General features: G+C 37.1%; 2 protein-coding genes and 1 long non-coding RNA gene across 3 annotated transcripts; 2 read left to right on the forward strand and 1 right to left on the reverse strand.

Annotated features, from left to right (window-relative positions):
- Nucleotides 1-8,848: 8,848 nt before the first annotated feature.
- On the reverse strand, nucleotides 8,849-951,477 carry CNTN4 (contactin 4). Its single transcript, XM_054504629.2, has 24 exons — nucleotides 951,314-951,477; nucleotides 701,772-701,827; nucleotides 479,343-479,484; nucleotides 318,829-318,955; nucleotides 310,175-310,350; nucleotides 243,474-243,569; nucleotides 195,696-195,893; nucleotides 179,960-180,062; nucleotides 177,221-177,405; nucleotides 164,793-164,929; nucleotides 161,400-161,529; nucleotides 146,496-146,646; nucleotides 88,158-88,285; nucleotides 42,689-42,864; nucleotides 38,198-38,318; nucleotides 28,087-28,245; nucleotides 25,238-25,387; nucleotides 23,420-23,490; nucleotides 22,130-22,364; nucleotides 21,533-21,645; nucleotides 20,785-20,971; nucleotides 20,241-20,353; nucleotides 14,892-15,060; nucleotides 8,849-11,438 (listed from the first exon to the last, which is right to left on the reverse strand). The coding sequence occupies exons 3-24, from the start codon at nucleotides 479,395-479,397 to the stop codon at nucleotides 11,338-11,340; spliced, it is 3,081 nt and encodes a 1,026-aa protein (XP_054360604.1). The 5' UTR covers nucleotides 479,398-479,484; nucleotides 701,772-701,827; nucleotides 951,314-951,477; the 3' UTR covers nucleotides 8,849-11,337.
- Nucleotides 835,158-836,771, forward strand: LOC135364570 (small ribosomal subunit protein uS10-like). Its single transcript, XM_064592980.1, has 2 exons — nucleotides 835,158-835,206; nucleotides 836,312-836,771. Exons 1-2 carry the CDS (start codon nucleotides 835,158-835,160, stop codon nucleotides 836,755-836,757), a joined length of 495 nt encoding a protein of 164 aa, XP_064449050.1. The 3' UTR covers nucleotides 836,758-836,771.
- A 160-nt stretch (nucleotides 951,478-951,637) lies between the features above and the next one.
- LOC123834747 (uncharacterized) lies at nucleotides 951,638-957,593 on the forward strand. Its single transcript, XR_006788496.3, has 3 exons — nucleotides 951,638-951,881; nucleotides 952,288-952,375; nucleotides 953,741-957,593. It is a non-coding gene; the product is annotated as an uncharacterized LOC123834747 (long non-coding RNA).
- The last annotated feature ends 195,840 nt before the right edge of the window (nucleotides 957,594-1,153,433 follow it).

The following is a 1,153,433-nucleotide window of genomic DNA, read 5'->3' on the forward strand; positions in this document are numbered from 1 at the left end:
ATGATGAAGGGTTGACTACCAGGCTCAAGTGAGCCCGGTAATGTAGAGAGGACTGCTGGAAAAAAGTTGAAGCCTGCTTAGGGGTGGGACCAGGAGGGCATGGCCTATGGAGGTGCTGCAATCCCTGGCAAAATGTTTGATTATCTGACTGATCCAGAATCTCTGTGACTGGCATTCAAGGACCTGTATTTTTAGTGAACATTCTTAGACATTCTGAAACTTGCCAGCACAGTAGAATCACCTGGAGGCATCATTAAAACAGATTGTAGGGCCCCAACATCAGTTTCAGATTGAGTAGGTCTGGGGTGGGGTCTGAGATTCTGCATTTCTAGTAAGTTCCCAGGTGATGCCGATACTTGTTTCCCAGTCACACTTCATGAACAGTAGCCCTGGGTGTTTCTGACGAACAGCAAAATTTGAAAACCAACTGTTGAAGGAGTAAGTGACGGAAAAGTCCTGCCCCAAATTGCCACTTTTGGGGCTTATCGCTCCTTGTCTGATGTCTTTCATAACCAGAACCTGGAAACCTAGGTTTATGGCCACTGCCTCTGCTAGGAGGCTGCAAGAGAAAGAGGCTGCCCCCAGTTTGGCTGCGTCTTCACTGTTGGGTGTGGTGTTCCACATCAGAGATGCCTCCCTCAACCTCAGCGGCCAGCTGTCACCGTACTGAACCAGTGCCACCATCTGGATCTTTGTCTATGTGTTTCAGGAGCAACACAGTGTAGACCATGTGGTCTCGCCAGTGCATCATGACCTTCCTCTTCCTCACTGCTCAGCTCCTACCGATTTTTCGGAAACCTAAATCCCATGTCTCCTCTGCGAAGCCTTCAAAAACAGTTTGGTTGATCCTGCCTCTGGGTTTTCATTCTGGGCTTTGCGCCTCTCCCGGAGCTATTGCATTGTAGGATATACCATCCACAGTTTGGATGTCTCCCCAAACTGTGTGCTCCAGGAGGATGGGGCTCATGTGAAATTCGTCCTTTTATCTATGGTGTCTAGGACCACTGCACCCTTTAAACCCTCTTTCAACCCTGGCCCAGGTCCTTGCATGTAGTTGGAACCGAGGGATATTTGGCAGAGATCACCAAGGCCTATAATAATATCATGGAAAGAAAGACGGGTGTCTAATGAGAACATGATTGGAAATAACCAGGACACACATGTGCGCCCGACCATCTGGCTAGTGTACCCCAGTCCTTTTTTGCTGATGATGTGGCTAGGTGGTGACGTATAAACGCTGTATAAAAGGAGTTAGGCTTTGGGTGTGGCATGCTTTGAGTGGTCTGTCCAGTTTTCACTAGCCTTGTCATGACAAATCAGAGTGTGAACATTCTCTTAACAGTAAATACCCTCGTCAACAGGTTGATTAGACATTGGCACCCACCTCTTTCCATCTCCCACCAGGACAGGAGAGAGGGCCAGCTGTCTCCCAAACAGCCTTCAGTCGCACGCTCAGAACAAACTGTGCTTCTCTAAGACATCCTTTCCAATAAGGATTTTAGTCCAATGTCTTTCTTTGGCAGATGGAATTCTCTGAGCGCAGCATAGGGAAAGTGCTGGGGAGCCTGGAGGGGAAGTTCAGTGTGCCAACAGCCATCTGAGCCTTACTGAAACGCCTCAAGGCCTCAAGCTATTTATGCAGGCTGGGCAAGAATTCCACTTGGGCAAAGAACATCCTGATTAAAAAATCCAAACGTTTTCATGGTGAGACTTGTATGTGTCAGGACCATCTGTTGGTGGAATTAATAAACCTTAGGTGCTAATTTGTTAAAGAAAAAGTAGGTGTCTAGAAGCAAGAACAGAGAACTGAAAACAATCTTTGGTGGCACGAGGCAAGGTGAAAAACCTAATTAGAACAGGACTTGGTGTTAGCCCAAGGATCTTTGTGACAATGACCGTGTAGCTATTCCTGCCTCCACACCCTGCAAATCAAGTTCCAGGACACGAACTTTTTGAAAGCCATTTTTCAAAGATTATATTGAACCAGAAGACAATCTTATCTTTTTGCCAGTAGCCCTCTGTTTTAGGTAATACATGTGAATGTAAATTCACTTCAGAGCAAGAACTGTTTCACACAGATGACGGTGGATTGTCTAAGTCCGCAAATCGAAGAGGAGTACACTTCTCATTCCCCGCCCCCATCATCGTCTTTATCATCTCTCAGCCGGGACCATTACAACTCAACTAAAATCCTGGCCTCCAGTATTGTCTTTCTTGGAAGGATCTCCATAAAAGGCACATCTGCCTCCATCACCCCTGTCCAAGGCCCTCAGATAACTCTATCACCTTCAAGTTAAAGCTCCTGTCAACGCTAAGGCCCCTGGGACACGGCTCCTCAGTAGCTCCCCAGCCACAGTCCCAAGGAGCACCCCTCCAAAACCAACACCACACTCTCTCAACCCTCCATGCCTCTGCGTAAGCTTTCTCCTGTGGAAAAAGCCTTTTCAATCTTTTTCTTCATCGGTTGACTGTTACCTTCTAAATTTTAGTCCTTTGCCACCAGGAAAACTCTGTATTCCCCAGGTAACTTCTTTTTGATTCTATTTTATCACTTACTGTATTATTTAAAATTTTTTGGTCTCATTTAAAGTTGAGACATGTTGAAGTCAAGAACAATGTACTTAACCACTGAGTTGGAACTGGCTGAATTTAGCTGGACAATGAAAAACAAAGTGAATTTCTCAAAAGTGTACCAGAAAAAGCTACATATATTCAATTTAGCTCTAAAGAACGAAGCTCGAATGGGTAGATTCATCTATTAAAGCTGTACAGCGACAGCCAGAAATTAGACCATCACCAAAGCTTAAAAATGAAGTAATAAGAACTCACAGTTGGTGTGGCTCTCCTTCCGAAATGCCTCTCTCTACCTCACCAGCCGCCCAGCCCTTGGGTTCCGTGGAGCTCCCGCTGAACTTCGGGAGCCGGTGCGACCCATTTGGCTCTCGATAAATGAGTGGCAGGTGGAACAAAATTAGCCCAAGTGGCCCGTGAGCGTTATTTTTAAGTTCTGGTGGACCCTCTTCACCATGAAGGTGTGTTATCAGGTTAGTTTCATTCATTAAAACTAAAAGCAAAGCGGCTGTCCCTGCCAGGTGAGAAAATGAAAGAAGACGTAAACCTGAGAAGGGGCGGGGGGAATGGCAGGAAAGAAGCCAACAATGAAGTACTGGTGTCATAGTTTAGAAGTCAGCAGATTTCTTCTTAAAGAGCTAGATAGAAAATATCTTCAGCTGTGAGAGCCATCTGTTCCCCGCTGCAACCGCTCAGTTCTGCCACGATAGCGCAAAAGCAGCCACAGACTATATAAAGGAGAGTGGCCGTGTTCCAATAAATCTTTATTTACAAAAACCAGGCAATGAGCCAGGTTTGGCCTGTGGGCCAATATTTATCTGTACGTAGCTTAATGGATCCAAAATGTTACATTTGAGTGTGCTGTTTCTTTCTCTCTTTTTTTTTTAAGCAAAGCAACCAACTTGAGAAATATGTTTAATCAATAAAAACCATTTTATGGTGGAGGGGGGCACCTATGTGGTGCAGTCGGTTGAGGATCCAGCTCTTGGTTTTGGTTCAGGTCGTGATCTCAGGGTTGTGAGATCAAGCCCCTGCGTTAGGCTCTGCGCTCAGCATGGAAGATTCTCTATCTCTCTCCCCCTGCCCCTCCCTGCCACGCTCTCTCTCTCTCAATCAGTCTTTTAAAAAAAATCTTTCTATGGGGGAAGGTGGTGGTGAAAAAATATGTTGTGTTTGACTGAACTTAAGCTTGTTATGAGTTGGTTTTGCAAGAAACAAGGGTACAGAATTCTCTTCATACTTTTATCTGTTCACATGTTTTATACCATTTGCAAGTGTTTCTGTCACCTCCAGTGAACCCTGAAGAGGGAAGCCTTAATCTGATTTCTGTGGTTTTCCAGTGCCCAGCACAGTGCTCAACACATAGAAAGCAGTCAACATCTTAACTGTTGACAAACAAAAGAGGAATGACTGGGCCAATTCAAACTCTGTTATTTGATCTCAGATATTTGGTTCTAAAGAATGATAAACGGTACACCAACCACATAAATTTCTTTTTCAACTAGTTCTGTTATAGTTATGTTCTGAGCAACAAGCCCATTTTTATAACCCTTCAAAACATTTCTGGAATCCCCCTCCACACCTCAGAGCCATGGACCTTTAGAGATTTGATAACACATCAGCAAGGTCCTGGAATTTCTCCCCCCCTTTTTTATTATGTTATGTTAATCACCATACATCATTATTTTTTGATGTAGTGTTCCATGATACACCCAGTGCTCCATGCAGAACGTGCCCTCTTTAATACCCATCAGCAGGCTAACCCATCCCCCCACCCCCCTCCCCTCTAGAACCCTCAGTTTGTTTTTCAGAGTCCATAGTCTCCCATGGTTCATCTTTTTGCATTAGAAATTAATTACCTCAAAGAGGAGGAATCCTCCCTGCATGAGGTTGCCAGACTTAGTAAATAAAAAATAGATGAAGCCCAGTTAAATTTGAATTTCAGATAAATTTTGCATGGGACATACACTATAAAATTATTGATTTTTTAAAAATCTGAAATCCAAGTTTAACTTGGATTTCCGTATTTTATCTGGTAACTCGGATCTTGCAGGATAGCCTGTTTGAAAAATAGCTCTGAGAATGCTTGAAGTCCAGTATAACAAACAAGCAAAAAACACCATTTGCAGTAAAAAAAAAAAAAATAGCCAAACTGGGCTGCTTTGGAGCAGAGAAGTAACCACACCTGAGGTTTATGAGGTTTTTCTGCAGGAATCCTATACCTGGGATCTTGGCTTAAACCCCTGGTCACTTTTTAACAACCCACATTCAACTTCCTGGGAGGCTCACCACCTTATTTCCTTTTTGTTGCCGTATGGCAACCAAATCTGTTTGTCTGTGTTCCTACCTACCTACCTAGATATCTAATGTTTTGGACTGGACTTGCCTGGAGTCAATCTACCAGCATCTCAACTCCTGGTTTCCCCTTTCAGTGGCGTGACCTGGGACATACTGCTAAACCTCTTAGTCTTGGCTCCCCACGTGTCAAATATGAATAATGAATAGTAACTCAACCACCAGGTTCATTTGCACAGAATCGATGTCAGCTAGTATTCTCATTACATTTTTCCATATTGTGACAAAGTGCCAGGACTGGTCCCTTGGCTTCCCCCCCTACCATGGGACTCCAAGGCAGGTGACTTCATACTGGCCTCGGGGGAAGGGGGGGGTTTCCATCTCCTTCATTCTGTGGCCCTCGTGGAGTCTCTCTGCCACAGCACTCCCCTGTGCTAGAACAGTGCCTGGTACACAGAGGGTGGTCACTAGTCCCTTCCTGAATAACCGACTGGAACCCACTTCAGGGACCTGATACTCCAAACGGCTGTGCTGAGTCTGCTCATCCTTCATAACTTCTTCACCTCCCACATCTCAGCCTCCGATGTGCTCTGCTTGGACCTCACCATTTCCCTCTTGCCCACTCTGTGTTCTGACTGCTTTCCGCATGCACTTAAGACACGATCTCCTTATTCCCTCTTATTCTTTCTCTCAGGAAAGACTTATTTCTAGGTGTTGAAATGCACTGAATTAAGAGTTCTAATTTCTAGTCCTGACTTTCTAATCATCTGTGTTACTTTGGGCTTGTAGTACCATCTCCTTACCTCTATTTCCTAAATGAAAAAGGAATAAAACTGGCGTCTCCTGCTTCTTGGTGTGAAGAGCACTTTGAAAACGATAAAAACAAATTAAGCTATTACTGTTTGTTAGTTAATATCCAAGACATACATATTTCCTGGTAGAGTTTGTGCTGTTCATTACAAGTGGTAAGAAGATGTAGCGAAAGACCCATGTACAGCTACTGGGACTACCTCATTAAGTTACCCAAGCCTTGCAGACTCAGACATTCAGATCTCTTATATGGTTGATCTTTAAAAAAAAAAAAAAAAACTTTCTCTCAGTATGGTCTTTATTACTAGAGCTCTGCTAATCTACAATGACCATAACTGTTGGTGATAAAGGACAGAGGACGAGTTTGTTTAAATTGTGAGCTCTCTTGAGTATTGCAGTTTACACTTGAGTTGTGGGATTGGAACATTTAATCTTCATGGGCCATTTAGCATGAGGGGTAAAGGAAAGGGGCTTCCTTTTGGACTGGCATATGGTAATCACATCCTGCCAGGAGGGCAGGGGCTGAGCAAATCAGTCCCCGTGGTGCCAGAGACTCTTCCCCCTGTAGCTTTGTTCGTGTCAGAGGAGGGGGTGGAATACAGCCCTGGTGCTTGGGAAGTACAGTCAAGAATCACAAGCAGACTCTAACCCTAAGATGTTCTCTGTGTACTGGGAAGAAGACATGAATACAAATGATTTAAATACCAGCTAATGGGGGTCCCTGGGTGGCTCAGTCGGTTAAGCGGCTGCCTTCAGCTCGGGTCATGATCTCAGGGTCCTGGGATTGAGCCCCGCATTGGGCTCCCTGCTCAGTGGGGAGTCTGCTTCTCCCTCTCCCTCTGCTGCGCCCCCTGCTTGTGCTCTCTTGCTCCTGCACACACTCTCTCTCTCTCAAATAAATAAGTAAATAAATAAATAAATACCAGCTAATGGGATGATAGACACGTGTGGGTCCTGATGAGGTGCCCTGGAAGTCAAATGAGAGGTCAGTACCAGATGGAGAAACTGAGGAAGCCTTTGTAGAAAAGCTGGCATCTGCATGAGGACCCAACTACTTAAATTCTTTTATAAATATTAATATTATTAAATATTTTTATTTTATTGTGTTATTTACATAACTATATTAAGACATGAAAATATTTAAATAAAAGGTGATAATGGACGTGTGTGTTGAGTTCAACTCATTTTGGCTTTGGGAAGCATCAACATTCTTCATCTGGTTTTTGTGACTATCTCAGTCACTTGGGAAAAAGAACAGTGACTGATCTATAAAATAGTTGCTAATGTTTAGAGAGCTATGCATTTAGACTTTACAAGCCTTACCCTATATAATAAGTACCAATTGTCACAATGCATTCCAGGCGGTCAGACTCCAGAATCCATATTCTTAGACACTGTATTAAGCTGCCTGTGTAAGGTCCAGGGTCTCTCATTTTTGATGGAGTAATTTTGGGTGTGCCTAGAAATGGAACAAGTCTTTCATTGTAAAAGGCTTGCTCCTCAATGTGGTTGGCCAGAGAATTGTTTTAATTGTAACAACAGGAAAATACAGTCAATTCTTTTATCTATGTTAATGGAGGAGAAGAGTGGCGTGGATAATCCAATACAGTGTATAGAAATCACCTGATGGTGATTACATTACACCAAATTACTTTAAAAATTACATGACATTTTAGTAGCTAATTATGTACTATTTATGTACTTTTTATAATTCATCACTCAGCATATATTTTGCAGAAAGGTAAGGGTGGTGGGAGAGACTGGGAAAAGGTTAATCAGGATTGAACATTGCTTCCCGGACGTAAATAACCAAAAATCTGATGGTAGGAATAACTTAGTCATTCTATCTTCAGATAAAAAGCTATGGAAGCGCCCATCCCACAGGCTGGAAGAATTCTGAGCTCACCTGAGAATTGAAATTTATCATTCATGTCTTCTGCCTCCATGCAAAGATGCTGTTTTGTACATAGAGTGTTTGAGCTCTGTAAAAACTCAGGACCACTGAGAGAATCCAATTATCTGGCAAAATAGAATTTCCTTTTAAACAGTTAAATCACAGGTGGATCAGGTGGATTACACACACAAAAAGAAGGTAAGAGTAAGCACTTCAAACAGTTAAATGACCAAAGCAAATAGGCCCCTTCCTAGTGCTCTTGCTTCAGAGTCACTGTCCCAAGTACGAAATATTCCATCAAGTGTAGTATTTGGGACCAGGGCCTGGGGAAGTCCCTTGGATAGCTAAGCATAGAATGTGTGTTGCTTAGATCTTCCTAGTATCTATTATCTCATCTCATGGAAATATCATATCAATTTTCCTTTAACAAGCTATCCTTTTTTTTTTTTTTTAAAGATTTTATTTATTTATTTGACAGAGAGAGACACAGAGAGAGAGGAAACACAAGCAGGGGGAGTGGGAGAGGGAGAAGCAGGCTTCTTGCCGAGCAGGGAGCCCGATGTGGGACTTGATCCCAGGACCCTGGGATCATGACCTGAGCCGAAGGCAGACGCTTAACGACTGAGCCACCCAGGCGCCCAACAAGCTATCCTTTTGCTATGAGTGCAGGTTTGTCGTGATCAAGGATATGGAGCAGAGTAGCATCAAAATTATAAACAAAGCCAATTCATTTCCAGAAAAGCACTTGGAATAGAGTTTCCAAAGTTCCTGCAGTCTGGATTCTTAGAGTATCCTCATTCTTATTCTCACCAACACGTGGCCATTCAGCGTTTCCTCAGCTCCTGTGACCTAATCTGTGTCATTCCTTTTCGTTTGCTCAGTTTAGCTCAATTTTGTTTCCTGTTGCTTGCAACCAGTGATCCCAACCTGCAACCACCACGGAAGCTAACAAATCAGACGCGTGTGGGTGAAGGTGCCTACCATGCACTTTCTAAAATACCTTCAGCTCAATTAGACTCAGCTAATCCAGGTCTTCATTTATCAGATGATGGAACAGAGAGATACAAAGGACTTTTTCAAAGCATAAAGTTTGAAGCCAGGTCTTCTAATGCTTTCCAGCACCTAACAAAAACAGTGACACAGTCTTCTCTGGTTGGGTCCACTGTGGCACACAGGCAGGCAACTGATGCAAAATGCTACTTCAAAGACCCCTTCAATGAATTAATCAATGATTATTTATTGCAAGGCACTGTGCTAGGCACTATGGAGAGTACATGGAAGATAAGACCAAAGTCCCTGCCCTCAAGGAGCTTACAATCTAGTTGGGAAGACAAGGCATAAGTACAAGGAAAATTAAGTAACAATACAGGAGTTAAGTTAAAATGCAAGATAACAGTACAAGAGATTTCCAAAAGTAGTACCTGATTAATTACTAAATGAGTGGTATTGACAGGGCTTGCAGCTAATTCAGAGGAAGGACATCCTAAAGGGCTGAAGTGTGGGAAGACTTCACAGAGAGCTGGAGCTGGAGCTGGGTCGGGAATTGGGTGAGAAAGAAGAGTGGGGAGGGCATGTCAGGAAGGGTCAGCTTTATGATCAAAAGGCACAGAGGTGAGACCAAAAGCAAGCAATGTTTAGGGGCCAGTGAGGGCTCAGTGTAGCTGGGTACAAAGTTACGTTATTAGATTAAGAAGGGCCTTAAACGATCAAGTTTAGATTTTATCCTTTTAGCAACGGGGTGGAGGAAACCCTAAAACAACAGATATCCCTAGGTTAAACATACAAAAGACTTAGCTAATCAAGAGGAAATATTAAAGTTTGATCTTCAGGATATTTATTTGTGGATTTCGACCCTCTGTGCTTCCAAAGAGGATTTGAAATGGTGTTTCCAGGGTTGTCAACTGCAAAGGAATGGCTCTGGGTCATCTAGGTTTTGATCATGGCCAGAGACTTTTGAGTCCCTCTATCGTCTCAAATTATAACGAGCACAAGGGTGAGCTAACAAATTCCCTGACAGGCAGGCAGGAAAAATGCTCCCAAAAGACAAGTATCTTTACAAATGACAGAATATTTATTAACAATACCTTTAAAAAAAGATTACATATGCTAGATCACTGGTAAATATCATTTACACTGGGGTTGGGAACTACCTGGGGTGTCATTTTTTTTCATTCATTTTATTGTTTTGTTGATTTTTTTGCGTGTGTGATTTTAAGTTCTGTTTTATTTTAACAAAGAAGTAACCATATCAAACTAAGAGAGGAACACAGCTTGAAATACTGACAATATTTTTTCTGGTCACCGCCCTAGTTTTTACACAAGTGGAATCCTGATTATGACTTTATTGGATAAATATGGCTAGAAGGTTGAAAAGTTAACTTATGTTATTTGTAAGCAAAAATAATGAATTACAGGCAAATTTGATCTGTCTGAGAAAGAAGAAAAGGTGGCAGAGTGTTTACATGTGAAAATCTTTATAGAAAATTTCATTGCCTTTTATATGCACTGTTCCACAAGTGTCAGCTTACAAAACCTCCCCCATTATAACAAATAGTTCTTTTCAAAAGAATATTTTTTTGATATTGTCATTTTCCAATGTGTGATTTTAAGATTTAGAAGGTAAAGCTTATAAAGCAACTAAGCTACCTACTGCAAAACAGGATAATCATCAAGATAACATACAGTTATACTAAAGATCTTTTATCGTGTCATGAAAAAATTCTTTGCAGCAACTATTTGCTGAAATAGGAGAAATTTCCCAAATTCCATACATGATTTTAATTCAAAAGAAGGGTTCTATTATTAAAGACATACACATATATAAAGAAATAATGACTCCATCAACAGAGAATTACCTTTTTAAAAAACGTACATTCAAGACAGATACATTTAAAGATAGTAAAATTATCTTTTATCCTTTGAAAGACTTGGTTGACTATAGTCACTTTTGGCCTATGTTACTACTGGATATGTAACTTCAAATTTAATGTCTAAGAAAATGCTACTACAAAGACAATGCTAACTTAGTTGAGTGAAAAGAAAGTCTTACTGTACAATGCTAAATTCAGGGATGGGAATATTGCACAAGGTACCTCTTGGGCAGTTAGTTTAGGTTTTGAATTTGCAGCCATTCCTGAAACCATCTTGAGTTGTATTGAACAACAAAATTCACAACAGGGTGGGAAAATATATTGTACATGTCAAAAGGACTTGATTCAGTGCATTAACCATCCAAAGAGTCATTTACATACAGTAGCCTTGAGTTACAGACCAAATCTTCAGCTCTTCTGTCACTGAATCCTTGTAAAACTGTACAAGTAATGTGTAATTTATTTACCAAGATGAGTTTCAAACTCTTTCTCTAAAGGAAATATTCTGAAATAATAATTGTATGATTGTGTTGCCCATAGCATTTTACAGCAGAGGAAAAAAATTAATATCTACATTTCATGTTAACTTTAAAAAATTCTATAAAACACTAAATATATAATAAAAAATATGCATATAAGGACATATGTAAACTGCTTTGGTAACATCATATTACAGATGTCTTCAGTGCATTGCAGAGTTTCCAAGGAAACTTCAGACAAAGCTAGATTTGCTTTGAGGAAGTACTGTATAATGCCATTCCTAAAGAAGCAAAAAACATTTTTTTTCCAGTAATAAGATGTACTTGAACAACAATATTACTTAGTACTGGGTGTCTTCAAAACAACTAGTTAAATGTTGCTTATATTATAAACAGCAAGTCCTTTAGATAACTTTTGTCATAAACTGGACCTAGCTGTGAGGGAAATCATGATTGTGCTGATGGCTGACAGCGTACATGCATTTGAAGTGGAAGGTCCAGCTCCTCTTGCATAGGCATCTGAAAAGAGAGAATAAATTCGCTCAGTATCGCTTCAGCCTGGCTACAGAGGAAAGCAAGGCCACGGGTTTTTAGGCAACAGCAGAACCAGCCAGATCCCACCGGAAAGAGCAATTTCCTAATGCCTTTTTTTTTTAAGATTTTATTTATTTATTTGAGAGAGAGAGAGAATGAGAGACAGAGAGTACGAGAGGGAAGAGGGCAGAGGGAGAAGCAGACCCCCTGCTGAGCAGGGAGCCTGATGCGGGACTCGATCCCGGGACTCCAGGATCATGACCTGAGCCGAAGGCAGTCGCTTAACCAACTGAGCGACCCAGGCGCCCCCCCTTTTTTTTTTTTTTTAAGATTTTATTTATTTATTTGAGAGAGAGAATGAGAGAGAGAGAGAGCATGAGAGGGGGGAGGGTCAGAGGGAGAAGCAGACCCCCTGCTGAGCAGGGAGCCTGATGTGGGACTCGATCCCTGGACTCCAGGATCGTGACCTGAGCTGAAGGCAGTCGCTTAACCAACTGAGCCACCCAGGTGCCCTTTTTTTTTTAAGATTTTATTTATTTATTTGAGAGAGAGAGAATGAGAGAGAGCACATGAGAGGGAGGAGGGTCAGAGGGAGAAGCAGACGCCCTGCCGAGCAGGGAGCCTGATGTGGGACTCGACCCTGGGACTCCAGGATCATGACCTGAGCCGAAGGCAGTCGCCCAACCAACTGAGCCACCCAGGTGCCCTTTTTTTTTTTTTTAAGATTTTATTTATTTATTTGAGAGAGAGAATGAGAGAGAGCACATGAGAGGGGGGAGGGTCAGAGGGAGAAGCAGACTCTCTGCCGAGCAGGGAGCCCGATGCGGGACTCCCTCCCGGGACTCCAGGATCATGACCTGAGCCGAAGGCAGTCGCTTAACCAACTGAGCCACCCAGGCGCCCCCTAATGACTTTTTAATATCAGTTCTATGACTACCGAGCCAGGAACCTAAGAGTAGGTTATGGGACGTCTCTGGACCTCCGTTGATGCATCTGCAAAATGAGGATTCTACATCTAATTTGAGAAGAAACTTCAATATTACTAATAGCTACTAATAAGTATTATATCAATGATGCAGCAAAATATAAGTTGCTGTTCCCTTTTTAACTCTACCTTTGTGTTGGGCATAGAGCCACGGGACACTTGATTCTTACAAAAACTGTAAGCATATCTGGTATTGTTATTACATTATTAAACAGATGAGGAAATTAGGGCCCAGAGAAGTAAGATAACTTGTCTAAGATCAACCAGTTAGTAAATAGCTGAATTGGGATTCAAACCCATGTCTGCCTAAATATGTCCCTTTTCCCCCAACAAAATAATCTCAATATTTTTAAATAAAACCTTTTCTTAGAGGTCTTACATTTTTCATAGTAACAGACTACCAACTGTCGTTTGAGGTTTCTCCAAGATCTTAAGATCTCTGACCAACAAAATGGGCAATCTTTTGAGGGAGAGAACATGTTTTTTTTTTTTCACAATTACATGCTTATCATTTAATATCAATTAATTATACCAATATAATTGCTTAAGATTTGTTTTTATAATGAATTAAACCAAGAATCACCAATCTAAAAAAAAAACAAACAATCCTTACAATGACAAGAAAGTATGAAGTCAGATTTCAACAGAGTGAGATAAATTAACCCCCAAACAAACCCCAATCTTGTGTTTTTGTGGCTTGGTGATTACTTCCACATCTCTGGTTTATTTCAACAGAATTTAGAGCCCTTGCCTTAGTGAAGTATAGAGTCCAATTCTCCCCAGTTTTTTTAAAAGACAAAAACTCTGGGGCACCTGGTAGGCTCAGTCAGTTAAGCAACGGACTCTTGATTTCAGCTCAGATCATGATCTCAGGGTTGTGAGATCGAGCCCTGAGCCCTGTGTTAAGTTCTGCAGTGGGCATGGAGCCTGCTTAAGATTCTCTCTCCACCACATCAAAAACTAATGATGTAATGTATGGTGATTAAAATAACAATAAAAAATAAAAAAAAAGATTCTCTCTACTTCTGCTTCTGCCCTCCCCTACCTCTAAAAAAAAAAAATAAATAAAAGACAAAAATGCCTTCAGTGTTTGTGTGAAAAAAAAGGTGCCGTAAATGTAAACTCCATCTGGAAATTGGCAAATCACCCCTGAGCTGGGAGCATGGCTTGCTGCAGCCTCTGTCCCCAGGAGGTCTTGTTCTATTTGTTAATGTTAGCAAATTCTTACTCAGGGAGAGGGTGAAATGACCAATGAACATTTCCTTTTCTGGTCAGAAGCATCCACATTTTACAGATGCAGTTTAAAATTGCTTAGTGGATGCTTTACTATAACTTGATATCAGCAAGACATACTAGACCCTTTCCTCATCTGAAAAATAATGTGATGGACACTAAACAGAGTGTCTGAAACTCAGGATGGTGTGCCCATGATTTAAAATATCATGTCTTCACTGATGGCTTGAAAATTTCTATCTCCAGCCCCTTATCTTGAGACAGTTAAACGCAAAGGCCAATGAAAATCTACACTTAAGTATCTGGCTGCAATCTTTTTTTTAATTTTTTTTTTATTTTTTATTGTGGTAAAATACATGTAACATAAAAGTTACCATTTTAACTACTTGAAAGTGTACGATTCAGTGGCATGAGGTATACTCCAACGTTGTTCAACCAGCACCACTATCTAGTCCAGAATTTTTTCATCACCCGAAATGGAAACCCAGTACCCATTATGCTGCAATTCATACCACTGGCCAGACACTACCAGTCACTAATCTGATTTCTGTCTCTATGGATTTGCCTTTTCTGTTTGTTTTTTTTTTTTAAATAAATGAAACCATGTAATAAAAAATAATACTCTGCTGAGATAGTTGCAAACATAGTATTTCAAAAAGAAGATTGAATATATTTGCTCAAAAAAGAATATTCTCACACTGTTGTCTTTGTAAATAAAGATCATCTTGACTATATATAGACATATGTATTTAATAACATGTTACATACACACATTCAAAATTAATAGTGTCAAGTTCAAAATATTTTCAGCCACAGACATAGAGTTACATTGTTTTGCTAAAGACAAATTGCTATAGCATTTTAAAGAACGCTTTGTTTTCTTCTGACTTGAGTCATGCTTTTAACTTTCTGAGCTATAATTTTACAGTTACTGTAGATGCCCACACATGTCCACATGGGAAAACCTGTGTGACAGATCTGGGGCTGCTTTAATCTGATTTTTGATTGGCAACTGATTAAATCAGTCAAAACTAGTCAAATTGTTTTTTATTGAAGCTGCCTGTGATGAGCGAACATCAGTTGTCTGATGAAAGGGAACAGTACTGCCCATTTTTGTAGAAGCCTTTCCTTGTGGGCTTCACTTTGTCTAAACCTGGACTCACTGGGAAGACTTAGGAGATCCAGCAGGCAGGGGGAGGGGAGGAAAAAGACACTCTTACTTGATATCTTTGGAATTCGAATTTGTTCACTGCTGCTGCCGTCTCCTCCATCACTGAATGGCTTAATTTCTATTATATAATCTTCATCAAAAGGCAAAGAAAGCTCCACTGATGTTTTATTTGTCTCAATGACAGATGTGCTGCTTTGTCTGTTCCATCTGTACAAGACCTGCCAATACAGAAAGAACAGGTGTCACCTGCTGTCCTCATAAAGACCCCAAAGATGGAGCATTCATCTGGGCACCAGCAAAATGTGGGGACGCTGAGGCTGTCAGGCTGCCCACACACACTGGGGAGACTCATTTATAGTAAGGGGCACATCTGCACCCACTGTTTCCTTATGAGGACACTGCAGCATGGGGACAGGGGTAACAGCAGTCAACCAACGCGCCATGTGGCCTCACATAACCTCTGGAAGGCGCAGGTAACACACCTGGAAGACAAATTCCTCTTGGAGGGCATACAGAGCTCAGTTACACATGAGGGGCTTTGGCATCAGAATCAACTTGGCCACTGTGGGACTATAGTCCTCTTTACAACCTGAGCTTCATTTTCCTCATCTGTGGATGAGGAAACGATGACACCCACCTTTCTGGGGTGCTTTCAAGAGTGCATAAGGATTGTGTATAAGTGAAGGACTTGGCTCAAAGGAAGCATGTTTACGACAGCTTAAAGGGAATGAGAGATAAACAAACATCGTTGGCAAAGGTGAGAAGCACAAGGCAGGCATCATACATTATTATTATTGTATGAATAATCTGGAGATTATTCATACAATATGAATGAATCCTCTGGAGAAAGCACATTTCAGCCCAGGGAGATGATCTCCGAAAGGCAAGGCAAGGGCAGAAACCCCCTTTTCCTCCCCCTGGTGACCCCTTTCTGAGCTACGTAGAAAATAGGAGATATTCTGTGGTGATCACTGTCACTCCAGAATTGTCTATAGCTTCAATAGTCCCACTCGTGTTTCCCTTCTTGGCCTCCCCTGGATGGGAGTCTGGGTTGGTGGCTCATTTGATGAGGTTCCCAACTAGGTCTCCTGAAAACACATCCCCCTGCCAGGAATTGCCTACTCTGATTGCCACCAACTCCAACCAGAAACAAAATCTAAAAGCCTGGACAAGCGCATCTTCCCTTTTGGATATAACAACTGTGATGATAACTGTCCCACAAACACTTTCTGATGTTGACTGTGACCTAGGCACCTTAACAATATCGTCATGTTGAACTGTCACAACAATTGGTCAACACAGGCATTATTATTCCTTGCCACAGATCAGAAAACAGAGGCTGGATGAGGTCACAGAGCTGGTAAGTGGCAAGGTGAGAACTCCTAAACCCCTACTCCTAAATCATGATCCTCCAATACTGCCAGTTTCTCCTGGTAGTGAGAAACAGAGGGGTAGGTGATCAGTGTTCTCTGTCCTGGCTGTGTGGCAGGAGAACATGGGGAACGTGTAAAAAAATATTGACACCCTAGCCCAGTGCTTCTCAAGGTGGGTGGAGAGTTGGGGGAGCTGGAGGGGCAATTTTGCTCCTCTCCCGGGGCGGGGGGGGCATTTGGCAATGTCTGCAAACATTTTTGGTTGTCACAACAGGTGCTACTGTTTACGGGTGGGGGGCCAGGGATGCTGCAAAACATCCTACAATGCAGAGGACATTCCCTTCACTGAGAGTTCTCCAGCCCAAACTGGCCAAAGTGAAGAGGCTCAGAAAGCCTGCTATGGCCCCACTCCAGAGTTAGACTCCACGGAGGTGAGGCTGAGGCTGCGATACTTAAAAAAAGAGTTGACGTGATATTAATGTGGCTGGAAATCCTGGATTAGATCAAGGATCTAACCTGTGTATCAGAATTGCCTGAAAGGCTTGTTCAAACACAGATCACTGGACCCCACCCTGGAGTTTCTGACTTAGTGGGTCTGAGGTTGCACCTGAAAATCTCCATTTTTAACAAGTTCTCAGATAATGCCATGGCCTCTGGTCCAGGAACAGCACTTTGAGACCCTTAAGATTAGCTCACATTTCAAAATTCTGATCTGCTGAAGTTAGAGACATAAGGCCACTCCACTATTGCAATAAAAACCAAACACACATAAAATTCAAAAAATTCCCTTAAAATGGTATAGATCCCATTTGTTCCCTGGCATTTCATCACCTTAATTTATATCTCTCTAATACAAGGTGGAAAACGCAATTTCCTTAAGGTGGAAAGATTCATAAGCGCCCCCCTTCCTTCTCCGCAGCATCAGTTGTATCCAGCTCGGCGTCCCCTTGTTAATGATCAGGCTCAAATAAATCCTCAGGCACATTCAGGAGTGTCAAAGCGTCTCATCACGGCCCTTCAGGAACATGGGCTGGCTGATGGGATGCAAGGGCACATCTGGCTTTGAGGAATAAATTGCTTCTTTGATTTACCTCTGGTCCTTGCCAAAGCACAGAGAATTTAACCAGTTTCAAATATAAATCCAAAAGAAACATTTCCAGGAAAAAACAGCCCTGTTATCAGCACGGCTTATCAGTCTTGTAATATTAGGGACTGCATTGGAACCTAAATAAAAGCCTGTAAAACCTTTATTTACACCAAACACTCGGTTCAGCTGACTGATCTGAAGGCTGTGCTTGCATTTCATATAATCCAGGGTGGAAGACAGGGGGGAAAGAGTGGATTCATGGGAGTAATGATAACAGTAGCAAACATGATTCAATGCTTACTTTGTGTTTGAACATCGTATGTTCTTTTTTTTTTTAATGAAAAGTAAGAGAAGTTTAATTTTTGTTCTTATCACATTAGACAGTGTCAGCAACCTGAAATTACTTCAGTTGTAGTCCATTTTTCAATGTCTGGGTGAAACATCAAAGTGGAGATTTGTCCTAAGTTATCAAAGATGACAAGTTTTGCCTTGGGAATCAGTAAGAGTTGCTGAAATGGAGCCATTGGATCTCTGATTTTCTCACCAGATGTAGATCAATATATGAAGTGTCCAGACCATCAGTACCCAAAAAGAAAGAGAAGTCACAGCCTCCCAAAGGTGTGATTTCCTTGGACTTCAGTGACCCTTTGGGGATGGTCCTTAGTGCACAGTTCTGTGCTTCTGTTCTTACAGAACAGCTACGGTCCCTGGATATTTTAAATCACTGAGACATTCCCGTCATCAAGGTTAACAATAGGGCTCTCAGCTACTTTCCCTCAAACTGCACTTTCTCTGCTCCTTGTCCTTCATTGGATGTCCTTGTATACTACAACAAACAACATTTAAGTGAGTATGTTCTATGGCTGTTCCCACTCTTTGGCTACAACCATCACAGTGATCTGGCTTTCGAGACCACCACACCAGGGAGAAAGATGAGGCAGTGATTGGTAGCAGAGCACCTAATTTGTGTTATTTTGACCTGTGTTTCGATTCAAAACACTATCTATAGAACCTGGCAGGGAACCTCTCCCCACTTCACCGACACAGACATAGACTCGGCTCCTGGAGATGTCCTCCTCACAAGCAACGAGCGCTCTGTCACCACCTTCTACCATGTTATGGGATGCCTGGGCTCTTTGACCCTGGGGAGCTGCATTGTGGCTTTGGAGGAATCTGCCTGACATCTTCAATGAGGCCAGTGAACACTATTTGTTCTAAGTACTAAGACCATCACCTCTTGAGTTAGGCACTCTTACCATTCTGATTTCAAAGATGAGGACGCTGAGACGTGAAGATATTATGCAATTTGCCCAGAGTACCATGAACAGTAAAGGGTATATTTAACATTCAAACCCAGGCAGTCTGGGTCAACAGCCTATATTCTTAACTCAGCCTAGTTTGGCCACCATCTGTGTGGGAAAATTGTTTCCCCTCTCCGGTGTCTGTCTTCATGAATGCAAAACAAGGAGGTTAGATGGTAGAAAACAGATAGCCCATGGGTCACATCTGGCCTGCATATTTTAACTGTTTGGCTCTTGTAGTGTTTATTTTATTTTGAGTTAGAAGTCAACACTTAAAACTGTCCAAAAAGTTATACATGAAAAGAATGTTGGGTTTTGCTGAAAAAACTGGAAGATATGTCCACACTGTTGGGCAACAATATGCAAGAGCTCAGAAGCCATGGCTCCTTCTGGACAATGAGAAAATCTCTAATTCATCACAGTCTCCTATGCTTCCTGTTGTTTCACATTGGCATGTGCCCACCTCAGGACCTTTGCACATGCCATTCACTGTGCTTGGAACATCTTTTTCCCAGAAAGCTGTCTATCTTTCTTCCTTTTTCATGGCCCAACTGATATGTCTGAGCAAAAGTTCAGAGAACTATGAAGATACTAGAAAATTTCTCCTTTAATAAAAGAGAAAATGCAGTCCCAAGAGGTTAAGTGATTTACTTAGTCAGTCACATAGTCAATAGAGGACCAATATGTGGGTCTCCTATTTCTTTATGCTATATGCCAGAAGACCCTGGGCTCTTAAAAAAGGGCCCAGTAAAAGATCTGGAGATTAGTTTTTCAGGAATGTTTCTCTGTTGGTCCAATACAAACCACCGTGCCATGTAAATGAAAGAAAAGGAATCCATGACAGGGAGTGTTTTCCCGAATCTCTCTCTAATCATAATACCCAAGGTTCTACCACCAACTACACCAACTCCTAATTCCAGCTCTGGTTTTATCAACTACTTTCCCATGCTCTTTAACTAGTTCCTGACCAGTTAAACTAGTTAAACCACCTATCTATTAAGCTCAACATCTGTGTGCAAAAATGCCACAAAACAGAGCCTACAGACTGCTTTTGTTTGGCCTGCATTGCACTGTCTCGAATGTTGCTTAAAAGTAAAACAAAAGCAAGATAATACCAACTGCTTTTAATTGTGGCACCAAGGCTGTTCACATTTTCTTTTCTAGCTCTTTAAAGTCAGGTTAACACTCTGGGAATAGGCCAGTGAATCTTCTACAAATTCCTTGCTTCCTTTTCTCTATATAAATCTTTCTAACTCTAGGAACATGAACAAAAATGTTTAACCATTCATGATAGTGTTGATTAAAAAAAAAGACAATCAGGAAAAGCACAAAACAAAGCTGACAGGAGAGATGTTACAAGTGTGGGTCTTCATGAGTTTCTGAAGACACAACCACAGGGTCTTCAACCATTTCTGATTGACTGTCTGATTCTAAAGTTTAGGCAATTTTCTACAGTTGGCTTGTTGCCATGGACCATTTATAAAACTCAGAGCAAATCACTCTGGGGACAGAGATGCCTAGAGGGGCTGTGGGACATCATCAGGGAAAGTGAGAACATAGTTCATATGATTTCCTGAGAAGAGACTGTTCTTATTAACATCAGGATTAGGGGCCTCTGCAAAAAAGAAATTACCCACTTTGTATCCTTTTACTTCCGACTCATTATCTAGGGCCTTCACTTGATCCCAATTCAGGATAATTTTGGAGTCCGATGAATTCCATATGATGTTTCCGGGGGGTTGACTTGGTGCTATAAAAAAATTAAGATATACGAAGTCACAGATTATTAAGTCTCAATGGATTCTGAGGAATATCTCCTTACTAGAATTCAAGAGTGGAGGCAATTTAATGGGCTATTGCACTAATATGTGTCTTCAAGGTCACTAAAATCTGACGAGATACAGCATTGCAAATGGAAAAAGATTCAGTTGGTCGCCTAACATTTATAACTAAAAGAAGTAGCCCTTCTCAGTGAGGAAAAAAACATTTATCTTTCTGTCCTCTGGAGCAATGAATTTTGCATGGTATTCGGAAAGGTTTAGTTAAAATGCTAAGGTAAATTTGAATCCACATAATGATACCAATTAGTATGCAAATGATCATTGGGAGGTGGGGATGGGGAATGAACTGGGGATATATCTGATGAATCCCTAAAATATTTCTGAGCAAAGATGTTCTTACGTGGCTTTCTGGTTGTCACATTGACCGTTGCACTGGACGGGCCTGTCCCCGCAGTATTATATGCCTTGACAGCTAAATGATACAGCGCACTGCCTTTCAAATTGGTGATTTTTGTTGATGTCTGATTTCCAGTTGTTCGTATTTTTCTAGCATTTTCTTCCTTGTCATCATGTCTCCAGTATTTAACCTGAAAAAATAAAGGGAAGACCTTGGAAATCATACCTTTTGGGGATATTTCCAATGCCATCAGCTGATTTTTTAAAAAAATGCAGATTCTTATGATGGAATTAATTTTTTATACCAACTCATAAGCAGAACTTTCAGAGCCAAGGGCTTGGTATGCTCTGAGAATTTATCTGCAATAGGAAGGGCCCCCGTTTTTGTTCTTAGCTTCATAGCGAGATGGAAAATGGGCACAACCATTGTTGGCTATTTCTCACTTGTTCCCCGTATTTATTTTGAGCCCAAGTGATACTGCGTGTGTCAAAAGTCAAAGCTCATTTCGCCAACCCTCTTATAAATGCTTAGACCCACAAGTATTTTGGAAAAGATTTCTCAAGTATACCAGAGAAAGGGTGATCTCATAGCGGAATGTTAATGCTTCAACTAATGTCTACTAGAAGACATCGTTCTCTGAAACAAATTCCTCTAAATGGGAATCTGAGTCTTTTTCTCAATAGAAAGTGTCTTGAAGGTGTCAGTGAAGGGTAGATCTTTCCCAGACCCAATGTGCATATCTCTTGCTTACCTCATAGCCTTGTATCCGTCCTCTATTCTTCTCCATGGGGGAGGCCCAGAAAACTTCAATGTCTGTGGCAGACAGACTTCTGGCAAAGATGCTGGCTGGTGGTTTGGTGGGTTCTACAGATAAGTGTGGAAAAAGTAATTACTCTGTCAGCCTCATCAGGATAGGTTTCTAGATACTGGCATTATAAAGAATAAATAACTCATGGCTGTATAACAGCCCTTAGTGATTATGACCCTAACCATCATTTTACAGAGGAGCCATGATTAATAGCTGGAAGGGAGTGGTGCTTTAGATGGTAAAGACAAAGCCTTTGGCTTCTAAATTTGGGGGTAGACGGAAGGGAAGTAACCCAGGACTGCTTAAATTTAAGCATCAAGTTTTCATAGCTAGCAGTTCCTTTAACACATATCCTTCTTAATTAGCATTTGCCACAGGTGAGAGTCCTTGTCATTGGATTATGAAAACAAGAGCATGAGAACGAAGGAAAGCCAACTGACTTGACTAAGATCCAGCAGAGCTGGCGGACAGCTCAGTCCTAAAATCAACACCATCTCAGAAGTGAACAAATATCACACATAGAGGCAGCATAAATCATACCTTCTTCTGCAGAATATACTACTGTGGTGGGACTGAAAGGGCCTTCTCCCTTATTGTTGAAGACGCCCACTTTAACCTCAAAGGGAGAGAAGGGGCGCACGCTCTCGTTCTTGAACACGTATCTGGAGGCATCGGCTGATGCCAGCACTGTCAACATCCAGATCATTTTGCCATAGGGCCGGAAGGCCACCACGTAGCCAAAGCCTCTGCCATTCTGCAATTCCTCGGGGACAGTCTGGGAAAGAAGGGAGGTAGTCTTCAGAAAGCACAGCAGTTCGATTCAAACGCTAAAGTTGTTTTATTTCACCCTACCTTCCAACATTCTTATATACCTTCTTGCCCACCTATCTTACTTTGGATTTTGTCAAGAGACTTAGGTGTGGGGCTTGCCATCAGCCTACCTTAGCTGTGGATGAGGTGTTGAAGTAGGGTTAAACCAAAAAACAAACCCCAATGAGAACCTGCAGAGGAGAGCCGAGCTTCTTGATGGGGGACACCTAGCTCTGAAGTTCTTAGAAATGACTAGGAAATTCAGTGGCTAGTTGATCTAGGATCCAACAATGCAACATGTTCCGTCCAATATGAATCTTCCTCCAGTGCCAAACAGACAAAAGATCTCATTGAAGATCTCATCTTGGCTCAGGCAAGATCTTCCCCCTCAGAACTGAGGAGTTGAGCTGGAGGGGGTGAGTAATTTCTTTTACTGCTGGGGCTTTAGTCAAATGAAAGATTTTAACTTTGGGGACTATTGTCTAGAATCTTTCAAAAACATTAAGAACCCTTTATAAAACTCCAATCTCCTCTCTCAAAATCAATTTTTAATAAATTGGTAACTAACCTGCCTCCAAGTTGTTTTAAAAATACCTCATAGAAGAGGGCTCGCTCCAGAAGCAAAGCCAATTGCCAGGAAATTGTGCTGGTACACCAAATCTTTTGCTGGCAGAGGTTTTAAATCAAGTGGCTATGCATCAATTCAGGAAGGAAGGAAAACTGGTTTTCTTTGAACCAGCCTTCACAGATATATATACATATATATTTTTTCTTGTGTTGTCTTCCATTTCATGATTGTTTTTTCTGTGATGAATCCAATTAAAACTTAATTCAACAATTGATGGGCAAGCACCATCTTTTCCTGCTGCCCATCAGCTAGGTGAGAGGGAGTGTTTGCACGCCACTGAATTTTAGCTCTTAAAAACACAGGAGATGACTTCTCAGAGTTGTTTAACATAGAGGAAAAAAATAAAATAGCCTAGACTACCATACGTTCCTTTTGTTCCATGATTCATTTACCTCCCAGGTTATAACCAGTTCAGATTTGCTGCCTCCACCACCACTGACGTTAGCTGGGGTGACTTCGGGGACTGTGCAGGAAACAAAAAACAAGTCATGTCAGGTGGTAAAAGCAAATGAGGGGCAGCAAGGTCGCCTGGCTGAAGTGACTCACTTTATTTTTTTTTAAATTTTTTATTTTTTAAAGATTTTATTTATTTATTTGAGAGAGAGCACATGAGAGGGGGGAGGGTGAGAGGGAGAAGCAGACTCCCTGCCGAGCAGGGAGCCCGATGCGGGACTTGATCCAGGGACTCCAGGATCATGACCTGAGCCAAAGGCAGTCGCTTAACCAACTGAGCCACCCAGGCGCCCATGAAGTGACTCACTTTAAACAAATATGCTGATAAACATATCTTTGTCTTTTGAGATCAGAAGCAGTGTGGCCAAGTGGCCCAAAGCATCAGTTTAAAGAAGTGAAACGTACCAAGGAAACTGCTATTAGTTACCTGTTTCCCATTCAACAAGGTACACAAGGTATGTGACAAGTCTGACCAAATGAGTTCAGCTCCATCCCTAGAGGCCGAGCTTCAGTGGTTTGAAAGGACTGAGGTTCTGGTTCTAATGCTTGGAGAGATGTTTATTAACTATGCGGTAGTACATAAAAGACAGACAATACACACTCAGCCCATGCAGAACTTACAATCTCTTTAGAGGTAGAGAGCACATGCAGAACAATTACAGAGGCATGTTGACAATAAACAACAATACGGTGCAGACAGATTGAAGTGCAGTGGTGATCTGAAGTAGCAGGCTGCTCAGGGTAGGGTTGGGCTAATGGCTTCTCAGAGGAAGGGGAGTTTTGAGATGGGTGCTGAAGGAGGTGGTGGACATAGGTTGACCCCTGGCTCACTGTGCTTAACCTCTTTCATCCCCAGTTTTCTCTGTAAAAGAGGGGAAATTATGCTCTGTAAAAGAGGGGAAATTATGCAGTCTCAGGACTGCTGAGAGTAATCAATTCAAGGACAGTTTTGGAGGGGGAAAAGAGAGCATGGGGATTGGCTAGTTATCATCATATAAACAAAAGACTCCAGACAGAATTTAAAAATTGGTGACTGGGTGTGTTCCCTCGGTGAAAGCCAATGAAATACATCTAGATGGATTTCTGTCCAAAGAGTAGGATCAGAATTCCCATTTGCTTAGAAACCTTTAACAAACATTTGGCCTTATCACAGTTGGGGACTCGCAAAGACCCACACGCAGGCCTCCTACTTCTCAAGAGAGAAGGAAATGTACAACTGAGGCAGATGCACATTATTCTCACCCTGTGCTCATTCAGGCTGTGAACACAGAGGGTCATACTAAATTGCTGACTGGGCTTGTAAGAATTGGCAGGATGTTCTGAATCTTAGCTTCTGGGAATGGTTGATACTCTTGAGAAAATTTTACTGAATATTTCTGAAGAACTTATTCTTTGCAACTAGTGATTTCTGTGTGTTAATTTCATTTGAAATGTGGGTGTGTATTAAAAAAATAATTCCTCGTTGAAGAATCTTGGTGACAAGTGAGCCAATGAAGAAAGAGTTGGCGTTCCAAAGAACTAAGCATGGGGTGTCTCTCCCTGTACAAGGAGACCCAGTGAAAAGTGAGAACTTAACTCTTGACTGAAACTCAGTAAGCTGAGCATCTACTGGCTTGATTTCTGATCATTATAATCATTCAAGAGAAGGGGGTGCTAAAACAGAGCCTCATTAGGGCTGAAGAGCAGGAAGAATTCAAAGCCTTTCCCTAAGAGATCATAGCCACTGGCACCGACTTTGTGTCCTGGCTGCTACTCACGAGCCTCTTCTGTCCTGCGCTTCTCCGAGGGCCGGCTGGGCTCCCCGATCCCAATCACATTGGCGGCAACGGTGCGGAATTCATACTCGACCCAAGGGTTCAAACCCACGACAGTCGCTGTGAATGTCTTCCCATCAATAAGTTCTGGGACTGAAAGACATCGAAAGGTGGGGATGTTTTACAGGATTCCACGTTAAGCAGATAGGAGCTTCCATCCATCATCATCACCATTACTGTGTGCAGGGCATTGTAGTTGGTCTGAGACAAGTTGTACAACAGCTGTTACAGGGAAGTAATCCCAGAATTCTCTTTTGCTAAACTAACAAGTTCAAATCAGATGCCAGCAGATGACATTACGGTCTTTAAGGCCCCAAAGCACTTGACTGTAATCATTATTACTATCACCTAATACATTTTTCAGCATTTACTGCACAGTATTGGGCACACTGTTTACTTTTTACAACTGTTCTATGAGTAAAGTAAAATTACTGTCTTCATTTTTATAGATGAGGAAAATGTGCCTTATAAAGATTAAGTTACTGACACAAGATTGCACTGGATTTGCACCTTCGACTGCGTGGTCCAAGCTCTATAACTTACTATAATAATGAAATTAACAATATTACAAACCTATAATACCACTGACAGGAACTGTGCTAACATGTCTCAAGAAAGAATCTGTAAACATAAAAGAAAAGGCCATGAAAAACACAAAAAAGGGAGTCAGAGAGGTAGAATTTGACAGTATTCACCCAGCAGTATTTGGAGAAGGGCTCCTTCCCAAGAGGACATGGCCCACTGTTTGATGCCATAAACCAACAAGCTATGGACATTGTCTCCATGCTCAAGGCCCCAAAGCGCTTGAGTAATCATTATTACTATCACCTAATACGTTTTTCAGCATTTACTGCACAGTATTGGACACACTGTTTACTTTTTACAACTATTCTATGAGTAAAGTAAAATTACTGTCTTCATTTTATAGATTTTTGAGTTCTAAATGGGTTGTCATAAGGATTTCCCATGTAAGGGGTGCCCAGCTGGCTCAGTCAGTACAGCATGCAACTCTTGATCTTGGGGTTGTGAGTGCAAGCCCCACATTGGGTGTAGAGCTTACTAAAAAATAAAATAAAATAAAATAAAATAATAAAATAATTAGATTTCCCATGTGGCCCAGAAGACTCAAAGGAAGGTCTCCTGTGACAAAACTGAGGTCATCATACTGGTGACTAGGATTCAGTGGCTGCCAGCCTCCTTAGGCCACACTAACACAGTCCTAGCCTCCAAAGGTAAGGAGTGTGGGCTTTGGAGTTAGACCATCTGGATTCTAAACTTGAACCCACACTTAGTAGCCCAATGACCTTGCGTAAGTCTCTTAACCTTTCCATGCCTTGGTTTCCCTACCATACAATGAGGCTAATAACAATATCTATTCACAACACTGTTGAGAAAATCCAAAAAAAAAGCACCTAGCAGAGCATATAGCACATTGCAAGGGCTCAGTAATTTCTAGTGTTGTTTTTTTTTTTTAACCATTATTATTATCAGCGGTAGCATCTTCATCCTCTTCCTTTTCTTCATTATATTTCTGTAGTACTTCCTGTTCTTAAAAATGTTTCACAATTGTTTCTCTTTTGGGTCATAAACAATTCTTATCATGCCCATATCATTATCATGCCCAGAAGAGGAAGATGCAGTCGTATAGAGATCTGCTGAGTAGCTGAGTCAGGGCTAGCACGATCCCCTAACTTCCAGATTTTTTCTATCTTTCCTTCCTAAGCACTCCTCTGACTCAGAAGAAAGTCAGAGATTGAGCTGGAAACACAGAAACCCATTTCTGAGGTTGGATAAGCTGATGTGAAAAAAAATGAGGTTGTTAAAATCAATATGATTCATCTGAATTGCACAAAACTAGGCCTATCACTCCATGCATTTCTACCTCAAAACATCAAGACCACACAGCCAACCCTTGGGGACTAGAGGAGTGTGTACCTTGCTTGCAATAACTACTTGTTTGTCCATTATTCCTCAAATGAAACCTAGATAAAATAACAAGCGTCAATTTGGAGGGGCAGGGATGGTATGGCCAACTCACATAGTTTTTTTTTTTTTAAGATTTTATTTATTTATTTGACAGAAAGAGAGATAGCAAGAGCAGGAACACAAGCAGGGGGAGTGGGAGAGGGAGAAGCAGGCTTCCTGCCGAGCAGGGAGCCCGATGTGGGACTCGATCCCAGGACCCTGGGATCATGACCTGAGCCGAAGGCAGACGCTTAACGACTGAGCCACCCAGGCGCCCCTCACATAGTTTTTAATATAAGAAAATATCATGCCTCTTCATGTCCAAATTTAGCCATCTAAAAAAAAAAATAGATAGCAAGTCAAGAGGCTCTAGGCAGTCCTTAGTTACTGGTTTCTTGAGAGCTGTATATAAACTTTAGAGAGACTATGTAGACTGGCATAATCCACTGCTTCTCAAAGTGTATTATCAGTAGTACACAGATAATTTTAGGTAATATGCAGATTGATGCATTTTATTTTTACAACTAATATATTTTAATATGTATGTTAAGAAAAAATATAACCAACATACAGACCTAGCATTTCATAGACATTATTGCTTAGGACAAGTTCAAAAGCAAACAAACGTGAGTTGATATAAAGAAAAATATTAAATAAATGATAGTACCATTGACTGAGGTTTAGGAAATACTGCCATAATGTCTCATTCATAGCTGTGTCTGAATAAGAACCTAGATGGCCCTTGGCTTCTGCCACGGTGCTTTGTCCATTATGCTGAGTTTTAGAAGCCTCTGTGAGACACCAGCACCAGGCATCCAATATGGTACCTGTATTGACTGCTTGCCAGCCCACGGAGAACGGAGTCCTGGCTTGAATGACATACATGGTGATGGGGCTGTGGTTGTCAGGTCCAGATCTCCAGGAGAGCTGAGCGGTGGTATCTGTAATTTCATCTATGGTCACAGCCTCTGGGGGTCCCGGGGGACCTGTGAAAGAGCAAGACCCTCAGAAGTGGAGCAGTGCATTCCACATGTCCAAGCAAGTGATTGTATAAAATTGAATGCAATGCTGATCTATTCAACCATTTATTCACCCGCTTACAGATTCATCACTTGTCAATTCCTTTTTGAATGCCTATTGGGTGCCCAACATTCTTCTAGGTTCTGAAACTGCAGAGATGAACAAGACACAGACCCTTCTTTCTAGGGGCTCACTATATAATCAGAAAAAAAAAATAGGTAAACAAAGAATCAAAATAGAATACTGGTTTCAAATGCTAGGAGAAAATAGTGGGATGCCACAAAAGCTCAAATTCATTAATTCATCTATCATATATTTACAGGTTTCTGGTATGGGTCGGGCAGTGTTATCTGTGGATAGAGTAGTGATAAATGAAGATGACAGTCTTTTGGAAATGGTCATTTCTAGCACTGAGAATGTGGATTTGAGCAGAACTGGCTTTGGAACTTTGATGGTCACAATGCTGCTCCATACATTCCCACTGCACTGTAATTAGTGACCCCACCCTTGCCCCACGTCATATGCAAACACACACTTCTATGCAAGGGAACCCCTGTGAAAATGGCCAGTGCTCAAGAGTCACAAGATTGTGGCTTCCTCAGTACAACTTCAGAACCGGGCTGGAGTCTAAAGACCCTCATTTGCAGTTTCTGAAAGTCATACCTGTATTTTTCCATTTATCTTCCTGATGTTCACTGTTTCTGCCCATGTATTTAAACCACAGAAATGAGAGGAAATCAGTTTTAAATGAAGGCTTGGAAATCATAAATAAACAGAGGATGGAAAGCAGTAGGCAAACAAACACAAAGTATCAACCCAAGCAAAGCTCCAGAAGTGTCTTAGATTCCAACAGGAAAATCTCTTACCAGGCAGTTAAATGCATTTGTAGCAAGATACAACTGACCACCTCAGGAGGGAAGGTGATTGTGAGGGAGACATGATAATCCTCATGTCCCAGAGAGAGGAATAAGGAGATATTCCGGGAGGGCTTTGCTCAACCCCATATAGCGGTCAAGTGAAGTGCCATGCACTGCTGGGCCATGTCACCGGGCAGGGAAGAAAGACATCTAGCAGAGTGGTGAAAAGTTAAATGTAATTTCCTGAAGTAAGACTTTGTTCTGAGATTCACTCCTGTACCCTTCATAGGATGCCCTAAATTTCTCTTTCCTTTTTTAAAAATCATTTTTATAGACCCACAGGTGAAACTAAATTTATCTTCTCCCTCCTACTCCTGAATGAAAGGTCTGGAAATCTGTACACTGAAACTGATTAATTTTCCATGGTGACATTTCAGCATGCCAATCTAATGCCACCTGGATAGAGCTGTGGCAAACTTTGGTCTTTGCAACCCTGATTAACCAGATAAAGTCCAGAAGACTGCATCAACGTCTTTTTTCTTACTAGCTTTCTCATCCTAGATTCCCACCCCCAATCCCCATTTTAATGGATGCTCTTTTTTGATGGCCTTTAAAATCAAAGTACTATAAGTAGAAAAGTGTTCCCCTCTAAACTCCTCAAGGAACTAAATTGATAGAAATTATCTGAGCCCGCTGTGGGCAGCCGAGTAAAGGAAAATGAAGGGGTGGTATGAATTTGGCCACTGGCGGTAAAATGGTACTTTCATAACTTTGTTTGCTCTGTATGCTCCTGCCAATGACCACAGCAGTGTGTAGATAGGACCTCACAGAGCGTTTGCCAACTTTGTGTTGGGGAAGTTGGGTCCCTCTTTCAAAATGAGAAAATGAGCCAATGTTTATCCTCTGAACAAAATGTTCACATGGTTAGGGGCTCACAGATGTTTTGGTCAAGGCAACAGAAGAGGGAATGTTGGTGTGAGACCAGTGCCTCAGCTTCTCTGCTAGTGAAGAAGGGCCTTTCTACCTGCCCATAGCAGGCTATACACTAAATAAAGTAGGAATCAGAGAATCAAGGGGGCTGGAGCCAAGACTCAAAGCTTTACCAGTTTCAGATACAAAAATCTCTTACAGGGCAGTGAAATGCATTTCTGCATCCTCTCTGTAATATGCAGAAAAAGCTGCAAGGGCAGAGCTAGAGGAAATAAAACGAAATATTATGGTTTAAAATGGCATATTAATTTATTGGCTTTATTAACTGATTAGACCAGATTTTCTTTTAGACTGAGTTTGCAAATTCCTCTTGGTATTTAATGTTATTTTCTGTGAAATGAAGTATACAATATCATTTAAGAACTTCAGGTATTACTGATTTAAATATTTATTAGTCTAATTTATTGGTGTTTAAACTGCTGATCTGAACATTATCCTAATTAAATAGAGGATAAATTTTCGGCAACAGAGTTCTTTTGTCCCCAGGGAGAGAGCAGACCAGCACTCATGTATTTTAAAATGGAAATAGGGGGGAGGGGAAAGATGGCAGAGGAGTAGGGGACCCTATTTCAACTGGTCCCCGGAATTGAGCTGGATAACTACAAGACCACTCTGAGCACCCATGAAACCAGCCTAAGATGTAAGAAGATCTGGAGCTCTACAAACAGAATATCGCAGGCAGTTGGTTTTGAGGTATGAAACGGAGAGCGGTGATCCTGAGGGCAGATACTGGAGGATAAACGGCGGCGGGAGGGTGCCTGGCTGTGAGGATCCTACACCACCGGTGAGTGACAGCCTCGCGGGCTGCGGACGGGGCACAGACTCGCAGACCAGTAGCGTCAGGAAAGGACTTTAGGGCAGCCCCCGGGGTGGAAAACCAGACCAGCGGGGTCGCGCGCACGCGAACCGCAGCCCCCCCAACCCCCCCGACAGAAACCAAAGAGATGGTCGCGTGCACGCAAACTGCAGCCTCCGAGACCGAGACCGAAACCGGTGCGCCAGGGTCCCGCCAGTGAACTGCAACCCCCGGGGTGGAAACCCCGAGCAGCAAAATCACGCGCACGCGAACTGCAGTCCCCGGGACAGAACCCCAAGTGGCGGAGTTGTGTGCGTGTGTGAACAGGGAGTGGCTGGCGGTTTTAGAAGCACAAAGGGCAGAGACGTGCCCCGACCTGGAGGCAGGACTGGGAGCGCTGTGGAGGGGCGCACAACCCAGGATGCTGCAGTTTATAGCAGCATAGACAGAAACGGAGACAGTGTGGCCTGGAGAGCTCACTGAAGAACAGACTGAGGTCTCTCTGCTCTGAGGCAGAGGGTTGGAAATGGTCTCTTCTGCTCTGACTCGCGGAAGAGACGTGGAAAGCTGCCAGGGAAAGGCACCAGAGAACAAAAGCCCCAAAGACTGATTCCCACTGAGCCCATCCCCTGCCACAGGGGCGCAGGGCAACTCCACCCAAACAGGGTTGCCTGAGTAACAGCCCGCAGGCCCCTCCTGCAGAAGACAGGCTGGGAAAACAAGAGGCCAGCAACCCTAAGGTCCCAAGAAAACAGGTGCATCTTGCTTGGGTTCTGGTCAATAATTTGGACTCTATACATTCCCTCAAACACCCATCAACAGAATGACTAGGAGGAGGAGCCCCCAAAACAGAAAAGACTCAGAGATTATGACTTATGCTGCAGATTTACAAATGGATGCAGATATAACCAAGATGTCGGAGCTGGAATTCAGGCTAGCAATTGTGAAGACAATGGCTAGAATGGAGAAATCAATTAATGGCAACATAGAGTCTCTAAGGGCAGAAATAAAAGGTGAATTGGCAGAACTTAAAAATGCTATCAATGAGATCCAATCCAATCTAGATAATCTAACAGCTAGGGTAACTGAGACAGAAGAGAGAATAAGCGATCTGGAAGACAGTATAATAGATAAAAAGGGAAAAGAGAAGGCCAGGGAAAAACAACTCAGAATCCATGAAAATAGAATCAGAGAAATAAGTGACACCATGAGGCGTTCCAATGTCAGAATCATTGGAATCCCGGAGGGAATGGAGAGAGAGAGAGGGCTAGAAGATGTATTTGAGCAAATCGTAGCTGAGAACTTCCCTAATCTGGGGAATGAAACAAACATTCGAGTCCTAGAGGCAGAAAGGACCCCTCCTAAGATCAAGGAAAACAGGCCAACACCCCGGCATGTAATAGTAAAACTTGCAAATCTTAGAACCAAGGAAACCATCTTAAGGGCAGTTAGGGGGAAGAGATTCCTTACGTACAGAGGGAGGAACATCAGAATAACGTCAGACCTATCCACAGAGACCTGGCAAGCCAGAAAGGCCTGGCAAGACATATTCAGAGTACTAAATGAGAAGAACATGCAGCCAAGAATACTTTATCTGGCAAGGCTGTCATTTAGAATGGATGGAGAGATGCAGAGCTTCCACGACCGGCAGAAGTTGAAAGAATATGTGACCACTAAGCCGGCCCTGCAAGAAATATTAAGGGGGGTTCTGTAAAAGGAGAAAGACCCCAAGAGTGATCTACAACAGAAATCTACAGGGACAATCTATAAAAACAACGTCTTCACAGGCAACATGATGACAATTCATATCTTTCAATAATCACTCTCAACGTGAATGGCCTAAACGCTCCCATAAAACGGCACAGGGTTGCAGATTGGATAAAAAGACAGGACCCATCCATATGCTGTCTACAAGAGACTCATTTTGAACCTAAAGATACATCCAGACTGAAAGTGAAGGGATGGAGATCCATCTTCCATGCCAGCGGACCTCAAAAGAAAGCTGGGGTAGCAATTCTTATATCAGACAAATTAGATTTTAAACTAAAGTCTGTAATAAGAGACACAGAAGGACACTATATCATTCTTAAAGGGTCTATCCAACAAGGAGATCTAACAATTGTAAATATCTATGCCCCCAACATGGGAGCAGCAAACTACATAAGCCAACTGTTAACCAAAATAAAGAGTCATATTGATAACAATACGTTAATTGTAGGAGACCTCAATACTCCACTCTCAACAATGCACAGATCATCTAAGCAGAAAATCAACAAGGAAACAAGAGCTTTGAATGATACATTGGGCCAGATGGACCTCATAGATATATATAGAACATTCCACCCGAAAACAACAGAATACTCATTCTTCTCGAGCGCACATGGAACTTTCTCCAAAATAGACCATATACTGGGTCACAAATCAGGTCTCAACTGATACCAAAAGACTGAGATTATTCCCTGAATATTCTCAGACCATAATGCTCTAAAACTGGAACTCAAACACAAGAAAAAATTTGGCAGAAATTCAAACACTTGGAAGCTAAAGACCACTCTGCTCAAGAATGTTTGGGTCAATCAAGAAATCAAAGAAGAACTTAAACAATTCATGGAAATCAATGAGAACAAAAACACATTGGTCCAAAACCTATGGGATACTGCAAAGGCGGTCCTAAGGGGGAAATACATAGCCATCCAAGCCTCACTCAAAAAAACGGAAAAATCCCGAATTCACCAACTAACTCTACACCTTAAAGAACTAGAGAAAAAGCAACAAATGACGCCTAAGCCACGCATTAGAAGAGAAATAATTAAAATTAGAGCAGAAATCAATGAATTAGAAACCAGAAACACAGTAGATCAGATCAACGAAACTAGAAGTTGGTTCTTTGAAAGAATTAATAAGATTGATAAACCACTGGCCAGACTTATCCAAAAGAAGAAAGGACCCAAATTAATAAAATTATGAATGAAAGGGGAGAGATCACGACTAACACCAAGGAAATAGAAGCAATTATTAGAAATTATTATCAACAACTATACACCAATAAACTGAGCAATCTGGATGAAATGGAGGCCTTCCTGGAAACCTATAAGCTGCCAAGACTGAAACAGGAAGAAATTGACAACCTGAATAGGCCAATAACCAGTAACGAGATTGAAGCAGTGATAAAAACTTCCCAAAAAACAAGAGTCCAGGGCCTGATGGATCCCCTGGGGAATTCTACCAAACATTCAAAGAAGAAATAATACCTATTTTACTGAAGCTGTTTCAAAAAATAGAAACAGAAGGAAAACTTCCAAATTCATTCTATGAGGCCAGCATTACCTTAATCCCCAAACCAGGCAAAGACCCCATCAAAAAGGAGAATTTCAGACCAATATCCCTGATGAATATGGATTCCAAAATTCTCAACAAAATCCTAGCTAATAGGATCCAACAATACATTAAAAGGATCATCCACCACGACCAAGTGGGATTTATCCCTGGGATGCAAGGGTGGTTCAACATTCGCAAATCAATCAATGTGATAGAACACATTAATAAGAGGAGGGAGAAGAACCATATGGTCCTCTCAATAGATGCAGAAAAAGAACTTGACAAAATACAACATCCTTTCCTGATTAAAACTCTCCAGAGTATAGGGATAGAGGGAACATTCCTCAAGTTCATAAAATCCATCTATGAAAAACCCACAGCGAATATCATCCTCAATGGGGAAAAACTGAGAGCCTTTCCCTTAAGACCAGGAACACGTCAAGGGTGCCTGCTCTCACCACTGTTGTTCAACATAGCACTAGAAGTCCTAGCAACAGCAATCAGACAACAAAAAGAAATGAAAGTATTCAAATTGGCAAAGAAGAAGTCAAACTCTCTCTTTTCGCAGATGACATGATACTTTATGTGGAAAACCCAAAAGACTCCACCCCCAAATTACTAGAACTCATCCAGCAATTCAGTAATGTGGCAGGATACAAAATCAATGCACAGAAATCAGTTGCTTTCTTATACACTCACAACGCAACTGTAGAAAGAGAAATTAAACGATTCCATTTACAATGGCACCAAAAACCATAAGATACCTCGGAATAAACCTAACCAAAGAGGTAAAGGATCTATACTCTAGGACTACAAAACACTCATGAAAGAAATTGAAGAAGACACAATGCTCCATGGATCGGAAGAATAAACATTGTTAAAATGTCTATGCTACCCAGAGCAATCTATACCTTCAATGCCATCCCGATCAAAATTCCAATGACATTTTTCAAAGTTCTGGAACAAACAATCCTAAAATTTGTATGGAATCAGAAAAGACCCAGAATAGCCAAGGAGATGTTGAAAAAGAAAAAGCTGGGGGCATCACGTTGCCCGATTTCAAGCTATATTACCAATCAGTGATCACCAAGACAGCATGGTACTGGCACAAAAACAGACATACAGACTAATGGAACAGAATAGAGAACCCAGATATGGACCCTCAACTCTATGGTCAAATAATCTTTGACAAAGCAGGAAAAAACATGCAATGGAAAAAAGACAGTCTTTTCAATAAATGGTGCTAGGAAAATTGGACAGCCACATGCAGAAGAATGAAACTTGACCATTCTCTAACACCATTCACAAAGATAAACTCAAAGTGGATGAAAGACCTCAATGTGAGACAGGAATCCATCAAAATCCTAGAGGAGAACATAGGCAGTAACCTCTTTGACATTGGCCACAGCAACTTCTTTCAAGATACATCTCCAAAAGCTAGTGAAACAAAAGCAAAAATGAACTTTTGGGACTTCATCAAGATAAAAAGCTTCTGCACAGCAAAGGAAACAGTCAACAAAACAAAGAGGCAACCCACAGAATGGGAGAAGATATTTGCAAATGACACTACAGATAAAGGGCTGGTATCCAAAATCTATAAAGAACTTCTCAAACTCAACATCCAAAAAACAAATAATCAAGTCAAAAAGTGGGCAGAAGAGATGAACAGACACTTCTCTGAAGAAGACATACAAATGGCTAACAAACACATGAAAAAATGTTCATCATCATTAGCCATCAGGGAAATCCAAATCAAAACCACACTGAGATACCACCTTACACCAGTTAGAATGGCCAAAATGGACAGGGAAAGAAACAACAAATGTTGGAGAGGTTGTGGAGAAAGGGGAACCCTCTTACACTGTTGGTGGGAATGCAAGTTGGTACAGCCACTTTGGAAAACAGTGTGGAGGTTCCTCAAAAATTTAAATGACCCAGCAATTGCACTACTGCATATTTACCCCAAAGACACAGATGTAGTGAAAAGAAGGGCCATATGCACCCCAATGTTCATAGCAGCAATGTCCGCATAGCCAAACCGTGGAAAGAGCCGCAATGCCCTTCAACAGATGAATGGATAAAGAAGATGTGGTCCATATATACAATGGAATATTACTCAGCCATCAGAAAAGATGAATACCCAACTTTTACATCAACATGGACGGGACTGGAGGAGATTATGCTAAGCGAAATAAGTCAAGCAGAGAAAGTCAATTATCATATGGTTTCACTTATTTGTGGAACATAAGGAATAACATGGAGGACATATGGAGAAGGAAGGGAAAAATGGGGGGGGGGGAATTGGAGGAGAGATGAACCATGAGAGACTATGGACCTGAGAAACAAACAGGGTTCTAGAGGGGAGGGGGGAGGGGGGATTGGTTAGCCCAGTGATGGGTGTTAAGGAGGGCACGTACTGCATGGAGCACTGGGTGTTATACGAAAACAATGGATCATGGATCACTACATCAAAAACTAATGATGTATTGTATGGTGACTAACATAATATAATAAAATTAAAAACTACAAAAAAAAAGAAAGAGAAAAAAATTAATTTTATCATTGGTTCAGTAATATGGAATTATTTGATACTAAGTAAAGATAAAATACACAAGTTTGTAATTACAAATGTACTTAGTAAAGCAAAAACACAGCATTCTTAATTAGTAAAAGAAAAATCAATGGAACAATAAAAACAGAACTATTACCAAAAAAATAAAAAATAAAAAAAATAAAATGGAAATAAACACGTTTCCATAAGTTACTCAATGGGTAGCTCAACCCAGGTTGAAAGTTTTTTTCTCTTATCTGGCTCTTATCTGTAGTGTTATCTGTACTGTAGTGTTACTGAAAGGTTTTTGTAGGCAATTTATAGAGGAATGAAGACAGGGATGGAAAAGCTATTTTTCTTTAACCTCTCTTGACAATGAGTTTAAGTTGCTAACTCCCACACATCTCCCCCCTCAGGTTCTGCCTAGAGGTTACGGCAACACGTCTGTTGCTTCCAATAATACCTTATTCTCCCTGAACTCAGATTTACCCTGCCTCCACACCTGATTTCCGCTGGAGTTTTGTATTCTTGCACTCAAGGTTCTGCTGGCCGAAGATTCCGAACCACCAATGGTTAGGGTTCAGAGGAAGGAGGTGCTAGCCAAGAGATTATTTGGATGTTCTGATTTGGCTTCACTTTCAACACTTTAGAAAAGTCCTGAGCATGAGTCCGTTTGATTCTGGTACGTCCACTGGTTCCCCCAAATTTTAATTTCAATATAAAAATATTTGTTAAAACTCCATTTACTGTTGCTTTATAAACTGGTTCCATGGGACTCAGCCAGGGCCTTTGGGGCCATTAGGCTGAAGCTAGGCCACGTGGGTAGGACTCAAGAAAACCTCACAAATGTCAGTTTGTAGGCTGATTTACTACATCCCAGGCAGGCAGGAAGTGGTTTCCCTCTAAAGCCATATTTTAAGAACTGGAGAGAACTATTAACTTTAGGGGAAAAAAGGGAACTGGGAAAAACTGGTGATTTTTCTGAAGCCACGGTTCTGTCAGTGCCCTAAGTCACTAATTTGGCTTAGCCCAGATAAAACATCAAAAAGTGCAGTCTGATCCTTCTGTAAACTATTTGCTTTTGTTAATCCAAAATTATTCTAGAAGGTCCTATCAACCCCAACAGCCATACATCGGGGCACTCGGGGCACTCACAGGAGTTATTTTCAGTACGGAGTAACCGGATTTGCTCTGCACTTTCTGGTGATCCCCACCGCCCCCCCGCCCCACCCCCCCCCATGAGAAAGAGATACACACAGAACTTCTGTGGGCTGTTAACCACTGTTTACAATGTTTAGCTTTTATCTGACTTTCCCCGTAATTCTAAGCCGTAGAGGTTTTTAGAAATCTGTGCAGGAGTAGATATCACAAAAGTATTCCAAGAACAGAACCCAACACTCCCATACCTCTTACAATCAGGTCTGCAGCAGCAGAGAGCTTGTCTACACTTGTTTGGACCATGCAGACGTATTTCCCAGCATGCTTCAGCTGGATGTTTCGGATCATCAAATCACCAGCTGAATCCTGCTGATAAAGTAGGGGAAAGTGGTTACAATTACTTTTTAATGAGCTCTAAATATCATTATCACATGAAGGACACTGTGACTAATGGATTTATTTTACACTGGCTGATGAAAACATTAGTGATGCAAGCCATGGCCTATTAAAAATATGTGAACCTGCCTAGGAGATAAGAACACCAACACTTTCAGAACACACCTTGGACAAGACCTTGGGTGTCTGGCTTCTCTGGGTCTCCAGAGCAGGTTGCCACCCAGGTCGGAAGCACTTAAACTTACTTAAGGTGATTCTTGATCTAGTCCTGGGGGTTTTTTCAGATATGCCCTCAACCTGCAGCCTTCACTGGCATTCCAATACTTTGGAACTCTATATTTGGAAAGGGGAGGCAGGCCCACATTTGGAGGCATCTGCATTTTCCTGCGCAACTCTGTCTTACAGCCAGCATTTTGATTGCTCCCAGGTTTGAATTAATAGAGTATGAGGACCACACTCTCCAAGGAAATCTAGCATCACCTAGTGTGGAATGCTGCTAATTTGTTTTTGAAATGCCAAATGCAAGTTTGATTAGCAGATGCATGGGACTGATTACATCCCAGTATGGACTTCTATGTGCCCTAGAAATATTCCTACATGTTCACCAGCATGGTACTTTTAATAAATATGAGACGATGCCTCTACAGTTTATCACAACTAAAGAACATGGCTACACCTTGGAGTTTCATTGTTTCAGGCTCTGTTCATCAAAAGCTTGGATAACAGGTGGCTTGCGTATAAGTGCTCCCTAGAGGTCAGATTCAGGAAGCTATGCTTACTTCAAACCCCACAACAGATGATAAGATAACATAGGTTATGTTGGCCCTGTTGCTATTCTTCCAAATGACAATAATGTTGGATAATGCTTAACAGTATTTAAATATGGGAGCCATATATTAAAGCTAAATACTCACATGTTCTATAAGGTAGGTGCTCCTGTTATCCTTACTTTACAGGTGAAGAAACTCAAGCACAAAGAGGTTGTATGACTTGCCTAAAAATCACTTAGCTAATAAATGGCAGAGCCAGGATGTGAATCCACAAAGTCAGGCCATTCTACCATCTGGAAAGACCTTATTCTCAATCTAATTTAATGTGTACTTAATTCCCTTTGTTTTAGAGCAATATATCACAAATCCATCCGGGACAATGGAAAACCTGGAACTGCCAATAGTTGTAAATAAGTTTAGAAGAGAGCCTCAAGCATTCAGTGAAGGGAGAGCTGATGTTTAGGTACTCAGTTGTCTTGGGCTGATCCCTGCTGTGAGATTTCATGTAAGTCTCTGGGTCTTAGTTAACTGACCTGTGAAAGAAGGATGCATTGTCCACTGCGTGAGGTTGTGAGAATCAAATGAGACTGTATGTATACGTGAAATCCTGAAAACTGGGAAGCACAGAGTTAATTTAAATTGGTATTATTGATGACCACAAGTATCAGGTCAAAAATATTAAATCTAACTCAAGGAGAGCTGTGATTTTTATTTATTTATTTATTTTTACCAGGAAGCTGTTTTATTTATAACACTTGGGTTCTCATTCAGATTCTATTTACTAATCAAGTCTTATAATTGCTCAGTAAAATAGGATAATAATTGCTACCCTATTCTGCAGGCTTTCTGTGAGGATTAAAGAGCTGATAGACATGAAAGTGCTTGATAAATGATTAGGCGCTTTGCAAATATAAAGGATCATCACCATCATAATTAATACTTCTTTACCTAAGACATTCATGTGGTTAGGACTCTTGAGTATAGGTTTAAACAAAAAAATATGCCTCACAAGGAGGTATGTGCAGGGAAGGTGGAAAGCCGTGTTTGTTTTAAAGAAATGGGTATACTATGTCGATTATCCATTTCATTCACCAAGGGATTAAAGTCAGAATAAACCAGTTGTAGCCTGGAAATTTCAGAGTACAACAATGTATTAACAGAATGTGCTGTCTTTATTTACAGATTTGGATCACAGTTGTGTTTTTAAAGTGAAACTGAAACAAAGAAAAAAATAAAGTCAGGATTGAAGTAAGAGTCTCACAGAAGGAGACCACAATCAACTTTCTTTTTTCCTTTGAAGTCATCCAGATGAAACAGTTTACTGAGATCTACATTCGTGTTCCTACCAAAGTGAACAAAACAGTACCAGCTTATTTTTTCTTGTTGTGGTCTGTTCTGTTCCTGACAGAGCACTTGGAGGCCATCAAAGGACAAGGGAATAACAGCTTTTCTGAAAATTGCAACAGGTTGGTTCTACCAAGCATCCCTTCCACCATGCTGACCCAGGAAGCAGAAACTGAAATGGCTTGCAGCATTGCTTCCTTCCCTCTTCTGCTGTCAAGTTCTACCGCCATAGACATTAAAGATCCTGGGGGCTAATACACCGATTTCTCACAATTTGTAGTGCTGTCCTGAATTTTGCACTTCTTAGCAATAACTGATGGGTATTAGCAAGAGTTTCACAGAAGAGACGAGCTTTTCCCATATGAGATGCTAATGGCTGTGATTCCACAGACAGAGCTCTCTACAAAAGGTGGTCATTAGTGCTTGACTCCATTAGGGGTGTCCCCACCTGTGCCTCAGCCAGTCCAGCATAAAATCCACATCTGACTGATAGGGCATCTATTTTGATCGGTCAGGCAACTGTTCTAATTGGTTGGTGACTGTGCCATTCTGGGAGATAATATTTTTAATATCTCTCCTGGCCAAGACATTGGTCTTAGCATGAAAACTAATATTCTGCTTAATCTATGAAGGTTTTCTCAATTTATACTTTCCTGTTATTAAAATCCATGTTATTCTTCCTTCAATTAGCAAAACTATTAAAATTTATCAAGTACTACTTTTGTGGAAGGCATTAGGTTATGCACTTTTCTAGACCTGAAGGTATTTAATATCTTCAATGCCCTTGTGAAATTAATATCTCTCCCACTTGGTGATTAAGCTGAATCATATCAAAGAAGTCCAGAATGCTTAATATTGGCAATTTCATCCAGGCTTTCTCAACCAGGATTCCAAGAGTGAATCCCTCGTGACCCAAGGCATCCACTGATGTAATAAACTAACTTCTCTCCTATGTATCTAAAATATTACCAGTTATATATGATCTTTGGAAAAATTGAGAAAATGTTCAGATTATTCTTGGTGTTCCGTGAGAGACATCATTTGAGAAAGGCAGCAAGAATGTAATTAACAGAATAGTATTATAGTTGAGTGGAAAACAGGCCCTCAACATATCATACAGATAATTTTATAAGCTTTAGCCCACTTATTCTCAACATAAGGGGGAGGGGAGGCAAAATGAAGAGGACAAATTAGATTCCTATGGCAGAGGAATTGGGAGGGCTTTTTTCAAGTCATAGCCTCATTTTTATTTTCTTCTGTCTTTGGTTGGACCCTTCCATGAGCATGGCAGCCAGAGTGAATCTTTATTACTAATGGGAATGTACGGCAGTATTAGGGTAAAAAAATTTTTTTTGAGAACAATTGTGATAGATACAGATTGTTTCCAGATTTAACCTCATCTTGGTGTGTATTCAATGGTAATATGTATTTTTATGGAAAGGAAGGCATTATGAAAATTCAAACATTTGAATTCAAAATTACCTGGAGATATTAAATACCCTGATCAGACTTTCAGATTCAAGAAAGAGAGCCCTAATGTCACAATGAGACTTCTATAAGAGCCAAGCAGAGTTTAATCAGCAGCCTAAAACCACATGAGTAAACTGTCCTTAAGATATTTTCTTAATCATGTGCTATGATATATGGTATTGCGTGGAGCACAGAGCCAGGGATTTGAAGTTTTTTTTTTTTTTTTTTAAGATTTTATTTATTTATTTGACAGACAGAGACACAGTGAGAAAGGGAACACAAGCAGGCCTCCCGCTGAGCCGGGAGCCCAATGTGGGGCTCGATGCGGGGCTCCATCCCAGGGTCCTGGGATCATGTCCTGGGCCCAAGGCAGATGCTTAACGACTGAGCCACCTAGGCGCCCCCAGGGATTTGAAGTTTAAAGCTGAGTTCCACAGTTTAGGGCTTTGAGGCCAAGGTAGACCATACATTTCCCCCCGAGCTCTAGTTTCCTGATTCATACATAGTTCGGAATAACTAGCCTATAGCATTGTTGTGGGGATGCAGAGGACTGTCATCTAGGGTTACTCAGTAAGTGGGGCCGCACTGATCAGGCAAAAAGGAGCAGGAATTAACCAAGAATTTCTTAAAATCAGGTGTTGGAACAAGATCAAGAATAACCTTATATTTCGTTTCAAGTTAGTCTAAACAAGTTGAGTCACTTTGCAGAAGTTCAGTGCATACTCAATTTCCTATAGACAGTTTGATATTAATACTTACCCCTCCAACTCTTTCAAAGTGGTCCCCATCTTTGTCAAAATCTATCAGGTGTCCATTAAATGACCAAGTAAACACGATGTCTAGCGAGTGATCATGTGTTACCTGGCAAGGCAGAACAATACTTTCTCCAACAGTGACATCCATGCTGGAAGGGGGTACCATCACCCTTGTTGGATCTGTGGGTGAAAACAAAGGCAAATCATTAACAAAGCCTGTGAGCTTGTGTGGAAGTAAAACATAGAATCCAAGAGCAGGATGAAATACTAAGTAGTTTTGCTTTATTTTTTCTTAGGCTGTGACCAGTAAACCTCAGTCATCTGGGAAGCTGAGCTTCAGGCCAGGAGGTCATTTTTAATATGAAAAGATGAAAACATTCATTATGTGAATCTTCACAGAGCAACAAAACTCAGCTGGGGAGCACTGAGGTTAGATCTCTGAAGACACTAATGGAAGGGCCTACTTCTGACAGCCTGCTTGGAAACTGCCTCTTTAAAAAGGTTTTCATATCTCCCCAGTGTCACTAGAAAGCAGTAATTCAGCTGAATACTAACAGGAGAAATCCATGTTAATTTGAAGTTTGTTTGGCTCCCCCCTACCTTATTATAAAAGTGATAAATGTTTAGCATGGGAAGTTTAGGAAATTTAAGAAAGTTAAAAGAAGAGACCAAAAAACAAACAAAACAAAACAAAACAAATCCTACTTACTCTCCTTACTGTCCAGATAAAACGTCTTTTTTCATTTTGATGTAATTTCCCTCTGTCTTTTTGGTTTATAGTTTTTCAAGTTGTTTTGTTTTGCATTCTTATAACATGATACACATGATTTTCCTTTTTTCTCTAGTTAATATAATACAGGTTTATATCTTTATCTACATATTTTTATAATCTGCATAATGTACTATTAAGTTTATAGTCTCAACCATTTTGAAACTAAGACATTTTAGCAAATTTTTATAAATATAATATAAAAATGCTGTAATGAACTCATTGACAAAATTATATATATTTGCATATTACATCTTTAAAATAAGTACTAATTCGCTTTTAAATTCACCCTTTACATTATGATTTTAATTGAAAAGGAAATGGGCTTGTTTAGCTGAGACAGTTTATAAACCCTAATCCTACACTGACGTGCCGATGATCTTTTATTTTTTCACTGCAATATGATTTCATAAAATGTTGTCAGAATACAACGGTGAAAAGAAATTTGAGTTAAATATAAAGGTCATATAAATACCTAAAGAATGAAATTCTGAATTCAGCCATATTCCAGAAATTTCTCTGCACTAAACCAAATCAAACAAAACCAACTAAACAAACCATAACAAAGAAGACAAATCAAAAGCAAACAAAACAATGAAAGAACATTGATTAATACCCTTCTATACTCACAGGATTATATTTCAGGCTGTGGGGTATATAAATATTTATTAAGTGTATCTCCTCGATTAAAATCTCAGTTGGAAATTTTGAAATGATGTCTCATAGGACATGTTTGATGGGTCTTACTTTCCAGCAATGCATACAAAAACCTCCTCTTTAAAGAGAGTATTTAAAAGAGTTTTTCTGCCCTTTTAACCAACTATGGAAAGCACACATTTCAAGTCATTAGAAAAGGAAAGTCTGTGTCCATAAACAGATTATCAGCTTGGAGTGAAATATACTTTTGCTGTTTTCCAAAACTAGGAAAAGATCATAAATGGACTGCTTGTGCTTTCACTCATTGCCGTATGAGTGAAGTTCATGAAAAGAGAAGGTAAAAACAGGTATTTTCAGCTAAGAGATGATGGGAGGGAAAATCCTTTATTTTAAAACCTGAGGCTTTTACAAGTCACATAATCAAAATTTGCTCTAGTGATTCACTGATCTGCAGGTATAGATACAGATTGAGATTTTTTTTTTTTAAATGAGGGAAGGAATTGAGAACAAAGCACTTTAGAATAATTTTTGCTTTTAAAATTTAAATTTTCCTCATCTATAGAATGAAGACTGGAACGAATTATTCCTGGCCAAAATCATATGTGTGTATGGTTTTTACTCAGTGAGATGTTGCCTAATTCTCCTTTAACTACCTGTGTACTGATTTCACAATTTAGATTCTTATCTTAAAGAACATTCATTTGTTGATTTATCCACCAAGCGTGTAGTGTGTGTTGCATGGATCACAGTGCCTTGGTAGCCAAAGAGATATAAAAGAGAATGAGGGAATGAAAACATTCATAATAACTAGCTGAGCCCCTTACATTCCAGACACTGTGTTAAAACTTTACATTTATTCTTAACAAATAGGTATTATTATCATCTCTACCTAATGGATGAGGGAAACTGATGCCTAAGAGTGTTTAAAAGGAACTATCTGCTGTGCTGAGCTGCATCCTTTCATTTAGCTGAAAACATGATATCCATTCACAAATCATCCAGAGACCAAGTCTAAGGGCATAATATAGCAATTTGTACTCTTGCTTATATACAGTCCACTTAAGATATTTAAATGCAGAAGAAATTCAGAGAAGGCCGTGGGGTGAAGACAGTTTCAGAGGGTTTCACTGCAAGAGTAATGAAGTTACTGCCTTAAAAAGGTAAAAAGTAGCGATGACTTCATGCATAAAATGCTGGCTCTAGCTCTAAGCCTACACATCAAACTCCTGAGAGCAGAGTCAAATGTCCAGGCTCAAGTCCTTAAAAATGTCTTGGCTTCCTATCTCCTGACAACTTTTGGGTGAGCAGCAAGGAGTTGGCACATATTCCAAAGCCTGGAGTCATTTGCAATTCTGGCTCACATTTTTTTTTTGTTTGTTTGTTTGTTTTAAAGATTTTATTTACTTGAGAGAGAGAGAATGAGAGAGAGAGAACACATGAGAGGGGATAGGGTCAGAGGACGAAGCAGACTCCCCGCCGAGCAGGGAGCCCGATGCGGGCATCCATCCCGGGACTCCAGGATCATGACCTGAGCCGAAGGCAGTCGCTTAACCAACTGAGCCACCCAGGCACCCCTGGCTCACATTTTTAATTGACATTTGTTTCCTGAAGAAATGTTCATTCCTTTATGCACATGTAGGGAGTGGGGACAGATCTTATTATTAGTGAACTCAGTTGCCTGTTAACCAAGAACTGGAGAAGTTCCCTAAATCAAGGATTATGCTGGTCCGGTCTGTGCTGACAGCTGCTAATTCATGAATTTAGCACTTATCACCGATTCCTGTTCTGAGCTCCGAGGGAGCAAGAATCAAGGCAAGGCAAGTCATGCAGGATACACACACCAGAGAGGTCTCCTTGGGACTAGAGAAGATTAAACTAAAGAGGTTGAAACCTCATTATCTACTTGGTTTTCTCAAATTGCATGCCTGTTCAGTACTCCTGTTTTCTGTGTTGTGAATTCTGATGCTTTTTATTTGATTAATTTCCTTAAATTTGAATACAAACGCTGTACACAAATAAACAGATGGCTTCTTCAAAACAAAACTGTCTCCCCTCCTTGGGTTTTAATTCATCAAGATCAGGAAGAACCTATATTTACGACTTCTGTTCTGAAGAGTCACTCCAGCTATTGTTCTGTGCATAGAACTCTCAAAGGCAATTAGGACTCGAGATGTGAATTGATGTCTGGATTTGGATGTAATTAAATACCAACAATAAATATGATCAACGACATCCCTAAACTTTTCTGCTTGTGGTTGGTTCATCCTGCAGAGAATGATAAAATCAGAACTCCAGAGGACTGATGTTTAAAATGTATATATTTGGGGCGCCTGGGTGGCTCAGTCGGTTGGGCGACTGCCTTCGGCTCCGGTCGTGATCCTGGAGTCCCGGGATCGAGTCCCGCATCGGGCTCCCTGCTTGGCGGGGAGTCTGCTTCTCCTTCTGATCCTCTTCCCTCTCGTGCTCTCTGTCTCTCATTCTCTCTCTCAAATGAATAAATAAAATCTTTAAAAAAAAATAAAATAAAATGTATATATTTACCAAGTGTTTAACCCTCCTAGAATAAAATAAAAAAAATACTCATGTTCTACATTGTTTCCTATAATAGATAGAGGACAGAAAGTACACTAAGTGCTTTGTTCTCGAGAGCAGGACAACCATGAGAGAGAGAGAGAGAGAAAATTATTAACAACTCTGTTAACGATTAGGTCAACAATTTGATGCATAAATTACAATACTTATTATCCAAGTTATATTATCTTCTGACTTTCCCTATTGGTGGAAAAGCTTTCTGATCTAGGGCTTTTATTATCTATAAAAACAAGTACCTGTGGGTTCACAGGACAAGAATTCTATTTTGATTTTGCTTTCCCTATACAATACCAACCCTTCCTTTTAGTTGGTAAATACTTTCACTCACAGTGCCAAGGTATTCACTCGGTAACTATCAGGAAAGTACTTAATGTGTGTCTCATTGCTCTTCGTTTACAGAAAGTATGCATCTCCTTTTGTTAGTGACTTTCTTTACTGTAATGGTTTTGATGATGCCTTTGAGTCAGGTTGTGTCTTCTTTTTTATATTAATTTTTATAGATGGAACTTTAAAAATGGGATTCTTCAAAAACAGGAGCTAGTCAAAGAGCTGACAGCTCACCTGAAATGGCGCAAGGGGGAGTGGTCAGAGAACTATTTTTAATAGTAGTTAAATGCCACAACAAAGATGGTGGTTTAATTTTCATAAAAACCTGGAGGTAGCATCCTAGAGATGAATTTCCACTCTCTGCATTGGTCCCATTTTTTGAATAAAAATAAAACCTGTGTTGGATGAACTATATCTACCAATTTTGCATAAAACACACATAAAAGGAATACCCTAAATATGAGATGAAATTCAACTTCCACAGTGATTTCAAGCTGGACCAATTCTTTCATTTAGTATGAAATGTAATAGGGATAAAGGTAAAAGACTACACTTAAAAAAAACAGCTACGAAGGTACAGGCTAGAAGAAGACTGTATTGGCAGCTCACGTGGAAAAGACTTGAACATCTCAGTGTCAGCAGGGTTTGTGAAGTTGCCCCAAAAGCTAATGCAATCTTAAGTTGAACAGATAGCGTGTGGTATTTCGTCTTAGGTAAAAATCCCATTGTATTTTGCATTAATGAGACCACAGCTTGGCTAGGAACATCTTTTGGATTCACTGGCAAATTAGTGCACCTAGGTTAGTGAAGCACATAACAAATCTGTAATGGCTAAAATAACTGAAAATGTTTGACATAAGAAAGAGAAATTATAGGAGACACAAGAGTGGTCTTCAAATATGTGAAGGGTTTATAGGCAGAAGATTAATTAAACTTACTTCGTGTCACCCAAAGTACAAGGTACAAAGAAGTGTATTTTGGCTCTGTATAAGAGAGAACTTTCCAATAATTTGACCTTTTCAACAGGGAAATGCGCTGCCTCAGGAGAATGTGAATCACCTATTCAAAAAGTATTCAAGCAGAGGTGGGCACCATCAGAGAAGGTAAGTCAGGTTACACTGAAGGCCAGCCAGGCTGGATAAAGCCTATTATCCCTCTGAAGACTGATGCTTCCCTGACCACCCTCCTCACTGGTAATCTTTTCCTTTAGTGAAGCTTGTTCTCTTTCCTCAACATTAAGCCTGAGCATTGTCACGGACTATCATTTACATATATCCAGTTTCTCCCCTATGACCAGGTTCCTGGGAGTCAGTGACCAGATCTTACACTTTTATAATCCCTGGTGCCTAGCTCTGTACCTACTCATGAGAGGTGGTTAAGGATAAGTTGATGACAATCTGTGAATGGTGGTATTGGTTAATGCTAGAAATAAGACCCTGAACCTTAAAAGTGTTGTAGATTGGGAAGGTATTGTGTTATATTTCTTATTATTTACCCAGTAGAACATAACAAAGGAGCCACCTAAGGGTTCACTCACTGTGTAAATTCTGGTTCTTCTTCTGTGTTCATTACTGACACATTAAGGATTTATTTTTTTCTTGCTTTAAAAGAGCAACTTATTTTATTTTTTTATTTTTTAAAGATTTTATTTATTCATTTGAGACACAGAGATACAGAGAGAGAGAGAGTGAGAGAGAGCACAAGCAAGGAGAGAAGCAGAGGGAGAGGGGGAAGCAGACCTCCCGCCGAGCCAAGAGCCTGATGCGGGGCTCAATCCCAGGACCCCAGGATCATGACCCCAGACGAAGGCAGATGCCCAACCATCTGAGCCACCCAGGCGCCCCAAGAGCAATTTATTTTAAAAATAATTTCAAACTTACAGAAAAGTTGCCAGGAATGTACAAAGAATTCTTTCACCTTCACACAGACCCCTCCATTGTTAATATTTTACTGCATTTGCTTCTTTCGTTCTTGCATATAATGAAGATATGTAATAAATAAACATATTATCTATGTATTATGTATTTATCTATAATATATATTATCTATATATTATATATTTATCTATAATAAATAAACAAACATGATATTATCTATAATATATAATATCTACTCATTATCATTAGACTTTTTCTGAACCTTTTGAGAGCAACTGTAGACACGAGGTCTCATCACCCTTAAACATTCCAGCATGTATTTACGCAAACAAGGTCACTTTCCTAACAACCAGCACATGACCCTCCAAATAAAGAAATCAACCCTGGTATATCATCACTTGGCAATTCAGATCCCAATCAAAATTTGCTAACTTTCTCAGTCATGTCTCTTTATATTTTAGTCCAGGACCTTATCCAGGAAAACATGTTGAATTTATTTGTCATGCTGCTTCAGGATCCATCAAGTTAGACGATTTCTTTAGTCTTCCCCTACCTTTCAAATCCTTGACAGTTTTAAAGAGAATAGGCCTTACATTCTATAGGTTGACTCTCAACCTGGATTTGTCTGTCGTGCATTCTCAGCAGGAACAACACTGAAATGTTGTGGTGTATCTTCTAAGTGCATTGGATCAGGAGCTATGTGATGTGATGTGAACTCATCTTCACACTGACCCTGGTTAAAAACCATGGTTAAAAACCCTGATCACCTGGCCATGTTGGTGTCTGCATTGTTTCTTTACCTCATATTTAACATTTTCCCCCTTGTAAGTGATTAGAATTTTGTGAGGAGGTATTCTGAAATTACACCAATATTCTGACACTCATCACACCTCTACCCATCAGACTTAGGATCCATTCAATACTCCTGCCTGAAGCAACCACCCCTGTGATGACTGCTGAATGACAAGTCTGTTTCCATCATTCCTCTACATGTACTGGATGACATTTTCTTTTAAGGAAGAACTTTCCTCTCTCATTCATTCATTCATTCATTCATTCATTCATTCATTCATTCCTCTATATACTCTTGGCCCAATGGGTTTTAATACATTACTATTGTTATTTATTTTGATGCTCAAATAGTCCCCATTTTGGCCAGTGGCAAACCTCTTAAACTGGCTCCTGTGTCCTTGTGACATTTTGCTCATTTGTTGAGTGTTCCTTACTGTCTGGCCCAGTAAGATGTTCAAGGCTCATCTTACACTTCACTGTAGTCCTAGAATCAGCAATTTCTGCAGGGAGGACTGGTTATTTTTAGTGGATGATGGTTTTGAGAAATCAAGATGTGGACACCATGTGCTTATGATTCTAGGTCCCCTTAGCCAAAGAGCTAAGTGCATGCATATATATGCACACACATATGTATAATACACATAAATATACCTCTATAATTATCTCTAGATCTTGTCTTCAAAACATTTACTCATTTCAACTCAACACCCAAAAAACAAAAATCCAATTAAGAAATGGGCAGAAGAGATGAACAGGCATTTCTTTAAAGAAGGCATCGAGATGGCCAGTAGACACATGACAAGATGTTCAACATCACTCATCATCAGGGAAATGCAAATCAAAACTACAATAGGATATCACCCACACCTGTCAGAATGCTCAAATAAAAACACAAAAAACAAGTATTGGCGACCAAATTAAATCCAATAATATATTTTTAAAAAAATCATTCACCACGATCAAGTGGGATTTATTCGAGGGATGCAAGGGTGGTTTAATATTCACAAATCAATCAATGTGATACATCACATCAATAAGAGAAAGGAGGATAAAGGCCATATGATCATTTCAATAGATGCAGAAAAAGCATTTGACAAAGCACTATATCCATTCATGATAAAAACCCTCAACAAAGTAGGTTTAGAGGAAACATACCTCAACATAATTAAGGCCCCACTGCTAACATCATACTCAATGGTGAAAACCTGAATGCTTTCCCCCTGAGATCAGGAATAAGACAAGAATGTCCACTCTCACCACTTTTATTCAACATAGTACTGGAAGTCCTAGCCACAGTGATCAGACAATCAAAAAGAATAAAAGGCATCCAACTTGGTAAGGAAAAAGTAAAACTCTGACTATTTGCAGATGACATGATACTATATATAGAAAACCCTAAAGACTCTACCAAAAAACTACTGGAACTGATAAATGAATTCAATAAAGTCGCCGGACACAAAATCAATGTACAGAAGTCCATTGCATTTCTATACATTAATAAGGAAGCAATAGAAGGAAAAACTAAAAAAGCAATCTCATTTACAACTGCACCAAAAATAATAAAATACCTAGGAATAAGCCAACCAGGGAGGTAAAGACCTGTACTCTGAAAACTATAAAACACTGATGAAAGAAATTGAAGATGACACAAACAAATGGAAGGATATTCCATGGTCATGGATGGGAAGAACAAATACTGTTAAAATGTCCATATTACCCAAAGAAATCTACAGATTTAATGCAATCCTTATCAAAATACCCACAGTATTTTTCACAGAACTACAACAAACAGTCCCAATTTGTATGAAACCACCAAAGACCGCAAAGAGCCAAAACAATCTTGAAAAAGAAAAGCAAAGCTGGAGGTATGACAATTCCAGATTTCAAGTTATATTACAAAGCTGTAATAATCATAACAGTATAATATTGGCACAAAAATAGACACACTGATCAACAGAACAGGATAGAAAGCCCAGAAACAAACCCTTGATTATATGGTCAATTAATCTTTGACAAAAGAGTCAAGAATACACAATGGGAAAAGGTCTCTAAAAAATGGTGCTGGGAAAACTAAACAGCTACATGCAAAAGAACAAAACTGGACCAGTCTCTTACACCATATACAAAAATAATCTCAAAGTGAATTAAAGATATCAATGTAAGACCTGAAACCATAAAAATCCTAGAAGAGAGCATAGGCAGTCATTTCTTTCACATCTGCTGTAACAACATTTTTCTAGATACGTCTCCTGAGGCAAGGGAAATAAAAGCAACACTAAGCTATGGGGACTACATCAAAATAAAAAAGCTTCTGCACAGTGAAGGAAACAATCAATAAAACTGAAAGGCAACCTACTGAATGGGAGAAGGTATTTGCAAATGACATATCTGATAAAGGGTTAGGATTCAAAATATATAAAGAACTTATCAAACTCAGCACCCAAAAAACAACCCAGCTAAGAAATGAGCAGAAGACATGAACATACACCTCTCCGAAGAAGACATCCAGATGGCCAACAGACACATTAAAAGATGCTCGACATCACTCATCATCAAGGAAATGCAAATCAAAACTACAATGAGATATCACCTCACACCTGTCAAAATGACTAAAATCAAAACAAGAAACAACATGTGTTGGTGAGGATGTGGAAAAAAGGAACCCTAGTGCACTGATGGTGGGAATGCAAACTGGTGCAGCCACTATGGAAAACAGTATGGAGTTTCCTCAAAAAGTTAAAAATAGAGCTACCCTATGATTCAGCAATGGCACTATTGGGTATTTACTAAAAAAATACAAAAACACTAAATCAAAGGGATACATGCACCCCTATGTTTACTGCAGCATTATTTACTGTAGCCAAATTATGGAAGCAGCCCAAATCTCCACTGATAGATGAATGGATAAAGAAAATGTGGTAAACACACACACACACACACACACACACACACACACACACACACTGGAATATTATTCAGCCATAAAAAAGAATGAAATCTTGCCATTTGCAACAACATGGATGGAGCTAGAGAGAGATTTCACTTAATGCTAAGTGAAATAAGTCAGTCAGAGGAAGACAAATACCATAAGATTTCACTCATATGTGGAATTTAAGAAACAAAACAAATGGGGGCGCCTGGGTGGCTCAGTTGGTCGAGCATCTGACTCTTGATTCCGGCTCAGGTCATGATCTCAGTCGTGAGATCGAGCCCCACATTGGTTCCTCGTTCAGTGGGGCATCTGCTTGGGATTCTTCTCTGCCTTTCCCCTGCCTCGCACACGCTCTCTCCCTCAAATAAATAAATACATGAATCTTTAAAAAAAAAATAGAAACAAAACAAATGAACAAAGGAGAAAGAAAAAGAGAAAGACACAAACCAAGAAACAGACTGTTAACTATAGAGAACAAGCTGATGGAGTTTGTTCCAGAGGAGCAGTGCATGGGAGGATGGGTGAAATAGGTGAAAGGGTTTAAGAGTACACTTATCCTGATAAGCACTGAGTAATGTATAGGGTTGCTGAATCACTCTATTGTACACCTGAAACTAATATAAAACTGTATGTTAACTATACGGGATTCGAAATTAAAAAAATAAAAACAAAACAAAAAAATTTACTTATTTGCTTAATCAACTTATTTTTTGCTTAGTCTAACCAATCAACAACCTTGTCAACTGACGCCTCTGCCCACCACCTCTGCACCCACACTCAACTATCCCATGTCCTAGGATTCTGGGCCCATAGACCCATGCCTCACGACAGCTCTCCAACCCACCTTACTATCCTGTATCCTCAGCTACCTATGCAGACTCCAACATGCTGGGAAGGGAAGGGATGTAGGAAAGTAAGAGAATGGAATGGAAGGGAAGATGGGACTTAGATTGTTTTAATATTGAAAATGTAAAATCTAAAAACGAGTACACTGCAGAAAAACAAAATAAAAAAGATGTCCAACTCAAATTCCAGAGCATATGTTACTTAAAAATTAAAGGTTTATGCTACTACTTAGAAGATGAATAGATACAGGGAATGTATTACTTTACAAAAACTGAAACACCGAGCTTCCTCCTTTCACACCAGGGTGAAACTTTGAGTCAACACATTCATAAAATACCTAATATCAGGAACACAGCATTACTCCAATTATATTAAGCTTTTAGAGAATAATTTGTCATTAAATAGAAGAGATTAATATTCCAATTATTCTTTTCAGCTAGGTCATTAGGGTCTGCCTTTTAAAACAGCTACCAAGGGGCCCTGGGTGGCTCAGTCGTTAAGCGGCTGCCTTTGGCTCAGGTCGTGATCCTGGGGTCCTGGGATTGAGCCCCCATGTCGGGCTCCCTGCTCAGCAGGGAGCCTGCTTCTCCCTCTCTCACTCCCACTGCTTGTGTCCCTCTCTGGCTGTATCTCTCTGTCAAATAAACAAATAAAATCCTTAAATAAATAAATAAATAAAACAGCTACCAAAACAAACAACCAACATAGTTTCCAGTTTGTCCACCCACCCCCCCCAGTTGCTTTTCAGCCATGAATCCCTTCTGTCAGGGAGTTAGGTGGGAAGTGGGGAGTGAGTGATGGAGTAGGTGAGGTTACCCTTGAGAAATCTATACTACTTAGCTACAAGTCTCTTCCAGATTGTTCTATTATTGCTACTTTTGAGGGTTTGAAATTCTTCTGTTTGTTGTACTTGCTGATTTTCTTTTAAGGTGACACTGTCTTTGTAATTTTGGTTTGGAAATTATATCTCACAAGGGAGTTTTTTTTCCTTCTCATGAGCAGTCTTCTCTGTTGTGTGGTTGTAAAGTCTTAAACCAGGTTACATGAGGAATTTGGGATTTACATCCCATAGGGTAGCAAAATATAGGGCAGCAAAATATAGGGCATTCCGCTGTATACTGTAGAGGCTTGGCCTTTGTTTCCTTGGGTGGCCTTGCTGCCCACTCTGGCCATAGTTAAATTCCTTTTAAAGTTCTTAAATCTGGATAGAGGTTTTTTTTTCCCCCCCAAGTTTCCTGGCAAGGAGCTGAGATCCAGGCCCTGACTGTAGGCATGGACAGCTTTCACTGCCCAAATATGCTGATGAAATAATATACATTCAGTGTATCATCATCTAGATAGCATCAGGCATCTACACATTTGGTATTTGTTTCTGAGTCTCCATTTTGGTTATAAATTATTACTCCCTTGGAAATTCTTTAGATGTGTGATTTCTTTCAGACACTTATTTCCATTAAAATTTGTTTTCTCGTGAGCAGCTATGTCTGCAAAGGGAAAATTTTAAAAATCTTAAAACAAGAAGATGTGGTATATATATATATATATATATATATATATATATATACACAATGGAATATTATGCAGCCATCAAAAGGAATGAGATCTTGCCATTTGCAACAACGTGGATGGAACTGGAGGGTATTATGTTGAGCGAAATAAGTCAAACAGAGAAAGACATGTATCATATGATCTCACTGATACGAGGAATTCTTAATCGCAGGAAACAAACTGAGGGTTGCTGGAGTGGGGGGTGGGGTGGGAGGGATGCGGTGCCTGGGTGATAGACACTGGGGAGGGTATGTGCTCTGGTAAGCGCTGTGAATTGTGCAAGACTGTTGAATCTCAGATCTGTACCTCTGAAACAAATAATGCAATATATGTTAAGAAAAAAAAAAAGAAGAAGAAGAAGAAGGTAGCGGGAGGGGAAGAATGAAGCGGGGGAAATCGGAGGGGTAGTCGAACCATGAGAGACGATGGACTCTGAAAAACAAACTGAGCGTTCTAGAGGGGAGGGGGGTGGGAGGATGGGTTAGTCTGGTGGTGGGTATTGAGGAGGGCACATTCTGCATGGAGCACTGGGTGTTATGCACAGACAATGAATCATAGAACACTACATCTAAAACTAATGATGTAATGTATGGGGATTAACATAAGAATAAAAAAAATCTTAAAACAAACATAGGCTATTTTTATCTTACCTCTCTGATAACACAATTAGAATACGAGTTTGTATATGTAGAAGGGAAAAGGAACCATTTAAAAACAACAACAACAACAATGATTTTATCTTGGCTGAAGACAAGGAAATCTGCCCTTTTTAGATGGTGGAAAAAACACACCAATGGCGCAGGGCACTTTCATGCGTCAAGGTTCTTAACTGATTCATGCCAAGAAATACTGCCACATGGTACTATGACCTGGTTCTTTGAACACGTTTGCGACTTGACAAATGACATCAGAAGAAAACACAAGGCAAATTCTGACCCCAGTCAGGCTGAGCACAAATGGGAGCCTTCTGTAAAGCAATTCACAAATCACCCCTGAGCAGAATGCTTACCGATCTATTTTCAAGGACTAGGGAAAAAACACAAAGCAGAGCTGTTTAATGAGCTTGACTGTCACAAATGGAAACTGCTATGCACAAGACAAACGGGGTGGCCAAGTATAGGTATTTGGGAGGTGAGCAGCCAAATGATAATCAAGGCTATGAGATGCATCACAGAGAGCACCAACTTAATTATGAAGACCGTTCTAATGACACCAGATGCTCTGGGTTGCGTTTCAGGTCTCCAAATCAGTTGCAACCATTAATAATAAGTTTGTTTTGTCTTGTTTTGTTTTTCAATGAGGCAGTTACAGTATGTCTTAAAATCATTCATGGTCAATCTATGTGCTCTTATTTTCACCTGCCACCAGGGAAAGCAAATCTCTGGGTTTGGGATTTGTGCCATGGTTTAGTAGCTGGGTTTCTCAGCTGGGATGTCTTCCCAAATGGGAAGAATTTTCTGCAGTTGTCTGGGCTTCCTCTACGAATAAGGATACTCCTCAAGCAAAGCAGCAAGCCATAACAAAGGGGGGGGGGGTATGCTAAATTTACCCTGTCACATTTTCTTTGTGAATCTTTCTTTAGGATTGAAAAGAAATGATCTAAACAGACTCTTGGAAAAGATTTTCATTGACAAATAAACTATATGTTCAAGCTAAGGTATAATTAAAATTACACTATGCCTTTTTTGTTTTTCTGTAACAGCAGTTAAAAAAGGAATGATAAATTGGAACCACAGGTTATCTTTTAACCATGGAGAAACATTCTCATCAAATAATAATTAGAATTCTTTCTGTTTGAGAAGGAGGGATTACAGGCCTGTTTCCTTCAGCTACTGTACATGAGTAACTCTCCCTTATGAGTCACTGGGCAAAAGGGTCCCAAAGAAATCCCATTAGTGTCAGTGAAATAAAGTAAATTGTATCATTGAAATGCATAAGAATGGCATAATAAGGTCTTTGCTGATTAAAGGTATACATTATTGCACCTGATGGACATCTGGCTATATCTAATGATACAAGGTAAGAGAATATTTATCTAAACTACAAAAGAAATGAAATGTACACCTTGAGGCAAGGACAATGAATTCCACGGATAGTGCCTCCCATTGTCACTACATGCAAAGTAACAACCAAGTGTCATTCATGCAGCTTGCTAGGCGGAGAAGGATTAGTTAGTATCTGGTCAGTAGGTGGTGCTGAATCCTCAGCAGAAGGAGGAGGCATCCCTCCTTTCTGTTTATCCTGCTCCTGTCAGCAATTTTCTACATGTTTTCAAATTCCTCAGTTTAAGAACTCTGCATCTTGGGAAAGAGGCAGTAATTCTCATATTTTAAAACCGTGTTTCTTTGTTTGCTTATAGATTTGAGAAAAGGTCACTGAGGAGCATATGAAGCTTAAAACGGAGAGTATTACTATCTTTGTAGACATTATTAGTGAGCCTCCCTTTATTCGATGCAGGAGGGATTGATTTATAAAGCTTTCTGCAAAACAAAAGCAAACAACTCCACCTACCCGAGTAGTCTGGGTCACTACTGACTAGCTTGTTTGGGGGCTTGTCTATAGTTCTAACTGAATTTTTTTCCTGAAACCCTTCAGGATGGATAACTATTAATAGCTACTAGGCCCCTTCAGTTGTTGAAATGGCCTGCACATGGCAGGTAAGACATCATTCATTTAGCTAATAAAGATTCTCTTTCTGTTGCAGTGCATGCTTCATTCAGAGTGTGATCTGTATACACATTCAATGAAACTTAAAGAAAGAACAATGAAAACTAGGAGAGTCTTCAATCAGATTTTGTTAGTACACTTCATTTTGAGGAGAAGGAGGCAAATAGCTGGAAAACACACTCTTCTGGGAAGAACTACTTTCTGAGAGTGGATTTGAGGGTCACTGCACATTTGGTCCAATCTTCCACACCAGAGATAGGGAAACTTTTTTTTCTATTGAGAGTTGCTGACCCAAAGAGAAAAAAAAAATCAATTGAGGGTCAGAGAAGTATAAAGCTACTTGTTTTATTTTTAGAGAGGTGTTTAGAACTTTTCATGCCTTTTAAATTAGGTACAGGGAACATACACATCTAAACATGTATCCACTAATTTAAAACTTAGATATAATCTATGTAAAAATAGTGGGGGGGGTGAGAATGGGAAAGCAGAGAGATGGCAAAGAGGAGATGGAAATACAGAGAAACGAAGCAAGAAAGACACAGGCAGAGAGCCGCAGAGTCCTGTGCTCCATAAACACACACAAAAAAGAGATCACACGCTAAATAAAGGACACTCACACCAAAAGGAAGGCACACAGTCACAAAAGAATTCTGGAAAAGTGAAAAGGCATCCTTTTGTGGAGCAACATTCCATCCTATTTTAGGATTTTAAAATAGAAAACCTTTGCTGGAAGAGCTGCATCAGTGTAAATACAGTCATTTTCAGGTAAGTTGCATCTTGCTACTTCCACCTAAAGTCAGAGTGCTAGTCTGACCCTTAGTCCTACATTTTCTTCATCTTTACTGACTCTCCTCTACAATAACAGCTGGACTTTGCCATGATTAGTGAAGCGATGTGGTGCTAATATTGTCTAAAAATAATGAGTGAAGATTACCATTTAAAAATTGGTCAGATGCTTTATTTTTTTTATTTTTTAAAAAGATTTTATTTATTTATTTGACAGAGAGAGAGACAGCGAGAGAGGGAACACAAGCAGGGGGAGTGGGAGAGGGAGAAGCAGGCTTCCCACGGAGCAGGGAGCCCGATGCAGGGCTCAATCCCAGGACCCTGGGATCATGATCTGAGCCGAAGGCAGATGCTAACGACTGAGCCACCCAGGCACCCCTGGTCAGATGCTTTAGAAAGGGATTTATTAAAGGCAAAAAGAAAAACAATTTTCTGGCTAGGCCTTGGTTAACTGAAAAAAGGAAAAAAACAAAAAACACTACTTCTTTTTTTTTTTTTTTAAAGATTTTATTTATTTATTTGACAGAGAGAGAGATAGCGAGAGCAGGAACACAAGCAGGGGGAGTGGGAGAGGGAGAAGCAGGCTTCCCGCCGAGCAGGGAGCCCGATGTGGGGACTCGATCCCAGGACCCTGGGATCATGACCTGAGCCGAAGGCAGACACTTAACGACTGAGCCACCCAGGCGCCCAAAACACTACTTCTTCATTCCAGAAACATGTTACTTGAAGTAAACACACAAAAACCCCTAGGGGTGTATGTGTGTACGTATCCAAATGTCTGTTCTTCAATAAATCTTTTCAAACTTTACAGGGAATGTACTCACATCCTACATTATCCATTAGAATCTAACAGCTCACAATTGTTAGGGAAAATAGTGAGACAAGACTCCAGCCTAGGTTATAACAAGTATGTATACATTGCTTGCATGGCTCATGCCAAGGTCCTAGGGTGTCTCTCTGAGCTGTGGTGCAAGAGTGAACAGAGTTTTGCAAATGCTGCAGCATCACACAGACCGATGCTCATGGAGAGAGATGTAAGAAAAGTCAATTCATTTATTTGAGCAAGCAGGCGAGATATACAAGGCACATGGCCCTTTGCAATTGTAGATCATTCCTCAGTTTCTCATTCGTTTCTACAACTCTCTTCTAACTTAAGATAGGCCCCCAGTGGGAGTTGTTTCTGCATTAGGTAGGGAAGCAAATAGGCTCAAAGAGATCATCTTGCATTTGGCTACCATATTAGGACCAGCTCTTATTGTACAAGTCTAGAGACTACCATTCACAGTGAATGGTGTTCACTTGGACAACACAGCAGCCAGGAGAACACTGCCATTTTCAACCAGGGTAAAGGCTTCCAAACAATGCTGCAGGACCAGAAATAAGCTGGGTACTCAGTTCACCGGAAATAAGCCCAGACCCAGAGCTCATCTCAAAAACGGTGGCTGGGATTTATTTCTCACTGAGTAAATGACATTTCTTTTAGTGATGCATTGATATTAGACAGAGGTTTTGCTAAAAATGTCATCATGATGAAATGTATAAAATAATCTATGTACTGTCTTAAAAACCGAGTTTCCCAGTTTGGCCAGATAGCACTGACTGGGTTTGTAACCACCAAGATGTCATTTGACGTCTCTCAGCTGTAGGTCTCTCATCTGTACTTTGGAAGTGATGGTATTTGGCATCTGAGGAAGATTATGAAATTCAAACTGGGTCAATGGATTTTAACATGCTTCATAAACCATAAAATGCTACCCAAGTGTGAGATGCTATTATTACCATCACTAGTTACTATTGATGCCAAAGATTTGCTTGGGAAAAAAAGGAAAAGGAGAGACTTACTTTGAGGATAAGAAGAGGGTGACATTCTAAGGGAAAAAGCTCACTGTAGTAAGTCATAGCTCCAAGACAGCTGTTGGCTGCTTAATAAAAAAAAGCCAGTGAAGATGACAAAGTAATTTCTGGTTCAAGCATGAATGCTCAAGTACAGGAGTTTATGTCCGATTGCCAGATGCTTCAAACTAGCAGCTAAATCCAAAGACACCAAATCACTTCATGCACCAACAGTATCCTGTCTTCTCGAGTCAGAGGACTGCATAGATGTGCATTCCAAAAGGAAAGGATGTCACTGGAAAATTACCCAGGAGGAGGAGTAATTGTGAAACTGATCAGAAAGGTGGGAAACACAAAAAGAATCATTAAACCACCAGCTATAAAAGAAGGTAAAACATGAATAGAGAAAATATAGCCTCTGTAGGGTTGGGTGATAAAAAGAGACAACACTAGGGCACCTGGGTGGCTCAGTCGTTAGGCGCCTGCCTTTGGCTCGGGTCGTAGTCCCAAGGTCCTGGGATCAAGCCCCTAATCGGGCTCCCTGCTCAGTGGGAAGCCTGCTTCTCCCTCTCCCTCTCCCTCTCCCTCTACTTGTGTTCCCTCTCTCGCTGTCTCTCTCTCTATCAAAAAATAAATAAAAAATCTTAAAAAAAAAACAAAACAGACAACACTGCTGTTTGCTAATGACGAAGATGACCATTCCTCTTGGTGCTGGAAGAGGTTACACTCATTTATAATTTTTGGAGATCTGTCAATGGAGTACTTAATGTAGGTGATTTAAAAGAAAGTGTTAAAAATGTTTACCTTTATTACGCTAACCAAGGGTTAAGGTTGCTGTACATTTATCATGGTGGTTAAGTAGTCTGCTTATTAAGCATTTTCCCTTTTGTTTTGTGGTTACCTAATAGATGATTTATATGAGGAGAAAAAACAGAGAACAAGGAGATTTCCTCTGAATGCCTAGTTCTGTTAGATTATAATTATCATTTCAAGTTCTTGGTGAAATGGTGCTGATACCATGATGGCCAGGCATCACTAAACTCTATCATTATTATCATCATTGCAGCTTACAGAAGTTATGTATTCGCCATGTGCCAGGATCTTTGCTAAATACCTGTGTTTATGACCTCACTGAAATGTAAGCACTGTGAGGGCAGAGAACATGTCTTTCTTGTTCAGCATAGATACCTTATATATAGTGTAGTTACTGATGCAATAGATGCTCAATAAATATCTGTAGGATGGATAAGTCACCAGCAGTGAAACTTTACCACCCTATGATATAGGTATCATTATTATCACCATCTAATAAAAGATGTAGCCAATGCTCCCTTAAGGAGCCTAAATATATTCGCCAAGGTCACAGACTTCATTGGAGGGAGAAAATAAATATTCAACCCCAAGTCTGGTTGATTGTAAAGTACTATAAGTTACTGATTTCTATTCCAATATGACTGACTCCAGCTCACTGCTTGCTTTAATTCATTGTGAAAGAGGTGTTTGGGTGGCTGCCAATGTTTAGGTATAAATGAGCTTTGCCTAATTTTATTATGATAGAATGTGACATGATGTGTTGGAACCAGAGGTACTTGTAGGACTCAAGACTTAAGAAGAGGGAGAAAAGAAAAAAAAAAAAAAAGGGAATCCAATGGAGCCCAGCTTGATAAAGTAAGAAAAGAATTCAAGAGAAGAATGACAAGCAGCAGATCTGGGAAAGCCATAAAGGAATCATCAGACTTTATTACCAAAGGCTCCCAAAGGTAGTAATGTGTTGGTTATTTTTGGAACATAGCTCCATAAATGAAGGCTCAGCCCTGCTGAAGAAGAATCCAAAATACAAGTAAAAATTCCAAGTAAAAAAAAAAAAAATCTTTTCAAAGTATTATATACTGGAAAATTGGACCCCTTGAATGAGAGGCAGTTTTGTTTAGGGAGATTAACTATGTACAATAGAACCGGACTTCCTGAGTTTTTTTTTTTTTTTAAGATTTTATTTATTTTTTTGTCAGAGAGAGAGAGAGTGCAAGCAGGCAGAGGCAGAGGGAGAGGGAGAAGCAGACTCCCCACTGAGCAGGGAGCCTGATATGGGGCTCGATCCCAGGACCCTGGGATCATGACCTGAGCCAAAGGCAGACGCTTAACAACTGAGCCACCCAGGCACCCCAGACTTCCTGAATTTTAATTCTAATTCAACCACTTACTGTGTTGATCTGAGGGAAGTTACTTCATTTCTCAGTGCCTCAGTTTCCCTAGATTTAGTGGGAATAATAGCCTGTACCTCATACTTTGAGAATTAAATGAGTGAAATAATAAAGTTTGAAAACAGAGTTTGCCAAATAATAAATGTTACTTGTTACTAAAAATCTAGCAGAAACAAAGCTGCCTCCATATATCATTTAGTGTAAATGTCCAAATCCTTATAGTGGTTGACAATACCCAACCTGGTCTCAGGTGATATTTCTGTTGACAGAAATCCTAAGTAAAGGAAGCTCTTTCAGGTATACAGATAGATACCTGCACCATGCAAATGAAAACTGAAAACTGCTGTCTAGACTCTGGTAGCAAGAGGGTGCAGATTTGATATAGGAAACTGCTCTTACAGACTAAAAAACAGATTTTTACAGGTTAAGAAACTGAGCTGTGGAGTTAGAAATAGGGATGCAAATTTTAGCTCTACCACTTACTAGCTGACTAATTATGGGGTAGGTCACTTAACTTGTAAGTCACTTAATTTGTTTCTTAACTTGTAACAGTCCTATTCTGCATGTTATACTACTAGAACATTGTAAGCATTTGATACAAGTTAGCCCCATCATCATCATCATCTTCATGATCACATCATCATAATTGAGCGCAATTGTGCCTGGGTTCATGCGACGTAACCGCAGGAACTTTCAAAGAGAAACAGCTTCCCCAAACATGCAAAGACTGGGGAAGGGGGGAGCAAAATTTAGTTAGAGAAAAATGTCCGTATAAATCTTCAAAGAAATATTGTGGGTCTCTAAGCAATGACAAATCTGCCTCAACTTTATAAGGAAGCCAAAGAAGAAACAAAATTGACAGCTAGTAAAAATGATAGCAGATGCTCCAAACAATTCGCTGCTAGTGAAAGTATCGTTAAGGAAATTATCATTATACATAGCCATTTATTTGCCAGAAGAGTGTACAAATTACCCAGATAAACAGCACATGTACTTTCTTGCTCACATGCCAGGGCAACACACCAAGTTTGAAGATGATCACCAGAATGACATCAAGTCAAGAGATTATCATGCTTGTTGTATCCACATTCCAGGACCTCCATTAACTCTCTGGACATCATCAGACACTGTGAAAAATGCTGAAGACAGGACAATATGACCCTGAGATGAGAAGATTAATAACCGGTGAATAACTAAACTAGCTCACTGATAGTTTGCTATGCTGATTTCTACAGCTATCTTAATGGATTATTTGAGTAGTTTATGGGGCATAGCCAAAAATATACTTCATTGAGGGACATGAAAGGCCTGAGCATAGCTTAGGTTAGTGGAATCTTTGGCTTTAAAACATGAAATCTTTTTAAACTGTTGTTTTCCCCTATTGCTTTTTATCTTATAATTCTCCAGAGGCCAGAAATCACACAAGGCTAAGAACTGCTTTTGGGAATATCAGCACAAATTCCCACAGATACTATAGGATCACTTACCTAACAGGGTCACCCCGAGGCATACTGCTTAACTTTGTACAAGTAATACATGTGGAGAGGAGGGGTGCCAAGCTTCTGAGGGGCAATTCATTCTTCAAAAGGAGTCAGTAGAATTTGCCAGTAATTAAGAGATATGGATTCCAATACAGAAGTGTACTTACATAATGATAACCATGGATCTGGAATCCCCATCATGTTAGTGGCTGGGTGTCATGCACATTCATACCCTGTTTCTTTTATAAGCTCAGTTTAAATGATCAGGGTTATGTAGATAACAATGGTGGCAAGTGGGACCTTAATAAATCATATAAATTACACAGGTTTTGATTTCACAGGGCCTTCCTTTTTTATGCTATTTAGGTATACAGAGATGTGCACAAATAATTCACATGCAGGGATAATTTTACAAGACTAAAATAGTAAAAACACAACAAAAATAATCATTATGATTATGTGTCAGACATTGTCCTTGCTTCTTTCCATAAATTATCCCATTTACTCTTCATAATAACTCTATTAGGATGCTGGGAACTCTCTAAAACGTCTTTAAACAGAAGTACAGGATTTTTTTTTTTAAAGGCTTAAGCCCATAAGAGAATCGTTGGGAGGCATAACCATTAAAACTGGGGATGTTGGGAAGAAAGTATGTGGTTAACAGACAAGAAGCACTGAATCCCGAGCCAGCAGTAGGAGAACACAAGAAGCAGATGGCCTTACTCTTTAGAATATTCCTCAAAGATTCAGGAATTGGTTGCATGAGGTACCACAGGAAGTACAGGACACAGAGCACTGGATGAATGTCTAGAATCAATTAAGTCTCCAGATCTTCTTTATTCTATGCAGCCAGGTGACTAACCTTCCTTACCCCAGAAGTATACTGGGATTTTTCTCTCCAAGAAGATAACAGAGAAAGGTCTCTGGGCCAGAGGATACAGGTTCAAGTGAGGGTAGCAGGGATTTTGTAAGTATTTATATAGGGAAGGATGCGATTCCCAACTCACTTGTCAATGTGGCTTCTAGAACACTGGCAGTGAGACCTTTGCTCTCAAGAAGGAGATTAATACTCTTTCTCTGGGGACTGTGATCAACCCCAAAAGAAAAACCTAAAAATACTGACATTGTGTGTGTGTGTGTGTGTGTGTGTTGGGGGGATTCCCAAAGGAAATGCCTTAGTCATATTGATTGCATAGTCAATAAACTTTACCCACAGGTTTATAGTTCTTCAAGTTAGCTTTTTAGTGCCTCTTTCTTCAATATGAGCCAACAACCTAGAATCACTAGACATCTGAGGACAGCTTCTAACATAAAAGATCAAGTCCAAAGCAAGTAAAGAAAATCTATCATTAATATTTTCAGAGAAATAAGAGACATTGAATTCATGCATTGACAAGAAAACAATACTACAAGTAAGGAGCATTCAGAGACTAAAAGAGAGTTCTTAGAAATTGGAGGCATGATAATTGAGAGGTAGAGATTAACTTGTGTAAGACTAATCACCTAGAGGCTGGCCTCTAGAAAAGGAGGAAGCTTTATGCACTGTCCCATGGGAAACTAGCCATGGCCCAGTGTTTAAGGCAATCAACTCTATTCAACCCTAACACTTGGCCCCCAGCCCCCGATCATGCCAGGGAAAGGTGTAGTACTTCCCCAACTGTGGACTCCGACATGGTGTTCCTGCCACTTGCTCACAGGCCAGCAGCCACAGATTTGGTTTCTAGCTTGCAGGTCATGTCAAGAGAGAGGCTGTGCTGCCATAATCCTTCAGCTTGAAACCCTACAGCCCAAGGCTCAGCACCACCTTTTGTAATCTGATAGTTGCCTTTTAGATCTCTATGGGTTACCCCAGAATATGTCATGGACAATGGGGGGCTTATATTCCTACTACTGCTTTGTTGTCTCCATGAATTTCTTCTTGGAAATGCTGCTTCAGCAGGTATGGTGTGTATACAGCCTGGCCATTTGCCTTTGTTTAACTGCAAGAGCTGAGATGAAAAGTAATTGGAAAAGAAAGTTTAGGAAAATGTTAGAGTATAGAGCAAAAACATGAAGAGATAAAACAGGAAGGATAGGGGCGTCTGGGGGGCAACATTGGGTTAGGAGTCCAACTCTTGGTTTGGCTCAGGTCATGATCTGGGAGTCGTGAGATGGAGCTCTGCGTGGAGCACCACGCTGTACCCCGAGTTGGGCTCTGCGCTCAGTGGGGAGTCTGCTTGGGACTCTCTCTCCCTCTGCTGCTCCACCTTGTGCTTGCACTCTCTCTCTTTCTAAAATCAATCAATGAATCTTAAAAACAAACAAACAAACAAACATAGGACAGATAAAAGATAAAATTACAGAACCACTCTCTATAAAAAGAACAGGTAAACAAGAGGAAAGAAATAAATTCTCAACAAATACAACCCCAATTTCCCAGAACAGAAAGACGTATGTTTCCAAATTAAATAGGCCTACTCAGTATCAATCAGAAGATAGAAAATTAGATTAGACATAATTAAACATAATTAGACATAATCACAATATTATGACATTTTAGAACAATGCAGATGAATATCAATCATGTCTAGAGAGAGACAGAGAAAAACAAAAACAAAAATAGGTCATATACAAAGGAATAGAAATTAGAATTATTTCAGACTTCTTAATAGAAATGTTGGAATTTGTAAGACAATGGATGGATACCCTCAAAATTCAGAAGAAAAATTATTTCTACCCTAAAATTCTATTCCCAGCCAAACGATCTTTTTTTTTTTTTTAAGATTTTATTTATTTATTTGACAGAGAGAAAGACAGTGAGAAGGAACACAAGCAGGGGGAGTGGGAGAGGGAGAAGGAGGCTTCCCGCTGAGCAGGAAGCCCAATGTGGGGCTCGATCCCAGGACCCTGGGATCATGACCTGGGCCAAAGGCAGACGCTTAATGACTGAGCCACCCAGGCACCCCCCAGCCAAACTATTATTAAGTGTGACAGTAAAAGAAAGAAACTTGGAGAAAAGCAAAGCACTTTTCAGGAAACCACTGCAGGATAAGCTTCAAAAAATGAATGAATAAACAAGTCCCAGGCAATAGAGAATCCAAAATAGGGAAAATTTGAGAGGAATTCCCAAGAAAATGGTGAAGAAACATCCTAGATGGATATTTTATAGTATGTGTTTAATAATACTTCTAAAAATTTGCAAATGGGTCAAAAGTTTGGAGTTTGAATTAGTGATATGTATATAGCAACTAAATAAACAAACAGAAAGATAGAAGGGAAATAAAAAAGATGTACTAAAAAGAAAAGAGAAGTAATAATTGTTTCATTGCTTACTCAGGAATAGCACTGCATAGTCATAATTATGTAATTATGGATTAAAATCTAATCAGAATTATGATTTATTTATATTAAGAGGATGAGCATGTGTGGAAGAGTTAAAAACTCATTTTCTATAAGAAGTCGAAAGACAATCCCTAAGACAGAAGAATCAAGAGAGATAAACATATTATTTAAAGATAAGACAATCAATACAAAACCAAGGGGGAAAAAAAACGCAAAGAGTCGAAAGTGGTTGCCCCTGAGAAAGGGAAAAAGGGGGCAGGACGGTTTATGTTTCTCATACTAAGTCCTTTAGAATGATTTCCTTCTTCATTCTTTGTCTGTATATAACTATGGAGAAAAGTTAAAACGGAGAAAACAAACTAATGTCAGGTGGACACTGGTATCCCTATTTCAAAGATAAAGACACTGAGGCTCAGAAAGTTTACACAAAGAATAAGCAGCAGAAAGGAAATTTTAATCTGGATCTGTGGGTATTCTTAACTGTGACAGTATAATGAGTTGCCTCTAGAAGGGGAAAGGCCTATCATTTTGCAAAGTGTCTCTATGTGTCAGGTTGTAAGCTTAGTACTCTGCATAATGCCACCTCGCTGAAGACTCATAGCAACTCCTAAAAGTGGGCACCATTCTCATTTTACAAAGGCAGAGTCAGAAGCTTAGAGAGGAAGTGATGAAATCAGGATTTGAAGCGAGGTTTCAAAGCCCAAGCTAAGGAGCCCACAGATCTACCTATTTGAATCCTCCCCATCATACTGAAGGAGTTGGGGGTATTGTCAACTTTTATACAAGATTCCTAAAGTTTTCACCATGTAAAGCCTGCTTCTTTGGCCAGTTGTTATGAGTGTCCAAAAATGCAACTCTGATTTGTTTGTTTCCTTTGGAGGATCTGTGCAGGTAAACTCCTGCCTGACAGATTTCTCCTTCTGACACCCGGTGTTCATTTGAGAGAATGGCAGTTTTCTGTTTGACTCGCTGCATCTCCAAATCGAGATTTCAGTATGAGGCAGTGGCATTTGCCCTAAACTGACAAAGAAAAAGCATCTTAGTGCAGACAGAAAACTGTCTGTACTTGATTTAGATGATCCGTCCCAAGAATTAACAGCTCTCTTCTCCTAGGAGGAACTGTTACCTCAACTACGGATCTATCTATCCTATACATGGCTGAGTAAGAACCGATGGTTAGTTTATACCCTACAGGGCTTTTGGACCCAGAGGAGAAGTACACCACAGAAACATCATCAAATTCAAATGTCCCAGTTCCTCAACATTAGGACAGTATGACTTCGGGTGGCCATGTATCCTTGCTTCCTTGGGACAGTCCTGGTTTATTTGTTGTCCCAGTCTATCAATAGCTAGTTTGGACGAAAAATTCCATGACAGCCTAGTGATACTTCATCATTTGGGGATGCTGGCACAGAATCTGTTGTATCCCCTACTCCTCTCCTGCTCCCATGAGAACATATTTGTTACCAAGCCAGTCCTATGTAATGGAGATGGATAAGGGAGGCTCTTACTTCCTCGGCATTCTCTCTTTCTAACAGGGTATCATCCAGAACACAAGCATGCAGTTTACTAACCTAATGTCTTGTTCTGCATACTGTTTTAAAATAAAGGCAACTTTACTTCCTAGGGGCTTTAAATTAAACCAGGTTATTTGACAAATGACAGCACCTTTCAGTCAGACATTATAGATAACCACAGGCAGAGCCAGGTGACACCTTTTGTAGGCTATTGATTAAAAGGAGCTGATATCCATCTTTCTGAGCACAGAATAATCCACTGGCATTACAGAAATGATGGCAATCTTACAGAGAAGGTTAATCAGATACATGGGAAATCATATCTGCTCCTTGATAAAGTACAAGTCACTCAGAGATCAATCACAGACCCCAGCTGCCCAAATCACCGTCGCTCAGAAAACAGAATTCAGGGCAGGCAGATACTGGTTTGTCAAAACCTAGTACAAAACAAGACATTCTGCAGGTTTGAACAGTTTCGCCTGCTGAGAGCATTGATTTGTGGGTTTTATAATACATGCACAATGGTAAACAACATAAATATAAGAAGTAGATATAAAGTAATGACTTACTTTGAAAAGAGAGTGACTAATCTCTCAGACCTCAGGGCTGCTACAGAAGCACTGCTGGAGTTTTGGTACATTTTTAGGGAACCATAGTAGGATACAAAGTTAAGCAGTTTGAGGCACTCCTCTTGGATAAATGGGAGGCACTGGGGGGCAAGCAGTGAAAGGAATAGAAACACAATGATATTGACTATCATTTAAAGGTACCTACTAAATGCCAGGGGCATTTACAGAGAAAATTCCAATTCTTGCAACACATAGGGCTTCCCATTTTATAGAGGAAGAAACTCAAACTGCTAAATATTAATTTGTCCCAGATCACAGAGCTGCTCAGAAGGGCTAGAGTTGCTATACAAATCCAAGCTGTAGGACACAAAAGCCCACACACCTTTCACTGTGCCCCACTGAGAACCCTATTTTCCCCTGGTCTATTCACTTATTAATTTTCTCAGCTGTTCCTTTAACAACAAGAATTTGCTATGCTCCTTTGGGAGGCAACATGTTAGAGTAGAAGGAGGCACAGCCTACTGGGCCTTAGCTTGGATATGAAATTTCCCCTTTTGAGGTTTCTCTGCAAAAAGGGGCTTGAAGAGATAAGATACTCTCTTCCAAAATCTTAAAGGGTTTTTCCAGTTGGGCCAATTTATGAATCAACTGTGAGAATAGGATGATTCTTACATGATGCAAAAGGAGACCTGGATAGGCAGTTTGTTCATTCGTTCATTCATTCATTCAGAGATAGTTACAGAGCACCTAATATGTACAAGGGATGTGCTAAAGACTGTGGGTACAGGTCAGCAGTTCTGATGCCCATAAAGGTTACATTCTACTTAGGCTGACAGGTAATGGATGCATATGAATGCAAAACCAAAAAAAAAAAAAAAAAAGTTATGTTTAGATTTTGAAAGTGTTATAGAAGAAATATATAGGGTACTATAATAGAAATCCAGAGATTTCTGAAGGACCCTGGGGGGATCTGGTATCTGAAGGATGAGGATGAGAAGGAGAGGGAGGAGATTTTTAAGGTATAGAGAAAAATTATCCAAATATCTCATACTATTAAAATAGTATGAATATAATATGAAAGATAAAAATACATTTGCATGCACATATACACACACACAGAGAAACAAACCCTAATTCTGGAGGTACATACATTATCAAAGCCCACTGGCCAAAACACAAAAACAACAGAAAACAAATAGATACATAAATAAATAAAGCCAATGTGCCTTATTTTCTAAATTAGAAAACTGAGGCTCAGAGACATTATGGATTTTGGTCAAGGTCACCCAGGCTAAGAAATGACACAGCCTAAAGTGAAGGCTATTTAAGTCCAGCTGGAGCAGCACGGCAGCACTAAGCCTTGCCTTGGTCAATGTAACCGGTGGGATTTCTATTATCCAGAAGCCAACACCTCACTTCTATTCCTCCTGTCTCACAAAGATGGCCTCCAGGTAATCAATTCAACCTAGTGACACAGCCAGAAATCCTTGCTACTGCTTAGGCTGGCTTAGAGCATTTCACAGATGACTTTCTAGAGGTTTCAAACCTTGAATCACCCATCTATACAATAATGATAATAATAATGATACCTAACATTTATAATATGCTTACCACATGGACAAATACTATACCAAGTACTTCAAAGCATTATCTTAATTTTCTGACTGAGATGAAAAGATAGAACCAGCACGGCAGAAAGACTTTATTTCTGAAGCCAAGTATGCAATGGCATAAGCAAAGTATTTATAGAATGTGGCAGTCTGTAGAATATGGAGCTCTCAACTGGTAGGCTGTGAAGAGTAATCAGACAAAGAGAAGGGAATAACAGTTTGAGTGCTGATATGTGCTAATTAATGTAAATACATTCTCTAATTTAGTCTTCCCCCAAAGCCTATATGATAGGTTCTGTTATACCCATTTTACAAGTTCACTTTGAACAGTTTGTGGGTGACAATGGGATCTGAACCTGATTTGTCTACCTGCAAAGCCAATAGTCTTCCCTCTACAATGTATTAGTAGAGAAGGGAACAAATAGATTATATTGGACATACCAGAAAACTTCTCTATCCAAATACCCTGCTCTGAATGTCTGGCATGGTGTGACAGGAATTGAGAGGAAGGGTGCCCAAGATTCTATGAGGCTATAGTGAATGGAAGACTTATGGTGGCACTATTGCCCAACGATGTCTTCAGCAGTAGATGGAGGGCTGTTATCACAGTAGAATTGGGATTGGGAGAAGCACTTAAGTGTCATAAAGATGATGATCCCCAAGAATATGTCAGTCTCTAGAAATCATGATTCCTGAATCACAGCTGGTAAATTTACTTTCTTCCTTCCTTTTTTTTCTTTCTTCCTTCTTTTTAGCGTGGAAAAGAGATCACTACTTTTTTTTTTTTTTTTAAGATTTTATTTACTTATTTGACAGAGATAGACACAGTGAGAGAGAGAACACAAGCAGGGAGAGTGGGGGAGGGAAAAGCAGGCTTCCCGCTGAGCAGGGAGCCCGATGCGGGGCTTAATCCCAGGACTCTGGGATCATGACCTGAGCCGAAGGCAGACGCTTAACGACTGAGCCACCCAGGCACCCCTATTTTTTTTCTTTTTAAGTTGAGATATAATTCACGTAACAAAAAATTCACCCTTTTAAAGTATCCACTTTTCTGGGTTTTGTATATTTACTATTTGCACAACCATCACCACTAAGTCCATAATGTGCCATGACCTCAAAAAGAAACTTGGTACTAATTAGAAGTCAGTCCCAATTCTCCTTTCTGCTCATCCTCTGACAATAGCTGATCTACTTTGTATATCTATGAAGTAGCCTGTTGTAGACATTTCATATAAATGGAATCATATAATATGTAGCCTTTTGTGTCTGGCTTCTTTCATTTAGCATCATGTTTTCAAGGTTCATGCATGTATCATTAGGATTTATCAGTATTTTCTCTCTTTTTAGTGATAAATAATAGTTCATTGTAGGGATAGACCACATTTGGTTTTTCCATTCATCAGCTGATGGACATTTGGGTTGATTTCACTTTTGGCTATTAACAGTAATGCGGCTATGAACATTCATGTACAAGTTTTAAATGCTTTCTGGTAGATCTACATGGGACTCAGTTTTAAAGTCAGTATTTAAAACAAAGTTTTATATACTGAAAATTGCCCTTAAAAATCCCACAAAAAGTTACCACTTTGGATTCAATATGTTATCCAAATGAGACAGTTTTATCTCCAGGTCTTTCTTTGGCTATCAGCCCGTAGAAGTGGCTGGCTTGTGTTTGGTAACCATACCATAAAATCAACATGTCATCAAACACTGGAATCCCATGCAATGTGGCGAGATGATCATATTTTAAGAGGTACATGAAGAATGAGGTACACTGAGCCCAGTGTCCTTTTAGATCCTTATCTCATAAGTACTTATTGATGCACTGGTTGGTAAAATTGCCTATACCACTTAAATTGTAATTTTTCTTTTTCTTTCAGGGATCATAAACTGAATTCATGTAAAATAAATGTTCATACAATTCAAATCTCTTGCACATGGAAAATTTCATCTCATTTTCTTTGGGAGCCTGAGTTACAGTACCTTTGTATTTCTTTGTTGTTGTTGAGTAAAAAAAAAAAAGAAATTGGAATTAAAAGGGCTTCATGCTTTAATCCAACTAAGTATTTCTTCATCAAATCATAGAACTTTAGAACTGGGAGTTGTCTTAACTCCCTCTGTCCAAGGTTCTTCATTCTATAGGTGAGAAAAGGAGTCTGGAGTGATAAGATCGACTTTGTGTCACACAGTTGGCTGGTAACAGAGATGGGGCCAAAACCCAGGATGGCAGAACCTCAGTTCACTGTTCTTTCCATTAAACAGCAAGCATTCCCATATTCACAAAATTCAGAAAAAGTAGGTCATATCTTCTCAAGTTCTATATTATTCACAACCTTTATAACCCAGCATGTTGTTACTGTTTTATTACTTCTCTCTCTCTCTCTCTCTCTTTTTTTTTTTTTTTGTGCTACAATCTATTCCCCCTCCACCAGGCTGGCAGGGAGTCCATGAAGACAAGTTAGCTAAGGGAAAGAGCTATTTTGTATATAATTTATGGGTTTTCCTTTATTCACAGAACTTTCCCAAACAGACTAGTACACTAATGATTCTGGCTGAAAGACGGCACCCTGATCTTCTGGAGCTGAAGCTTAGCACAAATTTTGTCATTCAAACACACTAGTCAAATCAATTAGAAATATTCATGAAAATGAGAAAGTGAGTTTACGGGTATTTCATGACCACTATTTTAGTACCATTAATCCCCATCCTCCCTATTTCTTTGTCAGTTGACAGGAATCCCCAGTCAGCAGCTGGAGAAAGCAGAGTCTTTTTAAAGACAGGACTAATTTGTTTCCTGGTGAGAGGTGACAACCTGCCTCAATTTGCTTCAGATTTCTCAAAGATAATGACTTGTGTTTTCTTGTCCCAATTAACCACTGGCCTCTCCTGAGAAGACTGTGTCCATTCAGATAACCGAGTTTCTCTTCCCACTGATAACCTCCTGGTATATATGTGGGAGTAAAATGCAGATTTAGAAGAGAAACAAGTACAGAATTATAAATAGAACCATCTGAAACACTGCCTTTTCATCTTTTCTCATATCCCCATCATATTCAATTTATATCTACTTAATAATTTAATAATTGAAAATAATCAAAAGGCCAGCCTTTTCCACAGAGTGATGAGACCCACTTAATACTGTATGTCAAATGCTTACAGAGGGCCTGATAATATCATGTGTGATACAGAGATATAAGACAATAAGGAATAATGAGGCCTGGGGCCAGTTTAGAGAATATGTGACTCCCCCCTCTAAGGGTACCCTGATTCAGGAGTTTTAAACATACTCACAGACAAACAAAACAAACCTGTCGTTTCAAGTCAAATTAGCCACTTTGCAACCTGTGGTTTACAGCTGACGTGTGAACGCTGTTGATCCTTCCTGACACTCCTCTCGCCTCCTTCCCTCCCTCCCTCCACCTTATCCAAAGGTGAATCTGGGACTGGGGGGAGAATTCTTGGCTCTATGCTATTCTTTCTCCTGGAAGTGTGAAATAAGCACATATAGTGGGGTTGATTCTCCCATTCTATATAAGTTTTGTAAGGACAGAGACCTTGAGGTCGTACCATGATGTAAGTCTACCAAACCTGGAGTTCAGCATTAGGGAATCCGCTATTGCTATGTACCTCGCCACGTTCTCTTCTATCAGCTCGATCATGATAAAGCTGACATTCACTTGCCATCTGCCTGACCACTTTGACTTACGTCTCAATGGGTTTAAAACTCAGTCAATGGACAAAGGTATTGTTTATTGAACTCCTCAAATTTTAACATAAAGAGATTCCTTTATTGGACTGTGTTTTAAGAATATTCTATCCATAATTAGCAGAATAAACTTTCCAACCCATACTGCATTGCTGATTATGAATAAATTCAGACTGGGAGAAAAAAAAATCAGGGTCTGCAATAAGAAAATTAAGTCAACATGATAGAATTCCACCTCGGGGCATGCTTTCGCTCAGGGGTAGAAAAACACATAAGGCAGAAATAAGTCTTTAAAAACACAAAATTGCAGAATGAGAACATTTCAGAGCTGGGAGGTTCATACGGGTCAACGTTTTCAAAGTCACCCAACTTGGCTGTGAGAATGTGAAAATGACTAGAAAACACTCCTTACAGGCAGGCCACTCATTCTTTCTGCAGTGTTTCCCCAGAGTACAGGTTCAGTCTGGAACTAATCATTATCAATAATGGAAAAATTACTACTTTCATCTTTTGCATGGTTTAATTATTAGAAACTTTTCCTTTTTATTGAACACACAACAATATCCTCTGCTTTAATGTTTACCACCCATCTATTCTGGTACTGCCCTCTGATATCACCTAGAGTTTACTGTTCTTTAAATGTTTGAAAACACCGCCCATCCCTCTCATCCACCCTCCACGAGTCCTGTTCTTTGGCCTCACCAGCTTCAGTTTCCTTAGCTGTGTCTCCTGCTATCAGCCCACCTGTCTTCTTCTAGGCTGATTTCAAATTTTGTCAGTCTTAAAATAAAAACATGGTCCTTTCCCAGTATTTTCATCAGTGCTATTGTAGTTTTTTCCCTCTCGTATTTTGGATACTCTATTACATTATAGATTTAATTTGCCTCAAAAAAAAAAAAAAAGTATAGACTATTGCTGACTCAGCAACAATCTTATAATCAACTAAAACCTTTTTTTTTAAAAGATTTATTTATTTGAGAGAAAGAGAGAGAGCGCACTCAGTGAGCAGGGGGAGGAGCAGAGGGAGAGGGAGGGGGAAAGAATCTCAAGCGGATTCTGCTTTGAGCTTGGAGCCCAATGCCCTGGCTCTATCTCGAGACCCTGAGATCATGACCTGAGCTGAAACCAAGAGTCAGACGCTCAACTGACTGAGCCACCCAGGGGCCCCAGTCAACTAAAACTTTTAACACACGGCCTAACCCTAAAATTTGACTCTCTCATCCTGATTTTGTGGACCAAGTACAAATCTTTACATTTGCCACTATTAAATTAGGCTTGTTATACTAGGTTCATATGATTATCTTTTTATGGTAATTCTGAATATTGATTCTATCATTTCATCTATTCCCTAATAATACATGTGATCAGAATATGATTAGTAACATCATGTGTCACTGATAAGAAATTTCAGTAGGAAAAGGGTGAGTAAAGAGGACAGAGGGATGGCTGGTGATCTCCCTTCCAGGCTGACATGAATCCCCTAATCACCACTGTGGGGGTGAGACATGGTAACCAATCCTCTAAACACTCCCTCAGCCTTCTCCTTCCCCACAAAGGTATCACAAGAGATTTTCCTTTTTAAAGGAGTATTGCTGATGTTATTTTGACTAGCAGGAGAAAGGAACATATTTATAAGAAAATAAGGCTAGACCTTATTTTTGATCAAAACTCTATGTTGGTGGAAAGATATTAATAAAAAAAGAAGTTACAAAACAGTGTGTCCAGTAGGATTTTTTTGTGATGAGGATATCTATTTACAGATTTGAAGACAGATATACAACTGACCCTTGAATAACATGAGTGAACTGTGTGGGTTCACTTACAGAATTTTTTGGATAAATACAGTGCAGTACTATGTATACTATAAATGTATTTCCTCTTCCTTATGATTTTCTTAATAAATATTTTCTTTTCTCTAGCTTATGTTATTGTAAGAATACAATATATAGTACATATAACATACAAAATGTGTGTTAATTGACTTTGTTACCAGTAAGGCTTTTGGTCAGCTATGGGCTATTAAGTTTTGGGGGAGTCAAAATTATATGTGGATTTTTGACTGCACAGAGGTTGGTGGCCCTAATCCCTGCATTGTTCAAGGGTCAAATGTAGATTTAAATACACACGGGCATGCATGTGCGCACACGCACACACACACATACACATATATATACACACTTACATGTATGTATATATATACATGCATGCCTAGATGTAATTCTGGAAAAAAATGTAAAAAATATTTAAGCGCTCTCTCTGAATATCTTTTTTTCTAATATTTCTATAAATAACATGGATTATCACATACTTAAAAAAGAATTTAAAAAATCCTATGCTGTGATAACTACTTTTCTTTCTAAATCCTTAGAAGATGTAAAATTTCCCTTGATGTTGGTGTCAAGATCATGTAGGTATAATTGATAGAACATGTTTTCTTTCCATTAAAAAGAAAACCAAAATATTTGCCTTTCCTTTGTCCATAGTTCCTAAAATATGGTCAAGAGTGTTTCAGGGACCTCTTTTCAGGATGTGTTCTCATTTCACCTTTCTGCTCAGTTTTCCCTAAACATGCTGGGATCTTTTATGTCTTTTGGCCATTAGATAAATTTCTTTGGTCTGATATTACCTTTACATTTTTTAACCTGGTGAGCTCTTTTTCATTTCTTAGTTCCCAGTTCAATTATCACTTTTATCCTCCCAGTGAATTCCCTCTTCATTCCTTCCTTTTTGTTCCTTCTATACTTTCAACAAAGCTCTAGCTCTGCCCATCAGTATCCACTCTTAGGCTGTGAGCACTTAGGTTTGCAACCAGGCATTCCCCAGAGGACTTACTAAAAAAGGAAATTCCTGGGTTGCACCTTTGGAGATTTTTGTTCATCAGAGCAGGGGAGAGTTCAAGAATGTGCATTTATTAAAAAACCCGTGGGCAATTCTGATGCTTGTGGTCCATGGCCCATGGTGCCACACAGGGAGGGTGACAACTATGTCATTTGTATCTTTTGACTATTCTCTCAAATTTGGACTGCATCAGAATGTCTTCTCATCAACTATACTGGTCTTTAAAATTATTCTTAATTTTCTTTGCCTTACCCATCAAGAGGTGTTAAGTGCAAATAGCATGGTGACCAGCTACTTTACTTATATTGTAGACAAAGCCAACAGAGACATATACATGTTATATCAGAAGGCATGTGGGCTAGCCTTATGAAAGTAGATATGGAAGAGAAGGCACTTCTGATTAGAAGGATCTTCTTTGGATCCCACTTTTCTGGGAAAAATCCAAGCTGGATTTATATTTATAAGGAGCTCTACTTCTGAAGAGGGATGATGGGGGGGCAGTTAATATGACAATAGGTGACATGTTTTCCAGTATGGGAAACTTTCAAAGTGGATATTGCTAATAGTCATTTAATAACATGTCTTGCACTTTTGCACAGTGATTATAGAACTGTTAGAAGGCCATGTAAAAAGCCACTATTGCTCTAAATGTTCTGCTTATATTTCTTTTCCCATAACCAGTAACCTACTTTTGGCTCTTCAAATGGCTGCATAAAAGAGACAACCATTTTAACCTTTTAGAAATGAATCTTGCTAGAGTAAATCAGAAAGAAATGATGGAAATGTTAATTAACTTGCCTTCATCTTGGTCAGATTCTGTATTTAACCTAAAGGCCTACAGTCTTTTGGGAGGTTTTCTTAGATTTGATTGCCTATGACAGCCAGAGAAATTCAATTATGGTTTGGTGGCGTTAGTCCTCTGGGAGAGCAAAACCCCCCTCCTGCCTCTGGCATAGAAAACAAATGCCAAGAAAGGAAGGTGAAATCACTCGTGAATTTTCCTGACATATCTCTATTCTGGTTCAGGATTGGTAATAGATGAAACTTTCCTTTTTGGAGCTGGGACCAAGCATTGGCTTCCCCCATGGGACAACCTCTAAAATACAAGGAGATGAAGGATTTAAAACACAGACACAGATACACACACACACACACACACAACACACACACACACACATCCTGCTGCTCTTGAGAGAGACTGTCCATATAACACCAGTCTGCATGACAAAACATCATTCTCAAACCACAGGAAGTTCTGATATTTAGGAACAGAAGATAAAAGTACTTAATTTTACTTTCCTTTTACTTTATTACACAATTAGCCATTTAAAATCCATTTCAGCTTTGGAAATTATAAAAAAGAAAACACTCCATAGCTGAAAACAAACCACATTGATCTTTAAACATTTTATGAACTGAAAAGCTCAACATAAACCATTTCTTTCCTTCAGTGGGAAATAGCTCTATGGCAAGACATAAGATGACAGATGTAACCTAAAAAGATATGCACAAGAAAGAGACGGATTTTTATTTATGTATTTGAAAAATATATAACTTTAATAATGCTGGGGATGTGTTCAGTAGTGGTAGCAGAGGTAGGCCAGAGATCTATGCTTTTTAATATCAACTTCCTCTCGAGTAAGAATTTTATCACGTTAATAGCTAAATCATACTGATTGTAAAAGAGCGAAAATGAGGCAATTAGTACGGCCAATGACAGCCGTGAAGAATGAAACGTGAGGTTTTCAGTGCAAGCCAGATGGATATCTTCAATATACTTCTTATTATCTGCTTGTGGTAATAAGTTCAATTAAACTGAATCAGTACAACACAAGTCTTTTTGAATTGCTGGAAAAGAAATTAATTATGTGCTTCACATCTAATGAAGCCAGAGTCATATTCTGTTTGCCTCTATTGTTTGTTTGTTTTATTTATTTTGATTGGTAAGTATTCATTAACTAAACCATTTATTTCATTCTATCATAGAGTTTTTTCTTTAAAAGACAATTTTGGGTTCAAAATGTTAAATATCACAAATAACAAGGTTTTATCTATTCTATAATATCTGGGAGAGAGGTAGAAAATCAGATCCACTGTCTAGATGATTTTGACTACAGTATCTTACTATATTGAAGAATTCTGACCTGGTGTTTTTAATTTGAGATATTATACGTGTAAGACTAACAAAGACAATTCAGCAGTACTCATATTCCCACTTCTAGAATCAGCAGTCTCTAACATTTTTTACAGGCTTTTCCCCTCTGAATATATATTAAAATTTTACCCAAGGAAAATACTACTAACACAAGTTAGGTCCTTTCATATAACCTCTCTCTAGATTCCCTCCCCTCACAAATACTATTATGAGTTAATGTTTATACTGAGCATGCATGTATTTTTATGTTTAAACATTATATGGTAGTATTTTCTATTACTAATTTTATGTTAAATCATATTACACGCATTAAATGAAATAGTACCTTTTGTATTATTCTTTATTTTGCTTGTGTATTTTTTTGTCATTACAAACAACAACATAATGAACATCTTTGCAAATCCACCTCAGAACACATAATTTCCTCTAGAGTAGACACCCAGACATGGAATGGATGGGCCAAGGAGATTGCCCTTTTTCAATGTTATTTTCTCTCTACAGTGTCTACTCCAGTTTGTATTCCTACTTACAGTGAGTGTATGAGTAAGTTCGCTTCATACTCTCATCAACAAAAGGTTTTGTTGATGTTTATCTTTTGCCAATTTCATATGTAAGCAATCCTATCACACTGGTGCTTACATTTGCATTTCTCTGATTACTAGTGAGAGTGAGATTTTTTTCAAAATCTTGTTGGCCAACAGTGTGTCTTTTATACAAAAATCAAGCATGTGAAGCCTGCCTCAGTATAGATGCTTTCCTATGAAAGGGCAGAGTTGGCACAGAAATACAAGAGTTAAGGGAATACTTCCTCCCTCTAGACCAAGGATGAAGAAATGATGGCAGGATGGAGTCAGAGTAGACTGTCATGGTATGCAAACTTTTTTTTTTGTTTTGGTTTTTGATATAATGTTCAATGACAATCTTGATAAACTTAAATCTTAACATTATAAAAGGTGAGAAACTATTTTACAAAAAGAATTGGACAAAAGGGGGAGTCCTTCTACCCATGACTGATGTTACTAAAGGCACACTATTTGCTAAGTCTATGTGGCTCTCACTAGGGCTCAAAGAAATGTCAGGGGAAATAATTATGCTCTGTTTCATCAAGATCTTGGCTTCATGTCTTGGTAAAAAGAGTTCCAGGTTATGTCATGCTCTGTGAATACAGGAAAAACAAGAGGTACACTTATCCACCAGTTCTTTAGGATTCTCCTTAGTTAACTGTTGCCAACTCCATTGTGGCAGGTCTCAGATCTAACAGGATCCAGTATTGAAATATTCTGGCCATTGTCCTCCTACCAGGGGACCTAACATAATTAGCATTTAGCAATTTAAAAACAAACTTTTCCTACTCTAGGTGCCTTGGGTCAGAATTTGCGTTAATCCTATTAGAAAGACCCTTAATTATTGCCTAGAAATAATTGGTTCCAGTGGAAGACACCTAATTAGGTTGAAATGTATTCTGTTATAAGGGCCCAATGTTAAAAGCTTTTGTTGTGGGTTAGCAGCCAAATGTCATTGCTGGTTACTGATTTCTGATTGATCCCCAGTCAAATATGGATAAAGCCTTGAATAATTTTACATAGAAGATGTGGGCTATTTCAAACTCATTTTCAAAAAAGGTTCCATTTGAAAAGACTCTACGTTATTGTGTCGGTCATGCTATGCATGGATAGGTTGATATTTCTCAGTGTCCTACAGTTAAAATGGAAGTATTTTACAGGGCACACTACAGATATGCTGTAAAACTTTTTGGTGTTTGTAAGAATTTCCTTTCTGTCTGTTATATGTATGTATTTGATGGCGTCTCTTCTTCTAAATGTAAATAAACTCTTGATGGGATGGACAATGAGCATTCTGATAATGAAGGGATCAATTAAATGCTCAGTAAAGCCACAGGAGCATCTTCACTTTGCAGGATGGAAAATGAGAATACAAAAGAATTTTTTGTTACAAATACATGACGTCTTAGTTAAATTCTACTGAGAATCTTTTTTCTATCAAGATAAAATACAATGTTTTTCTTATTATAAAAGTAATTCTATGTACTAAATAGAAAATATTTAATCCAAAAACCAATGTCTTTTTATTTTTTAATTAAAAAATGATTTTATTTACTGATTTATTATGACATCTTTTAAAATCCAAATGAAAACAGGGTAAAATGTGCATCTAGGGCAACTTAAAATGAAAAAAAAAAACATTAGTGAAAGAACAACGTGCGGTCAGAGAGATGTGTAAACTAAATGTGAAACAGTTCAACTGATTTAGGCTGGTGACAGTGAAAAGTTCAGGAAGAGATAAATATCTTGATAAACTCCAGTTGATACGTTTTGTGCTTTAGGATTCTCCCTGGCCTAATAGTCTGGTTCCAGCAGTGTGCGGCTTCCTCATTCCTACAGAGGCAGACTGAATACACTGTTCTAGTGTCTGCCAAGTATTTTTTCTCCTCTCTCCTAGTCAACGATCCGATTGCCTCTCTGGATTTTTGACTTATACCCAAGTACTAGGACAACCTTTATGATACTGGGGTGAGGCTAAGGTCTTGTGAAAGAAATATCCCCACCAATTTCAGCTTGTAATCAGACTCAAGGAGATGTCAAAATTCCCTGTTCTGTATAATCTGGCTAAGCTACACCTTGGACCAAATTTTGAAGATCTGTCTGGGAAAGGAAAAAAGTCATAAAGGGATCAGTAAGTTTTCATTCCTGTTTTTGTTTCTCTGGAAAGGGCTAAATAACAAATATTTTAGGTTTTGCTGGTTAAGAGGCAACATTGAGGATATTATGTAGGTTGTTGCATATTAGATGGTCTTTGTCATAATTATTTGATTCTGCTATTGGGCAAAAATAACCACAGTCAGTAGGTAAACAAATGACATGACTGTGTTCCACTGAGACCTTGTTTATGGACTCTGAAATATAAATGTCATAACATTTTCACATGTCTGAAACTATTATTATTCTTTTTGTTTTTCATCCAGTTAAACATGTGGAAACCATTCGTACCTCCTGGGCTATAAAAAAGTAGGGTGCTAGCTGGCTTTGGCCTATGGGCCATAGTTGGCCAACTCCTGAAAATATAGTGTGTATCAGGATCAAGTAGGATATTTATTTAAAAATATTTATTTTTCAGGGCACCTGGGTGGCACAGTTGGTCAAGCATCCGACTCTTGATTTCAGCTCAGGTCATGATCTCAGGGTCGTGAGATCAGGCCCTGTGTGGGGCTCCTGGGACTCCACACTGGGCGTGGAGTCTGCTTGAGATTCTCTCCCTCTGCCCCTCCCCCCATTTGTATATACACACTCTCTCCCTCTCTCTCTGTCTCTGGAATAAATAAGTCTTAAAAAACTTTATTTTTTAGGCCTCATCCTTAAAGATTTAGATTTATTAAGCTAGGGCCCTGGAAATCTGTATTTCTGTTAAGCATTCTATTGAACTTCCACTTGCTATGTGGCATGTTCAAAGTTCTCTGATGTAGGACAGGGTTTCTCAAAGTATAGTCTGGAACTACCAGCCACAGACTTACCCAAGGTTATTTTGGTTGTGGTTCAACAAGATAACTATGATAATAACATCCACAGCTTAAAGCCCTGCATTTCATTTTCAGCCCTGGAGGGGATCAATAGAAGCTAGGGGTGCTATTACCACAGTTATCTTGCTGAACTACACTTAAGACAAATACTCTAAGCTGCTCTTCTTTAGGAGTGCTACTTAAAAATACCTGTCATATGAAACCTGTACAGCAAAGATGCTATGTCATGCGAAATGGCATGCCTTTTACTCTGCCATAGAAATAAAAATGAATTAGTAAGTACAGTATTGCATGTAAATACAGCCTGCCCTCCATATGGTTCTTAATGATGTTGACAATTGCTAAAGCTCATCTTTGTTGAAAGGTCAAATATTATGCTTTCTGGTAGGATTCAGGGGTCTGACATGAGAACTGTACTTGCTTAAATTAAACAGTAAACCAAATCCCAAATATACTATAACTAGTTTAAAAAATAAAATCAGTGAAATTTAGAAATTCAGATGATGGGATGATAATCAAGAGTCCCCTAGGCACCTGTCAGAATTCTGCAGTTTGGAAGCCTGCTCATGCATAATCTGAGTATTTATCCATTTTATGGTTGCCTGCCAGAGATTTATTTTAAACCTCCTGTACCTGCTATAGTGGATTTATCCCTTCCTTCTCCTCCCCCACACTTACTGACCCTGTGTTTGACACTGTCTTCAGCCTCCCTTCAAAACATGGTGGTGGGGGCGAGGACGAAGAGAATTGGATTTTAGAAGCGTTGTTAATGATAGAATTGTTATAAAAAGGTTAGAGAAGACGTGTTCTGATGTCTGACCTTCACGGTGTTTTAATCCTATGTATGAGGAGATCAAAATGAATACAAGCACATTTTAAGGTTAGAGAACACCTTCTCTGATAAATTAGTCCCTTTGTAGATCTCAAAATTGAATTAAAATACAGTGCTCAGTCATATTTCAGGCTAAACTGTTACATTTACATTAAAGGTACAGGGCTGAAGCATTATGATGTGCAATTCAGTACTTGGCACAGTTCACGTGGAGTTCAGAATGGTTTTCTCTGCCTTTATCGTGCTTTATGGGGCAGATTTCTAAATTGCATTTCTCAGTTTATGTTAATGTCCTTCACAGAGACCTGGTGGTCTGGATGCCCCTATGCACACACGTGTTCTTCCCATTAATGTTAATGGGAGTCAGAACCAAGCAACGGGAGATAAATGTTCTCTTAAATACCTTCTGACCTTCCCTAAAGTAACAGGATTGCTAACTTCTGTGAACATATGGACCAGATAAAACTCGTATTTCTTCGCTCTACCCCCATCTCATTTATAAGAATAATATAAGAATCAGAGAGCCTCTGCAGAAAAAAAAACAACTGCAGTAGAGTACCATCAGCCAAGCCCAGCAAGAGCTCTACTTCTAAATAAATGAACTCCCCCGGCAGGGACCATGGTACTGTGACCTCAGGGCTCATTCCTACAGGTCTCTGCCTTCCTCTTTCTCTTCCTGCCCTGGTCTTTTTCTTTCCCCACCTATTAGGAAATTTCAGTTTTAAAGTATTACATGTGTCTCAGCAAAAACAGGTGGCCATATATTGATCCTGTCATATGTCCCTGTTTTTTTTTTTTAAGATTCTATTTATTTATTTGACAGAGAGAGATAGTGAGAGCAGGAACCACAAGCAGTGGGGAGTGGGAGAGGGAGAAGCAGGCTTCCCGCGGAGCAGGGAGCCCGATGAGAGGCTCGATCCCAGGACCCTGGGATCATGAACTGAGCCGAAGGCAGACGCTTAACGGCTGAGCCACCCAGGCGCCCCTGTCATATGTCCCTCTAAGTCCTGTCCATAAGTCCACTAAAACTCTCCTGAAAAATGCCATTACATTATGTTTCCCAATCTTCATACCCCATCTTTATGATTTTGCATATCCTCTCATAATAATAATACACACTTAATATTTTTCTTTATATTGACTCACTTCTTTACTTAAATATATATATAATTTTATTTTATTTTATTTTTTTAAAGATTTTGTTTGTTTATTTGACAGAGAGAGACACAGTGAGAGAGGGAACACCAGCAGGGGGAGTGGGAGAGGGAGAAGCAGGCTTCCTGCAGAGCAGGGAGCCTGATGCGGGGCTCGATCCCAGGACCCTGAGATCACGACCTGAGCCGAAGGCAGACGCTTAACGACTGAGCCACCCAGGCACCCCATACTTAAATATATTTTAAAAGGAGATTTTTTAAATCATTGCCATGAATGGAAAAGTAGACTTGTTCTAATACACATTGTAAGAAGCAAATAAATTACTAAAATTAAAAAAAAGATAGTAAAACAACAGTAAAACTACCTCTTACACTATACTTGGATAATCAACATTTACATTTTACTAGAAATCTAGAAATAAAGTATTTAATCTCTTAAAATAGGTAGAAGTTGCTACCTCAGTGACTTTTATATCCACCTAAAACATGGGGTGACCATGGCATATTTCATTATTGGTGTACAGCAAGTTTTATGCCATCATTCAAGACAAGCAGTGGAGAATCATCTGGATAGTTGGTCCCGGGACTGCTCATATTGCTGGGATATGAACTCTGATGGGAATTAGAGGACATTCCTTTCTGTCCACTACCTTTTCAAAGAATTTATTTATTTATTTATTTATTTATTTATTTATTTATTTATTTATTTAGAGTGCACACAGGAATGGGGGGAGGGGCAGAGGGAGAGGAGAAAGAGAATCCCAGGCAGGCTCCATGCTCAGCTCAGCACACACAGAGCCCTATGTGGGGCTTGATCCCACATCCCTGAGATCATGACCTGAGCTGAAATCAACAGTCAGCTGCTTAACTGACTCAGCCATCCAGGAGGCCCTCTGCCCACTATCTTGAGAGCTAAGGAAATCAAGACTTATGAGAAGGATGCTGATCAAACACAGGATATAACTTGTAACTACATGCAAAAATACCTCACTGTCAGCAATACAGAAGAGCAAAAAATGGTTTTTAGGCTTAGGTGTTTATAATCTTTCACACTCTCGGGCATTTTTTATTTTTTTATTTTTTTGTGGCAGGCTCACTCCTTTTTGCTAATTGCTCTAATAGGTTGGTGATGGCAACTTCATAAATGTTCATTTCAATAAGATTTAGAATGTATGTTTAGCCATTTATTAAAATGCAAGCAACAGCAAAAGGCACTATGTTAAGCACTTAACATAGGTGGATTATCGCAGTCATCAAAACAACCCTAAGCAGTTGGCATACTATTATCCCTGCACAGGTTAACTGTGTAGTCCAAGGTCACAGAGCTAGTAAGTGATAGAAATGAGATTCAAAGCCAGATCTTTCTGCCTCAAGCTCAGTTTCTTAATCATTAGTTAAGACTGCTGCCTAGTATTCTATCTCCATAACTAGCAAATAATCTATAATTAGGTATCAGCTCTGCCATCAACCAGCTCTGAAACCTTGGGATTTCTCCTGGTCTTAGCTGATCACTGTTTCCTTTTGCAGCTGAGAAAGCCATACATTAGCAAAGACCTCTAGCTGGAATTTTGATTTACAAATATTATCTAACCTCTTTTTCCTTCTGCCCTGGGAAATAGAGTGAACACATAGTCCTATGCCCATGCTACTGCTCTGAGTGATTCATTAACAGACTGAAATAGTGGAGTTAATCTAAATACAGATTTACTTCTAACTCTTGGCCTTCCAGTTTTTTTTTTATATGCATAGACATTTATAATAAAAAGGCTTACCCAAATGGTAGTATTTTTCCACCTTCCAATGACCCCAAAATATGCAATTAGATAATTTTTGGCTTTCTTCTTTAAAATAAAATTGGGATAGATAAAATAGATAGATAGATATTTTTATTTTTCTTAGGCTATCTTACTTCACAGAGGGAGCTACAAATAAATGGGCAAGAAGGAAATAATACAGTGTGACCCATCTATATCGGTTATAGAAAAATATCTATTTTATAAAAATCTATTATAGAAAAAAAAAGCTGAATTAACAAGATTTCCTGGTGCAGTAAACAGAACCAAGCAGAATGAACAATCAGGATTCCTGGGTTAACATCCGTCTTCCACTACTGGTGACCTTGAGAAAGTCACCAACCTGAGTCTTATCTTCCTCAGTCAGATCATCCATTGCCAAGATCCCTTCAACTAAAAAATTCTATGACTCGACAAGACAGAAAGTAATAGAAATGCAAATAAAATGTAAATTAAAATCTCATCCTTTGCAATTTAGTGCTTTCAGCCCATCCCATCAACCTGGTGTTAGAACAGACTCACATCATGTGCTGTGCTAAGAGCAATAAAGGACTTTCTGTCATATACTATAAAGCACCCAGACTAACGTATGTGGAAAATTTTATTTCCTTAAAACTGAGAGGGTTGGCAGGGTGACTAAAGCAAGGCATAGAGGTGATCAAATCCCTTTATTGATGTAATAATCCATATCCATAGCTCTGAATAACCAGGGCAGCTCTTTTAAAAATAGCCAATGTCATTGTTCAAACAATGTTTGCTAAAAATAGTATTCGAGTCATGGGTTTTTAATTTGTTAGCACAGTGTTCCTAGACATGAATTTCAAATCTACAGAGACTTGAAAGAAATTTAATTAAAGGACTGAAGATAACATTAGTTGCAATAGTATAATAGATACAATGGCTGTAATTCTCAAAACTGTACTGGATGATTCTGAAATAAGATAGCCTTTCAATCATATTCATTACCAACAGTTCTCTAAGAATTGTTAATCATATCATGCTTGGCATGATGTATTAATTTAGCAACACCGTGATAGCTGTGCATATTAATATGAATGATGCCACTTCTATAGATTGCTTTATTAGAAATGAGGACATGTGTATCAATGTCTGTGTTCTCTGGGTTAGTCATTACCTTTTACTATCAAGTTTCCAGTACTGCTAGCAGTTCCAAAATGGTTAGTGGCTATACAGGTATAACTTCCAGCATCTGACTTCATCACACTGACAATTTTGAGGCTTCCATCTTCAGAAATGGTAATTCTGAAATTAAAACAAATAAACCAAAACGGTAAGTTTAGATCATGTGACTAACTGAAAATGATGTCTGTCATTCTGTCATCTTTCAAACTATAAATCATGGCTGTATCACTTGACAGTCTCCTCTTTGTTCAGGGTATTTGTCTATATACACATAAATATAATTAGGACATATGACTTATTTAGGACTTTTAACACTTTCCTCGCCGAAACGGTCTCAACATTCTGTTGGCATAAATACTGGAAACACTAGACAGGTTGTAACCATTCTCTGTCTTTGGTGGCTCTAACCACATTATTCATAGGGAAGGCTCATTGTTGGTCACCATTAGTCTTAAAACTGCTGAGGTATAAGGAAAAAAAAATCTCTTGATTGGCCACTGACACATTTCATTTCTTTGGGGCGCCTGGGTGGCTCAGTCAGTTAAGCGTTCGCCTTCGGCTCCGGTCATGATCCCAGGCTCCCGGGGTTGAGCCCCACATTTGGCTCCCTGCTCAGTGGGGACCCTGCTTCTCCCTCTGCCTGTGCTCTCTCTCTTTCTCCCTCTCTCTCTCTCTCTCTGTCAAATAAATAAATACAAATCTTAAAAAAAAAAGAAAATGCTTTCTTCTAGATGGGTGGCTTAAATGAAATGAGTTATTAAGTATGTTTATTTCTGACATACGTCAGACAATACATTTTTAATGAGATGCAAGAAGTGAATTAAAAAAAAAATATCCCACAACATGGTATGACTTTGGCAGAACAGCAAATGTGGCTGGCACATCTCAGGGCCCACAATGAGGGACAAATATCTATTACCTGGGAAGGAGACACTTATACTGACAGACACAAAATTGGAACAGGGGGGATTCTAGAGAATGCCGATTTCAACATGACTATAGCAGAAGAGGAAGGTGCAGAGATGAGTAGGACAAGTAGCCTGGCTTGGACACCAGCGAGAGAAATAAAAAAATGGACACAGATGGCTCATTTAAGATTACTGTCTGCCGAATCTCTACTCTATCCTTCAAATTTACCCACTACTTTCTCTCTCTTCTGCTCTCCCCTTCTCACCTGGCCTATCACCGGCCTCTTAAATGATCTGCCTATTTTTACTCTTGTGCCTCAAATACATTCTTTGGTCAGCGGGTGAGATGATCTTTTAAAATATAGATCAGATTACATCACTGCTCAGGCTTAAAGATCCTTCTTTGCACCCCACTGCCCTCAATAGATTCTGTTCTAGAACCTACAAGGCCTGATGGATCTGGCCTTCGCCTTTCTCTTGCCTACTTGATTTCATGCTCATCTTTTTACCTTTCAACGAACTATCGTTACGCTGGCCTTCTGCAAGTCCCTACAGTGTTTGGGACCCTTTCCCACCTCAGGGCCTTTCTATCTGCCGTTCTGCCTGCCCTGCCATCAGGACATAGCTACCATCTTCTCACCCTCTCAGGACCTCACCTTATAGGTGGCGCTTTTCTTATGACTCCTATTTCTGAAGTGGATGTTTTATTTTGTTACTCTCTTTTCTTGCAGCCAGTCTATTTTTTTCCCCATCAAACACAACCTAAAAGTTTTGCTTACTTGTTAGCTATCTTACTTACCACCTGGCATGTGAGTTTTTCTGAGGGCATAGACCATGTTCATCTTATGACTTAGTCTCCAGGAACTAGTACCTAGGATGACATGCAGTACTAGATGCCTTGTACGTATCTGCTAAGTGACTGAGTGAATAAGTAAATAAATAAATATCCTAAGAGAAAAATCAATAATATGTTTCAGGAATTCAGAGTGGTTAAACCACTGAGCACTAGTGATGTCCTTAACAGAGTCTTTGACAAATATTTGAAACAAGGGGTCTAGGCTGGTCACAGCTTCACTGTGACATGAGTCTTCACGTGAGAACTCAGTAAGGAAGGTAACATTTGTGTTTTGTATATGGAGTCATTTTCCATGAGATAACATAGGTTTGGGCACATTAAACACTGAGAGGTGAGCTGATTCTTTCAAAGCACAAAGGTCTATTAATAGTTTGTACCATTTAAAGTGGTATTGTATTTTCCAAAACCTAAAGTCATTGCCTGTATCATATTGTTTAATGCCAACGGGATATGAATAAGGAAACAAGTAAAGGGTTTGTCATCAGATGACCTGGTATTAGCCTTGACTCTGATACTTGCTAAGTATATGACCTGGCCTCATTACTTATGCCCTAAGGCAGGGCTTCTCAGCCTCGGCACTACTGACTTTTCGGACCATATAATTCTTTGTCCTGTGAGGGTACTTAGCAGCATCTCTGTCCCCTATGCACTGGACTCCATTCGCTCTGCCTCTCTTCCCAAGTTGTGACAATCAAAAATATCTCCAAATATGGCCAAATGTTCCCCAGGGACAAAATCATCCCCAGCAGAGAGCTACTGGTCTACATCAGTTTTTATTCTTTTAATCTCACTGGTTACTGTGATGATTATCTTCTACAATGAGGTAAGATACCTGAAAGGTTCTCTTAATTGTAAAGCGCTGTATAAATGCTTTTCTCATTTCTCACTGTCATTCCCATCCCTGCATCCTTAATGATGGTATATGCATTGCACAAAAGGCACCCAACATATTGTTGCTATCCAGCTGTGGGATCCAGCTAGCTCTACACAATCTCTCTCAAGGCACTCTTTGCCCCTTACCCTCAAAGCTTCCTTATCCAATTTCCTTTAAGCTTTGTGAAATGACAAGGTAATTTTACAAACTGCTGTACTACTGATTTTTAAGATTTCCGTGACTGCCATTGGTTTTAATCTTCCCATTTTTTTTTTTTTTAACAAAGAGATAAGAGCTAGGCCTCCAAGGCTTAAATTCCAGACATTGGAAAAGGTGAGCGAGGGAGATACTCTGTAGAAGGGGTCAATTTTAGAGCTGTCATTAAATTACATTATATTGCTCTAATTGTTTATTTTTCCTAGGTATAATCCAAATGTGGGTATAATATGGAGTTTTGTGAAATTCAACCAATTTCTTATCCAAGCAATATAACGTACTGATTAAGAACATAAACTCTGGGGGTGCCTGGGTGGCTCACTTGGTTGGGTGTCCAACTCTTGGTTTCAGCTCAGGTCATGATCTCAGGGTCGTGAAATTAAGTCCCATGTTGGGCTCCGCCCTGGACGTGAAGTCTGCTTAAGACTCTCCCTCTCTGTCTGCCCCTCTCCCTGCTTGCGTGCTCTCTCTCTAAAATAAATAAATGAATCTTAAAAAACAAACAAACCATAAACTCTAGAACTATACTATCGAGGCACAAATCAGACTCATGCCGCTTATGAGCTGTGCGACTAAAATCTCTGTATGTAAATTTCCTTATTTGAGATAATGGAATAATAAAAGTAACTATATCTCACAAGGTGTTGTAAAGATGTGCACTGCTGAGACCAGTGCCTGGCACATGAAATGCATGATATAAGTGCATTAGTCAAATATTCTATTAACTAAAGTTCTGTACCCTCCTAAATATATTATTTCATATATTAATAAAAGACTCTGTTAAGGTTAAGACTACTACCAAGTAGTTCTGCCCTTCTGAAATCCTATAACACATTATTATGCTTAATGAAGCATATGGGTAACATCAAGTAGTTACAGAAGGGGGATGAAAAGTTGGACTCATTTATTCATAAATATCTACTAAACACCTCTTGTACACTAAGCCTATATAAACCAGGAGGACCTTAGATAATTACATACCTAGAAATGATGTCAGTGTGTTATATACCATAATGCATACATTTCTATAAATGCATACTAGAAAGGGCATTACTTTTGCCAGTGGGGTATCTGTTTACCATGCTATTCGTAGACTAAAGAAAGGCAAGGACCAAGGCCTGGCCAATCAGGAGATCCTACTCCCCTGTCTGAAGTGATTGATTTAGGGATAGGCATGCTATCAAAACCAGGAGCTATTTGAGGAAACAATCTCTTTCTATTTATTATTACATTTGGAGATGGAAATCTAGAACTATTAGCAGTCATCTTACCTGCCATAGAAAGCATGCCTTAAAGAAACCAACCAAAGACAAGCAGAGCCCAGGAGACAGAGAGAGAGGAGAGAACTTAAGATCTCTTTGAGATCTTGTTTCTGTCCATGGCTAAGCCAACAGCTTCCTTTGGATGTCCCAGTTATATAAGGCAATAATTTAAGACATTAGAAATTTGTTTTTAATCCCTTGTAATTGGAAGAGCCCAATATCTTAGGGAAATTACTGAACTTGTTCAGGAGATAGTGGTAGTGAAAGTGGAGAGGAGAGATGAGTTCTCCAGATCATTCTTTTTTTTTTTTTTTTTTAAGATTTCTTATTTATTTTTTTGACAGCGAGACAGCGAGAGAGGGAACACAAGCAGGGAGAGTGGGAGAGGGAGAAGCAGTCTTCCCGCCGAGCAGAGAGCCCTACTGAGCCACGCAGGTGCCCCTCCAGATCGTTCTTTGATGGCTACCTCTACAGAACTTGTTGCCAAAAGACTGATTAACTCAATTATAGAAGAATGACCATGAATTTCTGAGTCTGAAAAAAATTGACCTGATCTTCCTTTACACACAGCTGTGCCATATACTTTTGGCTATCTATTTCTATAGATAAAGGGCTAAGTTACAATGACTTGTTGGTTTGAATTTATGGGATTTTTATAAATGGGGAATTAGTATAAAGTTAGCATTTATCCTTGGGGTGCTAATTTCCACTAACTCAAGAAACTTTTGAAACGTAACTCAACACTAGTATTTAGATATTTGCTTCCTTTCAGTTGGATTCTATCCCAACTTAGAAAAAGGTTTTCAATTAATATTTCTTTTTTTTTAAAAGATTTTTTTTTTAACTTATTTATTTGACAGAGAGCGCAATTAGGCAGAGCGGCAGGCAGAGGGAAAGGGAGAAGCAGGCTCTCTGCTGAGCAGGGAGCCCAATGTGGGGCTTGATTCCAGGACCCTGGGATCATGACTTGAGCCAAAGGCAGCCGCTTAACTGACTGAGCCACCCAGGTGCCCCTCAATGAATATTTCTACATTCATTTTTTCCCATGAAAATAGTGACTGAATCCAATCCAAGGATAGTTGTATTTTCACATTTGTTTCTTGAGGAGACTTCAAAGTTTCCACTTCATTGTAGTTTTCCCATTTCAGACTACTGACTGACCCGTAGCTATTAGCTTGATATTGAACTTTGAGCTCCTTCTAATACTCATGAATAGTGATCAAGTTAGATAAAAGGAATTGAAAATGTAAATCTGTTCCTGGCTTAGAATAGGTTAGCCCTGACCTACCTGTAGGCTCTTTTTAAATCACTGATAGTATCAGAGAAAAGTAATAAATGATAAAGCAGCAAGTAGTAAAAATAAAGGTGTGACATAGGACTTAATTTTCTCTACATGAAAAAAAGGTCATCTAATTCACAACATAGTAAATTGCCCATTGCATAGAGAACAGTCATTCCTCCACTTCATTTAGAGATTTCAGATCCACAGAGGATAGGAACCTATCTGGAATTATGAGATAAATTGAATCTTTCTTTCTTAATATGAGGCTCTGGGTTATAGCCATTGAAGAGCTGACCTAGTCAGTCCTATTAATCAAAACCAGTCTGGGGACACTGGACCTTTAAAAATGCTGATCTTTCCTTTTTGGGGGCTTCAGTAACAGATCACAAAAGCTGCCAAGTCCAGAATATTACATCACCCTAAAGACAGGGGTTATCCCCAAATGGTGACCTATGATTCTGTGAGCAGTTTTGCATGGAAGCTCAACTAGTGGTGACAGAAGTAGTGGATCCTCACCTGTCTGGAAATGCTTTCCTTATAAGTGAAACCCTTGAAAGTGTAACTTAGAAGATTAGTTCTCCCCTTCTGCAAAGGGGAGTACTATGGATTAATAATTTCTTTTCAACAAAGAAACAATGGAAGTTTCAAACTGTTAACTTTTAAATCATCTTTAATAGTGTTAGATGAGGGACATCATAAATCACTTAAAATCATGCATAATTAAAAAAATCCTGAAGGGTCATAACAGGCTTCTCCTTTCTCTTATACATGAGGAGTTCCAGAAAACATGTCTGCCATTTAAAAAAAATTTTTTTTAAAGATTTTATTTATTTATCAGAGAGAGAGAGAGAGAAAGCACACAAGCAGGGGGAGTGGCAGGCAGAGGGAGAAGCAGACTCCCTGCTGAGCAGGGAGCCCGATGTGGGACTCGATCCCAGGACCCTGGGATCATGACCTGAGCCGAAGGCAGACACTTAACCTACTGAACCACCCAGGCATCCCATGTTTGCCATTTAAAAGCCTGAACATGGGAGCAGAGACTTACACATTACAAAAGAGTTTAACACCCTGGAGGGCTAAAATATATTCTAAAACTTCAGACATGGTTAATATGAGTACTGCTACTTCTCAACTTGAGCAAACTAGCAGCATGGTAGAGGTGTCATAGGACCCCTGACCCCAGGGGCCACCCAGCCCTGATTATAAAATCAGAGGAAGGACTGCCTAGCTACAGATGTGTATGCTTCACTCTGCACTGAGTTGCCTTTTAATCCAAATAATTGGGAGATTTCATGTAAAAACCCATTCCTGGCTAGTTGTGACAAATGGGACAACAGGATAGTACCATAACACATCCCTGTAGGACACCAATGAGCTGGAGGGGAGAAGTATTAGCTCCTTAAGGCAGCCAGTAGACCCTCTAGTGCCTACCCTGGCTTCAAGAGCTCATCAATGTCTCTACCCTATTCCTGTGGGCTTTTGAGATCATTTTCGATTGCTTTAAACCATTACTCTGGGCTGAGTAAATGGAACAGGGCTTTTGGGTAGCCTTTAGTCTGTAGGCCACATTTTCCTCCTTCTTGGATTCTCCCCATCCCAGAAATACCTCACCAAGAGACCAAAGCAATGGAGTAGGAGGGGGAATAGGGCATTATAGTAGTTTTCTAGGGCTCCCATAGCAAGGTGCGACAAACTGGGGGGCTTAAAACAGCAAGAACATATGATCCAGTAGTTCTGGAGACTAGAAGTCTGAAATTGAGGTGCTAGAAGAATTGGTTCCTTAAGAGTCTCAGAGGGAGAATCCTTCTTTGCCTTTCTCCTACCTGCAGGTAACAGTCATTGGTCCTTGGCATTCCTTGGTTTAGATATGCATCTCTTGCATTTTTGTCTCTATCATCACATGGTGTTCTTTTTTTTTTTTTTTAAAGATTTTTATTTATTTATTTGAGAGAGAGAGACTGAGAGAGAGAGCACATGAGAGGGGGGAGGATCGGGAGGGTCAGAGGGAGAAGCAGACTCCCTGCCGAGCAGGGAGCCCGATGCGGGACTCGATCCAGGGACTCCAGGATCATGACCTGAGCTGAAGGCAGTCGCTTAACCAACTGAGCCATCCAGGCGCCCCACATGGTGTTCTTCCTATGTGTCTCTCCACATCTTCTTCCCTCTGTGCACGTGTCTTTATCCAAATTTCCCTCTCCTTACAAGGACACCAGGAACTGGATTAGGACCTGGTTGAATCTAGTTTGACTTCATCTTAACTCAATTACATCTGCAAGGCCTTATTTATTTCCAAATAAGGCCACATTCTGAGGTTCCTGGTAGACATGAACTTTAGGGGGACACTAACCTGTAAGATGTCAAGAGAGGAAATCCACCATGACTGTTGTTCTGGGTTGAGCTAGCAGTTTCAAAGCCTACTTTTCAGTCCTTAGAGGATGGGGAAGGGGCATAATGCAGAGGAGTGTGTCTGATTCCATGGGCCTATCACCAGTGATCATGCTCATCCATCAATAACCTTTCCTTCTGCATGGGGCCTGGTCCTGCATTCCAAAAATAGCTACATTTCAAAAGACTGGAAATTATTGCTCTTTAGGTGGCATATTAACAATCAAATGTAGAGTATGAAGGAATGTTTTGGTATAGTAATAGATAATGTATTAAAGTATAAAAAATCCAACAGGAAACAAAAATTAGGGCCTACCTGCAATTTCAATTTCTTTTTTAATTGACTCAATTTTCTAATCTGTTGGACTCACGTAGATCTTCCATTCAGTCCTTTTTTGGTTGTTGTTACTGTGGCCAATTAATACTTATTTTGATATTAATATTGTGGCCAAAATTAGATAGAGGAGGCCTCTACCAAAATGGCAACATGGTTTTCTAAGCTGAACTGTTTGTGAGAGACGTAGTGTCTTTACTTGTCCTTCAGGGAGCAGCAATACAACACAGTTTTAGAATACATCACCCATGAAATAGTAAGAACTTTGAAGGAGTAGAGAAGTGGCAATGAAGAGACAGAGATAAAGATTTGTATATTCAACCTATCAACTGGAGAATTAGCCTGTGACCAACAGAGGTGAAGACATTTAGACTTGGTAGAGCTATTCCTGGCTTTGTTCCCACTGAGAACTAAGAAAAGCCTGGAAGATGAACTGGCATTGGTGTGTTGTAGACAATAGCAAAAAAAAAAAAAAAAAAAAGAACCCCCCAAAACAAAAACAAAATAAGACAAAACCACCAAAACCACCAAAACTTTGCTCTTAAGGGAAAACAAAACAAAACAAACCCAAACCACTTGTTTTGGTTTGAATTAGGCTATCTATTTTAATAAAATTCAAAGGCATTTTCGCTTAATTGTTAATTTTATGTGTCAGCTTGACGGGGCTAAGGTATGATCAAATAGCTGGTAAAACATTATTTCTCTGAGTCTTAAAGGTGTTGCTGAAAGAGCTTAGCACTGGAGTTGGTAGACTAAAGAAGACTGGCCTCGCCAATGCAGACAAGTATCATCTGGTCCTTTGAGGGCTTGAAGAGAATTAAAAGGAGGAGGAAGGTGAATTTGCTTTCTCTGTTTGAGCTAGAATACCCATATTCTCCAGCTTTGGACATCAGTGCTCCTGGTTCTTGGACCTTTGGACTCATCTGCACCCCTGGTTCATAGGCCTTGGGAATCACTCTAAATCATACCACTGGCTTTTCTGGATCTTCAGCTTGCAGACAGCAGGTCATGGGACTTTTTGGCCTCCAGAGTTGTGTGAGCCAATTCCTATAATAAATATTTTCTAATATATCCTATTGGTTCTGTTTCTCAAGAGAACCCTGACCAATACAGCTTTTAACTGGGATTTGCCTGAGTTTACCTACTGAATTTTAAAAGAGACATGGAAATTCTCAGCCTCATTGGAGAGAGGGCTTTATCCTGACTTATAGAAAGAAAGATTATTTTGTGGCAATGTGCAGTTTATAAAGAGTCAATTGAGGGCCCCTGAAGATGGCTTTTCTGCCCATCTTGAGAAAAGACGATGTTTCAGATTACGAATTTAAATGAAGGTCAGTGGGAAGATACTTACTTCAAGGGCAATTTCAGGCCAACCTGTCATTGATCTTTCTGTGTAGTCTCTGTGGCAGCAATAGACATTGCTATTGAACAGACACCTTGGTGACAAAGTTCCCTTAGAGATAATTTGCTTTCTGTCGTAAGATTTGAGTTTAATAAACCACTGAACAACCTGTGTATTTCAGTCTACTTGAAGAACAACCAGCAGTTCAGAGCCTATTGCCCTTGCCTCCAGCACTGCTCAAAAGAGAAAATAAACTTGTGTTTGCTTAACCTGGTTTGATCCAAGTCTAACTTACTCTGAACAACAGTTTTAAAAGCTCTGTAAAAATAACCTGGAACGGACTATCTTCCCAGGTACAGATGAGTATTTAGATCGCAGAGTTAATCCTGGAGTTAATTTTAATTACTCTTTGGGACACAGCACATGGATAGATGTGGGAAATAGTTTTTTTGGACAGATACAACTTTGAGGTTTTATTTATTGACATTGTAAGCAAACAACACCCAAAACACCATGTTTGGGGAAGAAAGAAATAAAGGACATATTTTTGTCTAAAATTTGTTTCTTAAGTTGCTACCTTTAATTTATGCAGGATCTCTTGGTGTCTCCATTAATACAAGATTTAGGATTCCTTTCTTCCAGAAATTTATGACCTGAGCTAATTTCAGTATAAATCTGTAGGGCATTGTGAAGATGAATGGGGTAGGGACAGGAAAGCAATACCATATTTTACTCTCTACACCTCTATGTGTTTTTATCAAAGCATCATAATAAGGAATATTACTTGTATAATGAGAAAAAAATCTTATTATTAAACTCCAAGGTACTCAAAACGTTTTATATAGCAATCTCTTAGGACACTAGGATAGCTAGTAAAAGAATAATTTAATAGCAAAGCAAAGCTGTCTTTAGAAATAACTGGAAACAAAGAAGCAGACATGGACAGAAGCTGACTGAAAGAGGGAGGGATGGCTGTAAATACTCTAAGTGTTGGAAATGGCAAGGTACTGAGGAAGTTTATCAAGCACCTAGAATATACTATTGGGTGCTCCTGGATGCTTGCACTTAGTACCACAGTTAAACTGCACAGCAATCCTGAGAAACATTATTATCCCAATTTTTCAGATGAGAAAAATGTAATCAGGAAAGTCAGTTAAAATGTTCAAGGTCAATGTCGTCAGTAAAGAATGTAGTTTCAAACTCAGATCTCACCACAAAGCCGTACACTCCTTCTACCATGCCATCCTGTGGTGTTGAAGGGTGTAAGAAAGAAAGAAAACAAGAAACAAAAAACATTATAATTCCATCTAAGAGATTTTCCTTAAATTTGCCATTAGATCTTTGGTTATAATATATATATTTTTTTGCTTTCTAATTAAGCTTGTCAAAATAGCTTTTTCTAATATTGAGAAACACGTGTTCACACTAACGTCTGAAACCAGAAGCAAAAGTAAAGAATGTGTAAAAATGTGAGTTGAAATTGTAATCATCAAAGGTTCATTTACCCCAAAGTAACTAAAATGCCTGGAAGATAATATTAATTATTAATTAGAAAGGGAGGTGGGGCGCCTGGGTGGCTCAGTCGTTAAGCGTCTGCCTTCGGCTCAGGTCATGATCCCAGGATCCTGGGATCGAGCCCTGCATTGGGCTCCCTGCTCAGTGGGAAGCCTGCTTCTCCCTCTCCCACTCCCCCTGCTTGTGTTCCCTCTCTCGCTGTGTCTCTCTCTGTCAAATAAATAAATAAAATTAAAAAAAAAAAAAAAGAAAGGGAGGCCCACTATATAGATGATGTAATTTAGTAAGAAGAGGAGGTTTCTACAACACAAGTAGCAATATTAGCCATGCTAGAAAAACATGTAATTTTATTATGTACCCAACTCTCAACCCTTTAGGAATTGCAAGATCATGGTTTGTTTGCTTCAACCCCTCATCCCAGAATTTTATAACTTTCTAAGTGAGGAAATCAAAGTGGAATTGCCTACCCTCCTGCACATCAGTGGAAGCACACTATTGTCAGGGTCCAGCTAAAATTCTCAAAGACCCTCCCTGCCTTGAACAGCAACTGCACTTAGTATTTTTGCCTTTGCCAGAAGAACAGAACTCAGGATCACTTCGGTGGTCATTTAATACAAGCTTTTCCAAACTCCCTGGTATACTCCTAATTTCTGCCCTACTCATATAGTACTAGACAGCTTGCATTCTTGCCCAATATTTGTTAAACGTGTGACTTGGGAAAGTCTCTTAACCTCTCCGGACTCCAGTTTGCCATCTCTAAAATGAGGGTCATTAAAATAACACATCTGTTTCGTAGGTTTTTCTGAGAAGGTTACATGTGAAAATACCTGTGAAGCATTTATAACTGTGGTGGCAAATAGTAAGCACATTATAAATATTGGCCACACTGATCATTTTTATTATTATTTACTTCATCATTATCATAATTAATAGTCACAATATTTTCTTTAAGTGGCTCAAAGTTTACAATTAAAGTAACTCAGTTGGTTAAGCATCTGTCTTTGGCTCAGGTCATGATCTCCGGGTCCTGGGATGGAGCCCCACATCGGGCTCCCTGTTCACTGGGGAGCCTGCTTCTCCCTTTCCCTCTGCCCTCCCCCCTCCACTCGTGCTCTCTCTCTCTCAAATAAATAAAATATTTTAAAAAATCTTTTAAAAAATAAAGAAAACATCATATTGCTACCATAGATAGAAACCCATATCCCTTGCCATAGATGCCAGCCATAGAAATAAATATGATAAAAACATACCTAACATAATACATTCTAGTTGGGTGTATTATCTGCCAGGATATTGAGCCAATAGCTTGCTTTTTCTTTAGTAAAGAGATATTACCCAGGGTTTCAAAAGTGTTCAGACATATTAGGACCAAACTGACTTTCCCTTGATGTACTCAGAAGCAGTAAAAAAGAACTATGTGATTCACTACCATTTAATGTCTGTATACGGTGTGCTGCCTAAGATCATCTGCGTATTTACAGAGATGCAAGTCTTCTACTTCATGAAACACATACCTATTTCAACCATGTTCCCAAGATAAAGTTCCTTTACAACATTATGTCTAAGCTGGCCATCAAACTGTGTTGGGCAGGTCCTATTACTGCAAATTCATGACATTTTAAAGTTGTCAGATCTACTCACATGTCATTTATCATATACTGCCAATATCCCATCACCCCAAATATCCAAAGAATTTCCAAACATCAGGCCCCAAGTCTTATACTTTTTTCTTTTGCCTTATCATTTCATATAGTCTTTTATATATAAAGAGGCACACAGTACTGGATGAAAATTCATTTAGTCTTGACAATTTTATTTTTTTAAATTTTATTTATTTATTTTTAAAGATTTTATTTATTTATTTGACACAGAGAGAATGAGAGAGAGAGAGCACATGAGAGGGGGGAGCGTCAGAGGGAGAAGCAGGCACCCTGCCGAGCAGGGAGCCCGATGCGGGACTCGATCCAGGGACTCCAGGATCATGACCTGAGCCGAAGGCAGTCGCTTAACCAACTGAGCCACCCAGGCGCCCTAGTCTTGACAATTTTAGAGACACTGGTGGATACCTCTTGGGGTAGCGACCCTGATTTCTAACCTTTTCTGGTGGGTGGGTGGAAGTCAGAGATATCTTTAAGAATCAGAAACAAATTATAACATTATCCCCCCCAAATGCAAACTATACACATTGTTTTCAAAAGTTTACAGTTGTCTGAAAGCCCCTCTATATCACAAAACTGTAAAGAGAAATCACTGTCCTGGAGTAAACACAGATGTCACCAAAAGTCTGATTTATGAAGGTGTGTAAGCTATATTTATTGTTTTCTATAAAGCTCGGGAAAAGGACTCTATGTGCTTAAGTTAATACTTGGGTTTTTTTTTTTTTCCCCCCTCATGGGGATTATTTGTATGTGCTTTGTACCTTCAGGTCTATTTTATGCAGGAGAGAATTTTCATGATGAAGCCGAGTCCTTGTAGCAATCCTCTCTTTTCTCAACAAATACGCAAACAAGTGCCATGTGAAAAATGTAGACAGGGACCTGGTTGTTGTACTATTTTTTTTTTCCCCTAGATGAAAAAGAAAGCTATTTCTTCTCAAGGAAGAGTCTTTTTTCTTTTCAGACAAACCATCTAAAAAGAACTATAAAGTCACACAGGTAATGGGTTTCAATAAATAATTCTCATGATGACAGAACATTTAAGGAATTGATATATGTGTCCTCTCCTATTTAATAGCCCAAATCTGCAAGGACCTTTTCCTAAATCCAAGGGGAAGTTGATGACAGAAAAAGTGAAGAGCTTAAGAAAGGAGCAGGAAGCTCTTATAATTAAAGGTGTCTTGGTCGAGGGGCAGAACATAGTAATTTAGATATGCCAGTGATAAGGGGAGTTTAATAAGGATATGGGGGGGTTGAAGAGAAAAGAGGGCTGTGAATATGACCTACTTAGAGTAAAAAAAAAAAGGACAGGATAATATCTGAGCATATTTGTCTTGTACATATATAAAATAGTTTCTGGCAAATCCTAAGGTCCTAATAATCAGTGTACCACATTTCTTGGAAAATCTAGTAAAAGAAGCTTTTGTATAAATGTTAAACTCAAAGGAATGAGGAAAAGAATATAGTAATCCTGAAAATACTGATAATTTCAAGCAACAAACTAAATGTGCCACAATTATTTTCAAAAATTCACAGTAGTGAATTATTCAAATTGGAGATCTCTCATCACTTAAAGAATTATACTGGCTAATATTATCCCCAACAAAGCACACTTTGTTGCTTTGTCAATGTGTCCAATATCTCAGGCCAAGTGATGCAGAATTGTTAGGCATGTCTGCATTGGGTTAGACTCTTAAAGTCAGACAAGGAACTTATTAGAAGCTTTCTTTTAAGTGTCGTGCCTGGGGGTGAGTGAACTTGTGTGTGTGTGTGTGTGTGTGTGTGTGAGTTAGGTCCAAAAATAAGAAACAAAGAGATTATGAACACTTACAAGTTTCAGTGATGTATGAGAAAACGATGCTAATAGAAAATTCACTTTTTTAAAAAATGAAGTTACCTTAGTAATAAGTGATTTAGGGATATTCTCTTTGTAGCGGCCAAAGAGCAGAAAGAGAAAAAGTTGAAAAGAATATAAAACATCAGGAGGTCTGTATAATTAATCAGCAATCCTACAAAGTATGCCATAAATTGGAGCTACAATTATACCACTGTGCTTGGAAAATAGGAAACTGGACTTTTCATATAAGCATTCAGGTTTATTTTTTAGTATCTATCTCTAGCATCATGTAAAGTGCACTTTAGGAAATGTGGCTAAGAGAGTTAATGCTTTCATCGCTGCTATTTACAACCTAATTTGCAAGTTTTTACAGCATCTTAATAGTCACATTGCAGTCAAGAAAGAAGTATCTTGCCATTCTTGAAGTTCCTTGTCAAGAAAGAAAACTTTAAAAGTCCCTGGAAAATAAAGTTTCGATGGATGCTAAAATTTGCTATGAACCATTTTCTGTTTATGAAATTAAGTCTAAAATTTACTTTTAAAATGTAAGTTGGTTCTTTTGCAATTTTCAATTCTGTTTCTTTCTAAAGGCAGTATACTCCAAGGTATACATTGCTACTGAATTATTTATTCCAAAGGTTCTGGAATTCCTCATTGTTTTTATGTTATATGTAAAGATTTATATAGTTTGGAAAAAAATGTTTGGTGAATATAAATTACAACATGTTACCAGATTCCACTGAATTATATACCACTTATTATATACCACTGAATTAATTCCAGGTCATTCACTCGGGTCATTCTTCTGAGAAAAAGGCATTAAAAAAGGCCAATTTTCTATATGTATGAAAGACCATATACAGGAGACGAGTCTGGTTGCAACCTGTTTTTAAGTTCCTATACCCATCCAACCTTTCCTGATCATCAGGTGCCCATGTAGCTTCTCAGAATAAGCCCCAAATTATCACCTTTTAGGTATATTAGTCATCTTCCTAATTTTTGTAGCCTTCCCAAACAATGAAATAAGAGAACACAGATTACTTCATTTTGGTCTGTTCTGTTTTAGCACAAACATAATCAGGCCACAGATATTTCCTGAGCACTTGCTATATAAAAGGCACTGTGATAACCAATATAGGGAAATCAAAAGGAAAGAAGCAAGATTGCTCTGATCAGCTCTCCTGTGGAGTGGACATCTACTGTTTTGCCTCTCTAGCACCCATTCCTAATAACCCTGATTTTTCTTTGGGACCCCCACTCTCAGAGCACATAGTTTGGGTGGTAATGACACCATCATCTAGATACTGGGGAATTCATGTGATGCAGGTGTGGCCAATGAGAGTATCACATAATCTTGATTAAAGTGATTCGTTCAAGGGGTATGCATGTCACTTATTCTAGGTCAATCAGAGTAAATTATCACCTGAAAAGGTGATAATTTGGGGCTTATCATCTTAAGACCTTTGCTAAAAAAACTGGAAAAGAGGTAAACATTTTCTGCTAGTTACTAAAATGGTAGATCATCCGCCAGGGGTCACCTGTCATTCATAGCAGAGAACAGCTTGTCCGAGAAAGAAACCAAGGGAAATCAAGTCTTGGTGATATTTCCCATAGACCACGGACCAAACTCTGAAATCTTCAGATACATGAGCCAGTAAATTCCCCTTGAAGGGTGATGAAAATGCTCTAAAACCAGATTACGGTTATAGTTGAGAAACTAAGTAAATTTACTAAAACCCATTGAGCTGTACACTTAAATTGGATGAATTTTATGGTATATAAATTATACTGCAATGAAGTTCTTTAAAAAATCCCTTGTAAGCCAGTTTAAGTTGGGTTTCTATCATCTGCAACCTGAAAAGTTGTGACAAATACAGTCTTACTGGTGAGAGGGTGTACAGAGAGAAAACAATATCTGCATGCCAATAGATGATACATCAAATGAGTGACATGCCAAACGGAGGGGGTCAATATGGGCAGTTATGCTGATTCTTCCTGCCCACTCCCTATCTACCTCCTCACCAGACCATAAGCTCCTGAAATAGAGTTCTCTTCCTCTTTGTGTTCAAAACCGGGTGCAGTAATGACTCAGAGAGGTTGCACTAAAACACTTTCGTTCTATGGCGGTTGTGGCAGAACTCCTGCGGAGCTGTTCTGAGAAGTGGCTAGTATTAAGATAGTTGACTGGATGAGACAGACAAGTGTTTGGCTTCCCTTTTACTGACTTCTCACTGAAAGCCTTTTGTGCCTTATAACAGAATTATACAGAGTTCAAACTTTGTTGTTGGTGCTATTTCAGTTTTTCAGAAAAATCAGGCACAAATTATTTGGAAAGAGGACATCTGAACTATCAAGCTCATGACCCAAACCAGACAAATTCCTGGGTAACTGCTCAGTTCTTCACCTCACTTTGTCTACATGCGACAGAGTTCTTCGGAGGGATTATATCCTCTATACATTTAGCTTGGTCCTTCCACATTTTTCTCAGTGCTGATGCACTTCTTTATCTGTTTAGGAATACATTCCAAGGTACAAAATGATAGATTCTGATACTTATCTTACTTTTGAGGAGGGGGAGAAAAAAGCATATTGTAATCAACTTCCAAGAAACTTAAAAAGTGATTTTCTTGTGAGGAGAAATATGTACATGCCTACAGATTCTGCACTCAGTTCGGCTGCTGACAAACCATTTTTGGAACTGTTCTTGAGATTAGTGCAGAAAAACAGCAAATGCAATCTCAGCTTATTTGTTCCAGCTGATACCATCTGAACAGAAGCCCAAAGGCATGGGCTTTTGAGATAAGGCAGACTTCCCTAACATTCAAATGAAAATGGTCATGGTTCAAAGACAGATGACCCACCCCACTTTAACTTACACACGTGAAGTACAGAAGGTGGCACAACTTTGTAACTTTTGTTTTAAGCTCAATCTCATCAAAATCATTGTTTTTTTATATAAATTCTTCTGAAGTAGGTATTTGTAAAATAAAATATCTTTCTTCCCAGACTTTGACTTATTTCAGAATGAGTCCCTATACATAAAAGTTTTGACTTAATTCACCACTCATTTATTGACTTATCCTTAGCAAGTTGTACAGTTTCCTTCTCCAAAACGTGATAGAGTTGGACTGTTTTCTGGTTTTAAAAGGTCATGATTGTAGGGGCACCTGGGTGGCTCAGCCATTTAAGTGTCTGCCTTTGGCTCAGGTCATGATCTCAGGGTCGCAGGATCGAGCCCTGCATTGGGCTCTCTGCTCAGCGGGGAGTCTGCTTCTCCCTCTCCCTCTGCCTGCTGCTCCTCCTGCTTGTGCTCTCTCTCTCAAATAAATAAATAAAATCTTTTTTAAAAAGTCCATAATTGTATCACCAGTTCATATAGTCAGATTCAGACATTGTATCAAAAGGAAAAACAATTTGGCTTATTGTAACAATCAGGCTATGTTGAGAAGACATAATGTCTTTTATTTTGTACAGTTGAAACTAAATACAAAATATCAGTTGTTTATAGGAAAGCCATCCAAAAAACATGTCCAACTAGCTGTCAATAGTAGATAAAGTTAACTGGAAAACTGAAATTCCTAAACAGCGAAAAGCCAAGATTAAAAAGAAAATGTTTAGAGGTGCCTGGGTGGCTCAGTCATTAAGTGTCTGCCTTTGGCTCAGGTCATGATCCGGGGGTCCTGGAATTGAGCCCCACATCGGGCTCTTGGCTCGGCGAGAAGCCAGCTTCTCCCTCTCCCACTCCCCCTGCTTGTGTTCCCTTGTGTCAAATAAATAAATAAATAAAATCTTTTAAAAAAATAAAAAATAAGAAGAAAATGTTTATATTAACTGGTTTAATTCCTCCTTTCTTTTTTTACTCTCTCCTTCTTTCCATCTCCCCTTTATTCAGTGCCTATGAGTCCTTACCAATCATGGTAGGTTCTTAGGCAATGAAGATGAATATAAATAGTCCCTGGCCTTCAAGAAACACACAATCTGGTTAAAATTGAAAATCCCACCACCATCACTAAAAAACAGACAGACTAGATAATGTGGTTAACTGAGAGGATCTATGTATTTGTAGGGTATTCTGAAAACATAGCAGAAATCCTCAGTGGGGGTGACTCAAGAAAGGTTTTCTTCTCTTTTTTAAGATTTTATTTATTTGTTTGAGAGAGAGAGAGAGCACCAACAGGGGGAGCAGCAGAGGAAGAGGGAGAAGCAGACTCCCCGCTGAGCAGGGAGCCCCATGTGGGGCTCAATTTCAGAACCCTGGGATCATGACCTGAGCTGAAGGCAGACACTTAACTGACTGAGCCACCCAGGCACCCCAAGAAAGGTTTTCATGGACACACACTGATTCTTCAAGGATATGTAGGAGTTGGATACATATTTGGAAAGGAGAGTATACAGAAAGGCAATACCTCCTGGTTAGGCATTCACTCTGAGTCAGAAGGGTGCTAGAGGATTCACCAAGGGCCTAGGTCACAAAGAGCCCTGTAAGTCTTGTTAGAAGGCAAAGATTTTAGGGGCACCTCGGTGGCTTACTTATGTTGAGCATCGGACTCCTGGTTTCAGCTCAGGTCATGATCTCAGGGTCGTGAGACTGAGCTCCACTTTGGGCCCCATACTCAGCATGGAGTCTGCTTGGGATTCTTTCCCTTTCCCTCTGCCCCTCCCCCCACTCACATGCATGCACTCTCTCTTATAAATAAATAAATAAATAAATAAATAAATAAATAAATAAATAAATAAATAAAATCTTTAAAAAAAAGACTTTATGCTAGGGAAAGGGACTTAAAGCATGGAAGGTATACCATCGGATTTGCATTTTAGAAAGATCACACTGATGAATGAGTGAGGAAATGAATTTGAGTCTATGATGGAAGGCAGTGAAACCTCATAGGAAACTCCCACAAGCGTGCAGATGAATGCTGTCCAAGAGATGGCTACTAGGCATATGTGACTACTTAAATTCAGATTAATTAAAATATAATGAAATTTAAATTTGTTTTTTATTTGCCTTAGCTACCTTTCAAATGCTCGTTAGCTGCATGTGGCAAGAGGGTACCATATCAGACAGAGCACATACGGATTATTTCTATCCTTACAGAAACTGCTATTGGATGCTGTTAGACTAGACAAGAGATGCAAAGAACATGAACTAAGGCAACTATGGCCAGGATGACCACAAAAAAAAAAAAAAAAAAAGCACAGGAAGAAAATTCAGAAGGAGAATTAAGTACTGATTAGACGGATGTGAGTGGGGAACGAATGAAGGCTCAGACATGCGTGATTGCAATCAAAGAATGTGGGAAGAAGTTTTCTATGGAGGTGATAATCAGCTAAATTTAAGTTTATTAATTTTGAGGCCATGTAGGTAGAATATGATGCCTAAGACAATGTCTTCATTCTATAATTATATTTTGTAAATATGGAACACTTTTATATAATTATAGAACATTGTTGTTAGGAGGGGACATTCAATTTTCAAGTTAGAAACCATAGTAAGACCTTTGCCTCATTCACTGCTGTATCCTCAGCCCCCTATTATAGTGCTGGATGTATAGAGAAGCATAAATAAATTCATTTTGAATGAATGAATGAATGAAGCCCAAAGAGGTGATGTGAAGCACTTGGTAAGGTGGAACAATCACTGTTCTTGGAGAAACATGGTTAAATTTTGAGTTGTGCTATTAACTAGCTATTGAATTATAGATCAATTACAAGTTTTCCAAACCTCAGTTTCTTTATCTATAAATGAAGCTTTGGGTCACTGTAGTGATTTTTAAAAAACTGATTTACAAACAAGTGTTTTGAAGACTGCCAAGTGCTACACTTAGATAAGTTTGTTGTTTATTTTTTTATTATTTTAGATTTTTTAATTAATTTTTTATTATTTATTTTATTTTATTATGTTAGTCACCATACAGTACATCATTAGTTTTTGATGTAGTGATTCATGATTTTAGATTTTACTAAAATTCAAGCTCGTTAACATACAGTGTATCATTAGTTTCTGGAGTAGTAGTGATTCATCAGTTGCATATAACACCCAGTGCTCATTACATCATGTGCCCTCCTTAATGCCCATCACCCATTTACCCCATCCCCCCATGCACCTCTCCTCCAGCAACCCTTAGTTTTTTCCCTAGAGTTAAGAGTCTCTTGTGGTTTCCCTCCCTCTCTGATTTTATCTTATTTTCTTTTTCCTTCCCTTATGATTTCACTAATATGTGGAATTTAAGAAACAAATCTGATGAACAAAGGGGAAGGGATGGTGTTTATTATTATTAGCCAGGATTACCTATTTCCTTACTCAAAGTCTGGCCCATGGATCAGCAGCACTGTAATATCTGGGTGTTTGTAAGAATTACAGAATATCAGACTTCAGCCCAGAACTTCTGATTCAAAGTCTTTTATTTTAATAAGATTTCTAAATATTTGCATGCTCCTTAAAATCAGAGAAAAACTAAGCTACTTATTAGCAGACTTGGAATTTCAACTGGAGTCTCCCAACTCTTAGAAGACAATGAATGAAAGAGTCAACACAATTACTAAGTCAATTTGGTGGGAAACATGAGTCTGATTTATTCACACTAGACATTCATAACTAATTGCTGGGACTAGAAAACTGCTAGTTCCTGGTCTAAATTTCTTATGTAGATCCAGTCTTGGTAGTGGCCAAATTTCTCCAATAAGATTGTTCATACTTGGATGAGGGCAGGGGTAACATACTAGTTGCTTTCCAGATGACACAAAGTTGAGAGGGATAGATGACATATTATGTATCAGTCAGTCCTATCATGAGGAAGAAACCACATTTTGGATGGCAGGATTAAATTCCTAAATGATCTCTATCATCTGGAATGTTAGGCTGAATATAATAATAAATGATAGTTAATAGGGATAAATATAAATGTCTCTATGAAGGCCCAAAAGCATTAATAGTGTAAATATAATATTCTTTCATTTGTTAAACAGATGTGTAATAAGAACTTACCTTATGTCAGGCAATGCACTAGAAAGGCAATGGTGAGCCAAGCTGATGAAGTTCTGACCTCACGGAACTTATACTCTTTGGGGGAAGATCATTTATACTATGGGTAACTACCCTTACATTCATTAATTCAACAAATAGTTCTTGAGTGTCCACTGTGGGTCCTGAAGTCTTCTGGGTATTGAGTATGTAGCAGTAAATAAGACAAATAATGTCACTGCTCTCCAGGAGCTTAAATTTTAGTGGAAGGAGGGAGGTAATAAACAATAAAGCAAATATATGAATGTGATAATTCAGTTGAGCAATATGTGCTTAGAATAAAATACAGACACTAATATGATAGATTTGTATGCTCCAGGAACAGAAAGAAGGCTTGTTGGTAAGACATAAGTTTGGTTGCTGAAGCTTGGCTAGGCCATCTAGTAAGAAATCTAGATTTTTATTTCTACAAAATGTGAAGACAAACAATCATATGCATAAATGTAAAATTACATCATAACAGCTGCTATAAAGGAGAAGTACATGGTATTTATTATAAGAGTTTATAATAAGGGGGATGGGGTCTAACTGAGTGATGATGGCACTGAGATCTGAAGCATAAGGGTTAACCAGGCAAGAGAAAGTAGGAGGTAATAGAAAGCAAGAGAGCGCATCCTGGCAGAGGAAGAGATATGATCATGATGGAAGAAGACATGGCACAGACTAGAGGAACAGTGAGAAGAGTAATTACTAAATTTCAGGTGACTTATGCTCAGCGTGTGTCAATGGAATGATGAGATTGCCAAGAACGTGAACATAACTGTAGGTTGCATTAATAGATACACAGCATCCAGAATGAGGGAGAGGATAGCCCTGCTCCACTCTATGCTGATCATACTAAACACCATCCAAGAAGAAGGCAGCCCAGGATGTTAGAGGACACGTGGGAAGAAGAGAGATGGGACCTAACGCTGCTTCACATGAAAATGAAAGAATGGTGCTCAACATCTGTGTTTGTTGTTGCTGGTTTTTGCCTACCTAGCATCCACTGTCGCCTTTGATTAGCATGCACGTTTTCTTTTTTTTTTCTTTTTTTAAGATTTTATTTATTTATTTGACAGGGATAGACACAGCGAGAGAGGGAACACAAGCAGGAGGAGCGGGAGAGGGAGAAGCAGGCCTCCCGCAGAGCAGGGAGCCCGATGCGGGGCTCGATCCCAGGGCCCTGGGATCATGACCTGAGCCGAAAGCAGACGCTTAACGACTGAGCCGCCCAGGCGCCCCACGCACGTTTTCTTTTAAGGACATCTTTTCCCACTGGATTCAATCTGGTGGGGCTGTAGTCAGGGGCTCCTTTTTCCCCTGTGCCCTGGGACCAATCCCAAATTTTTATAACCATGTTCCTCTAGAATAGCAGGACAAAGAACCTGAACACAATTGGAGTTTAAGTCAGCAGTGACAGCCTGATCAAACTATTCCTATGAAGAAACAGCTTCTGCATTTCCTATTTCCTAGTCCCAGAGAGCTACCTTGGGCCCATTTAGTTTTAAACCTGCTTCTTCCATGGATTTTCTAAGTCCCTCATATCCTTCCAATAAAATTCTTGTTTGCTTGAGTTAGCTAGAATTATTTCTGTTAATTGCAACCAAAGAACGCTGACACATTTAGCATGGCAAACAAAGGACTTGGGTGAACCTGGGGATAGGACAGCTGCTATCTTCAAACATTTGGAAGAGTGTTATAGAACAGAAAGTTTGGATTTCTCCTGTGCCACACCAGGGATCTGGCTTAAAACTAAATGATAAAAACTCTATTTATGGATAAACATTTTAATAAATAAAAATTCTCTAAGGGGTACTATTCTCCATGAAAAGCCATGAGTTTCTATTACTGGCAGTATTTTTAGCAGAAGAGAGCTAGACAAGTTAGGCTTTTATTGGAGGGAATTCAAGAATCAGAGGAGGGATGGCCTAAATGATTTTTAAGGTTCAGAGGTTCAATAATTCTTGGGATTCAAATGACATCTTTTGTATAACTTAAATTTTCAAATTAATTGTTTTTGGCATTTTTTTCCAGCTAAAATAGACTTTGATGAAGAAAAAGACAATGGATTTTTATGAGAAGTGCCACTGAAAGTAGAAATGCAAAATTTTCAAGTACCAACGGGATTGAAAAAGTTAGGACAGGCTTTCTAGACTAATTTACCTTTATAAAATGTTTCCCAAAGGTTATTTTGTGCAGATGGCTTTGTTTTCACCCTCGGAGCAGGAACCATGGCTAAACCACCATCTGATAATTTCAACCTCTCCAGGCCTCACTTACAGCTTTGGAGAGAGTAAGAATAGCCTTTGCTTCCCATCCATTAAATACATTTGCTGTGCATGACTGAAAGAATGGCTGTTTTCGAATGACAAGGTGGTTTGGTTCAGAGGTGAGTATGTTATCTCCAGCAGGAATTCAATAACATTTTAAATAGTGGCCACTGAGGCAAATAAAAATATGTTTATTTTTATTTTTATGTAAGATATGCTTTCAAGGGTTGTCATTTGTTTTATTGAAGACATTTCTGTAGTTGCTGAAAAACTACTGTGCAAGACACTGTCCACTGCATTATTAAGTATCCCTTGTATGGCAATCTGTATCAGTTAGCTATCACTGCATAACAAATAATTCCCAAGCTTAGCTGCTTAAAACAAAAAGTATTTTTATTGCTCATGAGTCTACAGATCAGTTAAATGTTGCCTGGGATGACAGGGGTGACTGGGCCATGTGTCTCTTCCTCATCCAGCAGGCTTCCCTTATTTTATTTGCATGGCAGTGACAGAAAAGCTCCAATGTACAAGCGTGTTTTAAGCATCTGCTTGCATCAATATTACTAACACTGCACAGGCCAAAGCAAGTCACATGGCCAAGCCCAGAGTCAAAGTGGGAAGGCATTGCCAAAGGGCATGGATATAGGCAAATGTAAAACACTGGGGACATTACTTCAATCAATCTGCTACTGGATTCAAGTAACAAATTTAATACCAAGAGAAAGTTGTCTCTTTTCAAGAATATTCTTCAGATAATGAACTTTATAGTAACTCACTGTTCTTTCTTTTGGCTTAGAACACTAGAAAGCTCAAAATATTAATATTTACATAGCTAAGTCATTATTAATGTATGCATTTCCTTTCTTCTACATGGTCTAAATGTTCTATTTTAAAAGTCTTATTGTGTATAGCTTGCAATGTAAGCTGCCTCAATTATTTTTGTTTATTTTTGCGAGAGACAGTATATTACCAAAAAGGAATACATTTATTTAAGTCATAGGCATTGTTCATAAAGTACCTACAGACATTTAAAATATCTGTGAACAAGAGAAGACAGAGAAGCTCTGTCTTTTAAAGGGGCATTAGTCATTATTACCTATTACATCCTCCTGGTTCTATGTGAACCAAAGTACTGTACACCTCAACAAAAGTTTTTCAGGGAATTTTCTCAAACCAATTTTCACTAGGGATGTAGCCTTCTACCATCTCCACAGGCTCAAAAAGAGAAATATTTTAAAATTCAGAACTCACACCTAAGAAGGTGACAGATGTAGAGAAAATTCAGCTGAAAATGAAGTTCTTCATTTCATTTTGGAATATTTTCTTCTAAAGATATCATGAGACAGATTTTCAAAGGACTTTGAAGATAGAGCTGCAGTGTTTCATGCCCATATGATTGAGTCCAGGAAATATTACCTGAGCCTTAGCAGTTGAATTTGAAATGCTGACTTGAAATATTTTCATTGAAGTTGTACCAAAGTTAAATAGAACTAAAAAGTTATTTAAGCCAGTTTTAACATTTTCTTATACATTTCCTCTGAACTGACAGCATGCTCTCAAACTAGTGAGACAAAGAATTAATAGGTGTTAAAAGTCTTTGGGGAAATTTACCTCTGGAAGAAACCAGAGGATTTTTATAGATCCCAAATTATTTCTGATGAGGTGAAGATTTCTTTTTGACAAATCAGTCACTCACAAATTAATATGGGTCCCAAAATAAAGGATCAGTTCTCCCAATTAAATGTGGCATGGGCTAGGTATTCAATCTAATGATAAGAAAATGATTTATTTAAAAATAATAATTAGACTGTATATACCAATTCTAAACCAAGAGATAGCTCCTCAATGATTTTTACACAATAAGTTGAGAGGAATAAATGTGAAAAGAGCTATCAAAATTATAACCACTCTGAAGAATTCACAAACACCTTGTATAGACTTGAGAACCTTCTAGTCCCATCATATTGAAACATGATTAGGTATTTATAATTTTAAAGAGCTTTTCACAGGTACTCTATAGATATCATGGACATAACTGAAAATATACTGCCTTCTGAAAATTTGCTCTGAAAATATTACCCAACTCCTTGTTTTTAATATATTTCCCCCTAGAAGCTAATTTCCTTGACCTAAATGGACTTCAAAGCATTATATTCTTTTCTTGATGTCAAGATATTGCTGTAGTTTCCTGTAATGATATTTATTCCTGTGCACAAAGGAATAGTTTGCAGCTAACTATAAATGCTTATATATTTTAGGCACTGTGATCCAGGGAAAGGCTCTGGCAAAGACACTGAGAACTCTGATTTCAAATTAATGCCTCACTTGCTCTCATTGCATGTGTGTCTTTGTAGGTATATGGATACCCAAATGACTGCTGACCATTCCATTCCCTAGGGACACAATTTTTGTCAAACAACTTGTTTGAGCAAAATAACTAATCAATGAAATGGCTTTTTCATCTTTATGCCAGTTGCTCTGAAGTTATGTAAGAATCTGGAAGTTCATAAAATCTAGATTCCCTAGCTCTACCTTTAGTTGCCCCACTTTACTCATGGGAATGCATGGAAAACCTCACCATACCCTCCTACACAAATGTGTCACGTAAGGCACCTCATAGGTGTTCTTTCTTTTATGAAGACTGCTCTGATTTTCCTAGCTTGAATTTCTTTCTGCTTCCCCTGAATTCTTGCTGCCCTTGATTTCAGTGTTTCTTAAGAGAGTTCTTGATTTGGGGGTGCCTGGGTGGCTCAGTCTGTTGAGCATCTGACTCTTGGTTTTGGCTCAGGTCACAGTCTCAGGGTTGTGAGATCAAGCCCCACCCTGGGCTTTCTTGAGATTCTCTTCTTATCCCTCTGCTTTTTTCTTCCTCTCTCAAAAATAAATACATAAATCTTTATTTATTTCTCTCTTGAGATTTTTTTTTTTAAAGATTTTATTTATTTTTTTGACAGAGAGAAACACAGCGAGAGAGGGAACACAAGCAGAGGGAGGGGGAGAGGGAGAAGCAGGCTTCCCGTCGAGCAGAGAGCCCGATGCGGGGCTCGATCCCAGGACCCTGGGATCATGACCTGAGCCGAAGGCAGACGCTTAACGACTGAGCCACCCAGGTGCCCCTCTCTTGAGATTCTTGAGATTCTCTTCTCCCTTGAGATTCCCTTGAGTTGAGATTCCCTTGAGATTCCTCTCCCTTGAGATTCCTTACCTCTCCTTCTGCCTCTCTCTCAAATAAATAAATAAATAAATAAATAAATAAATAAATAAATAAATAATCTTTTAAAAAAAGGGAGTTCTTGCTTTCTATATTGTATTATAATGCTTATGTTTTATATGTTTCTTGAGAAAGACTCAATATCTGTCCTCCTTTTATCACTCAACAGTTGTACTGGGGGAAGTAATGACAGGGATAATTTAGAAAATGCAGATTGCTTACAGTAAAGTTTAAAGGAGCACATTGCCAAGGTAGCAAGAAAGATGCTAGGCTGGCTGCTATGAGAATTCAACAGTCTGAGTTACGCTGGTGAATTTCCATGGTCTGACACCCCGGTAACCAATGATCTTTTTCCTGTCTCCATAGTTTTGCCTTTTCCACAATGTCATATAGTTGGAATCACACAATGTGTAGCTATTCATATTGCTTCTTTGACTTAGCAATACACATTTAATTAATGTTCCTCTATGTTTTTTCATGGCTTGATACCTCATTTCTTTTTAGCAATAAATAATATCCCATTGTCTGGATGTACCACAGTTTATCCATTTGCCTACTGAAGGATATTTTGGTTGCTTCCATGTTTTGGCAATTATGAATAAAGGTGTTGTAAATATTTGTGTGCAGGGTTTGTGTGGGTGTAAGTTTTCTGCTCCTCTGGGTAAATCCCAAAGAGTAAAATTACTTGATCATATGTTAAGAGTACATTTAGTTTTGTAAGAAACCACTAACCATCTTTCAGAGTGGTTGCACAATTTTGCATTCACTCCAGTAATGAATGTGAGTTACTATTGCTCCAAATCCTCACCAGTGTTTGGATTTGTCATATTCTGGATTTTGGCCATTGTAGTGTATTACTGTCTCATTATTGTTTTAATTTGCATTTTTCTGATGACATATGATGTGGAGCATCTTTTTTTTTTTTAAAGATTTTATTTATTTATTTGAGAGAGAGAATGAGAGAGAGCATGAGAGGGAAGAGGGTCAGAGGGAGAAGCAGACTCCCCGCTGAGCAGGGAGCCTGAGGCGGGACTTGATCCAGGGACTCCAGGATCATGACCTGAGCCGAAGACAGTCGCTCAACCAACTGAGCCACCCAGGCGCCCTGTGGAGCATCTTTTCATATGATTATTTGCCATTTGTATATCTTCTTCTTGTATGTTAAGGTCTTTGGCTCATTTTTAAAATTGGGTTGTTTGTTTTCTTCTGGTTGAGTTTTAAGAGTTCTTTGTATATTTTGGATAACATTTTTCAGTTTTGATATTAGAGATTTGTGTCCTCTCTCTTTTTTCTTAGTTAACTTGTTTGAGTCCCTGTTTCAATTCTTGTGAGGATATATCTATTAGTGGAATTGCTGGATCATGTGGTATTTTATTTTAAAATTTTTTGAGAAATCTCCATACTTTTTTCCATTGTGGTTGCACCATTTTATGTTCTCACCACCATGCACATGGGTTCGAACTTCACCCTATCTTCCATTTTTGACCATACCTAGCACCCACTAGTTCTAAATCTAATAATAGTCATTTGAAAATGCATTCCTCTTCCAATCTCAGCCATATGATTTTGTTAGGTTTCACTACTAAACCTTGGAGTGAAACATGGGACCCAGCCTTATAATGATCATAGAATTTAATTTCTTGTGGTCACGGTGTCTTGTTAGCAATGATCACATGACCCAATCTGAGTCAATGATCTGCAGTGAGACTTTTTCTGGGACTTTGTGGAAAATAATTCTTACTCTTTCCTTCTATAATTTAATATCTATAGTTTTAAGGTCTGGAGCTGCTGCAGCCATTTTTTGGCCATGAGGAGAAAGAGTCAACATGGTGGAAAGAATAGCTGAGCCTGTGTTTATTTTGTCACTTGCAGTGAGAAGGGGTCTAATATGCTCCACTTGACTAATCCACGCAGGAATCATTTATTGTGGCGATAGCCGAGTCATGCTAGTAAATAAGATTTATATGTGTTTTAGACTTGAGTCTTGAGGAATATTTTATCTTTAAGGCTGATTTTGCATCTAGTCTGCTCATTATGTGTGACTTTTAAAGCTCAACTATTAGATTTTGGTGAGCACCTGACTGTCTCTCCTCTGCCTACCATTTTTTTTTTAATTTTTTATTCTTATGTTAATCCCCATACATTACATCATTAGTTTTAGATTAAGTGTTCCATGATTCATTGTTTGTGCACAACACCCAGTGCTCCATGCAGAATGTGCCCTCCTCAATACCCACCACCAGGCTAACCCATCCTCCCACCCCCCTCCCCTCTAGAACCCTGTTTTTCAGAGTCCATCGTCTCTCATGGTTTGTCTACCCCTCCGATTTCCCCCGCTTCATTCTTCCCCTCCCGCTACCTTCTTCTTCTTCTTCTTTTTTTTTTTTTCTTAACATATATTGCATTATTTGTTTCAGAGGTACAGATCTGAGATTCAATAGTCTTGCACAATTCACAGCGCTTACCAGAGCACTCTGCCTACCATTTTTTAATGGTCCATTTAACTTTGGAATGTTTTATAAGACTTTTCATGGCAGATTTGCCTTCTTGATTAGTTCTGCTTTAGCCAATATTAAAATGAGGTTGCACTGCTGGAAAACCTACCTGCTGTTATCTGTCACGCATTCCCTCAAAATATTCCAGGTGATGGGGGAGGGAGAGGGACTATGGTTAAACATTAGTTTTACAACCTACGGAATTCTGACAGTAGGGATTCTTATGGTGAGAAAAAATAATTGGAGAACAAAAGCCAAGATTTTAAAATCTAAACAAAACCATCCAGAGACAGAAGCTCAAAATTAGTACAGGCACAGAGGATGAAAACACTAGAAAACTCCATATGGTATTGTTGTAATTACTTACTAGACCTAGACTACATGACTATAAAGTTATTACATTACAAGATAAATGCAATGAAGCCGCAGGTCTTTGCTATTCATTCTAGGCATAAAAAGTTCTGATTCTAATACATGAACGGCCCTCCCTCTCAGTGAAAAGAGGAAGGAGTCAGGCGTTGTTGGCCCTATTGATTTGGATGACACATGTTCTTTGAACCACCTAGAGGGATTCTCTGTAGACTGAATGGAATCCAAAGGTCAGACAAAAAAACCTGATAAATATAATTGCAATTTCCTTGCAGCACCATATTTGATGACAAGACATTTGACACAGTGACAATTTAATATGTGGAAAGGGGGAGAAAGATCAGACATACTGTCCATCTGTAGTAACTGATCTTCTGCAATTTCCCAATGGGCACTGGGGGACAACTCTCATAAATAGCTTCTTCATGTAACCCAAAGGGAGAAGGTGAAAGACCTTGTTCATTTCAGTAAAGTTTCCTCTTTCTCTCTAGAAGACAAGCTGACATAATGACATCAAGCAGAGGGACCAGAGTATGCTGGGTGATGTGTACGCAATCAAGATAAGGTTTCTGAATAAAAACTCAATCTCCCTAAGGTCAGGTTTATAAAGCTGCAATTATCTTTTATGACATCCAAATAAATCACCATTTAGGAAAGGAATATGCATATTTTAGAAAAGTGAATTTGGGAATGAGTGATTCAAAAGTCTTCCTTTTGCTGTGTATTATGGAAACTAAAGCCAATTCCAAAGTTATCAATTTAATTTGGAATTACTTATTGCTTAGATAAGTGGTCCTAAAATTTTTATCTAGAGTCTTAGTGTAGTACTTGGCACATGATGTTGTTACTAAATATTTGAAGGAATAAACTGATGAAGTAATGACTGCATTAATCAATGAATTCCTCAAGGTCATTTGGAGAAGATGTCATTCAAATCAATAGGCCCAACAAAGCCTGACAGCTTTTTCCCAGCTTTCATTGAGGGGAAAAACAGTTTATGTATTGGAGTCAGAACTTTTGTGACTAGGATGGATAACAAAAACCTAGGCAGATGCTGAATAGACTATTGAATATACCATTCTGGAATTTTTGGAAGAAGTCTGGGCTGATGATCTAAATATGGATTTGCCCAGCATTTAGATAGACTGAATGAAGATAAGACACCTAGGAAGAAGAGATAGACAGAGAAGAGGTTCCAACACTGGGCACTGGGTCAGTTTAGAGGTTGTGGAGATGAGAATAAAATAGATAACTGAGAAGGACAGGCCAGGGTGTAGAAGGAAAACCAACATCTTGGATTACAAGTAAAGCAAGAATTTCATAATGGGAGGAGTGGTCCACTATGTGTCAAATGCTGCTGAAAGGCCAAGCTAAAGAATGAACACTGACCATGAGATTTGATGATCACAGGTCATTAACCTTAACAAGAGTGTTTTCAGAGCAGTGGAGGGAAAGGTTTCTCCTTAGGGTAGTCTGCTAGATGGTGGTACCTCTCATAGAAATGGGGTGCACAGCTGGGAAGCATTTGAGGGAAGGGTGAGGTGATGAGGTCAGATCTGGGCATGTTGAGTTTGAGATCACATGGGATATTGATATGATGGAGGCTGTGTTGTTTTGAAGTCAAATAAATCTACAGATGAATTCTGGTTTTGCCACTTACCCTGTAAGGCTATCAGTAAATTAGTTAATGCTGATGAGCTTTAGTTCTTCAAGCGTAAAGTGAGCATAATAATAATGAGCTGGAATGCTTTGGAGAGATGTAGATACAGTGTAGGCAGAACACCTAGCGCATATTAGATACTTGATAATGCTAGTGGTTATTCTGATCATGTTGGTGGATGCGCCCAAAATATGACTATTTGGAAATTCCCTTAGTTACTATTGCAATTCTCAGTTAGAATCCTAGATTCTTGTTGTGGTTGATATAAACTTCATGTAGTAAGTTAAACAGCATTTCTCAAGAAGATACTGAGACACTGAAAACTAAAATTTGTAGTGAATTGACAAAATCATGTTTTGCCAGGTGACTGAGCCATTAAAAATGAAAATGAAAAATGAAAATATGTTCTATACTTACATTATGGAATGATATCTACTATATATTTTAAATTAAAAAGTCAAGTTGTAAAACAGGTATGCTGTAACTTCATTTTTGTAAAAATATGTATAGATTTAAAATCTAGAAAATGTATAGAATAAAACCTCCACAGTGCTTTACCATTTATAAAGAACTTTTCCATCTAATGAAGTCTCACCAGAACATCACAGATGTTTATTATTAAGTCAACTTTAAAGACAAGGATTAAGTGACTTGCTCAAGGCTAAACAGATGGCAAAACTGGGCCTCCGACCCCATTCCCCACATCTAGTCCTTTTCATGGCACTGCAGTTTTGTCAGGTTACAAGAGAACCTGGGACTAAGAGTTCAAAATACCCTGGGAAGCTATGAGCCCAGCCAGGCTCCATCTCCATCCATGATGCCGTCTGACTAAGGCTTTGGCTAGTTTGGAAAAAAGTAGTTCTTATGCTCTTTCCTCTTTCCTTCTTTGTGTGGACTTCTACCTCTGCAAGGGCAGTAGGACTCCTCTCCAGGATGTGGGGCTTCAGGCCAGGGTTAACAACCTGGCCTCTCTGGGTGACTTCCGGAACCTGCCAGGCATGTGCATATAGAGTTGGGAACCTCTTGGGTCTTGCCATAGTTGATGTTAAGTCTGTAAAGTTTCCTTTAGTTCACCCATTTGCTCTAAGGTCCCCAGCATAGGGACCCATGTGGCTAGTTTGGGGGTCAAAATCCTGGCATTCCAAAACAAAACTCCATTTTAAAATAGCATTTTGAAGGTAAAGTTCCTAAAGGCATACATTCATATATATTATAATTGTGACATTTGCAATAAAGGATTTGTAATGAAAGTAATACACAGAGCTGTTGTAGAGAGACGGGCTGCCTTTGTTGTTCTAATATACACATATGAAGGATTAAAACTTTCCTGGTGAGAAGTTATAAATAAATATTTATATTTAGTATCTATTAAGTGCCAAATACTGGGTTAAGTGCTTGAGATACAATGACCAAGACAGGTAAGCTTGTTCTCTCCAGGAGGCAGACCGGAAACCAGTAACTGCAACTTCAAATGCTATAAAAGAAAAGTGCATAGGCTATGAAAATAAAGATTAGGTCATCTAGGGATTCCAGAAGGCCTGCATGTAGAGTTGAAACCAATTCATCCCAGAATAGTGGGGCCTCTTTTCTTCCTCCACAGCCACAAGGAACTGTCAGGGGATCTCAAATGAGAGCCCCAGTGGGGGTCACATGTTGCCTTTGATATTCTGCCCCAATACCATCCCAGTGCTGTCAGGGCGCCAGGCACACTCATTTTGCTGAAGAAGGTCTATTTCAGCATCTCTGAGCTCCAATGCCATGCATAGATGTGGGCAAAGGACCCCATCTGGCTGTCACTGGGATGGGAATGTACTCATCACAGACAGTGGCAGGCCTAACTGCTGAGCACAAGATGCTTATATAACAAGCTACTGGTGTGTTAGGGACTTCCTAAACTCATTTGGCAGGTTCAAGCCCATTGTCCAAATCTCCCTCAGTGGGGATCAATGAAGCAGAGAAGTACAATGACTCATTCTGGGAGGATACAAATGCCAGACAACCTGAGTGTGCACAAAGGCAGCCAAAAGATTTCATCCAAAGGACTTCACAAATTCCAGTGTCATAACCAGAACACAAACTATATGTCTATGAGAGTGGGCAGCGTTATACTCTAGTGTGTGTTCTCCTTTTAGAGAAAAGGACTCTCTGGAGGAGATGTATTTGTTTTAATTCCAGGGAGTCCTGCAACTCCACATGCTCAACAACCCCATTCTTCTGGATGAGGTATTTAATCAGGTGGGTAATTGGTTAAGTTAAATGCAAATGCTTTTGGGGAACAAAACATTTCAAACTGCCCCCAGAAGGTTATAGATATTCAAGTTAGCAAGTTGTCTACTTCAAATGTGATAGGATGTAATCATTTTTAAGAACTAAGATAAATACCCAAATTCCATTAAAGAGTTGCTTCTTATTTTTTTCTAAGGTGGATTTAAACAACAACAAAATCTTGTTACAGATTATCCATCTGTTGGCCTGTATCAGTGAGGGTTTTTAGGTTATACGTAATTGAAATAGACTTTGGTTAACTTACTGAAAGGCTATGTGGTAGTTCACACACTGGAGATGATGGACAGGGCTTAGGAAGGAGGACAATCAGTAGTAGCTCCGGGGATCTAGAGTAGAATCTAAAGGGCCAGTATCCCCAGGGAGCTGCCATCAGAATGACTCTGCTCTAGCCATGTTCTGCCCATAGGAAAGTTCTGATTCCTGAAGAGGGAGAGAATCTGGTTGGCTCATCTTGTGCTGCCTAGCCCCCAGCACAGGAAGGAAACAGCACTTGAACTGAGACACCCAGGAAGATTGCAAGTAATGGGAGAAGGCACTTCCTGAGAAGATGACTGAGATGCTTTTATCAGAAAAAGAAAAACTAGATGCTATGCAGATAAAATAAATTTCATAATATCCAAACTCTTTCTGATATCATCATTTTGGGTTTGCATGACAGGAGCAAGGTCTTTTTGAATGAAGTGGCATTGCAGTTGAGATGCGGGACAAGAAGGAGCTGGCCACTGAAGATCAGTGAGAAGGGTGTTTCAGTCTGAGGGGAAAAACAAGTGCAAAGGCCCTGAGGCAGAAAAAAAAGCTTGATGTCTTTGATTAGTTATAAATCCTGTGTAATTATAGCTACATGAGAGAGCTGGCAAATGGCAGATATTGTTAGAGAGACAAGCAGAGGCTTGGCTATGTATGACACTCCAGCGTGTGGCAAGAAGAAACTGTGTTTAAAGTAAAGAGGAAACAACTAGAGGAGCTTATTAGCTGTCTACCCATAAGCGAGATACTTAATATCACAGAGTTTCAGTTTATCTTCTTTAAAATGGTCTAATGCGTAACCACTTATCAAAAACCCTCAAGGAAAGTTGTGTTCTAGAATTCAGGATTTCTTATATTAGAAACATACTATGGTGATGGACACTGAGGCTATGTGCTATGGTAAGCGCTGTGAATTGTGTAAGATGGATGAATCACAGACCTATACCCCTGAAACAAATAATACATTATATGTAAAAAAAAAAAAAAAAAAGAAAGAAACATACTATGGTATTAGTTTATTTTACATAACATCTTCCCCAAAAGTCTGATGTGTTACCTCACAATCCAATACATGATTATTTCTCCCACCAAGTGAGTTAGCTGCAAAAGTGCCCAAAGTAAATAAATAAATTAGTAAGAAGAAGAAAAAAGAAAAAAAAAAAACCCTTGGTTTTTAGACCTTACTGGATTTCAGGGACAGATACAGGACTGTAGCCAGCACCTGCAGATAAGGGTCTTCCTTGATGCCTGGCAAGTAATGGGGAGTCAATGTATATTTGCTCACTTTCCCTTCTCCATCACTTGCCCCTCCCCCCTACGCCATTCCTGCAAGTCATAATACCCAAGTAGGCCAGCATGCATATAAAGCATTTTCACTCAGGGTTTTTCCTATTTTATCTCCTCTACTTTGCATCATGAACTTTAGTTCCATCCTTCCCCCAGGCTCTGTGGGCTTGAACATATGTGTATGTTTGCAGATCACAAATTTGTCAGGTCTAAAACATAATGGGACCAACTGGGAACACCACCAACAACCAAATCCCACAAAGAGAACAAACCTTCTTTGAGCTTCTAGGTCAGAACCTGCTCTAACAAAGTGAGCCATGAAAGCGCCTTTATATAGTAACTTGTTTAATTAAGATAACAGATGTTACTATTATACGAGTCCTAGTGAGCCACTATTTAATTGGACACTCATTCACATGGCTGGTGACTGGTAAAAACCAGTTCAAACAACCATTTCCCTTGCATGAGGCTTTTTTCTCCCCTAAATTAAATTGAATAAACAATGCGCCCAGTGCATATCCATTTAAAAGACAGCTTTAATGGCACAGGAGTTTAATATGAACAGTAATGTTAGAATAAAATAATTTCCTAGTTTAAAAGGCAAGTTTATCTCTCTGTTTTATCTATCAAGTGCTAAGTTAGGCTGACAATCACCTGCTCAGGAAAAACAGAGAAAACCTTCACTTGGGCATTGTTAGATGCCTGGTATTTACAATGGAAGAGGGATCTGGATAGAGCTTTTATGCTCAGATTTTAATATAATCTGGAAAGAGGGATAATTGACAACCTGTCATGCATGTCAGTGTGGCAGATGAAACAAAGACAAAAAGAGGGGGAAAAACACCAGTGGATTAGCAAATCTCCAGGGAAGACAAAATACAGTAACTCTAGTATTTAACCGTTCATGGGAAAATGAACAGAACACTGTGCTGCGTGTCAGAAAATAGGTCCTTGGCTCGACTGCCACAGCAAGTCTGAGGTTTTCCAAACCACCTTTTTCTTCCAAATTGTCGCTGGTAACATAAAGGTAGAGAACTAGCTCTAGCTCTACAAATGTCTTTGCCTACAGGGGCTAGGTGGGTAACATAAATGAATGAAACAGGTAAGAATATGCTTTCATGACTCACTTTGCTTATATATGAAACAAAGAATATTCATTGTGAGCATAAGAAAACATGCTCTTTTTCTATATTTTCCTGCAATGTGTGGCCCTTTGGTCAAGCTTTCTTATTTTCACTTTTTGATAGAGAAAGAGATACCAGAAATATGTTGCTTTTATTTTAACTCGACTGTAAGAAAAACAGTAACACAAGAGCCATGATAAATGGAAACTGACACTACATCTTCATATAGGGTACAAAGTTGTGTGGCTAACAGGAGATTTAATGCCCTGATAAAAAGATAACTTGTTTCTCAGCTGTGGCCAGTTATTGCCTTTTGAAATTCAGGCTGACTGTTACTGATAATCCAGTTTTTAAAAATAAGTCAGAAATCTGGATTACATGACATATTCCAAATTTTAATGGTTAGAACCTAAATTTAAGAAAATTAAACATGATGCTGGCTAATATACAGTGCCTGCTAAAGAAAACCATTTTGCAAGCTGGATTCAGTGAACCCTTGGCTGGATGACTTTTGGGACCTTCAAATGGTACCTTTCTAGGATTCTAAATACTACTCTTGATATAAAGCTTTATTGCCAAAGCAAGAATGGGAAGAGGTTTCTTTAGTTTGCACATATTGTTATATGAGAATGTATATGCCAACACTTGGTTGTGAGAGCTGCTATGAGTCATCTAGCCCCAGTTTTCTCCTCAATGTATAATAAAAGTGCTGGGGAGAACTAGTCATTCCCATAGGTTGAAAAGCCATGCATGAAAGAATGTTTGGGAGGCATTTTTCAAATCATACTCTGCCTGAATTTATTTTCTTTAAGATTTTATCTATTTGAGTGGGGTGGAGAGAGAGAGAGAGAGAGAGAGAAGGAGGGAGAGAGAGAACAGGAGGGAGAGGGAGAGAGAATCTGAAGCAGGGTTCAATCCCACGACCTCGAGATCATGACCTGAGCTGAAACCAAGAGTCAGACGTTTAACTGACAGAGCCACCTAGGCACCCTCTGTCTGAGATTCTTTTTTTAATTAGTATTATGTTATGTTAGTCACCATACAGTACATCATTAGTTTTTGATGTAGTGTTCCATGATTCATTGTTTGCATATAACACCCAGTGCCCTCCTTAATACCCACCACTGGGCTAACCCATCCCCCATCCCCTCTAAAATCCTCAGTTTGTTTCTTAGAATCCATAGTCTCTCATGGTTTGTCTCCCCCTCCAGTTCCCCCCCCCCTCCATTTTTCCCTTCCTTCTCTTAATGTCCTCCATGCTATTCCTCATATTCCACAATTAAGTGAAACCATATGATAATTGACTTTCTCTGCTTGACTTATTTCACTTAGCATACTCTCCTCCAGTCCATCCACATTGATATAAAAGTTGGGTATTCATCCTTTCTGATGGCTGAGTAATATTCCATTGTATATATGGACCATATCTTTATCCATTCGTCTGTTGAAGGGCATCTTGGCTCTTTCCACAGTTTGGTTATTGTGGACATTGCTGCTATGAACATTGGGGTGCATATGGCCCTTCTTTTCACTACATCTGTATCTTTGGGGTAAATACCCAGGAGTGCAATTGCTGGGTAATAGGGTAGCTCTATTTTTAATTTTTTGAGGCACCTCCACAATGTTTTCCAAAGTGGCTGTACCAACTTGCATTCCTACCAACAGTGTAAGAGGGTTCCCCTTTCTCCACAACCTCTCTAACATTTGTTGTTTCTTGCCTTGTCAATTTTTGCCATTCGAACTGGTGTAAGGTGGTATCTCAATGTGGTTTTGATTTGAATTTCCCTGATTCTGCCTGAGATTCTTATACATCAGATGTTCCTAGGCTCCCTCCCTCCATCACTTTACCATACTTCCTCCTACCATTAGTGCATAATGAACCATTTCAAGCAATAGAAATGTGTTGCAGCCCTTAGATATGCTAAGGGAGTAGAAATAGGTTGAAAACCACTGGCCTGCTGATCTCTTGTGCTTCATCTGATCCTAAAATTCCCAGATGACATTAGTCCCATGGAAAAATATATTTCCTTCAAGGAAGATGGGAAGATCTGGATCCTACACATCCTGTACTTACTAGGACTTACATATATGAGTAGTAGAGAACATTTTCCAGCATTCAAATCTTCTACCTCACTTTTGAAAACTCCCAAGTGAGTGTGGATACATGCAGTCATGTTTGTATAACAGATTCTTCTTCCTTTTCTTTTAGCTTTCTTTTTCAGACTTGATATATACCCACTTTCTTGGCAAGGGGCATATACCCAGTTAGGCTAACTAAAGGGGATTTTTTTTTTTGTGCAATTCAAATCAGAGAAAAGAAACTCATTATTTGCATAAAAAAATCACAGGGACTAGGCTAAGAGGTGGTCTTACTGTAAAAGTCTGATTGTCTTACAATTTCCTCCCTCCTTTTGTTACTCCTTTCCTCCTTCCTTCCTCCTCTTTTCTGCTTTCTGTAGGGATCAGAAATCTTTTATGCCTTCCTCTAGGAGGGAAAAAATGAAATGAAATGACTGACAACTTCAGACAAAGTTCAAGAAGAGAGGCAGAGATTGGGAGGTGGAGATGCACAGAGGGCGTAAGAAACAGAGGTCTTGTGGGAAAGAAGGAGGAAGGAGAGAATTCAGAGGAGAGAGAGTCCCCAAGGGTACCAAAAAAGGGTAGTGTGTAGGTGACTCCCTGAGTCTGTCCTAAGAGGAAAGGGTTGGAAAAATCAAATCAGGCAGAGTAATCATATTTGGTTTCTCATCCAAGAAAGACTCTCAGTCAGTTTCAACTTATGCTTTGACCATGAAGTAAAAGGCAGAGCAGATTCCTCTGGGCATCCTATGTAAGACTTAGGCTAACACAGACATTTTTTTTGTTTTGTTTTTATGATGAAGCCGAATAGTTCTAAACTTTCCTCTCATGATAAGTGCCACATGGTCAGTTCTTACAATTACATTAAAGAATATTCAACCAGGATCCTCTCCTCGGGGTCAATGCATTGCCCTCCCCAACTCTGCCCAAGAGTCTCGGTTGTTGACAGCTTCACAGCCATGTCCCTCAGTGGAGAGCCCTCTGCAATGGGGAAACTGCCTGTACAAGGGTAACTCATCTCCCTTCCAGGTAGCAGGCTGAGGGAGACTGGCTGATCTAGGGTTTCAAAGACCAGTCCCCCACCTCAAGATGGAACCACTCTGAAGGGCAATCCAGTTCCAGAACTACCAATGGGATTGGCTGAAGCCTCAAATGCAACTGCATTGATAGGTAGCTTCTCCTCTCAGTTCTGTTTCCTCATTTCCTCACACATGTAGCCCCAGGGAATACTCCAGCAACTGTTCTGCATGCAACTTTCCACCTCAGAGTCAATTTCCAGGATATGCAATCTAAGATAGTAGCCTCATACAGGCTTCCAACAAGCTTCAAGGGAGTGTTCATAGTATTGTTATTTATTTATTTTTTTTACTTCAATTCAGTTGCCTCAAATATTTGTTAAATAAGGATACAGACCATTTGAAATTTAAAACTATTTGTTTATACACAGTTTTCTTATGCTTTGTTTTGGTTTTGGTAGGTGTTTAATAGAGTTCAGTATTCAGTGAAATAAAAATCACATTATAAATTCACAACTAAATACTAAGTGGCTTTATAGAGAAGCAGAAATGATAAATGCTCCATCATCAACATCATGGATATTGGCTTTGAATTATTCGGAAGCAAATGAATGTGCTCTTATAGGGGAGGAGCTAGCTTATAGAGATCTAGGCTGGACAGTATTCTGAGCTTTAAAATTCTATTACTTGGATTCAATTTTTTTCACTGTTATAGTGCTTCCAATAATAAAATGGAAAGTATAATTTCTACTCTAGTTATCTCAAAATGTTATTATTAATATAAATTTAATACAGCAAGTGTGATGTTTGAGGGTGTACAACAAAAAGACAAAGCAAAACAAAACACAATTCATTTTTCCTTAGGCTATGTTCTTACCTTGTGATTATGGTTGTTTGAATAAAGGTAAAGGTGATTAGGAATGAAATACTAAGAAATCTTAGGAACAGCTCATCAATGGTATTTTGTTTTGTTTTGTTTTACAATAGAACCACAATCCCATTATTATACAAGCACATATACAAATGCATATATCCATAGGCAAAGTATACGCTATGTGCCTTACTTCAAGACAAAGCAAACACTTCCAAGCCACTTGGTAGAGAACTGTTTGTGAGCATTATTAATATCATCTAGTAGTCTAAAAATGTATAATGTAATGATTTGAATATCACCGATGCCTTTATAGACAAGTATTTACCAATCAACATAAATTGCTGGGTGCCATATTAAAGAGGAAGATGAAACTGCTGAGAAATTGCTGAGTGTTCCTACTTAACTGTGTTCAAACTTTCAGCCTCGTCATACCTGAAGAAACCAGGAGTAAAGCTTTGTTCTTCCTTAGCTAATTGTAGGCTTGCATCATTCATGCTATTATTACAAAAAGAAAGAGCTAGTCTGCTTTCAGTTCTGTTATTCAAGTATAATACCTAACATTCTTGTGGAAAAATATGTCTGGAAAAACTTGAGACTATTTGTAACTTTTACCCAGCATTCCCCATGTTTGACTCTGTGGACAGGAAATCAGGTGTGGGCTAAAGCTTCAAAAGCCTGTGCACTGATTCTCACATGGAAATCATGTATTTGTACCCTCCTGTCTTAATGATTCTCTTTGGCCTGTTTTATACTTACAGACCTAGTCTAAACTGGTATTGCAAAACTGGTAACAGAACAGCTGAATCTCATATTCTTGCTGGTAATTACAATACTGAAATTTCTTCTAGCCAACCCTTAGTACAATTCTGGCCATGACAATTAGTGATGGAATTTCTAAAGTAAACGAACACATATATTCACTTAGATCAGAGTTTTCCAAAGATTTTTTCCTCCTGAAACTCGTATTCTTTGAGGTATTCTGTGCAATAAAATTCATTTCCAAGTAAATTTGGGAATTCTTGGAAATTCTCAATGCAAATAACATCCTAAAGGCTCTGAGAAGGGCTGAAATATAGACCCTACACTTACTACTTACCTGATCGCAGAGTATTGCATTACACAAAATGTATCATCCCTGTCCCTGCTCCCCCCCCCCCCAATTCCACCCCAAGAACTAGAAAATACTATTGTAAACAGTTAAAACTTTACCATTGGGTCAAGTCTCTACATGAAAAAAAGACAAACCCAACTATATAGTTGGTCCTACCTCACAGAAATGAATTCACTAACTTGTCCTTCATCAATATATAATTTGCCAACTATATGAAAATTTTGTCACATCTATGAAATCCTTTTTGTATCCACTACAGTAACTGTATCTCACGAGAAGAGTATTTTTTTAAGATTCTCCTATGAGGCAAAACAATTGCTTTTAATCTTATAAACACTATAGCTCTTTTAATTATGTTTCTCTCTGCTTAGGTACTAAGACAAGTACATCCAAATCTGTGAATTATACAGTGTATTTCCATGTACTAATTTTGTTTCTGACATCTTTGTTTTCTTTTTTTACTGATAATTTCCCATTATTCCCACTCCCTAAATTATTTACTTGTATCTTTTCTATTGCTTGTATTGTTTTCATAGGCAACCTCAAATCCTTTGTGAAATGAGGCATACTGTCAGTTCATTGATTTCTTTCTCCATTTATTCTACAACTATCGAATAAATCCCTCAGAGGTATTCCTGTGCTAGCAGTGGATAAAAAGCAGTGACTAAAACCAGGTCCTGTTCTCATCCAGCTTACACCCCAGATGGGAAAGATACATAACAGTCAAATAAAACAAGACATAGATTTGTAATTACAAACTATGAAGAAGGAATTGAAGAGGAAAGTAGGCACTGGTGATCTAATGAGAAAGAAGATACACTTGACCTTCCTTAGACATCTTGTCACTTAAGATCTGTGAGGGAAGGTTACTGAAACCAAACCCAGAAATAATACAATAAAGAGTCAGATCATTGTGGTCAATAGCTTAGTTTCTATTTTAAGGGTTAGTGATGAGACTTGATTTATATTTTTAAAAGACCATTCTGGCTGTGGTGCAGAGAACAGGTTGGAAAGGAGTGAGTGTAGAAGCAGGGCAGCCAGTTAGGGGGTGTTATGGACTGAATGTTTATGCCCCCTCAAAATTCTTATGTTGTAATCCTACCCCCCAGTGTGAAAGTATTAGGAAGTGGGGCTTTGGGAGGTGATCAGGTGATGAGGTGCAGCCCCCATGAATAGGATTAGTGCTCTTATAAAAGAGACATCAGAGAGCTCCCTCCCTCGTTCCATCATGTGAGGACAAAATGAGAAGACAACCGTCTATGAACCAGGAAGCTGGCTCTCATCAGACACCGAATCTGCCGGCACCTTGACCTTGGACTTCCAGCCTCCAGCACTGTGAGAAATAAATGTGTGTTGTCTAAGCCACCCAGTCTATGGTATTTCTGTTATAGTAGGCTTCATAGACTAAGATGGGGTTGCTGCAATAGTCCCACAAGAGAGGAGAGTGACTGGGCCAGGGCACTGGCAGTGCAGATGGAAAGAAGGAGACAGATCCCATATATTCTACAGAAGTAGAATTTACTAAGTTTACTAATGCACTGGATATACGGGCTGTTGAAAGAGAGAAATCAAAGGATTTCTAGGTTTCCAGCTTAAGTAACAAGAGGGAGAATGATGTAACTGGGAGAAGAACAGGTTTTAGGGTGGAGGTTGGTGGCAGCAATGACTTGTTTTGGGCATTTTAAGCCCAAACTGCTCAGGGGAGATAATGAACTGAAGATGTACATTTGGGAGTAGTTAGTGTAGACGGTGTTTAAAGCCATGGGAGGAGATGGGATCGCCTAGAGACAGAGTGGAGGTAGAAACCAAGGAGGCAAAGTGGATGTGGAAGATGATCTGCTGACCAGAATGATCCAACAGATGAAAGAGGAGGGAGAATTTGATGGTCTAGGAAAGAGCAGGGATGACTGAAGGAGTGAATCCTTGGGAAAATGAGAAAGGGTTAATGTAAATTTAAAGTAATTTTTTTTTTCCTGAGTCAGAACATATTGAATTCACCCGAAAAACATTTTTCTTGGTGTTATCAGCATTCAAGCCTCATTTTTTCTTAAATAACTTTATGCATCCACCTCTTTTGGAATAAAACTCTTTAGAGCAAATCAGTATGTGGGAAAGTCAATGTGTGAAAGCAGCTGAAAATATAAAAAGCACAATCTAAATCTTACCTAATTTCTATCACATTGACCACAGAAGACAATCCAGATGTCCCTTTCTCTCAAGCACACAATCGCCCCCCACCCACATCCACACTTTCAAAAGACGACATTAACTCTCATTTTATCAAGATCATGGTCAAGGCCACATTATATGAAATTCCTCAACTTTCTCTTTCCACTTACTTCTCTGTGTCCTTGCCCACCCTCTCTTCTTCCCCACAGTCAGAGAAAAAGACATCTTCATCCCTCTTTCCTGTAACAATTTATTTCAGATCCAACTTCCTCCTGTCTCCTTGAGAATCATCTCCCCGCCCTTACATCTTTGACTTCTTCTTTACCAGTGTGAGTTCCTCAGACTATAAATATGTTCCAGTATGCTCCTTCCAAGTAAGATCCTTGTCACAAATATGTCACTCCCCTCCAGTAATCCAATCTTTTTCGTTTGATTACATAACATCTGCAAAAACTAGTTTTACACCCAGCTGCTTATCATCCAGCCAGTAGAGCTTTTGCTCTTATTGAAAGTGTTTATTTCAAGGTTACTTTTGACTTCATTACCACCATGCCAAATATATATAATTTGTCGTCCTCATTCTTTATGACCTCTCAGTGACAGTTGACAATGCCTATGTATGACACTCTCTTATCTAGAATTTCACAACACTTCAATTTCCTGGTTCTCCTTTTAGTTTTCTGATGAATTTTTTGGTTTCTTTCTGTCATGCACTTGACACAATTCAGAACACTTTAGTTCTTCCCATCTTCTCTCAGTGAACCTTATTCACCCTCATCACTTCAAAGAAGATGAGTTGGAAAGCTATGTTTCTAGTCTTGATCTGTCTCATGAACTCCAAACTGGCTGCACAATGTCCCACAGGTAATGATGTGCTGGCTAATGTTTAACCACTCTTTCTCGGTGGAAAAAAATGGGCCAGTTTCCATGGTGTTAATATTCCCATTTTGGTCAATGTCAAGCTACCAATGTGACATCACTGAACATGGACCTGGGAAGAAAAGTGTCCAGTCAGCTCTTTCAAGCCTGTGCAGGTGGTCTCCAAAATACCATCACATTATAAGCCCTTCAAATGCAATATATCCAAACTGAATTCATCATCTATCCAAACTGGTAGATACAGAATCTAGATTCTACTCTAAGTAGACTCTACTTTCAGAGATGATAAATAAGCATTAAGAAACCCTTCTTTCTTTCTTTTTTTTTAAATTTATTTATTCATGAGAGTCAGAGAGAGAGATAGAGAGAGGCAGCGGCAGAGGGAGAAGCAGGCTCCCCGCCTAGCAGGGAGCCCGATGCGGGACTCGATCCCAGGACCCTGGGATCGTGACCTGAGCCGAAGGCAGATGCTTAACCATCTGAGCCACCCAGGCGTCCCAAGAAACCCTTCTTTCTTATTGGCCGAGGGATTCAGTCCCATTTGTGTTACATATTTAGCAGCCATTTAGGTAAGTGAGCTTGCTCGAAGGGAGGAACATGTCCCGTCAAATAATTCATTTACACAGAGCTGCTGCCAGCATGGGCTAACTTACTATACATGATAATTTTTAGAGGTGTGGAGGGTTAAATAATTTATGCTAATATTGCCAATTATTTGTTTTCCTTTAAATTTTAAAACCCTTATTTTATGATAGAATTATGTTGTTTCATGTGGGGAAGACAGTTGAATTACACAATATTTCTTATTCTGGGGAGAGTAGGAAGAACTGTATACATTAAAACACATATGCACACACGCATACCGACTTTGTTTAATAGAGTCTTTTACCCACCACCTGGATTTCTCATCAGGAAACCTATAATTCCACTATATGTACCCTCCAGGTGCCATATGTTGTAATTATATAGAGAGGCAAGTGTTGCTCTAATTAGATCATTTGGCAAAAGGGATTTAGAAACACCATGATGGATATTTACTAGTAGAGATCTAATTAACTCTGGCGTATCTGTGACTGAAATACGAGGATAAAACTAGACAACAGAAATATAGGGTTAACCACAGTGTATGATCCTAGACCTTCAATATTTACATAGCATCTACACTTCTGAGCAGTCTAGCAGATTTTATTTCTAGAGATGACAAAGTTAGGAGGAGCCCAAATTATCTGCCTTGTGTCTACTGAGAAGGCACAAACACTGCATGTCTGGTTTTAATATCCAGTCACATCACTTCAGTTCTAATTGCTCTTAATTACATGCCACTTTGGTTTGAATATTTTCATGATCACTTAAATCCATTTGACGCTACAGAGCTATTTTCTCTGAACAAAGGCACTGCTGAGGTAGTTCAAGGACTTAATTTACCTCTTCTCCAAGGGACTTAGATGGTTCTAACCCAGTCCTGAAATCAGACCATGCCTCCTTTCTCCCAGGAAACTATAAAGCCATGGATCTGAAGGCTGCCAATTTATTATTAAAATATGAAACAAGAGTGAAAGCTTCTTCTGGCCAGTCACCTTATCCATATTAAAGGCACCAGCAATATTCCAATTTTAAAAGAGAGGTAGTGAAAGCAGTGCTTTAGTTTTACTAATAATTTATTAACTTATCACCAGATTTCATGTACTCTTTGCAGTAGAGAGAAGCATCTAATGCTTGTTCCTTCTTTTAGCAAAGCTGGTAAAGACATGACCTCTGGCATAAGTGATACTTGGATTTGAATCCCAGCTCTAAAACTACCACTGAGCTTTGCAACCAATAAATACCCTCTTTGAGCCTAGGTTTTCTTATCTAAAATCTAGGATTAACAAAAGCATTGATCTCATGATATTTTTCTGAGGATTAAAAGAGAACATATATGAAGTGTTTAGCAGAGGGTATCATAAACACTGAAAAAAAACTAGGTATTGTTGTTGCTAGTACTATTATTAACAAATGGGATAAAAACGATGGCCACAAGATAACCAAAAAATACATGAAAAGAGCCAAAATAATAATTATCCCGAATACCCAAGGATTTCCAAAGCCCAAGATTTATTAATGAATGTACTAGTGACACAAAGGGAGATCAAAGTCTCATTTTGACTTACTAGCTACAGATTTCTGAGCTTCTTCAGAGCTAAGCTGAATCACAGTGTTTCTGTCACTATTATTTTATATTCAACAACATTATTTTGTAGTGTTAATCATCTCTTGTTAAGAATCTGAAGCATCTCCCTATTGATTCTTCTTTCATTTCTTCCATCTCAACTCTACGGATACCAGGTCTTCCACCTGGCTGGATCCCTCTTAACTCATTTCTTTACAAGTCTATCACTTCATCTTGCTTAAACTCACTTCCTGTTCGAAGCCAATTCTGCCAGAGTCTGCCTGACTCTGAGAGTCTCTTCCCTGTGTGTTCCCTACGCACTGCTCTGTACTTTTGGTTGGGTTCTGTTATGTTAACTTAAACTTGACTGATGGTTTCCAAATTGTTTCATGTGTGTATATATTGTCACAATAGCTGAATTTTATAAAACTCTAGGAAGCAAGTCATGATTGCTATCTTCTCTCCTCCTTCAACTGCACTAGACTTTTATAATTTTTATAATCATGAAATTAAAATGAAAACGCTTATGTAAAACAGTCTATGTAAAGCACAGATTCTCAACCGGCAATGAAGACTGCCTATCACTTAATTCTTTTACTAGTTTTCCAGAAATTTGGGGAAAAAGTTCAGGTTCATACTTTAATCTCCATTCCAACATCCTTCACCCCTTTAAACCTACCCCTACTCTGGGGGCGCCTGGGTGGCTCAGATGGTTAAGCGTCTGCCTTTGGCTCGGGTCGTGATCCCAGGGTCCTGGGATCGAGCCCCACGTCGGGCTTCCCGCTCGGCGGGGAGCCTGCTTCTCCCTCTCCCGCTCCCCCTGCTTGTGTTCCCTCTCTCGCTGTGTCTCTCTCTGTCAAATAAACAAAATCTTAAAAAAAAAAAAACAAAAACAGGGGCGCCCGGGTGGCTCAGTTGGTTAAGCGACTGCCTTCGGCTCAGGTCATGATTCTGGAGTCCCGGGATCGAGTCCTGCGTCGGGCTCCCTGCTCGGCAGGGAGTCTGCTTCTCCCTCTCCCGCTCCCTCCTCTCATGTGCTTGCTCTCTCTCATTCTCTCTCTCTCAAATAAATAAATAAAATCTTAAAAAAAAAAAAAACAAAAAAAGCAAAAACAAAAACAAAAACCTACCCCTACTCTGATATGTCCAGGGAGTTCAAGGTTTTGGGGTCATGAAAAGAAGTTCTCCCAGCATAAGTTGGGACCCACTGCTCTAGAGAAAGAAGGGAGAGCACTCAGGCCTCCTACCAAATTTATTTCCATATTATTTTGCATTAGAAGGGCCCAGTGGAAATCACAATTTAATCAAAAGATTAAATATGATCTCACTCATATGTGGAATTTAAGAAAAAAAATAGATGAACATATGGGAAGGGGGAGAAGAAAAAATGGAGAGGGGGAAACGAACCCTAAGAGATTCTTAATGATAGAGAACAAACTGAGGGTTGATGGAGGGAGGTGGTTGGGGAAGGGCTAGATGAGTGATGGGTATTAAAGAGGGCACTTGTGATGAGCACTGGGTATTGTAAGTGACGAATCATTGAATTCTACTCCAGAAACCAATATTGCACTTTTTGTTCACTAACTAAAATTAAAAAAAAAAAAAAAAAGTTAAGTCACAAAGGATGAGTAAAAGGCATGGCAAACCAAAATAAAAATAATAAAAATAACCAAGCCAAAGGAAGGTCTTAGGTCCTATTGCTAGGAAGATGTTTTTTATTTCTTTTAAAGATTTATTTATTTCAGGGTGGGAGGAGGAGCAGAGGGAGAGGGAGAGAGAAACTCAAGCAGACTCTGCGCTGAGTGCAGAGCCCCTCATGGGGCTCAATCTCATGACCCATGAGATCACAATCTGAGCCAAAACCAAGACTCAGGTGCTTCGCCGATTGTGCCACCCAGGCGTCCCTAGGAAAATGTCTTAATACCCAGCACTGTTAGCAATCTGCCATGAGTTGGCTTGGGGTTGGTATACTTTTCTGTAACAGGCCAGAAAGTAAATATTTTCAGCTTTGTAGGCCAGGCAGTCTCTGTTGCAAGTGTTCAACCCTGACCTAATAGTACAAAAACAGCCTAGACAATTTGTAAATGAATGAGTATGGCCGTGTCCAATGGAACTTTATATGTGGACACTGAAATTTGAATTTCATCTAATTTTCATGTGTCACAAAATGCTATTTTTCTTTTGATTTATTTCCTAGCATTTAAAAATGGAAAGCCATTCTCAGCTTGTGGGCTGTGCAAAACACAGGTAGCAGGCTGGATTTTGGCCTGTGGGCTATAGTTTGTCAAGTCCTGGATAAGAACATTTCAGGCAGAGAGAACAGCATGTTTGAAGGCTTTGCTGTAGGAGGAGTAAGGCCATTTGAAGAGGTAAGAGGGGGTCCACGTGGCTCAAGAGGTAAGACAGAGGGCAAGTAAGTGAGAAAGCAGGAAGAAGAGTAAGCCTGGGCCAGACCAGTGGATGGGGTCTCGCTGGTCACGCGATGGGCTGTCTCTACTGAGGTCGATGGGAAGCTACTGATACAGCATCACACCTAGCTGTGCATTAGAATCACCTGGGAAATGTAAAGACAAATTCATGTTCCTGGGTCTCATCTCAGAATTCCTTAGAAAGAATGTTTGGGAAGAAGAGTGGGATTCTCATTTTTAAATGTACCTCTGTTGGTTCTGCAGCAGTCAGCTTAGCCCTGGTCTGCAGATCTGAATTTGGAAATTACCTCTGGATCTCCACTTTAGGGATGTAGAAACACTGCCCTAAGAAGGTCAAGTGATTTCCCAGATGGGTGCACAGTAAATCACAACACGTGCTATCTGAATACACACACTGAACTCAACTGATCAAGGACAGGCCAACAATAGGAAGCGTGGAGACCCATGCCAAAATAATTCCCTAACTCTGTGTGCTCCTCAGTGAAGTGCAAACTCCTCAGATTGCCATGCAATACCTTTTGAAGCCTGATTCCAAGAAAATTTCCAGCCTTATCTCCCTCTGCTCATTCACCTCTATCTTCCTTTTGAATATGTTTCATTCTTGCTGCTCCTTCCACTTAAATAGCCCACCACCACCTTCTCCACCAGTCTCCCCCAAACACTGGGAGGATTTTGGATGGTTTATACATAAACATTGAGTATTTAGAGTATTTTAGGTACACTACCAGAAGCTGGGGGTACTCAAACACGTATGTGCTCAAACACACATGGATGGCACCTTTCCTCATAGCCCCTTCAGCCTGTTACGGGAAATGAACATTAATGAAATAATCATACTCATAAATATAAAATTTATAACTTTAAAAGAAAAAAGAAAAAAAGGAAGGAGGGAAGATTAAAGAAGGAAGAAAGTCCATAGTCCCAACTCCCAGGGAAACCACTGTTGACATTTTGGTAAAATTCCTTCCAGGCTTTTTCCTATGCATATACATAAAACTACCTATATGTGTATGTGTGTTGAAGACTATAGAATGATATTTTATACACTGTTAAAAAATAAAATTTATAACTGTAATAAGATGAAAAGTCTCTATCCTTCAAACTACTGTAGAAATTGCATCCCTTTTTTTATGACACCTGTAGAACCCAAATTTAAATTAGGTTATGTTCATAATCTCAAATATATCTTGTACAGAGGAACTGTGTGATGAATGTTTATTGGATTGAATTTATCAGAGATGTGATAAGGGAAGTCGCATCTTGTGGAAGATATGAGTGAGGGCTGATTCCAAATAAACCAGTTAAGGGGTTAGTTTAATAGTTGCAAAGTTCATACAAGAGATAATAAGGATAGAAATGAGTACAGGGACAGAGGATTGACTAACAAAAAGAGGATTAATGTGAGAGACACCTGGAAAAAAATTTTTTTTATCAAGTGTTGCCTTTACATTGGGGACCTTATTTCAGATACTTCCAAATAAAAAGTCAGTTCTCTTCTAGGCATGTCTTGAGGCATAACCAATACCATGACCACATGAATCGAACACTTAATAGTAGTCCCTTTCCTAGAGGAAAGTTCTAGGTCTGAATTTGGAGAGCAGAATAAGCTCTGTCTATTTCCATAACAGCACATGCAAAATTAAAATGATATAGTACTACCAATAAGCAAGGCAACAGTTTCTATCTAGAGCAATGATTCTCATGTTGCTTTGATGTTGTTTTGCCTCCAAGGCAGGATTTCCATTATTATAGAGATGAACTGCCTCTAATTATTGCAATAACATAATTGTTCCCCAGGGCAGAATTCCTAATATCAGAGCTATATAGCTCTGCAGCAACTGTAAGAGATATCCTGAGTGCAGGTTTCTCATTAAAAGCACATATATAGACACTGTGCTTCCAGAAGAGAAACAGAATGCCTGAAGCAATAAACTCTCCTTTCCACACTAGGATTCGATCGGCCTTTTGGGCAAATACCTGCCATCACATTTGCTCTGCATCCCAGACTGCCAGAGTCTTCAGACCAGGCTTTCACACTTTATATACAGCATGGAGTTTTGCAGCCCTGTGCTGGGATTTGCCTCCATGTATTACATGAATTTCAACTCTTCCAAAGGCCTTTGGGAGAAGAGACATATTAGGGCCATGATCTAATTTCACCTCAGAGGCAGACTTCAGTGTCTCTAGGCAAGAAACATGAATATGAATTTTATTCCTATTTGGGTTGAATATTCTCATGGAATGCTAGACTTGATCTGATTAGACTGTGGGGATCAGGCAAACCTAAACATGTATTACAATCTGTGAAGAAATGCCTAAGAATATAGATGTTTATACTGTCTTCAAAAGAGGTCCACAGTGGCCTGAAAGTGTTCTGCCCAAGGTGATGTCAAGGCTCCTAAACCCAGTGGTCGTCTCTGAGCTGTTATTGGGTTGGATATCTTGAAGGCACAAAATGCATGTTCCTTGAACCTTTTTGTTTCCTTGGTTTCTGTTTGTTACATTCCCCTATTTGTTTTTCTCACCTTTGGGTCTGTTTTCTTAATCCTTCCATCAGGCTCTGCTTCCACCATTCTGTGTATGTGGCTGCCTGATTCACAGATGCTCTTATTTGACAAAACTCTGTCTGGAGGAATTTACCAACTCCATGACTTCTTATCTCATTGTTTTCCTGAATTCAGACCTATATTTCAACTTCCTATTGGATGCATTTACTGAGCACTTACTCTATACTGGGCATTGTCCTAGATGTTACTATTATAGAAGGGAACAAAATATACTCAAAGGGCCCAATGTCACCACAGGAAGAAGAGAGAGGCCCAAGAGGAGGTCAGAGTTATGTGATGTAGGAAGGCTCAACTTGATTCATCTTTGTTGGCTTTGAGGATGGAGGAAGGGGGCCATGAGCCGAGAAACATAGGTCGCCTCCGGAAAGCTGGAAATAGATTCCTATCTAGAGTCTCCAGAAGGAACACATGATTTTAGCCTAATGAGACCCATTTCAGGCTTTTGATCTCTGGGCCTGTAAGATACTGTATTGTTTAAGTCAAATGCAACAAAAATACACATGTGCAAGCACACACACACACACACACACGTATGTGCGCACCTGCACAAATTTTTGTTCTTGGAATTTACATTCTGATTGGGTGGAGGGTGGGGAATTCATGAATATGTAGTATGTTAGATGGTGATAAGAACTATGGAGAATATAAAGCAGGTAAAGAGGATGGGAATTTGACAATTTTAGACAGGTTAGTGGGAAAAATCCTTGCTGAGTAGGTGATACTTAAATGGGAATTCCTATTTGAATGTGACACCTCCACTTGCAGGCACTTCAAATTCAACATGTTAGTATTAATCTCTTTATTTTCTCCTCTCAAACTTGTGCTCTCTTTAGTCACTACTGTGGCAATTGGCATTACCGGGCGCAGCTGCTTACGTTAGAATCCTAGGAGTCATTTTTACCCGCCCCCCTTTCTTTATACAATATTTCTACTTACTACGTCATTAAGTCTTTTTAAATTTTACACTCTAAAAGCCCGTTGGTCTTCCTTCCTTTACTCTCAAGAGACTGAAATCATCATCCTTTTCATTTCCATCCCAGACTATTGCCTGCAATTGGTCTCTCTGCCTCTCCAATCTCGCTCCTCTCTGATTCTTTTCCATGTTGCAGGCAGAGCAATCCCTTCAGAGAACTTGTATGACAGTGCACTCCTTGCATAAAATCCTTCAATTCTCTCCAGGGTCTTCTAGTTCAAGTCTAAACTCTGCAGACATAAAACTCAAGGTCTCCACAATCTACTGTTGGCCTACATTTTTTCAGTTTTCCTTCTCAGTCTATCACCTTTATGACATATGCCCTAGGATTACTGAAAAACATATTGTTATTTTGCTATCGGGCCCCTGCACTAGTCTATGAGCATCTTGAGGGCTGGGTTTATGTCTCCTCTTTCTCTCTATCCCTAGCACCAAGCAGAGGACCTAGCATATAGCAAGTACCTGATGCATTCTTTGTTCATTGAACAAAATTGGAGTTGGCTAGTTTGACAGATGAGTCAGGCCACTGTTCTGAAACCATGCCTGTGACATGCAGGCTGTAAGTTTGAGATTCTTTCCAGCCACATTAAGTGGCATATCTATATTGGTGATTGTCAATTAGCTTGACATAAGCTATTAGCCTAATGTCTAAAAGGGGGGAGAAAAAATCTCAAGCATGAGTAAGACTAAGAAGTCCTTATTTACACAATGTTAACTAGAGTAACATTTCACTCATTTCTTCAGCTTCAGTGAGAAGTAAAATTATTTCCTCTAAGTGAATTTTCCAGTCAACTAGACTTACTCCTTTAAGCACTAAGATAATTTTTAAAAATAACTTTTGGGAGTGAGTGGTCTTTCTATGATGTATTATATACACTTGCCTGCCTTACTAATCTAAGCTCACTGAAGATAATTTTTCCTCTTCAGAGACATCATATAACAGTAATTATCATACTTTGCTACAGAGATAATATAAAGCTATTTGTTCCCTTTATTAATACCACTTTTAATTCTAGGTGGCATACTTTTAGAAAGACAATGAAATAAATGATCAGGATAGTGAGACGATGTGAAAATAATGTCATATGAACAATATCAGGGACATTTAGGCTTGGAAAAGAACTGAAAGAGGGCATGACCATAGGCTGCCAGTCTATATAAAGGGAAGGTTTGGGGGGTGGAGAAAAATCAGATTTGTCAGCATAACTTCAGAAAGTGAAACAAAACACAATGACTGAAAGTTACAAGGATATAGGTTATGAAGAAAAAAAATCGTCTAACAGTTAGTTAGGTCTCCATCATTAGATGTAGCCAGGGAAGGATAAGGGTCTAGCCATTGTTGGGAACTCCTGTCCTGGAATGGAAGGTGGGCTTGGGCTCTGTGACTACAGTAGGAATTTGGCATTGCTGTCTGTCGAGCATTCATTTACTCTTGTTCTGGTAGTAAGACCTTAAATTTCTTTGGGGAAACCCTTCTCAGTCCATGTGGTTTGAAGTAAAGCTTCCCCATGTGCCCTCTAAGGATCGGTGACTCACGTTCTCCTACACAGGGCATCACAACATACTTGGTTCAGGGGAGAACACTGACCAATGCAGGATTATTCAATTATTGGAAAATCTATTCTGGAGTTGTTATGAGAAGCTAGAAAAAAAGGCAGCATGGGCCTGCCAATAGCTATCCCAGCGCCAGGAAAGGAGAGCCCATTGGAAGATGGAGTCAACACAGAAGGCAGGGCTGGTGAAAGACGAAGAGAGTGCGACAGAGTCCTGATGTCACTGAGTGAGCTCCCGAGCCTTGCCGCACCTTTCGTCAGTCCATCCCTGCCCTTCTCAAACATGTGAGCCAAAGTACTGAAGCCAGTCTTGAGTTAGGTTTCTGTCACTTAACACCAAAAGAGCCCATCCTGGTTGAAACATGGTTTTAGGCTCCTTATAATTCTAGGATCCTAGGTTTTATCAATGGTTCTGCTACTTTTGTACTTTGATGTTTTGTTTCTAATAGATCAACTTCAATCTCATCTGCTTCAAATGCCTTCTATCTAGAAACTAAAAGTAAACAAAATTATTATTCTTATTCAGTTAGTACCCTTAATTGCTCACTTAATCCACATAATTTTGCTGCTTTGATGGTGACAATAGGTGTTTCCTGACAACTCAAGTACTTGGGCTTTGTGACAGGTCATACCTATTTTAAATATCTGTTATTGCCTACACTCTGGTAGCTGGAAACATGCACAAGAGAAAAATAAATGTTTTATGTACACAATTACAAAGCTATAAAAGTTAAAAATTAAATCTTTCATTTAGATGCTTTGTATAGAGAAGGCTACCGTGAATATGCTTTAAATTTCTAAAGGCATGACAAACCATATTTTTAAATAGTTTACATGTTAACATTAAACCAGTCTTTCTCAGTCTATATCCACCTGGATAACTACAATATCACCATATGATTAAATAAGATAAAAACTTGCTTCATATACTTCTATTGTAAATTCGTTTGTAGGCAGTTGTTTAGTTAAAAAAGAAGTTAAAGATCATGTACTAAGTTGTGTTTGGCAAAGTAGGTCAGAACATAGACTCTAGGGAGAACATTACTTAAAAGGGGTGTTTGATCATAAAATTTTGTTTCACCAAAACACTGTTTATACCAGTATTAAGATATTAATAACATTTTACTCAAAGGTTAAAGGTTTGCTCTTTGATTCTTAAGATTCCACATCTCAGAAGATAAATAGGGCTAATAAGTCAGTATATTAGAAACTATAACTCAGCACTGGGCACAAAGAAGTTTGTCTTTTGTGTTGGTCTAAAAATGTCAGTCTTTTCCTAAAATAGGAGTTCTAAAATTTTTCACTCATGAATTGTTTTGCTCACTTATCCACTTAATTGTCTTTCTCCTTTACCAGAAAAAAAGGGAGAAAAATGGCAAAATTTCTTCTCTGCCAGTGAGAAAATATTAAAATCTTTCCTATTTTTCACACTTTTCAGAAATTATGATATGTACAACTGAGTTTATATCTTTCTCAGAAGTTAAAATCCAGTGACTCACAGAGTAAACTTGGTCTATGGGTGTATGACCCATGTTGTAATAACATTAGAATTAAAACAAAAATGAGTTGCTGACATTTAAAAATTAAAAGAGTTCAAATAAAAGCCCAGATTTCTAGCTTCTCTTGAAGAATGAAAAGATAGGAGGCACCATATGGATAGGACAGGAATAATGCTAGAATTGAGAGGCAGGTGTCTCTCTTGGAAGGGGCACACCATCATTCCCCTTTATATTACACCTGGCCAGCTTTGGGACTCATTTAAATTACCCAGATCAGTCTGCTTAATACAGTGTAAGTGAGGTAGAAAGAAGGAGCAGAGCTGCGAGAACACAGCATCCAAATGGAGAAGGAAGAGCTAATACTGATAGTTTGGGTCATGCCTGGTAACTCTGGTGGTGGAGGTGATAAATAGCAAGACCTGGATAATGATGGGAGCTTCCTCAGTTTGCATACATCTTTAGTGCCGTATGAATGCTGAAGCAATATGTGAACACTATTAATCAAATCAGTAGGAGAAAGAATGAAAACTGGAGAGAGACAAGTTTTGTGGTAAGTCAAGTGGTAGAAACAATCAATGAAATTCACTTACTAGATAGAGTTCTTGATATTGATATACCACTTTCCCAAAGGTAATTTAATCAGTATGTCACAATGGTTAAGTTATAGCCGTGGTAAGTAGTCATTAATACTGTTCAAAATATTAGGTTATCTTTTTTCTTTTCTTTTTTTCTAGACACATACTAAGATCGTATTTCCTTGCGGGAGTGAACTTTTGAAGAAACATGTGACTTGTTTTGGCCAATGAAACATGAGTGAAAATGAAATGTTTCATTTGTGGGCAAAAGCTTTAAGTGGCATGTTTGGCCACTCTCTTTCGCTTCTGCAGTCCTGATGTTCTGGAAGGTGCTACTCTACCAGCCTTGGCTGTTGAGGGTAGCAAAGCAACCTGCAGACCTCTGAGGGCCATGCAGTGTGAATTACAAATAGACTTGTTGTTTTAAATCACTGCAGGTTGTTCGTTACAGTAATGTTACTCTAACTTCATTCATTCATGGATTTTGACATGTCTGTTACCTATATTATTTTAAAGTACTTTTTGTTATATCATTGTTAAATTAAAAATTTATAGTGTACCATTAGTCTAAGCATTACATGTGGTACATACTAGTTATATTTCAATTGTGTTTTAATAAACAAAGTAAATACATAATTATTAAAAGTAATCTTAGGGCGCCTGGGTGGCTCAGTTGTTAAGCGACTGCCTTCAGCTCAGGTCATGATCCCAGGGTCCTGGAATCGAGCCCCGCATCAGGCTCCCTGCTCGGTGGGAAGCCTGCTTCTCCCTCTCCCGCTCCCCCTGCTTGTGTTCCCTCTCTCGCTGTGTCTCTCTCTGTCAAATAAATAAATAAATAAAATCTTAAAAAAAAAAATAAAAGTAATCTTACATACCACCTTCTGGGAAACACTGAGGTAAAATAGGAAATAAACCCTGAGGCTACAAAACAAGAACCTATGCTCTCAAGCTCCAAGTATGGTTCCAAATGTGAACACCATCCCAATATTCAGTGAAATATGCTGCTTCCTTAATATAACAGAGATCAGGAAGGGACATATATTATGAATTTAATATGTGTATAAATACACCATCTATAAACCGCATCAAGTTTGTTTGCAAAAATCATTAGGAAGGACTTCATCAGTGCAAGGATCTAATTTGCATATGCAAATCCAAAGGTGTACAGGTGTAAAGGGTAGATACGGATACATTTTTACAGGCTTCCACATTGCATCTTTGAGTACTTGACCTTTAGCATCAATTAAAATCATTATGTATACAGCTAGTAAATGCTGTGACATAGACTCATGCATAATTACCATTTTCCAACAGATTGAGTAGATTACAGAAAGGGATGGGGGATATTTTATAGGGGTGACAGCCAAGAAAAGGTCTTATAGATACCTGCCATTTGGTGCAATTTGACCTAAAACCCCAAACAACCCATATATATATTTACACTGTATAAACAGCATGCATTCTAAATGTAATTCACATATAAAAGGAAATAAACAAGTAAAGAGTTTATATGTCAGAAAGAAAAAAACTGTTGTTTCAAAAGGATGTCACTAAAATAATCAAAACTATGTTATATGCAGAATGAGTTTTGGAATTAGCAATATTTAGCCTCAAAAAAAAAAAAAAAGGAGAAACTATTGAGACATAATAGCCATTGCCAAATATTTGAGAAGTTGTCCTAGTAAAGACACACTGGATTTCTTTGTTTAAGCAAAAAGAAGTACTGTGGAGAAAAGTGGGTGAATCAGCAAATAAATTTTAGGCTAAAATTAAGGAAGGTTTTTCTAGCTGCTCACCTTTGAGCATCTCTGACAGTCAACTGGATCATGCAATCTCTCTCTGCAGGGAGGGTTTTGGAGAATCTTAATAACAAGAAGGATTATAGAGACTAGCTAATTTACCACCCTCTTCCAAAACTTCAGGTCTTTGATTAACATGTAGTCCACCAACAGCAGATAGTAAATTCCTCCCTCTGGAACTATTAGTAACAGACAAATTATTATAGATTAATCAACTATTAAAAATATCTCAAGATAGTACCTTTCATTTTCTCTTAATATGTCCCTTCCTTTCTTCCAGATGTAGACAGGTTTAGGAGAAGCTTTTGGCTTACACTCAATGACAACTTCACCTCCCACTTTGACAAGAGTTACTCTTTTTAAGAGGGTTCTTGAAAAATCCGGACCCACAGCTGCAAGAGAATACAGAAAATAAAATAATTATTATGGAAGAAAAACCCCGACCTTTTTCTTTCTATAATGCATTTATTGTTGCCTTGGGCATCAAAGGGAAGAAGTTAAATTTTTTCTAAAGTAAAAAGAGTAGCACTGTATGTTTTGATGGGTTTATGAAAAATTGAGGTATAATTTATATATGGTAAAATGCACCAGTTTCAAGTGTACAGCTGATGAACTGGACATACCACACTATGAAGATCAAGGTATAGAACATTCCATCACTCTACTGAGGGACTCTTAAAAATTATTTCACATTCAAATGAATCAAAAATTTTAAAATTTCAGGGAAGCATAAGAAGACAAACAAGAAAATCCACAAGGCATTTTTCTGATTATGTAGGTTAAAGCATTTCCTCTTTGGTAACAGTTTCTGCCTCTGCTCTGTCCCTTAGCACTCTGTGCATGTCTCCATGAGAGAACATGCTGAAATGTCTATATCATCACCCTCTGAGCTTCTCCTTAAAAACAAGGGCTTTGTCCAGCTTTCTGTTACTGTTGCCTAATGCAGTGCTTGGCTCAAGCAGGATAAACTGGGGCTTACTCTTAGAAAACTCAATTCCATGCTCACTATGAGTGCTCTAAAATTCATTTTATAACTCAGGCGGTTATATGAAAATAATGTTAAAGAATTATTGCTTTCCTAAAACAACAGATACATATATGTATCCTCTTGGAAGGAATTTAAAAGACGCCTTTCTGAAAAAAATCTTCATTTTCTTCTGAGTTAATTAAATTAATGTGATCTAGGATCTCTTTTGAGTAGGGATTTATCTCTTAGAATCTCAATTTCACTATATTTAAAATCCCTGACTCCCAGTTTGACCTAATAGAATTTAAGATTTTAGATCATGTTGAATGTGAAATTTAAATACCACAAATTACTTAAAGGAGGACAGAAAGTGAGTGTGTATGTATGTGGGTAGGGAGAATGGGAGTCAATTTCTTAATTGCCACCAAACCAGGTACTAGTGATATAAAAAAATAAAACAAAAATAAGCTTCAGTGAAAGCAGGTTAAATTTTTATTAAGTACTTTTGTTGTGGAAATATTTTCAGTAATTGTCTAGAAAGAAATAAAAGTGGGAAGGTTACTTTTTAAAGGGGTGATGCAATGTATGACTGGAGCTGGTTTTACTATGCAAAGGTGAAATTAAGTAGTTTAGTAGGCAATTGATATCTTGATCTGTGTGCCTTGGATTCGTGAGGGGAGTCTACAGTTCAGAGCATAATTCTATAATGATAAGTGCAATTAATAAGTAACATGCAAGTTGTTACAGATGTTTCTGCTGTAATGAGATAAATGTATTCTTAGTATGATCTGCAAAATCACGTAATAAAAATTATAGGATTATGAGAAAGATAGGGTCAGGACAGACCTACTCAATATTTATGTAACACCACACTAAAAAAAAAAGCACCCGATCACCCCTTGAATAAATATATTAGCATGATTAAAAAGACAAGTGAAATTCCTAATAAATACTACAAAAAATACAGGACGTGTGTGTGTGAGTTGTATGTGTGTGTGTGTGTGAAGACAGCTTGACGAAAGACAGAAGGAAGAGTTGAGATTGCTAAACTCAAGCAAACAAGTAAAACAGGGAAGACTTTGAAACAAAGTAAAATCTGCAGAAAGACTCAAGAGAACCATGCCATCACCACTGCCATGTTACATGGTCAAACTAAGCCAAGAGGAAGAATGTAGGTGAGGGGAATGGTGGGCAACATAGTTTTGCCTCAGATACTGTGGTGATCTGAGTTAGTGGGCTCTGTGTTTGATTGCTGCCATGTGTGAAATACATGAACAAAGCCAGCATTTATGTTCTATTGGTGTCATTCCCCCGTTTACCACTCCCATACGTGTTAATATGCAAAACAGAAAGGTTTCTGTAGCACAACAGACTCATTCTCATCTTAAGTAAACACCTGAAAATTGGCATATTAATGTAAAAAAAATCAAATTTCTGTAAGTTTTTAAAAGAGTATTTTGTGAAATAGTTAGAAATCTGTATCATATAAAAATCCCTTCTTAAAACTGTATCTTTCTACACACACATTTTTATCACTTTAGGCAGACATTTTTCATCTGTTCAGGAGGAATTCGGCAATTGCATTTGAAACGAGTTTACATAAATCAAACTGTGCACAACACATGGGTGTATTTGTCAAAAAACTATATATTGCTTTTACGAGATTTGAAATAGCATGATATCAGCCACAGAGAAGACAGAAAACACACCTTCCAGTTTCAGAAGCATTTTTACTATACTGTTTATGTGTATATCATCTTGTGGGTATCCTAGCGATGAGTGGTTTTGAATATCTTTCACTAATAAAAATGGAATTATAAATTCAAATCTTTTCCCTTTGTTTACTTAATTTGCTGAATTTACTTCTTTTGTTATTTAACCCTGCAAATCTATCAGCTTCCACATTAAGCTGCAGTGCTTTCTAGGACAAAATTGTCAAACCTTGATCAGTTTGTGAATACTTGACCCATTAATGGTTTTCTTAACATTCTGCCATTTTGTAACCATCTGTTGTACCTAAGATGCCCTTAAGTGTATGGAATGGAGTTTTTTTCTGGTCTGTACTTTGTATTTAAGTGAAAGGAGCCTGTTAAATTTGACATTCACAGAGAAAGTAGGTTTTAAAAGTTATTGGTAAGGTCCCCAGGAGAGCACTATTAGAACCCAACCTTTGCTGGCACTTAAAAATTTAGTACACACTGAAGGTGAAACTTCAGTAGGTTCTTAATAGCTCAGAAAAGGTAAAACCAATTGTCAAATTACCCACTTGAGTCTGAGAGTCGCTCAGATACTGGGGGATCCTCATTTGCTAAATCTAATGCACTTAGAGGATAATATTTCTTACATCAACTACTAGAGGGCACTGCTCTCTCAGTGTTAGAATGAGTCATGTTATAAGACCTCTTCCATTTGGAAAATGCAACTTTTTATTACATATCAATGATCTTTAATCCATTAACATTACATGATCTATGAGAAGCATCCAGCTAAAAGAAGCTCTCTCTGTAATTCTCAACTGTTTGGTTTTACTGAATTAAATGACTCTTGGTCACATGTCAAGGGTATTTAAAGTGGCTAACAGAACCCTTAAAAACAAAAGTTTTGTGACTTAGTGTCATTTCTCGAGAGAGAGCAAGGATGATAACTCCTTGACTAGATGTGCAGAGGGAGTCACATTTGGGAAATGTACGAGTGTGATTTTTATTATTGAAGAGGAAAGGATAATTCTGCATGCAGTTCGATTGCACTTGGTCTGTAGAAACATCACTGGCAACATTGCCAGTGGATGGAGACTATTCAGTTTGGCCCTTTTAGAAGTACAGAAGTCAGGTGCCTGGGTGATAGACACTGGGGAGGGTATGTGCTCTGGTAAGCGCTGTGAATTGTGCAAGACTGTTGAATCTCAGATCTGTACCTCTGAAACAAATAATGCAATATATGTTAAGGAAAAAAAAGAAGAAGAAGGTGGCAGGAGGGGAAGAATGAAGCAGGGGAAATCGGAGGGGTAGACGAACCATGTGAGACGATGGACTCTGAAAAACAAACTGAGGGTTCTAGAGGAGAGGGGGGTGGGAGGATGGGTTAGCCTGGTAATTGGTATTGAGGAGGGCACATTCTGCATGGAGCACTGGGTGTTATGCACAAAAAATGAATCATGGAACACTACATCTAAAACTAATGATGTAATGTATGGGGATTAACATAAGAATAAAAAATAAAATAAAATTAAAAAAAAAAAGAAGTTCAGAAGTCCAGATTATTTTAAACTTTATCTATTATCTTTAACTATTAGCTCATCATTCTATAAAAATAAACCTAGAGTTAATGCGTTCATTCACATTTTCACCACTGCAGAGATAATGCTGGTATCTGAGTTTTAAAACTCCGAGGTTTTTCTGGCTTGCTGGGTAGATAACTAGAAGGCTGGTTACAGTGGGAATCTTCTTTCTAGGTCCATCATTTCAGAATGGTGGATTCAAAATCAGCCCTCTCTAACAAGGGATGATATTCACAACAAAACTCTGAAGTAAGATTTTTCTATTCTCCTACCAGCACAATGTGTCCCTTCTAAGTTCCTCATACCTGTGCCCTGCTTGTTTGATCCAATTCATTGAATGCCCTGCTTACCCGGGTCTCCTTCTACCACGATAGTTCCCGCTCCTTTGGGAAGGTTATTGTAAAACAAAAGTAATAATATTTATAGTCACAAGGTTGTTTCAAAGAACAGACGAAATAATACATGTATTGTATATTAAGTACTTAGCCCAATATTTGCTTCATACCTACTCCTCCTCTCTGCTATCTCCACTACCGCCACCACCATTATTAGGGGACTTTATGCTGAAATATAAGAGGGCTTTTTAGAGCCAAATCAATTCATCTTGGTTTAAAAAATTTTTTTTTTATTTTGAAATAATTATAGATGTACGGTTACAGAGATAGAGAGGTCCTGTATATTTATTTCACTTAGTTTCTCCCAGTGATTATACCCTCCCTGAGCATGATACAATATCAAAATAAGGAAAGTGATCATTGGTACAATGTGTGTCTTTAGTTCTATGTTATTTTATCACATATACAGACTTGAATAACTACTGCTGAAATCAAGAACGGAAGTATTCCATCATCACAAAGATTTCTCTTTTGCAACCCTTTTAAAGCCACATCCAGCTCCTTCCTGCCAAATTCTCCCTAATGCCTAGAAACCACTAATATATTCTCCATCTCTATAGTTTTGTCATTTTGGGAGAACATTTTATATACAGAATTGCTTAGTATGTGACCTTTTGAGATATTTTTTTACTCAGCTTAAGGCTCTTGAGATCCACCCAAGTTTTGTGTGTCAACAGTTAGTTCTTTTTTTTTTTTTTTTTTTTTTTTTTGCTGAATAGTGGTATCTCATCCATTCAGATATAGATGAAAATAGTTCCTTAATGTTGGCATTTCAGGCACTATGGTAACTGACAAATACTTTTGAGCACAGGAACCATTTCAAGATCTCTCAACACTTTCTCTGCCAACAAGTACGACCAGGCTTAGCCTTTTTCTTTTTAAAAAAGGTTTGAAAAGCCAAAAATTAATTGTGGAGACTTGGGTGGAAAATTTTTTTCTTATTCCAAGAAAAACATTTTAAAGCCATTTTAGAACAATATATCTTATCTAGTAATTAACATGTTGACTAAAAATCATTCTTACATGTTTTAAGAGCTTCAGCTGCTAAACCCTTGTTAACCACCTTTGAGCTACCCTATTTAAGACAGTATGCATTTTTAAATATCTGTAATCACTTTGACCTCCTTGTATGAGTTCAAATTAGTAATATTTTATTACATTTGGCACAATGTCCTAGACTCTCATACAGATCCATGTCTTTGGTTAGACAAGTAGTGTATAGTATTGTAATGCCTTATTTGATTGTAACTTTGTTAAGAGGTAGAAATGTTTGTTGAATGAACAAAAGAGAGTCATTAGAATGTGGTAGAGAGAATCCTAGAATTTCAGTGGTTAAGACATGGTAGCATTTGTTATTAGCGATCATTATATCATCAGTGCCTTGAAGGCAGAAGCTATGTATTATGGATCTATATATCCCTTACTGAGCCCAGTGTTTGGCACAAAGTAGATGTTTAATCAGTATTTGTTGAATAAACATATGTTGTAGAAGAGAACTCAGAATTCATTTCAAAACAGAAAATTCTCTTCTCCTGATGCTTTGCCTGGATACCACATCCCTTTCTTCCCTCCAAGTGGGGTTGTAGATGGCTTCTGGGACTTCCTGGCCTGTATACAGGATACTCCATTTTTTCTGGAGTTGGGCCTTAGTATAATGAAGTAGAATTACTCAAGAAAAACAATCTGGGCTGTTTATACTCTTAAACTACTCTGAAACCATCTGGTGTGATGGCAGATTAAGGAATGACTCTCAAAACAAAACATCAAAGAACTTAACTTTTAGTGCTCCCCAATTTCTATGGTGTAAATATTTCCATCATGGCCAATTTCAAGTTACCAACAAGAAGTCAATGAATACTGAGCTGAGAAGGATACATAGACTCAGCTACTATAAGTAGGAGGTAGCTCCAGCAAATAACTTCCTTTCCTCACTTCCCCCAAACACACTCTTAAGGGATGGTAACAGGTCAAGTGGGCCCTGGGAGGTCAGCTTTCTCCAGTTTTGAGCCTTTCTATGAAGCAGTACCATGGTCTCCTCTTTCCTACCCCAGACACTCTCAAACAACCAACCCAGGGCTGGGAAGATAAGAATTTTGACACCCTTGCATTTCCTTTGATTGTTTTATTTTGTTCCCTAAGACTCTGTGAGTCAAGATATCACAGTAGTCTTAAGAGCTTCAGTCATACATGACCTGCCCTAGACATGCAGGCTCAAGAGAAAACTTCAGTGTGGATAAGCAATGTTTATGTTATCCAGCAGTGACTGATTTCTTGCTTATCATGTTCCCTCCAAAACTCCTTACTGAAGGGGTTTTAGCATGGAAAGAGAACACAGATTTTGCCTTTGTGCAATGCTCACTTTCAACCACATTCAAAAGGCTTCACTAAAAGCAACCTGCCTTACATTAGGTATAAAATTAATTCCTTCAGGAACCTAGAAGAACCACTGTCTGCTGATGTTGAAAAAAAAAAAAAAGCTGGAATGTTGCTTGTGCAAATGTTTTATTTCTGGTAGAAATCATCTCACATGATTGACAGAGCTTCTGTCCATACTGGGTTCAACAACGGAAACATGGATTAACTGTATGTACAGTGGTGATAAAAAGAGAACAGCCTAGTCATTATTCTGCTTTCCAACTACCACCAGATTTTGTAAGTTAGAAAGCTACTCTGCTCTGATAGCTTAAGATTGGGTACCAAAGGGATTTACAAAGCAGATTCCAGACCTGTGGCACCTAAAGTGAACTGATCGTAGGAATCACCTAGACGAGCTTATTAAGTGTATATATACATCCTAAACTCTACCCACCAGGAGAGGGACCTGAAAATTTACAATTTTTTAATTTTTGCCACTGAAAATGTGATTCCCAGAGCAGAAGCATTGGTGATCACCTGGGAGCTTGTTAGAAATGCAAAATTTCAGGCTCTATCCAGGACTTGAAATCAGAATCTAAATTTAACAAGGTCCCTAAGTAATTTATACATGCATAAAAGTTTGAAAATCACTGTTAAATCCTCTTGAACACCAATTCTAATATGTTCTGAACTACCAAAATAGAATCTATTTGTTGCTAGAAGGTGGTAGAGGGGAAAAAATAATTATTTCATTTATTTATTGATTCACTAATTCAGAAAGACCTGTGTAGATAATGGTAAAAGATAAAAAGTAACAAATGCATTTATAATACGGCTAAAGTCAAATATGGAAGGGTAAGAAACAATCTTACTAGATTTGGTACAATAGAGTGAACTTTTGGAAGCCAAAGCAGACATGTCAATATGGTAGGCAGAAGGAAGAAGAAGAGCATTATTTCTCACTGGTGGGTAAAAGGAAAATGTAATTTTGCTAAAAGATTCAAACTTTCTTCCTGGTTCTACAATGTAAGAGAATTTATTGGATATCTATTTAGGTAAAGAACTGTGGACTTCTGGGGGTGCCTGGGTGGCTCAGTAGGTTAAGAGACCAACTCGTTTTTTTTTGTTTTTTGTTTTTTTAAGATTTTTTTATTTATTTGAGAGAGAGAGTGAGAGAGCCTGAGAGAGCGTACAAGTGGCAGAAGGGGCAATGCGAGAGGGAGAGAGAAAAGAAAAGCAGACTCCTCACTGAGCAGGGAGCCCAATGCGGGACTCAATGTGGGGCTCGATCCCAGAACCCTGGGATCATGACCTGAGCTGAAGGCAGACACTTGACTGACTGAGCCACCCAGGTGCGCCTCAACCAACTCTTGATTTCAGCTCAAGTCATGATCTCAGGCCTCACATCAGGCTCCACATTGGGTGTGGAGCCTGCATAAGATCCTCCCTCTCCCTCTGCCCCTCCTCTCTGCCCCCTAAAAAAACCCCAAAAGACAAAGAACTGTGGACTTGTGAATGAATAATGCTTCACAGCAGTTTTACAGAAGACTGAGAGATTTTAGTATTAGGATAATATATGATATCACTGCTCAGTTATACCTTAGGCTGCATTCCTGAGTTACATTTTAAATTCTAGCTCAGTGAAGACATTTTCTTGGGTGAACTCATAATAATGAATTGTCATAGTATTTACCCCTCAGATTTCAAAGTCTCCCTTCAGTTGGCTTTTTAAAGTAAACTCTATGCCCAACAAAGGGCCTGAGCTTACAACCCTGAGATCAAGAGTCGCATGCTCTACTGACTGACTTCAGATTCAGAGTCTTGATCCAAATTAGAAGATTTGCTAGGTAGATTGTATTCAACTTTTTTTTTCCTGTTTTTTTTTATTCTTATGTTAATCCCCATACATTACATCATTAGTTTTAGATGTAGTGTTCCATGATTGTTTGTGCATAACACCCAGTGCTCCATGCAGAACGTGCCCTCTTTAATACCCACCACCAGGCTAACCCATCCTCCCACCCCCCTCCCCTCTAGAACCCTCAGTTTGTTTCTCAGAGTCCATCGTCTCTCATGGTTCCTATACCCCTCCAATTTCCCCCCCTTCATTCTTCCCCTCCTGCTACCTTCTTATTCTTCTTTTTTTTTTTTCTTAACATATATTGCATTATTCGTTTCAGAGGTACAGATCTGAGATTCAACAGTCTTGCACAATTCACAGCACTTACCAGAGCACATACCCTCCCCAGTGTCTATCACCCAGTCACCCCATCCCTCCCACCCCACCCCCCACTCCAGCAACCCTCAGTTTGTTTCCTGAGATTAAGAATTCCTCATATCAGTGAGATCATATGATAGATTGTATTCAACGTAAATACACACAGACACACTCACATGCAACCTGGATAAATTTCCTATTTTAGGATAGTGATTCTCAAAACTATGACCAGTAGCATCAGCATCACCCAGGAACTTGTTTGAAATGCAGCTTCCCAGGCCCCACCCCAGGTACTATATCAGAAATTCTGGGGGTAGGACTCAGCACTCTGTGTTTGAACAAATCCGTCAGGTGATTCTGGTGTGTGGTAAAGTCTGAGGATACCTCTGAAAAAGTAATGGCCTTCTGATCTGATCAATTAGAGCAGTAGTACCCAAACTGCTGTTCATTGGAATCACACTTGGGTCCCATGTCCAGAGATTGAATTAGTTGATATGGAGGATGGTGGAGCATCAGGATATTAAAAACCTCCCCAGATGATTGTAATCAGCAAAATTTGAGAATCACAGAAATGGGGTTTGCTGGTAATATGGAGGCTCTCTACAAGATTTCGGTATGGATACTAGTTAACAACAACAAAACACTTCTGATATTGCTACCGATACTTCCAGGCTTTAAAAAAGCTTTCACATGGGATCTCTTAGTTTTGGCAGTAAGCTGAAAAATAGCATACTCATTTTACCAATAAAGAAAGGCTTAGTGACTTGTTAAAAATACCAAATTGTAATTTGAGATCCAAGCATGCAGCTTTCCTGTTTCAGGTCAATTTTAGTAAAGCTGCTGCCTAGATGACTACATTTGGGTAAGAAAGGCCCTTGTCCTCTCACTGGATGCTGATCACACTTAGCACGTTTGATTATTTTGTAACCTGGCTCAACGAGGCAGCTGAGAAATCAGACTCAGATGCAGATGAGCACTTGTGAAAACCCCTGTGAAATAACTTTTAGCTTAGCCTGAATGTTTTCCTCATTTGAGAGCCGATCATCTGGATAAATGCCAAATTAACCAAATAATTGCTCAAGCCTGCACCTCACTTTAATTGGACTATCAGCTCCTTAATGGTATTTGAGCGTCCTTCCAGGGTCAGATGTCCTCTACCACACAGGCCAGGAGAATCCTCACAATACAGAAGCATCAGACAGAAACTCCTGAGGGCAGAAACTATTTCTGTTCCATGATACAGTCCTGGTAAAGTCAGGTCATAGTCAAAAGACCCACTTGCTCTTTAAGATAGTTCATCCCATTTCAAAATCAAAGATACTCTAGTAAACTAGTCACGCTCCCCATTATGATCTGGGTAAATTGGACAAAATAACAAAGTACCTTGCTTGGTCTGGTATAATTACTTGTCCTCTGAATCACACAGATTCTTTTTTCTGGCCCTACCTGCTCTGAGTGTTGGCTGCTTACTGCCTCCAGCTGCCCCCTTCCCTGGGAAATTGGGAGGTTTTGCTCCATCTGTACCCGCATCACCACCCCAACCCCTATTGCCACTGCCACTGCCACCTAAGGGGCAGCCCAACGATGGACTGATAAACAGAGACTATAGAAAAGGCTATGCTCCTTGCTTCAGGTGGAAACAACCCTGGGATGCAGTTTATGATCCAGATATCCCTCTCTAGGATGAGATACAGGCTAGACCATGACCTTGCTCCGCTCCCCACCTGCCCCTTCCCTATCTTGCTTTCTTTTATAGGCTTTTCCCTAGAGAACACTCCTATAGCAGCTCAGAGGTACCTCAATCCCTGCTTCTGCTTTTGGGACCTTAGTTGTGCTCTGTCCTTACCCCATGATTACATATACAGACACACTCACATGCAATAAGCATTCTAATTGGAGCATCACAGAAAAATCTCAAGGTTGGTGATTCAACCAGCAGTCCCCGTCACCAATATGATCATCTAAGTGGACACCAATACTAAACATGAGTAGAAATGTTGCAGTAGAAAATTTAAATTTTTACCAACAAGATACTTAACTTAGTTTTTTTTTTAAGTTAGGTTTTTATAGAGGATCCAAGTTCCCCATGATTATCAGACTTTATTCACCCTAAATCCAACACACCTTCATGAGTGGGAAAGAAGGATGGAATGATGGTATCACCCAGGGAATGGTATAGCACTCTAGGGATGTCCATAGGAGTACATCACACACTCAACCTCTTCCACGACGTGGGTTAATACAGGAGAAAAAGTATGGGAACAGATGCCTTGAGGCATCTATCAGTGGTGATAGGTCAGTCACAAACAAGGATATTTCTATTTGATATACTCAAAACCTGGCCTACTCTAATAGACTGACCTCAAGGTAAAAGTATGTTATTCTCCCATCCAGTGAGTAAATCAACCAGCGCCTATGTTAATTATTTAGCAGTTTCAATCCATTAAATATAGATATGTTACATACACATTAAATACTCAGAACACATAAAACAAGACCAAGGGAAAAACCTCTTAAATATATGCTTCCTAACCATCTCTTATTCATGACTCTAGGGTTATTACCTAGCATGAAAGGGAATCTCCTCTCTAGCATTGGGGGATCCTGGTATTTGATCAATAGTTGGAAGCAACATTATTTTTTCCTTCCTGATAATAAAGTATCGTGTTTTCATTGTGTTTCTTTATTCAATTCAAATTCACCACGATTCTAAGAAAGGTAAAAACAAATCAATTATTTGACCCCAAAGAGTCAAACTATTACTATTCTTCAAGAAACAAAGTGACTTGCAGAATACAATCATAGCTTACCCAAGTGAACCAATATTAATTTATATGTATTTTTAAATAGTGAAATGTCTTCTCCCTCATTCACTTAAAATGAACTCCAGGGATTTACTCGTTCAACACTTAACTGTCCTTCAATTCACTTAGAGTATATTAATATGATTTTTTTGGAAGTGAAATGGGACATTAAAGAAGGAACTTCTAAGCCTGTTATTTAAGATTCTCTAAAATTGGTTCTCAATTAATTTTTTCCAATCTATTTTAAACTTTGCCAATACACTTTATATATTTGAATTAAAAATTTTAAAACATTCAGGATTCTCTACATGCAAGAAACTGTCCAAATGTTTTATAACTTTGAGCCTTTGTTAAGGCCATTTCACTCTGATCTGGAATATTCCTGGTCCTTTTTTCCGTCTGTCCAAATATAAATCACTGTTCAAGGCTCAGCTGACCAGCCCAGTCCATTAGCCAAACTCTCTTTCCTGAATTCCTGGAAGCCTTACTATTTTTACCACTGTTTGTCCTGTATCATTTACTGACATGCCATATTGTTCTCATATTCAAAGTGGTTGAAATCAGAATGGTTAAATAATTTCTCAGGCATTTTCCTCTTATCTTCATTGCTCTGGCTTGCTGACCTCAGGGCACTTAAGAAAGGACTCAGATCAAGAATTCATTTGGAATTAGTTCCAGTCAGAAATGATTTGAAATAAAACTCTGTAAAAGATGGAGCAATGATTCCCTCACAGGTCTTGAACCCCAGGGAGGGGGAGGGGACAGGGTCCGGAAAAGGGTCCCTTTCCTGGAGGGGTGGGAGGAGTTGTTTTAGGCTGTTACATTTTATCCGCAAGTATGAGTATATACATACATCTACACACATCTCATATACACTCTGTTATTTTCAGCTGTGGGTAGATGCCCTAGATAAAAATCATTTGATAGCCTTTCTCACCTCTAGCTCTCCTTTTGGGACTTTAGATATTCTCTCTCGTTACCCCATAATCATATCCATGATTTACAGTTATTTGTTACTATCAAATTTTCTTATTTTAACAAAGGGACCTACTGAATCTTTTTTTCTTTTTTTCTTTTTTTAAGAATGTTTTAAAATTATAATGGGGTTCCCAGAGCTGTAAATTGGCAAGCACTCACCTAGAGGGTTTTAGGACAATGTGATCCATTCATTAGGCTATTCATCCTCAGTCTTAGCTCTTCTTACAACTAGTTGACATACTGTTTAATAGAGAACACACTCCTTTTTGCAGAAAATCTTAAGTAATCTACCAAGCTGAACTGTACTCCAAGAGTCAGTTACAATAACCAATGATCAGATCCAACCTGGACAGGGTGAAACCATTGTACCCATCCCAGAGAAAGCTGGAATTATTGTTCCCAACACTTACAGTGTGAGAGGTATGTGCTTAGGCTTTCAAAAAGGTCATGCTTACGGTAGGGCCAAGCCAGGGTGATGATTATTCTAGGAGCACAGAATGTTCTTCTGCCTCTTTGAAATAGGCTGTAGGGCCATAAACTCTCACATAGTCTTGTCTTTTTTGGGATGTTGGTTCAAGCTAAAGAACTTGGTGAGAAGAACAGTCATAGAAGCTTCCCCTTCCTTTTTTAATGTGCACAGGGAAGAAGCTCTACATGCTAGGCATCAAAAAGTGCCTTGCAGAAGAAAAAGCCAAGACTGTAAACTGGAAAATCATTGGATTTATGGAATCAGCTCCCTTTGTGTGCTGCTTTTCTCTTATTCATAATCTTTTTATCATGTTCTCCCTAAGAACTACTGCTTAGGTACTTTAGATAAATTCTGAATTCAGAGTGAAGATTTTTTTATATGACACAAGCAAATTGATAGCCTAGACTTTTTTTTTTATGACCGTAGGTTTGCCAATTCACTTAAATTATACTTTCAATTATTTATTTACTTAACTCATAATTTGTTTTTTATTTTGAAAAAATATTTATTTATTTTAGAGAGACAGAGAGCGCAAGAGCGGGGAGAGGGGCAGAGGGAGAGCAAGACAGAGAATCTCAAGCAGACTCCCTGCTGAACACAGAGCCGGACTTGGGGCTCCATCCCACGACTCCAAGATCACGACCTAAGCCGAAATCAAGAGTTGGATGCTTAACCCACTGACCCACGTAGGCGCTGCAAATAATTCGTTTTTAAAAAGTCTCTTAACTCTTCCATCACTTAACACATTCACTCATTCCTACACTCATTCAATATTTATTGAGTCCGTATTATGTGTTTCACTTTTGTATTAAGTCCTGAGACTAAAATGATGAGTTAAAGCAAATATGGTCCTTGACATCATGGGAAGTTAAGGTGCAATGGGAGAAAAAAAAGAACAGAAAAATCACATCAACAAATGTAAAACACAACTCTGGCATCTGTTATAAAGGATAATTAAAAGGTAATATAAAAATCTTTAAGAGGTGAAGTTGATCGAGGCATGGGGCCAGGTGTGACTTCCTGAGGAAGCAGCAATGGAACCTGGAGATGGAGAAAGAGAAGGAGCTGATGAAATGAAGAAGGGAAGGAAAAGCATTCCAAGAAGAAGGAACAGTATGTTCTAGTGGCTCCTGGAGGAAGAGAGGATGGTGAATGGTGAATATGCAGAACAAAAAGGTCAATAGAGCTGAAGAGCAGGGGAAAAAGGGCCATAGGGTGAAAGAGGAAGCTGGAGAGGCAGACCACTTCTGTGTACTCTGGAAAGTTCAGATGCGGAAGAACAAGATGCACAAGAACAAGATGCACTCTGCCAGATGTTCAGAGGAACCTCTCCAAATCAAGTCAACTCGTCTTCCTTCCAAGCTGAAGTTTGTACCAAATCAGCATGATAGCAAGACTCCACAGCATTTCAGAAACTGCTCAATTTAGAAGAGTGGTCGACAGAGGAATAAAAATGGGTGCCCAGGGAACTGTGTTACCCACTGTAAGCATCAGTAGGGGCTGATTTATAAAGTGGTTTCCTTGTATTACTTGTAGAATGCATTATTTTCTTCTTGAGCAGTATCTTTGGTCTAAAGATTTCTTTACCCCTTCTTGGGGGTGGGATTGAACAACATGCTTAGCAAAACACATGTTAGTTTAGTGACTTAAAAATTTTTTTTCTTTTCACTACAAAGACTCACCTATAACACTAAGCTCTGCGCTGGAAAAGATAACTCCGTGTTTATTCTCTGCCACACACTGATACATGCCAGCATCTGAGAGGTTCACTATTGTTATGTTGAGAGTTCCTTGCTCAATTTGAATTCTATCCTGTGAAAGAAAAGAGGAACACAAAACAGTGACCTTCTACAACGGGGACCTTACGGCAATTTTGCTACATGCTATATCAAAGGGGCTTAATGAGAAGAAAATAGCCATCATATAAGCAATTTACATAACATGATCTATTCATTTGTCAACTAAATTTGTGGCAGGTTAGATGCTAAATGGAACAACCTTGTACATCAGTTGGTAAATGGAATTTAAATTGTAGGACTCTCTGGAGTTCTCATTGATTCAATAGTGAAACCATACAGATTAATATCCCCTCTAAATAGATGAACTTGAAATTTAAAAGGCTTTTTTTCCTCTGAGGCTTTGTGCGAACTGGGGGAGCGGGGTGGGGAATATAACCAAATTTACTGTCTAGGGTTTTAAACACTCAGATTATAAGCAGGCAACACTTTGGAGGTTAATAGAATTATAATCTTCTTGGAGAAGCTGAAACAAATATTTCATATTGGTTGCGGTTTACTAAAAAAAAAGGGTAGGTATTAATAATTTAAGGTTCCCTTACTCTGTTGCTGTCAGTGGCATCATCTAAGCTTAGGACCATCTTCTGGTGGCCAATTGGAAGAAAGAAAAGTTAGTGTATTAAGCAAAAGATCATTCTCATTTGTCAGCCTGAGGATATGTAACTTGCATTATCAATTTTCCTAAATCCCAAAAAGGATCTCCTCCTCCCCAGGAACGTGCCATTTAAAAGAAACAAAATAAAGACGTACTGGTTTTCTATTTGCCTTAGGGTTGTGATTTAGCTGGGCGGGCACCTTATTAGGCTTGATCAAATCTAGGTATCCATGTTCCCTCACATTAAATAATAGGGAGGAAATGCCTGTTATCTACCCTACACTGTAGTGGTTTGAGTTTGGCTTTTATAATTGGGAGAATCATGGAGCCAGCAGGAGCACTTCCAGGGACAGGAGAGGAGTATGTGACAGGGTGACAGTCCCCTTTTGGCTTTGTGTGCACTGATGACCCACCATTGCTCACAGCAGGCACTTTTCACTGGGCTGCCTGCAGTAAAGGAAATCTGAGTATGAAAAACTGGCTCTCAACTTGGGGCCTGAGGAAAATGTCAAATTTCAGTGAACATTTGAGTTCAGTAGGAAAAAAAAAAAAAAAAAAAAAGTTAAATTGGACACAATTGTTCCTCATTCTAAGGTCCTCCTCATCCTCCCCCTTGCTTCAGTCCAAGCTCTTTGTCAGGGTCTGCTCCCTTAGAGGGGCATTACTGTATTATGTCAATGTCCCCTCTCTCATAGCAGATTTTATAGTACCTTCTAGATGCTCTTTCAGAACCAAGGTACTTATTCTCTCAGCTGCTAAGTTTGATAAGTGCTCACAGCTGGGTCTCTCTCTCTGTCTCTCTGGGAACTTCTCTTGGCTGGAAGAACTTCCCCAATTCAATGACTGGTCAGTGTAGGGGTACAAAGGCAGGCCTCCCTTTGCCTCAATTTGGGAATGGCTGAAGGACTTTCTGCTCCAGAGCGCCCCCTTGAAGGACTCTGCTGGAACTGCATCACTGTTTAATCTCCGTCTGCCCAGTCTGTCTTCTCTGACTGCTTCACAGGTTAGGCTCTGAGAGCTTTCCCAGCATACCTTCTGAACGCAAAGCTCTGCTTCAGAGTCTGTTTTTAGAAAACACTCTCAAAGATGGAGAGTGACTACTGAAGTATTTTCAAAGAGCATTTGAGCTTTTCTTCCCTTTATGCCATATCCCCTCCCCCACATCCCTTTTCCATAAGATCTTATTTTCCATATAACCAATTCTGAAAACCTTTTTCAGTCAAACTTTGATATTTCTGAATCAGGCAGACATTTAATATTTGGATCCTGGCTCCATTACTTACTAAGGATGGATGTGACCTTAGGCAAACTGCTCTGTTTTGCCCATTTTACAAACAAGTCAGTTTCCTTGTCTGTAAATTGTGCTTAGCAATAACGCTTACCTGTAAGTTTACTTGTGAATGTCAGATGAGGCAATAGGCTTGAAGTGGCAAGATAGGTTAGCACTTGCTAAATGTTTGAGAAGCACACCTTCCAAATCCTTTAAAAATATTATTATAACCTATCATTTCCCCTTAATAGTCTGCATAGAGTTTTTATTTCCGTGGTTATATATTTCTAAAATTTCCATTTTATTCTTTTAAAAAGTCTATCTGCTTATCTCTTCAAAATATATTCTGTATTTTCATGGACATGATTTCTTCATGTAACTCTTTCAGCACCCTAAACAGACTCATCCCTATTGCTTTGTTAGACTATCCTATAGGTTGGTCACCTTTCTAAAAAATAAATTTTTGCATATATTTTGGAAAATTGGTTTGCAGGCTTATTAGTGAAAAGGAGTTATTTTTCTTTGTCTTTATTCCCGTTCACAGTTTTGTGGCTCCTCAACCTGATTCCCTGGGCCAACAGTCCAGAAACAGATCTACTCATGGATTTTCGGAGGTCCTGATCTGTGAGGATACTCCAATTACTGCAGCTCTCATCCCAGAGCCAGTGGGAGTCAGAGTCCAGGACTTTCCACCTCTCTTGCACCACAGTGTCCTATTACGCCAGGCAGGTAATAGGTTCGGCTACTTCTTTCACTGGATGGTAGCAGGTGGGGAAGATCCACACCCCAAGCCTTTACTGCAAGGATATTATATCCTGTCTCCAGAGATGATGTATTTTTTTTTAAACCTGAGCTCTCAGGCCTACAGTCTGGTGCCTCCAGTCCCAGGGATCATTTTTGTTTTTGTTCTATTTCTGTTGCATTAGAGATGTGAATCTTACAATTGGATATGTCATTACTACATGTTTGGAGGCAGAGCGGGTGTTTTGAGGGTGATCATATTGGACATCACTTGTCCAGAAGTCTCCACAGACAGAAGAGAATAACAAAACCACATTGAGATAAGAATTTGTATGCTGAGAGGTCTTATTCTCTCTTATCTAGAACATATACAAATTTGTATCTTAGCACAATTACATGTTCCAGACTCTCTGCATAACTTTCCAATTGTACAACCAAAGATGTTAATTTGTGAAAACCAAAGATTCTGTACAGAAGAACAAGGCTGAAGAACTGGATTTATGTACAGTTTCTATGCATCAATTGCATTCACTTCCATTTTTTCCACTATTAATAACATTTGGTTGCATATTATTTTGGAAATAAAACTCATCATTTTCCTCCTTCCATAACAATGAGGCCACATTAAAGATTACAGTCAATAGTATGACACAATTATCATCAGTTGGCTTACCCGAGTTAATAGAGGTTCACCATTTTTTAGCCACCTGTATGTAGGTTTGGGCCTTCCATTTGCTTTACATTCCCAAAAGACATTTTCTTCTATGGCCACATGTATATCATTTATTTTTTGAATCCAATTAGGTTGAGCTATAGCAGTTCAGAAAGCAAAGAAAAGATATATATTCAGTATATGTTCAATCTATTTTTATCACATGCAATCAAGGGACAAAAGTAGGCTTAAAATAAAATTACTTTTCCAGATGTTTTGCAGATTACAAGACTGGGTAAGAGTTCAGGGGGTACTTTTAAAAGACAACCCACTCTATGTCCAACTTGGAATGTCCTGTTTTTGCAGCCCATGTGGCTGGTCTTTTAATTGTGAAAGGCAGAAAATAAAACTAGCATTGTCATATGGCCAAATTAACTGTCCCTCTCTGAATCATCTATTCTTTTTTTTTGTTTTTTCCTTTTTGTAGGAGAAATATCCCCACATTGCCCCACCATTTTTGGCTCGGCTCATTCTTAGATATACACTACATTTCCCAGATTTCTTTGCAGTTAGAGGTAACTATGTGACTAATTTCAAGCGAAAGGTACCAGTGTGAAAGTAGTGAGAGCAACTTCCAGGTAGTTTACTGAAAGATACTTGTCCTGGACTCTCATTGTCCCGTACCACTGATTGGGAAAAAAGTGACAACTGTAACAGCCTTGGGCTCAGAGAGAAAAGCTATGTAGGATAAAAATGCTGACTTACCAGTCTTGGACTTTGAATGACCTTGTAGAGCAAAGCTGCCCCACACCCATCAGCTGATTTTGGGGGAAATATGTGGGAGAAAAACTTTTTTAAGCCACTGTATTTTTGGGTCTCTCTGTTATAGCAGCTCAGTTTGTCCCTAATACACTTCACTCCTACACATTATATAGATAATTGTGTGACTTCGTTCTCCTTCTAGACTATATCATTGTTTATTATTGACTTATTTCCTATTGATAGCATGTTATACCCAAGAGTATGACTCCAAAATCTCAAATCTCTGAATGAGTCCGGATTTTTGCCAAAACTTTCTTAGGAAATCAAGTCTTGCCCACAGTCTAACAGGAATTCAAGACAGCACTTAACTCCCACATTGCCCACTGCCCTATACCATTCCCACCAACCTTTCTCATGCTTCGGTTGAAGTCACACTTTTTTCTCCTTGTTCTCAATAGAGATAAAGACACTCTTAGCTCCACATTCCATGTCTTCATACATATCAAGCCTTGCCTAAAGCATTATTCATGCTATTGTTAACTGTAATGGCAAATGTATTTAAGTAGAAGACCTTCAGCCCAAAGTTCATGCAGAAGAGAACCGTGGCTATCATTATGTAATGTTTTCTTCTCAAAGGGCATTTCCATAGGGTAATGCCTACCAATATAAACCTAATAGTTAGAATTGTTATCAGTGTTTAATTAGAAGATGCTACTCAATATTCTTAACATGTCTCTTAGCTGACTTGACCTCAGTATCTTCATTTAGTGAGGATTCAAATCATCTATAATTTAATTCAAAAGGAAAATACTAGTGTTGAGGCTAAGCTGTCTATTTTACCTACTTACTAATAAACAAAACTAGAAAAACACTCAACAAGTCACTTAACCAGCAGAGGTCTCTAAGTCGCTGAATAAATGTTGCTTTCTCCTTTTTCCATCTTCAAGCAATTGCATGTTTTTCAAGGAGCAAAACACAATTTTACAAATTCTCTACTGATGGGGATGATGCATTGCTGCATATGAGGGGAGGCTGAAAGGGTTGATTTTCAAAAAAAAGTCATAACATCAACAAGCACTAACTTGAATGGAAGGTTATAACCTTCATCCTTGAAAGAGCTGCAAGTCTGCCATTGTTCTATATCTTCCTGCTGCTAATGCAAAGGGAGCTCAAAAGGTAGATACCTTTTCTGTTCTCTGCTTGGAGAATTTGATGTGTAACCCTGATAGGGCTAATGGCAGTTGTGTGCCTGATTTCACATTCAACCTGCTGAATATTTACCCCCCACAGAGTCCACGAAAACAAAGCAAACAAGAAAAGCTACAGAAATCTATGTGGAATATTAACAACTAAGCCAAACTTTTCAAAGAGACTGAGGGAAAAATAAATGGAAGGGCAAATGTAACTTATGAAGCAATGTCAAATTGAAGCTCAAAAAGGAAACATCAAAATCACTTGTAGAGACTGAGATTTCAATGTCATAGATTTCCTGTAACACTTGGGCTTATTCATTGCTTTCTCTCAAAAATGTAGAAAGCTGGAAGCAAAAACTTGCCATCACAAAAAAAGGAGATGGGGCAGGGAAGGGAGGGTCTTGAGAGGATTATGAAAAGACCTTGCAAAGTTCTAACTAATTACTTTCATGGGTTCATTTTGTCTCTTCCAGCAGGGTTATGGAGGTTAAGGTACTTGACAAGAATGTTCAGTGGTAGTTATTTGTGCTGGCCAAGGTGAAATCACAAACTAATTCAGGAGTTGTGAGACATCATCAGGTGCTTTCTTTGTTTTTAAAGTAAAATTAATTCATAGAAGCCAAAACTGAAATGATAAAAACATATTCCTTTTGAAGTGAATACCTGGACAAGGACCCAGGATTAGGAAAAGAATATCATATTATATAAATGACAAAGAATGAGATCATCTTTCTTTTTAACATGCCCGTTGCAGATCTATAGGGCAAAAGCCCACACAGTGAAGACTTCTGCTGCCACTCACTTAGACTGGATGAATCAGATCTAAGTGGGTGAGTTTCTTATATCAAGTCCTGTGCCGAGTTTCTTGTATGAAGTCTGTGTCTGATGGAAATTGTTTTATCTCTCCTTATCTTTTTGGGTCACCTAGTTCAAAGACCTTGGATAACAAATGATCCATTTTAGTGCATGACAGAAAACATGGTTTCCCTGGGCAGGTGGGATGGGTGGTGGCTAATGCATATGGGCCCATGGTATTTACTCCTTAGTATCTAGATTCAACTACATTTTATAACAGCATGTCTAAATAATAACTCTAAACAAGGCCTGAACAGGTTGGTATAGAACTATTATTTCAGAAAGAATGTTTAAATGCCTTTTTGGGTAATATATGTAGATCCCACATATTGAACAGAATTAATCACATCCACTTATTAAATCATCTATTTTGGTGATTCATGTTCTTTCAAGGTTTGAAATGGAGTAATCCCCTCTAAAACATAACAAGTCTTGTTCTCAAGCTACAAATTCAAATGTAAGGTTAAATGATTGCTTTGGATTTGACCTGTGACACTGTTAGTCTCTTGGATAGATGAACAATTTTTTCATTTCAGTCTTTTGTGCAATAACTGCCAGAAATGACCTAAATCATTGTGTATTTCAGCCACTGGAATCATGCAAGCATCATATCTGATAAGAATTTATATTGCAGATGGATAGAATTTCAACTTAGTGGCCAAAAAATTCTCAAAGGTAACCAGATCTCTGATTCTCCAAAACCAGAAATTTCTAATAGGAAGGAATGCCATCCTGAGCCTTAGAACTTAGAAATTTAAAAATGTAAAAGAAAGGATATGCTGGAGAAAAGGATTTAAATTGCTACTGCAAAGATGACCCAGTAGTCATTTGAAATTATTTCTGGTTTCTTACACAGTCTTGTAGAAGATGAATCACCTCCAGGGAATGCAGAGGTTTAGCTAACAATGCTTCAGAAGTTTGTTGGTAGTGGGTTTTATGAACCTTAAAATAATTACTTGGCTTCAATTTACCACCCATGTACACAGTTGCTTCCCAAATCTTTATCTCCAGCCTGGAAATTTGGATTGTTGACAGAATCACTGAGATATTCTCATAATCTTCGCCTTGAATCCATTGCTCCCAGAACTGGTACTTGAACTATTAATTTTGAAACTTTACTGTAGAGAGTCTTCCAACTTATCCTTACAGTCTCCTTTTAAACCCTGACTTCCCATTTGCACAAGTCATTGAATGGAAAGACCAGCTTTACTAGAAATACTTGCATTGTGTTCTGAGGTAGGGTCCATATTTGATCTTCCTTCAGCCCTCATAATCTCCCATCCTCTGACTTCAGACTCTCATCCAATCTACACACAACAGCAGGCAAGCAGCCTAATATGGCGGTTTTCAAATTCAAGTCTAAGCTCTGAGGGTTCTGGGGAGGTACTGTCTTCAACTAGAAAAGCTTTGCTTTGTTTTAAATATTGAGAATTTCATGTAAAAAAAAAAAGGAACTTGATGATTAAACAACACATGCACTTTGAAAAATGCTATGCTGAAGCCATCTAAATCTTGTTTTGTAAGAAGCAGCTTGGATTCGGAGCCTGCAGATTGAAAGCTTGTTTTCTTATTTAAATTGAGGCAAGGTTGGACTTGACAGTCTCTGAAGTCTCTTCTAACTTTAATATGCTAAGTCTTTAGATTGCATCTTGAACCAACTGAATTCTTGGATCTCCTGGGTTCACAGTTAATTTGTGGTTCACTCAGACACTCCTATTTAGGGTCTCTTTACCTCTATACTGAACTTTTGCCTCTAGCAATGGCAATACTATCAGGCCAACTCTCTCACAGGTAACAATGATAAACTCTGCACAAAAGATAAAAGCTGACTACTGGGAATATTAATAGGCATTCACTAATAAATACAACAGATATGACTGTAGGAAATAATCTGTGTGTGAGATAATGGACAGGATTTGTGAATGTGCTTTGCATGCTGTAAATGTTATACATACTAAAAGAACATTACCATCATTTTATATTTTTAGGCTAATATTTACAGTACTCTGTCATCTGGTTCTACCAAGTTCTCTTACTTTCCCTCCAATTATGCCCAGTGAACGCACAGCCCCTGTCAAATAAGGGTCTTCTTTGTCCTCAAGTCCAATAAGCCAGTTCCTCCTCAAACTTTTGTTCTTACCACTTTGTGTTTTTGGAATATTCTCTTCCACTTCATTCCTGACCTGTTTTTAGTCTGAGGAAATACCTCCTCCACGAAGCCTTCCTGATCTTCCAATTGTAGACCTACTGAACACATACTGTTCATTTGGCACAAACAGCCCATTTTGTGCAATCACTTGTATTGTTTTTTTAAGGCCTCACATTGGTTCACCAAGCCCACTTCTACCCAAGAAAACCAAGCTATTACTCTAGCCTAACATGGATTAATTTCCTTTTAATTTTCAACTTAATCACTACCTAGTAACTCTCAGAATCTGCTCTTATTGAATTTCGCCCTTTGTCCTTCCCCTATCTACCTTCTGAGGAAAATACTACCAGGCATTGACACTATGTAATTATGGAGTATCTCATCAGTATGTTTATACATGTTATTTCTCAACCTCATAATAACCTGTAGGCTAAATAGAATTATCCTCATTTTATAGATGAGACCCAGGAATATTAAGGTCTCAATTCAGAAAGTGGTTGAGTTAGGATGGGCACACAGGTCTGCTTGCCTCCAACATCCATGCACTATCTATAGGCTCTCAAAATATGTTCAACCCTACCATCAGTGATGATGGGAGCATTCTTTTGGACCTGTATCTCTCAAAGTGTGGTCTCAGAACCAGTAGGGCTCCCCAGGTCTCTTTCAGAGAGCCCATGAGGTCTTTTCTTCCAACTACCTATCTGTATGAGACCAGATTTTCTTCATATACTTCAACCAAAACAATACATCATGATAGATTGACTAGAGAAGCACATATAAGAGTCCAGCTTTCTCCTGTTAAGTCAGACATTAAAGAGATTTGCAAAAACACATAAGCAATGTCCCTTTTCTCATCAACTTTTTTGGGAAAAATACAGTCAGTTTCTTAAAATATGTTAATTATGTTAACATGTGGTCATTTTAAAATCAAGAAATTACTAAATTAAATTCTCAGTTTTAGTTTCTAATATGGTATATATTGGTAGATATAACCCACATAAGCAAAAATTCTTTGGAGTATTTAATAATTTTTAAAGGTGAAAAGGGGTCGAAACCAAAAGTGTGAGAACTCCTACGTTAGACAAGCACAGAAATTTGCAGATAAATGAATCCATTTATGTAAAACTTGCCACAAGTATATTTAAACAGTATTCCTTGCTGGATAAAATTTGTAATAGCACCTCTGCTTTCCGTGGCAATACAGAGTGAGGGAATTGAATTGTATTTCAATATGTTGTCCTTGATATGACTTTTTCTTCCCTCATCTGAAGCTTCTTTTAGGGTAAGGATCTTATGACCCTACTTCTGTATCATTTCCCACTGGCCATCATTTACACTATGTTCTCTTGAAAAATTGCAGCAAGCCATTTTATTAGAACTACCAGACAAAGAGAAGGAAACAAAAATTGTTGACTTTATTTTAAGTGACACTGAGGGAAATTGAGGGTCTCCGTATCATTTCTGTCCAGGACAATTAAGCAGACTATTGCTCTACTACAAAATTACCTTATCTGCTGTGTTCATTTTTGGTCACTATGTCTTTTGAGCCACTTTGTAGGGCTGAATATTATCTAGTGATCACATATACGTAGCATATCCAGGGGGAAATTAGTATGCTGTGAGGCATGATGCTTCTGTATTCACTCATTGATGACCTTAGAGATACTCAAACATCATTTGCAGAGTCATCAAGCCTACAGTTTTGCCATTTGAGGCAAAGGACTATAGCATACAAGGTCTAGACATACAACCGAATATGTAATTTGGAAAGGAAAATAAAAAGAGCTCTTTTGGTCTCAATAATCAGGTTATTATCTTAGAAAATAGGAAGTGAGAAAGTCAACTGTTCATCTGGATGTTGTCATTTTATGATGCTGGTTGTGGAAATACGAAGAAAAAGTATCTGGATGATTAATGGATATCTCCCTTACCTATTATATTAAAATGTCTTCTTGGCAGGAAAAGTAACGTGAAGTATAACAGAAAGAGCAGTTCTGGTTATAGCTCTGATTCTCACTCACTGTATGATCTTGGGTAAGTTATTTTATGTCTCTGAGCTTTATTTTCTTTGCTTATAAAAATCAAAGGGTTGGACCCAATAGTTCCTTCCAGTTCAAACATGATAGGAGTCTATGAATTATAGCCTGCTCAAATATTATACCCTCTATTTATGGAAATATGATGATTGTACTCTTTTTTTAAATTTTTAAAAAATTTTATTATGTTATGTTAATCACCATACATTACATCATTAGTTTTTGATGTAGTGTTCCATGATTCATTGTTTGCGTATAACACCCAGTGCTCCATGCAGAACATGCCCTCTTTAATACCCATCACCAGGCTAATCCATCCCCCCACCCCCTCCCCTCTAGAACCCTCAGTTTGTTTCTCAGAGTCCATAGTCTCTCATGGTTCGTCTCCCCCTCCGATTCCCCCCCTTCATTTTTCCCTTCCTGTTATCTTCTTCTTCTTCTTTTTTTTTTAACATAGAATGTATTATTTGTTTCAGAGGTACAGGTCTGTGATTCAACAGTCTTACACAATTCACAGCGCTCACCATAGCACATACCCTCCCCAATGTCTATCACCCAACCACCCCATCCCTGCCACCCCCTACCCCTCCGGCAACCCTCAGTTTGTTTCCGAGATTAAGAATTCCTCATATCAGTGAGATCATATGATACATGTCTTTCTTGATTGTACTCTCTTAACACCTGTTACCTATAGGAGAAATACAAAAGGTATTAAATATCAGGTTCTTTCAGTTCACACTTCATTCTTCTAAATGATGACTATATAATGCTATAGGTCTATTTGTGAAAGAAAGGAAGTGACTATACAGACACAATGAGGTGGAAAAATGAGTAATTATCAAGTGAATTAAATCCATTTTATACTTTCCTTTCCCTTCCTCAAAGATAATTACTTTAGCACTCTCATTCTACTGTCTATGTAGACTGGCTACAATACCTGATGGGACAGCAAGCTGTGAGCTTTGTGGAGAACCAGGAACACCTTAGCTTGCATGACCTTTAATCTCTGCTTCACTCTGCCACTTGCAAACAGCTTAGCACAGAGCAATGGTTTTCAGAGTATGGGCTCTAGTCAAGCTGCGACAGCATTACTAAAGCATAACTTTTAAAAAATGCAAATTCTCAGGTCCCACCCCAGCCCTACAGAATCAGGACCGCTGCTTAGGGCCCAATATTCAGTATTTTAATAAGTTTTCCACGTTATTCTAATGCACACTGAAATTCAAGAACCTCTAACATGGAGGAACAAGCCTGGCATTTGGAATCTAGCTCTGCTTCTTACTATGTAAACTGAAGTCGGCTATAGAATCTCTTTGGGAAGCAGTTCCATCTACAAACTGAGTTTATAAGAATAAGTCTTATTGGCTCTAACTTCAAAATATATGTTAAGTCTCTCCATTTATTTTCCTTCCTTAAGTCCTAGCCACCAACATCTCACCTAGATGGCTCCCTGACTGGTTGTCCTGCTTTTGCTCTTGGTTCCCCATAATCTATTCACCACAAAGCAACCGGAGTGGTCTCTAAAGACATGAATCATATTGAGTCATTTCCCTGCTTAAAATCCTCCATTATACTCAAAATAAAACCCAAACTCTGTGCCTGGCTTGTAAGGTATCAGTCGCCCTCCAATTTTTCAAAACTTTTTGCCTTTTCTCACCATGATTTAGTTATACTGGCTTTCCTGATGCAGCTCAAACATGTCAAGTGATTTCCTGTCTCGGGGCCTTTGCAATTCCTTACCTTCTGACTGGGATGTACTCCCCTTGAAAGTCTGGCTCTTTCTCACCCTTTAGTTTTCAGCTCAGAGTTCAATTCTCTGACTAGTCTTCCCTGACTATCTTATCTTAGGAAGCCTCTCCCCTCCTCCTTATTTTCTGTCATATCATCCTAATTATTTTCTTCATAATTCTTATCACAATATGAAATTTTCTAGTTCATTTGTTTTCTTAATAGTATATTGTCTTCAACTTCTAGTAGAATACAAGCTCCTTGAGGGCAGGGATTTGTACAGCAACCCTACAGCCTAACACTGCCTGCCACAGTTACAGAGACCTCTTTAGGCAATAGGCTTGAGCAATGCAAACTTGAGCAACGTGAAAGGGTCCAGAGTGACCACCGAGCTGAATGCAAACAGGATTGTTAAGCTACCCACCTTGAAATAGTCAAAGGCCCTAACTGACCAATTACAACAGGGCAAAGTTCCTAAGGTTACCAAAAAAGGGAAAATTCCTTATGTTCCCATACTCCCTCACTCCACCCTATAACTATAGCCCTTCACCACCGCCTCATGGCAGACATTATCTCTTTTGCTGTCCTGCTCACTGTTCCCTGGCAGTGTTCAATAAACTTCTATCTCCTTTGTTATAAATTGGGTGAATTTTTTCACTGCCTGTGCCGCCGGCCCTTACCCGATCAGTATGTTTCACAATACAACAGGCAATGAAAAAAATAGTTGTTGAACAAATTAATAATATATTAAAATCCTTGGAAAATGTCTACCTTGAACAATAAAGATTTATTGTATTTTACTCTTTAAAATTACAGATCTGTATTGTAGAAAGTTTTTTATGCTGAAAAATGTCTGAAAGAGCAGATTAAAACTAGACCACACTGTATAATGTATAAACTTCTCCAGCCACTATATCCCATACCTGAAACTAATGTAACATTGTGTGTCAACTATACTCAAAATAACAACGACAACAAAACAACAAAACAGAAACTAGACCACGCTGGTCAAGTATAAGTCACGGCAAAAATAAATTGGAAAGACAGGGTAGGGTAAAATGTTTTATTTTAGAACGAGTTTTAATTCTTCACGCATCTCAAACATGAGTAGCACATGCTAACCGAAAGGTACAGCTATAGTGGGAGCGCTCCTACCAGAAATAGGGGCTCCCATCATTCTGATACAGGGATGATGGGAACAACAGAATCATGTCCAGCAGGCCCCTGGAGGAAGGTTAAATGGCTCCAGTGTAAGATGAGAAAAATGGCCATTTTGCTAAGCCAGATGAGAAGTTAGCACACCTGTGGTTGTTGAAGTGGAGACTTGATGAACAGAATAAACAATTGGAACCATAAAAAGAGAAGCAAGTTTCTAAAGTCAAACCCATGGTTTATAATCCCTGAGTATAGCACATCTTAATGTTGTAAGAAATTCTCTTGTCAACAAAGACAGAATGTTCACGGATATGTGACTGGGGCTATTTTCTCCCCTTTTGTGATATACACAGTGATTTTAATTATAGTAACTCATTTAAATTGGAGATCTAGACAGCTGGATATTAGGAACTCCCAGCATTGGGAAAACCCAATAGAGACCAAAAAAATGAAAGAAAAAAAATGACAGCCAAGCACTTTTGTATAATTAATCTCTCCTGTGACAATGAAAACAGTTCGATGATTTCTGTGTCACTGATATGCTAGTTGAGGAAAAACAAAAGAATAAACATAGATGCAACAGCCAAGCACTATTAAAGTCAACTGATCTGACAAGCTTTCTAATACCAAGGGTGGTTGACAACTGAGAAAAAAGCTGAGTTATCTTCAGAAAGCAGGCAAATTTCATTCCGCTTTTCCCCCCATGCATGGATGCAGATAACTTCATTTAAAAGGGAAACACTGTTAGAACCTGATTTTCATCTCCAGGGCAGGATCCCTGAAGAAAAAAATCCATTTTACTGCACAAGGCTGAAGGCCAGTGACAAGTTTGATTCTCTAGAACAGTGACTCTGGAGTATTCTTTTTCCAGTGCAGGAAAACTTTGACCCACTAGAAAGCACTACACCAACTCTTGGTTATAAAACGTTTCATACTTTCATAACAAAAACAGATACTTCACTTAAAAGAAAACCACGAAAGTGAAAATGACTTTATTCAATTAGTTGAGCAACTGAAATAACACTTAGGAACAATCACAACTAAATTGAAAAGTCTATTCGGCTAATAAAAAAGAGAAAAAATTGGCCATTTACCCGAATAATTTCAGGTTGTCCTTACCTGACATATAAGAAATCATTATTACGCTCGTGAGAAAAATGTACCCTAAACACTTGAAAAATACATCAGTTTTATTTCACTAAACAAATATGTCACTTTTGGTTCTATGTTTTTTCAGTCAATGAACTATGGAGTCCTTTGCTTTTCAACCAATCAAATATGGTATCAACTACCACAGTTTAAGAAAGAGCCAAGATCAAATATCAAGTCCATCATTTGACTTGAGTAGAATTAGTTCTTTATAATTGTTGAAGAAAGATGAATGATTAAAGAAGTGTGTACGTTTATTCAAAAAACTGTTGTCCAGGTAGGTCATCATGTGAAATAGTTTCTAGATCCATGTGTGCTTGCCTGCCACCCTGGATATGCCAGGTATGTGAGTTCTAAATCCTGAGGGTCATGTGGGGGAGCTCCCTGCAAGCTAGCTGATACTCCAAATCTCCACTCAGTTTCCAATCATGTTTCTAAAGAAGATTTTATGACTAATGAACAAAATCTTTGGCTATGTCTTAAAACCGAAATGCTTTGGGAGAAGAATTGGTGAAATAAATAGACCTTGTGGTATCTGTTATTGCAAAAAAAAAGAACATTTAAAACTTCTGCTACAACTTGCCTCTAAAGAGCTACTCTCAGCATTTTAGTATTCACTGTTGTATATTTAAACTATTTTTGAATAATTATCAATCTACAATAGTTATTTCCAATACCCCAGAAAGATGGGATTCAGACAAGTTCCAATTTGGCAGAGCTCAATTTGCTTTCTCAATGCCTATCCAATGAAATCCCTTTTTGGATTTCAAATCGATACCCTAACAGGGGTTTCCAAGATTGGCTAAATTGATGACCACGTGCTACCAGTTTTACATTTATATTATGTTTGGATCAATGCCGATGATTTGATTGGAATAGGAGCAGCTGCACATAAAAAGTCTTTGGGGTGAGAGAGATTTGTCACGCTCCACTCTGATAAGAACTAAATTTGGGGAGTGTGCATTTTTAAATGTTCATGGTACCACATTAAATTGCTATCAAATGGAAGCAATTACAAAGAATTAACAAGAGCTCCAAATCAAAATTCAAAAGAAGAAAAGCACACAGTTTAAAAAGAAATACATCAGGAGAAGGAATCACAAAAGCTCTCTGGTGTCAGGTTTACAGCTTGATGGAAAGAGGAAAAACATTTCCTTTGCAAGTGCATTCCCACTAATACCCATCTCCCAAACACCTCAGCCTGATTTCTTCCTCTCTGCTCTGTCAACGTCTTTGCCCCCCACCCTCACTCTCCACACCCAGAATCACCCCAGGAACGCTAATTAGCAGCAAACCAAGGGTTTTACACAGTCCTATTTGACACAGTCTTTCCTGAAAAGCCTGAATGCAAACTTCCCAGTTTATGCTTTTAATACCAAGGTCTGTAGCATGACAAATGATAAATCGCAAATGCAAACTTACCATAAAAAGTCAACTGTCCTCTTGCTACATTTTTCCCTCTTGAATTTTCAGCCACACATTCATATAAACCAGCATCTTCCTGCTGAAAATTGGGGATTTCAAGAATTCCATTTGACTTGTGTCTTCTGGCTTTCCTTGCTATAGGCTTTCCATCAGCTCTTCTCCAGATAATAGTTGGTACCGGACTGATAGCGAGAATAAAAAGAAGTGCATCAAATTCGAGAAAACTGTATCTTTTATTTGAACCTATACTTCCCATAACCCTTTCCTTTTTGGTTCTGAACAGATAAGCTTGCCTTAGACAGTATTTCCCAAACTTCATTCATTCATATATCACTATTATGATTTTAGCCATATCCACATTTCTAGTATTACTATTCTATATATTGTGTTTTTCTTAGAATCAAATAACCTTTCTTAACCTTGAATAAAAACATGTGATATTATCACTAAAATAAAATCAGATTTTTATATGTTTGTTATATTTTTTAGTGTAACTGTTTTTTCCTAAATCATAAATATGAAAATAAAAATGTTCATGCACAAATGTGTCAGACTGAAGATGACGGCAATTCTTTCATTCTTCCCATACGACGTCCAGGTCCTCCTCCGCCTTAAACCTGCTGGGTTGTTTGACTACTTTCATTATTGAAATAAGACAGAAGTGATGTTGTGTCACGTCAAGGGTTAGGCAAGAAGAAACTGGCAGCTTCCATTTTCTGTCCCTTGGAACATTCTCTATAGAACCTTACCAGCTTGTAGCAGCAGTTCACTAGGAGAGTGGTTTGAGGAAATTTCACTTAAAATAGTAAGATAAGGGAAGAAGCCATCTGTGGAGTCTTTATGTACTCTCAAGGCATCTATCATCCTACAGCCGTAACAGTGAGAACACATCTTAAATTGCAAGGAGGGCATCACTGAGTCTGCAAATCAATGGTTTAGCAAGCTAACCACAGCTTTTAAGATTGCAACTTCCTACCAGGGGATACAATTATTTACTTATTTATTTTTCACAAAACACACACAGAGAAGTAATTAGGCTAAAGACTTGCTAATCTTCTCTGGAAAACCTGAGATGGTATTTAAAAAATTAAAGCCATCAATTCTACTATACTTGTTTTAGAACAATTTAAGTTAATTCAACAGACACTAACTCAAAATGCAGAAAGGGCTCTATCAAAAGTACATTACGGGTGCCTTTACATTTGATGAGATATACACTTAATATGTGCCTTTACAAATAACTGTACTTAGATATAGTCTTCCTGCTCGTAAGTGGGCAATGATGATGTGTTTTGGCAGCTGGATATGCATACCCAAACATTTCTGTGTAGACTGGAGGAGCCCAATTTTGGTCTTTTGTTTTTATTCCAGTGCCATTCAAGCACTGTGAATAGAGTTTAATTCATACCCCCTTTGAAGTATGAACGATGTAAATTTTGCTCTTTTTCCAAAAAAGATTTTTCAAGGTGTCACCTTGCATGGTTTACCAAATTTATACCTGGCCTATCCAGCTACCTGCTTTCACCTTTTCCCTGGATTGTGTTTCCCAATGTATATATTTAAAATAAAAAATGGGGCCATGTTATACTGTTTAGCAATCTGCTTTTAGTCTCTTAGCAATAAATCATGGGTATTTTCTCTGTCTCATATGTTGCTTTACAACTTGACTTTTAATGTCTGTACAGTGCTCAGTTCTATAGATATGTCATAGCTTATTTAATGTGGTAAGTTTTCAGGATACAAAAATTTATCATTGTATTGTAGCTTAACACCGCCCTGACTTAAAAACATGGAAACCAAAAGAATCCTTTTATTAGAGCTGAAAATCCAATGATAAAAAGGAACATCTTTCTTCTATGGTTGCTGTGAAATGCAAAAAATTTACAGAAACAGATTAGATGCTAATATGGGGGTCGAGCACAAGTTAGTGTTGTTGCCTTAGTCAACATTTGGGCACAGGGAGAGGATGAGGAATTAGCAATGGGCTAGCCGGAGAGAGGGGGTTGGGTGTAGAGAATAACACCAATCATTAAAATCCACAGATGATCTAAAAATTCTCATTTCAGATGATAGTATCATTTGTGCCAAACCTTTTTTTCAGGGTTACTGGGAAAATCTTAACTGATCTGTGTTTCATTTTCTTTAGGCCCTCTGAGAGATACCCTACGGAAATGTTAAGGGGATCTCAAGTAGGCTTATCACTCCACAGACTTAATAATAAAGTTGTGAATAATTTTCAGATATAAGATCTTACGTATCTTTAGCCAGAAGAGAAGGAAATCCAAAGTAAAGAGAAGAGACTGGTCATTTAAAAATAAATTCAAGAAAAGTTTGATGCATCCTCTGTAAACTAGGGCCAGAAGGAAAGTCCATATTTTCCCAAATAGTCAGCTTGAGTGTACCTCAAATGAAGGCCATTGTTTTCCTGTCATTCTGGGTTAGACAGCGTGCACATTACAGGTCACAATAATAGAACAAAGTACTTTTTCAGAATTGCCCATTCTCTTCTCTTTTGTGGCCACATCAATTGTGGCAGCCTAATCCCCCTTGCACCATTACATGTCCCCTCTCCATGGTGAGAGGGCAGAATCAAAGATGCATACATAGAATTACAAAAAGAAAGGCCTGTTTTGCTTTTCAGTCACCTCAGAAACCATCGCTATAAACAGTGCAAATAAAATTCTCTACCTGCCCCAGCTGAAGGGAGGACAAGATGGAAGAGAAACCAGAACTTACTTTCCTAAGGCAAAGCATTCCAGCTTCACTGTTGTTCCTTTGGCAGTCGGCACTGTTTCTGGGAAATGTACTTCTATTTTTGGCTCATATTCACCCATCACCCCTGTGAATAAACAAAGGAACTAAGTCTTTGAGGTTCTTTTAAAATGTACATAAGTGTTTTTCTGTTAATGTAGGATGCTCTCATACATCATTATGTGCACAATTAATTTCTTCGTTTAAAGCTGGTTCTATCTCTAACCAGCCTTGAATTGTGGCTCTTCTCCCAGTTACTGCTAGGGGAAATTTTGTATCACAGTGCCCTACCATCTGCCTAGGATAAAATTCTCCGTGCATACAACTTCACTTATCAAAAAACCTTTTTTTTTTTTTTTTTAAGGCAGTCACCAACCAAAAAAGGAGGGGAGAGATAAAGTCCTAATCACCAGGAAAATCAAATAAATTATCTTTTTGAAAACATACTGCAGAAAAATTTTAAATATTCAGAAAAATACTTCCATGGTCTATTATGTCTAGATAAGAAAAAAATCTGAATAATCAATTTGTGAACACAAATTACTTTATCATTCACTTTCAACACCAATCCGAATTAATCATAAATTCGTGCACAGAAGGTAACATCAAATGTCAGTATTATTGTATTCTGAACCAATGTAAAAAGGACAGTAGCAAGCAACTACAGAAAATAATCTTAAAATTATACCCACCTTCCTAACGGCATGTTTACTTTGAAGGTCATATTCTCCCACTTTCCCATATCCTACAAAATGCACAACTGTGGCCATGGTAACACAACCTAACAATCTAAGTCCATACTTTATAACTAAAGACTTATCAATTATTTCTTATCAACACATTCTTGATCCCATCTCCCACTATTCTAATTGATCGAATACATTTATTTCTATTCAATTTCTATTCCTTTTCCATGGTCTCTGATTCAGCTGTGCCAGTATAAAGTTTGGAATTATCTAACTTACTAAGAAATGATAAGATCCTCCATTTCACCTCTCTTTTAGGTTTCCCATAGTTACAGAAAAAAAGACTGAGGGATTCAGAAGAAAAGGTAAAAGCAAGGAACAGATGAGGACAGGTAAAATGACAGAGAGAAATAATTCCACTCATTTTGCAGAGGTGATCCTTTTCATCTGCAGCTTTAATGTTTGGGAAGAATCAAGGGGATTTCCTTAATGTGTAAAAGGAAAAATCAAGACTGTCAGATGGCATAACTGTCTAGCTAGGTTTTCTATGAGGTATGTCATCAACAGTGCAAAGTTGAACGTAAGTGTTTGGTTTTTTCCTTTCCTACAATGACAGGGAAGATTGGATTTGGAAGGGACCCTTGAAATAATTTAGTTGAGCATTTTTAATCTTGGCATCCATGGATGCACACTTTACCACAGACAGGATCTATAGTTAGCAACCTATTCTCAGAAGGACTCTGAATAGGGGCACCTGGGTGATACAGTCGGTTAAGTGCTCGACACTTGGTTTCTGCTCAGGTCGTGATCTCAGGATCAGCCCCTTGTCAGGCTCCCCACTCAGTGTGCAGCCTGCTAAAGTTTCTCTTTCCTTCTCCCCTTGCCCCTCCCTGCTATGTGAGTGCCTGCACTCTTTCTCTCTAAAATAAATACATCTTAAAAAAAAAAAAAAGGACTCAAAACCACTTTCCCCCCCATTATAATCAGTCCTAATCTGTCTTTTCCTTTTGTGAGCAAGGTTGTAATCTCAAAGGGGTCAAGCAGTTTATCTTCAGTTTTACAACAAACTAGTTAGTGTTTCAGGCTGCATCTCTCATCCACGATTCCTCTTTTATTATGGTGTCTCACCACTGCAATGAGTAACACTACAAAACTAGATTCAAATACACGAATTCCATGCTTGCCACAAAAAGATACAAAACCATTCCTTCCTTTTTGGCCGGTCTGAGTTCTCTTGCACTTAAATTTGGGTTTGCCTTTCTTTGAGCCTTTGCCACAAAGTTGGGCCAGTAAAGAAGTGGTGCTTGCTTATGATGGCATTTGCACACAGCTGCTGAACTTGCTAACCAACAGCGTGCGGTTAACTCATCGTCCCATAAATATCAGTAGTATGACTATGAGTGCAGGAACAACTTAACACCTTTTAGTGCTGTGTGTGTGGTTATGTACTCCAAGAGCAGTGCTAATTAAAAAAAGAATTGCTTCGAGAAAAAGAGGTCTTTCGTGCTCCCAGGAAATCAAAACAATCTGCATTGCAGTGTATCCTGTGTGGGAGGGAGAGGAGACAATAATGTTAAAATACAAGGGGCAAGGCTGTTTCAGCAGCCATCGGGTTTTCCCCCTGCCTCCTCTTTCTATAAACATTCATATACACTAGGTTTCTTTAACTCAGCTCTAAAAGATATACCAAGGAGAGTAGATATATCTCACAGGACCTTTTCCAGAGAAACTGAAATATCACTGCAATAAAGAGACGGAGTGGAAGATACCCTGGCCTCTTCTCTCCTCATCCTAAACTCCTACATACCAGGGCTCAGACTCAAAGTCCACGCCTCCAGGATCCTTTTCCTCCTCTGTCTGGCCTGTTCTCTAGTTCACAGTGGCCTTTAAATGACCAGAGAGCAACAAAACTTCTTTGCCTCAGTTCTCATTGTTTCCCCTGATTTCTTTAAAAAAACAAACAAACAAACAAACACACACACACATTTATGGAGGTATAATTTACATACAAAAACCTGACCAATTTTAAGTGCAATTCAAAGATGTTTGGTAAATTGACCAAGTTGTGAAGCCATCACCATCATCTAGTTTTAGAGCATTTCCATCACCCATGATCCTTCCTACCTGCTCATAGTCAATCCTCAGAACCTGTTTCAGCCCCAGGCAATACCTCTAATCTGCTTTCTGTCTCTGAGAATTGCCTTTTCTGGACATTTCATATACGTGGAATTAGACACTCTGTGTTCTTTTGCATCTGGACCCTTTCATTTGGCAGAATGTTATCAAGGGCGGCGCCTGGGTGGCTCAGTCGTTAAGCATCTGCCTTCAGCTCAGGTCATGATCCCAGGGTCCTGGGATCGAGCCCTGCATTGGGCTCCCTGTTCGGCGGGAAGCCTGCTTCTCCCTCTCCCACTCCCCCTGCTTGTGTTCCTGCTCTCGTTATCTCTCTCTCTATCAAATAAATAAAGAAAATATTAAAAAAAAAAAGAATGTTATCAAGGTTCATCCATGTTGCAGCATGTATCAGCAGTCTGTTCCTTTTTATTGCTGAATAGCAGTAGTCAACTGTATGGAGATACCACATGTTATTTATTTGTTCCCTGGTCATATTAGCAACAAGGTAACACAAAGTGAGTGGCTTAAAGAAAAAGAAATTTATTCTCTTATAGTTCTGGAGGCTAGAAGTCATAAATGAGGGCCATGACAGGGCTCCACACCCTCTGACACTCTGGGTAGAATCGTTCCTTGCCTCTTGCTGCCTTCTGCTGGTGGCCATCGATCTTTGGTGGTCCGTGCCTTGCAGCTCCATCACTCCAGTTTCTACCTCTGTCATCACACAATATTCTGTGTGTCTTATTGTATTTTTACAAGGACAACAGTCATATTGGATTAAGGACCCACTGTCATCCATAATGAATTCATTGAACTAATTACACCTAAAAGACCCTATTTTCAGATAAGGTCATATTCTGAGGTACTTGGGGGGTTACATCTTCAACATAGCTTTTTGGGGGGACACCATTCAACCCATAATACCAGTTAATGGGCATTTATTTAGGTTGCTTCCTCTTTTGGCTATAAGGAGTAATGCTTCTAAGAACATTTGCATGCAAGTCTTTGTGTGGAAATGTCTTTCATTTCTCATTTCCCCATGATTTTTACATGGATGACTTTTCTCTTGCTACATGTCTCAGCTCAAATGGTGCCCCCTTCAGAGAAGTTTTTTCTGAACACACTATCTAAAATAAGTCCCTATGTTATTCTTTACTAACACCTTATTTCTTCTATGTTAATTATCACAATTCATAATCATCTTGTTTATTCATGAATCTAGTATCTTTCATTTCATCTAGATTGTAAAATGCATGACATCAAGTAATGTGCCTGCCTTTTTCATATGTACCTCTAGCTTCTATCATTGTTTCTTCACTTAGTAGGTAATGAAAAGCTACTGCCATATAAATAACGTCATTTTACACATAAATTCTGGGCCCCTCTCAAACAGCATTACTGTTTTCTATCATCTTTATAGCTATTTATATACATGTTATCTCTTTGTGCTTTCACTTCCTGGAGGAATGGGAATTCTTCTGATTTTTTTCTGTAGCCCTCACAAATCCTAGTTCAGTACCAGGCATATGGAAAAAAAAAAAAAAGTGATCAGTAGGAGTTTGTGGAAGGGAGGAAAAGATGGAGGAATATGGGTCTTATACTATGACACATAGTAGCCATTAAGGCAAACATGTACTTCTTTCCAGGCATGGAAGTCATTTCTAAAGTATCTCATCACGGCTTCTTGTATGAGTTTACTCATTTATACCAGGTGTTTTTCTAAAATGAGCTCTAGGTTGTTTAGGTGGTCATATGGGTGATTTCTGGGTTGATACATACTGATCTATATTTATAGCTATAGAAATTAAAGTAACAGAGTTAGCAATAATACAGATTGATCTGGATTTATAGCAGTAGTTATAGGACATAAAGATATGGATCAGAGATGGGATGGCATGGTTTTCATGATGTTTAAAGAATTTTCATTATATATAAAGATTGTCATAGTATTAAAGTCATAAAAAATGAAGGAAGCAATTTTCTCCAACTATATTATCAACATTTTGGGGGGGTGGGCACCTGTGAACTGTTTCATTTAATTTGGTTACATCTGGCCGAAGCTGTATTTTTATTTGACTGTTTATTTCATTTTAACTATTTTGGCCTTTACTTTCTACATTAAATTTAAAAAGCTATTGCTGTTTCTATTTTTTATGAAACAAAAGGTCCCTTAAAACAAGAGTACATTTTTCAAGTCATTCCTCTGACCACCTGTACACTTTCGAACTTAATTGTTCTACAGCTGCTCTGCTGATTTACGGAATGATTCGGCAGAAAGAGGCTACTGATGGAATTGCTCCAGACCCTTTTTCAATCTTCAGACTATTTAAAAGGTGGGAAGATATAAAGGCCTAGCTATGTCCATACAACCAAAGTAAGTAGAAATAACGAGTGCATATCATATAGTCAGAATCAACCAGGATATATAATCTCTGTAATATTCCCTTTCTCTTGCATGATTTCATTCATTCATGATACAATTTGCCTACAGAGACAACCTTTGCTTTCAATTTTAGAGACATTTATACCTACAATTTTAAACATAAAGAAAAATAGAAGTCTCAATTCATTAAAATGCATATCAACGTTTTCCATTCTGGAGTAAGAGACCCACCATAACCATAGTGAAAGTTCAGTACTTGAAATTCTACACATTAGAGTCCTCAGGAGTCAAAGGCTTAGCTATATTTATATTCCAATGGAGTAATTCAGTAAATATTCATGTAACACCAACCATAAGACATGCACTATGCTCAGCAATGGGAGCACAATGTGGACAACACACACCTGATTGTTATCTTTATGACACCTGCAGGCTACTCTTTTTCAGTGCCTTTCATGGTGACATATGTAGGCAATGACTGTTTACTGAATAACTGAAAGAGCTGATTTTCTGTGGAAGACATGGCTAGAAATTCCTTGGTTTTTTTTTCTAAACCAGTGGTTCTCAAACTTAAAATCACCTGAAGGGCGTAAGTTTCTGATTTAGGAAGTTGAGATAGAGCCCAAGAATGTGCATTTCTAACAATTTCCCAGGTGATGTTGAAGGTTCTGGTCCAGAGAGTATACTTTAAGAATTTCTGTAGTAACCATGACATGTTAAGTCAAAGCAAAAAGTACAACACAATAATACTAGACTCTCCTGTGGGCTAGTCATTGGGAGAGTATTAGTAATGGAACCCTATTGGGGACAATGCCCATCAAGAGCCTGGACCCTGGATATGACCTTGTGGCAATGACTGTTCCCCTTTTGAAACCCAAAAAATCATTAAGGCTGATGTCTATAAGAACATAGAATTTAACAAAATAACTGGCAAATTACAGACTATGAAAGAGAAATCAGTCACACACCATAATTGTTTAACTACAATTTGCAGAGTTCTGTGTTGGCAGAAAGAGGCCACTTTGCAGGGTTGAGTGCCATAACATTTTGCCAACACCTGCCTTAGCTGGAATCTGTGCTTGCTAAATTAAACCACAGAAGGGACTTTTACCCACTTCCACAGAGTGGGATTTTCTGCTAGAAAAAATTGCAAAAATCATCTTATGAAAAGTTCCCACATTGACTTTCTTATGGACTAAGTCATAAGATGTGTAGTTCATTAAGCTAAAAATATTTGGAAATACCTCATTAGTCCTATAAATCCCTTTGGCTGAGTTTACACTTTGCTCTTTTAAAAAATACTTGTTTTGCTCTGGGTTGAAGGAGACATTGTGAGGTCTAGGGGACCATCCAAGGAATCCCTTCTACCACTATCCACCCTCCAATAGATGGTTTGAGACCACAACTATCTAAACAATGACTCCCCCAATGCTGTAGAGGAGGAGTAAGGAAGCTGAAGGTTGTACATCATCTCTTAAATTTAGGGTTTTAGGTATCCTCAGAAAACCGTAGTACATCATCTCTTAAATTTAGGTTTTAGGTATCCTCAGAAATCTGTAGGATGTGAAAATAAGCATGTTTTAACTTTAAATCTGAATTCTTTCCTTCCTTCTCAAGAATTAAAGTGTAGAGATAACTTGAATTATTCCAGAATGCTATCTCCTATAAAGGTAGAGTGAATGTATCCATGCTTGACTATAACAGTCCTGGTTTACCTGACATGCTGAAGTAATTGGCTAAGTTTCCAGTTTGGGCAGTTAATTATAAGGTCATCTTCTTTAAGGTGAAAGAAAACCAGCTTTCATCTTCCTTTGAGTAAGTACTTTTATGTTCAGCCTACTAAAAACTTCTTCATATTGCCTTGAATAATATACTCTCTCTCTCCATCTAATTTGTACATGTTGGTCCTACTTCAAGTCTGTGGAGCCACAAAAAACGAGTCTTTTGATGGACAGTCTTCATATATTTAAAGATATTATCATGTTGTCATTTTGACAAAGTTTGATTGTAAAGTGACAGAGAACAAGGATTTTATTTAGGTTTTGTGAGCTATACAGTCTCTGTTAACTCTGCCATTATAGCTGGAAAGCATCCACAGAGAATATGTAAACAAAAGGACATGGCTAGGGTCCAATAAAATTTTATTTACAAAAACAGTGGTGGGCTGTATGGCCCACGAGCCCTTGTTGGCTGACCCGTGGTTAGAGGAAATGAGAAAAACAGCCAAGTTTGAGAGAGCTGATAGAATCGACAAACTATTAGAGCTAACAAGAAATTTCAGCAAGCTTGCCAAATGTAGACTCACACAAAAAAATAGCATTTCTGTACATCAGCAGTAACTAACTAGAGAATGTGATTAAAAATAAGAAACCATTTGCAATAGCAACAAAAATTATAGAGAATTTAGGAATTAACTAAGAATACCCAACATTTCTATGGAGAAAATGTTAAACTTTTTTTTTTTTAACAAAAACAGGCCACAGGCTGAACTGGCCTATAGGAGGGAGTCTGCTGATTCCTGCTTTAAACAGATACTGTACCCACTGTCTGGAATTCTTTTCCTTCCTTAACTCTTGATGGAAGATTAGGCTGATCCCCAACACCAGGCCAGATTTCCTCCCATCCAAGGCACGATTATATGCATAATCTCACTGCACCCTTCACTGCTCCTTGTTGGCTCTTATTACAAAAGAAACTTAAATGAACCAGCTTTACTTCTTCACTCTCCCCCAATATGGCCCCACTCCTGCCTTAGGCTGCAGTTAGGTTTCTCAGCTGGAGTATAATTTGTGATACACAGACTTCTGCATTCCTGGTGACAGGTGTCCAACAGGTACTCAATGAATATTTGTTGGTTAAATGCGTAATCAAATGAATGCACCAAGTCATCTCTATTCTAGGCTACACACCCCTACTCCCCTTATTCATTTCAAAATCCCTCTGTCTGTACATGTGTTTTCTGGAACTCAATTCAGTGATTCTAATAAGAATGAAACTTTAGACCCTTCATTAATTTGGAATTCTTTAAGACTACAGGATTCCAGGGAATGGGATCACATCTTTTTATTTCATAGTGTACCACACACAACAGATACTTAACAGATGCTTCCTAACTGACTAGCTAAATGACCATCCAAGACCTTTGGCCCCCTGGACCTGAAATGGAATGACTGTGCTAGAGGTCTAAAGCTGACTGCCAAGTCTCTAAACTTGTCAAGCCTTCAAAATATCCAGAGCCATTAAGACACTATTAAATCAGATTAGCAATGGCAGTTTAGCAAAATATCTCACATCCTCTAGTCATTTAGATATTCTCCTCATAAAACACATTTTACGCCCACAGATCCTCAACTGCGATGTTGTTAGAGAATTAAAAACAAGACATGATTGCTGTAACAAAGCCACACAAAAGCTGAAATTAGAAGTGAGAGTAAAATAAAGCAAAGTGTTTTGCTATAAACTCTAGATCTTAAGTAACATAAAAATATGTCTAAGTGAAGAATGTATTTCTACCCATTGCCAGGCAGAAGTGTCATCCTTGCTAGTCTAAATGCTAGGTCATCAATAAAATGTTGTAGGTCAAGTTTACAATCAAAAAAGATCTTCTTAATGAATGAGTTTTTGATCTGATCCCACAAGGTTAATTAAGTGGCCAAAAAATCAAGCTGCTTTGTTTATGAAGACACACAGTGGTTGTTAATGCTCACTTGAGGTTCTAATCCAGCTTGGGGCAGTATTAAAAAGTTTACTATGAACAGATGACATATCATAATGGAGGATACATTATACTGCATCTATATTATAGGATATCGTACAATATTCTAGTTTTATCCTTTCCATTTTTTAGCCTTTGGTCTTAAATTTGGAACTTTAAGGGGAATGTAGTCTTCTGAGCCACTAATTGTCAACAGAGGCGAAGGCTCACAAATGACCATTTTGGTCAGAAAGAGTGCACGCACCTACTTTTGTGCTAGGACACAAATGTGCTAGCATTGGGAGGAAATTGAGCCAAGGAAGAGCATCTGTTGGTTAGCATCAGATATTACCTGGCCTGTGTGAATATTGGGATTGGAGTAAGGTAGCGTAGAAGAGTTGTGACTAGAATCCTAGAGGATAACTAAATTTAAACTTAGATATGACTTGTTACAAATCACACATTTTAATAGCTAAGAAAACTGAGGACCAAAGAAATGGCATGATTTTTGTCATGTGAATTAGTGGTAGATCTGAGACTGCAGCCCAGATTTCATGACTTCTTTTCTTCTTGACTTTTAGTCCTGTCCCCCTTTCACTGCATCCCAGGTGAGGCTACAGCAAAAAAGGACAAAGCTGGCTGGCACCAATCAGGGACATCCTCAACCCTATGTTCAGCACATCTATTTCTGTCCTCCCTCCTTGCTCTGAAACTGCAGGAAGCTGAGGTTATCAGCTAGTCTCTTATCCACTGGGTTAAAGCTAATTTCAGGTGAGAATGCTAAATGTTTCAGTGCTCACCATGCTCAGCATTTTCATGGCTATATAAAATTAGGCTGAGAAAAATGAGTGAGAACTTAGAAAAATATCTCCAGTTATTTTGGTTATATATGAGAACATAAATTTTAAATAAGTTTACATTTTAATTTCCAAAGACAATATATCTAGTGTATATAAACATATACACATTTATACAACATAACCCACATCTATGTTTATAAATGTATATCCAAGAGAAGGGGAGAAAGAGAGAGAGAGAGATTTTGAAACACAGAGAGGATAAATACCATCCCCCCCTGTTCCTTAGTATTTCTTGTAATTAGAGTTCTAACTGGGGATAATATTCAAAAATATTTAACATCCACTATACAAAACATGGACCCATCAGACAGACACTGGCTGTAAACTACTTAAAATTTGTCTTGGTTCTAATAAGCAAGACGAAGAACTGCCAAACTAATCCCCAGCCAGCCTCAGGGAAAACAGAGAAAAAAGGCAAAGGTCATATAATAACTCCTGTTCAGTTATATACCTGTGTATGTAATGTACATAAACATCCTCATGGACATGACCTCATTTTCCCAAGATTGTACTAATCTCTGCTAATTCTTCTCTTCGTTAGCCATTTTAGAGGAAGTCAGGGATAGTGATTAAAGACAGAAGAAATAGCCATTATAACTATCACCTAAATCTATGATTTCTCTTGTACTTAATGCTCTATATGTAATCTATTACCTCTGTTTATAGAAATTTAGGGACAATTCTTTGAAATCTGTGTAAGAAGCTCATAATAGAGCAAACTCATCATCATTAATAACCAGCAGTTGGCTAATATTGATCCAGAGACTACTTTAGTACCTGTCATAAAAATAATTATGATATACTTTTCTCAATTAAGTCTTTTTTCTTCATGGTACCTAAGCAACAGGTGCACTTTCCCACATAACAAGTTATATTATTTTTCCAAAGCAGATTTCAAAATACCTAGATAAACTCTGATATAAAATTCTCTCACATTTGCCTAATAACTCAGTTTTATACTTCCTACTCACTACATAGCAACACACAGTTATTTAGGAGAACTACCAATACAAAAAAATTTAAAAATCATAGCAGAAAAGAAACAAGGCAGATCTGTTAATCTACAGCCCCACACAGCGTTGATGAAACTCAGTTAAGTAGCATGGAGACGGAGCACTGGGAATTTGACCCTGAGGCTTCCTCACCTTACTCCCCTGGCCTTCAATTCTCTTCTTTCCCAAAGAATAAAGATACAAAGTTGGATAATCTCTAAGGCGTTGTAGGGCCAACCATCTGGAAATAACCCTTTTACAAAATGTTTTCCTAAAAACTCAAAATATCTCTAATCATTGTAGAAAAAATGAGAAAATACAACAAAGCAAATAGGAAAAAAAAAGAATTGAACATTTTACCACTGAAAGTTAAACACTTCAAAGTTTAACACTGTGAGCATTTTGGAGAGTAGTATTTCCAGCTTTCTCTGTCATCATCCACATACACTTTACAAAACAAGGATAATACTATCTATTGACTATGTAATCTTTTTTTTTTTTAAATATAATTTGTTGAGTATATCTAGGTAAGGAGGTTACTGGTGTTGCATTTTATTTTGTCACTGATCAAAGCACTCTATTTGTAATTTAACCCAGAAGATAAGCCTCCGAGCTAGGTTCCATCATCCTCACTTGACTGATGAGAAAACAGAATGAAATGAGGTTAAACTGACGTCCGAAGTCAGACAGCTAGTAAGTGGTACAACCGAATTCCACCCTGGGGACCTGGTTCCAGAGCCCTCAGGGCTTACCTCAAACCATCCTGCCCCACATTTCAGTAACGATCTGAGCCACAGGAAGGGGTAAGCATGTGAAGAGTGTGGGGGTGGGAAGGGAACATAAACAGCAAAGTCTTGCTGAACTGTGGTGAGCTGGGGGCAAGGGGTCAATAGGGTCAGTGGGATAAACATGGGACACATCACATTTGATGTCTATCAGGACTTGAGTCAACCTTCACTGTTCACTCTCTATGACTCACTGTAACCTTTCAGGCTGGAAACAATGAATCACAGTCCGGAACTGCTTAGCTGGAACTTCAAGGGAATAAGCTGAATATTGAGGACATCCAGTTCTTTAAACTACATCTGCACTTTGCAGGGAAAATGACCAGCCATGGTAATTAGTTCACTTCAGGCAATAGACTCTGTTGCCTTGCTTATTCACATTTTGGAGGCAGAAGGAGGATGCAAAATTTTGAGAGAGCTTCAATTAACAAAATGATTGTACAAATTCTATACAACCTAGTATTTATCAGTTTAATATATTGTCGCTAAATACAAGATAATGCAGAATGATAATTTATTGATTTTATTTTCATAGAATAGACTTTAACAAGAATGTCATCTTTATTTTGCAATCTCTTCTTGATTTCTCTTTCCCCTTTTCTCTTATTTCCAGACAAGAGCCAATTAAATAACCTATTTTGTCCTTAGTAATATAGTTCAAGTATCCATTTTATATACTCCAGCCTAAATGGGAAAGATATATTATGAATTTTCACCATGCAACTCTCATGGAAATTAAGAATGAATGGGCATTAATTGCTGAAGAATGAGATCCTTATTCTGCTAATTTTGTGATAAAATATTCTAGTAAAAAACATTTCTCATCTTGATGAAGATATAGTAGACAAGTCAAGCTCTATCTAAAAGCTAAGCAAAAGACAAAGTTGCTGGCAACTTAAGGTGTCCGTGATGATTCTGGAGTTCTTGTGTTCCTGAATTTTTGTTCCTTCTAGCAACTCTGTGCAATGTGTCTCCTGGGCTGTGTCTTAGCGCTTCATCAATATTTCATTACATTTGTGATTTGACACACCTGAATGGATAATAACACCACTGAACAGATATTTTGGCATAAGTGCATTATAAGCAGAGGTCACAGGGATTTATTTTTAAATAATTCTGTACACAATGCCAGTGGAGCCCATCTTTTGAAAAAGGTTCTTCATCCTTAGGTCTGGAGAGATAGCATCAATAGCTTTTGGAAAAAAACAAAAAACAAAAAATGGTCCTTTGCCTACTTTTCTCTTTAAACTGATAAAATTAAAAAAAAATAAACTGATAAAATTTTCAGTTTTATTTAATATAATTCAGCTTATTCCAACATATTAATTTAACACATGTCATCTTGCAAGCACTGTGCTCCCTAGAACAAAGCTGGATGAACTGATGATCTGTGCTTGATCATAATTTCAGCAAGGTGGGGGAAGAAGGCAAGCTGATAAGCATGTGAGTATATCCGATGAGTATTATGATAGAGAGATGGGACAAGAAGCACAAAACAAATAATTTTTTCTGTTGCCAAGAGAGAAGTCATGCTTTTGGCTTTACAAATAATGACTAAAATAATACTTTGGATTTTCCCTTATAAACCTGCTCAGTAAAACCATTTCAGTAAATGGCATTCCCACAAACCCAGTTGTGACACCAGAAACCTATGTGTCATCCCTGACATTCTCTTCCAACGCCTCCCACATCCAGTGCCTCAGCCAGTCCTGGCAGCTTTATCTGCAGACTGTATCCTCAATCCATCCACTTCTCTATTATCCGCTGCTACTCCCTAGTTCAAGTTGCGATCCGTTTCCCAACTGAATTATTGCAACAGTCTTTCAGGTGGACAGCCAGTGTCCACCCTCACTTGTTTGAAGTCCATTTTGCACAGTAGCTAAGCCAACTTTTTAAAAAAACATACATCACTCTCTTGAATAAAATCCTCTTAGGGCTTCTCGTTGCACTGGAGATAAAATCCGGTCTCTTCTCCCTGTTCGACATGATCTGGCTGCTGATTCCTTTCCAACCTCAACTCAAAACACCCTCACCCTGCTCATTGTGCTCCAATCATGCTCACATGCTCTTTTCTTCCTGAGCATGCCAACTGTTCTTTTGTTTTTGTTTATGTTTGTTTTTACCAGTGTTCTCCTGGAGAATATAAGTGCAATGTGACAGGTCCCTATCGTTCTTGTCCACCGGCATCAGAGTAGTGTCTGTCACATAGTAAGTATGAAATAAATACATGTGAAATGCAGGAATAAATAAAGGAATGATTGAAATCTACATTATCTGCTAAAAAATTGCATAGTATGGTGCATGTTGTAAGGATGCTCAGACCCTCTTTGCACAGCTGGTTTGTCCGCAAATGTCCTGTTCTGGGAGGTTCAGATTCACAGCCCCACGTGGGTACAAAGTCCCTTCAGTACAGGAGGGAAGGGGGACATATTTGGAGAGAAATCTGAGTTCCAGGCTTGAATTTGCCAACTTGTCAAGTTTTTCTTGTATAAATTCAGATAAGAGGTGGCATCGTGTAATGAAATGAAATGTAGTGAGTGAGGAGTTAAGATACTAGACTCTGGAATCAAAAGGACATGGGAGCCAAGTGTGAATCTTGGAGCCATTAGTTTTTAGCTAGCTGTGTGGCTTTGGGATTTGTTATTTAACATGTCTGAGCCCCAGTTCATTCATCTATACAAAATACAAGAGGATATTCCTCATACAGTTGCTTGAGGTTTGAATGAAATAATTCTGGTGAAATTCTGAGCCCCCAGCAAACAGCAAGCTCCTAGTAAATGCTTGTTATCAATGTTCTTGTCTGACAGTTTCCTCACCTGTGTAATGAGTCTAGTAATTCCTGCTCATAATGGAAGGTTCCAATGTGCACTTGATGGGAAAGAAATTTATAAAGAACAGAAACATGTAACCCATGACACTTAAATCATGTCAGCCATTCTTAAAAGACTTAATTATGCCTTTGTTTTCTTTTACTCAATAAATATTTATTAAGAAGCATCTATGTTCCAGTCATTGCTTTAAGTGCTGGAGATATACTAGTGATCAAGGCACTGCATGTGTTTCTAAACAGCAAGTTTACAGTTAGGGAGACAGGTTTCACACTGGTAACTGTGATACAGAATGAAGAGTTCTTGGGGGATAGTAATAGGCTTTATTGGACTTTATAGAGAAGGCATCTGATGCAGAATAGTGGAGAGGGGGGTCAGGCAGAGATGACTTCCTGGAGAAAGTGATATACTTGAAGAAAAGGAAGGGACCAGTATAAGTCAGTCAAATGAAAGGCTGAGACTCAGAGAAGGAAAAGCATTTCAAGAAGACGGAAGAGAATACATATAAATACTCAGAGTGGGGAAAAGGTATAGTGGTACTAGATTTTGGTATACAACTCAGTAGGATTATCTTTGAAAAGCACATGGTGAATTACCATACACTGTTATGTCATCTATCTTAGATAATTAAGGTGAAATTCATATATTTTCTTGAAATATTTTTTTACAAAATTGTTGGAAATTAAAACTTATTTCTCAAGTAAGCATTGATATTCCTGTGTTTCACTGTGGTGTGAACTAGGTCATTAGTATCATTAATCCAGAAGTTATTTGAATAATTTAAAACTTCTTTCTGGACACTGAATACTAAATTCCATAGAATTGATTAATGAACCAGGTGTTCAACCTTCCACTTCATTCTGACTGTGTACACATTTTTTTTTTTTTTTTAAAGATTTTATTTATTTGACAGAGAGAGACAGAGCGAGAGAGGGAACACAAGCAGGGGGAGCGGGAGAGGAAGAAACAGGCTTCCCGCGGAGCAGGAAGCCCGATGCGGGGCTCGATCCCAGGACCCTGGGATCATGACCTGAGCCGAAGGCAGATGCTTAATGACTGAGCCACCCAGGCGCCCCCTGTGTACACATTTTAAGTGAAAAAGAACAAGAAATATATTCCTTTGTTATTTATACTTACCTAAATCCACATTCCATTCCTGTTGAGATTAGCAATTAAACTTCTAATTAGTTTTCCAAAATGGATTCATGGGTTTATTTCTTACACAAATGGAGAAAACACAGGTACCAAATGTAAAAAGTACTAAACTTTTCTTACATTTAATTTAGACTATCAGGGTTTGTGTGACAATAATGTAACAATTTTTCATATGCAATACGGGACCACAAAAAACAGAACTAACAAAATCCCTTAGGAAACTCACCATCATTTCTCAGTATTAGTGGTGTGGGTGGCCCCAGGACCTTGTGATTTGTCACTGTATTTGTAACCACGCAGGTATAATTCCCAACATCAGACTTTTCTACTTTGGCAATATATAGATTCCCAGTCTCTTGAGAAACGAAGCGGCGGTTATCCTGATAGGAAGGGTATTCATTGAAGATCCAGGCATAGCTCAGCTCTGAAAGCAAAGGAATCACCATTACAAATATGTCTTCTGGCATTGGAACGCTACTGTATTCATGAAAGAATTGGTCAAGTTAGAAATTCATACTGTTGCCCAATGATCCTTTTTCAGCCTGCTATTAAATATAAATAGGAAGTAATCATAATCTCTTAAGCATTTTACCAGTACTCCTACTGTCAGTCAAGAAGATTTTTATTTCAAGAGAACTAAAAGGTACACTGATAGTTGATTAAAAGAAGTCCAACCTCTTTAAGTCAAGGGAATAAGCATTTATAGTTTACTAAGCATGTGCCAAGCACTATGCAATACTTACTGAGCTAATGCTCAAATTACAGACCCAGAGAGTCTATAATTTTGATATAGTAAGGCTGGAAGCCCCCTGAAAAACTATTTAGATCACTTCTTTCATTTTATAGATAATAATCATTATAGTGCATCACAGTGCCACATACTTGCATAGTACTTTGTGGTTTTCAATGCATTTTACAGTTTTCCATTAACTGAGAAACTTTGGCACAGAGCAACAAAGTAACTAATTCAAACTCTTAGCCCTACTGAGGGACAGAATAATTCCCGAGTCTCAATTTATTCTTCTCCCAAAGCCTCTCACTATCAATGCTAATTCTGACTCTTCTTACTTGTGAGGTTGAACTATTTTTTCCATTATTTGAGTGAGATGGTGGTTTAATATCGCAGCAAATACTTGCTAAACACACACTGACTGACTGGTTGACTGGTCCCAAATGTAAATGTGTATTTAAAAACATTGGCTGAAAAATTCATCAAAAGGAATGAGATCTTGCCATTTGCAACGGGGACGTGGATGGAACTGGAGGGTATTATGTTGAGCGAAATAAGTCAAACAGAGAAAGACATGTATCATATGACCTCACTGATATGAGGAATTCTTAATCGCAGGAAACAAACTGAGGGTTGCTGGAGTGGTGGGGGGGTGGGAGGGAGGGGGTGACTGGGTAATAGACACTGGGGAGGGTATGTGCTCTGGTAAGTGCTGTGAATTGTGCAAGACTGTTGAATCTCAGATCTGTACCTCTGAAACAAATAATGCAATATATGTTAAGGAAAAAAAAGAAGAAGAAGGTAGCGGGAGGGGAAGAATGAAGCGGGGGAAATCGAGGGGTAGACGAACCATGAGAGACGATGGACTCTGAGAAACAAACTGAGGGTTCTAGAGGGGAGGGGGATGGGAAGATGGGTTAGCCTGGTGATGGATATTGAGGAGGGCACATTCTGCATGGAGCACTGGGTGTTATGCACAAACAATGAATCATGGAACACTACATCTAAAACTAATGATGTAATGTATGGGGATTAACATAACAATAAAAAACTAAAAAATAAATAAAAAAATAAAAACATTGGCTGAAAAATTTACCATGTTCATAAGAGAGTATGAAATAGCAGTCTAAGAACAACTTTTTCGCAAATACTTATTCATCCCAGGGTGCCAGTGGGACAAGTGCGAGTGGCAGCCATACCCGAACACGTATGTTTCCAAGTTCTAATTTTTCTGAAGAATTAGGTAAATGCTTTGTGAATGAACATGGGATCCCATGCTTTCAATTTCAGAGAAGAGTCCTAAACACAGTGAGCTTAAATGTTTTGCTGCAGTGAACTACGATGCCCCAAGGAAATCAAACTTCTTCAGCTCCAGGCATTCCATGATTCCTCTCTTTAAATTGTGACCTCCAGATTTGTCCAAAGCTGGAGAAGTGATAGACTAGCCACTGGCACTGATTAGTTAATGTGCCCCATTTTATCTTCAAAATTTACTTTGGTGGACGAGGGGGAGCAACTAGATGAAAAAGAAGACTCTTGTTTCAGAACCAGTTAGCTGAATTCTTACACGTCTCTCTTTAATAGAATCCTGGGCAAAAGTTCAAATGTATGCAATGTCCTTGGAAAATGGCATAAAGACATCAGCTTTTTATTGAGAACACTAATTGTTGTAAAAGGCACTTTTGTTGTTTAATACTTAGATGAGTCCTAAGTGTAATTGACCTCAATAACCAAACATGCAACAGGAAACATATTCTGCCTTAATAATCCACTGTTTACATACATAGGAGGGGTCATGCAGATTGTTTTCCCTTTATCCCTGGATTATAGCATTTCCACATGTATTATTTTAGAGAGATATAATTATGTTTATATGAGAATAGTTAATCATTTTATTTATACATGTGCCTGTAATTACAAGTAACCCCATGCTGATGTCAAGAGGATACTCAGTATAAATAAGCAAGTGCTTCCCAGCAAGCTAGTCACTTCCTCAAGAAACTAAAATCTGGGGGAGGAAAGCCCCTATAACAGGTTGTGGGGAAGTTCGATTGGCATGGTAGTTTTTCCATAAAAAAACAGGAGATTTTAACAAACAACAGGGCAAACAGCACAGTACAGTGTACTATTTACTCAATATGGTGTGTGAGTTTTGGGCAAAGCAAGTAATCTCTGAGCATCTCAATTTTCTCATATGAACAATGAGGAGAACACTGCCTATCCCCTAGTTAGCTATAGGAGAGTTTTAAGTATAAATTAGCATCTCCAAAATCACAAGGTAGAAGCTAGAAAGTAATTTACCAGCACAATATTAATCAACCCACACCTCTCCAAGGAGAGTTGTAATCAAATACATGAAAATGTATTTTCTTTTTCTAAAGACATTTTTCAAGATTGTTGCTAGTGGCCAGTGATAGCAACCTCTGAATCCTATGGGACAAGGCATCTAGAAAGTTGTATGGACCATGGATAACAGAAAAAAAAAAAAAAGACATCTACTTTGTTATTTTTCTAATTGGAGTTAAAAAAAAAGACCAAAATTCAAACCCGTATTACATAAGTGAAACCATTTAAACATTCTCACTTTCAACTTTTAACCCACCAAGTGGAGATAATAATAAATGTGATGCAGGTATGTAGTGAGGATTCTGTTTTTAAAATTTAATTTTATTTAAATTCAATTAATTAACATATAGTGTATTATTAGTTTCAGAGGTAGTTCAGTGATTCATCAGTCTTATATAATATCCAGTGCTCATTACATCATGTGCCCTCCTTAATGCCCATCACCCAGGTACCCCATCCCCCCACCCACTTCCCTTCCAGCAACCCTGTTTATTTCCTATAGTTAAGAGTCTCCATAGTGAGGACTCTCTTATGTGAAAGCACACTGAATCATTATAAGTCAATCATTTTAAAAGTAAAAGTAAAAAAACATACCCAATTAACATGCTGTTTGGCTATTTAAAAATAAGTTAATTATTTTGGTTACACTGCTTTTGTGACATAAGTGACTTAGTGCTTTAGCAAAAGATACAAACAACCTTAAGCATACACTGCAGCATTTCCTAAACTGTGGTCTTTGGAATATTAATTTTTTTGTTAAAGAAGTTGTCTCCCTCCCACCTATCTCAAATTTAAAAGGGTTACATGATCAAATGACTTTGAGAAGCCCTAGATTAAACAAAGTGTAACAGATTTTTAAATTTATCCTTTCAGGACTTGCAAGAGATTTTTAACATCCCAAGATTCCTCAAATTCTTTAGAATTTTATGTTTTAAGCACACAAACTTACTTGATTATAAAATCTTCCCCCTCCCCACAATCCCCTCTACACACAGAATTTTTCTAAAACATCTATTAATAGGTCACAAAACCTAGGTTGGGAAACCCTGGACAAATGGCAATGACTTCCATTCCAGAAACATTAAGTATAATATGAAGATTATCAACTCTATTGCTTCAGTGTGGGGAGGATCATTAAGTGACTGTAAACAATAGAAAGCAACAAAATGCTTCCCAAAAAGCTTCCCAAATATATAATAATAACATTATAACCATTTTCCATGGTGTAGAAAAAGAAACAAGCCACAACTGCCAAAAACAGTCTCAAATGGATTATGCTAAGGATCATAACTAATATCAGTTGAACATGTGAACTTTGTAAATACTGTTGAATCCTAAAGTGCAAAGGTCATTCAAAAAGTCTTGACTGGTACACTGGTGAGATCATATTGAGCTAAACGCTGAGTCCCCTAAAAGGGGGACATCTCTATAAAAGATACAATTTATTTTTCTGCATAGCAAATGTCACTACCTATAAATACCGTATTTTTATTTGTCCAGGACAATGAGGAAGGAGCATGAGAAAGATAATGTAATGGAAATGGAGACATCAATGCAGGTAAAATGGGTAGTAAAGCTAAAAATTATCCAATAGATCACTCGTCCTTTATTTTAAAGATATGACAAATCTGAAGCCTAGAAAGGATAAGGTTGGAGAGTCAAAAAAGTGGCAAAGTAGACTACAGATGGTCCCAACTTTTGATGTTTTACCTTTATGATGGTATGAAAGTATGCATTCAGGAAAAATTATACTTCAAAATGTGAATTTGGATCTTTTCCTGGGCTGGCGAGATTCCGTTTAAGGTAGGCTAGACTGAGTGACGATGGCTGGTGGGTTAGGTGCATGAAACTCACTGTCTACTTACGATGGATTAACTGGGATGTGACCTCATCCTAAGTCAAGGAAGATCTCTATGTAATAGTCCTTCTAGCTATACTTCCATTCCAGTGCTCCCTCCAGGAAGCAAATAAGAGCTCTTAAAATGTGAAAGAAAGGAGCCAGTATTGTTTTATTACTCAACAGATAGTCTAGTTTTCCCCTTAGAACCAAAGTCTATTTTTATCAGAGCAAAGGATTAATCCACTGGGTTACATGAAATGCTGTCAATAGTCTGAAACATAGAGCCAAGTAAATAAAACAAAATAAATTCTCATGTGCTGCAATGAGCAAGAACGTATCCCACTCAGTTTGATTTCCTTAGGGACTTCCATGCAATATTTATTCTTATTCAAACTTGACAGATTTCTTTTGATAAGTTTTCACACACTAATTGCTCTGGAAGTGACAGACAGTTCCTGTCCCATTGGCAATTTGTAACAACTCAGTAAACAGATACTTGGAATACAATATTTAATAGATTGTGAAGCTTCTGATGCTCAACTGAAAAATACTGAGACTAGTTCTAATGTGATACTTGTTAAGGAAGAAGGACCTAGTAATGGTTTTCTGACTTGTAGCATCCAAATCTGTAGGAAATTAACTACAAAACTTCACTCTTACTTGGTTCTTTTTTCCGTATCTTTGGGCCAAGAGCAAAGAATGGCAGGTTTTTAGTTTTCAAATAAGACATCAATCAAACAATTTTCAAATTTAAGTATTCATTGAGCAAATTCACCCTGTGATCAGAGTCCTTTGGATGGATGCTCTTAACGTGTTCCTGTTGCTAATCTCTTTCTAGAGTTATGTTATGCTTCATGACATTCTGAGTCCTGTCCCAGGGGTAGACAAATGTCAGTTTTCAAAGATGCCTTTCTTAATCCTCAAAGTTTCAAATGTGAAAGGAACCTTAGTTTGACCCTGTCAATTTTACAGAGGAGGAAACTTAAATCTGGAGAAACTACATGCGTGGATCACAATCACACATTTGGTAAGTGGGTAGTCACAGTATTCAGAAGAGCTGATTCTGTTAGGAACCCATATGTTCCCCTATGAATTTATTTTGGAGCTAGAAAATATCAATTTTCCTTATCTGTAAATTTCTTCATCTGTAAGTGAGGGAGTACAACTAGATGATCTCTAAGTATCTTTCAGCATTAAAATTCCACAATTCTCTATCTATAACATCAAGTCCAACATCCTAATTTGACAAATGAGGAAAGTAGGATCCAAAGATACCCAGTAACTTGCTAAGAATCACTTATTGACAAAATCAGAACTAGAACTTTTTTTAATTAAAAAAAAATTTTTAAGTAGTCTCTACCCCCAATGTGGGGTTCAAACTCACAACCCTGAGACCAAGAATCACACATTCCACCAACTGAGCCAGCCAGGCACCCCCAGAACTAGAACTTTACACACACACACACACACACACACACACCACACTACAGTTATTTGTATTAAGCTCTGTTGTGTTGTGTAGAAGAAAGATAGTAGAATTAAGTCAGGATATCTGAATTCTAGTCCTTATGTTGTAACCAATTTTTACTTTGATAAATTATTTTTTTTATTTTGAGACATGAGAGTCTCCTTATTTTTAAATAATTTTATCAATACCTATTCTACTTTTTGTACAGTGTTATGAAGTAGAATTTAAACTGAGATAGGATTCTAAGCAGGTAAATGTGAAAAATGTACCTTAAGTGATTCTGTAGATAAAATGGGTTAGATGAGTACATTCACTGGTTTGCTTTTTGGCCAAATATTTACTAAACACCAGCCTTGCACAAAAGCACTGAGCTCAGCTCAGCAATGGGAGTGACCACAGGGATTAGAACCTGTTGGGAGTTTGCCTGGGCAAAGGGAGAGAAGGCATAACCCAGTTCAAAGATCCTTGGATTTGTTGTCAAAATACATGGATTGAGTCTTGGCTTTAGTGCTTATCAGCTAGAAAGTAATTTCTATTCCTTAGTTTTCTTATCTGAAAAATAGGAATAATAAAAAGAATACTTGCCCTGCCCTGTCACACTGAACATCAAACATGTTGATGTCAACTTTTATGACTGTGTTTTTGTTTTTTATTTTTTGGGTTTTTTTTTTTTTTTTTGCTTATAAACGGATTGGTAAGTATTTTGCCTTTCTATGAACTTAGGGAAAGGGAGATGTGATAAATTGTGAGAAATCTAATTAATTTCAGAGCAAGTAAGAATGGTACCAGAAACCTTAAGCACTAAACAGGCACTAGTGATTGTGCATTATTAAACAGGTGGCAGGAGAGCCTAGGAGAAGAGTGTGTTGTCATATAAAAGATTTGTGAGTTATTCCAAGAGGAAGTGGCCGACAGACTGGCTTCTGAGTGACAATGCCTCTGGATAAGACCTCTAATTATATTAAGACACCAAATGATCCATATAAAGTCATATTTGAACTGTCATACAAGCAACAGCATTTTGTGAAACAGAAGGAGAGGGGAGGTGTCTGGGAAAAGCTGAAATCTGAAGGGCTGGAATAGGACAGATACTGTACCTCAGTTAAATATGACATAGACCAATGGGCATTGAATACTTACAATGATGACCATGGTCCTTTACAAGGTAGGTTGCTGAAATCATGCCTGTGGCTGAAAGGACCCCCAAAAGGGAGGCTTTGTAGCTCAGAGAACTTGGTTTACACCAGTCTGCAGCATCAAGCAGGACTTCCCAGTGCTCAGAAATTGTTTTTCATGAGTAATTGGTGCTGGGTGGGGCAGGGATGGCATGCATCTGTCAGTTGGACCGCCAGCAGCCACGCCTACACCCACAGCTGACACAGATAATTGACTACGCCCCACCTCGATTCACGATTATTGTCAATACAGTGCTTCAAGCAGTCACCTCCAAGCAATTGGTGTTGGCATGTAACGTCAAAACTCTACCATCTTTGTAGAAGTGATTTAGGAGAAATGAAATGGTGATCATATGAGGCAAGGATTAGAAAAGCCCTACGGCTAATTCCCATGCAAACTTGTGGCAAGCATTTCTAAAAATAAGCCTCCGGACTATTCACTCAGTGTGGTCAATGATTATTTAGTACATGCTCTTCGGTCACTCAGATGGAGCAGTGGAGGGATGGGAAGTAAGATGGAAAAAGGGACATTTTCTACTCAAGTACACAGACCATGCATATTGCTCTTGTGTATAGCTTACAATCTCCTCCCTTTTATGGGTTACTTCTTGTTTTCTTGCCTCCATTTTATTTGGTACATTAGGCATTTTTCTGGGGCGAAGATTTTCTTTAAAATTTTGTAGGTAGAAGTTAAGGAGTTTAACTTGAGGGCAATTTAACACATTGTCTTGATCATAAGCCAAACAGGAATATATGATGGAATATACATAAAACTCATACAAATCTTAAATATATAAGGAAAGGCTTCAACAAAATCATGTACTTGTAGCTGATTGCTTCAGGATATGCTCCCAGATTCCCAGGGGGACACGCTGACTCTCCTTTGCTCTCAGAAATATATCAGAAAAAAAGTTTGGGAAATATTGTCTAGGTCTGAATCAGCAAACTTTCATACACTAAGGGAAGAATCCATATATTTTTTCCAACAGAACAGCATCTTTTTTGTTAGCACTTTCAGACTCTTGAGTAGAGGCTGGGAAGTGATGGCACACAGAATGGATTTAGTTTGCATAAGCGTGTGAGTCTTTTATGGTTTTGCATGCTTTTAAAACAGTAAAAATCAAATAAACATCTCCATATTGGGATTTTCTTGAAAGTCAAACACAACTCTCAGTTATCAGTCCTAAAGAGGAATTAGAGAGGTACAGCACAGCGTCCACTACACTAATGATTCTCTAACTTGAGTGAGCTCGGAATCACCAGGACGCCTTTGTTACCACACAGGATGCTGCGTCCCACACCAGGTTTCTGATTCAGAAGGTCAGGGTGGGTACCAAGAATCTAAATTTGAAACCAGTTTTCAGGTGCTGCTGCTGCTGCTTGTCTGGAGATCACACTTGAAGAAACACTGCTTTAAAAGACTGAAACACAGTGATCTCATTCCATCAGGGAAACAACTGGCAGAACTGAGTAGCGGCTTCCCATTTAGGAAAGGGCAGGTGGTCTCCATTTTGCCACAGTCTCTACCAATCCCTGCTTGCTCGATAGGCAATTTAGCTTGTGACCTGTTTTGGAATACAGAAGAAAGCACAAAGAAATGGAATCGACACTTAGTTGCATGCTTTTGTTAGCATGAAAATAGTACTGGAGAATATAAACACGAGCTAAGGGAATAAAGGTGGGGGTGATACTGAAACTACGCACAATCAACATTAGAGCTTTGTATGATTGTGATCAGCAGTGGTCCAGCCCACTCAGTGCAGTCAAACCGGTAAGGCTAAACCAGAGAGATGCAGCTTGAATGGACTATGATGGGCAGATAAAAAATACTGCTCATTGGGATTAAAGGGTATTTCTTTCAGTTATTTGTTAAAAATTTGGCATTTAAAGAAATCAAAGGTGTCACCATATTTTAGACCTCAAATACAATATCCACAGCTCATTTGGTATTAATTCCTTGAAGCATAGATACCGTTGACGGTCAAGTACAAAATACTTCAGACAATGTGAAAACTGCCTAACAGAGAGCTATCAAAGTTGAATGCTCCATTCCAGAGAGAATGCCACTTTCCCTTGGGTGGGAAGTGAACAGAAGAAAATGAGCTATAACTCTTTCAGCTTAATACATACGTCCCCTTCAAACAAAGTCTTCTGCCTGATCTCAGATTTCCTCTAGGAATGTTGGGGGAAGGTACTGCTGGGGAAAAGCATATCCAATCAGTTATCCAAATCCTGTGGATTAGAATTTCACGGGATTTTTTGCTTCTGTGCCCATCTCACCATTACCTGTCATTGGCCTAAGAACATCCTGCCATTTTGCCAACTTTCCAGGCCAACCCACATACCACTGCCAGATTAATTTGTTCAAAGAGCAGTTTTGGATCACGTTCCTCCTTCCCACACAAATCCTCTGTGATATCCACTGCAACTTGGATCAAATAAAATACATCAAGCTAGTAGTCAGGTCCTTCCAAAGCAGGACTTCAAATTATCTAGTTTTAGCTTTCTACTCCTCTCTCCACATAAATCCATATTCTGGGGAAGTACTTTTCAAGCTAGGCTCTGCAAAACATCAGAGAGGCTGATTACTTTGATTACTTTGTCATACAATACATATCTATTCCCTCTGAAGTTCACCTTTAAATGCAAAGATAAGGCATTGTGGGAAGGCTCTGCCCACCTGTCTCCGCTATAAGCAGGGAGCTCTTTTTTTTTTCACTTTTTTGTGATTTGCCCTTCCCAACAAAACTATATTTTAAGAAATGTTTGTCCTGCTAAGTAGGGTTGCTTAAGGTAGAGTGGAAAAACAGTCACCGATCCCCTGATGTGCTCTATGCTTTTCAATTCTCCCTGCCTAGGCTTAGGCACTCTCTCTCAGGACGCCCTTCCAACTTCTGCTTATCTCAACCACTACCTTTTGCAAAGAACCATTTTCCCTCCTGGAAAATATATACAGTCTCTCCTCAACAGCCAAATGAGCATGTGTTTCTTTTCTGCCTCATGGCAACTACATAGTATTTCACATATTAAAATTTTGTTTTTCCTATATTAGAATGGTTCAATTACTTGTCTCTTCTCCAGATAACAGATTTGAGTATTACTTGTGGACAAGAATAGATATGGCAGGGGAACATATGCTTTGTCCCTCACATTCTGTAATCAACTTAGTGAATATTAGTTGAATTGAATTGGAATTCCAAACGTTACAGGTTTCCTAGAGCAACAATTCATTACTGAACTCCAGGCCAAAAGTCTTAGTGAGAAAGAAGTTACCTGTAAAGAAGAGAATACAAAACTTCCCGAATCAGAATCACTGAAATTAGAGGAGGACAGAAAATCTGTAACATCAGAACCCACATTTTTCAAATCAAAATGCCTAAGCCTTTTCTCTAAAAAAAAATTTCCTTTTTTTCCCTGACTCTCTGATGGAGTTTTACTGAGTTTACAAAATGGCAGTAAAAAAAAAAAAAAAAAAAAAAAAAAAAGATGACTAATTCATAGTCTTCCAAATACCTAAGAGAAAGAAAGACTCAGTAAAAGCAGAGAGGTAGGCATGCAGAGATGGCCGGCCCACACAATACAACAGGCTAAATGACATGTGTCAATGGAACCAAATGACACCTGTGTGGCCTGGACAGACTGTGGTTATTCAAAGGGGCAGTAATCCCTGGACTACAATATTTACTTGTAGGAGGAAGTAAACTTGGATTTGGTGAGCTAGATTTTCATATCTACCTTTAAGTAAGGCTTTGTCTTATAAGTACATGAGCAGAACCACAACTTGTTTAATTCTTGACACTTCAAAACACTCTAGTATTCATGATCTCCTTTGTTGCCTCTACCAGTTTTTGGAAATAAGTAGAATAAAGATTAGTTCCATTGGAGGGACAGGGAAAGTGAGACATAGGAAAACCTGTGATCTATTCTAGGACCACAGAGAAAACCAGTGGAATTAGATTTAGGATTGAAACAAGCATATCGGCAAAGATTCCTCTTCTTACGCTAGAAGCCATTGCAATGGCCACTTTCAGCTTAACTGAGCCAGTAACAAGGTGGGTGCAGGGGTTATCATGACCGACATTGCCAGGCCCTTTGCTGAAATAACTACAGTGGGGAATGTGGCAGGAATCCCCATCATCTTGTTTGCTTTTGTATGCTACAGTACCTAATTCTGCATGGCACTCAAGAGATGCTCAGAATTTCAGGGAACTAGGTAACCAGTTAAATCTTGAAATATCAGGAAATACAGGTCACTAGTACATCAATATTTAAAGATATTTTCTAAGAAAGGGCAACACAAATCATCATTAATAGAATTTGTGTTTTTTGTCACAGCATAATCAAAATCTGTCCTATTACTTTGAGCTTAGCAATTTCTGGGGAGAAAGGAAAAAAAATAATGTCGGAACTGAAACGCATTCTCAGGGATGATTAAAAATTTTGAGTAAATGGTAGAAAATGTCAGTTAAACTATAATTATTTACATTTTTAAAAGGATTCAAGCAGTAATATGACTAACAGAACAAGTTTTCAAGCAATGTCACCAACTTCCACACAAGTCACTGATACACAGCCTTTTCATCAGATTATTAAACAATTCTACACCCTCCTCAATTAAAGATGTGATCAAAATTCAAACAACTGACATTTAAATTCTGAGCCTAAATTAACCCTTAATCAAATTTGCCAAGCAAATACTAGTCTTCATTGTAATCCAAGATGCTTTTTCCCACCTCTTCTCTGCATTTTGCCAATGTTGAACTAAAACCAATAACAAAAGCATTTGGCCTGGTGGTCTATTAAAAATAGATCTGTCCTTCCCTAAACACATTTATTTTTATTTGTACCTTTAAAAACAAAGAGATAATGGTCAAGTTCTGCCTTGAGATGTGGTAGACAGAACCAGAGGAAAATTAATCATCCTTGAGTTTTTCTTCACTATTTGTTTCGCCATAAAAGACAGGTTTCTCTTCTTGGTAATACTTCTTCAATTGGTTCTCATAGTACCAAATCATCATTCCTTAAGGGCTGGCCATAGGAATCGGGATGAGTCTTGAGGTAGACCAATCCTATTACCTCATTCTCTAAGGCACAGTGATTGGTTCAAGAAGAGTCATATGACACACACCAGCCAGTCAGAATCTTCTAAAATTCAAATCCCTGCAAAAAGGGGCCTTTTCCCCTCAGTTTTGGAGATTCAGGGGCTGTAAAGCAAAGTGCCTTCTGCCCATGTGCAATGTGCTACTGACAAGCTGGTCTGAGAAGATAAAGCTAAGACTCAGAGCTGACAGGCAGAGCAAGTGAGTGCAGGTGATATCTGAGTTACTTGAGAGAATCAACTTGGAGGGGGCACTCTTGTCTTTCATGTAATCTGCTTTTTAAAAAATCAATAAATCTGTTCATTAAAAAAAATTCCCTAGTGGATACTGAGTTTCTGTCCTCTATGATCAAGTGTCTTGACTAATATAAACCCTTGTCATTTCTTTTTCTACTTAGAGGCTTATCCTACCTCCCCTCTTCCATTTAGTAATGTCCTCTTCTTACCATCATTTGTAAGTCCCCTCCGAATGTCCTTTGAAAAATAATTGTATACTAATCTCCCAACCCACTCACTACCGTTTAAAACTGACTCTTAGAAATAGTGGATTCTTACCAATGACTCTTGTATCTCTTTTATGGCAATACAGCAAAGATGGGGGTGGGGGGGGCAGCTTTAAGAAAAACTTTCAGAGGAAAATAACATTTGCTCATCACAGTTCTTTATCTAGATGTCTAAGTCTGTGTGTGTGTGTTTAAATTAAATATCCTCACCTAAGGTATTTTTTAAAAATTTTTATTGTTATGTTAATCACCATACATTACATCATTAGTTTTTGATGCAGTGTTCCATGATTCATTGTTTGTGCATAACACTCAGTGCTCCATGCAGAACGTGCCTTTTTTTTTTTTTTTTTAAAGATTTTATTTATTTGACAGAGAGACACAGCGAGAGAGGGAACACAAGCAGGGGGAGTGGGGGAGGGAGAAGCAGGCTTCCCACTGAGCAGGGAGCCCGATGCGGGGCTCGATCCCAGGACCCTGGGACCATGACCTGAGCTGAAGGCAGGTGCTTAATGACTGAGCCACCCAGGTGCCCCCAGAACGTGCCCTCTTTAATACCCATCACCAGGCTAACCCATCCTCCCATCCCCTTCCCCTCTAGAACCCTCATTTTGCAGGAGGGGAAGAATGAAGCAGGGGAAATCGGAGGGGGAGATGAATCACCTAAGGTTTTTTAAGAGTATTTTCTATAACTGGTCAAGTATGTTCCCTAGTATTTGGAGTTAGACATACCTCTCTGGTCCTGAAGTCTTGCTTTGCCACTTCTGTAAGACCCAGAAAGTTACTTAAATTATCTAAGAGTCAATTTTCTCATTCCAAAATTGGGGATAATACTACAATTTATAGGTGGTTGAGAGGATCAAGGGCAATGCTTTAAGCAAAGAGCCTAATTACAATTAGCACAGTATTTAGCACATACAAGCACTCAATATTTGTTGTTACTATTGATAAAGCAAAAATTGTAAAAAGAATTGTTTGATGATCTATATATTCATTCAACTTCACTGCAAAGATCCACTCTAAATCATCCACTTATATTAACAGACCAGATCAGGGTTTGTGATTAATAAAGCTACAATAACATCTTATCTTAGTATAGTACTAATTTTTCCGAAATTATTTTCATTTATGTTAATCATATGATTCATCTCTAGGAGGAAATATCTATTTTCCAGGAAAGGAAAGTGAGGAACACAAAGAATAATGACTTATTAAAACTTAACATTAAACAAAACTAACCCAGAAAATTAAATCTTCTGACCATTTGTATAGTGCTAGTATACTTATGCTAATAAGTTGAAGTAGCAAAATCATAACTTAAAACTAATTTGTTCTCTTACTTTCTAGAAATTGAGGAAGGGGGCAATGATAAACAGAGGTATGATAGATAATAAGCAAATGCTGTACTTGGGAAACCTAGCAGTAAAGTTGTATTTAGGGGCACCTGGGTGGTGGCTCAGTCATTAAGTGTCTGCCTTCGGCTCAGATCATGATCCCAGGGTCCTGGGATCGAGCCCTGCATCGGGCTCCCTGCTCGGCGGAAAGCCTGCCTCTCCCTCTCCCACTCCCCCTGCTTGTGTTCCCTCCCTCGCTGTCTCTCTCTCTGTCAAATAAATAAATAAAATCTTAAAAAAAAAACTAAAGTTGTATTTAGAACTCATATATTACAGATTATAGCTGGAAAGTATCCTAGAAATAATCTATCACTCTCCTTTTAGGAACAGGGAGAGGTACCTAGGGAGGCATTAACCTTTCTTGGTTTTGTTTGGTTTGGTTTGGTTTGGTTTGTAGTTAGCGAGTGATTAGGGCAGCACTTGGAATCCACGATCTTAGTTTTTATACCTACTGCTCTTTTCTCATATAGTGTAGTAGAAAGGCAGTAGGGGAGGAGGTGTCCTCCATCTCCTTTTGTGATCTTGGCCAAATCACTTAATCTCTCTAAGCCTCAATTTTCTCACATGTAAAGAAAGGATAACCCTCACCTCAGAAGCCTGATGACCAAATAAGACCGTATATGTGAAAACGATTTGTAAACAAGAAAACACCAAGCGATGGTGAGTAATCATTATCAGACAGGGATTGCAAATAGATTTCAACTTGACTGGGGAGCTCTACCTAATTGGTATTGGCTCTCCCAAATGATATGTTAGGGTTTTGAGGATGCAGTGAGACTCGAGGGAAAAGGAGATATAACTGATCTGGGATGACCGCCGTGGGCACCAGAGTGGGTGCTGGACACACATGTGACAGATATGTAGGGTGCTGCCTCTGCATAAATGAGTAGTGGCTATGATGGGGAGAGGAGAGCCCTGAATGAAGAGGCAGATGTTCTAAAACATAGTTTTTCACCTCTCTGTTCCCATAAAATATAGCATCCTATAAAATGGATATACTTTACCAAATCTGTGCATTACCATGAGACTAAATTAAATAATGTATGCAAAAAAGACCTCAAGATGCCTTAAAGCAACATCCAGTAGAGACGGATTAATATTACCATAGAGTCAAAAATCACACATACAAACATATCTTACTCACAGAAAACACCTCCTTTACATGGATGAAAATAAGAGTTAATTACCCCTCTGTAATAGTGGCAAAACAATACAAAACTGATGTTCTTAAATGAATGTTAGTAAAAATACATTTTACCCACCTTCGATTTCGAGCATTTTGCCTGTCACTTTAAATTGGCTATATGTTTGACAGATGTTCAATAATTGACACAGCTTATCTTCCTCTCTCAGGCTCTTTTCCTACTCAATCGCCAGCATTTCTAGTTGCCATAGCAACTGTAAACATTAATGATTATTCCGACATGCCAAGGGAATTTAAACACATGCTTAAGTTAAAAGTTCCCTCAGGAAAAAAAAAAAGAGTCTATCCATCTCTGGAAAGATGGAAAATATTATATGATTTAAATTCCCTGGTCACTGCATTTATTAGAGCTAAATATACAAATCTGCTTCTATAGTTTCACATAGGTGATGATTTTTTTTTCTCCCCCCTGACCAACACAAGGAGGTGTGGGGAATTGAGAAACTCAGCTTTCTCTGATGAAAGGGAAAAATAATTTATCTAGATAAATGATAAATAATAGAAGCTGGTGAGGAGTTTTTTGGTTTTTTTTAAAATTCTTTTTTTTTTTTTTTTAAGATTTTATTTATTTATTTGACAGAGCGAGCGAGAGCAGGAACACAAACGGGGAGTGGGAGAGGGAGAAGCAGGCTTCCCGCCGAGCAGGGAGCCCGATGTGGGACTTGATCCCAGGACCCTGGGATCATGACCTGAGCTGAAGGCAGACGCTTAACGACTGAGCCACCCAGGCGCCCGAAGCTGGTGAGGAGTTTTGAAAGAAGGAAACCACCTGAAGTTTCGTGATACAACACATTATTTCACAAGGATCTGGGTGCAAGTTTAAGGACCTCCACTTAAAGCCTCAGTGGGGCTTCAAGAGTAAAACTGGAATGACGATATCTGTCCTAAGCACACATGTTCCCCTAAACCGTAAAATGCACAAAACACACGGGGTCATTACTGTGTTTTGTGAGAAAGTAAACAATAGTCTGTCCTTTGGAAGAAACTGAAAATAAACAGAAAGATAGGAACGTTTATAACATTTATGTCAAGCTGAAGGCCCATGAGCCAGATGTTCTCTTTCCCATGCTTATTATATAAAATTTTTTTCAATGACTGCCAACATTCAAAACTTGAAAGATTTCACATAGAATTCCACATTTAAGTCTTCTCATGAAAAACCACAAGACCAAGCAATGCTGACCCTGTATTTCTTCAAGGCCATTACTGGCCTGAGATGCGCAGTGCTGGTCTGTTTGAAGGGGTCATGTGGATCTCCACCTTACATACCTTATCTTAATCATTTACATTCTTACCTGCTTGGCCCTTGGAGAAGATAGAGTTTTCAAACTGACTGAACCCCTTTCATACATGCATTTTAAAGCAAATCTTCCAGATTTTCATCAGTCCCTACCATTCTGTACCCCTTGCTCTTCTTGTATGAAGCAGGGGGCAGCCGGCATCTGTGCCTTCACTTTGTGGAGGAGCTGGGGATAAATGCATCTGTCCCCACTGGTCACTGCATAACTCCTGAGGTCCAGTGACTGACTAGGGCAAGCTTTAATGGAAAACCAGTGGCCAAAAGAAGTCATCAAAATCTTGTCTTTCTTAATGTGTAGGATTTCTCCCCCTTTAAAAAAGTTTTATTGTGGCAAGATATACGTAAAATTTACCATTTGGATGTGTACAGCTCAGTGGCATTTGTACAAACTGTGGTACAACTGTCACCCAGGACTTTGCATCATCCCAAACCAAGACTTTGTATCTATCATGTCTGGATTTGAAACATGCACTCAACAAATATTTCTGTGTGCCTATTATGTGCCAGGCATTCTCCTAGAAACTATGGAGCAGAATATAGACAGCAGGTATATAGTTCTAGGGGAATCAGGTTTCCTGAATCCTGCTCATGTTTCTAGGACAGTGTCTCTAATGATTCATGGTATATACTTCTCCTTTCCTGAAATAACTCTTTGGGGGATGCGATCCTGGACTGCAAGCATCCCTTAGTATGTAGAAGATAACAACTGGATATTACTTGTTTTTAGCACTTAGCTTCCCCACACCTGGTAAATTCATCCCCATTTTTCAGCAGGAATCATTTCTCCTCCACTCTCTTTAGATGCTATTATATGAGTTGGGCTCACCTCATTCTGGCTCCAGGAATGAGCACATGTTCTATGTCTACCCGATTAAAATATTCTGTCCAGCACTACCCCATAACCTCCAGTCACCATAATTAGTTTAGGGGCGGGCATATGACTCAAGCTGCCACATGAAGTCAATTTTGAAGCTTGTGCTAAAATTCTTGTGAATGAGCCATTCTCTTTTTGCTAGGGTTACCATATAGCAAGAGCCACCCTGAGGAAAGTAGAGCCAAAAGATGGATAGACAGATTCCTAAAACTATCATTTGAGAACTAAAACCTAGCTGCATCAAATGGGAATTTTATGCCAATAAATTCTCATTTTGGTTTAAGCTCGTTTGAATTGAATTTTGACACTTGCAACCAAAAGGATCTTGATTAAGAGAACAATTAGACAATAGAAATAATATTGAAGAGTGTTATATCATCTTAACAAGTATCCAATGGCCAATTGTATGATGATTCCTGGAAATCTGTTCTTAAACTCTACCTTCTTAATTCTGCTTGAAACAAAAATTATTCCCCTTGCCCCTGACTAATTCTGCTAGTACAGGACTGCTCTAACACATTCTTGGCTTCTCTGCTTTCATTCTTCTTCCTCTGATGTCTATTTGGCTTCATTCTAACTGAAAAACATGTCAACTAAAAGCTTATGCTAAATTTTAGATATAATGTTGCATTTGCCAATTGTTAGCAGGGTGATCTTGAGCAAGTCAGTTCAACTCTGAGTTGTTCTAGTAGTCAAGTAGGCCCTATAAAAGTACGGAGATGGGGAAGTCAGGCACATTGGTATTTTCTAGGAGTATCTCTGTAGCTGATCTCTTCTGACGGATGATGGTGAAGATTCAGGACAGAGGGTAAGGATGGAGTGAAGGAAAGTCCTTCTCAAAGAAGGCTTTGAGCACAAGCATTCAATGTTCATCTGGTTATTTACTAGGTGGCCAGGTGCTGGCACACTCTAAGTTTGCACAGGGCAGACACAAATGACAGAAAAACACACATGGCTTTGTTATCCTGCAAAGGAGGACATGTGGCACAAAATTATTTTCAGCCAGCTTCACAAACAGAGACATGCCAACATTAGCTAGAAGGGAGAGGTGCATATAACTTTAGCATTCCTGCCACCCTTCAGGTCACAAATTGCTAGGTCAGCATTGATTAGCTGACCCTAGATGTACTTGTTCAGCCTGTGGCAGGAGTTTGATTTTTTTGCTCTCCATGAGCTTCTTAACTAAGACTGGTTGAGCAAGGGGTGATCTCAGTCTTCAGTGGATCTCTACTTGTGGATAATTTCAGGTAGGCCTTAGTGACCTCTAAGGTAATAGGTGCCAAGATCACAGTTCAGCTCTCAGGGTAACTGCCAAGTCTAGCCCTTGAAACATTTGCCCTTTCCCTCCTGAATATGATAAAAAGATGAGAATAATAAGCGTGTAGTAAGAGGATTCAGACCAGAGAACTATGGTCAACAAGCTGAGAGTATATAAAAACAGGACTGATCATAAGAAAAAAACATGAGCACCCACTCTATATAGCAACACTTAAGACACATATGCATGAAATACTGGTTTAACTGAATTTAAAAAGGCATTCCATGATAAAACCAGGTGGACAAGTATGTTGGGGAAATAACAGGTTGAAAAACAATTGGGTACATTTCTTCACTACAGGACTTCTCCAAATCCTTGAGCTATAAAGTCTACAAGAGGAGAATTTCATATACAGTATTTCCCAAATCAAGGAACTGCTCCACACACCCTTAAAGTATGAGAGTTGGTTACTGGAAATGTAAAATTGGCATTTCTATTATCATAATGTCACAACGATCCAAAGCCATTAATTAAAATACATAATTAGCTCAGCAGTCTTTAGTTGGTATTTATTTTGAAAAATCTATGTTATAAAAGATCTAAATGAGAAGCTAGGAGGAGACGTTTGAAGTGACATTCAAGTAGAAGAACTCAGAGCAGATACCATGAGGAAGGCAGATTTTAATTCTTAACAGGTCAGCTCTAAGTCATTTACCCTCCTTAAGCTTCATGTATAAAATGGGATGAATAATTTACTTTTCTCAAAGGACTGTTCTTGATATTTCACCTCCTTTGGTATTCTCAACATGCATGTAATGGGAATGTAATTCCTAGTTTTGAAAGGTGTTCTCAAGAAATGTAAAAACTCTCTTGTCCTACACTGTTTAAACCTAGAGTTAGTTGACTAGTTTAAAAAGTTACTAAAAGTGGGAAGCCATGAAAAAATGCCATATTTACATCATAAACATTTTATGCAATGACATTATTAGATATTATTTATGTATTTATATAGTTTAAATATTTCTATATATTTATTTTCATTAATTCTTATTTAGAATATTAAATGTATTATTTGTCAATCTTTTGATAGAGGAACAACGTACCCTTTGCCTTCTTGTTTCTTACCTTTTTTTTTTTGAGATGTTACGACCATTTTTAAAAATTTTATTATGTTATGTTAATCACCATACATTACATCATTAGTTTTTGATGTAGTGTTCCATGATTCATTCTTTGCTGAATAACACCCAGTCAGTGCTCCATTCCATATGTGCCCTCTTTAATACCCATCACCAGGCTAACCCATTCCCCCACCCACCTCCCCTCTAGAACCCTCAGTTTGTTTCTCAGAGTCCACAGTCTCTCATGGTTCATCTCCCCCTCCGACTTCCCCCCCTTCATTTTTCCCTTCCTACTATCTTCTTCTCTTTTTTAAACATATAATGTATTATTTGTTTCAGAGGTACAGGTCTGTGATTCAACAGTCTTACACAATTCACAGTGCTCACCATAGCACATACCCTTCCCAATATCTATCACCCAATCACCCCATTCCTCCCACACCCCAGCACTCCAGCAACACTCAGTTTGTTTCCTGAGATTAAGAATCCCTCATATCAGTGAGATCATATGATACATGTCTTTCTCTGATTGACTTATTTTGCTCAGCATAATACCCTCCAGTTCCATCCACATCGTTGCAAATGGCAAGATTTCATTCCTTTTGATGGCTGCATAATATTCCATTATATATATATATTCCATATATATATATATTACATCTTCTTTATCCATTCATCTGTTGATGGACATCTTGGCTCTTTCCATAGTTTGGCTATCGTGGACATTGCTGCTATAAACATCGGGGTGCATGTACTCCTCTGGATCACTACATTTGTATCTTTGGGGTAAATACCCAGTAGTGCAGTTGCCGGGTCATATGGTAGCTTTATTTTCAATTTTTTGAAGAACCTCTATACTGTTTACCAGAGTGGCTGCACCAGCTTGCATTCCCACCAACAGTGTAGGAGGGTTCCCCTTTCTCCACATCCACACTAACATCTGTCGTTTCCTGACGTGTTAATTTTAGCCATTCTGACTGGTGTGAGGTGATATCTCATTGAAGTTTTGATTTGGATTTCCCTGATGTCGAGCGATGTTGAGCACTTTTTCATGTGTCTGTTGGACATTTGGATGTCTTCTTTGCAAAAATGTCTGTTCATGTCTTCTGCCCATTTCTTGATTGGATTATCTGTTCTTTGGGTGTTGAGTTTGATAAGTTCTTTATAGATTCTGGATACTAGCCCTTTCTCTGATATGTCATTTGCAAATATCTTCTCCCATTCTATCGGTTGTCTTTTGGTTTTGTTGACTGTTTCTTTTGCTGTGCAAAAGCTTTTTATCTTGATGAGGTCCCAATAGTTCATTTTTGCCCTTGCTTCCTTTGCTTTTGGTGATGTTTCTAGGAAGAAGTTGCTTCGGCTGAGGTCGAAGAGGTTGCTGCCTGTGTTCTCCTTTAGGATTTTGATGGACTCCTGTCTCACATTGAGGTCTTTCAACCATTTGGAGTCTATTTTTGTGTGTGGTGTAAGGAAATGGTCCAGTTTCATTCTTCTGCATGTGGCTGTCCAATTTTTCCAACACCATTTGTTGAAGAGACTGTCTTTTTTCCATTGGACATTCTTTCCTGCTTTGTCGAAGATTAGTTGACCATAGAGTTGAGGGTCCATTTCTGGGCCCTCTATTCTGTTCCATTGATCTATGTGTCTGTTTTTGTGCCAGTACCATACTGTCTTGATGATGACAGCTTTGTAATAGAGCTGGAAGTCCGGAATTGTGATGCCGCCAGCTTTGCTTTTCTTTTTCAACATTCCTCTGGCTATGCGGGGTCTTTTCTGGTTCCATACAAATTTTAGGATTATTTGTTCCCTTTCTTTGAAAAAAGTGGATGGTATTTTGATAGGGATTGCATTAAATGTGTAGATTGTTCTAGGTAGCATTGACACCTTCACAATATTTGTTCTTCCAATCCATGAGCATGTAACATTTTTCCATTTCTTTGTATCTTCCTCAATTTCTTTCATGAGTATTTTATAATTTTCTGAGTACAGATTCTTTGCCTCTTTTTTTTTTTTAGATTTTATTTATTTATTTATTTGACAGAGAGAGACACAGCGAGAGAGGGAACACAAGCAGGGGGAGTGGGAGAGGGAGAAGCAGGCTCCCCACAGAGCAGGGAGCCCGATGCGGGACTCGATCCCAGTACCCTGGGATCATGACCCGAGATGAAGGCAGTCGCTTAACCAACTGAGCCACCCAGGCGCCCTCTTTGCCTCTTTGGTTAGATTTATTCCTAGGTATCTTATGGTTTTGGGTGCAATTGTAAATGGGATCGACTCCTTAATTTCTCTTTCTTCTGTCTTGTTTTTGGCGTATAGGAATGCCACCGATTTCTGTGCATTGATTTTATATCCTGCCACTTTACTGAATTCCTGTATGAGTTCTAGCAGTTTTGGGGTGGAGTTGTTTGGGTTTTCCACATAAAGTATCATATCATCTGCAAAGAGTGAGAGTTTGACTTCTTCTTTGCCAATTTGGATGCCTTTAATTTCTTTTTGTTTTCTGATTGCTGTGGCTAGGACTTCTAGTACTATGTTGAATAGCAGTGGTGATAGTGGACATCCCTGCCGTGTTCCTGACCTTAAGGGGAAAGCTCTCAGTCTTTCCCCATTGAGAATGATATTTGCTGTGGGTTTTTCATAGATGGCTTTTAGGATATTGAGGTATGTACCCTCGATCCCTATACTCTGAAGAGTTTTGATCAAGAAAGGATGCTGTACTTTGTCAAATGATTTTTCTGCATCTATTGGGAGGATCATATGGTTCTTGTTCTTTCTTTTATTAATGTATTGTATCACATTGATTGATTTGTGGATGTTGAACCGACCTTGCAGTCCAGGAATAAATCCCACTGGGTCGTGGTGAATAATCCTTTTAATGTACTGTTGGCTCCTATTGGCTAGTATTTTGGTGAGAATTTTTACATCGATGTTCATCAGGGATATTGGTCTGTAATTCTCCTTTTTGATGGGGTCTTTTCCTGGTTTTGGTATCAAGGTAATGCTGGCCTCATAAAACGAGTTTGGAAGTTTTCCTTTCATTTCTATTTTTTGGAACAGTTTCAGAAGAATAGGTATTAATTCTTCTTTAAATGCTTGGTAAATTCCCCTGGGAAGCCATCTGGCCCTGGGCTCTTGTTTGTTGGGAGATTTTTGATGACTGCTTCAATTTCCTTAGTGGTTATAATCTGTTCAGGTTTTCTATTTCTTCCTGGTTCAGTTTTGGTAGTTGATACATCTCTAGGAATGCATCCATTTCTTCCAGATTATCTAATTTGCTGGCATAGAGTTGCTCATAATATGTTCTTATAATTGTTTGTATTTCTTTGGGGTTGGTTGTGATCTTTCCTCTTTCATTCATGATTTTATTTATTTGGGTCATTTCTCTTTTCTTTCTGTTAAGTCTGGCCAGGGGTTTATCAATCTTAATAATTCTTTCAAAGAACCAGGACCTAGTTTCGTTGATCTGTTCTACTATTCTTTTAGTTTCTATTTCATTGATTTCTGCTCTGATCTTTATTATTTATCTTCTCCTGCTGGGTTTAGGCTTTATTTGCTGTTCTCTCTCCAGCTCCTTTAGGTGTAGGGTTAGGTTGTATATTTGAGACCTTTCTTGTTTCTTGAAAAAGGCTTGTACTGCTATATACTTTCCTCTTAGGACCGCCTTTGCTGCATCCCAAAGATTTTGAACAGTTGTGTTTTCATTTTCATTTGTTTCCATGAATTTTTTTAATTCTTCTTTAATTTCCTGGTTAACCCATTCATTCTTTAGTAGGATACTCTTTAGCCTCCATGTATTTACGAGTTCTTTCTGACTTTCCTCTTGTGATTGAGTTCTAGTTTCAAAGCATTGTGGTCCGAAAATAGGCAGGAAAGTTCCCAATCTTTTGGTACCAGTTGAGACCTGACTGTAACCTAGGATTTGATCTATTGTAGAGAATGTTCCATGGGCATTAGGAAAGAATATGTATTCTGTTGCTTTGGGACGGAATGTTCTGAATATATCTGTGACGTCCATGTGGTCCAGTGGGTCATTTAAAGTCTTTATTTCCTTGTTGATATTTTGCTTAGATGATCTGTCCATTTCAGTGAGGGGGGGTGTTAAAGTCCCCTACTATTAGGTTGTCAATGTGTTTCTTTGCTTTTGTTATTAATTGGCTTATAATTGGCTGCTCCCATGTTAGGGACATAGATATTTACAATTGTTATTATTCATTCATAAATTCTTATTTAGAAAATTAAATGTATATTATTTGTCAATCTTTTGATATAGGAACAATGTACCCCTTTGCCTTCTTGTTTCTTATCTTTTTTTTTAAGTTGACTGTTGACTGGGGTTGATGTTATCATTTTTACCTAAACTACACTCATCATGCCTGGGACTTAGTTTTGTTAAAATAAGACATGTGAAACTACAGGAGTACAGAATCCTACTAGAGTTTAATGACCCTCCTCCCCCAAACTTTTATAATTATCTTGCCCACAGCATCTTTATTTTTCACTGACTTGCCTTTATTGAGTCTTTCCCAAAGGATTCCAAGTTATTTTTGTAGAAATGACAGTTCTTTCCTTTTTATTACATTTCATCAGTTTATGTAATATTTAAACTAAATAAGTACAAGTGGTCTAAACAGGTTTAGGAACAAAAACAACTGATTCTTGGCAAGTATACAACTTCATAGGGAGGAACAAAAGGATACAGGTTCACTTGCCTGTAGCCTACCAAGCCATACCTACAGCTTGCCACAGGCAATTGGCATGGTTCATTACAGAAGGAATGGAGAGAATCTCTTTATTCACAAAGTCAGGTAAGGGGAGGTGGGTTGACAGAGCCCCTATAGTGCTTTAAAAGAAGTCATATTCTGTTTTATTGCCTTGTAAGCAGACTCTGGCTTATTAGACCATGTAATTGTATCTAAAATCTCTGCATAGGCTTCCTATAGAAGCACTGTAGGTTGACTTCTAATGGGCTGATTCCAGTAGGGGAGACCGATGGTGGGACCTGACAGGTGGATGGCAGACCAATGACAAATGAATATGGAGCAGATAGTTTTCTAGGTATCTCTCAGTTGCATAATATAGATGATTGTCCATTCCCAATTCAACAGTGCATTACAACCTTTTCACTGATGTAACCCTACCTGAAGAGTGGGATATAACACACACTCTGAAGAGCCAGGAGGCAGATCCTGAAGCAGTCTACTGCAAGTCAGGGGTTTATAATACATATTTATTCTACTTCCAAATTCCACTGGATAATACATCTATGGTGGTTTTAATATAAACTGTTTTAAAATACAACCATGAAATTCCTCAAATCTGTTAAGAAATACAGTTCTTGGTGCCAAACACGGTTAAGGGAAAAAAAAAAACAACAAAAGAGATGGTACTATTTTTAGAAATATCAGGGAAGGAGTGAAAATGACCAGAGCTTTAACAGGAAAGGGTACAAGCCATGCAGGTATCTGAGAAATGGGAATTTAAAGGCAAGGGAACAACAATCACAAAGGCCCCACTGTAGGCAGGGACATGTTTAATGTCTTTGAGAGCACAGAAATTGGGTAGTGGGGCTCAAGGGACTTTCTAATTTATTTAACACAGAAGATGTTGCTGCATGCTTGAATGCAGATGGGAGTAATGTAGAAGGGAAGAAGAATTTAATGCAGGGAAAAGGAGAAAAGCAATGGCTAGAGCCAAGTCTTCGAGTGGGTGAGAGGGGATAGAATCCAGTGCACCAGTGGGTGAGGTTGACCTTAAAGGCCCAGAGAGATTTTGTATTTGTGTTAAGGGAGGGAGCAGAAAGCATCCATTGCTACAGCCACTACCCAAGACCAAAATACCAACATCTCTTGGTCAGATTATTTCAACTACCACGTTCTTGGTCTCTCTTCATACATGCTTGCCCTGCTGCAAGCCATTTCCCATACTCTTCAAAAGAGTTATATTTTCAAACTACAAATGTAATTACCCAAAACCTAATGGCTTTCCCTTATCCTTGTGTCAAAGAACATAATCCTTAAGATAGCTTCAACAATGCTCAGTGAGAATATTTTAAATGTTGAATGAAGGTTCAATATTTTCTCTTAACTAATGTGTTCTTGAAAACAATGGGGGGGTTGGTTTCTGTATTTTTTATAAGCTTCAACTGAAGCTTATAAGAAAATGTTCTTCTGTTTTTACAAGTTTCAACTGAAGCTTATAAGAAAATGTTCTTCTGTTTTTACATCATATATTTCAATGTGACCTAGTTAATCCTTTAATAGCTAGCTTTCAACACTTTTGATCAGCTTCTTACTGTGATATAAAAGATTAGATCCTATTCCTAAGAGTAAATCTCCTGTGGAACATTTCCTTGATGAAATGTTTAATATTGTGGTCAATGGAGGAAAATGAAATTCCTACAAATGCCTGTGTTATCATGAATGAAAACATTTCTAATAACTGTGCTTTCAACCTATTCCCTTCTGTTCCTCATGGATATACCTTTCCCACATAACAAAGAGCCTCTGACCCACAAAAAATGAAAAGATTTCTTTAAAAAGGATTGAGCAAATAACCAAATCCTTAGGCTATTGGCCAAATGTAGATTTGATGTTGGAGCCAGTTTGGGAATTGATAAATTCCTGTATTCATTGCTGTTTTTTTTTTTTTTTTAAAGATTTTATTTATTTATTTGAGAGAGAGAGAATGAGACAGAGAGCATGAGAGAGGGGAGGGTCAGAGGGAGAAGCAGACTCCCCGCTGAGCGGGGAGCCCGATGCGGGACTCAATCCCAGGACTCCAGGATCATGACCTGAGCCGAAGGCAGCCGCTTAACCAACTGAGCCACCCAGGCGCCCCTTCATTGCTGGTTACAGAATGGAATCCTTGACTTGGCCCCCATAAGACTGATGAAATTGTAGCAGAAAAATAAAAATAATCCTAATTCTCTTCATTTGTAAATGAATTCTCTACCACAGTATATTTTCTTGGTGATGATGGCAGAATTGGCAAAATAAAGATATCTGAATGAATGCAGGGTAGAACAACATTGTCATAACATGAAGCAAATTTAACTAGGATTGTAGCAGCTGTGATGACACTGTAATCTCTGCACTATATTAACACATCAGGCATCTGAAAAACCAGTCTAAAAGCCAAAATCCACCCAGGTATTACTTTTTTTGACCCAATTTCTCTGGGCAATGCAAACAAAAGCAGATATGTTGGTCTAAACTCTATGAGAGTTAGCATCATTCTTCTTAGCATCTTTATTGGAAAATTTTGTCCAACAATGGGCATTTAGGCTTGAAAGACCTCTGAGTGTTTTATTCTGTTTGGATTTTCACATGATAAAGCAGAGTAGAAAGGTAAGTGAAGAGGAACAGGTTCCCTGGCATTGAGCACATGAACAGGAAGTATCACCTTTTATCAATTAGAAAATAGTAACAGCATCATAGAATCAGCTTTTCACTGACTTTAGGCAAGGTTTTTCCTATTTTACTTTAGCTGTGATATAGATCACACAGTCCATTGCTAGAATCCCAGGACCCAGGTCTTCTGTTTCCTGGTCTAGTACCCTTACTCTCACTTAAGTATTCTCACTTAAAAATTGGGAGACTTAACATTTAAAAAATCTGGACTTCTAGCTTTTCTAAAACAAGAAAAAGGATGAGAAGGAGGTGGGGGAGAGAAGGAGGAAGGAAAATGATGAGAAGAAGGAAGAGAAAATGAAAAGAAAAAGATCTGAGTTCACACTCCCACATGGTAACAGTATGTAAAGTGTTAAAAACCTATTATGTCTATAAACAAATTATCTTAGGTTAACTTTCTGGCTTTGTTTCCCCAGAAATCTTATAAAGGTAAAATGTCAGCCAGGTGACCAGGCAACAGTGTTATAGTAAAAATAACCCAGGACTGGCACCCTGTATCTGGCTGAGAGGAATGCAAATGAACAATACATATCTGCTGGACAGTCATTGTGCTAGGTTTCCCTGAATGTGGTGACTCTCATCACTGGGCCCCCTCATGGGGACTTTGGAAGCTATGCCTCTAGAAATGTTGCAAGAGATCTTTGCTCCTATTTAAGACATCAACCTTCTGGGTCGCCTGGTGGCTCAGTCAGTTAAGCATCCCACTCTTGATTTCAGCTTAGGCCATGATCTCAGGGTCCTGGGATCAAGCCCCAAGTCAGGCTCCATGCTCAGGGGGGAGTCTGCTTGAGATTCTCTCTCCCTCTGCCCCTCCTCACCCCTGCGAATACGTGCGTGCACTTTCTCTCTCTCAAATAAATCAATAAATCTAAAATTAAAAAAAAAAAGAAAAGATATGGACCTTCTAAGTCAGAAGGCTCCAGGCCTGCTACATGAGTCTCAATTCTTTGCTCTTAAAACATGACTGTGGGGACAAGAAAAAGTCCCTGAATTGCTGTTTGGACTTCTCCCAGACTCCATCGAAGAGAAGGTCCTGGCCCTGGTCTTTTGGCATGTACTCTGTCCTGTCCTTATGTGAGCCAGAGGCCAAGTGTGCTGCATGGTGATCAGGTCCATTTGACTAGCTAGTTGACCCTAAGAACACTCACCTGGATGCACTGTAGTAACAGTGACCTGCCCCTTTTTGATGAGATACATGGTCTCTAGTTCACCAGAGCCTTCACCATTCCTTATTATCTCACACCTGGCTTTTTCAGCATACTCTCCGAAAGTTTTAGAGTGCTATTGCAGATTCTGGATAAGGTAATTTATTGTTACAGTAACTTGACGAATAACCTGTCATGCAAGGGAAGTGTTGAACATCTAAATATTTATGAGCTTCAGAGAAATGAATATCATTCACCTACAGGGGTCTAATATGTTTCTGTTTTGGTCACCTCTTTGTTCTTTCTTCTGTATTTTGGACAAAAGCAAAAACCTGCCATCCTGGCCCAGTGGGCTTCCAATTTTCTCTTTTCTGCCCCCAGTTTTTATCTGCATCTGAGGTAAATTAGGAACAATCCAGCCAAAATCTTCAAGGCCATTTTGATTTACTTCAGAGAATTCTTTTTTAATAATTAATTGGAAAATAGGTCTTAACATACTTAGTTGTCACATCTTAGGACAATTCCTTTGCAGATGTGGAAAGAAATAGTTTTCAAAATAATTGGGCTCTATCTCTAAGGATTCAACATCAGAAATCAGAAATGTATCTCTTAAAAAAAAACTTAGGACATGTGTGTCAGTGTGGATGTGATTAAAAAAACAAAAACAACAACAACTGGTTACAGGCTGTCACCAAGCGAGAGGAAGGAGGCCATTAGCATGATATTCATCATTCCGTAGTTCCAGGAACTTCATTTGAGAGAACAATCTACCTGCTTTAGTTTTTATGAACCCCCTATGAGTTACAGATACCAGATGTCTTTTCTCTGGCTATCTCTCTGATGACAGACATAGTGGCACATAAAAGGAAAAACAGTCCGTGTTGGGGAGGAAGCTCACAGCTTACGGCGGGACAGTCCATTATTAATGGACAAAGTCACAGGGTAGTTAATGTACGGATGTCAGACTTCCCAACTTTCATAGAGTCCCCTTGGGGAGTGGTGCTGACAGATGAGTTGAAGGCAGAACCGCAAGCAGAGCTGATAGTCAGCAGGGGATCATTAGTCTGCTTGAAGAGCAGGGGCTCCTGAGTGATTAAGAGGTAACAGCTTACAAGAGCTATGCATAAATTACACATTCCAGGGTCAACACCCCAAATTCTTCATAGTTTTTTTTTTTTTACAAGGCATAGGATATGAATGGCAAATATATTCTATCAGTCTGTCAATAGAAACTCTGAAAACTTTGTTATTTCTTATACTCAGTATATATAAAAGCAAATGGACTCTTCAATTAACCCTGGATTGTTTCCCAGCTTCTATTGGAAAAGGGATATGGTGGTGCTGAATGTAAAAGGGCATCCAAGAGGAGCCTGTTCGAGTACTTGTAACTCATTTTAAAGATGCCTGTACACAGGGCGCATGGGTGGCTCAGTCGTTAAGCATCTGCCTTCGGCTCAGGTCATGATCCCAGGGTCCTGGGATCGAGTCCCACGTCGGGCTCCCTGCTCAGCAGGAAGCCTGCTTCTCCCTCTCCCACTTCCCCTGCTTGTGTTCCTGCTCTCACTGTGTCTCTCTCTGTCAAATAAATAAATAAAATCTAAAAAAAAAAAAAAAAAGATACCTGTAGACAACAGAGATGAGCGTTTTTAAAGCTAGGATTATGGAGGATTAATTTCAATTTTCCCAGTTCTATCTTTTAATTGAGCCCATTCATTCTCATTCTGAAAACTTCAGTGTGGCCACATGAAAGCTTCTGTACTTTAAGCTTTATGGATCTACCCTGACATTAAAACAGAAATCACGTGTGGCTTAACAGGGAAGCCCCTTATATGTGGTTTGTTGAACGAAGCTGCTCATTGTCAGGAAACTGACATACTCTGCATTACTCTAACATACCTAGCCCTGAACCTGTGAGTTTAATTCAGACTTGCTTCTTAATTGTTTATGAGCTGTCTGGAATGCTGGTCTATCATGAGGTAACTTGCATTTTTGCTCTTAGATTGTTGCTGGGCATGTGGGATTTTGTTGAAAATAAAAGGTGTACCAGTAGAAAGCAAATTTGGTATGGTATTTGCTACCAAATAAAACATGACCTGTTTTAGATCGCAGCCACTTTCAGTCTTTGGACCACTCACTGATTTTCCCCATCCCTTCTCTGTATTTCGCTGGTTGATTTTTAGTGACAAATGCCACATTTCCCCAGCTGAGATAAGTATGGAAATGAAAACAGAAGCTATGTCAACTTGAATTTAAAGTTTTCTAACCTGAAAATGAACTAGTCCCCTTAGCATAATGTACTCCCCCGCAAGCAATTCTCTTAACTAGGCTACGGTGCCATTTGGGAATGGGATGTTTATATGTATATTTTCTTCATTCCCTGCAGAAAGTCATCATCTGAGCATTGCTGAGTGCAGATTTAATGCACATCACTGCACACTTGCCCCAGTAACACGGCGAGGGCCTGCCACTGGAGATTCAGAACAGCTCTAGGCAGGAGCAAAGAGGATTATTGCCAATCCAGGCATTTTTAGTGATACGCATCTCTAAAGGCAGGGTAGTATGGGTAGCTATTTTAACTTGAATATCTAGATTGATTTTCAAATGGAGAATAAGTAACAAAATAGCTATATGATTGGCAAGATACCCATATGTTCATGCATCGTAGAAACTCCTCCAGATGATGCAAACATCTTACTCCCACAAAGACTGGTAGAAAAATGTATTTTTTTGGGAGAAAGATAATTAACAATGGAGAACAATATAAAATCTAAGCTAGAAGCAACCTTGGAGTTCACTAAAGCCAACATATATTTGAATTTTAAATGTTTTGTTACAGAAATTTTCAAACATACACCAATTACAAAAGTAGAGACAGTGGTATAATGAACCCTCATGTATCATTCAGCTTTAATAGTTACCAACACTGTTTCATTCTTATATGTCTCTTACCCTCTTTGGGTATTGGTTGTCCTTTAGCTGGTCACAGGAGTATCTTTCTACTTTTCATTATGTTTATATTTGATAACTGTGTTTTTGTATTTTTAGTCCAGAATATGGGAAAGATTGAAACAAATACTCTTTGTGGAGTTATCTGTATTTTCAAGACTTTCCCTCGTATTGTAGACATACCCAAAAATGGTTGTTCATAAATTATTGAAGAATGTCATATTTACTTTAACAGTGTCTCAGGGGTTTTGTCATCTATAAAATGGGAATATATAGCACTTATATCATATGGTTCTTGTAAGAATTAAATGTTAATATATGTAAAGAATTTAAAATCATGCCTGACATATATTATTCACTATAGAAGTATTACTAACGTTCATATGTGAGGTTGCTTCTTCTTTTATTGTCTTTGTCGGGTTCTGGTACCAGGATTATACTCATTTCATTAAATGAACTGGTAGCTTTTCATCCTGTCTTTGCTCTGACACAATTGTTTGGTAAGGGAATTACCTTAAAAATTTGAAAAAACATTTCTTATAAAATTTATGGCTCAGAGCACTTGGAAGAAAGTGATTCTTGACAACTTTCAATTCTTTCCATGATAAATGGTCTATTCAGATTTTCTATATTTTCTTTATTCAGTTTTGTTATCTATATAATCTCAGTAGATTTTTCATTTCATCTAGATGTTCAAATGATCACAGGATTGTGGATAGTCTGCTTTTATGATTTTAAATCTTGTATACAAAATTGTATGCTCCTTTTAGTTTCTAATTTTGTGTATTTGTATTTCTCTGGTTTCTTTTTGATTAGATTTGGGGAGAAATACACTTGTATTTTTTTTTCTTCTCAAAACTTCTCTCAGTTGTCTCATGTGTACTGTTTCTATTTTCCAATTTATTAATTTTGACCTTCATCTTCTTTCCTTCTCTTTCCCTTAGGTTTGTTTTGTGTTCTTTTTAACATTCATGAGGTGAATACTTAGTTTATTGATTTTGATTTCCAGAATTTCTTAATAATAAATTTAAAGTTATTAACTTGCCTCTGAGTGCACTTTTTGTAAATTTTATTAGTGTGGATGCATTTGTCCTCATTTCTTCAAATTTGGAAACATCCATAAATTATGGTTTTTCTTTGTGCTTTGACTCAGTAGATATTAGAAAAATGACTTGAAATTTGCATGGGTTGATTTTTTTTAATGTGGTTATTGTCATTGTATAAAATTACCTATAGCTAGTTTCTAGTTTAACTATATAATGGCAGAAAATAAGACCTGATGTGTACAATTTTAACTTCTTAAATTTTTTTTCTTGGCTTATTATGTAGCCAATTATAATAAGCATTACATGGGCACTTGAAAGGAAAGTATATAAATATACAGTAGCTCTCTCTTATGGGCGATTTCGCTTTCCATGGTTTCAGTTACATGTGGTCAACTGTGGTCCAAAGGAGATGACCCTCCTTCTGACATATGGTCAGAAGATTAAGAGTAGACTAATGCTATGTCCCAATGCCTATGTCATTCACATCACTTCATCTCATCACAGGCATTTTATCATTTCACATCATCACAAGAAGGGTTAGTACAGTACCATAAGATATTTTGAGAGAAACTATATTCACTTAACATTTACTACAGTATATTGTTATAATTGTACTATTTCATTGTTAGTTGTTGTTGTTAATCTCTTACTATGCTTAAATGATAAATTAAACTTTATCATAGGTATATATGTATAGGAAAAAAATAGTATATATAGGGTTCAGTCTTATCCGCAATTTTAGGCATCTACTGGGGGGCTTGGAACATATTCCCTGTGGATAATAGAAGATAAGTACATATGTTTTATTATTACATTATTCAATTTTTTGTATCCTTATTTCTATTTACTTGGTCTGTCAAATTAAGTAAAAAAATATGCTTTAGTAATTCCTTGTGTTTCCAAATATTTAGCATTATAAATTTTGATACTATGTTTTATGGTGTTTAAAATACTATAACTGGAATGTCTTCATTAGGGTTTGTGTATCTTAATAATAAAAAGGCTCTTTTCCCAATTTGATGTTTTTGCATACAGATAATACTCGGTCCTAAACTAGTAAGTTTATCATCTATTCTTTTTAAAATCTATTTTGTTAGAATATTTTATTTTAAATAAATGCCATCAAATTCTGGTTAGATCAAACAAAATTTTAACTGAATCTGATGCTCTTATGTTCATATGAAAGTTTTATCTCTGTATATTCTGTCATATACTATATACTCTTGTATTTGTCATCTTTTTGTGAGTTTTTTATTCATGCTGTTTCGCTCATCTTTACCTTTGGTCTTTGGTTGAACAGATTACAATTTATTTGATTTAACTGTCTCCAGCAACTTGGAAGACACATATTCTGTTTTTATATCTACCTTAATCTATATTTCCTCTAATTATTAGAATAAAGAATAACATAAAAACTTTTGATTCCCTCTCAAAGAGGGGAAAATACAACATGTTTTTACTATTAAAAGGATGATGTGTTGGTATGAAATGTTAAGTATGCCATGATATTAAATAAAATAATACGTCTGCACTGATAAAATATCTTTATTAATTACATTGATTATGTATAGATTGGATCTTTATTCCTGAATTTCCATATTTATGAAGCTTTCTGATCATTATACGTTCCTTTGGCATTCTTTAAAAAAGCTTATCTAGTTAGTCATGCTTATCACTAATGCAATTTTCTACAATGTTCATTTGGCTTTTTATTGCATCTGCACTGCAGGTTTTAATTCTTTCATTTCTCATCTTTGTTAGCTCTTTTTAAATGCCAGTCTGTATCAGAGTCAGATCCCTTTTCCCATTAGCATCTCTGTTTCATAGAATCCACGCTTTCTTTGTCTTGACTGAAAGCACAACAGAGACACATCTTTGTTATGTTTTGTTTTACATCCTCAGACAATGGCTGACTCTTCCCTCCTCTTGCCCCCGCTCTTTATCACGGAGTATTTTCTTAGGTCACCGTGATGGAGCGGATTTTTTATTTAACTCTATTTATTAACATTGGTTATGATTTTACCCAGGTCTTAGATTCACCAACCAAAAATGGGTTTATCCCTTTATTCACTCAAACTGACCACAGGGGCTCCCAGAATCGCCATCTCATATCTTAAGTTTAAAGCAATTTGATAGCCATATTTCCTTTCCAAATTACTGGTGTCTGGCTATCATTAATTTAGTAAGATTCTGAGGAACTAAGATAGAGCTTTCTATTGCTTCAGTTATCACTGTCTCAGTGAACTGGTATAACCTCTTTCCTGTGTCCACACAATATGCCATGGTAGCCTCTTTCTCTATAGAGCATTAGTTAGAACTGTTGATTGCTAGTGATTCTGGGGAGAGGGAGATGGTGTATTGTGTGTGTGTGTGTGTTAATAAGTATGGTAGGTTACTTCCTCTGGATACCTTAGAAAAAAATGTTTTCTCATAATAAGGAGACAGACATCAGATTTTTTAATTAGATATCCAGACTGAAATATATTTAATATAGAGGTATAACATAGCTCTTGTTGGAAGCCTTTAAAGATATCCTTCCCATATTCCTTGTTGTTAATTTAGTTGTTTAGTCATGAGTCTCTGCTCTAGTCTTAATATTGTGTCTCCCCAAAATTCGTATTTTGAAATCTTATCCCTAAAGGTAAAGGCATTAGTAGGTGGGGCCTTTGGGAAGTGATGAGGTCATGAAGGTGGAGCCCTCATGAATGGGATGAGTGCTCTTATAAAAGAGACCCCACAGAGCTCCCTAGGCTTTTTTGCCATGTGAGGATACCGCAGAATATTACCTCTAATGAACTGGGAAGAAAACCCTCACCTGACCATGCCGGCACCCTTATTTCAGACTTCCAGTCTCCAGTATTGGGAGAAATAAATTTCTGTTATTTACAAGCTACCCAGTCTGTAGTATTTTGTTATAGCAGCCTGAATGTATTAAGACAGTCTTCTATGGTTATATCTCCATTTGGCCTATTTGTGCTATAATTATAGGTAATTCCTCAAGTAAATTTTTGATGACTACCCACTGTTTTTAGTCTGATGAGAACTTTGCTTCTTTCTTTGTTTTTTACAAAAAGCTAGGTAATAATAAATCAGCCTTAGCTGCCAAGAGCCCATTTTTCAACACTGCCCTCCACTCTAACTCACCCCCTATTTCACTTAAAAATAATCTTTCACAATATTTAACTTACTTTCAGAAAAACACCCAAATCTTCAATGCTACTCCAGAGCCTAGTCTCTGCTGATATCCTAGACTTAGACTTGAACTACCCTCCCCAGCACGCATGGGCACTACCATGTCACTTTTCCTCATGGCCAGACAACCTTCCCACTCCTGACATATGTACTGCTGCTTGGTCTGTAATACTATTCCTTCATTCTATTCTTTCATTCTTCCAAATCTGAGCTCCAGAGAGATTTACTTCTTCAAGGAAGTTTCCTCCCAGTCTAGATCATGTCCTTCCAACAGACATACCTGATTTTACTGTGCTTGGCAGATACTGCTTTTTTAGAGATTGAAGGTTTGTGGCCACCCTGTGTTAAGCAAGTCTGTCAGTGCCATTTTTTCCAACAGCATTTGCTCACTTCATGTCTCTGTCACATTCTGGTCATTCTTGCAATACTTTAAACTTTTTCATTATTATTACCTTTGTTGTGGTGATCTGTGAGCACTGATTTTTGATGTTACTATTGTAATTGTTTGGGGGCACCAGGAACCGTGCCCATGTAAGATGGTGAACCGAATTCATAAATGTGTGTGTTCTGACTGCTCCACCAGCTGGCATCAGCCCATCTCTCTCCCTCTCCCAGGGCCTCCCTATCTCCTGAGACACAACAATATTGAAGTTAGGCCAATTAATAACCCAATAATGGCTTCTTTTTTCTTTTTTTTAAAGATTTTATTTATTTATTTGACAGAGAGAGACACAGTGAGAGAGGGAACACAAGCAGGGGGGAGTGGGAGAGGGAGAAGCAGGGTTCCCGCTGAGCAGGGAGCCCAATGCGGGGCTCGATCCCAGGACCCTGGGATCATGACCCGAGCTGAAGGCAGACGCTTAACAACTGAGCCACCCAGGAGCCCCCCTATAATGGCTTCTAAGTGTGTTCAAGTGAAACAAAGAGTCAATTGGTGCAGAAAACTTCACTATCTTATTTTAAGAAATTGCCACAGCCACCCCAACCTTTAGCAACCATCACCATAATTAATTAGCGACCATCAATATCAAAGCAAGACCCCCCAGCCAAAAGATTATGACTCGCTGAAATCTCAGATAACGGTTAGCATTTTTTAGCAATAAAGTATTTTAAATTAAGGTATGTGCAGTTTTTTAGACATAATGCTATTGCACACTTAATAGACTACAGTATAGTGTACATACAACTTTTATATGCACTGAGAAACAAAAAAATTCACTTGACTCATGTTATTACAATATTTGCTTTATTGCACTGGTCTGTAACCAAACCCACAATATCTCCGAGGTATGCTTGTATTTTACACGATCAGATCACTGAACCCTGTTCCTCTCCCAGCCCACAACCAAAAGCACACATTCCAGTGTGACTGAGTACCCCCTTACTTCCCAACAGGCCCGTAAGTCTTATGGTAGCGGGACCATTCTGTTTTTGCTCACTGTTATATCCGCTACATCTATGCCAATGCCTGGGAACTGAGAGGCTCTGCCGGAGTTAGATATTTTTACTTTTTAAAAGCAATCTATTCTCTTCAATCTTGAAATCCTAATTTACGTACTCCATTAAGACCCAATTATAAATCTCATTTATCACAACCATTTCTACTGAAATAACCTGGAACCATATGTTGATAAGGAATGCTGGCTTGCAGATAGAGTGAACAAATTCAAAGAGTAGCAAGACTCAGAAAAGAAGGTGTAGGAATGTCTTTCTTATATTTAGGTGTTCATTTCAGAGCTGTGTTATACTTATTTTACAGTAAGTCAGAACAACAAATGGAAGAAATATGATACTTAAGTCAGCTACATTTTATTTTTAAAATCTTGTTTATCTTTTCAAAAGGCAAAAGTTTGCATAAAGTGATAAGAACTTGACCTCAAATACCTACAACCAAACTATTCTGGAGTTTCCCAGGTGTTCTCTAGTCTATGTTTTGCTTAAGAGAATGAGGAAGTGTACAAATTCCAAATTACTTCACAAAGTAGAGATTCTTCGGATATTTCTGAAATGCTACATTATCAACTGCAACTATCTCTCCAGCTGTGCCCGCCATATGGATTTATCAATTCCTGTGGAGTGTTGTTGTAACACAACTCCTAACCAGGGGTTAATTTTGACAGTGAAGATTATGATAATGTGTTAACCTGCAACTATCTGATGATAAAAAAAAATTGGGTATGTTACACGTGGAGACGTGAAGAGCTTTCTTGGCTCGGTACAGAAAGCTATCAGTTGTTTTGTTAGTAGCCAGTATCTATGTAAGAGATCATGAACATTCTCCCAATCAGCTGCTGGATTAAAGATCTGACATATCTTCTGGTTCATTATGTAGATAGGGTTGGTCTCCCTGCAGAACTCTTACTGTTCCATTTGGAATTTTTAATTTATTCTACATGTCTCAAATGACAAGATCACTAGTGAGTATAGTTAGGACAAATCAGCATGATTGGTTAAAAAAAGTTTTTCATCCATATTCTTCATCCTTGATGAATGTACAGCCACTTAATTAAATCATTTTCTTTTAAATCAGTATTTGGATACTACACAGCATCAGAAGCTATAGCCCCATCTTTAGACAAAATGCTACAATTTATTTTTTTGGATGCGAACTTTACTTGGCCAAATGTGTAGTTTTCTCTGGTCTTTGATTTGGCCCTACTTAAGTTACTGTCTTCCTAAATGTCTGAAAAGTAACTGAATGAGTTACAAAGTACATACAGCAGAAAAATGGCTGACTTCCTATTTGTTCTTTAATACTCACAGGATCAAGATCCCTGATAGTACTGAACATTTTGGAGCCTTCACTTTCTGATCTCCCAACCAGAGTCTATTTCCAAATTTCCAGGACTCAGGCAGTATTTCCGCATTCTATATACTGCACCATTATCCTGCTTAATTCAATGTAACATCATGATGCACTGACCTGACAAAACACCAATTCCTTGCTAAAAATGTATCCAAAGAGCTGCTTGTTTCTTCCTCAGCTGAAAAGATGAGATTCATAGGACATATTTCCAGTGGGCATTAAAACAAGAATGGTTCCCATACATCCTGCAGTGATTGTCCACTGGATTATTTATGAAATGCTCAGCCAGGTTCATGTTGTTGAAAGATCGGTGTTGATCATTTGTTCTGTTCTGGCTGGTACATCCCTGGTAGTACTCTACTGGATATGTAATGTGCTTTTCACGTCTCCAGACTCTTCACATCCCAACTAGCACCTGTGCTCCAACACAATATCATCCTTCACTGCTTTCTGGGACAGGACGACTCCAAAAGAGAAAGCTCAACATGAAATTGAGCTTTGTTGAATGATCACAGTTTGCAGATCATTCAGCTTTATGGATCAAATCTCAGTTCCCAAATGCCATTTCTTTTGGTGCTAATGCATTTGGCCCCGACTTTGACTGATCAATGGGCCTCCGGTTCTAAGGATCAAACCTGGAGATAATCTCTTTGATTTTTTTTTATGTTAAAAAAAAAAAAATTTCCAACTTGAATTTAAATCTATCCACAAATACTCTTATATAGTGCCTATCATTAAATTACATTAAATACAGAGTAACTGTCAGGAGAGATGTTGGGTAATTAAGGTCATCATTAATTAACTAAAATGCTTTGGTTTCTGCCAAATAATGAGCATAGAAACATTTACACAGAAGCAAAGAAGGAAAAGAAGAGAAAGAAAAAGAATTTCTTGAAATTTATTTCTGGAATAACTTTTTTTTTTTAACTAAATGTTTCTCTTTAGGTAACTGAACACAAATTTAATTAACTGCTATTTATTCAGTAGTTGAATTTATTTCTAAGTGCTATGGATTTGCTATAGCTGCAAAACGGCTTCAACATCTCTCTAACTAGGACTAAAAGGAGAACTAGGTAGAAAGTATATGGCTATCATTCCTGGGGAACTCTTCTTAGAACCCAGACCAGCAATTCTCTATACAGTTTAATTTAAGAAATTGGCGGCTTGGCTGCATAAAGTTTAGAATTATTCTATGGCTAGGGAATGTTTGCTACTTATGTACTCATTTTTTTCTATTCATAAGTATATAGTTATTGACATCAAGGCACAAAAATGTGGTCATAAAACATTCAAGTTGTTTTAAAGAGCTGGTAGGAAAATCAAAGGCAAAAAGTATGTCAGCAGTATCATAGAATAAGCTTAACTAATTGTGGAGATGACTGACATCAGAAATATTGACCCTCATTCCTGTAGTCCTATCCAGTGGGGGAGAAGCATGTCATTCCTTGAGACATGCAAGGCCTAATTCCCTCCTTTTGCTTCCTTTGCTGATTCTTTCTTTGGACTAAATGATCTCATGGCTGTGAGAAATGGAGCCTGTATTTGGTATAATAAAGACAAATAATCCTAGTGGCCTATCCTCCCAAACATGAAACACTCCACCATGCCATTTGTGTGGGACAGTTTATAACAAATAGTCCCTGCTCAAAGTGGCTCTTTATTCTGCTCAATCAGTGAAAAAAGGGAGGCTTAATGAATGAAGAAAAGCATCACCTTCCAAACTGTTTCACATTACTTTATGCTGACTAAATCACTAATGTCTAAAATCTCCTTTGATTGGCAAAATAAGAAGGAAAAGAAAAAGGGAGGAATTGGACCATTACATTTCAGATGAAGGAGTTCAGGTTCACAGATTTCAAAGGAATATGGTAGAGTCAAACAGCACAAACAAGACTGCCTTAAAAATGTTTAATGCTTGGGGCACCTGGGTAGCTCAGTCGATTAGCGTCTGACTTTTGGTTTTGGCTCAGGTTATGATCTCAGGGTCTTGATATAGAGCCCCACATTGGGCTCCGTGCTCAGAACAGAGTCTGCTTGAGACTCTCTCTCCCTCTCCCTCTGGCCCTCCCCCTGCCCTACTCTCTTGCTCTCTCTCAAATAAAGAAATAAATCTTAAAAAAAAAGAAGAATGTTTAACACCAAAAACAAAACAAAATAGAAAACACCACCCCCCTGGGGCGCTTGGGTGGCTCAGTTGGTTAAGCCACTGCCTTCGGCTCAGGTCATGATCCTGGAGTCCCTGGATCGAGTCCCGCATCGGGCTCCCTGCTCGGCAGGGAGTCTGCTTCTCCCTCTGACCCTCCCCCCTCTCATGTGCTCTCTCTCATTCTCTCTCTCTCAAATAAATAAATAAAATCTTTAAAAAAAAAAAAAAGAAAACACCGCCCCCCAAAAATACCTAGTAGTCTGTGGTACTGATTAACCTATTATTAAAGGTTACCTTTTCCTCATTGAATTGCAATAGATGTCCATTTAAGTAAATATATGAAGTTTCTTAGGTAGACATAAAACTCAGAATGCATTTTCCATAAAAATATTTAAAAAGGTGGCTTATCCAAGTTTGACTGACCCCTAATATATGTTTTTTTTTACTGAAGTGTAGTTGACCTACAATGTTAAATTAGTTTCAGGTGTACAACATAGTGATTTGACATTTCTATACATTATGCAATGCTCCCCATGATAATCTTAGTTACTGTCACCACACAAAGTTATTACATTATTGACTATATTCCCTATGCTGTTCTTTTCATTCCTATGACTTATTCCTTTTATAACTGGAAGTTTGTACTTTTTTTTTAGATTGCGAGTTGGGAGGGGCAGAGGAAGAGAGAAAGATTCTTAAGCAGGTTCCATACCCAGCATGCAACCCAACGCAGGGCTTGATCTCACAACCCCGAGATCATGACCTGAGCCAAAATCAAGAGTCAGATACTTAACTGACTGAGCCTCCCAGGCACCCCAATGCAAAAGCTTTTCAGTTTGATGTAGTCCCAATAGTTTATTTTTGCTTTTGTTTCCCTTGCTTGAGGAGACGTATTCAGAAAAACGTTGCTAAGGCCAATGTCGAAGAGATTACTGCCTGTGCTTTCTTCTAGAAGATTTATGGTTTCACATCTTACATTTAAGTCTTTAATCCATTGAGTTTATTTTTGTGTGTGGTTTAAGAAAGTGGTCTGGTTTCATTCTTTTGCACGTAGCTGTTCAGTTTTCCAACATTTATTGAAGAGACTGTCTTTTCCCCCATTGTATATTCTTGCCTCCTTTACCATAGATTAACTGACCATATAAGCATGGGTTTATTTCTGGGGTCTTTACTCTGATCCATTGATCTATGTGTCTATTTTTGTGCCAGTACCATCTTGTTTTGATTACTACAGCTTTGTAGTTTATCTTGAAATCGGGGATTGTGGTACCTCTAGCTTTGTTATTCTTTCTTAAGATTACTTTGGCTCTTCAGGGTCTTTTGGGGTTCCATATAAATTTTAGGATTATTTGTTCTAGCTTTGTGAAAAATGCTACTTGTATTTTGATAGGAAATGCGCCAAATCTGTAGATTGCTTTGTAGAGTATGGGTATTTTAACAATATTAATTCTTCCAATCTATGAGAATATCTTGCCATTTGTTTGTGCTTCAATTTCTTTCATCAATGTCTTAATAGTTTCCAGAGTACAGGTCTTTCACCTCCTTGGTTAAATTTATTCCTACATATTTTAGGAAGCCTTTAACTGTGCAGATCGTTGCCACATTTATTACATTTTCTTATTCTAACAACATATTTGAGGGGTTTACAAAATATAAATTTCATTTGGGTAGAATACTGTATAAGGATTTGAGAGTTATGCTGGAAACAAAGATATAGGGAAAGAGTAGGAGCCTAAAATGTGGATGAGAGAAAGTAGAGGGAATAAACTGGAAGTGGAGGAACTGCTTCTTGAGGAAAGTGGCCAGTTGTCCAAATCACATGGTGATAAAACTAGAATCCATCCATTCTGATGTCAATTTTCCAGGGAGTATGATATGATGGATGGGGCCCAATAAGTAAACCTCTTAAATGTCAGCAATACTTAAAATCCAAAGGACATTGTGTTATGGTCCCAGGTTTGGCTCTGAGTGCATCTTTGGGTGAGACATGAGGGCAAGAACTAAACTTAGTGTCTATACTACAGTAAAATGAATTGATGTTTGGAGCAAATAAAGATGCACCTGAAAGTCTGAAGGTACATTGAACTGGTAAACATAGGAACCAAGTATGGGGCAAGGGTTAGGAATAAGGCATGGAGTGGGGTTAGGCAGAGCTGTCAGCTTGACAAAATGTGGTTGTCTTGAAGATTATTCTGGGCATAGAGGGAAACATTTTAGCATAGCAACATCAGTCCAGGTCTAAGACCTGTCAGCATGGTTTGAACTCATTAAGAAACTGGGTGAGCCCGATCCTGAAGTTGACATCTGGATGCTAGAAACAGTATGTGTGGGATGACAGAAACCAAATAGGGCCCAGAGAAGTTACATAAGTGGCCCAAGACCACATAGTAAGGTAGTAGGAGATGTGAGTCTGGAATGTAGGTGTCCCAGTTTCATGATTTTTCCTTTGTCCCACAGTAAATACAAAATGACCCAGCTGAAATAACTACACTAGGGTTATTATATTTGTGGATAAGTACAGATCAAATCAAAGTCCCTGGACCCTGGAAATGTTTGCAAACAGAGAGGTTCTGCTGAGACAAGATCTACTTGATTTTGTAATGCAGGGGCACACATTTTCCACCCCGGCTGCATATTAGAATCATGTACAGTGCTTTTATAAATATAAATGATGCCAGAGGACCTCTCTCAAGAAAGGCACACTTAATTGATCTGGAATGGGGCCCAAAGAACCCCTGGCATAGAGAATCCAGTACCTGTTTCTACTGTTGTCTCCTGAACTGGAAAAAAAAAGGGTCGCGTTCTAGGCAAAGATAACTCTTGACCCTGCCATTGATTAGTGTGTGACCCCACATAATCTCTTTGCTTCGATTTCCTTATCTATGAAATACATGCCCTTACTTCTTAAAGGATTACTGTGAGGATCAGAGATAATATAATGGAAACTAAAACATTATAAACACCATGAAGAACTCTACAGATGCTCTGTTATAAGGTCCCTGCATCTCATGCTATGTGAACAGAATCCAACTTTAATGGGAATGTGTTCTGTGTAAAAGCATCTAATGATGACAATTATAGCTGGTTTCTGTAAAACCCATAACAATGAAAATCATCTTAGAATCAGAATCATGTGGTTTCTTTTTAGTACTCTAGGAAACCATACTTTCACTAATAATAATGTAGTAAAAGCTGGACAGATACAAAATGCTATTTTTGAAGATAAATACTTAAGAAAAAGCCAGTTTTTCTTGGTTGTTCATCTCCCTTATCAACAACCACAAAAATACACGAAGTAAAGGTAAATCCTGAGGTGATTATATTTTATTTTAAATTCTTTTAAAACAAAAGTGCTCAACCCTTCTGCTTGGGTGATGTGGAAATCAAAGTCCTCTATCTCAGCAGTGTGAATCTGGACTGGGTTTGTAGAAGGTGATCAAAGTGGGTGCATCTTAAATCTGGTGCTGCCTTAGAGTCTCTAAAACAATAGATTTGTGGAATCAGAATATCCTTGGGAAGTGGTGGGACACCTATGGTTTTAACATGTTGCCCTGGTTATACCTCAGCTTCCTGCCCATCACTGGCCAGAAGTGAGGGGTGTGTGTGTGAGAGAATCAGATATAGCTCAGGGCTTCTCAAACTGTAATGTGCATATGAATCACTTGGAGATCTTATTAAAATGTGAATTCTTATTCACTAGGCTCTGGGTGGAACCTGAAACTGTCTTTTTAACGAGCTGCCAGGTGAGGCAGATGCTGCTGGCCCAGGGACCACATTTTGAGTAGCAAGGATCTTGGTGACATATAAAAGGAAGGTGAGAACAAAAACCTCCCTTGAACAGTTCATGAGGAATTCACTGGTGAATAATACAATTTCAGCATAGTGGCAGGAAGAATCTCAAAGTACCTTGGTTCTATTGCTATTTAATGAGAGCTTGGTTAAGCATCATAAATTCCTGGTGCCAAATGACCTTGGAGTTGATGGAAAGCAAGGAGAAAATTCTGGATCTCAATAAACTCTATTTCTAATATGAAGGGACACCATGGACAACCAGAGCCCATCACAGTGATTTCTATTGTTTGGTGTTTGTGTTAAGATTTAATAGTAAAATCTATGCAATGACATCACAAATGAATTCGTATCTATTAACCAAAAGATGACAAAGATGCTACATGTAGTGATTGGTAAAGTACTGGATATACCTGCTGACTGAAATGCTTTTCAAAATAGATTAATTGTTGCTCATTTCTATGTTACCCTGAGAAGGTCTGACTGCACAGCTTTTGAAAGAGGACATGCAGCATCCTTTACAATGGATTTCATGCCATTACTCAGTATTCCACTGACACAGTAAAAGGCTGACTCATTTCCTTCCCTCTGCATGATCTGTTACAATTGAAACTGGGATACCATATGCTGGGTCTAAAACGCTCAGTATGTCCAGTGGCTCATGGTGATTCTGCCAGCTTTCAGGTGATACACAGCCTGGAGAAGCAACGAGAGAATCACTGCGGTGCAGTTTGCACTGAAAGGTTTTGAGTAATTGGGGGGATTTTATCAGATAATCATTGACTCCACTGCCTCAAACTGATGGCTGTCTGAGATGCTATCTCACACCCTTCAAGATCCTCTCGGTTTTCTTGCACATTTCCTTGCCTTGCCTGCCTTGCCCACAGTGTTACTGAGCATGCAAGTTCTGATAAAGCCCATAATGAGAATATTTATTTCCTTGTCTTTCACCATCAGGACTGTCAGGAATGTCAGCACAGCTCAAGAAACTGGATTTCAGAGCTGCCGACTGCTGCCAGCAAAGACGAGCACATTGCAGGGGATGTCTGTGAAAATGTTTAATATATTTCTCTGTGGGAAGGGGAAAGTCTTCGGGTGTCTCACCGCATAGCGGCACAGCAACACTCCAGGTGCTTTGCCTTTCCCAAAGATACTAGCATACCAGGGAGAGGTGGGGCACTTTGTTTCTTAATATGCCTACAAGATTAATTTTTAGAGTTGCTGCCATGTTATGAAAGTTTAATGCTGTGAGGTAGACTGCAGAAGAAATCAGCAAAACCTTTAATTCTTATTTTGATCCAATTTCATCATAGGAAGAGAAAAGTTAGTCTGAGTGAGCTTGACTTTAACCTAAGTATATGTCCAGTTAATTGCCTTCTTCATATAAATGACAGAGCTTCAATAATGCAAACCTACTGGATGAATATGTTTAGTCTTTATTGAGTTATTACCATGTAATGATACAACTAAATGGGATCTGAGAGATTTCCTTTCATCTCCTCATTTTATAGATAGGAAGAGTGAAAATATTTGCTCAATATCAAATAATGATTTGAAACAGAGTCAGGACTGGAACTCATGTCCTGGACTCCAAATTTAATGCTTCTGATACTAACTTGAAGGGAAAATGGGAGCCCTAAGGAGTAAACCCATCTCTCAGAACACAAACTACCGAAATCTAATCTGGATTCTCTGCCCGTCTTAAAAAACCAGAACCTTGAATAATTCCATGTCTTCAATCTAGCCTCTTCCATCTGCTTTTATACTTGTCATGTCAGAGTACAAGTCTTTTTAGCTATTTTGCTAATTGTTATTTCCTGCTGGAAAGGTTAGCTAGAGTATTAGATGAGCAAGGAAAAGTTACAACTTTAGAATACAGGGCAAAAATAAAAGGGTGTTTTCAAATTCTCAGTTAAAAAAATTTTTTTTTCTTTTCATCATGTGTTAAACCAAACAGAAAATTAAGGTAACAAGGATAGCAGATAGCAAATTCAACTTTAGCCAGAATTCCCAAGAATAGAGTTTATCAATCTTGTTACCTCAAGCTTTAGAGGAATCCTAATAAATGCCATTATCTATTCAACCTCCACACTACTGAGCCCTTTATGGAAGTTAGATTTGCCTTTCAGTCATCGTTAGTCTTTTTAGCAGACATTGTAAGTTGTCTATACAGCATGTCTCTATAGTCTCCCTTATTACAAAATTATGATTTTTTTTCAGGGCTATCAAATTGATCTGTATAAAATACTTGATTTTTCAGTCTCTTTTGCCACTGGGGGTGATCAGTGACATGTAGGTATAAGTCCTCGGGCAAAGCAAACCTTTCATAATACAAAGGCAAACTCAGATGGAGACTTTTGACTTTGGTCCTTGACTGTTTCTATTTCTTCCTGTTTGGACTGGATCTAGGTACCCTAGCCATATCACATGTTAAGGACTACAGAAAAGGATGCAAGAAACAGCTTGCATCCTGGAAAACATCTTCAAGAAGTGGTATCAGCTTTAGATTACATACCTCTGGAAATGTGTGTGAGAACAACACAAACTCCAGTGTTGAAGCCTGTGTTAGCTGGGTTCTCAGTTATTTATTTATTTATTTATTTATTTATTTATTTATTATTTTTTTAATTTAGTATTAAGGAGGGCACTTGTGATGAACACTGGGTGTTGTATGTAAGTGACGAATCACTAAATTTTACACCTGAAACTTATGTTACACTATGTTAGTTAACAGGAATTTAAATAAAAACTTGGAAAAATAAACAAAAATAATTCAAATGGATTCCTAACTGATCCAGTTATTATGAGTCTTTACAAAGTGATCCTGGATTGGATCTTATCCTTTTCTAGACCAGACACAAGATGAAATAAAGCAACGTCACCTTTGAAACCAGTCAAGTTGGAGAAAGTACTGGTAACTTTACCTACATTGCCTTACCAAGCAACAGAATTCTGATCTCAATGGACTCAGGTGTCTTTCCCCTTGTGCCAGGTAGATAGCAGTCAGGTAGAACATTTGTAGAATCTGATTTTTTCCTATCCTAATTATGGGAGGCATTGACAACGATTCTTCCTTGACACGGAGGGACTTTGGGAATCTCTGCAAATGACACTTTTCCTTTAGCTAGTGCCGGGGGGTGGGGGTGGGGCGGAAAATCAGCAAGAAAAATAGCAGCGAATGAAGTGTAGACATTTCAGTGCATTTATAGTTTACCTCCTGAATGAGCTGGTGGGCCACACAGTAGTACCATCCCCTGACCTTGACGGACAGACACAGTGCTTCTTGTTCTTGTTTTAAAGTTTTCAAGATCTGTTAAGGGAAATAAAGGAAAAGGGTTTAAATTAAGAAGGCCCAAGATCCTATGGGATAGTATAGTTGTTTCAAAAGAGGATAGTTTTCTGCTGAAAATCAGCCTTCGTATCACCCATACCAAGGAAATTCAGCATAGCCTCTTTTCACATGATATTGTCCTGTCATCCTTGATTCTATATCTATATTGTAATGGAGCTACTTGCCACATGTGTCTAGTTAGATTTAAAACACATAAAATTAAATAAAATGTACACCAGTTCCTCAGCTATACTAGTTACATTTTGTGTTCAACAGCCATGTGTAGCTAGTGGTTACCATATTGGATAGCAGAGAAATAGAACATTCACATCACTGAAGAAAGTTCTACTGGACAGTGCATATCTAAATGAAGAAACCAAGGTTTAATTATGTTAAGTGACTTCACCAACATCTTTTTTGTATTTAAATATCATTATCAGGATGTAAATTCATGTTATCTGATGCTCAATTCTATTCACTTCCCAAACCATTTATTATATGCAATTATATGTGTCACTCTATAAGTACCTAGAATATGACTCTCCCTATATATGCACACACACATTATATACAATATATAAACAGACATAAGCACACATACATAATTGTTTCAAAGTTCTTGTATATTTTTAAAAAATTTATAAGGTACTGTCCAAGGTTCTGTTTGGAAAAAAAAAAGTTCCCTTCTGTCAAGGAGGTCAAGTCTGGTTAGAAAGATAAGACATTACAAACCCAAAGATCACAGTTTGAGTCAGCGAATAAGCAGTTGCCAATAAAAATGAGTTAATGTAAAAAATATGTCTAATAAAGTGACATATTACTGTTGAAAAAAATGGTTTTTCTTCTGTCCTCCCAAATGTAAATCCTCTCAACAAGAAGTATTTTAAGTACCATTTCATTTTTTTGTTATCTAAAACATTTGATTTAATAACCTCTTATCGGATTTGAGGATTATTCCAAGCCAAGTATATTCTGCAGGGTTGCAAGGCCATCTCGATATGCACACTAGAGTACATGGACATTTATTGACTATTTCCTCCATGTTGGCCATTTTGGTAAATATTTTATGACAATTATCTGAAGTGATCCTAACAATAATTATATGAGCTAATTACCATTAATATCTCCATTTTACAGGCTAGAAAGAAGAGGCACCATGAGGTTTGTTAAAGGCTACGTTAATGAGTGATGAAGCCAGGGGGAGAAAGAGGACAGCTTCCTGCAGCTACAAAATGGGATGTTTCTACAGTCAGGCTTGACTTTAAGGAGAGGTCAGGATATTAAAAAATTTAGACACATACATATCTTCATTACCAACTTCTGGAATTATGCAAATTTTAAGATCATACATTATTATTTTCATCAATGGAGTACTTATAAAAATTTCATTAAACATGATTTGGTTGTCAGCTCAGGATACAAACACTGTATCCTCTATAGCTTCTGCCCTGTAGGGACCCAAGAGTGTAGTGGGCACGACTGACAGGTAACACTTAATCAGAGAAAGCCAAACATATGTCAGAGTTAAGGTGTGAAACAGGGTGCCTGGAGGACATGTACATATTTAGCACAATACAGAAAAGTACTATAAGTTGAATTACATTTCTGCTGTAATACAATTATTTTAATCCAAGGAGTATCGGGTGAGACTAAAACAGGATATTTTCTTTCAAGGAAATGGCTCTTCAAAAGAGATTAACAGAGATTTAAAAAACTTTATTATGGAAAATGGTTTAATATTGTAAACCGTTATCCCTAAAAGTGACAGTGAATCACTCTGAATTGTCACTTCTCCACATAGGTTCTTAGAATACATCATCTAAGTTTTTGCACAAACATCCCATCCAATCTTCAGAGTTGCATGAAAAATTAAGGGCTGATAGATAATAGAGATCAAGTCTTACCTAGGCAAAATGCACCATGGTTATGACTAGAGAAGGGGCATTAAGAAATGGGAAAGAAAATGAGAAACACATGCAATGACTTTTAACTGACCTTACTTAGTTTAAAAAACTAGATTTCTTTTTCTTCCTTTTTGGTTTATGAATTCATGCAGTTCTACAAGGATTGGGTAGTCAGAATAAATCACATTAATCTGCTATTTGAGAAAATATTAGGCATATTTCTTAGTAGTTAGTTGAAATAAATTCCACATGGGAAACCCTACTTACATAGGGAATAAAAAGACTGCATTTAGACAGATTTGACTTTGAAATCAACTCTGCCATATATTAGCCATGTTGCTGTCCTTGGGCAAGTCTTCAGTTTCTCATAAATAAATGTGAATAAATGTGCTTTGTTTTCAAGTAAGAGTCATGGGCAACAATTAAATAAGGTAATACTTGAAAAGCACAAGACCAAACACAATGCCTGTCATGCTACAAGTTTAGTGTTCAGTATATGTTTGTTCTGTCCACTGAAAAATGCTGTAATACAGTGGCAAATCATAACCCAATCATTTTATTTATGAGAGTGTTCCAAATAGTAAATGAATTCTAGAGAGAATTCTAGAGAGCTATAGAAGCTAAACAAAGGACACTGCATTTAAGCACATTTAAAGAAAAATTTCATGTCCAAAACAGGCCTTTTTAGATATAACTACTCATCTAGATCATAATTACTAGCAGCATGATAATTGTAGGAATCAAAGAACTATGTGTGTGAATGGTATTTTTTGAAGCTTATATACTCATGGCTCAGGCCTTTCTCAACAAATTCCCACATATATTATTTTTCTAAGAGTCATTTTATTTCTAAAGCCTTGGTACTAGGTAATGATGGTTAGCAACAGACGTTACAAGACAGTTAGAATATATTATGGATAACGCTCTTTTACCATCACCATTGCTCTAATAGCAATAATAGCATCTACCTGCAGAATGTATTGAGGTCATACCATGTGCCAAGCACTTTTCATATAGATCTCATTTAATTCCATCATAGTTTAAATTCCCAACTTAAAGGCGACAGAAGTGAAGCTCAGAGATGTTTAGTATTATCTTCACCCACCTAGGAAGTGGTCAGAAAAATACAAATTCGTATCTGTCTCCCTCTAAAGCTACTGTTCTCAAACACCAGAATCTATGGCTTCCCCACTGATTTAGCGAAGCCAGTGAAAAAGAGCATTCAAACTAGCTATCTTAGAGACAAAATAAATAAATAAATAACTGACTGAATGAATATTAAGCTCTTTAGTGAACATGTAAGAAAATCCACACTTGAATGCACAAAGCATTGAGTAGGTACATTTGATTCCAAATCTTATATTCCTTTGCTTTTCCTTGTGGGTGAGTACTCAATGTAGGGATTTTTAAACATTAGGTGAAAAGGATGAAATTGAACAAAGAGAAAACAATCAGAAATAACTTCATTGAGACTGCTGAATCACAGACCTGTACCTCTGAAACAAATAATACATTATATGTTTAAAAAAAAAAAAAAAAGAAGAAGAAGATAGCAGGAGGGGAAGAATGAAGGGGGGGAAACGGAGGGGGAGACGAACCATGGGAGAAACAAACTGAGGGTTCTAGAGGGGAGGGGGGTGGGGGGATGGGTTGGCCTGGTGATGGGTATTAAAGAGGGCATGTTCTGCATGGAGCACTGGGTGTTATACGCAAACAATGAATCATGGAACACTACATCAAAAACTAATGACGTAATGTATGGTGATTAACATAACAATAAAAAGAAAAAAGAAATAACTTCATTAAGAAGCATGATTGTTGCATTGTCAGGAAGGTAGCTGAACAATGCAGTCAGTTACTAAAGATATGGATGAATAAATGATGTATATGTGTGACAAGGAATTAATATCCATGTATTGTGGCTTTTCAAAACAGCTTGTTTTTCCAGCTCTGTATATGGTTCACTGACACGTGGTTCGTAGACTTAAAAAATAAATGGCTATACTTTTTGGTGTTGACTTCATTCATCAGTGTTTTACATAATTTTTTCCAGAAATCATATGCTAAGGGATGCACAATTTTGTGGCAGATGTGTTTTCATATCATATTTTTCTATGGAAACAATTGTCCTTTATTCTGCTATGGAATGTAATATCAGCATTTCATTTTTAAATGAGATTAGAAAATATGCTATAGTACTTGGAATGTGTATTGAGTGCATGGAGGAAATGATTTACCAGTTAAATTCCCGAGGGAGTAAAAGTATACAAAGGTCTTAAAGCTGCAATATGTGATAAATAATAAAAGGCCTTAATATATGAGAATACTTAGAATTCAGACTGTGAATAAATCAGAGAGTGAGAGGGAAAAATCTCCACATATTTCCTGTCTGTAAAGTTATCAAATGTTTAGAGGAAAGGAAGAGATACCTTACAATAAAAACCTGGAGGTACTCTAGAGAAAACAAAATCAGGAGAGCCCAAGATATTTTTTTGAGAAATAACAGTAAATAGGAAAGAGTAACATATTCGGGCCATCATTAAGGGACTACCCATTGAACATGGAAGAGCTAAAGCCATTCATAAGGTGGGACAAGCCAGAGTATAAGAAGTTTAGGTTTGGGGCACCTGGGTGGCTCAGTCATTAAGCATCTGCCTTTGGCTCGGGTCATGATCTCAGGGTCCTGGGATCGAGCCCCACATCGGGCTCCCTGCTCCGGCAGGAAGCCTGCTTCTCCCTCTCCCACTCCCCCTGCTTATATTCCCTCTCTCGCTGTGTCTCTCTCTGTCAAATAAATAAAATCTTAAAAAAAAAAAAGTTTAGTTTTAAAATGGCCAGAGAGGTTAATGAGATCATAACACACATCATGTTTGTTAAGAATCTACAAAGAAGCAGGAGAAAAGGAAAGAGGAAGAATGAAACAGTAAACTATGCAAGCAATGCATGTATTTTTAGTATATTTTTAGTCACTACAAGTTAAAAAGGGACAACAACAATTCACTTTTTTTCCTGATTTGGGTAGGCATGGATCCTAACAATTCTTATAGTGTCCTTAGAACAAGAAATTTCCATCACCAGTTTCCTTTGTTACTGCTTCCTCCAATTTTGAAAGTAGCAATCAATAAGGAAATCAATATCAGCTTGGAAAAATGGTCAAGCAATACATTTGTTATAATACGATTTCCATAATGATGATTGCACCATTTATTTTTTTTTTAAAGAGCTATTTTTGGAGCATAATTTTAAAAGCTGATTATCATGCAGCATATTTAAAATTATGTCTTGGGCGCCTGGGTGGCTCAGTTGGTTAAGCGACTGCCTTCGGTTCAGGTCATGATCCTGGAGTCCCTGGATTGAGTCCCGCATCGGGCTCCCTGCTTGGCGGGGAGTCTGCTTCTCCCTCTGACCCTCCCCCCTCTCATGTGCTCTCTCTCATTCTCTCTCAAATAAATAAATAAAATCTTTAAAAAAAAATAAAATTATGTCTTTACTCTTTGCCATTTGTTCCCTGAGTGTATGCATTTGTGGATGCACATTTGCATGGTTTCTTGAATTCTAGAGACTCCTACTGAAAACAAGTCTAAATTTATAAAACCTTAGGCATTGCAAAGCTGTATCTTTTACATCCTTTCCACTCAGGAAGAAAGAAGAAACCATTAGTGAAACTGGCATGGTTGATTGGGTTTCCCAATGAGAATATACAGCAAGAGAATGAATTGCATAATGGTTTAACACACTGGCTTTGTAGTCAGAAGGACCTGAGTACAAATCTGGTACTCTTACTTTCTTTCTGTATGATGGTGGTAGGTGAGTTATTTAATTTCCTAGAACTTCAGTTTCTTCATCTCTAATATTAGGATAATAATCCTTATCTCATAGAGCTCTTTAAAGATAAAGATCATGCATATGAAGTATTCACATACTGTCTGATGCAAAGTCAGTAGCCTATAGATGTTAACAATACCATTATCATTTCTTGCCATCAAAGGAAACTGTACAAAAAGTGACTTACTGGGGGAAAGCCCGTGAGTCCGAACTTCCACCAGATAAGGTAACACTAGAGTGGTCAAGTCAATCGTGCCATGGCAAAAAATGCTAATAGGGCTTAAAACAGATCTTTTTTTGTTAATCTTAATTGTGTTTTTAAGTCTAGACAGGAGCTGAAGTAAGCAGGCTACCTTATCCTTTCCAGAGAATGGACTGTATTCTTTATATGACTTACAATTAAGATACACTCACATATAATGGATTCAGACTATTTTCTTTAAGAACTTTTTCTTATGATGATATGATCTGAGAAAGTCTGTGTTACTTTTTAATGTAAAGGTGGAAAATATTTTCATAAAACAGCAAAAACCTGATGTTTATTTATCTTCTACAATGGATGCAGACATATGATGTTTGAAACAGAAATAAATTATGAAACATTATATTATTTACTGATTATATAAACTTACTCATTGAACTTAAAGTTTTGGAAGTTCACACTGTATACCAGATGGGAATAGAATGGCTATAAATGGAAATTGAAATATATGTATATATTATAAAATATTGATAGATACGCTTGTCATTATCTTGCTTTTCCTTATGTCGTTAACTTTCCCATTTCTTTATCCAATCTTCAGCAAATATTTTTTGAGTTCCTCTTTTATTCCAAGTATTGATGTCAGGTATCTTATTTCTCTAACAACTAAGTAAAACAAAACAAAAGAAAAACGTATGTCTATGCTAAATATCTGATATTAAATATCCTAATTTGTTGGCAGTCTAAAGTAAGGGACCAAAATCTGATTCAAGGTGGCGATCTGACATTGAAAAGGAAAGCAACTCTCTTTCCTGGAGATCTTTGTATAGATAAAAAGGGCTTTATTAATATTTCTAAGTTAACATACACTCAATTTACAAATGACTCATTCATAGAACTGGCTTATGACCTTGTTCTTTCATAGTCCTAATGCTGCTACTATGGACATCCTTATGAAAATTCTCAGAGCACTTATTTCCAAGTACAAAGGAAGAGCCTGTGGGAGCTCTCCCAGGTACTGAATATGACAACACAATGTTCTCCCACCAAATATCTGAATTTTTTTCTTACCCTCTTTAGTCATGCCAGATGAAAACTCTATAATTTAGGGATTACTTCGGAATTACAGAAATTACACTTTAAAACCATAAATAGCTATAAATGCATTACCTTGCAAGTAGTCATTTACAGTGAAGAGTGAATTAATGCAATCAGATTGCTTCCTCTTAATAAGTAAATAAGAGCAGTAGGGATTCTTCGAATGGGAGTTTTGATTAACCAAAGAAGAAACAAAAGAAAATGTTATCTATGAAGTAATGGGGAGGGTAAAATAGGGCTGAGAAAGCTCAAAAAGAAATTAATGACCTAAAAAACAGGATGAGGAAAGGTGTGTAGAGATTGTCAAAGACAAATTTGCCTGGGGTCAGCAATCTTGCATTTTGCAAAAGAGGAGGTTATGCTCCTCTTTCCCTTTCACCACATTACTACATCATTTTTTGTTTCCAGCAACAAAACCTAGGCAAGAACTTAAAATGTGTGTATGTGTTAAGGAGGCTTCTGTGGACTGCTTGGGAAATTAATCACTTTTGTAAATTCTAACTCATTAGTAAACAACAACAACAACAACAACACAGTGGAATGCCAGTTTTAACTAGCTTCCATAAAGAACTCAATTTCTCACTTTTCATGTGTTCATTCATTTAATCCTTGCAACAACTCTATAAAGTATTATTATTAATCCATTTTATACAAAGAAACACCCAGGTTAACACCGAAGATCAAAGATATAGTATAAGGAAGAGAATGAATTATAATTCAGGTTTACCTAATCCAGAAGTACTTAGCCTCTTTCTACACAGAATTAAATTTAAAAAATGAAACCATACTTGTTGTCTGGTTGACTATTTGAGACTTTCGCTTTTTCATCCCTCTACTATTATTTTCTTGACTTTTCGAGAAAATAAAGGTTGCTTTGCTGCCCTTTGCTCTGTTAAGTGTATGACTCTCTCCTAGTAGCTCTTTTTATTTCTCATATTAGTTTTTTTCTCTTTCTACACTTTTTTGGCATATTCTATTTTATCTAGACCTTTGTGTTACTTAATAAGTCAAAGAACAACTCAATTTAAAATGTTTGAGTTTCTCCATGTGTTCCATAAAAACCTGAACCTATCTAACTCACAAGGTTACTGTGATTAGTGTGATATGGCAACATAAATAATGTTGTTCTCCTTTGGAGACAGGTGCTCTAAAATACAAGCTATTATTACCAGCATTTTTCTCCATAGGAGCTCATCTCTTTTCGCATATCATCCTGACTCAGGAGTGTCAATGGTTAGGCAGCTGCATTCCATATCTTTGGTTTCATGTTTACAGAACACAAACAGAAACAAAGGTTTCAGAAAAGCATTTGGCCTAGTAAATTTTAAATAAAATATGAAATCTTCACTGTATTCACTATAAAGGCCCTTTGAAATCTGGTCCCCGTCTACGTACCCAGTCCCATTTCCTGTTATTTTCTACCTTCCTTATTTAAACCATAATAAACATGTTTTGCTTTCTGTTCTTCAAACATTTTAAGACTAATCCTTTTTTTAAGACCTTTGAACTTGCTGTTCCCTTTGTTTGAAATGCACTTGACTCATCTTTTGGCTCATTATTCCCATCCCTCAGGACTCAATTCAAATGTCACCTCCTCAGAGTAGCCTTTCTGAGGGTTTATCTCAAGTAGACCACCACCTGGCTCCAGACACTTTCCATCACATCACCTCTTTATGATGTCTTACACAGCAATCATCGCCACCATCTGCAAATGACTTTGTTTGCTTATATGCTACTTTGTTTATTATCTCCCCAACACCCCCCCCCCCCCCACCCAAGATAAAGGCTCACCGTGGCAGGAATCTTTTCAGTCTTTATCAGTCTGTAGCACAGTGCCCCAAGCAGTGTTTGATATATAGTAGGTACTTAATTTGTATTTGTTGAGCACTGCTCTCCCTCCTGTTTCACACACTAAGTCAGCAAGACTTGGCCTAGAGTGAACTTTCTTGTATTTGTGCACATGACAGACCATTTCCCAACATCTTGGCTGTAGGGGTCGAGCCACCTACCACACCTAAATATGAAAGCTTAGAGATACACTCACTAAGACTGAAATACAATCAGGGTATGAAATAAATTCACTGCTTGGTACAAGAAATACCCTCCCACCCGCTGACCCCTGAGGCTCAGGAAATGCCCAAGATGATTAAAGTATCAAACAACATTATGCAAATTGCATGGGTCTGTTATTTGTGATCAGGGCTATCAGTTAGTCAGTGATATATCATACAATTATCTGTTTTTCATCTAGTGTAAGAATTCTGTATTTTGATAGACTTACGATCATTACAGTTTTGACAGAAAGAAACATGATTCTTCATTTTGTACTTTTACTGCATAGCCTTTTCTTCTCCCCTCTGAAAATTAAAATTAGCAAGTTGTAATTCATTGTACCAGTCTTCTTAAAAAATGGGCAACCCTAGAGGGCAAATCAAATACATTCAACTAATACTAGAATAAATATCCTCTGAAGAAATGCTGAAAAGGAATGTATCAGGAGGCCATTGTAAAGTCAGTAATCTCTAGGAAAAACCTTGGGAAGATATTACTAAATGGAGATATATGGGCCACAGATCATGATCAAACTCTAGAGACCACAAATCTACCAGCCATACAATTGGTTGTGAAAACACTGTGCTTTAAAGTAAAAGAAATCTTTTCATCTCAAACTTTTTCATTCCATTTCTTTTGTTTTGTTAACCTTTTAGGGATACAAGCCTGAGCAATGGATTCACCTTCAAGTATGCCTAGCACTGAGTGGCAGTGGGTACAATCTCTAAGAAAGAGGGGCAGTTTCTCACTTCCTGCTCATAAATGAAACTAGGTAGGTGCTCAGATATTTAAATGTTCTCTTATTTCTACCCGAAAAAGTAGGCATATTTCCCAAGGAGCTTGGGAAGAAATTACACTGACTGTTAACTTTAAAGGGAGAGGCATACTTCATCAGTTTTTCCCAACACTCTATGCTCTGAAATAAAGTTTTGCTTTAAAAGCAAATCGAAGAGTCCTCACTACATACTTAGTTTAGGATTTTTGACACAATAAAACAGGGAATGGTGACTCATAAAGAAAAATGCCAGTCTTCATATAGTCACTGCTTCTAAAAATTGGACATGCTTTGCCATATAGTTACTTTGGGGAAATCAAAGCTATTGGAACTAACAGGTTTGTTTAATCACTGGCTCAAAAAGTGTACTTCTCTGCCCTTTTTCTCTTCTTTGAGTATAAAACATATCTTGGGATACTGGATGCTGAATTAGTTGTATCTAGTATACTCCTTAAAAAAAGTTAAGGGCATAAAATAAAAGTTCTGTATATAAATGAAATTCCCAGATGAAGAGCAGCTGTTATTTATGTTGAATTTAAGTTGCTTTGGCAACTTCAACCATATATTTTTATCTCATTACAGTTTTGAAAATAAAACCATCATCAAATATACATGTAAGCTATGTGTTTGTTCATCATCTATTTAGAATTTGCTATAGATGCTGATTTCACAGAGAGAAATCAGAGATAAGGCTGCAGTGGTAAACCTGCTGATTTTTGGAAATGCCATCACTCAAGCCTCTTTTAAATGCACTGTTAAGGGAGATGCAAACTAATACAGAGTCAATCAATACTTACAATATGTTTAAGGTGAGCACTTATTATATGTCGGCTACTATTATAGGCACAGGGACTAGAATATTGAACAAAAAAAAAATTCTCCTCTCAAAGAGGCTAAAGTGGACAAAATGACCATAAGCAAATTAAGTAAATCACACTTAGTGTCTGGTGATAGGGGCTAAAGGAACCTAAGTTAGGAAAACATAGGAAAAAATAGGATAAGTAATGTTGGTATGAACTTTTAAAAGAGGAAGATCATGTAAAAGTAGAATCTTTTTACTTCCCTTCCTACTTCCAAATGTGAAGGAATAAATCACTCTCCTTCTGCCAACTCAGCTCTTGGCCCCCACAGAGGATGCCAAGAAGGGTGCAAAGTAGTGCCAAGTGGCACAGCAGTCTCGATTTAGTTCCGTACGTTCTTATTTATAACTGAAGTTGAAGTCACCTAATACAAGTAACATCTGAGAAGCCTAATAAATATTCTTATTTTGTATCTAAAAGTTGAACACAGTTCCCCAGCAAAAACAAACATAAAACTAGAAATAACTAAATAACTGAAGAAATGGCAGGAACAAATGAGCAGGCATACTAAATATATCCTGATTTCCTAAAGGAAGACAATCACCAAACCAGTACTATGATAATTTATGTGCTGCTTTAGACAATGCTACTGTTTTCTGTCTCAGAAATCCTACAGAGCCAGAGAATTTCAGAGCTGGGATGATCTTAATGCCTTAGTGTGTTTGGGCTGCTATAACAACTACACACAGACTGGGTGGCTCAAACAACAAACATTGATTTCTCACAGTTTGGGAGACTGAGAAGTCCAAGATTAAGGTGCTGGCAGAGCTGGTGTCTGCTGAAGGTCTGCTTCCTGATTTGCAAATGGCCATCTCCTCATTGTATCCTCCCATGGTGGAGAATGGAGAGAGAGGAAGCTCTCTCTGTCTCTTCTTATAAGGGTATTAATCTCATTCATGGGGGCTCGACCCTCATGACCTAATCACGTCCCAAAGACTCCACCTCTTATTGCTATCACATTAGGGGTTAGGATTTCAACATATGAATTTTAGAGAGACACAAACATTTATTCCATAACACCATCCTTTTTTCAGTCTGAGCTCCTTTCCTCATCCTTCCTCCTCCCCATAAATATTATTATGTCATATGTGGTAGATGGTGCAGAGAATATGAAGGCAAATCAAACATGGTCCCTGACCTCAAGAAGTTTACAATCTACATTAGACAGACATATAAATAATTCCATTGCAAGGTATAAAGGAGGTAATCAATGCTGCGGAGCTGTAGAGAGGAAGTGCTATGGGAGATGAAAGGAAGTACTTTTTGTTGGGGGTAAATCATCCAGTCAACATTCCATCTGCACAGATGATGAATCAAAGTGTATGAGTACCAAGAGAATTGGATCTTGGGTTTAATTTATGTCAGCACACATGACTTGGCTCCTCTCCTTCCCTGTTGCAGGACTGTTCATTCTCCCCACTTTTTTTAATGCAGGTCAATGCACACAGGCAGCCTCATTCTACTGCAAGGTGACACTGGGTTCTTTAGCATCAAGCACATTCAGTTACTCAAATCAACTGTGACAACCATTGAAATTCCTGGTACTCTTGTTTTAAAAAAATATGACACAAGCTCATCTCCAGCTACAGCCTCATCTTGCATGTCAGCACTTGCCTCTCATCTTTCCATCTTTGCAGTGTTACTCCTGGGGTCATTTTCCATTCTGATGTCTCTGCCTCATTACTTATCTGCTGGAGTTTCCAGAATAATCCAACGTGACCCTTGTTGCTCTTCTGAACCAAGAAATTCCACACATCAAACCTCATTGTGGTGCTCAAATTTCCACAGACTTCTTTAAACACTGTATATGAAGCCACCATTATCAGGATGCTACAGAACAGGGCAAAGGACAGAGACATTTTTAAATGTCCCTAAAATGTGTGTGTGTGTAGTTGGGTAAGTTAATGAAGGTATTTTGGACCTTTACTATATATAACCTTGATTCATTAACACTAACTCATACCCAAGAGCACTCTAACTCATGCCTGAATGAAGCTTATCTATCACACATACTTTTTTCCCATAAGGCACATCACAGGCTTCTAGCACTTAGGAACACTAGACTGAAATCCAGCATTACACTTTGGGCTATTTTAAACAATGAAATTACCAATAAAGAACACAAAAATGCAAAAAAAAAACCATGGCAATAAGGAGATTGCCAAAAGGACATTTGTTTATAGTATGAGAGCTGAAACAAGAAGGCAGAACATCACTTCGTTCGACTTCATCAGAGAAAGTATAAAGGCTCAAATATTTTGCCATTCAGCACATGTTCATGGAGGACAATAAAGGTGCTAAGAATACTGATTTGGGGGTTATCGATACATTTCAGAGATCCTCAATCTACACCCAGCATCTAGCTCCAGACTGGGCACTTTGCTGGCATTCAGTAAATGTCATAGTTAAATATTCGGTATTGTACACAGAATTTAAATTTGGATGATATAAAAAATTTATTCCCTAGACCATGCGTCAGGTAATATATGATTATGAAGAAGATGATGATGATGATAATGACAGTAATAACAGTAAGAGTTTAGCAATAACAATGACAATAAAACTATTAGACATAGTAGTAATAATAGTAGCAACTAGATCAGTGATATGTTTCCTTATATTTTTATAGTACTTTAAAAAACTGCTTTATTTCTGTTGAGTTTTCATGAATTTTGGGACCACCTTTTTTTTTTTTTTAAGATTTTATTTATTTATTTGAGAGAGAGAGAGAATGAGAGAGAGAGAACACATGAGAAGGGGGAGGGTCAGAGGACGAAGCAGACTCCCTGCCGAGCAGGGAGCCTGATGCAGGACTCGATCCAGGGACTCCAGGATCATGACCTGAGCCGAAGGCAGTCGCTTAACCAACTGAGCCACCCAGGCGCCCGAATTTTGGAACCATCTTAATTATCAAAGCCACCTGAACTACATACACAAATGAATGTAGTTCTTCAAAATGGACTCCTTGGGGTGTGCATTTTTTTCCAGTTTTTTATTATGGTAAAACACACATGACATAATATTTCCCATTTTAAATATTTTTAAGTGTATAGTTCAGTGGTATTTAATAAATTATTAATGTTGTGCTAATATCATCACCATCTATTTCCATAACTCTTTTCATCTGGTAAAACTGAAATTGTACCTATTAAACAATAACCTCCCATTCTCCACTCCTCCTGCCCCTAGCCTCTGGCAACCACCATTCTACTTTCTGTCTCTATAAATTTGTATACTCCTTATTTTTAAAAATTAAAAGAGAAATTACTCATAATAATGCATCTGATTATGAAAGCATCTCTGTAAAGTAGACAGTGATGGCATTAAGTACTCACTGCTGTATATATAAGGGCAACATTTGAAATTCAGAAAAGTTAAGAGATTTGTTCAAAGTTAAACCTTCAATAAGTAAATTATATGGTTGGTTCCGTATCTTGACTATTGTGAATAATGCTCCAATAAACATGGGAGTACAGATATCAACTGGAGATTCTATTTTCATATCCTAAGTGTCTGTCAACAGATGAATGAAGAAGATGTGATACATATATGTATGTATATATATATACAATGGAATATTTTTTATTCATGAGAAAGAAGGAAATCCTGCCATGTATGACAACATGGATGAACCTTGGAGCATTATGCTAAATGAAATAAGTAAGAGAAAGACAAATACTATTTGATATCACACATATGTGGAATGTAGAAAGGCCAAACTCATACAAACCAAATAGGATGGTGGTTATCAGGGGCTGGAAGGTGGGTGAAATAGGGAGATGTTGGTTAAAGGGTATAAACTTCCAGTTTTAAGACAAGCAAGTTCTGGGGATCTAATATACAGCATGGTGATTATAGTTAGCAATAATGTTATTAGATTGTTGAAAGTTGCTAAGAGAGTAGATCTTAAATGTTTTCATTGCAAAAAAAGAAATGGTAATCATGTGATCGGATGGAGGTGTTAGCTAAAGCTATGGTAGTCATCATTTTGCTATATATAAAGGTATCAAATCAACACATTGACACCTTAAACTTACACAATGTTATATCATTTATATCTCAATAAAGCTGAAAATAATAAGTAAATGATCTGAGCCTAGACTCTAAAACACTTTTGGTGGAGATTGCAAATTCCTTGAGGGCAAGAATGCCATTTCACACTTCTTAGGCTCCCAAAATCTATCCCAATGTTCTGATGAGTGGACATGCCATGAAATGTTATTCTTAACCATGATGATGATGAAAGCAATGTTATTTTGGATTGAAGAGCAGAACCAGAGCATTTTAAAATAGAGACCCACTTTTTTTTAATGCTTTCTCTTTCTCCTCTAAAGGTCTTTATTATTTTACCAAAATTCATGAAAGGGAACAAAAATTACCTTTTGAAATTGACATGCTGTGCCTGGAGTGATATGTGAGGCTATGAAATTTCAACAACCCAGTTCAGCTGTGTTATTAATATTGCTCTTCCTGATTAGTGTTAATTGGAATATTTTAATTGATGCAATGTTTTACTGCCTTCATAGCTTGAATGAGTTGAAGTGCAGAGAACAATTTTTCAATAAGAAAAGCTAATAAGAACTACCCCAATCTTACTAAATTCTGTATGAATATATTGTGACAAGCAGACATCACAAATTCATTGTAGTAGAAAATGGGATGAATATCATACTTATTTATTCAATTCTTTTAACATATTTATGAAATGCCTAATATTCATCAGACCCTGTTTTAGGGGTTTGGGACACAACAATAAACAAATCAGACAAGTATCCCTGCCATTGCAGAATTTACATCTGGCCAGGTGAGGTAGGAAAATAAAAAACATGATAAATTTTAATTGCTAAGTATGTTAGAAGGTAGTGAAGCTGTGGGAGATGCAAAAAATAGAGCATAGTAAGAGAGACTGGGAGAGCTGGAAGGACAGCTGCAATTTTAGATAACGGGTTCAGGGTAAGTCTGAGGAGTTTGGTGACATTAGAGCAAAGACTTGAAAGAGGTAAAAGATTTGACCCGGTGAGTGCTTAGGGGGAACCATCCTATGAGGAACACTAGGAGCCCATTTTAACTGGAGTGGAACGGACGAGGAAGAGAGCAGTTAAGAGATGGAGTCAAGGAGGTCTTAGGGCAGGGAGAATGAGTAACTGTTTGGGGCTTTGTGGACACCTGTAAAGTCTTTGGCTCCTATTCTGAGTATAAATGGAGACACTACAGGTTTTTGAGCAGAAGAGTGACATAGTTTGATTTAAGGTTTTGTGGTTAGTCAACTCAGTTCTGTTCGACCAGAATGACTGCCCATTACATGCCTGGTGGAGTGTTAAGAATCAAAAGATTTGTAAAGGTAAATTAAAACAAGCCACTGCTTTGAAGAGTTCCCCATCTTGTAGAGAGATGTGGACAATTACCTGATTCAAAACAGACAATGGCAAGAGCTTTAGCACATGTATAAACAAAGTACTTACGGGAATACCAAGGAGAAAGCAAAACAGTTTTCCTGCAGGAAAAAAATATAATAGTATATAATATGCGGATCTGGTGTCAAAAAAATAAGATTTCAAGAAGAGAAAAAAGAGAGGAAAGAATGTCAGGATGAGAGTGTGAAAATGAATAAAGGAAACCTCATTCCAAATGGAGTCAAGAAGCAATGAACAGGGAGCTCTCATGCACTCTTACTGTTGCACCTTGCATAGTTCAGCAGGAAGAAGTAAGATTTCCTTTCTGCCCAGCAACAGCAAGATGCTCTCTCTCACCTGCAGCCAATGAGAAACAGCTACCACTTTGACTGCATTCCACCAATGACAAGCTGCCAACGCTCTGAACTCCGATATGTCTCCAGTGAACTTTTTTTCAAAACAACCCCTCCCAACTTTCTCCTTTCCTTCATAAAAGGATGTTCTCCCCCTTTGTTCTCTGGACTTGCCTATGGTTCACTGCAGTTTGCACCCTGATTGTGATTCCTCTTCTATTCCTGAATAAACTCATTTGCTGCTTGATAACCTCTCTTGCTTATTTTTTAAGGCTGACAAGGGACAGCACACACAATGATCAAGAGGCATTAAAAATATGTAGCGTGGTCACCAAATGGCCGACAGGTGTCTGCACAAAAATAAGAGACATGAAACTAGAAAGGTAGATAAGGGTCATCCTGTAGAGATTGCTAACAGCCTAGACCTGCATTTGGTTTTCCACACAGTAATCTTACTAAATAGAACTGCTTGTAAAATATTTTGCGATTTATTTGCAAAAGTTAAAAAAAAAAACCCAACATAATGACCTCTTAGAGATTCACATTCGTACTGCAGAAAAAATCCAACAGTAAAGAAACTTGTTTAACTTTGTTTAACCCATCATTTCCTAAACTTATGTGAGTTCTGTACACTGTAGAGGTACCTTTAATAATAGCCTGTAGAACCAGAGTTCACCAATTTGGGGAACAATAATATAAGCAAGGGCTATAGTAAGAATTTAGGTATGGAGTGGGTATGATGTGTTGAACAACATAATAGTATCTAGATTTGGGAAAGTTAACTCTTACAGAGTAGTATGAAGTCAGAACAAATACTTTGGGGGTATAGCAACAGAATAGGATGAGGCCAAAATTAAATGCAAAGTAATTTGTACCCTTCATTTAATCTTTCTTCCAGAAAACTTTAAAGAACACTCAATATTATGTAAGGACTTAAGCAATTAACATTTCTTCTGATAAGTCTTAAAGAAAGAAGCTGAAACACAATGTGAACTGGTAATACTTAATTCATCTTTATTCAGAACAGTGGTACTAGCCTAAATTAGATTTCATTGAATTAATGTAGCAATGAGAAAACTTGGGGGTATATTTAGCTTGTGTATTAAGTATGGATTTTATTTTTAGATTTCAGCTCTTCATTTCCATTTTTTTCTCAGAGAAATAAGGGTGTATTAAAGACCATAATATGGAATTAAAAGGGATATTGAAAAGTGAATTTAATCAAGTGGTATTTTTAGATTAGGGAAGGCCAAAAGATTCTACTTGACTGGCTTTAAGAATCCTCAAATTCATGTCAGCCTTACTGATGAATTCCTCAAGTTTCCACGTGTGGTTTCTAGAGTATCTCCAAATATAATCCTATAAAAGACATCTCTCAATAATTCCATTTTACTAAGAACTGCAATAAGGAAAGAGGATGAAAGTTACCAAATTCAGATGTTCAAGTTATAGTGTAGTTTAGGTCCCTTTTTTGGGGTCAAAAACCAAGTATGTAACCTAACTGAAATGTGCTTGGATTTAATTTAAAAGAATAAAACAAACACAAACTTAATTTCTTAAGACTTTAAATATCTTAATTGTCAAGAAGATATTAACCAACAATTCTATAGTGAGAACAAAACATCCTATTCTTTTCTCCAGCTATTTCTGTGATTAATGAAAGGATAAGAAAAGTAATTTTCAAAAGTCTGAGAAGGCATTGTCTAGATTTTCTGCAGTAATGAACACATAAAAATTAGGTGCAATAAAAAGATTACCCAGAATCATTTTATAAAAAATCTGATTAGTTTTTGAATTGATCATACATACTTTTTTTTTGATACGAAACAAATTTGAACAAAAAGATACCCTTCTGTTACTCTAAAATAAGACTGCTGTTAATAAGACAAGATGCTTCTTACCTATTTAACAAAATATATTATGGAAAGTCCCCTCTGCTTTCCTTTGGGAATGTCATCTGAGTTGTGGGGAGAAAAAAGGCTCTGGGATCCCACCAAAACCCAATTACACACATTTCTCTCCATATTCTCTGGAGAGAAGGAAGGAGAACACAAATGAGAATGGGGCGGGGGGAGTACATATATGAGACCACTTGGCACCAGACCTTGGAGGGAAGGAGATGGATGTATGAGCTAACACCCTAAGGAAAAGCCCTTCACTGTCTCAACTACTCACTTTCCCAAAAACATTGTCTATGCCAAAATCTTGTCCAGTTCTTTCTTTGGGTATAGATCAAAGTGTCAGCCTGCCAGTTTCAATTCTGATAGTTGACCTAATTTGGATTATTTGTCCATGACTATGATACTTTGAAAATATTAACCCTCTCCAGATTATTTAATCATTTAAATATTCCAGGGGGGTTGATGATTCTTACTGAAACCGGCAGAACCAACATAATCAAACTTGTAGAATGAAATGTGGATATTATACAAGAACCTTGTTACCCACAGGCAGAGAATTATAGCAATGCAAGTTTTCAAAGGACTCAAAACATCATTTATTTGCACTCCCAAAGGAAACTGAAGCCTGGAGCCGTCAAGTGATTTGCTTGAAGTGCCCCATTTGTGGCAGAGCCAGAATAAGGACCCAAGCTGACATTTTACAACATTATATTGTACTATGATAACAGTTATTGCAAAGTTTGTTCTGAGAACATTGCTTTTCTATGAACAAAAAGGAGATTTATCATGAAATGAGTTTGGGAGTTACTATTTACTGTATCTCCTTCTTGGGATATACAATGCACATCACAGCATCAAAGATTCCCAGAAGTCCTCAGACACAAGGCTGTGAACTGTTCATTGCTAATCTCCCCTAGAATCAGTGTCCTCCTGAGCCTACACTGAGAACTGCTACAGTGGAACATCATGCTAGTATTTTTCTAACCAAATATTATTTACAGAAGGTGAATTATTTCTCTGATGGTTTTAAAAAAAAATTTTTATTATGTTATGTTAATCACCATGCATTGCATCATTAGTTTTTGATGTAGTGTTCCATGATTCATTGTTTGCGTATAACACCCAGTGCTCCATTCAGTACGTGCCCTCTTTAATACCCATCACCAGGCTAACCCATCCTCCCACCCCCCTCCCCTCTAGAACCCTCAGTTTGTTTTTCAGAGTCCACAGTCTCTCATGGTTCATCTCCCCCTCTGATTCCCCCCTTCATTCTTCCCCTCCTGCTATCTTCTTCTTCTTCTTTTTTTTTAACATATAATGTATTATTTGTTTCAGAGGTACAGGCCTGTGATTCAACAGTCTTATACAATCTCTGATGGTTTAATCAACTTTGAGGACTAGAATCTAAAACACAGCAAATGGTTTTCATTATTTGTTCCAAACTGTCAAAATTGGTGAATGGACAGGAAAATATACCTGAAAGAGATGGTAGATTTGAAACACAGATTTCCTTATGCTGTAAACCTTATGCCCTAAACAACAACATGAATGGCACTGCAAGTTTGTCTTTGGTATTCCCAACTATTCATAATCTACCAGAAAAATGGTAGGCAAAATTTGTCACTTTTCTCAGATATGAATGTGAGCTACTCAGTCTCCAAGACTTGTTCATAGGAAAGGGTAACCTGAATGTTACATGAGTCCTTTCAACTTTCCATGACATGAAGCTCCATGTGACTTTGCTGTTCTCTCCTTGCTGGGTACTTAGTAACTGTGATCAAGGCAAAAAATGGTTACCTTTTCTCCCTACTATTTCTTACTACATACCATGAATAAGATAATTCCATGCTGGTAGCCACAAATAAGGTGATCACAGAAGTCTGGAAATTTGGCGGTGGAAACGAGTAAGTCATTCTTAGGAAATGTAAAGAAGAAATAATACTAAAAAGGGTCCCCCAAATAGTAGTGAACCAGAACGTAAAAGTAAAATCATTTAGGCTCTTGATAGCTGCAACTATCTTTGATTAAAGCAGCACCATACCATATTTCATAAAGGTAATACCATCAATAATTAAGGGCCCACAATCCTAAAATAAAAGATTCAGAAAAGCATTTGAAAAAATTAAATATCTATTCTTGATAAAAACTCTCAACAAAGTAGGTTTAGAGGGAACACCTCAATATAATAAAGCCCATATATAACAAACCCATTGCTAGCATCATACTCTGTGGTGAATAACTGAGAGCTTTTCCTCTATGATCAGGAACAAAAAAGGATGTCCACACTCACCACATTTGTTCAACAGTAGGAGGGATACTAGCCAGAGCAGACAAGAAAAATAAATAAAAGACATTCAAATTGGTAAGGAAGAAGTAGAAACATGGCACCTGAGGATGACATATACTCTACAAAGAAAACCCTAAGGACTCCACCAAAAAACTATTAGAGGTAGTAAATGAATTTTGTAAAGTTGCAAGATATAAAATTAAAATACAGATACCTGTTATATTTCTATACATTAATTATGAAGTAGCAGAAAGAGAAATTAAGAAAACAATTCCATTTACCATTGCACCAAAAAGAATAAAATACCTAGGAATAAACTTAATTAAGAAGGTGAAAAACCTGTATCCTGAAAAGTATAAGATATTAGTGAAAGAATAAAGACAACAGAAATGGAAAGATATTCTGTGCTCACAAATTATAAGAATTAGAATTTTTAAAATGTCCATACTGTCCAATATGCAGATTCAATGCAATCCTTATCAAGATTCAAAGAACATTTTTTCACAGAATTAGAACAAATAATACTAAAATTTCTATGGAATCACAAAAGGCCCTGAATAGCCAAAGCAATCTTGACAAAGAAGAACAAAGCTGGAGATATCACAATCCCAGATCTTAAATTGTATTACAATGTTATAATAATCAAAACAGTACGGTACTCGCACAAAAATAGACAGATAGATCAATGGAATAGAATAGAGAGCCTAGAAATAAACCCACACTTACACAGTCAATTAATCTACAGCAAAGGAGGCAAGAATATACAGTGGAGGAAAAGACAGTCTCTTCAACAAATGGTGTTTGGAAAACTGGACAGCTATATGAAAAGGAATGAAACTGGACCACTTTCTTACAATGGGCACAATAATAAATTCAAAATGGATGAAAGACTTAAATGTAAGATGTAAAACCATAAAACTTCTAGAAGAAAACAGTAATATAGGGCAGTAATATCTTCGACACTGACCTTAGCAACATTTTTCTGAATATGTCTCCTCAGGCAAGGGAAACAAAAGCAAGAATAAACTCTGGGGACCTCCATCAAACTAAAAAGCTATTCCACAGCAAAGGAAACCATCAACAAAATGAAAAAGCAACCTACTGAATGGGAGAAAACATTTGCAAATGATATATCTAATAAGGAGTTAATAGAGAACTTATATAAAGAACTTATATAACCCAATACCAAAAAACAAATAATCCAATTAAAAGATGGGCAGAGGGCGTGAATAGATATTTTTCCAAGGAAGACATTCAAATGGCCAACAGATACATGAAAAGATGTTCAACATCACTCATCATCAGAGAAATGTAAATCAAAAACCTGATACCTGCCCAAATGGCTAGTATCAAAAAGACAAGAAACAAATGTTGGCAAGGATGTGAAGAAAAAGGAACCCTTGTACACTGTTGGTGGGAATGTAAGCTGTGGCAGCCAGTATGGAAAACGGTATGGAGGTTCCTCAAAATAGAAATATCATATGATCCAGTAATTCCACTGCTGGGTATTTACACAAAGAAAATGAAAACACTAATTCAAAAAGATATATGCACACCTATGTTTATTGCAGTATTATTTACAATAGCCAAGATATGGAAGCAATGTAAGTGTTCACCAATAGATAAATGGATAAAGAAGATGTGGTATATATTACAATAGAATATTAGTTATCGAAAAGGATGAGATCTTGACATTGATGAGAATATGGATAGACTTAGAGGGTTCTATGCTAAGTGAAATAAGTCAGACAGAGAAGGACAAATACCACATGATTTCACTAATATATGGAATTTAAAAACAAAACAAACAAAAGCAGAAACAGAACCATAAATATAGAGCACAAACTGGGTGAGCACAGCATTATGTATAGAGTTGCCAAATCACTATGTTATACATCTGAAACTAATGTAACATTGGTTAGTTGAGCGAGGAGCCAAGCACAGGGCTCCTTCTAACAACCCTGAGATTGTGACTCGAGCTGAAACCATGAGTGGGACACTTAACTGAGTGCTCCATCCAGGCACCCCATTGAATGATATGTTTTTAAAGCATCCAAAACGAATTGATCTATGCATCTTTTAGTTTGCTGCTGAATATGTACTAATTCAGACTGTGAACTTTCTAAGCAAAAGTGAATTAACAAATGCACTTGAATTCTCGTAGCATTATTGTGCTAAATGTGGAAGTCCTTCACAGAGAATCAGCTACAGAAGTCGTCTTGCTATGAGACACCTGTCACAACCAATTCCATTTACTTAGCAATCACTTCTAATATTAAAGTGTATTTTGTTTTAACTCTGGATCCTCCCTTCCCTGAGAGAGAAAGAGAGAGAAAGATCGTTAGTTTAATTTTTAGTTTTAAAATGAGTATAAGACCCATAAAATTAATATAGGGGTATATGTGTACTTTGTATTTTTAAAACACAGTTTCTGAAATGCCAGTATTCATGGGAACATTCCCCTAGTGCATAAAGATTTGTAAAGCAGAGCTTAGCTTTTGTAAAAGATAGGGACATCTCTGTCACACCACCAATGACCTGAGACATGTAACCTCCTTGGGGAAGTATTATTGTTTTCATTATGGTTGCTGGGGAGCAGCAAGTTCAGTTGCTGAATTATTTCCACATTACAGGCAATTAAATGAAGAAAGCTAACCTTGTATAAAACGCTGTAAACAGGATGCCAGAGTTCAAATGAAAAAAACTTCACAATTAGTTTCATCCTAAACGGAAACAGGTTTACTTGCTAGAAACAGAGATCACACATTTCACTCCTGATTCCTATCACACTTACGTTTTTTTTTTTTTCCCATGGCTATAAGAAGGCTAGTTAATCATCTTATCTATTCAGCAAGACTATTAATCTCTGCGATTAACCTACAAGACCTTGGCAGATGAGGTCCAAAAGCAAGTTTTAAAACCTTACTAGTACTATTAGTGATATGATAATGTTTCTCCAACTCTTGCTTTTACCTATAAACATTTGGCTTTATTTCCATCTATAATGGAAAAAGAGAGTTTGGTTTTATTTTACGATTTTTTAAATTGAAATTTAGTTGACCTGCCCATCCCTGAAATAAAGATTATATACAGTCATTATCAACAAAGTTATGTACTAGAAATCTCTTTTGTTTGATTCAAGTAGTCCATGAGTGCTCACTGCAAAAATGTCCAATTGAGATCCATGCTGGGAGAGCATAGGGAGCATCTAAATATATGGAGACCAGGTATAGTGGGCTGAATAGTGGCTCCCAAAAAAGGTATATCTGTGTCCTAAGCCCCAGAAACTATGAGTGTAAATCTACCTAGAAAAAGGTCTTTGCAGATGTAATTAAGTTAAGGGTCTTCAGAGGAGAGGATCATCTTGGATTATCTGGGTAGGACCTAAATCCAATCCTGAGTGTCTTTTTAATAAGAGTGGTGCAGCGGAAGATGAGACATTCACACAGGAGAGGTCATGTAAAGATGGAGGCAGAGATGAGAATGATGTGCAGGAATGGCGGGGCTGCCACCAGGAGCTGGCCGGAAGAAGCAAGGAAGAGATTCTTCTTACACCTACTAAAGGGAGTGCATGCCTACCAAGTTTTGGACTTTGAGCTCCCAAACTGTGAGAGAACACCTTTCTGTTGCTTTAAGTCATCAAATTTGTGATAATTTGTTAGGGCAGCTTCAGGAAGCTAATGCACCAGGTTTTCATTCTCCTGCTATGTGAACTTGGGGGAAGAGTATTTGTGTAAGCCTCAGTTCCCTTATCTTTTGAAAAGTATTTTTCTGAACTACATAATGAAAATAATAATAATAATAAATAACATTACACTTCATCTAAAACTAATGATGTAATGTATGGGGATTAACATAATAAAAAAATAATAATAATAAATAACATTAATACCACCACCATTTGCTTAACTCCTAGCAATAATCCTGTGAGTTGTGTTATAAAACTCTTATTAAGTAATAATCTCAGAGAAATAGAATGGCTCATCCTTGTTGAAACTGGGAGTTTGTAGAGACTCAACCCTTGATCTTCTTCTTCTCCTTTTGTCATTGAATACATAATATGTTTAGGACACCGTGATAGCTCTGGTGATGTGAAGTTTGCAGTCTAGCAGGGAGGACAAATGTTCAATAAACAACTAAATCCAATTTCATTTGAATTTTATAAGTAAACCAAAGTAATAATACCTGTCATTAGTGCAAATTAGTGGTGGCAGATGCTGATTATCATCAAGTATTTATCTTTTTCATGTATAGAATTTGCACCAAAGGTAAGATTTTCCATGGAACAGAAAAAAGTCAAGAAAATGTACAAGTTATAGATGGCAGGAAGAGACAACTCACTGGTCATTGTTTGAACTGCTTTTGTGGAAGGTAAATCATTTTATGATAAATATCAAACTCACTCCGGTATAACAAAAAGCTGTTGGATAAATCCATACAATAATCACAGAAAGCAAAGCGATCTTCCTACACTTACGACCTGGAGACTGGTTTGCATAGCACGTTAAACAGAACGTTCTCAAGCAGGACATCTCACAGTAAGTTTGTCAGCTGGGGGCCTGAGTCACATAGAACACATCTGCCCACTTAGGCCCTTACTTTGCATGCTTGACCAGGTCTGTTCCTCTGCCTTCTGAGGAGGTTGTGAAGTGACTATCCTTGAAGGTCTTTTGGAAAAAAAAAAAAAAAAAAAAAAAAAAAGCAAGCATCTGTCCTAGATGGCTGAGTCATTCACCTGATGGAAAGAAGCAAGCTGGCCTAGCTGATCTCCCAAAATCTATGATGGCTCGATGTCTCTTTCATTTTAGTTCACTTAGCCACAGTGAGTCCTTTCAAATGGCTACAAATACTAAAGGGGGAACCTGGCCCAGGAGAGGCAGGAGCATTGAGAACAGAAGAATCTGATAAACTGAGTTTTGGATTCTAACTTCACCACATACTGTGTGACTCCAGATAAATGACTTCATTTAGTTTACCATCGGCTTTCTCATTTTTAAAAGAGAAAATGATTTCCGCACCGCCCCCCCCCCCCCCCCCCCCCCCCGCCTAAATATGGAGTGAGATTATGCTGGTAAATTGTGAAACCTGGCATCTGGTAAATGCTAAGCACTAGATGGCAACTGTTCCTATTATCATAATCATCATCGTTATTAATTCCACCTTCTCAAAGAAAAAGCTACCTCACTTAATAAACCCTACCAAATGGCTGAAAATCATAAACATTTCCCTCGTCTGATGTAGCCAGAATCACAGGTTGGGTTCAAAATGAAAAATCCATTCTTCATCTTGCAACTAGACATGTACGTTTCCAAGTCTTGTTTAGTTTAGTTTCTTTTTCCCTTTGCCTCTCTACATTGTTTTTTGGACTCCCTCTGTTTTCTATCAGAAGGAAACTTGTAAGTTGCATCCACTTGGGCAACCATGTCAGAGCTAAGACCTCTCAGGCATGGCAACTTAATAATGAGGATGGTACAACAATAATAACACTATTTGATACTTTACATGGGTCACATCTTTAATCCTTGCAACTGCCCCATGGATTAGGTTTTGTTGTTACCACTACTATTGTTATTATTGTTTCACAGATGAGGAAACAGATTCAGAGTAAAGGATATGCCCAGAGTCATACAGCTATAAAGGGGAGCCAAAATTTGATCCTATACAATCTGGTTCTAGAGACTTCCTTCAAAAGGTCAGGCAAATTCCTAGGGATCCTGAGTCAATATCATTAAGACTAAAAGGATACAACATCACACAGAGTGAAGATCTACCTGATAGATTGGGAAAAATTTTAAAGCATAAAGAGAAAAAGAAATACATGTGCAAGTACAGAAAGAATCAACTTTTTTTTCTTCTTGGTTGTCATGTCTCTCAGCAAACTGATAAGCTGAATTTTGTAGACCTAAAGGGTGGGAGAATCAGCCCAATATGCATTGGGCCTGCCAAATATAATAATTAAAATGCTTTCAAAACATTGAGTACTATAAAAAGAGAGCACGCTTGCTCTGGTCTAGCACAGTTTTTGCCCCTCTTTTGGGCTTATATCCATCCCCATCCTCCACCCATTCATGCTACCTGTCTGGACTATACATGGGTTTGGGTTGCTAACTTCTGAGAGAGCAATAAATAGTGTTGGTTGTTATTAACCCTATTTCCTAAATGTCTGCAAGTAAATATTTTAGCAGGCAATGACATGAATATAACCAATCTATATAACCTAAAATTTAAAATCATGGTACAATAGCCTATTCTCTGACAAATATATATCCAGAAAACCAGAAAGGGTTATGGTTAATCAAAGACTATACTGACCTTTCCAAAGGAATTATGTATGGCACCTTTATTATAAATATTGTAAGATGAAAAAGAAGCAAGAAAATTACAGGTTCAACCAACTAGAGAATGGATTCATCATGAACATTCATTAAATGTCAACCAACCCTAAATGCTGTCTCATAACATGGGACACATGAGATTGGTTTGAATTTTTCTAAGCATTAGAAACCTTTCAGCACTAAAATATTGGTATTTTTAAGTAATCCAGAGAAAAGTTTTAAAAAGTTTAAAAGCCTGGAGTGCCTGGGTGGCTCAGTTAAGCATCTGCCTTTGGCTCAGGTCATGATCCTGGGGTCCTGGGATCGAGCTCCGCGTCAGGCTCCCTACTTAAGGGGGAGCCTACTTCTTCCTCTCCTCACCACTTGTGCTCTCTCTTGCTACCTCTCTCTCTCTCTCTAATAAATAAGATCTTTAAAAAAAAGTTTAAAAGCCTGAATCCTACACAGAAAAATCACAATTACTTTCTATCTATTCCTTTTGGCTCCTACTTCCTCCTCTCATTCCTTCTAATCCTTAGGTCCCCATGAAAACCTCAGTGACATACCTCTGGAGATAAGGTGTGTGTGTTGGGGGGGCAATGTGAACACCATAGGCATAATGGGGGAAAGGGAGAATAGGAAACCCTAATAACGGCATTGGGACTCCAGCTAACAACTGTGACCTTCAAGATGCATTGCCTCTAGAGCCTCAATTGCCTTTGCCTTTATAATTAGGAAACCGGATCAGTGTTCTAAGGGATCTCTTACATAGCCAAGTAAAGTCATGGATCAGGCCAGGACATTTAAGAGAAACACAAAACTGATTCCAGGTCACTCTTTTACCCTAAGATTATGATCTCCCTTGAAATCACTTCATAAACATCAAGTTGCTTTTCCTCACCACAGGGCTCTAGGATACATGTCTTCTTTTTCTTTTCTTTATTATGCATTAAAGAGCAGAAAGATAAAGTCGTAGCTTATCCTGGAAACCACGGGAAATGAGCACTGAAATGGTTTTCAAAGTAAAATGGTACTGACTTTGGTCCCTGAACTGAATCATGACACCTGTCTGCACACTGTCTGCAAAGTGGTGTATCATAACTTCTTAGAGAAACAGCCAGAATTTTCTGGAACTTAGGCTAATTATTTGTTAGTAAGGGAGGCAGGACCTGTTATGAACTGTATATATTCCTCCCCATAAATAAAATTTTAAAACCCATACAATCAGAAGGTAGGAATCGGTTATGGATATATATTCTTTGAACTCTTTATTGTTACTAGGAAACCATTTAATGCAAAGGTGCTCCATGGAAGGAAGCCTAAGAGGGTTAATACAGTGTTCTCAGCTATCTTGCTCACTTCATGCATATATCCAGGATATAGCTTAGACCTGATTCACAATACAGTATTATTGCTTGGTCTTTTTTCCATTTTTTTTAACTTTGTGGAGTGTTTTATATTCGTTTTGTTAATGATGATAAACTTAAAAGATGGCAGAGTATTTTCCCTATAGTTTTAAAAGGAGGTTTCAAATGAAAGTTATAGAAGAATAAAGAATATAAATGATATTTACTGAATTCAGCAAGTTAGAACTCACTGGAATTAAGATTAAAAGTACATTTATTCTTTGTTTAGGTTTCTGGCAGATACTCTATTTCGACTGATCTTATGGCATACTGGTTTCTTTCTTCCTTATTTGAGGCAAAGCACTCCATGTTTCTTTCTTTTTACTTCTCCTTTTCCTATTCATTTGAAATTTTGGCAGGATCATATCTAATTTTCCTCTTGCTTTTCAGAGTTCAAAATATCCATAGGGTTTTTTGATCATAGATCAAAATATCCTACTTAACCTGGGTTTGTAATTGTGAAAGACAATTAAAATCGGCAAAGAATTCACACTGACTAAATTTTATAATGCAGGAACTCTAAAGAAGATTAATTCTGTATGATAAACAGCATCACAACTTTCCCTCTCAGGAAATGAAAATGTATTATTACAGATGTGAAAGTGGTACATTTTCCACCCATGCAAGGATGGAATTTTAAGAGCATGAGTATGCGTAGGGCTATAGCAAGGACTAGAAATATACTTGCCTACAGGAGTAAAAAACAAACATTAAATGAGTGAAGTAGGCTGGGTTTAACTCCATATTACATAAAAGACCAAAGTGGTTAGAAGAATACACCCCATCTAGAGGAGCTCAGTGGCAGCCATGGTTGCTAGAAATTCTTTATCTTTAAGAGAAGCTTGAAATCCAGATTATCTTCTGGAGAAACTACTTTTAAAAAATCCTTATTTTTAGGCAGAACCTCAAATATAAAACATAAAAAAATTAAAACTAGCTCATACTGAAATCAAGGAGTGTGGGAGGGTCCAGAACTCTTTGGAAGTCATAAAGGTGTTTATTGGAGGAACACACTGGGGATGAGGAATTAGTTTCACAGAGCCTAACAGCCATAAATGATCTCTTACACTGAAAAGGTGCATGTATTCAGGCACTAAATGTATAATACAAGAAAAGACATTAGTAGTACTTACTAGAGCTTGAATTGAAAATATTTAGAATCATTCTGTTTCAACTTGGCCCTGACAATGTGGATTTATAGGCAATTAGTTTTATCTTATTCTCATATACAATACTCTCATATATAATACTCAGAGTATAAGTCAGAAAAACACACTGCAACTAGCATCATGATCAATGATGAAAGACTGTAAGGTTTTCCTCTAAGAACAGGAGTAATACAAGGACACCCACGCTCACCACTCCTATTCACCATAGTACTAGAATAGAAGTCTTAGCTAGATAAATCAGGTAAGAAAAAAAGATAAAGGCATTAGAATTAGAAAGGAGAAAGTAAAATTGTTTCTATTTGCAGATGACATGATTTTATATACAGAAAGTCCTAAAGACTCAGCCAAAAAAAGCCTGTTAGAACCAACAAATTCAGTAAAGTTGTAAGATACAAAAATAACATACAAAAATCTGTAGTATTTCTATACATCAACAATTAATTTTCTTTTTTTTATTATGTTATGTTAATCACCATACATTACACATCATTAGTTTTTGATGTAGTGTTCCATGATTCATTGTTTGCGTATAACACCCAGTACTCCATTCAGTACGTACCCTCTTTAATACCCAACACCAGGCCTTCCCCCCACCCCCTTCCCCTCTAGAACCCTCAGTTTGTTTCTCAGAATCCATAGTCTTTCATGGTTTGTCTCCCCCTCCGATTCCCCCCTTCATTTTTCCCTCCTACTATCTTCTTCTTCTTTTAAACATATAATGTATTATTTGTTTCAGAGGTACAGGTCTGTGATTCAACAGTCTTACACAATTCACAGTGCTCACCATAGCACATACCCTCCCCAATGTCTGTCACCCAGCCACCCCATCTTTTCTGGCAAAAGGAATAACGAGATTGATCTCATTTATAATAGCATTAAAAATAATAAAATACTTAGGAAGAAATTTAACCAAGGAGATGAAAGATCTCTACTCTGAAAACTGTAAGACACTGATGAAAAGGATCAGAGAAGATACAAATAAACAGAAAAGTATCTCATGTTCACGGATCTGAAGAATTAATATTAATTAATTAATACTGTTAAAAAATTTCAGTACTACTGGGCGCCTGGGTGGCTCAGTTGGTTAAGCGACTGCCTTCGTCTCAGGTCATGATCCTGGAGTCCCTGGATCAAGTCCCGCATCAGGCTCCCTGCTCGGCGGGGAGTCTGCTTCTCCCTCTGACCCTCCCCCCTCTCATGTGCTTGCTCTCTCTCATTCTCTCTTTCTCAAATAAATAAATAAAATCTTAAAAAAAAAATTTCAATACTACTAAAAGTCATCTATGGATTCAAACTGGATACTCAGATGTCTAAGAATAAAATTTGGCCCCTATCTTACATCCCTTAGAAAAATTAACTCAAAAAAAAATTAAAGACTTAAATGTAAGAACTGAAACCATGATACTCTTAGAAAAAAACGTAGGAAAAAAGCTCCTTGACATGAGCCTTGGTAATGATTTTTTGGAAACACACCTAAAGCATAAGCAACAAAATAAAAAAAAAAATAGCGATGCTAAATCAAACTAAAAACTTCCACAAATCAAAAGAAATTATCAACAATATGAAAAGACAACTGGTGAAATGGGAAAAAAATATTTGCAAACCATGTATCTGATAAGGAGTTAACATCCAAATACATAAAAAACTCATATAACTCAATAGCCAAAAAAAGCAAATAATCCAATTAAAAAATGGGCAAAGGACTTGAATAGCTATTTCTCCAAAGAAGATAAATGAATGGCCAATGGGCATATGAAAAGATGCTCAACATCACTAGCCATAAGAGAAATGCAAATCAAAGCCACAATGAGATATTACCTCATGCCTGCTAGAATGGCCATTATAAAAAAGACAGAGAGATAACAAATGCCGGCATGGATATAAGAAAAGCGAATTCTTGTACACTGTTGGTGGGAATATAAATTGATGCAGCCACTATGGAAAACAGTATGGAGGTTCCTCAGAAAATTAAAAATAGAACTACTATATGATCCAGCAATCCCACTTCTGGAAATATATCCAAAAGTAACAAAAATACTAACTCAAAAAGATATCTCTGCACTCTCATGTTCATACCAGCATTATTTATAATAGCCAAGACATGGAAACAACCTAAGTATCCAATGATGGATGAATGGATAAAGAAGTTGTGATACACACACACACACACACACACGGAAATTATTTAGCTGTAAAAACAAGGAAATCCTACCATTTGCAACACCGTGGGTGGACCTTGAGGGTATTATATTAAGTGAAATAAGTCAGACAGAAAAAGACAAATACTGTAAAATCTAAGTTACATGCAGAATATAGTAAGTAAAACCTCACTAAAGTCATAGAAAAAAAATCAGGTTTATGGTTACCAAAGATGGGAGGGGAAAATTGTAGGAAGGTGGTAAAAAGGTACAAATTTGCAGTTATAAGATAAATAAGTACTAGGATGTAATGTACATGATGATTGTAGTTAACAGTGCTATAGTATATTTAGGAAAGTTGTTAAGAGAGTAATTCCTGGAAGCAGTTCAAAATGTCAGGGTAAGAAGATCCTGAACTCACCTCCTCCACCAACACAATAAATCCACAGCTACATATAAAATAATTCACTCAAAACTACCTGAACAGTTCCTCCATAACACAGTATAATATGGTCAGATCTAGACCATAGGAGAGACAGAAAGGGGTCCTGCCACCCTGGTGTAGTGACCCACAGTAGTGAGGGAATCTAACAATTATGGAGTTTCTCCCCTGGGGAGTAGAGGGGTTTATGCCCAAATCAGGGACTTCAATGATTGGCACGTGCAACAGAGAGATGAGTCTCCAAAACATCCGGCTTCAAAAACCAAAGGGGCTTATGTCCAGGAGAACCACAGGGCTCCAGGGAACAGAATCTGCTCTTAAAAAGCTTAGGATCATACTCACTCCCCCTAGAACTCAGCACAAAAGCAGCTGTTTGAAAAGTCCCGGGAGCATACAGGAAACTCATCTGCTGTTCTTAAAGCATTTGTCAGAAAGGCAGGAGCCTGTTAAGACTCTCTTTGGGGATGGAGCTGCTGGTGGGTGACATGTTCTCCCTCTACCTTGCTAGTCTGCCATTGGTAGGTCCCATTTTTGTACTCTCCCTCTAACTTGCTGTGGTGGTGGGTGTGTACTACCCCTGTGGAAATGCAAATTAAAACCACAGTGAGATACCACCTCATACCTGTCAAAATGGCTCTTATCGAAGGACGATAGATATCATGTTGGCGAGGATGTGGAGAAAAGGGAACCCTCCTGCACTGCTAGTGGGAATGTAAATTGGTGCAGACACTTAGGAGAACAGTATGGAGGTTCCTCAAAAAATTAAAAATATAAGGGGCGCCTGGCTGGCTCAGTTGGTAGAGCATGGGACTCTTGATCTCAGGGTTGTGAATTCAAGCCCCATACTTTAAAAAAATTTTTAAAATATAACTACCATATGATCCAGCAATTCCATTTCTGGGTATTTATCCAAAGAAAACCAAAACACTAATTAAAAAATATATGTGCATCCCTATGTTCACTGAAGCACTATTTATAATAGCCAAGATATGGAAACAACCTAAATGATGATCCACAGAAGAATGAATAAAGAAAATGTGGGATATACGCACACACACACACACACACACACACACCCACACACGCACACATACACAGTGGAAATACTACTCAGCCATAAAAAGAATGAAATCTTGCCTTTGCAACAACATGGATGGACTTTGAGGCTATTATGCTAAGTAAAAGAAGTCAGACAGAAAAAGACAAATACCATATGATTTCACCTTTATGTGGAATCTAAAATTAACAAATAAACAATACAAAACAAGGGAAAACTCATAGATATGGGAACAGAACAGTGATGGCTAGAGGGGGTGGGAGGTGGAGGGTGGGTGAAATGGGTGAAGTGATCAAGAGGTACAAACTTCCAGTTATAAAATAAGCCATGGAGATGTAAAGTATAACATGGTGACTATGGTCAATAATATTGTATTGCAAACTTAAAGTATGCTAAGAAAGTAAAGCTTAAAAGTTCCCATCAGAAGAAAAACAAAATATGTAACTTTGTATGGTGACAGATGGCAACAAGATTTACTGTGTTGATTACTTTGCAATGTATACAAAAGTCAAATCATTATGCTGTACACCTGAAACCAATATAATGTTTTATGTCAATTACAAAAGAAAAAAAGAGAGTAGATCCTGAGAACTCTCCTCACAAGGAGAAATTTTTCTTTCATTTTCATTGTATTTATATGAAATGAAGGATATTAACTAAAGCTACTCTGGTAATCATTTCACAATATATGTAAATCAAATCATCATGCTGTATACCTTAAACTTATATAGTGATGTATGTCAATTATTTCTCAATAAAACTAGAAAAAATATAATCCTGTTTATTTCTCTTTGCAGGTATGTATTATTATACCCATTCATGTGAAGGGAACAGTGAGGTTTTGAGAAAATTAAAAGACTTACCCAAAGTTAGCCACATCGACTAAATGAAAGAGCCACCATGTGATGACAGGCCTCACTCCAAAGTTTCTCCTCCTAATGTCCCTTTTCCTCTGACATAATTGTTTAAAAAAAGTAAAATTGACTTCTAATTAATAACCAACTGCCAGAAAAGAAAGCCACAGAATTTTTTCAAAGTCTCAATCATTTCAACCTGTTGATGTCAATGAAATTATTACTCTAACTCCCTGCCCCCCAAATAAAAATCACACAAACATGGCCTGCTTTCTGAAAATGCTTTCATTGTCAATTATATTTAAAACAATAACTTTGTTGATCATTTAATCATCTGAAGTAAAGAAATGCCACCATGGGGCATTAAGAGGCTAACATAGCAAAGAATCTGAGCTGCAATTATAATTTGTTTCTTAGCAACTAATAGTGAAAGTTATAAAGTTGATTCTACCACATCTATAAAAGGGAGTATTACAGCCTTGGGAATATTGCGACGGTCCTTAACAGTATAATGTTGTGAGTAATTTGCTTTTGCTACTATCATAGATAAATTATTTTGGATCTGCTTGGTCAAAGCTCTAAAGAATTCTCATTAAAAGTCAGCTATTATTGTGTGTGTTGTTTTCTTCTCCTCTCTCCCACATTATATTGAACCCAACTGTATTGGTTATTCCGTGCATTATAATACATTGAAAAGAATCAGCATGATAAAAACAGATTCGCTTAATAACTGGGGGAAAGGAGTTCATCACTGTAATAGTTCCATTTCCTGTCTGAAACAGCACTTATTAAATGTAGTCATAGTTGGAGTAAATTAAAAATTTTATAATGGATATGAGGGAGAGCAAGAGAGATTGTAAAGGGTTCTATCTGCAATAAACAGGGAAAAACAGTAGTGAACTTTGAGTGGTCTTAAGTCTGAGAGCTTACAAGATTTTCAGGCACAAATTTGCTTTTAAAAGATCGTATTGGTGGCTCATGTTTTGGGAACAGGAATTGTTTGGCCTAGAGGAATACTATTTAAGTAATCAAATTTAAAATCTTTACAAAAATTGTATCATGGTTTTCTCTTACACACACTTGGAATACAGATGATATGAAGAATTTCTGGAATAGATTTTTCTTAAAGCTAGAAGATAGGTACTATTGGGAAAAAATATTACATTAAAATACAAAGTAATAGGTTAAGTCACTGACTGAGAAACATTTTAGGAGCATTTATGTGCTTAGGAACATTTCGAAATTATGTTGGTCATTTTGGAAAGAATTTGTATTGTGTAAGAGAACACACATTAGAACTGTCTGCTTGAGGAAGTCTTGGGCAAGCCCTTTTGACATGCTGTGTATTAGAAATCCTGCACTGCAGATCAGCAGAGCCGACTTGGCTTCTTACTTTTTTTTTTTTTTTTAAAGATTTTATTTATTTATTTGACAGAGAGACACAGCGAGAACGGGAACACAAGCAGGGGGAGTAAGAGAGGGAGAAGCAGGCCTCCCGCCAAGCAGGGAGCCTGATGTGGGGCTCGATACCCAGGCCCTGGGATCATGACCTGAGCCAAAGGCAGATGCTTAACGACTGTGCCATCCAGGCGCCCTCGGTTGCTTACTTTTGAGGAGACTCGGTTTATAGGAAGGAAGCTGAGAGTAATCGGAGTAACCTGAATTGAGGCATCAATTGGTCTTCCTGCCCTTTGATACTGCCAGAGAGGGTGAGGTATACCTGGCCTGGCCTCAGATGGGTAATCGATGCCAGGCACATTAACTAAAGCAAACCTTTATTCAGCCAAAGACCGATGAACAGCTGTACTTCCTGGTAGAGACTCCAAACACAGTATTGGAAATATTAGTTGAAGATGTTTCCAACAGTAACCATGACTCTTACTATTTTTAATCCCTCTTCACTAAATTTAGGGGAAAAAAGCACACCTAATTTGAGATAGCTATAGGGTGCTGAGTAGTCTTATTTTTTCCCCTTATATCAGAAGTAATCATGAATGAAATAATTTCTATTTAAGTATTATATAAAAATTTTTATTTTCTTGAAAACATAAAGGATCTTTAAATCAGATTTATCATGTCTCTCTTGGAATAAAAATTAGGGTTTCCCAATACATCACATATTTTTTTGTTTTCTACGTCATTTGCCTAAGAGATCAAATGACGAAGCTAAGTCTATTTCCAGTTAGCAAACAGGGATAACCTAGGTCTTTGCACCCAATGGGCTCAGCAAAACTCATGAAATAAAATTAATGCAGTGAACACCTACATTATCATCATATATTTATTGAGCTCTGGCTGTCTAGTACAAAGCCTGGGTACTAGGAAATCAAAGATGAGGAAGACATAATCCCTTTCCCTCAAAGAATTCATAGTCTATCAAATCTACTGAGGGCAGAGGGCAAATTTGCACAATAAAGATGTTATGATACAAGTTTGTACAAAATGTAAGGCAGAAAGTGGTTAGTTCTACCCGTAGAACACTATCTCGATTAACAAATATCTGCTAAGTGCCTGTATGAGTCAGGTCCAATGCTAGGCATTGCTATCACTGAAGTGGTGAATATAAAAGAAAAGGTTCTTACTCTCACGGAGCTTACATTACAGTGAAGGAGACGGACAATAACTTAGTAAACAAGAACAAAATGAAATGATCAGAGAGTATGATAATTATTGCTCTGTTGGAAAAATTTTTAGAGTTCTAGAGATGAAATGGTGGGACATGGCTTTTTAGAGGGTGGTTAGAAATAGTGTGCTACCACAGGTACGCTACATACAGAAGAGGGGGGGGAGAGGGTAAGGATGGGAACAAAAGAGGAGCAGAAGGAATATGGCTTGAAACAGATCTGCAAAAAAGAACTGGCTGGCAGTAGGGGCGCCTGGGTGGCTCAGTCGTTAAGCGTCTGCCTTCGGCTCAGGTCATGATCCCGGGGTCCTGGGATCAAGCCCCACATTGGTCTCCCTGCTCGGCGGGAAGCCTGCTTCTCCCTCTCGCACTCCCCCTGCTTGTGTTCCCTCTCTCTCTGTCTCTGTCAAATAAATAAATAAAAAATCTTAAAAAAAAAAAAAAGAACTGGCTGGAAATAAAAACACTAAGCAGTATTTGAATTCTGAAATGAGCTAAAGCAGTGCCCTAAAGGAATCCATGTGAACATTTAATTGTTACAGTCACTGTACAGAGCATATGGGTCATATCATATAAGATTAATGCTTTTAAGATGGCAAAAGCAAACCATCACTTATGCCTGCTGGAAAGTCATTACTGTCCCACAGAGCATATGATGAATAAAGAGCACCAGCAGGTGGCTGGGTGAACTTTACAAGCATAGCCAGTTTCTCGCAAAGCTGAAACAGCCATCTCTACTTCCAAAGAGAGCTGTTCAGTCTATGGTTGAAGGAGAATTGACTTAAGAATCCTGGGAATCTTGCAAGAACAACAGGCTGTTTTGTAAATCTTTCCAAAAACACTGGTTTCATGTTTTAGCTGGTTAATGAAAATAAGAAAATAGTATTAAATAAACACCTTTAAACCAAGTGATATTGCCTCATACTCTATGGTCACACACTGGTTCCAAAACTCCGCTAACATTCATCTCTTCTCTCATCTTCCCAAATGAAAGCAAAGGGGAAAATTTGCTAGTATGAAAAAGCATCATATGTTCTATTTTGCTGCCTTCCTCCCTCCCCTTTTATGTCTGGCTCACAGGACAAAGTTTGATGATTCCTGAAGGCTTTCTAAAACTCAAAATATATAAAATATCAGTTGGTGTCTAGATCTGACAAGAGCTACCAGAGTGAAGGGTAACAATTATTTGTCAGTCAGTTTGTAGAGGAAAGGAGTCCTTTCTTCACTTTGGTGTGCAAAAGCAGAAAATGAGTGACTGGTTACTTTGAAGGTAGAGAAGAGAAGGGAGATTCAACATCAAAGTGATGGGAAAGAGAGAAGGAGGAATTGCTGTGGAAATGGTAGGTTGATCAGAAAGCAACAAGCTTGGCACATAAAATGCAGACAGAGGAGCTGCACCGACATTTCTCTTCTGGATTAGCACTTGTCTCAGTCAAAACCCGACTGAGTTGAGATGAAAGCTTCATTATTACCCAACACCAGAATTTCGGTAACCACCCTAGCTCTCAATGTCTGCCGGTTGTTCAGTCTCATCTTTATGCAGAATCACACATGCATCACCTTTCTGAGGTCTTCCTCCACTTTCCAGGTGTTCTTAAATAATTCTGCAGCACCGTGTCATGGATAATACCCAATAAGAATGGTCAATTCCCTTCCCTACCTACTTACAAGAGCAGTATATAAAACAGAACTCAAATGAGTTAATACCATCATAAAATAAAGAGAGTACCATCTTTAAACTTGAACAAAACTTAAGTCAGTACTACTAATGAATGAAAATTGTATCTTTTAACCTATGGTTTTGGCCTATTAAAATATGCAAATTTCTTTCAACTTGAAGAAAAAGTAAAACTTCCTTTGACTCTATACACTTTTTAGCTATGCCTGTCTTTCTCTTTCCTTCTTTTGGTGTGCCCTTGCTTTCTCGACTTCCTCACTTCCCCTCTACTCTTCAGTCCATGCATACTTCACCTTCATCTGAATACTGTCCTCAGTTCTACCTGAAATCACTCTGGCAAAAGTCAACTCTGTGTTGCCAGATCCAGTAGGCATTTTTCATTTCTTTTTTCTGATTTCTCATTCCTTTGCTGCATTGCACATTTTCAACGACTCTCTGAAAATGTTAGCTCTCTGCCCTCCTATAATTCCTACCTCCTCTGTGTCTACCCTCTAGTCTCCTTTGTGGGTTCTCTCAACTTTGCCTACCCTTTAAACTCTAGCGTTCTCCATGGTAGCCTTGGCTTCTGCTCTTTTCCCTTTCTGATAGACTCTCATGGGTAATCTGATACTCTTCATGATTTTAATTCTAATCTTTATGCTTGTGTCTACTTACTGCAAATCTTCAATCCTGCAGATGTATTATACTCATATGTTCAACAGTCTGATTAGCAAAGACGTACATACTTGAATCCTACTTTTCCTGAGATAGTTGTGGTTTACATTCATTGTCCTGGCAAAATTATTTATAATGGCCTTTTTCACACTCATAAGTACCCAACTTTGCATGATAAATCATAAAACCTGGTATATCTTAAATTCGCCACCCACTGATCTCCAACCCTAACTTGCCTCCAAGCTCACTCAGTGGTAAGCCACCATGCAAGACCGCAACTTGAGAGTCATTCTATATTCTTCACTCCCTCTCCCCACCCTCAACTATACCATCCACCAAACCCTGATGATTTTACCTCATAAATACTTTCCAAATATGCCTTCTCTAGGCATTTGTCTTAGGATAGACTCTTATCATTTCTTAGCTGGAATATTAAAAAAAGTCACCTTAAGTATGTTCCTAAGCTCTGGCATTCCAGTTCCTTAAATGTACCCTCCAAAATGAAGCTGTAGTAATCAATCTCTGAAATATAAACTTGGTTATGTCACTCTTGGTTATATCACTGCTTAAAACCTTAAAACCATCACTCACTGAAAGGCTAAGTCAAGCTCATTAGTACGTCAAGCAGGCCCTCCTTGACCCGATCCTTACTTCTCTCCAGCCCCAGGGCCTTTCACTCCCCACTTCATATTTGACAACCTTGAGATACGGAGTGTTTGTGCATGACCTGAATATCTCTGAAGTCGAGCTTTTTTGCCTGTTTGGCCCCTGCCCTGCATGAGACACCCGGCCAACTTTCCTGGCCCCTTCAACTATCTGTTAAGATTAGGCTCAGTCATCATCTCTTTGGGGAGCCTCCTGGGCACTTCAGGGTATGTTACATGTTTCTCCTTTATGCTTCCGTGACATAATGTGCACATTTGCTGTCTTTCCATTTATCACACTGTATCCCAGAATAAATAATTTATTAATACCTTTTGCCTTTCTCCCCCACTAGTGTGCAAGATCCCTCTTAGTTATGTTTACTTTTTAACTATTTTGCTTTAGATCTTTTCCTATTTTCTTTTTCCAACAATGCACATCTTACTTTTAGAATTGGAAGAGAATATTCTCACATACTTTGTTTTGGTGGATCCTTAAAAGAGTCATTGATATTGATATCACCCCCATTATACACAGAATAAAACTGGGGCTTAGAGACATAAAATGGCTTGTCAGATGGCTCACAGTGGGGTGGCATAAGTGAGACAGAAGAGCTAGCCACATAAATAATGTGGGTAATTCTACCCACCATGCCACTTGCTGGTCAATTTTCCATACAGCATTAAAGATAGGAAACCCAAATCTACCTTATTACTTAGGTTCATTAATTACATAGAGGGAGTACCTTGCTATGTCTTCTAGTATTTAAAGATATCTGTTTCTCATACAACATGGTTCTAAACTTAAGCTAACTTATTCATTTGATACTGAACCAAGGAAACAGTTACTTGTACATTCTAATCCAGGTGGGAAAAAAATGATATACTTGTCTCCAACGTGGGCACCTATACCCATAATTTAAGGGACTTTTTACAGAAATTTCAGCTATATGCATTTTGCTTTAAGTGCTGACTTTGGAAACATATCTCTGGAAGACATGTGAGACTCTATCATGCTCTTTCTATTCCAGAACACTCAGTGCTTCTAGGCACTACAGTGAAGGAGAAGCAGTATTTTATGAGCACATTTGCTTCTCACTCTGAAATTTTAATAGAAAAGCAAACCCCCCAAATAAGGAAAACACAATAAAATATACTCTCGATCCCACCACCAGGGTATATATTGCCTGTGTTTCCGGGGATAATCTATGGCGTTTGGTAGAAGAATCCCTCAGCCTGTGCCTCATATGGTACCAGAATCCCCCTGACCACTTACTGACTGATGAGTGCTGCTTTTAAACTCTTGCTATTCCCACTGCATCAGCTTTTCTTTTCTTTTTTTTTTTTTAAAGATTTTATTTATTTATTTGACAGAGCGAGACACAGTGAGAGAGGGAACACAAGCAGGGGAAGAGGGAGAGGGAGAAGCAGGCTTCCCGCAGAGCAGGGAGCCCGATGCGGGGCTCCATCCCAGGACCCTGGGATCATGACCCGAGCCGAAGGCAGATGCTTAACGACTGAGCCACCCAGGCGCCCCCCACTGCATCAGCTTTTCAAATAGCAACTCTTAGTCATAAGACACTTGAATTTTATATCCCTTTGCTGAGTCCAGTTCATTGATTATCTCTAACTCTGGATACTTTGCCTTTGTTTATTTTGCTTAATCCTTATGGGTAAGTGCTGGGAGCCATATGTAGTAGTTGTGCATGAAACACATGGGAAAAAGGAGCTAATGTTCCACAAAAATCTGTAGCTTTTATGATTCCTTGTCTTTAGGGGAGTCAGATTTATAAGGGATTGTACAAGTGCTTCCTCTCTCAGGAAGAAGGGAAAAGATTAGCCTAGTTCAAGGATGGGGACATATGTGGATGCAAAAGGCAAAGTTACCTTATCCTAAATGGTTGTAAAGCTTTAATAGCTGCCTCCAAAACTAAATGAAAAGAGATGGAAGATAAGCCACTCTTGTCTTCTTCAGTAACAGGATACAATTAATCTAACCTTGAAAATATGATAGGTGCTAAGGTCCAAGAGATGGCCTCCAGGGAACACCATAATGCCAGGCATTGATGCCTAGACAAAGTTTGCTTGCTGGGCTGGTACCTTTGGTCACTTATTGTGAACCTTTGACTCTGCTGTTGATTTCTAAGGACTTAAGCTAGAGGAGAGAAACACTTTTACCTGCTACCTGTTCTATCAGCTGCATGCTGTTTTTAAAACCATGGCGTATAGACTTGGGATTTAATGGAGCAAAAGAATTTTAAGGAAAAAAAGGAGGTATATTAGACCAACAAAGATATTTCTTTTCTTTTTTTATTTTTTAAAAGATTTTATTTATTCATTTGAGAGAGAGAATGAGAGACAGAGAGCACGAGAGGGAGGAGGGTCAGAGGGAGAAGCAGACTCCCCGCTGAGCAGGGAACCCAATGCGGGACTCGATCCCGGGACTCCAGGATCATGACCTGAGCCGAAGGCAGCCGCTCAATCAACTGAGCCACCCAGGCGCCCCCAACAAAGATATTTCTAAGTGTTGACTATTAAAGCTACTGTCACTGCCACTACCATCTTCTACCATCATTAATTCATAAAAGAAAATAACTTTCCAACATTAAAAAAATTATGGGAAGGGTATAATTTCAGGAGAAAAACTGCTCTTTATTTTCTTTAAAGATTTTATATTTATTTATTTGATAGAGAGAGAGAGACAGGCAGACGGAGAGGGAGAAGCAGAGTCCCTGCTGAGCAGGGAGCCCAACGCAGGGCTCCATGCCAGTACCCAAGGATCATGACCTGAGTTGAAGGCAGATGCTTAAGCGACTAAGCCAGCCAGGCACCCCAAAAACTGTTCTTTATATCATCTAAACTATGTCTTCTTAGAAATACTTAGTACAGTTTCTTAGAGACTAGTTTTGAGAACCAGTATACTCAAAAATATCTTCTTCACACAATATTGACAGGTGTCAGATACCCAGCTAGGAAAGGTCCATTTTTTGGTTTAAGAAAGGAGCTTATTTCAAATGAAAACAGCAGTGTGGTGAGGGTGCTGGGTGGCCAAGTCGGTTAAGTGTCTGACTCCTGATTTTGGCTCAGGTCATGATCTCAGGGTTGTGAGATCCAGCCCCGCATCGGGATCCGTGTTGGGATTCTGTCTCTCCCTCTCACTTTGCCCCTTGCCCTGCCTCTCTCTCTCTCAATAAATAAATAAAATCTTAAAAAAAAGAAAGAAAATAGCAATGTGAACAGTAGTGAACAGACTTCAGGACTTGAAGTCAGAAGTCCGAATTTTGACTCCTGAGTTTGATACTGTTAGTATCACAGACCTGAGGAAGCTGCTTCTCCTCTCTGAGCACATTCCACATGGAGTAAAATGAGGATGATGATGATAAGTCATACCTCATGGGGCTTGTATAATGATTGAAAGAAACAGATTTGAAAGTGCCTTCTAAATAGTAAAACTGTATAGACAATTTAGCTATTGTTATTTTTCCAAGGTGTAACAGTGGTATCTTGGATTATCAAGGAGAAAGTGAAGCAGTGAACAGAAAGGGGCAACATACATTCTGCAAACATGGTAAACATTTCCTTAGTTTTAAAGTCTTTGGTACCATGTGTGACAAAGCAGTTAGGGAAAATCACAAGGACTGTTCTGGAGGCAAGAGGAGGACAAGTTCCTATGGCTTCCACATTTAAATCATGAGCTCTCTAGAGCCGGCGTAACAAGACATGCTACAAATCCAGTAAATACCTCACTGATTTCCATTTTTCTACAAACAAAATTCAGCTACAAGACAATTTATAGTTAACAAATTTAATATTGAGCCAATTAGCTAGAGTACCTACCTGCTAACTGTAGCAACATTGATTTTTATTGAAATATTAATCATCCAAGACAAGATTTTCTGCTTAACCTTCAAAAGAAGCTAAAAGTGTACTATTTTACTTCAATGCTAAAGGTAAGAGGAAAATGTTTATGATGCGATTATAATTTATATTCCTGGTTTCACCATTCGTTTTAGAGGCATCAAGGCCACCTGGTCAAATGAAGGATACATTTGTGATGCTTAATTTTCAGCAGGAAATGGCAATGACACTCAGAGTAATAAATATGAAGGCTCCACAGATGTAATACGTTTGTTCATCTCTAAGTGCCACTCTTTGACCATTTTACCTACATTTCAGTATTTGAAAACCTCAACTCAATTTAACATTTATATGCAAATGTTTTCCAGCTTCATCATTTGGTTGGCAAACAGGGGCAACACATATGCACTGCTATGTGACAATATTTTTAATTCTTCCTCCCTCTAGCCAATTAAAGAAAAAAAACATAAATACTAAGATGGCAAACTAGTTAAGAGCTTTTATTGAGCACCTGTTGTCTATGGAGGTATTCCATGTTGGGCTATCAGGATAGGTTGCTACCACCAATGAACTCACATTGAAGACTTTTCTTCTTATCCTTATTAAGATGTGGATCACAGAGCAAATCAGAAACAGTAAGGGGATCAGAACCTCTGTCTGGAACTCCCAGTTTGGTATTATCACACACAAACTTTTCTCCAACCAGCCCTGAAGTATTCCAAGAACTAATTATTATCTCTATTTTCTGTTGGTGGGACAACTAAATGAAAAAATTTTAAAGATAATAAAGAACATTTTTTAAAGATTTATGTATTTGTGAGAGAGAGAGAGGAGGGTCATGGGGGGGGGAGAGAATCTCAAGTAAACTCCCCCATGAGAGCAGAGCCTGAGCCTGATGTGGGGTTCGATCTCAGGACCTTGAGATCATGACCTGAACCAAAATCAAGAGTTGGATCCTCAATTGACTGAGCCACCCAAGTGCCCCAAGAAGACTTTTATAAATTTCCTTTTTCAAGATATATACTAACTATGTCCTGATTAGCTGAGGCAAATGATGGGTCTATTTTAAAAATCAATTATAAGACAGCAGCCCCATAAGAGTAGAAGAACTGTCAATCTAGTGCTACATCCTACCTATGATCAAAAAGTCACATTCACGATAATCACCTGATAACAAAGGAAATAAAGTCTTTGAGAGATCTCCTTTTCCATCTTCCCCGAGATCCCATCTCTCCCAAAAGGAAAACACTCACTTTTGTCTCTGAGTTTATTTTGCACGTTGAGCTCTAAAGTGTTAAAAATCTCATAGCTGCCGTTCCTACTACCTTCTCTTTGGGATCCTGGCTTCCATGTAGAATGACTCACTAGCTTGCTAATGCAACAAAAATTTATTGAACAAAGCAATAAATGGTGGAGTTTCTAGTAGGTATGAGAAACAAAAGAGACTGATGGATAAGGTTATAAACTATCACAGTGATACATAATGAAAATCAACAAGGTATAAAAAAGACAGGACTGGGCCAGCGTGGTAAAAGCAGGTGATGTGAGAAAACTTGGCATTGCCCCCATGCTCCATGCATCTTATTGTGACTTTGGACTTGAACTGATTTGGAAGAAGTGGTGATAATAGATGTCCTCCCATGGGAGAAAACAAAAATAGGATTCAATTGGAAAAGCCACAGACAGGATATAAAATTCTGAGAGGTCCCTACTCTTCCATTGCCCAAATCCCTAAGCTCATTAAAAGTGTTCTCTCTCCTTAAAGCTGGTGGTTTGTCCTTTCTGGCACCCAATAATGTTAGTTTCTATGTATGTGGTACAGTACCATTACTGAAGAACTAGTCACTAAATATTTGTTTTTGAATTATTTTCAAATTTAACAAATGCCTGTGTACTTCTTGGCCAATGAAGGTGATTTACTAAAGAAGGAAGTAGGTTTGTCCAAGTGGCACTTGCCTTATAAATCTATGGTCTGATCACCGAGAACACCTGTTTTAAAACTAGAGCCCAAGAAAGAAGGACAAAGGATCTTATGTGCAGCTATTCACAGATATAAAATCTTTGTGTAATATAACACTATTTAATTATATCTAATCATATTTCATTGATGATTAATAAAAATTGCTAAACAAAACTAAAAACACAAATGGGGCTATTAGAGTAATATCTGATTAGCTGTCTAACTATATGGAAACAAATAGTTCCCCATTTCAACTATACATCAGATATTTTGTAGATACTCTCTTAATTCTACAACAACCAGTTGAGGCAAATACTCTAGGAAGGGGGACCAGGAGAAATAGCTCCTTAATTGGGACAGAAAGAACACCAATAGCATCATGTGAGCTCCATGCTCCAAGCACTGCTAAGTGGTTCTTTCTGACTTCTTAGCATCCTCAATCTTATCCTCTTATTTTTGTGTAGAAACTTGGTGATGACAAATAATATTAGTGGAATTGAAATCCTATTGTATGTCTCTCTGCACTGCACTCAGGACTGCTGATTACCAGCTAATGAACAAACTACAGCCTTGTCTTTTCACACATGAATGCAAGTGTAGGTTAGTTAACAATATGGCATTTAGAAATAGAGCCTGGCTATTTCCTTAGCATCACATTCCAAACTCAGTTTTGAGTTTCTTGGCCCAACCGGTGCCTCTGATGAAGATGCATTTTCACTGTGGTAGAAATAACAGAGAGCCAGTAGAGTGTAGTGATTAATACTACAAATACTGACATCAAATAACCTGGAATCAGCCCCTGGCTCTTCAACTTCCTCCCTGTTTCAACTTTGTCAGGTCATACAACCTTTCATGTCTCAGTTCCCTCTTTTGTGAAATGGGACTATCAAGAATACACGAGTCTGGAGCTGAGGTTAAGGACTGTAAGAGAGAATTTTTATTTTAATGCCTGGCATATGCAAAGCAAGTATGAACTGTTAGCTCTGTTGTTATTACAGGTGGTTGGTTGGAGATGTGTGAACTAATGACTGCATTTATAGAAAGCCTCGTGTATTGAACACCATGTAGAATTCAAAACACTGAGCAGTTTTTATGGGAGTATATGAGAATTTTCCTAATCCTCAGTCAGTAAAGTAACATACTAAGTATAGTGACCCCGGGAAATCTTGAAGTAAAAACACAGAACAAATAAATAATCTCTTTTCTCATTCCCTACCACCATCTTCTATTCTGCTGCATTCACTTCACTGCTCTGTGCACTCCAGCCACCCTGGCAGGTCTGCTTTGATTTCCCTATATGTGCCATGCACTATTCTACCACAGTGCCTTTGCATACACTGTGTTTGCTGTCTGAGAAATGCTTCCCCTTTAATCCTTACTTATCCTTCAGATCTCAATTATAGTCTTTTCCTCAGGGAAGTTTTTCTCAATACCCTTTGTCTATGTTTCTCAATACCCTTTGTTACAAATGTCATAGTACCACCACCATTTTCTCAGCATTTATCTCAGTTGGTTATTGTGTATTTCTTGCAATATTACTTGATGAACATCTTCCTCCCCCATTAGAAAGCAAACTCTGTAAGATGAGGGATTAGGTCTTGTTTTCTTCACCTGCCCAATACAGAGTGGCCACTCAGAAAAAAAAAAAACAAAAAAAACCAAAAAACCAGAATGAATGAATGCTATATGCAGTTTGTGTTTTCCTCTCCTGAACTGCCTTGCTTTTTACTCTATGCCCTTCCACTTTCTATCTCTCCTTGAACATCTGCCCAATCAACTACCTTACAAAAAAACACTACTTTCAGACCATCTCTCATTCCCTCTGCTGCTGCTGTCATTTGTTCCTTAGAATTCAAGACCTTCGGCACCTGGGTGGCTCAGTTGGTTAAGCGACTGCCTTCAGCTCAGGTCATGATCCTGGAGTCCCGGGACCGAGTCCCGCATCGGGCTCCCTGCTCAGCAGGGAGTCTGCTTCTCCCTCTGACCCTCCCCCCTCTCATGTGTTCTCTCTCTCTCTCTCTCAAAAAATAAATAAATAAAATCTTTAAAAAAAAAAAAAGAATTCAAGACCTTCAATCTTCTGAACGCTCACCACACTTGAGGTTACTTGCTCAATATCTGTCTTCCCTGCTGGATATAAACTTCATATTTGTCTAGTTCGCTGATATACCCGCTTCATCTAACACAGTTTTTTCTACTTAGTTGGTATACATTAACTATTTATGGGGAAAAGGAAAAACAAGCCTACAAAGGAAATCTCCACACTGAGTATTGATAATTCAATTTTTCACAACACATTTACTTGGACGATGTGGTGCTGTTTTCCAAAAGTCCTTAATTTTTCAAATATGTAGGAGAATTAACAATTCTTGACAGTAGAGGTAATTAGTCAGTAGAAATCTCAGGCTGTGATTACTGATATTGAATTATATGTAGGATAAAATGGCTGGTTAGAGTAAAATGAAGCTTAGGATCTTAGAGCAATTGGTAACTGTGTTTGAAATCTTGGAACATCTGCTAGGTACAAAGAACCATGTTTAATGTTGAGCAAAATATAGACATATGGATCCAGTTCTCTGGTTATATATGGACTAGTCAGAGAGCCAGACAAAACCATATGCTCAATTCTAGTACCTCATAATAAATATTGGAGCACTCATAGGCAAAAGAGATAAGAAAGCATAGCATTCACATATTAATGTACAGTCTATGCATGAGCAGGTAAAGGCATGTTCATAAACATACATGTGACATTTCCCCGACACAGTAAATCCTCATAATTTTAGAATTACCGTCATTATGCCCAATTCCATAAATGAGGATACTAGGATTGAGTGGAACGTAGAACTTTTTCAAGGTCATACAGAGTTTAGGTGGTACATACCAGAGAACAGCAGACACAAAGCCAAGGAGCAGATTGAAAGGGCTAAGCAAATTGAGAAGAAATGACTTATTATAAAGTACTCTGGAGGAGATAGGAAAATTAACATTTTAAAATAAACCCTGGGTCAAGAGTATTCTTTGTTCTGAGAAAACCCACTAAGGGATGTTTAGTTTTGCAAATGTACAATTACCTCTCTAAGGTTCTTGGAAGAGTTAGAAAAGATGTGATGGCCAGTGTTAAGTGGTCTGGTTGCTAATTGAATAGTTCTCATAGAACTTCATCACCTTAAAGAAAAATATTTCTCCTCTACGGATTTAGACTGTGCCTGGCTGGTAAAATAGTGACTGCTCTTAAGAAATCACAAGCATTCATTGGGGCACTTGGGTGGCTCAGCTGATTAAGCATCTGACTCTTGCTTTAGGCTCAGGTCCTGATCTCATGGCTCCTGGGATTGAGCCCTGTGTCAGGCTCTGTGCTCAGCAGGGGTCTTGGATATTCTCCCCCTCTGCCCCTTCCCCTACTTGTGCTTGCTCTCTCTCTCTCAAATAAATGAATAAAACTTAAAAAAAAAAGGGAAATCACAAGCCTTCTTGAGTGGTTGTTTGAGGAAAAGAGAACTGAGATCCTGCTAAGAGGAATAAGGATAAATGAGTTCCAACTCAAATGTGAGGAAAACAGTGGATTAGATTGTCAAGGCTCAAAGTGTGATGTCATTTAAGATTAGACAACTCAGAATTTGATACTGAATTGTTTATTACATGCTCAAAGGCAATATGCTTAATTGTAGTGAAAGCAGAATGGAGTCTAGAGTTTATGTGCTATATGCATTATATTTTTATGATTAAGATGCTATTAATAGACACTTTCTGATTTCAAAACTTACTACAAAGCTACATTAATTAACACAGTGTGGTATAAGGCAGATATACTGATCAACAGAATAAAATTGTGAGCCCCGAAATACACCTTATATTTACGGTTAATTGATTTTTCACAAGAGTGCAAAATCATTCAATGGGGAAAGAACTACCTTTTCAACAAATTGTGTTGGAACAACTGAATATCCACATACAAAAAGAATTTGTCTCTGATTTCAAACTATATTACCAAGCTATCATTATCAAAACAGTATGGTATTGAAATAAAAACAGACCCATAGAACAATGAAACACAATATTGAGCCCAGAAATAAACCCACCAATTTATGGTCAATTAATTTCTGACAAGGTAGCCAAGAATATACAGTGAGGAAAGGACAGCCTTTTCAATAAATGGTGTTGGGAAAACTGGACAGCCACATGCAAAAGAATGAAACTGGGCTACTATCTTATACCATACACAAAAATTAACTCAAACTGGAATAAAAACTTGAATGTATGACCTGAAACCACAAAAATCCTAGAAGAAAACATAGGAAATATGCTCCTTGACATGGGTCTTGGTGATGATTCTTTGGATTTGACAACAAAAGATAACAAAAGCAAAAATAAACAAGTAGGACCTCCATCAAACTATAAAGCTGCTGTACAGCAAAGGAAAACATCAACAAAATAAAAAGGCAACCTTTTGAATGAGAAAAAATATTTGCAAATTGTACATCTGATAAGGGGTTAGTATCTAAAATATATAAAGAACAATTCAATAGCCAAAGGATGGACAATCTGATATTAAAAATTGGCAGAAGATCTGAATAGACATTTTTCCAAAGAAGAAATACAGAGGTCAACAGGTACATGAAAAGATGCTCATCATCACTCACCATCAGGAAAATGCAAATCAAAACCACAACGAGATACCACCTTACACCTGTTAGAATGACTATACTAAAAAAGATAAGAAATAGGGGCACCTGGGTGGCTCAGTCATTAAGCATCTGCCTTCAGCTCAGGTTGTGATCCCAGGGTTTTGGGATCGAGCTCCTCATTGGGCTCCTTGGTCTGCAGGAAGCCTGCTTCTCCCTTTCCCACTCCCCCTGCTTGTGTTCCCTCTTTCACTGTGTCTCTCTCTATCAAATAAATAAATAAAATCTTAAAAAAAAAAAGACAAGAAATAACAAGTGTTGACAAAGATGTAGAGAGAAGGGAAAATAAATTGGTGGAAATGTAGAGTGGTGCAGCCACTTTAGGAAACAGTATGGAGATTCTTCAAAAAATTTAAAAACAGAACTACCACATGATCCAAAAATTCCACTTCTGGGCATTTATCTGAAGGAAACAAAAACACTAACTCAAAAAGACATATGTACTCTATGTTCATTGCAGCAATATTCCCATATATGGAAATAACCTACATGTCCATTGACAAATGAGTGGACTAAGAAAATGTGGCATATACAAGGAAGTATTTTTCAGCCATAAAAAAAAAAATGAAATCTTCTTTGGAAAAATGTCTGTTCATGTCTTCTGCCCATTTCTTGATTGGATCATTTGTTCTTTGGGTGTTGAGTTTGATAAGTTCTTTATAGATTTTGGATACTAGACCTTTATCTGATATGTCATTTGCAAATATCTTCTCCCATTCTGTTGGTTGTCTTTTGGTTTTGTTGACTGATTGTTTTGCCATGCAAAAGCTTTTTATCCTGATGAAGTCCCAACAGTTCATTTTTGCCCTTGCTTCCCTTGTCTTTGGTGATGTTTCTAGTAAGAAGTTGTTGTGGCTTAGGTCAAAGAGGTTGCTGCCTTTAAGATTTTGATGGACTCCTGTCTCACATTGAGGTCTTTCAACCATTTGGAGTCTATTTTTGTGTGTGGTGTAAGGAAATGGTCCAGTTTCATTCTTCTGCATGTGGTTGTCCAATTTTCCCAACACCATTTGTTGAAGAGACTATCTTTTTTCCATTGGACATTCATTCCTGCTTTGTCAAAGATTAGTTGATCATAGAGTTGAGGGTCCATTTCTGGGCTCTCTATTCTGTTCCCATTGATCTATGTGTCTGTTTTTGTGCCAGTACCATACTGTCTTGATAATTACTGCTTTGTAATAGAGCTTGATGTCCGGAATTGTGATGCTGCCAGCTTTGCTTTTCTTTTTCAACATTCCTCTGGCTTTTCGGGGTCTTTTCTGGTTCCATACAAATTTTACGATTGTTCCATTTCTTTGAAAAAAGTGGATGGTATTTTTTTTAATTAAATATTTTTTTATTCTTATGTTAATCCCCATACATTACATCATTAGTTTTAGATGAAGTGTTCCATGATTCATTGTTTGTGCATAACACCCAGTGCTCCATGCCAAATGTGCCCTCCTCAATACCCACCACCAGGCTAACCCATCCTCCCACCTCCCTCCCCTCTAGAACCCTGTTTGTTTTTCAGAGTCCATCGTCTCTCATGGTTCATCTATCCCTCCGATTTCCCCCGCTTCATTCTTCCCCTCCCGCTACCTTCTTCTTCTTCTTTTTTTTTTCTTAACATATATTGCATTATTTGTTTCAGAGGTACAGATCTGAGATTCAACAGTCTTGCACAATTCACAGCGCTTACCAGAGCACATACCCAGTCACCACCTCCCTCCCACCCCACCCCCCACTCCAACAACACTCAGTTTGTTTCCTGCGATTAAGAATTCCTCATATCAGTGAGATCATATGATACATGTCTTTCTCTGTTTGACTTATTTCACTCAACATAATACCCTCCAGTTCCATCCACGTCATTGCAAATGGCAAGATCTCATTCCTTTTGATGGCTGCATAATATTCCATTGTATATATATATACCACATCTTCTTTAAGTGGATGGTATTTTGATAGGGATTGCATTGAATGTGTAGATTGCTCTAGGTAGCATTAACACCTTCATAATATTTGTTCTTCCAATCCATGAGCATGGAATGTTTTTCCATTTCTTTGTGTCTTCCTCAATTTCTTTCATGAGTATTTTATAGTTTTCTGAGTACAGATTCTTTGCCTCTTTGGTTAGATTTATTCCTAGGTATCTTATGGTTTTGGGTGCAATTGTAAATGGGATCGACTCCTTAATTTCTCTTTCTTCTGTCTTGTTGTTGGTGTATAGGAATGCCACTGATTTCTGTGCATTGATTTTATATCCTGCCACTTGACTGAATTCCTGTATGAGTTCTAGCAGTTTTGGGGTGGGTTCGTTTGGGTTTTCCACATAAAGTATCATATGATCTGCAAAGATTGAGAGTTTGACTTCTTTGCCGATTTGGATGCCTTTTATTTCTTTTTGTTGTCTGATTGCTGTGGCTAGGACTTCTAGTACTATGTTGAATAGCAGTGGTGATAGTGGACATCCCTGCCGTGTTCCTGACCTTAGGGGGAAAGCTCTCAGTCTTTCCCCATTGAGAATGATATTTGTTGTGGGTTTTTCATAGATGGCTTTTATGATACTGAGGTATGTACCCTCTATGCCTATACTCTGAAGAGTTTTGATCAAGAAAGGATGCTGTACTTTGTCAAATGCTTTTTCTGCATCTATTGAGAGGATCATATGACACATGAAAAAGTGCTCAACATCATTCAGCATCAGGGAAATCCAAATCAAAACCTCAATGAGATACCACCTCACACCAGTCAGAATGGCTAAAATTAACAAGTCAGGAAATGACAGATGTTGGCGGGGATGCGGAGAAAGGGAAACCCTCCTACACTGTTAGTGGGAATGCAAGCTGGTGCAGCCACTCTGGAAAACAGTATGGAGGTTCCTCAAAAAGTTGAAAATAGAGCTACCATATGATCCAGCAATTGCACTACTGGGTATTTACCGCAAAGATACAAATGTAGGGATCTGACGGGGTACGTGCATCCTGATGTTTATAGCAGCAGTGTCCACAATAGCCAAACTGTGGAATGAGCCAAGATGTGCATCGACAGATGACTGGATAAAGAAGCTGTGGTATATATATACAATGGAATATTATGCAGCCATCAAAAGGAATAAGATCTTGCCATTTGCAACGACGTGGATGGAACTGGAGGGTATTATGCTGAGCGAAATAAGTCAATCAGAGAAAGACATGTATCATATGACCTCACTGATGTGAGGAATTCTTAATCTCAGGAAACAAACTGAGGGTTGCTGGAGTGGTGGGGGTGGGAGGGAAGGGAGGGCTGGGTGATAGACACTGAGGAGGGTATGTGCTATGGTGAGCGCTGTGAATTGTGTAAGACTGTTGAATCACAGACCTGTACCTCTCAAACAAATAATACATTTTATGTTAAAAAAAAAAAAGATAGCAGGAAGGGAAAAATGAAGGGGGGGAAATCGGAGGGGGAGATCAACCATGAGAGACTATGGACTCTGAGAAACAAACTAAGGGTTCTAGAGGGGAGGTGGGTGGGGTGGTGGGTTAGCCTGGTGATGGATATTAAAGAGGGCACATATTGCATGGAGCACTGGATGTTATATGGAAACCATGAATCATGGAACACTACATCAAAAACTAATGATGTAATGTATGGTGATTAACATAATAATAAAAAAGAAGAAAAAAAAAGAATGAAATATTGCCATTTGTGATAACATGCATGGACCTTGAGGGAGTTATGCTAAGTGAAATAAGTTAGACAGTGAAAGGTAAATATCATATGATTTCACTTTTATGTGGAATCTAAAAAAAAAAAAACAAACAAACAAATAAACAAGCTTATAGATACAGAGAAGTGATGGGTAGTTGCCAGAGGCAGTGCTAGGGGAGGATAGAGTGGGTAGGCAAATGGAGTGAAGGGCATCAAAGGGAACAAACTTTCAGTTCAAAATTAAAAATTCACAGGGTGTAATGGACAGCATGGCAACTACAGTTAATAATACTGTATTGCTTATATGAAAGTTGTTAAGCATATCTTAAAAGTTCTCATCCTAAGAAAAAATTTTCTACAACTATGGGTGGTGATGGATGTTAACTTGACTTATTGTAGTGATCATTTTGCAATATATAGAAATAGTGAATCATTATGTTGTGCACATGAAACTAATACAGTGTTGTATGTCAATTATACCTCAATTTAAAAAAAAGGAAGAAAGGGAAAAGAAAAATAATGATTTGTAAAAAATAGAAAAAGAATGAAGTTGGACCCCTATATCAACATATACAATGGCATACCATTTGGCCATAAAGAAAAATAAAATACTGATACATGTTGCAATATAGATCAACCTTGATAATATTATGCTAAGTGAAAGAAACAGTTACAAAAGGCCACATAATGTATGATGCCATTTCCATGAAATATCCAGAATGGGCAAATTCATAGAGACAAAAGATAGGTTAGTGGTTGTCAGGGAATGAGAGAACTGGGGAGTAACTGTTAATGAGTACAGGGTTCCTTTTTTTTTCTAAATAAAGATTTTATTTATTTTTGGGTGAGAGAGAGCAAGTGTGCATGCGCATGAGTGGGGGAGGGGCAGAAGGAGAGGGAAGAGAGAATCCCAAGCAGACTCCCTGCTGAGTGCAGAGCCTGACTCTAGGTGGATCTAAGGACCCTAAGATCATGACCCAAGCCATAACCAAGAGTCTAACACTCAACTGACTGAGCCACCCAGGCACCCCCAGGGCTCCTTTTTTAAAGTGATGACAATGTTCTGAAATTAGACAGTGCTGATGGTATCAAAAGAAAACGTGGTATGAGAAGTAAGAGACAATACTTCTTTAATGATTTTTTTTAAAGAAATGAGAAACACCATATTTAATATCCAACTTTATGGAGGGCACCTCCCAGTTTTAGAAATTTAAAAACATACTTCCCAGTTCAAGGAATAGAATATTTAGGAGGAAGAATTATCTCATAAACTGGTAAAAGCCAAGGCATTTATGTTTCTCTTGTATTCTTTCATTGGTTGGTTCCTATATTCATTCAGCCTCACTGATTCCATAAGTATTTATTCAGCACCTGTCCATATATACCTGCCCTCATCTTATGGTGATAACATTTGAAAAAAATAGAACAAGGTAATCACTGAGGCTAAAAAGAAGGAAATCCATTTGTTGACTCTCTCACACTGCCCCATCACTGCCTTTTAACATAATTGTGGGCTACTTAAAGAAGGGTTTTTAATGTATAATTAATCTATATTTTATGAGGCCAAGTTAAGAGATTGCTTACAGCACAACAAAGGCACTGAATTTGGTGGAAGGGGTTGGCAGACGATAAATGCTATGAAAAAAATGAACACATCTGAAATGCTAATGATAAACAACAATTCAAATGTTTGACAGCAAATTAATACTCTGATCATAACTGGTATATAGCTTAGATACATATATCAGGGATAAATTACTGATGATCTTCAGTACCATCCAGTGAGTGTTTAGTGCTTAGTACAGAATTTAATCTCCAGTAGAATATCTAACAGCATAATTTAGTTCTTGGAAAACACACACACACACCCTTTCATGATGCTCCTAAATTGAGATTTAACCTCTGAACCCTAAAGCAAGCTTTGTTCTGTAAAAGGATCACTATTATAGCTGTGAAGTAAAAAAACTAGATAGTGTGGTGCATAAAATACATTCAGCTAGGAGGTAAATGGCTTGTGTAGATTAGAGCCTACTCAGTGCAAGGTGCTGCCTGAGTGGACAATGGAATCTGGCCCTCGCTAGCACAGGGGATTTCTGCAGATAGAAATGTCATAACACAAAAGGTAACAATGCATGAGAGACCACGGTCAAACTGTTACAGCCACAGGTAGGTCAGACACTCTAAATGTGATAATTGCTAGTTTCTAGGGCTTTAGTGTACCAGACAAAGGGGTCAAATTCAGGGAAAATGACCTAGAAAAAAGAAGTCCAGAGAGAGGGATTTGGGGCCAACAAACTACCCTGAATCACTTCACATCACTGCCCTATGAAGAAAGGGCCAATCCTGCGTATTTTAGAGAAGGCCTAGAGAGGGCTATTTCAAGTGAGAGGTAGGAAGTGCTGAAGAAAAGAAAAGGTGACTTTTTGAATTTCTGCAGCTACCTTTTTCCATTATTTCATCAAATCATACTACGTAATGTTCAAAACTCTATTATGCTTACCAGAGGCAAAAGCATGGCAGGACACAAAACTTGCACAGATAATCCCAACTTTAATCAAGGCCATTACTCTCAATACTTCGGTCCCTAATACAGTAAAGTTACAAAAACACCTGATTTCGGCCTGATTCCCTAGATGGTTGTATTTTTCCTTGAAGAAAGTGGTCAGCAAAGAATAGGAAAGGAACTGCACATATGCTGGTCTACTAGTTTCTTAGGGTGGCTGTAGACAAGTTACTACAAATTTGGTGGCTTAAAACGACACAAATTTATTCTCTCACATTCAGAAGGCTATAAGTCTAAAATCAAGGTATCAGCAAGGTTGCACTCACTGTGAAGGCTCTAGGGGAGAATCCTTCCCTGCCTTTTCCAGCTTTTGAGAGCTGTTGGCAATCCTTGGCATTCCTTGGCTACATCACTACAATCTCTCCCCCTATGGTCACATTGCTTTCTCCTCTTTGTGTCTTCTCCTCTAACTCTTATAAGGACCCTTGTCATCGGATTAAGGGTCCAACCGTATACTCCGGATGATCTCACCTTGAGATACTTAATTTACATTAAAAAAGACCCTTTTCCCAAATAAGGTCACATTTACAGGTTCTAGGTGGATGTTACCATTCAATCCACTACAGGTAGTCTATTAGATTTTGAATTCTGAACCATAACTGAGTATGTATCTGCTCTGTGACATCATAACCTCTCAAACAAAAACTCTTGAGAAAGAACGGATAGTGACATGATTAGAGTGATTCCCTGCAGTTGACATTTTCTGCCAGTCAGAAACTGCTCCCTCTTTCAACTAAATGGCGACACCTAAACTTTTGTTCACCAAAACTACAGTCAAACATAAAGCACAGTTAAGACTGTGGAAAGAGGTAAGACTGGATCCTTGTTCTTTTAAAATTAAACTGGAAAAACAGTCAAAATTATTTTAATATTTGTTGACCGAATTACAACAATGAAACAAAAAGAGATGATATTTTAGTAACTTGTTTTTTAGTTAAAACACAAAGTGTTTATTTTTAACTTTACTGACTTTTTTAAAGTACTGTCTGATTAAGCTTCTTTGGACACCCATCTGGTCTTGGTTGCCAATTTTCAGGTGAACTGTATTCTTAGAATGTTCTTGGTTTTTTAAAAATCTGCACACTTCATTCAGTCATAAACTTTTTGTCAGTCATGTAGAACCCAAATTGGACTGTGGGATGAGTGGACGGAGAAATAACTAATAAAATAATAGTCACAATTAACTAGTATTTGTACAATAATAGGTTTCATAGAAAACACAGAAAAAATACAAGTGACGATTATGTTGTATACCTGTGAATTTCAATTATTAATTACACTACAACTCACAACTACCCACATCACTAAGAACCAATATATAACATGGCCATATCTGGCTACTTCTTAAGGTTTACATTATAAGATCTTCTAGGGACACTGATTATCACCAGTAATGTATTTCTAGTACTATAGTAAGTGACAGAGAGTATCTACTAAAAGCATTATTTCAGGAACTTAGCCAGTTTTGGTTTAAATGCTTCTAACTATTCAAATGAGAAAAATGTACTCCTTTACTGAGAATCAAAGCCCTGCCTTGATAAATGTTTTCAGTTTTACTGTCCAAATATTTCTTAGTTGATTAAGTTTTAATTGATCTAAATATTCACAAATTATTTGTCCAAACAATCATCCATCAACATTTTATTGCTCAGAAACAAAAGTTTGCCTATTTAAGCACACTTCCTAATTAAAAATAAGTCAAGCCAGTCATTGGTTTGGCCATCTATCAACCCCCCAGCTATTGTTCTGGCTGACTGCACATTTCATTCTTTGGCTATGAAAGATACACTAATTATTGAATATTAAAAGCAATGAACATTTGAAATTTACTGTGAATAGAAGCAATAATCAAGGCTAAAAAAACCAGGTTGCCAAAAGCCCCAGTTTGAACATGGTACAACATTCTAAATTTAATACACTTTTCTGGTTTTTATTACCATCAGCACTGCAGTCATCAGAGGGTGTCCAAGTTAAGGAGAACTCAGACAAAGCTCACTGTGGCAGCAATAAGAAAGATCTATTTCAACGAGACCATCTAATCAGCTGCTGTTCATCAATGAAATATTTTCACCATAAAAAATGTTGGCTGCCACATAATTGCTAAAGTTAAATGAAATTAACCTTAGAATGGATTGGTTTATTGAGTTACTTTACCCTTATAGATACATTGCTTGAGGTCATAGGAAGGCCAAAACGGAGTGGCTTCTGCACCTAAGCAACCCCTTAACTTATCATCTCCATCCTTCTTCCTCTTTTATCATCTTTTCCCTCTTTTGTCTCCTTCTCCTTAATGCAAGCTCAGGAGGTAGATATGCAGGGTAGTGTATGAGTCTAGTTTCTTTTCCTGCCTCAGTCAAGGTACCAACAGAGATCAGCATAGGTAACACTCAACCGTTTCCTTCAAAGACCACCACCTCGCCCATGGCCAAGACAGCTCCAGTTTCCCTACAGCAGGCAGGTGACTGGATTTTGTTACATGATTTAATTTTACCATGAGCAATTTGGAGATACTTATGTATGAATTATCGTCATCCATGACCTGAGATGATGAAGAGTGTTAAGTCTTTTGTTTTGAAGATCTGAACTGTTATAAAACAGCTGAACTTCCAGGATGAAGGCCCCAAACAATATTTATGAAGCAATCAAGTTTGATGGGCTAAAATCTGGAGTTACTGTATTATTCTCTTGGAAGCTCTTCATAATAATCTATATTTAAAGTGCATCTTTTTCACATGTAGGGGAGGAATGATATGGGAGTAAGAAAGCTTATAATAATATGTCATTTACTGCTTGGGGATATACAGCTTACCAACCCAGGGTTATTTACCATAAAATGTCACTATTCAGAATGTTTTATAACCTACTTATAATAAATGGAAAATTTGCATATTAACTTTTAGAGCAGAAATATTGTTATTAATTATTCTCATTATGGAACCTGAAACCAATTATATTAAAATTAGAGTCACAAATGTATGCATAATTGCAGTATACAACATTATGCTTTTAGATGTTAACAGTAAATCAACATCATGATGACATCAAGGAAGCTTATAACTAAAAAATTAAAAACAAAAAAATTAATGATGGAGATAATATATTAAAGGTTATAAAACACATTAAAAAATTCCAAGTTTGATGGAACACTACATCAAAAACTAATGATGTAATATATGGTGATTAACATAATAAAATTAAAAAACAAATTCCAAGTTTGTGTCTCTAAAGGAAGTATGTTATCATCCACCCAAATCTATGGTTTGAACATGAATTCCACTAGGAAATTTTAGTTTTAGGTGTCATGGGGGAACCATACACAGCAAATGCCATGTAATGGGTATCTGCTCAGGAATTAGGTGATCAGGTCCCTATGGGTTCCCTTCCTCCCACTGCATCCTCGGTGAAAGTTATCTCATTTCACTAATTCTCAGATTCTTCACCTATAAAATAAAAATACCCAGCCTCAGTTCCTAGTTCAGTGCGCCCTTGCTCGCCTCTGCTTTAGACTCACCTTGATTTATAAGAAAACACCCCTTCATCTTTATCTAACACTTCGTAGCTTCAAGTCTATTTTTATACTTTGTATAAATTCATCTATAGGACAATCTTGGCTTATATTAAGAACTAAATGGAACAATGTTTCCAAAGTCCTTAGCAGTAATAAAATTATAATAAACATTATAATAATAGCTAACATTTATTAAACCCTTAATGTGTGCTAGACAATGATATAGGAATTTTAATAGGATTAATTCATTTGATCCTTACAACAAAGGAGGTATGGTTATTAACCCCATTTTATGGAGAAAGAAACTGAGGCAGAGAGAAGTATCTTGTCCAAGGTCACAGGATTATAGAAGGGGCTGAATTTCAAAGAAGCGAAATTTAACTCCAGAGCTTGTGATCTTATCCATTAGGCCTAAGCTCTTAATAAATGTTAGTTATAACCTGATGGTCACCACAGGGGGAGATAGGCAAGGGCATGGGTGAAATAGGAATTCAGATTTAAAAAATTTCTCTCTCTCTCTCTATATGTACATATATAAAAATACATATATATGGTTTGTGCATTATATATTACTTTAGAAATATAAAAAATTAAACTTTACAATGTAAACTAAATGTCTAATTATATTTTCTAAAAGTTGAAAGAATGCAGAAAAATAAACAAACGTTGATTATTATTTTTATTTTACAAAGATGGGAAAGAGAAGGACAGGGAAGAGAAGAGAGAAAAGTAGAGAAACAGTTATTACATAGCTTTCTCAAGCAAGGAAATATTCTGGGACTTTGCATATGCTGCATAATTTAATCTTCATAACAACCCTAAGAGGTAATTATGGTTATCCTCACAATGTTGATGATAAGTCTGAATTTTAGAAACCTTATGGACACCTAAAGTGAAATGGAACCATGAACAGCATTCCATTCCATCTAAACTTAGGCAATATAGTATCTCAGCTTCTCAAACCCACATAATCAATTTAAAAAAAAATAGTTATTTGACTATATTCTAAGTATCTAAGTGTGTATTGTAATTTACTTTGAAAAATATGTCCATATATTTCTCAGACATATGCCCATATGTCTGAGAAAAAATTGTCCTGCTGAATTACCATGCACGATGATTCTCAAACAGATTTAACTTGGGATACTTGTCTGGGGAAGTGGGCGGCTGGGCTGATGAGGCTGTAGCACTTCATTCTGCATAGACAAAGCATCTTGAAATATCCCCACCATTAAGCGGTGGAAATAATGAACTCAAAGTCTCTCCACTCCTGGACTTATCATCTGATTCAGCAGCCTATGTAAGAATTAAAGATCATTCAACCTGCTTTTCCCCTTGGATGAATGGGAGATTAAGGCAAGGCTATTTCTAAAACATTTTACTGAAGCTAAGTATATACTAAGGCCAAGTTTTCAGGAGTTGGATGGCATGTTTGATGCATTCCCTACATGAATTATTTTTTATTAGGCTAAGGCCTCCTGCCCCAACATATACCCTTATCTGGAATAAGATGTCAACTGTCTTCCACATAACTTCAGGATGGAAATGCTTGCACCCTCTTCCAAAGCACTCCCAAAGGATCATCAGAAAGTATTTGAACTCAGTGGTTCAAATCATGACTTAAATATGGCCTGATGAATTTAACATCCACTCTTATTATTTATTCACTTATTTAACAACTATTATTGCAAGTTCACTAAGGGGTGGGTACTGGGTAGACTCTGGTTAAAAAAAAAAACAACAACAAAACTTTTTTTTAAAAGATCTTATTTATTTGAGAGTGAGATAGAGTGCAGGGGCACATGAGTGGGGGAAGGGACAGAGGGGGAGGGAGAGGGAGAGAGAGGATTCCAAGCAGACACCTGATGCGGGGCTTGACCCCACAACCCTGACATTATGACCTGGGCCAAAATCAAGAGTCTGACGCTTAACTGACTGAGCCACACAAGTGCCCCAACCCTGGTAAATTAATCAATGAGGTTTTGTGGTCCTAGATATAACAGAAGGAGTAAACAGTAGAAGGGGTATGGGTAGTCTTGTGACAGCAAGAAAAATGAATGCTAATGGCTTAATATTGCAGGGGGACTGAAAAAACGTGATCCAAATTGCATTACAACAATGTATGCTCATGAAAATGTCCACATCTCATCAAGAGGGACTTAAATTATGCTATGGCTTTTTAATAAGAAAGGATTTCTATCCTAACGATATTGAATGAAAAAAATAGTGGGGAGGAGTAGGTTCTCAAAGGCATCATCCCCATTAATGAGATATTTTGCTTATGTAAATTAATTCATTCTTAAAAAATGCTAAATACAAGAGATTATCAAATTCTGTCTGCAAAGCAGCATTAAAAGATTTAAAAATCATCCATAAACAATGTCTACCTTATAAGACTGCCCTATAGATAAATTTATATAAAGTATAAAGTGAGACTTGAAGGTATGACATGTTAGATAAAGATGAAGGGATGTTTTCTTATCAATCAAGGCGAGTCTAAAGCAGAGGCGAGCAAAGGTGCACTGAACTAGGAGCAGAGGTTGGTTTTCCTTGGCTGTCACTTATTCACTGTGTAAATAACCATGAGTAATTCACTTACTCTAATTTTAATTTTCATTTTTAAAATGATACAGGCCAGGAATCTTTTAAGGTCTGTTTCAGCCATAAAATCATATGATTAAAAATGAAGAAGTATTTTCACTTGCATATTATGGTGCAGTAAGTATGGTCAAAAGACAACATTTTTTCCCCTCACTGATTATGAAAATGTTTGGGGTGAAAGCAATTAGTCAGTAACATTCAGGAGATGACACTGTCATTGTTGACTTATATCACTGAAGAAAAGTATTTTATTCTAAACAATTAAAATTGGTTTTTGAATAAAGGCAACATCTTTTTAAAAAATTTATTTAGGGCACCTGAGTGGCTCAGTCATTAAGCGTCTGCCTTTGGCTCAGGTCATGATCCCAGGGTCCTGGGATCGAGCCCCACATCGGGCTCCCTGCTCAGCGGGAAGCCTGCTTCTCCTTCTCCCACTTCCCCTGCTTGTGTTCCCTCTCTCACTGTCTCTCTCTCTGTCAAATAAATAAATAAAATCTTAAAAAAATTTTATTTAAAAAGGATAGGAAAAAAAGTCTAGAAACTGCAGAGTGAAGACCGACAGGCTGGATTCTAGAAAATGACTAGAATATAAAGGTATGGGTTTATAAAAATACATCATTCCCAAAATAATTTTATTTCACTAAAGATGAAATGAATTAAAGAATTCATTTATTCATACATATAAAGTGTTCTAGACTTTGCAGATATAAGGATGGACAAAATAATCTCAGTTCTCTTAGAACTTAGATTCTATCATAGCGATTAAATAATGAGAGAAAATAAATATATAAAATCATGCTAGGTTGTATTAAGTCCTAATGAATGAAAGAGAGGATGCTGTTATATACAAGTAGAGGGCTGGAAGAAGGTAAGCAGAAAAGAACAGAAATGATAGGAATTACTTCTTAGGTTAGACGGGGTGAAGTGAAAACCTTCTCTTAGGAGCTCATACCTAAATTGAGAAGGAAGGATCATGAAAAGTGAGTATGTAAAGGATCATGAGAAAAGCATGTAAAGCAGAGGGAATTAAAGTATCAAGGCTCTAGTGCAAAAGATAGATTCTCATTTTCAAGAAATTAAAATGAGACCATGGTAATGAATTTGAGATTTATTCTAAGTGCAGTAGAATGCATAAAACAGAAAGTGGAATGATCTCATTTACATGTTTAAAAGATTAATCTGCCTGCTTTATGATAAATGGTTAAAGAAGATGTAGAGAAGATGCATAGAAACCAGGTAGGAGGGGTGCTGAAGAAAAAATACATCTTGATTTTACCAAGGCATTTGACAAAGATATTCACTACTTTAAGAGTACATAGGAGAAACTGGGGTTCAATTACAGTATATTTGGGAAAATTTGTAGCTAACTGAACAAGAATATGCAAAGAATATCGATTTAAAAGTTCAATCTCATCTTGTTTCAGTGGAAGTTCTGACTGGCATGCTGCCCTGTCCTGGTCAACCTGTTGTATCAATTATTTGAATGTACACATGCTTATCAAATTTTCTGCTGACATTAAAGAAGGAGGACAATCAATATGTCAGATTAAAAAAAAGATTTAAAACAAGTTCAACTGTGAGGGAACAAAGGGCCATCAGTCAGAAGGTGAATTTAATAGGGGTAAATATGATATTCTCAATTTAGGTTAACAAGATAACATGGTTGGGTAGCTTGGGATTAATAGACATCCATAAAAATCAATCCTCAGATTTTACAGGACCGTATGTTCAAAATAAGGTTATGATGTGAGACTGGGGCTTTAAAAAAAGATGAATATCAATGTCAGCTGCATTCACTGAAAAATAAGTTCACATTGTAAGCTACTACTGTTCCCACTGTCCTCTGCAAAGGTCAAGGCACATGCATAGAATTGGGTACATTTCGATAAGGTCACAATTTAATAGATAAATTTACATAAATGGTGTGTCATGAAGAAGATAGTTGTAGATTAAATACTTGGAAAAGATGACAATTATAAATCAAGGGACATGATCATGTTTTCACATATTTGAAGCCTAACCAGAATCGTACAGTTAGAATGATGGAAATTTAGATATTTAGCCCAATTTTAAGAAAGAGATACTGGGTCTGTTTTTGTACTTTTGAAAAACTAGAGCAGTCTACCATGGGTCAGGATGCTTTGTGATGAATAGGTGAGATCTCTGTTTTTAGAACTTCTTGAACAACTATCAGCCATGGATTCTTGAAGTGGCAGGATGCCTACATTACCCATTAAATGGGATAAGCAAAGTGAACTCCAAACATTGGTCCTCAGGCCAGCTCAGCCACAAAATGAACGACAGAGCTTTTCCGTAGGCTAAAATAATGTAATTAAATGACCACCCTCAAATATGATATTCTGTCTTTTGGATAGTTTTGGTAGTAGAAATGCCTGGACTCTTACAAAAGGATAGTCTTAAGAGTTGGTAATTTGTTTGTTTTTTTTTTCAATGTAATAAATTAGAAAGATAGGGTTAGTAATGCTATATCAACCTTTATTTTTTGTTGTTACTATTGCTATCTTAAAAATTTTCTTATACTATGAAATCCAAAAATCAAAGAAGTAATCTCACTGAGTGCAGAGATCTCCCTACTCTGAGAATCAAAGATTCCATGATTATTTTTCAAAATGAATCCAACAAAATTCACTTGTCATTCCTAAAAAATAAGTATAGGTATTAGACTTGCATTAAACCAAGAGAAATAGTTCGGTTCTATAGCACTCAATTGGACATATTATCCTTCTATTATTCTGCACATCTAAGAATATTTGGCAGATTCTATCAGGAAATATCCACAAACAAAATAATCTTGGAATCCTATATATGCCTAATACTCAGAAACTTCATTTCTCAACTAGTAAAAATGCCACCTGATGGCAATAATAGATTAAGCACTGGATATTAGATATATTTGATGTTGAGTTCCCAGAGAGGATTTTGTTAATGAGAATATTCTACAGTGTTACTGCCAACAGACTTTGTAATTATGAAACCTTTGACATTAATGCACTGCTGTATGAGTTGGGATTTTACACAAGGAAATATATAATCATATGCAAATACATAAACCCTTAAAAATGTAGCTGAACATCAGTTCTCAAAGGCATCTATACTCAAATGTGTACTCACTGCTCTTGCCTGTGGATTTTATTTTCAACTTGCTATTTCTAAATTCCACTTTCTTTGATTGCTCATGAACTTTTATTAGATGATGGTCTTAAGAGATGGCAATTTATTTTTTAAATGTTCTAAACTGGAAATATAAAAGATATGTTGTAGAAGTTAACACTTTGTCTCTACTTTTTGTTGTTATTATAGTGGTTTTAAAAATTTTCCTAATCTATAAAATAAGAAAAAAACCGGAGAATTATAGGATTAATAGACTACCAACCTTCTTTGCAACTCTGAGCTTTATGGTTAAATACTTCTCAAATTGACTATTACAGGCAGTTCAATTGCTTGCTTATACACACTCTATAATGTGTGTATGTCTATGTGTATAATTTCTTGGTATGTAAATTTGTTTGTGTATAAATTTGAGTGTGTGTGAATTTATATATGTATAGAGAGTCCCATAACAGACTATCATATAATCAAACTGTCTTCAACTTTATAAAAGCAGAATACATCTTTCCACTTAGATTTACAATTTATCCTGTAAGCAAGATATTACCCAAATATGAAAAAAAAAGGTAAAGATCATATAACAAATTAAAATCTATTTAGTTTTTAAAAGTAAACTGTTTGCAGGAGGAGAAGAATGAAGGGGGAAGTCAGAGGGGGAGACGAACCATGAGAGACTATGGACTCTGAGAAACAAACTGAGGGTTCTAGAGGGGAAGGGGGTGGGGGGATGGGTTAGCCTGGTGATGGGTATTAAAGAGGGCACGTACTGCATGGAGCACTGGGTGTTATACACAAACAATGAATCATGGAACACTACATCAAAAACTAATGATGTAATGTATGGTGATTAACATAACATAATAATTTAAAAAATAAATAAATAAATATGCAAAAAAAAAAAAAAGAAACTGTTTTAAAGGCTTAATGGCACAAAAACTCGAAGTAACATTTGCAGCATGATGTAATTGCTACTTACAGGCAAACTGAAGCTTTGCTTCTCTGCTAACAATTGTTCCAAATGAGTTTGTTGCTATGCACTGGTACGTTCCAGCATCTTGGGTTTTATTGGGGTTATTGATCAACAAGCTGCCTTCAACAACACGGTAGCGGAAATCCACACCAATGTCAACATCTGTTCCATTTAATTTCCACCTATAGTATAGAAATGCCAGTAGATAAAGCCTTGTAATATTAATCAATATTTCTGAATCATCTAAATTATATAAAAACTATAAATAGCAGGAAGTACCATCTGTGACTTTTTTAACCGTGGCAAAAAAAAAAAAAAGAAGAAATGCTCTACCCAGCAATGGTGACAACTTAAGTGCTATGGAAAGAGCATGTCTTTTACAGTAAACAATGATATTAAAATTTTAACACCTCCTTTTCTGGTTAATCTGATACTACACAAGCTTCACTTTTTTTTTTTTTTTAATCCCCATAGCATCTTGTACAACTTTCTTCAAAGAGGGCTCCTCAGCAAAAGTCCTTTTTCTAGTTTGAAGCTAATCTTTTTTTTTTCCCCTCCTAGTTTATAGTTATTCTTTAAATGGGTCTATACAGATGACAGAATACACCACTTTCAGGTAGATTGCTGAGTATTTGATGGAATTGCAGCAGAGTTGCTTTGATTTGGTCCTTAGTATGACTGAAATGGCTGACTGCAAAGCAGAGGAACTCTATTGATCTAAAGCTGTCTTAGGGACCAAACTAGTCTTAACCATGGATCACTTTGAAGATCTTAGCCAATGGCACTGAAACATCAATCAACCATCCAGTAAACTGCAGATCAGGCCAAGGTAACAGAGGCAAAGAGTTTTGTTGTTCTGTTTGTTTACTTGAATCATCTATTGTATCTGACTCTAGTGTTTGGCCCTATAAATAAATTTTACTGGGACTCACACATTTAAACAGTAAAGCTTTACTAACAAGATCTACTTCTTTTTCTTTTTTCTTTTTTTTTCTCTTTTTTTTGCAGTCAATAACATTCCAAAAAGAGCTTATTTTAACCAAATTGTCTTCCTTTGAATACTTAGGAACTTTTGAGCTAATACAATTCAATGGCTATGTGTCTTATTTTTTTCTCCCCTTCCCTCCCGAATTCTACACAAATATCATAGTTGAAACTTCTGAAATATCAACAGTCTCACAGTAGCATTCATCACATTGGGAGACCAAAAAATAAGGAAACACTGAAGCACAAAGGAAATTGATAAGAAACAATAACAGGACTGAGAATGAGAGACTTTCATTTTTATCTCCTTCAATCAGTAAAAAACAAAAGCCATTTAAAATGTATTTGTGTACATACACGCGCATTGTGCATCCTCTCATAAATTCTGGAGTACTACGGCTGTAATGTACAGTGTAAAAGGATTTAAATGAAAAAATGCAATACAGTTTGTTTCAAGATTTTGGATATTTGGTATCCACAAAAGCAGAAGTTTAAGGATGATCCTTTTCTGTCAAGATCTCTCTCACACTTCAAGGTCAATTTTAAGTCATACTTCTTCCAATGAAGTATTTTTCAATATTCCTAGTCAAAAAAAAATTTTTTTTAAAGATTTTATTTATTTATTTGACACAGAGAGACACAGCGAGAGAGGGAACACAAGCAGGGGGAGTGGGAGAGGGAGAAGCAGGTTTCCTGCTGAGCAGGGAGCCCAATGCGGGGCTTGATCGCAGGACCCTGGGATCATGACCTGAGCCAAAGGCAGATGCTTAATGACTGAGCCACCCAGGCACCCCATTCCTAGTCAAAATTAATCGAAGTTTTCCACAGACTCCTATAGGATTCTCTCTGCTCTATTATGTAGGAATTGTGCCTTCACTGTAGATAATTTGCCTAGATCACTTTTGTATTGTCCCTACAGCAGTCTAGACCTTGACACTTTCTTGAGCTCAATAAATGCCTGTGGAACCTGACTAAATATTCTACTTCTCTGCTGTATAGTTTAGCTTTGAGCATAAACAGTTTATGAAGCATTCTAGCCCACTACAGCATGGTGGTGTATGTTTGTTCACATCTATGTCTTTGAAATGCAAAAATGTAGAGACATGAGGGGCAGGAAAGGTAGGTCAAAATCACAAAATGGGACATAGCTCTTTATGTGTTCGTTTATAAGAAGATGGGTATTAGAAACGGACATTGTTTTTAAGCTTGACAGTAATTCTGTGTTCTGACACAGACATGAAAGTAATAAGTAATAAAAGGAGAAAGCCAGGTTCTTTTTTAGCAGGTCTATATGAACATGAATCTCTAGAAATGACTGCCTGCCCTGGACATTTTTTTTTTTTTTTTTGAGTGAGCTGATCACGTCTTGGCTTTAACTCTCACTTCAAATGATAGTGGAGCAATTTAATATGACAAATCTAAGAACTCAAAGAGGAAATTGCAATATAATGTGAGCTGCAAGCAGAATGTGGAATTTAGAAATGGACCATGTGAGCCTTTTTAGAAAAGTGGTTGTGGGGATAATGAGAACACCTCTGTAGGTTTGTCTGCACTAGTCATCTCAACTAAATGCTCTGCAGAAAGTCCTTTAATCTATTTTATTGCCTGCTTTTACATACAAATAGCAAAGGAAAAGGGATTTTTTAGAAAATAAAGTGCTTGCTGTGAAATGCAGTTGAGACTAGATTACAAAGCACTATACCCAGTTTTATTGCAATGCAGTCAGTGTTCATTCCCACTGAATGTGGATTGCACTGAATTCCTTATCCTATCCCATACTGGAACACTCTTGAAAAATCACAGTTTATTTTCAATGTTTGAATCATCTTTTAACTACTGGTAATAGAGACAATGCCCATGTGGAGCAAAGAGAGATTTTCCCTGGGGTCAGGACAAATTAGTTAGTCTCATAAACTGATTTCTGAATCACTTGGGGAACCATAACTCAACTCTTTCCAGAGAGTCAGGTTGTGCCCAACTAAATACTGACACTATGAAGTTCTGGGAGGTACAATTTTCCAGACTTTGCTGGGAAGCTATCTATAGAATTTGTTGTAATAAACCCCTCTTTCTTTGTTCACAGTCTCAACTTTGGAATGGAAGAATGGGCAAGACCTTTGTGACTTGGAATTTGTTGTTTATAAACTAAGTTGAACACAAACCTCACAGCAAAAGTACTCCAGCCAAGCACTTGAACGTCCATTCTGTCTGGAAAGGGAAGCTGAGTGCAATAAGTAATGTCACAAGTCTTTAAGAAACTCTAATACAAGGAAAGTTGGCAAAAGTCAACACTTTTTAAATTTTTCTGGGTCTAGGTCAATCCTTTCAAAGTTGAGGGGCAGGAAACAATGAAAAGAGAAGGCTCAGTTGAAGGAATAAACACAAAGAAGAGAGGTCAGTTGTGGTGTTTGAGGAAAAACCTAATGCTGAAAATCCCCATGGAGAGTTCACCTTGAATTTCTCCTACTTGTTTGTCCTCCTCAAAGTCAGCCTGAGCACTGAAAAAGTGTAGCCAGACAGATGTTTGAAAATACCTATCCCTCCATTCTATCCCTTACTCTTTCCTTCAACAAGAGGGAGTTTTTAGCTCCTAGGTAGCAACTGGCTATTATGTTATAGAGAAACTGCCAAAGGTATAAAGGAAAACACAGTACCCTGCAACCAACTGCTGGTGCATTTGATTAAAAGTTTTCTTCTCAGCTTTTCCAGGCAATCTTTAAAAACATAATAGGTTTCTGTTCCACTGCTTATTTTAAATAACAAAGCAGGCCCCTGTATCTTGAAACACAATGTTATAAAAGCAATGTTAATTAAAGGTCACAGTTTCGGGGGGGGGCGGGGGAGGGGCGGGGAAAACGAAGCAGCAACTTGCCAAATTCTGCCGCAGAATTTGTTTTCATTTATGGCTAACATCTGAACTTACACTTGGCTCTGTACTAAAAAATAGGCCCATTTAACTCATCATTTATGTATGTAGGAACCTTTGCCTCTTGTATTTATCTTTTACTATATAACACATCTTAAAATATCTGATTTAACCTTGAATTCAACATATTCTAGGGAGAATAAGTGCACATTCTGGTTTGTCCAGGACAGTGGTAGTTTTACACCTGCTCTCCTAGAATAATTATTAACAGTGGCCTTTTACTCTCAGAACTGTCCTGGTTTGAATGATAAATTATATATCCATTAGAGAGGGTTTTCCTTTCTTTCCTTTCCTTCCTTTCTTTCTTTTTCTTCCTTCCTTCCCTCCTTTTTCTTTCTTTCTTTCTTTCTTTCTTTCTTTCTTTCTTTCTTTCTTTCTTTCTTTCTTTCTTTCTCTTTTTCTTCCTTCCTTTCTTCCTTTCTTTCTTTCTTTTTCTTTTTCTTTCTTTCTCTTTCTTTCTTTCTTTCTTTTTCTTCCTTTCCTCCTCCCTTTCCTTTCTTTTTCTTTCTTTCTTTCTCTTTCTTTCTTTCTTTCTTTCTTTCTTTCTTTCTTTCTTTCTTTCTTTCTTTCTTTCTTTCTTTTCTTTCTTTCTTTCTTTCCCTTCCTTCCTTCCTTCCTTCCTTCCTTCCTTCCTTCCTTCCTTCCTTCCTTCCTTCCTTCCTCTCTCTCTCTCTCTCTTTCTTTCTTTTCAGTAATGCACTTCCTTTGGAAAATATCCATATAGCAAAACGTCATTTGCCCTCCAGATTCAGTTAAGTATCTCCTTTTCTGTGAAACTTTCCCTGTTATTGTCCCCTTGCATCCTGAAGTAGACTTTCCTCCAGGATGCCCTAGGACTTGGACATCCTTTCCAGCACTGATAGCACAATTCTTACAGAAGAGTACTGCAGCTACCGTCACCACTTCTCAGCAGTGCTCCCAAGCACACTACTTGAACATGCAGTTTATTAATCTTTGAGTACCTAAAACCTAGGGTGGTGTCCGGTAATAGAGTGATTTAATACAGTGGCTTAATATAGTGCTTCGAATACCTTTCGTGGACCACATGTTTTTCAGAATCCTAATCCATACCCCAATTCAAAGGAGAGCTGCTATGGTGGACTCTTGGGTAGAAACTCTACAATTACTCACTGTGGGTAATTGCTGAGCCAGTTCCATGCACCTAGAATTCATAGTTTGAAAAACACTGGGTGGTGTAATGAATGACGATATAGTGGTGAATGAATGAATGGGCACAAAAGTTAAATTCTAAAATAATTTCTACTACACTAATACTACCATCCTTTAACTTGTATCAGATGTCCTTTGCCTTCTGCCAATTTACAAACTAAATATCTCAGGTCATATTCCACTTCTGTGGATCCTTAATGATCCAATCTCTTCCTCCCCTAAGCTATGACATATGTTATCTATTATTTTGGTTTTTACACCCTATTATATATTATTAGCTTAAAGTCTTATCATTAAATGTGAATAGAGGCAAAATCATATTTATAAGATACATGGAGTCACTTCTCTGTGTGGCCCAACAAAACATTCACCATTTACTTTTTTATCTTTCTGTGAATTTCACACTTTCCCTTTGAAGTCCCAAGACCCCTACCCCGCCCTTCTCCTTAGTTCAGAATGACATATATACCATATTTTTGCCTGTCTTTGGAATTTCATGTCTGTGTAGATTCCTCATACATATCAATTTAAATTTGATTTTCTTTTGTTACTCTGCCTCGTGTAAATTTAATTCTTAGTCCAGCTAGAAGGATCTTAGACAGAAGAAAATTTCATCCTCCCTAACGTTATAAAGAATCACAAGACAATAAAGATCTGTGTCTAAGAAAAGTAATGTTACTTTTAAAGTCTCCATTTCTGCTTTGATTCTAGTGACTCCCTTCTCAATGGTTAATTATAATCTCTAACTTTGCTTTTTTCTTTCCCTTGATTTTATGATTTTATCAAGTATGTTGGTATCCTTAAACAACTGTTCCATCTTACCTGCTCTTGAACTTTATAAATAGGGAATTATACTAGTCTTTTGTGACTTGCTTTGTTTGCTGAAAATTATGTTCCTGTGATCCATCATGTTGCAGCTGTAATTCATCATTTTCACTACTGCATGGGGTTACCTTGTATGAACATACCAGGTTATATTTATTTATATTATATTGAATTTAGTTTTCTAAATTTCTGCTAATCTGCTAGGTTTGCAAGAATGTGCCATTTTAGTTTTAATTTGCATATTTCTGCTCACTAATGGCACTGACAATCTTTCTACCTATTAAATGGATATGTGATATTCCTTTTCTTAGAAGTACCTAATCAAGTCTTTTGGTAATGTTTCTACTAGGATACTAAAAGAAAGTTTTTTACTTTTTGATTTGTGAGGATTTAAAAAATATTTTTGGATATTATTTCTTTGCCAATGACATGTATTAAAAATATCTTCTCCCAGTTGGAAGCTTGAAATTTTACTCATCTCAGTATTTCTGTTGAACAGAAGTTCTTAACGTTAATGAAGTTAAATATTTTCTTTTCTGATTTGTGCTTTTTCTGTCATATTTGAGAAATATTTCCTTCTCTCCAAAGTCATAGATATGTATGCCTATCTTCTTTTAAAACTGTGTATGTCCCATGTAGACCTTCTAGTCACCTGAAATTGGTCTTTGTGTATGTGGTCAGGGAGGGGTCAAATTCTATTTCACTTTTTTTAACCACGTGTATGAATCCATTGTGCAGTATATCTTTTTAAAATTTATTTCTATTATTGTCATTACTTCTAATTTTTCTTTATCTCCACAAGACAGTCTATATTGTTATTATTGTTTAGTATAATTGCAATTGATTTTAATGTGGAAATATTAACCTTCACCATTTGCTTTACTATCATTTGTTCTTGTATCTCAGATACTTTACCTGGGATCATTTTTATTTTGTTTCAATTATATCTTTTTAAAATTTTCTTTAGTAAGTGTGTCTGCTGGAGTCAAATTTTATTTTTTTTAAAAAGACTTTATTTATTTGAGAGAGTGAGAGAGAGAGGAGCGGGGGGGCGGGGAGAAGCAGGCTCCCCTCTGAGGAGGGAACCCCACACAGGGCTTGATCTCAGGACCTTGGCAAGGAGCCCGATATGGGACTCCATCCCTGGACCCTGGGATCACAACCAGAGCCAAAGGCAGACGTTAAACCGACTGAGCCACCCAGGCACCCTTGTTCGAGTCAAACCTTAGTTTCTGAATGCCTGAGAACACACTTATTTTGTTCTCCTAAAAAATATTTCTGCTATATTGAAATTTGACAGTTAAATCTCTCTCAGCATATCGAAGATTCTGTCTGCCATCTGATTTTTTGTTACTATTGAGAAGTCAGTTGCTGGCCTGCCATCTATTTGAAGGTTACCTATATTACAAGCTTGACTATTTTTATGATTGTGTCTTCAACTTGGGTGTTCTGCTGTTTCACTATAATAATTCTAGATGAGGCTTTATTTTTATTTGTACTCCTTGAAATTCATTTGGCTACCTAAATATATAGCTTGGAATTTATTTTATTTTTTAACTTTTTTTTTTAAAGATCTTATTTTTAGGTAATCTGTACGTGGACCCAACATGGGGCTGGAACTCACGACCCCGAAATAAAGTGTTGCATGTTCCACTGACTGAGCCCTCCAGGCACTCTTATAGCATGGAATTTTTATTTAGCTTTGGAAAATTCTTAACCTCCTCTTAAAATATTACCTCTGCCTCATTCTCCCTTGCCTTTCCTTATGGAACTTTGATTAAACACATATAAACATTTTCTATTAATCTCTTTTTTTTGGCTTTCTCTTTCTCTCCCTCTCTCTCTCCCTCCTCCTTCTCTCTCACTCTCCCTTTACTTCTCTTTATTTCTGCTGCCTTTGAATGGTTTCTTCAGATATACCTGGCAATTTACTAATTCTTTCAGCTGTGTCTCATCTTCTATTAAAACCACTTAGCACCAAAGTTTGAAATAGGCAAATACTTTTGTTTTACAATTCTTTGGGGAGGCAAGCTTATTTCTTGTTACAGGCACTCTAAGTACATAGCCTTTAGGTCCCAGGTCTATTCTAGGAGGTATTCTCATGTTAGACTCTCCTCTTGGTTGACTCTAGGCTACAAAACCCAAGGCTCTAGTTCACATAGTTCATCAAGGTGAAAACTGCTTTTAGGGGGTCAGTTTTCTTCTCTGGGTTCCCAACCCACTTATTTTTTGACTTCCAAGTACTTCTTACTATGATACCAGTTTGTTGATGCATCTGTTAAAAGTGATTTAAAAATATGTTAAGAAATAGTTAGGCTTTCAGTGAGGGGGTCAAATAGGATATTTAATGCCTAGGACAGCCAGCAACAGAAGTTGGGCACTAAACATTTCATGAACACAATGATCTCTTTAGTGTCTCAGGGTATCCTATGATGCCTGTCTGAAAGATCTTTATGTAATTAGTACTCTGTAAGGACTTGTCAGTTTTAATAACAGAACTTGTATGCACGGAAACATATGATTTAAGTTTTTTTTTATTTATTTATTCATTCGAGATACAGAGATACAGAGAGAGAGAGAGAATATGAGCAGGGGGAGAAGCAGAGGGAAGGGGAGAAGCAGGCCCCCCGCCGAGCAGGGAGCCCGATGTGGGGCTCGATCCCAGGACCCCGGGATCATGACCCGAGCCGAAGGCAGACGCCCAACCATCTGAGCCACCCAGGTGCCCCGAAACATATGATTTAAATTAACGAACCTGATATGCGGTTTTGGATTCCCTTTAACTTCACAGTTGAGCTTCACCTTTTTCTCCTCAGAATTCAAAGGGAACATCACATGACTTGGTTCTTGAATAAAAACAGGGCCATGCAGTGTGTAGTCATCTGAAATGAGGGGAGATAATGCCCAAAAATGAAGAACATCTTCCAAATACGAACAATAACAGGAAACAACTAACAAAATGAAAATAAGAGTGGTAAAATAACAACAACAAAAAAAACAAACAAAAAAATAACAACAGATTTAGTTTCAGCCTTTAGGTGAAATTTCCCACTGAAGACTAATCCTTCATAGATTATAATGAAGTGGAGACACAGACTCTCCTATTTCATATTGACAACTTATTTTTATTAACAATTTCCAGAATGCCTGACATTCCCTTTCCTTTCCTCTTACTTATTGTTCCATCTGCCTTTTGCTCACCCTTTTACTTTGTTTACATTTTGTGCCTTCTACAGCTCTTGTGCTGCTGTCGTCCTGGGAGACCGTCTAATGTCACAAAGTTAAAAATTTCTCTGCTCTGTAATGGGATAATATAATTGGAAACAAGCAATGATGATTTCATAAATACATTAATAATGGGAAACATCTCTGTACTGCTAAAATATGTATAAAAGTTTCTTAAATTGTCTATGTAAGTAAAGAACAACCTAGAGTCATGATTCTCAAATTACCTGGTAAATGACCAGCTTGTTTTTTTTCCCAGCCTATTAGGGATCCATATGAGGGTATGTTCGTGTAAATAGCATACAGCTGGAACCATGTGACTCAGCACACAAATTCAATAACACCCAAACTAGTCTATAGCTAGTTCAATGATACTTGAGTATACAATGATGTATGAGTTTCTAAATGCTTTCTCTCAATTAACAGTGACTAGATGTATGAAACTTACTTTATCACAAAACAGCAATAAAGTTTAAAGACTGGAATAATCCACAAACCAAACTTGAAGTAGGAGTATAGAGTACATGTTTCTAGAGTATACAACATAATAAAGATTAGTCAAAATGCATCTCACCACCTATGCCCATGAAAGTGATTTTCATTCTTCAAAATCCAGTTCAAGTTCTTTTTCTTTTTTTATCTTAGAAAGCTTTTCTCGACCTTTATCTTTGTTGTTTAGCCACATGATTCTTCAATTATATTTCCCTCTAGCCACTTAACTTTTTCTATCAAGTGTATCTGTACCTTGCTTTTTCCTGCTTTGGACAGTAAGCTCCTTGAGAGCATGATGTATCGTACACATTTTGGTATGTTCTGATACCAATACCAAGTACAGCAGCTTATACATAGAAGATCATTATAAGGATTTGTTCTATTTGTGTGTAATTTTTAATGTATTCAATCAGCTGACGTAGGCATTGCCTGATGAATTTCCAGAGAGAAGGGCCAGTGGCTTTGATATAAAATAATACTGAATATCACCCTGGAGCTGACAATCCACTCCCTGCTTAGGTGTGATTATTTTGAAGAGTGTGAAATGCAACTGCTATCCTGGAAAACCTTTATAACCAGCCTTTGTTGATAGGTGGTAAGATGAGAGTAAATTCATGCAGATGTATCAGGACTGAGGAAAAAGAATAAAGCTGGTTTGGGAATCTTGGTGAAGGACAGGAAGTAAGGTAATTTCTTTTGAGGCTTATAACCCAGGCTTAAAAACATCCATATGTTGAGGCTGGGATAGAAGAAAATGTAAGGAGACAAGATGACAAAACAGAATTCTATTTTATTATAGAGGAGTAAGGACAGCCAATGACCTCGTGGTAAGAAAAACAGGATGTGAATTCAGAAAAACCATGAACTGAGATTCAATGCCTTGGGTCAACTACTAAATCCATGACCTAGCTCTCCATCACTTAGTCTCTCTAGCCCTCAATTTTCTCATCTCTAAACTAATAGGATTGGACTAGGTCAGTGGTCCTATACTGGTTAAGAATGGGAAAGAATCCCTGAATATTTGCCCATGAACTTACATGCACATACATGTGAAATTTGCATTCAAAGATGACATGAATTATATTACCAACACCATCCTCTCTCCTTACTCGATGTATAAAATCTCACATTAATGAGACTTAAACAAAGAAAACAGGATCTGCCAAAGAACTCAAAAGCATAGAATGAAAGTACATAAACATCTATTTTTTTTAACACTCATAGTTTAAAGCCAGATACTTTAAAATCCGGATATTTACATTTCAGATTTTCAACAATTATATAGATAGTTTCAAAACAAATTTAAACAGTGGTCAAGGATTAGCTCAATTCAAATGTGAAGAATTATGTGAATTTTTGGCATATCTATTTAAGTAACAAATGTTACTCATCAAGATCACTAACATAGCAGCACACTTGGTGGATTTTTCTCTAAGAGAGAAATATTTCTATTGTTGTCCCAATTCCACAATTATGTGTGTATATATATATATATATAATATCAATCATCTCAATTCATTGGTGTTCCCTGATTTGAATTTCATACAGAAATACACAGTCTATTACTAGTAATTCCAAATAAGAATAAAACATAATAATGATTATCCAGGATGCAGCTGAGAGGCTGTGGATTAACATCTGTACTATTTCTCAATGTATCCATGCCATATTTAAATAACAAAAATGGTATTTTTTTTGTGTATTTTGTAACAAGAATTGATAATAACGATGCTTCGCATTCACTATAAATAACACATTTCATCCAAAGTTTTTATTTTATCTTGGTTAACCAAGCTTGCTGCCTATAAATTAACATTAGCATAAAGGGAATGGTATTTCAGTTTTCATCTAAGGAAATCCACAGCCTTTCAAACATGAGCTGTTTGGTTTCAAAAAGATGGAGGGAGAGATTTTAGAAAGTTTAGCAATGCAGGTGTAGAAAACAGATAACCTAACTTTAAAAACTTTAGCCTAGAGTTACTACACTAACATTTTTGACAAAAAAAAAAAAAGAGTTAAAGGGTTGCTTTGTTTCTCTCAAACCTTGAGGAAGCTGGGTGAAACAGAGTCCTCAGAATGAATTCTTAGATGAAACATGGAGGGAGGCATCAAGTAAGTTTGTTCTATCTTTGTGTAGTTGTGACAAAGTGACTTTCAAGTGTCTTGAAGGCTTGAAGGTACATATAAAACACTTTGCATTTGCCATTTGTAAAGCCTAGAAGATAAAGTTCACCCTTTTCTCTGTCATGGTAACTTGTTCTATGTAATCAGAGTAGCCATGATTTTCAGCCTACAGAAGTAAAGGAGCATCTCAGAAAATGACAAAGGACAAGGTTTTAATAAGCCAGTATGTTTCAAAGTTAGACCGTTGACCACCTGCATTGTAATCATATCATGCAAGGATTGAGCAAGTACAGAGCTTGTTTTTCTAAATCCCAGTCCAGACTGACTGCACCAGAAAAATCCAGGGTCCATGAATTTGTCTTTAACCTAATTGAATCTGGGTGATTCTTTTGCACACTAAAATTTTGAAACTACTAACACAGATCCTTTTGTTCCTAGCTCTCCATTTCCTAAGAGCAGATCATCAACCAACACCGGCTTTAGACACATTCCTAAACTTTCTCTGTTGGGCAAAGTCAAACCAATTTATCTTTGCTTGATAACATTTAGAGAAGGACTTTTTAGCACATGTTTGGACTAACAGCTGAGAGGCAAGCAGATAGGAACAGAAAACGATAAAACTAACTCACACAAAGAAAATGGATGAATTTGGGTGGGAGGATGGGTTAGCCTGGTGATGGGTATTAAAGAGGGCATGTTCTGCATGGAGCATTGGGTGTTACACGCAAATAATGAATCATGGAACACTACATCAAAAACTAATGATGTAATGTTTGGTGATTAACATAATAATAAAAAAAGAAAATGGATTTGTCAAGGTACAGGACTTACGCTGAAACCAAGCCAATATTTCCTTAGAATACTCACAGTTGAATGCCAGCAGCTAAATGTGAGAACCCCCCAAGCGTTCTATGTGACAAAGAAGAGGCACTGATGTGACAGAGCAAAGGCATCCCCAGGGTGACACAATAATCCACTGACCTATAGCGATAACTTACCCTCACTTGATATACATTACATTCTTGTTGTAACCACTACCCTTTGTTTATAAGAAATGAACCTCATTTAAGCGACAGGATGTTCGGATTGATGTTTTAACTTGTGGATTCCCAAAAGGGTGAAAAATCATCCCAATGACTCACTTAGCTTGGAGAAGTTAGGGCAATGGACTCACATTATTATCAGGGATCTCTCAGGGGAGCAGCAAGCAATTATTTTTCATCCTCCTGGAAATTCTTGAAAATCATGGTTAAGAGAAAAAGAGAGGAGCCAGGTTGCCAATAGCCCAGATACAGTCTTTCAAATTCCAGATCATTGATCCTAGCCCCAGCCTAGGGGATTTAGTGCAGAAGCTAATACTGGCACATCATGATTTCCTGGGTTCCCCTCTGCTTGGAAACTATCTGCCAGTTGGTCACTAGCCTACTTCTATAATACTACCTGCATTCCCTCAAGTTCCATATCACAGAAATTCTCATGGACTAGTTTCTGAGTAAACCACATATTTGTAAAAAGAAGAGAGAAAACCTAAACTTAGGAAAGCTCCCTCTCATGTTTCAACAAAGCCTGGGAAACCTTTGGGTTTTCAGAAAAGAGTAGAAATTTCATGACCAGAAATTTATTTAGGTTAACGGTCAGACTACCCTTAAACTTTCTCCCCCTTTGTTCATCAAATACTTAAAGTTATTGGAAAACACTGTTCTTAAATGATTCTCAAACTCCTTTCCCCATTTGATTCTTTTCTTTTTAAAATCTATTTTTGGGGGGAGACGAAAATCAATGTTTGTCAGCCAATTTCTTCTTGCTTTCTCCTGTAAATGTTCCAGAAACAAAATGTAGTGTCAAGGCTACTCTTAAAATGTTTGGAGTACTGAAAGAGATGCATAGAATTGTAGAACTTTAGATTTAAAGAGATTATTTAATCTTGAATGTATTTTCCCAGGTCACAGACTAAAAATGTACTGTATCTGTAATGGAAACAAAAATGACTTTTACCTAAAAATAAAATTACCCTCTAAGAAATACAGTAATAAAACACCTTTCCACAGTTAGGTGTCAGTTATTTCATCTGCAGCTTTGGAAAATCAATGATATTACTGTGTTTTTTTTTTTTTTTAATTAATTGGGCCCATTTTGACATCTCCCCAAATTTCTCCCCTAGGCAAGCAAAATGCTGCTCAGTTAGGCTACCAGAAGCCAGATTAGGAAAAGAAATGGGAATGGATGGGGGTGGCCTGAGTTTTTCTGAGACCGAGAAGAGAAAACTATGACTGAATCTCAGGGGATCGTGTACTCAAGGAAGCAAAGCAGAGGCCCATGTATCAAGTACAGTGGAGCAAGTGTAGAGTGTAATCTCCATTCCAAATGAAAGGTCAGGAAAAGACAACATGCATAAAGAAACAAGCTAGTGGGTAGGATGGCTTGGAAAAGTCCACTAATGCTAAATGTAGATCTTTTTTTAATAGGGCATCTGTAAACAATCCTAAAAGGTAGCCAGTAAAGGAAGGAAAGGCATTAAAGGCCTGAGCCATATCAGACAGCTGGTAGAATCTCAAGATAAATATTTCATAGAAAGCAACTTAGCCAAAAAAAAAAAAAAATCAAGCTATGCCTAAACTTATTTCTCCAAGTGTGGTCTAGAAACCTCCTGCATCAATGTCACCTTACCTGGTGGTGCTTGATGAAAGGTAGATGTTTGAGCTCCTGCCAGACCTACTAGATTTTAACTACCAGAGCTCAGCACCGCTGTTCATTATTGTGCATTCTACAGTTTGAAAAGTAGTACCTTAAGTTATGAATCGAGCACAGATGACTTTCAGCCCTAAACCAATTAAGGATACAGATGAAGAAAAACAACCCTGCAGAGTTTTGTTCTATGTGCTAGATCACTCTGTAGCTACCATGTGGGATGGGGTAAAAGGCCACATGTCTCTAGCAAAGCCCTTAGGTCAATGCACTTCACTTCTGCTGGAAATATTTTTCATCTCTTGCAAACTCAGTGACTCAACTCTGCTGGGAAAGGACAAAAATGCAATACTCTGATTTCATCTTAGAAAACTAAAAATACCAGATTCGATTCTAGTTGTAATTGCTGTGGAGTTCCCAGGTGTTGCACCTGAGGGTTGTTTAGGCCCTTAATCCTAATGGCAGGTATGAAGTGCTGCCACAACAGTCAAGAATCTAGGACTGTGATATATAGTCAGTCTTCCTACGACATCAAATAGGCTTTTGATTAAACACCTGGTCTTAGGCAGAAACACTTAAATGGCAACAATCTCAATTCAGGAAGTAGACTCTAGGACACCTAATGGGGAACACAAGGGTTTGAGTGTGAGCTCAGAACATGGGCTTGTGGGTTTAGATGGGAGTTACATCTGGGTCACATCTGGAAGCTAGATAGTTTGTTACATTATACATGCACAGAAGCATCCTGATGCAAACAAAAGTGGCTTTGTCATGCTGTATTTTTTACTCTGCATCCTGTGAAGCCCTTGACCATTCAAGAGCATCAATGCTATGTTTGTAATCAGTGTGAACATGTTGCCTTATTGGATTGCAGACCAAAGCCACTTCGCCAGGGACAAGGAAGGGGTAGTTCTTCTGCTAAACTGGTTTGTTGGGTGTGCTCCCAGAGTCACATTCGTATTTTACTTCCTCCCTCTCAGCACTTGCATCAGTGGGGAAGCCCAGTGGGAAGAAACATTATTAATTCTGCCACCAGAGTGTTCTAAGAAAGACATACACAGGGTCCACTCTATCGTGCTGGCTGGGAGTCTTCTCCTCCAGCCTTTCTCGCAATCATGGAGATTCATTTTGGCTAAGAAACTGTAAGGTCAGCAGCATCTAAGTGGATGAAAATTACTCACAAAATGTATGGACAGTCACCTATGGTAATTCAAAAACAAATGAAATACTCTTAACTGGTTTTCTAGAATATGAATATTTTTTCCTCCAAAATCGTATCATTGATTGTAGAAATGATGACTCGACAGCTGTCAAACTATCATTACAAACACAATTTAGTGTTGTTAGTCTTTCAACATAAATAGCAAGGGATGTTCAAAGGCCCCACACAAGTGCCTGTGTGTGACCCTAGCCCACACACAGCATTTTTATTGAATAAGGATCTGCTTTGTTCCATTTGCTTGTTCAGTTGAATAGAGCAGAGGCAAAACAAACACGAGAGGAGACAGACATGCCCGCTTAAAGGACAAGATAGTCCTTTCATCTGTCCTTGCTTCCACCTTCCTTCTTTTAACCCCCTTTCATGAGCATTTTAAACAGGAAGGAACAGAGAAGTCTGCAGACAGCCGGTATATGTTTGAAGGCAGAAAGTGAAAGAAAGTCCAGATGAGAAGTGAACCCTTCTCCTACTCTTTGTTTCCTGCTGAACAGAATAGTGCTGTTGTCATCATACATTGTGTCACACATAATGAGGACCTAATTGTATGTAATGCCAGATATTAGAAATGGTGGTGAGGTGTGGGAAGTGTGAGGAGATAGAAGTTGTCTCTGTTGGGGAAAAAAAGAATCTGCATTGCTGAAGGAAACATTCATAGGGGTGGCAAAGAACAACAAGGGGGAATGGGTCAGCAGATCCTACTCTGAACCCTGACTCCAAATCCTGACACATTTCAGGAACAATGGATTCATTGCTCCTTTAAATATAAGTACATGGGTGATTCTGACGTCAAGTTCCAGTTATGAAAATAAAGGTAGATTTCAACAGATGCAAATATTCCGCAACTCATTTTGAGGCAAAAACTGACCTAAAGGGATGTGAGGCTATATACAGCCTTAGTGTGAATATTGCTAGAGAATTATAAATGTGTTTGATTATGGAGTACTGACCCAGACTCAGCTGGGGATGCTATGTAACACTGGGTATATTTTATGGACCACATTCTGTTTCTAAGCTCAGAAAAATTCTTAATTCTCAAGCATTTCTGACCCAAACAGTTTCTGATCAGAGTGTATTAGCCCACATGATGTGCCAATATGGATAGTGTAGGTAGAGCACTTAGAGTATGCAAAGTAGACACCATCCTGCCCTCATGGGGTGTGTTTTCTAGGGGGACTGCCAGATGATAATCAGGTAAGTTTATCTTTTACTTAATAAACTTTATTCTTTAGAGCAATTTTAGGTTTACAGAAAAATTGAACAGAAAGCACATAAAGTTCCCCTATATCCCTTCTCTCCTGCTCACAGTGACCTAGTGTGCAGTTAGCTAGGTATGAGCAGGGAAACCTATAACCACCCCAAGAACACAAACAGCTGGAAGAGTCCCCAGGGAGCATGCATGCACCCTGACCCATAATTGCTATCCTAAAGTAACTCACAGCTTCATTATAATATATTTACATTGCAGATTTTACTCCTCCCTCTGCCCTGAGCCCACCCAGGGGAAGGCTGCTATGACAGTTCCAACAAGGACCATATAAGTCCAATCTCCCCCTTCCCCAGACACCACCCAGGACCCGTAGGAGGAGTTCCTTAGGTGATTGATTGGAGGCAATCTCAGTCAGACCTTCCTAGCTTTGCCCCATAAACCACGCAAGCATAAAAAGAAAAGACACCCCTAACCTCTAACCCTGGGGGCAGTTGCCACCTCTGGGCCTGCTTGAGTGTGTATTTTCTCTTTAACTGCTATAAATTCTTCCTTACATAAGAGTTTGGCTCGGGTGCCTGGGTGGCTCAGTTGGTTAAGCGACTGCCTTCGGCTCAGGTCATGATCCTGGAGTCCCAGGATCGAGTCCCACATCGGGCTAGCTGCTCAGCAGGGAGTCTGCTTCTCCCTCTCCCGCTCCCCCCTCTTGTGCTCTCTCTCTCTCTCTCACTCTCTCTCTCAAATAAATAAATAAAATCTTTAAAAAAAAAAAAAGAGTTTGGCTCCACCAAGATGTCCATTGACAGATGAATGGATAAAGAAGATGTGGTATATATATACAATGGAATATTATGCAGCCATCAAAAGGAATGAGATCTTGCCATTTGCAACGACGTGGATGGAACTGGAGGGTATTATGCTGAGCGAAATAAGTCAATCAGAGAAAGACATGTATCATATGACCTCACTGATATGAGGAATTCTTAATCTCAGGAAACAAACTGAGGGTTGCTGGAGTGGGGGATGGGGTGGGAGGGATGGGATGGCTGGGTGATAGACACTGGGGAGGTGAGTGCTATGGTGAGCGCTGTGAATTGTACAAGACTGTTGAATCACAGATCTGTACCTCTGAAACAAATAATGCAATATATGTTAAGAAAAAAAAAAAAGAAGAAGATAGCAGGAGGGGGAAGAATGAAGGGGGGGGAATCGGAGGGGGACACAAACCATGAGAGATGATGGACTCTGAAAAACAAACTGAGGGTTCTAGAGGGGACGGGGGTGGGAGGATGGGTTAGCTTGGTGATGGGTATTGAAGAGGGCACGTTCTGCATGGAGCACTGGGTGTTGTGTACAAACAATGAATCATGGAACACTACATCAAAAACTAATGATGTAATGTATGGTGATTAACATAACAATAAAAAATTAAAAAAAAAAAAGAGTTTGGCTCCGAATTCTTTCTTGGCCAAACTCAAGAAACAAGGTCTGCATGGAGACAAGGAAGGGACCTGATGTTGACCACAATTTCTCCTATTACTAACATCTTGCATTAGTTGAGGTACATTTGTTATAACTGATGAGCCTGTTGATACATTATTTCTGAAGTCCATAGTTTACATTAGGGTTCACTCTTTGTGTTGCATAATTCTATGGGTCTCAGTAAATGCTTTATACCATGTATTCACTATCACAGTACCCGTTGAATAGTTTACTGGCTCCAGTATAGTTAACTCTTTAATTATTATTCAAATATATCACTATTTACTTCTGATAGCTACTTACTATATTCATAAATAAGAATATAGAAAAGCATATGTATGAGAAGTTGGAATGAAATATTTGGGACACTAATTCACTAAATATTATTTCCCTAGTGACATGAGTATATAGTAGATATCTATGGTTTTTGCCTGCCCAGAATCTAACACCTCTCCTTAAGGTAAGAGCATTCCACTTTTTCTTTGGTGAACCAAGTGCCCTAGTTTCTTAACCTAAGTGGTTTGGATAGACTAAAAACCTCTATCTTAATCAGGAGAAGTAGGTAACTCAGGCTTGGCCAATTAATATTTCATTTTCCTGGAAAATTGATTCTCAAACATATGTAATGCACGTTTGGATAAGATTCTATTTCAGGGCTTTTCATAAAACTACTAGAAAAAAATTCCCTTTTATAGTCTAGGATTGCTTGGAGGGAGAAAGCCTGGAGCTTCCAAATGCCTCCACATAGAGAATCTAAAAAAAGAGAATGAACTAACACACCGAAGGAAGCCACTAGGAAACTAAAGAATGGAGGCTGAGTTTTGATGACATCATTTGAGCTTTGGAATCAGGTCTGTTCCAAGCAAGGTTTATCCCTAAGATTCCCAGATTCGTGAACTAGTGATTGCTTTCATTTAGGCAAATCTGAATTAACTTATATCAGCTGTAGCTAAGTGACTCCTAACTGAAACTATATGCATAGAAAATATACATCCATTTATTCCATGTCTTAATTCACATCAGTGATCTTCCTTCTCTTCTTTCAATTTCCTTTTCACAATTCTCCAAATGTACCTATGTGTATAAATGCACACAAATAGGCCCTCAGCAAAATGGCAGGCAAAGATCTTCCCTCTGGAGCTACCGTTCATTTTTATGCTTCTACCTCAACCTGGTCACTCCTATGATCAAATGCTCCCTAAAAGTCTGCTCCTTTTAACTGTTCCACTTCGTCTGATTTCTGGATGCTTATGACAAGCCCCATAAAACATGTCTTCCCCATGCCCTTCCCCACCACAGGACACTATTTCCTGTTGGAAAAAAATACAGATAACTGTATGTTAGTCCATTCCCCAGACTCTTAGCTTCTAGCTGAAATCCATACACTTTAATGGTGGCCTTATGAAGAGATAATTAACCCACAACAGTGGTAATGCTCATAATGTGCTTTTATATATTCTTTGTGTGCAAACAGACTCTCTTAGGGAGCCAGTTAAAAATGAATACAGGCGGGGTGCCTGGGTGGCTCAGATGGTTAAGCGTCTGCCTTCGGCTCAGGTCACGATCCCAGAGTCCTGGGATCGAGTCCCACATCGGGCTCCCGGCTCAGCGGGGAGCCTGCTTCTCCCTCTGACCCTCTCCCCTCTCATGCTGTTTCTCTCTCGCTCGCTCTCTAAAAAATAAATAAAATCTTTGAAAAAAAAATGAATACAGGACTAAATTGCCCCTTCCCCTCAAAATTCTGATTAGATAGATAGATTTGGAGGAAGGGCACAGACATATGCATTTGAATTGTGCATCCCAGCTTATTTAGATGCAGGTGATCCACAGTCATGAGCTACCATTTAAGAAAGAAAAATTGAGAGAATGTCAGCAACCACAGTAGGCTGTTTCAGGCACATTGTGGCTACCAGAACTTTTAACCAGGGAAAGAAAGCATGTTTTTAGCTCTTCAATCAAAAATACTGGAAATTCCTCTCTTTTATGCCTTGGCTGAGTAGGGTGTTCACAGGGATAAATTCTTCTTTGCAATAGGAGGTATAAGTGATTGTAACAGATCTGCTTTGGCTCCTGATGTTTTGCTTATTATGTCTTAAGAATATTATAATACAGGGGCGCCTGGGTGGTTCAGATGGTTAAGCATCTGCCTTCGGCTCAGGTCATGATCCCAGGGTCCTGGGATCGAGCCCCACATCGGGCTCCTGGCTCAGTGAGGAGCCTGCTTCTCCCTCTCCCTCTGCCTCTCTCCCTGCTCATGCTTTCTCTCTCTCTCTCTCTCTCTCTCTCTCTCTCTGTATCCCTGTGTCTCAAATGAATAAATAAAATCTTAAAAAAAAAAGAATATTATAATACAGATTTGTCCAAGTTTCTGTGTGACTGGGAAAAACAACGAACTCTTTCCCAGGCTATGACTCTGAGCCTCCCAGAACCAAAGTACCTTCATTCTCAACTAAACAAAAGTATGACCAAGGTTGCCTCTTCTGTACTAAGTGATAATTTCACACTTCCTTGGAGACCCTCTGTTTTAAGGCCTTCTGGGGTTAATAGCTGGTGTTCTTATCTCCTCAATGACACCCTATGTTCCCCATTGCCTTCCCTGACATTAAATTGCCTGAACATGGAACACCTGCAGGGGGCACTTTCACATTACATGCACTATGGCTCCTCAAGTAACATTCATGAACCTTTGCACCTGTCTCTTTGGTAGCTGAAATACCCCTTGTCTGTCTTCCATTAAATGTTTCACGTTTTCAACCTGGCACATAGTGAATGCATCTATATCTATATCTATATCTATATCTATATCTATATCTATATCTATACACACACACACACACATACATATATATATACTAGGAAGCGTGTAAGGGAGTAATCTGGGAGCTGTTCAAGCAAAACTCACAGGAAAGATCCACCAAATTTGAATCTAGTATGCTTCTCTTTCTGGTGTGTAATTACTTTGGTTATTTACATATGTTGCTTAGGATACATGGCTGTCATGATGTCCCTGATGAAGTTGGGGAGGAGATAAAATTGAGATGCAGTTCATGGCAGGCAGTTGGCTTTAGGGTAGGAGACTCCTTGGTGGGACACTGGCATTTTAATTGAAATTTGGTAAGGAAACCCAAGCCAGACCATGTCCTACATCATTCTCTGACCAAATCCAGAAGTCCTGCTAGAATGGACAAACAACCACATCACTAGGCAGTGATGTGTTCAGCTGTGAAAAAAAAAAAAAAAGATGCTTAGGAGACTACAAATCTACTTTTCCTTTCTCTAAACATAATCCCTGTGTCTTCTATTTAGAGACATGTAGAACAATGGCAATAAAAACTACCCATTACTGAGCATAAGAAGGCCACGGTGTGTGTAAAGTAAAAACACTTGCCAAGCCTTATCTCACCCCACCAACAACCTTACTGACTGGTCCTATATTCCTTTTACTTGATGATGGATAAAGAGAAGATTACAGACAATTCACTTATAAGAGATTGCAAATAGCTGGCATATTCTAAGATTAGAGCCAAGTATTTAGTGGCACCATGATATGCAGTGGCAATAGCTATCTATGCGTTATCACCAAAAAGTAACAAACAAGATTCTGATATTTTAAGAATGGTACCATCAAGGGTTGCCTGGGTGGCTTGGTTGGTTAAGCCTCTGACTCTTGGTTTCAGCTCAGGTTGTGATCTCAAGGTCTTGAGATGGAACCCCACTCCAGGCTCTGCACTCTGCGCTCAGGGTAGAGTCTCCTTAAGATTCTTTCTCCCTCTCCCTTCGCCTCCTGCTTGTGCTCTCTCTCTTTGTCTCTCTCAAATAAATAAATAAATAAATAAAGAATTTTATTATCAAACGTAAGTTCAGATTTTTAAAAAGTTTTTATTTATTCATTTTAGAGAGAGAGAGTATGTGAGTGAGGGAGGGGCAGAAGGGGAGGGAGAGAACCTCTAGCAGACTCCATGCTGAGCATGGAGCCCAACACAGGACTCAATCTCATGACTCTGAGGTCATGACCTGAGCTGAAATCCAGAGTCAGATGCTTAACCAACTGAACCACCCATGCCCCCTTCTTAACTTCAGATTTTTAATCCAATCTCATTTTGAAATGAGAAACTAAAGATTTTCAGAGGTTAAATGGTTTACAAAAAGTCACACAGATCAGTGATGGAGCTCTAACCTGAATCCAGATTTTCTGATTACCAGTTGAATTCATAGTACCATCAGTTCCTTCTAGTTTACTTTTTGGATAACAGTAGAATTGGTCCACTTTTACCTAGAAATATACTGGAGGAGAATAATGGGGTCATCCCTTAGGAAGGGAGAGAAATCTATTTTGTCAATATTTATGTCTTGAAACTTTGGTTCAGGAGACAATAAGTGAAAACCTATTTCCTTTCAATAGAGAGCAGAAGGAATAAGTGTATTCATTATATGCTGTACTTTTTACTAATTCTTTCAAATTACAAAGTTGTTCTTTTTCAGAATTACCAGCATATTGATGTACAGAAAGGATATTGTGTCCTAAAGTATCCTCTATAGAAAACTTTATAAAAGGGGGATTCATAACCTTTCAAAATGACAAGCATAAAATTTGCATCTAATTATTGGGCATTCTGCCTTTTCTATGTTATTCTGTCATAAGGCAAAGTGGCATGCACACTGATTTGGGCAAACACAAAGCGAAAACTCTTTCTGTGAAGGGATAAATGGCAGCAGAAAATGCCATTGACTTGAATTCACAGGCTTATCAAAAGAGGAGGAAAAAACGTTTTCTTGGCTTTCCTAAGACAAGGTAAAAAGCATGTCCATTAAGTTGTTGAGCCCCTTGAATAAGTCATCCACCTGTCCTCCTCATTTCACTAGCAAATGAAACTCAGATCCCTTACCACAGACCTCCAGAGTGGAGATGGATGACCATGAGCATCTACCTTTATAACAAAAATATCTATTTATCTGAGCAAAACACCAACTAAGCAGTATGTAACTGACCGGGGATACTGGGTTAACATCTTTCATTCATTCAACAAGTTTTTATGGAGCTCCCACTATATGTCAGATCATATTCAACACATGGAGGGTAGATATAAAAGTAACTAAACACTCTGCCCTAAGAGTGATCACATCTTAGGTCAGGGGAGGCAGACTAGAAGCAATTTATATAGTGTGTTGAAAGGTGATGGATGCCGTGAAGTAAAAAGAAAGGGCACGGGAGTCCAGGGAGGACAGTGCAATTTTAAATAGGGTTGCCAGTGACGTCTTTGTGAGAAGGTGACATTCTATCCAAGACTTGAAAGAGGTGAGGGTACAAACCGTGAAGATATCTGGGAGGTAATCATTGCAGGCAAAGGCAAAGATGACCGCAAAAGCCCCGAGCAGTGGGAAATTGCTTAGTTTATTTAAAACAAATGTTTTTCTGCTTTACCTCTTCCTTTCTTCCCCTCCCACGCCCCCTCACACTCTCTCTCTCTCTCACACACACACACACACACACATACACACACGCACACACACCCTGTGGCAGCCAGTGTGCCTGGATCCTAGTGTGCAGGGGGAACATTCAGAGGAGTTAAGTAGTTAGTGGTAGCATCTATACCACTTATCCGTGCTTATTCGCACTGCCACATTCATGGTGGAGTTCTTCAACCCATACTCATATAAGCAAAAGCAGGTATTATTGCTGTATTTTTATTTTACAGACAAAGTGAGGCACAAAAAAAATCCACTTGAGGGGGTCTGCGATGCCCTGGCACTACTGTGATGTTTTTTTTTTTTTTTTCTTTTTCTCTCTCAAAGGATGCAAATAGAATTAGGAAACTATAATTCTTGCCCGGTTTTCTTATAGAATTTTTTTCTGTAGAATATGTCAAGATCCTTAAGTTGTTTATAGTACAGGAATGAAAAGGAAAGACTCTTTTGACAATAGTGCCTGGGTTCAAATCTCTACCTCTGGGTGACCCTGAACAAGTTGCTTAGACTTTGTACCCCAGCTTCCCCGTTTGTGAAATGAAGCTTAGAGCAGCACCAATCTTACAGTGTTATCTTGAGTGTTAAACATCTTAATTTCTTTTAAAATATACTCTGTGCCCAACACGGGGCTTGAACCCATGATTGTGAGATTGAGTCACATGCTATACCAACTGAGCCAGCCAGGTGCCCCAAACATCTTAATATTTTTAAAGTGCTAAGAACAGTTCCTGGTACCCAATAAGTCCTACACCAGGAAGAAAACACAAAATGTCTACAAATTCCCTCTTTAAAGTCTCTGATTTGGGGAGTGTGGGCATTGGGGATAGGGAAGAGAATAGGCCCTTGTTACTTTTTAATGTTTCTGTAGTAGGTAGGAAGACACACCTGTCCCTCAGTGACCAAGGTGCAATAAAATTTGAATGTAAATCACCATGGTCACAAAATTTTTGCCTCAAGGAAAGTAACAAATTGGGTCTGCACATCATTGTCCCCTTACCTCCACCCTCCATAGTTAGTAGCCTAATTAGTTGGGTCTTATACACAAGTATAAGTTGCACACAACCTATCATCAGTCTTCCTCCAGGTCTCTGAAAGAGTGATGCCAAGATACAGGCTCAGAATACTTGTCTAAATGAAAGAAAGTAACCTTGAGACACAAATGAATCTGGTAATGTCTGCATTTAAAATGGAATAAAGGGAATAGAAATCCCTTTGATTGGTTTCTGTCTATTGATGTCAGGACATTTCTATCTCCATGACATCAAAAAAAGCAAAGTGTGAATCAGAACAAAAACAGGAGGTATCTCTATTTTGGCAGGCAATAAAACATCCTCTTCTATAAAATGTCCTTTGGGGTGCCTGGGTGGCTCACTCAGATGATCACCCGACTCTTGATTTTGGCTCAGGTTATGATCTCTCAGAGTCATGAGATGGAGCACCATGTCAGGCTCTGCACTCAATGGGGAGTCTGCTTGATATTCTCTCTCTTTTTCCCTCTCCCTCTGCCCTTCCCCACCCCACATGCATGCTCTCTCTCTCTCTCAAATAATAAATAAATACATCTTGAAAAATAAATAATTAAAAAAATAAAATGGCCTTCCCTTCTGCTCCCAAAACATTTTGTACACTATGATACTTACCTACCCAGACTATGATAATACTTTATTTACTTGTCTATAGCTTGTAAGTTCTTTAAAGATAGGAACCTGAGTCAATGTGGTCTTATTCTCCAGTCTTTATCATTCTTTCTGCCACACTGTCAACGTCTGATCCATCTTTAATGAATGTATTAATGAATGAAGGAAACAACTTGCCAACAAATATAACTTGGTATATAGCAAAAACAGGGCAAAAATTTAAGTATCCTAAATGCTTGTCAAGTAATTTATAAGAGAATTTGGTACTTCTGGAAGATCTGAGAGAACTACCTGGGTTTTATGTCATCAAGGAAATCAATTTTGGGGGGTGCCTGGGTGGCTCAGTCAGTTGAGCATCTGACTCTTGATTTTGGCTCTAGTCATGATCTCAGGGTCGTGGGACTGAGCCCCGCGTTGGGCTCTGTGCTCAGTGGGGAGACTCTTTTAGAGTCTCTATCTTCCTTTGCCTCTGCCCCTCCTCTGACTTGTATTCTCTCTCTCTCTAGAATGAATAGATAAATGTTTAAAAAGAAAAGAAAATCAATTTTTGAATTTTTTATGAAAGTTAACATTTCATTCTGTTTTACAATGGACTATTGCTTTTATGAAGTCTGTTTCTAATGTTAGGTTACTCTGTAGAAGAATTCTTTCTCATTCATTCATTTATTCATCCATACAGTAAGTGTTTTCTGAGCACCTGCTCTGTTCCACATGCTTAAGATATGAAAACAAACAAAGACAGACAATGCTTCCTTCATTGAGCATCTATTCACTGACAAGTTGATGCTTAGTAACTGAATTCAAAGAAAAAAACACATTATCTCAACCAGTTTAAGACATCATTTAGTCTTGTGAGTAGTTTTTATCATTTATTTTAGTTAGAGACACATTGAGAGGAAGTTGGAGACGAATTAATATACACATAAAATTTTACATAAAATTTCAGGGGTTTCACAGACCACCCTGAAGATGATTCACAGATTTCAGGTTAAAAATTTCCAATCAAATCTGGAGCTATCATTTTGTGTGTGTGTGTGTGTGTGTACATTTACTTTAAAACATAAGTTAAAAAAAAAGACTGAAAACATTTAACAAAAGGGCAATAAATACATAACTATAATAATTACTTTAAATATAAGTGGACTAAATGCTCCAATAGAAAGACAAACGGCAGCTGAGTGGATTAAAAAAAAACAAAACAAAACCCAAGATCCACTTATACACTGCCTAAAAGAGATTCACTTCAGACTTAAGGACACAAACAGACAGAAAGTGAAGGGATGGAGAAAAGTATTCCATGTAAATGGAAATGAAAAGAAGCTAGTATATGAAGATTCCTATCAGAAAAAAAAAATGGACTAAAACAAAGATTGTTAACAAGAGACAGAGAAGAACATTATCTCACAATAAAGAGGTCAATCCAAGAAGAGGATATAACATTCATAAATATATATGCAACCAACATAGGAGCACCTAAATATAAAGCAAATATTAACAGACAAAAGGGAGAAATTTAAAGTAATACAATAATAGCAAGGGATTTTAATTCCTCTATACACCAATGCATAGATAATATAGACAGATAATCAATAAGGAAACACTAGCCTAAAATGACATATTAGACAAGCTGGACTTAACGGATATATACAGAAAATTCCCTCCCAAAGCAACAGAAAACTCATTCTTCTCAAGTGCACATGAAAAATTCTCCAGGGTAGATCATGTTAGCCCACAAAATAAGTCTCAATAAATTCATTAAGACTGAAACCATATCAAGCATCTTTTCTGACCACAATGGTATGAAACTAGAAAACAATTATAAAAAGAAAACTGCCCAAACACATGGTTACTAAAAAACCAATGTGTCAACAAAGACATCAAAGAGGGAATTTAAAAAATACCCTGAGACAAATGAGAATGGATATACAACTTACCAAAATTCATGGGATGCAGCAAAAGCAGTTCTAAGAGGAAAGCTCAGAGTTATATAGACTAACTTCAAGAAACAAGAAAAATACCAAATAAATCTTACTTTATACCTAAAGACTAGAAAAAGGAGAACATAGCCTCACGTTACAAGGAAGGAAATAATAAAGATCAGAATGGAAAAAAATAAAACAGACACTAAAAAGAAATAGGAAAGATCAGTGAAACTAAAAGATAGTTCTTTGAAAAGATAAATAAAATTGATAAACCTCTAGCCAAACTCATCAAGAAAAAAAGGGAGAGGACTCAAAGAAATAAAATCAGAAATGGAAGAAGAGAAGTTACAACGGACACCACAGAAATATGAAGAATTATAAGAGATTACTACAAACAATTTTAGGCATGCAAATTCGAAAACTAAGAGGAAATGTAGTATTTCTTGAAACACACAACCTTCCAAGACTGACCCATGAAGAAATAGAAAATATGAATAGACCAATTACAAACAATGAAGTTAAGTAAGTAATTCTAAAAACTCCCCCAAAACAAAAGTCCACCCAGACAGCTTCACACGGAAATTCTACTGAACATTTAAAGAATTTAGTACCTATCCTTTTTGGATAATTCCAGAAATTTAAAGAAGTAATGCTTCCAAACTCATTTTATGAGGCTAGCATTACCCTAATATCAAAACCATAGATGCCACAAAAAAGAAAATTGTGGGCCAATATCCTTGATGAACATAGATTAAAAAATCCTTAAAACAAAATTTTAGCAAACTCAATTACAGAATACATGAAAAGGATCATATACTGCAGTCAAGTGTAACTTATTCCAGGGATGCAAGGATGGTTCAACATCCACTAATCAATCTCTGTGATATACCACATTAACAAAACAAAGGATAAATGTCATATGATGATCACAAAAGACATAGAAAAAATATTTGATCAAATTCAACATCCACTTATGATAAATGTCTCAACAAAGAAGAGTTATAGAAGGAACATACCTCCACATAATAACAGCCACATATGACAAACTCACAGTTAACAAAGTACTCAAGGGTGAAAAGCTGAAAGCTTGTCCTCTAAGATCAAAAACAGGTCAAGGATGCCCACTCTTACCACTTTTATTCAATATTCATTGACTTTATATCTAAGCATTGGAAATCTAGCCAGAGCAATTAGAAAAGAAAAATAAATAAAAGGCAACCTAATTGGAAAGGAAGAAGTAAAACTGTCATTATTTGCAGATGACATGATAGAAAAACCTCAAGATTTCACCAAAACACTATTATTAGAATCAATCAATAAATTAAGTCACAGGATACAAATTAACATAGAGAAATTGGTTGAGTTTCTATACACTAATAACAAACTACCAAAAAAATTAAGAAAAAAAATCCCATTTATAATTTCATCAGAAAGAATAAAGCACCTAGTAATAAATTTAACCAAGGAGGTAGAAGATCTATACTTCGACAATTATAAGACACTGATGAAAGAAACTGAAGATAACACAAATAAATGGAAATATATTCTATGTTCATGGGTTGGGAAGAATTAATATTTTTAAAATGTCCATACTACCCAGAGAATCTACAGATACAATGCAATCCCTATCAAAATTCCAATGGCATCTTTCACAGAAGTAGAAGAATTCCAAATTTTTTATGAAACCACAAAAGACCCTAAATAGCTAAAAGTAATCTTGAGAAAGAACAAGCTAGAGGTATCATGCTGCCTGATTTCAAACTGTACTATGAAGTTATAGTAATCAAAGCAGTATGGTACTGGCAAGAAAACAGACACATATATCAATGGAACAGAATAGAGAGCCCAGATATAAACTACTTATATGTGGTCAATTAATCTATGACAAAGGAGGAAAGAATATATAATGGGGAAAAGACAGTCTCTTCAATAAATAATACTGGAAAACAGGACAGCTAAAGAATGAAACTAGATCACTTTTTTACACTATTTACAAAAATAAATTCTAAATGGATTAAAGCTTTGAATACAAGAACTGAAATCATGAAACTCCTAGAAGAAAACATAGACAAGCTCTTTTACATCAGTCTTAGCAATATTTTTTTTGGACTAGCTGCTCAGATAAGGGTTACAAAAGCTAAAATAAACAAATGAGATTACACCAAACTCAAAAGCTTTTGCATGGTGAAGACCATCCACAAAACAAAAAGGCAACCTACTGAATGAGAGAAGGTATTTGCCAATCATGTATCCAACAAGGGGTTAACATCCAAAATATATAAAGTACACAAATTAACATTTAAAAAAACAAATAAGCTAATTAAAAATGGGCAGATAACACGAGTGACGTTTTTCCAAAGAAGACACACAGACGGCCAACAAGCACATGGAAAGATACTCAACATCACCCATCATCAGGAAGATACAAATCAAAACTACAATTAGATATTACCTTGTACCAGTCAGATTGCTATCATCAAAAAGATAAAAAAAAATTACAAGTGTTGGCAAGGATGTGGAGAAAAGGGAACTCTTATACACTGTTGGTAGGAATGTAAATAGGTGCAGCCAGTGTGGAAAACAATATGGATCCTCAAAAAATTAAAAACAGAACAACCATATGATGCAGCAATTTCACTTCTGGGTATTTATCCAAAGAAAACAAAACCACTAAATTCGGAAAGATGTCTGCACCCCCATGTTCACTACAGCATTATTTACAATAGCCAAGATATGGAAGCAACCTAAGTGTCCATCGATACGTTAATGGATAAATGTGATTATGTATGTATGTATGTGTGCATGTATTTATACATATGAACACACACACACAATTGAATATTACTCAGCCATAAAAAAGAATAAAATCTTGCCATTTGTGACAACATGGTGGACCTAGAGGATAATATGCCAAGTAAAATAAGTTAGAGAAAGACAAATACCACTGATTTCATTTATATGTGGAATCTAAAAAACCAAAAATATGAACAAAACGAAACAGAAACAGACTCATAGATACAAGAAACAGACTCATGGTTATCAGAAGGGAAGGGGATGACGAGGGGCAACAACATAGGTGGGGGCAATTAAGAGAGGCAAACTTCCAGGTATAAAGTAAGTAAGTCATGGGGATATAATGTACAGCATAGGCAATATAGTCAATGATACTGTAATAACTTTGTATGGTGACAGATGGTAACTAGACTTACCATGTGGATCATTTCATAATGTATAAGAATGTTGAATCACTATGACATATACCTGAATCTAATAGGATATTTATGTCAATTATGCTTCAATAAAAAAACACAAAGTAATGTTTGGCTTATATTTGAAACTTCAGAAGATTACCTATAGCAGCAAAGTTAATCAAAAGATTAACTATAGTTGTTTGTGGGTATTTCAGGAGCTTGAGAAGTTGCAAAAGTGAAAGTAAAATGTTTAAAGTGACCAAGGAAAAACTGGTAATTAGGGAGAATTTGTTCTTTTTAGTAGCAAAGTTATAAGAAAATATATTTTGAATGCCACAAATATTCTTAACTCTTATGTACCCTCAAAAAATCTAGAGAAAAGTATTGGTTACAGTGTGAGAAGCCAATCTCTGTACAAAGATTAAGTGAAATAAAACTATTTTGCCTGTGTAATGACTACCCTCAAGTGAGAAGGAACTATTTGTTACCAAACTTTCAGGATCTTGCCCAAAAGGCATTTTGAAGTAGGATTTGAACAACTGTTAACATTTTCTCAAAGGGAATTCAGGAGTTAGCATTTGACAGTTGATATGCTTCTACTCTAGGCAAAATTTCCAGCATGTAACTGAGGTATTTACAATCTTTCCATAGATAATTACTGAGATACGTAAAATATTTGGTCAACATACATGGGAATTCAATATGCTATCAACATAGCAAAAGTCAGAGTTAGAAAAAAAAAAGTCAGAGTTAGAAAAAATAACCATGAAAATATATGCATATGGAAATAATATAAATGAGGCCATTTTTGTCAACTGAGAAAAGGCTAGTGGATGATTTGAAAATATGATGATTCAAACATAATAATTATAGGCAATCTTTACAAAGAACTTAAAATATCATGGGCCACAGAATGGAGAAAACATTTGTAAATCATATATCTAGTAAGGGTCGAGTATCCAGAATATGTAAAGAATTCTTACAACTCAACAATGATAAGACGACACAATTTTAAAAATTTGGCAAAGGATTTGAATAGGCACTTCTCAAAAAAACCATATATAAATGCAGATAAGCACACTACAATATGTTCCACATCATTAGACACTAGGGAAATACAAATCAAATAAGATACCATTTCATAGCCACCAGACAGACTACATATAAACAAACAAAACCAGAAAATAGCCAGTGTTGACAAGAATGTGGAGAAAGTGGAACCCTAAAATACTGCTGGTGGTTATGTAAAATGGTACAGCTGCTGTGGGAAACAGTTTGCAGATGCACAAAATGTTAAGTGATCCACAAGTTCCACTCCTAGGCTTATATATACATGTCAGGAGTCTCCAAAACCGCCCCAGTTTCAATAATTTGCTAGGAGGACTCACAGGACTCAGCATACAGTAGTACTCACAGATATGATTCATTGCATCACAATGTACAAGGATACAGAGCAAAATCAGCAAATGGAAAAGGTGCACGTGGAGTAAAGACCTGAGGAAGCCAGGGACAAGTTTCCAAATTCTTTCCCAGTGGACTCACACAAAAGCATGATATTTTAAAAGCACCTGTGAAATGCTGTCTACCAGGAAAATTCACTATAGATTCAGCACCCAGGGTTTTTACTGGGCACTGGTCACTCAGGCAGCCTCTGCTTGGCACACACCAAATTTCCAGATTCCCAGAAGGAAAGCAGGTATTCTAAACCATATTGTTTACATAAGCAGTTTAGGAACAGTGAGCTATGCTTCTTAGTTAGAGTAATGGGAAACACACAGAAATCTAAGTTTCCAGATGCTAGACAACAGCCAACCTTTCAAGTAGTCTTTTCAAATACAGCAGCCAGTTAAATTACCTATTTTCTGAACAATACCCAAGAGAATGGTGGTGACAGCTGCACAACCTTGTGAATACACTAAAAACCAGTGAAGTGTATACTTCAAAATCATTAAAATGGTGAATATGATCTCAATTAAAAAACATCTTTGGGGATGTTAACAGAAGATATATCTTTGAGTTAAATTTAAACACGTATATATTTGGTATATTAAATTTAATGGTATATTTAAAAATGTTACGGGCACTGCTATGGACTGAATTGTAAACCCCCGCAACTCCTACATTGTAGCCCTTATTCCCAGTGTGGATGTATTTGGAGTAAAAAAGTAAATGAAGATTAAATGAGGTCATAAGGATGGAGCCCTGATCTGATAGTATCAGTGTCCTTCTAAGAGGTGACACCAGAAAGCTCATGCTCTCTCTCTTCCATGTGAGGACAGAGCACGCTATCTGCAAGCCAGAAAAGACAGCCCTTACCAGAAAATCAATCAGCCAGCACCTTGATTTTGGAATTCTCAGCACCCAGAATTGAGAGGACATAAATTTGTGTTATTTAAACCACTCACTTTATGGCATTTTGTTAAACAGTCCTAGCTAAGACAGGGAGTGTGCAATATGCTTTACATAAAGTATCTCATTTAATCCTTAAAATAATCTTGTGAGATATATTCTATTGATGTTTCCTTTTTACATAAAGCCTTAAGAAAATTAACTTACTAAGATACAAAATAGGATTTAAACTAAGGTTGTCTGATATTAAAAATCCAAGTTCAACCACATTCTATACTGCCTTAAGCGATGATACTGTGATGAAATTTCCAAATTATAAAACTATATAATACAAAATAGGCTTGCTTCAGAAATTTCTTTTGTATACATATATTGCCCCTTTGTGCATTTATTTTCACAATTCCTTTTCTTTATTATGTTGCTTCTCAATAATTGTTTCCTTTAGAAGGTCTTCAGAAACACCCAGTTTTAAGTTGATACATAAAAGCAGCGCTTCCTTCTTTTCTTGTTGGAAATCACCACAAAGCAATAATGTGAAAAGGAAGTTCAAGGTATATCATAGACAAAAACAGGAGATATATATGGAAATCTCTGAAACACAATATATGAAGAAAGCTGCTAAAGGCTGTCAGAGTCAAACAGGAGTTCATAAAGATCCGGAAAAAAACCTGGATGATTTTAGACAAAGCTATAGAGGATAGCTTTCCAAAGCAAGTTGTCCAACCAATAATATCCCGTTTGAAATAAAAAGAATGGTTTTTATGAACTGAAACTAAGGACACTATGAAATTGGTTTTATAGAAAATCTCGAGAAACAGGAAATGTAAGTAAGAATGAACACGGAATCATACAGAAGATGTATATATGGCAAAAGTTATGTTTTAGCATCAAGAATGTTGTCATATTGTGAGCATCACTATAATTATGGATCTCTGTTGGCTGGAGATAAGTAAAGCCTAAATAACATGATTTATAAAACCTCAAGTCAAAAGGAGAACCCTTGATAGTTTGGGATACAGTATTGGCTTTTTATAGTACTGAGTGGTCCAGAAAGAACTCACCTGATTCAGAGATGTGTAATAAAAATCATAATCATAAATACAGAATATTTTGAATAAATTAAAGCAAAAAATGATATGTGGAAGAACAAAAGTGAATGGCAGAAAAAAGAACATGCACCAAAAATATGTTCCCAGAGAACAGATGAAATGTGATCAAATATATTAACACATAATAAATATTTTAATAAAGAAATAAACCTATACATTATAAGCTGAAAGCAGAGATACAAAAGCTCAGGAAAATATGTTGTGATATCTGAAGAAGAATATAAGCTGGGAAAGAACAAAGTAGTAGAAATAATTAAAGTAATCATGGACATACACAAGAATTAGAAACTCTATAAAAGAGAAAATATATTGGTAAGAATACTGTAATAGATAAAAACAGTTAAAAAAATTAGGAAATGAAATAAATGATTAAGAATTGATAAGGACAAGAAATATTCACCAACTGATGAATGGATAAAGATGTGGGAGATAGATAGATAGATAGATAGATAGATAGATAGATAGATAGATAGATATACCACATACACACATACAATGGAATATTACTCAGCCATAGAAAATGGGTGATGAACATTGGGGAGGGTATGTACTATGGTGAGTGCTGTGAATTGTGTAAGACTGATGAATCACAGACCTGTACCCCTGAAACAAATGATACATTATATGTTAATAAAATAAATAAGTAAAAATAAATACAAAATTAAAATTAAAAAAATTTAAAAACAGAAAAGAACGAAATCTTACCATTTGAAATGATGTGGATGGAGCTAGAGTATATTATGCTAAGCAAAATAAGTCAGTCAAAGAAGACGAATACCATATGATTTCACTCATATGTGGAATTTAAGAAAGAAAACATACAGATAAAGGAGGAAAAAAAAGAGAGAGAGAGAGAGGTAAACCATAAAATAGATTCTTAACTACAGAGAACAAAACAAACATTTGTCACAAAAAAGTGAAAAGGACTAGTAAGAAAAAGACAGGATTTATAGTTATTGAAGTACAGCAGTCTCAACATGTGTTCAGTTGATATCCTTATTGAAGAGAATTACACCAATGAAACAAACCCAACAATTCAAAGATTTAAGATATATTTATATTTATAATTTATATTTATAATTTAAGATAGAATTTAAAAAATACTGCATATCTCAGAAACAACTGGTCCAGAAGAGTGAACAGAGATAAAACCTAGTTACAAGATTACATAAAGAACAAAGATCTTTTAAACATCTAAAGAAATCATTTAGAAAGAAAAAAATACAGACCTGCCTCAGATTTCTCTAAAGCCAAATTTAATGCTAGACACTAGAGCAATTTATAAACACTTTAAAGAAAAAAGTGTGAACAAAGAATTTTATACTCAAACTGTCCTCTAAAAAAGACAACACAGAGGCATTTTAAAACTTGCATAACTTAGGGAATCTATTTCTTATAAACCATTCCTGAAGAAACCATAAGAGTGGCCAAATGACAGAGAAACAGAAAATATCACAAAAGGACTAGAGGTGATACCAAAATAAATGAGAAATTATACACAACAGAACAAAATGCCCCAAACCTGACAATGTGAATTTTATAACTACCAAATTTGGCACCGGGAAAAAAAAAATTGGGAGGTAGTATATATGCACAGATTTCTTCATCTTTATTTTTTTTAAGTAGGCTCTACGTCCAGCATGGAGCCAAACATGGGGTTTGAACTCAAAACCCTGAGATCAAGAGCTGAGCTGAGATCAGCAGTTGGACACTTAATAGACTGAGCCACCCAGGCACCCCTGGAATTCTTCATATTTTATGTTCCAAAGATATTATTCAAAGCTAATACGATGTTAACATTAAAATATATAATGAAAGAAAAAAGAAAAAATATATAAAGAAAAACACTATATAAAATATATAACATATTAAAATGAGATATTGGAAGGGACAGTAAGAAGGAATCAAGTGGTAGAAATATATTAATTTCTATTGTTCAAAGTAAGGAGTCAAAAAACACCATGTTAAGAAATGAATGATTAATAACATTAGATAGCACTGTCATCATAAAGATAATTAGTAGAACCAAAAGTGGAAGTTTCTAAATTATCAAAAAAAATTACATCTACCAACAGAATAACTCCAATCTACATGTGGAAACATTTTTAAAAACAATAAAAATGGACACTGTATCCAAATATGATAAAAACAATTACTTTATGTTAATGAAATACAGAACTATTAAAAGAAATATACTCCCAGTTTTAATACAAAGCCTAATTAATTCCTAAATAAGAGTCACAACTTTTTAAAAATAAAGGGATGGATAAATGTATACACAATAAAAGCAAATATAAAGAAATCAGGAGTCACCATATTAGTATTAGATAAGGGAAAAGCAAATGAAAGAAAGGAAAAATCTTTATAATGTTAAGGGGTCTAACCCGTAAAGAAGGTATGTTATTAATAAGTGTGAAAACAACACAGCAGTGACACTTACAATGCAAATACTAAAGGAGATATGAGAAGACATATGCCAAAAATATTAGGAAACACTGGTATTAGAAAACATTGATTTGTCTCTTTTATTGGATGACAGTTCAAACAGGGAAAAAATAATTGCATAAGATTCTTAAATAACATAATTCTAAGCAGTATCTACTTGATATATATATATATAAATAGATATCTACAAATATAGATTTATATCTATATGTAACACTGCGCTCAACAGAGAAATGAACTTTTCTTCATATGCCTGTGTAACAGTCACAACTGACCATATTAGTCACATAAAATAAATTTACAAATAAAAGAATAAACTAATTACAAACTAGGAATGAAAAAAAAAACACTTGGCAATTAAAAGCAAGTTAAAGATCAAGAAGAAAACAAAAATGAAAACTAAAGAATACTTTCAGAATGACACAGTAAAAACATCACATAAAACCTTTATGAGCCGGGCGCCTGGGTGGCTCAGTTGGTTAAGCGACTGCCTTTGGCTCAGGTCATGATCCTGGAGTCCCTGGATCGAGTCCCACATCGGGCTCCCTGCTCGGCAGGGAGTCTGCTTCTCCCTCTGACCCTCCTCCCTCTCATGTGCTCTCTCTCATTCTCTCTCTCAAATAAATAAATAAAATCTTAAAACAAACAAACAAACCCTATATGAGCCAAAAAAAAAAAATGCTTCAAGGAACATCCATATTCTTTAATATAATGAAATAAATATGTAAGCAAAGAACAAAAGAAAAGCACACCAACCAAAAATGAAGGGAAGGAAATAAACATAGAAGAAAAAAATCCAATTAGTAAACAGACTTATGATTTAATACACCTAATTTAAACAATAAAAATGTTAAAGGGTTCAGCAATCTTACATAAAAAAAGGAATAAAAAGCTGTACATACAAAATAAAAAATGAATAGCCACAAACACTAAGGAAATTAAAAGAATCCAAAGAGATTATTTGTCTCAATTCTATGCAAATGGATGATCACTAGTAAAATATTAATGTCCTAAACTAACCCAGAGGAAATAGAAAACCTAATTAGGTCAGTTAGCAGACTAGAGAGAAAGTTGTCTAAGAACTACCAAAGAATCAGATCACAGATGGATCCATAAATTCTAGAAACATTTAAAGAATCCCATGCTATTTGACAGTTCTCAAGCTAAGAAAATGAAAAAAAGTTTCCAGATTATTTTTCTAAATATTGAGAAACATATATACCATAATTCAACAAAAACAGCTCTCTCTCTGTGTCAGCCCATCTCCTCCCACTTTCCCTGTCCCTCCCCACACCAATCTCTTTTTGACAATCTACTAAAATCCAGGTAAATAAAAAATTTGCAGATAAGAAAAATATGTAATCCAGTTTCATTAGTTTCAAGTTTACTTTTGAACTAGTTTAAAAATAAATTAATTGAAATTGTATTTGGAATGCTTAAGTTTTACATATACATGTATAAAGTACTCCATAAAATCCAGAATACAGAGCAGACTAATATCAACATTTAGCAACAAATTGGGGTCTAAAATGCTATTTCTCTCAAGCTGAATTTTGTCTAAGCAAAACCATTGGGTCTCCAACCCAAACCTCCATGAAATCTGATACATGGAAGAGGTCTAAGAAATGTTTACTTGAATTTGATTCTTAATGTAACCAATCCTTTTATTCTAAGGTCACAACTGTGCAATTTAAGAGCCACATGTCCTCTGTAAGGGGCCTCATAATTATTTTGTTTATATCATTTCATTGTGTGGTACTAATTTCATTTAATTGACCAGTCACAAATTGAATAGATCAAAACTCCGCAGAACTATTGCTAGCAATTTTCTTCCTGACTAAGCAATTTACCATCGATAAAGAAAAGAAAATTATGAGGTAAATTCACAGTGTTATTTCTGCAATTAGATCTCTGCTTTCTTCTACATAGAAACAAGCAGCTGATTCTGTCACTGAGATGTGGATACAAGGAAGAGGTACAGCTCCGGAGAGGAACAGCTCCAGAGAATGTATGTATAGCGTGATGAAGTTCAGGTGAATATTTCGATGTGAGTTCATATCCTATGATAATGTTGTTGATTTGAATACATTATCTTTGTCTATATGTACCAGAAACCTTTATGAAGATCTGTGAAGATTTTTTTGTAGAGTTTATGAGGACTCAGAATCTTTGTGTTGAAGGATGAATGTTAGAGATTTTGATTTTTGTGAACGATCCCAAAGTTCCACTTGATATCTTGTGATTTTGCTGAGGCACCATTTTAAACTGAAACCTGAGAGGCTGGGGTAAAGAGGTCAGTAAGTAGTACCAACATCAACTCAGCATCGCCATGTAGCTTTGCTCCTACCTATTCCTCATCATGGACAGAATGAATATGGTGTTGAGATTAAACTTCACCTCTCTGTGGAAAAAAAAAAAATGCCACCCCCAATAAAGTCATGCTACAAGGTATTTGTGAATTTAGATATTTCCATGTCAAAATCTCCTAAAACTTGATAATATATTCTAATATTTTAGTTTAAGGAGCATATTTTATAAAAGGCCACAGTTTCCCCAATAATCTGATTATTATTCCCTTTCTTTCCATGCCTTTGAACTATTTAACTTCTCTACGCAATCCCCAACCTTAACATTGAAACTGAGCACAAGGCCAAGCATGCTTTCATGCTCCTCTCTGTAATTAGCCTGGCCTGATCTGTCACTGCATATAGATTCCTAGAATACCTTTGTCTTAAGGAGCGAATGCTTGTTCAACTTCACTTTGTCTTTGGACTGCATGTCTCGTGGCTCTGGCAACCTGGCCTTATTCCAGAGCTGCAGCTTAAAAGATGTTATCTTTCTCATAAACGCTCACGTTCCTTTTTGGCATAGCATCTAATTCCCTGGTAGTCCAACTAGTGAAAAGATCTCTCTAGTCTCAATACTTCCCCACTTGGCCATTCACTATGTAGAGCCATGCCATTTTCTAAGGCTACACATAGATTTGCCTGTAGAACAGAGGGAACAACTCAGTTTTAGAATCATAAATGTCTGGGTTTAAATCCTAACTCCATGATTTTTAGTTATAAGTTGTTGGAACAGTTACTTAAACTCTGTAAGTCTCACTTTCTTTATGGTAGTATTATTAAAGTACTATATTATGTAATATATAACAACATTATAATACCACATTATTTTTTTTTACTATTCTATATCTTTATAATACCATTAGCATAATACTTTTTTTCTAATGGACTGTATGAAATTTAGGAAGTCATCAAGTAGAAGTCCTAGCACTCTACCTGGTATTTAGTGGGCACTCATTTGAGTAATGAGTGATCACTACTAGAATCATTAGAGTCCTGGTGCTATTATTATTACTAGTTCTATAATGAGGGTAAGGTCCATATGAATGGTGATAATAGCTAACATTTGTAGAACATGTCTCCCTGACAGGCTCCTTGCTAAGTGCTTTACATGCACGATCTCATTCCAACCATGAGAAAGGCATTATTATCCTTTGGATTTTACAGATGATAAACCTGAGACTTTGAGAAAGGTTAAGTTCCTTTCCCAAGGCAACATGATGAAATGACAGAGCTGAGAGTAAAATCCATGTCTGGTGAAATCCAACACACACTTTTTCTATATTTATGCCATATTTCTTTCAATATTTATCTCATTATTTCTCAGGATTCCTAGTTTATAGATGAGGCTAACTAATAAAATTTTATCTCCCTATAACAAACTAGCACATTGCTGGATTTTCAGTAGATATTAAAATAATTTATTCTGATGTCTGTACATTTATTTTTTATTAAAAGTATATATAGAGATAACAATTCAGAAAAAAATAATTTTAAATGATATGTAATTTCATCTCCTTAACAGCTATTTTCGGTATATTTCCTTCCCATTTTTTGTAATTCAACTATAATAACAGTAGTAATCAAAATGTATGTACAATTTTATATCAAGCTTTTGCACTAATGATAAGGACTTGCAACACTTCTACAGAGCCTCCACCAACTACATTTTTAATGGTTGTATAATTCAGTAAATGCTACATGATTCATCTGTCATTAACAGAGCAGATCAACCATGAAGCTTTCTGATTAAATATATCATGAATAACATTTTTTAAAGTTGTAATACATTGAAAGAGAGTGAAAAAAAACTGGTTGAGCACTCATATGCTTGAAAACATTTGTACCAAATACCACTGGGAGATAGGCTCTGTCACTAACTAGTGATGGGATCTGGGCAAGTTCTTTGTTATCCTTGGTAGTCTTTGGACCCTCATCATAGAATGAGTTGGAATTTATATTCTCTTAAAGATTCCTAGCAGTTTTATAATTTTTTTTGTGATCATTGCCTAATATTAATTCTGACACTCAGAAGTTGGGTGACTGGAGCAGTTCCCTTAATCCTCTTGGTGGTTAGCATTTCTTTTTCTTTTTCTTTTTTTTATTATGTTATGTTAATCCCCATACATTACATCATTAGTTTTTGAGGTAGTATTCCATGATTCATTGTTTGCATATAACACCCAGTGCTCCATGCAGGATGTGTCCTCTTCAATACCCATCACCAGGTTAACCCATCCTCTCACACCCCTCCCCTCTAGAACCCTCAGTTTGTTTTTCAGAGTCCATAGTCTCTCATGGTTCATCTCCCCCTCTGATTCCCACCCCATTCATTCTTCGCCTCCTGCTATCTTCTTCTTCTTCCTCTCCTTCTCCTTCTTTCTCCTTCTCCTTCTCCTTCTCCTTCTCATTCTTCTTAACATAAAATGTATTATTTGCTTCAGAGGTACAGATCTGTGATTCAACAGTCTTGCACACTTCACAGCGCTCACCATAGCACATACCCTCCCCATTGTCTATCACCCAGCCACCCCATCCCTCCCATCCCCCACCACTCCAGCAACCCTCAGTTTGTTTCCTGAGATTAAGAATTCCTCATACCAGTGAGGTCATATGATACATGTCTTTCTCTGTTTGACTTATTTCGCTCAGCATAATACCCTCCAGTTCCATCCACGTCGTTGCAAATGGCACGATTTCATTCTTTTTGATGGCTGCATAATATTCCATTGCATATATATACCACCTCTTCTTTATCCATTCATCTGTTGATGGGCATCTTGGCTCTTTCCACAGTTTGGCTATTGTGGACATTGCTGCTATAAACATCAGGGTGCATGTACCCCTTCGGATCACTACATTTGTATCTTTGGGGTAAATACCCAGTAGTGCAATTGCTGGATCATAGGGTAGCTCTATTTTCAACTTTTTGAAGAACCTCCATACTGTTTTCCAGAGTGGCTGCACCAGCTTGCATTCCCACCAACAGTGTAGGAGGGTTCCCCTTTCTCTGCATCCCAGCCACATCTGTCGTTTCCTGACTTGTTAATTTTAGCCATTCTGACTGGTGTGAGGTGGTATCTCATTGAGGTTTTGATTTGGATTTCCCTGATGCCGAGCAATGTTGAGCACTTTTTCATGTGTCTGTTGGCCGTTTGGATATCTTCTTTGGAAAAATGTCTGTTCTTGTCTTCTGTCCATTTCTTGATTGGATCATTTGTTCTTTGGGTGTTGAGTTTAAGAATTTCTTTATAGATTTTGGATACTAGCCCTTTATCTGTCATTTGCAAATATTTTCTCCCATTCTGTTGGTTGTCTTTTGGTTTTGTTGACTGTTTCTTTTGCTGTGCAAAAGCTTTTTATCTTGATGAGGTCCCAATAGTTCATTTTTGCCCTTGCTTCCCTTGCCTTTGGCGATGTTTCTAGAAAGAAGTTGCCGTGGCTGAGGTCAAAGAGGTTGCTGCCTGTGTTCTCCTTTAGGATTTGGATGGACTCCTGTCTCACATTGAGGTCTTTCAACCATTTGGAGTCTATTTTTGTGTGTGGTGTAAGGAAATGGTCCAGTTTCATTCTTCAGCATGTGGCTGTCCAATTTTCCCAACACTTTGTGGAAGAGACTGTCTTTTTTCCACTGGACATTCTTTTCTGCTTCGTCAAAGATTAGTTGACCACAGAGTTGAGGGTCCATTTCTGGGCTCTCTATTCTGTTCCATTGATCTATGTGTCTGTTTTTGTGCCAGTACCATGCTGTCTTGATGATGACAGCTTTGTAATAGAGCTTCTAGTCCAGAATTGTGATGCCGCCAGCTTTGCTTTTCTTTTTCAACATTCCTCTGGCTATGCGAGGTCTTTTCTGGTTCCATACAAATTTTAGGATGATTTGTTCCATTTCTTTGAGAAAAGTTGATGGTATTTTTATAGGGATTACATTGAATGTGTAGATTGCTCTAGATAGCATTGACATCTTCACAATATTTGTTCTTCCAATCCATGAGCATGGGACATTTTTCCATTTCTTTGTGTCTTCCTCAATTTCTTTCATGAGTATTTTATAGTTTTCTGAGTACAGATTCTTTGCCTCTTTGGTTAGATTTATTCCTAGGTATCTTATGGTTTTGGGTGCAATTGTAAATGGGATCGACTCCTTAATTTCTCTTTCTTCTCTTTCTTCTCTTTCTCTTTCGTCTTGTTGTTGGTGTATAGGAATGCCATTGATTTCTGTGCATTCATTTTATATCCTGTGGAAAACCCAAAAGACTCCACCCCAAAACTGCTAAAACTCATACAGGAATTCAGTAAGGTGGTTAGCATTTCTAATCTGGAGGGTAGTGTTGATGGGAACTCCCTTCCCATAACTTCAGGGCCTTTGCCATCATCCTAAACTTCCTCCAGTTCTAGATGTTTGTTTTTTCTTTTTCTTTTTCTTTCTTTCTTTCTTTCTTTCTTTCTTTCTTTCTTTCTTTCTTTCTTTCTTTCTTTCTTCTTTCTTTCTCTCTCTCTCTCTCTCTCTCTTCCTTCCTTTTAAAATTTATTTATTTATTTGAGAAAGGAGGGGAGGGGCAAAAGGAGAGGGAGAGAGAGAGACTCCTCAAGCAGATTCCCAGCTGAGCACGAGTCTAATGCAGGGCTCAATCCCAGGACCCTGAGATCATGCCCTGAGCCAAAATCAGGAGTCAGCCACTTAACCGACTGAGCTATCCAGGTGCCCCCTAGATCTTCTTTCTCCTTCTTCCTTCTTATAGAAAAGTTAAGGGATCTTGAATATATCAAGCCTATAGTCCCTTGCTAAATCTGGGCCAAATATATCTATTATGTTGCTGATATGGTGTTTTAATCCCTTTTAGGTTAGTTTCCAACATTTAAAATAAAAATCCAGACTTACAGCTCCTCTGAAAAAATCGAAACCTCTTCTAACACATTACCAGCATGTCTCTGAAGCAGAAACTGGATGGTACCAGCAAATGCCTACTGCCTTACATGAGCCACACATTTGACAAAGTCCAGGCCACAGCCTCTATGACCACCTATTATCACCTACCCGAGGAATTTCACTTCATTTCCTTACCTCACCTCTGTAGGTATCTGGATTAGTGACCCCATGTTCTGTATGATACTTCTCTGGCTGAGGGAATCATCAAACACCAAGGATGACTTTGAAGGCCAGCACTTCCAATAGTTCATTCAGAAAATATCAGATCTCTTTGGGCTGACTGACCCTCACTAGAATCCAATTCGAAATTTCACTGGTTTCATACTCTGCCATTTTATTGATTTAATACACAGTGTACCTGCTAAGTAAAGCTGGCTCCTCTGCTTTGAAGCTTGGGGTCAAGTACATTTTCATACTGTAAGTAAAAAAACAAAGAGATTGACCTTCATCAAAAGGGAATGCCTCCCAGTGGAGGGTCTAGAAGGCCTCTCTCACAAGCAAAAGGTGAAATAGAGCTGTTCTGTGTGTTTATTCTGCATAAACAGTCACTCACAAAGCATTTTCCTTTGTAACAAACTTTATGAAATTATTCCTCAGAGGTGGAAATGGCCTCAATTAGATAAAAGAAATGGAGCATTTAATTAATTTGTGACAAAGCCACGGGTGGCCAGAAAAATAAAATCCTATCTAAAATTAGTTAAAGACAGACCACAAGATTGGACGCTGCCTCCATATTAAAAAACGAATGTAACTGACACCTTTTAACATTTGTCTTTTATCCATCTAGTAACAACAAAAAAAATTAATTTCCTTAGTCAAAGCAGGCAAACAAAAGACCAGGTTACAACTACACAGAGCTTTCAGGAAAAGGAAATTGCACTAGTTATGAAAACAAGAAATTCTGGGTGCAGCTGTCCCTATTAAAATACAACAAAAGCCGGAATAAAATTGCCACAACAATGCACAATTAAAATTGTTCTTCACTGTTTTTTCTTCTCCCTCTCCAATCACTATTTGTGTCTGGCTAAGAGAAACAATCTTTAAACGGTTTTACATATACCCCATACAAGACGGATGTCACTAAATAAAGCATTATTTAGAGTTTTCTGAGGTCTGCACAACAATGAAAAGTGTCATGTAATGAAAGTCGCCAAACCAAAGTCACTCTTATATGGTACATAACTAAGAACCCAAACCCCTCATATGAAAAAATACGTGACTGTGATGCATTAAAACACAGGCATTTTTACTAGTGTATTACTAATTGTGGTTCTAATTATAACATGGGCCAAATATTACAGCTAGTGCTAGTAATGGAATTTTTATCAATGACTTTTCCAGAGGAATGGTAACAATATTTAAAGAGTGATGACTGAATGTGTTAACAAAGAGGGTGATGAGCTATAAGTAATAACTGGAGAAACATGCCTTTTTGAATTTTGGTAATTAGGTAACTATTGAAAACAATTTTTTAATATGTGAATTAGTTCATCTTATAGAACTGGGAAGGGGGCTGGTCTGGAAGTCTAGTCTAAGTCTTTCTTTGGCCTTAGGCTAACTAGGTTTACTTATAATTCTGGGGATTGGGTCCCAGCTGTTCCCATCCTCAACAGCACATTGCAGTAACTGAAGTAACTGAAGAGAGCTTTAAAAATCCCTGGTGCACAGGTTGCACTTAACCAAACAAATCCTAATTTGGAAATGGGGCACAAGCATCAGGGTTTTTCAAAGCCCCATAGAAGATTCTAGTCTGCAGCCAAGGTTGAGAAGCACACTACACTGATTATAAATACCTTTCAAGATTAAAAGAAAAAAAAAAACTATGAATACATTCCATATTCTAAAAGGCATGGTTGTCTCTACCAAGAAAATTAGGTTTGTCTGCATGAGAGACTATGGACTCTGGGGAACAATCTAAGGGTTTTAGAGGGAAGGGGGGTGGAGGGTTGGGTGAGACCGGTGATGGGTATTAAAGAGGGCACGTATTGCATGGAGCACTGGGTGTTATACACAAACAATGAATCATGGAACACTACATCAAAAACTAATGATGTACTGTATGGTGACTAACATAACATAATAAAACAAAAAAAATTAGGTTTGTCTGTTATAAATGCAATATACAGTTTTGCTGGATTGTCATCAATTGTTAAGTCTATATTTGTGATGTTCTGGTATAAAACACACCCTCTGAGGTCTAAGCAGAGCAAAACTCACTGGGTGGAGGAATGTTATGCAGGACATCTAAAAGAGATATCCTTGCCTTTTATTCTGAAGATGTGAATAGTAACAGCCATTAAAATGTATACATGCATTTCTTCAATGCGGTATCAAACATGAGAGTTTATACTTAAAGTTCTCCTAGTAGAACATTTTACACGAGGAATGCAGAGGTTCTTTATATATACGTTTCCAACAAAAAGACTTAGTTTGTTTACTCATTAAAAAGTAGTAATGTTTTTGCACTAGGAAAAAAAGTCTATCCTTTTCTTCTGGAGTGTGTGTGTGTGTGTGTGCCTGCGTGGAGTGACTGGGAATGAGGGAATGGACTGCCTTTCCAGGAGGTACATGAAGGTCTCCAGATTTCAGGTTTTGAATATTCATGGAGTGGGACAACAAGCCACAGTGCTAGAGCCTCAGGCCCATACCAGTAGGCTCCTTTATTAAAACTTCACAGTTTTGTCACTGAAGGTGATTGCTCATCTCCCAGAGCTTCAGCACAACAGATGAAGATAACCTAATTCTCAAAAACCTGGACGGTGTATCTCCTCCAACAATGGACAGAATCTCTTAAGAAATCCCTTATTATCACCCCTCTCAATAATTACTATTTCTTGCAAATAATAGGGGTTATTTTTTATGTAGTATTTGAAGACAAATGATTATTTTCTATTGGATGCTCCCTTTCCTTCTTAAAAATGCCACTGTATTATTAACAAATGAAGACATTTTGTCATCATTACTGTTGGTTTTAGGATATGTAATAAAGACCAGAATTATTATATATTTGATTTTTTGCCACTAACTTTCATTTTTAAGTGAAGGGTAACTATGGGTCCATTCAAATTTGAAATATAAAATAATATGGGATGGTCTTAAGGATAATGTACTAAACAGCTTTCTAGCCTGAAGCCAATTTGTTAAATTCTCACTTTGTTTTCTCAGCACCCAAAAGAATTAAGAGAAAAATGGACTGGCATTATATAAAACAAGCAATCTTTTTTTTTTTTTTTTTTAAATTCTGCTGTATCTCAATATAACAGTGTAGTAAATAAAATAAAAATATTATAATTTGTTGGATTATTCCCACACTTGTTAGTTTAAATTACAGCTCAGGTAGAAATATTTGAGTACACGAAATACAGTTAGATTTGTGAAAATTCAAACATACTTCAATTTACTTCAAAGCATCAAACAATATTAAATTAAACGAAAAAGGATATAATCACAAAAAATGTTCATTTTTCTTCTCTGCCACTGCCAAAGGAGAAATTGTGGTATGCTACCAATACTATGGGTCTCACAGTTGGAAAACTTGATTTATAGACCTGACTGCTGTTAACTAGCCAAGAATTCTCACACACTAATTTGTGTTACCCTTTTGGAATTCAGAGGGCTGAATTAAATTATTCCTAAAGTTTTTTTTATTGTAAAGATTTTTATTTATTTATTTAACAGAGGGAGAGAGAGGGGGAGGGAGAGGGAGTGCACAAGCAGGGGTATCTGCAGAAGGAGTGGGAGAAGCAGGCTCCCCACTGAGCAGGGAGCCCAGTGCAGGGCTCAGGGCTCAGGGCTCGATCCCAGGATCCTGGGATCATGACCTGAGCTGAACGCAGATGCTTAACTGACTGAGCCACCCAGACACCCCCTTAAAGTTTTTTTTAATTTAACTTCCTATGATTTAAGTAAAAACACACATACATACACACAATCTTATGTTTCCTTGGGCCAATTACACTTCTAAGCACTTTGGAAATACTGACTCACTTAAATTTTATCACAACCCAGTAAGCTATGTTTTACAGTTGAGGAAACTAAGGCACCAAGAGGTAAAGGGATTTGCCCAAGGTCATACCAAGAAAGCTGGGATTTGAGTCTAGTTTGGCTCTGGAGACTCTGGAGATCTTTTATTTCCTCTTCTAACATTTTGTGAAAAATTTCAAACATGCAGAAAAATGGAAAGAATTGTACATGAACAGCTATCTACCTACTCACTTGGGCTATACAAGTACTATTTTGCTATGGTGGGTGAAATTAAATGACCGCAAGTAGATCACCTAACAAACGGCTACAATTTCATGTACAATGAAATTTTCCACCCTGCCTCCTTGTTCCCATGTAAAGTGGGAGAGGCACAGGGTCTGATGTGATAACCCAGGAGACCTCCTCAGCTGTGAAAAGTGAATTACAAACAAGACTTCAGAGTCAAACATAATAATACTAAAAATCAACACAACCACTTCCACTATGCTGATTCATATTTTATAGCACCTTATAATTAATGAAACATCCGTAGGTGTCATTCCTTCCCATGAAATCACACTACTATTTTTTCAAAAATGACAATGGAGTATCAAGCAGGTTTCATGGATCTCAGTGGTGGGTATAAGCCAGAGATTGTATTAGCACAAAAGTGATACACATACATTATGCATTATGTCAGTGGGTTTTTCCTATTATATAAAGCATATTTTAAAAATGGACTTCTATAGTCATATATTATTTTACTATTCTACTAGATTAATAGATGCCTCACCTCCAATAGGGTAGATGGGAACTTTACACTCAATGCTTTATAAAGCCATATAATATCTGAAATCAGAACACTTTCTTTAGAACTCTGATTTAATATATGCCTAATATAGTGCTCCAGTGATCTTTGATCCTATCATCACTCACACAGTCTTTAGGATACAACTTGAGATAGTTAAGGAAAATGTACATTAATGTTCCTTAAGGAACATAGTCTTCTTAAGACTTAAATTTCAATGATCATTATCTATAGCCAACTTTAATAAAATATGACACATTAAAGTCTTTTATTCAACATCTCTCATTTCATTTTTTCTAAACGTTCCTGCCTTGTAAAAATATGAACCCATTAATGCATTTTTAAAGTCAACCTGATAGTTCATATCTAAATCTATATTTTAGTAATCTGGACACACACACACACACACACACACAATGTAAAGTCCAAACAGCTAGCCATTCATGCTTTTTCTAAGTGTATATAATGCTCATCTCTAGAATAAAGACTAAACCCCAGACATCACTGGAATAGCCTTCTTCCCATGAGTCATTGATGGGGAGCTCCCAGTATTCTGGCACAATACTTCTGAATATTGTTTCACACTGGCAGCAGCATCTGGAAACCCAGAAATGCAAAATTTTAGGCCCCACCCCACAGGCACTAAACAGAAGCTGTGAGAATGGGGATAGTAATCTGTGATTTAACAAGCCCTCCAGGTAATTCTGATGTCTGCTAAAGAGAACCACTCTTCTTGCCTGTACCATATAATGTTCTTCCAACAAAGAATGGTATTTTTGTCACTGCACTGGTTAGCCAAATTTATCCATGCACCCCTCTTTTTTTAAGCCATTAGAGATCATTTTGTCTATATATATATATATTTTTAAACAGTTTATTTATTTATTTGACAGAGAGAGAGCACAAGTAGGCAGAGAGGCAAGCAGAGGGAGAGGGAGAAGCAGGCTCCCTGCAGAGCAGGGAGCCGATGCGGGACTCGATCCCAGGACCCCAGGATCATGACCTGAGCCGAAGGCAGCCGATTAACCAACTGAGCCACCCAGGTGCCCCACTTTGTCTATATTTTTAAAATTGATATTAATTTTAGAGTTGACCCTATTTTCTATCTCTATGATTTTATCTTTCAAATCATCATTTACCTTAAAGAGAGATGAAGTAGCAGTGTGTACGAGAGGAAATGTGTTAGATCAAATTGGAGAGAATGGTTAGTTTATTCTCTCCCACCTCTTCTCCTCTTACACAGTATTTACAGGTATACTTTAGGGACATTGCAGGTTTAATTCCAATAAAGTGAGTATCACAATAGAGTCAAATGATTTGTTTCACTTCCCATTGTATATAAAAGTTATGTTTACATTATAATGTTGTCTCTTAAGTTTGCAATAGCATTATGTCTAAAAACCAATGTACACACCTTAACTAAAAAATAGTTTATTATAGAGGCACCTGGGTGGCTCAGTCAGTGAAGTGCCGGACTCTTAATTTCAGCTCAGGTCATGATCTCAGGATTGTGAGATTGAGCCCCACGTTGGGCTCCATGCTGGGTGTGGAGTCTGCTTAAGATTCTCTCTCTACCTCTCCCTCTGCCCACCCCCACTCACTCTCTTCAAAAAAAAAAAAAGAGTTTATTACTAAAAAGTGCTAACTATCATCTAAGCTTTAAACAAGTTATAATCTTTTTGGTGGTAGAGGGTCTTGCCCTGATGTTCATGGCTGCTGACTGATCAGGGTGGTGATTGCTGAAGGTCAGGTGATTGTAGCAATTTCTTTCTTTTTAAAAAAATATTTATTTATTTATTTGAGAGAGAAAGAGGGAGAGGGAGCATCAGGGTGGGGGGCACAGAGAGAGGGAGAGAGAGAATCTCAAGCACACTCACCGCTGAGCATGGAGCCCAAAGTAGGGCTCAATCTCAAGACCCTGAGATCATGACCTGAAATGAAATCAAGAGTTGGACATTTAACCAACCGAGCCACCCAGGTGCCCCACTGTGGCAATTTCTCAAAATAAAACAATGGTGAAGATCACCATATCAGTCAACTCGTCCTTTCATGAACAATTCCTCTTGTAGCATGTGATGCTGTTTGATACCATTCTACACACAGTAGAAATTATTTCAGAATTAGAGTCAAGCCTCTTAAATGCTGCTGCTGCTTTATCAACTAAGTTTATGTATTATTCTAAATCCTTTGTTGTCATTTCAATAATCTTCACAGCATCTTCACCAGTAGATTCTATCTCAAGAAACCACTTTCTTTGCTCATCCATAAGAAGCAACTCCTCATCCATTCAAGTTTTATCATGAGATTCCAGCAACTCAGTCACTTCTAGTTCTAATTCTCTTGCTATTTCCACCACATCTGCCGTTAGTTCCTCCACTGAAGTCTTGACCCCTCATAGTCATCCATGAGGGTTGTGATCAACTTCTTTCAAACTCCTGTTAGTGTAGACATTTTGACCCTTTCCCATGCATCACAAATGTTCTTAATGGTATCTAGGATCGTGAATCCTTTCCAGAAGGTTTTCAATGGACTTTGCCTAGATCCATTACAGGAATCACTATCTTTGGCAGCTATGGCCTTATGAAATGTATTTCTTAAATAATAAGACCTGAAAGTAGAAATTGTTCTTTCATCTGTAGACTACAGAATGGATGCTGTGTTAGCAGGCATAAAAACAACATTAATCTCATTGCCTATCTCCATTAGAGCTCTTTGGTGACCAGATGTGTCATTGATCAGTAATATTTGAAAAGAAATGGAAAGAGAATCTTTTTCTCTGAATTGTAGTTCTCAACCATGGACTTAAAATATTCAGTAAACCATGTTGTAAACAAATGTGCTGCCATCCAGGCTGTGTTGTTCCACTTACAGAACACAGTAGAGTAGATTTAACATAAGTCTTAAGGACCCTAAGATTTTGGGAATGGTAAATAAGCACTGGCTTCAACTTCATGTCACCAGCTACATTAACCCCTAACGAGAAAATCAGCCTGTCCTTCAAAGCTTTGAAGCCAAGACTGACTTCTCTCCAGTATGAAAGTCCTAGATGGCATCTTCTTTTAATAGAAAGCTGCTTTGTCTACATTAAAAATCTGTTGTTTAGTGTAGCTAGCTTCATTAATTACCTAAGCTAGATCCTCTTGATAATGTTGCAGCTTCTACAGCAGCACTTGCTGCTTTACCTTGCACTTTTATATTATGGAGATGGCTTCTTTCCGTAAACTTCATGAACCAACCCCTGCTACCTTCCAACTTCAGCTTCCTTACCTCTCTCAGCCCTCAAAGAATTGAAGAGAGTTAGGACCTTGCTCTGGATTAGGCTTTGGCTTAAGGGAATATTGTGGCTGGTTTCATCTTCTATTCAGACCACTCAAACTTTCTCCATCGGCAATAAGGCTATTTCCCTTTCTTATCATGTGTGTAGCATAGCACTGGAATAGCACTTTTAATTTCCTATAAGAACTTTTCCTTAGCATTCACAACTTGGCTGTTTGTTTTAAGAGGTCTAGCTTTTGGCTCATCTTTGCTTTCAACATGCCTTCCCCACTAAGCCTGATCATTTCTGCACCTTTGATTTAAAGTGAGAGTCAAAAAACAAACAAACAAACAAACAAACAAAAGTAGAGACATGTGACTCTTCCTTTCACCTGCTTGAACACTTAGAGGTCACTGTACGGTTATTAATTGATCTAATTTCAATATTGTTGCATTTCGGGAATAGGGAAGTCCAAGAAGAAAGACAGGGAAGGAACCAGTAGCTGGAGCAGTGCAAACATGTACAACATTTATCGATTAAGTTTGCCATCTTATATGGGTATGGTTCATGGTGCCCCAAAACAATTATAATAATAACATCAAAAGATTACCAATCACAGATCATAATATAATAATAATGAAAAGGTCTGAAATATTGCAAGAATTACCAAAATGTGACAAAGACACATGAAGAGAGTAAATGCTATTGGAAAATGGTGATGATTTTGCTCGATACAGGGTTGCCACAAACCTTCAATTTGTAAAAAGCACAATAAAGTGAAAAACAATAAAACTAAGTGTGCTGGTATATGAAGATTGTTTAAATTCAAGTTTCCTTCTTCCTGCTCTTTTTGTTATCATCCTTTAAAAAAATTACTTGTAGTGGTGCCAGGGTGGCTCAGTTGGTTGAGCATCCAACTCTTGATTTCAGCTCGGGTCATGATCTCAGGGTCCTGAGATCAAGCCCCCATGTCAAGGCTCCATGCTGAGTGTGGAGCCTGCTTAAGATTCTCTCTCTCCCTCTGCCCCTCCCCCACCCTTTAGCACACAAGCACACATGCTCTCTCTCGTTCTAAAAATTAAAAAATTAAAAAAAAAAAGAAAAAAAATCTAAGTTAATTTAAAAAAATTAAAAAGTTAATCATAGTGAAATAGCTACCTTTAATTTTTATTTTATTCTGTTTATTTAAATTTTTCATATTTGGTCTAATAAACACAGGCAAATTTATAATTTTTTCCTCTCAGAATGACTGTCACAGTGGTGTATAAATCAAGATGCTCAGCCTTCTCCTAGCAAAATGGTGGGCACTGGCATGTCATTCAAACTAAGTCAATCGGACATGTTCTCCAACATTTTGAATTGTGAGCCATAATTAATACAGAGATAGAAAAGATAGCAACAAAGCTTTGAGCCCATTCATTCCAATAGCTATTGAGAAAACTGTCCATACTGTTGTTACTTGCCTCTTTCACTCTACTCTGGCTCCTGTCCTCTGCATCTGGCTTTCTGAGATCTTTATAGTTTCTGGGAACTCCTGCTAACTTTTCAATACATTCCTTTTCTGTGTATATTATCTATTGTCAGCTTCTGTTACTTGTATCCTAAGAATCCTAATCAAGGAATACTCAAAAAGGGAGTTTTATTTCAGAACAAGGAAAACAACTGTGAAAGAGGAATCACAAGATCAGCAGTGAAATCTCAGTTTTTATAACTCACTGGGTAAGCTGCTAACCTTGCTAAGCCCCAGTTGTCTCATCCATAAAAAGTGAGGTTGGACTAAGGATGCTATTATTCATGTCTAGCTCTATGAGACATTTGTCAGAATGCTCTGGGTGGTCTCTCCCCACCCCCACCTCCCTATATAGCTCCAAGGGGCAAACCATTCACAGAGATAGCAGAACAAAAGGTGGATAAAGTAGGTCTCCAGGACATTTTGAATTGTAGCTCAAAAGCTCTTTCATCCAGGGTTTTTTCAGGCGAGGGCAATGAACTTCACTGTATTTTCATTAGCAATACTCATGACTTTTTGCCATATTTCCTTACTTATGTCCTCCCTCATTTATGTATTATTTCCTACATTAGACCACAAGTTACACTGAAGTACCATCCATATCTGATTTTTCTCTCATTTCCAGAATCTAGATCAGTGCCAAGAATCACTCCCTACTCAATAAATACCATATGAGTTTTCAGAGTAGGATATTTCTACCTACATCTACTCCATGGATTCTGAGTAAGTATATGTAACTACAAGAAGGGCCCTAAAAGAAGGTTATGAGAAATGTATATGATTTAGTGAGAAGGAGAGAATGGGTATCAAACATGACTTGTCTTTTTTTTTTTTTAAGATTTTATTTATTTATTTGAGACAGAGAGAATGAGAGAGAGAGAACACATGAGAGGGGGGAGGGTCAGAGGGAGAAGCAGGCTCCCTGCCAAGCAGGGAGCCCGATGCGGGACTCAATCCAGGGACTCCAGGATCATGACCTGAGCCGAAAGCAGTCGCGTAACCAACTGAGCCACCCAGGCGCCCCAAACATGACTTGTCTTATAGTAGTTCTCCTTAACAGAGAATGATGCAGGTACAGTATAAGATTTTATCCAAGACCCACCAAATCAGTGGTGAAAACTGTTGTAAAGTATTCTTTTGTGTTTTAAACAATTCTACCTGATCTCACCTTCCAAAACACTTTGGGCATGCTACACTGAATAGGGGTAGAGGGGAGGATCAAAGAAACAAAAACCCTAAAGCAAAAACAAAGGAAAAAAATAACCAAACCAAACAAAAACCAGACCAAACACTCTCATTCAGGTGCACAGGTGAAAATCATTCTTATTGCATCCCATTATTAGATTCTTTGACAGAAATTGTTTGCTAAATGGAACTTCTTTCATTTTCATCGAAATTTATGGCCAATTTGAGACAAGGTTTAATTGAATATCTCATACTGTAGGGAAAACTAATAACTAAACTGAAGCATACTCTGGAATTGATCCATATAGATGATAAAATCCTTTTTCCCTGTTTTTTGTTTCCTTTTTTTGCCAAGGGAATTCATTTTAACTCTATCTCAGTCAATCAGATGACAGGCTAATTTCAAACCAACTTATAAATGAATATTTCTACAAGTTAGAAATCTATCAAGAGTCCCTCTTTCCAGGAATAAAAAGAGAAGTAGAATAAATCCAGAAAGAGTTCAAAAAGCATCTAAGAGTCAACATTTTTATATTGTTGGAAAGGATGAAAATCGCATTTCACATTCCCTTGCAATCTAAATAATGCATTCATTGGTCACTCTCTATTATAAGGATAACACTGTGACTCAAAAGGACCTATAACTCTTGCCACATCTCTGCCACCCATGTAACCACAGGTAAGGGGCTTAACCCTTCCATATCTCAGTTTTATTATCTTTATGATGAGAAAATTAGGTATGCTGATTTTATAGCTATTTCATCTTTAATTTTATCTTTGACAATAAAATCTCACAAGGGCTTTGTAACTATGATGAATTTCACATAGACACTAAATATCTAGTTCAAGTGTTGCACTGGCTTAAGGCACCACATATATTTCCAGTGTTACCCTTCTATGGCTTAGTAGCATACCTCATAGAGGAGGAATGGCTGGGGTAGGCAGAAGGACAGGTTCATACTTAGAGATACTCAGAGGCACAGAAAGCTTGCCATCCCATCTGTTTGGTACAACATTATGAAAGTAGGCATCATCTGCTTCATCCACTCACCCAGTGGCAGAAGCCTGTGTGGATGCTCTGAATTTGTGCACAGTTTCAGCTGTGTTACCCCAACAATCTCTAAAAAGCCAATAATCTACATTTACTGGTAAAGAATCCAGCCCATTAGGCCAAGCCATATAATCATTAACATCTTTAGGCAACAAATGTGATTCAGAGTCCAAATCTAACCCAAGAAGCCACATTGGTGAAATTACTGAATGCACATATTGCTGAATTCCATGACAAATTGGCCCCAACTCAGTAAGTAAGAGTGCCTGAAATTCACCTGAAGCATTCTGTACTAGCCATTTGGACACTTGCCCCCATCTCCCTCACATTTTGGAATGAGGAGGGGACCAATTCCAAGGGCAACTGAGTTATTCTCCAAATGTCAGTTGCAAATAAATACCATAATCAACCAAAAAGGCTTAGGTGTAAATCCATTCTCAATTTATACCTGACTTTTACGAGTTCAAGTGAGTTGCACTTGAAAATGTCAGGTAGAATTCTTTTATGAAGTTGCATATGACTTTTGGGGACACAGATCTAGTCTGAAGTGGCATTTGACAATCCCAGTGCAACATTTGGAGAGGAGCTGAGTGAAGAACAGTCAAGCGTATAGGAGACAGAGCACAACGTGTGAAACCATTGCAAAACACACCAGAGATGTCTTCCTGCAAATTAACAGTGATGGAAATCTCCATTCCAAAGCCCTCTCAAAAAGTCTTAGACCCTGGTAACTTGAATTTATAACCCAAAAAGGTTTATTTTAGGATCATGTAATTAGATTTGGTGAGATTTAAAAGGATCATCTTTAGATTCGCCTAAGCATTAAGCCATTCCCTTAACTGCAATTTAAACAATTTGGCCAAGTATGCTAATATTCCAGACTCTTAAAACTATATAGAAATGGCTATGTTTATATATTTTTGCTTTTTTATGTCTTAAATGAATGCTAAAATACCATGATAAATAGATATGAGACCATGAGTAAGTAACATCAACTTTGTTAATATTATTTAGAAACATATGTTCTAGCTGTGCTGACTTAAAAATATATGTAGACATCTGACTGACTAAGCTCATGGCCATCAAATCTCATTATTTAAAAAAAAGTTATCACTACAGAGAACAGCTTCCTATGTTTAAAATGAGTGGAAGGCTAAATACTCTCTCAGTGATCACTTCTAGCTCTAGTCTCTTGGAATGCTGCATGGTCCATAAGAAACCAGCTAATCTCTGAAAGAGAAACTCTCAATATAAAGTGTTTTTCAAAATTCCAGATTCAGTTACAGCAACAGGCTTATTCTGAACTGCAAGTAAGAAGTAGAAGGAAAAAAAGATAATTGAACATTTAGGTGTCTCTATGTCCTGGCCTTCTATGTTAGCATATTCAGTTCTCCCAAATCCATGAAAGACATTCCCACCTTATAAATACAAAATAGTAGAGTATGAATTTTCTAACTTAACACGAAGTAGTACACCCCTTAACAGACCCTCCTGTCTTCATCCATGATAGATCCTGACACATCTGAGCTTTTATATCAGTTACTGTGTGGATTAGCTATGGCTTTTTTATTTACAAGTGTGATGGTTAATTTTATGTGTCAACTTGGCTAAGCTTTGGTGTCTAGTCATTTAGTCACACATCAATCTAGATAGATGTTAACGTGAAGTAGTTTTTAGATGTGATTAACATTTAAATCAGTAGACTCCGACTAAAGCAGATTACCCCACATAAAGTGGATGGGTTCATCCAATCATTTGAAGGCTTTAAAAGGAAAAAGACTGCAATCCCCTGAGAAGGAAGGAATTCTTCCTTCAGACTGTCTTTGGACTCAAGACTGCCATATCAACTCTTCTCTGTGAATCTAACCTGGTGGCCTGCCCTGCAGAACTCAGACTAGCCTGTCCCCATAATTGCGTATGCCAATACCTTAACATAAATATCTTTCTCCCTGTATATACATGCAACTTTCTAGTTCTGTACTTCTGGAGAATCCTGACTAATGCAACAAATGACAAAGAACTCAACTCAAACTGGCTTAAGAAAAAAAAAAATCTGTTGTCTGACAGAACTACCAAGTCTAAGCTCTACTTTGTTGTCTGTATTTTTAGATGGGCTCACTTTGTAGTCACAAAGATGGTCATTGGCAACATGGGCTTACATTATAATGAGTAGACACTTTTTCCATAGAGATTCAGCAAAAATTTGAGGAAGGACTTTGAGAGTCAGACCTGGGTCTCTAAGTGTTTGGGGTAGATGGGGATGCTCAGAGGAACACCAATGGATTGAAAATAGGAGAGGCATAAGTCTCCAAAAGAAAAATAAAATGCTATCACAAAAGCAGAGGAAATGGACACTGGGCAGGCATACTACAGATGTCCCCTACATAGTACAGAACACTTAGCTATTACTTAATATTGTAGGCTACCTTTTTATGAGCATTATATATTATCTCCTTAAACTATGAAATTATTGAAAAGACAAGTTCTTAATAGCTTGTTGTATTTCCTGTGGTAAGTAGTACTGTGAGTTCTACATTTCCCACCACTCTTCCTAACACAAATCTCAAAGCATGAACTCAAACATCATTCATAGACTGAATACAGTGAGCTTTGAGGTGAGTGATATATAAAATTGAGTGTATAGTAGAGGAACTTCTATCTTAACTCACAAAACTCCCTTGCTAAGTATTCACAGAGATTATACAATATTGCTCAGTCCACTTATAGCAATTATTTAACTAAAGAGCTATCTTAAGTTGGAAAGCATCAAATAAAATTTGGTTTCTTGAATGCAAATAATCCATGGGATACAACTCTTCTGAAATAAAATGATAACCTTCCCTTCTAATATCAACAGTATAACAAGAATCAAATGTTACTTTATTCAGGTACAAGTAATGAAGCATCCCGAAATGACAAACCTCCATACTCAGGTATCTGAAATAACTTGCCACTGATTTATAACTATATCTTTTACAACATGCAGTACCTAAAACTCTGCTTTGCAGAAATTATTTATTATAATATTTCAGGTCATTATGATCAGGTCATTACAACCATAAGTGCAGATTCTTTATTACCCCTTGAAAAGCTAATACATTAGCTAAAGTCCTTGACCATAGAGAAAGAATTCTAATTTCCAACAAGAAAGCCATGGCAAAAATTATTAAAACATCAGAATATAGCTTCATGCACATATACATATTTATAAAACATACATACATACATCACAAGCCCTATTTTCTGCCACATTTCATTCTTCAAAAATAACTATAATGTCTCAACATTTTAATGTTCCACCTGCTATACTCATCTTACTTCAATGCTTTAACTCCTGTAGTCTTGCTTCCTATCTTTCTTCTCCTGGCTAATATTTGAATCATTTCAGATTCAATTCTGGTGACATTTTCTCTAAAAATGTTTCCCTAAAACTCAGATTGGACTAAACTGTCCTCCTGAGTGCTTCCAAAGTACAACTTCCCTTACCTCTGACATAATTTGCAATATCATATTGAAATAATCTGACAAAATGATGGTCTCCACTCCACCATACATACACTTTTGGACAGGGTTATGCCCTGTTCATTTTCTCTGCAACACTCTCCCACCATTATCTCCCCATCATATGCCTATCACCAGACTTGTACAAAATAAACTGAGGGAGGAAATTTCATGGGATTGACAACAAATGTTTAAAAAGAAGAAAACAGCAAGTTGGAAACCAATTCCTTCAGAAAAACAATTTTGAATTTTGTATACTTGCTCTGAAAAAGATAAGACTTAGAAGGTGGAGAGCGTGGCGCGAATCCTCAATACTGAAAAAGGTACAGTGCATAAGAGTAGTTTATTTGATTCTGGAGTCTCCAAAGGGAGAAATAGGGCTGAATGGAAGAAGGTGGAGAGAGGTAGAATAAAACTTACTATATAGAAGGACTTTCCAATAACTGGGGCTGTCTATAGATAGAAGGCCTTGATTCACTGAAGAGTAAGTTTCTCATATTTAAGGGTTAAGACAGAAAATGACTAAGTCTTTCTCTGGGGTCTACTCTAATATATTCCAGAAGTGGACAAATTTCTACACCAGGACAGCACTGCTGCTGCCTTGTGTCTGTCACAGAGTAAGTAGCTGATAGATGAACAAATGACACAGATATCTCCAAAACTAAACATTTATTCCTATTTCCTTTCCTTACATCACTTAGAGGAATTTCTTTTATAATTTAACAAATGATCCACCTAGAAGCCATTATGAGTAGTAAGGAAGAAGTTGAAATATAATGATACAAAACTGAACACTTTTGTGGGGTCCAATGCTGAAACAACACCTTGCCTGGATTTGTATTATGTATAAATAGAATAACTGCAAAACTATAGCTCTAATAGAATACATGGTAGGTTCATTTGGATGCTTGTTCAAGCCCTTTATGACTTCTGGGAATACAAAAATTCACAGAACGTAGACCCCACCTTAGAGAAACTCTAGGTCTAGAAGTACACACTGACATGAGGTAGAAATCATTACCTTATTCAACAAATACTTAGTAATTTCCTACTTTGTGCCAAAAGCTGTGCTAGATTTAGCTATGGCAGAACAAAAGTTCAGAGTTTGACTTTAAAAGGAGCAAAGAGCTATGGGAATTTTTTTCAAAAGATGGCTTCTCATGGGGAAAGGGAGAAAAAAATGGACAGACAGATGGAATTTTGAAATGTAGATCTTGAGAGAGAATTCCAGGGATGGGGGAAAGCTTGAGCAAAGGCGTATTGGCAGCAAAGTGTGAAAATTGGAGAGTTACAGAGTTGGGTACAATATGAATATAGATGTGAGTGAAAGAGTAAGGATTAGAAAGTTAGATCAGGACTATATTATGGAAGGTCCTTGATGAAAGGCACCCAAAAATCCTAAGATAAGTAGAATGTATTTATTATCAGAGGCAATAGGGAGCCACTGAAGTAAGGTTTGAGAGGTGTCCCTTTGATAAGTTGGGGCTCAGCAACTTAGCAAGTGGAGGGGAAACTGAGCATTGCAGAAGGACACTGAGCTTCTCAGAGAATTCCCTGTGAATTGCTTCCTAGAGTTCTTGAGAGGATGATGTATAGTCTTCTGGGTCTCTGATTCACAGATGCTCCCTAACACTAGAATAGCAGATATTGTTTCAAAATAAATCTTCCATTTCTTGGAGCAATTTCTCTTACCATTCTTTTCTCATGGCTAACATTTATTCATTTTTCCAAATTTCTGCTGATTTCTCCTCCAAAGTCTTTGCCTAAGAGCCCAGATGGATTAATAGACACTCCTAGTCACTCTTAGAGCACCCACCACATGTTACTATTTAAAACACACTGAAAATTGAAATTTTCTATTTGGGTGTTTTTGGCCACCATACACCTGCTTTTAGAGGGTAAGGATTGGGTTTTATTCACCTTTTTGTATCCTATCTGCCTCTAACACAGATCTGGCAATAACTGATGGAAGAAAGAAAGAAAAGAAAGAAAAGAAAGGAAGGAAGAAAGAAAGAAAGAAAGAAAGAAAGAAAGAAAGAAAGAAAGAAAGAAAGAAAGGAGTATTTATTTTTTAAAAAGAATTAGACAGGTATTTAGAACACTCGCCTTCGAAGTTTAGCTGTGATACTTCTGAGATGTGCAGTCTTGGGAAAACCACTTGCCTGTTTGGGATTTTTGGTTCTTCGAAATAAATTCAGAAGATAGGATCAGTAATCTCTTCCATAGAGTAATTATAGTGGTAGGCACACATTATTAACAGCAGATCACCTACTAATTAGATTTAAGGATCCATTAGCATCAAAAAACTTCTAGCCAGAAGTCAGGAAACTGGAAAAATATAACTAGGACATATCCATTAGATGGTCATGAAAACAAAGATAATAATCCACCGGCACAAGCCTAAGAGCAAAGATCATAATTCCCATCATAGGTAAGCAGGTTCTGCCTAATGTCACTAAAATATTCAAAAGAGAAAACCAAGGCAAGGATATTCATAAAGTCATGTTAAAGGCAAATCTACTGTGGATTAATCTGCAAATTTAATTGATGCTTTCTCTTGGCTCTAAAGAGGTTTAAAGAAAATCTTATAAAATCAATCTTTTGATATTTGATTTAAAATTAAACCCGGAAGGGACAAGAAGGAGCTTTCTCTCTATCTTGATAGGGGTTTGGTTTACACAAGTGTATGCATGTCAAATCTCAAGAAAAGGTCACTGAAGATCTGTATATTTCAATATATTCACCTTTTAGCTGAAAGGAAAAAAAAAAAAAACACCTAAACAAATGTTTAACACTAATTAATGATATGCTGGCTAGGTATTTAGGAAGAAGTGTATGGAGGTCTGTAGTTTACTTTGAGATTACATAAGAAAGAAAAATGAACAGATGGATGAATGGGGGATGGATAAATAGATGGATGGATATAATAAATGTTAAAGGTAAAAATCTAGCTGTTGGGCATACCAGTGCTCACTGTGGTATTACTTCAAATTTAATGTACATTTGAGAAGTTTCATAAGATTATGAAAATATTTTTAATTAAAAAAAATCAGAAGGGGTGCCTGGGTGACTCGGTTGGTTCAGCATCTGCCTTCAGCTCAGGTCATGCTCTCAGGGTCCTAGGATGGAGCCCCACGTCAGGCTCCCTGCTCAGTGGGGGGTCTGCTTCTCTCTCTCCTTCTGCTCCTCCCCTGCTTGTTCTCTCTCTCTCTCTCTCAAATAAATAAATGAATCTTTAAAAACAATTCAGGAACAGACATGCACTGAAGAGGTACCAAGTTAGTCTTTTGAAACTACTATATTTTTAACTATTCTAATCTACAGTAAAGAAATGCAAGGTGGTTAAAATTGGAGTATCTTTTTACTAATGGTTTTTACACATTTGAATTCAGAATTTTCTATAAGGATATTTCCCTTTCTTGACAGAGTCATCACAAGATTAAATAAAGTTGCATTTGTATGTGTCAATGTGTGTATGACAAAAATTATTTACAAAAGAGTATTAAAAAAGAAATCTTCTCAGGATTTATGGTTGCAGGATGTTTTTAGTCAAAGAAATAGACAGCAATAAACTTCAGAGAGATAAATTTAATCTTAAATTTTCTGCTATATTAAGAAAGAGAGAAGAGGAAAAAGAGAAAATATCCAAGTATTCCAAAACAGCTGATGGAACCAGCGTTCCATCCCTTCAGCCCTAATCCTCAAGGCATAGCTATTCACTGAATGACACAGAGGAGAAAGGAGGCAGGAGGAAAAGAGAAATTAATGGAACCGTCTACAGGGAGGGCACAGGTAGTGGAGGGAAAGCACTGGGCACTGTAGGTTTTCATCCTTTTTTCCAAAAGAGGAACATCAAACTCTCTTAGAAGCAAAGCTGTTTCTTGCCAACTTATCCTCCTACTATTTGCAGAAATACTTAGTCAAGGGATTGTATCTTCAAATATTTGTGAATAAGCAGAAGGAATTGCCAGTTGCCCACTGAGAAACCTAATACTTCTCATAGGTCCAAGTGTGCCACTTAACTTATTTAAGAATCTGAGATGTAATTTATGCAACACACTAAATGAAAATCAACTTGATTGCATTATGCTCCCTAACAGTAACAAGGGTGCAGGACATTGGCTCTCATCACACCTGGATTCTCTGCAAAGCAGTAAGAACAAATGTCATCCTCTAGCAGGTAGGTATGCACTTGTCTAATATGTTGACACATATTGGTGTGCTAACAAAGGCCATAAATATATGTTTGTGATGGGAAACACATGGGTGTTAGCTTAGCTTACTTATAAACAACAGGAAAAAAAATAGCTCTAATAATTGTTTATTCTAATTTGCACATTTTTCACAGCACTAAGTAAGTACATCTAACCCTCTTTGGTTACTGTGACAATTTGTTAGTCAAAATACATATGTTTTAATTTATGCATATGCACTACTGTTGTTGATAGCTATGCTAATTAGTGTATTCCCCTGAGGCAATGGCTTCAGTTAAAGAGCATGATGACATATTACCATGGAAAAACTAGACCCTGCAATTAATAGTTACTACTACTTTCTGGTGAGTTCCTCATTCTTAGGACCCTGGTGGGGAGAGGTCCTACCTTGATTACCCCCAGCTTGGCACTGTGATCATGTGATTCCTAAGCCTGTCACTGACAACGGTCCTGTCGCCATCAGCCATTACTCCATGAACAGGAGGAACATTGAATCTTTGTTTTGTTTTCTCTTCTTCTCCCCTATCAAAACCACCACCATCACATATTATAAATAAAATTATGCTTCTGTCTCTTTGTTACTATATTATTCTGAAAACTGTTGGGTAGATTTTTCAACCACTTTGAGGGCAGTCTGTGGGTCACATGACTTCAAATACGGTAAATGAGGCATATAAGGAATAAACTTTGAGAAGTTCTTGAGGAATGTCTCGAAGAAATTGTCACATATTCTCTCAAAGAGCCAAAACTTATATAATATGATAGGTCAGATTAACTGCCAACAGAGAGAGAAAAGCCGAATGCACGCCGACATGGCATGGATAAAAATAAAGCCTGATTGTGGGGGCACCTGGGTGGCTCAGTCGTTAAGCGTCTGCCTTCGGCTCAGGTCAGGATCCCAGGGTCCTGGGATCGAGCCCCACATTGGGCTCTCTGCTCAGCGGGAAGCCTGCTTCTCCCTCTCCACTCCCCCTGCTTGTGTTCCCTCTCTCTCTGTGTCTCTCTCTGTCAAGTAAATAAAATCTTTAAAAAAAAAAAATAAATAAAGCCTGATTGTGAAAGCAAGGCCCACATCAAAGATAACAAGGGTCAAGGTGATTATTTTTGATGGAGCTATTTCTCACATGGTTTCCTCTGTAAACTATTCTCTAGGGCTGGGGTTGGCAAATATTTTCTGTAAAGGACCAGACAGTAAATATTTTAAGTCCTGTGAGCAAGGGTGTTTGTTATCACTTTGCCGCTACCTGGGGAAAGCAGTCATAGGCAGTACGTAAAGGAATGAGGCTAGCTGTGTTTTAATCAAATTGTATTGAGGGACATTGGAATTTGAATTTCATATAATTCTCATGTGTTATGAAATATTAATATTATTCCTCACTTATTTTTTCAACAATTAAAAAAATGTAAAACCATTCTTAGCATATGGACTGTACGAAACAGGCAACTGTGAAGACTGCCCCATAGGTTATAGCCTGCTGACCTCTGCACTAGGGAGAGTAGCAGTAGGGATTTATTACTTAATGATGGCTAATATCTTTTCCCCGAAGATGATGAGGATATTTTTAAGAATGAGAAAAGCAACAACAATATCTCTCTTGGATTGAATACTGATTAATTGCCTAAATTATAATGCTGACAGTATTACCCCACTTGTGGATTGGAAAATAAGGCCTGGAGAGTTAAAAACCTATCCCAACCCTCATAGTTAGTACAGGAGTACGTGTCTGGACTCTCTCAAATATCAGGCTCAGTCCATTTGGCTGAATGGCTTTTCTGAGAAATTGAAACATAGTTGGGACTTTGCCCCAGACTACTTTGTCTCATGGTGAGCATATTCATTAGAGAAGGATGCATGTAACTAAAAGTAGAGCAATTTTGTTTCTCATTACCTCTGCCAGAGAACAAATTTTTTTTTTTAAAGATTTTATTTATTTATTTGACAGAGAGAGACACAACACAGCGAGAGAGGGAACACAAGCAGGGGGAGCGGGAGAGGGAGAAGCAGGCTCCTGGCTGAGCAGGGAGCCCGATGCGGGGCTCGATCCCAGGACCCTGGGATCATGACCTGAGCTGAAGGCAGATGCTTAACGACTGAGCCACCCAGGCGCCCCCAGAGAACAAAATTTAACTGAAGTGGTATGTGCCGCAAAATATTCATAAACTATAGGACAGATTACCTGCTAATGGAATAGAAACTTTATTTTGGGGGGCACCTGGGTGGCTCAGTCGTTAAGCATCTGCCTTCAGCTCAGGTCATGATCCCAGGGTCCTGGGATCAAGCCCCGCATCGGGCTCCCTGCTCAGCCAGGAGCCTGCTTCTCCCTCTCCCGCTCCCCCTGCTTGTGTTCCCTCTCTCGCTGTGTTGTGTCTCTCTCTGTCAAATAAATAAATAAAATCTTAAAAAAAAAAAAAGAAACTTTATTTTGGAAACCTATCACTTTAGGAGCTCACCAAAGGAACTACAGATTATAAGGAAAAAAAATTGGAAGGATTAATAGCTTGTATGAACATCATAGGCTGGTATGACTGCTTTTCTAAGTTTAAATGTTCAGTTCGTTCCTGAGCAACAGAAATATAAAGGAATGAGAAGACATATAATATAATCTTAGCTCTTCGGCATAATGGCAACACACACACACACACACTCACACACACCCCTACCTACCTCACAGGGCATGCCTGGCTTTTCATAAAGAATACATATGAAATAAGTGAGCTGATAAGGACTTTCATGTATGTGCTGGAGGTAGAAAGGGAAGTATGGATTGCTCAGTGTCTCTGTAAAAACAACTGAATTCACATAGTGAAGAGGTAGACGGAATAGGGCCCAGAGCATTACATTAAACATGTAGACTTCGTACATCAGCCTCTCCACTGCTAATTCCAGAGAGGATTTCAGAGAGTTCACTCCATCCTGGCTCTCTGAATAACCACTCTCCCACAAATTTATTCCTCTCTACTATCATCCCTTCCCCTCCCCCCTCATTTTTTCCTCTTATAATCAGTTCCAAATATCTCTAACCTGATCCTATTAAATAAAGCAGAGAGCCATGTTTCTCAACCTCAGCACTACTGACATTTAGGGGCGTGCAATTCTTTGTTGTATGGAACAGCCCTATATATTGTAAAATATTTGGCCATTGCCAAATGTCTCCTGAGGAGACACTTTCTGCTCCCCCCTTTCTGTCTTTCTCTCCTGAAAGGAGGAGCAAAGAGCTTGGGAAAGCAGATAGACAAATGGGCTGGGGCATGAGTCATAAACAGAAGAACAGCAAGATCCCTTTGGACTGAGGACAGGATACTGTGGGAGTGGGGCATCCCTGCCTAGCCAGTGCTCCCCCACCACTGGGTTACTCCATGATGTACCTAGGGAGGGGCTATCTAAGGTATTGATGTTATAACCTTAGTAGAGATTTCCTTCCTAGAGGCAAAAAAGCTGAGAGCTGACATATTTCAAGGAACTACTTGGGCTTTGACAATGAGAATGTCAGTGGCAACTTTCAGAGACCAGAATTTGGTATCCTTCCCCATCTCCTGTGTACAACTTCAGGGACTGGGTTTGTTCCAGGAAGAATGGAAATGTGATTTTCTCACCAACCTGGCAAAGACTGGACGGAGCTTTGGAGTCAGAAATAATTTGCTTTAAAGGAAATAAAGAAATGAAGTTTTACACAACCATTTCTTGTTTAGGTCTATAAGTTCCAGAACTCTGTTGTGTTAAACTTCCAGTCTCCATTGTGGAAGATTTAGTAGAGTTCTCAGGTATTACGATGGACTCAATAAGAACTTTTATCTCCTCATCTCGGCAGTTCCCAGACTGCCAGATTTTACAATGTTCTCAAAGCTTAATTGACTCAGGGCTGGGTCATGGAAATGCTTAACTCACTACCCTAGGCTCAGATAAAGGCTCCAGGTCCTCCTGATGGGGGTTACAAAGACCCATGGCAAGGAAGTCTGATAAACACAAGGTGAAAGTGTGTTTTCTGAAAAGCTTTCAGCTGCTGGTGGGATGAGACTATTCACGCCTATAACATTGTTGAAGCGTTAACCTTGTTGAAGAGTTAACCTTGCTGGATGGCTCCTCATTATTAAGCAGGCATCTGCTGTTTTAATAAATGCAGGCTCAAGTTAAGCGCCTTCTTCAATAACAGGAATCACATACCACTCCACAGCAAATATCCCTGGTCCTCCCACCAATAGAGAGCTGTGTGCATATGATATATTTCTCTCCATGTGTATATACACATTTGCAATTATTTTAATTCCATGTATTCGGGATGATAAAATACAGCTTGGGTAATCAGTAATTGGCTGGTGCTGTGCCTGGCACGACTCATACCTTTCACACCAAATGATTCCTTTGATTCTTGGGTGGAAGGTGGTATCTGTGGGCCTTTTAATTTGGCTGCACTACGAAATGTGTTGGGAAAAAACCCGATGTGGTCCAAAGTAAAACACTGAGGAAAAAGCTATTTCTCCCTCAATGGGTAGAAATAAGGAGATTATTTTTTAAAAGACACTGTTTAAAGCACAACTACAATAAGTAAATTTACAATCCCCTCAAAATCTGTATAATATTTTCATATTTTAGTAAGCTATCATATTAGTTACAGGTTTTAAATTAATTTTTGGTGTCTCTTTATTCCCATCCAGATACAACTACTAAACTTTTCTGTTCAATTAAGAGCAAACATGTTAGTATATGTAATAGCTAAAGATTCCAAGCTTTAAGAAGAACCATGTGGCCTGAGTTCTATCATTTGTTATGATGTGAACTTATGGAAACTCTGAGCAAGTCACTGCCCTGGACTCTTTGGGTTTTTTATTCTCTACCTGCAGAATAAACTGCTGACTAAATAATTGCTGAGATTTCTTCCTACTTGAACAGTTGATGGGTCCATCTCTCTAATGACACAAACAACCCTACCAAAAAAGCCACACTTTTAACCCCCATTCAATTTGTAAAAAATTGCCCATCCAACTAACAAGAGAATGAAATCAAAGGCAGAGATATGGATTTACTATTGTCTATCAGAAATAGCAAATTCAAATGTCCACAGGTGACAGGCTTGAATGTAAATGGATGAAATCAATCAAGAGTAAGTGGTGGGAAATTCTGAGAACCAAAGAGCTCATGTTCTGTCTACAGAAGGCAATGTCTCAGGTCCAATCTAATGCTGTTATATAGGAATGCAAGTCTCCATATCATTAAAAGAAGTCAGATATCCAGACATTTCTGTTAGATCTCCTGATATTCAAATGATTGAAACTCTGTAGGCTGAAGAAAAATCACGGTTCTCTATTGAAAGCATATCCTCTTCCCCAGTGAGGTCATACCTACAATGGCATCAATTAACACCCCTAAGGTAAGGACTCCCAGTCTTAAATCTCTAGCTTGGCTCTTGTTCTTAAGCCTTGGTCATATGTTTAATGGACTCCCAGGCATCTCCACTTGGACACCATGAAATTTTTTAGTGGCACAATGTTTTTTCTCCCCAGCATTCAAGAATTCAATTGTGGACACAGTTAAAGCAGACCAAAAAGTAGAAGTTAAGAGGAGGTACAGTTGGATTGATATAAAGGTTAAAACCTGCTACAAAGTTGTTTCATTATCAGGCTGCATGTATCATGCATGTGGCTAGCTTCCCCTACAGCACTCATCTTCTATTTTAAAAAATGTGTTCTCAAGTTAAGGGTCTTGTTCAATAACAGCAATCACATACCACTCCAGAGCAAGTGCCTTTGTCCTCCAACAAACAACTGGGGAGCTAGTTTTCTCTACAGAGTTTAGTTCTCTTTGTGTGTATTCCCATTTGCAATTATTTTAATTCCATGCACTTTGGGATTAAAATACAGTCAGGGTTATCAGGACTTGGCTGGTTCATTTCCTCCAAACAAAAATCAGGCTAGTCTATAGTTTGGGTTTTCTACTGCTGTGAATCACAGAGTATAATACTGCTAACTGAGGTTCGAATTTGGAATAGAACACCATTGTGAAGTGTCTACTAAACCAAAACCACCATCATCCACTTTAAGACTCTTTAATTCCTTTAATTCTCTTTAAATTCCAATTTAAAAAACAAAGGGCTCAAACAGAGGGAAAACAAGGCTTTAATCTATTAAGGAAAACACAGATACATTTCATGCTTTAACCAAATAAACAAAAAGCAGTTAGCTTTCCTACTTTGAATCACTACTATGGCCCATGAAGCTTACCTCTTGAGTTCTAAACCTTAAAACTCTTTGCATAATTGTCAAAGGAGCCAAGTTTTTGGAAGGACCCTTTCATAGGTCTTGTCTCAATACAAAACTAAATGCTACTGAATTGTATGGGATAATGCTACCTCCTGAAATAAAAGTAGATGAAAAAAATGTAGTGGGGGAAAATTATAGCATTTCCATTGGTTTCTTCAGGAGTTTATACAAATTCTTATATTTCAGGATAATTTTTTTTAAATTTTTTTATTCTTATGTTAATCCCCATACATTACATCATTAGTTTTAGATGTAGTGTTCCATGATTCATTGTTTGTGCATAACACCCAGTGCTCCATGCAGAATGTGCCCTCCTCAATACCCACCACCAGGCTAACCCATCCTCCCACCCCTCTTCCCTCTAGAACCCTCAGTTTGTTTCTCAGAGTCCATCGTCTCTCATGGTTCCTATACCCCTCCAATTTCCCCCCCTTCATTCTTCCCCTCCTGCTACATTCTTGTTCTTCTTTTATTTTTTTTTCTTAACATATATTGCATTATTTGTTTCAGAGGTACAGATCTGAGATTCAACAGTCTTGCACAATTCACAGCGCTTACCAGAGCACATACCCTCCCCAGTGTCTATCACCCATTCACCCCATCCCTCCCACCCCACCCCCCACTCTAGCAACCCTCAGTTTGTTTCCTGAGATTAAGAAATCCTCATATCAGTGAGGTCATATGATACATGTCTTTCTCTGTTTGACTTATTTCGCTCAGCATAATACCCTCCAGTTCCATCCACGTCGTTGCAAATGGCAAGATCTCATTCCTTTTGATGGCTGCATAATATTCCATTGTATGTATATATATATATATATATATATATATATATATATATATATACCACCTCTTCTTTATCCATTCATCTATCGATGGGCATCTTGGCTCTTTCCACAGTTTGGCTATTGTGGACATTGCTGCTTTAAACATCGGGGTGCACGTACCCTTTCAGATCCCTACTTCTGTATCTTTGGGGTAAATACCCAGTAGTGCAATTGCTGGATCATAGGGTAGCTCTATTTTCAACTTTTTGAGGAACCTCCATACTGTTTTCCAGAGTGGCTGCACCAGCTTGCATTCCCACCAACAGTGTAGGAGGGTTCCCCTTTCTCCACATCCCTGCCAACATCTGTCATTTCCTGACTTGTTAATTTTAGCCATTCTGACTAGTGTGAGGTGGTATCTCATTGAGGTTTTGATTTGGATTTCCCTGATGCCGAGCAATATTGAGCACTTTTTCATGTGTCTGTTGGCCATTTGGATGTCTTCTTTGGAAAAATGTCTGTTCATGTCTTCTGCCCATTTCTTGATTGGATTCTTTGTTCTTTGGGTGTTGAGTTTGATGAGTTCTTTATAGATTTTGGATACTAGCCCTTTATCTGATACGTCATTTGCAAATATCTTCTTCCATTCTGTCGGTTGTCTTTTGGTTTTGTTGACTGTTTCCTTTGCTTTGCAAAAGCTTTTTATCTTGATGAAGTCCTAATAGTTCATTTTTGCCCTTGCTTCCCTTGCCTTTGGTGATGTTTCTAGGAAGAAGTTGCTTCGGCTGAGGTCGAAGAGGTTGCTGCCTGTGTTCTCCTTTAGGATTTGGATGGACTCCTGTCTCACATTGAGGTCTTTCAACCATTCGGAGTCTATTTTTGTGTGGTGTAAGGAAATGGTCCAGTTTCATTCTTCTGCATGTGGCTGTCCAATTTTCCCAACACCATTTGTGGAAGAGACTGTCTTTTTTCCATTGGACATTCTTTTCTGCTTTGTCAAAGATTAGTTGACCATAGAGTTGAGGGTCCATTTCTGGGCTCTCTATTCTGTTCCATTGATCTATGTGCCTGTTTTTGTGCCAGTACCATACTGTCTTGATGATGACAGCTTTGTAATAGAGCTGGAAGTCCGGAATTGTGATGCTACTAACTTTGCTTTGCTTTTTCAACATTCCTCTGGCTATGTGGGGTCTTTTCTGGTTCCATACAAATTTTAGGATTATTTGTTCCATTTCTTTGAAAAAAGTGGATGGTATTTTTGATGGGGATTGCATTGAATGTGTAGATTGCTCTAGGTAGCATTGACATCTTCACAATATTTGTTCTTCCAATCCATGAGCATGGAACGTTTTTCCATTTCTTTGTGTCTTCCTCAATTTCTTTCATGAGTATTTTATAGTTTTCTGAGTACAGATCCTTTGCCTCTTTGGTTAGATTTATTCCTAGGTATCTTATGGTTTTGGGTGCAATTATAAATGGGATCGACTCCTTAATTTCTCTTTCTTCTGTCTTGTTGTTGGTGTATAGGAATGCCACTGATTTCTGTGCATTGATTTTATATCCTGCCACTTTACTGAATTCCTGTATGAGTTCTAGCAGTTTTGGGGTGGAGTCGTTTGGGTTTTCCACATGAAGTATCATATCATCTACAAAGAGTGAGAGTTTGACTTCTTCTTTGCCAATTTGGATGCCTTTTATTTCTTTTTGTTGTCTGATTGCTGTGGCTAGGACTTCCAATACTATGTCGAATAGCAGTGGTGATAGTGGACATCCCTGCCTCATTCCTGACCTTAGGGGGAAAGCTCTCAGTTTTTCCCCATTGAGAATGATATTCGCTGTAGGTTTTTCATAGATGGCTTTTATGATATTGAGGTATGTACCCTCTATGCCTATACTCTGAAGAGTTTTGATCAAGAAAGGATGCTGTACTTTGTCAAATGCTTTTTCTGCATCTATCGAGAGGATCATATGATTCTTGGACTTTCTTTTGTTAATGTATTGTATCACATTGATTGATTTGCGGATGTTGAATCAACCTTGCAGCTCAGGGATAAATCCCACTTGGTCGTGGTGAATAATCCTTTTAATGTACTGTTGGATCCTATTGGCTAGTATTTTGGTGAGAATTTTTGCATCCATATTCATCAGGGATATTGGTCTGTAATTCTCCTTTTTGATGGGTTCTTTGTCTGGTTTTGGGATCAAGGTAATGCTGGCCTCATAAAATGAGTTTGGAAGTTTTCCTTCCATTTCTGTTTTTTGGAACAGTTTCAGAAGAATAGGTATTAATTCTTCTTGAAATGTTGGTAGAATTCCCCTGGGAAGCCATCTGGCCCTGGGCTTTTGTTTTTTGGGACTGCTTCAATTTCCTTAGTGGTTATAGGTCTGTTCAGGTTTTCTATTTCTTCCTGGTTCAGTTTTGGTAGTTGATACATCTCTAGGAATGCATCCATTTCTTCCAGGTTATCTAGTTTGCTGGCATAGAGTTGCTCATAATATGTTCTTATAATTGTTTGTATTTCTTTGGGGTTGGTTCCGATTTTGTGCTCCGCGGCTCTATCACTTGCCAGAAGCGGTCGACGGAGGCCCCTCCCCTGTGGTCTATCCTCCCAAATATCGCCTCCGCACGTCCTACCTTCCAGAAAGTGGTCGCTTTTCTGTTCAGAGAGTTGTTGCTATTCTTTTCTTCAATCTCCTGTTGAGTTTGTAGGTGTTCAGAATGGTTTGATCCCTATCCAGCTGAATTCCTGAGAGGAGACGAAATCCAGGTCTCCTACCCCTCCACCATCTTGCTCCGCCCCCCCATTTCAGGACAATTTTTAACATTTTTGTCCTAAGTTAAAGGAATGCGAAGGATGTTGGGACACCTAAAATATTCACTGTCTCACTACTTCCCAGATTGTGATGCCTAAGTTACTTCTCTTCAGATGTCCTCCTTCAGTTCTTTTATAAGTCACCATGAATTTTTATTTCCTTCACCCTGACAAAGATAATTCATGGTGTGGACATTTTAAGATCAGAGACCAGATGGAAGATAATGTAAATACAACAGGAAACTATGGATATTAATAACAGTGATGTTTATATATATTTCAATGACCAAAGCTAACGGCTATGTAAAGAACTCATCACTAAATGAATGTAGTTTCCATTTCCCAAGAATGTATGCCTAATCTTTCTTTTCCACAAGTTCAGACAAGTACAAATTATTATACCGATCCTTGAACAAGGCAGTGCCCTGGCTAATTACATTTCTAAATGTATTCTCTTCTCTGCTCCTCCCAATTCATCTTGCCTGAGCTTCCCTGACCCTTCTTTTATCACTTTAATCTGTACAATGATGTGTTCATACAGATAATGAGAAAGTCACGTGGATATAAACTTGTTAAATTATATTTTTTATGACCATTGGAAAAAAGTTGAAAATTTTTAAAGAAATTAAAAAAATAACTTAGGGAAAGATTATTCATAACTGAAAGCTTTTACTGACAAAACAAAATTAACCGATTACTATTATTTGGATAAATCTAGCTTTAACGTTTGTTTGACTTGTTCAGGGACCATGCTTATTAGTCCCATGATTTATGCTAGGATGTCAGCACTTGGCATTAGACCTTTAAATACATGGGTCAGGCATCAGATTCTATCATAGGCCATGCTGGGAGGGAAACGGAGAATTGGCCCGTGGGGTCCACCCTTACTAACAATATATCTTAAACCTGTTTACGTAACTTTCTACAATTTGCCCTTTTTGCTTACCAGCAGCTGGCTATAAGATCCATTGTTTTCATATTCTTGTGGCTGTCCAGAATTCTCAGCTGCAATACTTCAGTTAGGTTGATCTATTCTGCTCCTTGCCTTTCTCTTCATTGTCCTCAATGGGATTCATTCATCTTCCTCTCCCCTTGAAGCCTTGCTAAATGATTGACTTTCAAATCCCTAAATCACACAGAGTGCTAATGGATGTTAATGGCTTCCCCAAGTATTTAAATTTTAAATGGGAACTCCTATAGGTACACTGGGAACTAAAAGAATAAATATTTAATATTATGAATTGCAGGAAAGATGGTAAAAGACATTTTAGAGCTGGTGTTCTCCATCAGTTCTCATCAAATGAAAGCCTTCCTTCAAGGCAGAACCTATATATGATAGGTAATTGTGAGTTATTTCCAAGTTTGGATAGAACAATGGTTCTTAAATTTAAGTGTGCTTAAGAATCATGTTGGGGAGTTGCTTAAAAATGCAGGCTTGGGGACCTATCCCCAGAGACCCTGTTTTAGGAGGTTTAAGGAAGAGCCCAGGAATCTGTGTTTAAGCAAATAACACAAGCAATTCTAAGGCAAGGGGTCCTCAAATAAATCTAAGAAATACCTGTCACCCAAAAGGTCATTGGAATATTCCCAGTCAAGAATCAGAATACAACACCTAGACTTGGCACTTAGGTATGTCTCTCAATTTATCTTTGCTCAAGTACCAGGAGGGTCAAAAAGAATAACCTTGCTTAGTGCTAAGGAATAAAAATGTTAATATTATACCATCATCAGCCATCATCATCATCATCATTATTAACCTCAATAATAACAGAAAATCACTTGAAAGTTTGTTCACATGTGCCAGCATTGGTCCTAGTGTTTACAGGTATTAACCCATTTAATCACCAGGTGGACATATGCTCAATGGGACTTAATGAAACATAATCAATAATGACTATGTAATTATACTTTTATCATTGAAAATATTAGGAAGATCACATCATCAAAACTCTGTAGAAGTCACTGACTGAGACCGTCCGTGTGTGTGTGTGTGTGTGTGTGTGTACATGAGAAAGATATGTGTGTTTGTACAGGGCCTATCAATCTTGCTTTGACTATTTTTTCAAGTCAGCAGTCTTATCTTTACTTTTACTCCACTCAATCTCTTCTTGTCATTTTCTCTTTCTGTTTGAAAGTAGCTATACCCAAGTCTGCAAAACGTTGTCTTTCTATTCCATTTCTTGTTGTAAAGAGTTTCTGATATTCTGGGAGATGGACATTCTATAACAATAATGGTGCTGCATTGTTTTGACTTATAGGGAATCTAAGGAGAGAAAATGTCCTTACACAGGAAAGTGATAAGACAGAACTCAATGGTTCTGAATGATAGGGTCAGTGATTGGTACAGTCTGTCCCCAGTCTCTCCTGTGGTTTCACAGAATGTAAAACACACACCTGGATGCTGGCACCAGAAGGAAAACCATCTTATGAAAGATAAGAACAAAATTTGATGTTTTGTAAAAGCGTGACTCTGAAATGAAACTGGGAAAACTGGGCACTTGTGTTGAACTAAGTGAAGATTAACAACTGCTTAATTGTTCTTGAAAATGGACTCAAGATATGATCCAGGGTGCAATTCTTAGTAACTAGGGATGTGATCTCCTTGCCTATCAACCCAGATCCTCCATTATCCATTTCCACATATTCAAATGTAGCTATTCTCCATTTTCTATAACATACTTCACTTACTTTGCCTTGACTTCCCTTTGCCTGCTTCTAGCCTAGTACATGTTCAAATTCTAACTACTCATTAAAGTAGGGGGTTTGTAAACTAAATGCAGAGAGACTGACTTAGGGAGAATCCATAAATTTGTTTAACTGAATTACAATTTGCTTGTGAATTTTAGATGTGAGAAATAATCATTTTCATTAGATTTGTTATCTTTGAGAGAAGTCTGACTTTACCTACTGCAAAAAACGTAAGAACTACAGCAATCTGGAGCATAAATCATGGGCCACCTTTTTCAAAAAGATGTCCCTGATCAAAAGCCCATAGGTCAGGTCAATAGCTAGAATTGTCTTGAGGGCAAAATTAACACCTTTAATTTCCTAACTCCTCCAAGAAAACAATGAATGTTTCACAGTCAAGGAGTACATTTTATTTATTCTAAAATTCTCAGTTATCTGTAGACTGTCAGTATTCTTGTTCCTTCATTTGTACTTTATTTTCCTGTAACACTTATCAGTGGCTTTACACCTATTAGTGTATTTATAAATATCTGTGAATGAATGAAAATTCATATTGAAAGAACAAACAAAAAATATTAAACAAACATCTAAGAACTATCTCATTCTCCTAATATTTTTAATTTGGTATGATACTCTCAAAAGAGAATTTGTTTGTTCTCTTAGGTCTCTAAAAAAATATTCTTCTTGTTCTTTTCCAAAATATTAGGCATTTTCTTTTGCAACAATGTACACTTTTTTGACCATACAAGTAATTCAACAATAATTGAGAATGAAGCAAATTGGTATCAACAAGGAATAAAAATTGTAATTCCACTTAAGTACATTTATATAATTACCTGCCAATGAAATTGAGTGATTCCTAAAACATACACACACACATACACACACACAAATATATGCCATGTATATATATAGAATATACACACATATGTATACACATATAGGTTTATGTGTGTAATTAATGTTTATCATGTATGGGATAAAATATAACCTATATAATTTAGATAGTTAGGGTGGGGTCCTTTGGAAAGATGCATAATTGAGGAAGGAAAGCCAATGAATAGCATCTACCTATTTCTGGACCCCTAGTCATGTAAGGTCTGGTATCTCTTTACCCTCCTCCTCCTCATCTTCTCAGTCAGCCTATATATGTTTAGATACCACTCCCTGACTCTTCTGCCATGATAGATAATTGCAGAGCCCATGTGTCCTTGCACAGCTGGTAAGACCACTTGTATCCCAAGGAAACATGGCTGGTGGGATGACAAAAAGCACTATAAATTCTATGTAATTATTCAATAAGCCAATCTCTCACTGAACGTCTAGCCCATAACTTGTATACCACACTTTTGGCAATTTATAGAATCCTGCCCCATGATATGTCTACGACTGTTATCTAACATTGTTATTAAATTACATGTCTTCTTTTCCAGAATTTTCCCAAAGATTATAAAATCTTTGAGTTGAGAGCCATATCATACACTTTTTCCAATTACACTGAATACCTAATACCAGGCTTTACCCCTATCAGGTTCTAAATAATCTGTAAAACTCTAGCTTCATTTTCTAAAACTATTCTCAGTTCATTTTATCACTTAGCCATTAGTTATCCTATCCAATTTCCTTTACAACATATACAACTTCAAATATACTTGTTTTCCTTGTTATAAAAGCAATATATCCAGTGTAGAAACTTTAGAAAACTATATATATATACATATATATATATATACAGAAGAAAATGAAAAGCCTCTGTAAACCTACCACCCAAAGGTAATTAATGTTAGTAAATTAGCATATTGTTATTTCCCTTTTTCCTCCAGACATATTTTTACTTTTATAAAACTGGTATCCAGCTTTATAGTCCGATTTTCATTATATTATATACATATTGCATTCCAGGCACCTTCCCATGTCATTAAATGTTGTTTAAAAACATGATTTTTTGATGGATGCATAGTTCTTCATCCCACAGATATTTTATAGTTTATTTAAGCATTGACCTACAACTGTTTGTTTATGCTGTCAATGATATTATTAATTATGCTGTGATAAAAATTTTGAACATAAAGAACTATACATATCTCTGATCATTAAAAGATTCCTAGAAGAAGAAATATTGAGGCTTCTGATATGTATACCCAAATTGCTTTCCAGAAAGTATATACCCATTGCAGTCCTGCCAGCAGTGCAGAGAATACTTGTCTCACTGGATCCCTGCCAGGATTGAGTGCCATTACATCTTCTAATCTTTGACAATTTGCTAACATCATATTCATTTTATGCACCTGACCTTTGTTCATCTTGTTACCTCTTCCCAGCATGCCCTTTCCTTAATTCTCCATTTATTCAAAACTACCTTCAAGGCAGATTTCAAATAATCTCTGTATTTTTAAAGCTTTGCTCATCTTGGAAGTTCTGCTTTCTATATGTTCTCATAGAGATATGTTTCTGTACCTTTTAGAGTTTGTATTATAGCCTGTCTTACATGATATTTAATTGCATGAGCTTCTCCTCTAGTATAAATATTTGAAGGCAGGGATTAGCTTTTACTCATCCATCCTTTGTTCCTGGAATCTAATAATAGAGAGGCACCAAACATAATGGACATTTATTACTTAAAAAAGGTCAAATAATGTAGTTTCTAGAAAAGATATTTTAAAATTTATTCATTCATTCATTAAAATTTTTATTTAGTGTCTACTTTGTGTCAATTACTAAACATGACAAATAAATGATGAGCAAAGTTAGAAATTATCTCTGCTCTTGAAGAGACTTCATTTACTGCATGAGGCAGACAGTCAAGTAATCAACTAAATACATTTAAATTATAATAAGGATGAGTGGTGTCAAGGAAAAGTATATAATTTAGTTGTGGAAGGTTTCTCTGAGAAAGTGACACTGGAGATAAAATATGAGAATGTGGGAGGGGAAAAGATGGGAAGGAGGAACTAAGATCCAATGCATCCCTTTCCTCATCTGCTCACTGGATCTTTCCTTCCTCCAACCAGATGACCTGCTCAGGGTGATCTCAGTATAATCCCACACATACAAACATTGGAAAATCCATTCTAACAAGTATCCATGGACCCTTACAGAATAGCTTCACTCTGGCTATTCTTTTTAAGATTGGATTTTATCCATAATCATCACACTTCCTTGCCCCTCAGAGACTCCACATAATTCACTGAATTACCAGAGTGCATTTGTTCACTGTTCTTTATCAGTTGAGAAAAAAATGTTTCCTACTTCTTTGTCTGGTCGATGGCCTGAGGTCTCTGTCCTATTCAGTATGAGCAGCCACATACCAGACACAAAACAAATCAATACTCTCTACTCCTCTCAGTCAAGGGATTCAAGGTATTCCAATAATTAAGCAACCATGTGTGTGCTGAAAAAGCAATATCCCCAACCATTAGTGTTAAATTTAATTAATTACCTCTAAAATAAAATGACACATAAACTTTGTAATTAAGAATAATTCTTAATTAAGGAACATTTGACAGATAGGCAGGAAGGAGGAAAGGGATGGAAAATGGCTGATTAAGATGGGGAATTAAGCACCTCATTGAAGATATTAGCAAGCCCTGCTGTGTGTTTGTTTAATTTTCAGGGCATTCAATGAACTGAAATTCAAAACAGATATAGAGGGCATTTCAATAAAACATGTGTGCACTTTTTTTCAGGTTAATGTAGAACTGTACCTTTGCAGCTAAAACAGCAGCTATATTTTTGCTCCCTTGATCACCCAACTAAGGAAAGGAAACCAGTTGGTTGGGGAGTTATCACATCTGTTGACTTTCTAAGGCATGAGAAAAGCCATATAGTCTAATGTGTGTCTGTTTCATAAGACATACAGTTATTTTCCTATTATTGGCATTTGATGAAGTTTGTTAGCTAGCTCATGTGCCTGACATTTGAAGGGGCTGTGTTGTATCTTGAGCTATTCCATTTCATGCTGATAAACCAACCGTGCAAAAATGGCCCGGGGAATCTTGGATACAGAAGATACAGCAGAGTAAATAAAAACAGAAAGGTTATCTGCAAACATGGTCTCTCTGTGCTAAGAATAATTCTGGTGGTTCTGGTCACTTACTTCAAATATACCCTTACACCCCTAAATCCCCCACCACAACCACCACTTCTACTACCAGAGACCAGAAATCAGACAAAAAGACAAAGGGGAAAAGTGACATATAACCTTGGTTTAGTTTTTATTAAGCAGCTACCTAGTAATATAAAGGTGAACAATCTATAAAGTTTCTATTGATACAAGAAGTTATACTCAATAATTTTAAAGGCAAGGCAAGCATAAGCATGACCAAAGATAAGACTTTAACCAGGGTTGAACAAGAATTTCTTCACAAATAAAATTTTATCCTCTGAAGCACTTAGAAATCTATAGAAAGTAGTTTAATGATTAATAAAAAGAATAATTTATTTTCCCAAAATTGTATAAAAGCATAGTCACTAGTAACAGGAATAGTAAGTATAGTAGATAATCATCACTATACTAGGGAATGAGACTAAGAGAAAATATACCACAATTTTTTTCCCCACTTTAAATCATTAACAGAAAAACCACAATCTTTTAGAAAACACCTCTGGTAAGTTGTGTTGGAAAAAAAAAAAAAACACATTGGTCCGCATTTCTTAAGTTATTATTTACTAAAAAGATTTAGTGACAGCTAATATTCAAGTTCTCTCCTAAAAGACTGATTAAATGCTTTACATTTCCATAATGTAAAATACACATTCTTGTGTTTACTGCAAATTCCACAGTTTCTCAATTTTTTGATTTGCACATAATAAGATGCATCATAGAAAACCTGTTATTTTTTTTCTAACATTCACTCCTTTTTGTTCCAAGTTTAGAATCAGCTCTTTTAAAAGTTCACTTTGATTTCTCATTGACTAGAGTGCCTGCCTACTGCCACCACCATCTGCTGGGAATTTGAAGTCAACTGCTTAAAATGCTTAAAAGAAAAATTCACAATAAACCATGCTGTTTGATGATGTTCAACCCATCTTCATAAAGACTATATTACTTCCCAGACATCCTAAGGATCTTGTTAAGATAAACCAGTCATAAGTGTTATATATATATTAATATCACTAAACTCAAATTAAATGTGTGGGATACTATGACTTGCTTTTCTCGCATAATATCTGTTCAACCAACAAGGTATTTAAGCCTCACAATTGAATCTGGTGTGTTAATCCCTAAACAGTCATCACCTGTTACTGGATTCAAATTATTTGAAGTGCACGTATTCCTCAGACAGAAATTTAGTCTAAAAAATCCAGAGTGCTGCAGACTCTGAAGAGTTTATCTGCTAGTGACTGAAAAGTCTATTTAGATTCCTTTGGTCCACAAACATCTTTCAGTTAAGGACAAACATCATATACTATTTAAGAATGTTGTCCACTTAGGGTGTATGCATCATACGGGATAAGCACTTCAATTATCTATTGCTGTGTCACAAACTACTCCAAAACCATTACTGTGGTTAGAACAATAATGATTTATTATTTCTCATCATTCTTTCAACTGGGCTTACTTATTCTACATTCAGGTGTAGAGTCAGCTGGGTTGTAAGGCCTGAGATGACTTCATTCAAATGTCTGGCACTTGATGCAGGCAGTTGGCTGGTTTACCTCATTTCTCTTCCACATGGTGTCTCATCCTCCAGTAAGCTAGACTGGATTCTTTCCATGATGATCACAAGGCAACGTTTCAAGAGGGCAAAAGCGGAAGCTACAAGGTCTCTTAAAGCCTAACCTCATGGTGTCATTTCTGCTACATTCTACTGGTCAAAGCAGGTTACAAGTACAGCTCAGAAAAATGGGAAAGAGAATAGTATATTTCTTTCTGTGAAACAAAGTTCACATTGCAAACAACTGTGCACATCTGGATGAGAAGAATTTGTGGTGATATTCTGCAGTCTATCTCAGCAAAAGGGGTCCAGGCAAGGGGTGAAGGCGGGTAGAGCTGGGTGTGATATGGCAGCAAACATACAAACAGTGTACTTAACTATCTGAGAGCGCTTTATTTTATGCCTATTTTACTGTCTCTGGAATAAAGGTTGTACGGATTAAATGACTTCCCAGTGTTACCTACTTCCCAGAAGCCAAACATTTAAACCCAGGTCATCTGACCACAGACTGTAGATTTGTAATTAAAATACAGTAGTCTCTCCTTATCTAGGGGTGATATGTTCCAAGACCTCCACCCTAGGGATGCCTCAAACTGTGCAGAGTATTGAACCCAAGATAAGACAATAATCAATAACAATTATATAACAATATACTGGAATTAGAGTTTATGAATATGGTCTCTCTTTCTCTCTCTCATAATATCTTATTGTACTGTCCTCACCCTTCTTCTTGTGATGATGTGAGATGATAAAATGCCAATGTGATGACATGAAGTGAAGTGAATGACGGAGGCACTAATGACGTACCCTTAAGCTACTACTGACCTTCTGAGCATACATCAGAAGGAGGATCATCTGCTCTAGCCTGCAGCTGACACACATGAAACAAGTAACTAAAACTGCAAAAATCAAAACTGTGGATAAAGGGGGACTACTGTATCCTACCATTTCCTACCATAATGTATTGACAGGCAAGAAAAACAAATCTTGGAAAGATAGCGTGATACTTACCATAACCTAAATACAAAACTACTTTGGAAACCAGTTAAGTTTATATTCTCACTATACTTTCATATGTACAATTGCAGTCATCAAATTGCACTGTGGTTAGCTATTTATGTGTTTCTATAGGCCACTAGAATGAAAGTTTCTATAGGGCAAGGACCAGGTCTTAAACATTTATGAAACCCCAGGGTCTATAACAGTGGCTGGCTGGTTCATAGTAGACTTCTTATAACTATTATTGAATTAATTAATGGATTTTAAGTGTTATGAAGCTAAGTAAGGGTATTTTCTGACACAAACAGTAGGAAGTTATATATTTTAAAAATTTTATTCCTTGTAATAAAATTGCCTCAAGGAATATTTTTAAAGAAGAAAATGGAAACATAGATAAAATTAATCAGAAATGACTTACTTTGGAAAAATCAATAATGATCAGAAAAGGGACACTTATTGTACTATGATCTAGCAAGGAAAGCAGTTACACCTAAAAACATAGTTTCGTTTTGTTTTGATGTACATTTTCTTAATGCCAGTTCAAAAATCAAGTCTTACCAGGACCTACTTGTAGAATCATAAACAATGGCTATGAAGATCCCAGCTATTCTACAAATACTAGACTCTGAAAGTAAATTAAAACCCCAAGGACATGAGGGCAGTTACTCAAATACCAAAAATAGCCTGTAAACGGAACAGAGAAATCTAAAGAGGAAGAATATTAATTGGCCTGAATAACAAGATAAATCGTCTTTAGTCCTCTTCTAGGAAGTCATGAAAAAGTCCTGTACATTTGTTCTGTTGTTAGCCATAGTGCATGACCAGTGCAGGTTAGAGCAGATACTGTGTAGACACCTCTAGGCGTCTGAACTTCAAGAGGGTCAGTTATCTTTGCTTTTTCATAATTACAGGCTATATTCTAACTCCAAAGTGCATCTACCTAAATGGAGAAAAAAATCTTTGCAGAATCAAAGCAACGCCACAAATGACCTTCATGAAAAGGCAGATGAAGGTATTCATTCTACTGATGCCTCATGTCCTTTGTGTAAGCATAGGACAGTGTTATAATTTTAGGATGTGGACAGATACATGTCCTCCACATCCTATACACACATCCAGCTAGAGAAGCATGTGAGAGATTGCTCCATTTTGTTCCACAGGGATTGACTGAAAACCCAGCTTGAGTGTGTACCACCATATCTACCCTTACATTCTTTCCTGAAAGGGCTAATAGTGGTCACCAAATCAGGCTGAGGCTCCTATCACTGGAATTTCTTGTATCAGAAACAAAAACTGAGACTTTCAATGTTTTCACCTAGGTTCTCCCAAGTGACCAGGAAATAAAAATCACCAACTTACATGAAAGAGGTTCAAGCTTTCCTGCAGAGATGCCAAGCTCAATTTTTCTATGTCAATCTCCAGAGATATTAATTCTCAGTTCCTATTTGTAGCTTTATTGCTATATACGATCATACTGAAAATTCAAAGAAGGTTGTGTATAATTTTATTCCCTATTCTGATGTATTTTATCATGAGTTTGAAAATGCTTTTAAATGCTTAAAACACATCAACAGTTAAGACATTGTTCCCTAAACTACTAAAGCTCATGAAAACATCTTGAAAAAATCAAATAGCACAACTTTCAAGACCTGAATACCATGCTTAAAAAAAAAAAAAAAAAAAAAAAAGTAGAACTTATACATAACTTGGTTAAGAACAAGCAATTCACCAGAATGATGCAAGATCATCTGAATTAATATTTGCAACACTAACAAATCAGATTATTCTTTTGAAATAATACAAAGCCCTGCAAGAAGAGTGTCCTACATCATCAGACCCTTGAGGAACTGTGGATAAACACAAAATAATTATATCCCTAGAGATGAAATACAACTGTATGTCCCCCTGAGAGAGCTCTTGTTTTGATGTTAGAGTAAAGGATGGGTGTCATTGGTATTTCAAAGGAAAACCTCCCCAGGAGCAGGATGCAATAAAAACTGACATACAGATTAAAAAGATGATTAAATATTAATGAGGCCAAACCCACTTACAAATCAAATGCTGAAGAAAGGAGACATCTTTCTTCTGGAGAAAGCTGGTTTCACTCATCACATTCTATTACTTTAAAACAATAAATCTGTTTGTGTTATTGCATACCAAGCATCACATTTTGGATAACATGGACTTGACCTTTGCGAAGCAAGCCAGTTACTAAATAATGTATAACTATGATATTTGTGTTGTTCCAAGAAAACCTGGAGAATATCGTGAATAAGAATTTTAATGTAGAAAGACAAATGTTTTCCTCTGATAAGTGTTGGCTAGGTTCACTCTGGGTCCAGGCATTGCTGAAGGTATGGTTTTTGACTGTCTAACCCCGGATAGTAGGAGGTTACATGTTTATAGCTAACTGCAATATTTTCTAAGATAATTTTGCTATTCATTTTGCTATTAAAATCTTTTGTTATAAATAAAATGTCCCCAACCTACTTATCATAAATCCCAATGCTAATTCACGGTATCTAGACTTATTTAAGAAGGAAAAGGTGGGATTCCTGGGTGGCTCAGTTGGTTAAGCATCTGCCTTCAGCTCAGGTCATGATCCCAGGGACCTGGGATCGAGTCCCGCATCAGGCTCCCTGCTCAGTGGGGAGTCTGCTTCTCCCTCTGCTGCTCCCCCTGCTTGTGCTCTCTGGCGCTCTCTCTCTCTGACAAATAAATAAAAAAAATATTTTTAAAAAAAGAAGGAAAAGGCAGAGGTAGTGATCTCAGTGCCTTAAGAATATGCCCAATTTTAAATAAAACGAACATCTTTTCCACAGAGAAATTTAAATATATTTTTGGAACAAAAAAATACATGGTGGGTTTAGAAATCATAGAATTTTACCTCTTGCTTAGAAGACATATGGCATTTATTATATTCAAGACTTTGCTGGTCCCCTCCCCTTTACTTTAAATGACAGCTATATTGAGATGTAATTTATATACCATATGATTCACCTAATTTAAGTCTAAAATCCAATCATTTTTAATATAGTCACAAAGTTGTGCAAGTATCACCACAATCAGTTTTAGAACATTTTCATCATTTTCCCCCAAAAGCTCATGAAGAGTCATATCTCTTCTCCTCCCACTATCCAACTTCCCTACCCTGCCTCCCACCTTGGGAACAACTAGTCTAATTTCTAACTCTGGATTTGCTATTCTGGACATTTCATACAAACAGAATCAATATCAATACTCCTATCAATAAAAGGAGTCTTTTACTTAATGTAGTGTTTTCAAGGTTCATCCACGATGTACCATGAATAAGTACTTTGTTCCTATTTTTTTTTTTAAGGAGGCTCCATGCCCAACATGGGGCTTGAACTCAAGACCACGAGATCGAGAGTCATATGCTCTACTGACTGAGCCAGCCAGGCGCCCCTCTATTCCTTTTTTATTGCTGAATGTTATTTTTGTATAGATAGATACACTACATTTTATTAATGCATTTACCAGCTGGTGAGACATTTGTATTGTTTCCTACCTTCCTTTCACAAATTCTTTCTTCTCTTGGTTCTCTGTTATCATTTTAGTTTTTCTGTGGACAAATTTCTTCCACTCCTTTAAATTCTGGCTTGCAGATTTGTCATATGCCCTCTGTATGCCTTTACTTTCTCTTTGTGATTGCATTCATTCTATACACCTCAATGAATCCTACATGCTGACAAGCCTCAAATCTCAATGTCTGAAGACCTCCTTGCTATAGGTCAGATGCCATATAGTTTCCTCCCTACCTATTACCTTTGCTTGCTACTTACTATCTTTCCAAATATCTAACTACTTCAGCAGACATCATTAAAGATCTTGACTCTTGCTTTTTCTTCCTCACTTTTTGCATTAAGTGGATCCTTATGTCATATATATTTACCTATAGCTATTTCTTGAATCCATCCCTATTCCATGCCATTAATTACTTGTTAGGACTCACCATTTATCTTCATTCTACAGACTTCACCTCTTAACTCATTTATTTGGATTCTAGTATAATACTTCTTGGATTCTTCAATAACTCACCACCATTAATGAAATAAAATCTAAGTTCCTTAGCATAGGATAAGAAGCCTGCATGGTCTTACCTCTGTTTATCTAATCGATCTTGCTCCGCTCTTCCACAGGTGACCTTGACTCCAGTCTTATCAGATATTTGGTGTTTATGAACAGTGCCATGACTGGCTTCCCTTTATGTCACTGGATAGTTTATTTTCTCTGCCTAGAATTCAATTCCTCTTCTTCTATTGCCTAATTTCATTTTGTCCATTGAGCTAGAGACTAGTCAGCTGCTTACTAAACACTTTTTTCTTTTTTCTTGGGTCCAGTACTAGACCATGCCTCTCTGCAATTAAGTGTAGACTGGGAGTGAATTGCAGCCATTAGCTCATGGATGGAAGTGAAGTATCTGTTCAGGTTTAGATCATAAAAGCCTCTTGTACAATGACTCTTTCTCTTTTCCCATCAAGTTGCTCAATGTTGACGTCCAAAGACATCTTGAAAGTCCTATGTTGAAGATTAGCCTGGGTCCCTAAATGACTACACAGGGCCACAGCTGTTCCTGCCACTTTCCTTCACGGAATCTTACATGAGTGAGAACTACATTTCTAGGATATTACACCTCCGATTTTAGGGATAATCCAATACAGCAGTCATCACCACTCTTCAACAACCAAGTGACTAGAAAGGTCTTAATTTCTACTTCCACATGCTTCCTTTTGTGCATCACACTACTTGCCAAACTGTATAGTAACAGCGGTTGGGAAGCCTATCTCCTCCACTACATCGTGCACTCCATGAAGTCATGGACAGGACCTTTGATCTTTATAACCAGCATCAACTGTAATAGCCACTATATATGTACTTGTTAAGTATTTGTTGAATAAATTAAAGTTCCCTTCACATATCTTTCCCCATATCTGTAGGAATAATAGGAATTTTATAACAAAAATTCGTGTGTGTGTGTGTGTGTATGTGTGTGTGTGTTGGGGGAGTATTTATTTCTGTGTTTATCTAAATTTGGGAAATGATAGGTTAAACAAAAACATGTTTCTTTATTGCAGGCATTCTCAAAACTTCTGTATAGTAATGAGCAACATCAAGATGGTAGTTTTTTTCCAAAAATTATTTGATCACAGGCTTTTTTTCTTCTATAACATCTTGAGAGGCAAGTAATCCACAAAGCATATTTTGGAAAAAAAGCTGACCTTGACTAATATAAATACTGCAAAATCTTACATAGAAACTCTGAAATGTTTATTTCAGTCCTAGATGCATAAATCACACAGTCAACTTAAATATTCAGGGGCTGATGAGTTTCTGGAATATTCATGCCAGAGGCTCTCTTCATTTGGGGTTGCCTAGCTTTGGGATATTTCTCTGCCATGAGTACACATTCAGAACAAGAACTAGGGATGTGAGGATGAAATAAATCATGCTTAGTGCATTTCTTTTGTTGTCTTAGTCTGCCTAAGAATGAGCTGAAAAGAATATAGCTATTGGCCTGTCTAAAGAGAAATAGTTTTGTAGTCCGTATGACAGAGTAAGAAACTTATTTAACTGGCCCTGCATCTCAGTGCCTTCAACTATAAAAATCAAAATATGTAAAGAACTCGGTAGAGTGCTCAGCACAGGTAAATGTTCAGTAAATGTTCCTTACTGTAATTATTAACAGAAAGAGCACTGGTAGCAAGCCTCCTTGTGGTGATCTTGGGCAGTAACCTGACCGCTCAGGGCTTCAGTTCCCTTGTCTTTCAAAAACGAAGGGTAGGATTAAATTGCCTCTGACTTCTACTTCTGCTCTGACATGCTGGGCTTCAGTCTTGTTTAACTTCAGTCTTATATCGGTTGTTCTGGACTTAAGCAAGTCATGCTCCTGTGTTTTCTCCTTTTGAAGACGTTCAAAGGAGGCAATGAAGTCTAGATTGTCATCACTAGTGATGACAAAACAGAAGCAGGAATAATCCCCTAAAGAAGATAATTCAATGTCATTTCAATTTGACCTTGGAATTTCCAATGACTTTGGGTTTTGAAATTCACCTTCCTAATTTGCTCAATACTACAGTTTTAATTGCCTGGGCATACACCAATTATTGACATGGTTAAAACAGGCCTAAAGCAGACCAAATATAGAACTTGTCTAACAGACAATATAGCCTTGGATTCTTAAAAGCAGTGTGCTCATTGGCAGGAAGCAAATGTATTCAAAGTAAAATGCCCCGGCTATCTAAAGTGAACACATGCTGTTTATTTTATACAGTTTGTGGCTTTAGCTCCTCACACATGAAATACCTGTTTGATGTAACAGTGTGGCTGAATCCAACACCCCTGACATTAGTACATCTTCTTAAATAAGCCCTTGCAGACTTATAACTTTATTTCTTTTTTAAAAGTGGTCGAGTACACTACTGTAGTTTCATCATCATTTATAAAGCATCTCTTAGACCTTGGAAAATCAGTAAGTGCTATGGCTGTAAAGCTTTCAGGATGTTGGATGCTTTCAACTGAACTGAGGTCACTCCTTAGATAGATTGTTCACAGTCAGAGTAGCTTGGGAAGAAATGTAAATTTCTCTGGCCAGGAGGAAATAGAGATTCACCAAAGTCCAGTGATTTTGTAGCAAACTGCCATGCTATTTTAAAAGCCAATAAAATAAAAACACAAATAGGATTTCCTGTACAAGGTAGAGCCGAGAAAATGAAGCTGTTCAAACAATTCTTGATGAGGTTTCCAGTTCTACACATAGGAAAAAAAGCAACATTTTGAGAAACTTACACATTGTCATGTTTAATATAATATCTCTCAAATAGATTATGTATATTGAGGATGACTTCAAGCTATTGCCACATCAAAGGAAAAACAATCCCATAAATACTTGTGCATGTCAAATATATACCAGATATTATGAAAAGTCTTAAAAGATAAAGGAGAAAGAATAAACCCTTGGTCTCAGGCTGACTGTCTTATATTTGGGAAGCCAAATCAAATGAGTGAGAAGGTAAATAATAATAATTAAGGGACATTAATTTGAACATTAATGTAAGAGGTATTCCAATTCACTAATCATTATGGCAGAGAAGAGAAGAGAAACCTCATGGCAGACTAGGGTTTTGTCTGCAAGATGCTACAGATTTACTCTGTTCCTACTCCCAAAAAAGTTTTTATGGTATTTTATCCTGCGATAAAGTGTTATTTTCTAATAAAGACATTCTCTCTGTTATCACTGAACAGTTCAGCCTTGAACAACCACATGAGTTTGAACTGTGCGGTTCTACTTATACAGAGATCTTCAAGAAATACAGTACAGTGCTGTAAATGTATTTTCTCTCCCCTATGATTTTCTTAATATTTTCAGTTCTCTAACTTACTTTATACAGTATACAGTATATATAATATATGTGTCAATCAACTATGTACATTATCAGTAAAAGTTATGGTCAACAGTTGCCTAAAAGTAGTTAAGTTTGGGGGGAATCAAAAATTTGCACAATTGACTGTGTAGGGGGTTGGCACCCCTAACTCCTGTTTGTTCAAGGGCCAACTGTATTTTAAAATCAAATGCAATTCATGAAAACTGAAGTATTGGCTGTGTATGTGTGTCTACATAATTTAAAAAAATGACCAAGTTTGTATTTAAAATCATGGATTCATGACTTGCAGCTGATCCTCTTCTGGGTTCAAATCTTACAAACTTCAACATGCTCTTTTAGAGAACATATGGGCTTTTTTATTTAAAAAAAATGAAATTAAGAAAAGTTACCTACTCTCAGCAACTCACTCCATCTTTTTTAGTCTCAAATCCCTCAGATGAAATAAATACAACACCACTCACTTCTTAGATTATGAGTTAAGATTGAATGAATAGATATTTTACTGGAAATGTCTATAAGAAATAAAGGATAGTGCAAATCCTCATGGCTCCAGGGATTTAAGAAAATGGAAGGATGCTACTTTTCAAATAGGAAGATAACAAAATGACCCTATAACATAGATAGGTAGAACCGACTTAATTCATTTGTGTGAACTTCAGTAAGTTGTTTTACTTCTCCGAGCTTTAATTTTCCTCCTCTGTAAAATGAGAGTACCAGTAGTACCTGCTTTCATAATCACCTGATACAAATATTAAATCACCTGAATTAAATATTAAATAGTATTAAATGCAGTAATGCAGGTCACTTAGCACCGTATCTGGCCACTAGTATATAAATAAGAGATACTTACTACTAGGATCATTTCTCTGGCAAGTCATTCTTGTGGCTTGCGTTATACCTCATAGACTCTACTTGAGTATTGGGACAGGTTGGAATAATATCCATTTTATGGAAAGTATAGTGTAGCCAGATAACCCATGAGGGTTTTATTTATTCACATACTCCCCTGAAATTAATAGAGTCTCTGGTTAAAAAGAGGTTAAGAATTTCCCTTGTAGGGGCACCTGGGTGGTTCAGTTGGTTAAGCAACTGCCTTCAGCTCAGGTCCTGATCCCTGGGTCCTGAGATGGAGCCCCACATCAGGCTCCTTGCTCAGTGGGGAGCCTGCTTCTCCCTCTCCCTCTGCCTGCTGCTCCCCCTGCTTGTGCTCTCTCTCTCTCAAATAAATAAATAAATAATCTTAAAAAAAAAGAATTTCCCTTGTAAAAATACTTTATTATTATTATTATTATTATTATTATTATTATTATTTTATATCTTTTTTCACCCTAGAACTCTTTGTATCAGAAAACAGTGGCTACAACATATTATTTTGAATGTCTCTCTCTATCCAAACCACAGAGCCATAAACATACACATCCGATGCATGACTCACCCATCTGAGAAACCACACATATGCATCCCATACTAACTAAATACTTAGGTTTACAGAATGCATATTTACAAAAAACTAATTTACTCCCTGTGCTCCCTGCAGTCGCATCTTGTTTCCATGCAGCTGATCCAACTTCCCATTCACAAAAGCAAAACCTCCTTAGAACCAAAATAAATACTAATCTTAAATTCAATGTACCCTGACAGCAAATAAGTTTGCTGTGCTTACTTCAGCATGAATAAAACGCCCGCAAGGAGACTCCTACATAAGAGTATATTTACAAGTTCCATTACCCACTGGAGAGATTGATGTAATAAACCTATAATAAAAAGCCTCATGTTATAGATTTCTCTAATGTTTCTTATCAAACAACCTGTATTATCTTGGCTTGTGCATTCAATTTAAAATAGGTTCTCAACAAGCTAGAAGTCATTTTCACTTGGTTTTTTGACATGCAGGAATGTGTACAGACACTTTCTGCCCCCAGAATTGGAAAAATATGCCTGTCTGGTCAAGTACTTCTTGGCATTAACCTATATAGTTATTTTTAGTCTTTAACAGTTTTCCAAGCTGTAACAGTTGGCTGTCCCATTACATAATTTATTTTTATTGCCAAGTAGGAGTAGGTGAACTGTTCCAGATCACATCAGACGACCACTGTAATCTTAAATTATTTTGCATTATGTATAGATTTTTCAGAGAGCTTGCTTATTTGAATTTGAGAGTACTGACCAGAACTCCCAATGAGCCATTCTCCTGAACTGTGAGGAAAACCACTTACTTAAAACTGGCAGTCCTTCTACCCCAGAAAAAGGAAGATAGCTGGTACGGCATGAGTAGAATACTTGAATTCCTATTCACATTTGTGTCTCTATATTCCCACTGAGTTCCGGTTACTGCTCCTCTAGCCACATCTTCCAAATTGAAATGAAGAAACTGATAGAATTTTTCAAATATCTGTAGGCTGTTTGAAAGGATCACAGGATAGAGGCATTCCAAAATAGTGTAAATGATATTAAAATAACTTGCAGATGATGGTTCCAAAGGCAAAGTAGTATTTTGACAGAAAAAAAAATCTATAGAGCATTTGCAATCTAGAGTTGTTATATATGTACTCAGTGATGACTGGGAAGTATATAAATCAAAAATACTAACTAGTTAGACTTCCCTTTTGAGACCTGTTTTCCCAATAAATTATTGTCACATTAAAATTGTCAAAATGTATCCATTCATTTATTCATCCAACAAAGATTTACTCAGTCCTTATTATGTTCCAGGCACTGTACTAGAGTTTGGGATTCAAAAGGGGAACAGACATAGCTGCTGTCTTCATGGAATTAGGGGGCTTGGAAGAAAGTGAATTTTAATCAGTCATAATAACAAACCCTTGCTTGATTACAATTAGTGAAACATGCTCTTAAGACAGAAGCACACAAGGAATCTGATGACACTTCTGGGCAATTCAATCCGAGATTAGGTCACACTGCTTTTTGCATGGGAAAAATAGTATTACCCTAGGTTACCTTTTACATCCATTCGTAATTATCTTCAATTTCTTGGACATTTTTCTGTCTTGAGATATTTGTGTATCCTCATCTACTATCACCAAGTGAAATGAGAGCCTATCTGCCCTTTTCTTATAACTTAAATCATAATCTGCTTTTAAAATTCCACAGGATGCTTGCTCACACTCTTCAACATTCTTGCCAGATAATTCAGACAATTCCTGCCACAATCCTAACAATTTCACCACAATAAAACACTCTTCTCTTCTTCATTCCAGAAAGTCCATTCTATTTTTTAGATATCTCAAATTATGAGAAAGCAAATCCTAAATCTGAGGTAGAATGTGCCTTCAGTTTTCACCACGTGTCCAACGTCTCGGGCTACTGAAACAAGTCAGTTTCCTCCTCCATGTGACAGTCCCTCAAATATTTGAAAGTTAACAACCCAGATGGAATTGCCCTGAAAGCAGGAGTCAAAAGAAACTTGGTAACACCGTGATGATTTGTATATTCATTTCGTTAGCATCCTCTGGCAAAGAGGTACTAGGCTATTACATGTCAATATATTCATGTCCCATCACTTCAAATTGCTCTGGCAGCGTGCAATCCTCTGTTTCCATTCTTCAGACTTCTCTTCCTGTCTGTAGGATAGAGAAGTCAGGCATCTCAATAGGGTGGTGTCCTTTTACTGAACTGCCCTACGTGTCAGAATACAGAAGGAATAGGAAACAGAAACAGAGGGGAGACCACCACATGAATATGAGGTAATGCTGCAGTGCTTTCAAGCAAATTCAAGACCCTTAATTCAACTTTTATGAGAACAGTAGAAAAATTTTCACTATCAATCTCATTCTGAGAAAGATGAAGGCCAGACAGAACCAAAGAGACAGCTTGTCATTAAAAAATGTTAAAATTAGAAAGCCAGGCACACACACACACACTGGGTGAGACACCATAGTGCACACACATCCTTTAGTAGACAAGATTTCTCTTTGCAGGTACAGCTGTGACTCTCCCAAGCCTTACATCCCTGACTTCTCTTCAGAGTTAATGATTCAAAAGGCAGGGTGAGTGCCCCATTAAGACTCTGTATCACACTGGAGGGAGGAGGAATGAAACAAAAATTTTCTAAATTTTTTGAAATTTCAGGATTTCTGTCAATTAGAGGTTGTGACATTTTAGAGAGAAAGTGACCATGTGTGACTTTACACCTTGGGGACACTACAGATTTCATCAAAATAATTATGTAGGTAAAAGGTTTTTTTTTTTTGTTTTTTGTTTTTTGTTTTTTTTAGCCATCTGAGTTTTACAGTGAGCTGCTATCCTGATTCACAAAATTCTATATGTTCCAGAATGTAGGTTGCATGTAAGATGTGAATAGGTCAAATTCTTCCCCAGTGTTAACTGGGGCATACTATCTGGCTCCATGAAGTAGATAATAGGAGAAGTAAAGAGTTATGACCCAGACCCTCCAGAAAGGGCTGTAGATTTTTATTTATTTATTTATTTAATTATTTTTTAAAAATTTAATTTAATTTTTTTTTAAAGATTTTATTTACTTATTTGACAGAGAGAGACACAGCGAGAGAGGGAACACAAGCAGGGGTGGTAGGAGAGGGAGAAGCAGGCTTCTCGCGGAGCAAGGAGCCCGATGCGGGGCTTGATCCCAGGACCCTGGGATCATGACCTGAGCTGAAGGCAGACACTTAACGACTGAGCCACCCAGGCGCCCCTATTTATTTTTATAAAGTTAAATCCAGGTCTCTTAACTGGGATTAGAAAGGATTTTTTTGGGGGGGGTGGCAAATAAAACAGCATATAATAAAACCTCAACACTCTTCCCAAACATTTCTTCTCTTTCCTAAACAAAAAACCATTTGCCAAATACATTTAGCAAGGAAGGGCTGAATGCTTTAACTGACTAGGCTCTGAGAAAGAATAACACCATTTTTGCTCATTCTCAGGATTAATACCCTTGGGCCAGACTCATTATGTCTTTTGGAAAAAGGAGATGCAAGGTAGGAACACACATGGGGGAGAAAGGAATATATCCTGTGATTCTAAACCACATAATTTTTTAATATTCAAAATTTCAAATTTTATACAAGTATAAAATAAGACACAAATAGCAAGATCCCTAAGAATCCATTTGTATATGCTTCATAAAAGTTGGTGGGAATTATTGCAACAATAGGCTGAAGAAGTATATTCAAGCTATGTTTGAAATTAGACAATAAGATTCCATTATTCTTAACAGAAGTTGTGCACCTAATTCCCCATGCACAGCAGCTATCTTAACTCATGATAACTGATTGTAAATACAATATGACACTAGCTAGAACCTTATTTACACCTGCCAATTTGCTACCCTGTGGTACTAAAAACAAAAACAAAATTGTAGCAAAAGAACTAAAAAGCAAAAAACACCCTGCCCATCATGTACACACTCCTTTCTATTTCCACAAACAGAACCTTTTGCTTCGTGTCATGTTTTCTATCAACAAATTCAACTTTGGGATTTAAAATAAATGAAGGAAAAAGATCTGCGTGACACGACAAAATGAAAATAATTGTTAAGGTGGCCGTCTCCTGCAAACATGTGTCCCCTTAACACAGTGTAAGTCCTGTAGTGGTTCATGGCATGTTTAATGGAAAAGTAATGTATGACGTATAAAGCATACACTTAAACCCACAATTCTATGCTCTTTCCACATCATGATTACAAACAATATAACATTGAAAGTAGCACAAAAATTAAAATTTCCTTCTGGAGCCTTGCAATCTGTGTACTTTTAAGAGGCTTCCAACTTTGAGGGGTTTTCTTAGACAATATTCTCTATAAATAACAAAGAGTTTGGCAATGGCAACCAAACCGATTGCCATGGCAGTGAAGAACTCCTTTTCAATGGCCTTTCCAGGTCCCTCTTGAACTCCTGTAGCTCCGCTTTGGGGCAAAGGGAGTATGTAAAGCTCAACCCCTGAGTAGAAATTCAGCAATTAATTGCTTTCAGGAAGGAAAGCAAAGCCTTGGGGAAATTAGCAAACTTAAGTCTGAGGATCAGGTTAGTTTTATCTACTGAGGACAACAAAACAAAAAGAAACAAAGCAAAACAACATAAACAACAATAAAATGACAACAACCAAACTCCGCTTTTCTATAGTATCTATACTGTCAATCTTGTTTTGCAACTGCTATTGGACCTACATAGCCACTCATAATTCAATCAAAAACACACCCTGGGTTTGGCACAGAGAACTGGTCAGCTGATTCTTACACAAGAGAAAACTGGGCGCCTGGGTGGCTCAGATGGTTAAGCGTCTGCCTTCGGCTCATGTCATGATCCCAGGGTCCTGGGATCGAGTTCCGCATCGGGCTCTCTGCTCCTTGGGAGCCTGCTTCTCCCTCTGCCTCTCTCTCTCTCTCTCTGTCTCTCATGAATAGATAAATAAAATCTTTAAATAAATAAAGAGAAAACTGCTAACATTTAGAAGTTCATTTATCTAGTGCCCATTATGGGCATCATTTTAAACTAGTAAATGAAGGAATATAAAGGAAATGAATAGGCAAGAAGACCATCTTCTTGTTACTCAAACCCTAAAACAGATGGAAGAAATACAAGCAAAAAAGGGGCATCAGTCTGGTGTAGGCTAATGGAGGTTGAAGGAAGAGGTTTAGGAGAGAAAATAAGAGAGAACGGAATATTTTAGGCTAAATCATTTGACCTACATGAATAGAAAGAACAAAAATTCGTAGACTTAGGGTCAAGAAATTTGAATTATATTCTCTGGCCCATCAGTTATTACCCTTGTGACCTGACATAAGTTACTTATTTCTCTTTCCTAAGCCTCATTTTCCCCACTTGACAATACTCTTTTTTAAAATTTCTTTTTATTTTTAAATTTTTATTATTTTTTAAAGATTCTATTTATTTATTTATTTATTTATTTATTTATTTATTTATTTATTTAGCAGAGAGAGAGAGCACAAGCAGGGGGAGCGGCAGGCAGAGGGAGAAGCAGGCTCCCCACTGAGCCAGGAGCCCAATGTGGGGCTCGATCCCAGGACCCTGGGATCATGAACTGAGCCGAAGGCAGACGCTTAACCGACTGAGCCACCCAGACATCCCAGTGATACTCTTTTTTTAAAAAGATTTATTTATTTATTTGAGAGAGAGAGACTGAGAGAAGCAAAGGGAGAGAATCCTCAAGCAGACTTCCCGCTGAGCTCAGCCTGCAGCACAGGCTCAATCCCATGTCCCTAAGATCATGACCTGAGCCAAAATCAAGAGTGGATGCACAACCAACTGAGCCACCCAGGCGCCCCTCATTTGACAACACTCTTTAACATATTTCCTATAAATTCAAGATACGAAATTGAAATGAGCTCAATATACAGATTAAGTGGTAGAAACCACCAAATGAACAATTTTTAAAGAAACTAATTTAGTAGTTAAGGTGTTAATCTAAAACATTTATTAAATTTTAAAGCAGTGTGTTGAAATATAATTTAATAATTAATACAAATAAAATAAGGCCTTATTTTTATAGAGTGATTTACAATTAAAAAAGGCTTTCACATATATTATCTCATGTGAGTTTTCACAGTCTTCTTTTAAACTGTACAGAGAACTGATTTTAAGCCATGTAAGAAAATTAACCTTACTAATTTACAGTCACAATTCATTTTCCGACCAAGAACGGTGTTACCCAGCTTGATCACTGACGTTCACTGTGACTTGCTCTGAATAAGTTTCTAAAAACAGAAAGCTAGCTCTTGCCAAAAATGAAATACAACTCCAAAGAACAAGGATTTACCAATAGTTTAAATATTCAGAGGAATAAAACACAAACCATAAAGAAAATTCCCTAAGAGAAGATCCATAATAAATGTTTTTAACCATAACCAGAGTGTGATAATAACAGTGTAGTTTGGGAAGCATACTTTGACGTACAACACATTCACACATAAGAAATCCATCTACACTATAAACAACTACCTACCATACCGAAGTGTGGGTTCCCTTGGAACCAAGTACAACTACTTCCTTGCTTCACAGTTGTTGGGCATGTCCCTCAACCCTTTGGGCCCTTGCCCAGGTTTCTCTGTTAAGGCTCCTGTGTCTAGAAATAGTAGCATGTCCTCTGGGAAATCCATCCTTTCACTCCATTTCACACCCTACCATAGCCCCAGTAGGGCTGGATTTGGGTTAGATGCTGTGCTTCATTGTAGCTACATTGCAGTCCAGGCCCATTTTCTGTCCAGCACTTACCGTATTTCAGTGTGGGAGGCAGGGTGGGTAGCATCTGTTTAGCTTAGCAGATCCCCAAGGAAAGAACTGCCTTTTTAAACAGAGTTCTTGGTAATTAGTACAGGAACATACAAAATATTTGTTTTGTGAATATATGTATGATTAGGTGAAGTTTTTCTCTCTTCTGCTCTCATTTTTCTTGGTGGTTCTGACAACATTACCCAACCAGAGGAAGAGAGTTCTTCTTTCAGCATAACATCCACGATATAGGAGAGTAGGAGGTCTTTCTTGGAAAAGTAAAAAGGGTAGGTCTACATGGATCTGAGAGAATGGGATGACTGACAAATACACAGGTGGCCTAGGAGAAGAAGTAGTATTTTAGAGAGGAGGGAGGAGTAATGGCATGAAAGACTGGGTGATGGACATTAAGGAGGGCAGTGATTTGGCACTGGGTATTATAGAAGACTGATGAACCACTGACCTCTACCTCTGATGCTAATAATACATTATATGTTAATTAATTGAATTTAAATTTTAAAAAAATAAAAAAAACAAAGACATTAAAGAAACCCATGGATTAAAGATACAAAGGGATCACAGAGAAAAGAAAGGAATTAGAATCCTAAGAAATTATTTTCCCTCTGCCTATACCCTCACTGTAAGAGAAGAGGCTCTAAGATGGGATAAAGAAGGGGAGGTGTCAAAGTGTGGACCAGTTGTAAAGGCTACAGTGGCCACTCTTGAATCCTTTTCCTGGCAAATGGGAAACTATGACAAAGAAAAAGACCGAAACAGTTTTGTTGATTTTGTATACTTGGCCAGTCAATCTGTTAATAAAAGGTTCTGGCACCCTTCTTTTCCGATGTACAGTGTCTAGTAACAGGATCACAAATGAATTAGATGTTGTTTAAGATCACTCCAACTTATAGAATTCTAAGCCTTTCTAGTCTTTTTTTTTTTTTAAAGATTTTTTATTTATTTATTTGAGAGAGAGAATGAAATAGAGAGAGCATGAGAGGGAGGAGGGTCAGAGGGAGAAGCAGACTCCCCGCTGAGCAGGGAGCCCGACGTGGGACTCGATCCCAGGACTCCAGGATCATGACCTGAGCCGAAGGCAGTCGCTTAACCAACTGAGCCACCCAGGCGCCCTAAGCCTTTCTAGTCTTACTTATTAAAAAGTTGCTCATCTTCCAAACTGAAATGAAGAAACTGGTATAGTTTTTCAAATATCTGTAGGTTATTTGGAAGTTACACACAGGGTCACAGGACACAGGCATTCCAAATAGTATAAATGACATTAAAATAACATGTAGATGGTGGTTCAAAGGGAAAGTGGTATTTTGACCAAAAAAAAATATATATATATATATATTTAGAGCATTTGATTTGTAGTTGTTATATATACACAGTGATGACTGGGGAAGATTTGTATTTTAAAATGGGTATACAACAGAACACAGCAATTTGCTTCAGTGTCAACTGCAAATTATAGTTTTCTTAAAATCCAAAAAGAAGCCTGCATTTAATTGTAGACTTAGTGCTTTAGCAATGAAGTAAATGTCTTTTCTAAAATGACCATTAAAGCCATTTAATATCAGCAGCTGTAAACTAACAACTATTGTAAAAGAGACAATGGAATTAATATTGCCATCTCAGTAAGCAGACAGCTGGTGCCTCTATGGCAATTTAGAAGTTGCAAAGTTCTTTTCTCAACCCGGTCTTAGTTTACATCTTTTTGTGAGGTTATGTGTCCCCTTCTGCAGATAAGTAAAAGAAAGTCTCATAGAGGTGAAATGACTTGCCTGAGTTTACATAATCCCTGTATATATATTTGTATAGTATGTTTATTTGTATAATAAATAGCAAATCTCCATGTGAATCTAGGTCTCTGGACCATAAATATAATGATCTTTCTACTACATGAGTTTTACACACAAGCTAAGGATCAGAGGAGAGAAAATAAACATGTGGCTTTGAAAGAATGACTAACCACAGAAACAAGGCAGAGTTGTTTTTTTTTGTTTTTTTGGTTTTTTTTTTTAGATTAGACATAGATTACATAGGCTTTTTAAATACCTTACAAAAATAGGCATGCTTTCATTCTGGTGTGCGTTCTGAAGGCAGAGCTTCAGGATATCTCCTACACATGAAGTTCAGCCTTGGTATTATGAACTGAATTACGTTCCCTTAAATTCAAAGGATTGGAGCTATCCCCCTCATAAACTCAGACTGTTGAGTGATTTGGAGACAGGGCCTTAAAAGTGGTGATTAAATGAAAATATTGATCCTAATCCAATTTCACTGATGTCCTTTTAAGGAGAAGAAATTTGGACAAACACAGAAGTGGTGCCTGGAGGCACAGCAAGAAGGCAGCTCTTTGCAAGCCAAGGAGAGAGGCCTCAGCAGAAACCACCCTGATCCTGGACTTTTATTCTCCATAACTGAGACAATAAATTTCTGTTGTTTAAGCTATCAAGTATGTAGTACTTTGTTATGGCAGCCTTGGTAAATTAATATACTTGGTAATAGATAAGGATAAAAAAACCCCAACAACTCTGATATGGGTGCTTATTCTTTCAAGATGATAACAATGATGGCAATGGGTAACATTTATTGACTGCTTAGCCCGCGCTAGGAAGTCTTCCAAGAGTTTAACGTGTACCAACACCTTAGTTATGATCACAAGTCTATGAGTAGGTACTTTTATTATTCCTAATTTACAAATGAAGAAACTGAGGCATATAGACTAAGTAACTCACACAAAATGCTCAGCCAACATTTGACTTTAAATGTCTGGCCATAAGAATGATCATTAATAAATGTTCACTGAGCTTAAGAAAAATATTATTGAGTCTTAGAAAGTGAACACATCTTTAGTACAGACCAGATAGAACTACATACTGAGGATCTTCTATTGCCATACTAGTAGATGCTTTCTTATGTTACACCATATTCTAAAAGGCACGTTATATATGACTCCCTTTTCTACAGATATGGACACTAACTCTCAGATAAAGTCAGTTGCCCAGTATCAGTCAACAAAAGCAAAAACACGTATTAAGCCCATGTATCTGAATCCCAATGCCATATATTTTCTATTTTAGTAATAAGCCATAATAGTTGAAGTGATACAATTGAAGAATAAGTATAAATCAGTTAGGAAGAGACATCATTTTTGTATGTGTGTGTTTGTGTGTTTAAACATACTCTGAAATGTAAAAATAGGTCAGAGGATAAAAACCTCGAACCTGCCTTTCCCTTGTGTTGAAAAATATTGTGTAATGAGGCAGCAAGGGGCTTTATACCATCCATTTCCCTGTACATCATGAACAAAGGGCAAGCCTCAAGTTTGTGATTTTTGGCTAAGGGCATTTTTAAGTGAAGTTTTTCATATTCCCCATAGATTTTGAAAAGAATACTCAGGACCAATTTTTTAAATGGAACATCTTGAACAAATTACAGCAAAGGAAAATTTGAGTCCTTGATAATTTAAGTGTTATTTTTACTACTAATGTGAATTCAACCCTAGCAAATTAAAATAGGAAGAATTAATTGGATATGCAAATGAGATTATTCAGTATATAAATCTAATTACATACCAATTTGCTTTAACAGCATGAAAAAAGAATAAATTGTTCTATGTAAATTGATTGTCTTAAATAACCACCTGTAGCCCAACAAAAATTGTCTTGAAAAAGCTATGTTGGTAAGTGCAGACGTCTAAGTTAATAACATAATGTTCTTCATAGATCTTGTCACAAGAACCTCTTTACAATGAAACCTGCTTATACTCCTACGTACAATAAGGTATTATCAGGTTTCTAGAACATAAGGAAATAATGTCACAAGTTGGCTTTTCCCCCCCTGAGCACAATAGATTGATAAGAACATGTTGATTTCTGAAACACTTAATGCTTTCACACAGACTAGACTTGAAGTCTGAGAAATTTTCATGTCTGAAAAATAAGAAAGGTGGGTGAGGTGTGCCAGTTTTTATTAATTTAGCTGTAGCTCTCAAATCTGTTTAATCAAATGCTTTCAATATAACTCAGCAACCCCCTTCCACCACCCATCTTTAAAATTATTTTCTTTGCCACTTAGTTTAAGCAAATGAGTTTTGAATATTTAACCGTCAAAGGAGGCATTAATTCATGAAGCTTGTGCCTTGAGAGCAAGTAGAGTAATACTAGATGTTTGCAAAATACAAGATGAGGGATTAGTTGCTTTTCTCACAAGAAGAGTCACTGTCCGCCTCCTTAGACAGCACTGACATATGGCCCAAACAGAAATATCAAGCCATTGTTCTCAGAGTTAGCCACACTAAGACTGGATCCATTTTCAGTGACTCGAGTTCAGGCAGCCCAAATGTTTCTGTGACTTTCCTATAGACAGACCATAGAGGCAATGTTGAGTCAAATCCATGGCTTCATCTAAGAAATCCAATTCCACCTTAGCCTTTTTTTTTTTTTTAGATTTTTATTTATTTATTTGAGAGAGAGAGAATGAGAGACAGAGAGCATGAGAGGGAGGAGGGTCAGAGGGAGAAGCAGGCTCCCTGACGAGCAGGGAGCCCGATGCGGGACTCAATCCAGGGACTCCAGGATCATGACCTGAGCCGAAGGCAGTCGCTTAACCAACTGAGCCACCCAGGCGCCCCCACCTTAGCCTTCTTTATCTTCTAAGGTTTAGACACAAGTATCTTCCAGAAAAGTGGATGGATAAAAAACATACCTTGAGAGATAGAGACAGACAGACAGATGGACAGATGAACTGACAATGGACAGGTGGACAGATAGAATGAGCATGTTAAGACATCTTTAATCTCCCTTCGTCATCAGCATTCATCCTTGGCTCTGAGAAACCAAGCTCTATGCAGCTTATGATAAAGAAGGCTGTGGAACGATTTATCCAAAGGAAAGTTTTCTTCTACTTTATTGTAAGGACAAGTGTTGTGAACCCCTTTTCAATCTCTAAAGTAAAAATCAGCAATGACAGCTGGTCTTGTTGTTCAGTCTCTCTGCCCAAGTTCTTTTCTTTGGGGAGATAATTAGAACTTACCCTTAGGGGATTCCTTATCTGCTTTTCAGGCCCTGGCAAGGAGGAACGCTGAGTGTGGAGACAGGGCACAGAACAGATGTCCTGGCTCTGTGCTCTTGCTGTCCAGCTATAGTACCTGGCGTCATAAAGAGGGATCTAAGCTGGTGATACTGTCTTGGGATAAACTCAAAATCAAGGCCAGACAGAAGCCTCAATCAGAATAGAATGGAAGAGACAATGAGTGATCAGATATAAGTAGAAGATGGGTTTAAATCTGATAAGAGCAAATGAATTTGAATGAGAGGGAGGAAGCAGCTCCCCTAGAAGTTCCCTAAGCTAGAAAGCATAGTTGCAGCAGCTTCTTATAGGATGCCTATGATCTCAGACAGGGACAGTTAGTGTGGTCTCACTCTACTCTTAGTAGTGTAGCTCCACACATACAAACAAAACATTAACTATCATATCACCTCTTTTATTTCTTTCCTAGCCCTTACCACCCTCTCAAATTATGCCACTTATCTATTAACTTTTTCATTATCTGTCTTCTCCAGGTGGAAGGTAAGCAGGAACACCATGCCTATATTTTTACTACCTCTTCCTGAGCATCTAACACAGTGTCTGTGTTGTAGGAGCTCTGCAATTGCTCAGTGACACAGAAGCCAGGCATGTGTGCAAGTCACTGGACTAGAGAACACAATTCAATAAGAGCTTTCTAATAGCAAAGCCCTATGAGGTCACTTGAGGGAAGAGATTAACACGTGAGGATAGAAAGTGCTCCATGGAGAGGATACAGCTCAGCTTCCATTGTTTAAGCACTTCCTATGTGACAGGTATTGTGTGCAGCACTATACATAATCACATCAACCCTAGGAGGTATGTACTATTGCCATCACTCTTTTCCAGAAGAGGACACAGGTTGAGCCTGGTTAGGTCACTTGCCCCAAATCACAGAGCAGTCTGTTAATGCATTTTGAATAGGGATCCAAGCAATCAGAACACAGAGTGCCTCTTGGGCAGAGCTTTAACAAACAGGTGAGGAAAAAAGAGCAGAAACAAAGACAGAAGGATGGGAAAATACAAAGTTGTTTTTTTTTTTTTTTTTTTTTTTTAAAGATTTTATTTACTTATTTGACAGAGAGATACACAGTGAGAGAGGGAACACAAGCAGGAGGAGAGGGAGAGGGAGAAGCAAGCTTCCCGCCGAGCAGGGAGCCCGATGCGGGGCTCGATCCCAGGACCCTGGGATCATGACCTGAGCCGATGGCAGATGCTTAACCATCTGAGCCACCCAGGTGCCCCGAAAATACAAAGTTTTTATCTTCTAATTGCAGAAATAAATATATGTGTGCTCACTGAGCAAGAGGAGAGACACTGGGGAGAAAGTTAGTGAGAGACAGGAAATTAAATATTTTAGATTTGGTCATAATATAAATATGCACAGAAAATGCACATGCATTTTTTTCTAAGTATACACACCTATATAAAATATGGTCAGGATGGAAGCTATTGGCACTGAAGAGAGGCAATATACTTTATATAATCTATGTAGTTTATCTGAGGAATGAGAATGTCTTCTTCCCCAAGTTTTCAGGAAATATTTTGGGATCCACCGAAGTTAAGGTGTGAAAGAAGTACTGATAAAGTACTGATATAATTAAATATATTATTTAACATAATACAAATATGGCTTGCAATCTGACTGGCTTTTAAAGTCCCATCTGTTGATACAGGCTGTGATATAATCCTAGCTTCTAAACAATTTTCCTTGCTGGCATCAAATAAACTCTGGCAAACCAACAAAGAAAAAAATATTTTAAAATTCACCTCCAGGGTATCAAATTGCATTGTAACTCATTATGCTACAAACTTTGCCACATTCTGAGGGACTGAGGGACTATGTAGAGTAATAATATGTAATCAAGAATGTTAACTAGGGGCATCCTGAAGATGAAGTGTAAAAATATCGACTGGAAGGACAACGTGGACTGACCTTAACATTAAGACTGAAATATTGGGGATGCGTGAGGTGGGTGGGACTAAAGTTGATGAATTTAACATTCTCCATGGGAGAATTTATTGATTTGACTTATATCAAGATTATTTTAATCTGGTATTTCCTGCAGTCATGAGGAATAAAATAACCTAGATTTTTTAAAGCAAAGGCTGATTTCTGGATAATCTAAGTGTTTCCTCCTTTCATGTCTCTGTGAAATATGTGAATAATATGTACTCCTTGGGAAATACCTACAAAATATACACGAATCATTTCCAATCTATAGATAAATTCAGTAGGGATTTTAATACTCACATGCTACAGTGGAACTACCTATCAAAATTAATGGAATGATTTGGCAGTGGCCAAGCACACAAAAACACTTAAAATTTGTTGTTTGTTGCATTTTCTTTTAAACATGTACTTGGAGTAATTTATCACATTTATTTGGGGTAAGGTGTAATGAACAATCTGGAAGAACTCTTCTTAGTGCTGTGACAATGCAGAATTGAGAAATCAAGAAAAGTCTGCATGACCACATTCTAATTTTTCTTTCTTCCTGTTAATCACTCTTATTCTCTTCCTGTCTTACACCCTGCCCAGCACCCTAATGCTGCCTGCAGTCAGTGAGAAAAGCGACCTAACAAACCTGACACATTTAAAAACAGGTCTTGATAGGACATAGAATCCTATGAATAGTTCTGTCATTAGAAGGGCCTCTTGGCTTCCAAAATTCAGCAATAAAGGAATTACTCATCAGTAATGGAAAATCTGAAATCAAGAGCTAAAGGGTGATACTAATATTTTTGATCAAGGATCTTCCTAGTGTTTCCCATACACACACACACACACAAACACACACTGTGTGTGTTATAAGCATATGTGTGCATGTGTATTTTATATATATATATACATTTATACTCACATATAAGCTGCCCTTGGACATTCAAGAGCTGTTCTTGAATCTAGCTTTTTATATGGCAGTTCCTGTTTTGCTTTGCAAGTGTTTTCAAGTAATATTTGCCATCACCTGATCTGCCTTTCCCTAAGAACCCTGTAAGGTAATCTCTGATTCTTTACATTTTTTTCCTCTTTCACATCCTATTCTTTCCACAAACCTACCACTTCCTGATTATATAATCCATGCTAGACATATTTCTGTATAAAAATTGCTTATCTCTTTTAGGCGGAAGATCTTATTCTTTCTGGGCTAACCTATAAATGACCTTACAAAATCTTTGAAAATAGAGAATGCAGTTTCCTAAAAAGTACAGCAATTTTACAGAGTTCATCTTTTGCTCTGTTGTTTCTATAGTAGTTCTCATGTATGATATGTTAGTATTTGCTTCTTTTACTCAATTTAAACTCTTCAACTTTGCACACTTTGCCATCAGGTAATGAATTTCCAAATACTGTCATTTCAGAGTTTAGAAAGCTTGCATGAAAACAAAACAAAACAAAAAAAACTGTGTCAGATTATTCTCTTACTTGTTTGTAATCCTTTAGCCCCCAGCTACATCCTCTTTAAGTCAGACAAAAACAGATTTTGTTTTACATATAAATGTTTATGATTTTCACTGTATTTTTTGTTCAATGAATTCAATTAACTAAGTTCTTTAAAAATCAAGTGTGTATTATGTGCCATTTTGACAATTCTAGCTCTAGTAAGAGGAAAGGGGGTGGAAGTCAAATAGCTTAGTTTTTCCTTAAACTATTATAAAAAAAATGTCTAAACCACCAGTCAACTCATTCAAGCATTCAATCATTTGGCTTTATCTGTGCAAAGGCAGATAACTGGTGAGATTTTATTTTCCCTTCTGTATCTCAATTTTACATAGAAATGGCAGTAGTAACAAACCTCCCACCCAACAAAACCTTAATGTATTAAACTTTTAAAAATGAATTTTTTTGACATAAAGTCTCATTTATTCATTCATGTTTTCATTCACTAAGTATTTACTGAGTGCCTGCTCTGTGCTAAGCATTAATTTTGCTGCTTGGGATATATCCCTGAATAAAATAAAGATGCCTGTTTTGAAGAGTTTATATTTTAGGAGGAAAAAGAGATACAAGAAACAAATATGATACGTAAAATAGATAGTATGTGATAGGTCTATAAATGTTATAGAAAAAAGAGAACATGGAAGAGGATAAAGGACCCATCAGTGTGGAGGGAACTGGGTAGGAAACAGTATAATATGCAGTGTTTAGGATAGGTTTCATAGAGAAGGTGAGACCTGAACAAAGCTTGAAGGAAGAGATGAAGTCAGCCAACAATTCATCTAAGGGAAGAGTAGATCATGCAGAAGATAGGAAGAGCCAAGGTATGAAGGCAGATACAAGCCTGGCATGTTTCCAGGTGGGACAGTATAGAATCAGGAGGAGAGGAGTAAGTTAGTTATGGGAGGGAAGGTGGAACAGGTGCTGGTGCAGATTACACAGTGCAGGCTATCAGGTGGACTATGACATTGCTTTGAGTAAAACAGGGAGTCAATGCAAGTTTTGGAATAGAGGAATGACATGTTCTGGTGTGTGCGTGTGTGTTTTTTTAAAGATTTTATTTATTTATTTGAGAGAGAGGGAGAGCAAGAGATCACAACTGGGGTAAGGAGCAGAGGGAGAAGCAGACTCTCCGCTGAGCAGGGAGCCTAATGCGGGGCTTAATCCCAGGACTCTGGGATCAAGACCCAAGCTGAAGGCAGATACCCAACCGACTGAGCCACCCAGGCTCCCCTGCTTTGCATTTTAAAATAACTACTCAGTTAGCTGCATTGAGAATGAACTGTATAGAGTAGACACTAGAAGCAGGAAAACCAGACCGTAGAAGAGAATGTAGAAAGCAGAATAATCTGACCAGTTAGGAAAGTATTTTAGTATTGGAGGAGAGAGATGCTTGCTCATACCTCAGATCAGGATGGTAGCATGGAAGGTGGGAAGAAACAGCTGGATTCAAATATATTTTAAGTTAAAGCCACAGATTGACCAAAAAATATGGCAGAAAGCAAGTAACCCAAGAAGGATCTCAGTTCTTTGGTCTGCCCAGTGGAAAAGATAAAGTTACCATCATGTGAGAAGGGGAAAGCTGTAGGTAAAACAGTTTTAGGGGAGAACATGAGGAGATCAGGTCAACATACTGGGTGTGAAATGCCTACTAAGACATCAAACTCTGTATGTCTAGCTAAACAACCACATCAATTACATTTGTTTTCATATACAGAAATTCACTCTGCTATGGTTTTGGAGTTGTATATACAGTTAAAAATAATGAATAAGTATCAAAGTTTATTGATTTTGCAGGTTTTTTAATATAATGACATGTGTGAATGCATGTCTTAAAGTGAAAAAAGAAACAAATATTTATTCCCTCCAGAAATCTTCAATTTGTACACCTTGCTCTTATTTAATACATACAAAATTCCATTATAAATTTGAAGGGCTTAAAAATATTCAAGGCATATCTAGATTTTACAGTAATGACAATTTTTTCTTGCAATAGCTGTGTTGGGGGACAGAGGCACAATACTGAACCGTGAAACCAAAAGTATGAAGGTGAGCTCAGGAACAAAGACAAAGGCCTTTACTGAAGGTGTACCCAGTTCTAATGTGTGTGGGGTTTCTCTTACACTACTAAGCAGTTAACTCAGTTCTCCATGGACACTGACCAAGGGTCCTACAATTCAATTCAATTCTGATACCATCTAACTGGAGATAGTTTCAGATTCTACAGGTTAAGGGCTCAGTCCCGCAGGGGTGTCCCCTTTCAGTTGCCAAAGTGGTTGTCACTTGTGTTTCTTACTGCCCAGCTATAGATCATAGGCTCCAATGACCCCCTCCTCAGGTTTCACTGATTTGTTAGAGTGGCCCACAGAACTCAGGAAGACATTTTACTTACTAGATTTCCAGTTCAGTATAAAAGGATATAACCCAAGAACAGCTAGGTGAAAGAGATGCACAGGTATGGAGAAAGGGCACAGAGTGCACCACTCTTGGCCTGTCAATCATCCATAGGCAACCAATTCAATCTCCAGCCCCTCTCAGCTCCCTAGAGGTCAGGAGGGTGGGACTGACTCCCAATCCTCCAATCATATGGCTGGATCCCCTGGCAATCAGTCCCATCCTTAGGTGCTTTTCAAAAGTCACCTCATTAATGTAAACTCAGGTGTGGTTAAAAGGGGTTTGTTACGAATATTAAAACACCATTATCACTCTTATCACTTAGACAATTCCTAGGGTTTTTGGAGCTCTGTGTCTGAAACAAGGATGAAGACCTTCTGCAAGATCCATGTATTTCTTATTATAGATTGCTGAATCATACTACGATCAAGGGACCCAAAGAGAGCTGAAAGATTTCAAGAATCTACAGAGTCACGAATTGGAAGCCAAATGAGATGGACACTATAGGGCAAAAGCAAATGGAGAAATTTATCCAGTGAACTGGAATTTAATTCAGATCAGGTGTTAGATAAAGAGTCATTAAGGACAACTTCTGTAACTGGGGACTAAAAGTTTAGGAAATGTATTTAGGCAAGAGTAGGCATGGCATTAAATGACAGGTCTAGAAGGACATCAGAGGTCAGGTAGAGAGCCCTTTTATCACATGCCTAGGGACAACTGTAGTTAAGATTCCAAGAAAATGGCTAAGAACCAGGGATTTATAGGAGTTGAGTGAGCAGGATGGCAATAGGCAGGACGATGAATGTAAATCCCAAGAGAGCTTGACGGCTGAGGCATCTTCAAATGTCAGTGATGTCTCCCATTGAGGTAGGGACCAAACCTGAGATGATACTCTAGGGCCTTAGGGTGTTGTACAATCTGAATAATAACAATAACCAAAATGTGTATATTCTGCTTGTCTTAGAAATAGGGCGAATGAGGCACTGGTGTATGAACTGCTTTTTTAAAAAAATCCTGTGTACGTAAAGAAGATGGAAATTATACCCTGCATTTAAATAATTAAAATAATTTAAAACCGATGTAGAGATACATATGGGGAAGCATTATTAATTCTAAAGCAAATGCCCTTGAGAGAGTAAACACTGTTTTGTCCTTCACTAGCAAATGCATTTGAATGAAACAGAAAATGGTCTTCATAAAATTTGATGCTTAAAAACCTAGTACTTGTGATTCTGTTAGGATTTTATAAGCTTATTTGGATTTCATTGTTGATAAGAGGAGTAGGGGGCAGCTATAAAATAATAAACAGGTATGAGTTTAGGCTTGGGAGTTTGGAAATTGCCCAATAACAAAATGCTTTACGAAAGACTTTTCTTTGTATTGTAAAACACTTCATTTCCTGGTTAACTCAGAATAATTTAAGGCATAAAGATAAGCAAATCCTGGTTTTTCTTCTCTTTTGAGGTTAGCAGATATCTATCAGGTTGTGGGTCTCAGACTTCTGGAAAATGACTGTGTAATCTCTAACAGGCTACCAATATCCTACTTTCTATGTCTAATTTAAATAGACCTTTCAATGTTGTTCAGCCGGAACAGAGGAGACAAAGCAGAAGGGATTTGCAAGCTCTAAATATGGCCAGAAGCCAGAGAAGGAAAAGACTAGGGGAGATGCTGGGTGGCCCTCCAGCTAGCAAGTCCTTTCTGGGCACCTTCCAGCCACAAATGGAGAACAAAAGGACAGAGATTTGGGATCCAGTTATTCCACAGTGAAGGTGCTATTACACACATGGGATGAAAGTTATGTGTGAATGCATAAATGTGTACGTAAATATACACAGCACCCCTTTCTTGCTCTTAAATTCTTCATTTCCAAGCTATAGTTTAGTGGGAGGTAAATCATGACTAAAATGTTAATGGGGAAAAATAAAAGTGTGGGAATTAGAAAAATTAAAAGAACATACATTGATTCCAAATTACATTTTGTTACCTCACACTTTCTTTTTTTTTTTTTTTTTAAAGATTTTATTTATTTATTTGAGACAGAGAGAATGAGAGACAGAGAGCATGAGAGGGAGGAGGGTCAGAGGGAGAAGCAGATTCCCTGCCGAGCAGGGAGCCCGATGCGGGACTCTATCCCGGGACTCCAGGATCATGACCTGAGCTGAAGGCAGTCACTTAACCAACTGAGCCACCCAGGCGCCCTACCTCACACTTTCTTTTGTAACTTTACTTTATGTTTCATTGGAGATTATCAGATCAACCCATCAAATATAACAGGCTACTTTTCAAGGAGATGTGGAGGGGAAGGCATTTTAAAAGTTATCCATAGTACTGGCACTGAATAGTTAGGTAGGAAGTGTTCCATTTAAACTTAGTACAGCAACATGGTTTAAAAAAAAAAGATAAAATTCATGAAAATTAAAAAAAAATTCTCCAGATAATGCAGAGTGATGTATCTTGCTGACGTATATATTTAGTTACTACATAAAGTGAATCACTTCAATAACTGAGTGGCTCATGGCATGTCTTTCCACTAAAGAGAGTATCTTCATCTCCCAATTCCAGATTTAAAAAAAATCAAATGATTAAAGTATGTAATCATTTATAGATTTTTAAAAATAATATCCTTCTTTTGCATCTTACACAAAACAAGCAGTGAATATGTTCTGAAAGAGCATTTTCTTAGGAAGGAATGCTTATTTTCCATAATAAACAAATACCACTGTAGACACAAATATTTTTTGCTACTTAAGAGTTTTTTTTTAGTGCAATTCTCCAGCATTGAGACTTTAAGCAGTGTTTGTTTTACAGACTAGTTCAAGTGCAGTAATGTCTGAGAGAAAAATGCCACAGAGTGAATGTTAATATATTTATATGTAGAGCTAATACATTTTTCATTTAACTAGAGTGGAAGCTAATACATTTGTGTAGTGAAACTAATACATTTTTCATTACTTAAATGCATAGTAGATGGTTCCAGAGGTACTAATGAATTTACATGAGGTCTTCCAAAGAACTTGAAAACAATTTAAGTAATTTTCCAACAACTATGTCCACCTCCTCATGATGAGCAAGATTGTGGGATAGGATATCATTTGTAGAGAGTAGGTAAGCATTTCTTTATCTACAATATCAACAATGTCTAAAGGTAATGGCCCTTTAGGAAAAAAGTTTGTGTTTTCACTTTATTACTTTACTCTGAGTATATCCCATGTCTTCCTTTCATTTCCTGACAAGTGACAGAGCAGATGCTTTTTTCCTTCTTCTTCTCCTTCCTTATAGGGAGGTAGATTTTGAGGTCAAGAGCTAAAGATCAAATGACTCTCTGAATTAACCTCACACCAGCAAGTTTAGAAACATGGTGCTTCTGTTTTCACAAAGACTTTTATAGGCAGCAGACTACTGTGATTACTTGGACAACATTTGGAATTAGCCGTTTTTATGATTACATTATTAACACTATAAAATAGAGACAATAGAAATGTTTGGAGAAATCCCCACCTAATTAAAAAAGATATACTGAATTTTCACAAGGGATTTGATCCTGAACTCAAGCTTGGATTTCTGCATAAACACGAGAAACAAACATATTTATGGGCATAAAATTCACCAAGCTGAAATCCTCATGCATAAGTTGGACATAACAAATGTGTCAAAACATTTATTGACATCTCTGTGTATTTAAATATGTACAAGGAGCGGAATTTAGAGGTAGAGCACTGAATGTAACTAGTGTGTTAAAGACACAACATTTTTGTTTGATAAAGACAGATTTTTGATAAATCCAATGACTAGCAAGCAGGCCAGGGCACTGATAGCTCTGCATAGCTCTGGAATGGGAGCACCACTCACATGGTGTTCTATGTGAGCAGCACCCCTGGATTAATGTAATACAGCAGCTGGCTACAGCTAAGGTTTGTATGACTAGACTCCTATGTACAAATGACTGATGATTTCACTTTCTCGAATTGTTCTTTGGACTATGGAAACAATAAATGTAAAGATTAGTAATTTTAAAAAAGCAACCTGAAACAAAAGCTAGATGCTATAGAATGTTAAAGTAAATTTAGTTCTTATTACTTGTAAGTTTCCAGTCACCAACACATACTGATTATGAGAATTTTTACTCAGTAAGTGCATGCAGCCTGTTTGGTCCAGAGAAAACTTGAGAAGTTACTCTTATCACCACCTGGTATAATGGTTTGTGATCACAGGTGAATTTAATTTACAGGAATTAAATTCCACCCCAATCGCTCACAGGGTGATCTTGCTTAGAAGGTTCTCAATGACTTTGTATGCTATTTAGAAGGTTCTCAATGACTTTGTACGCTATGGTGAATATAAGAATGGCATAGACCTGAAGTTCTTTGAGTAAGACTTGAGCTCTCCATGCCATTCAATACCATGTGATTCTGGTATGTGAAGGGGCATATTTTTCAAAAAAGATTTTATTTATTTATTTGAGAGAGAGAGAGAGAGCATGAGCAGAGGGGAGGGGCAGAGGGAAAAGCAGACTCCCCACTAAGCAGGGAGCCCAACTCCATCCCAGGACACTGGGATTATGACTTGAGCTGAAGGCAGACACTTAACCAACTGAGCCACCCAGGCGCCCCCTAATAGGGCATATTTTACATAAAACATGGTCCCTGAGGATAAGAAAAATACTTCATTTAATGTTCAATAGCAATTTTTTTCCAGTGTTACTGGGAAATTCAGAAGTGCTGGTTTTAGTTAGAGGTAATACATCAGCCTCCAACATGGCCCTTTCCTAAAAGGTTCTGAAAAGTAATTTTGTCTCTGTATTGTTTTTTTTTAATTTTATTATGTTATGTAAATCACCATACATTACATCATTAGTTTTTGATGTAGTGTTCCATGATTCATTGTTTGTGCATAACACCCAGTGCTCCATGTAGAACGTGCCCTCTTTAATACCCATCACCAGGCTAACCCATCCTCCCACACCCTCCCTCTAGAACGCTCAGTTTGTTTCTCAGAGTCCATAGTCTCTCATGGTTCGTCTCCCCCTCCGATTCCTGCCCCCTTCATTTTTCCCTTCCTACTATCTTCTTTTTTTTTTTTTTTAACATATCTCTGTACTGCTTTTAAAAATGAAACTGAATGAGATCATAACTGCACTGTGTAGGAAATGTACCTGATAACTACTAGGGGAATTAAACAATTAATGAAACAGTCTCTGTCTTTTATGAGATTACAGATTATGAGAGAAGGTAAACGTAATGCAGTTGAACAAGAATGAAATGATTTTTAAATACGGCACAAAGTTTTGATTCTTGTACATTTGGCTTGAATTGTATTTTCTCTAATGCATCTTAGTTAAGTTTCCTTAGATTAAAAAATACAAAAACTGAATTATTTATATGTGAATCCCTTAATATAGTGCCTGTAACATTATCAAAACTATGATTAAGTCACCAAAACCAGTATAAGAACCAGGTGGTGAAGATGAGTGACCAACCTCAGGCTCTGGAAGAGTAACGGATCTTCTATTGTACAAGGTAACTCTTTTTTTTTTTTTTTTAAAGATTTTATTTATTTATTTGACAGAGAGAGACACAGCGAGAGAGGGAACACAAGCAGGGGGCGTGGGAGAGGGAGAAGCAGGCTTCCCGTCGAGAAGGGAGCCCTATGCGGGGCTCGATCCCAGCACCCTAGGATCATGACCTGAGCCGAAGACAGACGCTTAACGACTGAGCCACCCAGGCGCCCCCGTACAAGGTAACTCTTAGAGTATTTTGTTTTTACTGGAATATATATTGTTTTTAGTGTCAAATTTGCTCCCTTCTTACAGTGCATAGGAACATCTAGCTAATCTCAGGAGGTTACTACTTTGTAAGGTTCACTGACAGAAGCATTCTTCTAACTGCATTTTGCTATTACATAATAAATGAAGTCTTTCAAAACTAAGTATTCATCACAATAACCCATCACACTGTATGGATTTTAAACTTAGAGTAGCTGCTTGCCTTTTTTTCCTTTCCCCTAAGCTAATTTCCTGACCTAGTAACATTGTCTTCCTAACAGTCAGTAATAACAAATGTAGAAATAAAGCATCAAACACTGCATGAGAGCCATTACTCTCAGAAAACAATGTCAATACTTAATTTCTAGAGAAGAAATTAAAAACTTTACCTGGTAATACTACTACTCCCACATCAGCCAATATGAATGAGATCTGATGGGAATGCAAAAGAAAAGAAAAATACAGGGGAAAATCTCATATTGAATATTTTACGGGAATGGAGGTTGTCCATAAATAATTATGAATTTGTAGCATAATTTGATCCCAATGTACTATGGGTCTGTGTAACAATCCATAAGTTCACTCTTTAGGAAAACAAAACAAAGAAATAAACAAACAAACAAACAAAAACACAGCATCAGCTCAAGCAGGTATCAAATATTATAGGGTTAACTGGTTTGGAGGATGACAAAAATCTACAGGCCTGTTTCAGGTCTTAAAGGAAGTATGAAGTGTATCAGACCAAGGAGGCTGATGTAATAATCTGGACCTTCTGCTTTCTTATTAAACTTACGAAGTCTTGTGACCAGCCTTCCAGGCTGGAGTACCTACAGTGAGGACCAGAAGACAATCTGTGAATCTGGGATGGAAAGAACTAGGGTTAAAGGTCTTTATTAGAAGAAAGAGAATCTAATCCAGAGGTTAAACAGTGATACCCTGTCCTGAGAAAATGGAGTACTTAAAAGCTGTTTGTTTTCAAATTAGATATTAGTCTTCTAGAACTGCCATTACAAAAATATCACAGACTGTGTGGCTTAAACAACAGAAATTTATTTTCTCATGGTTTGGGAGGCTGGAAATTCAAGATAAAGGTGTGTTACAGGGTTGCTTTCTGGTGAAAGCTTTCTCTTTGGGTTGTCAATAGCCACCTCCCCACCTTCTATGTGTTCACCCCTGATGTCTCTTCCTCTTCTTATAAGGAAAACAGACTTATTGGATTAGGGCTTTACCCTATGACCTCACTGAACCTCAACCACTTTCCTAAAGACCCTATCTCCAAACACAGTCACATTAGAAGTTGAGACTTCAATGTGAAGGTGGGGGGCACAATTCAGTCTATAAGAGATACCTATTTCAGTTACATTTTTTTCTTTTTTTAAAAAAACCTTATTGGGGCACCTGGGTGGCTCAGTCATTAAATGTCTGCCTTTGGCTCAGGTCATGATCCCAGGGTCCTGGGATCGAGCCCCATATCGGGCTCCCTGCTTGGCGGGAAGCCTGCTTCTCCCTCTCCTATTCCCCCTGTGTTCCCTCTCTCGCTGTGCCTCTCTCTGTCAAATAAATAAGTAAAATCTTTAAAAAAAAATCATCTGAACAAGTAATTCACAGAAGAGAACTGGATGGTCAATAAAGACTTGAAAATAAAAATTGCAAAATAAAATCACATTGAGATAGCATTTCAAATTTGATAGACTGTCAACATGCAAAAGTCTGACAATACCAAGTGTTGACATGATTGTGAAGGAACTGATACAATTAGACACTGCTGGTAGGAATGTAAGTTAGAATAGTCCTTTGAAAAATAATTTTGAATTATCTGGTAAAGCTGAGGATACTCACAACTCAATGATTCTTTTTCTTAGAGTCAGGGAACATGTATAACAATAGTCATAGCAGTATTATTGATAATAGCAAAAAGAGGCAATCAGTAGTAAACGAATAATAAATTGTGGTATATACATTCAGTGAAAAATGGTAGAAAGGGGAAAATAAAATAAAATTAATGATAGCCAGTTGTAATGGCATGGATGAATCTCAGGAACCTAAACTAGGTGAAAAAAGCGAGTCCTAAGTTTCAGTAGAACTTCATTCATATAAGGTTTATATTTATTAGGAGATATATGGGATAAAACTACAAAAGCAAGCAATGAAATAATGAACAAAATTCAGGATAGTGGTTACATCTGAGGGGAGGACAGCTTCTGGTCACAGAGCATTCTGAGAATTTCAAAGTTAATGTAATGATGTCATTAGTATATGTTATATTGTTATTCTCTATACCTTATATATAGCTTATACGTATTCCTCTATGTTGACCCCAAATTTACTGAAACTAATTTTAAAATAGAATGTAGTCTCATTTTATATATATATATATATAAATGACATGGTACTATACCCTGGGACCATACCCTGGTACTCTGAATCCTAGAAGTTTTGTTCTTATGGCATCCATCTATGCAGTTGAGGTGCATGGGTTTTCAAGGCTCTGCTACATCTTTGGAGACTGAAGATGGTGGTGGGCCATAATTCTTATTAAACACAGAATTACAGTACTGAAAATAATACTGGTGATTATGTATTAAGTACTTATACTATATTTATAACTGTTTTAATGCTCTAAGTGCATTCTTTAATTTAGCCCTCTCTGGAACTCTATAAAGTAGGTACTGTTATTATTCTCATTGTTATAGATGAGAACACTGAGGCTCAGAAAGGTAAAATGATATACCCAGCATCACATATCTAATGAAGTCACATAGCTCAAATTGGTCCAAAAATTCCAATTCTAGAGCCAGGACTCTTAATTACAATGCAAACTGTTTCTGTACAATAAAGGTAAAGGTTAGTAGGGGGACGAATGAGCATGGTTAGTCTGACAGTCATGCTATGTTCCTGGGTTGGCATCCAGGTTGCAAAGTTTGACAAGTTAAAGGTAAGGCATTACTCCACAAATTAATTTTTATTCATGGTAGATGCTGACTTGTGGCAACATGTACATAGTGAATATATCAAAGTACAACTTTTGTTTCCTCAAATAATTTTTAAGAAGTTAAATCCTTAAGAATCCAGACCTCATCTAACATTAGCAACAACATCTACTGCAAGAGTTCCTAACTTTTTTGTGCCATGACCCTTTTGATACCCTGGTGAAAGCTATAATTGCTTTCTCAGAATAATACATTTTAGGCATAAAATAGCATGCACAGAATTACAAATACTGAAACAGGATTATAAAAACATTTTAGGGACACCTGGGTGGCTAGTCAGTTAAATGTCCGACTCTTGGTTTTGGCTCAGGTAATGATTTCAGAGTCATGAGAGAGAGCCCTGTGTGTTAGGCTCCGTGCTCAGCACAGAATCTGCTTGAGATTCTCTCCCTCTCCCTCTGTCCCTCCCCCCGCACGTGCAAGCACTCTCTCTCTCTCTAAAATAAAGTAAATGAATAAAATCTCTTAAAAACATATTTTAAACTTTAATGATAAAATAATATGTATTTCTAGTAGCGAGTATAATAACTATTGAAATTTCAAAGCAGTAAACACATAAACAATGTTTTGAGATATTTGTAATTACTGTCAATACAATATAAATAAGTCACTATTTCTACTAGTTGTAAAACCACAGTAAGAGATCATAATTCCATTATTATCATCTACCTTCATAATTAAATGAATTGCTAAATTTCAGTTAAAGGTTAATGAACAAAGAATTGAGTGTTTATCTTATTTTTTAAAAACTTGTGGGTCCTGAGTAAGAACCCTGGATGTACTATTTATGTTAGTTTGCTGATCCACGCTCACCTCCCTTTGACTGATCTGGTTTTCCCAGGCAGGGACACTGCTCTCCTCTCTGTGCTGTTTCATTCAGGCTGATACAGATACCATTGTTTTTCATTCTGTATTCCCAAGCCCTATGATGTATCCAAGCTACCGTGTTACTGCAGTAGTTTCTAGGCTTGCTTTTTCGCCAGGGAGCAGTTTTATGATTCATCATTCACACCACACAGCCCTCTCTCCTAATATATAAGTTTGACAAAAGGCAGAGCACTTTGGGAACTAGCATTCATCATGCTTGTTTGCACAAACCTGATTTATGTTTACCTATCCCCTGACCTCTCCCACCCCCATTCTGTCTAGATTCCAGTAGGAAGCTCCACAGTAACAGCTAAATATCATCCCAAAGCCTTGGTAAAACGGCTGTATGGTCGGAGAAAGATTAATAGCACACCACCGGAATATCTGTGCAGTGATCCATAAAACTCAGAAATGATTGCAGAGCTTCAGGACGAAGAGTTAAAATGACAAAAATATATGGACCTTAAATGGGCAAAACCAGGGGGTAGAAAATCAGAAAAGAAAACACAAGAATAAAAATGAAAATAAAAGAATTAATCACAAAAAATAATCCTTCACGAAGCTAATATTCAGTATTTACAAGCCCACCAGAATAACATCCTTGACTAAGGTGAAGATGAAGGTATATTGTCATATTTGGGCAAGCAGAGAAGTAGCTTTCTACAATGCTTTGCACCATTTTTCAAGGTGAACGAAAATTTGCCCTCCAAAACACAGCATGGATCTTTAATTTCACTCATTCCTTTGCAGGGAACTCTTTGATCGCTACAAAACTATTACTATGTAGAAATGTAGAAATCATACTGGGGAATTAAAGAAAAAGCAGGTACAATAATATGGATGGAGCAGTGGGTATTATGCTAAGTGAAATAAATTAGACTGATGAAGACAAATTTCATATGATTTCACTCATATATGGAATCTAAAAAAACAAATTAATTAACAAACAAAAAGCAGAATCAGACCTAGAGGTGAGGGGTTTGGGGGATGGGCAAAATAGGTGAAGGGAAGTGGGAGGTACAGGCTTCCAGTTAGGGAATGAATAAGTCATCGGAATAAAAGGTACATCACAGAGAACATAGTCAATGACAACTGTAATAGCGTTTTATTTTGCAGATGGTAGCTACACTTGTGGTGAGCATAGCATAATATAGAGAAGTTGAATTACTATGTTGTTGATATTAATTTAACATTATGCATCAACTATACTCAAATAAAAATAAAAATAAAAATAAACAAATACACATCCCCCTTATCCTCAGCTGACCTACTTTTCACACTAGGAAATCCAGTCCTAAAGAGCTCTGGTTTTGGAGTCAGAATGCACTGGGTTCAAAATTCTAGCTTTTCCATTGCACCTATGTGATCTTGGGTGAGATACTCAGCTTCTGTTAGTTCATCCGTAAATGGATATATTAACATTTCCTCCTTTATGTTTGCTTTGGAATGGACTATCTTAAGATAATGTATAAAAGGGATTTCACATAGGGCCTGGCATACATGAAAATGTTCAGTAAACAGTAATAATTATATTATTTGTCCATAATTGCTTACATGTTCTAGGCTTATCTCCTTTACTTCCAAATGTATTTGTCCTATATCTATACTATGTCTATACTCTCAGAATTAGAACTAATAGGGGCACCTGGGTGGCTCAGTTGGTTAAGTGTCTGACTCTTGGTTCTGGCTCAGGTTGTGATCTCAGGTTTGTGGGATTGAGCCCTGCATCAAGTCCCCCCATCGGGCTCCAGGCTCAGCGTAGAGTCTGCTTGAGATTCTCTCTCTCCCTTCCCCTCTGCCCCTCCCCTCACTCGTGCACTCTCTCTCTCTAAAATAAATAAATAAAATCTTAAAAAAAAAGAATTAGAATAAAAGACTTTCCTAACATAGTAAGTCATACTAACTGAATGTCTTTCAAAAGAAAGATACATTTTTGAGATTATCACCTTTCTGTGACACACATGACAGGTCATTGAACATCTGCATAAAGACTCTTAGTTATGTGAAACTAATATCAACAGATCTTTATTGATCAGCAACTTTATTCACTGTCAGTCCCGTAACTGCAGTGGTATTGTTATAATAGGAACATTATGTTTATTACAGCTAAGTGTCTCATTGTGCCACGCTGGCTGCATGACGTCCTTATCTTCTGTCCAATGACTCCCATCTGGAAATTACTCTTTTCTACCAAAAGGTAATAAGCATAAAATCCTGTCAGCCACAGTGAATACAGAACAGAGTAAAAAGCAGAACCTTGAAACAGCAAAGCAAAAGATAAATACGCAGAGCAAGAGCGGACTTAGGGAAGGGATATTTTCTAATAATTAGGGCACAGATGAAACCCAAAGTGTCTCATTACGCTCTCTCACAAAGTATCCCTGAATGGGGACTTTATGCATTTAAACACACAGCAGTGTTGTGATTTTGCAAAGTACAACAAGATTATGGATATCTAGAAGGAACAAGGCAGCACATGATGGTCTGGATCAAATCTCAATGCAGCACACATAAAGGGTGCCCGAGAAGACACTGACCTTCTGAGAAGTCATGTCTGAACAGGAATCATTCCCTTGGCCACATCTGCTTCAGGTTTTCACAAGTTCTTTTATGAAAGGAGAGTTTGTCACAACTTAGTGAAAAATGTTGCTTATAACTGTGCAAGTTAAGTGGATATAAACTGTATTTGGTTCTCACTCCATGAGGTTCATTAAGTCATTCTCCACTTAAAATTTGCGTGTTTTTAATAAAATGTAAGTTAAGAACTCCCCAGGTGTTTTTACAGTTACTGGAATAGGGTGAAACACATCTGACAACTGCAATAAAAATTCTGGTGAGGAGGATAGGCAGAATAGAATGTTCTCTTCCAGAATGTACTGAGGCAGACTCAGTCCAGTTCCCATTCCTCATGTTATACTTTAATATATGTTGGCTATGAGGAGGAGGAAGAGTGGAGGAGAATAGGGGATTGCTGACATTTACTAAGAACATTCTATGTGTCCAACAACATGCCAAAATTTTGCAGTTTTCTCATTTAATCCTCTAAACAACCTTATACATCAGATATCATCTTTATTATTTCATTTTATAAATGTTAAAATTATGATTCAGTAAGGTCCAGTATGGACCCAAGTTGAAATTTACACTTCCTAGATTTCAAGTCATTCTTACTTCATGTTTAGATTTGTTTTCTTAAAACATAGTCTCTTTTTGTTAAAAATCCAGGAAAGGGGCCCAAAAAAGATAAAAACATGTCTAACCAATCTTAATTTTTAAGAGAGGTGTTTTGGAGTTGATGTGCCTTCTTTCAAAGAAGGGATAATGATGTGGGGCTATTATGGAAGCTAGTGATGTGTGTATTTCTCGGTCGGTGAGGGTCTCAGGTTTCCTAAATCCTAGTTATCCTATGCACAAGGGCGTTCTTGTTTAAACAGATTTTTTCATTTAGATACAAGCAATTATAAATGATTATATTTAATCTATAGCAATATTATTTTATATAGGTAAATATTTTATCAGTAGCATAAAAGGATAAGCTTATTATTTTAGCCCACCTGTTCTGTAGCTCAGATTTCTAGGGATCCTCAATAAATCAATAGCTATCTTAAATTCAAAACTACTTTCTGCATCACAGAGGAGTTCAGCTAAAGTTGTATTAAGTAAAAAGTAAAATTTGATTTCATATAGTACAGTGTTGCCCTGCTTTGAATTATTCAATGTTAATACAACCAAATGAGTGACTGACTTACCTCCAATTTTCAAAGCTCTTCAGGGACTGGGACAGACAACATATTACTATTTGAGTACACATTTGGAAGAATACTTACGTGAGGGGGAAATAAAAGCACCAGGTATAGAAACAGGAGCATAGTCTCTATCACAGGAAAAACAGATTCCAAAATTTAAAGGGTTAAAGTCATAAGCTCTGAGTACCACTGAGAAAATGAATGTCTTGTGGACAGAGAAGATGTAAGCAGTTGCATCCCTGGTAAACTGTCTATGTCTGATCAATACGAAAAAACATTTCAAGGAAAAAGTGTGGGCTGTCTCATATTCTTCACCAGGAAAATAAAAAGACTTCTTTATAAGGATGTGAAAAAAAAAAAAAAGAAAACTGAAATGTGCTGTGTGATACCCTAAAAATAGATTCAACAGGTCTTGCCCCTTCTTTCATTACTTAACCAAATAGTCCAACGGATGTCAATCTTTTTACAACTGTGACCCATAATTTTGAAAGATTTTAAGAGAGAATAGAAACAGAAAATAAAGGTATACATGGATGATGCAAATGTTTTCCCCATAAGTGAATGGTGAAATGTTCCCTATCAATTCCTCAAGCTATTTATTTGAAAATATTTACTCCCAATGTTGTTTCTATGTTGCATCTGTGCATATGAATCAATATACATTGCTTTGGTGTTTTTAATCCCCTATGACTGATACCAAGAGCCCAATGGAAGGTTACTCATCATATTTGATCTTGATGACAACTCTTTACTTTTGTACATATTTAATGTGTACTTTTGAGTTGACAGCAAGTATCTTAAATGATACTGAAGATACAAAACAAAAGATGTGGTCTCTGTCATTAAGGAGCTTACAGTCTATGTGGGAGATTCAGATGACAGAAACTTCCAGGCACTGTGATAAGGGCTACCATCTTGTTATCGTGAAGACATAAAAAAGATGCCAGGTCAGCCAAGAAAGGCCTTCCCTATTTTATAGGTAACAGGTTCAGTAAGCCTAAATAATTTGCCAAGGTACTACAATTATGTCAGAAGAGTTATCATTTCTAACCCAAGTCTTCAGATTCCAAATACATTATCCTTCACACAACACTACATTGTCAATGTGTGTGAAATCTCATACTTTTTTTTTTTTTTTACTTTTTTAAAGATTTTATTTATTTATTTGAGAGACAAAGAGACAGCATGAGCGGAGAGAGGGGCCAAAGGAGAGGGAGAAGCAGACTCCCAGCCAAGCAGGGAGCCCGACACAAGGCTCAATCCCAGGGTCCTAGGATCATGACCTAAGCTGAAGGCAGATGCTTAACCGAATGAGCCACCCAGGCGCCTCTATCTCCTACTTTTAAAAGAAATATTTCAGAACATATTCTGATTTTTTATCAGATTGGGACTACTGCATGAAACTTCGTTAGGTCTTACGGGTGTCAAACAATTGAAGCTATATGATATGAGCAATGTTAATAATCAAAGTTTCTAGTAGGAGATACTAAATAAGAGCAAGAATTCCAATCTGACTGCCTATATTCATCATTCCAGCTCTGCCCTTACTATATGGAGTATCTTGAGAAAACTACTTAATTTCGCTGTGCCTTACTTTCTAAGTTTGTGGAATGGGAGCAATATAAATGCCTATTCCATAGGTTGTTGTAAAAATTAAAGGAAAAAATATATATAGCTATGAAAAGTTCCTGGAACACGAAGTGATGAGTGAGGGTATCATAATTATTAGTACTTGATACTTTGATTCAGCAAACCACTACCTGTCTCTTTAAAATAAAAAATAATTTCATATAATGTGTTCAATAGGACACATATTTTTGATAGGCACACTTATCAAATCTCAAATATAAATATTTGCCCATTTCCTAAGCAACTCTGAAAATGACGCTATCTCAACAAAGAGATTATAACTAAGAAATGAGAACATTATCATTACAAAAGAATATTTGTATTTCTTGTAATAACCATGAGAGAATGATCTGTAGAAAGAAAAAAAGGCACCCTAAAGAACTAGGGTTCCTAATTTTTGCCAAACAGTGTAATACAGAAAAACTTGTAGTATTTAAATATTATGTAAAAAATAATTAATTAATCCTAATGCTTGAGTCATCCTGCCTAGATTCCTGTTTTTGATGTTGGCTTTAGCTGACTCATGGAAACATTTCAGAACTAGAAGCAAAGGCATACCTATTCTTTTATAGGCCATTCCTAAAGGTTAGAAATATCTCAGCTTCCCTGCAAGCTAATTTTGATAGCATTATAGATAAATCTGCCAAACTTTAAAATTTCAGTTATTTTGATTATATTTTGGTGATGATTGTACAACTCCATAAATTTACTAAAAATTAATAAATTTCCACACTTAAAAATAAGTGAATTTGCGGTGTATAAATTATGCTTCAATTAAAGTGCTTTAAAAATTCACTTATTCTTTCAGCAGGTTTAAAAAATTTTGTAGATGGAATTTAGTCAGCCCTCTAAGTTTATTATTTTTTGGGTAAAATGGTTCATGAACTTCATTCCACTATCTTTATCTAAGAGAAATCTCAACAATTTAGATGAGAGGGCTTTTAAAAATGCCAAGTGTTTTTAAGACACTGAAATCCTTTGGGGCCCCTGGAAGGGTCAGTCAGTTAAGCCTCTGCCTTCAGCTCGGGTCAAGATCCCAGGGTCCTGCTCAGCAGGGAGTCTGCTTCTTCCTCTCCCTCTGCCCTTCCACCTGCTGGTGCTCTCACTCACTCTCTCTCAAATAAGTAAAATCTTAAAAAAAAATACACTGAAATCCCTCTACCTATCTTAAAATAGCTAGGGGCTTTAAACATGTGCAGACCTGAAAATGATCTAGGGGAATTTAGACACAAACAGATTAAAGATTCTTTCATATGATCACTGACACCTGCAAGGTTTAATTAAGCTGAAAGTCACCAACTTCTGCTCAAAATGCTGACTAGTGGCTTGTTAATTAGTTGCCTTTTTCATTGATTAGCAAGTTATACAATACTCTGTTATAAATGGCTGTAATGCTTACCTTGTTTCAGAGCTTAATTAATATGATATAGACTATTTAACAACTGTGTCCTTGTTTGATTTATGAAGCAAAAGCAGATAATTTTATTGCTAACCCAAAACAGGGATGTACAAAAACACATTTTCAAAGCAAGCTAAAGCTGATCATATAAAACTTTCTTTGTCTTTTAGGGAAACTTTGATGAAATGAGCCATCACTGCTTGTCATGAGCAATCAATTTCTCAGAAATCATGTTGTCAACAAATTTTCAAGACAGATGTTTCAATATATAAGTACCCATCAATTTTCAGTTATCCAAATTATACTTTAGAATGCTCTGTGGAATTAATTAAAATAATTGTGTGGGCACTGCTCTGCTTTTTTACGTGCAGAAGAGTCCCAAATCTATTATCTCCAGACCCTGTCTCTTCTTAGAACTTAAGGCTGATTTATCCAACTGCTTATCTGACATTTCTACGAGGATGCCCAGCACCCATCTCTAACTTAATAGGGCTAAAACAGAACTCTTGTGCTTCTGCCTGCCTCCTTTCCCCAACAATCCTGCTTCCTACCCATCTCGGATAATTCCTCCATCTATTCTGTAGCCTAGGCCAAATGTCTAGAAGTTATACTTTTTCTCTCATTTTCCCATTTCTCACATCTTCTCTTCAAAATATTTTGGATTTGTACATATTTTGTACATTTCACCATTACCACCTTGTTTTTACCACCATTTGTCACCTAAGCAACAGTCTCCTAATTGTACTTCAGCTGCTTCCCTACAGTGCTGTCCCCACACCACATCTGGTATGTATCTTGTCACTTCTCCTATGGAGCTTTCCATTGGCTTCCAATTATGTTTGAAATAAATACCAATCTTTCTATGTCTGATTGCACAATTCCACATGATCTGGCCCCTGTAGACCTCTGACCTCATCCCCCTACCTCCCCTTTGCTTACTTGTTAACATATCTGGTTATTTTCTCTTTCCATAATAGAATGTAAACTCTTTAAGAACAGGTACCATATCAGGGCACCTGGGAGGTTCAGTCAGCATCTGACTCTTGGTTTTGACTCAGGTCATGATCTCAAGGTAGTGGGATTGAGCCTCGTGTGCGCTTTGCTTTCAGTGCAGAGTCTACTTCAGATTCTTTCTCCTTCTCCCTCTGCCCCTCCCTACTTGTGCTCTCTCTCTCTCAAATAAATTAAATCTTTAAAAGAAAAAAAAAAACAGGTACCTTATCTATCCCATTCTTTGATCTATCCAAAATGGTTAGAACAGTGGCAAGCACATAGGAGGTCCTCAGTATTTTTTTGTTGAATGTCTGGATTTCTGGATAGATTTGGAGAGGTTTCTTCAATGTAGAGTTACCCTATATTGGTTTTCTTTAAAAACAAAAAACAAAAACAAAAACAAAAACCTCCAAAACATGTAAGTTGTTGATTAAACTTTTATAACAGCAAACCAGATTCTCTGTTTGCCTTTAAGAAAACTAAGGTGAATATTGGTGCTATAGTTGAGTCTCACCTTACATGCTAGAATTACATTCTAGCACGAATCCTACTACCAAAGTATGAGTTTAAAATTACCCCTACAAAAAGCCTTTCTATTGCCCATTAAGTATAATGCACATGGTCTTTTGTATATAAAATAATGTGAAATAGAAATAGTGTTTTTCACTCTATTAATGAATATACTGCACACCCTATTTGCCTACCTGATCATTATTCACTCTGTTTTCTCTTTTCTAACAGAATCCAATATTTGCCTGTGGTTGGCCCTATGCATCAGAGAATATGGGCCCATTCCCAAGCCAATGGTTGAATTATGGCTGATCTAACCAAATCATTTTCCTTGCCAGGGACTGGTTTGGGTATGTGATGTAATTATGGCCAAAAAGAAGTGAGGAGAAATAGGCTGGGGAGAGACATCATCACTAATAAAATATATAAGAAATACAACTTTTTCCACTGGACCTGGAATCTCCATGTGAGCTTAAAACTTTGGCAGTCGTCTTTCTTTCTTTTCATTATTATTATTATTTTTTGAGTATAGGTGACACACAATGTTATATTAGTTTCAGGTATACAACATAGTGATTCAACATCTCTCTATGTTATGCTGTGCTCACCAATGTTATTATAATATCATTGGCTATACTCCCAATGCTGTGCCTTTTGTTCCCATGACTTACACATTCATTAACTGGCAACTGTCCCTCCCATTCCCCTTCACCAATTTTGCCCATCCCCCTCACCTCTCCCCTCTGGAAACCATCAGTTTGTTCTCTGTTTTTATATGACTGATTCTATGGCAGCTATCTTTCTTTTTTTTTTTTTTAAAGATTTTATTTATTTATTTGAGAGAGAGAATGAGAGAGCACGAGAGGGAAGAGGGTCAGAGGGAGAAGCAGACCCCCCACTGAGCCGGGAGCCCAATGTGGGACTCGATCCCGGGACTCCGGGATCACGACCTGAGAGCCAAGGCAGTCGCTTAACCGACTGAGCCACCCAGGCACCCCTATGGCAGCTATCTTAAGGGAAACTAAGTTGACACTCTCAGAATGACAAAGCAAATTGATGGAGGAAAAGAAAAAAACTTATGTCATTGATGACATCATTGCACTACTGATCTGTAGCCTTCAGTTACAATATGCAAAATACACTTTTACAATATTTTATCTTTAAACACAATGCTCATGTGCAGCACCCTAAGATTTTTCCTCTAGTCAGGCATGAAATGAAATGAGATTTACTGAGTGACCAGCTGATTCACTTATATCTTAAGGTCACTCAGATTAGCACTCTTTGGGAGAAATAGTGTGAGAAATTGCTCATGGTACTTAAATTGGTATTTCTCTCATCTTTTCCTTTTAAGTTTGCATAGGTGAGTATGACTAAATTAAATGCTTATATGTTGGCATGCTACTCTATTTTCATCTTTAATAAAGACATCATAAACTACAAGTTGATTAAAGAATAAAGAAATGTAGCTTATCACATGAAATCTCTAATTCAAATAAGTTGATTAAAGAATAAAGAAATGTAGCTTATCACATGAAATCTCTAATTCAAATGATCTAAAATATATCACTTTATCTGGCTTGAATGCACTATCTTCCTCACTGAATTCCCTTACCAATAATAATGCTCTTTATTTTGTGAAACTAATATTAGTATATGTCATATCTCTACTTCAAAACTTTTGCAAAAGCAACCATGTGTGCTCCAATTCTAAAAAAAAAAAAGTAGTAACAAAATTTTGGTTACATTACATTGAACAGTAAATTCCAATGAAAAAACATTACAGTATTTTTAGCCATTAAAATGTTATCATCTGGGCATATTTATTTATTTATTTTATTTATTTATTTATTTATTTATTTTTAAAGATTTTATTTATTTATTCATGAGAGATAGAGAGAGAGAGGCAGAGGCAGAGGGAGAAGCAGACTCCCCGTGGAGCGGGGAGCCCAATGCGGGACTCGATCCCAGGACCCTGGGATCATGACCTGAGCTGAAGGCAGATGCTTAACTGACTGAGCTACCCAGGCGTCCCATCATCTGGGCATATTTAATAAGAATCCTCATGGATGCAACTTTATAATACTCCATCCACTATGTAGCCTGAGTAAGACCAGGTCACCTCATAGTTCATCATACCATAGGTTTGTTGCACTGAAAAGGAAAACTCTTCTGACACTAAAAAATGTGATTAAAAATTTCACAGCCATCTGTAAAAATGCAACAGAGCCTGTCTACTACACAAAAGAGAGCCAAAACATCTTAGTCAGTCTCTATACCAACCTGTATTTCCTAAATGTTCAGACAGCTTGTTAAAAATTTGTTGTTCTTGGGCGCCTGGGTGGCTCAGTTGGTTAAGCGACTGCCTTCGGCTCAGGTCATGATCCTGGAATCCCAGGATTGAGTCCCACATCGGGTTCTCTGCTCGGCAGGGAGTCTGCTTCTCCCTCTGACCCTAACCCCTCTCATGTGCTCTCTCTCTCAAATAAATAAATAAAATCTTTAAAAAAAATAAAAAAAGAGTTCGTTGTTCTTTTCCTGACTTCACCCCTACTCGCCCTTCCCTTCTGCCTCTAGATTCCTTTTTTCATGAGTACCTTCCTGTCTCTTAAAAATATAAATCAATTTAACTTTTCCAGGATCCTTCTCATGCTGTATTCTACCCATTAATTGGGTATTAACAACAAAGTCCAAGGTAGGTGGGCACTAGGTAGCCCAAGAAAGAAGAAACAAAAAGGGCATGAAAGTATCCAAGTCACATTTCTCTTTAGAGTTCACAAAGTAGATTCATGCAACAGTTGTCCCAAGTAGGAATTATTACCCATTCTGGAGCTGAGGAAATACAAACTCAGAGAAATACATGGACTTTTCCAGGACCACATACTGCTAGTGACATTCATAGTTATGTTTGCATTCATTTCATTACATTCAAATCAACAGATATTGAAAATCTGTTATGAACAAGGACTGTGATAGCCTACCGGACACAGAATAATAGAATGTAATCTGGTTCTCTCTATTGTGGTTGTGGGATCTTCTCACTACTAGAGATGGGCAGGGTCAGGTCCATCCTTGCCTGTAAGAGTAGCAACACAGTTTCTTGCAAAGCCAACAACCAAGGTACAGAGGCCACCTGGCTCTTCTCTACACTTCTGGAACTCAAACTAGGGTGGTGCTGTCAGTCTCACTACTGATCTCCTTTATCTTTTTTTTTTTTTTTTAACCTCTGTCCCATGGCTATCAGTGTTCTTGAAAGAGTAGAGGAATTTTTAACAGGTCCCACTCTTTGTCCCAAGTGCTGTGAGGACTTGTGTTTCGAAACCTTCTCTTCTGCATGAGTTGAAATGCATATGATTATTTAATAAGTGTTGAACCTAACAGACGTTAAGCATATAAGCTCTGCTACCTTCCATCATTACCTGTCTACACACTGCTAAGTTTTGCTTGCAATATCTTAAATGGGAGATAATAACAATATCTATCTGAAAAGATTATGATATGGAATAAATAAGATAATACATATAAGGCATATAATTATTATAAGATTTAGATGAAAACAACTATTAGAGAAAAAACAAAACAATTATCACTTTAGTTATCCTTACACCATCAACACAAATTTAAGCACCCATTTCACGTCAAGTAACTTCTTGCATCATATACTTGAAAATGTGTTTTCCTCAAGTTAGTAACTTGACTGTGTCAATTACTTTTCGGTTATGGGAAATAACGCCATATTCTCAAATAAAACACACTAAAATGTTCATACTGGCTGTTCTCCCACTTGGCTGCATATTTATAATTTTTAAACATTCTGGTATTAGTCTTCTGAGATATCATTATGTTTCTCAGAAAAGCAAACTAATAAAAAAGCAAAAGAAAATACAACAAAACATTTTCATGTTTTCCTCTCCACCTAAGATTTGCTGTTACATCACAGATTTATACACTTACAGCACTTCAATCCACACCCATAATGGCAAAATGCACAAAACATAAGGTTTTACTAGATGACAATTTGTTATGAGTTTCCACAAGTGCTGAAACATGACTCAGGGAAAATAGCTGTGAAGAAGGTGAGGATAGCAAACACGCACACATGAAAAGCAGTTCCACCACAGAGGAATGTTAGGACTGATTACTCGAATCATCTCAAAAGGCCAGAGACTTAGTCTTTATCATGTACAGCAAGAGCAATTTAAAAATAGTCAGAGGCTTCTAAAGACTTAGAAAATGTGCTTGCAGGATGGCAACCCAAGAAATAAAATTAACTCATTATGCAAATAAGAACTAACCTTTAACATTTTGGGTTTTTTTTTCTTTAGTAAGAGAATATTATAAGCACAAGAGTGTTTAAGTAATAAGACTTCCCTAGACCACAGACCACTATGCAAAAAGTAGTCGATTTCTTCAAGGTCCAAGCAATCAAACTAATCACCTCTACATTTGGAAATGTCACCCTTGATAGGAACAGAGGCAGTGAATCCAAAATATTTTTATAGGAAATACTCAAAATACTCAATTCCATACTAAAATTTTGGGGGAAGAAAATGAAAGGTTTCCTATTCCTTGCATTTGACAATCTGCTTTGCACCTACTGGAAACCAATATTTATTCATTGATTCAAAAACTGTAATATGCATATTACATAACAATGTTCTAGGCAGGTAAAGCAGTAGAGACAATGAAATCCCAGTCTTCTTGGAATGTACATTTTATGGAAGGAGAAAGACAAAAGACAAACAGGTAAAGGCAGAGTATAAACATACTAGCACCAATGGAGAAAAACAAAGTAGGATGGGGCTGGGAGACAATAAGGGGGGCATACTACGCAAAACTTGATATTCAATATTTGTTTGTAATACAGATGCTTCTTTAACCAGTCAACAGACACTTAAGTACCTATCATGTGCCAGGCACTGTACTAGGTTGAGGGCTCGAGAAATCAGTAAGACATTGTTTCTAACCTCAAAAGCACAAAGAGAAACAGATTTTTTATTTGGGTGAACATATTCAAAATTAAGGTAAAGAAAATAAAATGCTGTGAGTAGGAAATCAGTGATGGCATTTGTTTAATAAAATAGAATAATGTCATATGTAAGGCTATACAAATCTAAAAATACCTTTCACTGATAGCAAAGGGGAAAATGTATTTGAAAACTGAAAAACAGATTTTTAAAAGGGAAAATACATGATTATTTATATATATGCATATAGTAGAGAAATATATACATATCTGACATATCTTTAACAATTTTTCAAGTCCCAAAGATCGAAGAGTACAAACTAAAACTCATTTGTAATCCTTCATTTAAATTATTTAGAGATAAGTTGGAGAGCTATCCTAGTGAACATACTACTTTTGAGAACTACCTATATTTTATAAATGCAAGTAGCTGTTTCACTGTTTGGAATTCAGTATTGTGTCTGTCAGTACATGAAGCATACAAATTTATTTTCTAAGAAAACCTACTAGAAAAAAACATTGTTTCCACACAATGGCTTCAGTAACATGGCTGAAGCATTAGAAGGTTTCTTAAAGTTCCATTGTTGATTATTTTATGGAGGAGATGTTGAAAGGTATAGAGCAGATGCATCACCAGGCATTCCCATCTCTAGAGAGATTATCTGCCTGTGAAATCTCTCAAAGGAGGAACAATAGGGAAATTGGACAGTTCATGGCACAACTTCTTTTTCTATCCATTGTTCTCAAACTAATTGGTATTTTTAAGAGTCTAATACTAACCATGCTCATATCAAATAGTTTATGTGAGTAGGCTAGGTTAAACTGTTTAATTTTTTCTCTGCCTTGAATTCCTCCAGCTCACTCGGAATACAAATATTCATCTGATACTGACTTCAAAACTGCATCATTATCTCATGTGGTCATTAAAGTGACTGAAACAACACCTCAAATTTCACTATAGTCAAGTTATTTTAATCCCTTGGTTAGATCTTACAATAAAACTGTGATTTTATTGAGGACTCAACTTTAACATTAAAAGTGAAGCATCACATCTAAAAATGATTTAGTCACTCACTGGAGAAAAAGATTCTATTATGTGCCTAGGTGGTACGAAGCACAGAAAAAAACCACAGGAATGATCAAGATATGACCTGTGGGAAAAAATAACTGTAAAAAGACTTAAGGTATTTTTATTATTTAATATCTTCAATTATTAAATACTTCTATCACAGAAACGTTCATAAATTACTATTATACCCATGTACTCAAAAGCCGTATTTAACAGATGATCATATTTTACAGATTGCTTAAGATATATTTCTTTTTCAACATAGCATTTAAAAATGACAGTTCATCTAAGGCCTTCTCTACCTCTGTTACCTGCTTTTATTCCCAAAAGTTTTCTGAAATTTGTACATATCACTATCATGCCTATTTTTATACTTTTATTAACCATGTGTTACTGTGTGTATGCATGCACACACAGTTTTGTATTTTTACATAGTTTTGTATATACCTATGTATTTATATAGTTTTTGTATTGCTAAAATGTATATTATCAGCACTACATTTCTATGTTACTTTCAAATTCTCTATTTTCACTCAATATTACATTTTTGCAGGTATTGTCAGTGATACATGCAGCTCTAATTATTTTATTATGCAGTATTCCATGATATGCATGAACAGATTATCTATCCATTACCCTTCTAACGGACAGTTAGGTTGCTTCTGTCTCTTTGCTATTACCAATAGTGCTTTGGTGAATATCTATGCACAGGTGTTCTTGCATATATGCACATGTTTCTCTAGGGCATATATATATCTAGAATGATCATTGCTGGACTGTAGGTATGCACATATTTAACTCCATGGAACGCTCAAATTGCTCTACAAAATGAGTGTAACAATTTGTACTCTGTTCCTCACTCATATAATAGTTTTCGGAAAATAGAGGTAAGTATGAACCAGGTGCCAAAAGAAAAAGGCCTTGGAAGAACAGGACCGTCACAAAGTCCATATAATTTACCCAAAAAGAGAGGCAGCAGTGCAATAGGAAAGGAGCTTTTAAAATTATTTAGAAAAGCTTGTGATGGGAGCTTGTCTGAGGGCTGATGTGAGTCAGGCACAGACGTCATTACCAGGAGCCAAAGGAAAAATCACAGAGCCAGCATCTGTAAAACTCACAGGTCTGGAAATGTGAAGTCTCTGAGGTCATCACTTTTAATCAACACTAGCAACAGGAATGAGGCAGAGGAAAGGATTCAGTACGTTTATTATCCTTCATTTAAATTATTTAATACTCAGAAAAACTTTCATTTAAATGGAACACTCTTTTTCCTTTTCTTTTTCTTTTTCTTTTCTTTTCTTTTTTTTTTAAGACACAGAGCTTAAAAGGGAAACCCATAGCTATTTAGGAATTCTGTGGATCACTGCATTCACTAAGAATGTTGAGTGACAGGGGCATAAAGGGGCAAATATTCCACTTTAAAAACTAAGCTAACAGCAACTGGCTGCATAAAGATAAGGAAAGAATGTGGAATTAGCCAGTAAACAATAGCTTCCAAAATGGTTTCACTGACAAAGTCCCTTTAAAGTCCATTCTCCAGCAGCAAGGATCATTTTTCTAAAAAAAGTAAATCAGTTCATGTTCCTTCTCTGTTTGAAACCTTACTATGACTTCTTATTGCTACAGAATCATGATCATCTAAAATTCTCATCCCAGCCTATAAAGCCCAGTGTGAGCTGGCCCATGCCTACTTCCCTATCAATGCCGAAGGACCTTCCCCCTTCCTGCTATGCTTAAAGTACAGTGGCCATAAGATCACTACTGACTAAGCCTACGGATCCTTGCACTATCCTGTGTCTGCTTGAATACGACCCCTCCAACCCACCAGTCTCATCAGGTCTGACTCCTCCTTGCTTCGGCCTCAGCTCCCCAGGGCTTGCCTCATTACCTTGTCCTCATTAACTGCCACTTACGTCACTCATACCCCCATGTTTAAATTTTCTTTCTAGCATTAGTTAATGTCTATTTTCTTATTAATCATTTTTTTTCAAATTATTTACTATTTGCCTCCCTTGATTAGAATTAAACCCCATGAAGATTTAACTGCTGTAACCCCAATTCTGAAACAGCACTAGTACTTGACAGATTATTGGTTCATTGTATGGCACAGATGAGTGGCATCTATACAGTCATAATTACAACGGTAAGCTCTTATCTCCCATCCGATCTATTAGCAAATCTGATGGCTGCATGTTCAAAATGCATCCAGAATCCAACTCTTTCCCAACTTTTGCCACCACTGTTCTGGTCCAAGCCAACATTATCTTTTATGCATGAATTACTGCAATAGCTGCCCAACTGTGCTCCTTGCTTCCATTATCGCTGCTCTACAGATTACTCCCTACAGAGAAGCCAGAGAAAATTCAAATCATATCATGGCACCTTTTTGCTCAAAGTCCTGTAATCCTTCCACCTCATTCAGAATAAAGCTCAAATTCCTTACTGTGCCTACAGGGCCCTTCATGATCTGACACCTTGCTGTCTCTGATCATGTCTCTATATCCTACCACAGTCCTTCATACTCACTGCACTCCAGGTACCCTGGATTCCCTCTGTTCTTCAAATATGCCTAGAAGCATCCTGCCTTAGGGTTCTGAATTTGCTCTTCCATTTTTCAGAAGTCTTCTTCTATTGATAATCACATATTTCACTCTCTCCTTTCTTTCAGGTGTCCAAACAATTATTCTTAGAGAAGCTTTCCTCGAAAAATCCACTCTGCTTTATTCTTCTTAGAACTTTTGACCACCTCAAATATTATATAGTTATTTGTCTATTTTTTTTTTTATTGTTAATGCTGTTAGAATATAAGATCCACACGATTGGGCATTTTGCCTGGTTTTGCTTTCTGCAGTGTTTCCAAAGCTCAGCCTGTGTCTGACACATAGAAGCTCAAAAAATATTTATTGAATGAATGGAAAAAAATGACTTTACTCTGGCATACAGGATACACAGTGTCAGAGAGGGGCCATGGAAAGAGGGGTCAAGTCAAGGAAATCCTCTAAATTTCTTTAACAGATTAGAAAAATGAAGCTCAGATATACTACAAGAGTTACAGAAATTCACACAGTGTGGTAGTCATTAGTAAATTCTTGCTAGGCACATGATATAGGATCCTACTTTCATTCCTTTTAACCACATGATTAGCTCTGGCAGAAATTATGTTACTTCTGGGTAGAAATGTAAACAGTCTTTATGATTTTCCACCTTTCCCTTCCTGGTCTTGACGGCATTTAAAGGAAGCCTCCATCAGCCCAGGTCCCCTGAAAGACCCACCAGCAGAGACCCCCCCATGCCAAATCACCTTGGAAGATATCATGTGAGTGAGATGGACACCTTTGCAGTGTTATGACACTGAAATCTTGCAAGTTTTTTTTTTTAATTGTATCATAGCTAGACTATGTTGTGTATCCCAACTGATTTACTGATAGCTATTAAGTGGAAGTATTGGGACAAAAATTTATGTCTCTTTTCAGTCATTCTAAGCTGCTCTGTGTCAGTAGACAGCTTTGTTACAGAAGGAAAATACAAGCCCACAATGGGCTGTTTTTATTCAGTTGGAAGTCTCATATGCACCTCATTTCATTTTCAAGGATAGGAAATAAAGAAATCTTTAAGTCATATGACATGAAATATAAGTCATTAATCAAAAGTTTCTGAATTCAATATTTAGAAACTACTATCTCTACTACTTACATGTTCATTCTTTCTATGTACCTAATCCATTTTATTTAGACACTTAAATCAGCAGAGCGCCAGAATTATTTTCCGTAGGATTTTGTTTCTGTAAAGATTTGATTATCTTCTCCTCTCACCACAGAAAAATCTCTATAAAGCGGCACTTGCCTAATGTTACAAGAGACTGACAATTTCTAATGAGTTTTCCACACTAGGAGATCTAAAGTACCTTCTGAATCAAAGATACAATTTCATGTTGTAAATTTTCAATATTAGGGAATACACTGTTTTTCAAATTTTATTAGTCTTCTATGTTTGGCATTTGGGGAAAAATCAGGTACTGTTTAATTAACCTTAAATATCATTCCCTAATCAAATAGAACACCAACAAATTTGTTCCATCCTAACTGAAAAAAAAAGTCCCTGACAATTATAATTTGGCAGAGAAATGAGAAACACAGAAAAATGGGAAGGGACTCAAAAATTCGAGAATGCATCCTATCAGCAAATTATAGTCAATTAAGTGAAGAGAAAATTCCCCCACCCCCATATTCATATTGATTAAGCTGCTTAAATCATGCTGCAGTGTTAACTATCAAACAGTTCACTAAGTTGCCTTGACATTATAGTATGTATTTCTTTATAGCTCACTGAAACCCTATTTACTGAAACCCTCCTTTTCCCTCAGCCAAAATGTAGGCTTGCATGTTCAGTGGGCAAATGTTGTGCTTCAGGAAGAAAGTAACTGGTACATTATTCTTCTCTGTCGCTTCTGCTATATTATCACCATATAATACTTGTAATCTGTGGGTTATCTATGTTATCTATTAATAAGAATCCCATAAACTAAAATAGAGATGGGGTAGAATTCCAAAATCAAGGTTCTGAATTTTTGTCACTTGAGGAACAGATAGCTCCAAATCTCAATAAAGAAGGTATATTAGACTCTTGCTAATAACTTACTTAGGCCTCAGGCAATGCAGAACCTCATCCAATTCATACCCAATGCTTCTTTCTCCATTTAATTCCCTCAGGAGTTTGATCTCTGCCAGAGAATTGACAAAAATACACTCCCTAATGCAATAATGAATAATGCTGATGTAATCTCCTCTAAGGAATGATTTTCTTTGACTTACCAGCTGAGGATTCTCTAGCATTACTAACTTTTAACTGAGATAAGTTTGATAAATGCTACAAACCATTCTATAAAAGATGGTCATAACACAGAAACTGCTGTAAGCAAAGCTCTGAATGACTAGCAGGCTTTCTGGGTGTCTTCGGACTCTGTGCAATAATACTACACATTGAACTCATAACTGTCCATCATCTTTGTAGTTCAAGAAAGGATTTCATTTAAACTAACCAAAATGAGGAAGAAAATGGCATCAGGATAAATTTGGCCCCAATGAAAACAGATTGCCAAAGGATTGGAGGTGGCAATGCTGTATGGTAGTTAACAGCTCACAGATTGTGTGTTCAGATGGACTAGCTCTGAATTCTTTCTCCACCATATACCAGCTGTATGACCTTGGAAAATCATTTACACTCTAAAAAGCCTTTATTTCATCATTTGTAAAAATGGGATAAAATGGAACCAACAATTAGTGACAGTGGCAAGGCAGTGACAGAGAAAGGCTTTAGCCAAACCTCCAACCACAAGTTCATTGACAGCCACATGTAGATACCCTCCCTAATCTCTGACACAAATATGTTCCAGGTCTTATGTACAGTGTGAATGAGGTATCTTTAGGAAACATTGCTATTGATATTTACCTATAATATATAAACCAGGTTAACACTAATGTGCTTAAAATGAATATTCAGCTTCAAGACAAGCTCCTTAATCTACTTTAAAACCAGGTTTGTGAGTGTGTAGAATATCTGGAACTGCTGCTGTCTAACCCATTTGGAAAATTAAAATAGGATACTGCATGCAAAACACTTAGCACATAACACTTGTCTGGGTACATAGTAAATAATAAACGTTAATTGTTATTATTAATAATGTATTCTATTTTATTAAGTGCATTTTCCTTAGACTAGAAATTACTTTTAAAGCCAGGAAAGAAAAAAAAAACAACCTTGTTGTTGCATTTGAAAATGCTCTTTACATAGGAAAAGTTGTTACCACTAATAATAGCTTAGGGAAATTTGTTCAACTACAAAACCAAGAGAGTAGACCTTTATCTTCCCATCCACGTATGTATTTTGGGACAACACTTATACACGTGTCATGGCTCTACACACACAAATACAACTAACTGAAAGGGGTTGGAGGGCCTTAGCTGCTGGAAGCTATTTATATTTATTTTCCTTTAGTACCTAACTTCACTGAATTTTTATTAAAGCTACATAGGTTTCCTGATATTTTGAAGTATGCAATAAAAAAACACATAAAATCAAGGAAGGAGTGCTGGCCTCACTGCAGTTCAAATACCATATTTTAAAAAATGTATATGCGAGTGTGTACACACACGTGAGTGTGCACGCACACACGCATGTGCGCACACACACACACTCTAAATTCAATTTAAGCTGGAAGCACTGAATTGAAATTGGTTCCTGAAAATTCCAATCTTTGGTGATTAGAATGTTGAGAAGCAAACAGAGTTTGCTTTGATTATTTTTCTTTTCTCTCCAAAGCATTTCCTCCCTTAAAATAAGCCAGAACACTTCCTGTATAATAAGGGTAGGATGATTCTGAGTGTGCAATTGTACTTGTTAATACCACTGCAGTATCCAGAGTGGGTATCTACTCAGAGCTCCTAACATTGCCGACTGGGCTCAGTGACAGGACTAAAAAGGTTGTTAGGTGACACAGCAAGTAAAAATTAAAATCGGAGGAGCAATCATGTTTGATACTGGGAGTCACTAAAGGGAGCCGGGAGAGAAGCAATAAGAAGCTGCCAGGCTTGAAGCACCTGCTGAATTCAGAGTATGTCGCAACCTCAAAATAGCCTGGTAAGGGAAGGCCGTAAAAGAGAATTACAAAAATCAATTCTTGAGGCAACCAAAGCATGAATAAAAATTTCAGCAGCTGCCTGATTAGAACTGATGGATGCAAAAAAGTTCATTAGGTAGGGGAAGGGGAGAAAAAAGTGACAAACTGTAATGCTTTCCTCCCTCCTACATGTAGGTAGTTCAAGTATGTTTTACTTTCCACAGTATTTCTCAAGTCATAGGTTTAGATGGGGACAAATACTGGCTGTTTTAAGGGACTGGTGAACACTGGCAAGTCATTCTCTGACCCCTCAGGCTTTATAAAGTCCGATTTTCTCATTTGTGATCCCTTGATATATGTGCATCTTTACAATGGGGAATGGTTCAGAGTAAGTCCGTACTCTGTTTTGACACCTTCCTAGGTACTCAGTGCCACTTCTCAGATGTTGTCTTTCATGTCTTCAGGCTGCTGATTCTTTCTTTTACATCTTTCCAGGGAAACAGCTGGGGTGCAGTCACCAGATGCACACATTGTTGAGCTCTATGCTAAAGTTTCACAAAATTATGACTCATGAGCCCTGTGTCAGTCAGGACAGAAATGCCTTGGTATTTTTATGACCTTTTGGGATGGCTCTCTCACTCAAATATAAGGTGCTCCCTGCCAAAGACTCTTTAAACCTCCTAAGACTTCATTCAAAGTGTTAATGCTGAACTTAGAAGGCATATTACGGATTCAAAAGAGGCCCTGTCCCTTCCTTTGCAACACAGTACTGTGGTCTTTTCTAAGTTTATAACAAAGCACTGATACACTGTAATTTTTATGACCATCTCTGAAATGTTAGCTATGGAACTGGTAAGAAAGCAGATTAGTAAAGTACTATTAGCTGCAAAAAATGTGGATTGCCTTGTAAATGCCTTGGAAATGACAGTAGCTGCCAAAAATAGCTGCCAAAGCATTTGCAAACTAAGCTCGGGGGTGATCTGGTCTTTTCTCTCTTTAACACTACAGAGTTCAAGATATTTTGTTCAGTGAATTCCCTAAACAAACAATTTTTGAGTTCATATTTGCTATGTGTGCAAGTCAGATAACCTCAAGTAAGAAGATATTATCAGAAATGTTTTCACTTAACATTTAACTGTGTCCTGTACACAGTACAAAGGAAGGTATGATTGGAATTCAGATACATAGGCAATTCACTGTAGATTCACCACCCAAACTTTTTAAAAACCTTAGTACATAACATTTATGAATTAAAATTATATCTACAAGATTATCTTTCAACTGTTGGAGGAGGAAGTATTGAAATAGTGATAAAAAGCATGAACTTTAGAGTCAAAATGCATCCATTCAAATCCTGCTTCCAGTAGCAGAATAATGCAGTGTAAATTACTGAACTTCCTTAAGTTTCCTTGCCTGGACATAATAAAAGAATCTACCTCCCTAGGTCGGCTTGCAGACTGAATGAATATATATATACATGTATGTGTATGAATACGTACATATATATCTATAGATATCTATAGATATCTATATATACATCTATCTATATATCTAATCTATATATCTCTCTCTATAGATATATATATCTCTATATAGATATATTTACTAATCTATATATATATATCTATATAGATATAGGTATGTATATGGCTTGTTTCTTTATCACCACCAAAGAAAACACAGCATAAATGATTGCTCTTGCTATTATTACAATAATTAGGATTATTTATCTTCATGAAAATACAAAGAATTTGGAGGACAATGAATGTCCATTTTATGAATCTATTAAAATTAAATAAATAAGCTCAATGTATAAACTGTAATTTCTCTAGTAAATTAATTTGTATGTAAATTAATGTAGGAATTATAATTTAATATGCTTCTCTCCAAGGAAATATGTAAATCAGGATGGTTATAAGGTCTATTTTAAACATTTAATCCTATCTATAGCCAAACTGCAGGATCCTTAAAATAGTATCACCAAGTTTAAGGTGTCTGCATATGTGTTCATTTATTGCCTTTAATTATACCTTCACATGAAGGTATATACTATAGTACTATTTTTTATTTAAAAAAGTAGACTCTGAGAATGATGTCATCTCATAAACTAGAAAACCATGACAGCTTCATTTTTTTTAATCCAGTATTATTTCAATGCCACCCACCTAGAATAGATGATGATAAATAATTCTTATGGTTTTTACAGTCAGCCTTCCCTAAATGATGAGACGCTGTGTAAAAGGGTATCAGCTTTGAGAAAATGTTGTATCCGACTGCTTGAAAACCATGTAAATCTACTGTTGTAGTTTAAAAGACTGGAACTGCCTGAAAATAGCCATGGAAGCTCACTTTGTGTCCATGGACCACATGCCAACTAGGATGGGAGTTACCCTACTTTTTCCCAGTAGGAGAGGCTGCAGCTAAGATCATCTTATTACCCAACCATGGGCTTCATACTCCATGCAAAGGACAGTATCACATCTCATGGGGCCTGAAGGACTCTACATGCTGGAGCCAGTAGGAGTTCTAGAACTCCTACAAATAGCTTGCCTAAGGTCAAGCAGTTAGCTTATCCTTTCCTGACAAAGCAGACTATTGGAGAGAAAGAAACCTTGACAGGAACACAGAACCACATTGTAGGCTCAGTACAGTCAGGCTATGACATATATTTTGGTGGGATGTAGAGGATTAAGGGACCCTTGCCTTCTCTTTACTTTGTTGCTCTTGACCCATGTAAGTTTTCCAATAAATCCTGTTCTGTAGTCCATGATGTGTGACACTGTGGAATTTATCCTGAAGTCCATAGGATAGATGTAGTTCAGATGGAACCTGCCATAGGAACTATGAACAATACAATCTTTAAAATGCCAAAACCAAATTATTTTACTATAAAATGTATTGGCATTTGATATTAATAGAAAGAATGCATTAGGTTTATAGCAGCAATGTCCACAATAGCCAAACTGTGGAAAGAGCCAAGATGTCCATCGACAGATGAATGGATAAAGAAGATGTGGTATATATATACAATGGAATATTATGCAGCCATCAAAAGGAATGAGATCTTGCCATTTGCAACGACGTGGATGGAACTGGAGGGTATTATGTTAAGTGAAATAAGTCAAACAGAGAAAGACATGTATCATATGATCTCACTGATATGAGGAATTCTTAATCGCAGGAAACAAACTGAGTGTTGTTGGAGTGGGGGGTGGGGTGGGAGGGTTGGGGTGACTGGGTGATGGACACTGGGGAGGGTATGTGCTCTGGTAAGCGCTGTGAATTATGCAAGACTGTTGAATCTCAGATCTGTACCTCTGAAACAAATAATGCAATATATGTTAAGAAAAAAAAAAAAGAAGAAGAAGAAGAAGAAGGTAGCGGGAGGGGAAGAATGAAGTGGGGGAAATCGGAGGGGTAGACGAACCATGAGAGACGATGGACTCTGAAAAACAAACTGAGGGTTCTCGAGGGGAGGGGGGTGGGAGGATGGGTTAGCCTGATGGTGGGTATTGAGGAGGGCACATTCTGCATGGAGCACTGGGTGTTGTGCACAAACAATGAATCATGGAACACTTCATCTAAAACTAATGATGTAATGTATGGGGATTAACATAAGAATAAAAAAAAAAAGAAAGAATGCATCAGAAGTACTTAGAAAATTGTGTACTATTGGCAGCTATTTTGAAGGAGTTAATTAAAATATGCCAATGAAATCCCAAGGCAAGCAAAGAAAGTATAGGCTCCCCATGAAGGGATGTACTATTCTATGAAAATTTAACTTAGATCACACCTCAGATTCTATATTTCACCTGGTTCAAGGCTGGTCACATACTTAACATGATTATGAATGTGACTAAGCGATAAGTATTATTTCTTTAAAAATCCTGTAATTCTGGGATGCCCAGGTGGCTCAGTCAGCTAAGCATCCGACTCTTGGTTTCCACTCAGGTCCAGATCTCATGGCTCATGGGATCCAGCCCCGCATCAGGCTCTGCACTCACTGGGAGTCTGCTTGGATATTCTCTCCCTCTGCCCCTTCCCCTCTTCTCTCTTTTGCTCTCTCCTTCTTGCTCTCTCTCCCTCAAATAAATGAATCTTTAAAAAAATAAATGAAAAATAAAAATCCTGTAATTTCTTCAAATTTCACCACATCTCAATTGTTTACACTAACAGACTGAGATCAGAGGCAAAAATATGCAAAATTTATCACATTTATCTTTAAAAATGAAGAAGAAAAACTACTCTAAACACACAAGTGTACATTTATATGATTACACAGAAATACACACAGAGACATTCTTCATCTAATTTAATAATAAAGAATTCTGAAAGCTGCATCCTATTACATCCTGATCCAGCAGATAGTCTAAGGCAAATAATCCTCAACCAGATTATCTATTTATGAGGAGCAAATAATTTACATATTTTCATGGAATCAGTGGGTATGTATGAACCTGGTGCACAGTATTGGCCTAAGGGATATTGATCAGTAATGCTTCCAATTAAAAAAAAAAAAGGCAGTTTCTCAGGAACTCTGTTCAACATTACTCCAATGAAGTATAGCTCTCCAATAAAATGCCAGATTAAGAACCATTAACTATGTAAACAATGTGATGTATTATGCTTTCCAAATAATCTCCCACTTATGAAAATTTATCTTGAATATGTGCCAGTAGATTTTCAGGCATCCTGTTCCCAAGTAAGTCAAAGTCTTCAAGGTACTATATTCTTGAAGTACACAAATAACAAGACTATCTGAAAACATCTATTTATGTAAAAATAATGTACTTCTTGCCAGGTTGCAATATTTATTGAAATACGTGACTTTTTTTTTAAATACAAATATAACTGTTTGAACTAAGGCATCAGATGAAATCAATATATGGGATTACTTCAGATGATAATGATATTAATGACAGTTTTTATTTCTCTTCCTTATACCAAATGGTTAAGGTTTATCAGATACTGTTACCTGTAAGTCAAAACTGGCTCAAATTACTCAATCCAGAAGCAGATGAAAAAAATACAAAAGCCCACATATTCTACTCCCTAAAATATTTTCAGGATATCTGTCTGCAGTGAGGTAGAACATTCTTATGGGATATTCGCCTGCCCATCTAAAATATGTCATGTTCCTTTCTATCAAAAATACCTAATCCAGACTAAGATCAAATAAAAATGTATCATCACATGAACTTTAAAGTCAATAACCATTGCCTGATCATTTCATGGGCCACAAACTCAAATTTCAATTCAATTCTGAAACTTATAACTAAGGGTGAATTCTACCTAAACCTCAGTATTCTCATCTGTTAAATAAGGATGATCTCAATATATCTACCCATCAGGATAACTGTGAAGATTAATGGAGGCAGATTCATTAAGGAGAGGTTGTGACATATAGTAGGTACTGAGTGAACAAATGGTAGAGTTTACTGAGAGTTTCATAGTCAAGAAATACTTGAATGCATATGGCATTCACCTATCATGCCACTTACTTATTTTTTTTTTTATTAAAATATTTTATTTATTCATTTGAGACACAGAGATACAGAGAGAGAGAGAGAGAGAAAGCACACGCAGGGAGAGAGGCAGAGGGAGAGGGAGAAGCAGGCTCCTCGCTGAGCCAGGAGCCCGATGTGGGGCTCGATCCCAGGACCCTGGGATCATGACCTTGAGCCGAAGGCAGACGCTTAACCATCTGAGCCACCCAGGCGCCCCCATGCCATTTACTTATTAGCCACCATTCTCCATGCTATTAGTCAGTCAACAACCACCAAAATATAAAATTAAATCAAACAAAGTTGTGGATTCTACTGTGCTTGGTACATCAAATGGATGTTTCCAAACATTTAGAAAGTGTATAGACCGAACATCTATTATTCTTATTGTATATAATTGTGCAGTTACGTCCAACATGTGACCTCAGAGAGTACTGAATGGGTACCACATCTGCTCAAATTAGGACCTGTAAAGAAATCTGCTTAAATAGATATCCAAATTCAAATTTAGACTCCCCATTCCGACACTGATGCTCTCCTCAATACCCAGTTCCCCTAATTCCAACTACTCAATGCAATTTAATAAATACTAAAATAAATGTGGACAAATCATCTATTTTGGTGCTCCAACTATATTTCCTAACATCTGTGTGAACATTTCTAAGGCTATGAAAATCTTAAAAACAAATAACTGATTTGCTACTGATTCATGAATGGACTACTCCAGAGAATGATTAAACCAATTATTTCCTTAGTTTCTTTCAGAGAAGTTCAAACACATATTTGGAATGATATTTGTATGCTCCTAACTTTTCTTCTTTATTAGGAATGATATAAATCATAAAGACATGTAAAACAAAGATTTGGAAGATAATCAATCACCTATGTTTTCTGATCTGCTGGTACCATATTAATTGTTCTGAGGCAAAGCCCGGTTGACTAAAAGGCAAAGCCAGGCTAAAAACATGCAATCACTGCCTCTCATTCCCCACAGAAATAAAAAACTGGACTACTACACCAGGCATTCAATGCTTACTTTTCTTCACCTACCCTACATAACAGTCCAAATGGGATCTTGTTTTTCTTTGTTTACCCTTTAGAAATCTGTACCTTATTCTCTTTGTTCAGTCTCAGAAGGCTTTTACTTGTTTTGTTAAAATTCACAAATCTATTCATATTCAAAGGGCAGCTAGAATGCAATCAACTCCATATACTCCTATGTGAATCCTCATCTACCTGACACTTCTAAATGCCTCTCTACACTGTAGCCCTTGACCTATATCTCTTTAAGGGCCCTCCTCAGCTAATAATATACTTAATTGCTCACTTATTCAAAAAAATTATCAAACATCTGCAAAGTTCCAGGCAACATGATCATGGAATACAGCCATGAACTCTACAGGTATTTTTTCTTTTTATGTGGCACTAAGAGTTTAACTGGGGAAACACACAAGTAAATTATAAACTGAAATAAGAGCATTGTAACTAATTATAAATTGTGTTAAGCACTGTAATGATTAAACAGCTTTAGAAAACAATAGAGCATGCTCTTTATAAAAAGCCATGAGTCAACTTTTGAGGTGATATATCCATTATTTTCTTACCGTGATGGCTTCACAATTTTACACATATGTCAAATGTACCATATTATACAATTTTAAAATGTGGAATTTGGTTTTTTTTTTGAAGATGGATTTGTTACATATCAATTATACTTTGATGATTTTTTTTTAAGATTTTATTTATTTATTTGACAGAGAGAGAGACAGTGAGAGAGGGAACACAAGCAGAGGAGGAGTAGGAGAGGGAGAAGCAGGCTTCCCACCAAGCTGGGAGCCTGATGCGGGGCTCGATCCCAGGACCCTGAGATCATGATCTGAGCTGAAGGCAGACATTTAACGACTGAGCCACCCAGGCGCCCCTGATTTTTTTTTTTTTTTAATTAAAAGAAAAGAGAAGATAGTGGGAAGGTGCTACTGTAGTTTCCTTGGGAAAGTTTCTCTGATGGAGAGGTATTTAAATGGAAATCCAAAGGATACGCCAATCATAGAAAAACAATAGAAAAGACCATTCAAGATAGAGTGAATATGGGGCAGGTGGTGAAGGCCCTGAGGCAGGAAGAGATTAAAAGGTATTAGCAATGAAGAGAAGATTAGAACTTCTAATGAATTAGGGAGAGAGTTGCAAGAGATTGGGTTGGAGAAGAAGGCAGGGACCTTTATATAGGACATTATGAGTTGTGAAAAGTCCTTTAAATTTTATTCCATGTGCAATAGTAAGCCACTCAAAGTTAAGAAGTATGATAGGATAGATTCGTGTTTTTATTTATTTTTAGTTTTTAAAGATTTTATTTATTCATGAGAGACAGAGAGACAGAGAGGCAAAGGCAGAGAGAGAAACAGGCTCCCCAACGAGCAGGGAGCCCGATGTGGGACTCGATCCTAGGACCCTGGGATCATGACATGAGATGAAGGCAGACACTTAACCCACTGAGCCACCCAGGTGCCCCAGATTCATGTTTTTAAATGATTACTTTGGCTGGTATATCAAGAATGGAATCAAAAAGGAGAAGAGGGAAAGAAGAGTGAAGACAAGGAAAAGGCCTGATAGAACTGTTCCACGTCATCTCAGTAAGAAATGATGATAGTTCCTCCTACAATGGAAGCATAAGAAATGAAGGACAGTAGATTGTGGCGGTATTAAATTATGTCCACAAATTCTTTGACACTTCTTCCAAAATATGGAGCTTAATTCCCTTCCCTCAAGTGGGGTCAGGTCATAGTGGCTCGCTTTAACAAACAGAATATGGGAGAAATGACATTCTACCACACTGGCCTGCAACAAGGCACTGTGGCTTCCTTTCGCTTCCTCTCTGAGCCCGTTGCTCTTGGAGGAAGCCAGGGCCCATGCCAAGAGGATACACAAGCAGCCCTATAGGAGCTCTATGTTGTGAGCAACAGAGGCCTCCCATTATCTGCTAGCAGCCATACTTGCCAGCCATATCTGTGATTGAGCCAACTTGAAAGTACATCCTCTAGCCCCAGTAAACCCCCAAACACTGCAGCCCCAGGTAACATGTGACTGCAACTTCCTGACGGATGTTGAGTCAGGAACACCCAGCTAAGCTGTTCTCAAATTCCTGAGGACAAAACACAACACAGCCACACGAAACAAAAAACCTACATGAGACAATAAATGTTTACTACTGCTTTATGGAAGGGGGGGGGAGTTAAGTATGACCCTAGTATTCTTCTAATGATCCATAATCCGGATATTATCTTTGTGGAGGGAAGGGATGGCTTACATAGTTCTGCCTAGGGAGAAACTATACTCAAACACGCACACACATTTAAAACACTGGGATTATTGGGGAGCCTGGGTGGCTCAGGCGTTAAGCATCTGCCTTCAGCTCAGGTCATGATCCCAGGGTCCTGGGATCGAGCCCCGCATCGGGCTCCCTGCTCAGCAGGAAGCCTGCTTCTCCCTCTCCCACTCCTCCTGCTTGTGTTCTCTCGCTCGCTGTGTCTCTCTCTGTCAAATAAATAAAAAAATAAAAAATAAAAAAAATAAAACACTGGGATTATTATGATAATAGCACTGGATGGCTAAAAACAGAAACAAGATTGCATTTTAACAGATCAGTGAACAAAAAGGCACTGCAAAAAATGTTAAAGATAAGGTGCTGAAACCAAGGAAACTCACAAGTCATGTTTGTAAGAGCCAACTGGGCTCCCTCAGACTTTAAGAATGGTTTCTACGTTAAATCTCACACAACTACTCAGCACTCTGTCGAAATATGATGTGCTTAGAGGACCTCAGGTCATAACAACATTCTGTGCCAGGCTGTCTCTGTTCCAGGCTCCATTGAGAGGTTAGTCTGGCTCCTTCATGTCACTCACTGTGTGATATTCTGCATAGGGACGGACAGGTAAGTAAGAAGACAGGTGATCTTACAAAGCCTTTGAACAGGGGTGCCTGGGTGGCTCAGTCGTTAATTGTCTGCCTTCGGCTCAGGTCATGATCCCAGGATCCTAGGATCGAGCCCCACATCGGGCTTCCTGCTCAGCGGGAAGCCTGCTTCTCCCTCTCCCACTCCCCCTGCTTGCGTTCCCTCTCTCGCTGTGTCTCTCTCTGTCAAATAAATAAAATCTTAAAAATAAAATGTTAAAAAAAAAAAAACAAAGCCTTTGAACATCATTAAATTGAATCATAAAGGTAGTAGTGCTGTTACATGCCTTAGCCCACAAATGATTTATACAAACTTTTACTTAGTACATGAGGTAAAAAATTCCAGTAAGTATTTCCATATATGAAAAACAATGCATGAAGAAAACCTGATCACACAATAAATATGATTTGTCTGAATCAATATGGCTAGGATACATCAGATATATCATGTGGGGGAATTATAACATCTGTTTTGGGGGAGCTGGAAGATTTCATCTTTCTACATTAGCATTTCCCAAAATGAGGGATGCATAACCCTGGTATGAGAGGTAATTTTTAGATTGTACAGAGATAAGGCATTTAATAATATTGACTCACTTAAGAATAAATTCACTCCTCTTTCAATTAATTCTCTTTGAATTTTTCTGATTAAAGAAGAAAGTCTCAGTTGATGCCAGCATATCTTAAAAACTTGTCAAATATTTGACAGTTGTATTTTTGTGGGAAAATATCAGGACTCAGAATTAGAGTATTCTGAGGACAATTCAGGCTTTAAAACATTGGGTTCCATAATATTGATTTCTATTTTTTCACTTATAACAAGTGATATTCCTGTGATAAAGTTTTTTTAAGTATCAAATTTAGTTAATAAATATTGAAATAAATAATAACACAATCAGTATACAGATTGGACAAAAACAGATGATCAAATTTTGGAAAGCACGGGCTTAGAAAGCATATTTGGGCTCCAGTCATATTTTACTTAATGCAGAATCTCGGGTGCAAAGTGAGACAGACTTACTTAAAGTTATAAAACTATAAAGGGGCAAATATGATTCTAGAATCTTGAGTTTCTATTACATTAACATAAAAAAAGGAAAGACCAAAATTTAAGAGCAATTTCTTTTTGTGTGTGAGGGTTTTTTTTTTTATGTTTTCAAGAGTGTTTTTTTTCTAAATATTGAGATATAATTGACATATAACATTGTATTTGTTTAAGGTGTCCAACATAATGATTTTATACATGTATATATTGTAAAATGGTTACTACAGTAAGTGGTAACTACCTATCATTCATTATCGTACAGGGACTTTTTTTTTTTTTCAAAGGTGATTTCAAATTACTGAACAAAACATATCTTTATTTACTTTTTAAAAATATTTTACTGAACTGGGGATCAATTTATATAATATGAAATCATAAACAATTATGAAGTACAATTGACTGACAATCCCCTTTTCTCTCTCCTTATCTTTAATGGAATGGAATAGAGCAAGTAGATAAAATCATAAAGGAGATGAAAGAAATCTAGAGTATCCACTTCAAATTTGGCTATGTTTCTAATTAGGTAAACATTACATTAAAACCAAGTTTTTGGGCACCTGGGTAGCTCAGTTGGTTAAGTGATTGCCTTCAGCTCAGGTCATGATCCTGGAGTCCTGGGATCGAGTCCCACATCAGGCTCCCTGCTCAGCAGGGAGTCTGCTTCTCCCTCTGACCCTCTTCCCTCTCATGCTGTCTCTCATTCTCTCTCTCGCAAATAAATAAAATCTTAAAAAAAAAAAAGGTTTTGTACAAATATCATACCACTGGGGAGAAAAGATTTCCCAAACAGGATGTCCAAGAATTCTTTTGAAGAGTAAAAAGAGGAGAGGAGAGAATTCGTTTTCACTTGACAATTTTTATATTGCATAGATCACTTGTGTGCAACTCATATTTGGCAGCCTTATCAGTAGTTCATAACTTCTCAGTAATTTTCTATAAAGGATATCACATCAAGTTCTGGCAAAAACTGTTGACCCATGCAAATGCTGCTGCATTTTTGTTATTTACTCTTTTGCTCTGAGAAGTGGATTTATTTTGGTTTGGTTTTGTTCTTTGAATTATTATAATTCCCAGGAGGAAGGTGGTATTTTATTCCAAGAACAAGATTGTTGAGTGAATTTCATTCTCTCCTTTAAAAGAAGCACAGAGGCACCTAGGTGGCTAGGTGGGTTGAGCTTTGCCTTAGGCTCAGGTCCTGATCCTGGGGTCCTGGGTTCAAGCCCCTGCATGGGGCTCCCTGCTCAGCGGGGAGCCGGCTTCTCCCTCTCCCTCTGCCCACCCTGACCCCACTCCTGCTCTGTCTCTCTCAAATAAATAAAATCTTTAAAAAAAGCACAAATACAAAGCATGTACTGTATTTGAGTATATGAATGCATTAACTTAGTTTTAAACAAGTAAATTAAAACTTTACTCATTTCAAATCAGAGGGAGGTGAACAGTTGGGAGTTTAAAAGCGTGCTTAAAGACAATTTCATTAGTTTTACAGCTGTATTCTTTTTTTTTTAATTCTTATGTTAATCCCCATACATTACATCATTAGTTTTAGATGAAGTGTTCCATGATTCATTGTTTGTGCATAACACCCAGTGCTCCATGCAGAATGTGCCCTCCTCAATACCCACCACCAGGCTAACCCATCCTCCCACCCCCCTCCCCTCTAGAACCCTGTTTGTTTTTCAGAGTCCATCGTCTCTCATGGTTCGTCTACCCCTCCGATTTCCCCCGCTTCATTCTTCCCCTCCCGCTACCTTCTTCTTCTTCTTCTTTTTTTTTCTTAACATATATTGCATTATTTGTTTCAGAGGTACAAATCTGAGATTCAACAGTCTTGCACAATTCACAGCGCTTACCAGAGCACATACCCTCCCCAGTGTCTATCACCCAGTCACCCCATCCCTCCCACCCCACCCCCCACTCCAACATCACTCAGTTTGTTTCCTGCGATTAAGAATTCCTCATATCAGTGAGATCATATGATACATGTCTTTCTCTGTTTGACTTATTTCACTCAACATAATACCCTCCAGTTCCATCCACGTCATTGCAAATGGCAAGATCTCATTCCTTTTGATGGCTGCATAATATTCCATTGTATATATATACCACCTCTTCTTTATCCATTCATCTGTTGATGGGCATCTTGGCTCTTTCCACAGTTTGGCTATTGTGGACATTGCTGCTATAAACATTGGGGTGCACGTACCCCTTCGGATCCCTACTTTTGTATCTTTGGGGTAAATACCCAGTAGTGCAATTGCTGGATCATAGGGTAGCTCTATTTTCAACTTTTTGAGGAACCTCCATACAGTTTTCCAGAGTGGCTGCCCCAGCTTGCATTCCCACCAACAGTGTAGGAGGGTTCCCCTTTCTCTTCATCCCCGCCAACATCTGTCGTTTCCTGACTTGTTAATTTTAGCCATTCTGACTGGTGTGAGGTGGTATCTCATTGAGGTTTTGATTTGGATTTCCCTGATGCCGAGCGATATTTAGCACTTTTTCATGTGTCTGTTGGCCATTTGGATGTCTTCTTTGGAAAAATGTCTGTTCATGTCTTCTGCCCATTTCTTGATTGGATTCTTTGTTCTTTGGGTGTTGAGTTTGATGAGTTCTTTATAGATTTTGGATACTAGCCCTTTATCTGGTATGTCATTTGCAAATATCTTCTCCCATTCTGTCGGTTGTCTTTTGGTTTTGTTGACTGTTTCCTTTGCTTTGCAAAAGCTTTTTATCTTGAGGAAGTCCCAATAGTTCATTTTTGCCCTTGCTTCCCTTGCCTTTGGCGATGTTTCTAGGAAGAAGTTGCTTCGGCTGAGGTCAAAGAGGTTGCTGCCTGTGTTCTCCTTTAGGATTTGGATGGACTCCTGTCTCACATTGAGGTCTTTCAACCATTTGGAGTCTATTTTTGTGTGTGGTGTAAGGAAATGGTCCAGTTTCATTCTTCTGCATGTGGCTATCCAATTTTCCCAACACCATTTGTTGAGGAGACTATCTTTGTTCCATTGGACATTCTTTCCTGCTTTGTCGAAGATTAGTTGACCGTAGAGTTGAGGGTCCATTTCTGGGCTCTCTATTCTGTTCCATTGATCTATGTGTCTGTTTTTATGCCAGTACCATGCTGTCTTGATGATGACAGCTTTGTAATAGAGCTTGAAGTCCGGAATTGTGATGCCGCCGGCTTTGCTTTTCTTTTTCAACATTCCTCTGGCTATGCGGGGTCTTTTCTGGTTCCATACAAATTTTAGGATTATTTGTTCCATTTCTTTGAAAAAAGTGGATGGTATTTTGATGGGGATTGCATTGCATGTGTAGATTGCTCTAGGTAGCATTGACATCTTCACAATATTTGTTCTTCCAATCCATGAGCATGGAACGTTTTTCCATTTCTTTGTGTCTTCCTCAATTTCTTTCATGAGTATTTTATAGTTTTCTGAGTACAGATCCTTTGCCTCTTTGGTTAGATTTATTCCTAGGTATCTTATGGTTTTGGGTGCAATGGTAAATGGGATCGACTCCTTAATTTCTCTTTCTTCTGTCTTGTTGTTGGTGTATAGGAATGCCACTGACTTCTGTGCATTGATTTTATATCCTGCCACTTTACTGAATTCCTGTATGACTTCTAGCAGTTTTGGGGTGGAGTCTTTTGGGTTTTCCACATAAAGTATCATATCATCTGCAAAGAGTGAGAGTTTGACTTCTTCTTTGCCAATTTGGATGCCTTTTATTTCTTTTTGTTGTCTGATTGCTGTGGCTAGGACTTCCAATACTAGGTTGAATAGCAGTGGTGATAGTGGACATCCCTGCCGCGTTCCTGACCTTAGGGGGAAAGCTCTCAGTTTTTCCCCATTGAGAATGATATTTGCTGTAGGTTTTTCATAGATGGCTTTTATGATATTGAGGTATGTACCCTCTATGCCTATACTCTGAAGAGTTTTGATCAAGAAAGGATGCTGTACTTTGTCAAAAGCTTTTTCTGCATCTATTGAGAGGATCATATGATTCTTGTTCTTTCTTTTGTTAATGTATTGTATCACATTGATTGATTTGCGGATGTTGAACCAACCTTGCAGCCCAGGGATAAATCCCACTTGGTCGTGGTGAATAATCCTTTTAATGTACTGTTGGATCCTATTGGCTAGTATTTTGGTGAGAATTTTTGCATCCATGTTCATCAGGGATATTGGTCTTACAGCTGTATTCTAAGCTAAGATATAATCTGAGAAAGCAAAGGAAGATAGGAGGAAGAAAGCACAAACCCAGAGTAGGTCAGAGGGGGAGACAAGGAACAGTACCATAAGGAGTGGAGGAAAAAACAAGGTGACAACTCAAAAGGAAAGAAAATGGGGGAACTATACCTCCTTGGAAAGAAAGCAGAGATCATGATTCTTTGGCTACATACCAGAAATAAAGCAACTTCAGGAAGTAACATCTGCAGAGTTTAATTTAGTCTTCTCCATCATAATGCAGCTAGCGTGTCAGTAACTAAGGAGGAAGCTGATGAAGGGCTAAGTGGCACATGGGTTGGGGGGACAGACAGGTGTTTATGGACAGGAGACTATAAAACCAAGAGTGTTGCTCCAGATGGAACCTGGTAAAGACTGAGGCTGATGTTGACCAGAACAGAGTAGGAGGAAATATCTGGTATTAGTGAAGCCATACCTTGTGATCTTCTACCACTTCCTTAATCTGATTTAGTTGTCCCTTCTTTTTTTTTTAAGATATTTATTTATTTATTTATTTATTTATTTATTTATTTATTTAACAGAGAGATAGAGAGGGAGAGTAAGAGAGAAAGAGAGAGAACATAATCACAAGCAGGGGGAACAACAGAGGGAGAGGGAGAAGCAGACTCCCTGCTGAGCGGGGAGCCCTGACACTGGGCTCGATCCCAGGACTCTGGAATCATGAACTGAGCTGAAAGCAGACAGTTAACTGACTGACCACCCAGGTGCCCCATGATTTAGTTGTCCCTTCTATAATGCAGAGGTGATATTAGCCACATTAGGGCTACTCTGAGCCCAATGTTATTTATATAATATTCAAAGCATTTAGATGAGAGGGAAGAGGATAGTAATTATTACTGTTATTATTACTATTATAATCATCATTATCATCAGTAATGAAAAAGCAACCTAGGACTCTAAGTCATGTTTCAGTGGTAAGAAACGTGAAAAATCAGGTAAAGTAACAATGATTAACAGTTAATGATAAAGTATTACATGTATGATATAGCATGCTCTTCCATTTCTAAAATTCTCTGATTCAAATATTAGCAGATTGACCAATAGGGTAAAGATACAGTAAAAAAAATGCTTATATATATTTGTGTCCACATGGCTATATAAAGAACAAGATACAAGTTTATCCTTAAAATAATATAATCACATAAGAGAGATAGTTATCAATCCTGTTTTCCTCCACCTTCCCTACCTATGAATGAGGCTGTGACCTGCCCCTTTTTTAGTCAACTGTAGAACGAAACTAAACAACAACACTTTGACCTTCCTTACTTAGTTTTATTCATGACAGGCCAAAGGCATGCCTGACTTCAGCATTCTCTCATTCCCTTTCATGTCACTGTTTTCTTTCTTCTTTATTTATACTATGTAATTCAGAATCCACTGAGGGTAAAGTAAATTTAAGTGTTTTGCGTGCATTAGGGCTCAGTGAGAAAAAGGAAGAAGGTCATGCCCCTTTATTATTAATAAATGATTGTGACATTATTATCATATCCTGATTATAGGCCAGACACTGTACTAAATATTTTAAGTCTCCTTTGTCAGAGAATTAGGTATTTCCTCAAGTAACTTGTTAACCACACTCGGAGAAAGATTTGAACACAGATTTATCTCGGATCCAGGTCCATGATCTTATCCACTATAGGCTTGTACCAAGGAAGTGTCTTATGAAATTTAACAATATGGTTCATTGAGAACACTGTATTTTGCCTGGAATTCTCACTTAAATCTGTCAGGACATATTCATTTGAAATAAATTGTTTCAGCACACAAGATTATAAACTCTTTAAATCCAACATAGATGGATACATACATAGATAGATGTATGCCCAACACGTGTCAGTACACGGAAGATAGTAGATGTTTAGTGAATTGTTATTACATAGGTGAATAAATTAATAAATAAAACATGTGTAAATATTTTCAAAAGAATCAGAAGTTCTAACGTTAAGAACCTAATCCCTTTTCCAAATTTATTTGCCACTATATTAAAAGACGACACGGTATTGTCTGTCAGCCAAGTTACCTAAAACCACTCTCAGGTGGGAAAACAGCTGAGAAAGCCAATCATAAACTTTTATCCAAAACATCCTTAATAATAAAATTCCATGGCCATTTACATAGAATTTAGACATGTTAGGAATGTGATGGAAACACAGTTATCAAGTCCAAGTCCAATCAGGAAAAATTTTGATAAAAGTCAATCAAACATTCCCAAAATTTGATCCTTGCTCTGAAAGCAATGAGCCATGTGAATGTGGGGAAATGAGTTAATCTTTTTGCTCTTTTGTTTTCTCATCTGCCCAAAGAGAAAGGGACTAGATAACAGCACAACTTTGGCAATTTGTGAATCTCTGATTCCTAAAGTAACATATTTGCTGCAAGGGATTGTCAGGTCAACTACTAGACTCATCTTCAAAGTTCCTTAGAAAAGAGTTATGCTTTCTTCTGTACCTCATGTTTATCCTGACTTATTTTGACATTTGTTTCCACATCAACAAGCAGGATGCATTTCTAGGTGTGTTAATTCCTTTCCGGTATAGATGTCAATTAAGTGGAAGCAATATAGCTGACACCAGGGAGTTTACATTGATTTTTGATTCTTCTTACTTAAGTAGTTCAAACAACATGCATGTTGCTGCATTCATACTTTTTAAATAATCTATTTGACATCATACATTTATCATATACTTTGTCAGTGAAATGGCCTTTCCCCTTTTTGCCATACCCAATTTGTATATGTCGCATAAATACACTCATTTGGATGTATGAATAAAATTTTATTGTAACACAACAACACTCATTTCTATGATTGTATAAATATACCTTTTTTATGTATGTATAAAGTTTTATTGAAACACAGCCACACATACTTGTATTATGTTTGGTTACTTTAGTACTGCAAGGGCAGACTTGAGTAGTTACAACAAAGATTATATGGTCCCCAAACCTAAAATATTTACTTTTGGGAGAAAGGTAAAAAGGTTTGCTGACACCTGACCTAAAAGAAACCTGAGACATCTTCCAGAGTAGTGTATCCAGTAAAAAGAGAATGCAAATTATATAGGTAATCTTAAATTTGCTAGTAGCCATATTTAATTATTTTTATTATTTTTTTAAAGATTTATTTATTTATTTGAGAGAGAGAGTACATAAGCAAGCAAGCAGGGGAGGGGCAGGGGGAAAGAGAATCCCAAGCAGACTCCATGTTGAGTGCAGAGCCCAAATCAGGGTTAGATCTCATGACTCCGAGATCACGACCTGAGCTGAAACCAAGAGTAGGACACTTAACTGACTGAGATACCCAGTGTCCCTGGTAGCCACATTTAAAAAATGCAATTTATGAACCATGAGAGACGATGGACTCTGAAAAACAAACTGAGGGTTCTAGAGGGGAGGAGGGTGGGAGGATGGGTTAGCCTGGTGGTGGGTATTGAGGAGGGCACATTCTGCATGGAGCACTGGGTGTTGTGCACAAACAATGAATCATGGAACACTACATCAAAAACTAGTGATGTAATGTATGGTGATTAACATAATAATAAAAAAATAAAAAAATAAAAAATAAAAAATGCAATTTATTTAAATAAAAAAAGGAAACAAAACAAAAAAAATAGTTCACCCATTTCTCCTCTTTCTGCCTTCCCTTTTTGAATCAAAACTATTTACAAAGCTTTGGCTTGGGATATAATCCTCAGGTAGGGGGAAGTTTAATCACAAACTCAGTATGGATTCTTAATTTTAGCCACCAGGGGGTTTGGCACAGACAGGCAGGAAACAAGGAAACGTTCTGCTTCCTAGAGATGCCAATATGGGACAAAATTGATAGCAATGCTCATCCTGCTTCCTCAAGATCACCCTTATACACAGATGGTCTCCTTCCCTCTCCATTAGTACCCCCCTCTCTTGTTTTCATAGAGGAATCCAGTATCACACCTCAGGTGAATAAAAGTCACAGAGTTCACTCTCACAAGGAGGTTTATGCTTTTCTTTTTCCTCTTATTATAGGATCTGCATTTTGGGTGTGGGCTAGAGAGAGATGAAACCCCCTATGTCCATAAAACACACTGCCTTAATGGAGCAGTGGAAGACAGATTGAGATTAGAGTTTGGAAACTTGGATTCTGATTATGCTACTAATTATCTGGGTGTCTTTGGCCAAACCAGTTAACTTGTCTAAAATACGGGAGTTAGGATAGGTCTACATTCCTGTTATCCTGTCAATTATGTATAAGGGAAGTTGGCACTGAATAATTCTGAGTTCCTGACAAGATAGGCTCTCTCAGTAAAATGTAATATTTAATAAGATTTCAAAAAGGTTTAGTTTTTTTCCTAAGGAGTTTTTAAAAAATTTTACTGAGATATAATTCACATGCAATATAATCCACCCTTTTAGAACGTACAATTAAATCATACTATGGTCTGCATATTTGTTTTCCCCCCAAATTCCTATGTTGACATCCTAGCCCTGTGATGATAGGTATACAGAGAGAAGTTGGCAATCTGCCATCTGGAAGAAGGCCTTTTCCACCAGAACCTAACTGAGCCAGCAGCTTGATTTTGGACTTCTAGCACATGAAAACTGTGAGCAACAAATTTCTGTTGTTTATGAGCCACCAAGTTTGTGGGTATAGCAGCCTTACTCGACTAAGACAAGTGGTTTATAGTATATTCATAAGGTTGTGCAGGCATCACTACATAATTCCAGAGTATTTTTTCTTTTTTTTAAGATTTTACTTATTTATTTGAAAAAGAGAGAGAGGGCATGAGAGAGAGAGAGAGATCACAAGCAGGGAGGAGGGGTAGAGGGAGAAGCAGACTCTCTGCTGAGCAGGGAGCCCCATGTGGGACTCCATCCCAGGACCCTGGGATCACGACCTGAGCCAAAGGCAGATGCTTAACTAACTGAGCCACCCAGGCGCCTAAATCCAGAGTATTTTCATCATCCTACAGAAACCCTACCCCCAATAGCAGTCACTCTGTGTCTTCTCCTACACCCCATTCTGGGCAACCCTAATCCACTTGCTGTCTCTTTGGATTTTTGTGTTTTGTATACCTCATATAAATGAATTAATATAACATATGGCCTTTTGTGTCTGGCTTCTTTCACTTAGAAATTTCAAGAGTTTATCCATGTTGTGGTATCAGTATGTCATTCCTTTTTATGACTGAATAATACTCCACTATATGGAGTGGAACACATTTTTGTTCATCTATTCATCAACTAATGGACATTTGGGTTATTCCCTCTTTTTGACTATTCTGACTGCTGTGAACATTTTTGTACAAATTACTTCTGGTCAATGTGATTTGCAGGTTTCTGTAAAAAAGCTTTTCAAAAAATCTTCTAGTCTTCAATGTTTCACTGTTTTTGCCAGATGTAAGAAGACTCCGATATTCTTTCTTCTATAAAAGCACCTTGGAGGGACTGTGATAAATAAAACATTTACCCTATTCTTTGAGTCAAAAGTTTAAAAAATTTACATTTTATACCTCTCCTCTCTACACCCGTTCCCCTAATCAACTTCCCTTCAGCCTCAGGGCTACCAGCTTGAGTTTCTACTTCTACAAAGACAAGAAAAAGAAGGGAATTATTCTCAACTATAGTTATAAACTAAGGAATAATTGGTTCCTACATCTTCTATGGTATTGCTATACAATAGAACCATAATGTGAGGCACATACATAATTAACATTTTTGTAGTACCTACATAAAAAGAAAAAATAAACAAACTGGCAATATTCATGTTTTGTTTAGCCCCATGTATTCATTTCAACATGTAACTGGTATAAAAATTACTAGAGGTATTTTATAAGTTTTCTTTGTACTAGGTTCCAACATCCCAGGGCAGACACAAAAAGAAGGTGATGTGAAGGTAGAGGCAGAGATTGAAGTGATGCATCTACAAGGCAAGGAATGCCAAGGATTGCTGCCATAAGAGGAAGCTAGGAAGAGGCAAGGAGGGATTCTTCCCTAGCACCTTCAGAGTGAGCACAGCCCTGCCAACATCTTGATTTCAGACTTCCAGCCTCAAGACCTGTGAGAGAGTAAATTTCTGTTGTTCTTAGCCACTTACTTTGCAGTAATTTGTTACAGCTGCCCTAGGAAACTACTACAGATTCTGGGGAGTGTTTCGACTAGCCACATTTCAAGTGCTCATAGCTAACTGTGGCTACTTTCAGCACGAATTTAAGCTTTAGAGGGGTCTTCTGTGGCCTTTTGCCAAACATCGCTATAGAAAAAGGGAACGTTAGACATAAATCTCAATTCAGATCTGAAGGGGTGAGCCATCTCCCCTGGAATTCTTTCTTTCCAAAACAAAACAATCTGTTATCTACCTTAAGGGAAAAGATTCTTGATTACTCTAAGAAGACAAAACAACCTGACAATCCACTAGAGGTTGTGCAAAATATCCAAACTTTTTTTTCTTTTATTTCTCTAAGCACAGAACTCAGACCTAATGATAATATGTACATTATTGTTTGCCAAAAAGATCATTAATTATACTGTATTTGTAGGCTTAAGGGACATTTTTCTTTCTATTTTCCACTTTCTCAAGATTCTACCACATAGCTCCATTTCCCTTTAAAATTAAAGAAAAACATCTTTTCTGCATTCATTACATCACAAAACAGATCAAGAGCACAGGCCAGTATCACACCTGTTAGTGGTTCACAGGCAGTGAAACAAGGCTTAGCAGAAAAAGTAAATTATTTCAGTACTCAGGACACCTCTTCAACATAAAAAGCCCTTACTTTATATTATCAGGTATTCAGTAAGGTGCTCTAAAAGTTACACAAGTAAAAATGAATGTAGCATATATACCGGGGGGAAAGGTAAATCACTAGATCATGAATCACAAAACTTAGATTCCAGCTTTGACATTAATGCCAGACATATAACCTTGAGAAGGTCACTTACCACTCAGATTCCCATATGTAAAATTGGGATAATGACAACTCCTGCCTTACCTGCCTCTCAAGAGCATTTAGTACAGTTCTCAAGCATTCAAAAGCATCAGAATCTTACAGATGGCTTATTAAAACACACACTGAGGGATGCATTTCCACAAATTCTGATTCCGTAGGTTTGGGCTGGGCCCCAGGAATCTGCATTTCTGATACGTTACCAGGTGATTCTGTTGCTGCTGGTCCATGGACTACTTTTGGGGAACTACAGGTTTATAGTATTTTACAAGATGGTGAGCTCTCTGAGGACAGGTACCAGGTGTCATTAGATATCATACCATCACAGTTAAAGGCTCAGGCTTTGGAGCTGTATAGACTCATTCAAATACTGCTTTGATTCCTTAGTCAGATCATAACCCCTGATTTAGGAAATGGGTTCTTGTCAGGTTGAATGGGATAACTGCACTCAAGAATGTGATGCTGTATCCGGCACAGATATGCTCAATAAATTTTCACTCATTATTACTGTAGTTGCCTCTAGCCCCTAACAGCCTTGCTAAACAGACTGTTCAGCAAATATTTCATAGTTAACAAGTGCTAAGCAAATTAAGGGTGTTATTACAGTAGTGTGGGGCAACATCCTCATCAAACCCTGTTTATCATATAGATGAAGTATCTGGTTGACATCACCAGTGGGAGTTTAGGGGGAGAGAGGAATAGAAGAATGTGGCTCACCACGGTCTTTGCTCTAGTACATTCCATCACAGTTCATTAGGGGCTGTTATGTGCACCTTTCTTTATCTGAGTTGTTTGTCTTGTTGTTGTTGTTGTTTGTAAAATGTATTTTGGAAATCTTTCATCACTTTGAACCACCAGATCCTTCTATCTTTAGAAACCTTATCTCTTTGCAACTTGATAAGTTTCTGGAAGTCCCATCACAGAAACCTTCCCAGCTCCTTCCCAGTGCCAGTTCCCCAGACAGATGGCTCGAGTTGGCAACTGTCCTCGATAGGAGGCAGACCCTAAATGTTGTGGCTGCTGTACAAGTAAACAGATGCCCACTTGTTTGTTGCTGCTGGTGATGATGGTAATCACGGCACTAAGCCAGACACCTTCCTGAGCACTCTACACATAGAAGTTTAATCAAATTGGGTATTTATTTTTCATCGGTATTCTTCATTATTATTATATCACTATCTTAAAGATGAGGTCAATTGCAAACAAGGTGAGGGAAGGGCAACAATGTGCTATAAAGTCTGCTATACAATCTTCAGCCACTGAAGAAGGGCAGACACCAGGGTGCTAAGAAGTGGATACTGGCGGCACCATCATCATCACCCCCACCAGTGCTAAGAGGACAGGGACTATGTTTCACTTAGAACCAAACTGCATTCTGAGAATGAGCACAGTGCAATGCTTAGCACTGGCAGATCCTCAGATGTATGTTGAATGACTCAAGGAAAAACAGCTCACGTGAAATGGTGCTGGCTAAGTATCAGACACTGTGGTGAGTATGAAGAACATATACATGATTTCAATCCTCATAAACACCCAAATGAAGTAAATACACTTATTCTGTCCATTTTATAGATGGTGGGAAAAGCCACCTAAGACAGGGAGATAAAATAGCTGGATCACACAGCCTTTAAGTGGTTGACCTATCTATGTCATTTCAAAGCCCCTGCTCTTAACTACCAGCACTGCGGGGTCTCCAGGTCACATTACTGACAATGTCTGAGATGCCACAGGCTATTCTTCCACCTACCATCCTCAAGCTCTGGGGTTAATCCCATATTTCAACAGGCAACTATTACCAAGTGGATATGAAATGCATGGTAATGTTTAGATTTTCACCTGTTTTTCTCCCTTCTTCCTACTATGTTTCATTCAACAGAATTCATTTTTTTTTTTTTTTTGTAGATAACATGTCCTAGACTCTATCAGTAAGGGAATTTTATTTATAGTTAAGACATCCAGCTTGGCTGAGCATATCTAATGAAGCCATTAATGCTTTTACTTCAGGAGAGGTCTTAAATTGAATATTTCTAATAACTCTTGGGTTGTAGGACTGTTACTATATGTCCATGCCTATAGGGATATAAAACTGCTGCCAGTTTCTCTGTTTACCTCAACATCATCTTCATTACTGATGATTATTTTCCCACCATGAAATGTCCTTAAGTACTTAAATTGATATTCAAAAGGAGTTTTCCAGTTGCCGTTTATTTTCTGGGCATACTTCTTCCCATTCTTTTCCTGAATTTTCATCACTGGAGTCACTGCTTTTTAATCTAGTTATTAGCTCTCTTCTTGCTAAATCTTTCTACTGCTTTGGCTTCATTTCATGGCCATGGTTAGAAGACAGCACAGAGGAAATAGAAAACCCATTCATTGGCTTCAGTCAGCATGACTACAAATGCACTGCAAGCCAGTTTCTTAGAAAGAGAAACCATAAAATAAGAGGTCACTACAGGACTATGCTTTGAAATAACCATATGAAAACTGACATTTATTCAAACCTTCTTTGAACTTAATTTTATACTTGTAACTTTTGCAAGAGCAGAGTCAGTACTAGGCTTAATATCTGTCTAGAACTGTTAATTATGTGAATGTTGCCCATTCTTCTGTTTATTCTGGAAAAAAATATGAGAATGTTGAGAACTGAAATACTGTACTGACTGTACTGTAAGGACAAGCTCTGAAACTAACTTCAGTGTGCTTTCCATTCTTGGGGAGCTATAGGAGCATCATGAAGAAGGGAAGATGTTCTTGGGATGATCCTGAACTTTGCTGGAATATTCTGATTAAGTGGAAAGATTAGGCTCATTGAGTTCTATTAGCACTATCAATAACTACTGGAAGTTGTTAGTGTGTATTTGTGTTCTCCAACCCTGGAATAAGCTAAAACCATAGACAGCCTAGTTTAGTCTTAGTGATAAGAGATTTCCTGAGCGTAAAAATCCCTTCTGAAGACCACTGAATATTCTCTCCAAGTACTCTGATTGCAGGTATTGGCCTTTGGCTTGTATTTTTTTTTACTGTCATAGATTCAAGCTATATCCCTGTGATTAACTGTTTAACCCGGGGCCCTTCCTTGCTCCACATTTTGTGCACACTCACCAATCCTAGAATATGTCTCTCTTGAATTATACAGGACCTTTACTCCTCTGTCTACCCCCAGATGCAGCTGTAACAATGGCATGTATTTTGTGAACAAGTCAACAAAATGCTTGCATTTGGAAAGGATGCACTTTCTCAAAAAGAGATAATTGCTGAAGTTGGTAAACTGCACCACAGAGATGGGAATAAATTTAGCCTCCCTGAAAACCAAGATCAACTGAGAATACAGCAAAACATACACTTTTTTCACTCATTCACAGAGGGTATTCAAATGTCTTCACGCCTCTTGCTGCATATGAACATATGGACCAGCCACTTTACTCTTTCTTTCAAATTCTGCCAATGTGAACAGAATCAGTAACACATGGTAAGGCATAGGATCTACGTAAAACTTCATATTAGTTGAACAAAATTTTAAGCTTAGCTCAACATTCTCAGAAAAAAAAAAAAAAATATATATATATATATATCTCAAACCATGTGTATAGCTAAAGCCAAAAATTTCTGAGTTGAAAAAGGACTTTAGGAACAATCTGTTTAATAGCTTCATTGTACAGAGGTGTAAAGTGAATCCCAGAGGGGTAATTATGACTTGCCCAGTATCTGGCTAATCATGCAATTAGTAAACAGTAAAAACAATGAAAGAGTTGGTTAATAGTAAAATATTATCTGGTTGCAGGACCTAGATAACACTCAACATGTACCCATATAAAGGCACGTGTACATGCACTCATATAAGTAACTGCATACATATACCTATATGGATATACATCATAGCACGTCAATCATCTCTGTCAAAACTATGTTTTCTGTCTGGCTTCTTCCTAATTACTGACATGACTAATACTAGGTGGCTGCTCTACTATTAATTGGTGTGTATATATTTTTGATTTGGATTCCCCCAAAAGCAGAGTGTGAGGGAAGGATTTGGAAACAGCTAGTTTATTTGGGAGATGATCCTAGGAAGCAGGGGTGAACTACTCTGGGCAACTGAGATTCATCTTTTCTGGGGATCTGTAAGGAACTGTGTAGAATGTGCCTAATAACTGTCCTCCTAAATGACAGGAGGCTGTGGTATTTACTACTTCTCCTCATACCTCACTGGTCAAGGAATGTAGCAGAGGAGAGTGACCTTCTCATAGCTCCCCTTGCTTGTAACTTTAGACAAATACTGGAGGCAGAAAAACACACAGGGGGCACAACGCACCCAGCAGTAGCTGAAGTAAGAAAGGGGCAAAGTGGTGTTATACCAAGAACCTCTCATACAGAGTTTAAGGCACATAAACCAATCCTCATACTTTACCTATTTAAACCTAATATATGTATATATTTTCATTATACTTTATATATTATACTTCATTATACTTTATACATATACATTATATACACATATGTATATATATTCATATATACATATATTAGGTTTAAATATATATACCTATTTTATATGTTTAAATATAAATATATACCTATTTACATATATATGTTTAAATATATACTTATTTACCTATATATATGTATGTATGTGTGTGTGTAAAATAAAAATTTGTATGGATTAGCTTCAGAGGTGGCTACTTCCCTCCCTTAACACAAAGGTGACTATAGTCGGCCTTGGGTTCATAATCCACCTTAAAATTGAAGACTGTTCTCTCTCTCTCTCTCTCCTATCTGGCCAGTATGCAGCATGCACTCATTTGAAATATATTTATTTAATTATTGTATGGCATTGTTCACTAGGCATTTTGAAGATGCTGGGGATATAGCAGTGATCTAAAAAATACCTGCCTGAATAAAGCTTCAATTTAATGGGTAAAGGCATTTAGTATAAAGACAAATAAAATATATAGTTATTCATATTTGATAAGAAACCTAGAGAAAAATAAAATAAGAGGGGTACAGAATGTTGGTGAAAGAAAATATTGCTATTTTCACTAATATTAATTTGTTTATTATTGTCAAGAAAAACCAATTAAGTGGCATTTAAGCACTGATCCAAATAAGGTTAGAGGGTAAGTGACAGGGACATTTAGTGGAAGAAAATTCTTGGCAAAAGGAAGACTTAGTACAGAGACCCCCCAACATTTAGTGTATTGGCGATGTGTATAATAACAAAGAAAAACCAAGCACTTGAAATAAACTTTGTAAACCAGCAGACCAGGAACTGCATCTCTAGCCTGAAGACCATTTTGGTCTGTTTTGTGCAGCCTTTTTATTTTCATTTTTAAAATTAATTTGAATTGGTTGGCAATGTTAAAAAAAAATTAGGAGGTTTATGCATAAAAGTGTTGAAGAACTGGAAGACCTAGCACAAAGGACTAGAGCTGGGCACTGGTTGCTAATTTAGTGGGACGTGTTTTCTCCAGTTTTCCACAATCACCAGCATCCTATATTGTATGGAGGAGTCACTATTCCTTGAAGAATGTTTCACTCATTTGTTAGCTTCCTTGTTCGTTCAGGTAGCAGAGTTTTGTGATCCCTGGTTTAAATTCACTAAGAGGCAGGATAATAAAACCAATTTTGTAGAGACTGGATTTTCAGACTACTCCTTTTTTTTTTTTTTTTTTTTGTCAGAGATTAAGTCTAGTATTTGGCAAAAGAAAAGAATATTTCCATTGTACCATAAATTACTAACCAATACCCTTAAATAATTAGCAGATCTTTCAAGATCTATATCTTGCAGGAGCAGTCTGCTTATACATTTGGATCTTCTATCTTATTTAGGAAAAGGCCCATTTGAGATCCACTGATTATGGTAAACATAAGGGACACAAATATTTTCCTTGCCAAAAATTTACCATGAAATCTACGACTAAGAAAGTATATGAAAGGAAAAAAAATGAGAAGCTAAAGCAGTTAAAGAAATCTGTTCAAAATTCAGAGTGCTGAGTGCTATATAAATTAATGAAATCAAGACAAACAGCAAGAAAACAAAAACATTAATTAAAGCTCGACTTTACCTACACTGAAGGAGGCATATGGTAAGGGAATATTAATGCCATGTGAAACACTTCACAAAAAAGGCTCACCAAAGCAATCAATATACTGACTGATTCCCTACAAAAAGCTAACAATAAAAAAAGATACAGTACTCATCTTCACTGAGAATTCCAAGTTTTTCAAAATACAACTGAGAAGATTAATGTCTTCCTTGATTTTCAACTCTTTAATTTCTTGACATTTAGCACACTGGGTTAAATAAATAAGCACATTGCTGTAGTCAAATACTGAGAAATCAATTCACTGCTTCAAGCTTTAAAGAATATGTTCATCCCAGAATATGAGAAGGTAGAACCAGACTGACTCAGTTGATGCCTTTTTAGGAGGGTCAAGGTACATGTAAAGACTGGAGAAAGCAACTGAGGCACAAAGCCTAATGTACATTTCTGGGGGCAGGGTGGGTAATGACAAGATTTAGGCTCTGACCAGATGAAGGAGAAAAGTGATAAAGCTAAAACAGGTGTCTAGATGCCAAAATGTCCATAATCAGGGAATGGTGAGGATGTTCATGAAGGCAAGAGGTTCAGAATTTAAAGGTAGGGCATTATAAAGCTTATGAGTGGATGACGGTTTGCATTTAGAAGAACAGAGTAAGAATGAAAACCAAAATTTCAAGAATAAATTTGTAAGCATGAACTGGACAAATCAACAATATAGCTAAAGGACCCTATTATAATGGTCAAAACTATGGATTCTGGAGTTAGTCTGCTTGAGTCTAAAACTTAACAGTTTCATCACTTACTGGTTTGGTGACTGTGGGTAAGTTTCTTAACTTCTTGATGCTTCAGTAATGACATTAATAATAATAATGTTGCAAATAAAAATAAATAGTTAATACCGACTTCTTAGTGGTCATGATATAAGTAAATGAGCTAAAGTACAAGAGCTTAACATAGTGCCTGGCATGGAATAAGTGACCTGTATATGTTAGGATTACCACTGCTACCTTTAATTGCATAACAATTAGAAATAATCTGTTCTATCAAGCTTTCAATTTATATAGCTATAGAACTCAGCAAATAGAGCTTTAAGGGAGCAGTAATTTTGTCTGTCCTGCTCAGGATCATATTCCCAGATACTAGCACAAACCTGGTTCTTTGCAAGGTACTCAGTAACATTATTTGAATGAAGTCATGAATCAAAGTAATGGTGACCTGAAAGTCATTTTTATTTTATTTTATAAAAATGCAAATATATTCCAGGTGTCCCTCTTGGACTCAATACTCTGAATAACAAAGCAGGTCAACTAGACTTACTTCAAAAAGGCCTGGAAAGATGCCCACCATCCCAACCTGAAAACCAACTCTCAGCACATGTTGGCTTAAGTTGCATCAACATTTGCATTATGTACGTCAACTGCTAGGCTCATATCTTCCAGAAAACTGAGAAAGTAATAAACAGCGTGTCTGAACTTTTCAAAGCCCTTGTCTACTAGTTGACCATTGGTATATGGTAAAAAAACTCTTGTCTTTTTAGTTACTGTCTTCTGCTAACTATAGGTGTATCAAAATGTAAAAGAAAGAGACTTACTATCAAAAGATGGAGCAATATTAACAAAGATATTGAAAGAGCTACCCAAATAAACTTCCATCCGCTGACATCAAAGTAGGTGATACTCAAGACTATATTATCGGTTTTATTGCCCAATATCTTTGTGCAATTGAGCAGTGGGATGAGCAAAAAAAACAACTTTCAAACTAAATAATGGCTCAAAGAACTCTAAAAGGACTGGTTAGGCAGGTGAAACATCAATGTCTAGCTTTGGATACAGTACCATGAAAAGAGCCACTAAAAGACCATCAGGAAAGTATATTTAACAGTGTCAGCAAATGCTAGTCGTAGTAATGTGCACTCTTTCGATTTTATCATTGCCATCTAAAGTGAAGGCCCACTTTTGAATTAGTGTGAAATACAGTGGCATTTTTAAATCAAAAAGTTTTTAAATGACACTCTACCTGCAAGGCACAACATGAATGACTGCAGTACCAGCAGTTCCCATGGCAACCTCATCTTCAGTTTCCGAGGTCAAAGGAGTTTCAAGTCCAAGAACAAGTGAATAGAACTGCTGCTTCTTTTAAGTTTTGTTCAACCTTTAATCTGTGGGAAAGAAGAGACATTACAATGAGATTTGCAGATACTTCTCCTTGTGGCCTCTGCAAATTTGTTTTTACCTGAATACAAATAAAACTCACTTGTGGAAAAGTGCTATTAAAGAAGAGAAAAGTATGTTAAATTATGAATATGAAGCAAAGAAGCTGCCTTTCCTTTCCTTCCAAATAATACTTGGGCAGGGAATGGAACTGATGTGTCCCTGTGGCTACTGAGTGAAAGAAAGAACAGCTCTGATTAGATATAAACCAAAGGCAGGGGAATAGATTTTTTTTTTTAATAAGGTCCTACCCAATCCTTTAGTCTCCAGTCCCTGTTCTTATTTATTTTCCAATTAATAATACACCCAAAACGTCAACATGGAAAAAATCCCAAGTTTTAGAATGAAGTTACATGTGGTAAAATTATAACTACTCTATCAATTTAAACATTTTTTCCTTACTCTGTGTTTCATCTCTAGAATCCAATAAAATGTGCAGCTCCAGTGCCTACTGGGAGAAATCTTACTATCTATGAGTAGCTGACTACTAGGTTCTTTTGGACAAATACAGAACATGATTAAAAACAGTAATTTTTCGGGCGCCTGGGTGGCTCAGTCGTTAAGTGTCTGCCTTCGGCTCAGGTCATGATCCCAGGGTCCTGGGATCGAGCCCCACATCGGGCTCCCTGCTCCGCGGGAAGCCTGCTTCTCCCTCTCCCACTCCCCCTGCTTGTGTTCCCGCTTCTCGCTGTCTCTCTCTCTCTCTCTGTCAAATAAATAAATAAAATTAAAAACAAACAAACAAACAAACAGTAATTCTTCCATTATCCAGAAATCTTTAAAATAGGAGAACTTTGGGCGCCTGGGTGGCTCAGTTGGTTAAGCCACTGCCTTCAGCTCAGGTCATGATCCTGGAGTCCCGGGATCGAGTCCCGCATTGGGCTCCCCGCTTGCTCAGCGGGGAGCCTGCTTCGCCCTCTGACCCTCCCCCCTCTCATGCTCTCTCTATCTCATTCTCTCTCTCAAATAAATAAATAAAATCTTTAAAAAAAATAAATAAAATAGGAGATCTTTGTAGTAAAGAAAGGGTCTGTATTCCAAAGGCTACAAAGCAAGTGAATGAGTGAAGTAGGCGGACAAACGGGTCACTCTGGAGAACACAATCAATGTCCTGTCTGAAGCGGGTGGGTGCTCCTTAGCTCAAGCTGATGGCTAACATAGGGGGCACAGACCCAGGGTTGCAAGACAACCTACAACTTTTCAAAGAAAGTTTTTAAATATTATTGTATTTTTGAAAACCTACCAAGTTTTAAATATTGGAAATCAGTTCAAAATATTTTCTTAAACAATATATGAACCAAACAATGTCAAATTAACGTCAGGTGCCAAAGGTCTGCACCATGACGTTAGTAAAACAGAACTAGGACTGCACTTGCTTTCATCTACCCACCCCTTCTCCCTCCATACTGCCAGCAAGCCATGTATTCATGCATAGATGGGGCACCTTTTGCTTTCCAGACACTAGGTGAGGCACTGGACCTGCCAAAACGCAGACAACCAGGTCTAGCCTAAAGGATCTCCTACTCCTATAGGGGCAGTTACCCACACTTCATAAAACTGCAATACAATATGCCATTGTGAAGGAAGGAAGAGACTTTCTGGCCTGGGAGATGTCATAAAGGAGAAGAGTTCCCACTGCATTTGAAAGATGAGCAGGATGCCACCTATTTATCACTTAGTCAAAGGAGAAAGCTAGGAAACTGGGAGACTTAAAGCTAGGAAACTGGGAGACTCAAATTCTCTTTACAATTCTGGCTATAACTAGTTGCAGGGTACTGGGTATTTACCTGATCCTCCCTCCTTCTTAAGATTGTTTCAAGGATACCTTCTTGTTAAGTAAATGAAACCTCTTTTAAAACTATACAGTGCCATGGGGCGCCTGGGTGGCTCAGTCGTTAAGCGTCTGCTTTTGGCTCAGGTCATGATCCCAGGGTCCTGGGATCAAGCCCCGCATCAGGCTCCCTGCTCCCGCGGAAAGCCTGCTTCTCCCTCTCCCACTCCCGCTGCTTGTGTTCCCTCTCTCGCTGTGTCTCTCTGTCAAATAAATAAAATCTTTTAAAAAAAACAAAACAACAACAAAAAAAACTATACAGTGCCATACAAATGCTAGATATTATTACTGTACATCCAATATTTTTATCCTGATAATAACCTGGGGTTTCTCATCTCACTCCTACTTATAAGGAAAACACTGTGACGGAACACAGGCTCACATGAAAACATGGAATAACACAAGCTCATTAATCAAGGGCTCTTAGCATTAATTTATACTGTGTGGTCACTGAGAAGCCTTTACGCCTACCAGGAAGCTAATAAAGGTGAAGAACCATCATTAGAGAACTCATCTTTCTTTTGTGCTATTAAATAGCTCAGTTTCTGATAAAGCTAGACTAATATGTTGTGAAGACAAAAGGGACTCTTAACTTCTGATCTGCTGATGTGGCTGAAAGTAGGCAGCATTTCTAATTGGATATGTTCAGATACTTTTCTGACATGCATGGTGATTAGGCCATTTTAGATAAACAGGATGTGCTGATCAATGAAAACTATTAATGTCTTAAGCAAATGATCAGGGTATTAATAATTAATTCTGTGAGGGAAATGTCATCTCAGACCTGGGGATTGATCTACAATGTTAAGCAATTTCTTGAAGCAATTAAAATTAGCTTAGGAAATGTATCCAATTTCATGATAAAGATTTAATTCATGATATGATGCTATTTACAGTGTGTGTTAAGAGCTGTAGATTTTTAAGGATGAAGGAATTCAAGAACCTTACTGGCATTTATTTACATTCAGGTAAGGTGAGGTTCACCTTTACTAATCAGAAATAATGGGGTCGTTGATAGTAATTTGTCTAGTGGGCAGTTGTAGTCAGAGAACCAGGTTTTCTGTATGGAGCTGAAGATTCATGAATCTCATGTGGGATCATGGTGCAAGATACAAAGTTTCATAATTTCAGTTTTTCTACTAAAGCCAGAAAGAAAGCTGCAGGATGAGCCAAGAGTTATGGTGGTAATAGATCTCCCCTGCAGCTCAGAGTTCTCCCTGGTTTATCCTAAGGTGGCTATAGTAAAAGATAGTGTACTCAGCACTAACTTTGAGACCTTGTCCAAGAATTAGACTCGTAAATCCTAGAGAGGAGGCCACACAAAGAAAGAGGACTTGGTTGCTTTCTCTGGCTGAGCCAGAAGAAGATTAACTGAGAACTCTCAGAATATTTTTACACAATGCTAAACAGAGCAAAACTCCTCTAGCCTCTAACCCTTCGAACAATTTTGATATTCTGATATTAATAGTAATACTAAAGACCTCCCTATAAAGTACTTAAGAAAAAGCAGGATTCATGGGACGCCTGGGTGGCTCAGTCAGTTAAGCTTCTGCCTTCAGCTCAGGTCATGATCCAGAGTCCTGGGATCAAGTCCTGCATCGGGCTCCTTGCTCAGCAGGGAGTCTGCTTCTCCCTCTGCCTGCCACTCCCCCTGCTTGTGCTCTCTCTCTGACAAATAAATAAATAAATAAAATCTTTAAAAAAAAAAAAAGAAAAGAAAGGAAAAAGCAGGATTCAGTTCTCCCTTAAGAGTCCTGATTTCCAAGAACCTACATGCAGGATCTGATCATATCATTATTTGATTTAGAACTCTGCTAAATTAAAATGCTGTTGGTATCCAAGTAGCTCTAATTCAGCTTAACAAATAAGTAGATTTGCTTATTGTGCAACAGGAACAAACAGTATATGGTGCTGGGTGTGCAGAGGTAATAGGGTTAAGGGCCCTGTCCTCAAGGAGCTCACTGTTGGCTTGACAAGCAAGGGGACTAAAGCAGTCATTATAATTCAGTTCAAGGAGTGTAAAAAAGTCTAGAGTACAAGGTGTTGAGGATGTAAAAGAACATCATCTAACTGAATTGGGGATGGGGCAGTGGGGCAGGGGCTTCAAGAAAGCTCTCCAATGGCCCTAAACAGTTGATCTGAGTTTAAAGGATAAATAAGAGGGGGGAAGGAAATTCTAAGCCAAGGGGATAAGGAAAACACAGACACGAAGCTGAGAACTTAAGAGTGTTCAAGTTACAGCAGCACTAGACAACGAAAGCAGCAAAGTCTGAAGAGTCAGACTTGTGCTCTAATCCTGGACCTCCAATTCCTTAGCTACATGGCTCATTTGTAAAATAATGGCAATAATACCTGTCTTCCAGGCTTAGTGAAAGAATTAGTGAGAAATTATGGAACGCACTGAGGACAGGTCTTTGATACTTAGTTGCCATCCTTGTTAAAAATAGCACAGCACAGCCTAAGTCAAGGGGCCTGGTATCCAAACTGCCTTGAATGTATATTAAAAAATTTGGACTTGAATCTGAAGGCTAAGATGACAAGGAGAAGGACTCTGAACAGGGAAAGGACCTAAAAAAAACTGACTTACGTATATGGGGATCTACTTTAAATGCAATCCCAGAAGTACAGGATATCTGTTTTCCTTTCTTGCTTTTCTCCTCTGGTCAACAACTTAACTACACTTCTAATTACGAAGTATACTTCCAACATACAGCAAAATTTTCAAGGCCTCAAGGCAGCTTGGAAAAACACTGGATTTGGAATCAAGAATAGTGAGTTCTTTCTTCCTGGTTTTGCCAAAGTTATCAGACTTGGGAAAACCATTTAGTCTCTGTAAACATATTTGCCTATAGATTGGGGATCATGGCATGAGCCCTATCTTCCTCACAAATGTGCTGTAAAGGTCAATTGACATTTTTTTGAAAGTGAATATTAGTCATTATTACTGTTTAGATGGAGATTAAAATCTTCTTCCCAAATGGAATTTAAACCTTATGACGGTAAGTAATCATTGATTTATTCACTGATATTTAAGGGGCTTGGCACAGTGCATGACACAGACTAGGCAGTCAATAGTTGGTTTGTAAATGAAAGAACAAAAGTAACTAACATCTTTTGTGGACATACCATGTGCTTTTACATTCCTTTCTTATTTAGCCTTCATAAGGACCCTGAAGGTCAGGCATCACTACCCTCTATAAAATTATAGCCTTGGCAATTAGATTGTGAGAGGCTGTGGAAGTTGTTCAAGGTCAAATGTCTAGAAATCAATAGAACCAGTACTCAAAATCTATGTCTTCATACTTCAAGTCCTGTGCTCTTTTCTACCACAGTGACAGAAATGTAAATAAACCTATGTGTCTTTCAAAGCATGACATAAAGTTCTGATGGTAATTATTTTCTAACTCTGCTTTTCACGTTGTCCTTCTGCAGAAATGAAGCCAGATGCCAGCAAGTAATAGTGCAGAATCTGCATCATATTTATAATGCAAAGTTTCTGAGCTGAGATCTAATCAGAAAGCTACCTATCACTAGTGTTAATTCACAAATCTTGTGACAGTACAAATGTGAATAAGTTCCTTTCCCTCCAAGTGTAAGAGCAACATGAACATTTGTTTTCTTACTAATTATTATTTAGAGTGCAGCCATTCTTTTTTGTTGTTGTTGTTAAGATTTTATTTATTTATTTGACACAGAGAGACACAGTGAGAGAGGGAACACAAGCAGGGGGAGTGAGAGAGGGAGAAGCAGGCTTCCCACTGAGCAGAGAGCCCAATGTGGGGCTTGATCCCAGAACCCTGGGATCATGACCCGAGCCCAAGGCAGACGCTTAACGACTGAGCCAGCCAGGTGCCCTTGGAGTGCAGCCATTCTTAAGGCAGGAATTTTAAAAAGGATCATCCACATTTCCCAGTTGTATAGTTGAGCATTTTTTAACTCTACAATTAGCTAATGAGGTGTGCAGTCAATCACAATGGTGGGGAAGCAGTGAACAAAACTGAAAGCAAGAGAGAAATGTGGCTTCCTTAGAAAGCAATTTGCCAATCATTTCAAGGGAAAATGGCATAAAGTCAAATCTTAAATTTCAATCAGTCAACAGATATTTACTGAGTGCCCATTATACAAATGGTAATATGAAGAATGAAAAGAGTCAAGGTCAAGGTCTCTGGCCACAGGGGCACAGCAACTCCCAGCAGGTAGAAAAGATCAGACTATACAAGTTAGTTTATATGTCAAATGAGTAGTATATATAATGTATACTTCCTATGGTTATGGTAGCTGGCCTACAGGTTCTTTCTGAAGAGTGAAAATTCTTACCATATCAGTCAATCAAATTAGCTTACTAGATTTTCTCCTGTACTTTTTACTCTATGTACTAGAAGAGACACATTTCTATTTCTATTTCCCTGATGTCTTCCCTGTTTCTGTGGAGACTGCAAAAAGTCTTCTTTAGGAATGGTGAGAAAATGTGTTTTGCTTGGTTTCTCTCACTGGATTGCTTGTCCCAACCATTTCAAAGAACAAGGAGAACAGTGTAAAGAATAAAAGAGGGGCACCTGGGTGGCTCAGTTGGTTAAAAGTCTGCCTTCAGCTCAGGTCATGATCCCAGGGTCCTGGGATGGAGCCCCGCATAGAGCCCCCAACCCCGATCTCATTGGACTCCCTGCTGAGCAGGGAGCCTGCTTCTCTCTCTTCCACTCCTGCTGCTTGTGCTCTCTCTCTGTCAAATAAATAAATAAAATCTTTTAAAAAAAGAAGAAGAAAAGTTATAAAGAATGTGGATAATATATTTGGAAAATACCACCTATTTACCAAGAGGTAGATATGCATAAGATGGAATCTCTTATTTAAACTGTACTTGCCTACCCAAGAGCTAATTTGGACTCTATTTCCATCATAAGACCTCATTAGAGAAGACATTGAAGAATTACAGAGGGTGGGTTAAAGTGGACAATTTTCCCCATTTTTAAAGGCTTTTCTGGACAAAACAGTGTCTACCACTTGTGGCAATTCTAACCAGAAATACAACAATTATATTTGGCAGATATCCTGAGGGATTAAAAACCAAGCAAGCCAATATCTCATCATTTCAGTCACTAAAGGATATATTTATATATATTTATATTTATACATTCTGAGAGCCAAGAAAGTTCTTTCTATACACTAATTTTCAAAAATTTTTAATTAGCTTCTTAGAATATATATCCACTATCACTTTCCCAGTATACGTTCTCCTTATAAAACCTTAATCTGCTTTGGTGTTGGACCTTTGCACTTTGCTACTGGGGAGACATTTTTCAAAAAACTGAAGTAATCCCAATAATTACACTGTGGTATTTCAAAAGATTCCTGAATCGAGATTCAGCATAACTGGGTTACTGGCTCAGTGTTGTTATTTAATTGCTGGCCAAGTTTCTCCACCAGTAAAAGAGGAGAGTGAAGTAGACTGCTTCTCAGGATGCATGAAGGCGTGACTTGCATCATCATATCAGAGAACAGTTGTGTATTTGGAAGATAATTAGTCAAATGAACGGTAGTCACCATGGCTTTGTCATCACCAAAGCTATTTGAGACATCTATTTCTCAGATTACACCATGTTCTCATCCAGCAAAGTTGTATGAGATGTACTGCTTTTAAATTCTATGTATGCTGCTCAAAAATATTAAGATACTAAGGAATAAAACTATCTAAATAGGTAAAAGACCTGCACTCTGAAAACCTCAAAATGTTGATGGAAGAAATTGAAGACAACACAAAGAAATGGAAAGATATTCCATGCTCAAGGATTTAAAGAACAAATATTGTTAAAATGTCTATACCATCCAAAGCAGTCTACACGTTTAATGCAATCCTTATCAAAATACTAACAGAGCTAGAACAAACAATTCTAAAATTTGTATGGAATCACAAAAGACCAAAATAGCCAATGCAATCTTGAAAAAGAAAAGCTGGAGGCATCACAATTCTGGACTTAAAGTTATATTACAAAACTGTAATAATCAATACAGTATGGTACTGGCACAAAAACAGACACATAGATCAAGAGAACAGAATGGAAAACCCAGAAATAAACCCACCACTATATGGTCAATCAATCTTCAACAAAGCAGGAAAGAATAACCAATGGGATAAGGACAGTCTCTTCAACAAATGGTGCTGGGAAAACTGGATATGCAAAATAATGAAACTGGACACTCTCTTATGCCATACAAAAAAAAATAAATTCAAAATGGATTAAAGACCTAAATGTGAGACCTGAAACCATAAAAATTTTAGAAAAGAGCACAGTCAGTAACCTCCTTGACATCAGCCATAGCAACTTTTTTCTAGATATGTCTCCTGAGGCAAGGGAAACAAAAGTGAAAAAAACAAACAAACTATTGGGACTACATCAAAATAAAAAGCTTCTGCACAGCGAAGGAAACAATCAACAAAAGTAAAAGGCAACCTACAGAATGGTAGAAGATATTTCCAAATGACTTATCTGATAAAGGGTTAGTATCCAAAATATGTAAAACAACATGTACAAATAAACACCCAAAAAACAACGGGCAGGAGACCTGAAGAGAGATTTCTCCAAAGAAGACATCCAGATGGCCAACAGACACAAGAGAAGATGCTCAACATCACTTACCATCAGGGAAGTGCACATTAAAACTACAATGAGTTATCACCTCACACCTGTCAGGATGGCTAAAATCAACAAGACAAGAAACAACAAGTATTGGCAAGAATTTGGAGAAAAAGGTACACATGTACAGTGTTGGTGGGAATGCAAAGGGGTACAGCAACTGTAGAAAACAGTATAGAGGCTCCTCAAAAGTTAAAAATAGAACAACCCTATAATCCAGCAAAGAATATGAAAACACTAATTCAATGGGATACATGCAGGCCTATGTTTATTGCAGCATTTTTTTTACAATAGCCAAGATATGGAAGCAGCCCAAGTGTCCATCAGTAGTTTATTTCTGAGCTTATTTCTGGGTTTTCTATTCTATAGATCTATGTGTCCATGTTTGTGACACTACGATACTGTATTGACTACTACAGCTTTGTAATATAACTTGAAGTTCAGAACAGATAAACAGATAAAGATGTGGTACACACACACACAGTGGAATATTATTCAGCCATAAAGACTGAAATCTTGCCATTTGCAACAACATGGATGGAGCAAGAGAGTATAATGTTAAGCAAAATAAATCAGTCAGAGAAAGACTAATACCATATGATTTCACCCATACATGGAATTTAAGAAACAAAACAAATGGGCAAAAGGAAAAAAGAGAGAAAGAGAGAGACAAATCAAGAAACAGACTCTTAATTATGAAGAACAAACTGATGGTTACCAGAGGGGAAGGAGATGGGGGTTTGGGTTAAATAGGTGATAGGGATTAAGGAGGGCACTTGCGATGAACCCCAGGAGATGTATGGAAGTGCTGAATCACTATTATTGTGCACCTGAAACTAATATAAAACTGAAAAAATAAAATAAAGTTACGCTTATACCAAAACCTAACAAACAAAAATTAAATTCTATGGGGCGCCTGGGTGGCTCAGTTGGTTAAGCGACTGCCTTCAGCTCAGGTCATGATCCTGGAGTCCCGGATCGAGTCCCGCATCGGGCTCCCTGCTCAGCGGGGAGTCTGCTTCTCCCTCTGACCCTCCCCCCGTCTCATGTGCTCTCTCTCATTCTCTCTCTCAAATAAATAAATAAAATCTTTAAAAAAAATTAAATTCTATGTATAATGCTATTACTGGAAATTTAATCCCGTGCCACAAATGTTCACTGTTCATTGCCTCCACTAAATAATCACTTATTGTGCTACTGTTCAAGTTTTATTTAATCTTTACTTTTATTAAAGTAATACATAAACATAGCTTAAATACTTATTCCTACTCCCTGGAGGTAACTACTTTCCCAGGGAAAACAAGTTATTTTTCTGGTATGTATCTTAATTTTGATTAAATATAAATGCTTAAACTAGTATTTCTTGATTTGGGGGTTTAATGTATTATTAGTTTTTGATGATGAGAATTCAGCCCTTTACACAAGCAGTCCCGATGATAGACACACATGAACAAACACATGCACACATACCTGGTTCCACTGTTGTCTGAATTTAGTTATATCACTTAATTCGGTTGATAATTTTTCAACTAAGTCCCAGAGTATACTGCTTTTATTTCCTTTTTGTATTAGTTGGGATTTGTTTAGAGTTAATAATTTCCTCTTTGTTTGCTTAGGTTTCCAAGTGTCTATCACAAATTCATCCTAAACATTCTACCATATCTTAATACTTTTGATATGTTTAAACATATCTTATAATCCATCAATTTTAATAAGTTTTTATTGACAACATTCAGATACTGAACACTTTTACAATTCAGTTGAAAAACAAATGGAAATGATGCCTATCTTCTATTATGAAAGCCATGTATTTGAAACTGTAATTATATATATATTATGTATATTATGTAATTATCCATATATATATACAGTTTTTATGTTTGTGAGTTTTTAGTACATGTGTAGTTAATGCAACATGTTGCTTGTTAACTACAACATGTGTAGTCAAAGCAACATGTATGTAGCTTAACATAAAAGTATATGTGATTAGGGGCTCCTGAATGGCTCAGTCTGTTAAGCACTGGACTCTTGATTTCAGCTCAGGTCATGATCTCAGGGTCATAAGATCAAGCCCCACCTTGGGCTCCATGCTGAGTGTGGAGCCTGTTTAAGATTCTCTCTCTCTCCCTCTGCCTCTGCCCTTCCACCAACCCTTCTGCGCATGTGTGCTCACACATACACACACTCTTCCTCTCTCTTAAAAAAAAAAGGCATATGTGATTAAGCTATTAATGTTGGTGGCAATGTAATTGTAGAATATAATACAAAATAACTGAGGAAATGATAAACAACTACAGAGTACTTACTATGTAATAGTCTCTTAGAAACATTAACTCATATCATCTTTAAAAGAACCCTTTTAGGGGCACCTACGTGGCTCAGTCACTTGAGTGGCCAAATCTTGATTTCGGCTCAGGTCACGATCTCAGGATTGTGAGATCGAACCCCGAGTTGGGCTCTGCACTGGGCATGGAGCCTGCTTAAGATCTCTGTCTCCCTCTACCTCTGCCCCCTGCCCCACCCTGCCTGTGCGCATGGCACACACGTTTTTCTCTCTCATAAATAAATAAATAAATACACACATAAATAAATCAATACATAAATAAAGTATCTCTTAAAAAAAGGAACCCTTTGAGATGGACAATACTATTTTCATTTTAAGGGTTAAATAAATTGTCCTTTGTTACAGCTGTTAAGTAATAGGGACCGGGCATGAACTCTAAATGCCACCCCCCCAAGTTTATCAAAGTATATTTTGCATACACTCATGTACAGTATTTTCAGTGTAAAGTTTGAGGAGATTTCAAAAACTCATGCAGTCATACAACCACCACTACCATCAAGATGTAGAATATTTACATCACCCTTGAAATGCATTCGACTTCAGAGTGTAGATATTTAAGCGCTATGTGGAAATTCTCCCAAATAGTTACAATGCAGACTTATTAGAAGAACAGGTAATTGTAGCATGTAAAAAATTACAGTGGTGTTACCCCTTATTTAGACTGCTTCTCAGATACTTCATCCTTCCTTTAGAATGTCATTCCCAGGGGTACCTGGGTGGCTCAGTCGGTTAAGCGTCTGCCTTCGGCTCAGGTCATGGTCCCAGGGTCCTGGGATCGAGCCCCACATCAGGCTCCCTGCTCAGCAGGAAGCCTGCTTCTCCCTCTCCCACTCCCCCTGCTTGTGTTCCCTCTCTCTCTGTCTCTCTCTGTCAAATAAATAAATAAAATCTTAAAAAAAAAATTTAAAAAAAGAATGTCATTCCCATATTAGTACACTCTCATTACAATAAAAACAAAAACAAAAGTAGATCACAGCTGAAGATAGGAAAATACACAGCACCTTCACTCCTCCTTCCCATTCCTATGGAAAGCAAAACTAGTTGAGTATGGCACTCTTTCTTGCTTAGCCCAAGGGCAGTCCCAGACTCTTTTCAACATAACATTTCAAGTACACACAACAAAATCAATATAGCTTGCAAGTAAAATTAAAAATTTCTTTGCCTTCCCTATGGTAGTTGCAAACACTGGCTTTAGAATTACGAATGCCAAGTTCAAATCCCAGTTCTACCATTTAGCTGTTGACCTTGGGCAAGTCATTTAACCTCCACTGGCCTCACTTTCTCTTTGGTAAAGTGACAGGGATGATACAAGGTTGTTGAAAGGAATATAAGAGAAAATATTTATAAGGGGATTCTGCTAGAAAAAGGTGAGCATGGCTTTTGAGTAGGTAAACTTGTTGGGAAAAGATGAGCAAGGAATGAAACATCTGGCTTCAGAAGACAATGGATGCAGGAAAGCACACTGTACTGATGGGGAAAACCCATATTACACTGGATTCCTTCCTGAGCATTAGAGGAGAGTGTATGGAAGCGGTTTGGGGGAAATGAATCTTCCCAGAGACTCCAGTCTCAGTCTTGCTTTCTGGGTATTGGGAAGTCAACTTTGCAAACTTTTTAAAGGCTCCTACAATCCCAGCAGGATGGGTTTCTTAGCAGCCATCTCAAGTTTGTTTTCCTTCTGCCCACTGGTGTGCTGCAGAGTGCCAATTCGGCTAAACTCCCAAATAAATCACTGTTAATGAAGCATGCTGCATATATAGACAGCAACAGGCATTTTTAAATCACCTAAACTAAAGAAGAGTTAAAGGTAAGCACAAAACACTTGAATACCTAATATATTAGGTGTCAGATTTAAAGTGGCAAGAACCATATGACTTTCAGAGCTTTTACTTGGATGCACTTAGTGGGAAAGTAAAGCTTACTAGTATATTCATCATTATGCACAGCTTGCCGATTGCTTGGACAGCCAAATCAGATATCCAGTAGCTTAAAAGTGAGTCTGTATCTACTTAATCAGAAGCAGAAATAAGATTGCAAACATAAATGTACAAATAATGGTAGGCTATAAAAATAAAGGGACTAAAATCTTTTACACTCTCTCCATTATTCACAAATTATTAATTACACTTCAAGTAAATGACATGCCATATGATACAGCAATGAATAAGACAGACACAATTTGCCCTCATGAAGTTTATTTTATTCTACGGGGAAGTAAGTAACACAGTACTTTAAGGGTGTTAGAATAGTAGACAAACAAGAAAGTGTACTAGTATAAGACAAGAGTATATATGGTCTTTGGAAACAGACCTAAGTTCAAATCTCAGTTTTTTATATCAAATATCTGAATTGTTTTGTAAAAGTTATTTCTTTTTTTAAAAAAGATATTATTTATTTATTCATGAGAGACAGAGAGGCAGAGAGGCAGAGGGGGAAGCAGGCTCAATGTGGGATTTGATCCCAGGACCCTTGGATCATGACCTGAGCTGAAGGCAGACACTTAACCCACTGAGCCACCCAGGAGCCCTATAAGTTATTTCTGACCCTTCAGTTTTTCATCTATATAATGGAGACATTGCCACCTACTTTAGAAGTTCACAGAGGAGTGCGTAGGTGGCTCAGTCAGTTAAACCCCTGCCTTCCGCTCAGGTCATGACTTCGGGGTCCTGGAATCCAAGCTGGAGTTGGGCTCCCTCTTCAATGAGGATCCTGCTTCTCCCTCTCCCTTGGCCCCTACTCTCACTTGTGCACTCTCTCTCTCTCAAGTAAATAAATAAAATCTTTAAAAAAAAAAAAAAAGAAGTTCATGGATAAATATATGACCTTATGCATGTAAAATTGTTATCACCATAACAACAATCTTAATAAGGGCTTTGTCTTATCTAGGGGAAACTTAGAAATCTCTCTATAGTAAGTCGAGTGTGGGGACATGAAACTACCCTCCTCTTTGGTGTAGTGATGATATAGCATCTATATTCATAGTTTTCCATCTCATGCAATGGTAAATTGTGCATTCCAGATCTTGTGCTATCCTTTACAGAAATAAATACTATATTAGAACATTTATCTAAAAAAAATATTTGTTGAGTAACCGCAGTATGTCTGGCACGGTGCTAGGTAGTGGATATCATAATAAAGTTGACAAAATCTTATCATCATAGAGCTTTTCTAGTGCATTTTCCTGTTTATTTTCCCATGGACTCATTTTCTTGAAGAACAGATTAATTTCCTGCGAAGCACACCTCAGTGTCATTGTCTTTTATTCTGGGACAGCATGCAGATTATAGGATGTTACTATATCATTTGACAAGCTCTTCTGAATTCTTATTTGGTATAGAATAGTTTACCAGAAGTCCCTGCATATTAAACAGAACTATTTAAGCAAGCAATCACCTGCATTCTCTTGTCTTTTGCACTGAAATCTGTACCTCAGGCATGAAAAAAGGTAGAGTGCTAAAATTACAAGCTGTTTTTTTCCTTGAGTACTCACTATGTGTCAGTTACTATCCAAGATTTTATATAGATGATCTAATCCTCACAATAACTTGAGGAGGTAGGTTTATAATAATTGCCATTTGTCAAAGAGGAAATTGAAGCTTGGAGAGGGATGTGAGAGACTTATTTCTTTGGTGTTCCTTCTCCTGCTTTCTCTGGACCTATAAGTGGCCAATTTCCTCTCAGCATATTATGTCAGGGCAGATAGCACTGACATTCAAACGGAAAAATAAAGTATAAAGTTGGTAAACCTCCTTGCAAAGGTTGTCTCTCTGCGTTGGTGGGGATACCTAAGCATCAGATGCACACTAATGACTGAATTATAGCTTATGGATGCAGAATCATTAGCATGGTAGGGGATTTTTTTCCCTCTTGTATTAGCAGAAGAAATTGTGAATGTGACTGTTTAAAAATTTTTTTTGTTGTCTTTATCAAAGGGTGGTTATTCATCCAGTTAGTTTCATAGCCAAAATAGGTAGCAAGTGATCGATGTGTTGTTTAATTAGGCTAACTTAGGTCAAACTGGGCAAACACTATTTGGTTCTGGGAAAACAAGATTTCAGGTCTGGCCGGTCACATATATAACAGATGTCCTGTAGTTCTGGGTGTGAAATGAGCACATGCTGCCCATTTATTTTTAGCCATTCTATTTATGTTCTTATTTAGAATGCAATAGAGTGATCATTTCCAGCTATAAAATGGCTTTTATCTGAGAATCTCCAAAGGACAGTGCATTAATTCTTAGTACACTGGTAAGGATGAAATTTAGGTTCCTGCATAATGGTTTTTAGGAAGGGAAACTGGAGAATAAAAGAGTATGGTGACTATATAATATTTAATACATTAAGAAGAAATATATATGTCTGTGCCTGAAGTTAATGCTGGGGGGAAATACTAATTTTACAGTGGAGAAACTCAGCTGACTTACTCTTAACCAACGATCAAGGCTAACATCACCAGTGAGAAGTCATACTGGCCTCATGCAGCCTCTGAAAGTGCCAAAAGTACTAAAAGGGTCACAGTATTCTTCTGTGGTTTCTTAGCCAACAATGCCTAACCTCACTGTAATCATGAGAAAACATGAGACAACTGAGTAGGATTCTGTAACATAACTGAGCAATCATCTTCAAAACTGTCAAAATCACAAAAGGCAAGCAAAGACTAAGGAATTGTCATGGAACTGAAGGACGATAAAGAGAAGTGAATATTATAAAAGATGTGGGATTCTGGGTCAGATCCTGTAATAGAAACAGGACATTATTAGAAAAACTAGTGAATATCAAATAAGGCCTGTTGTTTACTTAACTGTTTTGTACCCATGTCAATTTCCTGGTTTTGGTTGCTATATTATGGTATGTAAGGTAATTAGGAGAACCAGAGAGAAAGCCAAACAAGAACTGTGTACCACTTTTTGGTAACTTTTCTGTAAGTTTATAATTATTTCAACATAAAACCAACACTCTACCAATCATTTCTTAGCTGGAGAATCAGACTTCAGAAAAAAAAAAAATCTTTTTTTGTCTTTACAACAGTGGATCTATCCTCCTAGAAAGAAATGTGCATATATCATACCAGTGTAGATGTTATATTTATGGTTTGCTACCTCATCTCTGGATGAAGTTCGAAGATCATAAAAGTTTGCTCATAAGACACAATGGTCAGAGAAAAATTGTGTGAAAAAAACTATGTATGCCCAGGCTGCAAGCTATATTGTGAATGTTGTTACTTTGTGGCAATTTAATTGCTATTTGACTGCTGAATAAATTAAGATGTGGAAAGAACCAGGCTTACCTTATGTTTCTTAATGATAAATAAATAAATAAATAATGCCACAATTCTATACTTCTTATATGCTAAAAAACAGCATGCAGGTTTTTCCTATATTTCCTGTTTACTATCACTGTGAGCTCTTTGCAATAAAATGTAAGATCTACATAAAGAGAGGAGAAAAATACGAAAATGGAAATAGCTGTAGTACTATATACATTTTTTCATGATATAAAACTCCCTCCTTAAATTAGTAGTCTAGGCATTCTGTTGGTACAAGAAAATGTAATTCCAGTTACCTGTGGAAACTAAGAGGTAGCTGTAATCTACAAAAAGATTTTTGAGAAGAATTCTAATTAGTGACAACTTAAATTCTGAGACTGAGCTGTTTCAGAGATGAGACAAAGGACCAAACACAGATCTAAATAGTTGAAGTTACTTCAGGAAAACTCAATCCCATGTCTTTTATTAAAGTCCATGCCCACACAGTTCAAGTTTTTATTTTATTGCCTCTCAACCCTTCACTTACTACATCTCAGCTGTGAGTTTCAGGACAATATTTTCAAGTAGAAAAAAAAAATGTGATGAAGTATGTCCTCTCAATGCTTATGTTCATGTAACTGTAAATATGCAAAGGCTTTTATCTGACTTTTCTGAGCATCACATTTCAGGCTCAGTTTGTATCTCAGGTTGCCTTATGGAATGTTCACTAGAGGGAAATCGAAAAACTCCTTGGGAAACAGTATCCATGATGGACGGAAAAGAATAGGTTGCATAAATACAATGAAAGAGTCATCCAAATATCTAGCTGAGTTCAAGGAAGACGAAGGTTTACCAACCAGAAATAAATATTTTTATGTACTTTAACAGTGTTCTGAGCTCAACGGAGTTAAGTCCTCAAGGGGAGTTGGTGGCAATGGTAAGGGATCAGATTGTAATGGTAGACTTGCATCGCTTCTAAGTGATGGCAGGTCTACAATTGCCATCCATTCCTCTTAAGAGATACTGCATCCTGCTTTCTCCTGAATTCGTACAAGTGAGGAATGAGTCTGGTAGCCATGATGAGCATGGTAATAAAAGCCAAGAAAAAAATGGAGATTAAATGTATTGCTTTTTTCTTGTTGATATTAACATGAACTCTATGGAAACCATTCTTTGATTCAAATCCCCAAACCTTAAACGATGGCTTTGTCCCATTGCTTTTAACACCTGATCCTCCATCACAACTGCAGTATCCCCAAGGACAGCGTTCAGCTTGGACATCAGAAATTGCATTTCTAAGCAATGTTAAATAGCCAGAATAAAATATATAAGTACTATATAATTCATATATATTATATACACATGTATACATACATATCATCCCAGAGCCCAGTTGTCCACACAAAATAATTTGTTCTTTTTATTATTATTATTTATTTGTCAGAGAGAGAGAGAGAGAGTGCACAAGCAGGGGGAGAAGTGGGCAGAGGGAGAAGCAGGTGCAGGGAGAAGGCGGCTCCCTACTGAACAAAGGACTTGATCCCAGGACCCCAGGGTCATGACCTGAGCCGAAGGCAGACGCTTAACAGACTGAGCCACACAGGCGTCCCTGAAATAATTTGTTCTATAAAAGAAAAGGATTAAAATAAACCCTCACATCTTTTTAAGTGCTTCACTGTGCCAGACTGGATAAAGCAGATATACTTCATATTTTGTGATTTACTGAACACAATATTATGATGCATTCTAACTGAGAATAACTTCCAGAAATACCTCATGCATTTGCAAGTAAGTAGTACAGGTACACAAAGACAGGCAGGGTGTGTAATTATACGTGTGTATATTTATATGCCCACCAGTTCTGTTGTCTTAAAACAGATCTAAGGCAAGGCTCTTCTAGATTAATTGCTGTTGCTAACCAAAAGGCCCAGGTTTGTCTTTAGAGTCAATGATTTCTTTAAGGTGTAACAATCAGGTTGGTCTCTTGGTGCCAATTTTTGTCTAACTACAAATAGGTAATAAAGTCTCCTTTGAATTTTCTAAAAATACTTTTTATTATTCACTCTTCATAATTTTTCTAATACCCCCAAATGAAAAGACAGTTTAATGTTTCCAATAGCAAGCAGATGGTTTCAGGAGAAAATATCACCTGGTTCTTGGTTTCTTAATATAACATAGGAGGCTTGGCAGCATGATACGTACTTAAAGGAAGAGCAATAGGTCACCAATGGCAGATTCCATGGGAAAGCTATAAACAGCTTAAGGGAAAGTCCCATATCTGAGCAGCCCAGCTCCCTCTAGTTCATTCTCTGCATTCTAGCACCACTGTATTACCAGAGCGCAAATATAATCAAGCCACTCTCTGCAACTTTCCATCTATCTTCAATAATTTTACAGAACGAGAAAAGACCTGTTTAATTCAACCCCCCCCATCTCTGCAGCATACATACACATTAGAGCCATATTGTGGATTAGCTGGATAAGCCTGGCAATCTTGTCCCATTATCTTTGTATCTGCTTCTTCCCCATTTCTCTGTAGCTAGCTTGAAATTTGTGCTTAGACAGACATCCTCTGGAAGCTTTCTCTGACTTTGTAATTATGGAATTAAGAGAAAAAAATTTCTCTTATTAGAGAAGTTATCATATAGTATTTTAACTTTTGTCTTTATCCCTCTTTGCTATTATAAGTTCCCAGAAAAGAAATGAGTCTTTACATCAGTGTGTCTGGAAAGTATGCACACAGTAAATATATGCTCAATTAATTTAAACTATAATGTATTTGGGGCACCTGGGTGGCTCACTCGGTTGGGAGTCTGCTTTCGGCTCCAGTCATGATTCCAGAGATCTGGGATCAAGCCCCACATTGGGCTCCCTGCTCAGCGGGGAGTCTGCTTCTCACTCTGCCCCTCCCTGCTCATGCTCTCTCTCTCAAATAGATAAATTTTAAAAAAAGAAACAGTAATGCATTTAACTACAGAAGAAGTCCAAGAGCTCAGTAATATGATTAGAACCTAAGAAAAGAATAATCAGAAAATTACTCAGAACTAGTTAAGATGGTTAGGACTTATCCCTGGCTAGTTTTGTGGACAAGAGTTGGTGAGTTGGCTTGGGATTTTAAAAGATTTCAGTAAAGATTTGCATATGATGACCTACATGGTAGTCAAATTTTCAGTTTGATAACTTGCTTCTAAATCATGGATCCTCCAATAGGTTTAAGAGTTAATATGACCAAAAAAAAAAAAAAATCCCAAGGTCTGTTTGGGAAAACTGAGTTAGCCAATTAGACCACTTTATTTCAAGACTTCTCATGGACTTCAATAAGATGACATGGGATTTGTCTAAGAAAAGAGGTATTCTGGGTAGAATTTCCCAGAATTACTTGACCTCAAGTTCCTCTTCATTCATGAATATCTCCTCTCATCCTCAGAATTCACTTTGGGACAAGTCAGCCATCTACAGAAATGACTGGCTATTTAAGAGCCACATTCAACCCAACACCTGTTTTTGTAAATAAACGTTTTGTGGAACACAGCCATGCCTACTCATTAAGGTATGTCTATGACTGCTATTGTGATATAATGGCAGGGCTGAGTAGTTTGCAATAAAGATCATATGGCCAGGAAAGGAAAAAATACTATTTTTTTTTTTACAATAAATGTTTGCTAATCCCTAATTTACGGTAGTATTTTGTTCTTAAGCATCAGTGTAATTATCAACTGGACCCACTGCTGATGTGTTCTGCAAACCTGTTCTACAAATGCAACATGAAAGGACCCAAAAAATTGGAGAGCATCACATTTTCCCTACACACTGAACTGACCAGCAGCATTTTCTAATTTGAAGCCTAAACTGAGCAAAACAGGTTTGGATTGTGTGCTTTAAATCCTAATTAGAAACTAAAACATAGGGGCGCCTGGGTGGCTCAGATGGTTAAGCGTCTGCCTTCGGCTCAGGTCATGATCTCAGGGTCCTGGGATCGAGTCCCGCATTGGGCTCCCTGCTCCTTGGGAGCCTGCTCCTCCCTCTGCCTCTCTCTCTCTCTCATGAATAAATAAATAAAATCTTTAAAAAAAATTTAAAAAAAAAACTTAAAAAAAAAAAGAAACTAACACATATTCTTAAACTAGCTAATTAAAGCTTACAAATATAGGCACATTTAGGGACACCTGGGTGGTTCAGTTGGGTCAAGTCCGACTTTTGATTTCAGCTCAGGTCATGATCTCAGGTTCCAGGGTGGTGGGATCCAGCCCTGTGTAAGGCTCCAGGCACTGTGCCTGGAGCCCCCTTAGGAGTCTCTCTCTGCCCCTCCCCCACTCCACTTGTGTGTGCTCTGTCTCTATAATTAAAATAAAATAAAATTTAAAACAAAACAAAAACAAATATAGACACATTTACCACAAAGAAGTCTGAAACTAATAACTAAAAATACTTTACGGACAATTTATTAAGACACTAATATACTGGAAATCTTACTAAAGACAACTAAACCTTTATTTGATAATTTGAAGAAATCATACTGATACCCTAAAATACCTACAGTACTTCATTACGAATATTAATTTTGATCACACAGGCCTCGAGCAGAACATGGTTTGTGATATAGATCTGATCTAAATGAAATATCAATTCATGCACAGTACATAGACTAATGAGAGACATGATTTTTTATTCCAGTTTGGTAGTTGAATATATAGCTTTAATTCCTAGTAGAAAGAAGCTTTTTTTGTTTCCTCAATTGTTAATCCATACAATTAAACTAATTCAAATATTGGTTTGGTTCAGGGCATACTCAACACTATTTTGTAAATTGCTAGAATCAACCTGTTTGTGGTTGTTGTTTACTAGAAAACAGTGAAATAAAAAGAAACAATTTAGCTAGCAGTAATTTCTGCTGATATTTACTTGCAGAAATAACGATGCCCATAGGTCAAAGTTACCTCTTCTGCACTGAATAATAAAGCACTTCTACGTCTTCCCTATGTTACTTATTAAATCCAAATTGTATTATAATTCCATGCTAACTCCTTGATTAGGAGTGAGCTCACTGAGGTGAGTTAGAATCTATAATTTAAATATCTGCATCCCTCATAACATGCTCAGAACCGTATCTTGCACACAATAGGTACAAAACATATGACCACTAACTCACAAGGGCAGACAGATGTGTCTCATCACTAGCAAAAAATTGACAACTGTATTTTCCAGAATTTTTTCTTTAACTTATCTTAAAAATCAGAAAAACGTGAATTGTTGTTCTGTCAACCCTCTGGAATTCTCCCTGATCTCCAGCATTCCTAAAACACTATTCTAAGTGGATTCTACCAAAATACCTGAATGTTCTTGCTTTATTTTGTTCTGTTTGTAAAAGTACCATGAGTTCTAATCCACTGAGGCCTAGATACATGAATCCATTTAAAAGGGACTTGGTGCTCCTTACTCTGGCCTCACTTATCTTAGGATTCAGTTCACCTTATGTATGTTTTCCCCTCACTTGATATATTGAGAAAATCGTTCTCCTTGAATAGATAGTGAAGACAGATAATTTTGTGTTCTTGGTCAGAAGGGAAGGGTATCTTGTTTTCAATACTGAATTAGGTAGCAAGAAATTCTGAGTATCCATTTTAGTCCATTTTTATTTCCTCTCTGATGCTTTACTGTTTCCCTAAATAAAATGAAGACAATATGTAGATTATAAATGAAGGGTTCTATTAATAACTACAGAAAAAAATAAACCTAAAAACAGTTGTGAGCCAGTAAATCCAGCTAAAGTTGGCTATTCACAATGCTTGTGCATAAATCCTCTAATAGAAACTGGTGTGGGAATAAATATTTATAGAAGAATTGATGATCAACATGTATCTGTACATCTCCATTAGGAAAGATATTTATTTCCTTTCCTGCCTTATTCAAAACCCTCACATGCCTGACAAACTGATGTTCCATGGTATGCCTTCTGCTATTACTATTAAAGAAGGTGGTTAGTGCCTTTTTCTTCAAAAATGTTTCTGTAATTATTTCAAAATAATACTGGTGATATAAGTAATTTCTTCCACTTTGTCCTAATGTAAGTTTAGTAATCAATCTAAATTTGTATATTTTTGACCACTACAAATCATCCTGATCCATTATCACTGGGGAGTAATAATAAAGATGGTGTGTATGTGTGTGTGTAAGCCTATACACACTCAAGCACATAAACTCTTATACATACACATAGGTATACACACACACAGACACACACACATCAAACATTTTACTTCTCCTGGGCGCCTGGGTGGCTCAGTCGTTAAGCATCTGCCTTCGGCTCAGGTCCTGATCCCAGGGTCCTGGGATCGAGCCCCGCATCGGGCTCCCTGCTCAGTGGGAAGCCTGCTTCTCCCTCTCCCACCCCTGCTGCTTGTCCCTGCTTGTGTTCTCTCTCTCGCTGTCTCTCTGTCAAATAAATAAATAAAATCTTAAACAAAACAAAACATTTTACTTCTATCATCCATACACATTCCCCATTTTCTAGTTGAAGTCTTAATTTCCTCAAAATATTCCATTAGATATAAAAAAATCTACACACAATTTCTTGATTGATCTGGATCTCTAGTAAGTGATACCTTTTCTGGATTCTTAAGGAATCAATAACATGCTTTACTGACCTCTGGAATAAAAAGGAAGCTCATGGATTCACAGTCACTTTTCTTTTTTTCCTTCTCTAAATTGCCCCAATCTGTGTATACCTATGAAAAGAAGGAATTGTTTCTTGTGGATTTGTGGGCCTTCAGACAGTATCTTGAGAAACCTGGTCGTTAATAAATTATTTTTCCACATGAGAAGAGTGAAAGCCCACTTTGTTTCACTAACCCTGTGGATGTAAAATGTCTCGAAGCACAGTACACAGTCCTTGCTCTCACATATACTCTGGTGACTTGAGCTACCTCCTCTAAGCATAACTATGTTTCTCTAATTGTGCATCTCCCTGGAATTCTAGGTTACAAATGTCTAACTGCTTACTGAATATTTCCCCTTGAATCACCTCATGCAATTCATTAAAAATCATCTCATAAACAACTTGTGTTTTCACCCCCCCCAAAAGCAGCTCTTTAAAGAAATCCATATTTCAATAAAATCTATACTCTGTCCTTCCAGTCACCCAGATTTAATCAGTGAGAAATCAGTGATTTCTCTCCATGCTTATCTTCCTCATGCCCCACACCTCTATCACCTGCAAGCAATCAGGGACTAAGTCCTTCTCTTGGATTGTCTTAAATTTATCTTATGTGTTGTGGTGAAGATTAATCAATATTACATGGAACCTATTAAGTATTAAATAAAAAGTTAACTTCTATTATCATTATCATACTTGAACTCAAATTTCCCTGCTTTCATATTTGTGCATGTTAGGGCTCTCTGCTCTGGACTAAATGCATAAATTCTAAAAATCCTTTAGAATCCTGCTCATACTCATTTTTTTTTCCATTCACCTTGGAAGTCAGGATAGCCCATGACCATTTCCTCTTCTACTCTCCTAGAGCATTAATTATTTCTACTATTCATTCAATCAAGTGTTGCTTCATGACATCCTCTGCATTTAATTTAACAGTTACTTGTCTCTTACACTGGCACTTTGTTCCTACTGTATTTATTTTCTTTTCCTAATTATATTGTGAATTTTGTGAGGACAGGAAATAGTCTATATTCCCGTATTTTCTGTATCCCACCATATTGCCTAATAAAGTATATTTTATTTTTTATTATTATGTTCCATTAGCCAGCATATAGTACATCATTAGTTTTTTGATGTCGTGTTCAATGAGTCATTAGTTGCATATAACACCCAGTGCTCATCACAACATGTGCCCTCCTTAATGCCAATCACCTGTTTACCCCATCCCCCCAACCCCCGCCCTTCTATAACCCTCAGCTTGTTTCCCAGAGTCCAGAGGCTCTCATGGTTTGTAAAGTATATTTTAAAGATCCTTAAAATCTATTGCTGGTTTTTTGATGACTGATAATATTCTATTCAACTGTTTTTGGTGGGATCAATCTTGTATAAAACATACGCTTGGGTGGCCACAGACTAGTTACAATTGCCTAAGGATAATCCTTCTTCCCATTTTTTCCAAGGAGAACGAAGGCACTGAAAATTATGTCACCATCACTTACTAAAAGATGTAAATCCCAATCCATGAATAATTCTAAAGCTAATGGCTTCCATTGGGACAATCATAAATATTGGAAAGTGAAGTCTAAAAGTAAGATTTAATCTGGTTTATTAGGATTATAATGCCAGGTTCGTGATTCGTGTAACTGAGTTTGTAAAAAAAAAAGTGTAACTGCTCTGTCAAGAAAAGTTTTTGTATTTATAATTTAATAAAGTAACCATAAGGGTTCTTTTGTGTGTCCTCAGAGGAAAAAAACATGTCAGATAAATCCAAAATATGCAATGCTGGATACTTAGCAGGGAGAGGCTTGTCCCTTCCTCCCCTCCCTATCAAGCTAGCTCTTGACTGAAACAGAAACACAGAAGTCCACTGTGCAAGAGCCAACCAGGTATTTCTTTCTAATGTAAGGACTAAAAACAACAGTTAAGTTAAAACCACTTGTTAAATACTCAACACACATAGGAAAAGGATGTATTAACTAACACAGAAAGCATCATTCTCCTTCTTATAGCAGCATTAGACCATTTGTGAATACAACAAAGGATTTCTCTTTGTGACCCCAAGAATTCTCCGCATACCTAAATTCATATGGAGGTGGGTGTAATTGAAACAATGGAATTGTCTTGTTTGGGGTCCCTATTTTTCCTTCTGTGGCCAAAGGGATTAATCTGCGAAGTCAATGAACTGCAGTTGGCCTGTGGTATCTCCACATAATAAAGTCCAGAGCTCAGCCCTTATTCACCATTATCCAATCTCAGGGCCCAAATCCCAGGTCTCCTGCTGCATGGAACCCAACACTAAGATGGAAACAACTTGATTATACTTGGACTGCTTCTCTAGCATGGCTTATTATTTATTTATTAAATGGGTTTCCACTGGGTTTTATTTTAAAAGGTTGCTTTTGAATCTGAGTGCTTCAAGTGAACAGCTCTGTCTTTATTTGATGACTATTTCAAACAGCAGTTTAGATACTTAGCTCGTTATTAAAGATGCAATAGGCTTGGAGTTCTACTTTCAGGTCAGAATATATCCTCCTTTACTTTTCAAACTAACGATGGCCAGTGAGCCATATATTTTCTGTAACTGGCAAAAAAAAAAAAATACATTTCCTAGAGCAACTGGGGATAAAAATAAATGGTAAGGATTTATTTTGGTACATCTTACGACATGTCCCTGTACACAATCTGGCTGTCACCCACTGTAAAATTAGCCTTTGTTAATGCTGATGATTTTTATTCCGGCTCTCCCAATATACCTTCAGCAGTGATAACAGAATGGGTGGAAACTTTTTTTTTTAAGGCCATTATTGGTACAACACAGGTGTGGTCAGGTGTTCCATAAAGAACACTGAGTCCCCTTCTTGAATCCTGACCTGCTATCCAACCCAGGAAACATGCTACTAACTCCCCAGGACACCTAACAAGACCATTTTTGACTTCTTCCCTTTGACTCAAGAGGCAATTTTGCCACTTCATTTATGAGAGAAGAAAAATGCCACAAAGCATGTCTATGATGGCAGAGGCCTCATGCTGTGAGTTGATCTTGCTACCCTGAAACTAATCTGGAAATATTTGTACCTTAATCTCCTGCAGAAATAAACCTTCTGGAGCTTTCAATCTGACATTCAGCGAAATTTGTACTATATCAGCTGTTGCTAGGCAGACCATTAGGAATAAAAAGAAAATGTAGAGGCTTAAGTCCTGTGTTTGGGAGATTATTTCTTGTTTATATTCTTCCTCTGCAGAAGATTTTCTGGTGCTAGTTCATTACAGAGATTCTGTTTCCCTTCCTCTACTATTCTCTCTTTGCTATATCTCTTCGTTTGGCCTTAAATCGTATCTCATAATCAAACCTTTTAACCTGGAGCCACAGAAAGCCTTTTTTGCTTATCTGTCTATTAAAGATTCTCAAATGTAACTGCAAGCTTCATACTCATACGGGAGATAAGGCTGGTGGCTGAGAGGCCAGTTATTTCCCACCCAGTCTTATGTCTAGCTTCCTTGCTGATTTATCAGAAAAAAACTACTCCCCACATAATTTAACCTGCCAGGGTGTTCAGGCTAAAAATAAAAAATAATGTTGCTGAAGTGGTATTAGATGGCAAGTGGTATGGTGCTATTGACCCAAAGAGAAGCTGACACCTGCAGGAAATGTGTCCTGCACTGGCCACTGTATACACGGATAGTCAGCATTAATGACCTATGTGTAGTCTCCACATTCCTGTTGTAAAAAAACTTGGAAACACCTGCGCAGTGCCCTTTAGTTTCACAACTCAATTATACAGACATAAATATTAGAGTTGCCAAGGTCCCTGGCCCGGCTTAATGGTATCCCTCACAGTCAGTCAAGATGGCGTCTCCACTCGCTGCAAGCTAATTAAGAGTTGAAGGAGGCCTGCAACATAGGGCATCCTCACAGCCTTCCTCGGCACATATTTTTGCCGTTGGCATTCGGAGAACAACGTGACATGTACTCTGCTGGATGCCACTGTGCTTGCTTTAGCAAACTTAAGTGACTCTAGCCTCGGCCATTGACATTAATTCTAAATCTAATGTCTGGGAGTGGGTGCATCAAGTATCCTGAGAAAATTATATGTGACTAATGTAGGGTAAATAGTGTCCTGAAGAGTGAATAGTCTTAAGATTCCAAAGTTTACCTTTTATTGTACTTTTTTTCAGGAAGAAGGGAATGATGCTAAATGCTTTGGGAATTCTAGATCAACCCTGCTTATCCTGCCCAATTCTTTCATATGGAAAAAAGTATTTTTCTCTTGATTTATTTGCAAAATAAGGTTAATAATAGTTCAATGAGAAGTTTTGTTGGCACAGGAAAATGATGAACACACAAATGACCATATGGCTTAATATTATTCACTTACCATACCCTCACTTCATTTCAGGGAAAAAAAAAAAAGAGTCTAAGAACTGCCCAACTCTGTATTTGCACATTGCCATTTGCCAACGTTGTCATGTATAATACCTACTGTAAAGATATTCTATTTGAGATTTTTCATAATTTAAATGAGTTTAAATGTATAAGCAAATAACTCTCCAAAACACCCTAAATCTAGAGTTCCAGATGACAGCTGTAGACAGCCAGGAGATGGTACCACAAAGCAAAGACATAGGTTCAAGTTCCAGCTATGTAATGACTCAAGAAATCTCAGAAGTTCAGTTTCTTCCTCAGCAAAATAGAATTTTGTAATTTTTGTAAGATGTTATTTTTTTTAAATAATCTCTACACCCAACATGGGGCTCAAACGTACAACCCTGAGATCAAAAGTCACATGCTTCACTGACCCAGCCAGCCAGGCTGCCCTATAATCTTTGTAATCTTAAATAATTGTTTCAATATTTCTGTGCTCTCCAATAAATGATCATGTGTATGATCATTAATTGACAATATTGAGTATTTCCCTTCTTCCCACTTTATTCTTTTATCTATTTCTACTCTGTTATTGGGCAAATAAACAAAGTTATATAAGCACAAGCTTAAAAAAGCTTGAATCAAGAACAATAAAATACATAAAATGGTGTTACAAAAAATTTACTTTTCCTTTTAATTGGCCCTGAATATTTTTTGACCTGCTATTAGTTATCAAACTATATGTTCATGGAATTGCTGTTTTATTAACTGTATTATATTTGAAAATCTTTCACATTTAGCAATGGGTAATGTATGGAATTGTTGAATCACTGGATTATACACCTGCAATTAATATGACAGTATATGTTAACTATACTGGAATTAAAGTAAAATAAAATAGATTTAAAAAAGAAATTTATTCATATTTAGAATTTCTATAGACAATGAACACATCATATTGAAACATCTGCTGTTTTTATAAGACTACTGAAACCACCTACAGCATTAACTTACAAAGTTCAGTACCTGGAATAGAGAGGCAGAACAAATATAATTGTACCCTCACCCCCTTTTCTCCTCTCTGCTCTACAAACACACACCTCTACTCTCTCACCTGACTGCTTTCTGTTGTTACAAGAGAAATTAAAACTCACTGCCTATGAGACATGTATTTCCAAACTGTTAACCCAAATGAGTGGTGCCAAGCTATATGATGCAACTACACGTAATCTAACAATGATTGGGTGCATTTTAAAATGCAATCACATTGGGGCACCTGGGTGGCTCAGACATTTAGTGTCTGCCTTCGGCTCAGGTCATGATCCCATGGTCCTGGGATCAGGTCCCACATCGGGCTCCCTGCTCTGCAGGAAGCCTGCTTCTCCCTCTCCCTCTGCCTGCCGCTGACCCTGCTTGTGCTCTCTCTCTCTCTGTCAAATAAATAAATAAAATCTTAAAAAAATAAAATAAAAAATAAATAAAATGCAATCACATCTACCATCAAGATGAATACTAATCATAAAAGAAAAATAAACTTCCTCAAGAAAGGACAAGAAATTTCATGGCTAGTACTTTATGTTGGCTTCTGTAGATTACTCTTGCAGCTCTCATTTAAAAAAAAATTTTTTTAGAGGGGCGCCTGGGTGGCTCAGTCTTTAAGCATCTGCCTTAAGGACAGTCCTTAAGTCTCTGTCCTGGGATCGAGCTCCGCATCAGGCTCCTGCTCAGTGGGAAGGCTGCTTCTCCCTCGCCCATTCTCCCTGCTTGTTTCCCTCTCTTGCTGTGTCTCTCTCTCTTAAATAAATAAATAAAATCTTAAAATTTTTTTTTAATTTTTATTTATTTATTTGACAGAGAGCACAAGTAGGCAGAGTGGCAGGCAGAGGGAGAAGCAGACTCCCTGCTGAGCAGAGAGCTCAATGTGGGATTTGATCCCAGGACCCTGGGATCATGACCTGAGCCTAAGGCAGACGCTTAACCGACTGAGCCACCCAGGTGCCTGCAGCTCTCAATTTTTTGAATCATCTTTTAGCTAGTTCATAACATATCTGCAGATACACACACTGATGATGCAGATTATGGCATATTATCTCTTCCTCTGTCACTTTTATTTTTGATAGAAGATTTGCATTCATTTAAAGACAATCTCTCAATATAGTTATTGGATCTACAAGGAAAAATATGAGAATAATTCTAAATCCTCTCCTGGCTCTGAACTGTTAAGGCTGAGTGAGCAGGTGGCAATCTATAGTGTGCAAAAGAGCATGTCTTGATGCAAAATTTTTCCCATTCATTCATACCACCTATCAGAAGAAAAAAAAAAACACTTTTTTATCTCAAAGATTCTACATAGTTTTTGAAGTATGTAGACGTTCAGCATCCAGAAACAAAGCCTAGGAATCTGTTTACTTATAACATTAATTTCATGTTTTCCTTTTGTGAAGAAGATAAAAAGAAATCATATTTGTGAAGCTAGAACACCTCATTGATTTTTGCATCAGGACTATGTGGTGAAGGACAAAAAGTCAAAGTTTATTTTGTAGGTGCAGTTCTTATATTGAATCTCTTTGGGGATTTATACCTACAGTATTTCTAAATACTTTTGTTCTCAAGATTATTATCTTAGGTGGAGATTAAAGGAAAAACAATAAAGGTGGTGAACTAAGAAAAATTTCCTTTTTTCCCCCAAGACACATATGTGAAAAGAAGTTAGTGCCAATTGACAAGGATTCTAAAGACAAAGTTTTATGTTGCTGATATGGGACAAGCAGAGGTTCATATAAACAGCTAAAGCATTTACCTGATAAGGTACACAATATATTCAGAGAATTAGAATTCTGATGACAAAAATTTAGCATTGGAATTGAATCTCTGTTACTGTTTTCTATCCTACTGGTTTATGTTAATTTTAAGGAAAAAAAACTACCATCCTAAATTAGTCAGTTTTACTGTTAATTTCCTTACGGATAATCCTTATGGAAATATTTACTGGATATCAACAAAATGTCATAATCTTTGACCTACTCTTCAAATAGATAAATATTCTTCTTTATTAGAATAGTCATAGGTACTGCAGCATAAATTCCAAAACTTAATAAAAGCAACAAAGAAACTAAATGTTCAATAATGGAGAATAGTTGTATCAATAATATTTAGGGTATATAAATTTAATAGGATATTGTATGATAATTCAAAATATTTCATAAAGGTAATATGAAAACAACATGTTTTAATACATAAAAATAAGTTTCATATATGTATACATGCAATATTCTGTAAATCAGGATTAGAAAGATGTAAAATACATATGTATATGGGCAAAAATTAGATAAACACAACAAAAGAAAAATAACTGCCACTAAGGGTTACATTCAATTTGTTAAATTATTCAGTCCTCTTTTTAAAAATTAGCCAATTTAAAAAATTAACAAGTCAGGAAACGACAGATGTTGGCAGGGATGCGGAGAAAGGGGAACCCTCCTACACTGTTGGTGGGAATGCAAGCTGGTGCAGCCACTCTGGAAAACAGTATGGAGGTTCCTCAAAAAATTAAGAATAGAGCTACCATATGATCCAGCAATTGCACTCCTGGGTATTTACCCCAAAGATACAAATGTAGGGATCCGAAGGGGTACGTGTACCCCGATGTTTATAGCAGCAATGTCCACAATAGCCAAACTGTGGAAAGAGCCAAGATGTCCATCGACAGATGAACGGATAAAGAAGAGGTGGTATATATATACAATGGAATATTATGCAGCCATCAAAAGGAATGAGATCTTGCCATTTGCAACAATGTGGATGGAACTGGAGGGTGTTATGCTGAGCGAAATAAGCAATCAGAGAAAGATATGTATCATATGGTCTCACTGATATGAGGAATTCTTAATCTCAGGAAACAAACTGAGGGTTGCTGGAGTGGTGGGGGGTGGGAGGGATGGGGTGGCTGGGTGATAGACACTGGGGATGGTATGTGCTATGGTGAGCGCTGTGAATTGTGCCAGACTTTTGAACCACAGATCTGTACCTCTGAAACAAATAATACAATATATGTTAAAAAAAAAAAAAAAGAAGAAGATAGCAGGAGGGGGAGACGAACCATGAGAGATGATGAACTCTGAAAAACAAACTGAGGGTTCTAGAGGGGAGAGGGGTGGGAGGATGGGTTAGCCTGGTGATGGGTATTAAAGAGGGCACGTTCTGCAAGGAGCACTGGGTGTTATGCACAAACAATGAATCATGGAACACTACATCAAAAACTAATGATGTAATGTATGGTGATTAATATAACAATAAAAAATAAAAATAAATAAAAAAATAAAAATTAGCCAATTTAAGAACTTAACTATACATAAAATACACAAAACATAAAACAGCAGTTTAGAAAATTAACAAGAAAAAAAATTAACAAGAGTGATAGTTAGGTGTGAATCTAAAACAGATTAGAAAACCAGTATGTATAATTTTAAACTTTAATGTTAGTTACAGACAAGTTATTACAGTAATCTATATTTTTGTGAACAGATTAATTTTTTTTAAATTTGGGAAATAACTATATTCTAAAACTATTGGAAAAAACATAAAAATATATTTACTGATATAGGAATAGTATCCAAAAGTTATTGCTAAGTTAATCAAAAAATAGTTTACACAAGGTTGGGGGGAGAGATTAATTTCATGGTTTACTCTATTAGTTTACCAGGGATGCTGTAACAAAGTACCACAATCAAACTGCTTAAACAGAGAAATTTATTCTCACAGTTCTGAAACTGAGATCGAGGTATCTGAAGAGCCATGCTCCCTCTAAACATGCTAGGGAAGGATGTGTTCCAGTCCTGTCCCCTTGATTCTAGTAGTTGCTTGGCTTGTGGCAGCAATATTCATATGACATCCTCCCTGTGTATCTATTTGTGTCCAACTTTCCCCTTTTTATAACGGCACCCATTATATTTTATTAGGGGCACACTTTATTCCACTATGACATCATCTTAAGTAATTATATCTGCAACCCTATTTCCCAATAAGGTCACATTCTGATTTATTGGGGGTTAGACTTTAACATATGAATTTTCAGGGGACACAGTTCAACCCCTAACATTTACTTATGGAGAGAGTATGGAGGGAAGGAAGGGACTTTCATTCTAATACCAGAAGCAGTGCTATTGTAGATGCACACCCAATTCCTTTCTGCTCAGCTTTCCCACTTGTACAAAAGGAGAAGTACTTCAGCTGAAGAGTGAGCTCAGGAAGAGAACATTAAGCATACCCTGTTGGTCTTTTTTGACTGATCTATTATCAGGTCCCCTGGCTTTTTCCCTCTGAGCTAAAAATACAACATGAATAAAAGAATGAATGAATAAGAAAACAAATAGACAAATCCTAACTGGTAAAACATACCAAAATATTACCTCTGTTTAATCTGGGTGCTGGCAATACATGATTGTTATTTTATTATTTATTTGTATCATTTATAATGCATCTCTTATAATTGTGTAATTTTAAGTTAGAAAGCAAGATTCAGCTTCTCCCTCCACACATATATGTATGCTGTATATATTTAATAGGTAATAACTATAACTAACATTTTCTTAGTATTTACTTTGTGCCACACACTATTTTTTTTTTAAAGATCTTATTTATTTCACAGAGAGAGAGCAGGAGAGCACAGGCAGGGGGAATGGCAGAGGGAGAGGAGGAAGCAGGCCCCCACTGAGCAGAGCGCCCCATGTGGGGCTCGATCCCAGAACCCTGGGATCATGACCTGAGCCGAAGGCAGACGCTTAACCGACTGAGCCACCCAGGCGCCCCTGTGCCACACACTATTATAAGTGATTTCTATGAAGTAATATTTATGACAGGTGGATGTATGGATTGATGGATAAATGGATCAATGGATGGCAATTATAATTTATCTTTCTAAACATTCTGATGATCTGGGTTTGTGTAGCTACTGCTATCAATGAATCTGTTATCTTGGGTCATGAGGTATCACATTCCCCTAGAAGAGTCTTAGTTTGCTTCAAGCAAACACCCATACCAAATTATTTGAAGAGTACACACTTTTCACCAGCTATACATTAGCTTTTTAAGTCCAGATGGAAATAGGAGGCAATAAAGAGATGAACAAATGAATCTGAACAGCTACAATGAAAAAGCAAAAATAAAGAAACAAACAACAGGGGGTGGGGGTGGGGGTTAAATAGGTGATGAAAATTAAGGAATGCACTTGTCCTGTTGAGCACAGAAGTACTGGGTTAATATATTAGACACCTGAAACTAATATAACACTGTATGTTAACTAACTGGAATTAAAATAAAAACTTAAAAAAGGAGAAACAAACAAAACAATAGAAAAACCCTCGTGGCCAATGGGGAAATGACATAGATCTCTCACAAGTACAAGGATTCTAAGTACTCTGTATCCTTAAATCTTAAGATCTATATCCTGATATTACCCTTTAGATTTCCCAGGTGCTAGCTCAGATCTCCTAATTCTAGTCTATATCTTCTGTCCTAATGGATTCACAAAGACCTCTGTGACTCAAGAAATTATATATCTTTGAGACAGTATTCTAGTGGTCTATGTGGTCTTGATACCCACACCAACAGAGGGTACAGAAATTCACAGTACAGTTTTCTAAATTTCCTCTTCAGAATGTACATATGTAATATATAATTCTTTCTCTAAATTTAGAAATCCATCACATCTTTCCATACTATATTAGGATACAGTATAGGCTTCACTAGGATAGAATTCTCTTCTACTCACTTAATATGCAGAGTAACTCCACATGGTAGACAGGTTTTTTACTTCTTTTTACACATTAGAAAACCAAGGTGCAGAGAGGTTAAGTAACTCTCTCAAGGTCACATTGTCCAAACACTGGAGCCAAGATCTGAACTACGTAGTAGGATTCTAGAGCCAGACTGTTCAACATTATGCTCTATAACACCTACTTGATGATATCAAATATGGCACTTCTGAGACAAAGAAGAGCTATTTTCACTGACCTAGCAAAGCTGCTAGGCTTTGATATCTTAAAAATATATTCATTTAAAAATTTTCTGGGCTTAAACTCAGTGTACTACTTTGATATGACCTTACCTCAATGGGGTCAACCATTTTTATGATATGTATTTGAGAAAGCTAATTTAATACTTTCAGCATAGGACATTGATTTTCAAGTCAAGTTCTTTAAAAACACTGAATTAAATAAAAATTGGTCTCAGCTTATGAAATCAAATATCACTAACAGTCATTGGGGAAGTACAATAATGATTTTAGCTCTGTGAATCTGAGTCAGCCTAAAAGCAAGAGGATTAGGCTTAAAAACAGGGATGAAGAAATGCATTTGAGTAAACGTTCTATCCAGCTGAACTTTGTAGATTTGAAATTTACCCATAGATCTAGACAGTTTTTAAAAGGTTTCCTGATATATAAATGTCGCTTTTGAGTTTTATGGTAGTAGAGGTGGGTCTGAGCCGCTTCACTCTTAAATCCCTGTCTATCTAATATTCTGGACAGTTTGCTAAAAACAATAAGGGTTCAAGTGCAGGCTGCTGGCACTCAGCTCTTTTGTCTACTGCTTATCCTTGTGACACAGAAAATCTACTAGTTCTTCTTTGGCATTGACAGCCCAAACTGTGGACTTGCTCAGTGAAGAAGTACTCAAAAACACAGCCTCAGGAAACTGCAGGATTTCTTCACGCTGTCAGTCTGTCATATAGTTCCAGATTAGCCCTTTCTTATGTAGGGGCCCCAGTATGGGCCACTTTGGCATAAACATCATTTCCAGTTAAAAGCAATCAAAACTCAGAAGGTTCAGGAGAAGCTCTTTACCTCCTCCCCCCCACCCCCCAACTGCCTGCTAGTACCAGGAAGAGAGCTATTAACAGATATTCCTCCTTACCTAAAAAATGTATCTACATAATAGAGCAAACCTTTGTTTCCCAAACATCTCCTCTCATCTTCTGCTAATGGTCTTTCTCCCTTTGGTATCCTCAGATCCCTACTCTTCTCCTTAGCTTTTATAAGCTTCATGTTGCCTGTCATTGGAATTTCCATATCTGTGTAGATTCCCCATAGGTAGCCTATTAAATTTGATTTTCTCCTGTTAGTCTGTCTTATATCAATTTGATTCTTAGTCCAGCTAGAAGGAATTTAAAGGGTAAAGGAAATTCTTCCTCCCCAACAAAAGTCTGAATACCTTCCTAGCAGTGGGTGAAAAAAGGCAATGAAAATATGAAAATCTACTGATTATTTGAAAAAGAGCAAAAAAAAAAAAAAAGCCTATGATCAAATAACAGAGAATTCAAAACTGGAATTTAGAAATGAGGGGAGCTACCAGGAAGAGACATATAATGGGAAATGGGAAAAGTAGAAATTATTGAATGAGAAAGGAGGAGCTTCAGAAAGAACTTAGGTTAGAATTAAAAGGGGAGGACTACATATTCAACTGTGAGGGAAGATAATAACATCAAGAATACTAACAAAGTTGCTCTTGTTTTTGAAGTTCAAGATGGAAAGGCATCTTTGGGCAACTAGCTCTTAGGAAGGAACACTAAAAAAAATTATCTATAAATCTGATAGCTATTCCTATTTCAAACAAATCACAAGAAGAGAACCAGAAAGGACATAAGAAAGATCCAACATTGGTTATCATATAGACACTTAACAAATGAGGCAAGGCTTGGAGAGTTTTCATTGCTTACTAAGAATAAGCTGAGGTATGAAGATCTCCATCTCCCCAACACTGTTTTTCCTTTAAGATATATAAATGTTTATACACATGTCCACACAATGACCTAATCCTACCCCCAAATTCCAAATATGCTTCTAAAAGGAGAAGACAATAAAAAGAAACGACAGTTTTTGTTTTTTTGGTTTTTTTCCTCATTTAGTACCAGTCCTAAAGAGTAAAATGGCAGCTTTTAACAGACATTTCTCTCTTTTTTTTTTTTTAAAGATTTTATTTATTTATTTGACAGAGAGAGAGAGAGAGAGGGAACACAAGCAGGGGGAACAGCAGAGGGAGAGGGAGAAGCAGGCTTCCCGCAGAGCAAGGAGCCCGATGCAGGGCTCAATCCCAGGACCCCGGGATCATGACCTGAGCCGAAGGCAGACGCTTAATCGACTGAGCCACCCAGGCGCCCCAAAACAGACATTTCTAAGGTGACAGGACAGGGAGCAAAAAGGAGGACAGTGTAACCAATTAAAATTTTAGAGGACATTTAGATAAAAAGTTTAACTAAGGGCCAAGGCTCTTAGGTCATCACCCTCAGCTGCACAACAGTGCCAAGGAATTTGTAATGACCAAAAAGGAAACCAGAGTTCACATCAACAATGCATGGCTAAGATCTCTCTGTTCAACAGTTTCTTCGAGAAAGCATTGATTCCTAGGGCACCCACACTCCAGCTAGAAGCAGACTCATTCTAAAAGAATGCCAGAACTGGAACAAATCTTAAGATGAAGCAGTCCTAACCTCTCCATTTTCTGAGGAAGAAACCAAAGGCCAGAACAGTTAATGTCACGTGGCCAAGGTCAACAAAGAAAGTCCACAGTGGAAACAGGTCTCAAAACCCGGAGTTTCGTACAATGGTTATACAAACCAATGTCAAGGGCTGTTCTAATTTGTAGCATTCTGCCCTGTTAGTACCTTCAGAGCACTTGTAAGTCTATGATTGCCACCTTTATTTCAGAACAATATGACCTCCTTTCCCACAGTTCTCTCCCACCCACTGCGCACATATCCAGATTTATGGGGATATTAAAGAAAACAAACTTCAGGAGGATACATATTTTTTCCTATCAAAATAGAAGCAGCTGATGAACTGATGAATGTAATAGAGAAAGAGTATGCAGACTTGTAGTTACTCTTTTAAGAAGGTGAACAAGTTTTGTTTTGTGGTGAATTATTACTCTGATCTCTACTTAAATTTTCATAAACCAAGTAATTTGTAAATGGAATATATTTATGCTTGGATTCTTTTTCTCTCAGTTACCTATGTATAATGCAGAAGTTTTAAAATTAATTGCTTTTATGAAACTATATTTTCTCCATTAATCAACTTTTACTTTGACAACTGTTGATGCAGGAAAGACATTAGGGTTCGAAGCCAAAGGCCAAGAAAGAATTCTTGAGATGTCTTTGGTGCAAAAAGGTGGTTTTATTAAAGCACGGGGACAGGACCTGTGGGCAGAAAGAGCTGCACTGGGATCATGAGGAGTGGCCCATTATATACTGTCAAGTTGGTAGGTGGTTATAGATGGGGGCATTCTCTAAGGAAGTTTGGAAGCAAGGTTTCCTGGATCTTGAGGGGGTTAGTTACTATTGGGAAAAGGTCCTTTATTACTGTCTAATAAAACCTTAGTCATGAAACCCTTTAGATGTGTATCAGTGGGTCAAATGCTTGAGGGATAATTGCCACCATGTATCTTGGTGGGGAGAGATAAAGGACGTTTCCAAAGAAATTTTTATATGTTAAAGTAGACTTACAGGATCCTAGGGGTAGGGCTAAAATTGGCTTTTGCCCTTAGCATAGTGTCAATATCCAGGCAGCTGAGTTTTTAGAGGAATGTCACTCTGCCTGTTTCAAGGACTTGTCAGTGGGATATAGGTAATAAGGAAACTTAATTTTTTCTTTTGCCTTTGTTTCCAACATGACTGTGATTTTTTAAAAATACAGATGTCAGAAAGAACTACTACTTTGAGACTTTTTTTCTCTAGTATGAACACCTTAGCCAAATGAAAGAACTTGTCCCTTAAACTTCTCATAAGACCTAGGAGAAACTAACAGACAAAAATCGAGAAATACCAGCCTCTTTAACTTTTTTTCACTCTAAATATATGATCTCTCAATAGGCAGGAGATTTATGAGTATATGTAATTAAACTGGCCACAAGAATACTGATTATTGAAATGAAAGATGTAAAGAAGTCCATGTGAGTTAAGAAGTCAATATCTCTCAACACATGGCTATGGCTCATTTAGAAACAGAACAACACAAAATCTTCCATTCCCTAGCATTCTCATGCTGGCTCAATTTTAATTCTTCACTTTGCATAAAGCTGAGTTTGTCTCTTACAAGATCAAGTGTTAGAGCAAACACTGCCACAGGTTATTTCTGGTGGTAGTCAAGGCCATCACATGAATTCTCATTATGAATATCAAGACAGATTTTTACTTGAGTCTGAATGTGTAAAAGTGCATGTATTAGCCTCTCTACAGAATTCATAACCATTAATAAAGGGGAGATAATACCACTCAGATTGAATCTTTACTTGTAGAGACAATACAAAAGAGATCAGAAAAGGTCAGAAAATTCACTAGCAGAGTCAGGAATGAGTCAATATTTTATTTTCATTTGAATAAGAGAGCTAAAGGCTGAAAGAATAAGTGGACATCCAACAATGAATAATTATACTACCCCCACATTTGGGACTGGGTACAAAAGTGAAAGGGTACATTATTTAGTGTAGTAATTAATTGAAAACAAGCAAGGAGCAAAAGCTTGGATCCCTAAGGACTTACTGCCTCCCAGGTTGGAGGATGGAGGGACAACAGAGATGAAGAATGTACCTCTCTTGTTCCCCCACCCTTCCCTTTGACTAGACTGCTACTTCTGGATTCCTGTCTACCCCTGAGCAAAAGTGAGCAACACATGTCTCTCTCTGCTTAGCCTTAGCTACCTGAGCTCTTCCTCTTGCTTTCTTTCTCTGCTCCAGGAAGGCACAACGTGAAGAGGAACACCTTGAAGGAAATATCTTGTCTTCTTTACTGGTCAACATAGGAAGAGATAGAATCTCAAGACCTACTACTCTTTGCAACTGGCAAGTGACAATATTAACAGATGATAAGGTTTCAGTTTGATGTCATCAACTGTGTTTGTGACTCCTTAGAAGATTCATTTTTCTCAACTCATTAGCCACTTTTACATGTTTCTGATCACTTTTATTAAGTAAAAATAAGCCATTTCCATATGAATCATCTATGAAGAGGGCACTTTTCTGAAAACTGCTATATTAACATATAACTTAAAAAACAACTCTTTGAATGCTGAATTTTTAACACCTGTTTAAAAACAATTGAAAAAATCAGTATGGTTTATTTCTCTTTATTCCCAAATTTTAAAGAGGATTATTCTTAAATTACTTTGGAAGGTAAAACTTGGGTTAACTCCTTGACTAAATCACACTTCTTAGATCACACAATATACACTTTTAAAAATATTTCCTCAAGGGAAAAACCTCTGTCTAAATAATAGTCTCTAACCAAAGGAAAATGCAAATAGCACCTATAGGATAATACTAACATATAAGAACTAACTTAGGAGAAAAATCTGAAGCCAAGTCCCAACCAGTGTGGCTTTAAGAAGGAAACAGGATACATCAGGGAGATAATGAAGTACAGTTGACCCTTAAACAACATGAAGTTAGGAACAATATACGCACAGCATCGAAAATCCAAGTATAACTTCTGACTCCCCCAAACTTAATTATTAATAAGTTTACTGTTGACTGAAGACTTACTGATAACATAAACAGTGTATTAATTCATATTTTGAATGTTGTATGTATTATATACTGTATTCTTAGAATAAAGCAGGAAAAAGAAAATGTTAAGGGAATCATAAAGAAAATACATTTACAGTGGTATACCATATTTATCTAAAGAAAATCCACTGAGTGAAGGGGCACCTGGGTGGCTCAGTTGGTTAAGCGACTGCCTTCGGCTCAGGTCATGATCCTGGAGTCCCAGGATCGAGTCCCGCATCGGGCTCCCTGCTCGGCGGGGAGTCCGCTTCTCCCTCTGACCCTCCTCCCTCTCATGCTCTCTGTCTCTCATTGTCTCTCTCGCAAATAAAAAAATAAAATCTTAAAAAAAAAAAAAGAAAAAGAAAAAGAAAATCCATGTATGGAAGGACCCACAGTTCAAACCCATGATGTATTCAAGGGTTCAAATGTACATTGACAATGTATTGCATTTGGCAAGCAGTGATGACACAGGATTTCATTTACTTATCTTGGATGAATTCTTAAGACAATGTATCTCGTGATGAAAACAATGATGTGGCAACAAAAAATATGGAAAGAGAAGCCCCTGATATTCTCAAATGAGGCAATTTAGTGCAAGCTTTCTGAGAATCTACACGGGGGAGAGCAGAAGATAATGATTTCACTGGCAGGGAAGAACCATGATGATACAGACCAGATAAGCCCTTGAAGGAACTCTAAGGCACAGCATCTCCACTTTTCACTGTTCACTGATGAAAATATATCAACTACAAGTAAAGTCTTCTACTACATTAAAGCCCACAAAAGGGCCCTCTAACTGGAACCAAATCAGCAGCTGTTAAAGGACTAGGATATTAAAATATTCTGGTATTACATGTTGCCAAAGATACCATCATTGGGATCAACATCATGATCTTCATGTAGTGGTCACCATGACCAAGTCACTCAAACAAGAGTGAAGACAAGTGATCCAGCTAAACAGGATATGACCAATTTAGCTCAGACAATGATCAGTCTATCTGTGCAAGAAGGCAAGTCCGTTAAAAGTTTTGTGACCCCTGAGAGGTGAATGTCTGAGAAAAAGGTGACCTCAAAAGAAGGGTCAGCAGCCCCCTGCATGGGGATCCATGCATGTAGCTTCCGGTTGGTTTTATTTTCTTTCTTGATTTTGTATATGCCTGTGATATTTTATCACAGTGTACCCAGTATATCCTGGGAAGTGTTTGTTCATTTTTTTTAAGATACTCACATACATCTTAATTTTAATAAGATCTTCTATCTACATATTTATTTGGTAATGAAAATTGAAATTGCACATCAAAGAATTTTAGAGTAGTTCAGATTTGTGAAAAGCAGAAAAGCTAGCAAACATACCCTGCCCTAATTTAGGCATATGCTCTAGCCAAACCATCCAATGTTCTAAGGTATCTATCTCGTGTAGAATTCTTGATAGACAGGTTATGTTATTTTATTACATTTGTTGATTATATAAAACAGGCAATATATGCAATATAGTTACAGAATATATTTCTGTTTTCTACTCTTTATAAATATGAAGGTCAATAAGTAGCTTATGATACTCAGGGTGGAAATATATGATCATATTATAGGTTACCTACAGACTTAAGAGGCTTTCCTAAGGTTACTATGGGAAAAAAATCTTGATTGAAATTCTACCAAACAGGTGACAATATTTGCACAAGTAACACAGTTACTTTATGGCACAGACTTAACCACCACCAAGATCTTACAATAATGCACCATACTATTTATTTTCTTCATGAAAGTATTTTGAGAACATTAAGTTTGAAATAGGTAAATAAGGTACTACAATCTCAGACATACCAGTTTTGGTTTCACTCAGCATGGTTATATTAATATCAGTGCTATTTGGTGTTTGTTCATTTGTTTTAATGATTTCATCTCTGTGTATATTAGGTTCTTTTTACAAGTTGATGGAGCAAGTGGCCATCAGTGTAGCATTATATGAATGACAGCTCTGTTTTTGTGGGTAGGGCTAATACCAACATCCTGCATATTCAATGATATACAATCAAAATCTAATTCTAAAATAAAAGAAGAAATGACTTCAAAATGTAAATTAATCATAGTTCCCTTTTGATATCCAACATAAAGACAGATATCCTCTTTAAAAAATTTAGGAGTAGGGGTACCTGGGTGGCTCAGTCGGTTAAGCATCTGCCTTCTGCTCAGGTCATGATCCCAGGGTCCTGGGATCGAGCCCTGCATTGGGCTCCCTGATCAGCGGGAGCCTGCTTCTCCCTCTCCTCCCTGCTTGAATTCTATCTCAGTCACTAACCCCCGCCCTCTCAAATAAATAAATAAAATCTTTGAAAAAAAATTAGGAGTAAATAAGAACAGATTACATTTTGTACTGGAAGGAGTCAATATAATCAATGGATGAACTTGGATGTGACAGAATTACTAAATGCTGTGACCAAGAAATAAACTATCTGGAGAGACAAGGGCATATCCGTGCCTTCACAACAAAGTCTGAACATCTTCCTAGAAATGGTTGAGAAAGAAGAATGAAAACAAGAAAGTCTACTGATTATTTGAGAAAGAGCAAAGAAAAAGTCTATGATCAAGTAAAAGAAAATTCAAAACTGGAGTCTAAAAGTGAGAAAGACATACATCTTTGGAAAAAGAAAAAAAGTAGGATTTCTTCATCAGAGACCAAGAGCTTTAGAAAGAACTGAGGTCAGAATTAAAAGGGGAGGACAATGTATGTAACTGGGAAGAAAGACATGCCATCAGGAATTCTAATATTAAGTTGCTCTCATTTTTGAAGTTCAAGATGGAAAGGCATCTTTGGGCAACTAGCTCTTAGGAAGGAATACTAAAAAAAATTATGTATAAATTTGATAGCTACTCCTATTTCAAACAATTCACAAGAACAGAACCAGAAAGGAAATAAGAAAGACCCAACACTGGTTATCATATAGATTCCTAACAAATTAGGCAAGGCTTGAAGAGTTTTTATTGCTTACTAAGACAGAATAAGCTGAGGTATGAAGATCTCCATCTCCCCAACACTGTTTTTCATTCAAGATAGACATTGGGGAGCGTATGTGCTATGGTGAGCGCTGTGATTGTGTAAGACTGTTGAATCACAGACCTGTACCTCTGAAACAGTACATTATATGTTAAAAAAAAAGAAAATAGTAGGAAGGGAAAAATGAAGGGGGGGAAATCAGAGGGGGAGATGACCCATGAGAGACTGTGGACTCTGAGAAACAAACTGAGGGTTCTAGAGGGGAGGGCAGTAGGGGGATGGATTAGCCTGGTGATGGGTATTAAAGAGGGCATGTATTGAATGGAGCACTGGGTGTTATATGCAAACAATGAATCATGGAACACTACATCAAAAACTAAAGATGTAATGTATGGTGATTAACATAATAAAATTTTTAAAAAAGATATCTAAATCTTTATACACATGTCCACACAATGACCTAATCCTACCCCCAAATTCAAAATGCATTTCTACAAGGAGAAACATTTGTTTGTTTTCTTATTTAGTACCAGTCCTAAAGAGTAAAATGGCAGCTTTTAACAGGCAATTTTTTTTAAAGATTTTGTTTATTCATTTGAGACACAGAGATACAGAGAAAGAGAGCCAGCATGAGCAGGAGAAGCGGCAGAGGGAGAGGGAGAAGCAGGCTCCCCGCTAAGCCGGGAGCCCAATGAGGGGCTCGATTTCAGGACCCTGGGATCATAACCTGAGCCAAAGGCAGACACTTAACCAACTGAGCCACCCAGGCGCCCCTTAACAGACATTTCTAAGGTGACAGGGAGCAAAAAGGAGGACAGTGTAACCAAATAAGGACCTTTAGATAAAAAGTTTAAATTAGGCCAAAGCTCTTAAATCATGGCCCTCAGCTGCACAACAGTGCCCAAGGACTTGTAATGACCAAAAGGAAACCAGAGTTCACATCAACAATGCATGGCTAAGATCTCTCTGTTCAACAGTTTCTTCGAGAAAGCATTGATTCCTAGCGCACCCACACTCCAGCTAGAAGCAGACTCATTCTAAAAGAATGCCAGAACTGGAACAAATCTTAAGATGAAGCAGTCCTAACCTCTCCATTTTCTGAGGAAGAAACCAAAGGCCAGAACAGTTAATGTCACGTGGCCAAGGTCAACAAAGAAAGTCCACAGTGGAAACAGGTCTCAAAACCCGGAGTTTCGTACAATGATTATACAAACCAATGTCAAGGGCTGTTCTAATTTGTAGCATTCTGCCCTGTTAGTACCTTCAGAGCACTTGTAAGTCTATGATTGCCACCTTTATTTCAGAACAATATGACCTCCTTTCCCACAGTTCTCTCCCACCCACTGTGCACATATCCAGATTTATGGAGATATTAAAGAAAACAAACTTCAGGAGGATACATATTTTTTCCTATCAAAATAGAAGCAGCTGATGAATGTAATAGAAAAAGAGTATGCAGACTGGTACTCTTTTTTTTTTTTTTAAGATTTTATTTATTTATTTGACACAGAGAGACACAGTGAGAGAGAACATAAGCAGGGAGAGTGGGAGAGGGAGAAGCAGGCTTCCCACGGAGCAAGGAGCCAGATGCAGGGCTTCTGAAGCAGGACCCTGGGATCAGGACCTGAGCCAAAGGCAGACGCTTAATGACTGAGCCACCCAGGTGCCCCTGACTTGTACTCTTTTAAGAAGGTGAACAAGTTTTGTTTTGTGATGAATAATTACTCTGATCTCCACTTATGTATAATTTTGTAAATCAAGTTCATTAGAAAATGATACATATCTATGCTTAGATTCCTTTTCTCCTAGTTACCTATGTATGACACAAGAAGTTTTAAAATTAGTTGACTTTATAAAATTCTACTTCCCTTATTTGTCAATTTCTACTTTGAGAATTGTGATTTTTAAAAATACAGTTGCTAGGAATGACTCCTACTTTGATACTTTTTTCCAAGTATGAAAATTATAGCCATTTAAAGGATTTGTCCTTTATACTTGCCATAAGACCTAGGAGAAACTATCTGACATTCTGCAGAAATACCAGCTTCTTTTAATTCTCTTAACACTAGAAATTTTAAGAACTACTGGCACAGAGTATTCTCAGTGTCTCTGAGAATAAATTTTGAGACAGAACTGAGAAGGTTGACAGAAAGGAATGTGGGGAGATGAGATGGGTATGGGAGGTAGGTAATTGGAGAAAAACACCCAGAGTTGCAGACATGGATAAAATTTGTCAAACATGTGGGTGAGAGTATAAGTGAAAAGCTCACTAAAACACATAATATTTTTAATTTCTAATTTCACCTGACATTCTGTATATATAATCCATCATTATAAAAAAATTGAACCAAACGATAGTGCTCAAACATTTCCTTCATTATTCAGTTTATCTGCCATATTCAGCTCTGAATATACATTTTCAATCATTTCAGAAAACTGACAGTCAATACCAATTGTGTGACAGATCACATTTGTTAGTAAAAATATTTATTAAATGGAAGACCTTTGCGTCTCCAAAATGAAAAGCAAAAACAACAAAATATTAGTGACAAGATTCTGCAAAATGTAAACTAATAGATCTTTTTACTTGATGTTCAACAACTTTAAAATAACATATAGTTTACAATATAGACATGATAGGCTCAGTCAAAAGAGCATGAAACTCTTGATCTTGGGGTCTTGAGTTCGAGCCCTAAATGGGGTGTAGAGATTACTAAAAAAATAAAAATAAAAACTTAAAAAATTAATAGAGACATGGCAATAATTTGTATTTTAAGTAAAATACTTGTTTGATTTTGGAGCATATTAAATAAAATGTACATACATGACATATTATATGTCATATAATGATTTTTCATTGTTTTTTTTCCCATATGATTTTTTCCCCCACTATCTTTCAACATTCAGGTCAAGGGTGATAATTTTTGTGGAAGTATCTTATCTTTATTTTTTTTTCCTTTCAGAGCACTAACATGTTTATGTACTTCCTCTCACCTATTTTCAGTTGGAAAAAGAAAAAGCAGTCCCCATTGAATACTTGCAAAACAGCAAATACACAGGAGTGGTAATCAAATGCAATCCAAACAGCTTTCCAAGGTGCATGCTGCATGAATAACATCACTATCCCCAGTGCATTGATTCAGCCTCCTCTCTAATAGGTGTTCTGATCTGGGTTCTTATATTCAGTGATACAAAGTAAAGATCTAATTCAATATGGGCATGTCCTATGTTTTCTGACTTCAATTGGCACTTTCAGGGATGAGAAAATACAAACGATATATTTTTACATCTTTGGATTACAAAATGGTTGACAAAGCTCACCCACAGTTCCCTATCCTACAATGAAAATATTTTAAGCCTCCAAAGGTTGATCTGAGATTCAATTAGTTTTTGTTTTTGTTTTTTCCTGAGTGCTTACTCTGTATTTTGGAGATATTCTTTTTTTTTTTTAAAGATTTTATTTTTTAAATTAATCTCTATACCTAACATGGGTTTGAACTCACAACCCTGAAATCAAGAGTTGCGTGCTCTACCAAGTGAGCCAGCCAGGTGTCCCTTTGTAAATTTCTTCATTCAAGTTTCATGTATCTTGCTCCAAGTAGAAGGGATACATTCCTTGGTTTTACTTTTTACAGGCAATTTAACTTCCTATCTTGTATTCAAATCTTTAATCCTTGTATGGTAGGCCACTACTGAGTTTAGAAGGAAGGGACTAAACTTTTAGGAAATATTAATTTTCTAGAGACTAAAAAATAAAAAAAAATAGATTGTTTAGATCAGTAGAATTATTTACTGAGAAGCATTTTCTTTTACACCTTTTTACAGATTACCTTTTTAAAAAAAATCCACTATTTTTTCAGTGTTGTTGAAATGTAAACATATATTGGTGAAAAATCTTCAGTTAATGCCACTCTTTGATATATGCCCACACAAAAACTGTACATGAATGCTCATATGGGCATTATTTATATAGCCAAAAAAAAGTTAAAACAACTCAAATGCCAATTATCAGAGGAATGGATAGATAAATGTGGTATGGATTATTATTTTGCAATAAAAAATAATGAAGTACTGATATATACTGCAACATGGATAAACCTTGAAAACATGATGCTACAAAGTCAGTTCACATATGAAATTATATATAAAATGATCCCACTTACATGAAATATCCAAGAGAAGTAAATCCATAGAGACAAAAAATAGATGAGTGCTTTTCTTGGGTTAAGGGAGGGTTTAGGAGAAAGTTGAAGGGACTGCTAATAGGTACCAGGTTTCTTTTGGAGATGATAAATATATTCTAAAATTGATTGTGGTAATGGTTGCACAACTTTGAATATACTGACAATACTTAACTACTTCTTAAATGTGTTAATTATATTGACTATGAATGAATAACTCAGTAAAGCCCTTTAATAAATATTTACTGGAGAATTTTTCTTTTCTTAATTTTCACAATCTTTTTAAGAATGCTACACATTCACAGTGGGTTTTGTGATAGAAATCTCCTTTCAAAATGAGGAAATACATGTATATATTTATAAAATAAGGATTGTTTTGATGAAAATTTAAAAAGGCAGGCATTCATCTCAATTTCTAAGTACCCAGACAACAATCTAAATATCTACCTATTTTCGGAGGACGCCTGGGTGGCTCAGTTGGTTAAATATCTACCTATTTTCTGAGGATTCTGGGTAAAATAAAGCAAAGGAGACATACACTGTTCATGATAAATGCACCTCTTGGAAAGAAGCTCTGTGCTGTTTTTTATTCTTTACCTTACTGACTCTTCATACTGACTCTGGATTTTATTACAGGGGTAGCCTTCTGTAAGTTCAAAGCCAAGGTCATGTCCTCTCAGCTCAAATCCAGACTTGAGGCATAAATCTTTCAGAAAAGATCCTTCCACACTTGCATCACAAAGACTCTGACACATGTCACAGTGAAGCAATTTTCATTAAGTTACAGCAATAAATGTACTTTCATTTGACGGACTCTGAAAAATTGCTCTATCTTTCCCCATTCCCATGACAGCTGTCATCATGTCACAAATGGAGAAAAGTTTAAAAAAGAAAGGACTCTCACGTCCCCAACAGTTGTCATGACTAGCAGCAACATAATATGCAATGTTACCAAGGGGAAATAAACACTGTATAAGAAACTAGAAGATGCTTATATTAGAAAAGCCCACATTTCACTTTCATAAACTGAAGGATAAAAGAGAAACAAACAAACAATAGTATCATTCATAAAACTTCAGAATATTTCATACGGAGCTTACCTGTCCTATCTCCGTATACATCTTAATTCCTATGATTCTGGAGAAAGCATCTCTCCTAGTTAAAGCACTAAAATTTTTTACTTTACATGTCTTTAAATAACTAACAACAAGACGTGGGTGTCAGGCAAAGATCTACCAGATCAATTTAGGATAGAAGGCAAAAGTTTGAGGGTATAAAGCAGTGAAATATAAAATGAGACACCAAATTTTAACTTGACAGCCTGATAGAACTGTTGATCTAGTGTATTTTTCAGATTTCAAATAACAATACAGTGAGGAAGAGTTGAAAAAAAGATGACCAAGAAAGAATTCCTTAGTTATAAAATTCAATGTGTGCTGAAGAGGGAATTCAAACTGGTCTTTACTCTTATTTCTCCTGTGTGATACAGACACCCAACCTGAATATCACCTTAGAGCTAATTATAAATTTAGAATCTTAAGCCTCACTGCAGTCCCACTAAATCAAAATCTGTATTTTCACACATTAATGCTTGAGAAGCACTACTGACCATTTTCCCACTAGTAACATTATTTACTATTTGGACACTTGGACCACTGAAATAACATATTTCCTATTATTAATGGCTATTAAGTAATATTAACATGAGAAAAGAAATGTAATATAAGACAATACATACCGTATTGCTAAATTAATTAAAAGTTCAACACATCAGATCTCTCATGTGAGAGCTTTGCTAAAGCCTTAATATTGATGTCTGGTTAAGAGATATTTTAAATCAATTGATATTTAAGACTACATCATCTGTTAGAGTCTCTGTGGAAAATGCAACAACCTTGTTAATACTGAGTATAGATCTTTAACGTTAAAACAGTATATCAATCTAATGCTAAGGCATGCTGTAACTCCAAGAAGGCAGTGTTTCTACAAACATGATTACTGGGGGGCGGGAGGGGGGTGAAATAGGTGATGGGGATTAAAGAGTACACTTATCATGATGAGCACTGAGTAATGTATAGAATTAGTGAATCACTATATTGTACAGCTGAAACTAATTTAACACTATGTTAACTATACTGGAACTTTTTAAAAAATCAGGAAAAAATTAAACATGTAAAAATTTAAAAGAATAAAGAAGGTGGTACTTCTAAACTATAAAAGGCAAAGAGTTTGTATTGTGATGGTGGGTAAGGTAATACACTTTGAACTGGCCAGTGTATATATAATAGCTGCTTAGGGAAACCACACGCTTACCAAATCCAGTTATATCAATAGATGATATGACGGCCTATTAACAGTGAAATAAACCCTTGACTGCTCTGTGTGTAATGAGGGAGTAGAGTTAGAAAGCCACTGAGCCTGAAGGCTCTGAACATTAACAACCATCCCACTCATAGTTTCCTGGGAGGGGGTCTGGACCACTCTACTGAAGCTCAGAGCCAGCTCTCCAGTAAGACGCACTACCACTTTTATACCTCCGAAAAAAATGACATCAGACACCCCTGCAATTAATCACTCCAGGGTTCTCGGCCCTCAGAAATCAGAAAAAAAGGCAAAACTGTCATCTACTCAGTAAATGCCTCTAACTGGCTACTTCAAAACTTAGGTAAGCTCCTGTGTTGCCCAAAGGGAAGTTAGAAGGGAAAGAAAAGTCAATAGCCTTTGGGAAAGAAATTACAAGACAGAGAGACACTATATATTTTAGTACCAATTTTCTTTTTACACATTGAAATGAAGAGTGTTCTAAGAGCCCCTTTGCAGTTAGTTGCTATAATATTTACTTACAAATTATTATTTTTAATACTAACAACACTTTGCAGTTATAATAAAACACCTTGTTCCAAAAGCTCAAATTGTTTCCCCACATATTAACTCAACTCTACTTAAGAACACATCCTAGGGGGGGATGGCTATACCCATATTGAGGGTATAAACAGGGTTATAAATAGGTTTCAAATTAGTCTGCTTGCTCAACTCAATCTTTTAAAGCAGGTGGAAAGGAAAGTGTCTGTGAGTAACCTGTTGGGTAGGTAGAGGCCCAGCTTTTCTCTTAGAAGCAAAAAGAGGGGGAGGGCTGCTTGGTAACATGGCGGCTTAATCACAAAAACCTAGTCATAAACAAACAAACAAAAAGTTTGCCCCAATTATTCAGCTATTTTAGGCCAACCAAATTCTGGGTCCACAAAAATATCTGGAAAATTGTTTTGTTCATCCACTTCATATGGCCTGTATGGGATAACTTCAAGAACACAGGACTTTTAGCTGGAGCAAAGAGCCCAAGGAGCTTAAAGAAAGCAGTGGAGACCGAGAGAAAAGCTGCCATAGCTCCCAGGGGTGGCCTACAGAACATGTCCTTCCCTCTTCTTCACAGAGGGATGCCCAATTAGAATACATTTAGTTTGATAAGGGCAACAATTTTTCAGTTGTTTTGTTCAGTGCTGTCCCCCTACACCCTAGAGAGGGTGAGGTAAATTGTCGATATTTAATTAATAATTTTTAAATGAATGAATGGATGTAGATCAGCAGTCCTGAAAGTGGACCCAACCTGCTAATTCTGTCAGCTACACAGGTCTGAAAGGAAAATGTTTATGCCTAAACATCAAAGCATGTGCTCCTTGTTCCTTTACCAGATATAACTTCGGAAATACCTTGTGTAAAACTAAATAGCATATAGGCTGTGTTTTAAAGTCAAAACAAGCAGAAATGAGACCATCATTTTGTCCCTCAAATGTGATCAAAACGTCTACAGATTAAAAAAAAAAAAAAAGAAAAGTTAAGAAATAATCAACCCTTTTAAAGCAGTATAAATCCCATTTGGCAACTTTAGTTCCAAATAAAAATCAAATAAAAATATTACATGTTAGTAAAACCAATAACTATAACTGTAGTGTATTAAATTAAATTACTCAGGTATAGCAAAATATATTTATTATTGAATTCCATGTGATCTACTTCATCTTTTTATCAGTAAAATATGAATTATTAAATTTGATCCCTACAAATTCACAATTCATGATCTCTGGTAGAGTTTAAAACAAGCTTTACAAGAATCCCAGTATGCTTTGCTCCATTCTCCTCTCAAATTCCTCCCTAAAAGTACATAGAATGCATTGCTAATGCACTTTCCATCTTTCAGGTAGACTATATGCCACCTCATGCTGTAAAAGCCCATGTTTTCTCCCCCATCAGTGAGTAGTCTTTCAAATACCTTATAATAGAGGATGTAAACTGGATGGGTATGGATCTGATAGATGGGTTTTGGCTTCAAACATTTAAAAAACGAGTAACATTTAAAATTTGTGACATGTGGCAACACTGGGCAACACAATCCTATGTAACGATAGCACGCGGGAGGAACACTTACGTGCTATTCTGACATGACCCTATGGATTCCTTATTTTCTGACACCTGGTCTACTTCATTCATGTTTTCAGTCTGGCTTCTACAGGCCTTTGCTTTTGGATTCTCTGGCTCACAGAGTTCCTACATCATAAAATGTGCATAAAATCTGAAGAGAAACTCAAGAGTGAGTCTCTTGTCAGGGTAAGAGCACCATATGGGGCTCTGGAAACACTAGGCTCCATTCCTAGCCATACTGCCAAACAGCCATTTTATCTTGGGTAAGCATCCAAGCCCATTAGAAGAGAGTCAGGCAAGACAACCTGTGGATAACTTCCAGACTGGAAATCCCATGCCTTGGGGCGCCTGGGTGGCTCAGTCATTAAGCATCTGCCTTCGGCTCAGGTCATGATCCCAGGGTCCTGGGATCGAGCCCCGCATCGGGCTCCCTGCTCAGTGGGAAGCCTGCTTCTCCCTCCCCCACTCCCCTTGCTTGTGTTCCTTCTCTCGCTGTGTCTCTCTCTGTCAAATAAATAAGATCTTTAAAAAAAAAAAAAAATCTTAGCCTTGTCCTAAGCCATTGTTATCTGTAAAATACTGTATTTTATTTACTAGTTACATATTTTTTCCATTAACATGTTCATTAAAAACATCTACCTAGATATTACCTAAAGTTATCACATATTCCACCAGAGGTATCTGCTTCACACTTTGGGAAAAACTCCCATGTGAAGTCCAAAGTTTATTAAAACAGTTACTTCAGTGGAATTATCAGAACCTTTGCAAGACTTTCAAACACCTTCCTATCTGCACCTTCCAGATTACTTTGAAATTGAAAACTGCCATATACTCAAAAATGTTTCTCAGGTGAAAAATTTTACTCTATCACTTTACATAAACATCTTGAATATGATTCACCGGATATGAAAATGATTTGGGAAAAAAATACTACTAAAACCAGTGTTATCATTCAACCATGGCTCTTGATGAACATAAAGATTTACAAAGATTTTAGCTTAGATGTATACACATACACACACACTAGTCAGCCTGAGAAACTGTTTCTCTCCTAATAATCTAGGTAAGAAGGTTTCTTAAAAGTAAAGTCATTTTTAAAGTTTCACATCTCTTCAGTGTACTCACATGCCACAAAAGGTACTTTCAACAAGAAATATACTACTACAAGAGAGGTTAACAACATCAATCAACTAATACCCTTGTGGATTCCTGCAGGGAGAGGTAGAGGGGGACTCCAGGGAAGGACTGTCAGTCTAAATCTGCTGCTACTCTTCTCTCTGAGCAATAGCCGGACAGCTGGATGGGAGGAAGAGTCACACACCTTAAATTACCAGATTCACACTTTGCATACACATCATAAAGATGCCAGAGACCATTTTTGAACACATAATTTGTTCTCTTCTGGGAGATGGTGGTTGCCTCCCCCTCTGGTGTCAAGCATGATGCTTGTGTATGAGCAACTCTACCAATCTGAAAGATGCACAAATGCATTGAATTCTAAGCCACTTGGAAGTAAAGTTCTTGCACGTGATTGTGTGTAATTAGTGAAACAACTCATTTAGAGGGTCAGGTCTAGTAGATAAAAGTATTTATCTAAATGTTGGGGAGACCTAAATATATTAATCTCAACACAATGCTCAGTAGAAGAAAAGTGAAGTGAAATGATTTCAAGAAGTCATTCAGTATTGTAGAGTATTACACCCTACAATAAGAACTTTAAACTGACCTCCTGGGCAGTCAAAGTGATTTAATAAAATTGACCTCCTGGGACTCAGGCATCTACCCCATGTCCTAAGACAATTTAGGATAACACAGATAAATGGTGTGTGGGTATGTCTTGGGAGGAGGAGATCATGAACACAGACACTGGGAAGAGAATCAAGGCAATTCACTACCAACTATATAAACAGCTACACAATTTGCATATACACTTGTGTACCAACATCTACCATACTAAACACAATATCCATATACACTACTGCAAAAATCTTCATTAAAACAAGACAATCTACCTCTGGTACCATAATACTCACTTCATTTAAGATAATTATATTTTTAAAGCTTGTTAGGGCAGTACATTAAAGAGCCAAGAGCATTCCTTTTTCTCTGTATCTCTTCATTGATGTAAATTTCTTAAAAATCTGCACAGTAACTTAACAATACCTATGCCAACTATTTTGGAATTAATCCTGGTGTCTTTAAACTCAATATGTTTCACTCACTCACACCATTTTCCTAAGTAGGAAAGCCATGTCTCTTTCAACTACAATATACTCATTCCTCTACTTCCTCATTTACATTTTTTTCTCCAGGACACTCACATTTCTATCCCTTGATATAGGGTTTCCTTCTGGCAAGACTTAAATCTGTCTCCTTTAGTCCCCTTTGCCAACTGCCCGGCCCAGGCAGCTTGTCTAAATTCTGTCATATCCTCAGAACCTGTAGACCCGCATTATTATATCTAACCATAGAAATACTTTATTCCTTTGCAGTTCTTTCTGAATAGTTCCTCTCAGTATTAAATCATCCTGTTTCTTCCTTGAAACAACAGAGAGATTTCATGCTAATATGCAGAAGGACTCTCATTCCTACTTTGGAATATAGGGGAGATGTGAGAAACCATGTACAAAACCCAAAGCCATGTCTAAATCCGATTTACAAATCTACCTTTTGAACTACACAGTAAGACAGTCTGATAAACCACTGGAGCTATTAACTAAGTGATATTGAATTGAACATCTGAAGTCATCAGAAGCACTGGTTTAAAACCAAATGCAGTGCCCCTGGAGCTGCCTGGTAACTTTATAATCAAGGGTTTGAAAGCCACAAATTATCAAACCTATCTGTCACCATTATATTTTTTGCATAGAAATAATCCATAAGTACAAATCATTTTGGTCATGGAAGGATGCACGATTATAAAATAGAGGAATTGTTTCACGATACTGATTCTATTTACAACAGGGCCTGCTGCCTGAAAAGCCAGGCTATCCACCCAATATGAGATTTGGAAAATTAATTTTATACTCTGCATGGATCACATCAAATACAGTCTATATTAAGGAATAAGGAATAACATTAATATTCAAACTCGAGAATAGGAAGCCACATATACAGGGATTTCCTAACGGTAAAATTTGAGGGAAAAATTAATATTCCAACTTCCATTTAAAAGCTGCCATTCATAACACTACTTTGTTCTGGAATAAGAAGTGGAGCCAAAACAAGCTATTACTGTCATCAAATGGGCACTTACCATCCATCTTCAAGTACACTAGTTGTTAAAAATACATACAAATATTGTCCACTGTTAAGGATATTAGTCTGTAATTATTTTGTGCCATTCTGGCTATCCGGCCAATGCGTATTTTTATTTCATTTAATATTGAAAGAAGCAAGAAACACTGCTATCCTTGTACTACAAATATCAATTCTGAAATTAACTTAGCTCCTTCTAGTACTTGTAGTAAAGACACACAAAGGAAATTTACTCACAATTTGGTTTGAGCACATCAAGAAGCCTAAGCATCATTAGCAGTGAGTTTAGTAAAATCTGTAGTTTGTAGTTTTTAACTGACAATCTTCACTAGCAAGAAACAGTCTGAGATTACAGAAAGAGGGCCACAAAGAAAATTTTCCATGAATTTTTTTTAATCTGACTTAAACTCCAAAGTTGGTCACTTATTTATGGTGTCAGGTATATACAGTTGATCCTTGAACAACATTGAACTGCATGGGTCCCCTTACAGGTGTTTTTATTTTTATAAATAGAGTATAGTCCTGTAAATGTATTTCCTCTTCCTCATGATTTTCTTAAAAACATGTTCTTTTCTTCAGCTAACTTTAAGAATACAGTATATAGGGGCACCTGGGTGCTCAGTGGGTTAAGCATCTGCCTTCAATTCAGGTCATGATCCCAAGGTCCTGGGATCTAGCCTGGTGTTGGGCTCTTTGCTCAGTGGGGAGCCTCTCTCTCCCTCTCCCTGTGCTCCCTGTGCCTGCAGCTCTGCCTTCTTGTGCTCACACTCTCTGTCAAATAAATAAATAAAATCCTAAAAAAAAAAAAGAATACAGTATGTAACTCATATAACATAAAATATGTGTTAATCAACTGTTTATGTTATCAGTAAGGCTTCTGGTCAACAGCAGGTTATTGGAAGTTCAGTTTTTGGGGAGTCAAAAGTTATACATAATTCTCAATTGTGCAGGGACATATAACATACAAAATATGTGTTAATCAACAGCTTATGTTATCTGTAAGGCTTCTGGTCACCATTAGGCTATTACTAATTAAGTTTTTGGGGTGTCAAAAGTTATACCCAGATTTTTGACTGTGCAGGGGATCAGAGTCCCTAACACCTCAGTAGTTCAAGGGTCAACTCTATTTCTTAATGAAATCATTTATGGCTTTTCTTTTCCATACTATTAAATAAAACTGTAATTTCTTGGGGAAAAATAAAAATCCTTTGGTACATCTTTTTTTTTTTTTAAATCAAGCTCTTTAGTATCCTTCTACATTGAAGTGTACACTCAGTTGTGAATTTTTTTTTTATTTTTAAAGTAAATATTGTTAGCTTAATACAATTGGATAAATCCTGTTTAATCACCTGGAATTCAGAATATAAGATAAATTATTCTTACTTTAAAAATTAATATGAACAATCTATACATACATATATACACATCCATAACTTTCAGGTCCCTTGTGCAAACCCATGTCTAGGATCAAGTGAATTTAATACACAACAGAGCAGGACATCATTATATACCTTATTTATACCTTGATGATGTCTCATAAGAGAAGGTGGCAAACAAACAGATCAAAAGAACACACATTCCTAGCTTTGTTTCTGTTTGATTTTTAGAAGAGCTAATAAAAAAGGGGGAAAAGGAACTGGGGACAAGGGTAGAGAGGGAGGGAGTAGGGATAAAGATGAAGAAGAAGAATGGGAGGGAATAGGGAAAGGAGAGAAAGAGAGAGAGGAGAAAGGAAGAAAAGAAAGAATTCTGTTAACATTTTGCTTCAGATGACAATTAAATCACATTTCACTCAGTCCCTGGGCAATTTGAAGGGCTGTCCAGGAGTGAGTGAGAGGTTAAAATGAAGTGTCATAAGATTACAGACTTTCCTAACCTAGAAACTATCTGGGAAATCATACCTAATTTTATAAGGGAATACTGAGGCTCAGAGAGGTAAAGTGGCTTGTTAGAGCTCGCACAGCAATTTGAAAGAGCTTAACTCAAGCTTCCACCGTTATTATTGATAATCCATTGAGTGGATACTTTGACAATATGTAATAGTCAAGGCTTGCTAACATTTAAAATCTGCCCAATTTTTCAGGGTTGTTAAATTCATTTTTTGTTCCATCATATTCACTTTGAAGTTATTTTAGAGGTAGTTCACAGAGCTTCAATCTGCACCTCACATTTGCTGACCCAACCTGTCACAGAGGGCTGGAGTGCATTTTGTGAGCAAGGAGGACCTGCTTACAACTGCTGCTGAGGATGCGGTGAAGTCCTCTTTGTGCTTAGCTGTGTCCCCTCTGGGGACAGACCAAACATTTGCCAAGGGCTCAAAGCACACACTGCCAGGGGCTTTATTTTCTACTCATTGCCTCTTGTGAAGATTTCTTCCACTTTATTCAACCTCAGCATCTTCTCGATACTGAGGGGGTACTGTAGTTAGAGTAGCACAGAAACTACCTCCCAGGCTGTTGGGTAGATTTCTATGCATGCAAATACATACAGGGACATACTATCTTTACATATAAAATATAAGACTTTTCCTTTATTATCTCATAACATTTTACATTTATTTTGAAGACCAATTAAATCACCAGGGCTTTAAAAGCACCTTTTACAAGGCATATTTAACACCCATCTGACTTCTCCATCTGTCAAGTGACCAGACCCTAAACTGACCCATGGAGCATCCAATCCCCTTTTCTACAGATTAAGCACAATTGGAGAGAGAGTGTCCCAATTTTTAGAAAATAGTCAAAACATTTCTAAAGTAACAGAAGCACACTATAAATCTTGCAAAACCTCTTACAGCTTTGTGGTAATCAGCCACAAGCATGTTTAATATCACAGGAGATGAAATTTCTAAATGTTTGAATGGAAAATAAAAATCAAACAACTACTTCAGGAAAATACTTTTCCACAAACGGCAAAAATTCCCACTACACACACACACAAACCAGGACTACCTTCTCTTCTTTTAATTTTAAACAAGGCAACATCTTTGCAAGATCATATCCTTGCCCTAGTTAGAAAAACACCAACAATTTTTGTTTTTTTTAAAATACAGCTGAGGCTTCCTCAGTAACCATCACTTATAAAAGTCAGCTTGGTTTCAGAAGAAGGCATGATGCCATTCTTTTGTTTAGGGGAAATGTAACCATCAAAACCACTTGCCTGCATTTCAGATTTCAGTGATTCACATCCTTAAACACACTTTTTTTTTTCCCTCCCAGAAAACAGACTTCTCTGCAAGGATAGCCTTGGGACTGTTTGCTACCCAGAGGTTAACACAGCCATTCTCCTTTTGCTCCATCTGGCCATATGTTAAGCGTTCTTCATTGGCTTGTTACCTTTTCCCTCCAAACCTCAAGCCCTGAAAATGCCTGTGCTCATGTAGACAACCATCTATTTTGAGTCTTTTCTCTCTTATATCGTTCCTATCAACCAAATCTAATGAGAACATACTCTGTCCCCACCAGTGAGACACTTTCATACTTCACAGCCTGTGGTTTTTCTCTGCTCTGAGACTTATTGCCTATTCAGGAAAATTGTATTTCCACTCTGGAAATTACAGGATCCTCTGGCTCCATGGTCTCAAGCTCATTGAGGGCACTTTGATTCCCCTTTTCAGGTATGAATGATGTCAAATTCATTTTGGTCCATATCAGCTCTGGCCATTGGTTCAAGCAGTTCACGCCTTTTATATTCAAATTCTATTCTTACAACAGCTCAATTGCTCTATGTTCAATCCAGGAAGAAAAGTGTGATTTATATTTAGGTTAGGGAAACCCAGACAAGAAATCCGCATATCCCTTTCCATAGTGATAACAATCTTTAATTTCACTAAGCCATTGATCATTTGAGAGACACCATGCAAACATTATCAACAATATTAATTTCTAATATCATTTTCATGATCAATTCATCTTGCATGGATAACAAATATGAATTTGATAGACTGCATTTGGAGATATATGAAAGATAAATGAACTGAGATTTGAAATTTTTTTTTGTTTTTAATTAACATTACTTCATAAAAAGTGGCACGTTCAAAAGCAAAACTGAGCTAAAAAATAGACTCTTATCTTGAAACACTGATCCTCAGCATGAAAAAGGAGATATGCAATTTATATGTGCAAATATTCCTGATATATTACTCCCACCCCCCACCTCTGGCAAAGTTTCTAAACAGCATGCAACTGAAAAACAAGAAAAACTTTCCCGTTTCTGCCTTTCTTAGTGGCAGCAGAGAGCTGCAAAATAAACTATCTTAAACAAATTCTGGAAATAATGACACATGCTTCTTTTATATAGAAGTGCATGTAAGATGATCTCTTTACGTATACATTACTTTTACTTACATTTTTCTTGCAGTGGCCAGAGATACAGAAGATAAACATATGCTCTAACCATCCTGAGCACCACAGACAATGCGCCCATGCTTCCAAATTAAAAATAAAACCAATAATTTTTAACTTCTATACAAGCATTCCGAAAGGTCTCTTATTTTCCTGTATGAATAAATTATAAAAGAGATCTGACAGAAACAGCAAGCTGTAAACAGATTACACTCTGTCTCACCAGCTTGATTCAACAAAGAGCGATGGAATAGCAAATCAAATGCAGCTTGCAAAGTCACATTCACATGGAGCTGTAGGGAGAAAGAGGGGGGGAAAAACCTGATACTTACAGACTGTAAAGTAAAATGTCCCAGTTTCGCTTTACATGTTACAGCAAATCAAACAGAGATTTCAGCTCTCAGCAAGTCCCTGCTTCCACTACACTGATCATCCACGCAGAACAGGCCCTTATGGATTGCTTAGGCAGCTGGGAGATAATGGGACCATATTCTCAGCTGGGACTAGAGATGCTGAACTGCTCTCCGCTGCGTGCTGCATGGCTCTCAGCCAGCATTAATCAAGGAGGACCCAGCTTCGTGGCTGTGTTCCCCAAAGGATCGACATAATTAGCGCATGAATCAAAGACGCACACTGGGAGAATCACACACATCTCTAACTGGCTCTGCTCACGGTGAACCTGATTAGGAAATCAAGTTGGTTCCCTGATCAAATATGTTCAACCTTTCAAAAATAGAGAGACTCACACAGCTGTTTATAGATTTCAAGGGAGGGGTAGAGATTAAGGTTTCCTTCCCAATGGGCAATTTATGTAATTCCTCAACTATAGAACATAATTACACTGATTGTTTGGTACATATGGTGGATTTGTCCTGTGATTTTGGTTTGTCTGTTAGGGTGTTTTTTTTTTTTTTTTTGCTGCTCCCAGGAAGCTTACAGGCTGCAGGCTCATTTCCCCTATGGAGTTTTTGAGACATGCATTTGTATATTCTTTGCAGGTCTAAACTTTGGGGATACTACTTGGACTAAAGATGGTCTCTATGGGGGCATTTTATGTCCCCAAAATATGCATCTTCTTGAGTACTGGCAGTCCAGCTCATTCAAAACAGAGGGTTTGGCATGGCACTTGGGATACCAAGTATTCTAAAAGGAACTGTGATGTTGATTGTGCTTACATAACTCAAAGAATGCTCTTCATTACTCATCCACATGGTGATGCAGTCAAGAGTTACAGAGTAGCGGCCTGTAGACGGAATGAATGTGAACATTTTTAAACAGAACACTTTACCAAAATGGTCCCACTACACTTTTGCCCATATATGCTACCTGCTAGCCCCTGCAGACTTTTCTTTAATGTAAATTTGACCTTAGTTAAGCAAATCTGAGTTAGGGATGTAAAACACTCCATGTGAGAGAAAGAAGACTCCTCTCTTGTGTCACTCATTAAAAGGCTGTGATCAAGGCACCCATGTGGTGATTTAAAGTTCTACACATACAGAGCAGCTAGAAGTTAATGTCCTGTGTGATAAAGGGGCTAGGGGAATTTAGGGAGCCGGAAAACCTGAGTTATAATGCTCACCTTATAAAAATCAGGTGATCTACAATAGGACCCTTTGCCTTTCTGAGCCTTAGTTTTCTTATCTGTATCATAGGGCTTGGTCCAGACCTTTGAGGGCTCTCACAGGTATAGCATTCTATTTGTTCTAAGAATTAGAAAGCAGATCTCCATTAGCTTACACTTCTAACAGCAACCAGAATAATGGGAATAAGATAAAGGTGTATTTAAACAAATAAACAAAAAACCTGCCCCAAATGCAAGGGCCTCTGTTACTTTTGTGGGTCCCATGATAAATTGGCTAATAAGCAGCTATTTTAGAGAATGGAAGGCATCATGATTATGAAGTGTAAGTAAATTATAAATGTGTGAAAGAAAAAAAAAGACAGGCTGTGCAGAAAATAATTTTATCTAATTCTATACTAATTATGTCTACCTGACAGTAAAACCGGATGAAAAGCCAAGTCAGGTAGATGTTTGTCTTCATGAGCCAACTGCCAGAGTACTACACTTCGTGGGGAGTCTTTTTATATTTAATTGAATTGTTCCACCTTTCTTATACTATTCGAAAGTAAAGAAAGGTAGGGCTTCTCCTCACATTATCAGTTACCTTACTTTTGTGGAAAAATGTGTATCAACAAGGTCAAAATAACCCAAACTGTCCTACGGTTTTGGTACTGGCCTTAGGGAGTAAAGGGAAAATTGATACTTTTTATGATCCCTTACTCAAGAGCCACTCCAAGGACAGAGAATCTCCTGTAAGATGCATCGTGCCAGACCTTTTCATGTCCATTACCAACTCAGTTATTCCAAATCAGATATAAGGCCTCAAGGAGATTCACTGTCAATAGTTAATAGCAATAAAACAAAGTGGAGGATGATGAAACAGTTTAAAAATTTTACTTAACTTTTCAATAATTTTTTGTTGGTTCAACATGCTTTTGTAAGTATTTTCAATCCAATTTCTCTAAGATAACCTGTTTCCTTATTTCCTTGGATATTGTTGCAATTTGGCATAAGTTGTAAAATGACTGGCATAAATTTCATGTTTGTTATTTTTATCTGGCTCACTATTATTGAGACTTTAGCACATCTACTTCACGCAGCTCATGTGAGGTGCTGACAAAAATAGGTTAATTAAATAGCAATTGTGCATCTCAGTCATATTAGCAAACATATTGCTGAAGTAAATGAAAAAAGGAGCAAATTAAAACATAATGTGTTTATTCAGTGGTACAGTCGAAATAAATAGTTTAATTGGTTTTAAGTTCTATTCAATCCCTGTTTGGCTGGTAATTACTTTGATTCATCTTTGATTATGATATGTAATAGATTCACTTTGACATCATGTGATTTGCACTTGTTTCAAATGGTAGGTGATAATTACTAAATAAAAATTTCTAACTTCCATCAATTCTTCATACATTTCTCCCCTGAGACATACCATTTAAAATATGAAGTGGTTTATAATAAAAGCCTAAATCTGGAAAATGTCTGATATTTTTTTCCTTTAAGGTCAAAGTCAACATTAATGTCAAAATAAATATAGCAAAGAAGAAGAGAAAAAGAAAAATGATTAGCAACTATAAACAAAAGAAACTGTCTTCACAGAGATAGTATAACCTGATATATTACCTCAGAATGTATTTCAGAAGCCAAAATATATACAGAGATTGTTTCAGACTTTGCATAGAAATTGCAAGAAACCTAATCTCCTTGGGACTCTGAGGAGTCTGCAATTTTAACAACACTCTTGTCAAGGCTAATAAGAACCTGGGGAATGGGGCTCCTGAGGTCTCTTTCTGGCCATAATACAAGATTCAGCAAGTTAAATACAGCTCTGAGCCTCAGCAAATCTAGAGGCAAAATGAAAGTTATGGCAATAATTTCCCAACAGGTTGAAACTTAATCAATATTTTTTAATGTTTTGGAATGTTCAGCAGTAAGTCACCTGATATGCACAGAACTGCGCATTGTTTCTTCTAGAAAGTGTTCTTATTTCCTATTCTTTGCCTCACTCACTAAAAGTCAGAGTCAAAAGCTAAGACAACTGTGACATTTCTCCAGCTGAGAACAAAATTTCAAAGGAATGAATGGTTCAGAAATCACTGCCCAGGGCACCCACTGGAATGACAATCTAAGCAGCTTGACTGGACTTTCTTTTCCAATCAAAAGCAATGGAGCCAGTAATAAAATAATCAAGAAGCAAGACAAAAGTATGGATCCACATGAGAAAGTCTGTGGCCTTATTTGTTTTCCAAGAAGTAATCAGATTCCTGTAACAATGACTCACAGAGACCAGGGTCACAAAATTAAAATAGTCTATGGGAAAAAAAATAGCCCATTTTATGTCACAATGACATAAAATTGACCCATGAGCTAGATAAAAAATATAATATGCCTCAATATTTATCTGCTGTCAATTGCTCAGACATGTGGAGTAACCATTAGCAAAAAACGTCCATTAATTTAAGGTGTGCATGCGCATGACTCTATGTGTGTGTGCGTGTGTGTGTGTGTGTGTAGAGGGAAAGAGTGAGAGGGGGAGGGACAAATTGTAGAAAAATTGTTTCTTAAGTGGTATTTCTCATTTACTTTTTGGGGTGGAACTGATTTATCCTTATTATATTGGCTAGAGAACACATACAAATTTTCTTATCATCTAAAAAGAAAAAAATCCTTTTATTCAGAAGTTTCTGATTTTCCTTTTAACAAAGAGAGAAATCTTTGAAAGACTGGTTTTAAACTGTCACAACAGAGGGGGTAGGTGGATGCTACTGGCATCTAGTGGGTAGAGGCCAGGGATGCTGCCAACCATCCTATAATGCATAGCCAACTCTGAAAAAAATTATCTGGCTCAGTATGTGAATAATGCCACATTTGAGAAACCGTGACCCAAGGGAACCATGTGGGATCCTCATAGTTAGAATTCCTAAGAATTCAGACCTGAGATGAAAAACCGACCAAGTTTAAATGGGGTCGTTCTAAGTATAGCTGCAGTAGCAATACAAAACACTGTTTTGCCTTGGAAGTAACTTTAGACTTTTCAAAATGGTTTCACAAAAGTTACCATATTCAGTACAATAAGCTAGTTCCAAAACCAAGAAAGTACTGTAATTCCAAGTCTATCACTGCAAACAAGCAAGGCCTTAGAACAAATAGCCAGTGGCATGATCACTAAAAAAGTCAAATCCTAACAAGTTACCCAATATAGCCCTCACCTTCCTGTCCCGCTTCTCACAAAATAAAATAGAACAGATAAAAATGAATCTCAATCCAGTATCTGTTACCCTTTCCCACCAGACCCTGCCATGGGCACCAAAGAAGACAACTCTTTAGCTAGCTGAGCTCCATGTAATTCCATACACATGTTTTCTTTCTATCTCTCTGTCCCTAAAAAATGGACATCCTTTTCTATGTTCCCATGTCAGGAATCTGATCTTACTCTTGAAATAAATAGTAGAGAGTTGGGATTAAATGCAAATATGCCTCAATTTATGGACTTTCACTAGGAACTCAGTTTTCAAAACTCTTGTTTACTTACTCATTCAACAAAAATTTACTGAGCACCCACTAAATTCATTGTCCATTTAAATTACCGGGTAGAGAAAAAAAAATCTCTTAGCATCTGCTTTCCTTACAAACTTTATGCATTTAACATTGTATCCCCTACATCATCTTGCCTGGCTCAGAAAAAGTTTACTGCATTTCTCATCATCCACTAAGGTCATTATTATTTATAATCAGCTTTATCACTAATGTAGTGCCCTGTAGACTCTTCAGCTCTGGTGCTGAGCTCTTTTGTTGGCTTCAGGGAGTGTAGGTGCTAGGTAGATGACAGGGGCTTTTCATTTTATTCCTTGCCATCCCTTCCATCAACTGCAAAAAGCCTTGTGTAGGCTTTTACAGGAGGGGACTCAGTTCACCTTTGTTTCTTAAAGGGAAACTATCTCCCCTTAGATCTGCTGCAGATGGAACAAGATGAGGAAGAAGGTGTTCAAGAAATAAGACTGGCAGAAAGAGAACTAAATCCAAAAAGGTCTTTATTTCTTAAGATTACCACAGTGTTACATTAGAAGAAAAGTGAATAACTGATTACCCTAAGCAAAGTCTGTTCTTAACATTTCATGGAGTGTGAAAGAGGAATAAGATACCTGCTTTCTTTTGTACATGCTTTGAGAAAATGGGTTACTGGTTTTTTCTCCCCCCTAAATGCATCCCAGATAGAGAGGAACGGGCTTAATTTTAGAACAACATGAATCAGAGAATTAGGCAGAATTCAAGACTCTCTTTAAGTAGACATTTTAAAAGTTCTTTTCAGGGAAACCACTGTCTAAATTCATATCTCTCTACCCTCTTTGTCAATATGATGTAGGAATATTGCAAACAAATGGCAAATATAGCAAAATCAACCTTTAATTCTAGGAATCCAGAATCTAGGTAATTTACATGATATAGCCACATAATCACATGTAATTTTACAGTATAAATCCACCCTCATGCTAAGTGATATATTTAGTTGGGTCTCTGCAATTTCAAAATAAATTTTCTTACTGCGTTGGTGGGTGGGTGGGGGAATGATATTACAGATTTAATTTTGAGCAGTGCAGAATGTAGAAGGATGACTTCTGTCCAGAGATATGTATTTTTTCCTGCCATGGTCTATCATTATTTCAGGTGCTTATTATGTGTCAGAAACAGTTACACATTTTCCAATGATTATATACTTTAATCTTCACCACAACCCTATAAGGTAGGTGTCTTTACTGCTCTCATTTCATAGATAAAAACACTGAGAACCAAAGATGTTGGATATGTTGTCCAAGGGCTCATAGCTAATACGTGGCAGATTTGGGTTTTCTAAAACTCTATCATGTGGAACATTTATTTTTCTTTGTTGACAATATTTTCCTTTCCAATCATGTTCACAACCGAAAATGGTCCTCAGTGTGTTTGCCCAGAGTAAACCAGAGGTTCTAAGTTTGTAACTTTGAAACAAGCTAGTATAAAGTAAAGCAAGTGTATTAAACCTTAAAACTGTTGGGTAGGGTTAACCTAGAATAACATATAAAATGTAATAACTTCGGACAAGATTACATAGAACACTCAGTTTAAAACTGATTATCTGGATTCCCCTTTGGCTAAAATTTTTTTTTGAAAAATTATAAACTTACAGAAAAGTTGAAAGAATGTTTAATGAATACCCATATGATTATGTCTCAGAACTAATGTAAACATTTTGATATTTGCTTTCGCTTTTTATTCCCTCTCCTCTCCTTTTCCCTCTTTCCTTCTCACTGTTATACTTATTTTTTTTCTGAATCATTTAAGAGGAAGTAGCAGATATCTTGGCACTTTATCCTTAAATAATTCCCCAAAGAATTCACCACATAATGATTTTTCAGCTTTATTGATGTATAATGGACAAATTAAAAGGTAAGATACTTTAAGTGTACAATGTGATGATTCACCAAATAATGTTTTCCCAAAAAACAAGGATTCTTACCTACATAACCACAAAGCCATTAACCAATCCAAGAAATCTATCCCTGACAGAAAATTATCATCATTTACTATATTCTCTATGTGTAAGTGACATTGTGTTCTCAGTGCACTGCATTAGGGGATAGGTATTGTCAGTTTGTCCTGTTATCGGTAGTATTAAATTTAATCAACAGACTCCTCCCTTATAAATACAAAGGTATCATTTTACTTTTGTAACTAGTAAGTAATAATTGGAGGATACTTTGAGAATGTATAAATGCCATGTTCTCCAATAGCCTTCAACCCTGTCATTTTAGCTTATATTGATGAACCCTGACCGATCAATTTTTACAATGATGGTTACAAACTATCTGGATTTGCAAACCTCAATAATCAGCCAATTTCTTTTTTTAAAGGATACCAACCCACTCACTTAACCTCCTCATATAACAGCAGAGTTATGGTAATGGGTGCCATTCAAAAAATACAAAGTTTCTGAAGTTTTCTCAGAAATCAAAGCCAATGACAACTCATCAAGCTAGTCATGAAAATTTCTTATCATTTCCAGAAAACATAAAGATAAGCAGGAAAATACAAAATTAACCACTTCTTTTTAAGGGAAAGAGGGAATCTGTCAGGATAAACCTGGATATCACCCTTCATAGTAATGTCTTAAGTTGAATAACGAGACATCCTTCTCCATATCTACTAATGCTACACTTATCAGAGTAGAATCACTTTCAACTTCTGCAGAATGCACTCTATATTAAGGAGTCAAAGAGTTCCTTTCAGACATTTTAATTGTGCCATTTATTGATCTCTAAACCATTCTATTTTGTTGTAGCATTTTTCACCTGGAAATGAATAAAAAATGAAAAGCCCTGATTGAAATCCATTCTCCACACTGATGTCAGAGTGCCCTTTCCAAAATAGCAATCTAAACACATTATTCCCCTATTTAAAATCTTTCAATGGATCCCTATCAATTACCTGGTAAAACCCAAACAGTACCAATTCATACAAAGTTCCCTTTCTAATGTTCTCCTTTGACCGATGATTTTTCCCTCTTCCTTGAAAATTCCATGCTATTTTTTTTCTCTTCATGCAAATATATTCTTTCCTTTGCCTAAATGCTTCCCTACCCCTACAAGCTTCATCAGGAAATATTTTCAATGTTTTAGAGAACTTAAATACAAAATATAAAACCATAAATCTTTTAGAAAAAGCATAAGAGAAAATCTTTAGGATCTAGGGCTGGGGAAATAGTTCTCAGATTTGATACTAAAAGCATAGTCAATAAAAGGAGAAATTGATAAATTGGACCTTATCAAATTAAAAACATCTGCTCTGAGAAATGCTCTGGTAAGAAGATGAAAACAGAAACTATATCCTGAGATAAAATATTTGCAAACCATATATTCATTAAAGGATTAGAATCTATAATATATGAAGAACTGTAGGACTAAACAATTGGAAAAATACAATTAGAAAATGGGCAAGATGGTGGCTGGGTGATAGACATTGGGGAGGGTATGTGCTACGGTGAGCGCTGTGAAGTGTGCAAGACTGTTGAATCACAGATCTGTACCTCTGAAACAAATAATACGTTATATGTTAAAAAAAAAAAAAAGAAGAAGAAGAAGAAGATAGCAGGAAGGGAAGAATGAAGGGGGGGAAATCGGAGGGGGAGATGAACCACGAGAGACTATGGACTCTGAAAAACAAACTGAGGGCTCTAGAGGGGAGGGGGGGTGGGAGGATGGGTTAGCTTGGTGATGGGTATTAAAGAGGGCACGTTCTGCATGGAGCACTGGGTGTTATATGCAAACAATGAATCATGGATCACTACATCAAAAACTAATGATGTAATGTATGGTGATTAACATAATAAAAAAAAAAAGAAAATGGGTAAGAAACTCCCCATGAGCAGACATTTCACTGAGAAGGATAAACAGATAAGAATATGAATGGATGTTCATTAGCTATTAGGAAAATGCAAACTAAAATCATAATGAGATATAATACACACCTGTCAGAAAAGCTAAAATTAGAAAAAAGGAAACATTAAATGCTCGGGAGAATGTAGAGAAAATAAATAACTCACACATTGCTGACAGGGATATAAAGTGATACAGCCACTCTGGAAAACATTTTGGTAATCTCTAAAACAACAAAATTATAATTACCACAAAACCCCAAAATTGCTCTCCTGTTATTAACTAATATGTTGCCACAAATGGAATCAATATTTTCTAAGCATCTATCAAATTCCATGTGGTAAACATTCATATATATTTGCAATAAGTAAAATATAAAAATAAAAAATAAATAGTACTATTGAATGAATTGTCTTCATATTCATATTTCATTATATAAACTTTTTATCAATATTGACTTAATATATTCCAATGGAGAATTTCAAATGATTTCATCTATTTCTACTTTAAAGAACAACTGATTATTGGTAGCCTGGAAACACAATGAGAGGGAAAGAGAACCAGTGGGAATGTAAATAAAAGAGAAGATTCATTCATTCAACCCATATTTACTATTTATTAAGTGCTAATCACTGTGCTGCGTGCCGGTGAGCCAGACAAACAGATGACAACAATTAGGGAGTTTATCCTGGGGAGGGAGAAAGATAACAGATAAGTAATCAACAGGTAAATTCAATAATTATAGATTCTGTAAGTGCTCTGTAAGAAATAAGAGAGTCATAAGACAGAGAATAACAGAATTTGGCACTTCAGTATTCAACATGGTTGGCAAGATCAGAAAAATGGTATTAAAGAAGTTACCATTAAAAGCAACATTAATAGAAAACATGTGAAATTTTTATGCCATAATGCTGGGATATAATATTCACATGCATCTTATTAGAATAAACCCACTCCAACTCCCAAATCCCTTCAATATGGCTTAGGTTTCTATATGTGTACACTCATGAACAAAGGGCACTAAATTGTTCACTATATGTGTCAATGTGAGAACCACTAACAGTGTTTATGAAAATGTACCAAACTGGATTTTCCAGACATAATGATGAGTTAAGTCATTTGAAGGTGCAAATGCTATGGGAATACAACCAATGGGGTGTAGATTTTAGGTACTCTGGAACCAGTTTCAGAGGGATCTAAGATGTCAAGTTAAGGATTTTATATGTGATTCATTAAGGGAGGATGACTGTCCATTAAAGTTTTGGGATTATTGATTATAAAAAAATGATGACATCAAATAGTAGTAAAGAAATACAATGAAATACACATGTAAGAAAAGGATGCATTTATTACCCATGCTATATGTTCCCCTTTGAAGGGATAATACTTTTGGACTTTTCCCTGTGAGTCTGGAAGAAGAAACGGGACATAAGCACCTCATTTCCTTCTTCTATCTTTCTTCAGAAACCTATACTTCTGAAAGGATGCCTTCTGTTCTGCTTTCTGACCATGCAGCACAGAGCCCGTCCTTTGGAAACAACGATAATTGTCTTGATGTACAAGTAACTGGGTGGATAAATCTGTTTAATTCAGGGGTGAATTATTGCCACTCTTTCAACAAATCTATGCTCTATTTTCCCTTTACCAGTAGTAAGTGTTATATTTTTATCTCTATTTGTGTGATTGCTAAGTATGTTTCCTAATCGATTCTAAATTTTTTTTTCTTAAAATCTCCAGATAGGTTTATCCTGGGATATCTAAGAATTTACAATATCCCAATAAAAATGAAATTATCTGATTAGAAGAAAACACGTTTAATTAAACCAAATTTTTCTATAAGCATATACAATGTCATCAAGAATAAATGGCTTTCTTACTGGTAGCATTTTGCACTGCCAATATATTTTTGGCTGACATGAAAAAGTTGAGTTTGTATCTAAAGGAAACATTCAATTAACTTTTTTTCTTTTATAACTACTACTACACAGAAAGTATAGTATGGTAACAACGGATATCTCCTAAATAGAAATTGCTTATATTTTTTAAAATCTAACTTTTCTGGGCAAGCCCATGCACAAATCTAACTCCCATTGTCATCTGGATGGTTAGGGACAGAAGACAAGTGACAAGATCTGCATTTCAGCCATGTATTGTGGATCACCATCTGCTTCCTCTCTGTGCCATGTTCTAATGGCTGAACTCTGGATCCAATTTGAAGCCCTTCCTATCAAATTACTCTGAGAGGCTGAAGTTTGCTACTTTTTAGACCAGGGTTATGAAAAAATGTACACTATACAACACTAAAATAAGCAAATGTTTTCAGAGATTAATTCATTTATTAAGTATTTACTGAATAACTCATATGTGTAAGTGGCTGGGGATTTAATGCAGGTCTAGACTTGATAGTTGCTTTCTAGGAATTTGAGGACCCATAGAGAAGTATAATCATATAAATAAGTATTTTAAGAGAGTATTTATTAAAGTCCTTTGGGAATTTAGAAAAGAAAAAGATTATTTCTTGACACTTTAAAAAATGCTTTGGGGAAGAAGTGTATTTGAAATGGGAACTTGAAATATCTGTCAATTTTAGACATTCAGAGATTGCTATTAAATGTTGATTACGATGTTGAAGAGAGGATTTAAGATAATCTTCTATTTTAGCTGTTCCACAATAGAAGAAGTCCCCCTCTAAATAAGTATCACGTTCCCATTCTGGACACAGTCTCTGATATCTAGATTTTATTGAGGATTTAAAGGACCATCTCTCTGAAAAAAATTTGTTTGCACAATTATAATTTTTCATAAAATATCAAGGAATTCACAGACTTTCAGTTAAGAAATTCTGCTTTAGATCAAGGGAATATTTTTAATAAATAATATACTGCATATAAATAGTATTTTACATTTTTTAAGACCTTTTACATTATTACAATACGAAGTAGTAGTAAGGGCTTTATCATTGCCCCCATTTTTCAAATAAAAAGATGAGATATAGAGAAATCAAGTAACTCTTCCAATATTATGAATGTCCTTGGGATTTTCTGGGATGATGCCAGTACTTATTATAATGTCTCCTTAATCTGCTGAAATTCTACATTTTTATCATTCATTTGAAACTTTCCTCTATCCAAACTGGTTTAACTACATGTGAGAGAAAAATCAAAATGATAATAGTTCAAAATAAAAAGAAGTTCATTTCTCACCCACGAGGGAGAAAAAAAATCCTAATAAGCAATCTAGGGCTGGTAGAGCAGTTCCACAGTCATCAATTAAGAACCTAGGTTTCTTTTCTCATCCCCACCCACCACTATTCTAGCATTACATTAATCAAGATCACCTCTTGGTCCATGATAGCTTCTAGGGCTCCAGCCATCAAGTCTGCATTCCCAGCAGTGGAAAGAAGGAAGTAGAGTGGAGGACTGGAAAGCACAATTTCTAACTACATCAACTCTCACTGAAGAGACTTCTCAGAAGTCCCTCCAGATATTTCTGCTTATATTGCATTGGATAAAGCTTAGCCACATGGTCATATTAGTTGTAAACATGCTAGCAATTACAGTATTTTATCTAGGTACACTGATGCCCTAAATAACACTGGGGTTCTGTTATTAAAGAACAAAGGAAGGACGGATATGATTGGCAACTAGCAGTCCCTCCCATAATCACTAACCAACACTAAATACTCAAGGTAACAACAAAACTGTGATGGTAGAAATCACTGAATGAGAATTCTGAAGATGGGATTTCTGGTTGATGAGAAAACATCAACTAGATCAGTGTGTGGTTTGGATCTCCTGATTTGTAAAATAATGGAAATTGGAGATTAGAGTGCCCCTCAGGTATCCTCCAGCCATTGAGGTTTTAGAAGAGCTAAAATAAAATATGTTACCTCATCACCTTATGTCCTGAGCAATGACATTCTGCTATGTCAACTATTCCCACATCTGAAAATAGTGTAACTTAGACTCTGTAGGGATAGTAGAGTAGCCCCATTGATTCAATTATTTTAGAATAGATATTCACTAAAAGAAAAAATAAAGAAAAAGAATAAGAAAGAATTTTTCCTGGGAGTTGAGTATAGATGGCAACTTTATCATCTTGGTACCAAGAGAAAGACACTCTGTATATTATCTTCTTGATATTTGGGGTGGGGAATGGAAATTCAAAATCAAAATGAAACATTTATGCTTATAATTTAAGAACTTTAAGATTCTAACATTAAAACATGCAGCTGTTTATAAAAACTATCATTTATGCAAGTAAAATATTCAATCAGTAAAAACAGTTCTTAATGCCCCCAGGATAATCAATTCTTTTGTTTATAGAATTAAATCTGTGTAACAATATAACCATCAAGTCTTTGTGCCATCTTCCTATAAAACCTGATAGAATGAAAAGACTATAGACAATACTGCTTAAACTATAAACTGCCACCATACTTCAGATTTGTTAATTAGGGTACAAGCATGTGGTTCTTTCTGAGCATTACCAAATAAGGCATCTAATCCACATTTATCTGCTTCATTGTTCTTCTCTTTAATTTATTGCAGTTTCTTAAATGGAAGGACCCAGAGTGTCATAAAGAGGAATTAAATAGAAAACTAAGTAGAAAATTTAATAATGAGCCAAATGGCTGACTTTTCTTTTTAATTATTTCACCAAAGAGGAAAAAATATCCACTAACAACAATATGGTCACCTATTTATCTGTCAAATATAGGAAAGCAGAGGGAAAGGAATGGCTGATCCCAGTTCTGAGATCTCTACAATAACATACCTAGAACAGAATCTGCTCTCTCGTTCTGCCAACTTGGAGCACTGAACAAGATCTCCCCCACACTATTCTCAACGGGTTATGACATCTCTGTTCCAGTGTCTTCAAACCACCTCTACAGATTTGAGATAAGCCTCCAGGACAAAGCCCAGCCACCTGACTCAGTACCCTAAACTATAATCTTTCTGAAATTTGGTACATGTTTAGAAGGTAGGATTCATAAATACCATAAAAAGGTGTTATAGTAAAAGAGTATATAAAACACCTGCAAAGCATACGAGCCACCTCTTCCATTAAATTCCAACAAGATTTATTAAGCACCCATTATAGGCGAGGCACTGTGATAATAACCCAGAAGGCAAGATTTTCTTCTTTCAGGGAACTTTCAATCCAGTGATTGTTGAATAAATTTAGAAGGGTGCCTAGAGATGTTCTAAAAAAACAATGAAAACCAGAACAATATAATACAGCCTAAATGTCATATTCTCTAATTCACAGGTAGGAAATAAGGTATGGAAGACTTAAAAAGAATCCTTGTTTGAGAACTCTATAGTATAGATATGTGAGACAACATGCAAACTTGTGAAATGCTTCAAAAATAATCACAGAGAGGAAACCAGTATAAAGCACCAGAGTGCAATAGAACCATGATAGCAGGTTCTCCATGATGGAAGATTTGCCTCCTCATTCTTTAAGACAGAGTAAAGGCCTATATCAATCAAAAGGATTTGGATTATGGGAATGAAGATACCTTTTGAGGCACATTTCCGAATATCAGAAATTATATATACTAAAACTACAGTTGAAAGATGCATTAGATGACACAGTTTAAACTAAAAGAAACAAAGTTTAAAAATGAAATTTTAAAGTCTATAAATATTAGATAATGATATCACTTTTATTAGACATAAGCAACATCATCTGTTTTCTCCAAGTATTTTACCATGAAAGCGCTTACCCATTCACAAAACTTAATTTTAGAAAAGGGATCATAATTACCAATATACCCACCATCTACATTCAACAATGGTTGACATTTGACTATACATGTGTGCATCTGTATTTTTTTCTTTCCATTTCATTTGCTGACCCACTGGTGAGTAAAGCATCTGGTAAGGAGGACAAGCTAGTATAGAGATTTCTTAATCTGTTACCCTTTACTAACTTGGTTCTTTAATTTTTAAAGCTAACTTTACTTTTATTTATAATGATACAGGAATGCATGCATGGGGGGTGGATTTGTTCATACCACAGTAAGTTGTTTTCTGCAAACGTTTTCTGAGCATCTACCACGCACTAGGTGGTATAGCGGGTAAAACAATTAATATTAGACAATCTCTACCCTTAAATGCCTTTTTAAATTGATTCACTAAATATATGGCTTAAGGGAAAACAAATTTGAAGTAGATCACTATTAAAAACCCATGGAACTTTATAACTAGCACATTGACAAAAACAATTATTGGTGCCTCCCTCAGAAACTGTGTTGGATAACCTAGGCAGGCAGCTGAGCATAGTTAGAAACTGCCTAGGTGGTAATTAAGAATAGACAAAAACATGAGAGAGGGCATGAGGGTTTCTTGCACTGAGACCATACAGAAGGCAACAAGCTTTGGGTGTTTAGGGCTGCTACTAAGGTGGGCCCAGGAGGAAGAAGTGCAGCCTGACACAAGAAGAAAGTTCCCCTCAGATGGGAGTGTGCCTTTCTAGGGAAAAAGTCCCTCGCACAGATGTTTAGGCTTTTTTTTCTTTTTTCTTTTTTGTCTTCCCTGTAAATAGAGTTGAGAATGCTCTTGTCTATGCAGCTGTTGGCTGAGAGCTTTTTCCTTTCCTGGTGAAGATCATAATTTAATCCTACTATTTCAGCAACCTTTGCTTAGGAAAATATCATACGATCAATTATGACTTCCACATTTCCCTACTTATCATTTGCCTATGCGGTTATGGGTGTTTACAGACACATGTAACAGCAGAACAAACTGTATATTTTACACACACACACACACATTCTTTTTATAATAAAGGTCAAATAAGCAAGATAGATGGAACCAATATTCCTTAGAGTATTCCTTGTTCCTTAGAGAGTATTTCCCAGTTTTCCTTAGAGAAAATGAAGAAAACAAATATGGAAGGCTGGAAGGGGAAAAAAAAACATTAAATTCCATAATTTTCCTAAACAGGGGCGCCTGGGTGGCTCAGTTGGTTAAGCGACTGCCTTCAGCTCAGGTCATGATCCTGGAGTCCCGGGATCGAGTCCCGCATCAGGCTCCCTGCTCAGCAGGGGGTCTGCTTCTCCCTCTGACCCTCTTCCCACTCATGCTCTCTGTCTCTCATTCTCTCTCTCTCAAATAAATAAATAAAATCTTTAAAAAAATAAATAAATAAATTCCATAATTTTCCTAAACAGCTAAATATATTATTCTAGGCACAAAACATTATGCCCTCCATCAGGATCTTTAAAACTTAGCAACACGTAGAAAAGGCACTCTTAAGAGTGACTGATGTAACTGGCACTGTTCTGGAGTGCAGAAGTTCTAAAATTAGTGCATAATGCTCCCTACACTGGACATAAGGTGTTCCTCTTTAAACTTGCTACATTCCTCAGAATGTGGTACGTTGGAAAAGAAGAAATAACTTCTGTGTTTCTCTTCATTTCGGCTGTCACGAATGGGGACTTTCAGCCAGCAGGGAGGACAAGGTCTAGCATAAGGGGATGGGAAAATAAACGGTGGCTGTGAGAGTGTAGGCTTCTTCCACCCCCTCAATTTCATTCAAGTAAGGAAAATTAGGAGAATAATGGAAATTCTCTGTTTCATTCGGTACTCAAATCTTGGTGGGATCTGGAAAGAGCCTTAATCACTATGGTGACTTTTATTAGATTCAATACGATAATTCTAGAATGCTTAAACATCTAATGTCTTTTGTTGAGAGGGCAAAAATAATTTTCAACAAGTTTCTTATCCTCTCAAGATTGGCAAAAGCTCCCAAATGATCCGTTAAACTGAGCTATTTCAATATTTCGCCAGAAATAAAATGAGTCAATACATGCTAATGTGGAAAATATTTCAACATAAAAACTCACAGAAAAAAAATTGCAAAAATAAAGCAAGGCTTGATGCCAGGAAAATATCTGATGGAAATCAGCATGTCTCTGTAGAGCGATGCAAAGATGAATGATTTGGGTTCTATTGTATTATTTATCATTCCTTTTTATCTATGATTCCAGACTATCTATTATTAAAAATGGAGTCTACATTCAATTTAAGTAACATTATGCTAGTTGCTCTTCTCACTTGTAAGCATTCATTTCAATTGAAGGGAATGGTAATGCACTAATGCAAGGAGAAAACGATGCATTGACATTGAATGCTACTACACAAGCTCTCAAAGTTCAGACTTGTTTTATACATTTTCCTAGCAAACATGAACTTAGATTGTTAACTGTTAAGCCTCTGCATCTAAACATCTTAGATAATTATCAATAGTTGTGCTTGAAGGGTAAGTGATTGTAAAACGTGCAGTGTGGCTAATGCCCGAGGAAATAAATCTGTATTAGGGATAATTACAGATAGTTTAATTGCTATGGGGATGTTAATTGGCAAGGTACACACAAAGAAGAGGAGAAAATAGAAGTGTTTTTCATCTGGGGCTGACCCACAGGTTTGCTAAACCTACCTTCTATGTATGTGCAGTCTTAAAATTCACTGAGTAATAATTTAGACTCTATAAATTTATCTTCATGAACAAATAAAACTTACTGCTACATGTCACTTGTTTTTGCAAAAATTAATTTGCTGCCAAATGCTGATACTATTTCTTTCCAACTCTGTATGTGGCAAATCTCATAGTAGATTAGAAACTGAAAGGAGAGCATAAAAGAGGGTTTCTCATATATTTCTAAAATTACAAAGATATAAGAGAAGAGAGATCAATATCGATGCAACATCCCGCCAAAGGCTTTTAAACTTTCCTGAAGTCCCACAATCTACCATATAGGGAAAAAAAGGTAAATGTTCATCAAACGCTAACACATTTTTAAGTGTTTATATGTATTTGCATTATGAATATACACAGATACACACACATTTCACTTTAGTTTGAAGGAAATCATATATGGGAAAGGGTAACCGAAAATGCTGATATTATCCTAGCACAATAAAGTTGACTGTGAGCTTCTTAAACATGAGGATTATGTATTTTCATCTCTAAATCCCCTGGTACAAATAACTGTTACAGAATAGATGGATAGATGGATGGATGGGTGGATGGTTGGTAGGAAGGGAGAGAAGAGTTAAATTGCTGTACAGATATGTAACTTTCCCTCTTGTTAATTTTTTAGGTTAAGTTTATTTATTTATTTATTTATTTATTTATTTATTTATTTAATTTTTTATTCTTATGTTAATCCCCATACATTACATCATTAGTTTTAGATGAAGTGTTCCATGATTCATTGTTTGTGCACAACACCCAGTGCTCCATGCAGAATGTGCCCTCCTCAATACCCATTTTTAAAGATTTTATTTATATATTTGTCAGAGAGAGAGAGCAAGCACAAGCAGGGGGAGCAGCAGGCAGAGGGAGAAGCAGGCACCCGCTGAGCAGGGAGCCCGATGTGGGACTCCATCCCAGGACCCTGGGATCATGACCTGAGCCGAAGGCAGATGCTTAACTCACTGAGCCACCCAAGTGTCCCTAGAAGTGGCAATATCTATAAAAGTCAGATCACTGGAATTAAAAGATAAGCTGACTCACAAATAAGCTAAGAAAGGAATCAGGTTCAGAAATGATATGCTTATATAAACTAAAACTATTTTTAGGTTAGAAGTTTTACCAACAAAAACACACCAGCTGGAACCCCAATAATTATATTATTTCAGAAAGCACTGTTTTTACAAACTGTGTTCTGTAGATGCCTAGCACTCTAAAGCTGACAGAGAAGAAAATGAAAAGAAGATAACAGACATTTGGTGTCCACGATTTCAACTAGGTTACACATTTGCATCTGATTTATATGAAGAAAATCTCACACTTTAATTTTTAAAATAAAAACAAACAAAACAATCTAAAAATGTCATTTTATATAATCTTGGGATTTAACGAAAAACAGCTTGGAGAAAACAAAGGCCCCTAGTTTTAAGTTCTGTAAAACCCTCCAAATAATTAATTTTTACCCACTATGGTAAGATGGTTAATCAAAAGTATTCCAGTGACCAAAAATCAAGGCTAATCCATTCCTTTACAACTGCACCCAAATGAAAATGTTATTTTGACAAAATAATATGGAAACAGTGACAAAACAGTAAGCCAAATTTGTACTCAAAGCACCTGATTATCAGATAGAAATTTTTAGTTTTTAAGTTGGGTTTTTGGTGCTTCATAAATTAATGTATCCAACACTGATATGGAGTGTAAAACCACAAAACTTGAGTTAGAGTCTGTGCTCATTGTACTAGTGATTCCAATTAGTGAGGTGCGCAATTGCTTTTTACCATCATATCAAATCACCCAAAAATCCAAACTTTTCCCTCATTTGATCATAATATTCTATTCAGATGTTTAATACCTAGCAGAGGTTTCTCTTAGATTCAGTTGGACATTAGACTTACAAGACTCCAGTCTTATAGGCCACATGTGACAATGAGGCTATACAGAAGACTATAGTTCAGAAATACAGCTACCCAGCAGGGCAGTAGCAGTACATTTTTGTGATGTATTTTTTTTTTTAAGATTTTATTTATTTACTTGAGAGAGAGAGAGAGACTGAGAGAACAAATGGGTGGAGGGGCAGAGGGAAAAGCAGACTCCCTACTGAGCAGGGAACCTGATGTGGGGCTCCATCCCAGGACCCTGAGATCATGACCTGAGCCAAAGGCAGACCCTTAACTGACTAAGCCACCCAGGCGCCCCTTTTTGTGAATGTCCTTGCAGCAGTTCACAAAGGGCCTTCCAAGACCCACCTCCTCACTAGGAGGTGTAAGGAAGCATAAGGAGGACTGGTGAGGCTTAAGAAGGCAAGAGTCACGTTGGGCAAGTGCTGGAGTCATCCTGGTATAAAAGCTTCATGTCCCAAAAGAGCCAGCCTCTCTTTTAACAACTCCATAGAAAGAGCTTCCAGGGTCTCCACAAGGGACACACAGTTGTAAGAGTCACTGCATTCCAGGGAAGCCCAAGGCATTACATCCCCACCTAATACTCACCGGCCATTTATACTTCCTCTTAATGCAGATATAATCTACAAACCACAAGTTATTTTTACCAAAAACGATGCTGTCTAGCAATAGAAATGTACTTACTGCCTTATCAGTTTAGCAGGCTAACTGAACTAGAGTAATGAAAGGTGGAATTCGAATGTCAAAGGAAAAAGGATTTTGTCAAATTTTTACCCTCAGAAAATTATCTCAATAGTAGTCATTTCAAATATGTTATTCTTCCATAGCTTAAGAATTTAGAGGAAATAATCTGAACATTGATAACTACCATCATCAATTGTTATGCAACTGATGGCAGACTTTTAGAAATTCCATTTCCCCATTCTACTAACATCCATTAGACATTAAGCAAACTTTGATCCAAACCCAAATTATCCAAAACCATTATGTGACAGATTGTGCAGGATAAGCTACTAGTTCCTTATTATTCAATAAGAACTGAAAACACTGCTCAGACACTAAAGAATTTCTGCAAACACATGATGCAAGTTAAAATCCTGTGTGCAAGCATACATTGGGTTTTACCTAGAATTAGCAGCTGTTAATAGAAACTAGCCAAATTAATTTTTTAAATGTCTACTTGCAGAATTTAATGGAGAAGGTTTAAAAGTAACTTGTTTTCTGGGTCAGAAAGATAAAAAGGTAAAGGAAATGATTACAGTAGGTAAAATTATTTGGATATAATAGCCCCACCCCATCTACAAGGGATACGTCCCAAGACCTCCAGTACATACCTGAAACCATGAACAGTACTGAACCCTATGTATACTATAATATTCCCTATACATACAGACCTATGATAAAGTTTATAATTTAGGCAGAGTAAGAGATTAATAACAGTAACTAATAATAAACCAGAACAATGATAACAATATATCGTAATAAAAGTTATGCGAATGTGGTTTCCCTCTCTCTCAAAGAATCTTATTGTAGTGAACTCACCCTTCTCTCTGTGATGATGTGAGATGATAAAATGCCTATGTGATGAGATGAAGTGAGGTGAACGACGCAGCTACTGTGACGTAGCGTCAGGCTAGTACTGACCTCCTCATGATAGTCAAGCAAGGATCATCTGTTGATGCTCAGTCACCTCAACTGACTGGGGGTAACTGAAGCCACAGAGAGTGCAACTGCTGAGAAGGGGGGACTCCTGTATTAGTTTTAATCTTTTCCAGGAGGAAAAGGAAATATTTGTTCATTTGGGATATTTAAAAGAAGAGACAAAGTCATTCCAGAGGAACAGCTTCTAAAACGGTTGGGGCTTTCTAGTCATAGATTGTTGTCAAACTATCAGGAAGATGGGAAGGATGAATAAAAACTTAAGTCCTGCTGGGGGAAGGGGGAACATCCTGAAGGAGGGAATGTACAATAAACATAAGCTTCCCTTATTAGTATGGATGAAAAAAATAATAAAGCCTATTGATAAAGCTGTAACAACAATTTCATTTAGTAACAATTAATGTTTAAATAGAATGAAGAACTAAATAAGCAAAGACACCTATCAGGGAACTTACATTTTCATTCACTATTTTTAAAAATTAATTTGAGAGCTACTTTTATGTCATGCATACACTGTGTAAAAGAGCTAGCAGGTGGACTTCTAACCCCAATCCTCAGATCTACATTGCACCTCAGATTAACTTAGATCTTAGGTCTCATGTGTGTATGACCCTCTAAAATAGAAAACATCAATTACGTACTTTTCTGACTTTGTGCCAATGCATTTTCCTTCTTCTTTAAAATGAAAGGGGTTATTCAATGCATTATCTATTATATTTTTCATAAACACATAGTGACTTCCTTTTCTCCCTCTTCAGATTACTGAACATAAGATAGGAAACAATATCCAAAAGTAGACTTCAAGGTAGAATATTTTCTATAAAACATCCGACTGTTGATAATTCTCTTCCATATCAATGCCTAAGTGATTATTTCCAAGTAATTTAAAAATAGATTATATGTTTCAGCAAAATCTCCTGTTTGTTTTCTGGCCTACTAATAGCCTTTTATTAAGCAGCTGTTCCTAGTGAGTTTACTGACTTCTTGCTCGAATGGCCAGAGCCCCTGATACCTCAGCATTTTCACACAGCTCACTAGATGTAGCACGGTTTAGAACACAGTGATGGAAATTAGTAACTCCCAAAGGATTAGAGCTAAAATAAACCAATGCTGGTATTGGTTAAACCATCAATGATTCCTCCCCCAAAAGGCATGTGCTGAGTATCTCTTTGCTTTTGCATTTTTACTTTACTAGAGGTTTAAGAACTATATTTTATTTATAAGGAATTCTAAAGGTAGATCATAGAGCTTAAGTGTTGAAAATATGGGTCCTGAATTCTGACTGCTTCCTAACAGGATCTGCCATTCACTAGCTATTTAACTAAGGCTCACTAAGACTCAGGTCTGCATGTGTAAAATAGGATAAAAAATACTCTTTTGTTTGTAGGGTTGTTATAAGTATTAAATGGGATAATGTATATAAGGTACTTATCACAAATCTTATAATATTATAAGTGCTGAATTTTATCATTACACATAATATCATTATAAATAATAATTATTACTATTATCATTATGTGAACATAAAACATGGAATATCCAGATGGGTACTCATCCAGCAGCTACTAAAACAGAATGTATTATTTATATGTGAAATCTCCATTTTTACCTGAATAACCTTCATGATTTTCTGGGAATTCCTTTCTTACAGGCAAACACATTTTTTATAAGATTAATAACCATTTTAGAAGCCACCTACTTATATCTCTTTGCCTGCTGAGAAAGCCAGCTTGTGCCAGACTTTACAATTTTTTTTGTTGTTAAATTTCATCTTATTGGTACAAGTTCAGCTTTTCAGGCTGTCAAAACAATTCCAAATCTTGGTTCTGGGTTCTATTCTATTAGTTATCCCTCCCAGTTGTGTCACTCACAAATTTGAAAGTGTGTCTTCATCCAAAGAGTTGATAAAATGTTGATGAAGCCCAGCTAAGCACAGGGTCCTATGCATATCTCTGAAATCTCTCACCTTAAGTAATATGGATAATAAAGACTCATTAATGGATACTAAAGACTAATAATAATAAAAAGACCTTAATAATGACTGACTATGCTAAATATTATATTTAGATTTCTTTTTTAAAAGTTTATTGAGGTATAATTTATATAGCATAAAATTTACCTGTTTCAGCTGTACAATTCAATAATTTTTTTCTTTTTTTAAATTTTATTTATTTATTTGAGAGAGAGAGAGAGCATGAGCAGGGGGGAGGGGCAGAGGGAGAAGCAGACCCCTCACTGAGCAGAGAGCCTAATGCAGGGCTTGATCCCAGAACCCTAGCATCATGACCTGAGCTGAAGACAGATGCCTAACAGACTGAGCCACCCCGGTGCCCCTACAATTCAATAATTTTTAATATATTTAAAAAATTACCCAATCATCTCCACAATCTAACTTTAGATTATTTCTATTACTCCAAAGAGATTCTTTGTGCCCATTTTTAATCAATCCTCATGCCCATCTCCAGTCCCAGGAAACCACTAATCTACTTTCTGTGTCTCTCTATTGGCCTTGTCTTCCCATATCATGTAAATGGAAGCATACAATACATTTGAGTCTTTCATTTAGCATAATCTTTTTGAGGTACATCTATGTTAAACAATGTGTTAATAGTCTTACTTTTTATTGCTGAATTTTATACCATGAATTGTATACCATTGTATGGATACACCATATATACAATGTACATACATTACCCCATTTTAACACTTAGCAGCAATTGTAGCAGGTGGATGCCACACATCAGCATCTCTATAGCAGAGATGAAGAATCTGAGGCTTTGAGAAACTATGAAATTTACTCAAAGACTAAGTTTGCTGTGGGAAAGCCAAAATCTAAATCCAGATGGGCTAACTCCACTCCAATATATTTAACCTACCCTGCCTTCAATTTCAGGAGAATGATCAAGCATTTGAGAGAACCCATGCCTACAATATCACCTAAACCACTCATTATTATCCATATTTTCCACAAGGATGTCATTAAAATTTCTGCCCTGCATGTTGCTGAATAATGGCTATCCTGTCCTAAAGCAATACTCCAGGGGCCCTGGGTGGCTGAGTCAGTTTAGTGTCTGACTCTTGGTTTCCACTTGGGTCATGATCTCATGGGTCCTGAGATAGAGTCCTGTGTAGGGTTCCACATTCAGCAGGGAGTCTGCTTGAAGACTCTCTCCCTTTGCTTCTCCTCCAATTCTCTTTCTTTCTTTAAAATAAATAAATAAATTTATAAATAAATAAATTTATAAATAAATAGATAAATAAATAAAGCAATCCTTCAGTGTACCAGTCACAAACATAAAAAGAGATTAATTTTGTATGATTTATTTGGAGTATATCAGATTGATTCTCAAGCCATTTAATATTTGTGCCTTCCAAACTTAGATTTTGTGGGGACTTGGAAAAAATTCTCAAAGAACAATTACAAATAAGTCTTCAAGAATACCGTTAATACATTTTGTAGTAAAAAAAAAAAAGAAGTTCCCGGGCGCCTGGGTGGCTCAGTTGGTTGGGCGACTGCCTTCGGCTTGGGTCATGATCCTGGAGTCCCGGGATCGATTCCCACATCAGGCTCCCTGCTCAGCGGGGAGTCTGCTTCTCCCTCTGACCCTCCCCCCTCTCATGTGCTCTCTCTCTCTCTCTCTCAAATAAATAAATAAAATCTTAAAAAAAAAAAAGAAGTTCCCCTGTAACTACCTGAAATATTAAAACAACAACAACAACAACAACAACAACATTTGATTCATTTTGCATAGCATACAAGTTTAGGGCAGGAAAGTCAGATAACCAGGTTGCTCAGATTTAAACAGGAATACAATTTTGGACAAGTTACTTACTCACCCTCTGACTCAGTTTTCCATTCTTTGAAATGGAGATAAAAATATAACCTATATGATAGTATTATTTGGAGGAGTAAATGAGTTAACACCAGCAAAGCACTTAAAATTAGGTATCAGGGGTGCCCGGGTGGCTCAGTCGGTTAAGCATCTGCCTTCTGCTCAGGTCATGATCCCAGAGTCCTGGGATCAAGTCCTGCATCATCGGGCTCCCTGCTCAGGGGGAGTCCGCTTCTCCCTCTGCCCCTCCCCTCACTCAGGCACTCTCTCTCAAATAAATAAATAAAACCTTTTTTTAAAATTTTAAAAATTAGGTATCATTATTGCTATTTTTACATTATCATTGTTACTCTAGACAGAGAAGCAACATCCTGAAAAACAAATAGTTTAATCAAGGCAATTAAACAACCAAACAAAAATAGTTAACAATAAAAACGAGCTGACATGGGAAAGAGGTGGAAGGGGATGTATGTGGGAGGATTTCAATATCTGTGCATTATCATTTGTTGTATTTTAAAATAAAACATAACATAAATTGCCCCTAGAGAAAAAATAAAAGTCTACTGCTTCCATCAAAGCTAAACTGTGAATACATGCTTCATTTGTGTTCTTGAGCTTACAGATCCTCTTCCACATAGGGATGTGACACTAAAGTCACACCTTTACCCTCTTGAGTTAGAACACCTAAGAACTCCAGTTTATAAAAGGGATATTAACTTTGGTGCATGAGAGGTTAGTGATTTTGTTTAAAGAACGGAGTAAAATAAATGGCATCTTTTTCTTCTTTGAACTCACTTCTTTCTCAAAAGGATAGTAGTTATCTAAAAGAACACCATAGTGTTCCAATAAAAAAAAGTTGTATTTCTTACTATATATTCAACTGTAAAACCTTTTCTGTCCATTTTGTATCTTAAATTAACAAAAGAATTTAAGATTGTGGCATGACCCCAGCTCATGGGGAAATTTTTGGTAAAATGTTTCATATACCATAAACGCCACAGGTTTTTAAACTTAAGTAACTTAATCTAAGGTAAAATATTTCTCCCTCAATAAGAAAAACTACTTACATGAAAATATTAGATGCATTGCTATTTAAAATAGAAAACACTGAAAATAGTCTAATTGTCCAAAAAGTAATAAAGGAATTTCAAAGTAAATTATATTGCCATTACCGGATAGAATATTGTGCAGCCATTAAAAGTAATTACACTGTTCATGTTGTAAACCTATGATGAAATATTAATGTTAAAACTAAAAACAAACTATCCTAGCTATGGAGGCAACTGTAAAATTATGTATTCATGTGGGCAAGCATTAGAAGGCAACATAGAAAAATGAGAACAGTTGATTTGTTCTAATTATATTAAATAATGGGCTTCTCATATGCCTTGTCCTAAAGCAGACTGTGCTAAACAGTTTCCTCCTTCTTTTTTTTTTTTTTAAGATTTTATTTATTTATTTGAGAGAGAGAGAATGAGAGACAGAGAGCACGAGAGGGAAGAGGGCAGAGGGAGAAGCAGAACCCCTGCTGAGCAGGGAGCCCGATGTGGGACTCGATCCCGGGACTCCAGGATCATGATCTGAGCTGAAGGCAGTCGCTTAACCAACTGAGCCACCCAGGCGCCCAACAGTTTCCTTCTTCTTAATTGAGTGTGAGCCTGATGGTTATTTTTCCTTAGATTTCCTGTTATGATGATGATGATGGTTACCACCACCGTCATCACCATCATCATCATTGTATGGTACAGGGTTAAGTTTTTTTGTTTTGTTTTGTTTTTGAGAGAGAGAGAGAGAGTGTGTGTGTGCATGCAGGCATGGGGGGGGTGGGAAAGGAAGGGGCAGAGGGAGAGGGAGAGAGAGAATCTTAAGCAGGCTCCACACTCAGCCTGGAGCCCTACATGGGCCTCAATTCCATGATCCTGAGATCACGACCCAGAGATCAGCACCTGAGCTAAAATCAGGATTCAGAAGCTTGACTGACTGAGCCACCCAGGCACCCTAGGGTTAAGTATTTTTAATATAACTAAAAAATTTTTAAGAGCAATTTTCCTACAGCCAATTTCTAAGGAGATTAATTTCTAATTTTATAATGTAAGTCGAATTAAAAAAAACTTCAATTCATGGAATATTACAAATACATTTGTTCTTTTGGGGGTGCCTATTTCAAATAAAATAAGCATTTTAATTAATCCACTAATTAATCCAAAATTTACAGAATCCTTGCAAAATGCCGGGCACTAAGCTACGTGCCCCAAACAGGAGACTGAGAAAAGACACAGGCATAGAGTCTGTAAGATAGAGACAAATAGACACACCCTTAGAACATACGTGATAAAATGCTATGCTAAGGGAAGTCCTATGTTTAAAGAATGGGATAGAAAATGAACTAAATCAAGGTAGGTAAGTTGGGAAGGGAGAGGAGAAGATACCCTGGCATATAGCCCCCAAGGAATGAACCCCAGCATATGAAACTAGAATGGGTATTTGTAAAAGGCGAAAGATTTATACAATCTGAAGAGAAACCAGAGTATATTAGAGTGGGTATTTGTAATTAAGTAAGTAAGCAGCTCTTAGTAAAATAAGAGTACTCAGTTTGTGAGTAACCTTCTGGCTTGTGAGAAGGACCAAAGACAAGGGAGGGCACTAATCTTCATAGCATTCCTGCCCAGCTTAACTTTATAAGGTAATGGAAGTGTTCTAAAATCTGTGCCATCCAATAGGGTAGCCACCAGCCTCTAGTGACTATTAAGTATCTGACGTAAGACTAGTGTGATTTAGGAACTGAAATTTTAATTTCATTTGATTCTACTCAATTTTAATGGTTACAAGTGGCTAGTGATGACATTACTGGAGAATACAGCTTTGCTGTAACTCAAGTAAGTTCACTATGGTAAGATCAGAGGGTGTGGGGCAGTAGAGAGGGAGCAAAGTGGCAAGAGGCAAGGCAGGTAGAGTCCAGATGATGCAGGGATATGCGTACCATGTTATGTGGCACCTGGCCCCACAGCTGTGGTGTGACTTGACATCACACACAGCAGTATGAGCAGTCATCCCTAGAAGCCAGTCAGCAAGGCACTTACAAACCAAGATAGCTGCCTTCCCTCCCCCTTCAAATGATATGTTGGATTCTGCAGACTGAAACAAGTAAAGTTTATCTATAATACACTGAAGCATGGGGAGTCGTGTGGAGTGTGGAGGGGAGGAAAGGAAAGGTATTTTGCATTTCTCTGTCTATACATTTCCTAGATTTCCATGTAGTTAAAATTTTTCATTTCTCTTATAATGATTTTGCACTGATTTTGAGCTTCTGGTCTCCTGGTTCATTCCTGTGATATAATGGCATCATATAACCAAGAATAATGCAGTGATTTCATGATCAAGTCTGCATTGTAGAAAAATTTCTGTTGAATGGAATTGAGGAAGCCAGACTAGAGGCAAGAAAACCAGTTAGAATGCTATCATAGTAATAGTGATGTATTAGGCATAAACCAAGAACCTACAGTCAAGTATTTGCTAGATGTACTAGATGGGACTGGGGAATGAACTGAATGTGAACAGAGAGGTTCTGGAGTGCTCAAGAGTGATACTCTTGTTCCAATTTGGCTAAAGTGGATGGTGGTACCACTGGTAGAGATGGAGAAATGAGAAAACACAGCATATTAAAAGAAGAGATAATTTTGCCATCATTGGGTCCTGACTCTGCTAATTATTAGGTGGGTGACTCTAGTAAACTCAGTTTCTTAGGGTTACATCTCTCCTCTGACAAACAAGACGGTTGGAGGAGAGGACTAGTGAGATTCATTCCACCTGATTTGGGGACTACCTTTCCGAACACACTTATTTTTATTATCAACACTTTTATCAAAGAAGACTTGTTTTTCAAAAATATTTATCATTGAAAGATAATATTATGTGCCATGTCTCTTTACTTGACCTCAATTTTGACTGTGGATGGGGCTCTATGATTCCATTTTTTGGTAATTTGATATGCTGAATTATATAGCTAAGCTATAGACATACATACAAGTCCTGGAGTACATTCTTATGTGTGACAACACATAACATTATGCTCTATAATAAATCACAGACATGTCAGAAACAAGAAATTACAAAGCACATTTATTGTCAACATCCTCCCCTGGTAGCAATGTTTTTGCACAAATGTTTTGCATTTAATCTTTCTTGTTTTTCCTTAGGTAGGGATAATAGTGTCTACTCTAATTAAAATATATTTCAATTCAGATAGAACTGTCCCAAATCAATTTTCACACAGATACTTGTTAGTCCAAAATTTTCAGAAGATTGCTACTTTTAGATCCAATCTGAACCATACCCTTTGTCATTTGAGAGAATAAGTTTTAGGAATGAAATTGTAGGAGTAGAAAACACACACATGTACATACACAAACATGTGTGGATCTGCTTTTAAAGCTGGTTAGATAAAAATGACTGATGGGTGACGGCTATTTTTTTTAATTTGGAAACTTTCAAGCTTGACCTAAAATTCTTGACTGAAGATGCTCAGAACGAGCCTTCTAGAAACAGAAAATGTAACAATGAAGGAATCTGAGGAATCTGTGAATATTTTTCCTACCACAAAAAGGACAACAAGCCAGATGACTAATTAAGCACAAGGATTTAGAATACAGCTGTCAATAATAGCCCTGTCAATGCAATCTCACTGGGTTTGAATTTTCAACTCTCCCACTTATTAATAATCAGTCTTGGGCCAATTGCTTAGCCTTTTAGAGTATCATCCACCTCATATGTAAATGGAAATAATAAGCAGAATCCATCTGATTACATTGCTGGGAACATTAACTATCATTCTCTCTCTCCATCACATTATTTATGAACTAATAGATTTTGTTACATATTTTTGTGACATCAACCAATTGCTGCCATTATTCTTACTAATGCTCATATTGTCCCATTTTAGGTTAATGGGGAGCCCTACAAGTTGACTCTGTGTCCTGTCCTTATTCCATTTGTCTTTGAGAGCAGCTTCCTTGTGTTCTGGTATGTCAAGGAACATGGCTTATTTTGTATATTTCCTAGAAGTAAGGAATATTCATTTGCCTTGTTCACTGATATATCCTAGTGGCATAAAAATGTGCTCAATAAACATTCCTTAAATGAATCAATTAAATAGCATTTAACAAATATTCAATAAAAGTCATCTATTATTATTTGTCATTGTATAAGAATTTCTCCCTCAAGAACCTAACTATGCAATTCTTTCAGTATGATTAATCTAATCACTTCCTGAGGACCTACGGTGTGCACCCCACCCCTCAGCCAATTCACAATTGTTTTAGTTGCATGTATTTAAGTACTATTCACAAGGTACAAAGTACAGCCATATTGCAAGGAACATGGGAGGAATGTGAAAGGATTAAAATAAGCAATCTTAGGCTTCTATTTCACCTAAAATATTTTATCATTCTTTCCTTATCATTTTCCTTGTATTAGAATTAGGGGATTCTAATGTCAAATGTTTCTGGGAGAAATCTTGCATTTCTTCTGCAATAGAGCATGTTTAAATCCTCACTTCCATTTTATTTATTGCTTTCATTGTCAAAGCCCTACTTTGTCTCTGACTTCCTTTCTTTTTCAACTTTATCTCAAATGGAAATTTAGCTTTAATAATATAACCACTTTTATTGCACTCTACCATTTCCAAAATAATTTCATTTATCATTTAAGTAAAACTTGCTCTTAATTTATCTGTTGAAAGGCTGAGGAGAAGCTTTTAAACTTAAGATTCTTTCCCTTTCTCAAATTTTAAGTAGCTAAAGAAATTCTTCACATCTATAATACTTTTGGTATCAAAATTATGCAAAACACATTTTGCGCCACATCTGAGTTTTTTAACTAGGTTTTCAAATATGTATGGCATCCAGCTTTGCTTCGAATGAGGCCTTATATAAATGTTTGCAGAAGGTAAAATCCAAGACTTTAATACAAGATACAGGTAATATTAATAAAAAGTTCCTTGGCAAACGATTTTGACACCATGACCTACTAATGCTTAGAACCCTTAGATGAGAGATTTCTTAATTTGCCATTTGGCACATGGCACAATCACCTCATTTTGGAATATTGTGAACCATTACACCTCTGGAGAGATAGATGGCCTCCAATTGAACAAAGCCTGATGATTTATAAGTTTAACATTTATGGAGGACAATCACAAGATTAAACAAGCATTATTCTTAGAATTAACTATTTCAGAAGGGAAATGCTAATTTTTCCTGATTAAAAAGAGAAAACACAGATGTCACTCACTTCTAAGAAACAAAATTACTCCTCTAGCTCTAGAGCATGTATCATTTTAGGCAACATAAAGTGAGAGAATGGGAAGTAGAAAACTAGCTCTCTACCAATCTTCCTTCTCTCCTTATAATGGAGAGATTTATGCTTATTTTTCTTCGAATATATCTAGCAAAGTAACATATTCATCCTTCCCATTCCCTTCCCCAATTTTCCACTTAGGATTTTTTTTTCTATGAATAAATCCAGCCTGTTGGTCTCTAAAAACAAATCCCACTTCTGTCAATAACAAGTGTATAGCTCTCTGAAAGTCACAATTACTCTCTGGGACTTACTTTGAGACTTTCCGTTACTTATCTGTGAGATGAGAAAACTAGATGACCTCGTCAAGGTCAAACATTCTCTAACGTTTTCGTCTTTGGCTCACAATAGTCTGTACCTCTTATGAATTCCTAGAACACTTGTTACTGGTGCCATATTCATTCAATAAAAGTGATTTCAACCCACGATGTGTAACGAGTCCTACTTGCATGTTAGCTTTTACATACACATGCCATGCTTTCCCCTACAAAAGCAGCAATGCCTTGAGGGGGGAAAAAAACTACATTTTACCTTCTTTACACTTCTCAAAACATCCAGCCCAGAGCCCCACACTTGCCAGATGCCTCCTAAATACCTGTTCATTAATTTGCTGACAAACTGTAAACTTTCCCCAGTTCTACTTGAGAGGCTCTGCAAATAGGAATGGCCCTAATGTTGTATATTCCTAAAAAGAGAGCCAGATCAAGTCTGCTTATATCACAAGCTCAAGTGGACAAGAAGTAATATTTTTTCTTATGGGCAAAGCTGTTACAATAGAGTCCTTCAGAAGAACATAACAGGGAGAAACAGAGGTTGAGCTACAGTGTCTGCAAGCCTCTCACAGTAGCAGAACAAGAGTGTTAAAAAAAAAGTCACAATATTAAGACAGGAGCAGAAATGAGAGTAGACATGAAGCTAAGAGGAGCATTTACAACCCACTTCAGAATCAGCAGGAGTTTGGAGATGAAATATGGAATCAAAAAAAGGAATAAGCAGGATAATTTTATCAATAAAGACAGTGTTGAAAAGATAACTACCCAATGATCATGTTTTCTAAAAATAAGCAACATACAGCTAATCATAAAAAAATTTTATACTCCTTTGAAAAGGAATACCACTCCCATGCTATACATTTCTACTAGTGAATAATTGTATAAAAACGTTTCTTTCAAAAAAAATTTCTTTCAAAGATTTTATAAACACAAATACACCCTTGTACTTTCTTCCACTAGGTGAATAAGCACACTTTAGATGAGGAAACTCAGACAGTGAAAACTTATTTAATTTTTTCACTAAGACATTAGAAAGTAGATTCTCACAAGAGTCAGGAATTCAAACATTGATTTTCCTACTCAGCCCATCAGCCAACAGATATGAAATGACGGATCAAGAGAATGGAAGGTCTATTTTTCTATTCACTCAGAAGGCATATACAGCTTTTATAAACTGAAAAACTGGTTAAAAAATGGGCATTACCTCCAAACAATAGATTGTATATTCTGATAAATCCCAAAATGAGACTCTAATCTGACCCAGTGTTAGAATGTTTCTCTAACTATATAACAAATAAGAAAACTGAAAGACTAATGGAATTATCTGGTGCACTCTTCCTGTTAAAAGTTATTCTAAAAATTTCATAAAGGATACAAAGTCCACAAAACTGGGAGCAGATTAAGTAATAAATAAAGCATCGTGTTCAGCTATACCACTGTTAGAATTAGCATGGCTAGAATGAGCACCTGCTAGAAAAATCAAAAGATCACTCAAAGGCTTTCCCTGACTTTGTCACTTACTTAACAAAATTATTCACTGTTTTCTTGGTCTGAATAGTTCCAACTTTAAAAGTAGAATATTAAAAATAGTTGCCATATTTAAGAGACAAAGAACTAAGTAAGTGGTTATTACTTAACACACTGGAATATTTTAGGAACGACAAGATATTTCTCAATTTCACCAAAAAAAGTAAAACGTGGTTAACTTATCAGGATTTGTAGAAAATTATCACAGTAAAGAGAAACATGGGTGGTTGGTTAGCTAACTGCCAGCCTACACTTTTCTGTGACAAAAGAACTCTGTCTCTCTTCAGAGCAGCAATGAACGAGTCACAGTACTGAACTATGATTAGGCTAGGCCAATTATACCAATCGTAGCTCACTTTGCCAGATATTAAACAGCCACGTGAGCCAGTTTAACCAAAGAAATATAAGGAAGTTCTTATAATGGGAGGGGTGTTTCTGGGAAAACATTCCCTTTTTTATAAAATAGCAGGACTATGAGAGACCCTCTTCAGAGAGGTCCAACTATAGGAATCCTAGCTTCAAATGATTTGGCATTTCTTTACTCTTAATATTTATTTTATTTTATAAGAAAAATAAAATACCAGCTTCAGCCTTATTTACAGAATTCTTTGTGATCCAGTGTCTTAAGAAGGAAGAGGCTCATTTGATATGGAGCAGCAAAGTGAGGGAAATATCTCTGGACTAAGACTCAGGAGAGATTGGGTCTGGGCATGACTCTACCCCTTTTGCAGACTGACCAAGGTCATTTTGGGCTTCCGGTCTCCCATCTGTAAAATAGGAAAAATGATACTCATTTCAGGAAACCTTAGTGAAAACTCTAATGGGGTATCATGTGGGTGCTGTTTAAATGGCAAATTATAGGTAGAGTTTTCACTAGTGGATATAGTCTCTACATGTAGGAGGGACCAGGACACTGCAAGACCACTTTTTTAACCATCTTTGGTTAAAAAAGATGATTCTGGGGGCACCTACGTGGCTCCGTCAATTAAGTGTCCAACTCTTGATTTCAGCTCAGGTCATGATCTCAAGGTTGTGAAATTAAGTCCTGCATCGGGCTCCACACTGGGCGTTGGAGACAACTTGGGATTCTCTCTCTCCCTCTCCCCCTACCTGCCCCACTCACAAAAGCTCTCTCTCTCTCTCTCCCTCTAAAAAACTAAAAAAAACAAACAAACAAACAAAAAAAAACATGATTCTGTTCTAACCTCAATGAGATACTACCTCACAAAAGTCAGAACGGCTAAAATTAACAAGTCAGGAAATGACAGATGTTGGCGGGGATGCGGAGAAAGGGGAACACTCCTACACTGTTGGTGGGAATGCAAGCTGGTGCTCTGGAAAATAGTATAGAGGCTCCTCAAAAAGTTGAAAATAGAGCTACCATATGATCCAGCAATTGCACTACTGGGTATTTACCCCAAAGATACAAATGTAGGGATCCGAAGGGGTACGTGCACCCCGATGTTTATAGCAGCAATGTCCACAATAGTCAAACCTTAGAAAGAGCCAAGATGTCCATCAACAGATGAATGGATAAAGAAGAGGTGGTATTGGGCGCCTGGGTGGCTCAGTTGGTTAAGCGACTGCCTTCGGCTCAGGTCATGATCCTGGAGTCCCGGGATCGAGTCCCACATCGGGCTCCCTGCTCAGCAGGGGGTCTGCTTCTCCCTCTGCCCTCTTCCCTCTCATGCTCTCTGTCTCTCATTCTCTCTCTCTCTCAAATAAATAAATAAAATCTTTAAAAAAAAAAGAGGTGGTATTTATATATAATGGAATATTATGCAGCCATCAAAAGGAATGAAATCTTGCCATTTGCAATGATGTGGATGGAACTGGAGGGTTTTATGCTGAGTGAAATAAGTCAATCAGAGAAAGACATGTATCATATGATCTCACTGATATGAGGAATTCTTAATCTCAGGAAACAAACTGAGGGTTGCTGGAGTGGTGGGGGATGGGAGGGATGGGGTGGCTGGGTGATAGACATTGGGGAGAGTATGTGCTATGGTGAGTGCTGTGAATTGTGTAAGACTGTTGAATCACAGACCTGTACCTCTCAAACAAATAATACATTATATGTTTAAAAAAAAAAAAAAAGAAGATAGTAGGAAGGTGAAAATGAAGGGGGGGAAATCGGAGGGGGAGATGAACCATGAGAGACTATGGACTCTGAGAAACAAACTGAGGGTTCTAGAGGGGAGGGGGGTAGGGGGATGGGTGAGCACTGGGTGTTATACGCAAACAATGAATCATGGATCACTACATCAAAAACTAATGATGTAATGTATGGTGATTAACATAACATAATAAAATAAAATTTAAAAAAAGATGATTCTAGCTAAAAGATTCATATATTTATTAAGTAATTACTGATTATAAGGACAGTTATTGTTTACTACAGTACTACCAATTACCAGGTATTCCACCTTTACTTATTTTATATTATCATCACCAGCCTGATCCTATTATCTACACTGAAGGTAACAACAGCTCAGAGACATTAATTAACTTACAAAAAGTCTCACACAAACCTAAGTACAGAGGCTGGACTGTGGTCACAAGTCTATTCTATGATGAAATCTTTCTCTTGATAATACGTTAAAATGAATTTGACACATAGAATTCAATTTCACTATGACCTAGCTGGAGATGGTGGGAGAGTGGAATTGTAAATGTCCAAAGGCAAATATAATTAGCATTCACAGTTTTCCAGGTCTTGAACTTAGAGGCCAAACTACAGAAAGGGCCAACAGCGATGCTAGCTGGAAACTAAATTTAGGGTTCAGTAAGTAAATGTATTAGTAAAACTGTGCCATTTTGGGAATCTTATCAATATTCATACACTTGGTATTTTTGGTAGCCAGGACCTGACCAGGATTTTTTTTTTCCTCAAAAAATAGCTTAACTTTAATCTTTCATCCAATGGAAAAAATACATATCAGTGATACTGTAAGACTTTTTAAGTGAGGCAAGATTGGCATCTACTCCATATGTGAATACTAAAATTAGACCAGAGACTGAGAGCTTTGGCAGCTGGAAATGAAAAAAAAAAAATTTTTTTTAAGCAAAAAATAAAGATTTAGGGTTTTGTTAAAAGAACAAAGGGACCTATACTTCGTCCATACCTTAACAGCTGGAATGAAAATAGTTAACCTTTCCTGTTATTAAAACAACTAACATATACATACTATTTAGTTCATTTAATATGTTCATTTTTGGTAGAGTCTTGCATTAAGTAAATAATTTAATTTTGAAATATAACATGTGTCAAAACAACCCAGCTTTCACATGGAAACAATAGTCAAAATGCATGTATAATGCCTTTCTAAAATGACCAGTTATAGCTGTAAAAGGCAATGCCAAAAGCAATGTTCAGAGATACCACAGCAACAAGAGTCTTTCTGCTACAGAAACAAACTCATAATCACAAGTTGAAAGAAGGAATCATTTCAGATCTTTAAAAAAATTTACTGTAAAAAATTAATGTGATCCCCTCTCCTCCAATGAAAATGTCTTTACCTGTTCTGAATTTCCAAATTTTATTTAGTGCTTTAAAACATTCTTTCCATAACTCCTGTATATCATGGTAAAAGTTACAAATAAAAGTTGAGAACAGCACCAAACACATAGGTTTTGTTTCACTTTTGCAAACTTCTGTTCCAACAAGAGTCTTAGGTGTTCAGGATTTTTAGGATATATTTGTTTGACAATCATTTTATCTTTTATATCAAGTACTCAGAGTGAAATTCTCTTATAATTCTCTCTAATGGCCTTAATATTTCAACAGAACGATGCATCCCAATGTGAATGCCCATTTTAAATGATCAGGATACACCTGCAGTAATTACCACAGTAAGATTAGTGAGGCCATCCTATGCTCCAATGGCTTCATGTAGTGTTGGTTTAGTGCACTGAAGTGCATGTAATAGATTGAATTCCCTGATATATCTGACAGACCACCAATTACAAAGTACTTGCACACTTGATGCTTTCGACCTTGCTCATAATAATGTGAATACATCTGGCAAGTCACTTTCAAATAACAACAATGAAAGCTTCCACCCAAGACTTAACAATTATGAATTGCATACTTCATTTTAGGGGAAATATTCCGGATCAAAATGTTAAATTACAACAGTAAACTGAAGACCTACAGAACTTAACATCAGAAAAGAACCAAAACATTAATCTGACCAATCCCAGAAACACAGTTTCCAAATTTCCAGTAATAATGAAGATGTTTCAAGTTTAACACCTGCATTGCTATCATATTAATTTTTTAAGAAACCAAATTCAGTATCATTGACATGTTTCAGCTCTTTGCTGAAAATGAAAACAAACTACAAAATAATTATTTTTTCTAAATTAACGAACAGTTAATCTTTGTGGATGCTTGGCTCTTGAAGTCCTCATCGAGAAACATGCCCACAAATTACTAAAATAATCTCAAAAGTAACAGTTAGTAAGTAAAGACTTTGTAGCAGTTAGTGAGTAAACAAAGCTTTTATTGTTTTTGTAATAAATGCAGTGGTAAAGTATATATAACATAAAATTTACCTTTTAACCATTTTTAAGTATAAAATTCAGTGGCATTAAGTCACATTTTTGTACAAACATCACCACTATTTCTGGCACTTTTTCATCATTCCTAACAGAAACTCTGTACTCTGTATAGTTATTATTTTTTAAGGAACACAAGTAAGAAAAAAGTTTTTTTTTCCCTTTTATCCTGATCTGTTCCAGAATCTAAATTGTGGGGTTTATAAAGTAATTAAGGCCTTAACAGTCAAGTAATTTCTAGATGGTTTACATGCGAGGGAAGGAGATTTAGTAAATGCAGTTGCCACAAAATAGCCATCAGTCCTAGGATTCTCTGCTGTCTTTAGAAAGAACAAGGAAATGGAATACAGGATAATTCCTTTTCCTCTAGGGCAGTTTCTCAAATGTGGTGCACAGTCCTGGGATTCCTGATATAATATAGTTTTGCAATTACAACCTGATACCTAGTACATAAAAGCCTCTTTGGGAGGTGTGTAAAATCCTTAGAGAATGTCATTGAACTTGGTCTCCAGGTGATTGCATTACACATCAAAATTTGGTAAACATTGCTTGACTGCCTATAGCTGTCCCCCCCAATCTTTGCCACCCTCCTTGATCCTCACACACACACCTCACCCCTTCACCCATGTACAATACCTCCTTATGCCTTCCCTTTACTCCTAAACATTCTTTTATGACACTCTGTCTGAGGAGAGGCAATGGTTCAATTAAAGGGAATAATAAAAGTTTTAGTCTCAATACAAACCCAAAAGACTAGTTTCTAATGCAACATTTCCCACAATAACATTTAGGAATAATTGATCAGAGAAAGAAGTTAACTATGAATTCTCTTGCTTGCTATATTGACAATCCTGACCAAAAAAGAATAAGGCATGTATATTAAATAGTTTCTCCAGTGGCAAGTTATGTTTGGGAGAATTCAAACATAATAAACTGCTTGAGGTACAAAAAGAAGTGAAATTTTTGACTTTCTGAATATCTCACAAAGTAAACTCTGAAATTATCCAAGTATAGAACTCTATGAGTATATTTTCCCAATGACCTGTGGGTTGAAAACCATAGGGTATTTGGTATAAAATGTATGTCTAGAATATTAAAACATCCCATAGATGCTTTGTTTGCATAATCACAATCTCCCTTCTCCATGATCCACAGAATAGTTTGTAAGACCTAGCCAACATTTATGCTGCATTTCCCTTATTAGACTATGAACTATTAGAAGGCCATGTGTTATGTACCTTTCATAAACCTTGGGCAAAACATACTTAATGATGGAAGAAGAGAAACACTAAGGTCTGGGACAAGAAGACTTCTTGTCTCAAATGATACTCAAACCCATATCTTGAACCTCACTTTAACCAAACCAATCACAAGACAAAATGAGACAGACACTACAATAAAAACTCTGGTACCAAATCAATACTGGTAGCAGCCAAGAGTGATTCTAAACCTGCTTATTTCCCCAAATGTGTAAGATACCATGCTTACTCAATTGGTTTATTTTTTGTTTCTAATACCAGCAGATATATATTTTACTTTTATTTTTTTATTTTTATTATTTTTTTAAGATTTTATTTATTTATTTGAGAGAAAGAGAATGAGAGACAGAGACCACGAGAGGGAAGAGGGCAGAGGGAGAAGCAGACCCCCTGCTGAGCAGGGAGCCCGATGTGGGACTCGATCCCGGGACTCCAGGATCATGACCCGAGCCGAAGGCAGTTGCTTAACCAACTGAGCCACCCAGGCGCCCACTTTTATTTTTGATAGCTTTATTTCTAAGGTGATTTCACTTAAGGTTGAAGCATATTCTTAAAAGGTATACTATTGTCTTTTAGAGGAAGAGGAATAATGAATAAAAGTAGTGTGCAAAGTTAACCCATATATATATGTATGGGTTATATATATGTATACACACACATATATACATATATTTCAATATATTTGAAATAATATATACATATATATATCAGATAAAAGCTCCAATTACAAAACGACTTTATGTACTAAATATGTTTGAAATTAAAACAAAACATACAGCATAATGAATCCCTGTAGTTTTGACCTTCACTGTAGATCTTTCATTTCTTCTCATATTAGACAAGTTACTTAATTACAGAAGCTATTTCAAGAATAATTAAAAACTCCCCTTTCAGAAGCAGCCAAGTAGTTTATGTGGTCACCTGTAGAAGGTTATAACTTGAATGTATTATTTCTTGGATGGTTAACCTTTTGGGTAGCCAAGAAAAAAAAAAAAAAAGATAGTATCCATTCCTATTATGACTACTCAGTAGCACCCAGTATTTATTAAATGCCAATAATATGTGTGTCTTGTCTAATTATAGAACATAGGTTATCCAAGTCCTAAATCTAGTTTGCCATTTAGAAATTTACATTCAGTATACAAGAAGAAACCTGATTCCTGAATTGAATTTTGAGTTCTAACAGTATAATAGGGCATTTCTTTTAAAAGCAGCTATATAGTGGAACAGTTAATTATAATGTTGAACTTAGAATCTAAAAGACAAAATTAAACTGACATACCCAGAATGTTAGTTGCTTACCTAGAATGGCTAGGGCAGAGCAGTAATGAAGTTGTCCTAAGTGGTTCAGTATAAGTTAGAGACCGTTAACTTCATGTAGCAATTAAACGTAATGGTCTGAGAAGAACACACACACACACACACACACACACACCCTGCTAACTACAGTTAGGGTTGCAAACACAGCTTCAAAGAAAATTGGAAAGGAAAAGGAACAGTTCAAGGCATTCCATTATGAGGCTTGGAAAATGAAGACTAACACATGAGTTCTCCTGCTTCTACATCGTAAAAATCAGCTTCACACATAAAAGCAACCTGCTCATCTACTACAGCACAGGATTATAATACTGTAGTACTGAGCACCCAGAAGCAGCGTTAAACAAAAACCAATTCATTCCTGTTTTAAAAATACCTTTCACAAAAACCGAACACTATTTTTTATAAAGAAAAGCTGTTCATGTGCTAAAAGTTTATCCTGTACCCTAAGGATGGCTTGTGTTCATTTAACTTTTATAGTATAAATTGCTAGATCCTCACAGAAGATTTATTTCAGTTGAGGCACAGAGGAGGTAAAAATTGGGTTTATTTTGCATGATGAGTTTTTATTTCACAAGCATACTCTCACTTTAAGGATTTATCAGTACCCTTAAAGCCAAGCATTTAAAAATAAATGTTAGCCCATTTAATAGATATTGCCTTCTATTTCTCCAGTTATATCTTTGTCTTCTCCCTTTTGACGTTTGTATTCAGACAAGACACTTTATTTGTCATCATCTATGACTACCAATAAAGTTACAAAGACATGTGAGGCTAGCAATTTCATTTCTTAAGAGCAAAGGAGAATGGTCCCCAAATATAGCTGAGTCTTAGAAACAGTGATGTGACTAATACAAACTGAGATGTGCTTCAGGGTTAAATGCACACCAAATTTCAGAGATTTAGTACAGGAAAAATATATGAAATATCTCAATAATTTTAACATTGATTCCATGTTAAAATGATACTATTTTGGATATATGGGTTAAATAATATAGATTATTAAAATCAACTCCAATTGCTTATTTTTCTTTTTTCTAAGGTGGTTATTAGAACATTAAAAATTGGTCATGTGCCTGGCGTTATACTTCTGTTGGATAGCACTGCTATAGATACTGCTATAGTCTGGAAGACATGTGAGAGAAAACAGTGTGGTTATGTATAGATAACCATGCAGATTCAAGTGAGTAAATTTATAAGTATACTATATCAACCCTAAAGTGTGAGGAGTCAACAGCAGTAATAATAGCTGATATGTGAATGTGCCACATGACTTACTTAAATGTGCCTATTTCATAATCAGACCAATTCCATTACATACATTTTACAAATGAGAAAGCGGAGAATTGAAATAATATACCTAAAGTAACAGAGCTTATGTGGTAGAACCAGGATTCAAATGCAGTTCTGTCTGACTATATGTAGACTCCGGGCTTTTACCTGTAAAAGAAAATCTCACTCAATAAAACCTATATCAACTATGGTCCAATTCCTCATGCCCATTTGCCTACACAGATCCACCTTATCTTTCAAGATGTAGCTACAGTTCTTGACTATGCCATTTTCTGAAATTTCAATGATCAGTACAACCAGCCTAAGGGTTCACAGATTTTCATGTGTCAGGTGTGTTAATTCTATCTGACTTATCAATTTCATGAAGACAGAGGCTGTATCTCATTTCTTTTGTGGTCTCCACCAAAGCTAGCACCTAGCAAATAAACCTAAATAGTTATTAAATGAAAACACAGTGAAGGAGGACAGCTGGGTAGTCAGGTAGTCCTATGTCTGATTACTACCTGGATGATAATAAACAACATAAATCCTTGGTAGTAGTAGTAAGAAAATTTCCTTTTGCTTGTAATTTATGACTCTGCCTCCCTAAGTAACATATACACCGGACTTATACTCAATCCTGATTAGTCAGTAACCAAACCGTAGATTCCCACAGTTCAAGATTCCTGGATGAAATTCATAGATAATTACACTTGGAAATTCTTGTGAGAAATACACAATGTAGGTATAAAAATATTTTTATTCCTCTTTTTAAGTTTGTCCAAACTTGCTACCTCAGTTGTAACTGAACTGCAGTATTAATAAAAGGCATACTAAATCTGCAAAATTGGTTCGTTTGAATGAAAAGAAAATGCCTAAAACACCAGCTTTCTTCCTTTCCTAAATAACATGTTTTTTTTAATAACAATGTGGCTACTTTGCTTTCCTGAAGCCAAAAATCACCACTAGTCATCAGAGTGCTACTTCTATCATCTGCTCCAACTGGGTTGCCATTCTTTCATCCAAAATCTAAACACGTCAATTTGTGCTTTCATTGTAATAACTGATGAGCCCCCATTGGTTCTCGCTGGGCACAATGCTAGCTTTTATCCTTATGAGATACCTGAAAAAGTGTAACATTCCAACCCGGAATTGCAGTCATGATAAAAGACACACTAAACTGAGCATGTACATTGGAGGCTACTCTCCATTTCCTGATTTGGAAGGGTGTATTCCACGGTCTGTCTCTTCCCAGATCATATTGGTGGCAAAGAGAGATTGCACAGCATAGTGGCTAGAACAGTAGTTTTAACATTATTGACATTTTGGAGCAAATAATTCTTTGTTGTGAGAGGGCCATCTTATGCACCGTAGCATGTTTAGTGACATCCCTGGCTTCTACCCACTGGATTCCAGTAGTACCCTCTCCAAGTTATGACAACCAAAGTTGTCCCCAGGCATTGCAAACTTCTCTGGAGGAGGAGGCAAGCCCTCTCCTCATTCCAAACCACTGGGTTAGAACACAAAGTCTGGCACCAGACTGCCTGGATTCGAATCCTAGCTTCTTAACTTGGCAGCTGTGTGACCTTAAGCAATTGAGTTAGTCTCAGAATGCATAAGATTCCTGATGAGTAAATGGGAATAATAATAGTATTTTCCTTAAGGTAGTTGAGGTGATTGAGTAAATGAACCTATATAAAGCATTATGAGAGTACCTGGCATACAGCAAGGGCTATAAAAAGTGTAGCTGTTTTTACTGTCGCTGTAATTATTATTTTTAAATGAAGACATATGAGTTAGTCTTTTTTTTTATTCTTATGTTAATCCCCATACATTACATCATTAGTTTTAGATGAAGTGTTCCATGATTCATTGTTTGTGCATAACACCCAGTGCTCCATGCAGAATGTGCCCTCCTCAATACCCACCACCAGGCTAACCCATCCTCCCACCCCCCTCCCCTCTAGAACCCTCAGTTTGTTTCTCAGAGTCCATCGTCTCTCATGGTTCGTCTACCCCTCCGATTTCCCCTGCTTCATTCTTCCCCTCCCGCTACCTTCTTCTTCTTCTTCTTTTTTTTTTTTCTTAACATATATTGCATTATTTGTTTCAGAGGTACAGATCTGAGATTCAACAGTCTTGCACAATTCACAGCGCTTACCATAGCACATACCCTCCCCAATGTCTATCACTCAGCCACCCCATCCCTCCCACCCCACCCCCCACTCCAGCAACCCTCAGTTTGTTTCCTGCAATTAAGAATTCCTCATATCAGTGAGATCAGACATATGATTTAGTCTTAAGTCTGTAGCTAAATAGTATGTCCAGTTGGGAAGTCACTTAACAGCTTTGGTCTGAGTTTTCTCATAAGTAAAGTAGAAGTTGGACCAAACATTTATTAGTGAAACAGTATAGTATTGTGGCTAAGAGTTCAGGTTCTAGAATCTGACTGCTGGTGTGGGAGTCTTGGATCCATAACTCACTAGCTGTTTAAGACTTGGACAGATCACTGAATGTGCCAGAAACTTTGTGTTCTGATTCCATAGAACCCATATAATACAACAGCAACCTCAGGGGGGTTATTGGGAAAAATAACTGAGATGATGTAGATAAAATCTTAGAATATGTAATAATACTGTAAATCCTCAATATATGGCTGCTGTTATTACTATTACTCTTTCTAGCTTTTAAAATACATATAACTTGGGACCACCTGGGTGGCTCAGTCGGTTAAGCGTCTGCCTTCAGCTCAGGTCATGATCTCAGGGTCCTGGGATCGAGGCCAGCATCAGGCTCCCTGCTTCGGGGGATCTGCTTCTCCCTCTGCCTTTGCCCCTCCCCCTGCTCGTGCTCATGCTCGCTCTCTCAAATAAATATATATAACTTGTATCATATGATCTCACTGATATGAGGAATTCTTAATCTCAGGAAACAAACTGAGGGTTGCTGGAGTGGTGGGGGGTGGGAGGGATGGGGTGGCTGGGTGGTAGACACTGGGGAGAGTATGTCCTATGGTGAGCGCTGTGAACTGTGTTAAGGCTGTTGAATCACAGACCTGTACTTCTGAAACAAATAATACATTATATGTTTTAAAAAAGAAGACAGTAGGAAGGGAAAAATGAGGGGGAGATGAACCATGAGAGACTATGGACTCTGAGATACAAACTGAGGGCTCTAGAGGGGAGCGGGGTGGAGGGATGGGTGAGTCTGGTGATGGGTATTAAAGAGGGCACGTACTGAATGGAGCACTGGGTGTTATACGCAAACAATGAATCATGGAACACTACATCAAAAACTAATGATGTAATGTAGGGTGATTAACATAACAAAATAAAATTAAAAAAAAATAAAAAAATACATATAACTTAAAAGTGAGGAGAAATAAGTCATTTAAGAGTAGCCCCAGTGGAGGGGCGCCTGGGTGGCTCAGTCATTAAGCGTCTGCCTTCGGCTCAGGTCATGATCCCAGAGTCCTGGGATCAAGCCCCGCATCGGGCTCCCTGCTCCGCAGGAGGCCTGCTTCTCCCTCTCCCACTCCCCCTGCTCGTGTTCCCTCTCTTGCTGTGTCTCTTTCAAATAAATAAATAAAATCTTAAAAAAAAAAAAAGAGTAGCCTCAGTGGAATGTATAGAAAAGGAAAAATGAGGTCAATTCATTTCTATTTACACAGCTTTTGTCCCTAGTAGGTCTAGATTGCCCTAGGGTAAATACAGTAGCTTATTTACCTAGATACCTCAAAAGGCAAAAGATAAGGACCATCTGAATAGGGCTTTGAGAGTCCTCAGAATATGACTAAGTTGGGCTACTATCCATTTTGGATAATCACAACACTGTGTAGATGGATTTCACTCATCACCCAGAAAGGAATAGGCTCACTAGGTCTGATTTGACAAGGATCTTCCTTGGTCAGGGACATAAGAAAGAGTTATATGCCTGTTATTCTCTCCAAGTGGAAGCTACATAAAGAGCTCTCTCTTATCTATTGCCAAATACATGTAGCAGTCTAATTTACAGGAAAAACAATTATCTGAAGTCCTCTTTTGGGGGACCATCCATAGCTGTAATCCTTAGAGGTCAGTTAAGTCCACTCATTAGAGGCAAGAACTAACCATGGACCATTTTTTGCTTAAGACAGACAAAACCATCATATTCACCAATGACAACTCCAAGGAACATCAAGAAAGGAGAGAAGATTCAGTGGTTACAGGCTGCAGGGATCTGTTCTTCCCTCATTATCTGAGCCATAAAAGGGTCACATTCATAGCAAAGTTTTGGACTTCACTCTACTGATGATGGCACCAAGCATCTGTTGGAACCATGACATGAACGTCCAGGAGGTCCAAAATACATATGTTCATCTCTACAGATTCTCCTGATCTCTGGCAGGAGATGTTCAAAGTGCAAATTGTCAGAATAGCTCAGGGAATGATTTTTGGAATAGTGTCACTTAGATGATTGTAAACTTGAGAAACAATGATAGTTAGTGTTGACCTGAAAATACCAGAAAAGATCATAGTGAATGACTGTGGTGATAAACTATACATAGGATAAGAAATCCAAGGTATGTCTATTGTCAGAGTGACCTACCAGGAAAAGTGAGAGATCTTTAACTCTACACTTGACATATCAGAGATTGTTAGAGAAAAATGTGGCCAGCTATAACCCAACGTGGAGCTGGAGCTAGATAACCCACCTGCATCTCATGTGACAACTCTGATCCAGCAACAGTGACTTTCTCAAGGGTTATGTTGAGAAATATTATGAAGCCATATCTGGGTTTAACAGGAAAAAATTAGCAAAAAATTAGTAGCAACAACAAATTGGTGATGACTGCCATAAATATAAAAGAAGAGGAGTGATAACTAAACTATATGTTTGCTATGTTTGATTCAGAAACTGAAGTTAAACTCATAAAAATCAAATCATTGCCTTATAGTCATTTCTTGCCCTCGTGGACCCAATGATTGGAGTTACTCAACCAGACAGGACAGGAACCCAGATAGCCTTTTGTAGCAGCCAGATGTTTCTGATAAAAACTGACTTTTAGAGCTCTGAGATATTTTTAATACCATCTCTCGAAGGTGTCTCTTTTTCTCTCTGCTCAACACCCTGCCACCACCATCAAAAGTAATCCTAAAGGACAATATCAAGATGAAAAGCTTGATTTGCCATACCATGAGAGTAGCTCTGCATCTAGCAAATTTTATTATTTAATTTGAAATGCCATAGATAATTCATTCAAAATATATTTAGCATTGGAGATGTACTGCAGATGGAATAATGATGTGACTGCAGATGTAATGTGATGGGTAGGGGCATCTCTGAGCGATTCCCATATCACCTACACGTTCACCAGTTCTCAAATTCTTCTGACTGTCTTCAGAAGCTTTATGGGATGTGTTTATATCTGGATAATTCCAAAAGAATGTTTCCTTTTAAAGATGGATAGGACTCATAAAATAGATGGTAAAGAAACATTAAAAGTATAGTAGTGCATTCAAATCTATAAAGGATTAATCCTCATCTATGATTGCTCCCAGCAAAGTGTTAACACCACTTCTGTAGCACCAAGGAGGCAGATCATCATTTAGGCATTTGAGGAGACCACAAGCTACTTGCCTTAGGTATTAAGCGTATGTAATTTTCATAACCATGGGGCATCCATTAACTAGATTTGAAATGTATAAGGGAAATCTGACACTGACACTCCTTAGCTTCAGCTAGGAAAGACTGTTGTGTAAGTGTGTGTGTGAGAGAGAGAGAGGGAGGGTGGTGTTTAAGGCACACTAGGTGGAGAGTAAGAATTATACAGTCTAATGTACAGATGCAAACCCCAATATTACATGTCACTAACACAAAGAAAGTGTGCTTGGGAAGGTTTGATAGCAAAGCCAATAACGCTGCATTATAGTCACCAGGCTAGAAATTTATGAGCGCTCCTATTACTTCATTTGCATTTTCTTCCTATCACAAAAATCCATTTAAAAAGGAAGCCAAGAAGAATCTCTGCCTATATAAAATAATCTTAATAAAAACAAGACCACCATCTGGCTTGCCTTATCCTTGTGTAAAGAAAGCACAGACATTTATGGGCACTGATGTGGTGAAAAGAAATCCATTCTTGAAAAGTTCATTCGTAAATTGCATAATCTTAACAAGCATGTCCACCCCTAAATGATCAGTATCAACATCATATAAGAGAGAATACATATATGAACACCTACATAATATCTTTAGACTTAGTGAAGACACCAACAAGTATATACACCTGATAATTAAGGATTTCTATTCTAATATAAATAGTTAATTGAAAAAGATATAAGAAAAAGCTTACCTTGACTTACATTATAGGACTATTATATGAAAGAAAGATATGCATCTCAGGGTCAGGCAAAACACATTTCATTTTTTAAAAATACATTTCATTTTATCGGTTAACATTAACTTATATGGGTATGAAAGGGAGTCATACATTGTAACTTTACCATTTGGTTTAATTCATAGCAGCTTAGTGAGATTAAAATGTGGTCAAATGCTACTGATGTAGGCACATCTCTCAGATAATAAATTATACTGAGTAAAAGATTGTGCAATTCAATACTCAAACTGAGAATTGCATAGAACCTCTGGTTTCAAATGCTATAGTTAAACTTGTTGAATATCTCTTTATTCCTCTACACCAAATCCTTACAAATGACAGTCTGGTTCTACAATTGGAATCTTGTTACTCTGCATAACTCCATGGCTGGTGGAGATGTTTGATCTGAGTAGGAATCTCTCAGGAATAAATGCAAAGCAGACATGTTTCTAAGTGTAGCTTAAGGTGATCAAAATCTCCTCCCAGCTGATAGTGTTAAATACACTAACTAAAATAAATGAAAAATCCCCAGGATGGTCAAGTGCCAGAGTTCTTTGTACTTTCCCAATTGAAAGTGATCATTAACAAAATGAGTATCAGACTTGGGATATAAATTTACCTTGAGAAAATGGCATGAGGCCAAAATACGTCCCATGAATTACACAGGGACATGGGAAGTTCTGCATTGAGATTAAGAAAATCAACTGCATAAGCCACTGTGGCAAAATGATGCTCATGGTGTGACAGTAGATCATAAGGACAGTACCTGGGAGCTCTAATCCACCACCAGCTCACTATTAGCTTCTGGTTTGGTATATACCTATAAATGAGCTACAACAAACTCTTGAGGAAATTAATAAGACTCTGAACACTACCACTGTCAGAACACAACTGGAAATATTTAGAAACATAATGTCTTTTTCCAGACAAAAATGATAATAAAAATTTTATATATTTCTTTACTGCTTGGATTTCTAACATTGCATATGTCCTATGATTTTCTCTTACTTTTTGTGATTTTCTTTTACTCTTAATGGAATACTCTGGGCTGTGAAATGTGGGGCTTGTCTTTTTATCAGTTTTTTTATTATATGATTTTTATTATTTAAGGAAAAAACCTAATAAATAGTTTCTTACAAAAACTAACACCTAAGTACCTTTTAAGCATAACCAAAATACCAATAAGGGCAATGATTATAATAGAAACAATTACTCCTGAAATATTATATGCAATATGGATTCTGCATTTTAAAAGGAAACGACAAATCACAGCGTACCTAGCGGAAATAGGCAAGGATGGTATTGGAAATGATTCAGCTGAAGCAGTTGTAGGTGTTCAGTCTGAAACTGATAAGACACAAAACAGAAAGAATATAGTGTACAGACTCTGGAATGTGGCTGGCTGTCTTTGAGTCCCAGCACCACCAGTGTGTGATCAAATATAAGGTATGTTAACTTCTCTGTGACTTAGTTTTCTCATCTGTAAAACAGGGATAATAATAGTATTTACCTCACAGGGTTCTGAGAATTCAGTGTTCCTATATGTAAAGCACTCAGTTCAGTGACTAGCACAAAGTAAATGATCCAAAAGATGTAGCTCCCAGAGAATTGAAAGCAGTTACTCAAACACGTGTACATGAATGGTCATAGTAGTACTATTCACAATAGCCAAAAGGTAGAAACAACTCAAGTGTCCATCAACGGAATGTTTTTCAGTCATAATAAGGAATGAATCCAACGTAGCTGATATATGCTACAATATGGATGAATCTTAAAAACATGATGCTAAGTGAAAGAAGCTAGACACAAAAGGTGTAAAATATTTGTACAAAATAACTAGAATAAGTAAATCCAATTAGACAGAAAGCAGACTGGTGATTGCTAAGGGCTGGGGTGAGAAGAAGGAATGGGGAGTAACCAACCACTTAATGGGTACTGGGTTTTATTTTAAGGTGATGAAAATATTTTGGAAAGAAGCAGTAGTCTTTGCATAATATTGTGAATGTGGTAACAGCAGTGAAGTGTTCATGTAAAGATGATTAATTCTACATAATGTGAATGTTACCTTGGTAAATAAAAAATTATTTAGATAATATTCATAATAATGAAGGACAAAAGTAAACTGTTGACATATTCTTCCTTCTCCTTCACCTTTGTGGATGGGGAACTCACTCCCTTACATAAGGCAACCCATTCCATGTTCAGGCAGGTCTGGTGCCATCAAAGATCAGTGTTAAGTGAGGGGTGCCTGGGTGGCTCAGTCGTTAGGCGTCTGCCTTCGGCTCAGGTCATGATCCCAGGGTCCTGGGATCGAGCCCCGCATCGGGCTCCCTGCTCGGCGGGAAGCCTGCTTCTCCATCTCCCACTCCCCCTGCTTGTGTTCCCTCTCTAGCTGTCTCTCTCTCTGTCAAATAAATAAATAAATAAATCTTAAAAAAAAAAAAAAAAAGATCAGTGTTAAGTGAAAGGATTTATGAAGCCCATGTATCAGTTCTATATGCTAACAGCTGTGCAGAGTTGTGAAGTTACATAGTCTCTCTTCACCTTAATTACTTATATTTAAAACAGGAATGCAAATGCTTATGGAACCAGTCTGTAGTGTGGATTAAATAAGATAACCTACACAGTGTCTAACATAATGTTCCAACAGACAGTAGGTGCTTACCAGGAACAAATACAATCTGAGCTTATTAGATATAATTGTTGACACTGATTGGGGGGGAAGTGGAGAGAGGATGAGGGGGATGTTTTGACTCAAAAGTTAACTCTGCTGACCTTGCACCAATGGCCTCCCTCTACAGCTTGATTCTAATTCTCCCTCCATAGCCAAAAAGTAATGTAATCCTCACCCCAAAGGACATTCTTCAACTGTGACTACCTGAAGAGGTAAGAAAGAGAGACATGCTAGACTAAGTGCACAATTTATTAAAACACAGAATTTAGGGGCATCTGGGTGGCTCAGGCTGTTAAGCGTTCACCTCTTGATCTCAGCTCAGGTCTTCATCTCAAGGTTGTGAGTTCAAGCCCTGCATTGGGGTCCCTGCTGGGCATGAAGCCTACTTAAAAAAACAAAACAAAACAAAAACAAAACACAGAATTTAATTTTTAACACTTTTTGGAGGTGCCCTCCTCCTTCACTGACAAAACTGTAAAACTTTAATACTAAAATGTCCTCTTCTCCTCACCTACTACCAGAGTAGTTAAACTAAAGATTACTGAAGAGGGGCACCTGGCTGACTCAGTCAATAGAGCATGTGACTCTTGATCTCAGGGTCCTGAGTTTGAACCCCACACTGGGTGTAGAGCTTACCTTAAGAAAATTTTAAAAAATATTCTGAAGAGATTTCCAGTTATGGAAAGCATACAAGCAAGGGTGTCTCCCCTTAGAAAACCGACCAAGGAAGTAGGCAAGGACCCACTATCTCCCTGTCCTGCCTCTCTTCTTTGTACTCTAGTTTCAACACCTCAACTATTTATATAACACATTCTGGATAATGATCATCTTGAGGGCTGACATTCACCTAGAGTGGCTGTAACAGGTCATTACACTTGTCCTAGCCTTTAGAACAATCAATAACCCCAAATGAAGAGTAATGGTCATTATAAAGCCAAACACAGGTTGATGATCCTTCCTTATTGATATTAAATTTGCCTACTGCTTCCTGCATACTTGTCTTCCACTGCCCTTGTTGCATTCAGCTGCAACCCTTCCCTGGAAGGACTCACAAATCCACTCCTATCTTTACGTGAGTCTCTTATATATCCTCCTCTGAGCAATCCCATGATGATTAATTGCTTCCACACTATATTTACATATTTTATTGTTGTCTTTAAGATGAAGTGTGCTTGATATTGAGTAAGTTAGTGAAAACTTCTAGTTTTTTTTTTCACCAAATATACTCAAGGCTCTCTTTTTTCCCTCTACTCCCAAAAGGCATACTGCATCTCTTAATTATTGGGCCACTGCTCCTACTCCTGAGTTTAATAGTTCTATTTTAGTCTCACTTCAGTATAAATATGATCCAAAATGTTTTTTTAAATGTTCACATGTTCAGCCAATCACTCATGAAATATTTACTGAGTATCAAATTGATATGAGAGTTGACATGGTGTAGAGAAAAGACCATTAATTAAGTTGAAAACCAGTTAGAATGGCAAAAATCGACAAGGCAAGAAACAACAAAGGAGAGGTTGTGGAGAAAGGGGAACAGTCTTACACTGTTGGTGGGAATGCAAGTTGGTATAGCCACTTTGGAAAACAGTGTGGAGGTGCCTCAAAAAATTAAAAATAGAGTTACCCTTTGACCCAGCAATTGCACTCCTGGGTATTTATCCCAAAGACACAGATGTAGTGAAAGAAGGGTCATATGCACCCCAATGTTCATAGCAGCAATGTCCGCAATAGCCAAACTGTGGAAAGAGCTGCAATGCCCTTCAACAGATGAATGGATAAAGAAGATGTGGTCCATATATACAATGGAATAGTACTCAGCCATCACAAAGGAAGAATACCCAACTTTTATATCAATGTGGATGGGACTGGAGGAGATTACGCTAAGTGAAATAAGTCAAGCAGAAAAAGCCAATTATCATATGGTTTCATTTACTTATGGAACATAAGGAATAACACAGAGAACATTAGGAGAAGGAAGGGAAAAATGAAGGAGGGGAAATTGGAGGGGGAGACGAACCATGAGAGACTATGGACTCTGAGAAACAAACTGAGGGTTTTAAAGGGGAGGGGGGTGGGGGGGTGGGCTAGCCCGGTGATGGGTATTAAGGAGGGCACGTACTGCATGGAGCACTAGGTGTTATATGAAGACAATGAATCATGGATCACTACATCAAAAACTAATGATGTATTGTATGGTGACTAACATAACATAATAAAATTAAATTAAATTAAAAAAAAAGAAAACAAGCATATAGATTTTTAAATTAGAAAGACCTAGACTTGAATTCTAGCTCTGCCATTTTCTTGCCATGTGACAATGAAGAAATTAACTTCCTAAATCTCAAGTTTCTTGCTTGTAATAAGGGCTAATTATATTTATTTGCTCAGAATTTTATAAGATATAAAAACACAGGTGCATAAATCACTTAAATATCTTCCATACTTTTCATATTCACTCCATAAAAGTGTGATTTTTCTTTTCCAAATAACTTCTAAACTTTAATTAGAATTTATAAATATATTTTCATATAATTTATTGGTTTCAAGTCAAGTTATCCTAATGATTTTTGCATCTTAAACTACAATTGACCTTATATATTGTAGTTTTGTATATTTTATAATAGTGACCTTCAAGTTAGACATAATTATCTATGTCTCTCATGCATTATGAGTAAAGTCAGAATTTAATTCATAAGCAAATACATATACTAAAGAACCTTTCAGAACTCACATTCTTTGGATTTTTCATTTTTTTTCTTAATGATGGAATGAAAAGAACATGAAGTATACAATAAATTTCTTAACTTTACCTCTGAAAACTTTGTGAACGTGGATGTGGTATTTAAACCCATTGAGCCTTAGCTTCTCATCTTTAAAGTGTACTTGATTATACTTTGCCTCACTACTTCATTTATTTCCTGTAAGATGGGCTTTTATGTATGCAGACATGCCTTATAAACACTAAAACTAACCAAAAGCAGCTATCCTTACTTTTTTTTGAGATTTTTTGCTATTTCTTTCTTAATTATTCTTTTGAATTTTAGTAGCAAATAAATGAACATCTTTCTCCTAAAAATATTTTTGAATAATATTTATGTTTGGAATTGACATGAAAGTCTATTGTCAGTAATAGATTAATTTGAAAAGTTCCAGATATTTTTTGAATCTATAACTTGATGATTCTGACTTGATTGACTTTTTTTTTTCTTGGTAAGTTAATCACATAATTACAAACTAGTAGATTATTTTATGCAAGAAGACTGTTCCGCAAATTAGGTCACTGTCATTTATCATTACCATTTCTTTTCAAAACATATCAAATCTTACTATCTGTTAACACCCATCCCAGTGTATATCATTTTATTTCCCTCAAATGAACATTATGAATAATTGCAAAGATCTAATCAGGAAAAAAAATTAAAAATTCATTGTAAAGTACAACCATGAATATCTGCAATGATCGAGGGCAGTATAACATCAACACAAAAAGAGAATGTTTTTCTAGAAAAGAGGGGAACAGGCTTAATTGGGATAGACTTTTTTTCACAAGCTGGGACTTCATATGACCTTTTTCTGCCATTGTTTCATATTTGTTGTGATCTTATCTTCATAGTGGGATAAAGAAATAAGCTGTTTGATTAAAGATTGTTTCTTATATACTCCATTACATTCTAATCCCTTTCCCCTTCCAAGTCCATCAAGGGCATAAATAGACATGACTGCTTCTAGAGGGATAGAAGTCTGACAATCATGAAAGATAAATACCAATTCAGTGAAAAGTGTAAGACTAAAAATATGGATGTATTTAAGTTTTAGAAACCTCTTCCTGAGCCTTCCCACCCCCAATGTAATATGCTAGGGGAAAAATGAATAACAAGCTCATACTGTAATTATAGATGAGGATCAATTGGTACTTTGTAATTACTAGGTTGCGATCATGCCAGACTGAGTCTCATCCCAACAGAATCTTTCTCTAAAGCCACCAGAAGGCATATAAGGACAGGACTATTACAGCAGAAGATGACTGCACAAAGCCTGGGTAAATATGCATGATGTATGTACAAAGCAAGTAACACTTGATGTTCCTACAATAATTAACTTTGAATAGTGCTAGAGCTCAAAAGGATCCTGGGAACATCCTGCCCAACCACCTCATTTTATAGAGAACTCTACTTGGGCCAGGGCAAGTACTGACTTTTCTGAACCAAACAGCTAATAAATAGCAAAGTCTGTAAATTTCTGGCTCCCATTCCCACTTTGTTGGCTCTCTATACAATGCTGCCTCTTCTTATCAATGCTGGATAGTTTTTTTTTTTCCCCAGTCTGTCACAGAACATCACCTAATAATGTACCTTTTTAGTAGGCACCCTAAAATTAAGAATTTGACTGAAATAACTAAGACAACTCTCCACTAAAACCAACAGTTTCTCTCTCCCTCTATAAGCATATCTTATATAAAATAGAGATTTAATTCTTGCCCCAAATTCCTAGGGTGGTTTTTTTTTTTTTTTTTTTTGGCTTCTAAGAGGAGATAAATGATTTAAAATTTACATAAGTATCCAGCACGTTGCTGTGGTGGCTCTAAAAAATGTTGAACAGACTTTCCTATTAATTTAAAGGATTTGCTGGAACTGGGAAGGCATATTACATAAATAATAAGAGTACAGTAATTAAAGGACAAAAAATGAAACATTTCATCATGACAAAAAACTCAGGGAAATATAGACATTAAAGAAAATAAGTTTGCATCAAAAATAGCTACTTAAAAATCATTGTGAGTATATATACATTTATATTGTTGCAGTCTAATAATTATGAAAAAATCAATATCGATAAAGTAAAAAAGTACCTAATATTAATATATAATAGAATATTAGTATGTAACAAGTATTTTTAAGATAGATATAGAAATACATATAAATAGCATGTATTTATATTATATGGTACAAAAAGAATACTGATTTCAACCCTGTGGTCTGAAATTTTAATTTTAGGTAAAGATCCTAAATTCAAAACTGTTTTACTATGCAAAATACCTCATTCCTGCATATTTCAAAACACAATGAAAATAAAATGTATGAAGCTTGCTGGTGATGCCCCAGATTGTATAATCCTACAAAAGACATTAACGGAAGCTCTAAAAATCGGGCGCCTGGGTGGCTCAGTTGGTTAAGCGACTGCCTTCAGCTCAGGTCATGATCCCACGGTCCTGGGATCGAGTCCCGCATTGGGCTCCCTGCTCTGCGGGGAGCCTGCTTCTCCCTCTCCCACTCCCCCTGCTTGTGTTCCCTCTCTTGCTGTGTCTCTCTCTGTCAAATAAATAAAATCTTTAAAAAAAAAAAAAAGCTCTAAAAATCTAATTAAATTTTAGAGTGCTAGTAATGTCTCCATAAGGCCCATGTAAGCTATTATCTACATTAATAAAAATTAAATTCAGACTATATCTATATCTGGATAATAATATACGTAGTTTCAAGGTCATTCTTATTTCCTTACTTAAGGATATTTCTCCTCTATTCTCATAAATAAAAATTGATTAATTCTGAAGGGGAAAACCAAACCCTTCTCTCTTCCTCTTCCCATTCTTCTTTTAGGCCATGTAAAAGGGACTAACAGCCTTCCCACTTGGGGGAGGTGGATAGAAGGAACACACTGGTGCCTCTCCACTCTTGCACCTCAAAAGAGAGGATGGTCTCTGTATCAGCATACTTAGTTTTACTATGTGTGTGTGTGTGTGTGTGTGTGTGTGTGTGTGTGTATATATTTTAAAACAAATAGAGGGTTTGTGGCAACCCTGTATCAAGCAAGTCTATCGGTGTCATTTTTCTAAAAGTCTTTGCTCACTTCAGTTCTCTGTGTCACATTTTGGTAATTCTTGTACTATTTCATATTTTTTCATTATTATTATAATTTTTATGGTGATCTGTGATCTTTTTTTTTTTAAAGATCTTATTTATTTATTTGACAGAGAGAGAGATAGAGAGAGCAGGAACACAGCAGGGGGGATGGGAGAGGGAGAAGCAGGCTTCTTGCCGAGCAGGGAGCCCAATGTGGGACTCGATCCCAGGACCCTGGGATCATGACCTGAACTGAAGGCAGATGCTTAACGACTGAGCCACCCAGGTGCCCCTAGGTGATCTGTGATCTTTGATGTTACTATGGTAATTGTTATAGGGCAACAAGGACCATGCCCACCTAAGAATGGCAAACTTAACTGATAATTGGTTTGTGTGTTCTGACTGTTCCACACCGGCCTTTTCCCCCATCTCTCTCTCTCCCCTCAGACCTCCCTGTTCAAAACACAATAAAATTGAAATCAGGACAATTAATAACCCTACAATGGCCTGTAAGTGGTCAACTGAGAGGAAGAGTCACACACATCTCATTTTAATTCAAAATATAGAAATGACTCGGCTTAGTGAAGAAGTCATGTCAAGAGCCTAAATAGGCTGAAAGCTGGGCCTCTTGTGCCAAACAGCCAGATTGTGAATGCAAAGGAGAGGTTCTTGAAGGAGATTAAAAGTGCTACTGCAGTGAACACACAACATTCCCTTAAGCCAAAGCCCAATCCAGAGCAAGGCCCTAATGTTCTTCAATTCTGTGAAGGCTGAGAGAGGTGAGCAAGATGCAGAAGAGAAGTGTGAAGCTAGCAGAGGTGGTTCATGAGGGTGAAGGAAAGAAGCTGTTTCCCTAACATAAAAGTACAAGGTGAAGCAGCAAGTGTTGATACAGAAGCTGCAGCAAGTCATCCAGGAGACCTTGTGGAGATCATTAATGAAGACGGCTACACTAAGCAAGGGATTTTCAATGTAGACAAAACAGCCTTCTATTGGGAGAAGAGGCTATCTGGAACTTCCATAGCTAGAGAGGACAAGTCAGTGCCTAGCTTCAAAGCTTCAGAGGACAGGCTGACTCTGTTGTTAGGGACAAATGTAGCTGGTGACTTTAAGTTGAAGCCAGCACTCATTTAGCATTCCCCAAATCCTACAACCCTTAAGAACTAAGATAAATCTCCTCTGCCTGTGCTCTATAAATGGAATAACAAAGCCTGAATGACACCACATCTGCTTACAATGTGGTTTACCAAGTATTTTAGGCCCACTATTGAGAACTACTGCTCAGAAAAAGATTCCTTTTAAAATATTACCATTCACTGACAATGCAGTCGGTCACCCAAGAGCTGTGATGAAAATGCATAATGAGATCAATGTTGTTTCCATGCCTGCTAACACAACATCTATTCTGCAGCCCATGGATCAATGGGTCATTTCAACTTTCAAGTACTATTTAAGAAATACATTTCATAAGGCTATAGCTGCCCTAGAGAGTGACTTCACTGATGGATCTGGGCAAAGTAATTTGAAAATCTTCTGGGAAGGATTCACCATTGTAGATGTCATTAAGAACATGTGTGATTCATGGGAAGAGGTCAAAATATCAACATGAACAGGTGTTTGGAAGAAGCTGATTCCAACCCTCATGGATGACTTTGAGGGTTCCAGACTTCTGTGAAGGAAGTACCTGCAGATGTGGTGGAAATAGCAAGAGAACTAGAAGTGGAGTCTGAAGATGTGAGTGAATTGGTGCAATCTCATGATCAAACTTGAACGGATGAACAAAGGAAGTGGCTTCATTTTTTTAATTGCATTTTTTTTTAAGATTTTATTTATTTATTTGACAGAGAGAGAGAGAAGCAGGCAGAGGGAGAGTGAGAAGTAGGCTCCCCACTGAGCAGGGAGCCCGATGTGGGGCTCGATCCCAGGACCCCGGGATCATGACCTGAGCCGAAGGCAGACGCCTAACCGACTGAGTCACTCAGGTGCCCCTGGCTTCATTTTTTTAAGATTTATTTATTTTAGAGAGAGAGCACATGAGCAGGGGGAGGGGCAGCAAGAGAGAGGGAAAGAACCAGACTTCCCGCTGAGCGCAGAGCTCTACACAGGGCTCCATGCCATAACCCTGAGATCACAACCTGTGCCCAAACTATAGAGATATGGGCCCCGCTTGGTCTTTTCTCTTTTTGCTCCAACATCAGTGTCTGCAACTGTTTTGGTTAAGTCAGGCTAGACTCTTCCTGGGACAGGTTATTTTTAATTCAAAGTTAAGGGTGCAGGGCTTTGGTTCAAGCCAAATTCAGTAGTTACATTTTAGCAGCACTTTGCTACTGTACTTTGGGAGCTACTCAGTCTTCATGAATAAAACCTTAAGTGGTATTTGACTGCTTAGTTCCCTTTTTAAGTGGTAAAAAACCTTGACAGGAGGCAGGGTGTGACTGACAAGACCTTCATGCCTTCAAAGAATCCCACTGCCAAATTATCGTATTAAATCTGTCAGCAAATTACCATTTTAATGTGCAATACCAAGAATTAGCATAGCCCCCAAAACTCATGAAAAAGCAAAGACATTCCTCCCTCTACCCCTCATACACACACCTGACTGATACCTTGACATATGAAGAAAATATATATTATTTAAAATGAATTATAGTAGGAATGTCTGGAAACAAGTCAGTTTTTTCTAACTCAAACTCCAAAAATTCAGGTATTTTCCTGGTTTTCTATGTTTAACTATATATCGTCGTCTTACATTTTATCATTTATCTTAGATCTTCTTAGCTCCTAGTTTTTCTCCATCCATCTGATTGGTCTTTGACCTGTTGATAGGATCTATGAACCCATCCCTGCAGGTTCATTCCCTACTCACTATTCCCTATAGACTGATCTACCTATTATCAGTCAATGAAACTAATCTTAAATACTGATCGTGAAAATGGCAATGCCTTCCTCTATTATTATTTCCCTCTTTGAAATATGACATGTCTGAGGGGCACCTGGGTGGCTCAGTCAGTTGAGTATCTGACTCTTGATTTCAGCTCAGGTCATGATCTCAGTCCTGAGATCAAGCCCTGCACTGGGCTCCCTGCTGATACATGGAGCCAATTTAGGATTCTCTCTCCGTCTGTTCCTCCACCCACTCCTGCTCGCGCATGCTCTCTCTCTTAAAAAAAAAAAAAAAAAAGGAAAGGAAAGCAAAAAAAACAGAAATCTGACATGTCTGAAACATCATCCTATTATAGGAAAATGTATAAAGGTTCCAGGCTTTCCTTAGCTCCCAGTATCACTCTTTGACCAGAGAGACTTATGTATGTGCTCTCTTAAAACTGCGTTTTTTGTTTGAAGGTGAAAATTGGACTTACAATTGGGGGAAAAAGTAATATGAGATAAATTGGAAATTTAAAGTAAAGACATCTAGAGATAGGAAGATAGCCTTGCATGGCTTGATACTGATGATAAAATAGCACCTCATATTTATGTGATACTTCATCATTCATATAATGTTCTCATATACATTCACATCTAATCTACATACCAAATGCAAATTAGATTTGATCATTCTCAGTTGACATATGAGGACATCTGGGCTGCTGGACAACCACAGCGGACGTGACAGAGGAAGTAGTATTTTCTTTTTTTTTTTTTTAAGATTTTATTTATTTATTTGACACAGAGAGAGAGAGAAAGAGCAGGAACACAAGCAGGGGGAGTGGGAGAGGGAGAAGCAGGCTTCCCGCCGAGCAGGGAGCCCGGTGTGGGACTCGATCCCAGGACCCTGGGATCATGACCTGAGCCGAAGGCAGACGCTTAACAACTGAGCCACCCAGGCGCCCCCGAAGTAGTATTTTCTAAATCATGTCAGAGTTGGTACTCAGTAATATTTGTTAGATAGGCAATTGTGATACAGTTGCCACAACTGGTAAATAGAGAATCATTTGTGTTGTTTGCCCAATATCCATTCAGAGAACCATGTCTCCCATCTCTGTGTAACTCTGAGACTGTCAGATTAGAAGCCCTGATACAGTGGCGCCTGGGTGGCTCAGCTAGTTACGCATCTGACTCTTGGTTTTGGCTGAGGTGATGATCTCAGGGTCATGAGATCGAGCCCCAAATAGGGCTCCACACTCAGCTTGAAGTCTACTTGAGAATTTCTCTCTCCCTCTACCTTCCCTTGCTCAAGCTCACTCGCTTTCTCTCTCTCTCTCTCTCTCTCAAAAAATAAATAAATAAAATCTAAAAAAGAGGAAAAAAAGAAGCCTTGATACATGACCCAGAGTAGTCAGTACCCATGCACTGGTCAAAACTTCAAAGACCTTTTTGGTGTTTAATTTACATGCTGGAGAGAAGGGGGGTAATTCTCAAATTTATTTGAGTCGTGTTTCTTTCTCTTAAAACTGAGAAGTCCTATTGTTACATACATCTGCCTATCACTCCAACAGTAAAAAATAGTGTCTGAATGACATGGGTTATTTTCCCATCCACCTATATACTCATTTACTTTCCCCTTCCTGAGAGATATGTTAGCCCATTTTAACTCAACACACTGGTTCATGGTTCTCTGGTTACTCAGATTCTGATTAATGATACTTCCTGTTGACTACTACATTATCTGCTGCGTACTTGGCACTAAATCCTTTTCCTTATCCCTGAGTTTATAACTCACCACTAGGCTTCACCACCTGCGAGCTTGGCTATGCTTGCCTCATAGTAGGGAACCATAGGGCCACTTGATCTCACTCTGTTAGTGCCCATGATCCCATGAGGCATAATTCTTCCTGTATTTTCATGCAAAATTTTCCTTCAGGCAATTATTTTAGGGGACGTATATAATAGTGGTTAAGGGCATTTTCTTCTCTTTTAAACAGGCTTGGATATAAGTCTTGGATACTACCTTTTATGAGCTGAGTATCCTTCAGCAAGCCATTTACCTATACTAAGCCTATATCTCATTCTTAAAATTGGGAAATAATAGTATCTACTCTTATTTTGGATTTTGAGGGATTGAAAAGGATAACACATTTGAAATACATCTGAGAAAAACCAACACATAATAAGGACTCAATAAATTCATTCAAATCTATTTACTGAGTATAGAGATTTTATATATATATATGATAATCATATATATGGTTATATATCTCATGATATATACCTCATTATTTTATATATATATATATAAAATAGTGAAAGTATACCTCCTATATTCTCCTAGGTCTCAAGATGCACATAAATAAAACAAAAATGTATAGTTCTTATGGATATTGACTATAATAGTAGAGGCGGGAAATAAGCACATAAAATAATATATAATATAAATATATAAATGTAATATTTTTAAATATGAGAAGTTAATCATAAATAGTGATTTTGGGGGTATTTGAGGAGTTACTACTTTATGGACTTAATGAATTATAGAAAAATAATTACTATATCTTTATTACCACACTAACTCTTAAAGACACTAGGTAATTAGAATATGCCAACATTTGTGATCGGTGAGCAACATTTCAACCTCCTAGGCAAGGTACTTAGAATCTAGTATATTCAAGGGTTTATGCCTAAGTTCCTTGAATGGGGAGGTAAGTATATTAAGGCAAGTTATATCTAAGAACAACTGATAATGAAAGAAATGTTAAAAAAAGGCACATGTTAATATGTTGACTGGGGGCAGGGGTGGGGGGTGGGTAGTAAGATTCATTATTACAGAAGTAAAGAGAACAGTATCAAGCATGTGAAACCTCAATATTTTCTTAAACTGCAAGATTAAATTACGACATGTCTTATACTGCATAAGCAAACTACAAAATTTGTGCTTCATTCCACCCCAATGAAAAACCATGAACAAAATGGAAAAGGCTTGATAAGGAAAATGAAATTTAGGAGTGAGAGACTGAAGACAGATTAATTAGGGGGTGATTGCAATAATCCAGGAGATAAATTGTGGGGTCTGAAATTCAGACAGTTGGCTGTACTGGCACAGAAAGATAAAGGGACAGTGTTTTTGCAAACTTTTCCCTAAACTTTAAAGGGTTTTCAAGTTGTTGGAAAATAAACAATTTATAAGTACTTTTAAAACTGCTGTAATAATTTTGGAATACCAAAGAGCATGAAACAATTTTTTTTTAATTTTTTTATTCTTATGTTAATCCCCATACATTACATCATTAGTTTTAGATGTAGTGTTCCATGATTCATTGTTTGTGCATAACACCCAGTGCTCCATGCAGAATGTGCCCTCCTCAATACCCATCACCAGGCTAACCCATCCTCCCACCCCTCTCCCCTCTAGAACCCTCAGTTTGTTTTTCAGAGTCCATCGTCTCACATGGTTTGTCTACCCCTCCGATTTCCCCCGCTTCATTCTTCCCCTCCCGCTACCTTCTTCTTCTTCTTTTTTTTTTCTTAACATATATTGCATTATTTGTTTCAGAGGTACAGATCTGAGATTCAACAGTCTTGCACAATTCGCAGCGCTTACCATAGCACATACCCTCCCCAATGTCTATCACTCAGCCACCCCATCCCTCCCACCCCACCCCCCACTCCAGCAACCCTCAGTTTGTTTCCTGAGATTAAGAATTCCTCATATCAGTGAGATCATATGATACATGTCTTTCTCTGAAACAATTTTTTTGAGAGGCATAAGTACATAACTTCCTTACATGTATGTACATTTAAGCCTACACAGATGAAAGATATGCACACAGATACACACAAATATTCTTATATACTGAACAAATCAACATTATAATCACCACTGCTTTGCAAACGTTATTGCTCTGTCATAGGACAATATACAACTTCCACAGCAGTAATTTTCTCATTTCCTGATTAACAGACACATAATATATACACAGAGACAGTAATATTCCTTCAGTGGCTGGACTCTCTATGGAGTGCCAGATTCTCACATGTATTTTAATAAAGCTTTAATGTGTTCTTTAAGTGTTACTGACCCCTCCAAGTAAAATATCATTTCTGATATAGTAGAAGGTGGGCATGATTAACACATGCCATCATTTAATTGTATCTGCCATTATTTTTAGTGTTTTATACATCTCTTTATAAATGAAACACTAGCAGTGACATCATCTCACTGTAATTACGTTTAAGTGCCCATGTAGTTAAAAGCACACTAGGTCCTTTTTAGTGGTTAAAGGCAGCCTCTGAAGCCAGACCATCTAATTTTGAATCCTGGTTCCATCTCCTACTGATTAGTAATCTCAGGCAAGTTACTGAAATTCCTTGTCTAAAATCTCTTTTCTTCAAAGGAAATAAGTATATATAATATACATATGATACTTTTGTACTTTACACAAATAATGTTATATATACACACACACATACATACACACTATCTATATATATTAGAATATTCCCCGTTACATTTTAAGCACTAAATAATTGTTACTATTTTGTTGTCATTGTTACTATTACTGCTACTAGTGTTATTGCAGTTTGCTGTGTTATCTTGGACAAGTCAAAGATAATGTCATATCCAGTCATTTTCCATGAGCAAGAAATATATCAAGATTCTAGGTTTGGTGTCTCTTTTACTGAGGATTTTTTTCCAGGTTATTTAACAAAGGCTTGGGTACATAATATTCACAATAATTGGAGAAGTAAGGGCTAGAAATACAATCTTTTAGATGACAAACCCTCTGCCTTAGAAGGGAAAAGGCATGAGGACAAATTGCTTTAATAAAAAACGATATATATATATAACGTGGGGTGTAACTATGTTGACAGAGTGGGGAGGGGAGGGGGAAATGTTGATGTAGGGAGGAGATGACACTTCATCCACAGTGGCCTGAGTTACAAATCATGGCCTGGTATTTGGGATTTAGGAATCAAGCATTAGAAGATGAGCATGTTGTTTATAATACTGAGGAAGTACTGGGAAAATCTGTAAAATAATTTGAAGTATTTGCCTTGGGTGTCTAGAGGAATGGGCTATGGGACCATCATTTTATCCTGTGGTTTGTTGATGCCATGTCCATGCATTCTTGGAATCAAATATTAAAGTGATATAAAAGTTATTTCAGTTAGGAATTTACATGTACTCAAATTACTGCAGATGTGAATCTCCAAGACTACTGTGAAATACCTGCAGCAGGGTTCTGGGTCTATATGAAGCAACTGATTTTCAATTATTGTGTGGTCACTGTCAACTTGCAGAGGAAAAACTGGGAGAGCTGGGTTTGTTTATAAGTTAAAGAAGTATTGCAACTGACATGGCAGCCACTAGAGATACTGTTTCAAGGTCTAATGTAAAGAACTGTACTTTTTATGTAAAATGATTAGATTATTTCCATTTTATTTTGATTTTACCCAATGACATAATGAAAACTAATCTATTTAGTTTGCAAAAAAAACAAACAAACAATAATCAGTGACATACGATGTAGTAAAGGGGCTTATTCAACCTCATGTACTCAGTGCTAAGAACTGGTTCAGGAATCATATAAAACTGGTCTAAATCTCAAGCGTACTTCTTGCTAGATATATGGCCTTGGGCTAGCTACTTAACTCACTGGAACCTCACTATTGTGGTAGGATTATAATTTACAGCAGAGGCTCTGAAACCAGACTGCCAGTGGATCTTTTACCCACTGGCTGTATGCCTGGACAAGCTCTTCAACCTCTCAATGATTCCTCATTTGTAAAATGATACTAGTATTGCCTACATACATTGAGTTGTGATGATGCTTGAATGAGCTAATATAGACAGATAAAGACAAAGTTGTAATCAGCATGTAGTAAGCACTCAAAGACATGTTAGTCATTGATATTTAGATGGGACTCTTCATGACCTACAGTTTGACAAGCACTCCCAAATTAAATCAACAGAAACAAAACAAAACAAAACAAAACAAAACCTACATGCTGAATCTAGGTGCTAGATCTTTCTTGAATGACTTGCAAATGGAAAGCACCAAAAAGGTTCTGCTGCTATAAACCGAATTGCTAAAATGGATTTTCTGTGTATTTCCTTATGAAGAGCTATCAATTCACTGTGTATTCACAGTCCTACACATGCCCAAACCATGGGAAAAGGGGAGCTGACCTCACCTTAAGCCAAGCGATAGAGATTCATGGAGGGTTTAAGCTCTACATTCGGAGCCTGAAAGCCTGAATTCAAATCCCTATTCTGTCACTTCTTTGCTTTGTATCAAGTCATTTATTTCTCTGAGGTTTAGGTGTTCATCTATAAAACAGGATGAAACTACTTTGTTCTTGGTATTTTTCTTCTTTACTTTACTACACACCCGTTTATTAACCTATGACACTCAAAAATAAAGGGAATAAGAAGGAAAAAAAGATTATACTTCTTTCATTAAACCACTAGGCTAGATTAAACTTGCTCTCCCCAACAGTTGCAGAGAGGAGAGTTTCTTGAAACTGCCTTAGCCCTTCAAAACATATTTAGCACTGTCACTTTCACAGTAAAAAAAAAATGACGAGAGCCCAACCCACGAGATGCTGATAGCATGAAGCAAAACATATGCTGATGTGACTCATCTAGTATCAAACATAAATAAACTCCATGAGTTTATTTATAGTAGGAGGTGTTTCACACTCAGAGAAACAAGCTCCAAATCAGATTCTGAATTCAATTCGAGGAACGAGGCTGAAGGTATGAATGAGCTGCAGAATAATGTACTAGAATATGAGGATTTACTGAATTTGAGTGAAAGAAATCAAGAAGAGAATGAGAAAATAATTGTATGAATAAAACCAGCCCTTTAAGAAAGATGCCAGTTAAATGGGACAGCAACAAAATTCTCTAAAGCTCTGGAGGCTATGGAAGAGAAAAACAGATTCTACATTCAAATCACATTAACATCACATTTGTTTATCTTCCTACCAGTGTGGCATGGCTCATTGTAACATATATACAGCAGTTTAGTTTGGTACACTAAAAAAAACCCCAAAATACATAAAACAAAAAACAAACAAAAACCAGGACTGTGTCACAGCAGGAAAAAAGGGCCTATTCTTTCTTAAAATATGCAAATGCACAGGTAAAAAGGCCTTAAAAAATTTGTCTTCTCCTTCCCTGGGTAATGCTCCACTTCCTTGTCACAGGAAATTTTGAGATTCAGATCACCAGGCAGAGCTGACAAATCAGGGAATTATGGATTTAAGAACCAACCCAAAATCAAAATAGGAATAACATTTTCATTCATTTATCTATCTGGTCAATGAACAACAAAGTGTCTCCTAACAGCAAGGTCTCTGCTGAGTGCTACGAGAGACAGCAAAAAGAGCAGGAAAAGTTCTCCGCCCTTAAGGATCACACAAGCCCTATGAGGAATCATGAAAACAATGTGGGTTACCTCAATTTCTATGCAAAGCTTTAAATTGATGTTTGGAGCATTCCTGAGTATGAACAGAGGAAGAAGTGGTGGAAAGGGATATATTTTGGGAATTCCCCCAAATATGCAGCTTGCAAATATGTAACAAGAAAAAAGTGCGAACTTTATTTTTTTTTTTTTTAAGATTTTACTTATTTATTTGACAGAAAGAGACAGTGAGAGCAGGAACACAAGCAGGGGAAGTGGGAGAGGGAGAAGCAGGCTCCCTGCAAGAGCCCAATGCGGGGCTTGATCCCAGGACCCTGGGATCATGACTTGAGCCGAAGGCAGATGCTTAACGATTGAGCCACCCAGGAGCCCCAAAAAGTGCTAACTTTAGAATGAACATGATCAAGGAACACAGGTTTAATGTCATTCAAAACAAAAAAAAGGCAAACAAGTATTAGCCTATTATTATTATCCCTACAGAATCTAACAAGAACGTCCAAGTCTTTCTTTGAGTTTGTATTTGAAACCTTATGATTATTTTTTAGAGTTAATTCAAGAAAAGGAGAATTAAAAGATCCTACGAAAATGCCTTCTACTTCATTATTTATAAATAATTTCAGGCATTAAAACATTGGTTTCTGGGGCGCCTGGGTGGCTCAGTAGTTAAGTGTCTGCCTTCGGCTCAGGTCATGATCTCAGGGTCCTGGGTTCCAGCCCCGCATCGGGCTCCCTGCGTGGCGGGAGGCCTGCTTCTCCCTCTCCCACTCCCCTGCTTGTGTTCCCTCTCTCGCTGTGTCTCTCTCTGTCAAATAAATAAAATCTTAAAAAAAAAAAAACACATCGGTTTCTTCTGACAAAAATAGTCTATAGATTTAAGTATTATTTTTAAAAGAGAGCTACTTAGGTAATATTTGTATTGTTTCACAACCATATTATTTTATGTTTGAGCATATTCTATGGACCTGTCATAGAAAATGGCCACAGCTGTATTATTTTTTAAATCTATATTTAGTCTCTTTAAGTCACATGAATTTCAACCATACTTGAATGGTACTAGTTAAACATTTCTTAGATGTGGGAGGTTCCAATTTTCACCTTTTTAAAAAATCTGTTTCCCTTGTATAGACAACCATGGCAAATTTTTTTTAAATATTACTCTTGTAATGTCTTTGATTTCACTCTTATTTTCCAGACTGATCAAGAACTGCAAATGGCTGTCATTTTTAAACTTTCAGGGAGTAGCACCTGGATCTGATGGAACCCCTTGTTAGAGAGAGATGACAAAGATGCTTAGGTCACCTCTGCCCAATAAGCACATAAACACATATATTGGTTCCACAGTCCCCCTGAAGGGGGTTAACTAGGTTTAGATTATTCTGTCTATCCCATCTCATTGTTTTAGAGAGCTGTCTGATCCTCTGACTTCTGAGCTGGGATATCTGCTTTAGCATTACCCTTTAGGATTAGTTATCACATGTTAATACAAGTAAGCTTAAGTGGACAGTCAATCATGTTCGAGCTGTCAGGCCAATCAGATTTTTTTTTTAACTTAGAACAAGGAAGAAAATGGATGTAGAATTCAAGGTGTGGGACTTCAGAAAATCTAGATGTAATAAATTTTAAACTTACATTTGTCAAGGGATACAAATGCAACATCAAATAGTTACATATGTAACCCTGATATTAGAAAAGTAAAACAAAACAAACAAAAAGCTTTGCTTTTCTGAAAGAATCACTTAACAAAAAGAGCAACAGGGTTGGAAGGCCATTAATTCATTTGTCTGACATCCACTTATCCATCCAATATTTATTAAGTGTTAGCTCTGGGGCTACAATGCAGACCCTGTCCTCATATGCCAGGGATGGTCTAACAGATGAGATATCGGTTAAAATCCTACCATGATCTTCCACTGAAGGTTAAAAAAAGACATGAACTTGCGTCAGCCAACAAGGCCTTGTGTGATCTGCTCCCTGTCAGCTGCTATAATGCCATCTTGTACCACTTTATCTCATTTGGCACACCCAGCGTCATTGGCCTTACTCTATAATTGGGTCCCCCTCGGGGTTTCCCCCTCTGCCTAAAGGGCTATTCCCTCTGGTCTTCACAGGATGGGCAGTTGTTACCATTCAGTTCTTGATTCTACATCACCTCCTCAGAGAGGTCTTTCCTAACTAGCATACATATACATATTTTTTTATGGCAGCCTCTTTTAGGTCATTCTCCATTTGTACCCTGCTTAATTTAATCTGCAAAGCACTTCTTATTACCTGATGTTATAAATACACATTGCCAGCTCTTTGCCTTGATTCCTTGGATATAAGCTTCACAAAGCAATGATTTTTATCCACTTTATTCACAGAGTATATTCACTGTGGTAAAAGGAAACAGTATAAAGTAGTTGTCTGAAAAATATTTGATTAAACAACAAAAAAAAGAACACACAGGTATATATAAAATTACACTGCCATGAAGGAAAGATAAATGTTTCTATAGGAGTATAAAATAAGGTGATTGGAGCTATCCTGGAAGAGGTGAGAGATTCCTAAGGAAATAATATTCAAACTTAATCACACATTTGTTTATCACATAAACTATGTAAACCAATTTAGTCCTTATTACTTAAAACCTAAAAAAACAAAACAAAACCAAAACCAAAATCAAAACGAAGATAAACCACAAATGAATCAACTTATACATAGATTAAACTGGTTAGTGAAATTAAATGAAGGGAAAAACAACCAAGTGGAACCATACTCCTGTTTGAGTGGTTACCACCATAGAAGACCTGCTCTAGGATCCTGGTCCTCCAGTAGATCAGAGACCCCAACTCAGTGAATTGATTAGGTAAACACTTAAATACATATTTAAAATCGACCTAAATGATGTATGTTTGAAAATAATTGGTATGATATCAGAATGACAGATATATTCCTTCTTATTGAACTCTTGTAATTTTTAATAATTTGTCTTCTTTGCAATACAAAAGCAGATCCTTAAGAGCTAATGCTAAGATGTTATCAAAAGGGCAGTCACTCTAGTGATTTAATGGGAGAGAAAAGCATTGAAAGAGAAAAGGACGGGTGCGTAAGCATGAGAAAAGAAGGGAAGGAAACTCAGTTGTCCTACAAGAAACTGGTGGTCCCGCCTGACAAATGAGAACACAACATTCATTTCCTGCATCATTTCCTTCTCAATGCTGGATGGGTCACCAGGAACTAGAATGGAACCAACTCATCAATTATATTGAAGAGATAGTTTTGTCAGAAAAAACTCTTTCCTGCAATGCTGTCCTTTAAAACCATCCCTCTCTTACAGAATTCTAAGTAAATTACTTTTCATAAGTAAGCTTCTACTATTACATAAACTATTTTCTAAGTAAAATATTAAAGAGATTTAAAAATATTTTCTCCCCTCTAGGATATATTTCTTCAAAGTGCAGATACTGGTTTGGGAATCTGACTTGGAAAAAAGAAACAGGTGCACTCTCCTTAACCATTTTAAAATATTTTGTAATTCAGGATTCAGGTCCAAGCACACAGTGCAGGTTAATTTTATGCACCAGTTTGATTCGTATGCAGCATGCCCCAATAGCTGGTAAAATATTATTTCTGGGTGTGCCTGAAGGGTGTTTCTGGAAGAGATGAGCATGTGAATCAGTAGACTGAGTAGAGAAGAGCACCCTCACCAATGTAAGTGGGCCTCATCCAATCCACTGAGGACCTGAATAGAACAAAAAGATGGAGTAAGAGTAATTTACTCCTCTTGGTTCCTCCCTGGTAGCTTGAGTGGGGACATTTCATCTCATTTCATCTTCTTCAGCCCTTGAGCTGTGATTCATACCACTGCCCCCACTAATTCTCAGGCCTTCAGACTTGAACTGAATTAAACCACTGGTTTCCCTGGGTCTACAGTTTGCACATGACAGATTATGGAACTTCTCAGCCTCCATAATCATGTATGTCAATTCCTCATAATAAACACACATCTCTCTCCTTTCTCCCTCTCTCTCTCTTCCCCATCCCCGCCCCCCTCTAATACACAAACATAGAAGTAAGCTTTTGAATCTTATATATCACACAAATAGTAGTAATGGATATATCACTACCTAGATGACACTATTTAAAGTATCCAAGTAGTTTAAAGTCCATATAATAGAATAAAACTAACCAAGCTAAATATTACCAAGGCCCTAAATTATAGTGCATTTCCTTTTAGACTAAAATATCTCCTGAAGGGGTGCCTGGGTGGCTCAGTCATTAAGGGTCTGCCTTCGGCTCAGGTCATGATCCCAGGGTCCTGGGATCGAGCCCTGCATTGTGCTCCCTGCTCTCCGGGAAGCCTGCTTCTCCCTCTCCTACTCCCCCTGCTTGTGTTCCCTCTCTCACTGTGTCTGTCATATAAATAAATAAAATCTTTAAAAAAAAATAAAATAAAAAATAAAAAAGCTCCTGAAAAAAGCTTTACATGTGTACTGGGCAGGGGGTGTAGGGGTGGCAGGGGGTGCACAGGGGGAAGATAAATGACAAGTTTATAGTCATTCAATATTTAAGGAATGTGACATAAAATAATTAGAGGAAACAGGAGCGCCTAGGTGGCTCAGTCAGTTGAGCATCAGATCTTGGTTTCAGCTTGGGTCACGATCCTGGGGTCATGAAATTGAGCCCAGAATCCGGCTCCATGCTCAGCGGACAGTCTGCTTGAGATTCTCTCTCTCCCTCTCCCTCTTGTGTTCTCTCTCTCTCTGAATAAATCTTAAAAAAAAAACAAAACACAAAGAATTGGGGTGCCTGGGTAGTTCAGTTAGTTAAGCGTCTACCTTCAGCTCAGGTCATAATCTGAGGGTCCTGGGATCCAGTCCCACATCCAGCTCCCTGCTCAACAGGGAGCCTGCTTCTCCCTCTCCCCCTGCCTGCCACTCCTCCTGCTTGTGCGCACTCTTTCTCTGTGAAATAAATAAATAAAAACTTTAAAAAAAAGAATTAGAGAAAATAAATAAAAATGTTTTGTAATTCTGTTTCCATTCAAAAAGTGTGGAGCACTGGGTGTTATACACAAACAATGAATCATGGAACACTACATCAAAAACTAATGATGTAATGTATGGTGATTAACATAACATAGTAAAAAAAAAAGTGTCCTAAAACTCAGTAGATAACAAAATAATTCTCAATATTAGTGAAGACCTGGATTGTCATCATCTCATGTTTAGGAACAATCCAACTTATCTTTTGGGTTAAATTGTTATGGTCCATAAACTGTGTATTTTGTTGTTGTTGTTAGGGTTCTGCAATTCTAGACAACCGTAAAAATGTTAACACTTGATAAATTCCTGGATCTTGAGTTATATTTACAAAACTATAATAGATACAAGAGGCAAAAATAATAATCATAATCATAAGTGACACTGACTTAAAGATCTGACTTAAAGATATACTAACTTACTATTCTAAAGAACTTGCTTCAGTATGTATTTTCATTTAAAATACAGTATTCTTTTTATACATCAGTAAATTCCCCCATATTTCTTTAAATAGCATATTGAATACTAGTTTATGGAACATTAGTTACTAGAAAGAGGAAGAAAGCAAGAGATGAGATGGGAAATTACCATATTGGTTAGAGCCAATTATAAATGGAAGTTAAATCAGATATGAAAATAAAGCATTATTTAAAAGGGCATGTTTTCAGAGAGTTTTCTATTTATGTAAAAATTCACTTCACATAAGGCTGTTCTTTGAACTAAGATCCACCTGTTTTGTAATATTGCATACTTGCTAATGATTTCTCAATGGCTATACTGCTCCCTGCTGCCATTCGTGTTGCTAAGGACCCTGCACAGAACATCATGGGAGTAATCTGGAGACAGGCCTTCCCAACCCCCTTCCTATAGGCAATTACTAGCAATTAGTCACACTGGAAGGCTAAATAACTCTCTCTGCACCTGCAAAAACTATGTTTGAATGCCACAGCTGAATCCATTGTAGGAATCAAAATTAAATTTGAACTGAATATCTAGCCTAATACCTTATTTATTACCTGCTACTCTGCAGAATAAAATACGTGGAAGAAGACGCCCCCAGAGGTTATACTTTATCTTCAGTTTGTTAGACTGTTTCTCCATGAAGATGAGTCTCTTTTAGGGACAGATAATGTTGGGAAATATATTTCCCTTGGACCCTATTGTAAGCAATGCTGATTCAATCACATCACACAGACTTGGGAGGCTTAAATAAGACACCATTCCTTCCTGGAAAACATTACTTTTTGAATCATAGGCATTAATATGTTTATTAATTCAAATCATATTCTACTTATCTTAATAATGGGCTTCTTTGGGGCTCCTTTGAATTTATCCAAATGCTTCACTCATTTATTTAGTAATCACCAAATGTAAAATATAGTAACTCATTTCGACTTCAGTAGTAATATTTTATAAATGAATTGAAGACCATACAAGCAAATGCTGCCTAGAATCCACAGTAGGTACACTGTATCATCAAGCACCAGTTGCAATCCTGAATCAACTGGTAAATCAAGTAAAGGGCCTTGAACTAGTCACTTAACCTCCTTATTTATCTGCTGAATGGATGAATGAATAATAATAGAAAAAAAGATTTCAGGATGTTTGGCTCTGTAATGCAAAGACATCCAAATACTAAAAGAGAAACACACACACTATTCTGGAACACACTCTTATACATGCATCATTTGGTTCCTTTTGTAAAACCTGCTCTGACTTACTTGAACATGTTAAAAGTGAACTGAGGAACTGCAGCTCCTGAGTGTTACAGGTAATTCAAAAATTACCTGCTCACAATATTTACCAAAGTTGTACCTAATTAAACAAGGGCACACAATGGCACAAAATCTCATACTTTGGAATTTAAAGATCTATATGAGTGATTTTCAAGTACCATCAGTTAACCAATCTGAGGACTGTATGATTTAATTCTTCAGCAAGCACTTTTGCCAACAGATAAGTAAAAAAGAGCTGGAAAACAGACAAATATGACTGAATGCCAAGAATATCTCTGCAAATATAATATTTATGGAGAGAAAAGAAAACTGCTTTTCAGGTTGTAAAACTTCTGTGGATTTCTCTTAGCTTTGGTTTGTTAATCTCACTTACTTATTGCCGGAGGTTTTTGCTAGCACTAGTTTGGGCACTACTAAAGGCTAAAACTAAAAAATTTACTTCCAAAGATGTTTTTCAAAAGGAACTGCTTTTAAAATAGGCTGTTGAATGAGCAGGAGAACTTGAGGGTCTCCGTGCTCACCTCAGTGTTGAGTGCCTCAGGCACTGGAAAAGGAGAATCATAATCAAGCCCTCTGAGAGAATAACTGTCAGCATTTGTCCCTGTTTTACTGTTCTCTTCTCCATAACCCCTTTTCATTAGTGATCCAGTTCAGACTGGTCATCTTCTTCCACTTCAGAATCACACACACCCACACCCCCCCCACACACACACACTCCAAAACTTACTGTAAAGAAGAAAAGTCAGATGACGGCAATCCAAGTTAAAGCAAGACATTCATATCTCCTCTACAGTTCTTTCAACAACGCACAGCATCGTATTATCATTCATATGAGGGAATGTAAGTGGGAGGAGAACCGGGATTAAAAAAAAAAATCAGATTATTTTAATACTAAGTAATGAAAACAGTAAATCTGAAAGGTAATGGTTTGCTAGATTCAATAGAACAGTGTTTCCTACATTTCAGTGTGCATCAGAATAATCTGAAGAGTTTATTAAAATAGATTGCCTGGTCCCATCCCCAGTTTCTGGTTTAGTAGGTCTAGGGTGGGGTCTAGGAAGTTGCACTTCTAACAAGTTATCAGATGATGGGAATGTTGCTGGGCTGGGATACACGCTTTGAGAACCACTGCTCTGAGGTTGTAATGCTTTAATATGGAGTAATTATCTTGCTTTGTTTAAACTTACCAGAAACAGTATACAGTGCAGACACCCACCTTACTCCCAGGAATTTTTAAATAAGTCTTAAGGATGTTCAACTTTAACAAACATCTCATGTAATTTTAGGGATTGTGGTTTAGGAATAGACCATTGCCACAGTCTACCTTGAACTATCCTGGTTTATACTTGCTGTCTCAGTGACCACCCAGTTACTTTCTAAAAAAACTGGAACTGAAGATTCAGTATATGCTAATCCCATCTGTGAACCATACCTTAAGAAACAATGATGCAGAGGTACTCCAAATCAGTAAATCGCCAATGTCTTCACACCCCTTTTAAAACACTTTGTTCACCCAATGAGAACCAGAACTGCCATTACTGCAAAAAAAATGCTCAGCCAGCCAGTGGCCTACTACCATATTCTGAGCTAAGCGTCTTTGGAATTATATGTTATTACTGCACTGACACCTTCCTTTCTGCCTTTTATTTCTTATTTTGGCAAACAATTTCAAATAGGAAGTGTGAAGAAGAGACATAGCTTGGGCCTGCCACAAAAAATAAAAATTAAAACTAAAAGAGTAAGAATATTTTGAAAATTTTATAGCTCTGGTAATCTTTAAAGAACTAGTGAAAGAAGTATACAGTGAAGGTAAGCAAGCAGTTAAGAAAAAGGTGAAGTTTTTGAGCTAGTGAAAGTCAATATACAGATAACTGCAAAAAAGAATTAAAGGGAATGTAAGATACACAAAACAAACTATGGCTGAAGGCATATCATCATCTCATAGACTTTAAATAAACCCAAATACCAAGTTTGATGCTGGGAATGGATCTATTAATACTTACAGACTAAAGACTATAAAGATCCCATTGAATGCTGATTTGTTTCCAAGGTGCATGTCCCCACCAGTAAATTAAGCAAGTCATTACCTCCAGACATTTATACTAACTCCACCCTACTTCACCATATCTCCTTCTCCATTGCCAGTATGAATTTCATGAATCTTCAAAGATACAGGTGATTAAGCTTCATGCTTCAAAGTTTCTCAAAGTGTGTACTAGAAGGCACCTGCATCATAGTCATTTAGGATTTCCATTTTAGAAAATGTTTCAGACCCTAAGGCAGGATTCTACAATCAGAATGTCTGCAAGTGAGCCTGGATATGGATATTTTAATCAATATAGAGGTGATATTTATGCATGAATTTTAAAATAAAGTTTTTAGATCTTCTAATAAGGCTTTTTCTTTCTTTTTTTTCCTATTGCTTTTAAGTAGGTGGCCCTCCAGAACAAAATGTATAGATTCAGAAATTTTAGGTTTGATTGTTAGCAATGATGTTTTAAATTTCACAATATAGGGCACCTGGGTGGCTCAGTCGGTTGAGCAACTGCCTTAGGCTCAGGTCATGATCCCAGGGTCCTGGGATCGAGCCCCACATTGGGCTCCCTGCTCTGCGGGAAGCCTGCTTCTCCCTCTCCCACTGCCCCTCTGCTTGTGTTCCCTCTCTCTCTGTGTCTCTGTCAAAATGAATAAATAAAATCTTAAAAAAAAAATAAATTTCACAATATAAAGGACTCTACATAAAATGCACATTTATGGTAGTGACAAACTGTCATTCATTATAGTATGAAAAATGAATTCAAATAATTGGGTCTTTTAACAGACATTTTATTTTACACTGTTTTGTTTTAAGGAACATTAATGGAATAAGTTTCTTAATGGAAATTTTTCTTCTAAAATGTTTAGCAGTTATTTATTGGTATGTAGTTTTTCTTATGCTAAAGCGATTTCTGTCGGGGGGGGGGAACCATGAAATTGTGAATTGAACAGATTTAATTATCAGAGCCTCCCTGTTCCTCACTTTGATAATTAACAGGTTCCATTTGTATGAAAACAGGTAGAAAGCAAAGAAAAGGTTAAAGATGAAGAAATACTTAACATAAAATCTACAAATGAAGTAAACATTTCAATGTTTACTAATTCAATTTTGAAAGTTTACCATTTAAGGTTTAAAGCTGGAAAAATTAATCTTAGCAACACTTTGTTCTACTACCTGATAAAAGTGGAATTTAACATCAGGATCTGTAAACTCCAAGTGTACCATTTTATATTTCAAAAAAAATTATCTTAAAAATTCTCTAACCAATTCCAAAGGGAAAGAAACTCTCAGTTTAATATATATGTTATATTTATAAACTGAACTTCTGGGCATATCTATTTACACAATTGGAAAAATACATGAGGCTGCTTAAAGTATGTATGAGACATTAAACTAGAGAATGAACACACACACAGAGATTATACATATACATATATATATGTGTGTGTGTATAATCAGCTACAACAGTTGAAGACACTATATTTTGCAGTTAACATCTTCACTAAGCTCTGAGGTCAGGAAGAATGCCTTTTCAACACTCTATGTCCAATTCACAATGCCAGAGACCAATAGAAAGTGACTCTAGAAAAATTCAATGAGATAATAAAAAGCTTAGAAAACACTTTAGAGTAAATACTAAAATGATCTCTTGTCCCCTAAATAGAACTGCTTTTCACTGCCTCATCTGATTAGGAAGGTCATACCTAAGTAATTTAACCCAGTGTCACCTCCTCCAGGATTCTATCCTCCCACCCTACCCACCACCTTTCCCATCTTATTTACTGATCCCTGTGGGAACTCTCTAGAGCTCTCTACTTACACAATTGTGGCACTTTGCACATTTTATCTTCCTCTGTACACTGTGAGCAATTATAATTGAAGGTCTGTGTTTATTTAATCTATGAACCCAGAATTTCTGCCTGGCTATGAATAGATATGTACTCAGTAAAATGCTCGTTGAATGAATAACTGTTGAAAAATATAGCTGAAATCACTGACCAAAGGATGAAGTAATAATTGGTTCCAGCTACAGCTACCTCAAGGCAATTCAATTCAAACTAATTCAACTTCATTCAACAGACGTTTACTAAGGGTTTTTAGTCTTTGTGTATAATAGAGATATAAAGGCTTTTTTAAACCTGCATTAGCGCCTCAATTGCCTTAACACTTTTACTTTGCCAGTAAAGACACAGTTTAGGTCAACAACCAGAAACTAACTACAAGGGGGCTGAAATCATAGAAGTGCTCCAAGTTTTGTGGGAAGAAAACAGGAGTTAATACATACAAAATGTTTTCTGTAAAAGTTTGTAGAGATTATACATAGGCAGATATTTATGTATAGGTCTTTTAGAATAACCTACTAGGCTTTCTTAAGTGAGCTTTCTTGAAAGAGAACACCCATTGTTATGTAATAAATTATCTTTTTTTCTATGCATCTAAAATAGCACTAGAATAGCACCAGTAGCCAAAAGGAAACCTGAAAAAAAGTCACCGAAATCATTTCCTATGATTCTTGGATCAGGTGAGGAACCCCAAGTAAGACAGACTTCCAGTGTCTCCATTTCAGATTGTAAGTACCTATATATTTTTGTGTAAGTTTTTCATAAATGACCTCATTGAATTCATAATTACTTGAGGAAATTAAGGGTGGTTAGCAGCATACACATCCATGAGGATAATTTAGGAGTTTCACTTCACTATTAAGCTCTGTGATTTGAATTAGAGAGATAATTGGCTTAACTCTCTATACCACACATCTCGGACAATCACTATTAGAGATTTCAGGAGAAATTAACTGTTGGAAAATCCCCTTCCTTGAGATGGTTTAAGACAGGGTTACTCTCCTTTGTCCCAGGGCTTAAGAAAGCCACATAAAATAACAACTGCTGTAAATGTTTCCAACTATTAAGATACTTTGAGTGTAAAGAGGGTTTTCTTTTCTTTTCTTTTTTTTTTTTTTAAAGATTTTATTTATTTATTTGAGACAGAGAGAATGAGAGAGAGAGAGCACATGAGAGGGGGGAGGGTCAGAGGGAGAAGCAGGCTCCCTGCCGAGCAGGGAGCCCGATGCGGGACTCGATCCCGGGACTCCAGGATCATGACCTGAGCCGAAGGCAGTCACTTAACCAACTGAGCCACCCAGGCGCCCTAAAGAGGGTTTTCTATTAGGGCATTGGAGGCATAATCTTAAAGCACAGAGGGGTTAACATGAATGGTGTTCTAATATGTATTCAGGGTCACCTTTGTAGAGGGAAAGAATGTTAGGTCTTTGAATTAATCAGAAAATTGGTTCAAAGGGAAAGAAAAAAACAAAACAAAACCTGAATAGTGATGGAGAACTTCAGCCTGAGTATTCAGACCTCACCAAAAAGTGTATTCAACAGGGAAATGATTTGATGAGTTCAACTTTCGAGTTTGTTCTACGCCTAAGATTCAGTGATTCCAAGATAAAGAGTGTGGCCTTGGAAGTTACAGAACAGACTGATCTTTCATGGTCTCAATAAGGGCTGTGCTTTCAGAATGCCCTGAGTAGTATTTCCCCCAAGGTACTACACCACTCTGGGGCTGGGATTCTTCTTTAACTGGAACTGTGTTCCTCCATTCACATCCACCTTGTTTCATTGCTCCAATACTCCCAAGTTCTTCCCTAGCTCCTGAGTTTGTTTTGTTTTTTGTTTTGTTTAGATTTTATTTATTTATTTATTTATTTATTTATTTATTTATTTATTTATTTATTTATTTTCTTTCCAGAGAGAGAGCACAAGTAGGGGTAAGGAGACCAGAGGGAGAGGGACAAGCAGATTCCACTAACCGTGGAACCCAACACGAGACTCATTCTCAGGACCCTGAGATCATGACCTGAGCCAAAATCAAGAGTGGGATGCTTAACCCAGGTGTCCTGCTAGTTTGTTAGTTTTACACATGGCTTTTCATTTCCTCTTTCCATACCTGGCTCTTTTTAATGCAAGAGTCTTAGCTTAGTGCCACCTCCTCAGAAAGACCTTTCCTGAATACAGCAATTGAAGTATGCTTCTCTTCCCCAAGAATTTTATTCACAAAATTAATCTCTATTTGTGACTTACTATTAATTCTTTGTTTATTTCTTACAATTAAATATGACCTTGTAGTGTAAGGACCATGTTTGCTTTCCCCAGTATCTGGCATATGCAAGGTGTTCCATATATATATTTTTACTGGATGCAGGAATGCAGGAGCACATGGATGGAAGTAGGGAAGGAAAGGGAGAAAGACAGGAGAGTTAGTTTAGGTGATGTTTTGGTATGTCTTGGGCAATGAGAGATGTTCACTTATCCAAATAATGCCAATAACAGTGAGTTGATATTCAAATGGCCTTGGTCTCATAGTGCATCAGAAATGAACAAATAGGGGCGCCTGGGTGGCTCAGTTGGTTAAGCGACTGCCTTCGGCTTGGGTCATGATCCTTGAGCCCCGGGTTCGAGTCCCGCATCGGGCTCCCTGCTCGGCAGGGAGTCTGCTTCTCCCTCTGACCCTCCTCCCTCTCATGCTCTCTGTCTCTCATTCTCTCTCTCTCAAATAAATAAATAAAATCTTTAAAAAAACAAAAAAAGGAATGAACAAATAAACATATACTAATTTCAATAATGCTTGAATCATTGCTTGTGTAGTGAGAGTTACACTGATATTTCTGGATGGTTTGCCATTGGCTGTAGCCAATTGGATAGACTGGATAATCTGGCCTATTTCTTAAGAAATACTCTACACTTGTCAATTTTACTTACCTCTTTCTTTAGTGTTTCCATTATTTTAACTTCACAAATAGCCTTCTTGCTTAGTTAGGCCTGATTCAAGTTTCATATATTGGTGCAAGAATTCCTTCCTCAGAAAAACTTCACTGACCGGTGAAGTTTTTTTCCTACATAATAATGTATATGTTTATATCATTTTTATCTATTTATCTTTGGGCTCAGAACCAGTGTGTCTCTTTGCTCTCCATTGTATCACCAATGGCAACTACAGAGACTGACACACAGAATATGCACCATAAATATTTGCGGATCAGATTAATTATGACTCCTTACCTGTTTCACGGATTTTCTTCTTTAAAAAAATTCAACTATTATCAATTACACAAAACTCAGGTTCATGAATTATTTCGGTAAAGTAAAGATGTATAGATCATTTCAGTGCTCTACATCCCATTCTCCTCCACAGAGGAAGAGAATTCTCTTTCAAAACTTATTTTGTGCATATACATACATATATAAAGATATGTATACATTTTTATTTTTACTTATTATATAAAGAGCATCATAATATGCATAGTATTGTACATGTTGCTTTTCTCGTGGACATGCACATCTCTTCATATCAGAACATACCGATCTGTCTTATAATTTTAATGGGTTTATAATAATCCACTGTTGATAAGGACCAGAATTTTTCCTCCATTTATAAATACTTAGACTATTTACAATTTTCCTGCATGACAAAGAAAGCTATAATGAATAATCCCTAATATATGTCATTATGCCTATGTTTGATGTTTTTAAATAGTTGCAGAGAAACAAAACAAATGCTAGATTTTTTTTCTAAAGATGTACAACATTCTGAATGGAATGCTCAATTTATTTCATAAGATTATCAACATCTAAAAGTTGGATGTTTGAGACTCTTGGCATCATGATTTAATTCTATATTCATTAGCAACCTGGAAAACCCAAGTTGTTTAGATGAGTCTGTAGTATAATTTGAACGTATCTGTCTTTGTTTTCCAGAGTGATAAAAAAAAAAAAAACTCAACAAAGAAATATAAACATTGAAATAAAAACACTAAGTGTACTGAGCCCTTTCTAAAACTGATGAGGATATTCTCCCAACTCAACAGTTATGAGCAAATCATTTCTACGTATAATGCATCTCTAACTGGGGCAAACTAATTGAATATGTTTTTTTAATTTGTTCCCAATAACTGAATAGCAAACAAAAATATTACTCATAAAAAATGGTGTCTTCCAATTATAAGACCCTGCACTATTCCTTTTATGAGATTTTTGACAGGATGCAAAAATCAAATGGTAAGAAAATAAAAAGTATTTTTCTCACTATAATGTGGGATAATAAATCTGGCACCAATTGATCAGTGTACTCAATACAATATATAAATGGTAAAATGAACCAGCAGGAAGTTTTACAACTGAAAGAATATTTTTTAGAAAGAACAAAAAATGACTTTTGGAACAAAGCTATAAAACATGAAATATCCATATAGCCACCTAATGACTTTCAAAGTCATTCAAACTTTAAGTAGATAAAAAATGGATTTATATTAACAAAACCAGAATAAATTTTTAATTAACACTTTTTCGTAGTGAAATTAAAGGTACATTTTAGTCATGTTTATTTATTTTTTATTTATTTTTAGTAAAAAGTATTTCACAGAGGCAGTTTGCAGAAAAGTAGTTTCTTCCACATCTTGACTTATTTGCAGCATGAAGAAATGTGTCTGAATGAGTATGATCAATGTTCATTAAATGCACTAAACTGACAGGTACACAAAATGGCACCACATGTTTGTGCATCTGAGCTCTCTATAATGAATAAATGGAGCATGTGATCCCAAAGGCAGCTACACCAGCCATAACTTTGTATTTGACACTTGACTGCCCTTAGGAGTCTGTTTGTCAAAAATCATCCATTTGGGAAAAAAAAAAAAGAAAAGCAAAAACTTGAGAAGCTTTTAGAGGGCAGTTAAACAGAAGCTTCTCAGCCACGCCACTTCTAGGAGTTAGATTGAGATGAATCAATTATTTATTTTATTGGTTATCAGTTCATTACTGTCGGAGTTCATTCAAAGTTCATTTCACTGCAAATAATGGCATCACCTTACATGCTAAAAGCCAAAGTCAATGTGAAAAAGAGGGCAATGCTGCTTGTCCAGTTTGGCATGGAAATTCGGATTCCACAACTAGAAATCTAGAACAGGTGGCAAATACGGATAAAAGAAATTTAGTTTCTGGACAACAAAGCACTCACTAATTTTCAGGAAATCTATCTCATTACCTGATGATCCTCCCATCACATCACATGATAAAGCATCCCTTTGAAACCATGTCACTCACACACACTAGGAACAACAGGATGTTAACGGCTCTCCCTTTATGTCAAAAAATCTTTACATTTTGTGACAATGAGCTAAAGTCATGCTTCTGAAATTCTGAATTATTTTGAGTATGTACAGAGGTCCCTGAAATGCTAAAATAAATTCCTGCATTCCATTTCAGACCAGAAATACCAACAATCTGTAGGGAAGGCGACACTGGCAGTGGAAACCAGTTGGCTGAACAATGGCTTTAGATTATAAGAACTTGATCCAAATCTTTGTTTTCCTGATATAGGCTGGTAGGAATCCAAATAGAGCTTGCTATTACAACCCATTTAGAATTTATAATTGAAAACTTGTCATTGTTTTCTATGAACAGTAAAGAAGACATCTTTTTGGGACTGGAAGGAACCTTGGACACTATCAAATTCAGACTTCCCATTTTATAAAAACATACAAAGTTAACAGAACTAAAATCAAAGGTCCTGGATTATGGCTGTTTCTACACGGGAGAAATTTTGAAAAAGGATGTGAATGAATGGAAATGGGGTTGGCAGAGCAAAGGGCAGAGGGGATTCATTAGGTAACACAAATTGGTCTAAAAATTTCAGCACTGCTCTCCCTCTGTTTCCCAGGACTATGATCTTCAGGTGCAATACCCCTCCCCAAGTCTGTTTAACTTTATCTCTGGTGAGAACCACCTAGTGACTATTTTTTTTTCTTCCTTTCCTTTTTTTTTTCTTTCCATTTTTAGAATACAGATTAAAAAATGTTGTCCATATATATTTGCTACAGAGGCAGGGTTAGTTAGTGTCTGGGAGCACAAATCAATCAAGTACGTTCAGAGGCCAAGTTTTATTTATTTTTTTAAATATTTATTTATTTGAGAGAGAGAGCACAAGAAGGGGGAGCAGCAAAGGAGAGGGAGAAGCAGATTCCCTGCTGAGCAGGGAGCTCTACATGGGGCTCAATCCCAGGGCCTGGGCCAAAGGCAGAAGCTTAACCAACTGAACCACCCAGGAGCCCCAGAGGCCAAGTTTTATAAAGGATATCTATAGGTCCAAATGCTTTTTCAGCCTCTTACTTGCTAGTGTTTTAAGCGGATTACTTAATCTCTCTGTGACTATGGTTTCTCATCAGTAAAATGGGAATAATAGTATTACCTAAAAAGATGGCCAAGACTATAATGCCAGATAAAGGTTATAAAGTGTTTAGCATTTTGCCTAACAAAGCAAATGTTTAGTACTCAGTAGTTACAGTGTAAATGAGCTTTGTGTTTGCTCTTTCTCTGATGTTAAGACTTTGGTGAGGCCACAAGTTTACTCAACAGAATGCCCAGTGAAGATATGAAAAGGGGCTTCAGAGCGCCTGGGTGGCTCAGTTGGTTAAGCGACTGCCTTCGGCTCAGGTCATGATCCTGGAGTCCCGGGATAGAGTCCCACGTCGGGCTCCCTGCTCGGCGGGGAGTCTGCTTCTCCCTCTGACCCTCCCGACCCTACCCCCTCTCATGTGCTCTCTCTCTCAGTCTCTCTCTCTCAAATAAATAAAAATCTTTAAAAAAAAAAAAGAAGGGCGCCTGGGTGGCTCAGTCGGTTAAGCGACTGCCTTCGGCTCAGGTCATGATCCTGGCTGGAGTCCCGGGATCGAGTCGCGCATCGGGCTCCCTGCTCGGCAGGGAGTCTGCTTCTCCCTCTGACCCTCCTCCCTCTCATGCTCTCTGTCTCTCATTCTCTGTCTCTCAAATAAATAAATAAAATCTTTAAAAAAAAAAAAAAGAAAAGGGGCTTCAAGGGCTGACTGTCTAGTACTGCGTATTACAGAAAGCAGAAAAAAAAACTAAGATTAACATATAAAACCATCTTAAGGATACCCTAAAGCTCACTCCCTGCTACCTTTTGATGACAAGGTGTTGATTATTATGGGAGCTGATTGTTAGGGTGACATGAGAGGCCTGAAGAGGGAATGGAATGGAATGTACCCTGAAGTAAGCGCTGGTTCTATAAACCCTTTCAGGAGGGCTTGCTCTCGTTAGCCGGGTGTGTGGGATGTTTTAGATTGGATTCTTCCAGAAGCTGACTCTAGGACGAATATTAGAATAAAACTAGTTTATTGAGGAAGTACAGACAATGCCAGAAAGGAAGGAAGGAAATGATATAGGGCAGTGAGAACATTCAATAAAGAATATTCTGTTAAAGCAGTGAAGGCACTGGACAATCTTACAAAGAAACTCTGGGAAGTCCTGTAAAATATACCTTGAAGAATTATCCCACTTGAAGAGTAAGCGTCCTGGGGTACAAACACAGCACCACTTAGAGTCATTGGTTGAGAGCTACTCCCAGAGGATGTTAATTCTCAGCATTTAAAGCTCAGTTCTACATAGGAGCAGCACAATTTCGCACTGTTCCAGGAGAAAAGAGGCCTTAGGAACAGGGCTGTAGATAGTACTGGCTGGAAGTCCTCAGGAATACAATTAAGGGTCTGATGCACATATATGGGCAAGGTACCAATGGCACCAGCTGTAGGAGGTCAGTCTACTCATACCATGGCAGTGTATCAGCAAATTCTCTAAAACTACATGCCAGACTGACTTTCAGACACCATGCTGCCCAGTGACCATGACTTCTGACAGAATCAACACCTAAGAATTATTCAACCTGCAACTCAGAATTATAGTCATCAAGTACAGTGATTATAAACATTCAATGTTTTGAAACCATAAGGGAAAAAAATATTTGAGCTGATTGTATGCTTGTGTTTGTGTACATGCATGAGGGAGAGAGAGATAGAATCCTGGAAACCACTCAGAGATTTGGATATATATGATTACTCCTTTAAAGATTTGGTGAATTCATGTAATACAAGAAGACATTTGGTTAATTGCAGGGTTCCTCAACATATCCTTTGCTCCTCATCATCTTCTGCATGACACCATGTTATGATTGCTTGTATAAGTTTTAAAAATTGGTTCAAAATTACATTTTAGATTTATTCACACAATGCTATTTGACATATAAGTGCTTTATCTTTTAGTTGCAGACTTCTCTATTTCCTAGGTTATATTATGTCATCCATATTACATTTCACTAAAATGCCAGCATTTTTGAATCATTGAGCTGGAAGGGACTTAAGGAGATCAGTTTATTCCATCCCATTCCTAGGAACAAATAAATGCTGGCTATAACCTGAATACATGAGAATCTCCAGAAGTAATCCCCTGCCCACACCTTCACTTCTTTGTAGGATATTCCAAGGTCTTTATTAACCTTATTTATTTTAAAAATTATAAAATTTTAATGAAGTTGAATATTTTAAGATATAGAAATCTAAATTAGAGTGTAGATGATAACTATTCAAGTTTTTTATCCAATGGAATTTTTGGTACATAATTCATGTCAGGAGGTTATCTGTTACATGATTGATTGCTTGCAATAATGGAACATTCACTATTATTCAAAGCAGCTTTTTTCCCCCATTGTTGGGAATATCCAATTTCTAAAAATCCTTTCTAAAACTTGAACCATGTGGCTATTTAACTCCTACCTATTAATCTTACTCCTGAATCCTTAAGCAAACTTAAAAAAATCTACTTTTACCAAAAGATCTAAAGGAAGTCCTTTATCTCTTTGGGCCTCAGTGTCCTCATCTTGCAAAAAGATTCTTGGCTTCTTTCATCCTATGGTTCCAAAGATTCTTTCATCTCCTGGAATTCTCTAAAGACTGATACAAACATCATGCAGTTTAAATTATTCCCTTCCTTCATAATTCAAGCCAAGATGGATTAAAAATGACATTGATTACTTTCCTCAATTCAATGTCTCAGAATGGTTTTATGTGTTATTTCTTCTTAATGTAGTATATCCTGTTTTCTATAAATCAAATGTGTTGAATGATTTCCTTTTGCTTAAACCATGGATGTGCTTTATAAAAGTGGAATCTCTTTACTGATTCTTTATTTCAGCTTTATCAACAGTTATTAAATACACAAATGCAATTGCCAAACTATAGCTTTATGCTGACACTGGACCATGGTAAGTAGCATATTACAGGGCAGGAAGTCAACATTTGCTACTGGAGGAAATTTCTTTGTTGCTGTTGATTTAGTAGTAATTTCAGTAGCTGAGTTGTAAGCAGTTTTATGTTGTGAACCATGTGTCTTAGTTAGCATTTGTAAATACTCTCTAAACACTATTTTCAAGAGGTTGCTCAAATCTCATTTTGTTAGTTTTTTTTTTTTAAATCACTCTCCAAGGGGTCTGTTGGCAGGTTATTCATATGAGGGGATGACAAGGCAGGAGGAGTTCACCACCTTGCTCAAGACCCCAGAGCAAAGCATGAAAGAGCTTAGTGAAAAATCAGTATTTCTGAATTCAAAGCTTGACTGAGATCATGCGATGGAGTTTGCAGCCTTTGAAACCCGCTCAAAATGTGGTTGTTAATGTTCTTGGTTGACTCATGATACAGTAGTGTATTGGATTGAAGGGACTGGATTCTACTCCTGATGTGACTGACACCAACTGTCTATATGACAAATAAATGCTGGATGGGACACCCCACACACTTTCCACTCCTGATGGGTTTGTTCTCATATATATACAGACTTATATTTGCTTTAACACTGAGAAGAGAAGGGAAGGGGAGAAATGGAGAGCATGTTTTATGGAAACCAAATGTGCCTCTGTCTGGTCTAGGACAGATAAATACCAAAAGGGAGAGGGCAACATGTCACATAGTAGGTGGCTGAAGTCATTATTTATAACATATCTGCCAGCCCTCAGTTGAGAAGGTTAGTTACCAACCTGTGAGACTTCGAGTAAAAGAAGCAAACCCAATGCAGGAGTAAGTCAGGACACCACTTTTACATCAGAAATTACACAGGCTTTTCAGAATCAACAGTGGAAAACTTGGGAACTCAAATGAGGAAGCATGAAAGAGTCAATAAATATCATGCACTAAGGGAACAAGCCAGTCCAGCTGTAGGCAGCCTCCTTTGGCATGTCAATATTCTCATCTGTAACACAGGATGGTTGAATCACCTACCAAATATCATTTATGTACTTTTATGAACATTCAAGCTATATTTCACATATGTCTCATAAGGCAGATATTTCTATTACCGCCAATTTAAAGACATAAACTCTGAAGGCATACCCAAATTAAGTACATTTTCCCCAGGTCACAAAGTCAATATGTGGTAGAGTCAGAATGGAAAGTGACATAATCTATAAAGTCTCAAATTTAACGATCTTATTCTTTTGGAGTGTTGCGGTGACCCATAATGAAGAATGACCTTATGAGAGAATTAGCTCCTCGCTTATTTTAAAAAGTTCTCTTTTATTATGTAAAATCATTATCTGCTTAATCTATTTTTAATTTCTCTCTCCACTAGATTGTTCGCTGTGTAAAGATGGGATCTTGGTATTATATATGTCTCTTAAAAATCCCAAAGCATGTAATCTAAATACCTAATACCTAAATATAGGTATTTGCTGAATACCTAAATAATTCTCACCCCAATGCACCTTGTATTAAAATCCACACAGTAGTTAAAAATATTAAGAATACAGTAATACCAACAAAGGTTATAACTTTGGTTATTAGGCTTCCAGAGTTGGTACTGAAGAAGGAAAATGTGGTGAAATCCTAAACTCTAATTAGACAATGTCAACGTAAGTTACAAACAAAATTTCAAAGAAGAGATAAAATTAGGCGAGGCCAATAGCAACAACATATAAATGGGAGTTTCATAGTGCTTAAGTGTATAAAACCTATATAATTTATGTTATTAATAGACAAATAAAAGAGAAATAGAAAAAGGTAAAAACAAAAGAAATTAGTCTAGCAGACTGTCAAAGCAATGCTTATACAGAAAAGTATACCATGCAAAACTACTTCCCTACTTATACTTATTATTAGACTAAAAATAATGTGATGTGTTCAATCCATTTTCTTCTTTCTTACAAAATGACCCATCACATTCCTTCACTGAAAATGTTATGACTTTATAAAAGCACCTGACAATTTCCCACACCTGGTTAAGCCCAGTGAAATTCTGCACTATTACAAAGCTGATCCATAAACTCCAATTCTATAAAATTCATATAGATTACCAGGTGGCTTCAGCTATTATGGTTCTCTCATTCAGAGAGCACAGGTTTGATGTGGGTATAACATTATGGGGCCTTTACAAGCCAACATAATCAATACTTTTACAAAATACGTTTTATCCTGGAATGGCCACTCATGCTGAGAAGGCTAAGGGTAGGAGCAACATAACAGATAGTGGGCTCTCAGCATGAATGAAAGATGGAAGAGTACATTTAATACTCTAATGTTTGATTAGGTGGCAGTCTTTTAAGTCACCTGAGAAGTCAGAATACCTCATCCACAGGATAAAAATAGGGGTGCTCTTTAACTGAGTTACCAAAATAGAAAGTGATTAAACCTACACTTGTGTTATACTTAACATGTTGGAAATAAAGCTTTAGATGAAGAGGAAACTGCTTCCCAATTGTGAAATACCGTACGAGTTTTCCAACAAAATTCACTCAACATTTATTATTTTCTTCTCTTTATATGTTTCTTGTAATGTAGAAATAAATTATTGCTTTTTTTAATGTTTTATTTATTTATTCATGAGAGTCAGAGAGAGAGGCAGAGGGAGAGGCAGGCTCCCCGCCTAGCAGGGAGCCCGATGCGGGACTCGATCCCAGGACTCTGGGATCACGACCTGAGCCGAAGGCATGCGTTTAACCATTTGAGCCACCCAGGCGCCCAAATTATTGCTGTTTCTAAATAGGATTCTTGGTTCTGTATTCTTAAATACCCAATCTGAAGTGTTCTTTTTGTGCTGTTTTTGGCAGGCCTTTGTATTAATGCAATGATAGCTTTATTAAAAATAATTTAAGGGGTGCCTGGGTGGTTTAGTTAAGCAACTGCCTTTAGCTGAGTTCATGATTTCAGGGTCCTGGAATCAAGCCCCGCACATGGGCACCCTGCTCATGGGGAGTCTGCTTCTCCTTCTCCCTCTAACCTTCCCTCCTGCTTGTGTCCTCACTCACTCTCTCTCTCTCAAATGAATAAAAAATCTTAAAAAATTAGTTAAAGATTTCCCTCTTTTTCTATACTCTAGCAAAAATCAAATACATAAAAAAATTATTTGAAAGATGTAGGTGTGACAATTTTTGTATTAGTTTTTTAAAACTTTATGGATTTCTTTTACAGTTAATGTTCCTCAGGGTTTTTTTTTTTTATTCTACTATGAGCATATTCTTTTATTTATGAACATGTAAATAATATATAATTACAATAAAAATGATACAAAGAAACATTTTAATCATTTGAATTCCCAGCCAAACATAACTGCCCATTAATATTTTAGTGAGAATCATTTTCCTTAATACTTTAATGCTTATATGCCATTTTTGTTGTCATCTTCTTTTAAAGTAGCCTTTTTATCTCACTGTACTTTTTAAATCTAATATGCTTATTCTATTTTCTGAGAAATATTTATGGGGGACATAAGTGCAAGGCCTTATTCTAACTGATGCAGAAGAAACAAATTAACACCTAAAATGTACTCATTTCTAATAGATGAGATGAAACACTTAAAAAATAATTCAAGTGACTTCTCCAGTATGTCAAAGGCAACCACCAGCCATCCTACACTATTAGAAAAACCTGAAATTCCACAAGTTGGGAAAGTCTTGCATCTACCATCTGCCAGCCATCTCACTATACATAGTTATTTGCTGGATGCAACAAAAGAAGATCAGAACAAGAAAATCAGGAGGTTTGAGTGACAGCAGGGTGTAAAGAGTTAATATAATGAGATATGATAGAAGTGAGAGATAAAAGCATCAAAAAAACTATAAAAAGTAAAGCAACCCAATGCAATAATCAGTTTCCAATTTTATCATAATGATGACCACATACTTAGTTGGGAAGATATCAAAGTGTATAGTTATTTTAGAAATTTTTCATTTTTTTTTAAAGATTTTTTATTTATTGGAGAGAGAGTGACTGCAAGTGCACAGGGGGGCAAGGGGCTGAAGGAGGGACAGTTTTAAGCACTCCGCGCCGAGCACAGAGCGAGATGTGTGGCTTCATCTTAAGGAACCTGAGATTACAACATGAGCAGAAACCAAGAGTCCTATGCTTAGCCAACTGTACTACCCAGGTGCCCCCAACTTTAGAGTTTTTTCAATATAAAATATATTTAAACAATTCTGAGAACTAAAAAAGGGATCCTTTATACATAACCACTTCCCCTTGGTACTATGTCAAAAAGATCTAATTATATTAGCAGTTCCATTATAATGCTAAAACAATAATAAAGTATTTGCTGTATATTTAATGAAAACACATCTCTTTGAAATACCTAAAATCTTTAGTGAAATGTTATCAATCCATCAAACATTACTTAGTACCTATTAGGTGCCAAAATACGCAAGATTCTCAGAAATCAGGAAAAATTCAGGCATAGGGCTTCTCCTTTGGAAAGTAGGCAGGGCAGGACATAAAAAGTAATATAAAAAGGAAGATGAATGGTCACCAGGGGAAGGGATTTTTGGCAGGTATACAACTATGCCATGCCGATATAAACAAGATAATTAAACCATTTGTCTTAAAAACCTGTGCTTGCTAGATAATTTCTGAAATTTCAAGAACATTTAAACACAGTTTTGGGCTTTTTAAAAATAATTTTCACAGCATGAGAAATAGAAAAGTAAACCACTACTGCATATGGGTATATACAACTGACAAGGTAATTAAGGAAAAACATATGTGGGAATATGTTTCAGATATGTCCATCACTAAGCAAGGAAATAAGGAAATAGTGGTATTTTCATACAATGCAACCAACATACACCAATGGAAAAAACACACACCTGATACATTTAACAACATGGATGAATCTCAAAAAAAACTACGTTGAGCAAAACAAGCCAGATGCAAAAAAGTGCATACTTTTCTGACTCTATGTATATGAATTTCAAGAACAGGCAAAACAACTCTAGAGTGATACAAGTCAGAAGAGCACATGCCTCAGGCTAGGGACTTACTGACTGGGAAGAGGTAAAGAGAACTTTCCTCAGTTAATGAAAAACTGGGATCTATCTTGATTTGGGTGGTAGTTAAATGAGTACATATACTGAGCTATACGCTTCAGATTTATCTTTCTATAGTGTGTAATCTGTGTTTAAATTGAAAAGGGGAAATATACTTCAAAATGCAACTACCACAGAATCAAAGGAAAAGAGGCACAAATGATGAAATTTATATGACATATACAGAATAAAATAATTCAATATCTTTTCCCAGTGACTTACTTTTCCATAACAGAAGAAAGAAAGAAAGAGAGAGAGAGAGAAAGAAAGAAAGAAAAGAAAGAGAAAGAAAGAGAGGGAGGGAGGGAGAAGAAGGAGAAAGAAGATAGAATTAAAAAAAAAGAAAAAAGAAAAAGCAATTAGTCTAGTAAATCATAGAATAGGATATTGTGGAACTCCCAGTTTCTAAAATAAAATTCCCTTTTGAAAAGGTATTCCATAAAACTAAACAGAGTAATCTTCTAAGACTGCAACTTTCACATTTTTTATAACAATAGCCTACCTTCTCCAGAATAAATGTACTTAGTTACGATTTTATTAGACTTCAGACACTTTTGGGAATTGTATTAAATAAACAGATCAATACTTCTAAAGAAATAAGTATGTGTCCTACATGTCAGTTTGCAAGTTAACTGAATAATAACCAAGGAAGAGACTGATCACATTAACACCATCATTTTAAATTTAAACTCCAGATGAAATATAACTATTGCACCTGGAGCTTATTCTGAACACCCAAGATTCCAAAAGCACAGCTAAACTAATAAGGCACTTAAGGCATAGTTCTGACACTTTATTAATATCACACATTAGTAAAAATAACATTTAGTTTTGCTTGACCAAGATATCACTGATTGTACTGCCGCTTTTCAAATATGAAAGTAGAGAGAGTTAATTTATCCCTAAGCTTATTCACATGAATGAGGTGATCTAGTCTTTGATTTTTGATATCTCAGTAAGGGACATGTATTCTAAAACAATGACATTGAAAATACATCTGAAATTGATTTCCAGTGATGATGCCTTCTTCAGAACCCTAGTAACCTAGCCCTGCAGTTTTATTTTGGCCACCAGCAATGAAACTGGCTATAGAATACAGGAGGTTATGAGACAGAATATAAAAAGAGGAGAATAAAAAAAGGTATCTTCAAATATCCTCTGAGAGGATAAAAATCACCATTTCACAAGTGTCAAGAGAAAGGATTAATTTTAAATCATTTTCTATTTCCACTGCCTGATGTAGTAAATTTAGATGAAGAGAAGGCCATTGTCTTTATTCATTAATTTCAAGAGATTGTTAGAAGATGGAAATCTTTTGGAATTTTTATGCCTCTGTAACAATCTTTATCTAAAAACTATGACTCTTAGAGAATTCTCTTCTCTTCTAACTATAAATGTTGTCAGAAGGATGAATCAGAGACATGCCGTCAACACAGATTTTCAATCCCTGTCCCACAAAGTTCATTTGAGGGTCTTTTGTCTTCTTACACTTGCCAAGACAGCATTTTATCAAAAATAACTTGATTTAAATCAGATAAAGATAAATGTTTAAATGTACTGATTTCTGATGTTTCTCCTCAGAGGCCAACAGTGGATTAAAGTCTGTAAATAAAACTAGTAAATGACAAAACTACGATGTTACTTAGTTCAACCTTCTCCAATACTCAAATTTTTATCTGTGATCCAACAGAATCCTATCATGATGTGGTGACAAATGGATACTGATAAAACCATACCAGTGAACCATCTCCTGCAGAAACTATCAGCTCAGAGGTCAAAAGAGCAAGAAGACAATGTCTCTATAGGAATGTATGTGTATAGATATTTTTAAATTAGATAAAAATACATATTTTTGTAAATATGTAAAAATACAGAAAATAGCAAATACATATTTAAACATGCATAATTTTTCCATAATCATATAATGTATAAATAGATAATATATGTACATGCTTCTTTCAAATGATACATGCTTATGTCCTTGAAATTCATATTGAAATGCAGCCTAAATATTCTTACAGAAATGAAATAAGAGAAATTGAAATGGGATCCCAAAATAAATGTTGACCACAAAGTTATGAGCCCATAGTTATGAATTCATTTCTTATATATTTAAAATTACTATATGTAACATTTATAGCAGTGTTGGAAAGATACCTGGAAATTTTCAGAACTTTAAAAAAAAAACAAATGTCTTCATTAAATAAAATCTACAAGCTGAGTATGCCTTAATTCCCCAGAATTCATAACATTTTAGAAGATGATCCCAAAGCTATAATTTTGTTCCCCTTAAATTCTGGGTATATAAACACAGCTATGGTTCATTTGCTTTTAATGATACAGATGTGAAAGATATTCTCATAACGCAAAGGCCTCATCTGACTGATTAGTTGAAGAGCAGATTTCTATCATACAAAATCTACCATATATATACAAAAAGAAATTTACAAAGTAAGCCTTGAACATTACCTTTAAAGCTTAATATTTTAAGTAATGAGATCTTCAGTAAGTCATAAACAGGCATGGTTTCATTTTTCCCATCTGTACAATGAAAGGACTGTCCTAAAACTTCTAAAATCTCTTCTAACTCAAACCAAGAGGACAGTGACATCAACTATTATCACATTCTATACTATGAGGAAACTGTTTTCATTTACTATTGATCATCATAGTATTTTTGTCATATGGAGAAGTTATGAGATAACACATCAACTGATAGGACAGTTTTGTTCTTTATTATTTCTCACTCTTCTAATGGGTCATTCTGAGGGAAAACCATATACCCAAATACACACACTGAAGACTCCCTTCATCTACTATCTCTATTTATTATATGAACCATGACTATGTTTCCAAGAGTGACTCTTGGTGTCCTTCCATTAGCAAATTGCTGGCATGACTTTCCCTAAATGAGAATTATAAATTACACCTCTTACTACTTTTTTTCCTAAAGTACATTTTCCTAATATTTAATTTATAAATCATCTCCCAGATGTATTAGTAATAAATGGTTGAAGGCGGCAGACAGGTCTCCAACAAGAATGTATCATGCTTGTTGTTTACTGGGAGGCCTCATTAAAAAGGCATCAAGAGAAAGCAAACTAAAAACAACCTTGTGAACTCTTGTAATTGCTCTCAAGAGATACGTAACTGTAAGGATATCAATATAGCAATGGCCTAGTCCAAACTCCTTCTTAGAGTATACAGAAAATATTTATTTGGTGATACACTATTTGAGTAATACAATTGCTTATGATCAGAATGAAAACAGACAAAAAAAACAATTGCTACTTGATTTCAGATATTTTACTCCTAAACAGTATTTTTTATAGAATGCCCATCCTAATCATTTTGAACTACCATGCTGCTGAGAAATGAATTTTAAATAAATGTCAGAAATGTTTCTTATGTATGTAGAAGTATATAGATACATACATACATTATATATACATAATATGCACATATATTATTAGTAGTGTGGTAGTCAATAATTTAAATATATCACATATGGATTATTTCATGAAGATTTATCATATACAAGGAAATTTTGATGACTCTATTTGTTACCCATCAAACATCAAACTTGACATTTTGATTGATTTGGATTATCAATTTCAACATGTATACTATTTTTCCTTCTCATGATCCGGGGGGGGGGGCTATCATACCATATGATAGACGAAGACGCAAGTCCAACAAATGTGGCCACATAAGTAATGAAGCTCAGATTACTAAAATATAGACATACCACCAAAATCTCACTCCGGTGTCCTATATATTTGTTTTATGGTATTTCTGTGTTTTAAGACATTCACCCATATAGGGAGATAGATTTATGGCAGTTACACTCCAAGAGTTAGCAGATCTTGGTTGATCCATAGATCAGGTGGGTATAAAGTGGATTTGCAAAGAAAAAAAAAATAAATAAATAAAAGTATGTCAAATATCAGCATGATTCTTTAGATATACATGCATTTCTCCAAAGCTATTTGACAACTGATTAATCTCAATATTTATTCTTCTTTGTTTTGGTTGTAACTAAAAATAACTTCCGTTTTTATGGTCCTTCTCTTCAGATGCAAATGTACTTGTTATATGATTAATCAAGCTTATCTATAACTGCCAGGTTCAAATACTAACACATGAACTACATGCATAAACTAAATACTTCAGATGCTTAATTTTTAGTATGTGCTTTATGCAAAAACAAAAACAAAAACAAAACAAAAAAACTAATGTGACATCCTGGAAGCCAGAGCATTGGATTCAAATTTGTTTTTCCTCATTCTTGGTTCACCTTCTGGTATAAGCATATATACACATTTATTTGATGATTCACAAGTAATTTGTGGAACAAATAATACTCTAGGTAGTAGCTTGAACATTTTTGCTCAGATAATGGCTGTACAAATAGTACATATAAAAAGTTCTGATCAGTTAACTAAATATAAATTTGTTCTCATATTTAGATATACCTCTTAGGAAAATAATACATGTTTAAAAAAACGAATATGTAAAATTAAACAGAAAAATAAAATTTACCTGTTATGTTACTATCAAGAAATCATTAGGCATTCTTGCATTCCTTTCTGGTTTGAATTCACTCATTCACCTACTATTAGACACTTAGGTTATCATTTTGCTACATTTAGTAAAATTATGATGAACCCTTTCACATATAATTTCTTGGCAGAATCTTTGTTTATTAAATTAGATTTAAAAAACGAACAAAAATCTGCCAAATGACATATTAACAAAACATTTTCCTGATCATCCAAATCATTCAAGTATAGAAAATACTGTTTAGAGCAATAGATACTGAATTGAGATTCAAGTAAAAAGCTACATTGAACAGAAACAAAAGGACAAATATTATATGACTCTAATTATATGAAATACACAGAACAGGCTGATTCAATGAGACAGAAAATAGATCAGACATTACAAGAAGCTAGGGGTGGAAAGGAATAGGAAGTTGTTGTTTAACGATTACAGAATTTCCCTATGGAGATGAGGAAAAACTTTTGGAAATAGTGGTGATGGTGATACAACACTGGGAACATAATTAATGTCACCCAATCACACACTTAAAATTTATTAAAATGGCAAATTATATGTTATATATATTTTACTGCATTTCTAAAAAGTTGCATGAGTCAACACATAATAATTAAAACCTAATTCAATGAGAATTTTAATATGTAATCAAAGCAGTATTATTGGTGAGCCTGGGTGGCTCAGTCAGTTAAGCGACTGACTCTTGATTTTTGGCTCAGGTCATGATCTCAGGGTCTTGAGATTGAGCCTTGCATCAGGCTCTACATTCAACACGGAGTCTGTTTGAGATTGTCTCTCCCTCTCCCTCTGCCACTCCCCCTACTCACGTTCTCTCTCTAAAATAAGTAAAATCTTTTTTAAAAAGCAATATCATTATAATATAATACATAAACAACTAATTATATTATTAATTAATATATCAATTAATATTAATTAGCTAATATTGTATTAAACAAAATAATATATAATAATAATAATAATAGCAAAATGTCAAATGCTCTGATTAAGTGCTCACCTGTTGTATCATATTTAAAACTCAGAGTAAGCTTATACGTACTAAAAATAAGGAAAATGAGACTTAAAAACAGGTAAGTGTTACGTGGTCACACAGTATTAAATGGCAGAACCAATATTTATACCACATGTATGACTCTGAAGGCACTGCTTTTAATTATTATTTTATATAAATTATATTTCACATGCTGTGTCTGTAACAGGCTCTGTGTGGTTAGGCCTACTTTAAAGATACTTAAATTTGGAAGCTTAAAGAGGTTATGTGAGTTGTCCAGTGTTATCACAAAGGTACTTAACAGAAGAATCAGACTTTACAAAAAATTATTTTAGACTAAAAAAATGGCAAAACTAGAACAGAGAATTCCCATGTACTCTTCATTCAGCCTTCTCCATGCTAACTACATTAACAGTGTCATGATTAAAATAAGAAACTACAAACTTTATTCAGATTTTACCAGTGTTTTTCTTACTCTCTTTTCTTTCTGTTCCATGATACAATATAATGAAGAGTTCTAGTAAATAATTTTGTACACTGTTCCTTGAATAATTTTGTATAGTGTCTGATATTTTCTTATGATTAGATTGTGGTTATATATTTTTCTCAAGAATAAAACAGAAGTGATGTGCCCCTTCAGGGTATCATGTCAGGGATATACAACATCCCATGTCTCATCACTAGTGATGTTAACCATGATCACCTTGTTCAGATAGTATCTCCAAGGTTTTTCCACTGTAAAGTCATTAATTTGAAATTAATAAAGACTGGGGTGGGGGAATGCTTTGAAAGTAAGAAAAGTTTGTTCTTTCTCAAACTTCCATCCACTAGTTTCAGAATCCATCAGCTGGTCTTGCCTACAATTATGACCATGGCTTCTTAATGTTGATGTTCCATCCTATTTATTACATTGGAATTCCTCCATAAGAAAGAGCTGTCTACTCTCTCCTACCTCTATCTCAGTATTGACTCATGGATTTTTTTTTATTCTATGGGTTAAAATTCACAATTATACTAATTTATTGGGTTGCTCTAGTTTTCTAGCTTTGGCCACTGGGAGCTCTTCCATGTTTGTGCCTATGTCCTTTGACGTGACCCCATCCTTTGAAGCACTCCTTACTTCTTCGGTTGCCAAAGATACTTCAAGCTCATCTTGTATTTTTCCTTCTGCAGCCCTGGAATCAGCCACTTACCCAAGGATTCCTTGGACAATGGTATTTAAATACCACAATCTAGGGCTCCTGGACTCAGTTGGTTAAGCGACTGCCTTCGGCTCAGGTCATGATCCTGGAGTCCCGGGATCGAGTCCCGCATCGGGCTCCCTGCTCAGCGGGGGGTCTGCTTCTCCCTGACCCTCTCCCCTCTTGTGCTCTCTCTCTCTCTCAAATAAATACATAAAATCTTAAAATAAATAAATAAATAAATAAATAGATAGATAGATAGATAGATAGATAGATAGATAGATAGATAGATAGATAAATACCACAATCTAGGGTAGGCATGCTCATTGCTACTGGAGTGTTATTTCTTCCAAGTCCTCTCAGTAAACAAAGCTTGGAAATATATGAATTATATTGCCAAAGAGCCAGGCATTTTTTTTTTTTTTACTCTTCCGATAATCTCACTTATCCTGAATCTGGTTTGTAATCTTTGAGGATTCACAAGTCAGGAAAGAATAAAGAAATAATAAGTCAATTGTATAAATAATTAAAACAGGAAGAGTAAAATAAAGGCTTGGTTTTCTTTTATTAGGTTTAAGGACTAGCAGATGTTCTTTACACTGATAGGAACTCAATATGCTTTAAATTATAAATCTAGTACATCCGAGAAAAACTTTTAAACTCAGTGCCTTTGTTTCCTTATCTATGAAATGGGGATGATTACTCCATCCCCTAAAGATATCATGAAAACAATGTAAGGTAATAAATGTAAAGGTACTTTGTAAACTGAAATACATGATTTTAAGGGCATATTCCTGTCCAATATGAAAAATGCTTAATACGAAAAACATTTACCATGATATGACAGGCAGAATTCTAAATATATCCCTCCAAGATTCCCATTTCCTGATTATTCCATCACACAAGTATATAGGTACTGCTCTTAAGGTACTTCGCAGATGGAATTAAGATTATTTATCAGCTGACTTTAAATAGGGAGATTATTCTGGACAATCACTGGGCCCAATGTAATCACAGGAGTCCTTAAAAGCAAAAGAGAAAGGTGGAAGAGTCCAGCAGATGTCTGTGAATGAAAAGATGAGGCCACAGAAATGAGGGAGAAGAGGAGGGCAGAGAGAGGTGTGAGAATAACTTGACCTACCATTTCTGGCTTTGAAGAGGATCATGAGCCAGGGTATATAAGTGGACTCCAGGAGCTGAGAATGACTACAGGGAACAGCCAGCAAGGAAACAGAGATCTCAATCCTACATCATATGAAACTGAATTCTGCCAACAGCTTAAATCATCCTGGAAAGATTTTCCCCTACAGCTGCAGAAAGGAAAGAAGAAAGGAAGGAAGAAAAGGAAGGAGGGAGGAAAGCAGCTTGCTGATCCCTTGCTTTCAGCCTCATGAGAATGTAGCAGAAATCCATGCTATGCTCATACTCCTGACCAAAGAAAATTGTGAGCTAATACATGGGTACTGTTTTAAGTTTGTGATAATTTGTTAGAGCATCAATAAAACCGAATACATGAAGTTTCTGCAGAAGAAAAATGATTCAGAAAAATGAAATAATTCTTTTCATAATTTTTGTGAACCACAGCACCTCAGACATAATGACAACTAGTGATAGATAATAGTAATCAGAAACATTTGATGTGAGAAAGTCAAGAAATTGCGAAAGTATTATGCAAACAATCTGCACTGCACATACAGGGTCCACTGTATAATTTCATTGGTCCTTATTTGAGACCTATATGAGTCACAAATCTACTCACACCCATTTTCTAAAGAGAACATGCAAGAGAGTACAAAGAGCTCAAGACTTGGATTTGTAATCAATCATAAAATGTAATCCAGGTTGTATATAACCCAGGCACTAAACATGTAACCTTTGGCATTATATCACCTCTGAACTTCCATTTCCACACCTTTAATATGGGTGTAAAAAGGAGCTATGTTGGTTTAAGTGAGATAATGTAAATGAAAGTTTTCTAAAATGAAAAATACAAAAACTGTCACCAGGTTTTGGTACATTACTTAGTGATTTTCAGAAACTGACCTAAATAGTTGCTGGCAGTCAGATTAGTGTAGACTGTTAATATTCTAAGACTCATTTACAATCACTCATTATAATGCTGATCTCTTTGCATATTCTCCTACTCTGAGATTATAAATTGAATGTATTAGGAGGCAGTTTGTGGTTTATACAGAGAGCTAGAATGAAGCAATGGAAGGATGCAGAATAACATTATGGTAATCCCAAATTTTCCAATCAGTGAAAAGAACTAAGTAAGGAAAGTTTTAAAAAAAATTCCCATGATCCTTGTTGTAGGTTGAAATGTTTCTCCCCCTCTGACAACTTCATATGTTGAAGTCCTCATTTCCAGTACCTCAAGATGTGACCTAATGAGTTAAGATGAGTTCACACTGGAGTAGAATGGGCTCCTGATCCAATATGACTCATGTCTTTTTAAAAAGGGCAATTTGGACATAGACACATACACACAGGGAATACACATGTGGAGATGAAGGTAAAGATGAGGGTGATGCTTCTATACACCAAAGAAGAGAAAACAATGATAGCAAACCACCAGAAGCCAGGAGAAAGGCCTAGAGCAGACTGTCCTTCACATCTCTCAGAAGGAATAACCCTGTACCTTGATCTCAGATGTCTAGCGTTCAGATCTGTGCGATAATAAATTATGATCGTTTAAACCACCCAGTTTGTGTGATTTTGTTATGGTAGTCCAAGCAAACTAATGCCATCCTTCATTCAAAAAAGAAGATACACAAGGAACTACCAGAATTACCATTATCCTGCAGAGGGTATGGCCTTTCAAACACCTTGGTTACATGTAATTCCTAAAAAAATCTTTCAAATCATAAAGAAAGGAGGAATTGTTATTGCTGTATTTTACAAGAAAATACTGGACATAAAGTAGTTTGAAAGGCTTGCTCAAAATCAAAGAGATGGGGGTGCCTCAGTGGCTTAGTCGGTTAAGCATCTGCCTTAGGCTTGGGTCATGATCCCGGGGTCCTGGGATCAGGTAGCATCTGGCTCCCTGTTCAGTGGGAGGGAGATAAGCTGCAAACTTTGTAGAGGTTAAAACTTTCAACATACAAGTGTGGCTGTTGCCAGGTAAACTTTAACCGAAAGCCCAAGAGATTGGGCTCCCTCTCCCTCTGCCCCTCGCCCTCTGCTCATGCTCACTCTCTCCCACGCATGCTCTCTCAAATAAAGAAAATCTTAAAAAAAAAAAAAAAAAAAAAAAGAGATGGAGGAGGAAAAGCTTGAATCTGAAACTTTTAAGTCTGAATCCACATTTCCTTTTGCTATGCCATTCAGTGAATTTCCATTTGGTTCAATTCCTCATATTTATCCTTAAACTCAGATGGGAGAATCTATCAAACAGAAATGGTAAGGGAGCTCAGCTCTTAGACTGTATGCTTGAGACACAATAAAATCCCATTAAATTCAAACTGCAAGGGGATTGGGGAGCAGAATCCAGAAGGCACGGTCCAGCTGTCCTGGCGAGGCAGTTTCCACAAACCTATTGTCTTGATCAGTCTGTCAAAGCAAAACTGCTTGAGCTGTTCAAGTATAGTTCCAGCACCAGCATATGTCAGAGACCTCATCTTTGTCCAATTCTGTTTTATTAGATTACAGTCCAGCAGTTGTTCTTTGCCCCTAGAGGAGCTCTAACATATTTTAAATTCCCAGCCTAGCTCCTTTGAGAAATACTCAAAATCCAGGTACTATTTTGCCAGTGAGTGAACAAAACTGCTTCTGTAGGATTAAAATATTCAATCTCTTGGGCTTTCGGTTAAAGTTTACCTGGCAATGCACTGTGGTGAACAAACAGCCACACTTGTATGTTGAAAGTTTTAACTTCTACAAAGTTTGCAGCTTATCTGAAGAGCAAACTATTATTAACTATAGAAGCAATGGATTTATAATCCCTGAAGAAAACATCAAAGTAAGTAGGTGAGTAAGAATGAAACAATTCCTTCTTTTCCCTATTTGCTTCCCTCTCCTTGAATTACTTGGATTGTCTCCATCCCTCATCCCATTTGAGAAAACTAGAAAAACCAAAATAACAGAAACCTATTATTATTTTAGAGAAAAAAAAAGTTTACATTGTAAAATAATTTAGACACAAAAGCATATGCAAATGAAAACTATCTTTTGTTATCTTAACTTCTGGGGTAATAACTCAAAATAGCCACTATGCTACATTATCCACAAATATGTGAGAGATTTCTGAATGTCAGCAAGGAACTGTTTATTGATCCAACTCAGAAGAAATACAGTGCACTAAAAAGGACATTAAACAAGAAGTCAGGAGACCTGATTTCTGTATCTGGCTTTACCACTAACAGGCTCTATGACCTTCAAGAGGCCTTTTGGTAACTATCTCCCCATTTTTGTAATGAACTACATGATCCCCCAGGTCTATTTCTAATCTAAAATCCATTAGATCCAAATAATGTAACGGACTCTCCAAAGTCTAATAAGAAGTAACTCTTGATTGCGATTTTGTAAAATCTGGAGAATAAACTAACTCCAAATACAAGCTGATCAAAGTGATAATAGCCAGATCATTTTCATCTCAATATTTGGTATACAAACCTTAAAGGTGGAATGTGGAATAAAAATTAAAATTAAAATTAAATGATTACTTATTATGTGCTATGTTCTGTCTTAGTTTCTTGATATACTAACACCTATCATGTGAGCATCCTACAAGAGAACTTTAATAATGCTCCCCAAAAGGGGCTAATTTTAAGCTGGGGGAGGAAGAGAAGAGAGGGGAATATATCTTCACACAGAAATGCAAAGTTGGAGAGTAAGGCAGTGTTTCTCCTATTATACACATCTTAATTCAAATGGTTTCAAAGTAGTCATTGGAAAACTTGGAATAAAAGCCATTATGAAGTTAGTTTCTGTGCTTCCAGGCACAAAATGTCATCAAATATTTAGTTTTTGAAATTATGATAGGCATGACTTTTGTACCATCACACAGATAAAGCCATGTAGAAAATACTAATCTTCTACTACTATTTTGGAAACATCGAGTTGTTACTAAATGTGTATCTATATGACTTATTGAACTAGCATTTAGAAACTGAGCTATATTACTTACTTATCTACAGAAACACCAGTATGCATCAGGTGGCCCAGGAAGGTTCAGCAGTAAACATGGGATTCTAAAACCTTGCAATGAAATTCAAGGAAAAACAAGGATATGATGAAAAAATAGAGAAAAATTCAAAATAATACAGAAACAAGTTTCTGGTTTTCTCACAGGAGAAATGTTAAAAGTAAGAAAAATATTTCATGGTAGTGTTAACAGTAAAGTTCTATAAAAAAGTTAGGTCTTGAAAGAGAGAAGGCGCAGCTTTACTGAAGGCAGAGAATCTGGAAATCCTTGTAGGACTGTTTTTCAAAGTGTAGAAATTAATTATATAAATATTTCCTGGGAAAACCTAACCCCATTAATTAGTCTCACTTTGTCTGCCCGCGTTAAATTATATTACCTGATGTATGCTGTTATATTTCTCCTTGATATATTTCATAACTAATGAAATCACTCACATTTATTGATTCTATTTGAAGAAAAATGGGAGGCTACTCTTTACAAGTAGATTTCTACCACAGCATGATTATGTGGTGAGCTGCTAATGACAGAAACCATTTGATTTTTACTCTTCATTAAAAATAAATATACATTTAAATAAGATTCATGATTGCCATACTTAGAATCCATAAAATAGACCAAGATCCATTATTACCCCAAACTAGAATTAACTGCAGTGATTTTTAGAAAAGCATAAACCATGTTGATAGAATAGGTGAAGGCAGTAATAAATTTTTTGAGCATTTACTACATGCAAGGCAAATACTAAGTATTTTACATGCATTGTTTCATTCAATTTTCTCAATAATCAAATTAGATAAGTAGCATTAATGTCTTCATTTACAAATAGGGAACGACAAAGTCTCAGAGAACTTAGGGAACTAGTCATTGCTAGAAAGTAGCACAGCTTATTTTCAAAATCAGTTCTATCTCACGCCAGGCTGAAATTTTAAGTGAATCCTAAGATATCTCTTCTTTAAAAAAAAAAAAATCATCTGCGCCATAAGAACTGTCTTGAAACTGTGGCCTCAAAAGTTACAACGGCTCAAGCCTTCTACAAGTAAAACAAGGCTTAAAGAAAGCACCAGACAGGGATAGCAAGTGAGCAAGCTTAAAATGCTTATCATGGCTTAATAGGGCCAAAGATATGAAATCTAGAGACCAACCCTACAGACTAACCCAGGGCAAGGACAAATCAGAACAGAAAGTGATCCCAGAAAAACTGACACAGATAAGGGGCAGGAACAGCAGGGGCTCCAACCAAAGGGATACCTTTTTCTTCCCCAGTTCAATAGCTCTTTAATAGAATAATGCCTGGGTTGGGCCAAAGGATACTCTCTGCATACTGCTTTTCTCCAAAAGGCTGTCCTGTTCCTAAGTTGTTACAGATTTTAAACTTACCATCTTTCACTGGATAACTGAAAACTTAAGATTCATCTAAAAACTTGACCCATGAAAAAGCCTGACCCCTATATTCTATAGTTTCATTGAAAATCCAAATATATAATCCAAACTCCTGATACAACTGAAGGTAGGGGGTCAGATCTGGTTAGCAAAGCTGAAAGAAGAATGAATCCATCATTTGCAATTAAGTCCAGACCCAATTTTATTCCCAAGGGTTCCAGGGAACCCTCAAGTTCTGGCAATTTGCTGCCCAAAAGAGATAGGACAGAAACTGTATCTTGGAAATATGTTAGTTATAAAGAAAGTTTTGTATTAATATTGAACCAAAGCACACTTTGTACATCACAAACTTATGTATTATAGTAAATGTATTATAATAAAACTACTTCTATATAGTTTCCACCCCTTCCTGACAATATAAAGGGTCAACTTCTCATACAGAAAATAAAGTCAGAAAAATATCAATTTTTAAATGATAGTTGATGGCCAGTAGTATAAATGGGTCTAAAATGGTAGCCTATTAACAATGAAACAGTTCATGTAATTGTCATTCTGATGCATTCTTGCCCCTGATTTTATAAACAGTTTAAATAGAAAATGAATTATTTCACTCTAAAGGAAAAACATCATTTTGTTTTCTTTGTTTTAATGTACCATACAATTGTGTGGTATAATCTCTGCCTTTCAGGAAACTCTTTGGACACATATGCCATCGTGCAAGCATACTTAAAATTATAGTTTTCATGATTTCTGATGCACTGTCATTTATCTTTGAAGTGCTATGGGTGACAGCTTGGCCTCTCTGGCCTAAAAAGAAAACCATCTCAATTTTTAATACTTGATCGTCAGAATAGGATTCAAGCAAAATTTTAACTTGTCAATTTGTTAAAACTGCTACAGAAAAGCAACAGAGCATAATCAAGGTATTTTTATCTCCCAGGTCATTTTCACATTTAGTTATTTTTATAGAATGAATTTACTATCTATTTTCCTGTACCAAATGCAACCCCACAGAATAGATTTTTTTTTTAAATGTAGTCTGTTTCAATTTAAGTCAAACAGATCACTGAAGAGAAGTCAAAGTAATAAAGCTACTGAAATTTCTATTAATAATATGAAAGTTTGCAGAGATTTAGCAAAATAATTATTTCTTTAAAATAATCTCTTAGAATGGCTAAGCTGGTGAAGCATAACATACTCATTTTAGCATAGCTAACCACAACATATATATCTACTGTATTAGAATTTATATTGATAAAAACCACCAATTCAAAATCATTAGATAGATCAGAGATTCAATGAAATTTCCTTCTTTAAATTACAATGTTGAGCAGCGTGGAATTTGTAATATTAGTTAAGTGTTGTTGTCTGAATTTGATAGAGGCTGATGTGTGTATATGTAGAGCACGCTTCTAAAATATTTAGAAATTGCTAAAAAAAAAAAAAAAGTCCTGCACATGAATGAGACTAATCTTGTGTTTGAAAAAAAGAACAGAATGTAAGCTCTTACGTTTTTCTGCAGAATGTTTAAAAAAAATGGCATTATATATTAAAGGGGAATGACTGGAAGCCTTCATCAAGTATTAAAGCTAAATCTCCCAGCAAAAAACCAGAAAGGATACATATATTCTTCGTTCTTTGTTTCTTTTAAGAGCTATAATTTGCATATGAAAAATAACATACTTACTATATCAGTTGTCTGCCTTCAACAATGAACTTATCTTTAGCATAACTTCAATCCTTGGTGCATTATTTATTTCCTCCTTAACAGCAGCAAAGATGCAAGATGTTCCAAAGATTTACTTTCAGACAGTTTTCTTCAACCACAGTCTTTTACATGTCCTGTTATCTATGAAACAACTCCATCCTTCACAACAATCAAAACCCTTGAAGCAATCCACATCTGCTTCCTTATACTGAATTTCAAATCTACTAACCAAAAAAAAAAAAAGAAAGAAAGAAAGAAAGAAAAAGAAGCCTTCTTTACTTCGTATTTTATTTCAGAAAGTTTCGTGGGTTGAATATTCCAAATCCCTTTAACATATACAAAGCACTAAATGTTAAGAATTACATTACTTCAGCTCCTTAAATTCTGATAAGGTGTGCCTTTTACATTTATATTGAATTCTGAGGAGCTGATGCCATACCAGTCTAATAATTAATAATTCATGGAGCCAAATTACAGCCTTAGAAGGAAACAGCCACTTTGACTAGTTCTTTCATAATTCTCTGATTTATGTATGACAGCACAGTAGAGTTCTAGGAGAGGTTAATAAAAAAAAAAAAATCCCAGACATAACACTTGAGTTTTAAAATTAGTACTGCCTTTGCACAAGCTGGGTTTGTCATGGCATCACGGGAGTTGTATCTCTTTGAGCAGAGTTCATTCAAAGGGATAACAGTATCATTTTGAATGAGCATCTGGCTAGGGAAGATGTCCAGGGAAAAAGCACAGGATGCAAGAGGCTGGGGGAGCAGGTTTAGTGAACTCAATTTGAGGGGCACTTTGGACAAAAAGGGGGGGTATTTCACCTCACTGTTTCTAAAAAGCAGTCTGTAACAGGATTTCTGAGAAGAACTTTCAGGTTTAAATCTACCCTATATCTCATTATTCTTCATATGTGGTAACAGCTCAGTCTGGGCCAGTTGTCATACATGTGCAGTGTATGCCTGTACGTTGATGTGCTTACTGGCACATGAGTACTCGGACACACACAATAATTCACACAGAGCAGTTTCTTCTCTGAGTAAGCTACCTATGATCTGTATTTAAACATTTTTAAAAGCCATTTTTGCTGAGGAAGAATTTACTTATACACTACATAGATCTGAAAGCTGTATTTCAATCCACTGTCCTATCAAGAGAGAGAATATTTTCATCATGCCAAAAATTCCCTTGTATCCTTTCTTAGTCAACATCCTGCCCTCAAAGCAAGTGATTTCTTATGTTGTAGATTATGTTGCCTATTCTAGAGTTCTACTTCAGTGGAATCACACGCAATGCATTTTTTTGTGTTTGGCTTCTTTCACTTAACATGTTTTGAGATTAATTCGTGTTGCTGCTTTTTGTTTTGTTTTGTTTTGTTTTGTTTTTGAATGGTATTCCACTGTCAACATGTCATCATTTACTTACCTGTTCTTCTACTGAGAGACACCTAGGCTGTTGCCAGTTTTTTGTGATTATAAATCAAACTGCTATAAACCAAGTAACACAAACCCCTTTGTGGACATGTTTTCATTCTTCTTCGATAAAGTCCCTTGTATGTAAACATAATCGTTAGGTCACAGGGTGGGTTCATTTTAACTTTTTATGAAATTGTTGAACTATTTTCCAATGTAATAGCAACACTTCAGATTCCCACCCATAATACAGAAGAGTTCTGGTTGCTCCACATCCTCGCCAATATTTGTTGCTGTCAATCTCCTTCATTTTAGCAATTTAATGGGTATATGGTGGTATGTCATAATTTTAATTTTCATTTCTCTTTTAATTTATGATATTGAGTACTTGTTTCATGTGCTTATTGGCTTAAGGCTCAATATTCATTAATAATTAATAAAGTAGCCTTTGACTTGGTGATAGAAGAAAAAGATTTTCCACATAGAGCTAAGCCTCAGTGGTCTTTGAAATAGTGCACCTATAAAATACTATCTTTCCACTCAGATAGGTCTAGCCACTACCTCTATGATCAAATATTGCTCCTGTTAACATGAAAACTCTTAAGTCCTGACAACTCATCCTCTAGAGGTCCCCTTAATTTGGGTTTGATGATGCTCTGCCTTTTGGTCTTTTTTTTTTATCTCAATATTAAAATATTACTTCCTCTGTATATGAAGTGATACTTTCTTTGCAAACTCATATTCATTAGCATGCCTAAGAATGAAGCTTTCATTGATGGGTGTTGGATTAAGACAGACCGGTGTATGAACATCTATATATAACCCTGGAAATTAAGTCTTGAGCCTTGCTTTCCTTATTTGTAAAATTAGAATAGGAGGGTTCATGAGGAGGTGGTAACACTTGTGACCCATACTCAATCTAAATATGATGTCAGTTCACAATGACAATTATTTTTTTGAGTGACTTAGTGGATTTATGGTGATTCTTTCCTTTTACCTGATCTCCTCAGGTATATTGTTTATCATCTGTGAGCTTCAATGATGATGAAGTTAATACTTAATAAGTATCTATAGTTTATATAAATGAAGATTTATATATAATAATAGATGAGAAGGTAATATGATTTGAAATGTTCAATATTATTTTGTGTCACCCAAAAAATCCATATGTTGAAGTCCTAACTCCCAGTATCTCAGAATGTGACCTTATTTGAAAACAGTCTTGTTGCAGATATAATTAGTTAAATTAAGATAATGTCATTAGGATGGGACTTAATCCAATAGGACTACTGTCCTTATAAAAGGGCAAATTTGGAGACAGACATGGGAACAAAGGGAAAATATCAACATGAAAATAAAGACAGAGATCTACAAGCTCAGGAATTCTAAAGATTAGAAGCAGTGTACCAGAAGGTAACAGAATGAAATAAAGATTCACTCACAGCTCTCAGAAGGAACCAAACTGCTGACACCTTAATCTAGGTTTTCTAGATTCCAGAACTGTAATAAAGTAAGTTTCTGTGTTTTAAACCACCTAGTTTGTAGCATTTTGTTACAGCAGCCCAAGCAAACTTACACAATCAATAGGTCAAGAGGTGCAGAAAGAGAGGCTACAGGAAATCAACTGCATGTCTCCTAGGTGATGAAGACTGGGCCTATATTTATAATCAGATGCTAAAAGGTCTAATAAGTAGTAAATTAACAAGTGACATTTAATGATTGGGGCATGATGAATATGAGGGTGCTAGGAATAGTTTCCAAAAGAGGTGTTGAAGGTCATAAAGGGGAAAGAGAAGAAGCTACGCATATATCAAATTGTCAAATCTCTACTGGAGAAAGCTGATTACAGACTTCCTGAAGAGAAATCCCCACATGGGAATAAAGTGATAACTGTTTCTACTTCCTTGACATTGACCTGTCCTTAGGTAAAATAACCAAATAGATCTGGGAAACCTGAAAAACAGTCTAGTAGAATTTGATTTGGGGTAATGAAGCAACATTTTTCTTAGCTGGGTATTACTAGCAGGGTACAATTTGGAGAAGACTCAGTTCTATTCTGAGCTCCAAAAAAGCAGTCATGACATTCACATGTTGATTAAAACAAGTTGAATAAAAACTTACTCCAACTACTTAATTCTATTGGCTATACCTGACCCACTAAATGAGCAGACTGAAAACCTCCTATCTATGGGGTTTTACTTCCACTTTTCCAAAACTGGTGGATCAGAATGCTTATATTAAGCTCTCATGGGTCACAAGATCAATGAAAAGGCTAGCTAGTAAAGGTTTATGATCAGAGGTGATCCTTTATTCTCAACAATTAGTTCATGGGAAAAGCAGACCCAAGTTCAAAATCCTTGTGGAGGTCACGCAAAAGTCCTATGCAATGGTTAAGAAACCAGTTATCTTTCTCAATCTACTAAGGCATCACACGTAAACATCCCTTGTGTGTTATCCCTCACTCATTAGACGATCCACCAAAATGAGGCTCAATTGGCTCTGATAGATATTTCCTTTGGGGACCATGTTGGTAGAGTTTTGAGATGTGGAACAGGAACAGGAGTTAGGAAGCTTGAGTTTGTACTTCAATTTGCCCTCTTCTAGCTCTATGACCTTGTACAGTTACTTTGTTGTATTCTTCATATAACACCAAAGTTTTTACATTTTTCCTAGGGTTTGCCATGGCTTTGTATACTGCACTTGATGATGACTCTCAGCCATGTAAGGCTGAGATAATGCATTTGTAAAAATGGTCTTGAAAGGGGATAGCATGGATTTAATCAGGAAACAAGGAGTTGAATGAGCTTAAAATAAGCACACACTAAATGATTCTAACATACTCTTATTATGCACTCTGTTTCACTTTTATGCTTCAGTAATTTTAGATGGGATGTTGGTTATTATATTTGAAGATATGGCAGGTATCCAACCCCATAAACAAAGGTATTCTTTCAATGCTAGCCATTTTATCATGTTAGCATGATGCCCACAGGTAATGTGGCAGGGAAGGTCAATATTGAGCCCATTACAAACTAAATCTGGCTCCCATATTACAATCCAGTTATTCAAAATCTATAAGAAATGTCTGTTATTAGAATTTTAAGCCAGATAATAACCATTATGAATTCTGTTTAGCATCTTTTATTTTATAACCTAAAAAAATGTACTTAAAGAATAATGTATTTTCTGGAAGAAAGAAATGCCTTTTTGGAGTTCACCCTATTTAGAAGGTATTCATTCAGTTGAAAGCTTGGGTTTAGCAACTCTCTGAGTAAAATATTCCAGTCCAAGAAATACATAAAACATCATTATTTAGAAATTAAAGCAGGTTGATGAAGTCTCGGTTATATGTCCAGCATTCTTTCTTTCTTTTTTTTTTTTTTAAGACTACTCTAATTCTACAAACATTATTTTACATCAAGAAGAAGTTGGGTGGAAAAAAACACCTCTGAATCCTGTTTAGGTTATTTATTAATCCTCTAACTGCATGGAAAATATTTAATGTGTGTTATTCTCAAAGTAGAACCCTCTATACTCTATACGTAACCTACAATAACCTATAATAATTTCAACAGGAAAAACAGAAGTCTTTGGCTTGTCACATCAATTTAGTTTATAAATAAATAGAATATTAATGTTATACCATGTGTTTTCTTAAGCATACTTAAAGTTTTATTTAGGGTGCATCAGTACTGGAAATTCCTTCTTTGTGGCTCTTTTGTTCTCTGATTATATAGATGGAAGCTTTGACTAGATGCATTTTTCTGTACTCTAAACTTTGATAATTACACACTTACAAAAATGATGCAATAGTATAAAGAAGCACTGTATGCTCAAATTCCCTGAGATTGCCCAAATTTTAACATTTTACTACATTTTTTTTTGTAATTTCTGTCTCCGTAGAAACACACATATACACTTTTATGAACTCAGTGACAATAAGCTGCAGACATAACATTTATTTAACTCTAAATAATTTTGTATATATTTCTTAAAAGCAAAGGCATCCTCTTACATAACCACAATGACACTTCAAAATATGGAAATAAACATTTATATAGTACTGCTATCTAACCTAAAGACCTTATTCAGATTTCTCTAAATGTACCACTAAGGTTATGTTTGCCTTGAGAGCAAAAGCAAATCTCAGATCATATATTCCACATATAAATTGACAGGTCTCTTTAGTCTCATTTAATCTGGAACAATTGCTAAATCTTTTTTGTTTATTATGTTGAAGTCTTTGAATATTATGGATTATTATTTTGTAGGATTTGGGCTTGTCTGATGTTTCCTCATGATTAGATTCTTTTGTGAATATTTTTGTCTCCTTCTCAGTGCAACCTCTCAAAGGTGCATAATGTTGATTTGTCCCATTACTGATCAAGCTTCAATCCTTTGATTAAGGTGGTAACCATCATATTTCTTCATTCTAAAGTTTTTATTTTTTCCTTTCTAGCAATGGGGATATGTCAATGGAGACAGATAAGGCCCATTCTCTCTTAATGTACATTTAATAAAGGAAGGTAGACCACAAATGAAAGGGGGTGGGGAAAGGCAGAAGGAGAGAGGAAAGAGAAAGGTAGTAAGGAGGAAAAAGAAGAATGAACAAACCAACAATAAATAGATAAATTTTAGTAGCGTTATCAGAAAAACACAACTGAGACTTCTGGGTTTATAATAGGGACAGATAGGACAGATAGATAGAGGAGGTTAATGTTTACTCTGAAAACAAAATAGTGAGTCTCCAGTCAAGTGAATATATATTAAAGAGGAAGAGTATTTTTCCCTGAGAACAGGAAGCTCAACAGGCAGAAATGAGGGGCAAGAGTTAAAATCAGATTGATTAGGCAGGTTTCCAATAATGTTAAGACTTCTGAGGCCATACTGTGGAGTCTGGAATTTATTTTGAAAGCAAGCCAAGAAGTGAAATAATGTAGTTTCTCCTTGGATAATGAATTGTTGAATGTGGCAAGAGTAGAGGAAGAGAAGACGGCATGGGCTCATCTGTTTGTAACACTAGGATTCAAAACTCAACTTTTCATCCACTGAGAATAACAATGCAATGGTTGCAGTAAAAAACAAATCTGGTACCCCTACTTTTTAAGCATTTTTTTTGTATCTAGAACATTCAATTATGAGAGACAGATTAACCAAATGTATGTAGTATATTATGGTATTAATGATACCCAGAAATCTAAGTCATCAAAAAATATTTCCAGCATTTGACTCTCTATTTTAAGTACTTTTTGCAGAGAAAATTTAAATAATTGTTTTCTAAAATATCATTTGTTTAATTTCATTTTTTAAAATTAGGTCTACTGACTAAATTTACAATAAAAGCCTTTTCTAAAATCATAATACCACAGTTAATGATACCATATTTTCATTACATGGAAACCAAAAATGATGGATCCTAAATATTATTTTAACCATGTTTTCAGAGAAGCTGATTGTACTCTTCTAGAACCTCACAGCTTGCATGGTACAGTGCAATTTTAAAATCAATTTGGTTCACACTTTGTTCTTGGGAAGACCAGCTCTTTGCTTTCCGCCTTCTGATGATACACATAGTTCAGGTATAATGGGTGGAACATAAGAAATAAGAATAATGGAAGTGTATCCCTTAAAACTAGTATCACAACTCTCTCAGGAAGAATAGCAAAACAAAACAAGAGAACCTTTTTTGAAAATTGGCTTTTGGATAAGAGCTTAAAAATAAAAATAAACATAAAATTTATCCACCTTTATGATAATTAAATCCTTCATAACTAAGTTCTATAATGTTTAAGATATTTTCCATTATTACATATATCTTCTATCAATCAAATAATAATTTAGCCAAGTTTCTTACTCAGCAAAAAATCTACTTAAAATGGAAAAAGATACCATTATTATTATTATTATTTTGACATCATAGTCAAAGTAAAAAGCAGAAATCATGTTTCTTTTGATAAAAAATAAATTCACAATAGCAGCAACTCTCTATGCCAACTTTATTTTTATTTTGTTTATTTATTTATTTTTAATAAAGATTTTAATTTATTTCTTTGAGAGAGAAAGCTGAGGCATTAAGCAGGGGGAGGGGCAGAGGGACAGGGAGAAACAGACTCCCTGCTGAGGGGAGATTGCCAAGACCCAGAGATCATGACCTAAACTGAAGTCAGAATTCCTGTAAGATTGATAAATCACAGACCTGTACCCCTGAAACAAATAATACATTATATGTTAATAAAAAAATAAAATAAAATAATTCTATAAAAAATAATAATAAAAATAAACTGAAATCAGATGCTTAACCCACTGAATCACCTAGGCCCCCAATATGCCAACTTTATTTTTAAATGTTTTTCTTTTTACTTTTAATAAGGATTTGCCTTGAGAAAAAGGGAAATAACTTGTCAGATTAACATTTTAAAAGTGATTTGCAGTCTTTGTCAAGACATCACTGCCACAGACTAGTAGAACCACAGTCCCTAGATTACCAAAAGCATTGTTAAGCGACATATAACAAAAAAATGGACTATGTCATAACTGAAATAAAGATTAAATAAAGATGCAGGTGGAGAGAAAGACAAAGGGAGATACTCACGGATTTGCTACCTAAGTGACTCGCATAAATTTTATCTTTCTCCTTTACCAACCACCAGTAAAGAGGTAATCTTTAAGGTAAATGCTCAGTTGTGGTTATTTCTTATCTCAAACACTTGTGGTAATTATATCCTATACTCAATGTAATTTTTGAAATCTCAGTTTATCTCTTACTATCCTATTTGTGGGTTTTAGTTATAACCCACCCCAAATATTTTTTGAAAGGGATACATATTATTTAATGAATTATTTGTTGAGATAAATTTCCTTTTTGTTTCTAAAAAGGAAAACATGCCCTTAGCCATCAGCTTTTTTAGCTAAAAGCAACAAAAACAGCTTTGCAATTTCCATACATCTCCTTAGAAATTTTCTAGCTTCAAGCATGTGAAATGTTTACTGTTATCCCCTTATATAAATTTTTCCAACAATCATTGCTAAAAATGCAAACATATTTTCCAAAAAATATTTTACATGCAACATAAACATACTTTGTAAACAATGATTTAAACTAATTCTAAAAAAGCCAAACTATTAGAGTGTTATGAGATAGTGCTAGTTAGATGAACTGGCCCCAGATGGTAAAAGCATTCTTCATTGTCTGAAGTGGTTATAGTACAATAGATCCACAGAAAGAGACTATGAATTCTATATCTCAATATTACAACCTTATCACCCAGCCAGTCTGATGCTCCCACAAAAGGTCGAGCAGACAGCAATAAAATTTTCAAGGAGAAAAAGGAAAATAATCCAGTCAGAATAAAAGCAGAGATTTAGTTAAATAAGCATTTGTTTTTCCCTTCCAGGGACCATGCTAGGCAGTGACATATGAAGATTAGTAGTACACAGCCCTTTCTTGAGGAACTCCTAATCTAACTACTGACACAAATATATGAACAAATATATTGTGACAGGACAATTAATAAATAGTATGTGCAAGGTATAGTAATATGCAATTATGGTTATATGGAGGTGGGGTGATCACCTCTCTTTTGGACATAGAAGATGATTTTTCAGAAGTGGTAGCTGAGTACACATACATTTATTCAGCATTGTTATGGTTTGAACTGTGTCCCCCCAAAAACAGATACTGAAGTCCAAAACCCTGGGACCTGTAATTGTGATCTTTTTGGAAATAGGGTCTTTGCAGACGTAACCAAGTTAAAATGAGGCCATTAGGGTGAACCATAATCCAATATGAGCAGTGTCTTTATAAGAAGAGGAAAATCTGGATATACACACAGACACAGATGGAATACGGCTAAGAAAAGATGGAGGCAGAGACTAAAGTTCTGCTCCCAAAAGCCACAGTGTGTCTGAAGTTAACAGAAGCTGGAAGAGGTAAGGAAGGATCCTTACACAGAGGCTTCAAAGGAACATGGCCCGGTCAACACTTTGATTTTGGAATTCTAGCCCCCAGAACTGTCAGAATAGATCTCTGTTGTTTAAGCCATCCAGTGTTTGGTACTTTGTTCTAGCAGCAGCCCTAGAACACTAATAAAGCATCTACCATGGACAACACACCATGAAAATCGTTCAGGAAATACTGCTGAAAAGGACAAAGACTCTGCCCTAAAGATGCTAATAGACTATTCTAGGCAATAAGACCAATATAAACAAAACACAAAATTATGAATTGGTATTGTTTGTTGGGAGAGTTGTACATAATTTGATATTACTATTAAAAAAAGGTGGGATAATGAGGCTAAGGAGTAAGGCAGACACCAAATCAAAAAAATTCTTCTACGTCATGGTAAAGAGTGTGGGGTTAATCCTGTTGAGAATAGCATGGTTTAAGCTAGGAAAATGATAATATCCTTATACTTCCCATAGGTCACTCTGACAGCAGCAAGATAATCAATGTGTTCTAGGCAATAGCACAAGGAGAGAGACCAGTTTCGAAGCTATAGTAAGAAGCCAAACAAGAGATAAAATCAGGATCTGAGTGGAGGTAGAGAGAGCAAGTGACTTTCGAGCCAAATGATCTCAAACTTAGAATAATGTAAAAGGGGCTATGTGGAACTAATATTTTTAAAAAGAGTATGATTTAAGGCAATGTGCTATTAAAAAAGGAAAAGGAAGAAAGCAAGCAAGAAAGACAAACCCTCAAAAATAGGTAAAAAGTGAAATTTAGTCCTTCCATTTAGAAAGCAAGCATGTAACACAGAATGGCATGCATGCGCACATACAAAAATAAGTTGAGTGGTTCTATGTGTGGGAGCCAGAGAGATATCTGTATGTGCGAGCTGCTTGAAAAGGCTAGGCGAACAGCAAGGCAGATTAAGTTTTATTTGACTCTCATATCATCGAGAGACTTCCACAAAGGGACTGCCTTTGATTCAGTCTTGATTCAGCTGGACATCTGCAGTTTACTCTGACTTCAGATTTGTTTTTGACCAATGCATGATTTCCCAACCTACTGTATATAAAAAAAATTAAAATAAGCATAATAAATATGTCTATGCTTGGCATTCTCTGACATTAAATCTAAACAGTAAGAAAATTCCTCTTGCTTTCCCTCCCTCCCGCCTCACTCAATTTAATCTAATGAAAAAATTTATGGGCTCCAAGTAATTATGTGACTTTGGAAGAGGCAAGAGAAGAAATTGAATGGAAGCACGCCAGTACTGGACTAGAGAATCTTAATTCAAGAATCTTAGTCCTCACCCTCCAGGTGCTGAGAATTACCAAACTTGTACAAGTCACTCAGCACACCAGGGCCTATGTTTAGGATTGTCTTGTTCAATATTTTATTAACAACAATACTAAGAATATTGATTTTGGCTAATGTTTACTGAGCCCTTACCTGTGACAGGTTCTGGGCTATAAACACAATGCACTATCTTACTGGATCTGCCCTCAAGCCCTGATATTACTCTCATTCTCAAAGACTTCAGGAACCACCAATAATTTTTCCAATTGGTGAAATAAGGATCTGAATATATTTTTAATTATTAAGCTACCCAGTCAATCATAGGTACCAAATGGCTGTAACACATGCATACATATAGAAAGTATAGTGTTGCGATGAAATTCATGGGCTTGGGACAAGATATTGTAGAATCAAAATACAGATTTAGCTCCATCTCTGCTGTGTTAGCTGGGACAGTTTACCTACTCCAAGACTCAGTTTCCTCAAACATGAAATGGGAAAAAGAAATACTATCTATGTAAAGAGTTGTGGGAGATTTAAAACAGTTAATAAATGAAACTGTGCATAGAAAGCATGTAGAAAGCATAATTTAGCTAGTGTCATTATAATGGTCGTCGTCATCATCATCATCATCATCATCATCATCATAATTGGTTACTCATTACTGCAGACATTTAAGCAGAGGTTGGACAAGTACACAGCATGGATATTATAAAGAGGTTTCACATGCTGGATAATTTGATAAGATTATCATTATCTTGTGAGTTCAGGTCTGTGATCATGTAAGTCTGGGAAATACTATGTAATACATCCCCTTCTTGGACTTTCAAAATTAATGTCAGGTCTATTAAGAGTTTCAACAGTCAATGAAGCAGTTTATCTTGCTTTCAACCCAGAATTTTTTAGCTCTGTCAGATGATGCTAACCTTCTTGCACTGTACACTTGCGTATAATACAACATTAGTGTTATTTTAATACATTTTAGAAAATGCCTACTCAGGAAGCAAACTTACTTTTGGTTCTAATCCACCAGTAGTAATTCAAATTCAAATAACAATCACTTAAATGCACAGAACAGAGGTTCAACAGAAGACTTTTAGATACTAGGAAGTACTTCTTCCTAAGTGTTCCTGTTCTACTGATTATAGTTAAGACTGAAAAATGCCTGGAGTAAGAAATCTAAACTCAGATCAACAAATCAACATAACACAAAAAGTATAAGAAAAGGAAGTTAAGCCATAGACAATGAGGATATATTGGGTTTTTTATAGAGACCTATGGAGTGGTCCATGTTTAACATACCTCTAGTCTAAATCACAGAGTCACATATATATTATCTCCACAGGCAAATCAAAACTATTTTTTGTGTGTAAGAGAAACTGGCTTTGTGCCCTGGTTTGCATCATCTTTGCCATAAGATGTACAAAGAATAATAAACTTTCTTGCCAGTTTGAAATTATATATATATTTTTAAATTCTACACAACTCTAAAGAGACCATTTGATATCAGAATAACTTCCTTTGCTAGGAAAATTTCAAAGTATTGGTAAAAAAAAATACCATACTATATGTTTGCTGAATATTTCCAATGAGCTAAGTATCTTTTTCAAAATACACAATATTTTATAAGGAGTGCATAATGTCTTGAGTTACATCACCAAAATGGCTCTATAGTTAAGCCTCTGTTAAAGAACGGAGAGGATTTTCAAATAATTTAAAAACATTTATTTTAACTGGAACAAAATAAATCTCAAAGCTTTTAAATGTCCATCCTAATCTAAAAAGAAGTGACTATTATAAATTATGTGCCACACAATCTCCTAAGCATTTTTACACATTTTTTGTCATGTAATTCTCACAATAATCACATAGTTCAGATTTATTAATCCCATATTACAGAAAAGTATAGTTCAAAGAGTTTAAATTGTGTTCCCAAGACCTCCCAACTAGTAAGATCTAAGAGACCTAAATGAGGAAGGACACTTCTTTTTCTGCTTTCCGTGTCTAGCCAAGAAACAAACTATGAAAGAGAAAATATTGGGGCCTGTCTCTCTCTAGAAAAAAAAAAAACAAAGGCAAGGTTTAAAAAATTCTAAAATAATTGGTACTCAGGACTTCAGAATACAACAGCAATGAGTTCAAAAGAGAGGAAAGACATATGATACCTATTGGAACTGACCAATTATAAATCAGAAATCCAGAAACCACAAAATTGCTAGAAGTCTTTGAAGTTAAAAGAAATGTCTAGTCTGCCCTACTCTCTTTCAGATCTCCCATTTTGCAGATGGGATTACTAAAATCTACAGAGTAAGTTATTCAGTCTAATGTCGAATAGGAAAAGAATAGAAAAATAAATAAATAAAAACCACAAAGCATGCATGATCAGCAAGTCAAATCCAGATGTCCTTAATTTGGTTCAATGTACTAAACGATTCAGGTAAATTGGCTATTTTGATAGATGCCCACAGATATAAAGTGAGAATGTTTGCTGGGCCCACCAAAGTGATGTTCAGATAAACTAATTAAAGTTTGAAAACGGTTCTGAAAATATAGGGTGCTGCAAGAGTGGTAAACATCGTTACTATTCAAATTAATACCAAATCTCACCTGTTCCACAGAGCTATATAAATGTAAAATAGATTCATTTCATTTTCTTCAGCTATTTCCTGCCTCCAATCTTTAACATCTCATCTTAGGGCTCTTTAATATTTTATCCAAATGACTTAAAGAATAAAAAGAGAAGAATATCCCTGGAACTGACAGTGAAGCAACCCCTAATGTCATCACCAGGGCTGTGATACACTGACAATAGCCAAATTTCACATAAAAAAAATTAAGATTTACTTTGGAAAAACCCCATCCTATTTCCCCTAACTTCAGGAAAAACACAATGGACTAAAGAAAGGGAATGACATTTTTATTTTAAACGACCAACTTTTTTTTGACAGCTTATGCTGTGTGACAGATAGTATCTAATTAAATTCTCACTATGACCCTATGATGCTGATAATCTTGTAACCTAAAACTTTTTAAGCTAATGAGGAAACTGCACCTCAGAGAGGTTATACATTTTTCCCAAGGTCACGTAGCTCAATCTAGTGGTGATGAGAAATGCAAATCTCAGCAGCTGGATTTCAAAGATAAGATTTTAACAATAAATAATACACCCCTCACCCAATATTTTATAATCATCCATCCCATGCCCATAACCAACAATTAACACTAAGTAGCAATTAGATAATGTTGGGGAGCAAGAACTGTCCCCTCAAAGGTCCTCCTAGTTGGACTAAGAATCAAATTGACAAGACACAGATTCACAGGAGAAAATCAAATTTATACAGGGAATCGACATGGACATGGAAATCCCTTAGCTTCTTAGGTAGCTTGAGGTATATATGTCATTTTGAACCAAGGAGAAGGGGGCATGGATCTGGAACTTCAGAGGAAAGGAATGCACTTCACAGGGCGATAAGAAGAGCAGATGTTTGGTAATTAGATGTTAGCCCTACCATACAGATGGGTCACCCAGATAAAATTCATCTCTGCTAATTACCCTTATTCTGGGAAAGACCTCCAATTTAGATTCTTCTGTGTGGTTAAGGGAGGACAAAATTTCTCTTGAGCCCACAGGGTCTTAAGTGCCTTCGGCTCAAAATAATCCACATGCCAAAGTGGCACATTAGGCAAGGGGGTTCTGTCCTGAACTCCTTCTGTAACAAGGCTCAAAGAGACCTGTGAAACTCTGGGTTCAACACCCAAACTTTTTATATTAGGATACTGAGGTCAACAACATTAATAAAATTAATTGTCCAAGTTAGTCTCCAGAGAAGAGAATACATAACTTGTAGCCTTATGATTTTTTTCCTCTTCAACAGAAAGAGCTACATGCTTCTTAAAGTATTTTACCTGTATTGATAACCATTTGGTTGAAAGAAAGAAGGAAAGAAAGAAAGAAAGAAAGAAAGAAAGAAAGAAAGAAAGAAAGAAAGAAAGAAAGAGAGAGAGAGAGAAAGAAAGAAAGAAAAAAGGAGGGAGGGAGGGAGGAAGGAAGGAAGGAGGAGGGGGGACAGGGAGATGGGAGAGAGAGGAGGAAGGAGAATGGAGAAAAAGGGGGAGGTAAAAAAAGGGGGGAAGAGAAATAAAGTAAAAGAAAGAAAATGGGCTATATGATCTAATTACTAGAAAAACTGTCTCAATCTTTTATGCTGCTTTGGTTGCTATTCCATAATTCCATTTAAAGGCTCAAATATCATACCTCTATTGAATAAGAAAATGTGCTAGACGATTAATGGGAAGTACCAGAAGCACAACAATGCATCTGCCCTCATTTAAACCTACATAACAATGAAAAGACAATTTGTTAATGTATGGTCAGTGACTGAATAAAGCACCTTACATTTGAAAGTTTATGGAACTGTAGTAAAAACTTTCCATGCCTCCAACATCAAAAATAAAGGGATGTACTCTTACAAAACACTAATAACAACAATGCAAATTCCTCTTACTAAGATTCAAAGGGCAGAAAAAGAAGAAAATAATGCTACTACCAGAATTATTTGTGGCTCTTCCTTTCCCAAAAGAAAAAAAAAAAAAAGAGCTAAGCTAGAATTTTCAAGTTTCCATATGCTTTGTCTGAATCTTTAAACTCATTTCTCTCATGCAAGACAAATTAACTAGCCATTTCTCTGATGCACCAGGTGAAGGCCAATGAACTGATAAACAAAGCACCCAGCGCAATGCCTAACTAATGGTCGTGTAGCAAAGATTTCTACCTGTTCACCAAGATCCATTTTTCCCCTTTTCCAGGGCCCTAAGCTAGATATTTCCCAGCTTGTGGTGCATAACCAAAAAAGGTCATGTGACTAAAGTCTAACCAATGGGAATGGAAGTAAAGTCTGTGCTGTAAAGCCTCTCACAAGCTACCTCAAGTTCTTTCCTTCACCCTGACTGGAATGGCGATGCCCAGAATCATTTTGGAAAGCACATGTTGAAGAGGCAAAACCCTCATCTGTCTTGATCGCTGGAGAACTGGAGTGTGGGAGGGAGTTGGTCATGTGATCGCTGGAGATCACATGACCAACTCCCTCCCACACTCCTGAACATGGAACCACCCTGGATTTTTATAAACTTGAGAAATAAAATTGTATTTTATTGAGTCAATGCATTTTGGGCCCATTTATTTCATCTATCTTACCCCAAATTAATGCAATGGGTAATCATACAATTCAAGCCCCAAATCACATTGTGGCATGTAGGTTTTACACTATACACACATATAATGAAGCAAGCAACTGCTCCATTTCATACAGACAATGTAAGAAACTATGACATGACCACTACAGCTGGTGGGAACTCATCCTTCTAAGAATCCATTCTTCTGAAAAAAGAAACCTTTGTGTTAGCACTGTGTTTGCTTTTATGTGCAAATTTATTATATCATAAATATTCTGGGAAGCTTCAATTTACTGTCCTCTTAGCTTCTTAGGTAGCTTTTTTTTTTTTTAGATACTCAAATCTAAAATTAGTGTGTTAGTGTGCAAAGACAATGAAAACTGCCTGACCTTTCCTTTGACGATATCACATCTCCAGAGAGGAAAGCTTTAACAATGCACAGGGACAGCATATCCTTCAGTGACTTAACAACCTGCGTGTGGGTGAAGGAGAGAGAGGAAAAGACTGTGCCTTGCAGGTACGACCAGTCATTCTATTAATACTCTGTATAACGAAGCACAGTTCAAAGTGGCATTTATATTAAAGGCAGGGTGCTATGCAAGCTATCTGGCTATGCTTCTGATCAAAGAGAGGTGCCACCAGCAATACTACCTTCTTTTTTTTTTTTTTTAAAGATTTTATTTATTTATTTGACAGAGAGAGATAGCAACAGCAGAACACAAGCAGGGGGAGTGGGAGAGGGAGAAGCAGGCTTCCCGCTGAGCACGGAGCCCAATGCAGGGCTTGATCCCAGGACCCTGGGATCATGACCTGAGTCGAAGGCAGACACTTAACGACTGAGCCACCCAGGTGCCCCAACAATACTACATTCTGTTTAAAAAGAAAAATCACGGGCGCCTGGGTGGCTCAGTTGGTTAAGCGACTGCCTTTGGCTCAGGTCATGATCCTGGAGTCCCTGGATCGAGTCCCGCATCGGGCTCCCTGCTCGGCAGGGAGTCTGCTTCTCCCTCTGACCCTCCCCCCTCTCATGCTCTCTCTCTCATTCTCTCTCTCAAATAAATAAATAAAATCTTAAAAAAAAAAAAAGAACAACAAATTCTTCAAAAAAAAAAAAAGAAAAATCACTGGATATAGCATCTAGAAACTGGATAAGAGCTCTCAGTCATGTTTTCGGTATGTTAATACAGATAATGCTTTAACACTATTCATCAGAGCTGTATACTGATGAATAATGAAGCAATCCATGGTCAGCACACAACCAAGGTGAAAGGACACAGCAAACATTAAAAGTGGAAATATTATCTCATATTAAATGTTAACCGTACAATTTTTTTTCACTTACAAATGCCCCCCCTTCCACAAAATATACAGAAGCTAAGAAATTGTGAAAATTGAGAGAGAGGAATTCTCAAGGTAAAAAGACTTAAAAAAACAAAGACAACTGTGGACAGCGTTTATTCCATCCAAAATACTTTATCTCAAAGATCGCCTGGTGATCTACAAGTACTTTTACTTCAAATATCACTTCTTTGAAGCCTTTCCTGACTTGCTCGTAGCTGCCTCAGCCTAAAAGGGAAAGGTATCTACCGTTTGTTGGCTCCCATACTCTTGGTTCTTACCATTAAATACACCATCAGCACCATCATCATCACCACCACCCCTATCTACCTGGAACTTTCTAGAAATATCACATAGGTCAACATTCTGATTTGGATTAGGAAACAAATAATTAGAATTATTCTATTATAATTAAATAGTTCAACAGAAACAGAATTGTGCCACACCATATACTGTTTTCTACATGGTTCATGGATTACTGATGTCTTTAAATTTGTAGTGGAAACCCACAACACAGCCCTGGGACTACAGTATCTTATTCAAAAATTAGCACTCCATTGTCATTTAGTAACAGAAGAACAGATGTTTATCTCATAATTTTATTTTTCATGTAGTAGAAAATAGCTTTCCTATAAGGTAAGACATCCTTCTATGCTTCAATAAATAGCCAAATAAGAAAAGAAAGGAAAATAAACCAAATATTACACTGACAGTGAAGAGCAGAGGGTTTGTAAAACAAGCTGTTCTTTTTCTTTTCCTTTTTTTTTTTTTTTTTTTCAATTGATGTATGTCAGGCTGGTATAAAAGGGGCAAGTTGAACATCTGGACCAAAACCAAGGCATTTAACATTTCCAAGCAATTCAGAGGCACGGATGATTTACGATGCTATTCTTGGATTTTTATCATGTGTCCTCTCACTTTATGAAATGTGGGCAGGCACATAAACCTGGTGACACTTCATGACATAAAAAGAGTGATTGAAGACTGATAAAGAAGAAAGAAAAGAAGAATCATTTTAGTTTGGAGATGTTCAGAACAGGGCAGGCCCCTGGGAAGATGAGTTGAATTTTGCTCTAGGGCCAGCACCTTTCAGCAATTGAAGGAACTCTGTGTTTAGGCAATCCCCGGCCTCCTCTATCTCTAGAAAAGGCAGAATAGGATCCGTAACTTAACTGATGTACCTGTGTGGCTTTTTTCGCTAGAGAAGCTGAGGCAGTCATATTATTGAGTATTGAAAGGCCCTGAGGAGAATAAGGCCACCGTAATATACTTTCTATCTTCAAAATGACCCATCTCCTTCTGCACTGGGGAGTGGGGGAGGGTGGGAGTGGGGGCGGGCAGAAAAAGAAGGCTGCAAAAGGAAAGAAGTGAAGAGAAAAGGGTAAGAGGACTGTGACTTACCAGGGAAAATAGAAATAGCATGACATTTTGGCAAAGCTTAGGTTTGTTTATAAATCACTTCTCTAAAAAATACCCTCTGCAACACAAAATAATGCCCCAGAAAATATCTGTGGGTAGCAATTTCTATTTAGCGGCAAAGACACGGCATGTATTAAGAAACAGTAGAAACCATCTATTGTCACTAACTTGTTGATTAATTTCAAACTCACTACTCAATTTCATAAAACCTCTTTGGACTAGAGCAGATTTGCACAATGAGTTTCTAAGACATCACATTTATGTATATTGTCAGATGAACTTTTCCAATTTTTAAAGTATATCACTCAATGTAACAATAATCAAATCACTGAATTTACTAAAGTAAGTAACAATTATGGTATCAAATGCTAAATTATATCTAAATAAAGACATAGCATTTTGGGAAAGTCATTCATCTTTTTCTCATTTATTTTATCGATATTTCAACCAGTGACACTGGATTAGTATCTCAGGGCATGATAAATGTGATCTTTCTTTCATTTAATCATTAAATAAAAATTTAAACATTCATTTATATTTTCTGATAGTATTTATGCTAGTTTTGGCATTTAAGACTTTTTAATTTCCTCATGGTCAATCGTGTGTAATGACTAACATAAATATTTCATTGCTTCTAATAATTATTTCTCATTAGAATTATAGCCTTGTTTTTTCAAATAAGTCTTCCCACTTTAGAATGGTCCATCAGGAATATATGATGTTCTACTTTACACATGGATATGAGACAAGTGAGCAAAAGGTCTGGAGATTCCTAGTTATGTGATAATATAACAGATTCACAAGTACCTACTCTGAAGAATACTGCATAGTTATAGATCATTTACTACCAATATTATGAAACAGGCAACATTTTAAAGTCAAGCTTTTTATATACACAGCTGATGAGACATCACAGGAAAAGAACAACCCTCCTTTCTAGGTATGAGAGTCGAAATGCACAGCCTGCCTGCATTAACTGAAGCTCTGTCTTGGGGCCGGGGTTGGTTTTTTCTGGACTTCCCTCACAGGCCAATTTATTCCATGACCTATGCACAGGAGGTTGTAAATAAATGTCCATGTTCACCTTCTGCCTAAGGAGCCCATTTTCCTTTGCTGAATTAAATAGGCACGCACTTACAAAAAAAGAAAAAAAAAAACTTTCCTTTAGGGGTTCTAAAAAAGAGCTGCTTAATTATTCGTGCCACACAACCTAGAGAATAAAGTTCTCCTAATCATAGCAGAGAAATCATTATTATTGATTAAAATGTCATTTCAGTCAGAGATCAGGAACCCCAAAAAAGATCATTTTTGCTTTCCAAATTAACCATAAAAAGTTTAAACTGTAAGTGAAATGCCATTCTATGCTGTTGCAATGAATTTCCAATAATAGTATCTACTTTATATTGGTTCAAAAACATTGCCTTAATTAGGCTGACCTTTAAAGAGCTTTTCTAGAACTGAAATTCTTTAAAATGCTTCCGCATTCTATATTCACATGCAATCTATCTGTCCAAATATAACTATAAAAGCTTTAAAATCACAACTTAGTATTTGTTTTAGACACCAAATATTATTTTTGTCACTTCTGCTGCCAAACATCAAAGTCCCACTTAGAAGCTATTAACAGATGTAAAATTTTTAATACATGCTTATACCAGTTGAGAATTCACCGAATATTAAAAATTGTTTTCTTGGCTGTGGGTACAGGGTTAGGGATGTGGACAAAAACAAAAATGAAACCTTGTTTCAAGAAATCAAGAAATATCTAAGCAACGTATCCATTTTGAAGAGTGTTTAGCTTATAATCATGATACCCATATTTGTCTAATTCTTACCTTGGCTTTCAGTGTTTATAAAACACTTCTATATATTTTATTCCATTGGAAAATCACAGTATTCCTGGGAAATACAGGAGAATGGTCTATCTTACAGATGAAGAAACAGTTTCAGGCAGAGTAATCAAGTCATTCGTCTCTAGGTCTTTAACCAGCTACTACACTCAGAGAGTAAGATCCTTCTCAAGCCATGTCGAGCTCAAGTCCCAGCTTTTCTGACAATTCAATAAGAACAACATTGCTTCCTACATCTGTCATCACTGGATGAACCTTTGAGATTAATTCCTCTATACTCAGTGCTCCTCCTTACCTTTAAAAACTGGGGAGGTGGAGGAAGACTAAAACTAAAGTAATTTTTTCCAAGGTCAAACAATTTACCACACAGTCCACCTGACATTAGATCCCAGATCTTCTGACTCTTGTTCAATTGCTCTATAATGTCCTGCCTGTTTTCTCCTTTTCCAGAACTGAATAGAGATAAAAACATTTCTGGTCAGGCTCTAAAAGCCAGCTAGCCAGCCCTGAAAGAAAATGAAAGTGTCTTCAGAAATTCTTGCCTTTTAAAATTCATGTTTTTCAGAAAACACTAAGGCTTGGAACCTGGTGTCAAAGAGCAATTAAGTCCCTGATTTAGAGTTTTCGAAGAATGGGTACACTTCCTCCATGCACCTTTTAGCATTGCATGTGTCATATCCTCTGTTGACCAAGGAAGAATGTACAAATTAGCCATACATTTTATTGCCCTTTAGATCCTGTATTCTATCACATATTTCCAGCCACAATGTTCATTGGACTTTTAGTTGATCAATCACATAAAACCACTATTTTCAAAACACTTCACAAAATTATCAAATTTCTGTGCATTCAGCAGACACTGAAAACCATTTCTGTCTCCTTCATAATATTGCTTTAGTCTTTTAAATGTTAAGCCTCTAAAGCATATGTCCTCAACAAAATAAATAAATAAATAGACAGATATGGCTACTGCAAGTGCTTGTCATCTCCCCCACTCCCAAATAGGGTTTCCCAAAAGATTATTTTGGGAATGATCTCATTTATGCACCTTTACTAACTCTAAGTGGGAAACATAAACCCTTATTACCAGGGCCTGCATCAACCCTTACACAAAAAACATAATGACTGCTTATTTAAATGAGATGAAATTCTTATCTAAACCAAGTAGCACAAAGTAATCAGATCCTGGTTTTAATCCCTCCATTGAAAATACAGGTTTTTGTATGCTTTTAGGACTTGATCAACTATTATCAATGTTACAACTGCATGCAGTCGATTATTTAGCTTATTTCCCAATCACCACCTGCTAAAGAATATTATTTAATGGAAATCAGCATCACATAGCTTTGAGCTTCTATGAGGACTAAAGGGAAATTTTTAACAGCCATGCGAACATTAAAATTCTTCCAAGTCTTTTCTTGGTTAATTCATTCACTCAAAAATATGTATTACATTACTATTACATGCAACACACTGGGGCTACAATCTGAGCACAAAAAAGCAAACAACATACCGTGTTCCCTATCTTCATGCATTTTAGTCTAGTGGGAGAGGAAATATTAAATAATAATGAAACAAACACAAACATATTCATTCATTCAGTATCTATTCTTTTAACAAATATTTACTATATTTACTGAGAGCCTACTATGTGCAAGGCACTAATCTAGACATTTGAGTTATATCAATCATCAGGCAAAATCATTGTCTTTTTTGTGTTTATATTCTAGGATGCAGAGACCCACCTAGTGTTAAGTACTGGAGGAAAGGAGGAAAAAAAAGAAAAAATAGAGAAAGACAAAGGGGATAAAGAGCATCGGAATTAGGGGTTGAAATTTTTTAAAGGACGGCAAGGATAAGCTTTATGAAAAGGTGACATGTGAGTTGATTTAAAAAGTAATAAATACCTTGTAAATACTACAAAACAAAGGCTTGAAAGACATGCAGGGATGCATGAGCCATGAAGAGGATGCTGGTCTTTACACCAAGGGCAATGGCAGACTTGATAAGATTAATGGCGAGATTATTTTGCTGCCTTAGGAAAGAGTGGAAAGGACTAGAAGGAATGAACTCAGGTATTTCCACAAACGCAGCAGCCAAGATATAGAAGAGATCAGAAAGCATTCCACACATTCTCCCATTTCTGCCTCTAAATTACAGCCAAGCACAAATAGGGAAGTTGGATTTGAAATCTTGATACAAATATGAAATCATGAAATCACCAAGTAATGGAATAACTTTCCCTATTCCTTAGCTTGTTGCTTTTTTTTTTTTTTAAGATTTTTTATTTATTTATTTGAGACAGAGAGAATGAGAGAGAGAGAGAGAGAGCGCACATGAGAGGGGGGAGGGGCAGAGGGAGAAGCAGACTCCCTGCCGAGCAGGGAGCCCGATGCGGGACTCGATCCAGGGACTCGATCCAGGGACTCGATCCAGGGACTCGATCCAGGGACTCGATCCAGGGACTCCAGGATCATGACCTGAGCCGAAGGCAGTCGCTTAACCAACTGAGCCACCCAGGCGCCCCAGCTTGTTGCTTTTAAATAAGGCTTTTCAGGTGCAGAATGACTTACCACTCTTGCTGGGAAAGCTGGGTCTTCACAAATGCCTGCCTGCTCTTCTTTCACAGAAAGAGGCAGATGTGGTATCCAGCATATAATTTGAAAAACTAGTAAATAGCCACCTCCCAATTGAGAAACCCTGGGAAAAACCTCCAGAATTCTATGACTCTTTGAATCTATGATAAAAACACATTAACACTGGTATACAATTAATTAGATAATCCATTCATTTATAAAAAATGTCAAAGGACCACTGTCTTTGAGATCATCACCATATTCAGATTAAGAGAATCATTCCATAATCTACAGAACCACTTTCTCTGATGAAAAATATGCAAATGGTTCTGAATCAAATAGTCTCATTAAGCAGTTATCCTTCCAATGTTGTCAGATCAAACAGGATCAGCAGCAGCAGGGGCAATTCATTGCTCTGTCACCTCACCCTCCTCTATTCTGTGCTCATTTCATTCCTTTGAAATGTCATTAAACTTGACTCTGGTACACTCTAACCTTAGTTTTTTTGCCAGTCATTTTCATGACCATTTTATGATTTCAAGCAAACCAAAGCATCACAGTTATGAAATAGTTCTCCGCAACATAATATTCTTAGTGAGCTTTTTTTTTATTTTAATGGATTTAAGCATACCACAGAATGACTAACATTGGTCCTGTATTAAGTGCTTTTAAAGTTATTAAATACCAGAAATGTATTTTATGACATAGGTCATTAGATGTGGGTAATTAACCTTGGTACTAGCCTCAGGCTGTGAATCCAGTGTATATTAAAGAGAGCAGAGAAGATGTAGAGACAAAAAAAAAAAAAAAGAAAGAAAGAAAGAAAAAGAAAAAAAAAGGAGGAAAAAGAAGAAAAAAAAATACCAACTATTCCCATGTTCTAGAACTAAAGGTGGTATTGGCAGTCAATTAATCAAGGCTGGGCACTTGGTCAGTAAGACTCTAGACTGGTACTGTATTCTGATACTACAATATCAATGAGATAACCGATACTGTCTCTAAGGAAAATTAGTGTGAAAAGAGACTGCCAATATGGACAACTGTACCCTGTATCAAAACAGTAGAAACTATACGTAGACTCAAACACTCTCAAGAAGGAAACATCATTTTACTTAGGAGAAATGATTAGACCACTCTTTTATTAGTTTGGATAAAAGAAAGGAAGCTGGTTCCAAGTCAGTGCAATTATTCTTTTTTTTTTTTTTTAATTTGTGACAAGTATTGTAATTTCTAACATTAGATGCTAGACAGGGCTCTCAGAGAAGGACCTTGTGCTTTCTTTAAAATGTAAATATATTTTTAATTTCCTAGTATGAGGAAGGAAGCATCAGGTTTCTAATATAACCTGGACATTCTGCTGCATAGGCTCACATTCAGAGGAGAAAGCCAATATGTATAATGCGGCCCATCATAGTCTGCTCAAAATTAGGAACATTTCTGATTTCTGTTAACTTTTCTAATTCCTGCAGCCTCTTGCTAATCTTGCATAGCTGAGGCTTCCTTGGAGAACCTCTTGCTCTTCATTTCAGCATTTGTCATCTGATACTTAGAGGGAATAATACAGGTTGCTAAATAATAAAGGCTCTGATTTTTCCTTTAATTAACACAAGAACAATAGTAACAGTATAATTAGAATACTTACAGAGGCAATCAAATTATTCTCACCTCCTTTCTGAATAAGAGTTTAAAATGTTGGCTTTCCGAAACTCAAAAGAAATGGGAACAGTGTCTTTGTTTTAAAAATCAGCAAATCACTGTTTTTATTGGCATGTTTCCCTACTTTGGCTTTAAGATTAGCTTAACATGGAGAGAAAAGTTTAATTCACCATCCAACTTTACATTAGCATTTTCCTCTTCATTTCTTTATAATGCTTGACCTGTGACTATAAGTTAATCAGAGAAGATTTTGTTTTCTTATTTTGTAGCCATAACCTTACACTTCAATATTGCAAAAATGACTTTCTAATACAAATATTTTATAGTATTGAGTCCCAAACATGTCTTTGTTATTATTTAAGAAAATGTGACAAACTCAGTCCATTTATATTTTATATCTTAAATAACCATCCATAATACATAGAATTCATAGTTATTAGAGAATAGGCTTCATAATGTACAGGTTTAGAGAGGCTTTGGCAATAATAGCAACTCATCCATTAGCTCTTATAAATTGGTGCAGTATCAAAATAAATGGCAGGAAAACTTGGAGATCAAGTAGGTTGCAAAAGGGTGGTTCAAAGTAACGGTTTGGGTCCAGTTAGGTTCATGGGCACGTACATCCATATAGAAATTCAGACTATCTGGGGAGCCACCTGGGTGGCTCAATTGGTTAAGCGTCTGCCTTTGCCTCAGGTCATGATCCCAGGATCCTGGGATCAATCCCCGTGTCTGGGTCCCTGCTTAGCGGGGAGCCTGCTTCTCCCCCTCACTTTGCCTGCTGCTCCCCCTGCTTGTGCTCTCTCTGACAAGTAAATAAAATCTTAAAAAAAAAAGAAATTATAAAAAAAATTTTCATACTATCTGAAACATAAATGAAAAAGAAGCCTCAATATAGGAAGTAGGAAAAAGATGATGTGGCTTTATTAGCATATTTTTAAATGCTGAATTATAAAACCACGGTAAATCATTAAGTTGGTTCTTGCTTAAATATATCTGTAAGTTCTACAGAAAAATAATAGTACTATGGATCCTGAGGTGAGTTTAATGACTTAATGATACTCAGTGGGGCCAAGTGGGTTAAAGTCCCAAATATTCTGAGCATTTTTAGGAGCTATAGACAAAAAAGTTTAAATGGATTCTCTATGCTAAAACAAGGAACAACTCAGCCCACAGCCAAGTGAGATTTTTATACCAGTAGGAAGATAACTACCCTAGTTATCCACTATACATCATTAGTATATTAAAGCTTGTTATATTTTCAAGGGTAGTTTGTGTTTTTATATTCTTAAAAATAATCTAAAAATATGTTGGGGGGTAATTTTTTTTTTTTATTCTTATGTTAATCCCCATACATTACATCATTAGTTTTAGATGAAGTGTTCCATGATTCATTGTTTGTGCATAACACCCAGTGCTCCATGCAGAATGTGCCCTCCTCAATACCCACCACCAGGCTAACCCATCCTCCTACCCCCCTCCCCTCTAGAAACCTCAGTTTGTTTTTCACAGTCCATTGTCTCTCATGGTTCGTCTACCCCTCTGATTTCCCCTGCTTCATTCTTCCCCTCCCGCTACCTTCTTCTTCTTTTTTTTTCTTAACATATATTGCATTATTTGTTTCAGAGGTACAGATCTGAGATTCAACAGTCTTGCACAATTCACAGGACTTACCAGAGCACATACCCTCCCCAGTGTCTATCACCCAGTCACCCCGTCCCTCCCACCCCACCCACCACTCCAGCAACCCTCAGTTTGTTTCCTGCAATTAAGAATTCCTCATATCAGTGAGTTCATATGATACATGTCTTTCTCTGTTTGACTTATTTCGCTCAACATAATACCCTCCAGTTCCATCCACGTCGTTGCAAATGGCAAGATCTCATTCCTTTTGATGGCTGCATAATATTCCATTGTATATATATACCACCTCTTCTTTATCCATTCATCTGTCGATGGACATCTTGGCTCTTTCCACAGTTTGGCTATTGTGGACATTGCTGCTTTAAAACATCGGGTGCACGTACCCCTTCGGATCCCTACTTTTGTATCTTTGGGGTAAATACCCAGTAGTGCAATTGCTGGATCATATGGTAGCTCTATTTTCAACTTTTTGAGGAACCTCCATACAGTTTTCCAGAGTGGCTGCACCAGCTTGCATTCCCACCAACAGTGTAGGAGGGTTCCCCTTTCTCCGCATCCCCGCCAACATCTGTCGTTTCCTGACTTGTTAATTTTAGCCATTCTGACTGGTGTGAGGTGGTATCTCACTGAGGTTTTGATTTGGATTTCCCTGATGCCGAGCGATATTGAGCATTTTTTCATGTGTCTGTTGGCCATTTGGATGTCTTCTTTGGAAAAATGTCTGTTCATGTCTTCTGCCCATTTCTTGATTGGATTCTTTGTTCTTTGGGTGTTGAGTTTGATGAGTTCTTTATAGATTTTGGATACTAGCCCTTTATCTGATATGTCATTTGCAAATACCTTCTCCCATTCTGTCGGTTGTCTTTTGGTTTTGTTGACTGTTTCCTTTGCTTTGCAAAAGCTTTTTATCTTGAGGAAGTCCCAATAGTTCATTTTTGCCCTTGCTTCCCTTGCCTTTGGCGATGTTTCTAGGAAGAAGTTGCTTCGGCTGAGGTCAAAGAGGTTGCTGCCTGTGTTCTCCCTTAGGATTTGGATGGACTCAGGTCTCATATTGAGGTCTTTCAACCATTTGGAGTCTATTTTTGTGTGTGGTGTAAGGAAATGGTCTAGTTTCATTCTTCTGCATGTGGCTATCCAATTTTCCCAACACCATTTGTTGAAGAGACTGTCTTTGTTCCACTGGACATTCTTTCCTGCTTTGTCAAAGATCGGTTGACCATAGAGCTGAGGGTCCATTTCTGGGCTCTCTATTCTGTTCCATTGATCTATGTGTCTGTTTTTGTGCCAGTACCATGCTGTCTTGATGATGACAGCTTTGTAATAGAGCTGGAAGTCTGGAATTGTGATGCCACCGGCTTTGCTTTTCTTTTTCAACATTCCTCTGGCTATGCGGGGTCTTTTCTGGTTCCATACAAACTTTAGGATTATTTGTTCCATTTCTTTGGAAAAAGTGGATGGTATTTTGATGGGGATTGCATTGAATGTGTAGATTGCTCTAGGTAGCATTGACATCTTCACAATATTTGTTCTTCCAATCCATGAGCATGGAACGATTTTCCATTTCTTTGTGTCTTCCTCAATTTCTTTCATGAGTATTTTATAGTTTTCTGAGTACAGATCCTTTCCCTCTTTGGTTAGATTTATTCCTAGGTATCTTATGGTTTTGGGTGCAATGGTAAATGGGATCGACTCCTTAATTTCTCTTTCTTCTGTCTTGTTGTTGGTGTATAGGAATGCCACTGACTTCTGTCCATTGATTTTATATCCTGCCACTTTACTGAATTCCTGTATGAGTTCTAGCAGTTTTGGGGTGGAGTCTTTTGGGTTTTCCACATAAAGTATCATATCATCTGCAAAGAGTGAGAGTTTGACTTCTTCTTTGCCAATTTGGATGCCTTTGATTTCTTTTTGTTGTCTGATTGCTGTGGCTAGGACTTCCAATAATATGTTGAATAGCAGTGGTGATAGTGGACATCCCTGCCGCATTCCTGACTTTAGGGGGAAAGCTCTCAGTTTTTCCCCATTGAGAATGATATTCGCTGTAGGTTTTTCATAGATGGCTTTTATGATATTGAGGTATGTACCCTCTATGCCTATGCTCTGAAGAGTTTTGATCAAGAAAGGATCCTGTACTTCGTCAAAAGCTTTCTCTGCATCTATTGAGAGGATCATATGATTCTTGTTCTTTCTTTTGTTAATGTATTGTATCACATTGATTGATTTGCGGATGTTGAACCAACCTTGCAGCCCAGGGATAAATCCCACTTGCTCGTGGTGAATAATCCTTTTAATGTACTGTTGGATCCTATTGGCTAGTATTTTGGTGAGAATTTTTGCATCCATGTTCATCAGGGATATTGGTCTGTAATTCTCCTTTTTGATGGGGTCTTTGTCTGGTTTTGGGATCAAGGTAATGCTGGCCTCATAAAATGAGTTTGGAAGTTTTCCTTCCATTTCTATTTTTTGGAACAGTTTCAGAAGAATAGGTATTCATTCTTCTTGAAATGTTTGGTAGAATTCCCCTGGGAAGCCATCTGGCCCTGGGCTTTTGTTTTTTGGGAGATTTTTGATGATTGCTTCAATTTCCTTAGTGGTTATAGGTCTGTTCAGGTTTTCTATTTCTTCCTGGTTCAGTTTTGGTAGTTGATACATCTCTAGGAATGCATCCATCTCTTCCAGGTTATCTAATTTGCTGGCATAGAGTTGCTCATAATATGTTCTTATCATTGTTTGTATTTCTTTGGTATTGGTTGTGATCTCTTCTCTTTCTTTCATGATTTTGTTGATTTGGGTCATTTCTCTTCTCTTTTTGATAAGTCTGTCCAGGGGTTTATCAATCTTGTTAATTCTTTCAAAGAACCAGGACCTAGTTTCGTTGATCTGTTCTACTGTTCTTTTAGTTTCTATTTCATTGATTTCTGCTCTGATCTTTATTATTTCTCTTCTCCTGCTGGGTTTAGGCTTTACTTGCTGTTCTTTCTCCAGCTCCTTTAGGTGTAGGGTTAGGTTGTGTACTTGAGACCTTTCTTGTTTCTTGAGAAAGGCTTGTATTGCTATATACTTTCCTCTTAGGACTGCCTTTGCTGCATCCCAGAGATTTTGAATAGTTGTGTTTTCATTTTCATTGGTTTCCATGTATTTTTTTAATTCTTCTTTAATTTCCTGGTTGACCCATTCATTCTTCAGTAGGATGCTCTTTAGCCTCCATGTATTTGAGTTCTTTCCGACTTTCCTCTTGTGATTGAGTTCTAGTTTCAAAGCATTGTGGTCTGAAAATAGGCAGGGAATGATCCCAATCTTTTGGTACCGGTTGAGACCTGATTTATGACCTAGGATGTGATCGATTCTGGAGAATGTTCCATGGGCACTAGAGAAGAATGTGTATTCCGTTGCTTTGGGGTGGAATGTTCTGAATATGTCTGTGAAGTCCATTTGGTCCAGTGTGTCATTTCAAGTCTTTATTTCCTTGTTGATCTTTTGCTTAGACGATCTGTCCATTTCAGTGAGGGGGGTGTTAAAGTCCCCCACTATTATTGTATTGTTGTCGATGTGTTTCTTTGCTTTTGTTATTAATTGCCTTATATAATTGGCTGCTCCCATGTTAGGGGCATAGATATTTACAATTGTTATATCTTCTTGTTGGATAGATCCTTTAAGTAGGATATAATGTCCTTCCTCATCTCTTATTACAGTCTTTGTTTTAAAATCTAATTTGTCTGATATAAGGATTGCCACCCCAGCTTTCTTTTGGTGTCCATTAGCATGGTAAATGGTTTTCCACCCCCTCACTTTCAATCTGGGGCTGTCTTTGGGTCTAAAATGAGTCTCTTGCAGACAGCATATCGATGGGTTTTGTTTTTTTGTTGGGGGGTAATTTAAGCTTTTAAATATGGCTTTGTAATTTGCCTTTGTATATTTTAAATGAAAAATCTGGAAAAGCAACTTAAATCTTTCCTATGTCACATCCAGGAGGTTTTCCCAATAATAAGAAAGTGTGACACTGAGAAATCCAGTATTTTTTCTTCTGTATATCTGTGTATTTTCTATGATATTTTTAGTTTTTAGTTTTATTTTTATGCTAGAAACTACTTTTTTGTTATATGGCAGTCTCCGATCAGGATATCCCTGTATACACAGATGCTTAATAAATAAAAGTCAAACATAGCTAGATGGCCACATATACTAAATTTGAAGGAACATCAGGCAAAGTATTTCTATCTTTATTATTTGGGGTTTCTACAAACTATAGCTAAGCAACTTAAAATCTTTGGTGCAACTTATTAAGTATGACATTCTTTAGCTATTAAAGTTATGTAAGTATAATCAACAAGATAATGCTGACAATAAAGCCTCAAAAAGATATGACTTTGAGTCCAAGTTTCAAGAAGAGACATGGAATGTGTCAACGTAGGTTTTGTTGCCCATTTTTTATTTTTTAACAAAGATGACCATTACAACAGAAGAGAATGTGTTATGAATGAAAAAAAAGTATAGATTTCAGGTCAAAAATCCCCAAATTTAGATCATAATGTTTAATTCTCATGGATCATTTATAAAAAGACTTTAGATGCAAACTTAGAAATGTACTGAATTAGTCTTCTGAGCTCTTACTTAATTACACAATGTGGTTTTTTTTTTCACCCGTTTAAATTTACTTCTCCTGAAAGGCTAAAGCCAACAAAGGAAAAGCCTTCCCAAACATAGGTAGACTTCCAGGAGAGAATATAGAGGTAGAGTTGAGTTGAGGGTTAAGGCTCAAAGAATAAGTTAAAAATATCATTCAATCAAAACTACTTTAATTCATGATGGAGTTGCCATGTTGGGGATAGACATACTTTACCATCTATCAAAAGGCCCAACACAGACAGATTTCTCATTTTGTTTTATTTTCCTGAGCAATGGAATAGATCATGTTTCTTCACAGAGCACTATACCTAGGTGACTTCTGATGTGTGCTTAAGGGGCACAGTTTACAAAACTATTTATATTTAAACTTTAGAATCACACTGGCATGGCAAGATGTTCACATGATAGAAGCACAGGGGAACTAGGAGGACAGAATCCCACTCATCTCAGCCCCACTTTGGCAAATAGAATCACTAAAGGATTGGAAGGCAGAAATGACTGCACTCTCTGTTCCCTCTTCTTTACTTTTTCTCCCCATCCCTTCTCTTTCTTTCCTTATTCCTTTATTATTAAGTGGGTAGAGTAAATTTGAAAAGATAAATTTGAATTTAATGTAATTCCATATCATTAAGATTACTTTTATTGGGCCTGAGTAGTAGTGGAAAACATAGTAAGAACAGATATGAGGAAAGGTAAATTGAGGACAGATCATGAAGAACACTGAACATCAAGATCGGACTCTATTTTATAGATAATGGGGAATATTTTTATCCACATGAGAGACTAAGCAGAACCGTGTTTCAGGAAGGTGAATCTTTAGAACCAAATGAGGAAGTACAGATGAAAGAAAATGCCAGACTGAACCAAGCAAGGTAACTTGACATTGAGGAGGAGAAAAGACATGCTAGATATATTGTTACCTACACTTAGAACAACTGTTTTAAATCCCCTTGCCGTCTTTTCTTCATCATAAAATAATATTATACTAAATAACTACTCTAGGTAGCATCCCTCCAAATTAAATATTTAGAAATCTGCTTAAGTCACAAAGTCAAATACAAACTATATACTAAACATTGTATTGTAACTTCCTTATCCCCAACGGATAAATAAATGGTTTGAAAAATGTCTACAGTACAAAGTTACACTGTATCATTACTCATAGTATTTTGTGGACTATGAAAATAATACACTTGAGGCAGACCAACACACACACACACACACACACAAACACACACACACAAACATACACACAGAGGAAATTACAAGATTGGGTATTGTCATGGCAATGGCCTAGATTCACCATGGAGTTGTCTCTCTTAAAAATGTAACAATACAATTTTCTTCTTTAACTTCGTTGGAATAACTAATAGGTACTTTCAATTACCAGGAAACCAAAATTCATAGGGTCAGATTTTGCATAATTTTTCCTTTTATTTGCAGCTTCCAAAACAAAATGCAATACACTATCCACTGACTTGGTTTAGTTCTTAAGCAAGGCCTGAATTATAACTATTTAACTGTCCTCCAGGGATTCCATCAGATTAAAAGAGATCTACAGTGGCTATGTTATCAAAAAACTCTAGAAGGTTCTTTTGAAATGATATTAGTCTAACATTTGAGAGTTTTGAAAATGGAAATTCTATCATCATCACTCAAAGATTCCAGTAACAGCCCCTCCCCATCTGACATGCCAGTACTTAGTGGTCCCTGAAAATAGAAAGAAGAGAAACAAAATAGAATTCAGATAACAAGTGCAACAATTATGATGATATTCTCATGGCACTTTCAGATTTATTGGCTTGCTATTGGACACTGTACTAGGCACCTTATAAAGATCCTGACAACCACCTGAGAGAAATATTTCCATTTTATAGAAGATGGCTCAGTGGATCAAAAAGCTCAAGTTACAATGCCAGGTGGAGTTACAGTACTGGAGTTCAAATCTAGGACTGTCTGATTTCCAAACTTAATTTAGTTGAATCTGCCATGTTATCCACACAACACAAGGTTAAGGAGTAACACTGAAATATTATAGCATCACATCTAAGCAAAGCTCTGGTTCTTAGATGGCTGGAACATAAAGTTGCCTGGTCTGTTATAAATATTCCATTTTTCAGTGATCATTAAGAAGCGATCATATAATTGGAAATATGCAATATGCATGATTTATTTTCTTTTTGTAGGAAATCACCTACATTAAGGCTATAGATTATGCATTACCTTACTATTTATTGTTTCAGTCGTTGGCAGAATTACTACATTTTGTGCTTTATGAAGCTTGCTATCAATACCACCTTGAAGATGACTTTAAATTATAACAAAGCCTTTCTGGAGAGGATGCTGACCAGTTATTCTCCAGTTCTATAGAGTCCATAAAAAGAGGAAAGATGTTAGAAGTTTATGATTTTTGGAGACAGTATCAGGGTTCAGCAAAAAGAGAATACAGTTTTGGAGTCAGACAAATCTTGATCTAAACTGCCATTTCCCAGGATTTATTAACCAAGACACCCTGGATAGTTTCCACATATATAAAATAAAGACAAAATAACAGCCACCTCACATGTTGTTGTTATAAAGCTTAAAAACAGAACATATAAATTACTTATCTCCTATATGTTGTAGGGAAAAAAGTATAAGTTTGGGAGACAGAGAAATTAGTTTTCATCACGTTTACCTGTGGGGTCTTAAACTAGTCGCATTCATTAGCATTTCTGAGATGTGGTTTTCTTTTCATTTTTTTAATGACTTTAATTTTTTAAGTAATCTCTATACCCAACATGGGATTCAAACTTACAACCCTGAAATCAAGAATTGCATGCTCTCCTGTCTGAGCCAACCAGGTGTCCCTGATGAGGAAAACAGCACTTGCCGTAGAGGAAGGAGAGATGTGACAAGCTTAGCCCAGTACTAGCACTTGGTAAATAACACACAAATGTCAGTACCTCACCCCTTACCCCGTTACATTTGAAATATGACATTTGAAATATGTTGGCTTGTTTCCTTCAGTAACACAAAAGTGATTTCTTACCACAAGTTGGTCAAAAACCTGGTTCATTAAAGGAGGGGTGTGGAATGGGGATACTTGGGCATTTTACATATGAGAGACTCAGCCAGGCGTTGGTTGGTTCAGAGACAGACACCCAAAGCATTAAAGTATTATAGATATGCTCCTGAAAAAACTTGGAATATAATATCTCTAGTTGTCTTACTTAGGCTTTAAGTGTGAATCTTACCATAGTCACGCCTCTGCTTAAAGTCCCTAAGGTCTAATCTTATTTTTAGAATAAAGGTATAAATTCTTTACATGGCTTATAGGCCCTAAGTAGATCTGGGCCTTGCCTAATTCTCCAAGCCACTCTTCTTAATTGCCACACTTAATCATATTTCACACCTTGCTGTTTTTTGAATGTACCAATCTCTTTCCTACCTCCACACCTTGGCCTATGCTCATCACTTTGCCCGGGATTTGTCCTTGGCCGGGTCAACTCTTACTCTTTCTCCTTTTATCTACTTAAATGGGAACTTTTATTAGACTTTTCCCAGGTGCTCCTATAGTTCTTAGACCACCCCGTGTGTCTGCTTATCTTAAAACACTTATCTAAATGATAAATTTAATATGCATTTATGTAATTATTTTTCAACATGTCTCTAGATCCTATAAGAGTATAGGCCTGATTGGGGCGCCTGGGTGGCTCAGTCGTTAAAAGTGTCTGCCTTCGGCTCAGGTCATCCCAGGGTCCTGGAACCGAGCCTCACATCGGGCTCCCTACTTGGCGGGAAGCTTGCTTCTCCCTCTCCCATGCCCCTGCTTGTGTTCCTGCTCTCACTATCTCTCTCAGTGTCAAGTAAATAAATAAAATCTTTAAAAAAAAAAAAGTAGAGGACTAATGACAGCACTATCTGTGTCTATGTTGCTCCCTGATAGATCCCAGTTCCTATCAATAAGATCAGTGCTCAATAAATACTTAATGAATGAAGTCACTAATGCTATATAGTCACACAGTACGAAGTGGGAAACTATCACTTCAGCTATTTTATGTGAAAATATTTTACTGTTAAAGATTCAGTTTTACTTTATAGCAGAGCATGTCATTTCCAGCCTAACTACTCAGCTCTTATACCAATATGATTGCATAAACACTAGTTAATTAACTTCCCTTTTATAATGAGGCAAAAATGGATGAGCTAACAATGTCAAAGTTACAGAATGATTTAAGAATCTGATGTAGAGCAGGGTTTCCCTATCTTGACAAAACTGACATTTTGGGCTAGATAATTCTTTGTAGTAGAGGCTATCTTGTGCAGTCTAGGTCGTTATCCCTGGCCTTCAGCCATTAGATACTAATGGCACCCACTTCCCAGTTGTGACAACTAAAAATATGTCCAAACATTGCCAAATGTTTCCTGGGTGACAAAACTATCCTTGATCGAATATCACAGATAGAATGTATCTATAATAAAACAGTCTTTGCTCTCCTTGAGTTACAAACCTAGGTGGGTGGGATTAATACAGGTACCCAACAATAAAAGAGACACAAACAAAATGCTATTGAGTTCAAAGAAGAATCTCTCCTTTTTCAAGGATTTAACATTTCATCATGCATTGTGTCTCACACTAATTATATCATGGCCATGGTAAAGTCAATTCTTTAACAACATCATGAACTGGTTAATAAAAGCAACAAGACCTCATGCAACCCCCTACCACAGAGTTCCAGTAAACATGCATAACTATCAGCACTGTAACTGAACATTCAAGAAGAAAAAACTGAACTCCACACCAGACTTTCAGGAAAAGTAATGTCGAGCATTTAGAAATTTTTTAAATCAATTTTTAGCATTATGCAAGACTGTGTTCACATTTTATTGGGCAAACATATAAGATTAAAATACTAGGAAAATTATGTATTTTTCAGCATTTTCAGTTCAGTGAAAGATGAAATAGAATTGTTTAGGAGGAGAGGAAAGGAAAAAGAAAACTCTAAAGATTCCAAAAACATTATTTAACTGAAGAGTAAAATATATTTTATTGCTAAAAACAAGGCAATACAAATTGATCATTAATTCTTGCTCAGATGGACCTTCTGTTTGAAGTGCCCTATATCTTACAATCTCCTACTTACTCTTTCCCATCCTGTTCCAGCGTCACCCATACTGTAAAGGTTTCCATAAACTCTGTGCTATGGAACACAGAGCAAAGGTCTAAGTCACAATATATGAAGATTATCCGTTCACTACATATTTTTACTCTGCTCTATTCATTCCTTTAAGGCAGGCTATGTGTTTAACAGTATATTGTACAGTACCTATAATTTGGGAGGAACTCCAAAGTATCTGTTTAATAAGACAATGAATGACTAAATGAACAATCAAATATACATGATTTAAGTTAAGCACATGCTACTTTGGATTCACTTCAGCCTTAAAGTAGAAAATGATGAATCCTATATAAAATTTGTCACAGTAATAAAACTCCCTTGATATTTGTATAACTTCCATCAGAAACTGTAGCACCTAAGCTGCTAGACATACCTGCAATTCCCCAGAGAGGGCTTCTAAGTAAACATGAAGGTGTCATACATTATAATGCATTACAATGTACACTGTACATATGAATAATATTGTACATTATACACTGTAATAATTATACAATTGTATTCAGTTCTCTCCAACCAGATAATAAGCCTGATATAACAACTGAGTTGACTCTATCTATAAACTAAGTCCAGCTAATTAAATGGTGCAAATCTGACTGATATATGTGGCATCAAATCTTATAAAGTGACAGTTTCATAATATTTGAGGGCTGTCATTAGTTGATTAAAACTTTGCAAATAAATATTTACCATAATTTATTCCGAGAAGATGATTACTTGACCTGGATGGGGTGAAAAAGCCCAGAATGATTACATGATTTGATGCAAATATGACATATTCATAAACCCACCACTGACGTCTAACTGTGACTGAAAGAGAGAAGTACCTCTCCTTAGATCTCGAGTAATTGTGAAAGAGAAAAATGCATTGTTTTGCACATATGACCTATGCTTGGACCAGCCATATATTTTCATTCTGCATATGCTCTGGTATTTTATAAATGGGACTTAATTCTCAAGTAATTATACTGGGATAAAAAAAAATGATTTCTGCAAAACACAAAACAAAACTCTAATACAATAGTTCATTACATATAAACCAATAAATTGATACTAATCATAGCATTATAGCTGCTTGATGAAAAATGACTATGCACTTTAGTTCTGATTTGTGTTACCATTATTTACCATTAGCTCTCACTTACACACGCTAATAGAGGAAGCAATGATGTGGGGAATCTGAAATAGTAAATCATCGAAAATCATTTTTAACTGGTTCTGGAAAGCACGTTTCCTTTATTTTTCCCATAGCAAGTTTACACTATTAACTGTTCAGTTTGGTTACAATTAAAACTTATTTCAGTTACCCAAGAGCATTCTAGGTGCCAGAAGTAAATAAAGAGAATTATTGTTTTGCTATAGCTTGTTCCTAGAGATATTAAATGCTTCGGGGAATGAGAAGAAAAGAATATTTGCTGAGTACTTAATATGCTAAGCACTCGTTAAGAACTTCTAAATATGCTGTGATTTCAACCACATTACCCTGTAAGCTAGGTGTTACCATCTCCGTGTCTTAAGCACAAAGACTGAGATTCAAATGGTAAGCTTGCCCAAGGTCATACAACTACCAAGACACAATGTTCCTCAGACTATTAAGTGTACTGTGACATCTATCTTGAATAAAAATATTGTATTCTTTTTGACAAGTATCCTAAAGATGAAACTATTAGAAACCCAAAGAAATGATTTTGCCACAGCAGAATTTCCTTCATACATACTAAATAAGAATGTTGCATGGGGTATAAACAGACATTCCCAAACAGTGATCATGTTACACAGTAGGTCTACAGATCAAATGGCAAGTGCAGAAATCATGCATTTTATTACATAAAAGACAGTACTGGAGCTATTTAAAAAAAAAAAACAAAACCTAAGTAAAACATGAAAAATTCTGTATTTTTTCGGTATCACAGTATTTTATTTTTTAAACTTTTTTTAAGATTTTTTTTATTAACATATAATGTATTATTTGTTTCAGGGGTACAGGTCTGTTATTCATCAGTCTTACACAGTTCACAGCACAGTATTTTAAATTTACAGACCTTAAAGGATGATACTAGATACATAAAGGATTAAGAAGATGATGGCTATTTAAAGTAGTTATTCAAAGCTAACCTACATGTTGCAGGATCATATAATTGAAATTATAGACTATTCATTTTTGCATTAAGAAAGGACACAGCCTGCTCACTGCAAAATCCTTCATAAACATGAGTTTTATTCTCATGGGTTCCCTTTAGCCCCTTAGCTTCTGAAAATATACTCCCAGCTGTCAAAATTTTAGTATCAATCAACAATCTATCTGCATCTTGGGCTTTGCTTTGAAAAGTTTGTCTGATAAATAGATAAATCTGCCTTTTTGTGTGTATGTTTATGTTTAAAGTACCTGCTCAAGCTGAAAACAAGACAGTGATAGTGAATTAAGGCTACAGACGCAGTCATTTTTACTAAAGCAAACAAAAGAGCAAGGAATCAACATAATAAATATCTAAGTCCCTGAAGTTGGTAGAATCAACAGAATTTAGTTTTCGATTCTAGCAGTGTGACAAACCAGATTGTCCTTAAGCAAGTTAAGTATCTTAATGTCATTGTTACTTAAAGCGAGGTCTGCGGACCAGCAGCACCTGGATTATGTGAAACATTGTTAGAAAAGCAAACTCTCAGCCCCTACACAGGCTTACTAGAGCATAATTTGCATTTTTAACAAGATTTCTAAGGGATCTGTAGGCACATTGAAGTTTGAGAAATACTGGTCTAGATATCAAGTTGTAATAATAAATAGGCACTATGCCGGATTGTCTGCCTAAATCTGATTGTGTTGACAGTCCTGGAATGTCCAGTAAAAATATGTAAGTCTTCAACTGTATTCAAATGTCTCCTGTAAAAAATGATTCTGCTGACTTAGTTAAGAGCTAGATATCACACATATACACAAAACCACAGCCAAAGAACAGTATCTACATATTCCCCCATTTTTTTGGTTAGCTGTGAAGCACTTTGCCTGTAATAACTTTTTGGCCGGAGCTGGTAACCGCCTTATCCCTCCTCTCTCCAAAAGCTCCAATAGCTGGATCCCAACATATAATAGGAAATGGAATCCCTGAGCCTTGTATTAAATTTTCTTTGATTCAGGATTAGCAGTCAAGAAATAATTAATGAAACAGGATGAAAAGCACCCCGGCAATCACTGAGGGCAGTTCTAGAAGGCAAGGAGGAAGTGGCTCCTTTGGTGTTAAGTGTTCATATTATACATTAACCAGGGATAAGCCCTGCTCTCACTATAATTTAAGCTAGATCAGAACGAAACATTCCCAACAATTTGCTGAATAAAAGAAAGTTTTCAGTGGACTCTATGAAGCCTAGAGACCTTTCTCACAGAAGTATCCAATTCCCACAGACAAACCTAAAAGGAAGTGTTGATGTCTCCTTGCAACAAAAAGTGACTGAACAGGGAGATGTATTTCTGTGGAATTTCTGATTAGGAGACAGTGATTAAACCAGACCTAAATAAGAAAGACAGTGGGTTATATTAATTCAGAGCTAGGATGACCAAGTTTACCGGACTATGTACTGATGCAGAAAGAAGAATCTGCAAAGAGAAAAGAAAACAGCATGACCGAGAGAGAGAGAGAGAGAGAGAGAGAGGACGGTCGGGGGAGAAAGAGAGAACACGTGAGCTGAGTGACCTCCTGGTCCCAGAACTACAGAAAGTTAACACCTTTGCACCTGAATTGTCAGTCCTGATGTCAGCACACTGTACATCCTAGTTGGAGGTACTGTGAGATTCCTTGCGTTCTTCCAGTAAACTTTTTGTTTGGTCTAGTTTCTGCATCTCACAAATGAGATTTCTTGGCCAAGACACTGATCAAATGTACCCATGACACCGCATTCATGCTGTCTATTTTTAAATACTAAAACCCTTTGAAATCAACATTTTACTTTTACTTTTTTATTTTTTTAAGATTTTATTTATTTATTTGACAGAGAGACAGCGAGAGAGGGAACACAAGCAGGGGGAGTGTGAGAGGGAGAAGCAGGCTTCCGGCGGAGCAGGGAGCCCAATGCGGGGCTCAATCCCAGGACCCTGGGATCATGACTGGAGCCGAAGGCAGACACTTAATGACTGACCCACTCAGACGCCCCCAACATTTTACTTTTAGCTCATTGATTGAATCGCTGGGTGGATATGAAGGCAAAACATTTGTAACACTACATTTCTGTATTCCTACCCTTAAACATGGATAAAATTCCATCACAATGCTTTGACTCACAGGTCAGAAGTTAGGACAAATGCTAAAGCTACTTGAAAAACAGGCAAACTGTGCATAATTCAATGATGTTACAAGCAGATGCTAGCTTGGGGGCATTTCCAGCAGTGCTGGCACCTTTAAATAGCAAATACAGCTTCTGAGGCTGCCCAACTACTGACACAACAGGGGTTATCTAACTGGGAGGCTGTGACTCACTTATTCTCCCAACTCCCCTATGTTATCTGACACAATGTATCCCCAAGTTACTTCCTGCTGCTAATGCTTCTATTTCTATCTTGGAGCCTTTTAATTTGTATTTTCCCCAAATGGCTTATGTCTGCTTGTCAAGTGGGATTCTCACCTCACTTGGAACTACTGGCTCTTTGATAAGGAAGAGCAGGCTGGCAAGAAGAGCTGGCATGCCACAGAAACCTGTGTAAGCAATCAACAGCTTCTTTACAGCCAAGTGTGATTTTTCTGCAGCGCCAGCCGAAAGCAGCTCAGCACAACTGTCTCTTGCTAATACCAGATTTTCATACACAAAGTCCCCATTAATACTTTACCACCTTGTGAAAGGTAAGAGTTTGGGGTGCAACTAGCTGCTTCTACATCACCCTCGTGGGGGCATTTCTTGAACCCTACATGCATGATCCCTTAATTGGCACTGAAGGTTTAACAACATTCCATCTCTGCCCACCTGTAAGAATATGAACAGTGATTATGAATCCTGGCCCCAGAATCAAGATGGAACTCTGCCACAGATTTACTATGAGATATTGGGAAACTTATTTAACCACTCTGAACTTCAGAATTTTTTTATCAAATAAATAAATAAAATGTTAGAACCTACCTGCGGGTAAGGTTGTAAGTATCAAAGAAGAAAATGTGTTTATAAGGATTAGGGAAGTACCTGGCACTCATAAGTACTCAAAATGTGTAAGCTGTTATGCATGTAAACTCTCCCGTTTCTGTTGAGTAAAACTCAGTGTCATTCAGTTAAGGGAAGATCATCTTCTGTCCTTGTGGGAAAGTAAATTCTCACCATGCACATGAGGAAGACTTCTCAGCATGTGGAAAAAAACACACAACTCTGAACATTAAGAATTCTGTTTCACGTGAGCATGTGATTCTGGACAAGGCATTAAACACTTCCGAGCCTAAATTTCCTCAACCATAAAATGAGAGATCTGGCCTGGATGTTACCTGGGGCTCTTTTTACTTATTGCCTTCTATGAGTCTACTCTTTCCAGTTTGAGCACTAAATGATCTCACATTTATGGTAGGAGTTGTACTATATGGTTCTGTACGTAATAAACAGAACTTGAGCTTCGGCTGTCAACATGTTTGAGGTAAATTCAATATAAGAACTTTTAAAAACACAGAATTACTAAGACATGGAACCATTACATTGCACAGAAATGCAAGTGTATGTTAGGCCATTTCTTTTCAGGCTACATCATGCTTTGGGGGAAAGGAGATATTAATCAGGACTGGTTAGGCTTTGCTAGGAATGTCAATGGCTTAAGTGTATTAAAGTTTTCTATCCCTCTTCCATAAAGTCTGGTGCCATTTGCCTGCTTTGCTTCTCATTTTTCTCTGTTATATTTGTCTTGCTTAAATATTTGTTGGATGGTGAGACATATAGTTTCTTTTTTTTTTTTGAAGAGACATAGTTTCTGATCAAATTCAATTTATAAGTATCAATTAAATATTGACTGAGAGCTATTCATTTCTAGCAATTTCATGAACAAAAAAATTAATGACGAAATATTAAGAGGGTTTTATGCTCTCAGTGAATAACAGCTTTAGAGGTGCCCTGAAGAAATCACCACCTGCAGAATCCTATTCCATTTTATTCTTTATTTAGGCATACTTATCATGACTTTATTTTACCAGTACATACCTCTCTACAGCAACTACTTCTTTTGTTCAAAATTATTAGCATCAGGACAAATTTGCCCTTGTATACCTATGATGCTCCTTTTATTTCATTGCTATCAACCACTTGGTGGAGATTTTTATTTTCCTGCTATTTTTCACCCTGTGAAGTACAGATGAGGTTAAGAGGATTATTCAGCAGCTGTGTCCAACCACCTGCTCTCCAAATCCTTGGTTTTCAAGCCCTTAAGAACACTGCTGTGGATACCTTAGGTTCTGTCATTATCAACAAGCTTAATCCCGCACTTCCCTAAGACTTGGCATCCACCTACTTTGAAGATAGCTGTAATTATACCTCTCCTTTAAAAGCTTCATTCTTCTGGCAAGGTAAAAATCTTAACTCTAATCTTTTATTTCAAAGGTGGATTAAAAGGTAAAATAACCACGACCACTTCTCTAAGGCACATTCAGTCCTTGACCTTAGAGACAAGTGTCTGTCTCACTTCAAAACAGATCTTAATGGGAAGTGTAGATTTCTCTAATTCGTCCATGCCCTGCCCCCAACAAACTCAGCAGAGATATGTTAACATCCTCCTGATGTGTGATATTTCATCCTTTGCAGATAAAGTTGACTGTTGTTTCCATTTAATTTCTCTGCACAGTTCCCCAAGTTTAAACTTCTCAAGTTTCTCTAGCTTGTTTCTGGTTGTTTGTTTCAATGTACTTGGTGCATTATATTGGACCATCAGCACTACATCTGAAATCTTATTCCACTTTGTATTTGGATGTCTCCACTAGATAATATTATCCCAGTCCAAGTGTTTGTGAAATTAGAGCTATGCTAACTGTTTGCAGAGTCTATCAGTCCTTGCACACCTGTATTTTTAATAAATTTTCTGTACAATCTTCAGATAAATAGATCATCTTTATTTTTTCCTTAAGACTTATGTGGCTAAAAGGACACTGACAGCAACTCATCGGCCTTTGGCTAATATCTATTAGCATATTTTTTACTGTGTTGCTCAAATCCTGGAGTCCATGGTTTTGGGACCACTTTTAAGGAGGAGACCCCAAAGGGTATTTTACGTGATCTTTGAAATTTTCATACCTTCACTACATGTGTAATTAGAAGGGTGATTCTGTACTAAATAGTCTAAAGACTTTGTTTTGCAATTTTGACAAGCTACCATATGTCTTAGTTTAAACATGGCAAGATAAAAATGTACCCCATTTTTTTTTTTCATATGATTAAAGAAATAACCCAGGCTTACTCTGGAACGTCTCTTGAAAAAGTGTATTATAGCAATCAACAAATGCTTAATTTAATGTTACCTTTTGAGATCCTTATAATACTAAACTAATTTCATTTAATCCATAGATTTAACCTACAGATTGATGGTTCTTTAAACACAGTTACTTATAAAATACCACAAACTAAAATTGTTTAAGACATAGTGTTTCAGTAGCATATGTTAAAAATAATTTAGCTAGAAATAATCACATAACTAAATATTAGAACAGTGGGAATGAAGTAGGGTCTTTCCTAAAAACATGTGTCTTCTAAACATGCTTAGCTGAGAAGAGAATATATTTACCCAAGTCACTGAATCCCAGCCTTTTATTCTATAGATGGGAAAACAGCAAAGTTTAATGATTCCTGTAACATCACACATTTGGTCAATATCAAAACAGAAAACAAGACAGGAGACCTGACATTCAATCTGATTTGTCTTCCCATTAGTTCATTTAGAGAAATGTTTCAGAAAGTCATAGGATCACTGTGGAAAATGTAATTTGAGCACCTTTTTTTAGAGAGCAGAAAGCTGATTCTAGAAACTGCCAGTTTTTAAAGACATGGTAGACTTGGCTAATGCAGACCAATGCCCACCTATAAACACAGATAAAAAATGAATAAAATATAACTATAATAATATACGTAAAAATTCTGTCAACTTTAAACAAATGAAAGAGAATCCTGATGAAATAAAGGAGCAGAGGAATCAAAGACTAAATAAATATTAAGTTTCAGTTACTATGGGGGTAGTTCAGAGCCACGTTGGTCCATGCTGTGGGTTTGAGGAGTGGTAAAGCAGGGTACTAATGCCACATTAGACACTGGGCCATAGGGAGATAGATCTGAAATTTTTAAATAAAATATGGATCGCCTAGATTGATGAATGCTAACTAAAAAAACTATGTAAAATAGCCACAAGAACAAATAAGAAATCTTGCTATCTGCTCTGGGGTCAATGTGTCCACTATAAGAAATTGAAGCCTCAAGTGTTTGTCAAGCTTGAGTATATGATCTAAATGTATAATACTCATTAAGCATAAGACAGTAACACAAAAAAGGTTAAAATTTAAAAAAAAAGGGGGTCTGGGACTCTTTAAATTCCAGGACCATGGTAAAAGCAAAAACAAAGCCACTTCTTGGAGCATTCTTTAACAACACAGGGTACACAGCATTCTCACAGGCAAAAAAAATCTAATGTGAGCTCACAATAAAAAAATTATAAATTACATGAGTAAAAAAAGAAACTATCACAAAAAAGAATTATCTGGCACATTAAAAATAATATTCATTAGAAGCACTAGAAATAATACAAGATTATGAACTTGCATAGAAAATAAAAGTGGTTAAAATGATTACAGATAAAAAGGAATTGAACCCGCAACAAAACAACAGAATGTTGTGATTAAAAACAAAACCAGAAACATAAACCAAATGGAACTTGCAGAAATTTTAAAAATACGATAACTGAAATTTTAAAAAAACAAGTATTTAGGGTTGCACTTAAGTGCTTTGCACAAATATTCTGGTTCTCCGGTATGTCCAGGCATATGTTAGGATTATATTCCCTGCCCTCTTTCTAGTCACTCACAGCCATGTGAATTGTCTTTTCAATGAAATGTGAGCAAAAATGATGTGCAGATACCTGGAAGAACCTCTCAGACCTAGTTCATGATCCCATGGGCTTTCTTACTTTGCTTCACTAATCATGAAAGCATTCCACAATGGCAACTCCATCAAGAGGATTCCCCAAGTAAATATAACAAACAGACTTTGCCTGTTAACTTGCACTGGTCAAGTAACACGGCGGGGAGATAAACTGTTGCTGTTTTAGCCCATGCGATTTGGGGTCATTTGCTAATGCAGCATAAACTAGCTATCTTCATTGAGTAAAAAAAATTAAATGGCAGAGTAGACACTGATGAAAGCAGAATTTAAAAATTGGGAGGAGGAAATTGAGGAATTTTCCCAGAATGCAAAATGGAGATGTAAGGAAATAAGAAATATGAAAGGAGTTACAGATAGGATAAATAAATGGTACAAAATATGTGTGATTAGATATTTAGAAAAGGATAACAGACAAAAATGTTGAATATCAACATTCAAGTAATGGTAAATAAGAATTTTACAAGACTGAAAATAAAAGGATTGTGTCTTCAGATTGAAAAGTGGAGTATTACATAAGAAAAACTAAAAATAAATGCATAATTGGACATACCATAATGAAACTGCAAAACTCCAAAGTCTTAAAAGGAAATGCAGAAAAACAGATCGCATAAAAAGAACATCAATTTGACTAATAGAAAACTCAATTATCTACAGTAATAAAGAGTTGAAAACAATGGAACATCTTCAAAGTACTGAGAGGAAAAAAACTGTCAACTAGGAATTGCAAACCTAGTTTAATATTATTCAAAAATAATGGTAAAGAATAATAGTTCATGATAAAATTAAGAATTTCCCATTAAGAGAACGTGCTAAAAGAATTATTTCATAGATATCTTAAAAGTAACTTGAACGCATAGGAACTGGAATGCTGGGAGAAATGATGAGTTATAAATTGGTACAATATATAGGAAAATATGTGTAAGTTAAGTCTTGACTATAATAAATATAATAGTAATTACCAACTGGAAGAAAAAGTTGAATTAAATCCTACATTTATGTATATAACAATAACTCAGAACTTTGGGTGGTACAATTATAGTTAAATAATTTTGATTTTAATAATGTTAAATTCAACATTCCTAAATTTATAAGATCTAGGAAACTTACTAGAAACAGAAATAGAGTGAAAAATAAAAAAAATAGGAAGGAATAGTGAATAACGAAAAACAATTTAAGAAGGTGGGAAAGAAGAAATATACAGAAACAAAAAAAGTGACATAAAATAAAATGGTAGAAAAAATATTAAAATATTTCAGTATTAAAAATAAATACAAAAATAGAAATCACTTGATAAAAGTAGAAAACAAATCAAACAGAAAAATATAGCTATATGTTATTAACAGGAGACACGCCTAAAATGACACATAAGGGTTAAAAACAAAGTAGAAGAGAAATCCCAGGCAAATGGTAATTTAAATAAAGCAGCTATAGCAGGCATGGTAATGTTAAAATCATATAAATATTATGTCCAAAAGCCTTATTGAGAACAAAAAGATGATCAAAGAGTCAATTCACCAAACCAAACAAAAACAAAACAAAAATTTGATTTTCATTCATCAAATTAGCCTCCCCATGCTCACACAAAATGTTAGTAGTGATGCAGAACTATAACGTGTGCATTTTTTTCTTACTTTATTTTTATTGAAGTGTAGTTGGCATACAATGTTATATTAGTTTCAGCAGTACAAAATAGTGATTTGACAAGCCTATACATTATGCTACGTTCACCACAAGTGTAGTTAGCATCTGCCACCACACAACATTATTAAAATACCAATGACTATATTCCCTATGCTGCACCTTTTATCCTGGGACTTACTCATTCCATAACTAGAAGTTTGTACCTCCCAGTATCCTGCACCAATTTATCCATCCCCCCACCCCCTTCTGGCAATCATCAGTTTGTTCTCTATTTATTGGTTTGATTCTGCCTTTTGTTTATTCATTTGTTTTATAGATACCACACATAAGATAAATCATACGGTATTTATCTTTCTCTGACTTATTTCACTTAGCATAATACCCTCTAAGTCCACCAATGATCTTGCAAATGCAAGGTATCATTCTTTTCTGTGGCTGAGGAATATTCCTGTGTGTGTGTGTGTGTGTGTGTGTATTTCATCTATTCATCTACTGATGGATACTTGGGTTGCTTTCATATCTTGGCTATTGTAAGTAATGCTGCAATAAACATAGGGGTGCATATATCTTTTTCAATTAGTATTTTTGTTTTCTTTGGATAAATGCCCAACAGTGGAATTACTAGATCATATGTTATTTCTATTTTAATTTTTTTGAGGAAACTCTATACTGTTTTTCACAATGGCTGCAACAATTTACATTCTTACCAATAGTGCATGAAGGTTCCTTTTTCTCCACATCCTCACCAACACTTGTTATTTTTTGTCTTTTTGATTCTAACCATTCTAACAGGTGCCAGGTGATATCTCGTGGTTTTGATTTGCATTCGTCTGATGATTAGTATGTACAGCATCTTTTCATGTGCCTGTTAGCCATCTGTATGCCCTGTCTGGAAAAATGCCTATTTGGGTCCTCTGCCCATTTTTTAATTGGATTATTTGTTGTCTTAGTGTTGAGTTGTATGAATTCTTTGTAAATTTTGGACATTAACCCCTTATCGGATATATTGTTTGCACATTATCTTCACCCATTAAGTAGGTAGTCTTTTTGCTCTGTTGATGGTTTCCATTACCATGCAAAAGCTTTTTTATTTGGTGTTGTCCCAATAGTTTATTTTTGTTTTTTGTTTCCCTTGCCTGAGGAGACATATGGAGAGCAATGTTGCTAAATGTCAAAGAAATTACTGCCTGTGTTTTTTTCTAGTTTTATGGTTTCAGGTCTCATATTTAGGCCTTCAACACATTTTGAGTTTTTGTGTATAGTGTATAAAAAAATGGTCCAGTTTCATTCTTTTGAATGTAGCTATCCAGTTTTCCCAACATCATTGTTGAAGACACTATTTTTTTTCCCATTGGATATTCTTCTCTGCTTTGTCAAAGATCAATTGACCATATAAATGTAGATTTATTTCTAGGTTTGTTATTCTGTTCCACTGATCTATGTGTTTATTTTTGCACCAGTACCATGCTGTTTTGATTACTAAAGCTTTGTAATATAATTTGAAGTTCAGAATTGTGATACCTCCAGGTTTGCTTTTCTTTTTCAAGATTGCTTTGGCTATTTGGGGTCTTCCGTGGTTCCATACAAATTTTAGAACTGTTTGTTCTAGTCTGTGAAAAATGCTGTTGGTATTTTGATTGGGATTGCATTAAATGTGTAGATTGCCTTTGATAATGTAGGCATTTTAACAATATCAATTCTTCCAACTATGAGATGGAATATCTTCCCATTTGTGTCAGCATCTCCAATTTCTTTCATGAACATCCTTTCATTCATTCAATAACCTGTTTCTCTATCATTGTACTCTCTTCATTTTCTTCATAGCACCTAACACAGTATTTTTTTTTTTACTTCTTTATATCTGTCATCTCTATGATATATCAAACTCAAAAGTTGAGGGTAAATATCGATTTTATTGCCACCATATCATCAGAACTTAATATAGATTCTGACATATAGTTAGATCCCTATATACATACTTGCTGAAACAAATAACCCCAACTGTTATTCTGACTATTCCCCATAGCATAATCCTTCCTGTTATCCATAAGGAAAGGATACAATAGCAATTGTATCAAATGGAGCAATTCATACAACCATTTTTTCATAATTAAGATGAAAAGTTTCTGGGGTGCCTGGGTGGCTCAGTCAGTTAAGTGTCTGTCTCCAGCTCAGGTCATAATACCACGGTCCTGGGATGGAGCCCCTTGTCTGGCTTCCACTTCAGCAGGGAGCCTGCTTCTCCCTCTCCCTCTGCCCCTCCCCTTGCTCCTGCTCTCTCTCTTACTCTCTCTCTCTCAAATAAATAAAGTCTTTAAAAAAAAGATTAAAAATTTCTGCTTAACATTATAATCTATAATATGCACATTGATTAACTCAATCATCTTCTATATTGCTAGGCTATGATTTTAATTTCAATTTCCAAACACAAAGCCAAAGTTAAAAAAAGAATGAACAAACTGTGTTCTAAAGGGAAAAAAAATCATAAATAATAAAAATTGATGGACAATTGAATTGTCCATTTTCAGGCAGTGGTTTATTTTCTTGGCAGCAATTTAAATTGCATTCAGAGCCACACACACAGAAACATTTTAATGTGAGGCCACAGGGATGTGTTCTCTTCATTCTAACATTACCTTCATGGTATGTTAATACTCTTCTCTCAGCACAGGTAATGTTACCTCTGCTAGGGAAGGCTCTGTCGACTATCAAGAGAAACATAGGAGGAATAAAAATCATGTTTCTCTGTTAAATATTTCCCTGCTATATCAAAAGTCCCTCAGGGGCTGATTAAATTCATTAAGTATTAGCAGAAATTCTAACCATTATTTTCTTCCTGGCCAAGATGCTAGCACAGGAAAAACCAACCTTGGGACAGTTGGGCTGCCCATAATATAATCTTATAGCCTAAAATTTACAACCAAGTAACATTCATTTAAAAAGGATAAATTACAGAGGGCCTATTTTATAACTGACACTAAGATCAGTACTTGACATACTCTTTGTAACTCTTGCAGTTACCCAACAAAATGACTATTAGGACACTTACTTTATAGTGTAAGGAATCTAAGGCTTACAGAGATAAAAATTGAAAAAAATTAAATGTTTACCCATTTCTGCCTGCCTCCATCACTCATAACCTTTTATTAAACCATTAATCCTTAAAATTAGAAACCTGACTTGGTCTTTGGCCTGGGAGAACACATCAGGACTTTTAGGAAGACAGTATGTATTGATTTGAATGATAACCTAAGGAGTCTGTTTATTTTGTTACATCCCCTAGTCACCTTATCTGAAGGAGAAATTTTGTCTTCTTAAAACATGCATTTCATAATCTATTACTATATTGAGATCTACTTCACGTATAAAATTCACCATTTACTATACAATTCAGTGGTTTTAGTATATTCACAAGATTGTGCAACTATTACCACTATCTAATTTGAGAACATATTTATCACTCCAAAAAAGAAACCCTTGAGCAGTACTCCCATATTCTCCTCTGCCCTTAGTCCCTGGAAACAACTATTATACTTTTTCTCTCTATACTTTTGCCTATTCTGGATATTTCTTATAAGTGAAATCATATATGTGGACTTTTGTGTTTGGCTTCTTATAATATTTTCACAGTATCTCCATATTGTAGCATGTATCAGTACTTAATTTTCCTGTTTTTAACTGACTAATATCTAACAAAAGACGAAAATTACTAATACCAATCCAGAGAAAAAGAATGTAATTATTTTCTTCCATTTTCTCTGTGTGTATGCTAGACTAAATGTTGTGGTGTTAACAAAACAAATTTACATTCTGCAAGCCCTCAAATATTACCGTCTCCATTTTGCTGATGGGAAAAAAATGAGTCTCAGAGAAGTTAGTTTACCTGCTCCAATATTAGAGCAGGAATTTATTTATTTATTTATATTTTTTTTCAAAGATTTTATTTATTTATTTGACAGAGAGAGAGAGCGAGAGAGGGAACACAAGCAGGGGGAGTGGGAGAGGGAGAAGCAGGCTTCCCACTGAGCAGGGAGCCCGATGCGGGGCTAGATCCCAGGACCCTGGGATCGTGACCTGAGCCGAAGGCAGATGCTTAACGACTGAGCCACCCAGGCGCCCTAGAGCAGGAATTTAAAGCACAGGACTCTGAACATAAAGCCAAAATTATTTTTCACTTAGTTGATAGATATATGACAGGAACAACTAAATGGCCCATTCAGCCACTGAACCTACGATCTTTGGTTCACCAGAGACAGACTCTCAGAAGCTGAACTAAGCTTCCACATTCCATCAATCCAGAAGTCTTTGTACAGCTGAGGATACTAAACTCAAGGGCCTGTCAGGCCCAAATAGGTAGCAAATGAAGTGATATAATAAACTGGAGAACGAAGAAGGAGGCAGCTGCTGCCCAGGAAAGACCTCCTGCCATCTATGAGTGCAAGCCTGGGGTAGGAAGGTATTCTGATTTCTTCTAAGACAACCTAGAAATCATCATTATATCTGAAATCGAATTTTCAAGTGTTGGCAACAATTAAAACTTTATCTTTTTGCAATTAAAAGGAAAAAAAAACAAATATGTGAACCAACATAACTCTGTTTTGAAGCTGTTCTTATCCATAGGCAGCCACTTTTACAACCTGTGGTGGAGGACAAGAGGCTAGGGCACCTGGAGGTGGTGCCATGGCCCTCCTTAAGCACAACCAAAAGGGGATCATGACAATTTGAAAGTACGTGACCTCCTGCCTTTGGGTCTTAATTCTGGAACTGTCCAAAAACTTTGTTCATTGAAGTATAATTGAGATACATTTTATTAGTTTCAGGTGTACAATGTAATGATTCAACATTTGTATACACTGCAAAGTGTTCACCACATTAAGTCTATTTACCATCTGTCATCATACAAAGTTACATCTTGCTTGTGATGAGAACTTCTAAGATTTACTTTCTTATTCAAATTTGCAATTCAATATTATTGACGACAGTCCCCATGCTGTATATTAAATCCCCATGACTTATTTATTTTATAACTGGAAGCTTGTTTTTTTTTTTTTTTTTTTTTTTTAAGATTTATCCATTCATTTTTAGAGAGAGAGAAAGCATGTATATGAGTGAGCGTGAAGAGGGGTATAGGGAGAGGGAGAGAATCTCTAGCAGAATCCCCACTGAACCAGAGGCAGGGCTGGACACAGGGCTTGATATCAAGACCCTGAGATCATGATCCCGAGATCATGACCTGAGCCGAAACCAAGAGTCAGACGTTCAACCAACTGAGCCACCCAGATGCCCCTATAACTGGAAGCTTGTACTTCTTGATCTTCTTTACCTACCTGGTGTTCCCTCAAGCCTCCCTCCCTTCTGGCAACCATCAACCTATTCTCTGTATGTATGAGTTTGGTTTGGGTTTGTCCACCAATTTTTTTTGTTTTTTGGATTCCAGCTCTAAGTGAAATCAAGCAGTATTTGTCTTTCTTTTTCTGACTTATTTCACTTAGCATAATACCCTGTAGGTTCATAGGTAATGCCACAAATGGCAAAATTTCATTCTTTTTTATAGCTGTGTAGAATTACAATTGTGTCTCTATGTATACATATATATGTATACATACACACATCTTTTTTTAATATATTATTTATTTATTTACTTAATTTATTTGACACAGAGAGAGAGAGCGTGTGCACATAAGCAGGGGGAACAGTGGCAGGAGAGGGAGAAGCAGGCCTCCCACTGAGCAGGGAACCCAATGCAGGACTCTATCCCAGGACCCTGGGATCATGACCTGAGCCAAAGGCAGATGCTTAACTGACTGAGCCACCCAAGCACCTCATGCCACATCTTTTTTATCCATTCATTCATCAATGGCTACTTAGGTTGTTTGCTTATCTTGACTAATGTAAATAATGCTGCAAATAACATAAGGTTGCCTCTATCTTTTCAAATTAGTATCTTTTTTTTAAAATAAACACCCAGAAGTGAAATTGCTGGATCTTATGGTAGTTTTTTAATTTTTTGAGAAACCTCCATACTGTTTTTCACAGTGGCTGCACCAATTTATACTCCCATCAACAGTGCATGAGGGTTCCCTTTTCTCCACATCCTTGCAAATGCTTTCTATTTTTTGTCTTTTTGATTTTAACCCTTCTGAGAGGTGTGAAGTGATATCTCATTGTGGTTTTGATTTGCATTTCCCTGATGACAACTGATGCTGAGCACCTTTTCATGTGCCTGTTGGCCATCTGTATGTCCTCTTTGGAAAAATGTCTATTTAGATCCTCTGCCCATATTTTAACTGGGTTATTTTTTTACATTATGTAAGATTTTTATATGTTTTAAATATTAGCTTTTATCAAATGTATGATTTGCAAATGTAAGTTACCTTCTCATTTTCGTGGTTATTTCTTTTGCTGGCTGAAGCTTTTCAGTTTGATGTAGTCCCAGTTGTTTATTTTTCTTTTGTTACTATTGCTTCTAGAGTAAGATCTAAAAGGATATTGCTAAGAACAAGGAGCTTATTACCTATGTTTTATTCTAGGAGTTCTATGGTTTCTGGTCTTACATTCAAGTCTTTAATCCATTTTGAGTTAATTTTTGTACTGGATGGAGGATAGTGCTTTAGTTTCATTCTTTTGTATGTGGTTGCTCAGTCTTCCCAACACTATTTATTAAAGACACTCTCCTTCCTTGCCTCCTTTGTCATAAATTGACCATATATGCATGGGGGCTTATTTCTGGGCCCCCTATTTTGTTCCACTAATCTATTTGTCTGTTTTTATGCCAATGCCAAAGTGTTTTGATTACTGTAGCTTTATAGTATTGTCTGCAATCAGGGAGTGTGTTGCCTCCAGCTTTGTTCTTTTTTTCTCAGGATAGCTTTGGCTATTTAGGACCTTCTGTGTTTCCATACAAATTTTAATTTTTTTTGTTCTATTTCTGAGAAAAATGCCATTGGAATTTTGATAAGAATTGCACTGAAATATGTAGATTGCTCTGGGAGGGATAGACATTTTAACAATATTAATTCTTCTTGTTTTCAGTAGTCCTTCATCTCTGTGATTAAATTTGTATCTAGGCATTTTATTTATTTATTTATTTTTTGGCATCTTATTCTTTTTGATGCAATTGCAAAGGGGACTATTTTCTTAACTTCTTTTTGATAGTTCATTGTTAGTGTATAAAAATGCAACAAATTTTTGTATACCAATTTTGTACCTTGCAACTTTCCTGAATTCATTTGTTCTCACAGTTTTTTGGTGGACTCTTTATGGTTTTCTACATATAAAATCATGTCATCTGTAAATAGTGATAATTTCATGTCTTCCCTTCCAATTAAATGCCTTTCATTTCTTTTTCTTGTCTAATCGTTCTGGCTAGGACTTCTAATACTATGCTGAAGTTCAGTAGTAAGTGTTTGCATTCATGTCTTGATTCTAATTTTAAGGGTAAAGCTCTCAGCTTTTTGCCATTGAGTATGATTTCGACATCTCAAACTTTTAAAGACAGTGTAATTGGAACACAAAAGATGTCATTATATACTCCATTCTTTCCATGGATAATTACTGAGGACTGAATACCACAATGTAGATAAAAGGTATGTATCATCACTGGCTTACTAGGGTCCATAATGAGAAAGGAAACTAATCAAAAAAGCAATTGCAGTACAATGTGATTTTCATGTTGTCCACATTGATACTGGCACTGGAGGAAAGCCTAACCCAGAGAAGAAAAACACAGAAGCCTTCCTCAAACATCAAGTTTTTAGTTAGCAATAAAGAGTTGATTAAAGACGGGAGAAGGGTGCAGGATGAGGAGAACAATATATTTCTGAAAGAAGGAATAGAATGAAGAAAAGCAAGAGAAAAAATGGCATATTTAAACAATTTTTTGAAAATTCAAGCTGACTGTGTAAGAATGATGAATCACAGACCTGTACCCCTGAAAAAAATAATACATTTTATGCTAATAAAAAATAAAAAAATAAATAAAAATTCAAGCTGAGGGACGCCTGGGTGGCTCAGTCAGTTAAGCTCCTGCCTTCAGCTCAGGTCATGATCCCAGAGTCCTGGGATGGAGTCCCGCATCGGCTTCTTGCTCAGCGGGAAGCCTGTTTCTCCCTCTGCCTGCCGCTCACCCTACTTGTGCTCTTTCTTTCTCTCTCTCTCTGACAAATAAATAAATAAAATCTTAAAAAAAAAAAATACAAGCTGGTAGAACCTATTTTGGAAGGGAGGAGGGGTGAGAAATGAAGGTAGAAAAGTAAGCAATGGTCAAATAATATAAAAACTTCTAAAGCCATGTCAAATAGCTGGAGTTGATCCAAGGAAAACAAGGAACAAAGATTTATAGGTAGTTATGATAATCTGATTAGATTTAGGGAAAGATTTAGGAAGATCACTCCTACTACTTTGTCTGGGATGGACTGTAGCTAGACAAGTCTGTGGAAATAAAAATAAAAACTAATACCAAGTTTGAGAACACTCAAAATACTGTGGAATAAGAAAAAGTCATCACCGTGAGAAAAAGCCTGGCTTCTCCTGGAGGAATAGAGACTATTCAGAGCAGAGGCTCCCCCTAATTTACCTACAAGCAGACCCTATATACACTAACACACCCAGTCAAAAATGGGTTCCACATCAGATGACCCACACAGCTTACCTGATATATTCATGAGAAATAATTAATAGTTACTGTTTTTTACCCACTGAATCTAGGAGTGGTTTGTTATAGAGCAATATTTAAGTGGTAAAAAATACCTGATTCGATCTTGGCTTGTGAAAAACAATTAAGGAATCAAGTGAAATAAATTTTTTTCCTAATTTTTTTTATAATTGAGGGTGTTAAAAATAATCTTCCCCTGAGAGTCAAAATCATGTGCTAATATTTACCCAATGTCATCAATCCCTATACTGAATAACTGAGTTTTAAATTTTATCTTGTTTGGGAGATAAGTTGTCCATCAAGACATAATTATTACAACTTTTAAAATGAGTTGGCATTTTATTTTATGTGTATTAATGGAATGAGACCTCCTCCACCACCACCCTCATTAGTGTTTTTCCCCATGAATTCCTAGTTAACCATAATTAATTTTAACATCACTGATGTCAATTTTAAGGGATATATACTATTATGGGTGAACTATGTCCAAAAAGATATGTTGAAATCCCAATCCCTAGATCTGTGAATGTGAGCTTATTTGGGAAAAGGTCCTTGAAGACATCAGCAAGTTGAGATAAGGTTGCATTGCTTTAGAGTGGGCCCTCAATCCAATGCCTGGTGCCTATTACAAATACAAGTTTGGGGAGAAGTCTATGTGAAGACAGAGAGGGATCTGAGTGAAGCCTTTACATGCCAAGGAACACCAAATACTGTTGCCAATTACCAGAAACTAGAAGAATCAAGGATGGATTCCACCCTCAGAGCCTTCAGAGAGTAAGACCTGCCTTCACACCTTCACTTTCATTTCAGACTTCTAAGCTACAGAACTCTGACAAAAACAAACTGCTGTTGTTTTAAGTCACCCAGTTCATGGTACATATCTACAGCAGCCTTAGAAAATAAAAACAGGTATTTCACTTTTTTAGAAGGAAAAAATTTGCATATATCACAGATCATGAGTTATACTGCTTGTGTTTTAACCCTAAAAGGCTTCAATTTTAAGACCTGAATATTTGTAGGACCTAATAACTTAATATTTGTGTTGATTTGCCTGATAAAATGTTCTTTCCTATAAAGCCATTTGGTAAAAGTGCAACAACTTTTACTTTATTCCCAGTACTCTTTCCATGATGCCAAATTCAAAAGTTTTTCAATTATCAAATTAATCTGAGCCACAGAAAAGCTACCACAAGTATCTTCTCCAGAGAGACTTGGGAAAGGCCTCAATTTCCTATTGTCAAGTCTTAATTTACATGATTTCACCATCTTCATTAACTTCAACCTTCAGAAAAACACTAAAAATGATCTCATGGCATCACTCTGTAAGGAATAGATCTTAATGTTTCCATAAAAACTAAGGAGGCTAACCAAAAGTGAAGTGAAATAAAGACAATCTTCCCTTGTGGGAAGCTTACCTTTTAGGGCAGTTCTTTGGACCACATACTGTGGAGGTATTGTATATCAAAGATCCCTAGAATAAAAATAAAAAATATACAAATAAATACACTTTGCAAGTATAAATAAGCTTATGTGTAGCTGATACTTAACTATTGCCATTCTAAAATTAAATTAGGAGGAAATGAAAATTAATATGGTCAATATGAATCTTCAGCTTGATAGAACTGCCCAGATGAGGAGCCAGGATGCCAGCTTCCTTTCTCTGTTTTGTCTCCCACCAGCTGTGTGACTATTGACCAGTCAATTCACCACTCTAACCTTTCTTTGTTAGTATAATGGCTCTAGGAGCCTGTGATATTTTGTGGTATTCAGATTCAATAAAAAAGACAATTTCTAAAGAACGTATATTACAAAAGCTTATAAAATAATGAAAAGGTGAACAATGAACTAGAAAATATCTGGTGGGTTTTGCTAGACATATGAATATGTAAAATGAGAGCAACAATAACAAAAACAAAACACTCTCTCCATAAATATGGTAATATATCTTCTCTTAAAGCCACCAAGTTAATCTTTAATTGCAAAATAATTCTGTGCCTGAGAGTAATTTCCCCTGAAGCAATACTGTTTCCCTCTGAGGAAAAAATATATATAATATTACCCAGAATAAATGTATATATTCATACCTTCAAGTTTATGTATATGTATGTATCTTCTAACCAAGTTTCTATTGTAGAAAACTTTACTTTTGAGCAAAATAACTGTCTTATAATTTTTTTATAATTAAAATATCATTTTATGTAGATCAATATAGATTGGCCACTCAGAAATATCATTACACAAGTCCAGTCTAATTTACATTTAAATATAGTATAATTGATTAGGATAAAAATATTTTACTTTCCTGATTAACCATAAATACATTATCACTTATTAAGATTATGGTAGCCCCTGCTGCGTATCATAATAATTCATCACTATATTAAGTACCTAACTACCTTTACTTTCAAGTTAATATCAATAATGTCCAGAAGGTAAAGACCAAATATGTCTTCTTTATATTGTTAATATATCCAGAAATGTAACTTATCTTTTTTTAATGTCCTTTCTTAGATATTCCCCCAAAATAAATAAAGTGCCACAATGATTATGACAAATGAAAGGAAATATTTCTTATGAAATAGACAAAAATCCTATATTCAAGTTAATAATGAATCAGAAATAAATCACCATTTGTTTTATGTTACTATGGTCAGTCACCAGCTCTATGTATGTGAGTTGGCTACAAAAGTTCAGTGCCTACCTCAAAGTCTAACTTTTTGTTACATTAGGGATAGCCACTGATAAGAAGAAAAGTTCTATTTATAGCTATTGGCATGACTTGCAACTCCAGCTTACAAATCCGTAACAACAGCTAAAAACTGATAATAAACCATAAAAAACAAAACCACAACTTTGATCAAGGGTTCATTCTTTCTTTTCAAGTATTACTAAAACTTGACACACACACACATATGTACATACATACATAAATATATTCTTCACAGAATGCAAGTAAATATTATATTTGTGCAATTAAGGATATAGATTTGAAATGAAAACTTAGGTTCCAATTTTATTCATTAGAAAATAATTATGTTCCTCTTTTAAAAGCACAAGTTCTGGGACAGCTGCCTGAGATGGGGTAATGGTCCAATTATTTACTAGCCATGTGATCTTGAGCAATTTATTAACTAACGTAAGTCTCAATTTCACCTGTGAAGTGGGGACATAGCATTATTCGGCCTCAAAGAACAACTGAAAATTAAATAACATAATGCAATTTAGGTATTTAGTCTTCCACCTGGCATATGGAACACCAGTAGTAATAGTATAGTAATAGTGGTAAAAGATTCTCATATATCATAAATGGTTTCATGAAGAAGGATTATACATATGAAAAGCAAAGTTAGCACCTAAAAGCAATACATACTACCAAATGTTTTCCCACTGTCTGAAATATTTAGCATTAGGGGTACCTGGGTAGTTAAGTCCATTAAGCATCTGCCTTAGGCTCAGGTCACAATCCCAGGATCCTGGGATAGAGCTCCCTGCTCAGCGGGGAGTCAGTTTCTCCCTCTCCCTCTGTCCCTCCCCTTTCCTCCTGCTCTCTTGTGCACTCTCTCTCTCTTAAATAAATAATCTTTTTAAGAAAATTTTTTAAAATAAGGTATTTACTATTAAATTCATCCCTTTGATTTTTGGAATTGCTCCCAGAGGGAAAACTGGCCAAAAGAAATTACCTATTAGATGGGCAAACATGAATACATTTATCAGATTTGTTAGCTGTCATGGAGCAAAGAACAGAGCCCAAAAGAATGGAAGGTAGGTTGGAAAAAAGGAGGAATATCTAGGACTGATCCCAAGAAGGTCTCTGAATCAATATTTGCACCTTAAAAAGTTTGCCCCATCCATAGCTCCTGTAAAGGATTGTCCTATGTACTGTATAATTGGCTACAGTGATTGAACAAGGAGGAATGCTTGACCCACATTAAGCCTAATAGGATTCTCTCTCAGAGATTCTAAACTGCACCACTGAGAGTTCAAGGCAAGTAAAGGTAGAATTATTGTAAAAGAAACTAGTCTGTTGAGAGAATCAGAGAATGAAACAGACATTCCAGGAAAACTAGGGTTGGGATAACATACACCCTTAATCCTGATCCCCATGAGAAATAAGGTATTAAAAATAAAATGAAAAGGGTGACAAGTAGTCACATATCCTGCCTTTTCAAGTCCCTTTGAGGTCAGGTTTTACCTAGTTTTCTGTACTTAGATCACAATCACTTTCCCTGACATATGGTTTCAACAGCCCTTCTCTTTATGTGAACTAGTGTACATTTCTATAACTTACAACTAAATGGTTGTTGGTTAAGAAATGAGCCCACTGAAGGCAAGCTTTCTGTGGGTAATATGAAGTCCCAGCTATGTGCCTAAAGAAACTGAGAGAGACATACAGATGAGCAATATGAAGAAACAAAAATCACCCCACAACACTATTTGCAAGAAAATCTACATATACAAATTCTCTTGGCTCATAAATATGATTCATACTCAGCTGCTTCTTTACCTTTACAGACCAACAGATTTTATATTTACATTTATTCATTTATTTCAAAAATAGTTACTGGGAAAATAAACAGAAAAATATCCCTAACTTCATGGTATTTGCTGACAAATCAAGCTACTGCTCTACTCAGCCACCGCCAAACAAACATCATCAAAATAAATGTAAAAATGTAATAGACTCTTCTCTATGTTTCAGTCTGTTTCTCTTTTTGTTGTTTTTTGCTTTTTTAGATTCCACATATAAATGAAATCATATGGTATTTGTCTTTCTTTTGTCTGACATATTTCACTTAATATAACACATTTTAGGTCTATCCATGTTGTCACAAATAGCTAGATTTCATTCTTTATGGCTGAGTAATATTCCATTGTATATATATATACACATCTTATCCGATCATCTGTTGTTGATGGGCACTTAGATTGCTTCAGTATCTTGGCTTTTATAAATAACACTGCAATAAACATAGGGGCACATAAGTCTTTTCAAATCAGTGTTTTCATTTTCCTCAGGGAAATATTCAGAAGTGGAAATACTGGATCATATGGTACTTCTCTTTTTATTTATTTATTTTTTTGAGGAAACTCCATACTGTTTTCCACAGTGGCTGCACCAATTGACATTCCCACCAACAGGTCACAAAGGTCTCCTATTCTCCACACACTCCAAAATTTGTTATTTTTTTTTAACATTGGTTATTTCTTGTCTTTTTTTGATAATAGCCATTCTGACTGGTGTAAGGTAATACTGGGGTTTTGCTGTTTGCCAAAGGGGAGCAGAGTAGGGGATTAGGTGAAATAAGTTAAGGGGACTAAGAGGTATAAACTTCCAGTTATAAAATAAATAAGTCATGGGGATGAAAAATACACCTTAGGGAATATAGTCAATAATACTGAAATAACTTTTTGTGGTGACAGGTAGTAAATACATTTATGGTGAGCATTTTGTAATGTATACAACTGTGAAATCATTATGTTATACACCTGAAACTAATATATTATACATAAACTATTTCAGTTTTTTAAAAAAATCATAGAGTATTATTTTTGAAATAATCCTCTTTACAAAATCATAGCATTTCAGGATCGTAATGAATCTTGTTGTCCTGTTACATTCAACATGTTTCTAGCAGGACACTAATCGCAATATGTTTACCACCCACCCCCCCCACACATATCTTTTATTGTAGGAAAATATATATCTGTTTTGTCTTATTCTTCAATTTGAAGTTGCAGAGATTAATACAACCTAGTCCAAAATAAGAATTCCCTAAATACATGCTGAGTGAATAAATGGATCCAAATTAAAAACTAAGTAAGGGACATGCAACTTAAAAATCAATTCCAATTCTGGGACACCTGGGTGGCTCAGTCAGTTAAGCATCTGCCTTCGGTTCAGGTCATGATCCCAGGGTCCTGGGATCCAGTCCCACATCAGGCTCCTTGCTCAGTGGGAAGCCTGCTTCTCCCTCTGCCTCTGTCTGCTGCGCCCCCTGCTTGTGCTCTCTTTCTCTCTCTCTCCGATAAATAAATAAAATCTTTAAAAAAACATTAATTCCAGGGGCGCCTGGGTGGCTCAGTCATTAAGCGTCTGCCTTTGGCTCAGGTCATGATCCCAAGGTCCTGGGATCGAGCCCCACATCGGGCTCCCTGCTCAGAGGGAAGCCTGCTTCTCCCTCTCCCACCCTCCCCCACTTGTGTTCCCTCTCTCGCTGTGTCTCTATCAAATAAATAAATAAAATCTTTTAAAATTTTTTTTAAAAATTAATTCCATTTCTACCATATATTTTCTTGACTGCTCTTAAAAGGAAACTTCTAATGATGCCTAGAGAGGTACTGAGACGTTCTTGATTTTATAATTAGGGATTACTTATTCTCCACTGGAAAAAATATTGAACAGCCATATTCTTATCAGGGGGAAAAGTGATTTAGTTAAAACTTTCCATCTCAAATGTGCCAGCACACTCAAGAGATGAATAAGGTAGATAGATACACAATGGCGTTCCTTGAAAAGGGGTAAAGATACATGCATTATTCTTGCCTACTTTTGCACTGCTTTATTTATACAGGGAAAGAAACTATGCATCCATTAGAGGCAATGGAGTAATAGCCTCCTCTGCACAAGAACATGAGGAAAGGCTTCTTTAAGTTCTGCTTCCTTATGCAAAAAATGAGCCTAATAATTATATATCTACCTTACATTGTTTTTGTGAGGGCAGAATGAGATAATCCATACAGTGCCCAGTGTATAATATATACAAAATATTTAATTATTTTTCAAAATTACTGAAAATTAAATTTTCCAATGTTAAATCCATACTGCTTACCTACTATTGTAACCTTTAAATTATGGTTAAAGTTTAGTTGTGGCTTTCATTATAAACTCCAAGAAGTCACCTGTGGGACTAGACAGAAGATTAATGTATGAATAAAGGGACAAATCTCCCTCTGTTCAGAATGATTGGGTCCAGGAGTTTTGAACATATCAGCTGGTATCAACAGAAATGCATTGGCTTTATTACAATACAAAGAAACCAGAAATCCACTATTGACTGCAGAGCTTCTTGGCTAAATGCAACTAGAAAGAGGCAGCTGTTGACAAGGCCTGGGTCAAAAAGGATGATTTTTACTCTGGAGAACAAAAAGTCCTGATCTAGACCCTTTCCAAATACCTCAGAAGTAAAAAAAAAGTATGTCAAGTATTTATTCAGAACAAAACAATCCTTCCCAAGTGACAGCTAAGAGTATGAAAATAGTCCTAATTAATATGTTCAAAAAAACAGATGAGGCATTCCTAATTCTTTCAGTTCTCACAGACGTTGGAAGCAAGATTAGGAGAGAGAAGATAGTGGTCTCATCACTTCAGCCAACTTTTCCCCTTTCATTAGGGTCAGACATGCATCTACCTAATAATACACATATACAAGATCACCATCAGCTACAAGTGTTCTATAATTGTAACCATCCTTCAGATCACACCTTTAAATAATTAGTAGATAACAAATGGACTCTAAAATCAGATCTGAAGCTAGGCTTTGCCATCTACCTTCTACATGAACTCAAGCAAGTTATTTAACCCCTTACAGCCTCAGTTTCCTGACCTAAAAACAACAGGAACAGTATTAACTACCTTGGCAAGGTTCTAGTAAAGATAAAATGAGAGAATGCATGACAACTATCTGGTCTCTAAAAGGTATTCAGTAAATGAAACCAAAATTATTGCATTCTTTGTACATGAAAGGAAGGCGTGAGGTAAGAGGGAAAAAATTCATTAACTGTCCATATTCTAGAAGACCATTATATTTAAGGGGATTTCCTTACATCCATCTTACTTTACTTAAATTATCGATGGCATTTTCCATCACTGAATTAGCGAGTACTTCTTTTTCAGGGGTGTTTACTTCTTTCACAGGTATTTAAAACCCAACCTGAATTTTCTGTGGGAGGTAAAGGTCACATAGTTATTAAATTATCCATGTTTATTTCCTAACTTTCCTTTAGCTTTGCCTGATGTTAATTTAGTATTAACATCCAGGTTATTAAACTAATACTAAGCTAGAGATGACATTTAAATACATTTTTCAGTGAGAAGTGGGATGCATTTCTTATTGTGCTGTCTAGCTACAAGCAAACAAATGGTCATTTGATTCTTTTATCATTATCCCAATGAATAATATCAACCACAGAGATCACTAATGGATTCCCCCCACGCACTCAAAGTAAACAGCAATACAACATGATACATAACAGGCTTTAGAGTTATTAAGAGATAATCATATCCTTGGGACTTTCACTGGGCATAATAAGTGGCACTGCTAGAATATGATTATCTCTCGATAACAAGGGTCCCTGCAGTTTTCACAAAGTGAGGGAAAAAAAAGTCATTACCGTAGGGAAAATGTGTATTTATTTTACTGAAACATAAAGCTGACAATTTAAGCTAATGAATAGTGGCTCTCCCTGAGATGACAGTATTACACAGTGTAGGAGTTTTCATATCAAGTTTACACGGGAGCCATCACCTTGAGGAGTCTGGCTTGAAGAGCCATATTCTGAAAAACTAATTTCTGGGGTCTTGACTACAAAGTAAACAGGACTGGAAGATGCTTAAGAGCCTGGAGATCTCTGCATCTATTTAAGACAGAGAGAGGACTGAGAATAGCAATGGGAATGGCTTATGCTGCTTATCAGTTGTAAGGTTAGAAACATGATATCCAGAGCTTCACAAGTTGTCCTGATGTAACATAATTAGGGCAGCTCACTTGAGGGGCTATAGACAGATGGTCCAGTCAACATGAGGTCCCAAGACAAACAACCAGTGACATCAAAATAGTAAATGGTGGTATATGGATTTAGAAATAAAAGAGCAGAAGAAAGAAAGGTGCATGCATCTTTAGCATGACTCTCGAGGATATGAAAAAAGTTTATACCCAAGAAGAGAGCTTTACTTAAGAGTTTAATCAGCAAGGGGCACCTGGGTGGCTCAGTCCATTAAGCATCTGACTCTTGATTTCAACTCAGGTCATGATCTCAGGATTGTGAGATTGAGCCCCATATTGGGCTCCATGCTGAGCATGAAGCCTGCTTAAGATTCTCTCTCTCCCTCTCCCTCTGCCCCTAGCCCCACCTCTCCCTATCTAAAAAAAAAAAGTTGAGCAAGAAAACTCTACTCATATACAATTACTCAGAATGGTGGTATTTTCTGATCTAATTCACAAGAAATAGACAAAAGCTACTCCTCAGTCTCCATTTATTAATCAGTAAAATGGGTAAATTAAAACCTTACTCAGAATTACTGGGAAAATTAAATATTGAGTTTAAAAGCACCTTGTAATTATAAAATACTCTATATTTGTCTATATTTGTCTCTATATTACCAATATTTGGAGAGATTACTTTCATAAACCTTAAAATGAGATAAGAACGCCTCATTTCTCAAAGGTTCTGCCAGTGATACAACTTAATTTTATTTGTAAGAGACAACGCTAGTAGACAATACATTAATAGTTACTTTGTTGTAATAGGCTTGGAAATGCAAACTTGGCATTGTGTCCCATAAGACATTAGCCTAAAAAAAATCTGGTCTTAAAATAGGTGCAAAGGTATGAATTTTAGGAGTTTACAAAAACAACCAACCAGAAATTCCATTCTCAAAATCCATAATTGTCAACCAAAGGCCATTTTTTTTAGCAAAGTCTGGAAACATTTTTGGTTGTACAAATTGGGGGATGGGGGTAAGGGTGGTTTGCTACTGACACCTAGTGAATAGATGACAGGGATGTTTGCTAGATCTCCCATGATGCACAGGACCCTGTTCTAAATATAAGCACTGTTTGCACTTATAATTTGAATGATCTACATCAGTAGGTGTTCATTGTACAATTCAGGTCTGTGAAAAAACTACTTCATCTGCCTCTACATCCTAAGGATAAAGACAGAAAATAATTCACTTCAAATTATTGAAGCCCATACACAAATGTAGGCTTCTTAGCCCCTTAAATTTCCATTAAGGAAAATTATCAGGTTTGGCTATATTCAATTTTGTCTTTCCCATTGGGAAAACATAAGGGAAATGTCAATGTGTTGGCAATGTGCAAAACCAGAAAATGAAATTTTCCAGGGTTCAGCATTATCACAAAAACTTGGAACAGCTATAATGACAACCTGTCACTCTGCATTTCCAAGACATACATTATGCCAATGCTTGACATTCCACAGCAGCCTAATATATCACAATATGTGACATGATATAAAAATATATTGGACACTTAGAATTTGATCTTTCCTATAAGTGCATGCTCTTTATCTGAGTTTCACCAATTCAGGGAAAGGAAATACCCACATTTCTGCCTAGCAAATGGAAGACAAATGAAATGGATCATAAATGACAACAAGTAACTGTAGACCGACAGAATCCAAATATTTTCACATGGGTAATTTCATATACTCAAAGAAGAAATATAGCATAGAGTAGTGATTGAGAGTACAGAATCTGGCTTTCAAAACTCAAATCTCCATATCCTATCTCAGTAACCTTCAGCAAATTACTCACTTCCCTCGGTGCCTTACTTTCTTCATGTATTAAATGAAGGTACTAATCCTATTTGCTTCCTTGGGCTATTGTGAGAATTATATACATTAATGTTGACCAAGTGCTCAGTACACAGTAAAGCCTATTAAATGGCTGTTTTTAATAAAAAGAAACGCCTCTAGTTCTATATATTTAAATAACTGTTCCCAGATACCACTGGTTCATTTTCTTGAGCTTGTTGTTCTGCACTGTCCTGTTCTCGTAAATTGCACTGGACTTCATTCCTGGAGACTTGTGTAAGTGTTCAATTTACTGAGCAGGAATTAAATACACAGTGCATACCTGTACGCAGTAAAAGACATAGTGGAGTGCAAGGTAAAAGCCACACGGTCTGGGGAGGCCTAAGGAGCTTACAGTCTGGCTCCTCAAAGGCAGAAAATCTGTTCATGGCCATAAATGACTTGTACACACAGGTATCCTTTGTTTCTTGAAAGTTCATGTTATGCCAGTTCACTATCAGGAAAGACCTACATTAGCAGAGTACCTGAATCTGAAGAGGATTTTCACTTTTATTAAAAAAAAAAAAAAAAAAAAAAAACAGCGAAAAGCACAAGTAGTGTTCAGTGTTTATTTTGCAATAAGTAGTTAGAGAGGCAGTGCACACACTGAGCATACCACCAAGCTCCTTCCCAGTAACTACACTCAGCATCAAGCCATGGCAGTTTTGACACACAACAGTGTCTAAGAGGGTTTGTGATTTACCTTGATTTATTTTGGGCATCTTTTTTTTTTTTTAAAGATTTTATTTATTTGTCAGAGAGAGAAAGAGACCACAAGAAGGGGGAGCAACAGGCAGAGGGAGAAGCAGACTCCCCACTGAGCAGGGAGTCCGATGCGGGACTCGATCCCAGGACCCTGCGATCATGACCTGAGCCGAAGGTAGACACTCAACCAACTGAGCCTCCCAGGAATGCCTATTTGGGGCAGCTTAAAAAATATGTGTCCTAAGCTATCAGAAAAGTCTGAGAGAGGTTATTTTTGGGATCTGAGAATGTTCGAAAATTTTCTATATAAACTAATGGTAATTGTCTTTTGTTTTATGCCATTAGGGCTATGAAAGTTTTCACAGAAACACTCTACTTTCAGAAAGCAGGGGAAACCTATAATGGAAACTGTGGTAAGGTCTCTGAAGTGCAATTTCAATCTGAAAAATAGGGATCAGAGGGGCTACAGTTTTCAGAATGTGGTCATAGGACTTCTGGTGGTACACATTATTATCTTTATTTTCCGAACATTTTAAATCTATGTGTACTTATGTTTGAATATTTTTGTGTTTATTTTCCACTTATAGCACATTATTTTTCAAGAACAATATAAATGTTCTTCATATGCACAATTAGTTAAATTCATTAGGTTTATAGAAAATGTTAAATAGAAAATATGCACAGATGTTAAGAAATACGATCATAGTACATAAATGTCCAGAATTGGGGGGAAATCGATATATGAAAAGGGAAATTCTGTATGAGTAATTAGGTCTGAGAGCCCAGAATGGGGGGGGCATTACAAACATCGCCCCTACTTTTCACTAGAAACATCTATTTATTCTGGTTCTCTGGAGGCAGATTACTAGTTCCCACCACTGTAGTTGGGAACATGCATCCTTTCCCAGATCCATTGCTACTCACGGTCCAGAAAGTGATCTACATCATGGCTTTCTTTAAAGAGAGAAGTCCTCATTACACAGGGAAACACAAACACAATGTAAAATACAAAGCATGACTTGATTTTCTGCCCCAAAGAGGAAGAGACTGGCTGATATAAAAGCCAAGTGCCTCCCGAACAAATGTCCGCTGAACCTGCGAACAAATCTTAAAGGTCAGTATGTGTTCACAATATCATTGAATATTTTTCTATTACCATGAAGAATGAAATAGCAACTAAACAGCATAAAGGAGATGAAAGAAATATTATTTTACAACGTACTGAATTGAGCTACACACACAATAATTTCCAGGATTGATTTCCTGTCTACTTTTGAAGCAAATAGCCATCAATTTGGAAATCCATGAACAAGTAGGTGAAAAATGTAAATACTTCCTACTCAGCGGGAAATTTCCTTACTTTCCTGAAAGAAATTTAGTGCCACACACACACACATATTCACACACACACTTATACTGAGGATTGTCTAATTCATATCTACTTGAAATTTCCCTAGTTCACTACAAATCAGTTATGACTTAACTGAACTCCAGGGTAGGCACTGCGACATTTGAAACACTTTGAAAAATCCTATTGGTGTCCTACATCTTCATTGGTAGAAAACTCTTCTATGTATTGTCCACATCCAAAAAAGCCTGGTGAACTGGTAAGAAACAGGCTATAGAGTTAGAGAAACATTAGTTCAAACCTAACTCCCTCACTTACTCCTTTATGACCAGAGGCAAAATATTCTCTCTTAGCTTCAAATTCTGCATTTGTAAAATGGAGGCCAGGATACCTTTATTGCCCAGGACCAAGCACTTAGTACTAATTCAGAAATGGTGGCAGCCACTTCTATTCTTGCTTCAACTGAAACCCCACTGCCTCATTCTCTCCTCATAATGGAACAAGTTACCTGATGAATGAGTTGTCAGACTAAGGTCATAGAAATCACTGCCCAATTTCTCCTCATAGTGGGTATATGCAAAAGTATATTTCCTTAATGATTTGCTCAATTCCCTAAAATAAATATTTATTTTCACTCTGAACCATTATAATTTAAAAAAAAATTTAGCTCAAATACTATAGGAAAAGTTCCACATTTCTTTTATTTTTATTTTTATTTTTTTTAATTCTTATATTATCCCCATATATTACATCTTTAGTTTTAGATGTAGTGTTCCATGATTCATTGTTTGTGCACAACATCTAGTGCTCCATGCAGAATGTGCCCTCCTCAATACCCATCACCAGGCTAACCCATCCTCCCACCCCCCTCCCCTCTAGAACCCTCAGTTTGTTTCTCAGAGTCCATCGTCTCTCATGGTTCGTCTACCCCTCCGATTTCCCCCGCTTCATTCTTCCCCTCCTGCTACCTTCTTCTTCTTCTTCTTTTTTTTTTCTTAACATATATTGCATTATTTGTTTCAGAGGTACAGATCTGAGATTCAACAGTCTTGCACAATTCACAGGACTTACCAGAGCACATACCCTCCCCAGTGTCTATCACCCAGTCACCCCATCCCTCCCACCCCACCCCATTCCAGCAACCCTCAGTTTGTTTCCTGCAATTAAGAATTCCTCATATCAGTGAGGTCATATGATACATGTCTTTCTCTGTTTGACTTATTTCACTCAACATAATACCCTCCAGTTCCATCCACGTCATTGAAAATGGCAAGCTCTCATTCCTTTTGATGGCTGCGTAATATTCCATTGTATATATATACCACCTCTTCTTTATCCATTCATCTGTCGATGGACATCTTGGTTCTTTCCACAGTTTGGCTATTGTGGACATTGCTGCAATAAACATCAGGGTGCATGTACCCTTTCGGATCCCTACTTTTGTATCTTTGGGGTAAATACCCAGTAGTGCAATTGCTGGATCATATGGTAGCTCTATTTTCAACTTTTTGAGGAACCTCCATACTGTTTTCCAGAGTGGCTGCACCAGCTTGCATTCCCACCAACAGTAGTACACTTCTGTTAGGAAAAAAGTAACACTTCTAGCTATGCATTTTTAGTTCTAAAGTATACATATGTATTGTTATGTTATTAAATTATACACATAATTAAATGTAAGCAATTATTTAAAATGATATACAATATTTAAGCTCTCATTTGTCGCCCAACCTGAAATGGATATACTTGGTTATGTCCCAGCATGCATCTCACAACTAGTAAGTCCCTTTTTGTAAAGAAACACCTAAATATAGAAAAAATTGAAGACTTCCAACTTTAGCCTTTTCAGAGTAATGGGCATTACACTTATTTTAACCTTGTTAACTACTATAAAACTGAAAAAAATGAAGACACTGATTTCAGGCATTGGGCAACAGGCAACACAAAGCTGTGATCATTTAGAGAAAGGAAACACATGAGGTGAGCTCCTAGTTTACCTCAACTTTATTTCTGGGGCACTTTCCAAACCACAGGAAATGGAAGTGAAGCCCAAACTGAGAGCAGTAGTCTGTCTCACTAGGTAAAACAAAGATTAGAGTTTGGGGCTATTTGCAGTTTGGAATTTACAAGGTGAGATAAAGAAAAGGAGCGTGCTGCCCAAAGAAGGAGCTATAGACTTCTGTATAGAAGTCCGCTTGAGTCGTTGGCTGCACACTAAATTGCAGGGCACAGGGAGACCTTCCACAAGGCCTGATAGAGAACAGCCACTGATGGAACTGAGATGAACAGATTCCATGTCTATCCCAAGGCTGGAGATGTTGGAGTTCCAAAACCCAGAGCAGAAAATACTTCGTGAACATTCCAAGTATTCAACTGAGACCATAAAAAGGTATACTCTTAAATTTTTGAGAATCAAAAAGTGCTTTTATTTACATGGGGTCCGTCTACTGATATTTACCATTTTATTATTTTTTTAAAAATTTTATTATGTTATGTTAGTTACCATACAATACATCATTAGTTTTTGATGTGGTGATCCACAATCCATTGTTTTCGTATAACACCCAGTGCTCCATGCAGTACGTGCCCTCCTTAATACCCATCACCGGGCTAACCAATCCCCCTTCCTCCCTCCCCTCTAAAACCCTGTTTGTTTCTCAGAGTCCATAGTCTGTCATGGTTCATCTCTCCCTCCGAATTCCACCCCCTTCATTTTTCCCTTCCATTTCCTAATGTCCATCATGCTATCCCTTATGTTCCACAAATAAGTGAAACCATATAATTGACTTTCTCTGCTTGACTTATTTCACTTAGCATAATCTCCTCCAGTCCCATCCGTTTATGTAAAAGTTGGGTATTTTTCCTTTCTGATGGCTGAGTAATATTCCATTGTATATATGGACCACATCTTTATCCATTTGTCTGTTGAAGGGCATCTCGGCTCTTTCCACAGTTTGGCTATTGCGGACATTGCTGCTATGAACATTGGGGTGCATATGGCTCTTCTTTTCACTACATCTGTGTCTTTGGGGTAAATACCCAGTAGTGCAATTGCTGGGTCATAGGGTAGCTCTATTTTTAAATTTTTGAGGAACCTCCACACTGTTTTCCAAAGTGGCTGTACCAACTTGCATTCCCACCAACAGTGTAAGAGGGTTCCCCTTTCTCCGCAACCCCTCCAACATTTGTTGTTTTTTGACTTGTCCATTTTTGCCATTCGAACTGGTGTAAGGTGGTATATCTCAATATGGTTTTGATTTGGATTTCCTTGATGGCTAATGATGATGAACATTTCTTCATGTGTCTGTTAGCCATTTGTATGTCTTCTTCAGAGAAGTGTCTGTTCATATCTTCTGCCCATTTTTTGACTTATTTGTTTTTTGGGTGTTGAGTTTGAGAAGTTCTTTATAGATCTTAGATACCAGCCCTCTAACTGTAGTGTCATTTGCAAATATCTTCTCCCGTTCTGTGGGTTGCCTCTTTGTTTTGTTGACTGTTTCCTTTGCTGTGCAGAAGCTTTTTATCTTGATGAAGTCCCAAAAGTTCATTTTTGCTTTTGTTTCCCTATGTTTTGGAGATGTATCTTGAAAGAAGTTGCTGTGGCCAATGTCAAAGAGGTTACTGCCTATGTTCTCCTCTAGGATTTTGATGGATTCCTGTCTCACATTGAGGTCTTTTATCCGTTTTGAGTTTATCTTTGTGTATGGTGTTAGAGAATGGTTGAGTTTCATTCTTCTGCATGTGGCTGTCCAATTTTCCCAGCACCATTTATTGAAGAGACTGTCTTTTTTCCATTGCATGTTTTTTCCTGCTTTGTCGAAGATTACTTGACCATAGAGTTGAGGGTCCATCTCTGGGTTCTCTATTCTGTTCCACTGATCTATACGTCTGTTTTTGTGCCAGTACCATGCTGTCTTGGTGATCACAGCTTTGTAATATAGCTTGAAATCAGGCAACGTGATGCGCCCAACTTTATTTTTCTTTTTCAACATTCCTTGGCGATTCGGGGTCTTTTCTGATTCCATACAAATTTTAGGATTATTTGTTCCAGCACTTTGAAAACTGTCACTGGAATTTTGATTGGGATGGCATTGAAGGTATAGACTGCTCTGGGTAGCATAGACATTTTAACAACGTTTATTCTTCCAATCCATGAGCAGAGAATATTTTTCCATCTTTTTGTGTCTTCTTCAATTTCTTTCATGAGTGTTCTGTAGTTCCTAGAGTAGAGATCCTTTACCTCTTTCGTTAGATTTATTCCGAGGTATCTTATGGTTTTTGGTGCTATTGTAAATGGAATCATTTCTCTAATTTCTCTTTCTACAATTGTGTTGTTAGTGTATAAGAAAGCAACTGATTTCTGTGCATTGATTTTGTATTCTGCCACATTACTGAATTGCTGTATGAGTTCTAGCAGTTTTGGGGTGGAGTCTTTTGGGTTTTCCACATAAAGTATCATGTCATCTGCAAAAAGAGAGAGTTTGACTTCTTCTTTGCCAATTTGAATACCTTTTATTTTTTTTGTTGTCTGATTGCTTTTGCCAGGACTTCTAGTACTATGTTGAACAACAGTGGTGAGAGTGGGCATCCTTGACGTGTTCCTGATCTTAAAGGAAAGGCTCTCAGCTTTTCCCCATTGAGGATGATATTCGCCATGGGTTTTTCATAGACAGATTTTATGAACTTGAGCAATGTTCCCTCTATCCCTATACTCTGAAGAGTTTTAATCAGGAAAGGATGTTGTGTTTTGTCAAATGCTTTTTCTGCATCAATTGAGAAGACTATATGGTTCTTCTCCCTCCTCTTATTAATGTGTTCTATCACAATGATTGATTTGCAAATGTTGAACCACCCTTGAGTCCCGGGGATAAATCCCACTTGGTTGTGGTGGATGATCCTTTTAATGTATTGTTGGATCCTATTAGCTAGGATTTTGTTGAGGATTTTGGAATCCATATTCATCAGGGATATAGGTCTGAAATTCTCCTTTTTGATGGGATCTTTGCCTGGTTTGGGGATTAAGGTAATGCTGGCCTCGTAGAATGAGTTTTTCTTCTGTTTCTATTTTTAGAAACAGCTTCAGTAGAATAGGTATTATTTCTTCTTTGAATGTTAGGTAGAATTCCCAGTCCTGCCTCAAGGTCGAGGCACATCTCTGCCCTTTGTGCTTCTAAAACCGCCAGCCTCTCCCAGTTCGCGGGCACGATCCCGGCGCTCCAGGTTTCTGTCCCAGCTGCTGCCCTAAAGTCCTTTCCCCGCAGCTACCGGTCTGCGAGTCTGTGCCCCATCCCCAGCGCGCGAGGCTGTCACTCACCAGCGGTGTAGGATCCCCATGGCCAGGCTCCCTCCCGCTGCCATTTATCCTCTGATATCTGCCCATGAAATCACGGCTCCCTGCTTCATACCTCGAAACCAACTGCCTGCAATATTCTGTTTGTAGAGATCTGGATCTATTTTCTTACATCTCAGGCTGATTTCATGGGTGCTCAGAGTGGTCTGGTAGATATCCAGCTCAGTTCCAGGGACCAGTGTTGGAATAGGGTCCCCTGCTCCTCCGCCATCTTTTCTCTCTGATATTTGCCATTTTAAAATTTAAAAATGAACTTCTGAGAATACTTATTCATTTAATAATGATAATAAATCCAATATATATTTACATAAATAGCACAACTTATAAAAAAAAAACTATTATCTGAAACAAAAAAAATAGAGATCAGAGTGCATGTTTTACACATTTGCAAATCATTTAAAGGTTTGGCTCAGGGGCGCCTGGGTGGCTCAGTCAGTTAAGCATCAGTCTTCAGCTCAGGTCATGATCCCAGAGTCATGGGATTGAGCCCTGCGTCGGGCTCCCTTCTCAGTGGGGAGTCTGTTTCTCCCTCTCTCTTTTCCTTCTGTACTCTCTCTCTCTCAAATAAATAAAATTAAAAAAAAAAAGTTTGGCTCAATAGAAGATAATTTGATTCCTCTATTTGTCTCTACATTTAGTCTTACGTGATACCACATGTCATGTAGCCTCTGGAAAAGTCGACTGAACACTTGTGAGAAACTGAGACAAAGACAAATCTCAGTATTCTGAAAAAAGCTTTGAAATGAATGACTACCTGAAAATCTTTGTCACCCCCACAGGGTTCACTGGAGCAGAGTCTAAGAACTATATGAAGAGGATACCTTGGAAGTAGAAAGGACACCTTGGAGAGATTAAAAGACTTAGAAAATATATGTGAGTACAATTTGGGAAAAGATTTTCATAAAGAAATTTCAGCACAATTTTGTTTTCAAAGGATCTCTGATTTGCAAGGGAATCATTCCTTGTGATTCTGTTTTCAGACCTACAGAATTGGTGGGGGAAGGAAGAGTGGATAGGGATTAGTCGATCTAGGCTGGTCAATCCTCCTATAAAAGTGCCTGGATCAAAAGAACACCTAGCTGCAAGCAGACCCAAACATGTATTTCCTAAGTTTTATCTATGGACTCAGGAAAGGTGGGTCCTTTACTTTTGGGGTATGCTCAAAATTTTCAGGAGCCACCTATCTCTGTACTAGCAAAAGATCGAGAAAAGTAGAGGTCAAAGAGAAAAAGCCCAATGAGAGTACAGTTTAAACCTCTGGACACAACCCTGCCTAAGGTGAATCCCTGGATTTGTCAAATATGCAGTTAAAAGTGACAAAAAAGAATCTTGATAGTATCCAGAAAAAAGCACATTCCTGCCCCAAATAAAGAAAGCCATACCTTAAGTTATCTTCTTAGGCTTCTGACTAACAAGAAAGCAGTATACTTTTCATTAAGTTCATGCCTCACAGAACACAAACAGGTTATTTATTATAAAATAGGAGTTTCTCTCTGCCTTAAAAGAAGCAATGCTGGGGAGCCTGGCTGGCTCAGTCACTGGAACATGCAAATCTTGGTATCAGGGCAGTGAGTTTGAGCTTCATGTTGGGCAGAGGTTACTTAAAAAACATAAAATCTTTAAAAAAAAAAAAAGGAAGCAATGTCATGGGATAAATACTACGGACACATTGTCTAACTATTTTCTCCATCATTCCTCTCCTTCTACCCAACATTCTGCTCTAAAAACCTAAGCTGTCTGAGCCAAATGAAAGCCATGACCCTGGAATTTCATACCATTCTCTAGATAGCACTTCTCAACTGGAAGTGGCTATGCCCCTCCCATACCAGAGGACACTTCACTGCATCTGGAGACATTATTTTACTCGCAGAGTGTGTGTTACTGGTATCTAGAGTCCAGGGATGTGGTTAAACATCCTACATTGAACAGAACAGGTTCCAAACAAAGGATTATCCACTTCAAAATGTCCATAGTGCTGAGACTGAAAAGTCCATCTCAAGGAAATAATTGTGGGTTAGGAATTATTTTCCACCATTGTCCCCCCCGCCCAACAGCATAAACACAAAGCCACCTGCAGGAAGCAGCAGAGTGCCAACACTAGCTACCTAACTTGCTTACACCAAGCCCAACACCCCTGCACTCTGGCAGGACTGCCCTTCTCAGTCAAGCATGCTTCAGTCCCAGGGCAGCAGGCCCCTTCTCCAGAAGACCTGCACAAACCTCTACAACAGAGTTATGCGGGGCCCCAGTTCTGGCTGAGTTGGTATCAGGTCTCACTTCACAAGCAGACCAGAGCACATCTATTTAAAATTAGCCACGTTCAAGCCAGGATTGAACACTGCCCACAGCAGGCAAGCAGAGCCTCCTAAAGGAAAGAAAAGCCAAGACACAACAGTAGAGTGCACGCAGAACACACGAGGGACACTCCCTGAAGCACCAGGCCATGGGCACTTTATGACCTCTTCTTCATAAGGCCATTACTTTCAGAAGCAGGAAACATAAACATAACTGGTTTTTCTAACACCGAGAAGAAAACAGACTTAGACAATGCCAAGACAGAGGAATTTATCCCAAATGAAAGAACAAGACAAGGCCCCAGCCAGTGATCTAAGCAAAACAGATATAAGTAGCATGCCTGATGGAGAATATAATGCAACAAACCTAAGGATACTCACTGGGCTTGAGAAAAAAAATAAAAGACATCAATGAGAATATTACCACAGAGATAAAAGAGTTAAAATAGAATCCACTGGAGATGAAGAATGCAATAAGTAACAATGAAAACAGCTTGATGCAATGAACAGCAGGCTGGAAGAAGCAGAGGAATGAATTAGTGACCTAGAAGACAAAATAATGGAAAATAATGAAGCTGAACAAAAGAGATAAAGAATTATGCAACGAAAGAATAGACTTAGGGAACTCAGTGATTCCATCAAGCATAATAACATTTGTATTACAGGAATCCCAGAAGAAGAAGAGAGAGAAAAGGGGCCAGAAAATTTATTTGAAGAAATGATAACTGAAAACTTCCCTCATCTGGGGAAGGAAATAGACATCTAGATCCAGGAGGCACAAAGAACTCCCATTAAAATCAACAAAAGCAGGCCAACACCAAGACATATTGCAAATAATTTGCAAAATATAGTGATAAAGAAAAAATCTTAAAAGCAGCAAGACAAAAGAAGTCTGTGACTTACAAGGGAACACCCATAACACTAGCTAGAGATTTTGCAACAGAAACTTGGCAAGCCAGAATGGAGTGGCATGATATATTCAATGTGCTGACTGGGAAAAATTTGCAGCCAAGAATACTCTATCCAGCAAGACTATCATTTAGAATAGAAGGAGAGATAAAGAGTTTCCCAAGCAAAAACTAAAGGAGTTCATGACCACTAAACCAGCCCTACAAGAAATATTAATGGGGACTCTTTGAGTGCAAAGGAAAGACCAAAAGTGACAAAGACAAGAAAGAATCGAGAAAATCTCCCGAAAACAATGAAAAACAAGTAATTTAATGGCAAAAAATAAATATTTATCAATAATTACTTGAATGTAAATGGGATAAATGCTCCAATCAAAAGACTTAGGATAGGGCGCCTGGGTGGCTCAGTCGTTAAGCGTCTGCCTTCAGCTCGGGTCATGATCCCAGGGTCCTGGGATCGAGTCCCGCATTGGGCTCCCTGCTTGGCAGGAGGCCTGCTTCTCCCTCTCCCACTCCCCCTGCTTGTGTTCCTGCTCTCGCTATCTCTCTGTTAAATAAATAAATAAAATCTTTAAAAAAAAAAAAAGACTTGGGATATTATAAAGGATAACAAAACAAGACTCATCTATATCTGACTATAAGAGACTCACATTAGACACCTGCAGATTGAAAGTGAGGAGGTGGAGGACAATTTATCACACAAATGCATGTCAAAAGGAAGGTGGAGTAGCAATACTTATATCAGACAAACTAGACATTAAAACAAAGAGTGTAAAAAGAGACAAAGAAGGGGACTATATAATCATAAAGAGGCCAATTTGATAAGAAGATCTAACAATAGTAAATATTTATGAACCAAATATGGGAGTATGCAAATATATAAGACAATTAAAAACAAATATAATGAAACTAAAGGATAATAACAGAATAATAGTAGGGAACTTTAACACCCCAATCACATCAATGGACAGATCATCTAAACATAAAATCAATAAGGAAACAGTGGCTTTGAATGTCACACTGGACCAGATGGACTTAATATATATATATTCAGAACATTCCATCCTAAAACAGAATACACATTCTTTTCAAATGCACATGGAACATTCTCCAGAATAGATCACATATGAGTTCACAAAGCAGACCTCAACAAATACAAAAGGTTTGAAATCACACCATGCACCATTTCTGACCATAATGCTATGAAAATAGAGGTCAACCACAAGGAAAAAAAAATTTGCAAAGACCACAAATACAGGGAGGTTAAACAACATGCTACTAAACTACCAGGAAATTAAGGAAGAAATAAAAATACACATGGAAACAAGTAATAATGAAAACACGATGTCCAAAAGCTTTGGGATGCAGCAAAAGTGGTCTTAAGAGGGAAGTATAAGGTGGCTCAGTCGGTTAAGTGTCTGCCTTCAGCTCAGATCATGATCCCAGAGTCCTGGGATTGAGCCCCATATCAGGCTCCCTGCTCAGTGGGGAGTCTGCTTCTCCCTCTCCTTCCACCCCTTCTCCCACTCATGCTCTTTCTCTCTCTCAAAATAAATAAATAAAATCTTAAAAAAAAAAAGGGAAGTATATAGCAATTCAGGCCTACCTAAGGAGTCAGGAAAAATCTCAAACAACTTAACCTTACACCTAAAGGAGCTAGAAGAAGAACAACAAAAGAAACCTAAAGCTAGCAGAAGAAGCGAAATAACAGAAATTAGAGCAGAAATAAATGATATAAAAACTAGAGAAACAATAGAACAGATCAATGAAACCAGGAGATAGTTCTTTGAAAAAAATCAATAAAATCACAACTGAGAAAGGAGAAATAACAACCAATACACAAAAATACAAATAATTATAAGAGAGTATTATGAAAAACTATATGCCAATGAACTGGACAACCTGGAAGGAATGGATAGGTTCCTAGAAACACACAAACTACCAAAACTGAAACAGGAATAGAAAACTTGAACAGACTGATAACCAGTAAAGAAAGTGAATCAGTAATCAAAAAACTCCCAGCAAACAAAAGTCTAGGGCCAGATGGCTTTATAGGATAATTCTACCAGACATTTAAAGAAGAATCAATACCTATTCTTCTCAAACGATCCAAAAAATAGAAAACAACGGAAAACTTCCAAATTCATTCTATGAGACCAGCATTATCCTGATACCAAAACCAGATAAAGATTCCACAAAAAAAGAGAACTATAGACCAATATCCCTCATGAACACGGATATAAAAAATTCTCAATAAAATACTAGCAAACTGAATCTAAGAATACATTACAAAAATCATTCACCATGACCAAGTGGGATTTATGCATGGGTTGCAAGGGCGGTTCAATATTCACAAACCAACTGATATGATATATCACATTAATAAAAGAAAGGATAAGAACCCTATGTTCTTTCAGTAGATGCAAAAAAAAAAAGCATCTGAGAAAGTACATCTATTCATGTTAAAAACCCTCAACAAAGTAGGTTTACAGGGAACATATCTCAACATAATAAAGACCATATACAAAAAACCCATAGCTAATATCATCCTAAATGGGGAAATACAGAGTTTTATCTCTATGGTCAGGAACAAGACAGGGATGTCCACTTTCACCACTTTTATTCAACATAATGTCCTAGCAACAGCAAGCAGACAACATAAAGAAATAAAAGGCATCCAAATTGGCAAGGAAGAAGTAAAACTCTCATTATTTGACATGATACTCTACAGGAAACCCAAAAGACTCCACCAAAAACCTGCTAGAACTGACACACAAATTCAGCAAAGTCTCAGGATACAAAATCAACCTACAGAAATCTGTTGCATTTCTATACACCAATAATGAAGCAGAAGAAAGAGAAATTAAGGAATCAATCCCATTTATAATTCCACCAAATCAGTAAGATACCTAGGAATAAACCTAACCAAAGAGGTGAAAGACCTGTACTCTGCAAAGTATAAAACCCTGATGAAAGAAATTGAAGATGACACAAAGAAATGGATATTCCATTCTCATGGACTAGAAGAACAAATATTGTTAAAATGTCTATACTACCCAAAGCAATCTGCACATTTAATGCAATCTCTTTGCAAATACCACTAGCACTTTTCAGAGCCAGAACAAACTTAAAATTTGTATGGAACCACAAAAAACCCTGAATAGCCAAAGCAGCCTTGAAAAAAAAGCAAAGCTAAAGGCATCACAATTACAGTTGTATTACAAACTGTAGTGATCAAAACAGTGTAGTACCAGCACAAAAAGAGACACATAGATCAAAAAACTAGAAACGAACACACAGTTATATGGTCAATTAATCCCCAACAAAGCAGGAAAGAATATCCAATGAGAAAAGACATTGTCTTCAAATGGTGGTGAGGTAACTGAACAATTATATGCAAAAGAAAGAAACCAGATCTTTTTAACACAAAACACAAAAATAAATTCAAACTGGATTAAAGATCTAAATGTGAGACCTGAAACCATAAAAATCCTAGAGAAGAATATGGCAGTAATCTCTTCAAAATAGGCCATACACACACTTTCTCCTGAAGCAAGGGAAACAAAAGCAAAAATAAACTATTGGGACTACATAAAAATAAAAAGCTTCTACACAATGAAGGAAAGAATCAGCAAAACTAAAAGGCAACCTACAGAATGGGAGAAAATATTATAAATATTTTATATTTATTTATATATATTTATATGTATTTATAATATATGGTAAAATATAAATACCCAATAAAGGGTATAGTAGCCAAAATATATGAACTAATACAACTCAATACCTAAAAATGAAATAATCCAATTAAAAATAGGCAGAAGACATGAATAGGCATTTTTTTCAAAGAAGACATACAGATGGCCAACAGAAACAGGAAGATACTTAACATCACTGATCAGGGAAATACAAATCAAAACTACAGTGAGATATCATCTCACACCTGTAAGGATGGCTAAAATCAACAATACAAAAACAACAGATGTTGGAGGGGATGTGGAGAAAGTGGAACCCTCTTACAGCATTGGAGGGAACGCAAACTGGTGCAGTCAGTCTGGAAAATAGTATGAAGGTTCCTCAAAAAGTTAAAATAGAGCTATCCTATGATCCAGCAACTGCACTACTAGGTATTTACTCAAAGAATACAAAATACAAAAATACTAGGATGCCTGGGTGGCTTAGTCAGTGAAACGTCTGCCTTCAGCTCAGGTCATGATCCCAGCATCCATGGGGCTCTTTGCTCAGTGGGGAGCCTGCTTCTCTTCTGCCTGCTGCTTCCCTTGCTTGTGTGCTCTCTCCCTCTCTCTCTCTCTGACAAAGAAATAAAATCTTAAAAAACTACAAAAATAATAATTCAAAGAGTTACATGCATACTGATGTTTACAGTAGCATCATCACCTATAATAACCAAATTATGTAAACAGGCCAAGTGTCCAGTGAGTGTCCAGTAAATGGATAAAGAAGAGGTGATACACACACACACACACACACACACAATGGAATATTACTCAGCCATAAAAATGAATGAAATCTTGCCATTTGCAAGTATTATGCTAAGCAAAATAAGGCAGTCAGAGAAAGACAAATACCATGTGATTTCACTCATATGTAGAATTTAAGGAACAAAACAAATGAGCAAAAGGAAAAAAAAAATAAAAAAACAAGAAACAGACTCTTAACTATAGAGAACAAACTGATCATTATTAGAGGGGAGGGTGGTGGGGATAGGTTAAATAGGTGATGAGGATTAAGTTGTATACTTGTGATTAACTCCAGATGTTATATGGAAGTGTTGAATCGCTGTATTGTACACCTGAAACTAATATTACACTGTATGTTAACTAACTGGAATTTAAATAAAAACATAAAAAAAATCATTTTCCATTTTCCTAGGCTAGCACTCTGTGGATTGCCAATGTACTACTTAGTTTCTGAAAACACTCAGGCAGTATTATAAGCCCAACACAAAACTTCACTATTTCCCAAAGCTGCTTATATTAATATTGTATTATTCACACTTGAAAGTAATTTGAGTCAATGCACTAAAGTAGCTCACATGAGAGTGTACACAGATACATGAGCATGCACATGCTTGCTTTTTCAAATCAGAATGGTAATGCCATAGCTGCTGTGACCACAGTGTACCAGAGGACAGAAAAGGGGGAAAAAGAGCAAAGAAAGGAGAAAAAAGAGGGAAGGAGGGAAGTAAGGAGAGGAGGAAAGGAGGGATGGAGGAAGGGAGGGAAAAAAGAAAATCAAACAATCAAAGAAACTTATTTAACGGGTGGACTATTTGTTTAGGTCCAAAACATGTTCATTTGGTTTGAGGCACACCCTGGATGCAAAAAGAATAATGATTTCAACCCAGGAGCTCTGAGAATAGAAGAAAAAGAGACATCTAAATGTCTGTATGCATAGAATTAATAGAACTTGAAGCAAAATGCAAAATGGCACTTTATGGGAATGATCTGAGCTTTCATTGACCAGGTTCCATGAACCTCCATGAGGCCCATGGCATGCATGTAAAGACATTCTCCCATATTCAAGCTTTCATTCACTTCCCCTTTCCTGTCTGACTTTCTCTCCCTTTGCCATTTACAGTCTGTGCTCCAGAGACAGCCTAATGGGGCTTGATTTTGTTACCTCGGCCACCATTCCTATAGGGGACTTCATCCTGTAATCCTCATCTTTCCAGTGGTGCATGTCTATGAAATTAAAATGGAAGAGATTGATTCCTCAGGTATGCACTTGCTGTTATTGACAGTCATTCCAGATCCCTTTGAGGCAAGACAGCTCTTGCACGAAAAATACCTTTGCTTATCATAAGCTGAGGCTCTGTGCCGCTGAGATGGCAATTTTGGACCCATATGACAGAGATGAGCTAGGGTGCTCAGGAGAGTGAACTTTGGTAATCCTATGGTCTTCCATTAATCTGATATCCACTAATCTGAGACTTCCAATTTTTCTCCGTTTTAAAGCTCTGATCCCCTTACAATACTTCATAAATGCAGCTACTCATTAAAAGAAAAAGACATTGCGGGCAGCATATTGCAGACAATTAGATTTTTAGTATTTTAAATTCTAAATTTTAGTTCCCTATAAAAATGTTATAGTATATTTTCATTGTGGTAAATAAACTTAAAGTAAAATTTACCATCTCAACTATTTTTAAATATACAATTCAGCAGCATTAAGTACATTCACAATTTTGTGCAACCATCACCACCATCCATCTCCAGAACTTTTTCATCATTCCCAACACAAATGTTACACTCATTAAAAAATAACTCCCCAGTCCCTGGTAACCTCTATTTTGCTTTCTGCTGTTATGAATTGATTATTCTAAGTATCTCTCATAAGCAGAACTTTATATTAGTATTTGTCCTTTTGTGTATGGCTTATTTCACTAGCTTATTTTTTTTTTAAGATTTTATTTATTTATTTGACAGAAAGAGACACAGTGAGAGAGGGAACACAAGCAGAGGGGGTGGGAGAGGGAGAAGCAGGCTTCCCGCTGAGCAGGGAGCCTGATGCAGGGCTCGATCCCAGGACCCTGGGATCATGACCTGAGCCGAAGGCAGACGCTTAATGACTGAGCCACCCAGGCACCCCCACTAGCTTATTTTTAAGGTCCACCCATGTTAGAGCATGTATCAGAATTTCACTCATTTTTAAGGCTTAATAATATGTCATTATATGTATACATTCTATTTCGTTTATTCATCTGTTGATGGGCACATAGGTTGTTTCCACAGTTTGGCTATTTTGAGTAATGCTGCTATGAATACTGGTATATAAGTATTTGAGTCCCTGCTTTCAATTTACAATTTGAATCATTTTTGCTCATTTAAAAACACTGCCTAAAAGCTATAACTTACTATAAAGTAACATAACGTACATTTTTTTCATGTGATCTTATGTGACTTTATGGCATACGTAGAGAGAGTTGTTACAAATATGAACACTGCTACTTAGGGCACTTAAGCTAATTTTTGAAGCATACAAAACAAATCAGGACAGGTGTTGGTAATGCTGTTTCTTCCCTCTTTGTGGAACTCCCCAAATTCATGGTCCCTACTACAGATTATGAACATGGATTTTGCATAAACAACTACTATTCTATTTCAAAGCAGCTCACTGTCTTCGTGAAGTTAAAATCAAGATCAAATCATGTCACTATGTATCATAAGACCCTTCTTTCTATTACAACACAAATAGCCAAGTCATAGACTAGAACAAGACATAAATAATTCTGAAGATAACGTGACCAGGTACGTCCTTCTTACTCCAAGTCAATGCATTACTTCAGTAGTTTCACAAATGGAAAACTGAGATATTACATTGTATAGAACCAATACTAGAAAGACAATCTAGCTGTGACAAAGCTAAGTTAAAAAAAGAGACTATTTAATGTTGATATGAATAAAAAGTAACAAGATTGTTACTGCAAACACAGGTTGTTAAAAATTATAATTGCTTGCTAAAAAGTAAAATTTTGTAAGCCTTATTTTAATAGAGCACTTCTCATTTAAACAATTGTAGAACTCCACATTTTTTGGATGTTTACTGAGTCTCAGTTACACTGGGAAGATTATTTTATTAAACTCTCATGGCAGTTCTGTGAAAACATGTTGTTATTATTTCCATTTAAAGCTAAAGAAACTAAGAGTTTTAAATAACTCTCATGGGGGTACACTGCACATAAACAGTGGAGGAGAACGTTGAACCCATATCTACGTGACTCCTGAGTTGAAGCTTTTTATGGCTATGCTATCTAGAATTGTTCCAAGCCACATTTCACGACTGGGACAATGCTTCAAACAAATACGTGTTTATGAGGGAGTTAAGAATTAATGTGCCTTGTGAATTAAAATGGGTCCCCTTAGAGCTATAAAATGGAGCCTGCTCAGCCAGCTTTTGACAGTGCCCAAATTACCTGGTATTTCTCCATTCTGAGAATTTAGCAACCCAACATGGCTCCACGTGGATTCACCTACCATTTCATTTAGACCTCTCCCCTGAGAGTCTAATGTTGGCTCTTTTGGCCAAAATAAAATATTTTAGGAATGATACCATGTCTAGAACGTTATAAAGAAAGTTTCACTGTTGCCATTATAATTATTCTTAATTATAACTGCTGTTCCCTTTAGGACAAGTAAACTCAGAGAGCACTTACACTATTTGCTTACAGAAAAGGAGTGATAATAATCCATAAAAAAAATATCAACCAAATGTAGACTCATGTGTTTCTTTTTTACAGTGCACTGGCATTAATAATTTTAGAAATTAGCAGTATACATGGTTCTGAGTTCATATTGATATTTGCTTCAGGATAATTTATGACAGACCAAAGTAGCATAAGCAACTTAGAACACTAGTCATTATTAACATGGTAAATTAAAATGGAACACTGACCGATGTCTTGCGTAAAATTAATGTGCCATTAACCTTAACTATGCCAATAAAGTCACATTATGAAAGTCAACTACAAGAACAGTTATTCACCTGGGATATACAGCAAATGTGAATTAAATCTACGTTAATATGGAATGGACATGTGAAAGGAAAAAGTAAATGAAATCAACTATTAAAACCCAGGTTGAAATCCAAGTCACAAATTTGGGCACATAAGGTTTATTAGTTCAGCATTCTCTATCCAATTACACTGATTTTTTAAAATAATCTGTATTATTTCATCAAGTAGCTTCGATCAAAGTTTCTTTTTCTATACACCATTAACACATCTCACAAACTTTGTCAGATAGCAGAGTTTAGAGCTTGAAGAGTAACAAGAGATAATTAAGCCCCACCTTCACATTCTATACATGAGGAAACAAAGATCTAGGGATGCTGAGCCCAGACTGAGGCACAGAGCCTCAGTCTAACTCTTACTCCCAAATTGTATTTCCTGTAACCTGCTCGATTTTCCTTCCAGCTAATTTGTTGTTGCTAAGGAATCTTCTTCCATTCTTTGAGTCTGACAGATTGTAGAATATCAACATTTTAAATAAGTAAAATAGAGGTAATAATACCTAATATATGGATTTATTGTAATAGATGAACAAATTGCTCTTGAAATCTTACTTGAAATTTTAAATGTTATAAAATTATTTTTATTATTAATATAAATGAAGGGCTTGAAAAAGTTGAACTTTAAGACATCTCTTTTGCAAAGTTTCTCTTAAGAAGTCTCTTCTCTCTAAAGAAGCCAAAAACTATATAACTTTCAGTCAAGAGAAATGTAGTTTCTAGGCACCCCTCATCCAACTTATTAGCTGTCATTCTTTGCCATACCTGGATATTTTAGGTGTCTAAAATAATAATATTTCTCATATAAGATACTTATTAATATTAAGTTATATTTCATATAATTACATAATTTGTATATATTATATATTATACATAATTTTTGGACAATGCTTAAAGCATAGTATACATTTAATAAATACTGAGAAATATTGATTTATTTTCTTCTTCCTTTTTAAATCTCCGCTCTTTAATAGGTATAATGAAATTAAAATTTTTAAAAAGTACTAACAGGCAGTAACATATTTAGATTGACAAAATTATTTTATTACAGTAGAAACTACCTGATAAGCCTCTCCATAACATAAACAGACAATATAAAGATAAAAAAGAAAATCTATACATTGAGATGATACAACATACGCCTAACATTCTTAATTAAATGGAGTACCTATGGGGCGCCTGGGTGGCTCAGTTGGTTAAGCGACTGCCTTCGGCTCAGGTCATGATCCTGGAGTCCCTGGATCGAGTCCCGCATCGGGCTCCCTGCTCGGCAGGGAGCCTGCTTCTCCCTCTGACCCTCCCCCCTCTCATGTGCTCTCTGTCTCTCTCATTCTCTCTGTCTCAAATAAATAAATAAAATCTTTAAAAAAAAAAAAAATAGAGTACCTATGGTCAGGGTGCCTGGGTGGCTCAGTCAGTTCAGTGCCTGCCTTTGGCTCAGGTCATGATCCCAGGGTCCTGGGATGGAACCCTGCATCAGGGTCCCTGCTCAGCGGGGAGTCTGCTTCTCCCCTGCCTCCTCCCCCCTCCCCCAGCTTGTGCTCTCTCTCGCGCTCACACATTCTCTCTCTCTCTCAAATAAAATCTTTTAACAATAAAAATAAATAAATAAAATACAGTACCTATGGCTCTCACACATTAGGAAATGAATGTGAAAAATTTGGATTAATCTTAGAAATGCTTCAATGGGGAAGAAAATAGAGTCATCCTATTTAAGGGAGAGGAATTCTGATGTGTTAAATGACACTTGCTGTATCCTCATATTTTGACAATTCCTGATGGAGGCAGGGTTGAGCTCTTCTGGTGTAAGCTATCTTTCTGATTAAAATACTTCCAAAACTATGTATTTCCAGCACATTCTACAGCCTTCCCTTTATAAGTATATAGTGAAGGATCCATTCACACGTTGACATATCAATATCCTCAAGCACTCACTTTTAACATATCAGATCATTCATCTAAGATTCACATTCAAAAAATTTTTTCACTTAAATCTGGAAAAATAAAAAACAACGAGGAAAATAAAGTCAAAAGAACAAGTCTTCTCCACAGAGTCTGAGAAAACATACCAAAGGCATCTATACTGTTGATTCAAAAGTAAGGTAACACTTTGAAACAATGTCATTTTCTCAAGAGAAAAAGGTATTCCAGCTTTCTGGACCACACGTTAGCACATCCGTCCTAAAAGAAATTACTAACATGCTGTGTTTGGTTTACTGTCTCTTATCTTGCATTTCACAAACTGTATCAAAGCACGGAGTATAACAGCTCCAATTTCTTTCACAGCAGCTATACCATATGAGAAAAACTGACAGATTAACTGGAAGAAATCCTCTAAAGTTACTGGAAACTATGACTGCCCATTAGAACAGAATAGTCTACCAAAGAATACACGTAAAGAAATGGCTCAGTGATCCACCACACCATTATTGGGTGGGTATGATAATATACTTCAGGATTTGTGTGTGAGAGGGAGAGGTACAATCCAAAAATGATAGATAACTTCTACAACTGTGCTCAGCAACTACTCTGGGTGAGAATAAAGATCTGGAGTTGAAAAGTTGCTATTGATTTTTCTAGGTATTTTGGTTATTGTTTTGATGAATCCTCTGGTTGCCAGTTCTTCTAAAAAATAAACATACCTGGTCTTTACATAAATTAATGAGGTTAAGCTAAATGAAACTCCAACCACTTCACAAACCAGTATGACTGTTAAGTTTGTTCAGAAATACAAATTTGTCTTCTTTATGATAATGTCAGGTTTAGATTCAGTGGACAGCACTACTCCTCATGTTTATACAGAAACTTACAGTGTGCTTGAGAATATTTGCCATGTAGTCCATACAACCACACCAGGAAATAGGTAGAAGTGATATTACAAAAACTATTTTAGAGATGACTGACCTAGAAGTCTCATAGTTTAAATATGGTACCTAAAGGCAGAGGTAATTAAGAAGGCGATAGTGTGCCTGTTTGTGGGATGAAAAAAAAGGCATGCAAAAGAAGAAAAAGATCCTGAAAATTAAAGGAAGATCTGAAACTCAGTTTGGGTGTATTTTTTTCTTTCAACTACTTATTTTAAAAATTTGCAACAATATGCATTTAAAAGAGAACCATGGGTAAATTAAACGTTCCAAAAGGCAACTATATACACATTACTAGGAAGATGTGACATGATATGTAATGTTTTATGCCATATTTATAAATGAAGTGGTTAAAAATGACCTCCCAATAGATCATAGCTTATGCCTCTGTTTTGTAGTATTCCTTTAGGAAAAGCGCTGTCAGGATATTATAAACCCAAGTTTTAATGTGTTTGTTAGAAAAATTTAAACTACTGCCAACCCTCATTTTGAGATTTTTTTCCTGCAGTTATTTAGTCTAATTTGAGCTTCGACAATTTTTTTAAGATTTTATTTATTTTTGTGAGAGAGAGAGAGCACGTGTGCATATACAAGCGGGGGGTAGGGTCAAAGAGAGAAGCTGACTCCCTGCTGAGCAGGGAGCCCAATGTGGCACTTGATCCCAGGACCCTGGCATCATGACCTGAGCCCAAAGCAGACACTTAACTGACTGAGCCACCCAGGCACCCTGAGCTTCCACAATTTTTTAAGATAGGTAAGTAGGAGGATAGGACCCAAATATATCCTTAAAAGAAAAGATCTTTTCAAATCCAAATTTGAATAAGACGAAATCAGAGAGGGAGATAAATCATAAGAGACTGTTAACTACAGGAAACAAACTGAGGGTTGCTGGAGGGGAGGTGGGTAGGGGGATGGGGTAACTGGGTGATGGGCATTAAGGAGGGCACATGATGTAATGAGCACCGGGTATTATATGCAACTGATGGATCACTAAACTCTACCTCTGAAACTAATAACACCCTATATGTTAATTAATTGAATTTAAATAAACAAATTAAAACTCCAAAAAACAATCAAAACCAAATTTGATTGTTAAACAAATGAATTAATACAAGGAGCACACACAGAATGAAAGATTTTAAACATTATTGTTTAATATCTATGTACTGACAATTGAAAAGATATTGTTAATTTCATTTATTAAAACTTACTGATTTTACCATTAATATTGTGAAACCCTGATGTAAAAAGGAAACTCTATGTCCTATTAAAGGTAATCCAGGAGCACCTGAATGGCTCAGTCGGTAGAACATGCAACTCTTGACCTTGGGGTTGCGAGTTCGAGTCCCATGTTGGGTATAAAGATCACTTAAAAATAAAATATTAAAAAAAAAGATATGGGCCTCCTGGGTGGCTCAGTTGATTAAGCATCTGCCTTTGGCTTGGGTCGTGATCCGGGGATCCTGGGATCGAGCCCCACATCAGGCTCCCTGCTCGGTAGGGAGCCTGCTTCTCCCTCTCCCTCTGCTATTCCCTCTGCTTGTACTCTCTCTCTCTGTCAAATAAATAAATAAAATCTTCTTTAAAAAGAAAGATAATCCACATTTTCTAAATTATTTTATTAATATAACTCATAGTTTTTAGGTATGTACTCTCAAGAGTCACACAAGCTAAATGACTTACCAACACTCATCCCTGGTAATTCCAGAACTTAAATCCAAGCTTTTTAGATTCACAAGATTTTTTTTTTTTTTAATATGTAAGAGAACTACTAACTAGCTAAAAATAGACCACTTCAGGGTGTCCCAACAAATTCTCTGGTTCAGTATTTTAGTAATCTTCTTACTGTATCCTCACATGAGAGAAAGGCATAAAGTTTCCCTGTTGAACCTTTTTCAAGGCACTAATCCCATCTACGAGGGTTCTACACTAAGTCCTAATCAACACCCAAATGCCCCACCTCCAAATACATCACCTTGGGGTTTAGTTTCAACATATAAATGTCAGGGGGACATAAACACTCACATAGTAGCAATGTGCATGCCCCTAGTCTATTAGAGATTTCAGAATTACCACCACCATTACCACCAGCACTTAACATTTATTCAGTATGCCGGACTCTGCACCAGGTGCTTTCAGATTATACTGCTTCAAAAGGCCATTTGTCAGTTTTCCCTCTATTTCTGGGCACTGAAATAATTTTCTTTAAAACAAAATTGCACATTATTAATTGAAACTGGTTTATTGTTAAGATGGCAGCCCACTGTCATCCTAATGGGGATAAATCTGACAAGTTTAACATTTTTCCGCCGGGTTACTTCATTTTTACTTGAGTTAGTTTAATTTGTATTTCTAAAAAAAAAAAAAAAAAACCATCCATTTCTCTAACATTTTAAATCTGTTCTGTGTTGAAAAATTCCCCTTATAATTACTAACTCGGTGAATATGTTTTATTTTTTCTGCATGAGTTTTTATAGGTCTTGTTTTTAAATAACAGCCCTTATATTTATCTAATTTGCATTCTGGTTTCGCATTATTAAATTATTTTTTCATTATTTTCCTTATTATTATAGCTTTAATTTATATTTTCTAACATTTCAGGTTGAACATTAGTTCACTTTATTTATGTTATGTAATAAAATTTTATTTAAAGCTATATATTTGCCTGAAAGTACAATTTTGGTCCTACCTCACAAGCTTTGACAGGTATTGCTTTTGTTTTTCTTATGTTTTTATTAGTATGTGACTCTGTTGTTTTAATCTTATTTCTTATTATATTAATGACAACACACTTATGAAAACAATCTCTCTCACACACTCATAGAGAGAAACACATACACAAATACAACTAACCAAAACTCCAGAGAAGAACCTAAAATACCTGCGTTAGGTCAACTTATCTGAAAATGCAGGTTTCTGTAACATTTGGGAAAATAAATAATTGTTTTTCAAAAATTATGTTCTGTGTACTCACAGGGTAATTTGTACTACAAATCATAAATATTCTAGAAGGCACTATTTTGGTTATTTAAAAGGACTGAGCCATTTGGGTCACATCAATTTCTACATGGATAAGTGTGAGTACTACATTACATAAATTTCAGAGTTACTCAGAATGGATTTTCTCCTGGCTCACTGGGATGCAGAATTTCTTGTAAATCTTTGCAACAAACTGGCCAATGATTAAGAGCTTCCTATCAGACAGAATAGTTAGGTTATGGTCCAAGATTAACATCAAAATCATGCCTTAAGAAATTGATTTTTCGAGAGTAGGAGACCTGGATTTCGTCTCCTCTCAGGAATTCAGCTGGATAGGGATCAAACCATTCTGAGCACCTACAAACTCAACAGGAGATTGAAGAAAAGAATAGCAACAACTCTCTGAACTGAAAAGCGACCACTTTCTGGAAGGTAGGACGTGTGGAGAAGTGAATCCGAGGCGATATTCGGGAGGATAGACGGCGGGGGAGGGGACTCCGTCGGCCGCTTCTGGCAAGTGATAGAGCCCCGGAGCACAAAATCGGAACTTTTAAAAGTCTGCTCCACTGAGGGACATCACTCCGGTGGCTAAGCGGGGGGTGGAAACCTCGCGGGACCTGTGGTCTCAGGACGCTCCGGGGTCATAGAATGACCGGGGGTGCCTGAGTGCGTCAGAGCTCCCAGGCAACAGAGCAGGGAAGCCAGCTGCAGAGGCGGAGCCCAGGCGCGGGCTCTCAGCTCGGGGTTGCCATAAACCGGGATCCGCGGCACAGTCGGGCCCCTGCTCCTCCAGCAGGGACCCAACAAGCGGCAGATCCGGGGAGACTCACCTTCCTCCCCCGGGAGGAGCGGCATGGGAGCACACCGCAGGGATCTGCTGGGTTTGGAGACTCCACACGGGGTCGGGTGTGAGAGATAGAAATGCGCGGTAACAGGCCGGGTGAGCACGGAGTGTGGCTGGAGACTGGGGAGCCGGGAGTGACTGAAGGCTTTTCTCTGGGGGCTCACTGAGGAGCGGGCCCCAAGTTCTCGGTTCCTCCGGGGCAGAGATTTGGAGGCTGCCATTTTCACTCTCCGCCTCCAAAGCTGTACAGAAAGATCGCAGGGAACAAAAGCTCCCAAGAGCAAACCTGAGCAGATTACTTAGCCCGGACCGGGCAAGGGCGGGGCAATTCCGCCTCCGGCAAAGACATTTGGAAACCATGGCAACAGGCCCCTCCCCCAGAAGATGAGCGAGAACAGCCAGCCAAGACCAAGTTTACCGATCAATGAGAACGGTAGAACTCCAGCTGTAGGGAAATACTGCACATAGAATTCATGGCTTTTTTACCATGATTCTTTAGGCTTTCAAAGTTAATTTTTTTTTAACTGTCTTTTTTTCTTTTTTTTTTTTTTTAATTTTTCTTTTTCCCTTTTACAACCAATATCTTATCAATCCCTTTTCTAAAAAACATTTTGATTTTTCATTTTTAGAGTCATATTCTATCCCTTCATAGTAGTTACCCGTATTTTTGGCATATATATATAAGTTGTTCTCTCTTTAAAATTTTGAGATAGTTTCTTCTAACAGATCAAAATATACACAAAATCTCTAGTATATGGTTTTTTTCTACTCCCCTGCATGAGCACATTCTCTCCCTTTTTTTTCTTTTTTCTTTTTTTAAATCCTCTTCTTTCTTTTTTCAAACAACTTATCAATTCCTTTTATAAATTTTTTATAATTTCCATCTTTACATTCATATTCCATCCTTTCATCATATCAACCCTTATTTTTGTACATATATAAGTTTTTCTTTCTTTAAAATTTTCGGAGGCACTTTCTTCTAACAGACCTAAATACACCCAAAATCTAGTGTGTGGCACTGATCTATATACCAGCCTGATCATATTTGATCACATTCCAGTTTTCTTTTGTTGTTGTTTTGTTTTTTTCTGTTTTTGTTTGTGTTTATCTTTATCTTTTTCTTTTTCTTTTTTTTTCTTTTTCTTTTTTCTCTCTTTCCCTTTCTTTTCCCACTGCTTCAGGTATTTTCTGATTTGTTTAGAGTATATTTTCTGGGGACGTTGTTACTCTGCTAGCATTTTGTTCTCTCATTAATCTATTCTCCTCTGCACAAAATGACAAGACGGAAACAATCACCTCAACAAAAAGAACAAGAGGTAGTACCAACTGCCAGGGACCTACTCAATATGGACATTAGTACGATGTCAGATCTAGAGTTCAGAATCATGACTTTAAAGATACTAGCTGGGGGCAACTGGGTGGCTCAGTTGGTTGAGCGACTGCCTTTGACTCAGGTCATGATCCTGGAGTCCCTGGATCGAGTCCTGCAATGGGCTCCCTGCTCAGCAGGGAGTCTGCTTCTCCTCTGACCCACCCCCCTCTCATGTGCTCTCTCTCATTCTCTCTCTCTCTCAAATAAATAAATAAAAATCTTTAAAATAAAAAAAAAAGATACTAGCTGGGCTTGAGAAAAGCATGGAAGTTATTAGAGAAACCCTTTCTGGAGAAGAAAAATAACTAAAATCTAACCAAGTTGAAATCAAAAAGGTTATTAATGAGGTGCAATCAAATATGGGGGCACTAACTGCTACGATAAATGAGGCAGAAGAGAGAATCAGTGATATAGAAGACCAAATGACGGAAAATAAAGAAGCTGAGAAAAAGAGAGATAAACAAATACTGGATCACGAGGGCAGAATTCGAGAGATAAGTGATACCATAAGACAAAACAACATTAGAATAATTGGGATCCCAGAAGAAGAAGAAAGAGAGAGAGGGGCAGAAGGTATAATGGAGCAAATTATAGCAGAGAACTTCTCTAATTTGGGGAAGGAAACAGGCATCAAAATCCAGGAGGCACAGAGAACCCCTCTCAAAATCAATAAAAATAGGTCAACACCCCGACATCTAATAGTAAAACTTACGAGTCTCATAGACAAAGAGAAAATCCTGAAAGCAGCTCGGGAGAAGAGGTATGTAACCTACAATGGTGGAAACATTAGATTGGCAACAGACTTATCCACAGAGACCTGGCAGGCCAGAAAGGACTGGCAGGATATATTCAGAGCACTAAATGAGAAAAATATGCAGCCAAGAATACTATATCCAGCTAGGCTGTCATTGAAAATTGAAGGAGAGATAAAAAGCTTCCAGGACAAACAAAAACTAAAGGAATTGGCAAACATGAAACCAGCCCTACAAGAAATCTTGAAAGGGGTCCTCTAAGCAAAGAGAGAGCCTAAAAGCAACACAGACCAGAAAGGAACACAGACAATATACAGTAACAGTCACCTTACAGGCAATACAATGGCACTAAATTCCTATCTTTCAATAGTTACCCTGAATGTAAATGGGCTAAATGCCTCAATCAAAAGACACAGGCTATCAGATTGGATTAAAAAACAAGACCCATCGATATGCTGTCTGAAAGAGACTCATTTTAGACCCACAGACACCCCCAGATTGAAAGTGAGGGGGTGGAAAACCATTTACCATGCTAATGGACACCAAAAGAAAGCTGGGGTGGCAATCCTTATATCAGACAAATTAGATTTTAAACCAAAGACTGTAATAAGAGATGAGGAAGGACATTATATCCTACTTAAAGGGTCTATCCAACAAGAAGATTTAACAATTGTAAATATCTATGTCCCTAACATGGGAGCAGCCAATTATATAAGGCAATTAATAACAAAAGCAATGAAACACATCGACAACAATACAATAATAGTGGGGGACTTTAACACCCCCTCACTGAAATGGGCAGATCATCTAAGCAAAAGATCAACAAGGAAATAAAGACGTTAAATGACACACTGGACCAAATGGACTTCACAGACATACTCAGAACATTCCATCCCAAAGCAACAGGATACACATTCTTCTCTAGTGCCCATGGAACACTCTCCAGAATAGATCACATCCTAGGTCATAAATCAGGTCTCAACCGGTACCAAAAGATTGGGATCATTCCCTGCCTATGTTCAGACCACAATGCTTTGAAACTAGAACTCAATCACAAGAGGAAAGTTGGAAAGAACTCAAATACATGGAGGCTAAAGAGCATCCTACTGAAGAATGAATGGGTCAACCAGGAAATTAAAGAAGAATTAAAAAAATACATGGAAACCAATGAAAATGAAAACACAACTATTCAAAATCTCTGGGATGCAGCAAAGGCAGTCCTAAGAGGAAAGTATATAGCAATACAAGCCTTTCTCAAGAAACAAGAAAGGTCTCAAGTACACAACCTAACCCTACACCTAAAGGAGCTGGAGAAAGAACAGCAAGTAAAGCCTAAACCCAGCAGGAGAAGAGAAATAATAAAGATCCGAGCAGAAATCAATGAAATAGAAACCAAAAGAACACTAGAACGGATAAACGAAACTAGGAGCTGGTTCTTTGAAAGAATTAACAAGATTGATAAACCCCTGGCCAGACTTATCAAAAAGAAAAGAGAAATGACCCAAATCAACAAAATCATGAAAGAAAGAGGAGAGATCACAACCAACACCAAAGAAATACAAACAATTATAAGAACATATGAGCAACTCTATGCCAGCAAATCAGATAACCTGGAAGAAATGGATGCATTCCTAGAGATGTATCAACTACCAAAACTGAACCAGGAAGAAATAGAAAACCTGAACAGACCTATAACACTAAGGAAATTGAAGCAGTCATCAAAAATCTCCCAAAAAACAAAAGCCCAGGGCCAGATGGCTTCCCAGGGGAATTCTACCAAACATTTCAGGAAGAATTAATACCTATTCTTCTGAAACTGTTCCAAAAAATAGAAATGGAAGGAAAACTTCCAAACTCATTTTATGAGGCCAGCATTACTTTGATCCCCAAACCAGACAAAGACCCCATCAAAAAGGAGAATTACAGACCAATATCCCTGATGAACATGGATGCAAAAATTCTCACCAAAATACTAGCCAATAGGATCCAATAGTACATTAAAAGGATTATTCACCACGACCAAGTGGGATTTATCCCTGGGCTGCAAGGTTGGTTCAACATCCACAAATCAATCAATGTGATACAATACATTAACAAAAGAAAGAACAAGAATCATATGATCCTCTCAATAGATGCAGAAAAAGCTTTTGACGAAGTACAGCATCCTTTCTTGATCAAAACTCTTCAGAGCATAGGCATAGAGGGTACATACCTCAATATCATAAAAGCCATCTATGAAAAACCTACAGCAAATATCATTCTCAATGGGGAAAAACTGAGAGCTTTCCCCCTAAGGTCAGGAACGCGGCAGGGATGTCCACTATCACCACTGCTATTCAACATAGTATTGGAAGTCCTAGCCACAGCAATCAGGCAACAAAAAGAAATAAAAGGCATCCAAATCGGCAAAGAAGAAGTCAAACTCTCACTCTTTGCAGATGACATGATACTTTATGTGGAAAACCCCAAAGACTCCACCCCGAAACTGCTAGAACTCATACAGGAATTCAGTAAAGTGGCAGGATATAAAATCAATGCACAGAAGTCAGTGGCATTCCTATACATCAACAACAAGACAGAAGAAAGAGAAATTAAGGAGTCGATCCCATTTACAATTGCACCCAAAACCATAAGATACCTAGGAATAAATCTAACCAAAGAGACAAAGGATCTGTACTCAGAAAACTATAAAATACTCATGAAAGAAATTGAGGAAGACACAAAGAAATGGAAAAACGTTCCATGCTCATGGATTGGAAGAACAAATATTGTGAAGATGTCAATGCTACCTAGAGCAATCTACACATTCAATGCAATCCCCATCAAAATACCATCCACTTTTTTCAAAGAAATGGAACAAATAATCCTAAAATTTGTATGGAACCTGAAAAGGCCTCGCATAGCCAGAGGAATGTTGAAAAAGAAAAGCAAAGCCGGCGGCATCACAATTCCGGACTTCCAGCTCTATTACAAAGCTGTCATCATCAAGACAGTATGGTGCTGACACAAAAACAGGCACATAGATCAATGGAACAGAATAGAGAGCCCAGAAATGGACCCTCAACTCTATGGTCAACTCATCTTGGCAAAGCAGGAAAGAATGTCCAATGGAAAAAAGACAGTCTCTTCAACAAATGGTGTTGGGAAAATTGGATAGCCACGCGCAGAAGAACGAAATTGGACCATTTCCTTACATCACACACAAAAATAGGCTCAAAATGGTTGAAAGACCTCAATGTGAGACAGGAGTCCATCAAAATCCTAAAGGAGAACGCAGGCAGCAACCTCCTTGACCTCAGCCGAAGCAACTTCTTCCTAGAAACATCGCCAAAGGCAAGGGAAGCAAGGGCAAAAATGAACTATTGGGACTTCATCAAGATAAAAAGCTTTTGCAAAGCAAACAGTCAACAAAACCAAAAGACAACCGACAGAATGGGAAAAGATATTTGCAAATGACATATCAGATAAAGGTCTAGTATCCAAAATCTATAAAGAACTTGCCAAACTCAACACCCAAAGAACAAAGAATCCAATCAAGAAATGGGCAGAAGACATGAACAGACATTTTTCCAAAGAAGACATCCAAATGGTCAACAGACACATGAAAAAGTGCTCAACGTCGCTCGGCATCAGGGAAATCCAAATCAAAACCTCAATGAGATACCACCTCACACCAGTCAGAATGGCTAAAATTAACAAGTCAGGAAATGACAGATGTTGGCGGGGATGCGGAGAAAGGGGAACCCTCCTACACTGCTGGTGGGAATGCAAGTTGGTGCAGCCACTCTGGAAAACAGTATGGAGGTTCCTCAAAAAGTTGAAAATAGAGCTACCATATGATCCAGCAATTGCACTACTGGGTATTTACCCCAAAGATACAAAAGTAGGGATCCAAAAGGGTACGTGCACCCCAATGTTTATAGCAGCAATGTCCACAATAGCTAAACTGTGGAAAGAGCCAAGATGTTCATCGACAGATGAATGGATAAAGAAGAGGTGGTATATATATATATACAATGGAATATTATGCAGCCATCAAAAGGAATGAGATCTTGCCATTTGCAACGACGTGGATGGAACTGGAGGGTATTATGTTGAGTGAAATAAGTCAATCAGAGAAAGACATGTATCATATGACCTCACTGATATGAGGAATTCTTAATCACAGGAAACAAACTGAGGGTTGCTGGAGTGGTGTGGGAGGAATGGGGTGACTGGATGATAGACACTGGGTAGGGTATGTGCTCTGGTAAGTCCTGTGAATTGTGCAAGACTGTTGAATCTCAGATCTGTACCTCTTAAACAAATAATGCAGTATATGTTATGAAAAAAAAAAAGAAGAAGGTAGCAGGAGGGGAAGAATGAAGGGGGGGAAATCGGAGGGGTAGATGAACCATGAGAGATGACGGACTCTGAAAAACAAACTGAGGGTTCTAGAGGGGAGGGGCGTGGGAGGATGGGTTAGCCTGGTGATGGGTATTGAGGAGGGCACATTCTGCATGGAGCACTGGGTGTTATGCACAAACAATGAATCATGGAACACTTCATCTAAAACTAATGATGTAATGTATGGGGATTAACATAAGAATAAAAAAATTAAAAAAAAAAAAGAAATTGATTTTTCATTCATGCTCTATGTTCAGTGTGGGCTGGCAGTTTTTAACTACACCAAGGGATTAAAAAAAAGATTTAGCACCAACAGACATTTCCAAAATTTCCACAACAGGGAAAGGAAAAATGTAGATATAGGCACTGTTTTTAACCCTTTCATCCAGTTGTGATTCATGTCATTTTTACTCTTAATCCATTGGCCATAGCAATTGGTTTGCCCTTACATTTTAGGGAAATACAACTACACCATGTGCCTGGAAAGAGATAAAAACCAGAATATTTAGAAACAACTCTAAAGCAACCACAAAATTCATTATTCATTTTTACTTTAAGCTTAAAAAGCTAGTGTTTTCTCATGTCATGAAAACATACCCATTTTTAAAATAGTTTTCATACATTCATTCAATGAATATTTATTAAGTGTTTATAATACACCAGATATACAACCTTGATTAAGAATCCTTTGAATTCCAGAGATACTTGGATGACTCAGTCAGTTAATTGCCTGACTCTTGATTTCAGTTCATGTCATGATCTCAGGGTCATGAGATGGGGCCCCATCTCCCATCATGTTGGGCTCCACGCTGTGTGTGGAGCCTGCTTAAGATTCTCTCTATGCCCTTCCCCCACTTGTGCACACACGCTCTCTCTCTCTCTTTCAAGAAGAATCCTTTGAATTCCAAACCCCAGATAAATATCTAAGGAGTATCTGAGAAATTCTGTTATCCTTAAATGAAGGGCAAAGGGTTATCAGAAGGAAATATAATTACTTTAAAAACATATTTCTATTCAACTACTTTTCACATGAACAATTTTACAGATAATTACCTAATCACGCAGTTTTCCAAGGTGTTATATATGTGGATAAGCCTCTCTTTGACAAAACAAGCCAGCTGTATAGGCAGCAGATTAAATACACACTACTAACTCCCCTTAGCATGCTAGCGCACTAAAGACAACCTACTGAAATGCTATTCCTGCTGAGTGACCAAGAAGAGCATCCTTCATTTGTTCTCACAGGTGTACAGCTGCACTCTCTGTCAAAACTGTCTCAAGTAACACTCTGTGTACTACTTTTACCTCAGATGATAAAAAGTGGATTGACAAAAAGCACTTAAAAGCATCAATAGAAAGAAAACCCAACAGTTCTTGAGTCAGTGAAAGGCCTCTTTCTGCTCCTTGTCAAACATGTTCCTGTTTGATGTATTTCTTCAATGGTTCCAAGAAAATAATGAAGCAAATTAAAATCAATATAAAATTACAAATCAAAATACTATTCTAAGGTTGACAGAAAGACAGGGGCAAGAGTATTATTTCAAATCAAGGGAAAAAAATCCATCACCAGCTTAATCTGCAATGCCTTGCTTTCTGAAGAGACTATGACTCATTCCTGCTGCTATTTCTAGGAAAGACAGGTTCAATCAGGAATGGAAAAACACCCTTCAATTAGAAATTCATTGAATTTTGTCAGATCCAATCAGACATTCATGTTATTTCAAGGGGGAATGGTGGGTGTGCTTTTTATTTAGTGTACATCTCTGTTGCTGATATTTTTATTCTAGGCTACATTCCTTAGCTATTATTTTTCATTCTTTAAGAAGAAAAAAAGTGTGAAAAACAGGAGGATAAAGTCAAGGGAGACTTTTTGTTTATAAATCAAATGTGAAAATTTCAAAACACATTACCACTTTGAAAGACAGGTTGAATATCTATCACTTGAGAGTTAACCAGATTTGTGCACTTGAGCACTTGCAGTAAGAACATTTTCTATGTTTCAACTGCAATCCTTTTATTTCTATAGGATAATAGAAAACAAATGAAAGCAGAGAAAGAGTATGTCCTTGGTAGCAGAGGGTTGAAAGGCTTCATATCCAAAATAATCATGGTAATTTTACCTAAACTATCAAGGAATACCTGATATCTCAAAGGTGCTCAATATGCCATTGGGGTAAAAAGAAGCCATTTGAAAAGGGACCAAATAATGAAGTTATGCCAAATAAGAACTAATGGCATAAAAGTAAAAATAAAGACAACGTATGATGAGGCAGAATATGCTGGGATGAAAAAGTGGGAATGCAAAATCTCATGTTAAAAATGTCTCTCTAGCAGTTTCATAAATCAGAAGATATTACAGTTGATCCTGAAACAATGTGGGGGATAGGAGCACATACCCCCAGGCAGTTGAAAATCCATGTGTTACTTTGGCTCTTCTTAATTTCATAATTATTATTTAGAAACTTAGTAATTAATAGTCTAATGCTGACTACAAGCCTTATTGATAACATAGTCAACTAACACATATTTTGTACATTATATATATTATATACTGTATTCTTACAATAAAGTAAGCTAGAGAAAAGAAAATGTTATTAAGAAAATCCCAAGAGGGCGCCTGGGTGGCTCAGTTGGTTAAGCGACTGCCTTCGGCTCAGGTCATGATCCCGGGTCCTGGGATCGAGTCCCGCATCGGGCTCCCTGCTCTGCGGGGAGCCTGCTTCTCCCTCTCCCACTCCTCCTGCTTGTGTTCCCTCTCTCGCTGTGTCTCTCTCTGTCAAATAAATAAATAAAATCTTAAAAAAAAAAAAAAGAAAATCCCAAGAGAAAATACAATTATAATCTACTGTACTTACTAAAAAAAAAAAAAAAAAATCCACATATAAGTGGACACTTGCAGTCAAACCTGTGTTGTTGTTCAAACATGCACTGGACTTTTAAGAATGGTGAATGACCGACATTCCATATTATGACAGAAACTAAAGTGCTTCTTCCTTATACCTGTTGTATGACTGAAATATTTCTTATATAGATCCAATTGCTCCACAGTGTCAGTCACTGTCAAATGATGTTAACATATAACATAGGACTTTTTGGATAATCAAGGCTAATTTTTTCATTTTATGAAAGAGAAAACTGAAGTCTCTAAGAGTGGGAAACTTGAAAAGCCCCCAGTAAAGTAGATGAAGACAGCACTAAAGCCAAGTCATTTGACTACTGTTCCAACACCCTTCCCTATTATACAGTGTTAAGGAAGAGAACATACATTTACTCATCCATGCATTTGGTTCCAGAAACTCTAACATTTGGAAGCTCTTGGAGTAGTTAATTGGTATCTGATAAATTTTCATATATTCCACTTGCAATAAGTTAAGATAAAAAGAGCACATGACATAAACGTACCTGATATACTATAAAATGTTTAACACATCTAAGCATTTATTATTATTTCATACTATTTTAATAAGTAGGCAGGATTTATGTAAGCAAGAAGATGATATATTAAAACAAGCATGCCAGACTTTGGGTGGTCCTAAGACCTTCTAAACATGGAAAACAGAGATGGCAATTTTTTTCTCTTTTACTCTATTTTCCCAAAAGATATAGCCTGTTGGGTCCACAATAATGTTTTCAAAATCTGAATTAGTTGCTAAAATTTAAAACTTGAAGAAATTAAAGAAATATAAAATTCTACTTTATTTTGATATGTTGGAAGACGTAACATCACTAGGACTCCATTTTGTGATGGCAATAATTACCTAAAGCAGGCCACGTATTCTATTGAGTCCCTGCCAGTGGAAGGCCTAGACTGCAGGAATGTCAATGGAAATGGAAATATAAGAAGAGTCACAAACAAAAGAGACATAAGACACATAGAAAAGAAATTGTAGGGGCGCCTGGGTGGCACAGTCAGTTAAGCATCTGCCTTCAGCTCAGGTCATGATCCCAGGGTCCTGGGATGGAGCCCCACGTTGGGTTCCCTGCTCAGCATGGAGCCTGCTTCTCCCTTTCCCTTTGCTCCTCCCCTCTCCTGCTCACTTGCTCTCCTGCTCACTCCCTCTCAAATTAATAAAATCTTAAAAAAAAAAAAGAAAAGGGGGCACCTGGGTAGCTCAGTCATTAAGCGTCTGCCTTCGGTTCAGGTCATGATCCCAAGGTCCTGGGATCGAGCCCCAAAATGGGCTCCCTGATACACAGAAAGCCTGCTTCTCCCTCTCCCACTCCCCATGCTTGTGTTCCGTCTCTCGCTGTGTCTCTCTGTGTCAAACAAATAAATAAAATCTTTAAAAAAAAAATAGTAAAAAGGCAGATATAAATTCTATCAATAATAACAGTAAATGTAAATAGATCAATTCATGTAGTTAATAGGTAAAGATTTTCAGAATAGGTTTAAAAATACATGAGCCAACTATATGTTGTCTGTAAGGACAACCTCTTAGATTCAAAGGCACAATAGACTGAATGTAAAAGGATGAAAAAAGACATGCCATGCAAATGGTAAACAAAAGAGCTATACTGGCATTACTAATACCAGACTTTAATACTTGGAGCCAAAAAGGTTACTAGACGTAAAAAGAAATATTTCATAATGAAAAAATGGCCAATCCACCAGGAAAATATCACTACAAACATATATGTGCTTAACAATAAAGACCCAAAATACATCAAGGAAAAGTGACAGAACTGAAAGGAGAAATAGACAATTCAACAATAATATCTGGAGACATCAATACCCCTCTTTCAAGAATGTAAAGAGAATTAGCAGAAGATCAACAAGATTTTAACAACACTATAAACAAACTAAACCAAGAAATACCTTTAGAACATTCCATTCCAAAACAAAGAAATACATATTTTTCTCAATTACAAATGGAAACATTTTCAAAGTTCAACAATAAAGGGTCTACAGGCTATATATACCTATAGCCTATAGACTATAAAAGGTAATGAAACATGTTTCAAAAAATGTAAAGAGACTAAAATCATAAAAAGTATGTTCTCTGACCACAAAGGGATATAATTAGAAAGAGCAAAAGCAAATTTCAGAAACGTGCACGTATATGGAAAGTAAATAACATGCCTATAGAAAACCAAGGTTTAAAGAAGAAAGCAAAAGGGAAATTACTTTGAGATGAATAAAAATGATTACACAATATGCAAAACCTATAGTATGCAGCTAAAGCACTAAAGCTTGGATGAAAACTGACAGCTGTAAATGCTTATATTAAAAGAGAAGAAATATTTCAGATCAGTAACCTAATCTTCCACCCTAAGACGTTGGAAAGAGATGATCAAACTAAAACTAAAGCTAGCAGAAGGGAATAAATAATAAAGATTAAAGAGAAAATAAATGACAGGGGCGCCTGTGTGGCTCAGTCGTTAAGCGTCTGCCTTCGGCTCAAGTCATGATCCCAGGGTCCTGGGATCGAGCCCTGCATCGGGCTCTCTACTCAGCAGGGAGCCTGCTTCTCCCTGTCCTACTCTGCCTGCTTGTGTTCCCTCTCTCACTGTCTCTCTCTGTCAAATAAATAAATAGAATCTTTAAAAAAAAAAAAAAGAAAAGAAATGACATACAAGAAGATAAAAACAACAGAAAAAAATCAATTAAACCAAAAGTTGGTTCTTTGATAATAACATTCGTAAAAGTCTAGCTAGACTAACCAAGAAAATAATAAAGAAGACTCAAAATCCTAAAATTAAGAAAAGAGGGGTGATTACAACCAAATTTACAGAATTTAAAAAAATGATTATAAAGGAATACTCTGAATCACTGTATGCCAACAAATTAGATAATCCATATGAAATGCACATATTCCTAGAGACACAACTACTAACACTTCATCAAGAAGAAATAGAAAATCTGAATAGACCTACAATGAGTAAAGCAAATAAGTAATAAAGAAACTTCACACAGTGAAGTCCACGAACAGAAGACTACCCTGCTTAATTTTACAAAATGTTTAATAAATTCGTTAAAAGAATACAAGAAGAGAGAGCACTCATCGACCCTTTCTATGAGGCCACTATTATCCTAATGCCAAAACTAGTCAAGGACATCCTGAGAAATGAAAACTAAAGATTAAAACTCTTTATGAAGATCAACACAAAAAACTTCAAAAAAAATACTAACAAAACCAAATCTTGCAAGATATAAAAAGAACCTATGACCTAATGGGTTTCTCAAGGAATACAAAGTTGGTTCAACATATGAAAATCAATTAATGTAATAGGGCCATATTAATATAATAAAGGACAAATGTCCCATGATCATCTTATAGATGCACAGAAAGTATATGACAAAATGTAACACCATCCCGTGGTAAAAACACTCAAGGAAGAAGGAAGAAAAAGGCATTTCCTCAAGGTCATCCACAATAAACCCACAAGTAACATCATACAAAGAATGAAAACCTGCTTTACGAGGTTAAAAACAAAACAAGGATGTCTGCTCTTGCTGCTTCTATTCATCATGGTAGTGGAGGTTCTAGCCAGGGCAATTAGGTAAAAACAGGAAATAAAGTGCATCCAAACTGGAAAGGAAGAAGTAAAGCTATCTCAATTTGCAGATTACATGACCTTCTGCACAGGAAACCTTATGGACTATTTCATTACAAAAAACTAACAGGTCTAATAAAAAAATTTAGCAAAGGTACAGACTCAATATATGAAAATCAGTTGTATTTGATACAATAGCAATGAACAATCTGAAAATGAAATAAACAGTTCCATTTAAAAACTTATTAAAAATTAAATACATGGGGCGCCTGGGTGGCTCAGTCAGTTAAGCATCTGCCTTCAGCTCCGGTTATCCCAGGGTCCTGGGATCAAGCCCCGCATCGGGCTCCCTGCTCGGCGGGGAGCCTACTTCTCCCTCTCCCTCCACCTGCCACTCTGCCTGCTTTTTCTCTCTCTCTATCCCTCTGTCAAATAAATAAAGAAAATCTTTAAAAAATAAATAAAATACTTAGGAACAAACTTAATAAAAGAAGTACTAGATTTGTACACTAAAAATTTCAAAACATCACTGAAGAATTGAAAAGCCAAAGAAAAGACATCCCATATTCATAGATTGGAAGGCTTAATACCACTAAGACAGCAATAATTTCAAATTTATCTGCAGATTCTATGCAAATCTTTATCAAAATTTTAGTTGATTTTATTTCAGAAACTAATAAGATGGTTTTAAAATGCATATGGAAATGCAGGGAATTCACACTTTCTGTAGGGAATATATCAAGAACTCTTATACCTCAACAAAAAATATAACCCAGCTAAAAACAAAACAAAAAAAAATCACAAAGGATTCAAAGAGACACTTCTCTAAAGAACGTATACAAATGGCCAACAAGTACAGGAAATGATTCTCAGATCACTAGTGCAAATCAAAACCACAATGGCATACTACTCCATGTCCATCAGAATGGTTATAAATAGACAGGTAGTAACAAGTTGGCAAAGATGTGAAGAAATAAGAACCCTCATACATTGCTAGTGGGAATGTAAAATGGTGCAGCCACTTTAGAAAACTTTTCTGTTGATCTTTCCCCCAAAAGTCCATCACAGAGTTTCATTAGGATCTAGTAATTCCAATCCCAGGTATATGGCCCTAGAGAAATAAAAACACATGTCCACCCAAAAACTGGTAAACACATGTTCATATGAGCATATTCAGAATAGTAAAAAATGGAAATAGCCCCAATGTCCATCAGAGGTTAATGGATAAAAAAAGTGTTGTATATTCATATAATGTAGTATTATTCACCCAAAAAACAAATGAAGTAGTGATACTTGCTACAACATAGACAAACCTTGAAGCATCATGCCAAGTGAAAAGCCAGATGCAAAACTCTATATATTGTTTTATTCTATTTATGTCGAATATTCAAAATGGGCAAATTCATAGAGGCAGAGTATAGATTGATGGTTTCCAGGGGCTGAGGGAGGGGCAAATGTAGAGTGGCTACTAATGGACCCAGGGTTTCTCTTAGCTTTAAAAATGTTCTGGAACTGGGGCGCCTGGGTGGCTCAGTTGGTTGGGCGACTGCCTTCGGCTCAGGTCATGATCCTGGATCCCTGGATCGAGTCCCGCATCGGGCTCCCTGCTTGGCAGGGAGTCTGCTTCTCCCTCTGACCCTCCCCACCTCATGCTTTCTCTCTCTCTCAAATAAATAAATAAAATCTTTAAAAAATAAAAAGAAAAATAAAAAATAAAAATGTTCTGGAACTGAATAGTGGTAAAACTTTACAACCTTATGAATATTCTAAAAATCATTGAATTGTAAACTTTAAAAGGGTCCAGTTTATGGTATATGAATGATACCTCAATTTAAGAAAGAAAATTCAAATTATTTTTATGAGAGTATCAGTATAATGCATACACTGGCCTACATAAAGAGGAAGGACTATGCAAGAGGAATCCAAGATTCAGAAATTAGGACATTAATACAGGTAAACAGAGAAACTCAATCTGGTAACTGGAAAACTGCATTATTTAGAAATTCAACATCAAGTTGACATGAAATATTAAACAAATGAATACATGAAAATGTAACAACCAGCCACAAAAAGAGAAAAAATTCTTAAAGACTTTCCTGAAGCAACTGTATTATAAAATAACTTTCAATTAAATACCAGTAGGAACAATTGATCTCAGCTGTCCAACATGTGTCTCCTCTCTTTGAACAGAAGTACATTAACCAGTATGTACTGCCATGCTGGACGGTCAACTACTCAGGCCACAGTAGAACCAGGCACTTCTGGCATTGATAACTATGGGATATTTGTAATCATTCTGTTCCATTCCTACAGCTACTTCTCAAGTGTCAAAATTTGGAAACGGATGACAGCTCTGAGCATAAAATGAATGTAAAGGCTATAACAGCACTGTAGACATGCTCCTATAAATGAATTCTGCCTGCACACAAAGCACTACAAATAACTTTCTCATACCATCCCTATTAGTCTCCTCATCTTTTTAGAACATCTGTTATGCCTCTATGAGCGGTTTATGAATAAGCAAATACCTGCATAAATTTTCCCATTGGCCAACCAAATTTTTTTCCTTTTGGGCATATCTGATGTTTTTGAAAAATATAATCTCAGATGATCACAAAGAAACGCAATGGTCTTAAGTCACATACCATACTTTACAACAGACAAGGCCCATTATGTTTACTTATTTCTATTAAGTAAACATACTGGGAATATGGGGCATTATCTGACACTTTAATTGCTGGGTCAGATCACACACTATGATAAAGCCAACTTTTTGTCTTCATCATTTTCCTAATTACCAAGCCCAACAGTGTTCATCTAAATTATGTTGTGAATTCAAACAAGAGTATGTTAAGTATCTTGCTCCTAAGTGTATAACACTCCTTTCCTTACCTTTGGTCCAGCATTAATCATAATCAATATCAAGGATCATATAAAATTTTAAAAAGTACTCATAGAATCTGGCTCTATACATGTTTCCTTCAACATAAAGGGTATAAATTAATAAACCAACTAATAGTTTCCAATGAGAAAATTGTCAAAGGAAAAATTTATTTCCTAAAATATACTACTACAGACTAGTAACGGAAAACTGAGCATCATAGCTTAGCTACAGAATTATTACATAAGCCATAAAATAAAAAATTTAATTTGATATAAGTGATGAAATTAATAGATGTGTAAATTTGAACTTCTAAAGAATATTTTGAAAGAGAAATTCTCTATGCAATGGCTCCCACTGCATTCTAACAAACAGATCATGTCACCAAATGACCCATTCTTGATACTGTCTTAAATATCCCATCCAAAGATACATAGACTGAATATATTATGCATGTCACCTACTAATATGTAATCTAGCTTTAGAGGAAATTTGAATAACCCTCAACTAAAGGTGCCATAATCTAATTTCTTTTGAAGAGGAAAAATCCAAAGGTGATATTCTATTGTTATACAAAGTATACTTTTTACACAGTATTCCAAGTGTCCAATCTGCTCTGAAAACTTGCTGAAAATACTTCCCTCTTCTGTGCAACTTAGATAGTATGGCACTTGAGCTAAGGATTTAGCTGAAGGGAACTAAGAATGCAGATGGGGGTGGGGGGAGTATTTCTCCTCCTACCCAGGCTTGCTTTCCTATTACCATTCTCTGAGGTACACAGCTAGGCTGAATCAGAAGACTCAGAAACCGTAAGCTTGGAGCTGTCCGTTTTGTTAGTGCTGAAAGAGTCAGCTGAGCTATCCAAATTCTCAGGTACAAAAGATCTTGGGTGGTTTTTAGGAGTCAACCATAAGTAATGGGAGAGAGCTAGTAGAGACTTCTGGTTAAGAGAACATGTAATAACATCTATCAACTAATAAATAACTAAGTAAAATATATATCCATACAATGGAATATTCTTTGCAATAAAAAATCAAGTACAGATAAATGACAACGTGGGTCAATAGTGAAAACTGTATGATAAGCAAAATAAGTCAGCCACAAAACACCACATATTGTCTGAGTCCATTTACAGGAAATGTCTATAATCAGCAAATCTAGAGGGACAGAAAGTAGATTAGTGGTTGCCTTGGATTGGCAGAGGGGAGGTAATGAATTGGGGGGAAAGAACACTGGTAGCTAATGAGTACAAAGTTTTTGGGTGGGGCCATAAAATATGCTAAAATTGATTGTGGTAATAAATAAGTATAATTATTATTCACTCTGAATATACTCAAAACTACTAAATTGCACACTTTAGATAGGCAAATTGTATGGTATATAAATTATATCCCAATAAAGTTTTTTTTTTTTTATAAGACCATGATTTTTGTCACAACTCTACTGCTTAGGAGTTCTAGAATGATGGGAAAATTACCTAACTATTCTAAGCTTCAGTACCTTATCTGAAGGTAGAGATCATAACAGTATCTATACTTCATGCTATTAAAGACTAAACAGTTGTTATATATGTAAAGGGTTTAGGACAATGTCTCACACACTAAATATGAGCTCTTATTACAGCATCTTCTTCCAGCGTGGTTCCTGAAAACTGATGGTTGCCACTGTACCTAACTTAAGTGTCAAAAAAGGGTATTTCATTGCTCAAAATTCCATTCACATGTTCATTCTTAAATATTAATGGAGCAAATATTGTCTGCTTGGCATTGCTAGGTACATACATATAAAACTCTAGATGGACTAATAAGCTTATGGAGGAGACATTCCAACATTTCACTAAATTCTCCTCCTTATTGGACAAAGCAACTATTTATCTCCATAGTATCCACAGTAGGTAAAAATGGTGGTCTCTTTGCCTTTGATGCACTTACAATGAGAAAAATGGATGAAGATGGAAGAATTTTAGGTGGAAATAGATGCTAATTATAATGATCTGGCTCTCAGATTTCCAGGCAGGAGTGTTCATCTGAGAAAATAAGATTGCATCCCAAAAATAAGTATATAATGACTTTAGTTAAGACACACCAATTAACTCAAACTAAGATTTCCCCATATTTTACTAATTTATAATTATATAACCAAACTATTCAAAGTTTTACAAAGTAAACATTTATAGTCCCTTCTTTCACCCAGCTTATCCACAATATTTCTTTCACAAAAGGCAACTATAAATAGGGATGAGTTCAGTTCCAACTTAGAATAAAATACATACACACTAGAATGATTAATAACTAGTGACTCCAACTGTATCCCTCTTACCAATTTCAAACTATGATTGATGTTATTCGTTATTTCTGTCAAGTAGATTGCAATCTGTAAAAAACTAGAAGTGAATTTTGAAGTTTACTTACATGGCTTAGAGATGTTTTTTAAGGATGGGTAAAGCCAGCCTGAGTCACAAGTATGGTGGCTTAAAGTACATATCCAACAGAAGTCTATTCCAGTCTGATGTCTGATATGAATGCTTATTACAGTGTGCCTCTGAGTCAGCCAAATTGAGACTTCACACTGCTGTTAAAACAACTCCGTATTATTCCCTAAATGACTTGCCTCCTTTTGCTGTGATTATGACTCTGCTCAAGGCTGATAATCAAATTTCTTACAAATCAAAAGGAATAAAACATAAGGTGAAGCTGTTAAAAACCAGCTATCAACAAAAAGGTCAAAGCCTCCAGCATGAAAAAGAAAAAAAAAATATTCTCTGGTCTGGGATCAGATTTATACTCCATATAGAGCGAACCATTTACAGCCACAATTTTTTTTAACTAGTAGTAAAGCATATTACAAGCTTTCTTAATTCAGTTTTCTCTGGCATTTATTGTGTTTTATAAAATATCTAAATGTCAACCAGATTTATAAAAATGTATTTATAACTTAATAAATGGTTAAAACAGATTATTCATGGACAGATACAATGCAGACCATAATAATCTAAATTGGTATGGATTTTTGTTTTCCTCCCAATCACAAAAGTAATTAGTGTTTGCTTATAAGGTTTTTTTTTCTTTATTCACCAGCAATGGATACTAAAATTATATCTGTATGCATTTGAGATTTCAACATTACTACTGCACAGTTAATGTTCAATATCAGAACATTTGGTAGATTTATATATTTCAATTTGCAATGAATTCGGTGAAGGGTCAAGGACATATCAAGGATGGCTTAGCCCAAATCCGGATTTGAGGAATAATACCAACGATGTTTTGAAAATGATTATCCCCTAAGTTGTTACTTTCTGCAGGTGAACCAAGCTCCTATTTGAAAGCCACCAAACAGGCAATCCCTTCATGGTATTTTCAAGCTTCTCTGATAAAATATCTTATTAAAAACAAAAACAAAAACAGTAAGGTTCACTGACTAAATATACTCTGTTCCTTTCCCTGGGATAAATGGAAACAGCAAACAGTTATAAATGAAAAAGTTACACCACGTGAGCTGAAATAAACACTCACTTGTTGCTGCAATTTTCAAGGTTCCTGGTTTTAAGGAAGAAGTACTGTTTAAGATAAAAATTGCTAAACTTCTCCAAGAATTCTTTTTGAGAATTTGGAGAACTTTACACAAACAAATCTGACCTGCAGGTCTAGGCACTGATCTTCTTACTATCTCTACTGTTCTGCCTTTTCCAATATGTCATATAGTTGGAATCACATAGTATGTCACCTTTTCAGATTGACTTCTTTCACTAAGTAATGCACATTTAAGGTTCCTTCATGTCTTTTCATGGCTTGACAGTTCATTTCTTTTTAGTGTTGAATAATATTCCATCATCAGGACGTACCACAGTCCTTACTACTGAAGGACAATCTTGGTTGTTTCCTAGTTTTGGCAATTATGAAGAAAGCTGCAATAAACATTCATGTACAGCTTTTTGTGTGGACATAAGTTTTCAACAGCTTTGGGTAAATACTAGGGAGCATGACTGCTGGATTACTAAGTTTTTAAATATGAATGTAAAATAATTTGAAATTCATTCCCCATTAAGTTTTATAAGATAAAGTGAGAGACTGAGGAACCTAAAGACAGAGAGAGGGACAGCAGAAAGGGGGAAAGGAAAGAGAAGGAAGAGAACAAATTTTTAAATTCCTATTTGTTTCAAGGACATTTTGATACATTCAGAATGTAATTAAGAAACTACTTTCTCAGAATGCAAGGTTAATTAGATAATTAATTGAGTTGAACAATAGATGAGGTTCTGCATGTTAAAAAATAATATTCTAATTCTATCTGAGGAATAACGACAGGGACAAAAGCCAGGTTTGAAAATAAGCCTATTAAATACCAAGAAAAAGGTTGAGACTAGATTTTAATTTGACTGACAAGATGAAGACAGTCCTGTCACTGAAAGTTTAAATTATACTTTATAACTATTTTTAAACATCAAATGGGATATATATTTAAAGATGATTTATTACTAATTACATTTTCTTTTAAGGATCAGCTAAATGCATTTATCTACTAAATTGCTGATTCATTCTATATCTATTTAATGTTCTTTATGCCAAGCACTGTTGAAGCTGTTAAGTTATACCTCCCTCAACATAACAATCAAAAATCAAAGGTCACATGAAACTTAGATTCATGTGTAGATAGCCTGGAAATAAAAATAACAACTAAGAAAAGTATATAGGATTTCATAAATCCAAAGTACCTTGGGATTAAATGGGTAGGGTTAATCAAACAAAGGGCAAGGAAGTTGCAATTTTATGTAAGTTGGTCAGGGCAGGCAGCGCTTGGATGGTGGTATCAGATTTGAATTTTTTACTGTAGTCCTTTTTAAAATGGCAACATACACTCTTCACAGAATTTTCAAAATACTCTCTCAATTTTAAGTAATTATTAAAGCATCAAAATATTTAACATCATTTGATACTAGTCTACAGTATAATTTATACAGATGAATTAATTTCTTTCTGATGGAAATTTAACAATAAAACTAGAAACAAGGGGCACCTGGGTGGCTCAGTTTGTTAAGCGCCTGCCTTCTGCTCAGGTCATGAGCCCTGGGACCTGGCATTGAGCCCCATATCAAGTCAGGCTCCTTGCTCAGCGGGGTGTCTGCTTCTCCCTCTGCCCCTCCCCCCACTCATGCTATCTCTCTGTCTTTCAAATAAATAAATAAAATCTTAAAAAAAAAAAACTAGAAACAAAGTCTGTCCTACATTCTTTTTATGTGTAAGTTATAAAGCATCCTGTGTATTCTAATAGCTGCAAATAATATAAATTATTTGATAACTCACATCAAATTTGGAAAAATCTAATGAATCTATTGAAAAGACATTACAGCTGATGTTTAAAGAACCATTAAAGGCAATTAATGTGATTTACATCCAGATTTTGTCAAGAGTACACTTAAGTGTTAAGAGTTATCATAAAAGTTCTCTGAAACCTACAGTGCATTTAAATTGAAAATAATGCCTACAACAAAAGGAATGAGGAAAGACTCTTTTATTTCCTCACTTCTCTATCCAAACTTTCTTCAGTTCCACTCAGTTCTTTAAAAAAAAATACAGAAATGACGTGTTTTAAAATAAACTCAACTGAAACTTTTACAATACTAAAGCAACTATCTTCCAAGAGAATCAAAAGGTTAGTTTTCCCTTAAAGTCTAATCTTCTAGTACATTGGAATTACAGGGCGAAAGGTGATACCATAAACTAAACAAACACTGGTCTGCATATACTACCTGTCAGCTGCAATATCTGTGTACCATTTTATTTTCTTCTGCCCTCTGACCTGTAAAATTTCAAAACCGGTGGTGTTGCCATTTCTATTAGACTAAACTTTGTTATGGTAAATTGGCAACATTTTTATTTATGTTTCCTGAGACAAATCCTTCCTCCTAGGCAGAATCATTTAAGCTTGGCTCCTCCTTTTAGTCTTCAAATATTTAACACTTTTAAATGATGGTTAAAAAAAATAAATAAATAAATAAATAATGGTAAATCAAAGTGGTGTCAGCACTTTTTTTGACAAATGTTAATGCTCTTTAATAACGTCCAAAGAATTAGAGACACCCTATACTTAACAAGTATCTGAACAATGTTTTCAGTAAAGAAAACTTTCAATGGTGGTGTGGTAGACTGAAAAAGGACACAGTTATTCTTCACTCCCTTTACAACCGAACCTTATAGCTCCTCACACTATCCCTCAAACTGCTGGAGTCTTGTTTTGGTTATCTGGTGTCCTTGAATCTGTGCTGGCCTTGCACACAACACTGCACTAGATATAAAGTACTTTGTATGCTGTTATTTGGAGTCCACCTAGCCACCATAAGAACAAACAAGTGTAATTGGCTTGGTGATGAGAAATGTATGTCTTAGTTGCCACCACTAACTGAAGCAAGTCAACCATTACAAATAGAGCTATGTGACCATCTGTGCATCCAAGACCAGTGGAAACACAAGTTGAGTATAGTCCAAATGGGTAATCCTCAGATTTGTAAACCAAATAAATGGTCATTGTTTTAGGCCACCTGGTTTAGGGGTTTGTAATACTGTAACAGATAACTGGCATGAACTCAAAACTAAGAAGACTAAGAAGATTGCCTATAGTTTCTTTTTTTTTTTATTTAAAAAGGTTTTTTTTTAATGATTGATTTGAGAAAGAGTGCATGTGCACACACGCACACGCAGGAAGGACAGGAGGAAGAAGGGCAGAGGGAGAGGAAAAGTGAGTCTTAAGCAGACTCTGCACTGAACGCAGAGTGCTAATGCAAGACTCAGTCTCATGACCCTGAGATCAGGACCTGAGCTGAGACCAAGAGTCAGTCGCTTAACCAACTACACCACCCATTTTAATTTTTTTTAAAGATTTATTTATTTATTTGAGAGAGAAAGAGAGAAAAAATATTGCCTATACTTTCAATGAATACTTAGGTTAATCATACTATTTGATTAAAATTATTATTTTATAAAGACTTTAAAATGAAAAGGTTTAAATAAATTGTTAACTCCTGGTTACTTTAAAGAGATATACTCTTACATAAGTAAAGGAATAACCATACTATTACTAATAATAATAACAGCAAAAACATGTATAATGTTTAATGTATGCTAGGAAATCTGACTCATTTAATATCACAACAACCCTATGAAATAGGTGCTATATTATAACCTAGATGAGAAAAGAATTACACAGAAAAGTTAAGTAGTTGTCCTAAGTCATACAGCTTCTAAGCAGTAAAGCCAGGATTTAAATCCAAGCAATAAATGCTATTATATTCTGTCTCTCAACAATAAGAATAATAAAATGACAATATTTTGTTTTTTTCATAATAATAGGTAGCATTTATTGAATGATTAGCATGTCTACCACTGTGCTAAATTTCTCTCACTCCTCATAGGAACAAATTAAGATATTACTACTAATATTATCACTTTTAAATGGATAACAAAGGTACAGATAAAACTAGTGCTTCCTGTGTTGGCAAATTTAAAAATGTTTTATAAAATGGGTAATTTATGCATATGCCCCTTAGAGTTTTGTACTATACAATCAATAGTCATGAAAATCCACATTGAAACCACAATGTGGGTGCCTGGGTGGCTCAGTTTAAGCATCTGCCTTCAGCTCAGGTCATGATCCCATGGTCCTGGGATTGAGTCCTCAGCACGTTGGGCTCCTTGCTCAGCAGGGAGTCTGCTTCACCTTCTCCCTACCCCCCCCCCCCACTCATGTGTGCTCTTACTTTCTCTCTCTCTCTCTGGCATCTTAAAAGAAAAAAAAAGAAACCAAAATGCGGGCTCCTGGGTGGCTCAATCGTTAAGGGTCTGCCTTCGGCTCAGGTCATGATCCCAGGATCCTGGGATCGAGTCCCACATCAGGCTCCCTGCTCAGCGGGAAGCCTGCTTCTCCCTCTCCCACTCTCCCTGCTTGTGTTCCCTCTCTTGCTGTTAAAAAAATTTTTTTAAAAATCTTAAAAAAAAGAAAGAAACCACAATGCAATACCACTACACAATCACTAGAATAGCTAGTATAAAAAAAAAAAAAACACACACACACACAAAAACTGACAATACCACATGTTAGTGAGGATATAAGAGCAAATGTAGCTTCTGTGATTTGTTGGTGTCAATGTAAAATCATAGAATGAATTTGGGATACAGCTTGGTAGTTTCTAATGAACATGTGCATAACCTTACCCTATCCTTTAGCAATTCTATTCCCAAAGAAACAAGTACGTATGTCCACAAAAAGACTTGTACCAGATATTCATAAATTTTATTTATAACAGCCCAAAATGGAAACATTCAAAATGTCCATCAATAAGACAATGGAAAAATATACTGTGCACACCCATATAACAGAATATTCTGAGGAATTTTAAAAGATCAAATTGCTGATACATGAAATACCATGCAGTACACATTATGAATTTTACTAATTACATGCATTTGAAAATATTATGTTAAGCAAAAGAAGGCAAAGACTTGTATGCAATATATATTTCCATTTATAAGAAATTCTAGAACACGTAGGAATATTCTAAGAAACAGTAAGCCAGAAAAGTGGTTAACTGGGTGTAGAGGAGACTAAGACTGGGAAGATGCACGAGAACTTTATGGAATGCTGCAGATAGTCTGTATCTTTATCTGAGTGGTAATTAAATGGGTATTAAAAAGTCAAAACAATTCTACCTCTGAAACTAATAAAACAATATACATTAATTAAATTGAATTTAAGTTAAAAATTTTTTAAATAAAAATAATAAAAATTAAAAATCGACACAATGCACACTTTAGATGTGAGCATTTTACTGTATGCAAATGATACCTGAAAAAGCATACAAAACAAAACCCAACAAATTCAATTTATTCAAGTTAAGAAATACCTGTGGGGTACCTACCATTTACTTAGCAATGTGCTCAGAACAATCATGAGTGACACAGAAGGAAATCTAGTGAAAGTCTGTGCTATTTTGAAAGTGATTCTGTTGTGAGAAAGACAAAATCACATTTAACAATTAGAGAAAAATCCAGGAGAATAATTGGCTGCCAAAATATGTGGCAGAGGGACACCTGGGTGGCTTAGTCAGTTAAGCAACTGGCTCAGGTCATGATCCTGGCGTCCAGAGATTGAGCCACAAGTCAGGCTCCCTGTTCACCAGGGAGTCTGCTTCTCCCTCTCCCTTTACCCCCTTGCCCCGCCCAACTTGTGCTCTCTCTCTCTCAAATACATAAAATCTTAAAGAAATATATGTGTGGCAGAAAATATGTGCTCTAGAAGTGACAATATGAATATCACTTTTTATAAGTGAGATAAGGAATAAGCATTTATTAGACATTTTAACATTAAATGATATGAAATATTACTCTTTTATTTTTTAAATTCATGGAAATATTATAGTTCAAAATGAAGAAAAAGAAACAGAATCACTTAAATGCCAGAAGAATTATAGGGACCTCCAAATATTTTATCATAAAGATTTCAGTGAATGGAGCCCTTAATGATTTTACAGTAGCTGATATCCTATGATTCAAAACATAATCAACAGCAAGACCCAAAAAGCTTAGTATCAATTCAACAAAAACAATTTAAAGTTCATAGTGAGCCATCTTAAATCCATTTTTTCCTGCAAATATCCAAAGAAGGAGTGGATAGGCAGCAATGGTAACTAGGGTGGCCCTGTTAGTCTAATAGCATGTCAAAAATTATCTATCATCTTTAAATGATGCTAAAATTTTGGAGATAAATTATTGTACAGTGAGAGGCCTCCTATAGGGTTTGAAGTTTCTCCCTAAGATTCACTGAATTTCAATGAATTTATTGAATGCCTAGTTTCTACGCTCAGTGTTGCAGAAATTAACATACTACTCAAACATACTCTCTGCCACGAAGAAAAATCTAACACAGTTAGATATAGGAGAAGGGTAAAACATGTATAAAGATCCAAGCAGAGGAACACTAAAGATTGGAAATCACCATGTTTGAAATTTTTTGCGTCCAGATACCTCAGTGACCAGGGATGCAGTAATCCAAACACATAGGTATGATTGAGTCAGGACCAAAGTGCCTGGACACTCTTAACATACAAAGTTCTTTTCTTGTTAAGAAATGCAGCTCAGGGCGCCTGGGTGGCTCAGTTGGTTAAGCGACTGCCTTCGGCTCAGGTCATGATCCTGGAGTCCCTGGATCGAGTCCCGCATCGGGCTCCCTGCTCGGCAGGGAGTCTGCTTCTCCCTCTCCCGCTCCCCCCTCTTGTGCTCTTTCTCTCTCTCACTCTCTCTCTCAAATAAATAAATAAAATCTTAAAAAAAAAAAAAAAAGAAATGCAGGTCAATTTAAGACAGTGATTTAATTATAAAAATATAAGATTTTCATAAAAATAAGTCATGAATCATATAATTCCATTAGTGTCTTTTAAGTTTTTCTCTGAAAAATCTGTTCATTTCAGTAAGAATAAACTCAACAAAGCCCACATTTGATTAAAGCTCACACCTGCATAAAGGAAAATGAGTTATTTCCTCCATTCTGATCTGGGTGAAGTCAGAAATATTTTAATGCCTATTAACCTAGACAGCATCCTCAAACATCAGCAACATAATTTTAAGCACGGTGTGAGATGATTGTGACTTCACATCAATATTCCTACCTTTAACATGGTTCTTAAGACCCAGGGTAGTAGCCTGGCTCATTGTTTCCCAATTCTGATTCAACAACTGATTTCAGTCATACTGATATTTATCATTCTCTTGGATGTATCATTCATTTGTTCACTTACTTATGTTTCATATATAGTCTTTCTCTCTCTCCCCTAGACTTTCTACATCAAAATCATCATTAATGATTTTTGCTTGTAACTGCAACCACATAACTTACTAAGTACCCAAGAAGTATGTTACATGTATAAATGAAAAGATGAAAATGTCCCAAAATCAATTCCATAAAACACAATTTGGTTTAATAGTATTCAAGTCATCATGTACCAAGACTGGATTGAACAGTTTCCTGAAACGACTATGGATATTTTCAGGGTCCTTTTGCTTCCATCTTCCTGCACTGTGACCTGGAGGTTCTCCCTAGACTGTGAGCCAGAACAATTCAACACTCTAAAAACTGCTTCTACAATTCTACAGTCTAAAAACTGCTTCATTTTTCCCCCCACATTTGTTATTATATTTGGCAGAAGGGTAAATCCAGTCCCTGTTACTCCATCATGTTAGATGAAGAAGTTCCAAGACCTCAGAAAGTACTTGGCTCAGAGGTCAAATCTCAAGAGAGCCACTGATAATATAAAAAATACTAACGATGAAAGTCTAAAGCCCTGAAAACTACACTGCAAAGTTTCTAAAATGAGGTAGTTTTAATTTTCTAACCATTCAAATAAAACTGGTTTATAATGAAATATTTTTAATGTTATTTAGCCACTACTGTGATTTATACACCTATGACTATTCTTACAAAAGGAGAAATTAGAACACAATTAGAAAGAGGACAAAAACTGATGATAGTCACAAGAGGCCCCTAAATTAATTCATAGTCTGGTCTTCATTATCTTATTTCCTTCATATTTACATATGGTGCGAGGCAGTATTTGGACATTGGCAGGAAGCTACCCAAAGTAAAAACTCGCATATGGATTTGAAAGGACTAGAAAGATCATCATACTTGATTTAACTTCCCTCAACCACAGTATATGTTCCATAAACATTGACAGATCAAAGCAAATGCCTTCCTGACTTAATATCATTATTAACAACAGCATTCAATGATGTCACAGAACTGCCAGGCACAATGCTCTGTGCTTTATAGATATGATCCATTTAATTCTTACACCAACCCTGTCATGTAGGTGTAATTACTTTCTCAATTTCATAGATATGAATACTAAGAGAAGAAAAGGTAACTTCCCTAGGATATCTCTAAGCAATGAAAAACATAGGTCTAACCCATGCTCATATTTTTATGTAAGAGCCCCATGTGACATTTAATCAACTCATATTTAAGGGACTTGGTCTCCAATCCTCCCACCCTACCCAAACTCTACCTAGGCATTCACCAGTTTGTCCTCTGCTGTTCCTGTCTCCTATTGTCCCATCTTCAGATCAGTTATGCTCACACCCTTTCCTAGAAGAGTGTATGAGTCAATTTAACATAAATTGTCTGAAATTAGCAGAGAATACAGAGAGAACCCTTACTGACTGAGTCAGTTTATGCCAATGTGGGATCTCCCTCCTGAGATCCTAGTCTTGTTGCTGGGCTTTTTTCCTCATCATTTTCATCCTCTTCACCTCTTCATGACATATTACTTTTGGTAGACTGTGTGCTAACTGCCATCTCTACTACCAGTTTTGCTCTTTTTGTTCCAGTTTTACCTCTCTCACCTACTTTTATCCATGATTAGAAGTCAAATATCAACACATTAAAAAAAAAAATGGATGTCACTGGCCCGTCAATGTGTAGATTTTTTCTTAAAGGAATTTGAACTTGGGTAAGACTAGACAAAAGGTAACTTACCTTTTTCTTTTTGTATCTTTATAAGTAGTTTATAATTTATAATATATAATGTATTAAATAATGTATTAAGTTTATAAATAAAAGCTATTTAAACTAGAATATATTATCTTATGAATTAATAAATTCCCTTTTGAGTCCATATTGAGAATGCACTTCTCAGGAATATGGGGCTAAGGTCCATTCGTTAATTATGGGATTTGGCTAAAAGATTTTTAAGATTTTTCTACACCTAACATGATTCTGCATACCTTCAACCCCACTACTTAGCTTTAATACCCATACAGACGGCCCTCGTTTAACTATAGCCCTTGGAATTTCTAGTTCCTCTATCTTCCCTACAGTATCGAATGAACTTAAAATATTTAAACTGAGAATAACCCAAACTACTTTCTCTTCTTTCTATGCTTATCTAACATTTACCAACTACCTTCCGACAACAATAAATGAGTTGCTTCCTTTCATTCTGGTTTTCAGACTCCTATTTCTCTTACTATCCTTCCATTTCTATGATGACACGTATTTATGTGATATATTTTCCATTTTATCCTTAGCATATAGCTTAATCTATTACACTACAAACAGAAAATATTTGAAGCTCTCACATGGTGCAATCTGTATCAGTTTCCTCTCTTCCTTATTTTTCTTTGAACTCCATACCACTCTATTTCTACTAACATGTACTCTAATTTATTTGCTAATTCTGCTGTCAATTTTTTTACTGCATTATGGAAGACATTTGTTTCTGTCAAACTGCCATCAGTGTTGGAAATCCTCTGTTCTTCTTACTTCTTTATAAAATCAACACAATCAAAATGAGATCTTAATTCTCAACTTATTCATTCTAAAATTTACAAAGCAAAATTTATTAGCTTTTTAATCTTGCAGTATATAATCTGAGCATTAGGAGATGAATATAAATAGTTTGGTAAGTTCACTAAGACAAAAAACCTAGTTATCATCAAACAATTTCAAACTTTAGATTTATAAATATTTTGTAAAATATCTTTTTTTCACACATTATATTCTAGAGCTATAATGGATAGAATATCATAAAGTCCCTCAGTTGTTCAAGTTTTGAACTCATATTTAATCTCAGGGCTGGAGATCGCTTTAAATGTAATCTAGTTCAACTCCTGTCAAATGACAAAATCATCTCTACAATAACTTTGCCAGGTCAATGTCCAGTCTCTGAACAAAGAGGTCCAGCGAGAGAATGTACCAAAAACTTCCTTTGGGAAATGTTTGATTCAACTATGGATGTTATTATATAACATTTATTACAATTATGATTCCTCATTCTTTTACATAACAAATCCTTTTCCTGCCTACAAGTATAAACAAACCATTAAATCTTCAGTGATAATCCCTCTAGTGTTTGTACACAAAGGTGCCATTCCTGAATCTTAACTCATCCCAAGTAAACCATCCTTATTTTCTTCAAACATTTCTCACGATATTGTGATTAATCTTCTCGCCTTACATTAAGCACTCTCTAATTCATTTATGTCCCTTTCAAATAATGATGCCCAGAGTAAACTAAGCATGATTGATTACCTCCTGAATAATCCAAAATATTTATATCTTCCACTATGTCCTATGAACAAAACGCTCTATCATAAACATAAATGAATTTATTACCAAGTTAGCCATAAAACATCCTATCCACATATTAATCAGATATTTTGACCATAAGGCTCACCTAACCTAAATGCCACCTAATATATTTTAGTACAGTTGTCCTCTTTACAAATTGCAATTTTTATCTGTTTCCTGTTTATATATGGGTGTATAAAATTGTTGTTTAATAACTATGTATTTTTAAGCTAACTGTACCCTTTATAGGTATGATTATAGTATTTTCCTTTAATGTTTCACAATGTTTTTATGTAGTTACTATCAATTTGAAGAAAGGGAAGTGCTCAGTTTTATTGTCAATAAGAAAATTGATGTACAGACCAAACACATCATCAAAATACAAGTTCACAATGTTTTTAAAACTCTTAATACATATATGTGAGTATATATATTTATGTATGTATAGGCAGATAAATAGAGAAAGGTAGGACAGAGATACATAGATACAGATATAGCAAATCTAATGCAATATAATTTTTCAAATTACTAATAGAATTCAAGAAGATATGATACTTTGTCTTAACAATGGCAGATAAAGAGAAAAAAATGCCACCCAAAATTATTAAGGATATAGCTAAATCAGTACTTTAATTCAGTGTAGATAAATATACAAATTAGTAAAAATTTCCTAATGGAAATTTGTAAATATTAGAAGTATAAAATATAGGCATTCCTTGGTTCATCAATTCTGCTTAAAGAATTTATCCTCAAGAGATAAAACGTTAAATTATTTTCATCCATAAATGGAATAATATCTGGTCATTAAAATAATAGAGAATACTATTTCCTGACACAGATGTTCATGTTATAAAACTAAATATGAAATATAGGCCATAAAACATTTGAAAAATATATAATCATTTATGTGACTACATACACACAGGAAAAACATCTGGATGGACAAAACCAAATGGAACTGGTTATAATCCCTTGGTGTTAGAATTATAGATGACTAATTACCGTGGTTCGGCTTATCTAGATTTTTCTAGTTTTCTATAGTAATATATACTGTTTGTGTAATACAGGGTAGGAATAACAATGATTTTTTTTTAAAGATTTTATTTATTTATTTGACAGAGAGATAGTACAAGTAGGCAGAGTGACAGGCAGAGGGAGAGGGAGAAGCAGGCTCTCCGCTGAGCAGGAAGCCTGATGTGGGGCTCGATCCCAGGGCTCTGGGATCATGACCTGAGCTGAAGGCAGCCGCTTAACCGACTGAGCCACCCAGGCACCCCAACAATGATACTTTTAATAACCAAGGAAGTCCTCCCTTGGTTCTCTCTACTGTGTAACTCATTTTTTATCAGAGAAGTATACTTAGAATATAAGAAAGGAGGTATAAAACAGGAGAGGAATGATGTGGGAAGAAAGCTGTGAGGCATCCTAATGCCCCAATGCAATTTTATATTTTTCTACATAAGTAATTTTAATATGTATCATTAAAGAAATCCTGGTGTGACAGAATTATCAATTGCAAAGCCATTATACAGACTTATCAACAGTAACTGAACCAGATAAACCATTTTGGTTATCCAGCCCATTCATCAAATTTACAGAATAGTAATTTCTTTTGAGGTATGTATTTTTGGGGAGCGGAATTTTTAAAATTTTATTTTATTATGTTATGTTAGTCACCATACATCAGTAGTTTTTGATGTAGTATTCCATGATTCATTGTTTTCATATAACACCTGGTGCTCCATGCAGTATGTGCCCTCCTTAATAGTTTGTATTTTTTACTCATCTTGCTATAGCTTATCTAGGTCCTACCATAACAACTATGAACACTGTATGCTACTTATTTGCTAAGTTACCACTACTTTCTAATTCCTTATTCTGCCTGGGCCACAAGAAAATAATAACCTCATTTTATGTAGATTAAGCCATTGTCATTTTTTATTTGCATTATTTATTGCTCCTCTGTGATTACTGAAAACATATCATGTTAAACTGGCAAAAACAGTATAGATAAGAAAATAAAATCTAAACTATCCTCTTACCTATATCATAATGATTGATGAAAAATTCATATATATTTTGAAGACTTCTCTGTGGTATAATCTGAAACCCTTTAATGTTAGTAATTTCTTATAATACATATTTGTGCTATTATTTTGCATATTATAAAATGTTTCTGAAAGATAATTTTTCATGGCTCTTAGTCTACTGACATCATAGCTTATATAACTCTTCCACTACTATCAGAAATAATTTTATTATTGTTAAAAATGAACATTCTCAAAGACGATGCTGGCTCACTTTAGTAGCTCTATTATAGGACTTCAATTTCAAAAACTATGTAAGTAAATTATACTGCAATAGAAAATTACAGTAGTGTATGAAAGAGAAAATTATTTTCTTCTAAGCTCCTAGCTGACACCCCTGTAATAAATAACAAATTAACAAGAGAAAAGCAAACAAAAGTATACTAACACAAATACCTCATGGGTACAGTGTGTTACCCAGGGAAAACTGAGTAACTTAAAGAGGTGGCTTAGACCTCCAGCATATATACCATCTTCAACAAAAAAATGATAAATGTGGAGAAATGACAGGACAAAGGAAAATACTAGGTGGTAAGCCAACAGGAGATAAGGAATAGTCAGTAAAGTTTTTTATGTAGATTCCTCCAGAGCCATCTCCAGGTTGCTAAGTTCTAACATTCTCTCAGGTGATTAAATTTTGTCTGTTCTAATAGAGAGGGGGCAGTAGACACCTTCAAAAGTTTATATCTTGCTTTTAGGCAAATAGGAGAGGAGAAGAAGCTTTTGTTATAACTGCTTCTTCTCAATTACCTTTAGCTCAAAATAATGTTTATGCAAAAGTGCATAATTTACACTGGCATATTCACCTATCCTTCAGTAGTATGATTATATAAAAGACCCCTACCTTGATGCTCCATTATAAATTCTTTGAAACTACACCTTTTATAACGACTTAGTTCATTTTAAGCAATTACAAGAAGTTTGGTACAAATAAGATTCATGAATAGATGGTAACAGGTATTTTTTTAAAAAACAGCTTCCAGAAAGGTTATAAGGATTAATGGGAAAATTATTGTAAGATATCCAAAAAGTATACAGCTACCTCCAACACCAAAGCAAGCAAGCTTAGTCTTCATATACATTACAGACTTCCCTAAATCAAAATATATTTGTAAAGGACAACTGGTTCAGCATTCTTTCAACACAATTTAAAAAAAAAAAAGTTTATATCCTATTCTTAACTTTTACATCTTTCCTGAAATGGTTTCCTTCACTACTTCGAGCTTATAGGCATCATTCTAATTTCTTCCCAAACTCTTTCCTCATTTTCTTTCTTTCTTTCTGCCTCAACCTCTTATAGCAATCCATCACCCCTTACCCATTTCCCTCTTTGAGTACTTATTCTATTTGCCTTTCTTTCCTTTCTTTTTTCACGTTGCCAACATGCCCTTACTATTTCAGTCTGTTTTCAGTCTTGCATTTACATTGGCAAATAGCAAGAGATGAACTAGAAAAGAAGCAGATTTCAGGCCAGGCAAAGGGGCAGAGAGCACACAAGCATCAAATGAGCATTTGAAAAATTCATAAAGGGAAATATGCTTTCTTAGCTTTTGTAGAAAAAAAGAAGAAAAAAAAGTTCTAATGGCCTCCCCTGAGCAGAAATGCTGAAGTTGTAGGAAAACTGAACTTTACAAACTAAACCAAAAAATAATGATTGTAAGTTATTTCAATTATATAGGGAATGAATGACTGGGCCCAATGTACAACTGACTAACCGTTCTGGATAGAGAAAGGAGTTAAGGTGGGATTAAAGCTCTTACTGCTCATGTTCTCTTCTCATCTACACCATGGAAAAGTCCTATGCATTCTTCCCAAAGAAGTTGAAATAGAACATCTCCAGTGAAATCCCTCTTTACATCCAATTCAGGTATGCTGTATCAATTATCCTCTCTTCTGTCCATTCCTTGTAACAGAGCGCTGTGAGTCTGTTTCAGTGAGGTTTGTGAATTCACTACTCCATCCATCCATTCCATCAATGACTATTTACCTGTCTTTCTTTCTGAGGGGGAAAGAGTCTATTTGTGAAAATTGAGACACTCAGCATTGTAAAGGTCTGTAATAAGTGTTTCTTACCCAAAAACATACTATATTCAGTATTATCATTTTCTAACTACTAATCCATGTTTATCTCTTCTCTTAAAATCTAGACTTACGCAGTTCTTAATGTCAATGCATTTCTACTAAATCCACTGGCTTATTTTTATATCCTCTATTTAATATCTTTTTCAATTTTATAGTGATAAAATTCACATCACATAAAATTTACCACTAAAGCATTCTGAAGTGTACAATTCAGTGTTTTCATATACTTACAAGCTTGTGCAACCATCTTCACTATATAATTCTAGAACATTTTTTTCACTTCCAAAGAAACTCCTATCCATTAAGCAGTCACCCTCCCACAGTCCTTGGAAACCACTAATCTACTTTGTTTCTGTACATTTCCTTATTCTGGACATTTCATATAAATGAAGGCATAGAACATGTGGCCTTCATTTCTGACATCTTTCACTTAGCATATTTTCAAAGTTCATCCTTTTGTGGTATGTATGACTATTCTGCTTATATTTTTTTTGGCTGAATAATATTCCATTCATGGATATATCACATTTTGTTTATCCATTTGTTGGCTGGTAAACATTTGGGTTGTTTCCACTTTTTGGCTATTATAAATAATGCTGCTACGAACATTTGTGTACAAATATTTCTATAAAAATGTTTCCAATTCTCTTGGATATAGCATCTTTTTTTAAAGATTTTCATTTGTCCATTTATTTGAAAGAGGAGGGGGAGGGACAGAGGGAGAAGGAGAGAATCTAAAGCAGATTCCATGCTGAGCACAGAGCCTGACATGAGGCTGGATCTCATGACCCTAAAATCATGACCTGAGCCAAAAACAGGAGTTGGATGCTTAACCAACTGAACCACCCAGGCATCCCAGACATAGCAGCTTCTTGAAAGAAACTCAAGATAATCTAAAACCTGCATTTTATAAGCCACTGTGATAGGTCTTGCTTTGTTTCATCATGTCACATACACATGTTTGTCTAAACTATTCACCAAACAGAAAAGGGAAAAAAAAAAGCACCAGAAAGAGGTCATAACTTAGTGAACAACACATACTACTGAAGAGCATGTTATAGCACAAATTAGCTGACAGTGATCATGATATTGTATACTTGCTCTCAATGCCAGAGAACATGAAAAAATACATATTGTGTGTTTAAGGAGTCATTTTACATATCCTTATTTTAAGCAAAATACCTTAAACACAAATGGAACTATAATCAGCAATAAACAAAGCTAATTAAGTGTTTATCAACACTGATACATTTTCCAGCGATTTCATTAATGGCTGCTGCATTTAACTGACCTCATAAAATTCAGGCCAATCACCTGAAAACTTTTATAAAAGAGGCATTCACAAGAAAATAAATTGCAAAATAAAAATTTATATACATGATCTGCTAGACAAAACACAAATAATTATCCTCAACATATTAATATATTGTAATGTATGGGAAAATAAGAAAATTTCAAAGGTTGATTGTAAAAATGGAGAACGAGTTCATATAAAAATAAAAGAAAAAAATGAATGCTTATCAGGGGAAATGTGGGAAGTTTGAAGCTGTTGCATTATTAAAATTTAAAATGCATGCAAATCATTGTTTTTGAGTCAGAGTTGTTAGCCAAAAAAAAAAAAAAAAAAAGTTAGTCAAGAATACCAAACTAGTATAATGCTCAAAGTTAACTAATCTTTATCTCTGTAGAGCAGGATGATGCTAGACAAACAGAGAATGTGGCTTAATAAATCAAACAACTCACATAGTTAACACTAAAATTAACATACAAAAAAAGTAAGAGAAAAATGCAAAACAGCTAACAATACTGAAAGCTGTGAGCCAAACCTTTCTCAAAGTAAATATGTGAAATACAACTATTTAAGCTCATCCAGAATTAAGAAAAATAAAAACCTATCAGTTGATAGATAACAGCACTGTCAGGTATGACAGAGAGCTTCAGGGACTCAAAGATTTCTATACTCCTTTAGAGATAGCTAACAAGTGGCCAGAAGAGATAGAAGACCACAATGTACAGTAAGAAGGAAGAGAAGAGATTACAGAGACACTTTCAGTGCATTAAACTATTTCATTCTTGAAGATGTTGTAGGCTTGAAATAAGTGGGTCATAGGAAATGACAAGTACTGTATTGTGGTAAGTATATATTGGATGTCATAGTGCTCGGCATTTTATTTATCCTCACAACTGCAGTATATGGTATATACTATCACCACCCTGCTTCATTAGTTAAGATCATGCTGCTGCCTGACTTCAGATCTTAAGCTCAACACTGGCTTTGCATGTTGCTGGACTAGAGGCCATCCAAATATGATAGAGGCATATCCAGTAATCACAAAAACTAGTAACTATTAGACAAGTTTTAAAAATGAAGCTATGAAATCTCTTATGTGACCAGGAATGACTTCTCTGACTTTGCTTGTTAGGTCACAGCAAACTCTCAGTATGCAGTCTTCCTGTTTAATCCCATCAGTATGTCACGAACTGTCGAGAGTGTGGAAAATGCCATCCAAATCTCAACTTTTCACTAACAGAGCAAGTAGGTGCCACCTCTGAAATGTTGCTTCTGTCACTCCCAGACACTGCTGGAGGTTGATGACAGTATGATGCGCCTTCCCCAGGTGATCTGAACAAAAACCATGTGTGTCATTCTCATATTTCCTACTTTTGTCAGTAACTTAAATTAACTAGTGTTGAGGCTTTTAGAACAATTTTGTGGGAGCTGGGACTCTAAGTATCAAACTTCATACAGAAGTTCTTATAAGCTGACAAAGTAGCTAAAAGAGGTTGAGGTTTTCCATGAAAAATAGTAAAGTTTGTATTCTCATTTTTTATTTTGGTGTTTCACCCTATTCTCTAGGGTTGTGACCACATATTCCTAGGAGGTCAATAGCTGAAGACTCTAACTAACAGCATGATTTCTGTAATTAGACTACCGGCATTTAAATTCCAAATGTCACTAGCCATGGGACATGGGGTAAGGAACATTACCCTCTAGTTGTGTCCTCAATGGCAAATTAACATTTTACAATGTGGGTCCAAAGGGTAAAGACAAAAAGGGAGGCGGAAGGAGAATATGACTCACTTTCTTTCTCTTGTTTTTATAATAATTACCTTTCAGAGAATCATAATAAACAATTCTTGAAATACTCCTTTAGTCAAGAGCACTAGATTCATAGCTATGCTCATAAATGCCCATTAGTTGGTCTAGTTTTATACCTGGTTATCAAGAAAACATGATGAAAGGAAAAGAACCTTTGCAGGTCATAAAAAATATCTATCACAACTGTGTCCAGAGACATTTTAACAGAAGTCCTGTTTATTTTCTTGTAATGCATATCACGGTTTACAAAAACAGGCACTAATTATAAAATGTCCTTTTAATACGGTTTGAAAAAATAAGTATCTAATTCAGGACCAAGCATTACATCTCGTTATGTTCCTTTGGTTCCTTTTAACAGAGTGCTGTCCTTTTTCAGACACAAACTGGAAGGGATTAAGCTTTCTGTCATGCAGAATCTATCGCATTTGTCATTTGACTGGTTGTCTCCATGATGATGTTCTTCTATTCCCTGTATCTCCTGATGATATTCTCCTATCACCTCTATCTCCTGATGTTACTAAAATTTTTTGCCTTGAGTACATCATGTTCATCTATTATATCTTGCATCATATAAGCGACCTATAATATCTGACATACTACTACTGGGTTACCATGTAAACAGTCTGATTTCTTCACTGCATAATTTTAGTTTTTTCCTTTGATTAGAAAGTTATGTGTGTAGTGGTACCTTAGCATTATGAAATTAGCCAGCTCCCCATAAACCAATTTATTAAATTTTTAAAATAATTTTTGAGGATATTTGCATGTATATTTTTTTTTATTAAAAATTCTTGACCCTTGCCTGAACCAGTAATTTCATTCAGATGTTTTTCATTAGTTTCAGTTAGTTGTTCTGACTGTTTATGTTTGTTTAAATTTGAACAGGGAGAGATCTACTTAGGCCAGGCATTTTGCTCACATAGGAGGTAATCACTTGAGGTTAGGGATTTCAATTGTCAGGTTTAAACCTGAATTTTAACTTGATGGGCTTGGTTTATTAGCTTAATCTTCACCGCTAGCAGGGATTAATTTCCTTGCAAGCCTAAACCAAGGACAAACAATAGCAGTGGCAACCATCTATCCAGTGCTTACTATATGTACCAAACACCAGACTTAGTTCTTACTTATGTAATTCTCACAATAATATTATGAAGTGTTTTACCCCCACTTTACAAATCAGGAAATTAAGGCACAAAGAAGGTAGGAAATTTTTTTTCAGTTAAATAGTACCAGATAATCTTGGAATTCAAAACCATCCTATTTAACATCCTTTCTTTTATGCCGTGTAAAGTTCTTCTTTGAAGGTATAGAAACGCCCATGTGCATACAGTATGCACAGTACTTCCCTTTTTACAACTAAGCATGCATCCCTCTCTCTGTACCATTTATCTCAAACATGTTGCCTCCTAAGATATGTAGTTTCTGTGTTGATGTAGACAGACTGGAGCTGACCTTGGTGGGGACAGAAGTCAGGGGAATTTTAGCTCTGATATTAGTTAGTACCTCGTTCAGGAAGGGTTGCCTATTTTTCTAGTAATTTTTTTCAATGCATAACAAGACTGATTTATTATTGGTCGGTTTATTTTCCTACTTTATCAGTGGTCAGCTACTATGCCAGTGTTCACTAGGATGTGTAGAGTATGAACGCATTTCCTAAGCCAATCTCAAGATTAAGCCATTAATGAAAGGTGCTCTACTGATTTTTACTATTTAATGATATGACAAAGTAAGACCATTTTGATTTTTATTTCTTTATATTCTTTAAAGGTTATCTTTTTTTTTTGGTTTGTTCATATTTAAAGGGTAATTTCTGCTTTAGATATAGGCTCTTCCCATTTTTATTCTATAATCTTGCTGCCAATTTATGTCCTTCCGTGTATCTTCTTAGACATTTAATGGAAAGTTGGGAGGTAGCTATCAGATAATCATAGTGTCCTGCCAACGCATCTAGAATGCCCTGTACACACTTTAGAAGTTGCCACCTTCTCAAGTGATTGGTCTTCAAACCTAGTCTCTTTTTAATTTTCTGTTCAAAAAGATTTGTCATTATCCTGTGCATTCTATTATTGTGCTGATTCCATTGACTTAGTCAGCCACGCAAGGAAGGAGAAATTGACAGATAAATTCAATAAATAGCATTGTGCTGAACTTGCTGAGTCTCCAAACAAGAAGGAAGCAAGCACAAATGAGCCATGTAGGTGCATCCCACCTACAATGGAGAATAATCAATAATCCCCAAGTAAGAAAAAGACAAACCAAGAGGAGGAGAAAAGTAAAAGTATATAATGCTAGCTTGAATGAGAATTCTGCCAACAGTGGATACTGCAGGGCAAGATGAATAATTATACACATATGCATTTTAACATGGGAATATTCAACTCAAAGTCTCTGAATGGTATGCTGTAATACCCAACTGTGAACACTGGCAAAAGGGGGAGTCCAGAAAAAAAAAAAAAGAGTAAAACAAGAAATAAAAATATTTTATGGCAGAAAGAGTCCACATTCCTTTCTGTATTTTTCTATAAACTGTTGAGTGGGAGCTTTTAACTCCAAAGAAAGTTTTTTGAACCAAACAACAGCTTACATGTGCTTTAACTTTAGAAGTCACTCTACTCTCTTCATATTAAAAAACAAACAAACAAAAAAACCAACAGGCACTCTGCTTATTATTAACCTTGGTTGATATCTGCCAAGAGTGTTTACACTGCATTTCTCTAACAGGAAAAGAAAAAAAATTAAAGGATGTATATTGTATTCTCAAGTGACTTAGAGTACCATTTTATGCACCTTCATAGCCCTTAAAATTCCTGTGATGAACCAGTGAGTTCTAAAACACAAAGCTCCTTCCTCTTCTCTTGCTTTTTTGATTTGTTTTTACCAAACCAACAAAACCTTTTCATTTCTGTTGCATATTTATTTGTATAATAATATTTTTTAAGTGGTAGATTTCCACCCTGGGCTAACTGAGGCACATGGATTCTTTAAAGGCAATTGTATTAATGTATCACCATAATTAAGGACCAATAAGACTTTAATAGAACAAATGACTTTAGAAGGCAACTGAATTTGCTTCACACAAAGGTATTTATTGAGAACTTTCATTTGCCATGTACCAATACATGGAGATCACAAAGAAATAGAGAAGTCCTATTTTTTAAATACTTATCATTCAATTGGCCCATTTTTTTAAAAAAATTAAAAGATAATCAGGCAAAGAGAAATTCAAAACAAAAATTCAGATGTCAAAAGGTTACACAAACATATGGTATGAACTCAACTTATTTACTCTTATAAGTTGAAAATATAAGCATAGTTTGCATATAGATATTCACAGAATTTTTACAACTATTAATTTCAGCTGTTAGGAATATTGCTGATTTTATACTCCCCTGATTTTCCAAATCTTTCAAATCAAATTTTAATATTTTTGATCAGAAGAACATAAAATATATGTGCAATTCATTGCATATAAGTAACTCTTAATTGCTAAAATAGCTCAAAAGAAGTAGTGATCCCTGAGAGAAGAGAATAAATAGAGAAAGGAATGTTTAGGACATTATTGTGGGAAATTTTCATGTGGCTAAGTTTTAGTCAATACTGAAGACAAAAGAAATTGGAAGACAACCCCAAAATGGCATTTTCTCCATGTAATATTGGGCTTTCTCCACATAATTCTTGAAATATGACTTAAACACTAGTTTATTCAAATTCCATGTGAAGAAAATACTCCAGTGTTACAACTGCACAGCTCAGTTGACATGAATGTAATCAGTAGATATATTAATAATTAACCACTTAACAACACTAAACATTTAGTGACTCCAATTAAGAAGCAACATAAATGATGCAGATGCAAAATTTTTAGGTAACTCTCAAATTCTCAGCTTAGTTCCCCTAAGGAGAAAATGTTAATCCCTCCATGGAACACTTAAGAAATACATGCATTTTGAGTTGTTTTTCAAAATAGGGGTTTGGATTTGCACTAATTCATCTACGCTGTCCAAACCCACTGACCTCTCACCCCATGCCCTGTGACATTTTCAAAATTAATCACCAAGACTCTAATAAGATATAATCCCCATTCCTGAATTCCTAACATTGGGTTCTAATCAAAGGAATTAAGGAGCCATACCACAGGGACATGGGTTGATACTGCTAATATTTAATATTTTCACTAGGATGCTTGACAGTAAACTTAAAGGATAGAATTCTTTCTTCTCAGGTCTGGATTCCCTCTCCTTCCCCCATTTTTTCTCTCTCCCTCTAGTTATCTTTTCAACTTTATCTTCCAAGGCCCATATAATCGATCTTCTAATGTGCTGAGATTATCACTGGGAGAGCTTTAATAGAGGAGAAATAAGGTGATAGAATCACTGATTGGTAGCATTTATTGATGAGAGAGAGAAGTAGACAAACTCTGAAAAAAATTGTTTTTAATTTAAATAAAATAGTATCTCTCCAAGTTTTATGAGAAGAAAATTAAGCAAACACAGATCCTGAAACAAATACAGATGGGAGAACAAATAATTTCCAGGATGGCGCTTTGATTTTTAAAGTATGGCATGGGCCTCTGAAGGTTGGAGAAGGAATGGAAATGGAAATCTATCTTTCTAAGATCCAAAATGATTTTATCCTCTCTCACACAAGTTTCCAGGGGATACCTATTTCTAATGTTTATAGTAGAACTGGAAAACAATGCTAACCTCCATTAAATGAAGAAAGGGAGAAAAATAACTCATATATCTTGGATAGCTAGAATGAAAAAATGTACACCAAGGAAGTTATTGTTATCTCTATTTTACATGGGGGAGATTAACCTGGATAACAGAAGGTAAAGTCACAATTTAAAGCAGGTCTGTTGGGGTGCCTTGGGTAGCTGAGTTGGTTAAGCATCTGGCTTCGGCTCAGGTCATGATCTCAGGGTCCTGGGATGGAGCCCCACATCAGGCTCCCTGCTCAGTAGGAAGTTTGCTTCTCCCTCTCCCTTTGCCCCTCTTCCTACCCCTTCCCCACCTCATGATTTCTCTCTCTCTCTCTAATAAATAAATAAAATCCTTAAAATAAAATCAGGTCTGTTATAGTATAAGCCCAGGTTTCTGTTTATGATTCAATATATATTATTATTAAGAAAATTGTAAAGCAGCAATGTCCACAATAGCCAAACTGTGGAAAGAGCCAAGATGTCCATCGACAGAGGAATGGATAAAGAAGAGGTGGTATATATATACAATGGAATATTATGCAGCCATCAAAAGGAATGAGATCTTGCCATTTGCAACGACGTGGATGGAACTGGAGGGTATTATCTTGAGTGAAATAAGTCAAACAGAGTAAGACATGTATCATATGACCTCACTGATATGAGGAATTCTTAATTGCAGGAAACAAACAGGGTTGCTGGAGTGGTGGGTGGGGTGGGAGGAATGGGGTGACTGGGTGATAGACACTGGGGAGGATATGTGCTCTGGTAAGCGCTGTGAATTGTGCAAGACTGTTGAATCTCAGATCTGTACCTCTGAAACAAATAATGCAATATATGTTAAGAAAAAAAAAAAGAAGAAGAAGAAGAAGATAGCAGGAGGGGAAGAATGAAGGGGGGGAAAGCGGAGGGGTAGACGAACCATGAGAGACGATGGACTCTGAGAAACAAACTGAGGGTTCTAGAGGGGAGGGGGGTGGGAGGATGGGTTAGCCTGGTGATGGGTATTGAGGAGGGCACATTCTGCATGGAGCACTGGGTGTTATGCACAAACAATGAATCATGGAACACTACATCTAAAACTAATGATGTAATGTATGGGGATTAACATAAGAATAAAAAAATTTTAAAAAAATTCCTTTATCTGGCAGGCTCAGATTTCTAGGACAAACAAACAAACAAAAATTTCTAAGGCTAACAATCTTTTTTTTTTTTTTTAAAGATTTTATTTATTCATTTGAGACACAGAGATACAGAGACAGAGAGAGAGCATGAGCAGGGAGAGAGGCAGAGGGAGAGGGAGAAGCAGGCTCCTTGCTGAGCCAGGAGCCCGATGTGGGGCTCGATCCTAGGACTCTGGGATCATGACCTGAGCTGAAGGCAGATGCTTAACTGACTGAGCCACCCAGGCGCCCCTAAGGCTAACAATCTTGACCATTTGGGCAATTGGCTTCCAACCAAGGAAATCCTATTTTCACCTATATACTATCATCCCCAATTCAACATACTAATTAGTCATGCTAATTACCACTTGTGATACCAAGAGGTAAAGTTAAATGTCTACACATAAGACATCAACAGTATGAGAAAACCAACTTAAAGGCATCCTACTGATACATCTATCAGTTGTTTACATTGCAAAGCAAGCTGAGTTGGACCTTTAATCATTTCCCTTGGGATATATAAATATGCATTAATATAAATATATAAAACAGGACGTAAGGAGATATATCTTCTGAAGGCTACGCTTAAAATCAATTATAAAATGAAGAAGAAGAACACAACAGAAAAATAATTACTTTTTAAATGGTCATTGAAAAAAATGGTAGCCAATTTAACAGATTATGGTTTACTACCACTACTACATCTGTTTTAAAATATCCTTAATAAAATTTCAACTTCTGGATAGCATCTCACAACTCTGGTTAGTTTCTGACTTCCAGCATTAGATATAGCAGAAAAATTGGATCACTAAGACAACTTCTAGGGTAACTGTATCTTTATTTTTCCTTCTAGTTTAGCCAGTCTAAGAGAGGATTTCACATACTATATCAATATTTTAAAAAATAATTCCTGGGATGCCTGGCTGATTCAGTCAATGGCACATGCAACTCTTGATCTTGGGGTTGTGAGTTTAAACCCCACAGTGGGTACAGAGATTACTTAAAAAAAATCTTTCAAAAAAAATAAAAAATAATCCCTGTTCCTGTCTCAATATGTAGAGAGATATTTGGTGTTAAGTATACACAGTTTATCTCTGGGAAGAGAAATAACAGGGCACTATGATATGGTTCTATCAGTCCCATGCAGCTTCCTCCTCTGTAACAGGTGGGATTATAATCCCAATGGTTTCCTTTGATTGGACTATGTAATGTTACAAAAGCAAAGCCTCAAATTCAGTCATCACCTCATCCTCATGGGGAGGAGGCCAAAATTGACACGGTGGAAATGTGTTGTTGTTGTTGTTAAAAAAAAAAAAAAAAAAAAGCTTGCTAAGTGTCTCTGATACTCTTAAAATACAACTTCAATAAATCAATAAATGAGTGATAATAGACAGTGATTAATTATAAATCTGATTATCTAGTTGAGGGGCTCAAATACACCTTTAAAAACTATTCATCATAAATTTTTATTTTTTACTTTAGAGAGAGAAAGAGCAAGCACAAGCCAGGGGAGGGGCAGAGGAAGACAGAATCCCATGCAGACTCCCCACTGAGCAGGGAGCCTGACATGGGGCTTGATCCCACGACCCAGAGATCATGATCCGAGCCAAAACCAAAAGTTGGACACTCAAACGACTGAGCCACTCAGGTACCCCTCATCATTAATATTTAAAGAAGAGTAGATTAAAACAATGAGATGTTTTTTAAAGATTTTATTTATTTGAGAGAGAGAGAGAAAGAGCAGGGGGGGGAGAGAGAGGGAGAAGCAGACTCCCCGCTGAGCAGGGAGCCAGACATGGGATTTAATCCTGGGACTCTGGGATCATGACCTGAGCTGAAAGTAGACACTTAACCAAATGAGCCACCCAGGCACCCCAAAACAATGAGATTCAACAATATTTACCAGAGTGTAGTTTTAGTGTACTAATTTTAAAATGCAAATAAACCATTATATATATATATATATACACACACACACACACACACACACACACACACCCCCGTAAGAGATTGTCTTACATCTATTCAGTGCACTAGACTATTAGGATAATAATAAAAATGAGGATATTTTGGTAATGGAAAGGTGTATGTGACATTGTGGAATGGAAAAAAAGTAGATAATACAAGCTTCATTTAGGTAAAATGAAAGAAGTACATAAATTCTTAAACAAATATCTGTAAGTAAAGTTTTTTAAAAGAACAATAATGGTCAATCTAATGGGCAAGATCATCCAGATTTTAACAATCTTTATATACTTTTCTGTTTTGCTTGAAATACCTACAATGAGCTTTACTACTTTATATAATGAGGAAAAATAAACCTGTAGAGTAATTATCATTTTGGAAAATGTTAAGGTCAAATCAAGAAAGTACTCATTAAAATTTATCATAGGATTATAATATTTTAGTAACATTTTTCATGATTATAAAATTCTTTGATGATTACTAATTTAGAATCATACTGAAATACAGTTTTGCAACCTGTTAACCTATTTTTTTTTCCTATTTAGCATCTTGTGAACATGTTCCTATATTTTCAAATATTAACAATATGATTTTTAAAAAAAATTTTGGTATTCAAGGTGCCTGTGTGGCTCAGTCGGTTAAGTGGCCAACTCTGGATTTCAGCTCAGGTCATGATCTCAGGGTGGTGAAATCGAGTCCCGAGTCAGGCTCTGCTTTCAGCAGGGAGTCTGCTTGAGATTCTCTCTCTCTCTCTACCCCTCCCTCAGGTTGTGTGCTCTCTCTAAAATGAATAAATAAATATTAAAATAAAAATTTTTCTGTATTCAATGTGTAATTTATTACTCTATTATTTAGTTTTCAGATATAAAAAGTAATTACAGGACATAATTCTGAATTACAAAAGTTGTTTGTTGTTTACTGAAGAATAAATCTTTGACAGTGAATAAAGTCAGGTTCTCAAGTTAATCATAGTTGCCTAATGGTACATAGACTCAAATATGCCATTTGCTGGAGGTGAGACCCCCACCAGGTGATTCTGCTGCAGACAATCTAATGCCTATGCTCAGAAGCACTGATATAAGCTGGATAATCTAGGAAGAAAAAGTCTAAATTGGTTATCTACCTGGAATCACACTATTCTTTTCCTTAACAGGATAATCTAAGCAATGATTTTCTTATTAAAATAATAATGGTGAATTACATAGCACATTACATATTCTTGCTCACTGAATTTTCATAATAAACCTGTGATATAGATGCCATTATTTGTTTAAGTTTTAACTCTAGTACTTTATCTTCCTTCATGAACACTTTAGAGCCACTGGAATTTAGTTTGCACCAAGTATGAGTTAGATTATCTCACTTTTATATTCCCAAATGGTTTTCCTTCACTATTAAATTATTTCTCTACTCATTTTGAATACTATTTTTATGGCGCATGAAACATTTATACATGTATGCATTTCTCAGTTTTCTACTTTGTCTATTTGATGTATGATATTGGTGCTATTATTGTCCCTATTTCACTAATGAAGAAAGAGAGGTTATATAAGTAGAGTAAGATGACACAGGGAGTAATCGCAGAAACACAAATGGAACTCAGCACTGGCTCAGAATCCACGTAACTATCTTCAAAATTATGAGCACAACCACAAAATTAGAGGCACATTCAAGAACATGGCAAGATTTTTTTTTTTTTCTATAATCTTCATCTTTTTTGCTACAATTCCACACCAACAGCAGATAGATCCCTAAGTTCATAAGAACTGCCCTAATTGGGCGCCTGGGTGGCTCAGTTGGTTAAGCGACTGCCTTCGGCTCAGGTCATGATCCTGGAGTCCCTGGATCGAGTCCCGCATCGGGCTCCCTGCTCGGCAGGGAGTCTGCTTCTCCCTCTGACCCTCCCCCCTCTCATGTGCTCTCTCTCATTCTCTCTCTCTCAAATAAATAAATAAAATCTTTAAAAAAAAAAAAAAAAAAAAAAAAAAAAAAAGAACTGCCCTAATTAACACTCAGATTTCTAAAAAGAAAAACTGATGTTCAACCTCAGAGATAATTCTTGTAAGAGAAAACAGAACCTACAAACCTATGAGTTGCTAATACCAACAGAAGTAATGACTGCTGATTTGCATACCGAACAATCACACTTTAGCAGGCTGCTGGATGAAGAGAAATGAGTTAGAAGAGAAGGAACTGAGCAAGGGTCTGTCTCCTCCCAGGACCCTCCAAAGGAATACAACTACCCTGAGTTGTTCTAAGATTCATTTTCTGTCACAATATACTTCAGTCTTCCTCAAGCAAATCACACAGTTAATGCCTGAAAATGATCACAATGAACCATGTTCTTTCTCTTACTTATCACTGTCTGGAGTATAGATACAGTGCACATAAAGAGACCTTTCCAGCAATCCTGCCCAGAGCCTTTTGTCAAATACCTTTGAAAATGGGGAAAGTGAGGGACCCTGAGAGCATTACAAGTACTCCTATCCCAACCCTACACAGATAGCCAAATGACTGTTCATATATATATATATATATATATATATATATATATGTCATACACACACACCCACACACAGCACACATTCCTTTCTCCTCTGTCCCCAAATGTCTAGGAACAATTCCCCTCTCCCACACACACACTTTCTACTGGCTATGAAGATCAGTAAGCAAACTAGGAGTCCTGAGTTCAAAGCTCTACTATAACTTTGCATCTAAAAAACTGTCACTTCTCTGTGTTCTCATTATTTTTGAAATAAGGGGGTTGACTCTATAGTTCATCTAGTTTCTTTTCTACTCCAAAACTTATAGCTTTAATATAACCTCTTACATCATAGACATATTTAACCAGTTTCGGAAACTCACTGAAAAAGGTTTAATTCTTCCAAAGTATCATTGTATTATAATCTCTCCTACTCCTAATTGGTTTCTTAAGGCAATTCAAATGGGTGATATCAAAATCCTGAAGTGCTTACAGCCAACTAAACTGTTCCTTTGGTGTTCTTCCCATAGATGAACGAAAGTGGTACCATTTCCTGTTTGTCATTATTGGTATGGTGAGTTAATCAGCACACAGCATCCAGCATGACTTTGGCTCTGAGACTGTGAACAAAGAAGCCATTGCGAGATGCTGAAATGCATACTGTGGAATCGCCAAGCTGTGGAAATTCATCCAGGAGAACATGTCTTATTTCCAGAATATAAATGAATTAATCAGTAGGCTTGCCACCCACATGCCAGAAACATTCCTGATTAAATTTAATGTAGTGAATTTGTGCAATCACCACCATACTAACCATTGATTAAACAAAGGCCTCTGAGTGCTAATTCTTTCAATGTGCAGTTTATTTCTGCTCTTGTTTGAAGGGCACACCTTTGAAAACTTTGCTAGTTTGAGGGACACATCCACAGTTGGAATTCAGGTTGGGTTTATTTCCCAGGGCAACCTGGCATTATTATAGGCAGGGCAACTAAAGTCCACATATAGACAGAGGCCTATTTAGTTAATCTGTTACACTGGTACTAATATTTTCCTACTACCTTGTGGATAGGTGGCGAAACCTGTTTATCAAAGGATAATTAGCCACCTAATTTCCTCTCTGCATGTATAAACTGGAGAGAAGCAACTGCTTCTCACCCTAGAGATTAGAGTTTAAGGGTGAAATATACCAGCAACTCCTGTCTCATATAACCTACACATTTTAACGTTAGGCATATATTATTTGCAGGTACACAGCTGACAAAACAGAAAAGAGAGTTGCAAAATACAAAGAACTGAGATTTTTTAGGATTAGTTCTTTATTTTCTTCCCAGAAGATACATACATATGGATATATAGACACAGATATACATTTAACTAGGATCTGATGTATAAAACAAGTTCACTTATGGACGCTGACTATAGTTTAACAACAGTTCAGTCTGTGTGTACTAAGTTCCTATCATACAATAATAAGTGCTCTGTAGAGGAATCAAATTCCTGCTCTCAAGGTAGTTTAGAATTTAGCAGCAGTAACTGGGGTGTAATACTTCTGGACTAAAAATGTTTCCCCTGATGATTTATCAAAGACTGTCTCATTTTAAATACTCTGGAATCACGTTCATGTAAATTCTGGATATTCAAAAGCGTATTTCTGGACTTCGTAAAATGGAGTATTGTATCTCTAATCTTGAACCATAATGAATACGTAAGACTACTCTCCCAAGTGAAAGCATAAGGAAGGGCAAGAAAGGGAACCCCCAGTTTCTCCATAAGAGAGGTCTGACAAACATTCTCTTAGACTTAGAGAAAATCCCTGATCTGTAGCATCGAACAACAATGTGAATGCACTTTTGATTGTGCTGTAATGGCAAACACAGTACATTGAGAACATTGTAAAAATGTGTTTAGGCCAAAAATACTGACTCTTTTTCTCACAGCTCACATCCATTCCATGTTCAATTCCTGTGCACTATACTTTCAAACAACTGCTGCTATATACTCAAAATATGACCACTTCTCATCACCTTCATTGGTATAACCCTCACCCAAGAGTCAACAGGTTCCAGAGGACTTGATTACAATATAGATATACCTAAGGGCTACTATCTGTAAAATGGAAAGCCTTGTTCTCATACAACTCCAGGTGGCAGAATTAAAGCAAAGTGGTATTATTCTCAATGCTATATAAGAAAATCCATTACTTTCCAACAATATAACTGATTACCTTAAGAAACAATGGGTCTTTTCACATACATGTTGAGAAATGTTTTAGAGGAGGGTCAGCATGGTCAATTACAAGTGGGTAAAGTATGGAACAGACATCGATTAGATGATACAACTCCATCTAATCCTACAATTCTATGCTTTCAAACTGACATATTATCAAAAAATTCCTGAGTCATAGATAAGACAGAATTGTCATGTAGAATACACAGTACAGGTTTATAATACTGTAGAACCATGAAACAATATCTTATTAGAAATTGGGATGCAATTCAAATATTCCTTTCATTCCAAATGAATCTCTCCTGCTTTGATTTGTATACACCATTTTAGGATTTTTCAAACCAGCTGTGAAATTGCTGATTTGTCTCCAGTACGAATTTCTTTGTCAGGAAAGAAAATGGCCCTTTGAAATAGTCCTCTTCCTATGAGAAGAGGAGATATTTATGCTTCTTTTACAAACACACACAGGTCAATTCAAAGAAAACCTACTCATTTCTTAAGTGAAAGACAGTATCACCTCAGGAAATGGTTCTTTCAGTGTCTGTCACACTAAATTTCCACCCCTCACCCCAGTCATGTCTGGCATAGGAAGCAGGAAAGAAGGTGAATGCTATCTTTTAGACACAGGCAAAGTTCACTCATCAGAAGCTCTTTACATCCCTGAAAGGGAAATTCCCCCGGTACCATCTTTGTTTCTATGAGACAAGACAGATCCATGCCAACAAATGCATTTAATTCTTAATTGGGTTCCCCTCAAAATTCAGTAATAATAAAGTGGATCACACCACCGCATGCTTGTATTTGAAGAGACACAAAATTAACTTTGGCAATTTCATCTTTGGTTTCAGTTCCAGAGGGCCCATACTCATTTGATATCCAAAAACCTCAAGCCAAGTAAACCACTTGATGTGATGGAAGCTGTTGTTACTACCAAAGACCTTTCCCTTGTGCGAACTCTTCAGCAATCCTTCTGAGAAGCCTCCAATATTGTGACATTTCTAGAACACTCAAAATAGCAATGCTGTTCTTTACCAATGAATCAGTTTGCATAGAAGGTATTATAAATTCTTCAACAGTGCTCACTAAATGAAACATTTAATTAATTGATCCCAGGACATTAAGGTGCCTTGTCTCAGAAGTATGAGAGCCTCAATCACAGCTCACAGTCTTTTTTAAAAAATCTTCCAAGGGGACCAAATTTCAATCCTATGGGGGTAGATGGGATTTTTTTAAGGAGAGTCAGAAAACTGAGCAAAATACGAAAAAAGCAGATTTAAAGAGTAAAATTAGTAATGAAGAGACTGTTTCCCTTATGTGTCCTGAAACATTAGTCTGAAAGTCCTTTCCAGAGAGGAATCCAAAACGTGTCTTGATAAATGGTTTTTGTCAGTGTAAGAAAAACTATACTAATCTGACTACAGTACTTAGCACATAAGATGTTCAGTGATTAATGAATGAAAAAGGAAAGGCTGGGTACAATTGCTTTAAATTAAAACAAAAATCAGCCTCATTTTTAGTCATAGTTCACATTTAAGAAAATCACTCTCTCCATGCACATTTTCAATGAATATTTGTTGATTTGTTGGTGAATATTTGTTGCCACTAAGACTGTGTAATACCAAATTATTTTATTATACTAGTCCCTGCCCACATGTAGTTTACAGTCTCCTCAGAAATATTTTTAAATTAAAATGAATGTTATGAGGAAAATGTTGTTAGTCTTTTCTTCCCTAAGACAGAAATTTTAGCTGGGCACGTGGCCAGAAGAGTGACTCTATCTTCCAGTCTTCTTTGCAGTCACATGAAGCAATCTAAGTTCTGGTCCATGGGATTAATCAGAGCAGTTGTATGGAAACTACTTTCATTAGGAGAACATAATTTGTTTCTTTTCTCCATTCTGCTTCTTAGAATGTGCCTATGACACCAACATTCCACCTGCAGGCACAAAGACAAGGACAATGTATAACAAAGCGTAGATCCCTAACATCCTGCGACACCAAAGCAGTGTTGGATTAACCACCTTGACTTTACTTGAAAGAGAAAAACCAACTTTTAGCTCATTTAAGTCTCTGCTGTTATGGATTTTTTCTTATATCCAAGTCTAACTCTACCTAACTTAATATGAAAAAGACTTTAAGTTGTAAAGTGTCTGATGGGATAGTTATTAGGAAAATTTCTGGAAAAATAAAAGTAGACTGGCAAAGTAAAATAACATGGAACTTCAAAAATATTTCACAACCTTGTATATCTCACATTTGGGAACCTCAAAAATCATCTAGGCAGGAAAAGGCTGATGATAAATTATTATATACAAAAGAATATGGCACAGAGAGGTTATAAGACAAGTCTAAGCTTATAAAACCTACTCTTCTTTGCATTCAGTACCTAAACAGATTGCTTTTCTCACTCCAGCATGAGGATTTTTATCCTCTTACATAAAACTGCAAAAAGGTTTAAGTAGGTTCTTGGCACTTTTTTGTAACTCAGAGAAGTCTGCAGCACAGAATGAATCTGGAAAAACAAAATGCTTTTAGTTTCCTGAATTATATGATGCAGATGAAATTGGAAAGAAAGGGAAAATTATCCGGAAAAATTGGTCCAGTTGGTGATACAGAGCGGAAAATGGATGAAGCATTTTGGGTATCTCTTCTACATTACTTCATGTAGCATAAGTTTTCAATAAATGGAAAGAGTCGCACAGAAGGGGTTAGAAATGTATTTGCAATTTTCACATTAAAAGTGAAGGAAAACATACAGGGAATAAGAAAAGGGGAAAACTGATTCTTGCTGAGGGAAAAAAAAAATGCATTTTACCAGCTGGAGAAAGGCCTGGGTAATAAGTAGAGACAATGTGATTTGTGAGGCAAGTTGCAAAAGGCACTCTAAGATGGGAGAGGGAAAATAAAATGAAGACGACAGCATGTTTGGGACTTATTGGGCAAAAATAAAATCACTTTCAACATGCATCCCACACACAGATACTCAGGCAGATTTGTTTGATCAGTTCTGACAATAATAAAAAGTAGTACAAATGGAAGATGTCCAGCCGTTCTCAAGGTACACAGTTCTGTCTGAAAATTAAACAACTAACTTCTACATCTGAGCAATATGCCACCAAAAGGGAAAAGCAATGAGGCAAGCCTGTCTTACATGATTTGCTCTATTCCATATAATTTTCTAATGTCTGCAGTCTGGAATAGTCGGTGTTGATGCTCAAGCTTCTATCCCAGATGGTAAATGTAGCAAGTTGCATTAAAATAAAACAGTAGAAAATTCTTGACAGAGAAGATGCTCACATTCATCTCCTGGACAGCTTTCTCAAAGCCCCATCACCAATGCCTATCATATAAATGTGTCATTTTAATAAAATCTCATTTATGAATATCAGCAGACATGATATTAACAGCATGAGCATAACATGGTCATGTCATTAAGATGAGGCTGCCTAGAGGATTTTTTTATTTTTACTCTGCAAGTAGTAGACAAACCAATATGTAGGCCTTTAAATTTAATTGGCATCTTCTACAATCTCAATTCAACTAAAACCAATATTGCATAAATGCTCTAATTCTGAATAACTTTGAGTCACTATATAGCACCAAATATCACAAATAAGAATAATATGCAATAAACTATGTGAGAAAGAAATTAGGGATTTTTCTATCTCCAAATGTGCTATGTTCATTTATTTTGACAAGTGCAATTTAGTTTTAATTATTCATCATATGGTAGTGACTATGCTGTAGAATATTTCATAAAGAAATGAAAACTTAAATCTATAATGGGAAGTCCTATTAACAGACAACATTAAATATTTGCTTAGAATAATGCAAAAGCAAGGAATTTATAGAAATCCAAGTGAGTGAGCTTTCACAAGGCAGTAACAGTAGGTGGCCAACTCTTGTCCTTAATGTCTATGCACTGTTTTCTCTTCTGCCTACTTGCCTAATTTAAGGCAGTGCATTTGTGTTGTTCTTAAAGCTCAACCTAATAAGATGTTGAATTTGAAGAGTGTTTTGAAGTTTATAAAACATTTTAACATTCATTATCTTAATTTAATGTAGAGGTTTAAATTTGCCTTCTTCTCGGAGGCAAAAAATTTAGGCAAAGTCTAAAGACGTTTTTGGTTGTCATAACTAGGAAAATGGTACTGGTAGAGGCCAGGGTTGCTACTATCCCTACAAAACACAGCCTTCTACAGCAAAGACTTTCCTAGTCCAAAATGTCAATATGCTGAGGTTGAGAAACCTTGATTTAATCCTATAGCTATATTATGTAATAGAAAGTAAAAGAAGGGCTATCTCCATTTTTGGACAAGAAACCAAGGCCCAAATGCTCTGTAAATTATACAAAAGAGAACTATCCACAGGCATTACACTGCAATAGAGGGGAAAGAAAACAAAGATAAGATTTTAATCTCAGTCTGCCACTCATGCACCAGCTACAGACTTTGGACACAGCGCTGAACATTTTTAACTGTGAAACTAGTTTCTCCAACTGGTAATACAATTCCAAGTAAGTAAGAACTTATATGAAAATCTTTTTATAGAAGATAAGGCACTGGGGTGCCTGGGTGGCTCAGTTGGTTAAGCGTCTACCTTCGGCTCAGATCATGATCCCAGGGTCCTGGGATCAAGGCCCCGCATCTTCTCCCTGCTCAGCTGGGAACCTGCTTCTCCCTCTCCCTCTACCACTTCCCCTGTTCATGCTCTCTCTCTGTCAAATAAATAAATAAAATCTTAAAAAAAAAAAAAAAAATAAGGCCCTGTCCAAACATTGTATGTTATCATTAACTTTAGAGACAATGTTCACTGACCTCTCCCTTCTCGGTTATCATTTGGTTAGTAAACTCCGAATTTGTGTTCACAGATTGGCTAAATAAATGAGCCTGAGGGGTGGAAATCGGAGGGGATGAACCATGAGAGACTATGGACTCTGAGAAACAAACTGAGGGTTCTAGAGGGGTGGGAGGGTGGGCGGATGGGTTAGCCTGGCGATGGGTATTAAGGAGGGCACATACTGCATGGAGCACTGGGTGTTATACGTAAACAATGAATCATGGAACACTACATCAAAAAATAAATAAATAAATAGATGGGGGGGTGGGAAACAAGGCTGAGGTCCAAAAGCAAACATATGGCCAAATCCCATAAAGTTGTTGGGGAGAAAGGGGATATGTACTAGAAGAGTAGTTAAAAACAGGGGGTCTGAAGTGAAAGAAAAGTCTGAAACTTAGACTAATCAGTAGAATATCAGCTTACTAGTACAATATAGCTTTGGGTGAATTATTTATCCAAGTTACCATGTCCTTATTTGTACAATATTACTTGTGCCTTATGAGGTTGTAAGCACTAAATGAAATAATAAATGAAGGAACAGTGTCAGAGTACAAATACCTCCTGTGATATTAATGATTGTGCATGATATATTAATAATATTTTATGTGTGTGTGTATTTATTGAGATATATATTTTAATTCTCTTTTTTGAGAATCCCTCTTATACCAAGCTATGCTTTAAGGACTAGGAAATAGTGGTAGATGAGAAGAATGAGGTCTCTGCTCTCATAAATCTCACATTTCAGTGGGGCAAATGAGCAAATGAATATATGAATAATATAAATAATCAAAAATAAGAATTTTAAAAGGTCAGGAACTCAGACATGAGATGGTAGTTCAAGGTATCTGTGAAGATAAAGATCAGTTTCCAGAAATGATCTGAAAAACAGGCTATGTGAATGGAATTATTAAATACAGGATTTTTGATCCAGGAAGTTCAAATTTCATAGCATGGATGATGGATTCACAAACCTGGGCAAATAAAGTGTGTCTACCAGGAGTAGATGATTAAAAGTAGAGGAAAGCATTTTTCAATTGTTTTCTTAAGAAATATTTCATCCTAACATAATATATTTCATCCAATAACTATCTAGGTCTATCCTACTTAAGAAGTAACTTTCTAAATGCTTACTGAGACAGAAAAAAAATAAGACAATCTTTGGTAATAGTCAATGAGACTTCTTAAGTCAGAGAAGTAACATGACATATATCAACTGTGCAGATATAATTGAAAATGTTAAATTAAGGGCGCCTGGGTGGCTCAGTTGGTTAAGCGACTGCCTTCGGCTCAGGCCATGATCCCGGAGTTCCGGGATCAAGTCCTGCATCAGGCTCCCTGCTCAGCAGGGAGTCTGCTTCTCCCTCTGACCCTACCCCCTCTTGTGCTCTCTCTCTCTCTCTCTCTCTCAAATTAAAAAAAAAAATCTTAAAAAAATCTTAAATTAATAAAAAATCCTGGCACATTATAATCAAACTAATTCCATTAAAGAGAAGATTAGTAGTAGGAAGTTGTATTGTTTCAAGAAAATAATTTAAAGAAAAATTAGTGAACAGAACTCTTTGGCAATGAATTTATCAAAAAGGATAGATAAAAGAAACTCTAGAATTATGATATAAATCACATAGCAGAATATTTGTTCTGCTTTTTCTTTACTAGAATATATTATCCCTTTTTAATTTTTTATCTCATTTCTAATAATACAGCATCAACCTATATAAAAAATTTTAAATAAATAAGGCTACTTCTGAAATAAAGTTACTGTTCATTCCAATGGGCAGAAAAAAAGGCAGCAGGAATGGAAGTAGTTTAAACACTTTAGCAACACTGACCAAAGACCAAACTCTTCAATATGCTTAGAACAATGATACAGTACAAAGTACACTGGAGATTTAGGATTATCTATTTCCTTTGATCAACTTCAATTAAAAGAAAGCCAAACTAGTAAGACTAGACTTTAGGAGTGGCCATTTAAATTGCTAAAAGTAAACATGCAAATACTAAATTTAGTAGTTTTCTTTTTTTCCTTTGTGCTTTGCATCTTTTGTCTACTACTCTTTTGTGAATATAATAGTCTCTAAAGAACAAGAAATAGGTTGCCTGGGTAGCTCAACTGGTTGAGCATCCAACTGTTGATTTCAGCTCAAGTCATGATCTCAGGGTGGTAAGATCAAGCCCCTCGTCAGGCTCTGCTCTCAGCAGGATCTGCTTGAGATCCTCCCTCTCCCTTTGCCCCTCCCTATGCTCTCTCTTTCTCTCTCTCTCTCTCAAGTAAATAAAATCTAAAAATAAATAAATGACAAGAAATAAATTTAAAATAAGCTTAATTGGCATAAAAAAGTTAAAAGATTTAATGTAGATAAAACACCCTGGCAAACAAAGAATAAGCAGTTTTCAAGACAATCAGTTTTTGAAGTCTTTAGTCCACAGTGGTATTGACTTCAGAAAGAACGAAATATTCTAGGGGCGCCTGGATGGCTCAGTCGTTAAGCCTATGCCTTCAGCTCAGGTCATGATCCCAGGGTCCTGGGATTGAGCCCCGCATCGGGATCCCTGCTCAGTGGGGAGCCTGCTTCTCCCTCACCCACTCCCCCTGCTTGTGTTCCCTCTCTCGCTGTCTCTCTCTCTCCTGTCAAATAAATATATAAAATCTTTTTTTATTTTTTTATTATTTCTTTTTTTTTATTTTATTATGTTATGTTAATCCCCATACATTACATCATTAGTTTTTGATGTAGTGTTCCATGATTCATTGTTTGCATATAACACCCAATGCTCCATTCAATATGTGCCCTCTTTAATACCCATCATCAGGCTAACCCATTCCCCCACCCCCCTCCCCTCTAGAACCCTCAGTTTGTTTCTCAGAGTCCATGGTTCATCTCTCCCTCTGATTTCCCCCTCCTTCATTTTTCCCTTCCTATTATCGCGTCAGTCTCATAAAATCTTTTTTTAAAAAAAGAATATTCTATAGCACTTTGGATGACAAACCAAGTGGAATACCAAACACTATTATCAAGCCAGTATGTACTTAAAAATAATTCAACATTTAAATCACCTTACTTAAGCATTTGAGTTAAGTTTCCTAGGGGATGGGCTTTTAAATCATCAGCTATATTAAAAGCTACAATTTAACCCTGAAAAAATGGACATATTTTATTCTAAGAGATAAGGGGTATAACTGAAGTGATGACCTATGATTTGAAAATTATTACAAGCAATATCATTTCACTTCTAATGAATGTGTTCCAATCTTTTTTTCCTTTTTCCTGTTTACATATATGGAACATAATCAATGGGAATTCAAGAAAATAATACATAAATTCTGGAAAATTTTGGAAACATGCTTAAAAAAAATCAAAATGTCATGAATTATTGAAGCAATAACAAGATCCCAAAAGAATACACAAAAATGTAATAAAGGTGACTTAAAAAATTAAGTGTTTTGCTAAAGAATTTGGAAATGAAGTCCATTTTATTTAGGACTTACACATTAAGTTATGAGCAAGAACTTTACCAAGAATTTTTTCTACCGTTCAATTAGGTTGGAGGAAAAACTAAATCCAATCAGTTCATTAGAGACTGGTGGCTTTAATAACTACAATCTGTTCACTCATTAATATGTAATATAATAGCACCTATTATATGCAAACAATATTCCAATTCCTATATACATTAATGTAGAATATGAACAGAAATCATCACAGGTTACACAGCCATACATATAGTGCTGATCAGAATTGGGCTAAGCCAAAATAATGTAAATAAATTTAAATCAATGAAATTGAGTTTGATGTACTCACTTTCCAAACAGTTGTTTCTATTATATACAGTATATTGGATAAAAAAGAATGTATCAATTAGACAACTGGCCCAAATGGGAAAACAACATTTTTCTTTTTAATATTTATACTCCATGGGATAGCTTCAATAAAACTATACCAACTTTATTTTTCAATGGAATCCATGGTGTATAATATACAGAAAAATATGGAACATGTCTATATAATATATTCTGAATCAAGAAAAATTACTAACTTTTAAAAATAGGACCATACCTTTTTTGCCAGCATGTCACCCTAATTGAAGAGACAATGTAATATTTTATAAGTAGGGCTGAAGCACTATTTCATTTCCTTGCCGTCCATGAATCCCAAATACAAAAATGGCAATGCCCCTATGAAGAAGTGGAAGGAGGGTAAATTCATTCTTTCTTTTCATTTTATTACCAAAGTCTCCTCAATGACTTTGATGATACAAAAACTTATTTCTAAGGTACCATTAGTGATATAGCACTGAAAGCCTTATTTCCCAACTTTAACCTCTAAAAAAAGTGAGTGTTCAGAATCAAATGGAAACACAAAAATCAGAATATTTGAAGAAAATGGATCTAAATAGATATTCTTTCATTTATCTGGTACCCCTTAACTTTGCTGTTATTGTTAACAAATACTTTGAGAATATAAGGTCAATGGATTTTATTAGCATTCCTGGAGCAAATATTTAATATCCTAGATGGCCATGCTCAACTTCCCAAATGTTAATTGATGCCATTACAAATTGCTTGTGGCATATTCAAGGTGTACCAGGAAATTAATGACAGCTTATAGGACAGAGAATACATTTTAATAACCAGTCAGGAGGATTGGTTTTTCATTAGCTTCTTTTCTATGGTAAGAAGTAAGACATTCCTATTAGGAATTCTGAAAATATTCATATAATGATACTGTAAAATAGGGGACAACACATTAGCATTATAAGCAGAACTTCTCTTCCTCAGATTTATGTGTAAAATATTCAAGTGCCCTTACTAATTATTCTTTTGAAGTAATCTCTTCTCTTCCTCAATTAACTAGAACTAAAGCAAAATCAGTGAAAGTTTCTATTCTAAATCACTAGGCATTATACTGAACATTCAATATTATCTTCTGTGTTTCCATGATCACGGTCTACTTCTGTCTGTCTTCACTCACAACTTGCTAAGATTTAAGAATTATACTATAATAGATATATTCTTAGGGGAATAACATTTAGTATGTTTTAAATATCATTATGCAGTACAAAACAAATGAACATGCAAACAGAGAGATACAATGCAAATTCCTTCACAAGCAAAAGTTCCCAAATAGTTTCCTTTATTATCCACTGTTATCACACAATCACCTTTCACTTTAGAGCTCTCAACCACCATAAGTTCAAAGAAATATATAATAATAAAGTATATAAAAATAATAAGTATATGATAATGGTAAGAGCAAGAATTAATGCCAATTAACAATGATACTTCTCTGAAGAAGGCAGCATTCTGAGAAGGCCCCAAGATCCCCACCCCTTGGTATACACACACCATCTACTACCCTCCCTATTAATGAGGGTATGGCAGTGAATAGAATGGATTTCAAACCCATAGTTGGACTATTGTATAGGAATCAAGTGATTAGATTTAGGCCTCAAATCTGTCAGTTCTGAGTTACTCAAAAAAGAGATTCTCTTGGATGGTTTTGACCTAATCAGATCAGATCTTAAAAGAAATTCTCTCTCTTCATAAAGGGAGAGGTCTGAAGTTACATAAATTACCCTGCTGACTGAACAAGTAAGCTGCTGTGTTGTAAGGTACTTATGGTGGGGGTGGGTGCCACATGGCAAGGACCTGAGGGCAGAGTCTGGCTGACAGCAATCAAGGCAAGGGTCTAAGACCTTATTCCCACAACTGCAAGGAAATGAATACTGCCAATAATCTGAGGAAGTTTGGAAACAGGTACTTCCCTAATAGAGCCTCCAGATGAGAACACAGCCCACTGACACTTCAAGCTTAGCATTATGAAACCCTGAGTGAATAACACAACTAAAACATGCAGACTCCTGGCCCATGGAATTTGTAAGATAATAAATGTGGGTTATTTTACATTTCTACACATCTGGTAATTTGTTACACAGCAACAAAAATGCAATATAGGTATACTAGGATGTATTGAATATTTTCTAAGGTTTTGCTAGGTATTGTGCTAAGTTTTATATTTATTGTTCCATTTAATCCTCAAATTCATAAGTTAAAGCTGTTAATAACCCCATTTTATAGATGATGAAGTAAGATTTACAGGGTAAATAACTTGCATAAGGTCACACAGCTATGGTGAAATTTTAATATGATCTTAACTGCAGAGCCTATGTTCTGAAACATTCCATTCTACTCTCCCTGCAAGAAAGTACACTGAGGCCATGATCCTAAAGCCTGGGTGTGAATCCCATTTTGCTATGAATCAGCTATGCCCTTTAAAGGGAAACACTGGCTCTCCCTTCTCATCCCTGGTCTAAAGCCCCTTCAAATCTAAGATTCTCTCATGAAATTGAATACTTTCATTTTTTAATTGACCACATAGAAATGAATATAGTTTTATATAAAAAAGTTCAATTACAAGAGCCAGTTATATCTTATTTTCTCAAGTGAGCCACCTTCTCTCTATGAAACCCAAAACCTATGTTGAAAACAACATTTTGGGGCAATAAGCAAATCTCTGGAAAGGGATTAGGAGACACTAAGAGATGACTTATTTTAAAATCCATTTCTGGCACAGAGACCAGCTAAAGCAGGAATTGAAAATTACTCAAAATCCCTCTGCAGGGATCTTGAAAAGAATAGAGTATCTAAGGGTGCCTGGGTGGCTCAGTTGGTTAAGCGACTGCCTTCCACTCAGGTCATGATCCTGGAGTCCCGGGATCGAGTCCCGCATCGGGCTCCCTGCTCGGTAGGGAGTCTGCTTCTCCCTCTGACCCTCCTCCCTCTCATGCTCTCTGTCTCTCATTCTCTCTCTCTCAAATAAATAAATAAAATCTTTAAAAAAAAAATAAAGTATCTAAAAGTGGGGTTAAGGTATAAGTATGTTACTGGGTTCTTCTAAAGAAAGTGTCCATGGTAAGAGGTACCACAGTACCACAGTACTGTCAGCGGAAACAAAAACCACAGTGTGGTGAGACAAACTTTTCCCCCTCTGATTTTCAGGGTCTCAAATTTCCATTTCTTTCTTTCCAACTCATTGGGTCTCACTTGCATGTTCTTCCCATTGCTATCCTTCTGCCTCCATTCAATTCTTTGCCAAATCTATGCAGTTTCAACTGCTTTTCTCACTCAGGGTTCTTATTAACTTGAATAAGGTCTGAACTTGCCCCTATGAATGAGCCAGGTCCTTTTGCCTAAGCCCTACCAGTTCTACAACAAAAGATACATAAGCCTATTTTCACCTATCTGCTGCTTTTCATAAACACTCACTTAGCTGGGAAACAAAACATTTGTAGTCATGCAATGACATATAATTGGTGCCTTAATCTCATTTCAGAGGTCTTACCATCATACCTGAGATGACTGTACCAAACCCCTTATGTGAAGTGCTCTATGGATGTGATACCTCATGCTTGCCTCCAGTGATTCGACTTTTATTTTGCAAAGGATTCCTTCTCCCCCTGGCTAAACAGTTCATCAATCCCCCTAAGTAGTGATAGTGACATCAGCAATGTATATCTTGGCTATTTAAGGCACTCTAAAATTTTCTAAGGTAGTTTATTCAACACAGCAGATGATGTCACTTTCAGCACCTAGCTAGTAGCTTCAGTCTCATTAGAAAACTCCCTATGTATTTGGAGGGTCCAAGGGAATACCTTCAACATGTGCATATTTGCTCTTTACATTTATAACCTGATTTCTCCATTACAACAAATCCTCCTGCTCGAATTCAGCTGAATTTCACCACACCAAGGCAACACCAACAGGCTACAATATGCTACTTTATGTTGTCAGGAAACTATGTCTGCCACTTTAACAGGCTTTTCCCTTTTACAAATCCACCAAGGGGCTATTTTCAGTGTTAACCTAAGAGAGTGCTCGAGCTCATCATCTAAACTTCCAGATACGATGAATGACGGAGACAAAAAACACATTTGTTAAGGAAGCAGCCCATATAAAGCTTGTAAAGCTTTGAATGATCATGTTTACCCAGTGGGTACAAATGTTATTGGCCTTTAAAAAATATTGGGGTGGGGGGGTTATGTTTTTTCTTCTCCTTTCTGAAAATAGCTTTTTTTTTAGACCAGTGTGTGCTCAGGCTTACACAATGGAATGGTATGGAATAGTGAGTGGTTAACCAGTGATTTTGTATAAACCGAATTGATTCCTTTTCTCCAGTATGTGATGAGATATAAAATGGTCCACCTGAGAGCAAGCCCTGAATGTTCTGTTTCCTTCCTGGGGCTGCTTTTTTGTTTGTATTATTTGTGTATACACAAACAAAAGCAATTTGAGTTAATAAGCCAAAAAGCTTGATTTTGGCTCCGGAGCCAAACATTAATAAGCTTTTAAAAATACTTTGAACACCTTACTTAGCCTTCTATGTATAAAATAAAGATTAATTCATTCAGCTAATAATTCAATAATGACTAATTTTACACCTATTATGGGACAGGAACTTTTTTTTTTTTTTAAGATTTTATTTATTTATTTGACAGAGACAGAGACAGCGAGAGCAGGAACACAAGCAGGGGGAGTGGGAGAGGGAGAAGCAGGCTCTCTGCTGAGCAGGGAGCCCGATGTGGGACTCGATCCCAGGACCCCGGGATCATGACCTGAGCCGAAGGCAGTCGCTTAACCAACTGAGCCACCCAGGCGCCCGGGACAGGAACTTTTATAGATTCTCAGTTTATAGCACTGAACAAACCAGTCTCTGCTCTCATGTAGTTTATCCTAGATGGGGAAAGAGATAATAGGAAATAAATACATAACACATCAGGGAGTGAAAAGTACCATGTGGAAATGAGAAAAAACAGAGGAGCTACATACAGAGACTCTTCAAGAGATGATGACCAAGTAAGACCATTCTGAGGAGACAGCATCTGAGTGGAGATCCAAGACAGTAAGGGACCCAGCCAAGCAGATATCTGGGGTAAGAGCATCCCAAATGAGGGAACCAATGAACAAATAAGCCTTGAGGGGCTTAAAGAGGACACTGAATATCAATATATGTGAACATTCTTCGAAGACCGTAGTGAGGCACTATTATTTTATCTTCTAAATACCACACTTTCTACCACTTCTCTGCCTAGACATGGGTCACTGTTTGTTCCCCAAACACAATTCACCATGAGATGACACTGTGAAGCCCAGAATAACTTCTGCCATTCAAGTAATATGATTAGAACAACTTATAATCATTTGCCCCATAGCTCAGTTTTAGAGCCATTTTATCATAGAGAATACAGTCCTTAGCAATTTCCTTTTTAATCAAAAAAGATACCTAATATGACAAGAAATCCCCAAGCCAGACTACAACATCAGCCAAAGTAGAAAAATAGCAATTTCCCCTGCAAAACTGATTTCTAAACTATCATCATCCATCATCATCATCATCAATCACAGGAGGCAGCTGCTTTGGCAGCATTATTTTAAGTCCGTATTTAACTAGATGACAGCTTAACCTTCTTAGCGAAGCAGAGTAAGCTCTCCTTACAACCTCGACCAAGTACAGGAAAGTAGATTTGCTCTAATGCAGAAATTGGCTTTCATCTGATTTCATAAACACGCAATGGCATTTGATGATTTAATAGGTACTTGGATTTTTCTTTTGAACATTCAACACTCCATCAAGCCTGGTGAAGACTGAATAACTCAAGGATTATTGAAGTTACTACATCAGCAAGAACTTATCAACAGAACTGACTGTGGATGAGGGCCAAGTAGAAAGGCATCCATGCAAATCCACCTTGTAGAGCAAGAAGAGACCTGTGACAAAATATATAGAACACAATGTACTTGTGTGTCACACACGATAGGCACATTATTTTCCACATTGCATGCTGTACTTAACTGATATCCTCCATGTGCTGTACACATCCATGCCCCAAGCCATATCTTCCTATTTGTATTTGCACTATTTAGCCTGTAGTGACCATCATCACCATCTCCATATATTCATATCCTAACCATAAACACTGAGCGAATTCAATGTCAACCCCTTCCAAAAAGCTTTTCCTAGAGTCCCAGAGAGAAGTAATTTTTGCCATCTCTGAATTCCCTATCAGACTTGATCTATACCTCTTTTGGGAACTCATCTTATATTCTATCTTGCATTAGAGTTATTTGCATCCATCATCTCCTTTCTCCTGTCAATGGAAAAACATGTTGGCAATTATAATAACAGCTTATTTTTATTTACTAAAATAGTATTTACATATTACACTGTTACAAAGACATGTGCTGAATTAACAAACATTGCATATACTAATTATGCTGTAACTTCAAACCAATATCCTCAGTTAAAAATGTTCCTTCCATCCATTCCTAGCATAGCTAAGGGCGAGAACCAAAATAACTACTTGGAAGCTACTTAAAGCAAATGTCAAAAATAGCAGTTCCATCATTCAAAAAAATGTTTAAATAAAATGGCCAAAAAAATCCCCATTAAAAGTTTCCTTTCAGGATAAGGGGTATTATAAAATCCTTTCATTATTATTCCCACAACAGCCAGCACATTGCTTTGATGACAATTTTTTGAATGAATAAGCAAATGATTGCATGATTATGTGTACTTTACTATAACTCAGCTTCAGAATGTCAAAAATTCAGGGAAGAAAAGATGGGTGCAAGAGGAGAATGTCCAAGATAAGCAGAGTACAAATTAAATTATAGGATAAATGGAAAGAAAATAGATCAAAGCTGTTGTTAAACAGAATCCTAACAGTTTTAGGTTAACAATCCTATGTGTACCTGAGGAAAATAATTAGAACCAGTAATATTCTGAAAAATTAACATCTAGCAAGGTATTCATGTAAGAACATGTGTGTGTATGTGTGTGTGTGTGTGTGTGAGAGAGAGAGAGAGAGAGCATCCATATTTGTACAAACACACGTGCATCCATCTGTCTAGTGCTGGTGAAGTTGGAGGAAGGGGTGGTAGGAAAAGGATAATTCTCAAAAAGCAACTCTATTTACTCTTGGGATATAAATATTGATTCACAAAAAATATGCAAACTTCAGCAAACCTAGACAGTTTGTGATTAATGATAGGATACCTAGTTAAAGGTAGCTGAAAGGTGTATCATGTTTCATGGCACAGGACCAATGAGACTCAAATAATAAAATGAAATATTAGGTTGAATTTAGAATTTTTTCACTATGCAGCCATTTGTCTAAGAGGAAAAATATATGAATCCATTTTTATTGTTTTAAATTAAAATGGTAAGGGTTTTAAATGTATATGGTACATTTCTAAAATTCCACATTCCTAACTATTTTCTTTAGCCTTCTTCAAAATCTATACTTCTGAAGAATAGTTACAAGAGTTTCCATGCAGAAAGAGCTTTTGGGAAAATAATTACAGCAAGATAATCATGCTCAGTGTACACACTGTCATTGCCTTTTTCTGAAATATAAGAACCATCACCTGGGAACCTATCAATTGTGATATTCCCCAACCTGCCTGTTTTATTCATCTTCATATAGCCAGAATGTACCTGGCACAAAGTAGCTACTCAGAAAGTTAAGCTGTGATGAATACTGCATCAATGTGTCTATTTTGCCCAAGGTTTTGTTTCTGAAAGTGGCAGCTGAAGACCAAAAATAAATTAGGGATTCTCCCAGTCTCATTTCCTTCCTAATAAATGATTATGATTTTATCTTCTGTTAAGTCAGAAACTCCCAAAATATATTCTGTGGAATATGGTTATCAAAGGAAAAGGGTGGGGGAGTGGTTCTCTCCTTAGAGTTATGTGAACACTTCTATCTGCAACAATTTTTTTTAAAAGATTTATTTCAGAGAGAGAGAAAGAGTGTGTGCGTACATGCCAAGTGGGGAGGAGGAGCAGAGGAAGAGAATCTCAAGCAGACTCCCTGCTAAGCATGGAGCCCAATGCAGGGCTTGATCTCACGACCTTACGATCATGACCTGAGCAAAAGCCATGAGTCAGACACTTACATGACTGAGGCACCCAGGCACCCCTGCAACAACAGATTTTTAGCTACAGGACTTCTCCTTGTATCTAATATGGAAACATACATTTTGCATATTATAGAAGATAAATATATACAGTATTTCTCAATCTGACTTCAGAATATTTTTAATTAAACATTGTAATGGGCTGTTCAAATCTTTTCATAGTTAAACATTAAATATCCCGAATTATAGTGCTTTTACCCTTGTTTCCGGTATTTTCCTGTGGGCAACCAGTGTATATTCATCTTTTTGATTACATAGTCTTTTGGAATGTAGATCATAAGAAATGTTTGTAACAATGATTATTTACCAGATAGTATTTTGAACAATGTAAAAGTTTCTACATATAAATCCCTAAAGGTTTTAAGAATAATGCATCTAGAAATCTCAGAACCTTGCTTTGTCCTTATTTTTGAGAAAAGCATTATCTTTTACTTGTCCACAGTGAACTATATTAAGTGTCTCATCCATCCCATTTTGTTCATTTATTCATTCAGTTAACAAGCATTCAACCCTTATTATCCCCCATGCATGGGTCTGGAAATTGATCATATAAAGACAAATGTAAAGGTTCATGCTCTAACAAAGCCCTTGTCTCATTTTAAAAAGAAAAATATAATAACAATAATAATCTACACAGTGGTTGGTGACATAAGAAAGATACATGCAGTTACCAAGTAAGACCGACACTGCCTTGGATAGTCAGAGAAAGCTTCCAAGGGGGATGCCTTCAAAAAGGTAGGCTTTAACTGAAATAGGTATTTAAAAAATGAGTTTACCAGGTTTAAGAGGACAGCAGATAGAAGTCAGTAATATATCCAAAGAAGAATATTTGCTGAGGTGTGGTAGTAAAGAAATACAGAAGCTTAGGGGATTGAGGTGATGAGGCACAAAGTAGATTGTGGCCAGTGTGCTCAGGATCCTGCATGCCAAACTAAGGAATTTAGCTAAAATGTTTTAAGAGGAAAGCTTACAGATCACAGCCATCAAAATTTCCATCTTTTGTTTCCAAATTACTACTATACTTGTGAATGTCCATGTGAGCAGACTTGGACTGAATTGTTGCATATGGTGAGCATTTTTAAGGAAATTTCACCACCAATTCCTCTGCTGTTGGTCCCCTGTGAGTTTATGATGACCTGAAAAAGCAGCAAGTGATTTTGTGATGCCCTTTATAATTAGTGTCTTTTTGGTGTTTATTTTCCAAATGCTTACTACAGAAGAAAGAGTAACATGTTCAGGTTTTCTTCTTTACCCATATCTTGTAACCATACTATCAACAGGAAGGTTCAAGGATGATTTTTTTTCCCCTACCAATTTAATTAATGCACGGTATGGTACGAGGGTATGTATTTTGAACCTATAATTTGCCTTGAAGTTATTGACAAATTGCTGTTACAAAGAATCTCTGCTCTAAGCTCAACTTTTTCAGCAACCCTTCCCAATTAACCCTTCCCATCTTGAATCTTTCCACCAACCTCAAGTATTAGGCAAATGCTTTGGGGATTCCCTTTTTCATTATTTTCTCCCATTTTTGGCCTGGGCCCTACCTCCCTGTTCAAAACACCAACTTCCTAAACTTAAAAAGAGGAAACCTGGTCCTAAAAAGAACAAAGACTGTATGTCATGTATCTTTTTGTCCTCAGGACCTAGCATAATGCTCAATATATGTTAAGCAGTAGATGAGTATTAGATGGATGGATACACGGCTGAAATAATGGGCAGATAAGAGGGAGAAAGAAAGGGCAAGGCATAAAGGAAAATATAGCCAGAGAAGGAGAGCAGAAGAAAGGAAAGGGAAGAAGAGACGAAAGTAAAATAGAAATGGAAAGTGGAGCAGGAAGGAGAACACTGTTATATCAATGATTTTAACTGCATTAGTCAGGATGTTGAATTGCAAATAACAAAGACCCTACTCAATATAGCTTATATAAAAGGGTAATCGATTGGGTCCTATAGCTCCTTATTACCCTACAGCATAGCTCAAGATTGAAGGAAAAGTTGCAGGAAGCATCACCTGAGGTCACAGAAGTGGAGACACTGTTTCAGGACTCTTTCCCTGCTCCCTGTTCAATCTTGTCTGAGTATCTTGGCTTAGCCTAACTGTATGGACATTAGTCACCTTCCTCTCTAGAGACCATCTCACTCTTAATGTCCCTACTCTGATGATACTTTTAGGGTACTACTTCTACTCCTTGAATTCCTTTGTCCAGAAGATTAGGAACTGTGAAATGGTTGCAACTTGGGACCCTAGTCCATGAATTTTGATTAAAATAGCTATATTTATTTTAAAAGGCAGATAGTTTTAAATTAGGACACTGCTTTCTGGATTGCAGAGGTTACTTTATTGTTAAATTATGCTAAAAGATCACAGACATTAAGTATTAACTTACCATTTAATAAAAGAACAGCTAGATTGCATAATCAGGCTTTAAATGGTATTAGCTGATAACAAATAAACTTGGCCAAATCTGAATAAAGTCTAACTTCTGCCCCACCAATCTCATGGCAAGACATGAAAATCAAAAAAGGTGAAGTGTGTGAATACATACAATAAGGTCTATGAAACTACAGTTGCCATTATAGCTGTCATTTCTGCTGTTATTAATATTAAATAGATATTAAGAAGCAGAACAGGAAGGGCCAAAGAAAGCATCTCTTACCTTGTAATTCCTATCAAAGATTTCCTCCTGGTTCTTGATAAAATAACTATTACTCATTTAATTCCTTAAATAACCATTCTTCCCAGCATCAATATACTTTTTCATGGTCTCTAGCCCAATACCTCACACCATGCATGCAGATGCAGACATTCTTACTTTTCTAGTATTTCTCAACACTAAGGAACTGTGTTCAAAGTTAAACAAATGATGGTGTGAGATGATTTATCCAATGGGGCAGAAAACAAGAGGGTAAGTGAGATGAACATCAAGAACATGTGTTGGTCACAAGGGACCATGCTTTAGATGAGCTACAATAGAAGGCCAAGTTGACAGCAATGACCCTGAGCAGAGAGTTCTGACTGTAAGGCATCTGACAGCCTTGTGAAAGAGGCAAACATCAAACTAGACATCGCAAGTTAAGTACAACTATGATAGGTAAGGACTGGAAGAAAAGAGTATCCCTGACAAAGGAAACTGAATAAATGGCAGAAAGGTAGGATCAAATATTGGGTACAACAGCAAGTGATAAGTAGCAGGAGAATCAGTAACATAAGATAAAAAAGTAATTGTGGGAACATTCTCAAAGTCAGCATTTTAACTATCTTCCTAATCCCTGCCATACTTAGCAATAAAACAGGTAATAAAAATGGAATTAATTTAGTAGAATGACTATGGTATTTACAACTTTTCTAATTTAGTATTATACTGGCCTCTGAAAATAAGCAGACCTATGCTATTTACATGTTCATATAATTTCAACACACAAAGGATATTCATTAATTGTTAATTTTTAAATACTTCCCTTAAAATTTGCTTATGCTAACTTGTATTCTTATGAAAGAAAATAACACATTTATATGTTGCCTTTGTCAAGGCCATGCTGAAAACCACCCTGTGCCATAAACAGATATTTTTACTAATGGCATATAATCAAACATGCACTTCATTTGTCATTAAAACTTACAGCAAATATTCAACAGCCATGTAGCAATTGCAATGAAAACAATAAAGTTGATTTGAAACTGTAATGCCTGTGATTCATCTCATAAAATACAGGGGAAAAAAACCCTGTAAAACAAATAAGATATGCAAAGAACACTTTATTCCCATTTGATTTACAAATGTTTAAAATACAGTTTTAATATCTGGCACTCATGATGATAACTATATTTTTAAAAATGAAGTTAGTGTCTTAAGCTTTGCTACTTGTTATCATTTTTACAGATGAGTTATATATATTTTTCTAAACAATGAATAACTAATCTTGCATATGTAGGCTGGTCCATATAAAATGGACACCATCTTACCATTTTTCACCTACAAAGGTGACATTTTTTTTAGATTTCAACTATCAGATTAAAATCATACAATCACAAAATTTCAGAGTGAGAAAAATGGCATAAGATACCTACTGGGGTCCCTAACTTGGTTCTTAAAAATCCCCTCTAGTCTAAAACAAAGGCTATTTCATATCTGCATTTGTAATGTTTGTAATAAAGAGCTTAATATATGAATGGAAACACAAGGGAGTATTCAATGCAGAATAAGCCCAATACTCAAATGGATCTTTCCCAGTATTTATCTACTTCAGATATTTTTTAATAAAAAAAAGAAACACCTGGGACGCCTGGGTGGCTCAGTCGGTTAAGCGTCTGCCTTCGGCTCAGGTCATGATCCCAGGGTCCTGGGATCGAGTCCCGCATCAGGCTCCCTGCTCCGCGGGGAGCCTGCTTCTCCCTCTGCCTCTGTCTCTCTCTCTGTCTCTCATGAATAAATAATAAATAAAATCTTTAAAAAAAAAAAAAAGAAACACTTATCTCAAGCAAATATCTAACCTCACAGTATAAAAGGTATCTGAACATTATTTAGTTTTTTAAATGACCAAATTAAAAGATATGAGGCCTTACTATCTAGACTAAAAATATAATGCATTTATTTCTCTAATTTCAAACAAAAGGAACTAAAATTATCATTCCTGGATAACGTTCTTTCATCTAAGTAGCTTGGAAGAATCAAGTGAATTACTCAAATCTAGAAAAGAAAACCACTAAGAAAATAGATATTTTAATGTTCTTCAGCCTGCAACCTATCCAGGAAGAAAGAAATCAGATAAAAGATAACCTTGAGCTAACAAGGTTATGATGGATTCTTTCAAAGTGAGTCAATCCTGGGTCTACATGTCAGGTAGGACAAAAGGACACAGAGGGGAAATCTGTCTTCTTATATCCATCCCCACCCCAAAATTTAAGCAAACAAGAACACTGCTGATTAGCCAAAGAATCAATTGTACCTTTCTACTGTCCTATCCCAATAAGTAAATTTATCTTACACTGTAAAATATTAGTTAATAACAGTTTTACCAATACAAAATTATTCACCTCTAAACTTTAGCTTTTTCAAATATGAAATCAAAACATTTTAGGGAAGAAATAATGTAAGATATCATATATGATTTAGCCCACTAACCATACAAAGAAAGTGAGCTTAAGGAAACTGAATTGCTTAAGATCCCACAGCTCTTGAAAACAAGATTTGTCTCAAAACACTTGACTTGAAAAAAACAAAAAAAACAAAAAAACACTTGACTTGAGAACTACTGGCCCAAGGCTGTGATGGCCCAACGTGGTAGGATACCATCCACTTTTTCATAATTTGGTCATCTTTGCCATGTGATTGGGTGGTACATGTGTGTGTCCATGTATCTGTGTGTAGGTTAGACAGGCATTAATGCAGTTAAGACTCAATTTTATACTTATCAATAATCATTCTTAAGTGGTCAGTAATCCTTTTTAAGTCTAAAGATCCCACATAAATTAAATTCTGTAATGCCACAGATTTATGTGCAACTGGGTAAGCAAAGACATATCACAGTATTATCACAAAATATAACCAAAATATAAATTGCTAAAACAAGCAAATTGATAATTCTCCAGCATATGATGTATATGTTAAATCAGAAGGAGTAACAACAGAAAACTCTGTATAAAAATATAAAGGTTTTAGGTTGAGAAACAGAAGTTCATTGAGAATTCTTCTACTGAAAACAGAGCCAACTCATCGCTAAAAATGACAACATATGAAATAATGTTTACAGAAGTAAACTGGGTTTCAAAATGCACATGTTGGCAATATTAGAATTTAATATAATGAAAATATAACGTATAAAAAACACCAAAGGTTTACAGCCAAATAAATGTATGAGGGAAAACTAATAAACACTCTGCATAATACAATTATTTGGGTGATATATTTAAAATAATTAGTTAACTTTCCTACATTAAAAACTGAACAATTTTAAAATACATTGGCAAATAAAATTTAATAATAAAATTTTATTTGTAAATGAATTTTTTGGGCTACACATTACATTTAAAATCACCTATGATTTTATTTATTATAAAATCCATTGCTACTGCTTTCTGTATGTATTATTTACATAAAGTAGAGCTAATTACCAATTCCATAACTCATAAGGAAATGTGGTCCTTATCAATAGTCATAGTCTTTGTACAATCCCTCAAAGATAATATATATGCTACATTACACATACATATTTTTACTTAAATGGTACATACCCCCAAATACGTTATTCATCTCAACTTCAATTCTTATCACCTACAAATAAAGAAATGGATTTTAGAATAAAACATAAACCTGGGCTTTTTTTTTTTTTATGTAGTCAGTTGCATTCCAATACTGTTTTTAGAATAAAATGTCTCAATGGCAGGGGCGCCTGGGTGGCTCAGTTGGTTAAATGTCTGACACTTGATTTCAGCTCAGGTCTTGATCTCAGGGTCATAGTCGTGAGTTCAAGCCCCACTTTGGGAGCCTACTTAAAAAAATAAACAAAAAACAAAAAACCTATCTGAATGTCAAGTCATGAAGTCATGCTAGAAAAAAAGTATCTCAGTGAATTACAGAGGATCTGATATTATCATCATATTCTCTAAACTGTGTAATAAGTTACCCTGATGAGCAAGAAGATTGTCACAGTAAATCTATTAAAAAAAAACCTATAGGCTGATCTATATTTGAATACCTATAATGAAAAAGAGATACTACTAGTTTTGCTTATTGTACACATGGTAAGCATTTGATTTTCATATGAAAGTAAAAATGGTCTTCATTTGAAATTAAGGAAAAATTTCCTAAGATCATAAGAGCAACAATTAATATTCATTCTTTTAAAACTACATTAAAAACTCACTTCTCACCATTTCTTTAAATTCACTGCCAATTTTTAGATCAGAATTTACTTTTAAAAACATGAAATCTAAATTTTTAAGGCTAGATAAATTGTTCAACAATTATAAAAATTTTACTTTGTTTTTTAAGTAATCTCCACACCCAACATGGGGCTCAAACTCATGACCCAAAGATCAAGAGTCACGTGCTCTATTGACTGAGCCAGCCAGGCACCCCTACAAAATTTTAAATGGTGTGAGGTCTATCCAATATTTACAAATGTACCACTTTTCTTACCCTCAAAAATTTAACACTGAACCTTCCTAAATTTAAACTCCAAGTGTTATTGATAATAGTTTGGACTTAACAAAAAATGATGTTTACAATTGAATGACTTATGTTTTATCTTCAAACTCTCCTTTCTGAGCTCCATATCCATGCGGCTAATTGCCTACCTGACATCACTAGTTGGATACTCTAAAGGGATGTCAAACTCAATGTGTCTGAATACAAACACATGATTTCCTATACCAATTCTCCCCCAACCCAAATGGTCAACTTCCAGTGTTGGTAGTGAATGGCACCACCATAATTCACCAGCCAGAGAGGCAGAAGTCACACATACCTTTCTCTCTCACTTCTTGTAAGAGTAGTCAATCCACCACAAGGTCTAGACCACTTTACTTCATACACTTATCTGTTACTATCTCCCTTCTACCTACCATCATTTTATACCTGAAACAGCAGGGAGAACATTCTCACTGCATTCACCCAACTCCACCCTTTTCCCCCTCCCCATTTCAACCCTCTGATGATGCTTCAATGTCTTCCCATTAGTCATAGCAAATGACTGAAGTTTTTTAATTGGCCTACAAATCCATCTATCATCTAGCCTTTGTCAAATATTCCCAGTATCTTCCACCACTCTCCACCTTGCTCTCTGCACTCCAGATACATTGAAGTATTTTCATTTTTCGAAACCTGTCATGTTCCCCCTTTCCTAGTTAAGGGTTTTTATACATATCATTTCATCTGGCATCTTCTCTCTCTTAACCCACTTCTACCTATTCTTTCTGTAGATTCCCACTTACACTTCACTTTCTAAGAGAAGTCTCTTCTGACTCCCTAAGTCAGGTCTTCATAATATATTCTCACAGGACAGTATTTGCTTCTTCAAAGCATTTATCACTGATTGTCTATGTGACTTATAACTAGATCTCTCATTGCACTGTAAACTAAATGAGGGTAGCATCTATGTTGGATATCCCTGGTACCTAGCATAGAGCCTGACATGCAATAGATATTAATGAGCAAAATTAAAATGAGTAAGTGAATGAAAATGATAGTTTGGGGTAACTTTTTTTAATGTTCCATTTGTACCAAGGCATGATGGTATAAATAGAACAGAAAAATGTTGTATTCTTGAGGAAAATATTTAAAATTATTCCTGAGTCCCAAAACAAGAAGTATGGAGTCCAATAATGATGCTTATAAACAGCTAATTGCTTCCTAAAGAATGAAACAAATTATTTACTCCCCACATGTAATTCAATGAATAAAATTTAGTAGGAGTGAAATATGTACAGAATAAAAGAAGTTATATTTTATGAAGCTTTTCCAGTTACAATATGCTTTCAGATAAATGTTTCACTTAATGTCCAAAGGAGAACATGTATTGAGTATCTAGTGGTATTATCTCCAGTTATCAGATAAAAAAGTAGGGAAAGAGGTTTCATGTTTGGCCTGTGGTTGCATTGCTAATAAGCAGCAGAACGAAACCTCTTATCTCTAACTCCTGTGTACTTCCTACTAAATTACAGAGCCTTGGCAGTGATCCAGATGGTGTAAACCAGACAAGTTCTCCCGATGAGACCATGTAACTCCATGATGATTACGTTGCTGTTGCACAAAATTTTCATGATAATGTGCAATCTGTACTACTGCCTAACTAAGAAAGCACTCACCCCACAAAACTCAACTCTACCAACCTGAACTTTCCAAACTCTTCTCCACTGAATTAAGGCTTACATCTGCATCTCCTATTGCAGTATTTCCTGCACTACATTTTAAATTTCTTTTTTTTAAAGATTTTATTTATTTATCTGAGAGAGAGAGACTGAGAGAGAGAGAGCATGAGAGGGGGGAGGGTCGGGAGGGTCAGAGGGAGAAGCAGGCTCCCCGCTGAGCAGGAAGCCCGATGTGGGACTCGATCCAGGGACTCCAGGATCATGACCTGAGCTGAAGGCAGTCGCTTAACCAACTGAGCCACCCAGGCGCCCCTCCTGCACTACATTTTAGACCGATTTAGGGACACCTCTCCTTTAACTGAACTGGATGTGCCGGAAGCAAGAGGGCGTTCATATTTGTACTCTAGCACCTAATGCGATGCCGTGCTCACTATGGTCACTGAAATCCTGGGTGGTAAGTGGATATGTGCAATAGTAAATAAATGAATTAGGCCAAGAACAAGCACAGTACTACATGGTCCTGTGACTTCTAAATCATCAATACTTAAAATCTAGTGAGACCATTATACTGAAATCTGGTTCTCTAGTCAGCATAATAACCATTAATCCAAATACATCATGTGTTTATAATAATATGGCAAAGCTCCTCTTACTGACAAGTTAAGGACCAAAGCAATTTGCATCAGGGAGAAACATTATTTTAAGCAGACAGAAAGGATCAAACATTTATAAAAACACTGACAGGAATTAATACAAAAATGAGAAATGATACACAGGTTTCATTTATTCTAAATTTTGAAATATCTTTTAAGTATTTATTGTAGCATGTTGAAAAACAGAATGAGATATTCCCTTCCTACACAGACATTAAGGGTTCTGTGGTTTTATTTTTTTTAAGATTTATTTATTTGAGAGAGAAAGACAGCATGGGGAGGGGAAGGGGCAGAGGGGAATAACCAAGCAGACTCCCACTGAGCACACAGCTTGATGCGGAGCTTGATCTCATGACCCATGAAATCAGGACCTATAAGATCAGGACCTGAGCCAAAACCAAGAGTCAGACGCTTAACCAACTGAGCCACCCAGGTGCCCTAAAACTACCTTCTGTATTAGTAAGCTGCTTAATGTAAGGAACTTTCAGGTTACCTCGGTATGCATAATTCTTTACACCTGGGTTACTGTATAAATTGATAATGTTGGCATCATTAAATCTCATGCTACTCACAATAATCATTTATTCAAACTCTATTCAAAAGACAAGTAGAATGGAGAAAAAGAAATCTTTTGTTTCTGAAACGTATAGACTTAAGGGTCTTCTCAGCCACTTTGTTCTTTTGTTAGTTCTGAGCGAGTTCTAAGACAGCAGATCTTATCAATATGACAGGCCAAGATAAATGGAAACTCAATTTTTTCCAAATAACTATGGCCTTTTTTTCCCAAGCAAAAAATAAACCCAGAGCAATACTATTGAAAGCAAATGAATAGATTTTGTCAAAGCTTCAAGCAACAAGGAAGACAAGTATCTGGTCCCCTTTTAGCATAAGCTTGAATCATTTGTGACTGAGGCAATACTGAAAAGACAATTGCATGCTTCTCTGACAGAGAGATGGGTGCTACTGACTAAATAGAAGAAAAGGAAAATAGAGAAAAAAAATGACAAGAGTAATATATTCTTTGTTAGGACCACACACAAAATGATCAAGCTTCTTTCAGAGTAATTGATAAAGACTAAATTTTCTTTATGACAAAAGCAATCAACAATGCATCTGGCTTATGCTCAAGAAAATAACAATTTTATAAATTTATTTTATAACTTACTAACTCCAGGTATCATACCCATTCTCATCAGCTTTGTAAAATGACATTTAATGAATTTTCTTATCAGATATATCAGCATAAATCTCTGTCAAAGATTTCTTGGTCCAGTGTCTGGAATATAGGCATATCTCTGAGTAGTTCTATAAGGAGAGAAATTCACAAGCTGATGAAGTTTTTAAGTCTCGGTTGGATGCAATGAAGATCTCTTTTAATACCTATGTAGTACTGGTTTTCTTGCCAGATGATCAGGTTGTCATTTCAGAAACTAAAAGCTACCTGGCAAATTATCATCTGAAAACAAAGAAAGCTTATTAGATAGCTCACAGAGCAAAGAATCCTATAGAATGGCTGGAACAGTGAAGAAATGCTGCCAACACTAATTTAATAAGGTGCATTGTCCATATGATTATCTTTGCTGTTTTTCCATCTGTGCTGTGTATTTCACTTCTTGTTCAAACAGGCTATGGGCAATTTTTAGAAAGGAGAATCACTAGGCTCAAATCAGGGAGTCCTAACTCTTCCAGGATCTTTCTTGGAAAAAGCACTTCCATAGTGAGCTTTTTCATCTACAAAGTTAGAAGGGTGTGCTAGAAGACCTTCAAGTCTCTGCAAGAGAGAATAACTATGATTTCTAGGATGATTTTGTCATACTGCTGCTCCATTAAAAGGTTTATTAGGGAGGTCAATGGAAACCCAAAGAAAATGATCTCCAGATTCTCAACAGATTTCATTTTCCTGTCCATCTATGCCTGTCCTCAGTCACTGGAGATAACCCTTAAGTGACAGTATTCCAAAGGCAAGTATTTCATGCTGAATCGTACATGCCTGGTTCACAAAAGCTGTTTATGTAATAGTCAATGCATATAGCCATGAAAGAATGGAGAATAAAGCCAAAGCTTTTTAATCGACTACTTAAGAGGTTATGGAGACGTCACAAGGTGAAGTTATGAAGTAGGTTTCTAGTCGAGAATGCCATCTACTAACAATAAAATACTCAATATTCATATGATTTTATTGAATGAAGAGTCAACAGTGGATTTCAGTCCTGGAGCAGTTAAGAACCTGGTATGTAAAAATAAAAGCCCATCAATTCTTAGCATCCCTCTGGGGTTTTTGTGGGTATATGTTTAATAACTGTCATATCTCAAAACAGTTCAGTCTAACCCCCCATTTAACCTTAAAAATATAATAGTGGACAGATTTGCCAGCCATGCATGAATGGTTTGAATGCTCCTAACAGGTGCCCCATAACCAACTTCTTAGGATGCAAACAGATTTCTATCAAAAGCTCTCAAACTACCTCAGAAAAAAGTTTTTACTTTTATAAAAGTAAAAACTATATGCTAAAGTAAAGAATCCTACATCTCTCCCTCAATTTTTCTTATGATTTTCCACTGACAAAGCCATCCATTTAAAACCTGCTAATCCTCTGGCAGGGCTGTTTTGAGATGTGGAGGGTGATACGGGCTATGATAAGGGCTCAATTTCAATTATAAGAGAAAATACAACTGAAAACAAGAATATTATAACCTCATGTTTTCCATCTACTGAACTGGCAAAGATCAAAAGATTTACACTGTGTTGGTAAGTGCAAGGAATAAAAAACATTCACACACCCACCATTTTTGGCAGGTGGATCCATTGGTACAAAATATATAAAGGATTATTTACCAATATTTATAAAAAGTAATAAAGCAATTTTTTTTACTCTTAAATATCTCCTTTAAAATTATATAGTCTAGGAATATATAGTCATTGACCCTACTGGTTTTAAGAGCTACTTAAAGAATGAAGATTAAATAAAATAATGCATGTCAAGTATATAGAACAAAAAAGTATAGGGTAGTTCATGTCATTTTTATTATTAGATGATGATAAGATTTAATCATTTTAGAAAACACTACAAATTTGAGACAAGTGTCATATTCATTATGGTAAAAAGAAAAAGCCTATGTGTGTACTATACACACCTATATCTAGAACATGATTATTTAAATGCTCTGGTAAGCCTTGCCAACTAGAGAAATTTCTTTACAGAAATGTATAATTTATGAATTATCATTTGTGTTAATTTCCTAGGAATGCTTTGTTTTGGAATTAATAAATGTCTAAAAGAGTAGGGAAAAAAATCCTTATAATCTCAATCAAAATTATTATAATTCTATTAAGACATAATTGATTCAGCTGAAGAGTAATTTAACATTTTTCCAGCATTTTCTTCTCTTTCTATAACTAAATTACATTTTAGCCATTATCAACCATTCATTTTAGGTGAATGACAAAAAGAAAAAAATGTGAAGTGAAAGCACATTCATTTGACATTAACCCAAAATAACCAATTTGCTTCTCATGAGCCTGACTGTTGCTGAGGTGCATTTGTTAAATTATAGCAGCAATTTTTCCTCAGGAATCTTCTAATTTTGTTCCAATCACTGGAGTCATGTTTATGTATTTCCTTGCACAGATATACTGCTTCTTCAGAGAACTCTTGAGAATAGAAATTCTTTATCAGATGATTGAATATCAAACAGTGAGATGACTAGCCAGTTAGGTTAAAAATATGAAAAGACATTTAAATTTAAACATAAAGGAGATCATCTGAATGACAAATTATGGGTGATGTAGAGGAATGAATTAGGGAGAACTTCTTCCCTTCCTTTTACTCTCGAGCTGCTCCATACCTAAGCAGTAAAGCTCAGTCACACTATCCTATTGTTTAGAGCTCTACTGTCCAGTAACGTAGCCACTGGCCAGATGTGACTATCGAGTACTTTGTCATGTAGCTAGTAAAAATTGAAGATGTAGTACAATTGATGTAAAATATCTCATTCATAACTGTTCTAATATTGGTACTTGTTGATACAAGATCTTGCCCCTCAAAACAAGGCATTGACCAGCCTGGTATTAAAGTCAGAAGGTGTGTTTCCTGCGGGGTTACCTGGACAAATCATTTAAAGCCCCTGAGATTTTTTTTTTTCTTAGCTATAGAGGGCCCATCTGCATGACCAACAACATTGCTATGAAAATCACTTAAGGTATAGATGAGAATTCTTCAAGCCATACACATTATGACACTTTAAGTGGTATTAATATTTAGTTTTATCTCAACCAACATTTGGAATAACTGATCGTTTGTAATTCATCTAAATTGGAGCAGAAATACCACACCTTTGCTGCTAATCACATTGCTGTGCAGGGCAGGCAGCAGCTGATTTGTCCAATCATTAAGTCATACCTTGGATTATTCCATAATAATTCTTTTTCAGGGGCCCTGTGTGGCTCAGTTGGTTAAGCTTCTGCCTTCAGCTCAGGTCATGATCCCAGGGTCATGGGATAGAGCCCTGCATCAGGCTTCCTGCTCAGCAGGGAGTCTGCTTCTCTTTCTTTCTCCTTCTGCCCCTCCCCCTTGCCCTTTCTCTACCCCCCCCAAATAAAACAATAAAACCTTTAAAAAAAATTCTTTTTCAAATCCAGTAAATAGAGTATGAATCTCTCAAAAAGCTTAATAATTTTAACAGTACCAAAATCAAGAGTAAACAAATTTTAGATTAAAAACAGATTCAAAATCAATGATGGTGTTTTTCTAACAATTCTCTTTTTCATATACTCACATTCACTCATCAAACATTTCAGTTGTGCTCTACAATACAGCAAAGTAGACAAGATCACAAGCTTTGGAATTACCGACTCTAGAGTGTTAAATTTCGGCCACTTTGAGTGTTTTATGTGATCCTTCCAACCCTGTAATATTGGAATCAATTATTAAATGTTGCAGGATTTTTGGAGAACTAAATGATGTGTTAATTAGAAAAAAATTAACTCCTAGCACATGGTGTTTAATAAATATTAGCTAAAATAATAATATTTATTATTATTTAGTAATTGTTCTATACACTGAAGATAGTAAAGACACAGGCTTTGCCTTCAAGGCATTATTAACACTATCATCTATCAGCTGTATCTAAGGAAGTCTAAAGAGTAATTATTTTCCAGTATCCAGGAAACCATATGAATCTTACAGGCTGTTATCCTAATATTTAGTCCTGTGTAATTACAGCCTTGATCCTCTGAAGGATCCATTCAAGAAGCCTAAAGATTTTTGCAAACTAATATAGAGTTTACCTAATACGTTTCATTTAATCAGTCTTGTCATACTGAATTTCAGAAAGCTCTTGAGGAAACAGTGGTTACCTCTTCTAGCAGGCTTAAAGTTAGCCTAAGTACTCTGTTAAATGGATTTCCTCTTAAACCACTTTTTAATAACACACAAACCCACCATCATCACATCCTAATGCAATAATCATTTACCATGATCCTCTGGTTCAGTGAGAGAGGTGAGAGATAAATAATAAAAAACATCAATACCTTCTTGCATCCTTCCAGAAACTTGTCTCACTAAGCTCTTACCATGAGCACCCATCAGTTTTGCCAATTTATTTTCTTCCTACAATAAATCACAGAGTAGCAACAATGTTTAAAGCAAGGCCCTACTGGCCAATTTGGCAAAACCTCTATATTAGAGTTTCTCAAAAGTTGTACCACTTGGTAATCATTTTTTATGTGGTGAAAAAAAAAAAAAACAGAATCCATATGGCCACAGCAGATTCTACCATCTACTGTCAAAATGGAATGTCAAGGGCACCTGCGTGCCTCAGTCAGTTAAGCGTCTGCCTTCAGCTCAGGTCATGATTCCAGGGTCCTGGGACTGAGTCCCACATTGGGCTCCCTCCTCCGCCGGAAGCCTGCTTCTCCCTGTGCCCTTCTCTCTCTCTCTCTGTCTCTCATGAATAAATAAATAAAATCTTTAAAACAAAAAAACAACAAACAAAAAACCAAAATGGAATGTCAAATTCCCCTTTGCAAATAGCTGTAAATTAATATGGCATGTCAAAATTTCCATACACTGGAATAACTGATTTCAAATCTATCAACCCAGTCCTATTTATTAACTATTAATTAGATGATAGAAGACACAACCCAACTTTCCAAAGACTTATTTTTAAATAGGTCTAAATTCTAGTCATTCATATATATTACAAGTTGTTATAGATGGTCTTCAAAACACAGTTCTAGCCAAGTAAATCACTTAATCAAAGCCTCAATGTTCTGATCTGTAAAATGGAGGTAATTACAGCTACACTGTAGTCATTTTACAAATATAAGAAATAATGTATATAAAGCACTTATCACAGTGTTATCACCACTATTGATGTATTTTATTAGCTAGGGTAGGGGTCTGCAAACTTTTCAGTAAAGGACCAGATGTTAAGTATTTTCAGCCTTGCAGGCCCTAAAATCTTTATCAATACTATGCAACTGCTCCCCTCAGAAGCAGTCATAAACAAGACAGAAATCAATGAGTGCGGCTGTGTTCTAATGAAACTGTATTTGTGGACACTGAAATTTGAATGTTATGTGGAACTATTATTCTCTTGTTTTGTTTTTGTGTTTTTTTTTTCTCAACCATCTAAAAAACATAAAAACAATCTCAGTTGGTGGACAACATAAAGAACTGGAGAACCAGAAATGACCATTGGGCCATAGATTGCCAAGTCCTGGGCTAGAGGAGTCTGATCTGAATTAACATCAATTGATTCTATCATTAATTGGCCAGTTTTTAGGGGGAAAAAAAATCACTTGCAACAAATTGAAAACGCTTTACATACAAAACCATGTTATTTTCATTACCCTGTTGAACGCTTTTGGAAAAACATAATACAAGTAATCCCTGCTTTCCAAATTTTGAGTTACCTACATTAGTTACCTACATTAGTCATTAATGGCTTTTTTCATAAAAGCAAAATCCTCCTCAGCTTGCTTTTGGTTAGCAAAAACAGGTACCAATACAGGTCTGTATAAAAGCAAAGTAGCATAACTCGAACTTTCGGGAAGAAGGGGATACTCTTTACTTTATGCTATTTCAGCCTACAAAAGGTTTCATAGGGCCTATTTTTGGATAGTGGGATAAACCTGTGTTTTGATTTCACTATTTAAACACCTACCATTTTGTAGAAATTTTAGGGGTATTTCATCTCCAGTGTAAAAAGTTCAACAATGGCACTTCAAAGCACTGCAAACAAATTTATTTAGCATGCTTGTTAAACATATTGCTTATTTTCCTTATAAATTAACTGGTTTGTGAAACAAACAAATGAATCTAACAATACAAGATGCAAAAAAACAATTTCAATAAATAGGTCTTCATTTACTATTTAATCTTCTTTCTGCCACTGACTTAAAAACAGCTGCCAGGAAGAGATGCAAACACCATATTTCTCCAGTTACATAATGTTAATTATAATGGAATTACATTACAAATAAAATCTTAATCATGTTGGCCACTCTTCTCCGTGTTCTTATTACTCACAGACTCCCAATCCATTAAATCTGCTGTGCTGCAGTATTAAAATGGATGGAAGTGCAGGGGAGAGAGAAGATGAATTTGGTTTGGTCAAAAGGTCAAGGGATAATAATTTAGTTAAATAAGTAAACTGGGGCATAATCTTTTCATCCTTTTTATATCTTATGCTTTTAATGCTGGATTATCTGCAAAATGAACAAAGGCAGTGAATATCAGGTCAGCTCTGCTGAGAATATCGAGCTGACTGACAACGGCACTGAAGGATGTGCTATTGAGGTTCATATTAGTTGCTCTCACGACATTAACTTAGAGTTTGGAGATATTTATCAAGCATCCCTTATCTATCCATACTTTATGACCCACCAATTTATTTACTTCTTGAACTTAATTACAATGGAAAGTGAAAATACAGGAATGCAAAGATAAATAAGCCATTGAAGTTTACAAATCCACAAGACAGGTTTGTTTGTTCCTTTGTTTTCCCAGTCATGACATCAACTTAGCACCCAATTAACAAAATAGCAACATTACCATGGTTGGATATATGTACAGATTGTTAAATATACAGGTAATAATGAAGCATAGATACATACTATAAAGCCAGACTGTGTTCTGTATACTTAGCCATTTATATATTTGTAGGATTATAGATAATTTACCTGCCATTCTAAGCCCGAATTTGTCTGTAACATGCAAATAATGATCATAGTTACCACAAATTGTTAGAAGGATTAAAACAGTTAATATGTGGGGGCGCCTGGGTGGCTCAGTTGGTTAAGCGACTGCCTTCAGCTCAGGTCATGATCCTGGAGTCCCGAGATCGAGTCCCGTGTTGGGCTCCCTGCTCAGCAGGGAGTCTGCTTCTCCCTCTGACCCTCCCCCCTCTCATGTGCTCTCTCTCATTCTCTCTCTCAAATAAATAAAATCTTTAAAAAAATAAATAAAAAATAAATAAAAAATAAAACAGTTAATATGTGTAACTAGTTTTTATATTAGCTAACACAAAGTAAGAACTATGTAAATCATTATTAAATAAAGCAATGGCTAAAATATTTATTGACTAATACTCTATATTACTGTTTTTATAATACTTGCATTTTGATAGGTCACTACTATTTGGCTTTTTTTAGATCTACATGAGAAAAAAAATCTAAAGAACTTAATAGCCCTATCCATGATAAATGTTTGCCAATGATAAATCTAAGGGTTGTTTGCCTCAAATACCACCAACGTCTGACATAATTAATGAAACAAAATTACAGGGCAATAAGGCACTTAGTTCTAAAGCAGCTAATAATGAAGGAGTCCTTAACCAGCAGTGTAGAAAATTTGACTCTTCCATAATAACCCTGAAAATCTGCCACTTCATTAGCTCCTGCTCTGTATGTAAAGTGGTTACTTTCAATTCAGTGCTTTCTTCTCTTCCAAATATCCCTATGACCTACTATTTCCAAACTTCCAGGTCCTCAGAAATAAACTTGACATTATTCTTAACTCAGTTCCATATAACAGAGCATACCGCTTTGCTAACGACCATAGGGAATGTCAAGATGTAGAAAAGGCAGCCCCAACCTTCAACAGGTTTACAATCTATTTGGATCAACAAAAGAGAACATAAGTAAGACAAAAACAGAAACATACAACCATACAGCAAGGAAGAACTAAAACAGCAAACCTGGGTGCAGTTCTTTAGTGTTGAGAGCGTTTTTACCAGTGTGTTCTCTCATTTTGTGCCTCCATCCCACCCCAGTCCAGGAAATAATCCCCAGGAAATAAACTGTATTGGCATTATAGATTACCATACAGAGCCTCGGGAAATCTAAGTAACTTGGTCCAGGTCTTAAAGATGGAGGCAGAGCTGTAGTGCAGAATCCAGATCTTCATACTCACATCTAAGATTTTAAACTACAGCACTCTCTTCTCTAAAAACAGAGACCCATAGGATTCCAGTACTCTGTCATAACTTCCCAGAGAGAGGATGTGAGACAGTTCATGATGAGTGGTTAAAAGTGAGCATGTTGGGGCACCTGGGTGGCTCTGTCAGAAGAGCATGCAACTCTTGATCACAGGGTTTTAAGTTTGATCCCCATGTTGGATGCAGAGATGACTTAAATAAATAAAACTTAAAAAAAAAAAAAAAAGAGGAAGTAAGCATGCTGATGGGAGAGAAAGGTCACTGCAAATGGGAAATGGTGCCAGCTCAGAAAGGTAAAGAACAAATTCAGGGTAATGGTTTTGAATGGAGACTTAGGGGGTGGGGGTGGCTGTGTTGACAAGAATAGAAAAGTCATTAGCTACTATTCTACATTTCCTATTGGCTGCACAAAACACTGGAGAGAAAGACCAGGGTTTTGAAGCAATTGCATTGAGCATCAGTAAGCTAAATTTCAACTGCAATACCTTTAATGCCAATCTATCTATCCTATTACCTCTCTTAAGACTCTGATATGACCCATACACTCAATCTGATTAACTGGGACTCCCAAACCTACTGCTACCCAATATTGAGCTGACAGGAAGCACTTTAGTAAATCTTAATTTCTTAAACACTTAGTTAGAAGTACTGTGCTAAAATTTCTTATTTCTTCTTATTTTATCTTCACAATAACCACAACAGGTCTGTCAGGGGTGCCCAAGACCACCCCTACATTCAAAGACTTGCAAGAAACACTCACAGAACTCAGTATCTAAGCTGTACTTATGGTTAAGGAATTATTACAACCATGTATTAGGAATACACAAATGAATAATACGAGAAAAAAAACACAGATGGAATCTGTAGGAATCCATATGCAAACTTCTTTATGTTCCCCTCTCCCATGTGGTGGTCAGAGAGTACACTCTTCTCCCAGCAATGAAAATGTAATAATATATGTGCAATATATCCATTCAGGAAAACCTATTAGGGACTCAGTACCAGTGTCTGTTTGTTGGAGGGCTGATCCATAGGTACTCTCTGCCTAGAATTATCAAAATTCCAGATCACAAGAAAGGAGGTGTTGAGCACAAACCATATTATTTGTATTAACAGACTAGGCAGAGTGAACAACTCTTATCAATTAGGAAACACTTTCTATCAGTACCAGCCAAGGGCCAATCTTACAACCACCTTTCTTAGTTTTGGGAATGCTCTATCAACTCTCTCCTGCACACGGGGCAGTTATTACTCCACAAAGATCAAGTAACTACAACATGGAGACATTCAATAACTCATCTAGGATCCTAGAAGTTCTAAGTGCCAGTGTGTCTTTGTTTGACAGCTCCTTAAAAATACAGAGACAAAGGACTTGTCAAATGGTTTAGTTTTAGGAAAAATTCCAAGAAAGAGAAGTAGAGGTGAGAAAGAGATGACTAGGAGTCAGGGAAATGTGAGGATGGAAAGCTCATCCAAGGGTGTATTTTTTTTTTTTTTAAGATTTTATTTTTAAGTAATCTCTATACCCAACACGGGGCTTGAACTTACAACCCCACAATCAAGAGTCACATGCTCTACCAACTGAGCCAACCAGGCACCCCCAAGGGTGTTTTATTAATTTGGTTACCACCATGGGCAAGTGGGGATCAATCCCACTACAGCACAGAGGGAAATGAACTTTAACATTGTCCATTCAAAACACTGAAGAGGAGAATAGTTATTTACTGGTTCTCCATTACCTATTGGTCAAGGTTCTCAGGAACTATTAGCTTCCAATATTAGAGAAATCCTAGGGAAGAAAGTAAGAAGCCTTCATGTGGTTTTGAAGCAAGCGTAGGAGTCAAAATTTGTATCTAGACAATGCAAGATAGGGCATAAAAGGTGTAAATGCAGTCTATACTAGCCCTCGGCAGTTTAACTTGCCCAGACTATACCTAGGGCATCATGGTTGGCTTCCATAGCTTCCAGGGATTAAAGACACAATAATATGGACCAACATGACAGTTTTAACTACAGTTCACATTTGGTGTAGAAGAGGTTAGAGTAAAACTACATCTCAAAAATTCTAGTCATAACAGCATTTTTTACAGGAAGCTATTTAAGGCCAGCAGTGGTGTATATATATAAAATTTTGCAGGAATTCTGACTCTGGCTTAGTCAAGTTTCTGTCAAATATCAGATTTCTATTAAATAACCTGTTAAATATGGACATATATATATGTGTATATATATACACACACACACACATATATATATAAAACTGTGAGAAATGTGTGTGTGTGTGTGTATATACACACAAACAACTGTGAGAAATGTATGTCTGTTGTTTAAGCCACCTAGGATAGGATTTATTTTGCTATGGCATCCCAAGTTACGACAACAGTATACCAGAAGAAGGAAACATTTTAAGTGGAAGCAGAGAAAACAAAAAATAGGGTAGCTGTATTTGTCTAAAACCAAGTAGTAAAATATTGATCAACTAATTTAAGCAGTGTCTTGAACATGGTAAAAACAATAGCTTCCTGATAGTTGGAAATGAAGTGGATACAAAGTATGAAATGAGTTATATGTACGAAAGGAAGTTATTACAGAGAAATAAATAGAGGCATGGTATGAATTTGGCAAAGCAAATTCCATTAACTTTAAGGTCTGTATTTCTCAAAAATGCCATTTTTTATTGGGGAATATTTGATGGTTTAAGACCCGCTCAAAACAACCATAAAAAAATGTTTAAATCAGGCTGAAATGTGAATTACGATTATGAGTTCTAAGTAAATAAACAAAGCTGATATAAATTACCTTGTCACAATTAAAATAAAAACAAAGCCATCTTTTTATTACATTTTATTTTTTATATACACCACAATTGAAGAATCTTCCAAAGAACTGTGCTTTAAAACATAGAGAGCAGTAACTTTAAAGCTCTGGGAGAGGTAGTTTAATAGATAATTCAATAGGTACTCTGGAGGCCTCTAAATAACATACAGGAAAATAATACACACAATGGCCCAGACGAGTCACCATAACCCAAGTAGCAGATTTTGCCAAAGCCGTGCCAAATAACATTTTTCAGTAACCATTGAAAAAGGCATACAAGAAAAAAAATTTAAGTGAAATAAAGTCCAGTTCACTGACAGAATATCTGACTGGTTCATGTACATTTCTAGAAGTTTTCTGTGTCACTGGGATATGAAAATTCAAAATTATCTCAGACATATATGTATTTTTGGAGCCCTACAAAAAAGTATTAAGCTATAGCCAAGATAGATGAAGGACCAAAATTAGGAACTGGTTAAAATATCTATCACCAACTCTCTTCCTTCAGAGCTACTGTTAACATCAAGCTAGACATATGAAGATTAACACTGTGCCAACTCACCATCCCTGTGCATCTAGGTATTTATGGAAGATAAAATCTGCTTCATAGAAATGTGCTGAGAACTAGCTCTCTAGTATCTGCAAGCCCTTTGTAAACCTACGTGGAAGCTGAGCCCAAATCTTATCATTTCTTTAAACATTTAACACCTTCAACTCTAGCATTCTCTTTAACAGATGCTCCTCACATCTCACATGTCAAAGCACAGCTTCCTACAATCCCTAAAAATAGAAAACAGGATGACACATTTTGGTCCTGATAAGCAAAATTGAAGTTGCTATAGGACAATCTGATAAGCCAATCCTAGTATTATGAGAAATGGAAGGACCTCATTCATGATAGGAGAATTTAGGGAAGGAGAAGAGTAAATTGGGACCAATCTTTCTTTGTTGTACATAAACACTCACTCTGCCTTTTATCAAGGGAAAGGCAATTCCCTTTGGCTTAATACTATAAATATGTTTATCAGAATATGTAAGGTGAAGAGTTGAAGATAAGGAATTTTTAAAAATTAAATGTCACATATCTAAGCCAATTTACAAATCTGTTAATTCTACATGTCCAGATTTGGACATGTGTCAAAAAAAAAATATTGGACTTATGTTTTAGAACAAAGTTGTAAGACAGTATATGCATGTTCCTCATTTCTTTAATATAAACATACCATACTATTGGATTCTAAAATGTACTTTTGTAAACTTTGCATTTATCTGAAACTGATTGTATCTAAAACTGTGTTGTATTTTTAATTCTTGTATTCTTCTCTCCCCTTAACCCCTCCATAGAAAGCTGTGATTAAACTCATGGGGTCTCCTCTTAACTACAGACACATGCCAACCTCTTTCCCGTCTGCATGAATTCTGCACAAGCAATTCCATCTCCTTGTAATTTTATCCTCCTTGATCTTCACATGCCGATTTTCTCATCCTGAGAAATTCAGCTGAAACATTCTCTTCTAAATACTGTAGTCCCCAATACACTAATTAGTTTTCACTCACACTGTCAGCCCTTGTAACCCTTTCTTCCTTTCCACCCAATCACATTAATATCACCATACCTCTTGGTTATGGTCACATTTGTTTTTTCCAATTTATTTTCATGTATCCATGGGTTAGGTGTCTCCCCTATAGACTTTAAGCTCCCTGAGTGGATTATCTATATTCAATTCATTTACCACTCTCTTCCTACACCTAACATCTACTAGGCAGTCAAATATTTAATCTAGGACTATGTACAAGTCTATCTTTAGATCTGGATTAGAAAAAAAAAAAAATGACTCCAAGGTAACCTATTCTTTATGCACTGCTGTATTTTCCAAATTTTCTATAACAAACATGTATTTCTTGTTAAATCAAGAAAAGTATCCCCTTTTCTAAGGGTGGCTTTCCCTTTATAATGCTTTCTTAGGGCTTTGATTTTGATATAGTCCAGGTATTTGAGTCAAAGGCAGTCATTTACTGCTTGGTCATCAAAATGTACATATTAGTCTTCTATGGAAAAGATGTTCCCATCAGTGAAGAAGATACTCAACTATCTGATAGTCCTGTTGGTGGTCATGATCTTCAAAAGCTCCCAAGGAGGAAAAATAGGAGTTAAAAAATTGACAGTTTACAAAAGATTCGATCCAACAGCATGAAATCACTTCCAGAGGTGTAGCAATCAATCTTTTTCTTAAATGGTATCAACCTCAAAGTCCATAGTGGAACAAGATTAACTTGTTTGGAACTAGACCAACCCTTCAAGGCCAGGAAGGTGACAAGAGAAGGAGCCTAGTCAGAAAACACACTGCCTGCAAGAACAGTAACAAATATAGGTCAACTTTTTCCTAAAATAGACAAGAAGGAAGTCCGAAGGAGAGGGTTGGTGAAGCATTGGGATGAAGAATCATGTCACAGAAAAGCCCAGTAGCATTCACCAAAGTAAAACAGACTAAATTCCAGGGGCTGAACTTCAACCCTTGAAAGAGAAACTTTAAGAAGTCAGGTAAAGTCATAATCCTACATTTAATGTAAAGTCCTGAAGAGAAAGGCTCTTGAACAGAGCATAAAGATCCACTTTTCAGAACATGGGTCCAAGTGCCTATAATCTAAGGGTCTAGTTATTTAAACTAAGTCACAAAGGGCAGACAAGCAACAAGCAGAAAACATCCATGAGCTATAGAGTAGTGGGCTACTCTGTCAAATTTACTGTGAAAGAGAAAGAGCTGCTCAAGAAAAGTAGCTAATTTCTATCTGTAATTTAAGGATTTGATTCTGTCATTAAAATGGATCTAAAGTAAACACTGTAAATTATTAACATGTCCAAGGAGGTTAAGAATACACAGATAAGAGGTGCCTGGGTGGCTCAGTGGTTAAGCGTCTGCCTTCTGCTCAGGTCATGATCCCAGAGTCCTGGGATCCAGCCCCACATCGGGCTCCCTGCTCCATGGGAAGCTTGCTTTTCCCTCTCCCACTCCCCCTGCTTGTGTTCCCTCTCTCGCTGTCTCTCTCTGTCAAATAAATAAATAAAATCTTTTAAAAAAAAAAAAAAGAATATACGGATAAGATATGGATTATCTTGTACAGTACTATATATAATTTAAAATATTTGTATTACTTTTTTAAGAATTAAAATGCTAAGAGACTATTTTCCTTTATGCAAAATTTCCTCTTTTCAACTGACCACAATAGTTTAGGTTACTATTTAATAAGATTCTTAGATTACATTTAACTATACTGAAGAGTATACACATTGAATTTATTTATTATGTACCTACTGGAATGCAGCATAAGCCCCTCCCCTTGGGTAGACATGCTATCCTACCTAAGGTTTTGATGGTTCACAGGATCATGGATTCATTTCATGTGATTGTTTTCTTGGGCTTTATGCTTTTTTTGTGAGGAAAAATTTTTTGTTACCAATTTTGACTTTAAGAAGATTTATACTCTAATGTCAACTAATAATGTCAAAATTCTATCATTCATAATGTCCCTCTCCTTCCATCTAAGACACTGCCTGTTTTCTTACCCTTACTACTCTTTGAAAGGAAAAAAGAAAGATGGGGGAGAAGTTTGCATTGCCTCTTTCAAGGAAAAAACTGACTACCTTTACAAAAGCTCAACATTAGGGGCACCTGGGTGACTTAGTCAGGCCTCTGCCTTCAGCCCAGGTCATGATCTCTGAGTCCTAGGAAAGAGACCAGGGTCTGACTCCCTACTCGGTGGGGAGTCTGCCTCTCCCTCTCCCTCTGCTCCTAACCCCACTTGTGCACTCTCACTCTCTCGCTCTCACATAAATAAAATCTTTAAAAAAAATAAAAACCACAAAAACTCAACATTAAACAAATATAAATCTGAACAATTGTCTGATTGTACTTGACCCCCATGACGATACCATTTAAGGCTTGCCACTATAATCTACTCATTAACTGTCCAAATTGAGAAACAAACATGAATTGATCTGAAAAAAACTAAGTGTAGGACTGTTTGGGGATGTAGCAATATTCAGATTTCAATTAAACTATTTGTTCCTGTATTCCTTTAAGCTATAATGAACACAATTTCCATACTCAGGATTCTCAGAAGGCTGATTTATTTTTATTTATTTATTTATTTATTTATTTATTTATTTATTTATTTATTTATTTTAAAGATTTTATTTATTTGACAGAGAGAGACACAGCGAGAGAGGGAACACAAGCAGGGAAAGTGGGAGAGGGAGAGGCAGGCTTCCTGCAGAGCAGGGAGCCCAATGTGGGGCTCGATCCCAGGACCTTGGGATCATGACCTGAGCTGAAGGCAGACGCTTAACGACTGAGCCACCCAGGCACCCCCTTTTTTTTTTAAAGATTTATTTTTAAAGATTTTATTTATTTGAGAGTGAAAGAGAGAGCACAAGTGAGGAGGAGAGCGAGAAGCAAGTTCCCACTGAGCAGGGAGCCCAACTCGCACTCAATCCCAGGACCCTGGCATCACGACCTGAGCTGAAGGCAGCAGCGGCCCAAAAGACCAAGCCACCCAGACGCCCCAGGAGGCTAATGTATTTAAACCACATAACCCACCTTTCTAGGAGCAAACCTATTGAACAAATATGTACGTTTAAAAAAATAGTCCTACTTTGCATTTATAGACACCATTCAGTTTCAGCCCACGTTGAAAGAGTACAAAATTTCTAAGTATGAAATTTGAGTGAAACAAACATAATAATACTCAGCCACATGGTATGATGTAATGAATCCCAGTTTGAAACAAGCCCACTAGCATTCTCCAAACTCATTTCTGAGCATAAGGGCTGTGCCATGCCAAAGAGCCCATTCCACTGAAAAACTAAAAGAATAATTAAAGTCCATTGATGTAGTCTGTTGCTAACCTAACATCCTAAATTCTGTAATCTTAGCTGTGTACAATATAACAAAATAATAACAGAAACAAATCCTCAGTTGCTACATTTGTTACTTTATGCTCCCAGGGAAATAATTTCCTATGAGAAAAGCACCAACTCATTTCACCAATGTACCACTTAATGCACAAAAACAAAACCTACTTTTCATGGGGAAAGCAGACTTTTGGTGACTGGCAAATGGGAAGGGTGATAGGAGCCTGGAGAACATTTGATCTGTTGGCAAGAGAAACCCTTACACTGCACTCTGCCTCAGCTAAATTTGAGACCTCAGCACCTTGAGTTTATACATTAATGCTGATTGCTACTTCTCAGTGGATAAACACTGAAGGTGCAGGTGTAGAACACATTCCAGCTTTTTTTCTAGAAAATAACACACATCTGCTCACTGTACAGTAATTACTGAATGGTAATTAGAACTTAGCGCTGGGGTTTAAATAACAAATGGTGGATTTTTTTAGGACCTGGCTCAAAATGAACTGAAGTCTTAAGTCCAGTGATTTTGCACAAGGTTCCAGGGAGGCAAGGGGTAAAACAGGAAGAGTATCAGGCCATGGACTAGGAGCTTCAAAGTCCCTGTTCTTCATCTGACTAGCTGTATCCTATCATCCCTCAATTTCCTCATCCACAAAATGAGTGAGTTTAACTAAAGACACCTAAAGCTCTCAATTTCAACACTCTAACTGTCCCGTTTTTCAGATTATTTTAAGACAGTAATTTCAGTTAGTAAGCCAGCTTCCCAACTTGCCAAGCAACACCAAACATAACAATTTATGAAGTGGTGCCAATGTTGGCAAGACACCTAAAAAGTTTGAAACGGAAAATTCTTTCATATCAGGAACAAAATCTGTATTTATAAAAGCTATAATGATCACAAAGATTCATAAAGATCCCCAGTAACCTGTGGATCACACTTTGAGAAAATTTCTTCTCAAAATTCTTCAACCCGAGTTACATATAGGCATCACATGGGGTCAATTTAAAAAACACCGGTACTTAAGCTCCCATCTGAGATCAATTAAATAAGAATCCCTGGGGCCAGGCTGTCATTACTATTATTACTATTTTTTAAGTCCCCATACAATCCTAATGTTCAAAGACTGAAAGCCACTGTTTTAAACAAAAATAAAATTAATTAATAATGGGGGGGCATTTTAAGGGCATTCAAGAAGAGCTTCGATATGGAAAAAAAAAACATTTTAAAGCATCAGAATACCTATAACGTTCTAAATGTATAATGTAAAAATTGTAACATTTCTGGGGGGAAGGGGGCATACATCCCCACACAAATAATTCTCAGACATCTGCTGGATGTCTTACAATCCAACTCAATTCTGATACCTATACCCAGAAATAATCAGGTTCCATAGGTAAAAGCTTCAGTCCTACAAGACTTCCCAGCCATTGCCTCTGCCTTGCCCAAATTCAGACGCCAAATGCAAATCCAGCATATCCAGGCTGTTCCCTGTGCTGCTGACCAACCAACTACAAATTGCAGGTTCCACAATCCCCTTCAACTGAGGATGCCAATTCTAAATTCAGATTGTTACCTGTACTTCTAGCCAACTGGCTATAAATTAGAGGTTCCCACAACCTCCTCCTTCCTTGGGTTGAATTAATTTGCTAGAGAGGCTCACAGAACTCAGAAACATTTTACTTACTATATCACCACTCAGGAAGAGCTAGATGGAGGCCATGCACAGGGCTAGGCATGCAGAACAGGCCAGGAGCTCCCATGCCCTGCAGACATGCCACTCCCCCATTACTTCCCCTGAGTTCCCAAACCCAGAAACTGCAAATGGCTGTGTTCCTGGGTTTTTAAAAGTCATGATTGCGGGCGCCTGGGTGGCTCAGTTGGTTAAGCGACTGCCTTCAGCTCAGGTCATGATCCCGGAGTCCTGGGATCGAGTCCCGCATCGGGCTCCCGGCTTGGCGGGGAGCCTGCTTCTCCCTCTGACCCTCTCCGCTTTCATGCTGTTTCTCTCTCTCTCTCTCTCTCTCTCTCTCTCTCTCTCAAGTAAATGAATAAATAAAATCTTAAAAAAAAAAGTCATGATTGCTTAAATCACTGGCCACTGGTAACTGATTTAACATCCAAGCCCTCTCCCCACAGAGGATGGGAGCAGGGGCTGAAAGTTAAACCCTCTAATCACACCACTGGTTCTCCTCGCAACCAGTCCCCATCCTTAGGTGCTTCCCAAAAGTCCCCTAATTAACATAACAAGAGACAACTTGGTCATGCTCAAGGCTTAGGAAATTCCAAGGGTTTTGGGAACTGTGAGTCAGGATCCATGGGTCATTCAGATGACCAAATATATATTTTTCATGTAAATCACAATATTGCAAATGTGTTTCAATATTTTTAACTAACAACCAAGAAAAATATATATTTTAAATTCAATATGAAGAATTTACTAAGTTATTTTAAACTCATGAATGGTAGTTGTTACAGACAAAATTGTGTTATCAAACAAGTTTTGAAATGCCTTAAATATAGAAATTTATTTTTATATCAAACAGGTTTTGGAATGCCTTTAATACAGAAGTTAAAACAAGAGTTGATTCTAATCCATGTAGGAAAACATACACATAGTTCTCTAAGAAAAAGAGCAAATTAAACTAATAGTTTAACCAATAGTTAAATTTAGTTTACCTTACCCAAGAATACTCTGAAAATCCAATTATCAGGGAAATTGTATTACTGCCAAAAATATGGTAATTGTTAAATAAATATTACTTGTTACTATCGTCCATCAATTCATTACTATTTGCTTTTGTGTTTACTTCTGGAAAAAAATAATAAAAAGCCTCTGCTTCCAATGAGTATGTAGTGAGTGAAGTGGGCAGATTCAAACAATTAAAAGATGGTAAGAAAGCAGTGAGAAAAAAGGAGGGCAGCTGGGAGAGAAATGAGTAGTCTCTTCACAGAGAAGATGGAAACAGAGTTGAGGACCTAGTAAATTAGTAAGGTTTGGGGAAAGGAAATGAGAACTAACATGTTCTTAGGCCCAATAAGGACTTCAGTATGCCAGGACCTAGGGTCCCAATCATGATCAACTACAGCCATTGTATCACATCACTTAAAAGATCATGGTAGCTGGAACTACATCAGGATCAGCCAGGTGCCATCACTTCCTCTAGCCCTCTTCCTGTGAAGTCTCACAAAAGTGAGAATAAAGTTTTTATTGACATTATGAAATACCATATATAACTTTATGCATTTTTCAACTTACATTTTCCACATCATCATAGATCATGGACATCTTTTCGTGTAGGTAAATATAGACCTAAACTATATCCATTTTATGAGCTCCATATATTCTATTGTGTGGTTACAGCATAAATTTCAACCATGCTTATTAAAACAAGACTTGGATGAATAAAACTGAATACACGAAACAGGGACATGGATATATTTATGCACCTCTATAAAGATTCCAATAAAACAGACACTAAGACAGACACACTGTGTTACCAGTCAGGAAAAGGCTAGGTTATGCTTCAACAACGATAACACTACAAAATTAAAACTCAGTGTGTTAGAGAAATTTTTGGTTGTCACTTGTACTCCACATCAGACATGGAAATGCAGAGGAGTCCTGCTCATCACTCTCGATAGGAACCCAGATTGACAGAACAGCTCCCAGTTGGAGCACTGAATGCTGTCATGAATAGGAGGCAGAGTTAGCAAAGGAAATGATGGCCGGTTCTTAAAATTTCTCCCAAAGTCGTACTTACTATGTCTGTTTTAGGATTTCAGCATTATCAGGGGAGCTACAGCAAGGTCCAGTGGAGGACCTTGCATAGAGCATAAAGTCAAAAGCTCAGTATACATCTCCCTGGCAGATCTTTTCATTGGGAAGATACTATGGTGATTCCAAGGTAAACCACAGGAAATAGCACAAGATACATTCCAGTGTTGAATGAGAAGGCAGTGCTTAGAAACACAGACTTTTAGACAGATGTGGTATCACCATTATCCACTTAGATGATAGTGGATATTATCTGAACTTCAGGTCTTATTTTGTTATCTATAAAAGGAGAATAACAGACCCTTATGGGAGAGATTGGCTACTTGTTCACCAAACTTAATTTCCTTCCCCCCTGCACACAAGGCTGGATTACATTTTCCAGGCTCCCTTGCAATTAGGTACCACATGAACAAGTTCTTACCAGTGGAATGTCGCTAAAGGGCTAGATGCCTCTTCCCAGGCCTGGCTCATATAAGACCATCTCTGCTATCCTTACCTTCTCTCTCCGCTCTTGTGGTGGGTGCAACAAAGAACCCAGCAAAGGACTCAGAAGGTCTGTAAAGTGGTGAGCCACAACTAGAAAGACACATTTGTACTAAACTGTTGGGTGGGGGCACCTGGGTGGCTCAGTTGGTTAAGTGACTGCCTTCAGCTCAGGTCATGATTCCGGGGTCCTAGGATTGAGCCCCATATCAGGCTCCCTGCTCAGCGGGGGGCCTGCTTCCATTGCTTGTGCTCTCCTGCTCTCTCATTTTGTCAAATAAATAAATAAAATCTTTAAAAAAATTTTTTTTAAATAAACTGTTGGGTGAAATAGAAACATCTATTGTGTGGTAGTTGGGACTTTAAGCATTTAGCCTACACACACTATTGTACTCCCATATTAGGGCAGTTATAAAAACTAATGAAAAATTAAAAGAAAATTCTTATCACAGTGCCCATAAATACTGCATACTAAACAACTACTAGCTATGATCCTTGTACTATTCTGATATTTACTAGTTGATACGTATGAGTATTTTTTGTACTCTAGTCAATTTCAACTTGCATAGACACCGTTACTGACCAATAAGCACATTTAAAGCAAAATGGGCTCCAAAAGTCATTCTTAATATCACTACCTTCATATCAAATACAAATACTGTCCAATAATAGTCCAAAACTAAATATGGCTTCTTCCTTCTTTTAGTAAAAACCCAATCCTTAGAAATGTTATTTCAAGGTAAAGGAGCACTCACATTCATTATTTTGAGAACACTGGCACAAATGTATATTGATTTTTAGGTTTTTTAATGAAATTTGCTTGATGTGGTTTTCTTCACAAATGAAATGAACATTGACCTGCCCGATTGCATATTGACGATGAAATCATCTTTAGATACAGAAGCCTGTGTAGATACTGTCAAAGAAAGTGAGGCATGATGAATGGGCTCTTTTGTAAGTTGACAATATTAGTTCTGACCCTAACTTTGATCTTTCCCTATTGTTTAGAAAGAGGAAGCAGGAAGATATTACTTCTCTTCTTCCTCACTTTACCTCAAGAGTCCTGTTTCTATAACTGACTTGAGAAGAAAAAAGAAGGGAAGAGGGTGCCTGGAGAGAAAAATCATGTGATAAGAGCTTGTATCTATGAAATAAGTGCAGGCAAAATATTCTCACCTGTCAGTAAAAATAACTGTTTACTAAGAAACAGAACTAGAATAGCTGGAATACTCTTCTGAGTATTCACCACCTCCCTACTTTAAATGCAAAGTAATAAAATGTATTCAATTGCTTTGCATTTCCTCAAAATGAGACTTTCATCTCTCAGAACTGCGGATTAAATGTTCCTCTGGTTATGTGCACAGGATACACCATCTTATCCACTCATTACAGAAGTTTATTTAATAAGTTTATGTTTCTGAAAAGGAAAACACAGCCAGTTTTTTGAGAGCCATATACATGTCACTTTGCTGAGACAAATATTAGTCCCATTTCATTTCAGGTTTCTAAGTATTATTATTTGGACTCCAGGGCAGAAGAACTGAGGGACTATTTTAAAATCACCTAAGCATATTTTTCATTCATTACTGAATGGCTACTATGTACCTTGAGGACAACATATATATAATCCCTGCCCCTTTGGGAGCTTATAATTAAGAACATGTTAGGTTGCATTTAGGCCCAAAATGGTTCCAGGAAGACAGAAGTCCCTATAATTCAAGTTACAAGTCCCCAATAGAAGTTTTAGCTGAGGGACACCTGGGTGGCTCAGATGGTTAAGCGTCTGCTTTAGGCTCAGGTCATGACCCCAGAGTCCTGGGATTGAGTCCTGCATCAGGCTCCCTGCTTAGCAGGGAGCCTTCTTCTCCCTCTGCCTCTGCCTCTCTCTCTCTCACTCTCTCTGTTTCTCATGAATAAATAAATAAAATCTTTTAAAAAAAAGTATTAGTTAAAAAAAAAGTATGGCTCCTAAAATGGTCAAAGAAACATAAAATTAGCTCTTTGAGGAAGACGCGGTCGCAGCTACAGCTGAGGTTTGGACGCCCTGCTCCTGCTCCTGACTCACCGCTGTTCGCTCTCACGGAGGAACAAGTCAGTCAGGAAGCCGCGCCGCAGCCATGGCTTTTTTAAAGACACCGGGAAGACACCCGTGGAACCGGAGGTGGCCATTCACCAAATCAGAATTACTCTCACCAGCCGCAACATAAAATCTTTGGAAAAGGTATGTGCTGACTTGATCAGAGGCGTAAAGGAAAAGAATCTCAAAGTGAAAGGACCAGTTCGGATGCCTACCAAGACTCTGAGAATCACTACAAGAAAAACTCCTTGTGGTGAAGGTTCTAAGACCTGGGATCGTTTTCAGATGAGGATCCACAAGCGACTCATTGATTTGCACAGTCCTTCTGAGATTGTTAAGCAGATTACTTCCATCAGTATTGAGCCAGGAGTTGAGGTTGAAGTCACCATTGCAGATACTTAAATCAATCTTTTTAATAAATTATCAGTTGTTAAAAAAAAAAGAAAGAAACATAAAATTAGGTTGGGGAATCCCACTTAAATCAGTGATTATACTTTTCTGCATTTTCATAGTATTCTTTCGTGATCAGAAAAAAAATCACAAAAATAGTGATATTTAGAAATTTAAAATACTTTGCATTATTAAATAATATGTTGGCTATAACAGAAAATTATCCATGTATTAAAAAGTATAGAGAGTAGGCTAAAAAAGCTATTTTAAACTCAACAGTTCATAAGAGACAATATTAATACCTTGCTAAAGATAATTCATTTTGATGTACCTTTTTCTCACCAAAAAGACAAAAAAAAATTGTGATTTAAAAAAGCAGTGACTATTTTTATTAAGCAAAACCTAATATCTATGTCTATCCACTACAGATAAATACTTAAATATAAATGTGATGATATTTTCAGCTTCAAAGTAAACAGATTTCACAGGATTCTATACTGACAGTTATGAAACATTCATATATTATCAGGCCCAGAAATCCTGTCCTAACTCAACTTTCTCAATTATCTACTCAGTAAATTACTATTTCAAACTCCAAATGGGTCTTCAAGAGCTGACAGGCTGATATTCCTCTGACCAGGATGGCTTTATCTGACGTGGTGCCTTGCATCCTTTCAGAGTCCCAGAACAAAAATTAACACAGCAGCATTTCTCTTATGTGCCCTAAATCTGAAGGGAGGAAAAAGGTTCAAAAGTAACTTTTTTCTTAAACACTTTATTTAAAGACTGTGTTTTTTTTTCTTTAAGATTTTATTTATTTATTTTGAGAGAGAGTGTGTAGGTGAGCTGGTGGTGAGGGGAGGGACAGAGGCGGAGAGAGAGAATCTCAAGCAGACTCCATGCTGTGCATAGACCCCAAAGCAGGGCTCAGTCGCACAACCCTGAGATCATGACCTGAGTGGAAATCAAGAGTCAGACACACTGACTGAGCCTCCCAGGTGCCCCCATGAGGCTGTGACTTTTAAAATTTCAAAGCCTGTGTACAACTTTTTAAAAGATTATTTATTTATTTATTTATTTATTTATTTATTTATTTATTTATTTATGAGAGTGAGAGAAAGCACAAGGGGGACAGGGAGAGGGAGTCTGACATGGGGCTTGATCCCAAGGACCCCGAGATCATGACCTGAGCTGAAGGCACACGCTTAACTGACTGAGCCACCCAGGCACCCCAAAGCCTGTGTATAATTTTAAAAGCCATCCAGAAGTCTTATTTTGCTTAACCAATAAAACAGCAAGCAGAAACATACAAAAGTGTAAAATTCCAAGAACAATCTGTGAACAGATTCTACAACTGCAAAAGAAACAGTTTACCTACTTTTTAAAGGATCAAAAGAGAAGCTTATACTATTTTTCTGTGTAGTTGCATAAATTTCATTAAATGTGTATAATAACATCAAAGGAACTAATTCATTGTTAAGATTTGAAGGAACTGGAAGTTTGCGAATAATTAAAAAGATGTATGCATTTTTTTGCTGAGTAATGAATATGTCAAGAAATATGAATTTTACTAGACCTATTTATTAAAGTGTATACATCAAAGATCCTAAAAGTTAACCACTTCTCTGCATTTCCAACTATTCATAAGTGCTCCTCATGGAGTATAACGATGAATGAAGACAAAACTTCAAATACAAGTTACGAAATATAATTTACTATGAGAGTAAAAAAAAATTTATTTACTTGAGATAGAGAGAGAGAAAGAGAGCATGTGAGCACAAGCAGGGGGAGGGGCAGACAAAGAGGGAGAAGCAGGCTCCTGGCTGAGTGGGGAGCCAGAGACGGGGCTCAATCCCAGGACCCTGGGATGGTGACCTGAGCCAAAGGCAGATGCTTAACCTATTGAGCTACCCAGGTGCCCCCCTATGAAATTTAAGAATCTAAAAATTGTAACTATTTCCTATATTTGTATGATGAACTTTTGAATATACAGACTTAAAATGCGTACACATGACACTCATATACATCCATATATATATATGTATATATATATATACATATATATAAAGAAATTATAAGAAAAAAGGAAAGAAATTTAGAGAAACCTTCTTTTATGTATTAACTATATATCCAAGTCCACATACTGATTCTGTCATTACTGGCTAGACAACTCTGGGCTCATAGTTTCAACTTCTATGTTAGTTTTGTTATGGCTAGGAAAAGCAGTGTAATTGATATATAATATATATAAGGTACTAAGTCAGCATATTACCATAGATGGTCATATTGAGAGAAAGAGAAAGTGTGGGGAGGGACAAAGGGAGAGGGAGAGAAAGTATCTCAAGAGGACTCCACATACTAAGCACAGAGCAGGGCTCGATCTCAGGACCCTGAGATCATAACCTGAGCCAAACCAAGAGTCAGATGTTCAACCAACTGAGCCCATCCAGGCACCCCAAATTGCACGAGTTTCTTACATATTCTAGATATTAACCCCTTATTGGATAAATGATTTGCAAATACTATCTTCCATTCAGTAAGTTCCCTTTTCATTTTGTTGATGATTCCTTTGCTGTGCAGAAGCTTTTTAGTTTGGTGTAGTCCCATTTGTTTACTTTTGCTTATCTTACCTTTGCTTTTGGTGTCAAATCCAAAAAAAAAAAAAAAAATCATTGCAAAGACCAATGTCAAAGAGTTTACTCCCAATGTTTTTTTCTAGGAGTTTTATGGTTTCAGGTCTTACTTTCAAGTCTTTAGAGCATTTTGAGTTGATTTTTGTATATGGTATAAGATAGGGATCTGTTCTGATTCTTTTGCATGTGGCTGTCCAGTCATCTCAACACAATTTATTGAGGAGACTATCCTTTCACCATTGTATGTTCTTGGATCCTTTGTTGCAAATTAACTAAACATATATGCATGGGCTTATTTGGGGGCTCTCAATTCCATTCCATTGATCTATGTGTCTGTTTTCATGCCAATACCATACTTTTTGATTACTATAGCTTTGTCATGCAGTTTAGAATCAGGAAGTATGATGTCTCCCCTTTTGTTCCTCTTTTGCAAAATGGCTTTCGCTATTCAGGATCTTTTGTCATTCCATATGAATTTGAGAATGTGTTTGTTCTATTTCTGTGAAAAATGACATTGGAAATTTTATAGGGATTGCAATGAATCTCTAGATTGCTTTAGGCAGTAAGGATATTTTAACAATATATTAATTCTTCCAATCCATCAATAAGGAATATCTCTCCATTTATTTGTATATTCCTTAATTTCTTTTTTTTTTTAAGATTTTATTTATTTATTTGACAGAGAAAGAGAGAGTGAGAGCAGGAACACAAGCAGGGGGAGTGGGAGAGGGAGAAGCAGGCTTCCCACCAAGCAGGGAGCCCGATGCGGGGCTCGATCCCGGGATCCAGGGATCATGACCTGAGCCGAAGGCAGACGCTTAACGACTGAGCCACTCAGGCACCCCATATTTGTATATTCTTTAATTTCTTTAAACAGTGACTTATACTTTCCAGTATACAAATCTTTCACTTCCTTGTTTAAAGTTATTTCTAGATTTTTTATTTTTTGATGCAATTATAAATGGGATTGTTTTATTAATTTCCCTTTCCAATAGTCATTGTTAGTATATAGAAACACAACTGGTTTTTGTATATTGATTTTGTATCTTGTAACTCTACTGAATTCATTTATTAGTTCTCATAGTTTTTTGATGGAATATTTAAGATTTTTCTATATATAATATCATGTCATCTGCAAATTGAGACACTTCTACTTCTTCCTTTCCAATTTAGATATATTTTGTTTCTTTTTCTTGCCTAATTGCTCTGGCTAGGACTTCCAGTACTTTGTTGAATAGGAGTGGTGAAAGTGGATATCTTTATCTTGTTCCTGATCTTATAGAAAAAGCTTTCAGTTTTTCAACACTGAGTATGATGTTGGCTGTGGATTTGTTATATATGGCCTTTATTACATTGAGGTATGTTTTCTCTATACTCAGTTTGCTAAACATTTATGCATATGTAGTAAGATATGTATATAGTTTAATAAATTATTATGTTACCAAAAAGGCATAGCCATTCTCAGATTAAATAAGCAACTAATAAATTGTAATATGAGCAGTTTTGTGGGTCAGTAGATTATGTTTAAAGTCCAAGTTCTACCACTAGCTAGCTATGTAACCTTAAGTAAATTACTTAGCTTCTCTGAATCTTAAATTTTGATAGTCTGCAAATTGAAGGAAATGAATTATAAGTAAAGCACAAACATTGGGAGACTGGCTGTAAAAGACTCCATCATCTGAGACTTTGGAAAAACTGAAACTCAGTAAGTTCTACTACTCCCATCAGGTCTCAAACCCACTTGGGTAGGGTTCTTAATAGTCCATAAGGTTTCACATACACTCAACAAAATGATCCTTTCTACTTTAAATCCCTGCGTTTAAGCTGAAACTCAATGTACATGACCACAGAAGTGTTCTTAACAGTGCTAAAATTAGAACCAATACTTATATCTCCCATCTTCATGATTTTTCTAGGGAAAGCATAAGTAACAACACATTGTGGTGGTTATCCTATTATGTTATATGAGAACTAGGAAACTTGAAGTCAGGGAGCCTTGAAAATACGCACGGATTTTTTTCAATCCGAAAACGTCTTGGGATCTATATGTTTCCTTCAAAATGAGGAATTGTTTAATGGCTACTGAAGCTAGAGGAAGAAACAGAAGCTGCTCTTTGAAGGGAGGAAAAAAGTCATATTTCCCTCAAAAAGCAAAGAAAAATGCCTGTAGGAATGTTTCATTCTAACAAGTGATTCTACTATATGGCTTAAGAACTTTGTTCTTCTAGTTGGGGATACTGAAAATAGCCTCCTCTGTAAGATTTAAAACACTTTAATATATCTTATTTTGTATATAGGAGGGTGTAGAGGAGGTTGACAAGGATTGGGATAGGAAGATAACTAAGAATCTTTTAAATGAAGAAAATCATGCATTATGTCAGTTTTAGCATATTATCATGATTGTGGCTCTCTGTCTAATAGATTCTATCATATAATACCTGAATGCAAAGAGAAAAGTCTGGAGTTTTTAAGTGATAAAGATTAGAAATGAAAAAAAAAAAAATCTTTTCTCCCCAGCAGCATATGCCAGTTTACGATTCTCAAGGCTTTACACTCTGAGGTCACTTCCTAGCACTTCATTCTTGAGTACTTCTAGTCGCCTGCTGGAGCTGGCCATCAATCTAAGTAAGCAGATCTCTGAAAAGAAATAAATCTTTTGACAACTGGCTATTTTTAGCAATACTTTGACAAATGCTTAAATAGTCAATGACTGGAGGAAGAAAGTACCTGAATGTAATTAGCAACTTTGTTAATTCTCAGTATATTCAGTTCTGCATTTTTAATTCTCCTCTTGTTTATTTGAACTGTTGATTAAGTGATTCTCTGCCAGCTAATGTATGCATTCACCTAGCCATTGATTACTTCAAATGACTGCCTTGAATATTTACTGCTGGTTAAATATTTTAAACCTCTACCAACATTATCTTGTACCTAATTAAGAACTCATTGAGGCAGTTTTTTTTTAAACCTCTCTTTCATTGTATTCTTTTTTTTTTATTCTTATGTTAATCCCCATACATTACATCATTAGTTCTAGATGAAGTGTTCCATGATTCATTGTTTGTGCATAACACCCAGTGCTCCATGCAGAATGTGCCCTCCTCAATACCCACCACCAGGCTAACCCATCCTCCCACCCCCCTCCCCTCTAGAACCCTCAGTTTGTTTTTCAGAGTCCATCGTCTCTCATGGTTCGTCCACCCCTCCGATTTCCCCGCTTCATTCCTCCCCTCCCGCTACCTTCTTCTTCTTCTTTTTTTCTTAACATATATTGCATTATTTGTTTCAGAGGTACAGATCTGAGATTCAACAGTCTTGCACAATTCACAGCGCTTACCAGAGCACATACCCTCCCCAGTGTCTATCACCCAGCCACCCCATCCGTCCCACCCACCCTCCACTCCAGCAACACTCAGTTTGTTTCCTGCAATTAAGAATTCCTCATATCAGTGAGATCATATGATACATGTCTTTCTCTGTTTGACTTATTTCACTCAGCATAATCCCCTGCAGTTCCATCCACGTCGTTGCAAATGGCAAGATCTCATTCCTTTTGATGGCTGCATAATATTCCATTGTATATATATACCACCTCTTCTTTATCCATTCATCTGTCAATGGACATCTTGGCTCTTTCCACAGTTTGGCTATTGTGGACATTGCTGCTATAAACATCGGGGTGCACGTACCCCTTCGGATCCCTACTTTTATATCTTTGGGGTAAATACCCAATAGTGCAATTGCTGGATCATATCATAGCTCTATTTTCAACTTTTTGAGGAACCTCCATACAGTTTTCCAGAGTGGCTGCACCAGCTTGCATTCCCACCAACAGTGTAGGAGGGTTCCCCTTTCTCCGCATCCCCGCCAACATCTGTCATTTCCTGACTTGTTAATTTTAGCCATTCTGACTTGTGTGAGGTGGTATCTCATTGAGGTTTTGATTTGGATTTCCCTGATGCTGAGCGATATTGAGCACTTTTTCATATGTCTGTTGGCCATTTGGATGTCTTCTTTGGAAAAATGTCTGTTCATGTCTTCTGCCCATTTCTTGATTGGATTCTTTGTTCTTTGGGTGTTGAGTTTGATGAGTTCTTTATAGATTTTGGATACTAGCCCTTTATCTGATATGTCATTTGCAAATATCTTCTCCCATTCTGTCGGTTGTCTTTTGGTTTTGTTGACTGTTTCCTTTGCGTTGCAAAAGCTTTTTATCTTGATGAAGTCCCAATAGCTCATTTTTGCCCTTGCTTCCCTTGCCTTTGGCGATGTTTCTAGGAAGAAGTTGCTTCGGCTGAGGTCAAAGAGGTTGCTGCCTGTGTTCTCCTTTAGGATTTTGATGGACTCCTGTCTCACATTGAGGTCTTTCAACCATTTTGAGTCTATTTTTGTGTGTGGTGTAAGGAAATGGTCCAGTTTCATTCTTCTGCATGTGGCTGTCCAATTTTCCCAACACCATTTGTTGAAGAGACTGTCTTTGTTCCATTGGACATTCTTTCCTGCTTTGTCAAAGATGAGTTGACCATAGAGTTGAGGGTCCATTTCTGGGCTCTCTATTCTGTTCCATTGATCTATGTGTCTGTTTTTGTGCCAGTACCATACTGTCTTGATGATGACAGCTTTGTAATAGAGCTTGAAGTCCGGAATTGTGATGCCGCCGGCTTTGCTTTTCTTTTTCAATATTCCTCTGGCTATGCGGGGTCTTTTCTGGTTCCATACAAATTTTAGGATTATTTGTTCCATTTCTTTGAAAAAAGTGGATGGTATTTTGATGGGGATTGCATTGAATGTGTAGATTGCTCTAGGTAGCATTGACATCTTCACAATATTTGTTCTTCCAATCCATGAGCATGGAACGTTTTTCCATTTCTTTGTGTCTTCCTCAATTTCTTTCATGAGTATTTTATAGTTTTCTGAGTACAGATCCTTTGTCTCTTTGGTTAGATTTATTCCTATGTATCTTATCGTTTGGGTGCAATGATAAATGGGATCGACTCCTTAATTTCTCTTTCTTCTGTCTTGTTGTTGGTGTATAGGAATGCCACTGACTTCTGTGCATTGATTTTATATCCTGCCACTTCACTGAATTCCTGTATAAGTTCTAGCAGTTTCGGGGTGGAGTCTTTGGGGTTTTCCACATAAAGTATCATGTCATCTGCAAAGAGTGAGAGTTTGACTTCTTCTTTGCCGATTTGGATGCCTTTTATTTCTTTTTGTTGTCTGATTGCTGTGGCTAGGACTTCCAATACTATGTTGAATAGCAGTGGTGATAGTGGACATCCCTGCCGCATTCCTGACCTTAGGGGGAAAGCTCTCAGTTTTTCCCCATTGAGAATGATATTTGCTGTAGGTTTTTCATAGATGGCTTTTATGATATTGAGGTATGCACCCTCTATCCCTATACTCTGAAGAGTTTTGATCAAGAAAGGATGCTGTACTTTGTCAAAAGCTTTTTCTGCATCTATTGAGAGGATCATATGATTCTTGTTCTTTCTTTTGTTAATGTATTGTATTCATTGTATTCTTGAAGTTAATTACAGGTAAAGCTTACTTGTTCTCCTCATTTTAAGGCATAACTTCCTGGGGAGAGGTGCCCTGTCCCATGGGAGGTTACTAACAAGAGCTTGGTGCAGAGCACTGTGTGGAGTGGGTGCTCACTGCTGGAGACAGAAGGAATGAAGAACTGGCTACTCTATTCATGCCTCTGCTCTCTCTCCAGCTTCTTTAATTATTCCCCTTGGCATTTCTCAGGGAGAAAGGTGGCACAACCTCATCCCCTCACCCCTAAGTTTCATGTTGTCCCACCCACCACTTTCTCTTAAAAATAAGTTTACTTTGAAACTCATTTCCAATTAATTTTATAATCAGCCGTTCTGAAACACAATTTAAAACTGGTTGTAGGGGAGTCAAAAGAAACTTTGAAACTAAAATTTCCAATTCTTCTCTGCTACTCTGTTGAAGCATGATGGGGCTAATGCCCAAGGTATCCCATTTAAAATGTACCACATTCTTTCAGGAGTAGGAGAGAAGATGTCCTTTCAATTTCTCAACTGGGAGAATTTATTGTCTTTACCTCAAAAGACACTATAAAAGGGAAGCATCAATAATACTTGGTATAGAATTTTAAACTTCCATCCTGCTTTACAATATATTGTTTCAGCAAATCCTCACCACCTCTCTGTGAAGTGGGTAAATGTATTTCAGGATTTCTCAACCTTGGCACTATTGACATTTGAGGCCAGGTGATTCTTTGTTGAGGCAGCTCTCCCTGTAGGGTTTTTAGCATCATCTATGGTCTCAACCCACCAGTTGCTAGTAGCAGCAATGTCATATACAGTTGTGATTGTCACAACTGTCTCCAGGTATTGCCAAATGTCCCCAAGTTTGAGGACGAATGATGACAAAATCACCCCCAGCTGGTAATCAATGATGTACCTATAATTCTGATTTCAGGAGTAGTCTGTCATTAGAAACATTTAAGCAACTTACCCAAGTTTACAAAGACTGATTCCTTTCTTTAATTAACTTCCCAAACCTTCAGCAAATCTTTAACTCTACCTCAAGCATATCCTAAAATCTATCTTTCCATCTCCATCTTTATTACCACCAGCCAGACCAGTGAACTGCCTCTTGCTTGAGCTAGTGCTATAATTTCCTATCTAGGATCTTTACTACCTCTCTTCCCCCTCAAATCCATTCTCCAGATACTGCATGAGTAATATTTGTAAAACCAATCAAATAATAAGAGTCTACAGTTTGAAACCTCCGATGTTGTCCCAATGTACAAAAAATAAAATCCAAACCACTTGTCTTGCTTATCTCTCTGGTATCTCACTCTCATCCTGCCCACTGTTCAGAGTGATCTCCTTCACATTCTTAAAATAGGACAAGTTCATTGTTGCTTTGTAGTCTCTGCATAAACCGTTCCCCATCATGGATGCCTTTTCCCTGACCTGCAGATCTCAGCTAAATTACTAATCTAAAATAACAACTTATACATTTCCTATTTTAATTCTCTACATAATATTTATTTGTGTTTGTTTTACTATGTTACTTATCTTCTGTCTTCTCCAAAGAATGCAAACTCTGGGATGGCAGGAATGTCTTGTCTATAGATTCACTGTTTTGTTCACCACTATATTCCTAGCACTTTGAACAATATGGCACATAGTAGGCACTCAATTTATGCATGTTGAATAAAAGTATCAATTAATAACTAATAAACTGTGGAGTCAGGACCAGAAACCAGGTGATTCTTTCCATTATACTATTTAAAAAAAAAACAAAAAACAGTTATTTCAAAGCTATCAATTCTTATAATAGAAATATGGTAGTGATGGGGATAGAAGAAGGTAAGATGGAGTCTCTGCAGGGGAAAAGCTTACAATCTATGGGGTAGTCATGAACACAACACACACACACACGCACGTACTTTTTCAAAAAGCACATGTGAGAAATGCCAAAACACTGGTATAGACATGAAACAGTAGAAAAGAAAGAAGTACAGGATGGGATCACAAAAGTCTGCATTTAGGAGGTTAGCTTAAGCTGCATCTTGAAGAAAGCATAGGTCAATATATATTCCAGCAAACTGTTAACACTTTGGCCTTTAGGGGTCTGGATTAATAATGCCAAATGAGAGGGGAGAACCAGGTAGACTATGAGCTAATTACATTGCTTATATGTTTGCTGTAAGTATTCTGACATCTCTTGGCCATGGGCTACAGGACCCAGAGAGATGCTCCTTTCCTGCCTGAGTGAAATGGTGAATCAGCTTCCCCAGCCATTTCTTTGTGTGCCTGCACAGAACAAAATCTGTCATCTGTGCTGAATGTTGCCAACGTGGCCCTCGGCTGGGATATTGGAACAGCCACTGAATGAGATGAGAACATAAAACTAGTATCTTTTGTGATCGGCATAATTTAAGAACTTGGAATCTGTGACAATAATGACTAAAATGATAAGAGCTGGTTTTCAAATAAAGTGTAATGGGAAGCCTGAAAAAGAAATAGCTTTGAAAATGAAACTCAAAATGAAGCAAATTAAGTCTCAAGTACATTTATGCAAGTCCCTGATGATTGTGGGGTATGGAGGAAGGAGAAAGAGTATTTTATTTGACTCCACTCTTTCTTCTTGACTAATCCCATGCAAAATCAGAGGTCTGAAGTTATTTATAAATTTGGATATTTGAAATAAAAATTGGGGGGGATTTTAACTAGAACAGCATTCTGTGATTCTCATGACATATCCCTGCATAAACTGACAACCATAAGTTAAATTACTGTGGAGTTAGTAAACAATAAAAATCATCATGATACAAATACTTTCATATCCTCCATGTACTGACTAAAAAAATCACATAATACCAACTTGAAAACTGGCCCCAGTTTGAATTCTGTGTGTTCAAACATTAAAAATAAATCATTCAAAGGCATTATTTTCTTTTGCTGTGATTTGAGGAGATATATATTTCAGTGATAATAAAATTGAGAGCAACCAAGTTAATAGAAAAAATCTAAAATTTTCCAAAGCTAAAAAGAGCATTTTTAGCTAGACAAATACATCTTCCACCTTACATGACAGTATTACCGATCTGTAGTTCAGTATGAATTTGTCACTAATCAAGAACCCCATGTGATGAAACCAAAATGTCTGCCACACTGTTCCCTCCAGAGAATTCATGCATTACTGAAAATCCTCTATTTCAAAAAGTATGTACCTACCAGCATTCATCTCTTCACAAGACCAATATATTTTACTTAGGACAGCTTTAGAATAGGAGATTTATGCCAGAAAGCCTGGAGTTCAAATCTAGATATGGCCATTAATGAAATATATTAACAAGAGATAAAACCTCTGAGTTTCACACTTCTCATCTATAAAATGAAGAAAGTAACTCCTACCCTGCAGTATTATTTTGGGGATTACTGGAAATGTAATACATTATGGCACAGAATCACAGCCCCGGCACATGGTATGCATTCAATAAATGTTAAATGCGGAATACTTCAGATGTATTCTATCCTGGTTATTCTTTTATTTAAAAAAAAATCAATTAATCCAAGCTAGCCAACCAAGAAGCAATGAAAATCATTTTGAATTTAAAAACAGGTTATCACCCTCCACTACATACACAGGATGAATCCAGGTAAATAGGGCATCCAGGGACATCTACAAAGACTAGTAGATGCCTGGGAGTCAGTTTGAAGAAGGAAGACCTAGGGAAATGATGCTAAGTTGTGAAGATTTAAAAGCTGGTACAACTTCAGGAAAGCCTGTGCTTCAATTTACTAATGGAAGAGGTCTGAGAGCAGGTATCTTTCACAGGTCAGGAGTGGATCACTGAACAAATCACAGGAGAAGAGAAGATCAATTCACAAAGACACCACAGTCAACTAAGCCAAGAGCTTCACACAAAGATACAGTTGTATGTATCCCTTTATGCCTGGCACATGGTAAGCACTAATATTTGTTGAATGATGAATGAATTATAACAAAAAAATAGTAGAAAAGAAATCAGAGATCAAGTGACTGAGTAGATGCTCAATAAATACTTATCGTATTGAACAAATGAATGAAGGTTCATTTGAGTCTACCGAGCAACCAATGACTAAAAGGATAAATATGTTCTCAGAATACCCTGTCAATAAAAGAATTCAAAGTCCATGGTAGAAACTAGGATTCTATGGTAGGGGTCAGAGGAAATTAAGAATATCAAGTTGGCGGGGCGCCTGGGTGGCTCAGTCGTTAAGCATCTGCCTTCAGCTCAGGTCATGATCCCAGGGTCCTGGGACTGAGCCCCGTATCAGGCTCTCTGCTCAGGAGGGAGTCTGCTTCTCCCTCTCCTCTGACCTTCCCCCCGCACTGCTCCTGCTCTCTCTCTCAAATAAATAAATAAAATATTTTTAAAAAACCAACACTCTAGCACCATTTTTATGCCTTCAGACACATACCTCAGACTACCTCTTTCTAAGTGAGGCATAAAAGCTCGGTACCTGAAAAACAGCAAAGAGGTATTAATTTCAGCCTGCTCCCTTTATAGGAGATAACTTATAGATGATATAGCGCTATGTAAATTACCATCTTCAGAAGCTGGATCAGACACAGATACTATTGATTACAGGACCTGGTTCCTTATCCCCATGCCATCTGTAGATTTTTGGGAGAAGTTTTTACTCAAAAGAAGATCAAACAAACACATATGAGCACTTGCTAAAAGCTTAGCAATATATCAGGAAATACTACAACCCTTATCAATAATTTACTGAGAAAGCTGACTTATTTTCTTCCCCGCCAATTAAAGAACACGTCTCTAAGCATATTATTTTACCTCCAAAAATAAGTTGGTTCATAAGGAGCTCCAGGATGCTTCAAGCCAAACTAGCGGATTGTCACTACAGTAGTACCTTAAAATACTGGGAAATTGCCCACCCTCGTTTTTGAAGGCAACTCTCCAGGTTGTATAAGCCATGTGATCTCCAGGGTAATACCTGTCAGTGGAGCGTTTACCTGATATTATGGATCCAGAACTGTGTTAAACATTTAAAAGATGTCAGTTACTTCCTATCCTATATAGGCAGCTAATATTTAAGAATAGATGTTAATTTTGTAATTTTAAAATATTTTAATAAATATTTTTCTTGTAATCTATGATATTATATACAGCACCAGAATAAGTTATTTCCAAATATTATTATATGACAATAAAGCTTAAATTTTTTATAAGTCAAATTCCTGACAAATCAGACTTTTTTAAAATTATAATGCACATACTATTACTCTGGTAGCATCATGAGTGAAAGAGATGATGCTCAAGCAAATATAAAGAGAATCAGTTCAACATCCCCTAACATATATACCTCCTCATTTTCTCTATGACTTGTATCCAGTGATAATCTTTACATTGTTTCATTTTTAGCAATCTGCACTCATCATTTTACCACATGTCTTTTGATCCATTAAACAAAAGCACCAATGGGACTAGAGTTCATAGAAGAGAATCTCTTCATTGTCACTCCTGATTTAGTCATAAATTTAGATCTGATTATAAAAGCATACACATATATTCTGGAAAGAAAAATTAAAAGGAGTTAAATTTGATAACTACTTCCTTGGGTGTTCATCTCTAACTGAACTAATTGGGGTAGAGAACTACCACATCCTAGTTCTCAGAGCTGAACACAAGTTTGTTAACTTCTTTTAAAAATACCTTTTACAGGATTGCCTGGCTGGCTCATTCAGTAGAGCATGCGATTCTTGATCTCCACTCAGAGAGGAGCTTGCTTCTCCCTCTCCCTGCCGCTCCCCCTGCTTGTGCTCTCTCTCTCTGTGTGTCAGTAAATAAATAAAATCTTTAAAAAATTAAAATTAAAATAAAAAAATGACAGAAGGTAACATAGCATGCTAAAGAGGGCTGGGACTACTGGAGGGATTCCTGGGGAAGGAAAGGGTGCACTACTAAATGGGGGGGGTCCACATGAATTCAATGGTATGTAATTTGCAGAAATACTTGAAGTAATTAAAGGGGTAAAGGAGTAAGTCGTCAGAGCCTTCAGAGAGTACAAAGTTAAAACACAGGTCTGTGCCTGGCAATGTTCAAGGTCACCGGGGCTGGACCAGAACTAGTGAAAGAGTAGTAAAGGAAGAAATTACAAGGCTACCTCATGTAAAAATCTGAGGTCATTCTAAGGACTTCGGCTTATACTCACAGTGAAACAGAAGCCACTGTAGGAAGTGTCAGAATTTGACACACAGTTTAAATACATCACACTTGGTGAAACTAGCAGTGATTGGGGTGTGGGCAAGCATCAAAGTAGGAGAAACTATTAAAAGGTTTTATAATAGTCTAGAGAAATGAAGGTAACTCAGACCAGGATGATGGAAGTGAAGGTAGTAAAAACGCTATCCATTTCTGAGTGTGCATGTGTGTATTTCTATCCCAAAAATCTTTTTTATCTTGCAGTAATTTCAACCATACTGAAAGCTGCAAGAACACTAAAAAACACCCCTAAACCCTTTATGTACATTCACCTACTAAATTAGTTTCCTAGGGCTGCTGTAACAAAGTACCACAAGCTAAGCGGCTTAAAACAATAGAAATTTATTGTCTCACAGTTTGGGAAGCTAGAAGTCTGAAATCAAGGTGTCAGTAGGGCCATGCTCTCTCTAAAACCTGTAGTGGAATCCTTCCTACTCTCTTTCTAGTTTCTGGTGGTTTACTGGCAAGCCTGGCTGTTCTTTGGTTTGTAGAAGCATAAAATTGGAATTACCTCTGTGTTTACATGGCATTTTCCCAGGGTGTCTCTGTGTCTTCACATGGCCTGCTTCTTAAAAGAATACCACTCATTAAATTAGGGACCCATCCTACTCTAGTATTCCTCATCTTAACTAATTACATATGCAATGGCCCCATTTTCAAATAAAGTCACATTCTGAGGCACTGGAGGTTAGGACTTTAACATATCTCTTCTTGGTAGACACAATTCAACCCATAACACCGAGTTACAACATTTCGTCCTATTTGCTTTTTTTATCCATATCCATATTATTCTTTTTACTGAACATCTGAAACAGGTATCATGGCCTTATACCTAGATTAGTTAGGTATGTCCTTAAAAAGGGATATTTCCTTTTATACCCACAGCATTGTTACCACCTTCATTGTTCTGAATATGTATACAGAACTTTTATCTAATCTACTGGTTTTATTTCGTTTTTGTTAGTTCACCTAGTAATATGCCTTGTGACATTGTATTTCTCACACTTCAAGCTCCAGGTTGTCATCTACTTAGTCACCACATATCTTTAGTAGTTTTTAATCTGAAAAAGTTCTCCAGACTTTTTCTTTTATGATATTGGTAGTTTTGAAGAATAAAGTTGATGGGCCATTTTTATAGTCCCTTATATCACCTTAATATTATCTTTCTAGAGTTTATATTCCTTCAAATTTAGAAGGCTGTTTTTATATAGGAGAGTCCTGAAGCATTAGGACCAGTCAGGGCCAGATCATTCTATAACTGACAATGCCAGAGATGCTAGGATACACGGAGGGAATTCTGCATATGGAAAAAAACCCTGCAGTGAAGGGAGAATAGATTAGGGGGTGTAGCTTGGAATCTAAATATTTGGGGGGATGGAGAACTATGGAAAATTTATTTTTGCTGCAGGGGAAAATGGGCAAATAAAGGGACAGTCAGCTGTGGTTAAGGCTCATAATATGAGTAGAAAAGGTTTAGGTATCTCCCTATGGCTGAGGCAACAGAATCAGAGGAAAATGAGGAAATCAAAGCAAGTACATTATACAGTGCATGACTTCAGCAGTTTGTCATCTTAATAATGAAGCTATAAGTTGGGCACCTAGGTGGCCTAGTCAGTTAAGTAGCTGACTCTTGGTTTCAGCTCAGGTCATGATCTCAGGGTCGTGAGATTGAGCCCCAAGTCGGACTCTGCGCTTAGCAGGAAGTTGGCTTCAGATTCTCTCTCCCACTCCCTCTGCCCCTACTACTTGTACTCTCTTTCTCTAAAATAAATTAATAAATCTTTAAAAAAAGAAAAGTAAAAAAATAATGAAGCTCTAAGTATTTAAATTCTGTTATATGCCTGGATCACATGGCAAAACACACACTCACCAACACCACCACCAAACATTTTCTCTTATTACTTATTTTTATAAATATTGGCAAGCCAATAGTGTTTTTCATGAAAAGTTAGAAAGTAGAAAAGAAAAATCAGTAGATCATTCACAGAGAAAGTAGCCATAGTTGTAATACAAAACAAACCTCACATGTCCTCTGTGTAACTCCCAACTGTTCTCCTAAAGATTTAATTTTGTAAGAGATGGCCTAAATCCCTAAATCAAGAAGTATCTGTATATGCAAGATGGAGCCAGGGCTTAAAAGACCTGAACTGCTCTGTATGAATATGTGAGAAAAATTTAAAATACTGAAGGGGTAAAAAGGGTTTTTGGAGAGAGGGACCAGCCTAGTGAGGCACTACGTGGGTAGAGAGGGGGGATTTGAGAGACCGCAGGGCAAAGCAGCCCCAAAAAGACAAGAATGACAAACAATGACCAAGAGAGTTTTCAAATTATTTCCTATGGGATATACTCATACCTTTCTCCAGTCTTATCACTCTTATAGTATCTTTAATACAGAGGCTATACTGCTTACTGATTTTTTTGTGTGTAAAAATATATTATTTGGGGTAAACTTGAAGGGGTCTGGGAGTTGAGTTCTATGTGTAGGTTAATGACGTCTCCCCAAAAAAAGAACCACATTATGGTGAGAAGCCTGGGAGGAGAATACAGGAGATTCTCACAGAGTAAAGGGCTAGGGATTAATAAAAATTCCTGGGAAAACTACAGATTTCCAAGGCTATTGAACTGGTAATGTTAAAGCCATAAACTCCAAGGAATAAAGATTAACCCAGCTAATACCTGGATATATTGTGGAATATATAGAGAATTTTACTCAGTGGTGTGTGTGTGTGTGTGATATGTATGTATATTTAGTAAATGCACATATGTATATACATATATTGTGTGTGTTGTGTGTATGTACAGTCTTCAAACTCCTGACCCCAACATGCATACTGATATATACAATATACATACCAATATATACAATATGCTCAAAGGATGGAACTGGAAAAGAACTAGACCCATAGAAGGCTTTAGGGATGTAATAGGCTCAGGATGGTTAGTGGGATCTGCTAAGATAAATGGTAGTGGTTGAGGATGGGGGTCTGTAGGTTCATCATTTTTTTGTCTCCTCCCCGACCCTGGAGACCCCTGGGTGACTGTCCCACACCTCTGAGATGTGGACCAGAATTCTGGTTTAGAGTATTCGTGTTCAATACCCAGCTCCTGAGGAAGCAGTGTGCTAAAAAAAAAAAAAAAGAGAGAGAGAGAAATCTCTCTACTTCCTGATACCCATGTCTGAGCTCCAGCTCAACTCTGTGGAGCATTGTATCTATTCTTTTTTTCCCTGAGTTTTAGGACTCCTTTTGTTTCTGTGTTCTCACCAGAAGCATCCTTCTATTATAATTACTTAAGAAAAGAAAAATTAAATAAGAGAACCCTAGATCCACTCACCAGCTTAGATTAAGTCTCATTTTTTTCTGTTCTTTTTTGCATTTTACTAAGTCAATGAGATGAGACTTCTCAAGAAAAAGACCATTATCTTTCTAGTGGAACAGGCTGAACAGGACAAAGGTTAAAGTAGGGCTTCTAGACAAAGCTCACACATGAACTCACAGAGGACTCCAGGATAGAATCTCAAATACTGATTGAGTGTCCTAGAACTAGACTAATAAGAAACTGTAAGATACCAGCAGGACAACAGAGTCCCATAGCATGTGTTCATCATTACCTTCCCATTGGAGGTGATGCTGGTCCAACACTTTGTGTTAGGGCTGTTCTGGAAAGCAATGCTGAGCCTCTAAAAGCCTCTGATTACATGATAAAAGCATAGCTCTCATCACTATAGGTCTAAAATTCTACACCCATGCTCAGCAGAGGAGATATTCATCATTCACCTGAGGGTCACTTACAGAAAGTTCTTCATTATCTAAGTTTTACGAAGAAGGAACATGGGAAAATACTTTAATCCACTTTAAAAATGAATTTTTATCCACTTCAAAGCACAGAAGGAACACAGAGTTCCACCAATTCAAAGTAGAAAATCGTATTTCTCTTGAATAATGAAGCTCCCCAGTAGGCCTAGACAGAAAAGAGTGAAAATGGGTCCCAGCCCCTCCAACTTTTCCTGCTTTTGGGGGGGGGGGGGGCAATGTAGAGTCAAGAAGTCACCTGACTCCTCACTGTCAGGATCTCATTTTCTCACACATCTCCACCTCCTCCAGGGACCAAATGATTGATTTACCTGCCATCCTACAACACCAACCCTTCTTACTCCAGCATCACCACACAAAACTTTAAATCAATCTGACATGCTTTTCATTCTACTGAATACGATCCCAGGGAGATCTTCTACAGAGTTTCTCAGGATGTTGGCTTCTTCCATTCTAATATTTCCAGGCATGGTCCACACCTTCCACACCAGCCTAGCGGTGGACATCTCTGAAGGACTTGTTCCATCCCACTTCCTCACATCGTGTTCTACTCCAAAGGCCCCTTTCTCCCCATCCATCACACACCTCTCTCTAGGCACACCCTAAAGGTGGAGGCCAATAACTTCTTCTTTGGCTTAGATGTCAATAACATATGAAGATACAGAGTAATAAAGAATATGTATTTGCAGGTTTGGGCAAAGAAAGAAAAGAAGGAGGGCCATTTCGAAAACAACTCAGGCAAGGCTATGTGATGGAACATGATACCTATAACTGTTCTAAAGCAATTGAAGGGAAACAAGAGCAGATGCATAGAAACAGCATCTCCCGAATCCCAGGAAGTTGGGTGATGATTTGCAGCATAAATGAAACCAGCTTTTCCAGGGTCTCTTGGCTAGGCACGGGGAGGCTTTTTTGTCTATAATCCTGCCATATAGTGTAGATCTTCTCCAGGAGAGTAACCCTTTGTCTTATTCAATGTAAAACCTATCGTTACCCAAAGCCTAATGCAGGCTAAAGGATCCTTACTACTTTCTTAGCTGCAGCCTCTGCCCCACCCCAAAGTCCAGATCCAGTGCCTATCTGTAACTCAGCCTCAATTACTGCCCTTATATGTGGCTCAGACTGAGCCCCAGGCCTACTTTCAAGCCTCTCTCCCATTCAGATCAGGGCCTGTAGAATATCCCTCCCTAAAAGACAGAAAGACAAGCAGCCTCTCACCCCACCTGAAATTCTACATCTGAAAATGGCATTTGTTGCACAAGCAGTTATAAAACTGTGGGCTTAATTTGCCCTCTGAGATCCAAAGATCTCAGGAAGCACTTACTCCTCTCACTTTCAACATCCCATAGGACAAGGTGAACTTCCAAGCCTACAGGCTAGTCCTTCCTGAAGGATGTTTGAACTAGGAAATGTGGAAACAACTTGTGTGTGTCACTTTCAAAATAGATATATAGAAGATGAAAGGGGTCAGTTCACAGCATACAAAAGACTATAGCACCAATGAAGTCTAAATGTAAATTACCAGGAACCTCTCAGGCCTGAAGGGTCAATGAGGACTCTTACAGACCTCTGTGTTGAAGGGCCAAAGGATCTCAAGAAAACTGAACTGAAGCACCCAGAAAGATTCTATATAGAAGATCCAGATAACTCCCACTAAGAAATGACTTGGGGAGGAGTCTGGGCCATAATCTGGGGATGGACCCAAAGATAAACTACCAAGGGGCTAAGAAAGCTATCCAATGAAGACTCACTCTCAGGGCTGATGCTGAGAAGGAGACAAAAATAGATTTGATGAGTCACTCAGGGAATTACCCAATGGCCCAAGGAAGACCTCCACCAGAAGTACCCTGAAAACAGTAGAATGTATACTTGGGCAAGCAGCAAGGACAGATCAATGAGGGTATGATCCATGAGGGTCCATCCTTCCTGGATTATTGGCCATTCTTCATTGCCACCTCCTAAAAAGTCCCATTCCCTCTTGGAAACCAGAAACTTGGTACCGTCAATAAGTCAGAAATACTAACATGTATGCTTCTTGGGAGCTTTCCTTCCTTGATCCATGTACTCTATGGTACTACAAGCCCACTTTGTTTGCTTTCATGAGTGGCAAAAGTGGGGCCTACTCTTCAAGATCCTTTAATTCATAAAATTATGGTAGTAGATGAAAGAGGCTCAATCTGGCCTCTTTCAGTCACCCATGTTTCAGGGGCAGACTTACTCAATAACTGAGCTGGAGAAAACATGTAATTTAAAAAAAATTTTTTTTTTAAATTAGCAAGGCCAGAGGCATAACATGATCTTACATAGACTCATCAAGCTAGAGAAGAGGTTTTCAACCCTCACACTTTGCAACAAAGAGAAAACCTGACAGAGTATAAGTTAACTGGAAGCTGAAAGGGTGTCCCAGAGATGACTATCAGTCGAGCAATAGTAGACCATGAACCCAGGGATAAGAATGAGAACTGTGCCTCAGGAGACACCCTGCCATCACATAGTCATGCCTCAGAGAGTGAAGATATGAGGCATGAAGTTGGAGATGCACTGAAGGGCAAATGGTTCTAAGGAGATAGTACAGTATGACTACAGAGTCCATAATGCCAAAAAAAAAAAAAAGAAAGAAAGAAACAAAGAAAAGAAGAGAGAGAGAGACATTCTGAGAACTATAGAGCTCAGAAGTTCCCAATACTAACTGGCAATCAAAGTAGTCTAAGGGTTCTAATAACTAAGGAATGCCCCACACAACTATGATTTTTGGTAGTCTAAAATACAGGGAAAACATGCTTTAAACACCACCTTTCTTCTCAGTTAAAGTTTAAAACAGAGGCAGAACCTCAGAACATGCTCATAATTGTGTCACTGACATGCCCCCTGACTCAGTTTGGCTGCTACTGGCTCAAAGCCCCATCCCCATAGCATGCACAGCAGGGACACGGCACCTTCCCAGGTTTTATATAACTACATGGAGGGGAGGACAAGCGCCCTGGGGTAGCAGGAGCATGGATCATCTATGTTTCAGACCCTAAGATAGATATAGAGTGTTGGTTTAGACACAAATGAAGAAAATGAGTACTGCCAAAGTAGAGAATAGAGAGAATCCACAGGGGATACAGATCTGGGAAACTTCCACACCAGAGAGAAAGAGCCACCCTGCAAAAAAGAGAGGATCAACAGAAACCTGCTGAGTGAGATATTCCAGTTCTTACGCCAAAAGGGTACACGCTCTTCAAAAAACAATTCAGAGAAAGGAAGAGTCATTTGTCTCATTGTGTTCATCCAAGAAAAGGGAAAAGGCAGAAGGTTCCCTGCAGAATGCCAAGTCAGTATCAGCCTTTCAGCAGAGCCCAGGCCCTGTTCAAAACAGAGCTGGCTTTTAGGTAGTGTGGACACTGAAGACCTTTAGCACACATCAGTCATGGGCTTGATCCAGGAGAGGAGATTGCATCTAAGGCATACACTTCAGATAAGAGAGCACAGACAACACACTGAAGAACTCCAGGCTCAGGCAGAGCCCACAGCTGAACAATCCTGTAATTACAGATCTTCCTCCTCCTTTAAGCAAAGTGACAAGTGCCACATTCTACTACCTTCAAGGAGATTCTAAGGACCTGGATTTTTTTAAGCAGGAACAGGCAGTTCAGAAACTGGGATTGATGTCCCAGAAACAATGAGAAAGTCAAAGGTGACTGAGGCATCCTCTTTCTATGCCTCCCAAGAAGCCTGTGCCCCCATTCTATCCTCACCAGCTGCTATCCAAGATGGAAAATACCACAGCTCACCCCCGCCCCTGTTCTGGGCTCTGTCTTTTGAGCCTATCATTTCGAGTATGCCTGAAAAGTCCTCCTTCATTTCCTCCTATAAAGGAAAATATCTTTCAATGAAAATTTCCAGTCCATGTGGACAAAATGTATTTCACTAGTTTGGTCTCTTAATAGGATGGTCTCTGTTTCTCCTTCCAAAAATATTTTTTTCCAACTATATTGGTTTTTCTAATGAGAGTACTGTCTTCTCTGTTGCATTTACAGCCGAAGCTTATATAACCTCAGTAGCTTGGGTTGATTAAGTGAGCATCATTCTCAAATAGGACATTCCATCTAAGGCTTTGATTGTATAGTCATTATTTCCAGTTATACATAATCCAGATATAAAAGAGCTGCCCTCCTTTCCAGTAGGCAAAAAAAAACTGATTTAAGCTCAAAATTGACAAGAACACAGTTAAAGAATAACAAACCAGATTATCATCTTTCAGCCAACAGAAAACAAATCTCTGTAAACTGTTAATTCACTTACAGAGACCACCAAATAGTCAGACCATAAAACAAAATTCCTAATCATTCTTGTCACTAATGAAGAATAACTTATCAGGCCAAAAATGAACCCAAAACAAACAAACACACACCATGATATTAGTAGAGAAAAAAATTAAAAAGAGAAAAACAAAGGAAACAAAATTCTATTGCTTCTTTGGATTCACTTCTAGGAGCGAAGAAATGACATGAGTAGGTTTAAATTTCCTATAGAGTATACTTCTTTTGTGACAAAATTCACCTGGTTCTGACAATTGAACCCTCTGGATATCTCAGTGGAAGAGCTCCAAAGCTCATAAAATATAATTAATTTTTAGAAAGTCAAAATCATGATTTTCATACAGATATAAGACTGACAGGTATTAAAGATTTTATTTTACTCATAATGAGCAAACCAGTCAGATGTTATAACTATTTCCTGTTTCTAGATATATTTTGAAAGTAGATCCAAAGTCTTCCTGAAAGATGGGATATGTGATGTGAGTTATTGAATCAAAACTAAAATTTTATCTCCCAACCATGCGTAAATAGCTTTTTTTCATCCAGCATTTTTATAGTTGATTTTTCAGTATTTATGAACACCAAAAGCATGTTCAGTATAACTCAAAACAAAGAAGAAAGCACCTGCTGTTAGGAACAGTCATTTTAAGTTGAAAAAAATTATTCAGGAGGAAAAAAAAAAACAAAAAAACACCTGCTGGGTTAGTGGCTTTATCTCGAAAGTGCCAGTTCTCAACCAAGACAAAAACAAACTTATGGGGAAATTTTGCTTGGAAAATAGCTCCCAAATCACCAATAATTGGATTATAGGAAGACATATTTGATTCTATTAATGTTATAATGAGTTACATATTCAATAGCTTTTTGGCTGATTGACCCATAATTTTAAACACTAACTTGGATAAATCATAACATATACAATGAGCTGCATATTCAGTAGCTTTTTTTCACTGCCTACCCCATATTTTAAACACTAATTCAGATAGTTCATAATGCATATAGATGGTAGATATTACATATTGATTGTTTATTAAAGAAAACTTGGAATCTCCTATTTAGTGACAAAGGGATAATCAAGAAACAACTGATGTTGTATCTCCAGACTTTATTAAAGATGATTAACAACTTTATATCATCTCTAATCAGTTAATGTTATTGTTTATTTATGGTCTTGCCTTTGAGTAGATAACAACTAATAGGTAAGTAAGTAGGTAGGTAGATAGATGAAGTTGAGTAAGGAAAAAGGAAAATACAGTTGATAAAACTGATTTTCTATTTACAAAGGGCTATCTCACTCACTGCATTCTGAACTAGGCACCACCTAGTGTAGTGTACTTGCTGAGATGCCAACCTCAGCAATACTGTCCCAGACATGCCGGAGCATAAATGTTAACATGGTGGAACATGATGTAATTGATGATGAAATTGCACTTTGCTAGAACCTATTGGTTCTATTATATTGTTTTCTCAAGAATCCATTCATTATTGAAATGAATTTGCTGTGGTTACTGTAAATGCCTAGAGGCATTCAATGCCTATTCTTGTAGGGGAACCAGCAATGACAGAGAATACCAACTAAAATTGGTTCATATCATTTGCTTATGTAGTGGTCTAATTTGTATATAGAAATATAACTTCCAAACCACCGAAAATGGTGCTGTTGCTACCTTCTCTGAGAATTTGTTTGATTAGCCCACATCCGTTCTGATAGTCCAGCTAGAAGGACAATATGATAGTTAAAAACAGAATAATTACTATTCCATGAGAGATTAAAAGCAACTTCAGCTTTTCTAACATTAATTTTAAGCCAATCAGCCACTGTATTTAAAACTTAACGTATAAACAGCAAAGTTATAGGAAGAAATAACACTGGATTAATAGTCAGTACACTGGTAACCATATAAGTATAACATGCCTAGGGACATTTGACTTCATTTCCCTGTGGCTTTATTTTTTTCCTCAAAAATAAACCAAATATTTGTTAGGGGAGTTTTAGTATGTTTAACACATTCTGCTGAATATGAATTTTCAGTATTTCACACAAGTTACCTATCTCTTCATGCATAGCTTAGTGGTGACACCCCATCATCTTTCATGACCCACACATCTAATATATGGATTAGCTCATAGTCTTTAAATATTTGGGGTCTTCTAACACCCCTGAGGTGGCCAAGTTTGTTTTCTATTACTGTTTAAGAAATTAGGCACCAATTCATGAGTGTCATTTTCAATACCTAATATATTATTTCAATAATGCATTAATCACTTTAAAGTGATGAAAAAACATTTTACAACATAGTTGTGACAATTTCCCAAATAAAGCTTTTTTGAAGGTCATGTTGGAATCATTAGAGCCAATGGATTTTCAGGTTCACTTTAAGCAGAACCATTTTGTGTTGCAGATAAAACATATTTCACTGATAAACTGAAAACAAACAAGTTTCCCATGTAGTTGCCCTCAATAAAATGTTAACACAATGACTCCAGCCTAATCATGAGCAGTAACCAGATGGCTAGGCAATATTTGACACATGACTTATCTGCCAATGCTTATAGCCACATACTCAATTCACTCTGGGTTTGACCTTGATTGTCTTACAGACTCTGTCAATCACAATGGCATGTGACTCTTCAATCCAAGGTAAATTTCCTCTATAACTACAATCAGATGGTTGCTAAGGCATTGCTGTCAGTCACGGAGTTATCCCCAAAGGTAGGCTTTCTATGAGTGTGTGTGATAGTCAACAAACTTTCAGTTAAAATGCCATCAAAAGACAATTTATGCTGTATTTGAGATAAGTTTGCCAGGCCTAGCTATCAGGAGAGTCCAATTCAAGAAATTGAATTGGGAACCTAATTCAATGGATAAGGAAGGTCAAGAGTAACCCTAACAATCAAATTATAATTGTAAGAAACTCTATTCAAATCAAGTCTGTCACACAATACTTAGGGAAGTCTGGGTCATTCAAAATCCTCTTGCTAGGACCACCAAATGAGCAAGTGGACCCAAAATATGTGTTTCTTATTTGAAAAGCATGAGACAAAATTTGTTGTCAAAGAGAGTTAAGTTTGGATCACAGCTCACTATTCACTGGACAACTTTGATAAGATGAAACTTTCTGAGCCTCACTTTTCTAATCTGTAATGTAAGATACACAACTTATCTTTCTGGACTTTATAAGGATTAAGTTAGGTAATAAATATAAATGTACTTAGCATCCTATATGACATAGTAAAGCAGTTCATAAATGTTGGTTTTGTCCCTATCCTTCTAGCAAACTTCAGGGGCGCCTGGGTGGCTCAGTCGTTAAACGTCTGCCTTTGGCTCAGGTTATGATCCCAGAGTCCTGGGATCGAGCCCCCCATCAGGCTCCCTGCTCAGCGGAAGGCCTGCTTCTCCCTCTCCTGCTTCTCCCTCTTCCACTCCCCCTGCTTGTGTTCCCAATCTTGCTGTTTCTCTCTGTCAAATAAATAAATAAAATCTTAAAAAAAAAAGTAGGGGTTTGTTTAGGCTAAACATATTTTTTAGCAGAGTATGAAACACAAACTGATAGAAAACCTATAAATCAGAAAGCAAACTATACATTATGACTCATATTCTATCATGTAGATATTGATCAATACAATCAATATACCTATACTATTAATTCAGTAGCCACAAGCTCTATGTGGCTATTGAGCAACTGAAATGTAGCTAAATTTGGGGGGGCTAGAAACAACAATAAACATTTATTATTTCACATAATTTTTGTGGGTCAGAAATTTGAGAGCAGCTTAGCTTAGGTGGTTCTGTAGGTTGCAGTCAAGAGGTCATCCAGAGAGGTACCTGAAGGCTTGACTTAGACAAAAGGATCTGCCTTTAAGATGATTCACTCACATGACCAGCAAATTCATGCCGGCTTTGGCAGCAAGTCTTAGTTCTCTGTCCTGTGGACATCTTCATGGGCCTGCATAAGCATCTGAAAGGCTCCACATTGCCTCTGGCTTCCCCCAGAGCAAGAGATCCAAGAGAGAACAAGGCAAAAGCTCCAACGTCTTTAATGACCTAGTCATGGAAGTCATACTGTCATTTCCCAAAATATGGCTAACCTGAATTGAAATGTGCTATAAGTAAAATGCACATCAGATTTCAAAGACTTAGTACAAAAAAAAGTAACAATTCATTACTAATTTTTACATTGAGTATCTTTGAATTAATGCTTATTTTCTGACTAAAATTAATTTTACCTGCTTCTTGCTGCTTTTCTATGTGACTACAAGAAAAATTTGAATTGGATATGTGGTTCACATACTATTTCTAAAGGACCATGCTGATATAAATAGTTGGATCTTTATGGATGCCTAAATGAACAAATTTGGGAACTGCTTTTACAATCATAAATGTAGTTCACCCCACTCTAAATAAAGCTTTTGAAAATTAAAACAAAAACACTGAATATGAATATGTGACTATTAAAAGTTCTGAAGATGGGGGGTGGGGTGGGAGGGATGGGGTGACTGGGTGATAGACACTGGGGAGGGTATGTGCTCTGGTAAGCGCTGTGAATTGTGCAAGACTGTTGAATCTCAGATCTGTACCTCTGAAACAAATAATGCAATATATGTTAAGAAGAAAAAAAAAAAAAGAAGAAGAAGAAGAAGGTAGCAGGAGGGGAAGAATGAAGGGGGGGAAATCGGAGGGGTAGACGAACCATGAGAGACGATGGACTCTGAAAAACAAACTGAGGGTTCTAGAGGGGAGGGGGGTGGGAGGATGGGTTAGCCTGGTGGTGGGTATTGAGGAGGGCACATTCTGCATGGAGCACTGGGTGTTATGCACAAACAAGGAATCATGGAACACTACATCTAAAACTAATGATGTAATGTATGGGGATAATATAAGAATAAAAAAATTTTTTAAAAAAGTTCTGAAGAAAGAATACTGTGGAAAAAATAAAAGTTCAGTGTAAAATTGCTAATGGTGGTGTTGGACATGAAAAACACATTGTCCTCAATGACATTCATAGTGTATACTCTTAATAGGGTAATATTTTTTGTTATAGTTAAGGGAAGGAAAGCATTCATCCATGCTGAAAGTTGAAGCTTATTATCTCAACTTCATTGGATGTATGAGGAATCCCACTAATGAAATCTAACTTTTGCCTCTCCTTACCAATTCATCCTATTTGGCGTAATATGGAAATCTCAGTTTGATGGCTCAACTTTATCTACAAAAGAGAAGACCAGGAAGAAAACTTTCTTATTTAAAAAAAAAAAAAATTTTAGTCCCACGGATAATTTGTATTTGACCAAAAATATTTTAATCATGTGAGCACTTAATAAGGTACAAATAATTATGTGCAATTACATGATAATTACTTTCAATGTAATCACCATGCCTTTGCAGCTTTGTTAGAGATAATCAGATGATTACTGGTGAACTGCAAATTAATTGATAACAGGACACTATAATTGCAAATGATCATGATTACCTTCGAGTATTATGAGCACATTAGAAATATGAGTAGGATGGTAGGAAGATCAGGGACATTCATTTAACAGGAATGTTACAGAATAAATAAGATTAAATCATAAATCTACTTGTTTCAGTTCTAAGCCAAAGGATGCCCTGTGCCTACTGTTAGCAAATTTTTTGGTCCTGTTTCATTCAATATATACACAACCTATTTGGGGTTAGTCTACCAATTGGAGATCTTCTCCCTACTTGCACCATCTGTATTGTGATCTGCATTGTGTTAAAGGGATCTAAGCAAAAAATTATAGTTTTAGAGTTGGAAGATAAATTAACAGGAGTACCTAGGCAAAAAAGACATACAGAGGATGAGAGAGAGAAAATGCCTTAGATCACACAGTGTGAGAGAGTTAAATAATTTCAGATCTCTTCATTTTTAGTCTAAGATTACATGACACTAATATTTCACAAACTTAAATGCTTCAGATATTACCTCATAATGTTGCTGTACTTACATGCTGACCCTCTACTACTTAATAGATTCAACCCTAAAACAGTTCTCTGTTTTCACCTCATCCTAAACATTCGTAACTGAAAATTTATCAGTTTGATGTTAATCACTTTTTCTAAACCATATTAAATTTAATATGCATCTACTATTATAAATACTATATTCTGTTATAGAATGCCTACCAAACTTTGTGAAACACTGTGCTATATCATACTCCCACTGTATGCTAGAATTCTTTAAGGTTAAGAATGGCTTAGAATAATACCCTGGCACATCAGAAAACAAAAAATTCTAAGCACCTTTTTGTAGAGCAACGTATTATATAGCAAATTCAATGCAAAGATCTATTTGTTACCACCCTGGACCTTGAGAAACTCAAAGCTCTCATACAGTATAAAAGCCTTACAGAAATACATTCAATACCAGGCAGCATGAAATGCATGTGATAAAAGTGGTACATCCTCCTACAGAATGTCACAGGTCTTAGTTAATATCATTCCTGGCTGAAGTAAACAGTAATGGCTTTGCAATAGAGGAAGAAAATGAGCTAGGGCTTGAGGGTATTAAAATTTAGGAATGTCAAATAAGGACATATAAGGCAGAAAATGCAGAAAGAGAAATCATGGCATGTGGGGTAGTTAACTTTTATGTATCAACCTAGTTAGGTTATGATGCCCAGTTGTTTGGCCAAACAGTAGTCTTGATATTGCTGTAAAAGTATTTTATAGATGTTATTATCATATATAATCAGTTGAATTTAAGTAATGATTACCCTCCATAATGTGGTGGGCCTCATCCAAACAACTGAAGGTCTTACAGAAAAATCAGAGGTTTCCTGGAAAAGAAGGAATTCTGTCTCAAGACTACAACGTAGAAATTCTGTGTTTCCAGCCAGCCACCTGCCCTACAGATATCAGACTTAAGACTGTAATATCAACTCCTGCCTATCTAGTCTGTTCTACAAATTTCAACCTCAAGACACCAACATTAACTCTTGCATGAGTTTCCAGCCTGAAATCCTACCCTACTGATCTCAGACTTACCAGCCTCCACAATGTATGGACCAATTCCAATGAAGGGGGGGAAATCGGAGGGGGAGACAAACCATAAGAGACTATGGACTCTGAAAAACAAACTAAGGGTTCTGGGTGGGGGATGGGTTAACCTGGTGATGGGTATTAAGGAGGGCACATTCTGCATGGAGCACTGGGTGTTGTACGCAAACAATGAATCATAGAACACTACATCAAAAACTAATGATGTAATGTACGGTGATTAACATAATAATAATAAATAAATAAAAATATATATGTATTATAAATAATAAATGTATTCCTTAACACACAGAGACACACGTATACAATCCTATTGGTCTGTTTCTCTGGAGAAGCTGATAGAGCATATATTTTTAAAGATTTTATTTATTTACTAGAGAGAGAGAGAGAGTGAAAAACAGCATGAGAAGGGAGAGGATCAGAGCGAGAAGCAGGCTCCCTGATGAGTCAGAAACCCCATGTGGGGCTCGATCCCAGGACTCTGGGATCATGACCTGAGCTGAATGCAGTCACTTAACCAAATGAGCCATCCAGGCGCCCCTTGATAGAGCATATTAAGATAAAAGTAAATACACACAAGAATACAAGGAAACCACTGAAAAGTAGATTTGGAACAGACAGCAGAGGAATGCTGAAGAATTCAGATGTGAGGAGGAATTCATAAAATGGCCACTGAAGATGTGTGATCAGAGGAACAAAATAATCCAAGAGGTACTTTAGGGAGACAAATGTGTCAGTGGTATTCCCAGTGGATCAAAGAGACAAAAGATACTAGATGCAGAGAAACCAGGTAAAAGGTTATTATCAACATTTAATAGTTAACCTTCCCAAACCAATAAAGTCTGTGAAAATCTCACTGATAATGTTGAATTCCTTCCTGTAACAAAAATGATATGTACATGACTTAAGAGCTCTTTTGAAAAAAAACACTCAGTCTCAGCCATTCTTGCTTTAAACTTTCTTTTTTCATGATTCCTTAATGGATATACACCCTAGAATTACTCACCACCACAATTCTGCTTTTATCTATATATAACTATCTGACATGCAACATGGAAATGGATATGCAGTGGTGTTTATGAAAAAAAAATTCCCTCTGACTCCTGAAAGTGATTTTTTTAAATTCATATTCTTGCATTCCTTTATATGTGACTGCAGGTTTCTTGGGTGCTAGCTACAAAGGTAACTCTTTGCTGATTTTCTATTGACTTCTATTTGACACAAAAGTTATTTCTCAATACATTCTTGAAATTCAGAGAAGGGTCCAATTTCAGGTTACTGACCTTGCCATGTTTATTTCTTGCATTATTACTGCTGGTACAGAGTACAGTTTCTTTATTTTACATTTAAATTGACTTTTAAATATACATCTCCCAAACTATGTAAAATAAATCAAGATATACCCAATAAATTTAGAAAGCAAAAATAAAGGTAATAATCTTGGTCCAGTTTGCCTGTGGCATATCATGCTAATCTTGTAACACTTTTTCTTTAAAAAAGTCTTATACTAATTACAGTTACTAGTAAATATCCTCCATTATTTGGACGATATGTACACATCACCAAAACTATTAATATTTTAAATTTAAATACTTATTTTACACTTGTCATAAGAGAATCTAAGAAACCATGGATTTGACATTTTGTTCTATTTTCCTAATATACATTATAACAGATACATAACTATTAAAACAAAAGTGAATCTTAAATATGTCACCCAAAATAACGATGGTACCACTAAGTAGTAAGTATATTCTACTTAGCGAAACTCCATTAATCAGTAAATTTTATATCCTTCAGTTATACTCTACTTTTCCTTACTGGGGATAGTGATAAAAGATGAACCATACAAAGTTTTTACTGACACTTATTTGTTTCCTATAAAAAACAGGATTCCCCCTATTGCTGAAAGATCTGTCTATCCCAGAAGGCTGTCACTGACCAGAAGATTAGTGCATATTTTGCATGAATTTGGGAAGCATGGCAAGTACTTTTACAAGGAAGTTACAAGGAGGCATTTTTAAATTCAACATAAAAAGAGAGTCATTACTATCACAGAGATTACAAAATGATGCTGCATTAGTTAGGCTTTTTTTTTTTCCATATATAAGGAATAAGCACATTTTCAGGTCACTTTCATTAATGAGGTTTACTGTCAAGATAAACAAGTTGGTAAAGAGGGCCAGTAATCTTCTCCTGCCTCTAATAACTACTTTCTTTATCTTGACTTTATGCTGTGCTGTCTGCTTGCCCATGGTATCTGATTACTGCCCTCTTTTATTTTTAATTTATTTTTTTTAATTTAAATTCAATTAATTAACATATAATGTATTATTTGTTTCAGGGGTAAAGGTCTGTGATTCATCAGTCTTATATAATACCCAGTGCTCATTACAACACATACCGTCCCCAATGTCCATCACCCAGTTACCCCATCACCCTACCCACCTCCCCTCCAGCAACCCTCAGTTTGTTTCCTAGGATTACTGCCCTCTCTTTATGCCTTCCAGCTTCAGCCAATCCACTCTCTGCTCATTTCCTCTGTATGACCTGACTGGCCAGTGCAACCATGAAGTACTGAGCACAGTTGTTAGCCAGAGCCCTTGCCAAGCCACTTCTTAAAGATCACCATCCTGTGGGGGCAGGGAGCCATCTCTGGTTCATTAAACCATGGTTAGTGAGATAAGTCATATGATATTGAGCACCACTCAAGCTAAATCCTCAGTATGGCATTCAGGAGCCTCAGCTTCAAGCACTTCCCCATGTTCTTAAATTGATTTTCTCACCTTTCTCTGAAGGAGTTTACAATCTAGTAAGATAAAAAGAGATTTATACACAAACATATACAATACCAGGCCATTTGAAATTCATGTTATAGTAGTGGTCCAAAGTGCTACAGAATTAGAGACCTCACTCCTGGTTGACGTCAAGGGAAATTACTTTGCTAAGAAGGAAGACTGTAAACTGGGTCTTGAAGGATTAGTGATTTCTATGTTTAGAAATAAGTTACTGTTGCCTACGCAAGAAATCTCACACAGAAAAAAATTCAAGGTCACCAAGAAAAAGTAAGCCATCAGCATAAGTTTAGGAGATTGATGACATTCTGAGGTTTCCTAAAGTAGGACGGTAAACCTGGAAGGTACCTTTCATGATCTGTCTAGTAAAGATTTTATTCTTATAAATTAAAAAAGTGACATATACATATTGATGGGGGAAATGGTCTAGTTTTTGCATCCACAAGGATTATTACAGCTTTGTCATCATTTGTTCAATCTGAATGATCAACTAGTTTCCCTTTCCACAGAAAAAACAACATGGTAGAAGCACCTGGGTGGCTCAGTCAGTTAAGCATCCTTGGACTCTTGGTTTCAGCCCAGGTAATGATCCTGCAGTGGTGGGACCCAACCCCGTGTTGAGCTCTGCACACAGTGTGAAGTCCGCTCCAGATTTACTCTCCCTCTCCCTCTGTCCCTCCCCCTGCTCAGGTGCATGAACACATGCGCATGTGCACTCTCTCTCAAATAAATAAATGAAATCTAAAAAAAGAAAGAAAAAACATGGTATATTCTAGAATAACCAAGTCACTGCACCCTTCTACCCAAAAAGTAAAAACTAATGAATGTAGCGTTTATTGGTCTTTTTCACTACTATTCACCAAATTCAGGCTCAATGACATTTTCTTAGCTTGTAGCTGACAGTTCTGGTAAAATGTATTCAAAATGTGCAAAAATCTGCACACTTTCCCTCAAGACCTGCACACCTCTAGTTGACTCTCAAAGCTTATTTCACAATAAAAGAATGCCTACCCTTTTTGAGAAATTATTTCTGAGAATTCTGTATTATATGTTGCATAGGTATAATTGCATTTACTTCATATACCAACCCTATGATATAAGCTATTATTATTATTTCTATTTAGTGAATGAGAAACCAGGGTTCAAGTCACACCAAATTCTCTCAGGAAGTAAGTACCTGAGTTGGGCTTTGAACTCCTAATTTTTTTTTTTTACTCCATTCCTACAACTTACCTGCCATGGTATATCCAAACCTTAAACCTTGGTTCACACTAAACCACCTTCCAAAAACATTCAGTCCATCCCTTGATAGCCATTAATAGCTCTATATCTCACAAAAAGCTCTGCTCAAGATGAACAAACCATCACTGTTAATAAAAATCTAAATGAAGCCTTATGGAAACTTTGAGGAAGCAGTGTTTAAGTTTGTAGGTAAACTCTAACACAGTTATGGGATGAAAAATAATTGATCATTCAGATTCCTAAATGCTCTTCTGCACTGGCTTCCCACCATTCTGTGTCTTGGCTAAAATCCATCAACCAGCTAGAACCATCCCTAATCAGCAAGTTAGTAGAGTATGCCTATGTTGACATTTCTGTTCAAGCCAAATGGTCTGTTTGCTCAGTTGATCACAGCATCCTCATTAGGAGTTCTTAGCCCAACATATTTGATGAGTCTGGCAAAGTACTCAACTGTATTTGTGTTCTCTTTTGTTTTAACGCTAATCATTGAAAATTTTAACCACTGTTCTGATTAACTGAAAGCCCCAATTTAGACATCCAAATAAACCAATCATTTTCATGATGACTAATAATCTACCAATATACAGATCACTGAGAGTCATTCAGATCTCTAATGCCAATGATACCTGTCACATAAGCTTAAAATTTCAAACTTTGCCATTTGTTTCTTTTGCCCTCTACATGCAATCAGTAATTAAGTCCTTTATTCACATTCACAATATCTTTTTTTTATTATATTATGTTAGTTACCATACATCATTAGTTTTTGATGTAGTGTTCCATGATTCATTGTGCATAACACCTAGTGCTCCATGCAGAACGTGCCTTAATACCCATCACCAGGCTAACCCATCCTCCCACCCCCCTCCCCTCTAGAACCCTCAGTTTGTTTTTCAGAGTCCATCGTCTCTCATGGTTCGTCTACCCCTCCAATATCCCCCCTTCATTCTTCCCCTCCTGCTATCTTCTTCTTCTTCTTTTTTTTTTTTTAACATATATTGCATTATTTGTTTCAGAGGTACAGATCTGAGATTCAACAGTCTTGCACAATTCACAGCACTCACCATAGCACATACCCTCCCCAGTGTCTATCACCCAGCCACCCCATCCCTCCCACCCCACACCCCACTCCAGCAACCCTCAGTTTGTTTCCTGAGATTAAGAATTCCTCATATCAGTGAGGTCATATGATACATGTCCTTCTCTGATTGACTTATCTCTTATTTACCTCTTCTTTCCCAATTCTATTTCCTTTAATCTAATCCAGGTTTTTCATTATTTCTTGCCTGATCTATTCAATAGCCTCCTTCCTAACTTGTCTCTATGCCCAGTGTCAGTCCCCTGCAATCCACTATATACTCTGCTGAACAGTTGTCATGATGGACATCTTTAGTCCATCCTTCCCATACTCAGAAACATTTAAAACTTCCTACCATCTACCAAACAAAGAAAAAAACAAAACCCAGAAACAAACAAAAATTCCAACTTACTTTGCCACATATTCAAGGGCTCCCATGGCTGGCCTATTAACAATCAATTTTCTAATCACTGTCAATAAAATAAATTCTCTGTTACTAAGGGGAGAAATCAACTTAGAATAAAACTTAACTTAGTAAAAATCTTTCCCCTGAATGCACTCTAGAGCAGTGGTTGTCAAACATTAGCACCCATCAAAATCAACTGGAATGCCTGTTAAAACACAGATTCTGGGGGAAGGATGTGGCAGTTTCCGATTGGGGTGAGGCTTGAGAATCTGCATTTCTTACAGGTTCCCAGGTGCTGTTGATCCAAGGACAACATTTTAAAAGTGACTTGTCTAGACAAGAGTATCACAGACAATGCTAACACTAAACACATCAAGATTATGACACACACTATACAGTGAGTAAATTAAGTAAATATATTATACGTATGATCTGTTCTTGTCCTTTACGGTAACTGATGCAGTTGGAGACTCCCTCATAACTGAAGAGACCCCAACAATGAGCATGTTTATATACACTTTGGGATGTGTCACTCAGAACACCTCAAGAATCAGTTTGGTTGGGCGCCAGGGTGGCTCAGTCGTTAAGCATCTGCTTTTGGCTCAGGTCATGATCCCAGGGTCCTGGGATCGAGCCCCGCGTTGGGCCCCCTGCTCCATGGGAAACCTGCTTCTCCCTCTCCCTCTCCCACTCCCCCTGCTTGTGTTCCCTCTCTCGCTGTGTCTCTCTCTGTCAAATAAATAAATAAAATCTTTAAAAAAAAATCAGTTTGGTTTAGGATTTTGCCTAACATACATGCAGGTAGAAAATAAACTATAACTTCCCACTGAATTTCTTTCTTTCTTTTTTTTTAATAAAGATTTTATTTATTTATTTGAGAGAGAGAGAATGAGAGAGAGCGAGTACATGAGAGGGGGAGGGTCAGAGGGAGAAGCAGACTCCCTGCTGAGCAGGGAGCCCAATGCGGGACTCGATCCAGGGACTCCCGGATCATGACCTGAGCCGAAGGCAGTCACTTAACCAACTGAGCCACTCAGGCGCCCCCCCACTGAATTTCTTAACTAAAATGTCAATAGTCCTACTTTTTCCAATTATTAAAATAGAGGCTGTTCACCATAAGTATTGCAATAATTTAGAAATAAATAAAACTAAAGTTTAAAATCTCCACTCTTGTCATTTTAGCTACTGCCTTCTTGAGAGTCTGGTATTTATCTTTTCATCTTTTTTTTTTCCTATACACAACAGACATAGGATTACAAAAATAAGATCACAAATTACATCCTATTTTATAACTGTTTTTTTTTCCTCCAAAAATGTAATGAATACTTTTTAAGGCAATCATATAGATACACCTCATCATTAGTTAGAACTGTCAAAACAATCTTTTGTAAGAATGTACTATTTTTATTTAACTAGTTATTTCATGGTGGACACTTAGGTGCCTAATTTTCTGATGTAATCAAAAAATACAACAATAAATAGTACCTATATTTTGTGTTTATGGGGAATTTCTATCTTATAAAATTTAAGTTTTTAAGAAAACTTGTCTTTTTCTTCTTTTATAGTTCCTAGATTTGGATCATGCTAAGGAGGTCCCTCCCCAAAAGTAAAAAATATTTTCTATTTTCATCTAGTAGTGTGTGATTAGTTTTATGTTTAAATTTCAGGCTAATGTAAATTTTTTATTTGGAGTCTTGATCCAATAAACAAATGGGCTTTTTGTAGTATTTGTTATTAATCCATACTACTATTCATTTTATTTGACATATTTAATAAACTCTTAAATTTCTAACCATAATTTATCCTGTTTCTATTAATCTATATCTGCATAATTTTTTACTACAGTTTTTTTTAACTATTTGGCATTTTAATTCACTTTTACATCTAAATAAAGACCTCTCTCCCTTCTTCTACAATATTCTATTTCTTTTTTTTTTTTTTTTTTTTTTATTTATTCATGAAAGTCAGAGAGAGAGAGAGAGAGAGGCAGAGGGAGAGGGAGAAGCAGACTCCCCGCTGAGCAGGGAGCCCGATGCGGGACTCGATCCCAGGACCCTGGGATCATGACCCGAGCCGAAGGCAGACGCTTAACCGTCTGAGCCACCCAGGCGCCCCCTATTTCTTAATACCCTATATTTTTCTAGCCACTTTTCCTCCAGATCAAATTTTGATTCATTGTTTAAGTTCTGCCTGTGTTAAATCTAAGTACAAAAATAAATAAATCTGTTGAGATATTTATTTGGACTTCATTAAATTTATGTATTAATTGTACACAGCTGACATCCTTAAAAGGGTAAGTTGTTCGATTTTAAGAAGATGCTGTGCTTTATTTGTCAATCAAGCATTTGTTTTATATTATTTAATAAATGGCAATACTTTTCATCACATAGGTCTTGAACATTTCCCATTAATTTTATTTCTATTCTTTGTTTTTCCTATGAATATAATAGTATTTCCCTACATTTCTGATTATCTTTTATCTAACTATATTGTTAAACTCATTAGTTCTTAAAATTTTTAAATAATTGTAAACTTCTGCTGTATAACACAAATATAATCTGAAAATAGTAGTAATATGTCCTTTCCCATTATTTATTCTAAATGCTGTTTCCATTTGAGTTTCTACAACGTTCAAAGCATTATTAACTAAGCATTGATAAAAGGCATTTCTGTCCTCTTTTTGATTTTGAACAGGAATGCTTTTAATGTTTATAATAAATTGTCATGTTTACTACTACTTTTAATAAATATCCTCAACTGTAATCTTGCTAACACATTTTATTTTATTTTTTCTAGTTTCTTAAGAGCTTTATTTGGGAGTGTCTATACAATCTTATCAAAAGTCTTTTAACCTCTATCAAAATAATAATATGGAACTTACTGTCTTTTAATGGATTGTAATGAATTACATTAACACACCTCTGAATACTGAATTCTTCATACATTTTTAGGATAAATGCATTTGATAAGCTTATATCATTCTTTTAATGTAATAATAACTTTGATTCACTAATATTTACATCAGCAATCATAAGGAAAATGGTCTACATTTTTTTTGTTGTTACCTGGTGCAGCCTTTCTCAAATTCAATAATATATTTATGTTAGACTCTCAAAACATGAACTTAAATGAGATAGAAAAATGTTCTTTTAGTTAGTTTTAAAATTCTGAAACATTTAAAATCACTTAGTGATGATTTGTTTCCTGAACTGTTTCTGTTTGTTTCAAGATTTTATTTAAATTCTAGTTAGTTAACATACAGTGTAGTATCAGTTTCAGGAGTAGAATTACTGATTCATCACTTACATATAACACCCAGTGCTCATCACAAGTGCCCTCCTTAATAACCATTACCCATTTAACCCATCCCCCTGCCTACCTCCCCTCCATCGACCCTCAGTTTGTTCTTTATAGTTAAGTGTCTCTTATGGTTTGACTCCCTCTCTTCTTTTTCCCCCTTCCCCTATGTTCATCTGTTTTGTTTCTTGCACTTAACTATAAAGCCATGTGATTCTGTGCATTTTTGTGGAACTACAGGTAAATCTAAGATGATATTTTTTCATTTCCTCCCCCCAGGTAATTCATTTAATTGGGAATTTTTCTTTTCCTGAAAAAAAAATATTGGTACAGTTTTCCCCAAGAAAACTGTCAATTCTGTCTGCATGTATACATCCATAAAATCACTGATGATTTTGAAAATGTTTTATATATCTCAGGTCCTATCCATTTTATATTTTAATTTACATATTTGTGGACTTCTCATTTTTCTCAATCAGACATGACAAAGTTTTACTGTTGGTTTTACCAGTCTTTTCAAAATATGGGCTATTTTTATTCTATATATTTTGTAGGGAAACAATTCACTAATTTTTGCTTTTTACATTACTAATTACTTTTTACTAATTTCTCCTATTTTTTAATGTTTGTTTTCTAGTTCATAAGTTCAATATTTTGTTTACTTAATTTCAGTCCTTAATATTTAAAAAATGCAATAATGTTCTTTAAAAGAAATCTATGCATTAACAGCTAGCCATATATTAGAGTACTGCGCATTTCTGTACTCAGTATTGGTCATTTTTTTAAGATGTCAAAATTTTAGTCAGGATTTCCCCTTCAACCCAAGAACCATTCAGAAGCTGTCTTTTTTCTTTTAATTTCCAAGTAATTCCACTTTTACTACTTGTTAACTTATAATTCTATTGCTAATTAGAGAATATCATCAGCAAGATTTTAAAATTTCTAAATGTGAAACTTCCTTTAGATTATATGACCAATTTTCATAAACATTCCACTAATACTTTTTAAAGAATGTAAAGGCTATGTTTGTAGTGTATAACTTTTATGTTATACCTTTGAAATAAATCTTAATTGAATTATAATATTCAAATCAGGGATCCTCAATTGAGAAAATAGAAATAGCACATACTATAATAACCCAAAATGTCATAACAAATGGATGAAGAGGGATGTGTAAACAAAGAAGTGTTTTATTGTAATGCTTTAGTTTTTTTGGTATTTTTTTAAAGATTTATTTATTTGAGAGAGAAAGAGAGAAAGCACGCGCACCAGCAAAGGGAGGGGCAAAAGGAAAGAATCTTCAAGCAGACTCCCTGTTGATCATGGAGCCCTACACTGGGCTCCATCCCAGCACCCTGAGATCATGACCTGAGGGGAAACCACAAGTCAGAAGCTAAATCAACTGAGCCACCCAGGTGCACCTGCTTTAGTTTATTTTTAGTCACCAAATCAGTTTTATCTTAAAATTGGAATGATATTAGAAAAGGTAGAAGTTTATGTTTTCAAAGAAGAGGTGTGAACTTAAAATTGTAGAAAGCATTACATTATTTATTTTGAATTTCTTTAGTACAATTCTAGGAGATGTGTTAAAATTTCCCAGACTGGCAGCACCTGTGTTAATTTTTCCATGGATTTTTAAGTTTCAAATTCATCATACTTTAATGCATGTTTTTCAGTGCATAAAGGTTTAATGCTACTGTATCTTGTTTTATGGTTGAATTTAAAATATTCGGGTGTGCCAGCTAATTACTTTGAAGTGACAGTGGTATAAATAACCCTGATTTTTTTTTTCCCGTGGTGATGGTGGCAGAAAGCTCTTAAATCTTTGTACATCCATTCACTCCATGAGGTGACAACCATTTTTTCACCACATGCTCAACCATGCTAAGTGCTAGTAATATAATCGTGAGCAATCTGATTATTTTGGTGTCACTTTCTTTAAAAATGTCTTTTAAACAGCATGTAACTAGGTTATGTTTTTCACCTAATGTAACAATATCTGTTTTGTAATTAAGATTTAATTTAACCATTTGAGTAAAACTTGCATATATTGTATCACTTTATATTAGTTTTTGTGTTTATATTTTCTTGTTCCTTTCCCCCCAATTTTTACTATATTGTCAAAGATTCATTTTTCTCCTTGTTTATTATTTTCCATGCTCTAGCCATATGATCTCTTCATCTTATCTCTACTATACTTGATTATCTTGAAATACATAAGCATATACAACATATCAATGATCAATAATTAAACTGTCTCTAAGAGGTCCCCCTTCAAGAACCACGTTGGCAGTTACAGGCTTCTGTTTCATCAGTGATCCCTCCACACTATACTCCCCTTCTCACTCTAATTTATACACACTGTCTACTTCTGAAATAAGGTAGGATTTTAGTTTTAGAAACAAAATTATCTACATTGTATTCTTTGTAGTTAGATATCTTTTCTAAAACACCATATTACCATTTCATGACTGCATTATCAACCATAACTTAGTTATGTAATTTACTGAACTCATTACTCACAGGTTACCAGATATGGCTGGGTGTTAAATCACTTGGGGAACTTATTAAAAAAATAGACTGCGGGACTCTATCTCAGGTTTATCTATTTTATCCCTAACTGTGGACTCTAAGAAAGCATTAAAAGTCTGATTAGGTGATTTTAATGCAGCAGCCCAGGACAGCATTTGTGACCATTATATCTGTCCTCTTCATTCATGACATATTCTGACTCATCTTTAGTTTGGGTATGGTACTTCATTACATTTCCCCTCCCCTCTTTTTCTTTTCCTTTTTCTCTCTTTCTCTTTGTCCTCCCCGTTTTCCTCCTCCCCCTCTAGGAACAATTCATTTGTAGAATACTTTGAGTCCTTTTATTTATCAAAATGTACTTTTTCTCTTCCTATATGAGCAAACAGTATCTTATTAAAGATTACCAGGGCTGTAACTCTTTTTACTCAGAGTTATGTTGCACTGGCCTCCAGCATTTTGTGTTATAGACGAGAAATTAGGTAATAAATTCTCATTTCTTTTAAGTAACCTATTTTTTTGTGTGTCAACTTTTCTATGAATTTTCTTTTTATCCTGAGAATTCAAAATTTTCACCATTATATGCCTAAAAGTTTTTATTTTCACTAATCTTCACCACTATGGTGAGTTCATTTAATATGAAGGATTTAAGAATTAGTTCCACTTAGGGGAAATGATAATCTATTGATTTGTCCTCCTTCCTCACATCTGTTCTCTATTTCTAAAACTCCTACCATTAGCTATGAGATGAGTCCCAGAGACTACCTTACATGTTTCATCTCCTTTATAAACTCTTTTTACTTGTAGTTATGCTCATTTTGCCCCTTCCCTTATTATTTTTTTTTTAAGATTTTATTTATTTATTTGACAGAGAGAGAGCACAAGTAGGCAGAGTGGTAGACAGAGGGAGAAGGAGAAGCAGGCTCCCTGCTGAGCAGGGAGCCTGATGCAGGGCTCGATCCCAGGACCCTGGGATCATGACCTGAGCCGAAGGCAGACGCTTAATGACTGAGCCACCCAGGCGCCCCAATTATTCTGGTTTTCAATAATATCCTGATATTTATTGCTTCTACTAAGATAGATGATTTGTTTTTTCCCCTACCAATCTTTTTTTTTTTGCTTAATTTTTAATGTTTCCCTATTTTTTAATGGTTGCTTTTGTTTGATAAATGCAATATGCCTTTATGTCTGACTGGAAAATTCAACCGGTATATCATTTTAGTCCTATCCTACATGTAGCTTTAAATTTTCTCAAAACAATTGTGGTATGAACTGTGACAGGTCACGTGGCCAGTAGATAGTAAGAGAATCTCTCCATTCCCTAAGTTTGGCAGATACTGTGTAATTAAAAAACAGGTCACAACAGCTAACCCACACCTCTTTTTTACATGAGTGGTAGACTTGGACATACTTCAAGATTTCAAGTATATAGGGACCCTTAATGATTTCCCAGTTGTGGGGCACAATTTTCCCTATTATATTATGTAGTGGAAAGTGGAGGGAAAAATGAAAGCCCAAAACCAAGCAAAACAAAACAAAAAACCTGATTAAAGTGCCATCATCGTCTTATGCCCAAATATCTTCACAGTGAAAGAATTTTAATTTTTTTTAAATCTAAATATACATACATGTATATAATATGTGAACATTAGAAATGAATATTTTTATTCATTTTTATACATTGTATTCTGAACACAAAATACTTAATTCTTGATCACATAGGAACCTCAAGGCAGTGAACAAAAATGAATAACTCAAGTGCAAATCAAGTTCAAATTATAATATGCTGAATGAATAAGATACATAAAAGAAAACTACACTAAATTATGTGGTATTTTATTTTGTCCTCATTCAAACCTACAATACATTTAGTCTGAAACTTAGGTTCTCATTGATAAAGAATAAAACTAAACAAAAAATCAAATATTTGAGACCCTGGTAAAAGATGCAAGGTCAATATCTTATGTACAAACAGCCATGGTTTTAGCTTAGTTTCAGATGCAAAATTCTAATCAATCAATTTATACCACAGAACTGAGACAGACCATTCTAAGTTTTTATTAAAAAATGATTAACTTAGTTGACCTAAGTAGTTTATGGGGTTACTGTCAATGAAGAACACTATACCCACCAAAACAACAAGAAACAAAAATACCACAATTCTGAATTACATACACACAAACCTCACAATTCACAACCTTAGTAAATTAACTGTTTATATTTGCTGGTCTCATACTTAACATATTGAAATAGTAATGTCTTCTACTGTAATCATGACTTACCCTTTGTACTTCCCTCTCTGTGAGATTGTGATTTATAATAAGAAATATACATTTGGTCTTCATCCATAGTTTCAGCACAGACCTGCTATAACCTTTGTAATTTCCTAAGTGATAAGAGTACTAGGAGCATCTTTTGTTCTAATGTTTAGTCTTTCACCCTGGTTCCTGAAAGAGAGGTCCTAAATCCCTTGGAATTTCCTAGGTCACAGGAGTTTCTTTTTTTTTTTTAATAATGACGCATTTCTTTCTAGTCTAATGAACAGATCCTGAATGGGGGCTGGTCACCAGAAAGACCAAGCCATGATTAGAAACTTGGAACCTTCAGCCCCAAACCCTATCATCAGGAAAGCGAAGAGGGCATGGAGATTAAGTGGATGATTGAGCATGTCTACGTGATGAAGTCTCCAAACAAAACCCAAAAGTATAGGGTTTTAGAGAACTTCCAGGTCAGTGAACACATCCCAGTGCCGGGAGGGTGGCACACCCTAATTCCATGGGGGAAAGAGCTCCTGCACTCAGGACCCCTCCAGACCCTGCCCTATGTTCTTCTTCATCTAGCTGTTCATCTATACCTTTATCATATCCTTTACTATATAACAAACAGGTAAATGTAAGTAAGTATGTCCCTGAGTTCTGTAAGCTACTCCAGCAAATGACCAAATCCAAGGAGGGAGGGGCATGGGAACCTATGAATTACACAAAATTGGATGGAAGTTGTAGGTAATCTGGGGATCTACTCCTTGCATTTGGGGTCTGATTCAGGGGACAGTCTTGTAGGACTGAGCCCTTAACCTATGGGGTCTGTGCTAATTCTGGTTGGTGTCAGCATTGAATTGGAGGACATTCCACTGGTGTCACAGAGAATTGCCTGGTGTGGGAAAAAGCCCCACACATCTGGTGTCAGAAGTGCTTGGAGTGTGGTAGTAGTTTGAGACTAGAGGAGAAACACACAGCAGGAGTGCGTTTTTCCTACACACTCTCTGTAGTGTAGTCCACCATTTCTATCAGTCTTGTGCCAGAACCCAGAACTCTTTTGTGCTTTGGCTGCATCTGGAAAAATTCTGATCATATATTAACATTCATAATATCTGGAGCTCAATCCTAAAGTGGAGTCATTCTTGGCGCCTCTTCCCACCTCTGCCAACATGCCAATCACACACCCGGGTCCTTTAACTCTACCTTCTGTGCATCTCTCAGATTTTTTTCCACCCCCACTCTCCCCACCTCTTACAAGCCACCCTCTATCCCAAATAGCTCGCTGTTTCTCATCTTCTTCCCTCAACCCATTCTTCATGAGTGCCAAAATGGTATTTTAAAAATATCTGGTCATGGGGGCGCCTGGGTGGCTCAGTTGGTTAAGTGACTGCCTTCGGCTCAGGTCATGATCCTGGAGTCCCTGGATCGAGTCCCGCATCGGGCTGCCTGCTCGGCAGGGAGTCTGCTTCTCCCTCTCCCACTCCCCCTGCTTGTGTTCCCTCTCTCGCTGTGTCTTTCTCTGTCAAATAAATAAATAAAATCTTTTTAAAAAAAAAAAAAAAAAAAAAAAAAAAATATCTGGTCATGGCATTTTATGCTAATAATCTTCCAAAAACCTTCCATTCTCTCCTAACAAATTAACTTAATGCAGCCTAAACATTCATAATCTAGGTACCTTCCTCTCCGGTTTCAACATCCACCTTGCTTCAGCCACAGTGAATTTCTATCCATTCCTAGAATTACAATGTTTTTCCCTCCCTGCACATCAGCACCATGTCTTCAAAACACAAACCTTTCTGCCCAAATGCTACCTAAGATCTATTCATCCTACAGGCCTTCATGTTGATCCCCTCTTTTATTCACTCATGGTACTTGATACTCATTTTTATTATTTACCATAACCATAAATAAACAGAAGTACAATCATTTATAATTTATTCTCCCACCCCAGAACATAAGCTCTATGAGAAAGCTGTTGTGCCCTGTTTTCACAACTATATGCTCAGGAATGCACAGAACTGTGTGCACAGAAAGAAGGTGCTCAATACATATTTACTGAATTTATTAATTAAATGTGAAAATGGAAATCAAGGTAGGGGGATGCAAACTTAATAGTATACACCCATATACATTGCTGAACCATGTAAGACACCCTCAACAAATGACAAAACACATCAAGCTTCTGTTGAGGATGTTTTGAAAGGCCTCAAGAAAGCCGTTAGCAAGTTTGGAAGCATTGTTAGAAATGGGTGATAAAATCAACCTGGGCTGTTGGTCAGAATATTGAGTATGATAGTGACAATAATAACAACTCAATGAGGATTTGCTATGGGCTAGGCACTCTGTCATGCGGCTGGCATGGATTCTATCCCTTACTCCTCATCACAACCCTCTGAAGTGAGTATCATTATTATCTCCATTTCAAAATTGTTGAAACTGGGGCTCAGAAAAGTTACTGGCTTGCCTGAAGTCATAGCAAGATAATCAATGTTTGGTCAGCCAACCAGGACACAAACCCAGTTTTGTCTGCCTTCATATCCTAAGCTCTTAACTACTATACAATGCTATCTCCTGCTTCCAACATTAGCATTTATATGACCTTGGCCAAAATACCTCTCCTACTTGCTTCACAGTCACCTTTTCAGTAAAACAATGGTTTTAGAACAACTGACTACCAAATTGCACTCCACCTCTAACAATCAACAGAATGCATATTTGTACAGTCATAGACGGAATACCATGAAACTGATGGTCAATGATGAAAATTTCATTTTTTTAAAAGATTTTATCTTTAAGTAATCTCTAAACCCAATGTGGGGCTCAAACTCACAACTCTGACATTGAGAGTTGCATGATCTCCTGACTAAGCCAGCAGGGGCCCCTCAATGATAAAAATTTTAAATTACAATTTAGTAACATGTCCTTCCCATCATACTTTAGCTTCTGCATAAACAAACTATAGGTAACTATGCATTTAACTAGACTATTATTTTTCAGTAACTTTATCAATATGAACATAACAAGTTAGAAAGATAGAGGGGAAAGCAAAGTAAAGAAAAAGAAGTGTCTGGGTGAGCTTTGAAGTTCAATAACAATGAAAAAGAAATAGGCATTTCTTAATTTGCAAATCATGTATCAGCAAAGACAAGTGGTCCAAGGTTAAACACAAATGTGGGCAAAGGTTTGTCAAAGGATTAAACTAAATGTTAAAAAAAAAAGGCTGTCAAGCTGACCTTATTATTGTTCAGATAATAAAAAGATCATAGTGGGGCAAACATAATCCATTCAAACACTGCTTTAAAAATAAAATAGGGTATTTTAATGGCTGCTTACAGATCTCATACTCTACAAATCACCTGCAAAAAAAATGGCTCACATCACAAAACAGAATGCTTCATAGTCCTCAGAGAAAGGCAGTGAAGGGGGAAGGTTGAAAGTCCCTGGCAGATAGATAATCCATTTAATACGAAATCCACAGGGCAGAGAAATTGGATATCTTTCATGGGTACAGTCTCAAAACCAACTTTCTAATGCCTTTTGTGTCATTTCCTGCTGCTCTGAGACCTCGGCAATTTCCCAATGCTCAGGTAAAACTGGCTTGTATCACTGTAGGTAAAGCTTCATAAGGAACCTAAGATAGATCAGGACAAGAGGCAGCAAAGTATGCCAAATGAGTCTGTGTTCTGCTTTGATATTTAATTTTTTAATATTAAGAAATAAGGAAGAGTTAAGGCACAGATACAGCAAGCTTTGGGGATACGCTGAAAATTACTGTTTTATTTTAAAGTGCAAAAAAAATAATGTTCAAACTCTTGAAAGCTGTGTGTTTATATGGAGGAACAAAAGTCTTAGTGGAAAGACCCTTGTTAAAAGTATCAATTCTGGAGCATCAATCTTATACAACCATCTCCCTGATCAGATTTTGTCTTGTGCTAAGACAGTTAGCACTCCAGGAAATTTTGTAGGATTGATGACTCTGATCTGAGAATTCATCCCTACCTTACCTTCTGACTCTCAGGATTCCCACATCATACAGTAGGCCTCAGAAGCTGTGAACTGAAAGCCCGTGGGCCAAATTTGGCTCACAGAAATGTCCTGTCTGGCCCGCACAGTGCTGCCTACACTGATTTATGCTTTAAAAAGAATGTTGGGAGGCGCCTGGGTGGCTCAGTCAGTTAAGCATCTGCATTCAGCTCAGGTCATGATCCCAGGGTCCTGGGAAGGAGCCCTGCATCTGGCTCCCTGCTCAGTGGGGAGTGTGCTTCTCCCTCGTCCCCCTCTCTCCCCACCACCCCCCACACCCCACTCGTGTGCTCACTTTCTCTCTCAAATAAATAAATAAAATCTTTTAAAAATAAAAAAATGGGGCCGCCTGGGTGGCTCAGACGTTAAGCGTCTGCCTTGGCTCAGGTCATGATCCCAGGGTCCTGGGATTGAGCCCCACATCGGGCTCCCTGCTCCACGAGAAGCCTGCTTCTCCCTCTCCCACTCCCTCTGCTTGTGTTCCCTCTCTCACTGTGTCTCCCTCTGTCAAATAAATAAATAAATCTTTTAAAAATAATAATAAAAAAACAGAATGTTGGGCTGGTTCCCTACATTTTTAAATCTGGAGACTTAACCCCTTCATAAAAAATAATCAAACAAAGAAAAGCCAACAGATACCTTGCTTCTGTTGAAAAACTGAACCTCTAGAAACAATGACCTCAAGTTCCCAAATGGCAAGAATGGACCAGTACTGACCAGCCACACATAACTTCTCTGCAGCTTTTCTAGCCTCTACAGACTCAACCACTGATAGATTCTACAACTAGTCTGCTTCTCATATTTAGATTACCTGATGCTCTCTGTGGTCCCTGGTGATACAGACATTTTCACTTCCCTGTATCAATGATGACTCACATCACCAAGAATTTAGGCTCTTTTCATATGTGGAACAGAAAAGATGAGGATAATCTGTCCAGCCATTTTCATCTAAGAAGCAAACATTTCTGATGGTTGTCTTTGGTACAAAAGCTCAGTTTGTCCTTCATAATTCTTTTAGTAGTTGTTTAGACCACAACCACATTTGTATGGTAAGAAACTGTTAAATAAAAGCTTTTATTTCTTTATTATTTATGAAATGTATTTTAAGAAACATTGAGTATATATATATACTAAAATATTAATGGACAAATAATGAAGGACAGCAGATTTCTAGAAACATATCTAAACTTCTTACATTAATACTTTTGGAAAACAACATCTCCCTTTGTTGGTCTTTTTGTTATAAGCTGCATTTTCAGGAACATAAAATTTGATGTGTAACTTTACCACTTCGTCCTATTTACAAGGGCTGTTAGAAAGCTCTTCAAACATTTTCATTACCCATGTAGTGCAGCATGCCCAAGATTAAAGAACATGTGAATTAAATCCTGGCAACTTCTACTAAATTGAATCCAAACACTAGTCCTTGTAATTTAGGGTAGGAAGTTGAGGCTTACTCTAATTTCAGTATAAATGAAATCATCCTCCCTAATTTGGGGTTCTTTTCATTCATTTTCATAGATTTCTAGGAGTGATTTTATCTAAATGTGTACTTATTCAGTCATGCTTCTTGAATGGAAACAATGATTTATTCTATACTTAATTATGAAAGACTATTCATTTTGAGAAAAAAGTTTATAAGTCACAAACTAAATAATTAAACTGAAATTTTTAAGTATAGCTTAAAATTTTTAAACTGAAATAATTAAGTATAGCTTAATCAGTTACCACAATCTGGATTGACTATATTTTAAAATATAAAACTAGCATTTATAGGACACCTCCTCTGAACCAGCTCTGCTCTAGGACATCTCATTGGATATTTCACTTTATCATCAGAAAAACCAATTTTTATACATGAGTCTTAGATCTTAAAAAGCTTATCCAAAATAACCCAGGTAGTAAGCAATAAAGTGAGATTTTGAAGCCAGAAATTATGCCAGGGTTTTCTCATGTTACTTTGTAGAAGTAATCCCCAGTTTATACATGCAAAACCTATGAAAATTCCTTGCCAATCAGCTGCACCCATAAAAGTGGATTTTTATAAGCTCCTCTAATGATCTTCACACACCAGTCCTTTGGCAGCTTAGGGCTGTTCCACTGACTCCAGGAATTCCTTCCCAAGCCATCTTTTCCTCAGCTGGTTCTGACTAATCCCAGTGAGTACTCAAGCCCAATAAACACATATATCTTGTTCCTCCCCACCTGTCTCACTTCTCTCTGGGGTGTACATCTTTTATCTATATCTTCACACCTCCTATCTTAAAACCCTCTTCCTCTAAGAAGCCATCATTATCCCCCCCCATTCTTTCTTTTATTTTCCACCAGGCCTTACATAATCTATTTTATTATATTAACATGTGCTTATTTCACTTATCTCATTTTTAAAATATTTTCTTCCATTTACTGTATAAGACAGTAATTTCAGATCAGAAAGCAAAACTTCTCTTTCCATAGAAATCTACTTAAGAAAGTGATGGAAGAAAAATGCTTCAAGGAGGCAGGCAGAAAGAAAAGGAGGGACGTACAGACATGCCGAGAGAGATCTGAATGACCCCTGAAATGATTGAGAGAACAAGCACCCCCCACACACATTTACCTATTCCAAAATAGCCAGGAATATCCCTGGCATGTTTCCAAAGGAGGGAATGGACCGTGACCTCTTAATACACATCACAGCAATTTGTCCAGCCTTCCTCATGATGTCATTCAACCACAGAACTACCAAAACTGGGGCCAGAAGATGCACATCACATATTCTTATCCTAACTCTACCATCAACTAAGGCTGTGATCCCATAATAAGGTACTTGAGTTCTCTTAGCCTCCATCTCCTCCATAAAACATTTATTGAGAATCTACAATGAATCTTACAGTTCGATGGAAACAAATTTGTCTCTAAATCAGGGTTCATATACAGTTGTATTTCTTATTCTTTCGATTTCTTTCTTCATGTCTCACATGCATAATGGGCAGAAGTCTAGCACATCCACACCAGGGAGAAGCTATTGATCACTGCCATTACTTACTATGGCCACATGGTGGCACTCTTTAAGGATGCTGCCCAGTGGGTTAAGCCACTGCTGTGATGGCTTTTGCTGGTATAGATCCTTGTACATGTCCCACATGACATACGGAAGACAATTTCACTTTTTGAATGCTTAGCTCATCCAAGATGGTCAGTACTTGAGCTTCCAAGTTTCTCAAATTGAGTTTCCAAGAGCTCAGTTCTTTGTTTTGTATTGTTTTTTTTTCTTTAATTCCCAAAAACAACCACCTCCCAAGACCCCAGTGGGTCATGGAAGCACTGAGAAGGAATGGCTCTAGCATCTATCATCTCTTTGAAATTTCATGTTTTCTCTCAAAGATACCAAGTATTTTGCTTTTAAACTTGATTGTACCCCTTCTGGGACAGCCATGCTACTTGCCTGCCCTCATGGAGAAATTCACATATATGCTTCTAAGGGGAGTGATTTTGGAATATCTATCACTGAGGAAGAGAAAAAGCAAACTCAAGTGTAACACCCCCCCCCTTTTGTAGGACCTCATCTATAAAACAAAATTATGAACTACGTTAAATATTTTGATGGAAAAGTCAAGATGCAGTGAGGAAACTACACAGAGAAACCTAATGTAGACAGGAGGGCCAAAGGAAGTGGCTGAAACTGAAATCTTAAAGATGAACGGGGATTGCTGAGGGGCATTTCAGGAAAAATAAACCACAAGCACAGGGACACTTGCCAGTGTGTTTTCACAGTAGAGAACAAAGAGGAGAGTGAGAATATAAACCTGGAAAGGAAGGTCAGGTGAAGATCCAGTGGAGTCTTGTACTACGTGGTCTCCAAGACACTTCCAGATGACCATCTCCATTACTCAATGGCTTTTAGAAACATCATAGAAACAAATTTATTTAAAAATAGTTTCCAGTCAAATCAGTGAAAAGCAGGAGCTTGGTCCTGTAATACAGAGATTGTGGGGGTATCCTCTATGCTTATCACCACTCTTCTGAGTAGCTGATCCTCGGAGACCCCTACTCATAAAAGTTACCTCCCAGGTACAGATAATCTGTGTTTGCATATCCTATGGCACCAGGCGCCCCACTTCCCCATAAAAGGCACACAGCCTCCACCTTCAGAAGCTGATGAGTCGAGTATCTGAGGCAAATCTGCATTGTTATACGGAAATTACTTAATGCAGGCAGGGAAGCATTGGGAGAGAGAGAGAGATAGAGACAGAGAGATGGGGAATTCAGGTTTAAAATCAGCCTTCTAAGCATAATGAGATTATGTATAAGGCTCACTGTATTACAATCCCTAGCTTTTTCTGGAAACAAGTCTTTCAGAGCAAAAACAGTTAAATAAAAATGACTAGCAAGATGCCAAAGTGTTAAGACACCAAAATACTTAAATTTTGAGAAGGTACTGAACCAAGAAAGAGGCAGATGATGGAAAAGATTTTGTTATTGTCAGATTTGGGACACTGAGGTTTTTTTTGTTTTGTTTTGTTTTGTTTTGTTTTTGCCATTTATCAAATCCATTTACCATGAGCAGGACTTATTTCTCCGGACAGTCCCATATAGATAGAGATTCTAGTGATTTAATTTCCTCTGTATTTCTGGCTCTTTAATGGATCACACAGAGGATGATTAAATAGCTTTTCTTATTGTTTGTCAAATTTGACTCTTCCCACGAATTGGGGGTGGTTCCCATGGGAACCTCTGGACGTGGTATAAGAGCAAAACAGATCACAGACCATCATTTCAGTCTTTACTGAAAGAACAGTTGGCAAAATACTTTATTCACCACTTCTATAGGAGCAATCCTCTAGTAAATATATAAATATAAACCCAAGATCTAAGGAAGTAAAAGTCTGTTTCATTGTTGTTTAACACTCTTTCCACATAAAGACCTCATGGAACTTTTTCCAAAAAAAAAAAAGTTATTTTGCACACAAACTCACACAAGGACATTATACCAGAAATTGTCTCTAATGTTACCAGTAAAATAGGCTAGCGTCACTGGAATGGTTCAGAGTGGAATGGAATTTGAAGGAGAGAACAAGGATTGTACGCATTTTTCCACTGACAACAGAAATTATCATTTTGAAAAATGGCAGAATGTAAATTTTAATAAATTAACCAACATAACATACTGCTTCAAGTAGGCACTATTCACTTAAGGTACAGCTAGAAATAAATTATAAAAAGTAATTCTCATGTGCATTTTTGATTTTCATTCAATCACAAAAACTTTTTTTTTTTTTAAGATTTTATTTATTTATTTGAGACAGAGAGAATGAAAGACAGAGAGCATGAGAGGGAGGAGGGTCAGAGGGAGAAGCAGACTCCCCGCCAAGCAGGGAGCCCGATGCGGGACTCGATCCCGGGACTCCAGGATCATGACCTGAGCCGAAGGCAGTCGCTTAACCAACTGAGCCACCCAGGCGCCCCAATCACAAAAACTTTTTAAAAATCTTTAAGCTAAAGATCCCATAGTGTCTTTCTAACAGCATTACCTCCTTGTAAAATTTATGCATGAATTTCTACATCTCCATGCTACAACTCTAGTGGAAGCCAACACAATCTCTTTTAGGAAACAGAAATAGCCTTTTCACTGCTCTCCCCACATCCTTCCCTATGCAGCAGCCAGAGTAGTATTTAAAAGACAGAGATGGGGCACTGGGTGCCTCAGTCCTTAAGCGTCTGCCTTTGGCTCAGGTCACCATCCCGGAGTCCTGGGATCGAGCCCAGCATAGGGCTCCCTGCTCTGCAGGGAGCCTGCTTCTCCCTCTCCTGCTCCCCCTGCTTGTGTTCCCTCTCTATCTCTCTCTCTCTCAAATAAAATCTTTTAAAAATAAATAAATAATAAAATAAAAAACAGAGATCACTATTTAAACACTTCAACTACCTCCCACCTCACTCAGAATAAAACCCAACACCTTTACCTTGGTTTACCATTCCCTTTGTGATGGGGCCACCATTTAATTTCATTTCTATACTCTTTCCACAAAATTCCCCAGAAAATTATGCTGCTCGCTATCTCCAATTACTCTTTATTAACGCACTCTTATCAGGCTTCTACTTCCACCACACCTGTGAACTACATGTATCAAGGTCAACAACAGCCCCCAGGTTACCAAATACAATGACCAATTCTTAATAGTCACCTTTGACTGTTTATCACTTCCCTCCTCCACATTGTTTTTATCCACTTAATGTTTTACAGCAACTTATTTTCCTTCTACCTCCCTGGTTGCTCCTTTAAAGTTTTCTCTGCTTGTTGCTCCCCTTCTAGAATCTTGTAATGATGCAGTAATGCAATCTGTGGTTACCTTCTCTACTACATTCACTCCCATGGTGATCTCATTTCTTCCTGCGGTTTTAAATACCATCAATACACCAATAACTCCTAAATTTCTATCTCCAGGCCAGACCTCTTCTGAACTTCAGACTCTTATATCCAACTCCCTATTTCATATCACTTCTTAGATACTCTATTGGTGAGTTACTGCCATAAAACTTCTGCGTAACAGATTGCCACAAAAATCAGTGACTAATAATAGCATCCATGGATTCTCACAGATCTGCAGGTCAGTCAGGTATAAAGATCTAAAGTGGGCACAACAGGCAGCTTCAAGCTGTAGGTCTAGTTGTACTTAGCTGGGGTAGATCTGCTTCACTTGCACTCACTCACACGGGAACCAAGTCAGAAGTCAACAACTACCCAGGGGAAGCTCTTTTCATGATGAGGGCAGAAGCCCAATCCTGTGAACACATCTCAATCTCCTATTCCATCTCACCTCTAAGGATCCACTGGCTAAAGCCAGTCACACTGCAAAGACTAAGTCAGGAGGGGAGATACACTGCCCATGGACACAAGGAACAATAACCACCATGTATAACAGATGTCTCTCGCTTTACATATCCAAACTTCACCCAGTCCAAACCTACTCCAACCATAATCTTTCCCATCCTAATCTACTTATCAAGACCACATGCTCAGAGTCATCCTGGACTCTTCTTTCCCTCCCACTCCACTTTCAGAAGCCTTCAAAATATATTCAGAATCTAATAGTCTTACCATCTCTACTAACACAGTGTATGTATGAGCCACCAGAATGTGTCCCCTGGCTTAGTACACTATTCTTCTGGCAGGTGATCCTGCCTCTAATCCCCCAGTGCAGTCGATGTCCCTTAATTTACTCCCCAACATACACACACAGATGGTACTTCATTTCATCCAGGGTCAAAATGAATACTGACAGTGGTTTAAAGGCTTTACATGATATCACCTCTTATTACCCATACAAATCTTTTTTCCGCTACTCTCTGTCTCTTTCACTCACTCATACAGGATTCCCTGAGACATTCTGAACAAGCCAAGCTTAATGCTACCTATCGCTTTTGCACTAGCTCTTACTTATGCCTAGCAATTTCCTCTCCTAGATACCCATGTAGCTAACTCCCCTAGCTCCTTCAATATTTTGCTTAAATGTCACCTGTTCTATGAGGGCTACCTTGACCTCACTATTTTACATTTAGCCCCCCAGCCCCACACTCCAAACCCCCCCATACATGATTTTTTTCATATCACTGATCAGCTAATATTCTATATAATTAACCTATTTAATAGGCTTGCTTATTGTCTGCCCCTCCCACCACACTCAAATACTATCCACCTCCCCAGCCTGATGACGTAAATGTCATAAGGGGGAAAAAGTTATTTTGTTCACTGGTGTACATCCCCAAACATCTTAAACAGTGCCTGGAATCCAGAAAGCTACAAAAAATGAATTTGTCAATGATACTCACTCTCACCCAAACAGAGCTCTTTCTTGCCTTGGAGCCCTGACATTTGTTGTTCCTTTTGCCTGGAACCTTCTTTGCCTCTCACCATTCAAATCTCTGCCTACACACCACTTCCTCATAGAGGGCACCCTAGGTCACTTCATCTAAAGTACACCCCTTCTTCCTGCCTCTTTGGCCCATTTTCCTGCTTCATTTTATTCATCATACTTCCACACTTTCAAAAATGACTTATTTATTTGCTTGTTATTGTCTGTCTTCTATGAGATTGAAAGCTCCATGAGAACAGAAACTTGGTTTATCTTACTCCTCCCTGCCCCCTCAACTCAGTGGTGACTAGTGGGCTAGAACTAAACACATACACACACACACACAAACTTGTTTAATAAAGGTCCTCCCTCAAAAAGGAGGCAAAACAAATCTTGTCCACCTAATGTAGAAGACAAATGATAACTACACTGAAGGGAGGGCAAGCTTTAAGAAATTAAATAGAGGGAACATGAGTTTTGTGGTTAAACAGAATGTTCCCAAGTTCAGTCATCCTTAAAAGCTAGAGGAGAGTGCCCTACTCTTCTAAAATAAACATGCTTGAGAACTACTTTAAGAGGAAAACCAAGAAAAATCAGCTTCTGGTGCTCATTTTAGGTTAACTAATTTCCTCAATAAGAAAACATGCATAAAATGAACAAACAAGTTATATGATGTTTTAAATGATTAAGTGCAAGCTGACGTAGCTTTGAAGTAGCTGCTATGTAATCCCCAGGGGAAGATCTGTAGCCTAATAACCAAACCATCTCTCAGAAACAGACTTCTCCAACAAGGGAGAAAAATCAGAAAAAGGTGTCCTATACCTGGGTGTAGCTACTTGCAATTTCAAATTTCCAAAGAAGCCAAGGAAATGAAGAGATCCCAATTTTCCGAGAATGTTAAAAAATACAGTTATGTTAAGAATTAGTTTAAGAATACACTACAAATAACAACTGACATTTAGCTGGTATTTTTATTACTATTTTCTTGCTTATTAAAAAAACTGTTATAAATGTTTTCATACATTTAGTACCTTTATTTCCCGTAACCACCCTACGCGGTATCTCCCCCTTCTATCTCTATTTTGGAGATGAGGAAGCAGAGGTACACATAGGTTAAAAAAGTTATCTGAACTCACTTAGATTAAACGCAGAGAGTTTTGCTCCAGAGTATGCTCTAATTCTTATGGTAAATGCTTCTTCAAGGGTAAAGCCAATTTATGAGGTACTTACAATGAGTCAAGTATGGTGCTTAGCACTTTGTAGATATTAGCTAGTAAATGTATGTGAGTCAACCAACTCATTATTTTCTCAGTTCTAATCCTACAGTCCAACTGCTTTATAACATACAAAATAAAAGGCGATCGCCACTTCATTCCATATTCAATTTGTACTGAGACTCAAAGGTTTGCCTGACAATCTTATGGAAATTCTTTTCAGTTATTGGACTAGCATGGGTCAGGCCCTTGGTTATGTTGTCACTGTGACAAAGTGAAAACATGTAAGTCAACTATGTAACCTACAAGGCAGCTGGTTCTTGCCATTTTACTGAACACTAAAATAATTTTATATTATGGGGAAAACTCGCTGCATCAATTTGTATAAATTTAAGCATTACTTAAGCCCTGGGCAGGCTGCCCCAAAATGTGCCACTTTGGCATAAAGATTACTTACAGTTAAAATGATAAAAACCAAACAGACGCAGGAAAGGTGTTCTGCCCACCGCCCCCCCCACACACACCCATAACTACCTGAATTTACTCTGGAAAGGAGAGCCTACAACAGGAAGAGAAGTATTAACATAGGCCCCCTTTACCAATGGAACTAATCTACATAACAGGGTAACCTTGTTTTTCCAAATATTTCCTTTCATCTTCCTGTTAATCAGTTTTCTCCACTAACCCTCTCCTTAGCTCATATAAGCCTCATTGTCTTTGGAATTTCATGTCTGTGTGGATTCCTTGTTCGTGCACCTATTAAATTTGATTTTCTCCTGTTAACCTGCCTCAGGTCAATTTGATTCTAAGTCGAGTTACAGGGACCACAGGGCAGAGGAAGGTCTTCCTCCCAGACAGCTGGCATTGTCAGCAGGATACTTTAACTTGCTGAACCCTGCTCACCCCAGATACTGCTGCAGCTGAGAGATTCTTGGGACATCTAACAAGCAGCTGGCCGAAGGTGACATTTCTTCCCATGTAACCCCCCTGGAATCTCTATCTGCTGAGTCCTAAGGAGCGAGAACGATGAGAGTCCTTTTATCTCTAAATTTAGATTAGCAGCAGAAAATATCTGTGGAACTAGTTCCTTGGACCTGGTGATTCTTTGGTTAAATTGGGCCGAGTACTCTGGTTACTGGCCCATTTCCTCCCAGACGTGGTCTTTGTATTTTTTTGTCTGTGTCATTTGACGAGCACACGAGGTGCAGGCTGCTGCTGAGGGACATCTTGGAAGCCAAAGCCACAAAACGGGTGGGCAAGGCTTGAGCACTTAAGAGATGGTAGAGCTCTTATCACCTCAAGACTTCTGTGATGGGATACATCGGTCCCGGAACAGGTCAGACGGATTGACAGTAGGTCACCTGCCAACCTCAAGAAAATGTCAATGCATCTGAGGTACGCTGTAAACCAACCCAGTCTCCAACCCTGTGGCACGTCCCTCACTGGTATTACTATGGCTCCAAGACACCCAAGGCTTGGCCAAGACTGTTGACGTGCATGTATTTTCTCTTCATCTTGTTTTATGTCTTTTTTTTTTTTTAAGATTTTATTTATTTATTTGACAGAGAGAGACAGCGAGAGAGGGAACACAAGCAGGGGGAGTGGGAGAGGGAGAAGCAGGCTTCCCACGGAGCAGGGAGCCCGATGTGGGGCTCGATCCCAGGACCCTGGGATCATGACCTGAGCCGAAGGCAGTCGCTTAACCAACTGAACCACCCAGGTGCCCTAGCCTTATATTTTAAAAAATTAACTATTGTTTGTATTTTGTATAAAATGTTTGATTTGTAGACTCAAATATAGATGGTTTGAGTACTTTGTGTCACTTTAGAAAGTAACTTGCCAGGTATGAAAAGCTTCAGGTGAAGCCAGTTTTCTTTTGGTAAAAATCAACTTTTTGCATAAACTGTGGCTTTATCTTCTGCTTTAAAAGTTAAGAAAAATTTCAGAAATGTCATTTAACTTACCCAAAAGGTTTGTGAAGGTGAATTAGTTATATATAGGGTTTGGTTTATTCTGAAATGAGGCATTTTTTTTTTTTCTTTTTTAGAATTTATTTATTTGACAGAGATAGCGAGAGCAGGAACACAAGCAGGGGGAGTGGGAGAGGGAGAAGCAGGCTTCCCGTGGAGCAGGGAGCCCAATGCGGGGCTCGATCCCAGGACCCTGGGATCATGATCTGAGCCGAAGGCAGACGCTTAACGTCTGAGCCACCCAGGCGCCCCTGGTTTCCTTTTTTTTAAAAAAAAAATTTATTTATCTGTTTGAGAGAGAGAAAGCACGTGCATGGGGCGGGGCAGAGGGAGAGGGAGAGACTCTTGAGCAGACTCTGTCCTGAGTGTAGAGCACAACTTGGGGCTTGATCTCACCATCCTGAGATCATGACCTGAGCCGAAATCAAGAGTTGAATGCTTAACTGACTGTGCCACCTAGGTGCCCCCATGGCTTCCTTTTTTTTTTTTTAGTAGTGTATATTAGCACAAAGTTGGAGTTTGTCTCAAAATTTATATTGCATTTGGAAAAAAATACTTCATTTTCCTTTTTGCTTTTTTTTTTTTTAAAGATTTTATTTATTTATTTGACAGAGAGAGAGAGAGCGAGAGCAGGAACACAAGCAGGGGGAGTGGGAGAGGGAGAAGCAGGCTTCCCGCTGAGCAGGGAACCCGATGTGGAACTTGATCCCAGGACCCTGGGATCATGACCTGAGCCGAAGGCAGACGCTTAACGTCTGAGCCACCCAGGCGCCCCTTTCTTGTTCTATGTCTTAAGAGCTTGGCTTTGTGGCTTTGAGAACATTCTCTTTCGTCTCCACCATCAGGAGTACACTTTGATGGCCAGTCAGACTGGGGATCTTACTGATTCTCTCTCTCTCCTTCTCTCTCTCTCTGTCCCGCCACGCCAGCTCTCAGGGGTGTTTGTCATGGGAGGTTCCAGCCCGTGGGAACCTTTGTTGCTCGTTAGTGCTGGAAAGTCCTGTTCCAGTATTGTCTACCCAGTGTCACAGATTAGCAGGCCTGTGACTGGAGGCATCTCACAATTCTGTGGGAGACTGGAGACACAATTTTCACCACATCATCACCGTCTGTGCAAGGAACGTCTTTGATTCTTAGACTAATTTTGGGAGTAGACTTCTGGATCATGGGGCTATATCACCTATGCCCTCTTTGGGTCTTTGGTTAAGCCATTAAGGCTTATTGATTTGAGTCACTATTAGATCCTACTTGTCATTGGCCAGACAATGGATCCTTTAAGTTAGCTATATTTAAAAGCAAATATCCTTTGTAGAGAGCTCTCAATTGTCTTAGTAGAATAATGGCTGGCCTTAGGGACTTGCTTGACAAGATAAAATCAAAGAAATTAGGCTTAAGACTTAGAAATAAATGTCCACATCTAATGTAAATTTCCCCTAAAATCTGGCCTCATCTGTCTGTTTTAATTTACCTTTCCCTGTAAGATTTACAAGGAGCACTCAGGCCTAATTTCTAGGTTCAAAGTGTACACATTGCTCATGTAAATGCTAAAAGCCAGGAAATAAATTTAACAAAAGCACCTGAAAATGGCAATAGACCTGCTTTGCTCCTACCTTTCAGGCATTGAGAATCAGGTTCTGCCAGTTTCAGGCATTCATGTGCAATGTCCTTTGCAGGTGTATCCTAGTTCTCCCACTGCAGAAGAATTTGTATCTCCTGGACGCAGCAAGATCTTTTAAAAGTATAAGCCCTTTCACTTCACTTTTTAAAGACCCTACAAAATTCAGGGAGAAATTTAAAAGGTTAATGACTTATTTACTATCTTTCCACTGAGGAAAAGATGACCAAAATTTCTTAATCCCTCCCATAAATGATCTGCGAAAGACCAAGGACTAATAGAAGCCAAAGTCGAATTAGAAGGCTTTTATTGAAATGCTTTATACAAATAAAATCTTCTGATTACAATTTTAGTTAAAAAATCTCCCTACTATAAAGAAGTGTATTTAAAAAGGCAGAGCACCTTTCTTGAATCTACTGGGTTTTTTTTACTTTTAACTCAAAATAATCTTTATGCCAAAGTGGCACATTTTGGGGTAGACTGCCCTAGGGCCCACATTGTTCCTTAAAAAAAAAATGGGAGCTTAATTGCATTTGTAAGTATAGATTAAAAATACACATGATCTACAGTAGCATCTACATAGCATGCTGTGTTTAAGACATCAAACAGAGTTACAGAATTTCAAGCAACATTTCTCGTGATCTAGAGCAATGATATTTTCTAACTATGAAGATCTCTATCTTCATCATATAAACCTGAAGGTGCTTTTAAAGTACAGCAGTAGGGACGCCTGGGTGGCTCAGTCGGTTAAGCGTCTGCCTTCGGCTCAGGTCATAATCCCAGGGTCCTGGGATCAAGTCCTGCATTGGGCTCCCTGCTCCGCGGGGAGCCTGCTTCTCCCTCTGCCTCTCTCTCTCTCTCTGTCTCTCATGAATAAATAAGTAACATATTTAAAAAAAAAATAAAAAAAATAAAGTACAGCAGTAACTCTGAGCCAATAGGGCATCTGAAGTATGTATATATTCATCTCTTGGCTCCGTAGCTCAGGGATTAGAGCACTGGTCTCGTATATATTCATCTCAAAATGATAATTTAAGGGGACGCCTGGGTGGCTCAGTCGGTTGGGCGTCTGCCTTCGGCTCAGGTCATAATCCCAGGGTCCTGGGATCAAGTCCCGCATCGGGCTCCCTGCTCCACAGGGAGCCTGCTTCTCCCTCTGCCTCTGTCTCTCTCTGTGTCTCTCATGAATAAATAAATAAAATTTTTTTTAAAAAAAATGATAATTTAAGGTCAAGTGACACACTTCTCAATATAACCCTCTATAGACTAGAGGTTGTCACTGAACTTGCCATGATATAAGTTCTATGTTAGGCATTTAAACAACCAAATGCAAGGTTTAAAATAAAATAAAATAAACCACTGTATACTATCCTGGGATTTTTACAATACTAGTACTCTTTAATCAAACTTGAAGGCCACTGTAAGGCAGACAAAACATTTCTAAAATGATATACTAATCTAATAGTCGACTCCAAAGCTTGACACAGTGTGAAATCTGCCCAATTTACTCTAAATTACAAAAATAAATCTCTCAGATTTGAGCAGAATCAATAAAATATACCAAACTCAATGCAATTGAAGAAAATCTACAATAATTTAGTATTTGAGACTGCAATAAGAAAATTAATAGAGTCACTAAATAGACACCACAAAAAAATTTAAAAATCGCTGGAGGCAGGGTGTGTAATATTTAACTGGCACCCAAAGGTAACTGGCTGAATGTTAAAAAGTATTAAATATATATCTCACAGAAAATTACATTTGTCTTTGACTTTTGCTTCTCTTGGATCCACTTGTTATTAATATATCATAATACAGTATAAATGCCACATATTGGAACTGTCTCAAGGCATATAGTTATATGGAAGGAGAGATAATTAACATTCAGTGACTTATTTAAATAGTTCCATCATCATCTGATAATTATTAAGTCCATTTATCAAGCCTCATAAGATTTATAAAAATGGGATAATTTAACCCTAGCCCAAGAAACAGTGTATACTTAAAACCAAAGTTGCAGAATTGCTATTAGTCCTACTATGATTTCTCTGAATTATCTTCAGGGATATAACCTCTCCACCTATCAGCCGTATGGGACCCATGAAGTACTTCCAACTTGAGACAGACTGTATATGCCTTGAGATATGAAGAAAAAAAGACATGAAGAAAAAAAGACCCTAGGCATTATGAAATAAATCAGACAGAAGAAGATAAATGCTGTATGATATCACTTATATATGTGGAATCTGAAAAAGCTAAACTCACAGAACCAGAGACTAAAATGGTTACCAGTGGCTGGGATTGGAAAATGGTGAGATGTTGGCCAAAGAGTACAAACTTCCAGTTAGCAGATGATTAAGTTCTTGGGATCTAATACATAGCACTGTGATTATAGATAACAATACTGTTTTATATACTTGAAAGTTGCTAAGACAGTAAATCTTAAATGTTCTCTAAATGGAGGTGTTAGTTAACACGGCAGTGGTAATGATATTGCAATATATAAGTACACCAAATCAACACACTGTACATCTCAAATGTTATATGTCAATTATATCTCATTAAAGCTGGAAAGAAAATGAAAAATAAAAAATAGTAAATTATATTTTTTTATGAGTTTGACCATTTATTTCAAATGTGTTTGTACAGTGTGGAGATGATATAAACAACACCATGGACACATCTACAGATAAAGCTGATATTAAAAAGTAAAAAAGAAAGGAGAAAAGGAAGGAAAGAAGGAAGGAAGGGAAGGAAGGCAGGCAGGCAGGCAGGCAAGCTGGCCCTAGGAGGCAGCTTCAGAAAAATCAATGTCAGTGGAATAATATGGGAGTGAATGTAGGATCAGTTTGAAGAATCACAACGCAACAGGCAGCCCTGACATGGAATTTGAAAACAGGAGCATAGTTATTAATGAGTAGGGAAGGACTAGAAGAAGGATACTCTAGGTAGAAAATAAGGAAAGGCACAAAGACAATTTCTAAATTGTGAGATCCATTTGGGGAAAGAAAGGTCATCTTGTTTGATCAGAGCAATATATGTAGAGATTTTAAAGGAAATAAACCTCCAAAGGTAGGCTAGTCCTGTTTCATGAAGGCTCCCAATCAGGCTAAGGAACATATGACAAATATGAAAAACAGCAGTGATTTAGTGAAGGCTGCTGAGGTGGGAAATAACATGATTAAAGATTTGACTGAGAAAGATCTTGCTGGCACCTCTACAAAAAATGGGCCAGGAAGGTTAAAGAGTGAATGCCAGGAAAAATGTCTTAGAAGATGTTACAAAAGGTGGCCATAAAAAATACTTAAAAATAAAAGCAGTCATTTCCATTCATGATACATAAAAATTAATGAGCCCCTTGATTCTGTTCTGGTTTCTGGATTACTTAACATTGGCCTGTTAAGACTGATACAAGATTTTTTTTTTTTTGCTGTTTTTTTGTTTTGTTTTGTTTTTATTGGTTTTTATTTTTTAAGATATGAAAAACAAACATACTTAAAATCACAAGTAGTATAAAAGTCCAATACCATGCTGGAATGCCCAAACAACTAGACATTTTCTGTCATACTATGGAATGGTAATTAAAGATAAAAGTATGAACTCTAAAGGCAAAAGAAATTGGACATTTACTGACTACCTACTAAGGACCCAGCCTTGCAACCTCCTAGGGAAGTACTGAGTATCACCATTTGATTGATTGATTGATTGATAGGTGACACATAACTAATATATATCTGGAGGATCTGAACACAGGTTTCTGAATGAAAAACAATCTCATTTTCTATCTACCACCCTACACCTGAACAAACTACAAACTGCAGGTCATGATTCTAAAGGAGTTATAAAATATTGTGGGTCAGGACCACCATATATTTTGAAATGGGATAAAACACACAGTTTCAGTGAGCACTGACTACAATAAGGATAACCAATATTTTATGAAATATTAGTCATATACACTTATTTATTTATTTTTATTCGTGTATTTAAAGGGATGGTATTTAGGGGTGCTTGGCTGGTTCAGTCGGTGGAGCATGAGACTCTTGATCTCAGGGTTATGAGTTCGAGCTCATACTGGGTGTAGAGATTACTTAAAAATAAAATCTTTAGGGCCCCTGGGTGGCTCAGTTGGTTAAGCGACTGCCTTCGGCTCAGGTCATGATCCTGGAGTCCCGGGATCAAGTTCTGCATCAGGCTCCCTGCTCAGCAGGGAGTCTGCTTCTCCCTCTGACCCTCCCCCCTCTCATGCTCTCTCTATCTCATTCTCTCTCTCAAATAAATAAATAAAATCTTTAAAAAAATAAAATAAAATAAAATCTTTAAAAAATTAAAAATAAAAATAAATAAGGGATGGTATTTGTTTGGCATTACAGTAAAATACGTTTGAAAGCTACTCTACTTACAAGATCCTCAAACAAGACATAGACAGACATTACTAAGCTTACTTTTGAAAATAAATTTTTAGTCCAATCTAAAATTCTAGTAGCAATTACTCTAAGTTTTGCATATCTTGCCTGAATTAATAGTCTATTTTATTATTCCCCAAAATCACAATAAAGAAAATCAATAATTAATATTAATTCATGGCAAAGTCTTTGGTTTCTAGAATACCATCAAATATAAAATAGACATCATAGATAAAATAAGTAGCAAGTTCACCTGTTTGCCAGATGACTTCTAAATTTAGATAATATAACTACTTTCTTAATTATCAAATCTCAAATAAAAGTGCTAAAGAAAAAAAACTAATGTCAAGACACCCTTTTTTAAAAAATACGAAATATTCTAGTATAGTGATTAAAGCATCCAGGGTTTGTGTCCCAGACTACTATAATAGGCTGTATGACTTTCGTCAAATTACTTATGCTTTTGTGCTTTTTAATCCTCAAATATCCTTGCATTGATAGTGGAAATGATAATACTATTCATCATATAGACTTGTAAGGAGGATAATGAGAAACTGTATGTATAGTGCAGTGAGAACACCAAGCTCTTAGAAAATGTTCAACACATATGAGTCAAACTGCATTTCACGTTTATTGGTTGGTATGATTAATTTATGCAAAAAGCCACTTGCTGCTTTCAGTAAATCTCATAACAATTAAACTGAACATGAGGCAAATGAATCACAGAAGCTCAAGTTCTGAGGATATTTTATCATTATTCCTGCATTTTTTCCCAATTTGTCTGCTCTTTCCTGTCAGTCTTCCCACTCTCTGCTAACTTAGAAAAATTAAAAGCTCTATCTCCCCTTGCCACACTATTGTGTTTTATAGGATTATTTCCAAGCCTCTCAGGGGCAAAGCCTCCTGGCTCTGTTCTGAAGGATTAATGGTAGAAGAGGGAATGAAGAGAGATGTAATGTGACAAGGCCAGAGTTGCTAGGCTAGCAACATGACCAACTGTACCTTAAAATTCCCTAAATGGGTTCAGATCACCATGGTGTGATAAATGTGTGGGCTGCTTTGTAAAGAATTGCTTAACAGTGATTTATTTCCAGGGGAAAACAAAATGACACCAGAACTAATTTGATGAAGTGACAAGAGAACACAGATTTTAGTTGTGGGTCAGAGACTCTCTTTACCCTTCTGCTACCGTATGTCCAAATGAGCATAGGAAATATGAAGTTGAAAACTACTCTGTTTGGGTAAACAATTATGAAAAATAAACCCAGAGCATCAGAAATAACCTCCATCTGCACATCTACTCTCATGAGACCCCCCCAAAATGGTTTTAATCAGCAGTGCTTTCCTAGGGAAGGAGGGAGGATGTATATCATGGTGTAAAAGCCTTATGGTGGTCTTATCTTCCTTGCATATGTATTCCTGTTTATAGAAATAAAATAAATCTGCTATGAACAGGGTGACTTCAGTGTTGGGAAATCTGTCCCAGGAAATGCTGGGCAGATTTTTCTCTCTTAACAAGAGGATACCAGGGGCGTCTGGCTGGCTCAGTCAGTAGAACATGCAACTCTTGATATCTCGTTTGTGAGTTCAGCCCTATTCTGGGTGTAGAGCTCACTTAAAAAATAAATTAATTAAACTGAATTAAAAATATTAAAAAACAAGTGAACAAAGAAATGATACCACACCAGTCAGATACTCACTGCCTTGTTTATCTTGAGGTCCCCAATTCCAGGTTTAAGAAGGAGCATTAACACTAGGAACTAGGATCAGAAAGATGAATAAAATACAACCTAGATCCTCAACAATCCTCACTGCCATGTAGGAAGAGGGGAATCAACTATTACAGGTAATCAAGTGTCACACATACTTCCACAACCACCCTTTACCCCTGTCTATCCTGAACTCCTTGAACAGTGTGTACAGCCAAGGCTGAAGAACTTTCTACAATGGGAACCATTCTTTAGAAAAGTGCCTTTCTCTTCTAAAATCTCTATGAAAACCCAAAAAGTAGCCACAGATAAAGTGAAGTCATCAGAATTGTTACAGAACCTGTCTACGTGAAAGTTTTCAGGTAAAAAGAACTCGTGACTTCTTAATCTAGAAGGAGAAGAACAATTTTAGGCTGGAGGCTAAGACCTCTGATGTTCCGAAGAATCCCGGGGCTTTGTATGAGGGCGTTGTTAAAAAAATAAAGGGATTATATTTTGTTCACAGCTAATTCTAGTATATCCCAATCATCACTGTAATTTAAAAAAGGGGGCTCAGAAACCCTATTGCCCACTCATACCATTCACTACAGCAGCTGAAGTATGATACCTCAGAAGGCATAAAAATAACCAAAATATTATGGTATAAATCAACTTGCATTACCCATTGAGATTAGTCATGGCTGCCTTTAATTAGCACCTTTACCTTTAATGGCTCATCATGATACAAGATCTCAGACTCCAAAGGACACAGCACATCCTTTTGGTTTCTGATTCTGCACTTAGTAACAATAGAACCTTGGGCAATCACTCAGCCATGAACTCATTTTCCCCTCCTATAAATCAAAGATAATAATAGCTCATAGGTTTGTGAATTAGTTGAGTGAGTGTAACTAAATAACTGGGAACAATGCCTACCTAGTACATAGCATACACTTACCAAATACTGGTTATTAATAAAATTGGCAAAGTGATATAATAGTGGAGTGAAAATTTAGATTGATAATCTGGGCTCAAAATTACACTCTAGAAAGTGACATCACCAAGATAGCACATAGGCCATCCCTGACTTCACTCTCCCTTCTAAGAACAACTAACAACTATAAGAACAAGACACCACTGGGAATTCTGGCACATGAGGATGAGACTGAAGCATCCCTCCCCATCCTGCACCACAGAAACTGAGACAGACTGCATTAGAAGGGTAAGAGAAGCAGCTATACACTGACAGCACAGGACCATGCCAAGAAGTCTCCCTTGAGCCTCCAGTTCCTCTGGTGAGAAGAGAGAGCCAGGGAGGGCAAACATCCCTGCCCCCAAGCACTGTGGGTCACTTTGTGAGAGCCACTACTCTGATCTTGCCCACAGAGGAATCTGTGGGGCTCAACCACTGGGAACCTGTGATGTAAAAGGTGGGGAGAGACCTACAAAAACCAGCACATGGACCTTGTCAGACTGAATTTATATCTGCAGCCAAAGTGGTAATTCTAACCAGCATTTTTGCTCATCTATAGAACCAAGTCAGGAATGCACTCTGACAAGGAAACTTGGCAGGGTATAGATATGAACAATCTGGATCCTCAAACAAGTTTTGCTGGTCCTAGAACCCAGTTTGCCCACAACCAGGTAAGGAGTTGAATCCCAGCTCTGCCTGCTGTGGAGAGTGTTTTCTGGCATCATATGACCAGAAGGTCCGCTGATAAGTCCTAGAAGTTGTGCAGCCCAGCAGTCCTCAGGCCAAGAAGTAGAACAAAGCCAGTGGTTCTGTTCCATCGGGAACTCGAGGTGCATGTGAGCTTGAGCTAAGACAACAAACAAAAGAGCTCTACAGGCTTTAGAGTTGCTTCATCCGCTGAGCCCAGGCAGACTCTAATTCATAGCCCTGCTCATTGCTGAATACAGCATTCAGCCTATCTGACCAGGAAACCCGACCATGGCACATGGAGACCCACACAGCACATTCAACAACCCTACCTTCAATGGCACTCCAACAGAAAGTAGAGCCTGGGGCTTCCCCCATCAGCAGAGCAAAACTGGTGGCCTCACCTGACCAAGAAGGCAGGGCACACTTTTGGCCTGATTGGGGTTCTCAACTGGGCCCTGGGTCTTGTCCTGTTGCCCTTAAGGATAGAAAAGCTAATTCATAGCTCTATCAACTACTGAATGTAATACAGTCCCAAACACGTAGTAAGTCTGAATGTAGGCAGCATCAGAGCATATCCTACAGCCTCGCTTGGGCAGGAAACCAAGCCAGCACTCCTACCAGCTGTTCTCAGCCACTAGCACAGCCCCCATCCCCACCCTCAGAGCTGGAACAGTTGCCTCACCTAAAAATAGACCCTAATAGTAGGCATCACCTACCCAAGAATATGATCAGCAGACATGCCCAAAACCCAAACTGACCTGACTGGTGATAAACTGTCTCTGTCAAAGCAAACCTGTAAAGTCTAGAAGAGGAGCCCAAGTACTCAGATGCACAGATACCAACCTGATTAATCAAAGATCATGAAAAATTAGGTACACATGACACCAGGCAAGAAAAGTAATAAAGCTCTAATAACTGACCTAAAGAAATAGAGATCTATGAATTTTCAGACAAAGATTTCAGAATAATCCTCTTAAGGAAACTTAGAGAACTACAAGAAAACATAGATAACTAAATGAAATTAGGAAAACAATGCTAAACAAAATAAGAAATTTGGAAGGAAATAGCAACCACCAAAAAAAATTAATATAGAATAAAATAAAATAAGTGAACAAAAGAACTCACTCAATAGAGTTTCAAAGTAGACTTGATCATATAGAAGAAAGATTCAATTACCTGGAGAACAGGACATTGGAAATTACCCAGTCAGAGAAACAAAAAGAAAAAAGAATGAAAGAAAGTAAAGAAAGCCTATAAGATTTATAGTACACACCAACAACCACAACATCAACAAAATTTGCATTATGGAATTCCAGGAGAAGAGAAAGAAAAATGGACATAAAGTATAGTTAAACTAATAATACTGGGGCACCTGGGTGTCTCAGTTGGTTAAGTATCCAACTCTTGGTCTGGGCTCAGGTCATGATCTTGGGGTCCTGAGACTGAGCCACATCTTGGGCTCCACACTTGGCAGGGAGTCTTCTTGAGGATTCTCTCCCTCTCCCTCTGCCCCTCCTCTCTCTCTCTTTAAAATAAATAAATATTTAAAAAATAATAAAGTAATAAAAGCTGAAAAATTCCCAAATCTGGGGAGAGAAATGATCAACCAGATCCATAAAGCCCAAAAGATGCCAAACAGGTTGAACCTAAATATAGCTACAAGATACATTATAATCAAATTATCAAAGTTAAAGACAAAAAAATAATAGTAAAGCAGCAAAAGAGAAAAGTTACACAGAAGGGAACCTCCAGAAGACTACTGTTGGATTTTCCAAAAGAAATTTTTCAGGGTAGGAGAGAAAGGGATGACATATGCAAAATACTGAAAGTAAGTCTCAACCACGAATTCTAGACCCAGAAAAGCTGTCCTTCTGAAATGAAGAAGGGATAAAGCCTTTCCCAAACAAACAAAAACCTGAGGGAGTTTATTACCAATAGACCTGACTTAACAGGAAATGCTGAAGGGAGTTCTTGGAGTAGAAGTAAAAGGAATCTAATTAACATCATAAAAACATTAAAAAGGTAGAACAGGGCGCCTGGGTGGCTCAGATGGTTAAGCGTCTGCCTTCAGCTCAGGTCATGATCCCAGGGTCCTGGGATCGAGTCCCACATCGGGCTCCCGGCTCAGCAGGGAGCCTGCTTCTCCTTCTGACCCTCTCCCCTCTCATGCTGTTTCTCTCTCGCTCACTCTCTAAAAAATAAATAAATAAAATCTTTAAATAAATAAATAAATAAATAAATAAATAAATAAATAAATAAATAAATAAAAAGGTAGAATAAATCTCACTGGTAGTGGTAAATATATAGTCATCATTAGATTCTACAATGTGGAAATAGTAGTGCATAATTCACTTACAACTCTAATTTAGAAGTTTAAAAAATGGACATAGTGAAAATAACCATACCTACAATAATTTGTTACTAGTTCTACAATATAAAAAACATTAAATTGTAACATCAATAACCAAAAATGTGAGGTGGAGAAGTAAAACTGTAGAGTTTATGAATTCTATTGAAGTTGTCATTTTAAAATAGGTGCTATAAGTTTAAGATATTTTATGTAAGCCTCATGATAACCATAAGGAAAAAACATGTAGTAACTACCCAACAGAACACAACAAAGAAGTCAAAGCATACTGATACCAAAGAACATCAAAACACACACAAATAAAGACAGCAGGATAAGAAGCAAGAAACAACAGATCTACAAAACAACAAGAAAACAATTAACAAAATGGTAATATTAAGTCTTTACTATCAATAACTTTAAACATAAACAGATCAAATTCCCCAATTAAAAGGGCACCTGGGTAGCTCAGTCAGTTGAACACCTGACTCTTGGTTTTGGCTCAGGTTATGATCTAAGAGTTGTGAGATCGAGTCCCATGTCAGGCTCCATGCTCAGCAGAGAGTCTACTTGGGATTTTCTACCTCCCACTGACCCTCTCCCTCCTCCCCCTCCCCGCCCCCGCTCACATGCATGCTCTTTCTCTCAAAAATAAATAAATAAAAACTTTTTTTAAAAAAGACACAAAATGGCGAATAAATAAAAAAAAAGATACAACAATACAAGATACTCAGTTTAGCCTTAAAGACACACACAGACTGAGAGTGAAGGGGTGGAAAAAGCTATTTCAAGCAAATAGCAAACAAACAAAAAGCAGGGGTAGCTAAGTTCATGTCAGACAAAATGAACTTTAAACAAAAACTGGGGGCAAACAAGACAGAGAAGATCATTATATAATGATAAAAGGGTCATTCTATCTGGAAGACATAATAGTTTTAAATATGTATGTGCTTGACATTAGAGCACCTAAATATATAAATCAAAAACTAACAGAGCTAAAAGAAGAAATAAATAGTAATACAATAATAGTTGGAAACTTCAATACGCAACTCTCAACAACAGAATGATCATCCAGACAGATAATCCATAAGGAAACAGTGCATTTGAACAACAGTATAGAACAAATGAACCTAACAGACATATACAGAACATTTTATCCAATGATAGCAGAATACACGTTTTTCTCAAGCATACATGTAACATTTTCTAAGAAAGACCGTATGTTAGGCTACCAAATAAGCCTTAGGAAATTCAAGAAGGTCAAAATCACACCAAGTATCTTCTCTGGACACACTGGCATGAAACCAGAAATCAATAACACCCAGAAAACTAGAAAACTGACAAACACACGGAAATTAAACAACACTCTCCTGAACAAGCAATGGGTCAAAGAAGAAATTAAAGGGGAGATAAAAAAAAAAAAGTCTACTGAGAGAAATGAAAATGGAAAAAAATACCAGAGCCAGTAGGATGCAGCAAAAGCAGTTCTAAGAGGGAAGTTCATAGCAATAATCACTTACATTGAGAAGCACGAAAGATACAAAACAAAGAAACCAACTCTACACCTTAAAGAAAAAGAAAAAGAAAAAGAACATACTGTGCCCAAAGTCAGCAGAAGAAAAGAAATAATAAAGATTATAGCAAAAATAAATGGAGAATAGAAAAAACAATGGAGAAGATTAACCAAACTAAGAATTGGTTCTTTGAAATGAAACAAAATTGGCAAACCTTTAGTGAGACTAACCTAGGAAAAAAGAAAGAAGCCAAATCAACAAAATTATAAATGAAAAAGGAAACATGGCAATGGATACTACAGAAATTCAAAGAATCATAAGAAGCTATGAACTATGAACAATTATACACCAACAAACTAGACAACCTAAAATAAATGGAAAAATCCTTAGAAAAATGCAACTTAGCAAGATTGAATCAAGAACAAATAGAAAATCTAAATAGCTCTATTACTAGTAAGGGGATTGAATTAGTAATCAATTTCGAAATCTCCCAAAAGAGAAAAGCCTAGAACCAGATGGCTTCACTTGTGAATTTTACCAAACATTTAAAAAAGAATTAACACTAATCCTCAAACTCTTCCCAAAAAAATCAAAGAGGGAACAGTCCTAAACTCATTTTATGAGGCTGCATTATCCTGATACAAAACCAGAAAAGGATACTATTAGAAAGGAAAAATACAGGCCAATATTCCTGATGAATATGCTTGCAAAAATTCTCAATAAATAACTAGCAAACCAAATTCAGCAGCACATTAAAAGGATCATTCACTATGATCAAGTGGGATTTATCCAGGGATGCAAGGATGGTTCAACATATGCAAATCAGTATGATACATCACAGTAGTAGAATGAAAGAATCCTATGATCATCGAAATAGATGCAGAAAAAGCATTTGACAAAATTCCATATCCATTCATGATAAAAACTTTTAACAAGAGAGTTTAGCAAAGGAAGAACATATCTCAACATGGTAAAAGCAGTATAAAACAAATCCACAGCTAACATCATACTCATTGGTAAAAGGGTGAAAGATTTTCTTCTAAGATCATGAAAGATAAGGGTGCCCCTTTCACCACTCCTATTTAACACAGTCCCAGCTAGAGCAATCTGGCAAGAAAAACTGCATTCTGCTGGTGACTCTCTGAGCCTCAGACTCTTCATCTCCAAATATTTCCACCTCCTTGTAAAAGTTATTTTGAAGACTAAACAAAAAAGGAACATTATTGAACCTAATATAGTTTGGGCACATAGTTTATACGAAGTTAGAACTGATAATCTTTAGTTTAAGCTCATTAGCAATCAAAACATTTATGAAAATAACTGTGAACCAAAGCCACAAATAAAGGAAGAAGAAAACATAGATCTAAACAGAACTATTTCATTCATTAATTTGGTCACGGTTCATTCCAAGTTACAAAGAAAATGGAAAACCTTAAAAAAATGCAGTCTATAAAATGAATCAATGAAAATGTTCCACAAGTCATGAGATGGTGGGAAAACACGTGGCTGTAATTGCAGTATGGTGAACCATCCAGAGGGGATGAGCACTGACCTTTCAAGTGACCTTGAGATTAATCAGTTATGTAATGAGAGCACAAAGCAAGACATACATTTGAACGTAGTTAAGGAGAAAAGAGGTTAAGGCCAAAGAGTACTCATTTTGTTTCTTCAGAGGAGAGTGGAAGTAAAGTACAGTTTCATCAATTTACAATCACAAAAAATAGATACAGCTCATTCATAAAACCTGAAAGGCACATGCAAACTTTCTCCTGGATTCTCTCTTAAGATCTTGAATTATATGCATGAAATCAAACCCTTAATTTCTAGTAAACACTGCTGCTTCCCCTTTCCCTTTTCCTTTCTCATCCTCCTCCCTGTTCCTTCCCCATCCCCACATCCCCTTCTCCTTGCCTTCCTCTGACCATTTGCAAAGGCAGCTATACTAGTTTCTGAACTGGTAAGGGAAGGGGTGATTAAGAAAATTTGAGTGAGAAATGAAAGAATTCGGGAAAAAGATGTATGCATCCACACTGTACAACCTAGGCTTCCATTCCTGGCTGTATGACTAGTCAAGATAGTCCCATGGAAAAACAAAACAATGTCTTACAGATTTATTGTGTGAATGATTAACAGGTCTATGTCAGAAACAATTAAAGTGTCATAAAATAAGTGTATCAGGATGAAGAAATATGTACTGATGGTAGCAAGGTCCACTGGCCAGAAGGTTTATTTTTGTATACCCATTCTTAGCTCCTGACTAAGCCACTAGTAGTCAATGATTTAGTGCATTTCAGTCTTTACTTTTATTAAAGCTGGATTCATGAAACAGATGCATCTGCCAAAGATTTTAAGCTTTTTGGAGGCAATCACCAGAACCCCATGTAAAAAGCATATGATAGTGAGAGTACATCTGCCTGAACACAAGCATGGTATAATTAATTCTGCTTATGGCAAACCTGAGAACAGTAAAGGTGAGTATATAGTTATCAGTTTGAGACTCTGAGAGTCATATCCTTCTAGAGTCTGAGTTTCTATGGTTTCTTCAACTTCACACCTGCAATTCCTTTCCTCTTGCTGATGTGAAAAATTACCACAAATATAGTGCTTTATATCAATATGAGTTTATTATCTTATAGTTCTGTAAGTCAGAAGTCTGAAATGGGTCTTGGGGGTTAAAATCAAGAGTTGGCAGGCTGCATTCCTTTTGAGGGGTCTTGTAGAATCTGTTTTCTTGCCTCTTCTAGCTTCTAGAGGGGGCTCTCATTCCTTAGTCTGTGGCCCTCTTCCACCTTCAAAGCTAGCTATCTCATCACTCTGCCACCATAAGGTCTCCTCCTCTGACTCTCCTCTCTCCCTTTTTCCAGAGATTAGGACATGGACATCTTTGGTGCGGGCCATTATTGTCTACCACAACACCCTGCATGACTTTATAGAAAGCTGCCTTTTGTAATGGAGGAAAAGCATTTAAAATGCTTTCCCCAACTTTCCCAGCAACTGTTACTCCAGCTGAAACAGGATTAAGTGATAGCAATTTGAGGACTCCATATAACCCTCTACCTTGTAGATTGTATACTGAGTTTGCTCAGGCTGGGAAATTATAAAACTTGAAACTTCAAAAGAAAAGAAACTGGGATTCTTAACAATATCAGAGGGTACTCTTATCATAATGACACAGTCAACTCACACATATGACAGACCCAAGCACATACAAGTAGAGAGCAAATGAAAAAGCAAAAAGGGGGCGCCTGGGTGGCTCAGTTGGTTAAACGACTGTCTTCGGCTCAGGTCATGATCCTGGAGTCCCTGGATCGAGTCCCGCATTGGGCTACCTGCTCGGCGGGGAGTCTGCTTCTCCCTCTGACCCTCCCCCCCTCTCATGCTCTATCTCATTCTCTCTCTCTCTCAAATAAATAAATAAAATCTTTAAAAAAAAAAAAGCAAAGAGGAAAATGAAGTATTTTTTTCCAAATGCAATATAAATTTTGAGACAAACTCCCAACTTTGTGCTAATATACACTACTAAAAAAAAAAAAGGAAGCCATGGGGGCACCTAGGTGGCACAGTCAGTTAAGCATCCAACTCTTGATTCCGGCTCAGGTCATGATCTCAGGATGGTGAGATCAAGCCCCAAGTTGCGCTCTACACTCAGGACAGAGTCTGCTCAAGATTCTCTCCCTCTCCCTCTGCCCCGCCCCATGCACGTGCTTTCTCTCTCTCAAACAGATGAACAAATCTTTTTTTTAAAAAAAAAGGAAACCAGGGGCGCCTGGGTGGCTCAGTCGTTAAGCGTCTGCCTTCGGCTCAGGTCATGATCCCAGGGTCCTGGGATCGAGCCCCGCATCGGGCTCTCTGCTTTGCCGGGAGCCTGCTTTTCCCTCTCCCACTCCCCCTGCTTGCATTCGCTCTCTCTCTGTGTCTCTCTCTGTCAAATAAATAAATAAAATCTTTAAAAAAAAAAAAAAAAGAAACAAACCATGTTTTCATATAGGCCTAAGTCTTTAAATCTTTATTGGCCTGATATGAGCAGCAAAGACAGTCATTTTTTTGCTAATCGTATCAGAAGGTGTGTCACTCATAAGTCAAGAAATATTTTAAAAGATACAGTATGTTAGGTGAGTTTCATGGATTAAAAAGAAAAGGCTACACACATCTGTGAAAAATGCCCAACTGATTTAGAAAAGGAAACAGAACAGAAGTTGGGTGGCTACACGGAGGAGGAGTGTTTAGTGTGTGTTGTGGCAGAGCTTTGTCAGCTCTTGGTTCTAGAATCATCCAGGCGCTGTAACACTCCCAATTAAGCAGTGCTGTAAAAGTGCCCTTCATCTCTAATTTCCACCACCATCCCATGAGAACTTCACTGACAACCTAATTCCGTGGTTCCCAAGTTGTGCTGCACTTTCAAGATCGTTCCAGGGAGTTCAGTTTCAACAACAGATTGCACTGCATTCCTTTTGATGGTTGTAACTTTGCAAACCTAGGTCTATATCGATGCTGTGACAAAATGGGCTGCATAAAAATAAGTGTGGACAGGAAATAGGAAGACAGTGTCAAATCCAATTCCAGTGTTTGAGATGTCATTCAGAGCCCAAGAAGGAAAGATAACCTATTTGAAAGTAATTATGATTAAGACTGGAATAAAAGTATTTTCCTTTGAATTGATGTGTAATTTTTTCAAATGGTATAATTTTATCAAGTTATTTTGCAAAATACTTAAGTGATTTCTTTCAACCAAACTAATTAATAAATGAAAGTGCTGGGTATTTCTTTGGGCCTAGGATGCTATAAAAACATTACTAAGATACTAAGGACACCATGAACCAAGAAAGTTTGGGAACCTTGGATCTATGCTTTTCCCTTTAAAGAGATGTTCACAAATATTGGCTCTCCTGTTTCATTAATAAAACCAAGTACCCAGAAGGCCACATCTTCATCTGTTAGAGGAAAAAAGGCGTAGTATCCACGTCTCTTTCTCTCTCTCCTGCTTTCCAGAAAACTTATCTCCTCTCCCCAAAAAACCATACCATGACAATTATCTGTTCTTTGGCTGCCAAGCATTTGAAGCCTCTTCCTTTTTTTGGGAAGTATCCACCATCAGAAGACATACTGGGAGACAACTGCATTCCTGTTATAGAAGCCAAAATAGCAGGTTACTCACCTTCCCAGCCTCCTTGCTGCTTGGGAACAAATGCCCGATACATGCTCAGCCAACAAGATACACTGCTCCCGGGACTACAAATGGGATCCAGAGAAGCAAACTATTAGGAGTGGTGTGAGCATGGTGGCTACCGAGACAGCAACGTTCAGACTCAAGGACAGCAGGAGCAGTGGCACCAGCAGTAATGTCCAATGTCACTGCCGCAGCCAGCCCTGAGCATCCAGGACACTTGCCCTGGGAAGCTGTAGGTACCGGATGCCTATCTGGCCTCCTTGATCCTTGCCATTTTCTAAGACTGACTCTCCAACGTTGGACACATTTCAAAAAACTTCATTTCTTTCTGCTTTAATCATCTGCAGTAACTTTCTGTCACTCGTGAGTAAAACCATGACGAGTATAGCTCCCTAAACACAATCTTCTTTCTACAGAAGGTTCATAAACCTCCCAACACGATAAAGTCACACCAAATAATACAAACACAATTCAAGCAAGTGAATCAACAGCAGGCAACAAAACCCATTTTGAAGAAAGCACCCTGCCAAAAATTCCACCCCCAACAATTATCACAGGGGATGTGGAAAAGTAAAGAGAAGACATCCTGGCTTGGAACACTGCACAGTTCCAGAGTTAGGACAATGGAGAAGTACGCCGCCCCTCCACAAACTCCCTTTGTCTGCAGTGGCAAGGCAGTCCCATTGCTGTTTTCTCTGCTTAGTTCATTTAGAATAAGACCTAAATCACTTGCTTTTTATGGGTAAGGCTGACGTAACCTTAAGTAGAGCAATATGAAATGTGCCACCATAACGCACGAAATTGACATTTCATGTCCATTTTAGATACAGCTTGATGACCTTAGTCTAAAGGAGCCATTTTAAGTGAGAGCCAGAGTTTTATTTTTTGACAGATGGGTGCCACGGCTACAGAATTTATCTAGGTTATATCTGAACTCAAGTATGATCTATACGATTATTTTGATTCAATGGATTTAGACATTGTGAAAATATTCTTCCTCTCCCAGATTCTAATTTGTTATGTCACAGATGTCCTATTTAAAGATTTTTTTTTTGCATTTCAGCAATCACATGAAGCCAGATGACATGCAAATAGTCCTTCAAACTGATAATCCATATATTTCTACCTTTACTTATTTTGGGTTGTTGGAGAAGAATTTAAAATTAATTAATTCCTGTAGTACACTAATAAAAAAGCAAACAAACATGGTCAATTCTGTTGAGAGGTATGTATAATTGCAAATACCATAAAGTGCATTGCCTCTGTTTACACACCTGGAACACTTGATTTCTTTCTTTTTTCTTTCTTTCTTCTTCTTTTTTTTTTTTTTTTTTTTTTTTTTCACCAAGGAAACAATGTAACCCTTTCATTTTTAAGAATTATACTCTCGGGCGCCTGGGTGGCTCAGTCGTTAAGTGTCTGCCTTCGGCTCAGGTCATGATCCCAGGGTCCTGGGATCAAGCCCCGTATCAGGCTCCCTGATGCGCGGGAAGCCTGCTTCCCCCTCTCCCACTCCCCTTGTGTTCCCTCTCTCACTGTGTCTCTCTCTGTCAAATAAATGAATAAAATCTTTAAAAAAAAAAAAAGAATTAGGGCGCCTGGGTGGCTCAGTTGGTTAAGCAACTGCCTTCGGCTCAGGTCATGATCCTGGAGTCCCAGGATCGAGTCCCGCATTGGGCTCCTTGCTCGGCAGGGAGTCTGCTTCTCCCTCTGATCCTCCTCCCTGTCATGCTCTCTGTCTCTCATTCTCTCTGTCTCAAATAAATAAATAAAATCTTTAAAAAAAAAAAAAAAAGAATTATACTCTCATGAATTACTATCATATCACTTCTGAAATACAACTCTCTAAAATATTAAAAAGTGCCTTAAATAAAACATTAACAGAGAGAACCTGTGCATTTTATTAAACTCGCCAAAACATAAACACACAAAATGAGAAATATTATGAATTTGTTCATAAAGACTACGTAATGGAGTATGAAAAACTAGTCCTTGAGTTATTATTTGGTTGTAACATTCTTTTCTTGTACAGTTTCCCCTATATCAGTGTATTTCTAGTAATTTTTTTTCAGTCATCAATAAAAGAAAATACAACACAAACTGGTATAATCAAAATGAAAATTTAATGGTTTACATAAGTGAATTCTGCAACTAAGTTGGCTTCAGGTACAGCTTAATCCAGGAATACAGACAATATCATGTGTCTCAAGCTCTTTTCTCCTTTGAATTGAATATATTTACAGTCAGTGCCTCCCTTCAGGATGGCAAGATGACAGCCAAGAACTTGGGATTACAACCTTACACCTCAAAATACAGAAGTAAAGAAAATAAAGTCCTAGAATTTGCATCAACAGACCTAAATGGATCACGTGAAATCATGGGTTCATACCTGAAAGAGGATTACAGCCAAATGCCTCTGAGACACTACCTACAACACAAATTCAACCCTAAAACCAGGGATGAAGTCAACAGCTTGCAGACCAAACAAAACAAACATGGGGAAAGAATATCCCCCATGAGAAAATTAGTAAGTATTTATCAGAAGGGTGATGGACTATAAACTTCAATGGGTTTCTGCTGTTTCATGGGAGTAGCCTCCTCTCTCTAATTAGACATTAAGTTGCAAGAAGCTAGGAACCAGTTCCCATAATTCTGGTAATCCCTCCCATTCTGAACAACCAATCTGGACACAGATCAGGCAATTAGAGATGCTGTTATAAAGTGCGTTTTAAATAACAAAGTTCCAGGGTGCCTGAGTGGCTCAGTCAGTTAAGTGTCTCACTCTTGATTTTGGCTCAGGTCATGATCTCGGGGTCATGAGATCAAGCACTGCGTCAGGCTCTGTGCTTGGCTAGAGCCTCCTTGAGATTCTCTCTCCCTTCCACTGCCTCTCTCCCCTGTATACTCTTTCTCTCAAAAGAAAATTAATTAATTAAATCACAAGGTTCCCATACTACCCCTTCATCTGCATCAACCAGCTCCAACCCCCCCCAAAAGTTCTATCAACACTATCGCCCCATTACTAGCCCTGAAAAGACAACATCAATTGCCCCACTCTTTCTCAAATGTTTCCTCTGATGACAACAATCCCAGAATGCTAATTCACCACCATATTCTCTCTGGATCACTTATGCTACCATTCTCTTGTGTTTTAAACTTTTTAAGGCTCAAGAACTACCATCAGGGTGTATAGAATAGAGGAGATTTACCATCTTAAAGCTGATATTAAACATGTTTTGTTTTTTTCAAACTATAAGATATTTGTATTTTATATGACACTTTTAGGGAAAATAATATTCCAGTGAATATGCCTCTTTCCAAGATCTTAATATGCATTAGAACCCTTACTCCTGTCCCTAGCTTTCAGCCTATGTTCATGCCTTCTCTTCCTCCTTACCTCATCTGGCTTCCTCAAGGGCCATACAGGCCCTCCAAATGCTCTCCTGCCTGGTTTGTCACACTGTTTTCAATGCTGGAGCATTGTAATACAGGAGCTCTCTCAATCATGGTAGGGTGTTTAGCAATATTCCTGGCCTTTACTCATTAGATGCCAGTAGCATTCCCCTAGTTATGACATCCAAAATGTCTCCAGATATTACTAACTATCCCCTGGGGACAAAACTGCCCCACTGGGCTGAGAACCTCTACACTAGATGTTAATTGGAGACACTATGAGGACAACTGGGGACAAAAAAATGTCTTAGAAATAGCACAAATTTTTAGCAGTGATTATGTCATTGTTCATAGCATCCAAGTGTTTCTTTTCTTTTTTGAGAGAGAGAGACAGAGATACCATGAGCACGGGGAAGAGAGGGAGAAGCAGGCTCCCCGCTGAGCAGGGAGCCCGATGCAGGGCGCAATCCCAGGACCCCGGGGGATCACGACCTGAGCCAAATGCCCCTGCCTAACCAACTGAGCCACCCAGATACCCCCCAAGTGTTTCTTAAATTAAGGATGTCTCCATGTTCTCCTCTTAAAGCTTTTCTATGCTTCAGACCAGATTCTATCATCCATCAACCTGCTGTCCTGTCTATAAAGTAGTTCTCAGACTTAAACTGTATATGAATTCAAATCACCTGTGAGGCCCTGGAGATTTTCATTTCATAAAACTGATAGTGGGGCCAGGGAATCTCTATTAATAAAAAGTTTCATACCTGAGTCTGATAGACAGCCCCTATAGAAGCACAATTTTCCTAAAACTGCAGCAAGGATTGAGAGGCAAATGACCACCCGGAGACCAAACACTTCTAGACACAAGCAAGTATTCTGCCTCCTAATGGTAGTCATGCCCCAACTCAATTGTCTTTCCAGTAAGTGAAGAAAGATCATAAAATGTCCTTTTACTTCTGTGGGCTACTTCATCAGATGAGGTCAATTTTTTTTAATTTCATCAATTCTTAAAGAATTATCTTTCATAACAGAAGAATAAGCAAAGTCATAGAAAAGAAATATAGGCTTTATGAGACACATACTCAATTTTCATAAGAAAATCATAAGAAAATAATAAGGCTTTAAATCTAATTCTGGAAAGTGACTTTTAATAAATCAAAAGATTGTTAAAGGACCTAACCAGTGATAAATGTGAAAAGGAAAGTAACCCTAATTGAATAATTCATGAACTCAGGCATACAAGTAATTTCCTAAAATTTTCTAACAATTCAAGCTGCAGTACACATATATTTACTTTGCTACATTAGAATATAAATTTCCCATCCTCAAGGGCTTTCATTTGTCCATTTTAACTCTAAAGAGAATCAGTAAATATTAAGGATAATGTAAACAATGTAATGGTTTCAGATTACAAATAAGAGGCAGGCTCTTTGATTTTGGGTTTGTGATCTAAGACCTAGAAACTGTCCAAACTGGGACAGGAATCCAAGTACAGATTCTAAGTTCAATATGTAAAATTTTCCTTGAAATAAAATCTATGTACAGCTAAGAAAAATACAGAAATAAGAGACTTTTTAAAAAGCTATGGAGAAACTCTGAATTATTCTCTTTTGAGAATAGATCCACACTGGAATGTGTAATTACTCTTTATTACTCTTTTACAAAAGAGCATTATCTTCTTCTAATCCCCTGTGCTAGCAACCATCACTATATTTACAGACTCTAGATTTGATGAGACAATGCCACTTAAGAAACCTGAAGAACTACATGGTAAAACAGACTTTGCAGAAAATGTCGTTTGATTGTCAACAACTATAATAGAAAGAAAACAATCCAGGTCACCGATTTTCTTTTTCTCTAGAGAGAAAAGAATTAAATAAAGCCAAAATTAACTGCAGATAGGAGGGAATGAGCCCAATAGGTGATGATGTCCCAACCAACCCTTACTTGCTCCTTTCTCTCTTCCAACACTCCTCCCATTCAACCTTCTACAGATTGCTCTGCTGTTCCAAGATCAAATCCATCATTTCTTCCCCTCTGTGTACCTCCTACTTCTTTCTTCTTTCTTTGTTTCATTATCTGCTTGCTTGTAACACCACCAAAAAACTAATTTCTCTCTGACATTCACTCTAGCAGCCTTTCCCAATTGTTGGGAAGCTGCTCAAACAACTATTCAACTCTTACTGCCACTTTTTCAAAATCCAACACATCTTATTTCCCCTTTAGTTTCCTAGACAAAGAGTCTATAAAAACAGCGGAATGGACCCTGTGTCATCCAGAATAAGGACCCATCAGATGTTCTACGTATTGTCATTGCTATAACAATAAAGGTCTGTTATCGGAGAAAATCCCACTCATTATGAAAAAATAAATATGAGTAAAGAAAAGATAGAATCTTCAAAACTCCTCCAGTAAGGAAAAAGGATGACTGGCTTGGCTGCCAGCCAATCACAAATATTCACTCTCTGTACTTGTCCAGGGAATACAGAATGATCACTATCCTCATCTCAATGGCAAATTATAATGAAACCTCTGAGGATATTAGGGAGAAAGTCCTTGGTTTTGGGATTGTCAAAACAATTACAATAAAACAGCTGCTCACCTTCATATGAGGAATTTAACACATTATCTCCCCTCTTCACAACAAACCTGTTTTTGAATATCTAGTGCTGGATAACAAACCACCCCAGAAACTCTATGACTTATTACCATGAATTATGAGTTCTCATATATCTGTGAATGGGCTCAACTAGGCAGCTATCCCTTGGGGTCTTCCATGCAATTACAGTCAGACAGCACTTAAGACTGAAATTATCAGATGGCTTGGCCGGGCGGGGTGCTCAAGGTAATTCACACGTCTAGCCCATCAAGTGGGACTACTAGAACAGCCCGTGTTTGACCAGAAGTCACTCTTTCTCCACATGGCTAGCCTGAACTTCCTCACAGCATTTTTGTCATTCTTCTAACATGGCAGCGGCTTCTCCCAGAGTAAACATGCCATGAAAAAAAGTAGATGCTTCGTCTCCTTGAGACATAGTCACAGAAGTCATGCAGCATCACCTCCACTGCATCTACTGATTGCACAAGGCCAGCCCAGATTCGGTGTGGGAGAGGACCACACCGCGTAGAAACTTCCAGAGTCTCCTTGGGCCATATTAGCTAACACAACACCTACTGGGTAACCAGGGAAAAGTACTGTTCCAAATTACAAACAAGAAACAGGCTCTTTGATTCTGGGTCTGTGATCTAAGTCCTAGAAATTATCCAAAATGGGACAGGATTCTAAGTACTCAGATTCTAAATTCAGTGTTCAGCCCATAACAGTCAGATCACAATGTTAAAATGGATTACACTTAAAAAGATGAATGAAGGAGCGCCTGGGTGGCTCAGCTGGTTAAGCGACTGCCTTCGGCTCAGGTCATGATCCTGGAGTCCCGGGATCGAGTCCCGCATCGGGCTCCCTGCTCGGCAGGGAGTCTGCTTCTCCCTCGGACCCTCCCCCCTCTCATGTGCTCTCTTTCTCATTCTCTCTCTCTCAAATAAATAAATAAAATCTTAAAAAAAAAAAAAAGATGAATGAAGTTTTCATCCAAACGTTAATTTCATCTACAATTAATTGTCCTTGTAGTGGACATTTCGGGACAGCCCACTATCCCACATTAATCACATCTTTCTTCTTTTGCTAACAGCCAACAATTTTTCTTTCGGAACACTGGTCCACCTACACAGGATTCAAGATGTCCTGCTCTGCCTTAGCTAAGGAGAGCACATGCTCAACTATCTCCATTCTCTCTTTTTTTCTTTCTCTCTCTGTCATCTGACTCTTAAACATAATGGCAAAAGGACTACAATGTTTGAAACACATTTATTCTAGTGGCAATGTCCTGAAGAGAATGCCAACTAATTGTTGCTAATGAGACCCATGCCCTATCCCCGTTATCCCCTGGGCCTGGTAGTCAGGCCACTTGATGTCTTTCCCATTAATCCCCTTTGTACTGACGTAAGCCAGAATTTACGGCCTACAGGAGAGATACACTGGATATGTAGTAGCCAGGATAGGAAGGACACTGTAGTCATTATATACACCAGCTCTGCGATCCAACCCAGGTCAGTTATTAAATATGATTCTGCCACTTCCTTACTAGGTGTATCCATCCTTAGGCAAATTACTCAAACTCTGTGAAGCTGTTCCTCACCTATAAAACAAAATGAACAATATCTTCCTCAAAGAATTGCAAAGATTAAATGAGATGGTCCAAGTAAAACATAAGGTCTGGCTTGTAGTAAGTGCCTCGGTGATTGTTAGCTATTACACTTACTATTACAGGTCCATAATTGCTTATCTGTAATTCTAATATCCAAAAAGCTCTGAAAACCAAACCCATTGTCAGCAAAACCTGCCCTGAAGTGAAATAGGGCTCCTTGTGATCTTTATCCCATTCAAGTGACTGCTCTTGTTCCACCACAGAAACGTCAATATGCTTGGGTGTTGCCCAACATCTTACTGGGATATCACACAGCACACAGCACAGACAGCACACCACCCCTTTGGAAAGGTAAAATTCTAAAACACCTTGACCCCAAGGGTTTCAGGTAAGAGTACAGACTTGTAAGTTATTATTATTTAAGAAATTTAAAATAAAAACTGCACACACTGAAAAGAGTGGCTACGGAGAGTTGTGAATGACCCTACAAAAATGCATCTATTTATCAACATCCAGAAGTTATACCAAAGCCAATTTCAATAACAAACAAACATTTTATACTGAACTAATACTGCTTATATAGGGAAATTGTGCCAGAGGAACAAATTTACATATAACTGGATAAGCTGCTCTACAAATATCGTACTTCTAGTTAAGACATGTAATGAGAACTGCATCTTCTGGCTTTTTGATTTAGTGTATGTTTAAGAATTATATTTTATTACCTGAATTAAATATCACTGGTTCCACACTTGTGGCTTTCTCACAGCTGCTGTTCACTCATATCATATCCTCTTACTCACTCTGAATTGGAAAAATCAGAGGTTTGCATCATAATCCCACCCTGGGACTGTTGCTTTCGCTTATACTATCAGATCTGGCTCTCAGGGGCTCAGAGCTCCAGAATAAAAGACTAAACCACTGCAGTATCTTTTCTCTAGGGTTAAATTTTAACGTCATACTAGAGATTCCAAGGCTCTTTTTTCCAAAATTAAAATGTAAAGTTGAGGATAATCATGTACAAATCCCCATATGACAAATAAAAAAATTAAAATTTGTTAAAAAGGAGAGAGCAGGCCCAAAATGGAGTTATTGTGTTAAATGACATATCAGCAAACCAAGACTCAATCTCTAACCTAATTGCAGTTTCAATCATCCAGGCATGTAACCTTTAACCAGTCAACACAGAATTACCTGGTCAGCACTAGCGAGGTGTTCCGCAGGACAGACCCTTCCATCCCTCTTGGGAGGGCAGCCTGGCCTGAACAGTGCATACTTTCCTAATAATTTCCTTTCTCCACCCCTTCTCTGCCTTCAAAAACTTTTCCTTTTCTACAGCTCTGTGGAGCTTCTTTCTATCGCTACATGGGATGCTGCCCGAATCATGAATTGCTGAATAAAGCCAATTTGATCTTTAAATTTAAGCACTTGAATTTTCTTTTGACAATTCAAAACAGAATGGCATATTACTTCTGATAATGAATAAGGTTGTGATGCACTCTATCATTTTTCCACTGCAGTTTTTTAGATCATTTTTAAAAATTCTTACGATATACCTTATTTATTTTCTATTAAGCTTTTAAAATTTTAATTCTAGTAGAGTTAACATACAGTTACATTCATCTCAGTTGTACAATATAGTGATTCCAAAATTCTATACATTACTCAGTGCTCATCAAGGTAAATGTACTCTTTAATCCCCATCACCTATTTCACCCATCCCCACCCCCCACCCCCCCACCCCCGCTTAAGATATATTTTAATTCACAGTGTAAATGGTTTTTGGGAGCCAGCATATGACAATAGGTAAAATTTACATATAATGCCAGTTTTGAAAAAAACCTTTATTTCAGAGTCTATTTGCCAAAATTGCAAGATTCATTCATGAAATCACCAACAGAAATTTCTTTGAAAGGAGCTATCTGTTCACATAAACACTGATATATGGTATTTCATTTTATGTACAATCTGGCTAAGCAAGTAGGTAAATGAAGAAAAGGGAGTTCTACAAAAGCCAGGAAGTTTGTTCAAGGTCATGAAGTTAACTGCCAAGCAGATGAGGCAAACGACCATTCATAAAAAACAATCTAATAACAGAGTGAAGAGCTTCTCTCCAAAGTCTTCAGCATATTTTCAGTTTTCATGAATTTTTCAGAGAGCATCTGTTTTTAAGTAGAAACATACCCAGGGAAAATAAGACCCGTTACAAGAAATTAAAATCAAAGTCCAGAGACTCATTCTTCTTTACATGTTTGCTAAAGGAAATTTAATGCCATCAAGACTTGATTATTTCCAAGTATACAAGAGAATTCAAAACAGCGTATCTAAAATAACTTTCTTTATCCATCCCTGCACTGTTTAAAGTTACTGGTTTCTTCTCATAAATCTGATAATAAGGCCAAAGGTTCTTTTGTTTCTCATTACGAATAGCTACATCCAACACCCAAAGAAGGTCTCTGCATATGTAGGTTTAGATGAGTGTTTGCAAACAATGTTATATGGGCTCTTAATCCATGCCACAAGATGAGTTTTGTACTATTTTAATATAATAATAATTTAAAATCTTGAGAAATTCACAGTTAAATAAACTGAGAAATTCTTTTATTTTGTTTTCCTGAATAATTTCTTGGCCTTTAATGTTCTAAGACATATTATGAATTGACAAAATAAGCATTTCCCCAATATTTGTCCTCAGAAAATTATGGTTTGTACTTCCTGGATGTTCCATACAGTGTATTCTGGATAATGATTCTCTATAATACATCATAATCCATTGATTTAAGATTCCTTAAAAAGGGCGACTGGGTGGCTCAGTTGGTTAAGCGACTGCCTTCGGCTCAGGTCATGATCCTGGAGTCCCGGGATCGAGTCCCATATCGGGCTCCTTGCTCAGCAGGGGGTCTGCTTCTCCCTCTGACCCTCCCCCCTCTCATGTGCTCGCTCTCTCTCTCATTCTCTCTCTCAAATAAATAAATAAAATCTTTAAAAAAAAAATTAAAAAAAAAAGATTCCTTAAAAAAACAAAATCTAGTCTATCTTTTAATCTTTCTAGTGATGTCTCAATACATGTTGAGACACCCTATTTATTTTTGGACCATTCCACTCAGTTGTGTCCCTGTGGTTTCCTTAGTATGTCTTGGTTCTTACCTCTATGTAAATGCAAAACAGATCTTCTTCCACTTAAAAGCCTTTTGTATAAGTGAGGACATCTACTCCAATCCCTTGCACTGAATCTCCATCACTATAAGCTAAATATCCTAAATTCTTCATGCTTTAGATGTCATCACTTTCCAAACTGACCTCCTCATGATATATGTGTTTGGGAGATAAAAGTAGTATAGATCACAGTCCTCAGAATGTGGTCATGTCAACACTGGATGAATACTGACCCAGTTTTCCAAAGGGTCTAAGCCCTGACTCTGTCACTCACTGTCTTTGAGACTTGGACAAGTTAGCTAACTTCCTTTAAGCCTCACTCCACTCCTTAGGAAAACAGTAATAATGATAGTTCTTTCATCATGAGGTTTCTGTGAACATTAAATTTAATATATTGAATCTGCCACATAATATGTATTCAGTAAATATTAGCTACTATTAATATGTGCATTTTGAAATACATATTTTCTTTTAGCCAATTTAAAAAAGTAAAATTCACCAAGTACTCAACAGTGACTGATTGGCTCAGGGTTGTAATCAGCAGGTAACGCAACAGTGAGGAAAGAATCTGGCAGAGGATTAAAAACAAACCACAAATTATCAGCAAGTAGATAAAGCCTTGACTGCATAATCACTACTGAACAGACTCTATCTTTGTCTTCCCATGTAGTAACATGTCACTTTCTTTTAAGGGTTTCAGTGAAACACACTCTGCAAAAGCTTCCAATCTGAACAAGAAACGGGGGTGTAGAAATAAACATCTTGTAACAACATAGACTTCAACTTTTCCCTGCTCTGCTTACACCAATAGCTTAAAATCAATCAATCAATCGCTTAATTACAATCTTTTAATTCAGTGCATGAGTTATGGTTCCCTGTAGCACCTTTTGAGCACTGCCAGAGTTCTACAACAATGATGAATATGGCTCCATTTAGCCCAAACCTTTAGCATCTCATAGGTGCAAGAATTGTTAGCACTAAGGAGCTGAACTGAACTTGGCATATATTTCCAATATGGATTCTGATCCTTCTACAATTGGTGGAGTTGTGGAGAACACTTGACAGGAGTATAAAAAGTTAAGAGACTCAAATTATCTGTCATGAAATTTCTCTGATATTTTAGGAATGTTCTTGATTTCTAGCAATCAATTAAAAAAAGTGAATAGAGGAAACAGACGAGTTTCAATCATGTACTTGTTCTCAAAGGATTATTATTATTACATAGTTAAGTTAACCTGAATTTCCCATTGTATTAGGATCATGTAATCCCTTTCTCACTCACTTCACTTAATTTGATCAAATATTGAGTTCTTTCAGTTAAAGGCGACCCCCTCAACCACACATATCGGGACTGTGGTGGACACCTGGTAAAGGGTAGCTGATCACAGAGCAGGATTCTACCAGGTGGCCCCTAGCAAGGGCACTGCTCCCAGAACTGGAGAGATCCAGTCTTTTCATGAAAAAAGAGCAGGTAATTCACTTGGAAAGAGAGAGAGAAAGAGAGGGAAAAAAGCACAGACTACAAAATATGAGAAAGATAGAATGAATGGGCAAATCTCCATAACTGTACAACAGTGCAATAGGGATCCTTAAACTCTTAATGTTCCCAATGAGGTAAATGTCAAAAGATCCCATATAACCTTCTAGTCCTAAACTTGCCTGTCCTAGTTGAGGTCTAGATGTACCACAGTTGTGTAGCTTTCCCAAATTCCCATTCAAACCTTCCATGTGGAAGATATTTCCCTCTTCTTTATGTCTGTATTTCACCTTTTGATAAACCCCCATTACTAAACCGAAACTAAGTGAGTCTTCACTGCTTTCAACCAAAGGAGGACAAAGCACATCTAAAATTAAGAAAGCCATTACCTGATGAGTTTTCAACCATGTTTAAAGTTACATTCTCCCTTCCTCCTCTCAATCTTTTCATACACAGCACTTAGTTTTGTATATCTAATTAACCTAATTATCATTCCATTCAAAACAATTATGTGCTAAGGAGCTAACACCATCAAGTATAGGGCTATAGAACTGCAAGGTGCTCAGTAAATCTTATTAGTTAATGATTAAATAAAGCCCACAGGACAAAAAAAATTATTAAATCAATATTTCTTAATTATAAAGCATAAATCTACCAGAAACCCAGATCTCTACTTCTTATTGCCCAGAAAGTACAAGAAAAGGTGTCAGATAAAGAAACCAAAAGTAGAATTCACTCAGATTTACAGAGCATTTTACTATCAGGGACTATGCGACACACTGAAATGTGCCATGTGTTGGGAACACAAAGGAAACATAGTCAATTATCTCACACTCTAATAGGAGATATGGACAAGAAAATATCATTACACACAGCAGAGATGCGGTATTCATTCTCCATTCTATCTCATAAGAGCCTGAGGGGGTCTAACTAGATAGAAACCAGTGAGCTCCCTAAAAAAAACAAAAACAAAGCCATGTGCATTGGTGGACACTCCATAAAGACAGTGAAGTGTTTAATACTCAGACATTCCAATGGCTATATTCATAGCTCCATAGTCAATAAGATAACAGGTCTTAAGAAGTCATAAGATAACACTACAGGAAGGGCTTCTGATATAACACAGCTGCAATCAATGCCAAAATACCCACCAAAAAAGAAATCCTAAACATGACAGGATTTTTAAAATTAAAACACACACACATACACAACTCAGGGACCTAAAAGTCTTAACAGAAATCTATGCAGACAATGGCTCTGAAGAATGCATTACTTCCAAAAGAACCCTCTATTTACCAAGCCATTATGACCTAAAAACACCCCATTTTAACAACATTCCAAGATTACTTTAATGGCATGGTTAATGGGGTTGAGAAAACAAGTGTGAGTGCAAATTGATACTGACATTTTTCTCACTACTACATTGTTCATACTTCTTGGATAATCCCTTCTCCTCTCCCTTACTACCTCACCTCTCCAAAATCTTTCATTGGGCTGGACATTTTACCTGACTTCCTCTGGCACTCTGTTAGAATATGTTGCCTAACTATTGTAAGTGACTTCCCTCTAATCTTTATTCTATGTGCAAGCCTTGCCACAAGGAGATTCCTCTTGCTCTCCATGTTTTGAGTTTTGTCTTCTGGCTTGTCTTTGTGGAATTGTTAGAAGTTTTCCTGGATTCTTGGCTTTGACTAGCTCACAACTTAAAGTCTTTTCATCTGTTTATATATTTAAAAATTCACCAGGGCCTAATCAAGAAGAATTAATCTGGCCATGTACCTTCTTCGGCACTCTTAATTGCTATTCATTTCAGTTTTACTTGGAGACAGAGTCAGGATGATGTCAAGTTGCCTGGTGATCCCAAATGTAGTTTTGATGTGTTAAGTGATGCAGGACAAGAGCTGTAAATCTGAAACTCTAACACTTGTCCCCCAGCCCCAAAACACAAAGTAAATTTCTAAGGAAACCTCTAGTAATAAATCATCATATGTCAGCGACTAATTACAGTCATTGCAGTGCTAGAAAATTACAGCATCTCAATAAATCTTCTGAGATGTCATTTCAAAAACAGGTTGTGGGGTGCCTGGGTGGCTCAGTTGGTTAAGCGACTGCCTTCGGCTCAGGTCATGATCCTGGAGTCCCGGGATCGAGTCCCGCGTCGGGCTCCTTGCTCAGCGAGGAGTCTGCTTCTCCCTCTGACCCTCCCCACCTCATGCTTTCTCTCTCTCTCAAATAAATAAATAAAATCTTAAAAAAAAAAAAAAAAACAGGTTGTGGGTGGTATGAGGGGACATAGCACTGCTGGATTAGGTACAGTGGTGACACAGAAGCTGGATCAACCAAAGAAAGGGACTCTTTAGACAAAGAACCATTTAAAACTGCCTGGATATTGGTCAGAAAGGACCTCTTTTTGCATAAAGATGAATGGTCAATTGCAATGATGCAAAATAAAAGGGGAAACACTCATGGAAGCAGGTATAGCTATGTCACAACAGTCAACCATGACCTTGTGCAAGAATGCCTAATAAAAGCTGCATTGCCTGGGTATGTGATCACCTTGAGGCTTTGTGAAAATCACTAATGTTGACAGATTATGGAATGAACTTCTGCTAATCGCTAGGGGGCTACCAAATCAATTCTGAAGTTATGAAGACATTGTTTGGAGAATGTAAATTGTGATCATTTCTTTGGAGGGCAATCTGGAAATAATTATAAATGTCAGAAATGCAAAATGCACTACTTTTGGGCTGAGATATTCCAATTCCTCTTTCCAGAATTTATTCTACAGATATATTCACATATGCCTACAAAACTAATGTTTTTACTAACAAAGGCCTGTAAAGAACATAAATAATGGTGAGCAGGGTTCTAGCATTATGACCTTGATAGAAGGGAATATATATTCCAAGTAGTCATTGGCAAGCAAGAGACAGCTATGTGTAGACTAATGGGGACTGCTATCTAAGATTCATCTTTAAGTGAAGAAAGGTATTCCATGTCATTGTTTTTATAGATGTTCAGATTTTTCTTTTAATTAAAGAAGTGACATACACATGCTCATCTACAGTAAACATCCCTGGAAAGATAAATAGATTAAAGTAATACTGACTCGGGCACCTGGGTGGCTCAGTCGGTTAAGCGACTGCCTTCGGCTCAGGTCATGATCCTGGAGTCCCGGGATCGAGTCCCGCATCGGGCTCCCTGCTCGGTGGGGAGTCTGCTTCTCCCTCTGACCCTCCTCCCTCTCGTGCTCTCTGTCTCTCATTCTTTCTCGCAAATAAATAAATAAAATCTAAAAAAAAAAAAAAAGTAATACTGACTCTAGAGAAAGAGCTATCAAAGGATAATAGAAAGGAAGTTTAGTTTTGACCAAATACCCTTTCATACTATTAAAATGCCCACTCACAGACACATAACCTTTATGTAAAAATAATTTAAAAACACAAAGGGTTATAAGGCAAACTGAAATGGAAAGTTCAGACATTATCCAGGGAAATTAAATAACATTAACAGCCAGTCCAAATCAATCAAGGTCCCAGACCCTACTTTTTCATCAGTACCATAAAAATAATATGGATAATTACCTTAACTCTTCATTTCAAGAGTGTAGACAGTACAGTTGAATTTCAAACTATGAAATGGAATCTCTTCCAAGTTACAGGTTTGACATTTGCTTAAATTCTTCAGTGAGAGGCTTCTTATACAGCACAAGTTCTAGAGTAACCTATTTTATAATTCTACAGGACTGGAGGACAGAGTTGAAATGATATATTCACCATACCCAATGCTGTAATGACTTCCTAGCCTTTGGTAATGACTTGAGAATAAAGAGAAGAAAGACAGGGAGAGAGAAGAGAAGAAGGAAAAGGAAGGGAAGGGGAGGAGAGAGGAGAGGAGAGGAAAAAAGACAAGACAAAAAAACACAAAAGATAGCCATACTATTAAAATTCACAAAGTTGGTAAGTCTAGAGTTTCAAGCAACTTGAGATATTGTGATAGCCTCTCTGAGTATGGAGAGCCTTCCAAACCAACAATATGACACTCTGTAATTTAAGATCTAGACAAGTATCCATAAGCTAGCCTTAGATAGTAATCTATGTTCATGACAGTCATATTCATACTAAAAAAACTATTACCTAGATGCCTCATATATGATTTAAATAGTATAAAAGCTAAACATATTTTAAAACTAGTCAAGTATGAAATTAAGTTTTCTCTATAATATTCTCAAACTTCAATCCACCTAAACTAACTTCATTTTCCCAGTGTTACATTTTCCTACATCATTCTATTCACAGCCTTCACTCTCAACATCCTTCTTCACTCAGCTTTGTCTAAGGCTTTCCTGACCAATGACAACTTCATCATTTATACATAACAACTTAAGTTATGAATAAACCTCTTCCTTGCCTGCTGTCTCTTTACATGCTATTTTCTTTATCTGAGACTTCCTTCTCTGGTTGTTTGTAGGACTAGCATGTTCTCAAGTTTCAGTCTCAAAATTCACATTCACCAAAAACCCTTTAATTAACTACACCATCTAAGATAGATATTTCCTACATTATTCTCCTCCATCTTAGCACCTCATCTCCTACAGAACACGTATTTCGGTTAATAATTATTTTTACTTTAAGTATTAATTAACCTTTTTTACAGTCTCCCCTACCAGACTCTAAGCTCCATGATGGCAGGGTCCATTTCTGGCATTCTTCTTTTCTACCCATGGGACCTAATGTAGCCCTAGCACTTAGAAGTACTCATTATGATAGGTTCCATGGATGAATGAAATTAATTCTAAAAGGATAGTCCACTCACATTTTCCTAAATTATCTCACTTTGACAAGAAGACCAAAGCCACATCTGAAAACCTGTAATACCACAAATTTGTAGGAAGCAGTAAATTCCATTCTGAACTTTCTATGCTCTCATTGACTCTATATGGCATTTATGAAATCGCCCAATTCATGGGAAAATATCACCAGTGTTGGAGATAGCAGAATTCAGTGCCATCTACTGCTCCTCATTCTGCAAAAATGTGATGGCAACTCTATGGACAAGGACATCCAAGTAAAATCCTTTGAAAAACTATGGGAGAATCTCCTTGAATCAGACAGAATCTTGGTGCAGTAGTTAGGGTTTTCCAGAGAAACAGACTAATAGAGTGTGTGTGAGTGTGTGTGTGTGTGTGTGTGTGTGTGTAAGAGAGAGAGAGAAAGAGAGAGATTTATTTTTAGAATTTGGCTCATATGATGGTGGAAGCTGTCAAGTACAAAATCTGTAGACTAGGCAGGAGACCTATAGGTAGAAGACACGGGGAAGAGTTGATGTTGCAGCTTGAGTTCAAAAGCAGTCTGCTGGAAGAACTCCCTCTTCCTTGGGGAAGGTCAGTGTTATTCTTAAGGCCTTCATCTGCATGCATGAGGCCCATCCATATTATGGATCTGCTTTATTCAAAGTCTCCTGATTTAAATGTTAATCTCAACTAAAAAAAAAAAAAAACCTTCATAGTATCATCCAGACATGTTTGACCAAATATGTGGACTGTGGTCTAGCCAAGTTGACACATAAGGTCAGCCATTATACTTTGTTAAGAAGACCCCATATTGTCACTTACATTTACTCAATTTATCTTCTCTAGCAAAATGAAAGACATACAACTGAAAACTTTTTATAAATGTCATCACAAGATATAAAGGCATATACTTTTAAAATGAAGCATCATTTTCTGAGTGACTAATAAGCATGCATTTGAACCCATGCATAAATCCACTGAGTTTTATTGCCAATAGTCAAAATCATTCTTTTCCCTTTGTTTAAATTTATAGCCAGAATAACAAAAATCTGTCAAACTCAGTATTTTTTAGAAGCTTAGCAATACTTGGAAGCCTACTTTATGAAAAATATATTTATACAGTGAATTTTGAGTATTCAAATCCATTCAGAATAATTAATATAACATATAATTTATATATGCAAATAACTAATTTACTATAACTACAAAAATTCTGTTTACACGCATGTGCCAGTGTTTGTTTGAAAAATCTTCCTATTTAGAAAGGGTTCTCAACATTTGAAATATCTTCCCAAACCCCTGTAATTTATGAAGATTTACCATCCCTGCAATAAAATATAATTCTGAAAGCAATGCATAAATGCTGATGTCTTTTAACCATATACTGATCATCAAACATAAAAATCTCTTCCTTGGGCGCCTGGGTGGCTCAGTTGGTTAAGCAACTGCCTTCAGCTCAGGTCATGATCCTGGAGTCTCTGGATCGAGTCCCGCATCGGGCTCCCTGCTCGGCGGGGAGTCTGCTTCTCCCTCTGACCCTCCCCCCTCTCATGTGCTCTCTCTCTCCTCTCATCCTCTCTCTCAAATAAATAAATAAATAAATAAATAAATAAATAAATCTTTAAAAAAAAAAAAAATCTCTTCCTTTGCCAGGATTCCAAACTGGTTAGAAGCTTTAGGTCACAGACAGGCATCCTGGGGACCGGACATCAGTATTGACATTTACTAGTTGCATGACCTGAATCGAGTTATTTAAACTCTCTGACTCTTAGTTTTCTCATCTAGGACTTAGGGGTCATCACAGTTCCTAGCTCATAGAATGATCATAAGTTTAAATAATATAATAAAAGAATTTAGCAACTTACCTGGTACATTGTTAAGTATTCAATTAATGTTACTCATTACGATTAAAATTTACTTAGACAACCCATAAATACACACACACATATATATACTTTTTTTCTGATGGACTGTCTCCAGTGATGGGGGGGCTATTTCTTCCTAAAAAGTAATTTCTATTATAATCAGAAAAACAAAATGGAAAACCTACACTGAAAAATATGGCATTAAAAATATATAGAGTTAAACCATCCGACAGAAGTGAAACAATAAAAAAAACTGGGTGATATGAAACACACACATTAGGACAAAATTTCCTAAATCACATTCCAAAGAATATTTCACTCTATGAGGCTTAAACTGTGCTGCATTTAACAAAATCATCTCGGAAGTTTTTTAAAAATTCCATTGCCCAGAACCCACCTTTATTCCAGACCAACTAAACCAAATTATTTTAATGAGCTGCCAGGGCTGATAACTAAAACCATTCCATGTTTAAGAGGCAGGGATTGTTTCTTAGTTGCCATAGACTAAAAGTTTGACAAAATTCAAATATTGAAAACCTTATCCCCCATGTGATGATAAATGGAAGTTGGGCCTCTGGGAGGTATTTGGCCATGAAGGCAGAACTCTCATGAATGGGATTAGTGCCTTTATAAAAAAGACCCCAGGGATTACACTGATTGTTCCTGAAGCAGGAAGTGGGGTCTCACTACACACTGAATATGCCAATAATTTGGTCCCAAATTTCCCAGTCTTCAAAACTGTAAGGAATAAACTTCTGTTGTTTATAAGGCACTCAATCTATGGTACACTGTTAAACACTCTACAACATTACTCAAATAAATTTCAGAAACATGTATTTCACAAAGCACATAAAGATTCTGAGATGTACTAATGTAAAAAAAAAAAAAAAAAAAAAAACCTGTTTAAAAATCCAGAATTCCTAAGCTCATTCTCCTAAGAAAAATGTTTAAAGGGAATCTATTTATATCTTGAAGAATTAGTGTTCTGCAGAATATGCTCTAGTTCCCAAACCTGGCTGAACATCAGAATCACATGGGAATGTATTCAAAATATAGCTTCCTAAACCTCATCCCCCAGAGACTCTGATTCAATACCTCTAGAGTGGGGCTGCAAATCTTTATGTTCTTCCAAAGTGCTAAGGTTTTTCACAGGATCATATTTTGTAGCACTTACCCCAGAGAGTTTATACTTGGTCCCATAAACATGGCCCCCTCTTCTACTTCCAAGTTAATGACAGGGAATGGTCTTTATTTCTAACAGTAGGACTCCTGCAATGCCTTGCTTCTAACAGAAAGTCAGTAAGAGTTTAGTGGTGAATGACTATATATGAAAGAGCATTAGAAGATCAGGACTGGAGTACAACCCAATTAACAATGCCAGACCTGAGTTTAACTCAGACATATTCATGCTATAAGGCCACTATAAAGCACCCTGGATGAAGATGGAGTCTAACAGTATAAATACCAAGACTTCTAGATGCAGAGTTAACAAGTTTGCAGGCTAGGCCCAAAAAGCTAAGCTTTAGCTTTCTACTATGATAACAAAGCCTCCAGAAACACATTTGCAGAAAATACATTAAGTATCAGCTAGACCAAGACAGGAACTATAAGCTACGGATGTTATGAAATATCAGAAGGTACCAGTTTATGTGAATTATTCAGAGAAGACACAGGCTTAATGAAGAAGCAAAGTGGGGCTGTGGTTGAATGAGACATTAGAATTCCTTTTGAATAATGCCACTTACCCAAACCTGGAAAGAGGAAGGCAGAGAGATTTACATGCCAAATTTCCAGCCATCTTTCCCTATTCTGCAGAACCCTGGGATGAGAGTACTTACTATAAACTGAGGAAAATGCCATAGACTATTCAAGAGGATGACTTTTCCAATTCCTGGAGCAGCCTCAAACTAATAAGTGATGCACCTTGAAAAGGTAACCTATGTGTCTCTGCTGCACAAGGTCCCAACAGAAAGATAAAGGGATAACATTATAAGGCAGGTGGCAAATAAGACGCATCTCCAAACATATACTGGGAGAACTTCTTTACATTTCTTTGGTAGCAAGCAAGAATAACCAACACTGAAAACCTAAGAAAAAAGGGACTCTATAAAAAGGATCTGGGCAGATCATGGGACAGAACAGAGAAACAGGGATCCAAGCAACTCCAAAAATCCCCAGTAGCAGATACCACTGGACAGTTTAGCCAGGACAATAACAAACTAAAAATAAATACATAAACCTTCCTATTTCTTCATCCTGTATTACTGAGCTCAGGATTCCAAATGAGAAGAAGAGAGTCTGATAATCCAAACATTCAGAGGTGCAGGTCACATGTCTGCACTTTTGGTATATTGAGGCAGAGGAAAGGCCTGGCTGAGAAAGTCACCAGAGAAACTTCCTCATCCACTTCCTAGTAGGGGGGTGGGCTTGGGATTTATTGACCAATAAGACCATGAACAGTGGAAGCAATTTTGCTGTTGAGAAGGTGAACTTGTTCCTGTGAATTAAAAGAAAAAAATGTCCACTACACTATCCATGGTTATTACTTGAATGTTGTCAAACAGCATTAATTTCCCTTCAACAACATCTTAGGACAGCAAATGCTATTAGCAAAGGAATACACCTCAGTCACAGAAGAGAGATATGAAATGAAGCCAGAAAATATGGTGGATAAGCAAATGGGCCCTGAACATCTTACCATGTAAACCTCTGACATTTCAAATAAAAAGGTATTTAAACTTAAAAAAAAAGAATGTCTTAAACTTAATTGAAATTGTCCATTTGGTAACCCACAGCCATGAGACAATTATTTTCATATTGCAATATAAAATCACTTAATTACCTTGTGAGATGCACTTTTTTCATCATATGCATAAGAACCTTTGTTGTTTGCTCATTTTCTGAGTTTTCTAATTTAAGCCCCAAATCACTTATTAATTCCTATGCATACTGAATTTAAATATGAAGTACATTAAACAAGTATAAATATTTCATATAAATAAAATGAAAATCCAGTTTTGTACCCAGTTTACTGTTATCCTACATAATTACCATGAACCAGAATAGGAAATAAGAACTAATCATATCCCTGCATCATGCATCTAAAAGCTTAGACAAGTTATGGATACCATTCTACATCTCACCCCAAACACATCATTCAGATCTCACATTGTTAAATTTGAAAGATCCATCTGAATTCAATCTGATGTCACCCTGGCCCTTTAAAATCTTATAATGTCTTTCTATGGCCTAAAGGGTATGGCCCAATTTTCTCTTATTCCCCAAGTTGTCTCACATGCTACAGATGCTACTTCACACAATTCTATGATACACAAATCACATTCACAACTAATGTACTTGTCATCTGCCCAATTCTTGGGGCATAATTCTCATTCTAGCCTATGAAATTGTATAATGCAAGGACTCTGCTGCCATACTCCCACATCCCTAAGGTCCACTGACACCCAGCTCTTTGACATTCTCTGACAACACTATTTTCTCTCATGATCCATAACACTGTGCACACTATATCCTCTTTTTTAAGTGTTCTTTCCAACCCAACATGCAAATACTGTCCATCTTTCCACTTTATCTCAATTATCAATTCTTCCCCATAATCTCTATGCAACTGGCACCATAATATCCCACATCGTGTTGTAATCTGAATTTTCATACTAAACAAAAAGCTTCTTGAAAGCATATTTAACATGTCTTTCCATACACACACACACACGAGAAGTTTATCCTTAAAACTGGGTATTATGTTGAGCGAAATAAGTCAATCAGAGAAAGACATGTATCATATGATCTCACTGAGATGAGGAATTCTTAATCTCAGGAAACAAACTGAGGGTTGCTGGAGTGGTGGGGGGTGGGAGGGATGGGGTGGCTGGGTGATAGACACTGGGGAGGGTATGTGCTATGGTGAGCGCTGTGAATTGTGTAAGAATATTGAATCACAGACCTGTACCTCTGAAACAAATAATACATTATATGTTAAAAATAAAGAAGAAGATAGTAGGAAAGGTAAAATGAAGGGGGGGAAATCGGAGGGGGAGACGAACCATGAGAGACTATGGACTCTGAGAAACAAAATGAGGGTCCTAGAGGGGAGGGGGGTGGGAGGATGGGTTAGCCTGGTGATGGGTATTAAAGAGGGCACTACTGAATGGAGCACTGGGTGTTACACGCAAACAATGAATCATGGAACACTACACCAAAAACTAATGCATGGTGATTAACATAAGATAATAAAATTTAAAAAAAAAACCTGGATATGCAGAAATTCACTAAAGGCTCATCAATAACACTGATGGGTAAAATGGTAGATATTGCACTCGAGGTTCCTAATCCCAGCATAAGCAAGAATGGCTTGAGATAGTCCACCATGAAGGGCTTCAAAAAGAACATGATGAGAACATATTCCTAAGAAATGAAAAAGCTTCCCTACAATGATTTCATTGTCTATCCCATTCATGTTGACCATATTCTACCTGAATTTGAGTGTGTGTGTGTGTGTGTGTGTGTTTATGTGAGAGAGAGAGAAATATCTACCCTACTAGATTCTGACCATCCTTTGGCCAAACTTTACTGTACCTATCTTTATTCCTATAGTATTGGGTCCTTAATATATAATTAAGCATGCTGAGTATATACTTCATACTGAGGCCTAGTAGCAGGTAACCAGTTAGTTTAGTTAAGATAATCAATGACTATCAATCTTTATGAGAATACACCTGCTAAAATGAAGATCCTGATACAGTAGGTCAGAATGGCAACCAAAGTATTTCTCACAAGTTCCCAGGAAATGCCAACCTATGGAGTACAATGGTTATCAAGGTCTTGGGCAAACTTCCTCTATGAATGATATTCTGTTCTGAACTACAGACAGTGTACTTAGACTCTATACATAGGCCCTGCTAGAATGGATGTTCTTAGTCAATGAGAAATAAGTATATAACATCAAGGATCAACAGAAAACTCAAATAACTGATGGACAATTCATTATATTATTTTCAGATATAAGGGAAACAGCCCTCACTCCCTTAACCTACTCAGCTAGATAATTCTAGTAATTGGGAATGGTGTAATCTATCAACGTAAACATGTTTCTATACTTCTTTCTAACATCGGAAAGCCTAAGAAGGCAAAAATGGCAGAAATTCCATCCTTTCCATCCAACGTGTATCCTTTCAGACTTTCACAAATACTTGGTCTGGTGCTCTGAAAAATCACTTAAAAACTGTAGTACATAATGTATTTGGGGAATAACCTAATGACGGAAAATACTAAGGCATTAATGATTAGAAGCCTGCAGTCAGGCTAATTTCCATAACAAAGCCACAACTTAGATTCTACAGGATTTAAGTAATGGATGGAAATCTGTCAAGGAATTAAGATTCTGATGTGAATTAGTTTAGTAGATAGCAGGGAGAAAATGTAAATCACAATGGAAGCCAGTAAATAAGTTCTTATTTGTATGTGTTAAAAAAAAAAAAAAAGGAACATAAAAGTAATTAAGAAATCTAAGTAATAAGGTTAAATGATTAATTATAAACAAAACAATATAAAAGTATTACTTGAATTCCATAAACCACTCACTAAACATACATACAAGGAGGAAGCAGAGAAACATTCAAAACAAACTCACTAACAATGTTTCATTCTTTAAAGGTTATACAAATGGGAAGTAAAATAACAGTGACTTGTTTCTCTTCAAATAAGTAAAACTCCTTCACTGTAGGCATATTAATAATACACCAGTCATTATGTTACATTTGCTAAGTTTTGAAATACAAAGCACCCATAAAGAAGCTGCTATTCTCCAGAAGAAACAGAAATTCATTTCTCAGTAATGTCACTATTATAAATAAAAAAAAATGTGTAAATCTTTTGAAAAATTTCAATCATATGTGACTGAAAGCAACTTGAAACATTTTTATATTTCTACTCTATCACATGTCAGCATTTCCCTTTGCAATATGGCAAGACAGACTGTAGCTGAAGTAAAAAGAATACAGATGAGAGGGAGAGCCTACTGGGTAATTCATTCTTTTTAATAAACAAGACTCTTAACCATAGCCAAAACCATTTCTCCAAAATGAAATTTCAAATAGTGCTAATCACATTTCAGTTCTGAAACACTGGCTCTCTATAATAGTCAACCATAAAACAATACTATGGAAATGTTGACTTCCTGTTTCTACACAGCCAAGAGAGATCACAATTATCTATCCATGGATAAAGACACAGGAACAAACATAAATCACTTTATTGAGTATTTTAAAAGAATGACATTTCAAGCTCATAAATTATAACTTTCACATGTTTCATCAACATAGGTATCATATTGAATAAATGTATGAAAAGAAAGGATAATAATAATAAACTCGGCATTTTAAGGGATGGTCTAATTATGTGCTCAGCACTAGGCTATGTGTATATATGATTAATTAATTTTAGTCTTCACAACCCTGCAACAATATCCCCATTATATAGGTAGGAAAATAAAGCTGGGAGAGGTCATATAGCTTACACTAATATTTGAATCATCAAATCATTCTGAATCACCAAGTATACCTATTGCCTCTCTTTTACATCAAATCATTCTGAATCACCAAGTATACCTATTGCCTCTCTTTTACATCATATAAAATAGTGTATTCCATCTGCAAAGACTGAATCCTAACCTAAAATACAGAATTCATCTTTTGGGATGTGCATTATATTATGTTCCTTTTCTTAAGAATTAATCTTACTAGGGCACCTGGCTGGCTCAACCAGTGAAGTGTGCAACTCTTGATCTCGGGATTGTAAGTCTAAGCCCCACGGTGGGTATTGGGAACACTTAAAAACAAAATCTTAAGAAACAAACAAAAAAAAAGAGTTAACCTTAATATGCTGATTTAAGGAGCTACATTATAAGAAAACTACTAAAATTTGTAAAAGTTTATTAATTCAGAAGAAGACTGCTGCTCTAAATAACACTAACATTTTAAAAACAGTGTTTATTTCAGTTATAGCACAGAATATAAACTACAATATATTGGTAAATTGCTATTAATAAAAGTGAGTAGAGTTATTGGAACTATGAATTCATGATAACTCCATATTACATAGTGCATATACAGATGTTACCACCACCTTAATAATATCTAGAACTGTTGCAGTGTCTTGAATTCTGACCATTAGTTTCAAAAAAGAAAATGGAGGGGAAACACTAGGAATTTTAAGCAAGAATCTACTAACTGGTGAGTGAAACCTAGAAATGTGCTAAAGAAAATAAAAGGGAATGACTTCATACAGTAAAGACCATGTGCTCAGAGTACAGACTTTTGAACGAAGTTTATTGTACTGCAGGTAAGACAGTCAACATTCCACAACACAGCAATATTCACAAATGTGATTCTGCTGCAAAGCATACCATCAACCCATGTGACAATGTTATCAAAGCAGGAATTTTCTATTTCTACTGTAATGCAGTAACACTTTACCTCTCACTTCCTCAGTCAGGATGTAGGAAAAGGTGAAACTGAGAACAGAGAAAATGTGAAACACCCATACTATTCTCTCACCAAAAAAAAAAAAAAGTCTGTTGGGGTGGAGAGGGGATTGGGGGGTGTAGGTAAGGAGAAAAAAAGAAAAGGTCCTTCAGAGCCTCTTTCAGAATCTACTGAAACTATTAAATATACTTTGAATGGCTTGTATATTTCATTATTCTGGTTCACAAACAGTAAGAAACAGCAAATAGAAAAGGCTAGTTCACTAAAGCAAGGAATCAAATATGACCATCAAAAGGCATCAGAAAGCAGACAGACGTACCCACATCTCAGCTGCACTTGATGGGATCCTGTTACACAGTCGAGTATAACATTAAGTGTTTCAACAAATATATAAAGCATCCATGTGTACTATGTTCTGTATAAACTGCAAAGATTATAGTATAAGGCTAATTTGCTTAGTGCTTAGAATGTGCCATGAACACTGTACTAGTCTTAAGCAATTATCACTTAATGTTCACAGCATCTCTATAAGATAGGCACATTCAACTTCACAGATTTTAAAAACTGCCTTAGGAAGGGTTAAGAATATGCTCAAGATCACACAGCTGGTAAGTAACAGGACAAATCTAGGTCTGTCTGAATCAAAGGCCCACGTTCTACTCTAAACTACTATTCTATGTTCATCATGGTGATCCTGTGTCATCAAGAAGTAAATCATATTCAGCCACCTGTTTAAGGGTAAAGTAATATTTTTACACAGATTCCCATTTTAAAAAACTATTGTTAAAGACAAATTTCTATTTACAATTTCTTAGTTCCAAGAATTCTAGATAACCATGTTTGTATTATATTTTTTACTAGGAATTTGAAATGTGACCTGGGCGCCTGGATGGCTCAGTTAGTTAAGTGGCTGACTCTTGATTTCGGCTCAGGTCATGATCTTGGGGACAAGAGATGGAGCCCCACTTTGGGCTCTGTGCTCAGCAGGGAGTCTGCTTGAGATTCTCTCTCCCTCTCTCTCTCTCATTTTGCCCCTATCCCTTCACTCTCTCTCTGTGTCTCTCTCTCTCAACTAAATAAATCTTTAAAAAAAAAGAAGTGTGATCTAGGTAAACATTTTCTTCTTAAGGATGTCATTCACCTAATTAAATGCAGTAAAAGTAGTCCTTGGACTTGTAATTAATTCGCTAATCTGTGAGAAGTCTAGAATCAATAGATAGCTAACAGCTAATCAAACGAGTCACTAAAGGCAAAAAATATTCATATTTATATTTCATAATTGAAGAGCAATCATAATACAGATGATAATACAAATTTGTACAAATGAAAATGATGGCAATGTGCCTAGAATCAAGCCTGATAAAACATATTTGAGGATTTGAGTCATGTCATTATTTTTTTCACTTTTCTTCTCCTCCAAACTGGACCTATCTCAGCAAAAGCACACTTGTAACACCTGTCCTCACTGGAAATTTCCATAACAAACCTAAAAGGCATAGGCAACATGAATTATCAAGATTTCTATTAGGACACTTGTGCAAGGTACAAATTTTTACACACAAAATTCAACTCAAAGGTGGAGAGGATATTTTACTATGGTATAAACAAAAGAGACTTCTGTATGCATTTTTTTAAAACCTCAAGATCATTATGGAATCAGCAGTGCTTCTGCTATCCTAACCCTCATTTTCTCATGAACCAAACTCCCTTCCCAGAAATGCACCATTTTTATTTAATTAATAGTGATAAGTGCATATTTTAAGTGTTGTGAGCTGAAATTGACCCTGTCCAAATATGGAAAATATTTTCTCTTTCCAAACCATGAAAACTGTTGACTCTGGCTTTATATAAGCCATGAAAAATAAAACCTTGTCTAAAAAGGAACTCATCTCACAGCTAATTCTGGCTTTTTTAAGTTTTAAACACCAAAAAAAAATCTTTCTCAAATATTTCCTAATTACTCTCACTGACTTGTTTGTTCCACAAACTCCTGGGATTATCATTAATGCTCCATGGACATGTATTTTATGAGATTAATTGTATCTTTGATGTCTACCATGTTTTAGGCAAGAGATATACAAATATGAGTATCATTGATCAATTAAAATCTGTTTATTGGAAGCTTACAAGGATTTAGAAACTAAAATAAGTACTTTGTAAGCAGTAGTCCACATAATCTTCATAAAACTCTCGTGCCTTCAAAAACAGACACATAGATCAATGGAATAGAATAGAGAGCCCAGAAATGGACCTTCAACTCTATGTCAACTCATCTTTGACAAAGCAGGAAAGAATGTTCAATGGAAAAAAGACAGTCTCTTCAGCAAATGGTGTTGGGAAAATTGGACAGCCACATGCAGAAGAATGAAGCTGGACCATTTCCTTACACCACACACAAAAATAGACTCCAAATGGTTGAAAGACCTCAATGTGAGACAGGAGTCCATCAAAATCCTAAAGGAGAACACAGGCAGCAACCTCTTCAACCTCAGCTGCAGCAACTTCTTCCTAGAAACATCGCCAAAGGCAAGGGAAGCAAGGGCAAAAATGAATTATTGGGATTTCATCAAGATAAAAAGCTTTTGCACAGCAAAGGAAACAGTCAACAAAACCAAAAGACAAGCGACAGAATGGGAGAAGATATTTGCAAATGACATATTAGATAAAGGGCTAGTATCCAAAATCTATAAAGAACTTCTTAAACTCAACACCCAAAGAACAAATAATCCAATCAAGAAATGGGCAGAAGACGTGAACAGACATTTTTCCAAAGAAGACATCCAAATGGCCAACAGACACATGAAAAAGTGCTCAACATTGTTCGGCATCAGGGAAATCCAAATCAAAACCTCAATAAGATATCACCTCACACCAGTCAGAATGGCTAAAATTAACAAGTCAGGAAACGACAGATGTTGGCAGGGATGCAGAGAAAGGGGAACTCTCCTACACTGTTGCTGGGAATGCAAGCTGGTGCAGCCACTCTGGAAAACAGTATGGAGGTTCCTCAAAAAGTTGAAAATAGAGCTACCATATGATCCAGCAATTGCACTACTGGGTATTTACCCCAAAGATACAAAAGTAGGGATCCAAAAGGGTACGTGCACCCCGATGTTTATAGGAGCAATGTCCACAATAGCCAAACTGTGGAAAGAGCCAAGATGTCCATCGGCAGAGGAATGGATAATGAAGAAGTGGTATATATATACAATGGAATATTATGCAGCCATCAAAAGGAATGAGATCTTGCCATTTGCAACGATGTGGATGGAACTGGAGGGTGTTATGCTGAGCGAAATAAGTCAATCAGAGAAAGACATGTATCATATGACCTCACTGATATGAGGAATTCTTAATCTCAGGAAACAAACAGGGTTGCTGGAGCGGCGGGGGGGGGTTGCGAAGGATGGGGTGTCTGGGTGATAGACATTGGGGAGGGTATGTGCTATGGTGAGTGCTGTGAATTGTGCAAGACTGTTGAATCACATATCTGTACTTCTGAAACAAATGATACAATATATGTTAAAAAAGAAGAAGAAGAAGATAGCAGGAGGGAAAGAATGAAAAGGGGGAAACCGGAGGGGGAGACAAACCATGAGAGACTATGGACTCTGAGAAACAAACTGAGGGCTCTAGAGGGGAGGGGGGTGGTAGGACGGGTTAGCCTGGTGATGGGTATTAAAGAGGGCACGTTTGGCATGGAGCACTGGGTGTTATACACAAACAATGAATCATGGAACACTACATCAAAAACTAATGAGGTAATGTATGGTGATTAACATAACACTAAAAAATTAAAAAAAAACTCTTGTGCCTTTAGATACTACTCATTTTTTAAGATTTGTCCATCAAACTAAGTGATTTAGCTTATTATGTCTTTTAATTATTTATCTGAACAACCCTACAAAATGCATATCATCCCATTATGCAGCTAATGAAACTGAAACCTAGAAAATGTAGGTAACTTGCTATGACATAATTACACAGATAGTGCAAAATGGATTTAGGACTGGTGAGAAATCTGTCTGACTCCAAATTTCAAGCCTTATCCATTGTCTCAAAGAACTCTCATGGTACTGAGTAACATGCAAAATAACATTACAATGTACTAGGTAGGGCAATAAATGTCTCAATTTGCCCAGGACCTTATCGGTTTTAACACTGAATGTCCAAGATCTTAGGAAACCCTCAGTCTTGGGAAAACTGAGAGGGTTGATCATCTTCATGATAGGTGTTATATCAGTGGCATGGAAAAAAAAATACAACAGGAGTCCATACAGAAAAGGTTATCATTATGCCTGAATAATATTGAAAGAGGGTTAACAAAGTGGCAATGGAATCGAGCATTATGCAAACTGTAATAAACATGGTGAAGAAAGATGACAAGAGTAGACCAGACACAAAGGCAATGAAAACAAAGGCATGCAAAAAAAAATCACTGGGCAGGTTCCAGGGTGAGCACCTAGACTGCAGACTCGGAAAGGGGAAAACAACAGGAAAGTGTAAATGGAAAGGAAAACATCATATAGGACGGACCAAAGTAAATCTTATAAAAGGAAATTAAGCATGGAGGATGTGGTTTTAACTTCCACTCCCCTCCACAGCTCTACAGAGATAGGCTCTGAAGAAATGAGGGCTTTCACTTTGTGATTTAGATGACTATATGTGCCTTGGTAGGGGGATGCCAAGTGATTCCTGACTGGGAGTCTGACTTATTCCAAGCAGCAAAAGATCTCACTTCTCTACAGTCCTTCTCACTGTGCCCCATGCCCTTTCTGGAAACAATTACTGTGGATAGGGAGAGCCAATACTCTTTCTTAAGTAGCAGAGCATGTTTCAATCATTAAGTAGGAAATAGAGTTTCACCCAGACCATACGCACTAAGAATGGGATACAACCAGATGATGGAATACTCTTGAGCACTAAAAAGAAATGAGAGAGAGGGAGATATGAATAGCCACAATACAGAGAATTGTTAGGGCAGTGAAAATACTCTGTATGATATTATAATGATGGATATATGTCATCACACATGTATTTGTCCAAACCCATAGAAGTATAACACCAATGGTGAATCTTAAGGTAAACTATGAACTTAGGGTGATTATGATGTGTTGATGTAGGTTCATCCTGGGTAAAATATGTACCACTCTGGTAAGTAATGTTGATAATGTCTGGGAGCAGGAGTATATGGAGAATCTCTGTACCGCCCTCTAAATGTTGTTGTAAATCTGAAACTGCTCTTAAAAAATGAAATAAAAAACTAATGATGTATTATATGTATTGAATTTAAATTTAAAAAAATAAGCTCTTCACCACAGAGTTGAGGGTCCATTTCTGGGCTCTCTATTCTGTTCCACTGATCTATGTGTCTGTTTTTGTGCCAGTACCATACTGTCTTGATGATGACAGCTTTGTAATAGAGCTTCAAGTCTGGAATTGTGATGTGGGGGGATGGGTTAGCCTGGTGATGGGTATTAAAGAGGGCACGTGCTGAATGGAGCACTGGGTGTTATACGCAAACAATGAATCATGGAACACTACATCAAAAACTAATGATGTAAGGTATGGTGATTACCATAACATAATAAAATTAAAAAAAAATAAGGTCTTAAGGAGCACTTGGGTGGCTCACTTGGTTAAGCATCCAACTCCTGGTTTAGGCTCAGATCATGATCTCAGGGTTGTGAGATCAAGCCCCACTTCAGGATCTGCGCTCAGGGCAGAGTCTGCTGGAGATTCTCTTTCTCTCTCCCTCCCCCTCTGCTCCTACCCACCCCACCACACAAAAAATAAATAAATAAATAAAGTCCTAAAACAAACAAATAGTAGAATGGGATAGTAACAAGGGCCAACATTAAAAAGAAGAAAGGGACTAGGCATTTACCAGGCAAATAACCTACACCCATATACATACACCACACACAGACACAGACACACTCCTTTCTCTATACCTGAAGAAAGGAAAATAGAGAATTGGCTGGCAATCTCACATTCCTTTATTAGAAATCTGCAACTGACCATTTATTGAAAAATCTGTTGGTTATTCACTATACCTGTTTTCTGGGTACTCAGTGTGACTCCATTTCTTACCTTCCCTTACAGAGAGGAATGGCCAAGGAAGAGAGTTCTGCCCAGTGGAATGTGGGCAGAAGCCATGACAACCACTCCCAGTGCAGGCCTATAAAAACCTCCTATGAAACGCGTCAGGACATTTGTCTCCTCACACCCCATATACCTTGTCTGAACAAGGAGGACCCCAGGGACTTAGGAGAGGATGAAGCCAGGAGAGGGTAAGGAACCTGATTGCTCAAATGACCCCATGGGAAGCCATTCAATCAGGAACTATGCTGTGGGTATTGAACCACCCCACATGAGCAAGAAGTAAGAAGCATTTTAAGTCACTGAAAATTTAGAGTTTACCTGTTACAGCAGCTAGAGTTAGCTTTTCATTAGGTCCTGTGGGCGTCTGAAAATATGATAGTAAGCAAGTTTAAACCTTTCTGTCTTTCTACCCCATTAAATCATAAAAAGGAACTTGCACACACACACACATAACTGGCATGGGTGGGTGTGAGGAAATTTGGAAGCAAGGTAAACTTAGGAAAAAATAAAGGATATTTCTTAAAACAAAAGGTTCAGGGAAAGTTAGGAGGAAATAAACAGGGTCTTTTGAGAAAGAGGTGACTGGTAAGTATACAAGTATATCTGCCCACCTACATGGTGAGAACATATGTGTCATTAATTAATTGGGAAGATGCCACAAATAAATACTGAACAAGAAGAAAAAAATGACTTGAAATACTGGAAAATGAACTGTATTGGCAAAAAGTACAGTCTCACTATTAACCACCTCACATTTCTACTGCAGCTATTTGGAACCACAAGTGTAAGAGGTATTTTTACAAAGGACAAATACACAGGAAAGGAGAGAATAAGCAGAATTTCTAATATAAGTGGGACAAGATAACAGGATAAGACCAAAAGGGATCATTTTCTTTTCCAGGATGCTAGGATTATTGGTAGAGGTCCCTTTAGTCATGCAGTAAATACTCTAAAAAGTTTTGCAAAGCTGAAAGAACAAGAGAAGAGTTCTCTTTCTTGGGAGCTGGGGATGTTGATGAAAAACAATGCTTTTGATCAAAAGGAAGGTCAAAGGAGAATATTTTAGCTGTGAATTTGCCAGAAAGAATATTTACTTAGGCTAAGAAGCGAAAAGGAATTTATCTTTGTATACTGCAGCATAAAAATGGCAGCCAAGATTTCCCACAATGAAAGCCTAAGAGAAAGGCTATAATTCAGGACCTACACTCTGATAATTTGTTCATCAGAAGTGAAAAAGCATTGTAGTGGAGAGTCTCACTTTAAATACCTGCTCCAAGTAAGTATTCAAGATAAACCTGTATCATATCTAATTATATTCCATTATATTTTAGATTAGATATAATCTTTTTTTCTTCTTTGGGATTTTTTAATTCTCCTCCACCTTTTTCATATAGACAAAAAGAAAAAGTCGTCCAATGGCTATAATAAGAAAAGTATTGAGGCAAGAATAAACAAGTAGTATAAAGAAGCTGTTAAGAAAATCAACTCTAGAGCCAGAGAAATAGTTCAGATCCTAGCTCTGCCACTTACTGGCTATGTTGAACAAATGACTTAATTTCTCTATGCCAAGTTTTCCTTATTTATACAACATAGACAATACCTATCTGGGAGGGCAAAGTGCTTAGAAAAGTATTTCCTTATAACTGCCTATTTTTTTTCTGCCAGGGGTTGGGGGAAGGAAAGGTAATTAACATTTACTGAAAATGGAGGAAATCACACAGAGTAATAGAGTGTCAGAAATGCTGGCTGTTCCCCCTGCTGTTTCTTCTCCTTCCTGGAAACACAGCTGTACTATTCCCCAGCCTCCCTTATAGCAAGATCCATCTACATACAATTGAGTTCTGGCCAATGGAATGAAAGCAAAAGTGATATTATGGTTTGCAAGTCTGAGCAATTAACAGTTCCAAGTCTTTTTCCTTCCAGTGCCTTGATGCATGCAGATGAGTATGATGACCCTGCTGAAGAAAACTAGAGGTCTTGGAGGAATGCTGCCAGGATCATCCAGTTGGGGACTTAACACGAATGAGAATATTTCATGTTTGAAGAAGTACACTTTTTGGATTCATCTGTTACAGCTGTTAACCTATCTAAACTAATGGAGGTAAGCTCTATACCTATACTCTCATGTTTAATCCCTACCATGATGCCTTGAAACAAATGTTATCCCAGTTTTATAGCTAAGGAAACTGAGATTCAAAAAAGTTATGGAACCATCTTGTCCAATATCATGAATGTAAGTGGTAGGGCCACATCCAGGTTAATCTTCTGCAAGGTTTTTGTTCTTTTCACCCTCCACAAAATACTGTAACATGGAAAATGTCTTTCTTTTCCTCACTCTTCCTGGTTTCCTCACTTTTTAACCACTGGAACTTCAGTCTTTAAGTTAAAACTTCATTTTTTTTTTCTTCTGTATATCTAATTTGGGAGATCCAGGATGACCCCTATATCACATTCATCTCTTCTGCCTCATTCTGTCCACATATGTGTTCATGACCAGAAAAGAGTGCTCTTAACCCATCTGTTACAGGAGACACAGATTACTAGCAGTTTTCCAACTAGCCACCATATCAAAGATGGTGAATGGCAAAGCCAGAGGTAAGAAAAGAAAGGTAAAAACCCCGCAAACCATCAGTGATTTCCAAAGTGGGGTATATACCCGAGGGGCAATGCAAAGCAAATCGCTGGAATCCATAAAAATATTAGAACTTCTGTTTCATAATTTTTGCTTTATTTATCCTTTAGCTTTTTGCTGTATATATTTTACAAGTAGTAATATCAACATAGTAGTATATATGATTAACAATAAATTTGAGTGAGTATAGCCAAATTTTCTTCTGATAGTATATAATAGAAAAAATAAATAAAGACTGATAAGTCTAGGTAATAAATCTGGTCTCCCTCACAAGACTTAAGATACTGTTATGGAAAAACGAAAACAACAAAACTTACCACATCTGTGTGTACAGACATCTCCCTGCTTAACATATGAAATAGATTAATTCAATTAAAATCATATAAAAGCATGCTTTCACAAAAGATGAAATTCTTTAAATAAAAACCAAGATTAAAACTAATGTATTTTATATCTATGTCTTTGACTATAACAAAGAAGAACCCAACAAGTTAAACTTGGCAGAAAATTTGGAACTATAAAGGGGGGTTTTCTGCTGAGAAGCTTAATTATTCAGGTTACCTTTATTTCTTAAGAAATAAATTGAAATAACAGATGTTCTGTGTACCTTTCAGAAGAAAACTTCTAGCCAAAAGATTTAGTGCTTAAAGGGAAAATAATTAGAAGACCTACTTCTGAACAAGAAGAAGAAAGAGAACTAGGTAAAATAAACGGATGATTAAAAAATCTAACATTATTTGAAAGGCTTTCTCTATATTTACTGTCAATGTTCTACCAATATGAAATGACCATGGAAAGAGATGCTGAGCTGACTCAAGAAGACAAAGTCCCCCAAGTTAAAGGAACTAAAAACTGTTTTCATAAAGGCTGTCAAAAGAAAATCTGCCTCTGCTGAAATTTCCATATGGCTCTGACCTGCACCCTTGAACAACAGGTCTTTTCTCTTATTAGTCTTAGCCCCCAATTTAAAAAGGTCAGTTTTTCCATGTTCTCCTCTAACCTGACAGGGTCCACACTGAAAAATAATGAGGCTTATCATCGTGATCTCTTCTTATCAATCCAGAGCAGCTGAAGTTGGTTTAAACAAACAAAAAAATCAATAGTATTTTATAACGTGGCAAAAATGGTATTCCCATGGAACTTGTTTTTGATTCTTAGCAACACTAACACTCCCACCACCCACTGTGGAGATCCACATAAGTCTTGAGTGAAATCAAGATGAAGATAGCAAGAATAAAGTTACGGATGAAATTTGAGTTTTCTCATAAATGCCACAAAAATCACCTCGAGGTGTCTGCCTCCATGACACAATGTTCTTTTTCACCCACTTGGGTAGAGACAGAGAGAACAAACTTGCTAATGGGCCGGAATGTAAATGCTTCTGCGGGGACTTGCCTGCTGGAAATCTACCCCACTCCCTAAAGGACATACACCTCAAAATACAAAAATAAAAGCACATTCCAAATTATTTCTGTAAGTGTCCAAACAAATCAATTATGTGGAATTATTCTTTGAAATATCCAGCTCCCATCACAGTAAGCTGCAGATGCTTCCGATGAAATTAAAAGACAGTTATTCAGACAAACATGTCCCTGCCCCTATGTTGATTTCAGTAGGAAAACTAGAAAAAAGTTCCAGGAGCTTTCCTCCCAGGAGCTCCTCCTTGCAAACAAACCTCCAACACACCCCAAGATCCACCACCCCACCTCCACGCAGACCACCCACCCAAAGTGATCAGTCACACTGATTCGCCCTATACTACCTCTGCAAATCTTTTCGCTACAAATCTGGAGACCCCAGCCAGCAACCAACCTCCTTAGTTTCGCGTTGCGCGAAGCAGCCTCCTTGCTGGGAATCCGCTGTACTGCAAAATGTTCTCATGCATCAGACTCCCAGACTGTTTCAGAAAGACTGAGCAGCCCACGTCCTCTTACCCTCACCTCCACACCTTTCATAAATAATAGAATATATACACACGAATCACAAAGAGAGAAAATGCAGGCAGGTTTTGAGCCCTCCTTTCCAGAAGGAGAGTGCGGGCTGGTGTCTGCGGGGTGCCTGGTGCACATCTCCTTGATACCTGGGTCCGAGGAGGAGACAAGGCAGCTGTCTTTGCCATGCAAAAGAAACTGCAAATCCCCCCAAGTTACTGGAGATTATTACGCCACCCCTACAAGTTCCCTGGGCAGAGCCTGGGTATACGAGGTACGTGTCACAAGAGCGGGGATCTGGATTCGCCTCTGTACCCCCGGCGTTTAGCACGGAGCCTGGCACACAGTGGGCACCACCAAAATCAATGTCTGTTCCAACAGGGCTCCTTCCACCACCGCTACCGGCTCCTGCGCCCTTAGATCCTAAATCCCTTCAAACACCAGCCCAAGTTCGCCTTTCTCTACCGTGGGCTCCACAGCTGGGCAATCAGACCCCGGGGTATCACCATCAGAAGGAAACTCTCGCCAGCGCGCACGGAGAGGGGGCAATAGCCTGAACCAGTTGGAGGAGCTGATTTTAACGATTCCTGAGGCATTACGCGCTCCAGGCTACTTGTTCTGTGGCTGCCTTGCAGCGCAACAAAGTTACTTTCTGACTAAAAAGAAGGGTCGCCGTGGGGTGAAGGTGGCGTCGTGTGCGCCCTGCCTCCTCGCGCGTTCAGGGCGCTCAGTTCCAGCTGCGCCGACCCCGCAGGGCTGCCAGGCTCAAGGCAGTACGGCCCACGGACCCCGTCCAGCCCTGCAGGAGTGGGAGCCCCAAGTAGCCCCCTTTCACTCCGCAGCCTCTGAGGACCGTGCTCGTTCCCACAATCCGACAGCCGGAGCGCCCGGGGCAGCACGCGCCCCAGACTGGAGCGAACCCTGCTAGCTCGCGCCTCACTTACCTCAGCACCTGAGCGCGGCGCCCGCTACAGCCTCCTAGCAAACGGCGTCGGCACAGCCCGAGGGTCCCGCTGTAGTGGCGAAAGCTTCCTACTTGCGACCAATCCTGGTGTTGAACCCCGTGCTGTGTCTGGTGCCGCGCTCTCCTCCCTCCCAGCGCTCGCGGCGGCTCAAAAAACCCGGCGCTGCAAGGTTCAGGCAGCCGGCTCCTCAGCCTCGAAGGGGCGGAGACGCGTGGAGAAGACGAGAGACGCGGGGCGGGCGGGAGCCGGCGCGCCGCCGGGCTGAGCATGCTCAGTGCGCGGCGGGAGGAGGTGCCCGCCCGGGTGGAGCGTGTGCCCGGCCCTGCCCGGCCCTGCCCGGGAGAGAAGGTCCCCAGCCCCTGCGCGCAAAACTGGGGAAGGCTGCCTCACCTGAATCCGAAGCTCCCGAAGACAACCCGTTCCGGTGTAGAGGATGCGCCGCTTATCGATGGGGCATATACAGCAGCGATGCCGCCTTCCTTTGCAACCCGAGTACAGGGGCACAAGGAGGCTCGAACTGTTCGGTGCCCAAACCTCTGGCCTCTGTGTACGGGGAATTCGAGGACTCTTGAAGGCGCCCTACCCAGGGAAACCAATGCTTCTGCTTTGGGGGCTGAGAATTGCCGGCTACAGGAGAGTGTGGGTGGGGGGGGACAACAGTGAACTTGAGAAGCCGGAAGAGGGGGCTTTTGGAAGGTTTTACCTACTTGTCCTTAAGCGAAGGACACTGGCCAGACAGGCAGCGTTTTCGACCTGGACACTCATAGAGTGTGCTTTCAAGCTGGAATGTGTGTGTGGGAAAGGAAACGGTTGAGATGAAATATGTACAGGGATCAATCTGTGGTGTGTGGAGGGGGAGGCGCACATTGAAAGCTTTGTTATTCAAAGCATGTGCTTTGGAAAATGACGTTACCGTGATCTTTCTACAGAGTGAATCTACTGTCTTTTTGCAGAAATGGCTTTCTTCATCCCCAGCTCCAAACTCAGAGTAACCGTAGAGATTGGCAACAATGTCCCAGCCCCTGACGAACCCTGTGCAAAGTAAGTCTGACAGGCAGAGGGAAGTCAGCCGGGTCGAATTCATTGGCATGCATTTCCAGCAACCCAAGTGAAGCCCAGGCTCCTCTCAAGGGAAAAAGCCCCAAGGGCTTTGCTGAACCCCAGTATTCCTGTGCGTTGTTCAGCAGTTCAGAACTACATAAACAGCTTCTGACCATTTCCACAATCGTGTAAACATACACTGACATCTCCATTATGTGGAAAAGATGTTAACTGGAAAACTATTTTTAAACTACTGCAGTAAGCAACCAACTCCTACAAATACATGCAGCTGCCTTCTTCACACAGTTTTGTGTTCTTTGTTTTTTTCATTCCTATTCAGGCAGTAGGCAAATTCAGAAGTGTGTTGTGTATTGCTGTGGTCAAAATTTTCACCACTTGAAATTCCATGGCTTTCCTTGTTGCTGAGATTAATGCTAAAGAAAGGAGTTTTTGCTATTGTTCCCCAGATTTCTTGTTGGCTTAAACTTGGAGAGAGATTTTAAGTCTCCCTCCCTGCCCACCTGGTGTATTTCTCTAATACAGGCACTTTCCCCAAATGGGAATATTAGTAATGCAACAATTTTCCATGGTAAATAACTAGTTAAGATGAATGTTTTTACTCAGTCTGAAGGCTTTTGTGGTCCTGCCAGAACCATGACTTATAACGTCATAATGACTTTTAGATTATTTTTCCGCACCTAGTCACTTACAATTATACATATGATTTTCAGTAAAAATATATATAACAAAAAAACAAAATGCCTAGCCAGAAGTTCTCCAGATAATATTCCTATGTATACATGCATACTTTTAATATGTTCAGCGAAAAAGTGATGCTTTAAACTCAAAATAAAATTTCAAAGAGAAAAGAATAAAGTAGGCTGTCACATTCTACCAAAGAGATTACAAATTGAAGCAATTTTCAAAGTTTTGTTAAGGGTTAGGGCAAAGCCCCTTAAGAGTGTTTTCAAATTTCAAATTTAAATAGTTTTGTTTTCATTCTTTCCTTTTACCCTTCTTCTGTTTCTATTATAAGCTAGAAATTGTATTCTAGTAGGTGCTAGGAAACTAAAAATGACCAAAACTTAATATCTGCTCCACAATTTACCATGTAGTTGGAAAGACAGGCATTATGTATCAGGAGAGACAGATTTGGGTCATCTTGAGGGGATGTCAGTTAAACATTATGATGAGAGGCATTTTTTTTTTCTCTTCATCAATAGGGCCACACAAATCAAATGTTAAGCTTGTTCAGCACCTCCCCAACATTTTCCAAGAAGAGCCACATCCCCAACATTTCCCTGAGAAGAACAGTGGCTAGTTTAAAATACAACAAGTAATCAGTCCCTTTTTTCAAACCCACAGGAAAGACATGAAGCTCAACTGCCACCTCTGCCAAGAAAGCAAGCCTCTCACTGAAGCTCCCAAGATTGGGAAGTGTTCTTAGGAGAACCAGCCCCTGCCAGGAGACAAAAATGGTTTATTTTGATGACAATATCCTCACACGTGTGTCCTTGCATATCCGGGACCCCAACTGTGTGTCAGTTTCTTGCTCAGGGAAGCTGTCATTGGGATTCTGTGGGGGGAAATGTTCCAAACGAATCAATTAATGCTGCCAGCAACAAGTTCAATACCACTGCACTGAATCCCCCTGCTTTATATCAGTGCATGAATGAATTATTGGTGCTCATGTAATTTGCAAATAATCATCATTATAATGCAGTGGAAAATTTCTCCTGCCCAGGTAGCCTAGGTAGCATCTAAGCAGAGAGCTGCAAAACCTCTCCCCATTATGCCCCCTAAAATAATTACTTACACACATATGTGAGGTTTTACTTCCAGGTCTTTTAATATAGGACTATCTATGTGGACACAAGGTCACCTCTTACTCTCATTAAACCAATCTGAACAAAGTGTGATAATTCTTAAGGGGAATCAACGCTGAAAATGCTTTTGACTTTTTGGAGGCATGGGCAGAATATCATCAGGTTAGACTCAGCATGCAACAGTTCTGAAAACCCCAGATAGGGCATCTATCTGCTCATGTTATTCCCTTCCCCCACATCTGGGGCAATGGGGGAGGGGCGGAGTAGGAGTAGCTTTAATATAGGAGAAGGAAAAAGGAAGAGCATTGCAGGAAAAGAAATTTGTCTCTTCTGACCACATCTAACTTGATTCCATTTTCTCCTTCAATCTGGCCTCCAGTGGGGATTTAAACAAACTCAAAAACACCATGCTCTTTGTCTAAATAACTTGAATAAGGTCATCCAATGGCAAGGGTACCTCAATGAGAAAAAAATGTACCTTAGTTTTGTAATTTTTGTTTAATGTATTAGGTGCCTGGATAGACCTTCAGGTACAAAGCACCACTTCTATCCTAGCCGCACTTTTAAAACTACCTTCAAATTCACTCTAATCAAATGGATAAAGCATTATTTTTTAAAGAATTATGTCATGAAGAGCTTTGTGTTCAGTGTTGTAACAGAGTATAATAAAACAGAGCTCAGATAAGGACTTTTAGATCAGGCTTCCAAAGCTTCCTTCTATGCAATTGTTTTAGGTGACTGATTGATGCTTGAGCTTCAAACTAAGGACATCAGAATAATAATGGCCACATAGTGTGATAATGATAATTAGCACACAAAAGCACAGTTAATTGCCATGAAGGTTGTGATATAGACTGACAAACAGAGTCAAAGTAAACTAGAAGCCTGACACCCCAGCCAAGACTCCTTTATAAACATGGCTGTGAGACTCCCACTGAATTTAAGCATAATGAAGTGGAATTAGGAATCAATCAGCTGTGCTCCCCTCCATCCTTTTTCCACATTTTATTAGATTCTTTACATAAAATAAAAAAATCAAAGTTCAAGAAGTCCCTACTTTGCAAAAGTATTTAGTTGATTTTTGTTTGCAGTAGTTGTGTTCTCTAAATTCTCTGTGAACTCCAAATTAGTGACTACTAAAACCACTGCTCCTAGGAGAAATAAGTTCCTGTGAGCCTCTGATGCCAAGATTTTCATAAACCAATCAATACCAAACCTCATTTTATATCTGCTTCTGCTTAAAGACACCTTATTTAATATATATTGTTGATTCATTAACATTGAACTCACCAGCAGCAAACTCATGCCTGAACAGAGCTTATCCAGAGTATGTATTTTCGCACTAAGGCACAGCATGTGGCCTTCTTGCCCTTGGGAATATAAGACATATTTTGGGCCACTTTAAATAGCATGATAACGGGGCGCCTGGGTGGCTCAGTTGGTTGAGCGACTGCCTTCGGCTCAGGTCATGATCCTGGAGTCCCTGGATCAAGTCCCGCATCGGGCTCCCTGTTCGGCGGGGAGCCCGCTTCTCCCTCTGACCCTCCCCCCTCGCATGTGCTCTCTCTCTCTCTCATTCTGTCTTAAATAAATAAATAAAATCTTTTAAAAATAATAAAATAAAATAAATAGCATGATAACCAATAAAAAGCACAAAAATTCAAAAAATGTGGCAGCAAACAGACTTCAAAAGAGAGAATGCTTTACAATAGGGAGCAGGAAGGCAGAGCGTCATCTTCTGGTATAAAACACCACTTGTATCTTATCTCTGTAGATTTGTAGACTTCAGCGGGGAAAGTAGGCACCTCAAATTTTTCACGGCTCTATGTCCACATATGACTGCAAAAGTGCCACAAGTATTGACTTTGAGTTTACAAATAAATCTTACCAAGTAGACAAATTTGCAAATAAATTTCATATATGCAGATATGGAATCTGTGAATAATAAAGACGACTATACCAAATATCCCCTTTAAACGGCTAGCCACATTAGTCCACATGGTACGTGATTCAGTTTACAGAGACTCAATTTACACTCAATCATTTTAGGATCATGTTATTCTGAGGAAAAAGGTATATTTTGTACTATCAAAGACTGTCTTCTGCCAGCTTCCTCAAGTACGTTTTATATTAAAATCACATAGGATTTATCTGTTTATTATGACCACAGCCACTTTGTTTTGACTTCCAAAGTGGATTTTGGTGTTTTTGTTGTTCTTCAACATTATAATTCATGCAGTTGTTCACAAAGTAAAATAATTTCAAAAACTAAGATAAAGTTAAGGATAAACAAAGATGAAGCTTAATGAACTGAAAAAATGTGTCTTTTTAGGAACTGAGAAAACTGGAGTTCTGGTGTTGGCCCCAGAACAATGTAATCTTAGATGAACATAAGACTGGCAATTATCTTTACAGAAAAGGCTAGGTGCAAAGGAAACAAATCCATGGGCTGAAATGAATCAGATTCTACTTACCAATTTTTTTGTTCTATTAAAAATATTTAGCAAGTAAATGGTTTGTATATGAATCCTTTACAAATATTGTTAACAATTCCAAAAATAAAAATAAAAACAAAAGCCAACAATAAATGTTGTTAACAATTCAGGTTTAAGTTCTCAACCCATGTTAGGAATTTTTATAAGATACCCCCCACCAATCCATGCTTTCTGGTATTCATGTCCTTATTTAATTCCTTTCCTTTTAACTGTTGGCTAGACTTATTGATTCACTATTATTGATTCACTAAAATGATGGATGTCACTTTCAACATTAGGTTACACAAAGACTGTGGCTTCTATCTTGAGTACTCTCTCTCTCAGATTGCCAGCTTCCACATTGTTAAGAGCATCAGTCAGCCTAAAGTGGTAAGACCCACATTGTGAATAACCAAGATCTGCCAGAATTCATGGGAATGAGTTCAGAGGTGGACCTGCTGAGTCTTACCAATGGCTGTGTAAGTGAGCTTGGAAGCAGATTCTCTAGCCCCACTGAAATGTTAAAATAATTGAATCACTAGCCAACACATCGATTTTGATTTCATGAGAAACACTCCCACTAAGAGGTACCTGGATTGCAGGCCAAAAAAAAAAATTGAACAATTAGTGTTTATAAGTTTAAGACCCTGTGTCTTGCTGCAATTTGTTACATAGATAGCTAATTCACCCCACCCCCCAAGATATTCTGATTTAATAAGTTTGGGGTACAGCTTGGATACATGAGTTTTACAAACCAGTGATTCTAATGCATGTGGTTCCTTGACAACTCTTTTATAAACCCTGGTATTTGGAGATGAAAGAGTTACAAAGAAATTAGAGTTCATTACATCATACATCTTTCATTTTGTCCTAAACAATTGATACTATATCCACATAAGCATGATTATATATTTTCTAAAATATTCTCATATTGTACATATTGTTTTAATATCATTTTCTTCATTTACAATATGTCCTGCAGTTTTTTCCTATCACTAGTTTTCTATGCCCTAATTGTTTAAATCTGCTTGACATTTCATTTTAGAATATACTGCAAATTAATCAATTTCAATTGTTGAATAATAAATCATGTCTGTTTTGCCATGATAAATAAGTCTTTGATAAACACACTGAAGTTAAATTTTACACACATCCTTAATTACTTCTTTAGAACAAAATCCTGGAATTTGAACTACCAGGTGAGAAAGTATTGTGATTTTACTCATTCTTAATTTTTACATTCTTTTGTGACTATATCCATGATTTGCAAAAATTAAAGGTAGGTGAGAGCTCTAGATTACAATAAAAGAAGATTCAAGTCTAAATTCTGCACATGTAAAAACATAGCAAGCAGATATAAAAAAAATCATTCAAACTGAGCTCAGCCAAGTGCCAACTCTCTGTCCTACAGGCTCTCCAGCAGCACTTTGTTGTTGTTTTTAAAGATTTTATTTATTTGACAGAGAGAGACACAGCGAAAGAGGGAACACAAGCAGAGGGAGTGGGAGAGGGAGAAGCAGGCTCCCCGCCGAGCAGGGAGCCCGATGCGGAGCCCGATGCGGAGCCTGATCCCAGGACCCCAGGATCATGACCTGAGCCGAAGGCAGAGGCCCAACGACTGAGCTACCCAGGCGCCCCTCTCCAGCAGCACTTTGAATGGAAGATTCACTAGAGGCAAATGCAACAGTATTGCAAGCGCAGGATTTAGTTAGCATTTTAATTGGAGTCAGGCAACAAAAATGCTCTGAAAGATACTCACAGAAATCATTGCAAGCATAAGCACAGGACACCATTCCCAGGAATATAAGCTATTGGGCACACTAGATTCTTACACCATGTTCTGCAGAGCAACACTCACGGCAATATTTCTAGTCAAACCCATATCTTGAGCACCACTCATTTCATCAGAGAATAATCACTGCTACCTTCAATTATGCCAATTAACAAAGCTTTTATCATTGATCTTAAATAAAGTTCATTGAATCTCACGTAGGTTTCTGATAAGAGGCTTTTCGATGCTAACTACCTGCTTCTGGAATATATATCCTTGCTTAGGGAACTACAAATGTTAACCAACCCTAGCAAGAGGGTAGGTTAAAACCAACACACACACACACATGGCCATTAGCCATACATCACACTATGCTAACATTTTTAAATAAATTGGATGCAACATGGCAAAGTAATGCACATTTTTTATATTATATTTATTTATTTTGCCAAAGTTTGTGTCATTTTACTTTTTCATTAGTGCTATATTTTCCCAGTTCCTTGCATACTTACTATATAATTTTATTTATTATCTTTTCAAATTTGTGGACATAGAAGTGTTTCTCACTTTATTGCTAGTGAGGTCAAACGTTTTACATATGTTCATTTGTTATCTGCATCTTATGAAATGCCAGTTTGTGTTCTTTGTTCATTTAATTATTTGAGTGTTAATCTTTATCCTAGAGATTTGTTGAAGTTTTTGGTATATTTAAGATAAGATTTTATCTGTTGCAAATATTTCCTTGTGTTTTCTTTTTAATTTTAGAAATATATATATATATATTTTACATTCTTGTATACTCAAATGTATTACTTTTTCTTTATGTTTCTTTTTTCCAGCTTTGTTAAGATATAATTGACACATAACATTGGGTAAATTTAAAGTATACGACGTGATGTTTGGTAGATGGACATATTGTGAAATGTTTACCACAGGAAGGCTAACACAATCTTCACATCACAGAATTAACTTTTGTTGTTGTTGTTGTTGTTGTTATTGTTCTTATGGTGAGAGCATTTAAGATTCACTTTCTTCATTCTTTTTCGTATTTTGTTTCTTTTGTTTTGCTCCTCTTACTGGATAATTTTGAATGTTTCTAAGTTTACTGATTCTTCCTTTGACTGGATCAATCTGCTGTTGAAGCTTTCTACTGAGTTCTTCCCGTCATCCACTTTATGTTTCAGTTCCAAAATTTCAGTTTTGTTCTGTTTTATGTTTTCTATCTCTTTGTCGAATCTCTCAGTTTGTTCTTGTATTGTTTTCTTGATTTATGTAAACTGTATATCTGTGTTCTCTTGTAGCTTTCTGAGCATCTTTAGAACAATTATTTTAAATTTTTTGTTAGGTAATTTGTTTACGTCCACTACTTTGTGGCGGTTACTGAAAGATTACTGTGTTCCTTTTGTGATACTGTGTTTTCCTGATTCTAAATGATCCCTGTAGCTTGCATAGTTGTCTGCACATTTGAAAAAGCAGTCACCTCTTCCAGACTTTATGGACTGATTTTGGTAAGGAAAGACCTTTACCTATGGTTGGGTCCATGCTGGAGCATGCTGTGACCCTGGTTCTAGTGATGCAGGGTGCCAAGAGTAGGGGTGTGTAGCTGCTGCAGGTATGGGGGACATAATGTCTCACTGGCTCAGGTCTTGAGGTCCATGACATCGACAGCCATTTGATCCTTAACAAGAGCTGCAGAGGTTCCGCAAAGGTGCAAGGCCTGTCAGATCCTCAGCGACACCTCTATTTCAAGCTGATAAGGACCAGGGTGGGCAGCTATGGTTGCCAGAAACAGTCATGTGCTTGGCTGCACTGGCCACCTCCAGGTGCCTGTGTAGCAGAAGGGACCTGCTGTAGACATACACTTAATGGCAAGGGCTGAGGCTCGCTGCAGGGACTGGGGCCAATTGTGGGAATGCTAGCAGCTGCAAGGGTCCTGGCCACCAGCAGGCACTCCTGTAGCTGCAGACTCTCACCACAGGCATGTGCAGAGCAGTGGAGGCTGGTGACAGCAGTCTGGTCAGCAGCACGGATGTACACAGCTGCAGGACAAGCTAGGGGTGCACACATAGGGTTGGGATTCAGCTGTGGGGAGGTCTAGGTTGGGGCTTATAGATGCAGCCACAGAGGTTCCACAGGATGTGGGGGAGGGGGCAGAGAGAGATTTATGTAGCTAGTGTCTGTGGATGCAAAAACCTGTGGGACAAAAACCTCAGTGGCAAAATCAGCAGGAGGTGCGTAGTGATTCTGCTGGCCACTGGTTTCTCCAGTGGCAAAAGCTTCTGGGGTCCTCTCAGGAGCAGGGAACCATGGTCACTCCTTTTGTGTGGCTGATACTGGTAACCCCTGTCTTTCTTCCTTGTTCCCAGCTATCTTTACATGATTCAACTTGGCAGGTGAAACCAAAGTGGATCCAATCACACAGTGCCCTCAAAGGCTAGGGGAACTGTTTGCTAACTCTATTCTCCCAGTCATAGATAGGCAAACTCTTTTGAGCTGGAGAATTCCCTCTTGGCACTGAGCAGTGCTGCCCTGGGGAATAAGTAAAATGAAACTCTTCTTCCTAACTTTTTTGTACAATTATTCTCAGAGTTTTTATTCCACTGCATTTCTGAAGCTTCTTAAGTGGACTCCTGAGCTCTCCCAGAGCTATTTTTGTTTGTGGATAGTTGTCTAATTGTTAATCTTTGTGGGGTCACAGAAATTGGAGCCCCCTACCCCACCATTTGGGTAACATCATTTCTTATCTTCCATGTTATATTTTTAAACTACCTAGGGGCGCCTGGGTGGCTCAGTTGGTTAAACATCTGCCTTTGGCTTAGGTCATGATCCCAGGGTCCCCAGGATCAAACCCCACTCCAGGCTCTCTGCTTCAGGCTCCCTGTTCAGCAGGGAGTCTGCTTCTCCCTCTCTCTCTGCTCCTCCCCCATTTGTGCTCTCTCTCTTTCTCTCTCTCTCTCAAATAAATAAATAAAATCTTAAAAAAAAAAACTACCTAGAAAAACAGGCATATGGGAGATGAAATTACTTTTAAGTAATTTTAAATAATTAAAATACACACATTTAAAGTCTCTAGAAGTGGTTTTAAGGGATGACATCAAATAAAGAAACATGTATTCAAGAAAATCTAGTAAAACTCAGAACAGAGAGTCTACATTTGAATCATGATATCTACCCCCAATCCCCCATCCACCCCTGCTGGGATTCAGATTAACAGAAACTCCACTCCAGATGGAGTTAAGAACATAGGACTCCCTCCTCCCCACCCCCAGCTCCTGGTAAAGAGATATGGTATCTTAACGGGAGGGACATGCCTTTAGCATTTATCTTATTCCCAACTACCTATTGCAGTAGCTAAATGGCAGGTGAGTATGGCTAAGAAGTCAGGGTTACTTTATTCTACTCTGCCCTCACTCATAGAGCAGAGGCTCTACCTCTGGCATGATGGGTTGAAAATACTAGGGACCCCATCATTCTTGCCCCAATACATTTGTAGAGTGGAGTTTCCATGTCAAGACAGTTAAGTCTAGAATACCAGAGGCTAATGCCCCCCACCCAGAACTCTCCAAAATCTAGGGGATCACTCAGAGATAATCATACCACTGTCCCCACAATCATTTCCAAAGCCATGGCTCAGATTTCGCCCAGGTGAAGAAGTAAGCCATAAGAACAGACTGCTTCTATACTCTGGGGAAACAAACACACAAAAGGCAAAGACAACATTGAGTTTATTTGGAAGAGTGTGAGGAAGTTCAATTCTAAGGGTGTTCTCAAAAACAGTGAAGTTTTGGTAGAAATCAAGTAAGAGGAGGTTGGTTGCTTCATGAGGGGTATTAGGTAAATCAGAAGCCAATAAGTTTACCAGAAAAAGACAGCAAAGAAGAGCCTTGAGTAGGAACAAAGCTCAAACACTGACCTCAAAATTTACCCCAGTAAAGGAACCCAGATTTAATTGGATCAGTCTCAATCTAGGGAGCAATTATGTTCTACTGTGTTGTTAAAAACAATAGAAAAATGAGCTGATAATTAGTAGAGTTTAGCAGCTGGATGTGATTGGGGGGAAAGAGAGACGGCAAAAAGCCCTCCTAAGACCACTGTCATCCCAGGGTAACTGTGCATGCCAGGCCTATGCCCTCTGAGGAGCAAAATAGAGACTTCACACTGCAGAAGAAATGGGACTTATAATATATGGGCATATTATATAATATATAATATATAATAATATATATACTATATAATATATAATAATGGGACTATTATATAATAATAGTCCAATGAGGGACTAAACAAATAAACAAGAAAACACTAATCACAAACATCTGAGGCAAAAGGGGACCTTCCAGAGATGTTACAATATATTATTTTAAATATCCAGTTTTCAGGGGTGCCTGGCTAGGTCAGTTGGTTGAGCATACAACTCTTGATCTAGGGATTGTGAGTTCGAGCCCCATGTTGGGTATACAAATCACTTTAAAAAATGAAAAATAGAAAATAAAATCTTTAAAATATTGAGTTGAGTTTTCAAATAAAATATGACACACAAAGAATCACTAATATGTGACCCATAAAACAAAAAGGAAAAAAAAGGCAAGCAATAGAAAGTGCCTGTGAGAGTGACCAGATGTCAGATTTGACAGAAAAAAACTTCAGAGTAGCCATTATGAACATGCTCAAAGGACTAAAGGAAAACATGACTAAAGAAGTAAACTAAGGCATGAGGACAATGTTGCATCAAATAGATGATGTCCATAAAGAGAAAGAAATTATAAAAAAGAACCAAATGGAATTTCTGGAGTTGAAAATCTATACATGAATGTACAGAGCACTATTATTTCTAATAGCCAAAAAAGGTGAAACAATCTAAATGCCCATCAAATAATGAATAAGTAAACAAAATGTGATAGATCCATACAATTAAATATTGTTTGGCCATATAGAGTAATGAAGTAATGATATATGATACAATATAAATGAACCTTGAAAACATGCTAAATTAAAGAAACTAGTCAAAAGACCACATAGTGGTCCATTCACATGAAATGCCCAGAACAGGAAAACCTACAAAGAAAGTAAATTAGTGGTTGTTTAGTGGGTGTTGGGTGTGAAGAGGATGGGGCTGGAAAAGGGGATAACGGTTAAAGATTAAAGGATTTATCTGAGGAATGATGAAAGTGTTCTAAAACTGATTTTTGTGATGTTTGCACGGTTCTGTAATACACTAAAAAACAAAGGTATGGTATGTGAACTATATCTCAATAAAGCTGTTACCAAAAAACCCTCTATTCTCATATCAAGGGAACATAAAATCCTACCTATATTTTTTTCGTACCATATTTATGCTTTTATTTAAAAAATACTTATCTTTGGGGCATCTGGGTGGCTCAGTCGGTTAAGCACCCGACTCGATCTCAGCTCAGGTCTCGATCTCAGGATCGTGAGTTCAAGCTCTGTGTCGGGCTCACACCCAGTGTGGAGCCTATTAAAAAAAAATTTAAAGGGGCGCCTGGGTGGCTCAGTTGGTTAAGCGACTGCCTTCAGCTCAGGTCATGATCCCAGGGTCCTGGGATTGAGTCCCGCATCGGGCTCCCTGCTCTGCAGGGAGCCTGCTTCTCCCTCTCCCACTCCCCCTGCTTGTGTTCCCTCTCTCACTGTGTCTCTCTCTGTCAAATAAATAAATTAAAAAAAAAAATCTTTAAAAAAAAAAAAATTAAAAACTAAAAACTAAAAAAAGACTGGTCTTTAATTCATCTAGCATCAATTTCAGTTTATGGGTGATTTTTAATTTTCAAGCTGTTGTTTTTATTTACTAAAAATAAATAAACTTTAGCCAGTTGTTTCCATATCATTGTAGATGCTAGTTCAACCATAATGTTATCATTTCTACTTTTGCCAAAGAAATTAGGTTGTCTTTTGAATTATGTGAAATAAAATGCTAACTAAGAGAGCACAATTAAAATGCTAAAGAAAATAACTTCGAGATATAGCACTTGGTTGCAAACATTTAACTTAAAGATCCTGCTTTGGGGAAGAATAAATATGAAATAAAAGGGTGACTAACCCTTTGGGAAAAAAAAATCTTTCTGTGAGAGCAAACTGATAAAAGAGCAGGAGGGGCAGCAGACAGGGTGGGGTATCAGGCAATAAGGCATTTGCTGTTGAAACATACATAACACCAAGTCATGCATATTCTATTTTTCTAACAAATCTGTTCTTCAACAAATCTGAAATGCTAATTTGTTTTTTTGATAAAATATGACATGTATTTAGTTAAATATACATATGGATTATTTATTCATTATATTCTGGGAGACATATACCAGTATTATTCTTACTTATTATTGTATACATTTTAATATTTGTTAGGATAAGTAATCATTTATATTTTTTTCTCACTGTAGGTTTTGACTATTTTTCTTAGCTGATTCTTCTGAATATATATTAGAATGATTTTGTCAGATTAAAAGTTATTACTGGTATTTTTATTTGGATTATATAAAGTATTAAAAATGATGATAATAATACTGATGCACATTTATTAAGTGCTTTAGATGTGCTAGAAAACAAGCATAATCATTACATGCCCTATAGCCCTGATCTTTATAAGACCTCCATGACATAGGTAGTGTGGGTTTTTGAACTTTTTAAATTGTGAAATAAACACATAGAGAAAAGTACATAAACATACATGCAGAGATCAATAAATTGTTACAAAGTGGATGTCTATGCAACCAGTAAATATATCAAGAACTAGAATATTGCCAGCATCCCAAAAGATCCCAATTCTCCCTTGCAATTACTACTCTTCCCTCTTCCCTAAAGATAATCACGTTCCTGACTGCTAACAATCATTATGTAATGTTATATTTAAGGTATGTTACTTGCAATTAGTCTACAGTTGGGTTTTATTTTATTTTTTAAATTCCAGTTTGATAATCTCTATCTTTTAGGTAGAATAATTTTTCCATTTAAATGAAACTACTGATATATTTATGTTTAAATCCACCACATTATTTGTTCTGCTTCCTGTATATTCTTTCTTTCCCCCATCTTGCCTTCTTTTGGAAAATTAGTTGTTTTTATCAATCAATTTCCTCCTCTATTGGTTTGATATTTCCCCACTCTTTTAGCCATGTTTTGGAAGCTACCCTAGAAATTACAAGTGCATGCCTGATTTATGAAATTTATATTCCTTGGAACATTTGGCATTTTTTTCAGTAATTTATGAACCTTAGAACATTAAACTCCATTTTTTCCACTCCAAACTTATTGCTATTAGTATTGTGATTTTTAATTCTCTCCTCTATCTAAATACTACTTAAGTATTTCCCTATATATCTATCTAATCTACTAAGGCACTATAACTACTATTATACACAGTTATTACTCAATGATATTTATCCACATATATACCATTTCAGTCACTTCATCTTTCCTGCATCTCTTACCTTTTATCTGGATTCATTTGGAATTTCCTATACTGGAGATCTGCTGTTAATGAGTTCTCTCATATATTGCTTGTCTGAAAGTGTCCTTATTTATTTAACTGTAAATAATATATTGGCTACACTTAAGGTTCTATCAGTTACCTATTGCTCTATAAAGCTATCATTCAAAAACTTACGGGCTTAAAATAACACTTTCATTTGGCTCAGATTCTGAGTGTCAGCAATTTGGATTTTTCTTCTACTGCTCCTGACAAGATAACTAGGTGATCAAAGTCACTCTAGAAGGTTGACTGGGGATGGCAGTTTTAAGGTGACCTCTTCCTCATGTCTGGTGTTATAAGTGAGACATTGGTTGGACATCCATCATGTGGTTTCTCATTCTCAAGGAGGCTAGCCTACTCATTCTTGTACAGTGAAGGTACATGGCTTCTTAAAGCCTTACTTGGAATTCTTTTGCTTAACTGAAAGGGTCTACTATCACCTTCTTAAATCTTTCTGAGATCTTAGTAAAGGATCTTAGAACCACACTAGTGATTTGCTCTTTGCTCTGAGGCAAATTCTTTGAGAATATTTTGCTAGCTAGAAGAATAGAGGATGAGAAACAGTTTTGTTTTCCAAACTGGAAAGTCCTGAGCCCTCTATATTTCTTCTATATTTTGCTTGCAAATTAACACATTCAACATTCTGTGACACACTGCCTTAGGTAGCTACAGAAATTCATTTAGGTACATTTTCCAAGTCACTCCAGATTATAGTGTCACTTGCCACTGAATGACATAGGTCACCCCTTTTCTAGCCTCCTATAGATGTTTCCTCCTTTCCTTTAAGGTTATAGTATATATTTCCTCCCCCCTTCCACAACATTCACTCAATACCAAATTTAGAAGCTACTGGCACATGTTTTATATTTTTATTATAGCAGCTGCTTACTTTTAGTATCAATTTCTGTATCAGTTATCTGTTGTTGCTTAATAAACTACCTCCAAAGTTTAGTGCCTTGAAACGACAATTCATTTGCTCATGATTCTGTGGCTCAGCAACCTAAGCTATATTTAGCTAGGTGGTTCCTGCCCCTGAAATGACTTAAGCAGCTGCAATCAACTGATTGCTCAATTGGGAATAATGGATAGTCACATGTCTAATAGTTGGTGCTGGCTGTTCATTGGGCCTCTCTTCATATGGCCTCTAATTCTTGTGGAGGCTAACCCCAGCTTATTCACATGGTAGACAATAGGGCTACCTAGACAAGAGGTCTACACTTAGAAATTCCACATCAAAACTCCTATCATATTCCTACTAGTCAAAACAAATGGACTTATTAGTCCAAATTAAAGAGAGTGAAGCAATATACTTCACTTCTTGACAGAAGGATCAACAGGGTCACCCTGCAAAATGGCTCTCATTGAACTCCAATTACCCATATGTTAGACCCTCTTCCTCTATTTCCTACACTTATTAGACTCCTTTCTGGTCTCTCTCTCTGTATGTGTGTGTGTGTCTTTATATTCAGTCTGGATATTTCCTTCTAATCTATATTTTAGTTTGCTATTTTTTTCTATAAATATTTCTAATCTGCTTTCATACTCATCCAATGAGTTTTGTAACTCCAATTGTATTTTCAGTTCACTAACTACTCTAACAAAGTTGTCAATCTTATCTTTCTTGAATGTAACAACCTTAATTATTTTAACGTCTGGTTCTAATAGCTCCATTATCCAGAACTCTTATGAATCAGTTTCTATTTCTATGGCCTGCTCTCTTGCTTTCCATCCATGTGGTCTTTTCTCATCATGTGCCTGGTTATTTTTTATTCAGTATTAGACATTTTATATGAAAAGTTTTAGAAATAATTTGAGGCCAAGGATGATATGGTATTCTCCATAGAGTATTTATGCTTGATTCTGGTGGGTGGCTAGAGCCATCAGCAAACTCAGTATAACATAATCCTATTGTAGGTATTCCAGCTCGTTACTATTACTAGAGGATAGCCCTCCATGATCCTAAGCCATAGCATGAAAGTTTTACCAAGGGACTTTTTTTGGGGAGACTAGGTTCTCCTTGTCATGTTAGGCCCTTAAAAGTACTGGTCATTTTCCCTGTCTTTTAGAACCTCTTCCAGATAAGGAATAGCCTTTAAGAAACAGCAACCTCAAATCCATGTTTACCGTCTTGATTTTCCTTCTTCATAAAGATCTTCACTGCCTTCTTAGCTCTCTGATGCCTGCAAGCAGATTTTTTTAAAAAGACTTTATTCAATTTGTTATCAGTGGTAAAGATTGTCTGAAAACCTAGTTTGCCCTTACCAAAAGTGGATGTTTCAGTACTTCCTATTATTATCCTCTTTTACTGATAAGGAACTTAACAATGTTCATACATCTGACAAATGAAAGGTTGAGAGAAAGTGACATGTTTATAGTACTAGGCTTTCCAGGTCAGTAATGTTTGATTACTTTGCAATTACAGATATTTATAAAAAAGAAAGAAAAAAGGCAACATCTGCCAAGAACTTTATTCTTATAATTCAGTTCAATTAATATTTATTAAACACTTATCATGTGCTAAGCACCCAATAAAGCAATGGGAAGCAATGATATACACACAAGTGGCACAAATAGAACCCTCTCAGTTATCAATCTAAGAATTGAGTGGTGGGAGAAAGTGACTATGGTTTATAAACACAGGTGGTCAGTATTTCACTTTAGCATGTGCCATGTAAGAATAGTTTGGATCAAATGACAATTCTATAGAATAAACATATATTTATATCCAAACATATCTACTCATTTATCTACCTGAATAATGAAAAATACCTGCTTCCTGAGCCTGTAATTCAGTGTCTCTCCAAATGTGGTTAAGGTTCCTTGTATGAGAACTGCGTGTGGGTTCTTGTTAAAAATCAGACTGCTGGATCCAGCCCAGTTCAACAGAGTGTAATTATCTTTTTGTCAGGCCCTTGTAAGATATGGAAGCACCCAATGATTTTCATGCACATTAAATATTGATATCTGCAACCTTAAATATATAGGTGTTTTTTTAAGTCTCTTACAAAGAACTCTTGCAACTTATTCATTCATTCATGGACATTTTACCCTTCTCAGGACTTCAATTACCATCTATATTTAGATAAATATCAAACCTCTATTTTTAATCTAAACATTTCCTTGAGAACTGAACCTCAATGTCCATTTGCCTTCTGAAGAAATCCATGTGGATGTTCCACATGTGATAATGTCCAAAACTTACCAATTTTTTTTTACTATCCTCCTATCTCACCCGCCATTTATTCATACCCCTCTGTTGCCCTCAGGATGATGAGCTCTACTGGTCACCATGTTGACCAAGACCAAAACATGATCTTTATCCTTGACTCCTCTCTATCTCCATGATTTCATTCAATAATTTGATGAAATTAAGTCTGGTTCAGTAGACTTCATCAGATATGTCCCAAATCAAACCTATTCTTTCCATGTTCATTGATGTAATACTGGCTCTAGATTTCTCTGGCTAGATAATAGTTAACACTTAATAAAAACAACAAAAATTTCTCTCAGCTTTATGGTTCTTGAATCTGTGACCACTGGATCAGAATCACCTGGGATAATAGTTAAAAATTCACCTGGGCCCTACCTCATATCTATTAAATTTCAGCTACGAGAGTGGAGCCAGGAGTCTTTTAAAAATGAAGAGGGGGAATCAGAGGGGGAGACGAACCATGAGAGACTATGAACTCTGAGAAACAAACTGAGGGTTCTAGAGGGGAGGGGGGTGGGGGGATGGGTTAGCCTGGTGATGGGTATTAAAGAGGGCATGTATTGTATAGAGCACTGGGTGTTATATGCAAACAATGAATCATGGAACACTACATCAAAAACTAATGATGTAATGTATGATGATTAACATAATAAAATAAAATTTAAAAAAAATCTCCAGGCAATTATCATGCAAATGTACATTTGAGAGCCTCTGCTTGTAGAACTGGACACTTTCCTTAAAGACAGCATTAGAGGGGTTAAATGTAGGGCAACTGAATAATCAAAAATAGAAGAATTGTGGAACACATTAAAAAAATTCAGACGTGAGAGAAACCAGAGAGATAATATAACCCCAATGCTTTACTGCACAGAGGAAAAGCTGAGACAAACAAGGTCACCCAGCTGGTTCGTGACAGACTCAGGAGAGGAAGCCAGAACAGGTGGCCTCCAATCAAGCACTCTCCATTTTATGATGCTGCTGCTGCCTCTTCAATATATTCAAAACTAGAGATTATTTTAGGAAAATTATTTAGACAAACTAGAATTTGGATAACCAGCCAATGTAAAAGATATATCTTGTTCATGTTTTTTTTTTGTAAAAAAAAGTATATCAGCCATTTACTTAAGCATTTCATGGTTAAGATTTCTAAATGCTTCTAAAGAAGATCAGTGCATATTTCTTATTAAAAGAAAAATGTTCTTTGTAGGTTTTTCAATGTAACCCACAAATACATTTGCAATCATTTTAGTTATAAGGCAAGACTTTGAATTGGAAGCCCCTAAAGCTTTTCCAAACAAAGAAAGCAATTTTAATTGAGATTTAGATTTTAAGAAGTCATCTACTCATGAAATCTTCAAGGAATATACTTGTTTAACTTCATTATAGAGTTCTGAACTTGAAATTGTGGTTGGAAAAAAAGTCACGCTTTCTTTCCAATTATTAAAGAGACATGTATTTCAGAAAAGAGAAGAGATGTTTAAATGCCTTATTAAAACTTGTTCAAAATGTCTTGCATAAACAGAAAAAAGTTTCGAACTTGGGAAAAACAGCAGTTTCAGGAAGATTTGTGAAACTCAGACTACATTAGCACTCTAAATTGTCTTGAAAATTTTTTTTAGCACTGAATAGTCATTTATTAGGCAGATTGTGGGAGCCCAGGGCTAAGACTGGAGCTTTCTCAGTGTTCCTTCCCAACCAGTGTCCTTGTGGTAGCCAAACTCAGCCTTATATTTGTGGTTGTCTCATGCAGAGAAGTGTTTCTTACCACCCCCCAGCAGTTTCATATCTTTGCTTTCTATCAATACAAGATTCTGTGTGAAAGGGTTTCCTACCATCCCCCATTTGTTCCTATCCCTTTCCCCTGAAACATCTTTGCCAGGTTCCAGGAAGCTGGAGATTTTATATCCCTGTCACCACAGATTAAGGCTTTTTTACTTGGGGGAGGAAAGAGTCTGGAGCTGTGAGGCAGATTTTCTTCCTGTGTGCCATTAAAAGTTCCCTGTCTAGTCTTTGTTTTGTCCACAATTTTTCTTATGAGCACTCAAGCAAGACCTGAGGAAAAGAACTTTCAGAGAGCAGACTCCCATTAAGATTAGGGTCAAAATGGGGGAGGAGTGAGATGGTGGAGGAGTAGGAGACCTAAATTCCATCTGGTCACAGGAATTCAGCTGGATAGGGATCAAACCATTCTGAACACCTACAAACTCAACAGGAGATCAAAAAAAGAATAGCAGCAATTCTATGAACAGAAAAGCGACTACTTTCCGGAAGGTAGGACGTGCAGACAAGTGAATCTGAGGTGAAAATACCAGAAGATAGAAAGCAGGGGTAGGGAGCCTCCCTCAGCCGGCTACCAGCAAGTGATAGAGCCCCGGAACACAAAATCGGAACTTTTAGAAGTCTGCTCTGCTGAGGGAGGTAGCTCCAGTGGCTAAGCGGGGGGCAGAAACCTTGCTGGGACAGTGTGGCCTCAGGACCCTTGGGGTCACAGAAAGACCGGGGGTGCCTGAGTGTGGCAGAGCTCCCAGGTATTGGAGCAGGGAAGCAGGCTGCAAAGATGGAGCTAAGGAGTGGGCTCTCAGTTTGGGGTTGCCATCAACCGTGATCCACAGCACAGTTGGGCCACTGCTCTTCCAGCAGGGACCCAACAAGTGGCAGATCCGGGGAGACTCCCCTTCCTCCCCCAGGGAGGAGTGGCATGGGAGAGCACTGCAGGAATCTGCTGGGTTTGGAGACTCCAAATGGGGTCACGTGCCAGAGATAGAAACGCTGGGTCACAGGCCGGGTGAGAAAGAGTGCAGCCAGAGACTGGGCAGACAGGAGTGATTGACTGCTTCTCTCTGGGGGCTCACTGAGGTGTGGGGCCCCGAGTTCTCAGCTCCTCTGGGGCCAGAGATTGGGAGGCCCCTATTTTCATTCTCATCCTCCAAAGCTATACAGAAAACTTTCAGGTAACAAAGCTACTGAGAGCAAACTGGAGAAGATTGACTAGCCTGGCCCCTGGCAAGGGCAGGGCAATTCCGCCTCTGGCAAAGACATTTGAGAATCACTGCAACAGGCCCCTCCCCCAGGAGATCTAAAAAAACATCCAGCCAAGACCTACTTTACTACCAATGAGAACTGCAAAACTCCAGCTCTAGGGGAATACAGCACTTAGAATTCATGGCTTTTCCCCCATGATTCTTTAGTCTTTCAAAGTTAGTTTTTTAAATTTTCTTTATTTTTTATTTTTCTATTTTTTTAAAAATTTTTCTGCTTTCCTTTTACAAGCAACATCTTATCAATTCCTTTTTTAAAATCTTTTTTAATTTTCATTTTACATTCATATTCTATTCCTTCATTATATTTAACTATTTTTGGTATATATATAAGTTTTTCTTTCTTTAAAATCTTGGGATATAGTTTCTTCTATCAGAACAACATATACCCTGAATCTAGTGTATGGCTTTGTTCTAGTGTCCCGCCTGATCATACTCTCTACTTTTTAAAAAATTTTTCTTCTTTCTTTTTTTAACCAACTTCTTATCTTATCAATTCCTTTTTAAAAATCTTGTTAAGTTTTCATATTTACAGTCATATTCCATCCCTTCAACGTATTTTCCCTTATTTTTGTGTATATATAAGTTTCCCTTTCTTTAAAATTTTGGGAGGCAGTTTCTTCTAATAGACCAAAATACACCCAAAATCTAGTGTGTGGCTCTGTGCTATTCACCAGCCTGATCACATTTTTTTTTTCTCTCTCTTTCTTTTCCCCCTGTTTTGGGTCTCTTCTGATTTGTTTAGTGTATATTTTTCTGGGGTCCTTGTAACCCTTTTATCATTTTGTTCTCTCATTCATCTATTCCCCTCTGGACAAAATGACAAGAAGGAAAAACTCACCTAAAAAAAAAAAAAAAAGAAAAACAGGCAGTACCGACTGCCGGGGACCTAATCAATATGGACATTAGTAAGATGTCAGACAAGAGTTCAGAATGACGATTATAAAGATACTACCTGGGGGGCGCCTGGGTGGCTCCGTCGTTAAGCATCTGCCTTCAGCTCAGGTCATGATCCCAGGGTCCTGGGATCGAGCTCCACATAGGGCGCTCCTGGGTGGCTCAGTTAGTTAAGTGCCTGCCTTTGGCTCAGGTCATGGTCCTGGGGTCCTGGGATTGAGACACATGTTGGGCTCCTTGCTCAGTGGGGAGTCTGCCTTTCCCTCTCCCCTTGCCCCTCCCCCACTTCATGCTCACTCGCTCTCTCTCTCAAATAAATAAATAAAATCTTAAAAAAAAAGAAAGAAATTTCTGTTACAATTGATGAATTTAAACTGACAGATCATGACCACTCAAAGTCCATAGTTTATCTTAGGATACCCTCTTGGTGTTGAGCATTCTATGGACTTAAACAAATGTATATTTTTTCCCATATTATCATCTAGGAGTCTTATAGATTTGGATTTTATATATAGTCCTCAGATTTACTTTGAGTTAATTATTGTGAAATATTTAAGATCAGTGTTTAGATTCTTTTACTTTTTTTGTATTTTGTCCATTTTCTAGTACCATTTATTAAAAAGCTCTTCTATTGTTTTAAATTTTTTGTTTTCTCTGTAATTAAATCTTAATAATTTCTATTGCCCTATATTTCATCTCACTGATCCTTTCTTTCTTTGTGTCCAGTGTTCTGTAAAGCATGTCCAATGAATTTGCATTTCTGCTATTACATTTTTCAAATCTAGAATTTCTATATATTCTTTAAAACTTTGCATTTTCGGGCGCCTGGGTGGCTCAGTTGGTTAAGCGACTGCCTTCGGCTCAGGTCATGATCCTGGAGTCCCTGGATCGAGTCCCGCATCGGGGTCCCTGCTCGGCAGGGAGTCTGCTTCTCCCTCTCCCGCTCCCCCCTCTTGTGCTCTCTCTCTCTCTCAAAAAAAAAAAAAAAAAATCTTAAAAAAAAAAAAACTTTGCATTTTCTCTTGAAATTCTCCATGTCTTCCCTCATGTTGTTCATCCATCTCTGTGTATTCTTTAACCTACTTATGATAATTCTTTTGGATGTCCGCCTATCAATTCTAACATCTGGATCATTTGTGTGTATGTCTCCACTAGCTCTCTTTTCTCCTGATTATGGGGTCATAGTTCTCTACTTCTTTGCAAGTCTAGAAATTTTTATTCTGTGTTGTACATTGTGGATTTTGCATATTTTTTATCTCATTATTTTCCTTTAAGAGTGTTGAATTTTATTGTGAGAGAAAGTTAATTTATTGGCAGTTCCCTTTAATCATATTGATGCTCAATTTTATTTATTTATTTATTTATTATTTTTATTTTTTTAAAGATTTTATTTATTTATTTGACAGCCAGAGACACAACAAGAGAGGGAACACAGCAGAGGGAGTTGGAGAGGGAGAAGCAGGCTTCCTGCTGAGCACGGAGCCTGATGTGGGGCTCAACCCAGGACCCTGTGATCATGACCTGAGTCATAGGCAGATGCTTAACAACTGAGCCACCCAGGTGCCCAGAGTCTCAATTTTAGACTTGTTAAAGTGTATTTCTTCAGTTTACCATTAGTTCTAGTTGTTTTTCCTTGGATGTATTTCTTACTCTTGAGTAATGGACCTTCTGGAGTTTCAGTGGAAAGCTCAACGCATTTACCAAGAACTTTTAAGTTGACAAAATTTTTTTTTAAAGATTTTATTTATTTATTTGTGAGAGAGAATGAGAGACAGAGAGCACGAGAGGGAGGAGGGTCAGAGGGAGAAGCAGACTCCCCGCTGAGCAGGGAGCCCGATGCGGGACTCCATCCTGGGACTCCAGGATCATGACCTGAGCCGAAGGCAGTCGCTTAACCAACTGAGCCACCCAGGTGCCCCTAAGTTGACAAAATTTTAACTCAAACTCTATCTTCCTAACATTGGACAACTGCTATAATCTCTGGTTAGCTTTTTAGCTTTTCAGATGCTGCTTTACAATTTAAATTTTTTTTCATCATGCACATTTGCAGTTTAGGACCAGCCAAGGTAATGAGATGAATTTGCACTCATATTTGGAACTTACTGATCTGTGGTTGAGTCCTTTGGGGTATTTTCCCCTCAGTCTCAAGCCTCTCTGGGAGTCCTGAATTCCAGTGTCCATTTCCTCAGCCCTGTCTCTTTATGCTTGATTTCTTCCCCTGTTTGTCATAGTGAACTGGAATGTGCACTTAGGGAAAGGTCAGGTAAATACAGAGTTCACCTATTATCGTTCCCTACTTTCATAGACTTATAGTTTTTTACTGAAGGGAAATTAAGCTAATAGATACAGAATTCCTCCCTTCCCAATTTCAGTTATTATAAAATCCCTGTCTGACAATCCCAATATCTCAACAGTACCGGATCTGTTTCTATAATCTGCATTTTTTCCCTTGGTGTTTGATCATTTCATTTTCTTTACTAAAATTTCAGTAGTTCTGAGTGCAAGAAATTGTAGAGTATCTAGATGATGTTTCATACTCTAGAAAGGATGAATTTTCTTTTAGAAACATTTAAAGCACAAGCATATTACTTTAATATAACCAGGAGTGAGATGATCAAAGTCGTATTTCAGGTTTTCACACAGAATTTAGGAGGAGTGTTAAATAAAGTTCTTAACTCAAGATGAGGAAGAAGGCAGAGTTTATTGGGAAATCATTTGCATCTTACAGGGTCATTTTATGAACTGTTACTACATACTACACTAGCTATGTTTTACGACTTCTTGCAATTATTGAAAATATATTTCAGAGCATTTATTATCTACAAAATATAACATTTGAATTTATACTCTAATAGGTAAAAATATGCCTCATTCTCATCTTAGAGCACTTATACCTTCTCAGAAGATAGATGTCAGGAGACTTGGGGACCTGAAACCTCATGAGAAAGAATATGGTATAGGAGAATAAGTCTGAATAGGATTTAAAAAAAAAATAGCCCAAGTAATTTAGCTAGCCAGCATTCAAATCCCAAAGATAATTTACATATTCTGAAGCAAAGGCAGTTTACTACATTGAATATGAATAAATGAAATGTCCAGGTGATGACTTTATAATTGTCCTTAAAAATAAGCTCATTTCTTTCATAAATGTCCCACTTTTCTGGTCTCCTGAATTCTCATTTCAAAATGGGGCTTATGTTATTCTTTTTCCACATCTGGTAGGCGAAAAAGTTCTGTATCAGTTTGCTAACTCCAAACATTGCTTTTTACTGAATGTCTAGTGTGTAAGATAGTTCAAATTTGGTCTGTTCTTGTTAAAGTGGAGATGAGAGAAGAGCCATTTTACTGTTAGGCATCATAAGCCTAGGACCTATAAACTTTTAGCACCTTCAGAAGATTTGAGAATCAAAAAACATGTATAAGTCTCCAAAACAAAAACCAAAAACCTTCAAAAGATAAACTGATAAATATTTGATTGAATATTTGTGAACATATTTTGTTAACTATTCACAAAAATTTCATCACTTATGAGAACATTGTATGGATTAGACTATTTTCACTTTGCAAGAATTCCTGAGTATGCATTATGATTGCTGAGGAATCACAGGCAATAAATTAAATGAATTTCTTATAGCCACTCATTTTCACCAATAAAGTTACAAAATTATTTCAAATATTTTATTCACACGGGTGCATTTTCATGTGTGATATCTTTGAAGGAGGGGTGTCTTAAAATCACAACTGCTGGCCTCCTCCTTCAACCTGCTCCCTTCTGCAGAGGTTCAAGAAGGTACAATTTGAAAACCACAGTAATTAGTGTTCTCTCAAATCTCTTTAAGCTTGTAACATTTATTATGTGCTCAATTTATTTCCAGAATTACAGTGTGGTTGTTATACATTGAGTAAGACAGAGCAAGCTTCCATGTAGCTTATTTCACGGTTAGGATTATGAATGGCAATATATAATTGCACTTATATCTAAGTTAGGGAACAGTTTAGTATGTAAGTAGAAATAATTCCTGAGTAATTTGCAACTTGTTCTTCAATAACATTGCTTTTGAGATTAAAACAACAACAAAACAAAACAAAAAACCAAAACTAGGCTATGGTTAAAGAAAATACTCGAAACCCCAGACTCCACATCTCATGCATGAAATCACTCTTACTTGTCACCCTATCTTACAAAAAGTTACAGGAAGTGAACCAAACTGCACACAACCACAATCTGAACTCTTCATATAAAAGATATTCTTATAGTTAAAGTGCTAGAGAAGTAACAACACATAACATCTGGTTATATGTTATGGCACTGAGTTCTGAAAAAATATAATCTCTGGAGTTTTTAATTGAATGTCTTAAAACCTCTTACATTAAAGTTATTCTAGACCTACAAGTCAAGAGCAGCACATTTTCTGAGCTGGTTTTAAAGTAATTATTGAAGAATAGTGTTGTTCTTTTTTTAGGTCAATGGAAAAGGGTACATTCTCTACTGCCAAAAAAAAAAAAAAAGAGAGAGAGAGAGAGAGAGAGAGAGAGAGAAAATGAAAACTAGCATATTAGAAAACTTCTTTCTGAGAAATTTACAACCCAAGATACCATGAAGCAGCCTTAGCTAGAAGCATTTTCTGTTCAGTCTTGGTAATTTAAGTTCTGAATACAATTTAAGCATAATGTGTTTGTTGGGAAATTGTACCAGCTCAGGAAATTTTCACATTTTTAACTAATGTTATTGCTGTGCAGGGCCCTTTTGTGTATGTTAGCATTTGACTTATTGTTAAAAATTTGACCCTGATTAGGACCATAAAACCCTAACTTGCTTACTAAGTGCACCCTTTTATTCTTTTGGAGGAGTGATAAAAATACACACATGGATTTATTCTTCAAATAGCTAAGCATAAATGTATTTGTCCTTCTCCTTAATATTGACAGACTACTCCTGCAACTTTGCTACAACCTATTATTATGTTCATAAGCTTCATTTGTTATTCATCGGTTTTCAAGTACTTTCCACTTTATCATTTATTTATTTGTTTATTTATTTATTTTTTACTCTTCATTGTCTATAATTGCTTCTTAAATACTTTCAAATAAAACTTCTTTACTTATGATTTGTATTCTTCCCAAAAATCATTCCCAGTAGTCATGGTGAATCATTGCCACCCCTTTTCTTACCATTTTGTGCTAAATAAGCATATTTTACTGTGGCCTATGTGACTAATTTCATTTCCTGCTGTTCTAAGAGAAATCTCCCAGCCCACTGAAATCAGTCTTAGAAGGAGTGCTGAAAGACTACTTCTCAGTATGTGCAGAAGTTTCCAATATTTGTCTCTCTTTGTGAGAGACTACTGTTTAATTGACTACACTTCCCTCAAAATATAAGGACTTTTCATGGAGGAAATATGATAGAACAGGCTTTAATTTTTATGATTATTCTGTTACTACAAATATATATATATATACATATATATATGTATATATATGTATATATATATATGAGTTGAGTGTCTGGATGCCTTGGTTCTAAGGTATGAAGGACTAAATTGTTAGTATCTACTTGGCATAGAGAAAAAAAATAAACAGCCTAATTCAATCAAATAATGTGATACTGTTTGGTATTTGTTACTTGAATCTGTCAGAAAATTAGATATGTGCATGTTGTATGTCAGAGCTCTTCCCCCAGAGAGTTGTGGCATAGGAATGCCAGAGGAAATGGACTTACATCTTGAGTGAATTCCCTGGGGTTTTATGCATCTATTGTTAGTCTTCTTAAACATGTCAAGCATTAGGGAACTAGATCTTCAGGGACCATTAGACCCACCCCTGAATAATAACTGGGTCATCTCTGAAGGCAGTGAAATACTGAAAAGATGCGATCTTGGCTCACTGTATCTTGAAAGTTGAATAGTTTTCACAAAGCACTGGATTCAAGCCTAGGTTTCATGCAGTACACACCCTTAGCGAGAGTTCATGCATTCAATGCAAAATTGATTACATATCTCATGAAAGCTGCAGCCTCAGGCTACTACTGAATACCTCCTCTTAGACCAACAAACCAAGAACCGCCTCCTCAGCAGAAACAAGGTCTATTAAGAGAAAAAGCACTAGAGACTCAGCCTGTGCTGGAGATTCTCTGACTTCATCACGAGAAGGGAAAGGTCTGGTGGGCTACAAAATACAATAACAAAATCACCTTGTAACCTAACATTGCAATAAGGCTAGCATTCATTTACTCACTCATTCATTCATATAACAATATTTGTTCGAGCATCCACAACATACCAGGCAGTGGTAAGACATGGTATGGGGTGATGTCTGTTTTGCCTTTGTAACTCCAGCACTTGCTTGTTTTACGTGCTTAATACACTGTCCTTGTCTTCACGTTGCAGGACATGTATTCCAATGACTATAATACATGATACACTGTTAGAGAATCATTAAAAATTAGAAGTCACTTTCAAATATTATGCTGTCAATACTTTAAATATTTATTCCTCTTCCTCAGCCTTGGCTTTTGTGTATGTGTGACTTTCAAACAGTATTTTCTATTTGTTTATTATTCCTCCCTATATAATGATATTTGCATAAAGTATTTGACTATTATTCTTACTATACTCATATTTGAAAATCAAATCCCATATCATAAGGGAAGCCTGGCAATCACAATCAGTCAGTTTCTGATGTCATCTTCAAATAAGATACAATATTTAGTTGCAGAGATAGTGACAAGAATTGAAAAAAGACTTTCATCAGACATTGGTTTGTTACATGTAAACATTTGAAACATCTTATAATTTTTCCTATCCTAGTGTTGGCCTTTCCTAATTTTTCATATGCCAGGGATGTCAGAAAATGAAAATGTTCTGGTCTCTCTTGACCTCGGAGAATGAATCTGTATGATTGTGTATGAATAATATACATATACCTCATGTTTGCATGTGATTGTGGCTGTGTTGACTTTTGTGATCAAATCAGTGGCTTATTTATTTGTTGATGATGGTTACTTTCACTGGAGTCTGTTACCAAAACAAAAACTGGTGTAAAAATCTACCAGTCTTGAGAACACTGACAACAAAAAGCACTACCTGTTAGCTTCCACAACAACTGTATCAATGAGGTGAGAGGCCCAAATGTGCTCTGAAAAGGTGTTAGAAAATTCATTAACGATATATATATTTTAAATATTTTACTGTTAAGTAATCTCTGCACCCAATGTGGGGCTCACACTTACAACCCTGAGGTCCAGAGTCATATGCTCTACCGACTGAGTCAGCCAAGTACCCCTCATTAACAATATTTTTTATCTGTTTAGCATCAATTCTAATCATTGCTTAATCTGTCTAGTGGTCAGCAGACTTCACTACTACTGTCTTTCAGGATAGATGGTGGGCTTATATTTAAAAGTATAAACAAATTTTATACACATTACAGTTGTGGGCTGAGACGCCAGACTCAACAGTCTTTTGTTTTTTTGTTTTTTTGAGAGAGAGAGAATGAGAGAGAGCAAGCACATGAGAGGGAGGAAGGTCAGAGGGAGAAGCAGACTCCCTGCTGAGCAGGGAGCCCGATGCGGGACTCGATGCGGGACTCGATCCAGAGACTCCAGGATCATGACCTGAGCTGAAGGCAGTCGCTTAACCAACTGAGCCACCCAGGCGCCCAGCAGTCTTTTGTCTTAATGGCAACCAACCATTACCAAACCATGAGATCTCCGTTGACTTGTCAAACAATTGTTCATAAAGGAAGTGTCCCACTGGCTCAGATTCCTGTAGTTGCTAGAACTCTGGAGAGGTTCATTAGCTTCCATTCACCTAGGTATCAATTTTTATTTATTAGGGTACGTGTTTGTATGGTACCCTGTTTTAGCAATAGACATTCTTTGTGGGATTGAGGAGTCATGTATGTTGATGTGTGGAGTATGTGTGGAGCTGCTCTGAAGCACTTTCACTTTTTAAGTATCAATAACAGTAATGTGAGAGCACTACACTTGGAAATTTCCTGCCCCTGGCCACATTCACAGTCCTTCCATCTGCATTCATTTTCAAGTATTTAACTCAGATTATCCTGTTACAAATCTAGTGTTTTGAGACATGCTGGCTGCATTTGGTAGAAATACTTTATTTTGACCTTTTGGATTCCTCACCACTTTTGCATTGCTTTTCTGTAAAGCATGCTTGGGTAATTTTTTGAGAGCCCAGTTCATGAATCCTTGGCAAACATCAGACAGTGTGAATATGCTAATGATGCTAAAATACATATTACACATTCAAATGACTCTGACTTATGTATGTGACATATTCTAGTTATTTTACTCCCCAAACTATTAATAATAATGTTCAGGGGCAAAATCTGTCCCTCTTTGGACCTTTGAAAATAAAACCAGTGTATATATGCAGTTTTTAAAGGCAACATTTTGAACTTGCAAATATAGCAGATTTAGTTGCTTTTAAGTCTGTATTTGATTGTTTTAACAACTTTAATAATACTGAGGTTGCTAAATTGCTGATGACTCTCCACTTAACTTTTGTTCTAAAGAACTCAGGGTGGCACACGTTTATCTTGGAATACTTGCAAAATAAGGTGATGAAAGACCAATTGTTACATATACATGTGAATAATATTAACATCAGTAATAATCTATGATTGCTGATGACAACTCAGATCCATTTCAACATTGCACCTTTCATCTTACAGAGCCTTATAGTTTAGAAAATGATTATCCATACATTGATTCACTCTGATTTTGATAATCACTATGATTATTGCCATCATCATCTTCATCATCATCTTCATCAAGGAATTATTTGTTTACATAATATAAAGCACTAAAGAATTGATAGATCCAGTCTTTGATCTTAAAGACAATATTTTTTTCCAAGTAAATGTATAGATGACTTGATACTTTCTTATTTCAATTTTTCATACGATTGCCATGAATTAGGAAGGGTAATATCTCCATTCCACAAAAAGAAAAACTAGGCTTAAAATAAGTAAAAGTAGGGGTACCTGGGTGGCCAGTCAGTTAAGCATCTGGCTTTTGATTTTGGCTCAGGTCATGATCTCAGGGTCTTGGGATGGAGCCCCATGTCAGGCTCCTCACCCAGGGGAGTCTGCTGGAGATTCTCTCTCTCCCTCTCTCTCTGCCCCTCCCCCTTGTGCACAGACTCCCTCTCTCTAAAATAAATAAATAAATAAATCTTTAAAATAAAATAAAGTAAGTAAAAGTAGTTTATCTAGGAATAAAAAGCATTAAAGAACCAGGTTAGTTCTGCTAATAGTCTAGAGTGTTCTTTATCATTTATTCTGTTCTAAAGGGAGTGACTGAAAAGTTTAAAAATTGAGAGGCAACATTCTGAAAACACAGGAAAAGAAAGTTCTCTTGTAGAGCAGTAAGAATATAGATATTATTTAAAATAAATTTCAGGAGTGCCTGGTGGCTCAGTCAGTTGAGCATCTGCCTTTGGCTCAGGTCATGATCCCAGGGTCCTGGGATGGAGCCCTGTGTTGGGCTCCCTGCTTGGTGGGGACTCTGCTTCTTTCTCTTCCTCTCCCTCTGCCCTTCTCCCCCTGTCATGTTCCTCCCCAAATAATAAAATAAATAAAATCTTTAAAAAAATAGATTTCAACCTTTTCTTCAAGTTAAAAACAAAACAATCAAAAAACCCCACCAAACTACAACCTTGTTTTCTCTGACTATTACAGAGGAAAGTGGCACTAAGTAAAGATGTTTTCCATCTCAGAGTTTTCTACTGATTCGAAAATTATCTATAGATTCTAAGTTTGGGTCATTAGACTATCTCCAGAAAAAAATTTCACAAGAGATCTATTTGGATTAAAAATGCATTCTGATGACTCTTTTCATTGCACCGAACAACCAAATTAGTTTGTTATGTGTTCCTTTCTAGAAAACATATAATAGAATAAGTGATATTTACAACAACTGCCCCTGATTAGCCCAGCTATCCCCTAAACTACTGTTCTTTTAGCAAAGATAAATATTGACATTTTACTTCTAGGTCTATCACTGTCCTAGAAACACATGATCATATCTTCAGCCTTCTCACTTTTGAGGTTATATATTATTGCTCTGAGTTATCAAATTTATTCCAAGGGTCACAGTCAATGCCTTTGGTCATCAATGCCCTTAGTCACATCCTTTCCTTCTTTACACTGCCAGGATCACATTCTTTCTCAGTGTTCTCTTTGCTGGGGGATGATGTTGCATTTTACCAGATAACTCAAATTTGTGCACATATCTTGGAATTCAATGCTAAACTACTTTGCAAACATTGGAAGAACATCAAGATTTGCCCCACCTCTGTCTCCTCACTTGGGTAAAATGTGGAAACACAATGCTTAGTAATCTAAAAGGCACAATTTCTCACCTAGAGCTGTACCAAACCTGGATTTATTCCAGAGAGCCTAATACTTTGGCAACCCTTCAAATCAATATACAGTAAATATTTCTTCAATATTTACCTAGAAAATAGTCTGAGGTATATGCAGGAAACAGATGTAGATGGAAAAACATGGCTGTTGGCAGTTTTCAGCATTGAATTTATTTTCCTGAACAATTAATTCACCTTTGGTGACAAACTAGCAAACCCCAATCAGTAGAACAAAACTCTCCAGTTAACTGGCTTTCCTTGGAAGACACATTGGAGGCTCCTCTTCTATTAACAAATTTCTTAGAGGTATCACCCCTACCCTATGTGGCTGTTCAAACTAGTCTTTTCAAATGAACTTTTCCTCACAAGGACTCTGGTAAATTTTTTTTTACACCTCCTTCTATTTCCAGATAGTTTCTTTCTTTTCTTTTTATATTGGTGAAGTTTCAGGGCCCTTTAATTAATCCTGCCATTAATCCCATTCTGCTCTTTTCCCAAATTAATCTATTTATTGGCCTCAAAGTTTCCACTACTTGCAGGAGACACAAGTTAGTGGGAAAAATATTTTAGTACAATGCAATTCCTTTCTCATAATGATGAATAAGTGGAGATGCCAAAAAGGGAAATAGTTTACTTAAAGTCATCCAGTATTAGTACTATCAAAAGTAGCTCTGAGCCCACATTCGTACTTACTCTATAATGTAATTAGATTAAGAAATGATGTGAATGAGATTTTTTGCATCCATGTTCATCAGGGATATTGGTCTGTAATTCTCCTTTTTGATGGGGTCTTTGTCTGGTTTTGGGATCAAGGTAATGCTGGCCTCATAAAATGAGTTTGGAAGTTTTCCTTCCATTTCTATTTTTTGGAACAGTTTCAGAAGAACAGGTATTAATTTTTCTTTAAATGTTTGGTAGAATTCCCCTGGGAAGCCATCTGGCCCTGAGCTCTTGATTGTTGGGAGATTTTTGATGACTGCTTCAATTTCCTTAGTGGTTATAGGTCTGTTCAGGTTTTCTATTTCATCCTGGTTCAGTTTTGGTTGTTTATACATCTCCAGGAATGCATCCATTTCTTCCAGATTATCTGATTTGCTGGCATATAGTTGCTCATGATATATTCTTATAATTGTTTGTATTTCTTTGGTGTTGGTTGCGATCTCTCCTCTTTCATTCATGATTTTATTTCTTTGGGTCCTTTCTCTTTATTTTTTGATAAATCTGGCCAGGGGTTTATCAATCTTATTGATGCTTTCAAAGAAGCACCTCCTAGTTTCGTTGATCTGTTCTACTGTTCTTTTGGTTTCTATTTCACTGATTTCTGCTCTGATCTTTATTATTTCTCTTCTCCTGCTGGGTTTAGGCTTTATTTGCTGTTCTTTCTCCAGCTCCTTTAGGTGTAGGGTTAGGTTGTGTATTTGAGACCTTTCTTGTTTCTTGAGGAAGGGTTGTATTGCTATATACTTTCCTCTTAGGACTGCCTTTGTGCATCCCAAAGATTTTGAACAGTTGTGCTTTCATTTTCGTTTGTTTCCATGAATTTTTTTAATTCTTCTTTAATTTCTTGGTTGACCCATTCATTCTTTAGTAGGATGCTCTTTAACCTCGATGTATTTGAGTTCTTTCTGACTTTCCTCTTGTGATTGAGTTCTAGTTTCAAAGCACTGTGGTCAGAAAACATGCAGGGATGATCCCAATCTTTTGGTACCAGTTGAGACCTGATTTGTGGCCTAGAATGTGATCTATTCTGGAGAATGTTCCGTGAGCACTAGAGAAGAATCTGCATTCTCTTGCTTTGGGATGGAATGTTCTGAATATATCTGTGAAGTCCATTTGGTCCAGTGTGCCATTTAAAGTCTTTATTTCCTTGTTGATCTTTTGCTTAGATGAACTGCCCATTTCAGTGAGGGGGCTGTTAAAGTCCCCTACTACTATTGTATTGTTGTCCATGTGTTTTTTTGCTTTTGTTATTAATTGCCTTATATAATTGGCTGCTCCCATGTTAGGGGCATAGATATTTACAACTGTTAGATCTTCTTGTTGGATATGATATAGTGGTCAATAGGATCCAACAATACATTAAAAGGATTATTCACCACGACCAAGGGGGATTTATTCCTGGGCTGCAAGGTTGGTTCAACATCCACAAATCAATCAGTGTGATAGAATACATTAATAAAAGAAAGAATAAGAACCATATGATCCTCTCAATAGATGCAGAAAAAGCATCTGACAAAGTACAGCATCCTTTCTTGATTAAAACTTCAGAGTGTAGGTATAGAGGGTACATACCTCAATATCATAAAAGCCATCTATGAAAAACCCATAGCGAATATCATTCTCAATGGGGAAAAACTGAGAGCTTTCCCCCTAAGGTCAGGAACATGGCAGGGATGTCCACTATCACCACTGCTATTCAACATTGTATTAGAAGTCCTAGCCACAGCAATCAGACAACAAAAAGAAATCAAAGGCATCCAAATTGACAAAGAAGAAGTCAAACTCTCACTCTTTGCAGATGATATGATACTTTATGTGGAAAACCCAAAAGACTCCACTCCAAAACTGTTAGAACTCTCACAGGAATTCAATAAAGTGGAAGGATATAAAATCAATGCACAGAAATCAGTGGTATTCCTATACACCAACAACAAGACAGAAGAAAGAGAAATTAAGGAGTCAATCCCATTTACAATTGCACCGAATACCATAAGCTACCTAGGAATAAATCTAACCAAAGAGGCAAAGGATCTGTACTCAGAAAACTATAAAATACTCATGAAAGAAATTGAGGAAGACACAAAGAAAGGTAAAAATGTCCCATGCTCATGGATTGGAAGAAAAAATATTGTGAAGATGTCAATGCTACCTAGAGCAATCTACACATTTAAGGCAATCCTTATCAAAATACCATCCACTTTTTTCAAAGAAATGGAACAAACAATCCTAAAATTTGTATGGAACCAGAAAAGACCCCAAAAAGCCAGAGGAATGTTGAAAAAGAAAAGCAAAGCTGGCGGCATCACAATTCTGGACTTCCAGCTCTATTACAAAGCTGTCATCATCAAGACAGTATGGTACTGGCACAAAAGCAGACCCATCGATCAATGGAACAGACTAGAGAGCCCAGAAATGGACCCTCAACTCCATGGTCAACTAATCTTCGACAAAGCAGGAAAGAATGTCCAATGGAAAAAAGAGAGTCTCTTCAACAAATGGTGTTGGGAAAATTGGACAGCCACATGCAGAAGAATGAAACTGGACTATTTCCTTACACCACACACAAAAATAGACTCCAAATGGTTGAAAGACCTCAATGTGAGACAGGAGTCCATCAAAATCCTAGAGGAGAGCACAGGCAGCAATCTCTTCGACCTCAGCCGCAGCAACTTCTTCCTAGAAACATCGCCAAAGGCAAGGGAAGCAAGGGCAAAAATGAACTATTGGGACTTCATCAAGATAAAAAGCTTTTGCACAGCAAAAGAAACAGTCAAGAAAACCAAAAGACAAGCGACAGAATGGGAGAAGGTATTGGCAAATGACATATCAGATAAAGGGCTAGTATCCAAAATCTATAAAGAACTTATCAAACTCAAGGGGAACCCTCCTTCACTGTTGGTGGGAATGCAAGCTGGTGCAGCCACTCTGGAAAACAGTATGGAGGTTCCTCAAAAAGTTGAAAATAGAGCTACCATACAACCCAGCAATTGCACCACTGGGTATTTACCCCAAAGATACAAATGTAGGGATCCAAAGGGGTATGTGCACCCCGATGTTTATAGCAGCAATGTCCACAATAGCCAAACTGTGGAAAGAGCCAAGATGTCCATCGACAGAGGAATGGATAAAGAAGAGGTGGTATATATATACAATGGAATATTATGCAGCCATTAAAAGGAATGAAATCTTGCCATTTGCAACGATGTGGATGGAACTGGAGGGTATTATGCTGAGCGAAATAAGTCAATCAGAGAAAGACATATATCATATGATCTCACTGAGATGAGGAATTCTTAATCTCAGGAAACAAACTGAGGATTGCTGGAGTGGTGGGGGGTGGGAGGGATGGGGTGGCTGGGTGATAGACATTGGGGAGAGTATGTGCTATGGTGAACACTGTGAATTGTGTAAGATTGTTGAATCACAGATCTGTACCTCTGAAACAAATAATACATCGTATGTTGAAAAAAAAGAAGAAAGTAGGAAGGGCAAAATGAAGGGGGGGAAATCGGAGGGGGAGACGAACCATGAGAGACTATGGACTCTGAGAAACAAACTGAGGGTTCTAGAGGGGAGGGGCGTGGGGTGATAGGTTAGCCTGGTGATCAGTATTAAAGGGGGCACGTATTGAATGGAGCACTGGTTGTTATATGCAAACAATGAATCATGGAACACTACATCAAAAACTAATGATGTAATGTATGGTGATTATCATAATAAAATAAAATAATAAGTTAAAAAAACAGAAGTGATGTGAATGAAAAAGGGAATAAAACATAAGATATCACATACCCTTAAGGTTTTAAAAAAACTTATTAAAGTTTATGCAAGATCCCTTTCAATATCTTAACCTTGTAATTTTGACTCTCAATATATATTTTTGGGCTCTAATTATATCTTCCATTTTTTCCCCTATTCTCCTCAGCCTCGGAACCCCTTACACCCTTCATCTAGCTAATTCCTATGCTTTTTTGTATATCATTTTAGGCCTCATTTTCTGGAAGAATCCTTTTTATACTATCCACATTAAATGCTTTTTTTCTACCCTTGTCCTTATCAGTAGCATGCATTCAACTGTAATCAATAGTAATTTATATTTGTTTAGCAATTTTTCTTGCATGCTGTCCTGCAAACTCTGATGAGGGCAGAGACTTACCTGTTTTGATTATTTTTTCTACATTTCTTTTGCAGACCATGCCAACTGTGGCCACAGATTTTGGCAAGTGACCCAGCCTCAACCAGACTCCTCATACCAGTGTAACTGATCTGGGGAGAAGCATATGAGTCATAATGGAGTTGTAAAACTATAGATGCTAAGGAAGATACTATTTTTCCTTTTGACTGATAGGATGTAATCCAAGTGCCCTGGATCCATCCTCTTAGGAGCAGCTGGAGAGATAGAGATAGAGATAGAGATAAAGACAAAGATAAAGATAGAGATAGTGACGTCTCAGGTATTAGAGTCCTGAGATTAAGGTGTCCCAAGGCTGGCTCCATTTCTGCCCCTGCCACAGTATGGCTAATTGACCCCAAAATATTCAATTTTTAATTTTTTGGTTATTTTGCATAAGCTAATATGAGTTGAGTCACTTTCTCCTGCAACAACATTTCTAACTAATAATTTGCTGTATTTATAAAATCAAGTACAGTGTCACATGTGCTCAAATAATTCTTAAATAAGAAACAATAAATATTTTTGGATTTAATTCTGAAATTATCTGTTTCACAAGAAGGGGTATCTGTACTGGTTCTAATTCATGGCATGTAAATCAACAGTAAACGTGCTAAATATTGGTAATCCTATTGTCTAGTGACTTATAGACTTCAGAAAAACCTTATGAAACAAAGTTATTTTGATATATGAATTTGAATGAATCAACAAAATCCTTACATTATAACTTCAAAATATAGAATTTAAAAACTAAGTCAAAATAAGCAGGATACCAAACAGAAATAAGTCCTGTACTGCAGGAATTTAGACACATCATAAACTAGGGTCATATGATTCAATGGCAGATTTGTTAACTCTTAAAGAATATGAGAATAAAGGAATTTATGACTCGTAATAGAGATAATCATTCTGTAAAATGAAGATAATAATTGTGGCATGGACTTTTATCAGATTTTGGCTGTCCTGTATCCAAATCTGCTTACTATTAGTACCCCTAGCTCACATTGGAGGAGTACTTGATTGAATAAGTTTTCAGTAGAAAATCATGTCCATTCTACTACAGAATCTGAAGATTCTTTTCTCTTCCCCAGCACATAAATTTGACTTGGCCAATCAGCTGCTTTCTTGCTTGAGTAAGTGACACAAGTATTTGGAAACTTGTAAGCGTTTTCTGCAAGGAGCACTATGGTGTACCAAACAGTCATTGCTTTGAGAAACTGTTGGAATTCTTGCAGCCACACCACTGGAGATGTTTTGCTTCCTTCTTCAACCCAGTTTCCCTAGATCCTACCAGTTTGGTTATCTCCCTAATCTCTTTTCCGTTAATTCCTTTCAGCTTGATTTATCTAAAGTTGGATGCTGAATAATACAAATGCCTACTCTAAAAGAGGTTTGATAAAAATTAGATGGGATAATTTTGCAGGATATTTAATGCAGAATTTGGTCCATAGATCTGCTGCAATAACCTAATGAACAGCATGGTTCCTGGCATATATTAGGACTACTAAATATTTGCCAAATGGATACATAATTATAGGAAGAACTGAAAATGGTAAACTATAGCACAGGCTCATACAATTTTGCATGCTTTATGAAAGCAAATCTCATGTCTTGTAGTTAATGTGGACATTGAGCTATATACATGTGTTTTTAAACCAAAATGCTCAGTATCACAGAAATCATTCCTGGAAACAGCTTGGTTCAGATGCCCTGAAACTTAGCTGTGGGTTAGGAATTGGCTGTGCTAATTGGCTTAAGTTGGAGGTGGGTTCAGCCTTTGTGCTTCAGGTAAAGCTGAACCCACCCCTAATTTAAGCCAATTAGCAAACAAATTTCCAGGGCCACAGGTAAGTTATAGGGCATAAGAGCCAAGGGGGGCTAATTAGTTATGAGCAGATATTTAATGAGGGCTTCTGAGAAAGAAGCTTCCTTACACTTTTAAAAGAGCTATAGGGAATAATGTTAACTTGAGTTGTAGGAAAAGAACAGAGAAATATGTAACTCTTATAGCTTCTGGGGACTATTTTGTAACTGCATTAAGATGAAAACAGCTACTACAAAAGGGTGAAGCAAATATATAGAAATAAATTAGGTCTTTGTAATATTGTTGGTCAGCTTGATCCTGATGAACCTTCAGTCCTTACAGTTACTTGTGTCATTAACTATTTCTATTGTTTCATCCTATTTGAGTGAGACATTACAACCAATAGCTTCCTAATGACTCATCTGCAGTGCCACAGCTCAGGTTAAATTGAATCCTCTGTCACATAGGTATCCTTGATCTAAACCCATAATAATCACCCAAAAATCTCTGCATCTGCCAATAAAGGATGCCTTTGGGGTATAAGTATTGGTTAGAACTCTTTCTATTCCAAGTGACAGAAAATAAGACCAAATTATCTTAAACAAAAAAGAGAAATTTATTACTCATATAACTGAAAATTTTAGGAAAAGTTTGATTTAGCGACTTGAGTAACATTGACATGTCACACTTTATGGTCCATCCATTGGTTATGCACATCTATTAGTCTAATTCTTAGTGTCCACCAAGTGGCCAGATGGCCATCAACAGCTCCACACCTACATCATTCTGCTTCCAAGTTCAGCAGGAAAGAAAAAAACCGTCTCTTGGACTAATTTGGAAAAGTAAGTCTTATCTCTGATCTCTTTTACCAGAACTGGGTTACTTCCTTTCTACAGTACAATTACTGTGGTAAAGAGTACACAATTAACAAGGCTAAAGTGACCGGTCCACTTAGAAGGCCAGAGACAGAGAAAATTCTGCTTGAAAATCTTATACTGAGATTGAGAAAAAGGGTGGTTCACTGCAGGACAATTGGGGACCTTGATATCAGGCAATTTTAGAATGCAAGAGAAATGACAGACAGCAAATGCCTACTGCATTCGATTAAAAAAGGGCAAATTCTAAGCAATTTAGAGTTATATTCTGAATTATAGCTCATATACAATTTTAGAATTAGATGAGACCTACTTAGAGACTTGACCTTTTGGGAAGTATGAGGTGTGTAACCAGTTGGTGACAGAGCCAAGATTAGAACCTAGGACTCCTCACCCTCAGAAAGTTCTTTTTTGGTATGACTCCAGAACTACAGGAAGAGTATTGACCCATAACTAGACAAATCTCAGAGTCTCAGTTTCTTCTGTTAAATGGGGATAAGTTGTTGTATTTGTTTTTTTGTTTGTGGGTTTGTTTTTTTTTTTTTTTTTGAGATTAATCCAGATATTAAATGCCTTGAAGTGCCAAGTACAGAGTCTGGAACAAAGGAGATTCTATTATGACTCTAATTGTATTTTGTTCTTTAACAAAGTTATGTTTTTCTCTTTACCTAAAGGATCACGTAAACGTGCTATCCTGGTTTCATGGAGAACAGAGACATCTTTTCATACATTCAGTCCAAGCATCTTCAACATTTTTCAGAACATCTTCAATATTCTCAGAGAGCTTTCAAGTCAGTTATTACTAGAATACATATTGCTTCTAAATTGAGAGGAAAGTCTTATCCAGAAGAAAAAAGCCTTCAAGGATAAGAAATTTCTGGTTTAAATAATCAAGGTTTATCTATAGGGTCACTGGACTGTCTCTGCTATGGGCCCAACTTCAAGCATGTGTGACATTTGACATGTCACTTAACTTCCCTGGCTTTGGTATCTTTATCAGTAAAATGAAGATAACTTTCTACTTTCTTTTCTTTCTTTTTTTAAAAAGATTTTATTTATTTATTGAAAGAGAGAGAGACAACCAGGGGGAGGAGCAGACTCCCCACTGAGCAGGGAGCCCAACATGGGGCTTGATCCCAGAACCCTGAGATCAGAACCTGAGCCAAAGGCAGATGCTTAACCATCTGAGCCACCCAAGCACCCCAACTTTCTACTTTCTTACATACTGTTATTGGGGTAATTAAATAAGACACTGTACAAAATCAATCTACAGAAATCTCTTGCATTTCTATATACCAATAATGAAGCAGCAGAAACAGAAATAAAGAAAACAGTCCCATTTATAATTGCACCAAAAATAATAAGATACTTAGGAGTAAACCTACCCAAAGAGGTGAAAGACCTGTACTCTAAAAACTATAAACAATGATGAAAGAAACTTAAGATGATACAAAGAAATGGAAAGACATTTCCATGTTCATGCACTGGAAAAACAAATATTGTTAAAATATCTGTACTACCCAAAGCAATCCACACATTTAATGCATCCTTATCAAAATGCCAACAGCATTTTTCACACAGCTAGAACAGACAATCCTAAAGTTTGTATGGAACCACAGAAGACCACAAATAGCCAAAGCAATCTTGAAAAACAAAAGCAAAGCTAAAGGCATCACAATTCCAGACTTCAAGTTACATTATAAAGCTGTAATGATCAAAACAGTATGGCACTGGCATTAAAAAAAAGACACAGATCAATGGAAGAGAATAGAAAACTCAGAAATTAACACACAGGGGCACCTGGGTGGCTCAGTTGGTTAAGCATCTGCCTTCAGCTCAGGTCATGATCCCAGGGTCCTGGGATTGAGCCCCGCATTGGGCTCCCTGCCCCACGGGAAGCCTGCTTCTCCCTCTCCCACTCCCCCTGCTTGTGTTCCTTCTCTCACTGTGTCTCTATCTGTCAAATAAATACATAAATAAATCTTGAAAAAAAAAGAAATTAACACATAATTATATGGTCAATTAATCCTCAACAAAGCAGGAAAGAATATCCAGTGGGAAAAAGACAGTTTCTTCAATAAATGGTGTTGGGAAAACTGGACAGCAACATGCAAAAGAATGAAACTGGACCACTTTCTTAGACCATACACAAAAATAAATTCAAAATGGATTAAAGACTTAAATGTGAGACCTGAAACCACAAAAATTTTAGAAAAGAGCACAATCAGTAATTTTTCTGACATTGGCTGTAGCAACTTTTTTCTAGATACCCATGAGGCAAGGTAAACAAATGCAAAAATAAACTATTGGGACTACATTAAAATAAAAATCTGCACAGTGAAGGAAACAACCTACAAAACTAAAAGGCAACCTATACAATGGGAGAAGATATTTGCAAATGACATATCTGATAAAGGAGTAGTATCCAAAATATATAAAGACTGTATACAACTCAACACTCACAAAAACAAATAATCCCATTAAAAAAATGGGCAGAAGACATGAACAGATATTTCTCCAAAGGAGACATACAGATGGTCAACAGACAAATGAAAGTCACTTATCATCAGGGAAATGCAAATCAAAATTACAATAACATGTCACCTCACACCTATTAGAATGGCTAAAATAAAAAACAAAAGAAAGAACAGGTGTTGGTGAGGATGTGGAGAAAAAGGACCCTTGTGCATTGCTGGTGGGAATGCAAACTGGTGCAGTCACTATGGCAAACAGTATGGAGGTTCCTCAAAAAGTTAAAAATAGTGGGATGCCTGGGTGGATCAGTTGTTAGGCATCTGCCTTCTGCTCAGGTCATGATCCCAGGGTCCTGGGATTGAGCCCTGCATCAGGCTCGGCCTGATTCTCTCTCTCCCACTCCCTCTGCTTGTGTTCCCTCTCTTGCTGTCTCTTTCTCCATCAAATAAATAAATAAAATCTTTAAAAAATAATAATAATAAATACAAAATTTTTAAAAAGTTAAAAATAGAACTACACTATGATCCAGCAATCACACTACTGGGTGTTTTTACCCAAAGAATACTAAAACAGTAAACAGTAACTCAAAGGGATACATACACCCTGATATTTATAGCAGCATTATTTACAATAGCCAAGATATGGAAGCAGCCCAAGTGTTCATCGATTGATGAATGGATAAAGAAGTGGTATCTATATACAGTTTAATATTATTCACCCATAAAAAAGAAAGAAATCTTGACATTTACAACATGGATGGAGCTAGAGAGTATAATGCTAAGTGAAATAAGTAAGAGAAAGACAAATACGAAATGATTTCATGCATATGTGGAATTTAAGAAACAAAATAAATGAGCAAAGGGAAAAAGAGAGAAAGAGGAGCCAAGAAAGGGACTCTCAACTCTTAACTATAGAGAATAAACTTCAGAGGGGAGGTGCTAGGGGAATGGGTGAAATAGGTGATAGGGATTAAGGAGTCCTCTTGTGATGAACACTCAGTGGTTAAAATAGAAACTTAAAAAAAAAGAATTAAGGAAAAAGATAGAAACCCAACCCCCGGGAGGCTCAGCTCTCTCTCTCTCTTTCTCTCTCTCCCTCTCTCATTCCCTCCCTCTCATGTCTCCAGAGTGTACTTTCACTTTAATACTTTCCCACTTGTGTTGCTCGAAAAAATAAATAAGACACTGCATATAAAAGCATTTAGTAAACTATAAAGCACCATAAAACATTAAGATACACAATTATATATTTTATTCACATTAGTAAACTGATATTTAATATACTGTCCTTTATATCACCACATATTTACCAATGTTGAATATTTTTGTACCTTTTGCCCAATTATTGAATGGGTTAAACAATATGAAGTTGCAATTTTGGGTCTGGATCAAGGATTTAATTCGTGCAAATGATAAATGCTCTTTAATACTTATCCTTTCAATGGAGAACAAAGTTACTTTTTCATTCTTTCTACACATGTGGATGAACTGCAAAAAGAAAAGAGGGAACCCAACTTCTTTCCTTCTGTTACTTCTTTATCCTTTCTCCTTCTCTTTTACAATTGAAATAGTTTCCATTTCTCAGTGGTTTACAACCTTGGTTAAAATTTGAATCACTTGGGGGCTTCAAAAACTCTAATGCCCAGGCCATCCCCCCAGTCAATGACAGGAGCATATCTATAGTTGGGACACAGACATCAATATTTCTGAAGCTCCCATGTGATTTTAGTATGAAGCCAACCTTGAAAACCATTACTCCAGTTCCCTGACATAGGCAGAGATCTCCACCAACTTCTTCCTTATTGCAAGGTCACTCAACTTACAATAGTTACCTAAGAAATGGCTATAGTAGAAGAATGTTCTTTTCCAGGAGGATTCTGAGGTTTAATTTTGACCAAAAAAAAATCAAAGATTGCTATCAATTTTATTTTCTTCGACGAGGTCTTATTTTCAATTTTCTAATGTTTGTAGTGAGAAATAAAAGGAATAGCAAATTTTCAATGATATTTTCTTTGTACTCTGTAGAAACTATTATCACATTCTTGAAAATCATATTTTCACCTCCAAAGGTGTATTTCCATGGTTTGTTTGGTGGCATAACAGTTCCAGTATGAGATTCACACTTTCAAAATAAGCCATATCGCCCTTTCCTCATGTGCCTTTTCCCTCCTAAAAGTTTTCACCTGCAATTGCATCTTTTAAAGGCATGTTTGCTACCTTTTATGGTGTGAAACATAAACACCAATGAGAAAAATAAATAAAAGTTAGGAAGAGAAAATAAGGCCTGAAAGCTTATAAATAAGACCACAGAAATTCCTGACAAAGGACTTGCTCTTGTATTCTCTTTTGCTTTATAATTCAACTCAATGAACACTCAACAAACCACCATACAAGCACCACAAAATGAGAAAATGTGAGGGCCAGTGCACAGAGAGAATTTCCTAAATAGATTGGGGGAAAAGAAATGTATTGCAACAAGTATATGTGACTGAGATAGACAATAGGATTCCTGAGATCATGAAGCTTGAAATTTAAAATCCCCAAACTTTTCTGTCTAGTGGTCTGCAGGGAGAAAGGAGAAACTGCCTGTAGTCTTTCATTTACATGCACAATTTGAGCATCAAACATGTCATTTTACAGGGTTGAAGGTTTGGTTATATTTATTTTCAGTGCCCAGAAGTGTGTTTCTATTCTGGTGACTAGAAGCAAAGAAAAAAGAAAAAAAAAAAAAAAAAACAGACTGGAAGATCTTTTGCTTATGATAAACATATATAGTACAAGCTATTATTTTTTAACTTTTAAAAAAATTTAACTTACTGCTTCAAAATTGACTCGATAGTGTCCTGCCCCTTGCTCTGAAAAAAGAAAGAAAGCAGAAAGACAGAAAGGAAGAAAAAGAAAAAAGATCCAAACAAATAGAGTGCTTAAAATTAAAAAAAAAAAATTAGAATGTGGGGCGCCTGTGTGGCTCTGTGGTTAAGCATCTGCCTTCAGCTCAGGTCATGATCCCAAGGTCCTGGGATCAAGCCCTGCATTGGGCTCCCTGCTCTGTGGGAAGTCTGCTGCTCCCTCTCCCACTCCCCCTGCTTATGTTCCCTCTCTCACTGTCTCTCTCTGTGTCAAATAAATAAAATCTTAAAAAAAGAAATGATTAAAAAATTAGAATGCAACTGAAAGCCTGTCCTGAACAATTCCTGTTATTCATCACTAAATGTAACTATACACCTCTGGACAGGAAAAAATGAGAGGCCATCCATTTCATATGTCTGATAACAAAAATCATCTGAGTGAACTTACTGCCACCCAGTATCAATGAATAATGTTGACATAACAAAAAAATGATGAGGAAACAATATACATTTAGCACATTTGACTACATAAGCAAGGGGGTTAAATATCTTAAGGAGGCAGGTTGGCTCTAAGAGGCATTTACAGAGCAGTGGGGGGTTCATGGTAAAATACAGAAATGCTCATCTAAAATGGAGAGTTGGTATTTAGATCAGGCTGATTGTGGGCATCTGAAAACAGGAAGCAAATGTTTCTAGACCTTCTCATTTCTTTTTTTAATTTGTTTTATTTTTTGTTTTTGCAAGAAAAGCTAGAAATCTGAAATTTTATGTGGAAGATTTTACATTATGATCACATGAATGATTATATAATGTTGAGAGTTAATGGACTTTATAAAAATATGGGATATCTAATATTTAATTAAAGGCTGAATATGGTCCATAGGTCACTACTGATGTCTCATTTCTTTGTATTTTAATTGCTCAGCTGTGTAATTTATTCTTCTAGATCCTATTAATTTCTACTGAATGGATTCTCAATCCTACTTCAATGTTTACCAAAAGTTGTTAGTTGTACTTATGTCTTCAAGTTAACCTTAAGCTTATAGACTTTAGTGGAATTTTCCTCATCTGTATAAGTGGAATTATAATAGGACCTAACTGCAAAGTTAGTTTGGGTCTTCAATGAGTTAATGTATACCAGCTCCTGTATCTTTGTAAGTGGTAAATGTGTTTACTATTATTACAAGTTTATATTGCAATATGCAATGGATCTATCCAATGATTTTTCACATAGAGGATGCTTTTAAAATATGAGTTGATTGACTGATACATAGCTCAATAGGTTTATGGCAACAAATATTCACTGAAGAACTTTTCTCACCCTATTCCACTTGGATATGATCTAGCATTAGAAGGATGTAATTGAAAAGAATTAGACTTTAGTTTTAGCCTCTGATAGCATGTGGAAGCTTAATTCTTGAAATAATTATAGTATAAACATTTTTGCAATAAATAAAATATGTCTAAATAGCTTCATAAATATTTAAACAGTGAATCCACAAATCCCACCTGTGCTTTCCAGGCAGCATACTTTGAAAGCAACAACACTTTCTTAGTATCATGTACACCATTAAAGCACATTATTTATACAAATGGAACTCCATTCTCAGGCCACCTAAGCACTCCGTACTCAGAGGGAAGCCCAGTGGTCCTCAACAAATAAAACTGATTTCTCTCTGGATCTGCAACTCAAATGACTAAAGAAATGAGGACAGAGCTGAAAAATTATATTTCTGTGGGGATAATATAAATGGTAAGTAGAAATATTTTCTTTTTATGATGAAGTCAGCTATTGAACAATCATACCGTGGATTTAGGTATTAAGAAGATCACTTGGACTCAATAGTATCTCTCTTCTAGTTTGAAAAATCTACAGTTATAATAATTATAGCTGATACATAAAACTGCGAATATAAAAACAATACATGCTTTCCTTTTCAGTTCTGTTGGGATTTAAAAAAGTGTTCTAATCACCATGTAGGAATGCATATTCCTTTCCTACAAGTAGTTTAACATTTAAAAGTGACTGTCTACATATGTGGAAAAATTATCTCTAAAAGCTTTAGGAGATGAAAAAAACACAGTCATGGAGAAAATAATAGAATATAAAACTTTTTGATATTTCTCCTGTGAAGAAACTTGGTTTTGAAGTGAAAATCTGAAGACATAAAGACTTTATGAAATAGGTTCACTTAGGGGAAAGAAAAAGGAAAAAAGTATTGAAAAGGGAAATTACAAAGATTGAGTGTCTGGAGGCTCTGAAGAAGGAGCAAACAATTTAAAGATTTAGGAAGCATGTTAGTATGATTTTTAGGGATGAGTAGCAATTAGAGAATAATAAGAAAGGAGAAAACTCTGGTTACACACTATTTATTCAGAGATGAACAAGGCAAAATATAGTGAGGAAACATTGAATTCTTCAGAACAGTTTGAGTCCACAGTCCAGTAGGTACTGAATTTTTCATTGTCAGGAAAAACATTAATTTCTCTCTGTTTCCTTCTCTATAGAAATCACATGAGGAGCATTAGCCTACTTTCACACACTAAGGAAATATTAAAATATGGCAGGTCTTAGTACTTAAATTACTCATGTAAACGCCAATTGCTCTGAAAAGTAATGCTATAAAAAAGTTCAGGTCCTGTGGAAATCACTCCAAACTGCACAGAAATATTTTAAAAATCCTGATTTTTCTGATATGATAGAGCAGATAAACTTTACTGTTTTTTACTCAAAGAAATAGTAGAGCGGTAGGAATGACATGGCTTTATAGTACTCAGTTTCTCTATCTCATAATTTGCACATTATAATTTGAAGAAAATAAAATTAAATTTATAAAATTTTACACCCTGTCATAAATGCTGTACATAACATAAACATGTGATTGCATATACCTTATGAATATAAGTTGGCTATAATTCAAGAGTTCAAAGTTGTCCTTGATAAAATTACTAAAAATACAACAATAAATAGAAACACACTAGTAGTACATGACTAAATTAATCAGCTCATGACAAATCAAGTTTACAAATTATAAGGGTGGGTGACCAAAAAAATATTAACAAGGATGATCTGACTAACAATACATAGATATGCTTCAGTTTGCTACAAAGAGGAAAATATCTTCTTTTTAAGAGCACAATAAACATTCATAAAAATTAGATAAGTGTTGGAGCATAAAGTAAACTTTGATAAATTTATAAAAGAATTCATACAGATAGTATTCCCTGATCATGGTGAAAGAAAACTATGAATGCATAATGAAATTAGTCTAAAAGAGATTATTTTACTTGGGAATTTAAATAATCTCTCTTAAACAACCTTTAGTTCAAAGAGGAAAGAACAGAACTGAAGAATATATACAGAAAAAATAAAAATAATTGTGATATCTATCAGAATCCAAGGGACACCATGTTCAAAGGGAAACTCATAATCTTGAAATATATATTGATTTTTTTAAACAGAAAAATGAGAACAAAAAAATTAAGCATCAGATGTAAAAAAAGTTTAGAAAAATAAAATGAAGGAAAATATAACTAAGAAATGTATAATAAAGGCAAACTCAAGAATAAATTATTATAGAAACCTCAAAACATAAAAAAATGCAAATTTTTAAAAATTGGTAAATAAATAAACTATAGTCTAATCAAGAAAAAAGAAAAAAGAGGAGTGACAACCCTTCAAAGCTAGAGACACTGCACCCCAACTAGCCAGGCCTACATACTCATAGATGAAAATCTTTCCCTACCAAAGCCAGTTCATAAAGTTTGAAAGAGGTAACTCCCCTTCAAATGCACAGACATGGACACAGAAATACAAGGAACATGAAAAACCAGGGAAACGTTACATATCCTAAGGAACACAATAATTTCCCAGTAATAGACCCCAAAGAAATGGCTGTCAATTGTCTGACACATAATTCAAAATAATTGCCTTAAAGCTCAGCAAGCTACTTGAGAACACAGACAACGCAATCAGGAAAACAAACAAACAAACAAACAAACAAAAAAAACAAAAAAACAAAAACAAGAACAAAACAAGTTCAACAAAAAGATTTGTAAATCATAAAAAAGGACCATACAGAAATTCTAAAGTGGAAGAATACAATGAATCAAATGTAAAATGCAATAGAGTGCTTCCACATCAGACTTGATGAAGCAGAAGAAGCAATCTGTGGACTCAGAGTTACATCATTATAAATTATCCAGAGGAGAAAAAAGAAAAAAATATTGAAAAATAGTAATGAAAATCTATGGGATTTATGGGACATCATAAACTGATTCAATATATGCATTATAGGAGTCTCAGAAAGAGGACAGAAAAGGGGCAGAAAATTTATTTAAAGAACTAATGGCTGAAAACTTCCCATATCTTGGTAGGGAAATGAAAACCCAGATTCATAAAGCCAAAAGATTCCCAAACAGTATCAACCTGAAGTGGACTACATTCAGACACATTATAATCAAATTATCAAAAATCAGGGCACCTGGGTGGCTCAGTCATTAAGTGTCTGCCTTCGGCTCAGGTCATGATCCCAGGTTCCTGGGATCGAGCCCCACATTGGGCTCCCTGCTCTGCAAGAAGCCTGCTTCTTCCTCTCCCACTCCCCCTGCTTGTGTTCCCTCTCTCGCTGTCTCTCTCTCTCTGTGTCAAATAAATAAATAAAATCTTAAAAAAAAATTATCAAAAATCAAAGAAAAAAGAGAATTTTTCAAGCAGCAAGAGAAAAATGACTCATTAAATATAAGGAATGCCCAAAATATCATCAATGAATTTCCAGCAGAAAACTTGCAGGCGAGGAGAGAATGGGATGATATATTCAAATACTAAAAGAAAAAGAACACAAAAAAAATTGCCAACCAAAAACAATGTACCTGGCAAAATTATCTTTAAAAAATGAGAAATAAAGCGTTTCCCAGAGAAACAAAAACTGAGGGAGTTCTTCATTGCTAGATTTATCTTATAAGAAATGCTTAAGGGAGTTTTTAAAATTGAAATGAAAACAGACTAAACACTGAAAAGCATATGGAAATGTAAATCTCACTCAGAAAGGTAAATACAGACATAGATTAGTGTAATGCTGTAAAGATGGTGTGTTAATTACTTTTAACCTTTATTTTTAAATTTATTATTATTAGTAGTAGTATTACTATTATTTTTAACTAATCTTTACACTGAATGTGGGACTCAAACTCACAACCTTGAGATTCAGAGTCACATGCTCTTGTGACTGAACCAGCCAGAGGCCCCTACTTTTAACTTTTAATATTAAAGTTAAAAGATAAAGATTGGCTAATGAATACGCAATGGAAAAGGAAGCAAGCAATTACAAGAACACAAAGTGTATGCATGTGGGAAGCGAGTAAAAATGTAGAGATTTTATATGCAATTGAAGTTAAGCTGTTGTCAACATAAAATATATGGTTATAACTACAAGATATTTTACAAAAGCCTTGAGCTAACCACAAAGAAAGAATCTAAGAAAAACACAAAAGATAGAGAAAATAATGAAAGCAAATCACTACAAAGATTCATTAAATAACAAAGGAAGATAGCAAGAAGAAAGGAACAAAACAACTGACACAAAACAATGAAATGAGAATAGTAAGTATTCATTTATCAAGAATACTTTATTTTTAAAAAATTTTTAAAAATATTTTATTTATTCATTTGAGAGAGAGTGAGCGAGGTAGACAGCACAAGCAGGAGCAGAGGGAGAGGGAGAAGCAGACTTCCCTGCTCAGCACAGGGCTTGATCCCAGGACCCTGGGGTCATGACCTGAGCCAAAGGCAGATGCTTAACCCACTTAGCCACCCAGGAGCCCCAAGAATTACTTTAAATGTAAATGGATTAAGCTCATCAATCAAAAGGTGGAGAGTATATGAATGGCTAAAAAAGCAAGATCCAGTGTTATGCTGTCTCCAAGTGACTCACTTGAGATTTAAAGATGTACCTAGGTTGAAAGTGAGGAGATGGGAAAAGATATTTCATGCAAATGGTAACCAAAAGAATGTAGAGGTTGGTATACTTACATCAGGCAAATTAGACTTTAAGTCTAAAACTGTCTCTAGAGACAAAGGAAGTCATTATATAATGATGAAAAGTTTAATTCAACAGTAAGTAAGCAATTATAAATATATATGCACCAAGAATCACAGCACCTAAATATATAAAGCAAATATTGACAGATCTGAAGACAGAAATTGACAGCAATAAAGTAATAGCAGGGAACTTCAATATCCCACTTACATTAATGGATATAACCTCTAGACAGAAAATCAATAAAGAAAGAGCTGACTTGAACAATACTATAAACCAAATCCACTTGCTACCCAACAGCAGAATAATACAAATTCTTTTCAAGCACACAGGGAAATTTCTCCAGAATAGATTACATGTTGTTAAAATGAGGCTCAACAAATTTAAAAGATTGAAACCATTTTTATAGTTGCACAATAAAGCTGGGTAGGTACACTTAGTGAAGACATTTCTTCCTGTATAATCCTTGAAGGAGCTGGGACAACTTGCTACATGTGTAGAGTTGCTAGATTTAGTAAATAAAAATATAGCATCCCCAGTTAAATTTGAAATGATCATCAATGAATAATTTTTAATATAATTATGTCCCATGCAATATTTGGGACATATAACCAAAATGGTCTTAATGGTGCCCTCAGGTACAGTAAACTTTAGACAGTTTTCTTCCTGACTTAGACCCTTGCCTCCCCTTTCTTAGAAGATTTATTTCAGGAAACTAGCAATTGTAAATTATCTCTCTGTCCTTTTAAGGTATAAATCTTGCACAACCCAGGAATGTCTTTCTCAAGGACCTGGAAGACTTCCCTTGGAAATATAATCATCAAAAAAGATAGGGCCCTTATCTCTCAGTCTCAGTGGGAAGATCAGAGCCTAATTTTCACAAGCACCAATTAGTAAACACAGATGCATAGCCTAATCATATTGACCAACCTCCCCTCAATGTCCTGTAATGCTTTTTCACTAGCTCACTCTGCACTTAAAAACTTTCCTGCCCTTTGTTTCAATGTAGTTGAGTCTAATCTCTCTCCTGTATTGCAATAGTCTATTCTCCATTGAAATAGTCTTAAATAAAGTTTTTCTTGACTGTTTAACTGGTCTAGAGCAATACCCTTTGACCTATATTTATACTAAAAGATTGGTCATTTATCTGAATTTCAATTTAACTGGATATCTTAAATTTTATCTGACAACCCTATAGTTTTGTAAGACAGAGTAATGGAAAGCAAACTGAACAAGAGAAAAAGAAAAAAGGATAATAAAAAATGAGAAGAGGTTAAGGGAATTTAGCAACACATCAAGCATAATAACATAAGGATCCCAGAAGGAGAAAAGAGAGAAAAAGGGGGAGAAAATTCATTTAATGAAATAATAGTTGAAAACTTCCCTAATCTAGGGAAAGAAATGGAAATCCACATTCAGGATGCACAAAGAACCCTGGACAAAATCAACCCAAGGAGGTCCACACAAAGACACAAAATAATTAAAATGTCAAAAAGTAGTGATAAAGAATTTTAGAAGTAGCAAGAGAAAAGAAAACAGTTACATACAAGGGAAACCCATAAAGCTATCAGCTGATTTTTCAGCAGAAACCCTTAGGCCAGAAGAAAGTGGCATGATATATTCAAAGTGCTGAAAGGAAAAAAACCTGCAACCAAGAATACTCAATGCATTTGACTTTTCCAGACAAACAAAAGTTAAAGGAATTCATCACCATTAAACCAGTCTTACAATAAATGTCAAAGGGTATTATTTGAGTAGAAAGGAAAAACCATAATCAGGAGTAAGAAACTTAGGAAACGAAAAGATTTCACAGGTACATATAAACATAATAAAAATAGTAGATTAATCACTTATAAAACTAGTCAAAAACAGTAAAACCAATTATATCTATAAATGGTTTTCTTCATTGATCATCCCTTCATAAATTTACCCTGAAATTACTCATTTATGATATCTATAATTTGACTAATAAAGCAGCTCTTAAATAAATACAAAATAGGAAAATCTTTTATCATTGCAATACTCACTTTCCAAAGTAACCAGAGACCAAAGTCTTAGTCAGCTGTGAAGAAAGCAGGTGGGAGTCCCTGAGCCACACAAGGATCAGGATAGAAATGGTGAGAAGGCCTCTGGACATAAAGAGGCCTAAAATTTAGACCAGGAGTGCAGAGGGCATGGGTTTTGTAGATTGGGAAGCAGAAAAGACAGGGGATGGCATCCTAAGACTACACATGAACAGATACCTCAACAGAGGCAACAGGGATCAAAGGAAGCATGGAACAGAAGCCAGGATGATGCAATGTCACATGCCCCACACTTTGGACTCAGGCTACATGGCAGAGTTTGGGGGGGTGGGGGAGGAAGTGAATCTTATATTTAATTGAATACTTTCCCCAAAGTGATTGAGTTTTAAATAAGAAATGACCAATACACTTTAAATTAATGTGTAGTTATTTTGAATATTCCATTAAAATGAGAACTTATGAGCTATGTTGAGTTCAGTTACTGAAAAATAAAATTATGTTATTTTCTGACCAATGTTGTCTTTTTTTTTTTTTAAAGATTTTATTTATTTATTTGACAGAGAGAGAGACAGCGAGAGCAGGAACACAAGCAGGGGGAGTGGGAGAGGGAGAAGCAGGCTTCCCGCTGAGCAGGGAGCCCGATGTGGGACTCGATCCCAGGACCCCGGGATCATGACCTGAGCCGAAGGCAGATGCTTAATGACTGAGCCACCCAGGCGCCCCCCAATGTTGTCTTAATACACTTCAATATCACTACATGTGGAGTTGATCCAGCAAATCTCCATCTAGGAATTTACCCAAGAAAAATATATGCTGACACAAATAAGCAAATATTTGCATATAAGAAAGTTAACTATAGCTTTTTATTTTATGGTAAAAAACTAAAAGAATTCCAAATGGCCAGGAACAGGGATTTATGAAGATGAATTTTGGTACATTCAAATAATGGAATAATGTTTGGCTGTCAAAAATAGATGCTCGGGAATTTGCATTTAAAAAAATTAATTAAGATGATTTGGCATGTTGCAATGAGAATATGAAAGTTTGGTGACAGGTTCTCATAGTATTTAACTTACCCTTGTCATTTGTTATAAGGTGAATTGTTTACTATCATATAATGGAATAGAGTATTCACATGTAAACTTTTTCTTATTTTAGGACGCTTTACTTAAATAAGGCTTCTTTCAAATATGTACTGCTTTTAAAATATACCATTTGAAATATCTACTTCAGCTTGAAAATTTTGTGAGCCAAGAAGATACAACCTGAGCTAGTCATTGCTCCATTATTTTGAATGCTCGAGAGAACAATATTAAGATGTTCTTAATTCAAAGCGTTGTTGTGAGGTATCAGTAGGATTTATATCACCCAGTAACAAGTCACTCCCCTAATGCTTAGGGAATAAGAGGTTCAGTTTAATTAAATATTCTATTTTACTCAGAGTTATTACATAAACTATAGGTGGTTCCAACATTAAAATATTTGAGAAATTAAAAAATGAAATGCTATAAAAACGAAAACTGGAATAGAACATATTTTAATTTTAATTAGTTTTAGAATCTTATGGTGTTTCAGAGTCATGGAGGAAAAAAAACTGCTAGGTGCATAAATGGAAAACTTTTTAGCTTCCCTGAATTTATGTACTGTATTAGTCTGCTATGTACTATATTAGCTGCTATAACAGAATATCATAGGCTTCAACAGCAGGAATTTATTTCTCACAGTTTTAGAGCCTATGATATCTAAGATCAAGGTGCAGGCCTTGATTCAATTCCCCAGTGAGGGCCTTCTTCCTTGCAGATGACTACCTTCTCACTGTGTCTTCATAGGGCAAAGAGAAAGAGCAAGAGGGAGAGATGGGAATTAAGAGAGAGAGACAGAGAGAGAGGGAGAGAGAGGGAGAGAGAAGGACTGAGAACATGATTTGGTCTCTCTTCCTCTTCTTATAAGGACACTAATCTCATAATGGGAGTCCCACCCTTATCTAAATTTAATTACATTTCAAAGGTCCCACTTCCAAATACCATCACATTGGGGGTTAAGGCTTCCATCTATGAATTCTGGGCAGGGGGAGGGGGACACAATTCAGTCCATAGGACCCACTAACTTTACAAAGGGAGAAATTTAGCTCAGAGAAGGAACAAATTTACTAGCTTAGAATGATATATAATTATTGGCAGAGCTCAGTTGGGCCCCAAAGCTCCAGATTCTTGGTCAGTAAACCCTGAGAGTACTTTATCAGACTGTGTCCTAGCACACATTTCCCTTTCTTCCTTATTATAGTTGTTTTTCTACAAAACATATTTTTTTCTACAAATCATATTGATCCTACCAGGTTGTAAGTTCCCTGAATAGAGAATCCACATCTGAAGCATCTATTGACTTGTTGTCCATATATTAACTATTCTATGTTTCATAAAAATTAAGTTGTGGATTCGGGAGGGCTGTTAAATTTCTGAATTTTCTAGTTGTTATGAAATCAAATATATAGCAATTTACTGCAGTATTTTGGTGATATATTTTATCCTTATTACTTTTGTCTTATAGTTTTATATAGTCTTTATATTAACTAAATTTTGAGCAACCAGTATTTGTTATACATTATACATGTCTACTCTCCATGTTACCAATCACCAGTGTTATAACTAGGAACTTAATTTTTTCTTATGTGGTTCTGGTTATATTATTTTTTTCATTAAATTATAGCTCATATAGAAGGCATATGGAACATGACAGTGCCATAGACTATGTCTCTTTGGTTTACTCCTTGGACATATGCTTTACATACAAAAAGATATTTCAATTCACCATATGTGATCCATATTTAAATGTGGAAACAGAGCCTCACAGGAGATGTATCAAAATAGCACATGCAAACATTTACTATTTGTGCCAGTAAGTGGATCTTTAGCAGAAAACTCAACAACTACCATATGCAGCAGCTGTTATTCAGTGGACCAAAAATAACGGCCTGGAACAATGCAAGCAGCAGTTTCAGCATATTTGAACCCCATCCACCTAGCAAATACTTACTTCCCAAAATCCATTCAGATGCCTAAAAGGCTCTTCATTTGCAATTAACCACTATAATTGTTCTGACACAGACATGCTAGCTAGGGAGACACACTCCAAGAAAAAGTTTCCTGAGAGATCAGGTAATTGCCAGGGGGAGAAACAGTAAACAGGTTGTCTAGTCCCCTGGACAATTTTTGGACCACAACACAAAATATTTTTTAATAAGTTTTTGGATGGCAAATATGGTTGAAACAATAACTTGTAAAATTTAAGAATATTAACCAGATTATTATTAGATGCCTCTCTGAGGCATGAAATATCACAAAAGGGGTTTCCTATATCAAGTACTTTATTTGATCAGATTTTTTGGTCAGCAGAGATAATCAACATGAGTATGTGTTATCATTTGTTGGAAGACAGAACCAGACATGCTGGGAGTTCATTTTTGATGTGTTGTGTTAATGATGCATTAAACTCTGACTACTGTCATTTGTGGTGGTGGGAAACGCAGTGCTCGGGAAACAAAGTCACCAGCTTAGAACTCCAGCTCTATCACAGGCTTATAGGTAAGGCCCTTAGAAACTTCAGTTTCATCTGGTATAAAGCGTGATGGTGATAATCACTGCTTCTGATTATTTCAAAGGGTCACTGTGAGGCCAATTGTACAACGACTATTACTCCTATCTGACATCACTTATTGAATTCATACTCTGTGTCATGTCATTTAATATTCAAATCGACCTACAAGGTAGTTTATTTCTATCCTGAGTTAATATAAACCTGCAAATCTCAGTTGGCTTTCCACAAAAAATTCTGATGCAGAGTTAGGTAAATCTTCAGAGAAGCTCTCTGGCATGCTGTAACTCAGAGATTCATATTGCTTTAATTTTGTGATGACACCATTTCAACACATGCTTCCCAGGTCCCCAAATCTGGAGAAGAGAGACCTGGAGAGTTGCCATCTGCTTTTAAAATGCTTTAGCCCAGAACTGACTCAGGAGATCCCATTGGCCATGACTACCACATGACCCTGCCTAAGTGCAGGGGGCCAAGATTATGGTGCAGGGGGCACACAGAGACTAGGTGAGCAGTCAGCATGTCTGCCATAGACAGTGTGGTTTTTCCTGTTTGATAAGTGAGGGGACTGAACAGAGGCATTATGTAAATTACCTAGGTCACACAGTCCTTTATCAGGAGACTCGATTTTCATCCCTAATCTGTTTGATTTAGGATTTTTAGTAATATTTTGATAATTTGTTACCATGTATTAGTGAATCATAACAGGCCGACAAAGGCTATGTTTTTATAATTCTTCCTTCATTAATGAACTTCTCTTCTGATGAGATAATTATTTCATTTAGGTTCTTCTTTCACATCATGAAGAAAAAGTTTCTACTGTTTTATTTCATAAGTTTGGGAAATTCAAATTATGCAGACACTTTTGTGACAGAAATTATTTGAAATAAGACAATTTAAACATTTCTTAGATATCTTGGATAAATACACACATACTGTTTTAAGTGGGAAGAATAAGTGTCCATTTTGGATGTGTGTTTAAAACTGTTGAAAAAATTAAGAAAACCTAATTTGGGTACTTTTATATAGAGATTAGGAAAATTAGAAATTCAACAGTCTTGGTTAAAATAACTTCTTCACTGTGTTTCTGGAAAGCACATATCACAAAGTGAGTAAGAAAGTCTCATATTACTAAAATTGCAAAATAAATCAACAATATATATTCTAATATATTTGAAATTATAAAATGGAACAATAGATAAATCACCTGTAATATGGAATGTACTACTAGAACACAGCATATGGCTTAATATTTGGGGTTTGCATATGGTAAATGTTTGCTTGTCATATTTGTACTCGTATTTATGGCTTTTCAAAGAACTATGAGAACAGTGGGATTAAACCAAAGACTGTGATAAGAAAAAGTAGATTATTATTCTGTTAGATTTACAGATAGGCATGGTCAAATACAATTGTATGCCAGACCAAGAATGCTGATTTTATTGTACTCATGCGTTATCTCCAGACATAGCATGAAATTCTGAGAAAAAAAAAAGTATATCAAGCAATTTTGGGAAGTGCTTTTATTGTAACCATTGATAAAATTAGTTTATGTAACAGCACAATCTTTCTGTATCCTCTTCCATAGATTGTTTTCAAAAACCACAATGTTTGTTTCTATTCCTAAGAATTTCAACACCTCAATTCCTTCTTTCAAAGTGATACTCTAGATAAAATTCACTCTCCTATTTGTTTGTTTTCCTTACTGTAAATTTAAAATCCATTTGGCATGGTTTGGAGATATACTATTTCTATATAAAGATGGATAGAAACAGATACATGTGGTCATTTATGGCCAGCTGATGGAAGGAAGAGCATCAAAGGCAGTTAACATTTGTTTGGTAAGTATAATGTTCCAATCCCTCTTCTAGGCTGTAACACGTAATAAAGTGTACTAATAACTAATAATAAAAAATGATAGCTAGTCTTTATTGAGTTCCCAGGCTTGGCTTTTTGCCAGGCTTTGTTCTCAGTGGTTTACATACAAGAAATCATTTGGTCCCTACAACTTATGAGGAGAGTGCTATTATTGATATCCTCAGTTTACAGTTGAGAAACCTGGTGCTTAAAATAGTGAAGCAAGTTGCCCAAATCACACAAGTCAAATGGGACAGAAGTCACTTTTGAATCCATGGCTCTGTGATTCCAAAGTATGACATCTTTTCTTTACACTACAAAGCTCCCTCTGCCTACTTAGCCTCTTCAGTTGTGGCCTCTGAGCAATTGTCATTGTGTCTCCATACCCAGTGGTTTGAGTCAGGGTAGGAAGGAGTGTTTCTTCATGCTAACAAAGTTGTCAGTGGCATGCTTGGAAACTGTTGATTTCAGGATGGTGGCCATGATAAATCTGACCAAATGAGGCTTAAAGAAATTCATTTGTTTTTGCTTTCAAGTAGAAAGCATTAGAGCATTTCATTCTCTTTACAGAAGAGATTAGAGAAGAACAATTAAGGGGCAAGGCTATTCTCCAATGCCTACGAAGCCACTATAAAATGCTATACATCCTCTTAAAATGGGGATTTAGGCTCCTGCTAATGAGGGAAAAACTATTCTCAAATTACTACTTAATGTCATGGGAAATATATGAAAAACACTATTAAATTGATTCTAAGACTCCTGTCAAAAGCATTGCCTGCTATATCATTTAACAGTCCCTATTTAAGTTTCCATGTTAGAAAGTTCTTTTGTGGAAATTATTTTCAAGAAAGGCTTCTTCTCCACTAAGGAACTGTATGGCTTGTCTTAGTAACATGTTTCATTTTTACCTTGGTGGTTGGCAAGCTCAACCCAATATGAATGCTCTTTCAAAGCAATCATTTAGCATCTGTGGCAGTCATTTTAACCTTTTCCTATTTTCCCTTCTTACTGAGAACACAACTAGACTATTTTCCAGCCTCCTCTGCAGGTATATAACTAGTCTGAATCAATGAAACGTAGGTAAAAGTGATGTGTGTTATGTTCAGCCTGGCCACCCACTGCTGATTTTCTCTCCCTTCTCCAAACCACTTGCTGATTCACAATGCCAAGGGTCATCTTTGAAGGTATGTATTGAAGAGAGCAGAGCCTCTTTCAACCCCACACTCCCACCTCCCTGCCAATAGTTATACCTTACATGGCCAATAAATAAACTTCTAATGTTTGAAGTCACTGAGGCTTCAGAGGGTATCAATTACAGTGGCTACTATTTTATTAATTACTAAATAAATAGGTAACAGACATTGTTTTTTTTTTCCTTTTCTTTTTTCCCTCCATTTTTTAAGCTCTATTGAAGTAAGATGTGGGGTATGTGTGTAACAAAAATTATAGCAGAGTGGGTTCTATTTCACACAGATGTTCAGGATCCCCGAGGCTCTTCCATCTTTAAAACATCCCTTCCAAAGTTATTCTTTGCTTAGCAGTTAATTAGTGGTTAGCAAGGAAAAAAAAACTGATGTCAGAGGCAAGAAAGATATAAATGCAAGTCATTTGGTGGCTAAGAATTTGTGTGCCTGTGATAACCTGAAGACAGACAATATGTTTGCAAAGCCTTTGGCTATAAAAGGGTTGAAAATGGTATCATTGGTGAGGACTGGTTTCCACTGGCTGAGCAAAACATGGTATTAGAGGAAATAAGTTTCAACAATAATTAGCTGTGTTTCACAGAGAAATAAAAAACAATAGAAAGTGTCTAGAAATTTGAGGTTCTGCAGGATTTGAAAAACTTGATTGAATGAGTAGAAGACAGGGGTGCCTGGGTGGCTCAGTTGGTTAAGCGTCTGCCTTCGACTCAGGTTATGACCTCAGGGTCCTGGGATTGAGCCCTGCATCAGGCTCCCTGCTCTGCAGGGAGTCTGCTTCTCCTTCTCCCTCTGTTCAAGCACATATGCTCTCTCTCTCTCTCCAATAGATAAATAAAATCTTAAAAAAAAAAATAAGAAAAAGTAGAAGCCAAACAGAAAGTAAGATCAAAACAGCTTCTGACAAAGCTTCATTTCTATTCAACTATGCAGCAAAATTCCATCTGATATGGAGCTTCCCACTTAAACCAGAAGGCCTCAATATAGCCAATATTTATTTGCAAGAGAAGCATGAAGGGGAAGAAGAAAAAAAAAACACAGTCAATAACTATGGCCCAGAAAAAACTGTTAGTCCATCAGAATATGGAATTGACTGGAGCCAGTTAAATCAGATGCCTAGTAAGATTTTGAAGGTATTGTATTTAAAACCCCCCCACAAACCTAGACTAAAAAAATAAGTTTGACTTCTTAAGGCATAATGGGCAGAAAGCACATTGTGGAAGTTCAGCAGTCTTAAGAAGGGTGTCCTCATCACTTACTTCAGATGTGGCCAGGCATAAGAGTAAACAGGGAAAAGCCAAGTAGGGGCAGAGTCAGAGAATATAGAAAACATGACAATCCCCCTCGCTCCCAAAAAAGCAAAAATCAGGATCTACTTAAGAAACTGACCCACTGCTAGGACAGGGGTGCCTAGCATCATAGACATATATAATTCCATATGACCTATATACAGACCAGTATAGACCAGTGACTACTATGTTCTTCCCTTTTCTAAAAGGGCTTTACTGAGATGATTCTGTTGCTACTTCTCCACTAAATTGTGTGTGTTTGCGCGCGCGCGCGCGCGCGTGTGTGTTGAAGTGGTAGATGATACTTTTTAGATTTTATTTGAGAGAGAGAATGAGAGAGAGAGAGAGAGCACATGAGAGGGGGGAGGGTCAGAGGGAGAAGCAGACTCCCTGCCGAGCAGGCGCGGGACTCGATCCAGGGACTCCAGGATCATGACCTGAGCCGAAGGCAGTCGCTTAACCAACTGAGCCACCCAGGCACCCCGATACTTTGCCCTTTTAATCATAGGTGGATGATCCATGAGGAGCCATACTGGGTCTTTATGGAGGTATGTGTGTTTTACCTAGAAACCTCAGAAACTTAGCTACCTGCAGAAACTGGTTGGGACTGGGAAGGAGATGGATGTGTTCTACGTATGGGAGTTAGAGTAAACCAGATATTGATCAGCAATATGAACTGTGGTAAAGACTATTTACCAAACCAATTCCATTTTCTTTACAACTAGGGCATAGTGTTAGACTTTATTTCTCAGCATCTGTTACAGTTAGTTGTGACCATATGACTGAGTTTATGCCAAAAGAATGCTAGCAGAGGTGACATCATTTACAAGTCTGGCCAATAAAAACTTCTTGTGCAATCTCATCTCTCTTCTCCCCTATCTGCTGATAAAAAGTTAACATTCTGGGAGACCTTGCAAGAAATGCATTGAAGATGGTAAAGTTCTGTCACCTAGAGCCTTAAATAACTAACTGCCTGGAGTAAATGCCCACTCCCATTCCAGATGAACTTTATTTACTTGAGAGCAGAGTAAACTTCTGTTTTCTTAATCTGATGAGATTTCAGTTTCCATTTGTAATAGCGGCTGGCATTATCTCACTCCATTTCCTTATTTTGAGTTAACTCTAATTTTTAATGATGTATTTAAAAATGTTTTTTAAATTTTTTTTTTAGTTTTTTATGTTCTTTATTTTAATTATTTCTTTGGTGTAAGCTACCTTAAATTCATTCAATACAAAAGAGGCAGGTATAAGTATAATAAAACATCCAAATAAAGTGGTTGGCTGAGAATTCGTGAAACTCAGGAGATAAATAGTCTAATTTACTGCCCTGAAATCAGGAAATTCAGTTAATGCAATTCTGGTGAGTTAAGAAAAGTAGAAAGAGTAACTATTACAAATGTACCTGTATGTTTTTAATAATCATCTGTTTGCGTAAGGAGTCTATTTCTGATACTACCAAATATACTATAGGAGCAATTACTTTTATTACTTACACAGTGTCTGAAAGGCTTTTTGAACTGAGTTATTTATTTTTTAAGCTATGCATGATATGGTCAATCCTATAGAATAATGCTGATGAGCTATCTCAATACAATACTTTCTTTTTCTTTTAATAGAGAAAATTTTGTTTTTGTTTATGTTTTGTTTTGGTTTTTTTTGGTTTCCTACACTTAGACCACATCAAACTACAAATAAACTCCTATCCATTCAGGAATGATCTCCAGTCCTCCCATGTTGGAGAAAAGAAGCAAAGCTCTTCAACAAATTTAGGTGCTGCCGAAATTCCTTTTGACTACCACCATGCTCTCCTAAATCCTCATGCGCTAATGATTAAGGTGCTTCTCATAATTACAATCTTGCCTTGCTCAGCTTGGGCTAGTCATTGGAATATGCCCTCTACTTTTGACTCTCTTATTTCAGCTAATGATGCCACCAGTCACATAATCACCCTGACTTGAAATCTTATAGTCAATTTAATATCTCCTTCTACCTAACCCTGTACATCCATCCAATCAATTTCCAAATTACATACATCTACCTCTACAAAGGCTTTCACATCTTTAACCTTCCTTCTATTCCTGCTGCCTACACCTCAGTTCAGATCCTCATTACTTTCCTACCTTCTGTGCTATAATAACTTAGTAATTGGCTTCTCCACTTCTGTGTCTCCCCATTCCAATTCATCTTAACACTGCTCCAAGATTAATCTTCCTAAACTGCATCTCTGATCACAGAATCACAGACTCTCAAGATAAAAGAGGCCCTTAAAGGTCAACTGATCCAACTTCTTTCTTTTGTATTTATTTCTTCATAAATACCAGAATTGGATATATGTACTTTGTTTTATTATAGAAGTAATGCATGGTTAAAAAATTAAACAGTACAAAATAAAAAGCAATAATCTTACTCCTCTCTTCCATCCCCAGTTATTTCCCAGAAACAACTGCCATTTGCACTTTTAGTTTGAGTTTTTTATTCTCCTGGTGGTTGCTATTGTAATTTGATATAATATAGTTTTAACTTTTTTTTTCTAGATGTAATAACATTTAATGCAAAATATACTGACTTCCTATTGTGAAACATGAGTAACCTGGTGCACTTACTCCTTTCACCTACCTTTTAATTTTTGTTAGTTTTATTATTGTCTGTTTTTTCATGTTTCCAGGGCCTATGTAATTTAAATTCTGTTCTATTAGTCCTCAATGCTTTGCATATAGCTTAATTTTAAAAACAGGCAAAAACTCCAGCATTTAAAATGTTATTAAATTATATCAGTGTAGAATCAGCAGTGTGTTTGAAATCTACAAAGGATGTTAAAATAAGCAAACAGAGATATAGTAAGAAGGCAGCCACATACAGATAAGCAGGTTGTGATCCCAAGAACATCTGGCCAAAGGGGTAAGTGTGGGCTAAAATCCCACGTACTATGCTCTATGCCTTAGCGTGGCATAATCACCTTTTTCTAATTTCCAGAAAAGGCTAGCTGACATCCTAAGTGGAAGGAAAACAAGGTGAAGACAAAGTCACCAAAACCAGTGAAAGTTTCAATACAGAGGGAATGGTAAAGAGTGTCAAATATTACAAAACACAAAATAAGAAAAGGATTGTGATATTTTCCACTGGTTACCAATATGTTTTTGGTTATTGGTAACCTTAGCAAAATTAGGTATATTTATCAGGGTGGAAGCCAGGCTTTTAGCGCCTTGATGAGAGTGTATTGGGACAGTAAAGCCTGAGGATATAGACAAATTTTTCTAAAAATTTGGATGTCTAGGTAGAAAAGAAATTGTTTGGTTACAGGGTAGTCAAATCTAATTATTTTTTCTTTGTAACTTCTTTTATTGCTTTTGTGTTTAGATATATCTTCAGCATATACTAGAAGCATTCACTTATATTTTCTACAAGTTTAAATATGATTTTGTATTTAGAATTTTATTTTAAAGATTTTATTTATTTATTTAAGAGATAGTGAAAGTGAGAGAGAGCACAGAGGGAGAGGGAGAAGCCATCTCGCCGCTGAAAGTTGAGCCCGATGCGGGGCTCGATTCCAGGACCTGGAGATCATGACCTGGGCTGAAAGCAGACTCTTAACTGACTGAGCCACTCAGGCGCCCTGTTTTTAGAATTTTAATTTAAAAATCAATCTGTTATATATTTTCATATGCAACATTATTTGAGGCTTTAACTGAAACTTTTTATAAATGATCCATTGTACCAAGAACCCATCTTGTCTCTGCTAAACCGGACCATCACCTTTATCAATTAATTTTTTATTTTGGGGGATCATTTTTCAGTTTGCTCTTCTGTTCCCTTATTCTATCTCTAAATTACTGAGTCAATATCAACCTAGTTTCATTAAAACACCATCTTTGGTGATGGTTTTTAATCAGAAAGCTCAAAAAGCAGCTCAGGAAAACTCTCTTTGCTAGTTTGAATCTTGTTTCTATTCCATTTGTATAGATTAGACAGACTGAAAGCTGAATCCCCATTTTCAGTCCTGGCTATCTACAATTTTTCTATTGTCATTTTCATTCTTTGCCCTCTTTGAATGTCCTGGGAAAGTTTCTCACTATCTTCTTCTAACAATGACATTTTCTGCAATGCCAGTTCAACTCCTTACTGCCAACAATCTTGCTCTCTTGAACCTTTAGTTTCCTTGCATTTTTTCTCATATCACCAATCAATGTATATTTCTAACCTGTGATTTTATGTCATCTATATTCTCTTATTTTTGCTTTTCCATTCCTCCTTTTCCATTCCTCTATTCAGAACATAAAGCTGATGTTTTTCAACTTCTTTTTCCTCCAAGAAAAGCTTTTATACTATATTTTCTCTAAATTATGAATGCAATTCATAATTCTTATGGCACACAATCTTTCCTGAGATCCCCCTTTTTTCCTCTCTATACTTCCCTCTTGTGAGAAACTGTTTCTCATTCTGTTTTATGTAAAAATGGGGCGGTAGATTCTTTATTGCTTCATGCCAAGAGGCTGCTACCAAAATCTTCAGATCGAACCCCTTATCTGTTTGTAAAACCTCTAGTCAGATAGCAGGTCTCAAGCCATTGTTCACCTAATCTGACTATGCTGCTCTGAGAAGGAGATGGCTGATGTTATCTGGCCATGGACAACATGGAAGTAATTTTATTCTTCATTAATTTGAAAAAGTGCTTAGTTTTTCTTTTGTTAGAAGGGTGAACAAATACAGAAACTCCCTCAGATTTACTCTTCTCTGGTCATTTCCACCTTGTTCCCTTCCTACTACCAGCTCATCATCCTAGAATGCAGTGCACACCACAACTGCCCATCTTCCACTCCCTCTGCCCCTTTGCATTCCTGGCCATGGAAGAGATGTAGAAAGAGGTCCTGAGGTGAGGGATGGGGTAGAAAAGTACCCATAACTGCTCAATAGTAATTGATGTAGGGAATTAGGGAATTTCCAGAAGAAAGGAAGGTAATGGTGATGATCGGCTTCAGAGCAGGTGCAAGTTACTCATTTTTGAAGAGGAGGACTTTAGAAATCTTCCCTTAACTTTTTGTTATGCTATATGGCCTTATTACCACTTGTTTTGTGTCAGATTTTAGTGCTCTTAAAACTTTATATCTCTCTATTTGCAAATATTTAGGTCAGCAGTTGGTGTGGCTCATTTGATGTTTCATGTCTACTAATCTACTGCTTCAAACTGTGAATAAGTTACCCAAGGAATAGAAACTACAGCATCAACCCCACCTGACCTTATCTACGGTTTGATTGCTTTGAGACTCCTTTCAGGGGTCAGAGTCACCTGCCAAATTGCTTTTCTCTCCTTACTTGCACCCTCTGTTTTCTTGTCTCCAGAACTTTGTTGCATCTTGTTCTCTCACTTCTTGTAATTTCATCCATTTTTAAGGGAATTCTTTCATTAGCCTTCCTTACATAGTTGTCAGACGACTACTGACACGAATGTAAAGCCTTTATATACACACTTTGATATTTAACCATAGCGTTTATACAGTATTAGATTCAGTTAATGAAATCTGTGCAAATCTTGTATTTGTCCTAAGGCCACACATATTTTTAACATTTAAAATGTGTGAAATAATAACAATAATAATTAACAACAACAACAATTTTAATCAGTAGGAGACTTGTGTTTGAACTTGACCTTAATGCCCAAGGCTAGGACCCCAATAGCTTCCTTTCTTTTTTCTTCCCCTTTTCAAGCTTTTATTTAAATTCTAGTTAATTAACATGCAGTGTAATATTAGTTTCAGGTGCCCAAGAGCTTTCTTTAGCATCTCTTGCTGGTGCCATTTTTCCTATACAGATGTGTCAGTGACAGGATGGTTGCTTTCCAACAGCACCTTGCGGCAGATCCTCTATAACTGCTATTGCCTCCCCAGAAGCAGCAGATTGCACTGCAGCTGTCCTTTTGCTGTATAGGGAAGTACATGAGTTTCCCTTGTAGCCTCCCTCACAAGAACGCATGTGATTTTCCAGCAACTTCATTGGTTGTGTGTGTGTGTTTTAGTGTATCCAGTTGTCTCTGCTTATCTTACTATCAAAAACCTTTGCTATACAAACAGCCACTTAGGAGATACCCTCATCTCATTTCCCCTTTCTACTCCTTTGAGAAGTAATGCTCCAAGTTGATTCTAAACTTCAAGTTGCTCTAAAATCAGCTAATCATCTAAATGACAGCAGTGACATTTGGGAGTGCAGAACTCTCTTCTACTGGCTTTATATACCCATCTTCCAATTTTCATTTATTGACACCTAACAGCTTGGCAATAAAGTGTTTCTTGAAGCCTTGATGAACCCAGACTTCGGATACAAAATCAATTTAATTTCAAGAGTTTGAATGAAGAAGGTGCACTAACCCAGTAGACTGGAAGTATGGGGAGTGAGGGCAGGATGGTACAGGAAACATTAGAATTGGGTCTAAGCATCATGGTTTGCAGTCTGATATAATAGTACATATCTTGGCTTCTGTATGTACTAGGTATGTGATCTTTGGCAAGTTACTTAACTGTCCTGAGCATTTTGCTCATTGTTAACAGAAGGTTGAAGTTTAACGAATTAATGGAATAAGAAGTTCCTAGAAAAGTGTTTGAGTTAAAATTGGCATTATTGTTATTCCTGGACCAGATATACCACTATATTGCCAGGTGACTCTATATGTATTATCTGACTTTGCAGGGTCTTTGCTTCCTTCCTACAACATTAAAGGAGTTGTCAGATGATTTCCAAGCCTACTTCTAGCTTTTAAACTTTATTTTTCCAACTGGTAGAACTGGAAGAACAATATTTGATTTGTTCTCATCTTGGTCTGTTTGTAAGTCTGACCAATAAATCTCAAATCTTCAGGGCCTTATCTACAATAGTTCAATACCAGTTCCATACCAGACAGCTCCATTAGAATGTGGCCTGACAAAATTTCACAACATAGTGCCTCCTGGCCTGTTAGTCAATCAATGGCAAAGTGATCTTTTCCTTTAGATTTGGGAGAGCCTGGCATCAATCATTAAGACAACCAGAGTTGGAGGCCACTGACCAATTTTACCTATATATTTCCAGACTTATCAATCATGGCCTGTTGTACATAAGTGTTATTTAGGAGCAGGGCCTTGAGGAAGGCACAGTTCTACCCATAACAAGTCTCTGGCCCACAGTTTAGATTTGATAGAACATTAAGGTGGAACATAGAGGTAAGTAAGAGCATGGCAAGTTTCAGCATGGTTGTATTCTAACGAGAAAATTCAATAGTTTTTTCATCTCTCTGAAGCACACTTAACCTAGTCTTTGACTCATCTTTCCATGATGGGTGGAATAAAGCTGCTATGGTCTTTGAAATCATGAAGTCCTTCAAAATGCTGGAAGATACTTAGAATGGTGAGTAGGAAAACTAACTGTGTGACTTTTCGGAAAGTCACTAAACTAACATGGGTATGTTTCTTCATCTACTAAAACAAAGGGCTGATTCAGATTATCTGCCTCTGAGGCAAATTTTTCTATCTCTCTGACATTTTCATACTCAAGGTACCATTAGAATCATGTGATAAGTGTGTCAAAATGCAGATTTCCAGATCCCAAGTCCACATATTCTGGTTAAGTTAATAAAGAGTGAGGACTGAAGACATACAGTTTTTTTAGTACGCATATACAGGATTTAAGACTCAAGCCTGCAACGATGACAGTGATGTTGATGCTGTATAATAACCATCCTTAATGGATCACCTAAATGTAGTAAGACATTATAAATCTTCACAGACCAGCTCTGTGAGATAGGCGCTCTTGCTAATTTTACCTATACAGAGATGGGGATCCTAAAATTATGTAGTAAATTGTTACATACGTACAGTTAGCAGAAGAAAAGAACCAAAATTTGAGCACGGATTGGTCAAACCCAAATCCTGTGGCCTTAACTACTATATTGCTTCTCAGGGCCACGCTAAAGTTTGCCATAGCTGTCAACATGTCAGTCTTCATGCCTCTATTTTTTAAAAAAATTTTATGTTATGTTAATCACCATACATTACACCATTAGTTTTTGATGTAGTATTCCATGATTCATTGTTTGCGTATAACACCCAGTGCTCCATTCAATACGTGCCCTCTTTAATACCCATCACCAGGCTAACCCATCCCCCCACAGCCCTCCCCTCTAGAACTCTGTTTGTTTCTCAGAGTCCATAGTCTCTCATGGTTCGTCTTCCCCTCCAATTTGCCCCCTTCATTTTACCCTTCCTACTGTTTTCTTCTTTTTTTTAACATATGATGTATTATTTGTTTCAGAGGTACAGGTCTGTGATTCAACAGTCTTACACAATTCACAGTGCTCACCATAGCACATACCCTCCCCAATGTCTATCACCCAGCCACCCCATCCCTCCCACCCCCACCACTCCAGCAATCCTCAGTTTGTTTCCTGAGATTAAGAATTCCTCATCTCAGTGAGATCATATGATACATGTCTTTCTCTGATTGACTTATTTCGCTCAGCATAATACCCTCCAGTTCCATCCACATCGTTGCAAATGGCAAGATTTCATTCCTTTTGATGGCTGCATAATATTCCATTGTATATATACACCACATCTTCTTTATCCATTCCTCTGTCGATGGACATCTTGGCTCTTTCCACAGTTTGGCTATTGTGGACATTGCTGCTATAAACATCAGGGTGCACGTATCCCTTCGGATCCCTACATTTGTATCTTTGGGGTAAATACCCAGTAGTGCAATTGCTGGATCATATGGTAGCTCTATTTTCAACTTTTTGAGGAACCTCCATACTGTTTTCTGGAGAGGCTGCACCAGCTTGCATTCCCACCAACAGTGTAGGAGGGTTCCCCTTTCTCTGCATCCCTGCCTACATCTGTCATTTCCTGACTTGTTAATTTTAGCCATTCTGACTGGTGTGAGGTGGTATCTCATTGAGGTTTTGATTTGGATTTCCCTGATGCCGAGCGATGTTGAGCACTTTTTCATGTGTCTGTTGGCCATTTGGATGTCTTCTTTGGAAAAATGTCTGTTCATGTCTTCTGCCCATTTCTTGATTGGATCATTTGTTTTTTGGGTGTTGAGTTTGATAAGTTCTTTATAGATTTTGGATACTAGCCCTTTCTCTGATATGTCATTTGCAAATATCTTCTCCCATTCTGCTGGTTGTTTCTTGGTTTTGTTGACTGTTTCTTTTGCTGTGCAAAAGTTTTTTATCTTGATGAAGTCCTAATAGTTCATTTTTGCCCTTGCTTCCTTTGCCTTTGGCGATGTTTCTAGGAAGAAGTTGCTGCGGCTGAGGTCAAAGAGGTTCCTGCCTGTGTTCTCCTCTAGGAGTTTGATGGACTCCTGTCTCACATTGAGGTCTTTCAACCATTTGGAGTCTATTTTTGTGTGTGGTGTGAGGAAATGGTCCAGCTTCATTCTTCTGCATGTGGCTGTCCAATTTTCCCAACACCATTTGTTGAAGAGACTCTCTTTTTTCCATTGGACATTCTTTCCTGCTTTGTCGAAGATTAGTTGACCATGGAGTTGAGGGTCCATTTCTGGGCTCTCTAGTCTGTTCCATTGATCGATGGGTCTGCTTTTGTGCCAGTACCATACTGTCTTGATGATGACAGCTTTGTAATAGAGCTGGAAGTCCAGAATTGTGATGCCGCCAGCTTTGCTTTTCTTTTTCAACATTCCTCTGGCTTTTCAGGGTCTTTTCTGGTTCCATACAAATTTTAGGATTGTTTGTTCCATTTCTTTGAAAAAAGTGGATGGTATTTTGATAGGGATTGCATTAAATGTGTAGATTGCTCTAGGTAGCATTGACATCTTCACAATATTTTTTCTTCCAATCCATGAGCATGGGACATTTTTCCATTTCTTTGTGTCTTCCTCAATTTCTTTCATGAGTATTTTATAGTTTTCTGAGTACAGATTCTTTGCCTCTTTGGTTAGATTTATTCCTAGGTATCTTATGGTTTTGGGTGCAATTGTAAATGGGATCGACTCCTTAATTTCTCTTTCTTCTATCTTGTTGTTGGTGTATAGGAATGCCACTGACTTCTGTGCATTGATTTTATATCCTGCCACTTTACTGAATTCCTGTATGAGTTCTAGCAGGTTTGGGATGGAGTCTTTTGGGTTTTCCACATAAAGTTTCATAACATCTGCAAAGAGTGAGCATGCCTCTATTTTTGATAGACTGTCAAAGTTGGATCTGGAATGTCAAAGCCACCTTATATAACCTCACTTGTTGAAGCCATCCTGCTTTTGTTTCTGAACTAACTGGAATGGTACCATAATTGTTCATCTTAGAAGTGGAGAGAATCATAAAAGCAGCTTTCAGGTGCTTGGGTGGCTCAGTTGGTTAAGAGTCTGCCTTCAGCTCAGGTCATGATCCTGGAGTTCCAGGATCAAGTCCTGCATTGGGCTCCCTGCTCAGCGGGGAGTCCTCTTCTCCCTCTGCCCTTCACTCCACTTGCACTCTCTCTAGCTCTCTCTCTCTCTCTCAAATAAATAAATAAAACCTTGGGCGCCTGGGTGGCTCAGTTGGTTGGGTGACTGCCTTCGGCTCAGGTCATGATCCTGGAGTCCCGGGATCGAGTCCCGCATCGGGCTCCCTGCTCGGCAGGGAGTCTGCTTCTCCCTCTGACCCTCCTCCCTCTCATGCTCTCTGTCTCTCATTCTCTCTCTCAAATAAATAAATAAAATCTTTAAAAATAAATAAATAAATAAAATCTTTATTTAAAAAAGTAGCTTTCACTGCTCTTATTCAGAGCAACCAGGGCACTGCAAGGGTCATATGGTGCCTTTGTGTGAGTCAGAAAAATATACTTCTTCTGGATTATCCAAATAAATACAACCAGGGGTAGAACTAATTTGAAAATTTATTCATGCTTACTAATGCAGCACCAAGAGGGGGCTTAGAGAGCAGAACTCAAGTTGGATTTAAGTACTGATTTATACCACTGACTGATGCCTTGTTCAGAATACAACCTGTGGAACTGTACCCTGTGCCCAGTAGAGCAGAAGCATTTAGTATCTCTGCCCTTCAATTTTCCCTTCAAAGTCCTATACCTGAAGTTTTCTGAAAAAGTTGCACAAACAAAAATGCAGGTAGAAAATCGGGTATTTGAAAAATAACAATGTGTTTAACTTAGATCCTGTATGTGGAAGTCAACACATAAAGGGCAAGCATATGCAGAAAAACTGAAGTCTATTCTGGGCATAATTTATCTTTGTCAGGTGTCAGTGGACCTGGCCTTTATTTGAAAGCAATTTCATTAATGAGATTCGTGCCCCTGAAGTTCTTCCCTGCTGAAATAAGTGAATCCATATATCCTAATGTCTTACAAGAATTTGTCCCTCACCCCAAACCCCAGTTTAATATACTTTTCAAATACCAATCATTGATCATTCACTCATCAGAATTAAAAAAAAAAAGAAAACCTTCAAATTAGGTTTGGATTTTAAGAGAAAGAAAACAAAATAAAACATTTGATGGTGGTTGAAAGTGAAACCATATCGTGGTTTGTGTTCCAGATTTGTTTGTCAAACAGAAAAAAAACAAAAAACAAAAAACAACCACCTTATTTTGATGCTGTTCAAAAGCCTGAGGCAGTTTCTACCCCATTTGTATTTCTGGATTTTTTTCAGCCCCATCTGTTTATTTTCTATTGAGCAATCATAGCAAAACAGAAAGCCAGCTTCTAAGGATCTGAAAGCAGGTGGGATTTAGAGATAATTTGAAAGGCATAATGATAAATTCTCAGAATAGAGGATCTTAGATTGGCCAATACCACTGTTAGTTGGCATTTAATATTTCTTTTAAGTTTATGTACTATTTGTATGAAGGAGAATTTATTTGTAGTGAGACAACCTGAAATGTTCAGAAATAATCTGAGTTGAGATCTTTAAATATGTGTTACTTTTTTGTAACTGTGAGATATAATTTTGGATCTTTAAAACTGAGGAGATGCTTTCTCACATTCTTCTAGTAAACTCCCAGGTTATAACATAAAATCCAGGAGATATATTTTAAACTTTCTTCCTTACATCTAAACATTTAATTCTGATGCAGTGCATTTCAGGAAGTCAGACAGGACAGAATTTTATTCAGATAATAGTTTCATTCCAGATTGTTGAAAGTGATAAGATCTAGAATACCATATATTTAAAAGGAGACATATTTCTTTAAAAATGGGGAAGGGGGAAGATGGCAAAATTACCTTGCCTTGTCTTTCATTTGACATTTTTTCATGACAAAATTCTGACATAAAGTCATCCTTGCCAAAGATTCTGAACAAATGTCTTGGGCTTCCCTGGACTTCCACCAAAGAGCAACACAGGTTTTCTGACTTGCCTCAACAGAGGGACAATGACTACTATGGACAATTTACACACCTCTCTCATTACGGGTGAGCAGAGAGACTTCAGTATGCCCACCCACATGTTAAAGGCTATAGGTGACAATGAGCTCACTTCCTAATCAGACACGCATCATCATCTCCAATTTCTATGTATTGAGAACCCAGAGGCTGTTGATGCTGTTAGGAGGCCCTGGCTAATGGCTGGTTCTGGGCAACCTCCTAATGGCTAACACATAAAACAAATTCTGTCTTCCAAGGAAGAGTGTCTCTGAGGTGATGGAAAAGACATGCATCGATGGACAGATACCTCCATTTTTTAACCCATGAGCAATTAAACGTTAGTATTAGTCAGATTAGGTTAGGCTATGCATACCCTCAAATCTCAGTCACTTAATATACTGTTTCACATAAACTCTAATTCTAGTGCATATTGGGCAGCCCTTCTGCATCTTGTAGCCATGCCATATGAAAAACACAGCTTCTAAGGACACTGCAGGCAAAGAGGGGAATGGATGAGCTGTCTTAGCCTAGACATAAAACATGCCATTTCCCGTCAGCATCCATGGGCCAAACTAGATACATGGGTCCAGCATAACTGCAAGGAAGTCTGGGAAATATAGGGAAGCATATGGAATAATAGTTGAGCACAAAATATTCTGCAAAAACCACCCTGTAGTACAAATCTGGGGTTTTCATACTAAAATAGAAAAAAAAAATTTAAAAAGGAAAAAAAAACTGGTTTTGCATATCACCCGAGGTTAGCCTTGGAAGCTATTTTCTCCTGGTAAAATCTTAAAAAATGAAAGGATACATGGGATTTATTGAGTTTATTTCTGTATGTTGAGCAGAATAATCAGCCATTAATTTACTTCAGCAGTCTAACTCAAATGAATCTATTTAGTCATACTAATACCCAGAGTTTGAATGGAATAGTATTAAGAGCTTAAGCTCTAGAGACAAACTGCTTAGCTTCAAAACCTATCTCTATCACCTACTAGGTGCTGCATGAACAAGTTGTGTAATCTCTGAGACCAAGTTTCCACACCTGAAATGGGAGTGATGATGTTAATAATAGGGCAGCTTCTTGGGCTACCATAAAGAATAAATGGAATGATATAGTACATCTTCAGTAACACATGGATATTTCCAATAAGAAGATTCAATACACTAGTTTATTCCATTTTCTAAGAATTCCCTGTGATCAGTGTCCCTTCACTAGTTATGACAAATAGCTAAAAATAGTTGTTGATGGAGGAGTATTCACAAGTTTGTATCCTATACATTTGTAGCAAGAGACATACTACTGAAATAAATCAAGAATCAGAGAGGGGTTCCACAAAGGAACTCATTAATTCCCTGAAGATTCAAAGTGAAGGACTGTATCTCACCACCTCTTCATATCCTCAAAACAGTTAACTCATGCCTGGCAAAAACCAAAAACTGAAAAACAACAAAAAACCCCAACTTAATTGTATTATTTTTTAAGATTTTATTTATTTATTTTAGAGAGAGAGCGGGAGAGTATGGGGGGGGCGGGGCAGAGGGCGAGGGAGAGAATCTCAAGCAGACTCTGTGCTGAGCACGGAGCCCTATGTGGGGCTTGATCTCACGACCTGAGATCATGACCTGTGCTGAAACCAAGAGTCGGTGCTCAACAGACTGAGCCACTCAAGTTCCTCCTTAATTATATTATTGAATAAATGAATGATATTTAGGTAATAGCTTTGATAATACCGCTACTGTGTTTGAGAGATCGTCCATAAGAGCTAAATAGATGAATCTCCTTGTGCTATAGTCACATTGAATCCTGAACCAAAATATATAAATATATAATGCTTTAAACTTTCTCTTTTTGTTGTAAAATTAACCATCAAACTTCAAAGAATGACAATTAAATTTATTTTTTTCTCAAATAATTAACTAAGTGCTCCTTCCAAACACTATAAGTATTCTTTTTTTTTTTTTTAAGATTTTTTTTTATTTCTTTATTTGAGAGAGAGACACAGCGAGAGAGGGAACACAAGCAGGGGGAGTGGGAGAGGGAGAAGCAGGCTTCCCGCCGAGCAGGGAGCCCGATGTGGGGCTTGATCCCAGGACCCTGGGATCATGACCTGAGCCGAAGGCAGATGCTTAACAACTGAGCCACCCAGGTGCCCCCACTATAAGTATTCTTACTTATTTATTTTTTACTTTAGTTTCACTTCAGAAGCTTCCAGTGGGAGACAGAATACTAACTCTAAGCTGCTAATTCCAGTATGATCCCAAATGCTTTAAACTGGTGAATTAACCTAGCTACTGAGATTTATTTGTGAATGGTTGAGATGTTTGGTTGGCAATAAGCTATCAAATCTCAGTATCCCCTTCCTGTATATCTTAATTATATCTAATGAGATGTTTTCTAAAAGAAACAAACTTCATACATTTCGTCTAAGCTTCTACATCAAAGCCATGTTGTGTCAGCTGAAATGGTTCTTCTCATTAAGTGGATGGATATGAGTGTAGTAACAAGTGACAAGGTCTAGGAAGGCTCCAGAAGTCAGCTTCTCTCGTGTCACTGGGGGCTAGCAATTTGAGTTTTATTTATTCATTTTTTTATTGAGAATAGCTGATACCAATTAAGCAAAAATGATTCCAAATGCTAAGAATAAATCCTCTAATGTAAAAATACATTAGCATTCATATTCTCTGAAAACATTTAAAACTGAATGCATTCCACTTTTAACTAATGGCACTCATATTAGTATCTACAGGCTCTGGGATATCATCATCCATTAAGTAGATCTTTATTTTAGAGCATGCATATGAAATGACAACAAAGAAACTTTCTCTAAACTACTGAACATGTTAACACAGTCCAGGTTTGAAAATAAATGGTGTAAAGGGATAAAGTCTTAATTATATAAGAGTTTTGCACGTTAGACATACAGCTGTTAGATATTAATCTAGAGGAACACAGGAAACAAGAAATCATTTGGGATCAAATAAAGGGCAAAAACTTCAACAAACAGACTGTCAGAAGGTCTAGTATGAAATTGAAGCAAAAAGATGGCATCTGCCAAGGTAAGAATCTTGATTAAAGTTGTCCAAATTATAAAGTTGTTACAGTTGTGAAAATCAGCTCCCAGCAGCAGACTGCTGGAGATGTTTAACAGGTGGGCTGGTTTGGATGCTGTAAAGCTCTTAACTATACTGATGAGCAAAAAAGCGTTCGATATTTTAATGATGGATTAACTTCATACACCCCTTGGAGACTGCTTCCAATATGTCTTGAAAATAAAAATTTTTTTTTTCTCGTCAAAGGTTTTGATATAAGTCACAGACACCTAGGAACTTATTGGAAGTGGAATTCCCTTTGGACTGCATAGTGATTGGACAGAAGATATCATATAAGTGGACCTGGATGACGCTGAGCAGGATCCCTGGTTTGGTGGGAGGGTTTGCCATGGTCAGGGACTGGCAGGGGAAAGTAGACCAGAAGCCACATAAATAAATAAAAGATTAAGAAATACACAATTATTATAATGCAGAGAAGTAAGTACCAAATACAAGCAAAAAGATTACCTTGAGACCGAGACTCTGTGATGATCCAACCAAATGTTTCATATAGAAATGCATGAACTACCCTGAACAACATCAGTGAAAGAACAGATAAGCCATTGTACCTAAGGAGAAAAAGCAACTGGAAGTAGATGAACTAGATCCTGATTATAGGTTGAATTGCACAGTGCCCATGTATGTCAGTTTTCCCACCTGAGGGACATAGAACTGTGGTTTATTCATTTCCATTGCTGCCTCTCAGCTTTAATGTGATATATTTTTATGATATCCCCATTTCTTTGATGTGAACTAGATGGCCAGATTTTATCCAAGAATTTAATTTAATTCAAGAAGAGAAATATGGCCGAACATTATATTTCTTTTTGTCTGCTCACTGCTTTCCTGTCTCACCAGGCAGCATTGGATATTGGTGGGGAAAAGAGCCCAATAGCTAGAGGATCCTGAGTTTGAAACTTGTCATCATCTTCTCCTTTTCTCAATGTGAGTAAAAAATCTGGGTGAGTTACGGGACCTCTTTGAGCTTCAAGTCCTTTTTTACCTGAAATAGGAAATAGGAGATTATCTCCAGCATTATGAGTCATATGATGATGTAAAAAAAGTGCCTGGAAGAGAACCTAGAAATTAGGGACAGCTTAAGGATGATTATTGTTTTCATCCTTCTGATCTTGCCTTAATGATGGTAAAGCAAAGGACACAAAATCATTGCCACAGAACTAACAATCTCAGGAATGGGTAGTGACTTCACTGTTTAGACAGAGCATCTGCTCTCCAGATTACCATGGTCACTATGCAATATTATTTATTCATTTACATTACCTACCTGTTCCTTATAGGTATATGAATGGGTTACCCTTATGTAAAGTCATAAATAAGTGTTGATGAGTACCTTAGTTTTTATAAAACTCAGGTGTAAAGAAAATGAGATGACATAGCAAAATGCCTTCAACATAGTATTTAACAACTAAATGATCCTAGTGTCTTTGTGCTAAAACCCAGCATCTAATAAATAATTTTCAGTCTGATATTGATCATTTTTCCTATGTTGACCTTATGATACAGAATTTGGAGCAGGAGGAATGTGAATGACAGCCCAATGTATACTTTTTTTTTTAAGATTTTATTTATTTATTTGACAGAGAGAGACACAGTGAGAGAGGGAACACAAGCAGGGGGAGTGGGAGAGGGAGAAGCAGGCTTCCCGCTGAGCAGGGAGCCCGATGTGGGACTCGATCCCAGGACCCTGGGATCATGACCTGAGCCGAAGGCAGACGCTTAATGACTGAGCCACCCAGGCGCCCAGACAGCCCAATGTATACTATTAATATTAATGTTAATAAATGAAAGAAATGGAGTCCCTCTGAAGAAAAGATATTAGCATAGGTAGAAGTCACAGAGTGGCAGAACCAGGAATAAAATCTGGGTCACCTTATTGACTGTTTAAACCTTTTCAACTACATCTCTAATTTCTCCCGAATGAGTTTACACACAAAACATTTACTACTGTGACTGGCACAAACTCAATACTCAATAAAAGTTAGCTGTCAGAATTGCTCTTTCCATTTCTTTCCTTTCTTCGTACTGTTTCATGTACCTATGACATTCTATTCCTTTTAATTAATCAAAGTCTGACTCTTACGGCAAACCCCACTTTGGACTTAGTTTCTTTTTTTTTTTTAAGATTTTTATTTATTTATTGAGAGAGAGAGAGAGAGCATGAGAGAGAGGAGGGTCAGAGAGAGAAGCAGACTCCCTGCTGAGCAGGGAGCCCGATGTGGGACTCGATCCTGGGACTCCAGGATCTTGACCTGAGCCAAAGGCAGTCGCTTAACCAACTGAGCCACCCAGGCGCCCTGGACTTAGTTTCTATTCAAAACTAGCTCTTTTCTCTTATGAAGTCCAACAACAGTTACTCTACCTATCACTTCTTAGCACTTTATCAATTGCCTGATTTTCTGAGCTTCCTTCTTATATGTGTATTGCTCATCTTCCCAACAAAACTTCAATTCTATCAGAGGTGGGGAAGAGCTTTGCTTTCTGCTCGACTACCATAGTGTAGTGTGCTCAGTATTTTGCTAATAGATTGAGACATGTGCACTTCTAGTTTTCTGAGTAACACATCTATAAAACTATACCAACTCAGGACATCTATGTCCCATGCCATCTGCAGTTGAGAATACCCAGAGCACCACAGCAAAGTTATGGCAAACAGAAATTTAAGGTAGCTAGATAGGGAATGCTATTATCTTTTCTAGAACTGCTAAGCTTGAAATTTGCAAAGTACAGTGCCTCTGCAACCCCTTAGTAAAGAGAATATAAATCTCTTGCTTCATTTACAACATTGTAGAGACTTGAAGGTCCATTAGAATTTCAGGCGCTATCATACTGTCTACAGGCTTCATGCCTGTCAGTGCTTAGTAAATAGGTCATATTACGAATGTAGGTAAATGAGAGAACCAGAAGTAGAATCTGTTTAGGAATAATTTAGAAATAAGCGTTTATTCAGTAGTGCATGCACGAATTGATTTCCCTGTTTTTACCTAAAAAATGAGGGCTGGTACCCAAAGGGACTTTGCATGTTTAGAGTAAAGACATACACTTCAATTAAACTGCACACAAATAAGTTAATCATGAATAACAACACATCTTTGAGATTCAGCCATAGTTTTGTAACACAACTCAAAGTTCCTTTCCTTGCTGCTTTTTTTTTTTTTCAAGCAGAAGCCAACATAAATTTTAATAGAGCAGGTACCTGGAGCATAATGGGGCATTATCAGTGTAGTACCCATAAATAATGAAACCAGAGGTTGCTAAGAATGCTCAGCCCAATGAGACCGTTTATTTGGGTAGAAAGGAATGTGACTGTGTTACAAGGACTTCAATAGTCCACAGAAAGTACAACGTGTCTTGGAAGTTAGTTCAGCCTGGGACTGTTTCTGATTCCTTTCCTTCCTCTTCAATTCTTGCCTTCCCTTTGGCTTATGAATCTAAGCAAAATCAAGTAACTTTGGACTGATGGAAAGTGTGGCCACTCAAATTGCAGGGTATTTTCTCTGAGTGTTCAGACTTGTGGTGTATTTTAAGTGGAAAGCAAGATCAGGCTCCTAAGTATAACTGATAAACTTGTACAGTAAATCAGTGAGTAAGAGAGAACGAACGATACAGCAGGTATATCTTGCATATAAGTCACATCTCTGACATGATCGAAATTACTTCAAGTCCTACAGTATACTCCAACACTTACTGATGTTCGTTACCCAAGAGATTGGGAATGAAGTGTCATTTTTAAAGTACAGTAGTTGCTAGGGAGAATATTTCCCCTTCTCATTTAATCCTGTATCATTTTCTTTATAGGATTTCCCAAAATGCCTCCTTAATCTTAGCAGAATGCTGGTGGTGGAAGGATAGCACAAGGTTTGCTTTATCTTTTCTTGTCAGCTGCATTGAGAACCAACCCTGCTGTATGATATGCTACAGAAAGTCTTTATTAACTTTATTCTTTTAGCAATTCTTTACTGAGATTCTACCATATTAAGCATAAAAGCATATTAAGAAATGATCCTTGCACTTCACGTGTCATGATCTTAAGACAAGGAAACAGGTAACAGAGATTATAAAACTCTCCTAATAGATAGAATTTTACAATGCTGTTGTTACTGTTTAAGAAGTAGACAAGTTGGGACAGAATACTCATTATACTTGGGTAATTTATTATCACTGAAAATTTCTGAGATTATAACCTCTTCAGAAGGGTAGAACCAGAAAGGTGATTGGAAGGTAGATATGAAGAGAGAATGGACAGAAAGCAAACACAGGCACCAAGTACAGTGGATAAAGAGACCAGGACTGAGCTGGCTATGCCACTCTGAGACAGCTGACTTCAAATTTCTGAGCACCAATTTCTGTGGAGATTAAAAATAGAGCCTACCTCTTAAAGATGTTGTGAGAATTAAATAAGATACTGAGATAATTCTCGTAAAGAATTTAGCATAGTGCCCAACATCTAAGTTACCGCTAATGTTAGTTGCTGTTGTTGTAATTGTTGTTACAACATTACATTATTATAGACAGGAAGGCATTATTAGATTATTTGTAATCAGTGTTAACCACAGCCTCAGTAGAATGGATGGGTCCAGAAGTCAGACTGTAAGGTAGATTTTAAAAATGAATGAGGTTAGATGTAACAGACACTGACAGCAAACTGTCTCTGAAGAATTTCGATGGCAGGAGAGTAAGAGAAAATGGTGAGTTTATGAAGAAACAGGGCTGAATTGGAGTCCATTTACAAAAAGCAAAGATTTAGGAATATCTCCGAGATTGTAGAGCAGAGAGCCCCAGTAGAGACAGAGTTTAGAGATAAATGAAAGGGGAGGGGAGGAGAGGAGGAAAAGCATGTAAATGCAAAGCAATTTCCACACATAAGAGGTGTCAGAGGGAAATGTTTACACATGCAAAGACTCTATGTGCACATACATTCATTCTGGGAAGAGCACTGAGGAAGTAAAAGATGGAAAACAAATTAGGCCAAGTGCAAAGTTCAATAAATTCACAGAGTTCTTTGAAGCAGTACCGTATATACTCACTGTCCTTAACGGACACTCTGAGAAGAAATGAAATGCATCATATATACGATCTACATGCATACAGAGATGTAGAGTGCAGAAAGACAGAGAAAGAAAGGCTATTTCACTTGAATTATTTGCTCTTTTTAGTCAATAGAGCAGGGCAACTAAGGTTTCAAAAGATATAATTCATACTGTTGATATGCAAATGTAATAGAAAGGAAAGTGAATTTCTGAAAATTTGAAATGTGAAAAGTTTCTGTAGATGATTGATGATGTATCCTTTTATCTTATGGTCTCCATTTGGTATTTTAGCATGAAAACCTTTGTAAAACAAGAATATCCATCTACGGTATATTTTATTTCATGTGATCTATGGTGAACATTTTTTTTTTAATTTTATTATGTTATGTTAGTCACCACACATCATTAGTTTTTGATGTAGTGATCCACGATCCATTGTTTTCGTATAACACCCAGTGCTCCATGCAGTACGTGCCCTCCTTAATACCCATCACCAGGCTAACCAATCCCCCCACAGCCCTCCCCTCTAGAACCTTGTTTGTTTCTCAGAGTCCGTAGTCTCTCATGATTCATCTCTCCCTCCAATTCCCCCACCACCACCATTTTTCCCTTCCTTCTCCAAATGTATGGTGAACATTTGTTGTTTTGCCTGATCAGCCTCCATCTCTCCCTTCTGATGACAGCTCCTTGATTTCTGCCTTTATTCTCAGTCCTACAGTTCTCATGGGACTGATCAAAATCTACACCTTCTAGGATACCCAGGACACCCAATTTAGCTATTCATAGTCCTAATTTGGGTGTTCCAAGTTTGGGAATAAGATTTAATCCTGTATAACTCTTGGTGGAATTTTTGGGAATGAGGTTTCTTTTTACTGGGTTTGTTAAGCTGGGTGAATATAGACCTTGAGTTATAGGGTCTACCATAGGGGAAAAGCCCTGCTGAGAAAAAAGCCAGCACATAATTCATTATAATATTGTTTGAGCATCTGGATCCAGACATGCCTGAAGACTGTCCCTAGACTCAGTGACATGGCCAAGTCAGTTTGAATTAATTCCTCTTATTTGCAAAGAAAGAGTTTTGACTAATAAGTGACAGAATAGATTCTGTCTTCCAAACCACACAAATTCATTGTAGTCTTCCTATCTACCACCTTCCTATTTTGTAGTCCTACTATAAGTCATTTCAGTTATGATCTCATCAACCTACAACAACCTCCAATGTCTTACTTATTTGACTTTTGACCAACACAGTTCTTTAACATTGTCAATCCTGTATGTATGACACAATATTACAAAGATCAGAACAACATATTTTTTAAAATTCTGTATGTTATAGAAATAGAACTTTTTGGGACATGTCTTCAGTGTAAAGACTAATTAATTTTAATTATCTTTTATGTGTAGGATTATATTTTGGATAAAACTATATTTGAGGCAGCATAATGAGGCTTTCATATAGGTTATACTTGTAAACAAATGTATGCAATAAAATGATTGATTATGATATGAAAAGAAAACAAGATGCAACGTGGAAACAAAATAAGGGGTAGTCAATAGTTCAGTGGAAAATGTACCAGGGGAAGTTTAATGGGGAAAGTGAATTTTCAGCAGAGCCTTAAAAGATGAGTTGTATTTCCTAAATACTAGTTTATTTGATGTGGATGGATTAGGGTTAGGAAGGTGGAGAAGGTCGAAAAGGATGCTGGAAGAAAGGCTTTCAGGATGATCAGCCTTGCAGAATATCAATTCAAAAGTATTTAATAAATTAAGTTAAATTAAATAGAGTAGCTATAAAACTTTTACTTGTTTTGGAAAATTTTATGTGTCCAAGTGGCTTTAAGAGAAACTTACACACCCAAATTACTTTAAAAATAAAGGGACTTCATCTTACTCCTTTACTCCTTTTATTAAACCAAATAAACAATAGGTGTTTTTGGACACCCACTATGTATATCTTATGTAATGTGGTAGAGTACCTGGATTATGAAAGCCATGTAAGACAAAAGATTGAAACTTTTGTTGAGTGTTGGTAATAGTTTCAGAAGCAACACACTTGCTTATATTATTGTAGTTCACATTCCTGTTGTTAAAAAAAAAAAAAAAGTATGAAGTACTGAGAATATAAAGAACATTTTCCCAGGGCCCCTGGGTGGTTCATTGGTTAAGCGTGTGATTCTCGGTTTCAACTCAGGTCATGATCTCACTGTCATGAGATGGAGCCCTGCGTCGGGCTCTGCCCTCAACATGGAGTCTGCTTCAGATTTTCTCTCCCTCTCCGTCTGCTTTTCCCCCTGCCCCCGCTCACATGCTCTCTCTCTAAAATAAATAAATAAGTAAATAAGTAAGTAAATAAATAAGTAAATAAATAAATAAATAAATAAATAAAACAAAAAAAAAGAACATTTTTCCAACATAGGGAAAAACATATAATTATACTTGTGAAATATATATATTTATACACACAAATGTGAGACTCTTAGCACATAGCACTATGTCTGGAACAAGAGAGACTAAATAAATATTTGTTGAATGAATAAATAAATAGAATAATGCTATTTTGTCATTCTTGGAGTTGTGCCACAGAATAAGTATATACGCAAATGTGTCTACGATGAAATATTTTAGTTGCTTCTATATTGAAAGCATGTTGGATGCACTTCATGGAGGTACTTAATGTTGAATTTTGCTTCATGATGAACTGTGTTTAACAAGGTAGCAATATACTTGAAAACATAACAAAGCTGTACCTACGTGACACTAAATTTCCTAGATAAAATCTAAAAAGTTCTATAAAGAACATAGATGTTTAGTTTATTAAAGCCAGATGTAAGTCTATTTATTTCACATGGATAATTGATTGCCTTTAAAAAAAAATTTTGTCTGGATGTTTTTGCTGAGTAGCAGGAGAACTAATTAGTGCTTTGTCTTTAAAAAGAAAAAGAATAGATTTAGGGTGCTAACATGTGCCAGTGATCAAATACGTAGACTTCAGGAATTCAGTATATAACAGATCTAAGTATGCTTTTCAAGAATGGCAGAGTTAGTGGTGATTGTGATGCTTCTGCTGATGATAATGGTAATGGTGATAATGAGCATGATATCACACTAGAGAATCAACTGCAATCCACTTTCCTTACTCTGAGTTTCCCTCTTGCAGAGTCAGGTAATGGTACAGACATTAAAATCAATTTTCTTGTTGACTAGATCCTAGGAAAAAGAGCTCCAGATGAATTTTAACTGTCTAATGACAGATTTTATGACTAAGGTATTTTACAAACTATTATCAAGGTGCAGGACCAATATGAGAATGTGTGGTATAGAAAGCCAAACAGCTTCATGCCGAATCTGTTTTAAGTATCTGGGAAGATTTAGCTTCTGCTTCAGCGTGGTATCCTGGGGTGCGTGAGAATTCCAGACTTTCTGACTTCAATTAACCTCTTCTACAGATGAAGCCAAAAAGAAAGAAACATGCATAATAACTGTTGCAAAGACATATTTCAAAGTCATTAAATGCACATTAATAATCTTGGGAATATATAATTTTGTAGGTGACAGATACTATTTTTACAGCTGTTCCTTAGAGAAAGAATAAGTTTCTCTTCATTAAAGACTAATGAGTGACATTACATTTAAGTGTTCACATTAGATATGCTTCTTTGAATTTAATGATGGGGCAATGAGGCCTTTAATTAAATACTCAAAAATCTCCACTGGGAGAAACAAAACAAATTTATCTGCAATTTTAAAAAATAATGGGATCCATCTGTTATATAATAAAATTTTAAAATTTTGGATGTTTAGATATATTACCATTGTACCTCTGAAAGCTTGGTTCTTGATATTCTAATTTACTGGCATAACAAAGTAAGAATATGGTACTTTGTGTTTTATTATATTTTTTGTTTTGCCTCCATACCTTTAATATTCATGATGGAGTAATGAAGAATTCCCTATAACCCTTGGGTTCTTTTCTGAATTACTATTATGGTCTCAATATCCCACAATAGGAGCAAGTCTTTAAACAATAATTGAAAGAAAAATAATTATAAGATTAAAGATTGCTATCTAGAAATTGGATTATAACCAGTTTCCTAAATTATGTGATCTTCCTAAATTAGTTTTCTCCCCATTTTAGACCACAGTATGTTCATTTACCCTATGCTGGAATTCATTATGTATTTATTAGAAATATAAAATGTAATTAAAGTTATTAAAATTTTAAAAATATTAAAAAGGAAGCATAATAACATGACTGGATTTTCACAGTAGGTCACATTTAGATTAAATAATTTCTCCCATAGACACTATTATTTTAAGGGTTTTATAATTTCTGGACAACCTGGAAGAGAAAAGCAGGAGTTAGGTGCAGAATAATTAGAAAACAGTAAATCAGGGCGCCTGGGTGGCTCAGTCATTAAACGTCTGCCTTCAGCTCAGGTCATGATCCTAGGGTCCTGGGATCGAGTCCCGCATCCGGCTCCCTGCTCTGTGGGAGGCCTGCTTCTCCCTCTCCCACTTCTCCTGCTTGTGTTCCCTCTCTCGCTGTGTCTCTGTCAAATAAATAAAATGAAATCTTAAAAAAAAAAAAACAGTAAATCAATATATCACTTGGGATATATACTGAGCACTTAGTTTTGTTCTTAGCTCCTGCTATTGTCTAGTTTGGCTAATGGTCATCATTTTGACAAATATCAAAGAAGAACAAAGCAAAATGTCATTTCTTAAAAAGGAAAAGGATTAAAATGCCTTGAAGGGATGAGGAAGAAAAAATAACTCATAGTCTATTTTGATGGACTTATGATAAAATCTTTCATTCGGGAAAGGCTTGGGAAGCCTACTGATGTGGGATTAGATACAATTAGATGAGACTCAAAGCAGATGCTACAAAGCTTATGTGAGGTTGCCAATTATTGGTGGTTGATCTTTATGTTTTTCATGGAGCTCAAGTCTAATCAACAGTCTGCCTTAACTTAATAGTTTTACTGAAAATTCCTATTAACAAAGAGCAGATACTGAAGGCTTTTTTCAGCCAGTGAAAGAGTTTGGAGGGAAACAAATTTTACCTTTAATTAAGTTGGGAAAACTAACTCCTGAAGATGCCATCACTGAGGACCATTTGAGATAAATAAGAAAGAAAATTAGAGCTTCATGCCTTGGTAAATTGGAAAGAATTATCTTAAAATATTTTCATGATATACTGTGGGATGTAAAAAGAAAATAATTACTTATGAGTGAAGCTTTGGTTTTTCATTCATTCTTTTGGCATTTATTTACTAAGCACCTACATTGTTCCAGTCATCATTCTAGGTTCTGAAGATTAAGGAGTGAACAAAAGAGATCAAGTTCTTAATGTACTTCTTCAATGTTTGCAGTATTTATTTTTTTATTTGTTAAGGATCAAGAGGCTACACGGTGAGAGTAAGAATGGCCTACACAGTACATATATATATAGCACTAGGTCATTTCCTGTCAAACAATATTCCCAGTCCAACTCCAATTTTAGATTCAGAATCAAGTCTCTTTCTTCATAACTTTTTCATATTACCCAGTGTAATATGAAAAAACCCATTTTGGTATACTGTAGTAAAGGGAAGATGAACATAAAATGTATAATCTATATTGTTTAGAATATATTTGTTAAATTGCAAAGTGAGCAGGTGGATAGTGAGTCAATGGGACATTAAATGCTGGCTCTTATCAACGAGTAATTCAAAGTTATATACTCAGGCATCACAGGATAGTTTATCTGACTTCCTTGGATTCTTAGTTATGGCACATGATTTCTCAGGGCAGATCATTGTATAAAAATAATAACAAAAATTATACTCATTCACTCCACTAATACTTATTGTCAATTATATGCTACCAGGGTGCTAGTTTTGGGATTTGGTGATGAATATAACTTGGTGTGGTTATTGCCTATACAGATCTTATATTCTTGTGAAAGAGGACAAATATCCATTACATGATCACAAATATATTTTAAAAACTGCAAGTGTAACAAGTGTTACAAGTGAAATACCCAAGGCCACTAACATAAGAATTACTGTTTCAGTTAGTCTTATGGTTATAAAACTCCTCAAGGCATATAGGAAAGAAAATAAATGGATCCTGATTGAAATAAGAAGAAAAAGAGGTAATGAGGGAAGCAATCTTATTCCAGGTATAGAGAATAGCAGAAGCAGAAGTCCAGTAGCAGGAATGAGGTTGGTAGATTCTGAGTGCTAGCAGGATCATCTAGTGGGAAGGAGGGGGAACTTGATGCAAGAGTAGGCTAGAACATGCAGAGACAGAGCCTTTGGTCAAACTGAGAACTTTTTTTTTTTCATTCAAACAGGCACAGAGAAGCCATGGAATAGTTATAATTAATGAATGACATAATTAGTTTTTTTTTTCTTTTTTCTTTCTTTTTTTTTTTTTTAACTACTCTTATTGTGGTAAATATATACAACATAAAATTTGGATTTTAACCATTTGTAAGTGTACAATTCAGTTGCATTAATTACATTCACAATGTTGTGCAACCATCACCGCTATCTATTTATTTATTTATTTGAGAGCTAGAGACAGAGATAGCAAGAGAGCATGGGGAGGAGAGGGAGAGCAGCAGGCTCCCCGCTGAACAGGGCGCCCAATGCAGGGCTCAATCCCAGGACTCTGGGATCATGACCTGAGCTGGAAGCAGATGCTTAACTGACTGAGCCACCCAGGTGCCCCAATTACCAAAATTTTTATGACCCCAAACAAAAAACTCTGTAGCCACTAAGCAATAATTCTCTATTCTCCCCTCCTCCTAGCTCCTGGCAAGCTCAGTCTACTTTCTGTCTTTATTAATTTCTCTATTCTAGGTATTTGATGTAAGTGGAATCATACAATATTTGTCCTTTCATGCTTGGCTTATGTCATTTAGCATGATGTTTTCAAAGTTCATTCATATTGTATCATTTTTTCAGAACCCCATATCTCTTTATGGCTGAATAATATTCTGTTGTATATACATACCACAAGTTTTATCCTTTCATTTGTTGATAGACACTTGCATAATTTTTACCTCTTGACTACTGTAAACTATGCTGCTATGAACATTGGTGTATAAGTATCTGTTGAGTCCTTGTTTTCAGTTCTTTTGCTTATATACCTGGGAGTGGAATCATGGGTCATGGGGTAATTCTATGTTTAATATTTTGAGGAATCCCAAAGCTTTTTCCACAGCATCATATTACATTCATACCAGAAATGTATAGGGGCTCCAATTTCTTACATCTTCACTTGCTAATATTTGTTTGCTTGTTTTTTGGGGGGGAGGGGGTAACAGCCATTCTATTAGGCCTGAAACAGTATGAAGTGGTATTTCATTGTGGTTCTGATTTTCAATTCCTTAATTACTAATGATGTTGAGCATCTTTTCATCTGTTTACTGGCCATTTGGATATCTACACTGGAAATTACCTATTCAAGTCTTCTCCCCATTTTATTTATTTTTATTTTTAATTTTTATTTTTTAAGATTTTATTTATGTATCTGACAGAGAGATAGAGAGAGAGCACAAGTAGGCAGAGTGGCAGGCAGAGGGAGAGGGAGAAGCAGGATCCCCGCCGAGCAGGGAGCCCCATGCGGGGCTCGATCCCATGACCCTGGGATCATGACCTGAGCCGAAGGCAGAAGCTTAACCGACTGAGCCACACAGGCGCCCCCTCTCCCCATTTTAAAACTGAGTTAATTGATTTTTTTTGTTCTTGTTGAGTTGTGGTAGTTTGTTATATATTTTAGGTATTAATCCCTTCTCAGATATGTGATTTTTAAGTGTTTATCCTATTTTGTGGATTATCTTCTCTTTTCCTTGATAGTGTCCTTTGATACAACAGTTTTAAAATTGTAATGAAGTCCAATTTATCTAATTTTTCTTTTCTTGCTTGTGCCTCTAGTGTCATATTTAAGAAGTTACTGCCAAATCCAATGTTATGCAGATCTGTCCCTAAAGTTCTATAGTTTTAGTTCTTAAACTGAAATCTTTGATCTATCTGGAGTTAATTTTTGTTTAGAGTGCAAGGTAAGGATCCAACTTCACTCATTTGCATGTAGATATCCAGTTTTCCCATCACCATTTATTGAAAAGATGTTCTTTCCCTAGGAAGTGGTCTTGGCACCCTTTCAAAAATCAGTTTGCCATAGATGTGGGGGTTTACTTTTGAACTCTCAAATTAATAAATGAATTGATTCTATGGATAAATATCACACTATTTTGAATTCTGTAGCTTTAGAGTAAGTCTTAAAAACTGTTAACCCTTTACCTTTGTTCTTCTTTTTCCAGAATGTTTTGGCTATTCTGGTTCTCTTGAAATTCCATATACTTTTTAAGATATAATTTCCCATTCTGGAAAAAAAAAGTCATTGGGATTTTAGTAGGGTTTGCATCAAATCTCTATATTGCTTTGATATCAATTATTTTTATGAAAAAAGTGTATTTTGAGATAACTGTAGGTTCACATGTAGCTATAAGAAATAATTGGTAGATCCTGTGTACCATTCACTCAGTTTCCCCCAATGGTAACATTTACAAAACCACAGTGTAGTATCCTTACCAGGTTATTGACATTGGTACACTTCTAACCCAGGTACATTTCCAACCACAAGGATCTCCCCCATCACCTTTTTGTAGTAACATCAACTTACATCGTCTTTTCCTCTAACCCCACATTCCATTTATACAACCAAAAGATGACAAAATTATAGAAATTTTGTCTGGCAATCACTAATTTTTTCATTTCTATAATTTTGTCATCTTTTCGTTGTATAGATGGAATCACGAAGTGTATAACCTTTTGGGGTTGGCATTTTTTCCTTAGCTCTGTTTACTTTTTTTCAGTCTATATTTTCTCTATTTTTATTTTTTTTAAGATTTTATTTATTTATTTGACAGAGAGAGACACAGTGAGAGAGGGAACACAAGCAGGGGGAGTTGGAGAGGGAGAAGCAGGCTTCCCGCGGAGCAGGGAGCCCGATGTGGGACTCGATCCCAGGACCCTGGGATCATGACCTGAGCCGAAGGCAGATGCTTAATGATTGAGCCACCCAGGCGCCCATATTTTCTCTGTTTTTAGATGGCCTAATATCTATTGTTCCATCTTTCAGTTTACTGATTATTTTCTCTGTTCTTTCCATTTTACTGTTGAAACTATTTGCTGAATTTTTATTTCACTTACTGTATTTTCCACTTCAAAAGTTTCCATTTGATTCTTTATATCTTTTTTTCCTTACTGGAGGTTTATCTTTCTTGGTTGAGACTTTGTATTTTTTTTTTCATTTGTTTTAAGTGAGATTTTAATTACTCAAGGGGACATTTTTATTACTTAAATGCTTAAAATTTAAAGTGCTTATATATTTAAATGTAAATATCATTTATATTTTATTTACTATTTTTGTCAAGTAATTCTCACAACTCTGTCATCTAAGTACTGGCACCTGTTGATTGCCTTTCTTCATTCAGTTTGAGATCTTTCTGGTTTGGTGTGTTGGATGATATTCAACTGAAACCTTGACATATTTTTATTAGGTTATGGGACAGGATCTTATTTAAATATTCTATTTCAGCTGGTTTCCTCTGACATCCATTGCAGGAGAAGGGGTATACTCCCTTATTTCAGCCCAGAGAAGTATAAATCTAGGCTCCCCCTTGGTCTCTGTTGATACCTATGGGAGTGGCAGCATCTTTACTGTTGGGTGGAGGTGGGAGTACCATTTCCCCTCTAGGTGATCACTGATATCTCCCTGGCTGGGAGGGATAGGAGTCTCATGTTACTACTCCGCATGGAGCCTTCACTGAAACCACAGGAAGATGGCCTCTTAACACCGTCTCTGTAGTAGGACTCTTCTGATGTCACCCAAGCCCAGTGAGGAGGGGTGCCTCATTATTTCTGGGTCGGAGTGAAATTCTATGCTCCCCACATGGTCTCTTGACACTGCAGTGGCTGGGAAGCAGTGAACCTCCTTACCACCTGATGGAGCTGAAATTCTAGGCTCCTTACTCAGTCTTTTCTGACACTACCCTGGTGGTGTTGGAGGAGGGATGCTGGGGTGCCCTGTTACAGTTTGGTGAGCATGGAACATCCACTCCATCTCTCCTGGGGTAGGTGTGTGTGGAATCACAGTTGTTTTCTGTGGTGTTTGGGTGGAGTAGAGCAGTTACTGTCTAAAGGTTTTCTGTTTTGCCAGGCTCCCCCTTTCCTGGTCCTTCAGCTTTTGAGTAGGTTTTATTTTTTGTTTGTTTGTTTTTTGTTTGTACTTCTTGTCATGTCCAGGTGCTAGCTTCTACAGCCTGAAATAGCCTGAGCTGTATGATGTGAAGAGAACACCTGGAAAATGCACCATCATGTTGCCCTTCAGTCCTGAGGTCCCTCGCCAGTCTTTCTTTCTTTCTACCCTTGAAAGTTTCCTTTTACATACTTTACATATAATTACTGGGATATTAATTATACATGGTGGGGGGAAGAGAGAAAAGTATGTCTATTTCTTCTTCCTGGAAATCATTTCTTTTAAAGATTTTATTTATTCACTTGAGACAGAGAGATACAGAGAGAGAGAATGAGCAGGAGGAGAGGCAGAGGGAGAGGAGGAAGTAGACTCCCCGCCGAGCTGGGAGCCCGACTTGGGGCTTGATCCCAGGATCTGGAGATCCTGACCTGAGCTGAAGGCAGACGCCCAACCATCTGAGCCACCCAGGCGCCCTGGAAATCAGTTTGTTTAAAAAAAACCAAACAAACAAACTGATTTTACTCTAGTACTCTAGTTGCAGGAGACAAAACAGGATATTAATGTATTTAGCCTTTTCTTACATATATATTTGAAAATATGTCTTCAAAATAATGATATAACCATCAATTTTTATTTTTAACTTTTAACTGTATTGTCCTACAGAGATTTCTTAAGCCTCTCTATAACTCCAAACTACAGTTGTGAGTGTGTGTGTGTGTGTGTGTACCTATGTACGCAGGCACATACATTTTTACTTTGGGGGCTATCTCCTCTGCTAGTATTACTTTTCCTCTACATAACTGTTCATAAGTATTCGTGTGAATGTCTTGATGCTTCCACAAAAAGACACTTTAGTTTTATTACATGGATCATGAATTCTTTTATAGTTTCTCTTATCAGATTGATTTTCTATGTCATTTCCCCTTTGCCATATATAAGGCATATTCCTTAATCGAAAAATTACTATTTAGATTCTCGTTAGTTTTATATGGTTTGTAGTTATTTTCTAATTAAATCTGTATTTTCCTATCACATTCTTTGCATCTAATATTATTTTGTTTAGCGTTTTCTGTCTAAAATCAAAGCATTTTTCTGACCTAACAAATATGGGAAATAAAAGATGCAGTGCATACAAATGTTACTTACATGTAGTAAAAAGATTTAAAATAGCTCCGGGTCTGTCCCATAGCAAACCCTAGTGCTGTCATATGTTTAGTGTCTCTGGATTGATGCTGTCTTTGTAAACAGTTTCATTGGAATGTAGCTATACTCAATATTTGTGTATGATCTATGGCTATTTTCATGCTACAATAGCAAAATTGAATAGTTTCAACAGAGACCTATGGAGCCCAACACCTAAGATACTATCTTCTCCTTTAGAGAAAAAGTTTGAAGATCCTTGCTTTAGATTACCATTATTAAAACCTCCAGAGAAATAAAATGAACATATGCAGTACCCAGTATTTCTGAAGAATCCCCGATGTCCACATATGGTAATATATTTAAGAATGTATGTTCCTTTTAACATTTAATGCCAAGAGAAGAATGTCAGATTAATATGATGTTATGGTATGTAGAGATGGTCTTAAACACTGCAAATTTAGGAAAATGAAAAAGAGTATCTTTTCTCAGTATTTTGCTTTGGCTTTTAGAGAAATATATCCACTTTCTTTGTTTTCTTCCACTCTGGAAAAGTTTCCATGTTTCTTTTGTAGGTGTATCAGTCATTGTATGAAGTTTCAAGAAGTCCTGGATTTAACTTAGTCCTTTTCCTAGGCAGCCAGACCCATACAAACAACTTCATTTAACATGTACTCATGTAAGAACTAAATATCTCTATCTCAGACCTCTCTTTTCAGATCCATACTTGTGTAGTCAATTGCCTACTAGGCTTTACCACATGAGTGGCTTTGAGGCATATAAAACTGAATGAGTGCAAGACTAACCATACCAGCCTTAATCTCTACTTCCATTGCTCTCAGTGTCAGTGAATGGCCCCATAATTTATCATATTGGGTAAGCCAAACACCAAGTAATCATCTTTTGTCTGTAGTGTTCTTCACATTCACTCTCATATTCTGGTTACGTGATTGATTTTTATTTCTTTAATTGGCTGTGATGTTCTTCTTTAAATTAAATACTTATTCTGTGAACTTTCTAGAAAATTCACAGCAATTATCTCTTCAAGTATTTTCTTCTTCATTCTCTCCTTGTTTTCTATTTGGGATCTCTACTAATTCTATTTTCCTTGTCTGTCACATTTTACATTTTATACTCTATCTTTCATCTACATGGATCTTCTGATCTACCTTGTAGTTCAAAATCCTTTCTTCTACAACAGCTGCTGTTTAAAGATTTTTAAGTTTTAAATTAATGCCCTTAATTAATTAATAATGTGTTATTTTTGCATTGTGTTCTATTCTCTTGTCATGATTTCTATTACATCTGTAATTTTTAATTTTACGTGTTCATTTTATCTTTTTTATTCATTTGCAAGTACATGCATTATTTTTCCATTGTGTTCCATTCTCTTGTCATGATTTCTACTCCATCTATAATTTTTAATTATTTTTTAAAAGATTTTATTTATTTGACAGAGAAAGACACAGAGAGAGAGGGAACACAAGGCGAGGAGTGGGAGAGGGAGAAGCAGGGCTTCCACTGAGCAGGGAGCCCAATGTGGGGCTCGATCCCAGGACCCTAGGATCTTGACCTGAGCTGAAGGCAAATGTTTAACTGACTGAGCCAACTAAGCCACCCAGGTGCCCCAATTTTTAATTTTTTAAAAAGATTTTATTTATGTGTTTGAGAGAGAGAGAGAGCACATACAAGCAGGGAGAGGGGCAGAAGAAGAGGGGGAAGCAGGCTGCCCGCTGAGTGGGGCCAATCCCAGGACCCTGGGATCATGACCTGAGCCGAAGGCAGACGCTTAACTGACTGAGCCACCCAAGTACCCTTATAATTTTTAATCTTAAATGTTCTTGTTTTGTTATCTTTTCCAAGTAATTCTACTATTTAAGTTCTTAACATCCAGTTTGTTGCATCAGTCCCCTAGTAGAGGTTATTTGCTTCTTTTTTAAAAATAAGTTCCTCTTAGGTTGGGATTGTATCTTTTATGATGAAAGTCCTGTGTATCATGGTATTTGTTATGTTTGATCAGTAGTTTTACATTAATTTTTTATGTAGCTTCTTTAGCCAGGAATTAGAATTTTTCTAGGCTCTTTTACAGGGAAGGCAGGGCTTCTCATGCCCCTGTTTTATACAAATGTACAAATTCCAGCTCCTTGACTCACTTAGCTTTAAGGACAATCTTCTGTTTTTTCAATACCCTCTTTAATAACCACAGTTCTTTGATCTTCTTTTCTAGGCTACTATTCCTCTTATGATTTCATGAAGAAATCTTTCTTCTTTACTGGCTCTTGGAGATATTCTTTCATTTTCTTTTTTAGAAGTGTGTAGTATATTTACCCAACATTTTTATATGTCTATAGTGGCAGATGTATCGGCTTAGCTTAATTTATATGTTGAAATTAGCCAAGTAATCTTTTCATAAGCAATTATGGTAACATTGCCTTTCTTTTAAAATACTCTACTAACTTTGCTATACTCTTAGGATATTGGCTCTAAGTTTTACTCTAACCTGAAATGTCTTGTTATCTCAATTTTTCAAACCTTATCTCATAAAATTCTTCCCCTTGCTTTATCTGCTTCAACCACTCTGGCCTTCTTTCATTTCTCTAAATGCACCATATGCTCTTGCATTATTCTATACATATGCTGTGCCTTCTGTGTCTGGAACATTTTTCCATACCCTCTTCAATAACCAAGTTTATTGATACTCATCATCCAGAACTCAGCTTAGATACTCCTTCCTTGAAGAAGAATTCTCTGACTCTGTTTAGGCTTATTTAGTAATACATTCATATAATTATATTTCTTTTCTTCAGATCCTTTGTTACAATTTATAATTATATGATCAGTAGTGTGATAATTAGTTTAAAATACAGCCTTCATTCCTTTCCAATAGACTCCCTTGAGAGCAGAGAAGAGCATTGTTTATTTTTATTCATGATTTATCCCTAGTGTCTAGCACTCCTTAAGTGCTTAACAATATTTATTAGGAAGTTGTTTGATTGTATCATATTATGGTTGAGAGAAGATTCCACTTGTATTGATTTAATATTATTGGGTGTGTATAACTTTATTTTTTTATAAAGATTTTATTATTTATTTGACAGAGAGAGACACAGCAAGAGAGGGAACACAAGCAGGGGGAGTAGGAGAGGGAGAAGCAGGCTTCCCACGGAGCAGGAAGCCCGATGTGGGGATCAATCCCAGGGCCCTGGGACCATGACCTGAGCCAAAGGCAGATGCTTAACAACTGAGCCACCCATTCACCCCAGGTGTGTATAACTTTAAATATATGAATCTAAATGTATCCAATCTAAAGCTATCATATTTGATTTTGAGTTTGGCAAATGTTATAATTTGAAAAATTTATGTTTATTTCACATTAACTTTGACATAAATTGAATAAAAAAAGAAAATGAGAAACTAAAAGTGCTGTTTAATGAGAAAATTTAGAAGAGTCACCCCATTAGACAGAACCAAAATATATTACCACATAGATATAGCATCAATGAATTCAGAGACCATTTGTTCTGCTATCTAAAGCTAATTAAATAAAAAAAAAAATCTGAGCAATTAAGAAACAACCATCAGCCCAAAGTCTGAATCCAGAATGATTTGATAATAAAAACTATAGCTATTGCAAGTACACTTAATTAGGAAGTACCTCAGTAGAAGTCTACAAGTCATTAAAGTAGTGTTGAAAGAGTGAAGTATGGTGCATGGATATTAATGGAACAAAATTACCAATGGGTAACTGTTACCTGTCGCATTCTATTAGACTAATGAACTTAGCCTATGTAGGAAAGAACAGCATGCAATTTAATAGTTTTAGAAAAACTCATAATATATATTTGGACTTTTATATACCAACATATTAATTGAAAAGTTGAAAAGCAAACAAGATATTTCCCTATTATATGCTAGATACCTAGTGTTTTATTCCTGCTATAATCCTCAGTAAATCCATGTTGATTATTTAGTTTTCGATAAAATAAGAGAATTGCTGAAACTTCTGTTGATGCTATGTAGGTATGGTAATAAAATATTTTTCATTTAACACAGTATTCTTCATGTATTCAGTGTTTACAGTTCACAAAGTACTTTGTATATTCATATATGTGTATTATTTGACCTTTCTAAAACCTGTTGCATGAATAAAGCAGATGGAATTAGCCCTGTTTGGCAGATGAAGAAATAGAGTTAAAATGGGTTCACAGTCACATAGATGGATCTTAATTTAGTTCTTCTGACTCTTAAGTCCACTAAACTTTCTACTATAGTATGCTTTTTCTGTTTATCAGATAATTAGTATCTTTATAGGCAGTTAATAATACTCATTTGAGGAATATTATGAAAAGAAAATTTTTTTCTGTCAGAACAAACTATCAAATCCTCTAGGCAATCAGGAGATATCTGAGTGTATGCTTCACAGATTCTTAGAGTGGTAATCATATTGTTTTTACATACATAATCTAGCCTTAGGGCAGACAGTCTTCACTGGAGGAAATGTCTAGGTACGCATTTGTGAGGCTAAAGTATATCAAGGAGAATAAGAAAAAATATACCTTAATCCCTTTCCTGATCCTCATCCACAGCCATCAAAGTATAAGTGGACCAAACATTCCTACCATTTGAGGGTGCTCATTACAAATAAAGACTTTGAGGTCCTACACAATCTATATCATAAGGTAATGCCTGGAAATCTGAATGTTTTTATGAGAGCCTCCTGTGAAAATTATGTACAATGTAGTTATAGAACCATTACCTTGGGTGAATGTTTAAACATGTGGAAGGTGATTTAAAATTAGAATGAAATCAAGAGTTTTGACATCTTGTAAGGAAAAGGAAGAAATTCAAAATATAATAGTCATATAAACTTTTATCATCATAATTAAGTACACAAAAATATAAAGTTAGAGCCAATATTAGGCAAGGCTCATAACATATAAAATAAACTTAAATCAATGTAAACATGATTTTTAGGCATTTATCAAGGAGTTAGCATAATCATTTTATTTCAACATTTGACCCTGAAAACAAACAGCACTATCTGGCTCATATCAAGACAGAATGGGAAAAATGAACAAGGATGGAATCTTTTGGCATGGGCAATTGTCTTTTCTGTATTTATAACTAAACCACAGGCTTCCCTTTAAAATGGCATCTGGCTAGTCGTCCCAGAGGCAGTGTCTCTCCAGTTCTCTCTAAAATACCTATTAAGACACAGGAAAACTCACAACATCACAACAAATTAAGACTGACAGACAACCTATTTCTAGAAAATGGGAGAAATTTTCACTAACTATAAAGTCGATAGAACTGCATTGAGAAAAACAATGGTGGCTTCATGAAAGAGTACTCTCACACTACTGAAAAAGATCAGAAGATATTTTATTTTCCTTAAATATCCTCCTCTCTTTCTTTCCTCCTTTTCTTTCTATCTTTCTTATACAGTCTGCTTTCTGTACCTAATTTCTAGGACTTTAGACATCCATTCTCCCTTTTTCTATATTTTTGTTGCTTTTACAGGTAATCTCAATAATGTTTGTGTCTTCTTTCCTACAGCAAGAACACAATGGAGTAGAAAGTGGGACTATGGGAGCCCTTAAACAGGGATATAGTATATTTCTCAGAAAGAAAACAGTGTAGTGTATGGCAGAGGATGGAAAAGCTGTGTGAGAAATATATGCAGTAGATTTTCATGTACACCTTTAATTTAATAAGGACTCTTGTGTGTGGGATGAAAGACACCCCTCTTAATTTCAACAGAAAAGACCCTGGGAACTGGGCCAAGAACTGTGCACATCAATTTACTTTTCCTATATAGATCCAAAAAGATGATTAAATTTATAATCAAATGGACAGTAGCTGGGACCAAGGGCATCCTACTAATTGATAAACACTGTAAATAGGATAGATCTCCATTCATACAAGAAAGAAAACAAAACAACATGTGTTCTATTAAAATCTAATTGCCACATAGGGAAGGGGAAAACAGAATATTATGAAGGCTCATTGGAAGAGCATTTTTAAAAAATGATTTATCAAAGAAAACAGAAGAAAATGTTAAAATATTTCAGCTTGAACTAAACCCCAGTATGCAAGAAATAATGATGTCTACACATACATGAGCAGGAAGTATTGAGAGGAAATGCCGACAGATATGAAAGAAAAGGGGGATGGGCTGAAAATAAAACAAGATGAAACACACAGACAAAAGCTGAGAAGTTAAGAAGCTGATCTAAATAAGGTATCAAATTAAATCAGGAAAGCATAATTAAAATTTGCATCAGAGGCAGTAAAGATAAGAGCTACTATTGAAGCAAATAAAACCATTCATGTGAAGCATACAGTTGAGATTCATTCCTGGAAACAAAGGAGAAAGACCCAGGGATTAAAAAAAAAAAAAACTATTAAAGAAAAAGTGAAGCAGATGGAATTTAGAGAATCGAAATCTAAAATGAGTACTTGAGGGTTTCTCAAAAAAGAAACCAGAGCAATTAGAATGGAAGTAATCATTAAAGGAAAAAAATGATGAAAAATTTCCACAACTGATAAAACTATGAATCTTCCAATAAAAATGCTTCATGATATTCCAGGAAAGGGAAATAAAAAGAACCCACACCAAACCAAAAATTCTAATTAGAATAATTAAGGTAAAAATTCATATTAGTCCAGACAATGAAGTAGGTTACCCACAGAGGAACAACTTGAATTGGTCTCAGACTTTTCCACTACAGGAGTTATTTCATAAAGGCAATATTTATTGCATAAAGGCCCAGAATTTTGATATGGTAAATTTGAGACCTAAAAATGCAAAACAACTATTCCTCCATATGTTAAGGCAACAAGAGGACCTTCTCAAATTTGGAAGTGCTTAAAAATGTACACACACATATTTATTTAAAATAGATTTAAGTACATACTACAGCTTATTAAGAAAGTATTAAAATTTCAAACTCAAGAATGAAGAAAACCAAGCTAGAAGATTTGATAAATTTTGAAAACATTTAAATATAGGCAGCCCCTGACTTATAATGATTTGACTTAACATTTTTTCAACTTTATAATGCTGCATAAGAAATATGCATTTGGTAGGAACTGTACTTTTGTTTTTTGTTTTTTAATTTTATTATGTTACGTTAATCACCATACATTACATCATTAGTTTTGATGTAGTGTTCCACGATTCATTGTTTGCATATAACACCCAGTGCTCCATGCAATACGTGCCCTCTTTAATACCCCTCACCAGGCTAACCCATCCCCCGACCCCACTCCCCTCTAGAGGAACTGTACTTTGAATTTTGATCTTTCCTTGGCTAGTGGTATAAAGTATGAAAAAGTATGATACTCTCATGATGCTGGGCAGTGGCACTAAGCTGCAGCTCCTGGTCAGCTCCCCAGCACGAGGGTACACAACCTGTACATTTACAACTCTTCGGGACCATTCAATCATTCTGTTTTTCACTCTCAATATAGTATTCAATAAATTACAGGAGCTATACAACACTTTATTATAAAATAGGCTTTGTGTCGGATGATTCTGCCCAACTGTAGGCTAACAGAAGCGTTCTGAGCTTGTTCAATGCATATTAAATGCATTGTCAACTTATGATATTTTCAACTTGCAATGGGTTTATAGGGACATAACCCCATCATAAGTAAAGGAAGACCTGTAATTATATCAAATGTTGTGAGGTCACAAATTTTTGATGAAGGGAGATGTTCAAAATAATAATAATTTAATATCATAATTTGGGTCTAAAACCAAATTTTATCAAATGAACAGGAGTAAATTTTTAAAAAGCAGAGAAATACAAGCTTTTCAAAATTCTCATCTTTTGTGAATAGATGATAAGGTAGTAAAAGGGAATAATTTCATGAAACAACAGAGGCTGCTGATTAATGGAGGTTATCATGAAAACAAAAAGCAATTACTTAAGGAATTTAAACCTGGAGGAATTACTTCAGAATCCCTGAAGATGATGAACAAAAAATACTTTCTTACAGCAAAAGGTAGAAAACAGGCAAATTCCAGAAAGCATAAAACAAGACTTACTTATGAAAATAAGTATGAAAGGATTAAAATCTTCTATTAGAAAATAAAGACAATTGTATTTGTCTGACAATCCAATATATAACTATTTGAGCCACACACAAGAGAAAATAATAAAGATCAAATTATACTAAAATATTAAAAAATAAAAATGATAATAACTTATCCAGTAAACACACACTAAAATAAAGCAGTGGGAAACTATTTCAGTAAAGTGGAAAGCAAAAACATTACACAAGATTAAAAGGATCTTTTCACAATAATATAAGTTTCAAGTGAATCTACAGCATAGGAAAATGAATAAAAACAGAAATGAACACAAATACAATTTGACAAGGAGTAATGAAAAAACTCATGCCCAGCCATATATGAAAATATTCTGTATTACAACAAATATAAAAATCATTGATTGTAATATACACCATAGTTTTATGTACCACAAAAAAGAAAAGTGATTTTCTATGTCATCTGTAAGAATCATCTCCATTTCAGAAATGTTTACATATGAAAAATTGTGCTAATTTGAACTGGAGAATTGCACTATTATAAAGCTTTCATAATTGAAATAGCATTATACCAGACACAAAATACAAAAACAGAAATGTGACAGCTCATAGAGCCTTGAAATAAATGTTTGTATGAATAATACCTTAATAATCTATATAAAAACTTTAACTCAGGGGTGCCTGGGTGGCTCAGTTGGTTAAGCGACTGCCTTCAGCTCAGGTCATGATCCTGGAGTCCCGGGATCGAGTCCTGCATCGGGCTCCCTGCTCAGCAGGGAGTCTGCTTCTCCCTCTGACCCTCCTCCCTCTCATGCTCTCTGTACCTCATTCTCTCTGTCTCAAATAAATAAATAAAATCTTTAAAAAAAAAAACAAAAAAAAAACTTTAACTCATATGATATCCCAAAAGAAGCCTAACAAACTGATTAGAAAGATATAGAATATTCAATAAATGGCTTGAAGAAAAAAATACATCTTTGCTAAAAATGTCATTACTATTCACTGAATGGATATATTTGCCTAGGTACAAAAATGATGTAATAGAAGACCAAAGAAAATAAAAGTGAATATTCAAATGGCTTTGGATAGTTAGGACTAATAAGCTATTGTTTTAATAAACAGTGGGGGAAAATCACAAAAGGAACTTTTAACTGTGTGAGAAGTTAAGATTTCTTTTTTTAAAAAGATTTTATTTATTTTTCGACAGAGAAAGACACAGCGAGAGAGGGAACACAAACAGGGGTAGTGGGAGAGGGAGAAGCAGGCTTCCCGCTGAGCAGGGAGCCCGATGCGGGGCTTGATCCCAGGACTCTGGGATCATGACCTGAGCCGAAGGCAGATGCCCAACGACTGAGCCACCCAGGCGCCCCAGAAGTTAAGATTTCTAAACATCGGGGGTGCCTGGGTGGCTCAGTCTGTTAAACATCTGCCTTCAGCTCTGGTCATGATCTCAGGGTCCTGGAATGGAGCCCCATGTCTGGCTACCTCCTCAGCGGGGAGTCTGTTTCTCCCTTTCCCTTGGCCCCTCCCTCTCGTGCGCTCTCCCTTTCTCTCTCCCTTTCTCAAATAAATAAATAAAATCTTAAAGAGATTTCTAAACATCAGAAACATAAAAACTGAAAGCTGAAAATTAGGTTGAAACATATGGTACCACTATTTTTGTGGGTTAATATGGCTAAGTATTGGCAACCTCTAAATAAATTGGGAATAAATTTTGACAACATGAAAATTAAAGGTTGAATATCCTTGACTGATTAAAAACATCTACACATTATGATAAATACAGTAACACACTAGTAGAAAAATAGATGAAGGACAGGAGTCAATTTTTAGAAGAAACAGAAAAAGCCAATAAATATAAAAACATTTCAACTTAACATATATTTTAGATTAAAAAAAAGCAATTAAAAGGGAATATACCAAAGTGTCAATTATGGTTCTCTCTGCATGCTGACATTATGGATGACTTTAATTTGTGGGATTTTGGTTATTATTTTATTTTTCTTATACTTTTCTATATTTTGAAAATATTCTCAAATGAGCGTGAGTTGTTCATTAACATCAGGAACATATATAAATACATATAGTGACTGGGATAGAGCAGATGGTACCCAGTAGAGAGAATAGAGCAAAGGAAAACAGGAGGCTGAATGTAGAATGTTTCTGTTGGCTGAGGCTGGAGTGAAGGGACAGTCACTTGCCTCTCTGAACACTACACTTCGACAGCACAGCGTGTATTTTAGAGACAAGTGTACCCGAGAGGGACTTGATAGCACCTTCAACTTAGTAACACTGAAGCCCTCAGTGGCCCATAAACTGAGGATATCTAAGGAGGGCAAATGAGCAAGACTGTGTACCTAAAGTGAGAACTCTGACCCCTAAGTGTCATAGGCCATCTCAATTTTGTTTTTAATCTTTCACACTACTTTTTATATGGTTGATTTAAAGCAAGGAACACATATTTTGATAATTAACTTTTTACATGGGGAGAATAAAACTTACATTAAAGGGGATGCTAAAATTGCTGATACATCACAATTCCTAATGATTCTAGTCCCCGAAATTGCAGATATTAATGACCCTAGAAATAGAAAAGTTATCTAGATCAGTAATTCTTAAAATGTGATCCCCACACCAGCAGCAGAACTGCATGGGAATTTGTTAGAAATACAAATTCTCAGACCTCACTAATACCTACTGCATCAGAAACTCTGGGAGTGGGGTTCAGCAATCAGTGTTTTAAAAAGCCCTTCTGCCAAAAGAACAAACAACCCAATTAAAAAATGGGTGGAGCTGAATACATATTTTCCAAAGAAGATGTACAAATGGCCAACAGGTACATGAAAAAGTGCTCAGCATCACTAGGTGCCAATCAAAACCACAATAAAAAAATCACCTCAGACACGTTAGAATGGCTATCATCAAAAAACGAAAGATAACAAATGTTGGAAAGGATGAGAAAATGGAACCCATGTACACTGTTGGTATGAATGCAAACTGGTACAGCTGCTATGGAAAACATTATAGAGATTCCTCCAAAAATTAGAAATAGAACTGTCACATGATTCAGCAATCCCACTTCTGGATATATACCCAGTGGAAATGAAAAAAAGATCTTGAAAAGATCCTTGCACTTCCATGTTCAGTGCAGCATTACTCCCAATAGCCAAGGTATGGAGACAACCTAAGTGTCTGTCAGTGGATGAATGGATAGAGAAGATGTAGGGTGTGTGTGTGATAATATGAAATACTATTTAGCCAGAGAAAGAAGGAAATACTGCCATTTGCAATAACATGGATAGACCTTAGGGCATTATGGTAACTGAAATACATCAGACACAGAAAGACAGGTACTATATGATATTACTTATGTGTGGAATCTAAGAAAGCCAAACTCACAGAAACAGAGAGCAGAATGGCGGTTACCAGGGGTCAGGGGGTGGGGAAGTGGGAGATGGTGGTCAAAGGGTACAGACTTTCAGTTATAAGATGAGTAAGTTTTGGGTCTAATGTATATCGTGGTGATTATAGTTAGTAATACTGTATTATATACTTGAAAGTTACCATGAGAGTAGATCTTAAATGTTCTTACCACAAAGAAGAAGTAGAAATTATGGGATGTGATGTAGGTGTTAGCTAAAGCTGTGGTGGTCATCATTTTGCATTATATAAGTGTATCAAATTAACACATGTATATTTTAAACTTACACAGTGTTATATGTCAATTATATCTCAATAACTCTGGCATGGATAAGGAAGGAAAATATTTTAAGGCTTAACGGAGAATTGTAACATGCCAAATATCTTATGATAAGTAACATTTATTGCTGCTCTTTTCCCATGGGGGATGTTTTCAAAATAATCACTAATTTCATTAGCAAAATTCTCATGGGATATGAAAATCTTGTTATTCACGTTGAGTGATCCTTTCAAAATATATACAGCAGAAAAGAAAGATGGGATGTGTATTTATTTTAATTTTGTTGTACTTAATTTTAGAAGTAGTTGAGGTCTAAACAAGTCTTAAAATTTCTTTGTTGTAAACTTTAAGCTTGTTTCTGTGTTATGACTTTTGTACTTCTAGTCATTCTACTTGGACGGCTATCCCCCTTATCTTTCCATAGTTGGTTCCTTCCCATTATTCAGGATCTATCTCAGAGCACTTACACGAGTACCCAAACTAAATTAGCTCTTTAATCCCCAACAACTGTCTCTGTATCAACTGTGTTCACTTTACTGTTTTGGTACGACTTAGAGCTATTGGAATTAATTTTGCACGATTTGTCAGTGGTGCTGTTTATTTACATATTTATATCATTATTTCATTATACTGAGGTACCATAAAAGGTAGACTCTTTGTTTTGATCACCATCGTGTAAGAAGAATGCCTGGCACATGGTAAGCACTCAATAAATAGTTGTTGATGAAAAGCAGAGAATCTGATGTTTTATACCAGTGTTTCGAAAACATTTTCTGTAAAGGGCTGGATAGCGAACATTTTAGGTTTTGTGAACCATGTGGTCTCTCTCATAACTATTCACTTCTGCCAGTGGTAGCACAGAATAGCCAGAGATATTATGTAAATTTATGAACCTGGCCATGTTACAATAAAACTCCACTGAAAGAGGAGATGGGCTGAATTTGGCCTGTAGGTCTTAGTTCAACAAACCTATTCTGTAGCATTATCTAACAAAACAACTTATACCGGGATGGTATAAGTTTCCAAGTGTAATGTATTATCTCCCTTCATCAAGAAAGTGGGCCAAACTGCAACTTGTAGATTTGCAGACAAAACTGAGGTTTTGGATACATACTCCTACCAATGACTTTTTTAAATACTTTTTTATTTTAGAAAAGTTTAGGTTGACATAAAATTGCAAGAAAAGTACAGAAAATTTTAATGTATCCCACACCCAATTTTCCCTATTATTAACATCTTATAATGGCACATTTGTTATAATTAATGAACCAATATTAATATATCATTATTAACTGAAGTCCATACTTCTTTCAGATTCCTTTAGTTTTTATCTATTGCCCTTTCTCTCTTTCATGGTCCCATTCAGAGTTACCACATTGCATTTTATAGTCGGGTCTCCTTATGCTAATTATTTTTAAAAGCATAAACTGTTACATCTTCATCTTGTCTCTCATCTTTGCCCATTTCCTCTCTTCCTTTTCTTTCCCATGCCTGGGCCAAAATCTGGTGGTAGCAACTGGTGCAGCTTACAAGATGCTTAGGAAGGCAGCATGGCATAGCAGAAATAACACTTGAGTTCTGCTCACATCCCTGAGTTTTCTGGACAGATAACATAATTCTGTACACATCAGTTTCCATGTTTTTAAGTTAAGAGTGCTAAAACTCCTGTCTCTTTCATGAGCCTGTTTCAGAAGTAAGTGGACTACTTTATGAAAGCAGTGCCTGAGAGCATTTTGCAAACTCTAAAGAACAATTCCAATACAAGGATTATCATTAACGTCAAAGGTCAGAATTGTGAGGGCAAAGTGCCCAATCTTTCTTCCTGACTTCAAGGCTGGAAACTACTGTTATTAATTAGATCCACAGTAAAGAGCAATAGGCAGAGTTAAGATTGAATTCCTAAGCACTTATGCAGAACTCCTAATGATATTTTATACTTCAGACCAAATTGAATAATCATTAGATATTTTACTGCCAAAATAAAATCTAAGCAGATAAAAATGTACCTTCTGTTTAAAATTCATCATGGTGAACTGTGGAATTATATCAACGGGGACATTTTCCATGGATAGACTCAGTCTTGAGCCAACATGATCTTCTTCCACATATATCAGCATTTGAAAGTGTTAGCTGTTTTCCAAGTGTAATGTATGTAACATAAATATTGATTGGAAAAGCCCCTGTTGTGACTCTGCAAGTTGAAAACACTTCAAAGATGCTTGTAAATAAATTAGAAAATCAGGTGAGCCTACATCAGAATTAGTTTAATGTTGCCTTCCTTTTCCCCCTTAAAGCCTGCAGTTCCTTCCTTCCTTACTTCCTCCCTTCTTCTCGTCTTCCCTCCCTCCCCCCTTCCTTCCTTCCTTCCTTCCTTCCTTCCTTCCTTCCTTCCTTCCTTCCTTCCGTCCTTTCCTTCTTCTAGGAGATATTTCATATCACAAATTATAGACCTTTCATTGCATAGTGAATGATTGGATTTGACTAAATTCTCAAAAGAGTTTGGGCTATTATTTTGTTTATCATCATACAATACATTTCGCATTTTGTGAAAACACTTCTCTATGGTACTCCTGACTGTGCAACTTACTCTACTAACTATGTAAGTTATTTTTCAGATGCTCTAGGGCAGCACCATCCAATAGACCTTTCTCTGATGGTGGGTATGTCCGTCTGAACTGTCCAATATGATAGCCACCAGCCACTTGCAGCTCTTGAGCACTTGAAATGTGGCCAGTGCAACAGAGGAACTTTTTAAACTTTTAAAACTTCAATGGATTTAAAGTAAAAATAAACAAGTACATGTGGCTACTATAATGGATGGCACAGATCTAGAGAATTCTTTTATCCTGTGCTTTTTAAAGACGAAATGCAGTGTAGACAATCCACATTTTCATTTCATTAAAGTCTAGTCACTATATCTTAGAACCCATTTATGACAACCATATTTGAATTTTGAATTTCTGAAAAATCATCCTAGAAAAAAATGTATAGAAAGTCTGGGGACAAGTTACCTGATTTTTAAAATTGGAAAAACAGTTACACTGGAAGTTCTGATATCTCTCTTCTTTCCTCAAGTTGGTTTTGTCTAACACTTGTTGTCCTTTCATAATCTAGGCCCTGCATGGCAGTCTAAAGCAGCCTGACATAAATCAGACACGGTTGCATCACACATACAGATAACAGTGCAGTGGAATAGATGAGAAACCTTTATTTGTAGTCAAACTAGAGTTACTGGAATCCCTGGACCATTCTTCTCAGTTCTTGGGACTTCTTTTCTCTTTTCAATCTGTAAGTGAATTTGATGACAGCAAGTCTCAAGGCTCTCTCTTCTCTAAGTACAGCGGCCCGATTGGCATAGTCCACTAATTGTGAATCATTAGCCCTCACTGAGATTCAGCACAGTATAAATCGTCCTTGACGTAACTGTGGACACCAAATGTAGGTCACTCTCTGTGTTCCAGGCCTCTTTTAAGTGTTTTTCTTGTATCACTTTTTTTTTTCTTAAGATTTATTTATTTATTTGAGGCAGAGAGTAAGAGCAGTGGGGAGGGACAGAGCGAGAGGGACAGAGAGTCTCAAGCAGACTCCCTGCTGAGTGTGGAGCCCCATGTGGGGCTCAATCCCATGACCCTAAGATCACAACCTGAGCCAAAACCAAGAGTTGGATGCCTAACCAACTGAGCCACCCAGATGCCCCCTGCATCATCTCTTTACAGTAATCCTGAAGACAGGTAAATGCTATCATTATCTCTCTTTTTCAGATGAGGAAACATGAGGTGGCTCAGTTAGAAAGTAGTAAAACCAAAATTTTAACCCATGTAGCAGAATTCTAAAGCTTTCACCCTCAACTCAATCGTTATGCCAAACTGTTTTGTCAAAAGCCAGCTAGAAGAATTAATGCTACTATAGCCATTGAAGTACTTTCCACCTTGCAATGGACTTGATCCATTAAATCAATGGTAAATTTAATGTATTAGAATAAAATTCTTCTTAATATTTGAATAAATAGGTTAAAAAGAACATAAGCAACATGAAAACAAATAGATTTCCAAAGAATGCCTCCTTCCATGGCAGCAGTGCCCTAGAGGGAGCAGGCTTTTTGAAAATGAGTTTCCACTAAAGGTGTTGACATATCTTCAGAGGTCTAATTTATTCTGAATTGTTCTCAATTGCTTTCTATTTGAAAAGATGGCAGCACTCCCAATGGTGCCAAAATAAGCCATATCACGAATGGTTTAGAAAATAAAGTCAATTAGATACAGAGAATTTAGCAGTGGCAAAGTGAAAATGGTAGTAATACTAGCTATTATTAATTAAAACACTTACTATGTGCCAGATATTTGTTCTAAGAACTTTATATGGCTAGTTTTTTTTAATGTTATTCTAGAAACATTTCTTTAAAAAAAAAAAGATTTATTTATTTATTTTAGAGAGAGAGCAAGCATGAGCAGGGAGAGGGGCAGAGAGGGAGAGTCTGAAGCAGACTCCCCCCCAGTGGGCGGAGCCGCGTATCCCACAACCTCGAGATTATGACCTGAGCCAAAGCCAAGAGTCAGACGCTTAACTGACTGAACCACCCAGACACCCTTAGAAACATTTCTATGAAGTAAATATTATTATTGCACCTTTGTTCTGGATAAGAAAATAGAAGCACAGAAAGTTTAAAATAACTGGTCCAAGGTCACTCAAATGGTAAATGGTGGAACAGGAATTGAAACCCAGGCTGTCCACATCCATTAGGCTGGACTTTCTCTGTGTCAGCAATCCTCAATTTGGGACAAGACGCTTGTGTAGGGACACAGAAGGCTGCTCTCCTATAGCCTTGATTAGCAACTGCATTCCTTTTTTCCCCCCATAAGAGCTTGCCCAAGAGAAAAGAAAGAAAAAAAATCCAATTATAAAGATGAATGAGATTCAGATCCAACTAACATAAGGAAAAGGAAACTTGGTTCTGATAGATGAAGTAATTTGCTATATATAACAGAATGCTTCAAGTTACCAGAAGACTGAATATTAACTGTCTTTTAAAAATTTTTAAATAAAACCCTTTCTTGTTTCTGAATGGAAGGCAGTCAGGAAATGTGGGAAAAGGATAAGCTGAGAAATTACTCAGGTTCCTACCACAATTTTTCAACAACAAAAAAGTTTTGATTAAACAGTGGAGTTCAGGGACACTTGCTCTGTGTAATCAACCTTTTAAGAGACTTCATAATCATATGGAAAGGGTTAAGAACCTCTGGGAATGAAATAGTAGATATAATAATTTCTTAAAAGAAGAAAAACAACACTTGATACATTATAATGAAGACTTCCTTGAGCTAAGAATGGAATTAGCACACTTAATAGTGTTTTAGACATTTCATTATCTTATTCTTCATGACCTTAGCAAAAAAGCTGTACACCAGGAGACATACAGAATACCCTAATTAAAAACAAACAGTTCTAGATTTAACAAAGTTTAATCTGACAGGTAAAGGCATCCAAAGAGTGATGTATGTTTTATCAGTAGTATCCATTTACCTGCAGCTGAACAACCATACACTGATCAAATGGCAGTTGCTAGAACAAGCTGCACATAAAAGAATAAATATAATTTTGAGGGTACAGATGATTTGACTTATTGCATTTTTTTGTGGTCATTTCAAAATAGTTAACTCTACAATGTAGACACAGTTTACATAGAAGTAATGTTAATAAACCAGAAAATCCTCAAGTCCAACCAGAATAGAATCCTGAATTGAAATAAGGCATGATAATTTATTTCTTGAATGAATATATAATATAAAGCTGGCAAATGGCCAGCTCAATAGCAACAGAAGCATAAAGATCCTAAAGATATTTTGACACCAGTTCACTTCTATTGGATCAAGATCCCTGAGGTAGATTCAGAAAACTTCCAAGTTCTCTGAGATCCAGTTCTAGCATGCAGTCAAGTCACACAGTGACTTAGTTTCCTCTTCTAAAATTAGAGATAAAAAAAAACCTTTTGACTGTCCTCATTACAAGACCATGAAAAACAAGTAGTATTGTACAGAAAAGTTATTTTGCAAATTATAAAGTAGATATATCATTATTATATAGATACAAAAAAAGAACAGGACTAGTACCTGTAGCTTCTAACAAAGTCTACCTAGACCTGGTGTGGTGGGGTCTTGTATCTTGTATTCAGTTTATTTCTTTCATGAGCATCCACCCCAGAATGATCCCTGTAATCCCTAATCACCTTGACCTAGACATGTTTATCTATATTTAACCTCTCTCTCAATCTTTATCTCTGCTTCCCTCCCTCCCTCCTCTAACCACTCCCCCATCTCTTTCTATCCAACCAAATAATTGTATACATGGCTGAAAGAACCAGCAGTTAAGATACTTTGGCAACATGAAGTTCTTATTGAGGAACAAAGCTAATGTTGAAGGATTTCATCTTTTAGAAAGTAAAACTCTTAGAATCTAAAATAAAATCAGTAATAGATTAAAGCTCAAAGATATTATTAGTGTATTGAGTATACCCAGTTCAGATAACACATAATAAAAACAAACTTTTCTTCTCGTCAAAATAAAATCTCAAATTTGACTTACAGCTCTCAATACAAAAACTGACTATCAGATTGACAGTTCCATTTAATAAGCAAGCAGTTATGAAAAAATTCAGATTTTTGAAATTCCTCCAAGAACCTAAATCTCAGATAGTTGCACACTGCAACGTATAACAGACTGTTGCTAACTGACCTAATCAAGTATGGCAATTCATAAACACTAGGTTCTGACTGGTAAAAATCCATATTTCCCAACTGTGAGAGACAGGGGCAAGAGCTAAAACGGTCCCACCCACCTTAATTTCCTTCCCAGGTCTCAGAGTGAACATGTTCAAATGTTTATAGCAAACAGGCACAAACATAGCCATCCCACTTTTCCAGTTACCTCAATGAAATTCTAGCTCTCTGTCCATTAAGGTATTCCAACCACGCCTTACATGACATCATGTTCATAATGATCTTCTAATGGCAGGAGAAATTTAAACATCTGGTCAGAGCAGGGTAACAAAAACTGTCATAATCAGCAGCTATGCATCAAGTTTAGGATGCTGTTCAGAAGACCAATCCTTCTAGGTTCTTACACCATGTTTGCAAAGGATGGGAACATCTCTGCAATTTTCCAGACAGGCCACTTTTGTTGAACTTTACCAATCCAACCAGTAAAAGGCCACCATTAACACTCTTAATGTTAATTACACAATAATGGACAAATAACCTATTGTAGCTACCTCTGAACTGTGAATTTTCATTGGAGGGAGCCTTCTAAATGTGAACTAGCTCCCTGAAGACAGTTACCTCTCATTCAGATATCTGTAGCTAGATACAGACAGACAGACAGACACACACACACACACAGAGTCTACGCTAAAGTATATTTAAGTAAGTTACAGATAACAAAGAATGAACCAATCAGAAGCCATGGTGATTCATGTAAGGCTGCATTATCCACGATTACAAATAGCCTGAAATCTAATAAGTATCTTAGTCACTGTCATAGCTCTCTCTTGATCTTGCTTTTTGGAAAGCACCTGGATTGTTGACAGCCAGCAATTATTTATGTTAAGGGGTAATATTTCTATTTTAAAATCATCTCCCTGTTTTTGAATAGGATTATTTATAAAATAGTAAAGTAATTCCTATAATTTATCTAATGAATTTTCAGCTGAACTCTGATCAGTTTAACAGAGTAGAATATTATATAACACAATTTAATTAAAAATAAGTGTGAAAATTTCCTTAGAAAATACTTAGATCATTTAGTTTGACTTCAGTGTTTAAAGGAAAGAGCTCCCCTGTGTAAGAAATGTTTGGGGTGGGGGAAGAGCAAAAGTAAAGTTTCTCATTCAATTATATTAATTTTGACACTACAAAATAAATATATTAAATGATTAATGGCTTCTTCAATTTGACAGTGTATCTGCCAACCTTTTATGAAAAAACCATTAAATTCTGTGTTAGTAACTTTGTATTTAATGTGAAGAAAGCCTTTAAAATTTTTATTCTGTTTTCAAAATTGAAATATACCTGAGTTAACTTTCAGTTATCTTGCTGTTTATTCAGCTTTGTACCCTCAGGGATTTCCTCGGGGTTCCATAACTTCTAAGCGATTCCAATAAATGTCGGTGGCAGTTTATATTTATTGAGTGCTTACTCAAGGCACTTGCACTTATTTTATTATTTGATTTCTCTAAGAATGACTCTATGAGATTGTAACCCCCATTTCACAGATTAGTGAAGGGAGATACAAGTGAGTGTGCGAAGCCATAAAACTATTACTGGCACATGGCAGATCTGTATTGGAATCCATGCAATATTTCCAGAACCTACGCTCTTAAAAGTTATTTTAAATTGCCTTTGTTATATGTTGAATCAGATTTTTAGTTGAAGAATCTTGTTTTTATCGGATCCTATTAATTAGCTGAAGTAGGCAGGTTTGGAGGATTTTTGAGATTAAATGGTCTTGAATTTGAATAGAATATTATAAACTCTCACCTCGATGAGAAGATGAGGTGATTTTACAGTTTCCAATGAAAAATGAACAGGAGTTATTCTGGTTTGGATGCTTTCTCCTACCTTCCATCTGCAGATTCAGGAGAGTATGGTCATAATTTTCATCTCTCTTCTAGCCTTGGATTCAACAGATGGGGCATCCCAATATTCCTGTGTAATGATAATACATAATTACTCCACAGTGATTTAAACAAATTAACAAGAGTCCTTCAGTTTAGAGGTCTAAGTCCAAATGGCTGTTATTTCTGGGTATTTTGTTCTTAATGCCTTATGGACAGATTTGAGCCATTTTTTTCTTAAGGTGTTAAGGTTAAATCAGGGCAGCCAAGATGTGCACACTATGTTGGAGTAAGCATTCGGCTTACTCAGTAGATGGCACTCTTTCCTTCTATCTACAAACTTAAAACAAAGCCCTAGCATAATCTCGGGGAAACTGTTATTGGGGCCATTTTCCATAAAAAAATGTGAAATAGATGCCAGGGACAACAGTTTAATACTGAGATTTTTTTTTTCTTTTCCCTTAAGAAACAGCATTGTTTAATTCTAAAAAGTAGCACATTTACCACATTGTCTCTAAAATATAACCAAAATTATCTCTCTACTCCTTTCTAGTTTATACCATTATATAACATATATGACATGTTCCACTTCCAAAAATCTATTGCAGTTATTAAGTACTTAATATGTTGAGAGCATGTGGGTAGAAAAATTTCAGTAACATCAAATTCTAAAATGAAAACTAGACTATTTTCTTTCTGTTCCTTACTATTTTATGCATCCATAAATGGTCATCTCTTGTTTTTGAGTTACACAAGAATAATATCTTTGATAACAGTAGTCACTATTAATTAATGATAATCTAATCATTGTGTTCTGCATGGCCGAGTCAAGTGTTTCTTAGATAAGACTTATAATTTATAACATCTTGCATGTCCGTGGACTTTAAATATTACTTATGTGTGGTCCTTTGACCACCAGCAGCAACACTGTTTGGAAGTTGTGTAAGAACAGATTTGAGGCCCCACCAACCCCCTCTGAATTTCTAGGTATGGGTTCAGGAATTTATATTAACAAGCTGCCCAGGTGATTCTTAAGCACGACAGAGTTTGAGAAGCACTGCAATAGCTCAATGAAGCCAATTAGCATTAATTGGTAAGACACACCAGGGTAAAGATACATTTCTCTGTGGGATGCTGACCACACCTTTACTCTTCACTTCATCTTAGTTTCAAATAAAGACTGGGACTAAAGTGCCAAACATAAAATGTTTCTTATATTCATTTTGTGAGTGAATGAAACTATGAGTCACTTCCCTTTTACTACACTCCTAAGTCGATCTGTGACTCTGATATGCATAAAACAAAGGATCTTGTGTTTTTGATATAAAGCTTCTTTCTTCCTTCCCTTCCTTTCCCTTCTCTTCCCTTCCTTACCCTCCCTCCTTCCCTCCTTCTTACCTTCCTTCTTTCCTTCTATCTTTTCTTTTTTTTGTAAAAGATTCCACCTTAAATCCCATGGAATATATATATATATATATATATATATATATATATATATACACAAATTTAGAACACATAATCTACACAAAGTAAATGAAGATGATCTAAACAATTATTATTTCTCATTTCTGTGGAGAAAATTAAACGATTTTTTTTTCATTTGATACATCTGACCTAACCAAACAAGTCCATCAAATTTTATAATTTTACTGTATAATAATGCATTGGATAACTGAAAAAACTTATGTTTGATTCTAAGTCCTTCAAATACATAATTTTTTAAAGATTTATTTATATTTATTTATTTTTATTTATTTGACAAAGAGAGAATGAGAAAGAGCCAGCACAAGTAGGCAGAGCAGTGGGCAGAGGGAGAGGGAGAAGCAGGCTCCCTGCTGAGCAGGGAGTCTGATGTGGGGCTCCATCCCAGGACCCTGGGATCATGACCTGAGCCGAAGGCAGACACTTAACTGAATGAGACATCCAGGCACCCCCTTCAAATATAGAATTAATTTAGAAATAGTGATAATATATAGGCAGGTATTGCTCCTACACTTGAGATCAGACTGAATCACCAGCACAAATTTATGGAGCACCTAATAGGTTATAGCATGGTTTTAGATATTATGAAGAAAGCACCTTGAGCTTAGTTCTTGTTCTGTAGTATAATCCCTTCTTGTAATTTATATACAGAGCTCTCAAAGGTATTTGTTCATTTCCACCTTAGATAAAGCAAAAGATCATGGGAGCTTTCCAGTGAAAAATAGGCTCATGGGTAGCCAAGAACCAGAGAAGAAAAAAATAAAGTGGCATAAATTTGTTGCTAGGAACATATAGGAATCTTTTTTCATATCCTAATGAGAGAAGAATCTGTGGTTCTATGTGTTTTGAATATATATTAAACCTATAAAGATAAATATACCCAGAATTTTTATTATGCTTACCTTGATAGTATATTGGGAGGTATTGAAATAGCACAAATTCATAGGACATACAATGTCCATCCAGTAAAATTTGGGACATTGCATGTATACTTGGTTAAACAATTGGATTTAATAATTTCTGTTTTGAACTGCAATGTATTATAATGTTTTAAAGTTTAATTTTTGGTATCATGTAACACTATTGGTAAAATTCCTGTTATTGGTGACAGGGAACACTATTCATTTTAGGATTAATATAAAATATCATAAACAACTAAATTGATAATGATGTATTTATAATTTAATATATAACTTAATAATATTAACAAAAGCAAGAATAGCAGAAAATAAAAACATCAACTAACTGTTATTGGTAACATATAACACTATTCATTGTAGGATTAATATAAAATATCATAAACAACTATATTGACAATGATGTATTTTTTTTTTTTAAGATTTTATTTATTTATTTGAGAGAGAGAGAATGAGAGACAGAGAGCACGAGAGGGAAGAGGGCAGAGGGAGAAGCAGACCCCCTGCTGAGCAGGGAGCCCAATGTGGGACTCGATCCCGGGACTCCAGGATCATGACCTGAGCCGAAGGCAGTCGCTTAACCAACTGAGCCACCCAGGCGCCCAACAATGATGTATTTTTTTTGACAGTGATGTATTTATAACAATATATTAACAAAGAAGCAACAATAGCAGAAAATAAAAACATCAACTCAAGACAACATTAATAGTATAATGATAAAGCAAATTCAGAATTGTTGGAATTCCAAATTTCCTTGTTCAACATTTTCCCAAGGACCATGTGACAGAATATTGAATTAAAATCTTCAATAAGCTCTAGCAATACCTCAATTTTAGTTTAAGAATACCAAATCTTAGTTACATTTAATAGCACATATATTAGGTTAATGGTAAGAACTCCCTAGTTCTATTGCATAAAAGTGAAAAATCAATGGAATTATACAAAATTTACCTATAATAACTGAGGGACGGACTTATATCTTTTGCAACAGTTCAGAGCCCCATAAGAGATCTATGCATTTTAGAATAGATCTATTGAGAGAGATGAGATATAAACACTAAAACTAAAACTCACTAGAATGCTATAATAAGGATGACAGTAGAAAGGATGTCACAATGTAGTATGAGCATAAGACCAAATGATAATAGATACAATGCACATTAATAAGAATTCAGACCACAGAAGTCATTTCAATCTGAGATGTGCATGTTTAAAATAGTCCTTGAATTGTATTAAACATCTGGAAAGTAAAAGAGGAAGAAAGAATCTTGATGGGAAAATATTATGAATCAAAGGGTAAAGGTCAAGAAATAACCAATTACTACAATTGAACAGTTTATATTAATTATAAATACCATATTTACTGGGGTGAACCACAAATCACAAAGTTACATGGTATTTTTTCTAAAAACAAGCAAAATATTTTTAATGATTTTGTATCTTACTACCATTGAAAAATTCTATGTTCATATGAGAGTGGAAAAGCTTTCTTAAGATTGTCCAATTTGGGTATTTCATTATGTTTTTAATAGTGGAGCACATTACTGAGTTGACAAAGGCAATAAACCCTATATAGTGAAAAATAAGCCAATATTGTCCAATTATTTAGGAAGGAGGGAATGATATTGGGGGAATCTTAGAGAGGGGATAGATAAATGTTTATGTTATTCAGTCCTCCAGATGATACTGCCTTTCATTAATCTTTATATTACATTGATTACAAAAACTCACTGAAGGCTCACTGGTATTAATTACTAGGAAACCACGAAACATAACAAAATTGAAAACAGTAAAGATTTGTAAGTCAGGTCACTATAAAATATCCCCCAGCCTTCACTTGAACTTTTGTTTTCTTCTAGTAGATATCTTATCATTTCTGGTTTTTGGTTTTTTTTTTTTCCGTTGTGGTAACTCCCTGCCTCCCGCCTTTCCTTCCTTCCTTTGTATGTAGGTATGCATGCATGTATGTATCCTAAATGTTAGAGTCCTATCATCCTCTTTTCCAAAAGCCTCAGAGGTAACCATTATCTTATAAGTGAATTCCTATCAAATGCCCTGGAGATCATGTGGAAAATGCAGATTCTGATTCTCCAGTAGGTCTCCAGTAGGATCTGAGGTTTTATTTCTAACTAATTGATGTAGTTGGTGCTGTTGTGTAGAGACTACACTTTGAGTAGCAAAGCCTCTGTTGGTTTTTTTTTTTAAGATTTTATTTATTTGCAAGAGAGAGAATGAGATACAGAGAGCATGAGAGGGAGGAGGGTCAGAGGGAGAAGCAGACTCCCTGCCGAGCAGGGAGCCCGATGCGGGACTCGATCCCGGGACTCCAGGATCATGACCTGAGCCGAAGGCAGTCGCTTAACCGACTGAGCCACCCAGGCGCCCCGCCTCTGTTGGTTTTGTGTTCTTGAGCAGGAGATTACTTTCTTGACAGCTCATGTACACACTTAAAAGATGTTTCAGGGGCGCCTGACTGGCTCAGTTGCCTTTGGATCAGGTCATGATCTCAAAGTTGGGGGTGGGGGGGGTAGGGATCAAGCCCTGTGTCTGGCTCCCTGCTCGGTGGGGAGCTTGCTTCTCCCTCTCCCTTTGCCCCTACCCTCCACTCATGCTTTCTCTCTCTCTCAAATAAATGAATAAAATCTTTAAAATAAAATAAAATAAAAAATTTTTAAAAGATGTTTCAATTTTTTAAAAAAAATCGAGCAGGTTTAAATGTTTTCTACTAAGAAAGGTTTTAAAGAATGAAGTTCCAAAACATGCTTATTGTTTTAGATTTTGCATATAGATGTATGTGTGTAGACTTTGTGTGTTTGGTTTAGACCTTTGGATGGGCTTACTATAAAAAAGCTGTAGCAAGTATTTCTATATAGCATTAACTCACATTAGTGTCAGTAGAAATTTGAAAATTTGATTTCTATTCTTTTGATTGTCTACAAAGCCAAGTCTGGAAAACAGCAGGCGTTGAAAATAACCTGTTCAGAGTTGTTAAGATCTTATAACTTGGAATCAGAAATACAGGGATTCCAGATAAGTCCTGCTATGTTAAAGCTGTGTGACTTTAGGAAAAATACTTTTCTAAGCCTTAGTTTCGTTTTTCAGTTTATCTGTAAAGTAGGTTTAAAGGAATATTTACCTTAGAGGGCTGTTTTAAGAATTTAGTGATAGGGCGCCTGGGTGGCTCAGTCGTTAAGTGTCTGTCTTCGGCTCAGGTCATGATCCCAGGGTCCTGGGATCGAGTCCCACATCGGGCTCCCTCCTCCTTGGGGGGAAGCCTGCTTCTCCCTCTCCCACTCCCGCTGCTTGCGTTCCTGTTCTTGCTATCTCTGTCTCTGTTAAATGAATAAATAAAATCTTTTTTAAAAAAAAAGAATTTACTGATATAGGGCACCTGGGTGGCTCAGTTGGTTAAGCAACTGCCTTCGGCTCAGGTCATGATCCTAGAGTCCCAGGATCTAGTCCACATTGGGCTCCCTGCTCAGCAGGGAGTCTGCTTCGCTCTCTGACCCTTCCCCCTCTCATGCTTGCTCTCTCTCAAATAAACAAATCTTAAAAAAATAAATAAAATAAATATTATAAAAAAAGAATTTAGTGATATAGTCAAGCTCTAATTTTACTAATGCCTAAACATTTGTCTTTTTTAAGACACACAGTAAAGCCTATAATAAAGGGACTATTGTGATTATATTAAAGAATGATTAAGATCATTACTCCTTAAAAGACAAACTAAAATCCCCCTCAAAATTATAATCTGAACAATGATTTCAGAATTACCCATTATATTCATATTCTAGACCTGTATTGTCAGCCCTAGCCACATGTGGCCATTTAAATTGAATTTTAAAAAATTAAATTAAAAATTGAGTTTCTCATGCACACTAGCCACATCTCAAGTACTGAATAGCCACATATGGCCATTGAATAATGCATAGAAGGTTTCCATCATTAAAGAAAGTTCTATCAGATGACTATGTTCTAGATCATATATAACAAATATTACGTTGATAAATATAGACACAAAAAGACAACTATATTTAAATATAATTTAACTACTGTTTTGTTCCAGTTTTCTCCCTGAAATGACTAATTTGGTTTTTTTGTTGTTGTTGTTATTTGTTTGTTGTCAAATGGATTCAGTCATTGGGTTTATAAAAAGAATGCTTAAGAAAAGAGTCTAAAAAAACAAATAAAAACCCTGTGATTCCTTCGGAAATGAAACTAAGCCGTGGTTTCTATACTGTCATTTAATTTTGCTTAGGTCATTCTTTTTTCTTAGTGATAAATGGTGACTTCAGGGGAGGCACAGATGTGTATCACTTGCTTACTGGACCACGAACCAACCAACATATTCATAACACTGTGTAAACAAGCTTACAGCAAGATATTCAACTGGATAGTCAGAAGAGGACAAAAAATAAAAAGGTAACCAAAAACCTAATTGTGGGGAAATTTCCAAAGTATGCAATGCAGTATGAGGGGGCAAAGAGGTAAAGGAGGGATTGTTGGTTGTGTTTCTAGCAAAATAGGAAGTAAATCAAATTCAGGGCATCGTTACCAATTCGACCTAACCTAGAGGAGATATTGGATTGGTCATTACACATTATGTAATTCCTTAAGGAAAAGAAGATAGATTTGGAAAATATACAGTTTAGGAAATACTATGAAGGTGACTATTTCAGAGATTTAGAATGTTGAGGAGAAAGGCTAAGGAAATGAATCTCATTCTCAGAGGAAAACAGTGCACTTCATGATGATTTAATTAAGCATTTAAAATGGGAAAGGGGCTGGCTTAATAAAATTGATCCTTAGATTATATTCACACTGGGACAAGACATAGCTGTTAAAAGGAGAAAAAGACACATTATGGTATATTAAAGAAAATACTGCAGAATAACTAGATTTGGATGCAGTAAGTTTACACGATAACAGCATTGGAACAATTCCAACTGCCCGATGTAATCATCACAACTATTTGATCGGGAACAACATCAATAATGTATTCAAATAATCTTCAGTCTCCTACTGCAAACAGATGCATTCCTCAACTTAATCTAATTCACATCTCCCCCAAAGATTGCTTTATCAAATGATATGACTTGCAATAGCATAAAAACTGGAATTTATTATTTCAGTGATATCTAGCTATATTCAAATATTCATTAATTTGAAAAGAATGAAACTAGCAACAACAGGATATCCTGTGTGTGCTGATTTATTTTTAATTTCAAACAGTTAATTAGTGGTAGAAAGATTATAGGTTGCAAACGAGTTAATTGAAATCTGAATACCATGTTTCTGGAACACAGTAGGTGCCCAATAAATATGGTGAATCAATCAATCATCACTGTTGCTGTATTAAGACTTCCGCTCCAGATAACATGGGAAGCACTGCAGAGACTAAAGAGCACAGACGTAGTTCTTCCACAGTCTTCATTTCAAGAAAGTTAGCTAACAAGCTACAGAACTAACAAGTTCTTTGCAATTTGTTAAGCATACATACAGCTTAACGGAAATTGAGTTCACATTTTGAAATTCTATTTCATGAGAAGAACTGAGTTTGCAACCATTGTGGTTCTTTTTAGAACTATACCATGTTTTTTAAAGCACCTTTAAGTTGGGACCAGGACTGTCTTATTCATCTTTATAGCTAGCTATTCCTTCCTTTGTCCCATATTATCACAGTGTGTTTGTTGCACACAATAAGTGCATATGATACATGCCTGTTTAATTGAAATAAAAGGGCATTACACAATGCTTCTGAAAAGTCATCGTACACCAAGCCTGCCCTTTTGACGTGCTAATCCATTTTAAGTATGGAAATGTATTATTTAATAATCTTTATGTGTCTCTAAAGGAGAAACTACCTGGGACTTAAACATAATTATGCACAAACTTCCCTTGACAAACAAAATTATTTTCCAATGATTGGATTAAGTCAGAAGACCTTATGGAAAAATAAAATAGCTCAACACAAGTCACTTGTCAAAGCTCCTAACATACCTCTTTTGTTTTATTTTGTATAATTATATCTATCTTTATGGATTAACTGCAATAACAGTTGTGAAAAATTCTCTGTCAATTTTAATCAGTGAATGCCCCAAGTAAGTATTCTCATTTTATAAAAGCAGGGATCCAAAGTATTGAAGAAATTGTCTGATCTCTGCCCTTGATAGAACATGAAGATACTTAGTTTAATTCACCACGAGTTCATGAGAAATTTCTAACAAAGACAATCTGTTTTATCATTTGCAACAAATATTTATTACTGCTCTCATTAACCTAGTGAAATCAAGAAAATGTCATGGGTTTCATTTTCTGCATCACTTTGTTCATTAGTGGGCATATTGTCCTGTATAAATGCAAGGGTAAGTGCTTTCAAATTCTACTTTACATTAAGAAAATAATATCATCACTGCAGTTGAAACATTTTAATAGTTGCAGAGGAAACTTTATTGCTTAATATTCTGATTTTTTAAACAAATGAAATTTCCTTAGAAAGGTATATATTTAATGAGATTTACTATCATTTTTTTCACCAGTAGTGAAATGATTTTGAAATGGTCTTGATGATTTATAATATAATATTAAGGAGATGTTTTATTTTTCTTGAGGTCTTATACCATCAAATTTTAAAGGCCTTTTAATATTTCCATTAACTTTCTATTTTTCACATGCTGTAAAACTTTTTCTTTACCAGGCCAACAACAACAAAAAAGATTCAAAGCATTTGAAAAATTACTGAGGAGGTTTGTGTGGGAAAAGTATTGTTATAAGAGAAGGTATAAGGTGAGTATTGTTTCCTGTGGCTAGAAGAAAGCGTGCTGGGTGAATGCGTTTGTATATAAATGATCTGAAATCTGATCTGGAAGGAGAAGCCTGGTTGAGCCACCAGAAGCATTTTAATGGAACATATGAGGCTTTCACAATAGTGCAGCACTGTGGCTTTCCAGTCTATTTTGATTATGGACCCATGCATGTACACTTCCCATACTAACAAAGCACATAATAGATCTTCCAATTCTCTTATCTCATCCAGTTATGTTGGTTGGTGAATCACATTGCTGGTGCTGATAATGCAAACAAATAAATATTAGGAAATGGTTGCATATTCAATAACACACTGCTGGTAAAGAATTACCTTGTATTCTGCGAACAGTGCTGTACAGTGAGAGGACAAGATGAGAAAACAATGTCTTAAAATTTGGTGTTCCTTTCATAAAGCATCAGTTTTGATGATACACTGAATGAGCATTTAAAATTCCATTTATTGTCATTTTTTCCAACACCCCCAAATGCCCTTCAAATGCTTTCTTTTCAGTTTTCCAATTGTCCATATACCATATATGGGATACTATTGTAAAATCAATTTTTAAAAATGTTATTAATTTTATCCCACAATATAAAAGCATCTCCTCAAAAATGATCAAAATTTAAAATGTATTTAGTATAATGGTTTAAGTGAGGAAATAAACATAAATTCTTGACCCCTGTAAAGGCAAATTTTCCAGGTGGTTAAATGGTAACTTTAAGTTTTCGGAAATAGTTCAGGTACCTTTATTTTGACACAAACAACTAGAAACATGTATTCTGGATACTTATATAAGGCTCTTCCCATACACAGAGTAACAGTGAATTACAGCTTGACTTGAGGAGATCATATAGCCTCTGTGTCCTGGGTCGGCCTCATAAACTAGATCACTTTCTACTAGGGCTGCTCAATTCTCCCCCAAGCAAAGCACTTTGGAATGAGCCCTGAGACAGACCTTCCTGACTACGGAGAGACTATTTCACTCTGCACACCATGGCAGCAAGTTTTATATATAGACCATGGGCTTGCTAGAAAGAATTCTGCATTAATCAGGTACATAAGAAGCTTATCACTGCCATCTGATCTTTCACCTTATGCTTCTCTTCAGTAATGCCAAAATAAAAGGTCAAAATGGAACATCATAAAGCCAGAAATAGAGGTTTTTCCTCTCTAACACTGACATGAAGGTGTTTTCACACATGGCATGGCCTAGCAATATCATCTGAGTGATTGACATGCTTTTTCACTTTTTAACTTGCTTTTGCACTGGGTCATTTACTAATTGTACCCGCACACTTCCACCCTACTGCCAAGCCCTACAAGACACTTTCATAAACCCAACAGAATCAGAATTGATGCACTTTCCAGACACAATCTGTCTTCTCATTTTTTTTTTCTTCTACTTCCTCCTCTTTTTTTTTTTTTAAAGAGTAGATAAATGTGACTTGGCAGATTCAACATTCATAGTTGAAACTATTCCTGAGAGAACCCTGATATGTAGTAATCTGTCATTTTGTTGAGGTACAAATCTGAATCATTCTAATAATTCCTTACAAGGCTGATGGTCAAAGCCAGTCATTCATCCCGTAGCAAAACTGGTCAACAGCCTAATAGCAATGTCTCAGTTCGGCAATGTTGGTTACCTTTCCCACTGCCTCTCAAGATGACAGTCTTTCTTTCTTTTTCAGATCCATTAATTGAGATATAAAACACTGAAAACTGAAATGGCAGCAAACTAGGGACATGATGTTACACACTGTGGATAACACATGTGACTCTCTATGGATCCATGATTCAGGAGAAACTTCCCTCTGTTGGCAAATCTCAGGATTATGGGAAGTCTCAGAGCATAGTCCTTGTAAACTTCGACAAGCTGCTAGCTCTCATTTTCATCTTCAACTCTTGTTCAAATTATTCCCTATGTGCAAAATGCTTCCTCTCTGCTTATTTCCTTTTATTTCTTTCTTTACAGTTTTATTTTCAAGTACAAGGCATGAATGCAGTCTTGCTTTAAAATATTTAAATAATACATCATTATAAAAACAATGTCAAAGTTCTCATCACCATCTCCTCACTCCTACTTTGTTCTCCAGAAGTAACCACTTACCTATATGGCGTGTGTCCTTCCAGCACCCTTACTACTCAGTTACATAAATAGATTTACTCAAATGTGCATAGATCTTTTCACTTATTTTTATTTTTTACATAAATTGGATTACAGTAGAATGTAAGTTCCATGGGAGCAGGGACTTTGTTGGCTCTCTGATATATCCAGAAGTCAGAGAAGTGCTTGGTACATAGTAAGCACTTAAATATTTGTTGGGTGAGTAGAACTTGTCTTTTCAGCTTAATATGTCTTGGTGACTATCCCATGTCAGCACCTGGATTTGGATTCACCTCATTTTTCTCATACACATGCATAGGATTCTACAATGTGGGTATAAGGAAATTATTTAACCACTCTAAATCCTAGTTTTTATTTAGAAGTTGAAGTATCTCCTTCACACGAATCCTTCTCTATGCACCATGACTTCTTATTGGATCTGACAAGACAGTCATTTTGGCCCTCATTCTCATTCTCTCTTTTGGCATTATTAGATCCCTGACGGTGTCTGCTAGAGATGCCGCCATTCACTTCTTTGATAGAAAGGCTACAAGAGTGTTTCAAACAAATGTCAACTTTAGACTAAAAAGCATACTGACACATACCTACATAGTTGGTGACTAATATCTGGAGGAAGAGTTGTACCTAAGATATATTTGGTGGGGAAGATTACAAACTATGATTTAGTATTATAATTGTTAATCAAATCGCTTAGAATGGAGTTGGCTATAACCATCGAACTTCTCTGCAGACCTAGAACAAGGTGGGCGGACAATTGGAATTGCCTCTATAAAACACTATTTTCTTTAAATATTTTTTTTTTTTTAATTTTTTTATTCTTATGTTAATCCCCTTACATTACAACATTAGTTTTAGATGAAGTGTTCCATGATTCATTGTTTGTGCACCACACCCAGTGCTCCATGCAGAATGTGCCCTCCTAAATACCCACCACCAGGCTAACCCATCCTCCCACCCCCCTCCCCTCTAGAACCCTGTTTGTTTTTCAGAGTCCATCGTCTCTCATGGTTCGTCTACCCCTCCGATTTCCCCCGCTTCATTCTTCCCCTCCTGCTACCTTCTTCTTCTTCTTCTTTTTTTTTTTTCTTAACATATATTGCATTATTTGTTTCAGAGGTACAGATCTGAGATTCAACAGTCTTGCACAATTCACAGCGCTTACCAGAGCACATACACTCCCCAGTGTCTATCACCCAGTCCCCCCATCCCTCCCACCCCACCCCCCACTCCAACAACACTCAGTTTGTTTCCTGCGATTAAGAATTCCTCATATCAGTGAGATCATATGATACATGTCTTTCTCTGTTTGACTTATTTCACTCAACATAATACCCTCCAGTTCCATCCACGTCGTTGCAAATGGCAAGATCTCATTCCTTTTGATGGCTGCATAATATTCCATTGTATATATATACCACATCTTCTTTATCCATTCATCTGTCGATGGACATCTTGGCTCTTTCCACAGTTTGGCTATTGTGGACATTGCTGCTATAAACATCGGGGTGCACGTAGCCCTTCGGATCCCTACTTTTGTATCTTTGGGGTAAATACCCAGTAGTGCAATTGCTGGATCATATGGTAGCTCTATTTTCAACTTTTTGAGGAACCTCCATACAGTTTTCCAGAGTGGCTGCACCAGCTTGCATTCCCACCAACAGTGTAGGAGGGTTCCCCTTTCTCCGCATCCCCGCCAACATCTGTCGTTTCCTGACTTGTTAATTTTAGCCATTCTGACTGGTGTGAGGTGATATCTCATTGAGGTTTTGATTTGGATTTCCCTGATGCCGAGCGATATTGAGCACTTTTTCATGTGTCTGTTGGCCATTTGGATGTCTTCTTTGGAAAAATGTCTGTTCATGTCTTCTGCCCATTTCTTAATTGGATTCTTTGTTCTTTGGGTGTTGAGTTTGATGAGTTCTTTATAGATTTTGGATACTAGCCTTTTATCTGATATGTCATTTGCAAATATCTTCTCCCATTCTGTCGGTTGTCTTTTGGTTTTGTTAACTGTTTCCTTTGCTTTGCAAAAGCTTCTTATCTTGATGAAGTCCCAATAGTTCATTTTTGCCCTTGCTTCCCTTGCCTTTGGCGATGTTTCTAGGAAGAAGTTGCTTCGGCTGAGGTCAAAGAGGTTGTTGCCTGTGTTCTCCTTTAGGATTTTGATGGACTCCTGTCTCACATTGAGGTCTTTCAACCATTTGGAGTCTATTTTTGTGTGTGGTGTAAGGAAGTGGTCCAGTTTCATTCTTCTGCATGTGTCTATCCAATTTTCCCAACACCATTTGTTGAAGAGACTGTCTTTGTTCCATTGGACATTCTTTCCTGCTTTGTCGAAGATTAGTTGACCATAGAGTTGAGGGTCCATTTCTGGGCTCTCTATTCTGTTCCATTGATCGATGTGTCTGTTTTTGTGCCAGTACCATGCTGTCTTGATGATGACAGCTTTGTAATAGAGCTTGAAGTCCGGAATTGTGATGCCACCGGCTTTGCTTTTCTTTTTCAATATTCCTCTGGCTATGCGGGGTCTTTTCTGGTTCCATACAAATTTTAGGATTATTTGTTCCATTTCTTTGAAAAAAGTGGATGGTATTTTGATGGGGATTGCATTGAATGTGTAGATTGCTCTAGGTAGCATTGACATCTTCACAATATTTGTTCTTCCAATCCATGAGCATGGAACGTTTTTCCATTTCTTTGTGTCTTCCTCAATTTCTTTCATGAGTATTTTATAGTTTTCTGAGTACAGATCCTTTGTCTCTTTGGTTAGATTTATTCCTAGGTATCTTATGGTTTTGGGTGCAATTGTAAATGGGATCGACTCCTTAATTTCTCTTTCTTCTGTCTTGTTGTTGGTGTATAGGAATGCCACTGACTTCTGTGCATTGATTTTATATCCTGCCACTTTACTGAATTCCTGTATGAGTTCTAGCAGTTTTGGGGTGGAGTCTTTTGGGTTTTCCACATAAAGTATCATATCATCTGCAAAGAGTGAGAGTTTGACTTCTTCTTTGCCAATTTGGATGCCTTTGATTTCTTTTTGTTGTCTGATTGCTGTGGCTAGGACTTCCAATACTATGTTGAATAGCAGTGGTGATAGTGGACATCCCTGCCGCGTTCCTGACCTTAGGGGGAAAGCTCTCGGTTTTTCCCCATTGAGAATAATATTTGCTGTAGGTTTTTCATAGATGGCTTTTATGATATTGAGGTATGTACCCTCTATCCCTATACTCTGAAGAGTTTTGATCAAGAAAGGATGCTGTACTTTGTCAAAAGCTTTTTCGGCATCTATCGAGAGGATCATATGATTCTTGTTCTTTCCTTTGTTAATGTACTGTATCACATTGATTGATTTGCGGATGTTGAACCAACCTTGCAGCCCAGGGATAAATCCCACTTGGTCATGGTGAATAATCCTTTTAATGTACTGTTGGATCCTATTGGCTAGTATTTTGGTGAGAATTTTTGCATCCATGTTCATCAGGTATATTGGTCTGTAATTCTCCTTTTTGATGGGGTCTTTGTCTGGTTTGGGGATCAAGGTAATGCTGGCCTCATAAAATGAGTTTGGAAGTTTTCCTTCCGTTTCAATTTTTTGGAACAGTTTCAGAAGAATAGGTATTAATTCTTCTTGAAATGTTTGGTAGAATTCCCCTGGGAAGCCATCTGGCCCTGGGCTTTTGTTTTTTGGGAGATTTTTGATGACTGCTTCAATTTCCTTAGTGGTTATAGGTCTGTTCAGGTTTTCTATTTCATCCTGGTTCAGTTTTGGTAGTTGATACATCTCTAGGAATGCATCCATCTCTTCCAGGTTATCTAATTTGCTGGCATAGAGTTGCTCATAATATGTTCTTATAATTGTTTGTATTTCTTTGGTGTTGGTTGTGATCTCTCCTCTTTCATTCATGATTTTGTTGATTTGGGTCATTTCTCTTCTCTTTTTGATAAGTCTGGCCAGGGGTTTATCAATCTTGTTAATTCTTTCAAAGAACCAGCTCCTAGTTTCGTTGATCTGTTCTACTGTTCTTTTAGTTTCTATTTCATTGATTTCTGCTCTGATCTTTATGATTTCTCTTCTCCTGCTGGGTTTAGGCTTTATTTGCTGTTCTTTCTCCAGCTCCTTTAGGTGTAGGGTTAGGTTGTGTACTTGAGACCTTTCTTGTTTCTTGAGAAAGGCTTGTATTGCTATATACTTTCCTCTTAGGACTGCCTTTGCTGCATCCCAAAGATTTTGAACAGTTGTGTTTTCATTTTCATTAGTTTCCATGTATTTTTTTAATTCTTCTTTAATTTCCTGGTTGACCCATTCATTCTTCAGTAGGATGCTCTTTAGCCTCCATGTATTTGAGTTCTTTCCGACTTTCCTCTTGGGATTGAGTTCTAGTTTCAAAGCATTGTGGTCTGAAAATAGGCAGGGAATGATCCCAATCTTTTGGTACCGGTTGAGACCTGATTTATGACCTAGGATGTGGTCGATTCTGGAGAATGTTCCATGGGCAGTAGAGAAGAATGTGTATTCCGTTGCTTTGGGGTGGAATGTTCTGAATATGTCTGTGAAGTCCATTTGGTCCAGTGTGTCATTTAAAGTCTTTATTTCCTTGTTGATCTTTTGCTTAGATGATCTGTCCATTTCAGTGAGGGGGATGTTAAAGTCCCCCACTATTATTGTATTGTTGTTGATGTGTTTCTTTGCTTTTGTTATTAATTGCCTTATATAATTGGCTGCTCCCATGTTAGGGGCATAGATATTTACAATTGTTAGATCTTCTTGTTGGATAGATCCTTTAAGTATGATATAGTGTCCTTCCTCATCTCTTATTACAGTCTTTGGTTTAAAATCTAATTTGTCTGATATAAGGATTGCCACCCCAGCTTTCTTTTGGTGTCCATTAGCATGGTAAATGGTTTTCCACCCCCTCACTTTCAATCTGGGGGTGTCTTTGGGTCTAAAATGAGTCTCTTGCAGACAGCATATCGATGGATCTTGTTTTTTAATCCAGTCTGTTAGCCTGTGTCTTTTGATTGGGGCATTTAGCCCATTTACATTCAAGGTAACTATTGAAAGATAGGAATTTAGTGCCATTGTATTGCCTGTAAGGTGACTGTTACCATATATTGTCTGTGTTCCTTTCTGGTCTATGTTGCTTTTAGGGTCTCTCTTTGCTTAGAGGACCCCTTTCAAGATTTCCTGTAGGGCTGGTTTTGTGTTTGCAAATTCCTTTAGTTTTTTTTTGTCCTGAAAACTTTTTATCTCTCCTTCAATTTTCAATGACAGCCTAGTTGGATAGAGTATTCTTGGCTGCATATTTTTCTCATTTAGTGCTCTGAATATATCCTGCCAGTCCTTTCTGGCCTGCCAGGTCTCTGTGGATAGGTCTGTTGCCAATCTAATGTTTCTACCATTGTAGGTTACATATCTCTTCTCCCGAGCTGCTTTCAGGATTTTCTCTTTGTCTGTGAGACTTGTAAGTTTTACTATTAGATGTCGGGGAGTTGACCTATTTTTATTGATTTTGAGAGGGGTTCTCTGTGCTTCCTGGATTTTCATGCCTGTTTCTTTCCCCAAATTAGGGAAGTTCTCTGCTATAATTTGCTCCATTATACCTTCTGCCCCCCTCTCTCTTTCTTCTTCTTCTGGGATCCCAATTATTCTAATGTTGTTTCGTCTTATGGTATCACTTATCTCTCGAATTCTGCCCTCATGATCCAGTAGTTGTTTATCTCTCTTTTTCTCAGCTTCTTTATTTTCCAGCATTTCATCTTCTATATTACTGATTCTCTCTTCTGCCTCATTTATTCTAGCAGTTAGTGCCCCCATTTTTGATTGCACCTCATTAATAGCCTTTTTGATTTCTACTTGGTTGGATTTTAGCTCTTTTACTTCTCCAGAAAGAGTTTCTCTAATAACTTCCATATTTTTTTCAAGCCCAGCTAGTATCTTTAAAGTGATGATTCTGAACTCTAGATCTGACATCGTACTAATGTCCGTATTGAGTAGGTCCCTGGCAGTCGGTACTGCCTCTTGTTCTTTTTGTTGAGGTGATTTTTTCCGTCTCGTCATTTTGTGCAGAGGAGAATAGATTAATGAGAGAACAAAATGCTAGCAGAGTAACCACGTCCCCAGAAAATATACTCTAAACAAATCAGAAAAGACCTGAAGCAGTGGGATAAGAAGGGGAAAGAGAGAAAAAAAAAAAAAGAAAAAAAAAGAAAAAGATAAAGATAAAAACAACAACAAACAAAACAAAAGAACAACAACAAAAGAAAAACCAGAATGTGATCAAATATGATCTATATGGTATATAGATCAGTGCCACACACTAGATTTGGGGTGTGTTTTGGTCTTTTAGAAGAAAGTGTCTCCCAAAATTTTAAAGAAAGAAAAACTTATATATGTACAAAAATAAGGGTTGATATGATGAAGGGATGGAAAATGACTGTAAAAATGGAAATTATAAAAAATTTTATAAAAGGAATTGATAAGAAGTTGTTTGAAAAAAGAAAGAGGATTTAAAAAAAGAAAAAAGAAAAAGAAAAAAAAAGGGAGAGGATGTGATCAGGCAGGGGAATAGAGAACACCATATACTAGAGATTTAGGGTATATTTTAATCTGTTAGAAGAAACTATCTCAAAATTTTAAAGAGAGAACAACTTATATATATAAGCCAAAAATATGGGTAACTACTATGAAGGGATAGAATATGACTCTAAAAATGAAAAATAAAAATGTTTTTTTTAAAAAAAGGGATTGATAAGATGTTGTTTGAAAAAGGGAAAAAGAAAAATTCAAAAAGAAATAAAAAGACAAAAAGACAGTTAAAAAAAAAATTAACTTTAAAAGACTAAGGAATCATGGTAAAAAAGCCGTGAATTCTATGTGCAGTAGTCCCTTAGCGCTGGAGTTCTGCTGTTCTCATTGATCGGTAAACTTGGTCTTGGCTGGCTGTTCTCGCTGATCTTCTGGGGAGGGGCCTGTTGCCGTGGTTTCCAAATGTCTCTGCCGGAGGCGGAATAGCCCCGCCCTTGCCCCCTCCCGGCTAAGTCATCTGCTCGCGTTTGCTCTCCGGGGCTTTTGTTCCCTGCGAGCTTTCCATACAGCTTTGGAGGCGGAGAGTGAAAATGGCGGCCTCCCAATCTCCGCCCCAGAGGAGCCGAGAACTCGGGCCCGCTCCTCAGTGAGCCCCCAGAGAAAAGCCGTCAGTCACTCCCGTCTCCCCGGTCTGCAGCTGCACTCCGTGCTCAACCGGCCTGTGACCACGCGTTTCTATCTCTGGCACCCGACCCCGGGTGGAGTCTCCAAACCCAGCAGATCCCTGCGGTGCACTCCCGCGCGGCTCCTCCCGGGGGAGGAAGGTGAGTGTCCCCGGATCGGCCGCTTGTTGGGTCCCTGCTGGAGGAGCAGGGGCCCGACTGGGCCGCGGATCGCGGTTAATGGCAACCCCAGCTGAGAGCCCGCGCCTGGGCTCCGCCTCTGCAGCCGGCTTCCCTGCTGCGTTACCTGGGAGCTCTGCTGCCCTCAGGCACCCCCGGTCTTTCTGTGACCCCGAGGGTCCTGAGACCACACTGTCCCGGAGGGTTCCACCCCCCGCTGAGCCACCAGAGTGACGTCCCTCGGCGGAGCAGACTTTTAAAAGTTCCGATTTTGTGCTCCGCGGCTCTATCACTTGCCAGAAGCGGCCGACGGAGGCCCCTCCCCCGCCGTCTATCCTCCCGAATATCGCCTCGGATTCACTTCTCCGCACGTCCTACCTTCCAGAAAGTGGTCGCTTTTCTGCTGAGACAGTTGTTGCTCTTCTTTTCTTCGATCTCCTGTTGAGTTTGTAGGTGTTCAGAATGGTTTGATCCCTATCCAGCTGAATTCCTGAGAGGAGACGAAATCCAGGTCTCCTACTCCTCCGCCATCTTGCTCCGCCCCCCCTATTTTCTTTAAATATTAATGAACACTGCCCACATCCCACTTTTCTCGCTTAGGAAGAAGATATGAAGTTTCTCAGATGATAAAACTTGGCCTTGTATTAATAATTTGCTTACTGGGCATTTTTAAGACATCCCAAATAGTGCTCAACCATACCTGTTAAAATTTGTGAAAATCAGCATTTTGTCTCAAATTGCATTCAAATTAAATAGAAGAGTAGGATGATGAAACCTGGGGGAAAGTTTGAGTCTTTCTCCTACAATGACATAACAATTGTGAACTAAGCAACTATTTTTTTATTCTTGGATGAACTTAAATAACGATATATCCATACCAAAAACAATATTTTTATCCCCAGGTAAGTGATTGTTCCTGTCTAATAATCTCAAAATATTGCCTTGGTTGTAATTGTTTTCTTGACATAAAAATGATTGAGAACAAGCCAATAAAATTTGTTGCTGAAAAAGGAAAACATTAAATTAGGCCCCAACTTTCAGTAAAATAGAACCATATGGTACATTTAATTATAAGTTGAGGAGATATATGAAGTTTTAATTTAAATGTTTTACTTACAACATTAGCTCAACTCTTCTGGCCAGATAACTAACATCAAGCCACAGCACCTCAAACAGAAAAACAACAACTCAAAAGATAAAATAAAAAACTGACAAGTCATGTACTTGTTCTGCACATCAAAACGATGTCAAACTCAAAAAGTTCAGCAAACAGGGTCAACCCATAATGAATTCTAGTTATCTTTTTCTCTCACAATGGACGTTGATTATGTAGTTTGTGTTGTTTCTTTACTTTGTCAGTCATAGGGATCTATCATGGAATCAGAGCTTTGGGCACAAATCCTTGTTTTGCCAATTCATTGTTCATTAATTTATCAATTCATTAATCACTCGACAAATATTGAATGCCTAGCGTGTGCCAGGTACCAAGCTAGACACTTTGAGGACAAAACGGTGAGCAAAAACTGGCAAGACGCCTATATGCCTGCAGATTAGAGTCCAGTTACAAGGAATTGATTAGCCTTTGTCAAATTATGTATTATCTCTCAGCCTCAGTTTCCTTGTAAACTGCAAAAATGGTATCCACTTCAAAGAATTATTGCAAGGTTTAAATAGGATAATGATATATGTAAAGAAATAGCTTAGTGCCTGTCACAAAAGAGATACTAAAAACTGCCAGCGACTTTCCCTAACCCTTTCTCACCCCATTCCTTGAACGAACAGAGATCTTTAATCACACTAAGCTAGCATCCTCAGAAAGCACTGCTGTACTGCACAGCTTCAGGGTGGCATGTACTCTGCAGACGTTACCCTCTTACAATGAAGACAATGAAGATTGATGAGTAGAGGAGGGGGGAGACCTGAATGTGGGGCTCCATCAGGCACTTGATGGATCCTGTGATTTCTGCACCTCTCATTTTGCTTGGTTTGAGGCAAGAGGAATGGGGCCAGGAACAGCTGAGCAAACAAAGTAATCCAGATCATACTTGTGGTAATGGTGACAAACTCTCAGAAATAACATCAATCATTTCAGGCAATGACTGTCTTCTCAGACTGTGTTCACATGGACTAGAGGAGGGAAAAAAATAAGTCTGCCGTTCAGTACTCTAGAGGAAAAGCTCTTTTCAACAAGGATGCCTTTGTTGTTTTCTTATTACTCACTGTATTATATCCCCAATACTCACTCTTCTTGTTCTACCTTCACTTTCAGCATCATAAAGCTAGCTGACAGAGGAGACTGTGAAACCTATTCATCGTGTGACCTGTCCAATGAATTACATTTATTCCCAAATTCTGAAAGGGCTTCTGAACAAGCACAGAGGGAGTCAGCATTTCCCTCATTACATTACCAAATGGTGAAAACCTTGGGTTTCCTATGAAGAAAGTCCACTTCAGCAACTTAAGGGAGCATCTCACCTCCAAAGAATTCTGTCAAGGACACTGCCCCCAAGGGAAATGAATTATTATTCTACTTCCCTGCTTGCTTTGTCCTCATGCCTTGAGGAGAATTCTCACCTTCTCCCTCTAGCCAGTTGATACACACTCCGGTGCCAGAGCTACTGCTGCTGTTACCGCCTACTGCTTTTTTCCTGGTTTAACAACACTAGTACTTTATTATTCACAGCATCATTAATTAATTAATAAGACAGTTGGTGATGATATTAAGGAAGCTGGACCCATTTCAGTTTCGATCGACACTACTCAAGACATTGGCACAATTGATGTTTGTTCAGAAATAGTAGAGGATGGCAGGGAATCGGGGAGAGAATAATGGATGGCTAATTTGGACCCAACTAATTAGAAAATCATCATAATTTGGATAGGGAGTAAGCTAGTATTCATCTTTTTACAAGTATAAAAATGATCTCTGAAGCAGTGCCATAAGGCAGTGATTCTCCGTGGGGATAGGGAGCTATAGCAGAATCTGTTACCAAGAAGCATGCCAGGTTTGAAAAAGTATATTCACTATACCTATTTCTTACATAAGCCTGAAAGGAGAGCTGGATAAAACTTCTTGACTGGGAGAGAGGGAATATATAGAATATGGAGTGAGAAATCAATGTAGGAGGCATGTAGAGTGGGAACAAAAAGCCAAGAAATACTTTAAAGATATAAATTAAATATTTGGAAGAGTATTTAACTTATTCATGAGAACAAACAATTTTCAAGAACTTCAGGAGCATATAGTATATGTATTTAAAAGTCCTGGTTACCATGGATTTTAATAACTGGTATAGCAAAATTTCCTTTTTTATTTTTTTATTACTTTTAAGCCTAATTGGAGAAAGTACTGTGGTGCAACAGACAGGGAGCTACCAAGATACACTGGTTTTGTTGCTATGCTGCAGTTAAATTCAGCGAACATTTTGAGAGCATACTGGGTATGTGTCTAGGAACTGAGAGCTCACTTCTTCCTTGAACCTGTTTCCTCACTGTAGGGTTCAGTTACTAATGCTGTGTATTAAGTCACCCCAAATTTAGTGGCATAAAATATCTGGTATCCTGCTCATAGATATAGGTAGGAGTTTGAACAGGACATAGCCCGTAATGCTTGTCTCTGTACAGCAATGACTGGGGCCTCGGCTGGGTAGCCTGAAAGTCTGGGATGGCTTGAACGCTTAGGACAGGAATCATCTGGAGGTGTCTTCATCCATGTGTCTGGTTGTTGATACTGGGTGCTGATTGGGTGGTCAGCTGGGCTGTTGGCCAGAACACCACATTCTACGTGGTGTCTTTGTGCGGGCTAGTTTGGATTTCTTCACAGAATCACAACTGAGTTCCAAGAGCAAGTGTCCCAAAACAGCTAGGTGGAAGCTAGCCTTGAAAGACTTTTGGCATTACTTTCCCGAAGTCACACAAGCCCGCTGGGATTTAAGAGGTGGGAAGATGGATCCATCTCTTGATAGAAGGGATGTCAGAGTCGCATTATAATAGCAGCTTCTGGGATGGTAGATGTTGGCAAGATCACTGGAAAACCCAGTCCTTCATACTTCAACAGATGGTGACTTGCTGAAGAAAGTTCTGACTTTCAAACATGAAGGTCAGAGGATCTAGTGGTTTTCAAACAGCTGTAACATCATAGGGAATATTGTATTTTCTTCAAGAGACATTATGAGTCCTTTCTTCCCCCACCCCCAGGAGGTGACTGGTTTTGTTTTGTAAATACTTTGAGCATCTTCTTGAGTTGGTGGAGTGTAAGGCCTTCAAAAACTCTGGTAACAATACATCTCTTGGTAATGGTCTTTCTTAGGGAGAAGTCACCCTGAGATTTGCTAGGATTTGTATCCTCCCTCTACCACTTATTGAATGTCCATGGACAAATTACTTAATCTTCCTTTGCCTCGGTTTCCCCATCTATAAGACAGGATATAATAATAGTAACCTCTTAATAGAGTTATTTTGAAAATAAAAAGGGGTCATTAGCAACACGCTTAGAATATACCAAGCACTCAATAAAAGATTGCTGTTATTATTTAGGAGGGTAGCTTAAAATGAAAGTATTTATTTCTCTAAATTGTTAATAATAGTAGTTGTTATTCAGTGCAATAGGAGAAATTTTGAGAAGTGGTATGTTTGGAATCATGAAAGGGGTTTACAGCAGAAAGAAACTCTGGAGGAAAATGTTTAAAGAGCATTTTTTAAAAAGATTTATTTATTTCATACATATACAGAGAGAGAGAGAGCATGGGTGCGCAGGCGCACAAACATAGGGAGGGGCAAAGGGAGAGGGAGAGAAGCAGACTTCCTGCTGCGCTTGGGCCAATGCAGGGTTTGATCTCAGGACGCTCAACTCACTGAGCCACCCAGGCACGCCTCAAAAGTATTTTATTTTTTATTTATTTTTAAATTTAATTTTAATTCTACTTAAATTCAATTAATTAACATACAGTGTATTACTAGTTTCAGAGGTAGAGTTCAGTGATTCATCAATTGTATATAACACCCAGTGCTCATTATATTAATGTCCATCACTCAGTTATCCCCTCCCCCAGTACCTTCCCCTCCAGCAACCCTCAGTTTGTTTCTTATGATTAAGAGTCTCTTATGGTTTGTCTCCCTCTCTGATTTTGTCTTATTTTATTTTCCCCCTTTTCCCCTATGATCCTCTATTTTGTTTCTTAAAATCCACATATGAGTGAGATCATATGATAATTGTCTTTCTCTGACTGATCTGTTTTGCTTAGCATAATACTCTCTAGTTCCACCCATGTCATTGCAAATAGCAAGATTTCATGTCTTTGATGGGTGAGTAATATTCCATTATATATCTATATCTATCTATCTATCTATCTATCTATCTATCTATCTATCTATCTATACACACATACATACATACATACACCACCTCTTCTTTATCCTTTCCTCTGTCGATGGACATCTGGGCTCTTCCCATAGTTTGGTTATTGTGGACATTGCTGCTATAAACATTGGGGTGCAGGTAACCCTTCGGATCACTACATTTGTATTTTTAGGGTAAATACCTAGTAGTACAATTGCTAGGTCATAGGGTAGCTCTATTTTTAACTTTTTGAGGAACCTCCATACTGTTTTCCAGAGTGGTTGTACCAGCTTGCATTCCACCAGCAGTGTAAGAGGGTTCCCCTTTCTCCGCATCCTCGCCAACATCTGTCATTTCCTGACTTGTTAATTTTAGCCATTCTGATGGATGTGAGGTGGTATCTCATTGTGGTTTTGATTTGTATTTCCCTGATGCCAAGGGATGTGGAGCATTTTTTCATGTGTCTTCTTTGGAGAAATGTCTGTTCATGTCTTCTGCCCATTTCTTAACTGGATTATTGGGTTTTTGGGTGTTGAGTTTGGTAAGTTCTTTATAGATTTTCGATCTATATTGGATACTAGCCCTTTATCTGGTATGTAATTTACAAATATCTTCTCCCATTCTGTAGGTTGTCTTTTGGTTTTGTCGACTGTTTCTTTTGCTGTGCAAGAGGTTTTTATCTTGATGAAGTCCCAATAGTTCATTTTTGCCCTTGCTTCCCTTGCATTTGGAGTCTAGCAAGAAGTTGCTGTAGCCAAGGTCAAACAGATTGCTGCCTGAGTTTTCCTCTAGGATTTTGATGGATTCCTGTCTCACATTTAGGTCTTTCATCCATTTTGAGTTTATTTTTGTGTATGGTGTAAAAAAAATGGTCCAGTTTCAATATTCTGCATGTGGCTGTCCAATTTTCCCAACACCATTTGTTGAAGAGACTGTCTTTTTTCCATTGGACATTCTTTCCTGCTTTGTCAAAGATTAGTTGACCATAGAGTTGAGGGTCCATTTCTGGGCTGGGATTGATCTATGTGTCTGTTTTTGTGCCAGTACCATACTGTCGTGATGATGACAGCTTTGTAATAGAGCTTGAAGTCCGGAATTGTGATGCCACCAGCTTTGCTTTTCTTTTTCAACATTTCTTTGGCTATTTAGGGTCTTCTCTGGTTCCACACAAATTTTGGGGTTATTTGTTCCAGCTCTGTGAAAAATGTTGATGGTATTTTGATTGGGATTGAACTGAATGTGTAGACTGCTCTGGGTAGCATAGACATTTTAACAATATTTGTTCTTCCAATGAATGAGCATGGAATGTTTTTCCATTTCTTTGTGTCTTCTTCAATTTCTTTTCTAAGTGTTTTATAGTTATCAGAGTACAGATCCTTTGTAAGCTCTTTGGTGAGGTTTATTCCTCGGTATCTTATGGTTTTTGGTGCAATTGTAAATGGGATTGATTCCTTAATTTCTCTTTCTTCAGTCTCATTGTTAGTGTGTAGAAATGCAACTGATTTCTGTGCATTGATTTTATAGCCGGCCACTTCACTGAATTCCTGTATGAGTTCTGGCAATTTTGGGGTGGAGTCTTGGGTTTTCCACATAGAGTATCATGTCATCTGTGAAGAGTGAGTTTGTCCTCTTCTTTAGTGATATTAATGCCTTTTATTTATTTTTGTTATCTGTTTGCTGAGGCTAGGACTTCTAGTAAAATGTTGAACAACAGTGGTGAGAGTAGACCTCCCTGTGGTATTCCTAACCTTAGGGGAAAATCTCTCACTTTTTCCCTGTTGAGAATGATATTTGCTGTGGGCTTTTCATATAAGGCTTTTATGATATTGAGGCATGTTCTTTCTGTCCCTACACTGTGCAGAGTTTTAATCAAGAAAGGATGCTGTACTTTGTCAAATGTTTTACCATCAACTGAGAGGATCATAGGGTTCTTGTCCTTTCTTTAATTAATGTAGTGTATCACATTGTTTGATTTGCAGATGTTAAACCACTCTTGTAGCCCAGGATTAAACATCACTTGGTTATTAGCACAACCAAGTGGTATTGGCTAGTATCTTGGTGAGAATTTTTGCATCTATGTTCATAACGTATATTGGTCTTTAATTCTCCTTTTTGGTGGGGTCTTTGTCTGGTTTTGGGATCAAGATAATGCTGGCCTCACAGAAAGAGTTTGGAAGTTTTCTTTCCATTTCTATTTTTGGAAACAGCTTCAGAAGAATAGGTACTAATTCTTTAAATGTTTGGTAGAATTCCCCTGGGAAGCGACCTGGCCCTGGACTCTTATTTGTTGGGAGATTTTTGATTACTGCTTCAATTTTAAAGAGTATTTTAATGTACTATTTTTTTCCCCTTCCTACTATCTTCTTCTTCTTCTTTTTTTTTTAACATATAATGTATTCTTAGTTTCAGAGGTATAGGTCTGTGATTCAACAGTCTTACACAATTCACAGCGCTCACCATAGTAGGAAGGGAAAACTGAAAGGGGGGAAATCAGAGGGGGAGACGAACCATGAGACACTATGGACTCTGAGAAACAAACTGAGGGTTCTAGAGGGGAGGTGGGTGGTGGGATGGGTTAGCTTGGTGATGGGTATTAAAGAGGGCACGTACTGAATGGAGCACTGGGTGTTATACGTAAACAATGAATCATGGAACACTACATCAAAAACTAATGATGTAATGTTTGGTGATTAACATACCATAATAAAAAAAAATCAAAAATATGTAAAAAAAAAAAGAGTATTTTAATGTAGTATTGCCATTTGGTGTTCATGGCTAAGGATCTTCTCCATCTCCACTTTAAATTTTCATCTAAACCACCATTTCCCATTTATGTGCTGTGTGGTTGCATATATTTTGAGGCTGCAATTGCAGTGCAGAGTTTTGCTTCAAATAGAGAAAAAATGAGACAGAAGCAGCCTTGAGAGATCACATATTTAAACTGTTGATTCCCTAACAGCCCTTTCAGGGTCTACAGAGGGGAAAGGACAGGTGCCACTCAATTTCCTACCTTTGCCTCAATCAAAGCTATTGTTAGGTTTTTTTCTCTCTTTATTTTTAGGTTCTGCATAAAGAAGCCCTTTCATCTATGATGAAAAATACTATTTGAAAAACAATGGGTCTATAGATTCCTCCAGCTCTGAGACTTTTTGAGAACTAATTCTGTGTGTTCTTGAACATCATGCAATTGTGATCATACACATAGTCTTCCATAATTTACATTTTAAATTTTAACTTTGATACCTTGAAGCTACATGTAACTCAAAGTTGGTAGAAAAGTCATTTTTTAGATTATTAACAGTACAATAAATACATTATCAAAACAAAAGTTTATATGAGTATGAAAGCTAATTGTCTAATAAAATGAGAGAACAAAGAGCATGTAAAAATCAGATTCCTTTTTATAAGAACAAGCTCCCTGGAACACACACATTCATATACAACCACCATCACAAAGTTTAGCCATATCACTGAAAGCAATTTCCATACTAGGTTTTTTTTAACCTATAGCTAAACTGTAGCTACATTTCCCAAATTCTCTTTCTTGTCTGGTTCCAGATTAAAAGAAGAAATATTATGGGAGATTTAGGAAGTGGAGTCCCAGCCAGTTTTTATGCTCTGAAGGTCAAGTGTAGGGTGCTAGCCACTAGGGCAGCTCATGGATATTGTTGCTGACTTACCAACTAACTTTGTTGGTGTGGGACAGCACCCAGACCCACACCTCCTGCAGATCCTGCCACCTCTTCTCCTTTGGTTTTTCTGAGCTCTGGGCCAGATAGGAATGCACCTCACCTAACAGATGACCTACATCATCAAAAGTGGAGGCAGTGAAAGACCAGTGCTAGAGGTTCCAGTTTGTCCTTGCCCTCCTTCACCTTAAGCTCAATGCCAGATACAAAGGCAACAACCTTGCAAGCTCTCTTAACCAGTTCCCATAATTGCCTAAGGTCTAATCTCAATGGTAACTCCCTCACTCCATAGCAACATAACTGTTATTTCTTTGATTGAAGCCCAACCAATAACACCTACTATCATATTTCTTAGGGTTGTTTATAAACCCACACCTCTACAATCTTTTTTTACTTTATTTTCTATAAATACCCAACAGTTAAGAAGATTTTATACAGTTTATTTTCAGTGCATTATATAAAATCAAGAGGCACTGAATGATCTGGCTCCTGGCTACTTCCTCACTTGACCTTCTACCATCTTCTACTTCCGTCCTAAACTCCAAACACACTGATCTCCTCAATGAGCTTCAAACCATGGCACTCTTCTTTCTCAAGGTGCTGGCAAATGGCTGTGACACTTTTCCTCTTGCTATTGCATGGCTGGTTTCTCTTCTCACTTTTCAAATACTTAAAGATCACCACTCATGGGGACGCCTGGGTGGCTCAGTTGGTTAAGCGGCTGCCTTTGGCTCAGGTCATGATCCCGGGTCCTGGGATCGAGTCCCACATCAGGCTCCTTGCTCGGCGGGGAGCCTGCTTCTCCCTCTGCCTGCCTCTCCCCCTGCTTGTGTTCTGTCTCTCTCTCTCTCTGACAAATAAATAAATAAATAAATAAATAAATCTTTAAAAAAGAAAAAAAGATCACCACTCATGAAAGAAATTCCCTTCCCTTCCCTTCCATGTGACCTCTTGAAACCTTTCCAAAGGTGTCTACATTAAATTGCCTGTTTCCTCGATAACATACACCCAAATTCTTGTAATGTTTGTATTTCTTTGTTTAGTGTATTATTATCCATGTCACTGACCAAAATACAATTGTTATCACAGCAGAGACCTAAGTTTTATTTTTTCTTTTCTTTTTTTTATTATATTATGTTAATCACCATACATCATTAGTTTTTGATGTAGTGTTCCATGATTCATTGTTTGTGTATAACACCCAGTGCTCCATTCAGTACATGCCCTCTTTAATACCTATCACCAGGCTAACCCATCCCCCCACCCCCTCCCCTCTAGAACCCTCAGTTTGTTTCTCAGAGTCCATAGTGTCTCATGGTTCGTCTCCCCCACTGATTTCCCCCCCTTCAGACCTAAGTTTTATTCTCATTTGTGTTTATGTTTCCTAACACAGTACCTGAAATACAGCAGCCTCCAATTGGTGAATAAATAAATTTAGTAGCTAAGTTAATACATTAATATATCAACCCAGTTATGTATGCACTTGCAGTCACCTTATCCCTTACAGGACAGGAAAGGAGTCATTGTCTTCCGTTGTTGATAAGTAGTAGTTATGAACTTGAACTTGTCAGGAGAGCTATCACAAGCTTCCAGGTTCATGTTTACATTCTAAATCATGTTAGAGTTTTGACTTTGAAAATTAAATTCAGTAAAAAGAATATACATTTCTTCTTCCCCCAAAAGAACTGTGTTTGGTTATAGATTTCTTGTGGTGGAGATGGTAGTTAAAAAATAAAATCCTAACCAATCTTAATAGTTATCAAACTGCATATGTGTAGGTCTTGGTTGTAGTATACAACATAGTCCAAGACAGCCTGATAAAATGGAACCAGTGACCACTGCACATGGGAAAATATTAGTAAATCTTTACTTCTTTACTTTCCTGAATATTATTTATAGATATATGCTTTTATAGAGTCACTGAGTCTAGTTGGAAATATAAAAAATGTAACTTATTTCCCTGGATTCATGTAGAAACAGAAATGGTACTGTCTGATCAACCATGCTATTTCTGATGTTCTCTAGAGTCATGTATATAGAACAGAGCCAATAAAAATGAAAAAAAAAAAATCTCACATACGCCTACCTAGATATTCTCATTCTCTTTTTTTAAAGTTTTCATATCTATTTCTATTGACTATCTGCAAAGAAGCTAACTGCAGTTGGCCACTTGTTTCAAAACAGAAGGAAGAAAAGAGCTGGCTTTGCCACAGTTGTTCTAGCAGAGTCAGTGACGCTCAAAGCATTTTAGCTTTGGAGGTTGTCCTTGTGCATTAACTGGCCCATTCCTGAGACACTCAAATCATAACATGTTAACGGAAACTTCTTGTTTTTTTAATTCCATTTTGTGACAAAATAGAACCTCCTCATTTGTTTGACAAAAAAAGTAAAAATCAGAAGTAAAATATATGTTGCAACTATCACTTAGAAAATTTCACTGACTCCTAAACTACCGCACTTCCCTCCATTAAATATCTCATCATTATATCTTCAACTTCTCCTTAATATCTTAGCACACTGCTATAAAAAAAAATTGAGTAAGATTTAAAAAGTCTCTCTTCCATCTCTTCCATATGGAAGTATAAATTCTTATGGGGATTCTAGTAAGGAAGGGTATGTTTTCTCTTATTTATTGCTGTGAAACCATAGCTTTGTACAGTGCCTGGCATATAACATGCATTTGATAAATGTTCGTCAAATGAAAGAACAATGAATGTCCTTAACAAAATAGTACCAGCATGGTTCATTTTTACCTATGTTTTCCCTTTTCTACCTTCATTTCTATGTGAAAAGAGAGATGAAAACTCAGGCACTTACAAAGTCTTGAGATTATCATCACAGATGTTATGAGACCCTGTGCTAACACATAACATCACTGCATAGATGTAGATATAATGGTGGTAACATTGTGATTTTCAAATCCAAGAGAACTATACATACTAAGTGCTTGATAATATGCTGAGTCTACAAAGTGGCCATGTATTAATCTTCTTCTAAACACTAAGATCACTGGAGAGGTCTATTTCCTCATATCATGGCTCTTCCACCACTGAAGGTGAAAAAAACATCAATTCTTCAATAAAACTTTTAATGTCACTTAAATTATCTTGAATGTTTTCTCTGACCTCTTTTTTAAAACTTTCAGCCGAAAATAAGTAGGATGCCTGGTAGACCTAGTCAGAAAGAGAGGTAAAGAAGTGGGACAAGTCAGGATATGGTAATTAATCATACAAGTAATTAATCATACCACCTAGGGCACTGCTTCCAAATTTGGCTAAAGATAAGAATTACCTGGAGCATTTGATAGCGAAAAGAAAAAGAAAGATTACTGGCTGCAACTGAGACCTACTGAATATGAATTCTAATGGTAAGTTATATATTTAATATGAACCCCTTAAGGATTCTTATCACCAGCCAACCTAGGATGAATTGCTCATGGCAGTCTAGGCTTGGGGGTAAACCCAGGTACAGGTGATAGGTGACTATCTGCAAAGAAGCTATCTGCAGTTGGCCACTTGTTTCAAAACAGAAGGAAGAAAAGAGCTGGCCTTGCCACAGTTGTTCTAGCAGAGTCAGTGACGCTCAAAGCATTTTGGCTTTGGAGGTTGTCCAAGGTGTAAATAATGAAGGGCATAGGGGTGCCTGGGTGGTTCAGTCTGTTGAGTGTCTAACTCTTTGTTTTAGCTTGGGTCATGATCTCAGGGTCATAGGATCGACCCAGTGCAGGGCTCTGTGCCAAGTGTGGAGTCAGCTTGGGATTCTCGCCCTCTGCTCAGGTTTCGCGAGTTACCATAATATAACCACAGTAATTGCGGTATAACAAAATATGAGTTCTAGTCAGATAAACTAGTTCTTTTATTTATTTTTTCTTAAGTGGAGCCTAACATGGGGCTTGAACTCACAACCTGAGATCAAGACCTGAGCTGAGATCAAGAGTCAGAAACTTAACCAACTGAGCCACCCAGGTGTCCCAGTTCTTTTATTTTTTTAACAAGAATTTATAACTTTGCATTGCTTGCTTGTCTGATGCCTGCAAATAGGCATTCTATCCATGTTGCCAGTTTTTAGTTTTGCTTACAATGGAGTGATGGGTCTGAATCAGCTACTCTGTCAAATCCAGACAGAAAGTCTACAAACTAGATCCTGGCCTCTAAGATGTTCACCAGCAGGTCACAGGGCTGCGGTTGAATGGAAGACCTCTATTCCTATGGCTAAATTGGTAAATAAAAGGACTGGACACAGTCTCAGAAAAAACAAACAAATAAACATATTTATTTCTAGTCAGGTTAGCCAAACCATGACCTATAAATGGGAGAAACATAAAAAAATGACCAAATTTTTGGAACTCTGTTACGGGGCAGGGTGTTGGTCTCAGTAATAAGACCAAAACCCAATTATCAGAATGTGAATACGCTGTGTTATCAACATGTTAAAACTGACTGTGGGATGCTTGGGTGGCTCAGCCGTTAAGCGTCTGCCTTCGGCTCAGGTCATGGTCCCAGGGTCCTGGGATCGAGCCCTGCATCCAGCTCCCTACTCTATGGGAAGCTTACTTCTCCCTCTCCCACTCCCCCTGCTGCTTGTGTTCCCTCTCTCGCTGTCTCTCTCTCTCTCAAATAAATAAAATCTTAAAAAAAAAAAACAACCTCTTAGCAAACTAGAAAAGAACTTCCTCAACCTACCAACAACTACAGCTAATATCATACTTAACAATAAAAGACTGAATGCTTTACTCCCTTAAAACTCAAGAACAATGCAAGGATGTCAATTCTTTACTAATTCTATTCAACATTGTTCTGAAGAGTTAAACCATTTAGTAGGCAAGAAGAGAAAAATAAAAGGCATTCAAATTGGAAAAGTAAAACTGTCTTAATTCACAGATAAGATCATCTATGGAAAAAAACCGCAAAATCCATAAAAAGCTACTAGAATACGTAAGTTTAGCAAAGATGCAGTAAAGACCTACAAAATAACTATTTGTAGGGGAGCCTGGGTGGCTCAGTCGTTAAGCATCCCACTTTGGCTCAGGTCCTAGGGTCCTGGGATAGAGCCCCGCACTGGGCTCCCTGCTCAGCGGGAAGCCTGCTTCTCCCTCTCCCACTCCCCCTGCTTGTGTTCCCACTCTCGCCGTGTCTCTCTGTGTCAAATAAATAAATAAAATCTTTAAAAAAAAAAAAAAACTGACTGTGGGTCATCCATGCATTTAGGTAATGGCTCTTAACTTCCCTGTAAGCACAAGGATAATCCTAGGACCTAGCATGACATTGTTTCCACAGGTAAGGATCAAGTGGCATCAGTTCTGAATGATCAAGAAGGGAAGACCATGGAATATTGGAGATTGTTTTTAGTTGATGACACCAGGTAATCTGGTTTTTTATTAGAAGAGAGAGATTTGAATAATAAACTGATCGTGTAGTGACAGACAACCATTTTGCTTAACTGAAATTTACAATAAAAATAGTCAAGAAGAACTCCCCTGATCCTCCACATCAAAGATTCACTCAAGTAAAGAAGGGAACCTCTAAGATTGAAGTGCCCTAATTAACATAATGCTTATTAATTATAGACTTCAAAAAGCTTTTATTTTCAAAGTTTAGAAGCACTGCCAATGACCTTAATATGTCTTATTATGCATATCTTTACCTCACCTTGCCACCGGGGAAGAACAAATTTTAACTCTGATCTGCTAGCTCAAGGTATTAAATAAATGAGCATTTTAAATTGATGTTTCCTAGGTCACTATTTTTTTTTCTTTGAGTGTGTGAAAGAAACAAACAAAAAAAACCCCAAAGAGTTTTCAAAAACTCATTTGCCCTTCCTAGAAAATAATTACTTGAAAGATTCTCTGTACCATATCCTATCCATTCTAGGTCTTATTGTGCACACTGGTTAAGAAAGAGGGGTGAATGGGGCGCCTGGGTGGCTCAGTCGTTAAGCATCTGCCTTCAGTTCAGGTCATGATCCCAGGGTTCTGGGATCGAGCCGTGCATTGGGCTCCCTGCTCAGCTGGAAGCCTGCTTCTCCCTCTCCCACTCCCCCTGCTTGTGTTCCCTCTCTCGCTGTGTCTCTCTGTCAAATAAATAAAATCTTTAAGAAAAAAAAAAGAAAGGGGTGAACGAGGGAAACAGATCAGAGTGGGATCTACATTTAAAAGAGCAGATTACTTATGGCAGAAAACTGAGGGTAAGGGAAAAGAGGAAGAAGAGAGCAAATATTAAAAACAGCTACTGCTTGCTGGGTACGCTTATAAATATTGTACAGGTATTACATTAGTTCAGTTACCTTCAGGACAATAGTGAAGGTAGTATAGAGACATTATCAGTTATTTATTCAATATCCCATTCCCCACTTCTTTCTCATGAAGAACACTTCCCTTTTGTTTGGGGACAATGTTCCAAAGGAAATTACTGGCCTTACAAGCTTCCCATGCAACAGTTCTGGACAATGAGGTGTAAGTGGGCCTCAGCTGGGGATTTGGGGGAAAGCTTTTACATTAGATACCAGTGCAATTCTTCCCTTCCCTTGCCTGAAAGATGGACATGGTGGCTGAAGAGGCAGCAACCATCTTGTAAAAATGAGAGAAGAGCCCAGAAAATTACAGCTCGGATATTGAGTTCCCAAACTGAGGCCAACCACCGGTTCCTACCAGACAGACTTCCTGTTGTGGGCGAAGTAGATAAATCAGAGTGTTTGAGCAACGGATTACCTTTTCTTGTAGCTGACTTCATTCCTCATTACTACCAGTAGGCCTCCTCATTACACAGATGAGAAAATTGTGTCACAGTGAGTTTAAATAACTTGTCCAACATCACACAGGTAGAAAGTAGAGAGAAGAGTGATGAGGGTTCTTGTTTGGGCTGACTTGGAGAGATGAACTTTAGAGCTTGCAGTGGGGGAGGAAAGGGCTTGGAGAGCATCTCTAGGGATCGTGTGAGATAATGAGATTGATACTGTGGGAAAATAAAAATTTTAAGATGTTTTGCTTTCTATTGTAAATATACTTTCCCTTTGGTATTTCTGTTAGAGAGACTGTGCTTAATGATTTAGATAGATTTTATTTCCTTAATGGTTGTTGAACTATGATTCATATACAAATGATATAACACATGAAAAGCACTCAGTACATGTCTGGCACATTTAAAGCATTCAAAGAATATTAGTTGTTGTATTAATATAATAATGAAATCATGAAAATACTGTGCAGTCTTCAAGAAAACCAACCTGACTGTGGGTAAAACAAAGTCCTCTGCTAGAGTTCATTTGTGAGAAAATCTTTCACTGACTCATAAGAGATATACTTCTAGAGTATGTCTGTTTAATGCCAAGGTTCAGGAAGAAAACAACAACCCCCAATATGCACATGCACACACACACACATATCCATTATCTGCTCTCAGTAAACTGACCAGATTTATCCAAATTTAAGAAATGAATTAATCTTAAAGTACTTGCATTTCAAATTTTACTTACCTTTGGAAACACAATATAGTTATGATTATAATGCCATATCTGAAGATGCATATTATTACTATGGTAGAATCTAAGGCATTAACGATTTAACAAATGTTACTGAGTTCCTATGTGTTTGAAATCTTATAAATAACATGTAGGCTATTTTATTTCATCATATATTTTCTTTTTTTTTTTTAAGATTTTATTTATTTATTTGACACAGAGAGAGAAAGCACAAGTAGGCAGAGAGGCAGGCAGAGAGAGAGGGAGAAGCAGGCTCTCCACTGAGCAGGGAGCCCGATGCGGGGCTCGATCCCAGGACCCTGGGATCATGACCCGAGCCAAAGGCAGCTGCTTAACCGACTGCGCCACCAGGCGCCCCATGATATATTTTCTTTTAATATAAGATTAGATTCTATTTGATTTTAGTATCAGAGAGATTTACTTTTTTAAGATTTTATTTATTTATTAGACAGAGAGAGAGAGAGAGAGCACAAGCAGGCAGAGCTGCAAGCAGAGGGAGCGGCAGAGGGCGAAGGAGAAGGAGGCTCCCTGCTGAGCAGAAAGCCAACGCAGGACTTGATCCCAGGAGCCTGGGATCATTACCTCAGCTGAAGGCAGACTGAGCTACCAAGGTGCCCCAATATCAACGAGATTTAAACAAAGATAAGTAAAATAAATTAAGATGCATTATGGAATGTAGAAAAGTGAGTGATCAACTATGCTCAGAGGTAGGAAAAGTTCTTTCAGAGGTATCAATTTTTGAGCTGGAGGTGGAAGGATGAATTATGCACAAAGAGATATTAGAGTAGGAATGAGAATGAAATGCATTCTAGATTGAACAAACGAGGCATGGGAGAATGCTCAACAAATGTTAGTTGTTGGTGCTGAATTGCAGAATATTTGGAAAGAAGTACTAGTGATTCTCTAGGAAAGGTAAGAAGTATGGTCTTACTTTAGCATAAAATTGGATTTTTTTTTGGTAGTTCTGGAAAATAAACACATTATTCTTTTAGAAAAGACTACCTTTTCTAGCAAATATGAGGGATTTAGCAATTGGGAGATGAGTTGTGGGAACAGTCACCTCCCTACTTGTTTAGGCAAACAGTTTTCTTGTAGCTGGTAATATACACTCCTGAGTAATATAGAGGGCTCCTATAAAGTCCATTTTTATTGATGAGAAAATTGTGGCTCAGAGAATCCAAATAACTTGCCCTAAATCTCATAGGAAATAAGTAGAAATAAGATGGAAGAGATAAGATATTAAGTATCTTTGAGATGATTAGTGTTATAATTAGTATGTTATCAGTAGAAATAGTCTAAAAAAGCTGAAGAAAGTTTTGGAGAATTTTATAGGAATTGATAGGACATGCAAAGAAAATCCAACCTGACCTGGAAGTTTACATTCTTGGTGAATCTGGAGATGTATTTTTCTGGAAAAGGCTTCCATTGGGTATATTTGGACTAAGGTGAGATTTCACCACAATGCAGAAATAACCAGTGTGCAGGTTGAAACCCAAAGTATAGGTGTGAGCTTGTGTGGAACAAGAGATACAAAATGGAGGAAAGAATCAGGAAGCAGAGAGAACCTGGGCCCTTTGGGAATGCCTACATATAAAGGGATAGGTGAAAGGAGATCTCTGAAAATGTCAGTGGATGAATTATTGCTTTCCTTCCTCTATGACATATTATCCATGAAGAAGTAGATTAAATATTGCTGTTTTTAAGACAGAAAAGCATCATGCATTATCAAGATTCTTGATTTCTGTATTTTTGTAATTAAATTTGCATACATGTATACTTCTAAATTAACTTTCAAAGTATCTTATCTTAAAATGATCCAATTTTCCATTGAAAACTGTGGTCTGATTTCCAGGGGACTTTGGTTAAAAATGAGGAATTATTTCCATAGTACAAAGAAGATATATTTGCAGTAAACCTCATATGCTCAAGAAAATAAAGAAAACAAAACAAACAGAAAGAAGCCACATTTGTTCTAGACATTCATCAGGATATGTCATGATGGGAATATCTATAGAGAAAGCAGATGTTTTGTCCTAATACACATTAACAGTCTGTCAGGGAAACTGTGATTGAAAACAAACCACACTGAAGAGTTCTACCCTAGCCCCAACACTCCCACCCCCATCTCCCCTGCTCCCCACTTCAAAATAATTCTTAGAAAGTGTTCCCAGAACCAGAGCCTCCTCTTCCATTTCTATATGAGGTAAAAAGAATTTCTCCTGGCCTGGCTTTGACTACTTAATTTCTGGACACATCTGTTTCTCTTCAGGAGTTAAATTTTAAAAGTAACTTTTCAGAAGATGAAAGGGAGGCATGAAACATTTTTATTTTCCTGAAGACTCTCACTTCTCTTCTCTCAGGAGACAACTGCACCTGGGAGCCTTCTGGTTCACTTTAAGTAAGCTACTTGTTTCATTTAAGAAAATAAAAGCAAAGTGGCTTGTAAACAGACACACAACTTAAGCAGGTTTTCTTTTAATTTGTGCCAATTAGTTGACCACTGGCATCTAATGTTCCTGTTTGGTTCAAAAAATTCTCTACCTAGTCCCCAAACATTATAAATCTCAAACTCCGTGTCCAAGCCTAACTTTCATGTTTACCACTTTGCTTTTCAACATTTGTACGTTCTCATTTAAAATGAAATAAAGGGAATAATTGCAAATATAATTATGTAGTGAAGGGGCCATTTATATGGTGTGTAGTTAATTACAGCTGCCCAATTATACTTCTAAAGCCAACTCCTTGTATTGTCGTTTAAAGAGATTGCTGAAAACTATTACAACAAATTGATTGTCATATAATTAGTAGATTCAAATCAGATGACTTATGAGATCGTAATGAATTTGATTTACAATTTACCCTCCCATACCATTTGTGATTTTAAGCATTTTGGGGACTGTTGAGACAATGCTATGCTCTGTTTTTTATATGAGTCATCCCACATAGAGCTCCTTACAGAGGCAAAAGGCAAAGAGAGATTACTGATTTCTTTTTTTTTTTTAAAGATTTTTAAAATTTATTTATTTGACAGAGAGAGACACAGCGAGAGAGGGAACACAAGCAGGGGGAGTGGGAGAGGGAGAAGCAGGCTTCCCGCAGAGCAGGGAGCCTGACGCGGGGCTCGATCCCAGAACCCTGGGATCATGACCTGAGCTGAAGGCAGACGCTTAACGACTGAGCCACCCAGGCGCCCTGAGATTACTGATTTCTAATCTTTTACTGGAATAACAGCCGTGATGGACCAGATTAGCAGTCATAAAAGTTTTACCCCTTAGGTTCTTGTGTTTGCATGCATAAATGGAAAGAAGAGTGTTAAATTTGTTTTCATAAACAAAAATATCGTTCTATTGCTCTTTTGCCTTCTCTTCCTGGAAGGCAGTCAGGTTTGAGCCCAGGTGAGGTGGATATCTGAGAGGGGTAGCAGCGATCTGATGTCAAGGGTCAAGGAAGAGGGTGTCTCAGCTGTGCAATAGCTACGTGGGGTCAGAAGGCTGACTGTGTGAAAGCTAATAAAGGGAAACCTCAGTAAAGTAGACTTGGAATGCTAGAAGGGGAGCTTGAAAGAGAGAGCCGTAATACTCAATGTGAATTACAAGAAGAACAAGAAAGAGAGAGCCATACTACTCAATGTGAATTACAAGAAGAACAAGAAAGAGAGAGCCATACTACTCAATGTGAATTACAAGAATTACAGACCCTCTAGAGAATAATCCTCAACAGGAAAAGGATGGTCATTTACAGCACCCCCCCCCCCCCAGGAAAGATGTACATTGTAATTTCTTTAAGAAATTGACAACTTCTGTAATTCAGCCAGTGAGAAACCATTATTACCCTGAATTCTTCCTTTGCTCCAATATACTTTCATTCAAAACAATCCCTCCCAACTTCCTCCTTCTCCATAAAATAATGTTCCTCTCCTTTGTTGGACTTGACTATGGTTTTATTATAGTTCACTTTTCCCAGATTTCAATTTTATGCTATTCCCAAATAAAACCACTTTTGCTGCTTAAATAACTGGTCATTTTATTTTTAAGATAAACAACTATATGCAGGAGATAGAACAAATAAATATATATATTGAAAGATAATGGGGGGTGGTTTTCTCACTATTGGAGAAGGGAGATATAAATATGGAAATTGAATAAGTTAGAATGAACTCTTTGTTGGATTGGAATGAGAAATAATGGTGTGAATTCCTGATTTCAGTACATATAAATATAAAAAGAAATCTAGATATAAATGTTTGTGTCCACTGGGATGGTCTGGGTACAGCAATACCTCACTAGCAATGAGCATACTTAGCACCTGTATTTCAGTTCTAAACAAACAAACAAAAATTATTCACTAAAAGGATCAGAGATTCTTGGAAAATGGCTGATTACAGGCTGCAGCAGAAAAAGAATAAAATTACCCGAAGCATTTTGTTGTGCCAGAAAGTAGAGACATGTCCAAAGATAATGGGAACATGTCAAGAGGACATAAAAACCAGATTGAAAGTTCTGCTACTAGCTAAATCTGAGACAACCAGACCAACAACAACAATAAAATTAATTATAGCAATGGACTATAATCGAACTGAATAAGTGATTCTACAAGAAAGAAAGAAAGAAAGAAAAAGAAAGAAAGAGAAAGAAAGAAACAACTATATGTTGGCTAATTGAACATAATAAAAATAATTAAAAAATAATTTGCACACAATAAATCTAAATACATATTTTAAAATAAATTAATTAATACATTAAAAAAAGAAAGGGAGTAGAAAGTTTTTCCTTTGAGTAGAATGCCAAGTTAACGAATGTAGAAGAAATGACATAATTAGAAAGTCACCATGTGACAGCTATCATAATAAAAACTAATTCAGGAAAGAACTGTCACCAGATACTATAACTAGTAGGTAAAAGTGGTATAAGGGGAATGGTATTTTACATAATCTCAATGTTTCTACCCACAAAAATACTTATTCTCTACAGAGAGAGGGTACTATTACAGTGAGGAAGCCTGCAGACACCATCTTAATCAGCTTCTCAAAGTTAACACTACCACTAATAGGACAGGTTAGTATCTCTACACCATCCAAGATTCACTGAGAAGTTGGCATCACTTGTGTGATATTCCAGCCAATATGCGTAACCTGGGTCTAAAGATGTGGAATCATTGCACAAACCGAAACTGAGAGCCATTCTCCAAAATGACTTGCCTTCAATCTTCAGAAATGCCATAGTCAAAACAGGTTTAAAAACTGAGGAATATTCAATTGAAAGAGGCTATAAGGCAGCAATGTCCACAATAGCCAAACTATGGAAAGAGCCAAGATGTCCATCGACAGATGAATGGATAAAGAAGATGTGGTATATATATACAATGGAATATTATGCAGCCATCAAAAGGAATGAGATCTTGCCATTTGCAACGACATGGATGGAACTGGAGGGTATTATGTTGAGTGAAATAAGTCAAACAGAGAAAGACATGTATCATATGATCTCACTGATATGAGGAATTCTTAATTGCAGGAAACAAACTGAGGGTTGCTGGAGTGGGGGGTGGGGTGGGAGGAATGGGGTGACTGGGTGATAGACACTGGGGAGGGTATGTGCTCTGGTAAGCGCTGTGAATTGTGCAAGACTGTTGAATCTCAGATCTGTACCTCTGAAACAAATAATGCAATATACGTTAAGAAAAAAAAAAGAAGAAGAAGAAGGTAGCGGGAGGGGAAGAATGAAGTGGGGGAAATCGGAGGGGTAGATGAACCATGAGAGACGATGGACTCTGAAAAACAAACTGAGGGTTCTAGAGGGGAGGGGGGTGGGAGGATGGGTTAGCCTGGTGGTGGGTATTGAGGAGGGCACATTCTGCATGGAGCACTGGGTGTTATGCACAATGAATCATGGAACACTTCATCTAAAACTAATGATGTAATGTATGGGGATTAACATAAGAATAAAAAAAAAAAAGAAAGAGGCTATAAGGACATGCATGATAAATGGGTGCAACCTGTGATCTGGGACGGGACTCTTAAGATAAAGGGCATCACCAGGATAACTGATGAAACATGAATGAGTTCTGTGAAGGAAGGTTATGTGGAAGTTACTTGTATGATTCTTGGAAATTTTCTGACACTTTGATATTTTTTTCAAAGTGAAGGTAAAAAATATTAGCACAGTACCAACATTATGACTCTGTCTTTTATGTATAAAAAAGGCTACTAAAAATCAGTACAGATCAATACCAACATCCTGTCTAGTAGAGCATAAATTCTGTGGAGACAGAAGCCCTGTATATCTTGTACACTTCTAGCTGGGCTCCATAAATATGTCAAACTTAATAGATCTGTGAATAGCTAGATAAACAGTACTTCCTCATGAAATGCTCAATGAACAAGTGACTTGATGTTATGTAGAATCTGTACTTAGGATGTTTTTGTTCTCATTTTGGGAGTCAAAAGCAATCCCCATTCTATGGCTGCCCTCACAGAGGGAGAAATACTGCATTCTAGTTTGCGTGGTGTTAGGACACAGATCCAGAATGGAGGCTGTCCGGGGCAGAATCCTGGTTGTGAACTCCAATGATGTGAAAGCCTGGGCAAGACAATTTTATTTCCAAGCCTTGGTATCTTTACATGTGGAATAACTGATGAAACACAGGATGATGAGAGTACTAACCTGTCAGTGTTCTGGGTGGTTGTAAGGGAGATAAATATGATAAATAGGAAGGACTAAGAAGAACACAGAATTTGCCTCAGCTGGTTTTAAGATGTATGTAATTTCTCTCTCTCTCTGTCTCTGTTTCTCTCTCACACACACAGGGCACAAAGAGGTTATCTAAATTCTGTGAATATAGTAACTTGCAATGAGGAAATCACAAATAAAGCAGGAAGGAAGATACAAATGCATGTTCATTAATTCATTTCTTTATTTTTTATCCATTATTTATTGAGTGACTGCTATGTACCAAGTACTGTTCTAGGTATGGGAGCTATGTCAGTGTTGTCAGAACAAAATACTAAAGTTCAGTTGGCCTTAAAACTAGAGTGTGTATAGAAACTATGACCTTAATCTATAGTGCACGTAGAAATCACTCAAAGAGGTCCTGATCTTTTGTCTGGATGGGGCTCAGGAAGATGCACATTTAATAAGCACTTATAGATGCTCAGCACTATTAGCACTTCTAATAATCACTATTAGACATTACCAGTAATACTGAAGGTGCATTTACCACGATCTCATTTAATCCTTACAACAATCATACGAATTAGGCGTTGCTATTATGTTTTATACGTGAGCGATCTAAGACAGAGATGTGTGTCTTTCCCTTGGTCATATACCTAGCATGAGGTCAATTCAGGACTTGACCCTAGTTTTGTCCAAGGCTAAAGCCAGCTCTAGGCTAGCCTGCTGCCTTAACAATTTTAGGAGGCAGATCCATGAATTTTGGCATGCTTTGTAGCAGGTAGTGCAGTGGGCTGGCTCAGTGGACAGCCTCAGAGTGGCTGAGGCTCGGTGCCTATCTTTATTCCCAGGGTATAGTCACGTGCTGACTCCCAGTGAGTGAGCATGCTCAGTTGAGGTTCATGAACACATAAAAATTACTGATGAAAATCCCCAAATAAATGTACCAGAAAAAAAAAATTAAATGACAAATGAATGTTGCCTGCAATAAAACAAAAAACAAGGAAAAGAAAAAAAAATTTCTGAATACTACATGTGACTAATGTGTTTTAATCCTATACATGCAAACACCCCTAAAGTGTTCATTTTCAGTATGGTGTGGGGTAAAGAGAAAGACTGCAAGAAATTCAGGGTCCACTAGCCCTAGTTAAAATCTATACAAAATAAAATTGCAACCTTGACTGCTTTATGCCATGGTAAAACCTGATTGTATTCATGCCAAGTCACTTTCTATATGTAGTTCTGTCCCATCTCAGGCATTTTTGTTCCCGGTAAACAAAGTATAGCCCAAAGACCCACTACTTACAACACTTGATGCTGAAATTCATTATTTTGGGTCTCTTTCTCTGCCTTCTTACGCAAAACTCCACATAAATGTATGTCCCTCTTGGCCTCTCTCCCAGTCCCCTTTTGTCAAAGAGCCATCATTTTTAGCTTCTAATGAATCAGAGGTCTCGCCTTCAGAGAAATTCAAGAAGCTTTTAAATTAGTTGGTTTTGTACTTCAGTCATGATAGCCACAAGCTAAAAATGTGTATGAATCGCAGAAACAAGCTCTAGATGAAGTTTCTGGAGTTAATAGTGAGGATGCCATTCACACTCAAACCTAGTTGCCAAGCCCTTTTTCTAAAATACATCCTGATGGTAAGGAGTCTGCTCTGAAAGTCTTGGGAAGGATGTAGAAAGGGAAGTCTGGCATTTACTCTGAGACATAGTTTTTTAAACACCAGAATCACCTGTAGTATGTGTTAAAAGTGAAGATTCTTAAGCTCCTCCACACAAATGAATCATGATTTCTAGGAATTTTTGCATTTTTAATACATACTCAAGTTTGAGCCCCCAGCACTAATAGTTGATTCATATTATTAATAATGTTTTTTCGTGAGCAGCTGAAGGCAGTGATCAGGATGTTACGCCTCTCTGCTTTAAGACTCTATAACAACAATAACAAAACAACCATAAGTTCCAACATGTTTGCATACTATAGTCCAGATGCATAAGTGCCAGGTGCTATATATTTCACTGAATTCTTAAAATACTATGGCCCATGTAGTAATTTTTTTTTCTCATTTATAGATGGGAAAACTGACACTGAGAGAAGTTATGTAAACTGCTGAGTGTCAATCTCTAGGACAGCTCACTTTGGAACCTAGGACTGCATGACTCCTAAACCATACATACTCTCAAATGCTATATTCTATGTAAACAATTTATAGTTAAAAACACTTGGCAATTTACTAATCACAAAGGGTTCTGCAAATAAAAATACACACACACACACACACACACACACCCCTAGTTCTAGCTAATATTTGGTTTTTGACCCCAGTTTCAGATACAGAGCTCCCAAACTGGTATCATTTCCCAGGTGATAGGAGTATCTAACACAGAGCTCTTAGATCTCTAGGAATTTCCTAGGTGATAGGAACATTTTTTGTTCTAATGAGGGGATTCTTGATGGGCTCCTGGATGGGAGGCCACATACCAGAAAGACCAAGTTGTAATTAGAAGCTTGGAACTTTTATCAGCACTGCTCCCTTTCCACCTCCAGAGAGGAGAGAGGGGCTGAAATATGACAATAATGGATCATGCCTACATGATAAAGCCTCCAAAGAATTCTTAAAGTAGGAGGTCTGGACAGTGGCCAGGTTGGTGAAAACCTCTACAGGCCAGAGAGTGGCACACCCCAATCCACGGGGCCAGAAGCCCTTGTGCTACTGACCCTTCCAGACCTCACCTTTATCTTTCTTCATCTGGCTCTTCATTTGCATCATTTATCATATCCTTTATTGTATACTAAGCTAGTAAACGTACATAACTGTGTCCTTGAGTTCTGTGAGCTATTCTCGCAAATGAATGAAACTGGAGGGCGTTGTTGGAACCCCCGATTTGTAGCCCAAGTCAGAGAGAAGTGAGGGTAGCCTGAAGACCCACTACTTACAACTGGTATCTGAAGTGGAGGCGGGGGGGAGGGCAGTCTGGTGGAAATGAGCCCTTCACCTCTGGGGTCTACCCTAACTCCAGGCAGTTATTTTCAGAATTGCTTGCTGTGGAAAACCCATTCATCTGAGGTCAGAAATGTTGTCAGTGTGGTGGTTAGCAGTGAGAGTTTAAACGAAACAGTGATTTTTTTCCTTGGATGGGTTTTTACATACTTCTTTCAGTTTTTATCAGAACTGAACGCACTAGGAAGGTAGTACTAATTCCATCTTACAGAGAGCTTTAGAGTGCCTCCACGTCCAGGAATTGGTTTTGCTAAGACCAAGTCTCCAGATTTCTACTGTCCCAATCTCTGGCAGCTTATTTGTTCCATTACCCTATCTAGCAGGCAAAGAGCTTTCAGTTCCTGCGTTTAAACCAGGCGCTATTACACTTTACCTCTAGGAGCTGGCTGGCTACTGAGCTGTTAGTAATGGGTTTGTTTGAGAGCATTTGGTGAGGACAACCTGACCATGCTGTTTGACAGATGAGAAGAATTGTTGAAGGTAGTAAGAGCAGCCAGAAAAACCCAATAAGGAATTGTTCAGGTTTGGAATGGCAATATCTTCTTGCTCTCTTATCCCCAGATAAATGATTCCCATTTCATTTTTGAAACTGGAGCTAGTAACAGTGATTTTGAAAATAAACTTCAGGGGTAATCTGAGCCCTTGGACCTCCAATGCCATTTTCAAAGTTAATGTTGCTTTCTTCTTATCTGGCTGACACCAGGTGTTTTGTAGGGAATGTGTAACATCTACTCTTCCATTTGTAATAATTTAGCATTACCTGAAATATTTGAAAAGGGCTTTATGATCATTTTAGCTCATTACTTCTCACTAGCCCTGAGGTAATTCAGCACTGAAGTCATCAGGTAGATATTATTAAAGCTATTAATACTAATAATAGCAGTAAGTTTAGTGCTATTGTCATTTTGGCAAATGGCCTGAACCCCGAGGAGCTGAAAGTGATGACTGTCGATCTATAGGTTTAAAAAAATGGTTTAAGTCATATTCAGACTTATAGTGTCTAAAGATGCTGGGGGAATTTTCTGCAGGAGATTCAGCTTTACGTATGAAGGATGACTCATTACAACATGTCACAGCACAGAAACAACAACAAAAAAATAATACTATGCCAGAAAATCATCATAACAGGGTCACTGTCACATGTAGATATATAACAGATCTATAGCGGATACCACTTAATACAAGTGTTTTCATCACAAGGGAAAATATTTACAAATACTAAGCAAACACATACATGATTCTACTTCAAATATAAACTTCTAGCCCTGGCTTCTAAATTAGTATGACCTATCTTCTCCTATTAGTTTATCCATTGATTACCTGATTCTGCCACAATATCCTCCTTTCTCATTCTTTAACTCCAAGATTTGTGCTTGATTTAGGACTTCTAAATATGCTTTTCATATTCCCTACATTACTTCTCCACCAGATTGTTGCATGACTGGCTCCTTCTGGTCAAGCAGAATTCAACCCGAGTGCCACCTCCTCAGAACCTTTGCTGACCATCCTAGCTAGAAAGGGCCTTCATGACTATTGTGTGTCTGTTTTATTTCTCCTTCATAGCACTTATTACCATCTGAAATTATCTTACTTACATATTTAGATTTTATGTATCCTTCCACCTTGGCCCCTGGACTGTAAGCTGTCTAAGGCCAGAGATTTTGTCTGTTTTGCTCACCTTGTGGAAGAGAGTTCCTGGCAAAAATTAGGTGCTTGATAATTATAAACATGAATATATGACTGGATGTATAAGCCGGGCACGCACTGTCCAGGGACTCATAGGTATTAATGTATTTATTCTTCACAAAAACCCTGTGAGTTAGATATTGCTATGGACTGAGTATTTGTGTCACCCTCAAATTCACATGTTGAAATCCTAACCCCCAAGGTGTTGATATTAGAAGGTGGGACCTCTGGTGGGAGATTAGGTCATGAGGGTGGAGTTTAAGGAATGGGACTAGTGCCTTTATAAAAGAGACCCAGAGAGCTAGTTTGCCCCCTCCACCATGTAAGGACAGATTAAGAAGACAGCCATCTATGAAGAACAGGGCCCTCACCAGATACCAAATCTGCTTGGCACCAAGATCTTGGACCTTCCAATCTCCAGAATTGTGATGAATAAATTTTTGTTGTTTATGGTAGTCTATGGTAGTTTGTTAGAACAGCATAAATGAAACCATTTAAGAGCATAACATGGAACAAAAATCAAAATGCCTGCACTAATGCTTCAGCAAACCTAGATTTTAAACTAAGTAACCTTTTTCCCTCTCTTTCACAAACCTACCCTCCTCCCTTCTTAGCCTTTTGTTTCAGGAACCTGCTACCTAAAAACATGACAAAGGAGGCAGGCAACATGTACACAATTCTTGTCAAAACCAGCTAAATCCTGTATTCCCTATAAAACTCCCCAGCCCCTTCCTCCAGGGGCTTGTAGTTTTTTTGAAGGCCTTAGCCTGCTGCAGAATTGCTCCTCTTTATCCCAAACTCTGTCTTTGTATTATATTTTGGCTCCAAAGCATGGAGATTGGTTTTCAACAACACCGATGGACTAAAACAGGTACTGTTGTTGTCCCCATTTTGCAGATGAGAAAACTGGGTAACTCTCAGAGAGGTTAAGCTTTTGCCTTAAATTACACAACAAGAACAAGGATTTGAACCCGTACGGTCTAGGTATGACCACACCAGCACAATAAATGTGGGCTGAATACATCAGTGAAATAATGTATGGACACACAGGACCACACACATGTATACAACATGTTCATACATTTATATGAACACATACACGCTCATGTATTTACATAAGTGCAGTGCATTTCTAGACGTATAAACAGATTTGTGGGGATGCACCCCTCTGATACCAGCCTTTTTCAGATCATCTGATTAGAGTAATGCATATTCACTGAGAGTATGGGAGGAACCAAAGAAAGAAAGGTCTACCAAGGTATCAGTATTAACCACATGGTCATGAAGTTCTAATATACTTGAAAGATACCTAAATGCCCCATAGATGTCATAGTGAGGTGGAATCATTTATAAAGCACAAAATGATGCACAATAAAGCACAATAAGTTAAAAGTTACATAAAATAGTTAATCTATTTACAGTTCAATTTCCAAGAATAGCAAATTTTACAATAATATAAATGTTACAGAATTAGAGAATCTAAATTTTATTTTATCATTTTTTAAAGATTTTATTTATTTATTGTCAGAGAGAGAGAGAGAGAGTGCACACAAGCAGGGAAAGCAGCAGGCAGAGGTAGAAGCAGGCTCCTCACTGAGCAAGGAGCCCGATGCAGGACTCAATCCCAGGATCCTGGCATCATGACCTGAGCTGAAGGCAGATGCTTAACCCAGACACTTAACTGACTGAGCCACCCAGGCATCCCTAGAGAATCTAAATTTTAAAGGACCTAAAAGAGCAACTCATTCAATGATCCGAAAGTTGCATGGTTTGTTATACTATTCAGAACATTTTCATATATGTACATACACATACAAACGCAAGTGGATATGCATATATTTTTCTCATTTGACCCTATATCATATAGAGACATATAAAATTATCCTCTTTACTAATAAACAAATTGAGAACAAAAAGAAGTTTTGAGTAATATGTATGTGTATTACTCATAAGTACAATTGGAGAAGGAACTTTGAAAAGGATTAAAATTTTTTTAATGACTGCTATGTATAAGCACTATGTTAGATGGTCTAAATATGCTATTTTACTTAATTCTCACCGCAATGTGTTAAGGTAGATCTTACCAGCTGTCCCCACTCACAGGATATGGATCCAGTTTTAAATATAGAACCACCTGCCAATAGTAACACAGCTATTTAATAGGGAGTGAGTGAGAAGGCCAACCCAACATTTCTGACAACAATACAATCAACAGTTGAAATAATGACTGTATATTCATATGTATATTTTGTACTCTGTCCTTACACTGTGAAAAATTTACATTCACAGTGGCAAGTCCTAGTGAGAGAAATGTGAAACACTATCTTTGGGAAGAGGACTGTGTTATAAGCGGTTTTGGTCAGTAAAAACTATGTATAGTCAATGTTTTTGAGAATCACTTGCAAATCTTAATTCTAAACATTTAGCAGGAAATGTTTATTTGTCATCCAATCAGTTCTGATTTGTAAAGGCAGCAAAAGAAAAGATAAAGAAAAAAATAATAAGCACCCATTTGGTGGGAATAGATTATTAGAATAATTTCTTCATATGTAAATAATTTACAAGGTAGTTGAATAATTTTGGCTATTATATCTGAATGATGAGAAAAATCTTGCTAATTTAAAAGTTGGACTCATGCAGTTCTCACTTTTTAATACAAAATCAAAAAGCATCGTGGATAATTTGCATTGGAATCTCTGCTGTAGAGCTTCAGTTATTTACTTAGAGAGCTAGGCATAGCACAGTGTGAAATAATTTATTTTCAAATTTAGCTATATCAACCATTTACAAATAATCATATAATTTCCCTATATCTTCTTCCTAGCATTAACCCACTAGTCTAATGACTGAGCTTGAAATATTTTTCTCCATTTGATTAAGATACTGAAGATAATATTATCAATTCTTTTATTAAAATTTGTCTTCTTAGAAATCTGATATAGATTTCATGCATCTATATAGTTATAAATCTCTAGCTATAAATATCTCTATCTATCTATCTACCTACTTAACTAAAATCTTGTCCATTAGGTAATTTTTTCTTGCAAGATATGAAAATCCACTTGTTATCAATCTATCATCTATCAATCAATTAATCATCTATCTACCTACTTAACTAAAATCTTGTCCATTAGGTAATTTTTTCTTGCAAGATATGAAAACCAACTTGCGATTGATCTATCTCTATCTATCTATCTATCATCTATCTATCCATCCTTGTTATCATAGTGGTTTAGCATTCCAAAAGGAGTATGAAATTCTTGCATTAAGCAAGGAAAAAAGGATGCAATTTCTCTGAGTATTATTTTGTTTTGATTTGAATATGTGTACAATTCAAACTTTAAGCTGTCACTACTTTAAAAAAAGTAAGTGGTGAAAACATGGTAATTACATAATTAAGTAATATCTCTGTTCCGTTTAAAGTAAAATAGTATCATGAAAAATCACCATTATCTTCCTTGAAGGTAGAGGCAAGGATATAGACAGTATCTTTTTTGTTTTATAAACATATGCACATCTGTATTGTTAACTACTTCTATGAAAAATTTTACCTACTAAAATATGAACTAGTTCTTTGACTTCTGAGAAAATCTGACAACCTCTTGCTCATTAGTTCCCAGAAATTAAAAAAAAAATATCTTGCCTGACACATACATGACAGTTTCATTTGAATTGAAACTCTTTCAGGGCGCCTGGGTGGCTCAGTCGTTAGGTGGCTGCCTTTGGCTCAAGTCATGATCCTGGGGTCCTGGGAATGAGCCCTGCGTCTGGCTCCCTGCTCAGCGGGAAGCCTGCTTCTCCCTCTCCTGCTCCCCCTGCTTGTGTTCCCTCTCTGGCTGTCTCTCTCTCTGTCAAATAAATAATAATAAAAAAATAATAATAATAAAACTTTTTCTTCCCCCCATGAAACACACCTTTCCCTACTAAGGACTCCTGCATGGTTTCAATGTATACCTAGCTCATATTCCATCAACATTTTTTTGGAGTAAATTGTTGGAGTATTTTCTTGTGATAGGATTAACTCTTTTATCAAAGACCAAAAGGACAGACCATATAGAAAATAAAACAGAGAAAAAGCACATGAGCTAAAAGATTTCCTTTTAAGAAGAGATGTTGAATGCTGGAATAGGTTACTTCAGTGGAGAAGTTGGAATCATTTTCTCTGAAAATGATTAGAAATATGCCCTGGGTGAATCTCTCTGTGAGTCATCTGTGTCATTCTATTTCAAGGTAGGGCTTTGGCTTTTACTTTTTTAAATAGAAATACTTCTAAAATTTTTGATTGCAGAAATAAAGTGTGCTTATCATAAAAGTTCAAAAGTATTGAAAATAAAATAAAATGAACTTGGAATCCTATATCAGTACCACTTTGAATATTTTAGTGCTTTTCATTCATGCCAAAAACTACAAGTATATTAACAAATTAACCAATTTCATTTATTCATGTATATATACACTTATTCGTTCAGAAAATACTAATAATGCAATTTCTGAGTATCAGTCATTATTCTAGTCACTGAAGATAGTGAACAAAACAGAAAAGTCCATGGACCCGTAGGATTTATATTCTAGAGTGAGGAGACAGAAAAGAAAAAAAAAAAATCAACAAGCAAATTCATGGTTTGACTGATGATGATAAGAGCCTTGGAGAAAAAGCAGGGTTAGGCAAGTGATGAGTTTTGCTAGTTTACACAAGGGTGGTCAGGGAAAGCCTCTGTAATCAGATGATTGTGTGTAGAGGTCCAAAGGGGCTGACCCTCCCACTGCCAAAAACTTGATAATTCAGAGAGAATAAACCAGTAACAAAAACCTAGGTGACAGCCTGGTGTGTTAGGAATCCTAGAGACAGGGTTAGATAGAAAACAGCTCAGGAAATCTTGACTTGCATTTCTTTTTTTTTTTTTTAAGATTTTATTTATTTATTTATTTATTTGAGAGAGAGAATGAGAGAGAGAGAGAGCATGATGGGGGAGGGTCAGAGGGAGAAGCAGACTCCCCGCTGAGCAGGGAGCCCGATGCGGGACTCGATCCCGGGACCCCAGGATCACGACCTGAGCCGAAGGCAGTTGCTTAACCAACTGAGCCACCCAGGCGCCCTTGACTTGAATTTCTATTATTCTTTTCTATTGAAGACCCTAAGCTTCTTTAAACTTGTCTCTTTGATACCAACTCAATATCCTTCCTATCATAGTATTTTGCACAGAGCAGGTTTATCATCTAACATCAGAGGTTTTACCCTCTCAGTTGAGTGCTGCTCTGAAGAATGAATTTCCTATGCAACTGTGGCCTAATGCATCTACTATTTATGCACTGCTTCCCAGGTCTCCCATAATGTATATATGTTATCATTTGTTGGTTTGTACGAAGGATGAAAGGTGTGTTTCCTAACTGATCTTAGAGAATATACATAATTATGGTCTTTAACTTCTTCGGGAGAGTTTCGTCGATTGGCTGAGAATGAAGCAACTTTAACTTTTGTGTTATTACCAGAAACACCTGGCTTTCCCAGGACATGATTTGCCATATTGCATTTCTCCTTCTTCACCAAGATGATACAAAGGGGCAAGGGACACAATGATGGTTTTAGATATGCAAAATTCAGATGACTCTGTTAATCCATTGAGTAGTCAATCCATTAAATATATGAGCCTATCCATATCTATTATCAATCTTTTTACAATGTCAGTACTTTTCATTGAATTATTCCATGTGTATAATTTAAAATGAAAGATTTGGTTTCTAATTCTTCATAATAGCAATGGAAGAATATTAGCTCCAAATAATTTTAAAGGCACGAATCACAGCAAATAAACATACTCCCTTCCTATAAAGAAAAGCAACACTGAGATAACAAGATCTCATTGGGATCTCATAAGTTCATCTACTTACTTACCTACTTTTCAAAATAGAGAGTTATAGTCATGTAATAGTTTGGGAGGGTAATTCTGTCATTTGGCTTAGAGCTCTTACCTTTAGCTAAATACTTCTAGACGCTTCTTAAAAATAAAGTCCTTCCTTCGGTCTGATCTAAAACTCTTGTGATATGTCAAGTCTAACATATCACCCTCCAAATGAGGAATTCATATGGCTGAAGGGGATCTTAGATGAAATTGCCTCCCACCCACCGTTCATTAAGCAAATAAAGTAAGTGAGTCCAAGAAAGATTAAGTGACTTGACTGGAGTCATGTAAGTATTCTGTAGAGTCAGGAGTAGAAGAATGTGTCTTTGTGTTCCTTATTTCAAAATGCAGGTCTAAGTCATATTGAAGTTTAGCTAATCTGAAATTATGGGCAGAAAATTGACTATGGATAATACTTGCAAAGGAAGATTCCATGTAATGGGAAAACAAATGTTAACATGCAAATCCTGCAGCCGTCAGTTCTAATTTGTCCTTTAAACTCAGGCGACGGCCCTACTCTATTCCTTATTATCTGGGGGTCTGGAGATGACTGAAAAATCAAAATGGAACTTCATCATCTTCCACAAATTATTGAGCATCCACTGTACATGTGGTGCTGAAGTCAGAGCTCTGCACCGCAGCCTCCTTTGCCATCTGGTCCCCAGGGCCAGAGCAGCAATTTCTGTCTGCAATGCTTGCCTCAGACTAGCTTAGGGAGTGTGTCCTGACCAAACAACATCCTGTTTCCCAGTGAAAATTCTCATCAAAATTCCTTTTAAATTTAGTGATTCCTTATCACCAAACACCATGTTCCCAAGTCTTTTAATACGCATGTTTTTTCCAAGACTACTGGCTGCTTATTTCGGATCTGTCCCTGCTCAAAAGATTTTCTTAGTCAAGAGACTTTCTATGATTTCACACAGTATATACTCTGACAAATTTATACCTGAATAAGATCTTAACTACTTAGAAAAAATTTGTTCATCATTATTCACTGAAAATGTTTAACTGCACATCACCCAGCTAGGGTGTACTCAGGAAGTTGAACCCAATTACAACATAAGCAGAAGAAAACATAAAGCAAATAGATATTGCAGAAATTACATAATATCTCCACTAATCAAATATAAATTAATTTTACATTAGCTCATGCTTTGGATTATCCATGCCCCATTTGCTTCTGCTGTTACCTTTTACTATCCATAGATGTCAGATTAATGTGGATTGTTTTGTTAACATTTGACAAATGTCAAAACATAGCTTCTCATATCCCACCAGTGACCTCTCTCTGATTTCCAGCCTATACACTCTCATCTCTATGTGAGTTTTTCAGATCTGATCTCTGTGGGAGTCAAATGCATTCACCAGGGTTTTGCAAAATAATGAAATGTAACACCATAATGAAAGTGCATGTCCCTGGCGTCAGGTTACTTTATGAATTCCAAAATCATTTAGGTTCAGTGAATGAGACTGAATATGATCCTCAATATGATCAAATGGGGATCAGCACACTCACAGATACTGACTCCTTTCTAAATGACCTTTCTAAAATGTCCCCCTTTATGATGGAAATTCTTTTCCAATTTTACTGCGAAATAATTGACACACATCACTGTATAAGTTTAAGGTATAAAGCATGATAGCTTGACTTAAATATACTGTGAAATGATTAGCACAATGGGTACAGCTAACATCTATCTTCTCATATGAATACAAAAGAAAAAAATAAACAAAAAAAAATTTTCCTCCTTGTGATGAGACTGTAGTATCTATTCTCTTAACAGTGTGTATCATACAACAATGTTAGCTACAGACCCTATGCCATACATTACATCCTAGAACTTGTTTATGTTATAACTGGAAGTTTGTACCTTTTGACTACCTTCCTCCAATTCCCCTTGCTCCACCCTCTGCCTCTGGTAAATACAAGTCTGATCTGTTTTTCTATTATTTTGTGTTTGTTTCTTTTAGTTTCCACATAAAAGTGAGATCGTATAGTGTTTGCTTTTCTCCAACTTGTTTCACTTAGCATAATGCCTTCAAGGTCCATCCATATTGTCACAAATGGTAGGATTTTCTCATTTTTATGGCTGAATTATACTCTACTGTGTATGCGTATATGTATGTATGTGTGATTGGTATCTTGAGGATGAAGAACTTCTCTATCCATTTATTCATTATTCATTGATGGACACAGATTGTTTCTATGTTTTGGCTATTACAAACAATGCTGCTATGAACATAGGAATACAGATATCTTTTTGAGTTAGTACTTTGTTTCCTTTGGATACATTCCCAGAAGTGGAATTGCTGGATCATATGGTAGTTCTATTTTTAATATTTTGAGGATCCTCCATACTGTTTTTTATAGTGGCTGTATCAACATAAAATCCAACCAACAATGCATAAGGGTTCCCTTTTCTCCACATCCATGCCAGCATTTCTCACCTCTTGTCTTTCTGATGATGGCTATTCTAACAGGCAGGAAGTGATATCTCACTGTGGTTTTAATTTGAATTTCTTTAATGCCTAGTGATGTTGAGCATCCTTTTATGTATCTGTTGGCCTTTTGTATACCTTCTTTGGAGAGAAATGTATATTCAGATCCTTTGCCAATTTTTAAAATTGGAGTATTTGTGTTGTTGTTGTTGTTGTTATTGACAAGCAGGAGTTTTTAAATTTTTTTTGGCTATTAACTCCTTATCAACTATATGGTTTGCAAATATTTTTTCCCATTCCATAGGCTGTCTTTTAACTTTGTTGATCATCTCTTTTTCTTTGCAGAAGCTTTTTAGTTTGATGTAGTTCCACTTGTTTATTTTTGACTATGTTGCCTGTTCCTTAGGTGTTATATCCAAGAAATCATTACAAAGACCCGTGTCAAGAAGCTTTATTCTTATCATTTTCTTCCAGGAGTTCCATGCATTTTAGTCTTTAATACATTTCAAGTTAATTTTATAAGTGCTGAACAACATGGGTCCAGTGTTTCACATGTGAATACCCAACTATTTAAGCACCATTTATTGAAGAGACTATCTTTTCTCCGTTGAGTATTCTTGGCTCCCTTGTCAAATATTATTTGATCATATATACTTGGGTTTATTTCTGGGCTCTCAATTCTTTTAATTGATGTATATTTTTTTATGCTACTACCATACTATTTTTTGAGGATGTTAGCTTGTGATGCCTCCTACTTCGTTTTTCATTCTCAGGACTTCTTTGGCTATTTGACATCTTTTGTGGTTCCATATAAATTTTAGTGATTTTTTTCTACTTCTGTAAAAAATGCCATTGGAATCTTGATAGGGATTATATTGAAGCTATAGATGGCTTTTGGTACTATTGACATTTTAACAATATAATTTTTCCAATCAATGAACACAGGATACTTTTCCATTTATTTGTATATTTTATCAATTTCTTTCATCAATTTCTTATAGTTTTCAGAGTAGAGATCTTTCACCTCCTTAGTTAAATTTATTCCTAAGTATTTTCCTGTTTTTGATGTTACTATCAATGGTATTAATCTTTTAAATTTCTTTTTCAGAACTTTCATTATTAGTGTATAGAAGTTCTACTGATTGTTTAATTTTGTATCCTGCAACTTTTGAATTCATTGATTAGATCTAACAGTTTTCTGATTGAGTCTTTAGGATTTTCTATATAAAAAATCATGTCATCTGCACACAGAGATAATTTTTCTTCTTCCTTTCCAATTCTGATACCTCATATTTCTTTTCCTTGCCTGATTGCTCTAGCTAGGATTTCTGGTACTAACTGAATAGGAATGAGGAGAGTGTACCCTTGTCTTGTTCCTGATTTTAGAGGAAAAGCTTTCAATCTTTTACCAGTGAATATGATGCTAGCTTGGGCTTGTCATATCTGGCCTTTGTTATGTTGAGATACATTCCTTCCTAATTTTTTAGGAATTTTTATCATGAATGAATTTTAATTTTGTCAAATGCTTTTTTTGCATTTATTGATGATTGGATGATTCTTTTGTTCATTCTATCAGGGTGTGTATTGCATTCATTTATTTGTGTATATTTAACCATTCCTGCATCCCGGGGAGAAATCTCACTTGATCATGGTGAATGATCCTTTTAATGTGCTGCTGAATTTGGTTTGCTAGTTTTTTATTGAGAATTTTTGCACGCATATTCATCAGGAATATTGGCCTGAAGTTTTCTTTTCTAGTAGTGTCCTTTTCTGGTTTTAGTATCAAGATAATGCTGGCCTTGGGGCATGTGGGTGGCTCAACTGGTTAAGCATCTGCCTTCTCTTCGGGTCATGATCCTGGGGTCCTGGGATTGAGCCCCGTGTTGGGCTCCCTACTCACTGGGGAGTCTGCCTTTCCCTCTCCCTCTGCCCCTCTCCCTCTGTTCTCTTTCTCTCTCAAATAAATAAAAATCTTTCTTTTTAAAAGATAACACTGGTTTCATAAAATGATTTTGGGAGTATTCCTTTCTCTTCAATTTTTTGAGAAGGAATGATGTTAATTTTTCTTTAAATGTTTGGTAAAATTTATCAGTAAAGCCATCTGGTCCTGGGCCTTTCTTTCTTGGGTGATTTTTGATTATTGATTCAATATTCTTACTAATAATTGGTATATTCAGATTCTCTGTTTCTTCCTAATTCAGTTTTGGTAAGTTGTATGTGTCTAAGAATTTCTCCAGTTTTTTGGTTCCAATTTTTTTTTTATAATCACTTATGATTCTTCAAATTTTTGTAGCATCCATTGTAATATTTCCTTTTTCATTTATAATTTTGTTGATTTGGGTCCTTTTTCTTTCTTCCTTGGTTAGTCTAGCTAAAGGTTTGTCAATTTGGTTTATCTTTTCAAAGAACCAATTCTTGATTTGATTAATATTTTCTATCGTTTTTCTGTTCTCTATTTCATTGATTTTTTTTTAAGATTTTTTTTTTTTTATTTGACAGAGAGAGAGAGAGAACAAATAGGCAGAGTGGCAGGCAGAGGGAGAGGGAGGAGCAGGCTCCCCGCTGATCAGGAAACCCGATGCAGGACTCAATCCCAGGAACCTGGGATCATGACGTGAGCCGAAGGCAGATGCTTAACCGACTGAGCCACCCAGGCGCCCACTATTTCATTGATTTCTAATCTAATCTTTATTATTTCCCTTCTTCTGCAAACTTTGGACTCAGTTTGTTCTTCTTTTTCTAATTCCTTAATGTGTAGAGTTAGGTTGTTTATTAGAGATCCTTTGTGCTTCTTAATGTAGGTGTTTATTACTACGAATCTTAGAACTGCTTTTGCTGCATCCTGCTAGTATCTGACATATTGTCTGGTATCCTCAAGAGGATTATTCTGAATTCTTTATTTGACAACTCATAGATCTCCATTTCCTTAGGGTCAGTTATTGGAAGTTTGTAAGTTTCCTTTAGTGGTGTCATATTTACCTGATTTTTCATGATTATTCCTTACATTGGTATCTGCACATTTAAATAATCAGGCTCCTCTTCCAGACTTTAAAGGTTTGCTTTGGCAGAGGAATTTCTTCACCAGGTTACTCAGTTTGAGTTTCTGGGTATGTCTATTGGTAATGCCCTTGGGCAGGTGGAACCTACTATTACAGGCTATTTTTGGGCAAGGCAAGAGGGTAGGAATAGAGAGGGATGTGCACTGGCTGAGAACAGTTGGATAGGACTGCTGCGTTGGTTCCCTATCCAAATGAGGATGAGTTACATGGTTGCCTGCATTCTCTGGTCAGGCTTACTAGATGGTGGAGACTGGGTACTACATTCAGTAATAGATGGGGCTATGAATTAACTTCCCTGTGCAGCTCCTTGTTTGGGTACCCAAATCAGGTCAAAGTGTGCTCTGAATTTTTCATTAGGCAAGCTTTCCAGTTTCCCTCTGCTGTTGGGGGAAGCCACAGGCGGTGTTCTCTGTTCAAGTGCTACTATTCAAGTGCTACTGTGTATCAAGGGCTACGCAGCTTACCATGTGCTCTGGTTAGGTTCCCTGGTCAGATAGGCTAAACTGAAGGCTGTATTCAGCAATGACTAGTGTTATGCCCAGGCACAGCAAGAGAAGCATCTCTAAAGAAGGTAAAGCTTCCTGTTTATTGTCTTAATCAAGCCCACACCCCATTTTCCTGACTGAATAGGGCCACTGGCTTTGCTGTGCAAACTATTGGCTCTGCCCACCTGCCTCTTGGCTTGAGTGCTGCTGGGTTGCTCAGCTTCCATGAGTTTTCTCCAGACCTTCTGGTCAGATGAGGCCAGAAAACACTCTCCAAAGCAGGATCGGCTATGTCTCATTTTTCTTGCCTGGATAGGGGGTGGAGGGACCATTCCAGGCTACTCTCAATTTCCCAAACAGGTTCTCCAGTCCAGGGCTGGGAGCAACCCTCAGCTTTGCCTATGAATTAATCCCCCTGCTTCTATATAGTATAGAAACACCCTAGACCCAGTACTAGCTTTACCCTGGGGGCCATCAGCTCTGCTCCCTTGCCTCTCAGCTTGAGAGCACTACTTCCAGGAGTTGCCACCAGCCCTTCTGGTCAACTGGAGCCAGAAGACACTCTCAACAGTAGGTGGGGCTGTGATTCAGTCCCTTACCTGAGCATATGCAAACCAGGTTCTAGGGCTGGCAAAACTCTTTGAGGATCCAAATCAGGCAGTTCCTCTCCTTCTCTCCCCAAGTTCCCTGGTCAGACAGAGTGCACTCCAGACTTGATTCTGTAGGTGAGCAAAACTGCTGGTTGGGATAACTTCTTGGGCTGCAGATATGAACTTGATCTGCTAAGATCCATGTGCTGGTTGTTGCAAGCCCCTCACCCTTCTCAGTCATAATTTGATAATTTGAGGTTGAGTTCTGTAGATTCTCTTGCAATCCCCATGGAACCAGATCATAGCAGGGGCTCCCATAGAGCTACCCACAATGTTAGTGGGGGCTGGCTGTCCTCCCTGGGTTCTTTTTTCTGGAGGAACTGGAGGATCAGGGAAGACCTCCCCATGTGGTGCTGCACTGGCCTGGGGGGGAAAGGAGCAATGGTCAATATGCTGCTTCTCTTATTTTTCTAATGCAGTCTGTTTTGGTCTCTGTGGTGCAGGGAGGGGCTTCAGTCTTACCCCCCCCCCCCCCCCGTGTTCTAGAATTCTCTCAGTGATGTCTTGTTCTTGAAAAGTTCTTAGTTCTTCTTGTGAGGGGTAGTGAAATAAGGAGCAACCTATATCACCGTTTTGGTGAGGATATATTTTCTCCCTCTTCTTAAATGTGAATTATCATTGTAAAGGCACACCTAAGTCCTCAGATATGTCCTTTAACAATCTCCTATGCTACCTACACCTGTTCACTTCTGTTTTCTTTGTACAACTCTGACTGCTTATCTGAAAGGCTGTGGGCAGATTGAAGGAGGCCAAAAGAGTAATGTTGTTAGTTAAAGAACATTATATAGCGTCTGGCAGGAACATATGGGCAGGTTCTGGGCCAGCAAGTCATGCTGCCTGAGAAACTATAAACCAGGCTTTGAATAATCTGATTAAATTAGTAATAGGTTAAGCATTCCCTTGTTATGAATGTGTAATTTTATTAGATTTATTTGATCGTGGATAATGGAGATGTTACACTTTAGCTCACCAAGTCTGAACTAACTTTATATCTTGGGGAAACTCACTTTCTTGGGAATCTTGGTAAGGCCAGAGATCACTTGATCTCTTTGCTGCAAGGACCCAAGTGCATTACATAGTCCAGCCTGGCTGGTGCACCTACTCTAGAACTGGACTCTCTAGCTTTTGAACCAAAGAAGCAGAGGCAGTAGAGAATCCAGGTTTGTGGCCAGTGACAGCCATTCTGGCCATCATGCCACATTTTCAGGGTGGTTCTATGTGGACATCCAGTGTAAGCTGGGAAGTCCAGTGTTTGGTGCTCTTTTAGAATGGTTCCATGATGTGATGTTGGTGTTAGCCCTAACCAACATACTTTGTTGATGCCCAGCTTTTGAAGTTGATTCACTGGACAATTTTGTAAATTAGCTAATACCCTTTCAGTACATTTGTTGTCTACTTAAATTATCCAGAGTTGGTTTCTATTGCTTGCAATTTACAGCTCTGACTACTATTGCTATACTGTGCAGTGTCTATTAGTGGATAATTATGCATTTTACACCTTGTTGATAATTTAGCTCCCTACAGGGAGTTTATCAATTCCTACATTCAAAAGAATCTTCAGTGAATAAAAACAAAAATTATAACAGTTGTCTTTCTTTATGACATCCTATGATTATATTTTCATTTAGATTCCATTGCAAAGATACCAGTCTTTAAATTTAGTGGTATACTGTGGGTTCATCTTGCATCAAGGAAGATACAGTTTTAAAGATTTATAGTTTGGTCCTATCTTGTTCATGTCTTTGTTTACTGAGCTAAACAGTCAAATGAGATACCAAATTTGGTATCTGCAACTACCAAGATAAAACCACTTCAAATCTTGGTTTGTAGTAAAAATATCCCCCTGGAGAAACTTTATGTGTAACCCAAAGAGAAACAGCAGACCTGAGGCAAAGATTTAGCCTTCAGGGTTATATAACTTTATTCCGTGTTTAATGTGGAGTTTAAAGCTCATGCTGTCAGACAAGAGGTTTTAGACTTCTGAGCAGGAATGTGCTGTACTTTCGAAATAAAGAGCAGGGAGAATACCATTCCCTTCTCCCTTCACATTTTAGCAGCAAGACTTGCTCTTCAAGTGCTTCCTGCTGGTTCCCACAGAGCACAGGAAGCAATGTTCTGGTGATTAAGCAGCAATACCATTATAAAAGCCAAATGAATAATCATTGTGTTAATGAACTTTATCTCAGAAAAGATTAGTTTTTTAATGTTAAGCCTCTTCCAATATGAGAGAGAAAATGTATTTCAATTCCATTTAATCAACCAGAGATGTTCCTAATCTATACAATTTCATATCCTGTCTGCACATATCTCTGTAGATTAGCACACACAATGACTTCAATGGATTATGTCTGAAGATTCTCTCAGATCTTTCTCTCTCTCCCTCCTTTTCCTCCCCCCATCTTTCTCTTTCTCCCTCTGTCTCTGTCTCTCAATCTCTCTCACACAGTGACTTCAGTGAGTAGTCTGATAATTCTATTAGATATTTCCATCTCTCCCTCCCCTCCCCCATCTCTGTGTCTCTGTGTCTGTCTGTCTGCCTGTCTCTGTCTCTCTCTCTTACACACACATGCACACACATATACATAGACACACATTCACACCCCTCCAGGAATAGAGCCATAATATCTTTCATGAATTAAATAGATTTGATTCCTTGGTTGCAAGCAACATGTGTTCACAAATTAGTAATGACAATTAAATCACTGAGAAACAAATTTTGCCACTTTAAAGAAATTTGGAGTGCTTCTTTAAAAAAATGAGCTACTAATTCTCTTTTGAAAAGTGGCTTTATGAGCTTTGGGTCCTGACCTGTGTTATGAAGATCAATATCTTTTTAAATGTAAAACCCTCTTCCAAAAAATAAAGACCTTTGTTACATGACAGCAGAAGAAAATTTTTGTCCTTTGACTATAAACACCAAATACCTGCATTCTCTGTCTTTCGGTATCTTACATATTCTTTTTTAAAAAAGATTTTATTTGTGAGAGAGAGAGACAGAGGGAGTAAGATCAGGGTGAGGGGGCAGAGGGAGAAGCAAACTCCCCGATGAGCAGAGAGCCAATGCAGGGCTCGATCTGGGGCTCTGGGATCATGACCTCAGCCAAAGGCAGATGCTTAACCAACCGAGGCACCCAGGTGCGCCTGTATCTTCTATATTCTTAAGGAAATTCCACAGACATAAAATGAGTGCCAATTACTGCTTTTATCACCCCCATTTATCTTTCCCTTTTGATGCTATTGACTGAATGCTAATATGAAAGAATGCTAGATAGGGTTCCTGGGGAGTAGGAGTTCATAACTCAAAACAGATGAAATCCAGATGAAATCATCCAACAAGAAATGCAGAATTCTCAAACTCTCCAAGAGAAGCATCTAGTCAAAAATTTTATCTTTTCTACCTTAAGAATTTTCAACTGTGGTGTCATGAGCCAGTAATAAAGAAAACATGCATGCTTCTTATCTGTACTGTAGGCCAGGGTTTTGGAAAGCTTGATATCATTTTAGATGATACATGAGCAAACATTTAAAAATTATGTATTGCTATCATACTACAGTGTGATTTCATGCATAATTTTACGACAGTAAAGACTAAATTAAAAAGTGAATCAATTTTAAACTGACTTAGAATGGCTATTGAGTAAATCATAGTGCAAATACTAATGCTGGTATGGCAAAACTCTGATGCTTTTATGTGAATAAATGAAGCCAGAAAAGCACTATTTTAACCTTAGTGAATTACCATTTCTGATGGGACTCCAAAAATAGTGGAGAACCATTATCCAAGTTTGAATTCTGACCAAATCAGACCTTTAGATGAGGATTTGGATACTGGTGGTTTATTTAGAAGTGATTCCAGAGTGTTCAGGAAGGGAGTGGGGAGGAGAGCCATGGAAGGGGGGTGGGGAAAGGCAGTTAGGGCCATTAAGCTTATAATTCCAGGTCAATCACACTGGGAATACTCTGATAGATGGTGCAGAACATAGCACAGAATTGTTCCACTGATGGGCAAGGAAGCTGTGGAACTTATCCACAACTTCCCATCTATCCCTGGTTGATGGTCGCTCCTGGGGAAATTAGTCTTCTGGCAATTTTGTCCTGTCCTCAGGGGACCAAGTGAGCTCAAGCAAAGAGAATGGAATTTGGTCTTGACCTTGGCATTGACCTCTAGGATAGGCAAAGAGATGGGAGATGCCCTGATATTATCTGCTACAAACATTGCTCTAAATACTATAGAATTGATTTAAAATGATTTTTAAATGGCCAGTGATACATGATTTATTTTCCAGAGTTTTAAAAAAAAATTATCATTGCATTCTAATTCAGGAAAAAATATTCATCCCAATACAGTAAAAATGAAGTAAATTTATTAACCAAACTATCTATTCCACAACTAGATTGGATCAACAAGAATCCAATTCTATTCATTTCCCATTTTTTGAGGGATTATACTTATAAATGGCATTTGAGGAATTGGTAGGTAATGAGTTAATACTCATATATTCAATATGACTATGAATATTTCCACACATAGGCTAAAGTTTAATTCTGAAAATCAGGAACAAGAAAGAAAGTAGATATTTGGAAGGAAAAAGAGAAGAAAGATCAACAGATGGTTCATAACTCTATTAGGATCTAAAAGGGTCTCAGTTCATCCCTTTTTCAGTTACCCTTTTACTACTAAATACTTATTTTTTCCCAATCCTTGTTCAAGTGCATTAGTATTTACTTTCCTAGGCTGAATCCCAATTCGTTTTATGTCAGCCATCTCTGAGCAGCTAAAAAGCACCCATTTTTTCCTCTTTTTTTTTTTAGCTCTGCACTTGCTAGAATCTGTACCATCATCCCATTTTTGTCATCTAGAAGGATTATCCACTTCTTTTCTATATTTACCCTTCAGGCCAACTTACAATAAATAAAAGTTATGCCTTGGGGCGCCTGGGTGGCTCAGTCATTAAGCATCTGCCTTCGGCTCAGGTCATGATCCCAGGGTCCTGGAATCGAGCCCCGCATCGGGCTCCCTGCTCTGCGGGGAGCCTGCTTCTCCCTCTCTTCCTCCCCCTGCTTGTGTTCCCTCTCTTGCTGGTCTCTCTCTGTCAAATAAATAAATAAAATCTTTATAAATAAATAAATAAAAGTTATGCCTTGAAGCTTTAGTTTTTGAGAAATCTAAGTATTAATTGGACTATAAGTGCCTATCTAAGATGCTCCAGTTAGAAAGTTAAAATAAAAGTACTATTTGGAATTTTAAAATAGATCTGACTTTAATTGTGATGGCAGCTTGTGGCTGGAGTAAGGGAGGTCCACACAAGATTGGCCTGTTACCACTGTGTCTCTGGCCCTAGACTCTAAGAGCAGTAACTGGAGAGAGGGAGATATATTTATAAACAGTAACTTGACTCCTTAGCCATGCTTTGGCAGGGCTCTTCACTATTTTTTTAATATTTTTATTTATTGAGAGGGAGAGACAGAGAAAGAGAGAGAGAGAGCATGAGCAGGGGAGAGGAAGAGAGAGAGGGAGAAGCAGACTCCCCGCTGAGCAGGGAGCCCAATGCAGGGTTCGATCCCAGGACCCCGATATCATGACCTGAGCCGAAGGCAGACGCTTACCTGGCTGAGCCACCCAGGTGCCCCAGGGCTCTTCACTATTGATGACAAATGGAATTGTAGTCTTTCTTCTCAGATTGCCAGTTTATTTTTACTCCTGCACAGTCCTATAGCAAACTCCAATTTAGAACTGCAGGGGTACCTCTGCTCTGTCCTCTGAGGCACTGGTGCTGATTCTCACTCTGGGAACATATTTTGCTCTATTTTCCATAATACCATCCTTTTTGCAAAAGGTAAAATTGGAGTTAATTAAAAAGTGCTAGAAAATGGCTGCATGCACACAGACTCAAAAGGACTCACAGCCATTCTTAACTGAAAGCACATGGTCGTTCAAACAGGCAATGCCGATTTGGTGAAAACTAAAATCCACACATGAGAAAAAATGCTAACTTTTCTATGGCTATTTCTCCTTAATCTTCACATCTGTCCACAAGGATTGGACAAGGATTAGTTATGATTTTAATCAACAATAATAAACGTTCATTGTATGTGTACTCTGTGATGGAGAGTGTTTTAGGCTGGACACAGGGAGATTAGAAAGGTTACTTCCTTCAAGTTGTTTACAGTGTCCTCAGTTGTAGAGGAAAACACAAAGTGGTTTATTCAGTGAATTAGGAGAGTGAGAGGCTTGAGAGGAGCATGGAGTAGAGAATGACGGTCTATCAGGTTGGTGAGCATGCATGGAGGGGCCTCCTTTGCCTCTTTGGCCTCTTTGGCATATAGAACAGAGTAAAAGAGGTGAATGAGAGGATACAGGAAAGTGAAAGACAAAAAGGCAATCATTCTGGAAAGAACTACATTCCAAACTCAAACGAGGGCAGTAGAGGATATCTTTGTTCTACAAATATTTGTTAATCCTTACTATGGGCCAGGCCTGTGCTTCTATAAGGAGCAACAGTGAGGATCTTTGGCAAGGAAGCAATGAGTTGAAGTAATTTATAGATTAAAAGATACAGCAGAGATAGATCGACCAATCATGATTTGGATTCTAATTCAAATGCATTTATAGAAAATTATTAGACATTTGGGAACATTTGAACACTGACTGTCTATTTGAAGGTATTGATGAAATACTGCCATTTCACTTAGGTTTGTTAATAACATTACAGCTAAGCTTTTTAAGTGTCCTAATCTTTTAGATATATTCCGAGATGTGTATAAATAGAATGACAACCAAAAATAAAATTTAAAAGTAAGAATTTGGTTTATGATCAGGCAGCTTTTAAATAATATAGTTATTACTATAAGGCTGGTTCTGGTTTGAGAGCCATAAGCAATTAACCACCATTTATACTGGTCTGTCATAAACACTTATGATACTATGTGACTGGAGTAAACACATAACATAATCCTCCCCACCACCCCTTGCTCGGCCTGCTCCCAGCTCTTTGTTCTCCATCTCCTTTTCTTTGAGTTGGGGTCAGATCATGTCATTTCTCACTTTCAGACCCCCTACTCTTACTCTTTGAGTTTTAATGCATGGCCATTCTGGACAGGCACCCTTTGATTGGTCACCTGCCCCAGTGGAAGAAATATGATGTGACACATAAACGACAAATTACCACATTTCAAAACAAATTCTCTAGGGGGCCTTTTGCAATGAAGCAAGCTATAATTTGAAACTACTTCTCTGCTTTCATAACATTTAAAAAAGGAACTGCTGTCTTACTCAGGTGCCTAAGGGAGGTGAAAGTGTTCTACCCACCAGAGGGATGGATCTTAAAAGACGGAAACCTCAGGGTGCCTGGGTGGCTCAATCATTAAGTGTCTGCCTTTAGCTCCGGTCATGATCCCAGGGTCCTGGGATCAAGCCCCTCATTGGGCTCCCTGCTCTGCGGGAAGCCTGCTTCTCCCTCTCCCACTCCCCCTGCTTGTGTTCCCTCTCTCGCTGTGTCTCTCTCTGTCAAATAAATAAATAAAATCCTAAAAAAAAAAAAAAAAAGATGGAAACCTCTTTGAAAGCCATTATGAGCGGAATATAGGAATTCCATTTCTCAGCATTTCCCCTTTAAGAATACAGGAAAATGGATTCAAAAAATAAACCCAAGCAAGCATTTGTCACTGATAAACCTTCCACTGGCTTGACAAAAAAAGTGGTCATTGTCTTACAGCCCAATTTTTTCTTGGATGAACTAAAATTCATTTGCTTTATCTGTACAGCGTAATCGCCTCTGCCCCTTCTTGGCTGGGATTATACTTTAGTTCTGTCTGATTATACTATCATTCAGATCTGCATTGAGAGCAGCAGAAAGCATAGGCAAAATATTAAACAAATTTAGTTCTAAAGAACTACTTCCTAGTTTCTCTATCAGGAGATGAACAGAAGCATTACCCATACAATTATGAGCAAGCCCTATTTATACCACAAGTTCTTTCTCAAAGTGCCCCCTTTTTTTCCTGCTGAAATCATGCCAAATGGCTTAGTGTCGCTTGAGTAAATATTATGTACTTACCAGGTTGGCTTGAAAATAGTTTGGGAATTAGCTCTTGATCCATCAATGAGCAACAAGGAAACTGCAGCTGCTGAAAGGTCTGTTAACACTCTCCCCTGCTAGCGGCCCCTGAAGTCAGAGTCACTTTCCACTGTAAGAGTTGATTAATGGGAAAAGAACTCTCGTACTAAAATAAAATGTCAATAGTTCAGACACAGAACAGTGTAAACCAGTTCTAAAAGGCTTGCTCTGTAGAGTGAGGCATTCATTCATTCATTCATTCATTCATTCATTCATTCTTCTTCTTTACATTACTCCCTGTGGGCTCCAGGACAAAAATGGGGAATACAAAATGCATATGATACACTCTCTACCCTTGAGAAGTTTATAATGTAGACTGATAGATAATACTCTCTAAGGTGTACTGAACATGTACTTAGTAATATGCTGACTGCTATTTAAAGCATTTTTGATAGATAGTTTTATTTCATCCTCATAACACTTCTACCAGGGTTATACCATTCTAACCTTCAGTTTCAGAAAAAGAAACTGATGCTTAGAGTGTGCTATTGACCCCTAAAAGCTAGAGCACAGCGGGTCAAATGCTCTGGGAATACAAAAATGTGAGAAACGTGTCTAGGTTTGGACTGCATGCTTCAAGGGATGTGGTAGTATTTAGATTTAATTTTGAAAGACAAATTGATATCTGACGCCTACTTCCACAGAGATTCAAACACACCTCTATTATAGTACTTAGGACCATATTTTATTTAATTGTATACACTTGTTCATTCTCCATGGACTTATACATGATCAGGTACCATTTTATTTTATTTTTTTAGGAAGGGAGAAAGAGAGAAAGAGGGAGGGGCAAAAGGAGAGGGAGAGAGAGAATCTTAAGCAGGCTCCATGCCCAGTGCAGAGCCCCAGGTCAGGCTCAATCTCACAACCCCGAGATTATGACTGGAGTCAAAATCAAGAGTTAGATGCTTAACCAACTGAGCCACCGAGGTACCCCAAGCAGGTACCATTTTAAATGCCCAGTGCCTTGAACTGTGTTCAGCACATACAAAGTTTTCAATAAATTGATTCTGAATGTATATATGGACAACATTCATTAGATGCAGTAAAGTGAGCTTTCCAGAGAAACAGAACAGCATGAGATACAGCACAGAGGTATGAATGTGAATGTGTTCATTCAGGATAAATGAGCATTCCCACAGTTAAATATAGGGTGTAAGGATTAAAACTGGAGGAGAGGTCAGGAATAGGGAGAGATAAGAGTGGAAAGGCAAGTTGGAGTCTGATTCCAAGTGATTTGGACTTGACTTTGAGTAAAGTCAGTGGGGGGATAGAATGAACATTAAGACATGACTTATGTTGGTAGAAAGATACTTATCAAGCCAAAGATTATTTAGGAAGGGTGAGATGAAGTATGCTAGCACAAAGCCAATGGCTAGGATGAAGTGACTGAATGGAAGGGCATTTAGAAAGTGAAATCAAGAGTATTAGAGACGGATAGGATCAAGGAGATGATATAGACTAGAAGTGTGACCTTGGACTTTGAAGGGTGTCTGGGAAGAAAGTCTAGCCGTTAATATAATACGTATTCAGGGTGAGAAGAAGAAAAACTTGGGTTTTAAATTCTCAAAAGTCCCCCAGAATAGAATAAGGAAAAAAAAAAAGTTTGTCCCTAACTTTCTTAGGTATTCTAATACATATCTGAAACTTTTCCTGAGCCACTGAGTCTGAAATTCTAGAGCAGTCTTCTTTACCTAACAGATGGGCTACCTGGTATTGGCTATCCCAAACCTTCAAATGTAGTCAGTTCAGTTTTCTCAAGGTATATTCTATAAGAAAGACCTTTAGAATTCAAGTGAATTCCAAAAGAAGTCCTCAACTCCACTATAGGCTCTAAATCCCCAGAGATGGAGCACACAGCAATTCTTGTGTAATTGCTGTGAGACCTGTAGAACAATTTTTTTTTAAGATTTTATTTATTTGACAGAGAGAGAGACAGAGCAGAAGCATGGGGAGTGGGAGAGGGAGAGGGAGAAGCAGGCTCCCTGCTCAGCAGGGAGCCCAATGCAGGCTTGATCCCAGGACTCTGGGATCACGACCTGAGCCGAAGACAGACATTTAACTAACTGAGTTAACCAACTGTAGAGCAATTTAACATGCCAACGTGCTGACCCATCTAGATCCTGTTTTCACAGACATCCATGTACTAGGTTACAGCTGTGTCAGCCAGCAGAAAGTAACAGAAATCCCATCTCATGATGACTTAAAATAAGAACATTTATGGCTCCCCATCAATGGGAATCCAGAAGTAGAGTCCATATCAGGAATGACAAAACTCACTTGCTCAGGTGTCCTTTAGAGTTCCTTGGACACTGCTTTCATCTGTGTAGACTCAATCGTCAGGAGGGTGATGAAATGACTATAGAAATGGAACACATGACAATATTTAGAGAAAGAACCAGAGAGAGAAGCTACAGGAAAGAAACTGTTCCAAAAAATAGAATAAAAGTTATTCCAGGTTTCATCAGCAAATGTGTCCTGTATTCTCATTGGTATAAATTATACAAGAGGCCATGCTTGAGCCTATCACTGGCAGGGGGGTGGAATTACTCTTAGAATCAATCAGTAGGGGCACCTGGGTGGCTCAGTCATTAAGCGTCTGTCTTCGGCTCAGGTCATGGTCCCGGGGTCCTGGGATCGAGCCCCGCATCGGGCTCCCTGCTCGGCGGGGAGCCTGCTTCTCCTTCTCCCTCTGTCTACCACTCTGCCTACTTATGCTCTCTCTCTGTCAAATAAATAAATAAAATATTAAAAAAAAAAAAAAGAATCCATCAGTACCCTGGATGGAAAAAGAAATACAGGTCACTTGGCAATGAAACTGTTACAAGGACAGAATGAGTAGAGGGGTCAGGGAAGTGACCCGGGGGCCAGTAGCCGCAAGAAGCCACTATTGCCCCCATACTTGGAGAACCAAAAGGGGAAGGTCAGTGTAAATCAGTACTACTCTTGAAAAAACTGCCACTCTGTCACTGGATAAAAATGACCCAGGAGATCTCTGTCCCACTCACCCTGCTAGAATACATAGTCGCCTGGAGGTTCCTTTGCCACTGATTCCTTTGCCAGAACCAGAGCACTTCTTGTTTCCTACCTAGTGGCTCTCACTGGCAAAACTCACCCAACATGACAGTCTAAGAAATGCCATTTACAGGCTCCCTGCTGGAGCATATGAAAGAATGACTGTGGGGCCAGGTGTGTAAGATAAATGATTAGCATGCTCTCAGACCAAACAGGACTGCACGTGGAGCTGAGGAGGTGGTGAGTGAGGGCAGAACTACAGCAGGTACCAGTCGCCCTGAAGCACATAAGCTAAGTGCATAAGAAATAAATAGCTCAATAAAAGTAGGCTTTGTTTGCATGGAGGAAAGGAGAATGGATACCTGGCAGACTAACAACAGGGCACACAACAGCTTCTGACAAGTGAGCCTAAAATTCATCTTCAATGACTAACCCGCATTTGTGAAGAAACCTTGGAAAATACCACTTGAATTAAAATCACTTTAAAAGTGTGTCTCTTGATAGACTGAGAAGATGGCTTTGATTATTTTTGCTTTTATTTCAGAAACACCCTACATGGACTAAGAAGAAGCATTTCTCTGGGGGATATTGTTATCATTACAGCACAAGCCCTAAAAGGAGTAATTAATGCATTAACTAAGATCACCTCATTAAGAAGGAATGTGTTAGACATGCTCACACACATTATCAGTCAGTTTGACTGTTTTATCACTTAATTGATGCTAACAGATTTCCTTCTCAGAGTTTTCACTTCACGTTGGCTCAGTGGCAGTCCAAGTATCATCACGGCAGAGCTGGGAATAGATTTTGTCAACTCTTTTCCTTGATGAACACGTCATTTAGGAGGAATTCCAGCGGGCAAGATAATCTAGGTTTCCAGTGTGACTGAGATCCCATGCCACTGTCCCACTGGACCCATTTCAAGTTGTTTGGCAAAACATAAAAGACTGCTCCATTAACTTACTTCTACCCTACTTACCCTCTAGAAATTTCTAAACTCCATTTCTTGTCAAACAGACATTCTGTTTGAAGATTCTTCTTTCTTTTTGATCATGAATATAACTCAAATGACAAGTAAACTTTTTATGAAACGTGGAGCTATCCATATTTCACATCCACTTATGATGTTATGGGATCATCTATCTTTTTTTTTTTTTTTTTTTACTAGTCTCACAATTCCATTCTGTCTTTCAGACAACAGGGCCTGGTCATGTCCTCCTTCTTCCTGGTTTTCTTTGTAAGAATGTTTTTCTTATCACTGTTTTAATGCTCACTCGATAATACTTTTCATAAATGTAATTATATATATATTTTTTTTGCTATTTTTTAACTCTCAAGAAATGTAAACTACTTGTAACAATTCAAAACATATAGAGACATAGAAAACAAAAATACTAGTCTCTTCTTCCCATCCTCAAATTCCTTCCCATCTTTGGAAATCATGCTAGTTATATCCTTCAAGATTTGAAAAAGACAACAAAAATTTTTAAATAGGGAAAATTTTAAACATAAGAAAAAAAAATAATGGTCATTCATTGAGTTAATATGCTAAGTGCCCAAATCAGTACCTGGTATATAGTAACTGCTATTAATCTTTTGTTAAAATGAAAATATAAGTCAATTTATCCATTGTCCAGGTTTGACATGTATATTTTTTCTATTTTTGCATATGAATTGCTTTGTGCTTGGAGAAATGAAACATTGTAGGTTCACTAACATTTTAGGCCCAGAGCTTTTCCCCCATCTCTTCCTACCCTCCCCCATCACCATCCTTCCCCACTCTTCCTCTCCTGGTAGACCTTCACAGAACAGACCTGTTCATGGAGAATGAGGAAAGGCCGAAATCTTAGAATCAGATGCTTGGTGTATAGCACTCTCATATAAATTTTGGTACTTTACTACAAATGTACATATTCATAATCAATGCATGCTATTGTTTTGTATATTTTTTGAATATACAAAACTGGCATCACACTGAACACAATTATTTTGCAACTTTCATTATGCTTTTGAGATCTACCCCTTCTAATTCATGTTATTCTTGCTCATTCATTTTAATTTATGTATGTTTTTCAATAGTATGACTAAATGGTATTTTATTTACTCATCTTTTGTTGAAAGATTTTCAGGCTGTGTAAATTACTCTGCTATTAAAAAGGAGGCTAAATGAACTTTCTTGTACTTGTTGCCTTAAGCTCTTAAGCAAGAGTTGCTTTAGGTTAAAGATCTAAGCATACATCATTTCAGTTGTAGCAGAAATGTATTTTCACATTTACTAGGTATAATCAAATTATTTTATTTTATTATTTTTTTTATTTTTTTTTAAAGATTTTATTTATTTATTTGAGAGAGAGAGAGAAAGAGAAACAGCACGAGAGGGGGGAGGGTCAGAGGGAGAAGCAGACCCCCCGCCGAGCAGGGAGCCCGATGCGGGACTCGATCCAGGGACTCCAGGATCATGACCTGAGCCGAAGGCAGTCGCTTAACCAACTGAGCCACCCAGGCGCCCATAATCAAATTATTTTATAAATTAGCCATATCCGTTGACACTCTCACTGACAAAGCTTGAGAGGTTCCCTCTTTCCTGCATACTAACAACTGGCACATACAGAAATTTGAATTTTTGCCAATCTGGGCATGAAATGGTATCTCATTATAATTTTAGTTTGGCTTCCATGAACATTACTGAGGATATGTATCTTTTTATATGTGGGTGGGCGATTTGGCTTTACTTTTTCATGAAATAGCCTTTGCTTATTTTTCTGTGGGGTCATTAGTTTTTTTTATTGTTTTGTTCACTATTCTTGATATAAGTTATTTCTTGGTTATTTATAAATACCTCATCTAGTATGTAGCTTATCTTCTTACTTTGTTTACGGTAGCTTTAATTTTAATGTAATCAAATTTCTCACCTTCATGTTTTCTCTTCTTTTATCTGTTGTAGATATGTTTTTTATATTCTCTTAGGAAAGCTTTACAACTTTACTTTTTGGCTTTTAGGGCTTTAATCTGTCCAGAATTTATATCTGCGTATTATGTAACAGAAGGATACCATTTTTTTCCTTTTTCCATATGAATAGCCAATTGTCCCAGGATCATTTATTCTTTCACAGCTTTTTTTTTTTTATGTCAGATTTGTGCTATCCCAAATTCCCATATGTTCAGCACATTTTTCTTGGCTCCCTATTGGATTAATCTGGTCTGTTCTTCTCTCTCTCCTTTCTATTTTACGTCTCTCCGCTATCACCATAATCTTTTAATTACTAGATGTTATTTTAAGAATTATTAGCTAGATTGCATAACAAACCTTTCCTATCAAAATATGTTTTTGTTTTTTGTTTCTAGCATGTCTACTAGTGAGACCAACTTAAGGCGGAATCACACTTTTTTTTTTCTCTATTTTTTATCAAATACTACATGTTGGGGAAAATGTTCTGTATATAACCCTAAGAATTTTTCACCCACTTGTTCTTCACTATCAAGGTAGCTGATATGTTTCACATTTGTTGCCTAAGAGAAGGGATGACCCAGAGAATGGATGATCAAGCAGATTCTACAAATAGCCCAAAGATTTAGTCTAGACTCAGAGGGAAGAGAAAGCATAAGAAAAAAGTTTGAAAATAAACTGTCAGTAGGAACCTCTCATTTCCTCCACATCCTCTCCCCGCCACCCATTACATTATATATATTCCAGGAGTTGGAATGAGAGAATGAGATATGAAGTGAAGGTTGTCTAGTGGCGGGTCCCCAAAGAAGGGTGCACCCCAACTTCTCTTAGCCTTCTTCTTTGGGGAGTGGTGACATAAGAGATGAAAAAAAAAACTCCAATAGATTTTGAGTCTGCAGAGGAAACCCAAGCAGATGTTGTGGTAGCATCATGTCCCAAATTTCCTTCCTTCCCCAGTGGGTCATTGGAGCAGTAGAGAAGAAATGACTGTGCTCTGTCTCTAGAACGATGGGCCCTAGACTCTTCACAGAGCCCCCGGAATTGAGTGGGAACAGGAGCCCAGGAAAAGCATGGAAATACTGAAGGACTTAGAAACCCTAACTGATTTTCCCACAGCCCCTTTGCATCACTGGAACCGTGGGATTCTTTTCCCTTGGTAGCTACAAGCACCTTCGGCAACAACCTGCAAAGGCTTTTGCTCAACAAAACCAAACCAAAAACAAAAAGAAGTTTTTTGGGGGGGTTTAAACTACCCAGTGCACCTCTGGCACTCTAAACAAGAGAATTCTACATATAACATGCACTGGGATTGCCTAGAGGTCCCAACAAGAGGTCGTGGTTATTTTTTGTTGTTTAATGATTGTGTGAGGGAGCTGAATTCAGAAATTAACTTCAGGCTGCCATTGACCTTGAATCTTCTGCTACTTTCCTTCTCATGAATTTAATTAAATTATTTTATGTGCGAATATATATATTTTTAATGACTCACTCCCCAAAAGATTGAAAGCACTTCAAGAAAAAAGAATTATGGCTACCAGTTCACCACTCTACCCTAAGCCAAGTGGAGGGTCAGGCACATAGTGATCATTCGATAAATAATTGTTGAATGGTGAATAAATAAATCATATATACACACAAATATAAGGGTCATATCTAGTTATAATAGGAAGAGCCCTAGTGTGGGAATTAGGGATTCTGGGAAGAATCCTGATCTATTTACTAATCATGTATGACCTTGACAAGTGATAACCTTTTCAGGGACTTAGGTTCTTATTTTGCAAAATGGAAAGATTAGATTAAATCAGTGATTTATAAACTGCAATTGCTCTGGGGATATTTTTGAGAACTAGACAGGATTGGAGAAAGTGTGCAGTGGGTAGGCTTAATACCTCTCGTTTCTAAACCAATAAGAACAAGATTAATTTAAATATTAGGCTAAACATTGAAGAGTGTCTCTGTGGCTTACACACACACACACACACACACACACACACAAGCAGGGAGAATATCTCCAAGCTTCCTTACATCTTCTTGGGATAGACAAGCCAGTCTATAACCAATAAAGATAATACTGTGTTTCTCTTAATCTTAACTTTGTATTAAGTGGTTAAAAGCCTACAAGCACTTTTAAGAATCTAAATTGTTTAGCCAAGAATTGTCAGGAAAAGAGTTATATCTGAGGAACTGCAACAGTAAACTGGTCCTCTATTGTTTAATATCTAGAAACTTCATGTATAGATTCTACCAATCAGAAAAAAATATATATATTCTCATAAGAGTTTGGTTGGTGTGTGTGTAATGTTGGCATTTTTGCAAGTACTTAAAATGTCCTAGGTTTTTATTAAGAAGTTAAAAAAACTAATAAAATACAGCATTATGAAATTGATAAAATTGTCACTTGTTTTATATTTCTTCAAAGTATTTATTGAGCAACTGTTTTTTCCTTTATAATATTCAATGGAATGAGCAGTGGATATCAAAGTGAAAATATATAAGTTCCCCACTTTCCTGATAGTAACATGAGAAGTGAGTGGTGGGAACAGAACAGAAAATAAACATAAATAAATTGATAACATACTTTGAGATAGCAATGTGTCTCATCACTCTTAACAAAAGATGTTCAGATATGTCTGAAGAAAATAAAAAAGGGAAAATGGAATAGACATGAAGGGGGTAGAGTGGGTGAGAAGAGAAGCTACATTTGAGGGAGTTCGTGGGGAAGATCTCTCTGAGCACGGAACACGTTCTTGAACTGAGATCTGCATAATGAGAGGGATCCATTCTGCAGAGAACAACCGATTCAAAGTCCCTGGGGCATGAAGAAACATGGCATTTCAGTAGAACAGAAAGAATGAAGAAACTGAGGCACAGATGGTTTAACTAATTCTTCTCACGCCACAAAGGCAGTATATGTTTACCCGGGTTTGCCTGATTGCAAAGTTGGTTCTCTTACACACTAAGCAATATGGCTTCCCTAGAAACGGACTTGGCAGCTATATAGCTAATATCCATAAAACAGACCAGAGAGCTTCTCAGGATAAAAAGCTGTATGGTTTTGATTATGAAGACATTTAATGACTTGAACTGCTGTACATTTGGGAATATCACAACAGTAGCAATGATTCACCCTTTCATATTTATATTAAGAAAAATCCTGTAAAATCCTCTTTTCCTGCCAACTGCGTAGTTGGCACTAAGATGAGGTACCTTAAGGCAAGGACATAGCCAGGTAATTGGAACTGCAAATTGGTAACAATTAGATCTTTTGTACTTGCATAGCAGCAAGCAGTAATTATAATTGACAGTGGAGTAGGCCGTAATTGATGTCCATGATTCCGAAGGAGAAGAGAGCAGAAGACAGGAAAAAGGCTTAGATTGTGTTTGCGAACCTAATAATAATTAGTAACGAAATGTTAACATAGAATATAAGGTTAAGAGCATGTGGGTGGCTCAGTCGGTTAAGCGTCTGACTCTTGGTTTTCAGCTCAGGTCATTGTCTCAGGGTTGTGAGATGGAGCCCTGCATCTGGCTCCACTCTCAGCATGGAATCTGTTTGAGTCTCTCTCTCTCTCCCTCTTCCTCTGCCTCTCCCCCACTCAGGTGCACTCTCACACTTGCTGTCTCATTCTCTCTCTCAAATAAATAAATCTTTTTAAAAAAAGAAAATAGTGTTAGAAAACTAGGCATAAGCCACAAACCTTGTAAGTATAATCCTTAGTATTTAAGATTATAAACTCCCAAGGATAAGGAGTATGCCAACGGAATGATCCTTGTGGGGGTGCAGTATAAACTCACCCTTAGTTTGGAGATGTTTTAGAAATGATTTTAAGCAAGAAATTTCTACAACACTGGGACTTAGGCTACAGGTTTGCTGCATTTATTCACACAGTTCTTTTCCACTTTTAGGCTCTAAGGGTTTCATGGGTCCTGGGCTCATTAGTTTCTATAATGTGACTCTGTTGTACATATCAAACTATTATTATGCAAACATGAGAAATGGTACACAGAGTGGTTGTGGAATTCACTCTTTATCACAAAGCAACTGAAAATCAGAGAATGCTTCAGTCACTAGCTCTCACTGATTATTTCATCCCAACCTGAGTCATGTGTGTACTATGTCCTTGGGCTAGAAAGGAAGAAAATAGCACCTAAGGAAGAATGATATAATCTGCATGAAGTAAAAGGCTTAAAGAAATATATGCATACTGTTTATCCTCTGCAACTTTCCATTGATAACATTTCCTTAGTTATTCAAAATGTATTTTTTATTTCAACATGCACGCATATTTGGGAAGTACAAAGCTATATGAAGAATATTTACACCCAATATTTTTTCTGTGATTATTATTTGTTCTGGGGTTAAGATTTTATTGTATACACCTTTCTGTTTCCTGCTTTTATAGTTCAATATAACATAACAAGTATTTTACCATACCATCACAATCTTCATAAGTAAAATTTCAGTGACTGTACATCCTTTCTCCTAATGCTGGATTCATTTTTCTCAATTTTTATGATAAATGTATCGTTATGCATAATTTTTGCATTTCAGATGATTTTGAGTTGACTTCTAAACTGGGTAAATAAATGGTAATATTTTAAAAATGACATTCATATCCTAAAATTTAAAATATCATACGGCTAGAGTAGTGCTCATCAAATTTAAAATGTGTGTGAAGTATTTGGAGATATTTTTAAAATTGAATTTCTGATTCACTAGGTCTGGTATAGGGCCTGAGATTCTGCATTTTAACAACCTTGCAAGTGCTGTTGATGCGGCTGAGACTTGCCCCACACTTTGGTAGCAAGATTCTAGTGATTTTTTCCTAAATGTGTCAGTGGTAGATATATTTCAAAGTCCATGTATATGACTTTGAACACTCAACAATGCTGCCATCCAGGAAAGACATTAAGACTGGATATGCATATTTAGGTGTATATGATATTCACTGAAAATTCTGAGGAAAATCCATTCTTTTGTGGCATTTCTGTTTTGTAGAAGAGAAGCCTGAGGACACTGGTCTTTGCTTTTATCTGTAATTACATACTCTCTTACATTTCCCCTGTGTGTTTATAGGGTCATAATTCAAAAATGAACTTCAAGTGGCAGGACCAAGTAAGTTATGTAGAACTAATGCTCTTGCAGACACTGACCATGAACTCTAGACAAAATGCAAACAATGACATGAAGACACTGAGCAGTGAACAAAAACTATGATATTCTAGAGGGAAACTGACGTTTGGGAAAAAATAAGAGCACAAGGTGAGCTTCTGGAGGTTACAGTTTTCAATCTGAGGGTAAGTCATTGTCAGTGTCACACAGGCAGTTAAAACTCCAAAAGAGGGGTGCCTCGTGGCTCAGAAGTTAAAGTGTCTAACTTCAGCTGAGGTCATAATCTCAGGATCCTGTGATCGAGCCCTGCGTCAGGCTCTGTGCTCAGAATCTGCTTTTCCATCTCCCTCTCCCTCTGCCCTTTCCCCCACTCATGAGCTCTCTCTCTCTCTCAAAAAATAAATACAATCTTTTTTTTTTTTTAAAGATTTTATTTACTTATTTGAGAGCGAGAGAGAGAGCATGAGAGGGGGAGGGTCAGAGGGAGAAGCAGACTCCCTGCCGAGCAGGGAGCCCGATGTGGGACTCGATCCCGGGACTCCAGGATCATGACCTGAGCCGAAGGCAATCGCTTAACCAACTGAGCCACCCAGGTGCCCCAAATAAATACAATCTTAAAAAAAAAAAAAAAAAAAAACAAGTCCAAAAGAAAACTCACAGTTTCTGCCAAGAAGCACTGGAAGTTAGCGTTTGGGGCAATCACTTATTCCAACGTCAGAAGATAGTCCTACAAAGGAGATACGCAGAAAGGGGAGCCCTCCAGTCTGTGTATTAGCTCTACTGACATCCCAGTCTGAACCTTGAAATGTGTATGTGTAAAGCACCTTGCTCAGCTAAGGATGAAGGAAATTTTAGATGCCACCCATAGGAGACCAAGTTTAACAAAACTCATGTAGTGCCTGGTTTAGTCATCTACTAAAAGGAATTGAGAAAACCTAAAAAAATGGAGAAATATAAACATGGTAATGGTTTAAAAGACCAAATATTTTTTTAAAGATATTATTCATCTATTTGACAGAGAGAGAGAGACAGAAAGAGAGGGAACACAAGCAGGGACAGAGGGAAAGGGAGAAGCAGGTCTCCCACTGAGCACCCTGGGATCGTGACCTGAGCCGAAGACAGACACTTAACGACTGAGCCACCCAGGTGCCCCATAAAAGACCAAATATTTTTAAGATATCAATTTTACCTCAAATTCATCTATACATTCCAGGTACTCCCTATCAGAATCCCAAAAAACCCTGATTTAAAAATTCATATGGAAATGTTAAGGACCCACATTATCCAAGCAATCTTGAGAAAGATGAACAAAGCTTGAAGACTTACACTACCTAGCTTTAAGATTAACTATAGCATATGATGATCTGGTAATTGTTTTACTGGTACAGGGATCAATAAATGTATTGAATTAACAGAGAGCTAAGAAATGGATATGTACTTATATATCCATTTGATATTTTTGACAAAGATATGAAAACAATCCAGTGGGAGAAAGAACAGTCTTAATTAATAGGGCCAGAAAATCTGGATATCCCTTAGGAAAGCAATATACCTAAACCCTTACCTCACACTAAACACAAATACTCAAATGTATTACAGACTTGAATGTAAAAACAAAAACTGTAAAGCTTTTAGAGATAAATGTAGGAGAAAATCTTTATAACTTGGGTGTTGGCAAGGGTTTCTTAGGATACAAAAATCAAAACCATAAAAAAATTATAAATGAGATTCCCTCAAAACTATTAAAATTGTCATTAAAAAAAATCCCACCAACTTTGGCATGTGGGCATAGATAAAATTCATAAAGTACAAGTAGATAAATGGCAAACTAGCAAAGAGGTAGCTGACTGGCATCCCACTGGCCCAATCTGGGACAATGAAAACCACAAAATTAATAAGAGTAATGAAGTAAAACCATTTAAATAAAAATGAAAACTGATAAATTCAAAAATAAATAGATAAAGTAAATAGGGGTGACAAGCTGTTTCTTTAGTAGGATGACAACCAATAAATGAGGATATTTATACTGTCTCAAATATCTATGCCCAGTTTACTTATGAATTACAAAGGGACAATAGTAACTTTAAAGTGAAGGAATCTGGCAGACTCCTCCTTTAACCAAAAGATCAAAGTCAACATCATGAATAATAAGGCAAACTGGTAACATTCACTTCTTCATGTGATTCACTGAGGATACAGCAGTGCTTACATAGTACTCCCTCAGAAAAACCCAAATTGAGGAACATTCTACAAAACACATGAACTATGCTCTTCAAATCTCAGTGTCATGAAATACAAAAAAGAATGAGAAACTTTTCCAAGTTAAAGGCTAAAGAACCATGATACCTAAATGCCATATGTGCTCCTAGATTAGTTCATAAATGGATGAAAAAGTCCTATAAAAGATCACTTGTGAAATTGAATAAGGACTTCATTAGTAGTATTATTACTGCTGAATTTCCTGAATTTGATCATTTATTTCACTCTTGCTTCTGTAAGGGAACGAATGACCCATTTTGTAGAGACAGAGAAAGAGACTGAGAGAGACAGAGAGAGAGAGAGAATAGCCTGTAGCAAATGTGGTGAAACAATTGCTGGAGGGTGTATGGTTATTAATTATATTATTTTTCCAACCTTTAAGGTTTACATTTTTTTACAAAATAAAAAGATCAAAAACAAAGCCAAAATAATCTAATTCAAAATTTTTTTCTGTTTACTTAGGAGAGATTTTCTTTATAAATGGATTAATTGTAATTTGTGATTTACAGTTTTCCCCAGCACATGTAGGTTTTCTTTAATAGTAACTTTTATTAATGTTTCTTTTACAAGTGTTCTTGTTCTCTTTTCCACTTTAGGAACAAGAATATTTCTTAGATTTTTAATATCATTATCCATTTTACATAGTATCTTTCTATCTTATTTATTCACTCATTGATCCATCCATCCATTCATTTATGGAGTTGGGTTCAAAATCCCAGATCTATCCCTTATAAGGTAGTGACTTAGATTCCTTGAGTCTCATTGTTTTCATCTATATAATGTACTTTAGAGTACCCACTGCATAGATCTACTGTTAGTGAACTTTGTTATTTTTAGTGAATATTTATTTTAAATTTCTTTGTCCTACCTCTTCATTCTGGTGGCTCTTTTGAAGATGGTTCTCCAAGTCAATGATTTTATTTCCACACGGTGAATTTTATTTTCTTCAGCCACCAGTTCAAATTCTATTATTGCATAGATTCATTCCCTGAAAACCTTCCCCTATCACTTTCCATTTCAGCCCAACCTATAGTCTGAAAACCCTTGCTGCTACTCTTTCTTAGAGTGTCTCTACCTGCAGCCAAAAGAGGATGCCAGTTTTATCTAACACTCCTTAGTAAATCATTCTGAGGGGTCTTCCTTTGAGTTTTCAGATAATGCTTTTCTTCCATACTGTGGTATTTTGTTTTCACAAACACCATGTTGGCCTTTTTTTTTTTTTTACAGCTGACTCACCCAAAAGGGAAAGCAAGCAGTCTGCCATTTGCTAATAGAAGACTTGTCTAAGTGAGGTGTTCCCAATTATTCCAATGCTTCTGTGTTAGACACGAGATGAGATCTTCATCTTGCTCCCCAGTCTGGCTCTCTGCCACACTTTCTATATACGGAAAACTTCCTAAATTTCTCTACAGGCTACCCACCACTGTATTCATAAGATTGCATTTCCCAGCATCCAAAATGACTTCATAGATGCCCTCACCTTGCACAGTTATTTATTTTTGGTGTTTCGTCATTGAATGCTTGTAGATGATCCAGATCATTGTGTATGCATTAGAAAGACAACAACTGAGTTCTGTTTGTGGGTGCAATTTTTTTTTTTTAAGCTAAGGACTCCAGGTAATAAAGGCAAAAGGATCTTCATTACTTCATTCTTCATTACTCTTAAGACTATCAGAATCAGTGAGTCATAAGTGATTATAATTTTATCCCCTATCCTAGGCCTATCAAACTTTTGGAACTAGAATTTGTTTTTGTTTTTGTTTTTAAAGATTTTATCTATTCATTTGACAAAGACAGAGCACAAGCAAGGGGAGCGGCAGAGGGAGAGGGAGAAGCAGGCTTCCCGCTGAGCAGGGAGCCCACAGGGCTTGATCCCAGGACCCTGGGACCAGGACCCAAGCCAAAGGCAGAAGCTTAACCAACTGAGCCACCCAGGAGCCCCTGGAACTAGAATTTGGATTTAAATGAAACTTTCAGGTTTTGGCACTAAAATGACTTCCTGTCTTAGAATTTTAAAACTTGAGTATTGATTATTTTCAATGTCTTCAAAGTATTTTAGTAAAAATTGGTAGAAGATTCACCAGAATCAGGTAGTCTGATCAGTTTAAATAGTTTCCCTCATTATTTTTATCTGTACAAAATAAACTTGCATTACTAGTAGAAACAACTTTTGGACAAAGCAAAGAGTTAACTTAGAGAAAGTAAGAGGTATCATTTTAAAACCAATGATGAATGCCTGCTTTTCCTTTTGAATTGAGTCCTTTTGTTTCTTAGGTTTATTTTTCAAAATTCATATTTTGTGTTGGGCAATAACTGCAATATACAGGAACAGAAGCATGTTCTTTATTTCGAAAATTGCTTTGAAGGTATATATCTTAAAATATATCAAGTTAAGATATAACTTTTGTTATTAGTTTGTAGTTGTATAGTAGTAAATTGCAGTGAATGTGGCTGGATTTATTTCTACTTTTAGGGATTTATTGGTGTTTTCTTTATGGCTTGATATATGAGCAATCATTTTAAATGTTCCATTGGCTCTTGAAAAGAAGGAGCAGAACTTATAGAGGATTTAGGATCTGAAATACAGTTACACATAAAATATATCCTGTTAATATATTACTCAGACCAGTGTTCTGTTTACTTGCTCTATCAAAAACTACGTAAAATTTTTTTCAACTAAATTTGTGTTTCTGGCTGTTTCTATTCCTAAGTGTATGTTTTAAGTATCTAAATCCTAGGTTAAATGCTTAAAGGTTTACTACGATTTCTACTTTCTATATATTGTGGCTTGTGTTTTTAGTATACACATAGGCATATACTAATTCTACCTTTTTTTGTATATTTCATCAAAAGCTGGCAGGTTATATTTTAAAATTCTATGACTATGTTTCTAGTGCTTCTTATATGGCTAAGCACTTATTTTATATATTTAGATGGCAGGTTATTCTTAAATTCTCATCAAAGTTTTATACTTGTGGATTGTATGTTTCTAACAAAGAACATCTTTACCTACTTAAAAGCTTACCTTGAACCCTACTTCCTCCACTTTCATACTGTTACTGGAATCCCTGCTTTGGTTTATTACAAAATTATTATATCCATTTGCCCATCTTTTTCCTTATCTTTCTAGTTTACTTTGTCTTGTCCATGTATGTTGTTGAAAGTACACAGTTTGTTTATGTATGTGTTTGTATGCCTACTTATTTTAGACTATATCCAGAATAATTTTTAAAATTAAGCACTTGCATTGAAGTATAATTTTCATACAGTGCAACATGCATTTCTTAAATATACAATTTAGTGAGTTAGATGTGTAATGAACAACATTCAAGAGAAAAAATATTTTCATTATCACAGAAACTTCCCATGTGCTTTCCCACTCCATCTCACTGTCCAGAAGAACCACTATTTTGATTTAATCACATGTTAATTTTTCCTGTCATTAAGATTTATATAAATTTAACCATACCCAACATATACACATGTAGTCTGGCTTACTCACTCCAAATACTGTTTCCAAGATTCATCTATTTTGTTGCTTGTATCAGTAAATCATTTTAGTCATTTTTGAGAAGCAGTGCATTGTGTAGGTACATCATAATTTTTAAACCAATTTTCCTTTTGATGGGCATTTAGGTTATTTCCAGGGTTTAGTTGTTATGAACAAGAGGCTACTATGAATATTCTTGGACAAGTCTTTTGTGTACATATGTACTGATTTCTCTTGGGTGCAGAGTGGCAATGCTCAGTTATAGGGTGGGTACATATTTAAAGCTTATGAAACTACCACATCATTTCCCAAAGTGGTTACACCATTTTTAATCCCACCTATAATGGAACCAGTTGCTGTTTATCAGCAGTTATTGGAGTGGAGTATTTGTACTCCCAGGGGTTCCCTGAGAACCTTTCATAGGGTCTGAAAGGTCAAAAATACTTTCATAATAATACTAGGATGTGATCTATCTTTTCCACCATATTGATATTTGCACTTTTAGAAGAAAAGCTATGGGAGGGTGGTACAGGAAAGAAATCTGTTGTTCATTTAAGTATAATAGAGCAGTGGCACCAAACCCTACAGGAAGTCATTGTTCCCTTCCCACTGCCGTATATTTACAGTAAGACAAAATAAAAAAAACAAAAAACAAAAAAAAGCATAAATTTGGTAGCATCACATAATGATGTCCTTGATGAAGCAGTAAAATTTTCTAATTTTACTGAACAGTGACCCTTGAGTACACTTCAGATTTTAATATTCTTTGTGACACATTTTGGATGTACAATGGCTATTTTGACAAAAAATAGTTTGTGAGGGAAGCTGGCCTCTTTTTCATGGAATACCATTTTTACTTAAAAAATGACTGACATCCTATTATTATTCATATCGGATATGTGTTAAACAGTTATCAAAAATTAACTACATGTGTCTGTCACTTCAAGGAAAACAACTGACTGTATGTGTTACCAGAGATAAAAGTTGAGCTCTTAAGCAAAAATTCGATTTTTAAAAAATGTGTGTGCACCAGCTTCCTAATATTTAAAGATGCATCTGGTAAGATTGGTGGTGATATTAACATATATGGCTTTTGGTATTACATAATGGAATGTTTGACATTTGGAAGATCTGTATAACTTAGCAAACCAATATTTTCTAAATAATATATGATGTTACTAAATCATGCTTGAATGGAAGATCCATTCAAAGTTCAAGATAAACAATGGATTTTAATGTAACAGAATGTATAAAAGTTTATGATATGCATTTCAGTTTCCTAGGGCTGCTATGAAGAATTACCAAAAACTTTGTGGCTTAAAACAACAGAAAGTTATTCTCTCACAGTTCTAGAAATCAGAAATCCAAAACCAAGGTGTTGGCAGGGCCAAGCTCCCTCTGATGATTTTATGGGAGAATCCATTCCTTGACTTTTCCAGCTTTTGGTACCACCAGGTGTTCTTTGGCTAGTGGAGGAATCTCTCCTACCTCTACCTTTATGGTCACATCAACACGTCTTTTGTCTCAAACGTCCCTCTGCCACTCTCTTCTAAGTATACAAGTGATTGCATTTAGGGTCCACCCAGTTAACCCAAGATTACCCAAGGCTCTCATGATCCTTAATTTAATCACATATTTTGCCATAGAAAGTAATAGTTACAGGTTCCAGAGATTAGGAAACAAATATATCTTTTAGGGGGCCATCATTCAGCCAACACTATATGGTTTCATAGTCCATACTGTAACCAACATTGAAGATATTACTACTTTTCAAGTTTTGGTATGGTATAAAAGAATATCCAATTAGCTCAAAAGACATTTAAAAATACTCTTTCCTTTTCCAATTACATTTCTTTCCTTTCTGTTTATTTTTTTATAAATTTGCAGTTTTTAAAGTTTTTATTTATTTATTTATTTATTTAGTAGTAGTAGTAGTAGTAGTAGTAATGTCTACACCTGATGTGGGGCTCGACTTATGACCCTGAGATCAAGAGTCTCATGCTCTTCGGACTAATCCAGCCAGGTACCCCTCCAACTACATTTCTATTGAATGAAGAAACAAATAGAATGAAGCTTCTATTACGCCATTTGTTAAAAGATTTACAAAAATATAAAACTACATCATGTTTGTCACCAAATATGTTTTTATTTTGGAAAACATAGTAATTTTTCAAAAACGTGTTATTTAACATTTACTGGGTTCATTTCTATAATTTGAAACACATTAATAAGTAGGTTTTTAAATTTCTGTTTTAGTTTCTAATCTGGTAAATAGTGATAGATAAATACACATTATGGAAAGCTCTTGGGTTTTCACTTATTTTTAAGAGTGTAAAGTAATTCTTACACTACAAGTGTGAGAAATACTACCTTACATTGCTGACATTCATTTTTATCAATCTTTTTAATTTTGCCATTATTGTCGCTGGGGAAACTGTATCTCATTGTGGTTTTAATTTGCCTTATCTTTTTTTTTTTTTTAAAGATTTTATTTATTTATTTGAGAGAGAGAATGAGAGAGAGCACATGAGGTGGGGGGAGGGTCAGAGGGAGAAGCAGACTCCCCGCCGAGCAGGGAGCCCGATGCGGGACTCGATCCCGGGACTCCAGGATCATGACCTGAGCCGAAGGCAGTCGCCCAACCAACTGAGCCACCCAGGTGCCCTTTTTTTTTTTTTTTTTTAAGATTTTATTTATTTATTTGAGAGACAGAGAGCACAAGAGGGGAGAGGGTCAGAGGGAGAAGCAGACCCCCGCCGCGCAGGGAGCCCGATGCGGGACTCGATCCCGGGACTCCAGGATCATGACCTGAGCCAAAGGCAGTCGCCTAACCAACTGAGCCACCCAGGCGCCCCAGTAATTTGCCTTATCTTGATGACAAGTGATGTCAAGTACCTTACTGGTTAATCTGTATCTTTTATTAAAAATGTATTTCTTTTTACTTCCTTGCAATATTTGTTTTGACCTAATTGACATTTAAAAGTGCGTTGCTTAATTTTCAAATATTTGGGGATTAAACACACATATATGTTTCTGTTATTGATTTTTTAATTTATTATGTCTTCAGAAAACATACACTACATGCTATCATCCTGTGAAATTTATTGAGACATAGTTTATGGCATGTCTGTGGTCCATTGAGGTGAACGTTCCATACTCACTTTAAAGGAATGTGTATTGTAAAGTGTACTTCTTTGGTCCCGGCTTTCTTCCCTTCCATTATTCCTCCATACTCTCCTAAAAAGGTCTGATCATGACTCACCCTTTTTAAAAAATTGCCCATGGTTCTCTAATGCCAGATTCTACAGACATCCTCACCTATTTTTCCAGATTTATCTCTAGTTTTAACAGTGCAATTGAGGTGTTCCTTGAACATGCCATTTCATGCACACTTTTATACCTTTCTGACACAGCTCCATGCACTTCTGAGTTCCCTTTCTTTCTCAGACACCTTGTGAGTCTCACATCCAAGACCTTAAAATGTTACATCTTATCTATGACTTACATAACTATTAATTAGGTTATTTTGGTGATGTTTTTTAAATCTTCACTGTACCTTCTAATTTAATTTTTTCCTACTTGTTTCATGAGTAATGAAGAGCAAAGTGTGAAGACCTCCATATGTAATTGTGGATTTGTTTATGTCTCCCCCTAGTTCTGTCAGGTTGCTTCATATATTTAGAATGTCTGTTCTGAATCACACAAATTCAGAATTTTTATGCATTCTTGCTGAATCGACCCTGTTTACCATTATGAAAAGATTCTCTTAATTTCACATTTCTTGTTCTGAAGTGGACTTTTGTCTGCTATAAATAAAAACACAACAGCTTTCTTATGTTTTCATGGTATATACTTTTTCATTCTTTTACTTCCAACTTTTTTTGTGTTTCTATATTTAAATCATATATCTTGTAGATAGCTTAGAAGTGGTTTCAGATATTTCTGCTGAGTTTGAGAATTACTGTTTTTGAAAAGAGAGTTTTGTCTACTTACATTAAACGCAGTTATGAAGAATAGTTTTCTCTTTGTCCTCTTTGGGTTTGTTTTTTTTGGTCATTTCTTGCCTGTTTTGGATGAATGGAGTATTTCTTTAGGATCACATTTTATTTCTTCAAATAATTTTTTAACTATCCTGTCTTAGGGGATATGGCTTAAATTATACTTAACTTATCACAGACTACCATGAATTCAGGTTGCACTACTTCACATATAATTGGGTTGTTATTTCATTTGTTCCTCCTTTTTCCTTTGTGCTATTATTGTCATATATTTTACTTCTCTATGTTACAAAATCCCCCCAAAATTATTATACATATTTTTTCCAAAATAAGAAAAGAAATACTTAGTCATTTAAATTTGTATATGTGGCTATTTCTGGTGCTATTTGTTTCTTCTTATAAATATGATTTCTTATCTGGTATCATTAATTTTTCAGCTTGAAAAATTATTTAGCTTTTATTTTAGTGCATTTCTTTTATCCTGGTGAAAATTTTCCCAGCTTTATCTTATAATATATTAATTTCACCTCTTCTTGAAAGTTATTTTTTGCTGCATACAGAATTCTATGTTGATAGATTTTCTTTTTTTTCCCGTTCTGTCAGCACTTTAAGGATGTTATTTTACTGTCTTCTGCACTCTTTTGTTTCTGATGAAAAGTCAACTATTATCTGTACCCTCTCCCATTATGAACAAAAGAAATATGTTTCTTTTACTGCTGGTTGCTTTTAACATTTTCTCTTTATTTTTGCTTTTTGGCATTTTTGCTTTTGATGTGCTCTCGTTTGTATTTCCACTACTTGGAATTTTCTGAA

Source organism: Mirounga angustirostris, unplaced genomic scaffold, assembly GCF_029215605.1.
Source record: "Mirounga angustirostris isolate CCGP_5_RB_7025 unplaced genomic scaffold, mMirAng1.0.hap1 SCAF_1, whole genome shotgun sequence".
NCBI classification, from domain to species: Eukaryota; Metazoa; Chordata; class Mammalia; order Carnivora; family Phocidae; genus Mirounga; species Mirounga angustirostris.

What these genes read in the sequence shown, in the direction of transcription:
- CNTN4 (XM_054504629.2), bottom strand. Translation starts at nt 479,397, where the DNA reads ATGAGGTTGCCATGGGAACTGCTGGTACTGCAGTCATTCATGTTGTGC. An exon ending in CCCACCAGCTCATTCAGGAG is followed by an intron (nt 195,894 to 243,473) that starts GTAAACTATAAA and finishes CTTTGCTTTCAG; the next exon opens with AGCTGAGCTATGCCTGGATC. An exon ending in CGCAGAGCTTAGTGTTATAG is followed by an intron (nt 146,647 to 161,399) that starts GTGAGTCTTTGT and finishes ATTCTCTTGCAG; the next exon opens with CTGTGGGTCCGGATTTTTCA.
- LOC135364570 (XM_064592980.1), top strand. Translation starts at nt 835,158, where the DNA reads ATGAAATCATCTTTAGATACAGAAGCCTGTGTAGATACTGTCAAAGAA. An exon ending in TGTAGATACTGTCAAAGAAA is followed by an intron (nt 835,207 to 836,311) that starts GTGAGGCATGAT and finishes GCTACAGCTGAG; the next exon opens with GTTTGGACGCCCTGCTCCTG.